Source organism: Ambystoma mexicanum, chromosome 8 (assembly GCF_040938575.1).
Source record: "Ambystoma mexicanum isolate Mex_15411 chromosome 8, UKY_AmexF1_1, whole genome shotgun sequence".
NCBI lineage: Eukaryota > Metazoa > Chordata > Amphibia > Caudata > Ambystomatidae > Ambystoma > Ambystoma mexicanum.
This window is the reverse complement of record NC_090929.1, coordinates 349,663,792-350,662,969: the sequence shown is the minus strand read 5'-3', so window position 1 is coordinate 350,662,969 and position 999,178 is coordinate 349,663,792. Positions and strand designations below refer to the sequence as shown.

General features: G+C 46.5%; 2 protein-coding genes and 3 non-coding genes across 5 annotated transcripts; 4 read left to right on the top strand and 1 right to left on the bottom strand.

The window, feature by feature from the left end:
• The first annotated feature begins 297,907 nt into the window (after positions 1-297,907).
• RPL12 (ribosomal protein L12) lies at positions 297,908-302,341 on the top strand. The gene is made up of 7 exons (XM_069609804.1): positions 297,908-298,066; positions 299,002-299,075; positions 299,514-299,612; positions 299,977-300,058; positions 301,337-301,423; positions 302,077-302,189; positions 302,292-302,341. Exons 1-7 carry the CDS (start codon positions 298,030-298,032, stop codon positions 302,295-302,297), a joined length of 498 nt encoding a protein of 165 aa, XP_069465905.1. The 5' UTR covers positions 297,908-298,029; the 3' UTR covers positions 302,298-302,341.
• LOC138475012 (small nucleolar RNA SNORA65) lies at positions 298,807-298,932 on the top strand. Its single transcript, XR_011269214.1, has one exon. It is a non-coding gene; the product is annotated as a small nucleolar RNA SNORA65 (small nucleolar RNA).
• Positions 299,776-299,901, top strand: LOC138475013 (small nucleolar RNA SNORA65). Its single transcript, XR_011269215.1, has one exon. It is a non-coding gene; the product is annotated as a small nucleolar RNA SNORA65 (small nucleolar RNA).
• On the top strand, positions 300,300-300,425 carry LOC138475011 (small nucleolar RNA SNORA65). Its single transcript, XR_011269213.1, has one exon. It is a non-coding gene; the product is annotated as a small nucleolar RNA SNORA65 (small nucleolar RNA).
• Positions 302,342-350,920: 48,579 nt separating the features above from the next.
• Positions 350,921-845,904, bottom strand: STPG3 (sperm-tail PG-rich repeat containing 3). The gene is made up of 8 exons (XM_069612157.1): positions 845,713-845,904; positions 731,767-731,831; positions 721,495-721,626; positions 694,429-694,511; positions 649,926-650,078; positions 597,230-597,347; positions 575,690-575,803; positions 350,921-351,250 (listed from the first exon to the last, which is right to left on the bottom strand). Exons 1-8 carry the CDS (start codon positions 845,826-845,828, stop codon positions 351,117-351,119), a joined length of 915 nt encoding a protein of 304 aa, XP_069468258.1. The 5' UTR covers positions 845,829-845,904; the 3' UTR covers positions 350,921-351,116.
• Positions 845,905-999,178: the final 153,274 nt, after the last annotated feature.

Below are 999,178 nucleotides of genomic sequence, written 5' to 3'. Positions count from 1 at the left end.
TTTTACTACATGCTTGACCTTGGCCATTCTGGTGTAAGTGCATAATAGGCATTCCATGGGGGACCAGTCGTATCTTGTGATACCTATCCTCTTGCAGGCCGACTCCACCTTAGCCCAGAGACACTGTGCTTTCGTGCATGCCCAAAACATGTGAATCATTCCTGCCTCTTCCACTCTACACCAGGGATAGGTTTAGCGTTGTAATCACAAGCCACACAATGCCATGGGTTAGGCACTTAGGTGCACGTACTAAAGTAGTGCGTTAAGGATGACTATTGCATTAAGCTGAGGAACCGCTAGCCCTGTGGGACATACACTCTATACAGTAAATACATAAAACATCACAAAGAAACTTGTTTTGTGTTGGCAATAAAAAGGCTATGGCTTGGAGACCACCAGGGGGCACAGAAAACATGGCAGCCTAAGCCATCTCTCCCTCACCGAGGCAGCTGTCAATGAAAAGCAGACCGCAGAAATGGCACGCAGAAAATATCCAGCTGTGGAAAAGGAGACTGGACCCCTTGAGCGCGGGTGGGCCAAGTCCCAGAAGTATTGGAGCCCCCCACCGGCCCAAACACAGCCCAGACTGAAAATGCAGGGGCGGGCCGAAGAAAGCAAGGAAATCATGGCAGGCGCAAAGGCGCAGTGATGGGGAGGGAGTATCCTCCCGGCTGGAGACAGGGCCCGGAACACTAGCGGGCAGCAAGAGAGTTCCCCGCCCCACCACAACCAAAGGATATGATATGATATGGCATTTATAACACGCCTATACACGTGTTTCAAGGCGCGACGAGGCAGGGGAGGGGGAACAGAGGGAAGACAGACAACCATCCTACTAGGCCAGGTGTCATTCAGATCGTGCAAGTGCATAGGAAGGGGAAGGAGGAGAGTGCGGGGGGAAGGGAGAGAGGACAGTGCAGTACATGGGATAAGAAAGTAAATAAACAATAAGTAAAAGTATGACAAGCAGGTGGCAAGTGCACGGGTAACTGCATACATCAGGTGTCAAGTGCTGGTAGTGGGACTGTAGGGATACAGAAAACAGTCCCCAAGTGCAGGGGTTGCCAGGAAGGCAGTGCAGGAGTGCGACTGGCAGGGGAGGGGACTGGGCCCGATCAGAGGGTGGCCAGGTAACCAGTGCAGTTTCAGTGTCAGCCAGGAAGTCAGCAGGGGACAGGAGGAGAAAAAGCAGAAGCAAAGAGAAAGGTTTTGAGGTGCTTCCGGAACCGAAGATGATTCTCCTCAAATTTCAGGGAGGCTGTTCCAGAGGGAGGCCCCAGTCGAAGAAAGAAATCAACCACCAACTCGATGCTTGGAGAAGCGACTGACCCTGAGGGAGTTGGAGGCGGATGAGCAAAGAGCTCGAGAAGGAAGGTATTTAGGAAGAGAGAGCTGAAGGTATTCAGGCCCCAGGCCCCATAAGGCCTTGTGGATGATGCAGAGGGTTTTGAACTTAATCCTCGCAGCCACAGGGAGCCAGTGTAGAGATTTCAGTCCTGGAGAGATACGATCCCTGGGCTTGAGGCCAAGGACAAGTCTCGCAGTCCTGTTCTGGATAAGATGCAGAGGGCGGAGAGTAGAAGCAGGCAGATTTAGAAAGAGGCTGTTGCAATAGTCCAGCCTAGAGAGAACCAGAGCTCTGGAGACAGTGAGCTTCTTGGGGAAGGAGAGGAAAGGAAGAATACCTCTGAGGAGGTGCAGCTGGTAGTGTGACTTCTTAGAGACGTCGGAGATGTGAGGAGAGAAGGAGAGTATGGAGTCGAAGATGACCCCGAGGTTTTTAGCCTCACAGGTGGGAGCAGGAAGAGGGCAAAGAGAGGCCGGCCAGAGAGTGACAGGAACGGAGGGAGCGGGTGTGCCGATGAGGAGAATCTCGGTTTTACTGGCATTGAGGCAGAGATCATTGGCGGCACACCACTCCTGGATGGCGGACAGACAGTCAGAGATGAGAGAGGGAGAAGAGATGACTGAGGGTAGCCTGAAAATGAGCTGAGTGTCATCCGCATAGCACTGGAAGTTGGGGCAGAGCGCGGCAATGCAGTGGGCAAGAAGTGCCAGGTATTGGTTGAACGGCCACAGAGAGAGGTTAGACCCCTGGGGAACACCACAGGTAGAGATAGAGCTAGAGGAGAGGAAGGACCCAATTTGAACCTGGGAGGGTCGATCAGAGAGGAAAGAAGTCAGCCACGCCAGGGCCTGACTGGTGATACCCAGGTTATCACAGAGACGGTTGAGAAGGATGGCATGGTTGACCGTGTCAAAGGCAGAAGAAAGATCAAGAAGGATGAGGACACAAGGGATGTTGGAATCAAGGTTGAAGAGCAGATCTTCACGGATGTTCAGGAGAGCAGTTTCCGTGCTTCTGGCAGCTCTGAAGCCAGACTGATGATCATGGAGAGAACCAACCGATTCAGTGTGAAGATTGAGCTGGGAGATGGCCAGCTTTTCCAGGAGTTTGCCCAGGAAAGGAGTGATGGAGATTGGGCGATAGTTGGCCGGGCAGGACGGGTCGGTAGAGGTTTTCTTAAGAAGAGGGTGCACAAGAGAGCGCTTCAGGGGGGAAGGGAAGACTCCAGTGGCGAAGGAGTGGTTGCAGAAGTCAGCCACGGCAGGAGCCAGGGAGTCAATGTGGTCTTTGATGGTTTTGGAGGAACAGGGATGAACCTGTTTTGACAAGACTTTCATAGATCGGACCTGTCTAGAAACCTCATCTGGAGAGAACAGGGGAAAGGCGGAGAAGGAGGCAGGAGAGGTGGCCGAAGAGGGGCCACAGGAAGAGCAGGGAGTAGAGGGAGGAAGGGAAGAGGAGGAGAGAGAGGACAGGATGTCCTGAGTTTTCGAGATGAAATGAGAAGTCAGTGCCGTGCAGAGGGACTGGGAAGGGACAGGAGAGGTAGAAACTGCGGCAGGATTGTCCAGTTCCTTCCAGATTTTGAAGAGTTCAGCTGAGTTGTTAGATGCAGCAGAGACGCAGGCTTCGATGTGCGCTCTCTTCTTGGTGCGGACAGAGATCTGGTATTACCTTTGGAGCAGGCGGTCGGCCAGGAGCAGGTGGTTAGCAGCATTTGCAGCACCCCCCGCTCTAGCCCCCATGCTGGTCCAAGCGACCCTGCAAGCAGGATCTCTATGCTGGTGCGAAGCGCACGCCGGTTCCAAGACACCGCCAAGCAGACTCTTCTCCCTCCTCTGCCTGGTGCGGAGCGGATCGTGAGGGGAAATGCAGCAGCTCGGGGGAGCGGGGGATGAAGTTGGGCACAGTACGGCAGTAGCACTAGCCGGTAGACAATAAGCCTCCCCTCCACCACCCGACAGAGCACATGGGGAGAGGAGAAAGTGCACATTTGACGGCCTGGGGGAGCAGAAACAAGGTGGAATTCACCCAACACAACTGTGGCTCCCAGCTAATGAGCCACGGTCTGAAAACCCCATAGCAGCCCCAGCACCCACAGAAATTTGCATGCAGAGGCGGAGCAGCGCTCCAGGTCCCCAGTAGCAGTGGCACCAACAGGGAAAAGGTGTCAGCAACATAAAGGAGCCTAAGAAGGAGGGCAAATTCAGACCACCAAGCACAGACCGCTCCTGTAAAACACAACGGGGGGGGAGCTCAGGGCACCCACCAATTGAAAGAGGTTGATAAAGGACAGCACAACAGCTGCTGCCAAGTGACATAGTACATCCGGCAAAGCACACCAGCACTACCAGAGGCGCATGCAAACCACCCGTCCCGCCCTGGATCAGTGCACTAAGGCCAGGATCCATAGCTATCGCTATGCCCCGGCGGACGCAGAAGCAAGCATAATGTAAGAGCAGCCAGTCATCCCTGGGTCAGAACACGATAGCTCAACCAAAGCGGACATTCGGCTCCTGTTGGGAGAAATTGGGTCCATCAAGTCCACCCTAACCGAGAAGGTCGCAGACCTACAGTCCAGGATATGGAAAGTCAAAGATCACATAAAGGCTCTTGAAAATAATCAGCTATCCAGCGACCTCACAGGATTCCAGACCTGGAGCAAAGAGAGAGAGAGACCTGACATTGAAGCTCGACGATGTGGAAAACAGGGAAAGGTCTGACGAATATTCGCATCATGGGCCTCCACGAAAAACTGGGCGAGACACCGTCTACCCTTGAAACTCGAGTGAAATCCCTGATATCCTCTCTTTTCGATCCCTCAACAGCCACAGACTTCGAGTTTGATAGGATACACAGAGCTGAAGGCCCGCTAAACGGTCCGAGATCTGTCCTAGCCAAATGTCATCACTATAAACACAAAGTGTACATCTTGCAAAAGGCGAGAGAAAGAGAGCCCATCACGTTCGAAGGATCAACCGTGAGAATTTTCTAAGATCTCTCTGCGCTGATACTCCTCAAAAGGAAGGGATGCTGACCGCTCACGGCCTGGTTAAAGGAACGAGATGTTCGTTACAGATGGGGATTCCCCTTTTCACTTAACTTCGAATGCGGGGGAAGAGGACTACTGTGTCACCTCCGAAGCGAAAGGAGTCCTGGAAGAGTGCGGGCAAATGCGCAAGGGACAAGACGATGCCCCGAAGGTCAGAGGCCCAGTGGACAGACCAACAGCCTCCTCCCCACGTAGAGGATGGGTCCCAGGCATAAGGAAATACAAGCGCTTCAACACCCCATGAAAGCGCGCGCAGCACAGTCCTCACAGAAGAATGAAAGATTTGCCACTCACAACTCTTGGCCACCCAGAAATGGGCGAGCCAAACAATCCACAAGCTGGGGTCACCCAGGGGGAGAAGCAGGGGAGGCGCTGAATTGTACCAAGTTAACTTGAGACCTTATCGCCCTGCAAACCAAGGTCGGAATGTTAAATTGCAGTGACTACGCTGGCTAGTTCCAGATCATGACATGTTTATGGCCGCGGTCTGTTTAAGTCGGCATGAGAATTACTTAAGCAACAGTTATATTGCTTTGGTGAGGGTTCCCTGTAGTGTGGCCCTTATTGTTCTTAGGGTGTCTCCAACCACAAGAGAAGGGCCCATGGAAGCACTCGTCAGGGGAGGGAGCGGGGGTGTACATCAGACAGGGGACAAGAGCTCACTTAATGCAGAAGCACCAGAACTGCACAAGCAGACCATGCATACCTCACATGTAATAAATTGGTCATCCAAGGGTAACAACAATAGGCGGGCAAAACTATGGTTAAAGGTAACAAGACGACATGTGACATGAGGTTATGGCACAAGCTAATGGGATCAGGTTTGGGTCACTCAATGTAAAAGGGTTGAATTCCCCAGAAAAGCGTTCCATGCTGGCGAGAGAATTCAAGATCTCCAAACTGGATGGAATGTATGTAAACTGGATGGAATGTATGTGCAGGAATCCAAGTTCGTGAGGGGGAAGGAGTTTAAGTTTGGGGGAAGGGGAATAGGAGGAGCGCTATCGGCATAGGGAGAATCCAAGAAGGGAGGTATAGATCTTTAGGAACTCATTAAACCTACAGATTACACAGGTCCATAAAGACAAGGAGGGGAGATATATAACGATTAATGGGAAGGTGACGACACGCAGGATTACCCTCTGCGCAGCCTATATACCAATCCAGAAGCAACTGGCCTTCAGTGAAAATCTCTTCACTTTCTTTTTTTTCAATATAACATTTTATTTGCATTTTAACATTACAACGGTACATCAGACATTTCATAAAGTTTTGCTGCAAATCATCACAAATTAAATTCTTAGTTTAGCCAATTGTCCATCTGTGTGGGCAGGCTTTGGGCACTGGGTTCTGCTTCAGTTCGGTCCCTAGTGATATATGGTGGGGAGGGGAAGTTCGATTGCTGTGGCACTTCTTAGTTCTTCTTTAACCTAGCCAGCGGGTAAGGGGAGGTCTACGGGACAGAGTTGGGAATTGTTCTGCGAAGTCCATGAATGGAGCCCAGGTATTCCGAAAGTTGCTCGGGTTCCCTGTGCGTAGGGCCGTGATCTTCTCTGCTACTACTGTGTCCCAACATTTTGCCCACCACAGCGGGATTGATGGGCCTGCGGGGTTCTTCCAAAGGCGGGGTAGCGCAATTTTTGCTGCTGTTAGGAGGTGCGTGCACAGGCGAGCCAGGTGTCTGGTGAGGGGGAGTTCGCCGTCGCCTGTGTCGTCCAACAGTACTATCCCTGGGTCCCAGGGGATAGTAAGGCCTGTGATTGCGTTTATATGACTCAGGATTTCTCTCCAGTAGGCTTCTGCTTGTGGGCATGTCCATAACATGTGGAACAGAGTTCCTTCGGATTTGCATCCCCTCCAACAGCCCGGTGGAATGTTCGGGTCAATTTTGTGCAGTCGGGTGGGCTGATGTAGTATCTGTAGCAGATCTTATAGCTGCATTCTTTGTTGGTGGTGCATTGGGAGCTTTTCTGGTTCCTCGTCCAAATCTTGTTCCACGTGCTCTCGTCCATGGGTCGCCCCAGGTCTCTTTCCCAGTCGGTCATGTACTTTTCTTTGGTTGCGGCATCGTGTTTATCCTGCAGCCGGTATAGCGTGGAGACCTTCCCTTTAGGTGGGGCTGCGTTCTAATGGTGTTAGGTCTCTAGAGCTTTTCTCTTTGATGGTCCTTTGTGATATCCAGTGTCTTATCTGGGTGTATCTGAATCTTTCGGCTTCTGGGACCTTGAATTTGGCTTTGCACTCCTCGAACATCAGCGAGTTACCTCCTACCAGGAAGTCTGATATTGTCCGTAAGCCTCTGGATTTCCATATAGCGAAGGTCAGGGGGTGTAGGCCTGTGGAGAAGTCTGGGTTGCCCCAGATCGGTGATAGTGGGCCTGTGACGCCTGTGGATCCCCATTTGCGCGATGCTGCTTTGTGTGCAGAGGTCGAGCGTTTGTTTGGTTTCTTGGTATCCGTATGTGCGGGAGGTCGTGCAGAGGGACTTTGCACCATGCTTCTTCTATTTGTGTCCAGCATGGGAGGTCAGTGGCTTGTGACCATGCGAATGCTGGGGCTAGTTGAGTGGCTTGTTTGTATCTGGTGACCACTGGGACTCCTAGCCCTCCAATGTTGTAGCCCCTGGTCATTATGCGTCTCGTTATCCGGGCTCTCTCCCCCCCATATGAATTTCAATATCGCTTGCTGTAGTTCTTTGAGCTCTTTCTCTGGGATATGGGTTGGGAGTGCCATGCAGTGATAGATTAGTCATGGGACTAGGTTCATTTTTGTGGCGGCTACTCTCCCCAACCATGATATTTCCTGCTTAGTCCAGTGTGTTGGGTCTTTTTTCAGTTCTTTGAGTAGCTGTGGGAAGTTGCTCTGGTATATCTGGGTGTGGTGTTTGGGGATGCGCACACCTAGGTACTGGATCGGGTCCTCGGCCCATGGGATGGGGAATTTGGGAAAGCGTTCTTCTATTTGGCTCTTTGTGATATTGATTGTTAGTGCGGCTGATTTGTCGTAGTTCACCTTGAATCCTGAGGCCTTGCCAAATGCTTTAATCTCTTCTCGTACAGGGTCGATGGAGGTGGTTGGGCGGGTGATTGTTAGAAGGACATCATTGGCGTATAGTGCCGCCTTGTATTCCCTGCCGCCTACAGTGATGCCATGTATGTTTGGGTTCTGTCTGATTCTTCCGGCGAAGGCCTCCATGGATAGTGCGAAAACCATGGGGGAGAGCGGGCATCCCCGGTTGATATGTATGCTGTCGGACCTGTGGCCATTTATTCTCAGTTGGGTTGTTGGTGATTGGTAATTTGCCATTATCCAGGTTGTGAATTTGGGTCCGAATCGCATGTGCTCGAGGGTGTGCTTAATGTATGTCCATTCCACCAGGTCGAACGCTTTGTGCGCGTCTAGGGATATCACCATTAGTTCTTCTTTCTGCCGATTAGCGCTCTCTATTAGGTCTATTGTTCGTCTGATGTTGTCGAACGTGCTTCTGCCGGGGATGAATCCGGTTTGGTCCCTGTCCATCAAGTCTGGGAGCACGCTTTGCAGTCTGGCAGCTACGACTTTGGAATATATCTTTCCGTCTAGGTTCATGAGAGTTATCGGTCTGTATGCTGTTACTTGCTTTGGGTCTTTCCCCGGCTTGTGGACCAGGATTGTGAGGGATTCTCTCATAGATTTGGTGATGTTCCGTGTGTCTAGGAATGAGTTGAACACTTGGGAGAGTAGTGGTGCGAGGGTGTGTGAGAATGTTTTGTAAAATTTCGCTGTTAGTCCGTTAGGACCGGGGGCAGTGTGCTTCAGGGTTTTAATGGCTTCTCCGACTTCTTCGGATGTTATTGGGTCTTCGAGGACTTCGAGTTGCTCTTTGTTGTGGGTTGTTGTGAATGACTGCAGGTATTGCTTGCTCTGGTGTGGTATTTCGGCGTTGGCTAGTGGGCCCGTCATTTTCGTTTTGTGATGGGCTGTGAGGGCGCTCATTTTACCATGGTCTGAATATTGGATGGAGCCGTCTTCCCCGACAATGCATATTATGTTATTCTTTTTGTGAATCCTCTGCAGTTTGTGCGCCATGATGCGGTTGGGTTTGTTGCTTTTGCTGTAGTAAAACTGTTTGGTATATGCCAGGGCTTTGGCTGATCTGTCTGCCCAATGCATTTCTAATGCGATTCTGGCTTGTTTCGGCTCTCTTTCTAGCTTTCTGGTGTGGCAAATTTTAAGTCGTTTTTCTATCTCCGTTACCTTGGTCTCCAATGTTGCTGCTTGGATCCCCGCGATTCGGGGGATATTCTGTCGTTGCGCTGATTATGGTGCCCCGGATTACTGGCTTCATTGCTTCCCACACAGTGCTGATGGGCATGTCGGGGGTTGCGTTATTCTGGAAGTAGGCTGTGAGTGCTTCTTTAATTTCCGCTTTGATCGCATTGTCCAGGAGGATAGAGTCGTTCAACTTCCAGTATCTTGGTGGTGGGGCTGGGAGTCTGCTTATGGCTAGGTCCGCTCATACTGGTGCGTGGTCAGAGATCATTCTGGTGTGTATTCGTAAGTTTTCCAGGCATGGAAATAATGTCCCTGTTATCAATAATAGGTCGCCATGAGTCTACTGTTTCGGTTTCTCTCATTAGTTTTGCAAGAGCTAGGGCGCGGGAGTAGTCCGCGTTGGATGCTGGGTGGGTTTTGTACATAGCGGGGTCTGGGACCTTGTTGAAATCTCCTCCTATGATTAGGTGCCCCATGGTCAATGCTGCTAGTTTTGGAATTAGGTTCTGCAGGAATTTGGCTTGGTCTGTGTTCGGACAATATATTCCCACTATAGTGATTGCTTGTGCCATTAGGTTTCCCTTCAGCATGAGGAACCTGCCTGCTGTGTCCTTTTTTACTGTAAGGTCTTGAAGCGGGAAGTCTTTGCTTAGCAGTATTGCTACGCCCCGTTTCTTTTCCCCTGAGGTGGCGAAGAAGGCCTGTGTGAATGGGCAAAACCTGAGGTTGTGTTCATCAGTTGCTAATAGGTGGGTTTCTTGCAGAATTACAATATCTCTGTCTAAGTTATTCAGCCTTCCCTCTACTGATTTGTGCTTCCGTGGGGTGTTAAGGCCGCCCACGTTCCAAGTGAGGATGCAGATGTTCATATCCTCCATCTGGGCTGGTGTATTCGCGTTAAATAGTTTTTGCGGGGTTGTTTGTTCTATCCTCGAGGGCCCATGATTGCCCGTCACCTCTTGGCGAATCTATTTGCGATGTTTCTGAGTCTGTCTGATGTATACTGTCTGTTTCTCGTTCCTGGGGCAACGTGCCCCAACATTCCCTCCCCCCTTCCCTCATCCTTCTACCCCTCCCCCCTCCCTCTTTCCTAGTTCCTTGGATCAAGACCAGCCTCATCCAACGGGGATGGCTGTCTGAACCGTAACGTTGGACTCTTTGTGGCCAACTGGGCCTGAGAGCCGCCGATGTAATGTTCAGGGAGCTCGATGACAGTTAAAGCTAGTTCCGGCTCCAGTGCAGTGCGTTGGAGTGAATGGTAATATGGGCCGTATTGTGGTAACGGGACTCTTGGCTATTGGTCCAATTTGGCTTGTTTCCGATTGCCCCCGATACGAGGTCCTCTTTTAGTATTGCGGTGTTGCCTTTTTTGGGCGACGATTTGTAATGCGGGACTACATTTTGGATATATCTCCTTCATGTACCTCAGTCCGGATCCTTAGTCTTCCGCGGGCCTCTGAGCCTGCGCTTTCTGGTGGCTCTGGACCAGGCGCCTTTGCTCAGAGTTTTCCGTTTATCTTGGTTGTGTGCCTCAGATTCTGAGGCTTTGCTTTCCGGGTCTGTCCCCATAAATTTGTCTGCTTCTTTGGGGATGCGGATGTATTTTCTGCTCCCCTCCCGGGTAAAATTCAGAGCTGTTGGGAAGCTCCATCTGTATTGCACCTTGCGCTCGATCAGCCATGTTTTGAGGTTACGGAGTGCTTTCCTCTTCTGTAGGGTCACTGCCGACAGGTCCTGGTATAGTGTGATGTTTGCTCCTCTGAAGAGGATTTGCTTGGTTCCTCTGGCTTCTCTCATGATCTCTTCTTTTACCTTAAAGAAGTGAACGTGTGCTAGGACGTCTGGTGGGAATTGTGATGGTTGCCGTTGATTTGTGCGCTGGACCCGGTTGATCTCCAGGGTGGCGCTGTCTGGAAGGATCAGGATGAATCTGAATAGCTATCTGGTGAAGTCCTCCAGTTCGGCGTCTGCGATCATTATGGGAATTCCTCTGAGAAGGATGTTGTTCCTCCGTGAGTGGTTTTCGGCGTCTTCTTGCTTGATTTCTAGCAGATCGTATTTTGCTTCTAGGGCTACTATTCTGTCTAGGTTCCTTTCCAGGTCGAAGGCGTGGTCGCATATGGTGTTCTCTAGCTCTCCGGTGCGTTGTTCCACCTCCGCTATCCGTTTGTCTAGAGCAGTGATTTTCTTTGTGACCTCTTCAGTTACCTTTCTGAATTACTTTAGTTATTGCTGATAGTAAGTCTTTCAGATCGGACTTTGTTGCTGATTGGGTTGTCTCTGGGCCCGTGGGAGGGTCGGTTAGTTCTGAGGTTGGGTCTAGTGTGTGGTCAGATTTCTTTGGTTTTTCTGTTGCTGCCGCGACCATTAAGGCTGCAATGTCTGTCTGCTTCATTGTTTTGCTGCTTTTTGCCATGGTGGTGCTTGGGGTATGTATGTTCGCTGGAGATGCGTGGTTTCGGCGGTGGCCGACTTGTGCTTTGGGGTCTGCCGGTACTCCTGGGCTAATGTTCGAGTGGTACTTCCTCCCCTGCTGGGTTTTCGCGTCCTGGTAGTCGTATTTGCTGCTTTGTTGTCTTTGTGCGTTGCAGGTTGGGTTGGGTGGTAGGTAGGCAGTTGGACGGGTGATGTGGCGACGGGGCAGGGTGGTTGCGTGTCCTTTGGTGCTGTATAAAGGCAGAGGTTCTGCTTTCTTAATGTGGAGAGTTTGCCTTGCTTTGTGAGTGGGTGATGTGGTCGCTACTTAGGTGGTGCCTTCGTCGTGGGTTTGTTTGGGGAGGTGGAACTGGGGTCAGCTGCTTTTAGGGTCCTTGCAACGGTGGCATGCGCTTTATGCAGCTCCGATTACGAGGGGAGTATGAGGTGTGGGTCCTTCTGGCGGAGATTTGCTTGGGCTTTATGCTGGTGGGGAGTCCTCTGTCCCTGCTTATGGGGTGTTGCTCTGGGTGGCACTGCGAGGGCATCTGGCAGCTTTGCCCCGGTGGTGATGGGTTTGTAAATTACTTAGTTTAGGTGGGGGCCCCTCCCAGTCCAGCGTGATATGGTGGTGTGGGGGCCTTTCTTCCAGGGGTTTTGGAGGAGGGGGGTGGAGACTCAACGCTATCTCATGAGTGGGATCCTCGCCTCTGGGTGCAGGGCCTCCCGACAGGTGTCTGGTGGGTCGGCCGCCGGACTGGTGTTGCGGAGTTGCGGCTGCTTGGGAGGTGCCTTCCGGCCGTGTCCAACAGGGGCGAGGGCCCGCGCTCCTCGCTCCCATATCTGTGCGTGTTGGGCTTGGGGCCCGGATGTGGAGGCTGCGGCCGGCTTGCCCTGAACTCTTCTGGCGCTGCTGAGGCTGATACACAGGGCGTGGAGGTCGGGAGCCCCGCATGCTTGGGCTCTTCCTGGTCCGGGTGTGATTCGGTAGTTTGGCATGGTTGCACACGCCGTCTGTGTCCCAATCTGCTCGCGCTAGCTCCGGGCACTGCTGAAGTTGGTACCCGGGCCTTGGAGGCCGGGTGCTGCGTGTGTCTGGGTTCTTCGTGGTCCAGAGTGGTGTGGTGGCTTGGTGTGCTTGTACACCCTGTCTGCGCCCCAGGCGGCTCGTGTTTGCTTCCGGTGCTGCTGGGGCGGAACAGAGACCCCGGGCAGTGGTCCCGTGGCTGTCGGGTGCTGCGGCTGCCTGGAGGGGTTCCTTCTGGTCTGTGCCCTCTTGATCCGGGGGGGGTTCTCTACCCTGCAGGGACCCCCGGCATGCCGATCCTTATTGTGCAGTCCGGATATATGCCATTCGTGTCGAGCTCCCTTGTGGGATGGTCTCTCAGGCGGGACTCACAGTGGCCATGTTTCTGCTCTGCCTCGGTGCTTGGTCCGTCCTGGGCTCCAGCAGGCTGCGGCCGCAATTTTTATTCCTGCAACTGAGAGTAGGCACTGCCTTAGAGTGGCGATTGCTTGAAGGTGGGGCTCTTTTGCCGCAAACTGTAAGGAGCGCCGTGCTGGGGGTTGCCTTAGGTCTGCATGCTGCGTTTTTGGAACAAAAACGGATGAGGAGACACTGCGAAAATTTGTCCGAATGGTCGGCTCAGTCAGGAGCTCTCAGGGAGCCATGTTGTTCTCGTTGGAGCCAAGCCACGCCCCCCTCTCCACTTTCTTGAACAGCTGGAAGACGGAAACACTGGTATGTGGGGGGGATTTTTACGTAATATCAGACCCTGCAATGGACTGGGACTCCATGAGACAAGGGGCGACTCCCCCCCACTACCCAGCAGATGAACAGTTTCTCGATTTCCTGAAGGCCAATTATCTGGTGGATGGGTGGAGGGAAATGTACCCATAGAAATGTACCCATAGAAAAGAGCATTCAATTACTAATCACCCCCCCGCCTCACGTACACACATATAGATGATATACTCATAGAAGCGGCAAACACATACACAATACAACTAGCCGCCATCGAAACAATAGGATGGTCAGATCACGAAATGTGTTTGTTAGAACTCGATCTGGGACCCCCCCGCAGACAGATCGTAGTTGGATCTGTAACAATATGCTCTATAAAGACCCAATATTCAGGGAAACCCTCATTGAGGAGATAAAGGGCTACTTCTCTAGCAATGACAAAGTAGAGTTAGCACTAAACACTGGATCGGAGGCGGCCAAAGTCACGCTACAGGGCGTCCTGATCTCAGAGGGAGCACACAGAAACAGAACTAGGCTCTTGAGAGAGAACGAAATAAAAAGGGCAATCAGAGAAAAAGAACACACACTTCAGACTCAGGCAAACAGTAGAGAGGGGACCCTAGCAGATCTCGGTACGCCCCGAAAGGAACTGAGCGAAATATGGCACAACAGAGTGCTGTTTCAGCTCAGGTATTTGAAGCAAAGATATTATGAGAAAAGCGACAAGGCCCACACCAGGCTAGCTGTGCGCTTGCGAGCTCAGAGGGCGGATAGGGCCGTCCACAAGCTGAAAGGTGAAAAGGGTAGGGAGTTAGCGGATCCAGGGGAGATAACAAAACGCTTTGCCTGATTTTATGATTCCCTATACACCACAGAAGGAAGAGGTACCGAAGAAGAGATAGCCAAATACCTGAATAACACCCCTTGAGCCCAATTACCAGGTGAGGCCCTAACAGTTCTAAACTTCCCCATAACGGCAGAGGAAATACAGGGCGCCATATCCAACCTTAAAGCTGGCTCCGCACCAGGGCAAGACGGGTTGACCCCAGCATTTTACAACGCCCACAACAGCTCCCTAACCCCATTCTTAGTAAAACTCTTCAACGGGATCCTAGAAACTGAACAGGCGCCAGTCTCATTTACAGAGTCCAGAATCGTAGTCATTCCAAAGCAGGCTAGGGACCGTAGCGACTGCGCATCATACCGTCCGATATCCCTACTAAACGTAAATGCTAAGATCTACGCCAGCGTCCCGGCAGGGCGGCTAGCCCAAATCCTCCCCCAGCTAGTCCATACAGATCAAGTAGGTTACGTGAGAGACAGGCAGGGGGCAGACAATGTACGCACAACCTTAAACCTGATAGCTTCCATAAACGACCAAGACGAATGCCCCATCCTACTGTCAATAGACACAGAGAAGGCATTCGATAGGGTGGAATGGCCCTTTCTCTGGGCGATGATGAGCTGGGCGGGACTGGCACAACAATGGATAAGAGGTGCACAGGCACTATATCTGGAAGCCACGGCCAAGGTGGTAGTAAATGGCATCACCTCAGAACCCTTTGCAGTGACACGCGGCACACGCCACGTCTGCCCTCTGTCTCCCCTCCTGTTCGCCCTAGTCCTGGAGCCCCTTGCACAAATCATTCAAGGGAACTCCCAAATTTGCGGGCAGACTCAATCAGGTCGAGAATATAAACTAGCATTGTTTGCTGACGACATTCTGGTATACCTGACCCACTCAGAGGAGTCGGTTCCTGGCCTCATAGCGGTCCTCATGGAATAAGGGGCGCTATCAGTATACCGCATCAACCTAAATAAGACAGTAGCCCTCCCCCTATAGCAGTCCACCATTCTCCAAAGACACTTCACCATGGAAGTGGGATTCCAGCTGCAAACAGAGAAAATAAAATATTTGGGGATAGAAATCACCAGAGACCCAGCAAACCTGTTTAGTGCAAATTTCACTCCCATTTGGGACGCAATCAAAGCAGACTTGCAGAGGTGGGCCAAAATGACGCTGTCTTGCCCAGCACGCTTTACATCGATTAAGATGAATGTCCTCCCGAGACTCTTGTACCTCTATCAATCGCTCCCGGTAATAATCCTGGAATCGTTCCACACAGAGGTCAAGAGATCCCTGCTCAAATTCCTGTGGGCAGATCAGAAGCCCAGACTTTCGCACTCGACCCTGGTTGACACCCAAGGACAAGGGAGGTATAAACTTCCCAGACTTGTTCGAATACTACAGAGCATCCCAACTGTGGTTGCTGGTGAACCAATGAGGGTAAACGCAGAAAAACAGTGGGTGTGCCTGGAAATGACGTATTCACCCCGGTAACACTCCGTGAATGGCTCTGGGTCCCAGTTGGTTCCATGCCACACAGAATTCGTGAGCATGCGGTGCTCAAGTTGCTGTGGTCTGTTTGGCACCCATCCCAGAAGATGCAAGGCGTAACGACCTGGCCATCCCTGCTAAGCTGTATATGGGCACCCACGATTAGAGACCTGCTAGTAAACCCAAGTAGCTTTCAACCCCAATATGAGGGAGGCTTGGTAAGGGCGGGACAGATGTGGAAGGAGGGCTCCTTCGTAACAAAGCAGGAACTAGAAACAGCCCTACAGGGCACTACCATCTCCCCGCTGTGCTACCTGCAGCTTAGAAGTGTGCTGCAAGACCCACGCTGGGTCGACATCCTAAGTAGACCGCTAACGATGTTTGAGAAAGTCCTCAACGAAAGCCAAACTCCCAAAGGGCTAATCTCATGGGTGTATTCTTCACTCATTAACAGAGGTCACCTCCCTATACCGAGTACACGCAGTAACTGGGACACAGAGCTGGGTCTGCATGGAAACGAGGAAGCCTGGGCGGCAATATATAGAGCGGTCTGGTCTTCCTCCATCTTAATGCAGTATAAAATGTACAACGGGAGGCTATTGTTACGATAGCACCTGACCCCACAAGGACTAGCCAAGATGTACCAAGGGGTTGCTCCGTATGGCTGGAGAGGATTCCCAGAGGTTAGTGACTACTGGCACCAGTGGTGGAGCTGTAGAAGGTCAAAACATACTGGAAAGAAGTCCTAGGGTGGGTGCAGGCCATCAATGGGATACACAGAAATCTGTGCCCACTACTCCTACTGTTCGGGGTGGAAGCAGAAGTGGGAGAGGAATACACAGTGGTGTCACACATGCACAGGAATCTATTCTTAGCAGCAAGAGTCTGCCAGACGATCCGATGGAAACACAGCATGCTACCCTCCAGAAAAGAATGGTTAGCCAAAGCATATGAGATATATCAAATGGAAAGCATCACAGCCGCATTGTTGGAAACACACTCCCATATAGATATAATGGTTGCCCTTCATTGAATATCACGCAGTGCATAGAAACACATGAATACATAAAGCAACATATCTACATTTAGGTGACCCTAAACCCGGCATAGCCCGAAAAACCTTACAGACGTTGGATACTGTTAAGATGGATTTCTCAACTCTGACCTGGTGGGCAGAGGTTCAGGAGGACAGCCTAGTTTCTTGGAACAGGGTAACCTTCTGGACAAGCCAGACTAATCAAGGTAGCATTTGTGGCAGTCAAGACTAGGTCTCAGGAGCAGTGAGGGTGACTGAAAGACCTCAATGAGCACACAGAGTAAAGGACACTTACAAATCACTCTCAGTCAGGTGTATATATATATTAAAAATACAAATACATTTATTCAAGGCCTTTGAGTTTCAACACAATAGTTATTAACAGTAACACTTTTAAACCAACACAATCATACAAAAATACAAATATACAAAACCAAGGGGCCTAAAGGGTTAATACACGAAATGGGTCCACAACCTAGAAAAGGGAAGGAAGCAGGTAGTGAAAAGAGTCTTCAGGCAGTTCTGCAGTAATCACAAGCCTAACTGAAAGGCAGTCTAGTCCCTAAAATGAGAGGAGCCTATTGCTCAAATGTACTTGCAATGCTGGTGCACGCGGTAGTGCAGATGGGCGAATCAGGGTGTTTTGTAGGGTCTGTAGCAGCTCAGGAAGGTGGTGAGGTGATGCAGAATAGGTTCCCACTATTCGTGGAGGGTCTCCCCAAGAGGGCAGAACAGGTTCCAGGAGTTGGGAATAGTTCGATAGCTCAGGCTATCTGTGGAAAGGAGAGGGACCCTCAGGGGCCACTCATGCGTAAAAATGGATGGATGTGCTAGGGGCCACCGGTAAAGGTTGCAATTACTGACCGACCCCTGGCGCACTCCAGACCAAACTTCTGCAGTCAAGTCCAATTCAGTCGCAGGTTCAAATGCAGCACTCTAGTGGCTCTGTGGCTTTCAGTGGCGAAGTTACAGCGTTGATTCCCAAATGGGACAGTGGCAATTTCTCCGCTCCTGGGGGATGGATCGGGCCAGTCTCCCAGTACTGACTGTCTTTAAGGGCATGTCAGTTTCCCCATAATAAAGTGAGCGAAAAGCCCAGGGGAGTGCAGCTGAAGGCTGTGCTCCTCTGGCAAAGTCAGACTTTGGTGTATAACAGCAGCAAAAAGTTGGGGGGTACACAACTGGAGGGAAAATTACACATGAAATGGAAATCTTTCCTAACAGATACCACCGCCAGTTACAACAAAACAGCAGTAGGAACTTTCCCAACACCAAGCGGTATAGCCCGCTCGCAGGTAAAATAGACCAGTAAGTAAAACAGCGCTTGGTCAAGTGCTCAAATTATCCTATAGTGCTCTCCGATGTGTGGGGTAGGAGGCGGGAAGACGGAGAGGAAGAGGGAAGGCAAGGGGTAGGGAATAGTGCTACATAGGCTTCAGTTGCGACGAACAGTACAGACACATGAAGCGCATCTTGTACCAAGTTTTCTTGCCTTCCTCATCGTGCTATTCAAATATTGGTCTTTCACAAGTTTTCTAACAATGTATTGAAACGAGATGTCATATCTGTAACAGTCCTATCAATTCACGTTTCCTTAAGCATTGTTCATGTTGTTTTTCCAAACTATGTTGCAAACCATTTGCACAATAAACACAATCAAATCTGATTTGAAAATAAAAAAGCCTGTGGCTTTTTATTAAATATAATACTAATAAAAACAACACTGAGTATTTATTATGGGTGTTCCCGAACCATACATGCCAACATTCCGACACACCTAGAAAGGAGATTTTGTGTAAACAATCGGGAGACGTTATTTTCTCCATAGGAATACATCAGCGCTGGAATTATTTTAGGTGGGAGAACGTGAAAAATAGCAATATTTTTCACTGAAAAGTCGGAAAGTCTCTCCAACAGGTGTGCAGTGTTTTCTTAGTGTGGTGGCCCCCAGTGAACACAGGACGCTTGGCTGTGGTGGAGGTGTGTGGTGTTGTAAGGTTGGGCCTCAGCGCCAGCTGGGGTCCAGCATGGCTGGCTGGGGGTGCACAAATGACACAGACACTGGTTGCTTTCTCACTCCGGACTGTGCCATTTTTGTGGGCAGTCTAGCCTTTTATTACTTTCCTCTACATACCACACCCCTCCCCAATTTACACGACAAATGAAATTAAAGCAGGTGGCATGAACTATTGTCACAGTCACATCAGGTGGCATTGCCACTCGGGCTTACTGTTCAGTGGTAGACGCCGTGCAGGACGAAACCTCTCAGTCTCGGGGACGCCTGCAGCAGTTCTCTCAGCACATACCTTGATGCCGTGCCCCATGGTCTGTGGGGGCACGGCGTTGCATGCTCTGGTTCAGGGCTGGCCATGCTTGAGGACTCCCTTGCGGGGCTGCCAGTCTCTTCATCCCTTTCCTGGCTGTTAGACTTAAGTGGCGTCATCTGGGGTTCAGACTGGTCTGCGGCTGGAGGCGCTGCTGGAGAGGGACCTTCTTCCCACATGGTGGCCGGCACTCACCGGAAGTGCGACACATTTCTCGTTACTGACTCATGTTCTCGCTGGGCTGTTAACATTCTGTAAAGGAGGAGCCAAGTACCCCCACTCCAACTGCCCCGCCAACATTACCTGAAGAGAATTAACCCAAGTATGTGACGTATACAGAACAGTTAAACCAGCAAAGAGAAGAGTGTGGACTCTGTGCAGTACCTATAAGAATACCTAAACTTAAGAGAATATCGGAGGTAACGTACCCATTGAAGAAACCATACCTACATACAAGACAATATGATGGCCATTTGAATGAGATTCCTGAAGAAGCAGAGAAACTAAATGGCAAGGATGAATGGTGACGTCACACAAAATCTAATTGACACCCATAGAAGAGATATATTGACCAGAGGATGGAGACGATTTATAAACCATCAAGAAGGTACCAAGGATAAGTGACATCTTGGGATCAAGGTGAAGAAACTTATGCCACAGACCCGATGAAGATACTTGGTTAGTTTAAACGTGTACAGATGCAATGAAATGCAAGCAGCAAAGCAATCATGAAGCTAGCCATATGCTTTTGAATAGTTAGACTGCGGCAAGCGCCAACATATACATATATAGATACATATGGACAAGTAAAGGATGGATGTTTCCACTATGCATATAAGCAGTACTGAACAAAGCAAGAATGCCTCCATTTTAAGTGTGTCACAGTTAATAAAGCAATTGAATGCACAACATGAATCTCAGTTAAAGGAGGTAACAGAGCCAAGAGAGCCAAGGTCTCATCAAACTGGAATTGGCTGACATTGGATACAATTAACGTGAAGGAACAGAGGCTCCTGTTCAGAAAGGTCAGCAGAACAAAAGACGTCAGAGGACCATTGGAGAATAAAATCAAATACACGAAAAGGCTCGATTTTATGGTGTCCAGTCACGTGATAGAGGGAAGTTGGACGAGCAAGATGGTCACACCTACGCACAAAGGCTGGCTGTGCCCATACTCCCTAAAAATTCTCAGAACACAGTACAAACTCAAGGCCAACTTCAGAGCACTAATTGACACTGGGCCATTGAAGTGATGATAGATGATATGCTAATTGGTGGGAAGCTGCTGCTAAGACGAGCTCACCCGCACCTGGTTGTTCAGTCTGTATGCTGCTAGACGTAGGTGGAAAAGTACTGACAGGGGTTAGAAGCTAACCAATCATAGGGGACCGCGTAATTAAGGGTCCTATAGTTTGTGTAGCCAATGGGACGTCGTACATTTAGTGACGTTCATAGTGGCCATTTGTGGGGAGGGCTTAGTTGCCCCACCTGATGTTAAGTATCCTATCTCCTTCCTCTACTGCTCTATACAGATATAGAGTCTATACTTAGAAATACACTTAGACCCAATCACACCCTCCGTTAAGTTTTTGTAGTTTGCCACATAGGATGACGTTGGTAATGACGCAGGTCAAAACGTCAATGATGACCAAAATTGGGTATAAGTGCCCAGGTTTTTTATGAAGTAAGTAGAGTCAGAGGATCGAGCGATTGCTTATCTTCGTTTTACTCCCTGTTTTAGATACATGACTTTAAAACAGATGAACTTTGCCAAACTATTTGTGTCGTCTTCATTATTGATGTAACACCCAGCTCATTTGGTAGCAGAGATAGGATGGTTAGCTAAGTTAACGGCCGTCAACATAAGTAACTTTACAATCTCGGCAAAATTGCACGACCTTGCCATTCGGCTGACAGGACGTGAAGCTCCCCGTAGATAGTGGTAGCAGAGATAGGATGGTTAGATAAGTTAACGGCCGTCAGCATAAGTAACTTTACAATCTCGGCAATATTGCACGACCTTGCCATTCGGCTGACAGGACGTGAAGCTCCCCGTAGATAGTGGATAGTATAAATTCCGAAGCCTTGCAAGGACGGTTGATGGGATCCCTAGTTTGAATAGGAACCCCTCCCACATCTATGAGAAGCGGATCGAAAAGCAGCTCGAAGAGGCAGTAATAAAGGAGGTGATCCCGAGGGTCCAAAGAAGAAAAGCATGCAAACAGTGAGTAAATAGACCAAAGAGTGTGGCAAAGGAATACATATATAGTAAATAACGGAGAGTAACGGAGGGAGGTGGGATAAAATATAACGTAAGATTAAGAGTGTAATATATATATATATGGGAAACAAGATATTGGGCCTCATTACAAGTACTCCGGTCCGGAATTAACACTGCCGGTAAAACCATACCGGCACCGTTTCCATGTCCGCGCAATCATGACCCGCGGCCCCGGTAATAGCACCACCCTAAACCGCCACCGCGGAAATAGGGTTCCCCTTAATTCCGCCTGCACGGAAACCCCTCCGTTACCGGCAACACGAAACACCGTGAGCATCACAACTAGCGCGGACACGGAAATACCGGGAAAAAAATGGCGGAAATACCGTGATCACGGTGGCGGAACCGCCGCCACCGCGAACATGGCGTTATACACTGCCTGCTGAACTGAATCAGGGCAAAGGTGCACCAAATCAGCCCAACTGGACCTAGCAGGCCACTGGGAGCCTACAAAAGGGCCACACCCAGCCCAACACAACACAGAACCATGCAGGCAGCAGGGCTAGTAGCACTGGGACTGGGCCTACTCAACCAACAGGCAGTACTGCACATGGTGGCAGTAATGGCGCAGAGGAGGAGGCGTAGGCGGAGGAGGCGCAGGCGGCAACCAGCCAACCCTGCAGCTATGGCAAACCCCATTGCCCAGCCAGCCCGACCCCGCCGCCAGCCACCAATACCACGCATCAGGGCCTCACCCTGGAACCTCACCCCAGGACAGATCCACACCCTATACCGGCTGGACCGTGCAACAATCCTGCACATCACCGCCATGATTGAGGACAACATCAGCAGCCTAATTGACACCCCCACCGCCACCCCCCCCCTCTTGAAGGTTGTCTCAGTTCTGCATTTCCTTGGCACTGGCACCTATCAACACACGGTTGGTGAGCTGCACGGCATATCACAACCGTGTTTCTCAAAAATCCTGGTACAGGTACTGGATGCCCTGTTGCGCCATGTGTCGGAACACATAGCCCTACCCCGCACCCTCCCCGAGGTCATTGCCACCAAGTTGGCCTTCCATGCCATAGCAGGCATGCCAAATTGCATAGGCGCAGTTGACTGCACCCACGTCGAGCTGACAGTACCACATGCAATTGAGGCGGTGTTCCGCAATAGGAAACAGTATCACTCTTTGAATGTCCAGGTGGTTTGTGATGCCATGCAACTGATTACACACTGCTGTGCACGTTTCCCAGGCTCATCACATGACTCAATGGTACTGCGGAATTCCACGTTGCCACGGTACATGGAACGCTATGCCGGACAAAGCACATGGCTATTGGGTGAGTACAGCTGACGATGCTACAACCCTGTCGGAGTGGTGTGTGTGTGTCCAGGCCAATGAGCATTGTGAGTGTGCCGCTGTGACTGCACATGCATCACCCCCCTTCCATCTACCAAATACACAGCGGATGCCAAACATCATGAAGGAAGACATGACAGGGCACCACAATGTGCCCGTGCACACGCTGCCACAGCCAATCCCGTCACTGTCCCATGAACCCTGTGCCACTGCAGACACCCACCCTCAATTGAAACACTGCCCCAAAAAGCACGAGAGGCGTGTAAATGATACGACGTGTATTTACTACTTCCGTACAGTGGAGTCACTCTGCCATGTGTGGACAGCACTGCACCATGACATGCACACAATCAAATGTCACCCGCAGGGCACAGCAAACATGCAAGTTAATGTGTAGGCCCATATGCAGTCAGCGACATTCCTCGTGATGGCCAAAACATACCTCCAGACACTGCATGGTACATATGCATGAATGAATGATGATACAAGAATGCACAGCAGCAGATGAGGACATGATGCCACAAACACTGACATGTTCCCCCATCTACATCCCATGTAGGTGATGCGGGATATGCACTCACGCCATGGATGATGACACCTGTACGGAGACCAAGGAACAGGCATGAAGAGGCATACAATAGGGCACATATCCACACACGTGGAATGATTGAGAGGACATTTGGACTGCTGAAGGCCCGTTTCCGCTGTCTGAGCAGATCTGGCGGATCACTGCTGTACAGCCCAGTGAAGACGGGCAAAATCACGCTGGTATGTGCCATGCTGCACAATATATGCCTGCGCAGGAACATCCCAATGCCACCAGACGCAGATGAGGAAGATGGGGATGGGGATGGGGATGGAGATGGGGATGGGGATGGAGATGGGGATGGGGATGGAGATGGGGATGGGATGGCACCGCCTCCCCCTGGGGGTGCACATGATGGCCAGAGAGCACGGGATGCCCTGATTCGCATTTACTTTTGAGTCACAGCACATTCACAGTAATGCACATACATGGTGACGACAATGAATTAATAGTTGCACTGCAAAATAAATGATCAATGTCCACACATGTATGTCTTGATTTGAAATGGTGATGTATTGATGTAATAACAACAGGGAAGAAGGTGCATTGGTTAGGGAAGCTGTACACCCGGGGCCACCCACCACCCAAACGTGCCCACCCCCACCCAGAGCCCATTGTCCAAACCCCCAAAACTACCTACCCCACCACCCAAACGTGCCCACCCCCACCCAGAGCCCATTGTCCAAACCCCCAAAACTACCTACCCCACCACCCAAACGTGCCCACCCCCACCCAGAGCCCATTGTCCAAACCCCCAAAACTACCTACCCCACCATCCAAACGTGCCCACACCCACCCAGAGCCCATTGTCCAAACCCCCAAAACTACCTACCCCACCACCCAAACGTGCCCACCCCCACCCAGAGCCCATTGTCCAAACCCCCAAAACTACCTACCCCACCACCCAAACGTGCCCACCCCTCTCACACCCTTGTAGTCCACATGTGTCCTGCACTGCCCCACACACATGCCATCACTTCCGTGTGCGCTTCTGTGCAACCTTGCCCAAGGGACCCGTTAGCCTACTCGAGCGCCTCCTCGGACTGGCAGTAGTGGAGCTGGATGGGGTGGTAGTGTTTGATTGGCCAGAATCAGGGATTGAGGGCATCCGTGCCAGATTTGCCTGTTGGCCAACCAACATGGCCTCCACAAGCCTGGAGGTGTGGTCATTGCCCTCCCGCACATGGCGTGCAAGGGTCACTATGGTGCTCGCAAAGCGTCCAATGGACCTCGACAGGCGACGCACTGAGGCGCTGTAGCTCTCCCTCTGCAGCCTGGATTCCTCTAGCTGCCTCTCCACCAGCTGGGTGAGGGTAGCCTGCTGGTCCTCCATCCGCTGCATGCGGGCATTCAGTTCGGCCATGGATGGGGTGGGCGACCTCATGGGACTCCCCAGTGAAGTGGGGCTGAACCCCAGCTCATGGAAGGAGCCCAGGTCTTCCAATGTGGGCATCTCCCCCTGTGGCCCCGTTTCCGAGTGCTCTTGCGGGGCACTGTTATCACTGCAGGCCGCCCCCTCTGCAGTGCTGCTGCCTTCGGTGTTGTGTTGGGTGGCCATGATAGGTTCCCGTGGCACCTGTCTGGACTCAGCCAATGTGGAGACGGTGGGGATGTTGGTGGTGGTGGTGGTGTGCCGCACATCTGTAGTGGCTGGTAATGTGGCCAGAGGTGCAGAACTGCCGGCAGCATCCTCCTGTGTGGTGGCGGTGGCTAGTGTACTTGCCGATGCTGATTGGCTGGCCTGTTGTGCAGTATCACTGTCACTTGAAACGGCTGTGGGGACACAAAGGGCATGCAATTAGTGTTGTTGTGGTGGCAGATGGGTGCATCACATGCGTCATTAAGATTGTACATTGAATAGTGTTAGTCACATGCATCTGATTGCTGGTGTCTGCATTCAGTGATATTGGTTGCCATACGGATCATAATGGGTCCTTTGGCCCACACATGCACTGCCTGGGGGGGGGGTTGTTAATGGGTCCTTTGGCCCACACATGCACTGCCTGGGGGGGGGATTGTTAATGGGTCCTTTGGCCCACACATGCACTGCCTGGGGGGGGGGGGATTGTTAATGGGTCCTTTGGCCCACACATGCACTGGCTGGGGGGGGGGGGATTGTTAATGGGTCCTTTGGCCCACACATGCACTGCCTGGGGGGGGGGTTGTTAATGGGTCCTTTGGCCCAGTACTCACAACTGCATATTTACATGTGGCATTCATGTTTGGGCACTTACCGGCATCTGCAGGTGGGCTCACTCCTGCCTCAGCCTGCCCAATCCCATGGATTCCCTCTAGGTGGAGGACGCTGCTGCAACGCTCCTCCCATGCTTGCAGCCTCAGTGGGGAAGGGGGTCCTCCGCCTGTCCCACTGCTGCGTTGGCGGTGCGTGGAAATGAGGTTGCGTACCCTCAGCCTCAGGTCGTCCTAACGCTTGTGGCAGTCCTTCACGCTCCTCACTGCCACGCCCACGGCGGTGCACTTGCGTGCAGCTTCGGCCCACACCTCCTTCCTCCGCTGCTGTGTGGCACGCCGTTGGTCGGCGCTGAACAGCATCTCAGCATTGTCCACGATGTGCTCCACCAAGACGGTTAGCTCCGCCTCGCTGAAGCGCTGTTTGCGCTGCCTCTGAGCAGGAATCCTGGCAGACATGCTGGTGGTCCCTTTTGGCTTCTCAGAGTCAGGATTGTGCTTGTGCTGGCTCTGGATGGCAATGGATTGTGCTTTTATATGATGGCCGCCTCTCTGTTTCCTGTTTTGGCGATCATGGTATTTCCGGTTCCGTGTCCGTGGCGGCGGAGGCGGAAACGGGTTTTGCGCCACTTGTGGCTTCGTTATTTCCATTTCCGTGGGGTATTCCGTGACGGCGGTAACAACGTTTCCGAGTCCGTGTGGTGCGCGCGACCGACAGCGTGTAATCGGATGGTTTTTCCGCACCCTTGCGGACACGGAAACGTTTTTACCGCCATCACGGATTTTGCACGGTCCCGGACTGGCAGGTTGTAATGAGACCCATTGACTTGAGTGTGGCCGAGCAATATATAAAGAAGAATAATCGTGAGTGAGGCCACGATAAGAGGATACGCCCTGTTCCTAAGCTTTAAAGAGTGTTAGCAGAAACCTTAATTCAGAGCCCCTTAGTGGGACATATAGGAGATGGGAACGATTAAAGACAGTCCTAAAAGAATTGGTTTAGGTTCCAATCGGAGCAGATTTTAGAGCGCAAGACGAGTCTTAAGGAAAAGATTGTGAATAGTATATGTAACTGGTTAAGTTTGTCCGTTTGTTTTATATGAGTGAGAGGTGTGATGACGTCATAGCTGAAAGAATTTTTTTTTGTAATAAAGAAGCGTGAAGTTGAAAACACAGAAATTAATTGTTTTAAAATTGCATTTTGATGGTTGTTTTTTAGCAAGATTAAAGTAAAAATTGTGTTTTGACAGGATTGGAGCTTGTAACGTTTGGTGCTTGCTCATATTATATTTTGATTGAGACATATTTAAAAAACCTGTGATTGAAAATTAAGCGAGTGTTAGCAAAAAGAGAAGTGAAAAGGCTAAGAATGGAAGAGGTTACTCCATCAGTGCATCTTTGCAAACAGCTGCCGAAACACGCGCTTAAGCTTAAACAATACAGTGCAGAATGGATTAAAGGAACCGCAGATAAACGGGCGATTCATGGAATAAATTTGCGCCGAAAAGGGGAGAGCAAGCGTGAAAATCACAGCGCAAGCGTGAAAATCGCAGTGCACGCGTGCCAAAGCCGCACACATCGATTCATGGAATGCACTGCGCGTGTAAATCCAGCCATGTGCGCTAAATTCGTGGGTGGCGCACGCGGGCACCCACGTCACTAAACGGCGTGCGCTATGCACACAGGGAAAGCGCACATAGCACAGCGCACACAAGAAAAGGGGGCGTAACATGGGGCGTAACACGCGGAATGGGGAACAACGTGTGAAAATGTGGGCGTTACGGGGGAAGGACAGGAGGTAAATGCTTGCAACGGCCACACGCGCGCTAACAACACGTATTCATGGAATCGAACAGGGGAAAGGCGTGCGTAAAAAAAGACGCGCTAATCCGGAAACACGTACGCCAGCAGGAAGCAGGCGTAAGCGGCCCTGCGCAGCATAAAAGTGCGCACAAACAACAAACAAGCTCAGACGCTACGATGAATATACCGTTCCTCGCAGCAGTGGTCGTGGGACACTGCAGGAGGAGGAGGATAGCCAGGCCCCACATTTTTTTACCCAGGACCAGCCTTTTTGGGATGCCTGATGACCAGGTGTATGGGAGGTACAGGTTTCCACCACACATAATCCTAGACCTGGTGAGGGAGTGGGAGGATGACCTCACATCACCCACCCTGTGCTCGCAAGCACTGAGCCCCTTGGAAAAGGTGCTCAATGTACTGCACTTCTTGGCTACTGGTTCATTTCAGCGGACAAGTGCCATAGTGGGGGTTGTGTCACAGGCCATGCAGTCACGCTGCCTACACCAGGTGTTGGCCATCATGACTGCACGCCCCTCAGTCCGCAGGCACATGTACATGCCCAGAACACCTGCAGATGACCAGGGATGCCTGATGACCAGGTGTATGGGAGGTACAGGTTTCCACCACACATAATCCTAGACCTGGTGAGGGAGTGGGAGGATGACCTCACATCACCCACCCTGTGCTCGCAAGCACTGAGCCCCTTGGAAAAGGTGCTCAATGTACTGCACTTCTTGGCTACTGGTTCATTTCAGCGGACAAGTGCCATAGTGGGGGTTGTGTCACAGGCCATGCAGTCACGCTGCCTACACCAGGTGTTGGCCATCATGACTGCACGCCCCTCAGTCCGCAGGCACATGTACATGCCCAGAACACCTGCAGAAAGGCAGGCCGTTGTCCAGGACTTTTACGGGGTGGCACACTTCCCCAAAGTGCTAGGTGCCATTGATTGCACCCATGTGGCTCTACGTCCTCCCAGGGCCACTGAGCACATCTATCGAAACCGCAAGCACTGGCATTCAATCAACGTGCAGGTAGTATGTGATGCCAAGGGAATCATCACCTTAGTATATGCCAACTATCCAGGGTCAAGCCATGATAGTTTCATATTCAGAATGTTACCCCTAAACCGGGACCTGGAAGCTGGGCGGCATGGCGACACATGGCTGATTGGTGAGTATAAATGCCTCTGCACATGCATGCATGTCAGACACTGATTAATGTGAAAACCCCACTAATGATAGCCATTATCACCTCCCCAGGGGACAGTGCCTACCCTCTGAGCACCTACATGATGACGCCAATTCGGAACCCCACCACACCACCCGAGGTAAGATACAACACAGCCCATATTGCAACCCGGGGCATAGTGGAGCGCACATTCCGAGTGCTCAAGTCACGCTTTTGCTCCCTTGACCGCTCTGGTGGGCAGCTGCTAAATGCGCCCCCAGTAGTGTGCAGGATCATAGTGGCAGCATGTGTCCTGCACAACGTTGCAACCCGGTGGGGCGTGCCGGTGGACATGGTGGTGCCCCCACATCCCCAACCACATGCACAGCCGCTGCGCATGGGAGGTGAAAGGGCACATGGTGAGGCAGCCCGTACCCAGCTTGTGGCAAAATACCTCACCTAAAATCCCACCCCTACGGAGTGCACACAGCCCTGGCACATACCAGCTGACAATCAATGATGATGACAAAAGGGACAGTCAACTGTCACAACCATACCAGCCTGAGATAGTTCACCTGGAAGTGTTACATTGTGTGCATCCCTAGCTACTTAAAGACACCCAATGCTGTGTCACAAAACAACGCACATTCATGCAGCATGAACGACTACCCCCTTGCAAAATACCACATCAAAATAGTGCCATGTCACCCAACCCCTCCCCATCTCAGCTACCCAAACCACCATGGCATGGCATGCAATGTGAAAGCAACCAAATGAATGCACAACACATGACACAAGTGTCACAAAGTGCACTGTCCCTAATGGAAACAGGCCACAGACAATATGCTCTCAGTAATCAATAAGAAACAGCACACATCAACAAATACTTACCAGCAACACAAAACATCAGTACAGGATGAAACAGTGGCAATATATGACTGTAAAAAATTAAAGTAGTGCAAGTGTCACAACAAGGCAGCACATCGACCCCTTCCAACTGCAGAGTGTTGCTGTCAGGCAAATGTGTCAGTGTACTGCATACAACATGAACTGCATCTGCAAAGCAGATAGGCTTGTTAAGACATGAAGAAGCTACATGTATATAAGGATAAAGACATGGATGCACAAGCAAATATCAATCCACCATGCAGTGGAGAATGGAACAACAATCCCCGCTAGGGATGTACACACAGTTTTGACTACAGACTGCCCACACAACTCATGGGAGCCCAATGTCACTGTGTAAGTTACTGTCACTTGGTCACACCCTTTGCAAGCCCATGGAGCGGTGTGTGTGTCAGGAACCCAAGCATCTAGCCCAAAGACAGGACAAGCCTGCATGTGCCCAGCGGGAATACACAGTGGATGCCTACGGGAGCCACACAAAGCAACACACTGTAAAAAAAATATTAAAAAAAAAAAATGACCATGTGTGGACCGGGGGGGGGGGGGGTGTTCGAGGCCACCCAGGAGTGACGAGGTACAGGGTGCAGCCCAACACCCACATGCGTGGATGTTGAGAGAAAAAAAAAACCTCCATGGGCTCATGGCTGTCAGACTCCGGCTCCACCTCCCCCTTCTCCTCACCTGAATCTTCTGATATTAAGTCCTTTACCGTAGTCCGGATCCGGGGACGTTCCTTCTTCTTGTTAGAGATAAGATCCTTAGGTGATCTAACCTTCTTATCGTGCAAGTAAGGTCTGGCCCCTCCGGAGGCCACCGTGGCAGAAGTGGAAACCTGCCATGGGGGGCTCCCAGTGGGCCAGCCTCGGTGCCCAAGGGAAAAAGCCGGAACGGCAGAAAAAACCCTTGAACAAAGATCTGCAGGTAAGGTGAGGAGTGGTTCCAGGCCAGGTATAAGGCAGGTTCTCCCAGGCTGAGAAGATGAAGGTTCAGTTATGATGTATAGAGAAGCGAGAGCTTTCTCCAAAGTCAGGACACTTCAAAATGCCGGGAGTGTCAAATGCTTCGGACACCGAAGCAGATAGAGGCCACAAGCAGTTTAATGTACAGGAAGGCAGAGCGAAGAACAGAGTGCGGAGGGATAAGCAAGCGGAGACAAAGTAAACAGAAGGTAAGCAAGAAGCGGAACGCGAAAGGGATCGCGAGCGGAGAAAAAGGATTCAGAAAGGCAGAGCGAGGAGCTGAGTGCGAAGGGATTCGCAAGTGGAGAAAAAGTAAACAGAAGGTAAGCAAGAAGCGGAACGCGAAAGGGATCGCGAGCGGAGAAAAAGGATTCAGAAAGGTAGAGCGAGGAGCTGAGTGCGAAGGGATACGCAAGTGGAGAAAAAGTAAACAGAAGGTAAGCAAGAAGCGGAACGCGAAAGGGATCGCGAGCGGAGAAAAATGATTCAGAAAGGTAGAGCGAGCGAGGAGCTGAGTGCGAAGGGATACGCAAGTGGAGAAAAAGTAAACAGAAGGTAAGCAAGAAGCGGAATGCGAAAGGGATCGCGAGCGGAGAAAAAGGATTCAGAAAGGTAGAGCGAGGAGCTGAGTGCGAAGGGATACGCAAGTGGAGAAAAAGTAAACAGAAGGTAAGCAAGAAGCGGAACGCGAAAGGGATCGCGAGCGGAGAAAGGCTGAACACAGATAGTCGGTTACGAAAAACCACATAGAACTAAAACACAGAGCGGACAGAAAGGGGAGAGGGACACAGGAGAAAATAACAAGCTCACGCCGAAAACGAGAGCTAGGAGGAATACTCGGAAAAGAGTTACGAGCTACTCTGAGCGCTGGTAGAAGTGTAAGCAATACACAGATACAACGCGCCGAGCTGGAGGCGGGGCCTAAATTTATAGTGGAGGCAGCCATGTTGGGTGAGGACTAGAGCGTCCATCGATCCCACAGCTTCCACCCTCGATTCCTGACAATGGCCTGCATGGCTACGCTACAGTGGGAGAACTGTCGTCGCTGTCATCACCCTCTGCTGCTACTTCAGAAGGTAGCCGTGATATGGGAGGCAGGCCACGCAAAGCCCTGGTATGGTCCTCCATGGCAGCAAGCATGCAGGTCTGGAAGGTTTGGTTCTGGAGGATAATGGTACGGAGATCCCCATGCAGCACCTCACGGGTAGCACGCATTTCTGCCTGCATGGCCTCACGTGATTCCCGGATCTCCTGATGGGTTGCCTGGAGCTCAGCTGACAGTGTACATGTCACCTGCTCCAGCTGCTGTTCTGCCCTTGTACTCCGGGACACCTCAAGTTCACCCAGAGTATCTCTGAGGGACCTGTGTTCTAACCTGAGGGCTTCCCTGTGGGCCTGTGACTCTACAGATATGGCTGTGCGCAGAGTCTCCAGTCCAGCCCGACGCTCCCTGTCAGAGGCCAACATGTCCTCACTGTGTGAGTGGCAAATGGACTCTGTTGCCTGCTGCTGGAGCTCCATCTGCCTTTCAGGGGGGAGAATGGAAGTGGCCACCCTATCCATTGCCTGAGCCATCATTTCACACTATGCCCCCTGTTGTGCTGCTATAGTTTAGATGGAGTTCTCCCATACAGTATTGCCTGGTGGCGCACGGCCACCGCGTTGGCGGGCACCACACCTGTTTGGGGCAAGGTGATGTGCACCTTGCTGTGCTGGCACTGCCTGAGGCTGCAGGACTGCATTCCTCCTTTGATCTGCTGGCCCAGGAACAGGAGCAAATATTGTGGAGTGTGGCCCTGCATCCGTAACTGCCACAGGCGGACTTTCCAACACTGAAATCCCCATAGAGGGGTCTACCCCCAGTGCAGGTGGGTTTGACAGAACAGCATCCCTGCCAGAAACACTCACCTGCGACGGGACATATGTCTCAATGTCTGATTCAGCACCTGATTCATAGAGGTCTGCGGAGGTGTACCCAGAGACACCCGTGGACAGTATGGTCTGCAGGAGGATTGGGTTTTCACCCACCACCACCCCACGTCCTCCACTGGCTTGTGTCTGTGAGTCCTCCTTACTCTGCGCCATCTCCTCCTCCTCAACAGCATCAAGTGCCTCATCACCTGCAAAAACATAAAAGAAAAGTAATGAAAACAGGCATAAGCAACATCGCCCACACACATAGGCATGACGAGGCAGACATCCAGTACATAAATGACACATGCCACACATGACAATAACTCTGGCATGCATGCACTGTCAATGAGTTGGAAGGGGAGGGAAAAAGCAGACACTGAGGACTCCAAGATGGAAAAGCAACACATGTGCTGCATGCTGGATAGCACTGGCATCACACATTAGTCTGTGAGTGGCATGTCCAATACACATACATGACACATGCCAGCACACAGATGGCACGTAGCATAGCCATGGTACATTTGACAAGTACAGCTAGATGGTAGGAAATAAGTACTGTCACTCATCCATGTGAGATGGACATCATGAGATAAAACATGCAAAATAGTGTGACAAAACACGCATGTGCCACACGCTGCAACAAAGCTATTGTTCACTGATGCAGTGATGGCAGACACATGGCTACATCAATGGTTGGTCACTTCAACATGACAGAAGACAACAGTCATGTTCAACATTCAAACAGGTCCCGAAAATGATTGTGTGCAGGCCATGTGTAGGTGCACATTACTCAAACAGCCTAAATGGTGAAATCATTCCCATAACAAGGTAATAAATGTGGGCCATTGTGGGGTGTAATCTATGACTGAAGTATGTTACATTTGTGGCAGTACGGCAAAAAAATGTGTGGTAAAAATGGCAAGGATTAAATCAATCAGGCTGAATGAACAGGAAAACATTTTGAACAATGTTGTTGCAAGATGACAGTTGAAGGGCAACTGCAGTAATCAGGTGCAAATTGGCAACTGTGGTCAGAAGGGATACTCTCATACCCAAACCCAATGCCGGGGAATGTTTTGGAGGGACCACATGGGTGACCCATATCAGTCATGACTACACAGCCTCACCTGGCTCTCAATCAGAACACATCACCCAAGCAACATACACATGGATTGCACACACATGCATGGGCACTCACCGGACAATGCTTCAAGATCTGGTAGATCTCCCACGCCTCGAATCTGATCCTCTGTGATGAAGGCTCCAGCGACAGACTCATGTTCAGTGAGTTGGTCGTCCTCTGGTGGAGACCCACCGCCAGTCACCAGAGTAGAGGCATGATTGGAAGCCAGCTTGTTCTTTGCTATGCGTTTCAGGTCATTCCACCGCTTAGAGCAATCATCAGCTGTGCGCCTCACAAATCCAAGGGCACTAATGTGGTCCGCGATGGTCTGCCAGTGGGCCCTACGTTGAGCAGGCATAGTCTTGCACCCTGCAGTCACCACCATTTCGCAGCCATGGGCCGACACGTAGCCCACAAGTGCATCTAGTTCTGCATCATTGAAACTAGGCTTCCTTGACGTGCCGGAGTGGATAGCCGTGGCTGGGGTCCCAGCCTGTACCTCAAGAGCACCCTTCTTCTTCTTCTTGAGAGGTGGTGCGGAGCCAGAGTGGCTCACGCCGATCTGGTTGGTAGAGGCAGAAGCGCAGGTGGACTGAGCACTGGAAGCATCCAAAGGCACGTTGACCAAAGGTCTCACTGCAGGCATTGGCTGCAGAGTGATGTTGGCAGGACCAACCTCGGTGTGATGGACTTGGACTGACACTGTCCCGGCTGGGAGACTCGGAGCTGGGGTGGATTGAGCTGCAGCTGCCCCTGCAGCCTCCTCACCCTGGCTACTTGAGGCAGCAGATGACATTGCTGCCCCAGATCCACGTGGTCTGGTGACAGCAACTTTCACTGCCACACGTGGCTTAGACTTGGTGACACGGAAGTCAGCCTGGGAGTCATTCTGTGCCGGTTCTGTTGACAATATGGGCCGGTTTAACAAGGGCTGAGCTGGGATGGTGTCAGCTACATTTCCCCCAACAATTGGGGGGGGGCATAGGTTTCCCTGATTGGTCCTCCACAGACTGGCCTCTTGGGCCACCCTGCACATCCTGGCCACGTCCCCTACCGTGCCCACCTCTTTGAGCTCGGCCACCTTTGCCTCCCTTACTGCTTGGTCGCCTCCCAACCATGGCACTGATGTTGTTGTGCGTATGGGAGTTGCAGTAAACAATTGTCCTGGGCAATTGGGGTGAAAGGGGTAGGGTACTAGATGGAACTCGTACCCTAGTGCTCTAGCAAGGCTGTCTGTGACCTCTGGGGGAAGATGACGGGTCACGCAATGCACAGGCACCCCGAAAACAATATTTAACGTGCACGCAACCCCTGGTAGAGCACGTGCGTGGAAAAATTAACCCGCACTACGCTGTGGCACCCAGAAACACAAAAATAAGCGTACGCGTGGTACACGCAGCCTACAATGACCTCTGAACGGGTACGCGACACACGGGGGCAACTACAGTTGGAAAATACATGCGCGACTCACCGTCTGCCTGGAAAAATAACGTCAAAAAGACATGCGTGTGTCTGTTGGCAACACCCCTGCCAAAAGAAGAATTGAATGGTGACTGAGTAAACAGGGAGTATGAACTGGAACCGTTGTGAAGTTATCGCGTGTGAACTGACAAGAAGTACAAGAATCACCCGCTCGCTCTCCACAAAAAAAACGTACAAGAAAATGGCATCCTACGCGTACCTTTTAAGCCAGCCCACACGTGCAACATCACTTACACGTGTACGCGCTAAGGCCCTTTCCTCCAATTGCACGCAGTCACACCCAGACGTGCAGTTTTTGCACGTGTGCAATCAACATGCACCCGTGTTGAAGGAAACACCCTTGCGCGTCACGTCACAGACGTGCTTACACGCTAAGGGCCTTTCCTTGAATTACACGCTGACGTGCGGTTTTTTCACGTGCCAAATCACTCCGTATCAAGCTGGCCACGCAACAACACATGGAAGAACACGCCCAGAAGGCCATTTTCCTGCCCCCCAGAGCCCTGAGCACGCTCCCACCTGCCATCTGCTGTTGGCTGCCTGCCTGCTGCCCACGTGCCCTGCTATTTGGTGCCTGCACGCCAGCCACCTGCAGGGGTGCAGTTGCTGTGACCACCCCTGCTGGAACTGAAGACTCCCGACTGGGATACCATCGCTCCACAGCCCAGCACCAGGACCCAGTTGCCCACCCACACCTGCCTCTGGGGTTGCCATGTCGGACACAACACTATCTGGCACCACTGGCAACCCCCAGCCAGAGAGGCAGAGGGCTACCAGCTTCAGTGCCAGTGAAGTTGGTATCCTGGTGGAGCAAGTCCTGGGCAGTATGATGCCCTCTTTGGAAGCTTGCGTGCCGACAATGAAGGACGGAAGAGGATCTGGAGGAACATTGTGACTGCCATCAACGAGGAGGGGGTGGCAGTCTGCGACATTCAACATGTCCGGAAGCCCTCGGAGGACTTCAGGTCCAGGACCCTCAATAAGGCCCGGCGCCTCTTGAAGGCAGCGGATGCCAAGGGGTGCCAGATCTGCCTAACCAACAACCAAATGAGGGCGCTGGAACATATACGCCCAGCGCTCCACCTCCAGGTCCTTGAGAGGCAGACCCGTCTGGAGTCGAGCAGTAAGTGTACATGTGTACTGATTGGACGCTGTGCATGTTGAGGTGTGGCAGGAGTGTGCAGGTTGTACATATGTCTGTGTAGGGCCATGTATGCATGTGTATGTACAGGGAAATGAGCCTGCTGCATGTGAGTCCTCTCATGTGTGAGACACATCTATGGTGTATGTCTTGGTAAGCATGCTTGGCAAATGCAGGTGTGGGTGCACACATTCTTTAAATCCTGTGTATATACTGTGGCATGGTTGTGGTGTCACACATGGATGGTGCTTCCACCTGCATGTATCTGCACTATGTACATTTGCATGTGTGTGTATTTGACAAGTGTGCAACTGTGATACACCATGGATGCATGTGACATTGACATGTAGGAGGCTGATTGCCAGATGTGACATGGATGGGGATGTTATCACAGCGACAGGTGGTGGAGATGTACAGATGCATGTATGTCTGGTGGCGTGTGTGCATGTGTTCTGCACTCCCCATGTTGCATGTGATGTCAGGCTCACCTTCAGCAGCTCATGCTGTTGTTTGTGTATGGATGGTGCTGCCTGGTGCAACATTCCTGTTGATGTGCTCATGTGTGTGAGTTGAAATGACATGTGTGTTGGGGAGTGTGATGCCATGTTTGAAGTTTGACACTGCCACTCGTGTACAACTGTAATGTGTGTATCAGACCATTGTACAGTGCCCTGATGCCTGTGTTCTATCTCTCCCTATCTGCAGCGTCAACTGATGAAGAGGGCAGAGACGGTGCTGTGGAGCAAAGCGGCAGGGATCGCACCGCCAGCCAGAGACACAAGGCCCAGCTCCCCTCCCAGGTTGTCATCTCGTCGGGGACTGAGGAGTCTGGTGCCGCGTCCGTGGCCGCAGCTGCCAAGGGTAGGTCCAAGAGGCGGAGGTTGGAGGTGGACTCTTCGGCAGCAGAAGGGGCAGCTGATACCCCACAGGGTCCGATGGAGGAAGATGGCACGGAGTCATCCAGGTTGGTGGGGGGTTTGGTTGAGGAGGAGGCCGTGGAAGGGACACACACGGGGTCTGGAGGGGGGATTCCACTGGTGCTAGTGGTGCAGTCCAGGGGCAGGGACAGGAGGCAGCACAGGCCGCTGTGGAGGTGCCTGTGTGTAATCCTGTCCCCGATCCTGTGACTGCATCATCGCGCACCAGCAGGGATGCCTACGTCCAGACCCGTTTTCAGGGAGGGGATGAGCGCACAACAACTGGCCTTCCTCTCCCTGCGGACGTGGCAATCCGGGACCGGGTTGAGCCTGTCCTGGCTGGGATGGCGTTGCGTCAACGGGGCATGCGAGTTGACCTGCAGTGTTTTCGTGAAGACACTGCATGTCATCTCGGATGCCTCTTTGACCGCGTCGACCTACTGGGACGGGTCACCAGGACTGGATTCCTCCGTCTGCTGGACCTTCTTCCGACCCCCTCCTCACCTGAACCCCCTATGCGCCAGTCATACTCCGTGCCATCTTCTGGCCCATGTATCACCTGGGTAACCTGTGGAGCTGCCTCTGACCCAGCGGCCAGGCTGGTGGAGGACACATCCCTGCCATAGTTGGGAGTCATGAGGTCCAGCAGGGGTGGCCGCATCATCAACTGCAACCCCAGCAGGAGGAGGAAGTGCAGGCGTCAAGAGCCAGGGCACAGGCACAGCAGCAGCAGGCTCAAGGTGGGAGCGATGATGGCTCGGGGGACATCAACATCAGAGGGCAGGCATCGGCCAGAGGGCAGGAGGACCCTGGATTGGGAGTGTCTTCCGTGTGGCAGCGGTTGGGCTAGCACATAGATGCGTAGCGGCGGCGGGCGGAAGAGGCACGGCTCACTATGGTCAGGGCGGAGAACTCCATGCCCAGGGCGCTGAGGCGGGCCCAGTGCCTTGAGGCAATTCGCAGGGAGTTGGACATGGCTTCATCATGCGAAACCTCGGGGCCATGGAACAGGCCTGCCTCCAGGACATAGAACAGGAGTTTAATGATGCCCTGGCCCGGGAAATCGGCAAGTGAGCCGTAGGACTTACCCGCCGCCATCGTATATAGTTAGTTAGTGTTAGGTTTCATTTCTGTTTTTCTTTCTTTTGGGGCGCTTGGACTATGCCCCACCTTTTTGTAGATAGTTCTTCATTAGGTAGTATTTTTTGTAGGTTTCATTTCCATCGTTGGGCTCATGGACCCTGGATTTGTTATTTGTATATAGTTGAACAGTGGATTTATCGTCATTTTTATTTTATTTTTCACCATGGAGCAATGGATTTGACTTATTTCTTTCCCTTTGGATTTGCTTTGTTGGACGGTGACTTTGGACACATTTTCATTTGGATTCATTTGGATTCTGATTTCATATTTTTTTTCATTTTGAACATGCTGCATTTTATTTATTATTTCCATTATTGTGTGATTTCATTTCATTCACTTCATTTTGTGTTGAATACATTTTTTTCCATACTTCAATGTGTAATATTCTCTCATTGGTTTCATGCATGTCACGATGTGGGTTTTCACATTCACTGGCACTCATTGTGTGTGTGACGGACATGTGTTGATGTACATACATGCCATTTGGGTTGTTTCATGTAATGGGCATTTCAATGTGGGGTGGATGTAATACTTGGTTGGTTCTTTGGGCAGGGGTGGCGTGTGTTGGGATTTTGGTGGCCATGAGGGCCATAATTGTGGATCATGATGACGTGTTGGGGGGACATGAGTCGGGGCCTGCTGGCAGGTGCCTGTCACTGCCGGGTGGGTGGGGTGCAGGGGGACATGAGTCGGGGCCTGCTGGCAGGTGCCTGTCACTGCTGGGTGGGTTGGGGTGCAGGGGGACATGAGTCGGGGCCTGCTGGCAGGTGCCCCTCACTGCCAGGTGGGTGGGGGTGCAGGGGGACATGAGTTGGGGCCTGCTGGCAGGTGCCTGTCACTGCCGGGTGGGTGGGGGTGCAGGGGGACATGAGTCGGGGCCTGCTGGCAGGTGCCTGTCACTGCCGGGTGGGTGGGGGTGCAGGGGGACATGAGTCGGGGCCTGCTGGCAGGTGCCTGTCACTGCTGGGCGGGTGGGGGTGCAGAGGGACATGAGTAGGGGCCTGCTGGCAGGTGCCTGTCACTGCCGGGTGGATGGGGGTGCAGGGGGACATGAGTCGGGGCCTGCTGGCAGGTGCCCCTCACTGCCAGGTGGGTGGGGGGGGCAGGGGGACATGAGTCGGGGCCTGCTGGCAGGTGCCTGTCACTGCCGGGTGGGTGGGGGCGCAGGGGGACATGAGTCGGGGCCTGCTGGCAGGTGCCTGTCACTGCCGGGTGGGTGGGGGTGCAGGGGGACATGAGTCGGGCCTGCTGGCAGGTGCCCCTCACTGCCAGGTGGGTGGGGGTGCAGGGGGACATGAGTCGGGGCCTGCTGGCAGGTGCCTGTCACTGCCAGGTGGGTGGGGGTGCACTGGAACATGAGTCGGTGCTCACTGGTGCATGGTCACATGTGGGCTGGCTGGGGGGCATGCCCAGGGTGGATGGGCTACCTGCAGGGCATTCCCAAGGTGGATGGGCTGCCTGCGGGGCATGGCCTGGGGTGCAGGATAGTCCCCTGTGGTGTGGGCTGCCTGCAGAGCCTGGGGAGGGGGAGAGGGCTGTTAGGGAGAATTCTCATTTCATGGCTAATTTCCCTTACCTATAGAGTCCCCCAGCAGCTTTGCTGGATTTGAAGGGTTTGTTTCTTTTTACCTGCTAAGAGTGAGACTCTTTTTCCCACTCTTAGGCATTTTTGATATGTGTGTTCTAGGCTATTTTTTGTGTTTAATGCCTATGGGATTTCTCTCCCCCATAGGAACCATCTTTATTCACTTGTGTTACACAGCACCCTCAGTGCAGTGACACAGGGGTGTTGTAGCAACCCCCAAACATAGACTCCATTCCTGGGACTGACTACTGTCTCCCAGATCATGTAAAGTCCCCATTGACTTTACTAGTCAAATCCTATGAACTAAACTAGTACAACCCATCTTACTATGGAGGTACTGGAAGGGGTTAATAGTTTTTCCCCTATGTTCATTTTCGAGAGGGTACCATACAGTACCTCTCTCAAAGGTTTCTGGCTGGTGGCAGTGGTTACTACCATAAATATTCGACCGCAAATATTTCTCTATGTGATTTTCCCATTGTTCGAGGCTACCACTTTTTCTGACAGCCTCTAACATAACGCCGGTGCATTTTAATATTAACTTTGCTCCGGTGGGTTATTTTTGCCAGAACTTTAATATAACTTCTTTCTCGTGTCTTTCTCTACAATCCTAACCCAGGTCAGGGATCCTTTGTTCGTCCGTTTGGCAGGCTTCTGCCCAATAGCCCTCCTTCCGGCGCCACTGAGTCTGGGGTGGGTCCATTGTGTGGGAGGGGGAGTAGGACCCCTGGACAGGGTTGCCTCCGCAACCCATGTCTCACACAATCCTGATAGGCTGGAGGGTCTCCCGCCAAGATGACCACTCCACTGTGTGAGTGACAGCTAGGCTGTATGAATGGGGCTCTTTTTGCATAAAAGCAGGGTCCTGAGGACTGGAAGAGCAAGACGTCGCCACTGGAACTAAGAAGCCGAAGAGGGGAGAAGCCAAAGACTTCTGCAACGACTGAACCACTTGTGAAGCCCTGCTGCAGCGTCTCACCATTTTTCTCCACACGACGAGAGGAGATCTTCATCTGAAAGAGCCTTCTTCCATTGAGCTGGTGGGGCCAACCAGTTTGCCAATCGCCTTCCCGAACCTGCTGTGGTCGAATCGCCAGTGCCCCGCACTTGGAGACTGGATAGCCAGGCAGCTATTGACCCGGACCGTGATTAAAAGGAGCGTACCTTTTAAACTTCGTTTGGCAGCACCACGGCTGGTTTCATCCCTAGGTAGTGCAGTACCTCGAATCCTCCTCCACGACGAGAGCCTCTCTTCCTCTGCTGGACCCCTCGAACTACAGGAACTACCAGGAACAACCGCCACCGCAGGAGGCACTTCTTCACTTTAAAGGTACATTGTTCCGCCAGGCCGCCTTTTCTTCGCGGTAGCACTAAAGGTGTTTTAAATCCTTTACCTACCTGTTGGGTTGGCCGCCCCCTCTCTTAACGTTGTCTTTTCAAACTTTTGCAACCACGATTTCAAATATCGTTAACAAAAGACTTGACTGCAGCTGCGAGAACATTTTGCTCCTGGGCCCTTGCCCTGTACCACTAACTTTGGCACAGGCCTATTGACTCTGGTCACATTTGTTAGATCTGCCTGCTCGAGATTGATTCTCCATTCAAACTGTGTGGTGCACCCCTTCCTTATAACTACCCTTTATTCCCACTGCTTAACCATTGTGAAGTGCCATTTTGCTCAGTTTTCATTCTAAGTATTGCTTATATGAATGCACTGTCTTGCTGAACTGGTTCACAACTGATGGGAAGTGTTGCTAGGGTATATAAGAACCTATTTCGGAATAACTTGTGTTTTCTCTCCCTTGTGAAGAATTGTTAGAGGATCCCTTGTGTATAGTTTTCACTGTGCCGTTTTGCTCAGTTTTCACTCTGGTTCACTTGGTCTACAATTCTTATAGGGAGTGTGTATATTTTTCCTTGACTTAATTTAACTTGCTTGATACTTGTGATACATGTGTTTGATTAGAAGTGTATAAAATAAATATATATTTACTTTTTAACTACAAAGCTTTGGTCAGTGTTTCCTTGTTCCATAGTCTAGTGTGCCTAATGTGTAAACCCTTAATACTGCTCATCTCCCTTTTGAGATAAGTCTGACTGCTGAGCCACAGCTACCAACTAAATCTTTGTGGTATAGACTGATACCAAAGGGGATTTATTGCTCTCACCTGTAGTCCTAATCTTGTGTAGTGCTCCCTAAGTGAACTGCACAGAATTCTCCCTAACACTGGTGTACAGCGGTGAGGATAAAAGTATTGGATTTACATTTTAGAGTTCTGCTGGTGCTTGGTTCAAATAACCACAAGGCTAATTATCACAACAAGTTTATTTTAAACAAATCATGGAAAGTTACAGCCAGGAGACCCTTCTTACTAATACTGGTGATTATTTGAGGGATCTGTGTAGACAGAAAGGTCTTCCTGTCAAAGGCAAGAAACAAGAAATGATTGATAGACTGTTAGAGAAACAAAGAGTAGATAGTGGTGCTGTAGTGCCCACTACTCCAGCAAATGTAGCAAACAGTAATGAGGATAATATTGAAGATGTTATTGTTGAGACAGATGAGGAAGAGGAGGATAACAATGTCACCCCCTCTGGCCCTCTGCCTGCTCAAAGGCCTCAGCCTGTGGCTACTGGACCCTTACCAGGTCCCACATTAAGTCCTGAATTTATCTCTCTAGAAAAAATTAGACTTGAACTTGAATTCAAAAGAATTAGTGCCCAAACTGAACAGAGACATCAAGTACTAAGGCTCAAAGAATTGGAGCTCAACCATGAGATTGAGATGAAGAAATTGTCTTTGGAAAATGCTTCTCTCCCCGAATCTTCTATATCTTCCAGTCCAAAAAGACCCCGGATGCCTAAAGAGATTGTGGGTATGTATGAACCTAAGTTGGATGTATTAGATTGGCTTGCTATGTTTGAATACAATCATGGTCTCCAGGATGGTTTATAGTGATAATTTCGACAACAAAAATGTCGAAAGTCAAAATTTCGAAAAAAAAATGTCGAAAAAAAAAATGTCGACTTTTTTTTTCAATGCATTTTTTTTTTTAAATGGGGGGGTTCCCCCCGCCAACCTCCCTTTTTTTAATTTTTTTTTTATTTTTCCCTTTTTTTATCTCCCGAACCCCTAAAATAAATATATAATTTAAAAAAACGAAAGTCGACATTTTTTTTTTCGACATTTTTTTGTCGACATTTTTGTCTGTCGACATTTTTTTTCTCGAAATTATGACTGCCCACCCTCCAGGATATTACAGGGAATCAGTTGATCTCTGGTTATTCTCTAGGCTCCCCCCTGTTGCATCTGATGTGGTAATGGAGTTGGGGGAGGTGGATAGGATGGATTATGAATGTGTAAAACTAGCTTTGATAGCTAGATTTGGGAAGGCTCCTTTCCAGTACCTTAAGAGGTTTAGGACCCTCAAAAAGCATCATAGTACCCCTTGGGCTACTTGGGTGAATGAGTGTTTGAAAAACTTAGAGGGATGGATTAAGGGTTATAGAGTTAACACTTATGACGGAATGTGAAATCTTGTCATGATGGAGTCTATTTATGATGCCTGCTCTCCTGAGCTCAGACAGCACTTGGCTGTTTCAAAATAATTAGATTGTAAGAAACTAGCTAAGGCTGCTTACTTGTGGGTTGCCAACAGGGCCACTCACAAAGATTCAGGGGTAACTCAGAAAAAGGATGAGGGAAAGCAGCCAAAGAAAGACATCAAAGAGAATTCAAATAATTCCAATTTCAAAGAGGGCCACAAACAAAATTCTAAGGGTAAACCACAGGGGAAACCAAATCAGGTTAGTGTACCTTCTGGTCGCAGACCAGAAGGGGGTCAGAACAAGCCACCATTCATAAAGACATTTGGAAAATATTATGTTTGTGGCTCTACTGATCATGTGAAAGGGGATCCCAGATGTAAGGGTAAACCTTCAGGGGTCCACACTGTCTCCTTAGCCTTCGCTCCAGAGGAGGAAGTACTTATCGTCAGTGGAAACTTTCAACTACTGGCTGATGATCCCATTGGAGTCTCAGCTAGTGTATCTTTAGTATCTCTAGGGTTGTGGGAACAACATAATTTAGATGTATATAATTGAATCCCTCCTAATACTAAAGAGTATTATAAAGACAGTGTCCTAGTCAATAGTCAGGAAACCCCTGCCATTAGAGACACTGGGGCCAGCATAACTGTGGTGGACGAATCTTTTTTCAAGGTGGAGGATGTTGCTAAGGCACCCAAACGCCTCACCAAGTTAGCTGGAGGGCCTGTGCAGATGCTTCCCCAATTACCAGCTCTCATCCAGTGCAATGAAATGACTGTCAGGATACCTGTGAGTGTACAATCTGAAGTACCAGGAAGGGTGCTGTTGGGCAATTATCTGAAAGATCCTGTGATTCCTCCTCCAGCTGAGAGTGAGGTACAACCCTGTGTGGTTGAACTAGAGCCTGAGGATTCAGATCTAGTAGGAGGCCAGGAACTCATTGGAGATCTTGACCCTTTTGACCATCCTGAGCTGCAGTCTTTACTGGCAGAAGGTGGACCCCAAAGGGCAGACTTCAGTAAGGGACAAAGAGAATGTCCAACTCTGGAAGGTCTTCGCCACCAGGCAGCTTCTCAGCTTGAAGGGCAAGAGCCTGGGAAGTACAGGTTACACTGGGAAGATGGCCTCTTCTATAGAGAACCAACAGAGTCACTCCCTGGGGACTACAAAAGACTTGTAGTACCCCAAGCAAACCGACTCCAATTCTTGCAACTAGCCCATGAGATACCTTTGGCTGGTCACTTGAGCTTCAAGAAGACCAAGGAAAGGCTCTCTCTCTACTTTTATTGGCCTAAAATGGGGGCTGAGGTAGATAAGTATTGCAAGAGTTGCCACACTTGCCAAACCTCTGGTAAAAGTGGCTCCAAGAACGTGGCACCTCTAGTGCCTCTCCCTGTGGTGGGAGTACCATTTGAGAGGGTAGGAATCGACATTGTTGGTCCCCTTGATCCTCCAACTTCTTCAGGCAACAGGTTTATACTTGTTGTAGTAGACCATGCTACTAGGTTCCCTGAAGCAATTCCTATGAGGATTGTTACAGCCCCAGCTGTAGCTAAGGCCCTCCTTGGTATTTTTACCAGGGTTGGGTTTCCTAAGGAGGTAATATCCGATAGGGGGTCAAATTTGATGTCCCACTACATGAAGGCCATGTGGAAAAACTGTGGAGTTACCTACAAGTTCTCAACAGCATACCACCCTCAAACAAATGGATTGGTAGAAAGGTTCAACAGAACCATGAAGAGCATGATAGGAGCTTTGGAAGACCCCCTTAAGAAAAAGTGGGATCTTCTACTGCCATGCCTTCTCTTTGCATATAGAGAAGTCCCTCAGGAGGGAATGGGTTACAGTCCCTTTGAACTTCTCTATGGCCATCCGGTCAGAGGTCCATTGGCCCTGATCAAAGTGGGGTTGGAGAGTGCTCCTACCCCCACGCCAGTGAGAGTCATGTGATAGGACTCCGGAGGAGAATGTCACACATGATGGCTGAGGCAAGTGATAACTTGAAAGCAGGTCAGGCTCTGTCAAACATTGGCATGACCAGAAGGCCAACATGGTTGAGTTCGCTCAAGACCAGCTAGTTATTGTTATGGTCCCAACAAGGCAGAGGGCCTTGCAGGACAAATGGATGGGACCCTTCAAGGTTGTGGGAAAACTTGGAGAGGTGAACTATCTGGTGGATTTAGGCAATCCTAAGGAGGCTCCTAGAGTCTTTCTGTCACGTCCCCGGTCCTGCCCTCCTCCCGTCACTCACCAGGCACCATCCGTTCCCGTTCCCACCACCCACACCAACGGGGAAGACACGGCAGGCGGGATGTCCGAGGGGGCAGAACCACCTCCCTCCGCCCATTTTCGTGCTGGCGCTTGCCATGGCGTCTCATCCATGCCCGACGGCTCCGGCGTCGTCGGCTCCAGCTCCCTCGCACGGGGGAACCTGATCGCGTCTCGCTCAGACGATCACGTGACTGGTCACGGGATCGTCTGTAGCCGACGCTGGCGTCCACATCGGACGAACACCAATCACTGAAGGCGTCCGACCATCACGTGACGCTCCTGTGCGGTCACGTGCCCTGTCACGTGATCTGACTTTCCTTCAAAAAGAGCTGAGAGGAAACACTCAGTGCTTCACAGCTGTTTCCACCAGAGACCTGTTCGGCATTACCCACGTTCTTCTTGAGACACTTTGGAACTCGACCATGGACCGTTACTTGGACTTGTCTTGGATTTCCCTTTTTTGTTTCAACGCCTCTTCTGGACCCTTGGAACTCTTGACCCCCCTTTCTGGCCCTGGAATTGCTCTGGATTACCCTTCTGTTTTGGCGAACTTCTACCCACGCAATTCCTGTCGGTCACGTTTTGTCTCCTGAGTCATTTGGGGTTCACCACCTGGACCTTGGATGGACTTGCTATCTGGTCACGCTCTGGCTACCGGTGTGAGTTGGAGGAAGTGCTGTACATCCCAGCCTGCTGTCGGTCTTCCCTCGTTGTCTATTCAGGTTTACTACCTGTCCTATCATCCCCAGGGTAAGCTTTGTCGTTTTTCCTTGTTGTTTGCACTGCCATTATTGTTCAAAGCATCCCTGATCCTAACCTTTGCCTTACAGCACTCAGGGGTCCTTCCGGTGTTCCTGATATCTGATTGACAACGCCACTCATCACCTGTGGCCTCAAAGATTGCTAGAGCAGTATTCTTTACCTGCTCGAGCGGTACTTGGGGACGGAGGTAGTTTATAGCTGCACGACCATCAAGGCGGATCACCAAGATCACCAAGATCAGAACAGACTGTGAAGCCTACTGGTCGTCCAGCTATGGACACCTCAGCCGGGGACCCCGTGACGGCTTTAATGCAGGCAGTGACAGCACTCAGGGTCGACATGGCAACCGCTACTGCAACCCTACGCGCTGATATGACCGCCGCCACCACCGCATTACACCACCGCCTCGACACGGTACTAAGTGCACGCCATCCCTTACCTGCAGAAGCCGAAATTGATGAAACCATTCCTCCCCAAAACCCTCCTCCTGTCATACCCCCTGTCTTGATATTGGGCAAAATCTTCCTCGGGGCCAGCCCTTTGAGAGCAAAAATACCCAATTCAGCCCAAAATACAGGTTCTATTGTGCTGAGCAGTGATCTCATGCTAGTGACAAATGACACCCTCAAAGCTTTAGCATATTTATTCTAAGCAGTGAATTTCATATACATTTGGGATTCAAGTTAGAGAATATTACAAAGCATAAAACAAAGAGCAATGCAAAATATAGTGAAACATGGAACTTAGATAAACATAGAGAAACATAGAGAAATATAGAGAAACATAGAGAAACACAGTCTTACGTCCCTTTAATCAGCACTGGGGAGACCTTGGGCCCTCATAAGCTAGCTGTAAACAAGCCCCGCTCAGAGGACAATGCTGAAGGACACCGTATGAGCCAATGCCGGGCACCTGTTTCTGCACGAATCAAGTCCACAGGCGATCTCCCCCTGATCCCATGTGTGCATGGATGTTTTATAATCTCTTGCTGTCAGTCACCATGACGCATAGTTCCAGAACTCTCTCTGTGAGGCTGGTTCATGGAAAAAACCCAGCTCTCTCTGAGATGCTCCCTGCTCGCTCCTACCCCCTCCCTTGGTTCCCATCTGCGCTGGCTGAGGAATGTCTTATCAGTACCTTCCCAGAGAAAAGGAAGATTAGCTTGGAGCCAGGCCTACCGTTAGTGAGGCTGAATATTCTAAGGGAAGCAGGGATGTATTAACCCCATCTGCAAGCTCTAAAAGGCATGCACTCATAGCTTAGTGTTTATAGCGCTTAAGACTGGCTATCTAAGCGCTATACAGGTGCCATGATGTTCCAAACACTCCAAAAATACCTATTAGCTACATAGCTAGGGGCCCTCCCTGCCTGTCTATCAACAATGCTTAATTTGACCTATTTCATACTAGGCCTGCATATTCCTTGTAGCTCACTACTGCATAATGAAAGTGCTACAACAGACTACTGTCAGCATTTTTAGCACATACCTTGAATACACTATTGGCTTTCAGCGGCTAATGCTGTCATCTAAAGCCCTGATTGGCAAGGTTGCAATTTCGTGTATCACTACATTCCACCCCTATTCAACGTTTGTGCGACAAATGCTGACTAATACCTATCAATATAGTATTTAGTGCAGTGATAAAGACCTTGGGGCTTTGCAAGAGGTTTAAGCAAACTATCTTATAGCGGTTAGTTAGCGTGGCATGCAAGGTAAAACACTACCTAAACAAAAATGTACACAAAGTGAACAGTGACATATACCCTTGCCAAAACCTGGCCTACACAAAAAATACCTACACCAAGTGAACATGGACATTTACTCTAGCCAAAACCTGGCCTACACAAAAATACCTAAATCAATTTTGTATAACTGATTGTCAGTTAAAAAGCAGCATGCAGTTAAAATGTCAAGGCAATCCAGTGTAGTCTAATCTATAATGCACTATTGCATTTATGTATGGTTACCAATTCTAAAACCTGGCAGCCTTTCACCCTAAGGGCCTACCCTCCCCCTGATCCCAGGGCATTCAAGCGTGACTATGGGCTGTGTGACTAGACACTTCCCCCAGGTAGGTGGAACCCAACCAGAAACCATCTAATTTCGTGAACAAGGTGAACCCATGGGCACCAGGTTGTCTAAATAAAAAACAATTCTACTAATTTACATCAAAGCATGGCATGTGTTATTCATGCAATCAAAAAGCAAGCAATTCAATCCATATGTATGCTGGTAACTGTAGCTCTGCGTGCCAGTGTGTGGAGGATGGTTGCCCCCACCCAGTAAAAAGCCAACACCTGCTGATTTAACAATGTTTGCCATACAATGCATTGTGTGTATTTAGCAGTCTTGTTGACCTGCCCTATGGCAGACAAAAATGTCTTCATGTCTAAAATTCTGTCATCTTCAATTGGCTGTCAATACTTGTAGCAGTGCTGGGCATATCAATGGGCCCCACTAGGCCAGAAGTTCTATAGCAGAGCTGGCATCAGAACCCATAGTGGCTAGCTTATTGTGCACAGTTTCTATGTCACAAGCATATAAAGCTCCTGTTACTCCCCGCTGCTCCTGCAATTAATGAATCTAGCTCCCTAGCTACGCGCACTCTAGTGATGGGCCATAGAAATGGACTCCATTTGTAGCAGCTTGGTAGTACTAAGGAAACATTGCCTCATGATAAATCTATGTCTAAGTGTAGCACTGTAATAATGAAGGTGTGCATTACCAGTCTACCATTTACATGTTGTCTTACTACTGGAAAATCCAACAGGTTCACAGTGTCTACCTTCTGTGACTTGGAGAATACCCTTCTTCAAGTGGGATATCTACCATATACAATATTAACTTTAGCCACAAACACCATACTACTATCCGGCAGTGGCTGTTTCATCACACCATGGAAAAAATTCATTTAGTCAAGTTATAGTTCATAAAATCTTGGCGAGAACACTCGCTGCAGTTCTTGGTCAGAAAAAACATCACATTAGACAAATTAAACAAATGGTATCCATTCAGTGACAAAAGATGCCTGACAATGTGCCAGGCCAGTACACTAGCAATTCCATGTGGATACTCGTTTGTAGCGCTTTTCCAAAGAATTATTCCAAATGTTTACAATCAAAAGGTGACTCTTTGCATTAGTGTGCTGGAGACAGCTGTCCCCACAAAAACATGAAACTGGTTGGTTTAACAAAAACCGTGTCACACTCTGTGTCATAAAATCAAACATCAAGTCAGTCATGGTTTCATTTACCTGCCTTAAGCTGGCTGTAAAAGTATCCAGTGTTTCAAAGATTACCATTTCAAATTATAGCTCATACACTTGGCAGCATTACTTCAATTAAGAATCTTAACCTACGCACAGGTGACTTTGATGTGCGCACTCATCTTATCTCAAAATAAATTACGCTCCTGCTTGCATAATTCTGCTGCCCCAACAGTTCATAAATCATTCTCCTGCCTACGTGCAATGTAGAATATTTTTTTTTTCAAAAAACAAAACATCTCTGGTTAAAGCCATTCAGTTGGAAGAGTAAAACCATTTGGTTTTTTCAGATTCATCTCAACAGTGCATTTAAAAACCATTTTTCAATGTGTTAGCATTCAATTGCTGTGTCACACAGCTGTATGTGGTGCCTGATGTTACAGTCCACAATTCATTGTCCATAGTCCTTTAAACAAGAAAGGGCAAAACATGTCATTTAAATGTGTAGCATCAAATACTTGATAATTAGCCAAGTCTGCATCGTGCCAGTTCAGCAAAAGTTATTACTCTGTTGGACACTATTCGCAGGTTACAGCATTGAGTGCGGTGCAGGGCACGTTAAAGTTGAAATAGCATGTCGCAGTGGCTCGCTTTCTCTGAGAATGCGTCTGACCCTTCTTTGATCAGTGTCACCCACAAACTGCATATTAATTTCTGATATTATGAAATGTCTTGTCGTGCTTTGCCTAGGCAAAATACAAACAGAAATGTTAGGATTTCATCAAAAGTTCAATATCAGCGTTATCCACCCCTTCCCATAATACCACCCCCATCTTCAAAAAGTCTCATCAGGTAACTACACACTTTGTCATTGCTACTGCAATTATTTATCACCTTTCTGCATGTTTCTGGGGGCTTATTTACACTCAACCATACGGGGTGTAACTGCCTAATCACAAACTCATTTGTGCAATGCAATCATAGCTGGTCAATGGTACCTCAGACTGATCTGTGCTTTTACAAAGCCATATAGTAAGTACCCAGGTCGCACAATGCTTTTCTTTTTTCACCAAAGCGATCACAAATGCCAGGCGCCAACTTGCTTCCAGTGTCCCATGATCTTGGTTTAGGTTGCCCTGCTGGCATCACTCCATTTTTCAAAGGTAAAGTCTTTCAGTCCAATACCGCTTACAGTTGTACAAGCAGCTTTGTTTATTTATCTTTCTTTTCTTAGCAGTGTCTTTTCAAGCCTCTGGTTTTTTCACTTGTCATTTTTTCAAAGGGCGTTTGCTGTTTTTGAACCACCCCTTTGAGTGCGATAGTCTAAGCCAGTTTCTTTTGTTGCTTCAACAAATCATTCATTCTTGCACTAAGCCGTGTGGCTTCTGGATCATGGCTAATGTGCAGTGTTCATGTCGTACTTCAAAGCCCCGCTCTGCATGTTGTCTCTTGCAAAACGGCTAAGCACTTTTTGTCAGTTTTGCTTCCATCTGGAAGGCCATAATGTCTTTGTCAGTTACTCCATCCCCGGCAATGTAGCTTGCAGTTTGCCAGATGTGTATTTTCTCTTCTCAAAGCGCCTAGAGGTTTCTTCTCCAGTGCACAACGCTTTACTTCAGTTCACATCACATGGAGCATTGGAATGCAGCTTGCACAGCAATAGCGCTTTACTTCACTTCACATCACATCACATGGGAATGCGGTTTGCACAGTAATGTCTGTTGGAATGGGCAGCTGTCTTTTCTTGGCCCATTCACAGATGCATAGGTAAATGTTCAGATGTGATGTGCCCGTCTGCCATCCTGCATGAAGCCTTTGCTCCGTACCACAGTTTACTGGGCAAATTCTTTACTTTTTGAACAGCTCTCTGTTTTTGCTCCCCCTTCCTCAGGAATGCAGGCATGTTTATCTTTCGTGTGCACCTGGCAGCGCCATTAGCACGCAGCTTATCTCTTTTGCCTATAACTCTTATACTGTGGCGGCTTCACTCGTTTTAGACAGTTCATCCAGATTACCTCTTTCTTGTACTGTTTCTGCTTTTGTTTGCCTTCACGCACCTCGCCCAAGACAGCTTCAAGGCACAAGCTCTGCACACACAGCAAGACTCTTGTTTTTCAAAAGCGGCACTTTTCTTGTCATTTTTCTACTCCATGTAATTTTGCAAAATGTCAAAGCGTCTTTTTTTTCTTGTAATGTGCGATCTTTCAAGAGAACTCACAACCCATTAAATCTTTGTGCTATCTTATCACACACAGATGTTTCATTCTGTTGTACCATTGCCAAACTATAACCACTCAGTTCAGTGCATTTAAAAAATAAAAATGCCATATTTAGTGCAGCTCCCTGCACGTTTTTTTTTCTGCAAGAACAACCCACACTCTATTGCTTGTGGGCTGTTTAATGTGTCAACAACATTTTTCCCCATGTATCACAGTCAACAGGTCACTATTTCCAAAGCATACATCACTTATAAGGCAACAGCACAAATCCATGGCATAGCATGGGGACAGTCAAAAATACTCCAGGGGCAATTTAGAAAAATATAAATTGTTTTTCCCCCCAACCATTGCAAACTGGTTCTGCAATTTCAAATCAGTACACAAAAATCGAAAATCCAAATAACATTCACTCACTTTCCTTTTAAGTGAGTCTCTCACCCAATATAAGCATGGCACAGCCTAAAATGCAATATAACCATTTTAGTGTGTTTCCTTTAAACAGAATTTGCCACCATTAGCACATGGAATTTTACAGTTGCCAAAAGAAAGAAAAAACTCTTTAGGCTCTCAGCACAGATGTTACTCATTCTCCTAAGCATGGCTCATTCCCCTTCCTCATTATTCAGGAATGCCAACACTCAAAAGCATACATCAAAAAAGACGAACCTTCGCCTCCGAACATTACAGCCCCCACTCGCTAGCACACTGGGGCTGAGTCAATGGCTAAATCACTATTCACAATTTGCATGTCAAATCCCTGCAATTATATTTTTTTTTCCTGCCCTCATGACAGAATAGAGATGAGAACTCCGTCTCATTATGCATTCCAAATTACAACTTTAAACTTGGGAAACCACATGATAAAATTCTTTTTCTAATTGAGCATACATCTTTCTTAACCATTCATCGGAGTGCTTTAAACAAAGCCATTTCCCGCTCGTTTATTGCCTTGTACTCCCTGGCACCAATCCCATGCAATAAGTCAGTCACGACTGATTTACTGAAGGGAGTCTTAACCACACAAGCTATCGGCCACGGCAAACCGACACAACATTGCTGCCTTTTGAAGTCTCAGAGCTGCAGTGAGACCATCAAGGAAATGCGACAGCCTGCTCCCCACTCTACACTGTGTTCTCTCACACCATTTGTCATGTCAGCATGGCACTGCTCTTCACAAATCCCACCGCTGCCACCAAATGTCTTGATATTGGGCAAAATCTTCCTCGGGGCCAGCCCTTTGAGAGCAAAAATACCCAATTCAGCCCAAAATACAGGTTCTATTGTGCTGAGCAGTGATCTCATGCTAGTGACAAATGACACCCTCAAAGCTTTAGCATATTTATTCTAAGCAGTGAATTTCATATACATTTGGGATTCAAGTTAGAGAATATTACAAAGCATAAAACAAAGAGCAATGCAAAATATAGTGAAACATGGAACTTAGATAAACATAGAGAAACATAGAGAAATATAGAGAAACATAGAGAAACACAGTCTTACGTCCCTTTAATCAGCACTGGGGAGACCTTGGGCCCTCATAAGCTAGCTGTAAACAAGCCCCGCTCAGAGGACAATGCTGAAGGACACCGTATGAGCCAATGCCGGGCACCTGTTTCTGCACGAATCAAGTCCACAGGCGATCTCCCCCTGATCCCATGTGTGCATGGATGTTTTATAATCTCTTGCTGTCAGTCACCATGACGCATAGTTCCAGAACTCTCTCTGTGAGGCTGGTTCATGGAAAAAACCCAGCTCTCTCTGAGATGCTCCCTGCTCGCTCCTACCCCCTCCCTTGGTTCCCATCTGCGCTGGCTGAGGAATGTCTTATCAGTACCTTCCCAGAGAAAAGGAAGATTAGCTTGGAGCCAGGCCTACCGTTAGTGAGGCTGAATATTCTAAGGGAAGCAGGGATGTATTAACCCCATCTGCAAGCTCTAAAAGGCATGCACTCATAGCTTAGTGTTTATAGCGCTTAAGACTGGCTATCTAAGCGCTATATAGGTGCCATGATGTTCCAAACACTCCAAAAATACCTATTAGCTACATAGCTAGGGGCCCTCCCTGCCTGTCTATCAACAATGCTTAATTTGACCTATTTCATACTAGGCCTGCATATTCCTTGTAGCTCACTACTGCATAATGAAAGTGCTACAACAGACTACTGTCAGCATTTTTAGCACATACCTTGAATACACTATTGGCTTTCAGCGGCTAATGCTGTCATCTAAAGCCCTGATTGGCAAGGTTGCAATTTCGTGTATCACTACACCCCCTTCCTTCCCGGCCGCTCCTGTGGTGATCCAAAGCCCTTTCCCCTTGGCTACTCCCGAAAGATACCAGGGCGACCCAAAGAAATACCGTACTTTCATCAATCACTGTAAACTTCATTTCATGTGTCGCCCTCAGGCTTTCCCCGATTCCGTATCAAAAGCAGCCTTTCTTCTCTCCCATCTATCTGGGGTAGCCGCCACATGGGCCAATCCATTGCTGGAAAACAACCACCCTGCGTTGTACGATTTTGAATTACTGACCCACGAGATGGCAAAAGTATTCGACACCAGGCACAAAGCGCAGTCTAGAGACATGGAATTCTTAGATCTCACGCAGGGTCGTTCAACCCTCATAGAGTACATCACCAGGTTCAATCAGTTGTCTGCTGAGACCTCCTGGCCAGAAAATAAAAAGGCTGTGGTGTATTACCGGGGTTTATCTGGGGCCATGAAAGATGCCTTGTCCGTAGTGCCTATACTTCCCACAGTATATGCTGACTTGGTGGACTTAACATTGCAAGTCGATGCCAGACGATCGGAGCGACGCGGAGAAGGTACATCCTCGTTCCCACTTCCATCCACGGCCGTTGCTACCCCCGAACCCATGCAGATAGGCGGGATCCGCAGCCCTATCTCTCACGTCGAACGAGAGCGCAGGAGAACGGACAATGCCTGTTTTTACTGCGGTCTCAACGGACATTTCATAAAAGAGTGTCCTCGCTGTGCAAAAAACAGAAACCCGGGTTTTCAGAAGGCTCGCCCCTAAGATCAGAGGTGGGAGCGAGTACTATCCGGAATACCTCTGAACCTACCTTTGGTCCTGTGCGACCCGTTATAGTACAGGCCTTTCTGAACCATGCTACTGGTTCTCACGCCGTGTCAATGGTGATAGACTCAGGTGCTACAGGCTGCTTCATCGACATAGCCTTGGCCGGTTCACTGAACCTGCCTTTGGTCACAAAGGAATGTCCCGAACCGGTCCAGGCGGTGGATGGTACATCTCCTGCCTCTGGCCCGATCCGGCAACAGACCGCTCCCTTAGAGCTGGTTGTTCAGGAAAACCACAAAGAGACGATATCATTCGATCTCATTGCTACCCCTCAGTTCGGAGTAATATTAGGCATTCCTTGGTAAGGCTGCACAATCCCCTCATTAACTGGGGGACGGGTCAGGTTTCATTCGAATCCGAAACATGCCAACACTACTGCCTACTGGCAACACCTCAGTTCTCCAGTCCCGCAGGCATCCTGGGAAGCGTCACGTCCATGGCTATAGGGGACAATACAGACCACCATGATACGCACACAGTAGGGGCTGTCACGGGTGGGATACCTGCTGTTTACCACGATTTCCAGGCGGTATTCGACAAAGGTTCGGCAGAAGGCATACCCCCGCATCGACCTTACGTCTGTCCTATCGACCTGATACCTGGCGCATCTATCCCGAAGGGTCGTATCTACTCCCTTACTCAGGTGGAAGAGCGGACCTTGCAGGAGTATGTCCAACAGGCTTTACGGCTAGGACATATTCGTCCATCAACTTCTCCGGCTGCAAGCCCTATATTCTTCGTTCCGAAGAAGGAAGGGGACCTCCGTCCCTGTGTCGATTATAGGCGCTTGAACGCCGTCACAGTGAAGAACCGCTACCCCATACCTCTGATCACTTCCTTGCTGGACAAACTCACCCATGCCACAATATACACCAAACTTGACCTCCGCGGGGCATACAATCTTATTCGCATGCGTGACGGTGATGAATGGAAAACGGCCTTCTGCTCACGACAAGGCCTATTCGAGTACACTGTCATGCCTTTTGGCCTATGTAACGCCCCGGCTACCTTCCAACACTTTATGGACGACGTTTTCAACGACATCTTGAACACTTATGTAATTGTTTATCTAGACGACATTCTGGTGTTCTCCACTTCCCTTGATGAACACATAACACATGTCAGAGAAGTACTGTCGCGACTACAAAGCAACGCCCTTTACGCCAAACCCGAGAAATGTACGTTCCATACCAATCAAATCGAATTCCTGGGGTTCCATATCACGCCCAAGGGGCTCTCTATGAATCGATCCAAGGTACGGGCGATCGACGAATGGCCCACTCCGACCAATCTCAAGCAGCTGCAGTCGTTCCTAGGATTCGCGAACTTCTATCGGAGATTCATAGCAGGGTTTTCTTCGGTTGCGGCTCCACTTACGGCACTCACTAGCCCTTCTGTCCCCTATGTATGGTCCACGGCTCAGCAATCTGCTTTCGATACACTGAAAACCCTGTTCACCACCGCTCCGGTATTACAGCACCCTGATCCCGACCTTCCGTATATTCTGGAAGCAGATGCCTCGTCCTATGCATTAGGTGCGGTGTTATCCCAGACCTGTCCTACCACCAACCGTTTGCATCCGGTAGCATTCCACTTCCGCAAGTTCACGACTACCGAACTACACTACACGGTTACAGAAAAGGAACTACTGGCTATTAAGGATGCACTACAGGTCTGGAGACACCACCTTCTGGGTGCCAAACATCAAACCACGGTGTTCTCCGATCATAAAAACCTCCAGGACCTTGCTTCCTTGAAGTGTACAAACAGTCGCCAGGTTAGGTGGCATCTTTTCTTTGCCGCTTATGATTTCGTGGTCAAACACAGGCCCGGTGTTGGACACGGTAAAGCCGATGCCCTGTCCCGTTCACCTGGGGGGGAGACCCTTCCCCTTTTTCCAGACACCCTGCTGGGAAAGAATCATGTAATCTGTCTATGCACACCAACTCCCTCCTTGTTGTCCACTATCCGCCAATGGGCCTCTCAGTATCCGCAATCACTGGCGGAATGGGACCCAGTCATACAAGATGGGTTGCCTTTCGTTCAGGGGGGTAAACTCCTTCTACCCACAAGTGAAACCCGGAACCAAGCGCTGACCTGGTCCCACGACGCTGCCATCAACGGTCACCCCGGACAGCTTCGCACCTTAGATCTCCTTAAGCGTTGGTGCTGGTGGCCTACGATGAAGCGTGACGTACAGGACTATGTCAATACCTGTGCGGTGTGTGCCCAGAGCAAATCGCGCAGGGGTCGGCCCTTGGGTCTGCTCCTTCCTCTCCCAATCCCTCCACGACCTTGGCATACGATCTCCATGGATTTGGTCACTGATCTCCCCCGCACTCATGGGTTTGACTCTATTTGGGTCATAGTTGACTCATATACCAAGTTTGCACGTTTTATACCCTGCAAGGGAATACCTTCAGCCCCTGTCTTGGCCAAACACTTCTTTAAACATGTATTCTGCCTTTTCGGATTGCCCCATGTGTTGGTCTCTGATCGTGGTTCCCAGTTCACTTCCCGCTTTTGGCGGGCCCTAACCGCTCTGTTGGGCATAGATGCCCGATTTTCCTCTTCGTATCACCCGGAGAGTGACGGTCAGACTGAAAGGGTCAACCAAACGATGGAACAGTATCTACGCTGCCTGACACTACAATACCAGGACACATGGCTCAATCTGCTACAAATTGCGGAGTTTGCCTACAACAATGCTCTGCACTCGGCTACCGGCTACTCACCTTTCTTTTCACTCTACGGTCAGCATCCTCGTGCCCTCCCCATCCCAGACTTTTCCTCTTCCGACACCCCAGCCGCATCGGCTTGTGCCCGGGACATCGTATCTGTACACGCTCAGACCTTGGTCCACTTACGTGAGGCACAGGCTTCTATGAAGGCGGCTGCTGACAAAAAGAGGGCTGTTCCGCCCGTTTACGGGGTGGGGGATAGGGTTTGGCTGTCCACTCGTCATCTACATATCCCTGGCTGCCGCAAGCTGTTGCCTCGTTTTGTGGGTCCTTATAAAGTAGTCAAGGTCCTGAACCCGTGGTGTTGCGTCTGGCGGTTCCCCCCGCCTGGCGGATCCACCCGGTTTTCCACGTCTCTCTCCTTAAGCCTTGCCTTGGCCCTACCCGCTTGGTTTCTCCTCCTGCTCCCGTCTCTGTCTCTTCTCCCGATGTATTTGAGGTCCGGGCTATATTGGGTTCTCGTGTCCATCGGGGTGTCCTGCAGTACTTGGTGGACTGGTTGGGTTATGGCCCGGAGGATCGTTCGTGGGTGGCTTCCCGGGATGTTCATGCCCCCCGTTTGTTGGCCCGTTTTCATCGTGACAATCCTTCAAGCCCACGCGGTCGTGGGCCTTTGGGGGGGGGCTCTGTCACGTCCCCGGTCCTGCCCTCCTCCCGTCACTCACCAGGCACCATCCGTTCCCGTACCCACCACCCACACCAACGGGGAAGACACGGCAGGCGGGATGTCCGAGGGGGCAGAACCACCTCCCTGCGCCCATTTTCGTGCTGGCGCTTGCCATGGCGTCTCATCCATGCCCGACGGCTCCGGCGTCGTCGGCTCCAGCTCCCTCGCACGGGGGAACCTGATCGCGTCTCGCTCAGACGATCACGTGACTGGTCACAGGATCGTCTGTAGCCAACGCTGGCGTCCACATCGGACGAACACCAATCACTGAAGGCGTCCGACCATCACGTGACGCTCCTGTGCGGTCACGTGCCCTGTCACGTGATCTGACTTTCCTTCAAAAAGAGCTGAGAGGAAACACTCAGTGCTTCACAGCTGTTTCCACCAGAGACCTGTTCGGCATTACCCACGTTCTTCTTGAGACACTTTGGAACTCGACCACGGACCGTTACTTGGACTTGTCTTGGATTTCCCTTTTTTGTTTCAACGCCTCTTCTGGACCCTTGGAACTCTTGACCCCCCTTTCTGGCCCTGGAATTGCTCTGGATTACCCTTCTGTTTTGGCAAACTTCTACCCACGCAATTCCTGTCGATCACGTTTTGTCTCCTGAGTCATTTGGGGTTCACCACCTGGACCTTGGATGGACTTGCTATCTGGTCACGCTCTGGCTACCGGTGTGAGTTGGAGGAAGTGCTGTACATCCCAGCCTGCTGTCGGTCTTCCCTCGTTGTCTATTCAGGTTTACTACCTGTCCTATCATCCCCAGGGTAAGCTTTGTCGTTTTTCCTTGTTGTTTGCACTGCCATTATTGTTCAAAGCATCCCTGATCCTAACCTTTGCCTTACAGCACTCAGGGGTCCTTCCGGTGTTCCTGATATCTGATTGACAACGCCACTCATCACCTGTGGCCTCAAAGATTGCTAGAGCAGTATTCTTTACCTGCTCGAGCGGTACTTGGGGACGAAGGTAGTTTATAGCTGCACGACCATCAAGGCGGATCACCAAGATCACCAAGATCAGAACACTTTCTCATCAACCGTCTAAAAGCTTATGTCTCGAGACCAGAACTGGGAGCTAGCTTCAGCTCAAGAGGAGGAGGAGAGTGAACCTCTAACTGACCTCCTCAGAGGCAAACCTTTAGATGAGAAAATAGAAGGAGTTAATCTCTCTTCTAATCTGACACCTGAGCAGCAGGAGGAGTGCAAAGTTTTGTTGAATCAATTTGCCCCCCTGTTTTCTCTAGCACCAGGCTTGACCCCTTGGGGCCAGCATGATATTCAAACTGGTGACTGTTTATCTGTCGAAAGCAGGGGCTACAGGATGTCAGAAAATGTAAGAACCCAAATCAAAGGAGAGGCCAACAAGATGCTTGATCTTGGGGTAATAGAACCCTCTACTAGTCCATGGTCTAGCCCAGTTGTGTTAGTACCAAAGGCAGGATCCAAAGAGTTGAGATTCTGTGTGGACTATAGAGCTCTAAATGCAGTTACCAAGACTGATGCCCATCCTTTGCCAAGGACAGATGAGCTGGTGGATAGACTTGGTTCAGCCAACTTCCTCAGCACATTTGATCTCACGTCAGGCTATTGGCAAATAGCCCTGACTGACCATGCCAAGGAGAAAACTGCATTCTCCACCCCAGTTGGCTTATACCAGTTTAAGGTTATGCCTTTTGGATTAAAGAATGCACCTGCTACATTCCAAAGGATGGTTAATCAGGTTCTGAATGGGATGGAGGACGTCTGCATGGCATACTTGGATGACATTGCAGTGTTCAGCCCTACTTGGAAAGAACATGTTGACCACCTAGGATATGTTTTGCAGGCTCTGGAACAGGCCCATCCGACCATAAAGGCAAGCAAATGTCAAATTGGTCAGAGTAAAGTGGTCTACCTTGGGCATGAGGTAGGAGGTGGTGAAATAAGGCCTTTGCTCAGCAAGATTGAATCTGTGCAAACTTGGACAACCCCCTCTACTCAAACCCAGGTGAGAGCCTTCCTAGGCCTCACTGGGTATTACAGGAATTTCATTGAGAACTATGGGCCCATAGCTTCTCCTCTGAATGTAATCTCTTCTCCAAAGTTCCCTAAAAAGATCAAATGGAATGAGGAGTGCAATCAGGCCTTTAAAAGCCTAAAGAAAGCCCTTTGTCAAGCTCCAGTTCTCAGAGCTCCTGACTACCACCAACCCTTCATTGTACAAACAGTTGCTTCCAATATAGGTATAGGTGCAGTACTCAGTCAACTGGATGAGAAAAGTACGGAGCACCCCATTTGCTTCATCAGTAGGAAACTGAAGGAACCTGAAACAAGGTGGGCAACTATTGAGAGAGAGTGTTTTGCCATTGTGTGGGCGTTAATGAAGTTTAGACCATACTTGTATGGATCTACTTTCATCATTCAAACAGACCACCAACCCTTGAGATGGTTAATGCAAATGAAAGGGGAAAAAAAACTGCTAAAATGGTCAATCTGCCTCCAAGGGTTTGATTTTACCATTGAGCACAGGTCAGGATGTCACCACCAAAATGCTGATGGTCTCTCTAGGATGTTTATAACCGACTAGAGGTCAGAGACTCATCTAGGAGTGGATTAGATCCTCCTGTCCCTTAGTCTGGGGTGGGGGGGGGCAAGTGTTAGGGAGAAGTCTCATTTCATGGCTAATTTCCCTTACCTATAGAGTCCCCCAGCAGCTTTGCTGGATTTGAAGGGTATGTTTCTTTTTACCTGCTAAGAGTGAGACTCTTTTTCCCACTCTTAGGCATTTTTGCTATGTGTGTTCTAGGCTATTTTTTGTGTTTAATGCCTATGGGATTTCTCTCCCCCATAGGAACCACCTTTATTCACTTGTGTTACACAGCACCCTCAGTGCAGTGACACAGGGGTGTCGTAGCGACCCCCAAACATAGACTCCATACCCTGGGACTGACTACTGTCTCCCAGGGCATGCAAAGTCCCCATTGACTTTACTAGTCAAATCCTATGAACTAAACCAGTACAACCCATCTTACTATGGAGGTACTGGAAGGGGTTAATAGTTTTTCCCCTATGTTCATTTTCGAGAGGGTACCATACAGTACCTCTCTCAAAAGTTTCTGGCTGGTGGCAGTGGTTACTACCATAAATATTCAACCGCAAATAGTCTCTATGGGATTTTCCCATTGTTCGAGGCTACCACCTTTTCTGACAGCCTCAAACATACCGCCGGTGTATTTTAATATTAACTTTGCTCTGGTGGGTTATTTTTGCCAGAACTTTAATATAACTTCTTTCTCGTGTCTTTCCCTACAATCCTAACCCAGGTCGGGGATCCTTTGTTCGTCCGTTTGGCGGGTTCTGCCCAGAAGCCCTCCTTCCGGCGCCACTGAGTCTGGGGTGGGTCCATTGTGTGGGAGAGGGAGTAGGACCCCTGGACAGAGTTGCCTCCGCAACCCATGTCGCACTCTATCCTGATAGGCTGGAGGGTCTCCCGCCAAGATGACCACTCCACTGTGTGAGTGACAGCTAGGCTGTATGAATGGGGCTCTTTTTGCATAGAAGCAGGGTCCTGAGCACTGGAAAAGCAAGACGTCGCCACTGAAACTAAGAAGCCGAAGAGGAGAGAAGCCAAAGACATCTGCAATGACTGAACCACCTATGAAGCCCTGCTGCAGCGTCTCACCACTTTTCTCCACACGACGAGAGGAGATCTTCATCTGAAAGAGCCTTCTTCCTTTGAGCTGGTGGGGCCAACCAGTTTGTCAATCGCCTTCCTGAACCTGCTGTGGTCGAATCGCCAGTGCCCCGCACTTGGAGGCAGATAGCCAGGCAGCTATCGACCCGGACCGCGATTAAAAGGAGCGTACCTTTTAAACTTCATTTGGCAGCACCGCGGCTGGTTTCATCCCTGGGTAGTGTTGTACCTCGAATCTTCCTCCACGACAAGAGCCTCTCTTCCTCTGCTGGACTCCTCGAACTGCAGGAACTACCAGGAACAACCGCCACCGCAGGAGCCACTTCTTCACTTTAAAGGTACATTGTTCCGCCCAGACGCCCTTTCTTCGCGGTAGCAATAAAGGTGTTTTAAATCCTTTACCTACCTGTTGGGTTGGCCGCCCCCTCTCTTAACGTTGTCTTTTCAAACTTTTGCACCCACCATTTCAAATATCGTTAACCAAAGACTTGACTGCAGCTACGAGAACATTTTGCTACTGGGCCCTTGCCCTGTTCCACTAACTTTGGCACAGGCCTATTGACTCTGGTCACATTTGTTAGATCTGCCTTCTCGAGATTGATTCTCCATTCGAACTGTGTGGTGCACCCCTTTCTTATAACTACCCTTTCTTCCCACTGCTTAACCATTGTGAAGTGCCATTTTGCTCAGTTTTCATTCTAAGTATTGCTTATATGAATGCACTGTCTTGCTGAACTGGTTCACAACTGATGGGAAGTGTTGCTAGGGTATATAAGAACCTATTTCTGAATAACTTGTGTTTTCTCTCCCTTGTGAGGAATTGTTAGTGGATTCCTTGTGTGTAGTTTTCACTGTGCCGTTTTGCTCAGTTTTTACTCGGGTTCACTTGGTCTACAATTCATACAGGGAGTGTGTATATTTTTCCTTGACGTAATTTAACTTGCTTGATACTTGTGATACATGTCTTTGATTAGAAGTGTATAAAATATATATATATATTTACTTTTTAACTACAAAGCTTTGGTCAGTGTTTCCTTGTTCCATAGTCTAGTGTGCCTAATGTGTAAACCCTGAATACTGCTCATCTCCCTTTTGAGATAAGTCTGACTGCTCAGCCACAGCTACCAACTAAATCTTTGTGGTACAGACTGATACCAAAGGGGATTTATTGCTCTCACCTGTAGTCCTAATCTTGTGTAGTGCTCCCTAAGGGAACTGCACAGGATTCTGGCTAACAAGGGCACACCTGAGAGGTCCCACACTGCCAATTCGCGTGTGATACTTCCTGCGTACCCAAAAGATACACGTACCCTGCTCGCCCAAAGCCTATCGCGTGTGATTCTCCCTGCGCACCTCTCCTAATACACGTGCCCAGCTCGCCCAGCTAAATCGCGTGTGATACTCCCAGCGCACCCCCAAAATACACATACCCCGCTCGCACAAGGCCTATCGCATGTGATACTCCCAGCGCACCCCCAAAATACATGTACCCCGCTCGCCCAGCAAAATCGCGTGTAATACTCCCTGCGCACTCCCAAAATATAGGTACCCCACTCACACAAGCCCTATCGCGTGTGATACTCCCTGCGCATCCCTCAGAATACACCTACCCCGCTCGCACAAGGCCTATCATGTGTGATACTCCCCGCGCACCCCTCAGAATACACGTACCCCGCTCGCACAAGCCCTATCGCGTGTGTTACTCCCCGTGCACCCCTCAGAATACACATACCCCGCTCGCACAAGGCCTATTGTGTGTGATACTCCCCATGCACCCCTCAGAATACACGTACCCCGCTCGCACAAGCCCTATCGCGTGTGATACTCCCTGCGCATCCCTCAGAATACACGTACCCTGCTCGCACAAGGCCTATCATGTGTGATACTCCCCGCTCACCCCTCAGAATACATGTACCCCGCTTGCACAAGCCCTATCGCGTGTGATACTCCCTGCACACCCCTCAGAATACACGTACCCCGCTCGCACAAGCCCTATCGCGTGTGATACTCCCTGTGCACCCCTCAGAATACACATACCCCGCTCGCACAAGGCCTATCGCGTGTGATACTCCCCGTGCACCCCTCAGAATACACGTACCCCGCTCGCACAAGCCCTATCGTGTGTGATACTCCCCGCGCACCCCTCAGAATGCACGTACCCCGCTCGCACAAGGCCTATCGCGTGTGATACTCCCCGCGCACCCCTCAGAATACACGTACCCCGCTCGCACAAGGCCTATCGCGTGTGATACTCCCCGTGCACCCCTCAGAATACACGTACCCCGCTCGCACAAGGCCTATCACGTGTGATACTCCCCGCGCAACCCTCAGAATACATGTACCCCGCTCGCACAAGCCCTATCGCGTGTGATACTCCCCGCGCACCCCTCAGAATACACGTACCCCGCTCGCCCAAGCCCTATCGCGTGTGAAACTTACCGCGCACCCCCCAAATGCAGTGACCCGGCCCTGTGAACTGGTGCAGGGTTAGCGCGGCCCTTTGTGCTGAATTGGGGATTTCAATGCCTTATCCTTGCGCAAGGGGTGTTCTTGGGGGCGTAACTGGTGCTGCGGGATGTTCTCTGCGCCAGCGCTCAAAATGGCTTTGATGTTCCATGAATACGCGGTGCGCCAGAATGCTGTTTAGCGCACACGGCTGGCGCACGCTGGCGCACGCTACCTCTCTGCGCTGGTCGCGTACGCTGCCTCTGCGCTGAAATCTATGAATTACCCTGAATATATTTATGCCATGGCCACAAGGCAGATCATTATCAAGAGCAGTCCTGCAGCACATGACGACATATTTGCATGCAGCGTACACAGAGAAAAAGTTAGAAAAGCGCCTAGCGAGTCTAGAGCTTTGGAAAATGTATCAACAGGAAAAGGTGGAGGAGCCTCCTTTAAATTGGATACTCAATGCATGCAAAGAAGGGAGTAAAGAGCCTTCTGCTCCCCCCGTCCCATTTGAAATAAAAGAGGTAACTAAGAAAGACGATGGGTTATACCCATTAAGGGAACTTAAAGCAGCGATGGGATATAGCAATCCGTCATGTGAGTCACCTACGCAAAGTAGTGACGAGGGCCCAGAGAAAGATACCGAAAAAGATATAACCTCCAAAGTCCCGAGAAACAAGGAGAGATGCGATAAGGAGAGAAGTGCTTGAGCAAGCACATCTCTAGATATAAGGAGAGAAATAAAGAGATGGAAGGGAGACAAGGATAAAACTGATGAGATAGCGCAAACGAATGGATGGCAGGTCAGATTTTACTTAAACTCGATGGTAAAGGCATCGAGGATGTAAGACAAAGGAAAGATCAAAATGAACAAGAAAGAAAAGACAAAGAAAGAGAGGAACGATTGAAAGATGTAGGAGTGAAAAGAAAAGATAGACAAAGACGAGAACAGGTATATCAAGATGAACAAGCAAAAGAACAGGAGAGGGCAGAAGAGCAAAGAAAACATGACAATTGACAAAGAACAGCTGATGAACAGGAAAGGCTATAAAGGAAAAGAATAGAAGTGGAAGAACAAAGGATAAGAGAGAAAAGAATAGAGAGACGAAGGGATGAGGAAATACAAAGGGCATATGAACGAAGGGATATGAAAAAGAAAGAGGAAGACAGAGTGAGAGAGGAAGCGAGGAAACGTCGAGAATTTGATGAGGATATGGAACGTAAAAGAAGACAGAGCACACAATCTCAATTATTTGGAAAGGAAAGTAAGAAATCCCAATCCACAGGTTGCATGGGAAGACATAGAGGATCTTTTTTCTGAATCCGAGTCATTACAAGGCACGTCTAGAGCAAATCTAGACGACAAGTTTGACTTGAGGAGTATTGGGGAAGCGATCGATAAAGTATACCACGAAATGCAAGCGCAGAAAGAATCACAAGGCAAGGGAAAAAAAGATTGTCTTGAGAGTACTCAGTTATATGACACAGAGGAAGCCTCATGTAGTGCGAGACATAAGGAGCTGTCTTTAGACAGACTGACTCTGAATAGAGATGATGAAGAGAGAGGTTGCATGAGTTGGGCACAGGAAATGTCAGACGAAGAAAGGGAAACCTTCCGGGGGGAGAGAGAAGTAAAGTATGTGGTCCAGAGGGATGTTCGCCTATGGATAAGGGAGTAAGATGGTCGGATTTAAAAATACCTGTGTCTAAGACACCAGAGCCACTGACACAGTCAGACCGACATAAGGGGCAACACCACGCTCTGAGGGGGGAGTCTGCGCCTTATATAAGCAGGTTAAGATCATTGCCAGGTAGACGACGATGTGGGAATATTACCCCGGCGATAGATAGACAAATGATGAGAGATGAGAATGAATTTGGGGAGTCACATTTTCCTTTGTCAGAAAAAGGAGGGGCCAGGCCGCATTACATACCACGGCCTCAAATGGACAGAGATAATTTAAGGTGCAAACTCCCGAGTTTAACTTCCGGCGCTGGAAAATGGATACATGAATTAGAAAAAATGACAGGAGGGAATACGTTGGCTATAGGGGATATCAGAGGTCTTCTAATGGCCATACTTGGTGAGAGAGCTGATGATGTATGGACAAGGGCAGGCTACCCTGGTGTGACTACAGTCAACACAGCGCCCGATGGAGCACCATTCAATAATTGCAGAGCAGCAGTTTGGAAAACGCTACGAGTACTATATCCGAACACGTCCGATATGGGAGCTATAATGACAAAAAAGATGAAGGAAGGAGAGGATCCGTTAGTTTACATAAAAAATTTCTAAGACGCCTGTACGCTCGAGACTCGTGAGGCTTGGGGAAAATCTATACCTGTATTCTATCATATATTATGCCAAGGGCTGCCAGAGCAAGTACAGAAGCAGCTCAAGAAATTAGTGGGTATAGAAGCCAAACCGTGGTTGGAAATCCAGTTAACCATTGCACATTACTGCAGACTTCTGCAGGAAAGGAATCGGAAAAAAGCAAAATTGTTACAGAAAAAACTGTCCAAGTACGCCATTGAAGTGGCAATACTAACTAGAGTAGGCGGATCAAATTCACAACAGGCAATGAACATGCCACAGGTGAATAGCCAAAGACAATTTGATCAAACAAATAGTGGATATGCTCCACGAGGAAGGGGATATCGAGGAAGAGGATGGCAAGGTAATCAAGGGAATTGGCAGAATAATCAGGGAGGTTTTCAGAATATGCAAAATGGTAATCAGAATATGCAATATGGGCAGATGGTCAGACCACTGCCTATATGTTGGACATGTGGAATGACAGGGCACTTGGCTTGTATGTGTAGAAGCCAAGGGATGGTGCAGAATAACCAGTTTTTAAGAGGGGGGATGTCAAATACACCTGCATACTCGCAGCAGAGTGGGGATGGAGTTGCGCAAAATCAAACAGTGCAGCAGCAAGCGCTGAGAGTGCAGCAAAGCTTGCAACCACAGCAAATGACAGGTAATCAACCACAAGGACAATCACAGCAATCCCCTATGCAACTTCAGCAGAATACAAACGAACCACCAATGACTTGTAGAATAGGAGGTGTCACTGTTGATGGAGGGAATCCATTCACAAGTGACGGAGTGAGACTGTATCTGCAATAGGACAGCTCACTGGGAGACCTGATGTGTTCACTCCTATCTATAACACTGAATCCTCATGAGGAACTGAGGATAGATGTAAATATAGGCGGCAAAGCTTTTTCATTCTTAGTGGACACGGGTGCAACACGCTCATGTATACGAGAGGGCACATTTTTAATGTCTGGCAATGCAATGAATACTCAGGGCTTTACAGGAGCAACAAGTTGAGTTCCTTTCACTGAAGAATTACCAGTCTCTATAGGAGAATGAAACATGAAGGGGCCATTGCAAACGCCTGTTAATATACTGGGTCGAGATTTAATGACGAAATTGAATAGGACCCTTTTGTTTACTGGCGAAGGCATAGTGTGCTTAACACCGGAAATGCATTATTTAAACATTTTCGAAACGATCATGGCATTCACAGAGCAGACAGCTCCAAGAGCGTTACTGATTGAACCTGAGGTTTTCCACTATGGAATACACATTCTGCTAACCTGGCTACCAGGTTTAGTGGGTAGAACCATGAGGATACCAGGTTAATTTCTATTCAGGCCTTAGATACCATGGATGAATCCGGAAGGGCACATTTTCCCCTTAAACATAGAAGTAGCAATAGTCCGAAGTAATAGGGTGTTACTTGAGATACAAATCATGATATGGGTAGACGATGGAGTACAATAATTGCCATCTCGGAGGGCTGAAGATGGACTTATGTCACTGATGAGGTATTGTTTGGAGATTATTTATCTGATGATTTTGTGGTATTTACGATGAGTATTACTTATTGCGTAAAGGCAATTAAGAGAGAAATTCCACAGAAAATGATGTTAGCACAGAAGCGTCCTGAATATTTTGATGAAGATTTTTTTTTTAAAACAATTTTTATTAATTTTAATCAAACAAAACAACAATACAACCAAACACGCAGTGCATTTTGCAACAAAATAATTATATTAATTCTTTAATCTTGGTCACTGCTTCCCCCCCTCTCACCCCCCTTCATGAGCCTGTCTGTTCATCGTTCTCTGTATCCGCTGCACGCGGCGGGGTCTCGCTTCCTATAGATTCTGTCCAATCTTGTATTGCTCCAAACAATTCCGCTATTAATGATTTCCATGCCATCAGGGTCCCTGTCTCTTCCTCCCCCCCTACAGTGTTGGACTCTTGCCATACCATTGTTTCTGCCTCTGCCCATTTCTGTAACTCCTTCCACCACACCTCCACCCGTGGCCTGTGACAAGTCTTCCATCCCATGGCAATCCTTCGTTTAGCAAGTACATATGCCAGATCTTTCAGTTTACCGACATGCTTAAGTTTTGATGATCTGGGGAACCCTCCCAGCAAGCAGGCCCAAGCTGTATCTATGATTAACGTGACCCCTTTCTCGGCTAGCTTTTGTGCCACTTCTCCCCAGAAACGCTCAATTACTGGGCATGACCAAAACAAATGTGTCATATCAGCTTTCTCCTCGTCACATTTGGGACACACCTGTCGTCCAGCGTTTTCAAACTTGGATATCCTCATAGGCGTCATATATGCTCTGTGCATTATATATAGTTGTATTTGTTTTAGTCTGGCATTCCTTGACACCTTCTTATGGTATCCCAGTGCCCGTTCCCACATCCCATCCTCTATCGGGGTTCCCACTTCCACCTCCCAATCTAGCCTCAATTGCGTCAAGTCATTCCCAACCTTTGACATCACCATCTCATACAGCCTAGAAATCTCATGCCCCCCATCCGATATGTCATATATAGCCTCTATGATGGCATCTGATTCTTCTTATAATACAGTTTCAGGCCACGTTTCCTGAATTCTCTGCACAATTCTGTGGTATGTGATGTACTGGCCCGCATGCAATCCTTTTTCCTCCCCAAGGGCATCAAAGTCCAAAATGGCCCCTACTTGCCAGACGTCTCCTAACGTTACTAGCCCCACCAATTCCCAATGGGTCCTGATTATCGCCCTTAACTGCATATCTTCCCCTGCCAACGCGACTAGCGATACCTGCGGGGAGCATGGAAATGGGTTCTCCATCATCCGGCACGCCCAACGTCACATCTGCCACCCGAGCATCATCATCCTAGGGCGCTCTCTCATTTCGGACTTGGGCAGCCAGATCATCTCTCCTAAGTGAAATGGGGCACAATCATGTCCAAATAACCTAAATTCAGGGGTCGCCTCATCTGAAAGCCACTGAGCCACATATTGCAGCTGACTTGCTACATAATACACCTCAAAATTGGGCAGTTTTATCCCCCCTTTTCCATAAAAGTTCTGCAGCTTCCACAGCGCCACTCTGTTCCGGGTACCATGCCACAAGAAATCCCTACACATACTGTTAAGTTTAGCAAAGAACTTCTTAGGTATCATGTATGGAATATTGCTAAAATAATGCAGAAGCCTAGGCAGGACCACCATTTTTAGCATTGCACCCCGTCCCATCATTGCTAAGGGCAACTTAACCCAAAATTGCATACACTTCTCGATTTTCTTGAGTGCCACCTCGGTGTTATGCTTGTGCTCCTCCTCCACCGTATGGTACACGTCTTCCCAAAATACCGGAAATAACTAACCTCCCATGGTATTTGTAACACCGGTAACCGTCTCTTAGGGGTTCCCTTATAGTCGCCTAGCGGGAACATACTAGATTTTTGGGGATTCACCGCTATCCCAGACAGCCCTGCATACCTCGCCATCACCTCCAGTATGTGCTGGAGATTTTCCTCTGGGTACCTTAAGTATAGCAACAAGTCCTCTGCGTATAAGGAGATCAGATGTCGTTCTCCCCCCTCTTCAATACCTATCGTATCATATTGCTGTCTGAGGTATATTGCTAGGGGCTCCAGGGCTAATATATAGAGCATCGGGGACCACGGGCACCGCTGCCTAGTGCCTCTACTAAATTGCCACCTCTCAGATATTACTGATCCCGTTCTAACTCTGGCCAGTGGCTCACTATATAGCATCTTCACCCACCTCATATAACCGGGCCCCATACCATACTTCTCCAAGGCCGCCAGCAACCACGGCCACTTGACCGAGTCGAAAGCTTTGACCGCATCTAAGGACACGATCGCCATTTTGCCCTCAGCCGTACTACCCCATTCAACAACCCGTCAGAGTCGCCTGTGATTATGAGTTATATTCCTATTCGGGACATAGCCCGTCTGGTCAGGGTGTATTAGCTTGCTAATCACTCTCTGCAATCTGTTTGCCAGGACAGCCGTCAATATCTTGCTGTCCTGGTTCAACATCGAGAGAGGTCTGTAAGAGCCGCAGCTGTGTGCAGGTTTATTAGGCTTGGGAAGCGGTATTATGACCGCCTCTCTAAGTGATTCTGGTAACCGTCCCACCTCAAACGCTTCATTGAGCATTTCTAACATCGGGGGGAGCACCTCCTCCCTGTATGTCTTGTAGAATTCACTCGGGAGCCCATCCGCCCCTGGGGTTTTACAGGTAGGTAACTGCCTCACCACTTCTTCTAACTCCTCCAGGGTGATTGGTGCATCTAGCTCCTCCCTTTCCTCCTCACTTATCATGGGTAGTCCTATATCTTCTAACGTTTCCATTATATCCTCTCGGCTGCCCCCCATCTCGTCTGCATACAGCACTTTATAATATTCTGCAAACTCCTCATTGACACACTCTTGGGTGTCCACTATGCTACCATCTTCCCTCATTATCGTTCTAATCGGGGGTCTGGGAGCCTCGCTCTTGTATAGCCACGCTAACAACCGTCCTGTTTTATCCCCTCCCGCATGCTGTCTCTCAATGTACTTTTTATAGTTAAGGTTGCAGAGCCTCTCCCAGTGTTCTGCACATTTGTGCTACGGCCCAAGTACCCGCTCCATATCTTCGCATCTGCCCTTTAATACTCCCTCCAGTTCCTCTTCCGTCCGTCGTAGGTCAGCTAGAACCCCGCCCTGCAGGCCCTTTGATTTTGCTATGGCAACCCCTCGCATCACTACCTTAAAGGCTTCCCATAATGTACTTGCCGAGTCAACGCTACCTGTATTCTCCTCAAAGTAATTGGCAATCTCCTACCTTATATCTTCTCTAAAGACTGGATCCTTGAGCGCCTCAGCACGAAGGCGCCACGTCGGGATCCGTGCCCTCGGGGGGCGGTACTGCCACCCCAGAACCAATGGCGAGTGATCTGAGAGGACCCTCGCCTTATATTCCACCTGAGTAACCTCTGCTATCACATCTGACGTGGCAAAGACGTAGTACAGCCTCGTATGTAGCTGTTGAGGAGCGGAGTAATGCGAGTATTGCCTTTCTTGGGGGTATCTCGTTCTCCACACATCCGCCAGACGAAAGTCATCTAGCAGTGTCTGTAGTGCTTTCACCGCTGGGGAAGGTCTATCAATCTTGCCATCCGATCTGTCTACGTTGGGGTTCAGTACACAGTTAAAATCACCACCCCAAATCACTGCGCTACCCATACATATGCCGAGGTTGGCACTCAGAGTCCTGAAATATGCTGCTGTATCCCGATTAGGGGCATATGTATTTACAATGCTTATGTCCTTATTCTCCACCAACCCTCTCAGCATGACCATCCTCCCATCCGTCTCCGCCACCTCCTGCAATGGTTGGAACGGAACATGCGGCGCCACCCAGATTAGTACTCCCCTGGCATACGCAGAGGATGTCGAGCCCACCACCACCACCCCTTTCCATTTCTTAACAATCAGCTCCATCTTCTCCCGTGTCAGATGCGTTTCCTGCAACAACGCAATATCTATCCTTTGCCTTCTCAGATATAGGATGACCTTGTTCCTTTTCAAGTAGCTGTTAAGTCCCCTGACATTCCACGTGATTATTTCAAGATCCCCCATAGCTCATTACCGTCCCCCTTATCTACCTCCAGCAGATCCCACCCTCCTGCGCGACACAGATTCAACCATCCAATTCTACTATATAGGCTCATGTTCAAACTAAAACTCCCCATAACTATCAACAATTCCCCCCTCCCTGTTCCCCAACTACACACCACCACCACTGCACACAATCCCTTCCCTCCCCTCTCCCCACCCTACCCCAACAAATGCCCAGCTCCATCCCTGGATCTCAGGCTCCCCCGCGTTTGGGCCTACCCTGGATCCCCAGGCTAAGACCCCAGCAGGGTGTCACCGCACTATCGGCGACCTAACTAAACACTAAATGGGGGTACGAAGATTGGCCCTGCAAGGCTTTCTAACAAAGCAATAATCACAGTGCTCACGGATCATATTTCCCCCTGCCTGGCAATACCAGCCAACGGGCTACTTCAGTTACTACAATCAAATCCCATAGTCTTAAGTCCTGATACCCCCCAGTGTCCCCTCTGCTCGTTACTTATCTTCTTCTCCTCCTTCTCCCTTCTGCGTGTCCGACTCCTCGGGGCAACCCTGCGTGTCAAGCCAGCCCATAGCATCTTCCGGAGTTTCAAAAAAGAAGGTCCTGTTCTTATGAAAGACTTTCAGCTTCGCCGGGTATAACAACATGTACTTGTGGCCCGCCTCTCGTAGTCTCCTCTTGACCGTCTCAAAGTTCATACGACTCCGCTGCACCATCAGGGTATAATCCGGGTATGCAGTTATTTTCGCTGTTCCTCTTTGTATCGTTCCACCCTTACGAAAATGTTCCAGGATTCTTTCCCGATCCCGATAGTTAAGGATCTTAGCAATCACTGGTCTGGGTGGGTTGCCCGGCGGCGGCTTCCTCGTTAACGCCCTATGCGCCCTTTCCACCGAGAACCCCTGGGACAAGGCTCCTCCAGCTATCTCCTGCAGCAGCAGAGATTCGATAAACTCCATGGGGTTGTGACCCTCCGCTCCCTCCGGCAAGCCAACGATGCGGATATTGTTCCTCCGGGCACGTCCTTCCACCTCCTCCGCCCTATTCTCTAGGTTGCCGAAGCACTGCACCAGGGCGTGAAGCTCCGATTTGTGTGCAACACAGTCCGCTGTGTTCGGGCCCACTTCCTTCTCCAGAGACCTAACATCTTGTCGGAGAAGATTCAAGTCCTCTTGCACCGCCCCGACTTGGAGCTCCATCGCCCTCTTAAGTTCTGTCACAGCCAGTTCAAGCTTGGTTTCCCAGGCTATGTTCAGGTCCACGATCGCAGCGAGGACCTCCTGGTTCGTGCTCGTGGCGGCCACGCTCCCATCAGGGGCCCTCTCCTTACTCCTGGCTCCTTCCTGGCCGGGGGGGTGTCCTGGCATACTCATCTAGCGTGGGCTGCTTGCCCTTCAGCCTTGGAGGTTTGTTTGACATGGCGCCGCAACCAGGATTCGTAGGCTGGCCCCAATTCTTGTGGCTTCCGACCCCAACGGGGGCAAGCTTCTGCTATTGCACGGGCCCAGGGGGGCCGCCCAGGAGCACCCCAAAGCTACCCCCTGGGTGCAAGAATGGATTGTGTCCACCCACATAACCACTCGAATCTCTCCTCCACGCTTCCTCACAAGCTGAATGGGCACTTCGCTTATTTGTCAGGCACAGCCGCTTCTTTTGATGCCCAAGCAATGGGGTACTATCTGTTCAGTGTCTGGTCCAATCCCTTCCTTGTACCAACAGAGGCTGTCTGCCGTAGCCTGCCAGTCCGCTTTCTCCCTCCTTCTACTAGGGGCAGTGTTCAGATGCCTGCAATGCCTCAGCACAAGGGTATGTGCTGTTTATTCCATGGGTGATGAGTGGAGGGGGTTGTTACACTGTAATGTTAGTGTTTTATGCATCTGAATCATCCAGCTTCCAATTGCGGGTTGTAGCCCTTTACACCTCGCCTCTGGGCCGCTTTTCACTGCGAGGTCCGCCTCGCTCACCAGCACGGTCAGGCCCTAGTGCCGGCCGCCTACCCTCACGGGCTGTTCTCCCAGCCCGCACAAGACAGCGGAGACTACCGGAGACACAGCATGGGCTGCAATGTATCCCAGTGGTGCGCGGATGCACACACGGCTGTCCGCATCAGTCACAGCTGTGCGACCGTCTTCACCATACAGTGTACCTCCAGCTCATCTGAGCCTGCAGGGGCCCGGAGGGTGATTCCTCTCTTCTCGCGTCCTACAGGCTATGTGTTTGCCCCTTAGCCGTGGCGTGATCCTCCCGTGCCCCTGGCCCCTTCCGTTGTTCCCGATCTCCCAGTCTGTGTGTGTGCGGGCCCAATATTGCCCTAGCTTGCACCGGGGCCACCTTTGTTCGTGTCTTGCCCAATTGTTGTGTGATTACGCTTTGGGGGCTAGCTCCAGCTCCCTGCTGCTCAGCTTACTGCCGTATGCTTCAGGGCTCCCGTGTCATCCGTGGCTTGCGACTTCGTTCTTGCCTGCTGTAACCTCTTGTTTCCGTTGTCGCCGCAGTATTGGTTCCCCTCGAAGCGGTCTCGGTCACCATCCTCCGGTCCGCAGCCTGTTAGCGTGTGCCTCCTTCGCCCCGTCTCTTCCGATTTCACCCTCGGCATGCGCACACCATAGGCTTCGGTTCCCCTGTTAATCCTCACGCCCAAGCCTGCAACAGTGTGTCTTCTATCGGCCAACTCCTTCGGAGGCCGCTACTGTTGCCAGCGGTTCGCTCCTCTGCGGTGTTTGCAGCCAAAGCCACAGTTCGTTCTGTGCCTTGCCGCAGTGGGCTAGCGAGACCCGCATCTCCTCTCTGCGGGCTGGGGGCCGTGCTTCGCTCCTGCGATCCCACGCCAGGCGTCTTCCAGTAGGGAACTGTTCCTCCTCGCCTGGGGGCCTCGCGCCACCAGTTCCTTATCCGAATGTCTCACGCCAGTGTTCCCTTATGCATTTGGCTGGCCTCAGGCGCCCCTGGTTCCTTCCTTTGTTACGGGGCCCGCCGTTTTGGATCCACGCAGCTCCAACTACTTATGACCTCCAATGCTCGCAGTCTGCGTTCCGTAGCGTTGTGCGAGTGCTCAGGCCCTCTTCTTGGTGCTCTGGGGGTTCATGTACCCAATCCTCGTTCCTCAGCTGTGTAGTTCCAGTGTAGATGCACTTTTGTTGCGGATTATTGTCGGATGAACAGGAGCTCCTCCAGGAGCACTTCCTCCTCACATGGCTTCCTAGCCACGCCCCCAATATTTTGATGAAGATATGGCGAAAGTGCCCTTTTCATTATGGACCACTGGCCTCTATGACGTATGCTTACTAAAGGGGGTTGGGGAAGTGAAGATTAAATGAAAACCAGGAGCAATTTTACCTCGAGCACAAAAATATCCCATGTCTCGAGAGGCAGATGAAGGCATTTTTAAGACGATTTCCACCATGATGGATCAAGTGACGTCAGAGTCACCATGTAATACGTCAGTGTACCCCGTGAAAAAAAGGAAGGGGGGGTTGTGGCATTTAATGCATTTAATACAAGATTAAAAACCAATAAACCAAATTGTAGAGACTGAGTTCCCTTTAGTCCCGAACCCGTCTACAATTCTATGTAATATACCTGTTGATGCGCGATATTTCACGGTGATTGACTTGAAAAATGCATTTTTCTCAATCCCATTGCACATCAGCACATGCGCAACCTTCAACTTTCAACTTGCAGTCACTTTCCCTTTAACATCAACCAGACTTTTGTTTCCTTCGATACACCAGCTATATTAATTGTATTTCTTTCATCTCTTTCCTGCAGCACAAGACCATTACCAACGCCTCTTATGCTCCTCCCCAACTCCGCAGTTCACCCGGGAGGGTCGTGGGCTGCTTTCTGGGAACTTGAAGGTTTCTTTCCTCTGCTATTTCGGCTTTGCTTTTAGAACACTCGCGGCTACCTGAAAGCATGCAAATCTTGCCTGGCTTTCTCTTGATCCTCTCAACTTTCGATCAGCCCATAGGCCTTTCACCTTTCACAGCCTGGTTCGCATCAGCCTCAGAAGAGCTGTTCCTTCTCGTACCCAGCCTCGCTCAAAGTGTGCCTCTGCGCGTCACCTTTTATGTTCACAAGCAGTGCTAATAAGTAGCAGATGTACATTATTAGAGTTACGTGCCTGACTCTGCCTGGCCTCTTTATAGGCACAGGGCCAATGCAAGTCAGGGGAGGTAATTCATCTAACCTCATTCCTCATCTTCCTTGGTGCAGTACTTTTGTCAAGGTAAAGTGGGGACGAATTATGGGAGTTGTAGTTTCCCACAAAATAAGCAGAGATGGCGGTTAGATGGGTTGTGGAAAAAGGAGGATACTATGGGCCTCATTACGAGTATGGAGGTAGCCATGGTGCTATTAGGGCCATGGATGCCTCCATACCGGGCTCCAATACCGGGTTCCTGCAATGAGGACTTACCGGGTCATTCTGACATAGGAGGACCCGGTAATTCCTCTTTGCAGGAACCCATCCCCATTCCCATTTGAGCCCCCATAGGGCTCAATGGGAATGGGGAGGGAGGTAATAACGGGTACATTACAAATGGCCCATTATATTAGCTCCCTCTTCCCTTCGCGGGACCTGGAAAGGACGTCTGGTTTTTACCAGACGTCTGTTCCGGGTCCCGCAAAGGGAACCTCGTAATAGGCGCTCCCGTAATGAAGGGTGCCGGTCCCGTAGCGGCACCCTTCATTACGGGAGCGCCACCCTTGTAATGAGGCCCTATGTCTCACCACTGGGTGCTTCTCCCCCACTCCCGAGGACCCCCTATTCAGGGGATCCTGCCTCTCTTGTCCATCCCTAGGGTTGGGATCCAAAAGCAATGGCCTTTCCCTGGCCACCTGAATAGTTACCTAGGGGACTAGGTTGTGAAACACCCTCTAGTTTTTCACAGCTCCCAAACGGGGTGAAAAGCACCGAAATGGGCTGAGCAAGCACTGTGGAACCGCCGCTGAAATGATGGTATTATAATGTGGCGACCTGCTCTCTGTACCGCTCCCGACCCCAAACGGGGTGAAAAGCACATCAGAAGCAAATCATGGAAAAAAACACTTGTGACCCCAACGATCTGCTTTTCAATGAGCTCCCGACCTTGAACGGGGTGAAAAGCACTCTCTCAAAGCAAAATCAAACGGCCAAAAGAAAAGATGGATCTGCGCAGACTCCTGCTGCACTCCGAGCGGCTTCAGCAGCCCTGCCTAGAAAGGGCAAATATATATGGCTACTGTCCACCCAAATGGCTGGCCTGTGCTGACAGCTTCATCACACCTATGTGCGTGGCTTCCTGCCTCTCCCCTCTCCTTTTGTCTGAGTGTTCTCTCCCCCTATGAAGAGAGGGAGAGACACTTGGGGTTTTGGTGGTGGCGCCCGCCGCCCATTAGCACCTTTTGTTGGGTTCTGGGTCCCTTCCCTGTCCTGTGTGAGTCCTGCAGAAGTAGAGGAAAAGAGGGGAAGCGGGGTGGCATTCCTTTTGGTCGCCTTTCTTCCCCCTTTCCTCCTCTGTACCCCGTGGGCACCTCCCCGAGCTTAAGGACTTGTGCCCTTGAGCTTCATGGGGTGTCCCCTCATTCCGCGGAACTGGACATTTTCTCTGAAGACAATCAGAAAGTGTGAAGTGGAGGCTGTAAATGCCATTAGAGTAGATGTTCCAGCCAATCAGGTGGCAAGGAGCATACGCTTTACTTTTTGTTAATGCCACTGTTCCATGCAGGACTCTATAATTTCTTCTGCTGGCCATCATTTTTAGTTTGTGCTATTAGCCGAAACTATTGCATTAGAGTGCAGGGAGGAATGGCATATGAGGAGGCACACATAGCCTGTAGGAGTTGTTTGTTATTTGCCCACCCATTGACTGCCCATGGCCATGCTAATCCCTATGGTCATTCTCACCCAGTTCCTGCCCCTCCTTGCCCAATACACCTCCACATGGGAACTCTTTGAGCTCACTTTCATCAAGCCTTACCATCAAACTTTGCACTCGAAGGGCCTGTCAGTGTTTTTTAAAAACAGTCTTTTGAGAATTAATTAATTCATCAGAGTTGTAAGCCCACTACTGGTGTAATAAAAGTGTCTTAACCAGGTCTGCCTTCAGCCACTCGATTAATAAGCACTCTGCTTGTCCATCACTGAAATCCTGTTAAAAACAAGCATTGGCAAAGCCAACAGTTTTGTCTTGTGTATAAGTATTAGGCATTTTCCAGGCACTGCTACTAGATGCCCAGGTCCTCGCATCATTTTGTACCTGCTACCATCAATGTCCAGTTAATACCACTACAGCTGTGCCTGGCAAGTGCCCTTCCCATGCCTACACAAAAGCCCAAACTGTTGGCATTGCCAGTGCTTGTTTTCTCCTGCTTCAGCCTTGCAGTCCTTCCCACACACAGTGACCCATCGTGGCCCTCCATAGCCCCTACCAACCCACCCCCCCACACACACACACTCACACCGGCCTCACCCCCAAAAACACATCTCCCTACCCCTGGCCTGCCCTTACCGCCTCTTCTTGTCCCTTACAGACTGTCTTTCACTGCTGCAGACACCATGGACATAGAAAAGGGATCGTTTCTATGTCCCTGGTGGCCATCATTGTTTATATTTTTAGTTTGCGCTATTAGATGGTGCCACCTATAAGCTGAAACTATTGCATTGAAGTATAGGTCGCAGACGTCATTTCACCAAAATGCCAGAGGTAGCGGAAGTGACTTCACAATGCCACACCCCAAGAGTGACATCACAGGAAGTGATGTCATTTGACCACACCCCACATGAAATCACAGGAAGTGATGTCATTTGGCCACGCCCCCATGTGACATCACAGGAAGTGGCCTCATAAAGCATTATCCCTCAGTACACTAAGAAAAATATGGTTACTCTATCACTGTATTTCATACAAGAATGGATCATAATATGTAGCAGTGTGTCAAGGTCCATGTTGCCACGGGAAGTGTATGAACCCAAATCCCCTCTTTATGTGGATGCGCCCTATTATTTCAACAGGAATATAGAGCGAAATCACATTCTGAGGGAACAGGGCCAGATAGGCAGGTATGGGGATAGGGGAAAGCCACGATAAAAGGGGAGAGCAAGATTATTTTACCAGAGAACATGTATTCTTCTAGTCGATGGCATCCACAGTCTTTAATGATTTTTGCACTTACCCCATTTTCTTCTGAATCAACAAGTTACCTTCAGTGTTGTGTTGTACTGTTTGACGTTATTTCATGCACTTTATTACTCCTGCACAAAACAGCCAAACGTCTTCGATTTGCATCAGAACCTAGAGCTAAGTTTAAAATGGGTTTGATTAGTTCATTGGCAAATACTGCTACCTGATCATCTTCCTGTATCTCTTTAAAGTGCTTGCATAAGTCAAGAGGAAAAAACATTTCAAGTTCTTCTTTCTATACATTACTACCATAGCCCTTCACTTTCAAAACAAGTATAATTTGTTTGTTTCAGGTACACATCCTACCATACAAGGTCTGCAGATGTTTGGTGTGTTACAAAACCTGATTACCATCATTGAAACCTGTTAGTCCACTTATCCAGTGCCTCTGCATTGCCATTCTAGTGCTGCATCCTTACCCAAAATCTGAAAAGGAGAGTACTTGGAGTACTCTGTGTGCAAACCTGCTGTGTCCATCACACATTTGAAGGATGAGTAGGTATTATACTCACATCCAGAAAACAGAGATCAAGACTCCATCTTCCTCCTTGGACTCTTGTGAGGCTTCTGGTGTAACACTTCTTCTTGTGTTATTTTGGCTGCCAACAGAATAGTTCAAAATGTGTTCAAAGCATACAGTGCATTACTGAGTGATGCCAACTTCAGTACCAAAAGCCTCATAACTCCTGTCCCCATATTTTACTGGGAAAAAAATCATGGCTGCATTTGCATTACTCCCACACTCACCAACACTCTTTATATGCCTGGGTTCCTGTTCCTACATGTTAATTGTCCTCTACACCCTGCACCTCTCCATAATGGTACACATCCCAACAATTAATACTATTGTATAGATTTTGGGATAATGCCCAACAATTGCTCTTCCTTCATTCTGATCATAAGACTCAAAATGTAGTTTCTTACGAGATTAAGCAGAACAATGGCTTGACAGATGTGTTTGTTGCTGCTGTTTCAATGGCAAACGAGTTGGGCTGCGGAACAAATGGTGCATGCCTTTCCTCATGTAAGGCAAAGATTCTGACTGGAAGGCAGGTTGTTGCTTAGGTGACCAGAAACCAGAGAAGAGGACTGTGAGTGTTCAATTGCAACAGATCAAGACACAGAACTCTGGTAGTGGAGCTGCAGGTGTTTGGCAGAGAAGAGGCTGCAAGTATGGCAGGTGCTGTTTTGATGTCACAGAAAACTGGCTGTGATGCGGATGGTGCCTGGCTGGTTTTAACAGAAGCCACTGACTGGGTGTGTCTCATCATTGCTTGGACTACAAATCAAGGATAAGGTGCTGGCATTGTGAAGACAGAACTGTAGCTGTGGGGCAGCTGGTGACTGGCTTAAAAGGGAGATGCTGCTTAGATGGTTCATCATTGCTTAATTGACTGGAAATGAAGAAGAGCTAGGCGGGATAGCACATGTTTTCATGATACAAAACTCCAGCTGTGCTGCAGCTTCTGGCTGACTTGTTAAGAAGATGCTGATGGAGGCTACTCAAATTCTAAGAGACTGGCAGTTGGCAGATGCATGTGGCTGTGCACTAGTAGTGCCTGTCTGGCTTCACAGGAAAATACTGATTGAATGTCTCGCTGTTGCTTAAACTGAAAATCTGTAGGATGCCGGCAGTGTGACAGATGCTGCCATTTTGAGGACACACATGACTGGCTATAAGTGTATGTGGTGCCCTTCTTAATAGGATGTTTTTGATGTAATGGTCCATTTTTGCTTAGCTCACTGGTAAACAATAGGATGCTGACACAACTCAACAGCATACCATGCAGTGTTTTGAAGGTAAGACACAAACTGGTTGTAGTGCATAAGCGATGTATCATGGCTGACTTCATGAGGAGAAGAAGCTGGTAGTGTAGGAGAGTAGCAGATGGTTTTGAAGACTGTATGTGGTGCTGATTAGGTCTCGTGACTTGAAAAGAAGGACCTAACTGGAAAATTGAGCTATAACCTAGCAGTGTCAAGAATATAATGGTTCATCTTTTCAGAGGATACCTCCTGTGCAGCATGTCAGCAAATCGGTCAGTGGCATCACTCAAATTTACCTCGTCAACCTCCATAGGTTCACATGCTCCTTGCATTGTCAAGGCCTGAATGCAATCCAGCATAATTTACTTGGGGCCCTAGGTAGTGCTCAGCAAGAACATCTGCAGATGAGTGTCCAAGAAATGTTTAGCCCTTGGATTGAACATGCCGGCAGCCTTGATAAGCCCCATGTTATTTATAAAATGAGAATCCAACTCTCTTACAAACCTACCCAAAGTGGAGAAAATCACCTCTTGCTTTAACTGTTCAGTCTATGGCATTCTATCCTCATAGTGCTTATAATGTCCAGGCCTCTTCCCTACAGAACCAACTAAGTATTCTGTTAGTTTGCTGCTCAGTTGGTGCTGCCTTAATGGTAAAGCTCTTTGGTCGTGGTCTTCATTTGTTTCAATAGCACATTTTTCTGCCAATTCCATTGCGTCATTGACGATTTGCACCCAATGGCATTCTTTTCGAAGGTTGACGAGGGCAGTTCTTGTCACTTGAATTACTTCACTCGCATTTGGCAAATCAAGATCCTTTCTCAGAAGTTCTTCAGATAACACATTAATCTTTTTCAGAATTGCTGACATACTTAGCAAAGTTAGCAAAAACTCAAAGTAATGCATAATTCGGAGAAGTCCTCTGGCTTCTGAACAAGCCTGCTTGTCACGTTGTTGTGATTCTATTGCATTGAGAACAACTACAATGGTCTCAAATCGAGCCCGTATTTATTTAACACAAGCGTACCAATAAAAGCATCTAGTGCCAGAAAGTCTTTCTAATTCGTATGCTGCCAGACCGCTTTCTTTTTGAGCTTTTACAAAGAGTTTGTGTCGAGGAGAACTTCGGGAAAGGAACACATACACAGCCTGCAAAGTTGAGAAAAATCTTTCACTGTTTGTATGGTAGTGATAGTTTGCACTAACGCAAGGTTGAGACGATGTGCATGACAGTGAATGTAAACTGCCTGTTGGGAAATTTCTTTTAAATTCGCTTGCACTCCATTGAAACAGCCACTCATAACTGATGCTTCATCATAGCATTGTGCCACACAGTTCTTCCAGTCAAGGCCAGCATTGCATACAAATTTGTCAATGGATGCAGCTAAACTGGAGGCATCCAAATTCTCCATGTGGTAACATCCTATGACTTTTTCCTGAATGTTCCCATGTTTATCTACAAACCGGATCACAAAGCTCATCTGTTCTTTATGTGAAATGTCTTTGGTTTCATCAACCAACACTGCAAAGTGCTTTGTCAATTTCCTAACGATTTTGTGACGTACAAGATTTGCCACAACTGAGATCATGTCATTTTGATACTCAGGAGATGTGTAGTGCCCATATCTTCTAGCCATTCTTACTTGCAGAAGTTATTATCAGACAGCAAACGCAATATTTTTATGAAGTTTCCCTTATTGTGGGACTGTTGCGATTCGTCTGTGGCTCGGAAAGCAAGTCCTTGACAACCCAAAAGACATACAACCCTTAGTAACTGCAGCACATGTTGACGATTCTCTTCAATCTCTTGGTCCCCAACCTTTTCTAGCATGGAAACAATTGAGTGTTGAGGGCCTGTAGTCTGTTGTACACGCTTAAATTCTGCCCAAGCTACAACCGAAGATTTATGCTTATCAGAATCTGAGTGCATCTTTAAAGCACGGCCTGTCTTTTCCCATTTAGCGAAGCCAATGCCAACAAATGAAACATTGCCACGTGCATGCCCCTCTCCACCAGAAGTCAAACCAAAATGTCTGCATGCAAAGCAGTATACTTTATCTTTCAGAACTGAATACTCCACCCAAGGATATGTTTTGTAGTAGCCATTAAACTTACGGGAACCAATTACAGGGTATGTAGGAAGCTTTTGCTGTACAGGGTCACTGTATTGATTTGGTGACAGATCAGTCACCACACTGTCATCTAAATTGGGAGCTGCGATCTTCTTGGAATGCCCTGCTCAGCTTGACGCATCCGCATACTGTTATCGCTCTGCATCCATGAGCTACCCGAAGAGTGAAATGTCGGGAGAGCAAGCAACAGTGTGGGGATCATCAAACATGCTAACACGGGAAGAATACTCCTCAATATCAGGATTGAAAGAACATTCAGCGTTATCCAGGAAAGCTGAAGTATTGCTTAGGTCAGCATCACGTGAAACCATCACAGCAATGTCTGCACGTGAACAAGAGCCTTCAGGGGCCACTACAAATGAAGGAGATGCTATGTCAGCCAAGGAAGGAGGAGCTCTAGACAAAGTGTCAGCATGTGAAGATATCGGACCAATGTCAGCCCCTGTAGATGCACTGTCTGCACCTGAAGAAGCAGCTCCGCTGCAAGCAAGAGTTGATATGCTGGCCGATGGTTGGACAACATGTACAGCTGTGCCTGAACTGCCTCTCGAGGTATCATCAGAACTCTTGCGCTTGCTTGAATTAGAGCCTGGAGTAGGCCCAGCTCCTTTTGGTTTTGGAGAAAAAATATCAAGGATTGACCTCTGTTTTGGATCCTTGGATTTTCCTGAAGGTGTAGACATGTTCGTTCTTTTAGTACTGCTAAATCTGAACCTATTATTCAAGCAAATAATGGATTACTGGGTGTCCTCCTGACTTGTTTTGTTCTTCAATCTTCTTTGGGGGACCACTTCTGCTGCATACCAAAGAGGAGACAAATCTGAAATGTATTGCTTTGGCTTAGAACTATATCACTGTACTCCCTGAAAATAAGCTAATATTCCCCAAAAATAAAAATAGAGATTACAAATACTCCCAACAAAAAATAGGAAACAAACACTGTGGACCCTGAGCCCCTGCTTTCACGCACACAGCTCCATGGATGTTTGTAGAGGTAGCGCACGTAGTACCAAAAGAAGAAAGTACTATACTGCCATGGGGTTCCATGTTTACCCCCTAAAAATCATTTTACACCCATGTTTACAAAATAGGTAATACAATAGACCCACTTCTTATCTGGAGCCGTGAGTACATACCTAAGCAGTGATTAATTTTGTGGTATTCTCTGATTCAATGGAAGAGAGACAGCAATCTTTAGTGTTGGAACTACTAGGACAGGGCTGCAATGCATAAATAGAAAGGGACTAACAGATCATATCATCAACATATGCTGTCCATTTTCAATATGTTGCTTCATGTTCATTTACCTCCACCGGCGGTCGCAGATAAGGCTGGATGTCAGTTGCACAATGGTGGTACTGTTTGCTTGCATTGAGAACACAGAAAGGAAGGAACTCCCACACGAAGATGCAGGTCTGAAAATAAAAACAAAATATCAGAATGGAAGAATCATTTGTGCAACACCACACCATATTAACTTTTAATAGAATTTTAGAGTTCTGGGGTGCACGCCTCATGCAAAGACAAACTGGACTACACAGGCTTTGCACATGACAGACCTAGAGACTGACTTCAGGCCCGGCAACGATGCATCATTAACCTTCTGTGACTCTGACGCACGCATGTTATGCAACATTGCCCTAGGATCTCTACGAGCTAACTCTGTAGGCCGTAGCAGGCCCAAGCTGAGTGTGTGGCTCGGGCAAGGAGCAGTTTACATAATGTTCTCGTGTCACAATGTGAAATCCTAGTTAAATGCATTGCAAAATGTATAGGCTGCAGGCCACAATTCACATTTACGGCTGCTGGGGTGGCAAAAATAAATGAGCTACTCACTTCAGCATTACTTGTAGGAAGGATTAGAACCGGGGCGGTGTGTGTTTTAATGGAACGTGTGTGAATGTGAACAGCCGGTATTGCCAAGGTGAAGAAAATTAATGTAATGATATTGATATTGATAGTTTATTTGTATAGCGCCTATACACAATGTGTTTCAAAGCGCTTCAAGGAAGGGAGGGAACATGGGAAAAAATATACAGTGAGCATTCTTACAGTCCTTGATACATTCAGAATGTGCAAAACAAAAATCAACTATCATAATCAGCCTGGCGACATTTCAGATAGTGCAAGTGCTAAGACAATTATGAGGTGGGGAGGGAGGGAGGAGGCGTGAGACAGACAGGCGGCTACATTACTATGCTTGATGGCAATTGAGGTAGTGTCAGAAAAAATAACAAGAGGAGGGGGTTTAGGAGGGGTACGGAGTGAGGGAGAAGGAGAAGAACAGAACAAGTGACTATTTTACTAGATCTGACAACAATTCAGATAGTGCTGGAGGGGGAGGAAAGGGGGTGCAAAGGAGAAAGGGATGGAGACAAACAAGCTGCTATCAGATAGGTCTGGAGGAAATAAATGAAAGAAGTAAGAGCAATATACAATGAAAGGGAGGGAAGGAGGGGTGGGCAAGAGCGTGAGGCAGACAGGTGGCTACATTACTATGCCTGAAGGCAATTGAGGTAGTGCCGGAATATAACAAAAGGAGGGGGTGGAGGAGGGGATTGGAAAGAAGGAGAGGAGATGAACAGAACATGCAACTATTTTACTAGGTCTGACGACAATTCAGATAGTGCTGGAGGGGCAAGGGGAGGGTGGGAACAAATGGTGGGGGGGCAGACAGACATGCGGCTAACAAACAGGTCAGGTAAATTATTTGAAAAACGTAAATGCTAAGGGTGGGGGACACAGAGGAAGGGGCGACAGAGACAGCATCCCGGGGGGCTAAGCAGGAGAGAGACAATGACAATAAGCACTGTATGAATCAGGGCCAACCTGGGCAACAAACCAGGCAGTGCAAGAATGAGGATTGAGAAGGGTGTGACACCAAAAATCAAGTGATTAATGAGACAAAATCCAGGCATCTGCAACAGGTCGGAGATGGTGAGAAGCCTGAGGTGGGTCAGAAACACATGAAATGCTGAAGAGAGAACACGGGGCATCAGAGGGGGTGGGGTGGACATCAAGAAACAGCACGGGGCATAAGAGGGAGTGGGTGGACCTCACAAAACAACACAGGGCATGGACCAGGTAAACAACACAGGGCATCAGAGGGGGTAAGGGACATCAAGAAAAACACGGGGCATCAGAGGGCGTGGTGGGGACCTAACAATGCCACACGGGGCATCAGAGGCGGGGGACATCAAGAAACAGCACGGGGCATCAGAGGGGGTGGGGGGATATTAAGTAAACAACACATGGCATCGGAGGGGGGCATCAAGAAACAACAAGGGGCAACAGTGGGGGTGGAGGGACCTCACAAAACAACACAGGGCATCAGAGGAGGTAGGGGGACCTCATAAAGCAACACGGGGCGTCGGAGGGGGAGGGGGGACTACATAAAGCAGACAAGGCATCGGAGAGGGTTCTCATCTCACGTACCGGCAACCAACAGGAAACAAACAGGGGCTTTAATCTCTGGTGTACAGAGTGTATGAGTGTATGAAATCGGCTCCATGAGTTTGAAAGTGTTACATAGATATGGCAACTTCCCCAATGTCGTTCACTTTTAATCAAGGTCAGACTGGGACTGGGCCATCAAATTGTCTCGAGCACCAATGAAAAAGTGACCCACTTGCAAATGGCAATTTATTCCCTGCGGCCATGGGCCGCCGGCTGACTTGCGTGACTGACTGTATTGGAACGAACTGGCAGCTGCCCGGCCGTGCCGTCTGCCAGTGGCCCAGAGCCTGCGGCAGCACTGCGGCCACCGCAGGCCAATTCCGGACCGTTAGTGTGTCAGGGTGTGAAGGCTGGCGAAGCACACACACCCAACCCACACACCCAACCTCAGCCTGGGCCTGTGGCAGCGCCGCGGCCACCGGTGAAGGCTGGGCACCACCGACCACACACATGCCGCAGCAACCCCCACGCACAGACCCGCCCCCCGACCTCAGCTCAGTCAGACTCACACACAGCCACTGCCACCCCGACCTGAGACTGTCTACTCACTGTGAAGTTGGCCTTGATTGGACATAGGAGGAGCTCAGGAGCGCCGCGCACGTCTTCTTGTAAGAGAAACCACGGGGAAAATGGAGGCCCACCAAGCACACAGCACGGCATGAAGATAGCTGTGGCCGCGCCCCCTCCTCTGATTGGATAATGCCAGAGGTTGCAAGAGATTGACAGAGGTCGCTGGCCAATCGGCAGTGGTCGCTCTTGAGACCTCTGACGACCCCTAAATGACGTCCCTGCTATAGGTAGGAGGGAGCTGGCGTGATGAGGGACACAGCGCTTGTGGGTGTGGTTTGGTTATTTACCCACCCATTGATGGCCCATAGCCATGATAATCCCTATGACCATTCCCATCCAAAATCTGTGCCTCTCCGCCCCAAACACATCCTCCTGGGATCTCTTTGAGCTTGCTCTGTCAATCAGTAATATCAAGCTTCAACCTGCCCATGTTTTTTAAAGCAGTCTGCTGAGACTTAATGGCTTAATTGCAGCTGTAATTGGCTACTGGTGTAATAACAATGTCTTAACGAAGTGTGCCTTCAGCCACTTGATTTATATCTCTTCCATGTACTGAAATCTGCTCAAAACAAGCAAGGACAAAGCCAAAAGTTGTAGCTTGAGGCATTAGATAGGCATTTGGCAGGCAGGGACATCATATTCCTAGGTAACCACTCCCTTTTATAACAATTGCAATCTTATGGCCAGGTTGAACCATTATATCAGTGCCTAGAAAATGCCTACCCAAAAAACCAAAGTGTTGCCTTTGCCAATGCCCGTTTTAAGGGAATTTAGCTTGCATGATTGGAGTGCTAATAACTATGTACACCTCAGAGAGGAGCTTTACCTGCTGTTAACAGCCCATGGCCTGCGTTAGAGCCCTGGCTTCATCAGGCCTCTAACTTTGGCCCGAGGGCCATTACCAGCTGATAAAGCCCCTTTCAAGATTTAAATCACTTAAACATAAGCCTGCATTCCATGCTTCTCCTTTGTTAGTTCTGTTTCCAGTTCTCTAGACAATTAGCAAGATTCAAGAAGCTTGACTGGCCTGTTAAAGGTTGCATTCCAAGCTTCCCTCTGTGATGTATACATACTGGACAATGGGCAAAGGGACATGGACAAGTTCTGTCACAAGAAGCCCCAGATGAAGCTTCCTTTTTTCCCCTGCACAAATTCTAATACGGTTAGGGCCATTACCATTGGACTCTATTGTGTGCTAGGTGGCAATCAACCTCATTATAGGCACCCACCTTCAGCTCAGGACCACTTACCTGGCTAGTGGTCACCAACTACAGGCTTAAATGCTACACTATGAAATCGAGGGTGTGGGCTAACAAGTCACAAAACACTATTTGGGATGAAGTCTAAGAAGTGTCTGGTGGTGCCTAAGAATGTTAAGTGGCTAGGGAATCTTGAAAAGACGTACTCCCTATGTAACTAAAGGAGTGGCCAACAGACACAGACAACTTTTGTACTTAGCATGAAAGGGATTCAAATCTGTTTGGAAAGGTGTATTAAATATGATATAATGAATAAACAGTCACAGCATCGAGTAAAAGACAAATACATTCAAATATAAAAACGAAAGCAAATACAATTAGGTGTATGTAGTGGTTTGCGGTTTTAACTTCTTGGAATAGAGGTGGGGTATCTGGCTGCAAGACAGTGCGTTCGTTGATAGTGTGCATTCCCAATCATACCATTGCTCCCCACAGCCGTTGTTCATTTATAGTGTATTAGGCATGCAAGCAGAATAACTTAAAGGGGTAGGTCGGTCAGAAATTGTATTGGCCCAATCGATCAGGCATGTATTTTAGAGCATACATCAATCGTTCTTAATAAAATGTCCAGTGCAACTTACACAAGTATTTCTCACTTTAACACATGCAAAAACGACAGGTCGGGCACCACCATCTTGTGCTAATCTTATCCATTAAACCATCGCCCTAAATTCAAGTGCCCTTGCGGCAATAATTTAGATCACCCACCCCGCAAGCTGACATCTACAGATGCTCACCATGAGCTCCACCTATTTTAATGATGTTAGTGGGCAGCGTAGCCAAACGTACCCTGTAATTACCAACATCAAAATGTTATCTAATGCAGAACCATGAACATAAACACGCATATCCATAAACAGACGCAAATCTTTTGTTTATTTTCACAAAAATTATAAAAACAGTTTCTTTTGAAGAAAACAGCAATAGTCGGGAGCGTAACAAGTACTTTTAATTTTGACATAACACTGAAAAGAGGTCATTAAGTCCACAAAAACATGGATAACATTTCCCAATAGAGGTTATAGCTAGCGAACATTGCATGGCTCTACGGTGATCTTTGATTGCTGATTCCGTTCACTGATTGATTAATCCCAGTCTTTCCATTCTTCACAGAAAGTTATTATCTTCCATTGCTGATTTCTGATCGACGCACATGGCATTCCATTACTGAGAAGAAATTAGTGGTTTCAATTTCAAATGCAACACTTCCACATCCACATGTTTTCAGAACCTATAGGCTGCCATGTTGCTCCTTATCACTGAAACTGCAAAAGGACAGATTGGTGTCTGGCGATCATGCCATATAATGGTTATCACAAATGCGTTGTTGATTATTGTCCAATTGCGGTTGAAGAAGCTGTCGACCAGTAAACAGTACCCATGACAGGTTCATATCAGTATAATATAACTATGTAAAATCGAGAATGCAAAAATATATTTCAGTACCCAATTTATAATTATATATAGACAGTACATATTTATGTTGACCATCAATTTAAGTTACAATTAACATGTACAATGTCTATTATTTGCATTAGAAATTGCATTCATGCATTGCAGCGTAAATCATGTAGCATACAGCACACTTGCCATCCTCACTTGCATAAATGTTATTTAAAACTTTGATTACATTGTGTCTTGTGTTTCCATTCTTCCTATGTGATGGACCAAACACTGGAAAGACAGATCTCAGTAATAGAAACTTAACATTCCTACGTAAACTTTCAATATAGTGAATCTTATCACTTCTTTGTGGATATTCGACACATTTTGCCCTTTAAATTATTAGTGCAGTGGATTCAAGGACACATGAAAATGCGACCCTTCATCCAGCGTTCGCAGCATGTTGGAGGAAGTTTCGCTTTTGGAGCACATGCCACAAAATTGAATAATATTAATGGCAAGCTGTGCAATGAAAAACAACAAAATATTTCAAGTATGCCACATATGAAAATATTGACTTCCATTGGAATGGTATCAATGCGCCTAGTCAAACAACATTTACGTATTGTTTCAAAGATGACCCTAGACGAGGTGCAGAGAGGCTCAGATTTCCCCATACTTCAATAGGGCAATGCCTGACAAAAAGCGAAATTAATAGTATGGGGCAGTTTTTAGGGCCAAGGTTATTTGTGATAACCATTATATGGTATGATCGCCAGACACCAATCTGTCCTTTTGCAGTTTCAGTGATAAGGAGCAACATGGCAGCCTATAGGTTCTGAAAACATGTGGATGTGGAAGTGTTGCATTTGAAATTGAAACCACTAATTTCTTCTCAGTAATGGAATGCCATGTGCGTCGATCAGAAATCAGCAATGGAAGATAATAACTTTCTGTGAAGAATGGAAAGACTGGGATGAATCAATCAGTGAACGGAATCAGCAATCAAAGATCACCGTAGAGCCATGCAATGTTCGCTAGCTATAACCTCTATTGGGAAATGTTATCCATGTTTTTGTGGACTTAATGACCTCTTTTCAGTGTTATGTCAAAATTAAAAGTACTTGTTACGCTCCCGACTATTGCTGTTTTCTTCAAAAGAAACTGTTTTTATAATTTTTGTGAAAATAAACAAAAGATTTGCGTCTGTTTATGGATATGCGTGTTTATGTTCATGGTTCTGCATTAGATAACATTTTGATGTTGGTAATTACAGGGTACGTTTGGCTACGCTGCCCACTAACATCATTAAAATAGGTGGAGCTCATGGTGAGCATCTGTAGATGTCAGCTTGCGGGGTGGGTGATCTAAATTATTGCCGCAAGGGCACTTGAATTTAGGGCGATGGTTCAATGGATAAGATTAGCACAAGATGGTGGTGCCCGACCTGTCGTTTTTGCATGTGTTAAAGTGAGAAATACTTGTGTAAGTTGCACTGGACATTTTATTAAGAACGATTGATGTATGCTCTAAAATACATGCCTGATCGATTGGGCCAATACAATTTCTGACCGACCTACCCCTTTAAGTTATTCTGCTTGCATGCCTAATACACTATAAATGAACAACGGCTGTGGGGAGCAATGGTATGATTGGGAATGCACACTATCAACGAACGCACTGTCTTGCAGCCAGATACCCCACCTCTATTCCAAGAAGTTAAAATCGGAAACCACTACATACTCACCAGTCTCTTCTACATTTGATTTGATTTGAGTCACATCCTAGAAATAATCAGACTGACATTTATTGTTGTAATATAAATCAATTATATTGATGGTAATAAATACACAAATCAAAGAAAAATTGACATTTTAAGGCCTATCTAGTGACATTACTCCACAAAAAGTGATTAAACATACACTATTTAACAATTACATCTCAAGTGACATACTACTCAATTTATTGTACAATGAAAACAGTTTCAAAACACTGAATAAAAGCATGCTACTGGCTTTGTTAAACATTGTGAAGAGAACCACAGATAATTTGAATCTTGAAGGCAACCTTTCAACAAGTTCAAGTTTGTGAGGGCAAACCACTTTTGAAATGTTTTTTTATTTTTGTCTTATTGTTGTAGTTGAAAAAAAATAAACCTTTCAATTTGTTAATTTTGTTAAAATACAATAGAAAATATTTACATTTAGAAGTAAAAAAGTAATACTTAAACATTACTTTCAGAAATAGTACAAATGACAAAATCTGCAGAGCGACAATGTTTCATGGTTCAATAAGAGGACATCTTTTTCTTGTTAAGGGACTTGATCATTTCATAAAATTCATACAGTTGTTTCAGAGTAGACTTAGAGTGAGGACTATTCCTAATTAAGTTTAGCCAAGTTCCAGCGATGATAGAAATCTTATTGTCACAATTCTAACGTGTGCGTTGTGAATTAAATATTTTGTCCCAGAATGACTCACGGGTAATGGTTAAATAACCCTTGAATAGTGTTTGCAGATAAAACATAGTTTTTTCGGCCAACATGGGGCATAATGCAATGAGATGTTTTAATGGTTGTTGAGTATCTTGAGCATGGTAAAATCTACAAGTACTATGAATTCTTGCAATTGCTTTACGATTGGCTAATACTTTGTTTGTAGGCCACAGATGTAATTGGAATCGTAGAAACAATGATCAATAGAGTGAACTCAGAAATTTCACAAGATAAGATTCCAGCTTTTGAAAACTCTTGGGGTTAAATCGGTTGCGCCTGAAATGTTTGTGGGTCATACATTGTTGTTGAGTATGAATCCAATCATAACACCACTGTTTCTGTTTGGCTCGTGTTGGATTTTCTAACAAGTGTGCTACCGATATATCTGCTGCAATCAAGATCTCATTCAACTTCTGTCTCCAGGTTACCATAAAGCTATCATTAGTAGTGTTCACATAATTGGATAGAGCACACAGTAAAGAGGAATGGTTAGTTGCTAATGAGCACTTTCTATATAGAGTGCAGAGTTTCCAGATGTAAATTACGCTAAGTGAAAGCAAACCTAGTTCTTAGCATACAAGACTCATTTCCAGAACAGTACCTCTAGTCGTAACCAAAACAAGTCAGACTTCCAGGCTCTGGTTTCAGCACCATAGGTCAATATGGGTGTGTCAGGTTGTAGCCTACCCTTCCCAACCTGCTTCTCACCTTGGTCTTGGTCTTTGGAATCACTGTCCTTGGTGTTGGATGACAACTTCTTCCGGGGTCTTTGGGTTTCCTTTAGTTGTTTTTCTTTGGATTTTATGTCGTGCAAATAGGGTCTGGCTCCCTCGGAGGCCACCTTGACAGGGATTGGGACCTGTCTCGGGGACCCCGAGGAGCCAAACCCCAATAACCAGGGAAAAAGCTGACTAGGCACAAAAAACCCTGGTGTTCGATATTTCTGCTGCTGTTAGAGGTCCGTGAAGATATACACCCAAAAGGAGGAATATGCTAGAAGAAGAGTACTGTGTCGGCTGTAGAACCTTGAGGGAATTCAGAAGTAAATTGGTGAAGTATCACGGAGGCGAAAGTCTTGCAAGGTACAAATGAAGATGGATCCGAAGATTGGACGGAGTAGACAACAGCAACTCTGGAATCTGAACTAAAAGGTATTAAGGCCCGGAGGACTGTCAGCCGACAGCTCAGAAATTAGAATTAGGCAATGAAGAAAATGCTAGAAAGCAAGGGAAAGTATAGTTACCCTGACCAAGAAAAGTTGATACCACGAAGAAAACACGGAGGATCACGTGAGACCGTGAAGAGGAGTCGGTCCGGAAGAGCAGAACCAGGAAGCCACAACGGCAGAGGGCGCCGATAGAGTTAAAGCAATAAGATAGAACGAGTAGTGGCGAGCCGCCGAAAGGAGCGAGAGAGTACAGAGACTGAAGGGGAACGGCAGAGTGATGCCGACTGCGAGGGAGAGAGAGTTCACAGAAAGAAGCACAAAGGGTTCGGATAATACACAAGGAGAAAGCTGCTCAGCGAGGTAAGCAACAGAGCGTAAGGTACCAAAAGACAGATACAGCGTGCTGAGCAGTGGGCGGTGCTTGGCTTTAAACACACAGCGGCCATGTTGCATGAGGACTAGACCGTGGCACTGGTTCTTTTGACAGTTGACAGCGCTAATGTTTCCAGTACTGCCATAACTTCCAAGGGTGTGTTCTGACAGGGTGCTACCTTTTCCTAATAACATTTCAGGACCGGTTGTATGGAGAATTTACCATATTTCATGTGGATGATGCGAGCTTGAGCAATTGTTGTCTGGAGTTTTCTTCTTAGCTCCTTACAGTAAGGGAGGTCAGAGGTGTGGTTTTGGTGTCTAAACCCAAACAACGATATTGATTTACCAACTGTATGCGAGTGCCATGTAAGTGCCAAATATACGAACACTGTTTAATTTGGTATTTAGTTGCACAAATTAACATTTTGGTTTTATTCAAATTAATAAGAAGATAGTTCAAGATGGCATATTGTTACAATGCAGTGAGTAGATTTTGCAAGCCCTTTGGGGTTTTAGAAAAAAAGGACTAAATCGTCTGAGTATAGCAACCATGGCACGAGTAGCTGACTGAGCTTTGGAGAATCAGAAATTACTTTGATTAAATAATACTTCATATCTGATGTTAAAAAGTTAAATAAGGCAGAAACCAAAATGAAAATGCAGCCTTGTTTTAAGCCTCTAAATGTTGGAATAGGAGTCGAAAGTGTTCTGTCGAAAGTTAGGGGGATCCGAACCAATGTATCAGAATGCAGTTGGCAAACCAGAGCCTGAACATGGGCAGGACAAGCTGCATCAATTAGTTTGGTTTTAAACAGGTTCCTGGAGACAGAGTCGAAGGCAGTCCTAAAATCGACAAAGGCCATGTAAGCAGGCTGTTTTACTTGACACTAATCCATTTTTATGGCATGAATGGTGAGAAGATTAATTGCCGTCCCCAAGCCTAGAAAAAAACCTATTTGAAAAGAGTCATGTAACGCATGACTAGACATCCATAGATTGAAATCTCTGAGGATTAGTTGAGCGAAAGGTTTACCCGGGGCATCTAATAAATCGATTGTGCGATAATTCTCAGGTTGCTGACGGTCACTTTTGTAAAATATCGAAATGATGATTGATTTCCACCAAGAAGGTGGGATTTTTTATTTTTTTATTGTGTATACAGTTTAAGGGAAACAAAACTTTTACATAAAAGTATCTCTCATAAAAACGATTAAAAAGGAATTTGTCTACATGAATGAAAAGCAAAACTTTTACACAAAAATAACTCATACAGCAAATTAGAACAAAAATGTGTCTACATGAATACACAATTACAGGAGATCTAACATAATTTCTTCACTACGAGAGAGAAGAATAATAAAACAAACACACAAAAACAATCTCAATCGGCTCATAGGATAACAATGAGAGATGCCTTCTAATGTTATTGTGTATAAAGTCATATCAACAGGGCAAACGGGCAACAGAACCAGCATATCATTTGAGCCTACGATTTTATGAAATTCCTCCAGTAATTTAGTATCAACCTCAAACTTTCTCAGTTGACCATCTGCACATTTCCATATCTGTGTTATGGCAATGATTTTTCTACGACTCTGGCCAGCCAGAAGATGGTATTCATTGTTGTTTCACCACAATTGTAAAAACATTAAAGAGGATTATCGCCCAAGCTTCAGGGTGATATTTCAACACAATATTAGAAAAGCCTGTCAGGTCCAGGGGCTCTAGAGGAGCTTAGTTTCGCGATATAATAGATAATATCCTATAGATCAGATTTAATGTTAGTGTCAGTCTTGGAAGTTTGTTCAAATGGGGGTTGATGTTGGGGAATTGAGGCATATAATGTGTGATAGTAACGCACCCAAACTTCCTCTGGTTCTGCATTAATTTGCATGGGCAATTAGGTGATGTGATTCGCCCGACTGAGGAGACTCCAGATTTGGGCAGAATGTATTGATGTTATTGCTTGTAGCACCTGTTCGGCATCTTTTTGCCTGGTCAGAGCTTTATGCACTTTAATCCAATTCTTATATTGTGTCTTCACTTGTTTCAGCATAGGTATTCTTTTCACAAGAAGTAAACTTGAAAAAATTATTTTGCTATGGCGAAACTCGTTTTTTCTTACATGTAGTTCTTGATTATATACATGCTTGTGTTTGTGTATTATTTTGGAGAAAGATGGTGGGTGTGATTCGAAGAGTTGCAAAGCAGCTACATATAGACCAGCTCACTGTATCAGTGCTAGATCTAACTCACCCTGTTGATTTAGTATGAGGGTGTTCAATTGTTTTAATGAGTCTGGTGACCACCTGAATCTGTTTCTACCTCCACACAGTGTTAAAGTTGGAGTGTAGTGTTGCAATTACAGAAGAGGACAGGACCAATTCCAGGTAAATGTTAGAGGTTCGTGATCACTATTCTGTTGTGGCTTAATTTGAAATTGACCAACGATGGCAAACATATCTCTGTCAGTATAAATGTAATCTATAATGGCAGTCTGACGATCCTGTTTCCACATATGCTGAGGGGTAATGTCACCTTGAACTGCTCCATTAAGCATGATTAATTGCCTCTCCTTCATTAGCGAGGTCCAACGCTGTACTAGTATAGTGTCTTGAGGAGTAGATTTTGTTAGACAATGTAAGTTGAGATCTCCTGCTAGAATCAAGTGCTTAACTGAGGAATTGCACGTGATGAGATTTAGTCCGTTCTCCAAATCTTGAAAGAATTTATCTACTTCAATATTGGAGTGATTCCAGTAGATGTTAATGAAGGCGATCGTTTCATTTGGAGTTGTGATTTTAACTAGTTGCGTGAAGATGTTTTGAGACAACCATGGCTCTAACTGGAGACCTGGGGAAGTTTTGACCGCAACTAATCTCACGGATAGTGAGCCTGGTAAGATAATTTTGGTCACACATCAGGCGATTTGGCAGAGGAAACATTCAATAGCAGGTAGCTGCACATAGTCCTTGAATGAAACGCACATGCTTTCCAATAATGCCCGGGCCTTCGACAAGGAGCAGACGCAGACACTTCCGTCAGAAAATATAGTTCCTTGAATAAATAATGTACGTGCTTTCAACAAAGAGCAGATGCTTAGATTTGCTTCTTGGCTTCAGCGAAAGGCGACGATCAGGAAATTGTGTTTTCCTGTTCTAGCAGGGAACCTAAACACAAGTGATAACTGTCTTAAACGGCATGCAGCAGGGGTAAGAGATGCCTTCACACCATTTACATCTGATAAGCAGTCAGAGGACAGGAAACACCAATAGACACAAATAGCACTCGCACAGTTAAGATTGTGTAGAAGCAAGTGACATGCTTTATCCCTTCAATGAAAGAAAGCCCAGTTAATATAATGGACACAGCTATTGAACACAGACAACTCTTGTCCCGTATAGGTTTGCATATACAATATGGTTTGGTCAACAAACAGAGTGACACTGTAAAGCTTAGGCCTTAACCTCCCAAATAGCGGCTAAGATGCACAGTCGAGATCCCTTTTTTTACATACAGGCTGAATTAGGGGGGGAGGTTCGCCCATCAAGCAGCAGACTGACACAAGTCATGGGGGCAGGTCTGCCAAAGATCCCAGAGCAGAGGCGAGAGAGATAAACATGCCCAGCTGAACAGGAAGCTGCGGCACCGTAGAAGGTGTTGGTCCAGGTGAAGCACATTCTGCTCTAACGCGTGAGTTAAATTGGGGGTCTTGCTGTGTGCCTTTTGAGACCAAGGCGTATAGTATCTTACACCATAACATAGCACAACATAGCATGAATCCCAGGTCACTCATGCTGCTGAACTAAAATGATCACTTGTTCTATTCTCTATTAATGTAACCATGCTCTTCGCTCATATAGCAGTTCTTTTCATAGGTGTGGTGATATGTTATTTTATATTCGCTTCAGTTATAGCATGTGCAATACAAATTAGAGCTTGTAGAAGATAGGTGTGATATTAAAAATATATGAACCTACTACTCCCATTGTCAAGTTCATAATTCTAAGTAATGCATTAGAATGTTGTCTCTTTGATTTAAAGAACATCACACATTTCCTGGCTGTATCGGTTCAATTATGCTGATGGGCACAAACACTCAGGCAAAATGTCCCAAAGCGCTATGTCACTGCCTGGGGTGCGTATTAGCATAAACATGACTACTGACTCCGTGTCCACTTTCCACAGCCTCAACTGAGGTGGAGGTAAAGCTCAGGGGTCAAGCTTGACCACAGGCGATCATTGCACTAAAAGGCCAGTCATTGGTCTTCCTCTAGCTGAGCTCTTGGCTGGTAATAAGGAAACACTGTAGTTGTGCCAGACAGGGGGCTCAGTCAGCCATATTTCCTGAAGGGCGACAATGTCAAAGGCCATTAATGGATTAGAGGCTGAGGATCAAAGATGCTGGAAGCCCCTGGTGTTCCAACGAGCAAATTTACAGATGAGTGGCCGACACATCTTGAATTGTTAATTATGAGCCAAAGAACAAGGTTGTGGGAAAGAAGTTGTCTTGGAAGCAGTTTATACCCGTCGAAGAGTCTCAAAGGCTCCTCTGGTACATGTGATCTTCCAAGGCAGGGAAGATTAATCATTATCATCTGTATTCTGATTCACTTTTAGAAATTCAGGTTTTTTTGATTTACTAGGTGATTGATCCTGAATCAAAGTGAAACCTAGTTGATGAAGCTGTGATCCAGCCTGCCATATCGTATTAAGGACTATACCTGATCGAATCCAAAGTCTTGCAATTGACAAGTCGTCGTCATGTAGAAACTCGACTTGCGCAATATCAGAGGAGCAGAGATCCTCTAGGATTTGAATATCGCTAAAGATATTCAGGGTGCTTGTTCTGTTTAGGTCGTAAATGAGAAAAGCATCCCCTCTATATCAGAGGACGAAATGATGATAAAATGAATCGGCATGATGGGTTCCCTTATGTTTATTTGCTGATTCCTGTAAGGAGCACAAATATGGAGTTGCATTAGTGCTAGTCATTGTTGTTTTTTGGGGTCCTGGTGTGATTGCATTTCTTAGCAAAATCCCTCTTGGATTTTCCAATGATTTAGGTTTCTCGGCTAGATTGGATAGACACCAAGGTTCAGAATCAGGCCAAAGTTTAAAGGACGGCTTTTCGTAATTACTCTGCGATTTGGGCAAAGTAACCAATAAGGCAATAGATTTGGCTATTTTCTCACGTCTTTGTTCTAAAGTCATGAAATCATTTTTCTGAGGAAGTAAAGGTTCATGTATTGCGTTTAAGGCTGCTATCAGCGCCACTGAATGAACATTTTGGGTGGATTTTTGATGTTTTTGTTCAAATATTTCTACTTCTTGTAGTAGTAGTAGATCATCTAAAGGCTCATACTGAAGGTTTATGGGAGCTTTTGTGCCAGATGCGCGCTGATTGTATCTGTAGAACGCGTTTGGATTTTGCTATTGAAGCATATTTCTTTGTAATAGCAGTTTTAGCTGCTATAGTTTGTTTACTTGGCAGAGATATAGGGCCTCATTACAACCTGCCAGTCCGGGACCGTGCAAAATCCGTGACGGCGGTAAAAACGTTTCCGTGTCCGCAAGGTTGCGGAAAAACCGTCCGATTACACGCTGTCGGTCGCGCGCACCACACGGACTCGGAAACGTTGTTACCGCCGTCACGGAAAACCCCACGGAAATGGAAATAACGAAGCCACAAGTGGCGCAAAACCCGTTTCCGCCTCCGCCGCCACGGACACGGAACCGGAAATACCATGATCGCCAAAACAGGAAACAGAGAGGCGGCCATCATATAAAAGCACAATCCATTGCCATCCAGAGCCAGCACAAGCACAATCCTAACTCTGAGAAGCCAAAAGGGACCACCAGCATGTCTGCCAGGATTCCTGCTCAGAGGCAGCGCAAACAGAGCTTCAGCGAGGCGGAGCCAACCGTCTTGGTGGAGCACATTGTGGACAATGCTGAGATGCTGTTCAGCGCCGACCAACGGCGTGCCACACAGCAGCGGAGGAAGGAGGTGTGGGCCGAAGCTGCACGCAAGTGCACCGCCGTGGGCGTGGCAGTGAGGAGCGTGAAGGACTGCCACAAGCGTTGGGACGACCTGAGGCTGAGGGTACGCAACCTCATTTCCACGCACTGCCAACGCAGCAGTGGGAGAGGCGGAGGACCCCCTTCACCACTGAGGCTGCAAGCATGGGAGGAGCGTTGCAGCAGCGTCCTCCACCTAGAGGGAATCCATGGGATCGGGCAGGCTGAGGCAGGAGTGAGCCCACCTGCAGATGCCGGTAAGTGCCCAAACATGATTGCCACATGTAAATATGCAGTTGTGAGTACTGGGCCAAAGGACCCATTAACAACCCCCCCCCCCAGGCAGTGCATGTGTGGGCCAAAGGACCCATTAACAACCCCCCCCCCTCAGGCAGTGCATGTGTGGGCCTAAGGACCCATTAACAACCCCCCCCAGGCAGTGCATGTGTGGGCCAAAGGACCCATTAACTACCCCCCCCCAGGCAGTGCATGTGTGGGCCAAATGACCCATTAACAACCCCCCCCCAGGCAGTGCATGTGTGGGCCAAAGGACCCATTAACAACCACCCCCCCCAGGCAGTGCATGTGTGGGCCAAAGGACCCATCAACAACCCCCCCCTCAGGCAGTGCATGTGTGGGCCAAAGGACCCATCATGATCCGTATGGCAACCAATATCACTGAATGCAGACACCAGCAATCAGATGCATGTGACTAACACTATTCAATGTACAATCTTAATGACGCATGTGATGCACCCATCTGCCACCACAACAACACTAATTGCATGCCCTTTGTGTCCCCACAGCCGTTTCAAGTGACAGTGATACTGCACAACAGGCCAGCCAATCTGCATCGGCAAGTACACTAGCCACCGCCACCACACAGGAGGATGCTGCCGGCAGTTCTGCACCTCTGGCCACGTTACCAGCCACTACAGATGTGCGGCACACCACCACCACCGACATCCCCACCGTCTCCACACTGGCTGAGTCTAGACAGGTGCCACGGGAACCTATCATGGCCACCCAACACAACACCGAAGGCAGCAGCACTGCAGAGGGGGCGGCCTGCAGTGATAACAGTGCCCCGCAAGAGCACTCGGAAACGGGGCCACAGGGGGAGATGCCCACATTGGAAGACCTGGGCTCCTTCCATGAGCTGGGGTTCAGCCCCACTTCACTGGGGAGTCCCATGAGGTCGCCCACCCCATCCATGGCCGAACTGAATGCCCGCATGCAGCGGATGGAGGACCAGCAGGCTACCCTCACCCAGCTGGTGGAGAGGCAGCTAGAGGAATCCAGGCTGCAGAGGGAGAGCTACAGCGCCTCAGTGCGTCGCCTGTCGAGGTCCATTGGACGCTTTGCGAGCACCATAGTGACCCTTGCACGCCATGTGCGGGAGGGCAACGACCACACCTCCAGGCTTGTAGAGGCCATGTTGGTTGGCCAACAGGCAAATCTGGCACGGATGCCCTCAATCCCAGATTCTGGCCCATCAAACACTACCACCCCATCCAGCTCCACTACTGCCAGTCCAAGGAGGCGCTCGAGTAGGCTAACGGGTCCTTCGGGCAAGGTTGCACAGGCACAGAAGCGCCCACGGAAGTGATGGCATGTGTGTGGGGCAGTGCAGGACACATGTGGACTACAAGGGTGTGAGAGGGGTGGGCACGTTTGGGTGGTGGGGTAGGTAGTTTTGGGGGTTTGGACAATGGGCTCTGGGTGGGGGTGGGCACGTTTGGGTGGTGGGTGGCCCCGGGTGTACAGCTTCCCTAACCAATGCACCTTCTTCCCTGTTGTTATTACATCAATACATCACCATTTCAAATCAAGACATACATGTGTGGACATTGATCATTTATTTTGCAGTGCAACTATTAATTCATTGTCGTCACCATGTTTGTGCATTTCTGTGAATGTGCTGTGACTCAAAAGTAAATGCGAATCAGGGCATCCCGTGCTCTCTGGCCATCATGTGGACCCCCAGGGGGAGGCGGTGCCATCCCATCCCCATCTCCATCCCCATCCCCATCTCCATCCCCATCCCCATCCCCATCTCCATCCCCATCCCCATCCCCATCTTCCGCATCTGCGTCTGGTGGCATTGGGATGTTCCTGCGCAGGCATATATTGTGCAGCATGGCACATACGAGCGTGATTTTGCCCGTCTTCACTGGGCTGTACAGCAGTGATCCGCCAGATCTGCTCAGACAGCGGAAACGGGCCTTCAGCAGTCCAAATGTCCTCTCAATCATTCCACGTGTGCGGATATGTGCCCAATTGTATGCCTCTTCATGCCTGTTCCTTGGTCTCCGTACAGGTGTCATCATCCATGGCGTGAGTGCATATCCCGCATCACCTACATGGGATGTAGATGGGGGAACATGTCAGTGTTTGTGGCATCATGTCCTCATCTGCTGCTGTGCATTCGTGCATCATCATTCATTCATGCATATGTACCATGCAGTGTATGGAGGTATGTCTTGGGCATCACGAGGTATGTCGCTGACTGCATATGGGCCTACACATTAACTTGCATGTTTACTGTGCCCTGCGGGTGACATTTGATTGTGTGCATGTCATGGTGCAGTGCTGTCCACACATGGCAGAGTGACTCCACTGTACGGAAGTAGTAAATACACGTCGTCTCATTTACACGCCTCTCATGCTTTTTGGGGCAGTGTTTCAATTGAGGGTGGGTGTCTGCAGTGGCACAGGGTTCATGGGACAGTGACTGGATTGGCTGTGGCAGCGTGTGCACGGGCACATTGTGGTGCCCTGTCATGTCTTCCTTCATGATGTTTGGCATCCGCTGTGTATTTGGTAGATGGAAGGGGGGTGATGCATGTGCGGTCACAGCGGCACACTCACAATGCTCATTGGCCTGGACACACACACACCACTGCGACAGGGTTGTTGCATCGTCAGCTGTACTCACCCAATAGCCATGTTCTTTGTCCGGCATAGCGTTCCATGTACCGTGGCAACGTGGAATTCCGCAGTACCATTGAGTCATGTGATGAGCCTGGGAAACGTGCGCAGCAGTGTGTAATCAGTTGCATGGCATCACAAACCATCTGGACATTCAAAGAGTGATACTGTTTCCTATTGCGGAACACCGCCTCAATTGCATGTGGAACTGTCAGCTCGACGTGGGTGCAGTCAACTGCGCCTATGCAATTTGGCATGCCTGCTATGGCATGGAAGGCCAACTTGGTGGCAATGACCTCGGGGAGGGTGCGGGGTAGGGCTATGTGTTCCGACACATGGCGCAACAGGGCATCCAGTACCTGTACCAGGATTTTTGAGAAACACGGTTGTGATATGCCGTGCAGCTCACCAACCGTGTGTTGATAGGTGCCAGTGCCAAGGAAATGCAGAACTGAGACAACCTTCAAGAGGGGGGGGTGGCGGTGGGGGTGTCAATTAGGCTGCTGATGTTGTCCTCAATCATGGTGGTGATGTGCAGGATTGTTGCACGGTCCAGCCGGTATAGGGTGTGGATCTGTCCTGGGGTGAGGTTCCAGGGTGAGGCCCTGATGCGTGGTATTGGTGGCTGGCGGCGGGGTCGGGCTGGCTGGGCAATGGTGTTTGCCATGGCTGCAGGGTTGGCTGGTTGCCGCCTGCGCCTCCTCCGCCTACGCCTCCTCCTCTGCGCCATTACTGCCACCATGTGCAGTGCTGCCTGTTGGTTGAGTAGGCCCAGTCCCAGTGCTACTAGACCTGCTGCCTGCATGGTTCTGTGTTGTGTTGGGCTGGGTGTGGCCCTTTTGTAGGCTCCCAGGGGCCTGCTAGGTCCAGCTGGGCTGATTTGGTGCACCTGTGCCCTGATTCAGTTCAGCAGGCAGTGTATAACGCCATGTTCGCGGTGGCGGCGGTTGCGCCACCGTGATCACGGTATTTCCGCCATTTTTTTGCCGGTATTTCCGTGTCCGCGCTAGTTGTGATGCTCACGGTGTTTCGTGTTGACGGTAACGGAGGGGTTTCCGTGCAGACGGACTTAACGGGAACCCTATTTCCGCGGTGGCGGTTTTGGGTGGTGCTATTACCGGGGCCGCGGGTCATGATTGCGCGGACATGGAAACGGTGCCGGTATGGTTTTACCGGCAGTGTTAATTCCGGGCCGGAGTACTTGTAATGAGGCCCATAGACTGTATACATGGACAAGAACTTGATCGAGATAAGTTTGTTGACGATTTCACGTGCTTTGTTTTTTTTGTCAGTTGACAAAGGTTCTGACAAGGTTCTGGACCTTTCTTGGTTTTGTCAAAAATATCAAAAGGTGGTTTGGTCTGAGGTTGGGTAGCCGATGACTTGTCATGTGGATGAGAGTCAGAAGCCACAATAATCGAGGTGTTCGCTACTGAAGTAGAGAGGGAAGTTTCATGAGGGGGAATGATGTTACTTTCTAGCAATTTTGCCCTGTTAAAGGGTGCAAGTGGTATCCCACCATCCAATGTCCCCCGAAGGGGAGTGAGAAAGGGTGCTTGAGGATCACGCCCTAGAATTTCCATCATTAAAAAAGTCTGAACATTCATTTTAGCATCTAAAGACTCATACAGCTTGGTCAAGGATAGTAACACTGTGTTCATCGCATATAGTGTCAATTCAACAAGAGGTGGAGCAGCAATAAGCAGAGAGTTTGGATAATGTAACAGTGGAAAAGTTGCTCTTTTTGGGATGGGATTAGCAAAGGAAATTGAAAGGATGGATGAATTATGAGTGGAATTAGAGAACATTATGGGAGACTGGGACAGTTTGGTTGGACACACAATAGGCAGAGAAATGCTAGGGGACTGAGGAATGGTACCTGCTCGTAAAGAGTTGGGTGGTGCACAGGCATTTTCAATTAGCTCTACAATAGAGTGACAAGAAGTCGAGATGGAATTGGTGTCGTAATTGATAATTGTGCAGTTGTTGATAGGTTCAATCAATAATTACATACCCAAAATGGTTCCTTCAGTGGAGAGGTATACAGAGGCAGATAGACAAAAGAGAACACAAAGCCATAACTAATCATGAATTGTATGTATAGGTGGATTATTAGCTTCAATATATAAGGTGATCAACAACTGTACATTCGATTTGCATATGCCTTGTTACATTTTTCTTTTTCAACCAAACTTTATTGAACAGCTCAGTTTACATCTACGGGTAACTTACATCTCTTCACACCAGTGTGTTTTACATTCCCTTTAAAATCTTAAACTCCAACTTCACAGGTTATCAGTTTTTCCCACTCTGCGAGATCCCTCGTGGCCCCTTCCATCATTGTGGGTGTCCCTGCCCAGTGCCTCAGTTGCTGATATGCAAACCGGTTCCCCTCCTTCAATCCCATCTCCCTTTTACAATCTGTAAATGTACAGAACCGTGTCCCTTCATATGGTCACTAATCACCCTGACCCCCACTTCTATCCACCTCCTAAATCTACCGTACACTAGCCGGCGGAAAGGCGGGGTTCCCAAATGCAGGCGTCTGCGGGGGCGGCCATGGCGATAGGTTGAGCTTGCTGTTCACCTTTTCCCAGATCCCCATGGTGTTGCTCGTGATTGGATTTCCAAGTAATCCCGTTGGCCTATGCTCCTTCTTCTCTCCACCTTCCACAAGTGCTCACCCGTCACCGATTGTTTCATCCCCACCCAATGCTTCTTGTTTTCTGACCTTCCCCATTCTGCTAGTGCCCTTAGCTGCGCTGCCTGGTAGTATTTCAGAATGGTTGGACAGGCCACTCTCCCCCTGTGACTTGCTCCTGAATAGCGTCTTGCTTCCAATCCTCGGTTTCTTCCCTCCCCATATTAAGCTCATAATGCATTCTTGGATTTCCTTCAGCAGCTTCCCAGGCAGTGCCATTGGGATCGCCTGTAATAAGTGTAATAGCCTGGGAAGTACGTTCATTTTGATCACAGCTATTCTCACAAACCAAGATATATATATTTTCCTCCACCTTGCTAAGTCGGCCTTAAGTTGTTTGAGCAGCGGGTGGTAGTTGACCCCTATTATTCATTTGATGGACGCGGCCAGGTTCCCCCCTAGATATTTAACTGGGCCCGCAGCCCACCTGAAAGGGCTCCCTCTTTCCAACTGGGTCCTTTCCGACTACCCTACAGACAGGTTCCAGATTTCAGACTTTCCGAAGTTGCCCTTAAACCCTGATTCTTCCGAGTATGCTCTCATCTCCCCCAGTATCGCTGGCAGCGACTTCTGCGGCTCAATGATCATTAGGATCACATCGTCTGCAAACAGTCCTATTTTGTGTTGGGTCCCTGCCCAGCTGACCCCTCTAATCTCTTTGTTCCCCCTTATCCGGTGTGCAAAGGGCTCCATCACTAGAGCGAAGAGAAGCGGTGACAGTGAGCACCCTTGTTTTGTCCCCCGTCTTATTGAGAATGGTTCAGTTAGGCTCCCGTTGACTTTCACTTTACCTTTGGGTGCTGGTAGTTCGCCTTTATCATTCCCACAAAGTTCGGTCCCATTCCCACTTTCTGCAATATTTGTTCCATGAAGGCCCAGTTGACCCGATCAAATGCCTTCTCTGCGTCTAACATCATTAGGCATGTAGGAGTGCCCCCCCCCTTCCCTGCTATGTATATCACGTGTAGTACCCTCCTTATGTTATCAAATGTGTTGCGTCCCTGTATAAACCCTGTCTGGTCCTGCATCACCAGGCCTGGTAGTATCCCTTCTAGTCTAGCCGCTAGCACCCTTGTGTACATTTTGGCGTCCACATTGATAAGTACGATGGACGATATGAAGAGCATACATATGGGTTCTTTCCTGCTTTTGGGATCAGGGTGATATGCGTCATGTTCATGGAAGTAGTGACCTCTCTTGTCTCTCGGAAGTGGTTAAATAGCTCTGTGAGAATCCCTGCCAAGGAGTCCCTGAATGTTGTATAAAATATGGCCGCCGTTAGTCCGTCTTCCCCTGGCCTTTTGTTCATCTTTAGTCGGGATATTGCCTTCTGCACCTCCTACACCCCTATAGGCTCTTCCAATTGATTATTCTGTTCAGATGTTAATTTCGACCCTTCTCAACCTTTCAAATATGCCTCTTGCTTCCACCTTTCTACTGGATCCTCCCTGTAAAGATCTGCATAGAAATCCCTTACTATGTTCCTCTTGGCCCCCTCCGCCCCCACCCGCCTTCCAGTCTTGTCCTCCAGCGCATCTATAAATGCCTTTTGTTCTTTAGCTATCAGTTGTCTCGCTAGCACTGTTCCCACTTTGTTGCCCTGCTCATAGAACCTCTGTCTGCTCCTTAATAGGGTGCTCTCCACCGACTTATTTGTTATTTGCCTCAACTGGCCTCTCGCGTTATCTAAGTCCTTAGCCCCCCTGATTGTCCCCTCCAGTACTTTTATCTCTCTCTCCAGCCTTTCCTCCGCCTCCCTTCTCTTCTCCCGCATCCTCTTGGATGCCTCTACGAAGTACCCCTTTATGTGTTGCTTAAACGCATCCCATCTCGCCCCAGGGTTACCCCCTTTTCCCCCTCCCCCCTCAAATTCCCTTATTTTGTTCTCAGTCTGTTACCTCACCACGTGGTCCCTAAGTAGGTATTGCTCTAGTCTCCAGCCCCCGGCTCCTCTCTGGGTGTTGCCACCTTCCCACTCAAGTGTGATCGGCGCATGATCCGAGAGTGCCATATGTCCCATTTGTATGTTACTGGTCGCCTGAACTATCCCTCGCGTTGCCATTACATAATCTATTCTGGAATAGGTCTTGTGAACATGGGAGTAGTAAGAGTAATCTCTTTCCTGAGGGTGCCTCGTCCTCCACACGTCACAGAGCCCTTCTTCCCTAAGCCTGCTCACTAGTTGCCTGAACATCATCCTGGTTGCATGTCCCCTGACTCCCCCCGACCCATCCCACACCGGATTTGCTGCTAAATTAAAATCCCTGGCTATAATCATTTCCCCCTCTCCAAATTTGCAGAGCTCCTCCAGAAATACTCCCAGAAACACTTCTTGTCCCTGATTGGGGGGTGTACACTTATACCGATGTAAACAACTGGCCCCTTACCCTCCCTTTCACCATCACATACCTCCCTTTTCGTCTAACCTTGGGTCCTTCAATTTTCAAGCTTTTGTGGATTAGGATTGCCACCCCTGCGTGCTTGGAGCCTGCCGTTGCACGGTATTGCTGTGCGTAGTTCCTGCTATGTATACGTCCCTCATCACCCCTCATCAGGTACGTCTCCTGTAGGCAGACTGTCTCCGGCCCCTCCTTATCCAATTCTCTCAGGACTGCCACCCTCTTGTTGGGGCTGTTCAGTCCCCTTACATTCCATGTTCTCAATTTATGCATCCTGCTTAATTAAAAACCCTCCTGTGTTATCTAGCACTGTCAGTTCCCTCTGATTTGTTGAGCCATCGCCCCCTCTCCACCTTCCCTCCCGTCGGACTGGTTATGCATACCCCTCCTGTAACTATCCCTGGATCCTCGTCCAGGGTCTCGACGTGGTCCCCCCCTCGGTGAACCGTGCATGGTCTCGCTCCCCCCGCCCGTCTCCCTCCCATTCCTTACCGACCATCAGGCTATATTCTAGTCCCTGTGGCACTCAAACTGTGAGCGTCAGTTCTTTTGTGCTGCTCCTTCTCATGTCTTCCATGCCTTTTTCGTAGTGCAGCCCTGTAGGCCGGATTGTGATGCAGATGTTGTTGCTTCTTGATGGGTTTCGCTGTTATCGCCTCCCGTCTCTTTTGAGCTCATCCCCAGGGCCCTCAGCCCATCCTCCACCTGGGTGACTGTCCTTTCTTCGTTGCCCAATGCGGAACTGGATCCGCGTCGGGTAGAGCCATCGATATCTTAGCCTCCTTTTGTTAGGTTCCTCCGTCAGTGGTTTGACGGCACGTCTCCTTGCCAGCGTGATTTGGGACAAATCTTTGTATATCAGCACTTTGTGCCCTCTCACTCAAATCTTGCCCTTTGTTCTGGCCGCCCCTGTTAACTGTACCTTGTCTTTGTAGATGTTCATCTTAACCAAGATGTCTCAGAGTCTCACCCCTGGGTCCATTCTCCTGTTCCCCACTGTGCGCTCTCTCTATCGCCATATTTCGGGCCGTGTCTTCTTCCACCAGTTCCTTGAATATTTCCCTTATGCAGGCCTCTAGGTCAGAGTACTTCGCTCCTTCCCCCAGGTTTTTGATCCGTATGTTGTCCTGTCTTTACCTGTTTTCCAGGTCTTCACACTTCTCTTCCAGTGCTCTCAGCCTCTCCTCCGTTTCCTTCGCCTGTCGTGTTCATTCAGGTTCTTTTGCATCTAGCTCTGTTAGGAGCTCTTCCATCGACATCACTCTCTCTCCTAATGCGTCAATGTCCCCCCTGTTGATAGTGAATCTTGAGAGAGTTCCTCTCTTATGCTCGCGCCCTCCACTTTAACAGTGTCCGTTAACTCGCCTTTGAATTTGGTAAGCGCTGCGAGCAGATCTTCTTTAGTGAGGGCCATCGCGCCAGCAGGGCTGGACTGGAAACCAAAAGTGGCCCTGGAAATTATTTTCAAATCGGCCCCATATTTCTCCGAAGGAGCGAGCACAGCGCGTGAGCCCAACCCTTCTATGAGGGGATTGCGAGTATCCCCAAGAAGATGTTGAATCAAATCAGTCCAAATTAGTGCATTTAAACCATGTTTTAATCATGTATGGATTATAAAAATTCATTTTTTAAATAAGTTCATGATCTTGCAAAGTATATCTTCAATGATAGATGGACAAACCACGAGTGCAATATCAGTATCAATAAACGTAAGCAACATATCAAATAAAGCATGGATTGTAACAAATGTTTTTAGACGTCTTCACATTTTGTACTATGGCTGTTGCCATGACGTGAGGCTTTGCCAGTCTGCATACGCACACCTCTAGTATGTCTCATATGTGTAGCTGCATGCCTGAATTCGCTCTGTAACACCTATGCGTGCCCTCGCACTTCACTAATGTAATATGCACTTTCTGTAACTAGCGCCTACACGCCTAAGGGTTTGGTGCACTGAAATAAATAAACAGATACAACCATTCCTGAATTCCAAGAAAATTCTGCATTTAAAGAGGACAACTCAGCCCTTTCCCAAAGTCATTGATCCCAGAAGGTAGATCCCAACCGCAGCCAGGATCTTGTTTTTGCGCATTCTTGAGAGTTTTTTCTATCCTATGGAAAATATGGGAAGGAATACAAATGCCTTATAGAGGGGTCCGTCTATGATGTCATCAGATGTGGACCATGTAGACTTTTCCCTCCCCAGATTCATACATCCCTCCTCCTAGCACTTTCCAGCTCTCACAGGAGATGCACATTACAGGAACACCACACATTTTTATCTCGTGAGTCACACTTTGCTACTCACTTGCTAGGAACTAGCATCCCTTCCCCATGGGCCCACTTAGCCTGAGCAAGCACGACATACGGGCAACATTATATCGCAACTCTGAGTTCAATTGCAGACAGGGAGAGTAAAATCCCACTATACAGGATGTCTGGGACACAGGGTGAGGGGTGGCCGCAGGGAGTGGGAAAAGAAAGAAAGAAAGAAAGAAAGAAAGAGAAAGAAAGAAAGAAAGAAAGAAAGAAAGAAAGAAAGAAAGAAAGAAAGAAAGAAAGAAAGAAAGAAAGAAAGAAAGAAAGAAAGAAAGAAAGAAAGAAAGAAAGAAAGAAAGAGAGAGAGAAAGAAAGAAAGAAAGCAAGCAGAGGAAACACATGAAGTATTCAAGGAGGAAGGAAATAACTTGAGAAAGCGAGAAATAGGGAAGAGGGAGGACATTAAGGAAGGGATAGTTATGGGAAGGAAGGAAGGAAGGAAGGAAGGAAGGAAGGAAGGAAGGAAGGAAGGAAGGAAGGAAGGAAGGAAGGAAGGAAGGAAGGAAGGAAGGAAGGAAGGAGGGAAGGAAGGAAGGAGGGAAGGAAGGAAGGAAGGAAGGAAGGAAGGAAGGAAGGAAGGAAGGAAGGAAGGAAGGAAGGAAGGAAGGAAGGAAGGAAGGAAGGGGGAGCAGGGAGCAGGTATGGCTAGGAGCTGCACTTTGTAAAAGCTAACGTCGGGAAATGAAAACAAGATCTATATGCACAGAGGCTCGAGGTGTAGTTGTGCTGGAAGCACGTTCCAATGGTAGAAGCCTTGATGATGATGCTGGGTTCATTGTGACTGATGTAGGTCCAAAAGATCATGGGCAGAGGACCGTTGGATTTGGTCATTTGGCAGACTGTTACATCTTTGAATAAGTAGTGCAGTGCCTTTCCTAATACTTCTTTCTAGGTCAGACACAACAGCTTGAAACAGATGCGTTGTGTGAACGCTAACCAGGGTAGCAGCCTAATATACCTAGTCACGCGATCCGATCGTTTCAAAACAAAGATGAGCGGGGAAAGACTTGCGTTACCTAACAGATAGGCAAGCTGCAGACTCTCCTCTCACCGTGCAGACAGATTCTGGTGGCGAGTGACTGGGAAGCATTACAGGCGACCTCCCAGCGCTCTCGATGGACCTGTTGGAGACCCTGGCATTTATAAAGTGTGTTTGTTGTGGCAGGGAACTCTGCATACATTCCATTTCAGTAAAGTCAGGGCGGGACTACTGCCAGGACCGGGGCCTATTGTTGTGGAATCCATAGGCAAGGGAGGACTCCTCTCACAAGCCTTGGGTTATAGACGGATGATTTTGGGGCGTCTTTTGTTTGTGGTATGAAGGAGAGGTCTTTGTCGAAAATGACCCCCCAGATTAATAACGTGTGCGTAAAGGTTCTCGCAAATTGGAAGGATATGTGAAAGGGAGATGTGTGTGAGTGACAGGTCCCTGTAGAACATTTCCCATTTTCATAGGTGCTTAAGCATAGATGATAGTCGACAAGGGGGCAGCCACCTCTAACAGTTTCTTTCAGCTTCAGATGAAGCTAGGTGACAACTCATCTCAACATGAAAACCAACATCTTAATGTTGAGGGTCCGGGCCAGTAGGGTCATATAAATATCAAAAATTATTATTAACAGAGCTGGACCCTGGGGTAGTCTGCAGTTATTCCTGGCCGGTGAAGAAAGAAAAAGGCCCACTTTAGTTAGAGCGATTGTCGAGAAAACAATGAATCATTTCAGCGATTTCTCTACGACACTGATAGACCAATTCAAACTAACGAGGACGAAGGCATGGTCAACTATGCCAAGAGCCGGAGATAGATCAAGAGGTTTCAGACCACTTAAAAGACCTAGGTCTCCGGTTTGGAGCTGCTGTTCCCTAATGTTCATGAGGGCTGCATCAGTGGTTGGGTGCGGGCAGAAGCTGGATTGATAAATATTAAATAATAGCTTTTTTTTAATTTATTTTTTTATTTGTATTTTAATCTTTAAGATTTTTACAAAACAAAGATCGTGATCTAAACCTAAAAAGTAAAACTATGTTCCAATTAAAATGTTTATTCTCTGTTTATCTTTCTTCTTTTTTTTCATTGTTTTTCCCTGAGTCTCTATGGGAGGTCATGGGGCTGCCGGCGGGGCGATTTGTTGCAGGAATGAAGTTGGTGATGCACAGGTCGCCACCAAGTCTGTTGGGGCCAGGAAGGCTTCTTGTATGCTGCGTTAGATGTTGTAGGATGCCAACAGCCATGAAGTCTTTTCACCCGCCATCAGCCTCGCCCAACAAAGGGCTTCGTCCAGGAACACGAAGTCCGAAAAAATGTGCCTCAGGTACAGTGATCTTAACCTCAAAGTCCCCGGACAAGAAAGCAGCAAGTGGCGGATGGATTCAACTACTTCCGTTAGTCCACAGAATCTACAGCCATTTGATGTCGCGAGCCCCCGTATAGATAGTATCTCATTTGTGTGTCACAAGTTCAATCTTGCTCTCAATAACAGGGACCTTGCTTGCTTGGACGGAAACTGTTTGATGAACGGTTGAAGCTTGTTCAATTTGCTGTGGTTCACAGGCAAATGTCTTGTTAACTTATTAGAGGCAGCTTTCTCATCTGTTTTAATCCAGTCAAGTTCCTTCACTCTGTTCAGTACCTTTACTGGGTTGTTGTTGAGGGTCTCCATGTCAGTTGAGACCTCTTGGAGAATTTCCGTGATCCGATTTGACCAACTGTTTAACATCTGACAGCTTGAATCATTTATTCTTGTAGGATCTGAAGGTTTCTACGCAAGCAGGTTTTTGCGTTAAAGCATAATGGAGTTGCATCTAAATGAGCCCTCAAGGGAAAGTAAGCTAAATTCTTGCCTTATGCAGGCTATTGGGACACATATTGGAAGCCCCAGGATTGCCCGCCAAAAAGTGTCTCCAGGGCTGATGATTATAGCTTTTGTACTTCGAAGTGGGCAGTGGGCAGAGAACTGAGCCTGTATCCATGGTTTCTAGGTCCTTTGACCTACCAGAGGCCAGAGTTAGGTCGGAAATTGGAAAGGACTGCAGGATTAGCCAGGGGCTTTTTGTGTAAGAGATGGTACATGAGGACGGATTCGTAAGATATTTGATGTTCGTAGCTATGATTAAAAACAGAGACCTAGTTTGACCATCTTTGCATCGAAAATCTGAAAACAGTGCTCCAGGGCCGCTTTGTGCATTTTATAAAGTAAAACAAATATATATATATTTGATATCACGCTTAATACAGAAAAGGTTTCTTAGCGCCCACCAGGGATACGAATATGGTTTAATTGCCAATATTGTTTTTGACAACAATTGTGCCTGAGGTAAAGACTGAGAGGGGAGGAAAGGAAAGACTTAGAGGGGAGGAAAGTAAAGACTGAGAGGGGAGGAAAGTAAAGACTGGGAGGGGAGGAAAGTAAAGACTAAGAGGGGAGGAAAGTAAAGACTAAGAGGGGAGGAAAGTAAAGACTAAGAGGGGAGGAAAGGAAAGGAAGGAAGGAAGGAAGGAAGGAAGGAAGGAAGGAAGGAAGGAAGGAAGGAAGGAAGGAAGGAAGGAAGGAAGGAAGGAAGGAAGGAAGGAAGGAAGGAAGGAAGGAAGGAAGGACGGACTCTGGTTCGAAATTTGAAAATAGAGAACAGACATTTAAAGAAAGGAGGGAAGCAGATATATTTGTATAGTCAATAAAACATAAAACGATGACATTTGGGAAAGAAAGAAAGAAAGAAAGAACGAAAGAAAGAAAGAAAGAAAGAAAGAAAGAAAGAAAGAAAGAAAGAAAGAAAGAAAGAAAGAAAGAAAGAAAGAAAGAAAGAAAGAAAGAAAAGCAATGCACACACATTGTTAAATGAAGAAGACATTAAAGAGCGAAGAAGAGAGATACAGCAATCGTGGGGTACTCAGAAGATAATATGTATAAAAACGTTGATGTTTCAGTCTCAATCTTACCCGCTTTTGAAACATACCTTTAAACACATGGCCGTAGCTGTGTGAAGCTACAACATCCCGTCCAATGTGTAAAACCTGAGGCGGTGTTCTGATGTGCAACAAACAGTTCCAGTGTACAACAACTGTGCAAACACTCAGTATGCAGCAGTCAAAGTTGTGCCGAAAGGCTGGTCGGAGTGCGAGCTTCTCTCAGTATGGAGGAACAGGCACTATTTCAGGAGTCCCCTCTCTCCGTCATGACAGGATATATATGAGTGTTGTGACTGTACTGATCACGCGGCCGACCTTGCTGTGCAAACTCTCCCTGGACGGGCGCGAGTCTCTCGCACGTTCTACACACGGGGTCCCCTGCCCCACAAGCGCACAGCCCTCCCTCTCTCGCTCTCTGACAGGAGACGGAGGTCCCCTGGAACAGGCTCTGTTATGAGCTGGGATGCGGCGCTCCGCGCCGCGGCACCGCCTGCGCCACATGCGAGAGGAGGGAAATGATGAAGTGATAGCTGCGGCCCTGGCTCCTTCTCATCAATGCTTACCTCCTGCATCGCCCTGCGCCCCTCGAGCTCCTTCGGCGATACATTATGATGAGCTCTTGCCATCATTTCCTCCTATTTGTAAAAGAGGACAGGCCAGCTGCGACCAAGCACATGTTATGTGCATGTATCCTTCCGCTCGAAAAGAGGCCCTACCGGCCAGAGGCCTACCAGGGGATGTCCCGGTGTCCCGGTGGGGCAGTCCAGCCCTGCGCGCCAGCGTTCTGTTCGGTCAGATTGCCAAAGGGGAGTTTTGACCCTTGCTGCGCCCTTCCAGCTCCTCCTGACCCAGATGGAGATTCTTCTTTTTTGGTCCCATCAGTTTCTCATTGCTTCACTGCCGCCATTTCTCTCGCACGTCTTTTCAAAGCCCCAAATGTCCTGGCTCTTGTTCCTCCGCTGCTTTCCTGTTTGCACTATTGCCCCCCTCCTCTGCCGGCCGCTCTTTAGTGCCCATTACTCCTCTTCTCCCCTCCAAACGAGCCCTTTCTCCGAGTTCTGGTCTCCTAGTCCAAATGCCCTCAGTGCTCTGGGGCCATTTTGCCTTCCTCTGAGCCCGTGGGGTCGCCCCTTTGCTCTTTGTGACGGATCGCGGTCAACCTCTCTGGTTCCTGAGGCCTCTCCTCCTTGGAGGTCTTGTGCACAATTCTGTCGACCCTGGTCTCCTGTTTTCCCCCCTCTTCTCCTCTGAGTGCCTGAGGGGTGCTCTTGGGCCTCCAGTCCGCTTTAAACAGTTCCTGCTGCCTCAGCCTTTGCCCACTACCCCCGCATTATTTATTTATTGGTACCTGGGCTCCTTCCAAGCGTGTTTGCCCTCTGTGGTTGCTGTGTGCTACCAAGATGACCCCAGCCGCTGCTCGCCCGCCTTAACGCCATTTCCTTGAGGCCCCTTCAGCTCCTCCATTAGCCACACTCCTGCTTACATGTCCCTCTTGCTTCCCTTCCCCTTGCCTGCCGCCCTGAGAAGTGCTGCCGCTTTACGGGAACTCTTCCGTTTCCCCTGCTCAATCGGGTGTTCTCTGCACCGGCCGGGGCTCCTCACGCCGCCCCCTCTGGCGGCCGCAGATTCCGGGCTCTCTGAAAGTGCTCCTACCTCCCCTCATCCCTGTGGGGCCTCTCGCAGTCCTGGCTTCTCTGGCGTACCTTCCTGCGCGGGCCTGCACTCCTCCTGGGCTCTGCTATGTGAATCCTTCGCCTCCGCTGCTTATCCTCCCTTTACCAGGTTGACAGCATCCAGTGACTTCCCAGCGGTCTCCGCTCACCTCCCCTCCGCCTCTCTGCACCTTCTTGTCACTCGCCTGTTCTGCTCCTCACTTGTCGGGCTCCTGTCTGGGCGCAGGGGTCTCCTGCTCCCCTCCGCCTCCCGCCTTCCTCGGGCCGGGTACCTCTCAGCTCCCTGCTGTCGTCAAAATGCTTGTCTTCTCCCGAGCGGGCTCGCCCCGTTCTCGCTGCATGGTGTTCCTCACCGTGCGGGCACCTTTCAGATTTCTTCTTCCTCAATGCTCCTGCAGCTACAGACCGGCGGCCGCTGTTGCTCTTCACTCCCGGTCGGGGCAAGATGCCATTTCCTTTTTCGGATCTCCCGCCCTGCCGCAGCTCCGGAGGTGTCTCTCTCCCGCCGCTTGACACAGGTGCTCATCTGGCAGTGTTCTCATGCAAGATGCTTCTTCTTCTTCTTCTTAATTATCGAATGCGTGGGCAGACCCACGCAGGCGCTTCCCCATCCTAAAGGATGATATGCACCTAACCCACCAATCAATACTTAGCTCACATAAACTCACAACTCCTCCCACCGCCGCGTCTGCCTCACAAAATCCAACAGCACACTGCTCCTCCTCCTGCCTCTCACCCCGTCACCTCCCAGTAAAGCCTTCCCACTCAGCTCAGCCACACCCAGCGCAGACAACCGAACCCTCGTCAATTCTCTCTCCTCAACATGTCTCTCACACCTAAGCAGAAAATGTCCCACAGTCTCAGGCACCCCCCACACCGCACAGTCCCTCGACTCACGCTTCCCCACTCAAAACAGACAGTCATTCAGCCCCACATGCCCTATGCGAGATGCTTCCCCTGCGTCTCCGCTGCTCACAGTGTAAATGTTTAGCGTGCCTGATGTCGTAATTGCGATTATCTCATCGGAGCTGTTCCAATGCATGTCGACTCAGCCCGCCATCTTGGCCATGCCCCCGCCTTGTTACATTTTGATTATGATTTATGATGTTTCACCACCTTTTGTATTCATGAATGTATTTACACGTACAACATGTATTTACTTTAATGCACTTTTTGGTGATATGTACGTTCGGTCAACCTTGAGGACAACTCCGGTTGAAACACGTGTCGGCTGAAAGATTGGCGAATTAAACCATTTGTTGATGCAGCTTTGCATTTATTTCTTCTCTTTATTTTTCCATAAGCATAATTAACCAATTTAGTAAACACGCAGTGCGTGATACGCCAATTCTCAAACACACATTATGCACTTTTTCTTTTGGTCTTTATGGGTGGACCTACAATAGAATTGGTGACGCAGCCAGCCACTTCTTAATTTGGTAGTGATTATAGCGCACTCTATAGGGATTGCACACATACCCAAGATCTTGTCATTCATTGACAATTGCCTGTGTGTTTGGATGAGGTTGGGGCTGAACAGGGGGGGAGATGGTGTGGGGCAATTGTGCACCTGAGCTAGTGTTGTAGTTGCGGATATAGCGTAGTTGTTTGTGATGGTATTTGAATTTGTGATTAGTTGTGGCTGGGATTGCACCACAGCTATTTGTTGAGAGGACATGTTAGAGGTCTGCATTTGACCAGTGACTGACAAGGAAAAGCCGGCAGGTACTAATGAATACGGCGGGGTGGATAAGTCACTTAGGGATGAGTCAATGCAGAGGGGCTCAGCAAGGTACTGGGTCACTGTAGCGAGAGGGGAAGTATGGGCAGGCATACTGGTCGAAGAATTCAGTGTAGTTTTGGAGGTACAAAAGCCTTGTACATACACGGTCAAGGACTTAGAGCGGATGCGCCAGGAGGAGCCGCAGATTCGAGGCATTCCCATTTCTTGTGGGAGTGCGTTTCAGCTGAGTGAAAAAGCTTGCTGATCTATTTACCGGTGGGCATAACTGTTTTACGTGAATAAATACCAAACATGCAGGGTTCAAGTAGTAATTTTTTGGACTTGCTCCAGAGGAGTAAAGCAACGTAACTGTGAGATATGCAAAAATGACACAAATGTAATGGCACTAACCAACCACCAGCCAAACAGCGAAACAGCACTCAACACCGCACTCCACAAATGCGCGTGCACAAATGCACGCACCTTTCAGTTTTTATAACAAAGTATAGGAAATGGAGGGGCTGAAACTATTTGAGTTTGCTTGATTGTATCCTTTAGTAAGAAGAAAAGGATCTATAAAGAAAGATAGATAGATGACATTAAATTATGTCCATTATGACAATGAAGTCTGAATTAGGAGTAAAGGTCCAAGCTCAGCATACCATCCAGGAGTCCAAGCCGGGTTCAGCAGATAGTCACAATCAATGTGATCCAGAGGCGAAGCAGCGAGGCAGCGAAACAGCACTCAACACCGCACTTCACAAACGCGCGCCTTTTGCATTGTTCTGTGGCATAGACCGGGCCCGGGAAACAAAATCTCGTGCCATTCCATGTGTTTGCATGGCCAGCACATTCAATGTCAGATATTTCACAAATTCAAAATCCATCTGCTGAAAGATTGGCTTTTTGCCACCCACTGTTTGCTTCTTTTGGTAAACTCCTTGTTGTAACGAGGTGTCCCGAAAAATTCCTGCAGTTTTTGCTTGTTCCCTTCGAATGTTCTTGTTGTGTGCAAGTACAGCCAGTCTTGCTCTGGCCTCCATACCTTCTATGCCAAAATGAAACCTTTTAGGCCTGTACTTTAGGCACATATTATGGAACACATCCAAATCTCCAGTGTGGCAGAACTCAGAGAGTCCCCTCATGTCTCTTGAAAGCGTTTTGTCGTACACAATCTTCTCAGGTGGTGGGTGAGGAGGTGAGCCTGGAACCAACCACCTTTCTTATGCTCCTGCTCCTGCTCCTTGCTCAATGGTTCATGTGCACATTCATGGAAATGCTTGTTTTCTGTACAAGAGTATATGTTAGAACAATGGGGCATCAATGAACGGCATCTTTCAAGCAGAAAATGTACAAATCCATCATAAGTTTTGGAGCTTCACCAAAGATGGTTGCTGATAGACTGTGTCCAATTTAAAATGTTTTCTGAAGCCTTTTTTTCTCTGCTGCTGTAATTGTTTTCAAAATTGATTTTGCGATGTGACATACATCATATTGATGCTTTATGTCTGGGAACTGCTCTCGCATGGCCTTGGCTATTGAAACTTGCTTATCAGGACTATTTGCATTCCTTTGGATTGCAGAAGTTGAATGGATTTAATGAAACCATATTTTTCCTTGGCAGCAGACCATGTGCATTCAGATACTTGCACATCGAATGAACTCCCTATTTATTTGGTTCCCATGTCTTGGAAGTGGTAAGTGCAGTATTTAGCAGAAAAACCTGGACTGTCACAATGTCCATCACCAGCAAGCTAGAGCCTTTTGCCAGCAAGAGCATTGTCCATTGACAACTGTTCGAGTGTCCATGCCTGGTTAAGAGCATTGTCCATTGACAACTGTTCGAGAGTCCATGCCTGGCTAATAGCGGGGAACAAGACACCTTTCTGATATTTGTAGTACTGTGTTTTTGAAAAAGTTATAAAACCATGAAATTGCACTGTACGTTTATCCGCTAAACAACAAAGCAGATAAACAAAGTACATTTACAACAGGCACTTTCCCAAATATAAATTGAGCAAACCATGAAAATTAGTTATGGTGGTGTACGCAGCTACCCTTGATCTTCTGGTTGGTGCCTTTGACTACACAAGTAAACTTCACCAATGGCTACCCAAAAATCCTCCAACGCAATTTATTATCACATTTAATCATTTTCATAATCTCTATCAGGCAGCAGTCGAACACAATGTATTTTGGTTCCGTTAATAGCCAATCGTCCAGATGCACAGTTGTTTGCGATTCCATTGAGGTGCATAAGTCCTCAACACTAGGAAGAGTGGAATTCACATCGCAAGCACAATCGTCAATCAGTAGCGAAGATGCTTCGGTTATTTCTGTGTGTGAGATTCCCAATTTGTCCACATGTATTGGGGAAACAGGTAACATTTTTTGTTTCTTATATAGCATTTATTTAGAGGGCGTGGATTGTGTGAGCGGTTCTGCAAGCAATTCTGAAACATCTTCTGTGTTGTCTATTTCTTCTGGGTGATGTTGTGTGCTGTAACAATGATCCAGGGTTACTTTCAATGGGTCACTTCTGACATTCAATTCAATTTACGGCCACTGGACATCTGCATCACAACACAGAATCTTGCGAGGACCATGCTGAGCCTCAAAATGTAGCTGCTCCAAAGTGACAGCGGTATGGCAAGCAACATCATTAGTTTGTCTAGTTGTCCGAGTCTTTATGCTCCTCCTCTTCCTAGGCCTCTAATCGAAGAGAATAAAAACATGCTTCATTTATAGCACACATACAGAATATATGAATTACAACATGAAAATAAAATATTAATGAAATAACTGATAAATCCCTTATTTTTCTTTAAAGAAATTCTGTTATATACCCTCGTTTTCTAAATGTTCCTTGACACAGTCAAATTGGATTTGTCGACCACTAGACCAAGCTGAAAAACCACATTTTGAAATTGTATAAACGTTGAAATTTGCTCTTCCACTTAAAGGATCATATATACATATAAATATATATATATTACATGGCCCGCGGTAGCCGCCGTGTAGTTATGGTTAAGTTTCTAAACTCATGGGAAGAGCACTTTTTCGGCGGCTTATAACTTCGCTCCCCCTAGAGCAATCCTCACCAAACTTTGCAAAAAAAGTATATGGTCGGCTCTGAATTTTTTCACTGAGTTGCTGTTACGCTCACCTGGTCTCTGCGGAGGCGTTAGGGCACAGTTGCAGCCCTCCCTGAACTTGAATCACCCCCTTCAGGCCTCTCCCTAAGTAGAAAAGCTGTGATCGTTTGTACGTGGTGACACTGCTCCTGCGTGGAGATAAGAGTGTGTGAGTGCGTCAATCTGTGATTGTTGTACCTCTCAAACCCTTCACCCCAAAGTACGGTTTCTGTGAGCATACGCCGGCACATAAAGCTCACCTGTGAATTATGGAAGATAAGCTCTCCGTCCTGCTACTTCTGGCAGGGGCGCGTCGAATGGGATCTTGTTCCTTCACTGATCCCTGATAAGGATTAGTCCAGTCCAGCTGCAACTATGCTTCTCCTTATGATTGGTAAGTATTTCTTGAGCTCTTGTGATGCTGTTCATTCTGTTTAATGTCTTTATATGTTGCTCCTATTTATGCCCGCAATAATGTCTCTCTTCTGTTTTCTTCCCTTAGATGGGAATGCGGCCTTAATGCAGCTGTGAGACGCGAGACGCAGCCGGATGGAAGATGGATGCTACCGCAATGTTCGACAGCAGGTAAGTGAGGGTTTAAGGAAAAACACGAAGTATGGTGAAGCGCAACCTTAAATTGACAGTTTTTTCGATGTCTAACCTTGTCTTCTGTTTTTCCTTGCAGGCGCTGCTGTCGACGATGGAGTGTGTCATGCTGCGGTGCCAAGATGAAGATTTCGGCATTCCGGAAAGATAAAGATGAATACTTGGTTTGCCGAAGAGATGTACAGGTAAGAACAGCTTCCCCAGTTGGTAAGTATGCTGGCAGGAATCAGGATGCCCAGGAAGCAGGATCTTCAAAGGTAAGTCTGACCTCAGGCGACAGTGAGTGTTATGCTGCTTGCAAGTGCAGAATAATGCGAAGCGTCTGTCTTGAGGATCATGGCAGCTTATATAGCTGAGATCGTGGGCACGCCCATTAAGGCCGGCTTACCAGCCACACCCTGCCACTCCTAGAGAGTGAGCACATGCGAAGGCTATCCATTAGCAGCCACACCCAAGAATGCACTTGGGGCTGCTTAATGGTTGGAATGTTTAAGGTTAATGCATCCTGCTTAATAGATGGAATGTTCAAGGTTAATGCATCGGATGTGCTATGTCCATAATAAAAGCTTTTTGGTGTTAAATGGATGTTCTTGATTATTTTTGTTCATGAGCCTGGCTCCAAAGGCGCCAGGACAGTGTCCACCCAGGTCTCCTGTGCATGCGACCCCTGCATGCCTGTGCCCCTGACTTCATGACCATGACAGCACTCCCCCTCAAGGCCCCTCTCAAGGGTGATTCTCCTCCTGGTCCTGGTTTGGTGGGATTATTGCGATGGAACTGTCTGATTAAACACGGAGCATGGACGTGTTCACTGGGTTCCCAAGTTCGGTCTTGAGGTCCGTAACCTTCCCAGTCAATTAGGTAATACAATTTTGATCGAACCACCTTTGAGTCCAGGATGGATTTGACTTCATATTCTGGTTCTCCATCTATTACTTCAGGCTCTGGCAGAGAACTAAGATGTGTATTGGATTTCATTGGTTTGAGGAGAGAGTCATGAAATACGGGGTGAATTTTCATGTGAGATGGTAACTCCAATTTCATGGCGACAGGATTGATTATGGACTTTATAGTATAGGGGCCCAGGTATCTTGGGTGGAAAGCTCTTGGCCCCTGCAGGGGAATATATTTGGATGCTAACCACACCTTTTCTCCAATCTGGTAGGAGGGAGCTTCCTTCCGATGTCGATCAGCAAACAGTTTTTGTCTTTTCTTAGCCTTGGTCAAATGCTCTGTTGCCTCCTTAAGAATCTGACTGATGGGTTTATGCAAGTTTTTTATAGCTGGCATTTCCAGGGTATCAGGTGGATCAAATACTGATGTTCTCGGATGTCTTTCGTGCACAGTGTAGAATGAAGTTTGCGCTGTGCTTGTGTGAACTGAGTTGTTGTATGCATACTCAGCTATCCAGAGTATATTTTTCTAAGAATCCTCGGACTGTTGCAAGATACACCTGAGATATTGCTCTAAAGTTTGGTTGGTTCATTCAGTTTGCCCATCAGTTTGAGGGTGATGGCTTGTGGACAACCGGAGATCGATTTTGGCAATCGTACAACACTTTCTCCAAAAGGCAGAAACAAATTGAGTTCCAAGATCAGATACTAATATTGATGGAAATCCATACAATCGAACATTTTGCTCTAGGAACATAGAATCAAGAGTTGATGCAGTTGGGAGTCCCTTCAGAGGGGTAAATGGGCCATTTTGGAGAGTAAATCCACAATGACTAATATGGTGTTGTATCCATTGCAGGGTGGAAGATCTGTGATGAAGTCCATCGACAGGGTATGCCAAGGTGCTGGCAGTACTGTTAGGGGATGTAGTAAGCCAGCGGGGTTCTGTTTCTGAGACTTGTGTTGTGCACAGACACTGCAGGTTTCAGTGAATTGGGTGATGCCTATTCGCCAGGTTGGCCACCAGAAGTTATGTTTTACATTAGCCTGAGTTTTGGCTATTCCTGGGTGTCCTTCCCCTAATGAATCGTGGTAACTTGTGATGATTTGCTTTTGAAGTTCTTGGTCTTGGACATATAATCGTCCTTGGAAATACGGTAGATTGTCTTCGATGGCGTACTGGTCACCTTTTAACAGCCATTCCTGTTGTGTTCATTGATCCATCGGGGATTGCAAACTGGTTCTTTCGTCATCCACACACGTGGTGGCAGCTATTCTGGTTGAATCCTTTCCTCAGGAATTATGGCCACGGGGTTGGATGCTGTAAAAGCCTCTTTTTCTTCATTCATGCGTGATAGAGTGTCTGCTTTCCCATTGCGTACTCCAGGTCTATAAGTGATAATAAAATCGTATCCTGCAAAAAAGAGAGCCCAACGAAGTTGGGGCGCGGATTGTGCTTTGGCGGTTTTCAAGTATTGCAAATTACGGTGGTCCGTGATGACAGTGACCGTATGTCTCTCCCCAAGAAGGTAATGTCTCCAGGCCTTGAATGCTGCTTTAATCTCCAGTAATTCCTTATCTGTGATTGCGTAGTTCAACTCGGGGGCTGAAAATGTGCAGGACCAGAATGCGACGGGGTGTAGTTGTCCTGTTTCAGGGTCTCGTTGTGACAATACTGCTCCCATGGCTATTTTTGAATCATCTGTCTCAACTATGTAAGGTAGATCTGGTCGTGGGTGTTGAAGGACTGGTGCTGTAGTGAATGCTAGTTTCAACTTCTGGAAGGCTTCCTCAGCTTCTGTCGACCAATGGAACTTTTGATTTTTCTTTAACAAGGAGGTAATTGGATGTACAATTTGTGAAAACCCAGGTATAAACTGACGGTAAAAGTTGGCGAATCCGAGCACGTTTTGCACTCCTTTTGTGGATGTTGGTGAGGGCCATTGGAGGATTGCATCCACCTTTCGTGTATCCATATGTACGCCTTGTGGTGTGAGCATGAAACCGAGAAACTCGACCTCGGTTACATGGAAAAAACATTTTTCCAACTTGGCATACAATTGGTGTTGTCGAAGCTTCTCTAAGGCTGCCCAGACATGGCCTACATGTTCTTCCATGGAATTTGAGTAGATAAGAATGTCATCAATGTAAACAAGAGCGCAAACGTGCAGTAGTTCACGGAGTACATCATTCATAAAGAAATGGAACGCCGCAGGGGCATTACATAGCCCGAAGGGCATGACCTGGTATTCAAAGAGGCCGTACTTCGCGCGGAAGGCCGTTTTCTACTCGTCTCCCTCTTTTACTCTTACAAGATGGTATGCTCCTCCAGTTTTGTGCAGATTTGAGCATGTTTCACTTGGTCCAGGAGCTCTGGTATAAGTGGTAAAGGATATCGATTTTTTACTGTGATCTGATTGATGGCTCTATAGTCGATGCAAGTTCTTAAATCCCCCTCCTTTTTAGGCACAAAGAATAAGGGTGATGTCATATCCCGGGTTCCTAGATGGCGGCGTCTAGGGGTGCCTTGCAACACCTGGAGGCTAAACTGGCGCCTGTCTCAGCGCTATTCGGCACACGGAGTTTGTTAAACTACTTTTCCCATCAACCTCCTTCCCGTAGTCATGTGACATGCACGCAATGCATTTCCGCGTCTTTCCGTGACTTCCGTATTTAATACCTAATGTTTCATACATCGGGTGCTCCTTAACTGTGTCAGTTACGAGCACTTGTATTCTGGTACCTTTAATCTGTTGCTTCGACCCGGTTTATGAATCAGGACCCTGCATTTGCCTTTGTCCTTTTTTTGGTCTCCCGATGCCCGTCTCCCTCTGCTGGCCCCCTTGGATTATCGAACTCGGCTACGTTGCATCGATTCCTTTCCCTGATCCATTTTGTTGTGACGCCTTGGATTCTTGGACCTTGTTATTCGTAGGGACTAGCGTGAGATTAACGCTGTGTTCCCTGGTTCAAGTTTAATGTTTTCTTTCTGCATGCAAACTTTTCCTTAACACCCATTGACTCACCAACCCACTTGAGATTCCTAAACTTACAGGTGGTCTAGTTGGGTGCTTTGCTCACCGGATCACATTGGGTTTTGCTTTTGGGACGCTCTGCTGCTTCCTCATTTGGATTGCTTTGAAAACTTTGGGACGCTCTGCTGCTTCCTCATTTGGATTGCTTTGAACACTTTGGGATGCTCTGCTGCTTCTTCATTTGGATTGCTTTTGAACACTTTGGGACGCTCTGCTGCTTCCTCATTTGGATTGCTTTTGAACACTTTGGGACTCTCACTCTTCATCGAATCCTGTTATCACCTTTTCATTGAATACAAGTAGGTTGCTGGTATTCTTCTTCGCTGAGCAGGTAAGATTGGGTAGTTGTGGGTGGTAATTGCTGTATTCCGGCATTTCTGGCTGCATTTTCTGAACTATTGTATTATTCTTTGTTCCTCTAGCTCTGTTGTTGCTGCTCCTGCCTTTTCACTCAAGACCCCGGCCTGACAGGTGTAATAAGTTTCTGCAGGCTGTGCTCTTGGAGGGAAAGTCTTTAATACATCGCGTTCAAGACTTTTGCAAGAGTGAAGGAACACCCAAAGTGGGAGTTTTATCTGCAGCACCTTAGATTGTGGTATTATCTCAGATTGTGACAGATTAAGGAGCCTGTCGGTAATGGAGTCTGGGGCTGATCCAATGGCTGCACTTATGCAGGCATTTACTGCCTTACGTACCGACATGGCATCTGCCCATGCAACTTTACACCAATGCATGGATGTATTACAGAGTTTTGTGCAGCCATTACCTCACAACGAGGAGTTTGGTGATGCGCTGCTGCCGTAGCACCTCCTCCTGTAAACCCAGTACAACCTCCAGCTCCAGCCCCGGTTGTTCTTCCAGGGCCTTTTCCGTTGGCCCCACCGGAACGCTTTTCGGGTGATCCCAAAGCTTACCAGACTTTTGTAAATCAGTGTCGCCTGCATTTCCTTTGTCGCTCTTTGGCGTTTCCAGGCGCTACCACTAAGGCGGCATTTGTTCTTTCTCACCTTGGTGGCACTGCAGCAGCATGGGCTAACCCATTGCTAGAAGCAAACGACCCAGCTCTGTATGACTTTGATGCCTTAATTCAAGCGATGAACAGTGTTTTCGATATGCGATACAAAGCTCAGACTTCAGATCTAGAGTTCCTGGCTATTAGCCAAGGCAAGGCAGATCTTCTGACTTATCTCGCCTGCTTGAATCAATTAACGGCTGAGAGTACATGGCCAGAACAGAAGAAGGCAGCCGTATTCTACAAAGGACTGTCAGACGACCTGAAAGATGCCCTGTCCGTGGTACCCACCATTCCATCCTGTTTTCCTGAATTATTGGATCTGGTTTTACAGGTCGATGCTCGACTTTGGCAAAGACGTGGTGAACGTCGGTTCCCCGATATTCGTACATCGTCCAGATCGGATGGAGCTACTCCTGCTTTACAAGGAGACGCCAAACCCATGCAAATAGGGGCAACCAGGGGCCCATTAACAAAGGCCGAACGAGAAAGGCATATGGTGAATAACCTATGTTTTTATTGTGGCCAGTCAGGTCATTTCATTCGTGTGTGTCCCAAAAGGCCTGTCAAGCTTGCGGGAAACACCAGGACTCGTCCTTCAACCGGGCCTTTAGGATGAGTCAACGGATCAAGGGCTCGGGTGATTGTTTCCCGTTCTCACACATTTACCTTGCCATGTGCTTCACTGCCCCTGGTATTGAATCCTTTACTAACCCGGTTATGATTGACTCGGGAGCCAGTGGGAATTACATGGATATACAGTTGGCCAAGCAGCATGGGCTATCAGTGTTTCCCAAATCAAGAGCCGAGGAAGTACATGCGGTAGATGGTGCCTGTCTGGTGTCCGGACAGGTAACGGAGCAAACAGGTCCGCTTCAGATGTCCACACTGCAAGGCCACACTGAACAAATTACTTTCGACTTTATTTCCGCCCCCAGTTTGGTATCATTCTTGGTCTATCCTGGCTGCAAACTGTCATTGACTGTATTGAGCAAACAGTGCGGTTTTCTTCCTCTTTTTGCAACCAAAGATGTCTTCAATCCCAGGTTAGGCAGTATTGTCTCCTTGTTTGGCAATGGTGGCCAACATTCCTTCGATCAGTGCCACATCACGTAAACTAGCCCCTAAACTCCCAGTGGAATACCGGGAGTTCTCTGATGTGTTTGACAAGGGACTGTCAGAAAAACTGCCTCTGCACCGGTGTTATGACTGCCCCATTGACTTGTTACCTGGAGCAGTAGTGCCCACGGTCGTGTTTACTCTCTTGCACAGAAAGAAGAAGAACATCTGAGAGACTATGTGGACAATGCCTTGCATTTGAGACACATACGTCCATCTCGCTCACCTGCGGCCTCCCCGATTTCCTTTGTACCGAAGAAAGAAGGGGACCTACGTCCCTGTGTGGATTATCGTGCCTTAAACAAAGTCACGGTTAAAAACCAGTATCCGTTACCACTCATCACAGAACTTCTCGACAAAATGACATCTTCCACCGTCTTCACCAAGTTGGATTTGAGGGGGGCATATCATTTGGTGAGGATGCGTAGTGGGGATGAGTGGAAAACCGCATTCTAGATGAAGTTCGGGCTCTATGAGTATTGTGTAATGCCTTTTGGGCTCTGTAATGCCCCGGCTACTTTTCAGCATTTCGTAAACGACATCTTCAGAGATATGCTGGATTGTTATGTTGCGATTTATCTGGATGATATCTTGATATTTTCAGATTCAATCCCTCAACACATACAACATGTCCGTTCTGTCCTACTTTGTCTACGTGAACATTCTTTATATGCAAAATTAGAGAAATGTGTGTTACATGCGTCATCAGTAGAGTTCCTGTGATTTCAAATATCCAAGAAAGGGGTGCTCATGTGCACTTCCAAGGTCCAGGTAGTATTGGACTGGCCTGTCCCGAATTCGGTAAAAGCCCTTCAGTCCTTCTTGGGCTTTTCGAATTTTCATAGGCGTTTCATCGCCTCCTTTTCTGAAATAGTAGCCCCACTAACTCGCCTTACTAGTCCCAACGTTCCTTTCCTTTGGTATGAAAAAGCACAGTCTGCCTTTCAGGCCTTAAAAGAGGCTTTTACGACTGCCCCTGTTCTACAGCATCCCAACCCTTCTCTTCCCTTTATAGTGGAAGCAGATGCCTCCGCTACTGCGGTGGGGGCCAGCCTTTCACAGATATGCCCCTCTACTCAGCGTCTACACCCAGTGGCTTATCACTCTCGGAAACGGACACCAGCAGAACGCAACTATACAATCATGGAAAGAGAACTCCTGGCGATCAGAGTGGCGTTTAAAGAGTGGAGGCACCATCTCCTAGGCGCAAGACACCCAGTAACTGTGTATACGGACCATCGGAACCGTCAGGCTCTGTCTCATGTGAAATGCACCAACGCAAGGCAAATACGTTGGCATTTGTTTTTTACCATGTTTGATTTCATGGTGACCTATCGCCCCGGTCCTCTACATGGAAAAGTGGATGCCTTATCCCGCATTAGCACTGATATGGACACCAAAAAAACAGTACCACCGATATTACCCTCCGGTGCCGTTGTTTGTGTCTGTTCGGTCTCTCCGTCACTCTTAGATGGACTGAGGCGATGGACCAGGGATCATGTCTCATTCCTTGATGAGTTGGGTGCTGAACTTATCGCTGGCCTTCCCTATGTTCGTGGGCTGTTGTATCTTCCTGACAACCAAACTAGACGGAAGGCATTGGAATGGTCCCACGATCTCCCATTAGCAGCTCATCCTGGTCAAGCTAAAACTTACGATCCACTGCACCAATGGTGCAGGTGGCATGCATGAAAAGGACACTGAACAATATGTCTCTAAATGTGCTATATGTACACAATGTAAGAGACAACCGGGGAAACCCATAGGTCTTTTGATGAGTATGCCTTTACCACCGCATCCTTAGCATACGGTCACCCTTGATTTCGTGGTGGAATTTACCTTGGTTAAAGGCATGTCCACAATCCTTGTGGTGATCGATGTCTTTACAAAAATGGCACGGTTTATACCATGCTCGGGCATGCCTACCGCTCCCTTATTGGCTAACTTGTTTTTTGTGTAAGTGGTGCTTTTCTTTGGACTCCCTATGGTCCTGATCTCCGATCGGGGGTCTCAGTTTACTTCGCGTTTTTGGCGCACCCTCATCTCTTCTTTGGGTATTGACGCACGGTTGTCCTCGGCCTATCATCCTCAAACTGATGGCCAGACTGAACGTACCAATGGCACGATGGAACAATATCTCTGCTGCTTGTGTTTACAACATCAGTCAAACTGTTTGTCGGTACTAGGTATCGCTGAATTCGCCTACAACAACTCCATGCACTCATCAGTCAGTTGTTCTCCATTTTATGCCCTATATGGTTTACATCTGAGAATCCTTCCGCCTGTTCTGCCTTCTTTGAAGCAGATTCCTGCAGCTAAAGCCACGAGAGACTCTCTTCTTGTCATACGTGAATCGGTGGTTACTCATCTGCATGCTGCACAATGTCGAACCAAACTGCCGGCCAACAAGCAGCGTTCACCTGCCCCTTCCTATGCCCACGGTGACCGTGTATGGCTCTCGACTAAACACCTTGCTATTCGGGGTAAACGGAAACTATTGCCCTGTTATGTAGGACCTTACAGGATTCTACATTGTCTTAACCCGTTGCTGTTCGTTTGAACATTCAGCCTTTTTGGCGGGTACACCCTGTGTTTCATGTCTCATTGCTCTGTCCTTTTGTACCTGGTACCAGGCTACCGGTTGCCGCAGCTCCTGTCTCTGTGAGGGGAGAAGATAATTACGAAGTTCGTGCCATCTTGGATACCTGCCTTCGCCGCGGGGTAAGATCCTACCTGATTGATTGGAAGGGGTACGGCCTGGAGGACAGGACTTGGGAACTGGCCTCCAATCTGAATGCTCCGCGACTGTTGCGTGCATTTTGGCTGGAGCGCTTGCGTGTGCGCAGAAGGAGCCACCCTTTGCGGGCGTCTAGGGGTGCCTAGCAACACCTGGAGGCTACCCTGGCATCTGTCTCAGTGCTATTCGGCACACGGAGTTCATTAAACTACATTTCCCATCAACCTCCTTCCCGTAGTCACGTGACTCGCACGCAATGCGTTTCCGCGTCTTTCTGTGACTTCCGTATTAAATACCTAATGTTTCATACATCGGGTGCTCCTTAACTGTGTTAGTTACGAGCACTTGTATTCTGGTACCTTTACTCTGTTGCTTCGACCAGGCTTACGAATCAGGACCCTGCATTTGCCTTTGTCCTTTTTTTGGTCTCCCGACGCCCGTCTCCCTCTGCTGCCCCCCTTGGATTATCGAACTCGGCTACGTTCGATTCCTTTCCCTGATCCATTTTGTTGTGAAGCCTTGGATTCTTGGACCTTGTTATTTGTAGGGACTAGCGTGAGATTAACGCTGTGTTCCCTGGTTCAGGTTTAATGTTTTCTTTCTGCATGCAAACTTTTCCTCAACACCCATTGACTCACCAACCCACTTGAGATTCCTGAACTTACAGGTGGTCTAGTTGAGTGCTTTGCTCGCCGGATCCCATTGGGTTTTGCTTTTGGGACGCTCTGCTGCTTCCTCATTTGGATTGCTTTGAACACTTTGGGCCGCTCTGCTGCTTCCTCATTTGGATTGCTTTGAACACTTTGGGACGCTCTGCTGCTTCCTCATTTGGATTGCTTTTGAACACTTTGGGACGCTCTGATGCTTCCTCATTTGGATTGCTTTTGAACACTTTGGGACTCTCACTCTTCATCGAATCCTGTTATCACCTTTTCATTGAATACAAGTAGGTTGCTGGTATTCTTCTTCGCTGAGCAGGTAAGGGTGGGTAGTCGTGGGTGGTAATTGCTGTATTCCGGCATTTCTGGCTGCATTTTCTGAACTATTGTATTATTCTTTGTTCCTCTGGCTCTGTTGTTGCTGCTCCTGCCTTTTCACTCAAACCCCCGGCCTGACAGGTGTATTAAGTTTCTGCAGGCTGTGCTCTTGGGGGGAAAGTCTTTAATACATCGCGTTCAAGACTTTCGCAAGAGTGAAGGAACACCCAAAGTGGGAGTTTTATCTGCAGCACCTTAGATTGTAGTATTATCTCAGGTTGTGACAGGTGAGGAGGCAGGTGACTTGGACGGGCGAATGAAACCGTTCGCCAGGTACTGATCCAGGTAAGTTCTAAGATGCTGATTTTCCTGTTCTGTCAGAGCGTAAATTCGACTGCAAGGGATCTGGGCTCCGGGTACAAGATCTATTTGACAATCGTAGGGTCTGTGCGGGGGCAGAATGTTGTCTTGCTCTTTTTTGATCCTGGTAATCTTGGTATTCAAGCGGTAAGAAGCTGATGAGGCCCAACACGATTCCTTTCTTTGGTTTCAGATTGGTGTCATCTTTTTTGTAACATGTGTCGGCACAATCATAAGGAAATGTCAGAACTCTTTTTTGCCAGTCGATCCTAGGATTGTGGGTCTCCAGCCAGGGCATTCCCAATATCATCTGGAACTGAGGAGCACCGATGAGATCGAAAGTAATGTCCTCTTGATGCCGTCCTGACACAGAAGCTTGACTTTCTCAGTGTATTGTGTCACCGGGCCGGATGATAGCTGAGAACCATCCACAGCAGTGAAGTTTTCTGATTTCTGCTTCTGTCGGAGAGGAAGGCCTATTTGGAGAGCCAAATCTTGGTCAATGTAGTTACCCACAGCTACACAATCAATATATGCCTCCAAGGCATGTATTTTTGATGGTTGCTTGTGAGTCACCAAAAGCACTGGAAGGACTAGATGTGAGGTCTGTACGGATTCCTTTTTCATGCTCGACAAGCGGACCCCTCCACTTGCCAGGCATTGGCGTTTCACGAGTTCTGTTCTTCTTCTTCATCAGTTTTGTGTGTTGCCCCAACCGTTTTCTTGGTTGGTGTTACCGGGCAGTCACGGAGGAAGTGACCTGCTTGTCCACAATATAAGCAAAGCTGTTGTTTTCATCTTTTTTCCCTTTCTGCTTTGGTAAGGGGACTTCGTAATCCACCAATTTGCATTCGCTCAGACTGTTCATGTGGTTTAGTCTGATTCTCACGAGGTCGTACGTAAACTGACAGTCCCTCTGATCTGGCTTGATCCATTTTCCGATTCTGCAACCTATGATCGAGTTGCACCGTCAGGTATATGTAGTCCGCACATCTCTCAGGGGGATTCACCACTTGCACCAACACATCCTTAAGTTCTCCACGTAACCCTTGGTAAAAGAGTGTAGACCTCTTCTCTTCTGGCCATTTGGTCTGGGCTATGAGACGATTGAAGGTTGCAATATAGGTTAATAGATCTTGACTCCCTTGCCTGAGTGACAACAACTCGTTGTCCAGAGCTTGTCCTTGAGTATGACGGGCAAACAATTTCTCCATCTCATGTTGGAAATTCCCAAAGTTCTGGAGTAAAGGGTCATCTTGATTTACCAAAGGTATAGACCAGTCCACCGCACTACCTCCTAAATGCGAGAGTACAAACGCCACTTTGGCTTGGTCATTAGGAAAGGCTCCTGGTCTGCACAAGAAATGAAGGCGACATTGGTTCATAAATACAGCAAACTTGCTTGGGTCGCCGATGAAGCGTTCGGGAGGGGCTAGAGGCATTGCTCCTGGAAGAACCACCAGAACCAGTGTTGATTGTTGTGGTGTGGAAGAATGAGAAGAATCGGTCACTCCAGGCAGTGGAACCTGTCCTGCTTGTGCTTGTAGCATTTGTTTTGCCAATTCGTCAGTTCTTTCTCGAGTTATAATAAGATCCCTCCATAATGCATTGGTTTCCTGTCTTGAAGCATGTACTTCAGCCCTTAATTCCCCTAGTAAGAGGGCTAACTGATCTGTTTCTGAAGTTTCCATAACACCCAGGCAGAGAGTATTAGAGGCTTCGCGTTCTGTTACGCTCACCTGGTCTCTGCAGAGACGCTGGGGCACGGTTGCAGCCCTCCCTGGACTTGAATCACCCCCTTCAGGCCTCTCCCTCAGTAGAAAAGCTGTGAGCGGTGGTACATGGTGACACTGCTCCTGCATGGAGATAAGAGTGTGTGAGTGCGTCAATCTGTGATTGTTGTACCTCTCGAACCCTTCACCCCAAAGTACGGTTTCTGTGAGCATACGTCGGCCCATAAAGCTCACCTGTGAATTATGGAAGATAAGCTCTCTGTCCTGCTACTTCTGGCAGGGGCACGTCAAATGGGATCTAGTTCCTTCACTGATCCCTGATAAGGATTAGTCCAGTCCAGCTGCGACTATGCTTCTCCTTATGATTGGTAAGTATTTCTTGAGCTCTTGTGATGCTGTTCGTTCTGTTTAATGTGTTTATATGTTGCTCCTATTTATGCCCGCAATAATGTCTCTCTTCTGTTTTCTTCCCTTAGATGGAAATGCGGCCTCAATGCAGCTGTGAGACGCGAGATGCGGCCGGATGAAAGATGGATGCTACCGCAATGTTCGACAGCAGGTAAGTGATGGCTTAAGGAAAAGCGCGAAGTATGGTGAAGCGCAACCTTAAACTGACTGTTTTTTTGATGTTTTTTCGATGTCTAACCTTGCCTTCTGTTTTTCCTTGCAGGCACTGCTGTCGACGATGGAGCGTGTCGTGCTGCGGTGCCAAGATGAAGATTTCGGCATTCCGGAAAATGTAAAGATGAATACTTGGTTCGCCGAAGAGATGTACAGTTAAGAACAGCTTCCCCCAGTTGGTAAGTATGCTGGCAGGAAGCAGGATGTCTAGGAAGCAGGATCTTCAAAGGTAAGTCTGACCTCAGGCGACGGTGAGCGTTACGCTGCTTAATAACTCGAAGCGTCTGTCTTGAGGATCGGGGCAGCTTATATAGCTGAGATCGTGGGCACGCCCATTAGAGTCGGCTTACCCGCCACACCCTGCCACTCCTAGAGAGTGAGCTTGTGCAAAGGCAATCCATTAGCAGCCACACTCAAGAATGCACTTGGGGCTGCTTAATGGATAGAATGTTCAAGGTTAATGCATCTGAAGTGCTATGTCCATAATAAAAGCTTTTTGGTGTTAAATGGATGTTCTTGTTTACTTTTGTTCATGAGCCTGGCGCCACCCAGGTCTCCTGTGCATGCGACCCCTGCATGCCTGTGCCCCTGACTTCATGACCATGACAGTTGGGGGAGGTTTTGTGCGGTGGGGGCAAAGTTATAGGGGGGGTACCACATTTTTTTTCTTCCTTAGATTGAATGCCGAAAAACTTTGCGCATGGCTACAGGCCGAACGGCTGGCTGAATTTTCACCAAATTTGCAGCAGGAGCGGGGGCTTGGGTCAGGAAGCGTGCTTTTGAGTTGTTTGCTGGAAATCCGACTGGTAGTTATCTTGCAAAGAACTGAACTTTACATCCCAAAAAATGTGTGATATCTTGGTCCGCTCTGCGGACCCATTTCCCTGTTCGCTCCGCGGACAGAAGTGTCATTGGCTCGCGGTACGGCGTGCTGTCAGAGAAGTTTGGACGCGGCCGGTTGTTGGCTGGATGGAAGCGTGGTGTACCTCAACATTTTTGGGGAAAGCCGCCATGGTGTATCAGAGGACAGTGCGGCAGCGGGAAGGGTCTGGAAAATGTACCGTATGGAATGCGTTGGCGGGAATAAGGGAGGGAACGGGTGGGGGAGTGAAAAGTGGCTAATGTGACATATGTAGGCAAGTACTGCGTGTGGTGATTGGAGGCAGCTGTCGTAACGTCCCCATAGCTTCTGCCGCAACCTGTTTGCAGCGACCTCTTATCATGGTGAGTGGTGACAAGTGAATTGCAGAAGGGGAGTGATTTGCACATGATATAGGGTGGGTGGGAGTGCGGGTGGCTGTGCGCTGTGGATGGAATGCAGTAGTTGGCAACTTGGTGGCATGCATGGGTGAATGAAGGTGCAGTGGCTCTGTGGAAGGATTAGACTATTGGGTGCATGAGCGAAGGCCGTAGGCCGTAGGGTGTAGGGCATGCACTCCAGAGCATAGGGCTGCAACATACCCACCGCAGGAAGGCATGTTTGACTCTGCATTCGGTACAGGGTGGTGCTTGTATAGTGTGGTATGTGCAGATTGGTTGCAATAGGGCTAGTGTTGCGACCAGAATGTGGGTAGGTTGGCAGTGACACAGTACTTTGTGAATGGAAGTGGGGACGCCCATAGTAAGTGAATGAAAGTGCACAGGGTGCAGGAGAGAGTGTTTTCTTTGCACGTTATGTTCACTGTTGCAATTTGTTGCTGCATAGCTGCATGGCGTGCGCAGGTTGGGCAGGAGTGCTGGTGGCAGTGGTGTGTCTATGGATGGTCATAGTGGGTGACATGGTGACATGCATGGTGGCATTACGTTGCTGTGGGTGTGTTCACGGCCTATGCTGTGTGCAGATTTCTTCAAGTAGGCCCAATGTTGTGAAAATGTTGTGGTTAGTGGCACAATACTTTTTGAATGGCTGTGGGTAGCAGTGGCAGAGACTGTGGTGTGTTTGTGGATTCTGGTAATTGCGACCTGTTTTCATGCATAGATGTTTTGTTTGTGCTTATTGTTAGCTGCCCACATAGGCGTTACGTTAAGTGGTTGTAGAGGAGGTCCCAAAAACAACCTGCACTCCAGTCGCCCATTTTGAAGTACCAGGAGCGTTCACACCGAGATATGTGACGTATGAGGAGCAAATAAACCAGCAGAGAGCCGCATTAGGGCTCTGCCCAGTGCCAATCAGAAGAGCAATACCTATGGAAGTACCAATAACCAGACAACCATGGGCAGTAAGGTATCCATTGAGACAACTTTACCAGCAAATGACAAGAAATGAAGATTGCTTAAACACTGTCCCAGAAGAAACTCAAAAGGCCTTATTTGAAGACAAATGGTGACGACATGAGGGCCCGGACAGACGTACAGATGCACGAACGACAAACAAAAGATGACACACAAAGATGAAATGTTATGAATAAGGATATCGTGAAATTAGAAGGAGAGACGATGTTGAAACATACAGAAAACTTAAACTGCAAAGCAGGAGGAAGATATTCAACCAGCTAACGCCTGTACATATGCTTGTAACGCAAGAAGCTAAGAAAACAGTGCGGCTTGTGATGCTTAGTAGAAGAATAGAGCGGCATGCGCCATTATACATAATCTACCTCAACGGCGCACATTATACAAGTGCGAGTCCACTTTATACAAAAGCTGAACTAACTCAGGTTACTAAGGGTCAAACAGGCCAGGATTCGTGTTCTAGCAAAAGGCAAGAAGAGAGGCCTGAACCGAAACTCAACAAGAAGCAGCTTGTGCCTGGGAAGTCGAGGTCAAACCAAGAAAGGGAGGCAGACAGTAACTTTGGAGAATCGAAACTTAAGAGCAGAGCAGCCTGCCTCGTGAAGGTCGAGATATATGGAGGCCCAGGCAGGTGGCAGGCTGAAATGAGAACTAAATGCATAAATAGAAGGAAAACGAAGCAGATTCACGGTGTACTAACACGTGACCAGCCAAGCGCGAAGAGGTACCAACGTCTGATGTCACCCAAAAGCAGAAGATACCATAACTTTTCCTGACAAGAAGCTACAGTTTCGAGGCCAACCACAGCCAACTAATTGACACATAGCAGTAAAATACTGATTGATGGAAGGAAGACCGGGTGAATTGTGGGGCATCTTGCACCTGGGTGACCATTCTGCAAGCTGCTAATTAAAGTGGAGATTTATGCTTAGGGATGTAGCCAACCCAATCACAATGGACCAAATAATCTAGGGTCCTATAGATAGTAGAACCAATGGGACGTCGTACTTTTAGTGACGTCTTCATGAGTAATGTTAGAGGGAAGGGCATAGACGCCCACCAGATAAGAGTTATCCAATCCTCACACTCCGTTACCATATACAGATATAGAACCTATACTTAAGTTACCTTTTACAACCAATAGAAATGTATGACAAACTTATGAGCGTTACACTGATGACGAATTTTGGGTATAACTGTTACTGTTTGAATGAAGTTCTTGGGAGTTGAAGCGAGACGGGCCATTGCATCATTGTTGATCTCCATGTTTCCCTGTTTTTTGTACTTGTCATTAAACGGACTCCCCTTTGCCAAACCATTCAGTTGTCCTTATTGATTGGTGTTGGAGTAAGAAATCTGCACCCCCATCCACCTCAAGGTGCAGCTATCTCGTCTTAAAGTATTCGAGAGCGAGCTCTGATTCTATGGGCCGGTCAGGGGTCACTCGCACTCGATTACACTTGATAGCAGAGGATGGTTGGAAACCATTGATTATTGATTATTGATTATTGATTAAAATAAGACACCTATTGACCGTTGACACAAAGTAACTCTAGGTCTTCGGCAATGTCACGAGTCCTTCGCCATTCGGCTGAGTAGACTGTGAAGCTTCCTGTGGACAATGGTAGTGTAATTGATCCAAAACTGAAGGAGGCGGTAACGGAGGCGGTGATCCCGAGGGTCCAGAGAGGAACGATGCGAACGTTGAGTGAAATAAAAAATTGAGTGCTTTGGCAAATATTATGGCTTTAGAACAAGTAAAGGAAAAAGGTAACGGAGGGAGGAGGGAAAACAAAATAGTCAGAGTAGAGAAGACTGTATATATATATATATATATATATATATATATATATATATATATATATATATATATATATGGGGATAATGACTCAAGAATAATTGAATAAATAAAGGTTACCAGGGCGGACACCTGAGAAAAGATAGGATACCAGGGCGGACACCTGAGAAGAGAGGATACTAGGGCGGACACCTGAGAAGTGAGAGGATTCGCCTTATTCCTGCACTTTAATATAAGAAACGTGAACCCAGAGTCCCAATGTAGTGATAAAGGAGAACCTGCACCCCCTGGGAACCAGCCCTTAGTGCAAAGTAATCACTCTTAATCACCTTCCCACACAAGTAAGGTTATACGAAGCACGATGAACTCAGTCTGGAAGAAAGCCAATCACACAGAATATATGATGCTTGCATTTATTATCTACAGTGTCTAATGAAAACTAAGCAGCAATTTACAATAATATGGAAATGAAAAGTGCAAGCTGTATAATGCCAATTGTCAATCACGGATGAATATGCAATTATTTTGTCTTACGCTCCTATAAAATGTAGATGAAGGTACGATCAGTTCACACCCGGGACCCTCGCCGCTACAGGTGCCCAGCACTCCTCGAGAGAGGAGGGGAGGACTGGCCAAGCCCCCCACAGTCCTACACCGGAGCGGGGGTGTGATGCTAGGAGTCTCGGTCCAGATAGTGCACAGCTGGTCGTCCAAGCACTGTTCCTCTCAGTACGCGCGTCTCACCAACAGCCCAGGATGAGTCCCTACCTCACTGGTCCAAGTATAGTTCTCTTATTAGGGGCTGCACGTCAATCATCATGATGTATCAGCTCTTCGAGAAGCTTCTAGACTCACCCTTCTGGTGTTTTCGCTTGTAAAGTTACAAGACTGGAAACAGCCAGTCTTGGCTCCCAGGCTTCGTGCACAGTGTTTTGGGAAGATCTGACATTTTTGCCTTATCAGTGCACCTGACTCGCAGAGCGAAGACGAGCAAAGCTGTGCAAAGCTGTGCCTGGCTCCCAAGGGCTGCGTAGAGCCTCTTGCAAATGCTAGATGTTTATGTTTTCAGGAAAGGCCTTCGCAGTTAACCCCTTACAAACATGCAGGCTCACCCAGTTTGAGAGGCCTGGCTGATGTCAGCATTTTCCTCCACGCTTCGAATAAGCTCTAATACACACAAGATAGCTCAGTGGGTTAGTGCAAGTGCAGGTTACTGCAAGCGCCTAGAAGCTTATCACGACATTCCACCCCTTTCGAAGTGAGGCTTGAAAATGCTGACTCAGTTCCACGATTTAGAAGCGTGTACGGTGTGCTGTAGGCCGATTAAGCGTTTCTCTAGCGCAGTCATTCTAGTATAAAGGAAAGACATTTTGCGCAAGAGCCCAATGAAAACGATAAGGATGAATATTAGGGAAATCAGCAGCCACAGCAATGGATGCAGCATTATATTAAGCAGCTTAGTGGAGGAGGGAGACCATCCAGTGAATACATCCCACCAGTGGTGAGTAGTAACTGATTGCAGATGGTCAGCAGTTTTGATTAATTGGTTCTTGTCTATTATCAGCTTGCACTCTGCAGAGATAACTGAGGTAGCTAGCGTCTGAAAATCCTTCCAAGCAGTTTGGGCAAATTGTCTAATAGCTTGAAGCCGGGCAGTAATCAACCCATAGGGTAGAGTCCACTTAAGCAAATGTGTGAGCTCAGCATGTAAAGTAGTGTGAGACCACTGGGTTAATGAATATAAGGTGTGAGTAACAATGTCTAAGATAGTCACAACCTGATCTACGCAAAATACTTGAGGATTCCCTACCAACCTGTAATTGTCAATAAGCAAGGAATGATTAGTAACTACGCAAGCTTTATGCTGATCTATTTGGAAAATGTCAGTCCCATTAATGTGATATTGCATCCAGGATACATGCATGGGTCCGGAACCCTTCCAGTTAGGGGACACACCCACCCCTGATCCCAGGGCATGCAGGTGTGACTGTGGATGGTGTAGTTTTGGCTGTCTAACCATTCCCCTCGTATTTGCAGAACCCACCAGGAACCATTGATTTTCATAGGCAATACTATAAAAGGACACCATATTTCTAAAGCATAAGCGGTTCTACTGACTTGCATTAAAGCATGGCATGTGTTATTCATGCAATCAAAAGCAAGCGGTTTAATCCATGTGTTTGCTGGTAACTGTAGCTCTGTGTGCCAGTGGGTTGAAGATAGTCGCCCCCATTCGGAGCGGAAAGCCAACACCTGCTGATTTAGCAAAGTTTGCCATAAAATGCATCGTGTGTCTTTAGCAGTTTTGTTGACCTGTCCTATGGCAGAGAAAATGTCTTCATAGCTGAAATTCTGCCACCTCCAGTGGTTGCCAATACTTGTAGCGGTGTTGCCCAGGGTAGGACTTATCAATGGGCCCCACTGGGCCAGAAGCTTTATAGCGGCGCTGGCATCAGAACCCATAGTGGCTAACTTATTGTGCACAGTTTCTATGTCAAAAGCATTTAAAGCCCCCGTTCCCACCCCTGCTGCACCCGCAATCAATAAATCTAACCCCCTAGCTACGCGCAGTTTGGCGATGGGCCATAGAAATTGACTCCATTTGTAGCAGCTTGGTAGTACTAAGGAAACATTGCCTCGTGACAAATCTATGTCTAAGTGTACCTCTGTAATGATAGACGCATGCATCACGTGCCTGCAATTTAAATGTTGTCTTACTACTGGAAAATCTAGCATGTTCACAGTTTCTACTTTTTTGTGACTTGAAAAACACCATTCTCCAACCATTTACAATATTGGTTTTTGATACAAACACCATACTACCATCTGGTAGAGGCTGTTTCAAAGTACAATTGTATGAAAGGCATTTGGTCAAGTTATAGTCCAGAAAACATTGGCGAGTATACTCGCTACAGTTCTTGGGGCAGAAGAAACATGAAACATCAAACAAATTATTTGATCCATTCACTGAAACGTTTGGGCCTACGTTTTCATAAGCACCAGTCATATGAGTCATTGACAAAAGATGCCCGACAATGTGCCAAGCTAGAACTCTTTCAGTTCCATGTAGATACTCATTTGTAGCGCTTTTCTCACAGGTTACGGTGCGGTTGTAGTTATCACGCAGGACTGGAGAATCAGGTGTAGTGCATGCGATTCTCAGAGTCCATGTAGCGTCTTGCATCAACCCATTCTTTACAGAGAAAGCGTTGGCTTGGCAGGCCAGGAGCACACACAGCAAGGTAAGTCCCATCCCCTTCATACTGCTCTACGTTCGTGGTGTGAGCCTAGTAGCGGGAATATAAACAGGCACGTCAGAATTATGCAAAAGTACAACATAAGTACTTCCAACACCTTGACTTAACACTTCCCCAGCCTCAGGCTTTTTGTTTGGATGGTGCACCCACACCTTTTTCCCCGTGCTACTGAAGCCTCCTTCCCCCCTCAATGTAGTGTCTGGGGATTGCTTGCTTTCTACCACTAGGGGAACAACTGCTTGCTCACAAATCAATTGTGCAATTCAGTCATATTTGGTTAATGGTACTGCAGATGCACCAGCATTATGTAAAAGTACCAAAACAGTCCCTCTATAATCAGGATCAATCACACCTCCCAATATGTCAATGCCTTTTTTCGCCAGGCTGGATCATGCAGCAATGCGTCCATAAGTGCCAGCCGGCAATTTGATGCCAATACCCAGCGAGATGGATTTGGTTTGCCCTGCTGGTATAACATCATCTTCACAGGTAGATAGATCAAGCCCAATGCTGCCTGCAGTGGGTTGCACAGGCAGCTTTGCTTCTTTATCGGTTTTCCACACAACGAGAGTCTTTGTGGATTCCACTTTCTCACTTGTCAGTCTCACAAAGGGTGTCTGGCGGTTTCCCAACAGACGATTGTTCAGTTCAAACAGCGCTTGTGCCAGGTATTTGGACCACCCCTTGAGAGTGTGAGTCTTAGTCAGCTTCTTTATTTGTTGCTTGAGCAGCCCATTGCTACGTTCCACCAGAGCAGAGGATTCTGGGTACTGGCTGATGTGCAGTGTCCATTTTATGCCTTGCTCTAGTGCCCTGTCCTGCACATTGTGTCCAGCAAAATGGCTGCCTTGGTCTGATTGGATTTCATCCGGGATGCCATAGTGTCTGATGAGGTATTCTATTCCTTGCATGATCTGCATGGGCGACTGGATAAGCTAATAGCAGTCCAAAGTTCCGGTAAAGGGCCAATGTAATCAACTTGCCATACGCTAGCAGCTCTTTCACCTCTTCTCAAAGGGGCTTGAGGCTTCCTCTCCAGAGGCTAGTGCTTCACTTCGCAGCACACGGAACATTGGGAGGCAGCTTGCCTGGCTTGATCCATGGTAATGGGCAATTGTCTCCTTTTTTGCCCATTGATAAGTTCCTGTTTGCCCTAGATGCACTGAGGTTTGGTGTGCCTAGTCCACCATCCCTTGCAATACCTCAGCTTCTTCAGGTGTTGTTACTGGGCGAATCTTTGCCATTTGGTCCACTTCTTTGTTGAACAGGGCAGCCAGTGAGGTGTCAGGGGGCATGTGTGTCCAATGCAGATTTTGCACCTCTCACCTTTGCACCACATCTCTTCCCAGATGTCTGGCCCTCCCCAGATCGGAGTGTTCTTGATCTGCCAGCCGTCTCTTCTCCATGCCGGTGCCCAATGTGTCAGGCCTTGATATGTGGCCCATCTGTCCGTGTTTATGTATGCAGTGTCTGTTTCTTTCACCTGTTCAATCACGGAGGCCACTGCCTGCAGTTCAGCATATTGGCTGGATCCTCCCACACCTTCTCTCATTAGCAGTGTTTCTCAGTGGGGCTGGAATGCAACAGCTTGCCAGTGTCTTTGCCCTTTATCATACTTTGCGGTGCCGTCCGTGAACCAAGCAGACTTTTGTTCTTCCTCTGTCAATATATCATAGGCAGGTGTTTTACTGCCTTTGGAACTTTCGTTTTTTTTAGAAAGAGAACATTTACCTGCCTCTCACAGCACAGCACTGCGAGCAGAGTGTGGCTCTTGCTGTGCTCCTGTTGCTTCCTGGAGGAGGCGGAGCAAAGCGGCGACACGTGACTGATCACGTGACACCACCTGGCCTTATCTTCAGCCGTGAGCCGCCCGAGCGGAGTGTTTTACTGCCTTTGGAACTTTCATTTTTTTTAGAAAGAGAACATTTACCTGCCTCTCACAGCACAGCACTGCGAGCACAGTGTGGCTCTTGCCGTGCTCCTGTTGCTTCCTGGAGGAGGCGGAGCAAAGCGGCGACACGTGACTGATCACGTGACACCACCTGGCCTTATCTTCAGCCGTGAGCCGCCCGAGCGGAGTGTTTTACTGCCTTTGGAACTTTTGTTTTTTTTAGAAAGAGAACATTTACCTGCCTCTCACAGCACAGCACTGCGAGCAGAGTGTGGCTCTTGCTGTGCTCCTGTTGCTTCCTGGAGGAGGCGGAGCAAAGCGGCGACACGTGACTGATCACGTGACACCACCTGGCCTTATCTTCAGCCGTGAGCCACCCTTGCGGCGTTAAGCCCTGGAGGTAGTAAGGGCTGGAGCCGCTGTTTGGCTGTTCGACTGTGAGTAATCTGGTCTACTGCTACTAACTTTTGACCTACGTCCTTCTTAAAGCTTCCAGGGTACGGGGTGGAGAGTCGGACTCTGGCAGCTCCACTAGCCGCCGGGCGTTCCCAACCCTGCAACTGAGTGCTTTTTTTAAACCCATTCTTTAAATGTGGATATTTCCAATAATTATGCTTCTTAGCTGACCCAATTATAATTATATTAGAGGCCGCGAGCTGATCTCCCCTCAGGGTGTTCTTTTTTTTCTAATCTAATATTTTTTAATATATTTCTTTTCTGTTTTTTTTCTTTTTTTATAATATGCCCGCACTTAGAAGCGGGTTTGAAACTGCGGTGTGTCAAGCTACTAAGATAGTAGAGGTCCAATCAGGCTCTCTGACTCATTGTGAGGCACTTATTAGTATTGACCACACTGAAAATATGGCTGCCTCGATTTTATTGGCTGAGAATATTAATGAAAATTCTAATATTAGAGCTGAAGGGAGCCCAAAGGGATATCCCACCATAGATCCTGCAATTTTGAATGTTGTAGCCTCGACTGAGGTAAATGTGGACATACCAGACATAGAGGATACGGGGGCTAATAGGAACATTCCAGACTCCAGACAGGAACTTACAGATGAGGAATGTCTTCAACAAAGTCGAATTGGTACTAAAAGGGTAGTTCGGTATCATGCATCCACTCCTCTTCAGAAGAGGATTATTACTGGAAAATTACAGGCAGGGGATAATCAATGCTTGGATCCCCTGATATGGAAGGGGAAACAACCATGTGGAACTTTGCAATTCACTCACATTTCGCCGGCAACATTTATCTTTGGGAAGGATAATAAGGATAAGGTGCAATGTGCCCTCGATTCCCCTCAGTCGGGGAGCTCTCAGCAGTCTGGTGGGGGGGACCAATTTAAAGAGACCCCCATTCGTTCTAAGTATAATCTTAATCAGCCTATTGGGGAGAGTGATTTGGATGATTCCTTCTTTATTACGGCAGATGCTACAGGTCATTTGCTGAGGGAAATTGTTGATCTAGAGATACCAGTAGGTAGATTTTTGTCCAAAGATAAGGGGGTGAGGAGCTTATCAGAGGGTGCGCCAATTGATACACTCTCACAAAATAGAAACACTCCTATAATGTGGAAACAACAAGAGGGTAGGCACCTATCCCCTATTAGACTGATTATAAAGACATTTATACCACCTATATATAGCAAGACCAGCTATACCCAAACTGATAAGGAAAGGGATTACTTACCCATAACTGTAGATAAAGCTACCGACCCTCAGCGAACCATATTGGAAAGTCGTGGGGTAGACGAAGATAAACAGGAGTCTCCTGGTTTGAGAAGGGAGGAGAGAGGAGATTACCTGATACCACTTCTATCCAATTTACACATTAGTTTGAATTTGGCTTTGAAAACCCTAGGTGAATCCCAAGAGACTATTGGTTGCTCTATGGTAGGGCAACAAGCGGCCTTTAACCAATTAGTGACTCGTCTGGCTTTCTTGGAGGGTATAGTGGAGGCTAAGAACATTAATGAACAGATTACTAAAGAAAAGAGTCTACTTGATAAATACAGAGAGGAACAAGAGACTAGGTTAATGACCATGGATGCTAAGATTACTACTCTGTTGGAAGTTATGCTTACAGGAGATCGCCCCACCTCGTCAAATATAGTGGTAGAGGATTTAGTCTCTCAGGGTAAAGGAGATAATAAAATCAATAATGAAAACTATGGAAAGGATCTGAGCTGTCCAGATAGTCCTTTGGTCCTTCTGGATGCCATAATAATGGCAACAGAAGGGCCTATTCAGGAACAGGACACGGAAAAGTCCAGCGCTCAGATGCAGGTGAGAGAAATTATAAAAGAGGGGGAATGTTTAAACATTAGTAGTGAGGGTTCAATAATCTCCCAACATACTTCCTCTAAAAAAGGGCAAAAATGTAAACAAAAGACAAAATGTAGAGAGGAAAAATTAGCAGTTCAGGTATTAGAAATAGGTTCAAACATGAAAAATGATGTAACAGCTCCAGTAAATAGCTCGGACTACGATATAAATGAGATGCCCCAATCCCCTGTCGGTAGACGAAAAAAGACAAAAAAGCAGGTTAGGATGTCCAAAAAAAGCAAAAACATGCCTAACATAAAAATTAAAGGCAGAAATGCGAATCTCAAGGGAATTAGAAATATCCCGCTTCAGGAAGAGCCAGATGATAGGGGGAGCCATAAGGCATCTAATAAGGAAGAGGGTCAGGTTCGGGGGGAGCCTATTAATAAAGACTCCCAGCCCAGGGGGGAAATTAATACCGACCTAAGTACGGAGGAGAATAATATACTAAAAGTTGGCCTAGAGCGCATACAAACTAAACAAACAAAGATGACAGCTTTTGGCAAAATAATTAGTACTAAACACGCTAGAACATCTGTAGGCACACAACAAATTGGGCACCCTATTATTTCCCAAGAAATTCCAGTAGTAGTATGTCCGAATATCACCGCCTTACAAGGGCTGATGGTGTTACCTGAGAAGGGGATTGATTCCACTAGTAATAATACGGGAGATACCCCCCAAGATATACATCTCTCCAAAACCCAAGATCCTCAAGAAAAGGCTGTGTTCAAATCTAGTGTGGATCACATAAAGAAGCAATCTATTCCGGCCCAGCCCCCTTTAAAGATCTGTACAGGGAAGATACTGGGTTGGATTAATAATAATAAAACAGACTCGCAGGTTTATTTAAATAGAACCTACCTTCTAAGCCTGTTTAAAAAGATTCCCTTATTACGAGCAATTACAACAGATGATATAGATGCCATCTTTTTACCTAACCATAATAACCATCGTATGGTAAGTTGTTTTCATTCAGCGATGGTAGCAGACAGTGGCTATTGATGAAGTGGAAGATACTCTCAATATGATTCTGGGAGGATGGTTCGAGAAAGGGTTTGGTAATCGTATTATCTTGGGAGGGGACTTTAACTCGGCCTGTGCTGAGGGTTCCACATTAAATGAAAAGGGGGTGATTCCTAGATTGCTCCTTCCTCATATCAAAGAGGTATATGGTGGGATAGTTATCTTGATCACTGGGACTTGGGTCTTTTAGATCATGCCCGGGATTGGAACTTACCGAAATTTACTTGGAAAAGAGGAAGTAATAATTCTAGAAACAACTTTTTCTATGTTTCAAATAGCTGGAAGCAAGCCTGTGGAAACTTGATACTTATGGAGGTAGAACTGGGTGATCATATTCCCTTATGTTTTTCTCTTTCCATTCCCAATGTGGGTAATTATATTAATCCCACGCTGTGTGGTCTAAAGGCTGGAAATAATGGGAGAAAGGTTGTATGGAATAAGAAAATAATTACGAAATGTAATAGTCTGGTTTTGGGTAACCTATCCAGAAGGCTGCCTCATATTATTAGAGGTGAAGACATCGAATTGGGGGGATTCTTCTATAATACTATTTTGTCATGTGTTTATAAAATTAGTAGCACCAGTGAGAGGGAGGTCATAAAACCTAGGATGAGGGTGGGCGACTCCAGAATTCAAACCTCCAAGCGTAATAAATACAGTGAAATTAAAGCCTTGAAGAAACTGCCCATTCCCTTTTTTGAATTACAGCTTAGAAAGAAAAAAATTATATTGAAACACAAAAATCTCATCAAATCACTGAGAATGGATCAATATCATGAAGCACATCAATTGATGATGCATAATCTTTGTAAGGGCAGAGATGTTAAATTTTGGGCAACTATTAACTCTATGCTCATGTCTGCAAAAGACAAACTTGACTGCCCGATCCAAGCAGAAGTGTGGAGTGCCTTCTATAAGCAAAAGTTTGCATTACCTGTTTACTTTACAAGGGAACAGGATTTGGATTTAGGTCCCCCCGTGGTGGAAGATTGTGGGTGGGATTTAGAGGATATCAAATGGGCCATTAATAAACTCAAACCTTCTAGAGCACCAGGCCCGGATGGCATTCCCCCCTTCGTCATAAAGACATCCCCTGGAATATGGGCTGATTTGCTCAAACCTATATTTGATGATATTTTTAAATACCATACTATTCCTAAAACTTGGGCCCAGAGTATTATTGTCCCTATATTTAAAAAAGGGGACGTTCTTAACCCTCAGAATTATAGACCTATAGCCCTTTTAGATGCAGCTAGTAAGGTCTTTGGCATTCTACTTTTAAGGGACATCAATAAATTTACTAGAAGGAATGCCTGCTTCAGTAAATTTCAGGTTGGCTTTAGAGAAGGCTTGGGAACAGACTTGAACGGAAATATTTTGGCTCATTTAAGAGATACAGTCCATCAAACTAAAATGGGCGAAGTCTATATGGCATCCTTGGACCTCTCTAACGCTTTTGATGGGGTCATTAGAGATAGACTGTGGACCAAAATGTTAGCAATTAATTTTCCACGTAAGACTGTTCAACTCTTGGCTCTTTTACATAGAAATACCTCTGTCAGGGTGCGCTTATCCTAGGAAGGTTCCCTTTCTGATGCCAAAGAGACTGAGGTGGGGGTTAAGCAGGGCTGCTCACTTGCACCCACGCTCTTCAACCTGTACGTCAGCGATGTGGAGGATATATGGCGGGGTCCTTCCATCGCTCCCGTTAGGATGGGTAGTTTGGTTATTGAGTGGATGGCCTTTGCGGATGATTTCATTCTTTTTGATCGTACCCCACGGGGTCTTCGTAGAAGGATGGATATTTTCTATCAATATGCTATGATGAATAATCTTTCCCCCAATGCATCGAAATCTCGAACGATTGTAATCTCTAAGAAGAGAGTTGTCAAATCTTATGTCTGGAATATGGGGGACAATCTGGTGGAACAGGTGCAGGCCATAACAAACTTAGGCTATAATTTTTCTAACAATTCTAGCCTAAAGAGGTGGAAATTGAGCCTTGCAGAAAAAGCGTCTAAATTAAAGACTCAAATGAAATTTTTGAGGGTTCGAGTATGTAAATTTTCGCTCCTACCCATTAGACGTTTCTACCTTGCTAAATGTGAGCCGGTTCTTTTATATGGTCTGGATATTTGCACCAAGGATATGAGTTCCTATTTAAATGTGGTTCAGGGGAAATTATGGAAGGAAGTAATGGGCCTTTCCATGGCAATCCCCAATGCCATTATCCGGCACGAACTATGTCTAGTCTCACTCAAAGCCAGATATTTGTGGAGACAGCTTTCCTTTTTTAGAAAATGAATGATCCTTGTACAAATACCCTGTATGAGTTGTTGAATAGGGTGATTAAATCTGGGTCAGTCCAATCAATTAAGGGATTCAGCGACAGAATGAATGCTCTGTTATATTTTTTAGGCTCTAGTTTAGACGACTTGGTGCAACGACCCGGCCTAGTTAAGAAACTGTTATTCAAGGCGGATTGGGTGGATACAGTCAATGAAATAGAGTCTTATGCAACCTATAAGGAATATGCTAAATTTGTACATGCAAGGGAATGTATCCCCGTTTATTTACTTCGATTCCCCTGTTATAGGGCGAGAACTACATTTATGCGTTTTAGACTTAACCAGATGTCGACCCTAGAAAGAATTCACTATTGGATACATAAAGAAAAGGTGCTTAATTATATTTTACCTAGCCTTACATGTCGTTTTTGTGGAGAAACTGACATGTTAGAAACTCTCAAGCACCTTGTCTTAACATGTGTCCATTTTGGGTCGAAACGAGCTCTATACCTCACCGATAGATTTGATGAGGATTTAGAAATGTCGAAAAATCTGTTCTGGAGTCGCTGCATGTGGGGTGTTAATATCTCCCTAATTCTCGCTTTGAATTTATTTCTTCAAAATATAACGGAGGAATTGGAAGCCAAAAATAAAGAATTAATTGTGTAGGTACCTATAGGGTAAAAACGGGTAATGATATTAACAAGGCATATAACTTCTATGTAATTTGATTTTAGGGCTGGGAAGGAATCTTTTAAGAATTTTGTAAAATGCTGACGTCTTAGATGTTTTAGATGAAATTTCTTTCTCTGTTTCTTTTTTTTGTATGGTATGATAACTTTGTCTCCATCTTATATATCAGTGCATTCTTATATGCTTATGTATTGGTTGTATGAAAGGTATAAATGTGTTTTTCTTTTGTGCTATATGTTGTATAAGGTTTTATGCAAACTAATAATACAACAATAAAAAAATAAAAAAAATAAAATAAAAATATATCATAGGCAGGTGCGACTTTGAAGGGAGATTCTGGCAGCGTTACAGGGGTGTTAGGTTCAGGCATCGCTTCCAGATCTACTGCCTCCAGCATTTGTTTTTGCAGTCTGGAAACCCCTGTGCGGGCAGCTTTCGCACGTTGCTGTAAATACCATTTCCATTTGACATGAGTGGCGTCTTGTGCTCTGCCACTTTTCCCGCTTGCAGCAGTGTCGCGCACCGAGCCCGTGATCGGAATTTCTGTTCAAATTGTCACTGGTTGCTCGCCTGTGATTCTTTCAGTCTCAACTAGAGCCCAGTACACTGCAGCAACTTGTTTCTCAAACGGAGTGTATTTTGTCATAGGATCTGTGAGCTTTCTTGACCAGAAACCTTGCGGCACTCTTTTCTGTCCTTGCTTTTGCCACAAGCTCCACACAGCCACGTCATTATAGACAAGAATTTCCTGTTCAAAAGGATCCGCTTTTGTCATGGGGCCCAGCGTGATGTAATTCTGCAAAGCGTCCTTAGCCTGCTGGAAGACAGACTGTTGCTCTAGGCCCCATGTACAATCATGTTTCTTTCTGGTGACTTTGTAGATGGGTTTCAGTATCAGGCTTAAATGAGGTATGTGATTTCTCCAAAAACCCATCAACCCGATGAACCTTTGTGCCTCTTTTTTATCTGCTGGTGGAGCCATCTGCTGAACCATGTCAATTACAGGGTCAGGAATTTTCTTAACCGACCCAGACCAGATTACACCTGAAAATGTCACCTCTTGAGCAGGCCCCTGTATCTTTTTGGGATTTATGGCCCACCCCCGGTCTTGCATGTGTGTGATCAACTTTTCAGCAGCTTTTTCTACATGTTCTTTCTCAGCACTGGTCAGCATGATGTCATCAATGTAATGAGCAACATACACATCATCCAACTGCACCATCTTTAAGTCTCTGGCAATCAATCCATGAAACAGAGTGGGACTATGCAAATACCCCTGGGGCAATTTAGTAAAGGTAAATTGTCTGTCTCCCCAAGTGATAGCAAATTGGTCTTGTGATTCAGTGTCAATATCAATGGAGAAAAATGCAATGGCCAGGTCAAGGACCACATGCCATTCACCCACTTCTTTTGTAAGGTTTTCAATCAGAGTAATGATGTCTGGCACCGCCGCAGCTAAGGGCGGCACCTTCTTAATCAAAATACGGTAATCAATTGTCAGACGCCACGCCCCATCTGGGCGGCGAACAGGCCAGATCGGTGAGTTGAATGGACTGACTGCCGGCCTCATTATGCCAGCTTTTACCAATGATTCAATAGTTTCACCCATATCTTTATGTCCCCCTGGCAGCCTGTACTGTTTCACGCACACTGGCTCAGCAGGAGGAGGTAAATGCAAGGGGGACCATTTGGCATGCCCAAACACTACGGGGTTAACAACTCTCACATGGATTTTCCGATAGCCAAAAACAAATTCACCTAAATCTGTAGTCACACTTTTTCCCAACAACACATCCATGCCAAGGATGTACTCCGGTATATCTGCAATCAAGACATTTGCTGTGAAGGGCAATCCCTCGCCAATTGACATTTTTACATTAAAGGCTTTTGCAACAGTTTCTGCTCCCCCATAACCATTGACCAAAACTCTGGGACCAGATAATTTACTGGGATTGCCATTCAAAATGGTTACCTCAGCTCCCGTGTCTAATAGAGCCAAGGCGTGTTTTACTTTCTCATCCAAATACATGTGAGTGGCACAAAAGGGCGTCTGTCTCTGGGACTGGTTCTCTTTATTAACGGTACCTCAAAGACAGAGCCAGCCCTTCAATCAAAAATGGGGTCTGGGACCTCCCACTTGTCCTTTGCCAAATCAGGGTAACCTTTTGCTCGCACTTTGGGCTTAAACACCTCTTCTTCAGAAGGTGTAGAGGGCTTAGTTTTTCCCGATCCCTGTTTTCTCAATTTCTTCCATTTCTCAAGCAGCACAGTTGTGGGTTTACCGTCTATCTCTTACCTTGGAATTCCCGCTTTTAGCAGGTCCACCCACATTTTTTGCGCGTGACCTCAATAGTGTCAGTTTTCTCTTTAGACTCTACATTTTTGCCACGCTTTTTCTCTGAATCATTACTTGCAGCCACTAGGCGCGCTGCCTTGCGCACATCCAGCCCTTCTAATTGTCCTAGCAGAAGTGCCACTTCACCAATGTCTTTGCCTTGCGCTGGACCCAGCAATGAAAGCAATGCGCCCTTCATGTGACTCGGTGCATTCCTTAACAAGCGTGCGCGCATGCCAGCTGTAAACAACTCCATGTCAGGCCCTGCAAAATTTGCACTGTACAGTGCGCACTGTAAACCCATCTCTCTAAGCTGATCTGTCGCTTCTGTTATTGACCCCCAACCGCCCCAATTCTCTTCCATATCCATTGGACTCCCATACAAATTTAATAGGGCAGTCTGAAGGCAATTAAACAAGGAATGATCGCCTTGCTGCCCGAGCGCACCGCGCAATATCTGCCCCAACATTACATTAGTAGTGAGTGAACCCATCTTTAACAGTTCTTCTGGGGTTAAGAAGATGCTATCGGCACCCGTATCCCAGAGGCGTAGGTACCACTTCAGAAGTGCTTCACCTGCCCTCTGTCTAAATAATTTAGCAATCTCTAAAAGCTCTGTCTGTGTATAATCGCGGACAATCCTAGTATTCTTAATGTTTGCACCGCCAGCTTGGCCTTTTGACTTGTTAGTGATTAACGGCCGCGCTGGATAAACACATTTCTTTGGAGCACATTCCAGCTCCTCTTCGTCAGAGCAATCTAACTCTGCAAGCCTGACTTCAACAGATTCATTCCAATCAAATGCTTGCTCAGTTTCGCTGTCACTAACTTCACCCGACCATAAATTTGGGTCCCAGTTATCTTTCCTAATTAGTGCGCGAATCCTTATCTTTGACAGATTGCCCCACCGCTGTCTGCGCTTGTGCATGGCTACACGCACAGCTAAAGAGGCACATCTGTCCTCCATTTGATCAGCCCGCTTAACGGACGATTCAAGGGTCTCTCTCATAATGATTTGTTGCTCCTGGAGCAGGGAAATCTCATCTGTTAATTTGCGAATCTGCGTATCTTTAAACAATTCATTCTCATGCACCTTCCTGAGCGCCTGCAGGAATAACCAGCCTATGTTTCCTGCTGCCTTTAGCTCCCGTCTGCATTTCCCAAGCGGCAAACTCTCCAAGCACTCACTAATTACCGCCGGGGAAACATCATTTTCAAGCATGTGTCCCATGTCTCGGTGCAAAATATCTGACACATCCGACCACGCATTTGATGCCGGCCATCCTGGAATGTAACAGAGTGCACTATCTTCCACATTTCAATCATCTTATGTTTGTTTGTTTTTTCCAGAAAGGCATTGTGCTCGTAAATCCTGCCGACTACGCCACATGTAGTGATAAAGGAGAACCTGCACCCCCTGGGAACCAGCCCTTAGTGCAAAGTAATCACTCTTAATCACCTTGCCACACAAGTAAGGTTATACGAAGCACGATGAACTCAGTCTGGAAGAAAGCCAATCACACAGAATATATGATGCTTGCTTTTATTATCTACAGTGTCTAATGAAAACTAAGCAGCAATTTACAATAACATGGAAATGAAAAGTGCAAGCTGCATAATGGCAATTGTCAATCACGGATGAATATGCAATTATTTTGTCTTACGCTCCTATAAAATGTAGATGAAGGTACGATCAGTTCACACCCGTGACCCTCGCCGCTACAGGTGCCCGGCACTCCTCGAGAGAGGAGGGGAGGACTGGCCAAGCCCCCCACAGTCCTACACCCGAGCGGGGGTGTGATGCTAGGAGTCTCGGCCCAGATAGTGCACAGCTGGTCGTCCAGGCACTGTTCCTCTCAGTACGCGCGTCTCACCAACAGCCCAGGATGAGTCCCTAACTCACTGGTCCAAGTATAGTTCTCTTATTAGGGGCTGCACGTCAATCATCATGACGTATCAGCTCTTCGAGAAGCTTCTAGACTCACCCTTCCGGGCAGTAAACATGTTTTCGTTTGGAAAGTTACAAGACTGGAAACAGCCAGTCTTGGCTCCCAGGCTTCGTGCACAGTGTTTTGGGAAGATCTGACATTTTTGCCTTATCAGTGCACCTGACTCGCAGAGCGAAGACGAGCAAAACTGTGCAAAGCTGTGCCTGGCTCCCAAGGGCTGCGTAGAGCCTCTTGCAAATGCTAGATGTTTATGTCTTCAGGAAAGACCTTTGCAGTTAACCCCTTACAAACATGCAGGCTCACCCAGTTCGAGAGGCCTGGCTCATGTCAGCATTTTCCTCCACGCTTCGAATGAGCTCTAATACACACAAGATAGCTCAGTGGGTTAGTGCAAGTGCAGGTTACTGCAAGCGCCTAGAAGCTTATCACGACACCCACATAATAGGGAACAAATAGGCTACCACCACGTTTAAAGACGTTGTGTAAGGGGTTAGTTTAGACTCCATGTAGGGGTAATGATTAGAGGCAGAGATATTTGTTTCCAGCTGGTGTCTGTCTAGTCTGTTAAGTGTTTGTCCTATATGTTCGGTGTAACGTTACCTGTGAAAGAAATTTTTTGAGAACTGATTAAGAATTTTGCGCGTTTCAATAGTGGAGACAGAATCGCACACGAACTGATGTTTTTTGAGTAAATTGGTGATATAGATGATTTTTGATGGGAAATGTTGGATTGGAGCTTGCGATATTTGGTGCTCGCTCATATTGTTGGAAGTGTTGGAGTTGCATGAAAGCATTGAAAAGTATTGTATAAGAGGAACAGAAACAGATTCAAGCATGGAAGACATTACTCCATTAGCACACATATGCAAACAGCTGCCGAAACACGCACCTAAGCTAAAGAAGTATAGCAGCAAGTGGGTTAAAGGTATTGCCCACAAGATGTTTATGCCATGGCCACAAAATTGGTCTTTTTCTAAAGCCGTCTTACAGCATATGACAACATATTGGCACGCAAAAATTATTCTACAGGGGAAACCCCACACTTTGGTGATATTCCCTCCTACTACGTGAGGATATAAGATATATTTTTCTACAAAAGGAAGGAACAATCAACACATTCCCCTCAGATAGCAATTTCAAGACACAGCCCTTGAACAGATATAGGCTGCATTCTGTGTTTCAAATCATCATCAGAAAACATTTTCTTCACAAAATATCATTTTTAATATATTAATCTCTTGTTAAGCACAAGTAATACAAAAGTTATTTTAAAAAACATATACACATCACATAGTCATATACAAAGTAAAAACACTACCACCTCACAGTATCGCAACTAGTATGCTGAAATATTCAACCAGCATCCCACACTCATGGCAACTCAATAAATCTCATTTTCCATTGTGTGACAAAGCCCGGGCTTTGTCACACAATGGAAAATGAGATTTATTGTGAGATATATGTGATGTGTATATGTTTTTTTAAATAATTTTTGTATTACTTGTGCTTAACAAGAGATTAATATATTAAAAATGATATTTTGTGAAGAAAATGTTTTCTGATGATGATTTGAAACACAGAATGCAGCCTATATCTGTTCAAGGGCTGTGTCTTGAAATTGCTATCTGAGGGGATGTGTTGATTGTTCCTTCCTTTTGTAGAAAAATATAAACATATTGGCACGCCCCATATAAAGGCAAGAAGTTAGAAAAACACCTTGCCATTCTAGAATTGTGGAAGATGTATGAACAAGGAAAGGAGGAAGAGCCTCTGGCAGATTGGATACTAAATATATGCACAGAGGGGGGTGAGACGCCTACCGCGCCACCTGCCCCGCCTGAAACAAAGACCGAAAAAAGTAAGGATGAGGGACTCTACCCATTAAGGGAGCTTAAAGCAGCCACGGGATATAGCAACCCTGCATATGAGTCACCTACATATAGTAGTGACGAAAATCAAGGGAAGGACAAGGACAAGAATTTCACCTGCACAGTCCCAAGGGACAAGGGGAGACGTGATGATGAAAGGAAGGATCAGGTACAGACCAGTGCATCTCTTGTTAAGGAGAGAGAGGGAAAGAAATGGAAAGGAAGCAAAGGCAGAACTGATGAGATAGCATTCGCAAAAAACGAATGGATGGGAGGACACATTTTATTGAAACTCGATGGGAAAGGAAGTGATGACGTGAAACCTAAAGAAAGGTTAGATGAGACACGGAAAAAGGAGAAAGAGAAGGAGTTAAGAGACGAAAGGATAAGAAGGAAAGATAGACTGAGGCGAGAACAGCTATATCGCGAAGAGCAAGAAAAACAGCTTGATCGCAACTCGAGAACAGCCTATGATCAAGATACACAGAAACAGCAAAGGTAAGAAGAAGAGCAAAGATTATGTGAAGAAAGGATAAGGAGACGAAAGGATGAGGAAGTTCGAAGGGCAGATGAACGTAGAAATGAAAAGAGAAGGGAAGAAGATAGAGTCAGAGAAGAGGCGAGGAAGCGCAAAGAATTTGATGATGATATTGAACATAAGCGTAGACAGAGGGCACGCAATCTCGAATATTTGGAGAGGGAAGTTAAAAAACCTGATCCAGTTGTAGACTGGGAAGACATTGAAGAATTCTTTCCTGCGTACGATTCAGTACCAGGCACGTCTAGTGCAAATATTGAAGATGACTTTGACACCAGAAGCATCGGGGAAATGATCGACAAAATATATGATGAAATGGGGATATAACAAACACCCCAAGGAGAGGAGGAGGACGAGCGCTTGGAAAGCACTCAGCTGTGTGACACTGAGGAGCTCACTCGAAGCAGTGGGAATAGAGAGCTATCCCTGGATAGATTAGAAATAAACAGAAACAATGATGACACAAGAAGTTGCGTGAATTGGGAACAAACAATGTCTGACTCCGAAGGAGAGGAACGCGAGGCAAACGATGAAAGGAAAAGGCATGAAAGACGACTCCTAAGGGAAAGAGAGGTACGATGGTCAGACACTAGTGAGTCCGCACTGAGGGCATCAGAGTCAGCCACACAGTCTGACTGACATGAAGGAGTACCCTATGGTCAGAGGGGGGTGTCGTCACCGCCCTATGTAGACAGACTAAGGACATTACCAGGTAGACAGCGATGTGGGAATATTACCCCTGCAATAGACAGGAGAACTATGAGAAAAGAGAAAGAGGGCTGCGCACTTCAATTTCCGCTACTAGAGAAAAGGGGAGCAAGACCATAATATATTCCATGGCCACACATGGATCGAGAAAATCTGAAAAACAAGCTTCCAATGCTGACATCGGGAGCTGGAAAGTGGATACATGAGTTAGAAAAAATGACAGGGGAAAAACGCTAACTATAGGGGACATTAAAGGTCTCCTGATCGCCATACTTGGTTAGAGAGCAGATGATGTGTGGACACGGGCAGGGTACCCTGGTGTAACCACAATTAACACTACGTACGACAGAGCGCCATTTAACAATTGCAGAGCAGCAGTATGGAAAGCGCTACGAGTGCTTTACCCAGACACTTCCGATATGGGAGCTATAGCTCCCATGAGTATAGCTCATGGGAGCTATAATGACTCGAAAAATGAAGGAGTCAGAAGATCCATTAATTTATATCCAGAATTTCCAAGATGCGTGGGTACTCGAAATGCATGAATCTTGGACAAAATCTATACCTGTATTTTATCACATATTGTGCCAAGGGTTACCAGAGCCGGTACAAAAACAGCTTAAGAAATTGGTAGGAGTTGAGGCTAAACCTTGGGCTGAAATACAGTTAACTATTGCACATTACTGTAGATTGTTGCAAGAAAAGAATCGAAAAAAAGGAGGCAACTCGAAAGGGTGAGAAAGCGAAGCTGGTGCAAAAGAAATTATCGAAGTATGCTCTTGAAGGAGCCATGCTAACTAACGCAGCTGAACAAAACATGCAACAGGTGGCTAACCCACAACAGAACAACCAGGATAACGTAGGGTTTTAACCAAGGGAAAGAGGATTTTGAGGAAGGAGATGGCAGAGCAATCAGGGAGGTTTCCAAAGTAATGAAGGAGGCTTTCAAAATGTGCAAAATGGTAATTTGGATATGTCAAATGGACAAATAATCCGACCACCACCAGTATGTTGGCTGTGTGGAATGACAGGGCATTTGGCGCGCACGTGCAGAAGTCAAAGCATGTGGCAGAATAGCCAAGGAATGGGAGCAGGTACAGTGAATCCACCTGCAGTCTCACAACAGGGCATTGCACAGAATCATACGGTGCAGCAGCAAGCGCCAGGAGTGCAGCAAGGTGTGCAACCACAGAACATGGGGAATTTGCTACAAGAGCAATCCCAACAGGCACCACCGCAACCATTACAGGCCATGAACTCCGGAATGGGGAGTAACAATGGGAATGGGTGGAATCCACCGGCACACAATGGGTCGAATTTATATATATGTTAGGACAGCTCACTGGGAACCCTGATGTGTTCTATCATATCGGTGACACCAGACCCTCATTGGGAACCTTGGGTGGATGTCGTTATAGGGGGTAAAGAATATTCCTTCCTAGTTGACACAGGTGGGACACGCTCGTGCATATGTGAAGGTACATTTTCCTTGTCGGCGAGGCCATAGATACTCAGAGTTTTACAGGAACTCACAGTCGAGTTCCCTTTACAGACACACTCCCACTCTCCGTAGGAGGATGCGAAATGAATGTACCCGTATTATATTCACGGCAGACCCCAGTAAGCATTTTGGTTCAAGACCTAATGACAAAGTTGAACATGACGATTTCATTCACGAAAGAAGGCATAGTTTGCTCTACTCCAGGAATGCATTATTCAAACATATGTAAAATGATTAGAGCATACTCAGGACACATAGCCATGAGAGCTATACCGCTGGAGCCAGAAGTTTTCGCATATGGCATGCGTGTACTTATGGCGGGATTGCCAGGCCTTGCAGACAAGGTCATGAGAATCCCCGATGAATTCTTATTCAGACCAAGGATACCTATGCATGAGGAAGAGGGACAAGCATTTCCCTTGATGATACACGCAGCCGCAGTACAAGGGAAAGTAGTATTGGTCGAAGGTTACGATGATGAAGGCAGGCAATGGTGCGTGATTATCGCCTTCGAAGAGGGATATCGAGTGACTGACGTCAGCGATGACGATCTGTTTGGAGACCAAGCAGACGCAGGAGAGACAATGGTGGAAGTGAGTCTCACGTTTTGGGTAAAGATGATCAAAAGAGAAGTGCCCCAGAGGATGATGTTGGCGCTACAACGTCCTGAATATTTTTATGATGATAATGCTAAAGTGCCTCTCCCAGTGTGGACTACAGGACCCTATGACGTAGGCCTCATGAAGGAGGTGGAAGAAGTGAAAATTAAACTGAAACCAGGAGCAATTTTACAGAGAGCCCGACAATATCCCATGTCCAGAGAGGCGGATGAAAGGATTGCGAAGACAATTTCCGCCATGATTGACCAGGGCATCTTAGTGACGTTGGAGTCACCATGTAATACGTCAGTATATCCTGTCAAAAAATCAAAAGGGGGGGTCGTGGTGTTTGATCCAGGATTTATGACCAATAAACGATATTTTTGAGGCCGAGTTCCCTTTAGTCCCTAATCCGGCTACAATCCAATGTAATATGCCCGCTGAGGCAAAATATTTCACGGTGATTGATCTGAAAAATGACTTTTTCTCAATCCTGTTGCATCGCGACTCACAAGATCTGACGTCATTTATGTTCAGACAAATGCGTCTCAAAAGCACGAGGCTACCACAAGGGTACTGTGTGTCCCCATCTATATTTAACAGAATCCTACAGATGGACTTAAGCAATATCGCATTAGAAAGTGTTGTCTTGCAGTATGTAGATGACATCCTTATCTGCAGCATCACAGAGGAGCAATGCAGACATGATTCGGTCCAGCTATTGACTATACTGGCTGAGAAAGGATATAAGGTTGACAAGAAAAAGTTACAATACTGTCAACAGGAAGTGCTATACATAGGCCAACTAATCTCACATGAAGGTAAGAAGGTGACCCCAAAAAGGGCTGAAGCCATCTTGAACACGGCTAAGCCACACACGATAAAGCAAATGCAGAGCTTTCTAGGCCTGTGCAACTATGTTAGGGCATGGGTGTTCGATTACAGCTTGTATACTAAGCCTTTACTTCAGGCCCTAAAGAAGGCCCAAGTGACAAAGGAAAAAATGGAATGGTCTGAGACGATGGAGAAAGGGTTTTCTGAACTCAAGGGAGCGATTTGTACAGCTCAAGTTCTCAGGATTCCTAACTATGCAGAGGAATTTTACCTGTTCTCACACACAGATGGCAGCGTCATGACGGCAGTGCTCGCTCAAATAACTTTGTTGGGGTACAAGCCCCTAGCATATTACAGTGGGAATCTGGACCCAGTAATGAAGGGACACTTCCCACGCGAACAAAGCTTAGCTGCTGCAGCATTCGCCATAGAGAAGGCGACAACCATTGTAATGGGATGCTGCACTATGGACTATGGATTGAAAAGAATGCAAGAAGAGAAGGAGAGAACTGCAAAACCTCCACCTACCCCATTGGTACAGATAAAGAGAGCTGCACTATGGACTCCATGACTTTGTATGTAGAGCACTCATTATTTGCCATTCTAGAGAAACCTGCGGGCACATTAACATCTCAGAGAGCTTCTGCTTCTGAAAATAGTCCGATATAAAATAGTGAACCCAGCTACGTTCATAGCAGAGCCAGTCACTGAGAATCGATCAAGATGACGGACAAAGATACACAGGTGTCGCTGTGATGAAACATATAGCGAATGGAGAATTTCAAGTACTCGTCAGTGCACGAATACCATCTCATTATTCAGCACAGGTTGCAGAATTATTGGCGTTGATACTCGCAATTGAGAATCACGCAGAACAGGAAGTAACGGTGTACAGTGACTCCGCCTATGTGACGTTGACAGTGCACACAGGCTTAGTGCGCTGGAAGAGGAGGGGAAACCTCCAAGCAGACGGTACGTCATTGCAGCACACTGCCTTATTGGACAGGCTGATTAAGGCACTACAGCTCCCAGTGGGCATAGCGGTCGTGAAATGCGCCGCCCACACGAAAGGGACAGATTTTGGGCCTCATTACGACTTTGGCGATAGCCATGCCGCTATTGGTGGCATGGCTGCTGCCAAAATCGGGTCTGGGTTCCCTGAATGGGGAATTACCAGGCCATTCCGAGTTCGGAGGGCCCGGTAATTCCTCCCTCCAGGAACCCGGGCCCAGACCTTCCCCATTCCCATCTGAGCCCCCGTAGGGCTCAATGGGAATGGGGGCCGATTACGAGCGGCCCGTTCTTTGCTCCCTCTTCCCCTCGTGGGACCCGGTAAGGACGCCTGGTTTGACCAGGCGTTACTTACCGGGTCCCGAGAGGGGAGCTTGTAATGAGGCGGAACGGGTTTACAGGGTCTGCCTCCTTTAGCGGAGCCCGTTAACTCCTTCCGCCTCAGTCGTAATGAGGCCCTTTGTCTCACGTGGAAATCATGCAACAGACATGGAAGCCAAGCGCATGGCATCCAAAAGTAAGACAATTATGGACGTGGAAGTGGCGTGCACCCATGAGAGAATGATGGTGGCACGAACCACACCTGAAGCCTATAGCAATCTGGGGCAAACACAACTAATGGAGCTTCAAGGGGAGGCACCACAGGAAGAGAAAAACCTTTGGAAACGTTGAGGGTGTTCTTTAAACCCCTCTGACGGCTTGTGGCGGCAAGACAGCACTGGTAAACCAGTAATGCCTGTAGCCCTACTAGAAATAGCGTTGGAACAGTTACATTACCCATGCATATGACAAAAGAGAATCTAGCAGCAACGCTCACCGAAGACTGGTTCATACCGAATTTAGCTGAGCATGTTGCATCCTTTATAGTGAACTGCATAATCTGCCAGCAATTCACCGCTGGGCACACATTGAAAGTAGTGAGAGGAGTCATCCCCAGGCCAAATGGGCCTTTTCAGCACTTACATGTCGATTATGTCGACATGATTCAAGTGTGTAACGGGTACAGATACTTAATTGTTGTGGTGTGTCCATTCTCTAGATGGATAGAAGCAGGTCCATGTACATACCCAAAGTCTACCTGTGCGGCCAAATTCCTAGTAAGGGAAGTGTTCCCTAGGTGGGGGGTGTGTGAAGTAATGAGATCAGATAATGGGGCTCATTTTGTCAATGCAGTTTTTGAACAGATTAGCTTGCTGCTTGGTATAAAGCCCAGGTTCTCGTCAGTGTATCATCCAGAAGGTAATCCAATCTGTGAGAGGCTCAACGGCTTGTTAAAAGAAAGGATAGCCAAGTTGAAGCTTACTCTAAAGAGGGGATGGTTGCACTGCCTTCCTTTGGCATTGTATGCTCTTCGGAACCAACCAGGCTCCAGCCATCATCTTACGCCACACGAGGAAGAAGAATGAAAACTCCCCAAACCCCTCGAGACAGAGCTAGATGTGATGCCCTGTCAACCCGAGAGGTCCTAGGATCCGAAATGCAAAAGTACCTGAACTGCATGACATCCAGCCTTACTGTAATTTCAGACCAGCTGCAACGACGATGAAAAGGGTGCAGTGCAGCACAAAACACAGAAGGAGACACTGCAACAGACTCAGTTCAAGGTCTACGTGTTCCACTCGTCTTCCCTGGAGATATTGTGTTGGTAAGGAATCACACGAAGAAAAGGTGGAACGAGCCAAGATCCAATGGTCCTTTCATCGTGGAGGACTGGACTCTGTCAGCTGTGAAGCTGCAAGGCAGGAGAGCATGGATTTTTCTCAATGATATTAAGCCCTATATCAGAGAAAGCCCCCTGGCTGCACCCCACCGCAAAGAGACTACAGACAACGGGGAAGAACCACAGCACATGCAGACGAGGTCCATGACGAGGAAGAAGGACGCACGAGCAGCAAAAAAAAGACAAGATTTGCAAGTGTGGCTTGAATTGGACACTTCCTCTGAGCAAAAAGGGGATAAGGACATGAAAAGGACACTCTGTGCATCCTAGTTACAGAGAATTGTGTCACGATGCCTGCCCCCGGAAAGCCAGACCAGGCCCAGCAACCCCGGAAGCAGGCATCATGCCACTTGAAGCATGCCCAAAAACCCCAGTTAGGGGCTATTTGGCTACAGCCCTGGCGCCTATGGCGCCAGGCTCATAAGAATAAAGTCAGTCCTGGCGCCATGGGCGCCAGGCTCATTAGAGAAAACTTCCCTGATGCAGACCATGCTGCATACCTATCTGATGCAGACCATGCTGCACGAAGCCACAAGCCAAATGAGGCTTAGAGGGACTATTTTACCTCAGGGATTCCTTTCCTCTCGGGTGGGGCTGTGGAAGAATACTTACCTGGAACTTCTTCCAAGGCTAGTTAAGCCACACCCGGACAGCCACACGTGCTTCGCGTTATTCTGCGTGCTGCAGCGTAACGCTCACCGTGTCTTCAGCAGCTCCAGTCTTCAGCCACGCCCGCTTCAGCCCTGGAACACCTGGAACAAGAAAAGGAGAAGGAGAAGAGATCGGAACAAAACCCTTACCTGAATCCTTGATCCAGCACATCGTCGATCTGGAAGAGAGAAGCCTTCACAGTGCCTCGCAGCACCGCGCTGAACTCACCATCCTGGCTGCATTCCTTTACTCCATCGCGAACCCAGCATCTCCAGGCCATTCTTCAACACCTGGGGGAGACAAGAACAAATAGGTGACCAAGGTCAATACAAACCACCCCCAAAGACTTACCTGATTACCACAGGGGGGTACTCACCTCATCTCGGGTCGGGGCAGTCAATTCTGCATCACCGCCGCACCCCGGCCCCTAAGGGGAAAACAAGGACAATACAACCTAACCTCAAAGACTTACCTGATTTACCACAGGGGGGTACTCACCTAATTTCGGGTCAGCGCAGTTAATTCTGCATCCTCGCTGTACCCCGGCCCCAAAGGGGAGAACCACAATAGACCTACCAGGATCTTACCAATTGCCACTTGGAACTCTTCTAGTGGTTTAAATCTGCAACCTGCAAGGAATCTGGCAGAGTGAAGATCAGACTTTTGAACTCTTACGAACGATTGGACTTTAGAGTCAATACTAGAACTCGCCAATTCCTCCACGCCAGTGAAGTAACTGGTCGTCTACGCGCCCCTGCGCTCGACGCAGGATGGAGAGCTCATCTTTCCAAATCATCAGGTGAGATTAAGAAGGGACTTCAGGAGTGTTCTGTGGGCAGACAAGGGGAGTGGGAAGGCGGGTTAACGCTCAGATTACGGGAGGTTAATTCCCCTTCTCCATTGCAGAAAGATATTCGTACGAGTCCAACAAATGAAACTAAGTGGGTCTGTCCAGTCTGTCATCTCGGCTCTACGTGTTACTCTGGTGGAAGCAACAGCGGGCCAGTCCAGATCGACGCCCCCGTGGGAATCAGTTGAGCGTAACAGAACGCGAAGCCTACCCACAAATACCCACCTGGGCATCATGGAGACCTCGGAAACTGATCAGTTGGCCCAATTATTAGGGGAACTAAGGGCAGAAGTGCATTCCGCCCGCCAGGAAACCAATGCCCTCAGGAGGGAATTGATAGTATCAAAAGAACGAACAGATGATTTGGCCAGACAGCTATTACAAAGCCAGGCTGGACAAACACCTCTACCTGGACTCGGGGCCAGCCCAGCTCCGGTGCCACCGAGTAACCCGGTGCAGATAAACCTTCCTGGAGCCGTTCCCTTGGCTCCGCCTGAACGCTTTGCCGGAGACCCAAAAAGGTTTGCTATATTCATGAATCAATGTCGCTTACACTTTTTATGTAGACCTGGAGCTTTCCCAAACGATCAAGCCAAGGTAGCTTTTGTACTGTCATATCTCAGCGGCAGTGCAGCGGACTGGTCCATTCTGCTAGTAAATCAGGATGACCCGATTCTTCGAGATTTCCAAGGTTTTCGAACAAGCATGGAAAGACTGTTCGCCCGACATTCCCAAGGACAGGCTTTGGATAACAAACTTTTATCCTTACGGCAAGGTAATCAGGATCTTTTATCTTACATTGCAACTTTCAATAGATTAGTTGTGGAAACCGAATGGCCTGAAGCCAAGCGAATTACATTATTCCATCGAGGGCTTCGGGGAGAACTCAAGGATGTTTTAGCCCAAGTCGTGAACCCGCCTCTAGACTGTGCTGAATATATAGATTTTGTGGTCCAGTTAGATCACAGACTTCAAACCAGAAAGGCTGATCGAACCAAGTTTGAAAACAGGGTCTTGGTTAAAACCTACGTAAGCTCTAAGGGGGTAGATGCCTCAGAACCCATGCAAATCGGGGGGGTTAGAGGACCCTTAACCCAAAAGGAAAGAGAAAGAAGACGGCAACAGCAATTATGTCTATATTGCGGGGCTACTGGTCATTTCCTTCGGAACTGCCCTGTAAAACCACCCAAGAAAACTATAGGAGCAGCAGAAGAAAACCACTTGAAACCTGACTCGGGAAACGACCACGCCCGACAAGCGTAGAGGTCAGCTTGCCGAGCTTAAAGAAGGACACTCTGACCTCGCATTTCACCATACCCATGGTCCTTATAGATCCAGAGCAGCCATCACGCATGCACGCGGTAAAGGCGTACGTAGATAGTGGAGCCATAGGAAACTATTTGGACTGCGGATTGGCTTCCAGAATGAATCTATCTCTCACCCGAAAGACCACTGCCGATGTTGTCACCACTGTTGATGGAACTGAAATTGCCTCTGGGCCCGTAACTCATTCCACTGCAGAGATGACATTGCTGGGTCAGGATGGACACCGAGAGGTTATGGTGTTTGATTTAATCAAGGCTCCACAGTTTCAACTGATACTGGGAATCCCTTGGTTGTATTGATTGGCGAGAGAAGAGACTAACCTTCCCAGAATGTGCTAACACCTGTTACCCAAAGAGAACTTTAAATTCAGTACTGGCCCCAATAATCCTGGCTGCCATACAATTACCTGCTGAATACCAAGACTTTCAGGATGTCTTTCAAAAGGAGCAGGCAAACACCTTACCACCGCACAGATCGTATGATTGTCAAATAGATCTCATACCAGGAGCACAACCACCTTGCAGCAGAATCTATGCCCTCACGGAACCTGAAAATCTCCACTTGCGCCAGTACCTAGACCAGTATCTTGCTAATGGCTTCATCCGCCCGTCCAAGTCCCCTGCATCTTCCGCTTTGTTCTTCATGCCTAAAAAGGAAGGCGACCTTAGAACATGCATTGACTACCGCGGCTGAATCAGATAACTATCAAGAATCGATACCCATTGCCTTTGATCCCTGAACTACTAGACCAGGTAAAGAACGCTTGTATATACACAAAACTAGACCTTCGGGGGGCATATCATCTGGTACGCGTCAAAGAGGGTGACGAATGGAAGACTGCTTTTCGCACCAAGTACGGATTATTTGAGTACCAGTTGATGCCTTTCAGACTGTGTAACGCACAAGCGGCCTTCCAGTTCTTCATGAACGATGTCTTCCGAGAGCTCATCGATGTTTGTGTAGTCGTTTACATCGACGATATCTTAGTATACTCCCTATCAGAATCCAATCATGTAAAGCACGTCCGAGCAGTCCTAGAGAAGTTACGCCAGTATAAGTTATATGCTAAACTGGAAAAGTGTATCTTTCACACTACGGAAGTAGAGTTCCTTGGATTTATTCTGACCCCGAAAGGAATCCGGATGGATACACGTAAGGTGGACGCAATTCTTAATTGGCCTTCGCCAAGCTCAGTCAAAGGAGTTCAAAGCATGCTCGGCTTTGCCAATTTCTACCGCAGGTTCATCCCGGACTTCTCACACATTGTACATCCCATTACAACACTATTGCGAAAGAATAAACGCTTTGCATGGACAGAAGAAGCCGAGAACACCTTCCAAGAGTTAAAAATGAAATTCACGTCCGCTCCTGTATTACGACACCCGCGCCCAGAGCTTCCCTACATAGTGGAAACAGATGCATCCAGTTCAGCTATGGGAGCAGTGCTCTCCCAAAAGGATCCCGAAACTAACCGGCTGCACCCAGTGGCGTTTTGGTCAAGAAAGTTTTCGGCTCCCGAATTAAATTATGCCATAACCGACAAGGAGCTGTTGGCCATCAAGTCCGCCTTCAAGGCTTGGCGGCACTATCTGCTGGGCGCCAGACATACCATTACGGTCATCACTGATCACCGCAACTTACAATACCTAAAGGTAGCCAAGGCCCAATCTTCACGCCAACTCCATTGGGCATTGTTCTTCGCTGAGTTTGATTTTGTAATAACCTATCGACCAGGTTGTAAAAATGGAAAAGCTGACGCCCTGTCCCGAATTGGAATGGGAGAAACAGAAAGAGCTTTAGAACCTGTACCCATAATTCCCGAACAGAGGATCCTTGGTCTGACATCCATACACTCTCTGGAGGACATTCAAGAAAGGGTCCATCAACTCTTTGATTCCGATGCCTTACAGGGCTGGGCAAGGAAAGGTCCAGAGTATTCTGTCACCAACAATCTACCTTATTACCAAGGCCGGCTATTTCTGCCACTAGAGGAACTACAGAAACTTGTCATTTCTCATTACCACGACACCTTGATGGAAGGGCATCCTGGCATTGCAAAAACTGAAGCCAAAATCAAGAAACAGTTTTGGTGGCCCACCTGACGAAAAGATGTCAAGTTGTTTGTCATGTCTTGTGGCATTTGCGCTCAAAATAAAGGGTAAAAGAAAAAACCCGCTGGATTATTACAACCATTAGACATACCTCCTACTCCTTGGCATACCTTGTCATTAGACTTTATCACAGATTTACCCCCGTGCAACGGTTATAACACCATTATAGTTATTGTAGATCTTTTTTCTAAAATGGCCCATTTCATTCCTTTAAAAGGAATACCTTCAGCTTCAATCCTGGCCAAGGAGTTCCTTGAAAATGTTGTCCGCCTACATGGCTTTCCTTCCGTGTTAATTTCGGACCGGGGAAGTCAATTTATTTCACATTTTTGGAGGAAGTGCTGCCAGCTGGCACAAATTGATGTTAGGCTTTCAACCAGCCTCCATCCCCAGACCGACGGTCAAACAGAGAGAACCAACCAGACTCTTGAGCAATACCTACGTTGTATGCTACATCAATCTGAGGGGGATTGGAAAGACATTCTTTGGATCGCCGAGTATGCATACAATAATTCTGTACACTCAGGAACTAAACAAAGCCCTTTTTTTACCATATATGGTCACCATCCTCGAACCTCAGATTTAGATTCTCCCCAGCATTTAGAGATGCCCGCGGTGGACCATCTCCACGCTGTTATCACACAAGCCTTTAAAGAGGTGACTGCACATTTACAAAAGGCTAAGGATAAATACAAGAAGGATGCTGATCAACACAGGAGTGAAGCACCGAAATACCAAGTAGGGGACCAAGTATGGTTAGCCACCAAGTACTTACCACTCAAGGGAACACGGACTTTTAACCCCAGGTATTTGGGACCCTATTCTATTAAGGCTATAATTAACCCAGTGGCCGCCAAGTTGGACCTGCCTGGTCATATGCGTGTTCATCCTGTTTTTCACGTGTCTCTTTTGAAGCCTGTGCAACCAGGAACTAGGCTAACCACCCCACCTGAACCTATCCTCATAGACGGAGAACCCGAATTCGAAGTCAAGAATATCTTGGACTCTAAAAGGGTGAGATCAAAACTCTTCTATCTCATTGATTGGAAAGGTTATGGTCCACAAGAAAGATCTTGGGAGCCTAGTGACCATGTGCATGCACCTCAATTAGTGAAAAGTTTCCACCAAGAATTTCCAGACAAACCTAGGCCGAGAGGGAGAACAGCTTTAGGAGGGGCCTTGAGGGGGAGTGCTGTCACGATGCCTGCCCCCGGAAAGCCAGACCAGGCCCAGCAACCCCAGAAGCAGGCATCATTCCACTTGAAGCATGCCCAAAAACCCCAGTTAGGGCTATTTGGCTACAGTCCTGGCGCCTATGGCGCCAGGCTCATAAGAATAAAGTCAGTCCTAGCGCCATGGGCGCCAGGCTCATTACAGAAAACTTACCTGATGCAGACCATGCAGCATACCTACCTGATGCAGACCATGCTGCACGAAGCCACAAGCCAAATGAGGCTTAGAGGGACTATTTTACCTCAGGGACTCCTTTCCTCTCGGGTGGGGCTGTGGAAGAATACTTACCTGGAACTTCTTCCAAGGCTATTTAAGCCACACCCGGACAGCCACACGTGCTTCGCGTTATTCTGCGTGTTGCAGCGTAACGCTCACCGTGTCTTCAGCAGCTCCAGTCTTCAGCCACGCCCGGTTCAGCCCTGGAACACCTGGAACAAGAAAAGGAGAAGGAGAAGAGATCGGAACAAAACCCTTACCTGAATCCTTGATCCAGCACATCGTCGATCTGGAAGAGAGAAGCCTTCACAGTGCCTCGCAGCGCCGCGCTGAACTCACCATCCGGGCTGCATTCCTTTACTCCATCGCGAACCCAGCATCTCCAGGCCATTCTTCAACACCTGGGGGAGACAAGAACAAATAGGTGAGCAAGGGCAATACAAACCACCCCCAAAGACTTACCTGATTACCACAGGGGGGTACTCACCTCATCTCGGGTCGGCGCAGTCAATTCTGCATCACCGCCGCACCCCGGCCCCTAAGGGGAAAACAAGGACAATACAACCTAACCCCAAAGACTTACCTGATTTACCACAGGGGGGTACTCACCTCATTTCGGGTCGGCGCAGTTAATTCTGCATCATCGCTGTACCCCGGCCCCAAAGGGGAGAACCACAATAGACTTACCAGGATCTTACAAATTGCCACTTGGAACTCTTCTAGTGGTTTAAATCTGCAACCTGCAAGGAATCTGGCAGAGTGAAGATCAGACTTTTGAACTCTTACGAACGATTGGACTTTAGAGTCAATACTGGAACTCGCCAATTCCTCCACGCCAGTGAAGTAACTGGTCGTCTACGCGCCCCTGCGCTCGACGCAGGATGGAGAGCTCATCTTTCCAAATCATCAGGTGAGATTAAGAGGGGACTTCAGGAGTGTTCTGTGGGCAGACAAGGGGAGTGGGAAGGCGGGTTAACGCTCAGATTACGGGAGGTTAATTCCCCTTCTCCATTGCAGAAAGATATTCGTACGAGTCCAACAAACGAAGCTAAGTGGGTCTGTCCAGTCTGTCATCTCGGCTCTACGTGTTACTCTGGTGGAAGCAACAGCGGGCCAGTCCAGATCGACGCCCCCGTGGGAATTAGGTGAGCGTAACAATTGCAAGTATAAGCCACAACACAGTCTGTTGATTTTGAACTCTGAACCAAGGCACACCCAAGCTTTATTGAGAAAAGGACGTTGCCAGATTAGTACCGAGAACTTTTTCACTGAAAGCAAATACGATATCCTGATTCATTCAATATCGAGACTTTATTTGGAGGCACTTATGGTGTCCCACAATAGAGATATCACAAAGGAAGTGGTTACTTACTTCCACTTAGTGTTAGTATCATATCCGTTACTTCCACTTAGTGTTAGTATCATATCCGTCTCTGGTGGGAAGGCTCACCAGTGTCACAGACTTTCTACAAGATCCTGACAACGAGAAAGTAATCAGACACCTGCTTACTCTCATAGCGGAAGCATTTGAGCCAGCTGTTGAACAAAATTAGTTATTTAATCGCACTCCACGCAACCGGACAGTGCAAGCATTGTTCACGTCAAGGGAAGAGCCTATAATCCTGAACAAGCAAGACAGGGCAAATGTCCCTATCGCCAGAAGACAGTAAGTTTGCATACCACGTCTTCTTTCACCTCATTGAGAACTTTCCAGAGCTAGTGGGAAGACCAACCAACGTTGACGTACTTACATTTCTCAGAGATCCAGTAAAGTGTACTCAGCTAAACATGTTCTTGCATGCCATTATAGCCCAAATTAAAAATTCTAATCTCCATCGAATTCTGAGAAGACCCTGAGGAAACTTTCCGAAGAGGGACAGATCGAGGAAACAGAGTCAAGAACCTCACCTTTTATATTTGATTGCCATTTTTCTTACTATTTCATACTGACTACAGTACAGCATGTCCTCCGGACTGAAGCAGATTTGTGGAGTGACTGGGAGGCTCCCATACTTTGGACATGTACAGTAAAAGTGGCTCCCCGAAGTGTTAGTCTAATCTATTTTTTCCATAGTCTAGCAAGGGAACTATATCCTGTATCGAGAGACAATCGTCCCCCGCATGAGGGGGCACACTTGTGAAGCACCAGACACTTTATGACACAAAACTGTTCAAAGAACGATATTGAGTGGGGGAAAACAATAACATTGACATTTGGCGAATGATTGAGATGGGGGCCCAGAACAGTAACCTGGTCCTCCCACAAGCAGAGAGGCACCCTCGCCTCTCCGGAAGAAAATGCTTTTGCCTTACATATCGAACTATAATGTACTTATGTATTATAATTGTCATTATTTTTCTGTCATTTACGATCAGAACTGCATTTTTTATTGGTGCACGAAGCATTCCAATTTCAGTGCACCCACCTGATGATGTACGCATGAAACCCACAAAAGCACCCAGACCTCATATAGTCATTCCAGTCCCTAGAAATTCTGATGGTAAAGTAAATGAACTTGAAATGAACGTGATTAGTAGTGATATACACACATCTATACACACATCTATGGTAACGCATCAACAGGAAAGCCGGAGACAGGGTCGGCACGAAAAGAATAAAGACAAAGCACTGACAACTACACGCACACACACACACTGAATGCACACAAATCAGGCCTAGTATCAATAACCGCAGAACCGCAAACGAAAGCAGCAGAGAAGATGAGACTGCCTACTGAAAAACCAGTCCCAGGAAATAATGAGAAAAACCGAGAAGAATCAAGAGAAAGACTAACAAAAGCAGTCATATCAGAAGCCCTCAAGAAGACACAAGCAGCCTCAGAAAAACTCACTGCAAAGACACAAATGTTAGTAGATCTTCTACTACCGCACATAGCCAGAGTAAGAAAACTACAAGAGGAACTGAAGAACAAACCGACAGAGATTATGGGGATCATTCCGAGATTGGAGGTAGCCATGGCGCTATTTTCACCATTGCTGCCTCCAATGCCGGGTCCAGCACTGGTCTTGTTCAATGGGGACTTACCGGTGCATTCCGACCCTGGAGGGACCGGTACGTCCCCATTGAACAAACCATTCCCCATTCCCATTTGAGCCCCCATAGGGCTCAATGGGAATGGGGAGGGCGCTAATAACGGGCTCGCGACTAGCAAGCCCATTATTAGCGCCCTGGTCCCTTAGCGGGACCCGTAAGGGACATGTGGTCAGACCACACGTTCCTTACGGTTCCTGCTAAGGGACCTCGGAATTGGCCGGTAAGGGATTTCCGGCACCGGTCTCCTTAACGGTGCCCGGTATCCCTTACTGCCCAACTCGGAATGACCCCCAATATCTACAAGCACACATGGTCCAACACAAGGGACAAGCACCAGGTCTACAATACAGCCATATAGCGGACCAGCGTCAGGCTGGTGGTTGGTAAGGGCACTTATAAATAGCAGGAAAAGAATGCAAGAAGAGAAGGAGAGAACTGCAAAGCCTCCACGTACCCAATTGGTACAGATAAAGAGAGCTGCACTATGGACCAGGATACCTGAAAACCCTCCAGCAAGGAAAAGCCATACAGAGGCATTCCGAGATGTAGTTATAGCAAACTACAGGAAAACCTTAAGAATCAAGAGAAGCATGCATGAAGATAATAATTAACTAAACGACTACCTGGATAGCACAGCACATCTGGGAAACAACATTTGGTACCAACACACGAAAGAAGTGGGAAGACAAAAGTCAGAAGGAGAATGCTTCATCTGTGCACTCCTACCGTACAGCATGGGGAAATCCAAGATCTTTGTAGCTGTAGAAATTGATGTCCTGACAGCACACTGTCTCTCACACGTAGCAATGTGCAACGCCAGAGGACAGTTCATGGGAAGTGATGCCTCATTGATATGGGCAACTGAAGCAGCTTATCCCGATGAAGATGATTATGTCCAGGACATCAAGACAAGAAATAGAGCCCACAATAGGAATCACGTGATCAGGTACGAGAAACCTGAAGTTAAAGGAGCAGGAATAAGATGGGAAATAAACCCAAGGCTGGATGTCCAAGGAAAAACTCCAGAAGAGGCTCAGATTTGGAAAAAACAGAGGCCAAATGCAGATTTGGGGAACAGTGCTTTCTCCAAATGGATGGGAAGAAGGAGTAGTGATCTGCCAAGCATGGATGGTCTTTGGAGCCTGCAAGGAAGCAATAGCAAACTCACAGAGGTTGTACAAATCTATATGGCCAAAGCTTACAAAATTACTGACATGGGTTGAAGACAGAGGAAGACCCTTAGAGATAATGCCATTAGAGAGCCCAAAACTGTGTTTCAGGAACAATGGCATGAGGAAGATGGGAGAGAATCAGAACTGCGGACTAATTTTTGAAGCTCCAGGAATGACGCATGGAACTGCAGTAATTATGGATCATTATTGGGCATATGGATCCAAAGCATACGTAAGACTGCCGAAAAACTGGGGAGGCATATGCACAATAGTGAACGTTCACGTTCCAGCACTAGTGATCCCAAAAGGTGACCTGAATATTGACAGTTTCCCAAAAGCAGATGCTCACCTGAGCAAAAGGAGATCTGTGGAGCTGGTATCCCGAATGAAGAGAGAGAATTACTTCTCTGCCAAATCGGAAGAAGCATTTCATGCAATCCCATGTGAACACAGGCTGTTCAGCCTCACCTCATCAGTGTTCACAACAATACTCATGCCAAGATTCCAGGTTGGAGCAAACACTAAATGGTTGCAGATAACCAGATGGGAGTTATTGCAGACCATCAACACGACCATAAAAGGATTCAATGCGATTAAGGAAGAGTTAAGAGAAATTCGACTGATGACTCTCCAGAACAGATATGTCCTTGACATGATCACAGCTATGGATGAAGGAGTTTGTGCAAAAATCTGAGAATCATGTTGCACATTCATACCTTCTCACGACGAAGAAAATGGAATTTTAACAGAAGCCACAGGTATGCTGACAAACCTACAGAACCAGATGATCAATGAAACCGACGAAGTTGACGATGACAGCTGGTTTGGATCACTGTTTTCACGGGTTCCACAATAGATGGCGGATGCATTAAAGTTCCTAGGAGCCCTACTAGTAATGATATTACTAGGATTTTGTGTCATTAAGATAATAATCTCACAATGCCAGAAAACTGCGAAGAAAGCCATAGGGATGAAGATCATGATTGATGTCAAACCAGGATGGAAGCCCAGAGACCTAACTGATGACAAAATAAGAGACTTTGTGAGGGCCAGCGAGTATGAGCCAGAAGGAACAAAGTTTCTGTATCCCAGGAAATGCAGAAATTATGAAGGAAAATTGATCTATTGCAGCCCAAATGGACAATGTCAACTAATGACATGGAATAAAGACGAACGTGTAAAGACAGCAGGAAACCTGAAAGGAGTGATAAAAATATGGACTCCAAAGAGACATTCCTTCAAACCATCATGTACAAACCCAGAAGATGAAGAAGAAAGTGAGATGAATCCCAAGGAGGAAGCGGAAGTGGTCGATAAACCGACCAGAGGGGGGAGTGTAGAGGAGGTCCCAAATACAACCTGCACTCCAGTAGCCCATTTTGAAGTACCAGGAGCGTTCACACCGAGATATGTGACGTATGAGGAGCAAATAAACCAGCAGAGAGCCGCATTAGGGCTCTGCCCAGTGCCAATCATAAGAGCAATACCTATTGAAGTACCAATAACCAACCATGGGCAGTAAGGTATCCATTGAGACAACCTTACCAGCAAATGACAAGAAATGAAGATTGCTTAAACACTGTCCCAGAAAAAACTCAAAAGGCCTTATTTGAAGACGAATGGTGACGACACGAGGGCCCGGACAGATGTACAGATGAACGAACAACAACCAAAAGATGACACACAAAGACTAAATGTTATGAATAAAGATATCATGAAATTAGAAGGAGAGACGATGTTGAAACATACAGAAAACTTAAACTGCGAAGCAGGAGGAAGATATTCAAGCAGCTAACGCCTGTACATATGCTTGTAACGCAAGAAGCTAAGAAAACAGTGCGGCTTGCGATGCTTAGTAGAAGAATAGAGCGGCATGCGCCATTATACATAATCTACCTCAACGGCGCACATTATACAAGTGCGAGTCCACTTTATACAAAAGCAGAACTAACCCAGGTTACTAAGGGTCAAACAGGCCAGGATTCGTGTTCTAGTAAAAGGCAAGAAGAGAGGCTTGAACCGAAACTCAGCAAGAAGCAGCTCGTGCCTGGGAAGTCGAGGTCAAACCAAGAAAGGGAGGCGGACAGTAACTTCGGAGAAACTTAAGAGCAGAGCAGCCTGCCTCGTGAAGGTCGAGATAAGGAGGCCCAGGCAGGTGGCAGGCTGAAATGAGAACTAAATGCATATATAGAAGGAAAACGAAGCAGATTCACGGTGTACTAACACGTGACCAGCCAAGCGCGAAGAGGTACCAATGTCTGGTGTCACCCAAAAGCAGAAGATACCATAACTTTTCCTGACAAGAAGCTACAGTTTCGAGGCCAATCACAGCCAACTAATTGACACATAGCAGTAAAATACTGATTGATGGAAAGAAGACCGGGTGAATCGTGGGGCATCTTGCACCTGGGTGACCATTCTGCAAGCTGCTAATTAAAGTGGAGATTTATGTTTAGGGATGTAGCCAACCCAATCACAATGGACCAAATAGTCTAGGGTCCTATAGATAGTAGAACCAATGGGACGTCGTGCCTTTAGTGACGTCTTCATGAGTAATGTTAGAGGGAAGGGCATAGACGCCCACCAGATAAGGGTTATCCAATCCTCACACTCTGTTACCATATACAGATATAGCACCTATACTTAAATTACCTTTTACAACCAATAGACTTGTATGACAAACTTATGAGCGTTACACGTCAATGATGACGAATTTTGGGTATAACTTACTGTTTCAATTAAGTTCTTGGAAGTTGAAGCGAGACGGGCCATCGCATCATTGTTGATCTCCATGTTTCCCCGTTTTTTGTACTTGTCATTAAACGGACTCCCCTTTGCCAAACCATTGAGTTGTCCTTATTGATTGGTGTTGGAGTAAGAAACCTGCACCTCCATCCACCTCACGGTGCAGCTATCTCGTCTTAAAGTATTCGAGAGCGAGCTCTGATTCCATGAGCCGGTCAGCGGTCTCTCACACTCGATTACGTGGTGCAATTTGGTGTTGCATAGTGCAATGGCACTGTACAGGTTGGGTAGGAGTGCTGGTGGCAGTGGTGTGTATGTGGATTGTCGTACTTGCTGACATGGTGACATGCATGGTGGCATTATGTTGCTGTGGGTGTGTTCAAGGCCTAGACTATTGGGTGCATTGAGGACACCCATGGCAGCAATGCATTTTTGAATGTGCATCACTTAGAGGGTGGTGACATGCAAGGAATGGTTGTGGAGTACATTTCAGCTGTTATAGGCCAGTGTTGCAAACATATTGTGGGTAGGTTGGAAGTGGCACAATACTTTGTGAATGGAAGTGGGTACGCCCATAGTATGTGATTGAAAGTGCACAGGGATGCAGGAGAGATTGTTTTGTTTGTACATTATGGTAACTGTTGCAATTTGTTGCTGCTTACCTTAATGGTGGTGCACTGTGTTTGCAGATGCTGCAGTGAAGTGTCACGCAGTGCAGGCTCTGGGTGCAGTGTTTGCATACTGTCAGTATGGTAGAGCTGTGGGTGTGTTCAAGGCCTAGATTATTGGGTGCATGGCCGAAGGCCGAAGGCCATAGGCCATGCACTCAAGAGCCTAGGCCTTGAGGACACCCATGGCAGTAATGCATTTTTGAATGTGCATCAGTTAGAGGGTGGTGACATGTAAGGAATGGGTGGAGCACATTTCAGCCGTTATAGCCCAGCGTTGCAAACAGATTGTGGGTCGTTTGGAAGTGACACAACACTTTGTGAATGGAAGTGGGTACGCCCATAGTATGTGATTGAAAGTGCACAGGGATACAGGAGAGATTATTTTGTATGTACATTATGGTAACTGTTGCAATTTGTTGCTAAATAGCTCCATGGCGGTGCTTTGTGTTTGGAGATGCTGCAGTGAAAAGTCACGCAGTGTGGGCTCTGGGTGTAGTGTTTGCATACTGTCAGTATGGTAGAGGGTATGGGTGAAGGGCTGCTTGTATGTGCTTGGATAGTGTGTTGTGTGCACAATGACTGCAGTATGGGCAATGTTGTAAACATTTTGCAGTTATGTTGGCAGTGACACAATACCTTCTCAGTGGAATTCGGTAAGACAATATTATGTGAATGAAAGGGCATAGGGGCGCCGGAAACAGTGTAATGTTTATACATTATGGTAACAGTTGCATGTAACGCTGTGCATGTCCATTGCGGTGTGGAGGTTGGTTAGGAGTGCTGGTGCCAGTGGTGCGTATGTGCATAGTGGTAGTTGGTGACATGCTGACATGCAGGATTGCATTACGGTGCAGAGAATGTGTGCAAGGAGCACACCCACTGAAGCAATGCGGCACAGGGTGGTGATCTTTGGAGAATGGGTGTGGAGCACATTGTCGACGTGCTATAGCACTACAAGTGAGTTGCGAAGCATGTATTGTGCATTCCTTGGTTGTGGTGATAGTTGCAACATGCTACAGTATTTGGTGTGCAGCAGGATATGGTGCAGTGAGAAGTTGTGCAGTGTGGCCACAGGGTGCAGTGTGTACGTAATATGAGTATGGAAGTGGGTATGGTTGAAGTGCAGCTTATATGTGGTTGGTTACTGTGCTGTGTGCAGATTTAGTAGTAGGCCCAATATTGTTCAGCTGCTGTTCATAGGTTGCCAGTGACACAATACTTTGTGAATGGCAGTGCGTAGGGGTGATGCAGGCTGTGGTATGTTTGTGGATTCTGCTAAGTGTGAAATGTTTTGGTGAATGGGTGTTTTATGGTGTGGGGGAGTTGGGTGGAAGTGCCGCTATGTATATTATGTTTGTGCATAATGGTAGGTGCCCACATGGTCGCTTGCTTGGATGTATAGTGTTGTGGTGTGTGTGGAAAGGGCTGCAATGTTGTGTGCATGGCCAAAGGTGTGCTGGGTGCGTCTTAGAATCTTTGTGGATGCTGCAATCAAGCATTATTTACCAGAAGTTTCTGGTGGAGAGGGTTTGCAATGAAAACGTGTACTGAGAGTGTGCAACGGTAAATATGGAGTGCTGTATAGAAATGACAGTGTGCAATGCAGAGGTTTTGTATGTAATTGCTCTATGCTTGTTTGAAAATTTGACAGCACCCAATGGAGGAGTGCTGCAAAAAGTGACTGCGCATAGGGAAGAAGTATTGTCTCAGCTTTACTGGGCCGTGGCCCTCACTGTAGATGGGAAAGCACACGTGCACATCCTGCCATTATGAGCAGGGTGAAAAGGGGAATGGAATTGTGGGAAATAGGCAAGTAGGAGTTTAGGGCGTCGTTCACAGGAAGAGGCGGTACCATTTCCTCCCAATACTGTGTCGTGAGGGTAGTTGAGATGGAGAGACGCACAGTGCTCATCGTCGGTGATACCTTTGTGCGCCATCTGCACAGGTGTTGTGTGCAAAGAGGCATTGCTGGTAATTTTGGGTTGGAAGGAGTGGACGCTCTCTGGGCCTGTCAGGGTGACTGCAGTTTTGGCGGGATGGGTCGCCTTTGCAGATATGTGGCATCCGTCATGAACATTGACTTTGTCATGCTGCACTATGGAAGTCTACATTTGGGTTACATGTCGTGTGGACGATTAATCTGTCACCTGAAGAGGTTGCTGACCGCAGTGATGCATATTTTTCCTAATGCGAAGGTCGTTTACTCATGCATAACACCAAGAGGAGTTTGGGTCCATGACAGTGTAATTTGTCCGGAGCCAGAGGTCGGAAGGTGTGCTATAAACAGAGTTAGGCGGGAGTTTATGCAGACTGCTGGCATGTTCTCCACCCACTATGAGATCATGAGGTCGCAAAATATGCAGTGGTTCCGGAAAAATGGCAATATGTGGATGTACACGGATGGAGAAATTGTGCATGCTTTCATTGAACTTTGTAGTGGACGTGCTTTGGAATGGCACAATATTTGTACTGTAAATGGGTAACGGTACATTTCAAGTGTTGAACAAGGGTGACAGTGCTGGATGATAGCGGCTCCGATGCGACTGGAGGACGCATGTGTGCCTATTTACGCGTAACCCAATGAAGTAAAGCTGCAGAGAACATATTGCAATGGGAAGAAGGACTGCTCCAGCTTTACAAGGGTGCAGCCCTCGCGCTACTTTGGGAGGCGCACGTGCCAAAATGTGCCCTTTACACCACCTTGCCCAATTGCCATGGCAGTGTGGGGATAAGCCAATCAGGTAGTGTGGGTGTGGTTAACAGGAAGGGGAGGTGTAACTGTTGTACATTATATTCTGCATACTGAGGGTGGCTGACATGGCGAAACGCATTGTGTTTACTGTAGGTGATCCCTTTGTCATAGATCTGCACAACTATGCCCTGCAAAGACACTTTGACAGCAATTGCCCTTTGGAAGGAGTGGATGCATCATTGAGCGCTGTGTATGAGTGCAATTTCGCCAATATGCATGCACTTTGCGAAGTCCTCGCCACTTTTCCAGCAGTAGATGTCATCGTCATCCAGTACGGCGGCATGCATATGGGTTACCTGCCTTGCTTAGATTTGTTCCGTAGACTGAGGAGATTGCTGAATGTCATGAGGATGCTTTTTCCCACCGCCAAGGTTCTTTTCTCTTCCATAATACCACGAAGAGTATGGCCTACTGCTCATGGTTGTTGTTCCAAGCCAGACGGAGGAAGGTATCTCATCAACAGAAGCATGTATACTTTTTTGTCCACTCGTGGAATGTTCTTCTGCAACAATGACCTCATTAGTTGTGGAAATGTAGAGTGTTTCCAAGAAAATGGCATTTTGTTGTACCCATTGACAATGCAGTTTTGTTTGCTTGTCTACAGGCTGTGGTGAAGAGTTTACTGTACTAATGTGAGCCGAAGAACTCATAAAAGCTAATGAAAACCACAAAAAGGTGTTTCCGTAGAAGCATCTAAACAAAAAAAAAACAACCGGCTCTTTGAAGAGTCGGCCCTTAACATGAACTACCCCTACCCTAATTGCAAGTTATTGCCCATGCCCGCACGCAGCGTAAAAGCTACATCCGGGGATTTTGCGAGTGGCGGCCACGAAAATGGAACTGTGGGGATCGTCCAATCACATGCTTAGGGTGTGCGCCAATAGGAAGAGGGACTCCTGCTTCACTCGGGTCCGTCCCTCGACATACTTGGGGACCCGCACGTGTCACATCCGGCGCTTCTCACCATGCTGGCCTATGGAAATGGGACTGCAGCGATTGTCCTGTCAGTCGGTGCTCTGGGTATGCGTCACAGGAAAGCGCACCAATACGAAGAAGGACTCCTCCTTCTGTACTGGGGAACAGTACTTGGAAAAAGGCAAATGCCACATTCTGCGCTTCTTAGCATGCTGGCCAATGGAAATGGGACTATGGCCTTTGGCCAATCAGGTGCTCAGGGTGTACGTCCAGGAATCGCTCCAATAGGGAGAAGGAATCCTCCTGCCTCACCGGGGCCCGGCCCTCACGCTCATTGCGGAAAGGCACGTGGCACATTTTGAGCTTCTCACCATGGTGGCCAATGGAAATGAGACTATGTATTATGGCCAATCAGGTGCTCTGGGTGTGTGTCACGGGAAAGGGCGGCATTCAATTTCCCCATTACTTTGTGTACTGCGGCTGGCAGACATGGCAAGACGCACAGTTTTTGTCGTGGGTGATGGCTTTGTGGAAGATGTGTGTGTGTATGCCCTCCAAGAAGACTTGTCTGGCAGATTCGGTTTGGAGGGAGTGGACGCTTTGTGGTGTAGTGTTGAATCGTGCTGTTTTGGCAGGCTGCTTCTAGAATGTCGGCGCGTGGTCTCTTCGGCAACTGTACATTTTGTGATTGTGCACTTTGGAGCCTTCTTTTTGGGTTACATGCCTTGTTCCCGTGTGTTTAGTCAACTGAAGATTATGATGAAAGCAGTGCAGCGCATTTTTCCTACAGCCAAAGTGCTTTTCTTATGTATACCCCCGAGAATAGTGTGGAAGTATTCCAAGGATTCCTGTCGCCAGCCAGAGGTCAGAAGGGGTCTCATCAACAGAAGCATGTGTGACTTCTTGAGTGCTGCTGGGATGTTCTCTTGTCAGAATGAGAACATTGGCTCGCGATATATACACCTTTTCAAGGCAAATGGCATGTCTTTGTTGCACAGTGGCAATGAAATGTTGTTTCACAATCTACACACTGCAGTGAAGACCCTATTATAAGAATGTGAGCTGACGTTGAAAACACACATTTATGTATGAAGACTGCAAAAAAAGTGTTTCCACGGAAGCACCTTTACAAAAAAACAACAAAAAACAAAAAAAAAACCCTAAAGGTTCTTTTAAGAGCCACCACAACTAACGACATCCGCTACCCTGGTTAAAAGTTATTCCCACACTCCCGCGCGTGCCCAGCCGAAAAAGTCTGCAATGATCACGATAGTTGTAGGGTGGCACATTTTACATACACCCCTTTTGCAGATGACGGCCATAGAAATGGGCCTGCAGAGGCTACGGATTGGGCAATAAAGTTTGTGGGTGTGGTGTGTACGGACAGACTGTGGTACACAGTGTATTTGTCGACAGAAATGCAGAGGGTGCGGTTATGGCTGTTTGTTTCACAAGGCTCAGCATGCAGGTTTTAGGGGATTCCGACATACATTGAGTGAAAGTGAATGGAAAACACTGTGCATTGGCTACTCATTTTGCAATCTATCATGTGCATGTGTAGTGCTATGGAGTAGCTACAAGGAAGTGCCAGATTTTGGTTTCTCTGTGTGACACTTTGGTGACACACAATCATGGCAATATTATTGCTGTTCATTGTGCAGGGAAAATGGCGCAGCATGTTACACAACCTTAAGTGCCGTTTGCGATGAACGAGGCACTTGCCCAGTTATGCGTTTGTTTCAGATCTCTTGCATACATTTCTATCGCAATATGCAGCCACCGATGTGGCAGCATAATTTTCTATTTGGTCTGTGAATGCAGACAGCGCGGTACATTGCAAAGAAGAGTATTTGTGACTTTGTTCGACATGTGCCAATGGCATCCTTCGCCCATGGGACTATGACGTTTCACAGCACAAATCCTTTCTCCAGCTATAACGTTTTTCTGGTGTCCAGACAACTGGTAGAAAAAAAACTGGTCGACTGCAATTTGGTCGACGCAATTTGGTCGAAAACCAAATGGTCGAATTTTTTTTTTAATTTATATATTTATTTTTCGGGTTTTCGTTTAGTATAAAAAGGGGTTTTTAGAAAAAAAAGGGTTAAAATAAAAAATAACAAATCGACCATTTGGTTTTCGATCAAATTGGTTCGACCATTTGTCTGGTCGACCAATTTTTTTCGACCAAATGTCTGGCAACCCGTTTTTCTTACTATGCCAGCCATCCGGTTTTTTGCACACCCCATCTAAATCGGCTTGGTGCCCTTCTTGAAAGTAGTGACTTTTTTTGTACTTAGTGTTGCGCTGTGGCTCTCTTGAAAATGCTCTGGAACACCTAAAAAAAACCTCTTTGTACTGCGACCCCCTTTGTAACCGATTGCACTACAGTGTTTACCACACTGCCACGCCTCCCGCCCTGCATGCGTGCATTGGCAATTTTGTTGTTGATCTGTGAAAGGTGCTTTCTTTATGACCTTTTTCCCTTTCACAGTTCATTTTCATTTATTATGGTGTTCTCACACACGCCACAGAAGGAACGGCAGGAAAGGTCTGGTACAGAAGGGGCAGCACCTGTCTGGATACTATAGGGGACGTGCTGGGAGACAGAATTATTGGGTGGTCCTCACCTGCATAGGCGGCAGTCATTGTAATGCTCCCGTAAGGACCGTTCACACACACTTCCAAGTACCTTCCCTCTGCACAGAAGCACATTCCAGTATATGCATAAAACAATGCCCTTTGCCGGGTAAGGGTCTGTAGCACAGCATTTGGTTTACAAAGGTTGTTTTACAGCTCTGCTGCCCTGCAGGAGTGCCCCTCTTGTTGCCCCCAGCAGATGTGCAAAATGGTGTACATGAAAGTACCCTACGTAATTGCTGGAAGGGCAGTAGCCTGCCCACTGGTCCCTTGTGCTTTGTTTTCAGTTGTCGTCACATGCAGTAGAAACACTTTATGCTACGCCATTAGTGTTAGGGGTAGCATTCATGGATATACATACATTGTGGAAAACAAGAATGTTTACAAGGACGGGAAACACTGCTTCATTACGTGCAGCAGGAAACCATTTATTCTGTGCGACCCATGCAGCTACATCACTTTGCTAACCGGCACTAAAGTTGTTTGCGCTCTTAATATTTAGCTGTTTTCTTTCTTGCCTTTACATGTACTAGTAAGTGTGTGAGGAAGGTGCAGCAGCTTTGACATTTTGCAGACTAAGTACAAACTATCCCACCTGCAGTTACATGTTTTCTTCAAATGCACGACCGGCAGGCGACCTCTTGATACTTTCCATCACACCGCTGAGTGCAGACGCAATGTATTTGTTTCACAGGTCATGGAAAGGCAAGCAGCAGATAAATGAAAGTAATGCAACATTTAACACGGCCACGTGACAAAGCAGGTTGCTGTTCCTTGTTTAACAGTGGCCGTTATATAGTTAGGAGTACTGTAGCCACACATTGTTAGGTTTGCAGAGCCACCCACAAAGTGGGCAGCAGTACTTTAAATGCGGTAGCCTACTGCATGATTCCGTAGGGCTGGCGACAGGGGCGGTTTTACCAGTATACAGTGGATGACCAATGCATGGTCTAGGTGTAGAATGGAAACACGTGCGCTTCCGAACGTGTTTCAAAATCTGCAAGGAGCTGGCCAACCCTGCTGCAGTCTCCACGCCTCCTCTCTCCTCCCAGGATCTTTGCAATGCCCTTGCCTCTCACTTTAGCTCTAAAACCCAGGACATCCTTTCCACCCTCTCCTCCGCTCCCCCTCCTCCTCCCTCTCCTTCTCAGCCTGCTGACCCTCCTTCATCTACCTCTTATTCCCCTTTCTCCTCCTTTCTTCTTTTCTCCCCTGATCAGATATCTAGACAAGTCCGATCTATGAAAACCTCATCAAAACAGGTCCATCCCTGTTCCTCTAAAACCATTAAGGACCACATTGACACCCTTGTGCCAGCCCTTGCTGATTTCTGCAACCTCTCCTTTGCCTCTGGCTCTTTCCCCACCCCTCTTAAACACTCCCTTGTGCATCCTCTCCTCAAGAAATCCACTGCTGATCCGTCATGTCTGGCAAACAACCGCCCAATTTCCATTACTCCCTGTTTGGGCAAGCTCCTGGAAAAGCTGGCCATCTCTCAGCTTAATCTCCATTCTGACTCTGTTGGCTCCCTCCATGACCACCAATCTGGCTTCAGAGCTGCCAGAAGTATGGAAACTGCTCTGCTGAACATCCGATTCTAACATTCCCTCTGTCCTCATCCTACTTGACCTCTCCTCTGCGTTTGACACGGTCAACCATACCACCCTGCTCAATCGTCTTCGTGACAACCTCGGTATCACTGATCAGGCTCTGGCCTGGCTGACCTCTTTTCTCTCTGATCGACCCTCCCAGGTACAACTTGGGTCCTTCCTATCTTCTATCTCCCTCTCCACATGTGGTGTTCCCCAGGGGTCTATCCTCTCGCCTTGGCTTTTCAACCAATACCTGGCAACTCTTGCTTACTGCATCTCAATGTTCTGCTCAACTTTCCAGTGCTATGCTGACGACACCCAACTCATTTTCAGGCTTCCTTCAGCCTCCTCCTCTCCGTCCCTCATCTCCGATTGTCTAATCGCCATTTAAAATTGGTGTGTCGCCAATGATCTATGTCTAAATGCCAACAAGACTGAGATCCTCCTTATTGGCACACCATCTCCATCCTTTCCTCTCACTCTCTGGCCGGCCTCCATTGGCCCTCCTCCCACCCCCACTTGCGCGGCTAAGAACCTTGGGGTTCTATTTGACTCTACACTTTCCTTCTCCGCACACATCTCTGATGTCTCCAAAAAATCTAACTTTTTACTTCACCTCCTTAGAGGTACTCTACCTTTCCTCTCCTTCCCTCAAAAGCTCACTGTCTCCCAAGCTCTGGTTCTTTCCAAACTGGATTACTGTAACAGCCTCTTCCTAAATCTACCTGCCTCCACTCTCCGCCCTCTATAACTAATCCAGAACAGGACTGCAAGACTTGTCCTTGGCCTCAAGCCCTGGGATCGTATCTCTCCAGCCTTGAAATCCCTTCATTGGCTCCCAGTCGATGCAAGGATTAAATTTAAAACCCTCTGCATTGTCCACAGGGCTTTCTGGGGCCTGGGTCCAATATACCTTCAACTATCCCTCCGTAAATACCTCCCCTCTCGAGCCCTTTGCTCCTCTACTTCTAGTTTTGCAAAAAAACGAGCTGGGGGTAGATCCCTGTCTTCGGCTGGTGCCTCCCTTTGGAACAGCCTCTCGGCCACCTTGAAACTTGAGGCAAAACATCTTCGGTTCTGGAAACTTCTCAAGATCTTCCTCTTTGCCTCTGCCTTTGCCCCCCTTCTCCCCTGTTGATCTGTTTCTTCTCATGGCATTGTGCACCTGGCCAACTTCTGTTCTTTCGGGCCCAGGTATCTGCTCACCCTGCCACCCTCCGGCACTGACTCCAGGCCGCCATCTGCACTAGGGTTCTGTATCTATACCCATACAGTCTCCTTCCCACGTTTCATCTGCACTTATCAGATATACCTTTCTGACTAACTTTCACCTGCCACTTGCTGGCTGCACTACCATGGTTTAAAGCCCTTATTTATTATTTATTCTTTTTAACATTTATTTATGTTTTCTCTCTGCTTTGCACTTTCCACTCCCCCCACCCATCACCTTGCACTTTTCCCCCATTTTCCTTTCCCATGCACTTACGCTTTCTTAAATGTCACTGGGCCTAGTAAGATCACTGTTTTTTTCTGTTTTTTTCTCTCCCTTGTTCTCCTCCCTTTTTGCCTGGTCACGATCTGAAACACTTCTGTACGAGCGCGATATAAATAAAATATCATTTAATTTCATTTTCCACAACTACTTAAAAGTGCATTCGAAGATGCAGTCATGCGGCCACTAATGGAGTCCTATGGATACTTGCAGTGTGATTGCACATACGCCAACCAGGTGCAGTGTCCCTAGGAAACGTCCATATTGCTCATTTGTACTCATCTCGGCCAGTATTGTGCGGCACAGATTTATCATGCCCTGTTAGCACAAAAAGAGAGCCTACTGCCACACTACACAACATTTACTATGTACATCTATAATTGGTACGATACGCCAACACTATTCGGAAAAGTAAGGGGTAGTACAAATGGATACATACACCAGACAATTTGCCCTTGCCACACGTTTATCATGAGGGCAGCCAAGGAATTAGTAACAAACCGTTGTTAACGGGACGTTATGGTTATGTTGCCGTACGAAATACCTATCTTCTTTAAAGAAAACGCTATGCTAAAGCAACGTTCTGCTTACAGTGCCCTACTAAAAACCTATGAAATTCACTAACAAAAAGATTGTTAAAGGGACGTTATGGTTAAGTTGCACTAGCATAAACCTATGAAATTCTATGGAGAAACGTTGTTACAGGGAGATTATGGTTACAGGTAAAACCGAAAAAAACTGAAATTCGACAGTTAGGGTAAGCAAAGCAACCATAACTCGCGCCACCACCGTGCACTGCTAAGACTAACACCCATAACATCAAAGATTACATCACAAATGTCATTGATGACATCAATGATGACATCATATCTGAAATTATTTTTGATGTAAAGTCCCTACAAGGGGTTGTGTTTATAATGTTGGTAACATGATGTCAGGGGGGATTGTATAATGTTAAAGATGTAATAACTAGCTAACAATTCAAGACTTACTACGCACTTGTGCTAGTACAAAGTATACATATGAAGACCCACAATGTATACAAATCAGAGGCACATACAGGGAAACTAAAGTAAGGAAGAAAGAAACAGCATCATTAGAAAACTTTAATAGCATTAAAGTTTATTTTCATGTATACAAATGAATTGTGTGTTTTAGGCTCGCCTATTGCCACATGTATGTGCACCATGAGCTGAGACCAAACCCTAAGGAAAGTACTTTAAGAAGATATGAAAAGGTTAATGTCTAGATATACAGCACCTTTTGAATTTTAATATTCTGACTCGCAGTGACCAAAACAACAGGCCTAGATATTTCAGTGACCAAAAATAAGTGGGCCACATATGTGATGTCATCAGTGATGTCACCAATGACATTTGTGATGTCATCTTTGATGTTATGGGTGTTAGTCTTAGCAGTGCACGGTGGTGGCGCGAGTTATGGTTGCTTAGCTTACCATAACTGTTGAATTTCAGGGCGGTTTTTGGTTTTACCTGTAACCATAACGTCCCTGTAACAACGTTTTTCTATAGAATTTCACAGATTTTTGGTAGTGCAACTTAACCGTAACGTCCCTTTAACAAAATGTAACTATGGAAACCATTAAAACATTTGAAATATTACATCACAGTTAAAATGGATGATAACTGATATTTTAAAATATCTTATATATACCTCTTGTCCGTGTGGCTCTTCAATTTCCACCACTTCAGTAGTACATTCCTTGTACATAACAAATTCAAGAACGTTGATTAAATTGTTAAACAATTTAATGTTAAAATCTTTTATCTCACAAAGTACATCCTGATAAAGTTGATTTAATGATGGTCGACTGTGCAATATCAGTTAAAAAAATATGGTTAATCGTCTGATTAAAATGTTTAAATTAGTATTGACAAAGTCAAACACTGTGCACATGTAACATTTTAAAAAGACATAATTGAAAACTGTACCTGATAACCTTCAGAGATGTCGGAGGGAGTTGGTGAGAGATCATCCTGAAAAACATATTGATTACATTGTGGCCCCTTTAATGCATTGTAATGTTATTTTGTTTCACCTATTCCATTTTTCACTAAGCAGCTAAATGTTTATACACAAAAGCATACACCATTCATATAGTGAAAGGGTCTATGTTATTCAGTGACAAAGCACATTTTTCTGAAGGTTGGCTTTCATTATTGCATGTGTTTTTGCAATAAATACATCAAGGGTGTTGATCTAATGCCTTACATGTAAAAACGATATTGTTAATCAATAACTATTAGTATAAATCAATAAATGATCACTTCTCATACCTCGTCCTCCAGACCGTTTGCAGTAGAAGAATAGTAGAAGAATAGTACGTTGTTAAAGTCCAGGCTTCGCCTATATAACAGTAATTGCAATAATAAAGATGTAACATCAACAAAAAGAAATTACAGGTAAAAGATGGTCGATATTGACAAATAAGCATACAAGCCAGTTTGTATCAAAAGCTAAATATTATACATAACAATAATCAATACGTTTTAAGTTGAACTTGAACAGATACATATTTTGTATAGTTAAATCTGAAGGAATCTTCTAAAAAAATTACTTGAAAGGTGAGTGGAGTTGCTGTTGACTCCGGAATAGTGGTCGATGTAGCATCACGGTCCTTTAATCGATGTATATATTCATACCATTGATCAATAGAAAATGGACACTAGTATTACAATTTAGACCACAACAAAAACAAATTAAAAGTTTGTGTGCTTGGCCTCACCATTAGGATGTTGGACTTGTCTGTATTTTCCTCCATGGTAACGGTATGTAATTCCATCAGTGTGCTCTACGTAAAGACAGACATGGTAATTTAAAATAAATGACCTCTTTTTAAAGGGCGCAATGTGAGTGTGTGTTTGCAAAGGCTCCCATTGCACTGAGCTATTGGAGTATCTCTAAAGTAGGCATACACAAAGTAATCTAAAGTTCAGAATGTACAAACCACAGTACATCGTGTCATGAAGGAAACTTGTGTAATAAAATATCAATGGAAACATTACCTAAAAACTGAAAAACGTTCATTGGCCCTCATTACAAGTCAGGCGGTGGTGCTATTAGCACCATGGTCCATGCCGGATTCCGCCATGGTGGATGGCGGAATTACCGCCCCATTCCAAGGTGAGTGGGGCAGTAATTCCCCATTCACCATTTGCCCTTCCCCATTCCCATTTTTGTCCCATAGGGCATAATGGGGATGGGGAAGGCGCTAATTACGGCACCGTAAATTGCGGTGTCGTAATTAGCACCAAGGTCGCTTAGCGCCTTGGACTTTAATGCCTGCAAAAAGCAGGCGTTAAAGTGTGAATCAGGCGTTAAGGGTTAACGGCGCCCATGGCACCGTTAAACCCTTAATGCCTGACTTGTAATGTGGGCCATTATGTTACCTGTTTGCAGACTATTTCAATATATAGGGCCTCATTACACGGAAGGCGGTATTGATTTAACGTTACCGGTAATGTATTACCGGTAATGTTAAATCCCCATGTGGATCACGACCCGGCACACCGCTATTAGCGGCACCGCTAATTACGGTGCCACTAATAGGGGGCAGGCCGCGTGCGCGCGACCCTCCATTCCGTTAATTACGCCATGCCACTATTAGCACAGCATCACAAGGCCAGTGCACATGCTAATAGCGGCATGGTAAATCCCCCCAAACCCCTTACCGCCATGGTGCAAATACCGGCATCGCGGACCACCCGTTAAAGGAAATGGGCAGTGTCACCACCTGCCACAGGTGGACCAAATCAGCACAGGTGAAGGCAATGGAGACTGTGGCAGCTCAAAAGGAGCACACCACACCCCTTCCCACACCCCTCCCCACACCAAGATGGTTCCGATACTGGCAGCATTACATGGCCTGGAGGACCTCATTGCAGCGCAGCTGCTACAACAACAGGCAGCACAAAGGAGACGCAGGAGGAGGAGGAGGAGGGCAAGACAGGCAGAGCAGGCCCCACAACGGCACCTAATCATACCACAAAGGCACCCACCAGTACCCAGGATCAGAGCCAGTCCATTCAACCTGACCCCTGAGCAGATACACACCCTGTACCGTCTGGACAGGGCTCCCATCACCAGCATCGTGGACATGATCCACAACGACATTGCGAGCCTCATAGACATCAGAACTGCCATACCCCCGCTACTGAAGGTGGTGAGTGTGCTCCACTTCCTGCCCACAGGCACCCATCAGCATACAGTGAGACAGATGCATGGCATCTCACAACCAGTATCCTCACGCACGCTGAACCAGGTACTCGATGCACTCCTGAAGCATGCACCTGAACACATATCCATGCCACAGACTGCCCAGGAGATTGCAAACACAAAAGTTGGCTTCTATTCACTGGCAGGCATTCCAAGTTGCATCGGGGCCATCGACTGTACCCATGCGGAATTGGTAGTCCCACATCACAATGAAGCAGTGTACCGAAACAGGAAGCAATTCCACTCTATCAATGTCCAAATGGTATGTGACGCCAGCAAGATAATCACACATTGCTGTGCCAGATTCCCAGGATCAACACATGATTCCATGGTTCTGCGGGACTCAAGTATGCCACGCTACATGGAGCGACACACCGGACAACGTTCGTGGCTACTTGGTGAGTAGCAGGGCAAGCACATGGCAGCGTGATTTGGGGGGTAAGAGATACATACTCCAACTGGGTGTGAATGGGGGGGGGGAGATACATACTCCAACTAGGTGTGAATGGGGGGGGGGAGATACATACTCCAACTGGGTGTGAATGGGGGGGGAGATACATACTCCAACTGGGTGTGAATGGGGGGGGGGAGAGATACATACTCCAACTGGGTTTGAATGGTGGGGGGAGAGATACATACTCCAACTGGGTGTTGACTGGCGTCCGTAGGGAAAATGGACATACAGATGTACGCCAATGTCCTTCAGGGAAGGCCACGATGTACCTGAGAAGAATCCACATGCAATTTGAAGGTGCACGACTATGAGAACAATGCAGGCTGCAAAATATTACACATCCATCCCCATTGCACATCATGCCACGCCACATATTACACAAATCAGCAACATGGCGTCAAGATGGTAATACAGAATCAGCGCATCACAGCATCAATCCAGCAATGTACCCTTGAATGCATGCAAAGGGAACACCCCTAGACATAGCACTGAACCACACACCTATAGCACCACGGAAGTGATGCTTCACAGCATGGCAACATTGGTGTCAGAATGTCAGTACACAAGCAGTGTGCTACAAAATTTGCCTGGGCCAGGGACACCTAAGACCTGGCCACACCCAGGACATGTGACAATTACTGTTGTAGGCATTATTGTGCCATTTCTACTTGCAGGGTCGGCCACACACTTGCACGTTGCTGTCACACAGACCATCTGCATGTATGCGCTCATTTTAGCACTTGCATCACAATGCTATGTCAATTTGTGTGATGTGAACAGGCCGCCCTTGAGGTGAACAGTAACAGGACCCCATTCATCCCCCCATACAGGTGATGCGGCCTATCCCCTGAAAACCTGGCTCCTCACACCTGTACGGAGACCACAGAACAGGCACGAGGAGGTAATCTATCGTGCACATACCCGTACCCGCATCGTGACTGAGCAGGCCTTTGGACTTTTGAAGTCACGTTGAATGTGCATTACCAGGTCTGGTGCTGCTCTCCTGTATGGACATGAGAAGGTGGCCAAGATCACCATGGCATGTGTCATGCTGCACAATATGTGTGACAGAAGGAATGGCCCACTGCCCCCTGACGTTGGAATAGAAGCACATGATGAGGATGATGATGTTGATGTGGACGGAGGTGAAGGGGATGCAGGTGTTGCAAGAGGGGATGGCCAGGAGGCACGTGCTGTGAGACAGCATCTGATCAGCCAATCAATCTGCGGAACATGTTTTCGTACTGTCACATGGATATGGGGAGGAATGCACTGGTGTATGTCTTAGAGCACGGAATGGACCCTGTCGCCAATGAAGTACACACACACACAATGAAGATGTCCAAGGCTGTGTTTTCATCGGAAACCAGTGTATTGACTAACATAAAGGTGAAGAAGTGCAAGCCCCACAACATCCCACCACCCTTCCCACCCCCCCAACAGACCCATAACACCCTTCCCACCACCCCCCACAACAGACCCATAACACCCTTCCCACCACCCCCCACAACAGACCCATAACACCCTTCCCACCACCCCCCACAACAGACCCATAACACCCTTCCCACCACCCCCCACAACAGACCCATAACACCCTTCCCACCACCCCCCACAACAGTCCCTCATGTCTCTGCCATTTTTGCCATGGCCAATGCACACCGAGGTATCCCCATCAACCCCCTAATTTCAATTGTCCTTGGAAGGATCTTGAGGGTTGCCAGACGTGCGCCTGGTGGTTCGCATCGAGCGCCTGAGGGGGCTTGTTTGTGTCGACCCGGAAGACGAGGATGGGGCAGACTGGCCTTGTTGGTGAAAGTGGCGGTCCATTGTGTCTGCCATGCGGACAAGCACCTCCCTAAGACTTGCAATTTCATTGCATATCCTGTCCGTGTTGGCGTCCATGCGCTCAGTGGAGTGCCTCACCGTCTGGACTATGTTCTCAGTAAGATTGGCAGCCTCAGCGACATGCTGGCCAACCAGCACGGTCAGCTCCTGTTGGCGCTGCAGGATGGCGGAAATTTGGAGGTCAGTGTCGGGTGACCGTGCATTGGATGCCGTGCCCTCAGATGGCTCCAATGGAACAGGTGATGGTAGCATGGGTGACATGATTGCAGGGTTGGTGTCCTCGAAAGTCCCATCAGAACCAGGGGTCTGGGATGCCACTGCCTCTGGGCTTCCTGGGGGGCCTGGGGTGTGCATCTCCATGTGCTGGAGTAGGGTGTCCTCTGGATCGGACAGGGGGCCAGTGGCGGCTGCCTCACCAGCAGAGCTTGCCGCAGCTGATGGTGGGCCCTGGGTGTCTGGCATTGTTGACAGTGGGTTTGCCTCCGGTGGTGGGGCCACAGTTGGTGGTGCAGCTACTGCTGCCCTGGCAGTGGCACTATGACGTAGGCTGCCACTCTTCAGGTGTGGCCTTCCCCCCTTGCCCCTGGATGTTGCAGGGGTATCCTCCGGCTCCTGTGCCCTTGGCCTCTTGGATGTAGATGGTGCCTTTGATGCATCAGCGGCATCCTCCCCATCTGTATGTGAGCCTGTCAGGGACGAGAAGGGGGATGGCATTGGTTGCGTTTCAATATACTCAATGTAAATTACAGGAATGATGCAGTTGTGGCCATTGGGACTTAGCAGTTGTGGATGCAGGTGATGTGCCAGTTCAGTGCCTCATCCATGCATGGTTGAGTTTGGGACTTGTCTCTGGTGGTGTGTGCATGTGTGTGTGTTTGGGTCTGACACTGACATGGTGATGGATGGATGCATGTGTGGATGTGTGTCCATGCATGAGTGGGGTCTGTGCTCACATATGGGGGTGACTGTACATTCACACCGCATCCTGTCATGTGTACACTCACCTGCATCGGAAGTGGTAGCCACGCCGACCTCCATGCTGCCCACTCCCTCGATGCTTTCGGTGGCAATCATGTTGGCGCATGTCTCCTCCCATTCCATCAGGCGTATTGGGGAGCCATCTCCACTGGCACTGGCAATGCGGTGGTTCTCCGCCAGGATGCCCCTCACCCGCAGCCTGAGGTCGTCCCACCTCTTCCTGCATTCGCGCACAGTGCGCGTGCTGCTGCCCATGGCACTGACTTTGACAGCCACCTCCTCCCAGATGGCTTTCTTCTTCAGCAAGGTGGCGCGGCGCATGTCATTGGCAAAGACTACCTCTGCATGCTCTGCAAGGGTCTGTGTCAACATGACCAGTTCCTCGTTAGTATACTTTTCCTTCCGCTGCCTGTCACAGGTTTTCTTCAAGGCCTTGGGCATGATGCAGGTGTCACGGATGATTTCACACAGCTCCCAACTCCAAAATGGTCCACGGGGCAGAGGATGGCAATGGATTGTGTTTTTAAAGATGGCCGCCGTGCTCTTTCCCGTTCCGGTGCGATGACGCTATTTCCGGTTCCGCAATTTAACGGTCGATGCTAATAGCGGTCACCGCTAATAGCGGTGACCGCTAATAGCATGTACAGTGAGGGCGGAGGTGCTATCAGCACTTTGGGCGGCCCCGGTAAGTGTCACGGCTCGCTCTCTTCGCTCCCGTTCTCGCTCCCTTCGTTCCCGTCCCCGCCACTTGGGGGCATGTTCTGGGGTTTAATCCTTACTGGACATTTCCTTCGAACCCTATGCTACAGTGTTCTGATGAATTGGGAGCGTTAAAACCTTATTTTCCCAGTTACTTCCCTTCCGGATCCATTCCTGGTTTTTGGCAGCCAGCATGCTATTTAAATGAAATGACTATGTTTCCCAGAATGCCTTGGCTCACTGCTTCACCTCCTGCTTCCCAGAATGCCTGGCTCACTGCTTCACCTCCTCCCTGGCAGCCAGCATGCTACTCAAATCAAATGACTATGCTTCCCAGAATGCCTTGGCTCACTGCTTCACCTCTTGCTTCCCAGAATGCCTGGCTCACTGCTTCACCTCTTGCTTCCCAGAATGCCTGGCTCACTGCATCATCTCCTCCCTTGCAGCACAAGGCTGGGAGGAGGATAGGCAACACCTGTGGCTGCAGGTGCAGCAGGCAGCACGCCTGGGGGTGTGCTCGTTAAGCAGCTTTAAAAGCCTCAGTTTGCTTCAGTCCGGCGCTGGTCATTGTAGCAGTGTTCCTGTTGTGACTAGTCCCTGTTTCCTGTACTTGTTCTGTGCCTTGTACCTAGTTCCAGTTCCCTGTTCATAGATATTGAGCCAAGTATCTATATCCAGTTCCTTGTTCCTAGTTTCTGTGCTTTGTACCTAGTTCCAGTTCCTTGTTCATAGATATTGTGCCAAGTATCTAGTTCCAGTTCCTTGTTCCTAGTTCCATGCCTTGTACCTAGTTCCTGTTCCTAACTTTGTGCCCAGTTACTAGTTCCTGTGTCCTGTTCCTCTGTCCTGGATTTCGGATTTATGCGCTTATTTGATTTATGCTTTCTGAATTTCCCTTTCTGTCTTCCTCTGTCTGCAGACAGCCTTTCTCTGTACTTTACTATTTGATGCAGCCCAGTTTGCCGGTGTTTTCTGTCCCTTTATGCTGTCCTGGTTACTGAAAAGCATGATGTATTACTATTTACTTTCGTAGAATTAGTTACTGCCTTTTCTCCTTGGATTGGGTGGGAAAGGTTTCCTTTTGTGATATCATTTTCCCTGCTCCTAATCCAACTTTATTGAGATTCCACTCCATGTTTTCCATTGCACTTCTGCATTCATTTTCCATTGATTATTAGGTGTGGGTTTGTTGTTACCAGTTCCAGAGTGTTTCCCATTTAGTTTTCCTCACGATTTATTATTCCACTCCATGTTTTCCATTGCACTTCTGCATTCATTTTTCATTGATTATTAGGTGTGGGTTTGTTGTTACAAGTTCCAGAGTGTTCCCCTTTTAGTTTTCCTCACGATTTATTCTTCCACTCCATGTTTTCCTTTGCACTTCTGCATTCATTTTCCATTGATTATTAGGTGTGGGTTTTGTTGTTACAAGTTCCAGAGTGTTCCCCTTTTAGTTTTCCTCACGATTTATTATCACAATTCAGACTTGCCTTTTACTAGGGTTTATGTATTTTGTTATCTTTAACCCTTTGCTTTTACAGCCTTCTGGGTCCCTGTTTGATCTACAGGGTTCGTGAAATTACTGACATTCAAGTGGTCTTTCCGGTCCTCGTGAGTACTGTTTATAATTGCCTTATTCAGTATTCTACAGATTGTCAGTTCACAGAATCTGTCCTTGCTTGCCCGCTACGTGGGTTTAGCGCTGTCAGTATCTGTAAGAGCATAGTGGGTAAAGAGTTTGCCGACTTTCCTTTCAGTCATAAGGAGGTCCTAAGTGTTTGCCCCACATCCCTTTTCCTATATTGGTAATACTGTTTTATCTTATTGACGTTCCTGGGTTTTACTTATATACACAAGACTTGGGTATTATATACACGTTGTTAGATTCAGAGTTGTTCACAGTGCAACTGTGTGCACTTTCCCTTTTGCCATAGTATGCCTTCTTCCTTTCTTAACAGAATGACCAGCCCTTCTTCCCGTTTGTATACGGCCAGATCAAGAAAGAAGGGTAGCAAGGCTACTAAAAAATGTGTACAGAAAGTTTTGACTACGTTTGCCTGTGATAATCAAAACACTGATCCAGACTTAAATGAACTCCTTGACACGAATGGGTATTTACGTGCAAGATATTTTACCCATCGCCTGGCCCATCATACATTGCCTGATCCTAATTCTGTTTTTAATTTTGATCCAGATATGTCCGCACAAGCCTTAGCAGCGGAAAATAAAACATTGTTAGATTTACTAAATATGAGTACATCTGTTGTTGAACCCCATGATTCCGGTTGTGCTTTACCTCAGATTGAACAGTTTCATGATTCAAACATAAAGAATGAAGGGGTTCATTACATAACTTCTGTTTTCAGCCCTCAGCCAACTGCTTACTCCTCTGCACAAGTACTTACTGTAGTCCCTAATGTCAAGAGGTCTGATGTCAGTAGTTTACTTAAGGGTAACACAGACCAAGTCAGTAAGCGAGAGTATAGATCACAAGACCTGCAAGCAGTAAATAACGATGTACAATCAGTACACGTCCAGATGACTAGGGCAGGTTCCAGCCCCGATGCCACCATGTCTTCCCTTGTGACTACTGATAGGGATGTACAGTTAAGCCTGGGCATGTTAAGAGTTGAATTTGAGGAATTAAGACGAGAATACATCAGTTTATTAGAGGAGAATAAAACTTTACGAATTTTTCTGACTACACCTCAAACTTTATCCGTTGATGAAGTGAATACTGTTCAATCTCTGAGTGAGGAGGTTTTAGTAGGTCATGATACTTGTCAATATGAAAAACCTATTGGGAGTGAAAGTCCTCTTTCTTGCACAGCACTTATTCAGAGCACAGATTCTGACAATTGTTCTACCGTTTGTCAGGAATTGCTGTTAGTAGAAGATTTACAAGTCACTCCTTTGCCTAAGAATTCCTCCGTAGCAGTCAGTCATAATTCAGAGTTTGAACACATACATGCTTCTGTATTTCAAACACAATCCACAATGGTTGCGTACACAGAATCAGTCATTACTGTAGGCTTAGGTTCAGCCCTTGATCCAGCTGCTGAGACTGAAGTAAACATTCAAGCTGATGTGGAAAACGATGCTACCTCTGTGTTCACTCCTCCTTCTGCCAAAGTTTGTCACAATGAACAATCAAAGACAGTACATAATTCTTGTTTTGATGGACTCATTCCACAGTATACTAAAACAAGGACCAGGCAAGCGCTTCCTGAACTGTTGATTGATAATCTGCCACCTTCAGAAGTTAAGACAAAGGAATGGACACTTGACGAAATCCTGATTAACAGAGACTTTGGAAATGACTCTGTGTCATCCACTAAGGAAAGGTGCAGCATGGGTCCAGCTCAGTCTTTGGTTAATGGTGTCATGGAGTCAATCGCCCTAAAGGTGCTTTCCATTCCTGAGCCACAAATATGTCTGTCGACTTCTGGGACTTCAGTCTGTCCTTCTACAACTATTGACTTTTCGACTACCCAGTCCACGGCTCTGCAGTCATCATTGTCAAACGTGTCTTCAATCAATGAACAATTGCTATATCTGCCAGTCACTCAAGAGCCTTCACCATGTACGTGGTCAGAGCCAAAGACCTTGACAAGTTTGTCTTCAGCTAACGAGACGGCTCCAGCTTGCATGCCCTCAGCCTCTGAATTTCCTCTGGCATGCCTGTTTTCAGATACAGTGACTCATCCAGCAGTTTATCCTTCAGCCATGAAGCCTCCGGTAGCACATCCTGAGTGCCTGTCTCCGGTCCCAGAGCCTACTGCTAGTTTGGCTTCAGTTCATGAAAGACCTGTATCCTGCTCAGCCTCGCTGCCAATATCGGAGGTGAACCTGTCTGCTCTGTTTGATCATGTTGCAGATTCTTCTACTTCAGAGCTACCTCCTAAATCCCAGCCATTTATTACGGATGAACATCCAATCTGCCCATCCTATGCTTCAGGAGGATCACCAGAAGGCCTGCCTTTTACACAAGCTAATTCCCCCAACTGCTTGTCTGTAGAATTAGCACCTCCCGCATATGCTACATCTGAGTCTGAGACTTCTGCCAAAAACATCAAGCTGGTTCATGACTTGGGAGAGCCTTACATGCAAGGCCATTGGACTTGCCTAGAGTGTTACAAGAGCGTGACGGATACCATCAGCCATGGCCTATACATCGAACAAGCAGCCAACCAGGATAACGGGCCGGACGGTTCACATTTGGGGGCCGGTTTGGATAAACCGCTTGACAGCCCTTTTGTTGCCGGATCTCACATGAGCCTGAAGGAAGGGACGGGCACGGTTCCCCAACTGCTGCACCATTCGGGTGCTAGTAGCCAAAGGGAGGATATGACTGCTGCAGTTCAAGATGTGTCTGTTATTGCTCCAGCTTCGAGTGTGCCTGATGTACCAAGTACTGCGTCTATCACTCCTATCGGTATGCCAAACGTCCCTGTGGTTGTATCCCACGTGCAACAAGGTCGCCATTTGACTGACATCAGGAATACCAGCCTTGTACAACCCATTGGACTTCCAGGCCCCCAAGGTGTGGAACAAATGCAATCAAACCTTGGTCACCCTCAACCACAGGCCTTGAACCAGTCACCACCTTCTTTGTCTGAACATGAACATTGTCTGAAATCCGCTGTTTTCTCACCTCCTGTGTGTTCGCTCTCAGCAGGGGGGCTACCAGAGTATCTATCATTGTCCAAAGCATGCACCAGCCAGTCTCCCTCCTCAATGATGTATGAGTGTTCGCTCCCAGAGACTGAGCTTCCTGGACTTTCCAACTCTACTTCGGGTCCTGCAAGTCCTTCATGCCTTTCTTCAACCCATGAGTCCTTTCCTCACCGAAAACCTGCCTATGACTATTATAGACTGCAGCCTGATTCTATTCATTCCAGTCCTTCTGCTTCTGCCCGTGGATCATTGTTTTCGTCAGTGCCACCTCCGAAGACAAAGCGCTCCAGTCATGGAAGGAAGATGTTTTGTGCGAGTAACGGCCGCCTGGAGTCGGCCGTGGAAGGGGGTATAGTGTCACGGCTCGCTCTCTTCGCTCCCGTTCTCGCTCCCTTCGTTCCCGTCCCCGCCACTTGGGGGCATGTTCTGGGGTTTAATCCTTACTGGACATTTCCTTCGAACCCTATGCTACAGTGTTCTGATGAATTGGGAGCGTTAAAACCTTATTTTCCCAGTTACTTCCCTTCCGGATCCATTCCTGGTTTTTGGCAGCCAGCATGCTATTTAAATGAAATGACTATGTTTCCCAGAATGCCTTGGCTCACTGCTTCACCTCCTGCTTCCCAGAATGCCTGGCTCACTGCTTCACCTCCTCCCTGGCAGCCAGCATGCTACTCAAATCAAATGACTATGCTTCCCAGAATGCCTTGGCTCACTGCTTCACCTCTTGCTTCCCAGAATGCCTGGCTCACTGCTTCACCTCTTGCTTCCCAGAATGCCTGGCTCACTGCATCATCTCCTCCCTTGCAGCACAAGGCTGGGAGGAGGATAGGCAACACCTGTGGCTGCAGGTGCAGCAGGCAGCACGCCTGGGGGTGTGCTCGTTAAGCAGCTTTAAAAGCCTCAGTTTGCTTCAGTCCGGCGCTGGTCATTGTAGCAGTGTTCCTGTTGTGACTAGTCCCTGTTTCCTGTACTTGTTCTGTGCCTTGTACCTAGTTCCAGTTCCCTGTTCATAGATATTGAGCCAAGTATCTATATCCAGTTCCTTGTTCCTAGTTTCTGTGCTTTGTACCTAGTTCCAGTTCCTTGTTCATAGATATTGTGCCAAGTATCTAGTTCCAGTTCCTTGTTCCTAGTTCCATGCCTTGTACCTAGTTCCTGTTCCTAACTTTGTGCCCAGTTACTAGTTCCTGTGTCCTGTTCCTCTGTCCTGGATTTCGGATTTATGCGCTTATTTGATTTATGCTTTCTGAATTTCCCTTTCTGTCTTCCTCTGTCTGCAGACAGCCTTTCTCTGTACTTTACTATTTGATGCAGCCCAGTTTGCCGGTGTTTTCTGTCCCTTTATGCTGTCCTGGTTACTGAAAAGCATGATGTATTACTATTTACTTTCGTAGAATTAGTTACTGCCTTTTCTCCTTGGATTGGGTGGGAAAGGTTTCCTTTTGTGATATCATTTTCCCTGCTCCTAATCCAACTTTATTGAGATTCCACTCCATGTTTTCCATTGCACTTCTGCATTCATTTTCCATTGATTATTAGGTGTGGGTTTGTTGTTACCAGTTCCAGAGTGTTTCCCATTTAGTTTTCCTCACGATTTATTATTCCACTCCATGTTTTCCATTGCACTTCTGCATTCATTTTTCATTGATTATTAGGTGTGGGTTTGTTGTTACAAGTTCCAGAGTGTTCCCCTTTTAGTTTTCCTCACGATTTATTCTTCCACTCCATGTTTTCCTTTGCACTTCTGCATTCATTTTCCATTGATTATTAGGTGTGGGTTTTGTTGTTACAAGTTCCAGAGTGTTCCCCTTTTAGTTTTCCTCACGATTTATTATCACAATTCAGACTTGCCTTTTACTAGGGTTTATGTATTTTGTTATCTTTAACCCTTTGCTTTTACAGCCTTCTGGGTCCCTGTTTGATCTACAGGGTTCGTGAAATTACTGACATTCAAGTGGTCTTTCCGGTCCTCGTGAGTACTGTTTATAATTGCCTTATTCAGTATTCTACAGATTGTCAGTTCACAGAATCTGTCCTTGCTTGCCCGCTACGTGGGTTTAGCGCTGTCAGTATCTGTAAGAGCATAGTGGGTAAAGAGTTTGCCGACTTTCCTTTCAGTCATAAGGAGGTCCTAAGTGTTTGCCCCACATCCCTTTTCCTATATTGGTAATACTGTTTTATCTTATTGACGTTCCTGGGTTTTACTTATATACACAAGACTTGGGTATTATATACACGTTGTTAGATTCAGAGTTGTTCACAGTGCAACTGTGTGCACTTTCCCTTTTGCCATAGTATGCCTTCTTCCTTTCTTAACAGTAAGGTGCTTTTGCGGCATGGCAGTAGGGTCATTTACCGGCATGGCCCTATGCGCGTGTCCGCTTGCTCGTAATGGTACGCTATTGGCGGTCTCCTGTGAGGGCGGACACGCTAATAGCGCCATGCCGGTAAATCCCGTTTTTTAGCACCTACCGTGTAATGAGGCCCATAGAGTGGTCATTTTGAAAATGGTAAAAATACATTTAAAAATTCACTGTCCACTACTCATCTGGGGCAGCGTGTGCTGAAATTCCGTTGGAACTACATTGGGAAGTCATTTGCGAAGGAATCTGGGGTGACCCTTTTTAGTGTACTGTGATTGTTCGTACATTTCATCTGAGAAGTGCATGCTGCAGACGTGGAATCAATTGCCCCTCACATCATCCAAGACATCCTTGGCTCTGCTTTCAATTTCAGACACTGGAATTCCGCAGCTCAAGAGACATTTCCTTATTAAATTTAAATCCTTTGGCAATATATGCAGGACTGTACTTTGACTTTTAGCATGGCTATTATTAGTGCAACCCAAAACGATACAAGAAGGCATTGTTGTATAGTTCCTGTGCCTCTGTTAAAGAAATATAAATAAATATTACTATTGAAAAAGTATCAGTGAGTAAATCAAACATATATTTCTTTGATAATAAAAAAAGGTGCTTTATAAAAAAATGGCACCTAAAGCAAACATGCATTGAAAACATTCACTACGAAAGATTACATTTGGAAACAATACTCTGTAATGTGTGCTAATTACAGAGATAAACATGCGTAGGACGGTTCATAATGGTGTAGACTTTTTGAATAAAGTAAAATGAGAATAGGGTCTGCATTTAGTATAAAGCAATAGAAAGTGGCCTAGCAGAGAATGTTTACACTACAGAAAACAATAGTAAAAGTTGACTAACCGTTACTTGGAAGAAAAGATGAGCCGACTCAGCAAGCAAGGTAAAAAGAGGAGAGCTGGGGATATCTGTTGTGGATATCACAGATATGTTCTTGTTGTACCCCACATTGTTTATAAAGGATTACAGAAGTGGGTGTGTAGGTGAATGTCTGACGTGTTCGTTCCCAAACACCAAGCCTCTGTGACAATGTTTGACATCCTCAATCCTGCCAGTGCAGCCCCCTTGCAAGCGCACGCCCACAGGTGCGAACCGCCATTGATAGCGGAGGGGTGATGGATGTGGACGAAGCAAACGCAATAGGCCCGGAAGACAGTCAAAGGACGCATACTTATGTTACCAAGTTGTTTTTACAGACACACTGCGCGCACACACAATATAAATTACAGTTGGTGTATGTTTATTTCCCAAGAAGGTAGCCTGACACGTGTTTCAAGCACTTGCTCTTCTACTGAGGCTACAGGTTAATGTACATGCAGAAAAGGCCAGTACATAGAATTACAGAGTAATAAATTATACATGGAAACCACACAAGCAACAAAGCAAAAAGAGAGTGGCAAGTTCACCATACAATTACACATCAGGCATATGCGATCAAAAGCAATCATGTTAAACACAAAGAAATAATCAAGGGCATGAGAAGGTAATTCGATTACCAAATAAAGTAAGCCAGTGCATGTAGGAAAAGAAGAACAACATTTTTTTCAGAAAATGGCAATTAAAATGGCACACAGAAGAAAGAATGAGGAGAAAAAAACAAGAATAACACAAATGTTAGCATGTTTCATCTAAGTTGGCCATCCATTTAGTTGATGTATTTCCAAAAAGTTAAAGTAATTTACCTGAGTAGTGGGAAGTCTTTAATAATATCACTAAAAGACAGGAAAATTGTAGGGGAAGAAATATCGTGTGAAAAATAATGGCTCGGTTGAGGGCATGGTAATTTAAGAAACCAAGAAAATTGAACTTACCAATAAATGTGGTAAGCAACAAAGATTAGAAGAATCGTGGGCTCCACTGTAAAAATAGTCATAACATACACCATGTTAATGGTGAATTAAATAATTACGCAGAGTTAACAAAATTGAAAAGGCACAAGCCTTCATACCTTGATATGCAGTTGCAAGGACAATTGAAAGCGTAATCGCGTGAGACTGAAAATCCGGCAGTGAGTGGAGGTAAACACAGAACAGGGCGCAGACGGGGGGAGAGAGAACAGACAGAACAGCATGGGTTACCAGACATTTGGTAGAAAAAAATTGGTCGACCAGACAAATGGTCGAACCAATTTGGTCGAAAACCAAATGGTCGAATTTTTTATTTTTTTTATTTTCACCCCTTTTTTTTTATTTTTTTGGGGGGGTCCCCCCCAACCCCTTTTTTTCTAAAAACCCCCTTTTTTAAAAAACGAAAACCCGAAAAATAAATATATAAATAAAAAAAAAATTCGACCATTTGGTTTTCGACCAAATTGCGTCGACCAAATGTCATTCGACCAGTTTGTTTTCAGTCGACCAAATGACTGGACACCAACAGCATGATTAGTAATTGAGCGAAGGTGTGCGTCTGGGCACAGAGGGATGTGTGCGAAGCCCCTCCGTCAGGTTAGGGGTCTACGCGAAGTAGCTGGTCTTACCAGCGTCTCGGCTGTAACAGTGAACAAGAGCCAGGCGTTCCCGGCTCCTGCAGAGTAATTAAGCACGTAGTCCGACTGCCGAAAAACGGCGCAGGTGGCGAGACAAGGACGCCATCTTGAGTGAGGACTGATTACTGAGCAGTAAAGCAGTGGCAATACAAGTGTCAGATGCCCAAGTGTAGAAATCAGCTAAATACCACAGAATGTGACAAACTCTAATAGTTCCGTATGCTGAATTAGTAAAGTTACAATTGGTAAGATTGAATTACGAAAAAGGACGGAAATTAAGGGAGAAGAGCAACTAGAAACAGGAGTGAATTGAACAGGTTTCTACACATGATACAGAACCTGAGGGAAATAAGGGATTAGATGATGGTGTGAAGGATAGCCAATATAGAGGATTAGATTCAAAGATCACCTATGGCGGTGGGGGGGGCAAATTATGCCCCATGCGTCTGCCTCTGGGGTTCCCCCCTCGGTTGGGCTAGTGACAGCAATGGATAAGTATATATGGAATAAATACTAAATGGATAGCCACCTTTGAGTAAAGAGTTGTCCGTCTAGCGACAAGGTTACAATGTTACATTGAGAAAACAATTGCTCATAAAAATACAGATAATTCGTGGTCTGTATTGAGACCTTGTGTGACAGTGCGATATTGACAAATAAGGCGAGCCTCTAATTGTCTCAATTTGAGGACAAGATTGCCCCCCCGTTGTGGCAGGGTCACTTTCGCCATCCCAGTAAATTTAATTTGTGCCTTATTGTCCATTTGATGGGCTTGTTGCCAGTGTACCGACAATGGGTACTTTGAGTCAACCTGGGAAATGGATGCGAGATGTTCCCTTATCCTGATTTTTGATGGTCGGATAGTGCTGCCAATATAGCATTGTCCACAAACACAAATAATAAAATATACACAAAATTTAGTGTTACAATTAATGAAAGATTGGATTCTATGAGTTTCCAGTTGGCCAAATTCAAGTGTGCTAGTTTCGTGTGCGTAAGCACACATAGAGCATCCCCCACACTTGCGAAAACCTTTATTAATTGGTTGGTGTAGCCAAGTAGTGGTATGTTGTGGGTTCGACATAAAGGAGGGTGAGAGGATGCCCTTGAGATTAGTGGTCTTAGTGTAGATGAAGTTGGGCGAGTCATCTACCCAGGAGCCAATGTCTATATCAAGCTGAAGAATATGCCAATGTTTATTGACAATTTTGTACAGACTGGAACTATCTGCATTGTATCTTGTAATAAATTTCAGTTTGTTGCTATGCGTACTTTGAGAGCCTACTTTAGGAGTAAGCAAATCCTCTCTCTTCATGGATTTAACCTCACGTTGTGCTTTGTCTAAGAGGCTGCTGCTGTAGCCTCTGGCCAAAAACCAGTTGCAAATTAACGCACATTCCGTGTTAAAATCCTTGTTTAGAGAGCAGTTGCGTCTGGCACGTACGAATTCCCCTTTAGGGATATTTTGTGAAACCGATTTCTTGTGGCAGCTGCTCGCATGTAGTACTTCATTAACTGATGTAGATTTGCGATAGGTCTTGGTAACAAATTTATTGTCAGAGATGCCGATCGAAAGGTCCAAGAAATCAATGTTAGTGAAGCTGGAGGTGTGGGTAAATTTAATACCCCATGTGTTGGAATTTAAATATGACACAAAATCATGGAGAGAATCACAAGAGCCTGTCCAAATCAGAAACACGTCATCAATATATCTCTTCCATGTATGAATATATGGTAAAAACAAAACATTAGTAAAGGCAAACATTTGCTCATAGTGATGCATAAATATGTTTGCGAGTGCTGGGGCATAGCTGGCTCCCATTGCTATGCCTATCAAGTTCAGAAGTCGATAGCGACGTAGACAAACCTGATTCAGCGAGAGGCGAGGGGTAGCCGACACGCGTGGAGGGCTGGCGCGGCACTGGATCACGGCCGCATCAGGGATCGGACCCTGATTCTCAGTGTTTTTTTTCCTGCTGTTGCACCGTGGCACACGGATGCGTGGACCACCAGCCTATCCCACTGGGGCTGAAGCGGGCCCCCATATTGAAGAAGCTGCAGGGCGTTGACTGGGTGGTCCCCCTGCGGGCTGCTCCCCTGCGTTCACCTGCTTTGGGGGGACGCCGGGAGAGGCGGCCGTCCACCATCTTCACATCCGGATAGCGGGGGAGATCTTCAGAGCTCTGCTACATCTCGCCACCATACTGACTGGTCCCTGGGTTGTCGAAACTGCACTTTGAGATGGGCCCATCGTATAACTGGTCCTCTATGGCGCCGGGGGCTGCTGGCTCAGTGCTGATCTGAGTCCCCTTTGGCCTGGAACCCCTCTGGTAATATATAGATCTCCAGACTGGGCCTTTGGTAATACATATGGGGGGTACTGTAGCCTGACTACAAAAAATCAGATAAGGAACAGCGGGATAGCCGGGCCCTGCGAACTGCGAACTGTGAAACATTACGCCTGATGCAGAGCTACTACATTGGGGGTACTATAACGAGGACAGAACGTAGAGCACACCGCTGCCCCTGCAAGTAAGTGTTACCGAAGGTATGACACAGAGGTAAATCTGAATCAGCACTAAGTCACACCACTACATCTAGTGCAGCACGAAGGGCACCTGGCACTTAGCAATACCTCACCACGAGAGCAAGCATATCCCAGTGGTGGCAGAAGCAGCACTCTGAAACAGCCCCTGGGGCCCCGGACCATGGCCGAATACCTGCGGTTGGCTTTCTCAAGCGAGAACCTCACTGGGAACACATAGATCTTCAACTTTATGCCCAGGATAGCGCCTACTGGGGCACTGCGACAGGACTTCAGGAATGGGCAGGGAGCAGAGAAACTCTGGGAAAAACAAATCATGGGGACTCCCCGAATGGTGAGGGCTACTGCTTGGTGGACCCAGTATTATCGGTAGGGCGAACGACATATGGTATCTCCTATAAACAGATGACATGGAGGGTACAGCCCAGTGCTACATCTAGCTTATACTGGCTCGCATTGCAATACCCAAGACGATACTACTGGTAACATTAGCAACACCACCCCAGAGGAGAACACAGCGGATCCACTCCGCGACTCAGACCCAGCACGCCCGTTACACGATAGCAGAGAGAACTGGTACCAGGCCTAGTGCAGTCCCTTGCCCATAGCTGCAGCCCGGACGGACATAGGCTGTCATAACTGGAGTACTTTTTGTGACATGCTCCCATAGCAGCACTAGACATCGCTGATGCCAAAATTGCCCATAAGGGCAACACATCACCTGACCTACACTGCGGTCTGACCCGAAAAGCAAGGGGTGGTGGCGACAAAATAATAGTCAATCCTAGAAAACAAGCACAAATGGACCAATTTGTACGGGCAGACCAACCACAGCCCTCCGCATCTCCGGGGCAGAACTAGCTCTGAAGAGTAGTACCGATAATCTAGGGGCTAAGATTGACATTCTCACATGTAAGGTTGATGTCTCCGCCGTACGAATCGAGAAGTTGTGTGGCCGAATGATGGAGGCAGAACAGAGGATAGGCGAAGGGGAAGATATAGTAGCCGCCCTACTACGAGAAGGGGCTGACCTACAGCAATCTGTCAAGAAAGTGATGGCTAAGAACAAGGACTTGGAGGGACGCTCAAGGCGGAATAACATCCGTATCCTGGGAGTACCACACCGATCGACAACATGTAGACGTTTGTAGAGAAACTATTGGCAGAAATCCTGGAAGACGCCCCCAATCACGACCATGTTTATGGTAGAGCGAGCTCATCGATTACTGGCTGCAAGGCCCCCTCCTGGAGCCCCGGAGGGCCCCATCATTGCAAGAATCGTCAGCTATCGTGACAGGGATATCCTGCTCCGCTCAGCCAGAGACAAAAGGAGCTGTGATGGGGGTCCTACACAATTCAGCTCTTCCTGGGACTTCAGTTCATCGGTACAGGAACAACGCAAGACATTCCAGCCCGTGAAGACTATGTTGCGCAAAAAAGAAGTACCAGTTCTCAATGATGTACCCGGCCAAACTTAGGGTACACCACAATGGTTCAACGACCTTCTTCACATCACCTGAGGCGGCCGAGGGCTTCGCCATGAACCTCCCGTATCCAGGAGATCACTGCGTCACTCACCCTGATGGCGCCTACATATCCTTTCATGCTGGTGAAACATTTCATAGCGACCTCATTGTTGTACATTGAAGGCTCCGGGGCACTGAATAGGGCCGCAGAATGACATACAGCGGCCCTCACCGATAGGAGTGTGCTGGCCACCCTCGGCGCTCCGATATCCACAGATGTTTCTTGTGGGGGGTATTGGGGGAGCTGGTAGGTTACTTTTTCTAGCATGGGTCGGAGTGGGTGGGCACTGGGGTTGGGTATAAGGTAAGTTCACTTATGCCAGTTGGTATAGGTAAAGAAGGGGAAGGCTCAATGGTCAGCACATGGGAGAGAATCCTAACTCACGAAATGAACCATGGTAACACAATGTCTGCGGGCTACTGCACAGGCCAGTTCAGTAGGACCCATTGTGTGAGAAACTCTGTTTTACTGTCTGCTGAATGGGTGCAGCCAAAATAGGGAAGAAACCGGTCAACACACTGTCAATAATGTCATGGAATGTACGAGGGTTTACTAATCTGAAAAAAACAGGTTGATAGCAAATGACTGCAAGAATCATAACATAAACATACTATGCCTACAAGAGACACACTTAGCTCGGGAAGCGACCCTTCCTTGACTAGCGGGCTGGGGAATCCACAGATATTGCTCCTCTTACACCAAGCACTCCAGAGGGGTGGCGGTCTACGTACACGACTCCTTGGAGTTCAGGTTACATGAGCGGGTCGGGGATGAAGAGGGGCGATATATTATATTGGCGGGGGAAATCTCTGTATTAAAACTCCTGCTGATAAACATATATGTACCAAATACTGACTCCCCCGAGTTCTTCCACCAATGTGCCAATATACATTCATGAATTTCCAGGCTACGATATTATCTGGGCGGGTGATTTTAATATGGCCCTCACATTGGAACTGGATAGGTCCGCCATAGCACAACAATCCTTACGACGTGCCACCCAAACGTGGTCCGCTATCGGCAAATACCACAAGCTGCACGATGTGTGTCGAGAAACGTACCCTACAGATAGGGAATACACCTTTTTCTCTGGCTTTCACAGCAGCTCCTCGAGAATTGATTACATCATGACCTTACATCATGACCTGCCCCTCCAGCGTTAGAGGGGTGATGGAGGCTGGAATACTCCCTTGCACCCTCTCGGACCACTCTCCAGCCCTGGCCCGCGTAGCTGGCCCGGCGGGGCCCCTGAGGCAATTACGCTGGTGGTTTAGGGCCGCGGCACTGGAAGACGGGTGATCCGTGAGGAAATTAGCCAAGACATACAGACCTACTTCCAAACTAATGTGGGTTTGGTGCATAACCCGGGGGTGATTTGGGAGACATTTAAAATATATGTAAGGGCATGCCGCATATCCAAAGAAGGGGGGTATTGAACGCCCTACGCAGATCCATGCGGGCACTGGAAGGGACTATAAAGGAATTAGAGAATCTGCAAGGGGTCCAATTTTATAAAGCTTATCTGGACTACCTGCTCCCAAGTCTGCGGGGTATGTATGAAAGCGCATTGTCTACGGGTAGCCTCCTGAACTCTACAAGGACAGCGCTGGTAACAGTACTCTTCAAGCCAGAAAAAGACTCCCATAAATGTTCATCTTACAGACCACTGTCGTTAATTAATATATACAATAAAATACTGGCAAAAATACTAGCAAATCGACTCCTCCCTCATATGCTGGCGCTGGTTCTGCCAGATCAGGCAGGCTTCACACCGGCTGGTCAACCCAGAACATTTTGAGGCGGCTGTTTACACTTATGCACAATGTGGACTCGGAGGTCCCTAACGCTGTTGTAGTGTTAGATGCGGAGTAGGCCTTCGACTCCATCGAGTGGACTTTCCTCTTTGAGGTCCTTCGGCAATCCGGGTTGGGCCTAACATTCATACTCTGTATCCGCATACTGCACACCGCTCCTACACCGCACCTAGGGCAGCAGTATACACAAATGGGATGATGTCAGAAGACGTCTATCCAACACGGGGCACACAACAAGGGTGCGCCCTCTCGCTGGTCCTGTTTGCTCTCGACATGGAGCCACTGGCGTGCCATATTCGAAGAGTTTCACGCACATCGGGGATACAAATTCATTCACATCTTACGATCGTCTCACTATATGCTGACGATATCTTAAACATCCTAGGCTGAACCTCATCCCACTGACACAAGAGATATGTAGAACTCTCGGGGTTAAAAATGAATTGGAATAAATGGGAAGTGCTGCCTCTGACAGCAGGGGTGCAGTGTGGAGATATAAGTGCGGACTTCTGATGGTGTCCCCAGGGCATAAGATACCTGGGTGTCCTGGTGACCACATCGGTGGGGGATCTCTACAGGGAAAACTATGTGAGAACGCTTGAGATACTGGAACACAGAATAGACTCTTGGATCCTCCTGCCCATCTCTCAGGCAGCATGCATCGCGTTAGCTAAAATGGTTATCCTATCCAAATTGCTTTATATTTGTAATAACGTACTCATCTGGCCCCCTGCGCACTTCTGGACTCGAGCTAAAAGCTTAATGATACGGTTAGCCTGGGCAGGTAGACAAGCCAGGATATCCTATGACACTCTCACACTGCCGTGTGAATGGGGCGGGCTGGAATACCCCGATTTGTATCTGTATTTCCTAGCGGCACAGGTCCAATACATGTTTGGCAGCCGGGTAAGGAGCTGAGGTTCAACCTATCGCTGTGACGGTTAAGGCCTGGGAGCAGATCGGCCGGCTGACCGGTGCAGTGGCTTGTTATTCCCCGGACTTCCCAATATACAGAATCCATGGGATCACACTAGCACACGAGAGAACCTTCCAGATTTGTTTCCAGAAACTGGGGGTCCAGGTGATGGGGGAGTTGGTACACGAGGGACAGTTCATAAAATGGGAGTACTTGCGGACCAATGGTGAGTGGACTGCCGTGACCTTACTCTTGTACTTTAGGATCAGGGAAGCACTGCAATCCAAATGGCCTGAGTTTCCCCAACCCCCCAACACCCACCCAATCCTTCAATGTTTGCTCAACCCCATATCTACTAGGAAACTAGTGTCAATCATCTACAAGATACCTAGAGCAGGGAAGGAAGTGAAGGGACAGACATACAGGAACACTTGGGAGTGTGACCGGGGGACAGAAATAAATGAGAGGCCGTGGAAACTCATCTGCATGCAGACACGCAACTTGTCACTACATAGTCGGTTTAGGCTGATACACTACACTACAAATTCCTACATCTAGCCTATTATTCCCCAGCCAGGTTGTGCAGAGTTTTCACTGAGATGTCCTCCTCCTGTAGAAGATGCAAAGAAAACTCAGCTGATTTTTATCATGTAGCCTGGTCATGTTCACACATCAGGCCTTTTTGGGGAAAGATCGAAGAGGCAATGACCGCAATGCTACCGACAACACGGAACTACATACCAGAATTATGGCTCTTGTTTGTTTGTTTGTTTGTTTATTAATTTGTATGGCGCACCAAACCCAAAGGTAACTGGGCGCAACAGAGAACAAAATACATGGATACTTTAAGCTTAGTTACAGAGTTAGGGCAAAATGATACATGAGAAAACATTGCAAATAAGTAATTAAACAAATCTGATGAAGGAATATACATATGCACCAGATGAGAAGGTTGGAGTCAGGACAGATATTCAAAGGCTGGGATAGTTCACAGTTCCTGACGGTGATTAGACTGCAGCCATTTGAGGATATTACGTCTGAAGCTGTAATAGGATTGGTCTATTCTAATGTCAAGTGGAAGAGTGTTCCAGTACTAGGCCGCCTTAACTGGGAAACTACAGCCGCCTGTTTTCTTTAGCCTGAATCTCGGTATCTGCAAGCAATAGGAATTGGCAGCACTGGTAGGGCGGTTTGATGTTCTTTTCACTATTCTCTCTGCAAGGTAGGGGGAGCTGCATTATTGAGGCATTTGTAGGTTAGTGAGGCTGTTTTGAGTGAAATTCTGTCATAGATTTTTAGCCACTGTTGTTCTCTTCTTATGTTATAGATGTGTTCTTTAGTTGGTAAGTTAAGGGCAGTTCTCAGGGCATTATTTTGCAAAATTTGCATTTTGTCAATTATTTATTTGTTGGTTCCCAAATACCAGGCATTGCAGTAGTCAGGTTTGGAGAGTATTAGGGCGTTGGCGTGGATGATACAGCTGGCTTGGGTTAGGAAAGCTTGGCATGCTCTGATGAGCTTGCACGTATAGGAGGTGGAGGATGTTAGGGAGTTTACCTGTTTCTTCAGCGCCAGGGAGGAGTCAAAGTGAAAGCCTAGTGTTTTCACTACTTTGGCTACTGTAATTATGTTGCCATCAATGTGGAATGCGGAGTAGTTGGGGCTGAGTTTCTTTAGGTTGCCAACGGAGCCAAGGAGCAGGATTTCAGTTTTGCCATCATTCAGGCAGAGGCCATGAGTGGCCATCCATGCCTGAATGATGAGGTATATTTCATTTAACAAGGCCGTATCAGCGACAAAGTTGCCCGAAAGGGGAATGAGGATCTGAGTGTCGTCTGCATAATTAGTGTAGTTAACACCCAGTCTGTCCAATTTGTCGAATAGGGGCTTGATAAATATATTATACATAGTCGGCGAGACACAGGAACCTTGGGGTACACCGCAGGTTATTTTGAGGGGGTCAGCTGATGCCGATGTAGAGAAAACTCTCATGGTTCGGTTGTCCAAGAATAATTGGACCCAGGCTATAGCCTCCCTTGAGAAGTGAGCCGCTGATGCCAAATATTCGCACAAAACTGTGTGATCCACCAGGTCAAAGGCCGCCGACAGGTCAAGGAGGAGTAGCATGGCAGTGTTTCCCTTGTCGTTGAGCTCGTCAATTTGGGTTTGAGGTCAATTAAGGCTGTCTCTGTGCCGTGTTGTGGTCTAAACCCAGATTGGCGGACCCCTAGGAGCTTGTTAGATTCAAGATAGCGCTGAATTTGTAAATAAGCTACTCTGTCTATGATCTTAAGAAGGAAGGGTACCTTGGTAATAGACCTGTAGTTGGTGGGGATGGAGGGGTCTAGGGTTTGCTTGTAAGGAGAGGTAGAACCCATGACTCTTTTAAATTACTTGGTATGGTGTTAGTGGAAAAGGAGGCATTAATCAGTTTAGTTATAAAGGGGGCTAGGTCCCTTGCTGCATCCTTAATTATTTGGGCTGGGCAATTGTCGCCCTTGCAATTGGAGGGCTTAAGGGATGCAATACTTTTTTCAGTTTCCTGGATGGAGACTTTGGTAAATTTGAAAGGGGCTAGGCTGGGTGTGTTAGTGGTGGGGCTAGTGAGTGGCGTCTCGTTGGTAGGCAAGGAAGCTTTTTTTTATATTTTAGTTTGAAGTGTTAAAATTGTGTTAACTAGGGCGTGTTGGATGCTAGTGCACCATTGTTTATCTTTAGGTATATTGGCGGTCATTACAACCTTGGTGCTAAGTGCACCAACTTTCTTTTTTTTTTTTATTTATTTGCTTTAGTTGAAACAACAACTTTACAAATATTATTTTTTCTATACAAACAGAAACACAGAATAGTAACATATTAAAAATTAGAGAATAACAATCAATTTTTGGCAATAAATAATTAGTACATCATTAAAAAGAAAGAGGAGAGTAAATACCCAGAATTTGGAATCTCAGAAGAAATACAGAATTGTAAAATGCACATGTATCATAATTATTGTTTATATGTTTTTTTATATGCATGTCTAAGACAATGAAGAAATTTCAAACACAATTTCACAGACGCATTGTGCATTATTGTTGACAAAAGATTATTTCCATTAGTAGCTGATATGACCTTTTTGCTCTTCTGGGAACGCTGCATCTAAAATTGCAATAGTTGTTATTCTCACGGATATCTTTGGAGAGTTAAAGACTGTCGCCCAAGTTTCAACATCTGAGCGAGTATGATAATTCAGATTCACACATTTGGCTAATTTGGCACGATGGAGATCAAAGGCTTTACATTTCATGATTATGTGTTGTGATGTTTCTGTAGTGGTAATGTCATCGCAAAATCGACAATATCCCGATTCTTTTTTAATCATACCTCGTCTTAGTAGTATTTCATTGACCGGCCATAGGTTAAAGCGGAGACTTAAAATTTTTTATCTTAATTGTGGAGATGGACATTTCATCAGATAGTCAGCCATTGGTCGGAAGTGTTTATGACCAAAGAGGAGTCTATCAAAATCTTTAAGTTTAAGGCATTTCTCCTGAGTTGTCACCCAGTCCATTTGAAGAAATTTAATTTTGGCTCGATTTGGATTTGCTACCAAAAGATCAATTGAGATATCTGCTTTAGCTAAGGCATTTATAGTATGATTTCTCCATTGCAGTGGGAAAGTGTGGTCTGAGGATGTTAAATAATCGGCCAGTACTGCGAGGCCATTTCTCATCGATATTCCCATGATACATTTTCTGAACAGACTACACATTTTCCAGGTTATATGGGCTTGGATTGATATAAGTCCCAGTTCAAATCTGAGAAGCATATTAGGTGTACTTTTCGGTAAATTTAAGACTGTTTTCCAGAACTTTGCTTCGATACGATCCCAGAATATAACAGATTTAGGTAAAACAGATTCAAGTCCATATGTAATAACAGGTATGATTTTCTGCTGATAGAATGACATAAGAGGGGCACATGAAAATTTCCCAAATTTCGCATGAACAATTCTTGCTTGCGAGGTAAGCATTAATAATTTAGCTCGCAACGACGATTCAAAGGGATTATCGGATGCTGTGTTGTTGAAGTTCGTCCCCAAGTATTTATACTCCGAGACCACTTCCAGTTTATAGTTAGATATTGTCCAGTGAAATTTGTTATGCAAGGTCGTTTTCAGTTTACCCAAAATGATAACTTGAGTTTTTTTTTGGTTCACAATGAGATTGTTTCGTGAAGCATATTGGTCAAGTACGTCTAACAGAATTTGTAAGCCAGAAGGCGTCTGGGAGATTAGAACTAAGTCATCAGCATAGAGGAGCCATGCTATCACTTGTTTACCTCGTTTAGGTGAGTCTGAATGAACTGAAGCAAGATCGTCAGCTAAATCCAGCAGGAACAAGTTAAATAGAGTGGATGCCAAAATGCACCCTTGCTTTAAGCCTCTTGCTGTCATTATCCATTTGGATAGGGAGCCTTCCAGATTCAGCTTGATCTGTACAGAAGTGTTTGAATGAAGAAGACTCATGATCTTGACTAAGGATTTGGGACAATCATATTTTATCAGTTTTCTGATAAGTAGATTTATGTCTACCGAATGAAAGGCCATGCGAAAATCGATGAAGGCAACATACAGGGGTTGTCTTCGCAGGGCATAAGACATCTTTAATGCGTTCAGGATTGTGAGATTTATTGAGGTTCCTAATCCTGAGACAAACCCAGACTGAAAAGGGTCTCTGCGCTGGGTTGTAAGAGACCAGGCGTTCAAATCACGTAGCACTAATCTGCAAAAGATTTTACCAGAGACGTCCAACAAGGCTATTGGACGATAACTCATCGGATTTTGTCTGTTGCCTTTTTTGAAGATCGGAACAATGATTGACTGGGACCAAGATTTTGGAAGGTTTTGGTGTCGAATGATTAGTCGAAATAGCGTGCAAAGTATGGAGGTCCACACATCCACATTTTCCTTTATTACTGTGTTCGAGAGTCCATCCGGACCTGGGGCACGAGACATGCTGGCACTTTTGATGAGATCTCGAATATCGTCTTCATCAAAATCAAGATTAAAGTTGGAGCAAGGCATATCTAATGCTCCAGACCCGGAAGGAGCTGCATATATCCTTGAGAAATGAGATACCCAGTCATTTTCTAATACCCCATTTACCTGAGAGGCGAGTTGCGGTGCTGACGTGATTGAGTTGATTAATTGCCAGCTTTGTGCTGAGTTCTTTCTCAGCACTTGATTTAGCATTAGTTCGCCATTCTTTTGATAGTTGGTGATCTTATGCTCCCGCATCCAATTTCTGTATGCAGTTTTAATGGTTCTCAGTTTCGAGACTTTGTCTGTTTCTGATAGATGTTGGGTTTGTCTCTTTTGTTTGCGAAACAGTGCTTTCCTTAAGCAAACTGCATTGTCGCACACCTGAGTTGTTTTCCCATGAGACTTGTGGTGCGTTGCATATAGCTGCATTAGCTGAAACGGTTCTAGATCATTTGTGCTATTGTCTTGGGAATTACCATTCTCAAACATTTGTAGATGATCACGATAATATATTAAAGATCGTTCAGTCCATTTCAACCCGTTTAAAGAGTTGTTAATATTAGCTGACCCAATGCAAGTTTGTCTTGGCCCCCTTATATCAAGATTTAACATAAGGTTGCATGTGAGTGGCTGATGGTCACTATACTCTGAAGTTTTAACTGCAAAGTCAGTTATGTGATCAAAGAGACATCTGGAGATAAATATGTAATCAATAATAGCAGTTTGATTTCTACTCTGCCACGTCGCAAGAGGTGGGGAATCAGCCGCACTGGTGCCATTTAGCATAATTAGATTCCATGCTTTCGCAAACTTGATCCATAGATCAGCCCGTTCGATTTTTTTAACAGAGTTCCCTTGCAGTAAGTGTAGATTCAAATCTCCTGCCAAGATGATGTGTGTAATGCCATTGCCCAACATAATATTTTTAAGAACAGATGTAAGATTTTTGAAAAACATGGCAACTGTGATACTCATAGGGTTCCAATACACATTTACACATGCAATCTTGCAAGAGTTAACATCAATGAGAGAACATTGAATGAATGGATTTATCGCAGGTAGTGCAGTAAGGTGTAAATTTGCTCGTGTGTTAATAGCAGTAAGTAATCCAGACATAGGTCTGCCTTTGGCTGCTCGTATAGCCGGCTCCAGAAGCATTTCAAATTTATTCCAGCTTGGAGTAGTAGTGAGCCAGGTTTCCTGTAAAAGGATGATGTCAAAGTCACACAGTATACTCTTGGGGTTATTAATCAAGTGACTGTGGCCTCGGGTGTTCCAGCTGACTATGGATAAACATACTTGCTCCTTGATTGGGTCTAGTTATACTCTTGTGATCTTGGTTTGCTCTTGTGGGTACTCCCTTCGCTCTCCGTTATTATAGATTGAGATGTGATGTTGTGGTTTTTGCAATGTTTTGAGACAAGACTTCAGGGGGTATTTTACATCATCAAATCGAGAAAGCTTAAAGCCCATTTCAAATAAAGCTTCTCGCGCCGCCCATATCACATTATGTACAATCAGAGAGGTCGTCCACACAAGTACCACACCAAGGTCATTTTTATTTTGGAATTCAATTTGGTCAATGTCTTGCGATTGGATGTCTCTGAGTGTTGTTATGTCAGAGAACAAGTTAAGCACGCTCTGGCGATTCAAAATGTATTGATGGGCCTGACGACACGCTAGTTGCAAGGCATGTCTTGTTACAATTTTGCCTTGTGCCTTTTTTGATGTCATATTCGTGTGCTTGTCTAATATGCCGCTAATAGGACCGCGGACTTTGTCTGTATCGGCCTGTGGTGACGCAGTTTTTTTTTTATTATTATCATTTTTTTTTTGTGGCGACATACACTGCGATTTCGAATTTAGCATCCATAGGCGTGCAATGGACTCTTTTATTTCATCAAGATCTTTTTGTCTGTCAATACTGTTATTTACTGAATCTTGTGCCAAGTTATGCTCGCTCGGAAATTCTGAGTCAGCAAAGGATACTCGTTTAAGAGTAGTCTTTTTAGATTCTATACTCTGCGTTTCCGTTGACAATATCATGGTGTTAGCAACGGTGCTTTTCACAGGTCCATTGACTATGATAGGGAACCTAGGAGGTTCAAAACTTCGACTCTCTAAATAACGGTCAATCTCTCGTCTCAAGTTTTGCCTTGATAAATGCGTGTCATCAGGTATTTCGCTCTTGCCATTTACTACTGAATGTGATGGAGTTTGGCTGTCATTTTCACCAGTGACTTGAGGTGTTAAGAGGTGAGGAGAGTGATGACCTTCAGCAAGTTTTATCAGCTCATCAAGAGAAGGGTGATCTATAATTGCTCGAGGCGACTGGCAGGACTCTAGATATTTAGTTTTTCTCAGTTTAGTTAGTGCATCATATTTTTTTGTTATAATCCCTGAGGCCACCTGAGTGCTAGTATTGGCACGTGATAGATTGTTAATAAAATGTTTCGTTGACGACGATACTACCATCTTTGCCATTTTCACATTTTTTGATTTTTTTTTGAGGTGGCAATTTTTTTGATTTAGCATTTATTCCTGCTGTGTTTTTACTGACTCTGACATCAAAGACAGGGTATATAGATTTCTTAGGTGCAGCCACTCTGATTACTTTCTGTGGTGAGGTTGTCAGAGAAGGAGCCTGAACTAGATCATGAGTCTTAACCGGTATAGAGTTATCTGTTATGATACCATCTACAAACGATAGGTGAGCATACGTTTCGGCGGGTGGCATAACCAGTAGATCTTGTTGTATATATCCAGTCTTGGCCTTAGTTTCTACATTCTGATTATTTGTGTCTTTCTTTGTTTGTGTGTACGCATCTATGAGGACTGAGGTTTTGCTTACTTTTTCTGGGTTTTTTTTGTTAAGAAGTATGGTCATTTTTTTTTGGAACTCGAGTTCCTGAGTATATTTTTCAACAGAGTCCTTTCGGAGGCATGACAGTTCAGAACTAAGTTTGAATATTTCAGAGTTAAGCAGATCAAACTTTTCTGTAAGCACTCTAAGTGTGCCATCGGTGGATTCGAAAGCTTGGCAAGGGACATAAGTGCTATATTCATGACCTCCAAGGTTAGATTAGCGGGTTTAGGTATGTCAATCAGGTTAGGAGATGAAGCCTGTTGACCATCCTGAGCCCTGCGAGGAGTTGGAGGGATAAATGAGATGTCAACTGCAGTACTGCCATTGGATCGCTGAAACATGTCAGGGGATTGTGAGAGATGCCTCGGTCCCGCGGAGCCCCGGACGCTGCGGCGAAGCGGCAAAGCGGGACTCCACGGGACTCGCTTGGGTGCGCGCGCGTGGTGCGCGCGACCTCCTCCTTTTATCGGCCCGCCTCCAAAGGGTTACCAGATGGCCTAGACAGATATAAATAAATACAGTGTAAGCTTAGCTATTGAAAGCAAGTCCATTGGCAAGTATGCTTTTTGTGGGTTAAAAGTCACCTGCTGGTAAATGTAGTGCAATAGTCCACAATAGTTCAAGGCTCCAGGAGCAGAGTAACGCGGCAAAGCGGGACTCCACGGGACTCGCTTGGGTGCGCGCGCGCGGTGCGCGCGACCTCCTCCTTTTATCGGCCCGCCTCCAAAGGGTTACCAGATGGCCTGCTGGTAAATGTAGTGCAATAGTCCACAATAGTTCAAGGCTCCAGGAGCAGAGTAACGCGGCAAAGCGGGACTCCACGGGACTCGCTTGGGTGCGCGCACGCGGTGCGCGCGACCTCCTCCTTTTATCGGCCCGCCTCCAAAGGGTTACCAGATGGCCTGCTGGTAAATGTAGTGCAATAGTCCACAATAGTTCAAGGCTCCAGGAGCAGAGTAACGCGGCAAAGCGGGACTCCACGGGACTCGCTTGGGTGCGCGCGCGCGGTGCGCGTGACCTCCTCCTTTTATCGACCCGCCTCCAAAGGGTTACCAGATGGCCTGCTGGTAAATGTAGTGCAATAGTCCACAATAGTTCAAGGCTCCAGGAGCAGAGTAACGCGGCAAAGCGGGACTCCACGGGACTCGCTTGGGTGCGCCAACTTTACCACCATGGTGTAAACTACTTTTACACCATGGTGGATGGCGGATTTACCGCCCCATTCCAAGGTGAGTGGGGCGGTAAATCCCCATTTCCCATTTTCCCTTTCCCATAGGGCATAATGGGAGTGGGGAAGGCGCTAATTACGCCGCCGTAAATTACGGCGGCGTAATTAGCACCATGGCGGGTTAGCGCCATGGACTTTAACGCCTGCCAAAAGCAGGCGTTAAAGTGGGAATCCGGCGTTAAGGGTTAACGCCGTCGTTAACCCTTAACGCCGGGGTTGTAATGACCTCCATTGTCAGGTGGGGGTGCAGGGGAATCCAGTTCCCTTAAGATAGCAAATAGTTCCTTAGTGTTGGAACTAGTGTTAGAGATCCTTTCGTTGAAAAGGTTTTTTGTAAGTAGGAATTCTTTTTTGTAGTTGTTAGCGAATTGTTTGAGTTGCAATTTGTTTTCTTCAGAAGGGGTGTGTCGCCATTCAGCTTCTAATTTCCTTTTTTGCAATCTTAGATCTTTTAGGTGAGGGGTGAACCAGGCATTGAGATGAGCTTGTTGTTTGCTTTTGCGAGACTTCAGGGGTGCAATGGTATCTAGGGCTATGTTCATGGCGTTATTGTAACTCTCCACAAGGAATTCAGGGTCTGAGTTATTAGGGAGTGCGTTGATAGTTGGGAGTAGGAGTGGCAGGAGGTTGTCTGGTGTGATATTTATTTTAGCTCTGCTGGGTAGTGGAGGTGCCATAGCTTTAACTTTGGTGATCTGTTTGTGGTGGTATGGTGGTATGTCCATTGTTGAGGGGTAATTTTATTGATGGAAGTGTCGCAGTTTAAGGTGGCAACCCAGTCTAGGGTCCTTCCTTTGTCATGCGTTGGGGTGAGGACTTTTGGGGTTAGGCCATGTTCAGCTAGCATGGTAGCTACAGATTGGGCTGGTTTGTCATCTGGGTCGTTGAATCCTAAATTGAGATCTCCCAGTAGTAGGAGTTGGGATGAGTCTTAGTGTTATTAGCTATGAGGCTAGATAGGTCCTCCTCGAAGGTACCGATAGGGCCAGGTGGCCTGGATATTAAATAAATGGTTAGGGTGCGACAATTGGAGATGGGCAATTTGGCTATGAGTAACTCGCATGATTTAAGGGGGGGTTGGGCAAGTAGTCTTAGAGCAAGGTTAGTTTTTGCTATAATGGCAAGACTGCCTCCTTTGCTGTTAGATCTATCCATTCTAATTAGTTGGTAGTTTTCTGGGATGGCTAGGGAGAGCGCTGGGCCTGCTGCTTCGTGCAGCCAGGATTCTGTGACTGCCAGAAGGTCAAGGTCATCGGATGATAAGATGTCAGCTATTTCTGTGGCATGCGCCACTAAGGTTCTGGCGTTAATCTTGGCATTGATCACGGAGGGGCCCCGTTCGGAGAAACGGCTGCTGGGGATGGCCACAGTGACAGCTAGATACTTGGTGGCTAGAACATGGGGGAAATGTAATGCACCTTGCTTTATGAGATGGCTGGAGTTTATGAACACATGCAAACAAAAAGAGAAACCCGATATGCAGCAATACTCCCATCCAGTAGCTGACCGATTGATTACTGGCCCCCCTTTCGACAATACTACTCAGATTTGAAACAAAACATGTTGACAGCCGGGGAAACCTTGTAATGAAAGGATCCATTTCAGAATGAGAAAGGTGCGTTGCCGGTAATGCAATGGTTTCAGTCGTCTGGGAAACGCACAGCCGGTCTAAGGGTCCCAATGAACTAATGCACTCCTCAGAGCTGGGTACAGTGAGAACCCGGATAACGATTGAGAGACATTCGTAATAGGTGCTCGAAATTGACAGAAATGGATGAACTAATGTCAATAGTCAAGTATATGTAATACCATGAGTGCGGTACCATGAGTTCATTAGTGGAATGGATACTGTAGTTAATGTTCAATGGTTATGAAAATCCATAAAGAAAGTTTTTTCTTAAAAAGCAAAGAAACAGCCATGTTACAAAAACCCAGTGGACCTCATTACAAGGTTGCCAGTCCGGAAACATCGGTGCCGGTAAGCTTGCCGGCACCGTTGTTTCCGGACTGGCAAACTACGAGTTCTGCGAGCGGGTGCCTTTCCGCCCGCCAGGTCTGACCTGGCGGGCAGAACGGCACCCGCTCGCAGACTTTGACGGATGCACCGGCGCCATTCATGAATGGTGCCAGTGCATCTGTCCTCCCCATTCCCATTGAGTCCAATGGGACTGCAATGGGAATGGGTAGTAATTATTTCCGGCTCCCGGCAATAGGGAATTACTGGGACCGCCAGGGCTGTAATGCCCCGGCACGTCCCCATTGCCAGGCGCTGAAAAAAAAAAGGTTTCCGCGGCAGTCAGTATTTACTGGCACGGCTACCGCCAGACTCATAATGAGGCCCATTGTGAAAAGACAAGATTAATAGTCTCAAACTTTAAAAGTTTGCAAGGACATTTGTCCATAATATAAGAAATGAAAAGCAACTATTAAGTTCATTCATGTTAGGCAGTATAACTATTGGTTCTCAGTGTGTCATACAGAACAGAAACAAGTCAGGGAAGCTCGAAATTAAATGCACTGGGGGTCATTCCGAGTTTGGAGGTAAGTAACAGTCCTTACCGGCATGGAGCAAATACTGTGTCCGTGTTGTGTAGAGCCCGCTAATAGAGGGCTATTACGACTTCGCGGGCACGAGCTTTGCGCCATGCCGGTAAGGGCATCACTGCCATGCCGTAAAAGGCCCGAAAAAGGCCCTTAGCGGCATCATGTAAAGCGCAGATTGCACAACAGGCATGAACCAATGCGGCATTAGCGGCCAGCGCTAATAGTGGTCACCGCTAATAACGGTCACCGTAAATAAGCGGAACTGAAAGTAGCGTCATCGCACAGGAACGGGAAGGAGCACAGCGGCCATCTTTAAAAACACAATCCATTGCCATCCTCAGCAGCCAGGACCTGTATGATACTGCTGTTTGTGAAATCTCATCCTCTAACATACCACAATGCCCAAGGCTGTGAAGAAGGGCACCTCCCGCCAGCGCAAGGAGCGCTTCAATGAAGATGAGCTGACCATGCTGAGACCCTGCAAGAACATGCAGATGTTGTGTTTGCCCAGAGCATGAAGAGGGAGGCCATAAAACGCAAGAAGGAGATCTGGGTACTTTTGGCGCAGAAAGTAAGCGCGGTCGGTAACCCTCCCCCTCCCCCACACTATCAAGGACTGCAGGAAGCGGTGGGACGACTTGCGGCTGCGAGTCCGCAACATACTCTCTGCCAACAGGAGCCAGGCAATTTCAACTGGCGGAGGAGCAAGCTCCCCCATAAAGCTGTCCCGGTGGGAGGACATATGTGCTAGCCTGATTGGCATGGAGTCAATAGAAGGTGTAGGAGACATGGAGTGTTGCGGCACGTCATCGGAGGACGGAAGTGAGTGTCCTAAGAAAGCACTGTAATGCAGAGTCTGATGATAGTCCACCAATATGTCTGTCTAAAGAGGAAAGCCATGGCCCAATACACACACATTCCCAGCATAGTTGTCGTACGCAGCACAGACACATGCAGATGCCTGCAGCAAGGTAATGCCATACTGTACACAAACCACACTAAGATGTCAATGGCATGAGTCACACTGCATGCAGGCCCCAAGAAATATGCATGTCACATACCATACCATACGTCTGCCCCAACATCAGTGACCACTGACGGATGCCTGCATTACCCACCCGTGTAGCAAACAACGTGATCGTCCAAACTGAACTGCCTATTACCCTCTAATGTGTACATGAGCAATTATACAAATGTATGCAGGATGCTTCTCAAACTGTCACTCATGCCGTCCCTCTCTTCGACCCCCACAGGCTCAGACCATGACAGCGAGGCGCGGGACTCACCCCCACAGCCAACCACACCCCGGAAGAGGGCCCGGGATGAGGCCAACAGGCCTTCCACCTCAAAGGGCCAACCCAAGGGCCGCCATGCACCACCAAGGAAACCACCCCCAGAAGCCACGGCACTGGTGCCGCCGAGGACAGTTGAGACGGAAGCCGCAACCCCTGTCCCACTGCCACAGGTCAGCGCTGATGCTCCACAATCAGCAGAGTCCAGCTCAGTCGGGTAGGTGGCCGCCACAGCACCCCTGGCTCAGGAGGAGGCGCAGGAAGAGGTGTGTGTGCCTGTGGAGGACGAATCCTCAGAACAGGCCTGCACACCAAGTCCAACACCACCCCCCCAGATCACATCTTTGGAGTCAGACCACGCCACCACCCCGGAGCAGTCTGGGGGGGTGTTACCAAGGGGCCATGAGTCCCATAGTGGAGCGCATCCAAGTCCAACATGACACCCAAGCACCCTCCACCTCCACAGGTGTACCAGCGGGACCGCAGCGTCATGAGGAGCTGACTGCCCTTGTGCATCAGTTTGTGAATGACAATGCCCAGGCAAGGCAGGAGTGGCGTGAAAACACTGCCTCTCTGGGAAAGATAATTGCTGATAACACTGCCTCCCTGGGCAAAATTATTGCAGACAATACAAGCCGACTGTGTGAGGAGGTCCCCGCCCTGCGGCAGGTCCTCAGCCGCATCGCCGATGCTATGGAGTCAGAACGTCCGGCACCCCAGATGGAGCAGATGGCCACACCATCGTCCTCCAGCTCAACCCAGACCAGCACACTCCGCAGGTCGTCGCGCACCCTGCGCCGGCCGGACATGCCGCCACCAGGTCCAGGGAGTGCCAATAAGTAGACTGGCCAGCCTGATGAAGGCATTAGACACTTGTTGGGACATGTGTGGGGGAGTTGTGGGGTGAGGGGGAGGGGGGTGAGGGTGTGTGAGGGAGTTTTGGGGGAAGGGGGGTGAGGGTGTGTGGGGGAGTTGTGGGGGGAGGGGGGTGAGGGTGTGTGGGGGAGTTGTGGGGGAGCAGGAGGGGGGTGAGGGTGGTGGAGGGTTAGTGCACTTTCGTTTTCATTGTAGATTTCAATACACCCGTTGTGTTAAAAGAAAGACTTGAGTGGACATTCATCATTGCGCATGCGTCATTTATTCATATACAGTGCATAGTGTACATGTACCCCCACACCCAGTGCCCTCTGTCCAACTAGCATGTCACCCTCTGCAGCCATGTGTGTCAGAAATATTGTGCAATCACTGACTGACGCACAGCACGTCCCTCCTGTGCATCGGCACCGCAATGATGTGCAGCCACTTCTTCTTCATCCCATTCATCATCACCAGGTGGTTGCAGTTCAATGTCAGGGGGCAGTGGCACGTTGCGTCGGATACACATGTTGTGCAGCATGACACATGCCATGATGATCTTGGCCACCTTCTCATGCCTGTAGAGGAGTGCCCCACCTGATGGGCTAAGGCAGCAAAACCATGCCTTCAACAGGCCAAAGGTCTGCTCAATGACCACACGGGTACGGGTGTGGGATCGATAGTAGTCCTCCTCGTGCCTGTTCTGTGGGTTATCGGACAGGGGTGAGGAGCCATGGCATCAAGGGATAGCCACTGTCACCTGCATGGAAGGTAAAAAAAGGTATATGTCAGTCGATTGATGATGGACAGCCATACTAGTCACACATGCAGGCAGATTATCGTTGGTCACATGCACATGTCCCTGGTTGTATGCACGCCATTTTTAGGCCCTCAATGTGTCCTGTGCCATGGAATAATGGTGTGGGTTGCATCTTCAAGATGATACACGGTGTGCTCTGCCGTCTTGTAGCTCATGCATTGTGTACGCATACAGCTGTGTCCGTGTCCATTTAGTGATGTGTTGTGTTCTGTAGGATTTTCTGATTGGGAGCATTGGCAGTAGGGTCTGCAATATTAGGCATTCAGTGCTGATTTTTCCCATGGTGACATGCAGTATTTCTGTGGTTGTGGCAGCCCCGTGACAGACAGTGGATTCCCTTGGTGGTTCAGTCCAATGCTCTCCCATGGATGCTTGTCCTGTGTGGTGATTCGTTGGAGACAGCAACATAGTGCATATACACTGCATGTTGCTGGATGGTGTTACGGAGGGTGAGGTCCGCTGATGAGTGGTGCATGTGTTGTGGGATGTGGGGTGGTTTACTGTTAGTCATGTTCTGATAGGTGTAGACCTTACTTCATTCCTATGGGATTTGGGTGTCATGTTCTGTTTGGGATGCTTTGGGGCACAGTGTTTAGCGATGTGCACATCGCGCTGTCACATAAACATTGACACCATGGTGGTGTGTGCATCTCTCCCCCCATTCCACTGCCATGTGCCTGTCACGCAACTTACCAAGCAGCCAGGCACGTCGTACAGCATGTCGCTCCAAGAAGCGTGGTAGCGTGGAGTTCCACAGGACCATTGAGTCATGAGTTGATCCGGGATATCGGGCACAACAATGTGTGATGATCTTGCTGGCGTCACATACCATCTGCACTTTGATGGAGTGGTATTGCTTGCGGTTGCGGTACACCACCTCCATGGCATGCGGGACCACCAACTCCACATGGGTGCAGTCGAGGGCACCTATACAATTTGGCATGCCTGCCAGTGCATGAATGCCAACTTTTGTTTCAAGATTCTCCTGGGGAGTCCGTGGTAGGGATATGTAGTCCCTTGTGTGCTTGAGGAGGGCATCCAGCACTTGCTTCAGAATGCGAGAAAATAGGGGTTGTGATATGCCATGCATGTGCCCCACTGTGTGCTGGTAGGTGCCTGTGGCAAGGAAGTTGAGCACAGACACTACTTTCAGTAGAGGGGGGATGGCGGTGCGTATTTCAATGAGGCTGAGTATGTCGTCGTGTATCATGTCCACGATGGTGGCAATGGTGTCCCGGTCCAGACGGTACAGGATGTGGATCTGCTCAGGGGTTAGGTTGAAAGGACTGGCTCTGATGCGAGGGATTGGGGGCTGCCTGCGTGGTTACGCTGGCTGCACTGGTGAGGCACGCTGGGCCTGTTTCACCCTCCTTCTCCTGCTGCGTCTCCTATGTGGTGCCTGCTGTTGCTGTTGTTGTTGTTGCTGGTGTTGCAATGCAAGCATGTCCTCCAGATCCAGTATTGCTACTACTATTGGGATCATCATGGTGTGGGAAGGGGTGTGGTGTTTGGGTGTGCTCCTTTTGTGCAGGCCCAGACTCCATTGCCTCCACCTGTGCTGATAGTGTGCACCTGTGGCAGTTGGGAACACTGCACATAGCATTTTACGGTTGGTTCTCGATGCCGGTATTTATGGCATGCCGGTATCCACTATTTGCGCCTTCATGATGCCGGTATTTGCTTGTCCGCCTGACTTGTGATTTACTCCGTTTAGCGGCATGCAGCTATTGCCGGTATGATGGGCCGCGTGCCAGCGCCCATGCCGCTATTAGAGGCACCGTTATTTACGGTGCCACTAATAGTGGGTTGGCAGGTCGGAATAGCCTGGAGTGGTAAGCGATGCCGGTAATCCTTTACCGGCATCGTTTTTCCCTTACCTCCAACCTCGGAATGACCCCCACTGACACAAAGGAAAAAGAAACTCCAATGTTTTGTGATCAGGAAGGGTTTGTTTACACTTGTCGAGGTATGATGCGTCTTGCCATTTCCATGGAGACACGTCAATAGATTGCGCACAGAGGACGTTGACATGAGACGTGCTTTGGTGTTGTGAAAAGCGGCGTGAGCGTCTAATGATGTCAGCTTGAGGGGCAGGTGATCTGAATTAGTGCCGTGAGGGCACTTGCACTTAGGGCGATGGATCAACAGATAAGATTAGCACATGATGGCAGTACCCGACCTGTTGTTTTCGCATGTGTTGAAGTGAGAAAATCTCGGGTACGTTGCATCGGAATTTTTTTTAAGAACGATCGATGTATGCTCTAAAATACATGCCCGATCGATTGGGCCAATAACATTTCTGACCGAACTACCCCTTTAAATCTATGGTTTGTAAGAATGTGGTAATGTTGGAGTTTGTTTAGTGGGGTGACATTCCTTGATTTCTCTAATGCCATATCATGCCTTTATGTCTTTCTCATGCAAGTAAAACTGTAAAAGAATACACATGTTACCAATTTCTCTTTTTTTTTAAAGAAATTCATGATTCTTATGTATTAGTTTTATGACAGGGTTCCCTGCTGGTTCTCCCAAAACCAGGAATTACTTCTGGAAAGGATAATCAACCACAATCCCCAAACTGTCCATTTTGATTAGGGTAAAGTCTAGGAAGATAAAAGGACCGTGAAAGCAGGGGGTGCAATAAGAAAACAGGGACACATTGGCTAACATCCCAATGTTCTGTGGTCCTTATATATATCAAACACAAACTTGAGATATGGTTTCTTTAAGGCCCAGTCCACTTTGCAGTGAAAAACAAAATCCAAATCTGAAAGCATTTTGGCTGCCATTATTTTGCAAGTGTTGAGTCATTTAGATCATAGTGGAATCATGACTCACAATTGCCCAAGAGACATCATGCATTTTAATTACCCTGGTGGAGACCATATTATAGACAGGATGTTTGTGAAACGAAATACTGAGAGAATTAATTCTATTCACTAAGAAATGTGTGAAGTGTGATCCTCTGCATTCCCCTGCCTTTCAATCATAGGCAGAGGCAGGTGCAATGTGGGAGAGAAGGAGGTCTTCAAATAATTATCTGTTACTGGAGAACAGTACATCTCCAGTCCAGAAATCTAAAGAGACTGAAAGCATGACATGCATGTATGTAGATTAAAAGGAATACATTCATATTTTGAGAAAGACACACACACAGAGACACACACACACAGACACACACACACAGACAGACACTCACACACACACACACACCGATAAATGAAAAGAAGCAAAGCCAGGTTTAATTAAAGTCACATACACCAACCATAGGGAGCACCCATATATTTGAAGAATGAATTATACATGTGTGTTCAGGACAGAACACCTAGATTCCTGATAACATTACCAGTGAATTCAAACTTACATGTGCCAGAAAACAAATAATCTTCTGCATATACATGGCTTAACTCACAGTGCCATGCTAGCCAGTCATTGCCTATATGTCAAGTGGCCACTACACAGTTAATACATTCACTATTTCACATCAGCATGGGGGGGTTGGTGTAGTATAAAAGTATCTTTATTGTTCTGTTCTCCTTAGCTTTCTCCAGTACCATCATTGTCTTGATGCTGGAGAAATTCAAATGTTTGATCATACCTGCATTATGTGAAATGGTTTTAAGTCTGTGTTATAAAAAAGCCAATGCTAAGCAGAATGTTAGAATGCCTAGAGTCTTTTAGATTATCATAATATTTAGAGGAAGACTTTGTAATTGAAAGTGGATGCCTTTGTGAATGTATAATAGTGATATTTATACAGGTAGGTAACATTTCGTTTTGTATTTGTTTTCGATATATAACATTTTGTAGTGGTCTCGAGGGTAAAGCTGGAGAACCAGTTGTCTGAAACAGAATTCTTCTTTTAAATACATTTAGATTTTTGAATACCTCACTGTCTGTTCTTTGCCCTGAATTGTGGGGTGGGATTATGTACATGGGAGTAATAGGTTGGCATGTCTCGTCTAAGTGAACCACTAGCCAAAATATAAAAATACTCAACAACCTTCACTGACTTTGTATGTCTGGGTTAAAACTAACTTGCATGGGGCTTCCATCCTCTTCTCTGACAGGGAATGTTTTTGGCAACTAGTGTCAAATTAGTATCAAATGCTTCCTTTTAAAGCTGATTGGGCAAGTGACATTGCCTACACATGGCAGGATTTAAATTCAACATGCACAAATTTATTGTTACCTGTCAACACCTTAATGTTGGATAAGGAGGCTATCCATATATGTAACAGCACTGCCTCCTCGGCGACCAACAGTATTAACTGGTATACACAATTAACATCAAAGCTGGTCATTTCAGGTAATAGATATATTTATAGAGAAAGCAAACAGCATAGCGGGATATACGACCCTGAGATAAGTGGGGCCAAGTGCCAGCTAAGGAAGAACCTCAGGAACATCAAGAAACTGGTTCCTGACTTGAATATGCCACAAACACAAATAAAAAGACTGATGTGTAAAAATAATAATTGGGTAAAGGGGTGTAGGTTTTCAATCAAAAATGCCCAGTGGCACTTTATGCCAGGAATACTCCAAAAGGGTGACTCCAAGAGATTGTGGAGGGCCTTTAAGGAAACCAGGCAGCATAAGCCAGAAATAGTCATTAACCTCATCGATGAGGAAAATTAGAGGGACTTTATAAGTAGAACATATGGAGGAAACAGTTGTTGGAATGAAGATAGTGTTGAAATATCACCTACTCCCTTTAAACTTAACTTCGATAAAGTAACAATACAAGCAATCATAAAAAAGCTAAAATGATCAAGAGCACCAGGGCCAGATGGCTTAGTAAATGTGGTTTTGATAAATAACCCTGAGGTGTGGGGTGATGTCCTACTCCGACTATTTGAGATAGTATGTGCGAAAGGCTGCATACCGGACTCGTGGAGACAGGCAATACTGATTCCCATCTATAAAAAAAACCTGCGTTCCAAACCCAGAACTACAGGCTACTATCATGTATCACAGAAAATACCACCATAACAGCCTCTCCATTATGCCTTGACAGATATCACACGGACAGAGAGTTTCCCTCGCCCTAATCCTGAAGAAGGCCACCCCACCAACAAGCTTCAATCAAACGCTATTTTTGGCCGAAACACTACAGTGTCGCTATATGACACAGCGTCTTGTCCCACTATCTTGTCTCACATGTTGTTGTGTGTTATGTTTTTGAGACCCAGGTACCAACATTTGTCCCGGGTGACACCTATTCATCTACTTTTCACTAAAAATGTATGATTTGTAAAGAGATTGTGTATATTTGTGAGGAAATTGCCTCGACACTTGAGAGAGAGGTACTCAGCAGTACCCCCACAGTGTGAAAGCAAAATACTCTCCGTTGCTGTCTTTTGGTTTGTTAAGATGAGAATGTATTCAAATTAAATGTTTTTGAAAAATTAAACACATCTATTAAGAAAACTTGCTGTTCGATCTCACACCCTGATTTTCTGTGATACACAAATAGCTACCCCCTGGGTATATCAGAGTTTAGCCAGGCGCCCTTTATTATGTTTTGAGGTTACTATCATTGCTTGATCTGCCAGGCAAGATTTTCACCACAATTGTATCAAAAGAACTAACCAGATGCGTTGAAGAACGACAGATTTTTGGACCTTTTCAACCCGGCTTTAAAGCTAGCTCCATTATGTCCCATAATATACTACTATGAAATATATGGCTTTCCAGCGTGATGCTCCCCCGCTCTATATGTTGTACACTGATTATGAAGCAGCATTACATAATGTAGATAGATGTTTGTGGGGAAAACTGGAACATTGGGGGAGTTCTGCTAATTTGCTACAAATCCTAAAACAGTTCCATGAAGACACTCGGGTCAAGGTCAGGTTGGACAGCAATGGGGCATGCACAGTTGAAATAACAAAATCCAAAGGACTGAAACAAGGTTGTGCGCTGGCCCCCTTGATAATCAATCTGTACCTGGCTGACCTTGTACAGCAATTTTCTGGAATAAGGAGCTTTCCCCCTCATATAGGACACCAGCATGTGTTCCTGATGGACTACACATTGGTTGGGTGTATAAGAGCTATTAATGAGCTAAATCGATTCTCAAAGGAGAACGGATTGATTATAAACTATGATAAAATCAAGTATATGAGAGTGGAAAAGGGCCAGTTTATAGATCGATATCTGCACATGGAGGAAGGCTGTATAGAACAGGTAGCAGTATACAAATATATGTGCCTGCATGTGAGTAATGATCAAAAACATCTGAATATGAGGTCAACAAAAAAGAATAATACCCTTGCCCTGGCTGCAATGGCAAAACAATGTGCAGCTAGAACTTCTGGTTATAGATTCTGAGGAGTCATGTTAATATATAAACAAACTATTAGACCTGAACTTACTTATTTACTAGAAGGGATGTATATCACTAACATGAAATGGATGAAAAGGATGAAATTAATTGGAGGTAAAATATGGAGGTGGATCTTATGGTTAGCTCAGTGTGTGCCCATGGAGGCTATAAAACTAGAGCTGTGGCTGACTTCTGTAATGGGACATATGTATCTGAGAAGAGGAATCTTATATTTAAAAGTGTTAAAAAATCCCAAGTGCCCTCTGCTCACATTATTAGGAGCAAATATGAAGGCCCAAAATGGCTACGCAGCTAGAGAGTTTGTGACATTGAATACAGATATATTTAAAATGATTGAGTGGAATCCGCATCTAGATACAGATTACCATCAGCTAATCAAAGAATTCCCCAGCAAGCTTAAAAGAATGGGATTGGAGATGCAATCATGAACATCTGAAGAATCTAAAAAATGTACAAATATTATCTGGGATCAAAAATATCTGGAACTCTCTCCTTCTCCTGTGTTAGGCAGGTTTGTTCTCTTGATGCGACTCAATCAGCTACCCACACTTAGGGTATCAGGACCTACAAAGGGGATCCCATATGAGCGGAGGTGGTGTAGTATGTGCAAGGTTAAGCACGTCAATTAATCTCATAGACATGTAATAACGAGGTGTATTACCATGGGTTCAGTTTGCATGTCCTTCTTGGGAGAATTTGTGCATGCCCCAGACACTATTCAGCCTCATTACGAGTTGGCTGGTCTGGAAATAAAGTGCTGGCAACAACGTATACCGGCACCTTTCCAGACCGGCCAACTCTAAGTCTGCCAGCAGGGGCTCTGATCCACCGGCAGGCCTGACTTGTCGGTAGGTAGATCAAGACCTTACTGGCAGATAAATGCCTGAATCACCGGAACTGTTACTAATGGTGCTGGTGATTCGGGCAACCCCATCCCATGGAGTCCTATGGAATGGGGAGTTACCAGCCTCTCTGCCGCCCGTAATATCCCAGTAATTATGGGATATCGGGCGGGGGAGACGGTACGGTAGTTTCCCAGTATCCTGACGGAATTACCTGCAGGATACCGGGAAACTCATAATGTTCTTCAATGTCTTTCTGGAGACGATGCTTAACCATGTTTTACTGCTGATGAATTAGGGTATTAATGGAAAATGATTGCATTGTTTCATTGATTGAAAAGATGTATATTGGTTATGTTTGTTATATTGATGTAAGATGTGAAACGTTATATAACTCAACGTATTAAATAAATACAAAGATAAAAATAAAAAGTTACCTGTCAACAGTGGCAGCTTTAGACTTTTTGCAAAGGATGAGGTAATTATTTCCCAGTATTAAGAGTGAGCGAACAAGCGTAGCAAGGGAGCACAAACTAACCAAGGAGGTTTTGGGAGTAGCCGGTCCTATCATGAACATTTTTAAAACAATTAGGTTTTTACAGTACAACCTTTGTGTGAAAAGGTGGGTAAAAACACATACAATTTACAATTGGTTCTGTAGGGTAACACATGAAAAATCCAATGGATCTGTCACCAATAGTGCACAGAAAATTGTTCCATTGCATTTTTAGGATACATATGCCAACACCCTATGCCAGCATTGCCATTGTAAGAGCGTGCTCATGTTGGCTGTGGCAAATCTATATATATAAAATGCTTAGGCATGTTTCCGTAATCAGCTGATACAATTTCTCAGTGTTAGGTTGCCCTCTGCTGTCCAAATGGTAAAGTGCACCTTTGTGTTTCCTTCCAATTCGACAACAGCTTTCTTTTTAACAACCAGAATGAGTATGATTCTACTTGGTCACCTTCACCTTCCACTATCGCAAACATTCGGAATAATTTCAAATTACTTCTTTCAACCCCCACTTCCCGTCAAACAGGGCATGTTGGCTCCGGTGTCAATGAACAGTTAATTACTGGCTCAACGTTTCAGTCTCTAAAGAGTAAAACGCTGTAGGACGAATGCCTCCTCATGAGCTAAAACTGAAAGTAGGTGCTGTAATTATGCTACTATACAATCTTATGCCATCACAGGGACTCTGCAATGGAACACGGTTGACAATTACGTGTCTACAAAGACACATCATAGAGACCCATGTAATCGATGGAACTTAGATACTACTCTTATACCGCGCATAACCCTCATTCCATCTGATACAAATATGCCTTTCAAATTCAAAAGAAGACAGTTACCTATACTTTTAGCCTTTTCAATGACCATTATTATGTCACAGGGACCTACGCCCCCTTCCTGGAAGAGATCAGTGGTAATTCCGATATTCCCAAAGGGGGACAGAAGTGACCCTATGAATTATCGACTGAAATTGACCTTTAAGATATGCTAGAACAGCATATGTTATGCCGGGAATGGCTAGTATTGAAAGTATTGCTACTGTAGGAAGACCGGTTAATGCTGGCTGTCCCAAAATATGCCATTTGTGCCACTATACGAACACACTCATGTTCACTGTGCCACTCTAAGAACACACCTATGTTGAATTCACGCAACAATGCCAGAACTGTACCTGTAAGAACACGCCTGTGTTATCTTTGCCCAATAATGGCAGTAGTGCCACTGCAAGAATGAACCCATCTTCAACACGTCCTTCGCTCCCATACACTGGCCCCTCCATCGGTACCAGTCACCCCCTTTTCTCAGGGCTGTCACAAGAGGGCAGGCAGTGGAGGGCAGTTTGCCCCAGGCCTCATGGCTCAAGGGTGTCAGAAGAGCCCTTGCACTTAAGGATAAATAAGCATTTTAGGTTTAAAATGAGGGGGCATTTTGACTTAGTCCTTTTGTTTTGGTGTGCCTCCATCATGACAGCCCTGTGGGTCTGAACCGCCATACCCATTCTGACAGTCTTGTCATACAGCAACACATACCTCTTCATGTCCTTGTATGTGCACGCATTACAGGGGACCTCACTGGGACCATCAGGCTGGCGTTCACTCCCTCGAGCCTTGCTTTATCCTGCAGTGCTGGCTGTTGCTATTAGCACTTGGTCCCTTTATATTCTATTGACACAGAGGGGGATTACATTGGGGCCATGGCAGGGTGCTGGCTAGGCTACAAAAGGAGTGTGATTGTAACTCCCATTGTGCTTCGCACTCCAATGAACTCTGTAACCAGAGAGATCACTTCTCTGCTACCTGGCTGGACTCTCTGCCATCTGGAGCACTACTTGCCTGAATGACCCAGTGGCCTGCTTTATGTATGATCAAAACCCTGGCTTCCCCACTTGACACATTGCATGATATCGAGCAAATTCGCCTTTCCTCACTGTGCTTTATGCTCCTGAAATACCATCTGTGAATTTGTGCATTGCACGTGGGATTTACTGAAGGGAGTACTTCATTAGCCAGTACAAGACACCATTGTATGCTCTAAAACTGAAGATGGTGCAGGAGAATATATAGTCTACTCTGCTATTTAAATGGTAAACTATGGAACCAGGACTCAAACCACGGCTTCTCTACATGACATACCACTTGGTACTGTGCATAGAGTGACTAGAGACCATGCAAATGGCAGTGAACGTGATATAAACCCCAGTAACATATGTGAGGGATCAGGAATGAAACTCGGACACAGTGGATTCAGGATTTTGGCCATAGAGTCTCATTAAACAAAAATGGGTTTGGAAAATGTCTCTCTGTCCCCGCTGTAAGAGGTATATTCCCTTTCAAAACAAAACTAACGGGTCGGTACTTTGTCAAAATATCAAAAAAAACAACCAGTCCTGTGTCCAGGGTCGGACTGGGACAAGAAATAGGCCCGGACACCCAAAAAAAAGTGGCCCACCCCTCGCCTCACGACCCTTGACCTCTGATGACATCACCGGAAGTGATGTAATTTCACCCCACCTGAAAGTGACATCCCTGGAAGCGATGAAACACGATCTTTCACCCCTTGACAAAACAGGAAGTGGAAACAAATAGCATTGTTCCTAAGTACACTACGAAAAATATGGTTTTTATTTCAATAATGTAATATACATTTCATACAACAATGGATCACCATATGTATCAATAATATCTGTGTGTAGAGATCCATATTGTCAAATTGCTGTGAATGCAAGCAGAAGTCCAAGGCCAAATGATAATATGTTATTGTATAGCACTTGCGCTTAAGCTCTTTTTTATAGAACAAATATGCATACAATATCACCCAACCTGTGCTGGTATTCATTTATCGACCTCAGAAGGATGAAAGGCTGATATGGCCTTGCTGGGATTCGAACCTGCAACCTGCAGATCATACACACATTGCAGTAGTGAGCACTCAAACCACTGAGCTATCATATCGGCTATAGTAAAATGAGCAACTATTCTGTAGTGTATACCATTAAACTGGTAACTGAGATCTAACAGCAGACTAGTTAAGTTCATCTGCAGGTCTGATGTAAAGTTAGCCGCATGTCAAGACTGCGTGCATCTACTTTCAGGCTTCAGAGGTTGGCAAAATAGGGAAAGCATCGCACTCACAGGACATCCCATACTCTAAGCACTTGTTACCTCATACATGCAAACAAACATCCTGAACAGCATGCCAGGGAGATGGGAAAGATAGACACATTACAAAAAACATTCATTGTGGCACAATGAAGTCAATGGACACTTGATGTGCTATGTTCAAATATTTCTACACTGTACAGAAGTTTTAGGCACAAGGATTTTGTCAAGTTACGGAGGACACCAAGATGGAATGTCTTGTGATGATCGTAACAGAGACAGAAAAAAACATGCTATTAGTGCAACTTGCGAAAAGCAAAATACATAGTCCGAAATGGATGCTTATTCTACTCTAAAATTGGTCGTTTATCACTAATATAAGCACAGCTGGGGGTGGCTGGACAATACGTGTGCTTCCAAAATTTGACAACACACTTCATGCACTCTCACCAGATATTCACACACGTCAGGCGCCACCTCAGTAATGAACACATGCAGACAGTTATGAAATAATGATTGGCGTTTGCGCTCCTTACTCTCCATTTAACTTCCTAATCCTGACGCTGTCGTGTTATGTTAAGGTGGTCCCATATTCCCGCACAGCCGATCTTCTGGGAAAGCAGCAGCTGGCCACAGGAAGTGGAGGCCAAAGCCCAACGGCACGTCTAACATCCAATACCAGTACCATTTGTATTTTGTATCTAATTTACATTTATATAGCGCCTAAAGCCGAAGCACTTTACAACTCCCCTTTTAAATTACCCTCCCCCCCCCCTAAATCAAGCCTGCAGAGCAAGCCTACAGCACCTTCTTCACTGGGACCCTTCAGTGACTTAGGTGCAGGAAACCTTAGTTGTGGAAACCGGTCTCGATTACAAGCTAATTCCACCCTGGGATATGGGGATAATGTGTTCAGTGTGCCCGTCACACTAGGACAGGATTGAAAAAGGGCACAGTACAGAGGATGGAGGTGGGGCCTTTGACTCAGTCTGGGCTATAAACATGGCTGCATCTGTGCCCAGTTTGAGCTCTGCTACCTGCTTGTGCTCTGCAGCCTCCTGACCATGGCAGAGCAAGCAGAAGAGGCAAAGGCAATGGAGGCCGAGAAGCTTATTTTTCGAGGTGAGAGATTTCAAAAGAAAATGAGGATGGTTAGGACTACAAAAGAGACACATCATTTAATAAAAAGTTGCTTAAAAGAGTCTATGACCAGACACACACGCTCAGCTGCCTCACGTGCTCAGGTGTGTGACTCACACACAAACAGGTTTATTTTCCATTTGCAAATGTATGGTATACTTCTCCTGCCAGGTGTGAGAAACCTGAAGGTGTCTCACATGTTAGTCCCTGGGGATCTGTCATCCAGGTGGCCAGGACGCGGCCATCACTATTGGATCCAGTTCCTAGGGGTTGACCAGTGAGGGAGGATCATCTGGATGGGGGGTCCTCGGGGAGTGGGATACCGACGGGCGGGATGCGGTATCCCCTTCCTTTAATACCTTTTCCCCATCCTCTCACGTAGGACATTCCAAACCACTGCCCCCCCCTTTCACAGCGAACACTTTCGTACAACACAACAGACAACGGACTACCACTACAGCCGTTTACCTGACATGTCCCAATACCCGGGTCAAGCAAGATCAGGCAATTGATCACAGAATCACACATACCTGACAGCCCTTCCTGTTCCCCACAGGGATAAAAGGTGGAGCCAGAGAGCACAGTTCGGTGAAGGCGAATCCAGCAGACAGCACGGCGAGGCAGTTACTATGCGGAAGTTCAAAGGGAGAAGGAGGGTGGCGGAAGTCGAGAGAGTGGCACAGAGAAAAGCGACCTTGCGCTTTTCGTCTCAGGCCTGTGAAACCTTCACCAAGGAAAACCCGCGAACAAAAGCCCCCCTGTCAGGGGGGAGCAGGGGCACCCGAGAGGTGGTCCTACTATCACAATAGATCGCAATTTGGGGTTTTCATGGGAAATTAGGTATTGTACTGAATGGCTCTTGGCTCTTGAGCTAAACTTGGGACCTGGTTCTTTACCTATACTGATACTCAACCTCTATTGGAACCCCATTAGAGTTTCATTTGAAACTATAGAAGAGGGACTGTGTAAGATTATGGATGAGTGGATTCAGAAGGGCCATGGTTATCAAGTGATTTTGGGAGGGGACTTCAATTCCTTCTGTGCAGATGGGGCACGGTGGAACTCTATAGGGACTCTTCCGTCCATGCAGCATGTGAATCTTAGACGAGGTATTAGGTGGGATCTCTTACTTAATCAGTGGGACCTGTCTTTGCTGGATCATCTGTCGTCTTCACTTGCCCCTAAACACACCTGGCACAGAGGAGTCTCCACCTCCTGTATTGACTTTTTCTGTTTCCGATGGTATTAGGAAATATTGTAGCCATTTCACCCATCTTGAGTCTGAATTGGGGGATCACCTGCCCCTCTCTTTCCTTCTGACTATCGATATGTCTATCCCCTGTATTAGACCTAATTTGGCGGTCTGGAATCCAACAGCAGGGGAACTAAAGTACTGTGGAACAAGAAAACTGTGTATAAATGTAATCAGCTCTTGCTTCTATCTCTTCAGAGGCCTGCTCCTGTTTTCCTGGGTTGTGAATATGGGGTAGGTGGTGGTCCCCGTATTTACAATATTATTCTTGCCTGTACCCGACAAATTAGAGATCTCTATAGTTCTGCTAATCCTAGTATGAGAGGTGTTGTGAGGGATGGTAGAATTTTATTATCTAAGTCCTGTAAAACAAAGGAACTTGCCGGTCTGAGGAGATCTGGGGTAATGCCTTCTGACTATGTTACGCATAAGCATGCTCTTGTCCTGAGAGATAAGAACTATGTTAAATCTCTGGGGATGGATGCTTACTCTTTGTGTCATCAAAATATGTTTGAGTATTTGTGTAGGGGTGAAGATGGACAACTTTGGTCCTCAGTTAATAGACTCTTGGGGAAAGCCAAGGGGAGCATGGATTGCCCTATAGATTCAGCTACTTGGGTATCTTTTTACAGTAGTAAATATGCTCTACCTGAGGATTTCAGGGCCATTGATGGTTCTGAACTGGGCTCTCCTGTAAAGGGTTCTTGCAATTGAAATAAGGAGGACATACTATGGGCGATCGCTCGACTTAAGCCATCCAGGGCCCCTGGTCCGGATTGCATCCCCCCTTTTGTTCTGAAAGAAGATCCTGGCACTTGGGCCAAGCTTTTAAAAACGATGTTCGAACACATTTTGCAATCTCATATGGTACCTGATTCTTGGGTGAAGTCAATTATTGTACCCATTTACAAAAGGTGGGACAAACTTGATTTGTCTAACTATCGACCCATAGCTTTGACCGATGCGACTAGTAAGGTTTTCTCTATTCTTTTGTTAAGAGATCTCAATAGTGTCTTAAGGGAACTTAACCTCCTGAGTCACTTTCGGTTGGGGTTTCGCGCAGAGTTGGGTACCTCTCTTAATGCTTCCATTCTGTCCCATCTAAGACACTATGTTCATCATTCCCAGGTGGGGGAAGTTTATCTAGCATCGTTAGATATGACAAGTGCTTTTGATGGAGTGATAAGATCTAGGCTGTGGCATAAAATGCTTTCTTTGGGTATTCCTCGCAAGTTTGTTCAGATGATTACTCTTTTGCACACTAAAACCTCTATCTGTGTTCGCCTGTCTGAGGATGGTGTTCTCTTTTCAGAGATACTTACCCTTACAGGTGTGAAACAGGGTTGTACCCTGGCACCTATGCTCTTTAACCTCTATACATGCGACGCTGAGGGACTGTGGCAGGGTCCCTCAGTTGCACCGGCAAGGTTGAGGAGGGTTAGGTTGGAGTGGATGGCCTATGCAGACGATATCATATTGCTCGACAGAACTCTGCACAGTCTTAGAGCTAAAATGCAGATTTTCTTCAACTATGCCCTGGAAAACAATCTGTTGCCTAATGCATCAAAGTCTAAGGTCCTTGTTTTCTCTTGTAAAACAAAGGACATACAATATGCTTGGACTATGGGACCTGACAGTGTGCAGCAGGTCAAGACAGTAATCTATCTGGGATATCATTTGGCTAACAGGGTCAGTATTGAATACTGGAAATCCATCTTGAATGATAAAGCTAGGAAACCTACTGCTCAAATGAAGTTTTTAAAGCAGAGAGTGTGTAGGTTTTCCATGCTTCCCCTGAGGTGTTTCTATTTAGCTAAATTTGAAGAAATCATCCTGTATGGTCTTGACCTCTGCTCCCATAATATGGGGGACTTTTTAAATATTATTCAGGGAAGACTTTGGGAGGGCGTTCTTGGCCTTTCTGTGACTATGCCAAATGCCATTAATAGACACAAGCTGGGTGTTGTGTCATTAAAGGCAAGGTATGTTTGGAGACAGCTCTCCTTTTTCAGAAGAAGAATTACTCCTCCTAATAATTCCCTCTATGAGAGTCTCAAGGCTGCTATGCTTGACGGCTCGGTTCCGTCCTTGAGAGAGTTCAACGTTAGGATGTCCTCTGAGCTGTTGTGCATTGCTGCCTCGGAAGATGATTTGGTTCTAAGACCAGGGAATATTGAAAAGCTTATTTTTAGGCTAGACTGGGCTGAGACAGTGGATGATATCCGCTCGTATACCAGCTTTGTGAAATACTCTGTTTGTTCATGCAAGGTAATGTCTCCCCAGTTATACCTTCAGAAATGTCCATGCCCAATAATACATATGAACTACATGCGTTTCAGGTTTAACCAACTACCTGTTTATGAGAAAATTAGGCATTGGAACAGCATGTACACCTTGGCTGATTTGAGGGTACCAGAGAAGGAATGTAGGTTCTGTGTGTCACTGATTCTGGTGAAACTTTGAAACACTTGGTTGTTGTGTGTAGGTTCTTTGATAAAGAACGAACCAAGTTTTTCAAAGATAATATAATTGGTAACTCTGAGGTGTCCAGCAACCTGTTCTGGTGTTGTTGTATGTGGGCCACTGCAGTTTCTTTGGTTTTAGCTTTGAATCTTTTCCTTATATTTCTTGGTTCTGAATTGGATAAGAAAAACTTAGTACTGAGAACATTTTAAATTTTAAATTGATTATTCTTTTTCCTCTTTCTTTGTATTTTATGAACTTTTTACTTTTATGGAAGTTATGTTTCTTTTTTCTTTTTCTTTTCTAAATTGTTATTATGTTGTACCTTTTTTTCTTGTTCTTTCATTTCTTTTTGTAATTATGTTGTGTAAGGTTTCTTGCAAACTGAAAATGCAACAATAAAAAAATAAAAGAAAAAAGCCCCCTGTTCTGCACCAGATGTCAACGGTATACAGGGGTGGCCTATGCTGATAGGCATGAGCGAGGGAAGCTCCCGCGCCCATGGTATCGGCCTTGACTTCAAGGAAGCCCAAAGACAGCGGTTCATCACAGCCGGTGAGTCGAAGGGGAAACGGATAAGCACCAGGCTGTGTTGAGTGGGAATCGCAAAGTGGCACCATATGAATTAAAGACAAGTGAACCGTGAGGTAAGTGAACTTTGATTGAACTGTTTGAACTGAAAGGGGAAAGCCGGTGACAGAGGGAAAGAAACACCACAAGCGTGTTAACTCGAGAGACTCTGGTTGAGCCCCATATTGAGAAACTACAGTAACCAGAAGGCTGTAGAGAGGGCCTGCCAAAGAGGAAGAAAAGTGGCATACATGAGGGTCGAGCAAAAGCCCTGTACAATGAAAGTCTTTGATCCGCATGTCGGCGAGGGAAGTGAATCCCGCTGGTGAATGAAAGTAAAGCAAGGGATGTGAATTCCGATCCCGTGAGCTAAGTTGTGACAACAACAAAGAAAGGTAAAAGTGTACCATGAGAGGGAAGGTTTACTGAACCGTATTTGAGAAGAAGATATTGTTAAGGGAAAGAAGGGTCACCCAGGAAGAGGGGACCCAAGGGTAAACCCATCACCCAGTGAATATTTGGGAACAAACTTTTGTTTGTTAAAGGTAATTTTTTTTTGGATTGTTTAAACCTAATAGGCCCCGACGGCAAGAGACTTTTTGAGGAAATGAGACTTGGCCATCGACGGTTCTGAGAACTGACATTGAAGCTGTCGTCTCGTGCTGGAATAGCCCGAGATAGAACTGTGCTCCAAGCTCCCATCCAACCCTGTGTTAAAAACGTGGGGAAGGGAGACCCAAGCCACTACATACCGACTTATGATTTGAGAACACTTCTTTCTTTTCTTGAGAACTGCCCTTCACCCCTTTTTTGTAGTAGTTGTGAGGAATTGGAAATAGGTTTATTAGTATAGGCCTTTGACACATCACTAGGACTGCTTTATTTTTCCTATGATGGTCGACATCCGTCCCCATCTTAGATTTAGGTGTAGATTAGGTGTTTTTCCAACCTGCTCATCCTTCTTTTCATTGTTCAATAAACACCCTTGAACTGTGATCACTCATGTCTGTCTTACTTTTGTCACCATGAGTTCCTCACACAGGGCTTTATCTGTATGCAAACCACTTATTCGAATAGGCTTGTTCTCATACACTTGTAACTTGTAATGCTAGTATAACTGCATGCAGGGAAGCCGTCCATCCTGCTCTGGCATTCCTGCTGTTGACCAGACTTTGCAGTCTGCCTCCTTCGGTTCCTCTCATGAGCCGGTTGGCTTCACGGACCTCGCTTGCATCTGGCAGTCTTTTGGTCAGCACCAAGCAGACAGGAATTCTCCAAGCAGGTCTCCCTCACCTGCTGATTTCTTGGTTTAAATGTCCCACCTGCCAAAATGTGCTCAAAACAACTAGAGCGCAGCGTGTGTTCCTGTCGTGATAAGCTGCTAGGCGCTTGCAGTAACCTGCATTTGCACTAACCCACTGAGCTATCTTGTGTGTATTAGAGCCTATTCAAAGCGTGGAGGAAAATGCTGACATCAACCAGGCCTCTCGAACTGGGTGAGCCTGCATGCTTGCAAGGGGTTAATTGCGAAGGCCTTTCCTGAAGACATAAAGCATCTAGCATTTTCAAGAGGCTCTAGGCAGCCCTTGGGAGCCAGGCACAGCTTTGCACAGCTTTGCTCGTCTTCGCTCTGCGAGTCAGGTGCACTGATAAGGCAAGAATGTCAGATCTTCTCAAAACACAGTGCCCGAAGCCTGGGAGCCAAGACTGGCTGTTTCCAGTCTTGTAACTTTCCAAGCGAAAACATGTTTACTGCCTGGACGGGTGAGTCTAGAAGCTTCTCGAAGAGCTGACACGTCATGATGATTGACGTGCAGCCCCTAATAAGAGAACTATACTTGGACCAGGGAAGGGAGGACTCATCCTGGGCTGTTGGGGAAGATGCGCGTACCAAGAGGAACAGTGCCTGGACGACCAGCTGTGCACTATCTGGGCCGAGACTCCTAGCATCACATCCTCGCTCTGGTGTAGGACTGTGGGGGCTTGGCCAGTCCTCCCCTCCTCTCCCGAGGAGTGCCGGGCACCTGTAGCGGCGAGGGTCCCGGATGTGATCTGATCGTACCTTCATTTACATTTTATTAGGAGCGTAAGACCAAATAATTGCATATTCATCTTTGATTGACAATTGGCATTATACAGCTTGCACTTTCTATTTCCACATTATTGTAAATTGCTGCTTAGTTCTCATTAGACACTGTAGATAATAAATGCAAGCATCATATATTCTGTGTGATTGGCTTTTTTCCAGACTGAGTTCATCGTGCGTCTTAAACCTTATTTGTGTGGGAAGGTAATTAGGAGTGATTTACTTTGCACAAAAGGGCTGGATCCCAGGGGGGTGAGGGTACTGTTTATCACTACAGTTCCCGGTCTCCCGTGATCTTCATTACTTGGCTCCTCTTCCTCGTGGCAGTACTTCCAGCATTAAAAAAAGGGAAGTCGGTTTTTAATGATTTACAGATAGAGTCTGAGGACGTGTCTTTAGTAGTTTTAGAGGGTAACGTTGTTGACCTATAGGTAGAGTTGGTAAAAGGATTCTCAGCAGTTCTAAATAACAAGTTGGATTTTAGATAGCACAGTGGAGATGGACATCGAGTTACCTGGGGAGTAATCCTCCCTACTCCCAGCTTCTTCCTCGTCTCGCTGACCTGCATATTCTCCCTAGTGGGAGTTTGGAGATTAGACATACCAACGTTACACTGAGGTGGGGAATGAAGGTAACAACGTGCCATTTAGGAATGGGGAACTGCGGAAGCACCCTTTAAAGAAAAAGGAAGATATATGGTTTCCTCCATTGACGTCATCAGGTCTCCCTGAGAGCTACCTGCCCTCAGGTGGTCGTTCCTCATATAGCCGTTCCTAGGGTCAGGATCAGGTAGCGGCTGCCATCCCCTGGCCAGATAAGCATAACACAGCAAAACATACTGAGTGAAAACTGTAATTTACACAATCACAAATGCTCTCAAACACATCATCACAGTTACATAAACTGAAAACTAAACACATGCACACCACCTTAATTGAAAACACAAATAAATGTAATAGGTTCACATTTATTCCCTCTCACACATCAGATCCCAGGCAGTTCTCGCTGCTTCCATGAATTGAAATAAGTAGCCGACTTTCCAAGAAAGTGCCACTTGGGAGAATAATAAATACCAAGAGCCCTCAGCGTCTTTCTCTCTGCGCTGTCCAAGTGCAGACCCTTAGCTAACATTACCATCAAGACCCCAACCACAGTTTCTTTCAATGTCTGGCAGAAAGGGCATTGGAAGGGGATGAATGATAAGGAATTGATAAATGAGCAATGCGCGTGCATAGTCAGGGGCCGGGATTAAGTTAAAGGATGTGGCAAAAGAGGAACAGAGGTCTGAAGGTTAATTGTAAGGAAGGGGTGAAGCGGCATCAAAGATTTGGTGCATTGAAGGACACTGGAGGATGCTGCTTAAGGAAAATAGTGTAAATGAGATGCAGGTACAAATCTTGAATTGTAGGTCAGCAGATTAATTGACTGTTATTCATCTGTGCCAGACCTGCATAACACTGCACCTGATTGTTGGACTGACTTGACTTCTTTCTTTTTCTGACGAAGTGATGCATACTTGCTTTATGAACATATATTACAATTATGAATTCTCGTATATTTTGTCAGATTGATTTATCATGTGACTTGATGCTTTGAAAGCCATACATATTGAACAGTGTACTAGTGTAGCCCTTGAATAACAACTTTGCTGAAATGGTTTTGTTGGTTCTAATTTCAAAGATAGAATAGGAGAAGATGAATTCTCCCCTATTGTCTAAATTGGAAAGTGTGGAACCATGATTTCCTCCCCACTACTGTGTATCTTGCTGTGTGCGTGTACTTTGAATCTAAGTGCATTTTCTCCCCACTACTGTGTATCATGCCATGTACGTGTACTTTGAATCTAGGTGCATTTCCTCCCCGCTACTGTGTATCTTGGCGTGTACATGTACTTTGAATCTAAGTGCATTTCCTCCCCACTATTGTGCATCTCACTGTGCACATGTACTTTGAATCTATGTGCATTTTCTCAACTGCTCTTTCATTACAGTCTATAAGACCGTCAGTGAGATGTTTTGAGAATTATCTATTGTGAGGGGTCAGAAATGCAAGACGGACACAAAGGTACATTTTTCTCAAAGTTTGCCATTTATTCAAAGTAAAACATGGGTTTTTTGAATGCCTAACTTTTCCTAACCTAATAGAGAGGTCCCTGCCTAGCAAACTAAAGCTAAAGAAAATGTACCTAATGTCCAATACATCTCTTGCCCTCACACTAATACATGCAATAAAATTATACAAGGAAAATATGGCTAAGGTTTAGTTCAACAAAACAGTCTTGTAATTCAAACTCACATGTTCTTGGAAGCACTCCTTGGGACCAGGGTTGTATCCCCTTCCCCTGGATCAATTCAAGAATACTCAGATTATAGTCCTGTTTCAACAAAGTTCTGTTCAACGAAATAGAAAAGTCCTTTTCACCACAGCTGCTTGACAATTCAAACAACATAATGCCATCCACAATATCCCTCTTGCAAGGATGATTGACTTCCTCCCCAAAACACAGGTTCCAAAACCAAATGCAATTGTTCTGTTATCATAGAACACTGTCTTCAAAAGAAACTTCATGTTGGCAAAATACACTCTTTCTCAATACTTCTTAAAATAAAACGTTTTTGTCAAGATAGCAACAACAACTTGCCTCCGTGATGCTAGTGCTTGTCAACAAATAATAAAGAAGAACAGAGAGAGAGTCAACAGCTACCCCTATTTAACCGTGTTGCTACGGTAGGTTTTCAAAAGGCAGAAAGCTAGATTATGGTTGCTAGCTATTAAAGGTAACAAAAAGGAGTGGAATATAGTTACATTTATTCAGACATACATATAGAATTGGTGAGTTCTCAACACAAAAACACAATTTAAAATGAAAGATCACATGCAAGCCTGGTTTGGCTTGTAACAAAGAGCAAGAAAAAATAATAATAGTAATGAGTACAAAACTGTTATTGCATCACAGTTAGGTAGGTGAGGGTTAGTAACATGTTGTTGATTTCAAATACTACAGTCAGACTGGTAGTATGTCATTATGGTTGACAGATTGTTATAGGTGTTTCTGGTTCGGGGTGTATTCAGCCTTCACTGAGTAAATAATGTTCGCAGATGAAGGGTCCGAATTTTCTTCCTCTCATACACTCTCTCTCACCCCAATAGGCGTTCACCAGTCCAAACAACGTCCTGATGAAAGTTCGGACTATTCCAATACAAAAGACTCAACTTTGGTATCTCATCTGCCGCTGAAATATTCCAAGAAGAGATACATAGGGTGATCCGACATGTTCCAAACTGTTTAAACTATTCAGATGATGTGTTGGTATATGGCAAAACTCAAGAAGAACATGACATGGCGCTGCACAGAGTATGCCAAGCCCTAGAGGAAGCAGGACTCACGCTAAGCAAGGCGAAATGTGAATTCTCAAGAGGGTCTCTAAGATTCTTTGGGCACATCTTTTCGGAAAAGGGGATGAGACCAGACCCCGACAAAGTCAAAGCACTCAGCTCGGCCACACCCCCTGAGAACACGACAGACCTGCACTCATTCTTAGGGCTGGCCAGTTACTGCGCGAGATACCTAAAAGACTATGCCACCGTGAGTAACCCCCTTCGCCTGCTCACATGCAAAGACACACCGTTTATTTGTTATGTTATGTTATGTTATGTTATTTTGCATTTATATAGCGCCTTATATACCATTGGTATGGTCTGAAGGCGCTGGTAGGTTGAACGCCCTTGGGAACCGAGGTTCGGGTCAGTAGAGAGAGTAGGCAGAGTCAAAAAAGTGCGTGTGCGCACCAGGTATGTGTGCAGCTGGTGCGGAGTTTGAGTGGTAGCTGCTTCTTAGCGGTAGGTGTGGTGTTTAAGATATCAGGAGTATGTGTTCGCTCTGGCCGGCTTTATCCAGAACGAGTGTGGCTGCGTTAGGCCTGAGGAGAAAGCCTGGCTGGGGGTGTGAAAGCAGCAATGTTTACTTAGAGTGATGTGGAGTGAGCGGGAGATGTAGATATGAGAACAGTTATACCGAATGGTGTCATAGTATCTCTGTGTTCTAGTTGAGTGGTGGTGTAAGGGAGAGAGTAAGCGTGGGGTGTGGTATGATGTATGTTTTTCAAATGTTCCCTTCATTCCAAAGCATAATATCTATGTCACGCAGTTCCCTGCACATACATAATATGTCCGTCCGTTGCACATACTCATCCGTTGCACATATTCGTCCGTTCCACATACTCGTCTGCTCCATATACACTTGTCTGCTCCACACATTCGTTCAGTCAGCACCCTCGTCCAGTTCACGCACTCGTCCAGTCCACGCACTCGTCCAGTCCACGCACTCGTCCAGTCGACACACTCGTCCAGTCGACACACTCGTCCAGTCAGCACACTCGTCCAGTCAGGGGTGTGATGGCAAGGCGGGGGGTGGGTGATTGCAGGGTGTGGTAGTGAGGGGAGCGGGCATGGCAAGTGCTGGTGGGTCGGTGGTGTGGTTCAGGGGACGAGAGGTCTTGGGTTGAGTGGCGGTGTGGTTCAGGGGGTGAGTGGTCATGGGGTGAGTGGAGAAGGTGATGGCAGGGATTGCGGAGGAGGGTGGGTTGTCTCGGGAGGGAGGGGGCGGGAAGGAAGGCAGATCGGAGAGTGGAGGAGGCCAACGGGAGTCGATTCCGACAGGCACTGGTGGAGTTGGCGCGCTCATGATTGGTGTGAGCTTTGGGTTGATTTAGGAGGGTTTTCCGATTGGAGTTCTAGGATCGGTGACTCACGCTTTTAGGCACACTTCCAGGTTCAATTAGTCAAAGACTAATTGGTGCTTCTAAGCAATTGGGTAGACTTCTAACTGCAATTTGGTACGCTTCTTAATGCAATGGGGTACACTTCTAAATGCAATTGGGTATACTTCTGAATTGAACAACTTTCAGAGAGGCTAATGGGCGCAACTTCTAAATGCAATTGGGTACACTTCTAAATGAAATTTTCTCAGGGTGGTTATTGGGCGCAGCTTCGAAATGCAGTTGGGTACACTTCTAAATGCAATTGGGTACACTTCTAAGTGCAGTTGGGACACTTCTAAGTCCAGTTTGGACACTTCTAAGTGCAGTTGGGTACACTTCTAAATTAAACTTTTCAGAGAACTTCTAAGTGCAATTGGATACACTTCTAAATGCAATTGGGTACAGTTCTAAATGTGGTTGGGGACGCTTCTAAATGCAGTTGGGTACACTTCTAAATGCATCTTTCCAGCGAGTCTAATGGGCGCAACTTCTATATGCAATTGGATACACTTCTAAATGCAATTGGGTACACTTCTAAATGTGGTTGGGGACACTTCTATATGCAATTGGGTATACTTCTAGATGTAACTTTCTCAGGGAGGTTATTGGGCGCAACTTCTAAATGCAGTTGGGTGCACTTCTAAATTCAACTATCTTAGAGTGGCTGTTGGGCGGAACTTCTAAATGCAATTGGGTACACTTCTAAATGTGGTTGGGGACACTTCTATACGCAATTGGGTATACTTCTAGATGTAACTTTCTCAGGGAGGTTATTGGGCGCAACTTCTAAATGCAGTTGGGTGCACTTCTAAATTCACTTTCTCAGGGAGGCTATTGGGCGCAACTTCTAAATGCAGTTGGGTACATTTCTAAATTCAACTATCTTAGAGTGGCTGTTGGGCGGAACTTCTAAATGCAATTGGGTACACTTTTAAATGTAATTGGGTACATGTCTAAATGCAGTTGGGTACACTTCCAAATGCAGTTGGGTACACTTCTGAATTCTGCTTTCTCAGAGAGGCTGTTGGGCGCAAATTCTAAATGCAATTGGGTACACTTCTAAGTGCAATTGGATACACTTCTAAATGCAATTGGGTACACTTCTAAATGTGGTTGGGGACCCTTCTATATGCAATTGGGTATACTTCTAGATGTAACTTTCTCAGGGAGGTTATTGGGCGCAACTTCTAAATGCAGTTGGGTGCACTTCTAAATTCACTTTCTCAGGGAGGCTATTGGGCGCAACTTCCAAATGCAATTGGGTACACTTCTAAAATGCCACTGGGTATACTTCTAAATGCAAGTGGGAACCATTCTAAATTCAACTTTCTCAGAGAGGCTATTGGGCGCAACTTCCAAATGCAATTGGGTACACTTTTAAAATGCCACTGGGTACACTTCTAAATGCAGGTGGGAACAATTCTAAATTCAACTTTCTCAGAGAGGCTATTGGGCGCAACTTCTAAATGCAGTCGGGTACACTTCTAAATGCAAGTGGGAACAAATCTAAGTTCAACTTTCTCAGAGAGGCTATTGGGCGCAACATCCAAATGCAATTGGGTACACTTCTAAAATGCTGTTGGGAACACTTCTAAATGCCGGTGGGAACAATTCTAAATTCAACTTTCTCAGAGATGCTATTGGGCGCAACTTCTAAATGCAGTCGGGTACATTTCTAAATGCAAGTGGGAACAAATCTAAATTCAACTTTCTCAGAGAGGCTATTGGGCGCAACTTCCAAATGCAATTGGGTACACTTCTAAAATGCCACTGGGTACACTTCTAAATGCAAGTGGGAACAATTCTAAATTCAACTTTCTCAGAGAGGCTATTGGGCGCAACTTCCAAATGCAATTGGGTACACTTCTTAAAATGCCACTGGGTACACTTCTAAATGCAGGTGGGAACAATTCTAAATTCAACTTTCTCAGAGAGGCTATTGGGCGCAACTTCTAAATTCAGTCGGGTACACTTCTAAATGCAAGTGGGAACAAATCTAAATTCAACTTTCTCAGAGAGGCTATTGGGCGCAACTTCCAAATGCAATTGGGTACACTTCTAAAATGCAGGTGGGAACAATTCTAAATTCAACTTTCACAGAGAGGCTATTGGAGATTCCATCTAAGTGTGGCGTATGCTAACAAACACTGGTTGACATTATACTAAAGGCCATTGAAAGGTAGGTTAGAGTGGCAGGAGCTTTCTGGAGTAGAGTAATTGCTCTACCCCCCACCCAAGCCAACACTTACGGTTTTGTCGGTGTCTGGTGGCTTCCTTGGCTTCCCCTGCGGACACCTGCTGACACTTCCTGGAGCCGCCTCTGTTGGAGCCGCCCTTGGCCTTGGGGCCCTTAGCTGCTGGGGGTTGCCGGGCAGAGGGCTGCCCTGGGAGGATCAGTGATGAAGGGCGGGATGGGCGGGTCGGGGGGCGGGAGCTGGACCAGGGAGGGGGGGTGGGGCGGCCTGGGAGGCGGGCGGGCCACAGGGATACCAGGAAGGGGAGGCTGGGACACACGGGGCAACGCGGGGCTGGGGGGGGCCACAGACAACCAAAATTAAGCAAAAGGGGTCGCGGATGGGGGCACACTCACCTGCTCCTCAGCTGGAAAGAGGAGTGGGTGCGCCGAACGCCTTGCTAGACCCAGGCGACTTCGAACCTCAGCCAATCAGGGGTGGGGGGCGGGCTGGGAGGCGGGCGGGCCACAGGGATACCAGGAAGGGGAGGCTGGGACACACGGGGCAACGCGGGGCTAGGAGGGGGCCACAGACAACCAAAATTAAGCAAAAGGGGTCGCGGATGGGGGCACACTCACCTGCTCCTCAGCTGGAAAGAGGAGTGGGTGCGCCGAACGCCTTGCTAGACCCAGGCGACTTCGAATAGCAGCCAATCAGGGGTGGGGGGCGGGCTGGGAGGCGGGCGGGCCACAGGGATACCAGGAAGGGGAGGCTGGGAAACACAGGGCAACGCGGGGCTGGGGGGGCCACAGACAACCAAAATTAAGCAAAAGGGGTCGCGGATGGGGGCACACTCACCTGCTCCTCAGCTGGAAAGAGGAGTGGGTGCGCTGAACGCCTTGCTAGACCCAGGCGACTTCGAACAGCAGCCAATCGGGTGTCGGGGGCGGGCTGGGAGGCAGGCTGGCCACAGGGTTATCAGGAAAGGGAGGCTGGGACACACGAGGCAACGCGGGGCTGAGGGGGGCCACAGACAACCAAAATTAAGCAAAAGGGGTCGCTGGGGGGGCCACAGACAACCAAAATTAAGCAAAAGGGGTCGGAGATGGGGGCACACTCACCTGCTCCTCAGCTGGAAAGAGGAGTGGGTGCGCCGAACGCCTTGCTAGACCCAGGCGACTTCGAACAGCGGCCAATCAGGGGTGGGGGGCGGGCTGGGAGGCGGGCGGGCCACAGGGATACCAGGAAGGGGAGGCTGGGACACACGGGGCAACGCGGGGCTGGGGGGGCCACAGACAACCAAAATTAAGCAAAAGGGGTCGCGGATGGGGGCACACTCACCTGGTCCTCAGCTGGAAAGAGGAGTAGGTGCGCCGAACACCTTGCTAGACCCAGGCGACTTCGAACAGCAGCCAATCAGGGGTGGGGGGCGGGCTGGGAGGCGGGCGGGCCACAGGGATATCAGGAAGGGGAGGCTGGGACACACGGGGCAACGCAGGGCTGGAGGGGGCCACAGACAACCAAAATTAAGCAAAAGGGGTCGCGGATGGGGGCACACTCACCTGCTCCTCAGCTTTGGTCAACAGAGTGCCAGAAAGCATTTGAAGCGATCAGGAACGCCATTTCGCAAGCCGAAGACATGGCATATTTCGACGCTCGCCGAGACACTGAAATAATCGTTGATGCCAGCCCAGTGGGACTGGGCGCAATACTTACCCAAAAGGACCCGACAGACCCGCACAACATCTACGTAGTGGCATACGCCAGCAGGAGCCTGACTGCCACGGAACGGGCATATTCGCAGGCAGTAAAAGAAAGCCTAGCAGTGGTATGGGCGTGTGAGTACTTTCATCTGTTTCTGTTTGGAAAGGAGTTCACGATAGTCACGGATCACCAGGCACTGCTCACCATCTACGGCGACCCTAAAGCCAGGATGCCACCAAGAATAGCCAGATGGGGTCTGCGCCTACAGGACTACAAATTCACAGTAAAACACTGCCCCGGCAATGATGAGAACCCAGCGAACTACCTGTCCTGTCATCCTACGACATCAACCGAGGCACAACCCTCCATCGCAGACGCATACATAAACTATGTAGTTCACCATCTCCAACCATTGCCAGTAGGATGGGCAGAACTATCCGCCCAATCAGAGCTAGACCCAGCTCTCCGAATCGTGAGACATTGCCTACAGATGAACAAGAAAACACTCATGAGGCAGCAAGCAAGATCGGAGGCGGAAACAACACAGGACGATGTCAAATGGCTCGATCAAGTCTGAGACGAAATAACGGTGGTAGATAACCACGTATTGTTAAAAGGCTGCAAAGTGATCATCCCAAGAACACTTCGGGAAAAGACGGTGCACCTGGCTCATGAAGGACACCGAGGGGTGGTAGCAACGAAACGCCTCCTCAGGCAAAAGGTGTGGTTCCCACAACTTGACAGACTGGTAGAAGACATCGTGGGAGGCTGCCACATCTGTGCACAAGTAGCGCCACCCCCACACCCAAACCCACTGCAGACATCACCATTACCAATACAGGTATGGGAGGAACTCGCAGTAGACCTCTTTGGACTACTAAGCAATGGCACCCATGTAGTAGTACTCATGGATGAACACTCACGATTTCCAGACGCACAGATAATCGAAAGCAGTTCGACATCGAGCGTCATCCCAGCACTTGATCGAATGTTGTCGGCGTACGGTATCCCCAAGATCATAAAGTCGGACAACGGCCCGTCATTTGTAAGCCACGACTTCCAGAAATTTGCAAAGTATATGGGTTTCCAACATCGCAAGATAACCCCTCGTTGGCCACAGGCAAATGGCATGGTCGAAAGGTTCATGGCCAGCATCAAGAGGACTCTCCAAATTGCCCACGTTCAAAACAAGCCTTTCGAACAGGCTCTCAACCAACTACTCAGAGAATACAGACACATACCCCAAAGCACAACAGGGATATGTCCCGCGGACCTAATGTTTCGGAGACCAATCACAACGAGGTTACCTGAAGATCCCGACCACGAGAGCCGACGGCTCTGGAACACGAGGTGAGAGTCAACGATGAAGAGAGGAAAGCAAAAATGAAGGAGGTCACAGATCGGAAGAGATGAGCTTGTGATAACCCCATACAACCTGGGGATGAGGTGTGGTTCCGCCAACCAAAGAGCCGAAAGGAAGAAGCCACCTTTGCATCCACCCCACTCATCGTAATGCACAAGAAAGACACAATAGTCACGGCACAGAGAAGTGACTGCTCGACAGTGACCAGAAACATATCGCACTTCAAGCGTGTGATGTCCAACCAGGGAGACGTCTGGAAAGGAACAGGGGCAGCGAAGAATAAAGAACACGGGATGAACCGTATCAAGGAGATGGAGAAGAGTCTGAAGGTGAGCAGAACACCGCGTTACAGGCCACTGAATGGGCAGCAGGATTGTCTGGAGGTAGATCAGGGTCCAAAGGCAATGCTCTGGGGTGCTGGCCATATAAGGCAAAAAACAGCAAAGCGCCTGTTGAGGAGCGCAAAGAGTTATTATAAGCGAACTCCGCGGACCCCAACATGGACAGCCACGTAACCTGATGTTGAACCAGAAGACAGCGGAGGTATTGCTCTAGCATGTCATTCAGACGCTCAGTCTGACTGTCTGTCCGGGAATGATAGGCACCTGAGTAGCGCTCGTCGATACCAAAGGAGGAGGTAAGGGCCTTCAAAAAATGCGAGGTAAACTGCGAACCTCTATCCGTGACTATGATGGTAGGTCCAAAAAAACATGCCGAAGAAAGAGATTGGCCAGAACAGGGGCAGAGGGGAGGAGGGAGGCTACAGCAAAGGCACAAAGAGCGCCATCTTCGTGAAATAATCCACGATGACCCACATAGTCTCATAGTCCTGTGGTAGTTCTACTATAAAATCCATTGATAACATATGCCATGGATGATCTGGTACTGGAAGGGGTCGCAACAGGCCAATTGGTTTACCCACTTGCATCATGCACATACAGGACAGGTGAAAATATACACCCCTACGTCTTTTTGCATCGTCGGCCACCAGCACCAGCGATGTAACAGGTCTGCTGTCTTTCTCCTACCGGTCTGTGCAACAACGATAGACTCATAGCACCATTGCATGGCTTTTTGCCTGGTACTGGTGTTAGGCAGGTATAGCTTCCGCTGAATGTAGGGCAGAGAGTGAAGGACGTCCATGTTATAATCCGTTATCTCAGGGGTATCAGAGGACACCCATTCACGTAAAGCATCCCTGGGAGAAGGTTGTGGAGTGCATGCACACACTACCTGATTGGGAAGCAGAAGAGAGCACTCCGGACTGGGCACTACCTGAGTGCCGTGCATCCGGGAAAGGGCGTCGGCTTTGGAGTGAAGACGAGTAGGGCGATAAGCGATTGAGAAGTCAAACAAGGAGAAGAACGCGTGCTACCTGGCGTGCCTAGCTGTAGCACACTTAATGGATCTGAGGGCCAATAGATTACGATGATCCGTGAACACTTGGGTTGGTTGGCTAGCACCCATCAGACGATGTCTCCATTCTGTGAATGCACCTTTTATCGCGAGCAGTTCCCTTTCAGTAATGGTGTAGTTCCGCTCACATGGCGTCAACTTCCTAGAGAAATAAGCCACAGGGTGGAGTACCCCGGAGTCCAGGCATTCCTGGGACAGAATGTCCCTGATAGCAACAGCAGATGTGTCGGCTTCCACCAAAAACGGCAAGGAGGGATTGGAGTGTTGTAGCACCGGGGCAGAGGTAAATGCAGTTTTCAAAGCCTCAAATGCAGTTTGAGCTTCTGGATTCCAGATGAACCGGACTTTTGTTACTAATGAGGGCATTTAGCTGAGCCACCATAGAGGAATATGAACGAATGAAACGCCTATAAAAATTGGCAAACCCAATGAATGACTGTAGTTCCTTGAGAGTGGACGGTACAGGCTGTTGTGAGATACAAAGTGCCTATTTGCCTATTAGGGCCTTAGATGGCTGCATTAACAGCTAAAACCAATAGCTTATTCAAAAATGTGCTAAATGCTGACAGTAATGTGTTGATAGCACCCACATTAAGCCTTAGTGAGCTACAAGGAATGTGCAGGCCTAGGAGGGGTGGAAGGTTACATTATGCATTGTGCATAGAAAGGGAGGGCTGAGGCCCCAGTTCGGTAGCTAATAGAGACCTGTATTTGAGTGTTTGGAGCATTATGGCACCTATTTAGTGCTTAGATAGCCAATCTTTAAAGCGCTATAGACACTAAGCTAGCAGAGTGCGGGCCTGGTAAAGCTTGCTCACTAGGGGTTAATTGATTTCAGCTTCTCCTAGAATATTCTGTCTTTGCAACTGTGGCTCTGCATGGCTTTGTAAACAAATCCTATTTCGCATGAGAAGGCCTGGTACTGCTGCATACTCACTGATAACAAACATTCCTGAGCTTTCGCAGATGGGCTCCAAGTAGGGAGGGGCTGAGAAGGGAGCACGTTGGAAATTTACTGAGCTGGGGTTTTTCCATAAGTAAACTTGTTTTTTGCACAACGAAGGTTCTGGATCTGTGCGTCATGCTGATTGACGGCATGAGAGCACAAAAGGTACAAGCACCCAGAACTGAGTGGGAGATTCATCCGCGGACTTGCTTCAACCAAGAGCGAGTGCCCGGAACCTGATGAGGCCTTCTGCGGCACCTTGCAGCGCTGTTATCTGAAGGGGCTGGCAGCAGCTCGCTTGAGACAACCAGGGTCTCCTAGCGCTGAAGACACCATCTAAAGGGGCGTAAGACTGTGTTTCTCTAAGTTTTGTGATTTCTCTAACTATTAGTATTGTTTCCCAAGTTCCATTGCTAAATTTGCTCTTATGTTATATTATGCTATATGTCTAATAAATGCTAAATGTATACTGAAGGTGTCATTTCTCTAGCATGAGTTCATTGCTTGGCATGAGCAAACCTGTAATTGGGTGGAATTGGGTAATTTATGCTAATAAGGGCTGGTCCCTGGGAAGAACTACTCCTTTTCAAGACATTTGGTGGCAGCTTGGGGATCGTGCAGAGCCGTGCCATGCTGGGGAAATGACAATTGTGTGAGAGAACACAGTGCAGATTGAGGGGCAGGCTATCACATTTCCATTGTCGTCTCACTGCAGCTCTGAGTCGACAAAATTACATCATTTGTGTGTCGGTCTGCCGCAACCGATAGCTTGTGTGGTTAAGTAAATCAGTCGTGGCTGATTTATTGCTTGGGAATGAAGCCAGGGAGCAGGAGGCAATGAGCAAAGCGGGAGATGGCTCTGTTCAAAGCGCTCCGAGGAATGGTGAAGAAAGATTTATGGTTAATTAGGAAATAATTTTTCATGCAGTCTCCCTGTTAAAGTTGTATTTTGGATTGCAAAGTGAAACAAAGTTCTCGCTCTATTTTGGCATGAGGGCAGAAAAAGTAGCAAATATTTGACATCCAAATCGTGAATGGTGATTCAAACATTGAAACTCAGCCCCAGTGTGCTAGCGAGTGGGGAGCTAAAATGTAAACTGGCGAAAGTTCGCCTTTTGAAACTGATGCTTTTAAGTGTTGACATTCCTGAATACATCGTGGGAATGAGTCGAGTTTAGGAGAAAGAGTAACAGCTGTGTTGAGAGTTTAAAGAGGTTTGTTTTTTGGCAACTGTAAATTCCATGTGCTGGTGGGGCATTCTGTTTAATGGGACACACTAAATTGGCTTCATTGCATTTAGGTGTTCCGTGCTTACAATGGGTGAGAGACTCACTAAAAAAAGTGAGTGAATGGCATTTGAATTTCGATTTTGTGCATTGATTTGGAATTGCAGAATCAGTTTGCAATGGTTTGGGGGGAAAGACAATTTATATTTTCTAAATTGCCCCAAGAGTATTTGCATGTTCCCCCTCTATGCCATGGATTTTCTGCTAAAGACAAGGAAATGTTGACTGTGATACATGGTGAAAATGGTGTTGACCAATTGAAAGCCCACAAGCAGAACAGATTGTGGGTTATTCATGCAGAATTCGTGCAGGAAGCTGCACTAAAAGTGACATTTTTAAGCACAATTATTTGTTTTGGTGTGGCAATGGTACAACATATTAAAAAATCTGTGCCTGAGAAGGAAGCACAAAGCTTCAGTGGGCTGAGGGTTCTTTTGAAAGATCACACACTGCATTGGAGTGAGCTTGTGAAGCCAAACAACAAGGTTACGAGGAAAAAATATGCTTTTGAATGGGACATTGATCAGCAGCCTGTCTTTATACAGGCTGAAAGACTCTTTGCAGAATTACATTGAGTTGAATCTAATGATAAACAGTGCCTCTTTTGAAAATGAAAGTTTCTGTCGGCAGCTTGTGGCTTGAAGACAAATTGCACAGACATTCCTGTCATGGGCTGGGTGCGTGAAATGACTGTGGGGGGAAGGCAGAAAAGCACAGAATGCTGCTCATTGTCCAGTGAAGTGGTGTTTTCAACAGCGCACAGAGGCTGGCAGTAAGCAGTAAATTTGCATGAATTGTCTGAAACGAGTGCCTGCATTTAAAGTCGCACCAGCTTATGAGTTATGAGCATAAGAGCGAAGAAACAGGCTTGATTTCCGCACAGCACTGCCATGCACAGGAAAGATAAACAATGGCCGGCAGTTGCATTCCATTCCCATCGAGGAAACTCTGTCAGTGAGCAAAGAAGGAGGTGGGGGTGCAAGCCAGAATGCTGAAACTGAAAGCGGTATCTGCCATGAGTGAGAAGATGAAAAAGAGCACCATTTACATGGCGCAGGCCGATGCACGCATGCTTTCTGACATTGGCATGCAACAATGGAGCTGATCAGATGGCAAAGAATTTGCCCAGTGACACTGGAGGAAAAAGACATGCTGCATGCAAATGGCAGGCTGGGCGCATCAAACATCTAAACATTTGGGGAAACTGTGAACCTGTGAATGGGCTAAGAAAAGACAGCTGCCCATTTCAAGAGACATTGCCATGCAAGCTGCATCCCAGTGCCCCATGTGAAGTGAAGTGAAGTAAAGCGCTGTGCACTGGAGAAGAAACCTCTAGGCGCTTTGAGAAGTGAAAAAACACAGCCAGCAAAATGCAAGCTACATTACCAGGGCTGGAGTAACTGATGAGACATTATGGCGTTCCAGATTAAATCAAATCTGACAACGTTAGCCATTTTGCAAGAGACAACATGTAGAACTGGGCTTTGGAATATAACATGAACACTGCACATTAGCCATGATCCAGAAGCCTCAAGGCTTAGTGCAAGAATGAATGATTTGTTGAAGCAAATAAAGAAACGGACTCAGACTATCACTCTCAAGGGGTGGCCCAGGAAATCAGCAGACACCCTTTGGGAACCTGACAAGTGGAAAACCAGAGGCTTTGAAGTCACTGGCTGTATGAAGAACTGGAAAAATAAACGAGGCTGCTTGTGCAAGCAACTGCAGGCAGTATTGGACTGAAATACTTTACCTTTGAAAATGAAGTGATGCCAGCAGGGCAACCTAAATCAAGATCATGAGACACTGGAAGCAAGTTGGCGCTTGGCGCCTGGCATCAGTGAACGCTTTGGTGAAAAAGAAAAACATTAAGCCATTGAGAAGTGTGATCTGGGTACTTATAGTATTGCTTTTGCAAAAATCACAGATCAATTTGAGGTACCATTGACCAACTATAATCGCATTGCACAAATGAGTTTGTGATTAGGCAGTTACACCCCATATGTTTGAAGGCAAATAAGCCCCCAGTAACACGCAGAAGGGTGACAAATAATTGTGGTAGCAATGATAAAGTGTGTAGTTACCTGATGAGACTTCTGAAGGCGGGGGAAGTATTAAGGAAAGGGGTAGATAACACTGATATCGTACTTTTATGAAATCCTAACATTTCTGTTTGTGTTTTGCCTAGGCAAAAAAAAAACAAGAAAGTAGCGTGCCATGATTGGGGTTAGACGTGTGCAATTTTCGGGTGCTTTAGATCAGTCAAGCAGACGCATTCTCAGAGAAAACGGGTCACTGCGGGGTGCCATGTAAACAATGAACACTTCCTGCACCGCACTCAATGCAACTGACGTGTATTCTACAACCTGCGAAAAGTGCCCAACAGATTAATAACTTTTACAGAACTGTCACGGTGAGGACTTGGAATATTGTCAGACACTTGATGCTGCACATTCTCAAATGATTCAGTTGAGGGTTTTAATAACCGGGTTGATATGTTTTGCCTTTCTCGTCTAAAGGACTGTGGAGAAAGCCACCAGAAAGGGTAGTGGACTATACGTCATGTGAGACAAACAGCTGTGTGAAACAGCACTTGAATGCCAAAATGTTGAAAAATGGTTTTTAAATGCATTTTGAGATAAATCTGTGAAAAACAAAATGTTTTGCTCTTCCAACTCAATTGCTTTAACCAGAGTTGTTTTCTTTTTAGAAAATTACTACGTGGCATGTAGCCAGGAGTTTGATTTATGAATTGTCAGGGCAGCAGGGTTGGGGCGATGTAGTGATACACAAAATTACAAATTTGCCAATCAGGGCTTTAGATGACAGCATTAGCCGCTGAAAGCCAATAGTTTATTCAAAGTATGTGCCAAAAATGCTGACAGTAGTCTGTTGTAGCACTTCCATTACGCAGTAGTGAGCTACAAGGAATATGCAGGCCTAGTAGGGGTGGTAGGTCACATTATGCATTGTAGATAGACAGGCAGGGCGAAGGCCCCAGCTCTGTAGCTAATAGACATTATTGGAGTGTTTGGAACATTATGGCACCTATATAGCGCTTAGATAGCCAATCTTAAGCGCTATGAACACTAAGCTATGAGTGCATGCCTTTTAGAGCTTGCTCACATGGGATTAATTCATCTCGGCTTCTCTTAGAATATTCTGCCTTTCTAATGGTAGCCCTGCATGGCTTCGTAAACAAATCCTCTTTCTCTGAGAAGGCACTGATAAGACATTCCTGAGTTTTCGCGCAGATGGGCTCCAAGTAGGGAGGGGCACAGAAAAGGAGCACAGTGGAAATTCACAGAGTTGGGTTTTTCCATGAGCAAGCCTATATTTTGCACAGGGAAAGTTCTGGAACTGTGCGTCATGGACTGACAGCACGAGATTATAAAAATGCATGCCCACATGACTCAGGTGGGAGATCGATCTGTGGACTTGGTTCGAGCAAGATCAAGTGTCCGGAATCTGTGGCTCTGTCGGCACCCTGTAGCGCTGTCCTCTGAGCGGGGCTTGTTACAGCTAGCTTATGAGGGCCAGGGTCTCCCAGTGCTGATTGAAGGGGCGTAAGACTGTGTTTCTCTATGTTTCTCTAAGTTCTATGTTTCTCTATATTTTGTATTTCTCTAAGTTTGTGTTTTGTAATCTTCTCTAACTTGAATCCCAAAATGTTGCTGAAATTCACTGTTTAGAATAAATACTAAAACTTTTTGAAGGTGTCATTTGTCACTAGCATGAGTTCACTGCTCGGCACAATGGAACCTGTATTTTGGGCTGAATTGGGTAATTTTTGCTCCCAAGGGCTGGTCCCGAGGAAGATTTGCCCAATATCAAGACATTTGGTGGCAGCGGTGGGATTTGTGCAGAGCAGTGCCTTGCTGTGAAATGACAAATTGTGTGAGAGAACACAGTGCAGAGTGATGAGCAGGCTGTCGCATTTCCTTGGTGGTCTCACTGCAGCTCTGAGACACAAAAGACAGCAACGTTGTGTCGGCTTGCCTTGGCCGATAGCTTGTGTGGTTAAGACTCCCTTCAGTAAATCAGTCATGGCTGACGTATTGCTTGGGAATGGTGCCAGGGAGCACAAGGCGATAAACAAGCGGGAAATGGCTTTGTTTAAAGCGCTCCGATGAATGGTCAAGAAAGATTTATGTTCAATTAGGAAAGAATTTTATCATGCGGTTTCCCCAGTTTAAAGTTGCAATTTGAAATGCAAAGTGAGACGGAGTTCTCAACTCTATTCTGTCATGAGGGCAGGAAAATAGTTGTGAGGATTTGACATGCAAATTGTGAACAGTAATTCAACCATTGATTCAGCCCCAGTGTGCTAGCGAGTGGGGGGCTGTAATGTAAGGAGGCGAAGGTTCGCTTTTTTAAATGTATGCTTTTGAAGTGTTGACATTCCTGAAGATAACGTGGGAATGAGCCGTGTGTAGGAGAAAGAGTAACATCTGTGTTGAGAGCCTAAAGGATTTGTTTTTCTTTTAGCAACTGTAAATTCCATGTGCTGGTGGTGCATTGTGTTTAAGGAAACACACTAAAATGGCTACATTGCATTTTAGCTGTGCCATGCTTACAATGGGTGAGAGACTCACTTAAAAAAGAAAGTGAGTGAATGGTATTTGGATTTTCGATTTTTGTGTATTGATTTGGAATTGCAGAATCAGTTTGCAATGGTTGGGGGGAAAAAACAATTTAGATTTTTCTAAATTGCCCCTAAATTGCCCCTGGAGTATTTTTGACTGTTCCCACGCTATGCCATGGATTTGTACTGTTGCGTTATAAGTGATGTATGTTTTGGAAATAGTGACCTGTTGACTGTGATACATGGTGAAAAATGTTGTTGACACATTAACAGCCCACAAGCAATATAGAGTGTGGGTTGCTCTTGCAGGAAAAAAAAATGTGCAGGGAGCTGCACTACACATGGCATGTTTTAAATGCACTGAAATAAGTGGTAATATTCTGGCAATGGTACAACAGAATGGAAAATCTGTGTGTGATAAGACAGCACAAAGATTTAGTGGGTTGCGGGTTCTTTTGAAAGATCGCACATTGCATTGGAGTGAGTTTGTGAAGCCAAACTACAAGGTTACGAGGAAAAAGAAAAGAAAAATGTATGCCTTTAAATGGAACATTGATCAGTTTAAAACAGGCTAAAAGACGCTTAGACATTTTGGCAAAATTACATGGAGTAGAATCTGATGACAAGAAAAAGTGCCTCTTTTGAAAATAAGAGTCTTGCTGTGCAGAGCTTGTGCCTTGAAGATAACTTGCACTGTCTTGGGCGAGGTGCGCAAAGAAAAAAAAACTGTTGGAGGAAGGCAGAAAAGCAGAATACTGCGCTCCTGTTCAGTGAAATGGTGTTTACAGAAGCTGGCAGATATGGGAGCTTTTCTGAGTTGCTGAAGCAGTGCAGGAAACAGTTAATCTGGGTGAACTGTCTGAAACGAGTGCCTTCCATTGAAGCCGCCCCAGCTTAAGAGTTATAGGCCTAAGAGCAAAGAGGCAAGCTTGCTGCCAGGAAAGATAAACAATGACATTCCTGCTTTCCATCCCCTGTGAGAGACACCGTCAGTGTGAGCAAAAACTGAGGAGGGGGGTGCAAAGACAGAATGCTGAAACAGAACTGAAGGCAATAATTGCTGTGAGTGAGAAATTGAAAAGAGCGCAATCTACCGTACACATGCTGATGTACGCATGCTGACACTGGCATGCAATAACGGAGCTGATCAGAAGTAAATAATTAGCCCAGTATCAACACTGGAAGGAAAACAAAATAAATTCAGAATGGCAGACGGGCACATCGCATCTGAACATTTGGGGAACCTGTGCATCTGTGAATGGGCTAAGAAAAGACAGCTGCCCATTTCAAGAGACATTGCCGTGCAAGCTGCATCCCCATGCGCCATGTGATGTGATGTGAAGTAAAGAGACATTGCCGTGCAAGCTGCATCCCAGTGCTCCATGTGATGTGAACTGAAGTAAAGCGCTGTGCACTGGAGAAGAAACCTCTAGGCGCTTTGAGAAGTGAAAATACACAGCTGGCAAAAATGCAAGCTACATTGCCAGGGCTGGAGTAACTGACAAAGACATTATGGTGTTCCAGATGGAAGCAAACTGACAAAGGTAGCCGTTTTGCAAGAGACAACATGCAGAGCGGGGTTTTGGAGTATAACATGAACACTGCACATTAGCCATGATCCAGAAGCCTCACGGCTTAGTGCAAGAATGAATGATTTGTTGAAGCAAATAAAAGGAACTGATTCAGACTATCGCGCTCAAAGGGGTGGCCCAAGAAATCAGCAGACACCCTTTGGGAAAATGACAAGTGGAAAACCAGAGGCTTGAAAGACACTAGCTGTATGGAGAAAAATGAACAAAACTGCTTGTGCAACTGCAGGCGGTATTGGACTGAAGGACTTTACCTTTGAAATATGGAGTGATGCCAGCAGGGCAACCTAAATCAAGATCATGAAACACTGGAAGCAAGTTGGCGCCTGGCATTCGTGATCGCTCTGGTGACAAAGAAAAGCATTGCTCCATTGAGAAGTGCGACCTGGGTACTTATTATATGGCTTTTGTAAAATCACAGATCAGTCTGAAGTACCATTGACCAACTATGATCGCATTGCACAAATGAGTTTGTGATTAGGCAATTACACCCCGTATGGTTGAGTGTAAATAAGCCCCCAGAAACATGCAGAAGGGTGACAAATAATTGTGGTAGCAATGATAAAGTGTGTAGTTACCTGATGAGACTTCTGATGGTGGGGGTGGTGTTAAGGGAAGGGGTGGATAACGCTGATATTGAAGTTTTGATGACATCCTAACATGAAGAATAATGACATTGTACTTTTGATGAAATCCTAACATTTCTGTTTGTATTTTGCCTAGGCAAAAAAAACAAGACAGTTGTGTGCCATGATTGGGGTAGATGTGTGCAATTTGCGGGTGACACTGATCAGTCAAGCAGACGCATTCTCAGAGAAAGCGAGTCACTGCGAGATGATATGTGAACTTTGAACCTGTCCTGCACCGCACTCAATGCTGCTAACATGCATGACGTATGAGGACATTTGTTCTGCAACCTGCGAAAGGTGTCCAACAGACTAATAACTTTTGCTGAACTGGCACGGTGCAGACTTGGCTAGTTATCAAACATTTAATGCTGCACATTCAAATGATTCAGTTGCTGGAAATAACCTGGTTGATATGTTTTGCCTTTCTTGTTTAAAGGACTGTGGACAATGGGTTGTGGACTGTAACATCATGCACCACAAACAGCTGTGTGACACAGCACTTAAATGCTAACACATTGAAAAATGGTTTTTAAATGCACTTTTTGAGATGAATCTGAAAAAACGAAATGTTTTGCTCTTCCAACTGAATTGCTTTAACCAGAGATGCTTTGCTTTTTTGAAAGAAAAAAAAAACTTCTACGTTGCACGTAGGCAGGAAAATGATTTATGAATTGTTGGGGCAGCAGGATTATGCAAGCAGGAGCGTAATATATTTTGAGATAAAATGAATGCGCACACCAAAGTCAGCTGTGCGTTGGTTAAGGTTCTTAATTGGAAGTAATGCTGCCAAGTGTGTGAGCTCTAATTTGAGATGGTAACCTTTGAAACACTGGATACTTTTACAGCCAGCCTTAAGGCGGGTATATGAAACCATGACTGACTTGATATTTGATTTTATGACACAGTGTGTGACACGGTTTTTGTTAAACCAACCAGTTTCATGTTTTTGTGGGGACAGCTGTCTCCAGCACACTAATGCAAAGAGTCACCTTTTGATTGTAGACATTTAGTATAATTCCTTGGAAAAGTGCTACAAATGAGTATCCACATGGAATTGCTAGCGTACTGGCCTGGCACATTGTCGGGCATCTTTTGTCACTGACTCATATGACTGGTACCTATGAAATCCTAGACCCAAATGTTTCAGTGAATGGACCCAACGATTTGTTTTTCTGACCAAGAACTGCAGCGAGTGTTCTCGCCAAGATTTTATGGACTATAACTTGACTAAATGCATTTCACACAATGGTGTGATGAAACAGCCACTGCCGGATGGTAGTATAGTGTTTGTAGCTAAAACTAATATTGTATATGGTAGGCATCCCACTTGCAGAAGTGTATTCTCCAAGTCACACAAAGTAGAAACTGTGAACATGTTAGATTTTTCAGTAGTAAGGCAACATTTAAATTGTAGGCTGGTAATGCACACCTCTATTATTACAGTGATACACTTAGACATAGATTTATCACGAGGCAATGTTTCCTTAGTACTACCAAGCTGCTACAAATGGAGTCCATTTCTATGGCCCATCACCAGAGTGCGCGTAGCTAGGAAGCTAGATTCATTAATTGCGGGAGCAGCGGGGAGTAACAGGAGCTTTATATGCTTTTGACATAGAAACTGTGCCCAATAAGCTAGCCACTATGGGTTCTGATGCCAGCTCTGCTATAAAACTTCTGGCCTACTGGGGCCCATTAATACGCCCAACACTGCTACAAGTATTGGCAACCACTGCAGATGGCAAAACTTTAGTTATGAAGACACTTTTTCTGCCATAGGGCAGGTCAACAAGACTGCTAAATACATACGATGCATTTTATGGCAAACATTGTTTAATCAGCAGGTGTTGGCTTTTCACTCTGAGTGGGGGCGACCATCCTCAACACACTGGCACACAGAGCTACAGTTACCAGCAAACATATGGATCAAATCGCTTGCTTTTGATTGCATGAATAACACATGCCATGCTTTAATGCAAATTAGTAGAATTGTTTTTATTTTGATAACCTGGTGCCCATGGGTTCACCTTGCTCATGAAATTAGATGGTTTTTGGTTGGGTTCCACATACATGGGGGAAGTGTCTAATCACACAGCCCATAGTCACGTTTGAATGCCCTGGGATCAGGGGGAGGGTAGGCCCTTAGAGTGAAAGGCTGCCAGGTTTAGAATTGGTAACCATACATAAATGCAATAGTGCATTGTAGATTAGACTACACCGGATTGCCTTGACATTCTAACTGCATGCTGCTTTTTAACTGACAATCAGTTATACAATAATTATGTAGGTATTTTTTGTGTAGGCCAGGTTTTGGCAAGGGTATATGTCACTGTTCACTTTGTGTACATCTTTGTTTAGGTAGTGTTTTTACTAACCTTGCATGCCACGCTGACTAACCGCTAGAAGATAGTTTGCTTAAACCTCTTGCAAAGCCCCAAGGTCTTTATCACTCCACTACATACTATGTTGATGGGTATTAGTCAGCATTGTCGCACACACTTTGAATAGGGGTGGAGTGTAGTGATACACAAAATTGCAAATTTGCCAATCAGGGCTTTAGATGACAGCATTAGCCGCTGAAAGCCAATAGTTTATTCAAAGTATGTGCCAAAAATGCTGACAGTAGTCTGTTGTAGCACTTCCATTACGCAGTAGTGAGCTACAAGGAATATGCAGGCCTAGTAGGGGTGGTAGGTCACATTATGCATTGTAGATAGACAGGCAGGGCGAAGGCCCCAGCTCTGTAGCTAATAGACATTATTGGAGTGTTTGGAACATTATGGCACCTATATAGCGCTTAGATAGCCAATCTTAAGCGCTATGAACACTAAGCTATGAGTGCATGCCTTTTAGAGCTTGCTCACATGGGGTTAATTCATCTCGGCTTCTCTTAGAATATTCTGCCTTTCTAACGGTTGCCCTGCATGGCTTCGTAAACAAATCCTCTTTCTCTGAGAAGGCACTGATAAGACATTCCTGAGTTTTCGCGCAGATGGGCTCCAAGTAGGGAGGGGCACAGAAAAGGAGCACAGTGGAAATTCACAGAGTTGGGTTTTTCCATGAGCAAGCCTATATTTTGCACAGGGAAAGTTCTGGAACTGTGCGTCATGGACTGACAGCACGAGATTATAAAAATGCATGCCCACATGACTCAGGTGGGAAATCGATCTGTGGACTTGGTTCGAGCAAGATCAAGTGTCTGGAATCTGTGGCTCTGTCGGCACCCTGTAGCGCTGTCCTCTGAGCGGGGCTTGTTACAGCTAGCTTATGAGGGCCAGGGTCTCCCAGTGCTGATTGAAGGGGCGTAAGACTGTGTTTCTCTATGTTTCTCTAAGTTCTATGTTTCTCTATATTTTGTATTTCTCTAAGTTTGTGTTTTGTAATCTTCTCTAACTTGAATCCCAAAATGTTGCTGAAATTCACTGTTTAGAATAAATACTAAAACTTTTTGAAGGTGTCATTTGTCACTAGCATGAGTTCACTGCTCGGCACAATAGAACCTGTATTTTGGGCTGAATTGGGTAATTTTTGCTCCCAAGGGCTGGTCCCGAGGAAGATTTGCCCAATATCAAGACAGGCGAGCAGGAGCGTAATATATTGTGAGATGAAATGAGTGCGCACAAAAGTTATCTGTGCGTATGTCAAGGTTTTTGCGTTGAAGAAATGGGGCCAAGGGTATGAGCTCTAATTAGAGATGGTAGCATTTGAAACCCGAAAGTATTTTTACAGCCTTAGGGCGGGTAAATGAAACAATGACTGATTTGATACACATTTTATGACACATTTTATTAAACGGTTTTTGTTAAGCCAACCAGTTTCATATGTTTGTGGGGACGGCTGTCTCCAGCACACTGATGCAAAGAGTTACATTTTATTGTAGACATTTAGAGTAATTCATTTGATTTGTTCTTTTTATTGCTAGTGCAATATTAAGTTTTGATGCAAATTAGTAGCACTGTTTTTTTTGTTTTAGAAACCTGGTGCCCATGTGTTAATCTTGCTCATGAAATTAGATGGTTTTTGGTTGGGTTCCACATACATGGGGGAAGTGTCTAACCACACAGCACATAGTCACGTTTGTATGCCCTGTGATCAGGGGGGTGGGTAGGCCCGTAAAGTGGAAGGATGCCAGGTTTAGAGCTGGTGACCATGCATAAATGCAATAGCGCTTTTTTAGATTATAAAACACCAGATTGCCTTGGTATTTTAAACGCATGTTGCTTGTTGACTAATGGTTATATGATAATTTTTTAGGTATTTTTGTGTAGGCCAGGTTTTGGCTAGGGTAAATGCCACTACTCACATTGTATACATTTTTTTGTTTAGGTAGGTTTGCTATTAACCTTGCATGCCACACTGACTAACAGCTAGAAGATTGTTGGCTTGAACCTCTTGCAAAGCCCCAAGTTTTTTAACTACCTCACTTGTCACTGCACTACATACAAAGGTGATTGATATTATGCCAGCATTGTCGCCCACACTTTGAAAAGGGGTGGAATGTCGTGAGATACAAAGTGCCATATTTGCCTATTAGGGCCTTAGATGGCTGCATTAACAGCTAAAACCAATCGTTTACTCAAAGTATGTGCTAAATGCTGACAGTAATGTGTTGATAGCGCCCACATTAAGCATTAGTGAGCTACAAGGAATGTGCAGGCCTAGGAAGGGTGGAAGGTTACATTATGCATTGTACATAGAAAGGCAGGGCCGAGGCCCCAGTTTGGTAGCTAATAGAGACCTGTATTTGAGTGTTTGGAGCATTATGGCACCTATATAGCGCTTAGATAGCCAATCTTTGAAGCGCTATAGACACTAAGCTAGCAGAGTGCAGGCCTGATAAAGCTTGCTCACTAGGGGTTAATGGATTTCAGCTTCTCCTAGAATATTCTGTCTTTGCAACTGTAGCTCTGCATGGCTTTGTAAACAAATCCTATTTCGCATGAGAAGGCCTGGTACTGCCGCATACTCACTGATAACAAACATTCCTGAGCTTTCGCAGATGGGCTCCAAGTAGGGAGGGGCAGAGAAGGGAGCGCGTTGGAAATTTACTGATCTGGGTCTTTTCCATAAGTAAACTTGTTTTTTGCACAACGAAGGTTCTGGAACTGTGCGTCATGCTGATTGATGGCACGAGAGCACAAAAGGTACAAGCACCCAGAACTGAGTGGGAGATTCCAAGACAACCAAGAGCGAGTGCCCGGAACCTGATGAGGCCTTGTGCAGCACCTTGCAGCGCTGTTATCTGAAGGGGCTGGCAGCAGCTCGCTTGAGACAACCAGGGTCTCCTACCGCTGAAGACACCATCTAAAGGGGCGTAAGACTGTGTTTCTCTAAGTTTTGTGATTTCTCTAACTATTAGTATTGTTTCCCAAGTTCCATTGCTAAATTTACTGTTATGTTATATTATGCTATATGTCTAATAAATGCTAAATTTATACTGAAGGTGTCATTTCTCTAGCATGAGTTCATTGCTTGGCACGAGCGAACCTGCAATTGGGTGGAATTGGGTAATTTATGCTAATAAGGGCTGGTCCCTGGGAAGAACTACCCCTTTTCAAGACACAGGCCATTCGAGCACTGCCTTCACTTTCGAGTTGTTCCTTCGCACCCCATGGCTGGTTAGGTCATACCCCAGGAATTCTACTTCTGTCACATGGAACTTTCACTTTTCTGGTTTGGCAAACAGGCTATTCTCCCTGAGCCAACGTAGAATTGATGAGAGATGATGGACGTGTTGCTCATAAAATGGGGAATATATCAGGATATCATCTAAGTAGATTATGACATATTGATCTAACATATCTCTAAACACGTCATTCATAAACTACTGAAACATAGCTGGTACGTTGCTAAGTCCGAATGGCATGACACAGTATTCATACAGCCCATACTGAGTCTTAAAGGCTGTTTTCCATTCATCTCCTTTGTGTATCCTAACATGGTTGTATGCACCCCTCAGGTCCAATTTCATGAAGATAACGGAGGATCCAAGTTGGTCTAGAAGGACGGATATCAGTGGCAATGGATATTGGTTGTGTATAGTGATTGCGTTGAAGCCTCTATAATTGATACAAAGCCTCAAGTCCCCTTCCTTCTTAGGAACAAAGAACAGCGGGGAGGCAACAGGGGACTTTGATGGATGAATGAAGCCTGTGCCTAGTACATTGTCGATGTATTTTTTGAGAATCCGGTCCTCCTTCTGTGTGAGAGAACAGACCCTACCCGTGGGGAGCTTAGCACCGGAGACCAACTCAATGGGGCAGTTGGATTGCTTATGGGGAGGCAATTGCTCGGCTCTTCCTTTGTCGAAGACGTCATGAAATGCCTCATATTCCTTGGGTATGCCGGGGCAGCCCTTAGAAGTCACTGCCCTGACTACTGAGGCAGTGTCAAAAAGTGAAAAACAGGGACCAGGCGGCATCAAGTTATCTTGGTCGAGGCAATGGGAACCACAATACTCAGAATCGAAATGGACCTCCCAGCTGAGCCAGTCAACCATGGGATTGTGTCTGGTCAACCAAGGAGGTCCGATGATAACTTTAAACTGAGGAGCTGTAATTAGATCAAACAAAATCTCCTCGGAATGACTACACTCCATGGACATTCGTAGGTTTGTTGTCATTTCTGTGACCAGCCCATAGGCGAGTGCTGTGCCTTCTACGGATGTTACAACCTTTGGGTGTTTTTTTTGTGGCTATGGGTATACGCAATTCATGGGCATGCTGATGATCAATGTAATTACTGGTGGCCCCGGAATCAACAACGGCCAATGTTCTCCAGGGTTTACCTGAGGGAAACGAAAACAGAACTGCGACCGTGAAGGGGACCATGGGGCCGCGGTGTGGGGAATCTGGAGGTGGGACACTCTGCAAAGGGACTCCGTCTATTGCCGAGCTTTTGAGTTTCCCGAGCGCCTGGCAGGTTTTTTGGGACATGAACGCAGGAAATGCCCATCTGATCTGCAATACATGCAGAGTTTTTTCTGCAGTTTTCCCTCTCTGCAGGTGTCAATGGACCACGTACGGCACCTATCTGCATCAGTTCACTGTCATATGGAACCAATGTCTCGGAGCATGCAAGGACCAAAGGGACAGGCTTCTTTTCACCTTTCCGCTCTACCTTTCTAGCATCTATTTGGAGCACTAGATCCAGCAGTTCGGGAAAGGTATTAGGAACCACTGGTACAGTGGCTAGAATGTCTTTCAGGGATTCTGTGAGACCCTTATAGAACATGGCTGATCTTTTGTCCTCGGCCACCCAGTTACAGCGACCAACTGTTTGAAAGGTGCTAAGTAGGAGAGTAGGGGCATGTCACCCTGTTGGAGGTTTAACAGCTCTAGGTCTGTAGCTTGCATTTTGTAATGCGTGTCAAAAACATGGCTCATCGACGTGATCAGAGCATCGCAATCGTATAGCATTTAGCTATTGTTTTCCGGAACCGGAACAAAATTCTCTTGCCCCCGAAAATCTGCAATCCAGGGAACAGAGGGTGGGTAGGAAAAATAAAGACAGCAAAAAGGCCCATTTTGTGGAGGAGGTTAGTGTCTTCCAGTTTGAAGGGGAAGAATTGTTAGAGGATTCCGGAAAATAAATCTTCTCCTTCAGGGACAGGGGACCCCCTCCCAAAGAAAAATGGGTCCCAAGATATCTAAGTGAAGACTGGACAGGTGTGGGGACTGATTCAGAATCGCCCATCCTTGGACCCCAGAATGAGCATCCAGAGAATCAAGTATTGAAAGAGGATTCCCAAACTTCCTGAATCATTTCTGATGACAGCCTCCAAAAAGGGGGGCAGCCCAGAATCAGAAAAGAAGGAGCCTGAAACTCCCCAAATATCAGAATGCCAAATTTTGCTTTCAGATTCCCAAACTCCAACACAGAATTATGCCCAAACTACCCCTGTGTCGGAGTCCAAAATAAAGAAATTAACCACCCAACTTGCCCGGAATGGCCATTACCTTTGCCCATTGGAGGAGAAAGAAGGTAGATTTTATGCCCCTGTCCAAGTGCAGGGGCAATGTACATTTTCAGCACTGGTGGACACGGGATCCCAAGCCACTCTTCTGTCAAAAAGGGCCTTTGATCAGCTAAATTCAGGAAGGGGGAGAGATACCAGATCCCTCTCGCCCCTCTTCCTGGACAACTCCAAACCTTCGACGGGAATGAAATTCCTGTCGAGGGGAGAGGGGATTTGGAAATAAAAATTGGGTGACACAAAGTGAAACACCAAGTCATAGTCATGTCTCCAGAGGTCACACCCTGTCTACTAGGGAATGACATCCTGCGCAGGTTGTCCCCCCTAATAGACTGTGTGAACAAGGTCTTCTGGACTCAGACTAAGAGCCCAATAAAATTTAAACAGAGTGTCAACCATGTTAGTTTAAATGGCACATGCCACATGGTTGAACAAAACACTGATCATATTGAGTTTAATTTCCAAAACAATCAAATACCTGGCGTGACAGTAATTGGTGTAGGACAACAAACTGGTGATGGGAACTCCTCTCCATTCCTGAAAATCAACCTTCCTTCCAGTTTCAAGTGGCATTCCACACTGGAAGGAAATAGTTTGAAATTCTATACCAATTCACAATCTGAAAATCCCAATTCTATAGTCAAAAGTGATGAGAAACCAGCTCAAGGTTTAGCTGACATTCAGAAAATTAGAGAACAGTTGTTCATCCCTATTCAGTTAAATGAGGGGAAGCAGGCTGTTCTCGCCTGAGTGTGCTTGAACAACGGTAAGAGCTTCATCAGCAAAGCCATGTTCCGAAAGCTCCCAAAAGATCCAGCCATTCCCACATTTAAATTGATTGATAAGTGGGAAATGGGCCTGGAAACTCCCAACTCCAAACAACTCCTGCCTAGCAGGCGCATGCTCAAAATTGCTATAGGTAACAAAAGCATAGAACATAATTGTTGGGTCGTGCGAGATGTCACTGCTTCATTCTATTTAGGCGGTGACATTCTCAATCGTTTTGCCATTAATTTGGACCTGATAAATTACAAAGCCTGGTCCCGACTAGGGGGAAATGCCATGGACTTTGATGATTCTGAAAAAGCAGTTTGTTAGCCCAATTGCTGCTGTATGCAGTTGAAGTTCAAATTGGAGAGGAGAACACCATCCCAGGATGGACCCGACTATTCCCACTTGAATTAAAAATTAAAAGAGGACAGAAACTGCAGAATCGTGACGCATATGTACACCTCAACGCCCATCTCCAACAGCAGGGGTTGGGGTTAAACCCAACACCATTAGTCAATGTAGAACACAACATCATTCCAATATTGACGGATAACAGCGACCTTAGGAGTATCACTCTGGGCGCAAGCACCATTATTGGAATGGCGGTTGATGACTGACATTTTGCCATGGATCTAGGTAATGAACTGATAGGACCAATCCCCAATGACTGTTTTGACAATGATAGTGACAGTGACCTACCACCAGACAGGATCTTCACCCGGCAAGGGGGAATTTCCTGGTGTACTCTTCCTGCCCTTACGGTGAGGAAGAGGTGACCTGTGACATCAGGCAGGATGAGGTGATCTTCCAGGTCCACATTGACAGCCTCTCCTACCTGAAACCATCTGTCCAGGTGAATACTCTAACCAGGGACCTCTCCACCCAGCTTGAGGAGGCCGCTGAGATAGCAAAACCGGACGTCTTTCCAGGCTTCAGGCAAATGGTTGAAGAGCGAGTCAACCTAGCTGATGCCTGTGAGACTCCGGAGCAAAAGCAAAAGTTAAAACAAGTGTTCTTATATTTTCAAGATCTCTTTGCGGTGGACTCATATGACTGTGGTCGCACCGAAATCCACACTACAACAATTCCCACGGACCCTGGAATGACTCCAGTGTTTGTGAAGCAATACCACTTGCCTCTCGCCTCCATGGAGTCCCTGACGGAAATCATCAAAAACCTTGTGTCCCGTGGGATAATTCGTCCAGTCCACAGCACCTTTAGGTGGTCAGTCATAATATCGAAAGAAAATGTCGAAAGACAATAATTTAGAGAAAAAAAATGTCGAAAAACAAAATCTAATTCTTTCTTTTTTTATTTATATATTTTTTTGGGGGTTTCGCGAGTAAAAAATAAAGAGGTAAAAACAAAACAAAAAAAAAAGGGGGGTTCGGGGGGAACCCCCCCATTTCGAATAAAAAACATAGTGAAAATGAAATTCAAATTTTTTTTTTCGGCATTATTTTTTCAAAAAAATGACTCGACATTTTTGTATTCGATATTATCACTATAAACCGCACCTTTAATAATCCGGTGCTGGGGATTTTAAAACTGAATGGCCAGTGGAGACTCTGTGCTGACCTGAGGGAGCTGAATAAACGGGTCCACATGTGTCACGGCTCGCTCTCTTCGCTCCCGTTCTCGCTCCCTTCGTTCCCGTCCCCGCCACTTGGGGGCATGTTCTGGGGTTTAATCCTTACTGGACATTTCCTTCGAACCCTATGCTACAGTGTTCTGATGAATTGGGAGCGTTAAAACCTTATTTTCCCAGTTACTTCCCTTCCGGATCCATTCCTGGTTTTTGGCAGCCAGCATGCTATTTAAATGAAATGACTATGTTTCCCAGAATGCCTTGGCTCACTGCTTCACCTCCTGCTTCCCAGAATGCCTGGCTCACTGCTTCACCTCCTCCCTGGCAGCCAGCATGCTACTCAAATCAAATGACTATGCTTCCCAGAATGCCTTGGCTCACTGCTTCACCTCTTGCTTCCCAGAATGCCTGGCTCACTGCTTCACCTCTTGCTTCCCAGAATGCCTGGCTCACTGCATCATCTCCTCCCTTGCAGCACAAGGCTGGGAGGAGGATAGGCAACACCTGTGGCTGCAGGTGCAGCAGGCAGCACGCCTGGGGGTGTGCTCGTTAAGCAGCTTTAAAAGCCTCAGTTTGCTTCAGTCCGGCGCTGGTCATTGTAGCAGTGTTCCTGTTGTGACTAGTCCCTGTTTCCTGTACTTGTTCTGTGCCTTGTACCTAGTTCCAGTTCCCTGTTCATAGATATTGAGCCAAGTATCTATATCCAGTTCCTAGTTCCTAGTTTCTGTGCTTTGTACCTAGTTCCAGTTCCTTGTTCATAGATATTGTGCCAAGTATCTAGTTCCAGTTCCTTGTTCCTAGTTCCATGCCTTGTACCTAGTTCCTGTTCCTAACTTTGTGCCCAGTTACTAGTTCCTGTGTCCTGTTCCTCTGTCCTGGATTTCGGATTTATGCGCTTATTTGATTTATGCTTTCTGAATTTCCCTTTCTGTCTTCCTCTGTCTGCAGACAGCCTTTCTCTGTACTTTACTATTTGATGCAGCCCAGTTTGCCGGTGTTTTCTGTCCCTTTATGCTGTCCTGGTTACTGAAAAGCATGATGTATTACTATTTACTTTCGTAGAATTAGTTACTGCCTTTTCTCCTTGGATTGGGTGGGAAAGGTTTCCTTTTGTGATATCATTTTCCCTGCTCCTAATCCAACTTTATTGAGATTCCACTCCATGTTTTCCATTGCACTTCTGCATTCATTTTCCATTGATTATTAGGTGTGGGTTTGTTGTTACCAGTTCCAGAGTGTTTCCCATTTAGTTTTCCTCACGATTTATTATTCCACTCCATGTTTTCCATTGCACTTCTGCATTCATTTTTCATTGATTATTAGGTGTGGGTTTGTTGTTACAAGTTCCAGAGTGTTCCCCTTTTAGTTTTCCTCACGATTTATTCTTCCACTCCATGTTTTCCTTTGCACTTCTGCATTCATTTTCCATTGATTATTAGGTGTGGGTTTTGTTGTTACAAGTTCCAGAGTGTTCCCCTTTTAGTTTTCCTCACGATTTATTATCACAATTCAGACTTGCCTTTTACTAGGGTTTATGTATTTTGTTATCTTTAACCCTTTGCTTTTACAGCCTTCTGGGTCCCTGTTTGATCTACAGGGTTCGTGAAATTACTGACATTCAAGTGGTCTTTCCGGTCCTCGTGAGTACTGTTTATAATTGCCTTATTCAGTATTCTACAGATTGTCAGTTCACAGAATCTGTCCTTGCTTGCCCGCTACGTGGGTTTAGCGCTGTCAGTATCTGTAAGAGCATAGTGGGTAAAGAGTTTGCCGACTTTCCTTTCAGTCATAAGGAGGTCCTAAGTGTTTGCCCCACATCCCTTTTCCTATATTGGTAATACTGTTTTATCTTATTGACGTTCCTGGGTTTTACTTATATACACAAGACTTGGGTATTATATACACGTTGTTAGATTCAGAGTTGTTCACAGTGCAACTGTGTGCACTTTCCCTTTTGCCATAGTATGCCTTCTTCCTTTCTTAACAGAATGACCAGCCCTTCTTCCCGTTTGTATACGGCCAGATCAAGAAAGAAGGGTAGCAAGGCTACTAAAAAATGTGTACAGAAAGTTTTGACTACGTTTGCCTGTGATAATCAAAACACTGATCCAGACTTAAATGAACTCCTTGACACGAATGGGTATTTACGTGCAAGATATTTTACCCATCGCCTGGCCCATCATACATTGCCTGATCCTAATTCTGTTTTTAATTTTGATCCAGATATGTCCGCACAAGCCTTAGCAGCGGAAAATAAAACATTGTTAGATTTACTAAATATGAGTACATCTGTTGTTGAACCCCATGATTCCGGTTGTGCTTTACCTCAGATTGAACAGTTTCATGATTCAAACATAAAGAATGAAGGGGTTCATTACATAACTTCTGTTTTCAGCCCTCAGCCAACTGCTTACTCCTCTGCACAAGTACTTACTGTAGTCCCTAATGTCAAGAGGTCTGATGTCAGTAGTTTACTTAAGGGTAACACAGACCAAGTCAGTAAGCGAGAGTATAGATCACAAGACCTGCAAGCAGTAAATAACGATGTACAATCAGTACACGTCCAGATGACTAGGGCAGGTTCCAGCCCCGATGCCACCATGTCTTCCCTTGTGACTACTGATAGGGATGTACAGTTAAGCCTGGGCATGTTAAGAGTTGAATTTGAGGAATTAAGACGAGAATACATCAGTTTATTAGAGGAGAATAAAACTTTACGAATTTTTCTGACTACACCTCAAACTTTATCCGTTGATGAAGTGAATACTGTTCAATCTCTGAGTGAGGAGGTTTTAGTAGGTCATGATACTTGTCAATATGAAAAACCTATTGGGAGTGAAAGTCCTCTTTCTTGCACAGCACTTATTCAGAGCACAGATTCTGACAATTGTTCTACCGTTTGTCAGGAATTGCTGTTAGTAGAAGATTTACAAGTCACTCCTTTGCCTAAGAATTCCTCCGTAGCAGTCAGTCATAATTCAGAGTTTGAACACATACATGCTTCTGTATTTCAAACACAATCCACAATGGTTGCGTACACAGAATCAGTCATTACTGTAGGCTTAGGTTCAGCCCTTGATCCAGCTGCTGAGACTGAAGTAAACATTCAAGCTGATGTGGAAAACGATGCTACCTCTGTGTTCACTCCTCCTTCTGCCAAAGTTTGTCACAATGAACAATCAAAGACAGTACATAATTCTTGTTTTGATGGACTCATTCCACAGTATACTAAAACAAGGACCAGGCAAGCGCTTCCTGAACTGTTGATTGATAATCTGCCACCTTCAGAAGTTAAGACAAAGGAATGGACACTTGACGAAATCCTGATTAACAGAGACTTTGGAAATGACTCTGTGTCATCCACTAAGGAAAGGTGCAGCATGGGTCCAGCTCAGTCTTTGGTTAATGGTGTCATGGAGTCAATCGCCCTAAAGGTGCTTTCCATTCCTGAGCCACAAATATGTCTGTCGACTTCTGGGACTTCAGTCTGTCCTTCTACAACTATTGACTTTTCGACTACCCAGTCCACGGCTCTGCAGTCATCATTGTCAAACGTGTCTTCAATCAATGAACAATTGCTATATCTGCCAGTCACTCAAGAGCCTTCACCATGTACGTGGTCAGAGCCAAAGACCTTGACAAGTTTGTCTTCAGCTAACGAGACGGCTCCAGCTTGCATGCCCTCAGCCTCTGAATTTCCTCTGGCATGCCTGTTTTCAGATACAGTGACTCATCCAGCAGTTTATCCTTCAGCCATGAAGCCTCCGGTAGCACATCCTGAGTGCCTGTCTCCGGTCCCAGAGCCTACTGCTAGTTTGGCTTCAGTTCATGAAAGACCTGTATCCTGCTCAGCCTCGCTGCCAATATCGGAGGTGAACCTGTCTGCTCTGTTTGATCATGTTGCAGATTCTTCTACTTCAGAGCTACCTCCTAAATCCCAGCCATTTATTACGGATGAACATCCAATCTGCCCATCCTATGCTTCAGGAGGATCACCAGAAGGCCTGCCTTTTACACAAGCTAATTCCCCCAACTGCTTGTCTGTAGAATTAGCACCTCCCGCATATGCTACATCTGAGTCTGAGACTTCTGCCAAAAACATCAAGCTGGTTCATGACTTGGGAGAGCCTTACATGCAAGGCCATTGGACTTGCCTAGAGTGTTACAAGAGCGTGACGGATACCATCAGCCATGGCCTATACATCGAACAAGCAGCCAACCAGGATAACGGGCCGGACGGTTCACATTTGGGGGCCGGTTTGGATAAACCGCTTGACAGCCCTTTTGTTGCCGGATCTCACATGAGCCTGAAGGAAGGGACGGGCACGGTTCCCCAACTGCTGCACCATTCGGGTGCTAGTAGCCAAAGGGAGGATATGACTGCTGCAGTTCAAGATGTGTCTGTTATTGCTCCAGCTTCGAGTGTGCCTGATGTACCAAGTACTGCGTCTATCACTCCTATCGGTATGCCAAACGTCCCTGTGGTTGTATCCCACGTGCAACAAGGTCGCCATTTGACTGACATCAGGAATACCAGCCTTGTACAACCCATTGGACTTCCAGGCCCCCAAGGTGTGGAACAAATGCAATCAAACCTTGGTCACCCTCAACCACAGGCCTTGAACCAGTCACCACCTTCTTTGTCTGAACATGAACATTGTCTGAAATCCGCTGTTTTCTCACCTCCTGTGTGTTCGCTCTCAGCAGGGGGGCTACCAGAGTATCTATCATTGTCCAAAGCATGCACCAGCCAGTCTCCCTCCTCAATGATGTATGAGTGTTCGCTCCCAGAGACTGAGCTTCCTGGACTTTCCAACTCTACTTCGGGTCCTGCAAGTCCTTCATGCCTTTCTTCAACCCATGAGTCCTTTCCTCACCGAAAACCTGCCTATGACTATTATAGACTGCAGCCTGATTCTATTCATTCCAGTCCTTCTGCTTCTGCCCGTGGATCATTGTTTTCGTCAGTGCCACCTCCGAAGACAAAGCGCTCCAGTCATGGAAGGAAGATGTTTTGTGCGAGTAACGGCCGCCTGGAGTCGGCCGTGGAAGGGGGTATAGTGTCACGGCTCGCTCTCTTCGCTCCCGTTCTCGCTCCCTTCGTTCCCGTCCCCGCCACTTGGGGGCATGTTCTGGGGTTTAATCCTTACTGGACATTTCCTTCGAACCCTATGCTACAGTGTTCTGATGAATTGGGAGCGTTAAAACCTTATTTTCCCAGTTACTTCCCTTCCGGATCCATTCCTGGTTTTTGGCAGCCAGCATGCTATTTAAATGAAATGACTATGTTTCCCAGAATGCCTTGGCTCACTGCTTCACCTCCTGCTTCCCAGAATGCCTGGCTCACTGCTTCACCTCCTCCCTGGCAGCCAGCATGCTACTCAAATCAAATGACTATGCTTCCCAGAATGCCTTGGCTCACTGCTTCACCTCTTGCTTCCCAGAATGCCTGGCTCACTGCTTCACCTCTTGCTTCCCAGAATGCCTGGCTCACTGCATCATCTCCTCCCTTGCAGCACAAGGCTGGGAGGAGGATAGGCAACACCTGTGGCTGCAGGTGCAGCAGGCAGCACGCCTGGGGGTGTGCTCGTTAAGCAGCTTTAAAAGCCTCAGTTTGCTTCAGTCCGGCGCTGGTCATTGTAGCAGTGTTCCTGTTGTGACTAGTCCCTGTTTCCTGTACTTGTTCTGTGCCTTGTACCTAGTTCCAGTTCCCTGTTCATAGATATTGAGCCAAGTATCTATATCCAGTTCCTTGTTCCTAGTTTCTGTGCTTTGTACCTAGTTCCAGTTCCTTGTTCATAGATATTGTGCCAAGTATCTAGTTCCAGTTCCTTGTTCCTAGTTCCATGCCTTGTACCTAGTTCCTGTTCCTAACTTTGTGCCCAGTTACTAGTTCCTGTGTCCTGTTCCTCTGTCCTGGATTTCGGATTTATGCGCTTATTTGATTTATGCTTTCTGAATTTCCCTTTCTGTCTTCCTCTGTCTGCAGACAGCCTTTCTCTGTACTTTACTATTTGATGCAGCCCAGTTTGCCGGTGTTTTCTGTCCCTTTATGCTGTCCTGGTTACTGAAAAGCATGATGTATTACTATTTACTTTCGTAGAATTAGTTACTGCCTTTTCTCCTTGGATTGGGTGGGAAAGGTTTCCTTTTGTGATATCATTTTCCCTGCTCCTAATCCAACTTTATTGAGATTCCACTCCATGTTTTCCATTGCACTTCTGCATTCATTTTCCATTGATTATTAGGTGTGGGTTTGTTGTTACCAGTTCCAGAGTGTTTCCCATTTAGTTTTCCTCACGATTTATTATTCCACTCCATGTTTTCCATTGCACTTCTGCATTCATTTTTCATTGATTATTAGGTGTGGGTTTGTTGTTACAAGTTCCAGAGTGTTCCCCTTTTAGTTTTCCTCACGATTTATTCTTCCACTCCATGTTTTCCTTTGCACTTCTGCATTCATTTTCCATTGATTATTAGGTGTGGGTTTTGTTGTTACAAGTTCCAGAGTGTTCCCCTTTTAGTTTTCCTCACGATTTATTATCACAATTCAGACTTGCCTTTTACTAGGGTTTATGTATTTTGTTATCTTTAACCCTTTGCTTTTACAGCCTTCTGGGTCCCTGTTTGATCTACAGGGTTCGTGAAATTACTGACATTCAAGTGGTCTTTCCGGTCCTCGTGAGTACTGTTTATAATTGCCTTATTCAGTATTCTACAGATTGTCAGTTCACAGAATCTGTCCTTGCTTGCCCGCTACGTGGGTTTAGCGCTGTCAGTATCTGTAAGAGCATAGTGGGTAAAGAGTTTGCCGACTTTCCTTTCAGTCATAAGGAGGTCCTAAGTGTTTGCCCCACATCCCTTTTCCTATATTGGTAATACTGTTTTATCTTATTGACGTTCCTGGGTTTTACTTATATACACAAGACTTGGGTATTATATACACGTTGTTAGATTCAGAGTTGTTCACAGTGCAACTGTGTGCACTTTCCCTTTTGCCATAGTATGCCTTCTTCCTTTCTTAACAACATGTCCCGATGGCCTCTTCCCTACATTGACCAGGGGCTGGCCCAGATTCAAGGGTCAAGGGTATACACTGCCATTGACCTGACCAATGGGTAGTGGACCGTGCCTGTCAGTAGGGAGGGCCAATACAAGCTGGCCTTAACTTCGGTGGGCAAATGTACACGTGGACCCAGACTCCCTTCAGGTACATCAACTCCGGCAACAGGTACAACATCTTCCTACATAAGGCCATGCCTGACTTGGGTGAAAGGGGTAACCTGGCCTATGTGGATGATGTTCTGATAAAAAGCTCAACTGTGGAGGAACACATAGCGGAAATCCGTTATGTTCTGACAAAATTTGAGGGTTGTCGGAGCAAAACTATCCTTCCAAAAGGCACAATGGTGCAGGACCCGTGTCAACTTCTTGGTGCAAGAGAGAACTCCTGAGGGTCTCTGTCCCCAAGAAAATAAAGTGGAAACACTCCTAAAACTAAAAGACCCACAACTCTGCGTGAGCTAAGAAGCCTCCTTGGACTGACTAATTATAGTAGGAAGTTCATTGAGGATTACGCAGAGATCACAAGACCCCTGATCCATCTGTTGAAGGGTGGGGTCAAGTGGGAGCAGGGTCCAGAACAAGCCGAGGCAGTAAAGCAACTCAAAAGAAGCCTCTCACAAGCACCTTGTCTAGTTTACCCTGTCAAAAACAAGGAGTTCTTCTTGGCGACAGGGTTTTCAAATACATGCTTGACTGCAGTATTATATCAAAAGCATGACAAGGTCAATAAAGTCATCTCCTATGCAAGCAAGATTTTATCCTCTGTAGAGGAAAAATTCAACGATTGTGAGAAGGCACTCCTGGCAGCGGTGTGGGCATTGAAATATTACCGCCCGTTTATCCAGGGGGAACACATCATAGTGGAGACTCCTCACCAGCCTCTGCAATACCTCCATACCTCCAAAGTGACAGCATCTGGGCCAGAAATGTGAGTAATTCCAGGATTACTTCCTGGATTCTGTCAATGCAAGGCTTTACTGTGGAGGTCAGATATGGCCAAAACAAGAAGAGTCCCCTTGCGCAAAGTCTGGCTGACTTGCATGATTGTGCCAGAGAAAACTGTTTTGAGGATGAAAGTCTTAAAACCCAGGACAACATGGAGGCGTACCTGAATTCCCTGCACAAAGTCTATGAAGAAGACAAGTGCGAGGCAATGCCCACAGTTTATGTGGACGGGTGCTCCTACCATGTTGACAACAAAGGGGAAAAGGAACTGGTGGCCGGCGTTGGGAATGCTTGGGTGAATGAAGCCCCGCAAGTCTGCGCTGGGTACAAAATCGGTCCCTGTAGTAGTCAGGTGGCAGAGTTGATGGCAGTTCACCAGGCCATCCTCACTGCCGTCCAACACCAACTCCACAAACTGGTCATAATCACCGATTCAGATTATGTCCGGAACGGGTTCGTGGAGCAGCTGGTTAATTGGAAAGCCAATTGTGCTAATAATAAGCCGCTGAAACATGGCAAGCTAATCCAAAATATTGATGATCTGATCACCTCTAGTGGGATGACCATATATTGGAAAAAGATTAAGGGTCATTCCAAAATAGAGCGGCCAGACAAAACTGGGAACGACCTAGCTGATCAGTTGGCTAAAACAGGAGCCATCCAGGGGGATCTCCTTGAGATCGAGTCCCTGTTGGGGGAAATCCAAGTCACTGCCACTAGGACCCAGCCAAATGCTCACAATGAACTCTCAACTGCCCAGTGGAGTAAGGAGACCCCAGATGCTGATTTAATCATGGCACAAAAAGGGGATCCCATTATCAGTAAATTTTATCAACACATAGAGGACCCTGAGAACTTTCCCCTGACGGATACCGATTACATTGGTAAAGAGGACCTCAGAGTGTTGATGAAATGTCCAAAAATGTTCCGAATCCAAGACGGTTTGTTGGTAAGGAGAGCCATATCTGGCTGAGACCAGTGGGTGGTCCCTACCTCATTCCGAAGCCTGATGCTAAGTCACGCCCATGATGCGGTCACAGCCGGTCATCAGGGCTTACACACTACTTTAGAAATCTTGCAAGAGGTTGCATACTGGCAACACATGGGGCAGGACCTCGACCAATACTTGAAGGGATGTCTTGTGTGAGCACAATGTCAGCCAACTTCACTCACACACCGAGCTCCCCTCCAGAAGAGGGGGATGACACTGCCTTGGTCAGATTTACAAGTAGATTTCATCGGGCCCGTGATTCGCTCCTCTAGGGGGAACAAGTACATGTTAACCATAGCATGCTTGTTTACCAAATGGGTGGAATGTCTCCCGGCCCCAAATTGCAAGGCAGAAACAGCAGATGCCCTGAGGATCAATCACATCTTCTCACGTGTTGGCCTACCCCAAAGGATTGAGTCAGACCGGGGGAGTCACTTCACCAGCGAAGTGATGGCAAAGATGTGGGAGATACTTGGGGTAAAAAGAGAAACTTCACATTGCATACAGCAGCCCTCTAGTGGTGGAGTTAAGAGGTACAATAAAACCATTGTGAGCATTCTAAAAAGGTTTGTGGCAGACTCTGGGCCAAGTTGGGACATCTGATTACCGCTTGTCCTGATGGCCATCAGATCTATACCTTCTTCTGCAACTAAGATGTCTCCATTTGAGCTGATGACTGGACGAAGGATGGTGCTACCTCAGCATCTGCTCTATAGAACACAAGAGCAGACGCTGATAAACGCCTCCACAACACATGAGTATGTTGGGAATATAAGCAAACACCTGTCAGAAGAAATCCTAGAAGCCTATGGAGACACTGGAAGATGCATAATCCGCGATATACTCAGTGGAATCCAAGATGGCGCCTGCTCGACAATGTTACCACTAACTAGCATTGCAGGTCTAGTCTTCCATTCAATCTGGAGAGCACGCTGTTTACCATTCATTCGTACTTAAGCTCCAAGAACTGACAGGTAACTGCGTTGCTACTCTACTGCTACGTTTAGCATTGCTCCGTTTGCTACTCTCTCTCTCAAACCTTCCCAAGGTTTAATCCTTACTTGTTTGTAGTTTTTCTCTGTCTACCTTTGTACGCTGTGTCTTTTCCTCCGGAGACCTGCCCCTTCTGCTGCCCTCGGCTCCCTTCTACTTTTCGGCTTCGTGCCGCTTGCGCCGCCCTGGGCTCCCTTCTACTTTTCGGCTTTGTGCCGCTTGCGCCGCCCTTGACTTCATTCTGCCTTTCGGCTCTCGGCCGATTGTGCCGCCTTCGGCCTCATTCTAACTTTCGGCTCCCTGCCGCCTTAACCTCACTTGTCTCCATTCTACTTTTCTACTCCTCACATTCTGCGCGGAGTTCGTCTCCTCTTACCTTCCTTCTTTCTGCATTTCTTCGCCTCTCTTGGCTCTCCGTGCAACCTCGCGCCTTGTCTTCCGGTATCTTTTCCACTCTCCTTCCTATCTGGCGTTTGTCAACTTACCTTTTCCGTTTCTTTGCCCATTCCTGTATATTTCCTCTTGCCATTGCACTCCAACTCTACCTGATACTCCTGCTGCTAATCTTCGTTACTCCACGTGGAAGTTTGAAACACCTTTTCCATTGGACTTCCATCTCGCCATCTGATTCTGGGTTTTCTTCCCCACGAGGGTTTCCCAGAGGGTAGCCCCCTGGTCGCACAGAGCACAGTTGTATGGTCTCTGGACTTCCGGGGGGACGCCTCTTACCTCTCCAAGACTACTGCTGAACCCAAAGACCCGTGAGTACCATCATCGGTGAAAGCAAGATTGTGGTGTTCGTAAGAACACCTTCAACATGCTTTTGTGTACGCTCAGCTGAATCTGGAAAGATCTGCCAAGGGTATGAAGACTCAATATGATTTAAAAACAACCAAAAAGGAATACTAAGTAGGAGACAGGGTCTACTTGTACAATTTCCAAAGGAACCAGACCAAAGAGCGTACATTTTTGCCAAGCTGGCGCGGCCCTTTTGAAATTGTAGAAAAAAATGTGCCTGTCGCCTACAGAATCTGCATCCCCAAAGGCGAACTGACAAAAGAGAAATGTGTCCATATTAATCAGTTAAAAAGTTGTCACCCTAGGCAACCTTTGCAGCTTATTGAGGAGCCAAGAGAAAATCAAATATAGGCGACATCTGAAGCATGAGAGTAAGAAAAAGAAGAACCAGAAGGGAACACATATTGGCTCATTACGAGTTTGGAGGCAGCCATGCCCTTACTAAGTGATATCAACCCAAAACTTCCTTCAAAATCTGCCTTTTGCTGATCCATTGCCATGTGTATATTATAATTTAGCCACACATTAATTAATTATTTGTAAAATTCAAGTGTAATTTTAGGCCTTTGCTAAGGGTTTAAATTCTGTTTTTGCCTCTTATTCTGGGAGGGAAGTTCGGGTTTTGATTCTGTTTTCTGTCTCTTATCCCTGACTACATGCTGCTTCTTTCTATCCACTCAGAATTATTGGTGGGTTGAGGGAACATTGCAGGGGGAAACCTTAACTTGGGTACTATCTATCCTCATTCAAAAAGCACTCCTATTCACATGTGCTTTGTATATGTTCTAGGAGAAGGTTAACCAAGTGCATTGCTTCCATTTTCATCGTAAATATCACCCCATTGGTGATTGCTGCCCCATATTAAAAATTGTATGATTTCTTTTGAATTTTAAAAATAAATAAATATTGTATTTTCACCAACCGGCCTGTTTCATGGTCCATTGTGACCCGGGGTATGTGAAAAAGGGGGGTTGTGTACCATCTCAAATTGAATTTGCATAAAATAAAGAGAAAAGCATATCAATTGAGCGCTACATCCTAGGCTGAGACCAAGGTGTGTGTCGCCTGATTGAAATCCTTAACAGTCCTCCAAAAATCCCTGGGGGCCTTGTTGGCACAAGGGCCACAGCAGATAGCTCTGATGGAGGACTCGCTCAAGTTCTCACAGCGCCTGGAGGAGATCAAAGGGCTAATAGCACAGGGGAAAACAGGGGCAGAAAAGCAGCCCGCAGGGCAGAAGAAGCCCACACCCCCGAAAAAGAAGGGTGGTAAGAGAAGAAGAGTAAGAGCAAAGGCGGGGCCTAGCAGGTGGCAGGATAAATCCTCAGACACCTCTGATGAGGAAGAGGAGGACTGGCAGGAGCAATATTCGGAGGAAGAAGAAATATATTCTGTATCTTCCTCAGAAGATGAAGGCCACAAAGCGCCAAAGAAAAAGAGGAAGGAGGAGACAGAGGAGGATGGTGCAGGTGATGATTTTGATCCTGAGGCACTAATCCACCCAAGGTCTTCCGAATGGGAGCCGCCAAAAAAAGTAGCGGCTTACCTAAGAAAGCGCCTGAGGGCACCCTTAGCTAAAGAGGCTAGGAGTAAAATGAGGGCAGAATGCCCTAGACCTCACCTCCCAGAAGGTGCAGCAAATACACCCGAGATCGATGACAAAATGATCATGTTCAGGGGCAAGCACACCAAGGACGTGAGAAAAGTATTAGATAGATCCTGGCGGTCCTGCCAGGACAAAATACTGGACATGACAGGGCCCCTCACTAAGATTCTACAGATTGGTGAAGAGGCCAGAGAAAGGGAGAGCCAGTGGACCCGGCGATCCTAATCGGGTGGGCCCAGAGGGCAATATGTATGTTGGGCAACGCCAACCACGCAATCACCACAGAGAGAAGGAGGTCTCTTCTGGTAAAGATAGACCTGAAGCTAAGTGAACTAGCTTCTTCGGAGTCGGCGTCGATTGCAAAGGGAAAACTCTTCGGAGATTCCTTTATTAAAGAGTTAACTAAGTTTGCTAACTCCTATGCGGCGCTGGACAGGGCGCAGGTCTCACTCAAGAGAGTGTTTGGGAGACAGATTTTTGGAATGGCCAGCAGAGGAAGGGGTTGTTCGGCTGGCCGATTCCACTTTAACAGATCCTAACAGGACAGAACGCAGTGACGAAATCAGGAGGATCAAAGACAGAACTCCTTCTTCCCATCAAGGGGCCGAGGAAGGGGTAGAAGCTGGCGACATGGAGAGCATCAACAAAACAACTCAGGTGAGAGCAAACAGCCCACAATTAATTACCCCAGCAGTAGGCGGAAGAATAGCAGAGTTTACACAACATTGGCACACTATTGTAGTGATACACGAAATTGCAACCTTGCCAATCAGGGCTTTAGATGACAGCATTAGCCGCTGAAAGCCAATAGTGTATTCAAAGTATGTGCTAAAAATGCTGACAGTAGTCTGTTGTAGCACTTCCATTATGCAGTAGTGAGCTACAAGGAATATGCAGGCCTAGTATGAAATAGGTCAAATTAAGCATTGTTGATAGACAGGCAGGGAGGGCCCCTAGCTATGTAGCTAATAGGTATTTTTGGAGTGTTTGGAACATCATGGCACCTATATAGCGCTTAGATAGCCAGTCTTAAGCGCTATAAACACTAAGCTATGAGTGCATGCCTTTTAGAGCTTGCAGATGGGGTTAATACATCCCTGCTTCCCTTAGAATATTCAGCCTCACTAACGGTAGGCCTGGCTCCAAGCTAATCTTCCTTTTCTCTGGGAAGGTACTGATAAGACATTCCTCAGCCAGCGCAGATGGGAACCAAGGGAGGGGGTAGGAGCGAGCAGGGAGCATCTCAGAGAGAGCTGGGTTTTTTCCATGAACCAGCCTCACAGAGAAAGTTCTGGAACTATGCGTCATGGTGACTGACAGCAAGAGATTATAAAACATCCATGCACACATGGGATCAGGGGGAGATCGCCTGTGGACTTGATTCGTGTACAGTCAGGTGCCCGGAATTGGCTCTCACGGTGTCCTCCAGCCTTGTTTTTCTATGAGAAACCCAGGTCTCCCAGGGCTGAGATTAAGGGACGTAAGACTGTGTTTCTCTATGTTTCTCTATATTTCTCTATGTTTCTCTATGTTTATCTAAGTTCCATGTTTCACTATATTTTGCATTGCTCTTTGTTTTATGCTTTGTAATATTCTCTAACTTGAATCCCAAATGTATATGAAATTCACTGCTTAGAATAAATATGCTAAAGCTTTGAGGGTGTCATTTGTCACTAGCATGAGATCACTGCTCAGCACAATAGAACCTGTATTTTGGGCTGAATTGGGTATTTTTGCTCTCAAAGGGCTGGCCCCGAGGAAGATTTTGCCCAATATCAAGACATTTGGTGGCAGCTTTGTGGGATTTGTGAAGAGCAGTGCCATGCTGACATGACAAATGGTGTGAGAGAACACAGTGTAGAGTGGGGAGCAGGCTGTCGCATTTCCTTGATGGTCTCACTGCAGCTCTGAGACTTCAAAAGGCAGCAATGTTGTGTCGGCTTGCCGTGGCCGATAGCTTGTGTGGTTAAGACTCCCTTCAGTAAATCAGTCGTGACTGACTTATTGCATGGGATTGGTGCCAGGGAGTACAAGGCAATAAACGAGCGGGAAATGGCTTTGTTTAAAGCACTCCGATGAATGGTTAAGAAAGATGTATGCTCAATTAGAAAAAGAATTTTATCATGTGGTTTCCCAGTTTAAAGTTGTAATTTGGAATGCATAATGAGACGGAGTTCTCATCTCTATTCTGTCATGAGGGCAGGAAAAAAAATAAATAATTGCAGGGATTTGACATGCAAATTGTGAATAGTGATTTAACCATTGACTCAGCCCCAGTGTGCTAGCGAGTGGGGGCTGTAATGTTCGGAGGCGAAGGTTCGTTTTTTTTGATATATGCTTTTGAAGGGTTGGCATTCCTGAATAATGAGGAAGGGGAATGAGCCATGCTTAGGAGAATGAGTAACATCTGTGCTGAGAGCCTAAAGAGTTTTTTCTTTCTTTTGGCAACTGTAAAATTCCATGTGCTAATGGTGGCAAATTCTGTTTAAAGGAAACACACTAAAATGGTTATATTGCATTTTAGGCTGTGCCATGCTTATATTGGGTGAGAGACTCACTTAAAAGGAAAGTGAGTGAATGTTATTTGGATTTTCGATTTTTGTGTACTGATTTGAAATTGCAGAATCAGTTTGCAATGGTTGGGGGGAAAAACAATTTATATTTTTCTAAATTGCCCCTGGAGTATTTTTGACTGTCCCCATGCTATGCCATGGATTTGTGCTGTTGCCTTATAAGTGATGTATGCTTTGGAAATAGTGACCTGTTGACTGTGATACATGGGGAAAAATGTTGTTGACACATTAAACAGCCCACAAGCAATAGAGTGTGGGTTGTTCTTGCAGAAAAAAAAAACGTGCAGGGAGCTGCACTAAATATGGCATTTTTATTTTTTAAATGCACTGAACTGAGTGGTTATAGTTTGGCAATGGTACAACAGAATGAAACATCTGTGTGTGATAAGATAGCACAAAGATTTAATGGGTTGTGAGTTCTCTTGAAAGATCGCACATTACAAGAAAAAAAAGACGCTTTGACATTTTGCAAAATTACATGGAGTAGAAAAATGACAAGAAAAGTGCCGCTTTTGAAAAACAAGAGTCTTGCTGTGTGTGCAGAGCTTGTGCCTTGAAGCTGTCTTGGGCGAGGTGCGTGAAGGCAAACAAAAGCAGAAACAGTACAAGAAAGAGTTAATTTGGATGAACTGTCTGAAACGAGTGAAGCCGCCACAGTATAAGAGTTATAGGCAAAAGAGATAAGCTGCGTGGCGCTGCCAGGTGCACACGAAAGATAAACATGCCTGCATTCCTGAGGAAGGGGGAGCAAAAACAGAGAGCTGTTCAAAAAGTAAAGAATTTGCCCAGTAAACTGTGGTACGGAGCAAAGGCTTCATGCAGGATGGCAGACGGGCACATCACATCTGAACATTTACCTATGCATCTGTGAATGGGCCAAGAAAAGACAGCTGCCCATTCCAACAGACATTACTGTGCAAACCGCATTCCCATGTGATGTGATGTGAAGTGAAGTGAAACGCTATTGCTGTGCAAGCTGCATTCCAATGCTTGATGTGATGTGAACTGAAGTAAAGCGCTGTGCACTGGAGAAGAAACCTCTAGGCGCTTTGAGAAGAGAAAATACACATCTGGCAAACTGCAAGCTACATTGCCAGGGATGGAGTAACTGACAAAGACATTATGGCATTCCAGATGGTAGCAAAACTGACAAAAGTGCTTAGCCGTTTTGCAAGAGACAACATGCAGAGCGGGGCTTTGAAGTACAACATGAACACTGCACATTAGCCATGATCCAGAAGCCACACGGCTTAGTGCAAGAATGAATGATTTGTTGAAGCAACAAAAGAAACTGGCTTAGACTATCGCACTCAAAGGGGTGGTTCAAAAACAGCAAACGCCCTTTGAAAAAATGACAAGCGAAAAAACCAGAGGCTTGAAAAGACACTGCTAAGAAAAGAAAGATAAATAAACAAAGCTGCTCGTACAACTGCAAGCGGTATTGGACTGAAAGACTTTACCTTTGAAAAATGGAGTGATGCCAGCAGGGCAACCTAAACCAAGATCATGAGACACTGGAAGCAAGTTGGCGCCTGGCATTTGTGATCGCTTTGGTGAAAAAGAAAAGCATTGTGCGACCTGGGTACTTACTATATGGCTTTGTAAAAGCACAGATCAGTCTGAGGTACCATTGACCAGCTATGATTGCATTGCACAAATGAGTTTGTGATTAGGCAGTTACACCCCGTATGGTTGAGTGTAAATAAGCCCCCAGAAACATGCAGAAAGGTGATAAATAATCGCAGTAGCAATGACAAAGTGTGTAGTTACCTGATGAGACTTTTTGAAGATGGGGGTGGTATTATGGGAAGGGGTGGATAACGCTGATATTGAAGTTTTGATGACATCCTAACATTTCTGTTTGTATTTTGCCTAGCCAAAGCACGACAAGACATTTCATAATATCAGAAATTAATATGCAGTTTGTGGGTGACACTGATCAAAGAAGGGTCAGACGCATTCTCAGAGAAAGCGAGCCACTGCGACATGCTATTTCAACTTTAACGTGCCCTGCACCGCACTCAATGCTGTAACCTGCGAATAGTGTCCAACAGAGTAATAACTTTTGCTGAACTGGCACGATGCAGACTTGGCTAATTATCAAGTATTTGATGCTACACATTTAAATGACATGTTTTGCCCTTTCTTGTTTAAAGGACTATGGACAATGAATTGTGGACTGTAACATCAGGCACCACATACAGCTGTGTGACACAGCAATTGAATGCTAACACATTGAAAAATGGTTTTTAAATGCACTGTTGAGATGAATCTGAAAAAACCAAATGGTTTTACTCTTCCAACTGAATGGCTTTAACCAGAGATGTTTTGTTTTTTGAAAAAAAAAATATTCTACATTGCACGTAGGCAGGAGAATGATTTATGAACTGTTGGGGCAGCAGAATTATGCAAGCAGGAGTGTAATTTATTTTGAGATAAGATGAGTGCGCACATCAAAGTCACCTGTGCGTAGGTTAAGATTCTTAATTGAAGTAATGCTGCCAAGTGTATGAGCTATAATTTGAAATGGTAATCTTTGAAACACTGGATACTTTTACAGCCAGCTTAAGGCAGGTAAATGAAACCATGACTGACTTGATGTTTGATTTTATGACACAGAGTGTGACACGGTTTTTTGTTAAACCAACCAGTTTCATGTTTTTGTGGGGACAGCTGTCTCCAGCACACTAATGCAAAGAGTCACCTTTTGATTGTAAACATTTGGAATAATTCTTTGGAAAAGCGCTGCAAATGAGTATCCACATGGAATTGCTAGAGTACTGGCCTGGCACATTGTCAGGCATCTTTTGTCACTGAATGGATACCATTTGTTTAATTTGTCTAATGTGATGTTTTTCTGACCAAGAACTGCAGCGAGTGTTCTCGCCAAGATTTAATGAACTATAACTTGACTAAATGAATTTTTTCCATGGTGTGATGAAACAGCCACTGCCGGATAGTAGTATGGTGTTTGTGGCTAAAGTTATTATTGTATATGGTAGATATCCCACTTGAAGAAGGGTATTCTCCAAGTCACAGAAGGTAGACACTGTGAACCTGTTAGATTTTCCAGTGGTAAGACAACATGTAAATTGTAGACTGGTAATGCACACCTTCATTATTACAGTGCTACACTTAGACATAGATTTATCATGAGGCAATGTTTCCTTAGTACTACCAAGCTGCTACAAATGGAGTCCATTTCTATGGCCCATCACTAGAGTGCGTGTAGCTAGGGAGCTAGATTCATTAATTGCAGGAGCTTTATATGCTTGTGACATAGAAACTGTGCACTATAAGCTAGCCACTATGGGTTCTGATGCCAGCTCTGCTATAGAACTTCTGGCCTAGTGGGGCCCATTGATATGCCCAGCACTGCTACAAGTATTGACAGCCAATTGAAGATGACAGAATTTTAGACATGAAGACATTTTTGTCTGCCATAGGGCAGGTCAACAAGACTGCTAAATACACACAATGCATTGTATGGCAAACATTGTTAAATCAGCAGGTGTTGGCTTTTTACTGGGTGGGGGCAACCATCCTCCACACACTGGCACGCAGAGCTACAGTTACCAGCATACATATGGATTGAATTGCTTGCTTTTTGATTGCATGAATAACACATGCCATGCTTTGATGTAAATTAGTAGAATTGTTTTTATTTAGACAACCTGGTGCCCATGGGTTCACCTTGTTCACGAAATTAGATGGTTTCTGGTTGGGTTCCACCTACCTGGGGGAAGTGTCTAGTCACACAGCCCATAGTCACGCTTGAATGCCCTGGGATCAGGGGGAGGGTAGGCCCTTAGGGTGAAAGGCTGCCAGGTTTTAGAATTGGTAACCATACATAAATGCAATAGTGCATTGTAGATTAGACTACACTGGATTGCCTTGACATTTTAACTGCATGCTGCTTTTTAACTGACAATCAGTTATACAAAATTGATTTAGGTATTTTTGTGTAGGCCAGGTTTTGGCTAGAGTAAATGTCCATGTTCACTTGGTGTAGGTATTTTTTGTGTAGGCCAGGTTTTGGCAAGGGTATATGTCACTGTTCACTTTGTGTACATTTTTGTTTAGGTAGTGTTTTACCTTGCATGCCACGCTAACTAACCGCTATAAGATAGTTTGCTTAGACCTCTTGCAAAGCCCCAAGGTCTTTATCACTGCACTAAATACTATATTGATAGGTATTAGTCAGCATTTGTCGCACAAACGTTGAATAGGGGTGGAATGTAGTGATACACGAAATTGCAACCTTGCCAATCAGGGCTTTAGATGACAGCATTAGCCGCTGAAAGCCAATAGTGTATTCAAAGTATGTGCTAAAAATGCTGACAGTAGTCTGTTGTAGCACTTCCATTATGCAGTAGTGAGCTACAAGGAATATGCAGGCCTAGTATGAAATAGGTCAAATTAAGCATTGTTGATAGACAGGCAGGGAGGGCCCCTAGCTATGTAGCTAATAGGTATTTTTGGAGTGTTTGGAACATCATGGCACCTATATAGCGCTTAGATAGCCAGTCTTAAGCGCTATAAACACTAAGCTATGAGTGCATGCCTTTTAGAGCTTGCAGATGGGGTTAATACATCCCTGCTTCCCTTAGAATATTCAGCCTCACTAACGGTAGGCCTGGCTCCAAGCTAATCTTCCTTTTCTCTGGGAAGGTACTGATAAGACATTCCTCAGCCAGCGCAGATGGGAACCAAGGGAGGGGGTAGGAGCGAGCAGGGAGCATCTCAGAGAGAGCTGGGTTTTTTCCATGAACCAGCCTCACAGAGAAAGTTCTGGAACTATGCGTCATGGTGACTGACAGCAAGAGATTATAAAACATCCATGCACACATGGGATCAGGGGGAGATCGCCTGTGGACTTGATTCGTGTACAGTCAGGTGCCCGGAATTGGCTCTCACGGTGTCCTCCAGCCTTGTTTTTCTATGAGAAACCCAGGTCTCCCAGGGCTGAGATTAAGGGACGTAAGACTGTGTTTCTCTATGTTTCTCTATATTTCTCTATGTTTCTCTATGTTTATCTAAGTTCCATGTTTCACTATATTTTGCATTGCTCTTTGTTTTATGCTTTGTAATATTCTCTAACTTGAATCCCAAATGTATATGAAATTCACTGCTTAGAATAAATATGCTAAAGCTTTGAGGGTGTCATTTGTCACTAGCATGAGATCACTGCTCAGCACAATAGAACCTGTATTTTGGGCTGAATTGGGTATTTTTGCTCTCAAAGGGCTGGCCCCGAGGAAGATTTTGCCCAATATCAAGACAACTATATCTGGGGATACTTGGATAATAGAAACCATACAAGGTTTTCACATAGACTTTCTAGAGAAACCTCATCAGAGGAATCCTCCAAGGAGTTTACAGCTAAACAGAGAAGAAAATTATTGCTAGAAGAAGAGCTGAGAGAGCTAGAAAGCAAAAATGCCATAAGATTAGTAACGGATTCCTCAGGGGGTTAAATAAGCAACATGTTTCTTGTGAAAGGAAAATACAAGGTAAGACCAATTATAAACTTGAAGGCTTTTAACGAAGGGATACACCTGTTAAGAGATACCTTAATTCAAGGGGATTGGCTAGCCAGGTTAGATTTAAAGGATACATATCTAACTATACCCATAGTAGAGGAACATTGCAGATTCCTAAGGTTCATCTGGTGAGAGTCAACATGGGAGTTTCGATGTCTGCCCTTCGGCCTGGCATCCGCACCATGGTGTTTCACCAAGATAATGAAGCCAGTGGTGACGCACCTCAGGAGTCAGGGAATAAGACTCATAATATACCTAGACGATATATGTCTAATATGTCAGGAGAAAGAAACACTACAAGAACAAGTACAGATGACAATAAAATTGTTAGAAGACCTGGGTTTCCTAATAAATTTGTAGAAATCCAAAATAGTACCAGAACAGCCAATGGAATTTCTGGGGTTCATAATGGACTCCATTCAGGGATCTCTCAGCCTACCCATTCCCAAGGTGAACGATATCAAGAAACAGTTAAAACACACCCTAATTAGAGGAGAACTGTCACTGAGGGACATTGCAAGGTTAGTGGGCCGACTAGTGTCATAGATCCAGACAATATTTCCAAGATCACTACATTACAGGGCACTCCAGAGGTTAAAGATCAGACACCTCAGGAGGGGCGCTTCATACAAAACGAATGTTACCATCTTGCAAGAAGTGAGGGAAGAGTTGGAATGGTGGCTGCACCACATGGATGCATGGAACGGGAGGGCCATTTTTGGCTCATCCCTGGACCTGGTCATCGAATCTGATGCCAGCAGATGGGGCTGGGGAGTCCGATGCGGGAACCTGTCAACAGGGGGCAGGTGGTCAGATCAGGAGACGTCTCTCCATATCAACTGTCTGGAGTTACTGGCAGGGTCATGCGCAGTGAAATGCTGGACTCAAGAGAGGGCACAATGTTGTCTCCTGCTAAAGACTGACGATGTCTCTGCAGTTAGGTACATAAACAGACTGGGCGGGACATGATCCAGATTACTGGCAGAATTAGCAAAAGATTTCTGGGAACTCTGTCTTCAGAGGAAAGTGTCAGTGATGGCGGCGTACCTACCGGGACATCAGAACAAGGTGGCCTATTGGAACTCCAGATACCTCATGGATGCCAGCGATTGGAAGCTGGACGAGGAGGTATTTCATAAACTAATGGCTCGATGGGGACCATGCCAGGTCGCCCTATTTGCATCAAGAATGAACAGTTAACCCGGTTCTTCAGCTGAAGACTGGACCCAGAGGCAGAAGCGGCAGACGCCTTCCTGCAAACATGGGGCCAACAGACAAACTATGCGTTTCCTCCTTTCTCCATGATAGCGAGGACGCTAGCCCAAGTAAGACGGCAGAAAGCATCGCTAGTGCTAATCACACCGGATTGGAGGGGCCAGGTGTGGTTCCCCAGTCTACTGCAATTATCACACCACAGCCCAGTGGCACTACCCAGCCACGAATTCATCGTGCGAGACCCCAGGGACCACAGCCATCCACTAGTGAGGTCAGGCAGACTCAACCTAAACGCACGGGCGATTTCAGGAGATCTTGGGTTAGGCCAGGACTATCGAATGAGGCTGAATGCATCATTACCGAATCCTGGGCACCGGGGACACACAGGGCTTATAAATCTGCATGGGCTAGATGGAGTAGCTGGTGTTTAGAGAGGAACATTCATCCCGATGGAACTGATGTAGTACATGCTGCGAATTTCTTAGCACAGTTGGCAGCCCAAGGGAAGGCATAGAGAACAATCAATATGGCCAGGTCATTTATATCGCCAGGTCACCCTAGCATCGAAGGGATAGCGATAGGTGAACATCCCCTGATCTGTAGACTGGTAAGGGGAGTAAAGATGACTAGACCCCCCAGTGAAAAATACACTCAATTGTGGCATGTCAACACAGTTTTGAAATTATTTCTATCATGGCCAGGAGCTATCCATAAAGGCTATTTCGGGCAAGCTAGCCATGTTAATATGCCTATTGGCTTGTAAAAGGTCATCAGCTATCAGAGCACTAGAGATTAACAGGAAGAGTGTGTCACCGAACTGAGTGACTTTCCTCATAATGAGGAGGACTAAGACAGGTTTGAGATCCATATCTTACAAATCTTTTCCGGGACAACCAAAACTATGCCTGGTCAGATGCTTAGCAGCATATGAGGATATGACAAGGGATTCGTTGCACAAAGTCTTCATTCTATTAAAGACACAGAGGCGAAGGATTATCCCACCCTATCAATCGTAATTATTGTAATGAAATGTAAAAAGTACTGGAATGTTTTACACGTTTTTACTGCAATATTTGAAATGGTTTAAGATGAATACATTAAAGTATAACAGATTTGTTAAATGCACAAAGGATAATAATTAGAAATTGAGGTTTATTTTACGATTGTCCCACCTTCTTTCTATTTATAGTCACTGGTTACTTTATGTTTTCATTAGGTACGGTGGCGGACAAAAAACAACCCGGAAATTGAGATTGTATCGGCATGGAATGGACTGCAAAGTTCACTGGACACATTGAATGCAGACATGCCAACCCTCCCGATTTACGGGGGAGACTCCCGATTTTTAAATGAAAAATACTACAAAACATTACACATTTTCACATTCTCTAGTCTAAAATAATTCTATACCCAATGCATTCCTGTTTTTTCAGTGCATAGGACATAACAATTCCAATGGGGAAATTAATTTTCCCGAATTCTCTCTCCAAGGTGCCTCAGACTGTTGGCATGTATGTTGAATGGGCAAAGAAAGAGGAAGTGAAGTTGAGGGACAGTATGGTTTAGGGTTATGGACTATGCTGATTGGATGCTAGTATCATGTGGTCAGTTTGGAGGACCAATAAGAACAGAACTACAAAAAGACTCAAAGCAATGGTTATTGTAGTTTTTATGAGTTTTTGTTTCATGTTTTACTGGTTTGTACATTTGCTGCTGAGTTAGTAAAATGAAAGAAAAGCACAATCCTTCACTTCCATGTCTTTAATAGAATTATGACTTTCTGGAACGATTAGTAGCTAAATTCTCAGCAGCAAAAACAAATAATTTCTTCAAGCACTGCAAACCAACAGTACACATGAAAAGCATCTGGGGTTCTGTAGTTTCTCTCGAAAAGTACTTTGCAAGGCTGCAATTTTGTGAAAGCGTTGTTTTCATTTTCTTGAAGCTATAACACAAGAAAAAAAATGATGGGGCTAATTTTCATCCTAAACTTCAACCGGCTCCACACGAAACCCGAAGCAAGCTTTTTGGACCTCCAGCATGGCGCCCGTCTCTGGCCCATTTTTTGTTAGCTAAATACGGAATTATAATGACGAACTACGCTGTTAATCGTCTCTATGGCTGAAAGAACACATTTTGAGCATTCATGGACGCCATGATGCAGTGACTAGATGGACTGAATTCACCACAGTTGTTAAGGAGCAGTTTTAAGGAACAGAGAAAAACAGGGGGTCTTATAGTTATAAAGAGCTGAAACTATACTACAGATAACCACCACCCATATGTCAAACACCGTACATAGGAAACTAGGTGAAAGAATACGCTTGAACGCAAACTCTGCAGGAGTCTGTTGAACGGCGTAAATATTCTGGTTTCTATTGTCACTGTTCGCAAAGTTGTCAATGAAGTACATTTTGTTTTAAAAAGTAAATGTCTTGCTTTACTACGATAAGTTCCATCGGGATATGGCAGTTTAGTTGAAACAAGATTTAGTAAAGATCAAAGCTCGGCTGTTGAACGTTTGCCAAACACAAGATGGCTTCTTAGCAGTGTCAGTATTGAATTATCGCGAGATTTTTGACTATATTAAGCCTCTACTCATCAATCCCGCCCTCTTTCTCTTACCCTAGCTGGTTGAGGTGCAACTGTACATCGGTCGTCCCGAATCCGGGTTCATCCGACACCACAACCGGAGTCCGTGCCGTGGACATTAGTAGCATCCATACACCATGCCTCCCAAGTTCGACCCCACCGAAATCAAAGTCGGTACGTGAGCAGGAGTCCCGCGGTACAGCGAACGGCTGACCCGGGAATACCCCATGTGTACCAGGGCCTGCGCTCCACGGTATAGTTCACTTTGCATGATTTGTGACGGGATGTTGGGTTAAAGTTGTTTTTTTGGTAAAGACTCTGGGTTCGGAAGGGGTTTATGGTAGCAACATAGTTGCTTGCGGAGCTAGCCTTCATAATATATATATTTTAATCGCCTGGGTGACGGGTCGTTGAATAAAGTGGTACTTTGTCTCTTGTATTTGGGAAGAGGGACGGTGAAGCCTTGAGGGCCTGCGAAACGTTTGGAGAGGTTGAGTAGCTTACAAGGGGTTTCGTCTTGATACCGCCTATGTTGCAACGATACAATCGACATTAGGCCACAATACTCACGCGCATGCCATTAAACTTTCTGCATTGGCCCCCCTTCGACGCCCTAGCAGACTCCGTGTGTAGGGCCAATAGTTTGTAGCTGTTTTTTCGTTTTCACTAAATGTGCAGTCTTGGTTTATTATAGTTCGTACACAAATATTACCCGTTAAAGGTACACCGGGCTCCTTTCTATAGTGGCTATGGGATCTTCACACTATACATTGGGTGGCATCAAGCCGCAACGTGCTCTGATAGGCATACCACGTTCTACTGGTTTTACTTTAGTTCTGTTTTTTTACGTGAATACTTTTTAGCGCGACGTCTCTAAGCGCACGAATGTTTAAATTACATTGTAATAACAGCTACCCGCCACTGTGCCTGTCTGTGAGTGACTGTCATAGTCCAGTGGTGAGCTAATAGCAAATGCCAACTTAGGAAACAGGGTTTTTCTCCACCATGAACCGCCCTGTGCCGTAAGATTGGCAACATGCATAAGGAACTTTGTTACATTGTTTAAAACGCCATTATTCCCTGGTATTAATGTGTTTGTTGCTTTACAGTTTACTTAAGATGTACTGGCGGTGAGGTGGGTGCCACTTCTGCTCTGGCTCCTAAGATCGGCCCCCTGGGTTTGGTGAGTTTTTTTCCCACCCGTTTGGTGGGGGGTGGGCGGTGGCGCAGTGGGATGACATCTGTTTCGAAAGTGCCCGTCGCTGTTGGATCTTGTTTCTTCTACTAGTAACCCAGTGGTCTTCAGAACTTGGGGCTGGCAACCCTAAATGACTCCATAGGACGTCCGTGGGGGGCGGGGAGGGCTGGGAGTGACTACTTAAAATGGATGATGGAGGGAGTGGGGGTGAGGGCGGGACAAATGTCTTAAATTAACGGGGCGGCTCGGCTTAAAGTTTGAACAGCACTTTGGATGGCCACCGATACATTTTGTATGTAGTTTGATTTGATAGCATGCTTATATTGGATAACTGAGTTAGTTTGACATCTGCTTGTGGTAACGAATGTGTTCTGCTGCATGTGTTTTTTTAGGATTGACTAATGCTAAGTTGTCTTATTTTAGTCTCCCAAGAAAGTTGGTGATGACATTGCTAAGGCAACTGGTGACTGGAAGGGTCTCAGGATCACGATCAAGCTCACGATCCAGAATAGGAATGCTCAGGTAAACAATTTGGGGATGTTGTGCTGGATGTGTAATTTATGTATTACCAAGTGTGCACTCTGCAAAGAACTAAAATCCGCACGATTCCCCTCGTTTTGTTTTAAATGGCATTGTTATCCCTTGCCTGAAGTAACTGCAGAGTCAGTACACATAAGTACAGCCACCCGCCACTATGCCAGTCTGCGCGTGGCTGTCATAATCCAGTGGTGAGCTAATAGCAAACCCCATCTTAGGAAACAGGGTTCGTCTATGCCATGAAGAGCTCTGTGCCGTAAGAATGGGAACACGTGCTTTCAAACCTGCTTTTAAACCTTTCTATAGTTAATGTGTCTAGCCATGTATTTAACTTTTGTTCTCGTTTCAGATCGAAGTCGTTCCATCAGCCTCCGCTCTGATCATCAAGGCGCTGAAGGAGCCCCCGCGTGACCGAAAGAAGCAGAAGAACAGTAGGTTTTTTTTAACTACACTAATCCTTAGTGTAATTTTGGCAGTGTTTTCAGGTGTGTCTGGAACTAGGCACTACAGTGACTTGTCAGTGGCCTGCCCTGCAGCATAGATGAGATGGGTTGGTTCCTCCTCGGGATCCGTTAGGAACTACACAATGAGCACATGTATTTTCACGTTCCTTCAGTTTACCTTTCAGTGCTAGGTCAATTGGAAAGGGATAGTGATGTAGTAGTAAAGCCACCCGCCACTATACCAGTCTGAACTGTGACTTGTATAATCCAGTGGTGAGCTAAAATTAAACCCCTGCTTAGGAAACAGGGTTGTTCTACTCATGGATAACTCTGTGCCGAAAGGTTGGGTACAAGTAAATTCGGGTTGTTACTGTCGAGGGGTGTACAGGGCAGGCAACTACCTGCTAGCCTTTATCATAGGCGTGGCGAAGGAAGGTTTCAGGTTCGTTATTTGCCCGCCCCCCGTGGATGTTCTGGGGTGTATTTCCATCGAAATGTGTATTTGAGGGGGTGAGCAAACGGGCAGCTGACGGAATGCATGTAGCTGGGTTCTGGCCATCTGGTTGGCCGGATGGTCTTTACCAGTGTTAATAGCTCAACCCCGACCTTTGCACTTGAATACATATTGACACCCAGTGTAAACTCCCATCTAAGCACATTGTGCTTAAAGTGCATTTTTTGTGTGAACTGTTTATGAATAGTTGCCCTTATGTCATTCAATGAATGACAATGTCCAATCAGTTTTTTGGGGGGCGTACAAAGACTCTTTTTCTGCATCTCTTTTGCCACTGGAACGTCTCTTGTACTCCTTGTTCTACCTTGGTAATCTTTCTCTGCTCCTTTTCCGTGCAGACTGGTGTACGTCAGTCTCACAGGTCCCTGGCACCCTCGGCAGTACAATGACCCATGAGTGGCATCTCTGAGCACTTAACCCAGCTACTGACTGGGTGCACTTGGTCCACACCCTGCAATTGCGGTGCACTTGGTCCACACCCTGCAATTGCCCCCCGCACCTGTACGATCTGAATGCACCATGCCGGTTTTCCCCGTGCCATTTGCTGTTATCTACACCATTAATTGTTCTATGCCCCCCACTCTGCCTGTGGAGACTTGTGTCGTTCGGAAAACCATGGGCTCTTAACGACTGCCCCCCCTTTGAGCACTTTGAAACACTTGCTTTGTGTATAGGCATGCTTTACAAGTAAACAATAACATACCATTTAGCTTTTTGGCGATGTGAATTTAACCTTTCTTTGTTACCTTTAGTCAAACACAGTGGCAGTGTCAGCATGGACGAGATAACCTCCATTGCACGCCAGATGAGGCACCGGTCCCTCGCCAGGGAGCTTTCTGGTAATTTTTTACACGTTCGAAATGTTCAGCTTCTATTCTGCTGAGGGAACTGGCGCAGACATACTAGGAATGGGTCCAATATACCGTAGTATGGTGGTTTTTGGGGGTGAGTGGGTGGTACCCAAGTCTCGAGTCCAGCACTACTTTTTGTTATGCTGAGCCCAAGTATGTTTTCTTGCTCCATTTCATAACTGCTTAGTTAGGTTAGTCCAATCTTCGTTTTGGCCAATATAATCCATGCACTATTTTATTCACTTGGAGTGACTCTTGAGATGTAGCTATTGTTGTACACAAGTCATTGGTTTACCATGCGGGAAAGCTTCGTGCATGTACTGACGAGCATTGGCAGCAGAGCGCCACGGCAACTGATTTCTATTGGCACCCCCTCGTCCTAGAGACTTTACCTAGATACGCTTTTCGATTGAAGGCAGACTTTTGATGTTTTACAAGTCCAAGACCGCTTGGCAGATCGATGAGATTTCTTTAAGTGAATACTTCGCTTTTGTGCCATGGCCATAAACCCAATCACTATTGTGGATGCTAGAGCTATTTCCAGGGGATCCTTCTCAGTAATATGCAAGATGTCAGTGGGAGATGTATTTATTGCTGACTTAAATATCCGTTTTTGTGGTAACATGATATATCTTCTACAGGTACCATCAAAGAAATTCTTGGTACAGCTCAATCAGTTGGCTGCAATGTTGACGGTAGACCACCGCATGACATTATTGACGATATAAATAGTGGTGCAGTCGAATGCCCATCTGTAAGTAACGTAATTGTTAACTAAATTCGTGTATTGAGGCTGATGTGGGCTGTTGGCTAAAAGGTCCTTTTTTTTTTTCTCTCCCCTTTTTCCTTCCTCCAGAGTTGAAGTTGTCACAAGATGCAGCCATGAATAAAGTGAAATTAAGAAGCTTTGCCTTTTGGTTATTTGGATGAAGTTGCTGCTGTGAATTCTTGTATTGACTTAAGTCATTTGGCATGCATGCTGGTGGAATTGATATTCCTAATAAACACTACCTTGTTTCTGGGCGCCCTGCACATCGCCTTAAGGCTGAGAACCATTATGGTGTGACTAGTGCAGTATAGGGGTGTCACGGTATTAGTTTTATGACGGTACGATAACCTTCTTGCCAAATGACGGTATATCGTGGTTATCGCGGTATAGCAGGTGGAGTTAACTAATCTTAAATATTTTCTAAAAGGTCACAAATTGTCAGATTTATCATCGCAAACAACCAGGCACCCAGGGCCAGAATTGGGCTTTTCAACATACTTTCCACTGAAATGCTATCCCTTGCTTCCACCAAACAAAAGTGTGGAGGAAGCCCTGCTGCGACTGGCAAAGCAAACTGAATAGCTTTTCTTAAGTGGTCATTTAGGCTTTTAGCTCCCCCACTGGCTACTCGTGAAGATAAACATGTTGCCATCTCGATAACCTGCATGCCACAGATCAATGGAGGCTGATGGTAGTATACACTTGTGTGCATACACACGCGCACTCTCTTTATGTAACAGCCTTTAGTTTACTTACGGGCCAAAAGGTGTTCAGTAATTACGGACATGTTACCCTTTGGTATGGCAGCAGGGAATACCCACAGATGAGTGAATTTCGTAGTGTGACTTATTGGCTCAGCGAGTAGAGCGCTCGCTTTGACATCTGTGCAGAGCCTGCTAACGCAGGTTCGAATCCCGCCGGGGCCAAACTCAGCCTTTCATCCTTCCGAGGTCGATAAATGAGCACCACACACCGTGGGTAATAAGCAGCGCTCGGATACCTGAGGGTTCGTAGCGCTATATAAATGCCAAATTATTATTATATGTAAATTCAACGATCGAACCAGGGAAATCCTCCATTGTCATACCTTTAGCAAACATCCATTATAAATATATAAACCCCAAAGCCGCCAACCCAAAGTAAACCCTTTTCCATGGCACTTTATGTATTCTTCCTATTGCTAACATATTGATATTGTGTCAGGCACGTGTGGTTTATGGAATGGCATTAAAAACTGCTCCAACAAACTACTTTGCAGACGGCACATCCAACAGTGCAAAGCCTAGACTGCGCAGCACTTGCTTACTGCTTACTGCAGCCTTTCCAAATCAGATTGAAAAGCACACTTGTATACCGGTATAAACAATGTGACGGTTATTGTTCAATTAAGTGGTTCACGGTATCTTTAACGGTATACCGTTACATCCCTAGTGCAGTACGAGGATTCATTTCTTTCTATTCCCATAGTTTCCTTAAGGGCCCGGCGTAACGTTATGTGAGTTCAGCCTGTTACTGTGAATTCCTTAGTCATGTTCACGGTGCAGTGAATATTTTCCTGGTCGCTGCTGCAGTGTTGGTGGCAAATACTGTCTTTCGGTCTTTGGAAAGGGGTGGCCTATTTAAAGCTGCTCCCCATTGCTAAAATGTCATGCAATATTTTGAATGCATGAACTAAATTAATTTGCCTTGATGTTTAGGTGCGAGTTACAACCTAACTGATAACTGCTGTCCACTCCCAGACAGTGCCAATTTACCTTTTCCTAGCTAGAGACCACAGAGCCTGCTTCCTAGTGATTACAGGTCTGAAAGCAAATAGTGTCTCAGCGTGTTGTGTTCCTGATAAAATCTTCATTATGTACTTGGAGACTAGCTTCTCTCTACACTCACCTATTGTACTAGGCAACTGTAGCCTGGGGAAGTTATGCTGAAGAGGATAATTAGATTAGCCCTGAGCTCCGCAGCTGCCTAGGTTTCCAGTCTCCACAAGCCAGGAATTTGCTTTCCAAGCATGGCAAAAAGACTGCTTGGGGAGTGGTCTCGGGCCTTTTTATCCTCAGCAGGGAAACGGACACAAGGTAATGCATCCTAACCTGGAATTGCTCTCTTGGCCACCCACTTACCCCTACTGTAGAACTGGCTGTTGAGGAGCAGAGGACAACCGTCAGTGATCTGTAGGTCCACTGCCATCAAACCATAAAGGCATCAGGAATAAAACTAGTGGTGAGTTAGTGCTGCAGGGCCTAGGGTAAGGATTGAGGTTGGGAGTGTAGAGGGCTTGCATATTGCTTGTTGGGGGTTTGGGGCAGGGCTGCGGCATTCATTCATGCGAGAGTGACGACCAATTGGTTTAGGGTGTTTGTGTCAGTCTGTTTTTGTGAAGTTGGCAAAATTGGTTATGGTAATCCTGCTGACAGCATGGGTTTGAAGAATTTGTAAAGGTATAGCGAGGTTTTCGTGGGCTGGTGATGTTGGTGTAGGATGCAGTTATATACCCAGGCGTTAATTGCTGTTGGGGATTTGGGCAATGGTGATTTAGTGTTCTGTATGGAGTCACATCCAAATAAAATGATTAACAGGCTGAAGAGGTACTGTTGGGGTGGGCGGTTCAATGTAGAACACGGGTTGTGACTTCGGATAATGCATAGGACTGGAGTTTGTATATTTGTGTATTTATATAGCACTCCTGACCCAGGGGCATCCGGGCACATTACTTGGGTAATTACCAGTTGCTGATTGCCGGGGGCTGACTATTGCCTGTTTTACCAAGTAATGGCATTTTGGGTAATATTACTGGGACTGTTTTAGCACTTTGCTTCTGTTGACTACACTAACTGTTCAGGCTTTACTGAACTACATTTTTCACGTAGTCTATTGAAACATTAACAGCCCAGGCTTGTTCCCATCTACCATTTCATTTTAAATTGATAGAAAATGGATATTCTGGCTTCAAATGTTTGACATACCTGGCCACTCACCACTTTCCCATGCAGGGATCTCACCATGCGTTTGCCCATGCACCTTCAATCACATCTCCCCCTTCAAGTGTACTCCCACAAACCAACATTTTACCAAGTATCCTCCATGTTCTTAGTTAATGGGTAAGTCAAAATTCGCCTCTGCCCAAGAGTAGTGCACAAAGCAGTGACAGCACAATAACCGATTTAAGTCCCCTGCTGCCATTTCTGGCATGCAACGTGTGCCCAGCCACCTGACTGACACTCAGCTATGTTCTTCAAACTTTTTGGCCTGGGCCCCCTTAAGCAAAATGTAGGCTGATTTGGGTGCCCAAAGTGGCCAGTAAGTCCAAATGAAATGCATCCTACCCCACCCATTGTCCCCATGCTCACACCATGCCTAGGTCCAGGGCCCCCACCAGCTCCAAAAAAACCAGGCCTCCCCCTTGGACACTAGTTTAATTCCTGCAACTAGCTTCAAACACTCTGAAAGTTCCCTTTCTGGAAAGGGGCAGTGTTCTTCCATGGGTCTGTCTTGGCTTCGTCATACGTTCCTTCCTGCTGTTCTTGAGGATGTTTAACCAGATATCGCTCTATTGTAGTTGAGAATGCTTGCCAAGTACATGTTCAGTCGCCCTCAAACATATGTAAGTAACTTTGGGTCTTGCCCTAAGTTACTAGGGGAATCCAGACGTGGACCCCTTCCTCACTATTCTTGGAGAGGCACAGCTCCTCCCTACTGATGCAGTCCAACCAGACCGAAACACATGTCTGGGGTGCTGTTGGTACTCTCGTTCAGAGAATTGCCTAGCATTTCGGTGCTGGACTGCCCCAGGGCAGGACAAAGACTGATGTTTGGGAGATTTCTTCTGTGAAAGATAGTGAGCTAAAGACTGGGTAAGACTCTCGTAACCAGGACTAATATCTGGCAGAGGGACTTCCAGGACCCCCTTGTTAGTTTGCATTTTTAAGTAACTGGGTCTCACCCTAAGTTACTAGGGGAATCCAGACGTCCCCAGAAACATTCAGCATTCACTTCCTGCCATGTTATCTTAACATTAATGCTGTTCTACCTAACCGCAATATCACTAGTTGCTTTCTGCCTCGTCGAAACTGTCACTCTGATAAATGCCTAAAGTGTAGATGGAAAACTAGCTTGCTTCTTTAGGGTGTAGTGGGAAGAGGAGATTGCCTGGTCAGTTAAGAGAATAGTGTGATCCAACGTTTCTAGGATTTGAGTTTTAAGGGATTTCCCTTTTAGCATAATGTGAAATCCCAATACCTTTCCAAGTTTATCCAGGAATGTGTTATGACCCTGGAAAAGGAGTGTTCTCTAAGGAATAGTAGGATATCTGCGTGTAGTTCTCTTTTGCACCCACTCTGTTGCTGTGGTTACCCCTTGAATCCTTTGGTCTATTCTGAGCGCCTGTGGCAGGGGCTCGATGGCTAATATTGGATAACTGGCACCCCTTACTAGTCCCTTTGTATGTGGACTGTTAAGCTGTCATTAACCCGAAGTCTAGTGGATGATACCAGTTTGCCAAAACCATGCAAGAGAATATTGGCACACCCAAACTTCACCAATGTTAATTGTAAAAAGTTCCAAGCTATCGAAGGCCCTGTAAGAATTCAGTGCCACTACCAACATGTTTTTTGGCCCCATGCTATGACTTCTATAGCCCTGCCAAAGTTTTGATGCCCCAGTACAAAGCAAAGCCTGCCTGATCTAGGTGCACAAGCCCGGAGAGAATTCCTGCCAACCTTTGTGCCAGTATCTTTGTGTGTAAGTTTGCATCGCCATTTAGAAGGGAGATGAGCCTATAGCTCCCACAATCTGAATCCTTCCCCGGTTTCAGCATTAGAATTGTGGTAGAAGGGCCCATATCCTTTGAAACTAATCCTGTGTACTTTGTATGGTTGGAGTTTGGTCAGGGGCCCACCAGTAATGTCCGGAAGGTCTGTGTTGCGTTTCCAAACCCATCTGGGCCCAGGGATTTGTTACTTTATAGCAAGCTTATGCCCGCCCCACATCTGATATTGGGACCTCCAGAATTAGCCTGTCTGCCTCCGATCTGTGGTAGGTCTGCCTATCTCGATTTCCTCAATTCTGATCCTTCTAGGTTTTGCACAAAAAAAGTTGTGGATCTCTGCAATTTTTGCTTCCCCCGCCCACCTCTGGATTTGGCTAGTATAGTTTATGAACTTTTTTGTTTTTCTAGTTTGGCCACTGGGAACTGATTGGCCTTTTCCCTTTTATGTATTGTCTTGCTTTGTAGAATGAGCTGTGCAGATTTGTCTGTTCAGTGTGCTTCCAATTTTGCCCTTGCTGTCATGAGCTCGTGCTAGGCCTTTAATGATCCCTTTGCCTTGTGCCTCAGCATTTCTAACCTCCCCCCAATCTTTGTTGTACGATTCCTTTTACCTCAAGTCTCCCTGCTTTACAGCCTTACTGGCATCCCATATTGTTACTTATCAAGATCTGTGGTTTTCTTTAAAGTAATTCTGCAGGGTAGTTTCCATATGCGTCCTAGGGCCTGGTCCCTCAGTATTGGCTCACTTAGTTGCTATGGTTTCTGGGAATTTGTGACGGTGGCCTTTCGGTTTCACTCTGAGCAGAGTCCGTGCATGGTCTGCGATCAGGATCATATCCGTGAACTTGTTTATGGTTAAGTTTAAGCCTCCTGAATGGAGTATATATGCTTGGTGTAACTGCTGGTAATAATGCTGAAACTAGGTTGAATCAAAGCTTGAGGGAGAGATTCCAGAGTCGTGTTTAGCTGTTGGTGCCCCAGATTTTAAGTTTTGTGCCACTCGCTGTCTTCAGTTAGCCCCTCCTTTATTGCTCCTCTTAGTAAGAAAAATAGTCTTTTTACAGTAGCATTTTTTTGTCCCTTACCTTTTCAGCACTGGCCATATGAATGCTTCACTTGCGTGGTTGAATTCTAGAAAGTGTTCAACCATTGGTGCCACAACAGTTTTGTTTTTATACAGCGTCTATGCTCGATGATTCGTGTTTTACTTTCCTGATTGTTCTTCCTATGTATTTACATTGGCATGGACATGTGATCATAGATTACAAATTCTGAATTACAATTTGAAAACTACTTGTTTCCATTGTGTATCTAGGCCAATATCTATTTCTTTATGCGCACAGAAAACTGGCCACATGCATGATGACCCATGATTGAACTTAGTCCCCTATGATTTAGTCGGGGTTTCTTATTGAGGTTGCTGTTCACTTAGTTTACTTGCGATTCCCAATTGTAGATTTTCTATACACGAATAGTGGGCATGGTAGTTAAGTGCATTTATCAAATCTTCCATTGCTTAGGAACAATGTTTGTAATTGTAAGACTTTGTTAGACGATATTAAAGTGTTAATACATTTACTAAGGGCTTTTTACCTTTTCCTCAGGGATTTGCGGTTATTGATGGAGCTCGTTTTGCAGCTTTGGGATAATCGTTTTTTTTTTTTAGATAAAGCCCTTGCCTCTTCATACGCTTTCTTCTTAGCCATAAGAATTATCCGTATGGTAGATTATCCTTCAGATGTTTCACATGGTCTGTACGTGTTACCGTTTCTTGTTGGGGCATGTTTGTGTAGTGATACAATGTCGAGTTATTAGAAAATGAGCCTCTGACTGCCTTTCTTTTGTCGGCGCAGTGTGTTCTCGTGTCTTGACATTTACTCGTGGAACTGCATCTCTCTACAGTGATTATTTTTGGGGAAAAAGGGACTGGACTTAAAACACATTGCGGAGCTCGTGGTACTCCTGTCAGCTCAGTTCTGTGGGTAACATAATACATTGCACACTGTTTTTAGCCTGTTGCCTACCATTAAACCTGCATGATTAGACAAAACTGCAACTGGATATTTGCCCTCTGACACAACGGTCAGGAGATTCAGCTTAGCTGCTACGCCATTATAACACCTGCATGATACCACACTCCCGGGATCGAGAGACTGACCTGCCCTAGCCCTTCACCTGTTATCTGAGACTTCTTGGCTTGGATCCATCTAGATGTTGGCAGTGCCCTGACCCCTTAATCCAGTGTGCTGGGGAAAGTACATAGTTATAGTAAAGTAGCTTCCTGCATGAAAACCTTATGGGCTTCAGTCAGGAAAACGGGCTACAGCACCTCTGGCTGAGAATGGAAGTGACAAGTGTACCTGTTAAGGGCCTGTGAACTCTTTCCTGCAAAATCTGGGCAGGACGCAGATAACCTGCTAAATCACTATTAGAAGCGGATAAAAGCTACAACCCCTGGATTTGGACGATGACTCCTTATTGTAACTCTGCTGTGCTTTACAGGGTAATTCAACTTGCCCTACAAAGGTGCAAGGGAGAGCAGATTCTGTTCTCATAGCCCCCAGGGGTGAAATAAGGGTGAGACGGGTAACTAACTCTAATCCGTCTCGAACTCAAATTACCAGCCCCTGTGGACCTGATGGTGCCACTGGCAATGCCACGGGACAGCATTGTGAGCCACCCCCACTGGCCCCTTACATCCCCTCTTGGGACTCCTCGTTATCCCCGCCCCGACTGTTACTCGTATGCCATGAGTCGGCGACTGTTTCCTCTTGTTCTACACAGGAGTATTCCGTCCATGACACAAGCTCTGCACAGTGTTGGAGTCCTGAATTTTGCTGTCCAGATTCTTCTGAAGCAGTGCAGGGCGATGCACAAGGATTTAAAATGAAATGAATCTAAATCCAGTGCGCCTCCACCTATAATTGATTTATGTAAAGCTGACCCAAAAATGAATAAAGGCATGGACTCTGTCCCCTCCATGATTGGAGCTAATAGGGGGGACCCCCCCCTGCTACGGCCCATCTATCACAGACTTGCCAAGAGACAGCAAGTAGAGACTGCTCATCAGGCTAATATATTTATTGGAGGATAACCTACCAGCCCCCTTGCAGCCTCTGAATTTCACCCTACGCCCTGATAGTAATTTATCACAGAGGAAGCGAGTGGCTCGCCGTAAAAGAACCATCTGCTCAGATGGTTGGTACATTGACTTGCTGGAGAAGCCCCTCTTGCTAACAAGAATGGGTCCAGGGTAGGGTCACCTGACCTAGCACCAGCGCTGGTACCTCCGAGGGACCAATTGGAAGCTGTTCCATCGTCTCAACATGTTGCCACCTTAAGGCTGGAGCAGATTCCGGCTCTTGGTGTAAAAATGCTCCCCATCCGTCCCTCAGAGGGAAGCACATTAATTCTGCCTTTGAACTGTGCGTCATTGTTTCAGAAGATTCCATCCCTTCGTATCCTGAATTCATCGAACTTTGACTTCATCGAACCATTATGCCCAGTGGGCACTCAACACTTGTGTCCTGCCTGAAACAGCATTTTTAATTCGCCAAAATCGAGCTTCCTTGGCACATCTAGGTTATTCACTAGATGTAACTTTACCTAGTACAGCCCTCCCCGCTGGATTTGCTCTTGCCAGAAGCCTGGGCCTTCAACACGGACGTTGCCATTGCCCAAATTCAGTGATGAAAGATGGGAGTGGTTGAAGCAAATGATCCCCTTGAGACAGGCATCTATATTAAGCTGGAACAATAGGGGATTCAATCACTGGCTTAAGGAGGGGGCTCTCATAAAGTATTAATATCTAATGAAATCTTTGCCCTCCAAGAAACGGACAACTTTTGATATTAAGTTTGATGGCTACACTACATACCAGATGCTGGCAACTAGTGTCCTTTAACCCCAAGTTAATCCATCGGTGTCCCTGGAGCCAAATGTATTGCCATTGAAATATTTCCAGGTGTGGGTTGGTGTGGTTAGGATATGCTTATCAACATTTATGAACACCCCCTGGCGTTGCCCACTGAGACCATAAATGATCAGCTGGCTGTTATCTTGACCTCTCACCATTTGGGACATGGGGGTACTCCTGTAGTGTTTTGTGGAGACTGGAATGCAAAACGTATAGATCAAATCTGATGTGGGGCTCATGCTAATGTTTGATCTCTGCTCTTTTGGTATGGCAAAATCTATCCTCGAGGGGAAAATGTGGTTGGACTACTTGAGGGAATAGAACTTAATTCTGTTAAATGGCCGTTTTAACAGAGACCGACTGGGCAAATTGACCTGGGCCATGGGCATGAAGAATGCTTTACTTGACCATAAAGCTGTCTCCGAACCCTTGTTGAACCAAGCCCAGCACCTATCCATCTCCCTAAACACATATAGTGACATGCCCCTTTAATTTGAACTATGGGACAGTCTGCGTAGAGGTGATACCGAGTCATTCGGGGAACGAGATTTCCTGGACTGAAAAAAATATTGAAAGAAAGACTTTGGGTTGGAAGGTGTGCTCAGGGGAATGAGGCAATTGAGAAATGGATTGCCCATTTAAGAGGGTCTTTAGTGGAAGGTCTTCACCTGGTGGAAAGCGAAGGGTGGGGGCACCTTCTGTATTATCAGGGATCATAAACTGACTGAGACGTGCCATTAGAGCCATGGGCTGGTCGCCACCCATCTCACTAATATAACAAAAATCCTCACAAATTAAATTTGAAAAATCTAGATATTGCTCTTGGCTGTGCAATTATCGACGAGCACAGCAAAGGGCTTCCTAGCAGAAGTTTATAGCGGTGATGTGCACAAAGGATGGCTGTAAAATCTGCAGCTATCTATCCCGGGGGGGCCAGATGATGAGAATTCTCAACTCTATAACTGGGGAACAATGGGTTGAGCAGATCACCTTTAAATTCTACAATGGGGCTCTGGCCCGTCTGACTTATCACGCGCAAGCGCCCTGGCCCCTACAACTGAATCACAATATAGTGAAGCAGCCGATATTGAAGCTTAAGACATCTAGGGCCCCTGGACCCAATGGCCTAGCAAATTCTGTTCTTAAAGATCCTAATAACTGGGCTTGGGTACTATTAACCTAATACTCCCGTGTCTGTAGGTCTTGCTTGATGCCTCTGACATGGCTACAGTCGATACTGATATCCCTCCATAAAAGGGGTGACCGGGCTTATGTAACCAACTATCAACTCTTGTTCACGCTGGATGTCACTGGGAAGATTTTCATGACCCTTGTACTTAGGGAGCTGGAAAAGTGGGCCGTGACCAGTAATGTGCTTGATTATGGCCAAACTGGTTTTAGACCTGGATCTAGTACCACCCACAATCTCGGGGTGCTTGATCGGCTGATACCATTCGCAGCAATAAGGAGGCAGTTATTGTTTTTATTGACTTCCACGGTGCCTTTCACCAGGTAAATGGGGGAAACAACATTGTGGTCTTTAAATAACGAAGGGGAGGTTTCTGAACAGAGGTAAAGCAGGGCTGTGTGCTGGGCCTGATGTTTTATAATATTTACATGTCGGATCTCCCTCGTATGGCCACTAAATTCAGTTGCCCTCCTCCCCCAAACCCCCCTCCCCCCAGATGGGAAAGCATCCTATCGTGGGAATGCTATATGCAGACAACCTGATCTGTTGTACAGGACCATGTCGGGGATAAAAAATTTCTGGATGAGTTGGCCTGCTATGAGTCTCAGCTGGGCATGGCAGTCAATCTGGGGAAAAACCAATATCTTGGTGATTGCGCACAAGACAGGGCGGATGGGAATTGATACTTCCCTGGGTACTATAGCATACACTCAGCTTTACCCCTATCTGAGCCTGGAGTTTGAGGCTTGTGCTAATTATGATTTGATCATAGTAACCAGAAACGGAGCTAAAACCCACGCTCCCAAGTTCGCAAGAGGCACAGCGGGGTATAGTATGGCTGGAATAGTTAAGTTGTACCTTCAATGCTTTGCCCCAGCTATTCTGTATGGCCTGGAAGAGTTAGCCATGCAGGATTTGACATGGCTTAATACATTTGAAGGCCATTACTAGTGTGCAGAAGATTGAATCCGACATGCCCGATGGAATATCTCCGCCTGGAACTAGGCTTAACTTCTCTTCAAGGCATGGCCCTGCGAGCAAGGGGGACTTTCTTTCTTAAATCTTGCTCTGAACCCACCTGTAAATTGTTGGCAATGGTTGGGGATAGCCATGACTCTGAAAAGACCCGACAGGGCTCCAATTTTAAGACATTAAATGAAACCTTATTTACAAAGATTGATTGGCCATTTGTAAAAAAGAGGGAACAATGTTTTGGGCACAAAAAAAATCTTTTGAGCGCAAATTCAACAGGTGGGACTGGTGAGAGAATTACTCGCACCTGGCAAAGCTAAAAGGTTACCAATCGGTAACAAATGTGGTGCACCGGTATCGTAAGATTCAACTGTATTTACAGCTATGCCCAGCTCCTGACATTTTATGCTGAAATTGCGCATAAACCAGCTCCCAGTGAAGGCCGTGCTGGGCCGCCGTTTGAAGGTATCTGAACTTAGGGGCTGTTGCATATGTTCTCAGGTTGAGTCGGCCCGGCATGTTCTAACTCGATGTAAGGAAATGGGTACCATCTGTGTGTGTGTATGCTGGGCAGTTTGGTTCATTCCTACGAGTCAGTCACCTCGGATGCCTTCTGGGACTATTGTTTAAATTCCTCGCAGTTGGCCCTTTTTAGAGTTTGAAGCAAGTGGTGATTCTTTTTGTTTTTAATTTACTTGTATATAATCAAAATACGATTTTTACAAGGTCTCAAGGAAAAGAAAATTCAAAGTAACTAAAGCAGGGAAAACGCAAGCAAATGCAGTCAAACGATGGAAAAGGGGTAACAAGAGGTGACCAAACGCCTATCCAAATAGGACCCGATCTCAACGTTTAAATCCTAAAGAAGGCATTCAAACACCAGCATGTAAATACCACAGCTTATGGAAGTCGTGGGTTCCCAATATTAGACAAATTCGAAATGGGGTTTAATCTTTTTTAGGGCAATTTCTAGCAGCTTTGCTGTGGTGATTGTCCATTTTGTGTTTTCGCCAGCGATAAGATGCTTCCACCATATTTCCTCTTCTGCGATGGCCAGGTCTGCGCATAGCGGAGTCAAATAAGCAGCTTGCGCTAGTCTCATTCCAGGGCACTGCATCAAAAGGTGTCTTATAGTTTGCTTCAGAGCCTCGCATAGTCTGCATTCGTTGATGTTTGTCTGTAGTCTAATGGCTAAGATTTCACGAGTTGGGAGCAGGTTCAAGCGGGCCCTCAAAGGGTTTCATCAGTCGTTTATCGGGGAATTTCATGCAGTACGCCAGATTTTGTATTTGTTGGCAGATGTTTTAAGTTTATTGACTTTTTCAGATGTTGTAATGCAATCACGACATTCCATTTTGAATTTGACTTTGGTTTTGTTTTCAGGTCCTCTTCTGTACAGGCCAGGTCAGTTAATTTGGCATTTTGGTCCTCTATCCATGTGGTGGCTTTCGATCTCTTCAGCGATCACTGTGTATTGGTAGGGTGGTAGGGTATCGGGCAAGAGGGCTTTCCTGTATAATTGCATCATGCTCTGCTCCACTGTCGCAGCAAGGGACAGGAGACCAAGTTTGCGCCTGATTGCTGCTATTGACAGAGTTTGGCAGGCTGAGAACCGATTTCCAGAGGTGGCCTTCTAGTTTGGGCCAAAGTGATGCTGGCATGAGTGGCGTCCATCCCATAGTTTAAGGTCAGTACCACTTTTCCCTTATAGAACTGGATGACGGGGAAGAGAGAATCTACCATATTTCCTATTGATGGCTCTCATTTGGGCAGCTAAGTTCCTCCTTTTTTCCCAAAGAGCGTGTTGCATTTTCTGCTCTTTTGCGGAACCGTCAAACACCCCAAGGTATTTGAAGTGGGACACCACTTCAATTTTCGTACTGTCCAGAAACCAGTTTAGCTTTTTTGTCTTCGACAGGTGTTTTTTCAACATTAGAATCTTTGTCTTGGAACGATTGATTTCCAGATGTTTTGCTTCCATGTATTGTGCCAAGTTGGTTAGTTGTCTTTGAAGACCAATGTGAGTCTGATCTAATAGGATGAGGTCATCAGCGTACAAGATACGTGATACCGGTACTTTGCCTATTTTGGGGGGGGAGGCCCTCGTTGTGGTTTTTGAGTCTTTGTAATCACCCAGAAAGGTGGTGGAAAGGGCAGCCCTGCTTGAACCCACGTTCCACAGGTATTGCGTCTGACAAGCAACCTTGCCGATTCAGACGGATGCGTACATTGGTGGTGAGTATGGAGAGCAATCACCGGATCAAGAATTTCTGATGGACAAATCCACGCTTTCAGTTTGCTCCACAGGATAAGTCTATCCACTTTGTCGAAGGCCTGAGACGAATCCACAAAGGCCAAAAAGACTCTTGGTGCGCCTTGTTTGATTTTATGTTCTGCAATAGGTTGTTTATGGTGGTACTTCTGGTTTTTTGGAACCCCGCTTGGAAGGGATCAAGGCTCAGCGATGTTCTAGCCCAATTTTGAAAATGTTTGAGTAGCAGAGTGGCAAAAATGTTCCCGATATCTAAGAGGGCAATTGGGTGATAATTGGCCGGATCTTCTCTATTGCCCCGCTTGTAAGTTGGAACCACTACTGCTCGTGTCAAGAGCTCAGGATTAGCTTTGTAAAATTTCGGATATGAAGTTGGTCCATTCCTTAGTATGTTTTAAATCTGTGTTCGTAAGGCTGTCGGGGCCCTGTGCTCTTGATGTAAGTTTCACTATTGCTTCTCTTATCATCATTGCATGTTGGGTCAATCCAAGGAGCTTCTATGCCCAGCTTAAGAGGCGTCATTTGGGTTTAGGGGACGGCAAACAGATCTGAGAAGAATTTTACCCATTTGTCTTCTGGGACTGAATTGACAAGTTGATTCTCGATTGAGGAACCATGTTTTTTGATCAGTGACCAAAAATCACGGGATCTCTTGGTGCTCAGTCATAAGCATAGTTTCGGCGTCTTTTTGGTAAAGATTATAACCATGGTTTAACTATGATTTGTAGATCTTTCTCCTGCTGCCAGATGGTCCAAGCCTTGTCTGTATTGTATGTCGTAGCAATTCTTTTCAGTTTCCTTAACACTCTTCTTTTTTCCGCCACACATTTATCATACGCGTGGCTTGTCTTGGGAGAGACTTTTATTCCCCCTTTTGCCGCCACCTTGTATTTCAGCAGAAAAGGCAGGTAATTCGGGTTTCCTGTTTTTGCAGATGGAAGAGTGTTTGGTGGTGCTTTTCTGTATTTTTCAGTAAGATCTTTTACGTTTGAAGCAGTGAGGCGAAGGCTTGTTTGTTGCCTTTTTACTTCCACGTTTGATTTGTACGTTTTGTTCAGTGGACAGGCGGATGACCAAGACATAGTTAATAGATTGTGGTCACTTAGTTTTGTTGTTATAACTTCAAATGAGACTGATGGAGAGCAAACCAGAGGAAATGAAGTAATCAAGAGTGCTTTTGAGTTCCTTTCCCATGTCGGGAGCATTGGCTGCCAAACTTTCAGCCATACAACGTTATGGAAGTTTCGGGAGTCAATTAAATGCATCCAAGACTTTCCTTTCTTCAGTCGAGGAGAACGTTGATTGGCTGTTTGTTGGACCACTATGATGTATACAGTTGGCATTTGTATCTGCATATAATTGTATGCGTAATGTCTTGATCAATGGAGATATTATGGATGACATCTGCTACTGAGTTACAGAAATTAACTGTGGATGTTTTCTGAGGATTCCAATATAGATTGATAATAGCTAGCTGTGTTGTGATCCAGTGTTTGTAGTTGGGGTCTTGATGGCACAATGTTAATAAAGTGAGGATTCCGCAAGATTCTTCCAGCTTTTTGAGGTTCGTAAGATCTGATCCCATACGAACCGCTAGCAATAGGCCTGACGAGGGGTGGCCAAGGAGGCCCTTAGATGCGGGTGATATCTCAACAGCGAAGCCATCTAAGGAGGGCTTCTCCACCAGCCAAGTTTCTTGGAGACACAAGATGTCAAAGGCCCCCAGATCTTGGTTTTCTGGGCCAGTTAAGTGTGTCCTCTGGTGTTCCATGAGCCCATGTTTAAGGTTTTTTTTTGACGATGGCTTCGAGATTGTCCAAAGGTGGCACAGGCAACAGTATCTTTGGATTGTGATTGCTATCTTGCGGAGTGTGGGTTTAGGGCTACTTGTACCCATTTCCATGGGCCCTTTGGAATTCTCTTCTCGCTTCATTCAGGCGATGTGTATCTAGGTGGAGTGCACTTGTTGTCGAAATGCGCAAGACCTTTTGTTGATTCCACGTCATCCCGATGTGGCAACGGTGCTCGGAAACTGGTCAACCTTTTACGTTCTCAGGTTTTGTCACGTGGTTTCTATTTTATTTTCACTCTCGCAAGCAAATCATTGTCCGATTGAGCAGTTGATAATCCAGGCGATGGTGACTGAGACTTCTCTTGCTCTTTATTTGCTTGTTTCTCTGATTCCCTGTTTAGGATATCAAACCATGCAATTAACCATGCATATTTGGCTGCAGAGTTACAAACTTGAAACTTTTAAGTGTTGCTGTTGAACTAAATGCCTTAGGGTTGTGATGGTTGTACTCGAGTATTTTTGTTCTGGTTTTGTATAATTTTCTGTTTTACGTTTGTTTGATTTGGTATATGAACTTAATGTCTGTAAAATCCTAATTTCTGGATTATATCACAATAACATTTTATTATTTGTGCTGTAGAATAGTGTCCCTTCAACCTTTTTAGAAACATTTCCCCAACTCCCGTCCTCCCTTAACAAGTGTGTACTAATATTGACGCCAAAACACACCAGGTCATGATTACCCAGGTAATATATGGACCTATTCCTGCCATGATATGATAGTTTATTTATATAGCGCCTATACACAATGTGTTTCAAAGCGATTCAAGGGAGGGAACAAGGGAAAATACAATGACATTCTTACAGGCCATGAACAGGATGTGAAATTAACTATCGTACTTGGCTTGACGACATTTCAGATAGTACTGGAGGGGGAGGAAAAAACAGTAATGGGAGGGTGGAGGAAACAGACGAGGTTGCTATCATATTGGGTCCAGGGACAATTCTGATAAAAGTAAGTGGATAGAAGAAAGTAAGGAGAGGAGATAGGAAAAGGGAGAAGGGAAAGGAGGAGAGAACAGAGTAAGCAGTCAAAGAGTGGAAAAGCAAGAGTGGAGAGCGAATACAATTGTTGAAGTCAGTAACACACAATGTTGCAGACCAGGATGCAAGATGAGAACAGCATGATTCAGGGCTACCATGAGTACAAGATGCAAAGGAAGTCCAGCATGAGAGTTGAGAGAGTGACGCACCGTGTATCAATGAATGAAGTCCATAAAAGTCAAATCCAGCATTGGCCACAAGACTGTGATGGTGAAACCAGAATGTATCAGGACACTCCTGCAAAAGTAGGCTGGAGGGGGAGCACGGTAGAAGAATCAAGCAAAACGGGCAACACCTGTGTGCGAGAAGGGGGAGGAACAAGGGAACATCACAGGGGGACAAGAGAGGTTGGGTGTGGCCTGTGGGAACAGAGGGGGTAACACGATGGTGCGTGCTTACCTGCTGTCTGAGCAGGGTGTCGGGCCCTGGGTCCTCCTGCTCCGAACAGGAATTGCCCTTTTCTTCTGCTTCTTTGGACGCCTGGGTGAGAGACGCCCTTGATCTAATGGTTAAGAGCAGGAAGGAAGAGGAAGGGCTAAGAAGGTGGGTGGTGCTTAGGCCAGGTGACCTAGATCCACTTGCACCTGCACTGCTCCCCATCTGCAAAGGAAAAGAGGCTGGAGGGATCCTTAAGTAGGAAAAGGAGCGGCACGTGGGAAGGCACCAGGTGGGCGGGGCTTAAGCCAGGTGACCTAGATCCACTAGCACCAGCTCCCCATCTGCGAGTGGTGAAAAGGAGCAGCAAGCAGGAAGGCACCAGGTGGGTGGTGATTGAGGGGTTAAGGGTAAGCTCAGAAAAGAGTGGTAACGTGTGGGAGGTGCTACTTAATGGTTTGGTGCCTTGGGATACACCTATATGAAAACTCCCTTCAGGGGAGTACTAGTCAGGCTTGCATTCAGATCAAGTTTAGTGAATCAAAAGGACATGTATTAGCACAAGAATAATAAACTTGGAAACATGTTAATGCTGGCAGGTTAAAGGAAAATGAGCAGATCCACTGTTGTAACTCTTTCAAAAAACAAAAATCGAAGCAGAGACATGGGCCCATCTTAGTTCAGTGTAGTCTGTATTCAGAGAATCTGAGTGTGAAGGGCAAACTGCTTCGGCCCCTACTCGCCTTCAGTCTGCTCAGGTGGGATCTTAGATTTTAGCTTTCTTGCTTCTTCCCTTTGGGCGAGTATGCCCCAGCCCCCATTTCTCCTTCGCTGTCTTGTGTTGCCAATAGAGGGCCCTCCCCTGGATTCCCCTCTTGGTTGCTGGTTTCTGTAGCCTCACCCTCATCGGCTCCATCTTCTCTTTAGATATTGTGTAGCGTTGACACTTCCATTTGAAGCAGAGGCCACTTGAGAATATCCATTGATATCGCACCTCTTTGGCTCGAAGCCAATCCATGACCACCCTTCAGCGTTTTTTTTTTTTAGCAGGGTTGCTTGCACCAAATCCTGTCAGTGATATCAATGCTGCCTGATGGGCAATCGTTCCTGGCTGCGGAGCTGCCTGCTTAATCTCTTCCTTTAGTTGAAATAGGTGCACCCAACCTAGTCGGCACATCTGGGATTAGGTCTTTGCTAATTTGGTAGTATACTCTTGAGTGCGTTCCAGTACCACTTCCTTGTCCTCCTCCTGACCCAGTATGTGTCAAAACAAGCCCATCACATAGTTGTAGGCCTGTGTTTTATGGATTTGGGGATTCCCCTGATGCATATATTGTTACGCCTCGACCTACGTTCTGCATCTTCCTGTCTATTCTGAACCAGTTCCATCTGTTGCTCCAGCTGCTGTACAGCATACATCATGATGTAGCAAGTACGCAGCGCATGCCCCTGTTCTGCCACTGTTTCCACCTCGTCTGCTCTTTCAATTGTCAGGACATTTATATTGAGCTCAGATTGATTGGGCCAGGTCCGAGGCCCTCCTGTCTTTTTTGAGCTCCATTCGCATTGCTGCCAGGTCTGATCTTAGGATAGTTGAATCCTCTTCCTGGAGGTGCTATTTAGGGGATGAGTGCATCTGTGCTACTGTTTGCTGCTGGCAATGTCTTGGTGTTTCTGACAATTGCATTAGGGCTTTGATGTCCCGCGTGGCTTGCTCTTTATTTTATTGTCTGTCCCCCAGGGTCTCCCGTATCCTAAGTCCACCCTCGAGGGACAATGACCCCATCCCCTCTCTGTCCCCAACATCAGTTCCTGTGGATGGGCTATGATTAGCAAAGCCTCTCTCCCTTTGGCACTGGCAAGTTCACCTGGCTGTCAGCGCCTTGGCCCACCAGGAGCTCACTCCACTGCCTTACTCTCACCCACGCTAGCTTCTATCAGAGCCTCCAGTCTCGCCACTTCCATGTAATCCTCACATCAGCAGCACACCTCATGAGACACCTCAATTCTCTTCCTACCTTCCAGCTCCCATTCCTCTGCAGCACCTCTTGATGCTCTGCTTATGAAAGCCTAGTTCCACCGCTATTCCATGTGGCCAGCTTACTCCTTCCTCCCACTTTGTAGGTGTCGGTGCTGCCATGCTGGGTCTTGCTCCTGTGCAGAGGGAGGACCTCGGGGCTCCATGTTATGGTGTTTACTTGTTTGTTGATTTACACCAGTTTAAACTAGGGTCCTGTGTGTCTTGTTCTCCAGTTAAATGCAGAGTGCACTGCAAATGTTGGTTTTCCTTGTGGGGCTGAATATATTCTCTCCCCTCTGCACCCTGGGAGGAACACTAATGCCACGTCCCCTCTCGCTGATCAAGCGTGCCGCAGCAGGCGGACTGCCACCAGATTTCTTTACCTCCACGTCTATGGAGTGCTTGGTGTGGCTGGCAGCCTGCCCTGCTGGGAGATAGGGGGGGAGGGGGTAGGTCGCCTTTGCTCTGTCAGCTGGGGAACAGCAATTCAGCTGCCTCATGCAGTGCTTGGCTCCTGTGCTCCCGGGGGTCATCACTTCACTGTAGCAGCCTCTTCCTGCTGCCTGCACTTATTTCCTTGGGACCAAGCGCCCCTCTGCTGGAGTATTGGGGTCACGGTCGCTCCACCAGCTGCTGCAGCAGCTCCACCAGCCCTCGCTGGCACCAACTCTGTTGTTCGCTCCACTTCCCTGCTCATGTTGGCCACCATTTTCTGTTCCACGGCCTGCTCACCTTTTTGCTGCCGTGTGTTTGGGAAGAGTCAGCCCTCAAGCCCCACCGACAGTGTCACCTTGCTCACCAAGTATTCTGGGAGGGTCATAAACTCAATTTGCTGACAAAATGGAGGGATTTAATGGGGTGAATGCGTGGGGCAAGGTTCCAGGGGTTATGACTGCAAGACTTGTTTTTTGCCTCAAGCCCAGGGATCGTATCTCTCCAGGACTGAAAACTCTGCACTGGCTCCCAGTGGCTGCAAGGATTAAGTTACAAACCCTCTGGATTGTCCACAAGGCCGCCTGGGGCCCTCAATACCCTCAACTCGCTCGTCCTAAATATCTTCCTTCTCAAGCTTTTCGCGCATCCGCCTCAAACTCCCTCAGGGTCAGTCGCTTCTCCAATCAACGAGTTGGTGCTACATCTTTTTTTTCAGGCTGGGGCCTCCCTCTGGAACAGCCTCACTGAAACTTGAGGCGAACCATCTCTGGTTCCGGAAGCACCTCAAAACAGTCCTCTTTGCTTCTGCTTTCTCCCCTCCTCCCCTTGCTGAATTCGTGGCTGAAACTGGTTACCTGACCACCCTCTGATCTCGGGCCCAGGTCCCCTTCCCCACCAGTTACACACCTGCACTGGCAACCCCCGCACTTGGGGACTGTTTTTCTGTATCCCTACAGTCCCTCCCTCCAGTACTTGACACCTGATGTCTGCACTTGCCACCAGCTGGCTCTCCTTATTATTGGTTTGTTCATTCTATTACTCCAATGTACTGCACCTCCCCCCCCCCCCCCCCCCCCACACTCTGCACTTTTCCTTTTCCCCCTTCCCCTGTACTTGCGTGATCTGAATGACACATGGCCTAGCAGGATCGCTGTCTTCCCTCTGTTCCCTCCTCCTTTGCCACACTGCACCTTGAAACACTTGTGTTTAGGAGCAGTATAAATGCCATATCATATGAGCTCCGCAACTAAGCGGTAATTTTACGGGCTGAAGGCCACGCCCCGCTAATCTTATTTTTAAGATAACGCCAAGGGCAGCACTACTAAGTGTGTGGACTTTGGCAAGGATAGTGTCCTGACCATGCATTGTAGGAAGCCCAAGAAATCTATAGGCAATTTATGACGCTACAGAGCTAGATCAAAAACATGATTGCCACATGGGCATTAGGAACCTGATGGAAGATTTTACTGCCACAATAGACAAATCTCAACTGGCATACGAGAAACGATGCCGTTTCCGGAGCTACATGGCAGATCCTGGTTTGCGGTTTCTGTACAATTATAGTTATAAGTCTATGATGGCCAGGACCAGAATACATAAAACCGTACAGGACCAGGATTTTTTTGAAATCTCATTTGGGCATGTTTGCATATAGGTATCTCGCCACATTGAGGGTTTTTGTATTCACCCATCCCATATAAACAAGTGGCTGGGCTGATGCTGTCAGCTTTTACATCACTTTCAAATTAGCATCTCTGGTCACCACGGTGGAGTGGAGGGGGATGGGGGGAGAACACGTGCAGCACTTGCCCATTCCTCGCTCTGACCTTGAAATTATGACTCCATTGTGACCACCTAAAGAATACCATTGAGTGAATTTTATTTATATTTATATCTCCCCTGAATAATTGTTGACACTTCACCCGAAGCCCATCCATTTGCACCTGTTGGATTGGGATGCACCTGCGGCCCAGGCAGTATTTTGAACGTAGCCCATTTTTTGAAAAACTCAACGTGACTGCACTTTCTGTAGAAGAGCGGGCAAACCCAAAGCACTGATAAATGGGGTAGGCCAGGTCATAAAGCAGATTGAAACATCTATTTTTAGTTAGACAAGATCATGAAGCCATTCAATTGCATATTAGACAAAAGTACATATCAATTGTTACTCGATACAATACAATATAATGAAATGGCCTAAAAGAAACATTCAAAATGTTACCAAGGTTAAACCAGCTGGCTGAGCAGTTACAAAATTAAATCCTGTGCAACAAGTGGCTGATCGAATAAATTAAACCCGTGGCTTGTTAAAATCAAAACGGGTTAAAATAGAATGCCCAAAGTAGGACACAAACGCAGGAGCGCAAGCTTGCAGCCTCCGTTTGTCTGCATCTGATCTTCAAATGATACCCTGTGAAGCAACGCATCTTGAAGATTGTAAGTTGCTGTAGAAACCTGATAAAGTTGTAAATATCGGTTTAGGATCCATAACTAAACTCGATGCATAAGTAATATGAATATGCAACATGTTTCAATGGAAGCAAATTCATGCAGGGTTCATTTGAACAGGGTCTTGGTTCTGACATTTCAAGCCTATAGTAAATATCTGCATGTTTTAAGTACAATGGGAATGTCAGCAGAATTTAAACAAGTTACCAGGGCCTCTGCAACAGTCCTGCACCTACGCAGGCGTGGCTTCTTTCCCAGAGAAAGAAGCCGAGCACAGCATAAAAGGTCCTCATCCGCACTAATGCAGAGGGAGGAGACCTTGCAAGTTACAGAAGCTATTGGCAATGTTCTGAATCAAAACTTTAATCGTTCATACTCATTATTGATAGTTGAGGGGTCCCACCTGTGGTTTAATACGGCACCAAAAGTAGGGAACCAATGGCTTTTACAGCTACATAACGCTGTAATTTTGCAAGGGCAGTTCTTTTTACCTCGGCACTCGATTGTTTGGTGATTGAATGTGGGTTGCTCCGGTAGATCCCAAGGTCGAGTGCTTCAAGGGACAGTTTGCAACGGCCACTTCAAAGAAGACCCCCCCCCCATCCCCTGCCCGCTGCGTGGTAACTTCTATCAAGGCTTCCCTATATTTGGCCAAATTTATGTTGGCCCACAGTCGCACCCAGAATAACTCTGGGTGGAGCCAACAGGCAGACTCCAATCCCCTGCACACCAGTCTGCAGAAGTACTAATGTGTTGGGTGTCCTAGAAGGTAGGCCTAGTATATTGTTTAGTTAACACCAGGTACGAGTATTGAGCTGCCCCCAAAGCTTGGCTTCCTAGATTGCGGCCTGTCTCGCTTGGGCCTTATAGGTTTCCAGAGAGACGCGCACTGCCCCATTGCCATGTACAGCATGAACCTGGCCAAGGTGCCACTATATCTTCCCAGGGTAGCCCTTGCCTTCTCCAGCTGCATGTGGCCATCACCCTAACCCCCAGATGATCCTAAAACGCCACTTGCTCAATCTCACCCTCTTCTGGAGTCAGTTTGAAGCTATGTTTCCCTTTAGTATTGGATTTGAAGACCATCGATTTCCTCATGCAGTGCTTCAATAATTAAGGGTCCCTTAGTCAATCTGCACTCTGTTATACCAGGGTGTGGAAGACTTGATTTGTGGATAACTGCATGGCTTCGATAGCCGAGACTCAACAAGAGCCACTATCTTTTCATGCATGTCTATCAGTGCAGTGGTGTCGTTAGGATCCAACATAACCACCTTTGCCAGAAGGGGATTTATATCCTAGTAGACATCGGGTAAAACATCTTTTCTGGACACAATAGCCAGGGGGTGATGATCACTCTCGCTTCTATTGATGACCTAGAAAACTTTCAGGCTATCCCAGACCTCTACGTTCGAAAGAATATAATCGAATATAATCGATCGTACTCCGAGTATATTTTTAAAAGTAGGTATGGTGGGGGCATTCCCAAGCAAACTGCCATTACAGGCCCTTAGGTTAACAGTCCTAAACAACATGGATACATCTTCAGCGTTCCTATGCTGTCTAAGTGGGTATGCTTTAACAATCGGGGCTGTGCCCCAGTGACTGTTATTGTCCATTATATTGGTCAGGGCAAATAGGGGCTCAACTTGGAGGTTGAGGTCCCCTATGGCCACAATCTTTGGTACACACATAGAAGACAGCATCCAGTCAGATGTGTTCTACCATTTTACTGATCAAAATCGCACCACTTCCTGGAATGATTCTGTTGTAGAAATTACATGGCAGTACAGCGTTGTCCCTCAGGGTAAGCTGTATTTCAAGATCAGGGGAACCCGTCTCCACATCTTGCCTGAACTATAGATTGAAACCTCAACCTAGGTGATCCGCCCCCCACTAGGGCGACCCTGCCCCACTTTGTGTAATGGTATAGCAAAGGTGGCATATCCCTGACTATGTGGGGCTTCAACAGCCCATGACTCCTGCAGGCTAACAACCCCTAACCCAGAACAAATGTAAGCCAATCAACTATATTTCATGACATGACCCGCACCCCTGGTCAGGACTTATGACAGGAGAATGAAACCGCACTGGAAGCAATCATTTGGAAGTGAACTGTCCCCTTCCCAACAAAGTGTATTGCAGATAATTGGCAATATTATTTTAAAATTAACAATGATGAGGATTTTGCTACAGCCTTCAAATGTACCATTCCTCTCCCACACACTGCTGAGCACTCCTGTGGTTGTAAGCACTGCCACAGAAGACTTTGCTGTAAAGAGATAATGGGTTAATGTTCTTCCTCACTTTGCTATGACTGCACAAAGTCAGTCACCCCAGGCCCCGTTTCCCTAAACTAGTACCCAAACACATGGGTGTTGCTAGGTCTGGAAAAGACCTGGGGCTATGCTAATGTCAGGACTGTTGGGACTGGGGGCTAGCTAGCCTTTTGGCTGTAGCTCCTGAGATTCTATCCGGGGCTACAACCAAAAGACCAGGGGCTATAGCCCCCTTAGCCCCCCCCCTAGCAACGCCTCTGCCCAAACACCTTCCATCCCCCTATATATTTTGATCGTGTGTTGGTCTGCTTGGCACAGACAAAAACCTACGTTTTCTGTCCATCTTGCAGGTGGCAGACACCAACTGCTTATTAGAGGCTGTGCATTATCAGCTGTAATGAATACAGAAACTTGTCTGAAATTAATCTGTTCATCTCTGTAAGGAACCCATGTATATGTATAGCACCAATGCAGCCCCTCTGGGTTCTGCTCATTAGTAACCATCCAAGAGCCAACACTGCTGGAAAGATCAATCTTCTGTGGCTTAACTGTGAGCAAGTCATTACGACTCATCTTGCCACTAGATTTTGCTAGTGGGGAGAAATTGCATCTGACCAAGGTTTCTGGTGCAAGTGTCAGAGAGCCAGGGCCTGGCATGAAAAACCATAATAGGTCAAATTTGGAAGTGGCGTGAAGTCTGGAATGCTAAACATGGGCCTGCATGTCCAAACTGCAGCCTCTCAAACACTGCTGCATGTTTGCTTTATATTGCGCTGTCTGTGTAGTGCCAATACTTCGAGTGGTGATTCCTCGTGATGTTGTGGCAATGCTGACAAATACATTTTACTCAAAAGTCTAAGAGGAGCGCAAACTCTTAGCAGTGATTTGTCACACAAATTGCCATCTGTATAGCCAGGGTGTCTTCCATTTGAGGCCAGTAACAATAATTAAAATAACATTAAATACTTATGTACATACCACGCGGTCCAGCTGTCAATCCCTGAAGCGAACAAACTGATATGCGCAATTTTCATTGGGCCCACGGAATCTTGTTAAGTTGCTCGTTTCCCACTTTGCTTCACAAACGGTATATTCCAGCACGAGGTAAATCATCTAAATCAAATTTGGTTATAATCTCCCAAAAATGAGTTCGAAGTTGATAATGCACAAATGTCACTTTTATGCAATCAATCTGCATAGTTTAATTTTTGAAAGTGACCCGCTGCATTCTTAACTTATATTGAAGTACATGTTTGTTTCAGAATGGAAATATTATGGAGTGAAAAATGTACCTTGGTGCATTTTGCATGTCTGCTGATCCCCTAGCAGTGTGAATAGTTACTTTTACTGAAATCAAAAGGGGCAACAGCACAAGAAGCCCTTGTGGATGCCCACCCAAATATTCGGGGCCACTGTGTCCAAATATGGACTAAGGGAAGGAGTAGGCAGGAAAAGGAGAAACGGGAAAGGGCATTTGTGGGAACCAGCCAGGGGCAGGCAGAAGGATAGGAAGGGTTAAAGGAGATGCTCTGTTTAGTACCTGCGATGGCCAATGTTTTGAGTAGGACCTCTGGGGACCATAAACCGGTAGTGACACAGTAGTTTGGGTGTGCCTGCTTCAACCGACCTCCCTGCTGCTCTCCTCATGCAAGGAATGGGCTTAATTAGGTACAGACATGAGGACCGGAATTCCTGGGTTCATCTGCTGTTGCCATTTGGTTGTTTTCCTATGCTCATGGGGAGGAGGCACATGGGCACATTTTTAAAGTGCATGTGGGGTGGGAGGGGTGCATTGCAGATTTCTAGGCTTTTATGCGTCTGTCACGCCAACCCCACCCATCCATAAGAGGGGAAAGCAGAGTTTTTGCCATGCTGTACACCACAATGGCAGGGGTGTCTAAATGAAGTTGAGAAGTGTTGCCTAAGCCTGGCCAATGGCAACGCAGCCAATGAAACATCCGAAAGTGGGCAAATGCACAATCCTATATGAAAAGAGCAGGAGAAGCAAGAGATCTGTCAGGGGGGCAGAGTGCTTGGCAATGCCAAATGGAAAGAAGGCGAGTTAAAGATGTGGCAGTGAGTGCCCAAGTCATCCAAGTAATGTGCAATGCAATGAGGGCCTGATTCTGAGCCCGTGAAATAAGTAGCACTCTGCCCTCAAGGTTCCAGCAGCAGCATGCACCTGTTGGATTGGGATGGCACCTGCGGTCCAGGCATGGGTGGAAGAAGTGGAGGGGTTATGTGCTTTCTAGAAGCAAAAGCTGGTAAAATCTATCCTGTCAAGAGAAACATGTTCACACCCGTGGCACTGTGAATATTTATTTGAAGACTGACCCTTTTCTCACTCGCATCCCCCTCGCATTTGTTCTAGGTAGGGCTGGTGCCACCATCTACTACAGGGGTGAACATGCTCTGTCAGTGTTCCAGGCTTCAATTCCCTCTTTTCATGCATTCCTCTCTGCAGCTCTCTATGCCACACTGCTGTCTCTGCTAGTGACCATCGTCTTAGATCTGCCCACCAAGCATCTAGTCTAGGGCCGTCGGTCGATTTCCACGCCATGGCAATTCAGCATTTCGCTAATGCACATCATTTTTTTAGTAAGGTGAGCAGTCTCCTGTCCCTAGGGAACATTCCCAAAAAACAATACTCTGGGGGGTCACGTCTGCACCTGGGTGCTTCCCTGTGCCATCTCTGCTATTTCCACCCCCAAAATTTCAGAATTACTGGGCACAACCAAAACATGTGCATCAAGTCTGCTCCCTCCTTTGTGCATCTTGGGCAGGCCTGGTCATCATGTCCCGTTATAAGAGACAACCTTTGTGGTGGTCTATATGCTCTGTGAGTAACAAACAATTGAGCGAGTTTAAATCTGGTGTTTGATACTTATTTAGTATATAGTAGTGCCCTTTTCCATTACGCACTTGTAAAAGCTCTCCCTATATCTGCCTCCCACTTAGTGTGCACCTTCAGTTCTATTGCTCCCAAACTGGCCAAGAACAAATCATATAGCCTAGAGACCACGTGTTCCCCTTCTCACACTTCATACATGGTATTCAATTCCTATCACTCAGGCCCAGCCACCTCTTCTCCTGACCGTGCTTAAATATAGCAGGAACTGGCTGGCCCTCATGGATGCTATAGTCGCTGACCAGGGCCTGAAAGGCTATTATTTTAACATTTCTTACTAGGTCTCTGACCGTGGCTACTCCTTTGTCCTCCCAGTGCCTCCTATACTGCCCCATTGCACACCGCTGTTCACTAATAATCCCTGCCAAGGGGACGTGCACAGAGCAGGGCTCTGGGTTGCCTAAAAGCTTCAAAGTTCTGCACCATTTATCTTTGCCCAGCTGCAACAGCTGGGGTGGTCTCTCTAAGATGAGCTCCTTCACCCACAGCACTTCCTTTAAAAAAGATTGCCTCAGCAATGACTGTAGCAATAAAGTGTCCTGTGAAGTTTCATCCCACAGCCAGCGCACCACATGCTGCAACTGCCCTGCCAAATAGCACTCAAAGTGGGACGCTTTCATCCCACCCTCAACATAGTCTCTTGCTCCGGGCGATTGTTTCTTCCTCCCACAAGAATTCTCTAATCAGTGCATTTGGCCTCCAGAAGAAGGGTGCAGGTATGCTGTAAGGCGTGTTGGTGAAGCAGTACAAGAGACGGGGAACGGCGACCCTGAACTATCCTCCAGCGCCTTTTGCACCTCCCATGCTTCAGAGATCTGTCTACCTGTCTTCACTGTGTAGACCAATTAAACCCATTGCAAGAAAACGTTGCCAATTCCAAAGATTGCCAGAGCTGCCAGCATCCAGTCCCAATGAACAGAGTCAAAGTCCTTGACTGTGTCTAACGAGCCCACTGCACTTAATTCTGTCAGTTGATTAGTACAATCTATGATGTGATGTAGCCTCCACAGGTTCCATCTGGTCTTGTACTCTGGGACATACCCAGTTTGGTCTGTGCGCACTAGGTCTTCTATTGCTCCTTAGCCTGTTTGCTAAAACCAGATTTTGCAGTCGCGATTTACCATTGAGAGGGGCCTGTATGATCCGCAACACTGCAGTGATCTACCAGGTTTAAGGATTGGTATGATGGTAGCTTCCCTCAGGCTGTTGGGTAGTACTCCCAGCTCATATTCCTTTGTAAAGACACACTGCAATCTGGGTGCTTGTATTTCCATGTATCTTTTGTAAAGCTCCCCAGGAAGACCATCTGGTCCTGGGGTCTTGGAAGTCGTAGTAAGCTCTTATCAGTTCACTTATTTCCTCTAGCGTCAGTGGTCCTCTCCCAGTCTTGGCAGGTCTATTTGGCCCAATGCTTCTCCTACATCTGTCTCTCTCTCCTGCTTCGTCCGTGTATAGGGTTTTATAGAAGCTAGGAAACGCCTTGTTGCTCCCATCCTGGGTTTTGACAAAATTCTCATGTGCATCCGTAATGGCATTGATCCCATCTCTTGGTTCTTCACGCCTGCATAACCATGCTAGCAATCTCCCAGGTTTGTCCTTCTCGTGACGATTTTGAATATTTTTCGCATAGTCGAGGCGTCCCAACCTTTCCTATGCTTCCCTGCATTTTTGCCTCCGTTCTACCAGCTGCCCCGATTCCAAAAGTGGTCCACCCTTTGCTCTTTCCGCTCTTGCTATCTCAATTTGAATTTGAGTCGCAGGGCCTGCAGTGTTTGTCCTAAGGCCTTCTATTTTCCCTATCGCCTTTCCCTGCATTACCACTTTGAATGCATCCCACAAGGGTTCATCTTTGCTACGCTATCTGTGTTGATGCTAAAGTACTCCTCTATCTGGGCCCTCAAGTAGTCATTGAACAACTCGTCCTGTAAGCCTTCTACCCTCAAGTGCCAGGTGGGTATCCGGGGTCTCTGGGACGTGTTCTGCCATGCTATTAGTGGGCCATGTCTGAGTGTGTTCTGGCCTCATATTCTATGTGCACATGGTCGCTCAATGTTTCTTCCCCTGTGAACATATAATCTATCCACATGTGTACTGAGCAGGGGGGGGGGGACAAGAAGTATTAGTAGCCTCGCTCTTCACTGTGCCCGGCTCTCCATATGTCCACTAATTGTCTTAAGTTTCGCAGCAGACAGATGAGAGTGTTGGCCGGCGGCGTCTGTTTCCTGTATTTAGTGTCTGAGCTGTCTAGTACAGAGGTTAAGGGTACAGTTAAAATCTCTGCCCCATACCCATGTTTCCTCTCTGTACCTAGGCAACCTTGAGTATAACGATCTGAAGAACACCATAGCATCATGGTTTGGAGCATAGGTATTTACAAGACCGATTTCCCTGCTTTCCCACAGTCCATGCACATCAACCATCCTTTTTAAACTTCACAGTTTGAAGGGAGCTGTCGGAGTGATCCAGACGAGGACTCCTTGTATACGCTGAGAAAGGCGAGCCAGCTAGCTTTCCCCTCCACCCCCCCCCCCCCATTTCCATGTCCAATCTGCCTGCGGTCAGGTGTGTTTCCTGTAACATTGCTACTTGGATGCCCTTCCTAGACCGGTAGGCGCGTATTCGCAAGCTCTTAATATAATTATTGAGGTCTCTTACATTCCAGGTGATTTATATTCATGCCCCTAGGTCCTGTTATAGCTATTCACGTTCGGGCCTTTTGATTCCCACCGCCCCATCGATCTGCCCAATGGCTCTCAGTGCATCACCACCTCACCCTGGCAATCCAATTCTGTTACCTCACTGTTGTGCATTTTCCACCTAATAGCCAATATTCATGGTACCACTTGTCTGATAACATCCAAACAACTTGTACACTCACCCCTTTCCCTCCCCAAAAAACCTTGAGAACAACCCAGCCAATTCCCTCAAGTTTACTGTCCACCTGGTCTCCCCCCCCACCCGTCCCAACAAGTTCTAACTTTAATAGTCCCAAAACAGTTCTCAACATTAAACAACTGACAAGCAGGACACAACCCCCTTAGGCGGACAGCTGCTTCTCTCAGACCCTCCTCCTTACCCCAGGGTGCTGTGCAGAAGCTAGATGCTCTACAGCTAGCATCTTCAATCCTAACTGGGGGGTATGGACTGTGCCCACAGCTTCAAGTTTGTGTCACCTGCTCTCGATTTCGGTGTCTCTGGTCCATGTATCCTGCTGTCCACTTACCATCTAAACTGCCCTCCCCTTAAAACTTACAAAAAACCAAACCAGTGGGCTGTGTAATGACTCTTCACAGGAATACCTACTAAGCTGCATTATTTCTGCCTGGGAACTGCGGCAATCCCTGTGCATCCTTTCATGTGTGTGCCTCTGTCATGTTGAAAAAAATATTTGACCTGTTATGCAGTACCTTCAGTTTAGCTGGGTAAATCAACATGTATCGCAGGTTCGCTCTCCTTAATCTTTCCTTTGGCCAAACATTGTTCTATGTCGTTGCACTTAGGCTTTGTAGTTCGGCAGGGGTGGGGGGGGGGTATATTGCCAACCTCGAAGAGCCCCTGGTGATTGTACCTCCCTCTCTCGAGAATGCCACGATCCTCTCCCTGTCTTTATAATTCATCATTTTTGCCATCGCAGGCCTTGGCAGGGCGCCGGATGGAAGTTTTCTTGTTAGGGACGTAAGCTTGGAGAGTGCATGAACATGTGAGGAATGGGAGTCTGAAGAAGGTAGTGGGGAGGATCTACCAAAGAATGGCAAGGGGGAAGAGGCTCAAATGCCGAGAGCAACTTAGTGAAGCAGCCTTCTGCCACATACCTCTTCGAGCAACATGCAGAGATCAATCCGTTTACATACAGATTTCTTTTATTGTTTCAGTTTTACAACTTCACACAAAATACAAATACACAACACAGGAGTAACAAGGTTGCGCATTAAATAGTCATTAAATCAATACAAAGTTTAAAAATATGATTACATCAATATTCCTATTTCATTTAAATTTAAAATATGTTGCCAAAAACCTGCAAAAAATTCTGCATTCCATAAAAATGTATCCACAACTTGATTGTGTAACTCAATTAAAACTGGTCATTCTGTAAAGTGCTAGAGGTTTCAACAGTACCACTTCAATGACGACACACTCTCTCCTCAATTGCGAAATTAACTCTTGCACCCAAAACCTTCTTCACAAAAAAACATCCTTGTGGAAGTACCAAAACCTTACCATATAATTGCAACAGTCACCAATTATAGCAAGCCTGAAGTGAAACAACGTCAAGTTCATGCCTAATTACTGCCATGGTAACACATTGTGGCAAACCCACGACTTAAGGCCTCCGGGATAGACCAATACAAGTTCCACTCTGACAGATCTGACCCATACAATAATATTGGCACCACTTTGTGGTTGTAGAACCGTATAAATCTGCCAAACCTTTTGTCAGTCTGACAAAGCTGAACCGCCATTGCCAAAAATGCAGCTTTTGCAGCACTATTAAGGACATGTTTAACTGTAGTCGATAGAAGGTAGCTCTTCGTATTTAAAATTGTTTACTAACTCGAGTTTGTTAGCGTTCACAAACCAGTTAAATTTCATCCTAACAGTGCTTCTCTTAGAAGGTCTGATAATCATAATCTATGATTAACAGAATCCTCTTTGGGATAATCTTTGGGAACAGAATCCTCTCCAGTGTCCGTCTGGGACGACCTAAAAAGAACAGCCGATGCAGAAGGCTGTGCTGTACTCATCCTACTGGACCTCTGCAGCCTTCGATACCATCGTTCACACTATCCTACTAGACAGGCTACACATACTAGGAATCAGAAACACAGCCCGCTCATGGATCTCCTCTTTCATCTCAAATTGCTCACAAATCATGCAGCTCTACCAGTTCACAGCCACCTCATGACCAGTAAGGAAAGTTGTCCCACAAGGAGCATCCCTATCTCCCCTAATTTTCAACATCTACCTAAAACCCCTGCCCACAATCATCCTTTCTTACAATCTCACTTGCTACAACTATGCAGACAACACCCAGATCATCCTTAAAATCCCCAAATCTCAAGGCTACAGCAATCCGGACCGGTCTTCATGCCTTTCAGATATTGACCACTGGATGATGACCAACCACCTCATCCTCAACCCTGGGAAAACTGAAATCCTAGTCTGCGATAAAACAGCCATTCTCCCCAAACAGATTTGATGGCCTCAATCCTTTGGACAAGCACCGGAAATTTCAAACGTGGTAAAAAACCTTCGATGCATGCTGGAAACAAACTTATCCCTCTCCCAACCCACCACATCTGTATCTAAAACCTGTTTCTTCCATCTACGGATTCTCAGGCATATCTTCCCTTACCTCACCTATGCCACCATTTCTCAGCCATCTACTCCATCATCCTATCCCGCCTTGACTACGCAAACCGCCTCTACCTAGGTGCTCCAGCGTCTCAACTAAGGAAACTCCAAAGAGTCCAAAAGGCAGCAGCATGCCGCCTCCTAACCTACCACCCCAGAGAACACATCCCTACACTAAAAGTTCTCCATTGGCTCCCGATTGGCTGACGCACCAACTTTAAAGCTATGTGCATCACTCACCATGCCATCCACAACACCAGCCCAGAATTGCTTTGAGACGAAATCCGGCCCTCAAGGAATCTCAGATCTCGCATAGCATACCGCCTAGTGGTCCCACCTCCCAACTCCTCCAGACTGGGCGGGTCCTCATTCTCTGTCCAAGCACCAATTATCTGGAACTCACTACCCCTACACACTCGCAACATTGAAAATCACCTGAAATTCAGAAAGGCCCTAAAAACCTGGCTCTTCCCAACTTCATCCTGATCATGTCCCCCTATTTCAAACACATTCCTATACACCAATCACAGCTCTTATCCCGGTAGCGTTTGCCGCGGCTCATCATGACAAACTATCACACCAGGAACAACAACATTCCTACCAGACAAATATACCAGGGAAGCCAGCAGCTTTCGCTGTGGGACACTGCAATAAACTCACTTGCCCTCACCGCTTGGACTCTCGGCCTGAGAGACCTGGTTTTCCGATGACTATGAGCCCATCGCGCACAAGACCCTCTCTCCTGGCTACACCGCTGAGACTCTCCCACCAGAAAGACAACAAATAATGAGACCATGCCATCCGCACTGAACAAAGATCGCTGCAGCCGACCGAAGCCTGTGGTACGTATACCTTACACCACGTCTGTGGACAGAGGCACGGGTGAACATCCATGCACCATAGAATGTAGCTATGGCTATGCTCATCCGATCTAGCAGCGCAAATAGCCGTCCACACTGAAACACCTGATGTACCTCAGCACCTCTGCCACTAGCATACAGCTACTACCAATGAAAAGAAATTCTGTATAGCTGGGCACACATCAACCTTTTTCAACAATGGCACTCTATCGCAAACCAACAACAGCGCTCACCCACGTGCCTGACCTTTTTGGGCTGCTAAATCGAGCCTAGCCAGCCACCTATGTATTCTGTTTGAGGGTTTCTTCTTTTTTGTATATCGACCTCTTATGCCCAGTGCCTCATTCCTCAAATGTGTTTGTATTATGTCTCATACTTTTAAGAGAAATCAGAGGAAAAAACCCCACCTCCGCTAATAGTAAGTTGGTTGTCTCTCAAAATAAACTACACCACATGTAATTAAAAGTTCACTTTCAATCTTTAATTATATGGTTCCACTTATGTGGATAAGCCCTTCTCGATTACATTTGTTTCTGCATCTCTTGCCTTTTTCAAATCTGGGCATTGTTTTTTTTTTTTATTTAAATATGTCTATGTATATTCGGTTCATGACAAAGATGAGGGTGTGGTGAGAGGGAGGAGAATGTGGGTTTAGTACAAAAAAAAAAACCATATGAATTGTGTGTTCATAAATGATAGAACATCATCAGCAGGTTAAAGCCCATACTATGGCCACCCCCTACTTATGCATTTAGACAAAAAAGCTGCAGTTAGGCATCTATTGCTGCTCAGTTCAACCCTTTCACATGTACTAACTGATATATCGTATCATTCGACAATCCCGCTCTGAGAATTTTACAGAAAGAAGGTCATACCGTCTTTAACCTATGGTGCAGATGCCATGCCTAACCTCCCCTCTGAACTATGGCCAAAGTTGGAAGTCAAATTCTGGAGATCGGTGCTAGGCCTTCCTAAGTCAACTCCAGTAGCATCAATCAGACGCAAACTTAGCCTTACATTGCTAAAGACTTCAGTAAACTGCAACAGTTTAATGCTGTATACCAAATGCAGATTAAAAGAGAGCCCATACGTCTACAAGCTGATAAATCAGGAATTGTTGTCCTCCACTTGTGCAATGTTGACTAGACGGAAGTCGGAGAATGTGGCCCTTTTAACCTCTGTAGAGAGCTGCGAAGAGGAACACATAACCCAGTAATAATTCTAAAAAAGATCAGAGAACTTTATTGGATAATGACATTAGAAACTGCCAACAAAAATAAACTAGCACATCTTCCACAGAACTTTAAAAAATTGGAAGTTCTCCAGAATTACATTTCCGAACAGAACGGCGCTTCTTTTTTAATGAGAATTCGCCTGAATCTGTTAGAAACAAAAGAAATATTGGCCATTAGAGGTCTAGAAGCTACAAACACCTGTCGCCTCTCTAATCCTTCCACAGCCAAAGAAACAATTTGCCATCTGCTTTTGGTATGTCCAGCGACACGAGGGATTTGCTTAAAGTACCTGCACAGCACCATATCCAATTTTTCTCTTATGGACAAAGACATTTGCTGGCAAAAATTGATAGGAGGGGACAGAACATCATGGATACTGGCCACGGTAAACATTATGCAATACATTGTAAACAAGTTGTTTCCATCATACCCGTGACGCCGTAGCGCCAAGGACCAGCATTCTTCTTCTTCATTGTATACAGATATAGCCTAAAGAGACAATTTAAGAGATTTTGTAAAAATCTTTTTTTTATTATATACAGATAAAAAAATTAAAACATATATTGTATCATTAACATTTTTGAAAATCATAATCCATTTGTGCAATGTCAAAATATTCCCTACTGTCTTCTTTCCTTTTTAGTACAGTGGAACAACAAAAGAGTAACCTATTTTTTACTTCCTACACAGTGTGTACATTTCCTCTGATCAATTCCCTTTGGTTATAGCTCTAAACATGATACAAACTCCCCTCTACCATCATATTCCATTAGATGCAAGCAAACAAAATGTTGATGTCTTACCATACTACAGATGCTTGCTTGTCCTATTCATTAAGAGCTGCAAATCATCGGGATAATCCCACCTGTAATGTAACAAACTTCCATATTCACTATATAATCACATTTCTATGGTGTGCGTATCTCTCCTTCATTTCACTGATACGCATTCTCCAACGCTTAAAGCTGTTTGTTTTTGAGTAATTTATTCTATCACATCATGCTAATGCAATCCATTCTTGCTTTGTGCTCACTGCATATTTAAAAGAACATTCCTAATTTTAAACCCATTACACAAATCCCATAGATCTAGTCTTTACCCTAGTTATTCTTATAAATGATATTGTATTTCAATATAAATATCTCCTCCGTTATTAATGCACCACTGGAGGGTGGGGTTTGTATTCAAATGGAAACACTTTGCTGCACATTTCTCCCGCGTGGATCACTTAAAAATTGCAAAGTTAATAGCATGTGCAGATTACTTGCATTCAAATCGGCATGGTTTCCCAAATCAAGGGCATGCAATAATATCACCTGCTATTCCAATAGATCCAGTGAGTAACTGTCCGTGCGCGTAGGCTCTCGTGTCAAACTCGGGTCGCCACTCGCACATCCTAATGTGTTCGAAAGTTACCATGGTTACCGTTTATACCCGTCTTCACTTTCCCTTGTGTCGCTACGGCTGCCATATTTTGGGGAAATACACCTCGTCTATACTGTTTGTCCCATTCTCAGGCCCTCTATAGAAATGCGATCACAAGTATGTTATGTGCGAGAAGATACTAACCGTAAGTAGTTTTGCTACTTTAAGCGGATTAATACCCTTTCCCTTTTATTACAAAATACATGGTCATTCCGCAATTATTGTAATAGCAAGCCTTTTACTTTTTAATGACACTCTGATCGATTTCTGTATTTTAATTGGGTTAAACCCAGGCATATTACCTGCCAACGGATAATGGCCTTTACCGCTTTTTCTATTGTAATGACTTCTTACTTTTTACCCATATTACAAAGTACATGGTCCTTACGCAGTTTTTATTTTTTGTATTAACATGTAGCCTTCTCCTTATTCTAAGACTCTAAGTGCCTGATTCACAGATTGTTTTCCTATGGTATTGGGCCATTATAAAATGCTTCTGTGAATCGGGCCCTAATAGTTTTCTACATTGCTTTTGGGTTAGTACATTATTTCATCTTATCCCCTCTATCTGCTATAAAGTAACCCCATCAATGATCGGCTATTGTTGACCCTCTGAATGAATATGATTCCCCCCCCCCGCCACCCAACAAAAAATGGCAAACCGAAACCGTACCGATGGCTAAATCAATTCTTAATTATGATGGTGGTCAAAATCGTATCTGTATATTCAATGAATTGAATATTGGTCCATAAATGTACTATGTGGGTTTGGCCTATATCTGTGACTCAAGGGTATGGGTGCATCCCTGGTGACTTCTACATCCTTCATTATCTATAAGTAAGATGTAATGTTAGTTACATAAATGTTGTTCCAATAATTCCCTCTCCTATTGTTTCTTACTGCTTTCAGTGAGGTTGATGTCTCAACAGCATATCAATGTTCAGAAAGTGGAGATACTATTACTCATAGATTCACAAAAATGAAGCCATCTCATTGTCCCTTATTAAGGCCTTGTTCTAGTGTTTTAAATCTGCAAATTAGTTTTGCCTCTGCCCATCTGAGCGTTAGCTCTCTATTTCCACCCCTCTTACCAAGTGTTACCCTCTGTAGACCAATGAATCTGATATCTCGTTTATTGTCCATTTGATAATTTTGCCTGTGTTGTGATAATGGAAATGTTGGGTCCTGGCTTCCAATGGTTGATAAATGTCTCTTTTTCTCGTTCTCGTCTCCCTATTGGTGCTCCCCATATAGATACATTTGCATACACATATTATACCATACACCACATACTTCGTCCTACAGTTAATGTCCTCCATAATTTTGATTCTGGTTCTGTTCTTGTCCATGAAAGTATTTGTTATGTCATGCGCATACTTTAACATCGTGCAAGTTCCACATTTTCTGAAGCCCTTGTAACGGATTGCAGCCATGTTCTTGCTGGTGTACTCTGCTCGTCCGGTAGTAGCGAGGGACTCGAGCTATCTTTCAAAGTCTTAGCCTTTCTGTAAATAATTCTCAGGTTGTCTTCAACATATTTTGATATGAGGGTCCAATTTCAGTAAGTGCCAGTTCCTGCGTAAAATCTTATGTATCTCATAGTGGTTAGAACAGTATTTTGTCACAAAGTTCACTTTGTCCTGATACTTACTCGCCGTCAGTGTTCACGCGATAGGTGTCTTGCCGTCTCTTGGGCCTTGTTAATGTTCTTAAGTGGATATCCTCTCTGTCGAAATCTTGTAGTTAGCAGTTTGCATTTTGCATCAAATACCCTGACGTCTTGGCAGTTCCGTTGCGCTCTAATAAATTCTCTAGTAGGGATGTTCCTTTTGACTGGCTCGTGGTGACAACTAGTTGCATAGAGCGTAGAGTTTACCTCCGTCTCTTTTCAATATGTATATGTTTCCAGATGATCCCCAACTATGTTAAGTTAGGTCCAGAAAATTGATGTCAGTTTCACTACTCTTTCCTGTAAATTGTATTTCAAAATTATTGTGATTGAGTCGTTCAATAAACTCTGCTAGTTCTCGGGTTGATCCTATCCAGATAACCACATCATCGATAGATCTCGACCATGACAACACTTTCTCAGTGAACATTTCATCTGTATATACAACAGACTCTTCAAACATGCCCATCAATAAGTTTGCTAGCGCTGGTGCGTACTTGGTACCCATCGCTACTCCCTTTGTTTGCTTGTAAAAAGTGTAATTGAATATGAATATATTATGGTCCAAAGTAGTTTTCAACATTTCCTTCAGCATTTCCACTTGGTGATAGTGCGAGACTGATTCATCTTTAAACTCGTATTCAAATGTCTTAATCGCTAAATCGTGCTTAATAGATGTATATAAGGCTCGCACATCAAGGGTAGCCAGTAAGAAACCTGGTTCCCATTTTATTCTTTGTATGATTTTGATTGCATTCGTCTTATCCTTTAGGTAGGCCTCAAGTTTCATCACTCTTGGTCATAGAATGTTGTCCAAGTACTCTGAGATCCTTCCTGTTGCCCAACCAATGGCACTTAGGATGGGCCTTGCTTCTGGCATTTGGTCAAATTGCTTGTGTACTTTGGGGAGGAAATAGATTGTAGCTGTTACTGGGTGTTTGATAAACATATATGCTCTTTCCTCGTTTATCAGGCCAAGTCTAAGCCATACAGTGATCTGTTCCTCCAACTGTTGAATTATCTAATTTTTGGGGTTTGCCTGTAATCTTATATAACATTGTCATGTCTCAAGGTGGTTCATTGCCGTTGTAACGTAATCTTTTCTGTTCATTATTACGATGCTCCCCCTTCTCAGCCTCTTTCACTACAATGGTTTTATCTTTTGTTAAATCTTTGAGTGCTCTATTCTCTTCCGTCAGATTTCCTTTGAATCTTTTATCTTTGTTTTTCCATTGTCTCTCTGCGGTTTCATTAATGTCTCTAATTACCGCTTTGTAAAATGCATCAATCATGTTTTCAGGTGGTAACTGCGGTAAAAATGTCGCTTTTGGTTTTAATTCTTCCTTAGTCAAACTATCCGGTACTACTCGTAGTTCCTGTAGAGTGTTTCTAATTTCAAATGTATTGGGTTCCTCCAGTGATCTCAACAAATGTATGTTTTCAAAATCCTCAATCGATAAAATGCTCCTCTCTGAATTTTTGGTTTATAAGGCCTTGTTATTTGTGTCGCAAAATACTTTAGTTTCAATTTCCGCACAAATTGAATGCCTATCTGGATTTCTGTGTTATCATACCTGGTTGTTGGAGCAAATGATAGTCCCAGTGCAATTTCATCTTTAGTCCGTGTTCTGCTTGATAGATACATCACCAAGTTATTTACTTGTTCCCCTTGGCCACCTCTTTGGCACTTGCCCTTGTCAATCTTCTGAAGTCTTCTAATGCTGTGGGTATTCCTGTATCTTCCTCTCCTCCTGTTATAGTCTGTGCTGTGTCCGAACTGGTGGGTAATTGAAAACAGACTTGCTTGTAGGTCATATTTCTGTTACCCCTCTTATATCTCTGAATCTAGTTCATGAAACCTAGTTTATTTTTGTCCTTGTCTTCCAGTGTCACACTTTCATTCTCTGATTCTACATCTGAGCTCCCTGATGATGTATTGGGGTGGTCCCTCTAGATACTGGTTTTGTGTATTGGTTATATTTGTCCTGAAATGTATATACACGATCTTCATAATCCCTCTCGTCTCTGAAATATTTACGTATTTTCCTAAGTTTAATATCTTTATATCCTTTTAGAATATCATGCATCTTTTGGTAATTCCTTTCCTTCGTGACGTCTGACGACTTAATCTCTGATATCTCCTTCTTCAGGGCTTCAATTTGTTTGGTTGCCCTCTTATGCTGCCTCGTCGCATGTTCCAATAGTAATTCCAACACGTTTTTGAACTTCGCCTGGTGTAGTGATACACGAAATTGCAACCTTGCCAATCAGGGCTTTAGATGACAGCATTAGCCGCTGAAAGCCAATAGTGTATTCAAAGTATGTGCTAAAAATGCTGACAGTAGTCTGTTGTAGCACTTCCATTATGCAGTAGTGAGCCACAAGGAATATGCAGGCCTAGTATGAAATAGGTCACATTATGCATTGTTGATAGACAGGCAGGGAGAGGGCCCCTAGCTCTGTAGCTAATAGGTATTTTTGGAGTGTTTGGAACATCATGGCACCTATATAGCGCTTAGATAGCCAGTCTTAAGCGCTATAAACACTAAGCTATGAGTGCATGCCTTTTAGAGCTTGCAGATGGGGTTAATACATCCCTGCTTCCATCTGAATATTCTGCCTTTCTAACTGTAGCCCTGCATGGCTTTGTAAACAAATCCTGTTCCCCTGAGAAGGCCTGGTACGGCCTTGCCCACACGCTGATAAGGACATTCCAGTGCTTTCGCTGAGAGGGCTCCAAGGGAGGGGTAGGAGCGAGCAGGGAGCATCTCAGAGAGAGTTGGGTTTTTTTCCATGAGCAAGCCCATATTTTGCACAGGGAAAGTTCTGGAACTGTGCGTCATGGTGACTGACAGCACGAGATTATAAAATATCCATGCTCCCATGACTGAGGGGGAGATCGTCCTGTGGACTTGATTCGTGCAGAAACAAGTGCCCGGAATTGGCTCTGACGCCGTCCTGCAGCATTGTTTCTCTGAGCGGGGCTTGTTTAGAGCTAGCTTATGAGAGCCCAGGGTCTCCCAGTGCTGATTAAAGGGACGTAAGACTGTGTTTCTCTATGCTTCTCTATATTTCTCTATGTTTATCTAAGTTCCATGTTTTACTATATTTTGCATTTCTCTAAGTTTTATGCTTTGTAATATTCTCTAACTTGAATCCCAAATGTATATGAAATTCACTGCTTAGAATAAATATGCTAAAACTTAATGAAGGTGTCATTTTGTCACTAGCATGAGATCACTGCTCAGCACAATAGAACCTGTATTTTGGGCTGAATTGGGTATTTTTTGCTCTCAAAGGGCTGGCCCCGAGGAAGATTTTGCCCAGATCACGACACCTGGAAAGTTACAATTAGAAACAGCCAGTCTTGGCTCCCAGGCTCCGTGTACGTTGTTTTGGGAAGGCTTATTACATTCCTGCGTTATCAGTGCACCTGACTTGCAGAGCGAAGAAGAGCCAGGCTGTGACTGGCTCCTAGAAGCTGCGCAGAGCTTCTTGCAAAACTAGATGTTTATGTCTTCAAGAAGGGCCTTCAGTTCGAGAGGCCTGGCTGGTTCAGCATTTTCCTCCACGCTTCGAATAAGCTCTAAATACATGCAAGATAGCTCCGTAGGTTAATACAAGTGCAGGTTACTGCAAGCGCCTAGAGGCTTTTCATGACAACCTTCCATTGTCACAGTGACAACCGAATCTCGAGTTGGCATAAGCTGATTGAGTTCTTCATGGTTGGCATTCTGCCACTGCTTGATGCCTTTCTTACAAATGACTGTGACAGAAGTGTTAAACTCTTAAACGCCACGTTCTACAGAGCAATGGCATGAGTGTTCCTGATTGACAGATCTGCGTAAAAAAAAAATGCATTCCAAAAAGCTTGAGTTTCAAAATTGCAAAACCGACTTGGTCGCATTGCATTTTTAAACTTGAGCTTTTGGGAATCTGGTCATTTGTCCCAGCTTTCCCTTTAATGTATGCAGGGGACATCCCCACAACCCCTGTTCACCTGGTTCGGCATTTTGTGATTTGTAATGTTTAACTATGCCAAATGCGCAGAAAATGTGCATTCAGCATTTCATTTTCGTTCTTCCAGGGCAATACCTGAATGACGACGCTTGCTGTATTTGTATAACAGGTAAGGGGAGCTCATCAACTGTTCAGCCTCCAATTGAGCTTTGTTAGTTTGTTTTGTTTTTGTAATGGTTATTTTACAACCTTTGGTCCTTTACATGTGTGTTTGTGTTAGTTAGCATGTGCTAGTATGAATGGGATGTGGTGATATGAATGTTGGATGGTTGCAATACCTCTCACTACATAAATAATATAGCTTGTGAGGGACGGGGAAGAAAAACTGAAAAAAACAAATTGTTATGCAATGCAATGTCCCCCAACTTTTTGTGTTTGCTATCTATGTGATATTCTGATTTTATAAATAGCTTTTTGATTAAAATTGTGATTAAATCATGCATTATTTGATGTTTTACTGTAATTAAAAATGTATATTTAGCAATTTAACTTTGCAAAATAGTACAGGGGTCTTTCTTGTTGTGGTCTTTTTGAAGTTAAAAACATAGCTCTTCCTTTTACCAACCTGTAGCTGTTATGGATACACTGAAATCTGTTTCACCTAAATTCACAAAGACTGAAGACAACACAGCCTGGCTGATCTCTATCTGGCTTCATCTTAACTATCTGAAGCTTGAGGAGCAACACCCCATCTCTCCATATATTTGGAAAACTTCTCAAGTTATCTCCGGTTAAATGCTTAAATGTTAGTTGAACAAGGTCCAGGCCATTTCCACAGGATTTTATTTTAAGATTAGGTTGCTACATGGGACTTGCCCCTTCATGCCACTGGACAAGTGTGCAGTTATAATATATGCCTTGGTGACTAGTCACTTGGACTACCATTATGCACTCCTGTGAGAGACAGAGAGTAGAGGTGATTGACGTCACAGGGTCATATAGAAATACTCCAAATGACTGACCAACTGAAAGAAATTAATGAAAAGAAATACAGAGGACTGCCTTCTTTTGCCTGTTCCACACACTTGTCTGTCATCCTGACCTGTCAACAACTTCTTGAAACGTGCTCCCTCCCGCTTACTCAGTCTCCTCCCGGAGTCAGTTTGACTGCTTTTCGTGGCACACTTCTACAACTGGGAACATCTCTGTTGCCCTATAGCCCATGCATGTTCATACAGAGCAGGATGTTGGGGAGTTACAATTCTTTATTTGTAAAGAATCTACATTTCGAAGGGATTGTGTCCTCCGACGTATTCCTTATCTTAGATAGAAATCCTTCAGCTTTGCTGGCCTCGGAAAATTTTTTCGCCAGAGGGCGCTGCGCGTCGATGATCGCCGAGTCGATGACCCTCGACGGCCTCCGTGCCGACGTCGACGTCATCCTGCCTATAAAGGCCGCGCGCAGCGTCCGTTGCTCAGTTCCGTTTTTCCGCGCTTCGTTGTGCCTCGGAACACCGTTGCTCAGTTCTCGTCAAGATAACGTATATAATAACTACTATTTACCTCGATATCGATGGCATCCTCCTCCGACCCGACGACCCCTCGGTCCGGTTTCAAAAAGTGCCGAGACTGCGGGAAGAAAATGTCGTTGACGGACCCTCACAGGGTCTGTTTGTGGTGTCTGGGAATCACGCACCAGAGTTCGGAGTGTGAGGAATGCCTTTCCATGACGGCGAAAGCCTTGAAGGAGCGTAGGGGGAAGCTCGAGAGAGGTAGGTCAACTTTAACTTCCTCGAAAGCTTTTTCGGTAGAGTCGAGACGTTCGTCTCCTCACCATAAAAAACACTCTCGATCTAGATCACGAAGTGGCTCCCACCACTCGTCGACATCGAGACACTCGAAGAAGAGACGTAGGAGATCCCCTTCGTCATCTTCGTCGAGTTCTCCTGAGAGAGTTCATTGCCCCACAAAACGCAGCTCGCAAGCTGAGTGGGAGGAATTCAGGAAAAAGATGCTAAGCGTCTTCGAGAAAGCGGCCTCGTCCCCCTCGAAGACAGCTGAGGGTGATACCCCGGGTAAAAAACCCAAAAAATCTAAACGCCGCGAGTCGCAGTACCCGGCGGAAAAGTCAACCCGAAAGCGCCTCGAGCCATCGGGAGATAAAGCATCATCGACGCCATCGTCGAAAACTCCTTCGAAACAGAGGTCGGCGCCATCGACGCCGTTGTCGAAGGATTCATCGGCGCATCAGTCGATCGAGTCGACGCCGACGTCGACGCCGATATCGACGCCGGTGAAGGAAAGAACCACGGCTACTCCACAGCCAACGGTTAGACAAAAGACCTCCGACTCGACGCCGAGAACGTCGACGTCGTTCTCGAGCAAGACTCCGATCCTTTCGAGTTCTTCGAGGCCTAGTACACATTTCTCGACGCTTTTCACGGCGCCTTCGAGTACTTTCACGTCGGTGTCGACGACATCGACGTTTTCAAGGCCTGTGATGATGGCTCCTTCTGCATTGGAAATGGGGTTTATACCATTCCAAAAACCAATGTATCCCCCTTTAACCTCGATTTTTGAGGAAAGGGAGGATTCAGACCAAGATATTGATTTACAGAGGACCACATCACCAGAGCCAGAGACTTTCGCCTCTGAGGAAGGAAGATTAAAAAATCTTCAGGATGCACTTCAGGAAGCTAGTGGCTTGGACACTTCTCCTGAAGCAGAATTTATCAAACCAGACCCAGGAGAACATGCGGAGACTCCATATAGAGCTCTGATGTCTAGAATCATAGAATTTATGGGTTGGTCTGCACCTTCTCCTGCCTTTCAGCAGGATGACCTCACTGACATACTGGACAAGGGCCCACAGGAGGATCCTGTGGTTCCATTTCACTCTGCTCTACAGAGAAGGATTTTGACAAACTGGGAAACGCCAGAAATTATCCCGGCAGTAAATAAAAAACTGTCAACAAAATACAGGGTGGCTAGTTCTGACCCTGAATATTTGTCAAAACACCCTACTCCTGAGAGCTTGGTTGTACAGGCTGCAACCTCATCAGGCAGCACATCTGCATACCCCACTGCTCCGCAGGATAGGGATGACAAAAAGTATGATGCCATGGCTAAGAAGGTTTTTTCTGCCTGTAGCATGGCGTTAAAGTCTATTAACGCGACCTGTACGCTCGCTAGGTTCAGCCACACCCTTTGGGAGTGCGCTTCATCAGCGGCTGACTGCCTCCAAGAAGGAGAGGAAAGGGACGCATTTTTAAACATCATCAGGGATGGTAAAGATGCGATGTGCGAGACCCTACAAACTGGCCTAGATTCTGCTGACAGTATCAGCAGGGCCATGGCGGCAAGTACCACAATCCGCAGGCATGCGTGGTTGAGGAAGTCTGGTTTTGCCTCTGACGTGCAGACCAGGCTTTTGAATATGCCCTTTGACGGTTCTACCCTCTTTGGAAAGAAGGCGGATGACAGTTTGGAGAAACTGCAAACGTCCAAGGCAGCAGCCAAGTCATTGGGAGCTGCTATCCGTCAGAATACCTTTCGTCCTTCGGGATCATCGTGGAGAGGACGGTCCTTTCGTTACTATTCCTCATATGGAAGGGGCAGGGGACGACCGGCTCAAAGAGGCCAAGGAAGATTTACCCGTGGTGGACGGGGTAGGGGAAAGAAAGCCGCACCCGCAGGAGCAGGAGCCACTTTACCTTCGGCAACTGCATCAGCCGCTTCAAAACCACTCTGAGGTCTCCCCTCACAGAACACCAGTAGGGGGCAGGTTAACTCACCATCTGACGGAATGGCAGGCTATTACGTCAGATGCTTGGGCTCTGGAGACAGTGGCCCAAGGTTACTGCCTGCCCTTCCTACATATCCCTCAGAGTCATCCACCGGGGAACAACCCTTTGAAGCTTCCAGATCCGCTCCTCTTGCAGGAGGTTTTAGACCTGCTAGAGAAAGGTGCCATAGAACTGGTACCTGTAGCGGAAAGGAACAAGGGTTGGTACTCCCCCTACTTCATAATACCGAAGAAGGACGGAGGACTGAGACCCATCTTAGACTTACGGGAATTGAACAAATTCCTCCGAAAGGACAAGTTCAAGATGGTGACTCTCTCTCAGATCCTTCAGGCCCTCCAGCTTCAGGACTGGTTGGTATCTCTAGACCTCCAGGACGCTTATTTCCATGTGCCGATCCATCCCAGGCACAGGAGATACCTGAGGTTCGCAATTGGCAGCTCTCATTATCAATTTCGAGTTCTGCCATTTGGGCTAACCTCCGCCCCGAGGGTCTTTACCAAGCTAATGTCGGTTGTGGCTGCAAGTCTAAGGAGGGAAGGGATTCATGTCTACCCTTACCTAGACGATTGGTTGATCAGAGCTGTATCTTCGGAACAGGCTCAGAGACAACTAGATTATGTTTGCCACTTCCTTCACAAGCTGGGCTTCTCCCTCAATTTAAAGAAGTCACAGATGATACCATCACAGAGACTCCAATTCATTGGAGCAGTCCTGGACACTTCCCTGGGAAAAGCCTTGCCACCAGAGGTGAGGGCTCGAGATATTCTGCAGATGGTCATCAGATTTCAGAATGCCCAATATCTCCCAGCCTACGACTTTCTGAGGTTGCTAGGCCTCATGGCATCCTGCATATTCCTCGTGCCGGAGGCTCGCCTGAGAATGAGATCCCTCCAGTGGGCACTGAGAACTCAGTGGTCACAGTTCTCAGGAAGGATGACAGATCTCCTTCGGATCCCGGTCAAAGTAGCCCGAGACCTTCAGTGGTGGGCCTGTCGGGAGAACATCCTGAAAGGAGAAATGTTTTGGCAACCATGGCCGGAGATAACAGTAGTCACGGATGCCTCACTCACGGGGTGGGGAGCTCACGCCAACGACTTGACCATCAGCGGTCGTTGGTCTCCATCGGAGTCCAGACTACATATCAACCTGTTGGAGCTGAGAGCCATCAGACTAGCGCTGAAGGCTTTTCTGCCGTCTGTACGGGGAAGAAACGTCCTAATAATGACGGACAATACAGTGGCCATGCACTACCTCAACAAAAGAGGAGGCGTAGGCTCACTACCACTGTGCAGAGAGGCGATGCAGCTCTGGTTTTGGGCAATTCAGGAAGGAATCTCTCTATCGGCAATTCACCTAGCCGGAGAGAAGAACTTGACAGCGGACGCTCTGAGCAGGCAGAGCACAGTCTCTCACGAGTGGGAGATAGCTCAGGAAGTCCTTCAAGAGATCTTCGCCCTTTGGGGAACCCCTCAAGTGGATCTGTTCGCCACCAGTATCAACAGGAAGTGCGACAGATTTTGCTCAAGGGAATTTCCCCCGAGAGGAGCTCTAGGAGATGCGTTCGTAGTGGACTGGGAGTTCCCACTTCTGTACGCGTTCCCTCCGGTCCCTGTCATTCCTCAAATGATCAGGAGGTTGAGAAGGTTTCGGAAGACCATGATCCTAATTGCCCCGGATTGGGCCAGGAGAACGTGGTACCCGGACCTTCTAGACATGTCCATCTGCCCTCCAATTCGACTGCCATACAGAGAGGATCTTCTCTCGCAGAAGGAAGGTCAGGTTCTCCATCCAGCCATCAAGACCCTCAACCTTCACGCTTGGTGTCTGAAAGGTTGAGGTACAAGGATTGGGACCTTCCGGATGATGTTATGGAGGTGTTGCTTTCGGCCAGAAGGCCGGCAACTAAAACTCTATACCGCTGCCGTTGGAACAAATTTTGCAGCTGGTGCAGAGAAAAGAATATTGAACCCTTTTCTTGTGGTACACCTATGGTGTTGTCATTCTTACTTTACCTGGCTAATTCAGGCCTACAGGTTGGCACAATTAAGGGCTATCTCGCAGCGCTATCAATCTTTAAGCGCACTGCAGAGGAGCCTTCATACTTCAAAATTCCATTGGTAATACAATACCTAAAAGGATTAACTAATGTTTATCCCCCGAAACCTTTTCAAGTTCCCTTATGGGATTTAAACCTAATTTTAAACTTCCTAAAGGGTGCCCCTTTTGAACCACTACACTCTTGTTCATTGAAGCTTCTCACCCTCAAAACTGTTTTGCTAATAGCATTGACATCTGCTAGAAGGGTTAGCGAGTTGCAAGCCTTATCGTGTAAACCTCCACATACAATCTTTTACAAGGACAAAGTTGTTCTTCAGGTGAAGCCTAACTTCCTCCCGAAGGTAGTCTCGGAGTTTCACATCACTCAGAAGATTATATTACCTTCTTTCTACCCTCCTCCTCATCCGGGGAAGGAGGAAGAGAGACTGCACAGGCTGGACCCTAAGCGAGCCTTGAGCTTCTATATCAGCAGATTGGCTAAGATCAGACAAGCAGACCAACTCTTTGTAGGTTATGCAGGACATAAGTTGGGCCTTCCAATAACAAAACAAACCATCTCCAGATGGATTATTTTAGCCATTCTGGAGTGCTACAAATTGGCAGGAAAGGAGCCTCCTCAAAATCTAAGGGCTCATTCTACCAGGGGTATCGCAACATCCTCAGCCCTTCAAAGAGGGGTGCCAATTCGAGATATATGTGCGGCTGCCACATGGTCGTCCGCACATACATTTACCAAATTCTATAGCCTGGATTCCTCCTCTAGTCAAGAAACTAGATTCGGCAAGGCTGTGTTACACTCTGTCCATTCTGGAAGGGTAACATAACTTTTATTACTCCCGCCTCCAGTCACAATACCACTGCTATGGGAGTCTATCTAAGATAAGGAATACGTCGGAGGACACAATCCCTTCGAAGAACTAGTTACTCTTACCTTGTAACGTTCTTTCGATGGGATGTTCCTCCGACGTATTCCTTATCGACCCTCCCATCCATCCCCGCAGTATGACTTCCTGTGGGTTTGCAGCCTATGCTCCTTCAAGGTGATTAGTCTAATCCAAAAAACATTACTGGGGACTACAAAACGGAACTGAGCAACGGACGCTGCGCGCGGCCTTTATAGGCAGGATGACGTCGACGTCGGCACGGAGGCCGTCGAGGGTCATCGACTCGGCGATCATCGACGCGCAGCGCCCTCTGGCGAAAAAATTTTCCGAGGCCAGCAAAGCTGAAGGATTTCTATCTAAGATAAGGAATACGTCGGAGGAACATCCCATCGAAAGAACGTTACAAGGTAAGAGTAACTAGTTCTTATGTGGAATCTTTGCAATTGCAAAGGCAGCACAGTGCAACTCATGTTGCTTTACACATCATGTCAGACATACTCTTGCACTTTAATGCAGTTTGAGTTGCCATGTACTCGGGGATCCAGGACAGTACCGACAATTTAAAAGTGTGTCCCTTCCTCCTCCAATGTGCGGACGGCCGTGCTCCATTATGGTGAAAGTCACTGAAGTGCTACAACATGCCGTGTGTCCTCTTCACAACCGCAGAGTCACTGTACTTGTAATGTTGCTAGGTTTATTGAGGGTAATTGGTTATTACTTTAAAGTCTAGTGTTGTGCTATTGTGGCCTAAACATTGGAGTAGTTGTGAAAGATCAACCTTCCAGACCATGAAGGAGTTGCAAAGGTTTCAGGTTTTCTTATTCTGTAATGATATTGAATGTGATTCCTTAGATTTGCTGATGTTAAATATTTCCCTGTACGTTTCTACTTGCCTTCCATTTTGAAGAGAGAGCCTGTAACCCATATGTAATTCCTGGGAAGATGGAGCATGACGTTGTGTTTCTGCCACTGCACACTAAATCATTTTAAAGTTGACAATTTCTTTATTTGCATGACTTTGCCGTTTGTCATTCTTTAATATTATCTACATGTTATCAGTGTTATTATATATCGATAGCATTCATGATATAACATTATTCAAAAATATGCGGAAACACCATTACATCGAATCCAATTGGAGGAAGAGTGTATGACGTGTACATGGGTGGCTTTTCCACATCTCTTTACAAGCATGCAAATGGTCCAAGATCATGCCTCTTATTTCGCCTCTCTCCATGGATGGAAAAACCACGCGCTCGAGGTTTCACTGCCAAGAACCCCTCTTCCACGTTGTAATACGCTGGTCCTGGAGTTGTTTCTGAAAAAATAAAAGTACATTTGTATTTATTTAGGCCCTACATCAGTGGCGTATCAATACATTTGGGGACCCCTTTGAGCAAAGCTGAGGGACACTCCCACCAACCCACGCAACAAAGCCGGGACCGCCCCACTCACTGGGCTAGCCTCTACCACCACGCATGTGTAATGCGCATGATGATCATGTTGCTGCAAGGCCACGCCACGCACTGCAATAGGCAACATTTATATGCTTTATAAGCAAAGCTTACATTTTTCACCTAGTATAGAAATGAGGGTGTGGTGCCTGTCCCATAGCACCCAAATGTACCCATCACCAGTGGTGGCAGGAACATTTTTTAAATGGAGAGGTGAAAATATTTGTATGCAAGACCAGCCAAGTGTAGCAAAGGAGCCCAAACCAACCAAGTAGGATTCGGGGGGAGGAGGGCGTGGGGAGGTTGAGTAACACAGTGCATTTTACAGAACACTTAAAGTCAACAATTGGGTAAAAATCAGAGAGTTTGCAGTAAGTTTTGGAAGGGCAACACATGAAAAAAATCCAATAGATGCAAGTCACACAGTGCACAGGAGCGTTTCCCAATGCACTTTCATGAAGTCTTTTCACAATATGTCAGTATAAAAATGTTTTTCCACGCTGGCTGCACCAATATATGCCAGTATTCTCATGTTTTTCCACGCTGGCTGCACCACTATATGCCAGTATTCTCATATAAGAACATACTCATGTTTGCTTTGCTCGTAATGCCTGTAATGATAGTACATGTCCAAGCTGGCTCTGCCAATATATGCCAGCACCCCCACATAAGAACATACTCCTGTTGATTTTGCCATCATGCCACCATAAGAAAACATGTCCAAACTGGTTGCACCAATGTAGGGCAGTCTCAACACATAATAACACTTCTCGAGTATGGGGTCTGGCATGGGTTCACATGCTCATGAATATTCCCTGTTGTCAGGGTGGGAATCCTCAGTAAAAAAGAAAGCAGTCTTGCTTTAAAGCTTGAATGTCTCTCATTACCCAACCACTGAAGTCTGAGTCATACTGCACCCATCCACTGACAACAGTTTCCCTAACACCCTCCCCCTGGTGGCCAGCGTCAGATTTATTTTGACTGCATGCTTCAGTGCTGAGTCCTCGAGTTTCTCTTGGAGCTATTTATTCCTGTGTGTATGTTTATTTTACAGATAGTTACATTTTTGTCCAACCCTCTCTCATTCGCTGACCATTGGTCAGTGCCGTTTCTTTCCAGTTCAGAAGGCCTAGTTGAGGCTTACTTCCTGCCTCGCCATGTCGGAAGAAGGCAAGAGGAGTCTGTTCAAGCTCAGCGCCATATGTGGCTTGAGGAACATCTACCTTGAAGAACGGCAGACAAAGTACCTCTATTGGCTGCATCCTGACCACAACGAGGACTGATGCGAGATCTGTCCGTTTTCCCAAGTTGAAGCGGCACCACTGTCGAAGGTTGGTGGCATGGCTGAAGGAAGAAAGGGCTCTGGGTGCGCACAGGCCCCCTCCAGTTCAGGATGACCTTTTGGAGCCTTCTCCCTCAGGGAAGGGGTCGAGATCTGCCGACGGTGCCCTTCAGTGGATACCCATAGAAAGGCTAAGCGCCACGCTGCTGGTCGGACACAGAATGCTGCGGGTCCCAGTTCGGAGCATGCCTGCTCCCTTTTGCCTTCCCTGTCCATGGTAAGCCTTCTGGTGGGTAGTGTCATCGGAGAGACCGACCCTCTCATCCAAGCATGGACCTTCATCGAAGGATAGACCAAGGAAAGACACTTGCAAAAAGGGTGATCCAAGGTCCTCGTCTACGTCCAAGACCTTGCCACCGCCGACGTCATCAGCGCCTCGCAAGCCAAGACCACTGTCTACCACAGCTGCATCCAGGACCTCGTTGACAACTGCCCTGTGGATGACTGTTGCTACAGCTCCGTTGACGGCCACAGCAACATCAATGGTGAAATCTACACAGAGGGTTACCTTGCTTCCCCGTCTGACGACTGCTACTGTTCCGTCCACTACCACCTTGACCATGACTATCCAGTCAGTAAAGGCCCCAGTAATTTCTTCTTTCCTGAAGGAATATAAAGTGTTACAGTGTACTCTAACAATTGCTAATAAATATCATTTCAGTAACACTTGGGTGCAGAGGAGGAATAATTGCCCTGACACAAAGCAGTAGACCTATAAACAAAAAGTAAAGAGCCCAGTCAATGAGCACTCCCGTCCTATGCACACCTTGGGGCCAAAATACTGGCCGAAATATGTACAGAAAAGAACACACGAGTCACTTTCAAATGTCCTATAATCTTTACAATTAGCATTATATAATATAATTCAGTTGATGCTCACCGCGTTTCGGGGATTAAATCCCCTTCTTCAGGAGCTTAATGTGACTAATTGTTTAAATCTCCACCACCACATCTGTCAAAGACAGTCAAACCAACATGCCAAGGGTTTACAGACTAATGTACCACCACCAGGGTTGTTTTCCATGTATACTAGATACTGTTAAGATGAGAATGAAACATGTTCCAATCCATTTAAAAATTGTGGCACAAACCAAGTGCAATCTGTTTGTACTAGTACCTTCTAATGATACATAGTGTGCATGGAGACACCCCGATTTTTAACTTCCATCTGTGCACAAAGTGCTGCCAATTTACCATAAAAGTTTGAAAGTCACGTACTTATTGCCTATGCCTAGACCATGGACATCAATAGGGCAACTGCTACCGTCACTTGGTGATCACTAATGTGACATAATTCAACATCTATTCTCCTGGGTCACTGAAATATAGAGGTGAGTGTGAGCTAGCTCAAATGCATGATCATTGAATGAGTAGGCATGTCTGTGTTCCGACCTCTAAATAATAATAATATACTCTAGATGATAATCTACTCCATATTACAATATCTATTTCGTCTGTACCAAATGAGGGAAAAAGATGCCCCTCATGTCTTAATATATTGATTGATCAAACTGACAAGTGGCCCTTCGATGTCAGAGTGACCAGGGGTGCCGCTCATAAGTCAACCCATGGATGGTTGTAGTGGAACGGAAAGTGCATTTTCACGGGTGCAGTAGCCTGCTGAGATAACCATATCACATATTAGGTCCTTAGAGGGCTGTATTAAACAGCTAAAACTAGCAGCTTATTCAAACTATGTGCTAAATGCTGAAATAGATCTTTGACGAATTAGTAATGTGTTGTGTTAGTAGCGCTTACATTTGTAGCATAAGGAGCTACATTGAATGTGCAGGCCTCAAAGGGGTGGAAGGTTACATTGTGCATAGAAAGGCAGGGCAGGTAAAGCTTGTCCACTAGGGGTTAATGACAATGCATATTATTGCAAGCTTCTCTTGGAATATTCCTTCCTTACAACCGTGGCCCTGCCAGCCTTGGTAAACAAGCCCTCTTTCGCCTGAGAAGGAATGGCACGGCCTTGCACGCACTGATGACAAACATTCCTGAATTGGCAGATGGGCTCCAAGGGGGGGAGGAAGGAGCGTCTTGGAGAGCGAGCAAGTCGGGTTTTTCCATCGGTAACTTGTTTTGCACTGAGCAAGTGCTGGAATAATGCGTCATGTTGACTGACAGCAGGAGAGTACAAATGTACATGCATTCATGACTCGGGGAGATTCATCCGTGGACTGCCATGGAGCAAGTGCCAGGAGCAAGTGCCAGGAGTGTGGTGATGCCCCATGCAGCTCCTTGTGGCGCTGTCATCTATAGAGCTGGCTGAGGAATGACACCTGGTGATGAGCAGCAGTTCGTTTTAAATGACCTGTGTCCCCCAGCGCTAATAATAACATACAAGGAACGTAAGACTGTGTTCTAATGATGTGTGATTTCTCTAAATTGAATTTCATTATTTCCAAATTTGCTGCTACATTTACTGTTCGGTTATATTATGCTTTATGTCTAATAAATGCTACATTTATGCGGAAGGTGTTATATCTCCAGTGGTGAGTTCATGGCTGTCGTGCGGAGAACCTGTATGGGGGTGTGATAGGGTAATTTATTGCAATAAGGGGTGGTCCTGGGGGTGCAAATACCCTTTTCACTACATTTGGCGTAGTCTTATCGGATTGTGCAAAGCCATGCCATGCTGGAGAAATGACAATTGTGTGAGAGAACACAGTGCAGCCTGAGTGAGGGGTAGGCTGTCGCATTTCCATTGTTGCCTCACTGCAGCTCTGAGTCAACAAAATGACAGTACTTGTGTGTCAGTTTACCGGGACTGATAGCTTGTGTAGTTAAGATTTTTCCTTTCAGTAATACATGCTTGACTTACTTACTGCTTGGGAATGAAGCCAGGGGGCAGACAGCTGCATGCAAAGTGGGAGATGGCTATGTGCGTGTGGGCTCCAAGGAATGTGTGAAGAAGGATTTATTGCCTTTATTGCATAGATTAGGAAAACATTGCATGCAGGTTCTCCTTTTAAAAGGTTTATATTTGGATTGCAAAGTGAAACAAAGTTCTCGCCCTATTCATGAATGAGGGGCAGAAAAGTTGCAAAAGTATTTGAAATGTAAATTGTGAATGGTGATTCAAACGCATTATTTTGCCCCAGTGTATTAGTGAATGAGAATCGGGGGCTAAAATGTTGAATGGCGAGGGTTCGCCTTTTGAAACTGATGCTTTCGGTGTTGACATTCCTGCATACAACAGGGGAATGGTCGAGTTGTTAGGAAAATTAGTAACCTCTGTGTTGAGAGGCTTTGTTTTAGCAACTGTAAAATCCATGTGAAGGTGGCGAATTCTGTTTTAATGGGACACACTAAATTGGTTTCATTGCATTTAGCTATGCCAGACATGGCTACAATGGGTGAGAAACTCACTAAAGAAGTAAGTAAATGGTCTATGATTTTCGACTTGTGCATCAATTTGGAATGGCAGAATCAGTTTGCAGTGGTTTGGGGGGACAATTAAATTTACTAAATTGCCCCAAGAGTATTTGAACAGTCCCACTCTATGCCATGGATTGGTTGCTAAAACATGGAAATGTTGCAATTGAGTGATGAATGTTGAAACATTATATTAAGATAATGTTAACTGTGATACATGTTGAAAAAGTTGTTGACAAATTGACAGCCCACAAGCAGAACAGAGTGTGGGCAATTCCGCAGAGAATGTGCAGGGATCTGCACAAAAAGTGAAATGTTTAAGTTCAATGTAGTTTGGCTCAGTACAGAAAATGATTTGTTTTATTGTGGCAATGGTACCACAGATTGAGACGTCTGTGTGTAATAAGGAAATGCAAAGATTCAGTGGGTTGAGGGTTCTTTGGAAAGATCACGCACTGCATTGGAGTCTAATTGTAAGGCCAAACTACAAAGTCACGAGGAAAAAATATGCTTTTTATTGGGACATTGATCAACAGACTGCCTTTCAGCAGGCTAAAAGATGCTTTGCAGAATTATTGTGAGTTGAGTCGGATGACAAAAAGTGCCTCTTTTGAACTGAAAGTTTGTGTCGGCAATGATTCTGCTGTGCAGAGCTTGTGGCTTGAGAAGACAAATTGCACAGAAATTCCTGTCATGGGCTGGGTGTGTGAAACTGGCTGTGGGAGGAAGGTGGAAAGGCGCAAAATTACGCTCATGTCCAGTAGAAGTGGTGGTTACACAGCGCACAAAAGCTGGCAGTACGAGGATTTCTAAGTTGCCAGAGTAAATGCTGAAAGCAGTATATCTAGAGGAAATGTCCGAATCGAGTGCCCCTGTAGCACTGTCTCCCTTTAAAGTCGCACCTGCTTATGATTTATTGACAGAAGAAGCGAAAGAAACAGGCTTGCTTCGCAAACGGCGGTGCCATGCTTGAGAAGGAACAGAGACAGTGGTGAGCAATTGGATTCCATCCCCATCGAGAAACACTTAATGAGAGAAGAAGAGTGGGTGCAAGCCAGTATGCTGAACGGAAAGCGGTAAGGTAATTGCTGTGATTGAGAAGGTGCAAAAGAGCACAATTTACCTTGCGCATGCCGATGCCCGCATGCTTTCTGACACTAACATGCAATGATGGAGCAGATCAGATGGCAAAGAATTCGCCCACTGACAACACTGGAAGAAAAAGAAATGCTGCATGAAATGGCAGACAAGGCGCATCAAACATCTGAACATTTGGGGAAAATGGGAACCTGTGAATGGACTAAGAAAAGACACTTGCCCATTTCAAGAGACATTGCCATGCAAGCTGCACCCCAGTGCCCCATATGAAGTGAAGCGCTATGCACTAGAAAAGAAACCTCAAGGCGCTATGAAGAGAAGTGAAGAAACACAGCCAGCATTAGCAAACTACATTGCAAGGGCTGGAGTAACTGATGAGACATTATGGCGTTCCAGGTGAAATCAAATCTGCCAAAGGTAGCCATTTTGCAAGACACAACATGCAGAACTGGGCTTTGGAGTATAACATGAACACTGCACATTAGCCATGATCCAGAAGCCTTGAGGCTTAGTACAAGAATTTGAATGAATGATTGGTTGAAGCAAATAAAGAAACTGACTTAGACTAACGCTCCCACGGGGTGGCCCAAGAAATCAGCAGACGCCCTTTGGGAAACTGACAAGTGAAAAACAAGAGGCTTTCAAGACACTAGCTGTATGGAAAACTGGGAAAAAGGAAAAACTGCTTGTGCAAGCAACCACAGGTGGTAGTGGACTAAAAGACTTTACCTTTGAAAATGGGGTAATGCCACCAGGGAAAACCAAATCAAGATCATGACACTGGAAGCAAGTTGCTGTTGGTACCTGTGGACGCATTGGTGAAGGACAACAGTGATCTGTTGAGAAGTGTGATCTGGGTACTTTTAGTATTGCTTTTGCAAAAAAAACACAGATCCATCTGAGGTACCATTGACCAAACTATGATCGCATTGGACAAATGAGTTGGGAACAGGCAGTTCCACCCCTAATGTTTGAAAGCAAACAAGCCCCCGATACCACATAGAAGGTGATTGTGGTAGCAATGATAGAAAGTGTGTAGTCACCTGATAAGACTTCTGAAGGCAGGGGAGGTATTAAGCGAAGGGGTGGATGACATTGATATTGTACTTTTGTGAAATTATAACATTCCTGTTTGTTTTTTTCTACTAGGCAAATACCAAGAATGTAGCGTGCCATGATTGGGGTTAGATGCAAGCAATTATCGGGTGCTTCTGATCAGTCAAGCAGACGTATTCTCAGAGAAAGCGAGTCACTGCTGGGTGCCATGTGAACACTGAACATTTCCTGCACCGCACTCAATGCTACTGACGTGTGTATAATTACGATTGTACTACAACCTGCGCAAAGTGCTCAACAGAGTAATAACTTTTACAGAACTGCCACGGTGCTGACTTGGCATATTGTTAGACACTTGATGCTGCACATTGTTCAAATGTTTCAGTGGATGGTTTTAATAACCTGTTTGATATGTTATGCCTTTTTTGTCTAAAGGACTGTGGAGAAAGCAACCGCAAAGGGTTGTGGACTATAACCAAATGGGACACAAACAGCTGTGTGAAACAGCACTTGAATGCCAAAATGCTGCGAAATGGTTTTATTATTGGTGAAAAGCATTTAGAGATGAATCTGTGAAAACGAAATGTTTTGCTCTTCCAACTCAGCTGCTTTACCCAGAGTTGTTTTTTTTAGACAATTACTAAGTTGCACGTAGCCAGGAGAATGATTTATGAATTGTTGAGGCAGCAGGGTTGTGCGAGCAAGAGCGTTAAATGCTTTGAGATAATGTAAGTGTGCACACAAGCTATCTGTGCGTATGCTAAGGTTTTGATTTGAAGAAATGCTGCCAAGAGTATGTGCTCTAATTGGAGATGGTAGAATTTTAGCTACGAGGACATTTTTGCAGCCTTAGGGCGGGTTATTGAAACCATGACACACTCTACATGCATTTTATGACACTATATGTTGAACCAGCAAGTTTCATTTATTTTTCTGGGGACGGCTGTTTCCAGCACACTGATACAAAGAGTTACATTTAATTGTAGACATTTAGAGTAATCCATTTGTTTTTGATTGTTAGAGCAATGATTGAGTTTTAATGCAAATAAGTAGAATTGTTTGTTTTAGAAACCTGGTGCCCATGTGTTAATCTTGCGCATGGAATTAGATCATTTCGGTTGGGTTCCACATACATGGGGGGAGTGTTTACTCACACAGCCCATAGTCACACTTGTAGGCCCTGGGAACAGTGGCGTGGGTAGGTCCTTAAAGTGGAAGGATGCCAGGTTTAGAGCTGGTGACCATACATAAATGCAATAACGCATTATAGATTAACCAACACCAGATTGCCTTGCTATATTAACCACATGCTGCTTATTGACTAATGATTAGTTAAAAGATAATTTGTAGGTATTTTTGTGTAGGCGAGGTTGTGGCTAGGGTATATGTCACTATTCACATTTTATACATTTTTGTTTAGGTAGGGTTTACATTAACCTTGCATGCCGAGCTGACTAACAAGTAGAAGACAGTTTGCTTAACCTCTTGGTAAGCTCCAAGATCTTTAGCTACCTCAGTTATCACTGCACAGTATACAATGTAGATAGATATAAGCCAGCATTGTCGGCCACACTTTGAAAAGGGGTGGATGTAGTGGAACGGAAAGTGCAATATCGCGGGTGCAGTAGCCTGCTGAGCTAACCATATCACATATTAGGTCCTTAGAGGGCTGTATTAACAGCTAAAACTAACAGCTTATTCAAAGTATGTGCTAAATGCTGAAATAGATCTTTATAGGCGAATTAGTAATGTGTTGTGTTAGTAGCGTTTACATTAGTAGCATAAGGAGCTACATTGAATGTGCAGGCCTCAAAGGGGTGGAAGTTTACATTGTGCATAGAAAGGCAGGGCAGAGGCCCAAGTTTAGCAGCTAATAGAGACCTGTATTTGAGTGTTTGAAGCATTATGGAACTTATATAGCACCTGTCTTGTAGCATTATGACACTAGCTAGCAAAGCGCAGGCCCGGTAAAGCTTGCCCACTAGGGGGTTAATGCCAATGCATGTTATTGCAAGTTTCTCTTGGAATATTCTTTCCTTACAACCGTGGCGCAACCAGCCTTGCTAAACAGGCCCTCTTTCGCCTGAGAAGGAATGGCATGGAGTTGCACGCACTGATAACACACATTCCTGAATTGGCAGATTGGCTCCAAGTGGGGGAGGAAGGAGTGTCTTGGAGAGCGAGCAAGTTGGGGTTTTCCATCGGTAAACTTGTTTTGCACTGAGCAACTGCTGGAATAGTGCGTCATGTTGACTGACAGCAGGAGAGTACAAATGCACATGCACTCATGACTCAGAGCGAGATTCATCAATGGACTGCCATGGAGCAAGTGCCTGGAGCATGGTGATGCCCCCTGCGGCTCCATGTGGCGCTGTCATCTATAGAGGTGGCTGAGGAATGACACCTGGTGATGAGCAGCAGTTCGTTTTAGATGACCTGGGTCCCCCAGAGCGAATAATAACATACAAGGAACGTAAAACTGTGTTCCAATGATGCGTGATTTCTCTAACTTGAATTTCATTATTTCCAAATTTTCTGCTACATCTACTGTTCTGTTATATTATGCTTTATGTCTAATAAATGCTAAATTTATGCTGAAAGTGTTATATCTCCAGTGGTGAGTTCATGGCTGTCGTGCGGAGAACCTGTATGGGGGTGTGATAGGGTAATTTATTGCAATAAGGGCTGGTCCCGGGGTTGCAAATAACCTTTCACTACAATGGTCCCAATCGGGGCTAATATGTGTAGAGATAACTGTCTTGAAAAGGGGAAAATCTTCCTCGGGACCAGCCCTTATTAGCATAAATTACCCAATTCAGCCCAAATTACAGGTCCTATCGTGCTGAGCAATGAACTCATGCTAGTGAAAAATGACAACCTTCAGAATAAATGTAGCATTTATTAGACAAAAAGCATAACAGTGAATTTAGCAGCACTTTGGAATTCAAGTTAGAGAAGGTTACAAAGCTAATTAGAGCAATCACAAAACTTAGAGAAACAAAATGTTACATCCCTTAATCAGCACTAGGAGACCCTGGCCCTCATAAGCTAGCTGTTGCCAGCCCCGCTCAGATGACAGCGCTGCCAGGTGCCGCACAGAGCATCTGTTTCTGGACACTCGCTCTTGCTTGAACCAAGTCCATGGATCGATCTCCCACCCAGTTCTGGGTGAGTGCACCTTTTGTGCTCTCGTGCCGTCAATCAACATGACGCACATTGCCAGAACCTTCCCTGTGCAAAATATAGCTTTGCCCAAGGAAAAACCCAGCTCTCTCTGAGATGTTCTCTGCTCCTGCCCCTCCCTACGTGGAGCCCATCTGCGCAAAAGCACTGGAATGTTCTTATCAGCATGTGGGCAAGGCTGTACCAGGCCTTCTCAGGGAAAGAGGATTTGTTTACATAGCCATGCAGAGCTACAGAAAGGCAGAATATTCAAACAGAAGCCGAGATGAATTAACCCCATGTGAGCAAGCTCTACCAGGCCTGCACTCATAGCTTAGTGCCCAAAGCGCTTGAAATATCTAAGCACTATATAGGTGCTATAATGCTCCAAACCCTCCAATAATGTCTCTATTAGCTACAGAACTGGGGCCTCCGCCCTGCCTATGCACAATGCATAATGTGACCTGCCCCCCCTACTAGGCCTGCATATTCCTTGTAGCTCACTAAAGCGTAATGGAGGCGCTACTTTCAGCATTTAGCACATACTTTGAATAAACTATTGGTTTTTCAGCTGCTAATGCAGTCGTCTAAAGCCCTAATTGGCAAATTGGAACTTTGTATATCACGACATTCCACCTCTTTTCAAAGTGTGGGCGACAATGCTGGCTAATATACATCAACTTTGTATGTATTGCAGTGATAAGTGAGGTAGGTAAAGACCTTGGGGCTTTTTAAGAGGTTTAAGCAAATTATCTTCTAGCGGTTAGTCAGCGTGGCATGCAAGGTTAATAAACAAACTACCTAAACAAAATTGTACACAAAGTGAACAGTGACATATACCCTAGCCAAAACCTGGCCTACACAAAAATACCTAAAAAAATTATCATATAACTGTTAGTCAAAAAGCAGCATGCTTTTAAAATATCAAGGCAATCTGGTGTAGTCTATTCTACAATGCACTATTGCATTTATGTATGGTTACCAACTCTAAACCTGGCAGCCTTCCACTCTAAGGGCCTACCCTCCCCCGTGATCCCAGGGCATTCAAACATGACTATGGGCTGTGTGAATAGACACTTCCCCCATGTTAGTAGAACCCAACCAAAAACCATCTAATTTCATGAGCAAGGTGAATTAAAGCATGGCATGTGTTATTCATGCAATCAAAAGCAAGCGGTTTAATCCATATGTTTGCTGGTAAATTTTGCTCTGTGTGCCAGTGGGTTGAGGATAGTCGTCCCCACTCAGAGCGAAAAGCCAACACCTGCTGATTTAACAATGTTTGCCATAAAATGCATTGTGTGTATTTAGCAGTCTTGTTGACCTGCCCTATGGCAGAAAAAATGTCTTCATAGCTAAAATTCTGCCATCTCCAGTGGTGGCCAATACTTGTAGCAGTGTTGCGCAGCGTAGGGCTTATCAATGGGCCCCACTGGGCCAGAAGTTTTATAGCAACGCTGGCATCAGAACCCATAGTGGCTAGCTTTTTGCGCAGTTTCTATGTCAAAAGCGTTTAAAGCTCCTGTTCCCACCCCCGCTGCTCCCGCAATTAATAAATCTAGCCCCCTAGCTACGCGCACTTTGGTGATGGGCCATAGAAATTGACTCCATTTGTAGCAGCTTGGTAGTATTAAGGAAACATTGCCTCATGATAAATCTAAGTATACTTCTGTAATGATATACACATTCATTACGTGTTTGCAATTTAAGTGTTGTCTTACTACTGGAAAATCTAGCATATTTACAGATTCTACCTTATGTGACTTAAAGAACACCACTCTCCAAGGCTAAGCGCCACGCTGCTGGTCGGACACAGAACGCTGCGGGTCCCAGTTCGGAGCATGCCTGCTCCCTTTTGCCTTCCCCATCCATGGTAAGCCTTCTGGTGGGTAGTGTCATCGGAGAGACCGACCCTTCATCCAAGCATGGACCTTCATCGAAGGATAGACCAAGGAAAGACACTTGCAAATATACAATATTAGTTTTAGATACACACACCATACTACCATCCGGCAGTGGCTGTTTCATCGTACAATTGTATGAAATGCATTTAGTCAAGTTATAGTCCATAAAATCTTGGCGAGAATACTCGCTGCAGTTCTTTGGTCAGAAAAAACATGAAACATCAAACAAATTGTTGGATCCATTCACTGAAACATTTGGGCCTAGGATTTCATAAGCACGAGTCATAGACAAAAGATGCCTGACAATGTGCCAGGCCAGTACGTTAGCAGTTCTATGTGGATACTCATTTGTAGCGCTTTTCTAATGAATTACTCTAAATGTCTACAATCAAAAGGTGACTCTTTGCATCAGTGTGCTAGCGATAGCCGTCCCCACAGAAACATGAAACTTGTTGGTTTTAACAAAAACCGTGTTCGCACACTGTGTCATAAAATCAAGTATCAAGTCAGTCATGGTTTTATTTACCCACCTCAAGGCTGGCTGTAAAAGTATCCTTGTGTTTCAAAGGTTACCATCTCAAATTAGAGCTCATATACTCGGCAGCATTTCTTCAAATTAAGAACCTTAACCTACGCACAGCTAACTTTGGTGTGCGCACTCATTTTATCTCAAAATATATTACGCTCCTGCTTGCATAACCCTGCTGCCCCCACAATTCATACATCATACTCCTGGCTACATTCACTGTAGTAATTCTCAACAAAAAAAAACTCTGGTTAAAGCAATTCAGTTGGAAGAGCAAATCGTTTCATTTTTCACAGATTCATCTCAAAATGCATTCAAAAAAACATTTTTCAATGTGTTAGCATTCAAGTGCTGTGTCACACAGCTATTTGTGGTGCATGATGTCAGTCCACAACCCATTACGGTTGCTTTATCCACAGTGCTTTAAACAAAAAAGGCATAACAAATCAAACAGGTTATTTAAAACCATCAACGGAATCATGAGAATGTGCACCATCAAATGCCTGTAAATATGCCAAGTCTGCACCGTGACAGTTCTGGAAAAGTTATTACTTTGTTGGGCACTTCTCGCAGGTTGCAGAACAAATGTCCTCATGTGTCACGCACGTTAGCAGCATTGAGTGCGGTGCAGGACAGGTTCAAAGTTCACATATCACCCCGCAGTGACTCGCTTTCTCTGAGAATGCGTCTGCTTGACTGATCAATGTCACCCGGCAATTGCACACGTCTACCCCAATCATGGCACGCTACTGTCTTGGTTTTTTGCCTAGGCAAAATACAAACAGAAATGTTAGGATTTCATCAAAAGTACAATATCAGTGTTATCCACCCCTTCCCTTAGCACCACCCCCGCCTTCAGAAGTCTCATCAGGTAACTACACACTTTATCATTGCTACCACAATTATTTGTAACCCTTCTGCGTGTTACTGGGGGCTTATTTGCACTCAACCATACGGGTGTAACTGTCTAATCACAAACTCATTTGTGCAATGCGATCATAGTTGGTCAATGGTACTTCAGACTGATCTGTGATTTTACAAAAGCCATATAATAAGTACCCAGATCGCACTTCTCAATGGATCAATGCTTTTCTTTGTCACCAAAGCGATCACGAATGCCAGGCGCCAGGATGCCAACTTGCTTCCAGTGTTTCATGATCTTGATTTAGGTTGCCCTGCTGGCATCACTCCATTTTTCAAAGGTAAAGTCTTTTAGTCCAATACCGCCTGCAGTTGCACAAGCAGCTTCGTTTATTTTTCTCCATACAGCCAGTGTCTTTAAAGCCTCTGGTTTTCCACTTGTCAGTTTCCCAAAGGGTGTATGCTGATTTCTTGGGCCACCCCTTGAGAGCGATAGTCTGAATCAGTTCCTTTTGTTGCTTCAACAAATCATTCATTCTTGCACTAAGCCGTGAGGCTTCTGGATCATGGCTAATGTGCAGTGTTCATGTTATACTCAGTTCTGCATGTTGTCTCTTGCAAAACAGCTACCTTTGTCAGTTTTGCTTCCATCTGGAATGCCATAATGTCTTTGTCAGTTACTCCAGCCCTGGCAATGTAACTTGCATTTTGCTGGCTGTGTATTTTCGCTTCTTAAAGCGCCTAGAGGTTTCTTCTCCAGTGCACAGTGCTTTACTTCACTTCACATCACATGGGGCACTGGGATGCAGCTTGCACGGCAATGTCTCTTGAAATGGGCAGATGTCTTTTCTTAGCCCATTCACAGGTGCACAGTTTCCCCAAATGCGCGATGCGCCAGCCTGCCATTTGCATGCAGCAATTCTTTTTCTTCCAGTGTTGATACTGGCAAATTCCTTGCTTCTGATCAACTCTGTTCTCCAGCATTGGATCTTTCATGGATTCACATGCTTAGAATATTCCCCGTCGTCAGACTGGGAATCCTCGGTAAGTTATATAGACATTTTGCATAGGAAAAATTCGGACACTTTTGTGTCCTATCTATGTCGTTTTGGGCCGCGCATGCCGGCGCCACTAGGACGTAGAGGAATATATAGCCCCGCCCCCGTGGCTCCCTCAGATTTCAACCGTCTTCCAAAGTAGTGGGATTACCTCGTGTATCTGCTATTTGGTTAGGTTGTACTTTCTACTTCTGCGACTGTTTTTTTCTTCTCGAAAACATTTCTGGAAAGGCGTTGTTTTGTCCGTGTGCTACATGCGGTCTTAAGAAGGTGTACGAAGGGGATGGTCATATGGACTGCATTTAATGTCTTCATCCTCACCACACAGCGGACACGTGAAATCTGTCAGGGCTTCTCCCAGAAGACCCTCAAAGACCGAAAAAGACACCTTGTTGATTGGCTCAATGACGGGGTGGGTGCGTACCCGGCATCGGAGGTGGGCTCCACGGCCTCGAGAAGTAAGTCAGAACCCCCGACAAAGAAGGCGCGTTCTGCTGAAAAACGCCCCTCGGAGAAACATTCGGAGAAACAGTCGAAGGCCCCCTCTTCACACAAGGCGTCGTCTTCTTCCTCCTCGTCTAAAAAGGAGAGAAAAGAACCATATAAATCCTCCTCAGGAGACCGTCATAAGTCTACCTTGAGTCGAGAGGCCTCGTCCAGCAAGTCGGCCCCGAAAGCGGCGGGAACACCTCAAGACCCTGCGCCACTTGCTTCGTCGACGGCCCGCTCGTTGACACCTGCGTCATCGGCGGCTCCTCCCACGGTTCAGACTGCGGCTGTAGGAAACATATCGTCGTCGACGGTGGTTCCGTCTATGGGATGGCAACCAGAGGTTTTCGACCCCGTTCCGCCTGAGGCCCTGCTGCAACCAGAGGCGGCTTTTTCCATCTCGTCGGCTGACGAGGAACGTGGCCCGGTTGCGCACCCAACCGATCTGGGGTTGCACCCAAACAGTGTGGTGACGCTCTTGAGTGGGGGTACCATCCCTATGACCTCGTCATTACTGAATCCCCAGGCAGTTCTGTCCTTGGAGGTGCTAAATACGCTACAGAAGCTGTTAGAGCGTTTGGACACACAGATACCTCAGCCCAGTGCCCCGGCACTGCTACAGTCTACGCCACTCGTCGACGAGCCGGGCCTGGCTCCTCGCTCGACGACCAGGATTACGGCCGCTTCCCAAGTTGCAGAAGATTGCCCTCGCCCACAAGAAGAGGGAGAACGACCGGACTCTGATTCAGACCGCGAAGGGTCGGGTTCAGACATCTCACTATCCCCTTCAAGGGACCCAACATGGGACTCTGAAGCGGAAATGGAAGCTCCGAGAAGTCCGGCGCAACCATCACCACCTGACGACGTGGGGGCGTTCCATGCCATGATGAGTAAGGCGTGTGCTGAGCTTGGCCTAGTCCCTGAAGAAGAGAAAAAGGATTGTTTTCTTTTTGATCATATGGGCAAGAGAAGGAAATCCATATTCGCCATCCCTATTTTAGACCATGTCTGGCAAGAGGGCCTGAAGACCATGCGTCATCCTTTCTCGGAACTGGCAGTAAAAGGTCGTTTGGAGAAGAAATTCAAGGATCCGGAATCGACTCCCAAGTGCTTGACGTCTCAACCTTCGCCGGAATCGGTGGTATCTGCGGCGGTGGCTAGAAAGGCCAGGTCTCAACATAAATGCACGACCCTGCCGGACAACGAAGCCAGGAGGCAAGACACTTTTGGCAAGAAGGTGCTGTAGGTCGGCGCGACTACAGTTAAAGCAGCCAACTCCTTGGCAATTATGTCTAGGTATGACAGTGAAATGTGGCACCGGCTGGCTCCTATCTTGGAACATTTGCCCAAAGAACATAGAAAGTCTGCCATGTTGCTAGTACGGGAAGGAGAAGAGGCCTCCAACCATGCTATAAACATTGCTGTCGACCTAGCCGAGTCCGGATTTAAGCAAATCAATAATGGCGTAGTACTACGAAGACAAGCCTGGCTCAAGTGCACTACGTTCAGACCAGAGGTGCAATATAAAGTCTTGGATATGCTGTGTGAAGGGGAACAACTGTTTGGTGAAAAAGTTGATGAGGCCTTGAAGGGGATGAAAGAGGATACTGACACGGCGAGGTCACTCGGAGCCCTCCAGAGTGGTGGGAATTTTCGTTCCTTTCGTCCTTTCAGAGGTAACTCCCGGTTTGGGTCATCTAGAGACCGAGGTTTCAACAGACCCTCCTACTCGTCCCAAGGCTACAGACGTGCAGCCCAGTCTTCTCGTAGAGGCAGAGATTACCAAACCTCCAGACGGCGGGATGCCTACCCTTCGTCGATGAAAGATAAACAAGCCAAGAACCAACAATGACATGTTTCAGGACGTCCTGGGGAGCCGCGTGTCTCGTCACGTCGACGAGTGGGAACGCATAACAACAGACCAATGGGTTTTGGACACGATTCATCTGGACCACTCTCTACAGTTCAAGGACAAGCCACCACACATTCCACCGGTGTTCTCGGCTTAGCCCCACCTTCAAATACTACTGCAGGAGGTGGCGCTTATGCTGCAGAAAGGGGCTATAGAACTGGTCCCGGTGGCAGAAAAAGGACAGGGAGTGTACTCCCGTTACTTTGTCGTCAAGAAACCAAATGGAAAATGGCGTCCCATTCTGGATCTACGAGCACTCAACAAACTGCTCAAGAATTTAAAATTCAAAATGCTTATGCTCCAAGAGGTGATCCGATCGATACAACCCGGAGATTATTTGTCGTCGCTAGACCTTCAGGACGCATACTTCCATATCCTGATGCGTCGACGACACAAAAGACTTCTGCGGTTCGTCGTCGGACGAACTCACTATCAGTTCAAGGTCCTCCCTTTCGGACTAAAATCGTCCCCCAGGACGTTCACCAAATGTCTGGCTCCAATAGCAGCCTGGTTAAGAAAGGAAGGGCACCATGTGTACCCTTATTTGGACGACTGGCTAGTGAGGGGATTGTCTCCAGAAAGGGCACAAGAAAGCCTAGATGCCACCATGTCCCTCCTACAACGTTTGGGCTTCGCAGTGAACTTCGACAAGTCCTCATTAAAGCCATCAAGGACCTTGGTCTTTTTGGGGGCAGAGTTCCACACACAGTCGGGGCTGGTGAGGCCATCCCTCGAAAGGATTCACAAGCTGCAACAAAAGGCATCGGAATGGAAGGTTGACACCAGAGTGCAGTGTGAAGGTACATGTCCCTGCTGGGGACCATGCCGTCCTGCATACCCTTGATCGACAATTGTCGCCTCTTCAGGAATTCTTGGCGGATCGATGGGCACAGAGTCAAGGGCGCTGGTCGGACAAGTTGACCATCAACGGCCAGCTCGTGCAGGCTCTTCAATGGTGGAGAATTTCCATACATCTGACGAAGGGAATGCCCCTGCTGGAACCTGCGTTCCAGAGGACAGTGGTGACGGATGCTTCTCTAACTGGGTGGGGAGCTCATCTGGAGTCCCTACAGGTTCAGGGTCGTTGGTCATCTGAAGAATCCGCCCTTCACATCAATCTGCTAGAGTTGAGGGCGGTGCGTTGGGCCCTGAAATCCTTTCTACCACAGATAAAGGGCTCAGTGGTGAGAATCATGATGGACAACACGACAACAATGTTTTATCTACGAAAGCAGGGAGGAACTAGCTCCAGGATCCTGTCGACGGAAGCCCAGGAGATCTGGCATTGGGCCTTCCAACACGACATACATCTGTTGACGTTCCACTTACCAGGAGTAAAAAATGTGCAAGCAGACGCTCTCAGCAGGGAGATGAATCATCTACACGAATGGGAACTGAACGACCAGCAACTGCACCGTGTCTTCGCGAAATGGGATCATCCGGCCCTCGATCTCTTTGCGACGAGAGACAACAAGAAATGCTCTCAATACGCGAGCAGGTGGCCACAACAAGACTCGCTAGGGGACACGTTCTCCTTCCCGTGGACGGGCAAGTTTCTGTATGCCTTCCCCCCATTTCCTCTCATCCGTCGGACTCTGCAATGGATCCACAGATATCCATGTCGGGTGATCCTGGTGGCCCCGTTTTGGGCCAGACAAGTGTGGTTCTCCGATCTACTTCACCTTTCAGCGGCAGAACCAATGAGGTTCCAGAAGATCCCCAACCTTCTGTCTCAGGAGAAAGGGGTCGTTTGGCATCACAACCCGGACAGCCTCAGTCTGACGGCCTGGCTCCTGATTTCTCCGAGTTTGGCGCGTTAGCGATTCCAGCGGATTGTCGTCACATTTTGCAAGCTGCGAGGGCACCTTCCACGAACGCTTCATATTCATACAAATGGAAAAGGTTCTGCATATGGTGCGCAGGTCAACGAGGTTTGGTCCCGCTGACGATCACACCGGAACAGCTCCTACCATACCTGTTGCTCCTGGCTAAAAACGGTTTGTCTGTTTCATCCATAAAGGTGCATCTGGCTGCCATCTCGAGATTTACTCAGAAGAGACATTCAACTCCATTGTTCAGTGACCGCCTAGTTAAACACTTCCTTAATGGGTTGTTTCAAACCTTTCCTCCCACGAAGAAGTTTCCTCCGATCTGGAGTCTAAACCTGGTTCTGGCAGCCCTGATGAAGCCCCTTTTGAACCAATGTCGTCGACATCATTGAAATTTTTGTCTTGGAAATTGGCTTTCCTGGTGGCCATTAGCTCGACGTCTGTCAGAAATTCAAGCTTTAGTGATCGACCCTCCGTATTTGAGGTTTTTCAGTAATAAAGTTGTGCTGGCCACTAACCCGCATTTCATACCTAAAGTGCCTTCTATTTTCCATAAACACGCTTCTATAGTGTTGCCTAAATTTTTTCCAACACTGTCTTCGGTGGCGGAGAAGACTCTCCATACATTGGACGTGAAAAGAGCTTTAACATTTTATCTCCATCGCACTCAAAGCTTCAGAGACACGAGACAACTTTTCGTAGCTTATGGTCCTGCGGCTAAGGGTAAGGCGATCTCCAAACAAGGACTATCCAGATGGGTGTTTTCGGCCATCTCTTATTGTCATTCCAAGGCCGGAAAACCGTTAGAAAAGCGTCCAAGGGCCCATTCGACGAGATCTACATCGTCGTCGACGGCGTTGTGGTCCGGAATTCCGCTGGGGGATATCTGCCAGGCGGCTTCCTGGTCGGTACCACACACGTTTACCCGGCATTACTGTCTCGCACAGCAACATGCTGAAGATACACAGATGGGGTGTGCAGTACTAGGTCACCTGTTCCAATAAGGTAAGCCCCAAGTAGGGGTTACACCCTTCGGCAACTATGCTTTAAAGTGTCGTGTCTTTCACTGTTAACATACTATAATGTAATGTGTTGCCATGGTAAATATGCATTGTGATTATTGTGATGTTGGTTTGCATACACGCCTCCAATGTTGTGGGATACTGCTATACAATCTATTCTAAGCATGTGAATCCATGAAAGATCCAATGCTGGAGAAGGGAATAGTTTCTTACCTGTAACTCCATTTCTCCAGCATTGGTATCTTTCATGGATTCACATGCGCCCGCCTGCCTCCCCTGAGCATGCAAACCAGAGATCCCCCCATACTACTTTGGGGGCTGAAATCTGAGGGTGCCGCGGGGGCGGGGCTATATATACACCTCTATGTCCTAGTGCCGCCGGCGTGCGCCGCCCAAAACGACGTAGATAGGACACAAAAGTGTCCGAATTTTTCCTATGGAAAATGTCTATATAACTTACCGAGGATTCCCAGCCTGACGACGGGGAATATTCTAAGCATGTGAATCCATGAAAGATACTAATGCTGGAGAAATGGAGTTACAGGTAAGAAACTATTCCCTTATTGCATACCAGTGTCAGAAAGCATGCGTACATCAGCATGTGTAAGGTAGATTGCGCTCTTTTTCATCGTCTCACTCGCAGCAATTATTGCCTTCAGTTCAGTTTCAGCATTCTGGTTTACACCCCCACCTCTTCCTTTGCTCATTAACAGTATCTCTCACAGGGGATGGAATGCGACTGCTTGTCATTGTGTATCTTCGCTGTGCACATGGCAGCGCCATATGCACGCAGCAAGCTTGTAACTCATAAGCTGGGGTGGCTTCAATGGAAGGCACTCGTTTCAGACAGTTCATCCAGATTAACTGTTTTCTGCACTGCTCCAGCAACTCAAAAAAAGCTCCCATATCTGCCAGCTTCTGTAAACACCATTTTACTGAACAAGAGCGCAGCATTCTGCTTTTCTGCCTTCCTCCCACAGCCATTTCAGCCAGCCCATAACAGGAATGTCTGTGCGTTATCTTCAAGCCACAAGCTCTGCACAGCAAGCCGACACAAACTCTCATTTTCAAAAGGGCCACTTTTTTGTCATTAGCTTTTGCCACAAGCTCCACACAGCAACATCATTGTAGACAAGAATTTCCAGTTCAAAAGAATCAATTTTCATCATGGGGCCCAGTGTGATGTAAGTCTGCAAAGCGTCCTTAGCCTGCTGAAAGACAGACTGTTGCTCTAGGTCCCATGTAAAATCATGTTTCCTTCTGGTGACTTTGTAGTTTGGCTTCACAAACTCACTCCAATGCAATGTGTGATCTTTCAAAAGAACCCGCAACCCACTGAATCTTTGGGCTGTCTTATCACACACAGATTTTTCATTCTGTGGTACCATTATACCAAACCAAAACAAATCATTGCGCTTAAAAAATGTCACTTTCAGTGTAGCCCCCTGCACGATTCCTGCATGAAAAACCCACACTCTGTTTTGCTCGTGGGTGTTCAATATATCAACACCTTTTTCACCATATATCACAGTCAATAGGTCACTATAATTTCCAAAACATACATCACTTAATAGCAACATTACTTTGTCTTTAGCAGCAATCCATGGCAAAGCACAACAGAACATTCACATACTCTTGGGGCAATTTAGAAAATATGAATTGTCTTTCCCCCCTAACCATTACAAACTGATTCTGCAATTCCAAATCAATACACGAAAATCCAAATACCCTTCACTCACTTTTTTTTTTTCAAGTGAGTCTCTCACCCATTGTAAACATGGCACAGCAAAAATGCAATGCAGCCATTTTAGTGTGTTCCCTTAAACAGAATGCACCAGCAGCACATGGAATTTACATTTGCCAAAAACCAAACCTCTTCAAATCTTTCAACACAGATGTTACTCTTTCTCCTAAACTCGGCTCATTCCCACGTTATCTTCAGGAATGTCAACACTTCAGAAAGCATACATTTAAAGAAAGGCGAGCTCCTTATATTACAGCCCCCCACTCGCTAGCACACTGGGGCTGAATCTCAATGTTTAAATCACTATTCACAATTTGCATGTCAAATACTTGCAACTTTTTATTTCTGCCCTCATGCCAAAATAGAGCGAGAACTCCGTCTCACTTTGCAATCCAAATTACAACTTTAACTGGGAAAACCGCATGAAAAAATACTTTCCTAATTTAACATACATTTTTCTTCACCATTCATCGGAGCGCTTTGAACATAGCCATTTCCCGCTTGTTCATTGCTTTCTGCTCCTTAGCTTCATTCCCAAGCAGTAAGTCAGCCACAACTGATTTACTTAAGGGGAAAGTCTTAACCGCCGACGCCTAAGTGCTGCCTTTTGGATGTCTCAGAGCTGCAGTGAGACGACCAAGGAAATGCGACAGCCTGCTCATCACTCTGCACTGTGTTCTCTCACACAATTTGTCATTTCACAGCAAGGCACCGCTCTGCACGAATCCCACCAAAGCTTGCCACCAAATGTCTTGAAAAGGGGAAAATCTTCCTCGGGACCAGCCCTTATTAGCATAAATTGCCCAATTCAGCCCAAATTACAGGTCCTATCGTGCTGAGCAATGAACTCATGCTAGTGAAAAATGACAACCTTCAGAATAAATGTAGCATTTATTAGACAAAAAGCATAACAGTGAATTTAGCAGCACTTTGGAATTCAAGTTAGAAAAGGTTACAAAGCTAATTAGAGCAATCACAAAACTTAGAGAAACACAATCCTACGTCCCTTAATCAGCTCTAGGAGACCCTGGCCCTCATAAGCTAGCTGTTGCCAGCCCCGCTCAGATGACAGCGCTGCCAGGTGCCGCACAGAGCATCAGGTTCCGGACACTCGTTCTTGCTTGAACCAAGTCCACGGATCGATCTCCTGCCCAGTTCTGGGTGAGTGCACCTTTTGTGCTCTCGTGCCGTCAATCAACATGACACACATTGCCGGAACCTTCCCTGTGGAAAATATAGCTTTGCCCAAGGAAAAACCCAGCTCTCTCTGAGATGCTCTCTGCTCCTACCCCTCCCTACTTGGAGACAATCTGCGCGAAAGCACTGGAATGTTCTTATCAGCGTGTGGGCAAGGCCATACCAGGCCTTCTCAGGGAAAGAGGATTTGTTTACATAGCCATGCAGAGCTACAGAGAGGCAGAATATTTTAACAGAAGCCAAGATGAATTAACCCCATGTGAGCAAGCTCTACCAGGCCTGCACTCATAGCTTAGTGCCCATAGCGCTTCAAAGATCTAAGCGCTATATAGGTGCTATAGTCCTCCAAACCCTCCAATAATGTGTCTATTAGCTACAGAACTTGGGCCTCCGCCCTGCCTGTCTATGCACAATGCATAATGTGACCTGCCACCCCTACTAGGCCTGCATATTCCTTGTAGCTCACTAAAGCGTAATGGAGGCGCTACTTTCAGCATTTAGCACATACTTTGAATAAACTATTGGTTTTTCAGCTGCTAATGCAGTCGTCTAAAGCCCTAATTGGCACATTTGTATTTCACGGCAATATCTCATTGCACTGTACTGGGGAGACCCCCGGCCGGCCCATAGAGTCAGGGTTTGCACCGCAGAACTTTAAGACGAGATAGCTGCACCTTTGAGATGGATGGGGGTGCAGGTGTATTACTCGAACACCAATCAATAAGGATAATTCATTGGTTTGGCAAAGGGGAGTCAGTTTAATGACAAGTACAAGAAACAGAGAAACATGGAAATCAACAGTGATGCGATAGTCTGTCTCGCTTCAACTCCCGCGAACTTTATACAAACAGTAACATTTATACCCAAAACTCGTCATCATTGACGTGTAACGCTCAAAAGTTAACATGCAATTGTATTGGTTAGGAAAAGGTAACTTTACTATAGGTACTATATCTGTATATGGTAACACAGTGAGAGGATTGGATAAACACTATCAGGTGGGCGTCTAAGCCCTTCCTTCTAACATTACTCTTGTAGACGTCCCATTGGTTCTACTATCTATAGGACCCTAGATTATTTGGTCCATTGTGATTGGATTGGCTTCAACCCCATGCATAAATCTCCACTTTACTTAGCAGCACACAGAATGGTCAGCCAGGTGCAGGGTGCTCCAAGATTCACACGGCCTTCCTTCAATCAATCATTACTTTTGTGGCTATGTGTCAATTAGTTGGCTGTGGTTGGCCTCGAAACTGTTTCTTCTTGTCAGGAAAAGTTATCATATCTCTGTCTAGGCGACTGCCAGTTGTAGGTGTGAAACTGTGCTCCTCGCTCGGATGGTCACGTGCTACTCACACCGTGAATCTGCCTAGTTTCCTTCAATTTGTGCATTTATTCCTATTCGGATTGCCACCTGCCTACGCCTCCTTATCTCGGCCTTCATGAGATAGGCTATTCTGTTCTTAAGTTTCGATTCCGTGAAGCTATTGTTCGCTCCTTCCATTGATCTGAACTTGGCTCTTCCTGGCTCACGTTGCCTCTGCTGAGTTTCGATTCAGCCATCTCTTCTCGTTTTAGCTGGAATACGAATCCTGTCCTGTCTGACCTCTAGTAACCTGAGTTAATTCTGCTTTTGTGTAAAGTGGACTCGCACTTGTATAGTGTGCTTCGTTGAGGTAGATATGTATAGGTGGCGCTTGCCGCGGTCTATCTTCTACTAAGCATAGCAAGCCGCACTGTTTTCTCAGCTTTCTTGCGGTTTCAAGGATATGTACAGGCGTTAGCTGGTTGAATGACTTCATCCTGCTTTATAGCTTAAGTTTCTTTATATTTCAACATTGTCTCTCCTTCTAGTTTCACAATATCCTTATTCATGGCGTTTCATCTGTGTGTCATTTTTTGGTTCTGCATGTTAGTCCGGGCCCTCGTGACGTCACCATTCTTCTTCCATTCAGGCCTTTTGAGTTTCTTCCGGGACAGTTTTTAGGCTATTCTCATTTCGTCTAACTTGCTGGTAGGGATTTCTCAATGGATACCTTACTGTCCATGGTTTTCTAGGTATCGGTACTTCAACAGGTGTTGTTCTCCTGGTAGGCACTGGGCAGAGCCCTGCTGCGGCTCTCTGCTGGTTTATTTGCTCATCATGTGTCCCATATCTCGGTGTGAACGTTCCTGGTACTTCAAAATGGGCGCCTGTAGTGCAGGCTTTATTTGGGACTTCCTCTACAGCACAGTGTGTCACTAGTCCATTGTTTATTTCCACATTATTCTATAGTCAAAGGCTAATCACCCCATTTCAAAGCTAACTTATAAATTCTGAAACGCAACTGTAACGCTCACCTGGTATCCATGGAGACGTCACTCAGCCTGTTCTGACCTCTTACGACCTCAAACCCTTCCCTGGAGTCTACTCGACTGGAGACTGGGCCTGAAACACAGGATTGGTAGAGTTTAACTCCCTATTGTCTCTGTGTGCTTGAACCCCTTCTTCCCCGGGGTCCAACCCTTCCCTTTGATCCACAGCTCACCTTGTTTTCTTGGAAAGTGTGCTCTCCGTCCTGCTTTCAGCGCAGGGGCACGTTGATTGATGCGGGCTCGTTGCTGCCTAGTTACTTCACTGGCAAGAGTCTGACAGGTAAGTATAATGAGTCTTTTGAACAGTTCTCTAACTTCGTTCCTTTCCTTCCTTAGATGATGGGCGGCATCCGGGGATGGCGACGTGCTGCTGAGATGAGTAGCGCTGAAGTTGAGTGAGAGCGCGATGCGACCCTTTCGTCTGTGTCTTTTAGGTGCTGCAACGTTTTCAGCGTGGATGCCCGTTATAAAGAAGAAATGTGGTGAATAAGCGCGGTATGCAGCGCCTCTAGATGTTTCCACGCTAACCGGGAGTGTCTTTTCCCTCTTGCAGATGGATGAGAAGTTCCGGAGACAGAGTTCCCCCAGAGCAGCTGGGAATCCGGTAAGCGTTTGAAGCTCGTACAGTCTTTAAAAATAAGCGAAGATTTGCTGAATGCTTACTAATGCCTTTTTTCTGTTCTTTTCCCTTTTCCTTAGGAAGCGGCGTGGCGGGATGGGAATGACACCGCCGAAGATGCCCGCAGAACAGAAGGAGCGATGAATGATGGGCAGAAGCGCCGCAAGGTAAGGCTGTTCCTAACAGTGTTCTTGTTCTTGCAGGAGCTGAGCGCAGAAGAAAGATGCAGGCCTACTGGAGACCGATCCGAACACGGTGAGTGTCACGCTGCAGGTGCAGAAAACACAAAGCAAGTTTCTCAGCCTGGGCGTGGCTTAAATAGTCTCTGGGTATCCCAGGTGTCTGTGGGCTGAACCACACCCAAAAGACTAGACTGCACATGCAGTTCTGGGAACCGAAATCAATGCAGTACAAGTCCAATCCCCAATGTTATCCTATGGGAGTGAGTGAGTCTGGCGCCACAAGCGCCAAGTCTGACTCCAAGTGGCTCTTTGGAGGGATGGAGAGGCCCTTGAGGGCCATGTAGGTGATCGTGGCCTGGCTCCAGCCTGACATCTTGGAGGGCTGGGGACATGAGGGGCAGGACTCATGACAGCAACTCCATCTCAGATCATAACCTTCCCCTCAAGGCATGTTCTTTGAAAGTCCTACATGATCAAAAGGAAATATCTCATTATGTCATGCCATTACATTTTCTAATAGGTGGTCACAGTGCAAATCCTCACATTGTTCGTTAAACATATTTCCCTAGGATCTTACATAATCGGTGAGAGCATAACATCTGTATATCATAACATGCTCCAAATGGCTACCGGTTCGGCCTGTACATACATGACTCTTAAACAGGTGTCATAACATGTATCCATCAATATTCAAGTCAAATGTATAAAAATCCCCTGGGGCATTTATTCAATAAACCAATGCTGCTTAGACAATTGCATATATATTCATCCGATAAAACAATTCAGGCTGAACTCCTCATTCATCATCCTTGAGGTGAATGGTATCTAGCAAATTAATCCAGAACATCTCCCTTTGGAATAGACAGGCGTTATAGTCGCCCCTTCGAGGAGGGGTTGGACCACTTCTACTATTTTTAACTTCATTTGTGCAATGGCATAGCGCTTTTCAATTAAATGGATTTATGTTCCATCCATCTGCCTGTAGAAACATTTGTATAAAATAGTCAAATTTTTAAATACTGGGCTGGGCCATTGATGTTGTAATATCCATCTATGAAAAAAGCCAACTACACCAATGGGTGAAAGAAAGATAAAACATTTAAGCATTCATTAAGGGCCCAATATCCAATCAACAGTGATGCGATAGTCCGTCTCGCTTCAATTCCCGCGAACTTCATACAAACAGTAACATTTATACACAAAACTCATCATCATTGACGTGTAACGCTAAAAAGTTAACATGCAATTCTATTGGTTAGGAAAAGGTAACTTTACTATAGGTACTATATCTGTATATGGTAACACAGTGAGAGGATTGGATAAACACTATCAGGTCGGCGTCTAAGCCCTTCCTTCTAACATTACTCTTGTAGAAGTCACTAAGAGTACAACGTCCCATTGGTTCTACTATCTATAGGACCCTAGATTATTTGGTCCATTGTGATTGGGTTGGCTTCAACCCCATGCATAAATCTCCACTTTACTTAGCAGCACGTTGAATGGTCAGCCAGTTGCAGGGTGCCCCAAGATTCACCCGGCCTTCCTTCAATCCATCATTACATTAGTGGCTATGTGTCAATTAGTTGGCTGTGGTCGGCCTTAAAACTGTATCTTCTTGTCAGGAAAAGTTATGATATCTCTGTCTGGGCGACTGCCAGGTGTAGGTGTGAACCTGTGCTCCTTCTCACTCAGATGGGCACGTGCTAGTCACACCGTGAATCTGCCTAGTTTCCTTCAATTTGTGCATTTATTCTTATTCGGCTTGCCACCTGCCTATGCCTCCTTATCTCGGCCTTCCTGAGATAGGCTATTCTGTTCTTAAGTTTCGATTCTGCAAAGCTACTGTTCGCTCCTTCCATTGGTCTGACCTTGGCTCTTCCTGGCTCACGTTGCCTCTGCTGAGTTTCGATTTAGCCATCTCTTCTCGTTTTAGCTGGAATACAAATCCTGTCCTGTTTGACCTCTAGTAACCTGAGTTAATTCTGCTTTTGTGTAAAGTGGACTCGCACTTGTATAGTGTGCTTCGTTGAGGTAGATATGTATAGGTGACACTTGCCACGGTCTATCTTCTACTAAGCATAGCAAGCCGCACTATTTTCTCAGCTTTCTTGCGGTTTCAAGCATATGTACAGGCGTTAGCTAGTTGAATGACTTCATCCTGCTTTATAGCTTAAGTTTCTTTATATTTCAACATCGTCTCTACTTCTAGGTTCACGATATCCTTATTCATGGTGTTTCATCTCGGTGTGTCATTTTTTGGTTCTGCACGTTAGTCCAGGCCCTCGTGACATCACCATTCATCTTCCATTCAGGCCTTTTGAGTTTCTTCCGGGACAGTGTTTAGGCTATTCTCATTTTGTCTTACTTGCTGGTAGGGTTTTCTCAATGGATACCTTACTGTCCATGGTTTTCTAGGTATCGGTACTTCAACAGGTGTTGTTCTCCTGGTAGGCACTGGGCAGAGCCCTACTGCGGCTCTCTGCTGGTTTATTTGCTCATCATATGTCACATATCTCGGTGTGAACGTTCCTGGTACTTCAAAATGGGCGACTGTAGTGCAGGCTTTATTTGGGACCTCCTCTACACTTCCCCCTCTGGTCGATTCATCGACCACTTCCGCTTCCTCTTTTGGATTCATCTTACTTGGTTCTTCTATATTCATCTTCATTTCATCTTCTGGGTTCATTCCTTCTTCATCTTCTGCGTTTGTACATGATGGTTTGAAGAAAGTTTCTTTGGAGTCCATATTTTTATCACTCCTTTCAGGCTTCCTGCCGTTTTTACATGTTCGTCTTTATTCCATGTCATTAATTGGCATTGTCCATTTGGGCTGCAGTAAATCCATTTACCTTCATAATTTCTGCGTTTCCTGGGATAAAGAAACTTTGTACCTTCTGGTGCATTCTCGCTGGCCTTCACAAGGTTTCTAATTTCATAATCAGTTTGCTCTCTAGGCCTCCATCCGAGCTTGACATAAGTCATGATTTTCATCCCTATGGCTTTCTTCGCAGTTTTCTGGCATTGCGAGATTATTATCTTGACACAAAATCCTAGTAATATCATCAATAGCAGGACTCCCAGAAACTTGAATATGTCTGCCATCCATTGTGGGACCCACGAGAATAGTGATCCAAACCAGCTGTCATCGTCAACTTCATCAGTTTCGTCGATCATCTGGTTCTGTAGCTTTGTCAGCATACCCATGGCTTCTGTTAAAGTTCTGTTTTCCTCGTGGTGAGAAGGTATAAATGTGTAACATGAGTCTCCAATTTTTGCACAAACTCCTCCATCCATAGCTGTAATCATGTCGAGGACATATCTGTTCTGGAGAGTCTTCAGTCGGATTGCTCTTAACTCCTCCTTAATTGCATTGAATCCTTTTATGGTCGTGTTGATTGTCTGTAGCAATTCCCATCTGGTTATCTGTAACCATTTAGTGTTTACTCCAACTTGGATTCTTGGCATAAAAATTGTTGTGAACACTGATGAGGTGAGGTTGAACAGCCTGTGTTCCTATGGGATTGCATGAAATGCTTCTTCTGATTTGGCGGAAAAGTAATTTTCTCTCCTCATTCGAGTTATCAGTTCCACAGATCTCCTCTTCCTCAGGAGAGCATCTGTGGTCGGGAAACTGTCAATGTTCAGGTAGCTTTTCGGGATTACTAATGCTGGAACGTGGACATTCACTATTTTGCATATGCCTCCCCAGTTTTTGGGCAGTCTGATGTATACTTTGGGTCTGCATGCCCAGTAATGATCCATAATTACTGTGGTTCCGTGATCCATTCCTGGGGTATCAAAAATTCATCCACAGTTCTGATTCTCTCCCATCTTTCTTGTGCCATTGTTCCTGAAGCACAATTTCAAACTTTCTAGTGGCACTATCTGCAAGGGTCCCCCTCTGTCTTCGACCCATGTCAGTAGTTTTCCAAGTTCTGGCCATACCGCCTTGCACAGTCTTTGAGTTTTCGATGGCTTCCTTGCAGTCCCCGATGACCATCCATGCTCGACAGATCACTACTCCTTTTTCCCATCCGTTTGGTGAAAGTACTGTTCCCCAAATCTGCATTTGGCCTCTGTATTTCCAAATTTTAGCCTCTTCTGGAGTTTTCCCTTGGAAGTTCAGTCTCGGGTTTACTTCCCATCTTATTCCTGCTCCTTTAACCTCAGGTTTCTCGTATCTAATCACATGATTCCTAGTGTGAGCTCTGTTTCTTGTTTTAATGTCCTGGACATAATCATCTTCATCGGGATAAGCAGTTTTAGTTGCCCATAACAATGAGGCATCACTTCCCATGAACTGGCCTCTGGTCTTGCACATTGCTATGTGTGAGAGACCGTGTGCTGTCGGGACATTAATTTGTAGAGCTACGAAGATCTTGGATTTCCCCATGCTGTACAGTAGAGGTGCACAAACAAAGCATTCTCCTTCTGAATTTCGTCTTCCATTTTCTTTCATGTGCTGGTATCAAATGTTGTTTCCCAGATGTGCTGTGCTGTCCAGGTAGTCGTTTAGTTCATTGTCATCTTCATGCATGCTTCCCTTGATTCTTAAGGTTTTCCTGTAGTTCGCTATAACTACATCTCTGAATGCCTCTGTATGGCTTTTTCTTGCTGGAGGATCTTCAGGTATCCCAGTCTATGGTGCAGGTCTCCTCATCTGCGCCATTTGAGTGGACACAAGAGTCTGGCAGCTCTTTCCTGCTCCTCATGCATCTTTTCTCTGCTGCGTGCAAACGCCCATGCCAAGCAGCCTGGTATATGGCTGTATTGTTGACCTGGTATTTGTCCCTTGTGTCAGAACATGTGTGCTTGTCAATACAGTCTCTGTTGTTTTGTTCTTCATTTCCTCTTGTAGTTTCCTCGCTCTGGCTATGTATGGGAATAATGATTCTACTATCAGTTGTGTTCTTGCAGAGAGTTTCTCTGAGGCTGCTTCTGTTTTCTTAAGGGTTTCTGATATGACTGCTTTTGTTGGTCCTTCTCTTAATTCTTCTTGTTTTCTCACATTATCTTTTGTGAAGTTTTTTATGGCAGGCAGTCTCATCTTCTCTGCTGTTTTCGTTTGTGCTTCAGCGGTCATTGACACTAGGCCTGTTTCGTGTGCCTTCAGTGTGTGTGCGTGTAGTTGTCAGTGTTTTTTCTTCATTCATTTCATGCCGACCCTGTCTCCGGCTTTCCTGCTCATTCGTTACCATAAGTGTGTGCATATCACTATTAATCATGTTCATGTCAAGTTCATTTACTTTACCATCAGATTTTCTAGGGATTGGAATGACTATATAAGGTCTGGGTGCTTTTGTGGGTTTCATGCGTGTATCATCAGGTGGGTGCACTGAAATTGGAACGCTTCATGCACCAATAAAGAATGCAGTTCTGATTGTTAATGACAGAAAAATGACAAATATGATGCATAAGTACATCATGGTTGTGTGTGTTAGGCAACAGCATTTCCTTCCAGAGAAGCGAGGGCGCCTCTCTTCTTGTGGGTGGACGAGGTTACTGCTCTGGACTCCCATCTTAATCATTTAACAAGATATCACTGTTATTATTCCCCCACCCAATATCGTCTTTCGAGTTCTGTGCCAAAAGTGTCAGGTGCTTCACAGGTGTCCCCCCCTCTTGCGAGTGACAATTGTCTTTGATTTCAGAATACAGTTCCTTCGCTAGACTATATGGGAAGAAAAACCAAATCAAATAATACTTCAGTAAGTCCCTTTACTGTGAATATTCAAAGTAGATAAGCTCCCAGTCCACCCCTCGAATCTTCTTCAGTCCTGAGGACATATTGGACACTGATCAGTATGAAGAAATGGGGAGAAAATAACAAGTATAACAAGTGAAGTTTTTGAATCTGCTCCTTCGATCTGTCCCTCGGCGGAAAGCCTTTTTAAAATCTCCTCAGATAATCTCTCTGATGGTTGGAAAGTTCCACCTGGAGTATGATTCCATGCAGGAGCGTTCCCATCTGTGCGACATTAGCTGTATCTCTGATGAAGGTGAGGACGTCAACCTCGATAGGTCTCCCTACCAGCTCCGGAAAGTCAGTGACTAGGCGAAAAAGGACATTGTGTGCCAATCTGCTGTCTTCTGGTGACAGGGATGTCTGTCCTGTCTTGCTGGGTTCAGGATTATATGTTTTTTCCTTGATGTAAACAATATCTGCATTGTCCAGTTGCTTGGAGTGCGACTAAAATGACAATCTTATTTAAAAGATGGCTTAAATGTTCGGTGTTTGCCGGGTCTCGAAGAAATGTGAGTGTGTCTGTTGTTCTTCCAATAAGAGTTGGACAGTCTTCGATTATGCGAAAGAACAGTGTGTTGACAAGCTCATTTATTTCCGCCTGTGCTGTGAACATTAGATTCTTTCTCACTGTACTCGGGGTGTAGGATGAGTTGTTTGGCAATGACAGTGAGGAGTTGTCTTATTGTCTTTTCGTTATCAGGATCTTGTGAAAAGTCTGACACTGGTGAGCCTTCCTACCAGTGACGGGTGTGACCTCAGTACTATGTCGAAATAGGTGACTAGGTCCTTTGTGATGTCTCTACTGTGGGACACCATAAGTGATTCCAAATAAGGTCTCGGTACTGAATAAATCGGGATACTGTATTTGCTTCCAATGTAAATATCCTAGGTCAAATTTTGGCATAGTCTTTTTCTCATCAAGGCTTAACTGTGCCTAAGTTCAAAGTTCAAATCAACACAATATGTTTTGGTTTATACGCAGTTTCCTTCTTCACCCTGCAACTAGGATGCACAGAGTGTCTGTTTTTATGTCCTTATCCCCCTTTTATGCTTAGAGGAAGTGTCTGAATCAAACCACAACTTTGCAAAAAGTTCTTTGTCTTTACTTTGCTGGTCATGCGTCCTTCTTCCTCGTCTTGGATCTCGTCTGCACGTGCTATGGTTCTTCCCCGTCGCTCGTCACTTCCTCTCATTGGGGTGCAGGCAGGGGGCCTTCTCCGATGTAGGGGTTGATATCGCCAAGAGAAATCCATGCTCTCCTGCCCTGCAACTTCACAGCGGACAGAGTGCTGTCCTCTATGATAAAAGGACGTTGAATCTCAGCTCATCCCACCTCTTCCTTGTATGGTTTTTCACCAAGACGGCGTCTCCAGGGAAGACCAGTGGAACACGTAGACCTTGAACTGAGTTTGATGCAGTGTCTCCTTCTGTGTTTTGTGCTGCGCTGCACCCTTTTCGTCGTCGCTGTGGCTGGTCTGAAATTACAGTAAGGCAAGATGTCATGCAGTTCAGATAGTTTTGCATTTCAGACCCTAAAACCTCTCCTTTTGACTGGACATCACATCTAGCTCTATCGCGTGGTCTTAGGGGAGTTCTCATTCTTCTTCCTGTGGCTATCTCGTGTGATGTAAGATGATGGTCGGAGCCTGGTTGGTTCTGAAGTGCATACAGTGCCAGTGGAAGGCAGTGCAGCCATCCCCTCTTTAGAGTAAGCTTCAACTTGGCTATTCTCTCCTTCAACAAGCCGTTGAGCTTCTCACAGAGCCCATTGCCTTGTGGATAATAAGCCGACGAGAACTTGTGCTTTATACCAAGCAGCAAGCTGATCTGCTCAAATATTGAATTAACAAAGTGAGGGCCATTATCTGATCTCATTACTTTGCATACCCCCCACCTTGGGAACACTTCCCTCACTAAAAATATTGCTGCACATGTAGCGTTTGGGTGTGTACATAGACCTGCCTCTATTCATCTAGAGAATGGACACACCACAACAATTAAGTATCTGTACCTGTTGCATACTTGAATCATGTCGATGTAATCAACGTGCAAGTGCTGAAAATGCCCATTTGGCCTGGGGATGACTCCTCTCATTACCTTTAATGTGTGCCCAGCGGTGAATTGCTGGCAGATCATGCAGTTCACCATAAAAAATGCAACATGCTCTGCTAAATTCAGTATGAACCAGTATTCCGCGAGCGTTGCTGCTAGATTCTCCTTTGTCATATGCGCTGGGTAATGTAAATGCTCCAGTGCTATTTTTAGTAGGGCTACAGGCATTACTGGTTTACCAATGCTGTCTTGTCACCACAAGCTGTCAGAGGGGTTTAAAGAACACCCTTGACGTTTCCAGAGGTTTTTCTCTTCCTGTAGTGCCTCCCCTTGGAGTTCCATTAACTGTGTTTGCCCAAGACTGTTAGAGGCTGCAGGTGTTGTTCGTGCAACCAACATTCTTTCATTGGTACAGGCAACTTCCACTTCCATAACCGTCTCACTTTTGGATGCCATACGCTTGGCTTCTGTGTCTGCTGCTGGGTTTCCACGTGAGACAAAATCCGGAGCTCTAGTGCCTTAATCAGCCTGTCCAATAAGGCTGCGTGCTGTACTGGTGTGCCGTCTGCTCGGAGGTAGCCCCTCCTTTTCCAGCGCGCTAAGCCTGCGTGCACTGTTGACGTCACACAGGCGGAGTCACTGTACACTGCTACTTCCTGGTCTGCGTGATTCTCAATGGTGAGTATCGATGCCAATAATTCTGCAGCCTGTGCTTAATAATGAGATGGTATTCGCGTACTAACAAGTATTCGAAATTCTCCATTTGCTATGTGTTTCACCATAGCAACGCCTGTATATCTTTGTCCATCATTTTGATCGATCCTTGAAGACCTGTCAATAAAGCTGATCTCTCCTCCTGCCAAGGCATTTTCTCTCACCCTGGGGATTTCATCATAGAATTCTTCATAATTTGCACAGTCATGCATGTCACTCCCTCAGTGACTGGCTCTGCTATGAACATGGCTGGGTTCACTATTTTACATCGGACTATTTTTATCGAGGGATTCGATATGATCACTTCATAAGCAGAAGCTCTATGAGCTGTCAATGTGCCTTTTGGTTTCTCTAGAATAGCAAATAATGAGTGCTTGACATACAATGTCATTGAGCATCCCATTACAATGGTTGTCGCCTTCTCTATGGCGAACGCTGCAGCAGCTAAGTTTTGTTCGCATGGGAAGTGACCTCTCATTACTGGGTCCAGATTCCCACTGTAATAAGCAGGGGCTTGTACCCCAACGAGGTTCTTTGAGTGAGCACTGCCATCATGACGCTGCCATTTGTGTGTGAAAACAAGTAAAATTCCTCTGCCTAATTGGGGATCCCTAGAACTGGAGCTGTGCAAACAGCTCTTTTGAGTTCAGCAAACCCTTTCTCCATGGTCTGACCATTCAATCTTTTCTTTCATCACTTGGGCCTTCTATAGGGCCTGATGTAAAGGCTTAGTTTAAGAGCTGTAGTCAAAGACCCATGCCCTGACATAGTTGCATAGGCCTAGAAAGCTCTGCCTCTGCTTTATCGTGTGCAGCTTAGCCATGTTCAGTATGGCTACAGCCCTTTCTGGAGTCACTTTCTTTCCTTCATGTGAGATCAGCTGGCCTATGTACAGCACTTCCTGTTGACAATATTGGAACTTTTCCTTGTCAACCTTATATCCTTTCTCAGCCAGTATAGTCAATAGTTGAATAGAATCGTCCCTGCATTGCTCTTCTGTTGCTGCAGATTAGGATGTCATCCACATAGTGCAAAATGACACTTTTTACTGCAATATTGCTTAAGTCCATCTGCAGGACTCTGTTGAAAATAGAAGGGGACTCACAGTACCCCTGTGGCAGCCTCATGCTTTTCAGACGCATTTTGCATCTTGTGAGTCACGGTGCAACATGATTGAGAAAAATGCATTTTTCAAGTCAATCACTGTGAAATATTTTGCCTCAACAGGTATATTACATAGAATTGTAGCTGGGTTAAGGACTAAAGGGAACTCGGCTCTACGATATCATTTATTGGGCATAAATCCTGGATTAGCCAGCAAGACCCTCCCTTGGATTTTTTGACAGGATACACTGACACTGACTCAGACGTCGCTAAGATGCCCTGGTCCATCATGGCGGAAATTGTCTTAGAAATCCCTTCATCTGCCTCTCTGGACATGGGATATTGTCAGCCTCTTGGTAGAATTGCTCCTGGCTTCAGTTTAATCCTTACTTCTCCAACCCCCCTCAAGAGACCCATGTCACAGGGTCCGGTAGTCCACACTGAGATAGGCCCTTTAGCTATATCGTCATCAAAATATTCAGGACGTTTAGTGCCAACATCATTCTCTGAGGTACTTCTCTTTTAATCATCTTTACCCAAAAGGTGAGACTCACTTCCACCATTATCTCTCCCATTTCTGCTTGTTCTTCAAACAGATCGTCATCGGTGACGTCAGTCACTCGATATCCTCCTTCAATGGCAATTATCGCGCACCATTGTCTGCCTTCATCATCGTAACCGTCAACCAAGACCTCTTTCCCTCATACTGCAGCTGTGTGTATCATCAAGGGAAATACTTGTCCCTTCTCCTCATGCATAGGTATTCTCGGTCTGAATAAAAACTCATCGGGGGTTCTCATGATCCTGTCTGCAAGACCTGGAAATCCTGCCATAAGCACACGCATGCCATATGTGAAGATTTCTGGCTCTAATGGTATGGCCCTCATGGCTATGTGTCCTGAGTATGCTCTAACCATTTCACATACTTTTGAGAAGTGCATTCCTGGAGTGGAGCATACTATGCCCTCCTCCGTGAACGAAATTGTCATGTTCAACTTTGTCATTAAGTCTCGACCCAAAATGTTTACTGGGGTCTGACGTGAATATAATAAAGGTACATTCATTTCGCACTCTCCTATGGAGACTGGGAGTGCGTTTGTAAAGGGAACTCGACTGTGAGCTCCTGTAAAACTCTGAGTATCTATCGTCTCGCCGGACAAGGAAAACTTGCCTTCACATATGCACAAGCGTGTCGCACCCGTGTCAACTAGGAAGCAATATTCTTTACCCTCTATAACGACATCCACCCTAGGTTCCCTAAGAGGGTGTCGTGTCACTGATAGGATAGAACACATCAGGGTTCCAAGTGAGCTGCCCTAACTTATATATAAATTCGGCCCACCGTGTACTGGTGGATTTGCCCCATTCCCATTGTTACCTCCCATTCCAGGGTTCAGGGTCTGTGATGGTTGCAGTGGTGCCTGTTAGGATTGTCCTTGTGGAAAATTCCCCATGCTTTGTGGTTGCACCCCTTGCTGCGCTCCTTGTGCTTGTTGTTGCACCGTGTGACTCTGTGCAACGCCCTGCTGTAAAACTGTAAAACTGCAGGTGGATTTATCATGCCTGCTCCTGTTCCTTGGCCGTTCTGCATCATGTCTTGGCTTCTGCATGTGCGCGCCAAATGACCTGTCAAACTGGCGGTGGTCGGACCATTTGCCCATTTGACATATCTTGGTTACCATTTTGCATATTTTGAAAGCCTCCTTGAGTATTTTGGAAACCGCCCTGATTACTCTGCCATTCTCTTCCCCTAAATCCTCTTCACCTGGGATAGAATCCCGTATTGCCCTGATTATTTTGCTGTGGATTAGCTACCTGCTGCATGCCTGATTCAGCTGTGCTAGTTATCATGGCTCCCTCAAGAGCATACTTTGACAATTTCTTTTGTCCTAACTTCGCTTCCTCACCCTTACGAGTCGCTTCCTTTTTGCGATTCTTTTCTTGCAACAGTGTACGATAATGTGAGATGGTCAACTGTATTTCTGCCCAAGGTTTGGCTTCGATTCCCACCAATTTCTTGAGTTGTTTTTGCACCGGCTCTGGCAACCCTTGACACAATATATGGTAAAACACAGGTATAGATTTTGTCCAAGATTCATGCACTTCGAGCACCCACGCGTCTTGGAAATTCTGTATATAAATCAACGGATCTTCCGACTCCTTCATTTTTCGAGTCATTGTAGCTCCCATATCGGAAGTGTCTGGGTAAAAAGTACTCGTAACGCTTTCCATACTGCGGCTCTACAATTGTTAAATGGAGCTCTGTCATGCAAGGTATTAATTGTGGTTACACCAGGGTAGCCTGCTCGTGCCCACACATCGTCTGCTGTCTCACCAAGTATGGCGATCAGGAGGCCTTTGATGTCCCCTATAGCTAGCATGTTGCCCCCTGTCATTTTTTCTAACTCAAGTATCCATTTTCTGGCTCCCGATGTCAGCATTGGAAGCTTGTTTTTCAAATTTTCTCGATCCATGTGTGGCCATGGAATATATTGTGGTATTACTCCCCCCTTCTCTAGTAGCGTAGTCCTCTTTCTCTTATCTCATTGTTCTTCTGTCTATTGCAGGGGTAATATTCCTGCATCGCTGTCTACCTGGCAATGTCCTTAGTCTATCTACATAAGGTGGCAAAGACACCCCCCTCTGACCGTGAGATGCTTCTTCATATCGGTCAGGCTGCGTGGCGGACTCTGACGCTCTTGGAGCAGACTCACTAGCGTCTGACCATCTTATTTCCTTTTCCCTTAGGAGTCGCCTTTCACTTCGCCTCCCTTCTTTGTTTTCTTCGCGCTCTTCCCTTTCGGAGTCGGACATTGTCTGTCCCCAATTCACGCAACTTCTCGTATCCTCCTTGTTCCTGCTTATTTCTAATCTATCCAGGGATAGCTCTATATTCCGACTACTTCGGGTGACATCCTCAGTGTCGTACAGCTGAGTGCTCTCCAGGTGCTCGTCTTCCCCCTCCCCTTGCGGTGTCTGTTCTAGCCCCATTTCATCGTATATTCTTCGATGTCTTCTCAATCTACTACTGGACTGGGTTTTTTAACCTCTCTCTCCAGATATTCAAGATAGCGTGCTCTCTGTCTTCGCTTACGTTCGATATCGTCATCAAATTCTTTGCGCTTCCTCGCCTCTTCTCTGACCCTATCTTCTTCCTTTCTCTTTTCATTTCTACGTTTATCTGCCCTTCGAATTTCCTCGTCTCTTTGTCTCCTTATTCTTTTTTCACGTATCCTTTGCTCTTCTTCTAACGTTTGCTGTTTCTGTCTGTCTTGATCATAGGCTGCTCTTGGGTTGCGATCGAGCTGTTTTTCTTGCTCTTCACGATATAGCTGTTCTCGCCTTTGTCTGTCTTTCCTTCTTTTCCTTTCATCTCTTAACTCCTTCTCTTTCCCCTCTCTCTGTGTCTCATCTAACCTCTCCTTTTGTCTTGCGTCATCAATGCCTTTCGCATCGAGTTTCAATAAAATGTGTCCTCCCATCCATTCATCCTTTGCGAATGCGATCTCATCAGTTCTGCCTTCGCTTCCCTTCCATCTCTTCCCTTCTCTCTCCTTGTCGAGAGATGCACTTGTATGTGCCTGATCTTTCCTTTCGACATTGCGTCTCCCCTTGTCCCTTGGGACTGCAGAGGTAATATTCTTGTCCTTATCTTTCCCTTGATTCTCGTCATTACTATGTGTAGGTGACTCATATGCGGGGTTGCTGTACCCCGTGGCTGCTTTAAATTCCCTTAACGGGTATAATCCCTCGTCCTTACTTTCTTCAACTCTCGTTTTGGGTGGGGCAGGTGGCGCAGTAGGCGTCTCAGCCCCCTCTGTGCATACATTAAGTATCCAATCTGTTGGCGACTCTTGCTCCTTTACCTGTTCGTACATTTTCCACAACTCGAGAACAGCAAGGCGTTTTTCTAACTTCTTTCCTGTATATGTGGCGTGCAAATATGTTGTCATATGCTGTAAGATGGCTTTGGATAAAGACCCATTTTGTGGCCACGGCATAAACATCTTGTGGGTGGTACCCTTAACCCACTTGGTACTATATTTCTTTAACTTGGGTGCGTGTTTTGGCAATTGCTTGCATAAGTGTGCCAATGGAGTTATGTCTTCCATGCTCAAATCTATTCCCTTTCCTCTTATATAACACTTGTCAATGCTTTTGTGTGGTGTAAACAGTTTCTAACAATATGAGCGGGCACCAAATATCGCAAGCTCCAACCCAAATTTTCCATAAAAATGTTGTACTACCGATTTGTTCAGAAACATCAATTCATGTGCGATTCTGTCTCAACTATCAAATCGCAAAAAAAAATTAAATCCGTTTTCTCAAACAAATTTCAATACTTATATGTGCCATCGCAACAGAGAAACATGTAAGACGGGCACTTTACAGACTAGACGGACACCAGCTGGACACAAATATCTCTGCCTCTAATCATTACCCCTTCATGGAGTGTAAACGTACCCCTTTCACAACGTCTTTAAACGTTGTGGTAGCCTAGTCATTGCCCATTATGTGGGACTCTGGGTACATGTTTCTTCTAGCCGCTATATTAAGCGCAGGAATAAGGTGAATCCTCTCTCTTCTCGGGTGTCTACCCCGGTAACCTCTCTCTTTTGTTACTCTCGAGTCATTATCCCCTTATATATATACAGTCTTCTCTACTTCTAGCTATATTTTGTTTTCCCTCCTCCCTCCGTTACCTTTTCCCTTTACTTGTTCTAAGGCATGCACTATTTACCAAAGCATTCCATTTTTTGCTTCACTCACCGTTCGCATGGTTCGTCTCCAGACCCTCGGGATCACCGCCTTTGGTACGGCCTGCTTCAGCTTTTCGCTCGCTCAGCTGCCCATAGGAAAGGGAAGTGTGGGAAAACTGGTCCCTTCAGGCCCTTTCTGCAGACTCTTGCTCATGCTACCATTATCTACGGGGAGCTTTACGGTCTACTCAGCCGAATGGCAAAGGACTTGCGATATTGCCGAAGACCTAGAGTTACTTTATGTCGACGGACAATAGGTGTCTTACTTTAGTCAAATAATCTATAGTCGATAACCATCAAATTTCTGCTAACAAGTGTACTGGGCAGACCCCCGGCCAGCCCATAGAGTCGGGGTTTGCTCCGCAGTACTTTAAGACGAGATAACTGCACCTTTGATATGGATGGGGGTGCAGGTATATTACTCCAACACCAATCAATAAGGATAACTCAATGGTTTGGCAAAGGGGAGTCCGTTTAATGACAAGTACAAGAAACTGGGAAACATGGAAATCAACAGTGATGCGATAGTCTGTCTCGCTTCAACTCCCGCGAACTTTATACAAACAGTAACATTTATACCCAAAACTCGTCATCATTGACGTGTAACGCTCAAAAGTTAACATGCAATTCTATTGGTTAGGAAAAGGTAACTTTACTATAGGTACTATATCTGTATATGGTAACACAGTGAGAGGATTGGATAAACACTATCAGGTGGGCGTCTAAGCCCTTCCTTCTAACATTACTCTTGTAGACGTCCCATTGGTTCTACTATCTATAGGACCCTAGATTATTTGGTCCATTGTGATTGGATTGGCTTCAACCCCATGCATAAATCTCCACTTTACTTAGCAGCACACAGAATGGTCAGCCAGGTGCAGGGTGCTCCAAGATTCACACGGCCTTCCTTCAATCAATCATTACTTTTGTGGCTATGTGTCAATTAGTTGGCTGTGGTTGGCCTCGAAACTGTTTCTTCTTGTCAGGAAAAGTTATCATATCTCTGTCTAGGCGACTGCCAGTTGTAGGTGTGAAACTGTGCTCCTCGCTCGGATGGTCACGTGCTACTCACACCGTGAATCTGCCTAGTTTCCTTCAATTTGTGCATTTATTCCTATTCGGATTGCCACCTGCCTACGCCTCCTTATCTCGGCCTTCATGAGATAGGCTATTCTGTTCTTAAGTTTCGATTCCGTGAAGCTATTGTTCGCTCCTTCCATTGATCTGAACTTGGCTCTTCCTGGCTCACGTTGCCTCTGCTGAGTTTCGATTCAGCCATCTCTTCTCGTTTTAGCTGGAATACGAATCCTGTCCTGTCTGACCTCTAGTAACCTGAGTTAATTCTGCTTTTGTGTAAAGTGGACTCGCACTTGTATAGTGTGCTTCGTTGAGGTAGATATGTATAGGTGGCGCTTGCCGCGGTCTATCTTCTACTAAGCATAGCAAGCCGCACTGTTTTCTCAGCTTTCTTGCGGTTTCAAGGATATGTACAGGCGTTAGCTGGTTGAATGACTTCATCCTGCTTTATAGCTTAAGTTTCTTTATATTTCAACATTGTCTCTCCTTCTAGTTTCACAATATCCTTATTCATGGCGTTTCATCTGTGTGTCATTTTTTGGTTCTGCATGTTAGTCCGGGCCCTCGTGACGTCACCATTCTTCTTCCATTCAGGCCTTTTGAGTTTCTTCCGGGACAGTTTTTAGGCTATTCTCATTTCGTCTAACTTGCTGGTAGGGATTTCTCAATGGATACCTTACTGTCCATGGTTTTCTAGGTATCGGTACTTCAACAGGTGTTGTTCTCCTGGTAGGCACTGGGCAGAGCCCTGCTGCGGCTCTCTGCTGGTTTATTTGCTCATCATGTGTCCCATATCTCGGTGTGAACGTTCCTGGTACTTCAAAATGGGCGCCTGTAGTGCAGGCTTTATTTGGGACTTCCTCTACAGCACAGTGTGTCACTAGTCCATTGTTTATTTCCACATTATTCTATAGTCAAAGGCTAATCACCCCATTTCAAAGCTAACTTATAAATTCTGAAACGCAACTGTAACGCTCACCTGGTATCCATGGAGACGTCACTCAGCCTGTTCTGACCTCTTACGACCTCAAACCCTTCCCTGGAGTCTACTCGACTGGAGACTGGGCCTGAAACACAGGATTGGTAGAGTTTAACTCCCTATTGTCTCTGTGTGCTTGAACCCCTTCTTCCCCGGGGTCCAACCCTTCCCTTTGATCCACAGCTCACCTTGTTTTCTTGGAAAGTGTGCTCTCCGTCCTGCTTTCAGCGCAGGGGCACGTTGATTGATGCGGGCTCGTTGCTGCCTAGTTACTTCACTGGCAAGAGTCTGACAGGTAAGTATAATGAGTCTTTTGAACAGTTCTCTAACTTCGTTCCTTTCCTTCCTTAGATGATGGGCGGCATCCGGGGATGGCGACGTGCTGCTGAGATGAGTAGCGCTGAAGTTGAGTGAGAGCGCGATGCGACCCTTTCGTCTGTGTCTTTTAGGTGCTGCAACGTTTTCAGCGTGGATGCCCGTTATAAAGAAGAAATGTGGTGAATAAGCGCGGTATGCAGCGCCTCTAGATGTTTCCACGCTAACCGGGAGTGTCTTTTCCCTCTTGCAGATGGATGAGAAGTTCCGGAGACAGAGTTCCCCCAGAGCAGCTGGGAATCCGGTAAGCGTTTGAAGCTCGTACAGTCTTTAAAAATAAGCGAAGATTTGCTGAATGCTTACTAATGCCTTTTTTCTGTTCTTTTCCCTTTTCCTTAGGAAGCGGCGTGGCGGGATGGGAATGACACCGCCGAAGATGCCCGCAGAACAGAAGGAGCGATGAATGATGGGCAGAAGCGCCGCAAGGTAAGGCTGTTCCTAACAGTGTTCTTGTTCTTGCAGGAGCTGAGCGCAGAAGAAAGATGCAGGCCTACTGGAGACCGATCCGAACACGGTGAGTGTCACGCTGCAGGTGCAGAAAACACAAAGCAAGTTTCTCAGCCTGGGCGTGGCTTAAATAGTCTCTGGGTATCCCAGGTGTCTGTGGGCTGAACCACACCCAAAAGACTAGACTGCACATGCAGTTCTGGGAACCGAAATCAATGCAGTACAAGTCCAATCCCCAATGTTATCCTATGGGAGTGAGTGAGTCTGGCGCCACAAGCGCCAAGTCTGACTCCAAGTGGCTCTTTGGAGGGATGGAGAGGCCCTTGAGGGCCATGTAGGTGATCGTGGCCTGGCTCCAGCCTGACATCTTGGAGGGCTGGGGACATGAGGGGCAGGACTCATGACAGCAACTCCATCTCAGATCATAACCTTCCCCTCAAGGCATGTTCTTTGAAAGTCCTACATGATCAAAAGGAAATATCTCATTATGTCATGCCATTACATTTTCTAATAGGTGGTCACAGTGCAAATCCTCACATTGTTCGTTAAACATATTTCCCTAGGATCTTACATAATCGGTGAGAGCATAACATCTGTATATCATAACATGCTCCAAATGGCTACCGGTTCGGCCTGTACATACATGACTCTTAAACAGGTGTCATAACATGTATCCATCAATATTCAAGTCAAATGTATAAAAATCCCCTGGGGCATTTATTCAATAAACCAATGCTGCTTAGACAATTGCATATATATTCATCCGATAAAACAATTCAGGCTGAACTCCTCATTCATCATCCTTGAGGTGAATGGTATCTAGCAAATTAATCCAGAACATCTCCCTTTGGAATAGACAGGCGTTATAGTCGCCCCTTCGAGGAGGGGTTGGACCACTTCTACTATTTTTAACTTCATTTGTGCAATGGCATAGCGCTTTTCAATTAAATGGATTTATGTTCCATCCATCTGCCTGTAGAAACATTTGTATAAAATAGTCAAATTTTTAAATACTGGGCTGGGCCATTGATGTTGTAATATCCATCTATGAAAAAAGCCAACTACACCAATGGGTGAAAGAAAGATAAAACATTTAAGCATTCATTAAGGGCCCAATATCCATTCTTCTTGAAGGTTTAACCCAACTAAAAAAACTCTGTGTTGTAAATCCACAATTGTTCACGAATGGAAAGCCTGTTAGCAGTGGAATACATGTCTACACCTTTGACCAGTTCTAAAACACACCACTTTAATCCATCACAACTGTAGTTATTTTCAAGAAAGTGGGAAACCAGAGGGGATAAGACAAGTTTAGTTCTTATCTTGGACTTAAGTTCGGTAATTCTAAGTTTTACCGTTCTGGATGTTTTGCCTACATATGTCTTATTACAGGGATAAGTTACGGCATATATCACATTCTTAAAATTACAAGTCGTGTGATCTTTAAGGGTCCAGAGCTTGTTGTTAATCATAACCGTGCTGCATGCCGAGGTGGATTCACATTGGCAGCAGTAGCCGCATGGGAAGTGACCACAGATCTTATTCATGCCCCAGAGTTCAGAAATGGTCTTGGGTCTTTCTTTCACTTGATCCCTATCTTCTTTGGATAACCAGTTCTTGAGGTTCTTACCTTTTTTAAAGGCATACATGGGGGGTCCAAATTGGAGTTATTTAACTGTAACAAAGGCCAATGTTTGCTAATAGCCTTTTTGATCGCTGAATAGTGAGTGCTGAAGGTCATGGCACACACTAAGCATGAATTTGCCACACTTTTCCGAGAGTCTTTAGATAACAGAATGTCTCGATGTTGATTATGTGCTCTCTTGCGTGACTGTCTCAGTACATGGGTTTGATAACCCCCAGTCTGCAGTTGATTCTCTATAATATCTGCTTGTGTAGAAATGTCATGTCTATAAGTGCAGTTGCACCTGGCCCTCAAAAACTGGGCCATAAGGAATACTGGTCCGTAATGATTGAGGATGAAAACTATCAAAATGGAGTATAGTGTTCCTATCCGTGGCTTTGCGGTAGAGATCGACAGCGATAAGTCCATCTTTGGCCTTCACTAAGAGATCCAAAAAAGGTATCGACTGGTTATCAAATGATATGGTAAAAGGTAAATGTTCATTTAGAGTATTGATCCATGTCAGGAATTGATCGTGATCACCTTTGGTTTTGTCCCAAATAATGATGATATCGTCTATGTACCTTTTGTAAAACATGATAGACTGATAGAAGGGGTTGGAATCATCCTAAATGGAGGCCTTTTCGAATGCCCACATGAATAAGGTGGCATAATTGTGGGCAAACACTGCACCCATAGCGGTGCCCTTGATTTGCAGAAAAATGACTCTTTGAAGCGAAAATAATTTTTTGTGAAGGCTATTTCAATAAGGAGCTCACTGGGAACCATTTGAGGATCACTTCTGGAGTCCAGAAAGGTCTTCATTATTGGTAAAGACTCCAACTGTGGAATATTAAAATACAGGGACTCGACATCCAATGTGATGAATACGTTTGTGGAGGGATTGAATGGTAGTCCCTCCAAATGTAAGATCGCATCCGTTGTATCGGCAAAATAAGTAGCTCTATCGGCTGCCAATGGTTTGAGGAAAAAATCTAAATACTTCCCCAAAGGTTCCAGTATAGAGCCGCACAAAGAGACAATAGGCCTGCCTGGGGGGTTAAGGCTGTTTTTTTGCACTTTGGGGAGAATGTAAATGAGTGGGGTCCTCGTCCCTTTGATGGTAAGGAACTGGAACTCCTTCTCACTCAATATACCAATGTCGCGTGCCCGGGAAGCGAGAGCTAGAATTTCATTCCTAATGCTATCCGTAAGGTCACCTCCGAGTCTAAGGTAGAAGGAAGAATTGTCTAGCTGTCTCATCACTTCAGTATCGTAATATTCTGTATCGCAAACCACTACGCCTCCACCCTTGTCGGCTTGTTTGATGATTATAGATGTGTCTTCCTTAAGGTTATAGAGACACTTCCATTCTTTCTTAGAGAAGTTGTAGGATCTATAATGCTTAGATTCCACAGAAGAGGAGAAAATGGAATTGAAATCTCATAGGACAGCATGCTCAAATGTAACACTTTCATTAGAAATCATTTGAGCTGTAGGGGTAAATACTGATTTAGGTCTAAAAGGTGTATTGCTGTCATCATTAGAATCCCTAGTCTTAGTCCCAAAGTAATCTCTGAGACGAACCTTCTGAAAAAAAATTTGGAGTTCCATTTTCAAGTCCATTTTACTGGGGTTTTTCATTGGAATGAATGAAAACCCCTTCTCTAAGACGGCTGTTTCTTTTGGAGTTAATGGTTTTTTCAAAATATTGTATACAGCCGATGGAATTTTCATCCCCGGTAGGCTCTCCTCCTGGTCTCAAAGACATTTTCTATTGGAGGGGGCCCTAAATCTGCAGGCGGAAAAGGAAGATTGGGCGGTGGAAAGAACAGATAAGGCCCCTTGGGTGCAAAGATAGGCATTTGGCCATATTGTTGGTAGTGCTAATTTTGGCGTCCTCTCCTTCCTCTGTTTTGGCCTCTGTTCCATTGGCGGCCCCTATGTCCACCAGGATTTTGATTTGGGAAAGATCCATTGCCGTCAGAGGAGCTGTCGGAAAAGGTGTAACCCTTTTCTTATAGCTAGGTTGGCTGTTGTTGCGATAATTGGGATAATTCCAATGGCCCGGGCCAGCATAGTCAGCACTAAGATTTGGATAAGCATTTTGTTTAGTGAAAGTGTAGATGTGTTTTTTTTGTTTTTCCAGCTTTTTGACAGTAGTCAATTTAATGAACTCCTCAGTGTGCTTGTCAATAAGGTCTAATTTTTCTTTTATGTTTAGGATAGTGGTATCATGAGCAAAGGATGCCTCTGCTTCATCTATTTCATTGCATACCAAAATACTTTTCTTGAGCGCAGTGTTGATGGGAAGGACCATCGAGTCGAGGCTACACTTTGTTCGTACCACAGAGAACGCTGTTTTGTATTCCAAGTCGTCTATAAATAGACAAGGAGCATTGCGGACCAGGAGTCCCTGTGGGATTATGTTCTTTTTAAGATATTCCCTAAGTAGATGTCCATGCATCTCTGTCCTAAACTTTTTTTTCGTTAATTTAAGGATGCTTTCACTTGTAATGCCTGTGCTGTTATCCTCGCTGGCCATGTCGTAAGTGAATCAAAGAATTATGGCACTCGAATTGCCTCGGCCAATTGTTCCTCACTGAAAGAGAAAGTATTAATAGCTGCCATAATGGCAGAGAAGAACCTTTTATTTTTATGAAGACAAAAACCCCAGGAGGGACTGGTGCCAAACCAGAGCACAGTAATGAAAAATAACTTCACAATAGTCAACTTGAAGGTCTCATGAATGTAACCCATGCAACCATGAGGTTGCGCTAATACCATACCATAAAGTAGGCCACACAAACATTTAATGGTGTATATAACTCCTGTGGTCATGCATGTGGAGTAATCCCGTAATGTGTTTTCTTTACCTGTATGCGGGTTTCTGATTGTGTGGCCTTTCATTACATTATTACAATTATGACAACCCAGACAAGAGAAAGTGCCCTTCTCCAGCATTGGATCTTTCATAGATTCAGATGCTTGAATATTCCCCGTCGTCAGACTGGGAATCCTCGGTGATAAATTTAATAATAACATTTTTAAAATATACACACACTGCTACCTAGCAGTGCATGTACATAGCCCATTATGGCCTATGAGCCATTTCATTGTGTAGTCTCTCCACCTCACTTTGGTCCTTTATGGCCCCAGCCAATTAGGTGGCAGGGCTTAAGCTCCGCCCCCGGCAGCCATCTTCAGATTTTTCACCGCAGTCTAACAGACACAGGGAATCCTCAAGCTCTCTGAGCTTTTTCAAATTCTTTCTACTTTTGTGTGGAATATATTTGGTAAAATATATTCCATCTTGTTCCCCTTCTTAGGGGCTTTGTTTTCAATTATCCTTGGAGACAAAACTTGTTGTTTTCCTCTCAAAATCATCGACTGAACTTCTCTTCAGAAATGGAGGCACCTCAGGCTGTCAGGAAGCCTTCCCTGTTCAGGGACTGCACGAGGTGTAAGAAGAAATTGGTTTACTACAAAGACCCCCACGAGCATTGCATTTATTGTCTATACCCACATGACATAAAAAAAAGCGAGATTTGTAAAACTTTTTCCACCAAGACCCTTCATGACAGGCATAGAAGACTCCTTTCATACCTGGAATCCAGGGATCAATCTTCGGACGAAGAGTCTGTCAGAACAGCTCCTGTCCAATCCAGCACTCCATCTGAGAGGCAAACTTCAAAGAGAAGGGCCTCTTCAGTGGAAAGGAGTTCCTCTCCCAAGTCCAAAAAGAGGAAGCTGGAATTGATACCCTTTCTGCCTCCAGTTGACTTACCAAGCCAGAAAAAGTCAGCAAAATCTGCCTCCAGAGGTAAGGAGGAGTTTGCAAAAAACGGGGGGGGGGCAGTCATCGGCGGGTAAACCGTCCACGAATGAAGGGAAAGGTAAAGGCCCGTCATCGGCCATACCGTCGACGAAACCATCATCGACGACGATGACGCTTAAGACATCGTCAACAATTAGATCATCGTCATCGGACATGTCGACCACGAAGCAATCGTCGACGAGCAAGAAACACCACTCGTCCACGAAGCATTCATCCATGACGCAGTCGTCCACGGAACATACTCCACATTCGTCAACGAAGCCCTCGTCGACGGGAAAATGTCAGTCGTCGACGAAGCCCTCGTCGACGGGAAAATCTCAGTCGTCGACGGCGAAGCCCGCGTCGACGGGAAAATCTCAGTCGTCGACAGGAAAATCTCAGTCGGCGGCGAAGCCCTCGTCGACGGGAAAATCTCAGTCGTCGACGAAGATAGCATCGTCCATAACACCTTCAGAGGCACCACAAATTTCGACGGAGGAATTACTGCCGTCCACATTTGAAACTCCTGTCATTGAAAGCAATATCATGCAGACTGAACCACTGGCACAGCAATTTTCACCTTTGGGGCACATGGCAGAACTTCCGGATGTAATTCTTCAGGAAGAATTCTCTGATGCGGAAGTGGTGGAAGTGTCCATCGGTCCCTTACCGAAACAATACAGCCCTCCTTAGCACCCGTCCACGGGAGAATCCGAATATCCTCATGACCCGATACTCATGTTATCCGTGCAGAGGATTGTAGAAGAATTTTACAAAAGGCAAAGGGAGAAGCAAATTCCGATTAATCCCTTAGAAGCAGGAATTATTCCTAGAGAGTCATCTCCGATTCCAGGCACATCTGGTTGCTCTCCTCACAGGAGTAGACCGCAAAAACGGATGAGATCACCTGCTCGAAGACCGAGGAGCAGCACCCACAGTGCTTCACCTACAAGAGTCCCGTCACCACAGTCATCGCACAGACCGCGATCTCCGGACGTGGATCCTACGATGGTACCGTCCACCATCTCGGTATCAGACTGGCAGGAGGATCCTTTTGGAGAATTCTCGGAACCAGAAGAAGGAGAAATAACACAGGAGCCAGACGCACCCAGTGAGTGGGATGACTACGTAGTCGAGAAGCCCAGGAGGAGAGACTCGCCGGGCAAGGCCTCACCGCCGGATGATCTCGTCTCTTTCCACACCATTATAGGTAAAGCCGCAGAATTGTTTAAAATTCAGGTGTCTTCGGAGGAAAGGCAATCAGTGCTCTATGAGCACAGGGACAAACGTAGGAGGACAGTGACCACAATTCCTCTCCTCGATACCATCTGGGATTCCGGATCCAAGATCCTATCCACGCCCTTATCGACTCCGGCGTTGGTGTCCAGGCCAGAAAAGAAATATAAAGCTCCGGATTCGGCACCGCTTTGTTTGAGGGGTCATACGAAACCAGACTCGGTTGTTAAAGTGGCGGCCAGAAAGAAACTCGCCAACCCCTCCTCACCGTTGTCGGCACCACCGGATAAGGACGGACGTAAACTGGAAGCCATGGGCAGGAAAGTATCATCTTCTGCATCCCTTACAATCAGAGCGGGCAATGCGCTGGCCATGACCGCAAGGTTCGATCGCGAGCTTTGGCTCCGCATGTCTAACTTGGCAAAGCAATTACCACCGGAGCTCCAGGAGGAAGCGAAATCGATAATCGCGGATGGTGAAGCAACATCGGATCACATGATCGACGCAGCAGTTGATGTGGCCGAATCAGGCTTCAGGCAGATGGCGCACGGCACAGTGCTCAGAAGGCAGGCCTGGATGAAGGCTACTAACTTTAGACCTGAAGTCCAGGCGCAGATATTAGACATGCCGTTTGATGGCCAAGATCTCTTTGGAAAAAAGATAGACGACCATTTGAAGGCAATCAAGACAGACACGGACACAGCCAGAGCCATCAGTTCTTTAAAGGACAAAAGTAAGGACCATCGGTCTTTTCGTCCCTTTAGAGGTTCATCTTCAAAGTTCAGAGGATACGGTCGTCCCTCCTATGGTCAAAAAGCACAAGGCGGCACGTACCAAGACAATAAATATCAGTCATCCAACAGATACGCCCATAGAGGCAGACGTGGCTCCGCCCAAGGGAAGTCACAAGGCAAGCAAAACTGACGACCAATTTTCTTCCCCCCCTTCACCACACCCCGGTGGGGGGAAGGGTGAGCCAGTCATTCCAGCGCTGGCAGTCAATTACATCGGACAGATGGGTGTTACAGGTGATCCGAAAGGGTCACACCTTAGAATTTCTGGACCAACCTCCTTCTCTGCCTCCAACATCTCGCAGGGTGCATATGCTAAGACAGGTCATGTCCGAAGTGCAAAAACTGCTCCAGAAGGCAGCAGTAGAACCAGTACCTTATTCTCAGAGGGGAAAAGGTTTCTACTCCCGATTCTTCCTTGTCAAAAAGAAAAACGGTCAATGGAGACCCATCTTGGACCTGAGGGCACTCAACAAATTCATCAAGCGCATAACATTCAAGATGGTAGCTTTACAAGGGGTGCTACCTTGGTTAAACAAGCTCGACTTCTTGGCCACTTTAGACTTGGAGGACGCATACTTCCATATTCCGATCCATCCAGCGCACAGACAGTTCCTCAGGTTCACAGTGGGAGAGCTCCACTTTCAGTTTCAAGTGCTCCCGTTCGGGCTAAAATAGGTTCCGAGAGTTTTCACAAAATGCTTGGCACCGGTAGCGGCAAGTCTCAGGAGGGCAGGAACGGACGTTTTTCCATACCTGGACGATTGGCTGATAAAGGCAAGTTCCGCTGCAAAGGCTCGCTCGGCAGTGTCGAGGACTGTCAGCCTCCTAAAAGAGTTAGGTTTCTCCATAAACCAGACGAAGTCCTGCCTCGTTCCCAGCAAGGTAGCTCTCTTCCTGGGAGCCGAACTCGACACCAGCATTCCCAGAGTGAGGCCATCCACAGAAAGAATAGCAGCGATTCTACGCTCAACTTCGAACTTCCTACAGAAAGAGACAACATCCGTACGCTCTTACAAATCCCTATTGGGCATGATGTCATCATGCATATTCCTCATACCGAACTGCAGGCTTCGCATGAGACCGGTTCAGGAAGCTCTGGACCACCAATGGAAACAAGCTTTCGGATGCTGGGAAGACATTGTCCAGATTCCATCGACGTTGCACAAGGCCCTTCGATGGTGGAATGTTCCGAGGAATCTTCTGCAGGGAATGCCGTTTCAAGCACTGACATCGACCCTCTTGCTGCGGACGGACGCTTCCTTATCAGGCTGGGGCGCTCATCTGGCGGACCTCCAAACCAAGGTATCTTGGTCGGCACAAGAGTCCCAGCTCCACATCAACGTGTTAGAGCTCAGGGCCGTAAGGTTAGCGCTGAAAGCTTTCCTACCGGTTATAGCTGGTCAAGTTCTTACAGTCCAGACAGACAACACGACCTCCATACACTATACAAACAAGCAAGGAGGCACGAGGTCTCAGATCCTGTCGCAAGAAGCCCAACAGCTATGGGCATGGGCCTTGCGCTACGGGATACAGATCAGGGCAGAGCATCTTCCAGGAGTGGACAATGTCCTAGCGGACAGACTAAGCAGAGAGTACACAGCGTCACACGAGTGGGAGCTGGACGAAAAAGAAACCCAACGGATCTTTGCCTCATGGGGCCATCCGCAGATCGACCTTTTTGCCACCAGGAACAACAAAAAATGCAAGAGATTTGCTTCAAGATACCCGGAGCACCAATCACTGGGAGACGCATTCTCAGTGGATTGGTCGGGGAAGTTCCTCTACGCCTTCCCACCCATTCCCCTCATGTCGAGGGTACTTCGCAGGGTAAAAGAACAGGATTGCTCTTTGATTCTTATTGCACCGGAGTGGGCACGGCAAGTCTGGTACCCGACGCTGAGGCACCTATCCTGCCGACCCCCGATTCGTCTCAAGTCACATCAATATCTACTGACACAACAGAACCGCAAGGTCCTCCACCACGACCCGAGGAGCCTGTCTCTCAAAGCATGGTTCCTGAGCAGCGCAAACTGATGCACCTACAGTTACCATCAGAATGCTGGGATATCATCAGGGCCGCTAGAGCCCCGTCCACACAAGTCACCTACACCAGGAAATGGACCAGGTTTTCCAAATGGTGCGAGACCTCTGCAATCGATCCCCTCACGGCCTCGGTTGATCAGATTCTGCCCTACTTGTTACACCTGGCTAAGTCAGGGCTCTCACTGTCATCTATCAAGGTCCATCTGTCAGCCATTGCGGCTTACACAGTAACCGCGGAGACGCAAACCTTACTTTCCTTACCAGCGGTTAAAATCTTCCTGAAAGGACTGATGCGTACTTATCCGCCTACACCTACACCAGTTCCGGACTGGAGCCTCAACACCGTCTTAACAGCCCTCATGCAACCTCCTTTCGAACCTATACACAGATGCGAAATGAAATTCTTGTCCTGGAAGACATCTTTCTTGATAGCCATCACATCAGCCAGAAGGATCAGTGAGTTACAAGCTTTGTCTTCTGAACCCCCGTTTACTTTGTTCCAGAAGGACCGCGTCATCTTAAGGCCTCACCCGAAGTTCCTCCCCAAGGTACTTTCGGAGATGTCGTTCACTGAGCGCATTGTGTTACCAACCTTCTTCCAGAATCACGCTTCTGAAGCGGAAAGAACTTTACATTCTCTAGATGTTGCTAGAGTGTTGAAGTTTTACTTGCAAAGAACCAAGGAGTTCCGCTCCTCAAACCGGCTATTCATTTCTTTCTCTGGCCGTACCAAGGGTCAGCATATATCTAAACAAAGTCTGGCACGCTGGGTATCGTCCTGCATCACCCACTGCCATCAATTGAAAGGCGACCCTTTAACTAGACCGCCGTCTGCGCACTCCACCAGAGGAAGGGCGGCGTCAACAGCATTCCACGCAGGGGTGGCCTTGAAGGACATATGCAGAGCCGCCACGTGGAGCACTCTGCATACCTTCGCGAAACACTACTGCCTGACTGAAGACACCAACAAAGAAGCTGCAGTTGGTCAGGCAGTGCTCCGCCATCTTTTTGTATAAGGTAGGACCAGCCTCCTTTCCCACCTTTCCCGAAGTAGATAACCGTTGTGTTGCTGCATGGTAAAGGTTTGATCAGAAATATGTTTTTCTGTATTTATGCATATATGTATATAATGGTGGCATGTTTTAACTGCTTGGTATTCTATTCAAGCATCTGAATCTATGAAAGATCCAATGCTGGAGAAGTCTTAGTTACTTACCTGTAACTGTATTTCTCCAGCATTGGTATCTTTCATAGATTCACATGCGCCCGCCCGCCTCCCCTGAGAGGCTGCTCCTATGCTCGGCATCCATCATACTGTAATCTATACGGTTCAAAATCTGAAGATGGCTGCCGGGGGCGGAGCTTAAGCCCTGCCACCTCATTGGCTGGGGCCATAAAGGACCAAAGTGAGGTGGAGAGTCTACACTATGAAATGGCTCTTAGGCCATAATTTGCTATGTACATGCACTGCTAGGTAGCAGTGTGTGTATATTTTAAAAATTTTATTATTAAATTTATCACTGAGGATTCCCAGTCTGACGACGGGGAATATTCAAGCATGTGAATCTATGAAAGATACCAATGCTGGAGAAATACAGTTACAGGTAAGTAACTAAGACTTCTTGCGGGTATTCAGAAATGTTTCTGTCTCTGGGAAGTTTTCCCACATGGACTAATTTGTTCCTGAAGTTGGTACCTCTTTTATAGGCCATCATTGGTGCCTTTGGGAATATTTTGAATAGTTGAGGATCATAGTGAAGAATCTTCCAATTTATTTTCAAAATTCTATCAATTTGAAAACGTTGTCGTCAGTATTTCGAAACTTATAAAAGGAGGCTGTCCACCTCTGTGTTTTGATTCTTAGAGCGACTCTCTTGACGTGTGGTCTGTTCTCAAAACTGCTTCCCTTAACACCTCCTCCGGGTAACCTCTTTTCTTGAACCGTCCTTCAAGTTGGAGCATTCTGTGACAAATGTTACAGGTTCAGTGATAATCCTCTTCAATCTGAGCATTTGGCTGTATTGAAGACTTTTTGTCATTGCTCTGGGATGAAAACTGGCCTACTCAAGTAAGTTATTTACATCTGTAGGTTTATGATATGAAGTTGTGGTTATCTTGTTGCCTGTGATCGTTAACTTAACATCCAAGAAATGTAATGCGAGTTCTCCAATTTCCAAAGTAAATTTAATTTGGGAGTGCACCGAGTTTAAATGATCAAAAAGAATGTTAGGTTTTGTCTGTTCCCCCTTCAAATGCCAAAAATGTCATCTATGTAACTGTCAGAACCCACCCACACTGCCAACTGGTGGATGGGTATCCGGTAACGGGTAGTTGAACTCGTTGTGTAGGAGACAAATTCTTCCTACCAGTGTACCCCTGTGATGTGCTTTAGGAAAGGACCAACAGTTGGAACTATTAATCGGAAGATGTCCGGAGGACGCACGCAGGACACCACCGGCTGCAAGACAAAGGCACAATATCATTGACCAAACTAGCTTAGTGGTAAGCGTAATACAGTGGATATACTGTGAGAGCTGACCTGTGTATGGTTTTGTGAAGGACAACAGCAGGGGTATACTGTGTCAACCCGAATGTGGTGTTCCCCTGTAATAGACAAACCCAGATTAAAGGAGTGATTCTGGGGAACTATAAGGAAGTAATGGAGTAAGTGATGGAGTGGTTCTTACTAATACGTGATGTCTGTTGGTAGACGGGAGGTCCTCTGTGAGTGTCTGTAGATCCAAGGGAATGAAACTAACCCGTCGGTAAGAGGACGCCTAAAGGAACAGTGTCCACAAGAAGGTTGGAATGATCCACCTGTTCCGACGGCACGAGGACGCCTAAGAGGTCTGTCAAGGTGCACAAGGAGGAAGTCTCTAGTCTGTGCACTATCCTTGGCAAGATAGCATAAATCCGAGCAAATAGGCAACTGAAAAAGTGAGCAATCCAAACAGAAGGCGAGGTCGGCAACGAGCGGGCAATAACCAAGAGCAAAAAGGGACACGTGGGCAATCCAGAGGACAGTTCTGAGTCTGCATTATGCAGGCGGCGTGGTACAGGACGTAAAGCAAGTAGTCCAGGAAACAAACCAAGTCAAAAGCTGTGTAATCAAATCAAGACATGGGAGGAGGTAATGCAAAGTCCGGTAAGCAGGCACTAGGTCAGGACACAGGATAAACGTGGACACAAGGCACTAGATTCAGGTTGAGCATCAGGAAAAACCAGAAGCACTGAAGTCTCACTAGGGCAGAGCTTAAGGAGTCACATGATGATGCGGACCACAGCTTCTCCATCGCGGCGTGTGTTGTAGCGTATGCACAGGGTTCCAGCATTTCCATGGTAACCCCCAACACGCACAAAAAGATGTGCTGCGAGCACAGGGCTTAGTGTCTTTGCAGATGCATGCTCACGGGTTACAGGATTTAGGATGATTCTTGCTGGGTTGTCCCGGTTGGCCATGGGGGAACCTAACTGTGGGTAAGGATGGTAACCTGGAGACACGTGTGCGACATGAAGTGGGCGTGGCTATGAGTGGTTTCCTGACAGTAACGCTTCCACATGATAAGTTTGTCCAACAACTGAAGATTATCTAGAATAAACTTCCTTTCAAACCAATACATGAAAATGGTAGCATGTGCTAGGGCCATTGCTGATCCCATAGATGTACCTGATGCCTGGGCAAAAAAGGTTTCTTGATATTGAAAATAATTATTGAACTAAATGATAGTAATAAGTTCAATAATCAATATTCTATTACCTCGAACATTGTCTGAATTTAGGAGCATCTATTCTATAGCTTCAATGCCTTCGTTGTGAGGAATCGATGTATATAGGCTGCTAACATCCAATGAGAATAGGATATAATTCTGATCAAGATTGTCAATGGTATCCATATTCTTGAGAAAGTCTGTTGTGCTCTGTAGATAAGTTGGTATTTTTTGTACTAAAGGTTGTAAGATTCTGTCCACGTAACTTGCCAGTGGGTCAAAGACATTTACGGTGCCTGCCACTATCAGCCTTAAAGGTGGTGCTGTTCTATGTTTGTTTTTTCTCCGAAGGCCATAGAAGACCAGAGTGACCGGAAATCGATTGGTTAGAAATCTTCTTGTCTTTTCGCTGATCCAGTCATTCTCAAAGGCTTTCTCTACAACCGTTTGTATCAATCCCTTGATTTCTAGCATTGTATCATAATCTAGTCTGTATGTTGATTCATCTCTTAACAGTTAGCAGCAGCATTCATGATAGTATGCAGAATCCATTACAACAATGGCTCCCCTGTTATCAGCTGGTTTAATTGTAAATTCTGGTCAGTCTCTCAATCTGTGAATAGTTGGGTGTTTTTGATGTTACAAGGTGTTTTTTTCTGATAGTTCATTTTGTTAAATTCCATCATCCCCTAGCCATTCAACGATCATGAATATGAGCTATCTCACACTCACCTCTATATTTTTTTGTGTGAAACTTTCTTTATTGTTTTAAGACAATAAGCAACTGCATCACAAAACAGTAAGCCCACCCCCCCCGACTCCCAACTTTACCATTCCATTCTGCCCCAACCTGGAAGTACCAACACTCTTCAAAATCGAAAACCAATCTTGTGTCGGGTGACAGATGTTTTGCACCTGTCCATTTATCAGGACTATGGAATACATGTGTCACTTCACATATCAGTCCAAGAGCGATCCAGGGGTCTGTGCAGGCTGCATCCTGTCCCTTTGGTATTGTCTGTAGGGAGACCAATAATCAAACGGACGGCTGGTGCACAGTAGTGTTGAAGCATACATAGCCTCCCGCCGATCACAATTGTCCATACAGCCTAGCCATCTGGCAAAGGTGGGAGGAGCCGCCTTCCCCCATGCCCTTGCCACCAGAAATCTAGCCACAACGGAGGTCATGCCCAACAGCCTCCTTTCAGTACGCGTGCGCCCCTCAATCAGAGCTAAAAGCCAAAGTTCTGGTAGGTAACTTCAGGAAGATGGCAACATCACCAACATGGCATCCTCAATCCTCCCCCAATAGGCCCTAATGTCAGGACAACCCCAACAGACATGAAAAAAATCTGCACGGTCTGCCCCACATCTTTTACACACTGACGCCCGGTCAGGAAAGAATTTACTAAGTGCCAGCAGGGAATAGTATGCTTGGTGAATATACTTATAGTGGATCAGCCTGTATCGCAAATTTAAAGAGATACATCGTGTCTGTAAGCAGATGGATTTCCACTGTTCCCCACTTAGTGTTTTCCCCAATGCAGCCTCCCATACACTCCTACATGCCAGCTCCTGGACCACCCTCTCTTTCCTCACAAACTTATAGATGGTAGACAACATTTTCCCCCCGACATCGGGTGAACTATATAACACAAGGCTGCGAAATGGGCGGGGGCCGAGGAAACTCGGGCCAATTAGCCCTGATGATACTCCTCAGCCTGTAGTAGTGTAATAATGTCACTGCATCCGTGTCACCTCTAGCACTCAGCTCACCCCACTGTATAAAGCACCCTTCCTGAACCAAATGCCCCAAAGTTTGTATCCCCAATCCTTGAAACCGATCTCTAAAGGACCCCTCCTGCGTTAGCGGGATCCCCACCACATTATACATCGGTAACTCAGGGAGGCAGTACGGCGTAGATTGCAATAATTGACACAGTCGTCCCCAGGCCCTGCATGTTATTTCACAGGCTGTACCTCATCCCTCGGAACCCTATCCCTCCCGCCCCAACATTGCATGCAGGGATTCAGATCTGGGAGGGTTCCACCCGGCTATATACTGCACTTGTGCTGCAAGGTAGTATAAATATACATCTGGATATTCCATTCCACCCATCTCATATGGCCGGGCTAGGGTGTCGTAAGCTATCCTAGGCTGCTTACCCGCCCACACCAGTCTAGTGAACATCTTCCTAATGTGAGTCCAATAAGCAGCAGGTAGCCACTACGGAACATTATTATATATATATATATATATATATATGTATATATATATATATATATATATATATATAATATATAAAAGCTTGGGAACCAACACCATCTTCGCCAGCGCCATGCGGGCAGCCTGCAAAATTGGCAGTTGTATCCACCTTCAATTCCAAATTTTCCAAATGCACAACATAATTATCACTGTACAGCCTCTCCCTCTCCATAGACACCATGACCCCCAAATACCGAATGCCTTCCGGTCGCCACTGAAAGTCATCTCCCACATCTGTTCTCTGAACTACCGGAGTCAAAGGGAGAACCTCAGACTTCTCCCAATTGATCCTGAGCCCGGAGAATTCCCCAAACCTGGTCACCTCCCGCATCAGCGGGGGGAGGTTTTGGCATGGGTGCTTGACATACAGAAGGACATCATCAGCATACAATGAGATGATAGAAAGGTGTGAATGTGCGTGAATACCTCGGTGTGCATGCTTCTCACGCACATGACACACCAGGGGTTCCATCACTAAAGCGAACAGAGCTGGTGAGAAGGGACACCCCTGTCTGGTACTGCGCGTGAGGTATATCTGTTCTGAAATAAGCCCATTTGTGTACACTGCAGCTCTCGGGGCCGTATATAACAGTTTGATCCACTTAATATACATCAAACCTAGGCCAGACCAGCGAAGTACCTCAAAAAGGAAAGTCCATTCAACCGAATCAAACGCTTTTTTAGCGTCCAGGGCCACCACAGCCATTGGTATGCTAGGGTTGACATTATGCATAAGAGTAAATAGACAACACAGTTTATTTTGAGTGGAGCGTCCAGGGACAAACCCAGCCTGATCTGGGAGAACCAAGGCCGGGAGGTGCGGGAGGAGCTGATTCACAAGGACCTTAGCTAATATTTTATGATCCGTGTTAATAAGCGAAAGGGGCTGATATGATGAAGGACGGTGGGGATCCTTGCCAGATTTTGGAAGCACAGTTATCAGTGCAGATCTTGTAGATTCTGGGAGGATGCCATTGGCCATGGCACCTTCGAACCTTGCAAGGAGATGGGGAATAACACGGTCCACGTACGACTTATAAAATTCAGCAGTGATACCATCCAACCCGAGTGCCCTACCATTGGGAAGCGATTCTATGGCCGTACGCACCTCATCCTCCGTGATAGGCTCATTAAGGGCAGCACCCTGCTCAGGGTCCAGCCAACCCAGTGCCACCTCATCCAGATAGCGCAGCAGAGCGCTGTGCCCCGGCATAGGCCGGGACGTATATAACTGCTCATAGTAAGTGCGAAATTCTTCATTTATCCCTGCCAGGTCCCGCACCTGGTTCCCATTCCGATCTTTGATTTCCGATATATTGACTGGCGCTCGTTCTCTGTGAATGGCCCAGGCCAGTGTCTTACCCGGCCTATCCCCCTCCCATACCTTGCCGCCTGTATTGGATCTCCCAGATACCTATTTTCATCACATGCTAATTCTCGCAGCCTCTCCCTATTTGCCCTTAAGTCTCTCCGCCAGTCCGAGGTAGGATACTGGCCTCCGCGACTGCTCTAAGAATTGCAGTGGTGCACATGACATAGTCTATTCTAGATTAACTCCCATACACCCCTGAGTAGAACGTGTAGTCCCTAACATCAGGATGCAACGAGCGCCACACATTGTGCAAATCGTGTGTCTGAGCGATACTGCCCCATGCCTTAGCCGTCTGAGAAACGGAAAGCTGGGCCGACGAAGCCATATCCATGGATAGCGTAAGGGCCAGATTGAAATCACCAGCCCAGATTACTTCATATTCAGCGTATTTGTGGAGATGACTGGCACACTTGTAGAAAAACTCCGGCGAGTCTATATTTGGTGCATATATATTTATGATCAACAGCCAATTTCCCAAAACCTCACCCACCAACAGTAGAAACCACCCATCCTCATCCCTCACTTGTTCATGCAGCTTAAATTGCAGCAACCTATGTATATAAGTAGCCACGCCTCTAGAATGCGAAGAGATGGAGGAGCCATACCTATGGGAGCCCCATCCCACAAGGTTAGGAGGAGGCACACCCTTAGCTAGATGAGTTTCTTGTAAACACAATATATTCAACCCATGATTCTTACCGTAATTGCCTATCAACCGCGTCTTTTTATGATTCGTAAACCCCCAAATATTCCAGGACATCAATGATATGACAATTTTGCCGTCATCCCTCCCGGTAGTCTGGGCCATCCCATCCACACACAACTGCCGTATCACGACCCCACCCAGGCAGGGCGCTTCTTATGAATGTTCTTCCCCCTTCAAAAAACACATGCCAAGGATCCACCATACACTTCTAGGATAAAGTTGGAGTCAACCCACCCTGCCCATCCCAACAATGAAACCAAACCGTGAACCCCTTCCCCCCCCGTTCCCACCCATGCCAGAAACATGAACATACCGGCATTCCTTACCCCCCCCCCCCACCAACCCCCAGAGTACGCCGCAGTGTCTACGGCAACCCGGGCCCCGAAGGCAACCCAAGAGCTCCTTGCAGGAAGGACCAGCATGCATCATACCACCCTCCCTCCCCCAGCCCCCACAGAACTCTGTTTGGGCAGCTTTCTTCTGTCACATTTACAGCACCAGCAACTCGGGGTGCCAGGGGGGCAGCTCAGGACGGTTGCCGCGGCGATCTGCCCACCTCCGGCAGGTTCCTAGCAAACTGCTCCGCCACATCCGGCATAGTGAAGAACACTACTGACCCATTATGTTGCACACGAAGCTTGGCCGGGTACATCATGGAGTATTTTGTGACCTTACGCTTCAGGATGTTTTTGGCCGTCTGGAAATTCTTCCTTTGATCCTGGACAGCTGGACTGAAGTCTGGAAACAGCCGTATAGTAGACCCTCCCCATCTCAAGTCCCCTTTTTCTCGAGCTGCTCGCAATATGGCAGAAGATTCTCGCTATGATGGGGCGCACAGGGGCTCCCGGCGGCGGTCTGTTCGCCAATGAGCGATGAGCATGCTCCACCATGTACATGTTGGACAGCGAGGGATTGTCAAGTATCTCCGGCAACAACTGCTCCACAAATTTTTCCATGTTGCTTATATCAGTGGACTCTGGAATTCCAAGAATTCTAATGTTATTTCTCCTTGAGCGCCCCTCCAAATCTTAGTTCTTGGCTGTGATTTTCTTCACCGCCTGCTGCAGACTTGCTACCTCGCGCTGAAGTGTTGCGACCCTGTCTTCCGCAGTCCCAATCCTCTGCTCTGCTTCTTCCATGCGCCCGGAGAGTTTCTCTATCTGCACAGCAGATATGTCCACTTTACAGGTAAGGGCATCAATTTTTACCCCACGCTTATCCTTGCTCCCCTTCAGCGCCAGCAGGGTTTGATTCAGGGGCGCCATATCAACTTGTTCAGGTACCGCTGACTGCAAAATGGCCACAGAGGACTGAGCCTGGTCCGCACAAGCAAACTGATCCATCCTTGCCTTCTTCTGGTTGCCCATACCGCCACCCCTAGGTCAGACCAGACCACCTCCAGGCCTTCCCTGCCTCGTAGTGCAGCCACCAGCACTTGGGGAGCCCCCTCATCAGCACAGTGTTCCAATCCGCTCTACTCTGCGTGGCGCTATTTAGAAGCACTTAAAATCAGCTTTTCCACAGGAGGGCGCATCGCACCACCAGTGCACAAGGTTCAGCCAGCACTGCCCCCCTTTTCCTCCTCAGGCTCACCCAGCCTCGCTCCACCAGCTAAACTGCAATCCAGTCACAATATTTCCAGAGGCGCGTAGCGTACCAGCCCATCCACAGACTGTCCAACAGTATGTATAGTACTCTGCAGTTATCCACTCAACTAAGTATGGTGCTTTGTTTATGGTGGACAGATGTCTGTCTGCGCTATGTTAGGTAGGCGACATTAACCTTGCCACAGATTGTGCCCTACATCAACAGGCCCCCAACTCCCACGATCAACGTCCAGTCCGCTTTGCTGAGCACCCCCGGTTAGGGCCTCATAGCCATCCAGACCCACAGCAAGCACTGAATCCACAAATGTTAGAGGGAGCGAGTCCCAAGTCATGCGCAGCCGTACAAGTTTTTTTTTTTTCAAAACTGATTGCAGTCAGGCATGGTGAGCATCCTCTTTGTGGGCATTATACGGCTGCCTCCCTGCCACCCCGCAACACTGCACCGAGCCGAGTCCTGCAGTGTCACACTGTTCCTCCGGAGCGCGGCCCCCTGCGATGGAGGGAAAGGGGGGGCGGGCAGCACCGGGACGAAGGAGTCCAGTTCGCGGGTGAAGCCAGCTGGCCCAAAAGCAAAGGAGTTCTGGGGGCGGGGGTGTGGGCTAGAGAGTGCAACAGCCAAAGAATGGAGTCAGCTTCAATACGCGCAACGTGCGCAGTGACACACCGTCTCTCCTCACCACCGGACAAGGCCTGCAGCCACCTGGGCGCAGCTCCAACCCCCAGAGTGGGCGGCCCAATCAATCAGCTCTGCCGGAGGCCGCCCGAGCGCAACAGCCGTCTCACAGCTCACCTCACTCCCGCTCCCGGGTCCTCGCACTAACCAACAACTTCCTCACGTTCGATGACGAATACTATCTCCAAACAAGTGGAACGGCGATGGGAGCTGCATTTGCCCCGAGTCTGGCAATAATCTTTATGGCAGAATTTGAGAGGCAACATGTTATAGACATATCCAACCCGTTTCAAAACAAAATCTCTTCATGGTTTAGGTACATTGACGATGTCATCCTTATATGGAACGGAGATGAAAACAGCCTCACCTCATTTTTCGAGTGGATCAATACCCAGACCCAAGAGATAAAATTCACTATGCAAAACAGTAACAGTGCCATTAACTTTTTGGACCTGACCATCTTAGCCAAGAATGGCAAATTACAATGCGACCTCTTCACAAAGGAGACCGAGAGGAACACTCTACTTCATTACAAAAGTCATCACCCAAGGAACCTAAGGGCTAACCTCCCATATGGCCAATTCCCGACGATTAAGGCGTAACTGCACCGAAATGAATACATTTCAAGAACATGCAAAAAAACTCGAAAGCAAACTACGAGAAAGAGGATATCCCAGAAAACTCGTCAGTCGGACTATCAAAAGAGCCAAATACACGCCCAGGGAAAGTCTATTAACACCCAAAATGAAAAATCCGGATCGAGATGAGACCCTTACATTTGTCTCCACGTTTAGCCCTGATACAACCAAACTAAAAAGGATCTTGAAAAAGTTCTGGCCCCTGGTACAATTAAGTTTGCCAGAAGAGAAAACACCAAGAATGGCGCTTAAACGATCCAAGAATCTGAAGGACATGCTATCACATGCAAGACTGGAGAAAAAATCACAAAGATCAATGCTCTGGAATATGCGGTAAATAAAGGGGCATCACCCCTGTGGCACCTGCACAGTATGTCGATTCACTAGGAAAATGTCTTCATTTAGGATTGGCGAAAAAGACTGGGAACTCAGACAGTTCACAAATTGCAAAACAGCTAATGTAATCTACATCATTGAATGTCCTTGTGGTTTGCGCTATGTGGGCCAAACAACTAGGAAAATCCACAAAAGGATAGGAGAGCAGAGAGCATAGATCTCGAATCCGGTGCAAATCTGCCACAACCCCAATGGTACAACATTCCACTGAAAACCACCATGGCGCAGACGATATCCTATGGGTGGATAGCAGATTCAGTATCCAATACGAGCAATGCCACCAACTCACTCAACCACAAAGAAGCATGGTGGATTTTTAAATTGAAAAGTACTACAACTGGGATGAATGAGATAGATCCCACGCGCTTTTGTAGATAATTACACACTTTCACACAAGCGTTAGTCTCCTTAGTCTCCTCTCCCTGTTCCATCTCCATCTCTCATGCCATTTTAAGAGCCCACGGTTAGCTGGTCCTTAACTAGTTCCTCAACCTCCCTTCCGTATCACACTCCATTACTTGAGGTGCGTTCTGCGCAGTCGCCTGGCGGGACCCGCCTTTCCTTATTTAGGACATCCCAACAATAATCCATAACAATTGGGATTCTCCTTAATTTTAAATACATGCCCAAAAATTCCACTTTACACCTTTTTGGTTATATTGGCCCTAGTTGTATTTCACAACCTCTATACAGTTTTTACAGGTTAGCAATATAGGGTGAGCCAACACTGAACACAACTGATCCCGGCTAACTCTTGACGGACTTGCCACTCCGTCTCATAATGGACATGCGCAAGAGACCAGTGTCTCGCATTGACATGCACCCACGGCAACGCTACTCTACAGCGGGCCGGCACATGCGCACTCGCCAGTCATAACAACACTACTCCTGATGCGCATGCGCACTCAGCACAGCCGTGCAGTGCTCGGCTCATTTTAGTTCCCCAGCCTGTACGCAGCGATCCAGTCGCAAAATGCATACGCGGCCCCACACGCCAGCGTGCAGCGAGCCCGGAACCTAAATACCAGGTAAATTCTTTTCCCTACTTGGTCACACAATACAGACCCTTTCCTCACAAATTATCCTAACGGGCGCATACATCTCGTTTCCCTCATAGGACGACTACAGACAATACCAGAAACTATCACCCAGCCACCATTACGTGCTGGTCCACACTTTAATGATCAGTTGCAAAACCAACCGGCACCCTGCGCACTTCCTGAGACTCTTCGCGCAGCTACAACCTAGCTAGGTGAGAACATGCCTTCCAGGTACACTTGGGTAAAAATCTTTCTGTTATTGACCTCCACTAACAGTAATCTTACCCAGAACTACATGTTCTTTGATTTTTGCAGCCATCCACAGCCGGCTGCCAGAAGACTAAACTAATTAGCATCTCTTGCCATTCATGTGCCACAATAACTTCAGATCCTGTCAGATCTGCACCCCCCAAGGTCAGTCCCGTGTCTTCCTTGTCCTTGATTTTAGAGTGGTGTACCACATTCACGGAGAATATTATGTCTTGTCTTTTTTAAACAAAAGTTTTTAACTTTCCACTCAGACACTAATGGAGTCCCCCGTCTCTATTTTTAGGGAGACCTACCCCAGGCCCTAGATGAAGGCTCTAAGCCGAAACGTCTCTTCGACCAGTACCTGCAACAGCCAAAGAATGGAGTCAGCTTCAATACGCGCAACGTGCGCAGTGACACACCGTCTCTCCTCACCACCGGACAAGGCCTGCAGCCACCTGGGCGCAGCTCCAACCCCCAGAGTGGGCGGCCCAAACAATCAGCTCTGCCGGAGGCCGCCCGAGCGCAACAGCTGTCTCACAGCTCACCTCACTCCCGCTCCCGGGTCCTCCATCCGCCGCACGTCAGGGTCCGGCTTCACCACCTCTGGGCACAGCCTGGCAGACCCCGCTACACGCCGATCCAGCCCGGACGGTCCCTGCTCCGGTCTCCACACAACGGCTCCTTAGCTCCACACTTCTTCGCCACAGCTTCCCCGTCAGCAGTTCGCCCCCCATGTTCCGTCCGCTGGTGCCCAGAGACTTCACTGCCATAATCCCGCTATTATTAAGGAGCTGGGGCTGGAGGGATAGGATATTTAAAGCAGGATTCTTGCCGTCGCTGCCCGTTATGACAGGGAGATGTGGTTAAATCTGGGCCCAATCCTGGATTTCTTGCCTGATGACATGAAGAATGAAGCTTTAACCATATTTCAGGAGGGCGAGGTGGCTTCAGACCACATCATCACAGCGGCGTTGGATGTCGCAGACTCAGGTTTTCGCCAAATGGGAAACAGAGTGGTACTCAGACGCCAGGGCTGGCTAAAGGCCACACATTTCAGAGCAAATATCCAGTCCAAGGTGGTGGATATGCCTTTGTATGGGGATAACCTCTTCAGCAAGGTGGTGGACGAAACGCTGCAAGCTATTAAAACGGACACTGAAACAGCTAGATCACTGGGCACCTTGAAGCAGTGACAATCTTCATCTTTTCAATCTTCTAGAGGGAAGTTTGGCAGATCCTCTAAGGGCTACGCAGCCACCTCCTACCGTCAAACCTCCCACTCCTCCTCCCGGGAGACATACAAGGGCCGGTCACAGGTCTTTGGCAGAGGGGCACAACGTCGACATCCGCAAACCAGGATGCAAAACACCCAAGCAAACCTGACCCGGACCCTCACACTTCTGCACTCCAGTGGGGGGCAGTCTGACGCACTTCATCAACGAGTGGAAGAACATCACCATTGACGAGTGGGTGCTGGACATACTACATCAAGGGCACATCCTGGAATTCAAACACAGGGCCCTCGCATTTCCCCTGTGGCAAGGAAGGAACTGCACATGGCCCAACTGCTACAAGAGATGCAGGCCGTGTTAAGAAAAGGGGCAATAGAACCCCTTTTGCTGCATCTCACGGGCTGCGCAGTATACTCCAGATACTTTCTGGTCCAAAAGAAGTCTTGGGGGGGGGGGGGGAGGGGGAAGAGGGTGGCGTCTGATCCTAGACTTGTGACACCTCAACAAGTACCTGAAGTTCCAGAAATTCAGGATGGTCACGTTGCAGCAAGTACTCTGCCAGCTGGAAGAAGGGGATACATCCCCATACATCCAAAGCATCGGACGTTCCTGCACTTAGCAACGTCCCAGAACTACAATCAGTTCAGGGCTCTTCCCTTTTCCCTCAAATAAGCACCATGGTTATTCACAAAGTGCCTAGCTCTGGTGGCAGCGTACCTGGCCTCAAGAGCACACACGTCTTTATCCGTACCTGGATGACTGGCTCATCCGGTCCCCCTCTCGGGGGCCCTGGCAGCGCAACACACCAGGGAGACCATAAGCCTTTTGACAGAGCTTGGATTCTCCATCAACTATCCGAAGTCCTGTGTGGTGCCATCGCAGAACGCTCTGTTTCTGGTTTCCCACCTCAACATAGTGGCATCTCTCACGTTTCCCTCGGAGGAGAGAGTGGCAGCTGTTTTGGGGAAGGTGCATCACCTAGCTACGGCTCAATTCACTGTGGTTTGCCCATCAAGTCACTACTGGTCATGATGTCATCCTGCATTGACATGATCCTGTTTTGCAGGCTACAGATCAGACCTCTGCAGGAGTTTCTGGATGCCAGGTGGCTCCAGATCATGGGCAAGTGGTCATGTAGGAGTGACCGCAACCAAGACTTCAGACAAGCCGTTCAGTGGTGCAGAGTACGCAAGCACCTTATGAAGGGAGCCCCGTTTCAGGTTCCACTGTTCCAGGCTACGTCACCATGGACGCCTCTGGACGAATGGGGGACTCACAATGGACAGTCACACGCCAGAGGCCTCTGGCTTCTGGAGGAGCGTGCTCTGCCCATCAATGTTCTGGAGCTGCAGGAAGTGTTTTGGGTCCTCAAGTCTTTCCTACCTCTTCTGTGGAGGCGGGTGGTGAAGATCTTTACAGACAACACCACCACTATGCTTTACATCCAGAAGCAGGGCGGGACCTGCTCCCCAGCTCTTTCCCTTGAGGCGCAGGCCCTGTGGCACTGGGTCATTTTTCAGGACATATTTCTCATCCCATTTTATCTGGTGGACATCAAGAACACCATTGCGGACTCTCTAGGCAGGGAGCTGGGGTCCTGCCACGAATGGGAGTTACAGCAGTCACAGATATCACGTCACTTCAGCATGTGTGGCTGACCCGGATCGACCTCTTCGCGATGGCAGCAAACTCGAAGTGCCAGGCATTCACTAGCAGGTTTCCCCATCCTGGGAGATGTGTTCTCGTTCATGTGGAAGGGCTTCTTCCTGTATGCCTTCCCTCAAATCCCGTTGTTGCTACGTGTGATCAACACACTCACTGTCGTAGCAAGATGATGCTCATCGCTCTGGTTTGGCCTCGCCAGATGTTGTACCCAGAACTGATCTGCATGGCAGTAGCGCCGGCCATCCAGCTGCTTCCTCTTCCTGGCGACCTATTTAGAGAAGACGGAATGATACTGCACCACGAACCAGCATCACTGAACCTCACGGCTTGGCTCCTGACGTGCTAGAGGTTGGGCATTATGACATTCCTCTAGAATGTGGGAAGGTCCTGTCCAAGGCTAGGGCATCCTTGACGCTATCGTGTTATGGCCACAAATGGAAACGCTTCATTCACTGTGTGGTGCAGAGCTCAAAGGATTACTCCTCTGCGCGTCACAGCCCCACAGCTCCTTCTGTACCTATTGTCTTTAGCCAACGCCAGATTGACCTACGCCTCCATCAAGGTACCCCTGGAAGCCGTTTCCCAGGAAACGCAGTCACCGGTCAGGCCCTCGCTGTGGTTGCAGAGGCTCGTCAAAGAATTTCTGAAAAACCTCTTCAATACATTTCCATTTGTGAAGGCTCCTGCCCCTGCTTGGTAGCTCAATGGCATTCTTACTAAACTCATGGTGCCTCCATTCAAACCATTGCATCAGGCTCCTCTCATGGAAGACTGCTTTCCTAGAGGCCATCACCTTGGCTAGGTGGGACGGGAGATTCAGGCTCTTTCCTGCAAGTGCCCATACTTGTCTTTTCATGTTACGAAGGTGGTGCAACAGACCCACCCCACCTTTATGCCAAAGATTTCTTCTGAATTTCATCTCGACGAACCCTTGCTGCTTCCAGTTTTCTTCCCGAATTTTTATTTGTCCGCTGAAATGTTGTTGGACGTTTCTCATGCCTTGAAGTTCTATTTGGCATGCACAAAGGATTTTCAGAAGACATCTGAACACTTTGTACATTTTGGGTCTGTGAATCACTGGAAGGCCCTGTCGAAGGCTTCCATATCCAGGTGGATCTCTGGCTGCATCATGCACTGTCATCGTCTGGCCAACAGACCTCCTCCAGGCCAGCCGAGAGCCCATTTCACCAGAGCCATCGCAGAAACACTGGACATTTGCAGGGCTGCTACATGGTGGTGTACGCAAACCTTCATGAAATTCTACTGCATTGACAGGGATTCCAGAGACGGCCAGGCGGTGCTACACAACCTGTATGGTTGAGATGAGTCTGTTCCAGGTGTAAGTGGTTGCACTTCTGTTGAGCCTTGCCACCTCCCGTGGTTGTGTTATGCACTGCTGTGTATTCGTATTCATGAGCATTTGAATTCATGCCAGACCACATGCTAGAGAAGGAACAAGTTACTCACCTGTAACTTTTGTTCCCCAGCATGGGTCTGGCATGGATTCACATGCAAACCCTCCCTCCTTCCCCACTGTGGCTCTTGATTCATACTGTGACTTCACATGCTTTCAAATCTGAAGATGGCCACCAGGGGTGGGGCTTAGGGAGACGGTCGTCATTGGATGGGTGCAGTATGACCCAGACTTTGGTTAATGGGAGAAAGGCAGTTTTCAAGCTTTTAAAGCAAGACTGCTGTCTTTTTACTGGGGTTTCCCAGCCTGATGACTGGGAATATTCATGATCATGCAAATCCATTCCAGACCCATGCTGCAGAACAGTTACAGGTAAGTAACTTGTTTCTTATCATGCTTGCTTCATCATAGATGACCTGTAAAAAATGCCCTGCCATAATACAATACTGTAGCCCGGCTGGCTGCTCTAAAATGCCAGTCAAGCAACGTAATACCATTTATCGTGCTTGCGTTATCAAAGATGCACAGTAAAATGTCAGTCTCGCCACCTAATAACACTGTATTGTAAATGCCATTAAAAAAAAAGGCCACACCTGCCCTTTGGGCCCCCAGCGCCTTGCATGAACACATACGTCAGGATGAGTGTTGAGGTCGTGTCCCACTCATAGCGGGGAGGAGGGGGGCGCTATGCCAATGCACTACACCAATAACGCTAAGAGTGACATATCTCATGATCAATTCTTTCCATATGTTTGCTGTTGTTCGAGCATAGGACATATACATTTAAAGAAGTCTGTAACTAGATTACTGTGTTTTTGACAATGTCCTAAGCATTTCCATTACAGACATTAATGTTCCTAACAGCATCACTTGAGTTCTCCTACCCTTCCTATACTGTCTGTTCTATAATATAGCAGCTCATTGATCAGGGGCCCCACTATTTCATAACCATCCCAAGAGGGAAGCGAACTCCACCATTTTGAATGGGTCCACCATCCTGTTGTCAGCAGGCCCACTCCTGTTCTATTTAAGGATTTTTCTGCAGGAGAGCACGTGCGGCAGGTTCAGGCAGTTGCACCTAAATCAGTTCAGGAAACCTTTCAAAGTGCTCTGGTGTTCAGCGAGGGCAGTTATTCTGAATGTTGGTCCAGAGAGAAAGCTATTGTAGTTTAGGAGGGTCATAGTTACTGGACAAGTATGTTGCTCTTTCTGGTGTTGTTCTCCCTGTAATCCATTAAAAATCTGGCATTGTCGTATATTGCATGTTTTCCATATACTTTTTTAGTCTAGGCAAGAAAGCAAAAGCTAAGTTTGAAAAGATTAAAACATTGCTTAGTTGCTTTTGCTACTGTACATTTTACGCTGCAGCAAACTACTGCAATAACACTGATGCAAAGAAATGCATAAGGGCAAACAAACGTGCATGTGTTGTGTGTTAGCAAATTAAGGGAGTAATTCATAGATTCTCGTGCAGAAGTAGTGCACGCTGCTAGCGCAGAGAGGGAGCATGCCCCAGCCACGTGCGCTAAATCCCATTTACGCGCACCACGTATTCATGGATTTCCCATGGAACATACAGGAGCGCCAGTTATGCCCCTAACACCGCCCCGTGCGCCAAAAACAGCTGCACAAATCCACAATATGCCGCAAAGGCCAGTGGACCAGCATGCAGCCCCCCAACAATGAAAGTGTGCTAAAAACGCTTGCGCCAGACAAATCGCATGTAAAACTCCTTGCCGCACCCCTCAGAATACAGGTATGCAAGCAATTTTTACATGCGATTTGGCTGGCGCAAGCGGGGTACGAGTATTCTGACGTAAACACATCCCCTACCTGCGAACAGGCCTGGACAGAGGCATCCCTGCTGGTGCAGGATGATGCAGTCACAGGATCAGGATTACACCCAGGCACCTCCACGGCGACCTGTGCTGCCTCCTGCCCCTGCCCCTGGACTGCACAACTTGCACCAGCAGAACCACCCACTCCAGGACCCATGCGTGGGTCTGATACGGCCTCCTCATTAACCACACCCCCCACCAACCTGGATGACTCTGTGCCGTCTTCCGTAGTATGCCCCTGTGGGGGTTCATCTGCCGAGGAGTCAACATCCAACCTTGGCCTCTTGGACCACCCCTCGGCAGCTGCGGCCATAGACGCGGCACCAGTCCCCTCACTCCTGGAAGATATTATTACCTGGGAGGGGGGCAGGGCCTTGCGTCTCTGGCTGGCGGTGACATCCCTGCCGCTGGGCTCCACAGCGCCGTCTCCGCCCTCTTCATCAGTCGACCCTGCAGACAGGGAGAGACAGAGCACAGGCATCAGGACACCGTCAAATGGCCTGCTAGACACATGACTATAGCACATGAGTGGCAGTGTCAAACATCACAGACGGCATCACACAGGTCAAATGAAGCCACACACATGCACAAACAAGCAGGGAACATGCAACAGGCATCTGCATCCATTCACATGGAACTGCATGAACATCCTAAGGGTGGCATGACGTCACAAGCATCATGGAGCTTGCCATTCACATGCACACACGTGTCGTGAAATACTAAGTGCCAATTTGCTAATTAGGGCTTCAGATGACATCATTAGCCGCTGAAAGCCAATAGTTTATTCGAAGTATGTGCTAAATCCTGACAGTAATGTGTGGTAGCGCCTCCATTACACTTTAGTGAGCTACAAGGAATATGCAGGCCTAGTAGGGGTGGCAGGTCACATTATGCATTGTGCATAGACAGGCAGGGCGGAGGCCCCAGTTCTGTAGCTAATAGAGACATTATTGGAGGGTTTGGAGCATTATAGCACCTATATAGCGCTTAGATCTTGGAAGCGCTATGGGCACTAAGCTATGAGTGCAGGCCTGGTAGAGCTTGCTCACATGGGGTTAATTCATCTCGGCTTCTGTTAGAATATTCTGCCTTTTCTGTAGCTCTGCATGGCTATGTAAACAAATCCTCTTTCCCTGAGAAGGCACTGATAAAACATTCCTGAGCTTTCGTAGATGGGCTCCTAATCGGGAGGGGCAGCGAAGGGAGCACAGTGGAAATTCACTGAGCTGGGTTTTTCCATGGGAAAACCTATATTTTGCACAGGTAAGGTTCTGGCAATGGGCGTCATGTTGATTGACGGCACGAGAGCACAAAAGGTGCACTCACCAAGAACTGGGCGGGAGATTGATCCGTGGCTTGGTTCAAGCAAGAGCGGGTGTCCGGAACCTGATGCTCTGTCGGCACCCTGCAGCGCTGTCATCTGAGCGTGGCTGGCAACAGCTAGTTTGAGGGCCAGGGTCTCCTAGCGCTGATTAAGGGACGTAAGACTGTGTTTCTCTATGTTTCTCTGTATTTTGTGTTTCTCTAAGTTTTGTGATTGCTCTAATGAGCTTTATAATCTTCTTTAACTTGAATTCCAAAGTGCTGCTAAATTTACTGTTTATGCTTTTTATCTAATAAATGCTAAACATTCTGATGGTGTAATTTTTCATTAGCACAAGTTCATTGCTCAGCCCGATAGGACCTGTATTTTGGGCTGAATTGGGTAATTTTTGCTCTCAAGGGCTGGTCCCTGGGAAGATTTTCCCCTTTTCAAGACAACACGGCACCAGACAGACATGCATCTGGCCATCTCTACCTCCTGTCACAGTGAAATCGTCGTCCACTATGTCACATCTGCCAATCGGCTCCCTACATGTCCGTGTCACATGCATCCATGGTGTCTCACAGTCTCACACACACACCAAACAGACACATGCACACCGTGCACGTGCATGAAGGTGGGACGAGCATCCATGTGTCACACCCCAAACATGGATGAGTCCACACACAGACATGCAAACATGTGTGCATCTTCACATGCAGTTGTGCATCGAAACACATACACTATTGATGTGCAGCACACATGAATGGACTCACATGCAGCACGCTCATTTCCCTGCACATACACATCCATACATGGGCCATGTCAGACATTTGTCCAAGCTGCACACTCCTGCCACACCTCAACATGCACTTTGTCGAATGAGAACGCATGGACACTTACTGCTCGACTCCAGATGGGTCTGCCTCTCGAGGGGGGTGAATGCGCTCCAGGACCGTCATCTGGTCGATGGTAAGCAGGACCCGACACCCCACTGCGTCCAAAAGGCGCTGGCCCGTTCTGAGGGTCCTGGACTTGAAATCCTCCCAGCACTTATGGACGTGTTTGAAGTCGCGGGGTGCCACCCCCTCCACGTTGATGGCACCCACTATGTCCAACCAGATCCTCTCCCGTCCATCCTTGTTGGCACGTGCTTGTCTGAAGAGGGCATCCAGGATGCCAACTTCTTTTGCAGTGAAGCTGGCAGCCCTCTGCCTCCCCGCCGGGGGGGTCGCCGCTGGTCCCAGATGGTATTTGGCCCGACATGGCAACCCCCGTGGCATGTGTGGGTGGGCAACTGGGCCCTGGGGCTGGGCCCTGGGGCTGGGCTGTGGAGTGGTGGAACACCAGTCGGGAGTCTTCTGTTCCAGCAGGGGTGGTCACAGCAACTGGACCCCTGGTGATGGCTGATGTGCAGGCACATAATTGCAGGGCTTGTTGGCAGCAGGCAGTCTGGCAGCAGCAGATGGCTCGTAGGAGGCTGCTTTGGGCTTCGGGGGGCAGGTAAATGACCTGTGCAGGAGCGTGGTCTTCCGTGTGTTGTTGCGTAGCCAGCTTGATACAAAGTGACTTGGCACGTGAAAAATCAGCACATGTGCGTGTAATTCGAGGAAAGGCCCTTAGCACGTAAGCGCATAAGTGACGTGGCACGCACAGGCGTTGCTATGCGCACGGGTTAAAGGTCCACGTAGGACGCCATTTTCCTGTACGTGCTTTTTGTGGAGAGCGAGCGTGTGTTTCTTGTACTTCTTGCGGGTTAACACACGATTACTTCACAACGGTTGCAGTGCATACTCCTTGTTTACTGCGGTAGAGCTCACTTCTTGTTTTGGCGGGGGTGTTGCCAACGCTGTGTTTTTCCGTACATTTTCCAGGCAAACGGTCACGCACGTATTTTTCCACTGTGGTTGCCCCCGTGTGTCGCGTACCCATTCAGAGGTCATTGTAGCCTGCGTGTTCCATGCGTACCCATTTTTTGTGTTTCTGGGTGCCACAGCGTACTGCAGGTCCTTCATTCCACGCACGTGGGCTACTGAGGGGTTGCATGCACGTTTGTTTTCATTTTTGGGGTGCCTGAGCGTTGCATGACCTGTCATGTTTCTCCAGGGGTCACAGACAGCCTTGAAGGAGCACAGGGGTACCTATTCCATCTAGTACCCTGCCCCCTTCACCCCAATTGCCCAGGACAATTGTTTTCTGCACCTCCCATTCGCACAAGTACATCAGTGCCATGGTTGGCAGGCGACCAACTGGTAAGGGAGGCAAAGGTGGCCGACCTCCAAGAGGTGTCCGTGGTAGGGGATGTGGCCAGGATGACCAGGGTGGCCAAGGTGGCAGCGGTGGGCAACGTGGGCAGGATGGCCCAAGAGGGCAGTGTGTCCAGGACCATTCAGGGACACCTATGCCCCCCCCCCCCCCCAGTGGGTCAGGCAGATGCAGCTGACACCATCCTGCTAGCCTGGATTGGTCACGGAACAGGCACGTGAAGACTCACAGGCTGACTTCTGTGTCACGTAGTACAAGCCACGTGTGGCGGTGAAAGTTGCTGTCACCAGGCCACCTGGATTTGGGGCAGCAATGTCATCTGCTGCCCGAGCAGCCAGGTTGTGGAAGCTGCAGGGGCAGCTGCAGCTGACACCACCCCGGCTGTGAGTCACCCAGCCGGGACAGTGTTGGTTCCCGCCCCTCACACCAAGGCAGTCGTGCCGCTTGGTCCTGGCAACAGCACTCAGCAGCCAATGCCTGCAGTGAGACCTTTGGTCATCGTGCCATTGCCTGCTTCCAGTGGGTAGTCCACCTGCGCTTCAACCCCCTACAGACTGGAGCAGCGTAAGTCACCCAGGGTCTGCACCACCTCTCTAGAGGAAGAAGCATGCTCTTGCGGAACAGGCTGTGATCCCAGACACGGCTCGCCCCTCCGGCACATCAAGGAAGCAGAGTTTCAATAAGGTGGAACTGGATGCACTTGTGGGCTACGTGTCGGAACATGGCCGCGGCATGCTGGTTTACGGCAGGGTGCAAGACTACGCCTGCTCAGTGTAGGGCCCACTGGCAGTGCATCGTGGACCACATTAGTTCCTTGGGATTTGTGAAGTGCACAGCTGATGATTGCTCAAAGCGTTGGAATGACCTCAAATGCAGAGCAAAAAACAAGATGGCTTCTAATTACACCTCTACTCTGGTGACTGGCAGTGGGTCACCACCAGAGGAGGATGAACTCACAGAACATGAGGTAATCGCCTGAGGGTTCATCGCAGAGGATCAGACCCAAGGCGTGGGCGACCTCCCAGATCTTGAGACAATGTCCGGTGAGCGCCCATGCGTGCGTGTCCAGACCATGTGTATGATGCTTGGGTGAACTGTTGTGATCGAGTGCCAGGTCAGGCTGTGTAGTCATAACTGCCATATGTGACCCATGTAGTGCCTCCAAGCCATCCCTCGCCCTTGGGTTTGGGGTTCACTGTATCCCTACTAACCACTGCAAACACTTTGCACATGATGACTGCACTTGCCCTTAAATTGCCATCATGCCACGACATTGTTATTACGTTTTTTTCTGTTTATTCTGCATGATTCATAGAATTATTTGCATGGAAAACGCAGATTTGCACTCCTTTCTGCCCGAAAATCACCATACTTCAGACAGAGATTTTCGGGCACAAAGGTGCGCAAATCTGCGTTTTTCACACAAATAATTCCATGAATCAGGCTGATTGACTGCTGAACACCTACACATGTACTGCACCAGCTCACTTCTGTGCCCTGTTTCAACCTTCAACATGACAATTGACTTGTGTCATGTCAAAGTGACCTACCATTGATGTATCCATGTGCCTCCCATCACTGTATTTGAACACACTTGCGTTGTTGCAGCATGTGACACGTGTGTTTTGTCCCACTCTTTTGCATGTTCTGTTTGATTTAATGTGTTTTACATGGATGGGGGACAGTAGTGATTAACTCCCATCTGGGTGTCCTTGTCAGTTCTGCAATGGCTATGCTACGTGCCATCTGTGTGCTGGCATGTGTCATGTTTGTGGATGGTCCATGCCACTCACAGGCTTATGTGTGATGCAGGTGCTATGAACCATGCAGCACATGTGTTGCTTTTCCATTTTGGAGTAATCATTGTCTGCTTTCAGGGTCCACTTCCACTTCATTGCCACTGCATGAATGGCTGAGTTTGTGTCATGTGTGACATGTCTGATTAATGTATTGGATGTGAACATTGTGATGCCTATGTGTGTGGCCTATGCTGTTCATGTGTGTCTTCATGACTTCTCTTTTCATTTTGTGCAGGTGATGAGGCACTAGATACGAGGAGGACGACGTGGGGTGGTGCAGCACAAGAATCCATTGCTCCTACAGACCATCCTGTCCACGGGTGTTGATGGGTACACCTCCGAGGATCTCTATGGCTCAGATGCTGAATCAGACATTGACACAAATGTCCCATCGCAGGTGAGTGTTTCTGGCAGGGATGCTGTTCTGTCCAACGCGCCTGCACTGCGGGGTAGACCCCTCAATGGTCCATTCAGAGTTGGAATGTCCGCCTGTGGCGGTTTACGGATGCAGGGTCACACTCCACACTATTTGCTCTTGTTCCTGGGGCAGCAGATCAAAGGAGGAATGCAGTCCTGCAGCCTCAGGCAGCGCCAGCACAGCAAGGAGCACATCACCTTGGGCCCGACAGGTGTCGTGTCCGGCAACGCAGTGGCCATGCGCCACCGGGAAATACTGTATGGGAGATCGTTTTGGTATGTTCAGTGCTGCCCTGGGTGAATTATGGGAGAACTCCATGTGTGCAATTGCACAACAGGGGGCATCATGTGAGATGATGGCTCAGGCCATGGATAGGGTGGCTACTTCCATTTTCCCCCCCGAAAGGCTGGTGGAGCTCCAGCAGCAGGAAATGCGGTCCACGTGTCGCTCACACAGGCAGGACATGTTGGCCGCCAACAGGGACCAACGGGCTGAACTGGGGGCTCTGCGCACAGCCATATCCGCTGAGGCACAGGCCCACAGGGATGCTTTGAGGGAAGATAACAGCTTAACAGCTCCCTCAGAGCTACTCTGGGTGCACTTGAGGTGTCCCGGAGTAGATGGTCAGAACAGCAGCTGGAGCAGCTAACACGCAACATCTCAGCTGAGCTCCTTGTAACCCGTGAGAAGATCTGTGCATCACGTGAGGCCTTGCAAGCAGAACTCCGTGCTACACGTGAGGTGCTGCATGGGGACTTCTGGACCATCATTCTGCAGAACCAAACCTTTCAAACCCGCATGCTTGCTGCCATGGAGGAGCATGCCAAGGCTTTGTGTGGTCTGCCTCCCATACCAAGCACACTGTCTCATGTAGCACCAGAGGGCAACGACAGCGACGCCAGTTCTCCCACTATCGGGTAGCCGTGCAGGCCATGAGCCCATGGAGGGATTTCTTTTTTTTTTCCTCAACATCCACGCATGTGGGTGTTGGGGTGCAACCTGCACCTCCTCCCTCCTGGGTGGTCCCCCCCTTATCCCCCGGTCGCCCATGGCCATTTTTGATTTTTGTTTTTTCTTTTTCCTCTTTGTCTATTGTGCATTCATGTTACAGTGTGTTGCTTTGTGTGGCACCCGTAGGCATCCACTGTGTGTTCCAGCTGGGCCCATACAGGCTTGTCTTGTGTTTGTGTTTGAGGCTTGGGGTCCAGACGCATGCCACTCCTGCTTCCCCTTTCCATGGGCTTGCAAGGGTGGCACTGTGTGACAGTAACTTACACAGAGGTATTGTTCTTCCATCAGTTGTGTGGCCAGTCTGTAGTCCAAACTGTGTATACACCCCTAGTGGGGATTAATGATGGTTTCTCCACTGCATGGTTGATTTGTATATTGTATTCAATATTGCTCATTATGCATATTTACATGTTGCTTCTTCATGTTACCTTGCCTATCTCCATTGCAGATGCAGTTCATGCTGTATGCAGTACCCGGCCACATTTACCTGCCAGCAACACACTGAAGATGGGAGGGGTTGATGAGGTGCCTTAGTCAGATTGTGACACTTGGACTATTGTGATTGGTCACTGTCAGACGTTGCCACTGTTGGGTCTTGTATTCATGATTTGTCATGCAGGTAAGTATATGTTCATGTGTGCAGTTTATTTTTCATATGTGAAAGGGAATTGTCTGTGGCCTGTTTCCATTTGTGACGGGGCACTTTGTGACAGTTGTGACATGTGTCGTGCATTTATTTGGTTGCTTTCACATTGCATGCCATGCCATGGTGTGTCGGGCGGGTGACATGGAGTTTGGGAGTGGTTGGGTGACATACCAGTATTTGGGTGTGCTGTGATCTCGGATCCCGCTCCAGTGTCGGCGAAACTAGCTATCTCCAGGGCAAAAGCTCCCTGCACAAAAACACTGGAAGTTGAATGACGCTTTGCTACTGGATGAATGCATTAGGATGGAAGTGGAGAACACAATAATCGACTACTTCAGAGAAAACACCACGGAGTCCTCTCCCATTAACATCATCTGGGACGCAATGAAGGCAGTCGTCAGGGGCTCTCTAATCAGTGCAGGAGCTGAACAACGAAGGGTCTCCAAGATAGCCGCAGCCAGGCTGGAGGAGAAGGTGAACCATCTGGAGACTGATCTAAAAAGGCGATACTCCAGAAAGGCCAAAACTGCATTAGAAATGCACTGTGCTGACTGCACCGCCAAATCCCTTGCCTTCATAAAACAGTTTTATTACATAAAGGGGAACAAAGCGAACCGAGTACTAGTGCAAAAACTGAAAAAGACTCGAAGCAGAAACAACATCCTTACAATATCTGGAGCAGACGGCAACATCCTCTATACTGACGCGGAGAGTTATCAAGATACCACTCAGAAATCATGAAAGGGTCACCTACAATACTGGAGAACCTCCCAAAGTATTTACAGTCAATCCCCAAGCAGGACACGATCCAGCTGGAGCACCTCGAAATCCCTATTTCAGCGGAAGAATTAATTGATGCCATCAAATCACTGAAATCTACGGCTCCCGGCCCAGATGGCTTATCCGCATCCTTTTACAAGAAATACTCCAGGCTCTTGGTCCCCCATCTGGTGGAATTATTCAACTTGTTCCTAACATCTGGCTCCGTCTCAAGGTCTATGGCGGAATCATTAACAGTCTTGTTACATAAACCCGGGAAGGCTCCCGAACTAGCGGCCTCTTACCGCCCGATCACGCTCATGAACAATGATGGTAAGATTTTTTCTAAAGTGCTGGCCGGCAGGCTGGGGATGGTTCTGCCAGGCCTAATTGACAGTGACCAGACAGGGTTCATACCCAGGAGAGGAACCCATGACAATATCCGAAGAACAATAGACATTATTGAACATGCCCACAGGTCCGGGGACAGTATGGCAGTGATATCATTAGATGCACACAAAGCATTCGACCTGATGGACTGGGGGGTACATGCGGGCTGTCCTGGAACATTTCGGATTCGGCCCGAACTTTACCAAATGGGTTATGGCCAACTACCAAATTCCCTCAACACAATTACGGGTTAATGGCGGGAGATCCGAAACAATACAGATATCTAGGGGCACCAGACAGGGCTGCCCACTATCCGCTTTGATTTTCACTCTATCTATAGAGCCCTTTGCAGCTAAGATCAGGCAGAATACCAGGATAAGGGGGGTCCAAATAGGGGGCCAGGAATACAAAATCGCGCTATATGCGGATGACGTTTTAATAACAGCTTTGAATTTGGTGGCATCCCTCAATTCCCTATGGGGGGAAATTGACGAATTCGGAGCACTATCAGGGTTCAAAATTAACCTAGACAAGTCCTCAGCCCTAGCGATCAATGTCCCTAGCCTGGAAAGGGCAGCCCTTCGCCAGTTAGTGCCTATCCCATGGGGAAAAGATACGATAGATTACCTAGGGGTGAGAATCACTAAGGACCCAGCCCAACTCTATGCTGCAAATTTTCCACAACTTATTACAACCCTTAAGAATGACCTAAAGTCCTGGTCCTCCAGGGAAATCTCATGGTTCGGCCGAATTGCGGCCATAAAAATGAATATTGTCCCCAGGTGGCTATACACCTGCACTGCAATACCGACCCGAATCCCGGCCCCAGTCCTGGTGGACATGCAAAAGAAACTGCAGGGATTTGTCTGGGGAGGGAAAAAGCCGCGCATTGGTAAAAGTATAATGATGCGGGACAAAAACCAGGGTGGGCTGGGGGTCCCAGACATCGCCAGATGCACTCTAGCAGCTCAGCTATCACATGCCTTTTCCTGGGTACGAGAAGAGGATGCCCCAAAATGGAGGCAGATAGAGGAAATCTGGTGCCCAGGCAGCCCGCGGATCTCCCCCACCTCCCAGAAAGGAAATCGCAAGTGAATGCAGGCCCCCTGGCGGCCACACTCACAACAGCCCGATGCTGGAAAGCAGCAGCTTGGAAATGGGGCATCAGGGGCTCCCTGGGCCCCCTATTCCCTGTCTGGAACAACCCAGAGTTTTCACCAGGCTGCAGCCCCAATAGTTTCAAGTCTTGGAGGGAGGGAGGACTGCTTAAAACGGGTGACTTCCTGGAGGAGGGCTCGCCCATTACATTCGAGAGATGCAAAGAGAAGTTTGGGGTGGAGGAGAGAGAAAGATTTCATTATACCCAGTTAAGGCACTGGTTATCTCACAGGGCGGTACGCGAGAAGTGCGCAAGAGAACTAACGGCTCTAGAAAGCACCCTAACAGCCCCAACAAAAAGAAGCAAAATCTCTACACTATATCGTCTCCTAGACAGGATTGACCCCACGAAAAAAGAAAGATACATGATCGAGTGGGAAAGGGACTTGGGCCGGGAAATAGAAGTGGAGGATTGGGCAAAAATATGGGCCAGGCTGCATAAAAGTTCACAATGTATTACTAATAGGGAGGAGGGTTATACATTCTGCTATAGATATTATATGACCCCGGTCCAAATCAACAGAGCTAACCCAACTCTATCTGATCACTGTTAGCGGGGGTGCGCCACCCCCGGTTCTCTATTTCACATGGCATGCACCTGCCCAAAGGCGGAGGCATACTGGAGGGAGGTGATTAAACACATCAAAGACATCACTGGACTCACTATACCTTGGGATCCGGGGATTGTTCTCCTAGGGGAAACGGGGGCGGGGCATTGCCAGTCTCAGGTAACATACCTCGCCTGTGTACGCACTTACTCCTTGCAGTGAAAAATTGCCATGGCCCGCCTGTGGAAACATGAGGAAGGACCCTCAATAGCATTATGGTGGTCCAAATGCTGGGACATTGCAGAGGCGGAAAAGGTGACCGCGATCCGAAACAATTTTCTCACCAAAACCATGAAGATCTGGGATCCTTTCATGGACTTTGCAGCGAGATTTCCGGCTTTGTCCAGAAGGCCACCACTCACCAGATGGCTACAAAGCAGCCCCCTCTACTGACCAACCTATATTCCCCATTGCCACCCCATCTATAGCGGCTGACACATCCACCAAGCTCAAATAACATTTCGAACAATTGAGGTCGTCCTAACGCCAACTAATTCCTTACCCTCCCTAAAAACTTGTGATGCTGAATGTTGCTGATACTGAACACAATGCTGTCGCTGATGTCTTATTGATATGCATATTCTAATAAAATGTGGTTATGAAAAAAAAGAGGGTAGTCCTTTATGCAGCATGAATGTGTGCCTTTTGCTGACATGGCATTGGGTTTCTTTCAGTAGCTAGGAATGCACACAATCTAGCACTTCCAGGGAAACAATCTCAGTATTGTAGGGTTGTGACAGTTGACTGTCACTTTCTCATCATCGATTGTCTCCTGGTATGTGCCAGCCCTGTGTGCACTCCGCAGGGGTGGGATGTTAGGTGAAAAATGTAGCCACAAGCTGGGTACGGGCTGCCTCCCATGTGCCCTTTCCCCTCCCATGCGCAGTGGCCGTGCATGTGGTTGGGGATGTGGGAGAACCACCATGTCCACCGGCACGGCACTCCGGGTTGCAACGTTGTGCAGGACACATCCTGCCACAATGATCCTGCACACTACTGGGGGAGCATATAGCAGCAGGCCACCAGAGTGGTCAAGGGAGCGGAAACGTGACTTGAGCACTCGGAATGTGCGCTCCACTATGCCCCGGGTTGCAGTATGGGCTGTGTTGTATCCCTCTGGAACAGCCTTCCTGCCTCCCTGAAACTTGAGGAGAACCATCTTCGGTTCCGGAAGCACCTCAAAACCTTCCTCTTTGCTTCTGCTTTCTCTCTCCCTCTCCCCTGCTAAATTCTTCACTGAAACTGCACTGAACCTGCACCTGGCCCACTCTCACCGACCTCGGTCCTTGGCCCAGCCACTCTCCACTTGCACTGCCTCCCTGATAACCCCTGCACTGCGGGACTGTCTCTGCATCCCTACAGGCCCCCCCCACCCCCAGCACTTGTCTGCACTTACCTTGCACTTGCCACCAGCTGGCCCTATTTATTTATTTTTTTATTCTACTTACCCTTTTAAGCGCTTCCCCCTCTCCCCTTCCCCTTGCACTTTTACCCTTCCCCCTACCCCTGCGCTTGCGCGATCTGAATGACACCTGGCCTAGTAGGATCGTTGTCTGTCTTCCCCCCTGTTTCCACCCTCCCTGCCTCGTCGCGCCTTGAAACACTTGTGTATAGGCGCGTTACAAATGCCATATCATATATCATATCATACCTCGGGTGGTGTGGTGGGGTTCCGTATTGGCGTCATCATGTAGGTGCTCAGAGGGTAGGCACTGTCCCCTGGGGAGATGATAATGGTTGTGATTAGTTGGGTTTTGCCATTTCTCTGTGTGTGACATGCATGCATGTGCACAGGCATTTGTACTCACCAATGAGCCATGTGTCGCCATGCCTCCCAGCTTCCCGGTTTAGGGGTGACATTCTGAATATGAAACTATCATGGGTGGCCCCTGGATAGGTTGCATAGACAGGGGTGATTATTCCCTTGGCATCGCATACCACCTGTACGTTGATGGAATGCCAGTGCTTGCGGTTGCGATAGATGTGCTCAGTGGCCCTAGGTGGACATAGAGCCACATGGGTGCAATCAATGGCACCAAGCACTTTGGGGAAGTGTGCCACCCCGTAAAGGTCCTGGACCACGGCCTGCCTTTCTGCGGGTGTTCTGGGCATGTATATGTGCCTGCAGACTGAGGGGCGTGCATTCATGATCGCCAACACCTGGTGTAGGCAGCGTGACTGCGTGGGCTTTGAGACACCATCAACTATGGCACTTGTCCGCTGAAATGACCCAGTGGCCAAGAAATGCAGTACATTGAGCACCTTTTCCAAGGGGCTCAGTGCTTGGGAGCACAGGGTGGGTGATGGGAGGTAATCCTCCCACTCAGCGACTAGGTCTAGGATGATATGGGGTGGAAACCTGTACCTGCCATAGACCTTGTGATCAGGCATCCCAAAAAGGCTGGTCCTGGGTAAAGAAATGCGGGGCACGCTATGCTGCTCCTCCTCCTGCGGTGTCCCACGACCACTGCTGCGAGGAACGGGACATTCATCGTAGTGGTATGAGCTTGTTTGTTGTGTGCGCGCACTTTTATGGTGCGCAGGGGCGCTCACGCCAGCTTTCACCTGGCGTACGTGTTTTCGGCTTAGCACGTCTTTTGTGGCGTGCGGTTTTCTCCTGTTCAATTCCATGAATACCTGTTGTTAGCGCACGTGTGGGCGTTACGAGGATTTGACAGCAGTACTTCCCCCGTAACACCCACATTTTCGCGTGTTGTACCCCATTCCGTGTGTTCTGCCCCCTTTTTAGGTGTGTGTGCTGGTTGATGTGCGCCTTCACTGGCCGTCTTGCACACAGCCTTCGGGATGTCGCAATGATGAGTGCGCCACATGCAGATTCGGCGCAGGTCACAGGTAAGCCACATGCAGTGCCTTCCATGAATCACCAAACGGGCACTTGCATGGCTTTCGCATGCGTGCGCTGCAATTTTCACGCTTGCGCCCCTGTTTTCAGCGCACATTAATTCCATGAATTACCCTGTAAGTGGGTTATGGCACAGATGTCTCCATGTAATAGTTGGGATTTCTTGCCAGGGTGGGCCGGCACATTATGTATGCTATATGAGGGTATGTCTGATGTCTGTCATACGTGTGTAAGAGAAGGGCAGAAGGAAATCAAGGGACTAGAGAAGGTCAAAGGTGCTGAAGGTCAGTTCAGAAACTCTGAACTTGGGAGAGAAGTAGAGAAGCTAACGTTTGAGTTGGACAAGCAACTTAGTGATAGGGGTGGATTACGCCCTGTTTGGGCTAAGTCAACTATTTTGAAGAAGAACAGCAGACTTCTGGCGCACATGCTTTGTTGTATGTACAGTGAACAAACGATCGACACTATACGGGATCCCGGTAACCAAAAACGTCTCGAGCATTGGATCTTTCAGAGATTTACATGCTTTGAATAGTTTCTACTACACTGGCTTTGACAATGTGTGCACCGTTATCGTGCTGTCGATGAGTCCTCTGCTGACTATATGTTCTCTGTTGATGGTGGTTTTGTCATTAATGACGTTCTCGGTGAGCGTGCTTTTGCCATTTTCGATGACGAGGATCTCCCAATTGTCATCAGCGTATGTAAAGTCATCTTTGATGATGGAAACTTTCCGTTGTCCGCCTATGTTCTCTTATCGTTATGTTCTGTCTCTGACCTCAAAGCAGACTTTTCTTTTTTATCTCTGTGTGGTCTTTCTTCAGACATATCTTTTCTGACTCCTATGGGCTTTTCTGTAGAGCGGAAGAGCAACACTCCTAGGGGACTCATCTTCTGGAAGGGGGATTCCTTCTTTCAGCCAATAGATCAGGCACCTTTGTCTGTCCCTATGGGTTATTGAGTTGAACCCTTGGTAGTTTTCAAATTTGTCCATGATGCGATGGGTGTGCATGCAGTCGGTGCATTCCTCAAGCCTATCACAAACCCTAAAAGGGGACTTTTTGGATCTCTTCTCTGCTTGGGCCATGGTAAAAGCAGTACAAATCTTTATTATAAGAATGTAGCACTTATCGCTTAAAGTTCATTCCTGAGAAACGTTTTGGAGGAAAGCTTGAGGACTCCTTCCAGCACAACATGCGGTAGAATCTGAACATGGTCTCTATGGGTAGAGCTGAGCACTCAACATTGACTGGGAGCAAAATAACCCAATACAAGGTGGATGGACAGCAAAACACACTTTTTTGCTTTAATATAAAGTAGGAAGTACATAACTGAGGATTCCCAGCCTGACGACGGGGAATAGTCCCAGGATTTGAATACATGAAAGATACCAATGCCGGAGAACTGGAGTTACAGCTAAGCGGCTTTCTCCATCCTGTTGATTGACAAGGAATTTGAAGTGTTCTACTGGGATTTATACAGAACTGAAATAACATTGGTGGCACACTCAATAAATTAATACCTGGAGACGATGGAGTTAATTGAAGGAGCAGAACTTGTTGACGCACCTGTCAGCCGGCAGTCCGTCCAAATAGCTAGCGCAAGACTGAACAGATGGAAGACACCAGGAATGGACTGTTTGTCGGTCGCGGTCTACCACATCCTAAGTGAGAAGTCTATTTATTGACTTGTGGCAGGCCATGCTTATGTAGCGTCCACTTCCTGTCGAGTTCTTCCAAACACAACCATCACACAACCAGAATACTTTTGTTGACCGCTAATCAACTGCCACTGGAATGTGGAAAGGAAAAAGGGTGCTGGGAACATCTGAAAGACATGGAGTGTCCTCCCCTGGGGAGATGGCGATGATGGGGGGTAAGCCTGGGAGAAATACGTTTGAAGTGGGGTGGAATGAGGGACTTTCCTGTTCCCGCTTCCCCCCACCTTCCAAGTGTATTGACAGAATTGAGACTCAGAAAACTCGCTAGGACCCTCTGATGTGCAGTTGATACAGAAGATATATGGAGGCGGTACCCTGGTCAGCACCTAACCACTTGGTGCTCTATGCACCCTTGGGGGAAGGGTTCCCTGGGGGGAAGTGACCAAGAAAAGGACCCATAGGCATACAGACATACACTGCGTGGTCTGGCAGTAGAGGTATATAGGAGGGAAAGGGAGTAGCAGTGCAATATCCCCATCTATCTAACGAATATGGTGGGATGGATGACCAGGTTGTATATTTTGAGTATTCTGCAGGAAATAAATGTGCTGAAAACAAATCCAAAGGCTTCACAGACGGAGCTAAAAGGCAGAGTGAACAAGATTGAAGACTGAATGGAGGCCCTTGATAATCAAATGACAGCAGAGTTGAGCATATCAGCTTGAAGGTAAAGAACATGGAAAAACATTAGTGTTGAAACAACTTGAGTCAGAGGGAATACTGTAAAAGGATTGCGAAACTGTTGGAGAGCTGGAGAAGAAGTGTCCTGAATGTCCTATACGAGGAAGAGATCTGTGTGTAATCCTCTTTGGGCTGAATAAGAACAAAAAAAGAGTCTGAATTTACTTTTATGGGCTACATGGCAGATGGTGCCTTATTAGCAGCCAAAGTGAATTTGTTTAGAACATTGAAAAAAAGGTATGCTTTACATCAAAACAATAGTGGGTGTCCACGACCCAAGACGCTTATAACATGGAAAAATGAATATAAATGATTAATGAACTTGCACGTAATATGAAGGAGTGGTCCCAGTTTATACTGAATTATTTGAATAAAGATTGAAAACTCCAGTGTTTAATGACCCAAGATGTGTAATAATTGTGGGAGCTCATTCCTGGATATTTTGGTTGGTTAATCTATAGAAGTGTATTGCACATAAACATAGAGTGCTGGACAGGTTAGGTCTTGGGAAGGGGGGGGGGGTTGGAAAATGGTAGCTGTTTTAGAAATTATATAATGATCTGTTGATGTAAACCTATGACATGAGAAGGTACCAGATGAAGGTGTCTGTCGCAGTAACCGATCATTATGTACTGTGAAAAATGTATTTTAAAAAAAAGACAACACAGAGGTGGTGAGATAACAGATGGCTCATATGCAATGCTTGGTTTAGGTATTGTGGTACCTGTCTACCACTTAATTTGGGATCTATTTATTGTTTTGTGTGCCTTTGTAATTTTTGAATAACTGATATGACAGGTTATTTTTAACGCGCTTAATACCCAGAGGTTTCTAAGCGCTGAACCGTGGATCGAAGCTGTGTTGCTCCGTGTAGTCTTGCTTCCAAGGTGAGCACGTTGCCCATGAGCTATCTTCCTGAGACTGTCCAGCAATACATTATTCTGAAAAAAAGAAATGTTTTAAATGTGATATTTGTGTTTGGTTTATAAAAAGGGAAAAACCTTTCACAAAAAAGAACCACCACCAAGCACAAAGTATGTGCCTACAAAAACAAAAGAAGATTCTTACATCTGAAAATGCAATTATAAAAACAATAGCAATAAAACAAACCTTAATTTACAGTAGCTTTCCTTTTCTTACGTTGTCCATGAGAATTTACTTCATATAATGTCCAGCCTTTATCACATTAAATTAGTTCATAATTATTACAAGAATTTCATTAATAAATCTGTTTGTCGTTATGGTTAAGGTTGTTAAAGTACCATCGGGGTATCCTATGCAAACATTTCTCACCAAAACTAAAATCACTGTCGTGGACCAATTTTTCTAAATGGTGTAAGCATAACTGAACAGTTCCAGAGCATTCACTGCATGTGAGCTTTCAAGATTTATTAAAAACAAAAACTACAAATGTCTAAATCACTACACACCCCTGCAAAGGTGTCTCGAGATTTCCCCAATCGGAAGGATGTTTAGATGAAATCAGAGAAATCTATCCCTCTTCATCGGACATGGGGAAACGCTTAAGATAGGGTGGAAGAGTTCCCACCTTCCCGATGTTCCACATGGTTTTCTTAACTAATGTGTATCTTGATTGGGAGTCACCTGTATCAATCTGTCAGTCTCCCACAATTTATCTTTGGCAGCGAAGTGATTTTCTTTAAATGCCTTAATAGAAATCCCAATGTCATTAAGGAATTTTGCACATTTGAGAGTGAATTCATTTAAATTGATACTCATTTTAGCAGCGAACCAAAGATTTAGAACTTCGAACATACAACGTGGAGGACAGATTACGATTTTATGATTAAGACAAAGCATATTCCATTTTATCCAGGCCCCCCAAACATGTTAAAGCAAGTTCTGATAAGGGGATTGGGGATACACTTAGGTGCATAGGGATACAGGGCTCCCTCCAACCAGTTCAACATAGCCTAATCATTCAAATGCCAGCATTGCAGCCCATATACTACAGCTGGCACCACTTTTGCTTTGTAAAAGCGCAGTAATGGAATGAGGGAGAAGCAGCATAAATGTATCTTTATTCTTTTTAGCATTGCAGCCTGAGCCAGCATGTTCTCTCTCAATAAATAAGCAAGAATGCTGGGGTTTGTTAAAGATTTGGAATCCCACATAACCCAACAAAAACTTTGTTTAATCTTTGGACCATCGATATTCCAATTAAACCTCTGTATTCTTTTTGTAGTTTTGGAAAAACAAGATTACCTTCTTTTTTTTGGGTTACGTTCTAATTCATCTGTGTTGTGATGGCAGAAAGTGCCCGCAGTTGTCCAATAGGTGTAAGGTAGAACCACAGACTCATCTGAATAGGAAAAATAGTTAATGCCACCCCCTCCCCCATTATGTGGGGGGGGGGGGTTCACATTAAGATCCAGAAATATTGAGTCCCGGTCTAACATGTAGAGGTTGAAGAGATGGGGGGCATATCGGCTCGGATAGTGCACCTTCTTTTGGCAATTTGATTCAAACGTTTTATTTTTGCATTTGTTAAGCGCACTTCGCCCAAAGGCATCAATGTGCTGGTTACAGATAGACGTATCAATGGTAAGGAACAAGACAGACGAGTACATAGTTATAGTTCATAATATTAGCATATTGGCGGAGAAGAGTAGAGTTTTAAGTTGTTTCCTGAATGCCCAATAGGATTGTTCAGATCTCAGGGCCAGGGGTAGGAAGTTCCAATTTATGGCTGCAATGACTGGGAAACTGCTCCCACCCAATCATTTCCTCCTGAATCTCTGGATGGTAAGTTGGTTGGAGTAGGGGGAGCAGGTGGGCCTTGAGGAATGGGCTTTGGGGAATTTTTGCGAGAGGTACCTCAGGGCTGTGTTAACAAGGCATTTGTGCGTGATGGCTAATGTCTTCAATATGATGTGTTCACGAATGTGTAACCAGTGAGCCTTTGTTCTTGCGACTGAAATGTGCTCACGTTTTGGTATGTTCAGTGCTGCCCTGGGTGAATTATTTTGAATGATTTGGAGTTTATTGATGTTGCTCAACGAAGACCCAGCAAAAAGGGCTTACAATAGTCCAGTCTCAAACCAATAAGTGCCGTGGCAATGGTAAGGCAGCTGTCAGTAGATAGAAAGGGTCTGCAGGCGTTCATTAGTTTAGTGGTGGAGGCTGCAGAACATGAGTTTGCATTTCCTGCCTTGATAGGGGCAGGGTGGCGTTTAGGTATACTCCCAAGGTTTTGACATTTCTGGAGACAGGGATGGAAATGCCCTCAATGGTACAAGCTTAGTAGGCGTGGTCCAGTTTGTTAATCGAAGTTTGTGAACCGACTAGGGGAATTTTTGTCTTCTCGTTGTTAAGGCAAAGGAGATGGGATGCCCTGCATTCCTGAATGGAGTGATTGAGTGCAAGTTATCAGAATCCGTAGAGTAGTTTCTAGTGAGAGGGAGAAGGATCTGTGCATCGTCAGTATAGTTAGTGTACCAGATCCCTGGGCATCTAGTATGTCGAAGAGGGGTTACATGTTAGAGGGTGGGTGGGAAAACATGACCCTTGTGGGACGCTGCAGGCAGTGGAGGAGAACACTCATGGATCTGTCTGATAAAAAGGTATTACCCAAATTGTTCGTTTACAATTGTTCGAATGAACAATTGACCGAATTTAAAGGGTCACAATTGACCTTTTCACAATTGACTGCATATATATATATATATATATATATATCGCTTTGGTTATATATATATATATATAGATATATATATATATATATATATATATATATACATACATATATATACATATATATATAAGGGGTTTTGGGCGGGTTTGGGTTGGGTGGAGGGTTGCGGGGGGTTTCCCCCCGCATATATGTTACACTTGACCTTCACAATTCGGTCAATTGTGGAAAGGTCAATTGCCATTCGAACAGTTGTAATACGAACAATTCGTATACAACCGATAAAAAGGAGGAGATCCAGCAGATGGCTTCAGGAGAGAAGTGTGCTGCTGAGGCAAGATGCTGGCACAAAGGGCTTCATTACGACCCAGGCGGTAAGTTACCGCCTGGGTCGTACCCTTACCACCATGGTGTAAACTATGTTTACACCATGGTGGATGGCGGATTTACCGCCCCATTCCAAGGTGAGTGGGGCAGTAAATCCCCATTTCCCATTTTACCCTTCCCCATTCCCATTTTTGCCCCATAGGGCATAATGGGATTGGGGAAGGCGCTAATTACGCCACCGTAAATTACGGTGGCGTAATTAGCACCATGGTCCCTTAGCGCCATGGATTTTAACGCCTGCAAAAACCAGGCGTTAAACTCACCATGGCGCAAAGGGACCTCGGAATCAGGCGTTAAGGGTCGGCGCCGTTTACGGCACCGTTAACCCCTTAACGCCTGATTCGTAATGAGGCCCAAAGTACGGTGATCCACAAGGTCAAATGCTGCCGACAGGTCTAACAAAAGGAGGACAGAGTTACCAGTGTCCTTAATTTTATGGAGTTGGTTTTTTAAATACAACAAAGCTGATTCAGTATCATGGCCTGGTCTGAAGTTGGATTGCCGCAGGCCAATGAGCTTGTAAGATTCCAGATAGTGTTGGATTTGTGTGGATTGTTGGTTGCGTTGTGGATGTGTATTATGTTTAGTAATGTTTATGCCCCATGCTGCCCGTTTTGACCATAATCTGGCTCTAATAACTAGATCAAATGCTGCCGTAAAATCAATACTGGCAGCATACATGTTTGGATGATCCTTTTATCAGGCTTGTTTCTGTAAACATGCTATCAGGTAGGCATTAAGTTGACAGCCTACTTTTTTTCCTAAACTCAGTTTGTTGAGGCACTGATCTACCTGCGGCAACAACTCAAGTATGCAGTTCTTTTAAAATAACATAGGCAAATAGGTTAAGATTTTACTTGAAATCTCAAGCAAGGCAATGGGGTGATAATTTGCTCATTTTAATTGATCGCCCCTCTTAAATAGTGGGACTATTATCCCTTCATGCCAGGACGGGGGAAATGATTGGTTACACAGGATGCGCTTAAATAAATCTGATAGGATTGTTGCCCACAAGACCCGTGCACTCCTCCTAACTATGTTTGAGACTCCATTCAGAGCAGGCACACACACATTTATTCACTTTATGATCACTTTCTTTATTTCTCAATCATTAGATCTTTGAAGGATTCACAAGCTTTGAATATTCCCTGCCAACAGGCTGGGAATCCTGGGTAACATTTTATTATAGCTTATAATGGAGCTTTTAAACTCTTTAGTAGCACATCCATGTCCCTTTGGATGCATTCTGCCTCAGCCGATGGGACGTTGAGTGGCGCGCCCCACCCTGGTTGCCATGTTCAGATCCTAACCGCAAATCGTGCCGAGGAGTCCCCTCGGCTTTCTCTCCTGGAGGAAAAAGACCAGAGAGCAGCATATTTCTTCAAATCTTTATTCATACAGATAAGTGCTTTCTTACTTTCATAATATAGAAGATAAACAAAAAGCCAGTCATGTGGAATAAAGAATGTTTATGAGGGAGACCAGCATTCTGAATGTATATACTGTGTATCCAAATCGCATTCAGGAGGATTGTGAAATGTGTGCCACCTTTGGCACAAAAACCCTGAAGGATAGAAAAAGGAGACTACTAGTTCTTTGGCTGAATGAGGGCAGATACGCCTTCTTCAGAGGCTGAATGCTCTCGAAGTGTGGTGGAGGACAAAACAGACAGGCCAAAAACCCATAAGAGGGCCTTGTCTCAGGAGAGGTTGTCGTCTTCTGCTACCTTTTAAGAGGAAAAAAGAAGGAAAATTTGAAAATAAAGGACTCTACAACTGTAGAACAAAGCCTACTAGCAATAAAACTACCTCTCCAACCCCTGCACTCTTCCTGGCGTCACTGGATCTCAAAGACGCATACTTATACATTCTCATTCGCAAAAGCCACAGAAAATTCCTAAGATTTGTCATGGGAATAAATCGCTATCAAATCAAAATCCTCCTGTTTGGTCTTTGCTCAGCCCCAAGAACATTCACAAAATGCCTAGCCCTGATAGCCGCGTCGTTCAGGAAAAGAGGATACCATGTGTATCCATATCTTGATGATTGGTTAGTACGAGCACCAACACACAGGGTGGTGGAAATGGCAGCTTAGCTGGTGTCCAACACCCTCTTGCACCTCGGCTTCACAAAAACATTCAAGCAAATCCTGCTTCAAAGCCATCGAAAGTGCTAGTGTTCCTAGAGGCACAGTTTAACACTACCGAGGGTTGGGTACATTCCTCGGTAGAGAGGGCAGCATCAATACCCATTCTAATCATGAAACTTCGACCCAGGCGCCAGGATAATAGTCTTAACCTTCATGCAACTACTGGGCACCATGTTGTCCTGCATTCTCCTAATACAACATTGCAGGTTACAAAGGAGGCCGCTACAAGAATTCCTAGCGGATCGATGGTGTGAGCAACCTGAAGGTGTCTCACACGCTAGTCCCCGGAGATCTGTCATCCAGGTGGCCAGGACACGGCCATCGCTATTGTATCCAGTTCCTGGGGTTGGACCAGTGGGGAAGGATCACCTGGATTGGGGGGGAGTCTTCGGTGGTTGAAAGTGGAACACCGAAGGTTGAGACACGGTATCCCCTTCCTTATGAGACCTTTTCCCCATCCTACCCCTATATTTAGAAGCTCTACCCCCCTTTCCAACATGAGCACTTTCTTAGACTGTGAAAGACAACAGACTAACACTAGAGCCGTTTACCTGACATGTCCCAATACAAGGGTCAGTTAGAGTCAGGCAATTGACAACAACTACACACACCTGACGGCCCTTTCCCTTCCCCTTCCCCTTCCCCACAGGGATAAAAGGCAAATGAGAGTACACTACGAGCAAGGCCAAATGCACGAGGAAGCAGCTATTGCGGACCGGCAGTTCAAACAGAGGAGAAAGGGGCAAGATCCGAGAAGACGACGACGAGGGAATTGCTCTTGCCCTTTTCAACTCAACCCTGCGAAACCTCTGAAATAAGAATTCTAAGACTTGGATTTACAGCTGGCATGAAGTGTAACATATGCCAACGGTGCACAGGGGCCTCCCGCATTGGTAACCCAGGTGGGGAGCCACGCTTGCTACTGTGGTACTGTCCCTTGACTGCAGAGGCAAGACAAACCAACGGGTTCAGCACAGCCGATGAGTTGGAGATAGCTGATAGCAAACCGGAGTGTGTTCAGCCCAAGGTTGTGAACGGCAACATTGTATGAACAAAGAACTTGTGTGTTTAAACTGGAAAGAAAGTCCACTGAAGGACCAGCTGCAGAGTGGTCAAGCGCATGCTCATTTGGAGGACTCTGGCTGGTTTCCTTTGTTAAAACTACAAGTACCAGGAGACCCTGGGAGAGGCCGGCATGAGGAGTCATACAAGAGTTGAGTCCCACCCCTTGTACAATCGAAAGTCTCTGACATGTTGATAATAAGGAAAGTAAAGGGAAGTGAATCCTGCATTGTGATAAAGCAAAGTGAACTGTCTATTTGGCAAACGTGAAGCCGGCTGAGGTATGCCTGCGAGTTGGGGTGAAGCATAATACACCCGTGAACATTGTTTCGACAAGAGTGAACCTGATCGAGGGATGTCCACAATGAATGATTGTTTAAAAAGGCATTGAGACTCTTCAATGTTATGTTTTGAATAAAAGGCCATAGTGAACCCGGTGGAGGGAGGCCCAGGTTACACGAAGGATCGGCGCCCGGCAGAGGGGGATCCTAAGGCGAAGTATAATCGCCCCGTGAAGATTTATTGAAGAAACTTTTTTGTTTTTGTTAGTTATGATACATCAGGTCCTCTGAGGCAAGAGACTTTGTGTGAAAGAGACTTGGCCACAGAAGGCCCTGATATTTTGAAAACTGTGAGCTCATGCTGGCAAGGCCCAGGAGTGTGCTGTGCTCAGGAGTCCAACCTTGTCCCATGCTAAAAAAGTGGGGAAGGGAGACCCCAGGCATACCATCCTGGCTTATCATTTTGTGAACACTTCTTTCTTTTCTGGTGAACATTATCCCACACTATTTTGTAACTTCACTGTAAGGACTGGCAATAGTTTTATTTTGGTATAAGCCCTTTTTATTTGACAAGATGCCACTAGGACTGCCTTATTATTATTTGATGGTCGTAGCTTGCTCCCATCTTAGATTTAGGTGTAGATTAGGTGTTTTTCTCACCCATTATACAGTTTAATAAACACCCTTGAACTGTGATCACTTGTGTCTGTCATTTCTGTTACCACCATGAGTTCCTTACAGTGGTCCCTGCTAACAGGATCATGGAATAACAAGTTGACAGTAACAAAGCCACTCACAGACAGCATGCGGTGGTGGCTCATGCCATCTCACATCGCAAAGGGCGTCCCATTCGGGGATCCACCGTTTCAAGAAACCCTGATCATGGATGCCTCACTGACGGGAAACCAGCTATCCGTAAAGGGCCGCTGGTCCCTGGTCGAGACGCAACTTCACATCAACATTCCGGAGCTGAAGGCAGTAGCACATGCCCTTCACTCATTCCAACCAGTGCTCAAGAACAAAGTGGTACGAGTGTCGGCAGACAACACGACCACAATGTATTCTGTGTGAAAAAACAGGGTGGGGGGCACAAGGTCAAGGGTGCTAACCAGAGAAGCTCAATGGCTGTGGCACTGGGCCATCAAAAACAACATGCAACTACAAGCATTGCACCTTTCGGGGAAACTGAATCAACTGAGCTGGGGCAATGACCAGTAACACTAATGGCAACTGGTGAACAGGAGGCTCTGACAGATCTTCAACAAGTGGGGGGGCACTGACCATCAATTTATTTGCCACAAAGTAGAACAAGAAATGCCCTCTCTTAGCAAGCAGATATCCGCACCAGCGATCTCTAGGCCACATGTTTTCAATATCATGGGAAGGATTCTTAGCCTATGCATTTCCCCCCTACACCAGTGAAAGGCAAGGTCCTACACATGATTGCGACATACAGGTGCACTGTCATCCTCGTAGTGCCAAAATGGCTGAGACAACCATGGTTTTCAGAGCTTGTTCACCTATCCCAGGATTGTCCAATCCCTCTGGGTCAGGACCCCGAGCTGCTGTCCATGGGCAACCAGCAGATGCAACATCACAACCCAGGGAGGCTCAACTTAAAGGCCTGGCTCCTGACTTCAACGAATTTGGAAAAGTCTCACTCACGCAGGAATGCAGAAACATCCTAAAGCCCACCAGGGTGGATCCCACTAACAGATCATACATATACAAGTGGTATCGCTTTTACACTTGATATTCTCAACAACAATTGGATCCATTAAGTGTAGAAACTCACCCGATCCTACCATACCTATTAAAATTAACGAAAGATGGTTTGTCACACTCGTCCATCAAAGTGCATTTAGCAGCAATTTCTAGATACACCAGGAAAAAAGGTAAAGCTCCCGTTTTCAGAGCCTGTATCGTAAAACACTTCATGAGAGTCTTTTCCACACCTATCCCCCTCAAAAGAAAGTGGCACCTTAGTGCAGCTTAAACACCATGCTTTCAGCCTATGGCGACTACAGACAAAGTTTGTGTTCTGCAAGACTGCCTTTCTAGTAGCAATCACGCCTTTCAGACAGGTGTCGGAAATACATGCACTATCTGTTAAACCTCCATACCTGCAGTTTGAAAAGAACAAAGTCATTTTAAAAAAGAGTCCTAGGCTTGTTCCCAAAGTGTTGTCCAATTTCCACCTGCAAACCGGAGTAACCCATCCACACCAGCTGAACAATCTGTGCACTCGCTAGACCTTCGACCTTCGAAGAGTCCTGAAGTTCTACATAGACAGAACCAAGAATTCTTGAAAAGCATGTTAACTATTTGTGGCTTTTGGGCCCCCTAACAAAGGTAGACTTATTTTCGAAGCAAGTTATTGCCAGATGGGTTTCCACCGCAATTTTGGTGGCACACACTCAAGCCAATTGTACACTACAAGGACCCGTCCATTCTCATTCCACTAGGGCAGTGGGGTCTTCGGCAGCCCTTTCAGACATATTGTCCTGGGCCATCCCGCTTACCTTCATCAAGCATTACTGCGTGGAGGAACACGGAGAAGCTGAAGCAAGGATTAGAAGAGCAGCCCTGCAGTGCTTGTTTCAATAAGTCTCAGAAACTAGTGACCCATCCCTCTGTCCCTCCTCATCTGGGTCTTCGGATGAGCTTTGTGACACCTCTGTCTTCTTCTTTCTCCTGCTGGTCTTAGGTTTTCTGGTCTTCTTTTCCTTCTTTTCGAAGAGATAAGGGCGAGCTCGCCCGAAGGCCACCTTGTCCAGCAAAGGAGGACTCTGGGGAGCCAACCCCAACCAGGGAAAAAAAGCCTTGCAGCTGAAAAAACCCTGGGCTGTTTTGATGAAGACGAAAGATTCCTGGATTAGAGGCGAGATGGTTAAGTCCAGGGAAATACCAGTGTCCTGGTATCGCTGTAAATCCTGAGTTGAGGTGTCTTAGGTTGCCGTGCAGGATAGGCAGGGGACTACCTGTACTCGTGTAGGAGTACAAGGACTGGCTACTATGATGTACTCCTCACTGAGGAAGGCAGACAAGGAGTTCAAGAGAAGAGAATACAACAGAGTGGGGCAAATGTCTCACAATCCACACAGAAATAAACAGGCACGGTGAGGACCGTGAGAGTACAGCCAAATGCACTGACAGGAGGAAAAACCCAGCCGGAGCCCTGGCGAGAGGGAGAGAACAGCGGGAGAAACCAAAGCTAGTGAGAGCCTCTGGCCGTGAGCGATCGGGAGGGGAGTGCAGCGTAACAGGCGGAGCGCTGAGCGGTAGTGGCAAGGAGCAAAAACACAAGGAAGAAGGCAAGAGAGAACCGAACTATGAGCGTGCTCACCAGTAAGCATTACGGGTTGCAACGCTCCGAGCCAAGTACTGAAAGAAAGTAAATAGTGGCGGTGGCCATCTTGGAAATGAGCTAGACTGTTCATCAGGAAATGTGCCAGACGCTGCGGCACGTTAATGGAGTCACCAGCGTTTCCAGCGCTGCCACGGGTGGAACATGACAGTATAACCCCTCCTCATCGGGGTTCCCCCTGATTTGCCGGGATGTTGTCTGTGAAACCTACGCACCATCTGGGGTGCATGGATGTTCCATACAGGTTCCCAGGTTCTCTCAGCTGCAGAATATCTCTTCCAATGTACAAGCTATTGCAATGTTCCTCTCTTGTACCTGGAATCCACAAGTCTGGAAACTTCGTACTCATCAGGTTCCTTGTCATTTGGAATGGTATGCCCTCTTGATTTTCCGGCATAGGATTCGGGAGATACTCCTTGAGGAGGGAGGTATGGAAGACCGGATGTATACTTCTTAACATTTGAGGCAATAGCAGTCGGAAGGCCACAGGATTTATCTTGGATTCAATAAGCAATGGACCTATGAAGTGAGGAGAAAACTTGCCAGCATGCATCCATCTGGGGAGAAATCTTGTTGACAACCACACCTTGGTGCCTTTTTCCCACTGAGGGTTTTGTCTTATCTGCCCATGCTGTGCAAGTTTCTTTGCTGGTCTTGAGGTTCCTGGATAGCTTCCTTGTGGGTGTTCCTGATGGCCTCTACCAGCTGATCAACCGAGGGTATCTTGGTAGGGACACACCCTATTTCTGGGATATGTCTGGGATCATACCCGTAAGTGCAATAAAAAGGGCTCATTCCAATGGCTGTGTGTTTAGAGTTATTATAGGCTAATTCCGCCAGGGGGAGAAGGTCCGCCCAATCGTCCTGTTCCTGGATACAGAAATACCTCAAGTACTGCTCAAGGGTAGCGTTGAGTCTCTTGGTCTGCCCGTTCCTTTCTGGATGGTACCCTGAGGACAATGCATGGTGAATACCGAGGTGTTTGCAGAGAGTGGACCAGAACACTGGGGTAAACTGCGTGCCTCTATCGGACACGATGGTGAGGGGTACATCATGTAGCCTGAATATGTCCTTCAAGAATGTGGCTGCTGTCTTTGGTGCTGATGGGAGGCCTTTCAGGAGAGAAAAGTGTGCTATATTGCTGAATGAGTCAATGGTGACCATTATCGCGGTGTGGTTCCTGGACGGGGGGCAAATCCACAACAAAGTCCATTGACACATGTTGCCAAGGTCCCATAGGAGTCACATCCTGTTGAAGCAGACCTATCGTTCTGCAGGTACAGTACTCACTACGGGCACAGACTGGGCTGGTGGCTACCTAGGTCTTCACGTTCCTATGATGAGTTGGCCACCAGAAGTTACGTGATACCAGTTCTTGTGTGGCTGCTTGACCCTTGTGCCCAGCGGTGGGAAGGTAATGACACCATGACATGGTTTACGTGTTTAGCTCTCTTGTGGGTAGAAACAGGGCTCCTTTGTGAAAATAAAGACCCTTCCTCGTAACCAAGGGAAGTCCTGGAAGGTGAGGAACCATAGAGGGTACTGAGGTCTGTTTGACCTGTTGCAAGAAAGTATTGACCGCTCCCAGGAATTTATTTCCTGCCCCAGCCAGTATCTTTTCTTGCCTGTAGTACTGTTTGGTAGGTTCCCCTATACTGCGTGACAGGGTATCCGTCAAAGAGTTTTCCTTACCGGGAATTAATGTTATCTCAAAGTCGAACTGGAAGAAAAGGTACGCCCAACGAGCGTGTTGGGAATCCTGGCACTCCATTTGTTTGAGAATCTATAGTTGGTGATGGTCAGTTCGAACGAGAAAAAGGAAAGGTAGCTCCTTGAAGTATATGGCGCCACTCTTCACAGGCCTGTCTGATGGAGAGAAGTTCTTTCTCTATTACTGCATAGTTCTTCTCACTGGGTGTGAGAGTACGGGAGAAGTAAGCACAGGATGTTCCAACCCATCTGCTCCCTCTTGTAAGAGAGCGACTCTGAAGGTGCCTCCTGGAGCATCAGCTTCCAATATATAAGAGAGAGACTGGTCCGGCTGGACAAGGATGGGTGCTGAAACAAACATCTCCTTTATTTTTTGGAAGGCAGAGCGTGCTTCCATGTTCCACTCAAACTTGACTCCCTTCTTGAGTAGAGAGGCGATGGGGAGAACAAGCTCAGAAAACCTGGGAATGAATCTTCTATAGAAGTTTGCGAGGCCTAGAAACCTTTGGATATCCTTGATGTTCCTTGGTTCTGGCCACTGTAAAATGCCCTTGGTCTTCCCAGGATCCATCTGAATTAAGCCCTGGTAGGAGACGACGGAGGAAGCCTCAAACACATTTTTTTTTGGGTTTGGGGAACAGTTGGTAGGCCCTCAGTCGAGACAGAATTTCAACAACATGCTTCCGGTGTTCGGTTAAGTTGGAAGAGAAAACAAGGATGTCATCCAAATACACCACCATGGTAGAAAACAGAAGTTCTGCGGACACCTTGTCCATGAATCTTTGGAACACAGAGGGGGCATTGACCAGGCCGAATGGTGTTACTTGATATTCAAATTGGCTATACGGGGTCCGGAATGCAGTCTTCCACTCATCCCTTGTTCGGATCCTTAGCAGATGGTATGCACCCCTGAGGTCTAACGTGGTAAAGATACTGGCTCCTTGTACCGCTTCTAGCACTTCTTTGATGAGTGGCATGGGATACCTGTCTCGGATGGTCTGGCTGTTTAGTCCACGGTAGTCGATGCAGGCCTGAGTTCACTCATCCCCTTCTTGGGTATAAAGAATAAAGATGCACCCACTGGAGACTCAGACTCCCTTATAAGGTGTTCTGGTGGTTACACTCCAAATATTCCTTCAAAGCCCTTTCGGGTAGAGACAAACAAAACATCTTACCACGGGTATACAGGCCACTGGCTGTAACTCAATGGCACACCCGTTGGAAAGGACCCCGCGCAGGCACTGAGGACAGGGTGGGTGTGCGATGCTGAGTGAATCGTGGTAGCACACACAGGAGCACCGCATCACTGGGCTGCAGCACACTGAATTAATGTTTTAAATGAAATGACCAGGAGAGCCTGTTACCAAACCCTGTGCAAGTGCCGCATGAATAACTTCTTCAATTGACCCCTTGCTAAACAGCCAGTCAAGAATCTTCATTTCGGAACAAATGTTTGCATAAAAGTTCATAGAAACGCACCTAAAAATCATGCAACCAGCTCAAATTTCATTTAATAATGAATGTATAAAACAGAAACCTAAATCAGCAAGATATCTTTTTGGAATTCTGGCCCAGATATGAAATTGATGGGAGTTGAACATAAGAGCCTTGACCAAGAAGTCTAAAGAATACAAGACGACCTAATGGTCATTACATAACAGACTGTTGTGATACCGAAATAAACCCCTGAAGAATTTCCTGGAATTGTGAAAATCTATATAGGAAAGAAACATGTTGGGTAGCGTGGATTGTAGAATGAAAGGATGTATGAATGACATAAGTGTGAATGAATAGAACGCTGCATTGGGGAATTTAGAGTACCCAGTTAGGATAGGTGAGGATATAAAAACAAACTGCAAATTGAAAGCTTGTCCTTTATTGAGGAACTAATTAACAGTGAAGCTAGATATTAGGTAACAGAGTGTTCTGTAGGTTGTTCTGTGGTCAATAGTGCCAAAAGTAGTGATAAATGTGCAATAACTGATCTTAGATATAGGTGCAATATTTTGTATTAGAGATAATTATGAATGTATTGTTATTGATGTTTTTATTGAAAGTAAATAAATTGATATTTTTGATTAAAAAAAACCTGTTGGAAAGAGTATGTTGTAATCTAATGAATTAAACAGCATACATGACTGAGTCAGAATAAGGTACTGGAGAAGCAAGGGACCCTTTAAGTATTAGTGTGGTATGTTTAGTCTCTTGACGTTTTGAGGGTTGTCTTAAAGAGGCCCAGATAAATATTCCCTCTAGTCTCTCAAAGATTTGTATATGTAACTCAATGACACAATCCTCCTTCCGGTGTGGTGGCAAGAGCCTGGGAGTGACTTCTTCAAATATATCCATGTATTCTTGGTATTGTAGGGGTATGGTGTTTATGTCAGGGATTCACTGCTTAGTGCCGCCTTACAGAGTATGGTAGTAGCCGACGAGTTCTTCCTACAAATGTAACCCTCTACTTAGTCACAAGATCAAGCAAAGGGGTCCATTAGTTGGAAGAAGGAACACACACACCCAGGACCACACTGGCTGTGAAAACAAAAAGAATCAATCAATGATACTGTTTGATTATGCCCAATGTATGACCCTAAACCACAGACCGTTAAACATCCACCTCACAACAGATGGAGCAAACCCCAGGAAACAGGTGGTGGTGGTGTGGAACTGGCAGATATGGTATTCCTGGTCTGTCCCTCAGAAGGAGCGTCCCTGTAAATGTAGGGAACACTAAGTATATGCGAGGGAAACGAGGTGTACTGAGCAATCAGAATTTAAGGGCCTTACCAGTAGTGTTCCTCTGGATGGGTGTAAACAGTCTTGAATCCAGAAGCAAAGGTACGGTTCCCCGATGAAACAAAGACGCCTAGATAGTCCGTCGAAGATTGTCCAAGTAATCCAGGTAAAGTACCAAAACCTATACCGACGGCACAATTACGACTACAGCACACAAAAACACCAAGCGTCTCTAGTCCGTGTGCAAGGATTCTGGGACGTCCCAGGTGAGAAGGGTCCCAAGCAGTGAAAAGAGACAGCAGGATATGCAGAGAGTGGAGGGAAGTCTTTGGGAAAACCGGTCCCTCCCAGAACCAAGACAGCGAAGGCTGAACAGAAAATCAAGGAGTCCGTGGAAAAGCAGGTTTGGCAACGGCTGACAGCAAACAGGGCAAAACGTAATCCAAAGAGAGTCCGTGTAGCAGGCAAGGTTTGGCAACAGGTTGGCAGCAAACAAGGCAAAACGTAATCCAAAGAGTCTGTGTAACAGGCGAGGTTCAGCAACAGGCTGGCAAGAACAGGGGCTGAAGGGTCACGAAGTGAGCAAGTTCTGAGGGCAAAGCAGGGGTCTAACAAGTACGTACAGAAACAGGCAGCAAAAGCGAGAACTCTGAATAACTTCAATTAGAAGCGCTGATGCGTTGTCGGAGGCGGTCTTTATTCACCAGGTATCACGTGAGCGGGTTTCAGGCATCGTCTCCTAATGTGATGATGTGACTGGAAAGGCCTCCAGTGTCGCCATGGCAACCGCCAACTGGATAGGAATGGTGAAGTTAGCCTACGCGGAGAAGATGTTGCAGGCTCTAAAGTGGAGTCCCCAACTATTACACAAGTCCGGGGGAACATTGGTGGATACAGAGGAACCATAAACTATTATAAAAGGCTGGGTGCGCCTATTACCACGCAAGTTGCCATGCCGATCCCTGACACTTTACCACTGAGGTGGTCAAGGATATCTTCACCGCTGCCTGGGGGTTTTCCGTCTGTTGTGTGAGACAATGTTGGTGGCAGTAGCTGAACTGAAAACAGATCGTGTTGGAAGTCCAATCGATGTTAGGGTTGTGTTGTCGCAGCCACGAAATTCCCAGAATGACAGGGAAGTGGGCTGTTCGGATTAAGTCAAAGCTCATGCGTTCTTTATGGTGAAACATTGCTAACATGATCGAGCAGGATTCCTGGATGATGGGACCCGAGTTTAAGGGTGAACCATCCACACCTTCGACCGTTATGGGATCTTGCTTCTGATGAAGAGGTATGCCCTTCTCCTTGGGCCAGGTGATGTCCATAAAATTTCCTGCGGCTCCGCAATCTAACATGGCAAGCGCCTCCAGAGGAGGGGAGTTTTCGATGAACAGCTGGACGTTAAATACCATCATTCTGATTGCAGGGACTAATATAATTTCCCCCAACCTTATCCCTGTCTAGGGTCGGGGTTGTTTGTTTCCCTAACGGCGAGGGGGTACTTCTGGGCAATTCCTCAGAAGGTGTCTGGAGGAACCGCAGTACAAACATAACCCAAGTTCCTTCCGCCTCTTCCATTCTGCAGTAGTCAAGGTTCCTCTGGCAGCACCTATCTGCATAGGTTCCTCGCCCGATGTCTTTTCCATAGGTAACGGCAAGTTTGTCATGGGTGGTTGGAAAGGTCTGGTTGTTCTTCTTTCCTGTCTTTGTTCCGACATACGAACTTCTAGTTGGAGGGACAGGCTCACCAACGCTTGGAACGTAGCTGGCCTAGCCACGCTGGTAAACTCGTCTTTAAAGTCTTCATGTAACCCTCTTCGGAACAAGGTCTGTTGGGCAGAATCAGGCCACCCTGCTTCTGTAGTATCGTCAGAAAGACTGATACATAAGACTGTACGTCCTGGCAGCCCTGTCTCAGATCCAGTAAAGCTTCATATGTGGAGTACTGGACCTCTGGACGATCAAATCGGGCCCTAAATCGCTGGTTGAACAAGGTGTAATCGTTCATTGATGGGGGTCTGCCTGGGAGTTCCCCAGGCCAATGCATTTCCTACAAGGTTGGATATGAGAAATCCTACCCTGGCCCTGTCCAGTTTATAAGCTCTGGGGCGAAAGGTGAAATCCAGCCGACAGGCATCGAAGAATTCCTTCAACTGTCTGGGATTGCCGTCGTATTTTCCAAAAGGCAAGGACAAGGGAGGGAGGTCGCCCTGAGGTCTCGTACCGCTATCTGTTGTCTTAGGGCCACATTATCTGCTCTAAGCGATTGAACTTCAGCTGTCAATCCTTGTAGTGCAGCTACCAACTCCTGGTACTGTTCTAGAGATGCCATGGTAGGTTCTGGGAGTTGTGATCTCTCAGGTGTCCTGGTATCTCTGTGAATCCTGAGTTGAGGTGTCTTAGGTTGCCGTGCAGGATAAGCAGGGGACTACCTGTACTCATGTAGGAGTACAAGGACTGGCTACTATGATGTACTCCCCACTAAGGAAGGCAGACAAGGAGTTCAGGACGAGAGAATACCACAGAGTGGGGCAAAGGTCTCACAATCCACACAGAAATACACAGGCACGGTGAGGACTGTAAGCGTACAGCCAAATGCACTGACAGGAGGAAAAACCCAGCCGGAGCCCTGGCGAGAGGGTGAGGACAGTGGGAGAAACCAGAGCCAGTGAGAGCCTCTGATCGGGAGGGGAGCGCAGCGTAACAGGCAGAGCGCTCAGCAGTAGAAGCAAGGAGGGAAAACATAAGGAAGAAGGCAAGAGAGAACCGAACTACGAGCGTGCTCACCAGTGTAAGCAATACGGGTTGCAAGGCTCTGAGCCACGTACTGGAAGCAAGAAAATAATGGCGGTGGCCATCTTGGAAATGAGCTAGACCGCTCATCAGGAAATGTGCCAGACGTTGCGGCACGTTAATGGAGTCACCAGCGTTTCCAACCCTGCCAGGGGCGGAACATGACAATAAGGTATGCCTTCTCCCATTACACTTCCTATTAAATCTTTTTAACTGCTGTAGCATTCTATTCAAAGCATGTTAATCCGTGAAAGAGCCAATGCTGGAGAAGGAGTATGTTGCTTACTATTATTATTATTATTAGTAGACAATATGGACCTTACCAATCGAAGAGGAGATAGGAGAATGTTGTCTACCTGTAGCTCCTGTTCTCCAGCATTGGTATCTTTCATGGATACATATCGCCAACTCATATCTCTCTGCGGTTAGAATCTGAAGATGGCCTCCTGTGTGGGGCCTGTCACTCGACGTCCCATTGGCTGAGGCAGAATGCACCCAAAAGGAAATGGACGGGCTACTAAAGTGAGCTTAAAAGCTCTATTATAAGCTATAATAAAATATTACTGAGGATTCCCAGCCTGTCAGCAGGGAATAGTCAAAGCATGTGAAACCAAGAAAGTCGCCAATACTGGAGAATAGCATTTACAGGTAAGCAACATACTCCTATCTCCTCTTTGATTGGTAAGGTCCATATTGTCTTAACAATACTTTCAGAGAGGGGATACTTAGTCTTAAGTTCACAATACATTCATGAGAAATGAGTCAGTCAGATATTTTCAGCTTTCGGATTACATTGTGTAAACGATTGTCTGTTGGCTACCTTATTTACCAACAAGCAAAATCCGACATTCCCTTTTCAAGATACTTTCAAGCATCTCTTGACTGTCCTTGATAACAGGATGGACTCTATACTATTTCTACCAATTCCTATATCTTTGTTTGATTTTTGAGGCAGTATATCTATCTGTATTCGCTATCATATTTGTTGGTCTTCCCCAACAAGCACATTTTTGATCTCCACTCTTTTTTTTAAGTCCCACTGTATTGTAATTTTTTTTTTGTCTGAGAACTCCCGGGCGTCATTTTTGAATTAGCCATAGCAGAAGACATGCTTCTGATGAAACCATTAAATTAGCTTGGAGTTAGTGGATCCACTAGATCCACTTTTCAGAGTGCATTCAACATCTCATTGAGTTTACATTCAAAATGAATTAATGTTTTTAGGAAGCCATGTAATACGATTGTTAACTTCATTCACAGCTAATTCCTCCAGATAGGGGGCTGTCTCTTTAAACTTGAAATGTATATAAAATTCTGCCTCCAACCAATTATCACTTGACTCTCTGCTAGTAACTTGAAAAGCTTTACAGCACATACACATAGATCAAGATGTGTAAATGCAATATATATGTGAAAAAATGGATCCATTGTGCCAAGTAAAATGAGGCAGCATGTCCCCAGAAAAAGAACAGTTCAGTTTTAAAAGACCCCAAGAATCCAATAAACACATCTCATTTTCTTTTTTTTAGGATACAGTGATAGACACATCGTCATAAGAAGGATCAAGACACAGGCAATTCACGGCAAGTCAGGCATCCCCTGACAGTAAAATATTTTTAGGGAAGGCGTCTTCCCCTACTCATAGGATGTCCAGGGCCTACTTTCTTTTATCTTCTGGCAAGGACTCTAAAGTGGTGCCATCTGGTTCCACATCTCGTGGTCGTATCACAAGATTATTGCCAGCAAATTTGCTGCTTTAACTGTTGTGGCTCCTGTGGCCAGAACTTTCTTGCCAAATGCGCCTTGTTTCCTGCTGTCCTTGTCAGGTGGTACTGCACATTTCTGGCCTTGCACATTTGATTTTCTGCATGTTGCTGTTGATAGCACTGAGTCTGGGTTTGTTGGGACGTAAGGCATTTCAGGGCTACCTCCGGCATCTTACATATTTTCTTTAAGCAGCCTTTTAATGCTGGTTCTCAGAAAGACTTTCTCATGAGTGCCAGCCCTTCTTTTTAAACATGGTCTAGAATGGGAGTTGACATTACTGCCTTTCTGTGCTTGTGCATTATCGAAAAGCAAACTATCCTTTCTCTGCTCAGATGGTATTAGGCCAAATTCTTCACATACCTTTTGGACCATATTGTGAAATGCTGTTATGTCATCAGGTGGAGACTGACGCAACGGTTCTCCAGAGTCTTGGTTTAGACCCAAGTCGTATCGTCCAAGTTATCTGGAGTGGTGATTTTGAGGTAGAGGTGTCTGTGTGCCTGTAACTCCCCCCAAACTCCCTCATCTGTGGTAGAAGATTCAAGTAAATTCTCCCTCTTCCTGACTGTATGGGGAATGTTGTGGCCTTGGGTGAAGCCCCTCATGTTTTAATGGGACTGTTCAGTCATGTGTGCCTCATAGGCTTGATAGGCGGTTCTCTTTGTGACAAGGTTATACACCTGGTGGGTGTATCGTCTCTTGGTTCATCCACCTGGCTCCTTGGAGCTGTTCTGTCAGGCCTGCAGGGTTCCCCAAAAGGGCCTGGTGCCTCATCTGGGGCCAGTGGGTGTGGTTGGTTTACTGGTAGCCTAGTATCCAGTTGTTGAAGTAGAGACTGGAGAGTGGATACGACCTGAAAGACCTTGTTCTGGCCAAAAGGATTTCGGCTAAAGAATTTAAAAACCTATCTAGACAACAGGCAGTCAGATTCCAATATAAATTAATGACTAATAATGTTAGAGAAGGGAATGAATGTAAAATAATTTGACAGCGAACAACCCCGGGTGTGAATCCGACCAGATTTGCACACTAGCAAGCCTTAAGTTATCTACTGCAGTTAAGACTCAAGAGATGGCCTGCCTCTGTTAGAATGTGTTGCTTTTTTCAATAATGAGGTATATCCATAAAGGCTGTTTGAGGAACCAAACGTCTAGAACTATGATAATTCCACAAGAAGAAAAAGCAGGACCCATCATATATGGATGAAATAATGATCTGTGACCCCTTGAATTCCAAGTCATAATTTTTTTTTTTTAATACCACACTTTTATTGAGGTTTACAATATACAACACAACAATCCATGCCAATATCTGGTACAGATCAATCAACATTTTAACCAAAAACAGATCAATTCCCCCCTCCCCGCTCCTTGTTCTCCACCCCGACAAACTGGTCCTCCCCAGGAACTCCCCATCTACCTTCCCTCCATAACCCACAAACCTCTGCAACAACTGCATCAACTGCATTTTCCAGCGCACTTCACAGCACGCTTCATGCAGTACTGCTCATAATGTAGTCTACTCCGTGGCTGCGCCTTCGCTCTGGCATTCTGCTTTCCTCCCAGCGGCTAGTTGCCAAGGTTGCAAGCAACGCACATGAGGCAATGTTAACTCCCGATCAGCTCTGCATTAACTGAACTTTGCCCCATATTGATGTGAGCATGCATACTCTAGAGCACGTTCCTTTACTGTACTGTTGAATATTTTGGGCCAAAGTGGGGGCTTGCTTGGCTTCATGGGCAACGCCTGTCAAGGGAGTACCATTGTTACTTTGTGCTTAATTTTCTGTTCTTTCTCACTGTCATAAGCCAGTTATCCTGCCACTGTGGAATGCTCTTAAGCGCTTTGCGCTGTTCTGGCAGCTTACTATACCGATGAACTGTGCAAATGACTTGGCACTGATCTATCTGCAAGCCTCCAAGAACAATTCTGGGATCTACCGCATACTGTAATCCAACTCTTACAGAGCCAGAAGAGTACATTATGGTCTATATGAGGTTTCTCTTTAAGTTCATTATATATCTGCACTTCTGAGTGTAGTGCATGATTCTGATTTAAGTCCATCATGTTACCCCACTCTGCAAGACTCCTAGTACTTGCCAATGTACCTGAGCGATGAATTGTAGAACCACACTACAAACTATATTCTGTTTCAGGTTTTGCGATCATTGCTTCTATTAAAACATGCACTAGCCATATTTAGATCAACTGTAAGAGCTTTCACCTGTGAGCCTGCTTTAACAAGGCCTCTCTAACTTTGGAGTGGAGCAGTGATTGCTGACATTTTGCCTGTTGGTTTGCTTGTTGGAGTTGTGTTTGACTAAGAGGGGCACTGATTTGTACTTTTGTGTAGCCTGAAGCTTTGCTTGTATGTGCGCCACTTCCAGCCAGAAGCCTGCTGACTGGTCCTCTGTTCTTGGTTGCCTTGCTTGGAGGCTTCCAGCCTGAAGCTTGCCTGCTGGACTACTGTTCTTTCATGCTTTTTGCTAGTCTGAAGCTTTCTTGGAGGAGTTCCCCTCTCTGCTCTTTGTATTTTAATGCCATTTGCTGCAAGCCTTTGCTTGAAGAGTCCTAGTCTGGTGATGATCTAGTCCTAGTCTGTTTCTCTGCCTTCCAACCAGCACCACTTTCATGTGTGCAATTTCTAGTTATTGTGAACAAATTCTGCTTCACTGTGGCAGCTTAAAGTGACAATACGAATCAGTGCAAAGTGCTGTGGATAGGTGTACTGCAGTTGATGCAGTGGTGGCCCCAATTGTTTTTACTGCTTCTATGGCTCTTAGCAGCATGGCGTGACACTGACTGACTCCTAGAGCCTCTACAGAAACATTTTGGCAGTGCTAAGCAGTGTGTGAAGTGTTGTTGCTAATTGTACTGCTGCCTGCGCAGTAGATGGTCACAGAGTTTGTACTACTTCTATGGCTTCTTTGTTGTTGGCAGTATGGTGTGATGCTGATTGACTTTTCCGGCAGCTTCTCCAAATTCTTTGTGAAAGGGCAATGATTTGTGGCTAAGTACATTGCAGTCAATACACCATATGCAGTTTGCATAGCTGCAACACCTAGCGCTGCTACAATGGTTTTGTACTGCAAATTTAGATATTGTCTAAAGCTTTTGCGGTATGAGATTTGTGCAAATGACTTCTTTGTTAATGTATTTTGGAAAGTGTTTTCTTTGCTGATGCGTTTTTTGGGAGAGCTTCTTAAACCATTTGGGATCCATGACGATGCCCTTCACGCGGAGGTATCCAAAGACCGACAGCAAGGACTTGCCCATAGCCTCAGCTAAGGTCTTGTATTCTATAAAGGTACTCTCCCTAAACAACTGAGTGGCTCTCTCAAGTCCCATATCCGACCATCGATGAGTGTTACGAAGCCCTGTGTTACCCAGGTCGAGGTGGACACCCCACAGCAAGCTCAGGGGCGAGGGCCAGGAGGAAAGGAGTGTATTTGCCTTATGTCTCCATAACTCCCAGAGGACCGCCAATGTGTGGTGGGATCTAACATTGTTGGGAGGATTCCCCTGGGAGGCGACCATAAAAGGTCTCTCACTTCTTGGGGTGGGTGTCCTCTATGTATGACCAATAGGTACCCATGTCCTCCCTCAAGTGTTACGTCATTACCCAGAGCTGTGCTGCTTTGTAGTATATTTGGAAGTCTGGACGACCAAAGCCCCCTACAACCCTAGGGAGAGTCGGGGTCGCATATTTAACTCTCTGCCTTTTCCCTTTCCAGATAAAGTGTTGTACTATGCCTTGGAGCATCTCAAAGGAGTCTGGTAGGGACGTGGGGCGGGCCGTGAAAAGGTACAAGAGACAGGGGAGTATATTCATTTTTAGCAATACCATTCGCTCAAACCAGGAGAGGGCAAGGGGGCCCCAGTGTAGTAGATCTGATTTAATTTTCTCAAGGATTGGGGTGTAGTTGAGGACAAACTATGATCCTAAGTCCCTGGGGAGTTGAATTCCCAGGTACGGAGAGGACGTACCCTCAACTCTCATTCCACCTATTAATTTCCTACAAGCAGTACACCGGTCGTCTCTTCCCATAGGCATCACACTTGACTTGGAAAGATTTATTTTCAGGCCCGAGACTCCACCAAATGTTTGTATCTGATCCAGAAGGCACGGGAGAGAATCCGCCAGATTAGGCAGGTAGTACAGGATGTCATCGGTGAACAACGACAGTTTGAAATCCTGTTACCCGCATTGGATTACCGCAATCCCCTGGTCCAACCTAATGGCAATCGCCAAGGGCTCCTTAGCCACTGCATACAAAAGTGGGGAGATGGGACAACCCCTGCCGCATTCCTCTAGTGAGCTGGAGGGGGGAAGAAACAGTGCCATTGACTGCCACTCTCACCGTTGGGCCGTTATATAGAGTTGCAATCCACCCTCTAAATTTTCTCCTAGCCCCATCCTCTGCAGAACTTTACCCACGTACTGCCATTCGACCCGGTCAAATGCCTTTTCCGAGTCTATTGATACAAGGTGAGTTCCTAGGTCTCTGCGTTTGGCCTTGTGCATTAAGTCTATGGTCTTCCTTATATTATCCGCTCCCTGTCTGCCCGGATGAACCCCACCTGATCCCCATGAACCAACAAGGGCAGCTGCTGGGCAGAATTTTCACGTCAGTATTCAGGAGGGAGATGGGTCTGTAGGATGAGCACTGAGCAAGGTCTTTCCCTTCTTTTGGTATAATTACAATTAGGGCTGCTAACATAGACTGGGGAAGGGAGCCTGATTCCAGGGCCGAATTAAATACCTTGGCCATAAACGGTTCCAGGGTGGAGCGGAATGCCTTATAGAATGATACCGTAAAACCATTGTCGCCTGGAGAAGTGCCCCCTTTCATTCCACTAATGGTATCTATTATTTCCTGGGGAGTGATGGGCGCTTCCATGGGATCTGCCTTTCCGGCGGGAGGCGTGGGATTGGGAGGGAGTCAAGAAAACGGTCCGCGTTGGCTCTGTCTCCCTTATATTCTGAGGTGTAGAGGCCCTCCTAGAACAGGCGGAATTCCTCCACTATCTGAGAGTCTTCGAGAAGTCTCGAGCCTTTGGGGGAGCACAGGACTTCTACTCTGTGGCTGTTCCTATGGTCCCTCAACCTCCATGCTAAAATCTTGTCGGCCCTTTCTCCTTTTTCCATGTACTTCTGTTTCCACAAGGCCAGTTTCCGTTCCGTTTGACCGACCAGGAGTGCCTTTAACTTCTCTTTGTGTTGTTGGAGTTCTGCCCACCTGCCCGGGAACATTTAAGTCTACCCCCCGGCTCGATGGCCTCCATTTTCTCCTTGAGGAGCGTCTCCTCGTTCGCCCTCTTCCTTTTTCTCCTTGCTCCCATTCCAATGAGGAACCCCCTTATCGTGGCACTAAAAGCCTCCAAGACCCCCTCCACACCAACTTCCCTATTGTCCTTAATTTTGAAATATTCATTTATCGCGGAGAGGAGCGCCTGGGATAGCACTTTATCCCATAGCAGCAAGACATTGCATGACCACCTTGTTTTGTCTTGGGGTTTTGGGGGGACACCTATTACGACCCTCACTAAGTCGTGGTCCGACCACGGGACAGTTTCTACAGAAAACTAGACTACTCTCTCCAGCATGGAGGCGTCGACCAGAATATAATAGATTCTCGAAAACGTGGAGTGAACTTTGGAAAAGTATGCAAATAAGGTGGCACGCCCGTGCCCTCTCGAGTGCGTGTCCGACAGCCCCAGCTCATCGTTGACCTTCCGGAATCAGGCAGCTACCCTTCGCTGCACCAGAGTATCTGAGTAATGGCCCTTGTTTTTTCTGTCACTCTCAGGCTGCAAAACCATATTAAAATCCCTTCCCACTATCAGGGCACCCTCGGCAAAGGACATTATTTTGGTTCTTACCCCTTCTCAATACTGGTCCTGGGCTTCATTTGGGCAATAGATGGAAATCACTGTGACCATGGCTCCCCTAATCATCCCCTTGACCATCAGACAGCGTCCCTTTCGGTCCTTACGCTGTGACTTCAGTTTAAATTGCACCCCCTTAGATACCACAAGGGCAACTCCCTTTTTTTTGATGGACCCAATGCATGAAACACCTCTTGTATTGATCTGGCTCTCAGGGTCGGCTCCGTTCTCCCTAGTCAGTGGGTCTCCTGCAGGAACATGAAATGCAATTTTAGCTGATTGCATTCCCTCACCACTAGGCATCTTTTATGTGATGTGTTCAAACCCTGTACGTTTAGCGAACCCAATGCCAGTGCTTGCTTAGAGTCATCCATCAGGGGGGGCGCAACAGTCTCATAAGTCCCCTGAGTTAATTGAATGATGTGCTCCCCCTCTAGGGATTGGTACACTCCGACTCAGTGACCACTTGCCTGTCCCCTTGCAGGGTGGAATGGAGCTTGGTAGCTTGTAAGAAATAAGAACTAAAATTAGTAACAACATACCCCCATATCCCCACTCCCCACTCCCGATGTAGGAGTTGCCGCTGGGCCAGGCCACCAGTCCCTACCACCCCCACGCTTAGGCTGAACCCAAATACTGCCATGGGACCAAGTCACAAATCTTCACAGGCCCCAGGAGACCCGCTGCGCACCGGTTCCCCATGTGTTCCTTGAGAAACCTTCTTAACTGTTGGGAACTGTCAGGGATAATGGAGTCAGCTTTCTAAACTTCCTGTAGCCTCAGACGCGGCGTCTCGACAAAGCCATCTGCTTTCTGATTCCGTCAGCTCCCTTCCACGGGGTCCTGAGTTGCCGGTGTCTGGGGCAGATTCTCCCAGCAGCTTGTGTCACATGCTGGATATCATCTTCCGTGACAAGGTTAAACTTGTATCCCTCATATTCAAAGGAGAGTGAGAAGGGAAACCCCCACCTGTAATGGGCCCCTTTCATCTGGAGCCACTTTGTTAGGGAGCTATACATCCTTCTAATCAAGGTGAATGCTGAAAGAGCTTCATAGATAGTTATTCGCGCGTCTTCCCATTCTATCAGGCCCCTCTTTCTCGCCAACTCTAGAATCTTTGATTTCTCTGCAAAGTAATGGAACCTTGCTAGTACTGATCTGGGCCCTCTGGAGCTTGGTCCCGCTCTATGTGCTCTGTCAATCGTTGGCTCACTGGTGTTTCCCTCGTCAAAGAGCTTACTGACCACTGCGTTGATGGCTTTCAAGATGTCCGCTTCGGATCCCAGGAACCTCAGGTTCTTGCAGTGCTCTCGATTTTCCAGATCGTCCACCTTAAGGGTGCACTTTTCTTCACGCCTCTCAGGCTCTGAGAGTCTCATATTGATTTGGGTCTCCAGGAGGTCTACAATGTTTGGTTAGCCTCCAGGCCCTGGATGCGCTCATCCATACTGTCGACTTTTTTGTCCAGGCCTTCACGCATCTTCCCAATGTCCGCTCTGAAGCCCCTCATTTCTTCCAATAGGGCCGCAATGCCCCTGCTCACTGATTTCACCTCGTCTGCATCCGCTGTCGATGAAGTAGACATAGTTGTTTGCAACGCGGGCAGGGTCTGGTCGCACCAAAATTGTTGCAGTGCGTCAGACCAACTCATGGCCAAGCACCACTGGGGGACCCTCACATGGTTTGAGCTGGACTCTGGGCGTGTGGTGAACAGACACCGCTTGCTTCCCGCAGGGGGTGTTCTCCTGGTGTTTTCACAGACAGGGGCTTGGGGGGTGACGGCTGGGTGGCCAGGACTATTGCTTGATTCATGGAGCACCAACAGATGGGGCACCACAGTGGATTAGTAGTGACAGGCAGTTCAGTCCAGTGCAAGGTCAACCTACCACTGGCCACTTGCGTGTAGCTGTGTGTGGGCCCAACCACCCTGCCCAGGCTCTCGTGCTCACGGGGCGCCGCTTCTGGCTTTTACTGACTGCGAGCCCCGGAAGCCTGGTGCCTTGCGCTATGTTAGGGGCCTCGTTCCTAGGGAATAAAAGAATCTCTCTCACCGCGGGAGGGGCTCTGTTCCTGGGCCCCACTCCCCTGTTGTCGGTATCTAGGTCGTTGCTGCACGCCCTCCTGGGCTCACGCACGTCGCTCGGGCTGAGGGGAGGTTACCCCTGGGGGTAGGAGACTCGGGGGGTTGAGGGCGAAATGGGCCCCTCTAACGGGCTCCCTCCGGGCACTTGCCCCCCTCTCTCCCACGCCGTCAGATGAGGCGGACCAGAGGAGGAGCCGCAATCCTTCCCCAACGGCCGTGGCTTCTTCCCGCTGGCCTAATGTTGGGCAACCGCACCTGTCTCCCCCTGGACCTTGGAGGTTGCGGCACCAAGAGCTCTCTGCCCCACACACCCCTCCCCGGTACCTCAGGTGATGGGATGCAGTCCTGCTGCTACTTCGCCCCTCGCAGGCTGCTCCGCCAGGTTCAATGATGCGTCTCTCAGTGGCCGTTGATCAGCTCCCTCTGGGCCAGGTTGTGCATCGCATGGAGCTGCGAGACCACGCACACTTTTTGCCCGGCAGCTGCCTCCGAGCCACTACGTTTTTCCGCCACCACAGGGACTCCGGGCTCCCTTTTACTTCCATAGTGGCCCACAGGAGTACCTTTCAGGTGCAGGAATGAACACTAAATCCACTAGGCCCAGTCTCCGGTCTAACGTTGTGGTCGTATGGAGTTGCCAGACAGAACACTTTTTTCTCTGCATTCCGCTTCCCCTTCACCACAGTGTTACTTCTCTACCACGGGGGCTCCGGTCCCCGTTCTTTCACCCGGGGGGATCAGTAGGGGTTCATCTCGATCTAGGGAAGGTCGGATCTGCTCACTTGGAGCTGCTTGGGGGGGGGGATGGAGGGCTCCAGCCCCTTTTACAGCCTCGACAGTGGGGACCAACGCAAGGGCTTTAGCTCATCTCTGCGCCCCCTAGTGGCTCCCCAATTATGTATTTTAATGAGTTTCAAAACAGCCGACGTGTGTTGCAACCATGGGTCTTCCTCTAGGAGCAACTAATAGTCTCACTTTAGGGTTGCGATAAGCCATTCGCAGGAGCTGAATGGCTATAACCTTTGCATCAAGGTGATGAAGGCTGGAAGGTTTTATGGACCTGCTCATTCATCAGCTGAATGAAATGGTGAAGTTTCAGCAGAGGTAAAAGCATGTTTTCTGGACTTTGGGGCACTCGGTCCTAAGAACAATAAAGATCGGCTGAATATACCTCATCATGCTAATGAGATTCCAGCATATTTCCAGAAGTTGAACGTGCCTTCCGATACAAAGGATTGTTCTAAGCCTGATTTACTGAAAGAGTCATCTTTGAGTTGATGTCATCCAAAGCGGACTCCCGCTTGTCTAGGAACCGTTCTGCTGCTGATGGATTTTTACTACATACATTCCTTATTCAGCAGAGTCACATTTTCTTTTTCGTTTGTATGCGGAGCCCTTTGGGCTTTGCAACAAATGTAGCACAAAACAGTGAGAGGCAGTGGGGTGTCGGTAGCCTGGCCCGTCGCCTCTCATTTTTGCACTAGCAGCATAGATATGCTGACTGGCAAGAGTGGAGTGCCGAAGATGAGGGCCACCTGGTCCTTCATGGTGGCATGGCGCATGTGGAGGGTGCATGCAGGGAGTTTTTTTTAAATGTAATCTGTACATATGTATGTTGATGCAGGGTCGGACGGGGCCATAACACTGTCTCGGGCACCAATGAAAAAGTGGCCCACAGTTGCAAATGGCTATTCATTCCTTTTGTGACAATGTTTGAATAGTACCCAACGGGGAGTTTTGTGATCAAATGTGATGCAAATTGTGCATTTTAAAGAATATTTATTCTGCAACACTGGTCAAAACTACTAGCTGCATAGTGAAGTAACTCATCAAACTGGCCCACATTGGCCAAAAGAAGTGGCCCACTTTGACCAAAGTGGCCCACACCAAGCCTGTGTTGATGTGTTTCTTTTTATGAATGGGTGTAGGCAAGGAGCTGTATGAATCATGTGTGAAAGTGTTTGTGTGCGTCAGCCCCCACCCTTAAATTTAGCAGCCCCGCTCAGTGGGGTCCATACATTTAGGGATGGGGTCTGCTGGGGGCATGGCTTTCCTTTTTGCTTTACCCTTGCTGCACAGTACCGTGGGTCAAAGGTAAAGCAAACATGATAAGTGAAGTGTTATTAGGAAGCTAGACTGACCTACATTGAATGTAGGGAGTCTAGTCACGTAATAACAAGTATGTTTGCTTTACTGTTGATACCCAGTTACTGTGTATTAGGGTAAAACAATCATGATAATTGTTATTACGGGCTAGCTTGGCCTATGGCATCGGTGTCCATTTATTTTCTTACTGTGTTATGGTATTTGTTATTTTTTACTTGGCATCAAGCGTAAATAAAAGCATGATCAGTGTTATGTGGCTGGACTAGCTTATATTGGTGGCTCCAGTCTAGCCCTATATTCTTTGTGTGTCATGGCATTGTTCTACTTTTTAAGGGTGAAAGCAAACATAAGTGTGATTACGTGGTACCTTGGCCTGTCTTGGTAAAGCTAGTCTGGATGAACTTTATTTCTGTGACATGGCATTTTTTCCTGGCTGGGAGTACTTGTATGGTAATACTGGCATATATTGGTGCAGCATGCATGAAGATATATGGGCACAGCCAGCATGAAAATGTTTTATATACCAGCATATGTTGTGGGAAAAGGCATCACGAAAATGCATTTGAAAATGGTCCTGTGTACTGTTGGTGACTTGCATCTATTGTTTTTTTTCCATGTGTTACCATACAAAACTGATTGCAGACTCAGTGGCTTTTTACCCAATTTCTGACAGAAAGTGCTGTAACATGCACCATTTTAGCCGATTATTTAAAAAAATATCTTGGGGAGAGAACCCCCTCTCTTCTAAACCCTGCTTGTTTGGTTTGGGCTCCCGCATATTGGGTTAATACATTATACATTAACACCCCTCCAGGAAAGAAATTCAGCAGCTACCACTGTCGACGTTAAAGAAAAACACGAGTCATTTGGATTACTCTCCATCAAAATGTTTAACTCCATGCCCCATTGCTTGGAGCATTACATATATTGTTTTGAAATTGCTTGTTAAGCGATTCCGTGTTTTTTCAGGGGAAGTTTGTACACATATGGAACTGTTGAAAGATCTCACTATTACTTGATGTAGAATTAAGAAAGTTGTTCCTGGGACTGAACTTATTCCTGTGATAGTTGATGTAATAAGCCATCTATGTAGACTTTAAGTGCAATTGATATTTCAGCTGACCCAGAATATTCTTTAGAGGATACACGTGTAATAGTTTATAGAGCTCATCCGGCTTTGATTAATTTTGTTACATGGCCTAAGGTGTCTTTGTGAGCATTGTGTCTCTGGGAATGTCTCTCCAGATATGAGATTGAATATTTGCAGTAGTCCATATCCATTATTTGATGAGGTGATATCCTTTAAAAATCCAAAAGGGCCCCAATGAACGAAGGCCTGGAAAAAGGCATGTGGAAAGCTGCAAATAAAAGTGTACAATGCAATTAAAAAAGGCTTCTAAAGAAGTAATCATGATGCTCCAAATATCACACTAATTTAGTGACAAAGACCAACCTTTTGATTTACAATTTTGCAGGAAAACAAGTCATCTAAAAAGATACAGTGGAAAGAAAAATATAGGTCCAAATCTAATGACATTAAAGACATGGTGAAACTGGGAAGATGGGATAGTAGTTTTAGTGAATCACTGAAACTACTGAGGAAAAGGTGCAACCCTAAATGAGCTAGAAAGCACATTGCGAATGCTCGTAATATATCCTAGTTGCCATTAATGCAATACATAGTGCACATACCACAGTAGTATTGAAGCCTGTTTTGGAAGATGATATTGACTAGAACAATGATTTACTTTTTTATGAAATCCCATATAATTTGTGTCACCGATCAACATCTATTGTGGCTTAATCTGCCGAGAGATCATAGATGATCATTGTCAAGAACATGACCTTAAGGTGATTAACTGGTTTTACATTTAGAGGCCATTTTTGTGGAGTCAGGTACTTCTTTCCGAATCTGTAATCACATGCTTTAACGTTTCCAGGAGATACCAACTTCAACTTTATTTAGAAACTGGTTGCAACAGATTACATGCATGACTTAAGAGCTTGACAGTATTGTTCACGTTTATTTTGACCCATTATCCTTCCTCCCATTCCCCCTCAAAATTTGGGAATTCCGGCCAGTTCTATCAGACGTTTCTTGCCTCGTGGGGGTCTCAAAGGGTGCCATTAGAGCTGTAGGGTGAGTCTTGTTTGTTGCGGCTGGAAGGTCCGTGCTGGAAAGGCCCTATCGTATTCCCGTACTGGGGACCAGCAATCTGTAAAGTGATGAAGCACTTCTCCTTTGGCCGCTGTGACCTTCTCTGTCACCAAAATGCCCCCGACTTTGATCCACCATAGCGATAGTAGAGGGCCTTCCCGAGTTTTCCGTTTGCAGGCGAGGGAGATCTTTGCCGCTAGTAGGAGTTGGGTGATTAGCTTTGCGGTCGATCCTGACCTCGGGTAGCATTCCAGAAGAGGGGTTCCTAATAGGATTTCCTCCGGAGTCAGAGGGAGTTTGCCGTGGGTAATAGCTTCTATGGTTTGGAGCACCTTTTCCCATAATGCTTGTGCCACCTGGCATTCCCACCACATGTGGAAGTATCTCCCTCGGGCCCCACATTGTGTCCAGCAATTAGGGTCCAGAGAGTTATTGAAGTGATGTAGGCGATCCGGCGGGTAGTACCAGCGGTAAAGCAGTTTGAGTGCACCTTCTTTATTGGTGACACATCTATTAGCTGTGTTGTTTCTGGTCCAGATGTCAAGCCATGTTCTATCGTCTAAGGTGTGTCCTAGTTCTGCTTCCCAACGGGACATATATGAGGGTCTAATGGATAGCATGTTGTCTTGTAGGAGTTTGTATAGTTTTGTGATGTGACCTCTTCGTGGGCCTTCCTGCAGTGTCAGTTCTAGGGGGTAGAGCCCCCTAGTGGCTCCCTGTTTGATCAGTTGTTGGGTGATCCAGTGGCAGATTTGCGCATAGGTGAATCTATCCGTTTCCCCTAGGTTGAAGTGGGTTTTACATTCCACGAAGGTTAGGGGGGATCCGTTCTCAAACAGCTGGGAGAGAGTACGTAGTCCTCATCAGTTTCAATTTTGAAAGTTTGCCATTTGTAGGCCTGGGCCGAAGTCTGAGTTTTGGATAACTAGCGAGAGTGGGCCAAAGCCCTTGGGGATTCTTTTCCTTTGCAATGCGCTGTCCCAAATTCTCAGGGTGGTTCTAGTGGATGAAAGAATTGATGACCAATGTCTGCGTGTTGAGGTGTATAACAGGGTGCTTAGAGGTAAAGGACTCCTGGCTTGTTCGATTGTTCATTTTGGGGGGCATGTGGCTTCAGCCCATGCCATGGCGTTTGTCAGTTGGGCCGCTATGTAGTAGTTGTGAAGGTTAGGTACTCCCATACCGCCCCATTTGGCTACTCCTGTCATTAATTTCTGCAGGATTCGAGCTTTGCCCCCCTTTCCATATGAAGCGGGAGATCTGTTGTTGCAGCTGGAGGAAAGGTTTTAGCAGGATTTCCACTGGAAGGGTTGAGCATAGTTATAGAAATCTTGGTAATAGATTCATTTTGCATGCTGTGACTCTTCCTCAGGAGTGAGATTTCCTGTCCCCTCCATCTTTTAAGGTCAGACTCCATGTCACTGAATAGGTGGTGGAAGTTCGCTGCATACAGGTTTTTGGGGTTTGCTGCAATGTGCACTCCCAGATATTTTGTTGTTGTCGTACTCCATTCCAGTGGGCAGGTAGGACACAGGTAGTCTATTATCTCATTAGACAAGTGTACACCTAGCGCTTCCGATTTACCGTAGTTAATGGCAAAGCCTTCCACTCGTTCAAAAGCGTCAAGTTCTGTTAGGGCAGCCGGCAGCGATGCTTGGCTGTTAGTGAGCAATAGCATCACGTTGTCTGCATATAGGGACACCTTGTATTGTTCCCCTTTTAATTCCACTTCTTCAATGGTTTTGTTGTTGCGGATTCTTTGGGTGAATGGTTCCATGATTAGGGCAAAGATTAGTGGGGAGAGTGGACATCCTTGCTTTGTCCCGCAGGACAGTGGGATGGGGGACGATGATTTCTAGTTTACCCTCAGGGATGTTCTTGAGGCTTTGCAGTTGGCTAGCAGCATTGTGCGAAACATAGGGCCGAATTGAAATGCTTCGAGAATAAAGCGCATGAATGTCCAATCGACCTGATCAAAAGCCTTAGTTGCGTCTAGGATGAGTAGGGCCAGTTCCTGGTGTTCCATTGCTTCCACTTCTATTATGTTTAGGGCCCGACGGATGTTGTCCTCAGTGCTTCTTCCTGCAATTAATCTTGTTTGGTCAGTGTTAATGAGTTCCGGCAATATCCTCGCCAGACTATTTGCCAGCACGTTGGAGTAGATATTCGCGTCTATGTTGAGAAGCGAGATGGGCCTGTATGAGTTCGCAATCCTTCGGGTCTTTTCCAGGCTTTAGCAGCATGATGGTGCTGGAGCTTTGCGTAGAGGGGGTCACTGTGGCTGTTTCTCTGAAGAAATTCAGGAGCTCAGTCAGTGGGCCCATGAGGGAGCTTCTGAAGAGTTTGTAAAATTTTTGTGAAAATCTACCCAGACCTGAGGCTCTAGCTTTCAGGGCTTTTATCACTAGTTCCACTTCCTCATTGGTAATCGGAAGATCCACAGTCTTTCTATCTGTCTCCAATAGATGCGGGAGGGCGGCCTCCGTGATATATTCCTGTAGTTTTGGATGTCGCAGGGTGGCAGTCATGTTGTTGAGGATGTGTGTAGTTGCCAGTTGTAGCTTTGCTTCTTCCGCATATTGGGTAGAGCCCTCCGAGTCTTTTAGGCCTGTAATCTGGTTCTGTCAACGGGCCTTTGCAAGTTTTCTGACTAGGAACTTATTGGCTTTATTTCCATGGGCATAATAACTCTGTTTGGTTTTTCTAAGAGTTTGGGCGGTTTGTTCTGCCTAATGTGCTTCCAGATTGTTGCGGGCGATTCGCTCCCCTCCGATGACCGCCTTCTTCGCATTCCATCTTGTAGCTATTGAGGTGGGGCCGACCGGGTTTTCCTTGAAATAATTGTGGATGGCTTTAGTCAGGGCATCACGGAGTGCCATGTCGTGTAGCATTGGGTCATAGAGGGCCCATTGAGGTCTTGAGGGTGGGTATGGGTTACGGATTTGAGCTGTCAGGAACACTGGGCGTGGTCAGAGAGCACCCGTGTGTCTAGCAGCATCTCGTTGGTGAAGGGGAGGAGTTGGGGGCTGGCAAGCAGCAAGTCAATGCAGGAGGATGGGAGGTGTACATGTGAAAAAAAGTCTTTGGTTGTTGGGTGAAGGACCCTCCATGTGTCCACCCCCTTAGGGATTTAAACAGTCGACACAGACCCAAGACGATTTTAAAGTCTCTTGGTTCCGGGTGGTTCAATTTATCAGTGAGAGGGTCTGGGATGCCGTTAAAGTCTCCTCCTATTACTGTTTGGCCCTCCAGGACGGGGAGCAGCGCGGTTTCTAGTTCAGTAAAGAAAGTTTCTTGATTTTAATTGGGAGCATAGACTGACACTAAGGTGTACAATTGGCCAAACAGTTCACCTTTCACTGCAATATATCGCCCTTCTGAGCCTTGTAGAGTTTCGGGTTCTGTACACGGGATGCCTCTCACTACCAGAATCGCTGAGCCACCTTTCTTGGAGCCACTGGTCGCCAGATATTTTCGTGAAGGTTCTGTGCCGTAGACGTGGGAAGTCTGCCATGGTTAGGTGAGTTTCCTGAAGAAAGACCACTCAGCTGGTCAGATCGTTTAGGCGTTGGAGAGTCGATTTGCGTTTGTTGGGGGAGTTGAGGCCTCCAATGTTTAGGGTCACAAACCAGAGCTTTTGATGTGGTGGAATGTTTTCCTGTAGGTTTGACTCAGCTGTTGAGGGAAGCGGGTTCGGGAGCTGATGGCTTTCACCTGCCATTTAGGGCTCTGATCTTCGACCATTTCCGTTGTGGCCGGGGTTTTAAATTTTGTGAACAGGTGAACTTCACCAAAGAACGGAAAAATTACCTAAAAACCAAGTTCAAACTAGGTCCTTGGGCCGGCGAGTGTATCCCCTGTCTCAGCTGGGTTGTACTGTGGGAATTCCAAGCGCCTGGGTTGCTTTGTTATGAGGAGCTATGGTTAGTTTTTATTGGGATAGTTGGTGGTGGAACATCTGCAGAAGTGTTTAATGGAGCAGCTCATGTTTTCTTCAGGGAGTGTAAGGTTTTTCCTCCCTTTGCCTATCTTGTCCAGCAATTTCTTCTAGGTTTCGGGGCCTCTTCCATACCCCCGGAGGGGGACGGGTGCATGAGATCTTCGTCAGTAGTTGAGTGCTCACCCGCCCCCGTATGCCCACTGCCTCCTCCAATGAGTTGATTGCTTGTGTCTGGCCTTTGAATGTGAATTGGTGGTTTGCCGTGAACAGCCATCGATATTTTATTTTCCTGGCTTGGAGGAAGGCAGAATGTGGCTTGAGGACTGTATCACTGCTAGGTCTTGGTAAACTTGTATCGGAGACCCTTGGAAGGTCAGATCTCCTTGTATCTGACTTACATTCATGATCTCTTGTTTAGTGGAGAAGAAGTGGATCTGGGTTATCACATCTGGTGGGTCCGCCATAGGGGCTCCCCTGCAACTCCGCAGTCTGTGGGTCTGATCAAGAAGCAGCATTATTTTGTCACAGTCTGGAAGGAGGGCTTGAAAGAAGTTGCTCACAAAGGTTTGTAGGGCTTGGTCGGGAATTGTTGCCGGAACCCCTCTAATCCGTATGTTGTTCCTGCTGGCCCTGTTCTCGATGTCCTCTTGTTTATGCAGCATTTTTCATTTTTCCCCTCTAGGACCTTGAATTTTCTTTATAGGTCTGTCAATTGTGCTGCGTTATCTAGGAACTGGTCTCGAATTTTACTGATCCTGTGCTCTAGTTCCCCACATTCGGTTGTCCAAGCCCTCTACTCCGGTAGAGACTTCTGTCATACAGCTTCGGAATTCAAATATTATGTCTGGCAGGGGGGTTTGAATGTCTTCTTTCGTGGCCCATGGAAAATGTGAAAATGCAGTCTTTAAACAACGGATGGCGAGCCCTAATTGAGATTAGGTTAACTGAAATCTAGCTGTCTGCAAATTAGGATATCCTAGTATTGAGACTGCCCAAAACTTGATGAATGAGATTAGTGGAGGGCTGGATACCAATTTGCGCCAACAGAAAGAAATTTGTCAAAATTGTTGTTTTACAGATTTATTTCAAGATGATTCAAATTGCTGTCTGTGTCGTTAATTTTATGAAACTCCTCGACACGTGTTTCTCCACTTAGTATAAAGTGGTTCATCAGGAGGAATGGTAGAGACTTCTGTCATACAGCTTCAGAATTCGGATTTTATGTCCGCCAGGAGGGATTGAATGTCTTCTTTTGTGGCCCATTGACCTGTAGGTCTCTCCGGGGAGTGGGCTAAGGGGCGTCTGGTCTTAGGCTTCTTGCCTTTGTCCTGTGGAAGTAACATGGTGGCAATGTCCCCCGTTGTATGGGGTTTCTGGTGTTTCTACATTTCGGCTGAGTTGACTGGGACAGGTTTGCTGTTTTCATGGGGGGGGTGCTATGTGCTTGTAGTGGGGGCTGGAGAGTCATTTTTCGCCCTGTATCGTTGCTGGTTAAGTCATTGGTTAGGTTGTCGGAGGTGGTGGCTGGTGCCCCTGTGTTTTCAGGCAACCTGGGGGGATAGAGGGATGGAGGAAGGAGGAGGTAGGAGGAGGCTTCTGCTTGCTTAGGGTTGGGGCTCCGCTTCCCCACCTGTGTCGTCGGAGTGCTTTGAGGTGGGACTGTTACTCTCCCTGGCTTCTTTACTTCCACCCCATGAGGTTCGAATCGCTATTGCACTAGTGGATTCTGGCCTGGCAGGGTGGCAGTGATTTTGCCTGCTGTTTTGGGATTAGTAGCAGGCAGTGTGTCTCTTAAGACTCCTGCGGGATTTGCTGGGGTTGGGCGATTTGCTTGAGGGGCCCGGAGTACGTGTGGCCGTCTTCTTTATGCTGCAGTGCCTATTGCTGTGGTGAAGGGATATCGTCTCCAATAGGTTCTCCGCCCCATATACAAGGCTGGGGGTTGGTGCGCCTCGGTTCTGCATTCCCGAAACTGCTTTGCAGGGACTCTGGGGTGGGTGTGTGTGCTTTTTTCGCTGCTGGGGATGAACCTCCAGGCAGCGGGACTTAGCGGTGGTGCATCCTCAGCTGGTGCTAGCTGTCGCTGGGGCGCTCTCTCCGGGGGAGTAACTGTCTTCCTGTTGTTGTAGGCAGGTGGGGAGTAAGAGCTGTGTAGATATTCCCTCTCGGTTTGCCTCGGCGGGCGCCATCTTGAGGGGCCTGGGGATACACACTGTGGGTGTCTGAGGACTTGTCGACTCTGGTTCGCCTCCCCGATTTCACCATATGTTCCCCCGGCCCTCTGCCGCAGGTTCCACCATGTGGGGCCATTAACAGTGCTCCATGTCAGGATTAATTTCAATGGAGACTCCGGTATCCACGGAGGCTCTCAGTGAAGCGACCACATCATCGGCGCTTCAAGCCATGCCCCTCAGGAGATGCCAACTTTAATTATTAACACGCACAACATTGACCTGGTTGAGTTTCTTGTCTGTCATGCTTTGTTTTATACAATAGAACACCAGCAGTCACTAAGTTGATTCTTTCGGAAGAGGATCCATTTATGTTCTTGGGCTATGATTTGTGTTTGTTGAGAAATCATGCTCGAATAACAGTGCTGTTGCAAACATTGCTGAAAGGTGCAGGGATGTTTACACGTTTTACCAACTGACAGTTGACTTGGCCAATGATCTTATTAGTTATAACGAAAGGGAAGTTGGCCAAAGAGTGGTGAAATTCAATAATTCTAGCCGGTTTGTCACCTTGTAATCTGTGCGATAGGGTGTGGTTTCCTATGATCCTTCAGTCGGCACAGAAGCAAAGGGCCAAATAATTGGAATTCAAGGGGCCTCAGCAGATTTTTAGATTATTGAATTTGCACCATATCGTGTTTCTTCAAGTGGTAAGGTTAACAGAAGCATCATATCTCAATGGTTACAATTGTATATGAAACAGAAGCAATTGAAGATGATACTCCCCCGTGGGTGGATTATTAATCGCCATCAACAATTGAAGAGGGCATGCTATGATGTGTTAGCTATTCATATTACGGTTATTAATTAATATTTATAGTCTCCCAGAAAAGGATAGAAGTCAACTGCTTAGGTCATACGTTACAAAAGGTCTGGAATATCGGTTTGAAAACTCATCTTTTTTTTTAAATCAAGTTTATTGTCATTTTTATAATATACAATTTTGCCATTAAACCTCTTATAGTGCTCTTGTCCATTTTTGAATCCCATCCAGATCGTTAAACCAGTGCAGGGAGAGCACCCTCACCATTTATGGTAGTAATCACTGTGTGGGTGTCTACAGCGCCAGCGCCGCAAGTCCGCCCTGGGTACCTTTGGGCCAGCACTGCTGGAGGGCGCCAGCGCTGTATTAGCTTGAACGCCTGCTTTCTATATTGGTGGAACAGTGTTGACATCTTAGTCCACATCTGGTCAGTTATATTCATTGCCAGATCTCTGGCCCACTTCGCCCTTGTCGGCAGGACATCAATAGGATCACTACGTCTCATATAAGTTAGCTACCCGGCCATTCGTATTGGTGCTCTGTAGCAAAATCTTTTCAAAGGAGGTGAGATCTCTGCACAGATTATCCCTCAACCCGGGCTTGTCATTACACCTTGAGCTGTAAGTATCGAAAAATCGGGAGCTTTCCTATATGAAGGCATTCCTCCAGGGGCACAAAACTACCCTACGATGCCTGTGATGCCGCCAATACTCCCACAACTGCCCCGCCCTTGATAGGCCTGCTTCGTACCAGGACAGGAACGGTAGTGAATCATCAATCAAATTATGCCGGGGTGGCGCCAAAATTCAGCTGAGGGGTGAGGGCCACGGTGACAAGCAATGTGTGGTGCTGCTTTCATGACATATCAATCAGAATACTGCTCAAATGGGATGTCTTATCCCCTGCCAGGGGATCTGACTCTGTGGGACCCAGAGCCACACACCCAACGTGACCGGCGCAAGGACCACATTATCCATATGAACCCAATGTTTCCCTGAGCTGGGGTCTAAATGGTCCACCATGAGTCTTAGTTGCGCTGCTTTATAATGTGCTGTTAGGTCATGGGTGTCATTTAGGTGTTGCTAGAGCGTCCCCTAGCTCTTAGCTCGGGGCCCCTGCCCAATTGAATGCGACCCCTGCCCAATACTCGAATCATGGGCCTGCAAGAGGGCATGGTTGATAGGAAACCTGTGGCTACATGGCACGAGCCGCGAGGGGTCCTTCCATTTTGGTTTGTATCAGCTGCAGCACGTGTGTGAGAGCCTGCCTGCGTGGACCTGCAAGCTGCATCATTTCAAACGTTACAGTGAGTGAGTAGGGAGCTGCTGACCAAGCGGGAGGGGAGGCCCTCACCCTCCACTCGTTGTTGGCCCAATCCGGAATCAGTTTAGTGAGTGGTTGGCTGCGACGTCTGGCCTACATGCAGGCTGAGGGAGACACGACCATGATGCAAGGGGGTGCACAGCCGTGCGCTGCTAGAGCAGCCCATTACATAAGCCAAAAACATCTTTGTATATTGGGCCAGATATCTGTAATCACCTATGTGTGCACGTTTATTGCGAATCTGAATATTTTCTGTTGAGAACTTAAAGAAAGTATGATTTCTGATTGATTTGAATGTGCTTAAAACAAAATATTATTCCATGGATGAGAATGTTGGAGCTCTAGGCCTTTCTTTCCCTGCTTGCTATTTTCCCCCTCTCTGATTGCAGCTCTGCTGCCCATCCCTGCACAGATTAAAACACACCAACATGGCGCAGCCGATACACGTCATCTGCATGACAATGTACACTCATTTCATGAACTGCATGTGGTCGTGTGATCCTGTGGAGCTCTTGTATTTCAGCGTGAGCTACCCGAAGTACTTTGGACTAAACTAACTGTAACTTAGAAATAAGAATTACTCCATTTCCCTCCATGGTGTACTTTCTCATTTTATATTTGCAAAGCTAGTACTTGGCAATAATATTTCTTCAGCAGCTAATGAAATGTTTTACCATATTTGGTTTCTCATAACCAACTCGTTAACTTTGGTGCTGTAGGCATTCAATGACGCTGTGTGCGCAGAATCCACTGGCACCAGAAACCTATAAATGCTTCGTCTCAGAACTGTAGCATTTTGGGGGGCCGTGACAAATGAAAGGCAGCGCAATTTGCACGGCAGGCTGGCGGGAGAGAAATGAAATGACTCACAGGAGTCCCTCACAGCAACAATTGGCTAGAATTTTCGCATGATGTCACTCCCAAGAAGTACAAAAACCCGATTACTGCACGCCCATCACTGCCCCATCACTGCGAAGACCCTGTGAAACCAGCCCTACTGTGACAAGAACACACAGACCAAGAAAAATACAAACCCACGACTACACACTCAACCTGAGAAGATGGAGTAATGAGGCTCAAGCCTCGGTATCACCGCTGATGGATAAAAATCTATCAGCAAGAAGAAGAACAAGCGCCCATCACTGCGAAGACCCTGTGAAACCAGCTCTACTGTGACAAGACCACACAGACCAAGAAGAATACAAACCCACGACTATACACTCAACCCGAGAAGATGGAGTAATGAGGCTCACGCCTCGGTATCCAAAATCACCACTGATGGATAAAAGTCTATCAGCAAGAAGAAGAACAAGCGCGAGGCTCTAGTATTTGCCTCTGCACACCTGAATAGTTCCAAACGCAAATCCATCTAAGTTTGAAAAAGGCAAACGTTTTAGAGAAAAAAAAGCTTTGTTAACCGGAACGCTCTATTAAGCCAGTGTAAACCGAAACGCTCCGTTAACCGGCACCCTCGTTGCCCTCTATAGTAATAGTCCTGGTTAACAACATGTCGGTTAAAAAAAAGTTTTGGAGCTGGTTAACCGAGCACACAGACCGGACAACCTGGTTATCCCACCGTTTTGTTTTATCTGGCTCGGACAACCGACATTCGGTTAAAAGTGGCATGAACAGTAGTAGTCTCTTCGCACTACCCCAAAAGGATTTGGGGCACAGAGACATTTGAAAAATGTGCCTTGTTTTGAAGAGCAGAGGAGTGACGCACGATTGTTTTTCACTGTCACACAGATTAAGCTGAACATTTATTTTGTTCATCCGTGGGCCACAGATTACAACTTTTTATTGAGAGGAAGATAGTGAGGGTGGCATGGTGGTCTATACATACTGGAGGCTAAGTCCTATGGCCAGTGTGGTTTTAGTAAATGGACATGTCCATATGCCATGCCCTTTCGGTATGAACCACAGTGTCAAGAAGATGAGTAAACCGCCTCCTCCCATGCATGACTGCAGTCTTTAGGGTTAACGCCTACCAAAGTTATTGCATCAATCCAGACGTCCTCACTGGTGTGATGCTATAAACCATCCTTTGTGGCTGTACCTGGTGGATAGCATTCTCTCTGAGCTCCTGTATATTTTTTTGCAACGTGTTGTATCTGGCCCAATGCATCCTAACGATGCCAAGGGACATCCTTTTTTTTTATTCCAGTCCATCAGCAGCCAAGGAAGGAACATTAAGTGGCCACACAGGATGCAAGTGCTGCCCACGGGTGATTCCACAATGCCGAAGGTACTTCACAACTTGCAGGTATCCACATGCAATATAGAATCCCAATGCACAGCAATGGAAACAAATGTACAGTCCATAAGTGCCAAAATGTACACTAATTAAAATGAGGTTTGGGAGATTGTGAACAGAATTATTTATGTTGGCAGAAGGCTGAAAGATTTGATAAAAGTTCAAATTTCCCATCACAATGTCCAGGAGTGTATTGACTCCACAGTTACGGATCTTCAGGCCAAAGTCAAGTGAGTAGAGAATGTTAGCAGGGCATTTGATTTGGGGATCCTTCCCATGCCGGCTCCAGTTGATTGTGAAAGCCTACTAGATATGTTTCCAGCTCTTTTGCATGCTTAGGCTTTTCTGGAGGTCCCCCCTGGGTGCCTATTATTGTAGACAGTGTGTTTTCCACCCACCAGACATCCTAGGGGCGTTTTTGTGATGTCACTTGCGGTGGGGTTAAATGACATCACTTCCTGTGATGATATCAGCTGATCAAGGGTCGTGTAATGTCACGTCCACTAGAGCTCTCTGAATATTCGTTAGAAAAAGGGTTGGGACCATTGTTGGGAGCATCAGAAACACAAACAGCAGCTTGGGGAGGACACAATGTAAACGTGCCATCCATGAAAGATTGTGCCGTCCCCAGTGCTGCAGGTTACACTGTATCCTGTCACAGAGTGGGAGATCATTTTGATCAAACAAATCCTTGTTATCCCTTGTGATTTCGATCCCCAGGTATTGGAAACGCTTCGGTTGCGCCTTAAATCCCGTACCCCTCACAAAGTCTGTGACAGCGCAGTTCAAATCAATAAATGCATCTGGAGGGCATAGGGAGCGTCATAGGAGCAGAGGCCAGACAGATCCTGGACCCAAAGGGATGGCAGTAAGCAAAACGAGCCACACCAGAATGCCTTGCACCGCACAAAAGCTTCACGCTAATGAAGCCGCCAGAGAAACGTGGACAAGGAAAGGGAAAGTAGCAGTGACATCTAAGTCTAAAGTCCCCATGCACACATAGAAGACAGGGGTCGGGCCCAATCTACGCTTGTAATAACATTGTACACAACAAGCTACTGTGCCCATGTGCACATGTAATGTGCACCGTGGCATGGCTGGACAGTTAGTACTACCCCAATTAACACACAAAAGACAAACCACTGTGCCCTGAGTCTAACCAAAATGGACATACCGCATACATGCATGTTAGCAGAACCGTTTGGGCACTTGACAAAGACACGTTAACTCTTTACATCATTGTTTGCAGTGGGTTTTGTGCCTTTTGTTTGCATGGTTTGGTGGTCAGCCGACACGTGTTTCGACCTCTTGGGTTCTTTATCACTGCTGAATTGAACCATTTAATGTACATTGTGCAACATATTGTGATACATGGTGATATTGATTATTTATATGAATTGTTAGTACAAATTGATTGCATAAAAGAAAAATATTCATTATAAAGTATATATCAACACATCGTTATTACATACATTAGTTGTAGACATTTGGAGGAAGAAGAGGGGAGGAAAGGGGAAAAAAAGCATAATTCGTTAATTGGAGGGCTGTGGCTCCTTAATCATTTTTGGTATTTTAATTTTAAAGCCTTACAGTAGGGCTTATGTATTTCTTTGGCCTGATAAGACAGGCCTTACCTAAGTTGTAGATGTTATCTGCCTGCTGGCAGTACTGTGTTGGGCATCAGTTTCACTGTTGGTTCCCGTGATTGTCACAGGGTTGGGCAATAGTGTGGAAGCACAAGGTGGATGTTACATACTGGGGTTGTAGCGTCTGCCCATGTGAGCATATTGCAAGGTCTGAGCTGTAATCGTCTGTGTTGAGGGCTTGGCCCAATAATGTATTTGCATTGGCTAAGCTTGTGCACGTAATCCATTTTGAGCATGCAATTAATAAGCCCTGGTGTCCAAATATGGTAACCAACCCATGGGTTGTAAGTTCTGTAGTTATGGCTAGCAAAAACTCTGGTGGTCCTTCGGGGTGGAGTATGGTCTCTGTTGTGGGACTGTGGGGAGTGTTTGGTAGTGAAAGCCTAGCTGTGGAATAGGAATTCCAATGGGTGGGCCCAGTGTTTAGTGTTTGGATAGCGGCTGGGCTGGTGATGACTTAAAAGTGTCGGCCGTGTCTGGGGGTGGGTTGGTTTCCTGCTTTCTGTGGGATAACTTATAGTGAACCCCGCTAATATTGTTTAAAAATGTTTTTTTATGTTCAGTATTTTGGCTTAAATAAAGCCTTTCACAAGATATTAAACATCTCATTTATATGCATTTAAAACATCACATATGAACACTTCACTAGGTTTAGATCAATAATAACATGCAACATATGCAATTTCATAAGCAGTTTGACCGATCATCGACAGGATTTACGATTGTAATATCAGTTTGTCTAAGAATCTTATTGTGGTTATGTTTAACGAAATTAGCTCTGCGTTGATTATCATATTCCACATTTGTGATTGATCAAAATTGCTATACTCGTTAAAAAATGTAAAATAGTGCACTTTACGTAGTTCAGACAATCCCTTACACTGAGTCAATAGATGCTCAAGAGTTTCTATGTTCATCTCATCGTCATGCAATCTACAACTTGTAGATAGGTGCAGATTTTGTTGTCGTCGAGTAAGCAATGATTTGGTTAGCCATATGTCAAATCTTGGTCTCATTATTTCGGCACGGTATTGAGGATCCAGAATTTTGTTTAGATATTTTGGAAGTTCACCTCTTTTTTCAAAGGAAAGATGGAGGACTTGCAAATCTTGAAAAACTCTACATTGAGCCAATGTGATGGACCAGTCTAGTCCCATAATTATCTTTTAGCACTCTCAGGGTTCGCTACAAGTACCTTTCCTGATATGTTTGCATTTTCCATCAACATTTCGCAATTCTCTTTCCAGCTTATGTGCTTCCATTTTTCAGTCATTAAGAATTCCGATATGGGAATTAGAGACTTATTATATATATTTGACATTAGGCATTTTCTGAACAAAGAAAGCATATTCCACCAAACTATTCCTTTTAGTGACGTCAATCTAAGTTCATATCTTATGATTCTAATGGGAAAGCTATTTGGTACAGAGAGCAGTGCTTTCCAATATATACCTTGTACATAATCCCCTATTGGCTGGTATTGTGGTAATTTTGATTCAGCTTCATATATTACAGTCGGGATTACTTTTTATTTATACTATATAAGTGATTGGATGATTGAGAATTTTCCATATTTAGCTTGTATCTTTTTGCCTTGTGAGGACATTAATTTCATTTTGGTTTGTATTTCCAATTTGTATGGTATATCACATTTGTTGTTAATGTTGACTCCAAAGTATGTATATTCAGACACAGTAATAAGAGGTACTTTACTTAGAAACCCTGTGAATCCATAATATTTGAAAGATTCTTTTTTACTTTCCATTCGCATTGTTAGTTTTTAAGATGTTTATTTCTAACTTTTTAAGGTAAGCGTAGTTCTATAATATTAGTAGTTGACGCTGTAGACCGATGGGAGTTTGGTTGATGAGTATTAGATCAACAGCGTAAAGAAGGTATGATATATCATATGCTTACTTAGCTTGGGAGGATAGGAGTTACATTTTTTTAGATGCAAGCTTATGTTGCTTATATAGAAATTAAAAAGTGTGGCAGTGAGTATACACCCTTACTTTAGGGCACGTGACGTTGTTATAGGTGGTGACAGGAGGCCTCTCTCATCCAACTTGATTCTGATTGTGGTGTTTGTATAGAATTGTCTTATCATGTTTAGTATTTAGTTGGGGCAAGCTGCATTGCTTAATTTCTCCCATAGTTTTGTTCGAGCTACTGAGTCAAAGGCCTGTTTGAAGTCCACAAATGCACTATATAGAGGGATCTGTAGTCTTCTTGCTTGTTCTTTTAAACCAGAAATAACCATTAGGTTAGCCGCATTTCCTATGCCGGATATAAAACCTGATTGATGGAGATTGGTCAATTTAGCAGTTTTTAGCCATTTTTTCATGTATCTCAAGAGAAATCTAGCGTCAATTTTCCTGGCAGAATCTAAAAGGGCCAATGGTCTGTAATTTGCTGGGTTACTCCTCTCTCCTTTTTTTAAATATGGGAATCAGGATAGATTCCTGCCAAGTTGGTGGTATTATCCCTGTGCAGCTCTCTAATTTAAAGATGTTATACATACGTCAGCCCATTGGTCAGGATACTTTTTATAGTGGCAATAGAAAGCCCGCCAGGGCCTGCTGCTCGAGATGTGCTCAGTTTTTTTAATTTCGAGTAGTATATCTAATCAGTCAATTTTTAATTTTGTAAGTTTGTAAAGTTTGTAGATCTTGTTTCGTTATAGAGTTTCTCATCGGAGTTATGGAATAATTTGCTCTGACTATTTCTTCTCACTTAAACAGTGAGTGATTTCCATTCTTGTTCAAATTGTTCAGTATGTGCCAAATTTGGGTGCTGGATTTTGAGTATGGAGCCTTTAGCATGTTCTCATTGTTTTTTGGTTTCTTTTGAGCTATTTGTTTAACGCGATTTTTATATTTACATTTTATTTTTTCATTTAATTCATTCGTATTTCTTTTGGGTGGTTTAATAGTTTCCTTAATTTGCGTTTCATCTTGGATTTTAGTGATCTGATATTTGAATCGCAAGCTTGTTTATGAATGAATTCAGGTCAATGATTAATTTGAGATTGCTCTTGAAAGAGGGCTAAGAAATGGTTATAAGGCTGGATTTTGGCAGTCTCGTACTAGTTGTATGCATATTTACTTTCATTATCTTTGACAAGAGTAGTTCTATCTTGGCTGGTGTCCATTTGAGCCTATTTCCTTATTTATTTATTTTGCCTTGATATATGGAGTTGACAGGCGCATTGGAAAACTTCCAAGTAATTTGTAGCAGATTGTGGTCGCTAATTGAGGAGTGGATGATTCTGAAGGTATGTACGCCATTCAGATCTTATGATGATATGAACGCATAGTCAATTATAGTTTCTGACTCGTTTCTTTTCCATGTTGGCTTCAGGCTCATGTCCCCGGAGATGAGAACCTTATTTTGTTCGTAAAGTCGTTTTTCTAAATTCGTGTAATTTAAGGGCAGGCAATTTAAAGGCTCCAACTTGGTGCATGATATTTTTGTTATAAGTAGTTCTTGCATTTTCTTGTCCAGATTCTCACACAGTTTGGATAAACTGTATAAGGCAGAGTTCATTGCAGTTAGCGTTGTTTCATAGGATAGGTTTAATGATGGTCTTAACCCAAACAAAGGTGTGGGCGTAGGTTTCGCAAATGTGTATTCAGAATGACATGAGCTGTTGGCAAATGAACCATCTTTGTTATTTCCCACACATTCTTCCTTCTCTCCGGAAGCACAATGTCGCATTCGCCAATGGGATCACAATCGTAGGACCCAATTCATCTTCTGTCCATGTCATATTTAGCCTATGATTTCAAACATCCATCGTTCACTCTCTGTACTTGTACATATTCTGCCATTAGTGAGTGAGCTGTACAGGACATTAGACCCTCTTCCCATCCCTTCTTGGATTTCACTCGACCATAAACTAAAACTTGAGTTTGTTGCCAACATCCAGGGCATCCAGCTACTTCAGTTTTATCTGGGCAGTTCACTCTCTTCATTTCTGCAACAATTATCTCTTCCTTTCCTGTCACCGGATATGTACACATCTTGCTCTTCCATGCAGTTTCCTCTTCCATCTGTGTGGCCTCATGTAATCATCCTGGAATGGAAACAACCATTTGCTCTCCATCGCAGAGTGGACCAATTTCCCTGGAATTGTCCTCTGGCCATGCATGCTGCAAGATGAACAAGGCATTAGGCATCGTGTTCTGGGATTTCTCTTGAAATAAAAGTTTCTGCTGCATCCATGGCATAGGGTATGAGAGCAGATGTAGCAACCCTCGTTAGATGTACTTTCTCCCACCTTTTTCATGTGCTGATACCACATGTTATTACCCAGGTGTGCTGCATTGTGTAGATAAGTATTTATCCCTTCATCATCTTCATATTTCTCTTGTGTCTTACTTCTACAAAGTCAGTACTTGCATAATAATCCTGAAGCCAATCATAAGGAGTCCTCTCTTTGTGTAGAACCATCAGAGCCTCTGACTTAGTGGAAGTGGGCGGATCAAAAGTAATCTCTACAGTAGGGGAAATCATAGTGGGCTCTATCTCAACAGAAGCATCAATATAATAGGGGATGCTACACAGAAGAAACAAAGACACAAAGTATAGTCGCACATACGTATATTACAATCCAGAATATTAGCCCCCACCATTTGTGGCATTCAGGAATTGGTTGGGCTTGTTCATTCCTTAGAATCGTGCTACTTTCAAAATTCCTAATTTCTACTGAGATCATTTAAGGAAAAAGGAAATACTTTTTACTCCTGTAATTGCAATGTCTCCTGGTGTCACAATATATGCTCAATGATTACAATTAACGACCTCCTAATCACTGAGCCATTTTTAGGATCCTGTAAAAAAAAAAGTGTGAACATAAAGGTCTCTTCTGACAAGAGCAGAATAAGCTTCAAGAATTAACACAAAAATAGCAAGCATAAGCTGATGTACATCGCTATCGGTCAACACCATGGAATTCAAATACTTAGAACAAATATGCACAAAGAAATGAAGCTGGATACTGTGTTCTTTTCCAGTTTTTAACGAGAAATTGTCATTTGGACATAACTTTGATACGTCAGCAAATATCCAAAGTTCATTTTTCAAATTCTTGTGACTTCTCTGCAAAGGGTTGCACTCCTGCTATAATATCTATTAAAAGTGTGCATTTGGACTGTGACTAAATTTGACAATCTGCCTTATTCAGCTTGTTGATTTATCGTTCTTCTTCTTTGTCATCGATCGAGTCTGCACACGCTGAGATTCTTCTTCTTGTCTTGCTTCTGGATTGGCAACAGTAGGAGGGAGAGTAGGCGTTTGAGGGGTGGTCTCGCTGGTGCACAATTTTACATCATTTAAATGAAGCCAAGCTCGCCTGCCTTGGACCTTCACTGCTGAGGGGGGTTATATTTTCAATGATGAAGGGGCCATTAAAACGTGGCTCGTGCCACTTTTGGGTGATATTTTTTATTAAGACAATGTCCCCAACAAACAATTTAGGTGCTGATAAAAGTTCAGTTGTTTCCGGTTGCTGGATGGTTTTCATCTGTGTTCTGAGACTGACCCCTCTGGCACTTGAGTTGATTTGCAATGATTGGCTTTTCAACCAATACCTGGCAACTCTCGCCCGCTGTATTGCCATTTTCTACTCAAACTTCCAGTGCTATGTGGATGACACTCAACTCATTTTCAGGCTGCCCTCAGCCACCTCCTCTACCTCTCTCATCTCTGATTACCTAAATGCCATTATAGATTGGTGTGCTGCCAACTCATCGGCACACCATCACCATCCTTTCCCCTCACTCTTTGGCTGGCTTCCCCTCGCCCTCCTCCTATCCCCACCTGTGAGGCCAAGAACCTCAGTGTCACCTTTGATTCCAAACTTGCCTTCTCTGCCCACATCACATTTCCTCTCCTTCCCCCAGAAGCTCACTGTCTCCCAAGCTCTGGTTCTCTCTAGGCTGGACTATTGCAACAGCCTCTTTCTTAATCTACCTGCATCTACTCGCCACCCTTTGCAACTTAGCCAGAACAGGACTGCGAGACTTTGTCATGATCACTGCTTCCAAGGAGTCAAGAACAGCCCAACGTCCTTGGAAGCAGGCCCCTAACCATTATCTTAGGCACCAGCCGGTCCCCACTGGGACCTTTTGGACCTTGTCCTGGCGCCGGTGGCACCAGGCTCATCAAAGCCATCGGTCCCGGCACTGGAAGCGCCGGGCTCATAATATGTATGAAGATGCTTGGGTGGATTTACCTGCAGCAGACCATGCTGCTTACTTACCAGCCACATAGGAATCCTCTGTGAACAGGAACTACTTTCTTACCTGGGTGGGGCAAGCTCCACTCCCTGGATACAACACAGGAACTCTTCTGGAACTGGAACTCTTTTCTTACCTAGGCGGGGCCGTGGAGGAAGACGCCTCATCACTCCAAGGCTATTTAAACCACACCCGATTGAACGAACGTGCTTCGCGTTATTCTGCATCTGCAGCAGAACGCTCACTGAGTCTGTTCCAGCCTTTCTTCCTTCCGATCCTGAACCTGCAAGAACAATACTTACCACTCCTGTATCCAGTATTCAGAAGCACCTGCAAAGACAAGAAACAACAGGTTAGCACGGCAACCTTTACACGCAGCGCTTTCCTCACCTGATCCATCGGCAGCGACCATTTCTTCACGCTGCACCTCCGCCTGTGAAGACAAAAGCATTGTTATTGCTTACCGGCACTCCGCGGATTCCGGATTTCTTCAAGGCTGCAACCCAGCATCTGAAAGACAAACGAAGAGACATTAGACAGGTATTTACTCACGTCCATCGCGCTCGCCACAGTAGAACGCCTGCAAATACTCCGGCGTTTTCCAGCGTCTCTTCAGCACGAACTCACAGCTGCAAGGGAAAAGAGACAGTTAGAGCGCTTGCATTTACTTACGCATTTCCAAGCGCTTCATTCCAAGGCTCTGGCTCCAACTTCGGCTCTCTTCACACCATCTCCTATCTCAAGAGCCCTGCAAGACAAATAGGAAAAAGCATTATACAGAGTCCTGTTCTATATTAACGTGCCCACGCACCTAAAGACTATAAGGACTAAAAAGGTGTCCGGAAAACTCACCGCTCGTGCAGTTAACGACGGTAGCGATCCTCTGATGTCAAGAGGCCTATGTTTCACCAGTGAAGGAACTGGCAACGGCACCCTGCACCAGACACAGATGGAGAGTCCAGCATTCACCTATCTAAGGTGAGCACGTTGACCTGGGGGCTCTACGAAGAAGCTAGGAAGAGAGAGAGAGAGAGGGACATTCAACAACCCAGATCATTAACCCCCATATTCTTTCACCTGCAGAAATCTCACTCTTCGAGTTCGACACACAGTGCGAAGAGGTTCGGCCCCAGAAGCAAATCGAGTCCTGCACATCACTTTTCGGGTCACAGACACCTTCCTGCCAAGACCAGCGCCTCCGTGGGAATCAGGTGAGCGTTAAAGAACGCGAAGCCCACCGCAAAACTCCTACCCAGGCGCAATGGAAACCTCAGACGCTGATCAATTAGCCCAGTTGCTTGGGGAACTAAGAGCAGAAGTACATGCAGCTCGTCAGGAAACAAACTCTCTAAGAAGAGAGCTGATAATTTCCAAGGAGCGAACAGAGGACCTCGCTAGGCAATTGCTACAAACGCAGGCAGGACAGACACCTTTGCCCGCTCCAGGAGGAAGTTATCTTTCTGCATCATCAAATCCAGTGCAAATCAATCTACCTGGCAATGTGCCCTTGGCTCCGCCCGAACGCTTTTCTGGTGACCCAAAGAAATTTGCAGTGTTCATTAACCAGTGCCGCCTACACTTTTTATGTCGACCAGTTGCCTTCCCAACAGATCAGACCAAGGTGGCTTTTGTGCTTTCTTATCTCAGTGGCAGCGCCGCAGATTGGTCGATCCCTTTAGTCACTCAGGATGATCCGGTTCTGCATGATTTCCAGGCCTTCCAGTCCAGCATGGAGAAACTGTTCGCAAGACATGCACAAGGGCAGGCCTTGGACAATGAACTTCTTTCGTTACGACAGGGTAATCAAGACCTCTTGACTTATATAGCATCATTCAACAGACTTATAGTGGAAACTCAATGGCCTGAGGATAAGAGAATAACGCTCTTCTACAGAGGCCTGCGTGGAGAGCTCAAGGATGTGTTAGCTCAAGTTGTGAATCCTCCACAAGAATGCTCAGACTATATTGACTTAGTTGTCCAATTGGACCACAGATTACTGAACAGGAAGGCTGATCGTTCCAAATTTGATACCCGAAGGTTTTCTAAACCACAGACCTCTACTAGGGGAGCTGACACGGTGGAACCTATGCAAATAGGGGGCATGAAAGGACCTTTAACCCAAAAGGAGCGGGAAAGAAGAAGACAGCTGCAATTATGCCTCTATTGCGGAAACTCGGGGCACTTTCTTCGAGACTGTCCAGTGAAACCAGCTAAGAAGGCTGTAGGAGCCGCAGATACCTGTACCACAAATTCTGAGCAGGGAAACGACCTAGCCCGACAAGTGTAGAGGTCCTCTTGCCGAGCGTTAAAATCTGTCCCGTGACCTCGCATTTCGTGGTGCCTATGGTCCTCATTAGTCCTGAACGTCCGGATCGTTTGCATGCAATTGAAGCTTACATCGACAGCGGAGCAATCGGTAATTATGTGGACCGTGAAATGGTATCAAGGATGAATCTACCTCTTGTCCCTAAGGCAGTAAAAGACGTCATTACTACAGTGGATGGCACGGAGATAGCCTCCGGACCAGTAACGCACGCCACCCAAGAAGTGACGTTAGTGAGCCAAGATGGACACCGGGAGAAAATAGTGTTCGATGTGATCAAGGCCCCTCAGTTCCAGATCATTCTGGGAATCCCTTGGTTAGAGAAGCACAATCCTCAGATCGATTGGAGAGCAAAGACGGTTCAGTTTCCAGAATGTTTTACCACTTGTTATCCTCGGCCTGATGTTTCACTGGCGGCAATCTCGTCTGAGGTTCCCAAATTGCCTCCCGAATACCAAGAATTTCAAGACGTCTTTTGGAAGGACCAAGCTAACACCCTGCTGTAACGCTCACCTGGTTCCCACGGAGGCGCGGCGTCGAAGGCGCAGAACTCTGAAGATGGACAGGAAGGGCCCCTCTATTCTGGCTTCCCTGGCTCGTTGGATACCCTCCTGTGCGTGAAAAGGGAGAATTACCAACTGTGGAACAATGCTCAAGCCTCCCACTCCCTTCCAACCCTCCACGATACCTCCTCCACGATTCCCCGTGAAGCCTCAACTTAGGGTTTGGAGGGATGAGCTCTCCATCCTGCTTCTGATGCAGGGGCGCGTTGAAACCCAGTTACTTCACTGGATTGAGGATTGATGGGAGTTCAGGTAAGCTTGACTGTTCAGGTAAGGCGCTGTAAAAGTTCTGTTCAAAAGTTCAAGCTTAATAATAATGTTCGTTGTCTAATTGCAGCAAGCGCTAATGCTTATGTCTTTTTCCCCTTAGGGGCTGGGGTTCGGAGTGCCGGAGATATGGCGCCGACCCGAAGTGAAACAGTTCTGGATGAGCGCTCAGGTAATGTCTTTGCATTCGCTCATTCAATGTCTTTGTCTTTTTTCCCCATAGGGGCCGGGGTCCGGAGATGCCAGGAAGCGGCAGGACCCGAAATGCAGTGGGAATAATCCAACAGGTAAGACTTAAAAGGAAACTGAGCTTTCCTTATTCCTTTTCTCCCTCTCACCTTTGTTCTTGTCTTTTTTCCTCTAGGTGCCGGGGCGTAGCTGAATCCGGAAGATCGCTGCTGAAGATGGAAGCGCCTTGCAAAGGTGAGTAAAATGCAGCGCTGCAGCGATCGAAACAAAATGCCTTTAAAATGATGTCTTCCTTTTCAGGGCCGTTGGAGAAATGACTCCGGGATGCAGATTTAGCAGGTAAGGGCTTTTCTTCTCCTATTCTCTTCCTTTCTCCCCTTGCAGGTGTTCCAGGGTGCTGGCAGGCGTGGCTGAAGTCAGGATGCAGGAGCTGACACGGTGAGCGTCCAGCTGCTAGGTGCAGAACAACGCGAAGCATGTGTGGCTGTTCGGGTGGGGTTTAAATAGCCTTGGAAGAAGTTCCTTGTATCTATCCTTCCACCAATCAGGTATGTATCCTTCCCCGACCACACCCGGGTGGTGAAGTAGTCCTACAGGTAAAGTAGTCCCATTCAGGCCTCAAGAGGGCCTGGATGAAGCAGCAAGGTCTGCATCAGGTAAGTGTGCACCCAAGCACTTAAACACATATCCTCTTCTATGAGCCTGGCGCCTAAGGCGCCAGGACTGCGGTCCTCTATGAGCCTGGCGCCTAAGGCGCCAGGACTGAGTCCAAAGGGCCCCGACTTGGGCCCGCTGAGACTTCCCTGGGGAAAATGATGTCTGCCTCTGGGGTTGCTGGGCCCGGCCTGGCTCCTTGGAGGTAGGCATCATGACAGTATCCCCCCTCATGGCCCCTCCCAAGGTCTTTTCCTCCGGGGGTTTTGGTTTGTGCGGGAATCTTCGATGGAATCGTTGAATTAATCGTGGTGCGTGAACATAGTTACTGGGTTCCCAAGATCTTTCCTGAGGTCCATATCCTTTCCAATCAACAAGATAGAAGAGTTTCGACTTAACTATCTTGGAATCTAAAATGTCTTTCACCTCGAATTCTAATTCTCCAACAATTTGGACAGGGTCTGGGGGCTCAGACAGTCTGGTTCCAGGTTGTACCGGTTTTAGAAGAGATGCGTGAAAAACGGGATGAATCCGCATGTTGGATGGTAAATCGAGTTTAAAGGCCACTGGGTTGATAATAGCTTTGATGGGGGTAAGGCCCAATGAATCTGGGATTAAAAGTTCGCTGACCCTTGAGGGGTAGATGTTTAGTTGCTAGCCATACCTGATCTCCTACTTGGTAAGGAGGAGTTTTACTTCGGTGCAAATCAGTGTTTTCTTTATACTTTTTCTTGGCTTGCTGTAAGTGGGTTGTAGCTTCTTTGAAGGCTTGGGTTATTGTGGAATGTAGGTGATTTACTGCAGGCATCTCCAGGGTCAGAGGTGGATCTAGGTCAGAGGTCTGAGGATGGTGACCATACAGGGTATAAAAAGGAGTCTGTCCGGTTCCAGAATGCACTGAATTGTTGTATGCATATTCTGCAATCCAAAGGATGTCTTTCCAATTTAACTCGGATTGGTGTAACATGCACCGCAGATATTGCTCGAGAGTCTGATTGGTTCTCTCGGTTTGTCCGTCAGTCTGGGGGTGGTGGCTGGTGGATAACCGCACGTCTATTTGTGCTAGTTGGCAACATTTCTTCCAAAAGTGGGAGATAAATTGACTTCCACGGTCTGAGACTAATATGGAAGGGAAACCATGTAAACGCACTATATTTTCCATAAATTCCTTGGCCAAGGTGGAAGCTGACGGCAATCCTTTTAAAGGGATAAAATGGCCATTTTGGAGAATAGATCCACTATTACGAGAATCGTGTTGTAACCACCACAAGGAGGCAGGTCAGTTATAAAGTCCATTGACAGGGTGTGCCAAGGTGCTGGTGGAATGTCCAAAGGTTGAAGTAGGCCGGCTGGCCTTTTCTTTTGACTCTTATTTTGGGCACAGATTCCGCAAGACAACACAAATGACTTTATGTCTTTTCTCCAAGAAGGCCACCAGAAGTGGCGTTTGATCTTTTCTTCTGTTTTCGCGATACCGGGGTGTCCTTCCATTAATGATTCATGATGACAGGTAATGACAAGTTCCTGCAATTCTTTACTTGGCAGAAATAACCGCTCTTGTAAGTAGGGTAAATCATCCTTAACGGTGTAGTGAGGACCCTTTTGACTCCATTCCAGTAAGGCAGAAGAGTCAAAAAGCTGTTTTACTTGAGCTTGGATGTCCTCAATGGTTTGCAATGAAGTCAAGCCCAGAATTCTTTGTTCCTGTATGATTGGCACAGGTTCTGAACTCGAATTGGGTTCTTCCATGCCTATCCGGGATAAGGCATCTGCCTTACCATTCTTGCAGCCAGGGCGATAGGTAATTACAAAATCAAATTCCGCAAAGAATAAAGCCCATCGGAGTTGTCGCGAAGATTGAGCTTTGGCCGTCTTTAAATACTGCAAATTTCTGTGGTCCGTAATTACGGTGATGGTGTGTCTTGCACCGAGAAGATAGTGACGCCAAGCCTTGAAAGCTGATTTAATAGCCAGTAGTTCTTTGTCGGTAATTGCGTAATTGAGTTCAGGTGGAGAGAATTTTCTGGACCAAAAGGCTACAGGGTGTAGTTGGTTAGTTTCTGGGTCTCTTTGCGACAGGACAGCTCCCATGGCCGAACTGGATGCATCGGTTTCCACGATGTAAGGGAGATCTGGGCGCGGGTGCTTCAATACAGGTGCAGAGGTGAATTTGGTTTTCAGGTCCTGAAAGGCTTGTTCAGCCTCAAGAGTCCATTCAAAGCGTTTATTTTTCTTTAGGAGAGCTGTGATGGGTTGAACAGTTCGAGAAAATTCCGGGATGAACCTTCGATAGAAATTGGCAAAGCCAAGCATGCTTTGCACTCCCTTCACAGAGCTAGGAGATGGCCATTTGAGAATGGCGTCCACTTTCCGCGAGTCCATTCGGATTCCTTGAGGTGTCAGGATGAATCCGAGAAACTCCACTTCTGTGGTATGAAAAACGCATTTTTCGAGCTTGGCAAATAATTTGTGCTGGCGCAATTTCTCAAGAACTGCCCTAACATGGTTTCTGTGATCAGATTCTGAGGAGGAATACACCAGGATGTCGTCAATATAAACGATGACACAAACATCGATAAGTTCCCGAAGAACATCATTCATGAAGTACTGAAAGGCGGCAGGTGCGTTGCACAAACCGAAGGGCATTACTTGATATTCGAAGAGCCCAAATTTGGTGCGGAATGCAGTCTTCCACTCGTCGCCCTCTTTTATACGTACCAGGTGGTAAGCTCCTCGGAGATCTAGCTTGGTGTACACACGAGCATCATTTACTTGGTCGATAAGCTCAGGTATCAGGGGCAAAGGGTAACGATTCTTAATCGTTATCTGATTTAGGGCGTGGTAGTCAATACAGGCCCTAAGGTCTCCTTCCTTTTTAGGTACGAAGAACAAAGCGGAAGAGACTGGTGACTTTGATGGGCGAATGAAGCCATTGGCCAGGTATTGATCCAAATACTGGCGCAAATGCAGGTTCTCAGGTTCAGTAAGAGCATAAATCCTACTACAAGGTAGTTGTGCATTGGGTACCAAGTCGATTTGGCAATCGTAAGATCGATGGGGAGGTAAGGTGTTAGCCTGCTCTTTCTGAAAAACGTCTTGGAATTCTTGGTATTCAGATGGTAGCTGTACAAGGGTGGAAGTTACAGAGGCTAGACCCATAGCTGGATTCCTTGGGTAACAGGTTGGTTCACAATCAGGAAAAGTTATCTTCTTTGCTCGCCAGTCTATTCTCGGATTATGTGTTTCTAACCAAGGGATACCAAGAAGTACTTGAAATTGTGGGGCCTTGATCACATCAAACACGATTGCTTCCCGATGTCCGTCCTGACCCACCAGAGTGATTTCAACTGTGGAATGCGTTACAGGCCCTGAGGCTATTTCGGTTCCATCAACTGTAGTAATTACATCTTGGGTTACTTTCGGGCGGAGAGGAAGCTTAATCCTGGAAGCCAATTCACGGTCTATGTAATTTCCAATAGCTCCACTGTCTATGTATGCTTTTATAGCATGCAACTGCTGAGGCTGTTTTGGGTTCACAAGCACCATTGGCATGACAAAATGCGAGGTCAAAGAGTTTGTTTTCAAGCTCGGCAAGCGGACCCCTACGCTTGTCGGGCTAGGTCGTTTCCCGAACCAGGTGTCAATAACTTGTTATCAGTGGCTCCAACCACCTTCTTGGGTGGTTTAACTGGACAACTTTGAAGAAAGTGACCGGAAGTTCCGCAATACAGACAAAGTTGCATTTGTCGCCTTCTCTCTCGTTCCTTCTGCGTTAATGGTCCTTTAACACTGCCAATTTGCATAGGTTCGGAAACGTCAGTACTCTTGGAGTTAACGTGGGTCTTGATAGGTACTCTGGTTTCATACTTGAGCCGATCTGCTTTTCTATTTTGAAGTCTGTGATCAAGTTGAACCACTAAGTCTATGTAGTCTGCGCAGGCCTGGGGTGGATCTACTATCTGAGCTATAACATCTTTAAGCTCTCCGCGCAGGCCTCGATGAAACAATGTGATCATTTTATTTTCAGGCCATCCGGTTTCCACAACTAGTCTATTAAAGGTGGCGATATAGGACAAAAGATCCTGATTACCTTGTCGTAAGGATAGCAGTTCGTTGTCAAGGGCCTGTCCCTGCGAGTGTCGAGCGAACAATCTTTCCATGCTGGCCTGGAAGCCCTGGAAATCCCGGAGAATGGGATCATCCTGATTTACCAATGGAATAGACCAATCGGCAGCACAGCCACTGAGGTAAGATAGTACAAAGGCTACTTTGGTCTGGTCGTTGGGGAAGGCCCCGGGCCTGCATAAAAAGTGTAAACGGCATTGGTTCATAAAAACGGCATATTTCTTGGGATCCCCCGCAAAACGTTCCGGCGGGGCCAAAGGCATGTGTCCAGGTAGATTGATTTGTACTGGGTTATTCGAACCCATTGTTGTAGAAATATCTCCGGAAACAGGTAAAGGAGTGTGCTCTGCCTGGCCCTGCAATAACCTTTTGGCCAGATCATCAGTTCTTTCCTTGGATAGGATTAGTTCCCTTCTGAGAGCATTAGTCTCCTGGCGGGCTGAGTGCACTTCTGCCCGTAATTCCCCTAAAAGATGGGCCAGCTGATCTGTCTCGGAAGTCTCCATAGCGCCCAGGTGGGAAATTGTGGTAAGGCTTCACGTTCTGTAACGCTCACCTGGTTCCCACGGAGGCGCGGCTTCGAAGGCGCAGAACTCTGAAGATGGACAGGAAGGGCCCCTCTATTCTGGCTTCCCTGGCTCGTTGGATACCCTCCTGTGCGTGAAAAGGGAGTATTACCAACTGTGTAACAATGCTCAAGCCTCCCACTCCCTTCCAACCCTCCACGATACCTCCTCCACGATTCCCCGTGAAGCCTCACCTTAGGGTTTGGAAGGATGAGCTCTCCATCCTGCTTCTGATGCAGGGGCGCGTTGAAACCCAGTTACTTCACTGGATTGAGGATTGATGGGAGTTCAGGTAAGCTTGACTGTTCAGGTAAGGCGCTGTAAAAGTTCTGTTCAAAAGTTCAAGCTTAATAATAATGTTCGTTGTCTAATTGCAGCAAGCGCTAATGCTTATGTCTTTTTCCCCTTAGGGGCCGGGGTTCGGAGTGCCGGAGATATGGTGCCGACCCGAAGTGAAACAGTTCTGGATGAGCGCTCAGGTAATGTCTTTGCATTTGCTCATTCAATGTCTTTGTCTTTTTTCCCCATAGGGGCCGGGGTCCGGAGATGCCAGGAAGCGGCAGGACCCGAAATGCAGTGGGAATAATCCAACAGGTAAGACTTAAAAGGAAACTGAGCTTTCCTTATTCCTTTTCTCCCTCTCACCTTTGTTCTTGTCTTTTTTCCTCTAGGTGCCGGGGCGTAGCTGAATCCGGAAGATCGCTGCTGAAGATGGAAGCGCCTTGCAAAGGTGAGTAAAATGCAGCGCTGCAGCGATCGAAACAAAATGCCTTTAAAATGATGTCTTCCTTTTCAGGGCCGTTGGAGAAATGACTCCGGGATGCAGATTTAGCAGGTAAGGGCTTTTCTTCTCCTATTCTCTTCCTTTCTCCCCTTGCAGGTGTTCCAGGGTGCTGGCAGGCGTGGCTGAAGTCAGGATGCAGGAGCTGACACGGTGAGCGTCCAGCTGCTAGGTGCAGAACAACGCGAAGCACGTGTGGCTGTTCGGGTGGAGTTTAAATAGCCTTGGAAGAAGTTCCTGGTATGTATCCTTCCACCAATCAGGTATGTATCCTTCCCCGACCACACCCGGGTGGTGAAGTAGTCCTACAGGTAAAGTAGTCCCATTCAGGCCTCAAGAGGGCCTGGATGAAGCAGCAAGGTCTGCATCAGGTAAGTGTGCACCCAAGCACTTAAACACATATCCTCTTCTATGAGCCTGGCGCCTAAGGCGCCAGGACTGGGGTCCGCTATGAGCCTGGCGCCTAAGGCGCCAGGACTGAGTCCAAAGGGCCCCGACTTGGGCCCGCTGAGACTTCCCTGGGGAAAATGATGTCTGCCTCTGTGGTTGCTGGGCCCGGCCTGACTCCTTGGAGGTAGGCATCATGACACCTGCCTCCTCATAGGTCTTACGACTGTCAAATAGATCTGATACCCGGAACAACACCTCCTTGCAGTAGGATTTATGCCCTCACCGAGGCAGAGAATCTTCACCTCAGACAATATCTGGACCAATACCTAGCTAACGGGTTTATCCGTCCTTCAAAATCTCCAGCTTCCTCGGCTTTGTTCTTCGTTCCGAAAAAGGAAAGAGACCTTAGGACTTGTATAGATTACCGCGCCCTGAATCAAATCACCGTTAAAAACAGATACCCGTTACCTTTGATCCCTGAACTCCTGGACCAAGTCAAAGACGCATGTATATATACAAAGTTGGATCTCAGAGGAGCCTACCATTTGGTACGAATAAAAGAGGGCGATGAATGGAAGATGGCCTTCCGCACCAAGTATGGGCTGTTTGAATATCAAGTTATGCCCTTTGGACTTTGCAACGCTCCTGCCGCCTTCCAGTATTTTATGAATGATGTCCTTAGAGAACTCATTGATGTGTGTGTTGTTGTCTACATTGATGACATCCTCGTCTATTCATCATCTGAAGAAGAACATCGGAAACACGTTAGAGAGGTCCTCGAGAGATTACGTCAACATAACCTTTTTGCTAAACTCGAAAAATGCGTTTTCAACGTAACTGAAGTTGAGTTCCTGGGATTCATATTGTCACCTAACGGAGTCCATATGGATTCAAAGAAGGTCGATGCAATCATCAAGTGGCCTTCACCAACCTCGGTAAAAGGAGTTCAAAGCATGTTAGGCTTCGTTAACTTTTACCGCAGATTCATCCCTGAATTCTCTCGAATAGTCCAGCCCATCACCGCTCTGTTAAAGAAAAACAAACGTTTTGAGTGGTCTACCGAAGCAGAACAAGCTTTTCAGGACTTAAAGACTAAATTCATTTCTGCACCTGTTCTAAAACATCCTCGCCCAGAACTCCCCTACATCGTAGAAACAGATGCTTCTAGTCTTGCTATGAGGGCAGTTTTATCACAAAGGGATCCGGTCACACACCAATTACATCCTGTAGCCTTTTGGTCCCGCAAATTCTCGGCTCCCGAGATCAACTATTCAATTACAGACAAGGAACTTTTAGCTATCAGATCGGCCTTTAAAGCCTGGCAGCATTATCTTTTGGGAGCCAGACACACAGTCACCGTAATGACTGATCACCGCAACTTACAGTATCTGAAGACAGCCAAAGCTCAGTCTTCCAGGCAGCTTCGCTGGGCTCTGTTTTTGGCTGAATTTGACTTTATAATTACTTATCGAACAGGCAGTAAAAATGGAAAAGCAGATGCCCTCTCCCGGATGGGAATAGATGAACATTTGACCAATCCAGAACCAATACCCATAATCCCAGAACAAAGAATTTTGGGCTTGGTCAGCGCTCAATCCTTTGAAGACATTAAGACGACAGTCAAATCACTTTTAACTCCGGCCGACTTACAGGACTGGCAATTAAAGGGAAAAGAATTCTCAGTGGATCGAGACCTACCATATTTCCGAGGACGATTGTACTTGCCCAGTGAGAAAATACAAAAACAGGTAATCTCCTGTTATCACGATTCACTAATGGAGGGCCACCCTGGCATAACCAAAACCATGGAAAAGGTCAAAAGACATTTCTGGTGGCCATCATGGAAGAAGGATATTAGAGACTTTGTAGTCTCCTGCGGTGTGTGTGCCCAGAATAAGAGTCAGAAGGAGAAACCAGCCGGTCTCTTACACCCACTAGACATCCCTCCCTGTCCATGGCATACCCTGTCCATGGAGTTCATCACGGACTTACCTCCATGCTCAGGGTATAATACCATTTTAGTAGTCGTGGATCTATTCTCCAAGATGGCTCACTTCATTCCCCTGAAGGGCCTACCTTCAGCTTCAGTATTGGCCCGAGAAATCGTAGAAAACATCGTTCGGTTACACGGTTTCCCCTCGGTTTTGGTCTCCGATAGGGGGAGTCAATTCATCTCCCACTTTTGGCGAAGTTGCTGTCGTTTAGCCCAAATTGATGTGAGACTTTCTACCAGTCACCATCCCCAAACTGACGGACAAACCGAGAGGACAAATCAAACTCTAGAGCAATATCTACGTTGCATGCTCCAACAAACTGAAAACCCTTGGAAGGACATTCTTTGGATCGCTGAATACGCGTATAACAATTCGACTCATTCTGGAACCGGGAAGACTCCCTTCTTCCTATTATACGGACACCATCCTAGAACCTCTAACCTGGATCCTCCCCAAGAATTCGAAACACCTGCTGTGGATCACTTGCACTCGGAGATCACTCGTGCTTTTAAGGAAGCCACTGCCCATCTGCAAAGAGCTAAGGCTCAAATCAAGAAAGGAGCAGATCAGCACCGTAAAGAGGCCCCTCACTACGCAGTGGGAGATCAGGTCTGGTTATCCACTAAGCACCTACCTCTAAAAGGACCCCGCACTTTCATCCCGAGATACCTTGGACCCTATCTTATCTCTGCCATAATTAATCCGGTGGCTGTTAAATTGGAATTGCCTTCGCATATGAAAATACATCCAGTATTCCATGTCTCCTTACTAAAACCAGTGCAACCAGGAACCCGATTGACCGAACTCCCGGAACCTGTTTTAGTAGATGGAGAACTTGAGTTCGAAGTAAAGAACATCCTAGACTCCAAAATCTCCAAATCTAAATTATATTACCTGGTTGATTGGAAAGGATACGGCCCCCAGGAAAGGTCTTGGGAACCCTCAGAGCATGTCCACGCACCTCGTCTGGTCAAGAAATTCCATTTGAATCACCCCGACAAGCCAAAACCCCCGGAGAAGACACGCTTGGGAGGGGCCTTGAGGGGGGGTGCTGTCATGATCACTGCTTCCAAGGAGTCAAGAACAGCCCAACGTCCTTGGAAGCAGGCCCCTAACCGTTATCTTAGGCACCAGCCGGTCCCCACTGGGACCTTTTGGACCTTGTCCTGGCGCCGGTGGCACCAGGCTCATCAAAGCCATCGGTCCCGGCACTGGAAGCGCCGGGCTCATAATATGTATGCAGATGCTTGGGTGGACTTACCTGCAGCAGACCATGCTGCTTACTTACCAGCCACATAGGAATCCTCTGTGAACAGGAACTACTTTCTTACCTGGGTGGGGCAAGCTCCACTCCCTGGATACAACACGGGAACTCTTCTGGAACTAGAACTCTTTTCTTACCTAGGCGGGGCTGTGGAGGAAGACGCCTCATCACTCCAAGGCTATTTAAACCATACCCGATTGAACGAACGTGCTTCACGTTATTCTGCATCTGCAGCAGAACGCTCACCGAGTCTGTTCCAGCCTTTCTTCCTTCCGATCCTGAACCTGCAAGAACAATACTTACCACTCCTGTAACCAGTATTCAGAAGCACCTGCAAAGACAAGAAACAACAGGTTAGCACGGCAACCTTTACACGCAGCGCTTTCCTCACCTGATCCATCGGCAGCGACCATTTCTTCACGCTGCACCTCCGCCTGTGAAGACAAAAGCATTGTCATTGCTTACCGGCACTCCGCGGATTCCGGATTTCTTCAACGCTGCAACCCAGCATCTGAAAGACAAACGAAGAGACATTAGACAGGTATTTACTCACGTCCATCGCGCTCGCCACAGTAGAACGCCTGCAAATACTCCTGCGTTTTCCAGCGTCTCTTCAGCACGAACTCACAGCTGCAAGGGAAAAGAGACAGTTAGAGCGCTTGCATTTACTTACGCATTTCCAAGCGCTTCATTCCAAGGCTCTGGCTCCAACTTCGGCTCTCTTCACACCATCTCCTATCTCAAGAGCCCTGCAAGACAAATAGGAAAAAGCATTATACAGAGTCCTGTTCTATATTAACGTGCCCACGCACCTAAAGACTATATGGACTAAAAAGGTGTCTGGAAAACTCACCGCTCGTGCAGTTAACGACGGTAGCGATCCTCTGATGTCAAGAGGCCTATGTTTCACCAGTGAAGGAACTGGCAACGGCACCCTGCACCAGACGCAGATGGAGAGTCCAGCATTCACCTATCTAAGGTGAGCACGTTGACCTGGGGGCTCTACGAAGAAGCTATGAAGAGAGAGAGAGAGAGAGAGAGAGAGGGACATTCAACAACCCAGATCATTAACCCCCATATTCTTTCACCTGCAGAAATCTCACTCTTCGAGTTCGACACGCAGTGCGAAGAGGTTCGGCCCCGGAAGCAAATCGAGTCCTGCACATCACTTTTCGGGTCACAAACACCTTCCTGCCAAGACCAGCGCCTCCGTGGGAATCAGGTGAGCGTTACAGACTTGTCCTTGGCCTCAAACCCTGGGATCGTATTTCTCCAGCTCTGAAATCTCTCTATTGGCTCCTAGTGGACGCAATGATTAAATTCATAATCCTGGGGCCTGGGTCCAACATACATTCAGCTATTCCTCCGCAAATACCTCCCATCTCGAGCTCTCCACTCCTCTACCTCTAACTCCCTCAGGGTCAGTCGTTTCGTAACGAAGCGAGCTGGAGGCAGATCTCTGTCTTCGGCTGGGGCCTCCCGCTGGACAGCCTCCCGGCCACTCTAAAACTTGAGGAGAACCATCTCTGGTTCCAGAAGCACCTCAACACCTTCCTCTTGACTTCTGCCTTCGCCCCCCCTCTCCCTGTTGATTTTCTCCCTCGGCACCATGCACCTGGTCACCCTGATCTGTTCTCTCTTGGCCTCCGTGCCCAGGTACCTGCTCACCCTGCCACCCTCATGCACTGCCTCCGGGCCACCCATTGCTCTGGGGTCTGTATCTGTACCCATACAGTCCCCACTTTTTTCTTCCTGCACTTATCAGACCTACCCAGTCTGCTGCCTTAAACCCAGCACTTGCCATTTGCTGGCTGCACTACCACTGTTTGTTGCCTTTATTATCTATAAATGTATTATTATTTATCTGTTTTTCACCTTGCTCTGCACTCTCCTTTTCTCCCCCCTTCCATGCACTTCTCCTTCTCTCCCTCTCCCATGCACTTGCGCATTCTCAATGTCACTGGGCCTAGTAAGATAGTTGTTTTTGTTCTCCCCTGTTCCCCTTCCCTTGCCTTGTCACGCTCTGAAACACTTGTGTATGCGTGAGATAGAAATAAAATATTAAATATCAAAATATCAAAAGAGATGCTAGAGGTCATACATGTCAAATAGTTATGCAACTCATCACCTAACCGTTTCGCTGTACTCTGGGCATCACTTCTACTCCTCGATGGAGGTGTAAGTGGCATTTTCATTCACCTCCCAGTTACTAGTTCGTGGGGGTGAGGTGATGGTCCGAACCAGGCTAATTCGCTAGGGCATATAAAGCGAAGGCCAGGCAATGTAGCCATCCCTTCTTCAAAGTTAACTTGATTTCGGCAATCCTTTCTTTAAGGAGACTGGTGAGTCTCTCACATATTCCGTTTGCTTGCGGGTGATAAGCAGAAGAAAACTTGTGCTTAATACTCAATAATAGTCCTATCTGAACACTTCATTAACAAAATGCGGCCCATTATCAGATCTCAACACTTCACACACACACACTCCATCTTGGAAATACTTCACATACTAAAAACTTTGCTGTGCAAGTGACGTCAGGGTGTGTACACGGACCTGCTTTGATTCACCTGGAGAAGGGACACACCACCACTATCGGATACCTGTATCCATTACACACCTGCAGCATCTCAACATAATCAATATGTAAATGCTGAAAAGGACCATTCTGTCGAGGTATTACTCCTCTAAACATTCTCAGTGTATGCCCAGCGGTAAACTTTTGACATACGATGCAATTCACTACAAAGAATGCAACATGTTCAAACAAATTTGGAACAAACCAGTCTTCCGCAATCATTGCATCAAGGCTTTCCCTAGTTACATGCGCGGGGTAGTGCAGCTGTTCAGGCGCTACCTTTAGCAATGCTACTGGCATCACCGGCTTTCCAGTGCTATCCTGTCACCATAATGCTTCTGTGTGGAATAAAGAACACCCCCTTTGCTTCCATAACTCTTTCTCTTCCTGTGGTGCACTACCTTGGATCTCCATTAATTGAGTTTTCGGCAAATGATGAAACCCTTCTTGTATCACCATAATCGTGACTACTTTCTCTTTGACATTTGGAGTGTCAAAGCTTGAGATATCTGGGGAAAACCACGCAACTCTTTCGGCTTCTGCGTCTGCGGCTTCGTTCCCACAAGAAATAAAATCTGTTTGCTTAGTGTGAGCAGCACATTTAACGACCGCTATGGCTACTGGGAGGTGCAGTGCCTTAAGCCTGTCCAATAAGGATGCGTGCTGCACTGGAGTACCGTCCGCTTGGAGGTAGTCCCTCCTTTTCCAACATGCCAGCCCTGTGTGTATGGTTAACGTCACATAGGCAGAGTCACTGTACATGTCACTTCCTGCCCTTCGTGTTTCTTGAGCGTGACAGTAAGTGCTACAAATTCTGATGCTTGCGCCCAAAAGTGAGACGGTAGTCTAGCACTTAGTACAATTTCAAACTCACCATTTGCTCTGTGCCTCCCTACAGCTGCGCCGGAATGCCTTTCTGCACTAGTCTGATCAATTTTCGAAGAACCATCAATAAAGAGAATTTCCCCTCCTGCCAAAGCATTTTATTTCACGCAAGGTATATCATCATAAAATCCAACATAATTTGCACAGTCATGCACATGATCACTGTCAGCTATTGGCTCAGCTACAAATATGTCAGGATTCACTATTTTACATCTGACAATTTTGATTGTTGGGTTCAAAATCATTACTACATAAACTGAGGCTCTCTGAGATGTCAATGTAGCTTAAGGTTTCTCTAAAATGGTGAACCAAGCATGCTCCATGAAGAGACTCATACAGCAGCCCGTAACAATACTTGTAGACTTCTCATTTGCAAATGCGGCGGCTGGCAATGACTGTTCGCAAGGAAATGTCCTTTCATAACTGGGTCTAAAATCGCACTGTAATACGCTAGAGGCTTGTATCCCAATGTAGTCCTAAGTGTAAGCACTGCTATCATGACTGTCCCATTTGTGTGCGAAAATAGATAGAATCCCTCAGCAGGATTAGGAATTCCTAAAACAGGGGATGTACAAATCGCTTTCTTCAATTCCTCAAATCCTTCCTGCATCGCTGCAGTCCATTCGTTTTAACCTCCTTCACCTGTGCTTTCTTTAAAGCCTGTAAAAGCGGTCTTGTGTAGGAACTGTAGTCAAAAACCCAGGCTCTAACATAATTGCATAGTCCCAAAAATTGTTGCATTTGTTTTACTGTGTGCGGTTTTGCAGTTTTCATAATCGCCTCAGCTCTTTCAGGTGTCACTTTTTTCCCACATGTGAAATCAACTGTCCTATGTATAAAACCTTGGGCCTCATTACGACCCTGGCGCTCGCGGAATGAAGGGGGCTGGTACGGGACCGGCCCCCTTCATTACGTGAGCGCCGATAACGAGGTTCCCTTTGCGGGACCCGGACCAGACGTCTGGTAAAACCAGACGTCTTTTCCGGGTCCCGCAAGGGGAAGAGGGAGGTAGTAACGGGTCACTTGTAATGTGCCCGTTATTACCTCCCTCCCCATTCCCATTGAGCCCTACAGGGGCTCAAATGGGAATGGGGAATGGTTCCTGCAAGGAGGAATTACCGGGTCCTCCTATGTCGGAATGACCCGGTAAGTCCCCATTGCAGGAACCCAGTAATGGAGCCCGGTTTGGAGGCAGCCATGGTGCTAATAGCACCATGGCTGCCTTCAAACTCATAATGAGGCCCTTTGTCTTGACAGTATTTTAGCTTATCCTTGTCTACCTTGTATCCTTACTCTGCGAAGATAGTCATCAGCTGAATCGAGTCCTCCCAGCACTCATCTTCTGTAGTGCTACAAATTAAAATATCTATGTACTGTATCACCGCACTTTTCCAATTGACATTGTCTAGGTCCATCTGGAGGACCCTGTTAAAGATCGATGGAGACTCACAGTAAACCTGGGGCAAATAAGTGTGTTTTGGAAGAGTTTGGTGAAATGTAAATGAAGTCAAGTCTTGTGAGTACTTGTGCAACGGAATTGAGAAAAATGCATTTTTCAAATCGATCACCGTGAAATATCGTGCGTCCACCGGGATACTGCAAAGTATCGTCACCGGGTTAGGAACTAGAGGACACTCTGCTTCTACAATCTGGTTAATCAGTTTCATGTCTTGTATGAATCTCCACGACCCTCTTTGATTTCTTGATAGGAAACACTGCGGTATTGCACAATGATTCTGATGGCACCAGAATACCTTGTTTCATCAGTGCTGAAATAGTCTGAAATATACCCTCATCAGCCTCTCGAGACATGAGGTACAGTCTTGCTCGAGGTAAAATTGCTCCTGGCTTCAACTTTATTTGAACTTCCCTTATTCCCTTTAATAATCCTATTTCATAAGGGCCTGTAGTCCATAGGACGCTGGGCACTTTCTCCAAGTTCTCTTCAGAAAATGCTAGACGCTGCCGCAATGTTGTCATTCGTTGTGGTATTTCCCTTTTCTCTATTCTAATCCAGTATATAATGCTCATAAAGAACACTAGTTCAGTTCGTCTGTTTGGTCTTCTTTAAACAGATCATCATCAGAAATGTCAGTCAACCTGTACCCTTCCTTGAGAGCTATTACTGTTCTCCATGGTCTACCCTCATCCGTTCCTTCAAGCATTGCCATTTCCCTTCGTACTATGGCTGCTTCTAGTTCTAGAGGGATAGTCTGTCCCCCCCTCTTCATCCACAGGTATCTGTGGTCTAAACAAAAATGTGTCGGGTATCTTCGCAGTTTTCCCCACTAACCTTAGCCATGTCAGTAGAATGCTCACTCCATCAAGAAAAACCTCTGGTTCTATTGGAACACCTCGCAGAGCCATTTGCCCTGTGAACGAAAGTATAAATTCACCCATATTTAAGTAGTGTATTCCGGGAGTATAATACAATATTCCTTCATCAGTGAAGGAAATTGTCATATTACGTTTTGTCATTAAGTCTCTTCCCAAAATGATAACTGGTGTCTGTCGTGAATACAACAATGTAACAGACATGTCACATTCTCCTATAGATATAATTCGTCAGTAAAAGGAACTCGACTCATAGCTCCAGAGAACCCTTGATCATTCATGGAAATTCCTGCCATTGGGTATTTTCCCTCTCGTAGACATGAACGAGTAGCCCCAGTGTCTACTAGAAAAGAAAAAGATTTGCCTCCTACAGTCACATTAGCCCTTGGTTCCTCTTGGGGGTGTGTGGTGTCACTGATAGTACTGAACACATCAAGTCACCCTGTGAGCTGTCCTATTGTGGGTACATGCATACCCCCGTATCTGTGAAAGGATTCCCTCATACCACAGTAGAACCTCCTATTCTAGGTGTCAGTAATTGTCCTGTGTTTGCATACTGCTGTGTCTGTTGCATTTGTGGCGCTTGTGTCTGGTACACTGTCTGATCTTGGACAAACCCTTCCCTAGTTTGTGGGCTATATGGAGGAGGATAAACTGCCCCCCTCTTGAAAATTGGCCATTCTGTACATTCCCTTGGCTCCCACATACATGTGCAATGTGTCCTGTCATCCCACAAGTCCAACATACAGGGGGAGGCCACCTATCATACTTTCTTTGCTCCTCTGCCCATTCTTTTTTCTCTCTTGCTCCTCCTGATACATCTGTTCTTGTCTTTCCTTACTCTTTCTTTTGTGCTCATCTTCTTTCAATCTTTGCTCTTGTTCTGGCTTTTCTATCTTGTTCATTCTTATCTTCCCTTTGTCTTACTTCCTTGATGCTTTCCCCATCTAGCTTGAGTAATATCTGTCCTCCCATCCATTTCTTCTGCATGAGCGTCACCTCGTCAGCTTTGTCTTTTTCCCCTTTTCCATCTCTTAATCTCTTTCTATTTCTGTTCATATATTCGACCGTTCACTCTTCTCTTGTTTACCTTGTTTGATCTTAAAGATCTCTTCTTTCCTCTTACTCGCTGCTATAAGCAAGCGGTTCCTATATCGGATTACTATACCCCGTCACTTCTTTCAGTTCCTTTAGAGGATACAACACTACTTCTTCCGAATTAGCGCCTTTCACTTCAGGCAAGACAAGGGGAGCTGAGGGATCAACACCTTCCTCCTTACACTGATTAAGCATCCACTCCTCAGGTGGTGGATCTTCCTTTTCTTCTTGGTAGAGCTTCCAAAATTCTAAAATAGCTAACTGTTTCTCTAATTGTTTTCTCTTTGTACGCAGTGTGCAAGTATGTAGTTATGTGTTGCAATACAGCTTTTGACAATGTTCATGCCTTGTGTCCACGGCATGCACATTTTCTCCAGCATGGGGTCTGGCATGGATTCACATGCTCATGAATATTCCCTGTCGTCAGGCTGGGAATCCTCGGTAAAGAAAAAATCAGTATCGGTTTCGTTTCTGATCTGTCTTTCGTAGTAGTAGCCAATCACTGATCTCTGCGTCATACTGACCACAGCCAATGACTTCCATCTCCCTAAGCCCTGCCTCTGGCAGCCATCTTCAGATTTTTACCGCACGTTCAAGTGTTGGGAGTCCTCGTGCTTAGCTCTCGAGCTTTTACTGCGTGTTTCGCGCTTTTTCAGGTGAATTTTCACATTTTTTCAGTTAATCGAGCCTCAAGCTCCACCGTTTCTACTCCCGTTGCGGGATTTTCCTACGCCCCTCAAGGGTGAAGATTTCGTCGAATCAACCTCTTGGAGGATTCCAGAAGATTCGCGGCCTACTTCGAGATGGCCCAGGACGCGAGTTCGTCACCCGGACCCAAGCTGTTTCGCAGATGCCCTGGATGCGGTCTGCAGAAGGTGTTTAAGGAGGACGAACATTCGCGATGCCTCTACTGTCTTCATGGGGACAAGACTCATGTAGAGAAGGACTGCCAGTTCTGCAAGAACTTGTCGGAGCGGACCATGAGGGACCGTCGATCTCGTCTCGCCAGCTGGTTGGAGAAGGGCTCAACGGGTGAGAAGAAGAAGAAAGGGTCTGAGCGGGCTTCTAAGTCCTGTGCGGGCGCCCCGGCGACAGGGGCCCAACACCAGGCCAAGCGGCGCGAGTCCGCTGGCTCCGGGAGCGCCGAAAGGTCGGGTTCTTCGGTCGCCAGGTAGGGCGCACCTTCCCCGGCACCGTCAACCATGAGCCAGCGCTCATTCCGGGAAGAGGAAGTCCGAGACCCCGGGTAAGCTTCGGGAGAAGCGCCGTCCGATCTCGGGAGAGGGGGAGCGAGGCGTCACCCCTCCCCCTAAGGAGAAGGCCCAGGACGCACCTAAGGTGGTGAAGGCCTCTACCCAGCAGGCAAAGGCCTCTATCGAGGCGATCGCGGCGACTATGGCCAAGCCGGCAGAGACCCCGCCAGCGGAGACTGCCTCCGGGACTAGAGTTTCCCTGCCGCCAAGGAGGGAATCCTCTTTTCAGCCCATTGTCATGGCCACCATGATGGAACAAGGGGGGGGCACGGTAGCCTCCTCGAGCTCGGAGTCCGCCTCGGAGGAGGAACTGACCGAGGTCACGAGGAATCTCGAAGTACAATTCGAGAAGGTTCGGTCCCGCAAGGAAGATCCTCGGGAGATAACCGAGGAAGACAACGATGCCGAGGAAGAGCAGCCTTCCCTTCCGGTGCAGCCAGAACCTAGGCCTCAGGATAGCTCGCCGGCCATTTTGTCTGCGATCCAGTCCTTATGCTCTGAGATAAGGACGAGATTACCACGGCCCAGGCCGGAGGACCCGCAACCTGGTCCGTCGGGAAGTCCTCAGAACAAACGACGGAGGACCCAACCCTCTCCTCCGCTCGCCCCGTAAGGCCTGCAGTTCCCTCATCCTCCCACGAGTTGGGAGATGACGGTGCGGTGGGCTCGACGACAGGTTCTGAGGGCGACGGCGACGATGACGGAACGGGTCTCCCGTCTCCCGTCGCACGGGTATCTCTGCCCGACGAGATTGGCTCTTTCCACGCCATGATCGCCAGGGCGTCCGAATTGTTCCAGCTCTGCCGGAGGAGCAGAAAAAGGAAGGTTTCCTCTATCAGCGCCGGGAGGCCAAGAGGAAGACTGTCATTGCGGTGTCTCTAATCAATGACATCTGGGAGGAGGGCCTGTCGGTACTCAAGAACCCCTCCACGGCACCAACCAAACGGGACCGGTACGAGAAGAAGTACCGGGTCCCCGAGACCGCTCCCCTGTGCCTCAGGTCCCAGCCAACGCCAGACTCGGTCGTCTCGGCGGCGGCGAAGAAGAAAGCGGCGGGGTCAGGAGCCTCAACGTCGAATTCCCCTCCGGACGGCGAGGGAAACAAGTTGGACACCATGGGGCGACGGGTCATTTCGTCGGTGGCGATGACAATCAAAGCGGCCAACGCCCTGGCGATCGTGGCCCGTTACGACAGGGAGCTCTGGTTTAAGCTGGCCCCCATATTGGACATCCTACCGGACGACAAGAGGTCCGAGGCCCTGGAAATACTTCAAGAAGGCGAGGTGGCGTCGGACCACGCCATAACGGTGGCAACCGATATTGCCGATACCGGGTTCCGCCAGCTGGGCAACGGAGTTTGCCTACGACGACGGGGTTGGCTCCGGGCGGCTGACTTCCGTCAGGACGTCCAGACCAGGGTGTTGGACATGCCGTTCGCGGGCAGCAACTTGTTCGGGAAGGCGGTGGACGAATCCCTCCAAGCCATAAAGACGGAGACGGCCCGCGCCCTAGGAGCCCTTCAGCAACGACGGCCCTTTCGGAGCTCCGGAGGCAGATAGGGGGCCTCCAAGGGATCCAGTGGTGGCTCGTCGTCCTACAGCCAGGCGGCACACTCCTCGTCTCAGGAGGCCTACAGGGGTCGCGGCAAGCAGGGAGTGCCTTGCCGCCATCGGCAAGGTGGCCAGGGCGGCAAGGCCACCACCTCCAAGCAGGACTGAACCGGCCGTGGCCTCGGGCCCCCACCGAAGCACCCCAGTGGGAGGCCAGCTGACGAAGTTCGTCGGCGTGTGGAAGTCCATCTCCACCGATCGTTGGGTGCTGGATACCCTGGCAAGAGGACACTCTATCGAATTCCTGAAGAAGTGCCCTCACATTCCACCTGTGGCCAGGAAGGAAAATCACGTCCCGCAACTGCTGTTGGAAGTACGGGCGATGCTCAGGAAAGGTGCCATCAAGCCCATCCCGGAGAGGCTCCGGGGCTCCGGGGTGTACTCAAGGTACTTCCTCGTCAGGAAGAAGACGGGCGGCTGGCGCCCCATCCTGGACCTTCATCGTTTGAACAAATACATCAGGTCACAAAAGTTCAGGATGGTCACCCTCCAGCACGTGCTGGGACAGCTGGAGGAAGGCGACTTCCTATCGTCGCTGGACCTGGAGGATGCATACTTCCACGTTCCCATCCTCAGAAGTCACCGAAAGTTCCTCAGGTTCGTCGTCCAGGGACGCCACTACCAATTCAGAGCACTGCCGTTCGGATTGAAGTCGGCCCCCAGGGTCTTTACCAAGTGCCTGGCACCTGTGGCGGCGCGGCTGCGCCTGCAGGGGATTCACGTCTACCCCTACCTGGACGACTGGCTCATCCACTCAAGGACGAGGGAACTCGCCGTCGAACACACTGCGAGGACCGTCCAGCTACTCACAGACCTGGGATTCGCCATAAATTACCCAAAGTCCCACCTGGTGCCGTTGCAGGTGGCCCTGTTTCTGGGAGCGAAGCTCGATACAGTAAGGCGCCTGGCGGCACCGTCGGAAGAACGGACGAAGACCATTCTGGGCAAAGTGCAGCGCCTGCTAGCCACGGACGTGGCCAGGATGAGGTCCAACAAGTCCCTCCTGGGGATGATGTCCTCTTGCATCTACCTGGTGTGCCTTTGCAGACTACGGATGCGCCCTCTTCAAGAATTTCTCGACGCCCGTTGGATGCAGGCGACGGGCACCTTCGAAGTTGAGGTGTTCCGGCGGGCGATTCAGTAGTGGGGCGTTCGAGCGCACCTCACGGCGGGCAAGGACTTTCAGACGCCGGCGTACCAGGAGATGGTGACGACGGACGCTTCCCTGGAAGGTTGGGGCGCCCACACCGGAGATCTCCACGCAAGAGGCCTCTGGCTCCCGGAGGAGAAGCTCCTGCACATCAAAATCCTGGAACTCCGAGCCGTGTTCTGGGCTCTCAAATCGTTCCTCCCGTCGCTCAAGGGCAAGGTGGTGCGGATCTTCATGGACAACACCACGACAATGTTTTACATACAGAAGCAGGGAGGTACCAGATCCCCAGCTCTATCCAAGGAGGCACAGGATCTGTGGCACTGGGCGGTCGCCCAGGAGATGTTCCTGGTTCCCTTCCACCTGGCAGGAGAAAGAAACACCATCGCCGACTCGCTCAGCAGGGAGCTGCGCGCGTGTCATGAGTGGGAGCTGTGCCAGAATCAGGTGCATCAACTCTTCCGATGATGGGGCAAACCCCAAATCGACCTGTTCGCAACAGCGACGAACTCGAAGTGCCAGAGGTTCGCCAGCAGGTTTCCCCAGCCGAGAAGCATGGGCGATGCGTTCTCGTTCCCCTGGGACGGCCTATACCTGTATGCGTTCCCTCCGACTCATCAACCAGCTCAAGAGGTCCCGGTGCAGGATGATCCTCGTCGCACCGGCGTGGCCAAGGCAGATCTCGTTCCCGGACCTTCTGGACTTGTCAACGTCCCCATCCATCAAGCTGTCGGTGGACGCGGATCTCCTCTCCAGAGAAGGAGGCGCCATCTTCCACCACAACCCGGCGTCGCTGAACCTGCAGGCTTGGCTCCTGCAGCGCTAGAGTTTGGAGGGTACGATATACCGGCCGACTGCAGAGAGGTTCTTGCAAAGGCCAGGGCGTCCTCGACTCTCAAATGCTACGGTCACAAGTGGAAGAGGTTCTCTATCTGGTGGCGAGCACAGATGATCAACCCCCTACGGATTACGGCCCCTCAGGTGCTGCCGTACCTGCTATCGCTGGCAAAGGCTGGGCTAGCCCATGCCTCCATTAAGATTCATCTGGCGGCGATCTCCAGATATACCAGAACCACAGGACGGACGTCCCTGTGGTCCCATCGACTGGTGAAAGAGTTTATGAAAGGACTGTTCCGGTCGTTCCCGCCGGTGAAGGCCCCGGCCCCGGCGTGGGAACTTAACGTGGTGCTGACTAGGCTAATGGGGCCCCCATTTGAGCCAATGCACTCCGCACCGATGAAGTTTGTGTCGTGGAAGACTGCATTCCTGGTGGCCATTACCTCCGCACGACGAGTGGGAGAGATCCAGGCCCTATCCTGCAAAGCACCGTACTTGACTTTCCATGCCTCGAGGGTGGTGCTTAGGACGCACCCCTCCTTTATGCCCAAGGTGCCGTCGGACTTCCATCTTAACAAGCCCCTGGTGTTACCTGTTTTCTTCTCGTCTCCTTCGTCGCCGGCCGAGAGGACTTTGCACTCGCTGGATGTGGCTAGAGCGCTGAAGTTCTACGTGGACCGCACAAAGAGTTTTCGGAGGACATCACAGCTGTTTGTGAACTTTGGACCTGTGAATCAAGGGAAGGCTCTCTCGAAGTCTTCTATTTCCAGATGGCTCTCCGGCTGCATCATGCACTGCCACCGGTTGGCTAACCGACCGCTGCCAGGCCGTCCGAGAGCCCATTCGACCAGAGCGATCGCTGCTACTACGGCGTTCCTATCTGGTGTGCCCCTGCTGGACATCTGCAGGGCTGCTACGTGGAGGTCGACGCACACCTCCACGAGATTCTACTGCGTTGATCGGGATTCAAGGGAGGAGCCAGGGTCGGCCAAGCAGTGCTGCGCAACCTGTTCGCTTAAGGTGAGCCTGGTGAGGAGGTAAGAGACGCTTAATGTTGAGTTGTTGTATTGCTTAATGTTGAGCCTGTTGCCACCTCCCGTGGTTGTGCATGTGTGTACTGCTATGTATTCTTATATTCATGAGCATGTGAATCCATGCCAGACCCCATGCTGGAGAAGGAACAAGTTACTTACCTGTAACTGTTGTTCTCCTGCATGGGTCTGGCATGGATTCACATGCGAACCCTCCCGCCTACCCCTCTGCGGCTCTTCACTTGGTCATAGTGCCACTTCACGTGCTACCAAATCTGAAGATGGCTGCCAGAGGCGGGGCTTAGGGAGATGGCAGTCATTGGCTGTGGTCAGTATGACGCAGAGATCAGTGATCGGCTACTACTACAAAAGACAGATCAGAAACGAAACTGATACTGATTTTTTCTTTACCGAGGATTCCCAGCCTGACGACGGGGAATATTCATGAGCATGTGAATCCATGCCAGACCCATGCTGGAGAACAACAGTTACAGGTAAGTAACTTGTATACTGTTTGAGCTTGAGCATGTGCTGTGCGAATGTTTTACATAAATGCATCAGAGGAGTATCTCCCATTTTGATGAGTCTTAATTGACTGTCAATATTTACCAGGTTTTATAAAATATTCTCACTGCTTTCAATATTCTTAAAGCAACAAATGAGCGTGCTCCAACAATCGCTGCTCAAGCCACTGTCTATCTCTGGATTGGTACCAAACACTTCCCTAGAAAGTCCCTTTAGCTTCTTAACTTTGTTTCAATTCTTTTACAACACATCTCTTTTCGACACCTTAACTCACAAATATAGACGGACAGACTAGTCGACTTTACACATTTACTAAAAAATACTCTGTGATCACCTTTTTTCTTCCTCGCCCCTAATTAATATCCTGTCACAGGATTTAGCTTCTCTCCTTATGTAAACCTGTTTACACGTAGCCTAGGGGCTCCAACTGGAGTGTGAGACGACCTCTTCTAGTCCCCCTTGGGTCAGGTTTCTGGGTGCTCTTTTTTTTAAAATCTCTGCTCAATATTTCGTGTTACTTTTAAATCACCACAATCCGTCCCCTTAATTTGTCATTTCCCTCACCATTCGGTCATTTGACTCGAGGCCCTCGGTATCGTCTCCTCCAACCGACCACTTTCACCTTCCGTCCACAAAGCGCCTGTGGAAACCAGGTAGGGATTTCATCAAAGAGGGACCCTTCCCACCGTCTCGATTTTCTTGCATGTTTTCTATTTAGCTGCTCTCCACAGGAGACCCTGCGATCTTCCGGCTAGATGGCAGAGGATGTCCCATTGTCCGAAAATCTAGAGCTAACAGGACGATGGGTTCGAACCATCCTACCACTGCTACCAAGTGACTATATGGGCCTTAATTTAGGTAGTGTGTCATGCAGGTGGATGGGAACAGAATAACTCTGTATGTCAATAATCAGACTGACTCAGGAAGAGGGCAGTCTTGTGACTGTTTTTAATATCAATTATCTAAAACAGGGAGTTACAACTGACCTCAACAGATGTTTCACAGCATTCTCTCAAAGCATTTCATAAAACATTATACTTTTACAGTAAAAACTCATCATATGTGATGTCATACTACAAGGGATTATGATTGGCTCAAAGGGAACATCCAAGTATACATTCTATAGGGAGTGGGATTGTGATTGGGTCTCTACAGTCAGGTGGACAACTTATGCCCACCTCTAGTGAAAGTCATCTTTATTGGTTATTAGAAACACAGTACTCTATTGGCTCTCAAACTATAAGGCCCTTTGTTATATGGCCCTCTACAATTGGTTAGCATGCTCATGCCCTTCTGATATGATATGGCATTTATAACGCGCCTATACACAAGTGTTTCGAGGCGCAAATGTTCTGGAACATTTGGTTCACTTAGCAGCATGTGAGCTCAGATCCAGGTGCCAGGGGGTAGACTGGACTGAACTGTACCTCCCCACTCAATTAGCCCACCATCTCTCATCACCCATGCCTTCTGCCATGCAGACTGTCTTTGAACTTGGCCTTGCAATGTATTCTTGTCTTTGGGAAAATAAGGGAGTTACGGACACATGCCTATCAAAGTTCCGGACTGCATGCCCAACTTTATTCTCATCCTCAGTTCACGTGTCAGGAGACGACAATTCAGCATATTTGATAGCATTTAATTGTCTTGATTTAATAAACTTGGCACTCATGGTGTTCTTTCCTTGCACCTTAACAAGGGATGATTCAGCTTCTCACGTTACTGTTCCTTGAGAACAGATAAGCAGTTCTTGGCAGCCTTCAGTCTTGACAACAGGCCAGACAGCTGTTTTCCTTCTTCCATGCTCCCAGCTAATTATTTGCTGCAACACAGTTTTCAGCCCTTCTCTTCATGGTCTGAACTTACTAAAATTGTGACACTGATGTCCAGCTTCTATATAATGGCGGTTTCGCCTGCAGTCTATTCACTACGTATAGCCAGCTTCTATGATCACTTAGTCTACTTGTGTTGCTGCATCTGTACATTTATTAAACGGCTTGCATTTTCTTCAGAGCTTCTCACATGTGAAATCTTTGTTTCGCACATGAAAGTTTACTCGATTCTTTACTTCGTCATTAGCTGCTATAAGATCCATACATTGGCCCTCATTACGACCCTGGCGGAAAGGGGAAAACGATGGCGGAAATGCAATACCGCCATCGAATAGCGCTCGGTGCGACTATGACCCGTCACCGCAAAGTACGAAGCCATTAGCGACACCGTAGTGAACGCCAACGCTAACTGCACCAAGCACGCGCGCGCGCGCCATGCCAAACCGCAAACACCACCATGGCGCAAGGGTACGCCAATTCCGACCCTAGCGGACATGTACCTAACGCCATCAGGCATGGCGTAATGTACCATTCCGCCATGGCGAGAAGTACGGCATCGCGAATCAACCGTAAACGGCCCCACTGAGTGCCTGTACACCGCTCCCTGCCCACAAAGTACAACTCCCCGTAGGTGCAATGAAGTCACAATGCAACCAGTGAAATGTACAAGTCACCCATGCATGCCAACGAACAAAAGAAACACAAGAGGGGCCAATGGGAGCTGCAGGGCACAGATGGCAGGAATACAGAAGCCATCCCAATGGACATGACCACAGTCCCCCACCAAGAAACGCACGCAAACACAGGCACCTGTGACCAGCAATATTCCGAAAATCACATCATTCCACCAGTCCACCTGGCTGACCGGCATCTGTTACACAAAACCCAATCCCCCGCCCCTGAGCATGACAACATTCAAACAGTCATATTGGCAGCCCCCATCCCTGACCTCACTGGGCTTCGTAGGCAAACGCGCCCAGCACAGTACCACGCAACTAAACCCCGAAGCTGGAACCCAATGCAGATCTCCTCACAATACATCGCCCCCCAAATAGGCATATGCCACATCACTTGCAAAGAAAAACGCTACACGGGCCAAATCAGAATAGAAATTTTATGCACATCAAAGTCACCAAGCCCATACAGCCATCAGGCCATGAACTCCAAAACACTAATCACCATTGTGGGCAGCATCCGCAAGAAATGACCAGCCACTACCTGTGTGTCGCCCTGTTCCCCCATGGTACACAGAGCCACATTCACGTACGAAAAGGCAACATGGAAGCGCACAGAACCGCAGGGCCGACCCAATGGGGAGGCACTAGTCCAGCTGAAAGGCCGAAATGTTGCTCCGAGCCACCAGTACTGCGTAAGGGCATGTGGGCCATTGGCGATCGTCCCATAAGATCGTAATGCTGCTCCACTGATTAACACGAAGCAGCAGGTGTTGGGAGTAAAATCCATCTGCAGGAGTGGCATACAGATGGCAGTGGCAAAAGGGGAGGAGATACCTGTCAACCAAAAGAAAAGAACAAGAACAGAATGGCCATCAGAACTACATTCGAACAACTCACTTCAATGATCACACGAAATCCACAGCCATATGCATGCTAGCCCACTCAAAAGGATCATCACCACCCCAAAACCACTTGCGACTCATAACCATCTATATCGAGGTGCAAACACCATCACAAACGAGTGTACCTGTGCATGCGTCTGTCAAAACAGAATCCATCAGATGGGAATGTTAACGTGCATGGACACAAGTGTCTGAGGGCGCGTCGAGACAGGGAGGGCTCAACAAGGCCAGATAGACGATGGTCCCACTATGGCAGCCCTGCATCACATAGCGTAGGGGAGGCGGATAGATCCCAAGAAGCCCTGTACATGGCAAACTCTGTATCAAATCACCTGCCCATGCATCCATTCATCATTCCCTCATCCCGGGATCAAAACGCCTGAATAATTACTCACATAACATTAGAAACATCCATTGAGTCTGTGCGTTTTGCAGCCTGCTAAATCCACAGTGCCCCAGCCCGTAATTCCAGTGTTGTGAAGTAACATGTATTTGGGAACGGCCTGCCTCATCGCCCACGTAGCTATTGCGCATCCCAAACTATTCATATCAATCATTGCTCCCTCGCCATGGGCCCTGTCTCAAGGACATTGAACAATGGAACGTTACATTTGCAGTCAGACCTGTGGGCATCTCCTCGCCGCTAGCTGGAAACCGAAAGCGCCGCCCTTCGAATTCCTCATTTGCAACATCACGTCGAAAAGGCATCTGTGGCCGTTTGAAATCACTAATTATTCCATCGAGTGCGGCTGTGTGTGAAAATGGCAACTGCCTTCACCCACAAATGGGACGCCCCGCCCGTCGTTGCAACTCGGTACAGTGATGCATGAGGGCCCACCGTTACTCGAGTACTACGTTCCACTGACCCTTCACAAGTCTGTTCGCGACTGCACAGATAGTATGGGAAACAATGGGACCACAGCAGAATGAACATATCAACCAATCTTACACGGCCATCGGGTACAAATACATGATTTCAATAGCAAGATACCATTCCCCGAATTGCAGCGTTGTGCGCGGGACGTGCTCGGCCAAAGGGGAGAGCAGTTTGCACAGGTGGAATGAATCACCACAGGTGGAGGCCATACAGCCTGGAAACACATAAATTGCACAGCCAGTCTCCTCCCACAACCACACCGAAATGCTACCGGCAGGACTCGCGATGTTGGCCCTGGGGGACCTGATAGCACTGCAAGTGCTCCGACTCCAAGAAGAAGACGAACACCAACTACAACCAGCCGCACGGAGGAGATGCAGGAGGAGGAGGAGGCCAAGGCAGGGCCAGCAAGGCCCACCAGCACAGCCACTACCACCACGCAGGCAGCCCGCAATACCACGCCTCCGAGCACATCCGTTCAACCTCACTGATGAGCAGATCCACACCCTCTACCGTCTGGACCGGGACACCATAGCCGCCATTGTGGACATGACACAGGCTGACCTTGTCAGCATGATAGATAGCCCAACCGCCATCCCACCCCTACTGAAGGTGGTGTCTGTACTACACTTCCTGGCCACAGGCACCTACCAGCACACAGTCGGACAGTTGCATGGCATTTCTCAGCCACTGTTCTCACGGACACTATTGCAAGTGCTCGATGCCCTCCTGCAGCACGCAGACGACTACATCTCTCTACCACGCTCGGAGCAGGAAATTACCAACACAAAAGTGGGATTCCATGCACTTGCCGGCATACCGGGTTGCATTGGTGCCATCGACTGCACCCATGTTGAATTGGTCGTCCCACATGCCATGGAGGCCCAGTACCGCAACCGAAAACAATTTCATTCCCTGAATGTACAAATGGTGTGTGACTCCAACAGGATCATTACACATTGTTGTGCCCGATTCCCTGGATCAACCCATGATTCTATGGTCTTGAGGAACTCTACAATACCACGCTACATGGAGCGACACGCAGGGAACAGATCCTGGCTACTCGGTGAGTCTCATTACATGCATGATGATGTGGGGTATGTGAATTGGCAATGACCTGGCAGGAAGGGGGGGGGGTGTGCGTACGTATCAATGGCATTCCACATCATACGTTTCTCGTCCACATACAGGTGATGCTGGATATCCACTGAAGAGATGGCTCCTCACACCAGTCCGGAACCCACGGGACCAGCATGAGGAGGACTACAACCATGCCCACTCACGTACCCGTGTAGTCATAGAACAGGCATTCGGCCTACTGAAGGGCCGTTTCCGCTGCCTCAGCAGGTCTGGCGGGGCACTCCTGTACCGCCATGAGAAGGTTGCAAAGATGGTCATGGCATGTGTCATGCTCCACAACATGTGCGTACGTAGAAATGTGCCCATGCCCCCTGACGCAGAACTGCAAGCACCTGATGATGGTCATGATGAGGGTGGGGATGTGGCAGCACCTCATGGAGTCTGCGAGGCACCGGAGGCCCGTGACATTCGTCAGCATCTCATTGATGTATGCTTCTAGCACTCACGCCTGGTGGCTGATACATGGACACGGGACTCGTGGCACTGCGTGTGTCTGGGACATGCACAATATGGATTGTACGCCTATGATGGCCTAGTACACAAAGATCAATGTCCACACATCTCATTGGTTTATCGTGCACTTTTTATGGCATATGTGATGTCATGTTGAACACCCTATCGACCCGCCACCCAAGTGAGCCCAACACACCCCCTCCACCCTCCTACCTCCCCCCCGAACACCAGTGTCCAAAGATGCTCATTGTCAGTGGGCTGTCGCTATTGCAAGCCCCCTCTGCGGGTATCAGGGGCACCCCTGCCTGTGGAGCGCAGGTTCCTCCCAGATCTACGTTGGGGGCTGCCCTGGACGGAACTTGCAACGGATGATGTGTCTGCCTGCTCACGTCCATGCATGTCCCTAAGGGTTTGCGAGAGCTCAGTGAGCACACGGCGCACTGCGGCAAGTTCGGCACATACGTCTTTGGACGTCGCATGCAGTTCCCCCCTCAGGCTCTCGGTGCTTCTCTCAATTTGTGCCCTTAGCGTCTCTGTACCTCTCTCCATTTCTGCCCTAAGTGTCTCAGTTGATGTTTCTATGTCTGCCTTAGTGCCCCCACATTCATCGGCATGGTCCTTGAGGAGTGTGGCCAGTTGCTGCTGTTGTTCGATCAACTGGTCGAGGGACTGTTGCCTCTGCTGGGCCATGGCCATTTGCGGGGGTGTCACAGAGGGGCTGTTGTCCTCATGTTGCCTTGCCACAGGGCTTGTGGGGGATGGCCAGTCGTCGTCTTGTGGGTGCCCCTGCGTGGTATCCTCATGTTGTACGGGATGGGACAGACAGGGGGATTGGGACAGGTCATGGATGGATCTGACTTCGGCATCCCCGTTTTCTGTGTCGGAGCATGCTGCCATCAATGGGGTGTCACCTATGGTGCTGCTGCCACCAGAGGCAGTGCCTTCTGTGGTATCCATTGGGGGGACCTGTGGTGGTGGTGTTGTGGGCATGCTGGCTGCTGGGGTGCCTGTTGATGTTCCCTCCTCTGTGCTGCCACCTGATTTGTGCTGCTGCCGTGTCTTGATGCGTGCAGCTGAGGTGGAGGGTCTTTGGCCGTTGGTCTTGGCCCTCTTTGCAGGTGTGCTGGTAGGGGTGTCCTGTAGCTCGTCGTTTGGATCGGACCCTGTGGTGGAGTAAAGGAGGGCGAGGGTTATTGATGGGTCTGTGGGAATTGGAATGGCATTGTATCACATGCATTGGGGTGGTACCTGAGGGTGATTTGGGTCGGGGCCTTGGAGGTGCTTTGATTTGTGTGTGGAGTGAGGGTGCAGTTGTTTGGCAGCCTGCAGTTAGGGTGTGCCTGCTGCACGTGTAGTGCGTGTTTTAGGGGTTTTTAATTATTTATGTATTTATTGTGGGTTTTAACGTGCGCTATCAGGCCGATGTGTGTGGACGTTCTCCTGGACATGTGTTTCTGTTGCACTATGTGGACGCATGGTACTTCACATGGATGGACTGTGTGGATTTGGCATTGTTTTATCTGGCCCACCTACCTGAATCTTCGGATGTCTGCACTCCTTTCTCCATCCCTCCGACTCCCTCTATGCTCTCCATTCCGATGGTGGAGGCACAGATTTCTTCCCAGGGGGTCAACTTGATGGGTGATTCAGGACCTCCCCCGGTGGCTGTGGCAATGTTGTGGTTGGCAGAGAGTATGCTGCGGACGCGTATCCGCAGGTCGTCCCATCGCTTGCGGCATTGCTGTGGGGTGCGGGGTGCGGTCCCCACCGCACTTACCCGCTGTGCCACCAGAGCCCATATGGCCTTCTTGTTTGCAAGTGCCGTCCTGGTCATTTGCGTGCAGAAGACGACGGCAGCATTCTCCTGGAGGGTCTCTGTTAGCACGGTGAGTTCCTCACGGGAGAAGTGGACCTGCCGCTTGCGGTCGCACGCTTTCTTCGCTACTTTTCCCATTTTTCTTGGTTTCGCTAGGGTGGTTGACGGGTTGGGGTGTGTTTCAGGGTAGTGATTTTAGTGGTTGTGTGGTTTTAGTGTTTTTATAGGTGTACGCCGGGATGTTTCCCGTTCCGGGCCCATGTTTTAACTTCCGTTTCCGTATATTTCCGGTCACCGTACTTTCCGGTAGGCGCACACTGCGGTGACCGCTAAGAGGGGTGGCGGTATTGCACCTAGGGCGCAGTACGGCGGCGGTGTGGGCCGTTTTGGGGTAATTTCCGCCATCGCGGACTTTGCACTTCCGCCGTGGCGTGGTGCTCGTGCCCGATGGGTCGGAATGGGCCGCACTTTGCTCCTTCGTGCAATGGCGGAAACGCTATTTACGCTGTGGCGCTCCGGTCAGTCGCTTTCCGCCAGGGTCGTAATGAGGGCCATTGTCTTCATCAGCCGGTCTTCTCAGTGCGCATGCTCGTTTCGTGTGACATCGCCAACTCCTCTTAATATCTTTTTCATATTCCTTCGGGGAACTCCTCCAGGAGATTGTCATCTCTTCTGGAATACACCTGATAGGGTTTTCTTAATCAATACTTTTTCTGGAAGAGGCGACGCAAAATAGTCACAAATGCTGGTGTCAAACATGGCACTATTTCTGGCTTCCAGTATATCGGTGGTAGGGCGTGCGGGACTACCTGCAGAGGCAGTTTGTTGCTTCTCTACACATGTGTCAAGGTTGATCGCAGTTTATTCTACTATACTCTGTTCAACTGTGACTTATGTTTTTTTTAACTGCACAGGTCGATGCATTGTTTGGTAAGTGATTCAACTGTGGCATATTTCTTTTGCAGATTACATTAACTCGTTGTGGTGTGAGGCATTATTAGAAACACCCCAAAACATCAATATGAAAATATGCAACTTTAAATGACATACCTTGCACATGTACAATGACTTAAATAACACACTGAAAGAGTATTTTGATAAGGTACAACTTTAAAGACATACACCACAGTTGTACATCGTATTAAACAATTCACTGAAATAACTTTGCTATATTTTCGTTAAGGTTTCCCATTCAGAAATGCAATATTATTATGTGATTATGTGTTTGGAAAGGGTGTGAATAAGTGAGTACTACTTCTGAGGATTCACTGTCCTGCTGTTATCGATGTTTTGGTGTATTTTTACCTGCAATTGGGAATACATTGTAGTAATGTTTTGTCTGATGCCTGCATGAAGCTGTTGCCGATAGACGTGATGGTTTGCATGCAGGTGTACAATGAACATGTGAAAGTGTACTGAGGCATAGTCATGAGGATTACCTGTCATTGGGTATACATTGTTCGGATATTTTGGGTGGGGTTTATAGTCATTCCTTCGGCAGCCAAAGCATCTAATGCCATACCATCTAAAGAAAAGCATCTACTGCATTTTTAAAAAACATTTTTTTAATGGGGGGTCCCCACTAATCCCTCTTTTTTAACTTTTTAAAGCCCATTTTTATTAAACTAGACCCTTTACCATCTAAAAAAATGCATTAGATGCTTTTTTTAGATGCTTTTTTTTTAGATGTATGGCTGTCGATGCTTTGGTTGTTGATGCAATGACTGGATATACCTTTGGGTGGTGCCCACGTGTTATTGTTGACCTATATAGTGCTGCTGGTGTGCATGCAGGAGTACGATGCATTTTCTTATTCAAGATATGTATATGAGGTTGTGTGAGAATGTTATTTTGTCAATGAGCTTGTACGTCGACGCAAGTGCATTCTTTTGACTTACCAGCTTCAGTGTTACTGTCTGAAAACCTCTATATGGTAGACATCCTGTGAAATAAACAAGGAAATAGCACTTTTTAAAATTTGATTTCTGAAAGTTGCATGTGTGAAGCTTGTGGGGGTATTACTATTCAAGTAGCATGGCTACGCGTGGGAGCATGATTGGTCATTATATTCCTTGCTCAGACGCTGTCATGATTAATGGAATTGGACAGGTGTGTGTGGACTTGTGGTGCTGTATGGAATATAATGTATTCTGTGTCTGTGTGCATTTTGGGTGGTACACACTTTTTTTAGTTTCTCCCTGGCCATTAAGCAGCATGGTTATACATAGGTAGGTTTACAAACGAGCGTGGTGTGCTATTGGTCTTTATATTCCTTGCTCTCACGCTCATTGCATTCCTTGCTCCTATGTTGTCATACGCAAAGGTGGCAGTTCTGGCATCTGGCAAGCATTCATTTGCTTGTGCAAACTGGTTGGGTGTATGTGTGTTGTGTGTAAAGTTGTGCTGTTTTACAGTATCCAGTGTCTTCCATGTTTGTTGGGTGCAGCGGATGATGCTTTGCACAGGTTAACCCTGATTTGCGTGTGTGCATCCCACCTTAATGCACGTGTTTTCCACGTTCAGTGAGTTGATTGTGGATATTTCTGTGTGTGGGCCAGTATAAAGTTACATTTGGTTTTGCCATAAACACCTACTGTGCAAGTCTGGAAATATCCATACTTTGAGTTTGGCTAATGTGATTTTCAAAATGTTTGTAGCGTACACTACTTCAGCGTAAGGCTGAGGTTTGTGGCAAAAACCATGACAATCGAAGAGCACAGTTTTGGCCTATCCTAGGATATATGTTAATGTTAAAGGATATTTGTACTGCACACTATCACCACCTGAGTGGTCCCCTTGCTCTCTATATATGGTGCATTTCTCATTCAGACTGCAGAAAGGTCCATGCAAAAAACTTCAGCAGATATATGTTTGGCCTAAAATATGTAGTGGACGTTCATGGACGGAAACAAAAGCATTTTTGCATTTTCCTGTGCAAAGTGCGATGTCACCTTAACTATGCTGTGACTATTATTGCGTTGTACCCCACCCTCCCTCATGTCCCCCGGGATGTTCCGTTGTGCCCCCCATTCTCGCATACAGGTGTTGCCTGTTTTGCTTGATTCTTCTACCCTGCTTCCCCTCCCTCCAATCCTCTATCCCCCCCACCCCTCTACATCCTACCTCTGCAGGAGTCTATCTTGATACATTCTGGTTTCACCATTAACGCCTTTTGCGAATGCTTGGAGTTGACTTTAATGAACTTCATTGGCTCACTGTGCATCACCCTCTCTCAACTCTCATGCTGGACTTCCCCCTGCATCTTGTACTCATGGTGGCCCTGAATCATGCTGTTCTCATTTTCATATTGAATCCTGGCTTGTATTTGCTGTTCTCTCGCAACATTATGTGTTACTTTTGCCTTCTGCAATTGTATTCGCCCCCCCTCCCTTTTGCTTCTCCACTTTTTCATTGCTCACTCTGTTCTCTCCTCCTCTCCCTTTTCCTATCTCCTACCTTCCTCCCCTTACTATCTTCAATGCACTTACTCTATCAGAATTGTCCTTGACCTAGTATGATAGCAACCTTGTTTGTCTCCTCCCCCTCCCCAACTTGTTCCCCCCCCCTCTAGCACTATCTGAAATGTCATCAGGCCTAGTACAATAGTCGCTTGTTTTGTTTCTCCCCTCCCTTTCTGCACCCCTCTCCCTCACCTTTTGTTAATCTCCGGCTCTACCAGAAATGTGGTTGGGCCTAGTACAGTAGTCGCCTGTCTGTTTCCATTTCCTTCCCACTCTCCCCCTCCCTTCCTTATCTATGTCTTAGCTCTTGCACTATCTGAAATGTCTTCAGGCCGAGTAATATATTTCCCTTGTTCCCTCCCTTACCTTGAAGCGCTTTTAGGAACTATATAAATAAACTATGATTTCATATACAATAGCTCATATTAGAGGGCATTGCAAATTAACACATGCACGTTTTCCTGATATGAACTTTCAGAACAGTAGCAATAAAAGGTAACAATCTGCAGGATGCACAAAATGGCTTTGAACATAGGTACTTGGTGTTCATGAAGCGCTGTCTGGAAAACTGGCGACAGGTGTTAGTGCAAGTCTTTACAGCCGAGGGGTCCCATATCATGATTGGTCAATCGTTCACTGCGTGTTTGGGCTTGCAGATTAGCCTTTTTATTCTGTACGGGGGCATAGGTCCAGCGAGGGCAGCCACTGTAACTCTTAATAGAGAGACTCAGTAGTTCAGCAGGGCTAGTCACCGCGCACGTATTTGCTCTTTCTAGTGTTACCCGTGCATGCTTTCCATTGCAGTGTTTTCTATGAATTGAAAAGCAGGCATTGCAGTGCATTGCGTTGCATGCTCTCCATGCAAACGTTTTTAGACAAGGCAGGCAAGCAAAAGCTAAATTCCAAAAGATGAAGTTCAAAATAAAATGTAGAGGCAATCCCATCCATTAAATAAAAACAAACTACTCAAACTACTGCAACGTGCAAATCAAACACTCAAGGCTATATATATATATATATATGTTAGCAAATCAATTGGGATATGGGACACACTTCCCAGAATTCGAAGCCAGGTCTGGTTGATGGTGGCCGTCAGGAAATGAGCACGTTGCTAGTGATGAGTGTGTCCACTAGATCTGTACACCGCCTGCTCTATCATGACTAAAGTTGACCTTCATGCCCAGCAGAACACGAATATCTCCGCATAATGGACGTGAATTATATCTGGCTGTTATAGAGTAGGAAAGGGAAAAACACACACGGACTCTGATCTTTTTACAAACAATGCCGCTCTCTTCGTGTGCGTTACCCAAACGTGAGATCATCCTTTTCGCTGAAAATGCACAGGAGAGCAAAAGTATTCAGAAAAATACATAAGAGCCAGCACTTTTGTGCGTAGGCTGCATAGACCTGCAGGCTCGTTGGCCGGAATGTACTGCTGGGGTCAGAAGGCCCTGCCCTTTAGCCGCAGAACGGCCAAAGGTGGAATCTGGGAGCAGTGTCAGCACAAGAGGAGGCCCCCATTGTAATCTGAGAAACAGGCAGAAGTTGCCAGGATCGTTTTTGTGCAACTTCCCAGCTGGTTAACCCGAAAGCAGCAGCAGTACCGCAATCCAGATTTAGAGATCTGAAAAGCAAGAACAGTGTCCTATAAATAACCGACTCTCTCCCCTGACGCCCCATATGCAATTGTGCAAAGCAGGGCAGCGGTGTAGGTGTTTCTGAGCATTTCTGTAAATTCACAAATTGGGTGCACTTTGGGGTGCGTGAAAAAAGAAGTCTCCCGCACTGCTTGCACAGGCGCAGGGCAATGCGCACTGCGTGAGAGTTCTCTCTCAAACCATTATGGGTCCGGCCTTGACTGTGGCGAGACTACGTTGCGTACAAACGAAAGGAAGAACTCCTTCAAGCAAGCCGTGAGTTTAACAGGCAGAAGGAACACATGTAAAACCAACTTGGAGCATCTGGTAGAAGAAAAGTACAACAAATCTGCTGAACAGCCCGGTTCATCCGCTTCTCAGAGGTTAAAAACGGGTTCTAGTCACGTATAATCAAAGATAAATTCAACTTGTCATCCCTGCCACAGAACACACATGTAGCCTAGACACAGAGAAACGCTGTCTGTGTGCAAATGGTTATGGTGGAAGACGCTGTTCTAGATTACATGAATGCTTTGCTGCTAACGAGTGCTCCTGTCGCATGTTGGAAGTTGTAGTAACTCTGTTGAATTCATGCATGAACATGCACCAGCACCAACTAGTGTCAACTTGTTGATAAATATAACACTTGTGGCTCTCGGGAAGGCACAGCGGGGCTCAAATTCCTGCCGTACGTTGGAGGAATCGTTGCTTAGTCAACTATTTTCATGGCTGGTTATGGGTCGTTTTGTCACTGCTTTGAGATTTTGAATGACGGAGTTAGTGTGTAATCTGAATGCTCTGTGCGGAAGCTGTAGTCTATATCGTGTGGTAAGGTTGTGTAGCCCTCTTGAATCCTATTCAGAATGTAAAGAGTTATACGCTGGATGGATTGATTAGTGCTATTTATTTTTTCAATATTTGATAAGGCACGTGATAACTTATCATTATGTACACCTCCATAAACATGTTTGCCCAAATAGTATTTTGTGTACTCCTGTACACATCTAAACCAGTGGTGCACAACATGCGGCCCTTCAACACTTTCTTTAGGGCCGCCCAAGATGCATGATTTTATTGATGAAGCGTTGCCTTGCCTAAAGTCAGCCAGTCACTAAGCATATCATGGCAGCTGTTTGAAGCCTCTGCGGTACAGTTTTTGTCTTTAGATCATGATACATGCTGTTTACTTCTATTGAAAAACGTGATTTCTGTCACATAATACAAATAAATCAAAGTAGTAATGCCATAAAAGGCTATGTACCACGTGCTACAGTAAAAAAGTTATACTTAAAAAGTGCTCATTAAAAGGCAGTGATTTGATATTTGGTTATGCTGCATACAGTTGGGCTATTTTTGGGCCTCTTTTGACAGATCTGTTTTTCAGTCTTCCCGATCTGCATCTCTACCCTCACCAAACCACCCCATGCCATGCAACCCCCACTCTCTCTACCCTCACCCACCCCACTCTCTCTACCCCATCCACCCTAAACCCTACCCTCTCTACTCCCACCCACCCTAACACCTACTCTCTCTACCCCACCCTACCCCCTCTCCCTCTGCCATCAACCCCATCACTGTCTATCCTCACCCACCCTACCCCTACTCCAGGGGTGCACAACTGATTTTGACAGAGGGCCGAAAGTACCTTACATGAGGGCTATAGTGGGCCGAAAAGTAAAAGTGGGCGGGGCGGTAGACGGGACATGTCAGGAGGCTTTTTCAACCCCCAATTTGTATTAAACACATGGAAAAAGATATGTTTTTGAGGGGTAACGATTTTTATTGCATTTCAAACTTACATTTTGTACTACACATTTTCCATTGCTATCATTTATTTCGATTTAGTTATTGTATATCGTCTGTTTAATTAAATTATATATATTTTATTGACCCTTGATTGGACATTCCGTTATTTTGGACTGCTATAGTTTGCTGTTTGGGTTACCCAAGAGGAGTATGGCCTTCGTTGAGTCAGGTTTCCTCAAAAAAGCAAAGGATGTACATCTCCTAACTGTGCCTGTTTTAGCTTTATTATTGAGTTCACTCTTGGAATGCAACACTATGCCCCATGGCTCCCATCCCCAACCAAACACTATGCCCCATGGTCCCCTCACCCCCAACCAAACACTATGCCCCATGGCTCCCATCCCCAACCAAACACTATGCCCCATGGCCCCCTCACCCCCAACCAAACACTATGCCCCCTGGCCCCTTCACCCCTAACCAAACACTATGCCCCCTGTCCTTCACCCCCAAGCAAACACTATGCCCCCTGTCCCTCACCCCCAACCAAACACTATGCCCCATGGCTCCCATCCCCAACCAAACACTATGCCCCATGGCCCCCTCACCCCCAACCAAACACTATGCTCCATGGCCCCCTCACCCCAACCAAACACTATGCCTCCTGTCCCTCACCCCCCCAAGCAAACACTATGCCCCCTGTCCCTCACCCCCCAAGCAAACACTATGGCCCATGACCCCCTCACCCCCAACCAAACACTATGCCCCATGGCCCCCTCACCCCCAACCAAACACTATGCCCCATGGCCCCCTCACCCCCAACCAAACACTATGCCCCATGGCCCCCTCACCCCCAACCAAACACTATGCCCCCTGTCCCTCACCCCCCAAGCAAACACTATGCCCCCTGTCCCTCACCCCCCAAGCAAACACTATGGCCCATGACCCCCTCACCCCCAACCAAACACTATGCCCCATGGCCCCCTCACCCCAAACCAAACACTATGCCCCATGGCCCCCTCACCCCCCTAACCCCAACCAAACACTATGCCCCATGGCCCCCTCACCCCCAACCAAACACTATGCCCCAAACACACTCAAGCATGCACCCATACAGACCTGAACCCCCCACCCCCCAAATCAACACACACACAAACATGCACCCATACAGACCCGAACCCCCCACCCCCCAAATCAACACACACACAAACATGCACCCATACAGACCCGAACCCCCCACCCCCAACTCGGCACACACACACACTCAAGCATGCACCCATACAGACCCGAACCCCCCACCCCCCAACTCAGCACACACACAAACATGCACCCATACAGACCCAAACCCCACACCACCCCAAATCAGCTAAATCTCAAACAAGCACCCATACAGACCCGAAACCCCACCCCCCAACTCAGCACACACACAAACATGCACCCATACAGACCCCAACCCCCCACCCCCAACTCAGCACACACACACACTCAAGCATGCACCCATACAAACCCGAACCCCCCACCCCCCCAACTCAGCACACACACAAACATGCACCCATACAGACCCGAACCCCCACCCCCCAACTCAGCACACACACAAACATGCACCCATACAGACCCGAACCCCCCACCCCCCCAACTCAGCACACACACACAAATATGCACCCATACAGACCCGAACCCCCCACCCCCCAAATCAGCAAACTCTCAAACAAGCACCCATACAGACCCGAACCCCCACCCCCCAACTCAGCACACAAAAAACATTCAAATCAAAACATTCATACACATACGACACCCCCCGATCCCCGCATCTCAACATACACACAAAATACATTTAAATACAAACATTCACACCCCCCCACATCTCAACATACACACAAAATACATTCAAATACAAACATTCATACACATCCGACACCCCCCCCACCCCCGCATCTCAACATACACACAAAATACATTCAAACACAAACATTCATACACATCCGACACACCCCCCTACCCCCGCATCTCAACATACACTCAAAATACATTCAAATACAAACATTCATACACATCCGACACACCCCCCCACCCCCGCATCTCAACATACTCAAAATACATTCAAACACAAACATTCATACACACAAACATAAAGCAAAACAAACCCGACACACAAACACAAACAGACCACTTACCGGAGACGTGCTGGAAGGCAGGCAGGCAGGTAAGCTGGAAGTCGCTGGAATCGCACTATGGCTGGCGTGGTCCAAGGCTGAAATGCCTTCCGGCATCAAGCCTTATGGGCCACGCCAGCCGTAGTGCTGGCCCTCCATTGGTGCAGCACACACGCATTACGTGGCTCGTAGGAGCGACGTGATGCGTGTGTGTGCTGAGCCAATGAGGGCCAGTGTTTTCACCGGCCCGGAAGACAACAAAGACTTTCCTAATGGAGGGCGGCCCCGGGCCGCCCTCCATTAGGAAAGTCTTTGTGCCTCGCGGGCCGGTCAAAAGGGCATGGCGGGCCGCAACTGGCCCGCGGGCCGTATGTTGTGCACCCATGCCCTACTCTTTACCCCATCCTACCTGCACTCTCTCTACACCCACCAACCATCTCTTCCCCCACCAACCCACCCTACCCCACACTCTCTAATCTCATTCACCCATCCTGCCCCGCACTCCCTAACCCCACCAACCCAACCTACTCCACTCCCTCTACCTTATCCACCTGACCCCACTCTCCCTACCACACTCCCTCTACCCCCAGCCACCCCACTCTCTCTACCACAAGCCACCCTCCCTATCCCCCCTCTTTTATTCATATTTTTTATTTGTAAGCATTGGTTTATCAGACCTTTTAGCTAATTCAGTACACAAAACAGCAATTTAAAATCAACAATTCAAAAACAATCAAAATTAACACCAATCTTACAATTCATCAATGCAATTACTTCCTCTAAAAGCAGTATGAATAATTACTTTCTCCTAAAATATCGGGGGTCATCATGGCTGCCTCCAAACCCGGGTCCGTTCTGGCTGAATGGGGACTTACCGGGACATTCCGACCTATGCGGACCCCGTAAGTCCCCATTCAGTTAACCAATGGGAATGGGGAAGGCGCTAATAATGGGCCCGCAAATTGCGGGCCCGTTATTAGCTCCAAGGTCCCTTAACGGGACCCGCAGAGAATGGCTGGTCAGACCATTACCGGTGACCGTTAACCCTTACCGCCCAACTCGTAATGACCCCCATCGTGTTGAAAAAATGTATAATAGCGAAAACCATATGTACATTTTCACCACCTATTAAAACCGCCCAACATCCTTCGATTTGATAATGTTCTATTGCACATGAAAAATGTTCCCATATAAACAGTTCTCTGATGGGTTAAACCTCTACAGGACAACAGTAGGTGTTTTAGCGTTTCTCGCTCCTTCTCTCTTTTACAGTATCGGCATTCATTAGCCGGTCCCCTTAGTCCGGAGCAAGATGCAAGTACCTCCCTTGTCAATTATAAGTTCATTCTTACCCTAAGGAATTGATTCCTAAAATAATTGTTAGGGAATTTTAACAAGTACATTGGACCGTTCCTTATGCTCTCATTTCATGTACGCAATGATAAAACAATTTGTATTTCTACCATTCATTCTGTGTACGAATCCAGTCTGATCTCCAGACTTTGACCTTCACTTTGTCCGGGTTGCTCACGAGGTCATCTGTGGTTGCATCTAGCTATGCTAATAGATGTTTACATGCCTTCTCCCACCCTGTCACTATCCCTACTCGCTCTAATCCCATCCACTCTATCTGCACTCTCTCTACCTCCACTCACTTAACCTACCCCACTCTTTCTACCCCACCCGCCCAACCCAACTCTCCCAACCCCCACCATTCCACAATCGCTATGGCCCACCCACCCTACACCACTCTCTCTCGTCCTACTCACTCTACCCCACTCGTTACCCCCATTGACCCTACCTCCACTCTCTCTACACCCAGCCACCCACCATACCCCCACTCCCTCTCTATCACCACCCACCCTAACCCCACTCTTTACCCCCTCCCAGTACCCCCACCCACTCTCTTGCCCCACACACCAACCCATCCCCACTCTCTCTAACCAAACCCACCCTACCCCCACTATCTTGAGTCCCACCCATCCCCACTCTCTCTGGTCTCACCCACTCCCACCCTATCTACACTCTACCCCCACCAACCCACTGTACTCCACTTTCTCTACCCCAACCACTCAACCCTACTCTCTCTACCCAACCCACCCTACCCCACTCTGTACCCCCTCCCACCCCACTCGCTGCACACCCACCTACCCATCCTAACATGTACTCTCTACCCCCACCCACCCTACCCCCACTCTCCCTCTCTCTACCACCACCTTCCCATCATACCCCCTCTCTCTACCACGACCACCCACCTGCTCTACTACCCTCTCTACCCCACTCCTTTCCCCCGCCCACCTTAACCCTACTCTCGCTACACCCACCCACTCACCCAACCCCTACTCTCCCTAGTCCCACATACCAACTCTACCGCCACTCTCTCTACCCCACCCTCTCTACCCCAGCCCCCCACCCCCACTCGCTATACCCTGACCAACCCCGCCCCCTCTATCCCACCCACCTCACCCCACAATCTCTACCTTCACCCACCCCACTCTCTAACCCCACCCACCCATTCCACACCATCTCTCTAACACCACCCACTAACTCCACTGCACTCTCTAATTCCCCCAACCCACGCTCTCTAACCCCCACCCAACCCTTTCAACGCACCACCCACCCCACCCCACCTTCTTTAACCCCATCCACCCATCCCACCCCACACTCTCTAACCCCTCCCACCCATCCCACCCCACTCTCTCTAACCCCAACCAACCAATCCCACCCCACTCTCTCTAACCCCTCTAACCCCACCCACCCCACACTCTCTAACCCCACCCACCAACTCCACTGCACTTTCTAATTCCCCCCAACCCACGCTCTCTAACCGTCACCCACTCAACCCTTTCTAACCCCCACCAACCACATGCCACCCTCTCTAACCCAAGCCCACCCACCCGATACCGCTCTCTAGCACCACCCACCCTAACCCCCACACTACCCACAACCACCCACCCAAAACCCACTCCACTCACCGACCCCATCCCCACTTTCTCTACCTCAGCAACACACACCCCTCTCTACCCCAGCCACCCACCACCCTCTCTTTAAGACCCACTAGCCAAACACATCACCATTTCTCTAACCTCACCCACCCACCTACCCCACCAACCCACCCTACTGCGCTCTCTATACTTCCACCGACCAACCCCACTCCCTCTAACCACTTTAACCCACTCTGTCTACCCCCAGCCAATCTACCACACTCTCCCTACCCCCACCCACCCTACCCCCACTCTCTCTCTCTCTACCACCACCCACCCTCACTCTTTCTACCACCACCTTCCCATCATACCCCTCTCTACCACCACCCACATGCCCTACTCTCACTCTCTACCCACACTCAATTCCCCCTGCCCACCCTACCCCTACTCTCACTACACCCACCCACTCACCCTACCCCTACTCTCTCTAGTCCCACCTACCAACTCCACCGCCACTCTCTCTAGCCCCACCTATCCCCACCCTCTCTGCCCGAGCCACCCACCCTCACTCTCTATACCCCCACCCACCCCACCCTCTCTAACCACTTTAACCCACTCTCTGTACCACCAGCCACCCTACCCCACTCTCCCTACCCCTCTCCCTGTACCCCCACCCTACCACACACACTCTATCCCCACCCACCATAACCCCACTCTCTCTACCCAGTGCCACCCAACCTACCCTAACCCTTTCTACCACCACCTATGCTATCCCCACCCACCCCCACCCAACCAACTTCTCTCTACCACCACCCTCCCATCCTAACCTCACTCTCTCTACCACCATCACCTACCCTAGCCCCACTCTCTCTGGCCTCACCCACTCCCACCCGCTTTACACTCTACCCCCACCAACCCACTGTACTCCACTTTTTCTACCCTTACCCACCTTACTCCTACTCTCTCTCCCCACCTTACCCCACCCTCTCTACCCCACCTACCCATCCTAACACGTACTCCCTACCCCCACCTACCATAACGCCACTCTCTCTACCCATGGCCACCCACCCTACCCCCACTCTCTCTACCACCACCCACTCTACCCTCACTCTCTCTACCACCACCTTCACATTGAACCCCCTCGCTCTACCCCCACTCAGTTTCCCCCACCGTACCCCTACTCTCACTACCCCCTCCCACTCACCCTACTCTCTCTAGTCACACCTACCAACTCCACTGCCACTCTCTCTAGCCCCAACTACCCCACCCTCTCTACCCCAGCCACCCACCCCCACTCTCTATACCCCCAACACCCCACTCTCTCTAACCCCACCCATCCCCTCCCACTCTCTAACCCCACCCATCCCCTCCCACTCTCTAACCCCACCCACCCCACGCTCTCTAATCCACCCACCAACTCCACTGCACTCTCTAATTCCCACCAACCCACCCCAACCCACTCTAACTCCCACCCAGCCAACTCTCTCTAAACCCCACTCACCCCATCCCACTTTCTCTAACCAAAACCCACCCACCCCATACCACTCTCTCCAACACCACTCACCCTACCACCCACCCAAAACCCACTCTCTCGCTCCACTCACCAACCCCATCCCCACTCTCTCTACCTCAGCCACACACATCCACACTCTCTACTGCAGCCACCCACCCACCCCACGCTCTTTAACGCCCACCCATCAAACACATCCCAATCTTTCTAACCCCACACTCTAACCCACCAACTCTCTATACCCCACCAACCCAACCCCACTCTCTCTCCCCACTTTAACACACTCTCACTACACCCGCCACCCTACCCCACTCTCCCCACCCTACCCCTCTCACTGTAACCCCACCCACCCTACCGCTCTCTGTACCCCACCATACCCCACATACTCTAGCCCCACCCACTGTAGCCCCACTCTCTATACCCCCACCCACCCTACTCCACTCTCTATACCCCCACCGACCCAACCCCACTCTCTCTACCCACTTTAACGCACTCTCTCTACCCCCACCACCCTACCCCACTCTCCCCACCCTACCCCACACACTCTATCCCCACCCACTGTAACCCCACTCTCTCTACCTCCTGCCACCCACCCCACCCTAACCCTCTCTATCACTACCTATGCTACCCCCACTCTCTCTACTGCCACCCACCCCACCCCCACTCTCTACCACCACCCTCCCATCCTAACCCCACTCTCCCTACCACCACAACCTCCCCTATCCCTACTCTCTCTACCCCCACCCACTCATCTACTCCCACTGTCTAGTTCAACCTACCCCACTCTCTATAGCCCTAGCCACCCTCACCCTCTCTACCACAGCCACACACCCCCACTCAAACCACCCCACTCTATCTAACCCACACCACTTTCTACCCCATTTTCTCTACTCCATCCACCCTACCCCACTCTCTCTGCTACCACCCACCCACCCCACTCTCTCTACCTCCCACCCACTCACCCTACTCCCACTCTCTCTACCTCCCAGCCACCCACCCTAAACCCACTCTCTCTACTATAACCTAGGTTTAGTAGATGTTTCTTTTATACTGTGACCGCAACGTTAAAGAAAATGCTGTTCTCTTGTGTTATTTTCCAGATGTTCATGATTAATCTTCAAAGAGGCAAATGTTTATTGGGGGTAAGGGGTTGGGAACAACCCTCCCAACCCGCTACCCTCCCCATCACTGGTGGGGTCCCACAGCAAATAATGTCAATTTCCGGCACTGCCTAAACACCCATCACCCAGGATTTACATCATACTTTCCAAACAAGACCCACAATACACCTGATGTATTCTGTTTGCATGCAAACTCTGCTAAATTAATGAAACAGTATGAGGCTATCAATTTAGTACTTATCAGTTTGAATCATTAAAAGTTCTGGCAGTTTAGGATAGGCTTCTACACAGGCAAAGATGCATTCTATTTAGGTAGGAACCCCACTGGCAAGTACTCATGAGAAGAAGTTCTGAAACTGGTCCATACTTGGCATCCTAGCCTTGTCATTTTCAGGTAGGGCCTTGTTAGACCAACTTGGTGGGGTGCAGCTTAAATCCCTATGAATAGCAAACAAAGCACCCACATCTGGGCATATACACTTTCACTTAGGAAGACTAACTGAAACCAACATGCATTGGCAAAGCCAATAGCTTTGGGTTTTGATTAGGCATGGCTAGGCATAAGATAGGAACAACAGAGGAACTGTGTGAGTACCTTGACTTATGATGCCATTGCCTGGCAAATTTCTGTCTACAACCTATACAAAAGCAAAAACTGCTGGCTTTGCAAATGCTTGTTTTAGACAGGACTCCCATGCAAGTAACAGAGGCATTGACACAGATATTGCTTAATAAATCAACTTGCTGAAGGCACACACAAAGATTTTTATCACACCAGGAGCTAATTTACAGAGGCAATTAAGTAATTATACACTCACTCAAAAGAATGCTTAGATATAACACTGCCAGGTTATATACAGTGCAAAGATTGGTGTTACTTTGTGATAGAGCTTGCCCATTGAGTTCCCAAAGGGTACGTTCTGGCGGTGAGGGCTAGGTAGTTGGTAGTAATGCAATAGGCATTCACAGAGCCACGGCTAGTCATTTGGTGGGTAAATGACCAAACATGCCCATAGGATATGTGTTTTTTCTCACATCATGTCTCCATCTTATCTGTGTTCCACTGCAAAAGGTCTGGCTTACACCTAGTAGGCAAAACTAAAAAAGGATGGATGTAAGTCTCAAATCAATCATAACTACTGGCATTGCTCTTGTCAGCCATTCCTTACCACTGTCTGCAACATAAGCCTTGGCCCTGCCACTAATGTGAGCGCCCCTGCCCAAACTGCTAGGCTGCTAGGCCACAAGGCCTAAAAATGCCTTTAGTTGCTTGTGTTCCAGTGCAGCGTGTACATGGCCTAGCAATTGAGACTGAACTGCACCATTTGGTGGCAGAACCAAGAGTCATTTGCTAATGGCTTGTCCCCTTCTGTAATGGCACAGACATACTTAAGAATTATGGCTTGGAATGTTGTGCAGAACAATGATAGTGGTAATGTGTAATTCTAATCCTTGGATCTATCACTTTTTGGTTTTACTACTCTCCTCTCCTGAATTACATTTGTGTTACTACCAACCTTATTTTTTTAACTCATACTTAAGTTGTTAATGCAGCAGAATATATATTTTCAATGTAATTTGAAAGGGCCCTCTGACTTGAATAACGTCAATTCTCCATATGGGGGAGCCCTTCCCTGTAAGGCTAGGGTGGTGCGGTCGCTAACCAATATTACCCCTGGGGGTGGTAACATGAGAGAGGACCTTCCAGGGGAGAACTTCCCTCTTGGGCAAGAGGATGTATTTTCTGGGACACAACCACCTTATTCCCTTGATAGCTCCATCATCCAGCATACCTGTACACCACTAGATATGCCTTACTTTACTCGGATGCTATATTGTAGCTTGTTAAGATCCAGTAGTACTAGTACAAGGAAGCCCCGAGGAGGCATAGAGATCGCATAAGTAAAAAAAACTCTTCTAATTCTCCAAATATGAACATTTCTATAAACATGGAAGAAGGACTTACCTTGTTGTCAAACCCAGCCGGGAGAGGCAACAGGTGCAGAAACCAGCACGAGTTTCGAACGCTGTGGGCAGACCAGAGTCAGAGGAGAGCGGAGGACACCAGTGAAGCATGGAAGTAGTTCTCAATGGGTCCAGCTGGCACATACCCGAATGGGAAGCGGGGGAGAAGAGCCAAACAGCATACAGGAGCGTGGAGCTGCCGCAGTGCTGTGGAAACCGAAGAGAGAAGAACCCCGGTCCCAGGAAGTCCCAGTGGCTTGCCGAAATCCCTCAGAAGGTAACAGGAGATGCAAGAGACCCGTGGTGGAGGAGTCACAGGGTGGAAGATAGACGTGTCGGGCACCGTAAAACTTATATACCCAGCATCCGAGGAAGGTTTCCTCATCGCAGTGATGACAAAAAGCCCACTGACCACAAGAGATGGGTCAAAGACAGCAACCAGTGCAAAACCAAGCATCCGAGCAGAGCTTCCTCATTGCAGTGGCGACAATAAGCCCACTGACCACCTGAAATGGGTCGCAGACCCTATTTGGTACAAACCAAGCATCCAAGGAGAGTTCCCTCATCGTAGTGGCGACAACAAGTCCACTCACCATCGGAGATGTGTAAGACCCCAAAGATTGTAAAATAAGCATCCAAGGATAGCTTCCTCGATGTTAAGGTGACAATAAGCTCACTGACCACCAGAGATGGGTCGGAGACCCCAACTATTGGAGACCAAGCCTCAGCGGATATCTTCCTTGTTGCAGTGTGTTATAAGCCCACTGACCCCCAGAGAAGGGTCTGGCACCCCAACAAAAGGGAACTCAGCAATCAAGGAGAACGTCATCGCAGTGGTGCCACTAAGCCCAGTGATCAACAAAGAAGGATTTGGGACTTTGCTAATACCAAAACAGAGTGGCAAAGTGTTCATCAAGCTGAAGATTGTGAGAAATAAGTTTTTCGACACCAGGAGAAGGGGAGTCATTCCCCTGGGGAAGGGGCTAAAGCTCTTGGGACAAACTCTAAAGATGTCAGTGTAAGGGAGTCATTCCCCCTGACCTTGTTGTGAACTGTGCCAAGAAATACAGGAAAAGGGAGTCATTCCCCTAGATCCAAACTGGGAGTTGTGCTAGAGATGCCAAGGGAAGGGAGTCATTCCCCCTGGCTTTATTGGAAACGGTGTAGATCTATACCAGGAGAAGGAAGCCATTCCCTTGGACGTGGAAATTATATAAAGGCTGTGTGAAGCCCGCAACCCAGAAGAAGGGAGTCCTTCCCCTGGCATTCTTGTTGAAATAGAACATTCTTTTAAAATGCTATCCAAGCATTAGAAGAAGGGAGCCATTTTCCTGGAGAAGGAACTTTCTGTTAGATTATCCATTAGTTGTAGTTGAGGGATAGAAGTAGGTTGTGTCACAGGAGGGTGAAGTTTGATGACAGACATTTTTATGCAGGGAAACCCCTCTTAGATGATAGGGACAGTGAGGGCCTTTTTTAGCACAAATAAAAGTCTATAACCACCACCATGCCAAATTTGTTTCGGCTTCCTTTTTCGACACCTTTACAGACCCCACATCGATTGATGCGCCTTCTGCAGATATCTGTGTGAAAGCAACATCATGTGTCATTTATTGTTTGATATAGTTAAGCATTTTTATTAAGGATGATGTGAAAAACCGCTATATTCCCACAAAAAAAAATCGACATACTTTAAATTACAGAAACCAACATTGTGATTTAAGGTTTGAGAAAATAGTTGTAGGCCTGCATAAGTTAGTGTGCTTGATTAAGTAGTGTGAATGGCCCTTCATCTCCTTGGTCATTTGTGCTTTCATGGCTGTGGGCCATAGATCAATGTCCAGGGCAAGCAAACAAATCCTTGCTGTGCCTACTGCAGTGCAGCTTCTCAGAATTCTAATCTCTCTGAGGTTCCTGCTGCACATTTAGTGCGAAATGACGCCCCACACCACCACCCTTGGGTACCACATTCAAGGCCTCCTTTCTAGGGGGGTCAAGGGATGGTCTTGGGGGGCCTGGCCGCCCTGGGTCTCTTGCTGGAGCCGGGCCTGCTCTCCCTTTGCCTCTTTCTTATTCCCTTTTATCTCGTCCCCTTTCAGATATAGCCATTCTCTCCCACACTCTACCTAGGAGGTATACTTTTTTATTTTCTCTGCCGTTCCATCTCCATACTTTCACTTCTTACTCCTGACTCCTGTTGATTTATTTCTTGCTCCCTGCCTCATCCCAGAATTTGTCGAAAGTTCTTGCCCTGCCCTCAGACCCCCTTCCCTCTCGGACAAGACTGCTCTGTGATTTAATATAGTCTCCACTTCCCCCACACACACCCCTCCAGCTCCAGACCATCAAAGCTCATACACAGCCCTATCACCCGCCCCTATTTCCCAGGTACATAGAACTCCCTCGTGCCTACAGACCCCACCAACTCATTTTGCAGGTTTATTTGTTTGATTTTAAGAAAACGCACATTTAGCAAGGATCATCCTACACATGAACTACAACCACAAAAAAGAAAAACATGAAAATGCTGACATGCCCCCAATCGCATAAAAAATCCAAACAATCTAGGCCTACAGGGTAATGTGGATTTCATCGTTTCCAGGAAGGGGAAGGTTTGAAATGTGTTTGGAATGGACAGAGGCAGAGAGCACACTTGGTTTTACCAAGGACTCTTGAGAGGCGGTAGTCAGTCCACACAGAGCGACTCGCCTGCCTTCACAGAAAAAAAGCATCCAGAAACTGTCTGTCCTCCAGAGGCCCGAAAAACACCAGACCAGGTAAATCGACCCTGAGCAGACATGAAGTCATGAGGGGCCTCTGGCATGGCCCATACTACTGGAGAGAGAGCAGCAGATGGGGGTATGGGAGAGAGAGTGATGTTGCTGCAATACAGTCAAAGAAAACAAGATGGGGCCGAGGCTAGTAATTACTTAATCCTTTAGGTAATATTGGTGGGGTGGGGGAGGGCTCAACTGGCTGCAGTTTCAGAAGTTCTTCGAACATTCTGAAACTGTGCCGGGCACGTGATATCACATGAAATCAAGGTGGCACCGGCAAGCTGTTACATTGTTACAGTCCTGCTGGCGCTGCATGCACACTCTACCCCCATGGCCTGCCCCTCTTCCCCCTCTGCTAGCAATTAACAAGCCGGTAAGCTTCTCTCCACCATCAGGGCCCCATGTTACATGCGTGTGCTCAGAGTGCACTGCATCTTAGCTACTCTGAGCACACAGACACAGCCACGCTACAGCCTGCAAGAAGAGGGGGTCAGCGGCACCCTCTGCACAGGGCCCCATGAGCACCGGTCCAAGTGCAGCTGCACATGCTGCACATGCCCAACACCGGCCTGTCCCTGACTCTGGTGACCGCCAATAGCTTCAATGTGGTGGGTTAGTTGGGAAATGGCCAACTTCTCCAATAGTTTGTCTAGGAAGGGGGTATTGGAATGGGGCGGTAGTTAACCAGGAGGGAAGGGTCAGCAGGCAGCTTTTCTAAGAGGGGGTGCACAAGGGAGTGCTTGAGAGGTTGGGGGAAGCAGCCAGTGGCAAAAGAGTGGTTGCAGAACTCAGCCAAAGAGGGAGCAAGGGCAGCAATACTGTCCTTGACAGTTCTAGAGGAGCAGGGAAGCACCTGTTTGGAGGAGACTCTCATAGAGCAAACAGTCTTGGTGACCTCATCCTGTGCAATGGGTGAGAAGGAGGAGAGTAGGAGGGAGAGAGATAGAGGGGCCATGGGAGGTCTGAGAGCAGGTGGAGGAGGGAGTGAATAGGATAGTGAGGACAGGATGTCCTGAGTTTTTGTAGAGAAGTGGGAGGCCAAAGCTGTGCAGAGAGCTTGGGAAGGGAGAGGAGAAGTAGAGACTGCAGTATAATTGCCAAGTTCCTTACAGATTTTGAAGAGTTCAGTCGTGTTGTTGGTGGCCCCGGAGATGCAGGCTTGGATATGGGCCTGCTTCAGGGACCAGATGAAGTGTCTGTAATGCCTTTGGAGCAGGTGGCAGGTCAGTTTGTGAGAGGATGTGCATGGCAGGGGCGAGATTGTCGAGGGTTTTGGAGATGGAAAGGTGAAGGTTAGCAAGGGGCGAGTCCGAGTCCGAGTGAGAGTCGAGAGCAGCGGTGGAGGGGGGAATAAAGGAGGCGGCAAACGCGGCTATTGACACTTGCTTCATCGGTCGAATGACGGAGAAGGAGGCTGGCAATGCAGGCCGATGCTTAGCCTGGGAGCCTGAAGGCTCAAAAGAATGAGAGGAGAGGAGAGAATGATCAAACCAAGAAAGAGGTGTAGTGGGAGGGTTAGAGAGAGGGAGGTCAGCTGAGATAAGCGCATCCAGAGTGTGCCCGGCTGAGTGAGTCGGACCAGAGGGAATAATGGTCAGGGGGAAAGAGTCACAGAGTTTGTGGAAGGGTAAGGCTGCATCAAGAGAGTCAAGATGATTATTGAAGTCTCTGAGGAGGACAGGCCTAGAGGCAGAAGTCAGGAGAGAAGAGGTGAGGTCCTCCTGCTTCGATAGGAAGTGGGAGACTGGCCTAGGGGTCCTGTAGATAGTAGTGAGAGCGATCGATAGGCTAGGATGAGATGCAAAGCTGGCAGATAAGACATTCGAAGGAGGAGTAGAATTGAATGGGTATGATAGAGGAAGGGATCCATTCAGGGAAGACAAGGTTAGGCCTGGACTTGGAGAGGATCTTGTAGCCCTCAGGAAGAATAGTGTCAAAAGCAGTGACAGAGCTGGCATTGAAACATGTCTCAGTGAGTGCGAGGTTGTCAAGGTCAAAGTCTTCAAGGAGGTGACAAATGTCAGAAGAGTTTTTGACAGCAGAGCGAGAGTTGAGGGTAGCTAAGTGAAACTGGTTGCCACCTTTGAAGGTTTTCCATGGAGGGGTACATGGACGAAGGTACCACTGCCGGAGGGAGGAAGGAGGGTGGAAGGAGGGTGAAAGAAGTGGTGGCAGGAGAAGGGAGGAAGTTAACAAGAGACAGACACCTGTCCAGAAGGAGGAGGTTGGGTTGAGAGCCCTGGGCCATGATAGTGCCATTTAGGTAGACATTGATGATGTGACTGGATGATGGTAAGCATGCCAAGAGCACTTCCCATCTGGTCCCATCATTAATGGGTGAGGAAGAGAAATGGGAAAGGACAGAAACCATATGGAAAGTCCATAGGGCCAGAGATGGAGCGACAAAGAGAATTTCAGTAGTAGTCTGCCCGGAGAGTGCATTGTCATAGGTGTCAGCAATGGGCAGACCTGGGTTTGAGACTTGGAGTTCCTTCTTGAACTTTTTCCTTCCAGGCTTCAAAAGAGAGGGAGGATAGGTAATAGAGTAGCAGTTCGAATAGATAGGGGAGATGGAAAGCACCATAGGGAGGTGGGGGAGGGGCAGAAGGATGTCCAGGGGAGTGAGAGAGACAGAGCTGCACAGTGCACAATCTACTCACCAGGCAGTTTAGCAGCCAAGCAGGCAGATGAAGTAGGGACTTTAAACGATATTCACACAAGGGCCTCAGATTTTGAATGCCCAGATCTGAAGTTTGCATGCATGAGAAAAGTCAGCATTTAAACGGGACAGGTTTTGAGCACATCCAGATTTGACATTCCCAAAAAGGCAGGGAAAATGCAGAAAATCGGCATGAGCAACAGATAATTGAATACGCCCAATTTTAGGAAAACTGTCAAAAAGCATGTTTTAAAAATCAAACCTACATTCAAATTATAGGAATACTATCCAAAAGCAGGATTTCTTCTCTAAAAACAGAAAAGGCAAAAAGGCACACATCAGGTTGGGTAGCAAAGTCAGGGATGCCCAGATTCAAAGTTCCAGCTGTAAAGGCGAAAGGCACACATGTGGGTAGGCAGCGATGCGGAGATGCCCAGATACGAGCGATCAGCAGTAAATGCAAAAGGTAGGCTTGTGGGTAGACAGCAAAAGGCAGAGATTAGCAGATTCGAGTTTCTGATAAAGGCGAAGAGGCCAGGATTAGTAATGCCGCAGGAGAGAGTAAGAACAGGCTGGTCTGTCTAAGCAGCAACAGTGTTGTGCTTCAAGAAGTGTTAGGCAGAATCACATGCAGTACCCTTTGGGAACACTACATGCAATTAAGACTACAAGTGCCAGTACAATTTCACCTTTGGTACAAGCCTGTACTACACAGTAATGTGGTAGCAGTGGCTGAGCAGACCAACAAATACAGTGGTTCAAACAAACACTTACTCAAGGTTTCTTGGTAAAAGAATATACATTTATTTACACAGTCAGTTTGAAAACATTACACTAGCAAGAGCAGCTCAATATCATATACTAATATAATACAAATACACAACTAATAAGTTACTCAACAAATTCAGCTCCCCTGAAGTGGGAGCAAAATGCACTTCAGTTACTTTAAAAAGGGGTAAAAAGACAAGGTTATGAGAATCAATAGCACAAATACTTTCATAGGCAGGGCAAAGGGTTTTAGTTAACTACAACCAGCAATTCAGTTCATAGGCCTGGGCCAAAGTCAATGGTTCAGAGTCTTTGTATAGGATAGCACAGTTCTGGTAGTAAACGGTTAAGTCTTTGCCACGGATCTTAGAAGAATTTGGTCAGGCGAAAAGTTAGACAAATGTTTAGGGAAGGACAAGCCTTCGAAGTTGGGAAAGTTTCAAAAACTTTCACCGTGGCCGAAAAGATTTCTGGACCGTGTTTGCACAGTACCTTTAAAGTGAAGAAGAACTGTAGCCGAGGCAGTTGTTCCTGCCAGTTCGAGCAGATCTCGCTGTTCCTGAGCTTCAGTCATGGGGACAAGAAGGAGGACGTTGGGAGGTTCCTTCACCGCCCAGGGAAGAGGCCACAAGCGTGGCTAAATGTCGGTTTAAGGTGTGAGGGCCTTAAAGTCCATGAGCTGGTTTCCTTCCTTCTGGCTATCCGGTTTTCACTCTGATAAAAATTCGACCAGGATGGGGACGGAGTCCAGGTGGCTTGCGAGTTGGTTATTCCCACCAAACTCAAGGGAAGAAGTTAACCTTGAAGGGCTTCTCTGGCGATGGAGTTTCAGGCAATTCGGGCCTGCAGCAGGGCTTTACTGGTCGTCCAGGAGTTGCAGCAGTCCTCTTCCTTCAGGTCGTCTTCGGTTCTTTCTTTCCAGTTGTCGACTCTGCTTTCCAAGTCCCAGAGACCTGCTTTTAAACAGTTTTCCCCCATTCATTCCAGCCTGGCTGTCACTCACACAGCAGGGTGGCTATCCTTGCCGGACAGCCAGCTGGCCAATCACGCCAGAGTGCATTCAGGTCTCCTAGGACACTAAGCACAGGGAGATTCGGGCACCTTCCTCACATCCTGTCCATCCCAGACACTCAGAAAATCAACACACCTACGTGACGTTACGCAGAACCCGGAAATCAACACACATCATCTCACAACACAGCACGTCACAATTCGGAATATAAAACTATACTTTTAAAGGAAATAGCAAGACTGTACACTTTGTAAAATACTTTTATTTCACAATAAACCATCCGAGAACATCCGGCGATTGCAATATTCAATGAAATGGGTAATTTTTTTCTTCAGTCTCGATCCGCAAATGTTTATCGTGAGTCACGCTGTGTTCCTTTTGGATAAAAGAAGCGCTTTGGAAGCACCGTGAATCGCAAGGCTTGGGCATCAGTTTGGCGCTAGGCCACCGTAAATGATGTTAGGTTGCTCCTAATCACTGGTACCGCGTAAGAGCATATCGGCCCATGGCGATCGTCCCAAAAAAGAGTCATTGATATCCAGCTATTGACGTGTATCTGCAGCTGCAGCTGCCGGTTGAAAAAACTGTCAGTTGGTATCTGGAATCGATGACAATCACAGAAAAGCAGGATGTAGTTGTTTTGAAAACATAACAGAAATGTGTCTCAGTAGCCGATCTTTATTACAATTTATCATTTTACCCATTAATTCTGCCCCATGTTAAAACTAACTATGAACACAGACGTGAAACAATGGGAACATAGAGAAAACAACTGGCAAAGTAGTCTACAAATTGCTTCGGAGGATAGTGCTATGGAGTATGTTCAGCTCGAAATGGGATACGGAAGCTGACGCTACAATTCGAGGAACACATAGACGGCAATTTAATTAAATATTAGCGTTGAACCTGGAGTAACCAAGTGGTGGTCTACATGCATCTCGATGTTGGTATACCCATGTGCCCGGTAGAAAGACCAGTACACACAAAGGTTGTACTTGCGTTTCATTGCAATATGCCACAGAGAACAAACAAATACAATGTAACCCAGCAATAACGGTCGGCTAATGATAAGTTCACTCGTTGGTCTATAAAATCGTCAAAAGTCAAACTTATATTATATTCATTTCATTCTCTTGGCGTAACGCAGACTCCATTCAAATCGACGATTTGTCATAAACTGAAATGACATGTTCCTTTGAACAGTTTTTGAATGGTGAACCTTATTATATCTGACTTTATTACACTCCTCCCTTAATTCAATTCCATTCGGAATGGTCTCTTTCTCTCAAGGTCGAAAAATAATCAAAACTTATACTGTGTGCGATGCGTGGGCTTCCTCAGCTCGCAAGCCAAAATTCAGAGCTGGTGACCTTTACTCGGAATGAAGATACATTCTTAGTTTGCAACATCTTGTCTCGGCGCATCCATGAGAAAGGGACTTGTGAGACACAGGCACAGGAGGAAAAATGTGGGGGTGTCAGTGCTCGCTGTTGGCGGCGCTGCTGATGGTTAGGGGAAACTTTGCAATGACAGAATGCAGCCTAGTCCAAAGTTGGAGTCGAGGGTATACAAAATGGAGTCCAAGTGTGTCTAGCAATAGCCCCACCTCTGCTTATGTCGGGGCCTTCTTCCCCATGGCAACAGAAGGGCAAAAGAGGCGCCCCCCACGAGTGCAAGAGCAGGATGTCACTTTTGCGTATAATGTATGGGGGGCGGAGGCTCAACCGACCCACTCCTTCCTTACATTAGCAACAACCCCCAACACATGCCCCCATAAATATATTGGTCAAGTGCTTCTATTTCTCAACCCACTTTGATGCGCTGTTTTGCTCACAGTCAGTAGTTCTTGCATGCCGAGTATCTTATCTAGCCTAGGTGTCATCCGTTTTGTGGGACGAGTAGTTATTCAGCTATTTGGGCAACTGTTTGGTAAGGCAACTGCAGAACCACAAAGTTGCTTTTGTACTGTTATCCATCTGGCCCTCCCACGATCAGTGAAGGTCCCACAGTAGCTCGACGAAACTGGGAAGTGTGAAAGCACAGCGATACATTGTATGGCATTCGTAAAAATGGTACTTGTTGAAAAAAAATTGACAAAGGATAGATTTCAAAAGACAAATTGGATGCTTTATTTGGACACTTCATAAAAACATTGTTGATCAAAAAAACAGATGGTAATCATTTGTATCAGGAAGTGAACTGTTCCACGAGCTCTGCTTTAGGTGGACAGGGCACATTAACAATGTTTTATGGCAATGTATGTGTCCTTGGAACAAAATCGCACGCGATTCCGTGAGTATGTATCTCCAAGACAGTCATTATAAGATCTTTCACAAAATAGAATTCCTTTTCCTCATATATTGCTTGACCACCCATTTTTTGCTTCTTTTTGTAAAGGCCATTGTGTAGCGAAGCATCCCAAAGTTTCCCGCAGTCCTCGATTGTTCAGGGCATGCATTCTCGTTATGCGCTAATACCGCTAGTAATGTCCTATATGTCATCCTGTCTATGCCGAAATGCAATCTCTTTGGCCTGTAATTTAGGCACATATTATGGAACACTTCCAAATCTCCTGTGTGACAGAATTCTGTGAGTCCCTTCAGATCTCTTGATAGTTTTATCGAACACAATCTTCTCAAGAGCTTTGTGTGGAGGTGAAGATGGAATCAACCACTTTTTCTTTTGTTCCTGCTCCGGCGACAAAGGGCCATGTGCACATTGGTGGAAATGTTGGTTTTCTGTCCAAGAGTGAACGTTAGAACAGTGGTGCATTAGTGACTGCCATTTTTCTAGTAGAATTTCCGCAGATCCATCGCAAGTTTTAGAGCTCCACCAAAGATGGTTGCTGAAAGACTGGGACCACTGTAAAATATTTTCAGAACCTTTTTTTTTCCCCTGCAGCTGAGATTTTTTTATTGATGGATTTGGCAACGTGCCATACATTAAATTAATGGCAAATATTTGGAAACTGCTCTCTCATTGTCTTGGCTATTGAAACGTGTCTGTCCGTGGCTATGAGGTCGATTTGCATTCCCCTCAATTGGAGATCTTCCAGTGATTTTATAAAACCACGTTTCTTCATGGCCACTGAGGATTTACATTTGGACACCTGCACGACCACCGAATTCACAATTTTGTTTGTTTCCATGTCCTGAAAGTGGCATGTGCAGTACTTTGCTGAAAATCCGGGGCTGTCACATTGTCCATCAACAGCTAGCCTGAACTGTTTTTTGGAGAATGTACTTTGAATAGACATTTGTTCAATTTTCCGAGCTTCGCTAATGGCAGGGAATAGATATTGACGTTGATATTTGTAGTACTGTGTTTTAGAAATGAAATGGAGTCCCGCAAATTGACAGAAACTGGACAACTTAATGAAACTAGAGCCACTGAAAAGTAAAGCAGCTGCACAAAGTAGATTCCCAGCTGGCAGTTTCCCCAGCACCGGTTGAACGGACCACGAATGAACATTTTTCATGGAGCATTTCACAGGTGGCATGTATTTTGAGGTTACTGCCTTGTGATACACGAGTCACATTCACCAATGGCTTCCCACATACTTCCCCTCTCACTGAATGCACACATTTCAGCATCATTATAATCTCCATCAAGCTGCTGTCGAATACTATGTATTTGGGCTCCTTTATTAGACTATCATCCTGCATTAATGTTGTTTGTGACTGAACTGTGGTTGACATATCAGCCAAACTGGACATACTGTAGTCGAGATCTTTGTCTAGTTCCTCGGTCAATTGTATTGATCCTTCAGTCTCTGTAATTTCAGTGTCTGTTACTTGAACATGAATCAGAGAAAACATCAATGTCGATTGGTTTTTGGGTGGCCCTTTTTTGGCGGGTGTCGATTGTGTCAAGTGGTCTGCAACTAATTCAAAAGCATCTTCATTAAAATCAGTTTCATCTTCATCTGGTGGAGCAGTCGCATTGTAGCAATGGTCCAACAAGACTGTGCTGGCTTCGCCGGTCACATTAAATTCATTTTCTGGCATTTGGGCAAAAGCATCTCGAGTCTGCTTATTGATTTGAACACGCTGCACCTCAAATAATAGTTGCTCCATGGTGAAATCAGTTTGGCAAGCTGCATCTCTGATTTCTGTAGCTGTGTGTCTGCATAGTTCGTACACCATCGGGCAACTAGAAGACAGGTTGGAAAAAGATGTTCAATGTAAATCCAACATACAGTATTGGACAATTTACATTAAAAAAAAAACATGTTATGAAGGCACAAGCACAAAACACTGTAAACCTGACATTGGGGGTCATTACGAGTTTGGAGGCAGCCATGGTGCTATTAGCACCATGGCTGCCTCCAAACCCATGTCCGGGTCCGGGTAGACAGAATGGGGACTTACCGGGTCATTCCGACCTTGGAGGACCCAGTAGGTCCCCATTCTGAATACCATTCCCCATTCGCATTTGAGCTCCATATGGCTCAATTTGGAATGGAGAAGGGGCTAATAACTGGCCCAGAAATAGCGGGCCCGTTATTAGCTCCATGGTCCCTTAACGGGTCCCGCTAAGGACGGCTGGTCAGATCAGCCGTTCCTGGTAGGACCCGCTAAGGGACCTCGGAATGTGGCGGTAGGGGGTTAACGGCACCGGCATCCTTACCGGTGCTATTAACCCCCTAACGCCATACTCATAATGACCCCCATTGTTTGTAAATTACCTTATCTTTCTGGTTTTTCTGTGAAACCTTCTTCTTTACTGTAACGACAGCACCAGCAGGCTGGTCCACCGACCCGGATCCACGTGCCTCCTCTTCTATATCCCGATCTATTATACATCCCTAGAAAAGAGTATCCATTAAAAATATGTAATTCGTATTAGAAATCAAATTATTCCATCGAACACATGGCTTACACAGATACACTCGTACACCGTGTATGTCATTTAGTCAATTTCGAATTCTACCCGATTGATGGCTAGTTTACTCGATCAAAGATGACTGCGCAAAACACACTGATTGAAATGTTGCACTCAAGCAATTTGCAAAAACTGTTAGTTTATAATAATGTCACTGTCTAATAGTATCAGATCTAGGACCTACTTTCTTTCATTCGAGGGAACTGTCAGTACGCATACCTCTGACTCTGGATCAACTACGAGGGATGATGTAATTGTAGTCGAAGCTCCAGCATCTCCCTGTAACACAGTACTTCTTTTAGTATGGATGAAAAAATTGAAATTGAACACACACAATGTGACGCAGACAATGGTACATATCAATAAAAAACCATGAATGAAACATTGTGTAAACAAACTACATGATACGTATATATGATCATACTATCTCAAATTCCATGCTTAAAACATTTCCGGAACTGAATAGCTAAATAAGACTACCTGATATGTGCTCAAATTTGTTGTTGACTCCAGGCAAGACATGGATGCCGAATCTTGCTCCTTCATATTCATTGCATAGTCATGGAGTTATAAAGGGAAAATGTAATTTGATTTAGAAATACTAATCTTAAAAATTGGCATGTTAAGAGACAAATTACGAAAAGATTATGCTTATTTCAAAGTGCACTATAGCATAGTTATCTGTGCCCATAAATCGTTTTCTATCATGCTCCTAAAACCAAGGACAGATGTTTAGCAAAATGGGGTTTAGTTATAAAGCAATACAATATGGTAAATATGAAAAGTATTATAAGGGACATTTACACCTAAAACACAAATCCGTCTATTTAGTTACCTGTTCACTACCCCAAGGGATACAGCTAAATCAGGAACCGTGACTCACCTGAGGCAGCCTGTGCATGAATAGAGTAGGAATTGCATTTGGAAGCAATTTACGAGACGTTCTGAGTCGATTCTTCTTTGTGTACTTCGATTGCTCGTACATATTTGTGGCAAAGTGTAGGTTGCAGATGCAGAATCGATCACCCCTCGAGTCCCCCAAGACTTCATGGGCTCTACTTTCAAGCTCTTCTGGCACAAATCCACAATATCTGACCCATTTTCTTATTAGATCTATATTCCTCGGGAATACATGCATTATTGTGCCTTTAGATTTGCTATGGGTCTTAAAATGGCAACTTAAAACCATACATGCAGGCATTGTTGAAAATTCTGTAAAATAAAAAAGGTCAACAGTATTTGAAAATTACTTTGCATAAAAGCCTGAGAAGATGGAATTATACCATACATTTTTTCTATGCAAGCTATATTTTGGTCACCGAAGCAAAACCAGTGTAGCGTGGCCGGCTGTATTATAGGATAACTTTCATAAACAATTCATTGATGTGATGAAAATCCTAACATGTTACTCGTCCCTTGAATGTACTATTGTGCATCAAAAGGAAACATGCTTATAGACACGGTCTGTGAAGGATGCAATTCGATCCCAATTGACACTGATGACAATTGAGATATATCAATAACATAACAAATTAAACTCAAGTCAATCGCAATGAGATGAATGAACATAACACTACTGGGTACGTTCGTTCGTTCGAATAGATACAAATTTAGAGATCAAGGAGATATGATTAGGTGACCTGCCCTTACTTTGACCAACAAACAGTTAGATTCAGCAAGCAGCGTAGTTAGTGGCAGGAGAACAGGGAGATGTTCACAGGTAGCATGACGACACGCTGACTCGCAGTGGTCACAGAAGTTCTCAGGTAGCACGTTCACGAGTTGATATGCAGTGCTCAAAGATGTTCTCATGATAAATATCAAGTGGTTTATAAAGAATTAGAAAAGAGGATGTGTATGTGAATGAATGACGTGTATATGGCGTGGTCTTATGTGGATAGCAGGTGCGCGGCCTGATTCAGGGGATCCTGCCTGGAGACACGGGGTCTGAAGAGGGCATGTGAACATTGACCCCTGCACGTAAGATACCTTTGAAGTGTACATGGTGTTTGGTACCTTGGCCGTTCCCACCCCTGCCAGCCCCCTTTGGCAGCGGCACATCGACTGGTGCGAACGGCCTTTGATAATGGAGGGGGGATGGATGGGCATGAGGCGTGCAGACAAGGCCCGGAACACTGCTGATTGGTGACACACTAATGCGGCCTGCTTCAGGGGATCCTGCCTGGAGACACAGGGTCTCAGGAGGGCATGTGAACATTGACCCCTGTGTGGGAGATACCTTTGAAGTGTACATGGTGTTTGGCACCTTGGCCGTTCCCACCCCTGCCAGCCCCCTTTGGCAACGTACATCCATTGGTGCTAACTGCCTTTGACAATGGAGGGGAATGGATGGGCCTGAGGCGCGCAGGAAAGGGCTGGAACACTGCTGAATGGAGACACTTTTGATTCACTGAAAAACTGAAACAACCATTGATAAAAGTTCTGTTGTGTTTTATTTTGTTGCTGATTTTGATGGTACAAATGTACTACACATTAAAAACTTCTGGTTGCAGCACAGTATGGGAAAATCCCCTGTACTGACCGCTGTCACTGGGGAAACTTTCTCTAATGGCACCAACGACACAGGTGGGTATTACTCGTAGAACGCGGTGTCCAAGCTTCCCATGAAGCCACCATGTAAAAGAACGATAGGCCACCAGCATGTACCACCTGTGAAAGAGAAAGATACAAACTGTTTTTAAATGAACAAGATAAGTGTATTAAACCTTAGTTGCCAATGACAAATCGTGTATCCAATGGCATTGTTGCCAGTACAAATGTTACCTAGACACTGTACAGTATTGAACAACTATGCATTCCATTACATTTGGGACACAAAGAAATATTGCTTCATGGCTGTACATGAAATAAACATAAGGAGACCACTATGATTTCCCCAAATTGCGAGTGATGTATAGAATTGCAAGACTACATTCCTTTTGCATTGATAGATCAAAGTCACGACAATATAGGAGACAACCATGAAATGGTAGTGGCCTAAGTGACATCACAACTAGAGTACACTTACTCGTTACTTGGATTGCGAGGGTAAACTGTTGCTCGAAGTTCGTGCATAAGCACCATCATAATCCTCAACACGGTCCATGTGAGGCAGGCTGCCCTGAAGTCTGGCAGCTCGATAATGCATTGCGGCTGTGTCTCGCCTTCCGATATGTAGGACAAGCATCCAGAGTTTTCTCGGCAGCAGCAGTTCTCCTCCTCGGTTGGCATTAGCGTGCACCGATTGCAGGTACACCAGGTGGAAACGCCGTCCATGCGACTAGGCTCAGGCTCTTGATCGGTTTAATCGTCCTCCCAACTGTCGTCCGAAGCCCCATCGTTTGCGCATCTTTCTCTTTTGAGTAATTCCACCTCGGAATACTCCGGTTCGTACTGATAGGGCTGTATTTTTGCCATTATGGGGGAAAAAATGTATTGTAATGGTACTGGTATCTGTTGGCACGGGCTACAAGCAACAAAGGTAGCTGACCAGAGCACAGAATACTCAAAAAAAGACAGTCAAAGGAATGGAAAAGCAAATCTGATGTTGTCTGTTGAGAAGCGGTCTGTTTATACTTATTGAGGAAAGAGGCGTCCTGCCATCTCCTTGGAGACACGTAATTAGCTGAAGCGCAGAGAATGTTGACACGAGATGTGCTTTGGCGTTGCAAAATGGGCGGTACATGTCTAGTGATCTCAGCCTCAGGGGCGGGGGATAAGATTTAGTGCCGTCAGGGCAGTCCACCTTGGGCGATGCGGCAACGGATAAGATTATCACAAGATGGCCGCACCCTGCTGGCAGATTTCGCATGTGTACAAAACAGGAAAACTACGGTAAGGTGCATAGGAAATGTTTGTACGATCGATCAACGTATGCTTAAAAACACATGCCTGAACCCTCGGGACAATAATATTTCTGAGCGCACTGTTCCTTTAAACCTTGGGAAGTCTGAAAGACATCACGGTGTCACTGTACTGAAGGTGCTGTGTGACACACAGAAAAAGATGATGCCTATGGAGTTGTGTTAAAACTCCATAACCAAAGAACACCTAAGTAAAACACACATCAAAATACAGGGAAGAGTGTGAAAAAAAGGCTCATACTCTTCCCCGGTTAAAAAATCTAATCCTAGAAATCCAGCAAAGTTGCTGGGGGTCTCAAAAGGTAAGGGAAATTAGCACATTTTGAGAATTCTCTCTAACAAGGAGGATGAACTGCAGGAGCCGTTTAGAGAAAGCAACCAGGGCTAGATTGACTCCATAACATTGGTGCAGGCATCAGGTCTAAAGCCCAGGGAATGCTGCATATGGCGCAGAGAGAACTGATGCAGGCGGCACTGGCTAGAAGAACGAAAAAAGATAATCGGGCACGGGGCACGGAGGCGGAAGGGGGGAGCTCAAGGAAGGCGTTTACCTTCAAAACATGCAGGCCTTTGTACTCTGGCAGAAACAGCCTGCTGTTGTTTACACAATGATGCAGAGATTCGGGCCAGCAGTCAAGGCCGAACAGGGGGCCGGCTCGCCTGCCAGCTTCCCAATGGCCTTGAAGATGGTGTTTGCGACCAATCAGGGCTGCAGGGAGGCAGGTACTGCCTTACAAGTGCGGCGACGGCAGGAACCCGACAAAGGCGGCAGCCATCTTAGCAACGAATAGAGTTAATATGCAAAGATGGTATGAGCCCAACTGTGCCTACCTTAATCCTCTGTGGGCTCCGATGTACAGGCTCTGGTGCGGGTAAAAAGGAGATGCCCAGTCAGGAGGGTGCTGAAACACTAAATGTCCACTGAAAAGCTATACATCTTTCTTTATCAATTAGTGGCTGATGTGGATGAACCAGTACTAAAAGGCAATGAGGGGATAACACTTTTGTATACTCTGAGGAAAGTGACGGCTGGAATGGCTACAGCAAAAGCAGCTTGTAAGGCGAGTGCTGCAAAGCGCACATTTAGATCCTCAAAACGAAAGTAATATAGAAAGAAACATATTGCTGTGTTATAAGACTGCTGACTGGCATCATCGGGGCAGCTGCTGCCTCACCAGCCGCTCACGATCCATTATAACTAAAAAGGGTGAAAAGACCTGACGTTGTCCCTGATTAGAATAACCACGACTGTCCCTCACCCACTGCAGAAAAACGGAGTGACCTCTCAAAACCTTTAACGGACTTTATAGTTCTTTACTACCGTGCAACCCCATTATTCCTTTTGATTTATTTCTAACATGTTTCAAGCAGAATTAACTGCATTCAAGCGCAGATGTTACTAAATTCGTGTCAACGCCAAACATTTAGTAGTCCTTGCCAGCAGACAGAAGGCCAGGAAGTTAAACAGATGAGTCTTTAGAGCCTTTCGAAATAAGGCAAGGGAGGTGATGCTTCTAATATTAAGTGGCAATAGGTTCCACACTCTGGGCCCATGCGTCGAGCAGCGTTGGTCACCCCTAGAACACATTTAGATGGCGGGATCACTAGTAGGTGCTTATCCAAAGATTGTAGAAGGCACTTGAGCTTATAGAGGACCATCTTGCTGGACAAGTAATCCTGGGATAAATTGTTGAGGCACTTAAAAACCATGCATAGAATTTTAAAATCAATCCTTTGTTTAACTGGAAGCCAGTGTAAAGATCGCCACAGTGGGGGGAAATGGGGTGGGCATAGTTGTGGCGTGGTACTCTGAATATCAAACGAACGGCTGCGTTCAGGGCCCTTTGGAGACGGCTGAAGCAATAGGTGAATACAAATCACTGTCGATCTGAAACCACTGCTGCCATATGTAAGTGGCACAGTCTTTACAGTACCTTTGCGCGTCCTGTGCCAATGCGCATGCAATCTGCCTCTGATCAAGTTTTGGCAAAGACCAGAAAGGACAAACCAAGTACAGCTGCCTGTGTTCATAATAGCTATGAAGTACCACATGAGTCGTTCACAACCAGGGTCGGACTGGGGCATAAAATGGTCTCGGGCAACAATGAAAAAGTGGCCCACAGTTGCAAATGGCTGAATAGAACCCAAGGGAGAGTTTTTTTGATAAAATGGAATGCAAATTGTGCATTTTAAAGAATATTTATTCAGCAATACTGGTCAAAACTACTAGCCGCATAGTCAAGTAACTCATGAAACTGGCCCACATTGACCAAAACATTGCCCCACTTTGACCCAAAAAACGGGCCCAAAACAACATTTTGGGTTATTGGTTCGGGCATTGCTCTGTAGGCCAGTCCGAGTCTGTTCGCAACAAGTTGGAGACACCTACAAATGGAAAAAAGCCACATCTGACCAGACACTCTGGCCTTGGGGAGTTTACTCCCTGCCCCTGCCTTTCAAACTGTTGATAACCTGCAGAATGTCCCTATACTGCAAGTCCCCATTCTGCGAATTGTGTTGCAAAATCAGCATTCCGGGCTTAGTACCCTGTCCCCTTTCCCCTCTTAGCCTCTTTTCCATTGAATTATTTGTGTGACCCATAACTGCCTCTAAGGTCTGAATAACACCCAGTGCCGCCCTTTGCTTCTATTTAGATGCCCATGTTTCCTATCCCAGTTACCGCTGCAGTCTTTTTGCCAAGGACATTTTAGGTATAAGTTGATGTAATGCCATCCATCCCATGTGTACCAACCTTTCCCTTAGTCGCTTTCTCGTCTATGGAGCACAACACTCACTGAAATAGCTGTTTGTAATGCAATAGCCACCTGCGCCTGTTAAATATGCACTGCAGCTCTTCTGAGATGCGCTACTAGCACAGGCAGACATTTTGTAAACACACCTAGTGGTGACTTCATACTGAGCCGCAGAACTTTGAACTGATAGTGATTTGCACCTACCATAAACCTCGAGCATTTCCCACGTTGTGCAATAGCTATCCTCGGGATCATGTGTTAGGAATGAAGTCATCTTCTTACGGTAGTGGATGGGCCTCATCACGAGTTGGGCGGTAACGCCGGCGCTAATAGCGCTGGCGTTATTAGCCCTACTGCCAAACCCACCAGCGCTATTAGCACCGGATCACGGGTTTGGCAGAACGGGAAATCCCCATTCCCCATTGAGCCCATTCGGGAATTCCCCATAAACGCGCCGAAAATCGGCAAAATCTCGGCAGATTTCCCCAGATCAGAGCTGGGGGGAAATCAGCCGTAGCCGTGATTTGGCGGATCCTTAAATCCGGCGGTAACAGTGCTACCGCCGGATTTAAGGGCTACCGCCAAACTCGTGATGAGGCCCTGTCGTTTAAAGGTATCTGCTAATCCCCTACTTCAGAGGTCTGCAAACTGTGGCTCTCTGGATGATTTGGACTATGACGCCCATGGTTCCTCCTGTTAACTCTGCTTGATAGGGCTGATGGGAGTTGTAGTTCAAAACATCTAGAGTGCCAAAGGTTGCAAACCTCTGTCGGCCTACTTAATAGTCATTCAAAGGCGGGTCTAACGTCTACCTTTTCATGGGTATAGCGAAGTAGGTAAAGTATGCATTTGGCGTTCATGCACTTTCCTCGATTGCTCCTTTTTGTAGCAATGTTTGCGCTTCTTTCGAGAGAAGATGTATATGGATTATTTTTCCCTGCCTTATCTTTCGGAGTACAGATAAGGGTGTCTTGATATAATAGATATATTGGGGCTGATTCACAGAGCTGTTTCCAGGTTTAACTTTGATTTATTTTAGTGAGAAAAAAAAATCTGCAACTTAGTTGTTAATTGCTCCAACTCCACAAAAGCACGTATTGGTGATTCACAAAATGTTGTACTACTTTTTTACTAGCATATGTTTTGGAGTAAGTTCCCCGGGACGTATTAGGGATTCTTGGAGTGTCCTGTGGTGTCTGAATGGGCATTTACAAATCTTCAAATGTGTCTTCAAAACCTTTGTGATAACACTTAAAGTTACATCTGCTGTAAGTGCTGTCTTCGTGAGGTGGGAACGTTTAATAACATGTATGTAAAGGTGTGGGGTGTGTAATGAAAGAAGGAGCCTGCGGTGGAAACATATTACAGAGCCAGAGAAAATAAATCATACATACTTTTAGTCATTTCCTTTTTTCGTGTCTAATATGGAGGAAGTTAATGTGGAGCAAGTCACTCCATGTCATATTACAAAATGTTTTCTGTAAGTGTGCCTTTTTGTGTGAATCGGGCATATGTTACACCGGTTCCTTAAAACTTCCTGACATTAGATTACACACGCTTTCTTTGTGAATACCGCTTGTAATGTCACGCCCTTAGGCAGTGGTAGAATTGTACCCACAAAAGTAGTGGAACTGTGACACGGGGGCTCGGGGGGCAACGTGGAACACATTTTTCAAGGGTTGCAGCCATGCTGCTTGACAGCTAATTGAGTTGAAACACATTTCAATTTAGCTGTAACTGCTATTGGGTGATACAGTGGAGAAATGTGCTTAAACTTCACAAATAACAGTTCCTGAATTGTGAAAATGGTTGCAAAAATGTGTGGAACTTTTAACAGTAAACAAAAAGCAGTGGAACTCCGCTCCCAACCGTTCCCACTCACTTCGACCACTACGGGCCTTATGCTGGAGTAACTTGTATATGTAACATATATTTATAGATTCTTTGTAGATATGCCCTTTCGCCCAGTATGACTATCTGATATATATTCTACATTTTCGCTGTTCTAGAATGAACAGTACTCCTCTCCACGAATAGGGTTGGGTGGTCAGACTGGTAGTCCTGTACAACAATTAAAAAAGATGTAGCATCTCTTCCAGTTTCCCCGTCCCCGTCTTCCTCGTCCTTTTTCAAATGCAAGAGCTAGAAGCTAGAACATTTGAAGCTAGAACTCCCTCTCTGTTCTATGCCATTTGTGGTCGTTTTACTGATTACTCAATTAGATTCTGATACTGTTTGTGGGAGCCATTCATGTAGCACAGAATACTATCTTATCAACAGGTGAAAGCAAACGTTAACAGCAGGTTACTCTCTCTGAGCTGTGCTGCGGTGTCCTGGCCTCTCACTGTTCCCTGCCTCGTTGCCCTGGCCTCTCCCCGCCTCTTCTATTTCACATGATCCCATCCGCACATACCTTCATGCTGGTTCCATGTCTCTTCAGCCCACTTCCACTGCCAAGGAAATGGGAAAAGGGATTTCTTTTTTAAACTCCACTTCTAATTGTCATCTTGGATTGGGCGTGATACTTCTTTTACACCATTTAGCTTCCCACTGCTTGCTACAGTTGGTAATGTTCAGATTACTTACCAGTAATCTTCGTTATTACTAGTCTTACTCCAACTCGTCACAGTACTAGACTATGAGGCACCGCCTCTAACACTGGAACTTTTTTTTCTTGGTGATATATACCCCCTACTTACCCATAATCCCCAGTACATTGCAAAGCCAGTCGGATCATGGGACCATCCACACCACGGGAGGGCGCGGAGGGTCGACGGGACTGTGAGTAATAACGATGACCGGTAAATAATCTGAGCATTACCTCCACGTCCCTCTTCCTCGTCCCAGTACTCACCTATGAGGTATACCCCAGCCTACAAGAAATGGATGGGCACAATGAGACCCCCAAACCAAGGGGCCAACGCGGCAACCCCACGGAACGCAGAAAGGAACCAACAAAAAGGCAGAGGAGCACCACTGATGCCCCCGCACCCCACAAAAGCATTCCATCCAGCCCACGGGCCACCATCAAGGCTCCAGGATCTAACGACAAGGCAGCCGGAACCACCAAACGAACCACCCAGCAAACAATGTCCAGAAACCTCCAAGGCCGCCCAGAAGCCAGAAAGAACAGACCCATGGCAAAGCCGTGGACCACAATGGAAGACAAGCAACCAGGAGAGCCCGCAACCAAAAACAACATGGTGAAAAGGAGCAAATGGACCAACAGCAGAAGCACAAACCAATGAGCAGACCCAAGGAGGAAAACCCACCCCGAGGAAGCTGGGAGAAAACCAAACCCCAACGAAATGGGCCATTCCAGGAGAGTGCGAAGGGCCCCCCACAGGGCTGCAGACCGGAGAGGAGGCACCCTGCAGCACCAGAAGGGAACCACCAAGACCAGAACCGGGAACCGAGGCACCAACAGGACAGCAAACCCGCAAACAGGCCATGGCACCACAGGGCGAGCCCATCAACGGCCCCAGAGGAGCAAACCACAGAGACCTTCACCAGGCAGGCCAGAAGTAGAGAGGAGGGGAGGGCACCAGACCCCACCCGCAGCCGAGAACAGGCCGGGAGAGATAAAGACAGTCAAATGAAAGGCCCAACAGAAGCCACACACCCAATAGGTACCCTGCATGACCAAAAACGGCAGGCACCCGTCATCAACCAGCCAGTCAAGAGGCAGACATGCAAGGCCCGACGCCCATAGGATCAGTAGGACAGGGGGACGCCCACAACACCGGGACATAAATGGGCGCATCCCCAACCACCAGCCCAGAACAAGCCCATCCCCTATGCATGGGGTCACCGGGATCAAACCCAAATCCACAGTAATATCACTGGCCGTGAAGAATTCGACCATCCGCACGGTGCGTGTGCGCACACTCGGGCCTTTTCAAAATGATACATGAAAGTCAACGATGGTAAATCAAGCCCCGGAAAATGTGAGAGGCCAATCCGCACACAGTTCCCAACGCTCACCGCACGACACAAACACAGACCCGTGCACATAGGACGGACACATCGCAAAGGCGCAGCTTGCCCAGCCACACACAGTCATAATGCAACACCCAGGAGCACATTCAAGGCATCTCAAAAAGGGGAGGGCAAACCTTCCTCCTGCCATGGCCCGCCTGACGAAACGACAAAGGCTCCACGGATCCGCCCCATCCTGCAGCGGCCCGCTAGTGGTAGCTACGCACACCGAAGAAATTCAAGCAGGCCCACGAGAGGCCCAGCCACAGGGCCAACAAAAGACAGGAACACCCCAACACTTCCTGAAATGCATCTGTGTCAACCCCAAGCCAGCGCCCACAGCTCAGCATCAAGGGCAGTGAAATGTCATGACAGGCACATGCGTCCACAGCCGGCAACCCCCGCAGGGCGACCCGCAATCGGACATGCAACAAACGGATGGGGAAATTATACTAAGAATCTAGGAGAGCCAGCGGAACCAGCCAAATGCCCCGCCCAACCAAGGGAACAAACTCCCACAACTCCTCCAACCGAAACCGGACCAGCCGCACAAAGGCGATGAGTTGTGCCAGAGCCCGAAACAGCCGAAATGTCCCTTCAGTTTCGGGACCAGGAAAACACGAGCATAGAAGCTGAGGCCCGCTCGGTCCACAGGTACTTGGATTATGACCCTCTGGACGGGAAACCCGGAAATGGCCGACCCTATGGCAATACGTCCGACCGGATCCCTGAACAGAGGCAGAATGATCACGGCCTGCTGAAGAGGAGGAGACACGAAGGCCATGTCGCAACCGTCCCGCCCCGACCGGAGGTTCCATGCATCGGAGGACCACCGTACCCCAACTCCACAGTAGCGAAACAACCCAAGTCCACGCCACACTGGACAAAAAAATCCTTTCAGCCCCCATCAGACTCGGACCCCCAGGAGGAACAAACCGAAGAAGGCAAAGCAGAAGAAAGATGAGGAAGAGGAAGGGTGAAGACCACACTTGCGCACGCCCTACATCCGTGCATGCTCAGCCATGAAAATCTAGAAATCCCATTGCGACAGGTAGAATTTCAGCACCACAGGCATCTAAAGTTTATTCCTCGCATAGTGCCGCACAGGGCAAGGAGAAGAAGCCTTGGCTTCACTTCGCAGAGTGAATGCCCAGCGTGACACTATGCACACAATAGTAGGGAAAAAACAGCAAAGCAGTCCCAAACCAGAAGAATTCCCTGCCATAATCGGGGCCCTGCCCTCTCCACGGCACGCCCCCTGCCAAGTCCCAGGAAAAGAGACCCCCGTGTCCCAAGGGCTCGGAGAGCCCAGAAGCCCCGCCCTCACTACCGGAGGCAGAGTACCGCAGACCGATGCGGCGTCATATTCATTTACGCAGCAGAACCAACAGAGCCTGGAGCACACTTAGCCAAGCTCCATAGGCTTCATAAGCCATAGCAGTAACTTTCCCTGCATGACGTCAGCGAGACCAAAAGCTTGCTCACTGGAGAGCATCTCCCCATCTGAACAGTCAGCACAGAACAGGCAAAACATCAGAACACAGTGAAACGGGAGAACCCCCGCCCGGCCAGCCAGGTCACCAAAGAACAGGAGCCCTGCCAAGCTGAGGGGCCCTGAACCTTCAGGGTCCAGCTGCGCCCCCGGTCCATGACTGGGACCAAGCAGCATGAAGCCAACACCAGAACCCCATATCTCGCAGAGGATCCTGGCCCCAGCATGCTCAACCATGCCCCAATCCCCGCAGGAGGCCTGGGAACCTTACCTCATCCGTGACACTGCCCCGCAAGAGTCCACAGCACGGGGGAACCGCAATTGTGGTATCGCCACTCTTTATTTGTTTAGAGGATGAGTCCTCTGTCTGTTGCCATTAATTAGTGGGCTGTGACCCACGGGAGTTAAGGGGCAGGGTTACCGCCAGACAGTTAGTTCGAGATAAGCAGTTGCCCAATAAAGACGTGTTGCACCCCAGCTCTGTGTCGGCTCATCCTTATCGAGGTGTCCTATGAATGACACAACAGCGTGAGGCAGTCCTCGTAGAGGGACACTACATTGGCGACGAGGCGGACACGAAGTCCCACCGTGCCTGCCATCTCGGGCCCACCGCGCTCGTGGCGTGTTTCCTGGCCCCACGGAAGCGCTGGGCCCCATCCTGCTGAGATCATCCGGAGAGGTGGGTTGCAACGTGAAGGCTCCCCACATTCGGAGTGAATCTCCCCCCATATCGGAGCTCCGACGCGCCTATCTCCCGCAGGTGGAGCAGCTGTGAAAGCTCCCCGCGTAGTGGTCCATCCGAGCGGTGGAGAGAGAACGTCTGCCGCCAACGGCAACGAAGCAGAGAGACCCGACCTGCGCACGTTTGCGCACGGCGGAACACCGGCAGGTGGAGCAGTGACTCCCTGCTCACACATTCCGGGCGGTTGAGGAGCACTGGCCTCTCGCCGACGGCAACATCAAGGGAAACGACTTGGAGACGAGCGCTGGAGGCGTGGCCCTCCCGCTCCAACGCGAGCACTCATAAGGGTAGGCACAAGCGCCCCCCTCTGCAAGGCCCAACCTCACAGGACACAAGCGGCTAAGTCCGCATCTCGAGGGACAAAACCCACTGGGCCATCAATACACGGCGCAATACCTCCACGCCACAGGCCGTCTCAGGCCGCATTACCCACAAGGCCTCACAGGCCCGCCAACATGCGGCACAGCACCCCCACCTTTTGGCACGAAAATTTCGCAAAACACCGAGTGGGGAAAAGCTCATGAGCGGCTCGGAAGGAGAGTCACTAACTGTTCCAGTGACTCCAGCCAGACCAGAACACCGGAAAATGACAGACAGCCTTCTAGTTCAACTGTCATCAAATTTCGACCTCACTGACACCGGCACCCTTGGATCAAGATGGAAAAGGTGGTTGAGGGATTTTGAAGTGTGCCTAAAAGCGGCTGGTCCACTAGAAGACGAACAGAAGCTCAACCTCCTAAACCATGCGGTAGGGTCAAACGTGCGAGACATTTTAGAAGAAATACCGGAGAACAACATAGACACATACACCAACTGAAGACAACGCTCACGGAATACTTTACACCCCACACCAACGTGGACTACGAACGACATGTATTCCACACCACAAAACAAAACAAAGGGGAAACCATAGATGCATTTGTCATGAGACTACGATCAAAATTGAAGCACTGTGATTTCAACAATTACTCCAACGACGAGGCCCTCAGGTCACAAATCATAGTGGGCTGCGAAAGCGCTGACTTCCGCAAATGATTACTGCAACAGCCACGCAACCTAGATGAAATTCTACGCTTGGTGCGATCAGATGCTGCTCTCACGGCACAAGTAGAGGGCCTGGACGACATAAAGATCACCCATGGAAAACACGAGAGCCTCAACAGACTAGAAGGGACAGCAAGAAACAACAGTGACCCTTTCTATTACTGGTGTTGACACGAATACCCCTACGGTGGAACATGCCCAGCAATGGGTCAGACCTGCTCCTTCTCCGTGGCGGTGAAAACCACTACAAGGCCGTATGATTAATTTTCCACAGCAAAATGGGAGGGGCAGGAAGAAAGCGCAAACCCACAACAGAACCAGAACAAAACCCGCTGCCACACCACCACCGGGCAGCACACCAGCCCCACGATCAAGGGCGCCACAGACACTACGACGAGCAACTGGAAAGAAGACAAGACAAAAAGGACTGGAGGGAGAGCAAGACCCCGCCTTCCAAGACAAGGAGAAGACCCCAGAGGTATGTACGATGCCTTATTGAGCAGTCACAGTCTGACAGTGTGTCAAGTGCATCATCGGACGAGAGAGCCCGCCAACCAGAAAAACAACAGGAAACACAGCGAAAAAAGGGATATCTATATGCACTCGGAAACAACACGGCAAAAGAACACAGCCCAATACTCAGAATACAGGTCAATCAAACGGCAGCCGAATTTCTAATAGACACGGGGGCAACCGTAAATGTAATCAGCGAGGAAGTCTATGAAAGCATACCAAATGCCCCTCACCTCCAACCAGCACAAGCACTCATCTATCCATACGGCTCAAAGACCCCCCTTGGCAAATTGAAGGACAAACAGATCGAGCTCCACATCGACACCAGCGCCCCACCTATAGCCCAACACTACCAGGGAATCCCCATCAACATTCAAAAGCAAGTTGAAAACAAACTGACCAAACTGTGGGAGGTAGACATCATTGATCCAGCGGAAGGCCCCACCCCATGGGTCTCCCCCATCGTACCCGTGCCAAAAAGAGACTCCTCTGACATTTGAATATGTGTAGACATGAGGAGACCGAATGAGGCAATTCTGAGGGAACATCACCAAGCCCCCCGAATAACAAATATGGTACACCTCGTGAACGGGGCGACCGTGTTCTCCAAACTAGACCTAAACAAAGGTTATCACCAGCTGGAACTCTGCAAGAGCTGCCGCTACATAACAACGTTGGCAACCCACCTAGGGCTTTTCCGATACAAGCGGTTAAGTTTTGGGGTGTCCTGCGCAGCGGAAACGTTTCAAGCAGAAATTCACAACGTCATCAAGCACGTGCCAAATTGCTTGAACTACAGCGACGACATCCTGGTTTTCGGCCAGAATCAAGAACAACACGATGACACGCTAATGAGAGTATGCATGGCCTTAGAAGACGCACGGCTCACACTAAACAAGGAGAAATGTGAGTTCCGCAAGAGAACACTTCACTTCTTTGGACACATATTTTTTGAGAAGGGAATGACACCAGACCCAGAGAAAGTCAGCACGCTCCGAGAAGCTGAGCCACCTGCCACCACCTCAGACCTCAGATCATTCTTAGGACTTGCAAGTTACTGCACAAGATACATACGAGATTTCACCTCCATCAGTGAACTCCTAAGAGCCCTCACCAAGCTCAACACAGAATTCATCTGGTCACCCCAATGCCAAGAGGCATTTCAAATCATCAAGGACCGCATTTCCGATGCCCGAAACATGGCATACTTCGACCCCAAGAAGACCACGTAACTCATCGTTGATGCCAGTCCAGTCGGCCTAGGTGCCATTCTGACACAACTGGCCGACAGAGAGGGAAGTGAAAAACACATAGTATCCTACGCCAGTCGAAGCCTCTCCAAAACTGAGCAAGCCTACTCTCAGGCAGAGAAGGAAGGTTTGGCAGTGGTCTGGGCCTGCGAACACTTTCACTTGTTCCTGTATGGAAAGCCTTTCATAATTGTAACAGACCATCGGGCCCTCACCTTCCTCTATGGCAACCCTCAGGCAAAAATGCCACCCAGGATAGCCCGATGGGCACTTCGACTACAAGACTACCAATTTACCATCACACACAGGCCAGGGAAAGAGCAAAACCCTGCAGATTTCCTCTTGCGGCATCCAAAAGACACATGCGGGCCAGAACCCTCCATAGCTGACTGACCAGTACATAAAATATGTCATGCACAGCAACACACCACAAGGGCTTGACATGGATCAGCTAACTCGGGAATCCAACACCGACCAAGGAATACAAACCATACTGCGATGCCTAGAAACAGGGCCATGGAAACACGCTAAACAGATCCGAGAATCCATGAATGATTCAATGAACGAAACAAGACATCACCTGTTTTCTGTCCGTGAAGGAAGAACTTGCGAAATCATAAGAAGGGCTGCTGTTAAAGGGCACCAAGCTCGTAATTCCGCGAAGCCTGCGACGGAAAGTACTAGAGCTAGCCCATGAAGGACACCGAGGGATAGTATCTACCAAAAGGGTGCTAAAACAGAAACTATGGTTCCCCCAATTAGACACTTCAGTGGAAGAACTACTGCAAGACTGCCCTACGTGTGCACTCGTAAAGCCACACATATCACCTGAACCCTTGAGCATGACTGCAGTGCTAGAAGGAACCTGGGAGGAAATAGCTGTCGACCATTTTGGGCCCATGGAAGAGGGAGAGTACATATTGGTGGCAGTGGACGAATACTCGAGATATCCCGACCTGCAGATAGTCCCGTCCACATCAGCGCATCACACCATCCCAGCCCTAGAACGAATGTTCGCAACCTACGGAGTACCCGAGGTAGTAAAGTTTGACAACGTACCTCCGTTCACTGGACAAGACTTCCAAAGATTTGCGGAATACATGGGTTTTCGCCACAGGAAAGTGACACCCCTGTGGCCACAGGCGAATGGAACAGTCGAAAGGTTCATGAGCAACATTAAACGCACAACCCAGATTGCACGCATCACGGGAGAACCTGTCGAGAAGCTGTTATACCAACTCATGCGAGACTACAGAAACACCCCACATAGCACCACCGGGAAAACACCATCAGAGGTGATGTTTGGGCGAATGATTAGAACAAGATTACCACATATAGCGGTTGATGAAGATCAATATGAAAATGACACTGAAATGAGAAAGAGAGATAAACTCATGAAAGAGAACATGAAGAGGTCTGCTGACGCCACCCGCAGGGCCAAAGAGAATGACCTGACACCTGGAGACCTGGTAGTGGTCCGCCAACCCCAACAGCACAAAAACATGGCCCCATTCAGCAAAGAACCCCTCATCATCGTCAAAAAGAAGGGATCACTCATCACTGCGGAAGGAGACCACAGATCTGTAACACAAAACTCATCTCATTTCAGACGGATGCCCGGAACCCCATCCTCAGGTGACACAAACCTGGATAACACTTTCTCTCAATGGTACGCTCCCTATGAAGGGGACAGAGAAGACTCTGAAGGTGACATGGGATTAGGAACCGGGACCGGTCCACCGGCCAGAGTGGAATGTCGACCCCAGAGAACAAGAAAGAAACCCCATCGCCTCAATGAAGAGATGAACTGAGGGCAGGACTAAATGTTTAGTAACGGGAGGGTGTGGTGTCGCCACTCTTTATTTGTTTAGAGGACGAGTCCTCTGTCTGTTGCCATTAATTAGTGGGCTGTGACCCACGGGAGTTAAGCGGCGGGGTTACCGCCAGACAGTTAGTTCGAGATAAGCAGTTGCCCAATAAAGACGTGTTGCACCCCAGCTCTGTGTCGGCTCATCCTTATCGAGGTGTCCTATGAATGACACAACAGCGTGAGGCGGTCCTCGTAGAGGGACACTACAGCAACATCGTCCTCCAGAGCCCCGCACTGGAAGTCACCAGTCCCTGTCGGAGACAGGAGAAATAAAACTGAGGATTATGGGTAAGGAGGAGACATATATACCTCAAAGAAAAAAAAGGTTCCTGTGTTGGAGGCAGAGCCTCATAGGTGAGTACTGGGACGAGGAAGAGGGACGTGGAGGTAATGGCAATGCTGAATTCTGTGGTCGTGTGTCCCAGGTGGTGACACCCCTTTGCCCTCATAAAAGGCTTGTTTACTCTGGTGTTGGGCTGTTTCTACCTCGGAAGGTATTACTAACTAAATTCAGTTGTTGGGCTTTCAAATTGATAAAAAATATGCAAGTGATCTACAATGAAATTCAGTTCTTCCACTGTTTTCTCATTAATATTTGTCGACAATATGAAAAGCTTGCTTTTTTATTGCTATTGGGTGGATCCTTATGGGTAGTTTGTTGTCATCGACAACCGTATGGTTACTCATAGGCCTGAAAGGACTGCCGATGAATACATGACCCATGCCCTTGCTGTGTTGAAACTGCTTTTTTTGTTTTGACTTATGGAAAAAATATTTTCCAGGTCAGACGTACCCAAGGTATTGCTAATGACATGAGCCGGGAACATTGCCTTTAAAATATGATATCCCTGCAGTTTCCTTTTTTTTTTTAAACATAATGTGAAAGGTGGTTGGATTGTGGGTTCCAGCCTGCCACCTGGGAACAAGCAAAATAGGTGGAAAGAATTGAAAGGAAACCATTAGTTCACAGTTTCTGTGCAGTTCATGGTTTGCACACCACATTGAGAAACACACATTTTCCGGATATTTCACAACTCTGTTTATGTGGGAATCTTAGAAGTAGTGCTTCCAAAAAGATGAAGTGGTTTTTACACGATGCCACAGACTTGGAGGATACGCGCCACTGCCAACTCTGTCCTCTCCCCCAGTTAGCAAGACCTTAGTAAGAAATAATGTACGATGCAAGGAAATGCCTCCATAACCTGCTTATTATTATTATTGTTGTTATTATTGTTATTATTATTATTATTATTATAACAAAACTAGTATAGTGTTGCTTTGATGCTACTTTCAAAGCAGAACAGTGCCAAATAGTCCACAGATTTCAAAGCCATGTCTTATATTGCATGGCAGCTGATATTTACTTGATGCTCCCTCTATTACCCTTATCTCTAATATGTTTATACAAGACTGAGTTCAATCCTGGTACATCGGCTTCCCTTATCTTTTGTTCCCACCTTTACCCCTTTTATCTTTTTAAAAAAATGTCTTGTACATAAGCGACACATAAACATTGGACTTTGTTCTTCGCCTTGGGGCAGTCAACTTCTCTAGAACTTTAAAAGGCACTATTTAACCCAGCGTTGACCTCGCCAATTATGCCTTCACTATACTTATGAAAGCACAAGCAAATCTGGAGCCCCTCATGCATGCAGACTATAAAATTACATTTTCACTATTTTCATCCCTCCACTTTCTTGTTGTTTGTTCAAGCTGCCTTCCACTCTTCCTATCCTCCTTTCTATAACTTGTCAAATCCCTAATCCTCTATTTTCATTTTGCTCCAGCAGACTAAGGTCTGCCCATCCATCGGTGTTGACACAGTACACCCTAAAATTTTGAACAAGAAAAAGCGCTTTGAGGCCACTCCGCTGGTGATTTGGTGCAGTGTAAAAGCTTGGTAATTGATTTTTTATGCAGCACCACCTATAAACTGAAATTATTGCATTCGAGTACAGCTAAGAGAGAGATGGGATATCAGGAGGGACACAAAGCTTTGTAAGACTTGTTTGCTTATTTACCAACCATTGATTACCCATGGCCATGCTAATCCCTGTGGCCATTCCTACCCACTTCCTAACACTTAGTTCACAAAGAGGACAATATATCTTTAGAGAATTGTCACAGGTTATTTTCTACAGATCAAATTCCATTAAACGATTATTCTCTAATTGTCGATCCCTCTATCTATTAATATGTTTTTATGACAACATGTCTTCTGTGATAAATGTTCATGCACCTGCTAAGTGGAAATTAATGAAGTTTCCCCAGAAGAAAGGTAACCCTTGGCATACTGAAACAATTAAAGCAGTCAAACAGATTATCAGATGACTGGAACATCATTGGAGGAAACACAGAGACCCTATTTCCAAACAGTTGTATTTGAGACATTTGCATGCATACAAAGCTCTGATCAAACAAGCTAAAAACCCATTTCTTTCTGAATGGCTATTTAATATCCCAAATACCAGCAAAGAAGTACTTTCAGCGCTCCTCACTTCATTGCCGCTCAACCACTCAGTTACACTTTCTCAGTATTTTTGCAATTAATGAATACCATTTTCTGCAAGGAAAATGGACACCATCAGAACACAGTATATATACTATTCTGGCTGCTAAGAGAATCCTGATTGACTATGTCGCAACTGATGATGGCAGTATTGTCGCCACTCACATTTTTCAATCCTTTGCCCAGATTTCTGAGACGTCAGTATTTACATTTATGGTTGAATATAGTAGACCTACTGGTTATGCTTAAACTCCTTGTCCGGCAAGACTATTCAAGGACTTTCATTCCAGTATTTCAGCTGACCTTAGTAAAATTATCAACTATTCACTTACTACAGGAATTGCACCCGACACGCTAAGACTGGCTGTAATTAATCCACTCATAAAATACCTCTCTTTAGACCTATTAATTCCAGCTAACTATTGTCTTATATCACAACTGCCTTATATAGCAAAACATTTAGTCTGTAGTGACCACTCAGATCCAGCTGTTTTCAGAATCTGTTAGCTGGCTTGAAGATGGGTATGCTGGTTTCGACCAGGCAGAACCTCTGAATCAGTGGTACTTGCAGCCATGGGTGATTCAAAATGTGGATAGACACAGTGGTTACAGGCATCCTCATCTTGTTAAACCTCTCTGCAGCCTTCGATACAGTGAATCATGCCATTCTTCTCGACCACCTTTACAAGCTAGGTCTTAGGAGTAGACCATGGACTAGGTCTAATCATACCTGACCAACCGAGCCCATGCAGTGGCAATAGCCCTATACAAATCTGAAAAGAAAGCAATCACATGCAGAGTACCACAGGGTTTATCCCTCAGCCCACTCCTCTTTAATTTCTACCTGAAACCATAAGGTCTTTTATATACATGCAGATGATCTGATTGACTGACTTTTACAATGTATGGAGCAGGTGAACATTTGGATGAATACAAGTAGGCTGCAATTAAACTCTCAAAAGACGAAAATTCTAATTTGCAAACATTCTTTCTCTTAATTGCCCCACGGGATCCACCTTCTTTCCCAAAGAACAACCTATGGCCTCCATCATGAGGACCTTGTCCTCACCCTTCAAAATTGGTTAATAATTTAGGAGTCTGGTTTGACTCTGCTCTGTCAGTGATCACCCAGATCAATATGCAGTCTAGCAGCTGTTTTTTTCACCTCTGATTAATAATAGATTTCTTGATTATTTTCCTTTTCCAGGCAGGATTCAGCTGCTTAATGCTTTTGTCTCAGGTTTCCTGGATGATTGCAATGTTGTTTACTTGGGGGTCTCAAAGAAGGAGCTAACAAAACCTCAATATATTCAGAATTCTGCTGCTAGGATATTGTTGCATTCAAACCATCAATATCCTATTTCTGACACATTCAAAACCTTAAATTGGCTTCCTGTTGTAGACTAGTTGAGTTCAAGGCACTTTATCTGGCCCATAAAGCCCTTAACAACACAAGTCCCTCTTTCATCCAAAACTTCTCTTTCTATTTATCAGGGAGACATCAAAGATCTGAATCAGTGAAGCTATTAGAGTCGTTCTTTCACAGTTTTGGCTCATAAATTGTTGGAAGCTCTTCCACTACGACTATGCCTAATCGCTGACCACCTAGAATTCAGATGCATACCTGAAGTCTATTTTATTCCCCGTGTGACTTCAATGAAGTGGTTGAGGTGGATATGTGAATGCGGGCTTGGGACCATAAAACCTCTTTGGAGTTGATATTTTGCGCTATATAAATATTCTCCTGCCTACCTACCTATGCTCCCTGCCCAAAACACACCCTCCTTGGATCTCTTTGAACTAGCTCTATAATGAAGTAACATCAAGCATTGTGCTGCGTATAGTGTGCCAGCATTATCTCAAAGCAGTCTTCTGAGAGTTAATGGCTTAATTGAAACTGTAAATGGGCTACTGGTGTCTTAACCAAGTGTGCCTTCAACCACTTGATTTACAGGCAGTATGATATGCATGTCCTTCATGGAAGTACTCTTTAAAACAATCAGCAGCAAAGCCAACTATTATGTGCCCAGATTCTCACACAATTTTGCAGCTGCAATCATTATTGGCCGGTTTGTATCATTATTTTATATATTTTAGGGATATACAATTCAGGATACAAGTTAGTTGGCAGGATAAGCCACAACAGGTATTGTGACAAATCCTTAGATGTCGTCCCTTCTCCCATGGGGGGGGGGCCTTCCCATTGGGCCAGGGCCCTGTAGCCACAGTTCAATAGTCTTCCTGGGGGTGGTACATCACGGGAGGATCACATGGGAAGGGAAACCCGTATAAGACAAGGGACGACCTGTTAGGGAGTTCGCAGCATCCATCCACCCCTTTGGAACCTCCCTCACCCTCTTACCCTACGCAGGGTAACCTAGTCCTACATACCTCCATCTACATATGTAAGGTAGACCCTCATCTCAGTACAAGGCAGTGAGGTGGAATGAAGAATAAGAACTACCCATGTGAATCCTCTAACAAAACTGGGAAGAAGAAAAACACCACTAACCCAGTAGATGACAACAATGCTTTTACTGAGACAAAGAAAAAGCGCAGAGTGTTGAAGAGCACCATGCGGAACCAACAGGAGCGGCCTAGTCAATATCGACAATCCTATGGTATCTGTGGTTTATAAAGGGAAGACGGAAGTATGTGGTCAAGCCCTCCTAGGAGGAACCATGAGATGCCGAGCAAGACGGGAAGAAGAAAAAGCAGACCAGGATGCTGAGCTGGGAGCAGGATGCTCCGAAGGTGATCGAGAGGGGTGAGACAACTTACCAAGCTGGCGGAGTGTAGCTTTAGGGGTCCATCGGGCTTGGGAAAAGCGTGGAATGAGAACTCTATCATCCAGAGCAACGGGGAAGTTGCAGAGCCGTAGCACACAACGAGAACTCCCAGAGAGCTGGAAGAAGCCCCTGCTCAACCGCAGATTCCCAGGAGAGGTCGGAACCCACATGTACCAAGTCAAAAGGTACATGGGTCACCAAATGGGCAAATGGGAGCTAAGAAGAAGGTGGCAAGTAGAAAGGCTTGAGGAAAGCTGAGAAAAGGTGGGTCAGGGACCCGGAAAGCAGTAGAAGCTACAAATCACTGAGTGGAGTGATGGATAGTATCTGGTAGGATAGTGAACCAGGTCTATAATGCGAGAAGCAGGGGAAAATAAGAAACCATACAAATACTTTGCAGTATAGTGAGCCAGGTATTTCAAGTAGCAAGAGAAGCGCCAACCCTCTTTTTTCATCGCAGTACATGGTGAAAGAGAGAATCTGATCTGCCAACCAGGGTCTGGAACTCACGCCAAAGAAAACCTGAGAAGTAAACCGGGGGAAAGGGAGTCATTTCCTCCTGGCATTGAGAAACAAGGGAACCAGTGGAAGGGAGTCATTCCCTCTGGTGTTGTTGGACACTGAAAAGGAATCCAGGGAAAGGCAGTCATTTCTTCCTGGCATTGGGAAGAAAGGAAACCAAGGGAAGGGAGACATTCCCCCTGACATTGGAAACCTTAAGAGAAAGAAGGGGAAGGGAGAAATGCCTGGTGCATTTTCAAGAAACTTAAATCCTGTGTCCAGAAGAAGGAAGCCATTCGCCTGGACCCAACAGAGACTTTATCCTTAGTTATTTATAAGTGCAAGGGAAGGAAATAGGTTTTCACACGAGGGTGGAAATGATTGATACAGTCTGACTATCTCCTTAGTTTATTATTTGAGGTAGGGAAACCCCTCTTAGGAATAGGTAGGTTTTACCCTTTTATTTTGAACCAAATACAAGTTTATATCAACGACTTTGCCACCTTTGTGTCGGTCTCATACCTCTGCACCCTACAGCATAAAGATGCACACTGCAAAATGGGGTTTTCATTCATTTTAAACAATATAACATGTCATACACTCAGTGATGAAAATGGTATGACCCTTCACATTGGGACAGTGTATCGAGAAAAATGTAGCATAGAAAAACATCAGGGTAAGAAGGTAAAGGGCAGAGACCAGGACATATTAGATATGAGCTATTAACAAGCCAAAGAGGATGCCTTGGGCAACTTCCTTGATGGCAAAGGGCAAGCGTTTTCTAAAATTACGTTGGACATTTACCTGGCTTAGGCCACAAGCAGGTGCCATGCACGCGGCCATGGATGGAGAAAGCTGGGGACGCATGCTGCACCTTCTCAAAAGCCACAGCATTCTCGTATTCGTTGGGAGCTGGAACTGTAAAAATAAAGCAAATGGAAGATATGAATCACTAAGAAACCACTTCAGATTTAAAGTACAATAAATGACCTGTGGTTATGATTAATGGAGGGTCGCCCGACAATCTCCACCATCTGCCCTGTGACCTGGTGAGAACCATGTATCACAAAACTACCCTCGAATTACTGTGAAATTCATTTGAACAAAGCACAAGTAGTAACTAGTCCCATGTTTTAAAAAAATGTTTTCTTGAGAAGTCCCTTCAATATCCATGTACGGAGAGGTAATTTATCCGTCCAAAAAGTGGAAGGGTTATCATTGTGTTTTGCTTGCATTTAAACTTTATCCCATGACTTAATAGATGGGTCTCCGAACACACATCTATCACCAAACACACATGCACAATCCCATTCACTCTTCAAATAAACATCACTCACGTCCATTCTTGAAGCACACGGTTGGACTTCACGTGGGATGGAAACCTTTTATAACATAACACAGCAGGCAAGAACATGCACAAAAGGTGCAAATAACAATCACGTGTCCATATAAAAAGAAATGTCAGTTTGACACAGTAACGTGTAGTCAGAGACTTTCGTGAAATGAAAGAGCCTTCTGAATTGGATTTTCTTTCTGTTTAGAATATCTCCTTGTGCCACCGCTGCAGGGAGAGAGGAAGACTGAAGATGTCCGATGGCGAGTATGACTTGCAGAGCTCCTCAAACCAATCTCTAATGCACGCAAGTGCAATGGGCAGAGCATCATTTGCGCTCCAGCAGAGCCCCCTGAAAATGCGCTGCTCTCCTTTGCGACCTCCGCATTCTCCAAAATGGGACCTCTTATTAAAAGTGCCTTGTGTTGCAGTGTTGCAACGGTCGTTTCCTGGCATTGTAATGTGCATCCCATCTTCACACAGACCATGTGGATTATAACGCATGGAAAAAGCAAGTATTCTCCTTCACCTTTTTGGAACAGGTGCAGAGGAAGATGCCATGCCATAATGGCCATTACTTAGCCTTTTGTGCATATCTTTTCAGTGTGCCAGCAACAGTGCGACCAATCCTCTTTTGTCTGTCCCACTTGTCCTTTCATTCATTTCACGTGGAGGGAAATAAATTTTTAAAAAGTGTGTAGACTTGGACATGGGATACAAAGACACACTGCATGTGATACTATTTGCTCTGCACACAGTAAACATAATACATACAGAAATATATCTAGGTACAAATACCTCCATTCACTAATAAGCCCCTTAAGATGTCCTCGGGGTACAGATTCATGGGTCCTGAATGTAAAATGAATGTTAGGGTTGGTGCTTTTGTATTTGACTGACTCCCGGCACCGATGTGAGTGCTGGGGCAACACAACGCCCCACACTGTGAAATGCTCAAAATAGAAAAAGCATTTCTATCCCTGTTATAAGGTTAGAAGTCCAAGTATGACAGCAGCAGTTCATACCTCTTAAAAACAAATGCATGAAAGGGTCATAAATGACCATGTTAAACATTGTACACTCCCCTGTGCCTGTTCCAAACACGTCGTACAGAGCAATGTGTTTGCTATTTGCGAACTCGTGATGAACTTTAAAATGCAAAGCAGCACCCCCTGATTTGTGCAATTGCTCCAATGTGTTGAGAAAGGCCATCTGACATTTGGAAGCACTTTGTGAATTCTGTGCAACGTTTTTGGCACCAGTGAAGTGGATGCTCTTGCGCATCCCCTAACTTCTGCCCCCAAAAGATTTGAGAATCTGGCCAAAGGATATTGTGACTGGGTTGGGGGCCTGGCCCTGCCAGGGGGGCCCTCGACACCTTCCGACCTGGGACAGAGGGGCTACATGGGTGCAAGCCAGAGCCAGTCCTGTCCCAGAGGCAGGGTGACGGAGTGGGGAGGCCCTCAGTCTCTGCTCCCCCCCATGGCCCTTGTAACAGGTGAAAGGCGCTACGCACTCAATCCCCCAGTTAAATCTTCCTTTTTGGCAGTCCACCTGTTGTCCGCACAGGCATTGCATACATGGATGGATGAATAAATGAACGCTGTGTACATATGTCATGCTATACAGGAAGTAAAAGTCTGTAATCGGGGAAGCTATGAGCTGTCTGTGACAAAATCTGGGTGGGTGAATGTGTTCTATGTTCTTTCATCATCAGTAATTATGACGCTTGGCTTTTAAACGTGTACAGAATTACGAAAATGGTCATCACATCTTTTTCTGTTTTGGGGGAGGGGGGTAACACCCCCAAAACCCCCACTCCCCATCTGTTTTTACCTATTCCCTACCCCCTCAACCCTTTATCTGCCCTTTCCCACCCCCTAAAAATTTCGTTTACCATTTTCGTAATTCTGTACACGTTTAAAAGCCAGGCGTTGTAATTGCTTGCGATGAAGGTGAATGATAGTGTTCCATAGAAATATGTCTATAGAATCGTATAACATCCAAGTAAGTATTGGGAAGGCAGGTGCTAAAATGTTGCCTGGTATGGGGGTGATGTGATCGCAGTATGCAGGCGATGCAACACACTCCCACAATGCTCCTGGCAAGCGATATGCCTAACAGGGCTATCCAGTGTCGAAAAGTGCAGTAACACCATAGGGCCTCATTATGCATTGTACGGTGCAGTAAAAATGTGGTGGTAGCGGATTTACCACCATTTGTACCATTGTCCCTAATTCCACATAAAACAATTCCTCCATTGGTAATTCTGCCAGTCGAATCGGTGACAGAGGAATTACCTCCAAGAATAGCATTAGTTTCAGAGGAATTACAGATGGATGAATTACCTCCAAGAATAAACACCTTTATTGGTCAGTGGGACAAGGCTAATTCCACTCAGATAAGGCAGAACATTCTCAGATAAAACAGGTGCATTTACCTCAACCGGACAGATGGAAGTGAATGCATCCAGGTGATGAAAATACACCCATGGATGCGCCCAATAGCTTCCAAAAAGTTGCATAAGAGCCATGCGTTCTTGAAACACACTTCCAAGCACCATGCAGCCCATGGCAGTCGCAAGCCTGGGCATCCAGAATCCCATGCTGTTCATTGACCTGCAAAGCTTGTGCAATGGTAAAGGATCTCGGCAGTGCAAAGGCGTAGCAAAAGTCTGATGAGAGGGCCTTCCGTTCTCTGGTGTCCAGCCATCACCCTGTGCACTCACAGATGGCCAGTTAATTACACGTTGACCAGAACTGGGAGACTGTAGCATACCTCCTCACCCTCATACTGGCAGAGCTCCAGAGTAGAATAAACATGCAACCGACCTTACTACACTGGTCATGCTGATATCTGTTCTGAATTTTTGTGCCACAGCACGATGTCGGCATGCTGCTTAGTTGTCACAGCTGATACACTTCAAAAGCAATGTGAGAGGAGATTGATGCACTTTTGAAACGTGCGCACAATTACATCTCCCTGCCCCATTCTGTAAATAAATCACCCGTGAGAAAGATGATTTACATAAAACCAAAGAGCATTTTGGGAACAAGAATGACCACGGGATTTTATGTTTGAAATATGTCTGTGATCACGATTCAAGCTTGAAACCATTCTGAACATGTAATGCACTCTGCTCATTTTATTTGTCACAATACCAACCCTCACAATAAAATGTCTGCAAAGTGAAAGCCATATACTGATTTGGACAGTGTCAGCTGAGGCATGGCAGGATTGGGCTTTTCTGCTTGAAAGCAGGAGGTGCAGCCCCCCTCCATTACCTTGAGTCTCCTGAAGCGACTTTTGAGACCAAGGATGCGTGCAGAGGAGAAATTGCATGGGTGGCTTAAGTGTGACAGAGGGAGCTTTGGCTCAGGAGCATTTCTCAGGAATTGCCGGAGCTTTGCCCCGGCAGGGGCCCAGTCCACTTAAATCCCTGCTGCTAGAATATACAGACACCCACAGAAAACTGAGTACTCGGATCTTGGGTATGTAGCAAATGAAAGGAGCATGTTAGGGAGAAAAAAGGAAGAGAATGCAGAAATCGGGCAGCAGTGAAATATTCATGCCATGCATGCATGCCCACACCCTGTCCTTTGCTTTGTCCAAATTCCTGAAATGACACCCTGTTTCGTGTCTCACACCTTCACGAGGTAACCCACTGCTACAGTGAATCACACGCCCATTTCCAGAATGTCAATGGAAGGAAGTCTGAAACAGCCCATAGACTGCCATGGCCACGGTATGTGACTAGGAACACCATAGCTGATTACTCTAGAAATCAGAGATTTATTCACCTGATTCCTTGCAGCTCATAAGTTCTGTGGCATTTTTTTTCAACACAGCGTGGTGAACCGAAATATTAGTGGACGCGAGTCCTGTAGATTTGGGGAATGTACTCACCCAGACAGACCAGGATGGGAAAACACACCCCATTGCATTCGCCAGTAGGGCGCTAACGAAGACTGAACAGAACTACGCCCATATTGAGAGAGAAGCTTTGGTGATCCTTTGGGGCTGCAGGCATTTTCAAGTTTATCTCCTAGGGCACCACGCAACAATCTAAACGGTACACAAGCCCGCGTGTGCCCATCTTCAAGGGCTCCACCCAAAACCACCAGCACGGCTAGAGCGCTGGATGCTCCAGCTACAGCCATTTAACATTGAAGTAGCCTACCGGGCAGGGGGGACAATACAGTGGATTATCTGTCACGGCACCCTTGACCAGCGACACAGGCCGAACATGACGACAGATGAGAAACAGACGTACATGTCTGCCAAGCGCATGAAGCTAGAAGAGATCATCAAACAAACGGAACAAGACCCATGCCTACAACGAGTGAAGAAGTCCATCCTGTTGGGAGAGTGGAGAAACCTGTCAGCAGCAGCAACAAACCGCACAGCAGCAGCCCAAGAGATGCTGCAGGACCTTATAGGGGTACGCCACGAGCACTCTGTCTCCCCAGAAGGGATCATGCTCAAAAAAGGCCACTGTATTGTGCTACCCCTGGCTAGGGTCGTCATTTCACCAAAATACCAGGGGTAGCGGAAGTGACATCACATGACCCTTGACCTCTGATGACATCACAGGAAGTGATGCCATTTGACCCCACCCCGAAGTGATATCGCGGCAAGCAATGGAGCACAACCTTTCACCCCTTGACAAAACAGGAAGTGGCAGCACATAGCATTGTTCCTAAGTACACTGCAAAAAATATGCTTACGATATCACTATAATGTGATATACATATATTGATATTGATATTTTATTTCTATCGCGCTCGTACACAAGTGTTTCAGAGCGCGACAAGGCAAGGGAGGGGAACAGGGGAGAACAAAACAACGATCTTACTAGGCCCAGTGACATTGAGAACGCGCAAGTGCATGGGAGAGGGGGAGGGGAAAAGTGCATAGAAGGGGGAGAAGTGGAAAGTGCGAATCAAAGGAGAAACAGATAAATAATAATAAATAAATAATAAAGGCAACAAACAGTGGTAGTGCAGCCAGCAATTTGCAAGTGCTAGGTTTAAGGCAGCATACAGGGTAGGTCTGATAAGTGCAGGAAGAAAAAGGGGGGACTGTATGGGTACAGATGCAGTCCCCAGTGCAAGGGATGGCCCGGAGGCAGTGCGGGAGGGTGGCAGGTTGAGCAGGTACCTGGGCTCAGAGGACAGAGGGTGGCCAGGTGCACGGTGCCAAGAGAGAACAGATCAGCAGTGGAGAGGGGGAGCGAAGGCAGAGGAAAAGAGGAAGGTCTTGAGGTGCTTCCGGATCCAGAGATGGTTCTCCTCAAGTTTTAGAGTGGCAGGGAGGCTGTTCCAGATGGAGGCCCCAGCCGAAGACAGAGATCTACCCCCAGCTCGTTTCTTTGAAAAACGACTAACCCTGAGGAAGTTAGAGGTAGAGGAGCGAATAGCTCGAGAGTGGAGGTATTTGTGGAGGGATAGATGAAGGTATTTTGGACCCAGGCACCAGAAAGCCTTGTGGACAATGCAGAGGGTTTGGAATTTAATCCTTTCATCCACTGGGAGCCAATGGAGAGATTTCAGAGCTGGAGAGATACGATCCCAGGGCTTGTGGCCAAGCACAAGTCTCGCAGTCCTGTTCTGGATTAGTTGCGGAGAGTAGAGGCAGGTAGATTTAGAAAGAGGTTGTTGCAATAGTCCAACCTAGAAAGAACCAGAGCTTGGGAGACCATGAGCCTCTGGGGAAGGAGAGGAAAGTACCTCTGAGGAGGTGTAGTAGGAAGTTTGACTTTTTTAGAGACCTCAGAGATGTGGGCGGAGAAAGGAAGTGTGGAGTCAAAGATGACCCTGAGGTTCTTAGCCTCGTAGGTGGGGGTAGGGGGAGGGCCAAGGGAAGCAGGCCCGAGAGTGAGGGGAAAGGATGGTGAAGGTGTGCCGATGAGGAGGATCTCCGTCTTGCTGGCATTCAGACAAAGATCATTGGCGGCAAACCAATCTTGAATGGCAGTTAGGCAATCAGAGATGAGAGAGGGATAGGAGGTGGCCGAGGGCAGCCTGAAAATGAGTTGAGTGTCGGCAGCGTAGCACTGGAAATTTGAGCAGAAAATGGCAATGCAGTGGGCGAGAGTTGCCAGGTATTGGTTGAAAATCCAGGGTGAGAGGTTAGATCCCTGGGGAACACCACAGATAGAGAGGAAGATAGATGATAGGATGGCCCCAAATTCTTTCATACAAGAATGGATCGCTGTGTGTGTTGTTAAGATCAGTGTGTATAGGCCAGGGGTCGCCAACCTTTTCGTTGGGAAGAGCTACTTGTAGTTAATGGCCAATAGACAGGAGCTACTAGGGTGGTGATATCCATGAGTATGAGAATTTCGACCAAGATGTTTTTGGCCAGTTTATTTGCTCTTCATATAAAAAAGGAATACTGCATGTGTTTACTGTGATATGAATATATCAATAACTAAATTTGTTTGAGCTCTTGTAAAAAGCTTATTTGATTATATACAAGTAATAAAAAAAATATATCAATAACTTCAAAAACATGCTTATTTTATAATTTCTTATTAGATTCTGTTTCCTAAAAATTGTTAAACATATCAGAAGTAGGAATCTAATCGGGACATTCAATGTGAAGGCTTAACCTGCATGCTATCCACCAGTGCTCAGTAATCTGGTGTAACGATTGAAACAGCAACAGCACTCTGATGCTGTCAGATGGGATCAAGGTTTTGATTTAAGGAAGTTCTTCTGAAAAAGGCAGCTTCACAGAGACAAGCAATCACGTTGGCTGATAGAGCAGATACCATTTTAGCGATTACACACCTGACATGGCAGACATACATTCAGGTCAGTTTATAAACTTGCTTACAACAGACTCAGCCATGGGAGTCACTGTGCCCTTCACAATTGCACCATCAGTGAAAGAGCATTTGTTTTTCATCAAATAATTAGTACCTTTTGAAGGATGGCTCAGTAACAGCATTTGGATTACAGCATTTAGTTTACCTACTTTTTACAATCGGAGACAAATTCTTCTTAGAAAATTATTTTCATAATTTGTGTGTATTACTGCAAAATTCCTATCAATGTCACTATTTTATTCCCACTTTAACTTGGGCACCGTAGATTAAAGATGCACATTTTCTTTTTACACTGGAACAAAACAGTTTTATAGTGGTGACTTGTAGTATGCACACATGAGACAGCATACAAGTCTTTAAATTAACATTTTGAGCAAAGGGTATGGTTGTAACGAGGGGTGATTTATTCAGAATGGATGGCGGCATGCCACCCTGCTCCCCTTTATGAAGGAGGCAGTATTAAAGTGAACAGCTCACAGGATCACTGCCTCTCCCTGCAAGAATCCTGTTATTCTGGTGCATGACCAATGGACCATGCTTGGCTTGCATAAGTGTTATTGCGCATGGGGGCAGTACTGTCATGACACTGGGGGTGTGGAGATGTATTTTGCGGGGGCATGGGATGCTCACTCATGTACCTAGGGTCAGGCTGGCTGTCTCGTCTATTCCCCCCCATCAGTAATCCACAGGGGCTCCCTGGGTGGGTGTGTCCGATCTGGTGTTCATTTGGGTATGAGTTATTGGGCCTGCTACAACATTCTCTCATAAAATGTCCCCACCTCCCACAATTCCAACACTGTCCTTGCATTGCTTCTGTGCTTCTTTGAGTGTCTGAAGCAAGGGGCATGTGTATGACGCATAATCTAAAATCCATGCACGGCAATAGTTGCACATCCCTAGGAATTTCTGCATGTCTTTCACTGTTTCTGGTCTTCCTACAGCTGAAATGGCTGCTACTCTGTCTGGAATTTTTCTCTTGCCATCCTTTGAAATCAATTGCCCCAGGTATAGCACTTCACGTTGACAGTATTGCAACTTTTCTATGTCTACCTTGTACCCCTTTTGGGCTAGCAATGTCAAGAGGGCAATGGAGTATTTTCTACATTCGGCTTCGTTTTTACTGCAGATCAGCAGATCATCAACGTATTTAATTATTGTGCTGTCTGCTGTCATGTTTCCAAGGTCTTCATGCAATATTCTGTTGAATATGCTCGGGCTCTCACAATAACCCTGGGGCAATCTGCAGTGTTCGTACCTCCTCCCCCCTAGGGTGAATGCTGTCAGGTATCTACACTCTTCTGCAAGTGGTATTGAAAAGAATGCATTCTTCAAATCCACCACGGTGAAGTGAGATGCATCTTTTGGGATACTGCATAGAATAGATGCAGGATTTGGGACCAAATGCAACTCTTTCTGAGTGACGTCATTGGATCTTGGATCATCCTCCACGCCCCTCCTTTTGCTTTTTTGATGGGCTAGATGCATGTGTTACATGGCGAGTTTGAGGGTACTATTATCCCCTGTGTCAATAGCGCGTTGATTGTTTCCTTTATCCCTTCTTCTGCTTCCTGGGAGAGGGGGTATTGTTTTACTCTAGGCAGTATGGCTCCAGGCTTAAGGTTAATTTTCACTGGAGTGACCCCGTGTAGTAACCCTACGTCATGTGGACCTGCTGTCCACAACTGGCAGGGCACCGATTGCATGTCATCGTTGAAAAACGATGGTGGGGCCCCCACTACCGCCATGAGCTGTACTGGCACCTGTCTTTGCTGTATCATTATTTCACAAGGGATCGCTATCTCCATTGTGATTTCTCCATCACTTTCTGAGTCTGTGAAAAGCTCCTCGTCTGACAAATCTTGAAGTGCAATATCGGCATTTATGCATAACACTGTACGCCTCTCGCACCCGTGTATGTCCATTGCAATTACAGCAATTCTCTTGGCCGAGACTTGTACTGCATGTATGTCCATTGGACGAAAAACAAATTCTGCTGGCACCCTCCACTCCAGCTTTTTTAACTCTGGGACCAGCCGGGCCAATGTTTTTAACCCATGGAGGAACATATCTGGGTCCACCGGTATGCCGCGCACCTCTGGGCATGTTGCTCGTGAATATATCTCTAGCATTACACGCATGGAGCTCATTCCTGGGGTTGAGCAAACAATCCCTCCTCTTTTGGTAAATGAAATAGTCATGTTAAGCTTGCTGAGGAGGTCCCTCCCCAGTAGGTTGACAGGGGATTGCTCATAATACAATAGAGGTGCCCTTACTGTTTTTCCCCCTACTGTTACAGCCAAATCTTCTGTGTAAGGAACTTCTACCACCGCCCCAGAGAACCCCTGCATCTCCAATTCACGATTAGATAGCGGAAACCAGCCTTCACGTATACATGACTTCTCGGGTCCGGAATCCACCATAAAGATGAATTGCTTATTCTCTATCTCTGCCCCTATCAATGGTTCCTCAGTTGCATTGAAGGTTGTCGATAGGATTGGACACACAAGTGCTCCCTGTGGGCTGTCCTATGCTGGGTGTCTTGTTGTTCCCCCTTGACTGAAAACATTACCTGATACTACCGCTACTCCTCCATATGGGCCAGGTGCACCATTCAGTGTCATGGTGAAGGGGTTGTTTTGTGTGTAGGGGAGGTGTTCGCTACTTTGTGGGTGTTGTTGAACATTATGTGGTCGTTCCCTATTTTGCTCTTGCCCTCTGTATTCTTACTGTTCTCTCACCCCGTCCCGGGGCAATCCGTAGGGGCTCCCTGGATGGGGGTGCCCGCAATACTGATCATCTTGGCAGGCTGGGTTCGGTCTGTTTCTACACTCGCGTGAGAAATGTCCCCACCTCCCACAATTCCAACAGTTTCCTTGGTTCCCTCTGGGTCCTGGTCCCCCATTTCTGCCATTACCTCCATATCCCTGTCCACCTCCTCGGCGCCCCCTGTACCCACCTCTCCTGTTGCTAGGGTGCCACACTTGCCACTGCTGCCCTCCGTATTCCTCCTGTCCATTCCACTGTCTTTGCCCGTTGTCTGCCCAATTTGCAGCCATCCTCCCCTGTATCGCAACCAATCCCTCCTCCTCTGCGTCTCTGTCGTGTCGTGGGGGAGTGCTGCTACAGCTGCAGCGACCTTCACTAGTTTTGTTTGTATTAGTTTAGCTTCATCTGCCAGCCTTTTTTGTACCACCTCCTTCTCCCTTTCTTTGATTCTTTTGCAATGGTGAACTATTATGCTCTGTATTTCTGGCCATCCCTTCGCATCGATCCCTGCTATTTTATCAAGCGCTTTTTGGACTTCTTTCGGGAGCCCCCTCTTTATTATGAGGTGAAATAAGGATGTTGATTGGTCATAAGGAGTACCCGTTTCAGCTCTCCACATCTCCTGCACTCTGAAAATGTAATCCATAGCCTCTTCCCCATCATTCATGGTGCATTGCATCACTGACTGTAAATCTGGCGTGTCCGGGAATGTCTCCCTCAACGCCTCCCAAACTCGCGCTCGCACTGTATTGAAAGCAGCGCCATCATGTCTGTCACTGTCCAATGTTATTCCCGGGAAACCTGCTTTTGCCCATACCCGGTCTGATTGGTCACCTACTGCTGACACAAGTAAACTCTTGACATCTCCTATGGCCAGGGGTACTCCCGCGGTTTGCTTCTCGAAGGCATATATCCACTTACTGGCTCCTCCGGATAGTGGGGGCAATGATTCTAGTAAATTAGCCTTATCCATTTGTGCCCAGGGTATGTAATTTGGTCTTCCCGCCCAGATGTATCAGTGGGAGTTGTAGGCGTCCCTTGCTTCCTCTCCCAATACTCACCTTTGACACTTTCTTTCCCACCAGGGCCATCCTTCCCATCCTGTTGCTTAATCTCCCTGTCCATTCTTGTTCCATTGCTCTTCCCAATGGTGTGTCCCCAAACTCCACTAAATAACCCCCTGTGGCCATCCCTAATCTCCCAACTTCTTGCTCGTCCTCTTCTATATCACACCATGGCTCTTCTCTCCCTACGTCCGCCACTTCTTCCCCCTCTGCACTCCCTCCAAGGTTGTGTGTTCCCAGTTCTGCTATCCTTGTGGGCTCCTCCTGTATCCTGAATAGTATCTCTCCCTTTTTCCACCCCATCTCATTTGATTTATCTAGGGTGTGTGATCGGGACAATCGCTCTGATCTTGTCGTGCCTCGCTCATTTTGTTCACATATGCTTTGTATCCTTGATAGCTCTTCTCTAACTATTGAGAGTTGTGTATCTAAGTCTTCTGTTAGTTTACATATGTTCACTGATGGCGTACTCGCCTGCCCACTTGTTTGGGGGCAATCATATTGTGGTGGTGCTGATGGTCGTGTGGTGGGGGAAGGGGTGCTAATGGGCACATATGTGGGGTCACTGTAACCTTCAGCAGGTGCAGGCTTCTTCAAGAGTGGGTACAATCGGGTTACCTCCACCGATCCATCTTTTCCCCCGTCCTCCTTACCACCTTCTGATCTTGCTGATGGGGTGGCAGTGAGGGCAGGTTGATCGAGTGTGGTGTCTATTTTCTTCGATGGGGGTATTTCCTCGAATAATCGCCACAGATTTAGTATTTCTCTCCTGTTATGCAAATGTTTTCCTTTGTATTTTAGGAATATGCAGGTGGCCACCATATCCAGAACGCTTTCCTCAAAGGACCCTCCTTGTGGCTAAACCTGGGGGAGACCCTCCCCCTTCAGCTCGGTGACCCACTGGTCATGGTACTTAGTTATTCTTTCCGCATGTCCCTGTAAACTTTTACAAATGTGTGCTAAGGGTGTCTCTGCCCCCATTTTTACACCTGTGTTACTGTATTGCTCGCCCAGAGTGCAAGGACAGTCATTAATCACCAGCGCAATTGCAGAGCCAATACTTTGAACGCAGGTAGAAGACGCAATGACTTACAACCACACGCACGCTTAGAAAATAATGAGCACTTATACGGCTATTTATTCAAAGCTTGGAAGCAACAAGTGATAACACAGAAATAAATCACAGAAAAGACAATTCAAAAGAAAATACATCACCGTGGGGGTAACTGAATGCCTCATCTCGCCAGAAGCGGCTGGAAGACCCCGGTAACAGCCAGGCCGAGAGCACAACAGCCCACAGGTATGCCGGACAAAGGTGTCCCCCTTCCGACTGAGGTCTTTGTACTTGTCCCCTCTGACCGTTGAGGGGTTCCGCATATATGCACTCCTCAAAAAGGGGTGGTAATTTCTCGAACCTTCTGGCAATGCACTTGCGCATTGATGGGTAACCATTGGTTGCCAGCTAGGTCAACCGACAGTAACCTCAAGGAGCAAAGCGCTTCCCTCTCCTAAGAACAAACACCACGGAAAACAGTCCCATAACTCATAACAAGACATAACAAAACCAGCTTTCCCAGCAGAATGTCCTTGACTGCATACCAGGGTTGGAAAGCATGTTTTCTTCAGCAAAGTAAATTCAGCTCTCAGCAAAGTAAGTACAGCTTTTCACTGAGGCATGGAGTAAATATCCATTATGGCTCTGAGTGCCCCCAGAATACATTGCGCACCAGCGCCATGTTTTAGCTCAAGCATAACAGTTACTCTATTCTCTTGAGTCAATCTCCTCTATCACTATACGTGTGTAGCTGTATATGTGGGGCTCTACTCACTGTCAGTTCCTAACGATCAACTTATACTTTTACTCAAACAAAAACATCTCTTTGTCAAATCTTACCAGGTCACACTTACATTGACCACATCACCTGGGAATCACTTAAATCAGTATTAATATATATATAGAGAGACAATTGATTGCAAAAAAAACCATAAACACATAATGTGCACAACATACGACAGACATTCATCATACTTCAGCATACACGTATAGCATTTACCCTCCCTGCCTGGCCCTTCGCCTTACCCTACGGCGACACCCACTAACCCTCACACAGCTTCTTTTGTTTATATATATATATTTATATATATATATTTTTTTATTCCCCAAATAAGAAGAATAAGAGAAAGAAAGGCTAGTTCTAACGTATTTACCGTGTCTCTTTACTTAGACACCCTCAATCTATTTTTCGATTGTTTTATTTATTCCCAGCACTAGTCGAGATAGCACTATGCGGCGCCGCCTTCTACCCCCTTGCAGGGTTAGGTTCCCGTCCTCTTTTCCCTTTTCACTTTTATATCCTAATGGCCATATGCAAAGAAAGAGAAAGTATTAGGAATCGAAAGTCCCCTCTATGTCCCCAACTTATTTCCCCTTGTCCTCTCGATTTTTTCCCCTTTTAGTATCGCTCTCACTTAATACTCACGTGCCCTTCTTGATCCGAGACTCTCCGGACTTGGTCCGTCCAAGCGGTGCGGCCTCGCACTCAATGGCCCCACCCGGCTCTGGCGAGCGGTACTAAGGGTTTTTTTCAAACGGGACCCGTACCCTCTCGCCCTAACTGCATGCGCACGTCTCTGCGTACCAGATGCCGTAGGTGGGTGGCTCTGTTGAGCGGGCGCGCCGTGCGTCTCCACTGCGACCGGGGCCGTCTCGTGCCAAGGGGACAATTATTAAAATATATCACGTCTATGGGGTCACCACTGAACATAAGCGTCCCCCAAAAACGCACCCCCCTTAGTGAGAGGCAATGACGGACACACCGCAGGAGGGAATGAGACCAAGACCAAGTGCGCGTGAGATCAAAAGGGTTTTTATCTAAACCAATATAGGGAATGCAAAGGACTCTGCAGACTCCGAGAGTGCTCTGTCTGACAATAGCAAAGACAGTCCTACTTATTACAGAACTACGTCATGCATGACACAAGCTATAGGGGGCACATGGTCTTAGGGATTGGGTGGTGATGGCTGGGTGATATACATTGTATACAGTTGCTTCTCCAGGATTGGCGGACGTCCGTGCAGTGCCACACGGGGTGGATGGGTCAGCTGGGCTCATCGGGGTGGAGTGCTGGGCCGTGACATGACTTGTAGTGATGACAAGTGGCGATTCTGCTACTTTGCCCTTATGGCCAAGCATTCACATTCATTCATCATGCTATACAATTTCAGTTGTCTTGTAACTCTTGCAATACATTGATCTCAGATCGAGAATGAGACAGGGACATTGATATATAATAAGAGGTGCCCCAATACATCTGTTGTAAGGACACCTTAGGTTCAACATGTTAATCCCATGAGTCCATGTGTGGGGTCAGGGGCACAGGAGGGGTTACTTGATCGTCCTGTCAGTGAGGGATGGTATTATGATCTGTTGGTACAGGGGTGGGTGCCCCCCTTCGAGGGCCATTAACTTGGGGTGAACGGGGATACCAATGGGCCGTGGGGGGGCATTTTACCGGTGCCCGGGAGATGGTGGGATTTAGGACCAGGTATCTCGTAATTTATAGAGTCAGGCTGTGGCGGCCTCTTGACATGGGGGAGGTAGATGCTTGAAGCGGGTCCAGCAAGGAGGGGAGGCGAGACTGTGCTGTTCGAACACCAGCTATCCCCGGCGAGCCTGGGAGGGAGGAGTGAGGAGGGAGGAGGGAGGAGGGAGGAGGGGGGAGGGGGGAGGGGGGAGACGACCTTGCAGCTCTGAGCCTGTCTCCCTGCACGGGGCAGTGTATCATACCATTGGCAAGGGGCGGGTGGCAACACTTGGGGGCTTTTGGTTTGTGCGCATATACTTACATTAGTGAGAATATAAGCTGGGTGACTTTGTCATTTGGCACAATTTCATAACAGCAGTTGACTTACGAACATGAGGTAGTGTTAGATTGGTTGGTGAGCAAAAGAGGGCAACACATATTATACCATGATACAGTCTGGCTCCAGTCCCTTGGTGGGCCTACATACATTTCAGCGGTTCATTATTACACTATGTACAGGGGCTGTCAAAAAGCTATCACATATCATATGGCCACTCTTTTACACAATAGCAGCAAACATTAGTCAACGCGACAAATATCACAAAAATGGTTACCACACAATACAAGGTGCCGCGGGGGTGAGGGGCGCCACACAGTCCAACTTAGAGGGCTTGGTACAGGGTCAGGGGATGCAGGATCGGGCTGGTTTTGGTTGCTTCCTAATGAGCTTGGTCACGACTGGGACAATGATGTACTGCGGAAGGTCAAATGATACAGTGTTTATTCTGTTTGTTCGTGTCTGACTGCTCGTGAGAACGAGCTTTCAGCGGAACTACCATGAGGTGGAGGCCGGGGGGGTGGGAGTGCAGGCCTCTGTGTACGCGATCAAGCAGGGGTCAGGCTGTAGCTTTCTATGTTTGCAACTTGTTCTGCCTGTGTTAGGTTTTAGCGCCTTTGTCAAAATGGAGTTATCTAGTACAAAATGGTGCCTGTGTTGTGCCATATATGTGGTTGTGCAGCCTCACGTGTCGATCCGTAGCCCCCTCGCCTCCCGAGCCCTGGGGCGCGGGGGCTGCCGATGAGTCTTCACCTGGGTAGGAGATGTAGGCTAGAGGGGGGTCCTATCGACTTGCCCTCCCCTACACGTGATACCACACTCCTCCCCATTTTTATAACTGCAAAACTTTGACTTGCAGAACATGCCATAAACAACAGTAAGGCACATGTTTAAAGAACACATAACAGAAAAATACAACATGTTGAGGAACTCACGGTTACCCCTGGTTGGGGTAATGACTGGGCTTTATGTCTCCTGAGTGTCCACCGCTCAGGTCATAGTCCTTCAGTCGCACCAGGGGCCCTCTCAGTTCCTGGGCGGGGTATCATCTTCCAGCCTCACTGGCTGGGGCCTGTTCTGGGCGATGTCTGTCTCCCTGGGTTGTTCGCTCCATCATTCTTCCTGTATAAGGATATCCTAGGTTGTCGTCTTCCGTGTCACTTACTTCAGAGGGTTGGGAGTTATTGTCCATACCAGTCTGTTTGCAGCCGGCGTGGGCCTGAGAGCCTTTTACAGAAACTGGAGTTCCGTGTCACTAGTCCATGATCATCTGCCATTGTTACTTGTGCTCCTTGCACCCGCACTACTCTTAGAGGTGAGGGCTCATGCAGGAGAGACAATTTTCCTTCTGGGTGGCGAGCTCTCACCAGGACTGTGTCGCCTACCGCTATATCATGTTCTCGCAATCCTCACCTGATGTTCTCCTTTTGGATCGCGACTTCCTTCTGGGCACGCACGTTTTCATTGTCTATTGTTCCTGAGTTCTACCCTCCGGTTTGGGTAGAAATGTGCGAGGGCACCTCTGAAATAAGGCTTCTGCCGGGGCCACTCCTGCAGAGCAGAGTGGGGTGGTTCGATACTCAAGTAAAAATTGAAACAGGGCTCATCTCTAACATGTCCCTTGTCCATGTGCTATGCGAAAGCATTTGTTGAGTGTGTACATGAAGCGCTCTGCCTCAACATTTGCGCGTGGGCATACGGGTGTGATTTTTCGGTGTTCAATTCTTCTCTTTGCTAGGAATTCTTAAAGGCCCGCACTTTGGAATGGGGAGCCGTTATCCAAGCATATTGTTTTGGGGAACCCGTGAAACATTTGCTCCATCACTGGTATTACTTCTTGCAGAGCCAGGGATGGGACAAACTCAACTTTAGGGTACCGGGACCATTGGTCTATCATGACCATGAAATGTGGTTCTCTTTGTGTGGTGCCAAAGTCCATGGGAATGGTTTCCCATGGCTCTTCGCTTCAAGGCGTGTACTGAATGGATGGTTCTCTGTTTTTTGGAGCAGCTGCTTGTCACCACTTGCAGCCATGGATGCATTCCTCTACTTTCGATTCAAGTGCCGGGAACCAGACTTTGAGCCTGAGGCGGCTTTTCGTTTTGGCAGCGCCTTGGTGACCGTGATGGGCAAGGGCAATCACCCTGTCGGTTAGTTCAGTCGGGATGACTATGTCGGCCCTCTGAGGAGGAGGCCATCATCCATAAACGTTAGTTCACTTCGCACTTTCCATAGTTGCTGTAGGGTCTTTTTTGTTTCTTGTGTTCTTGAGCCTAGGTCTTCAAGAGTGCATTTCCACTGCCCTGACTCCATGGCGTCGCGCAGGATTTAGAAACACCCCTCATGCCTCGATGCTGCCTTGAGTTCGGTGACGTCCATCGAGTTGGGGATTGAGCTTTCTATGATGAGCCGTAGGTGCTCTTTGGCTGCAGCGCCCTCCTCAGGGGTGGGGGAGCTGTGTTTGTCGCTTTGCGGTGGCGGGATAGGTAATCGGCAGCATTGTTCTATCCGGGCCTGTATTTGAGCGCGACATTGTACTCTTGGAGTGCGAGCAACCATTTTTCAATACGTGGCAAAGGGGGGGGGCTGGCTGACCCACCCATCATAATGAGTAGAAGGGGTTTGTTATCTGTGACCACTTTCACAGGTTTCTCATAGATATATACATGGAAATGGCGGCATCCCCACAACACGGCCAGAGCTTTGCGCTTAATCTGGGAATACCTGTGCTCAGATGCAGAGAGTGCTCGGCTGGCATATGCCACAGTGCACAGTGAGACATCTCTATTAGTATAGGTGAGGATGGCACCAAGTCCAAAAGGGCTCGCGTCAACAATGATCTCTGTGTCTTTTTTGGGGGTCAAAGAATGCTAGGATGCATTCCTCTGATAGTGCCTTCTTGATGTTCGCGAACAAAGTTTGTTCCAGGGCTGTCCACCTCCATGCTGTGGATTGCTTTGTGAGGTTTTTAGGGGTTCAGACAGGATGGCCAGGTTCTCAATAAAACGGCCACAATAGGTGACCATCCCGAGGAAACTCCTTACCTCTGAGACAGATTCTCAGGGTTTGGCTTCCTGGATGTCCCTGACCTTCGCCGCGTCGGCGGACAGTTCTCCTTCTTGGAAGATGAACCTGAAAAACTCAATTTTGTTCTTGAGAAACTTGCATTTTTCATAATGAAGGGTTTGGCCTAGGGACTGGATATTCAACAGGACATTCTCTAGCCACTCCAGGTGTGCACTTTCTGACTTGGCGTGCACCAGAATGTTGTCGCTCACATTCAAGGTTCCCGACAGCCCCACCAGTGCTCCGCGTATGGCGTTCTGAAACATCTATGCGGCTGATGAGATGCCAAAGTTCTGCTTTTTATACCTGTAAAGGACGACGTGGGTTGTGAAAGTCATGATGTATCGACTGTCCTGGTGGAGAAGCTGGTGGTAACCTGAGCGGAGGTCAAGTTTGAAATAGACCGTTGCGCCTTCTAGTTCTGCGATGATGTCGTCCAGTGTGGGGGTCAAATGTCTTCCTCTTCTAATGGCCTTTCTGGGCAGTCGCATGTCCATGCAAATACAGACTTTGTCCGGTTGTTTAGGTTTGTGGGAAACAACGATTGGGGACACCCAGGGTGAGGGCCCCTCAACTTGCTCGATGATATCAAGTTCCACAAGGTTTTGTATCTCCTTCTCGACTTTATCGCGAAGGTGGAAGGACACTCTTCCTCTTCGGTGTTTCAACGTCACCGGCTGAACTGTGTCGTCAATGTGGAGCTGGATTGGTTTGCATTCCATCTGCTCTATTACTGTGAATATGTTCTGGAATTTCTGTAGCAGCATCAGTATGTTCTGCTGCTGCACAGCCAAATAGTGTTTGGGCTGCTACCTTAGTCACGTAGAATCTGGCTCTTATGGAGACACCATGGTGTTCAACAGCTGCAAAGAAGGCACCTTCTAGTGGTAGAGGGGTCTTACCCCCAAAGGTGAATATGCACACTCTCGTTTCTTGAAGGGATGGAGGCTCAGGTAGCGTCCGGTACTGCTCGTCAGCCATGGTGTTGATCGAGGCACCTGTGTCGAGAAGCACATGGACGGTGGTGTTCAGAATAATCACTGTGCATCGGGGTTGGCGTTTTCAGCGGCTGCCGACTGTTAGTATGGCTGATATGAAGAAAACATCTTCCTCTTCGTCCTCTAGGCCCGCACCTAGAGCGTCCATCTGTGACTCAGTGGATGTAGTGTTGGCGGACGGGGTAATCTTGTCTTGTGGGAATCCTCTGGGGCATTCCTTTCCTCTTGGTACACTGGCAGGGGCTGAGGCTCTGCATACCCTTGCAAAGTGATTTGGAATTCCACACCTTGTGCAGGTGTACCCTTTTGATGGGCAGTCCTTCTCGTGGGGAAGGTCATACCCGCAATGTGGACAGGGAGCTGGGTCTGTGGGGTTTCCGCTGCTTCTTCTGTCACCAGGTGCTCCTTGTTCCTTGGGTTTTTGGGATTTGTCTCCCCACTGAGCACACTTCTGCGAGTTTGACCCACTTCAGGGCTGACTACATCTTGGAGGATCTGACATCCGCCTGCTTGTGGGAGCGTCCCAACTCAAGGATCCTAGGAAGTGTGATTCCTGGTTCACACAAGATTTGCTTTTGTAATTTTATTGAGTGGCAGCCAATAAGGATTTGGAGTCTCGCTTCTTCCTCTTCGTTCTCCCACCCACAGGTTGTAGCTAATTGTCTCAAACGACTGTGGTACTTGTCCAGGTTTTCCTCACTTTGTTGCATGGCGGTGCACATGACAAATATTTTGTAGTCTGTGTACACCATTGTCAGCTCCTTGACAACTGCGTTGTATGAATCATCGTTGGGGCACATGATCTTGAACAGCTTGTGGACCACAAGGCCTGCTTAATAGGTTAGCGTGCATTTTATTGTCATGTCATCTTTCTCCCCCGTGGCATTAAAGTACATATCCAGGCATTCCTGCCATCATTCCCACCATGGGCCTATTGAGGTTGGGGCTCAGTTGATGTCAAACTCGGACAAGGGTGCGAGGGATCCACGTTGTTGGGAGGACCCCCCTTGGTGACGTGGTGCAACAGGTGCGCCAGCATCTACTGCTGACATTTCTCCTTAGGTTTGTGGGTCGACACAGACACTAGTTGGGGGTGTACATGCACTCCGGGAGGAGGCGCTGCCCCTTTCTGGCACTGGACACTCTTTCGGGTGCACAGGCACTGCGGGAGGAGCCGCGGCCCCCTTCGGGCACTGGGATTGCTCACAACAGCCCAGCGGGCGCACAGACACTCCTTGTACGTGGAGTGTGTCGGGTGAGGGGCGGTGTACAAGCACCCCCGGAGAGAGCTGTGCCAACTCCTGGATGTTTGTGACCTTTTCCTTTGGGGTGGATGGCTTGGTGATGCCAGGGGCGTCCAAAAATTCTGGCATCTGCCAGTTATAACTGGAATGAGGTTTGTTATTGCACAGGACTCCTTAGTGGCATGCGCAGAGCACGTGGTAATCCTGTTGCAGACTGAGGGACAGCACGCTATGTGGATCGGTAGTCCAGACACCTCTGATATGCCCGACCTGCAGGTGCGCATCTTGGGCTTCCCTCGTCGCCAATGTTATGAGACCGAGAGCACGGCCTCCGTGGCTCAGCGCCATGCATCTTCACATGCCCTGCCTCGGTCTGCCTGAAAAGGCGTGAAGCCGGCCTCTTTATTTCCTTATCTGCGTGATGATGTCACACGTCATCACGCGGTTCACGTGATAACACAATACCCCCAAGATATATCTTGCCTTCAGCTTCCTCAGGCACCTTGACAATTTTACCGAAATTGCCATAGGGATTAACATCCTCTTAGAAATCTTGAAGCAAGTGAAGAGATTATTCATGTTCCTTCGGCACCTGCGTTATTAGAACATTGCCCCATTTACATTTTGTTCTCTTCACGTTGCTTCAGTCTAAAATGTCCCTTGAAGCTCTTAAAGGTGGCATGAGGTAGAAACTACTAACAATGCCTTGAACAGCCATCAATGTATCACATCTCTACTTCTTTTGTAAGCATTTAGAGAACCTACATGGATTTTTGAGTTGAGGTAGAACCATGGAAGTATGGTGATTATATGAAGATTTTATGAATGATGTGTTAATTTGCACTGAAGTTTTGTACTTAACAAGGGACTATTAAGGATGTATTGGATATGTTACCCTATTATCTTTTAAAATATGTAAATTGTAATCTTTTACCTGCACTGTATTTGGGTCCTGCTTCATTTTAAGTCGAATAACGCAACACACCATTTATGATAGATAGAACAATCCTCCCCTCCCATTTTTAATGTATAAGAATTATCAAGCTTAAAACAACTACTGCCAGACACATTTCTTATGTAGTGTAAAAATGATTGTTGAGTGCCATTTTCGTTGTGCAGGCTTTCATACACGATTACAAGCTATCGATTTAAATCCATTAGCCTGTGCATAGAGCTCACCTTGGTTATCTGGTACTGGGTCCCATGTCCTTCCAAGTGAGAAACACGGATAGCCTCTCAGGCTGGGCTGGTCTGGGCCCAGGGTTGACATCTGTGGGTAGTCAAATGGAGATGGCCACTAGAAAAACAAAACATGAGAGAAAACATATTTCAATATTTCTCCTAAAATTATTAGGAATATCAGTAACGATGTTATAAAGTCATCATGTTTTCCATGCAACAGACAATAGTGTAAGGATGCCACGTCACCCTTCCTATCAGAGATGGCGATATTTTAAGGGAACCAACACTAGCAGGGTAATTCATAGAATTTCGCACAAAAGTGGCGCACGCGGCTGGCGCACAGTGTGCGCGTGCGAATGTCTGCTCCAGCCGTGTGCGCTAAAATCGATATCCGTGCACAGCGTATTCATGGATTTCAGCCACCAAAACCAGCCGTGGCGCAGAGTGGCGCATCAACCCTGCAGCTGCGCCAGTTACGCCCCCAAGAACGCCCTCGCGCAAGGAAAAGCCATCAAAATTCCCAATTCATCGCAAAGGGCTGCGCTAACCCTGGACCAGTATACAGGGCTGCCAAACAGCAAACGGCGAGCGGGGAACGTATATTACTGGGGTGCACGGGAAGTTCCACACGCGATTTCAGCAGGGTACGTGTATTTCTGGGGTGCGGGGAAGTTCAACACGCGATTACAGCAGGGTACGTGTATTACAGGGGTGCGCAGGAAGTTCCACACGCGATTCCAGCGGGGTATGTGTATTTCTGGGGTGCAGGGAAGTTTTACACGCGATTTCAGCAGGGTACGTGTATTTCTGGGGTGCGCAGGAAGTTCCACACGCGATTTCAGCAGGGTACGTGTATTTCTGGGGTGCGGGGAACTTTTACACGCGATTTCAGCAGGGTACCTGTATTACTGGGGTGCGCGGGAAGTTACACACGCGATTTCAGCAGGGTATGTGTATTTCTGGGGTGCGGGGAAGTTCAACACGCGATTACAGCAGGGTACCTGTATTACTGGGGTGCGCGGGAAGTTACACACGCAAATTCAGCAGGGTACGTGTATTTCTGGGGTGCAGGGAAGTTTAACACGCGATTTCAGCAGGGTAGGTTTCTTACTGGTGTGTGCGGGAAGTTACACACGTGATTTCAGCAGGGTACGTGCATTTCTGGGGTGCGGGGAAGTTTGACACGCGATTTCAGCAGGGCACGTGTATTACAGGGGTGCGCGGGAAGTTACACATGCGATTTCAGCAGGGTATGTGTATTTCTGGGGTGCGGGGAAGTTCAACACGCAATTAAAGCAGGATACGTGTATTACAGGGGTGCGCGGGAAGTCCCACACGCGATTCCAGCAGGGTACGTGTATTTCTAGGGTGCGTGGGAAGTTCCACACGCGATTTCAGCAGGGTACGTGTATTTCTGGGGTGCGTGGAAGTGTAACACGCGATCACAGCAGGGTACCTGTATTACTGGGGTGCGCGGGAAGTTCCACATGCGATTTCAGCAGGGTGCGTGTATTACTGGGGTGCGCGGGAAGTTCCACACGCGATTTCAGCAGGGTGCGTGTATTACTGGGGTGCGCGGGAAGTTCCACACGCGATTTCAGCAGGGTATGTGTATTACTGGGGTGCGGGCAAGTTTCACACACGATAGGCCCTGTGCGAGTGGGGTACGTGTATTTCGGGGGTGCAGGGGAGTCCTACACGTGAATTGGCAGTGTGGGTCCTCCCAGGTGTTCCCTCTACACCCTCCACAGCCCCTGCAGGCAGACCACACCACAGGGGACTACCCTGCACCCCTGGTCATGTCCCGCAGGCAGCCCATCCACCATGGGCATGCCCCCCCAGCCAAGCCACATGTCACCTTGCACTAGTGATCACCAACGCATTACCCCCTTGCACCCCCACCCCACAGCAGTGCAGGGCACCTGCCAGCAGGCCCCCCACTCATGTCCCCTTGCAACCCCACCCCCCAGCACTGAGGGTCACCTGCCAGCAGGCCCCCACTCATGTCCCCTTGCACACCCACCCCCCAGCAGTGCGGGGCACCTGCCAGCAGGCCCCCACTCATGTACCACTCATGTCCCCTTGCACCCCCATCCACCAGCAGTCAGGGGCCCCTGGCAGCAGGCCCCACTCATGTCCCCTTGCAGCACCACCCCCCAGCAGTGCAGGGCACCTGCCAGCAGGCCCCCACTCATGTCCCACTCATGTCCCCCTGCACCCCCACTCCCCAGCAGTGCAGGGCACCTGTCAGCAGGCCCCCACTCATGTTCCCTTGCACACCCACCCCCCAGCAGTGTGGGGCACCTGCCAACAGGCCCCCACTCATGTCCCCTTGCACCCCCAGCACTGAGGGGCACCTGCCAGCAGGCCCCCACTCATGTCCCCTTGCACTCCCACCCCCCAGCACTGAGGGGCACCTGCAAGCAGGCCCCCACTCATGTCCCCTTGCACACCCACCCCCCAGCAGTGCGGGGCACCTGCCAGCAGGCCCCCACTCATGTACCACTCATGTCCCCTTGCACCCCCAACACCCAGCAGTGTGGGGCACCTGCCAGCAGGCCCCCACTCATGTCCCACTCATGTCCCCTTGCACCTCCACTTCCCAGCAGTGCAGGGCACCTGCCAGCAGGCCCCCACTCATGTTCCCTTGCACCCCCACCCCCCAGCCTGAGGGGCCACCTGCCAGCAGCCCCCAACTCATGTCCCCTTGCACACCCACCCCCAGCAGTGTGGGGCACCTTCCAGCAGGCCCCGACACATGTCCCCCAGCCAACACGTCATCACAATCTAGATCCCTGGCCCTTATGGCCAGCCTCCACATGCCAAAGACCCACCCAAGTATTGCATCCACCCACATAGAAATGCCAATTTCATGATACAACCCCAATGGCAAGTATGTAAATGAACACATGTCCATCACACACACAATGTGTGCAAGTGAATGTCAAAACCCATATCATGACACGCATGAAACCAATGAGATAATACCACACATCGAAGTATGAAGAAAAAAATGTATTAAAAGCAACATGAATGGAATTAAAAACAAACAAACGACAATGGGAATTAAAAAAGAAAAGCTGCATGTCCGTAAAATAATGAAAAACAACAAATCATAATCCAAAGGAAAGGTGTCCAAAGTCACAGTTCAGAAAATCAAATCCAAGGGAAAAACAAAAGTGAAACCATTGCTCCATGGGTAAATAAAATAATAAAAAAGATGAATCCAATAGTGAACTATATACAGAAGAACAATCCAGGGTCCATGATCCCAACTGAAGAAATGAAACCTATCAAAAATACCACCTAATGAAAAACTATATACAGAAAGGACATTGACATCTGGAACTCCAGGTCCCTGCGAATGGCCTCGAGGCACTCGGCCCGCCTCAGGGCCCTACGCATGGAGTTCTCCGCCCTGACTATTGTGAGCCGTGCCTCTTCCGCCCGCTGCCGCTCCGCATCTATCGCATGGCCCAACCGCTGCCACACGGAAGACACTTCCCCTCCAGGGTCCTCCTGCTCTCCGGCCGATGCCTGCCCCTCCGATGATGAAGGCCCGAGCAATCATGGCTCCCACCTTGTTGCTGCTGCTGCTGTGCCGCTTCCTGTGCCCTGGCTCCTGCTGCCTGAACATCCTCCTCCAGCTGGGGTGCAGTTGTTGAGGTGCCCACACCTGCTGGACGTCCGACTCCTGACTGTGGCAGGGATGTGTCCTCCACCAGCCTGGCCGCAGGGTCAGAGGCAGCTCCACAGGGCACCCAGGTGACACATGGGTGGGAAGATGGCACGGAGGACGACTGGCGCATAGGGGGTTCAGTTGAGGAGGGGGTCGGAACAAGCTCCACAAAACGGAGGAATCCGGCCATGGTGAGCTGTCCCAGTGGGTCAACAGGGTCAACGAGCCATGCGAGAAAACATGCATTCTCCTCATGAAAAGACTGCAGGTCAGCTCGCATGGCACGTTGACGCAACGTCACCCCACCCAGGACAGTCTCAACCCGGTGCCGGATAGCCACATCCGCAGGGAGAGGAAGGCCAGTTGGTGTAAGCCAATCCCCTCCCTGAGAACGGGTCTGGACGTAGGTATCCCTGCTGGTGCAAGATGATGCAGTCACAGGATCGGGGACAGGATTACACACAGGCACCTCTGCGGCGGCCTGTGCTGCCTCCTGTCCCTGCCCCTGCACTGCACCACTAGCACCAGTGGAATCCCCACCTCCAGACCCCGTCTCTGTCCCTTGCACGGCCTCCTCCTCCACCAAACCCCCACCAACCTGGATGACTGCGTGCCATCTTCCTCCGTTGGGCCCTGTGGGGCCCCTTTGGCTGCCGAGGAGTCCAACTCCAACCTCCGCTTCTTGCACCTCCCCTCTGCAGCTATGACCTGGGACGCGGCCCCGGACTCCTCACTCCCCGACGAGATGACAACCTGGGAGGGACGCCGGGCCTTGCGTCTCCGCCTGGCGGTGCGATCCCTGCCGCTGAGCCCCACAGCACCTTCTCCGCCCTCTTCATCAGTTGACGCTGCAGACAGGGAGAGATAGGAGACAGGCATCAGGGCACTGTACAATGGACTCATACACACATGACAGTTGTACATGAGTGGTATTGTCATACTTCAGACATGGCATCACAATCCCCAACACACATGTCATTGCAACTCACACACATGAGCTATTCCACAGCCATATTGCAACAGCCAGCACCATCCATACACATACAAACAGCATGAGCAGCTAAAGGAGAGCCAGACATAACATGAAACACACTAGACATGCACACACGCCACCACAATTACATGCATGTGTACACCTCCGCCAACTGTCGCAGTGATGAGATTGGCATCCATGTCACATCTGGCAATCAGTCTTCTACATATCAGTCTCACATGCATCCATGTTGCATCACTGTTGCACCCATGTCAAATACACACACATGCACATGTACACGGTGCAGATACATGCAGCTGGAACCAACATCCATGTGTGACACCACAACCATGCCAACTTACATACACAGTAATCAAAACATGTGTGCTCACACATCTGCATTTGGCCTGCATGCTTACCCACACATACACCATCCATGTGTCTTACACATGAAAGGACTTGCATGTGTCAGCCTCACAGCCCTGTACATACACATCCATACATGGCCCTACAAAACCACATGTACAACCTGCACACTACTGGCACACCGCCACACGCACAGCTTCCAATCAGTATGCATGTACACTTACCGCTCGACTCCAGACGGGTCTGCCTCTCAAGGACCTGGACGTGGAGCGCTGGGCATTTGCATTCCAGGACCCTCATCTGATGTTCCGACAGATGGCCACGGCGCCCCTTAGCATCCGCTGCCTTCAAGAGGCGCCGGGCCTTGTTGAGGGTCCTGGACCTGAAGTCCTCCCAGCGCTTCTTGACATGTTGGAAGTCGTGGACTGCCACCCCCTCCGCGTTGATGGCAGTCACGATGTCCGTCCAGATCCGAGTCCGTCCTTCCTTGTCGGCGGCTGACCTTCCGAAGAGGGCTTCATACTGCCCCAGGACTTGCTCCACCGGGACACCAACTTCGGTGGCAGTGAAGCTGGTGGCCCTCTGCCTCTCTGGCTGGGGGTTGCCAGTGGTGCCAGATGGTGTAGTGCCCGATATGGCAACCCCAGAGGCAGGTGTGGGTGGGCAACTGGGTCCTGGGGCTGGGCTGTGGAGCGATGGAATAACAGTCGGGAGTCTTCGGTTCCAGCAGGGGTGGTCACAGCAACAGCACCCCGGGCTGACGTGCAGGCAGCAATTGGCAGGCCACGTGGGCAGCAGGCAATCAGGCAGCAGCAGATGGCAGGTGGGAGCGTGCTCGGGGCTCTGGGGGGCAGCATTTCGGCCTTCTGGGCAGGAGCGTGGTCTTCCGTGTGCGAACGCGTGGCCAGCTTGATACGGAGTGATTTGGCACGTGAAAATCTAGCACGTCAGCATGTAATTTGAGGAAAGGCCCTTAGCGCGTCAGCACGTGTACACGATTTCATTGGACGAAAGGCCCTTAGCGCGTAACCCTGAACCCGGGTGCATGTTACATGTCCAAGAACTGCACGTCCGAGTGTCAGCTCGTGTCATTGGAGGATAGGACCTTAGCGCATATACGCGGAAGTGACGTTCGACGTGTGGGCCGGTTCAAAAGGTACGTGTAGGACGTCATTTCCTTGTACGTGCTTTTCGTGGAGAGCGAGTGGGTGAATTCTGTACTTCTTGTTGGTTCACACGCGATTTACTTCACAGCTTTTCTAGTTCGTACTCCCTGTTACCTCTGACATCTTTTTTCTGATTTTCTGTTGGGCCTGTTTCCTCAAACAGCGTTCACTTCTTCTTTTGTCCTGTCGCCTCAGACAGTGTACAATTCTTCTTTTGGCGGGGGTGTTGCCAACGCGCACACGCGCTTATTTTTCACGCTCATTTTCCAGGCAGACGGTGAGTTGCGCACCTATTTACCAACTGTGCTTGCCCCGTGTGTCGCGTACCCCTTCAGAGGTCATTGTAGGCTGCGTGTAACACGCATATGTTCATTTTTGTGTTTCTGGGTGCCACAGCGTAGTGCGGGTTCATTTTTCTATGCACGTGGTCTACGAGGGGTTGTGTGCACGTTATTTTCTGTTTTTGGGGTGCCTGTGCGTTGCGTGACCCGTCATCTTTCCCCAGGGGTCACATACAGCCTTGCTAGAGCACTAGGGTATGAATTCCATCTAGTACCCTACCCCTTTGACACCCAATTGCACAGAACAATAGTTTACTGCAACTCCCATATGCACAACAACATCAGTGCCATGGTTGGGAGGCGACCAAGCGGTAAAGGTGGCAAAGGTGGCCGAGCCTCAAGAGGTGGGCGTGGTGGGCGCGGTAGGGGATGTGGCCGGGATTTGCAGGGTACCCCTAGCCCCCCATGTGTGGAGGACCAGTCAGGGACACCCATGCCCCCCCAATAGTTGAGGGAAACGTGGCTGACACCATCTCTGCTCAGCCCTTGTTGGACCGGCCCATTGTGGCACCTGACCTGGCAGAGGGTGACTCCCAGGCGGACTTCCAGGTCACCAAGTCTAGGCCACGTGTGGCGGTGCAAGTTGGTGTCACCAGGCCACGTGGATCAGGGGCAGCTATGTCATCTGCTGCCTCGAGTAGGCAGGGTGGGGAGGCTGCAGGGGCAGCTGCAGCTCCATCCACCCCAGCTCTGACTCACCCAGCCAGGGCAGTGTTGGTCCCAGTCCATCTTGCTAACGTTCCCCCTGACTACGTAACACTTCAGCCAATGCCTGCACCAAGACCCATGCTCAGTGTGCATTCCCACACTCCAACTACCCAGTCCACCGGTGCTCCTGCCCCTAGTGACCAGAGCGGCGTAGGCCACTCAGTATCCTCACCACCTTCCAAAAAAAAGAGGAAGAGTGCTCGTCCACTACAGGCTGATACCCCAGACACGGCTACGCAGTCCGGCACGCAAGGGAAGCCTAGCTTCAATGATGCCGAACGTGATGCACTTGTGAAGTATGTGTCCGCACATGACAGCGAAATGTTGATCACTTCAGGGTGCAAGACCACACCCGCTCAACGTCAGGCACACAGGCAGACCGTCGCGGACATCATAAGTGCCCTTGGATTAGTGAGGCGCACAGTTGGTGAGTGCTACAAGCGCTGGAATGACCTTAAGCACAGGGCAAAGAAAAAGCTGGCCTCAAGTCATGCCGCTACTCTGGTGACTGGAGGTGGGTCTCCACAAGAGGACATTGAACTCACTGTACATGAGTCTGTTGCTGGGACCTACGTCACAGAGGAACAGATCCAAGGTGTGGGAGAACTGCCAGATTACGAGGCATTGTCCGTTGAGTGCACATGCTTGTGTGTGTGTGATCCGTGTGTATGTTGTGCGTGTGAGGGGTTCTGATTGAGTGCCAGGTGAGGGTGTGTGTGCCTGAGTGGTTTGGGTCACCCATGTGCTTCATCCAAAACATTCTGTGCCCCTGGATTTGGGTATTACAGTATCCCTTCTGCCCACAGTAGACATTTTGTGCAACATCGCGCCAGTAGCCCTTGAAGTGGCATCTTGCAACAACATTGTTCCGTATTTCTCATTGTTCATTCAGGCTGATTGTTTCGATCCCCCCACTTTCACTATGCATTTCTCAGCCCTATTGTCAAACGATATGTGACATGCCTATGGTACATGCCATCTGTGTGATGACATGTGTCATGAGTGTGGATTGGACATGCCACTCACAGGCCAATGTGTGATGGCTCTACTAGCCAGCATGCAGCTAATGTGTTGCTCTTCCACCTTGGTGTCATCAGTGTCTGACATTTTCCTCCCCTTCAAACTCAGTGACAGTGCATGCATGGGAGTGTTATAGTCATGTGGGACATGTGTCAATCAAGTACTGGTTCTGTAGCTTGTGAGGCCTAATTGTGTGCCATGGTGCTAATGCCTGTTTCCATTTTTTGTCTTTCATGTTTTTGCAGGGGATGACGCACTTGATGCTGTTGAGGGTGAGGAGATGGTGCAGACCCAGGAGGGATCTCAGGCACGACCGGGCACCAGTGGGGGACGGGGTGTGGTGGTGGGTGCGAACCCACTCTTGCTGCAGACCGTTCTCTCCAGGGGTGTCTCTGGGTGCACCTCCCCAGACCTCTATTCAGGTGTTGATTTGGATGATGAGACCTATGTGGCTTCGCAGGTAGGTGTTTCTGGAAGGGATTCTGTTCTGTCCGACCCACCTGCACCAGGAGTACAGCCCACTATGGGGATGTCAGTGTTGGTAGGTCCGCCTTTGGTGGTTACGGATGCAGGGCCACACTCCGCAACATCTGATCCTGTTCCTGGGCCAGAAGATCAGAGGGGGAATGCAGTCCTGCAGCCTCAGGCAGTGCCGACACAGCAAGGCACAGTTCGCCTTGCCCCAGACAGGTGTGGTGCCCGCCAACGTGGTGGCCGTACGCCACCAGGCAATACCGTATGGGAGAAATCCATATACGGTATGGCAAACCAACAGGCAGCAGCATCTGAGATGATGGTTCAAGCTATGGAGAGGGCGGCCACTTCCATTGTCCCCCCAGAAAGGCAGATGGAGCAACTGCAGCAGGCAACAGACTCCATTTGCCGATCACTCAGGGAGGACATGTTGGCGTCCAACAGGGACAGACGGGCGGCCCTGGACACTCTGCGGGAAGCCATTTCTTTAGAGTCCCAGGGCCAGAGGGAAGCCCTGAGGGTAGAAGTCCATCACCTCAGGCAGACTCTTGTGGACCTTGAGGCTTCCACTGACACGAGGACAGAACAGCAGCTGGAGCGGGTCACACGTACGCTCTCAGCAGAGATGAAGGCAACTCGGGAGGAGGTCCGGGCATCACGTCAGGTGGTGCATGGGGATCTCTGCACCATATTCCTCCAGAACGAGACCTTCCACACCCGCATGCTTGCTGCCATGGAGGACCAGACTAGGGCTTTGCGTGGGCTGCCTCTCATAGCACCACCACCTCCTGTGGCGGCAGCAGCACAGAGTGATGAGAGCGACCACATCGATTCTGAATCTCTCACGCTAGCGTAGCCGTGCGGGCCATGAGCCCATGGAGGTGTTTTTTTTCGCAACATCCACACAGGTGGCTGTTGGTGTGCACCCTGTCCTCAGACCTCCTGGGTGGCCCCCCCTAGCCCCCACATGGCCATTTTTGATTTTTGGTTTTTGATTTTTGAGTTTTTGTTACAGTGTGTTGCCTTGTGTGACTCCCGTGGGCATCCACTGTATTCCGGCTGGGCACATGCAGGCTTGTCCTGAGTTTGGGTTAGATGCTTGGGTTCGTGAGACACACACCCCTCCTGCTTCCCGTTTCCATGGGCTTGCAAAGGGTGTGCCCAAGTGACAGTGACTTACACAGTGACGTTGGACTCCCATGACATGTGTGGGAAGTCTGTAGTCAATACTGTGTATACATTCCTAGTGCATATTGTTGTAGTATTGTACACTGCATGGTGTATTGATGTGTGCTTGTGCATCCATGTCTCCCTCCTAATTTGCAGGTTCATTCCTCATGTCTTCACAAGGCCGTCTGGAGATAGAGATGGAGTTAATGTTGTAAGCAGTGCACTTCCAGATTTGCGTGGCACCAACACTGTACAGTTGGAAGTGGTCGATTTGCTAGCATCACCAGGTTGTAAGACTATGTATCCTTTAACTTAGTACTGTGATGTGAATGCTATGTTTGGGGTTGGCTAGCTGCATTGTATTGTGGTAAGTCTTTGGTCATGTGTGTTGTCAGTTCTACATTAATGGGAGCATATTGTGTGTGGCCATTTTCCATTCGGGACACTGTACTTTGTGACACTTATGTCATGTTTTGGGGATTCCTTTGTTTGCTCTCACATAGCATGACATGACATGGTGTGTTGGGTGGCGGTGCTGGCGCGGTGTTGGGTGACATGGCACTGTTGCCATGTTGTATCTTGCAAGGGGGTAATGATTTTAGCAGCATAGAAGTGTGTTTTTTGATGACACAGCATTGGTGGTGTTTGTGTAGGTAGGGATGCACACAATGGAACACTTCCAGGTGACCAATCTCAGGCTGGTATGGTTGTGACAGTTGACTGTCACTTGACTCATCATCATTGATAGTCAGCTGGTATGTGCCAGGGCTGTGTGCACTCCACAGGGGTGTGATTTTAGGTGAAGTAATTAGCCACCAGCTGCGTACGGGCTGCCTCACCCTGTGCCCTTTCCCCTCCCATGCGCAGCGGGCGTGCATGTGGGTGGGGATGTGGGGGCACCACCATGTCCACGGGCAGGCCCCGGCGTGTTGCAACGTTGTGCAGGACACATGCTGCCACTATGATCCTGCACACTACTGGGGGAGCGTATAACAGCTGCCCGCCAGAACGGTCAAGGGAGCGAAAGCGTGACTTGAGCACTCCGAATGTGTGCTCCACTTTGCCCCGGGTTGCAATATGGGCTGTGTTGTATCTTACCTCGGGTGGCGTGGTGGGGTTCCGAATTGGCGTCATCATGTGGGTGCTCAGAGGGTAGGCACTGTCCCCTGGGGAGGTGGTGATGGGTATCATTAGTGGGGTTGTGACATTACTCAGTATCTGACATGCATGCATGCGCTGTGGCATTTATACTCACCGATCAGCCATGTATCGCCATGCCGCCCAGTTTCTAGGTCCCGGTTTAGGGTTGACATTCTGTAAATGAAACTGTCATGGGTGGACCCTGGATAGTTGGCATATACTGAGGTGATGATTCCCTTGGCATCACATACTACCTGGACGTTGATGGAATGCCAGTGCTTGCGGTTTCTATAGATGTGCTCAGATGCCCTGGGGGGACGTAGAGCCACATGGGTGCAGTCAATGGCACCTAGCACTTTGGGGAAGTGTGCCACTCCGTAAAAATCCTGGACGACAGCCTGCCTTTCTGCAGGTGTTCTGGGCAGGTATATGTGCCTGCGTACTGATGGGCGTGCAGTCATGATGGCCAAGACCTGGTGTAGGCAGCGTGACTGCGTGGCCTGTGACACCTCCCCCACTATGGCACTTGTTCCCTGAAATGATCCAGTGGCCAAGAAGTGCAGTGCATTAAGGACCTTCTCCAGGGAGCTGAGTGCTTGGGAGCAGAGGGTGGGTGATGTGAGGTCATTCTCCCACTCACTGACCAGGTCGAGTATTATGTGAGGTGGAAACCTGTACCTCCCATACACGTGGTCATCAGGCATCCCAAAAATACTGGTTCTGGGTGTAAAAATTCTGGCCCTGACTATCCTCCTCCTGCGGTATCCCCTGGCCACTGCTGCTAGGAACGGTATATTCATCCTGGCGTCTGAGCTTGTTTGTTGTTTGCGCGCACTTTTATGCTGCACGGGTCGACGTACGCCTGCTTCCTGCTGGCGTACGTGTTTCCGGATTAGCGTGTCTTTTTTGGCGTGTGGGCGTTCTGTGCATTTGCCTCCTGTACCTCCATGCCCACCACAGTAATACACGTACCCCATTCGCCCAGGCACAATCGCGTGTGAAACTTCACGTGAGCCCCTGAAGTACACGTACCCCGCTCGCCCAGGCCCAATCGCGTGTAAAACTTCCTGCGAGCCCCTTAAGTACACGTACCCCGCTCGCTCAGGCACAATCGCGTGTGAAACTTCCCGCGCACCCCCGAAGTACACGCTATTTTTGACACAGCGGGTGTCCGTGTTTGTCGCGTACCCCTTTGCATGTCATTTGTCCTAGAGGGCCACAATATGGGACATTCATCAGAGCTGTATATACGGCTTTTTGTTAGCACACATTTTTTTAACGCGCAGGGACGCTACCGCCTGCCTTCGTGTGGCGGACATGTGTTGATGTACAAAGTTGACTTTTGGTTTGTGTCATGGGATCGCCATTTCACTGCTGGCGGGTGGGGGTGCAAGGGGACATGAGTGGGAGCCTGCTGGCAGGTGCCCTGCACTGCTGGGGGGTGGGGGTGCAAGGGGACATGAGTGGGACATGAGTGGGGGCCTGCTGGCAGGTGCCCCTCAGTGCTGGGGATTGGGTGTGCAAGGGGACATGAGTGGGGGCCTGCTGGCAGGTGCCCTGCACTGCTGGGGGTGGGGGTCCAAGGGGACATGAGTCGGACATGAGTGGGGGCCTGCTGGCAGGTGCCCTGCACTGCTGGGGATGGGTGTGCAAGAGGACAGAGTGGGGGCCTGCTGTCAGGTGCCCTGCACTGCTGGGGGGTGGGGGTGCAAGGGGACATGAGTGGGGGCCTGCTGGCAGGTGCCCTGCACTGCTGGGGGGGTGGGGGTGCAAGGCAAGGGGACATGAGTGGGACATGAGTGGGGGCCTGCTGGCAGGTGCCCTGCACTGCTGGGGGTGGGGGTGCAAGGGGACATGAGTGGGGGCCTGCTGGCAGGTGCCCTGCACTGCTGGGGAGTGGGGGTGCAAGGGGACATGAGTGGGACATGAGTGGGGGCCTGCTGACAGGTGCCCTGCACTGCTGGGGGGGTGGGTGTGCAAGGGGACATGAGTGGGACATGGACATGAGTGGGACATGGACATGAGTGGGGGCCTGCTGGCAGGTGCCCTGCACTGCTGGGGGTGGGGGTGCAAGGGGACATGAGTGGGGGCTTGCTGGCAGGTGCCCTGCACTGCTGGGGGGTGGGGGTGCAAGGGGACATGAGTGGGACATGAGTGGGGGCCTGCTGGCAGGTGCCCTGCACTGCTGAGGGGTGGGGGTGCAAGGGGACATGAGTGGGACATGAGTGGGGGCCTGCTGGCAGGTGCCCTGCACTGCTGGGGGTGGGGGTGCAAGGGGACATGAGTGGGACATGAGTGGGGGCCTGCTGGCAGGTGCCCTGCACTGCTGGGGGTGGGTGTGCAAGAGGACAGAGTGGGGGCCTGCTGTCAGGTACCCTGCACTGCTGGGGGGTGGGAGTGCAAGGAGACATGAGTGGGGGCCTGCTGGCAGGTGCCCTGCACTGCTGGGGGTGGGGGTGCAAGGGGACATGAGTGGGGGCCTGCTGGCAGGTGCCCTGCACTGCTGGGGGGGTGGGGGTGCAAGGCAAGGGGACATGAGTGGGACATGAGTGGGGGCCTGCTGGCAGGTGCCCTGCACTGCTGGGGGGTGGGTGTGCAAGGGGACATGAGTGGGGGCCTGCTGGCAGGTGCCCTGCAATGCTGGGGGTGGGGGTGCAAGGGGACATGAGTGGGGGCCTGCTGGCAGGTGCCCTGCACTGCTGGGGGGTGGGGGTGCAAGGGGACATGAGTGGGGGCCCGCTGGCAGGTGCCCTGCACTGCTGGGGGGTGGGGGTGCAAGGGGACATGAGTGGGGGCTTGCTGGCAGGTGCCCCTCAGTGCTGGGGGGTGGGTGGGCAAGTGGACATGAGTGGGGGCCTTCTGGCAGGTGCCTTGCACTGCTGGGGGGTGGGGGTGCAAGGGGACATGAGTGGGGGCCTGCTGGCAGGTGCCCTGCACTGCTGGGGGTTGGGAGTGCAAGGGGACATGAGTGGGACATGAGTGGGGGCCTGCTGGGGGGTGGGGGTGCGAGGGGACATGAGTGGGGGCCTGCTGGCAGGTGCCCCTCAGTGCTGGGGGGTGGGTGTGCAAGGGAACATGAGTGGGGGCCTGCTGGCAGGTGCCCCTCAGTGCTGGGGGGTGGGTGTGCAAGGGAACACGAGTGGGGGCCTGCTGGCAGGTGCCCTGCACTGCTGGGGATGGGTGTGCAAGGGGACAAGAGTGGGGGCCTGCTGGCAGGTGCCCCTCAGTGCTGGGGGGTGGGTGTGCAAGGGGACATGAGTGGGGGCCTGCTGGCAGGTGCCCTGCACTGCTGGGGGGTGGGGGTGCAAGGGGACATGAGTGGGGGCCTGCTGGCAGGTGCCCTGCACTGCTGGGGGTGCAAGGGGACATGAGTGGGACATGAGTGGGGGCCTGCTGGCAGGTGCCCTGCACTGCTGGGGTGTGGGGGTGCAAGGGGACATGAGTGAGACATGAGTGGGGGCCTGCTGGCAGGTGCCCTGCACTGCTGGGGGGTGGGGTGGAGGGGCTCATGCGTTGGTGATCAGTAGTGCAAGCTGGCATGTGGCTTGCCTGGGGGGCATGCCCATGGTGGATGGGCTGCCTGCGGGACATGACCAGGGGTGCAGGGTAGTCCCCTGTGGTGTGGACTGCCTGCAGGGGCCGTGGAGGGTTTAGAGGGAACACCTGGGAGGACCCACACTGCCAATTCACGTGTAGGACTCCCCTGCACGCCAGATATACACGTACCCCACTCGCACAGGGCCTGTTGCGTGTGAAACTTCCTGCGCACCCCCGAAATACACGTACCCCGCTCGCCCAAGGCCAATCGCGTGTGAAACTTCCAGCGCACCCCAGATTTACACGTATCCAGGCCAATTGCATGTGAAACTTCACCTGAACTCCAGGAATACACGCACCCCACCCGCACAGGGCCTATCGTGTTTGAGACTTCCCGCGAACCCGAGATTTACACGTACCCAGGCCAATTGCGTGTGCAACTTCACGTGAACCCCAGGAATACACGCACCCCACTCGCACAGGGCCTATCGCGTGTGAAACTTACCGCGAACCCCAGATTTACACGCACCCCGCTCGCCCAAGGCCATTCGCGTGTGAAACTTCCTGCGCACCCCTGGAATACAAGTATCCCGCTCCCCCAGGCACGATCGCGTCTAGAACTTCACGCGCACACCCGAAATACACGGACAAGCTAATTTTTCACACAGCGGGTGTCGCTGTTTGTCGCGTACCCCTTTGCACATCATTTGTCCTAAGGGGCCATAGTATGGGACATTAATCAGAGCTGTATATTCATGCTTTTTGTTAGCGCACATTTTGGCGCACATTTTTTTCCAGCGCAGGGACGCTACCGCCTGCCTTCGTGTGGCGGACGGGTTTGGGTCTGTGCGCGTCTTTGCCCGTGCGCTGGTTTGCCCTATTCGATTCCATGAATACGTGTTGTAGGCGAGCGTCTGGGCGTTCCGCGCACTTGCCTCCTGTACTTCCCCCGTGACGCCCACATTTTCACGAGTTGTTCCCCATTCCGAGTGTTACGCCCCATGTTCCGCCTACTTTTGTTATGTGCGCCGCGCTATGTGCGCTTTCGCTGTGGCCTTAGCGCACGCCGTTAGATGACCTGTGCGCCGGCGTGTGCCGCGCACTTTTTCAGTGCACATCCCTGATTTTACTCGCGCACTGACTTCCATGAATAGATGTGCGCTGGTTTCCCTGCGATATTCGCACTTGCACTGCGATTTTCGCTCTTTCACTGCGAATCGCACGTTTTCGCACGCTTGCGCCGACATTTTCGGCGCACATTAATTCCATGAATCGGCCTGTAGAAGTCAGAGGAGAGATATGGCTTAGAAACCAACCTGTGAGGTTTACGTGCTTGTCCTCATGCATTGCTTCCAAAGGAATATTTATGTTCTCATTGGTCACGAAAGATGCACAAGAAAAAGAACGGCATATACCCACACCCATACTCCAAGATACGTTATGGGCTATTTGCTCTATATATTATTAAACTTCATGCCGTCCTCTTTCTATATCACTTCTATATCTGTCATCTGAGCAGAGATCTCCCCCCATCCTCTAGACTTCATACAGGGATGCTTTTTTTCAGCAAACCCAACATTTAGTGTTTAAAGGGGAAAACTGTCTGCATAAACGTTTATTTAAATACGGGGTTCTTTGTATATACAACCAGCCCCCACAGATATTTGATCTACCCCATAAAGTTTTCAGCTGCTGTACTGAGTAATGTGGTGTTTATCAGAACTATGTGTGGAGAACTGGGTCAAATTGCAATTAGGATAGGCAATACCCCACTCTTACTGACCATGCTACATAAGATGTTCCACCCTTCCTCTCACCTCTCAGTTCTATTGGATGCGTGCAGGGTAATGGGTGGGGTTGGTCAAATTTCTCTATCGCCAGTACACCCCAGACTGGTATGCTGACCGTGGGTCAACATTTCAGCCCACCAATATGGGGCTGGAGCCAACCCCGAACATACAAACACACTTTCACAAATATATATATAGATTGTGGGGGGTTCATGCTTGTGTGCATCACAGCAGCCAGAGCTGATCGGGGCCCAGCAAATAAGACACAGTACAGCATGGAGTTCTAACCACTTGCCTCCCACCTCCTCCTATCTTTGCGTTAGTATGCCCACACGCTTATTGTACAACCCACCTTTGCTTCCTTCACATACACACATACTGAACTTGATTGCAGGCGTGGGGTTAGTTTTAATAAGGAAGTGAGCAAAGCCTAAACTGGCTTGGTCCATTTTGTATCCCAGTGGCAATTGGACCAATCCTTGCAATTCATTTGAGGACATCCATCTTGCAGCCCTGCATCGCCTTTTTGGAACTGTTTAGGGGATCAACTAGAGGTTTATGTAAGCCGGGCGGCAACAGCTCCTCAATGAAGCCAAAACCAGGGAAATCTTAATAGGTGCTGGGTGAACAAAAGTGCTAAATGTGTTATTTTCCACTTGGGTTCACCAAGCACCTAGAAAGATATTCTTGGTTGCGGTTTGTTATCGTGTTATCTTCAGTGTGCAAATGGGGACGCCTACAGGGCCTCCACCCTGTACAAAGCACTGCCGCCCTATGCAACATCCTGTAAGATAAACTGAGGCAGCATGACATATAGATGGGGGTGAGCCATTGGAGAATGACTGGAGAGAAGCAGCCACTAGTTCATAACTGCGACTCATTCAATACAAACAGGGTTATTTTATTTAAAACGAGGAGACATGGGGCTGGTCAGACTCCCAGGAGCGCTAGGGAAATAGGGACCTTATTCCAGAAGGTGTGGGTGTGTGAGCGAATTGAGAAGTACTGGGGTAAAGATTTCAGGGACTTCTCGCTAGTAATGGGATGGACAATAGAGGAAAACCGGAAACTTGAACAATTGGGTATATGGGATGACATTCGGCTAATAGATATGTGAACTCTTTGCTGAACACAGCTCTCGGCCTGGCCAAGAGGAGCATCACAGCAAATTGGAATAAGCATGGGCCATGCTGGAAGGAGGGCATGGTTTGGGTAATGACATTGGACAGGCCAATGTACAGAAACAGAGAGCATTGTCACAAAGCAGAGTGAGATCAACATAAGAGCCAGTCAATGTTGCCAAACATCAGTATACTTCATGGGGATGTTTACAAGTGTGGAATGGATGGTTTGCCAATGTAGAGTAAAACAAAGCAAAGCTTTCAGGATGGCTGTCATCGTCCCAACTTCGTACTTGATTCTAACCAGAACCCAACACAACTTCTAACACACTTCCCCTTTACAGGCGTGTGGGGGTTGCCTGGACTCTCTTTTGTCCTGCTTGATTCCCATGCCTCTAGCAGATGCCTCAGAAGGTCCCTCACAATCCTGGGAGTTTAAATGTTCCCACACTTCCTTGTAGGCACTCGAGTTTTGGAACACTGCCCACTTCTTCTCATCCTCGACTTGCTGGACCTTGTCAGGAGCACAACGCAGGATCATCAGTCCTCTCTTTGGTCCTCTCTCAACTCTTGGTGTTTCCGACCACACCGAAGCCTGTGGTGGTAAGGAAAGCTCATGCTAGAACATCATTTTCATAAAGTGAGCATTCGGTGCACCCAGTCCGTGAGTCTGACTCTCGTCTTGAGGCCGGTGGACAAGACGAACTAAAGGTCCTTGGTTTGGTACGGGCGCTGTGGTAAGAAATGTTGTGCCTGCCTGCTGCGCACACAGTTTTGTTTAACCCAGGGCCGTGTGAACAGCGCCGCATGTTCAAACAACAAACATGAGCAAGAAAATCAGGCTTCGTTAAAAAAAGACGGAACGAACGGGTCCGTTCGAACTAAGAACACGATGGATTGCATCATTTTTGTGTGGTGCGCTGAGTTGCTCATGTACAATCGTCCACATAGGCTGCAAGAATGAAGAGTTACACATGTGTGAAGACTATCTATTGTAACTCGGGTACTGTTATGGGCGACACTGATATACATTAATACACGTTTCAATAAACACCATGTGAAACATCCAACACCAAAGCGAGATTGCGAGACTAGATTGAACAATTCCAGTGTTTTCTTGCCACTTTTCAGTCATAAACAGCGACACTGGTGTTGAAAACGCAGATCTGAAGATGAGTGATAGTGGGAGTTTATAGCCCTACAAAGATCAGAATGTCTACTTACATAAGTTTTGGATCGTGCACATTATAAGGTAGCTAAAAAGGTTTGCCACAGAGGGTCGAAACGGCGTAAGCAGGTTGGTAATATCCTAGCACCAACTTTCTCTCTGACTCTTCCATGCACTCCTGATGTACACCTTAGAAGATGGCTGACTCTACTCAAGAAAAAGCACGCGTCAGCTCAAGCAGCTGCGATTTGGGCTTAGAAATCCTATCTCCCCACTCAGTTCAGGTTATTGCAATCTTGTCTGCGCACAGTGTTTTGTATACTCAAAAGAAACCTGCCCGTTACCCATTAGGCCCAATGCAAAATAAATGTTACTAGTAGAGATTGCTGCATTTTTTATGCAGAATAAATGTTATCAACAGCCTTTCTGAATTCATTTTTATCATCTTGCATGCTAGTGCACAATGAATGTTAAACAAGTCTTCCCTGCATTATCTAAATAAAACAAGTCTTTTGCAAATTATTCCTGCATTCAGAGTTCATGTTTTTTTTATATAGGGCCTCGTCATTCTTCTTAGTGCTAAAATAATCCCTGCTATTACTTCATTTAATTGTACACATTCTGTGCAAGTTGGGGGACGAGCCTTTGCTGCTACTCCCGTCTCTGTATCGCAGTACACCCAAGGCCTTCACTTTCAGCTGATAACATTTCAGAACCCCATGCGGGTGCAATGTCTCCATGCCTGGGGACCGAAAAGGGGATTCTTTGATCCCTCCTGCTTCGCTTCTAGTTTATAGACTACTCTCGGATTATAGAGGTGGAGCAGAGGCCTACAGAAAATGGGTTGAGCGAGCAGGTAGGTAAAAATAAAATGATGTGCGTGTGTGTCTGTGTGTGTAAGTTGGAGTTGTCTGCAAGCATGCAAGTGTCTTGGGCAAGGTCGTCATATTGTGGCGCTTTAATTAGTTGCAGTGCTTCAATATACCGCGGGCATTAGCATTGTGAAAGTGTTTTACAGGACCATTGATGACCTATATTGTGGGGAACAACAGCATCATGAAAGAGGTTCTGTGACAATGATGACATCTTGTGTGGGCACAAGCATTCTTAAAACATGTTTTGCAGGACAATGCTGGCTTATGTTGTACAGACAGGCATGAAAGTGGTATAGTGGCAACGATGGCTTGTATATTTTGGGACCATGCATCAGGAATATGTGTTTTAAGGTGGCAGTGCTTGTTGTGGGCACAATGGTTTTGAAAATGTGTTTAACAGGAAAACGCGGAAAAATATCAAAGGCACAGGCATTGTGAACTTGTGTTTTACACTCAGAGTGCTGGCACATATTGTGTGCCGAGGCATAATGAAAATGTGAACCAAAATTCTCTGGTGTACTGTTGGTGACCTGGCATTTATTGGATTTTTCATGGTATCCTACACAGCAGATGATATATTGCATGGCATTTTACCCAATTATTCACAAAAAACGTGCACTAAAAATGAACCATTTCAACCCAGTTCACACACTTCTTTGGTGGGAAAACCTGTGCTCCCCTAAAAAATACTCCTCTAGGTTGGTTTGGGCTCTCTCACTGCGCTCAGTCGCTGTTGGAAATTTGGGTGAAAAATGAACGCCCCTCCAGTTAAAAAAATCACCAGCCGCCACTGCAGATCAGTTTCAATAACACACAACCTCCAACAGCAGCTAGGGGAACATGTTAGTTAGCACCTTTGGTTAAAATTATTTTTCCAGTTCATGATTTTCCATTCTCACAAGTACCCGACCCTTTGAACTCCTCTTTCAATCATGTAATCAGACTGAATTCCTTCCATGAACATGGAACGGTGGAGCTTATATGGAACTGAGCGCCAAAGGCCATTTCAGTAGTAACTGTTCATCTTAACCTCTCGCCCTATTTGACATATAGGCACTCATTACAGATATTGTGCTGACAGTAAAAACAAGTTGCATTAAAATACCTCCATTTTTTTAATACCACCTAATAATATGCAAACAACTCACATTTACCCCATGCAGTATTTTCTATGCACCCCATGCTATAAAAATCTCATGCTCCTCGAACCTGCAATTAAGCAGAATTTAAAATGCTTACGCAATTAAAATACCACTGTTTAAACTGTTACCACCATTTTTTTAATTGGGTCTATAGTGGCTGAAATTGGGTAATTTCAGAGCCTTCTTGGAAGATTGCCTTGATGAATCATTGTAGCCAAAACAGTGTGCTGCCACCTGCCCCTTCCCAGGACGCCACACCTCGCCAGATGCTGGCTGATGCAGAGTGCATTTCTTGCCACCAGCTCCGCCTCCTTGCAGATATTCTGTTGAGATGCTGAAGATAGTGGCTAATCCCACAGAAATGACTCCTTTGCCACTTCCTGTTACCTAAAACCGAAAAACCCTTTTCTCAAAACCTTGTTTTAACATAGCACTTTTGGTGGCCTAGTTTTCCGATTTACATTCTCTGAAACACAAAGAACCCCATTTCCTATGGTCCCCGTTTTTCCACTGCACGTGTACGGCGGCCTTTTTGTCTGTTTTCCGGTATTCAGCAGCTCTGTGCTGTGAAATAGTGCTTCACAACTGGCAATATTGTGTGTGGTGCGATTTCAAAGCTCTTATGCCTGGTTTCCTAGGAACCTGGCATGGCACCCTGTGATCTGGCTTAGATTATTCTTTGGTTTTCGGTATATTTGTATTCCTCTCATCTGTTCCTCTGCCTCTCCTTTTTTTGGGACTTCCTTTTCTGCTATTTTCCCAGCATTATGGCCCTCATTACAAGTTTCCCGGTGTGGGAAAAATGCCAGTAAAAGTGCTGGTAATTCCGGCACCGGCACTTTTACCGCACCAGGAAACTTCAGGTTTGCTGGTGGGGGTTCACTGATATACCTCCAGCAAAGAGTTGGAGGTAAATCGGGCACCACCGGAAAAAAATGCCAGTATTTCCTGCACCAGAATTACTGGTGCAGGAAATACCAGCAATCCCCCCCATGGAATGGGGATTTACTGGTGTTTCCGCCTTTTATGTTTTAATCATTATGCTTCATTATTAAAATTTGATATGCACTTTTTATCCTGATTGGTCCCCCATTTGAATTACTTTGAGTATTTATGTTCTGTATCTCTAGCATCTGCACTATAGCTTTGTCTTCTTATATACTGATTATTATCCTCCCGGATATAGACAGAGGATACACTGCTAACTCCTGTTAGCCAGTAGTATACCGGGTTTCCTCTCCTTATAAGTAGCTTCCTATACTCCACACGCAGCAATTCCTTACATGTAGAACTCCCGACCCGCAGGATGTCACCGTTCACAGATGAACTATGATGTAGATCTAAATAAAAACAAAGTTAATGGACCCAGCGTCAGCGGAGGGAGCACTGCGGCTGCAAGGGTACGACAACTTAACGTATCTGCTCTCTCCTCCAAAGACGGTCACAATCACTCCTCCACAAGATGACTGCACCCAAAAATGCCCTAGTTCTGAGCAAAGCTCAGACTTTTTTTTTTTTTCAATCTTATTAAGTTTTTATAAATACAAGTCACAAGAAAAAGAAAATGCAAGCAAGGAAATACAGGACAGAGTTGGAGACACTTCCGCTTGTCATCTAACCGTGAACCTCTTATGTTCTAACGACTTTGAACTGCGATGCTTCAAAATGACTTTTCCCATCTCCCACCCTCCACTCCCCAGAGTCGAGCAATCCTCATAAGAGACATGTGTGCAGTGCAAGGAAATTCTGTTTAACATTCGCTCATATTCTTTCCAGCTTCAATTTATACATCATTATACAGTATACAGGTTGGCTCAGGTCGGCCCAAAAGGAGGTGTAGTCCCCTGTCAGATCTTCCACCAGTTAATTTAGCACTCATAACATGTATTTGCCCGTGAAATCCATCCATAGTACATCACATTGCGTGGATCTCCAAAGTAGGGACGAAGTAATTTTTTCCATGATGCAAATATTTGAGGCTACGTTGACACATTCACTCATGGTCGGCACCGTTTTGGATTTCCATTTCATTACCAACAGGACACAAGCAGCCAACAATAATTGTGGAACTAGGCCTTTGATCCTTCTCCATTCATCCTCGCATTTCTCAAAACCAAAACAAAATGAGATAAGGGTCTGCATTCCTTTGCACACCGTCAAGGTCTCTGATCCACCCCAGAACCATGTCCCAGTAGACCCTAATCCGGGGTCATCCCCACCACATATGCCAATAATCTGCATTCGCACCATATTCACGCCAGCATCGTGGGCTAGTTGACTGGAACATCTTGGAAAGCCTATGGGGATCATACTGCCATCGATGCAATAATTTGATAGCGTGCAGTTTATATTGACTCAAAATGGATGCTTGTGAGGCTGGTCTGCATATTCTCCTCCACATGCCTGGTTCAATGTGTTCCCCAAGGTCTCTCTCCCATCTACCCCTCAGCAGTTCAGTAGACCCTTTCCCTGCTTCTACCAATTCTTTAAATATGGCGGATATCAGTCCTTTCATCTCTGTTCCAGAGTTTAATAACATTTTGAAGGGGGTAAGGTCTCTCTGCAGCTTATCCTTCCAATCTGCTATCGTCAAAATACCCTTAATCTGCAGGAATTGAAAGATAGATAAAGTGCCTATTCCCAGGGCCTCTGCCAACTCCGGGAGTGTGATGAAGGAATGATTTTTCAATAGTTGGCCCACCCTCTCCAGTCCTGCTTCATACCATGATTGAAATCTCTCTACATTGGGGATATGTTCTCTAATACCCAGGGACCATAGGTGGCTCAGCGGAGACGGCCACATGGAGACTTTCCGCATCCCTGCACCCTCTCTCCAAATCTCCCAGATGGTTCCTAATATCGGATGATTTTTCAGTCTAGTTAGTAGTTTATTCCTTGGGACCCACAACCATTATGAAACCGTCGCCAGGGATAAATAGTGGTTGTCCATGGCAATCCATTGGGCTTCCTTGTGATTACGTAGATGGGGAATTAGAACACGTAGTTGGGCTGCTTCATAGTATTTCTTGAGGTCCGGGAGACCTACCCCTCCCTTCTCCTTAGGTAATGTCAGGATGTCATATGCCAGAGGAATCTGACGATGGCTCTCTTGACTTCATTGAAGAAGCTTCCTGGCATTTTAATAGGGAGCATTTGGAAGGGGTACAGGAACCGGGGTAGGCAAACTATTTTAATTGCATTAAGTCACCCTAACCAGGATATTGTCAATTTATCCCACTTGGTAAGGTCTGCATGAAACCTCTGGAGAAGAGATGGAAAATTGGCTTCATATAGTTCATCTAAGGCCCTTGTGATTAGTATGCCCAAGTGATTAGTATGCCCAAGTATTTCAACTTACAATGTTCAATCGTGAGACCCAGTGGAGAAAATTTAACTTCGTTCATCTGTGCGGTATCTTGCAAAGGAAATAATATAGATTTGGCCTTATTCACCTAAAAGCCATAGAGTTCGCCATAGACCTCAATGAGGTGAAGGGCTCTGGGGATTGATGTTATCGGGTTGGTCACATGAAGAAGTACATCATCAGCGTACAGTGCCATTTTATATTCAACCCCACCTAACCTTAATCCCTCTACCTGCGGGTCATCTCTCACTTTTGGGCCAAGAGTTCTAAAGAAAGAGCAAGCAGAATAGCAGAGAGAGGGCATCCCTGTCTAGTACCTCATGCTAATTCGAACCATCTGGAATATTCACCATTTACAAATATGGAGGCTTTGGGAGATGTATAGACCGCCTGTATTCCCCTTCTAAACTTCGGGCCTATTCCCACCTTTCGTAGAACCGCCATTAAAAAGCTCCACTCAACCCTGTCGAAAGCCTTCTCTGCATCGATTGAAAGCAGGTCAGGGTCGTTGGTCGTGGTCCGGGATGCATTGATAGGGTGTAAGGTCTTTCGCATTGTATCAGCGCCTTGTCTCCCAAGTATAAAGCCCACCAAAGCTCAGAAGTTTTAATCAGAAAGGCAACTAGACTCACATTTGCGACTACTCACGCATGCGTCCACCATTTATGATTTCCTAAGTCACTAGACCTCTAATGCGTGGCAGGGCATGTGTGTCAGCCATCTTGGGCGTATAACATATTTAAAGTCTTTCCCATACCCTATGTATCCAACGCAGCTTCCAGTACACAATCTACACTTAAAAACATGGGCTTAGCTCGCATGACTGTTCGGGGCAGCTACATATCCAGTCCTATAATTAACAAAACACCAATCAAATATAGTGGGCCCGCAATCACCTCGCAACCGGCACAAGCTAAGCTAAGTGAACAAGGTGGACCATTGCAACTCATCATTCAACCCATTTATACGAGCATGCAAACGGTGGACCCAATTTTGTTCTAATTGAAATAGTCTATTAGAACTGGAATAATTAAAATTTGTCTTTGTTCATTTGATCAATAATGGTCCATTTCATATTGTCAGCTGAATGCTCTGCTTGCACATAATGTTGCACAAGTGGTGCTGTCACTGTTTGGGTGCTCGTATAAATGAGCCTATGCTTGCTTATTCTGGTCGCTGCTCTCCTGGTGATCATCCCACTGTATAATAGATTACAAGGGCATGTGATAGCATATATTAAGTTGTTACTCTGGCAGTTGGTAAAACTCTGTAACTGCCATGTGAAGTCGTAATGCCTTTATACTGTCATCAGAAAGGTAAATTGACAGGTGCTGCAATTGCTGCATGGATGGTGTCCTGTTAACGGGGGCCACCTCATGTCCCCAGGCTTGCTGAAGTGTATTTTGTCTAGAGAAGGATGATATAGAGGTAAATCTCGAGTGAACCAACCTATCCGGCAAATTGGACACCCACTTAAGGGCAAACAAAGCGGGGCAATAGTGCAACCAGTGCTCGTAGCCAAGTCCAAGCTTGCACTAGGCCTCCTGTTCTTGACATTATCCTCTGTTTTCATCCCCACTGCTGATATATTGAAAACAGTTATGGAATAAGGGGAGTTGCCTATTTGGTTATGTAGAGACTGATAGAGATCTCTTTTCGAAATCCATAATGATTGTGCTGTTGCCAAAAGGGCATGCAATTAATCAAGATTCCAAAATGAGCTGCTTTGCAGTAGTTTCCAGTGCAAGCCAGCAGGATCACCATGCCCCATGTGTTTCCGTGCTTATAGCCTTCTCGCAGCTATTAAACGCTTCCTATCATTCCATAGTAAATGGCCAATTCTTAATGTAATTTCCTGCAAAATGGGAAGGTTGGACTCTATATGGGTAACATATTAAAGACAAGCAGAAACTTTAGGATACCATTCTATTGATAAATGTAAACTTCCTAAGTAAAATCAATCTATTGTGAATGATTTCTATCTGTCCAATTCATCCTTAATCTAATTTTAAAATCTCCACCTGTAAAGGATATTTAGACAAGCAGATACCCAGATATTTCATTTTGTCAAGGAACACTGAACATGTAAGACAACTCAGTATGCTCTTTATAACCTCTATTACAAATTTCCTTGCCTTGCCCTTGAGTTGTGTGTGGGGGCGATTCAGGGGGATGGGCCCCTGTACCTGCTATGTGATGTAGGACCTGTGGGCTGATCAGGGAGGATCACCTGGTCCAGTCAACAGCAATGGTGGCCTGAGGCATGGGGTCGTCACCGTGAGACTTCTCCTGCTGTTGATCCTTTAAAATGTGCCCCAAGTAGATCATGACAGTTTAAGCAGCTCCTTCCTCTGTGGAGCCACAGACATTAAAGAAGAAGAAAGCAACATTACCAAATACAACACAATGCAGGACCCTGCTTCCACAGTAACATCAGGTTACGGGTTGACCACAGTTGTCAGGAACGGAGAATGGAAGGTTTGGAAGCGCTGGAAGCATTGACTTGCGAGCGCTCTAGTCCTCATCTAAGATGGCGTCCGTACCTGCGCTAGAAGCATTGACTTGCGAGCGCTCTAGTCCTCATTCAATATGGTGTCCGTACCTTTAAATTCTGACTCCTCCCCCAAACCGGTGCGTTGTATCTGTACACTTCGCTCCGGTACGATTGGAACTTCGTTCTTGGATATTCCTCCTTGCCGACCATCCTTGCAGCTACCTTGCCTTCCTAGTGCCTGCCTTCTGTGCCATACTTACTTTCTTCCCTTGGTTACCTGTCTCCTTCAGCTTGCATTTTTGCGAGTGTTTTCCTCTGCCTCTCCTTGTCTGTTCTGCGGCTCCGCCTCGCGTGAGCTTCTGTACTACACCTCTTGGTTTCCGCCGAAGCTTATCCAGTTTAGTTGTTCGGTGTTTTCTGCCTTTTGTCTTCTTTGCACTCTCGGTTCTTGTTTACTGAATTATCGCACTTGGCGGGTATGATTCTACCTTCTGCTTATGGTTACCTATACTTAGCACTGTTATTTACGGACTTTTTCTATCTGTTCTGTCTTCCTTAATGATTTACTTATTGGTTATTTGGGTTCCTGTACCTTTCCTCTGTGTTTCGCCCTAATGTCATCACAGAGCTTAACGGCTCCCTCCACCGGAGTTGTTGGTCAACTTCATTAGCCTTCAACTGCAGCCAGACTTTCTCAACTCCTTATTGGTACCCAACTGGAAACAGGGTTTTTTCTGCCTTCGTGCTTTTTCCCTGATCTAGGTCCGGCCCCCTGGGGGTCCCTGCGGACAGGGTTCTATCTCTGCCACGGTGGCCTCTGGAGGGGCCCGACCCTATTTACACGAAAAGAAAGCCAAGACATCAAAGGACAAGACTCCTGTAAGGAGGAAGGATCGTAAGAAGACGGAGTCGATCCCAAGGGAATCCGCCACTGAAGATCCAGGTGAGGAGGAAGGGGATAAGGCCTCCAATCTTGACAGTATACAACGCCCTAAATCTACCATGGCGTCGCTAGAACAATATCAAGAATTGGTAGCAGCGATGCAGAACCTTACTATGGAGGTCCAGACGTTGAGAACAGAGAACATAGCCCTCCGACAACAGGTTGTGTTACATCGTGATGACAGGGGAGACCTGCCTACAATGCCACTCTCCTTTGGCAAATATGATGGTCACCCGGGAGGGCTGAAGGACTTTCTTGACGCATGTACAGTGTATTTTGCCTTTCGACCCCATGCTTATGAGACTGCTAGAGCTAAGGTCGGATTTATCATTGCAAATCTAATGGGTAACGCACTCTCATGGGCTACACCGTTTGTCACCGGAAACGACCCGATTTTGGGTGACTATGATCGTTTTACGGAGGTCTTTAAAGCACGCTTCGACCGACCAGAAGTCTTCTATTCCTCTCTAGAAGCTATCCTAGATGTCAGCCAGGGAAACACGGACGTACAAACCTATCTGTCTCGTTTTCAGAGGCTGGCCGCCAAGGCAGATTGGCCTGATTCCGCTCAGCAAACCATCTATAGACGTGGCCTTCGTGATGAAATCAAGGATGAGCTGGCCAGAGTGGCGAGACCTGCGTCCTTTCAAGACCTGGTTACTTTATCTCTTCAGATTGAGTTCCGTCTACAAGAGAGACGGTTAGAAAGAAGACGAACCAGAGGCGTTCCACAGCCAACCGGCCTCCCCTCTCCTGTTCCTCCACCCACCAGAGCCACCCATTCGCCTGAAGAACCTATGCAGATAGGGGCAGCCCGAGGACCTCTAACTCAAGAAGAAAAGAGAAGAAGAAGAGAGGCTGGACTGTGTATGTATTGTGGCTCCTCAAAGCACTTTTTGAGAGACTGTCCTCAGGTGCCACCTCGAAGACAGGGAAACTTCAACCCCCGATCTACAGCAAGGGAAGTTTCGGGGGAAGTAACAAGCACCCTTGCAACTACACAAGAGCAGTAACCATTCCCGATGACAACAGTCTAATGGTGTTCCGAGTTGAAATTTGGCTGTCTGATGCAGGTCCCACAGAGGTGCTCGCCATGCTTGACTGTGGAGCAGCAGGGAATTTCATTGACTCCATGTGGGCGGCAGAACATTCTGTTTCCACGATATCTAAGGCCACTCCCATTCCGGTGGAAGGGGTGGACGGAAGACCCTTATCTTCGGGACCTATTACCAAGGAAACCATTCCGTTGAGAATGAGGTTAGGCCATCACGAGGAGTTTCTGGTTTTTGACCAGATCAGAGCAGCTCATTTTCCGTTGGTCATTGGCATTCCTTGGTTGAGGAGGCACAACCCTCAAGTTGATTGGACGGCTAACAAGGTAGTCTTCAATTCTACATTCTGTAAAACACACTGCATGAGCTTGTCCTCAACGTCCAACACTCTAGCAAATGACCGAAACTGTACTCCAGTTCCAATCACAGTGGCATCAGTTCCCATCCATTATCAAGAGTTCTCAGAGGTGTTCCTGGATACTGTTCCCCGTCAACTCCCGCCTCATCGAACAGAAGATTGCGGTATCGACCTGATACCTGAGGCAGTGGTTCCCTTTGGAAGAATGTACCCGTTGTCTCTACCAGAGAGGAAGGCTCTGAGAGAATACCTCGACGCAAATCTTCAAAACGGACTCATCCAGGAGTCCAGATCCTCCTGTGGGGCCTCCTTGTTCTTCATTCCTAAAAAGGACTCCGCAGAGTTACGCCCTTGTATAGACTACAGGGGGCTCAACAAGGTTACGATTAGAGATAGGTATCCTATGCCTTTGATCCGGGACATCTTGGAGGCTGTACATGGAGCGGTGTTCTTTACCAAGCTTGATTTGAGAGGGGCGTACCACCTCTTGAGGATCAAGAAAGGGGACGAGTGGAAGACAGCGTTCCGTACCCCTTTTGGTCTCTTCGAATACCGAGTGATGCCATTTGGTCTTGTGAATGCACCGGCCATTTTCCAAAGGTATATGGACAAGATTTTCACAGATATGCTGTTTGTGTCGGTGGTAGTGTACCTGGATGACATCCTCATTTTTTCCAAAACTCTATCGGAGCACAAGTCACTGGTCAGACTAGTCTTACAGCGTCTGCAATTCCATCAACTACTAGTAAAACCAGAGAAATGCTCATTTGAAGCTACGTCCGTGTCCTATCTAGGATATATCTTATCCAAAGAAGGGATCAAGATGGACCCCAGTAAGGTGAAGGCTATCAGAGAATGGAGAAATCCTGTCAATATTAAAGAACTCCAAAGCTTCCTAGGATTGGCCAATTTCTATCGAAGGTTCATTCCCAACTTCTCTAACAAGGTACTTCCACTGACCTCTCTGTTGAAAAAAGGAGTCAAGTTCGCATTTGATGAAGGGCCCCAAAGAGCCTTCTGTTTTCTAAAAGAATGTTTTTCCACAGCCCCCATTCTGGTCCAACCAGATCAGAATCGACCCTACGTTCTGGAAACAGACGCTTCTACAGGGGCCGTGGGAGCAGTCCTGCTTCAAAGGTCTGATGACGACTATGAACATCCATTAGCGTATTACTCCAAAACACTTACTTGTAGTGAACGCAACTACTCTGTGATAGAAAAGGAGCTATTGGCTATCAAGCTGGCCTGTCAGGAGTGGAGACATCTCTTACAGGGTGCTACTCATCAGTTTACTATTAGAACAGATCATCGTAACCTTCGGGTTTTACAACAGTTGGAATGTTCCAACGCCAGGCATGCCAGATGGGCATATTTTTTTTTACAATATGATTTTTTAATTACATACATACCAGGTACAGAGAACAGGAAGGCTGATGCCTTGTCAAGAAGTCTTGGAGATACCTCTGGCTCCTACATAGGACACGAATTGGTTCTCCCTAATCTCAAAGTATTGGCTTCGACCGTCTCACTTCTTCAAGACCTAATTCCACAGTATCAGATGGGCACTAAGCTTCCGTCAACGGTAATTCAAGATAAGGACGGATTGTATTATCATGAAGGAGCTCTCTATGTTCCTACTAAGAAGCTACAAGATCGGATACTCTCCTGGTGTCATGACACTCCTTTATCTGGACATCCGGGAGTCAGGAAGACATTGGATTTGCTACGGAGGGGCTTTTGGTGGCCAACCTTAAGAAGAGACGTAAGCCAGTACGTTTCCACTTGTTCGGTTTGTGCTTCCAACAAACACCGCACGGGAAGACCTCTGGGGCTACTGCAGCAAGGACCCTTACCGGAATATCCATGGGAACACATCTCTACTGATTTCATTGTAGACCTCCCTCCGTCATATGGCATGACTACTATTATGGTGACAGTTGACTCATTCAGCAAACTTGCGCATTTTTCGGCCTTTAAACAAGTCCCTTCAGCCTCTGAGATGGCCGCAACCTTTCTGCAGGATATAGTCCGTCTACATGGTTTGCCCAGGACCATAGTGTCAGACAGAGGACCTCAATTCACCTCTAAATTCTGGTCTTCTCTCTGCCAGGTTCTAGGGATTCACAAGGCACTTTCTTCTGGATATCACCCACAGAGCAATGGCCAAACTGAAAGATTAAATGCCAGCCTAGAACAGTACCTCAGGTGTTTCTGCAGTCCGCAACAAGAAGAATGGTATCGTTTCCTCCCACAGGCAGAATTCGCCTACAATAACTCTCTCCATACCTCGATCCAGATGAGTCCTTTCTATTGTACCTACGGATATCATCCTCAACATTTACCCTGGCTCAATCCTCCTTCTACCAAAATACCGGTGTTGGATGGGGTCTTACAGGACCTACAGGAGATACACAGACTCGCTAAGGAAGCGCACCAAGCAAGTCAACTTACACACAAGAAATGGGCTGACAAGAGTCGTACTGCCAATCCGAGCTGGAAGATAGGGCAGCTTGTCTGGGTGTCCACCAGATTTCTACCCAGATGGGTTCATAAGGGGAAGTTCTCCTCTCGTTTCCTTGGGCCCTTTCCCATTCTTCAACAGATCAACCCTGTAGCATATAAGATCAAGCTACCAGAATATCTCAGAAGGGTGCATCCTGTATTCCATGTCTCCCTTCTCAAGGAACATAAGGAGGATCCTTTTAAGAGACCTGTGTTCAAGACGCGTGCTCAGGTGAGCCCTCCGCCAGAAGAATATGAGGTGTCTCGTCTGGTCGATTCCAGATACCTCAAGGGAAGGTTGCACTATTTGGTTCATTGGAAGGGTTATCCAGTTGAAGAGAGGACGTGGGAACCTGTGAGCCATATACATGCCAAACGCCTTGTACAGAGGTTCCATCGCCTTCATCCGGGCAAACCAGGGAGTCCCCCGAGAGGACGGGGGTATACTGTCAGGAACGGAGAATGGAAGGTTTGGAAGCGCTGGAAGCATTGACTTGCGAGCGCTCTAGTCCTCATCTAAGATGGCGTCCGTACCTGCGCTAGAAGCATTGACTTGCGAGCGCTCTAGTCCTCATTCAATATGGTGTCCGTACCTTTAAATTCTGACTCCTCCCCCAAACCGGTGCGTTGTATCTGTACACTTCGCTCCGGTACGATTGGAACTTCGTTCTTGGATATTCCTCCTTGCCGACCATCCTTGCAGCTACCTTGCCTTCCTAGTGCCTGCCTTCTGTGCCATACTTACTTTCTTCCCTTGGTTACCTGTCTCCTTCAGCTTGCATTTTTGCGAGTGTTTTCCTCTGCCTCTCCTTGTCTGTTCTGCGGCTCCGCCTCGCGTGAGCTTCTGTACTACACCTCTTGGTTTCCGCCAAAGCTTATCCAGTTTAGTTGTTCGGTGTTTTCTGCCTTTTGTCTTCTTTGCACTCTCGGTTCTTGTTTACTGAATTATCGCACTTGGCGGGTATGATTCTACCTTCTGCTTATGGTTACCTATACTTAGCACTGTTATTTACGGACTTTTTCTATCTGTTCTGTCTTCCTTAATGATTTACTTATTGGTTATTTGGGTTCCTGTACCTTTCCTCTGTGTTTCGCCCTAATGTCATCACAGAGCTTAACGGCTCCCTCCACCGGAGTTGTTGGTCAACTTCATTAGCCTTCAACTGCAGCCAGACTTTCTCAACTCCTTATTGGTACCCAACTGGAAACAGGGTTTTTTCTGCCTTCGTGCTTTTTCCCTGATCTAGGTCCGGCCCCCTGGGGGTCCCTGCGGACAGGGTTCTATCTCTGCCACGGTGGCCTCTGGAGGGGCCCGACCCTATTTACACGAAAAGAAAGCCAAGACATCAAAGGACAAGACTCCTGTAAGGAGGAAGGATCGTAAGAAGACGGAGTCGATCCCAAGGGAATCCGCCACTGAAGATCCAGGTGAGGAGGAAGGGGATAAGGCCTCCAATCTTGACAACAGTGCAAGTGCCGACCTTGCCAATGCACAATGTCAGCTTCTGCAAATGCGCCCCACCACACAAGTGTGGAGCGAAATAACCCTCAATGGTGCTCTGGCCTATTCAAGGCTCAGTCCTTGGGAAAGGGCTAATTGGGATGATCAGAGGGGAAACACCCGAGGTCCCACTGGCCAACCAATTCCAGGACTGCAGTGATCACTGACCACAGCATCAACCCATCGTATAGAGCCCAGGCCCGGAGGAGTATCCGTGACCCTAAATAACAGAAGAGAGGGGGAAAGTAGTGGCGGGTGTTTGGCGTAGCAGCAGGGAAAGGAAGAGAGAGGAGGTGCATGAGGAGGTGGAAATATATGAAGATGGAGGAGGGCAAGTGAGAAGAGAAGGAACATGAGGAGGTGTACAGAGATCTAAAATTGTACGAGGTGAGGAGGGAAGTGAAGGTACGGGAAGTGGTGTGAAGAGAGCAAGCTGCAGAGGGTGGTGGAGGTGCAGGGAAAGCTGAGCGAGCTGGATGAGGTATAGAAGTGGCAAGTGCTGAGGGAACAGTGAAGGCTGAGGCAGCAGAAGGAGAAAGTGAGCACCATTTATAAAGTGGAGGAGATATGGAAAGTGAAGGAAGGAAACATAAAGGACAAGGAGAGAAGTTGGAAGGATGGGAAAGAGTGGAGATTGGAAGGTGGCCAAAGATCTCCTGGAAGTACAGGGTCAGTAAAAGCCAGACAACAAATTGAGACAACATAGGACTACTAGTTGTTCCAGGGGGAGCAGGAGGAGGAATGAGCTTGTGGTTGAATGGAGAGGAGGTTAGACCACAGCCTGCTGGAGGAGCAGTGAGGTAGGTTTGGGGCAACAGATCAGGTCATGGGGACAGGGAAGCATTACAGCGCCCAACCCAGAACCTGGAAAACCCCTTGGCCGATCTCACCTATTGGAGACATTGTGGACCCTCTGGAGACAAAGCTATAAGCTCCAACAAGAATGCAGATTCCACCAACAGAAACAGAAACCCACTGACAGAAGGTTGCTTCAACAACATTCATTCAAAATATACTTTTATTTTTGGTTATAAAAATATACAATTTTCTACTTGCCTCTTTTCTAATACTATGCCTGTACCCATTGTATGCCCTTCTAGAATAGGAATATAAAATGAATCTGCGCCTACGCGTTTAAAAAAATATCTAGACATATCTATAAGTAAGTAGAAATATGTCATTTTGTTTTATTCTCGTTTTGTTTTTGCGATTGCTAGTAAGTCTCATAGTTTTTATTCATTTTACAGAATTGATGCTTCTCTTTTTTCCATTTCCCACTGCTTTCATTTCCAGTGAGCTTAGATGTTATAAAACGCATAACATCTGCGCTCTCTGGAAATGAAAGGAGTGGGAAATGAAAAAAAGAGGAAGATGGACACTGTAAAATTAATAGAAAATATGGATGCATTTACATCTTCTGCAATCACTTCGCCATACATTCACTTTATCAGCTGTGCCTCTTCTTACCTTTACTTCGGTCCTTCAACTCTTCTAATACTCAGTCCATCATTACCAGGGGAGACCCCATGGAGCCCCCCTTCTTCTCTAATCCACTATCTTTCGCCTATTCCACCCTTGACCCTAACCTTACAGCTAACCTTACCCACACCATTGGTAATTTGACAATGCGAAGATGGACATGAATTAAAAGGAAGAAAAAGTAAATGCAAGGAGTACATTTCTGAAGGAGTTAAAGTAGAAGAGGTATAAAAAGTTTTGTGGGTGAAGTAAAGCGAGGTTGGGAAAATATAAATCAATCGCAATTGCCAAATGGAATATTTCTGGTAATTTATCTAATATGGTTACATGTTTTTTCGAAATAAGATTATAGACAGAGGAATCACTGGGTAGTTTCTCCTTAACCAATCATTCAATCATTTATTTTCATACTGATACTTGACAGACACCACAGATCAGTGCGAGAGGACGAGGCAGAGTCCTACAAATAGATTCCTCGTATGTGAGAAAATACCTATACAGGCCACGGGGAACCTCCCTTACCTTGACCCAGACCAAATGCAGCCTCTATCCTTAAAGCATTAAGAGTTGTATCTTGTTATGCTTTCCTACCTGGAGAGACTTACAGGGTTAGATGCAATTCCACTCATCAAAGTCGACGTGGTCAAATGCCTCATCTGCTCCTTATGTCTGAGGAACTGTAATCCACAATGTATCTGCATTTGGCAAACTGATACCTGACAGTCATTGCACTGTCCTGTTTGTAGATAAGGCAGATCCCCAGATCCCGATGTGCTAGTTGAACCACAAAATAATACAATACGGTCAGATTTTGAGGAAATCCACAGTGAGTGTTTATGAGATCATTCTCAAAACCTGACTATGATCTCCTATTTGATTGGTCAATACGCGGAGCCCTACTATGATACGAATATGTTTGTGCCAGACAGGAGCAGCATGTGGAGCCAGCACTTAAGAAGTAGGTAGCTCTTTTCTCACAGTGCATATCAAGAGCGAGTTACTCTTAGTAGAAATTAACAAGGATCACAACCTCTGGACCAACCTTAGGCTTGCCACCTCAAGTACAACTGGCATTCACAGAACCATACAGGTATCACACTCGTCCAACATTCTCTGAGCTGCCATTAACTTCTTTTCACCAACATTCTGCTACAATGCATAGGGCAGCAGAACAAAGGCATATGGCAACTCATCCAGGCAACTCACACAGACACAGTACCCAACATTGATTCAGTTCAGCCCTTTTTAGGTGTGTTTAAGCCTAGAAAAAGTCACAAAAACTCCACAAATAGGATCCAGGAAGCCAAATACTTCTATGCAAAGCAAATTATTCAAAATACTATTTCAGGCAACTCTATTTAAGATGAGTAGCAGCAATATTGCAATTCATAATATTTGCTGTCCTTTCACAATCTCCTAGGTTCCATCCTTAACCCTCCGCCATTCTATGATGTGTCTATGTTGACCAATTCCCATGGGTTTTTGTGGAAATGCCACTGTCTGACTGACAGAAAGAACCTGGTATTTCACCACCACGTGCTGCTCCTGTAATGTGTTTTGCTTGGATATCTTCTTTGCCATTTATTCTCTTCTCCTTCCTGACTGTAATGTGCTGTATGTCCTGAATATGGCTAGGCTGAGCACATTAGGACTCTGGTTGCCATTTCCTGCCTGGTGCTCACTGGGTTTTCTGCCACTTCCTTGCCATGCAGAACCCTGACTCGCAGGAAAAAGCACAGGAACAAGAATAGAGCAAAAACACATAATCTCAATTCAGCTGTAAAGACCAGTTTCCCTCCTAGGCAATACCTTGACACCTCGGCTTCTCGACGAACATGGCGTGGGTAGGATGCATGCGGTCGTTGCAGTAATGGCCAACTATTTCGAGTACCAAAATAACAAGTGTGAAAATGCTGAGTTTTTTTTCTCATCTTTTTTTGCAAATGAATAGGTAAGGAGTGGAGTAAGGGAATAGATTAGGATAGGAGGGATGTTGCAGCGCTGTGGGGGAGTGGTGGGGAGGGGGAGGTCTCCCCTGGATTTAGAAATATAAGAAGTGCAAAAAAGTAAAAATATGAGAATAAAAAAACTCGGCCTTTTCAGCCTCAGTATTTTTTAGTTGAAATGTTCACGTAGATCCGTCATTGCGTCAGGTCAGTCTTGAAAGTGGCGCTTCAGACCCCACTGTCATAGAAAAACCAGGATGATTGGCGAAGTAGGGGCAGGAAGGCAAAAGGTAGAGGGTGGCATAGGGGAAGGGCGACCCTCCTCACTCCCAAGGAGACAGCATTGGTAAAATAAAGTGGGTAGTACAGGAATGGTGGACCCCAGAAGCGAGTGCCATGGGCAGGAGTTGGGGAAAGTGGTGACCAGGTGAGTGCAGGGCCCTTCCCCCTCGGCCACCAGGGTTGGAGACAACAAGAGGAAAACGGCACAGAGAGGGCCGTGCACCATTGAACACAGTCTGCAAAACAAGGCACTGGTGTGGGCCGAGAGCAACGAGGGGAAGGAAACAGATCTGCAAAGCATGACATATGATTAAGAGGCAGAGGAGAGAAACTAGGAAGGTGTAGGAAGCAGGTATGTGAAAAACAAAAGGGACACGATTTTGCCCTGAAAGAAACATACATAGAAATTAGAGGGGTTTGAAAACATAGGATCAGGGATATGCTGAGCCGGACCCCGCACATCAGCAATGTGCTTGTGAGTTAATAGACATTGATCCCTCACCCAGGCAGGGAGCTGGCATGTGTGCCATCTGAGGGGCCCTGGCACTTAAGCTACTCAGAATCATCCAAGACAAAACAAGTTGAGCATACCGTAATCATCACATAATACCCGGGACTTGTCAGCAATGGGGCAAAGATTATGGGGGATGTGGTAGCAGGTGCAGTGATGTTGTAAATGGTGGTGAACGCATTTGGCATAGAGCTGGCTCTGCTGTGAATGTAGCCATATGTACTTGAGAATAGACAAATTCCATCAGCAGTGTGTACAGGTACTTTAGAAACACAATCACTTAATTCCACTTATTTTCAATCTCGGGCGACTCTGTGTAACCGATGGTACTGTGGTTCGAGACACCCATTAGGAACCACGTAACACCACGGGAGGTGGCTTACAATGAGGCACACATGGAAACTAAGGTCTACATTGAACACACATTTGGCCAACTGAATGGAAGTTTTATTTGCCTTCAGCAGACACGGGGTGGCACCCACGTACCTCCCTTAGAAAGTGGTAAAGATAGTGATTATCTTTTTCCCCCCTTGTTTCTTCTTTTCCTTATTGATGTCATATACTCAATCATTATTTAATGTATTATTGAAAATGAAATAAAATATGTTTAAAAAAAAAAAGATAGTGCTTATCTGTGCAGGGCTGCCCAACATGTTACTCTTCCCATGCATTCTAGCAAGGACTTGGCACCCAGGGTCTCCAAGGTCGGTGATGCTGAATCGCGGGATTGCATGCCACCACACAGTGGTCGTGGGGAAGGAAGGGACAGATCACTAAACAGTCACAATCAAATAGAGATTTTTTTCCGAACCAATATATGGACACACTTGACTTTTCTATTACTACTCACCAAAAGCAAATTCCTGACACAGGCAAAGTGACCATTTGGATCCTTTGCCGGGATCCTAAAGGGTCTCTATTAAATGTAACATACACATGCCCGACCACCAACCTCCCGCCCCAACACCCATGCCCTGCCACCACCTTCACACCCGAACACCCATTCCCTCCCACCATCATCACACCCCAACACGCTTGCCCTCCCACCACCCTCCTACACCAATATGCATACCCGCCACTACTCCCATGTCCCAACATACATGCTCTTTTATCACCCTCAAACCCCAACACTCATGCTGTCTGACCAGCCCCATATCCCAATTCAAAGTCAACTAAACGTTAGGCTGTTTCTTGCTGCACTCCCCCTGTCTTTATGGTGACTTTCGAGTATGCATGGCAGTGCGCTGAGACCACCATCAGGAAATACTAGCAAGGGGTGCCTGTGTTGAAGCAGCCAATCTAGAGCTGATGGAATCCGGCCTATGGATATGTCAGTGTCAGTGGAGGCTGCCCTGCATAGGGTTCTGACATGCAGCTGCAGACTCACTTAGCTCTTGCACGTTCTGAACCATCCCACACTTTGAAACTGTTGATTCTGTAAGTTGTCTCCACTGGCGGCCAAGTTCCCTCGCCAGAGAGCGCAATGTCCTTCCACTGCACGTTGGAGTTTTACGGTCTGGTATGTGCTCCATTGTTTCTTAACCCTGTTACACCTGGGTGAGGCTTCCCCAAATGCCTGTCAGGGCGTCGTGTGAATGATCCTCTGATGAGTGGAAAGGAGAAGGTGTGTCACCTAGGAACCTCATCCGTGGGGGTTCCACTGTAGAGCCAGAGTAACAGAGGAAGGGCAAGGAGAGGGTACATGTGGCACATGGCTTGGTGAGGGGGAGGATTCAGGCTGGTTTCTGGTGCAAGCTGGTAGTGGCGGTGGTGGCACTGGCAGGCTCATAGGCAGTTGAGGGTGCAGCCCGACTGATAGTGGTGGTGGCAGGCTCCTCAGAAGGTCAGGGTACAGCCTTACTGGGAATGGTGGTTGGTTCCAGCACACATCTTTGCCAGAGAACGGGTCAGCTACTAGTGTTGGCAGCACTTTTATTGGCCGGTGTATTTAAAAGTGTTCTTGTAACAGTGGCTTGCTGAACAGGGGTGGTTTTCTGATGCTTGTAAGATCTCGCTGCACTGCCTCTGGCAACATCTTCCTGGCTAATGTGGGAGCCGGCTGTGGGAGAAAGGGCTTGTACTCAGTTGTCATGTAAACGTGTATGCGCATTACAATCATGCAATCTGGAGGTCGCTTGGTATGCTTCTGCTTGTATGGGCTGGGCATGGGTCACATATCGGGGACGGATTTGACATATTGGCTTCTATGTGCATTGTGGCAACCACATGTCTTTGTAGGGGTTACAAGGATTTTTGTTGGCAGTGTGTGCTGTCATTGACATTGCTGGAAGACTGCGCTCACTGGATTCAGGATGCACATGCTACCCATCAATGCCTAGGTGGTACAGGGTTAAGCAACAGGAACAATGAGCCCAGCTACAGGAACAATGAGCGCTGGCATGTCAATTAAGTATCACTGACTGACTGCCCAGGATGAACAAAGTCATCATAGATGATGATAGTCGTATCGCCATTTGGACACTGTTACTACAGCGGTCATTAAGTGCCCATGACATTTGCATGGTGTCAGTGTTGGTACATGCTTTTGGGTCATATGCCATGCCTGGGGCTTATTACATGACACTTAGGCAGGAAGGGCATGGCTAAGAGGCGCGCCGGCTTTTGAGTTTGCATTGTGTCACATGTACCTTGTGGTATTGAGACATTGAATTCATTCTCATACCCTGGGAGGAATAAGTCACCAGCATACTATGGGAGCCAACAGCTAAGCTGACCATGGTGAGAACAAATAAGAAGCATGAGTGTTAGGAGTGCCATGCCTTCAGCTGCTGGTCACACAGCAAACAATGTTGGTGGTGGGGTTCATGTGAGTGAAAAACACCATGGGAACAGTACTCAGTGCAGATGGCAAACGTGCCACATCAAGGTGAGCTTGATACATGCATGCATCAAGGTCATCTTGATGTGGCACGTTTGCCATCTGTCCTGAGTATTGTTCCCATGGTACCTTTTGAAAATGTATACTACTCCAAAAGAGACTACAGGAATTTTAACGACCAGAAGGAATAATCCCCCTTGAGAAATGCTCAAACAACTATACAATGTTCCAATGGTCCTGTGTCACTTCTACATGGGTACACCTAACAGCACTCTAATTAGAATACAACAACCCACCCACTAATAGAGACTCGAAGGAATGCCTTTCAAACCAGTGTCATATAATTCACAAAAGTAAGGTAGCTTAACAATTGGAATGCTGCTGTGATTCATATGATACTCAATGAATTGTATAAATAACATATTTTGTGCATTATGACAGACTGGTTTGAAGAGAATTTCTTCGAGCCTCTATTATAGTGTCGGTTGTTGTATTCTAATTAGAATACTGTTGGGTGTATCCACTGTAAAGACTGGAGGTGGGGTCTGTACTTCTGCTCTCTATGTGGTAGAGGAGAGGCACAGCGGACCCCAGCCAAGATTCTCTATTGTTGGTAGCAATTGACGAGCAATCAGGGCCTAGCTTCTCAGGAGGTAATGCAGGCTGGTTCTTAAGTACAGTGTAGTCCCCAAGCCCCCACGAAAAAATGTCCACACACTGTATTAGTTAAAACACAGTCTTTATATAATTAAGTTCAAGGTAATGTACACAATCACAATAACTCACTTTGTGCTCAGTAAATCTACAATGGCAAATATATACAGTTCTAAGTGGTACCACAATTATTATTATATTCCGTTAAGGTGCATCAACTATACTCTGGTTAAATGTCACATGAATCGATTAATAATTGTAACCAGCAGTAGACATAGGAGGAAAACAGTTGGTTAGAACAATTGGCAGAATACTGGAAACGTTACCTGGACACAGTTCTGTGTGGAGATCCCCCCGCCTGGGCAACCTGTAAAGTAAAGTTATATCTCAAGCCCAGTCCATATATTGTTCTAGAAGTCTTATTTCCTTCTAAAATAGTTCTGCAACCCCAATGTACCTGGAATAGGAGAATTCATCGTCGGGTCATCGACGGATCCTTCTTGAGCGGCTCCCTTTAAAGCAGGAGCCATGCATCGTCGAGATCCCACAAGGAAAAGGGTTGAACGACGACGGTGAGGTGGCAGCTTCGTTCCTAGCGGTGCTCGTCGATGACAGAGCGTTGGCGTCCTGCAAGGAAGAGGCGTGTGGGGCACCTCGCTGATGATAGTTCAGGACCGCAAAGAGTTTGAACAACATTGACCCAGCAAGGGCGTCGGGTCGACGGCGACTCTGCGGTCTTCCGGTGGCGGGAAACCCACCGGCGGAAGCTCCTCGGCACGTTGGCATCCTCGACTTTCTCCGGCGGGACAAAGCAGTCGACGGTGCAGGCGAGAGCGTCCTTGGATAAATTGTTACTTAGGCAAAGGGAGCCCGGCGGCTCCGGTCTGCGACAGCGGTCGTCGACAGTGATGGACAACAGTGTCCGGGCGCTTCTCCTTGTGATTCCGCGGCGGTCCCCGTCTCTGGTTGGCAGCCTTTCGTAGGTCTGTCCACCAGGAAGCTCTGGCAAAGATTAGCAGTGCACAATGGTCCCTCGTAGTTGGGAAGAGGGCACCTAACCAGGTGCTCTCTGGGTCAGTCCTTGGAGACACAGCAGCTTGCAGATCTTCCAGCAGGGCTTCAAGGTTAAGCTTCAGTTTCAACTCCAGTTGCTCTTCAGCTTCTGAACATGAATTCTAGCAGTGGGAGGCCCCCAGATATTCTAGTTGATCTCCCATTCATTCTGCTGGGTCACACTCAGGCAACCAATCGGTCAGAAGGGCATTCATGCAGGCAGGTAGCCAATCAGGTGCATAGTGCATTCAAGCCATTCACTTCTCTCCAGACACTCACAACAAGTTATGTGTATTGGGACAAGTACCCAGCCATTCAACACTCCACACTGCATTCATAGCAGTTTCGAGCATGTCACTTATCTCATAACAGGTAACCCTGGCAGCCAGGAAGAACAAGAAGACACCAGCGAATCATGCACCTCTGGGACCACAACAGCAAACCCAAGAGACAACCTTCCGCCACACCTCCAGGAATGCAGTGCAGCGGGAAAAAAAGCAAACATAAGTCTGTATCAGTGGTCAAAGTGAGCGGGCGCAGTTGGGAGCGGTGCTCCTCTACTTTTTTAATTAAGTTTTACTGTTCCTGTACATTTTTTTTTAAAAAAACTTTCCGGAATGGTTTCGTTTTAAAAGTAAAGTGTAGGAAGAAGTTGAAACTTGCACTTTCAGGGCACTACAATGAACGTTCCCAACAGTAGGTGCATATGTTTGGGGGTTTGTATTGTGTGTGGGAGGCGGCGTGGTGGTGGTGGTGGGGTTTGTGGTGAGCGGGTGCAGGCCAACAGGGAACATAGTTCCACTACTTCTTTTTGTACACTTCGACCACTGGTCCATCACGTCATCACCCTTATCCACTGGCCAGGTTCTGCAGTGGCATCATGATCAGGATAGTGATTCCACTCCTGTTGATAACACTGCAGATGGCGGGCCTTGTAAATCTGGGGTGGGGGGAATGCCCCATGACCCACCATCACCAGTTCCCCAAAACACAACTACGTGATCTGGCAGAGTGGATGGAGGCCATGGCACCGGAGCCACTGGCACTCTCATGCCACACTTGATATCATTCGGAGGCATCGAGGAGGATGGCATCTGATGTGGAGAGGCACATTGGGAGAGTAGCACAAGTCACTGTGGCTGCAATAGTAGTGGCCCAAAGGGTGCAGGAGTTGGCAGAGCTAATATCCTCCACAACAAGTCTGTCCTAAGGTCCATCATTCTCACTCTGCAGCATATCTGGGGGGAGCTCAATCTCAGTCACGCCCACACAGCCTCCACCCAGCACCCCATTGAGGTGCTCTTGGCGGAGAGAGTGCGCCCTCACTACCTGCTATGCATGGGCAAGGCAAGACCCAACGGAAGTAAAGACACCATACCACAGACTCTGTTTAGGGGATGTGTGAGGTGGGTAGACATGATTGTTGTGGATGTGGGAGGTGAGTGGGCATGGGTGTGTTTTCTGTTCAACAACTTTTAGTGAAATGATGTTACACTGAAATGTGCATTCATATGTATTAAAAAAAGTTCTGAATTAGCTCATGATGTTTTATGCGTCCTTCCCTTGCATCCTCATATCTGCCTCAAGGTGCCCTCTGATTGTCTACATCACTTGAGTCTGAGTGCCTACTCAGGGTGACCATTGTCATCCTCTGGAGGCATAGGGGTATTCCTCCTAATGCACATGTTCTGCACCATTGCACAGACTATGACCATCTTCCACTCCTTCTCAGGGCCGTACATGAGTGCCCCACCATTGCAGTGGAGGCACCAGAATCTTCCCTTTAGCAGTCCAAATGTGCGTTGTCTGCACACAATGGTTCATGCGTGCACCTCATTGTATGCCATCTCCTGTGGTTTTGCAGGGTTTCTGATGGGTGATGATGGAGTACTGTTAATCCAGCTGCACAGTGAATGCCTTTGCCACTTTCTCATCACCTTATCACACCTTCAAAATCACCCTTACCCAATTCAATATTCCCGGCCTGCTGCTACTTTTGAATGGTACTTCTGCTGGGTATTGTTGGGCGGTCTTGTCATTGCTGTTTCTTAGTGTGACTTAGTTATCATCAGGTTTTGTTTGTTTATTTATTTATTGTGCGCGCTGGACCCTGGGGTAGCAGGGCACATGAGACAAGGAGGTTTACAGCTTAGATACAGAAAGGTTACAGGTTACAGCACATGAAAGAAAACAGGAAATTTGTGGCTCAACAGGGTGAGACATGTGCAAATACAGATGATACGCAGCCAAAGCATTCAATTTATAGCTAGCGTTTACATAGCAGCAGGTCAGTCTATAACAGGTGCAATACATGTAAGTGGGAGAGTGCCAGTTATATAGCATTTTCGGTGAGCCATTTTATAGTGTTTGTTCTGAATTTGTTGAACGTTAGGTCAGATCTAAGTGCCTGAGGTAGGGAGTTCCATAATAGAGCTGCCTTGACAGGGAAGCTGGATCCACCGATTGTGGTTAGTTTAAATCTGGGCACTAAAAGGGAGTTAGGGCTGACTGTTCTTGTGAGTCTAGTAGGGTTTTTTCTAGTAAAACGTTCTATGAGGTAGTGGGGGGCTTTGTTGTTTAAACATTTATGGATGAGGGATGCAGTTTTAAGGTTGATTTATTCTTGGGTGGAGAGCCATTTGTGTTTGCGTCTTGTTTCAGAAATATGTGCTCTTCTAGGGATGCTTAGGGCTGCTCTGAGTGCATTATTTTGGAGCACTTGTATTCTGTTGATTATCTGTTTGGATGTCCCTATAAAGAGGGAGTTGCAATAGTGTCATTTTGATAAGATGAGGGCTCTAACTAGGATAAGACAGCTGTCTTCTGATAAGAATTGTTTCCCGGCTCGTATTGATTTGCATGTATAGGCCGTGGATGAGGCCAGTGAACTCACCTGTTTGGTAAAGGAGAGAGTCGAGTGAAGGTGAAAACCTAGAGTTTTTACTTCTTTAGCGACCTTAATAGTGTTCCCATCGATGATAAATGCAGAATAGTTTTGGTTGAGTTTAGAGATGCGGGCTGCAGTGCCCAGGATGATAAGCTCTGTTTTGTCATCGTTCAAGCAGAGGCCGTGGTTGGCCATCCATGCTTGAACGATGCTGTAGACTCTGTTCACCAAAGCCAGATCTTCACCATAATCCCCAGTAAGTGGTAGAAGAATCTGGGTATCATCCGCATAGTTAGTGTAGGTGATACCCAGATTGTCTAGTTCGTCAAAGAGTGGCTTAGTGAAGATGTTGTAATGTGTTGGCGAGACGCAGGATCCCTGGGGCACGCCGCAGGTGATGGGTATCGGGTCTGCTGCCGCTGAAGGGGAGAACATCCTCATGGTCCTGTCACTGAGGAATGATTGTATCCAGACTATGGCTTCCCCTGAGAAGTGGGCTGCCGAGTCCAGATGATTACATAGGACTGTATGGTCCATCAGGTCGAAGGCGGCTGAGAGGTCTAGTAGGAGGAGGAGAGCTACTTTACCCTCGTCTCTGAGTGAGTCTATTTGGGCCTTCAAATCAATAAGGGCAGTCTCAGTGCCATGTAAGGGTCGGAAGCCGGATTGGCGGACGCCAGGGAGCTGGTTCACCTCAAGGAAATTCTGGATTTGGGTGTAAGCTACCTTGTCTAGTATTTTTAGTAAGAAGGGCACCGTGGTGATGGGCCTGTAGTTTGTGGGAATGTTAGGGTCCAGTGTTTGTTTTTTCAATAGGGGGAGTACGCAGGATTCCTTTAGGTTGCGTGGAATGGTGCCTGTGGTAAAGGAGGCATTGATGAGTTTTGTGATAAAGGGAGCTAGATCTCTAGCAGCGTCCTTAATCAATAGTGGTGGGCATTGGTCACCTTTGCAATTAGATGGTTTAAGAACCAGAATGGTTTTCTCTACTTCAGTTACTGAGACCTTAGAGAAGCTGAATTTGGTGCATTCATTAGGTTTGGGTATAATGATTTTGTCCACAGGAGTTTGGGTTTGGGCTGGTAATGAGGCTTTCTTTAGGGAAATTTTAGTTTGGAGGTTGGACACTTTATTGGTGAGAGCCAGCTGTATGTCTGTGAACCAGGTTTTATCTTTGATAGAGTCATCCTGTACAATGATAGGCGTTTCCAGTTCTTTTAGGATAGAGAAGAGCTCCTTCATACTGGAATTGGCTTGGGTAATCCAGTTGTTATATGTTTCTTGTTTGGCCAAGATGATGTCCTTTTTATATTGCTTTGAGATGTTTATTAGATTGGATTTGTTTTCAGCAGTAGGATGTAAGTTCTATATTGTTTGGCATTTTCTTTTCTGTAGTCTTAGGTTTTTTAGGTGGGGTGTAAACCAAACGTTTAGGTGCTTTTTTGGTTTACTATTCCTGAGTTTAAGCGGAGCAACGCTGTCAAGAGCGATGGTCATGGCATTATTGAATTCCTCCACTAGAAGGTCTGGATCAGTGTATTCTGGTAGAGAGTTAAGTTTAGGTAGGATATGGGGCAAGATATTATCTGCTGTGATATTTTTCTTGTTTCTAGTAAAAGTGGGTACGGCTGGGGGGGTGTTAGAGCTATGGGTCTTTTAGTATTGATAGTGAATGAGATTAGATGATGGTCCGTCCATATTTGGGGGGCAACGGCTATTATGGAGGGGTTACAATTGTGGCTAGCAATCCAGTCGAGAGTTCTCCCTTTGGTATGGGTGGGAGTATTCACCTTCTGCGTGAAACCTAGTTCTGCTAAGGTATTGGCTACGGCAGTGGCCTGGAGATCCTTGATATCATTGTAACCTAGGTTAAAGTCTCCTAGCACTAAAGTTTGTGAGGAGTTTTTTAGCTTCTCAGAGATAGCAGTTGTGATATCTTCGTTGAAGGAGCTAATAGGTCCTGGGGGTCTGTAGAGGAGATGTTTGAGAGTTTGCGGTGGGTAGTTTGATGGAAAGAATCTCACAGGATTTAAGGTTGGGTGTGGAGGTGATTCTCATGGATAGATTAGTTTTGGCGATAATCGCTATTCCTCCACCACGTGCATCTGGTCTGTCAGCTCTGAGGATTGTATAGTTGTCTGGGACTGCTAGTGTAAGGGCAGGACCTGCTGCATCGTGGAGCCACGATTCCGTAATGGCGATGAAGTCAAGGTCATTTTCCCGGATAACGTCTGCTATGTCTGTCGCATGAGCGACTAATGATCTAGCATTAATTAAAGCAGCTTTTAGTTCAGGTTCTGGTGGTACTATAGGAGGCAGGTTGGCAGTAGGCTTATTTCTTTTCGGAAGGGGTTTACGGCTGGGAGGGCCGTAGTTTCTAGAGGTGGAGGTAGTTTCGGACGAAGGTGGTCCAGGTTAATGTTGTATTTATTGATAGGTTTGAATATTTTAGGAAGCCGAGCCCGGAGTCTATGGTTTCTCTGTACTGAATTGCAAGGGGTTGTGGGTATTAATTGTGTGGGGGCTCCTGGGTCCTCGAGAGGCTGGAGGGTTAGCATGGTGATGTAGGCAGTAGTAATGAGTATAACTATCAGATTAGAGAATGATACTCGGCTCGCTAGGTTTGGCATGTAAGAGTACATAGTGTTACTCCTAGTTAAGCTAGGGCCTGTTATTCCCTGCATTGATCGAATATTAGCATAGGAAGGGTAGGCTATGTGTAGGGAAAATGGACAAGATGCAGCAATTAGATACTAGGCAGAGTAGGCTAAGAGCAGCCATCAAATAGTAAGCTCAGATATTAGGCTAAATGCAGCAATCAAATACTGGGCTAATGCAGCAACAGATACTGGGCTAAATGCAGCAGTCAAATACTGGGATAAATGCAGCAACAAATATTAGGCTAAATGCAGCAATCGAATACTGGGCTAATGCAGCGACAAATACTGGGTTAAATGCAGCAATCAAATACTGGGCTAAATGCAGCAATCAAATACTGGGCTAAATGCAGCAACAAATATTAGGCTAAATGCAGCAATCAAATATTGGGCTAATGCAGCGACAAATACTGGGCTAAATGCAGCAATCAAATACTGGGCTAAATGCAGCAACAAATATTAGGCTAAATGCAGCAATCAAATACTGGGCTAATGCAGCGACAAATACTGGGCTAAATGCAGCAATCAAATACTGGGCTAAATGCAGCAATCAAATACTGGGCTAAATGCAGCAATCAAATACTGGGCTAAATGCAGCAACAAATATCAGGCTAAATGCAGCAATCAAATACTGGGCTAAATGCAGCAATCAAATACTGGGCTGAGTGCAGTGATCGGGAATATGGCTGTGTTAGTAGAGTACTACTGGAAAGTGACTAGGCCCCTTCAGTGGGAGAGGAGTATCAGTGTGGGAAGTTGGTAGAAGGTTGTCAGATATACTGGGCTAGCATCCAGTGTAGACTGGGCACATAGGGAGTGGGCGTCCTGAGTAAGGCACAGTACAGAACGTTGGAAGCCACAGGATGCATGTTACATAGCGCGTATGGTCATGCAATTGCTGAGTGACATGCAAACATTAAGCACAATTGTGCATTTAAGGTCAGGCTGTGGTGACGGCAAGGCCGAGAACAAGAACAGGAAGAGGTCAGGCAGAAACTGGACACAGTTGGGGATAAGTTGCAGTGCAGGAGTATCAGGCGCATTAAAATAAATCGAGACAAGGAGAGGCCGTGCAAGGCCAGATTAATACATTTAGTGCAGATGATACAAGTCTGCTTGCGACACGGCATCAGTAGTTAGTGGTATCATGGGCCCTACGTTGCCAATGCAGCGGTAGGGTAATACTTAATTGTTCAATCTAAGTTGCAGAGACTAAGGGGATATCCGAAGCAGTGCTTCCTTATCCAGGAGTGCCTCAAGCCTGTTTGAAAGGCATCGCGTGAGGCGCTCAGTTACCCTAGAGTGGGGAGAGTCGTGGGCAACTATAGTGAGATCGTAAAGGTACGGAATGCTGGCGAGTTACCTTGGTGATGAGACTGTGCTGGGCCAGGGGGACTGGAAGACGGCAGCCTTGGCAGAAACAGGCTGCAAACAGGCGTTGGCCTTATTTAGGCAGGCCTTGATGAGGGCGCGCCGGCTCTCGCCATCCGGCGAAGACAGGTTACGGAAGTAGGCAAGCAGGCCAATCACGGGCCGTACTGGTAGAGGGAAGTTGCTAGGCAACGAAAGCAACAATGCGGGCGGCCATTTCAAATCAGCTGTGGCTGGCTGAGACTTGTGCGTCGTGATGGCGAACATTCACCATCGATGTCAGGGCCTCAGAGAGGATTATGCTTTCTTGTTACAGACGTCTCATTGCTGGGTTGTGGTGCTGCTGGCATCGGTGTGGCAGCAGTGCAAGTGGGATCACACGGCAGATCCGATGTGGGCAGCGGTCGGAGCTATTGGATGGTGGGGGCTCCTGCCCTCCACGCGCAGCGTCGCGAAGAAAAGATTTGTGATACCTCAGTGCATCCTGTGTATGGTACTGCCATGCCATGGCCACTCATGTCACACAGTCCCGGGGGCATGGGGTGATGTTGGTACTGGGCTATTCACTCTGGAGCTAAGAGCGTTGTGGCCCATGTAGGCTTGCATTCTTTCACTCACATGCATCATGTACTGAAAAGTGGTTGGTCATGCATTACATGTGTACGGCAGTGCTTCTGTGGCCCCACCCCCGGATTAACCCCTTCTCATTCTTCGGTCCCCATTTGCATTGCATTCTCAATGTTGCTACTTACCCAATATCCATGTATGATGGTCACTGTGGAAGACCATGTATGCGGGCAGGCTGCTTTTCCTCAGGACCATTGCATCATGGGTGGAGCCCGGGAAACGGGCACAGCAGTGGCTCACTGTCAGATCAGAATTGCATATCATTTGGATATTCATAGAATCGTGCTACTTCCTGTTACCGTAGATTTGCTCCTGTGACTGGGGTGAGACTGAAGCCAAATGCGTACAGTCCAGTGTACATTTAACACTAGGGACGTGGGCTGTTGCATAGAAACGTGCCTGGGTCACATGTACCTGGTTTGGGGTGGTGGGCATTGTGATGTGATTAGGTGCATGTTGCATTAGTGTGTCAAGCACCCGTACCAGCAGTTTCAAAAATGTAGTTTGCGACATGCCATGGAGCATTCCAATGTTGTGCTGAAATGTGCCCTTTGCTAGGAAGTTCAGGACACCCACCAGATTCAGCAGGTTTGGGTTGGCAGTCCTGATGCTGATTCCACTTTGGAGATTTACCCACATGAGGGTGAGCAGCTCGGTTATGGTGTCCCTGTTCCGCCAGTAGAGTGTGGTTATCTGCTCATCTGTCATTGCCCGGGCTGAGGGTTTGATCCAAGGTATGGGTGACCCCCTCTTTGCACGTCTCCTCTGCCTTTGCAGAGCCAGTCTCCTTGGCAGTTGCTGCACTGCAAGTCTCTGCAGCTCAATGTACAATAACAAATTGTGGACCCTATGATGAATGTCCGCAAGGGCTGGATGTTGCTTCAAAGTGGGTTTGGTGAAAGGTGCTGGCCTTAAATACTATGGTGGATGCATCTGTGGCTTATTTTCATCACAAGCGTGCATTTACTGCCACCTCTGAGGTGGAGGTAACTGCACTGCTATTTTGGAGGAATTACCACCTGGTTTTGGTGTTATTTTGGAAGTATTTGACAGTCTTTAACCTTTTAATATGGTGGAATTACCATTACCTTGTTTGAGGGTAATTTCCCCAGTGGAATTAACATGGGTGGAATTACCACTGATTTTGTGGCTCTAATTCCACCAGTGTAATTAGCCCCAGCAGAACTACCTCTGATTTGGTGATCTTGTAATTTCGTGGTGTGGTAAAAGTGGCGGTAACAGAACTACTGCCACTTTTTTACCACACCACCAAACTCAGAATGAGCCCCAACGGCAGTAACAGTAATTCTGTCTCTTTGAAATCCCACCATTTATATCGCCTTACTCGAGGTCTACAAAATGCTCTCCGACTGAGGAGTTAGAAAGAACTTGTAAGTAAGCATGTTTTACTTGATGGGCCTCATTACAAATGTGGCGGTCCGGAAATAAGGGTACCGGTTGCACCGTACAGGCACCCTTTCTGGGTTGCCAGAATACAAGTCTGCCTTCTTGGGCATTGCGCCCGGTAGGCCTGACTTGCCAGGCGCAACGGCCCCGGTAGGCAGAGTTGTGACAGAAGCAATGGCACCGTTTGCAACAGTGCCAGTACTTCTGTGTCCCCATTCCCATGGAGTTTAACTCCATGGGAATGGGGACTTACACTTTCGCCGCCTGATATCCCGGGCCGCCAGGACTTGTAATGCCCCGCTTCCACCGGGATCTCAGGCGGTAGAAACGGTGTTATGAGTCTGGCGGCAACCTGCTGCTAGCACTGGCGGTTTACCGCTGGACTCATAATGAGTCCCATTATCTTAAAAGTGTTTTTTGATGGAGGTGACGATTAGGCAAGTGATTGGGAGCTTTATTGGAATAGTCTGCTACTTGTCTTCCCCAAAAGAATCGTAAGAAGGGTTTCATAAAAACGCACAGAAAACAGGAGAGGCCAACATTTGGTTTTTAAAAATATGGGAGATTAATTTAATTGTATTTTTTAGACAAACATAAATTGCGCGTGTATTTCTCAAGCTACATTTCAAATAAGCATAGGAATCGGTTACTAGTATAGTTCAAATGTGATATATGAAGTTATTTTAATTAGATTGTAATTTTTTTTCTTCCATTTCCTTTCTTTCTATTTTTTCGTGTAGCAACTGCGCTTCTTTGTTCTTGCAATACTGAATTTGCGGAAATTAATTTGATCTTTTGACTTAACTAATGTGCATGATGATACTCCTATGTATTGCAAGCAAGCCCTAGAAGAAGCTCACTAGATTGCACTGAATATCAAGTGTAATCTAAGCGAAAAACGTGTTGGACACAGTGTAAAGCTTGGAATATGTTACATGTGTAAGGAATAGTCTTATATGTGGAAACACTTGGCAGGCATATACATGCCAATGCAATGGTGAAACTCATTGATATTAAGTCTGTAAGGACATAATAAAAAGCTTAGAATGTGTTACATGTGGAAGGCATATTGAGAAGTTTGAACTGTGTTATGTGTGGAAAAATGTGACAGACATATAAAGTAAATAATGATATGTGAATCAGGATGGTCGAAACACACAGGTTATAATAAATGACGTATCTATTCACATTCTGACAGAATTAAATACAATTAACGTAGAAAGTCGTTTTTTGATATGTGACCCACATAACAAAATATTTTAATTTTGACAATATTGTAGAAGGTGAAAAGAAAAGGAACTATATATACTAACATTTATTACACCAAGCATACGATAATAGGCGTTTATGGTTGATGGTGAACTGGTAATTTGTGTTACACATGTGTTTGTTAATGGCACAATGTCCAGAAATACTCGTTTAACAAAGAACCCAGAGTAATCAAATTCATATAATTCTGTTACCCATCGCCGATTTGAAAAGATCAACATTTTCTTCCATAACTAATGTTCCCACTGGCAATAAATATAGTGTTTTTTCCTCTATGGTCCTCAATTTAGGCACCACATTAGAAGAGGTTATTACCAAGCAATTACTCTGGTGCTGTATCCAGTGAATCAGGAAGGCATGCTAAGTGCCTATTTGCTGGACTTCGTTCATTAATATACACCCCACCAGATTTTCTTCCTGATCGCTGCCTCAATGAAAGTTCAGGGGGCTAGAACTGAATTATCTGCTGCAATGGAAGGTATGGATACTCTACTCCTAGCTTCCAGTATTATAGCCTCGAGGGAATATCAGGAAATGTGTGGAATTCTCAAGGGAAAGATGGAGCGGAATAATGCACATATATTGATACACTCAGTTAAGTACCCCAATACTTGCATGCTCAGGTGACCTAGCAATGCTAAATAAACACAACTGCATTGTTTTCTTAATTTGAATACATTGCTTTAGGAGATGGATTCACTTTAAGGTCATACCCATTGTTTTGTGAATCTTCGTAGCAATGCTGAAAAGACTCTGGCAGGTGGTTTAATATTTAATCTTTAATCCAACGAATGAGTAGCCCTCTTCTTGTCCAGTACACGTCTTACCTTGGAAAATATCTTTGTGCCCATCTCCGGACTGACATGGTCTCTTCCTTTCACCAAAACCACCTTGTTGTCTTTCTGCGGATGAGGCAGAGAAGGGCAAGGGATTGCAGGAACAGGTACCGGACTTGAGGACATGCTGAGATTCACCGGCACCTGTAACACAGATTAAAATGTAGAAGAGGTAGTCGCAATTGTGAAGGAGAGATGATATTTTATTAAGGACACAGTGATGCAGTATGATCCTCACTCTATTGTATTGCCACTCACAGCAGCAAAATAACTTCTTGTTGTGTTATGAAACTTTGAGAGAAACAACAAACACCACCAGAACAACCTTTCCCAATACACCCTATCTACCTGTCTATAGTGAATGCATCAATCTATAATCCTTGGCCAATTTGGGTCTTTCTTTTTTCTTTGGTGAACTACAACAGTGAAATCAAAAGAGAGAGCAAAGAGTATCAGGGAATGTCACCACAACCTTAGTCCCAACTCCTCTTTGAAAGACACTAATGAGGGGTTTTAAGACTCTCTCGCATCCCATTTTTGAACTATAGACTCTTCTAACAGAAATTGAAAACACTACATTTTTCGACTTTAACCAAACATTTGTTCCCAATATGAACTGAACTATTATTTCCTTCTATGAACTTTGGCACTTGGAATGAACATTACCGTTCCTGAGGTCTGAAGACCTAGATTTGAGGTTGTTAACGCACCATGTCCGGCTTTGTGACCACTGTTATTATTGTTATTAGTTCATTGGTTTATCTCCAACTCACTGTGATTGCTACTTTCAAAACCACCTACCACGAACAAGATTGTCCCTCAGATCACCTTTGGGTTCACAGTGAGAACACTTATCTACTACTTGCTTGGCAGTTCGCCTGTATTTTTAATGTGTCTGATTGTTGGGTGTGTGTAAATCTCCCACACGATTTGTCTTCAAGTTTCCCCATAGCACCCATTCCATTCAATTGCGGTGATGTCTGCTTGGATCACAAGTAGGTTACACGATCCCAAAGTCCCAGACCCTGCGGTGGTTTTCATTCCGAGTTGGGGTTTATTGGTCCTCCAAAGTTTCCCAACCCAGACCATGTGTCAAGAAAATCATCAGCGACTCACCTTTCCTCTCAGGCTACGGGCCTTATATGCTACACCAATCAGGCAGTACTATTCATGGGAAACAGTAAATGTTGATAGCACCTTCCGACCAATTCCAGTGTAGTCATCAACAATGTCTCCCCAGGTTTCTCTTTCACCCAATCCGAGAATCCCACATATCACAGGATCTATTTCATCCATGGAGACAAGCATATCCTTTTCTATCCATTAACTGGGGAGGAAGTTGTTACATGGGTTATGTTCTGCCTGCTATTTGGCACACCAGCACATTCCCGCCCTACACATGACAAAGGATAAGCTTGGGGTGGGAAGGCTTTGAAACAGAAATGGGTTATCTCATTCGTGTCCTTGTGGTTAAATTGAACCAAGATCGATTGTTCCAATTGTCACGACTAATTGAAGTTATTGTAAATGCCATTGCCACATCCCTGACCCTCCTATCCCGTGAACATGTAGCCACTGCCAGGATCTGAACATTTTCAGGCCTGCAGAAGCTGATTCTGGCCCTGGCCCTTCATAGCCACCAGATTGACCGGAAAGCAGCTATTTGAATTTACAGCTAAGCTGTCTCTTGACACATTGAAGGGAAAGGATATTGGGACAAAATAACAAACTTCATGCACTCTGCTCTCTTGATGGGATCTGCAGAAAATACAGAAGCAGAAGAACAAAGATTCATCCATCTTCCACTTAATGTCACCAGACTATACTCTACTTTTGTTCTTTCGCTTTAATTTCTCACAATACCTGAATTACCGCCACTAAGTGCCTTGAGGCATTTGGAGCCTTTTAATACCACTGTGTAGTTTCTTGAGTGCCTTCTGATGAGAACCTTTTATTAGTTCTTTGGAAGTCTTTCTACTTTCTCAGTGTGCATGTTCCCATATTTCGAAGTCTTTGGATAGAATATTCTTATGTCTTTTCTGTAGTCCTTAGCTCTGGAAGTCTTGTAAACTCTGTAGGCATTTTCTTTCCACTTACATTGAACTTTAACACAGAACACCTTTCGTCTGTGCATGCACAGATCAGCATCACTTGATTTCCTTTCCTGATGCAGAGTTCATCTTCACAGGAGCTTTGTTGCTCTGTTAAAGCACAGTAAGTACTGGGAGCTTCTTATTCATTGTAGCAAGTGGCCTGCATAGACGCTGAATGTCATGTTTGTTTTCTTCCCTTAAGGGAACCCTTCTATGAACAATGCGGCCTGGCGCTGTGTTTGCTAAGGCGTATCTCATTCAACATTTTACTATGCTTGTACCTCCCACTTTGCTATACAGCCTTAGCTTGGTGTCTCTGCTAGAAACCTTAGTCAAAGGTTTTTGGTGCCATCTGCTTGAATTAATATTTACAAGGGCAATTACGCTAAAGAGTTCTGCTTTTCTAAATGTCCTTAACCTTGAAGTGTTTAACTTTTACCCTCCTGCTCCAAAAATAATATCTTAATTGCTGCGCCCCACCAGCATCTACTGGATCATGTCCCATATAGATTTCATGAATATTTTCTGTGGCTGATTCTCTGATCATTCTGATTGGCCTTCTAAATTCAAGAGAAACTTAAAACAGGTCTGCGTTCATGGATGATCAGATGCAAGGCAGTTCAGAACCCTCAGGTGGATTCCCAGCAACTGCCCAGAGCCAATCAAGCATCATTCTCTTCTCAGCCATCCTGGCTTGGGAGGGGCAGAGTCATATGAAAAACCTGATTAAGGCAAATCTTTATACAGAAATGAACTCCCCATTCATACTCCAAACCACACTCTCAAGGTGCTGAATTCTAATCTTAATTCTCCAAACTGCAGAGACCTGACAGTACCTCTTCCTTCAAGGCCTAGTCCCTGGACCTGGCTTCCCAGGATTGGATAAATGAAACCTGACTAATTATGCAGCATGAGCATTCCGTGCGTTCTCCCACGATCTTTCCTCAGGACCATGACCCTTACAATCGATTAGATACTGTAACCGTCCCCTCATGAAGCGGAAGTCTAGAATTACCTGAACCTGTACTCCTCTCTGTCCTCCTCCACCACAATAGGAGGAGGTGCCTTTCCCAGTCTAGTTTCTGGACTGTAATGCTTCAAAAGGCTTACATTAAATACAGGATGTATCATTAACCCTAAAGGTAATCTTAAACATACTTTGATTGGGTTTATCTTCTGGATTATCTGTAAAGGACTAAACCTATTTCTCCCTTGAAGCTTTATGTGTTTAGAAGATGGCCAAACCTCATCTCCCTTCTGATAATTAGGAGCAAATCTACAAGATTTGTCAGCAAAATTCTTGTACCTTTCCTTACTAGCTTGTAATGCTTGCATTGCTCCCTGAAGATTTTTCTTCATCTTCAATCTGGTTTCCACACCGCCTACTTGAGAACCTCAAAAACTATTTCGCTCAAAAAACAAGGATGATATCCCTGTTTTTTTTTTTTAAAAGGAAACTGAGGCAGAGGTGGAATCGTTAACTGAGTTGTTAAAGCAACATTCTGCTAACCAGACCTAATCCACCCAACACTTACCAGACTTAAGATAGCACTGCAAGTACTTTTCCAATTCCTGATTGACTTGCTCAGTATGTCCATTTGTTTGGCGAGGGTAACCTGGAGATAATTTCACCTGAATTCCTAGTTGTTTGTTGAAGGCTTGCCAGAATTTAGATATGAATTGAGGTCCCCGATCTAAAATGTTTTGGGTGGGTTTCCCATGAAGTCTTACCACGCTCTGTAGGAAAATCTGTGCCAACTTGTCTGCCGTCACTGACACTTCCATCAGAACAAAATGTCCTGCCTTAGTTAACAAATCTACTTAGATGGTGGAACATCCTTTATCCAAAGGTAATTCTGTAATAAAGTTCATAGACAGTGTATGCCAAGGCTGAGGTGGAATCTCCAACCAACATAGCACCCCAGGCAGTTTTTGTGTTTAGGATTTTGCACAGCGCAAGGCTTCACAAAATTCAAAGTGCCTTCTCTCATAGTTGGCCACCACACATTTCTCCAACAATTCCAGCATCTTACAAAAATCAGGGTGGCCAACAAGTTTCAATTTCGAGACTATTATCCAAGGCTGCTTGTTGTAACATGATAGTAGGCACATACAGTCTTTCATCTGCAGACAGAAGCCCATCCTTCAGGGTTCCCACAGGATCTTGTGTGGCCCATTCTTGCATCTGTTCCTTCACCATGCTTATTTCTTGAAGTCACCTCTTGGTCTCACTAATTCCTCCTACCAAACTGTTTTCATCAGGGATTAGCAGTTCTATGACCATTATTTCATTCTTCTCACTCCCTGGATAAGGCATCTGCTTTACCATTTAAACATCCTGGTTTACATTTGATGATGAAATCATACTCTGCAAAAAATAAAGACCAACGCAGTTGACGGGAGTAAGAGTCTTTGCATTTCATCAAAAAAGCAGATACTGATGATCTCTTAAGAACAGTCAGTGGATATTTTGCATGAAGCAAATAATGTCTCCATTCTGAAAAGGCTGCTTTTATGGCCAATAACAAACGATCTGAGATGGTGTAGTTAAAAATGTCTGCATCTACAAAGAAGTGCTCTTCAGTGTTTGGATGTAATAAAATTGGTCCAGTACAGAAACACTCCTTCAGTTTTAGAAACGCCTCTTCTGCATCTGACATCCAACAGAAACAGACCCCTTTCTTGAGCAGTTTAGTAATGAGTGTTACTTGACTAGAAATATCTTTTATAAACCGCCAATAACAATTGACAAATCCCACAAAGCTTTGAATATCTTTTACACAATGAGGAGTTGACCATTCCTTAACTGCATGAACCTTGCGATAATCCATTTCCAAACCTCTTGGAGAGATAATAAAACCCAATAACTCTACCACCTCAGTGTGGAACTGTCTCTTTTCCAACTTGCCATACAAATGATTTTCTTTCAACTTCTGCAGCACAAATCATACATGTTCTTGATGTTGTTCTAAATAACTAGAAGCAATTAGGATATCATTGATGTAGGTCACTACAAATATGTCCAGATACTCCTGCAAAACTTTGTTGATAAAGAACAGAAGGACTGCTGGATTGATACACAGTCCAAAAGGCAACACCTGGTACTCAAACAAACCATACACGGTTCTGAATGCAGTCTTCTTCTAATCCCCTTCTCAAACCTGGACTAAATGGTATGCTCGCTGCAGGTCTAACTTGAAGAATATCTTTGCTCCTTTTGTTTGATCCAACATCAAAGAGATTGAAGGGAGCATGTAACAGTTCTTGATGTTAATCTTATTAATAGCTCTGCAATCGATCCATGGTCTCAAGGACTTGTATCTCTTAGGCATCAAAAATAGAGGCGAAGCTGCTGGGGACTTTGCATGCTGAATTAACCTCTTTTGCAAGTTCTCATCCAGGTATTGTTTCAAATATACATTTTCCTTTTAGGAGAGAGTGTACATCCTACTTCTAGTTTTATCTTACAATCATAAGGGCGATGTGGTGGAAGCCCTCCTGTCTCAATCTCATCGAAACACCTTCCAAAAATCATGATAAAATGATGGAAGCTCTCCACGCGCTGCCCCCAATGACATGTGTGTTTTCGGCAACAGCTGCCAGACTGGTCCCTGCATAACACGCTGGTTCTTCCTTGGGTCTTCCTTGAGGACACACTCCACTGGAGAGCAAGGATCTACAATTTTAATCTACTCCTGGGTTGTGGTGAGTCAGCCAGGGAAGACCCATGATCACTTGGAGTTGTGGGGCACCAATCAACTCAATAAGGATTTTGTCCCAATGTCCCCCTTGTATTTACATTCCTAAACTTACAGTTTCATGAGTAATGGGCGCTAAGGATAATTGTGTGCGATCTACGTCTCTCACCTGCTCTCTTCTCTCTTTCTTAACCCAGGGAATACCCACTGATCTCATTAAACTGCAATCCAAAAAGTTACCTGTAGTTCTGATTAAATTCCCTGTTAAACAGAAGGATACATTCAAAGTCAAATATGGTACTGTTGCTTAAATGTTGTGTTGGATACTCGCGAGTTGCTCTGTTCATAGGTGCTGAAATCCTTCTGCGACAACGTGGACAATCATAAACAAAATGTCCTTATTTTCTGCAATATAAACAGAGATCGTTTTTTTGCTGCTTTTCTTTCTCCTCAATGGAGAGAGGAAGATGGCATAAGGAAGTGGGAGCTTTCACTAAACTAACCTGAGGCCTCAAATCCCTAAACTCCATCACATGAGCGCTCCTGCTCAGACCATGGGTTTCCCTCGGAAACCACCCTCCTTCTTTCTGCTCTCCTTTCTGCTAGCCTATAATCTTACTGCAGCACCAGATTGATTAATTCCTCATAAGAAGACGGCCTATCCACCAGCATGGCCAGGGCATTCTTTAGTTCCTCCCTCAACCAATGATAAAAGAGTGACACCCTCTTTTCCCCTCGGCCACCTACTTTCCAACACTAAAGTCTTGAAGTGGTAAATATATCTGATTAAATCTCTACTACCCTGTCTACATTCCAAAAGTACCCCATCTATTGCTTGAGACACTTGACACTGATCAAATGGTTTCTTAGACGCCATCTTGAATAGTACTTTTGTTTACCCGGATATCTTGCACTTTGAAAAGAAAGATTCAAATTCTTTATATCGTGTTTTGGGTGATTTTTTATTTTAGTTTTTTGCTTTTAATTGGGAATTAAGTTGTCAGCCGACATGTGTTTCGACCTCTCAGGGTCTTTATCAAGGCTAAGTTGTTACAAATTGGTTAAGTTGTGCAATGGTTCTTGATATACTGTGACATATTGTGACATATGTTGATGCATTTAGTGATAGGTGTGAGTGGTACATCAAAACATAAGTAAGCAGGTTTCAGGATAGAAAACAATGTTTTGCATATTGTATACAGTGGCATAATGATTTAACATGATATTTTGAGTTTCAGGAAGGGGAAGAAGAGGAAGGGAAAGAGACAACACAGTTAGTTACTTAGCATATAGTTATGTGTTTGCCAGGGTTTACATGTTACTGAATTGTTTCGGCCTGACAAGGTAAGCCTTACCTAATCTATTGTGTTCTCATTGACCGGGTGGTGAAAAGGTGCTGGATAAATGGTTGGAATGGGATCTTCCCACTGTTGGTCCTGTAAGCCTATCGTACCCCACTGGGCATTGTTTCTAGGAAGGAAACAGAGTCACATGTATAGTGAGGGTTGTGGTCATACCCTAAAATATCTATCATATGTACATTTAATGTGTATCCCAGGTGGGGTAAAAAAGTTTGAGGCTGGTTGATTTTCTGTAATGTCTATCTAATGGGTAACCTACTACGGCATAGTTGTTGCTGTGTCTCCTCTCTTATCAGTGAACTATCGGGAGGTCGGTGCATGCAGAGTGAGGATGACTGGGATAGGTGCTTCAATTGATGCATGTTGGTCCTGTAGTCGATTAATTCCGATTGTACTGTGCATAGCTGGATCAGTATTGGTGATGGTGCGAGTGGAGGTGCTCCCATGGAATGAATGATTTGCGTTGGTCCACTCCTGCGGTATTGCCTTGCCAGATATAGTTGGCTAAATAATTTGTCTTCCGTGGGGTTAATTTAACCCTGGTTGCACCGTAAGGTCCGGTGCTGGGAGTAGATCTATTGAGATCCCATTAAGTTAAAAGGTAGTGACTAGCACTGTGTTCAACCGGGGAAGGCAGTGCCTGAGCTCGTAGTTGTGGCTAGGAGCTACTTGAGTCTTAATGCCTAGGGCTATGTTAGCCCTGAATGTCATAACGCGGCCCTGGACACTGTGGAAAAGATGGAGGCTCTCTTAGGCCACTCGTAGGAAGCCTTACCGCTCTAGTTTTTTGTAAGGAGGCCACGGCCACAACGCTCTGCATTGCAACTCGCTTTGTTTGCCTTTCACTTTTACCGCATAGCAGTGCCTCCTCCTCGAGTTTCCTTTGGACCCTTTTCTTGCTACTTTTTGTCCGTTGTTATTTCCTGCTTCCCGGTCCATCGCTCGCCTTTCCGTCTTCCTTTGCTCCTCCTCCGGTTTCTCGTAACCGGCTTCACTTACTTTTTCTTTTCCCCCTTGTGCTTGTTATTCATCTCAGGGTTTGGAAAGTGCTTTCCTATAGCTTTAATAACTATTCCTGTCACAGCGTCTTGTCCGCCGTTCTGTATCCTTTTCCTTTGTTTCTTTACTGTCTCTCTCATCACCCTGTTCATTCTCTTTCTCTCTCTCTCTCTGACTCTCTCCCTCTCTCTGACTCTCTCCCTCTCTCTCTCTCGCTCACCTGTACCTTTCTTCGCTCTCTCTCTCCGCTAGCCCGCGCTGTCCAAGTCTATCTCTTACTCGCATGCTCTCACGCTTTCTCTCTCTTGCTCCCTTATCTTTCTCATTCGTTTTTTCTCTTACTCCTTACTTATCTCCATTTCTTTCCGCTCCTATTCATTCCACCAGTATAACCATTTCTGCACGGTCCTGGTGTGACAGGCCTTTCAACACGTTTCTTATCCTTCTGATCCAAGGATATAATACACCCCGCCATTGACATCTTCCGAGGATTTCTCCACATATATCAGTTCCACATAGTTTATTGGACTTGATTCTTTTGGACTATTGACCTGGCCTCCAGAAACACCTATCAATCAGCCTCCTCCACATCTGGCTAGTTTCAGCCTTGAATCCTACCAGGGTTTTTTTCTGCCTCAATAGGCTTTTTCCCTGTAAAAAGGGACTGGCTCCCCTGGGTTCCCCTGACTGCCTGTTCACACCACATTCAAGGTGGCCTCAAGTGGAGACTGTCCTTATCTCTACGAGCGTAAGAAGAGGAAAAAGGGCTCCAAGACAGATGAAGAATCAGAAGAGACCAAGAAGGACAGAAGGAGAAGACGGAAGACTTCTCTCCAGGAAGATCCTCTAAGGATTCAGGTGAGGAGTCGCAGGGGGTGGTAGTTTCCGATTCTGACACTGAATCACCACTCCGGTGCTGTGGGTGGATCCATTGAGAGCCCATGATATTGGGTGGGTAGTGACTAATCCTGGATTTTGGTGGGAAATCTTGTTTGTAGTGCCTGTGCTGAGCGTGCTCCTGGAATTAGCTCCTGGGGGAACCAGAGAATTTTCTGAGCTCAGTCTGTGCTTGGTTCAGAACTTAACTCGCTGGATGGCCTGATGATCCTCTCCTGGTTCTGTCTGGTTTCACAATGTTTTGGTGGAAGCTAATCCTCATGATTATGTATCTCTGCCTGGGCAAACACTGATATCACGCACATGCGCTCCTAATCCTATGCAAGTCATGGTGTCTCGTATGGTGACACTAATCCCTACGGGGCATGAGCAATGGGTTCTCAGTCTGGGGAGACACTGAGCAGGTGCGCGTGAGAATACGAGAGGATTTGTTGCCCCCTCTATCTGTCACCATGATGGCATCATTAGGCACGTGTGGATTACGTTTAAAGTGCTATTTAATTGCAGAGTGATGGTCAGCTTAGTTGAGTGTTGTTCTTATTCTGCACATGTGCAGTGGATCTGTTTGGTTGTCCATACTCAAGTCGGATGTTTCGATGGTCTGTCCTGTTGTGCCTTGGGACTTGCGGTCTTCTATCATTCAGTTGTACGATGGGCCAACCTTGATTTTTGGTATACCACTCCCTTGAGTATCCTAATTCTGGATGTTCATGCTGCTCACATGGGGTGCATGTTCATGTGAGGTGATATTGCAGGTTGTGTCTGTGCAAGTTAATTGGAGCAATGCTCAGAATGCCTGGGCGATTGTTTGCTGGGACAGTAAATCCAAGTTGCTTGGAGCCAGTTGGTGCGGTGTCAGGTGGTGTTGTCCTGGCTGTCTACTGTGGGCTGATTTGTCACTTCGGTGGGTAGAGGCTGGCGGTTGGTGCCGTTGGAATACTGTTCGGAAGAACAGTGATCGGCCGTGTTTGATCTGACTGGTTGTAATTCTGGGCCACCTGTAGATTAAACACAGCCTGTTCAGGATTGGGTCGGTGCAAGTAGGTGGTTATGATATTAACGCAGTTTAGGCAGTTTGATACTGTATCACAGTTAACCATTCTTTTTATATTTAGCATATTTCAATTTAATTACAAACACTTTGCTGGTTACAAAAAGACATTACATTTCTGATCTGAATTGAGATCATCGGTGACACATCTGAAGGGACAGATTAGTCTTGCTTCTTGCTTGCTCAGTTTGAGTTTGCGGTATCCGCCTCTTGTGCCGCACATCGCTGTTTGTAGTCCTACACATCGTATGTTCTTCTTTTCGCCCATTTAGTGTGTGGTTTGCCAGCAAAGTGCAGGTGGCAGTTTTTGGTCCTGTGATCCGATGGTGTTAAAGTGTTCTCTGATACATATGCAGAGTTCTCTGATCGTGCTACCTATGTAGATTTTCTCACAAATACATATGATAGCTTACATTATTTATTTTGTGCAGCAATTCATGTGTTCCTTTATGGTGAATTCTTGTCAATTTTTAATTGAACCGTTTTTGCCTGCATCGCATATATGCACATAGAGCATGTCGTACATTTTGTGAAGCCTGTAAGTCTTGCTTGTGAAAGCCAATCCTATGGTTGTTGTAGGTTCTTTGGCATGAAGGGCGGCTTAGTATTGTTGCAGTGTTGGTGCTCTACTGTATGATAAGGATGGATAGGTTTCAAGGTTTTTTCTAATGTCTTATGTTGATATCGTCTCGTTTTATTTAGATTTTTTGGTTCCAATAGGGTTTGTCTCACCAAACTGGTTTTTGAGTCTTTGGCTTGTTCTATATTTGTTGCCATGTATCCTCTAGCCTGGAATCTGTGTTTGATTAGCTGGCATCTTTACTGAATTCTTAGTCGTTGCTGCAATTTCTTTTAGCCCTGATGAATTCTACTTTGGGTATGTTCCTAATGACTGATTTCCTGTGGCAGCTGGAAGCGCAAAGGATTGAGTTTGCCTCTGTAGGTTTGCGATAGGTTTCTGTTGTTAGTTAGTGAACTGCTTAAACACTAATATTTTTGGCATTGAACTCACAAGCCATGTAAGTGCAACCAAAATAAAATTCTCGGATCTCACTTTTCAGAACTTGGATGGGAAACTAACAACAGAAACCTATCGCAAACCTACAGAGGTGTACGCAATCCTTCACGCTTCCAGCTCTAGATTCTTATGAATGGGACTTTCAATAGCTACTAACAATAATGACCACGAAGTAGTGTCTCTATTCAAGTGAGATAAAATAAAATCTACCGTCGCTACATGAGAAGAGAAGGCCTCAGAGCGACACAAAAAATGTAACTCACATTTAGTCAAAAACATGTGAAATATTTTTGGATCCCCTCCAAAACATTCTGGGGTTGCTCAGGGATATTGCTGTAACCTAGCCCCACGTTACAAGGTGGGTTATTCACTGTCCTAAAAACGTTCCCCAATTCCTCCCTCCTCTAAGCCATTTCAGGGAACAATTGTGGGGGTTCCAATTGTTGCTCACTTTCTTACAAGGTTGGACATTCTTTAGATTGCATTCCTTGAACACTAATGCTGCGGGTCTCTACCTTTTGACTTTATTCCTGATTCCACAAGGGTGTGGGAGCCCCTCTACTGAGAACGAACAGGGGTTCATTACCATGTTCTATGGAACGTCCCCCACTCAGGAGAGTCTACAATCACATTTTAGCTGTCTGGTCCCACCTAACTTGGTTGTAGACCCTCCAATTTGGAAGAAAGTCCATAGAACAGGTTATTTGAACCATGTTCATCCTCAGTAGAGGGGCTGCCACACTCTTTAATTTGTAAAACTTGAGGTTTCACTTTAAGTCACCAAGGGTAATCCAGATGTGGACCCCTTGTTCACTGTGGCCTAGAGAGGCTCAGCTTCACCTCACTGAGGAGGCCAAACAAGGCCGAAACACATGACTGACGTTGCTGATGGTACTCTAGTTCAGAGGAGAAATGCCTAGCATTTCGGTGCTGGACTGTTCTTGTGGGTGGAACCATACTGATATGCAAATGCATATTTCTCCTCTGTGAAGGGTGCAGAGACCTAACACGTGGTCGTAAACCCTCCTGAGTGGAAGAAATTCCATAGCACTGGTTATTTGAAACATGCTCGTCCTTAGTAGAGGGTCTTGCACACTCGTGTTTAATTCTGATTCTCCTTACGAGTTGCCGCCAACTCTTTCCTAATCTCCCTAAGTAACTCTTTAAGTAGCTCTGGGCTAGGGCTTCAAGATCCATGTCTGCTCAGGCGGAACCTATTTCTTTAACAGCCTTTCATACCATCAGGCTCTGAATCTTTTTGGTTCTGTAGGAACTGGCGCTGGCCCCACAGACCCCCCAACCCTAGAGCGTCCAGAAAGCAGATATTTGAATTTACAGCTAAGCTCTCTCTCGACACACTGAAGGGAAAGGGGATTGGGACAAAATGATAAACTTCAGGCACTCTACTCTCATGAAGAGATCTGCAGAAAACACAGAAGAACAAAAATGCATTAATCTTCCACTCAATGTCATCAGACTATACTTTACGTTTGTCCTTTGCCTTTAGTTTTTGACAATACCTGAGTTGCCCCTATTAAGTGTGTTGGGAAGGGTGTGACCCCGTCCACCCCCCTAAGCGCTTTAGAGTAAGGCAAGCTGCATTCAAAGCACAACGGTGTGCCTGGGGTTAGGGGGGACGGTGGTAGGTCCCCACCCCAATATAATCAACCCATATAATCAACCCACATAGTGTAGTGCAGGGCGCGAGCAAGACTGCCATTTTGTGTAGATGTAAGTAACCATAGTTAGAAGGCAAGGCCTGTGCGGCGAATGCAGCATTTCATGCACTAGGCCCTAACTGTGAGACAAAGGAAAACTCCAGCCATGCCCAAGCTCTCATGAGGACAACCCACACCCCCAATCGCCACAAAGCTCATTCATTGTTCTAACAGTGTTGCAAAGTTGTTTTTTCTAACCGAAAGGAATGTGCCCTACAAGGCCGCGATCATAGACTGGCGCCTGGTGTGCATGTTATCTCACACTGGCCAAAATATGACCCCAGCCATCCCCAGGCGACCACGAGTTATAGCCCACCTATGATATGATATGAAATCATAGATTATTTATAACACGCTTAATACCCAGAGGTTTCTAATCGTGGACCCGGGGATCGAACCTGTGTTGCTCCATGTCGTCTTGCTTCCAAGGCGAGCACATTGCAGCTGAGCTATATACTGATTAAGCACCAAGATCTTTGAATTCCATGGCACCAGATGACCTTCGATCACCAACCCTAAAGTAACACATTTTGTTCAAAGAGAACGGACATTGCACATCTTTGATTTACAATCATATGATTTGTATTGTGAGGTGCTGGGAGGGATAAATGATAGTTCAAAACGAGGATGGAGACCTTGGAGCCAGATGGGGCGAGAGGGAGTGAGTGAAATGTGTGTGAGGAGGTCAGAGCGCCCCAGAACCTCCCTTGTGCCAGTCTTAAAACCTGTCAGGTGCACAGATTAATGGTGAAGTAGCATTGTGTTAGGAGTGTAGTTAATTTGTTCTTTGGCCTTCGTCAGTGAGAAGAAGATGATCGCCACAGCACCCACGTGATGGAAGATGGATGGACTGGGCTGGAACCAATGGCCTGGCATTCCTTATAGGGCAGGGGATCATGTATAGACGCACACCAACCAGCCACACAGGTTTTTACGGTATGGTATTACATCACGATGACAATGTGTCTCTGTCGTGACCCGAGTCGTTTCACCTTCACTCCGCTTTGCTTCTCGGAGGACATGGAGACTGCCGTGGCATCTATCACAACTCCAATGCAAGAAAAACTGCATTGCAGGGCGGTCACGTGACTCGCATGCAACGTTCCCCTCAATTTCCCCGCTGTACGGCTATATGAACCGTAGAGAAACGCTGCCCTAGTGCTCCTTAACCGTTGGAACTTACCTTCGTATTGAGTCGCGCTTCCCGATACTTCTTTAACTCCTGGTTTTCTGATTTCTAGATCGTTCTCTGGCTACGTACTTCTGATTGCCCTGTTACTGTATCCCGATTCCATGGCTCCCCCACCCCCCCGAATCCCCTGCTTCATCTCCTGTTACCGGACTACTGGCTTGCCATCCGATTCGGCTCCTGTTTTGCCCCTCATCGGATACCGGGTTCTCCAGACTCTCTGTCCTGCTTCAAGCCCGACCGCTGCGTGTTGGCACACACGCCTGTGTGTTTTCGTGTGCAACTGCCATGTGCTGAACCGGGCTCTCTTCGCGGAATACAGTGTTGCCATTTCTGCAGATGGGGTACACATGTGCCCCACCAAAGTGCAAGCAGTGTTGGATTGGCCCGTTCCAACTCCGGTAAAAGCCTTGCAATCATTCTTGGGCTTTTCAAATTATTACAGGCGTTTTATTGCCTCCTTTTCTGAGATCGTTGCCCCCCTGACTCGCCTTACGAGTCCCTCTATCCCGTTTCATTGGTATCAGCAAACCCAATCGGCTTGTCAGGCGTTAAAGGAGGCTTTCACTTCTGTTCCTGTTCTGCAACACCCTAACCCTTCCTTTCCATTTATTGTGGAAGCGGACGCCTCTGCTATTGCCGTTGGGGCCATACTCTTTCAAGTATGCCCCGCTACACGACGCCTGCATCCGGTGGCCTATTATTCCCGATCTTTATCACTGGCTGAACAAAATTACACTATCATGGAGAGGGAATTGCTCGCCATCAGAGCAGCGTTCAAAGAATGGAGACACTATCTTCTGGGCGCTCGGAACCCAGTCATTGTCTATACTGACCACCGTAACCTCCAGACACTAGCTCATGCCAAGTGCACCAATGCACGACAAATACGTTGGCATCCGTTTTTCACATTGTTTGATTTCACGGTAACCTATCGATCTGGTCCTTTGCATGGCAAAGCCGATGCTTTATGATGTATTGGCATTGATTTTGACACACCAAAACCTAAACCGTCTATCCTACCATCAGGATCGGTGGTCTGTGTTTGTTCTGTATCCTCACCTCTCTTAGACCGGTTAAAATGATGAACTACAGACCATGCTTCCTCTCTTTATGGCTTAGGTGCCAGACTTGTTTCCGGCCTCCCCTATGTATATGGTCTATTACACCTGCCTGATACCAGTTCCAGGACTATGGCACTGGAATGGTCTCATGATTCATGGCTGGCTGCACACCCGGGTCAAGCTAAGACCTAAGACCTATTACATTGGTGGTGCTGGTGGCCAGGTATGAAAGACGACGTTAACCAATACCTCTCCCGATGTGCCATTTGTGTACAATGTAAGAGGCAGTCCAGTAAACCAATAGGTCTCTTGATGAGAATGCCATTGCCTCCACGTCCATGGCATACGGTCACCCTTGACTTTGTGGTGGAACTACCGATGGTTAAGAACATGTCCGCCATTCTACTAGTGGTGGACGTATTTATGAAAATGGCGCGCTTTATCCCTTGTCCTGGTGTACCCTCGACCACTCAATTAGCGGCACCCTACTTTGATCATGTGGTGCATTTTTTTGGTCTCCCCACAGTGATGATTTCAGACTGTGGCTCGCAGTTTACTTCACGCTGTTAGCGTGCCTTGACCAGCTCTTTGGCTATCGATGCACGCCTTTCGTCGGCATACCATCCCCAAACCGACGGACAAACCGAGCGCACCAACGCCACCATAGAGCAGTTTCTCCGTTGTCTGTGTCTGGAACACCAAACAAACTGGTTATCGCTTCTGGGAGCCGCAGAATTTGCTTACAACAATTCTAGGCATTCTCCTGTGGGTTGTTCCCCATTCTATGCTTTATATGGCCAACATCCCCGGATACTCCCTCCTGTCTTGCCTTCCCTGGAACGGATCCCAGCAGCCAAAACCATACGGGATTCCCTGGTGTCAGCCCGATCGGCGGTTTCTCAGCATCTACACGATGCCCAATCTCGGGCAAAACAGGCGGATAAGCACCGGACTCTGGCCCCCTCTTATCAATGTGGTGGCCGCGTTTGGCTCTCCACCAAACATCTGCACATTCATGGCAAGCGTAAGTTACTGCTGTGTTATGTAGGTCCTTATGAGATTGTCCAATGTCTAAACCCCATTACTGTCCGGTTGGACATTTCAGTCCGTTGGCAGGTTCAACCGGTATTTCATGTCTCCTTGCTTCGCCCATATGTACCCGGTACCCGACCTCCTGCTGCCCCTGCTCCTGTCTCGGTTCATGGCGAGGAGGAGTACGAAGTCAGTGCTATCCTCGATACTCGACTTTGCTGTGGCAGACGATACTATTTGGTAGACTGGAAGGGCTACGGGCCAGAGGAGAGGACCTGGGAACCCGCCTCCAATGTGCATGCTCCCCGCCTTCTACATCTGTTTTGGTTGGAGTGCTTCCATACCCCCCTGGGTGGGCGTCCTTTGCGGAGGGGTACTGTCGTGACCCGAGTCATTTCACCTTCACTCCACTTTGCTTCTCGGAGGACATGGAGACTGCCGTGCCGTCTATCACAACTCCAATGCAAGAAAAACTGCATTTCCCGGCTTCCCCGTGTGCAGGGCGGTCACGTGACTCGCACGCAACGTTCCCCTCGATTTCCCCGCTGTATGGCTATATGAACAGTAGAGAAACGCTGCCCTAGTTCTCCTTAACCGTTGGAACTTACCTTCGTGTTGAGTTGCGCTTCCTGATACTTCTTGAACTCCTGATATTCTGATTTCTGGATCGTTCTCTGGCTACGTACTTCTGATTGCCCTGTTACTGTATCCCGACGCCTGGCTCCTCCCCCCCGCTTCATCTCCTGTTACCAGACTACTGGCTTGCCATCCGATTCTGCTCCTGTTTTGCCCCACGTCGGATACTGCATTCTCCAAACTCTCAGTCCTGCTTCAAGCCTGACCGCTGCGTGTTGGCACACACCCCTGTGTGATTTCGCCTGCAACCGTCGTGTGTTGAACCAGGCTCTCTTCATGGAATACAGTGTTGCTGTACTGGCCGCAGACTGCAAACATGATTCATTTAACTCTGGCTTACACTTGCACGGGACCCCCTACGTCCTAAATGACCCCTGGATGTGTTTTGGGTAATTTTTGGGTCACTGGTGCTTCATTCATTTAGGTGGAATTGCTTTGGGATTATTTGCTGCCTGTTGATATTTACTTTGGAACACTCTGCTGCTTTTGGAGGGATTTACTGTGCATATTCACTTTGGGTGCTTTGCTGATTTGGAAGGGATATTCTTTGGGGCGCTTTGCTGATAAGGAAGGGTTATCATTGGGACACTCTGCTGTTGCATTTTGCATTGTGTTTTCTTGGACATTAGTTGCGCCCTCGTGCCGTTCGGGTTAGTAAAGCTGGACTTCTTTTTTCCTGGAATCAAGCTGAACAGTATCAACTGTTTTCTTCATCACTTCATCACTTCATCACTCAATGTAGGTTCTTTGTTTTCACACGCATCACAGCAGGTAACAGTGGGGTTGCTGAGGGAGGTGCGACAGGGACTTGTTGATAAAACAGACGTTCATTGAAATTGTGATCTGTCTTTTTCCCATAGCTCTGTTGCTGCTCCTGATCTTTCACCCAAGCCCCTGGTCTGTCAGGTATTTTTCTGTACTGCAGACTGCGCTCTTGGGGGGAAGGTTTCCCTAATTACTGTCTACTGTTCAGCGGCTGCGAGTCTGAAAGCGAACAGTATTATCCAAGGGGGTACTTTGGTTGCCTTCAATGGATCACGACAGTCTCTTCTTAAGTCTCTGCTTGTACCCTTTTTCGCCAGAATGTTCATGGCAACAGGGTTCTTTGCTGTTGCTCTCATGTTTGTGTGAGATTAACACGTGTTATCCCTGCAAAATGGGCTTTGGGAATTGTTCCCTATGCGGGTTGTATTTTCTCTGGTGTGAGCGTTCAGGGGCTTGCCTTCAATTGGTGACCCCGACGTGATCCCAGCACTCCCCGTATTTGCCAAGGCTTTCAGGCCGCTTCTCCAGATGGCGCTGTGCCCACCTACCGTGACCAATCCCGAAAAAACAAGTGTTCTGAGAGGTTTAGCAGGAGCCATTTTAAGAGAAGTCCTCTCTGCTCTTTGAAGCATGGCATGGCTCAGAGGAGAGTGCAGGCCGGTGTAGGAACCCTGTGACTGAGGAGTTTTGGGTGAGCATGCACATGTGAGTAGACTCTTGTAAGCGATAACAACTAGGGGACAGATGCATGGGGATGTTTGAGAGGTATGAACAGGTGGCGAGCGAGGTCGTTGATGTGACGTGGGTGTGGTTTGTGTTATTTCGTATTGGTGTTTGCATTGTAGAGATATTATTTTAATAAGGCATTATAAGGTAAGGCACAGGTAAGGCAGGGAGACTCTCCTCAGAAGAGGGAATGTAGTACCACGATAAAATATATTATTTAAAGGAGGACTACAGAAATAAAAGTAATGGTCTTAAATATGTAAACCTGGACTAAGTAGGGGTAAGTCAGGCGCCCGTAATTGTGAATCCCCATTCCCATTTGAGTCCAATAGGACTCAATGGGAATGGGGACCATGGAAGCACCATTAACAACAGTGCCGGTGCTTCTGTGAAAGTCTGCGGCCGGGTACCGTTCTGCCCGCCAGGTCTGCCCTGGCGCGCGGTATGGCACTCGGCCACAGACTCGTAGTTTGCTGGTCCGGAAACAACAGTGCTGGTAAGCTTACCGGCACTATTGTTTCTAGACCAGCAAGCTTGTAATAAGGGCCAGTGTTGGGAAACGAGGAGAGGGAAGACGAAAATGGTACATTTGATCAGGAACAGGGTGAAGAAGAAGACGGATGGGGTAAAGAGGCAGCTGAGAATACCCCCCAAGTAGCAGGCTCGTAGGGGGGAAGGTTGAGGAAAAGGGCCGGCCGGATGGCGTTAGCAAGGAAAAGGGGAATTATGAAGAAGGGTGTGGGAAGTGGGGTGAAGATGCAGATGCCCCTCATAGATAAGGGGGCAGGGAGGGCACAGTACGTGCCATGGCCCCAGATGGATAAAAACAACTTGCTTAAGGCTCTCCCACAGCTCACAGCAGGGGCGAGTAAGTGGATATATGAGTTTGAAAGCATACAGGTGGGCGGGCTTAGGCTAAGCTGTGGTGGCGAGTGCCCATAGATTTAATCTTTCGTCCAGTTGCGTCGCCTGAGGTGGTGACGGGAACAATAATATCGCTGGATTTACAGGGATTGTTGGTCTCTGGCAAAATGGTTGTCATGCTAGGAATAGACAAGGGCGGATGTGAGTGGCGGAAAGTGCTCTACATAGATTCAACAGTACAGTTAAAGAAAGTGATGGATGACAAACTGTTTGAGAACAATGACAAAAATGGGGAGATAATATTAGATATTTGTATCACCTGAGACATAATGGTATAGTACCGAAGGGTGCAGTACCCCCTGATTGCAGTACTAACTCCACCTCTATTTCTTGACGCAGATTTACAACACATGCCTACGCATTTGTGACTATGAATCCACACGATGTGGGACTACTTAAAAGTATAAAACTGAAGCCAGGTGCAGAGCTACCCAGGGTAAAACAATATCCATTATCAAAGAAGGCGGAGGAGGGTATCAGAAATACAAATCAGGCCCTACTGGACCAGGGGATCATTGTGCCATCCACGTCTCTGTGTAACACGGCGATCTACCCTGTCAAAAAATCAACTGGGGGTCAATTGGAGAATGATTCAGGACTTACGGCCCCTCAATGATGTGGTACAGACAGAATTTCTGGTTGTTCCTAACTAATCCTGCGACAATTCTATGCAGTATACCCAAAGAAGCCACATACACTGTAGTGGACTTGAAGAATGCATTCTTCTCGATTCCACTCCATCCTGAGTCAAGGCACCTCACAGCATTTACACAGGGCCAAATGCATTTGGAACACACTAGGTCATTTCAGGGGTGCTCTGAGAGCCCGAGCATCTTTAACAGAATACTGCATGATGATTTATGGAACATTCAGGTACCAAGCACGATTATCCAGTACGTGGGCAATCTGCTAGTGTGTAGTAACAGTGAGTAGCATTGCCGAAGGAATTCCATTATACTCCTACAATTGCCGGGCCATAAGGGGTACAAGGTCGACAAGGCTAAGTTGCAATACTGCCAACAGGAGGTGCTCTATCTCGAGCAGCTCGTATCAGCGAATGGTAAAAGAATTCTACCAGATAGGTCAACATCAGTATGCGCCACCCCCAGACCCATCTCAGTTAAAGAAATGCAGACGTTTTTGGGGCTGTGCAACTACTGTATGGCATGGATCTTAGATTACGTGGCATATACAAGACCACTTCTGCAGGCCCTTAAGGAAGCACAAAAAACAAAGGATCATAAGCTACAGTGGACTACAAATATGATCAAACAGTTTGGGGATCTAAAAAAAGTTATTAGTTCAGCACCCGTACTGGCCACCCCAGATTACACACAGGAATTGTACTTGTTCTCACATTCAGATGGCCAGCTCATGACTGCAGTATTGACACAGAAGAGTACTATCGGCCATAAGCCATTGGCTTATTACAGCGGCACACTAGATTCAGTGATGCAAGGGCAGTTCGTGTGCGAACAAGCATTAGCAGCTGCTGCATTTGCAATAGAAAAAATGTCTACTATTGTAATGGGGTGCTCAGTTACATTGTATGTGGAATACTCTCTATTTGCCATCCTGAAGATGTCAAAATCCACCCTGATGACACAGAGATCTTCTGCATATGAAATTATTATTTCAAAGCCCCACATTCATGTGATTAACTGCAAGACTGTGAATCCTGCCACCTTCCTAACACATATGCCCACTGCCAAAGATATAATGATGCACGACTGTGCCACTTATGAGGGGGAGGAGGATGACATCCCCAAAGCGAAAGATTGCACATTAACTGAGGGTGAGGTCCTGTTTGTTGATGGGCCATCCACAATTGACCAGGAGAGTGGACACAGACATACAGAGGCAGCGGTGGTACGACTTGAAGAAGAGGAGTAACAGAAGGTGGTTATGAAAAGATTGCCTATGCATTATTCTGCACAGACGGCAGAATTTATAGCATACATCGAAGCATTAAGGCCATCCCAAGGGTGACATGCCACAATGTATTCAGATTCAGCGTACGTTACAACAAATGTGCACGCTGGTCTATCACGCTAGAAGAGGAGGGGTTTTCGGAGGGTGGATGGGTCTCCAGTGCAGCATGCGGCACTGCTAGAAACACTGATAGAAGCATTATCCCAGCCATCTGTAGTGGTAGTCATCAAGTGTGCCGCCCACACTAACGGGACAGACAAAATATCTATGTGGAACACAGCCACCGATGCAGCAGCCAAAATGGCGGTGTATCTGCCAAATAAAATGCCTGCCAAGTACATCGTGACCACCCCACCAGCAAGCGAACATCCAGTACCCTACACAGCATTGCCTTTCCCCCAAATATTTACAAGGAAGGGCGCAAAAAAAGGGAGAAGGAATTGTGGCTACGAAGGGGATGCCAGCAATCCCCAACAGATCTATTGTGGAGACAAGTGAGCTCTGGAAAGACAGTAATGCCCCAAGAGCTGCTAGCAGTAGCATTTGAACAGTTACACTACCCATCCCACAGTTCGAAGCAGCACGTCCCAGCAGACATATAGGAGGGCTGGTCCATACCAAACATTCAGGAAAACATCACGGAAATGATCATACATTGCTCCACATGTCAAAGTTTCAGTACAGCGGTGACACTACGGATGCTATGGGGCACATTGCCCCACCCTACTGGGCCGTTCCGTGAATTACACATAGATTATCATTACATGGGTGAGCGTTGCAATGGTTCCAGGTATCTCATAGTAGTGGTTTGCTCTTTCTCAAGGTGGGTAGAAGCAGGGCCTTGCGCACATCCAGATGCCAAATGTGATGCTAGATTCTTGGTAAGCAGGGTTTCCCGCGATGGGGTATGTTCGAGGTTTTAAGGTCAGACAATGGCACACATTTTTTCAATGCACTGTTTCAGCACATCACAGCACTACTTGACATCAGGCAATGGATGTGTTCAATTTACCACCCACAGGCCAACAGCGTTGTGTAGAGTATCAATGGGTTCCTCAAATGCAAATTGTCCAAACTGCGTACCACATTGAACAATAACTGGGTGCACTGCTTGCCCCTGGCCCTCTTAAATCTATGCACACAGTCCAGCAAAGACTACCCTTTGTCACCTCACAAGGTGGTCACGGGTTGGCATATGCACACCCCCATATCTCCTGTAAGAAGAGCTTCAGCCGACCCACAGGGCAGCAGTGGTGTTAGGCGATGAGTTCAAAGATTATTTGACTACAATAACACAAGCAATTAAATGTGTCTCCCAACAGATTGCACCTCCCAGAATTGAGACAGCAGACACACCGGGTGTAGGAACCATGACAGCAACAGATCCTGAGTGCATGACCACACAACCGCTGCTGCCTGGTGACTTTGTGTACATTTGCAATTTCGTGCATAGGTGGAACAACCCTCGGTTCCACGGGCCAAATGAGGTGGTGTTTTGCACTCCCCTCACTGTGAAGGTAAAGGGCTTGCGATATAGGATCCACCTCTCCGACGTCCACAGGGCACCTCCATACAATACGTCGGCAGATCAGCTATCTTAAAATAGTGGCAGTAGTACCTGTGCCCTATCTACCTCACAGGCCTGTGTAGGCACAGTAAGTGTGCAGAGTCACACTCCTCTAACGGGCCAAAGCTCAGCTGCTAGCTCCATATTTTTCTTTTTTCAGGAGCTCCTTCTCTCTTTCATTCTTTCTCTTTCTCTCATTTTGTCCCTTTCTCTCTCTCTCTCTCTCTTTCTCTTTCTCTTTCTCTCTGTGTAAAGGTACGTCTTGTACATCTCTCCTTTTTTTTTGTTCTGTGTGTTCTGCTTCGATTTCAGGAGAGAAGAAAATGAACCACACCAATATAAATAATTGTTCATTAAGTAGGGATCCGAAGTGTAAACAGACAAATGATAATACATGGGCCTATGCCTATTAATGTGACATGACCGTTATTGCAGGTTTATGTATGATATTGATGGTATTAGTGGGGCTTTATTGGGGAGAGCGTGTTATAGGGGGAGGTAATGTAAAGGGGGGATGGGGTATACTTAAACGGGACAGTACATATACATGTTATCAATATTAGTGGATTTGCATATATTAGTAGCAATATGAATTTTAACAATAATAATGGAAAACATATAGGAGTAGCAATAGTGTTGATACAAGTATTGGTGATGATTATAGCAGGAACAACACGACAGCGAGCGTGCATGCACAACTGGAAATGAGGGTAATAGTGAAGAGTTTCTTTCCAGCAATTCGAGAACTGTTTAATAATTCAAAACAATATAATGACATTTTTGATAGCAATGTTAAGGCTGCCACCCCTGCGAGCAGGTATAGAAGAATGAAAAGGGAAGTATGATACATATCAAGGGTTGGGTTTGAATGTAATTGAGGATATACAAAATCCCGGGTTTATCAACAGCTGGTATACTGACATACGTGGAATGGTAAGAAACGCTGTGAATGGAAGCTGTTACGCACTATGCAGAATAAAAGGAAAGTTTCAGGCATACCGTGTGGAACTGCAAATGATGGGTCCAGATCCTGTGAAGTGCAACAATGATCCAAAAAACATCAAGTGTGTGGAGATATCCTATTTGATGGTGAAAGGGTGTAAACATGTCAATAATCAATGGCAGGACATCACACTACCTTGTGTGACAAACCTGAAGGTGTCACACCCGCTAGTCCCTGGGGATCTGTCATCCAGGTGGCCAGGACATGGCCATCGCTATTGGATCCAGATCCTGGGGGTGGACCAGTGAGCGAGGATCACCTGGACGAGGGGTCCTCAGAGAGAGGAAGTGGGACACCCACTTCCCTATAACACCTTTCACCCGTCCTACCCTGTAGGATATTCAGAAGTTCTACCCACTCCACTTTTCCAACACAAACCCTTTCCTTCACCGTGACAGACAACGGACTAACACCCAAACCATTTACCTGACATGTCCCAACACAAGGGTCAGGCAGAGTCAGGCAATTGACAATAACTACGCACACCTGAAAGCTCTTTCCCTTCCCCACAGGGATAAAAGGCAGAGCATGAAAGCACACTTCGAGCAAGGCCGAACGCATGAGGAAGCAGCTATTCCGGACCAACAGTTCAAGCGGAGGAGAAAGGTGGAGAGACCTGGAGGGATGCTGAGGAGTGAATTGCCCTTGCCCGTTTCAACTTAGACCTGCAAACCCTACGAAAGGGAAGTCATAAGACTGGGAAGTCCAGCTGGCGTATGGTGTGACAGGTGTCAACGGGATACAGGGCCCTCCCATGCTGATATCCAAAGCAGAGTGAAGCGCTTGCCACCGTGGTGCCGTCCTTGACTCCCGAGACAAGAAAATCCAACAGTTCAGCACAGCTGGTGAGTCGGAGAAGACAGATAGTAAAACCGAACTCTGCTGGGCCCAAGGTTGCAGGCGGCAACCTTGGGCCCAACAAAGAACTTGTGTAATTGAACTTTAAAGAAACCCTAGCAAAAGGTTCAGAAATAGAGTGGTCAGGCGTCGCGAGGGCGCTCATTCGAGGGACTCTGATTGAAGCCCTTTTGGGTTGTATTGTTTTGTTGAAACTACGAAGCCCAAGACTAGTGTGAAGTGTCAAAGTGGTCCTACAACGGTCGAACAAAACCCCTCATACACTCGAACTCTGACACATTGGAGAAAACTGATTGAACTGTGAAACTGGCAAATGTGAAAAGACTGCCAAAGGAACTTTTGTTTGTTTATTGTTTATGGTACAGCAGGGCTTCTACGGCAAGAGACTTTTGCAGGAAAGAGACTTGGCCCCGGACGTTTCTGGCATCATTGAAAGGAACCGTAACCATGCGCTGGCAAGGCCGAGGAGTGTGCTGTGCTCAAAGGTTCTACCTTGTCCGTTGCTAAAAATGTGGGGAAGGGACACCCAGTCACACCATCCTGACTTATCATTTGGTGTACATTTCTTTCTTTTCTTGAGAACATTATCCCACACTATTTTGTAATTTAGTTGTAAGGATTGGCAATAGGTTTTTTAGTATAAGCCCTTTTTATTTGACAAGACACCACTAGGACTGCTTTATTATTATTTGATGGTTGAAGCTTGCTCCCATCTAAGATTTAGGTTAGATTAGGCATTTTTCTCACACATTATACAGTCTAATAAAAACACTTGAACTGTGATCACTCGTGTCTGTCTTTACTGTTGCCACCATGAGTTCCTTACACTTGCCTGGCAGAAGTACTGGTAACATATAACAAGGAAATGATAGCGCGTGTGGACAATTTCTGTGCACAAATATGGAAAGAACATATCACAAAGCTGACGTGGATTGCAACAATCCAAAAGCCAGTGCGAGTGCACAGGGAAGAATAATATAAACTTTGTTTCCCAGCAAGGTTAGAGTCTTTGTCGGCTCGAACGAACGCTGCAATAAGACTCTCTTGATTCCAGACATGGAGAAGGGAATGGCGACTGGGATGGATTACTACTGGGTCTGTGGCCAACAAGCTTACTTATACCTCCCAACATCATGGAGGAGCTATTGTTCGCTAGCCACGCTGCACTCAGTGAAACTAGTAATCTCAGAAGAACACCTAAAGGGGGAGCTCTGCCTGCCGAGGAGCCAACTAGTCCCCAGGTATCCGGAAAAAGAAGAAAATAACCCGTTGCTCACACAAGAGGTCTGAATCCTGCCAGGGAAAGGACAGTTCCAACAACTAAAGAGAAAGAAATGATCGAATTACATTTCCAAAGATGAATCTGCATTGATTGATGAAATACCAGAGGAGTACCGACTCTTCAGGTCAGCAGAATCCTTTTTCGCACATCTACTGTTGCCGGGAGTGCAGGCCACAGCAAACGCCAAATGGCTGCAAATCGTGCCCTGGGTGCTGGGCCAATTCGCGAATGACACAGAGAACGGGTTCAAATGATCAAGGTTGAGTTGCTTGCATTAAGACGTATGATGATGCAAAACTGCTTCTTTCTGGACATGTTAACAGCAATGGAAGGCAGGTTTTGTAAATAGTTTGGCGATTCCTGCTGCACATTTGTGCCTCCAGAAGATGCAGACAATGCGTTTTTATCCCACATCATTGCAGCCGTCCATGGGATGGGTGTTCACATGAAGAAGGAGGGAGGAGTACAGGAGAGAGACTGGTTCACCCTCGCATTCAACTGTGCCCCATCTTGGCTCAGAGCGATCATGAAGATGTTGTTGTGTTCATCCTAGTTATCTTCTGCACCTGCCAACTGGGCCCCCGATCATGTGCCAATGCGGCACCAAGTAGTGCAAGAATAATGGTATCAATTGGGGTTTCAAAAGCACCTCACAAGACAAAAGTGAAGTTCAGACTGATATCCCACAGAGTGGACCGAAGTATGAAATGCTCCCCATCCTGTATGGGGATGAAGTTGACGGCCATACCACACTATTATTACTCCACTCCCGGATCTAGAGAATTACACAGAGGTTTGAGTGGACCTGGCGGGGGATCGGGGATACATTTATATGACTTGCTCACCTGAGGAATACACGCATAGGTGGGAGAGTTTGCGGTCCGTATGCAGGGATTGGGTGCCAATAAAGAGAACACAGCCATATGTGGAAGCAGAGAGGAGACAGTACGATCACAGGGGCATTAAGGAATGTGTTACTGTGGAAGTAATGAAAGGGGGGAATGTTGGGAAGGGGGTGACCCTGTTCCACCCCCTAAGCACTTTCGAGCAAGGTGAGCTGCATTCGAAGCACTATGATGGGCTGGGGGTGGGGGGTTGACAGTGGTACGTCCCCAACCAATATAATCAACCCATAGAATCAACCCACATAGTGTAGCGCAGGGCGCAAGCAAGACTGCCATTTTGCATAGATGTTAGTAACCATAGTTAGGAGACAAGGCCTGTGCGGCGAATGCAGCATTTCATGCACTGGGCCCTAATTTGTGAGAAGAGGGAAAAATCCAGCCATGCCCAAGCTCCCATGAGGACAACCCACGTCCCCAATCAGCACAAAGCTCATTCATTGTTCTAACAGTGTTGCAAAGATGTTTTTCTACCCGAAAGGAATGTGCCCTACAAGGCCACGATCATAGACCGGCACCTGGTGTGCATGTTATCTCATATTGGCCAAAGTATGACCTGGCCCATCCCCAGGGTTATAGCCTATATAACTGACTAAGACCCAAGTTCTTTGAATTCCATGGCACCAGATGACCTTCGACCACCAACCCTAAAGTAACAAGTCCTGAATGTTCAAAGAGAACAGACATTGCACGTCTTTGAGCTACAATCATATGATTTGTATTGCAAGGTATTGGGAGGGATAAATTATAGTTCAAAACAAGGGTAGAGACCTTGGAGCCGGATGGCGCGAGAGGGAGTGAGGGAAATATTTGTGTGGTGGTCAAAGCGCCCCAGAACCTCCCTTGTGCCAGTCTTAAAACCTGTCAGGTGCACAGGATAATGATGAAGTGGCATTGTTTTAGGAGTGTAGTTAATGTGTTCTTTGACCTTCGTCTGTAAGAAGAAGGTGATCGCTGCAGCACCCATGTGATGGAAGGCGGAGGGACTGGGCTGGAACATATAGCCTGGCATCAGGCAGATCATGTGTAGGCGCACACCAACCAGTCGCGCAGGTTTTTACTGTATGGTGTTAAGTCACAATGACGATGTGTCCCTTCTTAAGTATCTGACTGTACCCTTTTTTGCCATAATGTTCCTGCAGCAGAGATCTTTGCTGTTGCTCTTATCTTTGTGTGAGATTAAAGCTGTTATACTTAAAAGATCGATTTTGGCCCTTCTTCCCTAGGGGGTTTTATTTTCTCTGGTGTGAGCGTTCTGGGGAGTGCCTTCAAGTGTCTGAAGGCGTTTAATACCACTGTGTAGTTTCTTGAGTGCGTTCTGATGAGAACCCTTTGTTACTTCTTTGGAATTCTTCCTTCAAAACAAACCTACTTCTATTCCATATCTAAACAATGGGCCTCATTACAAGTCTGGTGGTAACCGTGCCAGTAAAACCAGCAGGTTGCCGCCGGACTTGCAAATTTTACCGGCGTCTGGCTTGCCGGAAACACCGGGGCATTACAGCTCCGGCGGTCCGGGAAGTCAGGCGCCGGTAAAATGCTACTCCCTTTTCCCATAGATTCCTATAGGACTCTAAGGAAGTGGGGAACACAGAAGCACCAGCACCGTTAATAATGGTGCCGAGTCTTCCGTGTAACTCTGCAGGTGGGTGCCGTTACGCCCGCCAGGTCTGACCCTGGCGGGCAGGACAGCACCTGCCCGCAGAGTTGCACTGTGCCGGTCCGGTAACAGTGGGACCGGTAGGCTTACCAGCACCCTTGTTACCGGACCGACACAGTCGGAATGAGGCCCTATGTCTTCTATATACATTATAAACTTGCAGGCTTCCAATATTTTTAAGTCTTTGTTACAATATTCTTATTTTACTATATTTTCTCTGCAGTCTTTAGCTCTGGGAGTCCTTTAAACTGCAGAGGTTTTCTTTCCACTTACTTTCACTTTAAAACTTTATTTACATATACTGCCCTGAATTTTCACAAAGAGCACTTTCCATCTGCGCATGCGCATATCAGAGCCACTTAGTTTCCTTTCCCGATGCAGATTTCATCTACAGCAGAGCTGTGTTGCTCTTTTAGAGCACAGTAAGTAATGGGAGCTTCTTATTCACTGTAGCGAGCGGCCTGCACATACAACAAATGCCTTGTTCGTTATTTTCCCTGAAGCGACCCCTTTTAAGTGTGATGCAGCCTGGCACTGTGTTTGCTACTGCATACCTCATTCAACGTTCTACTATGCTCGTACCTCTTACTCCGCTATGCAGCCTTAGCTTGGTGTCTCTGCTACAAACCTTAGTCAAAAGTCTTTGGTGCCTTCCCCTTGAATTAATATTTACAATGGCAATTACGCCAAAGGGTTAAACCTTTCAAAATGTCCTGAATCTTGAAGTGTTTAACTTTTACCCTGCTGCTCCAAAAATAATATCTTAATAGCTGCGCCCCACCAGTGTCTACTGGATCATGTCCCACAAAGACTTCTTGAAGATTTTATGTGGCTGATTCTCTGACCTATTGATTGGCCTTCTAAATTCAGGAGACATTTAAAACAAGTCTGCTTTCATGGATGATCAGTTTAGAACCCTCAGGTGGATTCCCAGCAGCTGCCTAGCAACCTAGAGCCAATCAAGCATCATTCCCTTCCCCAACATCTTGGTTTGAGAGAGGCCCAAGCATCTGAGAAACCTGATTAAGGAAAATCAGTATTCAGAAATGAACTCTCCATTCGGACTCCAAACACTATTAAGGCACTCAATTCTACTCTGAATTAAAGTGCAGAGACCTGACAGCTATCCGTGCAATGGTCCCCCAGAACCGTAATGGCGCTAGAACCCTCTTAGCATCCAAAGGGGAATTGTCTGCAATTGTTGTGGATTTTGCATATACAAACACAAATTATGCCTGCAACATTGCTGATATTGTCACCCACATTCCCCACATCGGAAATGCCCTTCATGAAAATCAAGAGTCAGGTTGGGTCAACAGGTCCTGGGTCACAAACATTATGAGATCCCTATTAACCTCCATTGTGCAGATAATTCTTATTGTGATGGTTCTGCTCCTAAATTTACATTGTTTCATGGTAATCGGGAAATGGTTCTACAGATTTATCCATGCTCAGTGTTAGAGGCCTTCTACGACTCAAATAATGTACTTGAATACCACTGCAGAAGTACACTGTCATGATATGCCATACTGACAGTCTGTTCCCCTGAAGGTGTGATTGATTAGACTGGAGTGAAGTTCTCGTAGGAGGGGTTTGTGGTGGCAGGTACATTTTTATTTTTCAAATATTCTATTGGCCTCATTGCAAGGTTGGTAGAGCGGGACAAAAAGTGGCACCAATTGAGTTACCGAAACTATTCCAGCACTGCCAAATTCTAACATTTGGATGATTTGGGACCAGCTTTATTATTGTGTGGTAAATCCAATGATTTCTTGGAGGAAAAGTGGAGGAATCACCTCCAGCTTGTTGCTGGAGGCAAATCCTCCACTTTACCGTGAAACATCGGTGGATTTACCGTGCGATAATTCCACCAGCAGTAAATCTGCCAAAAATCCTCCTGGAGTCCTATGGATTTACAAAATGGGGAATGAGCACCACTTGAAATCCTTTGGCAACTCCACCCCGGACCAAGTGACAGTAACGGTAATTGAGTGTGGTGATCATTCAGATGGTTTCCCACAAATTACCATCAAACTCATAACGAGGCCCAATGTGCCCAGTAATCCATTTGCTGAATAGACATAGCCATTCACAACAGCCATGTTAATAATTGCCATGTTGCCATAATTGCAATGCCCTATGCCACTGTGCATATGTCCTAACTGCAAGATGTTGCCTGCTTCTATAGACCTCGCTTCTGACGTATTTCCTATTTGGCATAGCTAAGCGTGTGTCAGAGTGCCGCCTCACCAGGCGAAGCAGCTGTATCAGGTGGGATTAGTAACAGCAGGTTTAACTCCTCAATTCAAACCTTGTGAGAACCATGGAAGTAGCATGCACTGCAGAATAACTCAAATTTATCATAGAATGTCTTCTGTTCTAAAGTTTGCTCACCAAGGCGTGACAACTCTGTAAATGTATATGGATCATATTCTGAGAACCATTCATATTGTGCTGTAAAAGTGTTTCCTGTTAAGATCATGCAATGTCTGAACCTCCTCTTCCATAGAAGAATGTGTGTGTTTTACTGTATATAAATCCTGGACAGCCAGAAAGGGAGGTTGCTGCGCCGAGTCTCGTAGAGTCGTGGGTTCTCTGCCCTGTCATGTGAAGTGTCAGTATGTTGCCCTGCTGACTGCCATTAAAGATGCTTACCAATCTACATAAAGAATCTGTGGTTGATTGTTCAACAACAGGGACTTGCCCCATAACCAACTCACCTCCACTACCCCACCTCCCTTAGTACACACACACACAAAATGAAAAACAGCCGACATTCAAGAGTCACATTAGAAGGGCACAAACTAACTGTGGTCATTGGAATCACTGCAAATTAAGAATTGCATGCCTGAGTGGCAGAACTGAAGGAAAGAGTTACCAAATCTGAGGATAGGATAGAGGAATTAAGAAGATGTATTCTCTGCCTTCTGGGAATCCCGGACGACGAAGGGGAATCTGGATACAAGATTGAGAAAGTGATGCTGGATATTGTGAACCCTCTGTTTGCTGATGAAGATGGACTGCATTTATTAATAGATAGAGCACTTAGTTGGACCAGAGTTAGGAGTGGCCCAAGAGTTATCATTGCACGCTGCTATTACGATGCAGATAAGCAATGATTTTTGGCAAAATCAAGAGGGATATAAGCAGCATAAGATATGTATCTTTCACGACCTGTTGATCTCGACTTTGAGGAAGCAGCAGGATTGTAGACCACTCATGAAAGGGTTGCGAAGAAGAAGTATCCGATACAGGTGGAGGTATCCCTTCGCTCTGGTTTTTGGAACTAGGAGATGACCATTACTCTCTCTCGGGCTCTGAGGAGATTGAGCAAGTTATAAGGAACTTGGTGGGGGGCGATCTACTGACGCAGAATTACACAGGTGAAAAACAAGTTCAAGCGCCCAAAATAAAGGGGAGACCACCAGAGACCCGAAAGCAGGCCCCAGGTGTTAGGAAATTCAGGAAGCTCACTACACCTCTGAAAACAGGAAGAACAATGAGACTTACTAACTTGTGATTTATGTATGGAGAGTTTACTTGAAGTTATGGGGATGCTATCGCTGTTTGCGCTTTTCTATCTCGGGTACGGAGCATTTGAATTGTTATGGGGAAGGTTTATGAATAGTGGAATAATGTTTAGGTCTCAGTCGAGAAAGTATCAGTCTTTGCTCTAAGCCAAATCAATTCCAGGATCCTTGGGGGTTCAGCTGCCAAGTGGTTCAAAGGAGGAAGGTCTCTTTGTTACGTTAGAGGTGAAGACGTATGTAATAGGGGACATTTTATGTGACTGCAACATAAAGATTGACAGGGAAAATTCTCACGCACACATAACAATCCACATAAAAGAGTTCTTAGGGGAGGCTGACTTTGCATTGCTCGGAGGAAATCTTTTTTTTAAAGAGTGGCAATAGATACAACAACAGTCTTGGAAACAATGGCTATTTTTGCAAGATACAATATAGTTGGATAGGACACCTTTGAAGGACATGCTTATTGGCATTAATAAGGTGGGATGGCGGTTGGTTTCCCTTAATGCAGGGTTCCACAAACTTTTTTAGACAATTAGCAAAATGTGTGTATCTCATGGATTTGTGAGCAACATCCATGCTGTGATGGGACATATCAGCATTCAGTTGGTGGAAAAACGACTGCAACACAAATTATTAATTAAAGACACTCAGTAGTGTCAAGAGGATATGCTAATGTGCAGTTGTTATTAGTAATCTGGACCTAGATTCTAGTGCAGGCTGTTTGCAATGATCTTTAACTTCATGGCAGCACTTATGAAACATTACAGAATGTTCAGAATTCTCCCTTAAGAAGAGTAAAATTGCCCATGTTGGAGCATTGAAAACAAAAATCCCAGGTGGATTTTATGATTCTCCTTGAATGTTTCGATCTATTGTGCCGAATAGTGTATTTGTAAGAAAACAACACCAGAAACACTTGTCAAAATATGTTAGAATTTAAAGATCACTTCACTGTGGTTATGGGGGTCATTCAACCTAGGATTTCTTTCAAGCACACAGGGCCTTCTACAATAGACAAAACATGATTAGTGTGGGATATATTGACCCACTCAACGCATTGTCCCACATCACTGAGCTGCATTTGCGCTAGAAACAGCAACCTGGCTGCGCTGGCTCCTGTGCGCACCAGGACATCAAAACTGCGTTTTGGCAGCAACAGAAAAATGGCATGCCACCCACATTTCAGGCGGGGTGGAACAGGGGACAGACTGCAGGATCATGCCAGTGTGTTCCGAGACATATATATGGAATCAAGTGAACCGGCAGCACTGCATTGCTGCAAAAGCCACAAATTCCCCTTCAGGATGAAACATTTTCACCCTTTCAAAATGCTGCTTTGGTGCCAATTCCACCTGCCATTCTGAAACCAATGTGAGTAAAAAGGCCCAGTTAAACCAACTCTCAGAGAAATCAAAAGCAACTTTATTTTTCCCTCGCACAGGAACACACGTTTATTTCTTGACATAATGTATCCAGGCACAGAAGTTCAAAGAAACTTTTTACTCTTTGAGCCAGGTCAAGGATAAATGTATCTATACTTTAGATAAGAGTCCTGCTGCAAGGACAATGACTACAGCTGCCAAGACAGTGGCAATCTGAGGAGCTGCAAACCGAATTAAAGAAAGGAATGATAGCAGTTTTTGACACATGTGGAAAAATGGGCTGTGAAGAGAAAAAAATTACCTGTTTAAAACTCAATTGTTAATGAAAGCCTGCTTACTTGGCAATGTAAAGGAATTATGTTAGTGGTGACAGTACACACATAGGATATCTTCTGTCATAGGTTTGTTTCATTCAAGACCCAAAGTAAGAAATTAAACAGTTTAAAACACACAGGCTGGAGTTGCAAACTCTCAGGAAAACCTATTATTCTTGTTGCCGGCTCTGAAACTCCTCCAAGGAAGGGAGATACATCCTAAAGCCAGGACACGTAGGTGCGAAGTACAGCTTGAAAAACTTTGAATAGGATAGGACAATGAAAGTTCACATGCTAGTCAGAAATTCGTCTATGCTCCAGGCTGGGACAATAGCAGTCCTGGGACACTCACTTGTCAAGTGTGAAGGGACCATAAAACCTTCCATTAAGACTGGAAACCCCCTTGCCTGGGAGGAAATGACAGCTGCTTGCAGTTGAAGGAAGGGAAAAATACAGGATAAAGTAACAAAGGGACTGACTTTTGGTCCCAGAAACTATGTTATAAAGAAACTTTAAAGACTCTTATTGCAGTAGCAAGAATGAGCAGAAATTTAAAAGTTTGCAGTGTTAAATGTAATTATGTGGGCTATCTGTTAAAACTTGGTAGAACTTATTGCTGCATGGGGAACAGAAGTTATGAAATATGACCAATTCCAAGGAAAGTATTAATGTGGCAAACATAAGATTTTGTACATACATCCCTGGGGACAATTCACATTTGTGTATAAAATTGTGGAATTTTAGGCCAAATCTTGAATGTGTAAAATTACCAAAATATTGTCAGAAAGGCGAAACAAGGTCGCACAGACTGGAGGTTTGGACTAATCTGTGCTGCACATCATATGTGACCTGTGTTTATAATTTGCCAAGAGATTGCAAGTAAAGAAATTTAGGTTTTTGGCAAAATCGGATTTTTAGTAAAGTAAATGTGGGAGTGTTGGAACATTGTAAACTTCACCTCATAAACCTAACATCATCCCCTTAGAAATCCAACCAGCAGAGAGCACGTCGGAGATTACTACCCTTGCCCAATCCTATTGTTAGGGGCGTGTGTAGTAAAGCCTTCCCCTGTCATATATTGTGATGATGTCACCTGGCATTATAAATAAGAGCCCCTGACAACACAGAGGGAGACTGATTCCTGACCGATTCCTGATTTCCTGCACGGCGTTCTGTCTGTTTATGTCTTCATCTTGAATTATCCATCTAAACTCCAGATCCCAACCACAAGGCCAAGCATTGCTGATATGCTTCAGCTAGGCCTCAATTCTAAAATAATCCCAATAACCAAGGGAAACGCTGTGGTGTTTTGGGAAGCCTCCTGAACTAACCTGGCTTGCCACTCACTGCATGCTGCTGCCATCCTGCTCTCCTGATGCCCTATCTTGTCCAGTAAGCAGAAGAACTACCTGGCAACCAGTCCATGCCCAGCTGTTCCATGCCCGCTGATTTTGTCTGGCTGTCCTTTGTTAGACCAGATCCACGTGCCAACCCGAGCGCTGAGACTGTCCAAAATCCAAAAACTAAAAGTGGACTGTGAGTATCAATAGGAACCATAGAAATTCATAGTATACCTTGCCTTGCTTTGTTCCATCTAAAATAATCCCAATAACCAAGGGAAACGCTGTGGTGTTTTGGGAAGCCTCCTGAACTAACCTGGCTTGCCACTCACTGCATGCTGCTGCCATCCTGCTCTCCTGATGCCCTATCTTGTCCAGTAACCAGAAGAACTACCTGGCAACCAGTCCATGCCCAGCTGTTCCATGCCCGCTGATTTTGTCTGGCTTTCCTTTGTTAGACCAGATCCACGTGCCAACCCGAGCGCTGAGACTGTCCAAAATCCAAAAACTAAAAGTGGACTGTGAGTATCAATAGGAACCATAGAAATTCATAGTATACCTTGCCTTGCTTTGTTCCATCCCAATCTCTAAGTCATCCTATACTTATCCTGATAACTTGTAATATTGTCAAAATCATTCTTGCCACCCTGTCTTTGATTCCTTGTGCTAGCACCAACATATTTAATAATTTTGTCTTGTAAAATCCTGAGCTATTAATCCTGTTTGGAGTGATCGGAATGGGTCCACCAGGGCGGGCGCGGAGGTGCTAGGGTTGAACTTGCGAGTCAACCCCGGGGCTTACTGTGTCTCAATCTGGTAGCCTAGCCTGAATGCACTAGTGTAGAGTAAAACTGTCCTTGTCAAAATTGGTTTCTGTTCCTTTTTCGCACCTTCATTTTTTCAAAAATGCACCTCACTAGATCTTGCGTAACTCAGTCAATTTAACAGCTAGAGACCTTATTTCACTTTCATATTGTAAGCATCCTGATTTACAATATTTCACCCATATTTATTAAAAACCATTTTTTGGTAAATTTAGGCAGGATTTGCAAAAGTGTTTTAAATCTTCCATTTAATTGTATGCTTTTGCTCAATCCATTGCTTGTGATTGCTAGTATCTTTCCAGTGTTGCTCCAGTAAAGAATTGTTTTTGTTTCAAGAGTTATACCGATTCATTCATTTATTCATCCATTTCCGAGCGTCATTTTAGCATTAACAGGGTTTAAATCCGTTTTTCTCTCTTGTTTGGGGAGGGAAAGTCGGATTTCTATTCTGTTTCTTATTTGTCATTCCTGATTACCTGCTGATTCTGTTTATCCACTTAAAATGGATTATTTGTGGGTTGAGGGAACCTTGCAGGGGGAAATTCTAACTCAGGTGCTATCTTACCTAAAACAAAAAGTGCTCCTATTCCCTGGTGTTTTGTAGTTGTGTAAACAGAAGGTTAAACTAAGTGCTTTGCTTACATTCCTGTTGTTCTTATCACCCCATTGGTGATTGCTGCGCCATAATAAAAATGGTATGATTTCTTTTGAATTTTAAAATAAATAAATATTATATTTTATCAACCAGCCTGGTTCCTGGTCCATTGTGACCCAGAGTATTTGAAAAGGAGGTGTGATATGAGTGGTGTATCATCTCAATATTGAATCTAATCTAACATAAACATAGCCGGTCAAGTGGCACAGCGTGGGTAATAATAAGCAGCGCTCAGATACCTGAGGGTTCGTAGCGCTATATAAATGCCAAATTATTATTATTATTATTAAATTATTATTATTATTATTATTATTATTATTATTATTATTATTATTATTATTATTATTATTATTATTTCAATCGCACACTGCATACTGGGCCGAGACTAAGGTGTGCGTCGCCTGATTGAAATCCTTAACATTAGGAATACAATATTTTGTACTGAGGGATTTTGTAGCCCCCATTTGCCCATTATGCACTTGCCAGCTGTGCAAAGGTGCAGATGATGGCAATCTTCACCAGGACACAAACATGGGTATTTGGTTCAATTATGTTTCCCATTAGTGTATACTTGTCAACTGGGCATAATTATCAGTAGATTGGAATGTATTCACAAGGACAATACAAGGGGTATCAGACATTTGTAACAAATCATTTGCACACATATTTTGGATGTACAAATAAAACAATTGAAACGTCTTAATCGTAGATAAGTGGGTATCCATGTTAAACATTTTGCCATTATGTACTTGTTAAGGCTCTGCGATTTGCCTTATTTTTACCGACTTGAGTGCAACAGGGGAACACTTGGTTGATTGTAGCAGTTGCTGCACAGATTGCGTACCTATTCCAGCGAGCAGCTCACATCCTATTATGGTATTATGCACCAGTACACTGTTGTTACTTCTGCTTTTGACATCACTAGTGTGATTGTAATTAGACTTGTGCAATCTGCATCTTTAAAAATCATGTCAGCAGCCTCCTCCAGGCTCCGCTGATGCCTTCATAAGTAATAGTAGATCATTCCACTTTTCACAGAGAGGCTATTGGGCACACTTCTAAATTCAACTTCTAAATGCACTTCTAAATTCAACTTTCCACAGAGAGGCTATTAGAGATTCCATCTAAGTGTGGCATATGCTAACAATCACATTTCTGCCTAGATGTGGCGCAGGCTAATCTGTGTGGTTCTCTCGGGCTATGGTGCTGGATAACATTAGACTGCAGGCCATTGAAAGGTAAGTGAGAGTGGCAGGAGCTTTCTGGAGTAGAGTAATTGCTCTACCCCCCACCCAAGCCAGCACTTACAGTTTTGTCGGTGTCTGGTGGCTTCCTTGGCTTCCCCTGCGGACACCTGCTGACACTTCCTGGAGCCGCCCTTGGCCTTGGGGCCCTTAGCCGCTGGGGCTGCCGGGCTGAGGGCTGCCCTGGGAGGACCAGTGATGAAGGGCTCACGGCCCAATCAGAGCGGGGATGGGCTGGTTGGGAGGCGGGAAGGGAGCGGGAATCAGGAAGAGGGTGCGGGGTGGGAGAGGGACGCTCGGAGGGCCTGGGGGCCTAGTTGGCTCCCAAAAAAATATGCGGCGTGCCCGGATGGGCTTCCTCACCTCGCGTCGGCTGCCTGCAGTGAATGCAGGGGCCGGTGCGAGGAGGGTCGCTAGACCCTTTCAACCTGGGCTCACGGCCCAATCAGAGCGGGGATGAGCGGGTTGGGAGGCGGGAGGGGAGCGGGAATCAGGAAGAGGGTGCGGGTTGGGAGAGGGACGCTCGGGGGGCCTGGGGGCCTAGTATATCTAGGTATAGAGCAAGTGAGGAGCCAACTTGACATATCTTGTTAAAGGATCAAAAACATAAAGCTCCTATACTTTATAGGGTTTTAGGCATTCGAGAGAGATTGGACACAAATTATCATACTACAACATAAATCAGTACGATGGTGTTGAGAAGTTCAAGGAGAATACAACCTAACTTCATTGTTAATACTATTAAGAACAATTTTAATATAAAACATATAAATTTAAAAACCATAAGCATTGAATATAGGCAAGGTACAAGGTGACCAATGTTGTGAATAAATTGCTGTGTGCAAATCACCAAAGAGTTAATAAAATAGAAAAATAAAAAAAGCTTGGTCTTACAAGTAAGGACAAGTTCTAGGTTAACAAATGCTTAGTTGCAAATTTAACAATCAAACTTGTAAGAACAGACAACCTTTGACTTGTTCTAGTGAACACAAGGAGGGAGGAGAAACCACACTAAATACAATATACGAGACCTCTCTTTTTCCAATGTCTCAAAAGAGTAAAATAATGAGGTGTTAAGGTTACCAGATACCTAAAAATACACCTTGGTTGGTATTAGATCCTAATTGAGGTACTTGATGTTAGTATCTACATTGACTAGTAGAGCAACACAGGCTTTACTGAATAGGGGAAAGGAGGCAGAAGGTAAAAGAGGAGAGGAGGGGGGCCAGAACACCCACCGCAGGTGGGGGGAGATCCAGGGCAGGCCCGGTAAGGGGAGGGTGAGTCAACCAAGAGGGGCGCACTGTACAACAGCCCAGTCTTCAGGTGGCGAACACACAATGTTAGGGGGCTGAACTCCCCTCTTAAACGAACGAAATTCAAGCAATTCACTAGGTCCCATAAGCCAGATGTCCTGTTGCTGCAAGAGACCCATTTATTGAGGAAGGACCAGAATCGCTTGCGGCTGAAGGGATTCTCTCAGATACTGTTTGCATCGGGCCCCACAAAGAAAGGGGGGGTGGCCCTGGCATTCGGGAGGGGGATAGACTTCAGAGTAAAAGATATACTTGGGGACAAAAATGGGAGGTACATTATGGTAAGGGGAGAGTACATAGGCACGTCTTACACCATAGCCTCAGTGTACGGCCCGAATGCGGGTCAGGATCAGTTCATGCGAGAGACACTGGGTATCCTGCAGGACTTCGCGAGGGGGCACGTAATATTGATGGGGGATCTCAATTTAGCGTCTGACAGGAGGGGGCGACCGAACGCAAGATGAGGGGGTTGGGGGGAGCGGTGGCCTCTCCCCAGCTGAAGGAGCGGTGGGAAGAAGCTGGATTGCGAGATGTATGGAGGACGCTAAGGGGAGGGCAGGAGGGGTTCACGTTTCTCTCTGAGGTCCATAGAACCCAATCAAGAATCGACTACACCTGGGCATCCGCAAGCCTGATCGGGGGGGTGGAATCAGTCGAGGTGGATCCCATGGGGATAGTAGACCACAAGATCGTGCAGATGAAGCTGCAGCTGGGGAGGCGAAGGTCAGGGGTGTGGAGCTGGAAATTCCCAGAGGCACTTCTGAAGGATCAGGTGATGCAGGAGGAGATTGTAAGTAAGATCCGGGACTTCAAGAGGAATAATAGCTCGGACACAAGCCTTGATACTAGGTGGGATGCCTTTAAAGCTACTCTGAGGGGGGGAACTCATCGCTCTAAAGGCGGAGAGAAATAGACTGATGAGAGGGCTGGAAACTCAGTTGGAAAAAGAGGTGGAGGCCACCAGGGTGCGCATGGGGAGACCCCCACCACAAGGAAGGTGTACAGGGAATACAGGTTAGCAGAGGGCCAACTGGGGATCTTAAGGACCAAAAAGGAGGAGAGGAGGCAATGCTGAGGGTTAGGCAAACATTCTACGCGAAGGCTAATAAGGCAGACTCACTTCTGGCTCTCCTTCTGAGGGGAAGCAGGGAACGGAATGTTATAACTGCCGAGAGGGGAGAGAGACTCACTCGGACTGAAGAGATAAAGGAGAGGATGGCGGAATTCTACGAAGCTTTGTACTCTTCACAGAATCCGCTGCCTGGGCCACAGAGGGAATTCTTGGGGGCCCTTCCCCTCCCACGGTTAACTCGGGAAGAGAGGAGGGAGCTAGGACGGGCTATTACGGAGGACGAGGTAAGAGCAACCATAATGGCACTCCCCCGTTGCAAGGCCCCGGGTCCAGACAGCTATCCAGCATCTTTTTATAAAACCTACTCCCATCTGCTGGTTCCGCATTTAACGCAACTATTTAACTCGCTTGGGCCCAGAGGTAGCATTACCCCCCCCTCGATGGAGGAGGCTAAAAGAACACCCATACATAAAGCGGGCAAGGATCCTGAAGACTGCACATCGTACCAACCTAGTGCCCTCAAACACTGAGGCACAAATGTACACTAAAATATTGGCGAAACCAGGATCAAACAGGGTTTGTGATAGGGAGGCAGACTGCTGACAATATCAGGCGGGTGGCCCACATGGTGGAGAAAACATGGAAGACGACCACTCTGGCGATTCTTATAGCGTTAGACGCCGAAAAGGCGTTTGATCGGGCAGAGTGGTCGTTCCTGTTTCAAGTTATGGAAAAGATAGGTCTGTGGTCAGAGTTCATCAACATGGTCGAGGTAAATCATAAGAATCCCATGTCAGGCATCCTGGTAAATGGAGAGATGTCCCATTCTATTATTCTCCGGCAGGGGACGAAACAGGGTTGCCCCCGGTGCCTGCTGCTCTACGCTATATACTTGGAGCCCCTTCTTCTGGCCATAAGAGAGGCAGACAGTATTCCGGGTAAACCATTTGGGGGAATACTAGCATAAAGTGGCGGCATTCGCCGATGATATGTTGCTCACGCTGACGCACACGAAGGAGTCCATCAAGGAGAGCACAGAGTTGCTGACCAAATTCGGGGAGGCATCGGGTTTGCGGGTCAATTGGCAGAAGTCAGAACTGATTAACTTGTCACTAGAAGAGAATGAGGCGAAGGAGCTGAAGGCAATCTCCCCGTTTAGATGGAGCCCGGGTGGGTTACGATACTTAGGGGTTTGGAGAACCCCCTCTATGGCGGGTTGGTATGGAGCAAACTATTCCCTCATGTTAAATGCAATTAAGACCGACCTGAGGAGGTGGAGTGCCCTGAGGATACCCTGGCAAGGGAGGGGGCGGTCCTTAAAATTGTGGTTCCCCGTGTACTTTATTCCAGGCGATTCCACTCTCCGTCCCAGCGAGCTTCTTTAAGGAATTGGACCGGGCGGTCAAAGAATTCATTTGGGAAGGCAAGAGGCCACGCTTGTCCAGGCGACTACTCACTGCGTCCGAAGGGCGGGGAGGCCTGGCTCTTCCAGACTTCAGGCGATAACATGAGGCTGCACAGCTCCGCGTAATTAGGGAATGGTTCGCGGAGGACTACAATAAGCATTGGGTGAAAATGGATAGAGCAGTAGCCAGACATCACCTGGGGGAGGTGTTATGGCTTCCACGAAGGTTGAGACCGCCCCACATCTACCCGAGTGCTATAGCAAAGGGAATGGTGGACACCAGGGACAGTGCAGTGGAGAGGCGGGGGATTACGTCCTTTCCATCCCCGTTTACCCCCCCATCTTCAATAATGGGGACTTTACGCCGGGGTTGGAGAGGGGGGGGGGTGTTCCGAGGGTGGGAAAGGGGGTGGGGGGATGCAGGACGCTGAGGGATAGGTTTCACAACCAAAAGGTGAAAACCTTTCAGGAATGCAAGCAGGAATTCGGGGTGGGTGGGGGAGAAAGGCACAGAGGTCTAATCTCGGACCTATACAGACTCCTAGAGAGCGCGGGCCCGAAGGTTACTTGGGCGTACATGAGGGGATGGGAGCAACAACTGGGGGCTAGAATGGAAAGCGATGCCGGAGAGGTTATGGAAGATGATTCCGAAGGTGGCTAAAGCGGCCCAGCTGCAGGAAGCCTAGTATAAATACATCTACGGCTGGCACTATACCCCGGCCCGCCGGCACGCGATGTACCCGGCAACTTCAGGGGACTGCTGGAGGGGCTGCGGGGGAAGTGGGTACGGCTGCTCACATTTAGTGGGACTGCCCCCTTATTAGGCACATTTGGCGCCCAGTCCCAGGCTTTAGGGGAGGGAGGCAGTCAGGACCCCCGGGAGATCTTGCTGGGGAAGCGGGCATTAGGGGGTGAAAGGGAGAGGAGAGGGAGCACTAAGGCAAAAGTGGCGTTTACCTTGGCAGCAATGGCCCTAATTGCACAGAAATGGAAGAGCCCAATGATACCTACGGAGCAAGACTGGTTAAGGAAAATGTGGGACATTGTTTCGATGGAATAGGCAACGTATGCGGCTAATAAGATGGGGAGCTTCTCAGCTGATTGGGGTGAGACGCTGGATTACTTGAAAGGGGAGTTTAGGGAACAATGGCACCCCCAAAGACTAAAGTTGCTGGACATTCATGGTTAAATGGTTGGAAGGGGGGCTAACAGGAAAGAAGGACCTACTGGCGCTACGGCCGAAGTTGAGGGGGGGGGTGGGGTCTGGTTGATGTATCCATGTTGAAATTAATAAAAAGAAGTTTATAACATTCATACACGTCATGGCTCCTTTTCATATATGTGCATAGCAGAGAGTAGTGGCGGATCGTAACGTATGCTTCTGCTACTCCCTTCCTCTGATCAATACAGATCGTTCAGCATTTTTTGCACCAATATGGATTTTCATGCCGGTGCAAATGCTGTGGGTTCCTATGGAGTCCACTTGCTTTTTTTCAACAGCAAAAAGAAGGTGACTCCGTAGGAATCCATTGTAAACGCCACTTGCCATGTGTACATAGCAAGCAGTGTTTGCTTAATTTGCACGGCAGAGTGCAAAAGGGTGGCATACAAGCATGTATGCCGCCTTTTTACCTCCCCTTTCCACTCTGCTGTGCCAGTGATAAAGATAAGGCAGTGTGGACATGTGTACGTGAAAGTGTAAACGTAACAGGTCCCTGTTGCCTTTTTATGGGGAACTCAAAATCCCCTATGTCTTAAGGGTAGCACCGTACTATAGCACCAACACCCGGACAATCACTTAATCTAGACAATTCAGCCATTTCACTTCAGCTGTCCAGCCCATGTTAAAACCGCCTACTCTTTGCAAGATACGGCCACCAATTGCTAATTCCTCTGTTTCTCTCTAAAAACAGTTGTCTCATCTCTGAACCTACTGTCGCTTTCAGGGTTGCGCCATCAATCTCCAAAGTGCCTGTTTATTCCTGAATATGCTTAGATAGCAATGTCATTGTCTTCTTCTTTCCCAATGTAAGTGCCTGTGCAGGCTTATAATCATTTAGTGCTGGCTTTTCTATTTGCTCTGCAGCTCTGTTGATGTAACTGCACTATAGGAAGATGAATCAATACATTGAATAAAATCCCACAATATCATTGAAGCCTGCACCTTTAACCAGTGACAACCAACCAATTCCCTCCAGAAGCATTGTGTTCTTATTTGCCATGATGGCTAGCAGGAGGGCAATGGGAATAGTCTCTACTTGCATATTCACATTAAGTACCCTCAAGGCTCTGCTTCATGCAGCATTCCGTCGAACTTCTAATTTCTGGGAAGGAACCCTCTAATCCCATTTAATCAGCTAGCTCAAATCTGCACTGATCTGCTGTAGCTAGACATGTTATCTTTAAAGGGGATGGGAGATTATTCTCCACAGCAAAGCAATCCTTCCACACACACGCTCGGACATCTCATGATCTGTTGCTACAATGCCTGACAAACCTTGCTGGAGAAAAATGACTTTACATTTTCTTGATGAACCGTTCGGATATCTTAGTGTGGCCCAAGCATAATTCGAGGGGGTTGTTGTACACCACCTTGTTGGCAATGGGGGAGGCTGAAAGAAGGCATTGGGCAAATATGTTCACCCAGGACTTTGAGCTTTGCAATCCAATGGCCCAGCAAGGTGAGATGGTTGCAGAGGAGATTCTTCTTGTGGGGGATTTGTTCTCCCACGATCTCTTTGATTCTCTTTACTGATGCCTGCAATTTTTCAGCTGAGTAGACTTTCGCACCTTGCTGCCTCAGGAGATCTCGGATGATGTAGTTGCCACCATGTGGAAGTCCCTTAACCTGCGGCAGATCCTCAAATTTAAGCAATAGAATCAATGTTGCCCCCCTGTGCATTTTCTACATGTCCCTCACTCAGTGTCTAGCAGATAACAATTGTGTTTATGAACGGTGGCTCCGCTTTGACATGCTGCTAATTAGCAAGGGTTTTACACAGATAATGTTCTAGATTAAACAAGCTAAACTTACTTGACTCTCGAAGTGTGTCTTCTTGGTGAAAGGGTTACTGCTCTGGAACCAAGTTTTCTGCCAGGATGTTCGGCCTCCTCCCTCTGGAATATGTGAAGTTCAAAACAGCATCTTTTATCAATTTTATTGAAATAAAAGGTTGCTTACATTAGTTCTGTATCTAAGTCTTGTAACATACATATAGATAACACCCATCAGTGCATTGCCAGTGAATAAGGTCGCACTAGATAGTAAATTCCACCTATCACCAAACTCTCAGCATAGCCACTATCACAAATGTAATCCTTTTTGACAGGCAGGTGTTAATGTGGCCTGCATTTACATCCCCAACACTAGCCAGGGTATGGGAAGGGCTATAGTTTGTTGGAAACACAGGTGTAAAAGGCAGTGTGCCTCATCACAAGGCCGGTGGTAACGTTAAAAGCAGCAGTAACGGAATTAGCGCCACCAATACCGCTCCGCCGGATCATGAGCTGGTGCTATTATAGCCGGCCACACGAGGCCCAAACACAGAGGCATCACAAGTCTATGTCCACCGCAATTAGCGCTGAAAACCGGCAATAATACTGCTGAAAACACAGTTACCTTCAGCTTCCAGCTGGAGGAAAATGAACACAGCTGCCTGAAATTAAGCCACTAGTGATCCCAATCCACCCCAGAGGGCTACATAAAGCACACCCCTACCCCAAAACACTGTTTCCAACACCATGTAGCCACGGGAGGATAGCTCAGCAGCAACGTGCTCGCCTTGGAAGCAAGACAACACGGAGCAAAGGGTTTGATCCCCGGGTCCGCGCTTAGAAACCTCTTGGTATTAAGCACGTTATAAATAACCTATCATATATATCATATCACTAGCCACTGTGAGCTGGGACAGGCAGCTGCTCATGCTGCCCCTGCAAGTAGAGAGCACAACCAGGCCAGGGCACAGGGAGCACAGGGGAGGGTGGGGTGGGGAGGAGGTGGAGGTGGAGGAGGAGGAGGAACAGGAGGAGGAGGAGAACTCAAGTAAGGCATCCACCGATCCCTAGGGTTAGGCCTTCACCCTGGACCCTCACTGACAGCCAGTTAGTCACCCTATACCGCCTCAACAGGGAGACCATAACAGAGCTGCTCACCACAATATAGTATGACATAGGGAGCAGGATCAACATCCAGACAGCTGTGCCCCCATTGCTGAAGCTAGTGTCTGTCCTACAATTTCCTGGAACTGGCACCTTTCAGCACTCTGTGGCAATGATGCACGACATGGCACAGCCCACATTCTGCGCAGTGTTGGGCCAGGTGCTTGAAGCACTTCTGCTACAAGTGCAACGCCACATCTCACAGCCTACCATCCCAGCCCAGGTCAATGCCATGAAGGCACAGTTCTATGCCATTGCCAACATATTCCCCCTGGGGGTAAGATCTGTGGGGCCTCTGACTGGATACAGTAGTCCTCTTTATGGCCTACTGACGTAGTTGTAATTAGAACTGGCCTGGGGCCCGACAATGTGTTAAGTTTCGTCCCATCCCATGGGGCCCTTTTCTTCTCCTGCTATTATTTCTGTATTTGAATTGTGTGTGGATACGTTGTATATGTGTGCTTTCATGGCCGAAGGCCGAATAAAGTTAAATGATGATGAGAAAGGTTAGTAGCAAAAAGTGGCAAACAAATCTAGAAGTGACACAAGGACGGAATTGCTTATGTTTGGTCACGGAGGAGGATTGGACAACATTTTATGGGAAACTGTTCAGCCCGGTGGGTGGGTTGTAGCATTTACCTTCTATAAAAACTAGAACAGCATGGGTTTTTCCATTGGATGAGTTAGATCTTGAGCTTTTGATTAAGGATGCAAACCCGCCAAGAGCGCCAGGCCCTGACGGCCTCACTAACAACATGATCAAAGAGGCTCCTGGAGGCTGAATCCCTTTTAATTTTAAGATCTTTACTCAGATGAGGAAGCTAGGTGAGATTCCAGAGACTTGCAGGCGAGCTATAATAGTCCCCATATTCAAGAGGAGCCATAGAGCTGATCCCACCAGTTATCACCCTATTGCCCTCATGGATGTGTTGGGTAACCTATTTGGAGCTTTACTTCTGAGACATCTCCAGAAATGGGTAATCCAAACAAATAGGTGTGACTCCCACCAAACTGGCTTTGAAAAGGGGTGGGGACTGATCTGAACCTGTTTCTTCTGAATTTCCTTAAAAAGTGGAACAAAAATCTATTTGGCCTTTGTTGACATGAAAAAAGCCTTTGATAGTGTCGACAGACAGTTGCTATGTTCTAAGAGGGAGACATGGGATTGTCCTAGTGATTTATTGTTGGCAATCGAGGCTTTGTACACTTCAAAAAAGGTCCATATTAGATTAAACGCTCTGGGCCTGCTGACCAAGGACGTCAGCAGCCACGGAGGGTTGAAACCAGGATGCCCATTGGCTCACACTTTGTTTAATTTATTCTTAACTGATTTTCATGATACTTTGGATCACGTTAGATCCTTTCCCCTCAAGCTTGGCGACCAGAATTGAACATGGATCATGTAGGCAGACGATCTCGTCCTGATTGACCTGACACCTATAGGCCTTCAGCGTAGTTTGGCAGGTCTGCAGGAATATATGGTCCAAAATGGGCTTGAGATAAACACATCTAAAACTAACATCTTGGTCCTACATTCCATGAGGGGTAGGAAGAAATACCCCTTTAAATGGCAACTGGGACATGAAGTCCACACCCAACTTTTACCTTTGACCGATCTGGGTGCGTGTATAAACTCTAGTGTTTGCGATAGTCCCCGTCAACTGGACTTAAAAACGAACATTAAAAGTTTTGATGGCCCAGGGATTAATGGTTCACAAAAAGTATGGTACATTTTAAATTCTTTTTGTGCTGATTTTTTATAAAACAAAAGTGATCTCAACTTTAATCCACGGCAGGGAGGCTTTTTTATTTATTCTCTGGAAAAACTGGGCTTTGCTAGAGGGGACCTTTTGGAGAAGGATAATGCCTACCTCCATTATCAGATATGAATTAGGTTTAACATCTATCTATGCAACAACGGTATGGAAGGTGCTCTCCTTATTCCGAAAGTTCACCATGCTATGCCTGGCCTTCTATACCAAATATTGACCACAGAAATAGTTAAGTGAAATACAGATCTTCTGGGGCAATGTAATGCTTATTCGAAATGCAAGCTAAAACAACCTGGTGTCAGCGCGCAGCCTTCTTGGACACTCATCTCCCATTGCGGTAATAAAGATCCTACATTTTTCTTTCCTTGGGCTCAGCAGAATAAACGTGCATTCCAGTAGCGACGGAAAAGTAAGGTCACATAAATATTGTTGCAGAGTGGATTTACTGTGGAGAATAAGTATTATATTGTCCGCTGAAGGACGAGATTGAGAGGGAGTCGGAGCGCTCTGCAGGTGCAGTGATAAGGGGTTCTGGGAGTAAATGTGAGGAGACGGGAGCTGGGATTTTCTACTTCTAGCTGTTTTTTTTCACCATGTACCCCTTCTCCTTGTGATCTGCTCTTCGGCCGAGGGCAGTCACAATTTAGAAGGGTGGGAATATTGCCCCATAAGAGAAGAGGGTTTTCCTCTGTGGCGAGCAGTTCGAATCTGGACCCCCGGGTGATGCAGTTCCACTGAGAGGGAGGACGCTCCGCTCCAGAACCCGTTAGTGCACGTGATCTCTTTGCCTACCTGCTTTTGGGACTAGGCAGTGTTGTACTGGCCATGATGAAGGTGTTGTCTGCTACATTCCTAACGGTGATTAACCTTTTTTACTATGTTTCTATGTGACTAATCATATGTGTATTTTGTGGTTGCAGATATAAAGAGCCATTTATATGTTTTAGTATAGCTATTGGTCTAAATGTTGTCTTATTTTTGCCTGTCTGAGTCCAATCACTTCTTTGGAAGGGGCCAGGAAGTGGTAAGTCATCCCCACACGGCCGGATAAATGCAAAACAGGCAATGGGTCCCTGGCTGTCGGGCTATTTTAGAACATCTGGGAAATAAACAGGAAACACTCATTAAAAACCCAGAGTAGGTTAAAAGGAAGGTCTGGCAACAGGATTGGATTCCGACGGTTGAGTTTAAAAATAAACATTGCTTGCATGCTAATTTAATCTGAGAAAAGAAAACAAAGCGTACAACTTTCTTCTTTACCCAGATTTCCTAGCCCATGGTTTAGACATCACTTTATGAGATTTTGTCTGAATACATATCCAACAAAACAATTTTTGATGGCATACAAACAGGAGGTTGTTGACCCAAGATGCAGCTTGTGTGCCTTGGAAAGGAAGGTCGAAACTTTAAAACATATTACACTGTTTAGTACTGGTTTGACTGACCTAAGAACCGGACATGTAGGGAAGTTGGTTGAAAGTAGACAATCTTGTGATGCAGAAGAACTGCGTGTTTTATTCCTGCTTGGTGAACACCTCTCGATAATCTTTAGCTGGATAAAGTTTTTTAATGAAGTTTTCGATTGGGAAAACAACTAGAATTGATTGTCTACAGATTAACATACTGGAAGAAACTCAGCGGGTCCTTCTACAAGAACTGCACTTTCTGGTATATTATGGATTTTACTACTTTTGTATGAAGATGAATAAAAAGCCTTTTGCTTTCGTCTTTTTTATGCTGTGAATTGAAAAGTGGAAAATCATATGCTTAGGTGAAATCTTAATGTTTTTTATGGAGGATTTTATGTGACTTTAAAGATAAAGGTTTAAAACCATAAATAAAAAAATATAATAAATAAATACATACAAGCCACGATTTTCTGCAGTTTTATCCTTTTGATTACAGAACTCACACTGTGCACATGGCAAGAGTGTGGCTGATGTGAAAGTAAGTGTTAATAAATATTTACATATTTGAAGGTTTAGTTGAAGTGTTATGTTTGTGTTAATTATATTAATCACTGTTATCAGATGGTGTTAATTGCAATTTTTGTCATCTGCTCTGATACTGTGGCAAGTATTCTTTTAATGTATTGTTTAACTTTCACTAACATGTACCTACACAATTAGATCTGTCAATCAATGGCATTTAATGCAGGCATTTAGTTTTTGTAGTCATGTTAGTGAGGTTGAAGGTTTATTTGATTGTATTTGTTGTAATTTTAATGCACTTTTAGCTATGCAGTACTTTTAGCTGTTTTCAGTTTCCTTTGAGGTAATACAATTGATAGTGTTTTGCAAGTTCATCTTAGTCATTTTTTTATTTCCTTGTGGTTGCTTTTTTTAGTATCTGTTGAAAGAAAGTTGGATTCTTTGCATTTCTTTTTTAATTGGGTCTTTATTGTTTTTATGGTGGGCAGGTGCTGATAGTATTCAGGTATTTGAGGTGCTTTGTGGCTACTAAAGAAGTTGTTCAGTTAACTGAATGGAACGGTCAACCTATATTCAAAATGTAGGAGTGGATGAAGAAAAACTGAAGCAATAACTTGTCAAGGGAAAAGTGGATTAAGTAGAAAGTAGATGTACCTCCAGCCCTCCAGATAAGGTGCATTTGAGGCTTTTTTACGCACAGAAATCTTGTCAATACAGCCCTTTTAATTCTTCCTTGATTACAGCTTACACAGGCTCCTCCATGAATCTTGGAGGTCACTGGAGACAGGCTGGCGAGCAGCAGCTTGTAAACCTACTCTTCACTTTAGCAATTGACACAGTTCCTTGAAAGAAGCAACTAGGATGAGTCCTGGTCTATTTATTTTTAACACTCTCTGTTAATTATTCTACAAGATAATACTTTCTGAGCTATGTAGAAGGGAATTTGTGTTCTGTTTACTTTGTTCAACTGCCTGCATTTTGTAGGTCACAGTGTTATTGAAGCATTTTGAATCATGATCATGCTTTTCACATTGCTTTAGGACTCATGTAGTATTGTGTAAAATGAAAATGGTCTTAAACTAGCACTGCATTTCTGCTTCATTTTCCTCTGTTTTGATCAGCTTTAACAGAGGCAGCACAGTTGCAGCATCATGGGCATTTCATTCTTTGTTTTCTTTTCATCAAAGAAGCACATCAATTTCGTTTGATGTCTCAAAGTTTTAGAAGAGCCTCCCAGCAAGCAGTTGTTTGGCATTTGTGAGAAGGAAAACCTTTTTGAAGATGTGTTTTATTTAGTCTTAAGATTGTATGTGCATGCATGAAAGGGCACTGTACATAGTTTGTTGTTTTGGAGAGCAGGAAATAGCTGGGCATGTAATCTGAACTTTACTTTAACTCCCTTTCTGACCACCCGCCACCTGCAAGCAGGTATAATGGATGCAGGTAGAAACAGTGCTGTAGATATTTTCAGTGGCACAGATTGTACAGGTACCTCTGAACAGGACTGCTATACATTCAGGCAAAGTAGCCTCATTTTTCCACAGAGCTGCTATATGCATGTCATGGCACAGTGGCAATTATTCAAAGCAGGGCTGATTGCATCATGCCCACATTTCTTAGCAGGACTGCTATGTTTTGGGATAGTACCTGAATTTCTCAAAAGAGCTGCTGCAATAACAAAGCACAAACACGTGTTGGCATTTTCTGCAGCAAGCTAAAGTACTGAGCAAGAACAGTGTCTGAGCTCTTCCCACCGGTTTCACTACAAAATTCCATAATCCCATTACTGCGATGTAGAAAAGATTGCATGGAAAACACAAAATTTCCCCCAAACAATAGATGGGGAGAGGCATTAGGTAGGGGTATTTAATAAAGTGGGTGGGTGTGGAGGGGGTGTTCTGTGAGCGGTCTCCCCCTGCTTTAAAAATACAGAAAAGTGTCATTTTACATACAGCATTTTCGACCTTGCAGTACAAAATGTGGTATTTTCACGTAGATCCTGCCCACCACCCTCCTCAGTTGGTGTGATGCACACTGGCGGACAGTGTGAGAAGATGGCAATGCTGTCATATGCTTCCATCCCTCCTACTCGGCCTTGTGCTTTTCAAAACTTCTGCTTCTTCCATGTCACATTACTGAGTCCCATTACCAAAAGTCTGGCATATTTCAAAGCCTCATTATGAATCTACTGACTCATGTAGGATAGCGCCCTAACCCTATGTGCCTTTCCAAGTCAACAGCCTGTTGGGAAAGGTAGATCAGTTGGTCAATAACCCTGCTCCAGAGATCATTGTGTAACCTGTTAGTTCAAATCCTGTTGATAGGTGAGCTAATGAGTCTGCATCAGAGGTATGTGTTTAAGATGCAGGTAACATTCAATTGTAACAGAGCTGACTTAGCTTTTGACTTATCAAAAGGACTACTAAATGTTCAGTGATTCAGAACACACACCTCTCACCAGGATCATACAATTACTGCACCTTTTTTTACGTCGACCACTGAAAATGTTGGCTTTTTTATTTCAATCCCATATATATATGTGGGGGGATGGGTACAGTATATAATGAATGTAAGGGGTAGCAGGGAGCCTCCCCTGCATATACATGGGCTGAAAAGGGTGTCGATTTTTAAAAAAGAGTAAAATCTGCATTTTTGTGGCTGCAGTAAAAACGGCACAGTGATCACATATCCCACCAGGTCTGTTATACCTGTAATGGCTCTGGAACACACACATCTCATCAGGCCTGCTATACTTGTAATGGCTTGGAACACACACATCTCATCAGGCCTGCTATACTTGTAATGGTTCAGAACAGACACATTCAATCAGGGCTGCTAAACTTGTAATGCCTCAAAACACACACACACACAGACACACACACACGCACACCTCCTCCTCCTTCTCCTCCTCATACTTCTCCTCATCCTCCTCCTCCTCCTCCTCCACCAGGGATGCTATACCTGTATTGGCTCAGAACAAGCACAACCCAAGTGGGCTGCTGCACTTGTAATGGGTCAGACCACACATCTCATCTGGGCTCTTGTACCTGTAATGGCATACAGTGCTGGTAAAGCATATGCATTCAAGCAAGTACTGCATCTGGTGAGACAACTAATAACTCCAAATCTATAATTCCCAGCCTAATGGCCAAAAGAAGGTTTGCACACATCTAAAAAGGAGCTCCCAATGGTAAAGTTGCACTGGATTTGTAAATGGAAAAGTCATTTTCAGCTTTTTAAATATTTATTAGTGCTATGTCAAAAGACAAAAAGGAGAGAAAGAGCAACTCTGAACCTAAGCAATACAGTAGAACAAAGTGAGGGGTGGGGGAAAGGCTGCGAGAACAAATATCGTATTAGACAATCCAAAACAGGAATTTGAGCAACAGGATGAGAGAGACCAATGAGCTACATAAGAGAGCAACAAAGAAAGTGAGAAGGTAAACAGAGGTAAATAATATGACACACACACAATAGGAGTAAGGGATATAGCAGAGCAAAAGAGACATATAGAGAGAGTAAAATAAGAAAACACAAATCAACAGCAGAAGGGGAGATATGGAAATTGAAAATCCAGATTAGAGAAAGGCAGGCCAATAACATAAGAGGCAGTGCAAGAAAGATAATCAAAAGGAGTCGCAACCACAACAGAGAAAATGAAAACACAGAGATAGCCAGAGTAATGACATGAGAGAGGAAGAGGAGTTATATCAACCAATGCAGAACAATGTAGGAGGGAAACAGCAATAATACAATGCAGAGATAGGAGAAGAAGAGTGACAGAGAAACAGACCTCAAAACGTGGCACAGCAAGAGTGAGAGGCAGAACAGCAGAAAGTGAGAGACCAGGGAAACAGAGTAGCAAAGGGAAGGCGAGATGGAGCAAAAACATGGAGTGTCTGTCAAGCAGGTATTGCCAGGCAGCAACAATAGGCCCGAGAGGCGGAGAAGTGAGGCTGGTAGAGTGAGGGACTTCATTTATGATGTAACTAGCTGGCATCTGTAGTAGTACTTAACAGAGTTTTGGTGTCCAAGTATAATGAAGAAGAAGCTGAGTAGTACGCACCAACAAGTTATTTGTCACTAATGTTTTGCAAACACAGTTTTAATTTTATGCACAAATTGGATAGTTGTCAGACACTTTTTTACTCTCTTGCGAAGGACGAAGCTCCTTTTTACTCTCTTGAAATTGGATATACTCTTCAATTCTAAAACCTGTGAGTAAAATGCTCTCACGTGAAAATCCTAACTGGAGCACTTACCTCTGTGCCAATATTATGTTGTGGCATCTTTCATGCCAATCAAATGGTGGCTTATAAAACACTTTATTTTCTTAACAGATAAATTGGTTGCCGGTAGTTTAGCAAGAAGTGGAATTGAAGCAGTACCCGCAGAAGTTGAGAGTTGACTATTTGTTGACAGTTCCCCACTGATGGATGGACTTGCTGGATGAGGTGCTGATTGTGATGTAATGCATGAGGCACTTGCATTTTCATTTTGTGGTGCTCGTGCGATTTTCAATATACATCGTTCTCATCATCCCAGTGGACTTGCACCAGATGGTTTGTTAGCACTGATGTTCCTGACCTTTGATGTTTACTTAACCTACCCCATCTTGCCTTGTTTTCCAAGTTCACTTAACCTGCCTTATTCACTCTATTGTAATTCCTTAGCATAATGTCCTTTGTTTGTTCTCATCCAGTTTATATATGTATGTCCATTGATCATATTAACAATTTTTATACTTTTATAGTACCCCTATTATGTTAGTGAATTAGTGATGGCAATGTACATTGTGTCTTATTGGAGACTGTTTTATTAAGGCTAAAGATAAAATAAAGATTTTGGGGGTTACGTTTGACCAATCCCTTTCGATTAAGGCCCAGGTCAGTAGCTTGGTACCATCTGCAGCCCATTATATTAAGATACTGCACCATATTTGCTCATACCTCTCTCAAAAGAGTTGTGAAACAGTGGCACAAGCTATATTGATGCTAAAATCGATTATTGTGGAAGCCTCCTGGTGGGCATCATGGAAGAAAGAACTTTTGGGACTTCAGATGATACAGAATGGTGCAGTCAGGGCCATTCTGGGTCTTAAGAAGTTTGATCATGTCTCTGAGGCGAAGAGAAGTCTTCACTGGCTTCTCATTAAGGAAAGAATTGAATTTCGCCTCCTCTCAATCACATTTAAATGCTTAGCAGGACAATCCCCTTCTTATGTGGCTGATAAGGTGCAGAGGAAAAAAAAATCTCTAGTAACCACAGGGCGAATAACCTCAAGTTATTGGAAATTCCCATCACCAACTCAGTATTTGTCAAGAGCTGTGCATTCTGGGCAGCAGCTCCCGGCAGCTGGAATGCATTGTCCTTGGATCTGAGAAGTTGAGAGTCTCTTGAAATATTCAACAAAAAGCTCAAAACTCACTTATTTGAATAAAAGATTGTGTATCTCGGTATGACAATTTGATGAAAGGAGAGCAGTGTTTGTTTGTTTTACCATCTGTGTTTTGAGACCTTTGGTCTTTGGTCATTCTTGGTGTCCAACCCATCCTTTCCCTGTTTTTGAACTTCTGTATCTTAGTATAGTTTTGAATGCTGCACCCAGCATTGACAATTGTCCTGGTGACCTGAAATAGTCTTTTCCAAACCGTCTAGGGTGGCATCTCTCACCTTGATTCAGCTGTGACAGGTTTTGCACATTACCAAACAATTTGACTGATCGGGTAGAGGTAGGATGGAATGAGGTTGGGTGTTGGTTGGTGGAAAATAAATAGTGATAGTATTTGAACACTGTGGTACAGATGATAAATACTGGTTTGCTGATTTTGTTCCATGGGCTTTGACTATGTTTCATATGAGCCTTTGTATATGATTCTTTCACTTAATTTCAATGTATGCAGACAAGATGTTGAATGAACTTTGAGGTTCAACAATTTTGCGACAGTTTGTTTGAAGGATTCCTCTGTAAAACTTTTCCACAGAATTTGCACATCACTTTCACAATCTCCTTTTTACTGTGTTGGTCCTTCGCCCGGTGATATTGCCAACTGTCAGCAATTGTTTTCTGCGCACATTGCTTTGTTTATGGAGGTAAAGCTGAAACCCCTTACAGCAGCTCAGTCTTATTTCACTTTGATGTATTGTCAACTGTATGTGGTGGTCTTCATTCTGCTTATATTGTCTGACAAGTTTAAATGTCTCATAGAGGAGGAACATATAAAACCACAGAGATGACAAGTTGAAAAAGAGAATGGGCCTCATTACGACCCAGGCGCTAAGTGGTTAACGTCGCCGTAAAAGGTCTGGACCAGCCGTTAAAGTAGAGACCCGTTAAGGGACCTCGCAGGCAATTACTGTACCGCAATTTGCGGCACCGTAATTGCCGCCTTCCCCATTCCCATTGAGCCCTATGGGGCAAAAATGGGAATGAGTAAGGACCATGGTGAAATGGGGAAATACCGCCCCGCCAACCTTGGAATGGGGCGGTATTTCCCCATTTCACCATGGCAGACTCGTTACAACACCGGCACCAATAGCGCCATGGATTAGCGCCGGTGTTGTACTGAGGGCCAATGTTATATAAAATGAAAAAATCATTTTTAAAAAGTACTGGTGTTCCTACCTGTGTTTGTTTTCTATCCCATGTTCTCCAAGTTTACTTATCCCACCCTATATGCTCTTGCTCTCCAAGTTTACTTACTCTACATCATCCGTTCTATTGCAACAACCTAGTATAATCTCCCCTGTTTAGTCTTACTCAGTTTATATATTGGTGTTCATTTATTGTAATGACAGTTTTAATACGTTTTGTATTATTGTATGTGTTTTTAAATCCAAAGGATTTTTTCCCCAGTGACCCAATGATTAGTATGTGCAAAGTGAACAACAGTGTACTGTCACAAATGTTGTATCTTATATTGTGTATATATTGCACTATATATGAGGGTCAAAAAGAATATATTTCATTGTTTTTCATGCAGTGTGTTCTTTAACTAATTGTGTATTTCTTTTTTGCACATAGGAGGATACTAATGTATAAGAACATGTCTGCATGCATCCAAGTTAACCCCATGTTCTGTATCCTAACTATTATTTATACTGTGCTTTCCTGTGCATCATCTACTTTACATAACTTCATGAGCAGTCATATACTGTAGTAACACCTTTTAACTACCATTGCGATCATATGTCAACCTGTTGTTGGTTCCTTGTGAGTGAGATGTAATAAGTGATGAAACAAGGAACTTGTGCTAGTACTTGATTCAAAATTTGTTTTACAACTCGTGATTTTATGTTGTGAATTTATGTTGTTGTTCTAAAATTATGGAATAATGTGACTAGTTCAAATGTAAACTTGTTTTTATCTATTTTGAAATATTATGGAATAATGCGATTAGTTTAAATGTAACTCTGTTCTTCTTTATTTATTTGAAACATATTTTGTAAAGGTGTAAATTAATTTTTGCTACCAAAAACAAATATATAAAAAAAACTACCATTATATCACTACTGACTCTTTTGTCATTCCTACTTCATACGCAGAATTATTATCATTTTTGAAATCTTATAACCGCAGCTATACAAAAAAGGACGCGATTGGTGTATTGAGGATTGCGTCTAGCCACAGCAAAGGCTGGGGTATATACTTTTTTTTTTATTGTATATGGTTTTGAAAAAACCTTTACAAGATTAAAAACAGCATAAAATCGTTATTGACAAACATTTAGAATTCACAACAAAGTAAAAGTCCTCTGTTAACAATCTCTATCTCAATAAACAAGCTATCGCATTTAGGTCGTTACATCTTTTTGATTTTAAAACTTCATTCATTTTCCAATCATTTTTTAGAAGAGGGATCTAGGAAATAGAAAAACAGCCCTAATAAACAACTCCACACTCTCTCAGTAATTGTACTACAGTAAATGTCAGATTGGCTTCATGACCGGATATAATTCTATTCCAAAACAATTCAGAAATTAACCCCTCTTCGTTTCTTACATATTTCCTGAATAGGAGACATCTCTTGCTCCAAGTTCCTTCGCAATCCATTATTAAAGGCCTCAATGTCTGGTTTGGAGGTATTGCGCATATTTTGCACAGTTTGGATGTTTTGACTTCTTGTTTACGCTTTGCTAGAATCTCTCCCGTGGACAACAAATTCAATCTAGTTCTGAGAAAGATGCTTCTGGTCTGCCTATTTGGGAATTTTATTAAATATTTAGAAAGAAAACCCTGTTTTTTATCCACAACTTGGAAGGTATTTGGTAGGTTTGTATTTCTTACTTTTGAGATTGTGAATGGCTGGGGTGTATACTCACCGTTATACAGCACCAACCAGGTGCGCTGCATTGCTACCCGTGGGTAGAAGTGGCACCCTGTGCAACCATGGCTACATACCAGCAAATGGCATGTCGCGTGTTTGTGGACATGTGGTAGCTGCGGCTATTAACAGCCGAACAGTGGAGGTTTTACTCTATAACCGCGGCTATAACAAGCACATGAGTGGGTGTGCAACACCTTTCGCCATTTCATTGGTCATTGTGGTAGGCATGGCTATTATTATAGCCGCATCTATTGGACCATACATTTTCTGTGCAATAATTATATTGTTATGCAGACGATACAGCTCAGCATTTTATCTGTGTTTGTTATTTTATGTGCTTAGGTGTTCCCTTGTAATATTTGAAGTTTTGAAGGTTGACTTAGTATGATTTTAAGTTTGCATAAAATGTACGTGTAGCCACAACTGCAAGCCAAGATTTATAGCTGCATCGAATAGCAGAGGCTACGAGAGATGCTGGGCAGGCATAAACATTTTTGTGACTATAATTGTTTGTTATTGGTTGTTGTTACTGTTCTATTTGTGTAGCTTTCTGTGTTAGGTTGTGGTGAAAATGTGTCGTCAATTTTAGTAGTTTGTTTAATATATAGTTTTCTTGTTGTTTTATTGATTTTGGGTAGTATAGAAGCCACCATTTTGTGTATTATTCTCATTTTGATTGCAGAACTCCCACAGTACAGTATGCTGATTGTGTGGCTGTTGTGGAAGTAAGCACTGGTATAGAATTAAATGTATAAACGTTTGTTTGGGGTGTTTTGTGTCAGATAAATTACCACTACTATCAGATGGTATATATTGGCACTATTTCGGGCCTAGTTAGATTTATTGCCAGTTTATTTTTCATGTAGTCTTTTACCTTTCACTCTAATGTTGCTTAATAAAATGTGTGTCAGTTATATTTATTACTACTGGCAGATCGCATATTTAGGTATTATTTTTCATATACTCACATTTAATTACAGTTAATGCTTGATTGATGTTCTTTTTAAGTTTTAGTAATATGCTGTTTAAATTCAATAGTATTTTTATTTATCTATTTCCATTTTTGTATGCAGGTTTTTGAGGGTAAAGGTTTACTTAATTGTACGGTGATGTGCTGTTTATGGACTATGTGCTGGCACGTTGTGTTGAACAAGAGTCCTCCTATAGGGTTTCTACACATCATACCAATGGACCGGAACATTACTAAACAGTTTTAAAGATCAGGTGCAGACAGGACGGGCTGAGTTTGGGTGTTAGTTGGTGTAAAATAAGTAGTGATCGTATTGGAACACTCTGGCACATATGATAAATACTGGTGTCTGATTTTGCTCTATGCGCTTTTACTTTATGTTTCACATGAACTTTCCTGTACGGTTCATCCACTTCATTCCAATTTACTTGGACAATATGTTGAATCAATGTTAAGGTTCCCAAACTTTGCGGATTGTTTTTTGAGTGCCGGTAAAGCAGAAGACACCCACACCATGTTTTCATGTACTTTTTTTTTTCAATACTCCATGTTTCTTTTTATGTCATGTTTGTTACTGCTTTTAATAAGTGCCTGAAGACTAACAATGAGGTTTACCCACCCAGAGACATAAAGCAGGAAAGAGATGATTGAGAGAGGGGATGAGGTTGGGAGGAGGTAACAGTGATGGCAGACGTGGAAAGTAATGGTGTACTGCCACAATGTTTTTTTTAATCCACCTGGGATTTCTTTTCCCAATGTGTGAAGAGAACAACAGTGTTGTATTCACAAATGTTGTATCTTATATAGTGCATGTCATGCACTGCATATGAGATATGACGGTCATACAAATGTGTGTATTAAATTGTGTTTCTTAAAGTGTGTGTGTTCTCATTTTTTTGTAAACCTAGATGCATAACTGCAGCTACCGTATCGTCCAATGTGGTGTTGAATTTTGGAGGCACGGTTAACCACAGGAATGACTAGGGAGGTTCATAGCATGGGTTCGCTGGGCCATACCTGTGGCTATAGGCCTCAATGTGCAAAAAAGTCTGCTGTTTTTACCGGAAAGAGTGCTTTTTAAGAATGATCTATTACGTAAATATGTGTATGTGTATAAAAACCTTTGTGAATGATTCCCCCATGTATCGTATTGTAACCGCAGCTAGAAAAAAAGTAAATGAACCCTAGCCGAGGCTATGAGTGATGATATATTTTAGAAACTGTTTTGAGATGTGTATTTTTCCCGAACCCTTTGGCGGGGGCATATTTTGCTTTTCTGTAGCGCTGAGTATAGTTGTGTGACTGCATGATTCTCTGACCCAAGCGTGAGAATTGTCTGAAGTACTGGTGTGGTCGGGGGTTCTTCCCGGATAGAGTTCCAGCTCCCAGCCAGGGCCTTAGCATTGAAAAGTTCAGGAACTGTCCTTCTGGTATGTAACATTTTTGTGTCCATGCTGGGAAGGGAACCAGGGTTCCTCCTTCAAACATATCTCCAAATGTATTTAGTCCCGCAGTGACACATCCATGAGGCCCCATGTCTCCTAGGACTCCAGGGACGTCTGTCTGCCCCACCTGCCTGGGGGTCACATTTAGTTGCGTGTTGCAGTTGGGAGGCTAGGTAATGAAGTTCAATGTCTGAGAGAGAAAGTCCCTCCCCCCTGGGTACCTCCTCCGCAATGTGTCAAGAAACAACCTGCATCTGCCCCCCCACATCGCCCATAAAAATCCTGAAAGCAAGCTATCCAACCTCTTGAAGAAGGGAGGTCAGATCAGGAAGAGGACGTTGGCGAAGAAATATCAGAACCGCGGAAGGATTATAATTTTACAGATTGCTATTTTCCCCATGAGTGAAAGAGGTAGTTTGCCCCAAAACTTCATGCTGTCTTCTAGATTGGACATCATCCTTCCCACGTTGTATTGGAATGTATCTGCAGTATTGTGATGTATTTGTATGCCCAAGTACCTGAACGATTATGTCTCCCATTGCACCCCTACTGTTGATAAGCTAGCTCGTTCCTCCCTCCTCAAGAATCCCAGTGGAAATGCCACTGACTTGCCCTTCTTGACAGCAAACCCTGATAACCACCCTATGTTGGCCATGACTTCTAACATGTATGGGATATGCAGCCCAGGATTATGGACATAAAGAAGAACATCATCTACATACAAAGAGATAACATGTGTTTGTCCATCCACCGTGGTACCTGCCTCCCAAAACTGGAACCTGGAAATGCTTGCCTGGGGTTCCAACGAGAACGCAAACCGAAAGGGGGAAAGCAGGCATTGCTGTCATGTGCCCCTGCTCAGCTGCCATCAAGTGGAGATCTCCCTGTCTGTTTTCACCTTTGCCAGGGGGTATTGATACATCAGCCATATCCATCGTAGCATGGTCTGGCCTATCTGCATTCGAGCTAATACTTGAAAGAGCCACTCCCACTCCACCAAATCAAATGCTTTGATTGCATCTATGGCCCCTACTGCAAGATCTGTGTCTGTCTCTCCATGACGTGATGTAAATGCTGCAGATTCATTGTGGTCTTTCTCCCTTCTATAAAGCCACACTGGTCATGGTGGACTAGTCCTGCCACATGACCTGCTAGTCTGTTAGCTAAAACCTTGCCCAGGATCTTACTGTACACATTCAATAAAGAAATAGGGTGGTATGATTCACATCTACACAGATCTTTCCTGAGTTTTATTTGTGTCACTATTCTGGCCTCCTGCATGGACTATGAACATGCCTTTCTGAAAGGCTACTTCATAGAGTAACTTCAGTTTAGGGACTATGAGATCTGCGTATGGTAAGTAAAATTCCGCCAGCAGACCATCCCCTCCAGGAGACTTCCCAGTGCCCAGAGAACTAATAGCCCCTCTTATGTCCCCCTCAGTGGTTGGGCCTTCTAATTACTCTGTGTCCACAGCCGTCAGAGTGGGCAGATGGGCCTGGTCCAGTACCTCCCTCAAATCCTCCATATTTATTGGCCCCTTGCTCTTATATAGTTCATTGTGATAGTCCCGGAAGAGAAGGATCCAATAATGTCCCTCTGTGTTATAGCCCCCTCCCCATGAATCCATTTGATATATTTAGTCTTTCCTGGACTGTAGCACTAGGCTTTTGCTCCCGCAACAGTTCCGCACCACACAGGTAGCTCCTAGCCAGGTTCCCCTCTAACTGTCTTATTTGGGCTTCAGAGTCGCTCAGGCAAGTCAGTAGTTCCGCTCTCAACCCATGAGTAGTGGCGATACATTTCCCCCTGATAGTGGCTTTAGATGCGTCCCACGGGACCACATAGTCTCCAGTTTATCCCTCATTAAAGGTAAAGTAGTCTTTGAACACTTCCGCTCTTAACCTCCATGTGGGTACCACCCTTCTTTTCTTACCCCATGTCTTTTTGGTGCGTAAGGGGGCGTGATCCAACAATGTTTTCACCGGGTAAGTTGCCCACTGTTATTCCAGGAAACAATCCCTACTGACAAACAAGAAAACTATATGCAAATGAGAACCATGGGGGTGGAAATAGAAAGAATAACCCTGTTCCTCCCCCCTCTGCTCGCACCATAGATCAATCAGGTCGAGCTCCAACACTGTCTTCTGTAGAGAGCTCGTTGCTGCCGGTTTGCATACTGTGCCAGGCCCCAACCTATTCAGTTGTCTGTGCATCTGGCAGTTAAAGTATCCTACCCATACTACCTCCCTGTATACCTGATCTCTGTATACCTGATCTCCCAGCAATTGTATCACACCTGGAAAATATGAGTAATTGTCTGCGTTCAGGGCGTATGAGTTAATAATGTAGATCTCCCACCCGTCTAGAATCCCCAGGAGGATCAAGGTTCTGCCTTCCGCATCCCTTATGACTTTGGTGATCCGTAGGGGGGGGTCCCTCTTGCTACCCATATTAAGACCCCTCTTGAGTAAGTGGAATAGTGTGATCCATAAACCTCCCCTCCCCAGCTCATTTTCACCTTCTCAAACCCCGTTTTCGTCAAATGCATTTCCTGTAGCAGTGCCACTTGCACCACCCATCTTTTTAGGGAGTTTAGTATATCTCTTCTTTTCTTAACATGCCCCATCCCTCGCACATTACAGGTCATAACGGTGATTGTGCCCATTTATAGTAAGTTTGCTTGAGTCCTTCACCCCCCCTTCGCCACCCACTTCCCACTGCCTCTGCATTGCCTTTGATATAGGCGAGAATCTGAGTTGGATATCTACCCCTCTCTTCACACCCCACAGCGCCCATTTCCCTCTCTCTCTCTTCCCCTCCATCTTACATAGCTTGAATGATAAGCATGTCTTCCACCCGCCCCAGAGCTTGAGCTCCCCTGTCTCCTGAACATAAGAACTTTCCAACTGTCAACAAACACTGAAACCTTGCCCTCAAAAGGAGGGATTGTGTAATGAATACCTGCACTTTGTGTGCTGGCCGGTAAGTCACTACCCCGATTCACCTGAGGTTGAGCGGGATGAAACAATTAACCTGCACTCTATGTCCCGAAGGAGGAGGGCAGCACAGTGGGGACCGTGGGACTCTTTGGGGCGACTGTAAGTCAGTACTGTTCCTGTCCACTTCCTGCTCTACAATCCGCTGCCGCCCAGGGCTGACCAGTTGTGGTCATGCAGAGATTTCAAACCTCAATCCTTGATAGTTAATTTGTCCATAACCGGGTCGGGGGAATGACCCCCTTGCGCTGAGTAGATGGTGTGGTTTCTAGCTCATCTCCCCATCGCTCGCATCCTCTCTCCGCAGTGTGCTCTCCTCTACCACTGTGATCCTGTTTCCATCTGCATCACCTTGTGTCCGCTCCCACCGATAATGCTGTGGCCTCCCCTAAGGGCGTAGAGGGGCTGAGGATGTCTGGTCATGATGGCGTGTTGGCAGTGCCGTGGTCCAGCTCCCCTCCATCTCCCACTAGTGCCACACCTCCTCTGGGGAGTTGCAGAGCCACTGCTTATTGTCTCTAATTATTTTCAGTCAGGCAGAGTAAAACAACATGTACCGGATTCAATTGTCCTCAGTGTCCGCTTGATTTCTTCAAAATGTAGTAGCTGTCAAGGTACTTGCTTTGTACAGTCTTTGGAAATCAGAACAGAGCTGCTGCCCGTACATATCGAGCGATTAATCAGTTGTCCTCTCTTTATTTTGCAGGTGCGGCAATTCCCCTGAGCAAGATCGTGATGGTGATTAGCAAAACCGCAAGTGAATACTGCTTCAGGTAAGTATCTTGCAGTGCGAGGTCGAATGTCTTTTGCGAGGCACAGCTCACCTGTTGTCCTTTTCTTGTTTTGCAGATGCGGCTACTCCGGGCGGCGATCACGTTAGAGTGTCTCGCTGGATCGCGTGGACCAACGGAGCATCGGTGAGTATCACGTGGCGCTATGCTAATTGTTCTTAAAATGCTTTCTTGTATAGAGCAGGTAACTGGTGTTTCTTTCCCAGCAGGTGCGGAGACTCCCGGATGATTGAGATGGAGAATCTGGTAGGCTCTTGTTCTAATCCGTTCTCTCTTCTTCCTTTGCAGGTTCGGATCGTGTAGAACAGGGCGGGCGTGGCTGAAGACTAGACTGGAGCTGCAGGCACGGTGAGTGTTACGCTGCAGGCGTGCAGAATAACGCGAAGCGTGTTCTGTTCTCCGGGCATGGTTTAAATAGCCTCCCAGAAGTAGTTCCCAGGTAAAGTAGTCCCAGTACCACACCCAATGAAATAGTCCCTTAAATCAAGTAGTTCCTTTAAACAGCCTCAAGGTGGGTTGTACATGGTTTCACCACTTGATAACTTGACTTGCCTGAAAAGGCAATATGAGCCTGGCACCAACGGCGCCAGTACTGAGTCCAGGTAGCCCTTAGGCAACCCCTTGGGACCCCACAAGTCCCCATGGGTGCTAGTACTCTGGGCAGACTGGTCTGTTCCTGATGTCTGGGGGCAGGCATCGTGACAGTCCTAGAGCTCTTCACTGCCTGGAGGTCCACATAAATATTTTCTTCCAGATTTGCTTCTGCTTCCGGGATCTTTGCTTGAGGTGGTTGCAGGCCCATAGGTCTGTGGTTGCTGGACAGCTGCAGTAATGGAGTTCCTTTTTTGTTGGCGGCCCTTACTCTCCATATTGGCTGTAAATGTAGTGCCCGGGATCAGCTGACAGCGGAGTACATTCCAGTCACGTGGCAGCAGTCCCCCTTGCCATCAATAAATGCAGCTGCAGGAGAAGGATTTGCACCCATAGAGTTGGAGCACAGGATTTCCCTGGGAGACCGGGCCTTTTAATATTGCTTATAGTTGAGGTCTTCAGGTGGTGGGTCCAATATGTTCCACTGGTGGGGGGTCGGGAGAGAGGGGGATTCTGGCCCCCAAGCAGCGCTGTCTATGTCCATGGGTCTATTTCTGCCCCCACACCGGGTCTATGAGAGCGCTCTGCTGGACCTTCCTGGAGGTGTGGATGACTTGGCTGGTGGTCTCTCACCTTTACTGTGCTATTGCCCTGTCACAGAAAGAGCTGGGTGTGCTTGGTGGTAGTTGATATGGGGTAAGAGCTCTCTGTTACTGCGTGTCTCCCAGAGGCAGCTGCTGCTGTATCTCTCCCTTGGGACTACTTGTCCTTGCCTGTGTCCTACTTCACTTGACCGTAGTGCAGAGATAGGGGTTTTTTCCAGTATCCCCCTTCGACTGTGTCCGGCAATGTACAAAGGCTGGCTGGCTATCAGTATGTGAGAGAAGGGAGGAAGCAGCAAGCCACCTCTATGGCTGCCAACTCCTGGCAATCAGCAGCAGCTGTGGACCACCAAGGGTCCGAGCACCCCGTTGCAGTTCCACCTCTGTTAGGCTATTCTCTGTGGCAGGGCCACCTAAGTCAGGTCTCTCTGTGCGACTCGCCAGCACTGTCTGTGTCCCTCGCTGGCTGGAGGGAATTTTGCAGCAGTCTCTCTCTGATTGGGTCGAGCCCCCAGCACGTTGGTCTCACAGTTAACATGGTGGAGACAGGCTCAAGTGCGCCTCCTCTGCCACCCCCAACAACCACATTCTTCTGCCTTTTCCAGTCTCCGGAGGAACGGGGGGCCACTTGCTGGTCACCAAAGGAGATCTGCTCATCAATACCAGGTACCCGGTGCCACCAAGTCAAAGCAGTATAACTTGATGGCAGCCGTTAATCAAACAGTGTGGCCGGCGGCCATCTTGCTGCCAGCTGCACATGTTTTCTCAGTGGATCTGCGGAGCGCCAAATGGGGCTTACAGGCTCCTTGTTCCGGGTCAGGACCACGATTATTCAGTTACCCTGATGTTTCAGTACTCCATGGTATTTTTTTTGGTGAGGTTGCATCTCTTTGATCAGGATTAAGCAGGATCAATTAAGGGCGGCAGCGGGAGCTCTGAGGGATTACTGCTTCATTGGTTGCCCACAGGCCACTCCCCCCCAAAAGGTAAGGTATTTTAATGCGAGAACTTGTGTTGATGTGACAACAGGCCTTGTCTCGCCTAAAACTGAAAGGAGAGATTCCATGGTCCACCATTATTGTTGGTTCCAGTCTGAGCACAGTAATTGCCAAGACCCAATCTGTTAACAGCACCAATCTCTGAATGGAGACCAAGAAGTTCTTCACAAGGTGGGCCATGCCTTGCAAACAGATCATATATATTAACATAACAGTGTTGGCATGAGAGGATCCTGATATGAAAAGGAAAGACCTTAGAAGGAGAATTATATCCCATCAAAGGCCAGGAAAATATTCCAGCAGCTCCAAGGAAGGCAAGCAAGTTACTGTTCTGTATGGTGTTTATTTTTCCTGTACAAGTACATTTTCCTTTAGCCTTGTATGAATTTAAAATAGGGGCACAATGCTGTATGTTGTGTAGTGTTCTTGTGTTCTTCCAGTTTGTGAAGGTCCAAGACCTTAACGTGCTGCATCTTTGCTTTCTCTATTGCCAACACCTCAGCATCAAGGACGTTGGGGTGCCTGCAAAAGAGCCCATCATCCCGAGAGATACCCCAACTCCCCACACTCCTGAATGCAGAGGAGCTATGCAACTAGAAGCAGCATTTGTGGGACCTAAGAAACGAATGTATGCCAGTTAACAGAGACTGTAGAAAAAGAGCATAGGTAGCTGGCAGAACAGGTCAAGATGCAGGGAAAAACATTGCTGAACCTCCATCACACCCTTTCCACTTGATAGCATTGCTCATGACGGCTTCTCCGATAGTACCCCTCTACTGTGTGCTGCCTTAGTCAAACCCTTGGTTAATGTGTACTGATGTATTTATAGATTTACATATTGATTTATAACATAATCCATGATGACTCAATATATGTAATTAAAACAAAAAACTTGCCTTTTTAAGGGTGTGTGTATTTTCTATCTTAACTATGCCAGGCATTAGACCTGTGAGAAAACAAAATAGGTCAATACTAAATATTAGGGGTGGGCAACATCCAGCTCCCCATATGTTCAGGCCATCCCCATCACCCAAGTCATTGGTCGACTAAACATTGCATGGCCAAAATCCACAAGCCCCTGCATCATCCTCTGGTCTCTTGGACATTGCAAGGGGAAAGACAAGTGAAGTCATAGTGCCATCCCCTTCTCATGATTTACATCATACCTTGCATGCCAGAGCCTAACCTCCACCCCAAATGTAGTCAAAAGGCCCACCTGGGGGTGTGGCAGAGAATAGTGCTGTACTCAAAGGAAGGCGCAGGAGAAAGTTGGGTCTCTGCGATCTAGTGCAAGAGGAACTACTACCCATCAGCACCTGACAGGCATAATAATGGACAGCAGCATTGTCATGGGTCTTCCTCTATGTATCAATGCTTATTACCCTTGTGTGTATGATAAACATTAGATGCTATTAATATCTTCCTTGCATAGTTTCATTACTAATCCAACAAGTGTTTGCTCTTGCAATATAGTGTTTTGTTTACTCATAAACAGAAACATGTTAATAATGCTCTCACTTGCTTGTTAGCATGTATGTATATTTATAATCTTGTAGAAATAATATATGAGATTTAAAATAGAATAGTCAAACAATATACTGCTCCTAATATTATCAATCAAGCTAAAGGTTAAATACTACTTACAACCAATTAACAATGTGTGGGCAGTGTGGTGGATCAGAAGAAGGAGTTGGACACTGATTCAGGTTTTTTTAATGAAATTATAAGTAGACGGCCTAACTTTTCCTATGTTATGTTATTGTGCTATTGTATAGCGCCTTATATACCATTGGTATGATCTCAACGTGCTGTGGGTTGAACGCCCTCGGGGACCGTAGTCCAGCTCAATGGAGAGAGTAGGGTGGTAAGTAGTGCTTGGGTGCACTCAGTATGTGTGCAGCCAGTGCGGTTTACAAGGTGTGTAGCTGCATTCTAATGCTAGGCATGGTGCAGTGGTTGTGTGAGATCAGCAGAGTGTGTGCAGCAAGGCGGCAGATCAGGAGTCTGCATTACCGTGGTGGTGGAGCTTGTGTATGAGATCATGTGTGCAGCTAGGCCGATTTGTCTGTGTTGTATAGCTGCGGTCTAAAGACTATTGAGGTGTTCCTGGAGGTGTGTAGGTATGTGTGCAGCTAGGCCGAAATTGATCGAGGGTTATAGCTGCATTCAATTGTTTGTTAGTGTAGAGGAGAGAGTGAGCATACGAGTGTTTGTTAATGTCTGTGTGGATTGGCGGGAGAACCCTGTTCCTGATTTCCTTCCAGTGCACGCTGAGCTGACCATGTCTATACTAATGGTTCAGTGCATTTTCTCCGGGAAAATTCTCTGTCTAGTGCAGAGTTTGTTCTGAATTACTAACGGGAAAAACCCTACCTATCTAAAAAAAAGAAAAGATGCTTGTCCATGGTCATAAATTCAAAAGAAAATATGTCTTCCGTCCAAACTAATCTATCTGGCCCTGCCACTAATGTTAACTAACTTAAATAAATCAAGGGAATGATTTGTCTTCGCCTGGTCTCCCCAACAAGGTCATTCAATAGTATTGAATTAGGCCACTTTTCAGTGATCAACTCTTTTCGCTCCTCCAGAGCACTTTACTTTCTCTTGCTTTCTGTGTTCCCCTTTTCCAAATGTCTTTCACAATAACCTTGCTACTGAGATAGTTATTTCCAACTCTTTCCAGAGTTTCCCCTCTGGGTACTTAATAACGGTTTTCTTCTGCCCTTTTCTACGCTTCTATTATAATCTCTTATGCCCTTCTAATGTCACAACCAAAGTGCTTTGCTCCAGTCAAGGATACACGCGGGTGGACGGAGACCACCCACTTTTTTCAGAGGGTGGACTCAGTCTCCCCCCCCAAGCTAAAATAAGAAACACTGAACGCCCTCTTTGAACTTATCAATTATATCCGATCCTGGGGATCAAACTGCAGTTGTCAGGTTTGCAGGCCAGGCACTTGACCACTGCACTATATAACCTGATGAAAAGATGACAAACAGCTAAACGTGAAATGTCCCATTCAGTACTGCAAGTTCCAGGGAAAACATTGTATTGGTTCTTGGAGTTTGAAACATTCACACCTTTTAACGTTTTCAAAAACACTATTAGAAGAAAATATCCTTGTTTGGTTTTGTGTGTGTGTGTGTTGATTTTATGAAAGGCAAATGTCATTCGTTCTGTGCAATATGGGTGGTTATGCAAAGCCAATTTAATGAAATGTACATATTTCACCTTGATATGCTAATTTCTGGCAATGTCACATTCCATTGCACTTGTTGATGAGTCCCCCCACTTTAATTTGTAGGACTCAACCCCTGCTTTGCTCAGAGGAAATGGATGGGACAGGAAAGAGAGTCAAAGTGAAAAAAAATGATGCAAGTCTCCTTCCATTGACCAGAGCATTCTTGCCTATCATAATCCCACCCCCTTCTCTTCACGAAGAACAATGGCCTTTAGAGATGTAGAACCCTGGTGTGAGGCTTCTCTTTTTGACCGGGTGTGCTACTTTGATGCCCAGGCCCAGGACAGCTTGCTGCTGTGCGTCTGTCCCGGTGGAGGGTGTTACCTGCCCTCACAAAGAGATCAAACAGGAGGCCCGGCCCTCCAGGTTCCTGTCCTGCCGTTTGGCAGGCTACACCCGGCTGACCAGAATACACATCACCTTCCACAACAGAGCTGACTCACAGGAGCTGACACATGTGCAACATTAATTGAGGTGGTTATGATCATAAGTAGTCAAAAATCGAAAGTGGAAGTGGCCAACATTCATAAGTTCTTTTAAAAAAGGTAATACTCTCAAAAATGGTTATTTAACATCTCATTCAGTATGTGGTGTCGACCAGAATCAGAGACACTAATCCCGAACGCATGAGCAAAGCAGGAATATGACAGCAACGGCAGCATCGACTCGCTGAGCCCAAGACATCCCGCTATTTGAAGCTCCATCTTCACTAAGGTAATCCCCTTTATATGACAGTGACCTGTGCCCACTTATCCTAACCTCCTTAGCTCTGTATGGAACCTCAAGAACACAGGCTACATTAGGGACACAGCCGATTGCAACATGTTTGCCCTTTTTCCCCCTCTCTTACAGTGGACATATCCTCCATAGGCAAAACACGGAATCAACCAGTTGTTGGCGAGCCCCACATAAGAAGGCCCATTTCTCTATCCACAAAGGTTTCCTGAATCACAGCCTTTACAGACTTGGAAGAATTTCCTTGACCCAGAACTAAAAAGTACAAGGTAACAGTTGACACTTAGTTACTGCTTGGTTTCTCATGCTCATCTAGAATCACAGCTAGCCACACTACACATGACACTTCTCCAGCATTCTCAAATATGCATCTTACAACTTTTTTACAGACCGTTATCTGTCTGACAATATCTTCAGTACTGCGCCCCAGTGTCTCAAGACCAGCAACAACACAACATTGTCACACTCGACGACGCAGACAACGGAAATACGAACTTGACGTTGTGCAAGACTGTTTCCCAATAAGTCCCCTCGATACACACCAGGTCAGTGCTTTTTCTGCCCTTTATGGACAAAATGTTGCATTTTTTATGATGTACCCAAGCTCGCAGAGCCTCTTCGAAAAGACTCTGAGTGGCTCTTTGTAAACCACCTTCTACACAACAAGAGTTTTTAGTCTTCTTCTTTCTTTTCTTTCTCTCCCCTCTAAAAACTATAGAGAGACTATCCCAGAGGTCCGGATGAAGGCTTATCTACGAGGAGCCGAAATGCCAGTGGACCCAGTTACTTTCTATATATGCTATATGCGTGGGGTAGGTGATCTGTTTGGTGAGCTCATATTGGGTGAGTGGAGGGGGATATTCTTTAGTATGGAGTTTGTCTGGATGGGAACTACCTGGGTTCAAATTGCCAATGTAGATGTTGCTGCAGGGGGAGATGTGGTTGTTATTGGTAAAGTCAGACCATTCAGTCTGGAAGTTGAGATTGTGTTTTGGGGGTGGTAAATGAGGTGGAGGAGTGTGGGGTGTAGGTGTGATGCAGGGGAGCAACTGAGAAGGAGGGCCTCAAAGAATGTGTATGGGGTGGGTGACAGTGTGATCATGCCGTAGTTATTAGGTGTGTGATTGGGTTTCAGCCATGCTTATGCAAGAAAGTGCATGTCAGGAGTGTGTGGTGAGGAAGTCAATGATGTTGTGGATGCGTGCAAGTGCATAGACTTTCTTTGAGTTCAGTAATAACCAAAAATGAAAAGAGTTTCCTTTGACCTTATATGGATCAGATAACACAATATGACAGCTCTTTGTGTGACATGTGCTCTTTATACCTCCGATCTGAACAGGCCAACACAGCAGTGTGATCAACATCAAGGGGCAGACAACTGTGTATATGTGACTCTCTGTTTCTTTTTGTTTGTTAGTGTGTACCTAATTTTAGGGAGCACAAACAGGCACGCACAGCACTCACCTGGAGGGTTGATCCTACCTTTCCTCGGGACGAACTACATGACAAGTATAGTACAATGAGCCCAAGCTTTAAATTACCTTTAGGTGGAGACTTCCGGCCGATAGTGAAAGATGTTGCTCCTGTCTTTGTCAGCGGCAGATAGGTATCTGGACCCGGGCCATCCATATCGATCCGAAGTGGTGGACGGCTAGCCATTGCTTCATCCCATGCTAGGAGAAATCAAAAGGTTACTGCAACATATCAACTCACATACATGTTATAAATACAAGTGGAAAGACGTCTACTGTAGATACAACTAAGAAGGAGATACCAAATTATAGTTCTGCCCCTCCATATATCTACACAGCAGCCTGATACTGTATTCAATTGATTAAAAAAACACAATGAAAAATCATATTGCAATAGTCATCTTGTAGCAGGTTTTGATTTCACACACCTCAGCGCACAGAGTCTTAGTTTCAAAAGTTACACCCCCAAAACATGATGTCTTATGTGATCATGAATCCCTGTATTTAAGAGATATAAAATAGTATGAACGTAAAGATGTGCTTAGACACACAATGGGGCCACGTTAACAATATTTTACAAAACCTGGATCCACCTCCACGCTGGGAATTTCATTAGAACCTGGCATCAGTTAAACCTCCCATAATCTACCCCCCAAACCCTTCAGCGAGCCTGCAGCTCCTATGCCCTTTGAACTGTTGGGTTGGATGATGTAACTGCCAGCCACACGGGACTTGCACTGTTTGGTTTTCCTCCCTTGCTTTCATGCATAGCAACACTGAACTTTCTCTCATTTTCCGTTCCTACTCTCCATCATCTGTGTTCAGATGTGCCCAAAACTACAAGCCGATTGTGGGAGATGGGTGCCTGAAGGCTCGGACTGGCCTACAGGGCAATAGGGACATGCCCAAACTCAAAATGCTAGCGTGGGCCAGTTTTTTGGGTCAAAGTGGGACACTTTTTTTGGTACATGTGGGCCCCTTTGATAAGTTACTTCAACATGCGGCTAGTAGTTTTGACCAGTGTTACTGAATTAATATTCTTTAAAATGCACAATTTGCATCACATTTTATCAAAAGCCTCTCCCTTGCGTACTAATCAAACATTTTAACATTTTGTCACAAAAGGAGTGAATTACCATTTACTGTGGGACACTTTTTCATTGGTCCCTGAGACAGTTTTATGGCCCAGTCCGACCCTGGGTGCCTGTGAAAAAGGTGTTTGTATGTGCTACCATTTGCTCCAGGTGCTATGCAGAGGCGTTGCTGGGGGGGGGGGGAGGAGGGGGCTTAAGGGGGCTATAGCCCCTGGTCTTTTGGTTGTAGCCCCGGATAGAATCTCAGGAGCTACAACCAAAAGGCTAGCTAGCCCCAAGCCTCGACAGTTCCGACAGTAGCATAGCCCCGGGTCTTTTCCAGACCTAGCAACACCCCTGGTGCTATGAGAAGTTACATGGAAATTGTTGTAATCTCTATTCAGCCTTCTAGTTTTTTTTGCATTCCCATTTTTCTATGGCTTATGAAGATTGAGGTGCATTATACTTGTGAATGAGAGCACACATTAATTTATGTAAAATGTTTTTCTCAACCTTTCGCCCTAATAATGTTGGGTGGAGGCATGGCATTTAATTTTATTCCAGTTTCCCTGTTCCAAAGCCATCGGTGGTAGTGCCTTTGTGGACACTACAACCCCACTCCTGTTATCATCTGACATATCACCTTATCAGGCTCCTGCTCATATAGGACGCTGGAGGCGTTGAGCAGGGGTGGATGAGTAACAAGGAAGTTGATGGGGGAGGTGGGGGGGCTGAGGGGTGTGGAGCACAAAGTTCATTATTTACTGAGAGGAGCAAAGAAATAGAAGAGGCGTCCCATGAGAAGGCTGGAGTTTATTTCCAGTATTCGACCTAACATGGAAGTGTCTTCAGGGTCACCCACTTATGCCTATTATAGAACTGGCTTTTCATGCCCCTTCGGAGCCGAGGTTCCCCCAGAACAGGCCTTTGGGCGCACCACTGCTTACATAGTTGGCAGGCAGACTCAAATACTCCCTCCTTGCTCCTCACCCTCAATAATGTCACGTGTCCTAACACGTGGCATAAGGAGCTATACATGCAACAAGCATGGTGCATAGTCTTATGTGGTGAGGATCATGTAACATAATCCCCTCTCACAAAATATATTATCTGAATATTTATTCTACTCCACCCGACTGCACCCATCAATCTGGCATTCTGAAGGATAGCCTGCACACCTGCTGTCTCTTTTCCTGTGTGTGCAGCTCATTCGCCTTGAACACAGCCCACCCTCGGCTCTGTCACTTCTGATCATTGGCTGAGCAATTCCAGATTTCACTCTCTGGCGTCTGTCAAGTTAAGGTATCACCCAATGAACAAAGAAGCCATTGCGTTTCAAGGATATGCTGAAGCATATCTCAAGCTTATCATGCAGATACTTAGTGTATCATGTCAATACTTCCTGGTCATTCTTCACGGACTCTATGGGAGTGCAAATTATTACACATTCCACCCTTACCCCAAAATTCCCTTGCTAACAGTGCACAAATCTTTCCTATGTGTCAAACCTCTTCCTCTCTTGGTCCTCTTTCCTCCTCTGCTATACATTTGCTATTGTCTCACAGATCAGGGTCTGGATAACACGGAGAAGACACAATATGCTACTCTCTGCATAAGCCTCAGCACTGTTAGACATCTATGGTCAACGCTCACTCAGTACCGCAAAAACCCTTAATGTGAAATAACATATCTCAAAATACTGATAACATTTTGTGAATGCATTTCAAACTCTGAAATCCTAGCTGGGTTTGTGTCTTCCTCCTCTGAGGCACGTGTGATCCAAAACAAATGGTGGAGGAGATTCTCATGATGGCTCACGTTGCTCTGATTATAGAGTTCAAGGCAACGGTTCTACGTTATTTCGCTGCAGTATTTTTCATCGCAGGTTTTTTCATCGCCGTTTTTTTTTCGAAAAACTCGTTTTTTTTCTCGTTTTTTGGGGGGGGGGTTACCCCCCCCGAAACCCCCTTTTTTATTTTTTTTTATTCCCTTACACCCACAACTATATATTTAATTTTTTAACTCCCCCCAAAAAAAACAAAAAAACAATAAGTTTTTTTCAAAATAAAAACGGCGATGAAAAAAACACACTATGAAAAATACCGCAGTGAAATGCGTGTATACCAAGGCAACATCCAGGCAAGAGGGAAAATCGGACACAAAAAGCAGAGATCGAAATTAAGATTGTATAAGCAGGAGCTAAAAGCGGCTCCTGGGAATTCAGCAGTAACCAGTGACCAGGAGTTACCACTGCAGGACAAGGAGCTAGGGCATAGCGTTCCACAAATCTAACTTCCACGTAAGATGCACAAATATCATTTTGTTCATTATTTGACATGACTCCTTATGCTTTAAATTTTGTTTCGATGTGTCCTAATGTTTATATATTGTCCCAAACACACAAAGTTAAATGCCCATAGGTGTGTTTGTTCTGCTTCAGTTGGCATGGGGAGCCAAATGTAGCTCCTGGTAGCTGTTAATGTCAAAGTAACCAGACTCTTCTGGGCTACAAGCAGGAGCTAAATATCTCCCAGCTCCCCTCAATTTCGAACCCTGGACGGCACATCCACCTTCAAAACACTATTTCTATTTCTCCACCCTGTCAAACCCAAGTCGAATAGACTTAGAATGGTTAAATCACAAACTTCTCTACAAGACCAAGGATACTGGCAAAAGGAATGTGCCTGATAATAGTACTTCACTGCCCTGGATGCAGGAGATGTTCAACTGTACCGGAAGAAATAAATAAAAGGGCGGAAAACTGAATGATTCCACAAGGTCAAAGATGGAAACACATTTTATGAAGTTTGCACCACTGGATAACAAAGCCTCATGGTAACAGTGTACTGTCCAGATACCACCAACGTTGTTCTTGTCCCTCCCATGACTCAAAATGAAAGCTTTGTTTTAATAGGTCTTCACTCACACAAGAGGCACAGACCATATGAAAGGGATGTTCTTGACGTTTGCATTAGATGGGTAGCTGACAAATTAGGATCCAAACCACACTACTTAGAGGTTGCAGGTACATTTAACAAAGTAATCCAGGGCAGCAGGGCTGCAGATGAATAGGGGGTTACCTAGAAATGTTCCAGAGATTGCCCTATTGAAACAGACAGCAGACCATCTGACACACTCAAGCACTGCCATTCTTAGCCAAATCCACTTTCACAGAACAGGAAAGCACAAAATAAGAACAAAGCTCTAAATAGACATGAGGCATGTGCCTTAGGACTGGGGAAATTGCACTGTAAAGACCAGGCGGGGGCCTGGGAGATATAATATAGGCTGTTGCGATTTCAGTGGAGCAGAGGACCTTAAGTCATAGGCAAAAGATGACACCCAGAATCTGGTACACATTTTCGAGATCAAAGTGAGAAGGAAATCTGCCACTACTGACCCTGTTATTTATTTTAGATGTTTTAGAATGTAATTCCTGCTTCAGGAGTTGCTCCACAGTAGACATTGTGGCTTGCTCTCCTGAACTTAACCAGTCTCCAGGCTGGTGTTGGTATTGAATGAATGTTTGTTAGTGGTAAAGGGGATCCAAGCACCCCCACCTCTGTGTTCCATTGATTTTCACTTTCCATTTCTGACTTAATGAAAAATTTGGCAAAGAGCTGTAATATGTAGCCTGTTTCTTTGTTAGCAAACTCTTGGTTATCTACCTTTACAGGTAATTGCATCATGTTAGTGATTAATAGGGAGGGAATATAGCCCAGGTTAAAACTAGGACTCAATCACTCCTTCATGCTATAGGAATTCAACTCATGTAGATAGAGTTCCAATCCCAACAGATTATGCAGCACCGAACGATAAGCAAGAGCCACATTAAGTTCAAGCAAAAATGAGATTGTGGAAGTAGAGAGAGAATGAAGACGTGTACTAAAGGTTAATGGATTGTTGTTCAGAGTTTTTTTTAGCAGCTGATCATTATCTAATATTTGTAATATTCATCTAAGTTTCATCTATTAAACATTGGGCTGGGATTCCAAGATGGCGGCGGTGGAGTGACGGCATTCCTGTTGGCGCCAGGCTCCCCGACGACTGGCATTCCAGAAGAGGGGTGGTAGGGACAGCAGGGATGCCCCGGCCAGGTGCTTAATAACGGAGCCCCCTCTGCCACGGCTTTGAGGCCTCCTGGGCCCACTTTGGTGCCCTGCCCGCCTGGACAGCACAGCTCCTGAAGGGCGGGGTGGGTGCACCGCAGTGGCTCCGACTCCAGGGAACACCTCCTGCCGCCTTAATCAACGTTGTCACAGAGAGGCCTGGGCTGCCAAGCAGATTCGGGGCCAGGACGTCCCATCTCCCGGCGCTGGTGGCAAGGGAGGGGTGGTCTTGCTGACCGGATCACGGGTGAGATTGGAATGCTAGCCCAGGCCATGCGGGTGGCCTCACAGGGCTCCTCGATGGGACCCTCACTTCTTGAGAGTGTACAAGGAGCAGCAACGCGGCAGGCAACCTTTGGAGGAGCAGCCTGGGCTGCCACTTTCGGCCGGGTTGCAGCCCGGTGCCCGCAGACTCACAGTGGCGTGGGAGCATGAAAAGGCACGAAAAAGAGCAGAGACAGTCCCCAGGAGAAAGCAAGCATAAAAGGGACTTGCAGCAAAATGATTACCGCCTCACCGGAGAAGAGGAGGAAGCGCAGAGGCTGTGGACTGGTGGTGTCTAAACAGCAGCAAGTCCCAGCTGAGGGGGCCCCCTGGAGGAGAGGAGGAAGCGCAGAGGAGAGGAGGAAGCACAGAGGCCGTGGAATGGTGACCTCTACACAACAGCAAGTCTCAGGTGAGAGGGCCTCCCACAGAGAATATACTGCCTAGACTGAGGCCTCCACTCTCATCACTGCAGAGGAAAGTGCAGTCCCCTAAGGAGGGGGGCCAGAAGCCTCCAGCCTGCAGAGAGTGTGCGGCGCATTCCAAGTCGGGGAGCTCAGGGGAAGGGAATTCCAGCTGTGTTCTATAAAACATTCCAGCTGGTACTGGCTCCTAAATTGGCCCATTTATACAACAGCAGGAGTGGTTGCATCACTCAGATGATGGAGGAAGCAAAACTGGTCCTCTTTCCCAAACATGCTAAAGACCCAACACAATGCGACTTCTATCGGCCGATAGCCCTTATAAATGTGGATGCTAAAATCTATGCAAAAATGTGGGCTAAGAGCTTGGATACCATCCTACCGAGATTAATTCACCCAGACCAGGCAGGATTCATACAACAAAGGCAGACTCACAATAATATTAGGAAAGCATGACACCTCATAGAAAAAATATTGCTGAAAGAAGATCCGGTTATCATTATCTCATTAGACGCTGATAAAGCCTTCAATAGCGTCAAATGGTCCTTCTTATTTAATATCATGGAAGCAGTGGGATTTGGGTCTGAGTTCATGAATAAAGTTCCGGCAAAGTATTGTAACCCAGTGGTTTGTCTCCTAATAAATGGCAAGATATCACAGATGATCCTGTTATGGAGGGGCACCAAACAGGGATGCACCCTTTCTCCTCTTCTAAACGCTATACATTTCAAACCCTTTCTTGCTAAATTATGTATAGCAGGATCCATTCGGGGCATCCCTTTCAGTGGGGAAGACCATAAGGTAATGGCGTATGCTGATGATGTGCTTCTCACCTTGATAGACCCTGAAACCTCATTGCTGCTAGTTATTAGAGAAATTGAAGCATTTGGAGCTGTAGCTGGCTTAAAAATCAATATAAGCAAATCTGAAATCGTAAACTTATCAGTGGAAGTGGAGGGGTTATGACGGGCTAAAGAGGCCACTCAATTTAGATGGGTAGAGGGGGGCATAAAACATTTGGGGGTTAAAATAACACAGACACTGAATGGGCTTTACATGGCAAACTATCAATCTCTGCTGGCTCAACTTAAACAGTTGTGCAAATGGTGCCTGTTGTCAGCGGAGGATAGCTCAGGGGCAACATGCTCACCTTGGAAGCAAGACAACACAGAGCAACACAGGTTCGATCCCCAGTCCATGCTTAGAAACCTCTGGGTATTAAGCGCATTATAAATAACCTATCATATCATATCGGTCTTGTAGCTAAGGCAGATAAATGTGATCAAGACAGTCATATTGCCCAGAATTCTCTATTATTTCCAGAACCTCCCGATCCCGCCATCATTTTTCCGAGCGTTAAACAACATGATCACCTCTTTTATCTGACACCTACACACAGAGGAGGGCTGGGCATCCCGAATTTCCAAACATATTATTTGGCAACAAAGCTTCGGGTGATTAAGGATTGGTTTGTTGGAAGCTCTGAGAAAAGATGGATACAAATGGATAAGGCAGTGGTAGGGGCTCCACTAGAAGAGATCATCTGGCTACATAGATCAGACCGACCTCTAAATATGTACAAAACCAAAATCACAAAGCTGGTAGAAGAGACGTGGGACAAGGTGGGCACACACCAACATACAACCTCTTTCCCATCTCCCTTTAAACCACTACTTCGTAATCCACAATTTACCACTAGGCTAGAACAGGGATCCTTACCCCACTGGAAATCAGCAGGAGGCACTCAGCAAGGGTGAGAATGATCGGAAGTCCACAATGAGCACACACATCAACGAACCACAAATTACTCTTAGCTGAGTGAGAGCGACAGATTTCAATATTTTTAAATTGCGACACTGGTTGATGCCCCCCCCATCAGAGAAGCAGCCACCAAACCCCTCATGCCATTTGAAATATGTCTTGTCTCAAATCCAGGAGACAAACATCTTAGATCCAGTATATATTTGTTTAAAATGCTAAATGCAAACCCAACCCATTCTTTACAAATGAAACCAAGTGGGAAAACAAACTAGGTGAACCTTTACCAGAGGAAGAATAGGAACAGCTTTGATTAGCCATCCCCAAACTTACACAAGCCATACAAATCAGGGGGTTCTGGTATAAGATAAGTTTACGCTGGTGTGCTTGCACTGGATGAACACCTCAGTGTACCTGAAATGCTCGAGAGACTGTGGAGGATTGGGGGACTTGATGCACATATGGTGGAGCTGTCCCCAACTGGGCGGGGGGGTATTGGAGGGCAGTTAATAACAATATCCGAACAATCTTTGTCACTCAAACTATCAGAGGCCGCAAGGAAAGCCTACTGGGCATTGGAGACTGGAACTGTAGATCATGGCCAAAATATAAACGGAAAGCACACGCCATTTTGAGCCTTTCGGTGCTTCTGTTCATAGCGCAAAAATGGAAAGCCAAAGAGTTCATGTGCAACTGGCCTGAGACCTTTAGCTCAGGCCAGTTGTTAATAGTAATGAATTATGTTTGTATGTGAATGTTTTATTATGTCATGATGTCACGACCTACCCTGGACCAATCCCTAGCATGGGTGTGCTTCGAATATGATCTGAAGGTGGTAGTAAAGATTGTCGATGACCAATGAGAAGGGAATAAATGAAGAAAGGTGGAACCTCTTTGTGTATGTCTGAGGTGTGGCTTGTAATAAAATATCTGGGAGTGTTTTAACTGTTGCAGAAATGTATAAAATGTGTAAACTGATTTGGTTCGTTGAGACTTGCGTTAGTTTGGGTCTACAGCCCCATCTAACTGCTCCCTGGATGATTGTACAATAAACTTGCTTTATGTACAAAACGTGATGGACCCCTTTTATGTTGAGGTAATTAGGGGTCTGCCCCCACAAAGCTCTCTTCAAGGAGTGGGGTTGTCATTTTGCAATGCAAGCTACCAAAGTTTGGAACAAACCTCCAGTTGTCCATCAGTGTTCCTCATCCATTATGTAATTTGGGTTCTCAATAAAGCAAGTTCTGTTTCACTGGGCAGTCAGACCCGGTTCTGAGTACAGGAGCACAATAAAAATATGCAAATCAATCAAATATATTGCTAATGATCAATGTTTGTGCTTTATAAAATTGTTTACATGGGGATATGCAGTTTGCAATATCCATCACACGTTGATAACACTTCCTATATGATTTGTTTTGTTTGGCTACCAATTTTAATAAACCACTATGGAGTCAGAATGGACTCCAATGGGTTTGGAAGATTTACTGCCAGCAGTAATTCTGCTGGTAGTAAATCCACAATTCTACTGGATTAAATACATCTAGCTGGATCTCAGGAAGCAGACTAGAGCTGGGATAATGTTGCAAAAGCGAGTGTGCTGGTCTACTGTGAGGCACAGGGCACTGCCACTTTATGCCTTTAAGGATCATACATCTGCCTTGATCCATTATATGGAGAGATGCACCACAACATATGTATTTCCCAAGGACTGACTCTCTAGTCTGTTTTACCTAAGCAATGGCTAAAAGGAACAATACAACATCTCTCCCTCTATCGTGGATTATAAAATAAGAATAGCCTACATGCACCCCTTTTTGTGCCATGCTTTGGAGGATTGAAACAGGAGATATCTCTTCCAACTCCACTATTTGTAAATTTGAGGTGGCAATGTTGGTTGGTTAATAGAAAGGACATACCCCTTGCTCCAATTAGGATTGGGTAGTGGCAACATGGACGCTCCCTTCTTTTACCATGAATGGATATAGGAAAACACCCCTTTCTGTGCCCAAACATTGATATTAGAAAGCAAGCATTCCAAGCATTCCACTTTCGCCACTTTAAATAATACGCTCAGGCCACACGTCTTCCTGCACTTTATAGTAGGTAAAAGGAACAGGAACGAATGCATAATGGATTTGTTCACAGAAAAAGAAAACAACCTCTTCCTCCACATGGAGTGGTTCTCAAGAACCAGACACCTCCTTCTTCCACAACGGACTGGGCTATAGAAAAAAAAAATGCAACCTCTGCTCCAGCATGCATTGGAAAAAGACCACCTGATAGTAGGGCCTTCCTGACCCTAATGTTCCCCCTGCCCCTTTGGGAATTTGAAAATTGTGGCCATGGCATTTACTACTGCTGGTCCAAGGATTGAACACATTGGACGGGATAACTGACTTACTCCTCTCAAAATGTGACTAATACATATAAAACAAAACCCCTTGTCACTCTGCAAACAGCCCGCTTAATTGCATAATGGGAACATAACACTCTCCATTCCCCGTAATGCTCGATGCGAGATATAACACTGCTTCCTTAACGCATGCCTTCTGGATTGGGTGGCTGAACTGGTCACTTGCTACACCAAGGACTGAATAATAGGGGCATTATACTTCCACCTGAATTTTATATTCACTCAGGTGGTTCTATGTTTCAAGAAAGGACAAAAGTAACATTAAAAAAAACAATATGCAAATAGGATGCATCACTTACTGACTAGCTTCTTGGGAGAGAGTGGTGGGAACAATGGGCGGTTTTTTTCTTTCTCCAGTTGCCCCCTAAAACAATGAGGCACATATTATTCTCCTAATCAGAGTTGCTGCTCTATTTTCTATTTTCTTTGAATTCCATGCAGTTAAAATGGCACATAGCTAGTGTCTCTGTATTAAAGACATACAATTAAAACACAAGAAACTATTTTACAAACAAAAATGAAGCAATTGACATACAGGAAAAACATGATCAAAGGAAATAATGACGAACAGGTTACATACCCCGTTGTCTGTCCAATGTTTAACCTCTTTGCCTTTGCATACATGTGACCTATTCCACATGTGTATCAGGTATTCACAGGAACCACAAACTTGCCTGTCAATCCCCTATCTATTATATACAACATCAGAGTCCTTACCTGTTAGATATTATGCTCCACACATAATAATCAATTCCAGACAGTAGATCTGAACAAATATTTATTACACATTGTATTCAAAATACATAGGTCCTCATTACGACCCAGGCGGTAAGTTACCGCCTGGGCCGTGACTTTACCACCATGGCGTAAACTACGTTTACGCCATGGTGGTTGGCGGACTTACTGCCCCATTCCGACCTTGGCGGGGCGGTAAGTCCCCAATCCCCATTTACCCTTCCCCATTCCCATTTTTGCCCCATAGGGCATAATGGGAGTGGGGAAGGCGTTAATTATGCCACCGTAAATTACGGTGGCGTAATTAACTCCATGGTCCCTTAGCGCCATGGATTTTAACACCTGCTAAAAGCAGGTGTTAAATCCGCCATGGCGCTAAGGGACCTCGTACTCAGGCGGTAAGGGTCGGCGCTGTTTACGCCGTCGTAAAAACCTTACCGCCTGAGTCGTAATGAGGCCCATAATCACACATTATTCCTATCAACAAATATTTTTAAATGCATGACAACACAAACATGTGTATACCATCATAATAAGTTTATTCGGAAACAGATTATCCATAAATCACAAAAAACATAGTAAAAATGCATAACAATACAAAATCCAATTCTACATGTTAAAAAGACCATGATATAAAGTTACAAACATTGTATCTTAAAACAATTTTAAAATGTGCATGTGTGTAAATCAATCAATTAGTATCCACAAGAAACGGTCACACGGTTCAGTAGGTTTTCAATGTTCAATCAAGTTTTGGGCAATAAGTTTAGTTCTCTGATACCAAGCCCTTCTCAAATAGTCCACCGTTCCCCAGGCCACTGCCAGCGTAGCAGCTGAAAGCAGATAACATAAAGCAGGCCTAGCCTGCGACATGCCAGCGGACCGGCGTAGTGGCAAAAGTGTTTTCCATCTTAAATCTGTATAGTGTTGGCAGAACAGCACAAAGTGTAGAAGGTCCTCCACCGGCCACTGACAACAGGGGCAAGCTATGGGTTGCACATTGTGAGTCAAGCTTTTTGTTCGTGCCCCTAACCATAGGCAATCAAACCGGGCACGGGTCAAGGCCCAGCGATCTACAGGATTATCACTGTGGAGCAAGTGCGGCTGAATGGCATCTGCAGTTGTTAACACAATGTGTCTTCTATTTGCAAGAATGCCCAGGGTGGAGGACTGCCTATTTGCCACAAGGATGGATTTAAACATTTGCTTGTATGCCCTTACCGCACACGGAGTCAAAAAGGTTGAAGGGTAAATAAGGTTATCACAGTTCAGCTGTCGAATACATTTCTGAATATATATGAGCCAGGGGATTTTCTTTACAGCTGGACTACTCACCAGGGCTCTTATAATCTTATGCAAAAGGGTTGCTTTCTGGTTTTCCCATAGTGCGAAACTGGGGCCAGTAACCATTCATCAGCAATGTGGGGACATCCCAATTCCAAGTGAGTATCATAGTTTGGGGCAGACTGCGGTAACCCAAGAAGTTTTTTAAGAAAACAATTCTCCACGTTTTTAATTTTTTGGGTCCTTTTCATACCCCACAGTGCTGCCCCATAGTTAGTGGCAGTTTTTGTTTGGGCCCTGTATACTTCAAGAATTTGTTTAATTCGGCGCCCCACACAATTATGTTGAAAGCGGGACAAACCCCGAAGCGCCTGTCTCATCGCTCGCCAATTCTCTGTAAAACAAATTTCCAGGTATTCAAAACTAGTACCCCTAGGGATGGGTTCACCTCCACTCCATATCCTACGCATCTTAAGATGTCTGACGCCCGAGCTCCTACATGCCATGACGGCTGATTTTTTTGAGTTCACAGTCAGCCCATGAGTAGCCATAAATTGAGTGTAAACATCCACCAGGCATTGTAAGGCTCTAGCGTTGCGAGCAATTATAACCATGCCGTCAGCATAGCCTAGTATTGGGAGGGGGACACCACCCACCCTGATAAAGTCAGTGTGGAAATCGACCAATGCCTGCTAAACACCATTTATGTAGAGGGCAAACAATACTGGTGGCACAACACAGCCCTGCCGAACACCCAAAAAGGTCTCAAAAAAGGCTGTGCACTGTCCCTGATCCCCAAATCTGACACAAGCTGAAGTATGTTCATGGATTATCTGGAGGAACTTGACCAGATCCTCCGGGCAGCCCATTGACCTGAGCAGCGTCCAGCGCATAGCCCTGTCTACTTTGTCAAACACGTTGCTCAGGTCCATGAATGCTAGATACAGTGGCTCACCCCTCACATATATAGACGTGGCTCCCACCAAATACAAATTCAGAGCCTGGTCCCTAGTTCCCAGACCCGGACGAAAGCCATATTGAGTCTTTGTGAGAACCCCAGAATCAGAGATCCATTGTTCAAGCCGTCCTAAAACCGCACGGCTGAACATTTTAAAAGAGGTATCTAACAGAGAAATAGGTCTGTAGGAAAGGGGGCTACCAGGATCACCCTTTTTAAAAATAGGGAAGATAATTGCCTGCCTCCATGTTGCCGGGTAGGTATCAAGCCTTTTTTTAATGCAAGCTGGTTATGGAATCCTAAATGGGCCATCACATCCCTCAGGAATGCTCTAATTAGGGATGATTGAATATTAGACCACAGGGCTAGCAATAAGAATGCAGAAGCTATTGAAAATAGATCTTCTAGATATTCCACTCCCAGATCAGAATGTGCTGCATACCCAGGGGACCTCCCTGGTCTTCAGTTCAGTTGTCATACTGTGAGAAACCTGAGGGTATCCTCACTCCTACTCCCCCCTGGATCCTCTTCTCAGGTGGCCAGGGAAAGGCCATCACTTTTGGATACTGACCCTGGGGGTGGAGAAGCGAGGGAGAATCACCTGGTTGGAGGGTCCTTGAGGATTGGGAGCGGGGTGCCCACAGGCGAGACATGGTATCCCCCTTTCACTATGGAAGACCATCCTAACTCTCCCTCAGCCTTTATGGGCTATTGTAGAACCTCTCCCCTCATTTACCCTAATTCAACCTTTGATAGTAATGGGACGAGGAAGAGGCGACTAAGAGTAACGAACACTAAACCTTACTTTCACCACATTAGTACTGGGACAAAGAAGTACTTGCAAGGTCAGGCATGTCCCTTTAATCATAGTCAGGCAGACCCAATGGGAAACCACACTTGTTAAGTGGTTGCAGGGTTATAAAGGGAGACCAGTGCTACAAGCAAAAAGAGCAACAGGGAGACTATCAGGAGACCCGTGTTGTGAGGCGGCAGCCATGGTGGGACTTGAGAAGGATCCAGAACACTCACCGACATCCCAGAGAGCCTTTGGAACCCAAGGCAAGTGGGCTGTGCAGCTGCCACAGGCATGGAAGAGGTGGAGAGTGAGCAGCCGGAGCTGCGAGCAAGCAGGAAGAGAGAGCTGCCATCTCCGTACACGTCCGTGCAGAAGCACTGGAATTGCCGGCGTGCAGAAGACAACACCCGGCATGCGTGCGGGGCTCGCAAAGGCTAGCCTGCTGGTCTGAGAAGCAGGAAAGAAGCAGTCTCATGAGTCACCAGTAAGGAACGCTGAGGACGCCAGTGTTGGGGGAATGTACTCACAAGCCGGGGCACTCCTAGTGGACCGCATATAGGTAAAGTTATACCAAACTGCACATACACTTGAAATTAAGCTGAACAATTCATATTGACTACCAAACCGTAGTCATACTTGACGTTAAGCTGAACTATGCATATTGAATACCGAACCAAATACAAACTTGACATTAAGCTGCACTATGCATATTGAATACCGACCCAAATACAAATTTGAAACTAAGTTGAGTTATACATATTGAGTACCAAACTGAATGAAAATTAGCAACTAAGCTGAAATACACATATTGAATATTGAATGGAACGAAACCTTGAAATTAAGCATTCTGAACACTAAATAGGAATAAAACTTTATGGGCAAAGCAAGTAATTGATAAAAGTCAAAACAGGAAAATGCCCAAGTGAAAGCAGCCTACGAAAAAGAGTGCAAGTGTGAAAGAGTGTAACAGAAAAGTGGGGCATGAACCAGACCACCATAAAGTGAACTTTATGAATGGAAACAGTGCAGCAAGGCCAAAGTCTGGCAAGAGGTGCGTGACACAATATGGCAAGTCCAGGAGGTGAACCAGGAGAAACCAGGAGAGTGTAAAACTGCCAATAAAGCCAAGAGGCTGACAAAGAGAAACGAAGTGAATATAAATGTGTGCACGGGACAGGTACAGAAGAACCTGTTTGGGCTGATGAGTCCAGGCATCCTGGTTGTGCGACCTGTGATGGGTGGAATGCAACCAAGGAGAAGCACTGTAAGTCAACTGGTAATGCCATTCAGAAGGAGGTTGACCAAGAGTTGTGTTGAAATTTGAAAGACTGAAACAAATACGAGTTGTTACATTACAATCTTGGTGAAGGGAACCCTGAGTCTTGAGGAGCTATAAGTGCTGACTTGAGGACAGAGCCTCAAGACCTGTTTCTATTGAACCGTGTTGCTTGGAACTTTGGGAAGGGAACCCCGAGGATTGTGTGGAACTGTATTGCCTTGGACTGGAGAATGCTAATCTTGAGACGTTTGTGCAACTGTTTTGAGCTTGGGAAAGGGGAGCTAAACAAAAAGCTAAGAGTTGAAAAGGGGCACAAAACTTTGTGTTGATCACTATTTCTTTGATTATTGCCATCCTACACATTATTTAGCTTTAGCTGTGAGGTCAAGGATAGGTTTTGGACACAGACAGACCTTTAAATTGAACTCTTTGACTCAGATTTTCCTTAGTTTTGTTCAGGCTGGGAAATCCTACCTTGCCATAGGGCAAGTTAGGCCTTCTACCATCCTGACATTTGATTTAATAAACCAGTTTACTTTGAACCTTGAATCTGTTGTTTGTGTCTTGCTTCTTGATACCTTCACAATACATGGTCATCCCTGTTCAGACTCTGAGTTGTGTCTATGGTAGTTCTGTCTATTGTCTATCCAAGAATCACAGTCATTGCATCCATAGTCTCTGTCTCTGTCCATGTAAGAGGGGTATACAAGGACAGAGTATACAAGGACAGGGTATACAAGGACAGGCAGCCACAGTTGTTAGTTACTGTACGCGGTCAGCCTTGTTTATATTCAATGTAGTTTGAACCAGGTTTGTCTATGATCCATAAAAATGCAACTTTTATATTACTCTTCTCTTTATTTAGTGGATAATTATTAAATTAAGGGGTATTAATGTTTGGAAGCAAAATTTGTATTTTTGTGTACAATAAAATAGCAGATACTGTTTTTCAACAACCCTTCAAAGGAACCCAAGCCTGAAACCTCACCCTTCTATAATTCACATGTATTCCATCCAACCCAAATGATTCCCCTTTCCTTCCATCTCCTAAAAGTTTATATAATGTTAATAAATGTATCAGCACAATCAGTGTGAAACGTAATCAGATGCATACATCATACACAATACAGGGTGTCTAGGGAACTCTACTACCAGAAACAGAGAACTGCATGTTCTGTTCCCAGGTCTTAGCCCAGGGTTGCCCAACCCCAGGCCTGGATGGCAGGAATCCTGGCAGGTTTTCAGGATATCCCTCATTAATATTCATGAGAAAAAATGCCCATACATTTAGAATCATTTTATGCAAATGTATCTCAGGAATATTAATGAGGGATGTCCTAAACTCTGACATGTGTCTGGCCTTGAGGTCTGGAGTTGGACCTCAGCCTATTTGCATATCCACAATCCATTGCAAAGTTACAGCGGGATTAAATACAGTTCTAAAATAGTTCACAGGGCATATGTAAATTTTTATTTCTGCATAACACTGTTAAGATATTTTCACTATATAGAAAATTCAAGTCATCTTGATATTGTTAGAGCCCTTTGAAGGTGTGGACCTTCACTAAGCAGGCGCTCATCATTCAACAGGAAAACCTGATATGTTATAAAAGGTGTGTTTTCCATGTTTTGCATAGTGTCTACTTTCCCAGTGCTAGTTTGCCTCAATGGAATACTCTGGCATAGCTGACAGAAATGTTTGAATGGGGATGGTTGTTTGTGCCACACAATAGTTCCTGCTCTGTTGGCATGATTATTAGTAACCATGGCCATCAGTGGTAAAATGTGGTTTTACTTCTAAATATGTTGACAGGTAAAATTAACAAGGTATAAACAAACAGGCTCATCTCTATCCATGATTATTCAAGGCTATCCAAACTCTTCAGGATTAGGGACAAACATATTTGTCCATGAAACCTGATGATTATTGTGTGTGGACTAATAACAAGAGTGGCTATATTGTCCATATTAAAGAATTTGTAAGTTAGGAAATTCGAAATTCTTTTTTAAACTGGTTTATATAGACCTCCACTTGTAGAAATATGGTCCTTATTGACTCATGCTTTGAAATGTATTATGTGTGAATGAAATTATATAACATTGTATTTTATGGAACATTTTTCTAAAAAGTTTTTATGTAACAAATAATACAATTGAATAATGATTTATTGAAGATGCAGTTCTAGTCTCTCCTCCATACCTCATTCTTTTGTAAGAAACACAAGACTAAGGTTGTTTCGGTTTCTCAGGACATCACACTTGTTTAATATATAACAATATTGACCCCAGATGTCCTTGAAGTAGGGGTTTCCCACCTTTTGTGTTTTTGCATGAAACCTGGACACCATTAGACCATTGTTATCCATGTAATGTCCTTGAGCCATTGATAGAAGGCTAAGCCATTAACGAAAAAAGTTACTCTGATTTATCTGGAGTTGGCTAGACGACTTATAACCCCATACATCAGTGCCCTAAAGAGCAACTGATTTAAGTTTGGGTTTTTAACGTCTCAATAGGTTAACAGGCTTTGTCTTCAGGTGGTTGGATAGCCTTAGTAAGCCCCCAGCGACTGTGTCACAGGTGTTGCCTGCTTTTAGCTGTGGGTGATAACGTGAACTGCCTGATTAAAACGTATACCTAAATAATCAACGGCCAATGCTTTCTCCAGATGATTACCTTCTACCAGGACATTTCTAAAAATGTTTATTGCCTTTCAGTCATAAATAAAATAGCTGATTTGAGAGCCTTAATTTTCGATTTTCTATCATTCCTAAAAATACCAAACTTATCTAAAAACTTGTAATGATCTGGGAGTCATAGCTAATAGGACAACATCATCCATATAAGATAAAAGTGGAAGTTTACGGTTTCCTAAATGGGGGACTTCTGCAATGGATTCCTCCAAAAAATGATTAAGACTATTAGTGTATAGATATATGTATATATATTCACTAACAAACAACATTGTTAAAGGGACATTATGGTTCAGTTGCACTACTGCAAACATGACATCCTTTAGCATAGTTTTTTCAGTAAAGGGGATAGGTTTGTAGTAGTGCAATTTAACCATAACGTCCCTTTAACAATGTTTTTTGTTAGTGAATTTCATAGGTTTTTAGTAGGGCACTGTAACCGAAACGTTGCTTTAGCATAATGTTTTCTGTAAAGATGATAGGTTTTTGGTACTGCAACTGAACCATAATGTCCCGTTAACAACGGTGTGTCACTGATTCCTTGGCTGCCCTCATGATGAACTTGTGGAAAGGCCAAATTCTCCGGTGTATGTATCCATTTGTGCTACACCTTGCTTTTCCTAATAGTGTTGGTGTATCTTAGCAATTACAGATGTACATGGTAAGTGTTGCTGATTGTTTGAGTGGTTTCTCTTTTTGTGTTAACATTGCATGGTGAATCTGTGTTACACAGTACTGCATGAGATGACTGCAGGTGAGCAATATGGACGTTTCCTAGGGAGACTGCACTTGGCTGGCGTATGTGCAATCACACTGCAGGTATCCATAGGTCTCCATTAGTGGCTGCGTGGCCGCATCTTCTAATGCACTTTTAATTAGTTGTGGGAGCGCACGTGTATCCGTTGTACAGCTATACCCATGCATAGGGCATCCTCTGTGTGCTGGTAACACTGCCCCTGTCACCAGCCCTATGGATTCATACGGTAGGCCACCGCATTTCAGGTACTCCTGCTGACTATGTGGGTGGCTGTGCAAACCTACCAATGTATGGCTGCAGCACGCCGGGCTGTATGAGGCCCACTGGTAAACAAGGAACAGCAACCTCCATTGTAACGTGGGCGTGTTAAATGTTGCATTAATTTGATTGATGTGCTGCTTGCCTTTCCATGACCCTTGAAACAGACACGCCATCTCTGCACTGAGCACTGTGGCAGAAAGCGTCAAGGGGTCGCATGCGGGTCGTACAGTTGAAGAAAACATGTAACTGCAGGTGTGACAGTTGGTAGGGAGTGTCCAAAATGGCAAAGCTGGTGCGGCTTGGTCAAGCACATACTAGTGCATGTAAAGGCAAGTAAGCAAAGAGCAGAATCTTCAGAGCGCAAACAATGTCAGTGGTGGTTAGAAAAATACTGTAGCCGTCACTGTTCCCTCTAAGCTGTGCGCATGGGCGCTTGGCCAGCTTCCTTCTGGGTGCTGCTCAGAACATTTTTTGCAGCGCACACAGACAATTCTCACCTATTCACAAAGATTTAATAAGGCACAAGCCACAGCAATTACTTTAAATGTTCTTTCTCTTAAAATAAGAAACTACTCTTGATATTCTGCTCATTTGCATTACATTACTATGCAAGGGTGACCGTAAACACCTAAAATAACTAACAGCAAAATACACACACAAGAGGTTAAAAACCAATATGAATAACTGGCTCCATGAACAGATGCATCTAACCAAGATATGCCTGTACACATTAACCAAATAATGTTCCCTCGCCACCCATGACTCCTAAGCTTGATTCCCCCACACTTTTACCTTATGACTCTAACTTGTACCCCAGAGCACATTAAGATAGTACCGGACAACCTTGACTCTTCCTCTCTTGGCTGTGCGAAAGGTTAGCAGATGTGTACCTACATCCACTCGTTTTATGTTTGTTGTAATACGAATAATATGAATAACGTTCATGTGCCACAATTTCTGTTACTCATTGTGCCTTACCAAAAGCGTCACCCACAGAATACACTCAAACTACGAGCTCAAAAATTGGATACTGACTGTAAATAAGCAGGCTACCTGGATGCGTAACCTTATCCCATACATCCGCTTCTTTGTACATATGTCACGCAAGTGCTTTGAAGCGGACCCCTTGCAAGTTCACACATTATAAAACTCAAATACTAATTAACCCTGTACGGATTTTGAGACGACAAATGTGATGCTCCGTGTCTCCTACTGTTGCATTACTAACATTACCCTATAAGTGGAGAGCAACATTGCAATATCATTTACTTGGCATACAAGGGATAATGGGTATAGACTAGGCATGGGATTACTCGTCCATTGTATCAGGGCACCGGACATTCAGACAGGAGAATGCTTTTAACAAAATCTGCCTCGTTTCCAAGTGTTCCTTTGGGCATAGACCTTCACACATTATATGGTAACTCGCTGCTATACAAAAACAATCTTGAATGCACTGCAAAAGAATTGCATACATGCAGAGTCATGCCATTCTTAAAATGCACATAATATGTTGAGGCTACAATTCCTCACTTTTTACAGTGCTCTATAAACTCGTATTGGGGTCAAGGGTATGGGTGCAAGGGCACAGGTCATCACTCCTTGCGGGTGATGAACAAAGCAGCACATTTCAAAAACCAAGTCAGATGTTTTGGCAGTACTCTGAAGGAAATGTGTTGCTTGTTAGCTAAAGGATAGGAAATCCTAGTACCCGTCTAGACAACAGCACCTTCTTTTTCTTTCTATGCTCAGCTGCTGAGGGCTTTTCAATATAATCATGTTCTCAGTGTGCATCGTCTCTAGAAGCTCCCTGCATCTTATTTAACTGATAACAAAGAATTACAGAGTAGGGATCAATAGTGCAGAAGAAGGCACTCAATCAGTTGTATCTCTGATAAACTGATGCTATTAACCTAAAAGGCATATATATGTGAATTTCTTCAGCAGAGCTCCATAATAAACCCCAATAAGGCACTTATTTAATTTTATCTAGGCTGTGGTGCGGAAGGGTTGGCAAAACTATAGTCTTTATTATGTGCCCTGTCATTTAACTTCCTATGTCAGGGGTATAAGCAGGGATCTAATAAGATTTTGCTCCCTACTTAGAATCAAATGATTTTTCAGGGAGTAAAAAAGTAATTAGCTCTGCCAATAGGGATACTTTCTGCTTATTAAAAGATGTTCTTCCCCTTAAAATTCTGGTTGAGATCAGGCATTCATTTTATTAGAGTTCCTTCCTATGCCACTGCTCTACTGCTCACATATTCGAAAACATATCAGTGGAGCTTTGAGGGTTGAAGCAACAACATTTTCATTGTTTCTTGTTTTTGTTGGGCACATTTTCTTTTTTTTTAGGGGGTAAAAATGGATGGTGTATATGTCTCTTAGCTGCCAGGCTGGCTTTACCACTACCCACAGGACAACGTAATGTGGATAGTAAGCAGAGGCACAGGAATTTTTGATCATCATATTCTGAGGTGCAGTTATTCTGACACAATTATCATCCTTACACAAATTATTATAGTGGCACTTGATCTCCTTCAGCATGTTTTTTGACACATTGCTTTTAATTGCCATTAATCCATTGGCAAATGTTGTATTCTTTCTGAATTTCGTGACAGCCACATCAGTATATGACAAGAGATATTTGCGTTTTGTAGTACATATTAGTGATTTTCCAGTGGCATAAATCTTTTGCCAGGTACTGTGGCAGATGTTAACGTCTTGGACTGGTTGATGAGTTTTCTGTTTAATCACATATGACATATTTTATTTTAGACTATGGGCCTCATTATGGCCCTGGTGCTGACGGAATGAAGGGGGCCGGTCCGGGACCGGCCCCCTTCATTCCGTCAGAGCTGATTACGAGGGTCCCTTTGCGGGACCCGGATCAGACATCTGGTAAAACCAGATGTCTTTTCCGGGTCCCGCGAGGGGAAGAGGGAGGTAACAACAGGACACTTGTAATGTGCCTGTTGTTACCTCCCTCCCTATTCCCATTGAGCCCTATGGGGGCTCAAATGGGAATGGGGAATGGTTCGTGCAAGGAGGATTTACCGGGTCCTCCTATGTCGGAATGACCCAGTAAGACGCCATTGCAGGAACCCGGTAATGGAGCCCGGTTTGGAGGCAGCCATTGTGCTAACAGCATCATGGCTACCTCCAAACTCATAATGAGGCCCTATGTGTTTGGAAAAAGTGTTGTAAGATTTGTCAGGAATTGCAGTGGCTGGCAAGAGGAAATTCCTTTCCAAACTCTCTTCTGCGACAGTAGTTCACTAAATACGCATGCTCACAAAGTGCCTTACCTCATTAGTCAGTTGCGCACATGGAAGATAATGTGCGCACAACAGCAAACCAGTTCCGCACATCGAGAAATATATTTAGAGGGAACATTGCCTCCTACTATCCATGAACCATTGAAACATTTGTAAAAAAGACACCATTGAATGCTAAGGTGTAGCGCACATGAGATACAACACCCCCCCACCTTTCTTCCATTTTACAGGTCACACCCACCCTTACTTTTCCTACCAACATGCCGCCCTTTCTCCCCTCTTTCTTCCTTCCTAATCTGCCGCTTCCCCAACTGTGCCCCCACTATTTCTCCTCTTTTATGATTTCAAAGTTTTAATTTCCATTAATTTTTTTCATAAATTAATTTTTGTAAAACTTGTTTTATTATTGTCTGTTATTTATTATTGTCTGTTTTGGTATGTCCCTAGAGTGCACTGTTTTGATATTCATGTTTGATGCCATACAAGAGTCTACCACTGCAGGGACGCTGGGGCAGAGTCATACCATGCCTCCCCCTGATAGATATTGGATGGGTTGTCAGTAGCTGAAACAGAGGAAGGCTCTTTTTCATTTGAATCATTAGGGTTCTGCATGAGTACATGCCACAGATGCTCAAGGACGGCTCTCTCTAAGGGTCTTTGAAAAAAGAAGAGGCCCTGAGTCAAACAAACAATTTGGATGAAGACACCTATAAGCAAAGGAAAACACTTTATCATAGCCATCCTTAAAGTTACCATTGATTTGTAGGAACTGCAAGGAAACATGTAGGACCAATAAAAAATGGGTACCCGCCCATCTTGTATGTCAAAAGTTAGGCACCATGTTAAAGAGATCTAGAGCAACATTTAGGAAAAAAATCTAAAAAGACTGTTGCGCTTACTAACAGTTTTAGCCCATCTCTACCCCACAGTGCACCGGTAGCATCAACGAAGTACAGAAGGAAATAGGCTACCCCACACTTAATCACGTTGCTTCGTGGACCAGCGCTATGGAAAACACCAAAGTATATCAATTCTCAGTCCTCAAGTCAGAGAGATTTAAGAAAAAAATGTTTAATATGTTATATTCCAAAACAAAAATGATGTTGTTACACAAATCATGATTCACAGTACATCAACATACATTTAGGACATTATACACTTGTAAAGTATGACCTAGTGATTACACACTACTGGGTCGGTGAAAATCTCTGTCATATTTGCCACAATAAGAGCACAGCACTATATGTACACTTGTAAAGTATGACCTAAAAACATTCAATTAAGAACCAACCTGACAAATACGTCAAAAATGTGGGGGTTAGCAAATGTGACAGAGATTCCACAAAGAGTAATAATTCACCGTCTATGGTTCATTCGATCCAATGGATAAAGGAAAGCTAATATAATGATAATAATTGGCTGGGGGCACTGTTCCCTCTAAGCTGTGCGCATGGGCGCTTGCCCAGCTTCCTTCTGGGTGACGCTCAGAACATTTTTTGCAACACACACAGACAATTCTCACCTATTCACAAAGATTTAATAAGGCACAAGCCACAGCAATTACTTTAAATGTTCTTTCTCTTAAAATAAGAAACTGATATTCTGCTCATTTGCATTACATTACTATGCAAGGGTGACCGTAAACACCTATAATAACTAACAGCAAAATACACACACGAGGTTAAAAACCAATATGAATAACTGGCTCCATTAACAGATGAATCTAACCAAGATATGCCTGCAAACATTAACCAAATAATGTTCCCTCGCCACCCATGACTCCTAAGCTTGATTCCCCCACACTTTTACCTTATGAATCTAACTTGTACCCCAGAGCACATTAAGATAGTACCGGACAACCTTGACTATTCCTCTCTTGGCTGTGCGAAAGGTTAGCAGACGTGTACCTACATCCACTCGTTTTATGTTTGTTGTAATACGAATAATATGAATAACGTTAATGTGCCACAATTTCTGTTACTCATTGTGCCTTACCAAAAGCGTCACCCACAGAATACACTCAAACTACGAGCTCAAAAATTGGATACTGACTGTAAATAAGCAGGCTACCTGGATGTGTAACCTTATCCCATACATCCGCTTCATTGTACATATGTCACGCAAGTGCTTTGAAGCGGCCCCCTTGCAAGTTCACACATTATAAAACTCAAATACTAATTATACAAAATACTGTACGGATTTTGAGACGACAAATGTGATGCTCCGTGTCTCCTACTGTTGCATTACTAACATTACCCTATAAGTGGAGAGCAACATTGCAATATCATTTACTTTGCATACAAGGGATAATGGGTATAGACTAGGCATGGGATTACTCGTCCATAGTATCAGGGCACCGGATATTCAGACAGGAGAATGCTTTTAACAAAATCTGCCTCGTTTCCAAGTGTTCCTTTGGGCATAGACCTTCACACATTATATGGTAACTCGCTGCTATACAAAAACGGTTGCACTAAGCACTGTGTAATCCTACACAAGGATATATGGGTGGGGTATGTTGCAAACAATCTTGAATGCACTGCAAAAGAATTGCATACATGCAGAGTCATGCCATTCTTAAAATGCACATAATATGTTGAGGCTACAATTCCTCACTTTTTACAGTGCTCTATCAACTTGTATTTGGGTCAAGGGTATGGGTGCAAGGGCACAGGTCATCACTCTTTGCGGGTGATGAACAAAGCAGCACATTTCAAAAACCAAGTCAGATGTTTTGGCAGTACTCAGAAGGAAATGTGTTGCTTGTTAGCTAAAGGATAGGAAATCCTAGTACCCGTCTAGACAACAGCACCTTCTTTTTCTTTCTATGCTCAGCTGCTGAGGGCTTTTCAATATAACCATGTTCTCAGTGTGCATCGTCTCCAGAAGCTCCCTGCATCTTATTTAACTGATAACAAAGAATTACAGAGTAGGGATCAATAGTTACAGAAGAAGGCACTCAATCACTTGTATCTCTAATGAATTGATGCTATTAACCTAAAAGGCATATATATGTGAATTTCTTCAGCAGAGCTCCATAATAAACCCCAATAAGGCACTTATTTAATTTTATCTAGGCTGTGGTGCAGAAGGGTTGGCAAAACTATAGTCTTTATTATGTGCCCTGTCATTTAACTTCCTATGTCAGGGGTATAAGCAGGGCTCTAATAAGATTTTGCTCCCTACTTAGAATCAAATGATTTTTCAGGGAGTAAAAAAGTAATTAGCTCTGCCAATAGGGATACTTTCTGCTTATTAAAAGATGTTCTTCCCCTTAAAATTCTGGTTGAGATCAGGCATTCATTTTATTAGAGTTCCTTCCTATGCCACTGCTCTACTGCTCACATATTCGAAAACATATCAGTGGAGCTTTGAGGGTTGAAGCAACAACATTTTCATTGTTTTTCGTTTTTGTTGGGCACATTTTCTTTTTTTTAGGGAGTAAAAATGGATGGTGTATATGTCTCTTAGCTGCCAGGCTGGCTTTATCACTACCCACAGGACAACGTAATGTGGATAGTAAGCAGAGGCACAGGAATTTTTGATCATCATATTCTGAGGTGCAGTTATTCTGACACAATTATCATCCTTACACAAATTATTATAGTGGCACTTGATCTCCTTCAGCATGTTTTTTGACACATTGCTTTTAATTGCCATTAATCAATTGGCAAATGTTGTATTCTTTCTGAATTACTTGACAGCCACATCAGTATATGACAAGAGATATTTGTGTTTTGTAGTACGCATTAGTGATTTTCCAGTGGCATAAATCTTTTGCCAGGTACTGTGGCAGATGTTAACGTCTTGGACTGGTTGATGAGTTTTCTGTTTAATCACATATGACATATTTTATTTTAGACTATGGGCCGCATTATGACCCTGGTGCTGACGGAATGAAGGGGGCCGGTACGGGACCGGCCCCCTTCATTCCGTCTGAGTTGATTACGAGGTTCCCTTTGCGGGACCCGGATCAGACGTCTGGTAAAAGACCCTATGGGGGCTCAAATGGGAATGGGGAATGGTTCGTGCAAGGAGGATTTACCGGGTCCTCCTATGTCGGAATGACCCGGTAAGTCGCCATTGCAGGAACCCGGTAATGGAGCCCGGTTTGGAGGCAGCCATTGTGCTAACAGCATCATGGCTACCTCTAAACTCATAATGAGGCCCTATGTGTTTGGAAAAAGTGTTCTAAGATTTGTCAGGAATTGCAGTGGCTGGCAAGAGGAAATTCCTTTCCAAACTCTCTTCTGCGACAGTAGTTCACTAAATACGGCACGTTGCGTTTCTAGCTCCTTGGGTAAGCTGTGCCTAACATCATCACCCACGTTCATTCACCCCAAGAAACCTTCATCAGGACAATAAGTTTGAGCACTATGTATGTGTAATTCCCCGTTCCTAAGAATCTTCGTTCAATGTGTGCACTATAACCAAAAAACAGACTCTGTTAAAACATTCTAACTTACTTGCACAAAATTGATACATGTGAAACATGTATTTCCACAGCTTGCCACTAACCTCCTATTTCTTCAGCGTGTATGCTTCTTTTCACCGACCCAGTAGTGTGTAATCACTAAACTCCCAAAGACAATAAGAGCACAGCACTATATGTAACATCTTCTTAAGTTAAATGTCTTGTTATTAAGCATCCAAACTGCTTCAGGGCATATATATTACCTTGTTGTTGACATTATCGCACGGAAAGGTCTCTGTTTTTCCTTATTTCTCAAAAGCTTTTTAGCGTTATCGGACTGAGAGTGTGCACTTTAGTCACTACAGTAGATGAAAAACGTCTTGTTGCAAAAAAGTGTGCAGACATCCTAACTCAGTGATTCATTTATCGGGTCCTATATTGACACCTTACTAGCCCAGATCGATAGGGCATATAAACGCCTTGGTGTTGTACCTCTAAACTAAGAGGCTATATACCATGTAGACATTCCTTCAATCATTCACTATATCACGTGTCGCAAAACCAGTAAACGCACAGGAATTGTGCAACTTGCAACCTAGTTACATGCTAACGCTGCCCAAGCTGGCACCACATTCGGGAAGTAGACAGAAGCCCCATCGTCACTTGCTGTTGGAGTGTTTAAACAGAGTGCGTTTTTGGGTTATTGAGCACACATTGTCTGAAGATTCTTAGAAACGGGAAATCATACTTACTCAAGCTTATTGTCTTGATGAAGATTTCTTGGGGTGAATGAACGTGGCTGCTGAGGTTAGGCACAGCTTACCCAAGGAGCTAGAAACACAATGGGCCTCATTACAACCCAGGCGGTAGGAGGATTAAAGGCTCCGGTAGAGCTGCTGGTGCCGTTAACCCCCTACCGCCTCATTACGAGGTCTGCTCGCAGGTCCCGCTAAGGACGTCTGGTAAAACCAGGCATCTTTAGCGGGACCCGCTAGCAGACCAGGATATGCTAACAACGGGCCCGTCATTAATGGGCCTGTTGTTAGCATTTTACCCATTCCCATTGAGCCCTATGGGGCTCAATGGGAATGGGGATGTACCAGGTCCGGGTTCCAGGAAAGGGAATTGCTGGGCCCTCCAAGGTCAGAATGGCCCGGTAATTCCCAATTGCTGGAACCCGGACCCGGTACCCGGTATGGGGGTAGCCATGCCGCTAAAAGTGGCATGGTTACCTCCATACTCGTAATGAAGCCCAATGTGTCGAACCAATGGGTTGACAAATTTAGTGACAAGTCACCCCCCACATTATTATCATTATGTTATCTTTCTTTTATCCATTGAAGCGACTGAACATAGAGGATGAGTAATTACTCTTTATGGAATCGCTGTCACATTTACTAACCCCACATTTTAGACGTAGTTGTCTGGTTGGTTCTTAATTGAGTATTTTTAGGTCATACTTTAGTAGAGTATAATGTCCTAAATGTATGTTGATGTACTGTGTATCATGGTTTGTGTAACAACGTAATTTGGTTTTGGACTATAACATATTAAACTGTTTTTCTTAAATCTCTCTGACTTGAGGACTGATAATTGATACACTTCAGTATTTTCCATAGCGCAAGTCCACATACCTACGTGATTAAGGGTGGTGTGACCTGTTTCCTTGTGTTCTTGTTTCTAAGATGTTTTCTTCCCTTTTGAAACCGCCCCCCATCCATGAATAAAAAATTGGGAAGCACCTAGAGAATACTGCAAGCATCAACAAAGAGACAGTAGTCTAGAGGTGGGTGAAGAAAAGGGTGACAAGTCTGTATTTGTGGACAGCGTCAACAGTTTCCAATGTGTTAATAAGAGGAAGATGACCAATGAATAATTTGATGAGTACTATTTTGTTAATTTAAACAGGATAACATAATTTTCCAGCACCATATCAGCCATTAATGCAGCGTCCCTTAAACAAATGTGTACTGGGCATTTGTCCCACTGATTTTGCACAGTTAGGCTTGAGTTGGGGGGAATCTAAACAACCCTCTTTTCACCAAGCATCTTTCTAAAATGCGTTTAGGCGCTAAGAGCTTTTTCAACCAAATTCAGGACATGTTACAGAGTAACATTGAGATCCTCATTTAGGACACTTTACGACTCACAGTCCTGATTGTGAAAGAGGGGGCATTTACAAACACCTAAGCACTCTGATATTAGCAAAATCATTGGAAATAAACGAACATTGCTGCTCTATTTCTCCCAAGCGCTGAGTAATTTATGTCTGGCGACTAGTGTAGCGGGCCTTATGGAATCCCTGAGACTCTCAAAGGCTCTTTTACTAGCCTTTGCTTGCACAGCACATGCTGCGCTAAACTACGACGTTACCGTCACTGAAATTGTACCTTTTGAAACCTACTTTGGTGCCACTATTAAGATACAGTATTTCGATCACAAGTGGAGAACATTTCAAAGTAAGAGCCCTCAGAGGGCTAAAACGATGCACGTGTTATATCACAAGAAACATTTCTACGGCATACTCAATTTAAAAGGTTTTCTAGGATCTAAATACGTCTGTGGCTTCTGTAATGAAGTTTTTAATACTGTAGCACTTGCTGCCAATCGAACAGTTGCAGGGAAAATCCTGCAGAAAGAATTAAGTATATGTGTTGTGTATTTTGTGAAGATCCACAGCGTGCTTAGAAAGACACATTCGGAAGGCAGCTGTCAGGGAGGTTAATTGTGAGCCCTGCATAGACTGTGCTGTATGTGGACACTTTGTTGTGTCTGGACATGATTGTAAAGACGTGCATATGAATCATTTGTAGTGTAGCAGTGATTGATGTAGCAACGCACAAGTGTTATATGACCCACATAAAACGTCCTCCCAAAACTGAATCATGCATCGTCTTTGGCACTGAATGCTGTCAAGAAATTGGTGTACATGTGTCAAACTACATTTTTGCCCAACATTGGTCAAACAAGTCTGCTTGTGAGTTTAAGGGTGAAAGTAATATAAACAATTTAACCAGCACTTTCATAGACACCCCTTTTTCGGGTTACTCTTTGATAGCACCCAATTCCAAAGGCTATGATGGGTACTTTGTCATGAACCAGTTGATTAAGGAAAACATTGAGATATCTCCATTAACGCAGGGCTGTCAGATCATGATGTTGACAATGGTCCTTTTAAAAATCAGGCGTATTGATTTATTTTTGTGTAAATTCGATTTTATTAATTTTGAAAGCAACAAAACATTCAATGGCACAATCCAACTTGAGGGACAAGCCCTCTGCAAGTAATTCCGGTGTTAAAACCTTCCCCTTTAACTATCCCCCTAACCCATCCCCCGATCCCTGAATTAACCCCTCCCCTTACATCCGGATTTTTAAACTGCAAGCAAACAAATCAATGTCTGAGTGGTCTCAAAAGCTCAGTCCAAACATAATGTGCTTCCTATAATGACTCTGGTATCTACCCGGGCCTGGTCTTACCATATGTCCCATCTGCCCCGTATCCCCTCACCCAAAGGTATTACAAAATTGTTGCCATTCCATCTCTATGGATGCACTCCCTCCATGGATTGCTGCGGTAATCCTTTCCATCAAATATATATCCTTTGCTGTGTTGGACCACTCTTTTAGAGTTGGAAGTGTCATCCTCTTCCATTACCTGGCAAAGCATGCCCGGGCCACCAAAATGAGAAAGTGCGCCAAGGGGAGAAGGGACGTGCTACTGGTCCTCACGCTTCTCCAGACTAAATAGTACCAACATTAGGTCAAGCCTGCACCCCCCAGCATTCCTGATCCATCCCAAGACCTCTGCCCAATATACCTGAACCCTTAGGCAGCCCCACCAGATGTGCCAATAATCTGCTCCATGACCCCAGCCGTGCCAGCACTGAGGGTTCACCGTAGGGAACATTTTAGAAAGGCGTATCGGGTTGTATTGCCAACGGTACAGTAGTTTCAGGCCATGGAGCTTATACTGGCATGATATTGATGTCTTAAAGGCTCTTCATAACATTTGTTGTCAGAGGTTTTCATTCAACTCTATACCTAGGTCCCTTTCCCACCTCTGGCGAAGTCCCTGCACTGCCCTTCCCTTTGATTCTAGCAAGGCCCGGTACAGGTGCGAAATAAGACCCTTAATTTCTGTGTACCCATCAAGGACCCTTTCCACTGGGGTGAGGTCCCTCTTCATTCGTTCCTTCCACTTCTCTGCTGTGAAAATTACCTTCAATCTAAGATACAGGAGCACAGATAATTTACCTTTGCCTAGGCCATCCTCTAACTCCTGTATCCCTATGAATCCCCCTCCATTCCACAATTGACCCAGCCTAGCAAGCCCTCCCTCAAACCACTCCTGATATCTCGCCACTTCGGGTATGATGTCTCACACAGGGGGAGCCCAGATATGACTCATCAGGGAAGACCATGTGGTGACCCCACTCACCTTCCATCCCATGATCAGCACCTCCCAGTGGACCATGAGTAACGGGTGTTCCTGGATTCTCTTTGGGGAGCCTCTCCCTCGGAACCCAGAGCCATTCCCCCACTGTTGGCGGAAGCATATGTTGAATCTCTAGGTATACCCACTGCCCCTCGGGGTCCTCCTTCAGGTGTGGGACCATTGCCCTAAACTGTGCCCCCATGTAATACAACATCAGGCCTGGGAGCCCCACGCCTCCTCGATCCTTTGGCAGTATTAACGTTTTGTATCCCACCCTGGGTTTCTGATTCTGCCACAAGAACCTCAAAATCCATAATTTAGCCTCTTTCAGAAGTGTCTCCGGGGCACTGACTGGCAGCATTTGGAAAACATACAGTACTTTGGGAGGAGGTTCATCTTTATTGCATTAAGCCGCCCCACCCACGACAGTTGTCGCCTGCCCCAGGCTGTCATTTCACTAAATAACTTGTCAAAGAGGGGTGGATAGTTTGCTTGACCCAAATCCTCCCACGGTCTGACAATGGTGACGCCCAAGTATCTGATACTGTTGAATTGCATTTCCAACCCCAGGGGCCTAAGTGCCTCAACATCCCTAAAGCCATCTGCAGCGAAGGAGGAAAAGTACAGATTTTCCTTTATTTATCCTGAAGCCGGAGAACCGTCCGTACTCCTCAATTGTCGCTAGGGCCGTGGGAGTGGAGCTGGTAGGGTTGACTAAATGTAGCAGCACATCATCTGCATAAAGCTCCAGTTTAAATTCCCTCCCACCCACACTAATGCCCTCCACCTATGCGGCCCTCCTTAGCTGCTCAGCCAGCACCTCCATCGTCAGCGCGAATAAGAGAGACGAGAGGGGGCAGCCATGCCTCATACATCTCTTCAGTTCAAAGACTTGACAGCCACCCTTTGACAGTCACCTGGGCCACTGGGACTGCCTAGAGTACCTGTATCCCTCTTAAAATCCACTTGCCAAACCCATATTTCAGTAGTATCTGTGTGGAGGTGAGGGGCCAGTAGGCCCCCGCCCCTCCTCTCCTTAGTACAAACTTGGACCATGTGCCACCAATGGTGGCGGGTGCCCCCGTCGCCCTTATGCAATGTCAGCATTGGCTGGAATCTGTGTAGATGGGATTATCGCGCAGGACACAAGGCATCCATCTTTATGCCTCCTTGACGCCATCTTGGTAACTAGGCCTCACTGCGATAATACGAAAAGGCTTCTCTCCCCTCTGCAGCACCGCGCACACAGAACACATGGCCCCTGCCTTTTCTCTCACGGTGTCTGGAAAACTCTACGGCTCCATTCTCACACTGAAGCCGGAGGTAAATTCCAACAAAGAATTAATGTAACAACTCACTCTTCCTCTGAGATCACTGCCCTGTGTGTGAACCAGCTTGAACCAAGCATCAATCTCCACAAATCTGTCCATGCCCCTCACCCTCGCCATTGGAAAATTACTGCTAGTGTAACCCCGTGTCCCTGCAAGGTATTCACTTGATGTACCAAATATGTGACCCCACCATGAGACCCGCCGAGTAGACCCCTGACTAACATTAGGTCCCTGTCACAGTATATCGCCTCCTAATACTAACAACTGCCAATGTGCCTTCGAGTCTTTACGAGTTCAGAACCAAGCTTCAATCACTGTTATCAAGATGGACAACATAGCCCTTTAACCTGATGTTCAATATAAAACTCTGTTATTAACGATGTAAACACATATACGACATTTATAGGTTTATAGTGATTTGTTCAAACGAATAGCAAAGTAATTATTTAGTGTGTGCTTCATAGAAATGTATCATGTTAGCTTAGTTAGTGATCACCTCCGCCTCACAGCAACCTGACCTTCACCCCTCCTGCACACTGGCAACGAGTCACGTGAAGTCCATCCTCCCAACGAAGGAGCAACCAATCCAGTTGGAACTGTAACGTCATCGCCATATGTACCTATACTGACTGTCCAATCATATACCCCTTCAACACCCTACACTAATTGCGTCATGTATGATGAAATTTACCTTTATATTACGATGTAACTGTGATTTGTGTTAGAGCGCTCTCAGGCAACAGAGTTCTTTGGATGCCAAATATATAAACTATTTTTGAACTCACGCAACCTGTCCTCTTAGCCTTATTGCCATTCCGGGGAGTGTCTCATTTATTCTTTTGCACGTCTAAAGACGGGGAGGGCACCTACATTTTCGGTGACCCCCGCGACGTGATTTGGGACAGGTGCCTCAAGGCCTGTGCAATGCTGCGAGATCCGGGACGCCCCCCAGCAAAACCGCGGCCAACTAGCCTGTGCGCACAACAAGAAGGGATCAAGGGTTCCCGGTTAACGAATACCCAACTGTAAAAGCTGCTCGCCGAGGCGGGCCATGGCTTGGTTGGGGTGCGGACCAGATTGTGGATGAACTGTGAACGGTGACTCTCAGACGACCCGACTGAACACGTGAGTACCGGTTGCGAAAGTTCCCAAGAGGTAAGGGAAGGGTTAATGACAAAGGGGAGCAGGTAACAATAGACTAAAAGAAAGTTAGGGTCTGTGTGAATGATACTGAGGCTTTCCTGATCTATCCTTTATATGGCCATTAGGTTTTGTGGAGATAAAGAAGTAAGAGAAGAGTGAGGAAACCAATCCCGAATGGGGTAGAAGGCAGCGCCGTGTAGCATTGTCTCATCCAGTGCAGTTAAATAAATGAAGATAAAGAGTAGGGGTCTCATATATGTAGTACACTCAGAGTAGTAATTTAGAATATTCTTTTTCTGTGTGACCAGAATTCTTGGTGAGGTAGTAAGAGGGAGTAAGAGGTGGGGAGTGCGTGAGAAACAGAGCGGTAACAAACTGAAATAATAAAAAGGGGACGTAAAAGCGCGCAGGTAGTACATGTTATGTGTGGCTTGTCTTCATGTTGTATGTTCTTACATACGTCAAGGTATTACATGTTGATCTGTCAGTAACTGTTTACGTTCCAATAAGGGAAGAACAAATTAAGGTTGATTAAGAAAATTGAAAATGCAATGTGTATGAAAATGTTTTGAATAATAGTGAATGACGGATGTTCATAGTTGAAATAATTCATGGTCTCGGTAAGTGGTGAAAGAGGAAAAATTGTTGAGAAATACTGGTGCCAAGGGGAAGGAAAAAGGTTACATACAACATTGAACAGAAGAGAAAGTAAACAAAGTGTTTGTGCATTCATATGTAGGTAATTGTGTCATGATGGCGGGAGTGACACCCTTAGCGCACATTTGTCAACATCTCCCGTTGTATAGTGAAAAGATACAGAAATACCACAATCAGTGGGTGACAGAAATAAAAGGAGATAGCGTAACCCCCATGTGGCCAGAGGGAGGATCCTTTGATAAGAGAGTATTGGACCTAGTGTCGACACACTTGCTGGCCAGATACAAAGGAAAACAGTTACAGAACAGAAGAGAAGCGTTAGATTTGTGGCGGATGTTTGAAGAAATGACGCCTGTAAGTGAGGTAAGTACAAACAAAGAAGCCGAGAAGGACAAAGCGCCAGAAGAGGTAGGTGGGTCAGCGAGAGGAGATTGTACGACCATCACAACCGAGAGTGATACCACTAAAATATACCCGTTGTTAATACAACCTGCAGTAGGTTATAGCGAGCCTCGATACGTGCCAGTGGGCCCTGCCCTGACCGCCTCAGCGGAAATAACAGCCACTGCACCACCTCCATATGACAAAGGGGGGCTGTATGGCCCAACTATTGCCTCACCTGGAAATTAGCACAGCTAACTGGGAATTTAGATAGACAGCTCGCACACGCAAAGATGGAAATAACACGATTAAGAGCGTTGTGTGATAGAGGCCAGATGTTGCCTGGGGAAGGGGAAGTGCCACCATTAGCAGCAGCGAATCTAACGCCCCCACCAAGTGTAGCAGGAGAGTCAGGGCCAGCAACGCCAGTACCATCACAATCAGCACCATCACAGTCAACCCCCATACCAAGAGGGCAAGAACAAGAATGGCAATCAGGAAAGTTCCTGTTCCATTTTAATGGCAAGCCAGTAAGAATGATATGCCCCACAACCCCAGATAGTCAGCGTGGAGAAAGACAAGAAGAAGAGAGGGAGCAAGAAGAAGTATGGAGCGATCTCGATGAATATGAAGAAGGGGTAGCGGCTGCTGGATCCCCACTGCCATTCCATTTTGATGATTTAGATGAAAAATCACCGCCAAGATGGCAGGGACGGTTAAGACAACGGGTTGGGAATATGCTGGTGAGCAAGACAAAGTAGGGGACGGCAAGTAAGACAGGGAGAAAGCACAAACTACAGATGCCACTGATACACAAAGGGGCAGGAAGGCTGCACTACATTCCATGGGCCCAAATGGACAAAAACAACTGCTGAAGCTCCTCCCTCCACTTTCAGGCGGGGTGAGTAAATGGATACACGCATTCAAAAAGAACACGGCAGGAGTGCCATTAGCAATAGGGGACGTGAAAAGTTTGTTGGTGTCTGCTGCAAGAAGCAAGAAGAAGTATGGAGCGATCTCGATGAATATGAAGAAGGGGTAGCGGTTGCTGGATCCCCACTGCCATTCCATTTTGATGATTTAGATGAAAAATCACCGCCAAGATGGCAGGGACGGTTAAGACAACGGGTTGGGAATATGCTGGTGAGCAAGACAAAGTAGGGGACGGCAAGTAAGACAGGGAGAAAGCACAAACTACAGATGCCACTGATACACAAAGGGGCAGGAAGGCTGCACTACATTCCATGGGCCCAAATGGACAAAAACAACTGCTGAAGCTCCTCCCTCCACTTTCAGGCGGGGTGAGTAAATGGATACACGCATTCAAAAAGAACACGGCAGGAGTGCCATTAGCAATAGGGGACGTGAAAAGTTTGTTGGTGTCTGCTGTCGGAGATCAAGCAGATGCAGTGTGGGTGAAGGCGGGGTTCCTGGGAGTAACAATAAGTTGTGACCGCCATGATGGATCACCGTTTAACGTCAGAGCACAAGTTTGGAATGCATTGTGGCGAAGATTTCCAGACATTCCAGATTTACACTTAGTGATGCAGTGCACAATGGGATAGGAGGAGGATCCTACGCTATTGATCCTCCGGGTGCAAGACCTGTGGAAAAGTGAAACGGGTACGGTGTGGAATCAGTCCAGCGCCCTGTTCTAATTCATAATTAAAAAGGGGCTTCCGAAGGAGGTACAGAAGACTTTGGATAAAATAGCTGGGATAGAAGCCAAGGGCTGGCCAGAGATTCAAAGCATAATTGTACACCACTGCAGGAGGATCAAAGAAAGGGAAAAGGTTGGCAGACGAAGCAAAATTAATACAGAACAAGCTAGTGAAGGTCGCAGCGTTGAACGCAACCACATCAACTGATAGGAGTAGTGAAGGAGATGACGGAGCAGGAAATGTACCAGTTAGGATGGCTGCAGCGTGGACTACAGGAGGGCAAGAACTGTGGGACGGAGAAGAACAGTATGGAGGACCCCAGTTGCAAGGAAGACCAGCAGAGGATGAGGTGGATACAGAGGGCCAAGAGGGTGATTTGGGGGAATGGGGACCAGAGGGTTCGGAGGGCCTGTGATGAGAGGGGAACCACAAGGATCGTGCTGGAATTGTGGTAGATGGGGGCACTATTCCCGAGATTGTAGAATGCGACCTATGGGGTATTATCAAGGGCAGCCCCCAGTGGGAACTGAACAACAATACGGACATCCACATCCAGGCAGCCCCTAAGGGCTACCTATGGGAGGGGGCGGACAAGGTGATCAATACTATAGTGAGCCCCAGATGCATCAGATGCCGCAGCCTCAACAACAACACCCACAGCAGAGGGGCACCACAGCCCATGGCCAGACAGAATACAGTAGGTAATGCAAATAACAATATTTTTGCAACGTCGGCCAATGGAGCACCCGCACCTTTTTGCGGCACAGCAGTGGTAGGAAATAATGTTTTTTCGGTGCCAGGAACTGAAACATATGCAGACTAAGACAGCCCACAGAGAGAACTTGTGTGTCCAGTCCTATCCACTACCCTACGTGCAGAAGACGAACCACAAGTGGGAGCTGAGATAGGAAACAAGAAGTTTATCTTTATGGTAGACTCAGGAGCAGACAAATCGTGTCTCATTGAAGGGCGGTTTCCGCTCTCGGGAAAACATTTGGAAACACAGGAGTTCTCTGGGGCTATTTTAAAAGTTCCTTACACAAAAGATTGTGACATAACGGTAGGGGGGAAGACAGTGCGCGCACCCTTACTGTATCATGAAGACGCGCCAATCAATTTACTGGGAAGAGATTTGTAGAGTAAATTAAACATGACCATTTCCTTTACGGAGCGGGGGATAGTGTGTTCAACTCCAGGGGTGTGCCCTGTACGAGCAATGTTAATGATCAGCACAATGACAAATGAAGTTGTAGTGAGAATGGTGCCCATCGACATGGACATGTTCATTTACGGCATCATGGTGTTGGCCCGGGTAGTGCCAGAAATAACAAGAAAGGAATGGAGGGTGCCCACAGATTTCATTTTCTGCCCAATTGTGAACACAGATGTTGTACCAAGAACCATCCTGTCCATTCACCTAGAGGGGGTTCAGGGTTCAAGCAAACGTATCGCGGTGATAGGACTGAACACGTATGGCTGCGAATGGGGAACAGTACTCTGCATAAATCCAAACATAATGTTGCGTGATTTAACTGATGAAGAACTGTTTACTGACAATGAGAGTGATGGAGAAATAATAATGGAAATAAGTATACCATGTGACATTATGATTCAATACAGGGAGATACACAACCCACTTGTAACAGCGTTAACATCCCTACAATTTTTGACGAAGATATGAACAAGGTACTGCCAAAGGTCTGGACCACAGGCCCCCATGATGTAGGGTTATTGCATGATGTAACACCCATTAAGATAAAATTGAAGCCAGGTGCTATACCCCCAAGAGTTAAACAGTACCCACTATCAAAAGAAGCAGAGGAGGGAATAAAAGAAACAATAAGTGCCCTGTTGAAACAAGGGATAATTGTACCATCCAACTCCCCATGTAATACAGCGATTTTTACGATCAAAAAAACAAAAGGAGGGGCATGGAGAATGATCCAAGATCTCTGCCCACTCAATGACGTCATTCAGAAAGAATTCCCACTGGTTTCTAATCCGGCATCAATCTTCGGCAGCATCCCCAAGGAAGCCACATGTTTCACTGTGGTGGATTTGAAAAATGCTTCCTTTTCCATCCCACTCGACCCAAGCTCCCGTTACCTCACAGCGTTCACGCTAGGAGGGAACAGGTACGAACACTGCAGACTACCGCAGGAATATTGTGAGAGCCCAAGCATTTTCAATAGGACCTTATGAAGATCCCGGAAATATTGATGTAGAAAGTGTGATAATACAATACGTGGATGACTTGCACGTCTGCAGTACAACTGAAGAGAAGTGCAGAGAAGACTCTATAGTGCTGCTGAACCTACTAGCCACAAAAGGATATAAGGTAGACAAAGGACAGTTGCAATAATGCCTAGCTGAGGTCCTAACCTTAGGACAGCTTATATCCAAAGACGACAAACAAATACTACCTGTCAGGGCAGCGGCCATACGTCACATGATAATACCGAAAACTGTAAAAGATGTGCAGAAATTTCTCTGCATTTGCAATAACTGCCGAGCATGGATACTCGATTATGCAGCTTATACCCGCCCACTGCTCCAGGCATTGAAAAAATCCCAAAGGAATAATGTCCCAATAAAATGGACCAACGAAATGATGATGCAATACTTCAAGCTACAAGACATGATTGCACATGCCCCAGTTCCCGCGAACCAAGATTATGGAAGGGAATTTTACCTATTCTCACACTGCAATGGCACACTGATGACTGCAGTATTGACACAGAAAACGTTCCTAGGCCACAAGCCATTGGCCTACTACAGCGGAATGCTGGATGCTTTAATGCAAGGTCACTTTGCGTGTGAACAAGTCCCGCAGCAGCGGCCTTCGCGATTGAAAAGAGCGCCACAATTGTAATGGGCTGTTCGCTAGCACTGTACGCAGAGCATTCACTCTTCGCAATCCTAGAGCGATCCAAATCAACACTGACAACACAGTCCATCTTTATGCCTCCTTGACGCCATCTTGGTAACTAGGCCTCACTGCGATAATACGAAAAGGCTTCTCTCCCCTCTGCAGCACCGCGCACACAGAACACATGGCCCCTGCCTTTTCTCTCACGGTGTCTGGAAAACTCTACGGCTCCATTCTCACACTGAAGCCGGAGGTAAATTCCAACAAAGAATTAATGTAACAACTCACTCTTCCTCTGAGATCACTGCCCTGTGTGTGAACCAGCTTGAACCAAGCATCAATCTCCACAAATCTGTCCATGCCCCTCACCCTCGCCATTGGAAAATTACTGCTAGTGTAACCCCGTGTCCCTGCAAGGTATTCACTTGATGTACCAAATATGTGACCCCACCATGAGACCCGCCGAGTAGACCCCTGACTAACATTAGGTCCCTGTCACAGTATATCGCCTCCTAATACTAACAACTGCCAATGTGCCTTCGAGTCTTTACGAGTTCAGAACCAAGCTTCAATCACTGTTATGAAGATGGACAACATAGCCCTTTAACCTGATGTTCAATATAAACCTCTGTTATTAACGATGTAAACACATATACGACATTTATAGGTTTATAGTGATTTGTTCAAACGAATAGCAAAGTAATTATTTAGTGTGTGCTTCATAGAAATGTATCATGTTAGCTTAGTTAGTGATCACCTCCGCCTCACAGCAACCTGACCTTCACCCCTCCTGCACACTGGCAACGAGTCACGTGAAGTCCATCCTCCCAACGAAGGAGCAACCAATCCAGTTGGAACTGTAACGTCATCGCCATATGTACCTATACTGACTGTCCAATCATGTACCCCTTCAACACCCTACACTAATTGCGTCATGTATGATGAAATTTACCTTTATATTACGATGTAACTGTGATTTGTGTTAGAGCGCTCTCAGGCAACAGAGTTCTTTGGATGCCAAATATATAAACTATTTTTGAACTCACGCAACCTGTCCTCTTAGCCTTATTGCCATTCCGGGGAGTGTCTCATTTATTCTTTTGCACGTCTAAAGACGGGGAGGGCACCTACATTTTCGGTGACCCCCGCAACGTGATTTGGGACAGGTGCCTCAAGGCCTGTGCAATGCTGCGAGATCCGGGACGCCCCCCAGCAAAACCGCGGCCAACTAGCCTGTGCGCACAACAAGAAGGGATCAAGGGTTCCCGGTTAACGAATACCCAACTGTAAAAGCTGCTCGCCGAGGCGGGCCATGGCTTGGTTGGGGTGCGGACCAGATTGTGGATGAACTGTGAACGGTGACTCTCAGACGACCCGACTGAACACGTGAGTACCGGTTGCGAAAGTTCCCAAGAGGTAAGGGAAGGGTTAATGACAAAGGGGAGCAGGTAACAATAGACTAAAAGAAAGTTAGGGTCTGTGTGAATGATACTGAGGCTTTCCTGATCTATCCTTTATATGGCCATTAGGTTTTGTGGAGATAAAGAAGTAAGAGAAGAGTGAGGAAACCAATCCCGAATGGGGTAGAAGGCAGCGCCGTGTAGCATTGTCTCATCCAGTGCAGTTAAATAAATGAAGATAAAGAGTAGGGGTCTCATATATGTAGTACACTCAGAGTAGTAATTTAGAATATTCTTTTTCTGTGTGACCAGAATTCTTGGTGAGGTAGTAAGAGGGAGTAAGAGGTGGGGAGTGCGTGAGAAACAGAGCGGTAACAAACTGAAATAATAAAAAGGGGACGTAAAAGCGCGCAGGTAGTACATGTTATGTGTGGCTTGTCTTCATGTTGTATGTTCTTACATACGTCAAGGTATTACATGTTGATCTGTCAGTAACTGTTTACGTTCCAATAAGGGAAGAACAAATTAAGGTTGATTAAGAAAATTGAAAATGCAATGTGTATGAAAATGTTTTGAATAATAGTGAATGACGGATGTTCATAGTTGAAATAATTCATGGTCTCGGTAAGTGGTGAAAGAGGAAAAATTGTTGAGAAATACTGGTGCCAAGGGGAAGGAAAAAGGTTACATACAACATTGAACAGAAGAGAAAGTAAACAAAGTGTTTGTGCATTCATATGTAGGTAATTGTGTCATGATGGCGGGAGTGACACCCTTAGCGCACATTTGTCAACATCTCCCGTTGTATAGTGAAAAGATACAGAAATACCACAATCAGTGGGTGACAGAAATAAAAGGAGATAGCGTAACCCCCATGTGGCCAGAGGGAGGATCCTTTGATAAGAGAGTATTGGACCTAGTGTCGACACACTTGCTGGCCAGATACAAAGGAAAACAGTTACAGAACAGAAGAGAAGCGTTAGATTTGTGGCGGATGTTTGAAGAAATGACGCCTGTAAGTGAGGTAAGTACAAACAAAGAAGCCGAGAAGGACAAAGCGCCAGAAGAGGTAGGTGGGTCAGCGAGAGGAGATTGTACGACCATCACAACCGAGAGTGATACCACTAAAATATACCCGTTGTTAATACAACCTGCAGTAGGTTATAGCGAGCCTCGATACGTGCCAGTGGGCCCTGCCCTGACCGCCTCAGCGGAAATAACAGCCACTGCACCACCTCCATATGACAAAGGGGGGCTGTATGGCCCAACTATTGCCTCACCTGGAAATTAGCACAGCTAACTGGGAATTTAGATAGACAGCTCGCACACGCAAAGATGGAAATAACACGATTAAGAGCGTTGTGTGATAGAGGCCAGATGTTGCCTGGGGAAGGGGAAGTGCCACCATTAGCAGCAGCGAATCTAACGCCCCCACCAAGTGTAGCAGGAGAGTCAGGGCCAGCAACGCCAGTACCATCACAATCAGCACCATCACAGTCAACCCCCATACCAAGAGGGCAAGAACAAGAATGGCAATCAGGAAAGTTCCTGTTCCATTTTAATGGCAAGCCAGTAAGAATGATATGCCCCACAACCCCAGATAGTCAGCGTGGAGAAAGACAAGAAGAAGAGAGGGAGCAAGAAGAAGTATGGAGCGATCTCGATGAATATGAAGAAGGGGTAGCGGCTGCTGGATCCCCACTGCCATTCCATTTTGATGATTTAGATGAAAAATCACCGCCAAGATGGCAGGGACGGTTAAGACAACGGGTTGGGAATATGCTGGTGAGCAAGACAAAGTAGGGGACGGCAAGTAAGACAGGGAGAAAGCACAAACTACAGATGCCACTGATACACAAAGGGGCAGGAAGGCTGCACTACATTCCATGGGCCCAAATGGACAAAAACAACTGCTGAAGCTCCTCCCTCCACTTTCAGGCGGGGTGAGTAAATGGATACACGCATTCAAAAAGAACACGGCAGGAGTGCCATTAGCAATAGGGGACGTGAAAAGTTTGTTGGTGTCTGCTGCAAGAAGCAAGAAGAAGTATGGAGCGATCTCGATGAATATGAAGAAGGGGTAGCGGTTGCTGGATCCCCACTGCCATTCCATTTTGATGATTTAGATGAAAAATCACCGCCAAGATGGCAGGGATGGTTAAGACAACGGGTTGGGAATATGCTGGTGAGCAAGACAAAGTAGGGGACGGCAAGTAAGACAGGGAGAAAGCACAAACTACAGATGCCACTGATACACAAAGGGGCAGGAAGGCTGCACTACATTCCATGGGCCCAAATGGACAAAAACAACTGCTGAAGCTCCTCCCTCCACTTTCAGGCGGGGTGAGTAAATGGATACACGCATTCAAAAAGAACACGGCAGGAGTGCCATTAGCAATAGGGGACGTGAAAAGTTTGTTGGTGTCTGCTGTCGGAGATCAAGCAGATGCAGTGTGGGTGAAGGCGGGGTTCCTGGGAGTAACAATAAGTTGTGACCGCCATGATGGATCACCGTTTAACGTCAGAGCACAAGTTTGGAATGCATTGTGGCGAAGATTTCCAGACATTCCAGATTTACACTTAGTGATGCAGTGCACAATGGGATAGGAGGAGGATCCTACGCTATTGATCCTCCGGGTGCAAGACCTGTGGAAAAGTGAAACGGGTACGGTGTGGAATCAGTCCAGCGCCCTGTTCTAATTCATAATTAAAAAGGGGCTTCCGAAGGAGGTACAGAAGACTTTGGATAAAATAGCTGGGATAGAAGCCAAGGGCTGGCCAGAGATTCAAAGCATAATTGTACACCACTGCAGGAGGATCAAAGAAAGGGAAAAGGTTGGCAGACGAAGCAAAATTAATACAGAACAAGCTAGTGAAGGTCGCAGCGTTGAACGCAACCACATCAACTGATAGGAGTAGTGAAGGAGATGACGGAGCAGGAAATGTACCAGTTAGGATGGCTGCAGCGTGGACTACAGGAGGGCAAGAACTGTGGGACGGAGAAGAACAGTATGGAGGACCCCAGTTGCAAGGAAGACCAGCAGAGGATGAGGTGGATACAGAGGGCCAAGAGGGTGATTTGGGGGAATGGGGACCAGAGGGTTCGGAGGGCCTGTGATGAGAGGGGAACCACAAGGATCGTGCTGGAATTGTGGTAGATGGGGGCACTATTCCCGAGATTGTAGAATGCGACCTATGGGGTATTATCAAGGGCAGCCCCCAGTGGGAACTGAACAACAATACGGACATCCACATCCAGGCAGCCCCTAAGGGCTACCTATGGGAGGGGGCGGACAAGGTGATCAATACTATAGTGAGCCCCAGATGCATCAGATGCCGCAGCCTCAACAACAACACCCACAGCAGAGGGGCACCACAGCCCATGGCCAGACAGAATACAGTAGGTAATGCAAATAACAATATTTTTGCAACGTCGGCCAATGGAGCACCCGCACCTTTTTGCGGCACAGCAGTGGTAGGAAATAATGTTTTTTCGGTGCCAGGAACTGAAACATATGCAGACTAAGACAGCCCACAGAGAGAACTTGTGTGTCCAGTCCTATCCACTACCCTACGTGCAGAAGACGAACCACAAGTGGGAGCTGAGATAGGAAACAAGAAGTTTATCTTTATGGTAGACTCAGGAGCAGACAAATCGTGTCTCATTGAAGGGCGGTTTCCGCTCTCGGGAAAACATTTGGAAACACAGGAGTTCTCTGGGGCTATTTTAAAAGTTCCTTACACAAAAGATTGTGACATAACGGTAGGGGGGAAGACAGTGCGCGCACCCTTACTGTATCATGAAGACGCGCCAATCAATTTACTGGGAAGAGATTTGTAGAGTAAATTAAACATGACCATTTCCTTTACGGAGCGGGGGATAGTGTGTTCAACTCCAGGGGTGTGCCCTGTACGAGCAATGTTAATGATCAGCACAATGACAAATGAAGTTGTAGTGAGAATGGTGCCCATCGACATGGACATGTTCATTTACGGCATCATGGTGTTGGCCCGGGTAGTGCCAGAAATAACAAGAAAGGAATGGAGGGTGCCCACAGATTTCATTTTCTGCCCAATTGTGAACACAGATGTTGTACCAAGAACCATCCTGTCCATTCACCTAGAGGGGGTTCAGGGTTCAAGCAAACGTATCGCGGTGATAGGACTGAACACGTATGGCTGCGAATGGGGAACAGTACTCTGCATAAATCCAAACATAATGTTGCGTGATTTAACTGATGAAGAACTGTTTACTGACAATGAGAGTGATGGAGAAATAATAATGGAAATAAGTATACCATGTGACATTATGATTCAATACAGGGAGATACACAACCCACTTGTAACAGCGTTAACATCCCTACAATTTTTGACGAAGATATGAACAAGGTACTGCCAAAGGTCTGGACCACAGGCCCCCATGATGTAGGGTTATTGCATGATGTAACACCCATTAAGATAAAATTGAAGCCAGGTGCTATACCCCCAAGAGTTAAACAGTACCCACTATCAAAAGAAGCAGAGGAGGGAATAAAAGAAACAATAAGTGCCCTGTTGAAACAAGGGATAATTGTACCATCCAACTCCCCATGTAATACAGCGATTTTTACGATCAAAAAAACAAAAGGAGGGGCATGGAGAATGATCCAAGATCTCTGCCCACTCAATGACGTCATTCAGAAAGAATTCCCACTGGTTTCTAATCCGGCATCAATCTTCGGCAGCATCCCCAAGGAAGCCACATGTTTCACTGTGGTGGATTTGAAAAATGCTTCCTTTTCCATCCCACTCGACCCAAGCTCCCGTTACCTCACAGCGTTCACGCTAGGAGGGAACAGGTACGAACACTGCAGACTACCGCAGGAATATTGTGAGAGCCCAAGCATTTTCAATAGGACCTTATGAAGATCCCGGAAATATTGATGTAGAAAGTGTGATAATACAATACGTGGATGACTTGCACGTCTGCAGTACAACTGAAGAGAAGTGCAGAGAAGACTCTATAGTGCTGCTGAACCTACTAGCCACAAAAGGATATAAGGTAGACAAAGGACAGTTGCAATAATGCCTAGCTGAGGTCCTAACCTTAGGACAGCTTATATCCAAAGACGACAAACAAATACTACCTGTCAGGGCAGCGGCCATACGTCACATGATAATACCGAAAACTGTAAAAGATGTGCAGAAATTTCTCTGCATTTGCAATAACTGCCGAGCATGGATACTCGATTATGCAGCTTATACCCGCCCACTGCTCCAGGCATTGAAAAAATCCCAAAGGAATAATGTCCCAATAAAATGGACCAACGAAATGATGATGCAATACTTCAAGCTACAAGACATGATTGCACATGCCCCAGTTCCCGCGAACCAAGATTATGGAAGGGAATTTTACCTATTCTCACACTGCAATGGCACACTGATGACTGCAGTATTGACACAGAAAACGTTCCTAGGCCACAAGCCATTGGCCTACTACAGCGGAATGCTGGATGCTTTAATGCAAGGTCACTTTGCGTGTGAACAAGTCCCGCAGCAGCGGCCTTCGCGATTGAAAAGAGCGCCACAATTGTAATGGGCTGTTCGCTAACACTGTACGCAGAGCATTCACTCTTCGCAATCCTAGAGCGATCCAAATCAACACTGACAACACAGAGAGCAACAGCTTATGAAATAATAATTTCCAGTGCAAATGTGCATGTAGTGAGATGTAAGACAGTGAATCCCGCCACATTCATTACAGAGCCATGTACTTTAGAAAACATGCAGGAGCAGGACTGTGCCACATACGAGGGAGAGGAAGATGATATCCCCAAAGCAAGTAAGAATGCATTACAGGAAGGTGAAATCTGTTTCATAGATGGGTCGGCATCCATAGACACTGAAACGGGGGGAAAACACGTAGGGATGGCCGTGGTAAGAATGGAAGAAGACAACTATGAAACAATTGTCCAAAAGCGACTCCCATCTCATTTTTCTGCACAAGCAGCTGGATTGGTAGCATTAATTGAAGCACTACATGCAGCGAAAGGATGTTCAGTAACAATATATTCAGACTCAGCCTATGTTACCACAACAGTACATTCAGGATTATCATGGTGGCGACGGAGAGGGTTCCGTCGAGCAGATGGGTCGCCAGTCCAACATGGTACATTATTAAATGAACTAATAGAAGCACTAGCAGAACCATCAGTAGTGGCAGTGGTGAAATGCCAGGTCCATACAAACAATACAGATGCAATCTCGTTGGGAAACGCAGCGGCAGACGCAGCAGCGAAAGACGCCTCGTATTTCAATGTACCCCCAACAGTTGAATGCATTGTTAAAACACCCATTACACAACCAGTAGAAGAAGGGTATAGCAACACACCAGTAACACAGATAATAGAACTACAGAGAAGAGCACCAGTAGAAGAGCAAGAATTATGGACTAAACAAGGATGTAAGCAATCCCGTACAGACCTGATTTGAAGACAGGAGGTGACTGGAAAGGTAGTAATGCCAGTGGAATTATTAGAAGTAGCGTTGCAACAGTTACATTTCCCAGCCCATATGACAAAACAATACATTGCAGCAGACATACAAGAGCACTAGTTTATCCCCAACTTGCAGGAACACCTATCAAAGTTCATCATCGAATGAACCACATGTCAAACATACAGTTCAGGGATGACACTAAGAACACTGCAAGGGACATTACCACGTCCTGTGGGGCCCTTCAGAGAGCTCCACATAGACTATGTGGACATGGGAGAATGGTGTAATGGAGCAAGATATTTGATAGTGGTGGTATGCCCCTTTTCGAGGTGGGTGGAGGCAGGACCATGCCCCCAACCAGACGAGAAGTATGCGGCTAAGTTCTTGGTGCAGGAAGTGTTCTCCAGGTGGGGGATTTGTGATCTTATCAGATCAGATAATGGCACACATTTTGTGAATGACTTCTTCAAGGAAGAGACATCACTTCTAGGAGTTAAGCACAAACTGTTTTCTATTTATCATCTCATGGCTAATGGGGTGGTGGAAAGGATCAACGGCCTGCTCAAAAGTAAATTGTCAAAATTGTGCAACACGCTCAAGGAAAACTGGGTGTATTGCCTACCCCTAGCACTGTTCCAGCTCAGAACGCAACCAAGCAAAGACCACCACTTAAGCCCCCATGACATTGTAACTGGCAGGCGTCTCACTATGCGAGAGAGGGTATGCCCAGACGTGGGTCCCTTGCTCGCTGCGCCATAGGGAACCAAGCTGCACCTCACTGAGGAGGCCCAACAAGGCTGAAACATGTCTGGGGTTGCTTGTGTTTCCGTGCAGAGGGGACCTGGCCTAGCAGTTCGGGCTGGGCTGCTACCATTGGTGGCAGTACCTGACTGATTTGCATATGGCTGGACCCCTTTTGCAATGGCGCAGACGGGCTAAAAAACGGTGGTGTGGTAGGTTGCCCAGAGCATTGCCAGTGGTACAGATTTGTTCAAAACCTTCCACCCATCACTTTTGTGGTCACAGTTTGTCTCACTATGTGAGAGAGGGTATGCCCAGACGTGTGTCCCTTTGCTCGCTGTGCCATAGGGAACCAAGCTGCACCTCACTGAGGAGGCCCAACAAGGCCAAAACATGTCTGGGTTGCTTGTGTTTCCGTGCAAAGGGGACCTGGCCCAGCAGTTTGGGCTGGGCTGCTACCATTGGTGGCAGTACCTGACTGATTTGCATATGGCTGGACCCCTTTTGCAATGGCGCAGACGGGCTAAGAAACGGTGGTGTGGAAGGTTGCCCAGAGCATTGCCAGTGGTACAGATTCGTTCAAAACCTTCCGCCCATCACTTTTGTGGTCACAGGCGTATACACACGCCACTCTCCCCGATAAGAAAAGCATTGGATGCACAACAGGCTGCTACAGTGTTGGGGGAAGAATTTAAAGAATACCTTACTCAGTTGACGCGAGCAGTGCATAGTATAGCGCGACAAATTGCACCACCTTTTACTGAAAATGCTGCAACAGACACTGTAACTCCAGCCCCAGACAGCCCAAATGGTCCATTAATGCCAGGAAATACTATCTACGTGAGGAGTTTCGTTCGGCGATGGAACTCGCCACGGTTCCATGGACCGTATGAGGTGGTCTACTGCACACCCACTGCCGTCAAAGTGAAGGGACTGAAGTATTGAGTGCACCTCTCAGATGTAAGAAGGGCACGCGATACAGCTCTCCCTTAGTGTGAACAAGTGAGCAACACTGAAATGTTGAATGCAGATGGAACATAGGTATAAAGGTTATAGTAGAAACAAAGTACAATGTGCGTGCATGAATGTCTCTCTCTCTCCCTTTGTCACTCTCACTCCATCTTTTGTGTCCTTCCTTCTGTACCTTCTCTCTATATCTTGCTTACGCACCTTCAACAGTGCCTCAATACAAGAAAAGTGCACCATAAAAAAAAGGGGGGGGTAAGAACGTGTAGCATTACGTGAATAAGATAAAGCAGAATGTTACAAAAGTAGTAAAATTATGCAATGTGAAAAATGAATATATGCTTGCCATTATATCGCCCCTCCAGGTGACACAATGGCCGAAAGGAGTGGACTCCCATAAAATGGCTTACTGTTAGTTAGCGATAGGATTGTTAATAGAGCTAACAAATATAACACTGTTGAATGCACGTCGAAGTACTCTGCAGTTTTGCTATCTGTAATGCTGTTCTCTATGGCGTGCTATTACACACTCCTTTGCCTTGTCCATGACATGAACAGAGGAGGGAGTGGGGCACAGCTGATACGGGAAGGGTCAACGTTAATTTGGAAGGGTGTACAAACAATGTGGAAAGAAAACTATTCAGCTGATGACAATGAAGGCAATGTAACCCGCATTACGATGCAATTTAATGATACAACACTTGTCCCCCTCTCCCCAGTTGCCGTAATAAGGTGGCATGATAAGAATGAAACAAACGATTATGATGGTGATTATTTCTGGCCGAATGAATTAACTGAACAGAACATTAACGCACAAACAACCAATGACCCTAGCACCTCAATCAAATGCCCAGTAAATAACATTACTGACACAGCGTGGTCTGGGGTGTTCCCAATACATTATCGAAAGGTCAGAAGTTATAAGGGAAGGGAAAACAGGGGGCGGATAGGAAGAGGTACGATATCTACCATGGCTTGGGATTAGATGAAATAGAAGATCCTTGCCATCCTGATCAGTCAAATAAATGGTATTCAGCACAACAGCAAAACAAGCCACAAATGAGAGCTGTTACGTTTGCTCTCTTATTCCGCATGCATCAGGAACGCCTAAAATACTTGTGCCACAAGAGGTACCCTTGCCGGACGCCCAATGTTGAATTCATCTTGTATTGTGTAGGATTCGGAGCACCTTCCAGGCACGCACAGTTACAATGAGATGCTGCATAACGGGAGGACATGCACAAGCAGACGCCAAGGAGTGATTTGCATCAAAGAACCATTCTTCATCATAAAAGGAACGAGATTTGCAGAGAACAAATGGCATGACGAAACGATCGAGTGCAAAGCTGAGGCACTTAGAGGACTAACTGAGGAGAACTTTCAATGGGTAAAAGAAACATGCACCCCCTTATGGTCTCAGCATATTGCCAAACTGACATGGGTCACAGCACTAGAAAAACCAATGAAAACACAGAAAGAAATACCACATGAACGGTGCTTCCATGGAGAAGGGAAATTGCCCATGGGCGCCAACAAACAATGCGATAAGACAAATCATAATTCCAGACATGAAGAAAGGAACGGCAGCCCTCATGGACATGCATTGGATCTGCGGCAAACAAGCATACCTGCATCTCCCGGCGTCATGGAAGGGCACTTGCCCCCTAGCAACCTTGCAACTTCTGATGGTAATTCCAGAAAGTCACGTCCAAGGTGGAAAAGGAACATCGGCTGGCATATCAGCAGCAGGACAATCAGCTGGCATATCGCCAGCGCCCCGACCAGAAGTAGCAGAGCCTCCAACATATGAACTGTTGTCAGAAAAAGACTTAAAAGAAACTTTTCTCGCAAAAGGAGATCATCCAACTACATATCCTCTGAATCGTCTTCACTTCTTGCCGCAATCCCACCAAAATACAAGCTCTTCAACTCCGCAGAGACATTCTTTGCTTCGCTCCTAACGCCAGGTCTCCAGGCTCAAACCAATGCCAAGTGGTTACAAATAGTGCGCTGGGAGCTGATCTAACTGGCTAACGATACTGAAGAGGGGTTTAACGTAATAAAGGTGGAGCTCTGTGCCTTTCGCCTAATGACAATGCAGAACCGGTATGTCCTAGACCTCCTCACAGCGATGGATGGCGGTGTTTGCTGAAAAATCGGGAGCGCATGTTGCACATTTGTGCCATCTGAAGATGCAGATAATGGAACACTTTCCCATGTCATATCAGCAGTACACAGCCTGGGAGAAAGAATGTCGAAAGAAGGGGGAGTAGAACCAACTAGCTGGTTTGACAACATGTTCAGCTGGATACCGTCCTGGTTCAATACAGTGATGAACATTTTCGTTCCCATCATCGTCTTCATAATACTATTTTTATGTGTATGCCAATTAGGTATCCGATGTTGTGCAAAATCTATGCCCTTACTCAACTATGATGATGGTAACGATGGGCCGACAGACAACGGTAACAACTATGATAGATGCCCAAATGCAAAGTGGGGAACTTAATCCACCTAAATATTGCATGACAGCAGTATACCACCAGAATGGGGACAGGGTTGACAATTTATATCATACCACCATAAAAGAGCCCAGAGAGCTGCAATGGTACAATAAAGTATGGGTGGACCTGGATGGAGACGGAGGGGTTTATATGACATGCACCCCCGACGAATATGTAAGAAAAGGGCACAGTCTGAAAAGCGTATGTAGAGCATGGATGCCCATACTGGAACACCCACATGGGATGAAGCTGTAGCCGAAGCTGAGTATTACCAAAGGGAGAATAAAAAGAACTAATCGTTTTTTTTTTATTAAGAATTTTTATTATTTTTTCAATACAACCAACAATACAAACCAAACACGCAGTGCAATCCACAATCATTACATTAACATCAATAGTCTTTGTTCACTGCCCCCCTGTTCCCACCCCCCTTCACGAGCCTGTTTATCCTTCACACTCAGTATCTGTTATACACGGTAGGGCGTCATTTTCATCAGATTCCTCTGGATCTAGCATTGTTCCAAATAGTCCAGATATCAATGCTTTCCATGCCATCAGGGTACCCACTTCTTCCTCCCAAGACATGCTACTTGCCTCCTGCCATACCACCGTTTCAGCCTCCGACCATTTCTGTAATTCTTTCCACCACACCTCCACCCGTGGCTTATGACACTTTTTCCAACCCATAGCTATCCTTCGCTTTGCAAGCACGTACGCCAAGTCTTTCAGTTTCCCAACATGCTTCAGTTTTCGTGGCCTAGGAAACCCTCCCAACAGGCAGGCCCAGGCCGTGTCTACAGCAAGCGTGACCCCTTTCTCTGCCAGCTTTTGTGCGACTTGTCTCCAGAAACACTCGATCACTGGGCATGACCAAAACATGTGTGTCATGTCAGCATTCTCTTCATCGCACTTAGGGCACGCCTGTCTCCCAGCATTCCTGAATTTAGATATCCTCAGCGGGGTCATATACGCTCTATGCGTTACGTACCGCTGTATTTGCTGCAATATGGCATTCCTAGATACTTTATTATGGTATCCCAGTGCCCGCTCCCACATCCCATCCTCCATTTGGGCTCCCACCTCTGTTTCCCAATCCAATCTCAAATGCGTCAATTCCTTTCCAACTTTAGCCATTACCATCTCATACAATCTAGAAATCTCATGCCCCCCTTCAGCTGTGTCATATATCACCCCCATAATGGCGTCCGGTTCCTCCGCCAGCACTGTCTCAGGCCACGTTATCCAAATCTTCCGCACCAACCTGTGATACGTAACATACTGACCCCCATGTAGTCCTGCCTCCTCTCCAAGTCCCTCAAACTCTTTGATGGTCCCCTCCTGCCATATGTCTCCCAACGTTACTAGCCCAACCGACTCCCAATAGGTTCTGATAATCACCCTCAGTTGCTCATCTCCTCCCGCCAAAGCAACCAGAGGTACCTGTGGGGAACACGGGAGCGGGTCCCCCATCATTATACATGCTCGTCGCCACATTTTCCACCCAAGCACTCCTTTATTTCTGATTCAGGCAACCAGATAATTTCTTTCAGGTAAAACGGGGCACAGTCCTGCCCAAACAATCTAAATTCAGGGGTCGCTTCATCGGAAAGCCATTTGGCCACAAACTGTAATTGACTCGCTATATAATAGGCCTCAAAATTAGGTAGCTTGACACCCCCTTTTTCGTGAAAGTTCTGCAACTTCCAGAGCGCCACTCTATTCCGGGTACCATGCCACAGAAAGTCTCTACACATACCATTTAGTTGAACAAAAAACCTCTTGGGGATCATATGCGGGATATTGCTAAAATAATGTAGGAGCCTGGGTAGAACCACCATCTTAAGCATCGCTCCCAGCCCCATCATTGCTAAGGGCAATTTCTCCGAAAACCTCATACATTCGCGGATTTTCCCAATGGCCATCTCGGTATTACACCTGTGTTCCTCCTCTGCCGTATGGCACACATCTATTCCAAGGTAGCGGAAGGAGCTCACAGTACACGGCACCTGCAACACCGGCAACCTTTCTACAGGGTTCCCCTTGTAACTGCCCAGCGGGAAAATGCTAGATTTTTGGGGACAACCTCGCATACCTTTCCATCACCTCCAGAATATACTGAAGATTTTCTTCCGGGTATCTCAAGTATAACAACAAATCATCCGCATGTAGGGATATCAGGTGCCGTTCCCCCCCAACCTCAATACCTATCTCATCGTATTGTTGCCTCAAGTATAGTGCCAGGGGCTCCAGAGCCAGGATGTACAACATCGGGGACCAGGGGGACCCCTGTCTAGTGCCTCTGCTAAGTTGCCATCTCTCGGATATCACTGTTCCTGTTCGCACCCTGGCTAGTGGCGCACTATAGAGCATCTCCGCCCACCTAATGTACCCTGGCCCCATTCCATACTCTCCCAAGGCTGCCAGCAGCCACGACCATCTGACCGAGTCGAAAGCTTTTACCGCGTCCAAAGACACGATTGCCATCTCTCCTTCATTGTCACAGCCCCATTCGATCACCCGATGGAGTCGCCTGTGGTTGTGAGTAATATTCCTGTCCGGGACATAGCCCGTTTGGTCCGGGTGTATTAACTTGCTAATTACTCTCTGCAGTCTATTCGCCAGGACAGCCGTTAATATCTTGCTGTCCTGGTTCAGCATCGACAACGGCCTGTACGATCCGTAGCTATGCCCAGGTTTATTAGGTATAGGGAGCAGTATTATGATCGCATCTCTGAGCGACTCCGGCAACCGTCCCACTTCAAATGCCTCATTGAGCATTTCCAACATTGGGGGGAGCACTTCCGCCCCATATGCTTTATAAAATTTCCTAGGTAATCCATCCGCTCCCGGGTCTTACTAGTAGGTAGCTGTCTAACAACCTCCTCCAACTCCTCCAAAGTTATTGGTGCATCTAGTTCTTCTCTTTCTTCTGCGCTTATCTTGGGCAATCCCATGTCTTGCAGAGTTTCTAGCATCTCATCCCGGCTGCCTCCTCCTCTATCCTCATATAGTTCTCTATAATAATCCTTAAATTCCCTGTTGACTCCCTCTTGGGTGTCTGCCACCTCCCCATCTTCTCTGGTTATTGTCCTAATCGGGGGCCTAGGGGTTTCACTCTTAAATAGCCACGCCAAGAGACGGCCCGTTTTATCTCCACCCGCATATTGTCTCTCCACGTACTTTTTGTAATTAAGGTTACAGAGCCTTTCCCAGTATTCCGTGCACTGTTGCTGTAGTTTATGCACCAGCTCGATGTCTATGCTTTCACTTTTTAGTTCTCTTTCTAATTCCCCTTCCACCCTTTGTAAATCAGCCAGGACCCCATCCTGCAGGCCTTTCGATTTAGCGATGGCCACACCCCGCATCACTACCTTGAAGGCCTCCCATAGTGTCCCCGCCGAGTCAACGCTGCCTGTGTTCACCTCAAAATAGCTAATGATCTCATCTCTTATATCCTCCCGAAAAAACAGATCTTTAAGCGCCTCCGCACGGAGGCACCACGTCAGAATCTGTGCCCTAGGGCGGCAGTATTCCCACCCCAGAACCAGGGGCGAGTGATCCGACAGGACCCTCGCTTTATATTCTATGTGAACGATCTCTATCATTACATCTGATGTGGCAAAGACATAATCAAGTCTAGTGTGCAGCTGTTGTGGGGCCGAGTAATGTGAATATTGCCTCTCATTAGGATGCTTCGTTCTCCACACATCTACCAATCCAAAGTCGTCTAGCAACAACTGCAATGCCCTAGCTGCTGGGGCCGGCCTGACCATCTTGTCATCCGACCTGTCTACTTCGGGGTTTAACACACAATTCAAATCCCCTTCCCAGATCACTGCGCTCCCCACGCACAAGCTCAGGTTGGTGCACATAGTCCGGAAGTATTCCGCCGTGTTTTGATTAGGGGCGTACGTGTTTACAATGCACACCTCTTTATTCTCTACCAACCCTCTCACTATGACCAAACGCCCCTCAGTTTCCACCATTTCCTGTATCAGTTGGAACAGGACGTGCGGCGCCACCCAGACCAGCACACCCCTAGCATAGGCCGAATACGAAGACCCTACTACAGTACCTTTCCACTTTCTCCCTACCAGCTCCAGTTTTTCCCGTGTCAAATGCGTCTCTTGTAACAATGCAATATCTATCTTTTGTCTTTTCAAATAGAGCATGACCTTATTTCTTTTTAGATAACTATTGAGTCCCCTGACATTCCACATCACTATTCTAAGATCCCCCATGGCTCGTCAGTACCCATCTCTCTCCCTCTCGGCCAACCCCATTCGCCTGCGCAATACAGATACAATTCTAGGGCTGATCCCTGTAGGCTCGTGTTTAAACTCAAACTCCCCAAAACTATATACACATCGAACACCCCACCTCCCTCCCCTCCCCCCGCCCATCCCTTCCCCAACAACTCCCTCCCCAACTGTTGCCCAGCTCCATCCCTGGATCTCAGGCACCCCCACATCTAGCTCTGTCTGGTACGCTCAGAGCTCAGTAGGGTGAAGTCGCCCTAATGGCCACTTAACTATTAATACTAAATGGGGGTGTGAGGACTAGCCCTGCAAGGCTCCCTATTAAAGCAACAGTCACAGTGCACACAATACATTATCTATTCTACTCTGGTCCCGTCTACGAACAGGCCACATCAATGACTATAATCAAGTCCCATAGTCTGAAGCCGCACCATCTCTCTGTGCTCCCATTACACTTTACTTATCTCGTCCGCCTCCTTCTTCCGTCTGGATGTCAGGCTCCTGGGGGCAACCCTGCGTATCAAGCCATCCCATGGCATCCTCCGGAGTGTCAAAAATTAAAGTTTTGTTTTTATGAAAAACCTTCAATTTCGCCGGGTAAAGTAGCATGAATTTATGGCCCGCCTCCCTCAGTCTCCTCTTAACAGCCCTGAAGTTCATTCGGCTCCGCTGCACCGTTCAGGGTATAGTCCGGGTAGGCTGTTATGTGTGCCTCCCCTCGCTTGATTGTTCCACCTTTGCGAAAGTGTTCCAGAATCCTTTCCCGGTCCCGTTAGTTAAGGATCTTTGCGATAACTGGCCTAGGCGGATTGCCAGGCGGCGGCCTCCTCGTCAGGGCCCTGTGCGCTCGTTCCACAGCAAATCCTTGAGACAGAACTCCTCCGGTTATCTCTTGTAGCAACATGTTTTCGACAAACTCTGTGGGGTTGTGGCCCTCTGTTCCCTCTGGTATACCCACAATGCGGATGTTGTTCCTTCGGGCGCGTCCTTTCGCTTCCTCCACTATACTCTCCAGGTTGCCCACTCTTTGCACCAGGGCATGCAGTTCCGACTTGTGTGAAGCGCAGTCCGCTGGTTCGAACTCCCTTCTTTCTCCAGGCTCTCTGTGCGTTCCGACAGGGACGTTACATCCTGTCGGAGTAGATTCACCTCCTCCTGCACTTCACCGACCTTAAGGTCCAACACTGTTTTCAATTCAGCCACAACTATTTTGAGCTTGGCCTCCCAGGCCGCTTTCAAGTCTGCTTTCAAGTCCGCAATTGCAGCCAGAACCTCTTGATTTGTACCCACGGTGGCCATGCCACCTGCGGGGGGCTTGTCTTTGCTCCTAGCACTTTCCGGGCCCGGCGGTGTTCTGGCAAATTCGTCCAGCGTAGGTTGCTTCACTTTTTGTCTTAGAGGCTTATTAGACATGACGCAGCAGCCATATGTTGTGGGTCCGCCCACCTCTTATGCTCCACAAATAGGGGGAGGAGGGTGCACACTCCGTTCCAATGTCCAAGGCCTTACCCAAGTATGGGGGCCTCAACACCTCAAAAGGTCTGTCAGCTTTCTCCGTGGCATGCCCCAGAAAATCAACAGCGATCAACAAGTCCATTCACCCCCTCCTGCCCTGTTGTCTGGGCAGTACGGGACACATGTGCTGGGCAGCACCTCTGTATTATTTACTGCACACGTGATTGCGCTCGGAGGTACTCCGCTGCTGCGCAGAATGTCATCAGGGTTCTGTGTAGAGCGTCCAGGTCACCATCATTCAGTGCGTACAGCTATGCACACCCAGGAGGTTATCCTCAGGCTATTGCAGGCTGGCCCTTATTATCCCTTCTCTGCTGTTGGGGCAACACCGGAACACTCGCAATGGCCAACACAGTCGTATCAGTGGGCGCACTTATGACTCCGCCCGAAGGTACCACGCTACAATGATTGTCTCCTCCTGCTTTCGACTTGAGGATCAGAGCCCCCGAGTTGCTTCCTATTGTATGTTCACACGGGGGTACCGGCGTCTGTCATGTATCTGCCCGTTCCTCTCATGTGTGTGCCACCAAGGTGCTCATCCACGTGTGTACCCAACTTCGTGTTACGGTCATCAACCTTCTCAACTGAACAGCTGGCCAGTTGTATGTTCCGGCACTATTGATGGGGATCACCATCCATTTTGACACATCCCCCACCCCTTTTCGTTGTGAGTGTCATCCGTCTAGCGTTGCATGCCCTGCTCCGCTCTGTCAGGGCGTACTGTGGGGCCCAGCTTGTTCGTTCCTGGTGGTTCCTTCTTCCAGAGCTCTGTTCTGAGCTCGGGAGCCACGTTTCCAATTCCCGTGCGTTGTCCTCGCCTTGTCCCCGCCAGGTAAGGGAGTGCTTGAGTCCAGCCCAAAAAGTTGGCTTGGGAGGGGAGGGCAATGTGATGGACCGGCTCCGGGTTCTCCCCCTGCCCTCTAGGTGCCTGATCCGCCTCCTCTAGCGCGCCCCGCAGGGGACCAGTCTGCCAGTATTTAGTTTTGTCCGCTGGGCACTTCCCAGCTGACTGCAGCCGTCGCAGCCCTCAGCGATCATCTATTGGTGTGGTCGTGGCACCGTCTTCCGCAGATGCAGGATGCTGTAGATGGGACCATCACGTGCGAGCCGTGTTTGTCCGCCGTCTATGCCCACTTTCCTGCCTGGACTCGGAGTAGTGTGCACACATGCATGGCGCCTCCCGGGTGACGCATGCGCAACCGCCGGTCGGCACCACTGTTGCCGGCTCCCCAGGCCAGTCACTGTCGGGCTGGGATGATCTTCCAGCCCTAAAATGGCCGGGCACTGCCACCACTCAGCTGAAGAGATTCAGCTGCTCCTGCCTCGCCACATGCGCGGTCCTAGCGCCGGCTGCCTATCCGTCTGTTTGTTTCGTCTGCGAAGTGGCTATTGGGGGCACAATCCTCTCGTCCATGTCACTCCATCGGATCCGTCTCTCCGCACACGGCCCGCTCCGCGCTGGCTCATGCCCTGGGTACAGTCGCAGGTCCGCACACGGATTCCTTTGTCTCCCAGCCGCCCGGGGCCTCCACCATCTTTCCTTTGCGGGGCTCCATTCTCGGGAACTTCACTCCCTCTTATCTGTCGACTCCTCGCAGCATGAGTGCTCCAGTCCGTCTGCTTCAGTGCCCTGTGTTTTCATACACCTGTGCCTGCTTTAATATTCTTTGAAGGGCTCGTGCATCTGCACTTTTTTCACAGGATTAATGCCGGATCATCGGGAGCTTCACCACAAGCACGTCTGCTCACATGGCCACCAGGCCACGCCCCCGAACTAATAGTTTGTTACTTTAGATGTAACAAAAGGGGGGAATGTGTGGAGGTGAGGGGCCAGTAGGCCCCCGCCCCTCCTCTCCTTAGTACAAACTTGGACCATGTGCCTCCAATGGTGGCGAGTGCCCCCGTCGCCCTTATGCAATGTCAGCATTGGCTGGCATCTGTGTAGATGGGACCATCACGCAGGACACAAGGCATCCATCTTTGTGCCCCCTTGACGCCATCTTGGTAACTAGGCCTCAATGCGATAATACGAAAAGGCTTCTCTCCCCTCTGCAGTCTGTGCACGCAGAACCCATGGCCAACACCTTTTCTCTTACTGTGTCTGGAAAACTCTGTTGCAATTTACCTCCAGCTTCAACTCACTCTCCCTCTGAGATCACTGCCCTGTGTGTGAACCAGCTTGAACCAAGCATCAATCTCCACAAATCTGTCCATGCCCCCTCACCCTTGCCATTGGAAAATGACTGCTACTGTAACCCCGTGTCCCTGCAAGGTATTCACTTGATGTACCAAATATGTGACCCCACCATGAGACCCGCCGAGTAGACCCCCTACTAACATTAGGTCCCTGTCACAGTATATCACCTCCTATTACTAACAACTGCCAACATGCCTTTGCATCTTTACGAGACCAGACCCAAGCTTCAATCACTGTTATGAAGATGGACAACATAGCCCTTTAACCTGATGTTCAATATAAACCTCTGTTATTAACGATGTAAACACATATAAGACATTTATAGGTTTATAGTGATTTGTTCAAACGATAGCAAAGTAATTATTTAGTGTGTGCTTCATAGAAATGTATTATGTTAGCTTAGTTAGTGATCACCTCTGCCTCACAGCAACCTGACCTTCACCCCTCCTGGACACTGGCAACGAGTCACGTGAAGTCCATCTTCCCAGCGAAGGAGCAACCAATCCAGATGGAACCGTAACGTCATTGGCATATGTACCTATACTGACAGTCCAATCATGTACTGTTTCAACACCCTACACTAATTGCGTCATGTATGATGAAAATTACCTTTATAATATGATGTAACTGTGATTTGTGTTAGAGCGCTCTTTGGATGCCAAATATATAAACTATTTTTGAACTCACGCAACCTGTCCTCTTAGCCTTATTCCCTGTCCGGGCAGTGTATCATTGATTCTTTTGCACATCTAAAGACGGGGAAGGCGCCTACATACCTCATATAGAAAACTCCAATCCACCCGATCAAAATCCTTCTTGGCATTTTGGACAACCAGCACCAGGTTCCCTTCCTTCTTCACTGCTGCCTCCATCAGGTGCAGTGTTTTGCGCACAGTGTCGGCACCCTGTCTGCCCCGAATAAACCCCACCTGGTCCGAGTGGAATAACTTCGGCATGTGGCCCTCCGCATGGCCAAAACCCTAGTAAAGATTTTGGCAACGACATTTAAAAGAGATATGGGACGATATGACTTGCAACTTTCACAGTCCCTACCTGCATTAGGTATAACCATTATTAGTACTCTCCCAAAGGAAGGAGGAGCCATCCCCGTGATCACAATATTATTGAATAGTTTCACCAGATGTTGGGCGAGAGATCCTACGAAAGACTTATAAAACCCCACTGTGTACCCGTCGTCCCCAGGTGCCTTCCCCATTTTCAGCCCACTAATAGCCATTAGCACTTCCTCCTGAGTGATTGGCCTTTCCAATTCAACAATCTCACTACTTTGGAGGTTCGGCAAGGGCCTCCAGGTATCTGCACAGCTCTTCCTCCTCTGTCCCCCCACTCCCCTTTATCCCATAGAGGTGTTCATAAAACATGGTGAATTCCTGCACCCGTCTCCCGCCGGGGAGTGCAATTGCCCTCCTGGATCCCTAACCCCTGATACCCACCTCTCAGCCCACTGACCCTGAAGCCTGGTTGCCAACAAGGCATCGGCCCTGTCCCCCTTCTCATAAAATCTTTGTTTCAAAAACTGCAGGCTGGAAATCCCATTCTCCACATCCAGTTCCCTCAATTCCTGACGTTTCTCCTTTGCTAGCCTCAAATCCTCCTCCTCCTTCCTCCCTTCCCCTTTGTCTTCCATTGTCACTAACTTGCGGATCTCCCCCCCTCAGTTTCTCAGCTAGTTGGGTCCTAGCTCTCTTCTTGATGGCGCCTTCTCAAATAAGGAGACCCCTCCAGGTCACTTTGGCCACATCCCATGTCATACCTGGTTCCACCTCCCCAGTGTCGTTAAAGCATTAAAGCGAAAGTACTCTTCAATTACCTCCTTCATTTCCCCCGAAATGACAACGTCCTTCAGCAGGGTATTGTTGCACTGCCACAATGATTCCTGAGGTCGCAATCCTGTCAGCACTAAATCCATACCTACCATGTCGGGGTCTGACCAACTGATAGGGATGAGGTCACTAGTAGTGACCCTACAGACATGCTGCTGATGCATGAACCAATAATCAATCCTTGTTTGGGATCCATAAAATGGGGAGAAAAAGGTGAAGCCGCTTTCTGCAGGGTGCATTCCCTCAACACGTATATCAGCCCCTGATCCGACATGTAAGCCATGAAACCTCCTTCCACTTGCACTACCCTCCTCTCGTAGGGTGCTGCCCGCCACTGTGGTCCATGGTTCTATCTGCCCACATATTTAAGCCCCCCCCCCCCAGTAATGGTAAGCCCACCGTGCGACTAAGTATTTCCCCCTTAGCTACCCGTAAGAATTGTAGTTGTCCCGTTTTTGGGCGATATATACCGAGGCAATGGTCAACTGCATCTCCCTCAAGGGTCCTGGAAATCACCAGTGCCCCTCCATCAGCCCTCCTCCATACCAGTGGATCAACTATCCGAATTCTCTGGTTCAAGATAATGCCCAATCCCAACCTCTTGGAGAGCCCATAAGTCCAAAAGTCCTGTGTAACATGGGGCCCTGGGATACGCCTTTCCTCACCCTAAATTAACCTTGTCACTTGCACGACCAATACATCGAGATCTCTATTGCGTATTTCCCCTCCCAACAGCGAGTGTGTAACGCTCACCTGATTCCCGCAGAGGCGCCGGTCTTGACTGGGTGAATGCCGTATCTTCAAAGGTGATGTGTAACACACGGTTGGCTCTTTGGGCTGGACCTCTGTGCACTCTATGTCTGACTCGAAGAGTAAGATGTCTGCAGATAGAAAATATGGGATTAATGAACTGGGGTTATTGGGTGCCTCTCTCCTCTTCCCTTTCTCTTCTCCTGTAGAACCCCAAAGGTTAACACCCTCACCTTAGGTAAGTGAACACCGAGCTCTCCATCTGCCTCGGGGCAGGGTGCCGTAACCAGTTTCTTCACTGGATAAGGGTGCAGGCCTCTTGACCTCAGAGGACTGCTGTCCGTCGTTAACTGCACGAACGGTAAGTTCTGGGCACTTCAAATGTCTTAAAAGTCTTTTGTAATGATATCTCTTGTTTTGCAGGGTTCCGGCATTGGCGGATGGCAGGCTGATGAGAGTTGAGGATCAAACCCGCGTGAGGAATAGAAGCGCCTGGAAGCACGTAAGTAAGCGCATGTAGCCTGCTTCACGATGCGCACTAACTGTCTCTTTTATCTTGCAGGTACAAGTCCGGAGCTTTAGAGAAGCTGAAGGGTGCTGGAATACCCACTGGATTCGGCGTGGGAAGGAGTAATGGCACGTGAGTAATAAAGTTGCCCAATGTCTTTAAACGCACCTTCTTTTGTCTTTCAGATGCGGGATGCAGCGCCGAAGGCCTCCGGAGCGTGCAAAGAGCTGGTAAGCTTTTGTCTTTCAGATGCCGGCATGCAGTGCGAAGACCTCCGGAGCATGCGAAGAGTAGGTAAGCCTTTGTCTTTCAGATGCCGGAATGCAGCGCGAGGCGTTAGTGACAGCCGATGGACCAGGTAAGAGATGCGCTGCCACTGAAGACCGTAGTGCTAACCTGTTCTTTCTTTGTCTTTACAGGTGCTGCTGAAGACTGGATTCCAGGATGGTAAGCCTTTGTTCCCTTAGGCCCAGGATCAGAAGCAGAAGACACGATGAGCGTTCTGCTGCAGAGAATGCAGAATAACGCAAAGCAAGATTCATCCATCGGGTGTGGTTTAAATAGCCTCCTGTAGTGCTTAGGTGTCTCCTTCCACAGCCACGCCTAGGTAAGAAAAGAGTTCCTGCTTTCCAGAAGAGTTCCAGTGTTCTGAACCTAGGGAGTGGCTCCTGCCCCACCCAACAGGAAAAGTAGTCCCAAACAGAAGAGGATCAGGGGTTCAACTGGCAGGTAAGTAAGCAGCATGGTCTGCTGCAGGTAAGTCCACCCAAGCATTATGAGCCCGGTGCTTCCAGCGCTGGGACTGGGCATCTTTATGAGCCTGGTGCCACTGGCGCCAGGACAGGGTCCAAAAGGTCCCAATTGGGACTGGCTGGCACTCAGAACCGGGGTTATGGGTCTGCTTCCAAGGGAGTCGGGCAAGTCCTGATCTTTTGGAAGCAGAGATCATGACAGCACCCCCCCTCAAGGCCCCTCCCAAACGGGGCTTCTCCGGGGGTTTGGGCTTGTTAGGAAATGTTCGATGAAATCTTTTGATTAGACGAGGCACGTGGACATATTCTGCAGGTTCCCAGGATCTTTCTTGGGGACTGTAGCCTTTCCAGTCAATCAGGTAAAATAGTTTAGATTTGGAGATCTTGGAATCCAGGATGCTTTTGACTTCAAACTCGAGTTCTCCATCAACTAGAATAGGTTTTGGACATGTAGTTAGTCGGGTTTGAGGTTGCACGGGTTTTAATAGAGAGACGTGGAAGACCGGATGTATCTTCATGTCAGGGGGCAAGTCCAACTTGACCGCTACTGGATTTACTATGGTAGTGATGGAATAAGGACCAAGGTATCTTGGGTTGAATGTGCGTGGTCCTTTTAGAGGTAGATATTTGGTGGATAACCAGACTTGATCTCCTACTTGATATTGGGGGGCTTCCTTCCGATGTTGGTTGCTCCTTTCTTGTATTGTTCTTTAGCCCTTTGAAGGTGAGAAACGGCTTCCTTAAAGGCTTGGGTGATTGTAGAATGCAAGTGGTCTACTGCTGGTGTTCCAAGATCTTGGAGTGGATCCAACTCCGAGGTTCGAGGGTGACTACCGTATAAAAGAAAAAACGGAGTCTTCCCAGTTCCCGAGTGGACAGAGTTATTGTGGGCATATTCGGCTATCCAAAGGATATCTTTCCAAGTTTTTTCAGTTTGTTGTAGCATGCAGCGCAAATACTGTTCCAGAGTTTGATTGGTCCTCTCGGTTTGTCCGTCGGTTTGAGGGTGGTGGCTGGTCGAAAGTCTCACATCAATTTGAGCCGACCGACAGCAACTTCGCCAAAAATGAGAAATAAATTGACTACCTCGATCCGAAATTAGAACTGAAGGAAAACCGTGCAGTCGGACGATGTTTTCGAGAAATTCTCGGGCCAGAGTTGCTGCTGTTGGTAAGCCTTTGAGTGGAATGAAATGCGCCATCTTGGAGAATAGGTCCACGATTACTAGGATCGTATTGTATCCGGAGCATGGAGGTAGATCGGTGATGAAGTCCATAGAAAGCGTATGCCAAGGGCGAGGCGGGATGTCAATAGGGCGTAAGAGGCCAGCTGGTTTTTCCTTTTGACTCTTGTTTTGGGCGCATACTCCACAGGACATTATAAAGTCTCTGATATCTTTTTTCCAAGACGGCCACCAGAAGTAGCGCTTGATCTTTTCCGAGGTCTTGGTCATACCGGGATGTCCTTCCATTAAAGAATCGTAATAACAAGAGATTACCTTTTTCTGTAAATCTGTGCTGGGCAGGTATAACCGTTCTTGGAAATATAATAGGTTGTCCTTCACTGTAAAGTCCTTTCCCTGCAAATGCCAATTCTGTATGTCTGCTGGAGTTACCAGTAGCCTGGCTTTATCCTTAACTTCCTCTATGGATTGTGTGGCGATTACACCTAGAATTCTTTGTTCGGGAATGATAGGTACAGGTTTAGGATTGATCAAATGTTCTTCCACTCCCATCCGAGAAAGGGCATCAGCTTTACCGTTTTTTGTACCAGGTCGATAGGTAATTATGAAGTCAAACTCGGCAAAGAATAGTGCCCAACCGAGTTGCCTAGAGGATTGAGCTTTTGCGGTTTTCAAATATTGCAGGTTTCGGTGATCTGTAATCACAGTAACGGTGTGTCGGGCCCCCAGAAGATAATGCCGCCAAGCCTTAAAGGCGAGCTTGATAGCTAGAAGTTCCTTATCAGTAATAGTGTAATTGATTTCAGGAGGCGAGAATTTGCGGGACCAAAATGCCACGGGATGCAACTGATTGGTTACTGGGTCCTTTTGTGATAGAACTGCCCCCATGGCAAGGCTCGAAGCATCAGTTTCAACGATGTAGGGGAGTTCTGGGCGAGGATGTTTTAAGATCGGTGCAAAGATAAATCTAGTCTTCAAATTCTGGAAAGCTTGTTCCGCCTCGGTAGACCATTCAAAACGTTTGTTTTTCTTTAACAAGACGGTGATGGGCTGGACTATTCGAGAGAATTCGGGGATAAACCTGCGGTAAAAGTTAGCGAAGCCTAACATGCTTTGAACACCTTTTACGGAGGATGGCGATGGCCATTTGAGAATTGCATCGACCTTCTTTGAATCCATATGCACTCCGCTAGGTGATAATATGAATCCCAAGAATTCAACTTCAGTCACGTTGAAAACACATTTTTCCAACTTAGCGAAAAGTTTGTGTTGACGCAATCTCTCGAGGACCATTTTCACGTGTTTCCGATGTTCAGTTTCCGATGAAGAATAAACGAGGATGTCGTCAATGTAAACAACAACACACACATCTATGAGCTCTCTGAGGACATCGTTCATAAAATATTGAAAGGCGGCCGGGGCATTGCAAAGTCCGAAGGGCATGACCTGATATTCAAATAGCCCATACTTGGTGCGGAAGGCCGTCTTCCATTCATCGCCCTCTTTTACTCGTACCAAGTGGTAGGCTCCTCTAAGATCCAGCTTTGTATATATGCATGCTTTTCTGACTTGGTCCAGGAGTTCAGGGATCAAAGGTAACGGATATCTATTCTTAACGGTGATCTGGTTCAGGGCGCGATAATCTATACAAGTTCTAAGGTCCCCTTCTTTTTTTGGAACGAAGAACAAAGCTGAGGAAGCAGGGGACTTGGAAGGACGAATAAACCCATTCGCTAGGTATTGATCCAGGTATTGTCGGAGGTGAAGATTCTCAGGCTCGGTGAGGGCATAAATTCTACTACAAGGAGGAGTAGATCCAGGTATCAGGTCTATCTGGCAGTCATAAGACCTATGAAGAGGTAGAGAGTTAGCCTGATCCTTCCGGAAAACATCTTGGAATTCTAGGTATTCAGGAGGTAACTGGGGAGCCTCCGAGGAAATTGCTGCCAGTGCAACACCAGGTCGAGGGTGACAAGTAGAGACACGTTCTGGAAACTGAACCGTTCTGGCTCGCCAATCGATCTGAGGATTGTGCTTCTCTAACCAAGGAATTCCTAGAATAATCTGGAACTGAGGGGCCTTGATCACATCGAACACGATCTTCTCATGGTGTCCATCTTGACTTACTAGCGTCACTTCTTGGGTGGTATGCGTTACTGGTCCGGAGGCTATCTCCGTACCATCCACCGTAGTAATGACGTCCTTTACAGCCTTTGGACAAAGAGTCAGATTCATCCTCAAAACCATTTCATGATCCACATAATTGCCGATGGCCCCGCTGTCGACGTAAGCTTCAATCGCATGTAATCGATCCGGATGTTCAGGGCTAATGAGGACCATAGGTATCACGAAATGCGAGGTCACGGAACTGGTTTTAAAGCTCGGCAAGAGGACCTCTATTCTTGTCGGGCGAGGTTGTTTCCCTGCTCAGAGTTTGTGACCCTGGTAACTGCAGCTCCTACTGCCTTCTTGGCTGGTTTCACCGGACAGTCTCGAAGAAAGTGCCCCGAGTTTCCGCAATAGAGGCATAATTGCAGCTGTTTTCTCCTTTCCCGCTCCTTTTGTGTTAGTGGTCCTTTCAGGCCCCCTATTTGCATGGGTTCCCCAGAGTCTACTCCTTTGGTAGGAGTTGGTGGTTTGGAAAATACTCGAGCATCAAACTTGGAACGATCGGCCTTCCTGTTCTGCAGTCTGTGGTCAATTTGAACGACTAAGTCAATATAGTCCGAACAGTCTTGCGGGGGATTCACTACTTGGGCTAACACATCTTTGAGCTCTCCACGTAGACCTCTATAAAACAGCGTAATCCTTTTGTCCTCAGGCCATCGAGTTTCCACTATCAGTCTGTTGAAAGACACAATATAAGCCAAAAGGTCTTGATTACCCTGTCGCAATGAAAGGAGCTCATTGTCCAAGGCCTGCCCCTGTGAATGTCTTGCAAACAGTTTTTCCATACTGAGCTGAAAAGCTTGAAAATCATGGAGAACCGGATCATCTTGATTAACTAGAGAGATCGACCAGTCTGCCGCATTGCCACTAAGGTACGAAAGCACGAAAGCTACCTTAGCTTGATCAGTTGGAAAGGCTGCTGGCCGGCATAAGAAGTGCAACCGGCACTGATTAATAAATACTGCAAACCTCTTTGGGTCACCAGAAAATCGTTCGGGCGGAGCCAGAGGTACATTCCCAGGTAGGTTGATCTGCACTGGGTTCGTAGAGGATGTTGAAGGAAGATTTGCTCTGATGCGGGTAACGGAGTTTGTCCGGCTTGTGACTGTAGCAATTGTCTAGCGAGATCGTCTGTTCGCTCCTTGGAAATAATCAGTTCCCTTCTTAGAGCATTCGTTTCCTGACGGGCTGCATGCACTTCTGCTCTTAGTTCCCCAAGTAACTGGGCTAGCTGGTCGGTATCCGAGGTTTCCATAGCGCCTGGGTGGGAGTTTTGCGATAGGCTTTGCGTTCTGTAACGCTCACCTGATTCCCGCAGAGGCGCCGGTCTTGACTGGGTGAATGCCGTATCTTCAAAGGTGATGTGTAACACACGGTTGGCTCTTTGGGCTGGACCTCTGTGCACTGTATGTCTGACTCGAAGAGTAAGATGTCTGCAGATAGAAAATATGGGATTAATGAACTGGGGTTATTGGGTGCCTCTCTCCTCTTCCCTTTCTCTTCTCCTGTAGAACCCCAAAGGTTAACACCCTCACCTTAGGTAAGTGAACGCCGGGCTCTCCATCTGCCTCGGGGCAGGGTGCCGTAACCAGTTTCTTCACTGGATAAGGGTGCAGGCCTCTTGACCTCAGAGGACTGCTGTCCGTCGTTAACTGCACGAACGGTAAGTTCTGGGCACTTCAAATGTCTTAAAAGTCTTTTGTAATGATATCTCTTGTTTTGCAGGGTTCCGGCGATGGCGGATGGCGGGCTGATGAGAGTTGAGGATCGAACCTGCGTGAGGAATAGAAGCGCCTGGAAGCACGTAAGTAAGCGCTTGTAGCCTGCTTCACGATGCGCACTAACTGTCCCTTTTATCTTGCAGGTACAAGTTCGGAGCTTTAGAGAAGCTGAAGGGTGCTGGAATACCCACTGGATTCGGCGTGGGAAGGAGTAATGGCACGTGAGTAATAAAGTTGCCCAATGTCTTTAAACGCACCTTCTTTTGTCTTTCAGATGCGGGATGCAGCGCCGAAGGCCTCCGGAGCGTGCGAAGAGCTGGTAAGCTTTTGTCTTTCAGATGCCGGAATGCAGTGCGAAGACCTCCGGAGCATGCAAAGAGTAGGTAAGCCTTTGTCTTTCAGATGCCGGAATGCAGCGCGAGGCGTTGGTGACAGCCGATGGACCAGGTAAGAGATGCGCTGCCACTGAAGACCGTAGTGCTAACCTGTTCTTTCTTTGTCTTTGCAGGTGCTGCTGAAGACTGGATTCCAGGATGGTGAGCCTTTGTTCCCTTAGGCCCAGGATCAGAAGCAGAAGACACGATGAGCGTTCTGCTGCAGGGAATGCAGAATAACGCAAAGCAAGATTCATCCATCGGGTGTGGTTTAAATAGCCTCCTGTAGTGCTTAGGTGTCTCCTTCCACAGCCACGCCTAGGTAAGAAAAGAGTTCCTGCTTTCCAGAAGAGTTCCAGTGTTCTGAACCTAGGGAGTGGCTCCTGCCCCACCCAACAGGAAAAGTAGTCCCAAACAGAAGAGGATCAGGGGTTCAACTGGCAGGTAAGTAAGCAGCATGGTCTGCTGCAGGTAAGTCCACCCAAGCATTATGAGCCCGGCGCTTCCAGCGCTGGGACTGGGCATCTTTATGAGCCTGGTGCCACTGGCGCCAGGACAGGGTCCAAAAGGTCCCAATTGGGACTGGCTGGCACTCGGAACCGGGGTTATGGGTCTGCTTCCAAGGGAGTCGGGCAAGTCCTGATCTTTTGGAAGCAGAGATCATGACAGAGTGCTTGCTGGGTGAGTTCAGGCCCTTAACATTCAGAGTCCCCATCTTGAGAACCTCTGCCCTGCCCCCATTCTCAATGCGTGCCATCGGGAAGCTTGAACTCGTGCCTCGACCACTCTACCCCTTGTAATGCAGTGACCTCCATCTTTGCCTCCAGGATAAAAAGGACCCAGCAGCCAAATCCTTTGACTTAGCCCTAACAACACTAGGCTATAAGAACACCATCTTTAGCCCAACGCACACTCAGGGCAGAACACTCGACTGGATTGCTCAGCACAACTGCCCACTCATCATCACTGGAAACACTCCCACACCATGGTCTGACCACCATATCATCACATTTAGCATCCTCACCACCAGCTCCTCTACCCTGCCACCCCAACCCCTACCACCTTGCCTCACAAGAAGCTCCCGCCAGCTCACTAAGGAAAGACTACTGCCCTTCCTACAAGGCCCAGCTTTCAGACCACCTTTCTCCGCAGACCCAGAAACTCTTGCATCAACCTACGATGCTGCCATTAAAGCAGCTATCAACTCCATTGCCCCACTAAAACCCCGTAAATACAAACCCACCACCCACTCTAACTCCTGGTTCACCCCAGACCTGCTCGCACTCCGAAACAAGAAAAAGGCAGCACTTACTCAGTGGCATACATCCCACACTGACAAAGACAAGCTGATCTTTAAAGCCTGCTCCACGGAGTACAAAAAAGCTATCACCCGGGCAAAATCCAAATCCTTTGAATCCAGAATTTCGGAAGCCCAATCCAGCACAAAAGAAATCTTTGCAATTTTTAGGGAGCTAGAGACTCCTACTCCCACCCCCCAGAACTTCACCAAAGACAAAGCCTGGTGCGACGAAATTCAAACGGCAATGCTAACAAAACTGAGCCGCCTCCAAAGCAAAATACTAGCTACCAAACAAGCCCTGCCCAATACTTATATCCCTTTCCCACCACCAGCCCAAGACCCTCCCCAACCCTTCTCCTTCAAATCCATACAGGAAAAGGACATCATTAACATAATGAAGAACATCAAAGCATCCAACTGTAAAGGTGATGCCTTCCCAGCCACTCTCATCAAGGACTGCACTGAAGCACTTGCTCCCTTCCTGACAGCATTTGTTAATGCCTCCTTCGCAACAGGGAAAGTCCCCACCTCCCTCAAGGAAGCATGGGTCCGCCCCCTCCTAAAAAAACCTACTCTCGATCCCACCTCCCCCAACAATTATAGACCCATCACCACTGTCCCTTTCCTCCTCAAAATACTCGACAAAGCAGCCTATCTGCAGGTTCAGCACTACATCGAAGAAAACAAACTCCTGGGACTCCGCCAATCTGGCTTCCGCCCTAGACATGGGACTGAAACCGCCCTACTTGACCTGAAAAACCAAATGGACGATGCCAGAGACATGGGCAAATCAGCTCTTCTCCTACTCCTTGACTTATCTGCAGCGTTCGATCTCGTAGATCATGACGTCCTTTGCCATCATCTCTCCTTCACCGCCAAGTTCTCCCCTGACGCCACAGCATGGATCAAATCCTTCCATGCAAGTATTTTCCGACCTAGCCTCTGCCTCACCCACTACCATACTCTTTGGCGTGCCCCAAGGCTCATGCCTCTCCCCCACACTCTACAACATCTTCACACGACCCCTCTTCCTCATCCTCGACGCTATGGGTATATCCTACACTAACTACGCGGACGGTACCCAGATCCTCCTTACCCTCACAGGCAACTATGACACCGACTCCATGACCCTTAACAACCTCTACAACACCATCCAAGCCTGGATGGCAGACAATGGACTATGCCTCAACTCTGACAAGACAGAACTCCTACTGGTAGGTTCCCCCGAAACGCTAAAAAAACTTGACTCCCAATTCAGTCACTTCACCATCGACACCATCAAAATACCTGTTTCAGACTCAGTCAAAACTCTTGGAGTCTATCTAGACTCTAACCTCTCCATGGACAGACAAGTCAAAGCCATTGCCTCCTCAGCCGCATATCATGCTAAACTGATCAACGCAGTCAGGCCTTTCCTCTCCAAAGAGAACTACACAAACATAGCCAGAGCCATCACCGGCTCCAGGCTAGACTACTGCAACATACTCTTCCTAGGAACCTCAAAAAAAAACTTGGAGAGGCTACAAGTCATCCAGAATAGTGCTCTCCGAGCAGCCCAAGGTATTGCCAAAAGGGACCACATCTCGGAAGCCAGAAAACTAGCCCACTGGCTCCCAATAAAGGAAAGAATAACTTTCAAAGCGCTCACATTGACACACAAATGCATCCATCTCACTGCCCCCGATTACCTCTCACAAAGAATCCACTCCGTCGCCTCTACAAGACCAACAAGATCACCCTACACCAACATGCTCTCTGTGCCATTAGTAAAAAGATCCAGAGCAGGTGGATCCAGCTTCCCCTATCTCGCACCCACTCTCTGGAATGCCCTAGCTCCCACCATCCGTGGTGAGCCATCCCTCCTAGCCTTCCGCAAAGCACTGAAAACCACCCTCTTCTCATAAGGTCCCTCGCAGCTGCATAATACCAACCATATGACCCACTGCCTAAATTGTATTGACCAACCGCATAAGCTGTAATGATAACCTTGCTTGTTCCTATCTGTATTATGCCTCTTACTTATACCATGTCTGTAACTAAGCTCATGCAAGTAACAGCGCCTCAATGCCCCTGGGCTGCTTGCGCGCTATACAAATTTAAACAAATAAATAAATTTGCGATCACTATGGCACCCCCCACCAACCCAGGTCCCCTCCCATGCACCCTTGCTCCCCCAAAACAGAGAGCAATCTCCCTATCAAGACGCCCACTTTGGGATGGGCCACCAGGGGCAATTACTTGCCTCACCCACCGTCTCAGTTACCCCCTCACCTCCCCTGCAGTCTCTTCACTCTTGCGTGACAGTGTATTCTACCCTTCTGTAAATTCACTTGCACCTTCCCCTTCTCAAGAATCTCTGAGCTTACTCTGTGGAGGGTTGTTGAGCTTCATGAACTTCCGGCCACCCGGCATCTTCTTCTTTACACTCTGCACACCCTCCAGTCCATGCTGTTCCACCACTCTGTTCCCCGCCCCTTCCGGGCCTTCGCTCAAGTCTTCACCCTTGAGGACCTGGAGGACCTGTTGTGCCTCTTGGCCACTGGTCACCCGATAATCCACCTCACCTCTTTTGAATGACAGGTTGAATGGGAAGGACTAGCGGTACCTAATGCCCTTTTCTATCAGCCACTGCGTAAGGGGGCGACAATCTCTTTGGTGGGACAGGGTGAGTCCCAAGAGATCCTGGAACACCCTGACTGTGTCCCCCTCATATTGGAAGCTCCCCAGACACTTTGCCTTCTCCAAGACCTCAATTTTTCTCTATAACTTACGAAGCAAGCTACTATCGACCTTGACCCCTTTCCTCCTCCACCTCCTCCTCTGTGAGCCCTTTCCAGTTGCACACCCTTTTGGCCTCCCCAGGCAAAGAACTGGTTGATCAGTCCTTGCACCTTCCTACCCACCTCCATCGCCGATTCTCCCATCTGCTCTATGACTCCCAGGAGGCGCAAGTTAATTTGGTGCTCCCTGTTTTCCAAATCGTCCTGTTGCAGAAGGGTTTCGTCTTCCCTTACCTCCAGGTCCGTCAGCCTGCCTCATATTTTATGTCCAGGAGGTCCATCTGTAAGTAATTGTTCTTTCACCATCCCCTCCATTTTATCTTCCAGCTTATCTACCCGACACAGATGATGTCTGGATGTCTGTCCGGATCACCTTGATTTCCTGGAATATATCCTTTAGGTCATCCCTGGTCAGGGCCTGAGCCGGCGTACTTCCTCCTGCAGCCATCCTATTTTGGTCAGGGGGGGTTACTTTCTGGCCACTGCCTGAGCTTCTCAGGAAACGCTGAAGAGACACAATCCCCGTCAGAGTGCTACCTCTATATCCGGGTCGACCCCTGGGGCTTCTCCAGCGTGGTTGTGGGGGAGTGTCCACATGACACGGCACCCCCAAGACCCTTACAGGGAACCAGGAAGTCACACCTTAGGCCCTATGCAGCACATGTCCTGTTGTGTTGTTTTGCCTCCTTCCCTGCACCAGTTCCACTGTTCACCCTTCCACTCCCTGTGGTCTGCTGTGTCCCCATACCTCCCTGATGGCCAAAACTTCAGGCTCCTCTGAATAAAGTCTCCCAGTCTTCCATACGTCTCCTTTGCCCCCTGGCTCTGTCCCCCTTCTGCTCCACCAGTCCGTCCCTCAGGGCCCGTGTCCTCCGTACTCTATCCCCACAGGTTCTGCGTCATCCGTTCCAGGCCTAACCCCAATGGCACAGGGGATCTCCTGTGTGGTGTGGGTTGGCCCTTTGCCTGCTATTCCCAGTTTGCACAGGCTCAAAGCGAACCTCAGGCCTCCCAGGTGCTACTCCGGATCTCAGTCTCCTGGAATATATCCTTTAGGTCATCACTGGTCAGGGCCTGAGCCGGCGTACTTCCTCCTGCAGCCATCCTACTTTGGTCAGGGGGGGTTACTTTCTGGCCACTGCCTGAGCTTCTCAGGAAACGCTGAAGAGACACAATCCCCGTCAGAGTGCTACCTCTATATCCGGGGGACCCCTGGGGCTTCTCCAGCGTGGTTGTGGGGGAGTGTCCACATGACACGGCACCCCCAAGACCCTTAAAGGGAACCAGGAAGTCACACCTTAGGCCCTATGCAGCACATGTCCTGTTGTGTTGTTTTGCCTCCTTCCCTGCACCAGTTCCACTGTTCACCCTTGCACTCCCTGTGGTCTGCTGTGTCCCCATCACACCTCACCATAGCACTCTGACCCGCCTCGCCGTGGTCCGGAGCCGTTCAGGTGGGGGCATGGCCCTTTCTCCATCTCTACTGTGCCTCTATCCCCCGATCCACTCCTTGATCCAGGGGCCAGCCATCACACACCTCGCGGCCTGAACCCCTTGTTCATGTTCTCTCACTACCTTCTGCGGCCTTGCTTGGGGTGCATGGCCTCCTTTCCCTCCTGTGTGTGCCTCGGGCCACCAGTCAAACTGCACCATTCCTCCAGGCCTCTGGGGTCCAGCGCTCCTTTCTCTTTTCTGACACCGCTTGGGCAGCTGTTGGTCTATGAGCGGCCTCCGCTCCCTCTCTGGTCCGGCTCGCCCCTGCACGCCCCACTGGGCCTCTCCAGACCAAGATATTCCCTTCAAAACCAGCCTCGTCTGGGCCGCCGTTCCGCACCTCACAGCCGCTGCTCCCTCTCTGGTCCAGCGTCACCTGCCTGTAACGCTCACCTGGCTCCCACAGAGGCGCGGGCGTGGCTGCGACTGCTGTGACCTCTTCTGCAGAGATGCGTAAGACCCGGAAGATGGACTGGACTGGATTCCCCAACCTGGCTTTTCTGGCTCGGAGGAATATCCCACTGTGTGTGAAAAGGAATGGTTAATAGTCTGCGGGTGATGTTCCGACCTCCCACTTCCCTTCTCTCCCTCCGTGAAACCCTTTTGGGATTCCCTGCGAAGACTCACCTTAGGGACCAAAATTACGAGCTCTCCATCCTGCTTCTGACGCAGGGGCGCGTTGTGATTCCAGTTACTTCACTGGATCGATGAGTTTAAACTAGTTTGTGCATTCCCATCGTACTGTAAATGTTTATGGCAAGTTTGGGTTTATATTCACTCATCTGGTCTTTTCTTTCGCAGGTGCTGGAGAAGATTCCGGGCTGCAGGCGATTTGGATGAAGCCAGATTCTGGTAAGAATTCCGATGAGAGATTCCTTTGCAGTTTTAAGTATCTCCTTTAATGTCCAATGTCTTTTTCCCCATAGGGGCCGCGTTACGGCAATGCCGGAGGTAAGGCGCTGACCCGAAAAGAGCTGCTATGTCTCTCTTGCAAATGGGTAAGTCTTGAGTGAGCGTATTTCTAATGTTCTCACATGCTCTCAATAATACAATGTCTGTTTCTTTTCCCCTTAGGGGCCGGGGTGCTGAGATGCCGAAGGTATGGCACAAACCCGATGGCGCCAGGACTGATGTCCCCTATGAGCCTGACGCCAACAGCGCCAGGACTGAGTCCAAAGGGCCCCCATCTGGGGCTGCTGGGACTTCCCTTGAATGCATGGTGTCTGTCTCTGAGGGTGCCGGGCCTGGTTTGGCTCCTTGGAGGCAGGCATCATGACACTGCCACTGGGCTGCTGCTCCCTCAAAGCTGCGTCATTCCACAGTAAGGGAACGCTATTCCGTGCCTGGTCCAGCGGGCCCCACACCGCACTGCAGGGCTCAAACTGACGGCTGCACTCCTCTGGATTCACACCTCACTGGAGACAGGTCTTCAATTGTCTCCTCCACGAACGCTGCCAGAAGCCTCAGGTCCTTCACAGACTGTGCCACAACCTAAAACACCACTGGACACCTCTGGGTATCCCTGCAGCGACAGGGGGAACAAAATACAGCTCCCTTTTGACGGTCTGTGGCGGAGCTCTGGTACTATGTGGCCATTTTGGTCCACACCCCCTGGTGGTCTCCCTTATTGATTTCTTAAGCATTCTTCCTATGAATTTGAGCAAATCACCGGCTCTAGGTTTTGAAGGAGCCGCTTCTTTAACTATGTGCAGAAACAGGACTACATTTTTATGGCATAGATGTGATGATGCACTTGTAAAATCAGATTTCCTCAACTGGCACAAATCCAACAACAGTAATATTTTTCACTTTTTTAAGGAGCTAAGTCCCTACTGTCAACAGGAAATTAACATTCTAAGGCAGGCATGTATCCTCTTTAGGAACGGTATCAAAGAGATTACTTTACATACAGGTTTTGTAACAAACCCTGATACCCTATGCTGTAAATGACCGAGCACCCACTGCCTTTGAGTTCAATAACTGCATTTATCATGGCTCCCCCCAGTGATATCCTGAAAATGATTTAACCCTATAATAAAAACAATTCAGGGACAGCTGTACCCTAGAAATAAGATAGAATGTATTTATCTGGAGAGAGGGTCCCTGGAATGCCCCCGGTGACCCCTATACGCATGACAGCCCGAAAACTAAGAAACGAGAGATGCCAATCACTGTTTGACCAGCCCCCAGGAGGGCCAGTAACTTCCACATACATGAGCAGATATTCTCTTAGACAACTGTTCAAACCTTATCCAGCTGACGTCTTCGCAGATACAGGTGCCTCAACACTGGACCTGATTGACTCATGACAAATATCCAGCTGTGCTGACGTCATTAGAGACACCACAACATAGTAAGGTTAGCCACAAAGCAAACTAGCATCCTTGCACGAAGTAATACGGACACACAGGTGCACACATGAAGAACATGGTTACACAGGACAGACACATATTCATAATGTCAGAAGTCTTTCTTATTTTCTTTCATTAGCAAAAACACAGAAACGCAAGAAAGCAAGAGATGCAGAGTAAGCTTGCAGCCGCTTATTGCAACTAACTATATGGCTACAGGATCGTATAAGGAGCCTGGAAGAGCCAAGTACCACTAACCCATAAGGAAAATAGTACAACATAGACATATAGAAATCATAGCATAACTATAATAGAGTTACATGAAGCCACAGGCCTCATAATAAGGGACAAAGGAAAACAGAGTTTACAGTATGCTGCGCAGAACTGGTGCTCACAGCGAAGGTCAGAGGCAAGGAGAAAATTCCTGCAAAATAACAGAATAAATCCTCACTAATTGCAGACCAAAAGGCTCAGTTTTGCGGTCCTCACCCGCATTGTGCGGCTGAGCCAAACAATAGCCATATACTTGCGGTGGGAAGAGGAGCAGTTCCTAGCAAAGAAGACAAGAACTGATACATGTGTTGTCTAACAATGTTGCAACTTGCAGGCACTCTCTCAGGCTAGGGGGATATACCAGTGGCAACAATGGGGACACATAGGGCCTCATTACGAGGCTGGCGTGTCATGAAAAGTATCTAGGCACTTGCATTAGCCTGCACTTGCGTTGACCTATTGAGCTATCTTGCGTGTATTTAGAGCTTATTCGAAGCGTGGAGGAAAATGCTGAACCAGCCAGGCATCTAAGACTGAGTGAGCCAGCATGCTTGCAAGGGGTTAACTGCGAAGGCCCTTCTGGAGACATAAATATCTAGTTTTGCAAGAAGCCCTGCGCAGCGTTTAGGAGCCAGGCACTGCCATTCTCTTCTTCGCTCTGAGAGTCAGGTGCACTGATAACACAGGAATGTAGAAGGCCTTCCCAAAACAACATATACGGAGCCTGGGAGCCAAGACTGGCCGTTTCTAGTTGTAACTTTCCAGGCGAAAACATGTTTTGCCGCATAAAAGGTTGGGCCCAGAAGATTCTCGAAGAACTAGTACGTCATAGTGATTGACATGCAGCCCCTAATAAGAGAACTTTACCTGGGCCAGTTAGGGGAGGACTCTTCCTGGGCTGTTCGTGAGACGCTTGCATGGAGAGAGACAGCGCCTGGATAACCAGCCAGCACTCGAGCGCAGAGGCTCCTGGCATCACATCCCCGCTTTGGTGCAGGCTTTCGGGGGGACTAGGCCAGTCCCTGAACGGTGCCGGGCACACTGAGTGGCGTGGGTCCTGGGTGTGGTTCTCTCGTATCGCCATCAACGATTCCTAGGAGCGTAAGATTCATTGCATATTCATCTGTAACTGATAATTTGTATTATTCAGCTTGCACTTTCATTCCCATATTATTGAAAACTGCTGCTTAATTCTGATTAGTCACTGTAGTAATAAATGCAAGCATCAAATCTTCTGTGTGATCGGCTTTCTTCCAGACTGAGTTCATTGTGCCTCGCATAGATTCATACTTGTGCGGGAGAGTGATTAGGAGTGATTATTGCACTAAGGGTTGGCCCCAGGAGGGTGCGGGTTCCCCTTTTCACTACAGGCTGTAAGGGATTAACAGAGCCGGTAAGGATGCCGGTTCCGTTAACCCCTTACCGCCGCATTCCGAGGTCCCTTAGCGGGTCCCACTAAGGCCGGCTGGTAAAACCAGCCGTCGGATAATGGACCAGGGAGCTGAGTTATTAGCTCCCTCCCCATTCCCATTGATCCCTATGGGGGCTCGAATGGGAATGCGGAAGGGTTTTTTGAATGGGGATTTACCGGGTCCTCCAAGGTTGGAATGACCCGGTAAGTCCCCATTCCAAGAACCCGTACCCGGACACGACTTTGGAGGCAGCCATGGTGCTAACGGCACCATGGCTGCCTCCAAACTCGTAATGACCCCCATAGTTTTTCTCATCACCTTGAGAAGGTACATGGAGTGCTGAGAACGGAGCGGGGTCCCAGGCCTGAGGAGACCCGCTTCAGCCAATTAGGGAACAAAAATCCAGGAGTGGATGGCAAAGGGCAAGGGCTAATGGTAGTCCTGTGACCATGCAACAATGTAATAGATTGTTTTGGGGGAAGTGTCAGGTGAGACCACCTGACATGCAAGGACCAGTCAACCAACCTCTATAGGTACTGTCTATAGGCACTACCACCCCAGTCACCCAATAGTATAGGCTCGTAGGTTTTTGGGGAATGGTTCTACATTGTGACGATATTTGCTAACAAAAACACCTGACACAGGCTCAGGAGCTGTGATTGCTGGATAATTATTTTCCTGTATGATCCCTGTCTGTTATGAGAAATAAAGGACAGTTCTAACTTGCCCTGGGCTGAGTCCTCTGTAATTTACCCGGGGAGGGTTTGTTGGGCCCTGGGTACTCTGACAGTGATTGTGTAGCACGAACCTCAGTCCTCTGGTATACCATAGTCTAGAAATTGGTAGCATAGGATGGTTCACTACGCCCATTCGGCATAGAGGCGCCTCTTTCATGCAGAGGTTGTCAGGAGCCCGTGAGGAACCCAGCAGACCAGAAGGGCGGTGTGGCAGTTTTGGGGAGAGCAGGTGGCCGAGCAGCGTCAGTGGATCACAGAGTTTAAGTATTGACTCAGCACATGGCAACTGAGGGGGGAGGTAAAAGGATGTTGGGTGTGGGGGGGTGATGAGCATTGTCTGGTATTGTTGAAGTATTGTTGAATATTGTGAAGTATTCTTGAGAAAGGAGCAGAGGTAAATGTATTTTTTTCGTGGTTATCCGAACATTCGATCTTTAGGTAAAAGGTTCCGGCGGTTACCCTAAACTATTGATTTAAGTATACGGATGTCAGAAGTTCTGTAAGTATTGGATTACCTGTGGATTGGGCGTTTTAGCTCGGGTCATGGATGATGATATCCCTGTGTTTAGGGCTAGCTTGAACAGCAGAAGGTGTTCTTCTGGTTAAGTCTTGCAGAGGAATTGTATCCACAAGGCAATGCTGTAGGTACAGATTGAGCACGTGAAATATTGGTATCCCCTGTCAGGAGGCAGGATGACGGTACTGGGGTGTATTTTTAAAAATGTCAGTACAATAGGACAATGTTGTAGTGAGCTCTGTTAGTGGTTTGTGTCATTCACTTACTGATTGTAGAGGTGACATCACCAGTAAGACCTGTGTATAGGACTAGGAGGGCACGAGGAGGTGCAGAATTCGCTTTCGACAATCAAGGATTGACGAAGTAGGTTGGTCTAGGGCGGTGCGCGGAAGGCACATATGCGAGATGGGTAGGTGTGCCTAAAGCAAGCAGAGAATTGCAGAAGGGGAGTGCCTGGAGCACGCCTAAGAAGTCAGTTGGGGGCCAGAGAGGTTTGTGATGTTGTGAAAAGAATTAGTATCTTTAAAATTGAAGAACAATAAGATAAAATGTATTCATGGGTGTGAATAACAGCGGAAGTGTTGAAAACCTCACATTGAGGTCAAGTAAGTACTAAAAGGAATGTATTGCGGAGAAGGCGCAGGGGGCATGCATAAGGACACGATCTGTAAATATAGTGAAGAATGGACATAGAGCACAGAAGGTAAATTGTCTAAGCCATGGCAAAAGGTGTAGGGAGCTTCTCCAAATATGTGCAGCAACTGTTACACACACACATACAAGAGGTTTACACGGGGAAAAAGTTGAGCAAAGTTGAGCAACCATATGGCAATATTCAAGCTCTGGAAGATGTTCCAGGACGACGGAGGGGATGTGGTGTGACATCAATGGATGCTAAGCCAACAGGAGACCCCAGGTAAAAAGCCCTCGCCCCCCACTTCTCCTCCTCCTCCTTCTCCTGAACATGCAAATGAAGGGGCAGCACCCGGGGCACAGGGAGTATACCCACGAGAATTGAGAGCAGCTGTGGGGTATACAAATCCAATATTCGCACCAGCAGGAGGGGGAACAATAAGTGCCAAAGGCGGAAAAGAGGGACGCAGCGAGACACAGATAAGAGTCAAAGACAGCGACCAGGGAGCAGAGGGAAGTAGAGGGGCATTGGAAAATATAATATCGAACAAGTGGTTGGGAGGACAAATATTATTGAAATTAGACAGGAAGACAGTGGGAGAAACGGGATGGACGAGTAAGGAAGCAACAGGGTGTAAGGAGAGTAGTGAAGCACGAGAATGGGCAGAGATAATGGAAGTGGAAAGGCAAGAAAAACAGGAAAGGGAAGAACTTGAGAGAGTGTGAAGAGGAAATCAAAAGGCAGAAGAGAGAGACCGAGAGCAACGGGAAATAAGGAGAAAGAGGGAGCTTGTGGAGATCGAGAGAAGAGGGCAGAAGAAGAGAAGGAAAATCAGTTTTTGATAAAGAGTGAGAGAAGGAAATCAGAAATAGAATGGCTCATAAGAGAGCGCAAACGCAAGGACGAGGAGGAGCACACAGTGAGGGACATAAGACTGAGATTGGGACTAGCAGATTTTATTGGCAACGAAGGAAGAGATTAGCAAGTATGGCGAGATCACAGTAAAGTGATAGGGCAGCTAAGCTGCCAGATAACTCCAATACTGAGTTCTCCATGCGGGGGGATGGCGAGACCTACTTGATTGACAAGAAGGAGAACCACAGGGGGGCATTGTACTGAGGATATTAAGCTTCCAGGACAATATCAACAGTGACTTGAGAGACACAGAGTCAGATAATGACTTGGTAGGGAGTGAGGACCAGAGAGGAGGGTGACCTGTTCGTCGGTCGACAGGGAAGTGCATCGATCAAAGCTCGACATGGGGAGCAGACAGAGACACAGGGGGACTGCGGGGTGACAAGCATGAAAGACCACGTCAGTCGAGGGCTACATTGCACAATATGCATAACGTGACTCTGTATACATTGAGTTAGAGATCTCCCAGCACATAGGAGGTGAAAATTAGCAAGGGGGTTCACTGCCACCAAAGACACCGGGAGATTGGACAGGAAGGTTGGGTTGACATGGCTCCCCTTATTGGAAAAGGAAGGGGGGGCGACATCAATACATACCATGGCAACATATCGCCAATGAAAACTTGAGGTGTAAGCTACCATCATTGACTGCGGGTGCAGGGAAATGGATATATGAGATGGAAAGGATAACAGCGGGACAGACATTAGCGGTGGGGGGCATTAAAGGTTTATTAGTAGCGACCCTCGGAGAGGCTGCTGATAATGTATGGAAAAGGGCTGGATACCCACGAGTAGCCACCCAGAATACGGTGCACAATGCTTCGCAGTTTGACTGCTGACCGGCTATATGGCAAGCTCTACGGGTGCAGTACCCAGACACGTCAGACATTAGCGCGATCAAGGCATGCAAAATGGGGGAAGACGAAGACCTCCTGCAATATATTCAGGTTATTCAAGAGTTATGAAGACTTGAAACGTGAGAACTGTGGGACAAAACAGTGGCAATATTTTATCATATACTATGTCAAGGGTTACCAGAGCAAGTGCAAAAGCAACTGAAGAAGTTGGTGGGGATGGAGGCAAAACCATAGTCAGAAATTCAGCTTACACTATTATATTATTACAGGTTAATGGAAGAAAGTGCAAGGAAAAAGTGTGAAGAAAGAAAGCAGGAGGAGGCGAAGTTAGTGCAGAAGAAATTGTCTAAGAACGCTAGGGAAGGGGCAGTCTTAACAAGTACATTAGGACAAGGCTCATCACAAACACAGTACACACCGCCGCCCGGGAGGGTGCATGGGGTTGAGGGATGCACAGCATGAGTTCCAAGGAAGAGGGGGGCACCAAGGGGACGTGGGTATGGGCATCAAATGCAACAGAGCCAAGAGGGGTTTTCAGGAGGGTATTGCGGATATTGGCAACCAGTACAGCAAAGCCAAGAAGGGTTCCCTGGGGCGTATCAGTGGCAAACAAGGGAACCACCCCAGTGCTGCGTGTGTGGGCAGGTAGGGCACATCTCCAGAGTATGGAGGAGCACAGGGGGGGATGCAGCTGATTGGGGGAATGCAATATCAGCCAACATATCAGGGGGAGCAGATGACACAGGATGGGCATGGAGGTCAGTGATCGCAGTAGCAGAAGGCTATAGGCTAACTACCGTGACAGACGAAGAACTGTTCAAAGACTACCGCTCAGATCACAAGGTAGTGTTTGACATAAGCATTACATACTGGATAAAGATACACTACAGGGAGGTACCACAGAGAATGGTGATGATGCTACACGCACCGCAGATATTTCACGAGGAAGACTCAGCAAAGGTCCCCAGCATCTTATGGACCACGAGTCCCTATGAGGTGGGGCTTCTGAAAGGAATAGGAGCAGTGAAAATAAAACTGAAGCCAGGAGCAATTTTACCATGAGTTAGGCAATACCCCCTGTTGAGGGAGGCAGACAAAGGTATTTATGCGACAATAGCAGCACTGGTAAAGCAGGTATCTTGATACCTTCAGAGTCACAGGGCAACACAGCAGTGTATCTGGTCAAACAGGCAACAAGGGGGTCATGGCGTTTTATACAGGACCTGCGCCCTCTGAACCATATTGTTGTAGCAGAATTTCCTTTAGTTCCAAATCCAGCGACAATTCTATGTAGCATTCCTACGGAAGCTATCCACTTCACAGTTATAGATTTGAAGAATGTTTTCTTCTCTATGCCACTACACCCAGATTCACAAGACTTAACTTCGTTTCTATATAGAAATAAAAAGTGGAAACACACCAGACTTCTTCAAGGGTACTGTGAATTACCTTCACTATTCAACAGGGTTCTTCAAATGGATTTAGGAAATGTACAGCTGAAGAGCGTCATTATACAGTATGTAGATGACATATTGATTTGCAGCAAGACAGAGACACAGGGCCTCATTAGGAGTATGGAGGTAGCCATGCCCTTGATAAGGGCATGGCTGTCTCCATACCGTGTTCTAGCTCCGGGTTCTGTGAATGAGGAATTATCAGGTCATTCCAACCTTGGAGAACCTGGTAATTCCTCATTCACAAAACCAATCCCCATTCCCATTTGAGCCCCCATAGGGCCCGTTAATAACGGCCCCGTTATTAGCTCCTTAGTCCCCTTGCGGGACCTGCTAAGGACGTCTGGTCTGACCAGACGTTCTGTGTGGGTCCCGCAAGGGAACCTCATAATAGGGCGGAATGGGTTTACCTGCACCAGCACATTTACCGGTGCTGGTAAACCCATTCCGCCAACCTCATAATGAGGCCCACAATGTAGAGATGACTCTGTGCACTTGTTGCCTGTGCTAGCAGAAAAATATAGGTAGACAAGGCCAAATTACAATATTGCCAGAAACTGATATCACAAGATGGGCAAAACGTGAAGCCAGAAAGCACAGAGGCGATGCTGTCAAGTTTAAGGGGTTTGTCATTGACATCAGACAAAACATCTTCTTTCTCACCTTTGTCACTGGAACTGGTCTGAAACTCCTTTCTTCTTCCTCTCCTTCGGGAGTTCTTTTTATTATGGTAGAGGTATGGTCTCCCTCAGAGGGAAACCACTATGCCTGCCTAATGGAATTGGCAGGCTAGTGGCCCTGTCCCCGAAGAAGCCACGAAGGAGACAAAGCCTCTTAAGGCAGAAAAAACCCCTGTTTGTTGGTGTGGATTGACGTAGACTTGCGGGTTGCTTGCTTGCTCAATGAGGTCAGTTTGACCAGTAACAACAAACTGGTGTAGGAGAGACAAGTCTGTGTCATAGGCAGGAGCAGAATCTTATGCTTAGTTCAACAGTGAGTCCTTCAAGGAAGAGAAAGAGAATAAAGGAGCCCTAGAGAAGAGAGGGAGACAAGACTGCGGAGTGCTGCAGAAAACCCGAGGCAGAGTTGAAGGCAGGGAACAGGAGGCAGCGCTGCCGCGCACTCAAGGGGAGAGCCCGGCAAGAAAACAGAAACAGAAAAGCAGAAGTGACCACAACCGCAGCAATTGGAGAAGCCAGAGGGAGAAAGGAGAGAGGGAGAGGAAAGGATTGCGTCCGAGACCGCAGAAAGCCAGAAGAGTCTGAGCAGCACTGTGCGTGGTTGGCAGGGTGAAGGAAAGCAAGAGAGACAGAAATAGGGAAAAGCAGCTTGAGTGTCGAGCAAAACAACAAGAAAACTAGCATCTTACCCAAAGAAGAGGTAGCAATGGGGTTCCAACGCGCTGGGTGGGAAAAGACTAAATGCAACCCGGCGGCCATGTTGGAATAAACTAGACCGGCAAGCGCACTGGAAGCAATGCGTAATGTGTTGTTTCAATGGAGGCACATCCTCGACCTATTCTACAAGCACCACCGGAGGGGACGCGTGACAGATACGCTAGACTGCAAAGCCCACAACCACAAGACAAATGCAGCAGTTCCTAGGATTATGCAATTACTGCAGAGCATGGGTGTTCGGTTACAGCATGTACACTAGACCCTTGTTAAGTGCACCGAAAGAAGAACAATTAGGGGAGGGGACTTTACTTGAACAAAATAAATGACTGAGGCATTTGAGGAACTGAAGGAAGCAATAGGCTCAGCTCCAATGGTAAGGGATCCGAGACTATCAAAACAAATACTTCTTATTCTTGCACTCCAATGGAGTGATTATGAATGCGTTACTGACACAAAAGAGAAGCATGGGGCACAAACCTCTAGCATATTACAGTGGGAAGCTAGATCCAGTGATGAGAGGCCACTATGCATGCAAACAGGCACTGGCTGCTGCCGCATTCGTGGCAGACAAGTCAGCAAGTATTACCATGGGATACAGCACCACTCTTTATGTGGCGCATGCACTCTTCATAATAATGGAAAGACCCAAAAGTACATTAAAAACACAGAGAGCCTCTGGGTATGAGATGTTGCTATCAAACCCAGCCCTTAAGATAGTGAGGTGCTGACTTGTGAACCCGGCGACTTTTATCGCCAAGCCCACAGAGGATGAAGATTATGAGCATGACTGCACCACCAACATAGAAAACCACAGCGACATCCCGAAATACAGGAGAATGCACTTGAGGGGGGAGACGTACTTTATGTTGACAGATCGGCAACAATTGACCAGAAGACAGTGGAAAGACATACTGGAACAGCAGTAGTGAGATTAAAAGAGGATGGGTTGAGCGAGGTGGTGACAAGCGCACATTTACCATCACATTTTCCAGCACAGGCTGCGGAGCTAGTAGCTTCAATATTAGCACTGGAAAACAGCAGAAACAAGGAAGTGACAGTGTATTCAGATTCAGCCTACGTGACATCCACAGTGCATTCTGGGCTGTCACGTCGGCTGTGGAGGGGCTGCACACGTGCTGATGGGTCACCTGTACAGCACGCACTCCTATTGGGCAGACTGACAGAGGCAGTTCAAATCCCGCAGTGCATGGCAGTGGTAAAGTGCCAGGCCCACACGAGGGGGATGGCCCATCTCTAGGGGCAACAAGGCAGCGAATGCGGAAGCAAAACCTGCCGCTTATTTTGGGGACATTTTAGAAATGGATGCTCCATCCCCAGTGCGCAACCATGTACGAACAATGATATTAAAAGAAGGATATAACACATTACCAGTAACACAGATTATGCCATTCTCATTATTGTACACTGCACTGACAGTTACACCACCCTACCCACATGGGGAAGGAGGTGCTTGCTGCTCATATTGGAGAAGATTGGCTCTGTCCTAATTTGGAGGAACACGTGGAAGAATTCACGACTAATTGTCTAGTTTGTAAACAATTTACAGCAGGTCGTACACTAAGGGTAGTGAGAGGAGCCGTCCCTCGCCCAATGGGTCATTCGAACACCTTCATGTTGACTATGTTGACATGCTCCAAGTATGCCAGGGTTACCGCTACATGATAGTGGTCGTATGCCCATTTTCCTGATGGATCGAAGGTGGTCCCTGTTCCCATCCTGGTGCCCTTACAGCGGCGAAATTCCTGGTTCGTGTGTGAGGTCCTGCAGTCTGACAATGGTCCTCACTTCGCCAATGAGATGTTTCACCACATCACAACCTTGTTGGGAATGGAATACAACAAAAATTGTCCTGTGCCTATTACCGACAGGCAAACAGGATGTGCGAGCACCTCAACACGTTGCTCAAAGAAGGCATTGCCAAAATTGAAAAGACCTTTAACAAGAGATGGCTGCACTGTCTTCCATTAGCACTAGTTGCACTAGGCAACAAACCAGGGTCTACCATTTAACTCCACATGAGGTGGTGACAGGATGGCACATGAGACTTCCTCTGGCTCCTCCCACTAAGGCTTTGATGGATACAGAAAACATTTCTGATCTATTGGGTCAAGAAATGTACGAATACACCGCTTATTTGATGGCTAGTGCCTCTTTTATTTCTCGCCAACTGCAGGGACAACGGGCATTCCTGAAGCAAGAGAAGAAAACAACAACCCAGAAGCAAACAGAGAACTTCTGAAACCTCCACTGTTGTATCGCGGTGATGAAGTGCTTTTGAGGGATTTTACATGTCATTGGTACAAGCTTTGGTTTACATGACCATACACAGTGGAGCAGGTCACACACCGTGCAGTGAAATTGCGAGAGAAGAAGGCTTGGAATTACCTGAGGGACATCAAGCCCTGCCAAGCGGCGGTTTCTCCTAGCACCAACACCGAAAGGGCCAACTATCCACAAACAGAAGAGCAAAACGATCACCTTGGAACATCTCAGGCCAGCAGGGGCCAACCTATGATTACTCTCCCCAGAGCAAAAGAGATAGGGGAAGGACTTCCTACACATCCAGAGTGAGGGCACACTGTTAATAATTTTTCTTTTTGCACAATGACAGCATTCATTGTGAAAGTTGTGACTGATATTATTGCATTGTTGGATGCTTCCCCTTGATTCACATCCAGAGACATTCAAATGACAATTCGTCCAATTTGTTAGCAGATCCAACAGCAATAGAAGACGCCATCCTAAAGTGTTGTTCCATGTTTGCCTGGCATATTTAGCCCAACCCTACGGACACTTGAATATAGGAAACCCATCTGAGCTTGCAGTACTTTGTGATCCTAGAACAGGCACAGTTTGGGAACAATAATTTTACCTTGCAATGACCCAACATCAAGTTTGCGGGCTTGAATTAATAAAATACTAAAATAATAATGCCTTTTTTAGCGCAGCACATTGCAGGTGGTCAGTTTACATCTTCAGGACTACACAAGATTCAAAAGAAGAGTAAGTGATGGGTGATATTATTCAAAAAATGCTTATTGTGTCCTGTGTATTATTTCTGTATGGTATTTTTGCCCTCGTCTTGTGACGAATATCGTATGTTACAAGTACTATGGCTGTAACCCCTACTAACACAACCCCAATGTTGGCAGTTGGAACAGCCATGTCAGGTGGAGAGGTAAGCACTGTAAGTACAGCAATGAAAGGTAGATGCAGTGCTGATGTAGACATGGGAGGGGTGGATCTCAATCTCACTGATACTGCTTGAGTATCCAATAACATGTGGTACAAGCACATTACTAAAGTAGGCAAAGAAACCACAGGTGAGAGCTTCTATATCTGCCCTCTTATCCCCTATGCCATGAATGCCTCCAGAACAGTTTAAAAAAAAATGTTTTATTGATTTTTTTTTAAAAATATTTTTATTGCCATTTCTTTAAACATAACACTTTGGGACTCAACATGGCCCCTTCCCCTCCCCCTTCCCTCCCTCCTCCCTCCCCACCGGTGCTGTCCTTGCTGTTCTTCTGTGTTCCGTAGATGGATGGTTCTTAGCCTGTGAACATGTCCAGTATTCGAATGTTGTGGGGCACCATTGTTGCATGTAGTCGCTTTGCAGATATTCTATGACGTCCCCCCAGTCCGTTGCAAAACGTTGTTTGTCCCCTTGGAGGTTATACGTGATTCTCTCCATTGCTACATAGGTCCAGATCCTGTGGAGCCATTCTTGTGTGGATGGAGGTGTCTTTTGCTTCCATTTCTGCGCGATTGCTAGCCACGCTGCTATTAGTAGGCCCATAAAGTTCCGTTTTTGCATTTTAGTGAGGGATTTATCTCGGGGGGCCACATGCCACACATCCATATTTCTTCTCCTAGACTATCTGCGCTTTTAAACAGTGCTTGCATTTGTTTCCTCACTTCCGTCCAGAATTGTTGTAGTTCTTTACAATCCACCAAATGTGACTCCATGTTCCCGTTGTGTCACATCCCCTCCAGCATTTCCCTTGTACTGTCGGGAACATTTTATGCATTCTCTCCGGGTGTAATGCCATTGGATCATTACTTTGGTCCATGCTTCTCTCGTTTGCATCGCTCTTGTCCATTTTGGGATTATATGCCAGAGGTAAGTCCATTGTTCGCTCTCGATTTGTTTTCCTAGCGTGGTTTCCCATTTTTTCATGTAGTGCCAAGTTATGTTTTCTTCCTGGACGTTTATAAATTTGTATAAGGTTGATACGAATTTCCTTTCCCCCGTCTGGGTCAAGATGAATGACTCAAACTGGGTGAGCTCCCTTGTCATTGCCTTAGAGATTCTTGGGGTCGTGAGCCAGTGGAGTATTTGTTCATATTGGAATCTATTCTTATCCTGACATTCTGGGAGTGTTCTGACCTGATGTCCCTCGAACATATCTCCCACTTTTGTACAGCCCGCTTCTCGCCATTTCTGGAACGTTCCTTTTTCCACGCCTGGGGGAAAGTCTGGGTTATCAAACATTGGTATGAATGGGGCCGGGTCAATTGAGAGCGTTTCTTTTTTGGTTGCTTCGTCCCATATTTCCATGGTGGTACTCATGACTTCGCTTATTTTGATGTTTTGGTGTCTGTGCTCGGGTTTTCTCCATAGGAGGTGTCTCAAATTTGACCGCGCTACTGCCCTATCCTGCGCTTCCCACCATTTGTCTGAGGAGTCTGTGATCCATTCCTGTAGGACCCATAGTTGTGCCGCCTCGTAATATTTCCTAAAGTGGGGGGAGCGCCATCCCTCCATTCGCGTTATGCGCCGTGAGAGCCCGCTGTGACAATCTCGAAGCTTTGCCCTGCCAGATGTATTTGGTTATTAATTTGGTGAGGGTCTTGAAGAAGGTCTTCGGTATACAAATGGGAAGGGCTGGAAATAATACAACAGTCTGGGAAGGATCGTCATTTTAATGACCGTTATTCTGCCCCACCAGGAGATTGACAGCGGGTTCCATCTGTCCAGATCTCTTTTGACGTCGTCTAGTAGTTTCGTATAGTTTCCCTTGAAGAGATTTTTCATGGTTGGAGTCAACGTCACTCCCAGATATCTCACGCCTTCTTCTGCTGTTTGCAATCGTAGGTCTTTTGTGGTCTCGTATATCTTGGCCTTGTCTCCCGCCAAGGCCATCACCGACGATTTTTGTTTGTTTATTTGTAGCCCTGCGATTGTTCCATATTCTTCTATTTGTTGTATAAGTAGGGGCAGGGTCTTGGTTGGTTGTGTAATGGTCATCATCATGTCATCTGCGTAGGCTGCTGTTTTATGCATATGACCGCCCATTTCTATGCCCCTTATGTCCGTGGCCGCTCTGATCTTTGCCAGAAATGGTTCGAGGAAAATTGCATAGAGCAGGGGTGACAGGGGGCACCCCTGTTTCCTGCCCCTTCCTATTTTGATGGGGTTCGATAATTCCCCGTTGACTGCGATCCTGGCCGTTGGCGAGATGTAATTGTCCCTGATAATTTTTATGAACTCCTTGCCTATTCCCATTTTGCGCAGAATGGCAAACAACATGGACCATTCAACCCGATCAAATGCTTTTTCCGCGTCTATCGCGATGATTGCTGAGGGAATTTCCATGATTTCTGCTTTCTCTATGAGATGCACAATACGCCTGATGTTGTCGTGAGTTTTTCTGTTGGGGATAAACCCTGATTGTTCCTGGTGGATCAGTTTGGGAAGCAGGGGGGCTATCCTGTTGGCTATTACTTTAGTGTAGATTTTTGCGTCCACATTGATTAAGGCTATTGGGCGGTATGAGCTCGGGTTTTCCGGATCTTTTCCTTTTTTGTGGAAGACGAGAATTTTAGCTTCATTCATGGATGGTGCGATGTTATTCGCGTTCTTGAAAGTGTTGAGTAGGTTTGTAAAATAGGGCGTTAGTATGTCCGCATATGTTTTGTAGAACGCCGCCGTAAAGCCGTCCGGTCCGGGAGTTTTATTTTTGGGAAGGTCCCTTATAGCTTTTGTGACCTCTTCTGTTGTTATCGGTTGGTCTAGGGCCTCTTTTTCAGCTGGCGTTACTGTTGGAAGTGATATATCTTTTAAGTAGGCCTCCTGTTCCTTTTCCTGTGGGCGCTGTGAGGTATACAGGTCCTGGTAATAGTCCCGGAATATTTCATTTATGTCTTCCGATTGTGTTTTGTATTCACCGTGTCTGTTTTTTAGGGAGTGGACCATTTGTTCCTGTCTTTTCCCTTCTAGTTGTCTTGCCAGTAATTTGTCCGCTTTGTTTGATTTCATTGCGTACCAGTGTTTTGTGTGGAGTAGTTGGTTTTCTGCTCTTTTCGTCCTGATTAGGTCAAGCTGGCTCTGGATGTGGCGGCATGCCCTCTTTATTTTCCTGGAGGTATTCTTTGTCATTTCTTCTCTTATATCTTCTAATTTTTTTTCCAGTTCGTTTTCCCATTTGTACGATATCTTGTCTTTTTGCGCTTTCAGCGCAATTATCTGTCCCCTGATCACTGCTTTGAAGGCGTCCCACATACAGCTCTGGGAGACATCCGTGGTATCGTTTTGCTCGAAATATTCCTCTATCTTCCCTCTAATTGTTTCTTTAGAGACTGGGTCTTGTATGATGTCTCTGGGGAGGGTCCATCTCCATAGGCCTGATCGCTTCCTGAGTTTGGGGAGTGTAATCCAGAGCGGGGCATGGTCTGAGAGTGATATCAGACCTTTTTCAATGTCTTGTATTTCCCCCAGTAGGGGTCCGGTGGCCCATATGTAGTCTATTCTGGAGCTTGAGTCATGTACTTGTGAGTGATACGTGTATCCTTTTGCGGTGCCTCTGAGTCTCCGCCAGACATCTTCGAGTGCCATGTTCTGCATTGTTTGTTTAAGCGCTGGTGAGGGTATTCCTTGTTGGGTGGTTCTGGGGTTCGAGCGGTCTTCTGGTTGGTTCCATGCTATGTTGAAGTCCCCTGTTAGGATCACTTCGCCTTCCGCGAAGAGTTCCAGTTTGTTGATCGTATCGTTTATAAAGCCCTCCTGGCCCGTGTTTGGCGCGTAAAGGGTCGCTAGAGTTAGGTGGCGATTGTCTATCTGCACCTTCGCAAAGATGTATCGGCCATTTTTGTCTGCCATAATCGCTTTAATTTGCACTTTCAAATAGTTTGCGAATGCGATGAGTACTCCTTTCTTTTTCTCTTCATCATTGGATTGAATGATTTGATTGTATCCCCTTATCCGAGTGAGGCCTTTCCTTTTTCTCTGTATATGTGTTTCTTGGAGGGTTATTATGTCGAACTTCTCTCTGTGTAGGAAGTGTTCCGTCTTTTTCCTTTTCACTGGCCTGTTCAGGCCTCTAATATTGAGTGTTAGAATTTTCAGCCCCATTCTTTGGTGTGTGGCTTGTGTTTCCTCCTGTAATCATCCTGTGGATCGCCCTTGTATGCGTATGTTCCGGTGGGTAACTCAATCGCCCTCCCTCCCTTTTTCCCAACTCCCCTTCCTCCCCTCTCCCCCCTATCTGCCCCAACTTTGGACCTGAGGAGGGCCCTGGGCCCTATGGTTGCTCCAGCGTTGTGCCTTTGCTCCATGCCCTCTAACGTCTCAGGTATGGAAGTTTGCAGGGGTTCCTAAACCCTGCCTGTTGTGCCGCTTCCTGGGTCATCCCCGGCTCAGCCGCACTTTCCTGTGAACACCTGCCCTGTCTGTGGCTTCATAATGTTCGTCACCTCACCCTCCATCTGTTCTTGCGTGGAGGTTCCGATTCAAGTTCTATTCGTTTCCCACTGTTTTCCGGGATTGGAGTCTCGTTCTTCGCTTTTCTGTTTGCCACCCCCTCGGTGCTCTCTTTTGTCTCGGGAGCTCGCTTTTGTTTGGGGGCTCTGTCTCTTGTTCCTGTGCTCCCAGTATTTTGAGGCCTTCCTCGCACGTGGCAATTCGGTATTGTCTTTCCTCCCAATTGAAGAGGAGTCCAAAGGGGAATGTCCATTTATATCGAATTTGTTTTTCTGTTAGGAGTTTCGTAACCTGGCCCATCTCTCTTCTCGTTCTGAGCGTTGATTGCGCAAGGTCTTGGAACAGGAGAATTTCTTTTCCGTTCATTCTTATTTGATCTAGAGACCTGGCCTTCCTTAAGATTTGTTTGTTTCTGTGAGTATTGAGTCATTGCCACTAGGACGTCTCTTGGGCGGGCTCCGGGTTCCCCTGCTCTTCGGGGGCCTACTCTGTGTATCCTGTCAATAGGGATTTCTTTTCCGGAGCCATCCTTTAGTATGTCCTGGAAAACCTGTTGTTACAGAGGTCTCTATCCTCCACTGTTTCCGGCATATTTTTAATTCTTATGTTCGACCTTCTAGATCTGTTTTCTAGGTCTTCACATTGTGATTCAAGCTCGATTGCTACTCTGGCTAGGCGGTCTTGTGCTTCTGCGTATTGAAGAACCTCCTCATCTAAATTCTGGATAGTCCTTTCCAGATTGTCTGTCCTTTCCTCGAGATTTTCCATGTCCTTCTTCAGGTCCTGGACCGCTTGTTTCAGCTCCCCCTTCATGTTCTCTAATTGTGTCTGGGTAGAGGAAATGAATTGGTCCTGGAATTCCTTGAACCAGGTTTTCATGTCGTCCTTCGTGGCCATTTCTGCCTGTATTTCCTGTGTTGTGGGCGCTTCCCCCTTGGTTTCCTGGGTGTTTTGCTGCTTATTGTCTATGTTTCCAAGTCTCCAGATTTGTGTTAGATCCCGGGCCTGTTTGGGACCGCCTTTGTGTATTGCTGCTGCCTGTATTCGTGGTCTAGCCCTGGGTTTTGACATGTGTGTGCGTCTCTTTCTTGACCGGGCCTGTGTTATTGTTAATTCACCGCCGGTCTTAGGTTTTCCTCGGGTGTTCCTGGTGGCCCGGATGTCTTGTGCGTGTAGTGGAGTCTTTCCGGTTGCGCCGTGGTCGGTTTGTCGTGGTCTCCCTCCCTAACTTCGCACGATGGGAGTTGGGAGTTCCCCTTTTCTTTTTGCCTCTCTCTTTCCCCGGGGGGCGCCGGCTCCTCCGGGCCCTTGTTTCGTATGTGGGCATTTTCGTTTCCCCTCGTGGGGTCCTCCTTGCTGGGGGGGGAGCAGGTCCGGCTTCTTGTCTTGTCCCCGTTGCCTTTCTGTTTTTCCCTGGGGGCGGATGCGCGGTCCCTGTATGGGCTTTCCCTGTGCTTGCGGGACGCTATTCTCTTCTCCCCCTTTTTTTTTTTTTTAATTTTCTTTTTTTTTTTTGTTTTTTGTTTTTTCCCCCCTATGTTGTGGCCTGGGGTCCGTGATGCTTCTCGTGAGGGGCAGTGGGGGCTCCTCCCGCCGCTTCTGATAGTTTTCCCCAAGCTCGTACCTGAGTTCTGTGGTCCCCGTTGCGACTTTCCTTGTATTCCTTTCGCTCTCCGACCGGGGGTTTGTTGGGGCGCTTCTGCCTCTGCCTGGGCTGATGCCTCTCTCTCGTCTCCGGGCCTCCGCTCTGCTGGTCCCTCTCCGCGGGCTCAGCTCTCGTTCCAGGGACGACCTTCAGGACTTCCGCTCGATCCGAGTGGATGGCGCTGGCCCACTGCATCTGTTCGCCTTCTTCTCCCGGGAGGAGGATTCTTGGTGTTGGGGAGCGAGGCCGCCGTTCTCTCGGCTCCGATCCTTTCTCTCTGCCTTACTCGGCCCGGCCGGCGTTTCGGGATGTAGGGTGGGTCTGCGACGTCCTCCGCAGATCCGCGCGGCTGCGGGTAGCCTTGCTGACGAGCGGGCTGCTCTCAGGTGGATCGGCAGGGCCGGACCTTCACCTCTTCTTCCTTTCTTCACCTCGTCGAGTGAGGAGGGTGAGTGCGCTCTGCTGGGCTCGGTGTTCGCATTATTTGTATGCTTCTTTTAGTGCGGCCCGAGCTGGGGGACGGAGCTCCGCTCACGCACATCTACCCGGCTTGGCCGCCATCTTGGATCTCGTTTTATTGATTTTTAACAAACAAAACATAACCATCACACCCGACATGTTCGATTTCAAGCTTCTTCAGTCTACATTTGCATGTAATTATTACTGTCTTCCCCCCTCCCCTCCATTCCAACTTTGAGCCTCCACCTCTGTTCATCAGCTTGCCCTCCTTCTGAGGCTAATCCCCTTCATCATTCTCGGACATATCATGTTCACTAGAATTGGCATGGGAGGATCTCGACAATGTGGCTGCCAGCTTTCTCCATGCTATCAGAGGTCCCACTTCGCCATCCTCCCCTCTGCTGGCTGTTCCGTACCATACTACTGTCTCGGCTTCTGCCCATTTCAGGAGGTCGTTCCACCAAACTTCTAATCTGGGTCTGTGGGCTGCTTTCCAGCTCATGGCTATTCTCCTTTTTGCCAGGAAATAGGCCAGGTCCTTGAGTTTTGATAGATTTTTTAAGTTGTGTGGTCTGGTAAAACCCCCTATCATGCATTCCCATATAGAATCCACATCTAGCTTGATCCCCTTTTCTAATAGTCGAAGCTTAACTTCCTCCCAGAATTTTCCCACCTCCAGGCACGCCCAGAACATATGGATCATCCTGGCATCCACCTCCCCGCACTTGGGACATTATTGTTCTTCTTTATTTCCAAATCTGGCAACCTTTTTGGGGGTCATGTATGCCCTATGAGTGACGTACAACTGTATCTGCTGCAGCCTAGCATTCCTAGACACCTTTTTGTAGTTTCTCTGAGCTCTTTCCCACTGGACGTCTTGCATAGGTTCACCCTCCTCCTCCTCCCAATCACATCTCAGTTGGAGCAGCTCCTTACCCGCTCTCGACATAACCAGTTCATAAATCCGGATATTTCATGCCCTCCCTCTGAGATGTCATACATTGTTTCTATGGCAGTATCAGGTTGTTTTGCTAACGATATTTTGGACCATGTTTCTTTCACCCATCTGATTATTCTAGTATATGTGATATATTGCCCCACATGTACCCCTGTCTCATCCACTATTGTTTGGAAGTCAATGCCTTCCCTTCTTGCCATATATCTCCCAGGGTCGCTAGGCCTACCTGCTCCCAGTGTTTGCGGATCCCTTTTTGCAGTTGCTCATCCACCCCGCGTAGCATCAGGAGTGGCGCCTGCGGGGAGCTTGGGGTTGGATTTCCCATGACGCGGCATGTCTTGTGCCATGTCTTCCACCCCAGTTCCAGCAGTCTCGATCGCCCTTGCATCTCTGGTTTGGGTAGCCATATCATTTCTTTTAGGAAATAGGGGTCACATTCACCCTTCAGCAGTCTAGATTCTGCTGTCTCATCTTCCAACAGCCACCTGGCGACATATTGTAGCTGCCCTGCCAGGTGGTATATCTCAAAGTTGGGCAGGTTTATGCCCCCTCTGTCATATGTGTTCTGTAACTTCCATAGGGCCACTCTGTTTCTAGAATTGTGCCACAAAAAACCTCTGCATAAACTCTCAAGCTTGCTAAAAAAAACATATGGGCAGCATGTGTGGAATGTTTACGAAGAAGGGTAGTAGCCTGGGTAGGACCACCATCTTCAGCAAAGCCGCCCTCCCCACCATGGCCACGGGGAGCCCCATGCTGTTTTTGATTCCCTCCACTGCTCTCCCCGTATTATATTTATGCTCATCTTCAATCGTGTGGTATATGTTTATCCCCAGGTATATGAATGTCGTGGTCTCCCAGGTTATCTGCAAAATAGGCCAGTTCTCCCTTGGGACTCCCCTGTACCTCCCCAAGGGTAATATGCACAATTTTTGGGGGTTCACCGTTGTGCTCGACAGGGTCGTGTAGCGCTCCATCACCTCCAGGATGTATTGTAAGTTTTCCTCTGGGTAACGCAGGTACAGTAGCATGTCGTCCGCATACAATGATATCAAGTGTGGTCCCCCTTTAGTGTGGACCCCTATTTCTTCATACCATAGACTGATCGCTATTGGTTCTAAAGCAAGATTGGTTCTAAATCAACATCGGAGACCATGGGCATCCCTGTCTCGTGCCTCTGCTCAGTTGCCATTTCTCTGAAATGATCGCTCCCGTTTTTACTCTAGCTGTCGGGGAGCTGTACACCATTTTCACCCACCGCAGGTACCCTGGACCCATCCCGTATTCTTTCATGACGGCCATCAGCCATGGCCACATTACAGAGTCAAAGGCCTTTACCGCACCCAGCAAGACTATTGCTATTTCGCCTGGGTTGCCCGTCGCCTGTTCTATAATGTGGTGGAGCCTCCTGTGATTATCGGATATGCTTCTGCCTGAGACATATCCGGTTTGGTCGGGGTGTATAAGTTTGCGCGTTACCCTATTCAGTCTATTCGCCAGTACAGCAGTAAGAATTTTACTATCCTGGTTTAGCATGGATAAGGGTCCGTACGACCCACAGTCTGTGCTTGGCTTGTCGGGTTTGAGAAGCGGTATTATCATCGCCTCCTTCAGAGATTCAGACAGTCTCCCTTTCACGAAGGCCTCATTTAGCATTGCCAGCAATGGGGGGAGCACTTCTTGTCTATACGTTTTATAGAATTCACTGGGGAGGCTGTCTGTCCCAGGGGCTTTGCTCGTGGGCAGGTGTATTACCACTGTCTCTAGCTCCTCTAATGTAATCGGAGCATCCAGGTTTTCTCTGTCTTCCTCATTCAATTTAGGTAATCCTATGTCTTCTAGCGTCTCCTGAGTTTTCTGCTCTGCAGACTCCCCTCCATCTTCATAGAGGTGCTTATAGAATCTAAGGAATCCCTTGTTCACACTCTCCTGGGTGTTCAAGACTTGGCCCGCTTCTTCCATTATCTCCCTAATTGCTGGCCTTGCCATCTCTTTCTTGTATAGCCATGCTAGCAGCCTCCACAGTTTGTCTCCCCCTGCATGTTGTCTTTCAATGTATTTTTTATAATTCAGCTTGCATAGCCTCTCCCAGAGCCCACTACAAGTCTGTTGTAATTGGCTCACCTGTTTGGCATCTGCCATTGACGTGCCCCCTCTTTTCATAATAGCTTCTAGTTTCTTTTCTGTCTCCTGTAGCTCACGCTCTATTCCCCCTTGGTGCCCTCTAGATTTAGATATGGCCGCCCCTCTCACCACCACTTTGAAGGCATCCCACAGGGTTCCCTCTGACTCCACACTTCCTGTGTTATTCTCAAAGTACCCGATTATCTCCTCCCTTAAATCCTCTCGGAATACGGTATCCTTCAATGCCTCCACTCTAAGCTTCCATGTGGGGATTCTGGCTCTAGGGGGCTGATGTCGCCACACCAGGACCAGAGGGGAGTGATCTGATAGTATTCTCGCCTTATATTCTGAGCTCATAATTTCCCCAGTGGCGAACATATAATCCAGTCTCGTGTACAGGCTGTACAGGCTGTGTGGGGCGGCATAATGCGAGCAATGCCGATCATTCGGGTGTTGCTGCCTCCATATATCTTCCAGCCCAAAGTCTCTCAGCAGAGCCTGTAGCCTTTTTGCTTCGGGGGTGGACTTGTCCAGTTTGGTATCTGACCTGTCCATTTTGGGGTTCAGCGTGCAATTAAAGTCCCCACCCCATAGAACCGCACTTCCCATGTGGGGACCGATTTTGCAATGGAGTGTCTTAAAGTAGGCCGCTGTGTCTTGGTTAGGGGCATAGGTGTTTATAATACATAGCTCTCTGTTCTCTAACAGCCCTCGGATCACTATCATCCTCCCGTCAAGTTCATCCATGGCCTGTAGTAACTGAAAGGGCACGTGTGGCGCCACCCAAATCATCACCCCTCTAGCGTATGCCGAGTAAGTTGCTCCTATGGTTGTCCCTCTCCACATTTTCTTTACCACCTCTTGTTTCTCTTTGGTGAGTTGGGTTTCTTGCAATAGAGCTATGTCCACTTTTTGCCTTCTAAGGTACATCATCACCTCGTTTCTTTTCAGGTAGCTGTTGAGGCCTCTGACATTCCAGGTTACTATTCTAAGGTCTCCCATTGTCATCCGTATCCTGTCCCTTCTCTCTCCCTCCTTGTCCTTCCCTCCCCAGTTTGGTGTGGTTGTGTGCTCGCTCCCTATCTAATTCCAACATAAAAACCCAACTGCCCCCCACCCTCCAGTCTTCCCAACTAAATACACTGCACACCTCCCAACTTCGCCACCTCCTCCCACCCTTCCCGCTCCCAACTGTTGCCCAGCTCCATCCCTGGATCTCAGGCTATCCCGCATTTTGTCCTTTCTCGGTGTTGCCGATTTTAGGAACCCAGCAGGAAGCTGCCAATCTATTGGCAGCCTAACTAATCTATCTGTGGGGGTGTAAGAGTGAGTCTATCAAGGTTCCTGCAATTTTGCACTTTGCGCCGTGCTCGGTCACATCCTTTTATTTAACCCACCCTTAGTCTATCCCAGCTGGCCTCTCCCTAGCGTATATTCAAGTCCCAATGTTTTATTTTACAGCACCTTGGTTTCTGCAGTCGCCGTCTTACTTATTTGGTCCATCTTCTTTCTGGTTGTTTCTGACAGGCAGTTTGGGGCGCCCAGCCACTCCATTACGTCCTCCGGGGTATCAAAGAACAGAGCTCTGCTCCTGTGATACACCTTCAATTTTGACGGATACATGAACATATATTTGTATCCCGCCTCTCGTAATCTTTTCTTCACTGACCCATAGTTCATTTGTCGTCCCTGCACCACGAGTGTGTAGTCTGGGTACGCTGTAATATTCGCAGAAGCCCTCTGTATCGTACCACCTTTCCGGAAGTGTTCCAGGATCTTCTCCCTCGATAATTCAGGATTTCAGCTTTTATTGGTGTTGGCGGGGCGGTGCTCCTGGCGGTGGCTTCGTTGTTAAAGCTCTGTGTGCTATTTCCACCGCAAATCCTTGGGTGAGCGCCCCTCCCCCTATTTCTTGCAGCAGCATTGTCTCAACATAGTCCGTTGGATTTGACCCCTCTGCGCCTTTTGGTAGTCCCACAATGCGTATGTTATTTCTCCGAACGCGTCCTTCTGCTTCCTCTGCTCTATTTTCCAGGTTGCTCACTTGTTGTTTCAGGATATGGATCTCTGATGTATGGGACGCACATGTGGCAGTGTTTGGGGTCACTTCTTTTTCCAGTTAGCCTGTGCGTTCTGCTAGCGCTCTAACATCTTGTCTGAGTAGGTTGACTTCCTCCTGGACTGCGCCGACTCGGAGTTCCAGTGCTGCCTTAAGTTGAAACATGGCTGTCTCCAGTTTAGTTTCCCACATTAGTTTCAGGTCCGCAATCTCTTCCAGGATCTGCTGGTCCTTACGCTCCGGGGTGGCGTCCATGGGGGGGGTCTCTCCTTGCTCCTTGCCCCTTTTGTTGGCTGCAGTGTTCTTGTGTATTCCTGCATCGTGGGTTGTTTCCCTTTTGTCTTCGTCTGTTTGCTCGCCATCTCTGAATTGTTATGTGCCTCAATCCGGGTTGTCGGAAGTGTGGTCTCTGGCTCTTCAGGTTTGTTGTGTGGTTAGCTGTGGTTCGTGGGGGGGACTTGATCAGGTCCACTTGTGCTGTTTGTGTTCTCCTACAAATCGGTTGTGCTCTCCCACGTCTCCCAACTGCTGGCGCTGCTGATGCCCTTGTAGACCAGCCCTCTTTGGGCCTTGTCACTGCTTCCACTCTTTGCGAATCCTGAGCCTATGCCAGCCCTGTGTCTGTCCCGTCGGTTCTTCGGATGCCAATGGGCCTCTTTACTGCGCTCCCTGTTGGGGCTGTGATGTGCCTGCACGTGCCTGGCATTCACACCCATATGTATGTGCTCATGATTTCGCCTCCAGCCTCGGCACCTTGTATTCTATAGATGTTGTTCCTTCCACTATATGCGCATTCGCTGTCTGTTCTCTCTCGGCTAACCAAGTTGCATGTGTGGGGTGCCCCAACTACACCTTATCTGGTGTTTATAGTGGGTCTCCTGGCAGCGGGCGCTTTGGCTGTGTCCAATTCTTGTTCAGGCAGCGCGGTCTTCCAGGGATTATTATACTTTCTTTGCGCACCTGGGTTGTGCGCTCTGCTTCCCCTTCTGCCTTTCGGTCAGGCTGCAGTTTTAGGGCACAGCCTTATGCAAAGTTTCTCCCTTTTGCAAGATGTTGCTATGTGCCCCTCATTAGTGTGGCCTGCGGGCTTGCGTGTTGAGCTTTTTATTATTTCTTACCTCCCAGTGTTTATGTGTCTTCCTTGCCCATTGAGAAGAGATCTTGGGGAGTTTGTATGTGGTATCTCTCACGTTGGGGTTGCGCCCAAATCAGCCCGTCCGGAAGAGCAGGGGTTCCCTCAGATTGTTTACTTGATGTGGCCAGGTGCGCTCATGAGTTGGTGGGCCGCTTTTTTTTTTTTGTCTTTGGTTTATTAAAATAAAAACCTTTACAAATATTTTTCATTCAAAATGCAAAAATACATTAATAAATTTGATTAAAAAAGAAAACAGTGCAACATTTACATTCATATATAGACATTGCACAACGTGAAAACTTAATAATTAATAAAGCGTCCTTGGAGACGTGCCAAACAAATACTAGGCTATGACATAGAAGAAGACTCATGATTACAATAACAAAGGGTATTGCAAAAATAAGTGTTGTAGTATCGAGTTAATAAAGTCGAACTTCCGCTACATAGAATTTACAGAACATTAGCAGATTACACTGGTCACACTTATAAATGATTTTGTGGGAACTAAGAAAAGCAGAGGAGGTATATAATGTCTTTCACATCACCGTGATAATAAAAGGGATACTTTTAGTTTGGTTACTTTCAGCTTGTCCCTTATTTTTCACACTACTTCAAAATTACACAATTAGAAAGTTAACGGTACTTCCGCCAATTTGGTCTCTATAATTACAAGCAGATTTATTAAATTGAAAATGAGTTTTTGGCTGTACCCTTCCATACAACGTTTCCACAGGGATTCCCTCACAATGTCTGAGTTTGAAAAGTAGTGCTCGAATATTTCGATGCGCAATTCCTCAAAAGATGGACAAAAAAAATCACAAGGTGTTTCAGCGTTTCAGGTACTTCAATATTCTCACAGAAGCGACACATTACTGATCCTGTACTTTTTGAACTAACAGCCCAGTTTTTGGTCCGATAACGCATTAAGAATTGATTGAGTCTGAATCGCATGTAAGTTTTCCTCGCCTTTGCCGAGGGAAACTGAATCAGATATTTTTGTCTGCATTCCCATTTGCCCTGAACACGATTGTATTCCTCATAAGATGGGTAAGTACCCATTGCGTCCAGCATGCTGCACCAATAAAATCTTTGGTATTTTTTTTTTGACTCGGCAGCCACATACTCATAGATGCCAGAGATTTGTTGATAAAAGATAGGATTTTAGTAATTTTTTAAGTTAAAATGTGTAGCGATCTGATGTGCGAGTCGTCCAGAATTTTATTCAATTCTGTGTAAAGCGTATTTTTGGGCGGATTCAGCATTTTGAGATAGTTTGTGATACCTCTCCAATTGTGTTTTACCGACAGATGTAGCAAATTTAACTTGTGACATATCATTACATTTGGAATAGAGAGTGCCATGCCCAATGCGGTTTTCCAAAGTTTTTCCTGAAGTATGTTTAGAAAGTCATCGAGTTTATAGCAGCAGATGTCTAGACAGTAGAGAATGATAGGTTCTACTTTTTGAAGATAAAATTGAATTAAGGGCAGGAGGGAGAACATGCAGTATTTGTGAAATATAATTTTCATTTGTGAAGATAGAATTTTTGCTTTTTGGTTTAGTAAATTTTTCCACATTTTTAGCGAATATAAATCGGTGAGTGGATAACCTAAATAGCGAATCGTAGCAGCATATTCTAGTTTAATACCATTTAGAGTCCAACTAAAACGATAAGGCTTGAGTTTCCCATCAGAGAAAATCGATAGTTTTGGCAGGGTTAGAAGAGAGGTTGTGACTGGAAGCAAAGTCCGTGAATAAATCTAATTTTCTTTGTAGACTGAAGGGGGTTCTATCAAAGAAAAGCAGATCATCCGCAAATCCCATCCAATCTAGCTTAAGAGAACCAAGCTTAGCTGGGAAACACTCTCCAATCTGCGAATGACCATCCAATCCCAAGGGGTATAGATTAAACAGCACCGCTGCCATATTACAACCCTGTTTTACACCCATTTCAGTGGGTATGGGGTCAGTAAGCACGCCTTCCTTGTTTAGGCGAATACGGTAGTTGGTATTTTTATGCATCAGTGCGATCAATGCAACCAGTTTAGGGGGAATCCCCATGATTAACATTTTATTGCACAAAATCTCGCGTATAGCGCGGTCAAAAGCTGCGGTCAGATCCAAGCTAGCCATGTATACCGAGCCATTTTTGGAGGAGGACGTATGGGCCTGAAGGTGACTTAAAATTGTGGCGTTTAGTGGGCAGCCAATGTGTTTTCTGAAGCCTACTTGATAAAGTGACAGTAGATTATGGTCATTAATGTACGTTTGTAGTTGCTGTAGCAGAAGAAGGGAGAAGATTTTCGAGGAAGCGTCAGTAAGCGCTACCGGACGATAGTTTGAGGGAGAGTCCGGAGGACCCTTTTTATAGATGGGTATGACAAGAGCTGATGACCAGGAGGGGGGAATTATACCAGTGAGCAAAATGGAGTCAAATTTGATTTAAAGAATGTGAGCCCAAAATAAAGGGTTTGACTTATATACACGTGGAGGTAAACCATCAGGACCCGGAGCCTTAGAGTGTTTGAGGTTCCCTATGGCCTCAACAATGTCCCTAATCGACCACATGGCTTGTGTGTCTAGGAGCAACTGGGGCTCTCCCCCTTTTAACATACAAAAGCACTTGGGCATATGATTTTTTGGCCTTAAAGTAAGAAACCCAACTTTCTGCTGTAATCACTGATTCAATTGCATTGGCAGGATCTGAAGTTATAGTTCGCAAAGTACTCCAAATTGCCTTGAGTCATGTTTTAGCAAATGGTAGATAACTTTTTGGTTATCTTCGTAGTGCAGTTTGCCCTTCAACCAAGCTTGTTTCTATAGCTTTGTCTAATTGTTTTTATTTGTTCTTTACGGGTTTCAGAAGGTATGCTTGCTTTGATGAGACTTCTAAGAGTTTTTTTGCGCTTTCAGACATGCTACTTGGAGATTGAATTTGTGAGCATGATTAGATGAAACTTGGTCATTCTTTTTGTGTTCGTCATTTAGTTTTAGCAAGTGAAACTTTATTCTAATGGAGTTCTTATTTTCTGTTTGTAGTGGGGAAGTACCTCCTAAGACAATGTGGGAGGTGATATCAGGGTCCCATTCGAGGTGGTGTATAATGGTGGTGCAAACTCTGGGATTCCATCTCACTGATAGAAAGTGACGATCAGGTTCTACCAGAGAAAGAAATAACTCATCAGCAAAACGAGCAATAGGAATATTAGGGGTCAGTGAAACTATCATGTGATCTCCTAAAGTCGGATCAATTATCGTCAGAGAGTCAACATTCAAATATAGCCTCGACAAAACAAAAAAGTAATCGATTAGGGATTTGCAATCTGCTCTCGCGCAAGTATAGTTATATCGGTCCAGTTGGTAGAGAGGTGTCTGCATATCCCAATCGAGAAAAAATGTGTTCCACATTTGCCCATGTTTCTTGGAGGATGTCGAGTGATTGTTCCATATAGCACTTGAATGAGAGATTTTTTCAAAACAATGACAATTCAAGTCACCTCCAGCAATTATTCTAGCTGATGGATGTGAGATCAAACCCTTTTCTATCACATCATTCAATTCGTCTAAAATGGCCTCGATTGGAGTAATTAGTTTATTCCAATAAATACAAATCAGTAGGAGAATAATGTAAGGATCCTCATCATCTTTTAATACAATAGCTAATATAGATTCGGAACTGCTGATCATTTCTGTGGAACACTTATATGCAGTATTAATTAAGATCGCAAGGCCACCCGACGGTCTTCCCCAAGGTCCCCGACTTGCTACCTGGATGTATGCAAAGTAGCCCTCTATGGTAAAATTGGTTTGATTCATAGATTCTTGCATAAGGATGATGTTGGGTCTTTGGTGATAATTTAGGCTATACCATTTTTTAAAGTTATTTAAGCCGCACTGATTCCATGAGATGATATGAAATTTGGCCAAGCTAAGAATCTCTCATCCCATTTGATTGGTTTGGTGATTGATTGATTTTAGGATCCTTCCATGACATCTCCTTTAACGCTGACACAAAGGCCATAAATTGTTTCATGGTGTTAGCATCAAAGTTAGTTGGATCGCCTTGTGTAGAACTGGAAGGCGTGCTTTCAACAGAGGGAGGCATAGTTTCCAAGAAGCTTGTTGCTTCATCGAGCGAGGGAAATGTGCTGGTTAATAAGCCAATGGATGCTAAATCTTTAATATGTTCCCATAACTGCTTCAAGATAAATGGAGACATACATTTACATATCATTCTATTATTGTTCACAGATGCCAATTTCACCCATTCAATATAATTTGAGCGTATAATACGAAGAGCGGGAATATCCTGGATGGCAGTCATCATGAAGGTGCGATTCAGACGGGCCTTTCCATAACGCTCAGGCTTGCTTTCCCACCCCATTACTGAGGCGGATTTTATGTCAATTGATTTAACATTTGCTAAAGTGCTTTGTGGCACCGAGTTCGAAGCATTTGATGTTGGTATCATCTGCTCCGAGTCTTGTGCCCCTTCGTGAGCGGTCATGTCCTCCACTTCAGCATGTGTTGATGATGCTTTTGGATCGGCAATGTGTGAACTGTGACCATTAGAGGTGGTCATTTGAACATTTCCTTTCTTCTTTGCACAGTTGACTTTTTTGATAGCCCGTTATCTATACCAATAATCACTTTTTCTGTCTTTTTTATATCCAGCATAGGATAAAGGTTGGAGAGTACAGATTGTTTTTGGTTTGAAGAATAGTTTTGAGGATGTGATTCCAAGTTTGCGTTTACAGTTCCTTCATCCAAACAGACTGCCCCTTTCTTAACTTTCGTATGAGGCTTCTTTGTGTCCTTATACATTGGACCTGCTTTGGATTCACCCATCACTTTGGTTTCCAAAGCTTTTTTCTTTTCATGTACATTTTTTTTGATTGTTTGGACCATCTGATTGGATTCCGGAAGATTCAGCATCGCTTTGGATTCTTCATTCAATTGATTTAGGTCAATGATGATGTCAACCCCAGATAGATTGCAAATGTCTCTCATGTGTGTATTGTGCTTGTCTATCTTATCACATGCTTGATTTTTTAGTTTCTTTCTGCTTTTCCTTTCATTCTTTTATTGAAGATGTTCCGCTTTTCTGCACGAGCCAAGGCTCTTCTTTGTTTTTTAGTTTGGGGAATTATAGGAGGCACATCGTCATGTTGGTCGACTGTTGTCTTTTCTCCTATATCCTTCGATTCCAATCCCTCTCCGCTTAGATCAATAAGGTCAGTAAGCGCAGAGGGACTATCCGGACGGACATAATCTTTTCCATTCAAGGGCATGTTGCCCTCAATGACAGCTGGGCTAGTTAGGGTACCAAGAGTAGTTGCCATCTCTGTTACTAGGACGGTCAATGCTGCTATATTTGAGACATTTACGTCCTCTAATTTTACTGCAGGTGGAATAGTGTCCTTGGGTTTGGGTGAAAGGCCCTCAGTCACTGCCTCAGCGAAAGACTTGGTTTGTGTGGCAATGTGATGAGTGTTAGGCGTCTCGTCTTTCTTGTGGATCATGGCCGAAAACATATTACATAAAAACAGCATGCCCTCCATTTTGCTTAGCTTACTTATAATTTCAGAGATTTGAATCTGTAGGGTTTTTATTTCTTCGTGTGTTTGCTCGTGACCCTTGTCTAATAGATTTAGAATCCGAGTCAGAACAGGGAAGGTTTCAAGGCATTGTTGTTGTTCATCTACACATTTTTTGTTGGTCTTCAGGGCCATGATTCGGCAGTGGCACATTTCCATGGTTCGGGGACTCATTGAAATCGAAATGTGAGACACCAAAACATTCAGGACTATGTGAGGGTTGGGTACCTTGGGTCAGTGATTTTTCTGAGATTGGAGAGCTGTTGGTCTGAGCGTTAGGACCACCCGCACTAGACATTCTGGGAGGAAAAATGCCCCCTAACATTCGTGCCTCTTTTTGAGCGCTGAAGTGAGGAGGCACAGAATATGAATAAATTGGGGGATTGTTAAATAGAAAAACATTTTCGATCCCATATTTGCTTTTGTTTACTGGAGTGGAGGGTCGTGTGATAGTCTAATACGCTTTTCCAATTCCAACTCTATAGCAGGTGCTAGCATAGAGAAGTCAGCAGTGTTGCTACCAAACTTCTCTATCCCCATTTTTTTCCTGATCGCATCTCTATCTAGACTGATATCTAGGTTTGAGTCCTCGTTACCCCATCCTCTCGGGGAGATTTTATTGGCTTCTTTAATAGAAAGAGACTCCAACACTTTTTTAAAGTCTGTAGTTTTTTTGTCCAGGTTGGGGGTATTGCACTCCCAAGATCTACTCAGAATCAATTTCTTCTGTGAAGAATTATCCTTAAAAGGCTTGATTTCTATTTCTGCTTGTACCTCTAATTTAGGGGCAATGAAATCACGTTTTTCACTTGCGGCAGCCAAGTTAGGGGGCATTAAGGAAGGCATTTCTTTGGGTAAGTGAGGGGTGTGTGTGTGCTTATGATTATGATTATGTGTTTCCAACCAAGGTATCCCCAGTATTATTTGGAACTGTGGGGCTTTCATTAGGTCAAACACAATAGTCTCTCGATGCCCATCCTGACCCAATAGTGTCATCTCTGCGGTGGAATGAGTTACAGGCCCAGAGGCAATTTCAGTTCCATCGACTGTGGTGATGACATCTGAGGTGGTTTTTCGGCAGAGAGGTAGATTCATCCTGGCAGCCAATTCATAGTCCACATAGTTTCCTATGGCCCCGCTATCAATGTATGCCCTTACTGCGTGCATACGGGATGGCTGCCCTGGATCTACGAGGACCATTGGTATGATGAAATGCGAGGTCTGAATATCCTTCTTCAAGCTCGGCAAGCGGACCTCTACGCTTGTCGGGCGTGGTCGTTTCCCGAGTCTGACTCCATATGGCTTTTATCAGCAGCTCCTACCACCTTCTTGGGTGGTTTTACAGGGCAATGCCGTAGAAAATGCCCAGAGGTTCCACAATATAGACACAATTGCATTTGCTGTCTCCTTTCTCTTTCCTTCTGGGTTAAGGGTCCTTTAACCCCTCCGATTTGCATGGGTTCTGAAGCATCTGCTCCTTTGGGGTTAGCGTGGGTTTTGACCAACACCCGATTCTCAAACTTGGCTCGATCAGCCTTTCTGTTCTGAAGTCTGTGATCTAACTGGACCACTAAGTCTATATATTCAGCGCAGTCTTGAGGTGGGTTCACGACTTGAGCCAAGACATCCTTGAGTTCTCCTCGAAGCCCTCGATGAAATAACGTGATTCGTTTTACCTCAGGTCATCCAGTTTCCACTATCAACCTATTAAAGGTCGCAATGTAGGATAGAAGGTCCTGGTTACCCTGTCGGAGGGACAAAAGTTTGTTATCCAGGGCCTGTCCTTGGGAGTGCCGGGCAAATAGTCTTTCCATGCTTGTTTGAAAGCCCTGAAAATCCTGAAGAATTGGGTCATCCTGAGTAACTAGTGGAATTGACCAATCAGCTGCACTGCCGCTGAGATATGACAATACAAAGGCTACCTTGGCTTGATCGTTTGGGAAGGCTCCAGGTCTGCATAAAAAGTGCAAGCGGCATTGGTTCATAAACACGGCGAACCTTTTGGGATCTCCGGCAAAGCATTCGGGTGGAACTAATGGAATATTTCCTGGTAGGTTTATTTGCACAGGGTTACTCGATAACACAGGAGCTGGATTTCCCCCGGAACCGGGTAGAGGTGCTTGTCCAGCCTGGCTCTGCAATAGTTGCCTAGCCAGGTCATCAGTTTGCTCCTTTGACAAAATCAGTTCTCTCCTAATAGCATTGGTTTCTTGACGGGCGGAATGCACTTCAGCCCTCAGTTCCCCTAGTAATTGGGCCAATTGGTCAGTCTCTGAGGTATCCATAACGCCTGGATGGGAATTTGTGGGTAGGCTTCGCGTTCTGTTACGCTGCCTGGCTCCCACAGAGGCGTCGATCTGAACTGGACAGCTGCGGTCTCCACCAATGTGACGCGTAGGGCCGAGATGATGGACTGGACTGGCCCACCTAGCTTTGTTTGCTTGGCCCGTAGGAATATTCTTCTGCAAATGGAAAAGGGAATTAACCACCCATGGAGTTGGGCGTAAATCCCCCACCCCCGCTGTTCTCCCCACAGATCACCTTTGATGTCCCCTCTTATAGTCTCACCTGATGGTTTGAACAGATGAGCTCTCCATCCTGCATTGAGCGCAGGGGCGCGTTGATAACCAGTTGCTTCACTGGCTCGAAGGAATTGGTGAGTTCCAGAACAATATTGACTCTGAAAAGTATGTAGTTCGTAAGAGTTCACTTGTTTGACTTTCACTCGTGTCCGATTCCTTGCTGTTTGCAGCTTGACCCCAGCGAAGAGTTCCTTGTGGTAGCTGACGAAGTTCAGGTAAGGATTTGGCTTTTCCTACACAGTTCAATAAAATAAGGCCAGAATGTAACCTGTTGCTTGCTCCCTTATTCAGGTGTGGAGAGAAAATATGAAGTTCGGGGGATAATGCCTCCGGTGGTAAAATTAGGTAAGTCTATTGTGGTGAGAAGAGTTCCCCTTGTTTGTCCCTTTGTCTCACCTTGTTGTCCTTTTGTTTTCCCCTTAGGGACCGGGGTACGACGAGGATGCAATGGAGACTGCGCCGACCCGTGAAGAGGAATAGTACCCCCGGCGGTAAGCTGGTAAGTCTATGGGGGTAGTTACTATTGCCTCTGTTTATTCCCTTGGCTAACCTTTGCTGTTCTTGTGTTCCCCTTAGGTGCCGGAGTGCAGCGGGAACGTGCTGAAGGATGCGGTGGATCGTGGGGATGCTGTGAAGGCCAGTGAGTTCAGCGCGGCGCTGCAGCAGGCGAGGCGGCGCGCGTAAAATACTTCTTTCTTCCAGCTCGAAGGCGCGGTGGATCCGGAATTCAGGTAAGGATCGAAGGTTTTGCTCTTATTCTAACCTTTTCTCCTTCTGTTCCTCCCTTTTTCTAGGAGCTGCAGACTCGAGGCGGGCGTGACAGAAGACTGGATGCAGGCTTGCAGACACGGTGAGCGTTACGCTGCTGGATGCAGAATAACGGGAAGCGTGTGGTGCTCTTCGGGCGTGGTTTAAATAGCCTCCAAAATAGTCCCTTCCAAGCCTCATTTGGCTTGGAGTTCTGCAGCATGGTCTGCATCAGGTAAGCTTGCAGAATGGTCTGCATCAGCTAAGTTCTACTCTATGAGGACTGACTCTCCATATGAGCCTGGCGCCTAGCAGGGGCTTTTGGGCTTGCTCAAAATAACTTGATGCCTGCTTCCAGGGTTGCTGGATCTGGTCTGGTTCCCCGGGGGTAGGCATCATGACAGTGGCCGGTACATTTATGCCTTTATTTGCTAAATCTTTTTCTGCCATCAAAGCCCCCTCGTTTCCTATCACGAGCGGACCATTCACATTTCCTAGAGAAACAAAATTTATGGGAGGATGGTCAGTGATAGCGTTTCCTTCAGTTTCCTCTTCAAGAATGGGAGGGATAGAAGGTATATCTAAAAGTGAATTAGCCTCGACTTGTTCCGCCTCAGCTTTTTTAATATTATGCATGTTTGATTTTTTTCCACTGCGCAGACCTTCTGCCATTATTAGTGGGATTGTCTATGCACTCGGAGTACACACCCTTCAACAGTGGGGATGCAGTCAACCTAGGACCAGCAATCCGTGTTCGCATATAAAGTAAGCCAAATTAGTGAAAACAGTATCAAACAACACCAAATTACCAGCGCCCCAGCCGCCTCACCGCCTAACAGCCCAACAGTCCACTTTGGAATGCACTTCGGATGCGCGCGTGCGATGCGTGCGCACCAGTGCAAATATAGGAAGTGGAAAAAGGTAGGCGGGAGCAAAGGAGGCGGGCTCAGAGGCGGGCAGAGGGTGGTAGCAGGAAGAATTGGCAGGTTAGAGTCCAATAACAGATGATTCAACGTGTTGCGGTGGGAGGACAGACTTCCTCTTGCCGACTACGGTCGCAGATGCAGGAAGAATGCAGCAAGCAATTCCTTCAGCCTCTCCAGCCCAACAGTCCACTGTGGAATGCACTTCGGATGCGCTGCTTTAGTGAGCAGCTGCACCGTATGTTCTTAATCAGTGTCTCGCTGGGCTTCCTCAATGGTGTTGGCTGCTGCAGTGTTCGTACGCTCTGCGCAGCACGCGGTGTATGCGCACACCGCATCGGGCTCTGTGCGGACCCTGCCGCTTGATATCGCGTCTGCCCTCCGCTCCGGACCTCCTGCGGGGGCGTTTGTAGACGCTCCCCCTGGCCCGCCAGGGTCACTGAGGCCGGTTGGTGTTCCGGTGCTCCACTCCTCTAACTTCGGAGTGGCACGCGCCGCAATCCCCGGTGTCCTCCTCTGCTGGGGCCAGCAATTTGTGCTCCTCATGAACAGATGTTCTCTTTCGGGTTGCTTCTTCAGCTGTCATTGAAGCACCTTTTCCCATTAATGCATCCGCCTCTGTGGCAGGCGGACAGAGGCAGCCGTTAGTGCCTCCAAATGAGCTGGTCCCTCTTTGTTCCTCGGCCAGGGTCCGCCTTCGTTTGGGCTACAGTGTGGTGTTTTCATTTGTTTCTCCCTCAGCATCCAGCCGTCTCACTGTGCGATCCTTTGTTCCCCGGCAGCCGCCATTTTATTTTTCTCCCTCATCTGGTGTTCAGATCTTCTTTGGCCCATAGTTCACTGCCCGTGCCCCGATCTTCCGCAGAACATCGACCGCTGTGTGCCCGGCACCTTTATGTTTCTGTGGGTATCAGTTTTCTTGTCTCAACTGTCTCCAGGCATGTGTATATTCACAGATCAGGAACAGATCAGCAGGAGCTCCTCGGGACCACGTCTTGCTACGTGGCCAAGCAGCCACACCCCCTCCCCCCCTGCCTCCAGAACAGTTGTGGCAACTGAAATACCAGCAGCAAGAGCACAATGCCTTATGTACCTGTCCATGTCTACTACCCAAGGAAGATTCCAAGGGAGGAAAGCAACATTGAGATAGATTTCCAAGACAGCATTCCCATATGGGATAGGTACATCAAAACACTTGACATGATAGACAATTATTGCAAAAAAAACAGGCTATACAATACATAAGTGACGGCTCACAAAAAGGAGAGACAAAAACAGTACCACTGAAGGAACTGCTGTGTCCTAAGAAGGGACTCAAGGAGATAGGAGAACCAGGATGTTGAGAAAGACCACAGATGCTCGTTTACAGCCAGGTATACACAGCTGAAGGATGGAAAGAAGGTGTAGTAGAGAGTAAGGTGCACACGCTCCTGACAGTTCCAGTAGACACAGTACAGGCAGAGAATGACAAATGCCTAAAGGAATGGAATGCAAGTGCAAAGTTACTGACCTGGGTGGAAACTTAAGATGGACCAATGCCCATAATACCACTGAAGAAAGCAGCATTATGTTTCCAGAATGATGGAGTAAAAAAGGTTGGAGAAAACAAAGACTGCAAGCAGACAGTGAAACGTCCTGGCATGAAGGTTGGGACAGCAGTATTAATGGATCATTATTGGGTGTGCAGATCTAAGGTATATGAAAAACTGCAACCCAACTGGGGAGGTGTATGCTCACTAGTGCACATCAATATGCCGGCACTAGTGCTCCCACAAAAAGACATCAAAACAGAAGACTTCCCTAAGATGGCAATACCAGAAGAAAGAAGAGATCAGTAGAAGTGAGTAGGGTAAAGAGAGAGAACTACATGTCACCAGCATTGGAAGCATCTCTGGATGACATACCACCTGAACTCTGATTGTTGAGTAGGAAAGAGATGTTCTTTGCGTCAGTAGTTCCAGCTGTACAGACATACACAAACACAAAATGGATCCAGATTATGAGATGCAAGCTGATGCAGACTATAAACTCAACTGTCAATGGCTTCAACACGATAAAAGAAGAACTCAGAGCATTAAGGTTGATGACCTTTCGGAACAGATATGTTCTAGACCTTCTCACAGCAATGGAAGGAGGAGTTTACACCAAGATCGGGTCTTCTTGATGTACATTCATGCCAGCAAACGATGAAGCAAATGGTACACTAACAGAAGCAGTTACCAGATTGCTGGAAATGCATGCCAAGGTGGAGGAGCAAGCAAAAGGTACAGGAAAAGATCAAAGCTGGCTGTCGTATATATTTTCATGGATGCCAACATGAATGGAAGACGGACTAAAGGTATAACTAAAAGCACTAATATTGGTACTAGTAGCACTATGTGTGATTAAGGTATGCATCACGCAATGCTGCAAAACAACAGAAAAGACCATAGGGATGAAAGCGTTAGTAGATACAAATGGTGGGGAAGACAAGATAATGGAAGAAATAAATAGAATAAGGACACAGATAAATTAGTGCCCATTGTTCCCGACCGAGATGATAATATTCGATGACTACAAGAAATACTGGACGAGATGGGTGTGGTGCAACCCGGAAGGAGACTGCTGTTACATGACATGGAGTTTGGATGGCCATGCAAATTTCTATGGACATATTGGAGGAGTAACGAAGATATGGCTGCCGAGAGCTACAGTGAATAGGTTTGGAGATGTGGTTGACAGCTCGACCAGAGGGGGGACTGAAAAGAGGGTCCCTGGAATGCCCCTCGTGACCTCTATATGCATGACAGCCTGAAGACTAAGAAACGAGAGATAGCAGCCACTGTTTGGTCAACCCCCAGGAGGGCTAGTAACTTACACATATGTTAGCAGATATTCTCTTAGACAACCATTCAAACCTTATCCAGCTGACGTCTTCGCGGATACAGGTGCCTCAACACTGGACCTGGTTGACTAATGACAAATATCCATCTGTGCTGACGTCATTAGAGACACCACGACATAGTAACAAAGCAAACTTGTATCCTTGCACACATTTACATGGACACACACGTGCACATAAGAAGAACATGCTTACACAGTTTTATAGTTGGAGAACAGATAAATATACACACTATCAGAAGACTTTCTTAGTTTCTTTCATTAGCAAAAACGCAGAAAAGCAAGAAAGCAATAGATACAGAGCAAGCTTGCAGCTGCTTATTGCAATTATTAATATGGAACCACAGGATCGTATAAGGAGCCTGGAAGAGCCGAGTACCACTAACCCATAAGGACAATAGGACAATATTATAATATAGACATATAGAAATCATAGCATAACTATAGTAGAGGTACAGGAAGCCACAGGCCTCATAATAAGGGACGAAGGAAAACAGTTTACAGCATGCTGCTCAGAACCAGTGCTCACAGCCAAGGTCAGAGGCGAGCAGAACATTCCTGGCTCCAGGGACAAGGAGCCACCTGCAAAATAACAGAATAAATCCTCATTCATTTCTGATCAAAAAGCTCAGTTTTGCGGTCCTCACCTACGTGGTGCGGCCGAGCTGAACAATAGCCATTTACCCGCGGCGGTGGGAAGAGGAGCAGTTCCCAGCGAAGAAGGCAAGAACTGATACATGTGTTGTCTAACAATGTTGCAACCTGCAGGAGCTCTCTCGGGCTAGGGGGAAAACAGTGGCAACAAAGGAGACACAGTATTTCTCATCACCTTGTGAAGGTACACAAAGCGTTGAGAACAGAGCGGGGTCCGAGGCCTGAGGAGTCCCGCTCCAGTCAATCAGGGGACACAAATCCAGGGGGGATGGCAAAGGACAAAGGCCAATGGTAGTCATGCAACCCTGCAACAATGTAATAGATCGTTTTTGAGGAAATCTCAGGTGAGACCACTTGACATGCAAGGACCAGTCAGCTAACATCTATAGGTGCCGTCTATAGGCACTACCACCCCAGCCACCCAATAGTATGGGCTCATATGTTTTTCGGGAATAGTTCTACGTTGTGATGATGTTTGCTAACAAAAACTCTTGACACGATTATTTTCCTGTATGATCCCTGTCTGTTATGGGAAATAAAGGACAGTTCTAACTTGGCCATGGCTGAGTCCTCTGTCATTTACAGGGGAGGGTTTGTTGGCCCTGGGAACTCTGAACGGTGATTGTGTAGCATGAACCTCGGTCCTCTGGTATACCATAGTTTACATAAGTATGACAGTACGCATATTGTGGGAACATTAGTGGATATCCATGCAAAAATCTGACACCATATTGTGTGAGTACATAGAACATCCTTTTCTGCCCCTTCTAGACCCACGAGATTCCTTGTATTGTGGGTGCAACAACACTATTAAACTGTCCCATCAAGCTGCTGGTGATTAGACAATACATTACAATGACTTCACAAGCATACAAGACTGTATCATATTGTGAACGAAACACAGAGGTATCCCATAGACCACCCTCAAATCATCTACAAAGATTTTAAAGACATTGATCAGTACTTTGGTCCAGTGAAATGCTGAGTGTTTCCAACGAGACAGCTCTACTACCCGGTTATACTGGTGCAAAGAGATGGAAAATTACTTTCCCCAATGTGTCGTACCTGTAAGTAAAGTGAGGAAACAGGTTGTTGTAGCAATACAGCTGACGAGAGGGCTCTCAGTGGTACATGGTGTACATTCAAGTTGCAGGTAAGCCTGAAAAAAGGGTACACCGTAGATAAGATGGATGAAATCTGGCATTTTGCAGAAATCTTTTTTTAACTCTTTTGCCAGGACATCAAACTTCCCCATCGTAATAAACAATGGAACTCAGGTACACTCTTTGGTATTTTGACAAAGGCTCTGTACTTTGAAAGATACTACGAAAAAGGGGGTGTATGTTTAAGACCCGAAAAAATAGCATGGACGCATCCTCGCTAAACTATGTCTTAATTATCAATGGGGAAAGTACACTTAAAAAACCCAGCAATTATTACCAATCCCGATTTGTTGTAAAAATACCAACTGGTATGATATGGCCTTTGTGCAGTTGCGATATCATGGACAATGAGACCATGTGCATGTAATAGAAATATATTCATTGCATCCTTCATAAATGCCTGGAGCTGTACAATGTTATGGATCAGCTGCAGGACAGGAGCCTATATCACAATACAGACTCTGTGTTTTTGTGATGGCCATGGGTGAGCCGATTCCCCCTTCGGAGACTATCTTGGTGATTATATGAGGGAGCTGTCCCTCAGTGAGCATTTAGTTGATTTTGTCTCGGTGGGCCCAAAGACCTATCCCAATCATTCTTCTATGGGGAAGACGTGCATGAAGGTTAAAGGGGTCACTTTAAAAGTGTGTAACAGCATTAAGTTAAACTTTCAAAGCTTAAAACAGATGATTGATGAATACCCGGAAGCCGCGGTCCCCAGACTGGCAAATGCCATAAGTATTGAACATTCTAATATCTAGTTAAGAAATAGTGGCAGATAATAACACAACTCTTCCACAAGAATCTACTTGCTCTAAAAGAGTTTTCATACCCAGTTATAAAAAGCTCCTTTAAGGGTATTGACAGTGTCAGTATCAGACCGTCCTTCACCCTCTTAACACAGACTGTTGTTTCTCATGCATCCTGGTAGGACCGTCTAACTGCGGGAAAAGATATTTTATCAAAACCATTTTATAAATTTCGGCCAGCATGCTGTCACACCAGCCGACTAAATTGTTTGGATATACTCGTGTTGGCAATAAATGTATAGGGAGCCATCGAGGAATACACATCTTATAAAATGTGTGGAGAGGATGCTCGCCACTTTTAATGACAACACTTTTTTCCCTGCTCATCTTGTGAACCTAATGATAGTGTATGGCCTGATGGGTGATTGCTTTGATAGCCCATGGGATTGAAAATATGTTCACACAATAAGTACACTATCGAAGCATGCCCATGTTCTATGTGTCACAAAACTTATCTCAGAAGGGGCATTGCTCTAGAGCTATGTACCTTAAAGCCTCCTACATCGTATTTTTTAAAAATCCCTGTGATAAATTACAGATTATTTCATTAGGTAGGAGGATGTACCCCTCTATACTCCAATTCTTTTTAGGATACTTTTCAAGGTGCCACCATAAAGCCCTATGCTTATCTTTTAGTTGATTTGATTATAGGCTGATTATGGGCCTTACCCTCCAGAAATCCCTACAATCAACATCTTTGAGAAGCCGAGGGTTGGTAATAAAAACCAATGCATCCGCACACCAGCCCTTTATTCCAGAGTGACGCTTGCCCTTTCCTAGCATGTCAATACGTCTAGGGAGAATCCTTTGTGTTTTACGCCTTCTAGCCACTGCTTCTCCACAGCAGAGAAAAGCTCTCCTCTGCTCATCCTCCAATTCATTGGTTAATGTAATTACAGAAATCTCCCCAAATGTTTTTAAAGGCAATGGGCAGAGTGTAGTAATCTGCTGGCCAGAATATAGGAGTCCTGCATGGAATGTCATGATGCAAGGAACATGGAATGTAGGTGTATTCTATCTTCATATTCTTGGAGACATTTCCAGCACAGTGTTTTTGTTAGACAGTGTGTTTTTGAAACCATGCATATTGATCTCCATTTCGAACAACATGGTGATTTCCCTTGTTAAGATGGCCGCCAGACACAGAGCGACCTCTCCTTCCACCCAACATTGAGTAACTTTACATCCCCCTCCCGGATTGCCTGGTCATTTCTTACTTGACCAATCAGCTTACGCCGGCATGCGAGCGCTGGCCCGACCACAAGGCACAGCTGACTGTGCTGACCATGTGACTCCGGCGAAGAGGCGAGGACACGCTGGCCAGTATCTACCTGCTCTCTGCCTGGCCGCACATAGCCACACCTGAGCTGCACACCTACGTTTACCCGTTCACCCGTAGTAAGTACTCTGAATTCGTAAGCGTACCCCTCAGACTGAAACCAGCTTACACCTGCGCTGTGCACGTGTACCTGTTCATTGTTGACATTCTTTTTCACGTACCCATTGCATGGGTAAAACACTTGAACCCTGTGCCGTTGTGAAATATTACATACACCCACCCTAAGCCCCTGTGCACTGGGGGCAAATTACCAGTTGCCACCCACCACGCTAATGCCATCATAGACTATCTGCTGCATACCTCTGCTTTACGACCACTACGGTCTGATCCCATTGGCATTAAGTAACTTGCTACTGCCATACTGTAGTTCACCTATCACCGTTCTGTACCTAGCAATTGTAATTTTTCCGTGCAGCTCTCTGTATCCATACTGCTTCTCAGCTACTGCACAACTGCTTCTTAAGTTAAACCATATATATACTAGCCTAATACCTGTATTAGCGTGAATGGTGAACCACGAGCTACAACTTCACCCAACTTAAATGGTACACTGTATTAGCCCAAGGACTAGCCTAACAACCACAAACCGACTGCTTTGTCATGCTTGTCCAATTGAGTATTGCATTTCCCTAGAGGACTAGCCTAACTGTGAACTGACTGTTTTGTTATGCCTATCCAATTGAGTATTGCATTTCCCTAGAGGACTAGCCTAACTGTGAACTGACTGCTTTGTTATGCCTGTCTAATTGAGTATTGCATTTCCCTAGAGGACTAGCGTAACTGTGAACTGACTGCTTTGTTATGCCCTGCCCAATTATGCATTGCATTTGCATTACCTAACAAATGTATCCGATTTGTGAACTACCTATTTAGAACTGGCCAGTTTTTCTGTGCACTGCATTATTAGCCACTCTCTGTAAGCGGCCTACATATAACCATGATTAGAAACAAGATCCAGTTAAACCTGCCACTCCTATTCATCCTCTGCCTCTACACTATCATGGCCGTTGTTAAGTTTGCACACTGCTCAACTCAGTTGAGAAACAATAGACTCAGATCAAGACTTTCCCATCTATATGAGCCTAAATCTAGTAGTAGTTCCATACAAAAAAACTACCCTAAACTCAATGCCATCCCCTAGTGCAGGACCTTACGTCCAGAGCTGAGCAGGTAAACAGACATAGAATACCCAACCTTACCTATGGACTACCTTCCCATACGCACAATAGAACTAATCACCCTAAAAATAAGCACTCTCCCCTAATTAAACTGAGTATCGCACCTACCCTATCAGGAGCTCTCATTAACGCCAGATCCCTTGTGGCACATGCCACTGAAATTGCAGATGCCATTACTAATGAGAATCTTGACTTCTTGGCAATAACCGAATCCTGGCTCCATGATGCGGTGCAGCCCCGCCCTTATACTAGCTATCCCCGATAGCTACCAGATACTTAGAATGGACAGACTGAACGCCAGAGGAGGCGGTCTAGCTATCATCTCCAAAATTAGCCTGGCCATGAGACTTGCCATTCATATGAGGTGCTCACAGCCAAACTACCCATATATAGTAACCAAACCATAACCATACATTTGGTATACAGACCCCCAGGACCGCTGGGAACCTTCAAGGAGGACTTATCTAGCCTTCTAAACACCAACCTGAAAGACTCCTCACAGATTTTATTGATGGGTGATTTCAATTTGGGTTTCAATGACCCTGAAAACAAACACGCCCAAACAATCCCAGCCACACTAGTGGACAATGGCCTCACTCAAAAAGTTTTTACCCCGACCCATAACAAAGGAAGAATCCTTGACTGGGTGGCCGAATTAAATTGTAACATTTCCATTACCAATATCACCCCACAGTCCTGGACTGACCACCATCTCATCAGCTTCTCATTCTCTGTTGAACCTCACAGTTCTAAAGCTACTGCCCTGGCACCTCCACTCCAAACTAGAAGCAAGAAGGACATTACGGTAGAATAACTTCTACCTCACCTCCTCCCATCCATCAATGCCCTCACCAGCAAAGCCGACCCCCAACTTCCTAGTGGAGAGCTTCAACAACGCGATGACAAAATCCCTAGATGCTATTGCACCCATTAAATTACGCAAAATTAGGCAACAAGCACACCTGAATACCTGGTTTAACCCCCACCTCAAAGAACTTCAAAAACGAAAACTCCAAGCCAACTGGTGCCACTCGCCTACGGATGAGAATTAAGTCAAATTAACCAATTTTAATGACATAATCTCAAAGGCTAACCCTAACACTAATGAATTATTCACCATTCTAGGTGAAAGGGAATCCCCTAGCTCCCCTACAGATGATGTCCCTAAAGACAAGCAATGGTGCACCGACATCCAAAATGCCTTGTCAAATAGAATCGCATCCCTCCAAATTAAAATGGCAAACAAAACATTGTTGTTGAACCAGACTGCCTTGCAGCCTCCCTCCACAGCTACTGCAGATAGTTCCCTCACGCCATTCAGCTTCACTGAATTTTCTGTCCCAGACACTGAAAAAATAATAGTCTCTTTGAAGCCTTCAAACTGTCATGGTGAAAATTGGCCAGCACAAATCATAAAGGATGCTGCTAGAGATCTAGCCCCTTTTATTACCAAGCTTATTAACTCCTCATTCAGGACCAACACAGTGCCCGTTAACCTTAAAGAATCATGGGTTCTCCCACTTCTGAAAAAACAAACTCTAGACCCTGCCATCCCGACCAATTACAGACCCATTACTACTGTCCCTTTCCTCCTCAAAATAATTGATCGAGTAGCCTACCTTCAAATCCAGGATTACCTAGAGGTTAATCACCTATTAGGATCACACCAGTCTGGCTTTCGTCCACAACATGGTACAGAAACGGAACCAATAGACCTCAAGACACAAATCGATGAGCTAAAGGATAACGGGAAAGCAGCAATGCTACTCCTACTTGATCTATCGGCGGCTTTCGACTTGGTGGACCTTGCAGTCTTATGCAAACACCTTGAGTCAGCGGGCCATTTGTCAAGCCATGCTATAGCATGGGTTCAGCCCTTATTCGCGAACCGCACAATGAGAGTCTTCTCTCCATCAGCGTCTGCAGACCCTATCCAAATTGCCTGCGTTTCACCCACCATGTATAACATCTTTACTAAGCTCCTCTTTGACAAACTGGACAGACTGGGTATCACCTATACTAATTATGCAGATGACACCGAGATCCGTATTCCCCTTTCGGCAATTTTGTCGAGGACACGGCCTTGGTAAACAAGATATACCTCCTCATTCAGGCATGGATGGCATCTCACGGCCTCTGCCGGAATGACGATAAAACTGAGATCATGATCCTGGGCTCAGAATCTAAGCTAAAAAAGCTTAGTTCCAGTTACACGTCCTTCAATATTGATGGTAATACAATTAAGGTGATGCCGTAGTAAAAATTCTAGGTTTCTACCTGGATTCCACCTTAACACTGAAAAAACAGGTCAACTCCCAAGAATCCTCGACGGCTTACACCTGTAAACTTATTAGAGCCTGTCGACCCTTCCTCTCTGAAATTAGCTGCATCACACTTGCCGATGCACTAATCATGTCCAAACTGGACTATTGCAATGCCCTATACTTAGGCGCTAGCAAATATATTGTAGACAAAATTCAACGACTTCATAATAATGCCCTAAGAGCAGCCTTAAACATCCCTAACAGAGAACACATCTCTAACTTCAGACGAGATGCCCGCTGGCTAAAAATAAATGACAGGATCCTCCTCTAAACAGTATCGCTCACCTCCAAGTGCCTGAACAACATAACACCCCCATACCTCATTGAAAAGATAAAAAGAAGAATTGCTACACAACCTACCAGATCAGCCAATGCCCACCTCCTTGAAATTCCGAGATTTAAACGAACAAAAGCAGGTGGATCTAGCTTCCCGCTCAAAGCGGCTATAACCTAGAATGCACTTCCCCTAGACCTAAGATCAGAACTACCCTACCTCAAATTTAGACGTAATATGCTAAATTGGCTTCGCACTAATGACCCCTAACACTAGGTCACTCTAGATTGACCTCAGGCTCTCGGCAAACTATGTTCCTCAACTCTATTATCCTCGTCTTACTGCGGCACTATTGTACCTATTGTATATTCTGCATATTATAAATATTGTAACCTAGCCACTATTTTATCTCTACTATGTATCCACAACTCACAACCTACTGCTCCCCGCGCACCTTTGTAACCCGCATGCAGTGACCAAGGTCTTGTTTATATTGTATTGCTTGTACCTGATGTAACTAAGCTTAAAGTATTCTTATTTCTGTTGTGCCCAGCTACACATGGGTTTGGAGCGCATTATCAAATAAATAAACAAACAAATAAACAAACTAATATGTCAATATTGTCTCCTGTATCTTGAAGGATTGGAGACTTGTTACCAGCAAGCTTTTCAGAAGTTTGGTCGAAGTTTACAGTTACCACTCCGGCCATGTTAGCTTTATTAGTCTGTGTTTTTTGTATTTGAAAGGAGGTCACATGCTTTACTCAGACGGGAGCAAGCCTGAGTCCTTATTTTGCGAAAGGCAGGGATCTTAGCTCAGAGTCAGATTTTGCTTTCTGAATCGCTTTTGCTTATCATGCTACTTTCCTTATGTACACAACACGCTATCGCCAAGTGACTCAATGATTGAAGATTTGTCATACTGTTTATGGATAGAATAAATTCTAGCTTTCTTGCTTTCTTTTTCAACTCTTGCATAGTCAACCCCCTTACCCCCCAATTGCTCAAAATCAATATACCACTTACTACATAACAAACAGCTTTTCTTGTATCCTCACTACAAGCAGAATGCAGATCAGCTGATGTCCCACTTGGGAGGTGCTAAAGATGGGCTTTCATGGTCAGATAAAGGGGAGCTTGTATACCGAGGACAGACTGTACACAGCTCCAATCTGATTGATTTAGGACATTGTATGACACAGAAGCATGGCTTTCCAAAGCAAAAGACACAAGGTTGGAATTTGTTCATGAAAGCAGCTGCAGAACTGAATGTAACTTCCACAGTGGTGGGTATACTACCAACAGTGTTAGCACATCATACTGTTACCAAGATCATAAATACCCTATTTCTTCAGTGCACAATGGGAATAAGGAATTAAGGTTTTTGATAATAGCAAAGTTGGAACAGAAGCGGGCGAGCCTCACTTTAGCTCTCAATGTTTGTAACAAACACAACTCTTTCACTTGTGGCTCTTTATGCTGCAAACCAACCTTGAGTAGCCTGTGCTCCTTTTTTGCTGCCTGGCAATCTGAAGGTCTTGCTGTCTCCGTTAAGCTCATGACAAAGCAGACAATCATTAGGCCTAAACCAAGAAAATCTGATTAAACCCATTTTTATGTTTGCATCCAGTTTCTTGCATATTACTCAAGTAACAGGTTCTGAAGAAAAGGCCCTGGGGACAGTTGAGGATAATATATGTAAGTCCTTTAGAGCAAACATTTCAGTGGACATATAGAAGTCAGAAAAAGACAGATCTCCAGGACATGAGAGTGATGAATTAGGTTAGGATTTGAGAGAGGAGAATTTCCCTATGATACTAATACAGAGAAATAAATGGTATTGACTATTCCTGTTGTGTTGTAAGGAAATGGAAAGCAAAAAGAAAAACTGAGCATGTACAGAGAAATACTGAAAGTAATTTATATGTGTTGACATGGACAAGTTGACACTTATTTAAAAAGTTTACAGCAATGCATTCTCAACTATGGTAACCACCTGAGAAAAATGCACTTGGTCTCCAAAAGAAGATTGCACGCAGAGTATTAAGACGTATAGGGTTTTGCTGTAATACTCCTCTTCATCATAGATAAAGCTTGAATATGCTGGAGAAGATAACGATGAAGGATGAAAAATCTAGCAGGTTTGTTGATAGAAATATTGATAAAAAGCATTCTTGCATCGAAGGGGGAACCTTATCTTAATTCAATGAAATACATTCGCCACATTCTTTTGATTTGGAGCCATGGCCTCATGTAGGCTGTAACTCTGTTTTGGCATTTGCTATGCAAGCTTCAGGTAAGAGTACAATATGGTTGTAGGGTCCCACTGCACTTTGAAAGGGGAAATGTGTTAGGCAATAGGAATGGAACACATATCTGTGACTTATTTTGTCAAAATGGACCCTTAAAAGGTATTTTTCAAGCCATTGATTAAGATCTTTGATTTTATTAAATGTATTCAATAATGCATACACTTAACAGATTTCACATTTAGTAATGGATACACTGAGAGCTTCCACTGTGTGAATGCATGTTTCTTTCATTGAACAAAAAGTCCATCATTTGAAAAAATCTGAATTTAAACTACTGTAATCTGCCATTTACTTCCTACTGACTGAGTACCACTTCTTAAAGTCTCTTTGGTCTTTGGATATGGTGTGCAAACACTAGCAACTCAGGGTGAGTTGTAACTCCAAACTAGGGTCAGTCTTGCTTCTACCTCAAACTATTTGCAGATGTGTTGCCCGACAGTGAATGTGAACCTTTTTACTGCCTTATTAAGGGATGTGCTTACTCCACAGCACTAGAATTGGTTGATTCCTGATAATGATAAAGGGTTGTGAAATGAAAATCACACACAAACCATAGGTATTCCTGACCAGAAAGGCCAGTCCATACATTTGAAGGCCACTTTGAGTCTTTTTAGGACCTGCATGAGCAAGGCAGGAAAGGCATAAAGAAACTCAAAATCAGTTTGGAACATCATTTTTTTTAACAGCCTTGCTCAAAAATCTCTACACACGCCTTTTTGTGATTACTAGGAAAATGTGTGAGGCAGTGTGAGGCAGGAGCACATAGATTTTCCACAACTCATCTTTACTAACCACAGATTTCTAATTTTGGTAACTGAAAGGTTATGTGACAGCTCATCACACAGCTCATCACACAGAATTGTATTTTATCAAATGGATCAGATAGTTATGAATGCACACATATCTCAACTCTCTAACTACAAAAGATTTGTTGAAACAAATTACCAGAGAAAATGCAGGCATGGATCATAACAGCCTTTCCTAACATCAGGCACAGGGCACGGATTCCTCTCCAAATAGCGCTTTGCCAGAAACTTGGTCATTTTCTGCTGGTGCTCCATTCTGGCCCAGCTTGTCAGTTAGGAAGGAGGAAAGGACTAATCTTTTTCATTTGAGCATTAACAAACCGATCGCTTTGTGACATGCCAGTCATCCGGGTTCCAGTTCCATTCAGAAGGCAGAATCTACCAAGACAGCTTCAGTTCTATGGAATACATACAATAAAACAAATAACACCACTAATAATTTGGGTTTGCATGCATCATAACATAACTTTCATATACATGTCCTCTACATATCGTCGATCTATACGCTTACCCATTCAATTAGCATTTACAGATCTTGAGGGAGACACCAGAGAAAAACACAGAATAGGGAGATACTCTAGTCATAGCCCCAGGCACACAGAAGGGGGCATTTATAATACAATATATCATGAACACACTGAGTGCCATAATCGCTGGAATTGGACCGAATACCTTAAAATACATGTAAAGGATTTTGCCTTGAGAATGTAGCACCTGTTTTCCGACCCTGACCCATACCAGGGATCACTCATTCCTTGCCTAGGTCAGGGACAGTCCCCATTGGAACCGCCCTCCAACCCCCAGATCCGCTGGATAGGGAGGGGTGCTGCACCTGTCAAATAAAATTGTTGTTGACAGGAGATGGGCTGCACCCTTAATACTTACCTTACTTTTAAGAACGGACACCAAGGTGGATTTTATAGGGATCCTAACAGGGACCTCTCTTTATTTATACCAACACGTATTCTCTTTTTTTAAACTAAATCCCTCATTTCCTTCCTAATGTTCTTCTTACATAAATTGCCTTTAACCACACATCTGCTACCCACCCTTCCTTGGAGGGGGTCTCTGGGACTCCCTAGGGTGAGTCTGACACAACAGACCCCTTCCCTAACTGCAGGTACCACCGACAGGGAGTGTGAGGCCAGAGTATGGCCTCTGTGGGTGGTTCCATCTACCTAGCTGACCACAGGCAGACTGCATCCCGCTACCTCATGCCAGGGTACCTCCCCTCTAGTCCCCAATGCATACTTAATATCCTACACCTATTTAACCGTCCTACTTCCCGCTAAACAATCTCCCAACCTACTTTTCCCCTGCTTACCTTTTACCCTACATAATGTGTATTGAAGATACATACATGTATATACTGACATACCACATATAAAACAAATAATACATTATGGCTCAATTGGCTGACTGCTGCAGTCAGTCACTCCCTTCACAGTACCCTTCGTGCTGCCCTTGGTAGTCAGATACATGAGGGCCTGTCCCCTGATGATATGAGTCCTAGACCCACTTCTTCTCTTTCTTCTGGGTGACCCTGTCCACCACATGCAGACACCTGTCTCACCACGTGGGTTTTGTGCCATCCATGTCCTTCGGTGGCCCCACCCCGCCCGAGTGGGGGCTCACCCAATTCACTGCCATGGCTCACGCCCTTTGTTGATCTTCAGGGTGGACTCCATAAACTGGGCACTCACCCGCTCTCATCAGTGTACCCGCGGCCACATTTAGAATGCCCTTTCTGGGCAGTCCTGTTGGCTTTGGGGCGGCCTACGTCACCACTGCGGAAGCCTATTGACACCATGCAGCGTTCCGTTAGTGTATTAATGTACATTGTATAAAAACCAAACAAATAAAGAAAACACAATTACATGCAACATAAATATATTTAAATATATTAATACAAGCAGAAAATCTAACAAATACAATAGTACTTTGAATCATTTAAAAAACAATGAGGTAAACGTAAACATGAAATTGAAATTATTTGGAAAATATCTTTACAAAACAGTTAAGGTTAAACCAACAATAACGTAAAGTCTACAAACACTAGAAATAATAATGTTAAGGTAGCATGATGCATGATAACATGTATCAATAAATAAAAAAATAAATATTATATTAAAATGAAATATCACAGTAACTTTAGCTCACCCACAATTTAACTGCATTAGTTGTTATCATAAATCAATTGTACCAATTGCAACCATACAAACAAGTAATTATATAAAAGGTAAAAACTCTGAAAAAGTCAATTAAATGTACACCATGAATAATACAAAATTACTTTATAATTAAAAAAATGTAAATAATATACAGAGGAATACTTCCTCAAAAAAACTGCAATTAGAATAAAATAATAATGAAAGTAATTTGAGCTTAAATTAACAACATAATATACATAAACATTTAAATATCGTAATTTAAATAGAAAATAAAACAAATTAGCAAAGTACATTTGATATCTGTAAATATATAATTTAGTAAATAATAAACATAACTTAAAAATAAAACATACACTAAAGAACCACAAACTACTTAAAATAGCCCAAACAGGAAAACATACTAACATTTACTTAAACAATTCAAATAAATATATGCACAACATTTACAATGCACAAATTCAGTGACATTTGAATTACAGTACACTTATACTTTACATGAAAACAAATGCAAGAATGTAATTTATGCTAAATAGAATTTAGTAAATAAGGCAAAATGTAAATATTATGAAAAGCAGCACACATGTAATACATATTAAAAACATAAATGGATAAAAAAGTTCAACATTTTTATTAAACACAAACAAATATTCAAACAACACAAAACACCATAGCCAAGGCTAACAATGAAAGCAGATACCTGTTTAAAGCCATCAAGCACTATGCCAACCATCTGCCAAACCCACCTGTACTACACTCCATCAAAACATCCACAGCCATCAATTCTTTCTTCGTCAACAAGTTCAGCATGATCTACCAACACATAAACACCAATGCCATAACTGGCAGCACACCCCACATCCCATCTTGCAAAACCACAACTACATCGACAACTTTGAAGACACTAACTATAGAAGACCTCACTGCCACTCTAGCATCGCCAAGGCTACATCGTATATGGGTGACATCCTCCCGGCCTCCGTTAGTTAATTATTTATGATGCGCTCCATAGAACCCGGAGGCTTAAGGGCACAACAAACACAACAATTCACAACAACCGACATATCAAGCAAGAATTCTACATGGGAGAAAAAAGAAAAAAGGAAGGCAAATCTTCTTATTTAAATAACAATATCTTAATCTTCTTCCTGAAGATTGCCATAGAATTAATATCTCTGAGGTTCAAGGGGATGGTATTCCATGCCTGAGGTGCCGCCATAAAGAAGACACTTTTCATAACCTAAGTGAGATTGCACATTGAACTTTTTAGCTGGTTGGTGTTATTAGATATCAATGCCTTAACAGTAGATTTAGGAGTCACAGCCTCTACTAGATATGAAGGGCCAGTGCCCTTGACACATCTGTATGTTATAACAAGCAGCCTAAACTGAATCCTTGCTTCAGTCAGTAACCGGTGCAGGTTACGTCTGGCCTCAGATATATGAATTCTCTTCTTAAGACCAACAATTATCCTAACCATACTGTTCTGCAAGGTTTAGAGCCGCACATTATCAGCCTTAGCAATTCCTACCAAAGGCTACTACAGTAGTCAATTTTCAAACCTACCAATGCTCTATTCACCGTTTCCCAATGAACATGCGAAATATAAGGATAGTTTAATGTAAAGGCTGTTGAGGAAACTAGGCTATTTACTTGAGCCCCCACTACCAGATTTTGATCTAGAACAATGACCAAGGTCTTCACCTTCTTCTTGGTTGTAATATTACAGCCAGCCACTCTGAACTGACTATACTCTCAGTCCAGCTTCTTGATAAGTTGTACTGGTACCTATAACCATCAACTCAGTCTTTTCTTTATTGAGCGACAAGCCGTTTTTCTGGCACTGTGCAGTGCAGGTGAGGAAGCGTGGCAAGTAACCCTCCTGGGCCCTATTTTGTAAATTGGTGGCTGTATTCTTAGCATTTTTTAGTGCTGCTGGTTTCTCCCTTCCAACCCTCCCGTGCTCCCATTTCCGTGTTTCGCTATCCCTCCCGCATCCCAGCCTGCCCCCATCCCTGATTGGTGTGTGATCAACGTGCTGAGGCCTACTGGCCTGCCGAGTGCCCCCTCCCCATTTCTGGCACTCTGCAGTGCAGGTGAGGAAGCATGGAAAGTGACCCTCCTGGACCCTTTTTTGTAAATTGGTGACTGTATTCTTGGTGCTTTCAGCGCTGCCGTTGTTTCGCCCTCCCATCCCTCCCCTGCACCCATTTCCCTATTTCCCTATCCCTCCCCGCCCGCCTTCCCTGAATGGTCAGACCGCTTGTCATAACTGCCCTCCCAGGGCAGCCCTCTGCCCGGCAGCCCATGCGGCTAAGTGCCCCAAGGTAAAGGGCGTCTCCAACAGAGGCGGCTCCAGCTAGTGTCTGCAGGGGAGGCCAGCGGCCAGCTGTCAACCAGCAGCAACTAAGGATGGTAGGAGTGGCCCGGGTTAGGGGGTTAGATACAGAACCTCACTCTACCCTGAAAACCTGTTCACATAGCTTACTCACAAACTTAGGTGTGTTTTCTTTTGTTTTTAAACTTGCATTGTGAAAGTATTTAAAATTGCATTGTGAAACCTAGGCCTTTTCCGCACTTTTCAGGACTCTCAAACTTAGGTGTGTTTTCTCCTGTTTTTAAACTTGCAGTGTGAAAGTATTTAAAATTGCATTGTGAAACCTAGGCCTTTTCCCCACTATTCAGGACTCTCAAACTAAGGTGTGTTTTTTTTCTCTCCTGTTTATAACATTAGACTTTGAAAGTAGTGCCGGTCTGTGGTTTTGCCTCCTAGAGAAGCACTCATCTAGCGAACCTTTCTACCACTATCTAAGCGCCTGACGTCTTGTCCAACTGTCAACTTGTCTCGTCTCTGTCCCGTCTGCTTGCACCCTGCCCTGTGTCCTTCCCTAGAGTTCTCCCCCACCCTTCCCCTTCTCTCCTCTCCCTACCTAGTCTATGGTGCTCTCCATCTCTCCTATATTTTCTAAGTGCTTCCCTATCGACTATCCTGCTCTCCTGACTAAATCTGGTAGGAAGAAGTTTAAAAAGGATATCTTTGTCTCCAAACCAGGCTCTCTATCGCTGACACCTATACCAGTGCCTCCTCCACGCAAACTTTCACAGACATCCTCTTTGTCATTCCTTCGTCAGAACTATGGACTCTACATATAGTCTCTGCGCTCTCTCCCTTCTCTTCCTCTCCCATTAAAGGTGGCACCCGATGGGAGGCCCTCCTGGCCTCCTGCCACTCCTCTAAGGTCTTCATTAATGTTTACTTGAATGGTACCATCCTTGTCCAAGGCCCTCAAGCCAACCTTCTCCTCTATGATAGAGACTTCCCGCGCCTCATCAATTTCCTTTCTTATCCTGCTGTCCCCTCCTTGGCTGCCTTGCCCTCTCCTCCTTCCTCTGCTGCCCCCCCCTCGCCCTCGGGCTGATTCTACACCTCTGCAGGGCGTACCTCAGATTTGTAGCCTTCCCCGGAACTCTTTCAAGGACGGCAACCTTCTCCATATTGCTACTCTCAACTCTTGCTCAGCTGTCAAACACTCCTCTGACATCTGCCGTCTCCTGGAGGAACTTGACCTCGATGTCCTCGGTCTCACAGAGACATGGTTCACGGCCAGCTCTGTCACAAGCTTTGACACTCTCCTCCCTGATGGCTACAAGATCCTCTGCAGGCCCAGATCCAACCGTTCAGGAGGGGGTCTAGCCCTGATCTTCCCTGAGTGGATTCCTGCCTCTGTCATTCCTACAGCCTACTCCTCTTTCGAATGCCTCGTCTGCAGGCTCTCTCTCTCTCTCCTGGCCATTCTCTTACTGTGGCTAACATCCATCGGCCACCTTGTCGGATCTCCTCCTTCCTCTCTGAGTGGGCAGACCTCTCCTCTTCCCTCCTGGTCTCAACCACTCAACTCCTCCTTCTTGGAGACTTTAACATCCACCTGGATACTTCCTGCCCTTCCACTGGACTCTTTTGTGACCTCAGCGACTTTCTTGCACTCTCTATTCTCCACTCTGGCCTGACTCACTCTGCAGGGCACACTCTGAATGTTCTGATCTCTTCAGACCTTCCCCTTTTGATCCCTCTCACCCCTCCTCTCTCCTGGAGTGATCACTCTCTCCTTTCCTCCCATCTCACCCTCTCTACCCCTCAGGCCAAGCCAACTCCAACACTGTCACCTACTTCCTCGGTTATCCGACCCATGAAGCGTGTGTCCGTTGAGGCTTTCGCCACCACTTGCTCATTCATTCCCCCCTTGGCTGACTCACACCCTGACAGAGCCCTTTCCATGCTCCACTCTGCGATATCTGATACTCTCGATGTTCTTGCCTCTGTCATGAGGATCCGCTTGAAGCTCAAAGCCAAGTACAACTCTTGGTACGGCTCAGAACTCGTCACCCTTAAACGCAAGTGCAGGGTGGCTGAAAGGAAATGGCGTGCTTCTGGTACATCCTCTGACAAACTGGCCTGCTGCCTGCTCCAAAGGCAATACAGGCTCTCTGTACACACCAAGAAGAGAACGCACATCCAATCCTGCATCTTTGCGGCACCTAACAACTCAGCCAAACTCTTTAAAATCTGCAAGGAGCTGGCCAATCCTGCTGCAGTCTCTACCCCTCCTGTCCCCTCCCAGGCCCTTTGCACGGCCCTGGCTTCCCATTTAATTTCTAAAACCTAGGGCATCCAGTCCTCTCTCTCTTTCTCTCCCCCTCCTCCCTCTACTCCATGCTTTTCCTCTGGCCCTTATTTGGCCACCTCTCCTCCCTCCTTCTCTGCCTTTCCCCTGTTCTCCTCAGACGAGGTTTCTAGACAAGTCTGATCTATGAAAATCTCGTCTAAACAGGTTCACCCCTGCTCCTCCAAAACCATGAAGGACCACATTGAAACCCTGGCTCCTGCTCTGGCTGACTTCTGCAACCACTCCTTCGCCATTGGAGTCTTCCCCCCCCCTCCGAAGCACTCCCTTGTGCACCCTCTTCTTAAGAAACCCTCTGCCGACCCATCCTGCCCGGCTATCACCCAATCTCCATCACTCCTTTCCTGGGCAAACTCTTGCAAAAGCTGGCCATCTCCCAGCTTAATCTTCACACTGAATCGGTTGGTTGTCTCCATGGCCATCAGTGTGGCTTCAGAGTTGCCAGAAGCATGGAAAATACTTTCCTGAACATCCGTGAAGACCTGCTCTCCAACCTCGATTCCAAGATCCTCTGTGTCCTCATCTTACTTGATCTCTCTTCTGCCTTTGACACAGTCAACCATGCCATCCTGCTCAACCGTCTCCGTGATAACCTGGTTTTCACTGATCAGGGCCTGGCTTGGCTGACCTCTTTCCTCTCCGATCGACCCTCCCAGGTCCAACTTGGGTCCTTCCTCTCCTCTATCTCTATCTCTACCTGTGGTATTCCCCAGGGGTCTAACCTCTCTGCCTGGCTGTTCAACCAATACCTAGCACGTCTTGCCCACTGCAATGCCGCTCTCTGCCCTAACTTTTAGAGCTATGCGGATGACACTCAACTCGTCTTCGACTCCACACTTTCCTTCTCTCCTCACATCTCCGACGTCTCTAAGAAGTCTCACTACCAGCTGCACCTCCTCAGAGGTATTCTACCTTTCCTCTCCTTCCCTCAGAAGCTCACTGTCTCCAGAGTTCTTTTTCTCTCTAGGCTGGACTACTATAACAACCTCTTTCTAAATCTGCCTGCCTCTACTCTCCGCCCTCTGCAACTCATCCAAAACAGGACTGCAAGACTTGTCCTTGGCCTCAAGCCCAGGGATCGTATCTCTCCAGGACTGAAATCTTTGACCTGGCTCCCAGTGGCTGCTAGGATTAAGTTTAAAATCCTCTGCATTGTCCGCAATGCCTTCTGGGGCCTGGGACCTCAATACCTTCAACTCTCTCTTCCCAAATATCTTCCTTCTCGAGCTCTTCGCTCATCCGCCTTCAACTCCCTCATGGTCAGTCGCTTCTCCAAGCAGCGAGTTGGTGGTAGATCTCTTTCTTCTGCTGGGACCTGCCTCTGGAACAGCCTCCCTGCATCTCTGAAACTTGAGGAGAATCATCTCCGGTTCCGGAAGCACCTCGAAACCTTCCTCTTTGCTTCTGCTTTCTCTCCTCCTCTCCCCTGCCAATCTCCCGGCTGAATCTGAAACTGCACTGGTTACACAGCTACCCTGTGATCTTGGGGCCAGGTCCGCTCCCTGCCAGTTGCACACCTGCACTGCCCCCCCAGGCAACCCTTGCACTCGGGGACTGTTTTCTGTATCCCTACAGCCCCTATTAGCACTTGACACCTGTTGTCTGCACACCCCTTGCACTTGCCACCAGCTAGCCGCACTTTTATTTATTGGCTTTATTTACTTTACTGTTATCATATGTACTGCACTGCCCCCTCGCCTTTCCCCTGCACTTTTCCACTTCCCATCTCCCCTGCACTTGCGCAATCTCAATGTCACCTGGCCTAGTAGGATCGTTGTCTCTGTCTTCCCTCTGTTTCTTCTCCCTTGCCTCGTCGCACCTTGAAACACTTTTGTATAGGCGCGTTATAAATGCCATATCATATCCAATTTTGGATGATCTCATATACCATGGTGATGTTTTTTTCATCCACCTCATGCAGTTCTGACAGAGGGACGACACAGTGAGTGTCATCTGCATAGTTCGTAAAACCTATTTTATTTTCCTCCAGTAGATGAAAAAACAGAACTGTAAAAATATTGTATAGCGAGGGAGATAGGCAGGCTCCTTGAGGCACGCCATAATTCAAGCGGGCTGGTGGGGCTACAGCCAGTTCACTCCAGACTCTACATGCATTATCGATTGCTCAAGAAAAATGCAATCCAAAGGGATGCTTTATTAGAAAAGAGGGCTACCTCCTTTGGCTTTGTGACCCATTTTCCATGGTCCACCAAGCAAAAGCGGCAGACAGATCAAGTAACACCAGCATCACAGTCTGCCCTTCATCCATATAATGTAGTAAAGTATATAGAGGTTGGTGGATTCGACATTTTGGACCTGTGCACTCGTGACCACTCTAAAATTGGATAATGCAAAAGGATGTTACAGTGAACCGGCAGCAATCACTCTTTTCCCTCCAAAACATCCACCAGGGTTGGAAAATTGGAAAACAAAAAGATTATGAGTAGGGGAAGGTGATTCGCACTCAAGTTAGATTAGGTAAAGATTATTGAACAGTGTTATAACAGATGAATATCAATAATCATCAAAACCAAACATACCACAGTGCGGGTTGAAGGTGGAGAAATCAATACGTTTGAACAAAAAATTAACAGAAAAAACATTAGAAAAAAGATAATGAAGACAAAAGAAAATAAAAGACATATGAGGTCCTGTAACCATCCATAACACATTATGTTATATATTCTGTGTTACATTTGTAAAGTTAAAGGACTATTATATCCTAATATGTGAAGTTAAAAGAGTACTGTACCCTGATATGTGGCATCAGGCCAGACTTGACTTGCCACCAAAGCCACCAAAAACAAAGCAGTGATAAACTTATTCATTAACCAATCTAAATGATTGGAGTGTTATAGATTCACAGTCTCACCCATGTGATTAAGATTTAATTCAATATACTATTAGGGTGGTGCAGTCCTGAAAATAGACCCTGAAAGAGACGTAGAGACGCTCTTAGCCTAACTCTCAGTTCAACGAGAAGATTTCTGAAAAATCATATATGAAAACAGTCTTATCAGCAAGTAGTCAGGGTCATACAGTAGATTACTGCCTAAATATAAAAGGAGCATCAAAGTGTATGGGGTATGGAGTACATACCTGTGAGGACACACTTGTCCTATAATGGTGAAATCTTCATACTAATAAACTGGTAAAATCCAGGAAATGCAGAATTGAGGATTGATAATATGACTCTATGATAAACTCCAGTGAATCCAATAAGTGATTTGAATTTGGTTGAGCGAGAATAATGTTGGTCAATAGTATAAGAAATCTAAAAAATCATACCTGAGACCTGCGGTGGAGTTACGCCTGGTCCCAGTGAATCAACCAGTAGTTGAGCACAATCATAGCCCTTTAGGATGGGAGCTGACTTGGATAATTCACAGTTACAATTATAAACCTAAAGCCAAAATGTAGGATGTACGCATTAGAACTGTAATTGCATAATCAAAGCATACTCAATGTATCAGGGGCTCTTAATCTAATGGAATAAAGGATCCTTACCCGTATTCGGTACATAGAACAATTAAGGAGCTCAATCCCTGCGATGCATCAGTGGTATTCAATCTTCAATGGCAGATAGCCGTCATTATTCAGTAAGATGAATGTTCAGATACGTCACGGAAGTGAGGTATTAGCATGCTGACGTCACACGTACTAGCATGTGACATCAGAGGTAAACAAAGGGGCAGGATCTCGCATAGCTATGCCGCAATCCTGCAAATCATAAAAAGCGTTTGGCATTAGTATAAGAGGCAGTACTAGCACTGTCCTATTGCATGCAAAACAAGAAAATACATTCGGGAGCCTTTATATTCTTGATAAGAGAAAGCAAGTAAAGTAGCCTGAAGTAAATTTGAAAAATAAATAAAATCACGGTGTACCTCGCCGATGAGAGTGAATATTAATCATGATACAAAGATCAATTTTATATGATTTAGCAGATGCAATTTAGACATAAACATAATGAGTACTGACAGGACAATAGGACATAGGCCTCTGTATTAATGATGAAAAGAACACGTTAACATAGCCCTAATGTATTCCGATGTCAGGTGAATCGAAATCTAGCATATAGTTAAGAGACAGGCTGCATTAATGAATAGTGGGGACACAGTTAATGAATGGAATTCTCAAACACCTAATAAGAAGTATGTTAACTGGGTGATACTGTCAAACAATTAAGCCTGGTAAGAGGAGCCCCAAGACCAAATTAATAATGGGTTGGTAACAGTAGCAGACAAGTCAGCCTTATGCCTAACGTCACAGATCAAGAATTACAAGAACACATTCCTTTCATGATCAGTGTTTAAGCCCCTCTTGGTACATCTTAAAAAACAGATTAGTTTAGATTCCATCTGTCTTAACTTAAGTTGAATGTTTCCACCTCTTTTCCCCCTTTTAGCTTTCATAAGTCCAATGAATCTAAGATCAGCTTTGTTATTTAGCTGATGTTCAAGTTGCCAGTGAGGGCCAAAGGTGATTTGGGTTCAGTCATCCTCAGATTTGCTAAATGTTCTCTGATCCTTACTCTCAATTGCCGAATGGTGCTTCCAATATATAATTTTCCACAGACACATATTATGGCATATACAACAGAACATGACTTGCAATTGATAAAATCTTTGATTTTGATCACTGTACCAAAATTATCAGTGAAAGATTGACAATTTTCATAAGCATATTTGCACTTATTGCAATTACCACATTTGAAAAAACCATTGGATGTCTTGAGCCAATTTCAGTTGAAGCTTAAATCATTAATCTCAAGATATGATGAACTTACCTTGTGTTTAATTGTGAATGCCTTGGTGAAAGTGAATTTGGGCTTCTCAGACAAAAAGGGTAAAAGATCGTTGTCCAGTCTGAGGATGTGCCAGTGTTTCTGAACTAATTTGTATAAGATTGAAGAATCCTTGGAAAAACGCGTGATTATAGAGATCTGTTGGGGTGGATCCCTCGACTTGCACTTATCCAAGAAGAGATCAGATTTTTTTTCTCCAGCAAATTTGGCACACGCTTTATTGATGATGTCAAATTGATAACCTCTATTCAAAAAGCGATGGGTGAGAATATCATATTCCTTGTCATAATCAGTGGTGCAGCTGCAATTCCTTTTGGCTCTATGAAATTCCCCAGTTGGTGTGTTATTAATAATAGCTTGTTGGTGGCTAACCCAAGCAGAAAGTACAGAATTGACCTCTGTAGGTTTGCGATATGTTCAGGTTTGAATAAAACCTTCTACAATGCCAAACGCTTTTTATGATTTGCAGGATCGCGGCACAGCTATGCACAATCCCGCCCCCTTTTTTTTTTGTCTGATGTCAGACGCTAATACGTGTGAAGTCAGCACGCTAATACGTTACTTCTGTGACGTATCTGAATGTTCATCTTACTGAATAATGACGGCTATCCGCCACTGAAGATTGAACGCCACTGATGCATCGCAGGGATTGGGCCCCTTAATTGTTCTATTTACTGAATGCGGGTAAGAATCCTTCCTTGATTCCACTAGATTAGGAGCCTTTGATACATTGAGTATGTGTTGATTACGCAATTACAGTTCTAATGCGTACATCCTACATTTTGGCTTTAGGTTTATGATTGTAACTGTGAATTAGCCAAGTCAGCTCCCATCCTAAAGGGCTATGATTGTGCTCAACTACTGGTTGATTCACTGGGACCAGGCATAATTCTACTTCAGGTCTCAGGTATGATTTTTTAGATTTCTTATACTATTGACCAACATTATTCTTGCTCAACCAAATTCAAATCACTTATTGGATTCACTGGACTTTATTATAGAGTCATCGTATCAATCCTCAATTCTGCATTTCCTGGATTTTACCAGTTTATTAGTATGAACATTTCACCATTATTGGACAAGTGTGTCCTCACAGGTATGTACTCCATACCCCATACACTTTGATGCTCCTTTTATATTTAGGCAGTAATCTACTGTATGACCCTGACTACTTGCTGATAAGGCTGTTTTCATATAAGATTTTTCAGAAATCTTCTCTTTGAACTGAGAGTTAGGCTAAGAGCGGTTCGACGTCTCTTACAGGGTCTATTTTGAAGACGCCACCACCCTAAAAGTATAGTGAATTACATCTTGAGACTGTGATTCTATAAAACTCCAATCATTTAGATTGGTTAATGAATACGTTTATCACTGCTAGGTTTTTGGTGGCTTTGGTGGCAAGTCAAGTCTGGCCTGATGCCACATATCAGGGTACAGTACTCTTTTAACTTCACATATTAGGGTATAATACTCCTTTAACTTTACAAATGTACCACAAAATATATAACATAATGTGTTATGGATGTTTACAGGACCACATGTGTCTTTTATTTTCTTTTGTCTTCCTTTTCTTTTTTTATTATGTTTTTTCTGTTCATTTTCTTTTCAAACTTATTGATTTCTCCACCTTCAACCTGAAATGTGGTATGTTTGGTTTTGATGATTATTGATATTCGTCTGTTATAACAATGTTCAATAATTGTTGGTTTATCATCTCAATGTTTTATGTTATATATTTTTTTACTTGATGACTCTGTTTTGGATATGATGGAGCAATTGGATGGTCTATTTGTGTTTCTTTATCATGTAGCACTATGATTATTAATGTTGAAAATTACAGCCTTGAAAACGACCCGTGTGTCGAAACACGTGTCGGCTGTTAACGATTTGGAATAAACCATATCATCTTCTAAATTAATGCATTCTAATAACATTGTTATTCACAGTTGTACATCTTTACCTAATCTAACTTGAGCGTGAATCATCTTCCCATACGCATAATTTTTTCATATATTGCAGTAGTCTGGACTTCAGATCAAGCAGGGCCGTTTCCGTACCAAGACCTTGCCTGAACCCAGACTGCCATTTATTTAGGATGCCAGATTCATTCACGAAATCTGAAATGTGCAAATACGCCACTCCATACAAAATCTTCAAAAGGAACGGGGTGTTAGTGATCAGTCAGTAATTCGCCTGAGTTAACAGGCACAGAGCCAGCTTTTTAAGCAAGGGTGTGATCCATGCCTTCTTAAGTTCACTCTGAACATGATTCTCCGCGAATGAGGCGTTCACAGATTTACAGAGAGTGCCTATTAATACAGCAGAGCATTCCTTAATTATCAGAGAGGGGCAAGGATCTCCTTTACAACTAGTAGATTTTAGATTTGCAATGATCAGGGATAGTTCCTTTTTGTGATGTATCTAAACTTAAATTGGTCTAAACCCTTGGGCGGCTAATTACAATTCTCCACAGAGCTAGCACATGATAATTCATTGTTCTCTATACTTTTTTAAATCTTATCCAATTTCTCCAACATGGCTTCCTGGATCATGGTGCAACAAGCCACATCCTTTACAGTGGTATCTGATTAGTCTTACAGGGGTCCTCAAGTACTTTTAACATATTAAAAGTTCCTTAGAGTTAGATTGCACATTCCTGACCTTATTTTCATACAAGTCTTTCTTGGCTGCTATGGCTGCCAATTTAAAATCATTCACTGCCAACTTATACACCTCTTTATCCTGAGCACATTGTGAGGATTTCCATGCATAAAAATATTTATTCTTGGTGGATTTCAACTTTTGAAGGTTTGAAGAAAACCATAAGTAATTTCTTCTTTCTATGACCACCGTTGTTCTCAGAGGGCCCAGACACTAACAGCTTCCTGCAATGACTGCTTATATGCCGCAGCATTATTGTCCACTGTTACTAATTCCGTCACTTTCTGTGACAGGGGTGTTAACCAAGGAGCCAGAGATAATGGCGTGAATTTTTTAAATGTCCTAACCATAAGGCTTTTTTTCCACAACCGTGGGCAAAAAAAAAGGTTTTTCTAACACCACCCTACACAGTACAAAGAAATGATCAGACGATGGACGTGGAGAGGACCTATAAGTCATCTACTTTAATGTTATATGTGATTACCAGTCTAATGTGTTCCCCTAATCATGTGTAGGGGGGAGCACATATTGCTTAAAACCTAGATCATCCAATGAATCTTCCAACATTTTGGCCGTAATGTCATCACTATTGGCCAACCAAAAATGTAAATCCCCATGAACCATTGCCCTGGTGTTAGGTTTCAAGATAGGTAGCAATATATTACTCAATTGGCTTGAGAATTCAGGCATGGGGTTGGAGGTCTATATACCAATATCATATTGATTGTAGTTTCAGCATTAATCCGAATCTTAATATGTAAAATGTAATTCCCCTCAATGGGTGATATATCAGCATCCCAAACATCTAGGTTAGATTTAAAAATAAATGCCAACCCTCCTCCTCTTCCTATGCTTCTGTCCCAATGTAATATTCTTTGCCCTTCCGGAATAGCAAAAGCTAAAGACGGGCCAGCTGCATCAAAGGACCAATTCTCTCTAACGCCACAGATATCTGCATCCTCATTCTCAATATAAGAGGCAACCTCCAAAGCGTGCTTCAACAAGGATCTGTTATTGACTGACAACAGTTTAAGACAATCCACATGTGATCTTACCCCCGCCATATTCAATTCAATTTGTTCTGGATCCTCTTGGATACAAATCAAGGTATCTAGCTCCCCCTGAACAGACTTAGTACACTGCAGGGCATGTTCACTTGGAACCAACTTTTCATTCCATATACTCGAGCGCCCAACTATATTCATAGGGAATAACCTACTTCGGTAGTGGGCTTCCTGCGCCCAAGTACAGTCCTCTGGGGGGGAGAATGAGGTCATCCCAGGAGTCCACAACACTACCGCAATAGTATGAGGCACCAATACCACACGCCACCGACCGGCGCAGACTTGCTTGTTGCTCATGCGCCTGAAATGCAAAGAAATCGCCTCAAGGACTACAGAGCCACAGGGAACTGTAGTACACAAACCAGCGGAAACAGTTATACGTTTTCTAAGATAGCTAATCTATCTGCAAGAGAAGATCAATTTCAGCAGCAAATACAATAAAGGTTAACAGAATAACGTTTTCCTGCTATCACACAATTAACAGTTTAAATGCTAAAAATGCTAAAAACAATTTCTATAATTTCAAAGTGTGCAAATGAGCAGTTTAAGCAGCAGCAATGAGGATGGGCAGCTTGAGCATCTCCTTAGGTACCAGAACAAACCGGAAATGCAAAGAAATCGTCTGAAGGACTACAAAGCCACAGGGAACTGTAGTCCACAAATGGGAGCACACAGTTATATGTTTTATAAGATAGCTAATCTATCTGTAAGGGAAGCTTCAATTTCAGAGGCAAATACAATACAGGTAAACAGAATAACGTTTTCCTGCTATCACACAATGAAGGGTTTAAATGCTAAAAACGCTAAAAACTATTTCTAAATAATTTCAAAATGTGCAAATGAGCAGTTTAAGTTGCAGCAACTCAAGAACCTTCTCAAGAACCTTACAACAGAAGCACTCCTCCTTTACCTGACAATCATCAACAGCTCCCTAACTCAAGGCACCTCCCCCTTGACCCTCAAGACTGGACAAATCCTCCTGCTTATAAAGAGAGCAACACTGGACCCTTACGACCTGAGCAACTATCGCCCGTCTCCCATCTTCCCTTCCCAGGTAAGATATTTGAGAAAGCAGTATCAACACAACTCTTCCAACACATCCAAGCCAATAACATTCTTCCGTCTTACCAATCTTGCTTCATATACAGATGCAGCACACAAACAGATACCATCAAGGTGACGATGTTGCCCTTAACATCCTTGATGATGGTCATCCTTGCCCCCTTGCTCTCCATGACCTCTCAGCAGCATCTGACACAGTAGACCACCATACACTCACAGACAATCAACATCGTCGTATGGAGATCAGCGAGATCGTCCTCAGCTTGTTCATATCCTGTCTTGCTAATCGTCAACAGTTCAAACAAATGGATTCCTCCAGATCACCAATGCTACCAATAACCGTGGAGTATTGCAAGCATCCATACTGTACCCAGTGATCTTCAGTCTTTGCATGGCTCACTCTGACCTCTCTTCGCACCACACTGCATCCACATCCACCAGTACTCAGATGACATGCAGGATACCTCAAGGTATTGTAAGGAAGGCATGGTATCAAACAGTAAGACAGACACAAGTGATCACAGTTCAATTGGGTTTGAAAAATGCCTATCTAATCCTAAATCTAAAGATAGGAGCAAGCAAGGACCATCAAATAATAATAACGCAGTCCTAGTTGAGTCAAAATAAAAAGGCCTATACTAATAAACATATTGCCAATCCTTACTTCTAAATACAAATTTTGTGGGAAACAATGCTATGCAAAAGAAAAGTGTTCAAGAAATTATATGTCATGATATTCAAGCCGTTGGCTTCCCTTCACCATGTTTTCAGCACGGGACAAGGCGGCACACTCTCTGGCTTCTCTAGCATGAGATTGCAGTTCAAAACTTCAATATCAGGGCCTTCTGTGCCAAAGTCTCTTTGCCATTCAAAGTCTCTTATTTCAGAGGGCCAGATGCAACACAACAAAACATTGAAGTACCTTTCTTCTCAGGGTTTTCACTTGTATATGATATGATATGGCATTTATAGCGCGCCTATGCACAAGTCTGTAAAGGCGTGACAAAACAAGGAGGGGGCACAAGGGGAGGACAAAGCAACGATCTTACTAGGCCTTTTGTCATTCAGATCGTGCAAGTGCAGGCAAGAGGGAGGGGAGAAGTTCCAAGGGGGGATGGGAGAAGCACAGGTACATAATAAGTATTTCTAATAAGCTTTATTCGTAATCTGAAGTTGAAACAAGCTGATTGGGTAGTCAAAGAGAAGAAAAAGTAAAGAATTACAGTTGTGGTGAATGAGGCATGTATGGGGGGAGTGCCTCAGGTCTCTCCCCCTTTGAAATGGTCTGATAAGAAAAGCGAAGCAAGAATGTTAATGGTGGGGATACAAACTGATTCAATCAAGCCCCCTCTAAGATTGCTCCAATTTTCTTACCAAAATCAAAGCCATTCCAAAGACTTGCACCTATATTTTTAAAAAGTAAGAAGGCGAGTAAGAAAATCGTGTCATCGGTAGAAATGGGAGGGCAGGTTGATCCGCTCAATGAGGCACTGTGGCAAAAAACAAAAAGATAAAGTGAAGTCTCTATCGACCTCTAATCCCTGAATAGAGAAATCTCACCTGTTGGCTAGTGAATTGAGAGAAAAGGAATATCAAGAGAAACTCCAACGAGGATATCGTCCCTTGTAATGTTCAGTGGCTTTGAGTGTAAATCAGAAGGAAAACCAGAGGGATAACTCTGGGCAAGTACTGTCCCTATTCCTGTCCCATTCTAATTTTACATCGAAAGGAAAGGTTCCTCTGAATCGTTCAGCTATTTTTTTACGGAAATAAGGGAAATCCCTAGTCTAACATTTTTCACATCAGCAGATATTGAGGTTGTTGGTTTTCCTTGTCTTCCCAATATGAACATTGCTAAGCTTACGCTTAAATCTAAGCTGGGGTGGTCGTCTCTTTTGAGAGTCAGGGCCGACTTGTCTCGCAGGGGTCTCAGTGTCTCAGAAACTCAGCCAAATGAGCCTGATGGAAATAACTTCTCTGATCGTAATGTGGCTCAGAATGTATTGCATAGCAGATAAATGAAAGAAACCAATTAATCAGTAACAGTGTTGGAAATGGTGCCAGAGATTATTTCACAGATCCTCAACAAATTGGGCTCTAACTCATTCTGTAATGATGTAATGAAACAATACATATTCAGCTCTTATGATCTGATTTGTCTTCAAGAAACTTGGCTGTCCAAGCCTTTCAACATAGGTGGAGTCTCTTCTTATCAGCAACTATATACGAGGGGAAGGCTGGGCGCCCAAAGGTAGGTCTAACCATATCTTGTAGAAATTAGATTTTTGAAAGCTCAAGTGTCCTGGTTAATGAAATCTCGGGGATCATCATCACTAGAGCGTTGTTAAGATATAAAAGGGAACAGGGGGTTGTTGATGGTAAATGTTTACTGAAACCCAACCCGGTTCCCCATTATTACCTTTGTGCAGAAACTGTGGGACTATTTGACTGCATTTACGTCGCAATATCCAACAGATGACATATTAATTATGGGAGATTTTAATTCATACTGTTTGGTGGACAGTATGTTGCAATTGCCTCAGTGAAAGCAAAATATGTCAGATGGTAGAGTGTGGCTTGACTTCATGAAAGAATGGGAATTGGTGGATTTTAATGGTAATCTGGAAAATGATACCGGGGCCGCCTCTACTTGGAGAAGGGGCCTATTACACTCTACCATTGACTACATCTTTGCCACTCAGGGGCTGTTTGAGAGGTGTAGCCACTTCAAGATTGTGGAATAAAATTTGAGTGATCATGCCACGTTGAATGCTGTTTTCGACCTTCCTTTAAATCAGCAAACTACTTACATGAAACAGACACTGCAATCTAATGTAGCTGGTAATAGGCTGGTTAGATTTGACAGTGGGGGTCAAAACCTTAATACTATGCTGGAGAAAATCCCCTCTGATTGGAATGATCAGGAGTTATTATCTCAGCTTGAACCGAATAACTTTGTAGAATTGTCACGGAACTTAGACCGACCAGAATTCTGGTCTTCCAAAAAGAAAATAACTCACACCCGTTGCTTTGATATTAAAACTTTTGAAAGAAAGAGAGAATGAAGAAGGGAGCTCTATGTCTTAAAAAAATCAAATAAGACTAAAGCTCAGTACTCTCTAGAGGCCAGGCAAATAAACAATACATTTAGGAACTGGATGAGATCCCAGCATTCGGTAAAACTACAGAGAGACAGTGAGAATATGTTAATAACTATCAGTCTCAAAAATTCCCGTAATTTCTGGTCACTGATCAATAAAAACGGTATTCAAGGACAAGAAACTATTATACAGGAGCATTCCTGGGTGGAGCATTTTACCAATATCTATGGCTCATTAGAGACCATCGCCCCAATTAATAAAACTCTCTGGGAATTGGGTTTTGTCTTATTCGTTGGAAGAGATCAGACTACTTATTATCAAATCACCACAGGGCCAAACAGACTCTACAACGCAATTTTAAAGTCGAACCCTGAACTTTGGTCCAGGGTGTTAAAGGCTTTATTCGATAATATTATTAGAACAACTATTATCCCTAACTCCTGGAGAAGTTCTCTGATCATCCCGATCTTTAAGCATGGGGACCGCCTAGCGGCAGCCAACTATCGGCCGATATCTCTATTGGACACAGATAGCAAGATATTTGCTGGTCTGGTCCTTAGAGATCTTGAAGTTTGGGATACAGCTAAGGGAATCCTCTCTAAATTTCAGATGGGTTTCCTCAGAAGATTATCTACCACACTTAATAACCTTGTTCTCACTTGGCTGAGCTCTGGAAGTGTACCTAAGGGGGGGAGACCTCTCTTTGGGCACTGGGTGGACTTATCCCAGGCCTTTAATACAGTAAATAGTTACAGTAAGCCATTAAAAACTGGATGTCTTCTCGCTTTCTTTCCCTCAACATTGATAAAACTGAAGTAGTTTTCTTCCCCTCCAACTCCCTTCCCCCTCTTTCTCCTCCTCCTTTCATTCATTTTCCTCCTTCTAATCTTCCTATCTCTGCCCAAGCTCGCAACTTAGGCATTCATTTTGACTCCTCTCTCACTTTTTCCCATCATTTCTCTCTCTCCTCTCGTGCCTGTTGCTACCACCTCTTTAATATTCACAAAGTCTGCCCCTCTCTTACTTTCCATGCTACTAAACTTTTAATCTCCTCCCTTATCTTCTCTCGCCTATTCTACTGCTCCTCCTTACTCTTTGGTCTACCTACTTCTCATCTTCCCCCCCTCAAATCTATCTACTGTTCTGCCATCCATACCCTCTGTCTCCTCTCCTCCCGTGACTCCATCTCTGCTTCCCTTTCCTCACTTGGCTGGCTTCCCTTTCACTCCCAAGTTAAATTTCATTTTCTCTGCCTAGTCTTCAAATCTCTCTTCTCTTCTCTCTTTCTACACTCCCTTCGCTCAGCTGACCACTTCCTTCTCACTGTTGTGACTTGTGCCTCCTCCTATTTCCGCTCCTTCCAGCTCCTAGCCCCCCTGCACTGGAACTCCTTACCTCTCTCAATCCGCTCTATTCCTACCTTTTCCTCATTCCGCACATCCCTTAAATCTCTCCTTCTCCATTCCCCGCCATGAATCCCCTCCCCCTCTCACTCCACCTCCCCCACCCTTGCCCTCTTTCACCATGATCATCTCCCTCCACTCCCCCCTCCACTCCATTCTCACCCGTTTAACCCTTCCCTTTGCCTCCTCCTCCTCCTACCTATCCCTCCCTCTTCCTCCCAGTTCTACTTCACTACTCTCCCTCTTCCCTTCTGTCTAATTGCTCTACTTACTGTTTTGCTGGTCTGATTCATAATTGTAAATTGCTTCTACTGTTACTGTTATTATGTTAATTGTTATATGTATCCTGTTGTTAAAATGTGCAGCGTTTTGGAGTAAAGCGCTATATAAACTTAATAAATACAAATACAAATAAATAGAGAGCGTTTGTGGGGGAAGCTGAAGAGCTGGGGGATCCCAGAGTCCCTCTTGGCTATTCTTATAGGACTTCACCACAACTCCACCATACGTGTAAGGTTATCGAGCTTGGGTGATCTATCGCAGGTGATCCGTATCAAGAGAGGGGTTCGCCAGGGTTGCCTGTTGGCTCCCTTCCTTTTCAATCTTTCTCTTTCTGATCTGTTTCATTGCTTTCTGTCTCTTTTGTTGGCTTGTCCTATGATCGGAGCACCAGGGTATCATGGTTAGCCTATGCAGACGATATCATCATTCTGGTTTATTTGCAAATGGGCCTTCAAACTGATGGTCAGCCCTGGAAGAGTATGCAAAAACAAATGGTTTGAAAATTAACCCAGAAAAATCCAGAGTCTTGATTTTGAAGCGTCCATTAACAAATACAGAGTCAATTTCATGGAAAATTGATGGTTGCTCTGTTCCACTGGTTGGGAAACTCATGTATCTTGGCTCCAAGATCACTCCATGCCCAACTAAATTGGACTTGAATAATATTTTAGAGCTGGAAGCAATAAAGTTAGGATCTCATATGAACAGGATCCATTTGAAATACTGTAAATCCTCTCTTATCCCGCTGATAAAATACTATGTGGGAAAGGTGATACCAACTATCTTGTTTGGACTGGAGTGCAACATCCAAAGCTTTGAAATAAACTGGGAACGCATTGAAGCATGGATATGGAAAAAAGTATTGAATCTTCCCAAATCAGTTCCTATGGCCTTTATTTGTTATGAGCTGGGCCTGACCTCCCTTCTATCATGGATGGAACTGAAATGGATTTCTTTATATAGACTGATTAATGTCCCTCAACTTGACTCTTTGTATGAGGATGTTCGAATCCAAATGCTTAAGGGGGACAATACTTTTTTGAAAATACTTATATCTAAATGCTTGGATATACTTGCCTCAGCAGACTTAGGGGTCATTACAAGGTTGGAGGTAGCCTTGCCGGTAAAGGCTACCTTCATGCCGGCAATAGAATCCGGCACCCGTGAATGGGCAATTACTGGGGTATTCCGGCCCAGCCGGACCCAAGTAATTGCCCTTTCGTGGGTCCCGGAGCTGGTATATCCCCATTCCCAGTTGAGCCCCATAGGGCTCAATGGGTATGGGGATGCCTGTAGCACCGGCACCGTTCATAACGGTGCCGGTGCTAAAGGCATGCTGTGCTCACGGGTGCCTTTCATTCTGCCAGGTCAGGGCTGGCGGAATGAAAGGTGCCCGTGGCACAACTCGGAGTTTGCCGGTCCGGAAACAACGGTACCGGTATTCATACCGGTACCGTTGTATCCGGACCGGCAACCTTGTAATGTGGCCCATAGACACCTTGAGTTCCAATCCTTTAAAATCTAAGGAAACTATTAAGAGGAGAGATTGGATTGGGACGATTGATAGGTTGCGTAAAGCAACGCTATCCATGAATTTCTCAGCATGTGATAAACCTAGAGCTGTTCTACCCACCTATCTTCAAAAATGTCCAGATCCCAAGGCCAGGAGGAATTTCCTTCGATTTTAATTAAATATCTTGCCTACCCTTGAAATCTTACACATTCAGCATAAGATATATGTCAGTATTGTGAGATGAATGTGAAACATACAGTAAAACATCTCCTATTAAAATGTCCTGGGATAAGGAATTTCAGATGGGGGAAATTGCAGAGGTTCTTTGGTAGGCTGAATGGTTGGACTCTGACGATATGTGGGAGGGAATTATGTCAGGCAATGAAGATTTTTTTGACAATGGAAGTGGTTAAAATGCTCAATGACCTAAAATTGGTTGATCACGTTTAAACGGTGATGTAAGTGAACGTTAGGTTTGCTTTTTTTTTATTCCTCTGGATATATAGGGTCTGCTTATGGAGACATTGATAATTTTATTTTTTTCTATCAAAATTGCTTCTGGTTTTTTCCTTCTCTTTTTTTCATGTAGTTGAGTAATTTTATGTAGTTGATTTTTTTCTTTTCATTTTTTCCTCCTTTTCTTTCTTTTTTTCTCTCTTTTTTTGTCTTCTTTTAAATGACTGAGTTTAACGTTATATCTCATTTTCTCTATACTGTGTAAAAAGTCGAAATTGTTGTTGGCTAAATGCACAAGAAAAAAAAGTGAGGCCAGAAGGTGTCTCATAAGCGCAGGTAACTAATAAGTGCCGCCAGCAGGTGGCTCATAAGTGCAGAGAAAGGGACTGCAGGGTGACAGGTAAAGACCCTAAGCGCTGGGGGAGCCTGGAGGCAGTGCAGGGCAACTGGACAAGCAGGAGCCTGCGCTAGAGTTCAGAGGGTAGCCGGGTGACCAGTGTGCAGAGCAGTCAGGGACATCAGCAGGGGAGAGGAAGAGAGGAAGCTGAAGCGAACAGGAAGGTCTTGAGTTGCTTCCAGAACCAAAGTGATTCTGCTCAAGTTTGAGAGTGGCAGGGTGGCTGTTCCAGAGGGAGGCCCCATCCGAGGAGAGAGATCTGCCCCCACTCTCTGCTCGGAGATGCGTCTGACCCTCAGAGAGTTGGAGGTTGATGAGCGCAGAGCTCGAGAAGGAAGATGTTTAGGAAGAACAAGTTGGAGGTAGAGAGGTCCCAGGCCCCAGAAAGCCTTGTGGATGATGCAAAGGGTCTTAAACTTGACCCTTGCAACCACAGGGAGCCAGTGGAGCGATTCCAGAGCTGGAGAGATATGATCCCTGTGCTTGTGGCCAAGGACAAGTCTCGCAGTCCTGTTCTGGATACGTTGTAGAAGTCGAAGAGTAGAGGCAGGCAGATTGAGAAAGAGGCTGTTGCAGTAGTCCATCCTAGAGTGGACCAGTGCTCTGGAGACAGTGAGCTTCTGGGGGAAAGTGAGAAAAGGAAGAATACCTCTGAGAAGGTGCAGCTGATAGTTTGACTTCTTAAAGACGTCAGAGATGTGAGGAAAGAAGGAGAAGACAGAGTCGAAGATGACACCAATGTTCTTAGCCTCACGGGAAGGAGAAGGATGAGAGCCCAGGAGATAGATGGGCGGCCAGTGAGATAGAAGAAAGGGGGTAGCAGGTGTCCGAATGAGGAGGATCTCAGTCTTACTGGCATTAAGGCAGAGATCACTTGGTGGCACACCACTCCTGAATTGCGGCCAGACAGTCTGGTATGAGAGAAGGAGAAGAGGTGGCTGAGGGGAGCCTGAAAATGAGCTTGGTGTCATCCACATAACACTGAAAAATGGAGCAGAAAGCGATGAGCAAGAGGTGCCAGAAAGAGGGTGAAGAGCCACGGATAAAGGTAGATAGACCCCTGGGGAACACCACAAGTAGAGAGAGAGATGGAAGAGAGAAAGGACCCCAGTTGGCCCAAGGAGGGTTGTCGGTGAGAAAGGATGTCAACCAGGCCAGTTCCTGATCAGTGATATACAGGTTGTCTCAGAGACAGTTGAGCATGATGGTATGGTTGACCTTATCAAAAGCAGAGGTTAGATCAAGGAGAAGGAGGACAGAAGGGAGATTAGAGTCAGGGTTGGAGAGCAGGAAAGAAGTGATGGAGATCGGGCAATGGTTAGATGCAGAGGAAGGATTGGTAGAGGGCGTTATTTAGCAGGGGGTGCACAAGGGAGTGCTTAAGGGGGAGGGGAAGGTTCCAGTGGCAAAGGAGTGATTGAAGAAATCAGCCAAGGCTGGAGTAAGGGTGTCAATGTGGTCCTTAATGGTTCTGGATGAGCAGGGGAGGACCTGCTTTGACGTGACTTTCATAGATTGGACATCATTGGGGGTGAACAAAGGAAAGGAGGAGAAAGGAGAAAGGAGGAGGAGAAATAGTCACAGGCGGGCCAGGAGTGGCAGAGGAGGTGGAGGAGGAAGAGAGGGTGGAGGAGGAAGAGAGGGTGGACAGGCTGTCCTGAGTTTTAGTGGAGGAATGAGAAGCCAGGGCCGTACAGAGGGGTTGGGAGGGAATAGGAGAGGTGGAGACTGCAGCAGGATTGGCCAGCTCCTTGCAGATTTTGAAACATTTGGCCAAGTTGTTAGATGCCGCAGAGACGTGGGCTTGGATGTATGCTCTCTTCTTAGAGAGGACAGAGAGTCTGTACTGCATTTGGAGCAGCCGGCAGGCCAGTTTGTCAGGGCGGGCGCCTGAAGCCCTCCATTTCCTCTCAGCCACTCTACAGTTACATTTAAGGGTAGCGAGGACAGAAACATATCAAGAGTTGCACTTGGGCTTCAAGCGGACCCTCATTACCGGGGCAAGGACATCCAGAGTGTTGGAGATAGAAAGGTGAAGGTTAGAAAGGGTTGTATCAGGGTGTTAGTCAGCCAATGGTGCATTAAGAGGAGAGAAAGTAGCAGTGAAAGCCTCAACTGACACACTCTTCATGGGACGGGTGACCGAGAAGGTAGGTACCAGTGCTGGAGTCGGCTTGGCCTCAGGAGTGAAGAGGGAGAGGTGGGAGGAAAGGAGAAAGTGGTCACTCCAGGAGAGAGGAGTGGTGAGAGGGTTAGAGAAGGGGAGTTCTGAGGAGATCAGAACATCCAAGGGGCGCCCTGCAGAGTGAGCCGGGCCAGAGGGAAAAATAGAGAGAGTGGGCCTCATTACGACCCAGGCGGTAAGGGGTTTACGGCAGCGTTAACAGCGCCGACCCTTACCGCCTGATTACGAGGTCCCCTAGCGCCATGGTGCTTTTAACACCTGCTTTTAGCAGGTGTTAAAATCCATGGCGCTAAGGGACCATGGAGTTAATTACGCCACCGTAATTTACGGTGGCGTAATTAACGCCTTCCCCACTCCCATTATGCCCTATGGGGCAAAAATGGGAATGGGGAAGGGTAAATGGGGATTGGGGACTTACCGCCCCGCCAAGGTCGGAATGGGGCGGTAAGTCCGCCAACCACCATGGCGTAAACGTAGTTTACGCCATGGTGGTAAAGTCACAGCCCAGGCGGTAACTTACCGCCTGGGTCGTAATGAGGCCCAGAGAGTGAGTCGTAGAGGTTGCGAAAGAGTCCAGTGGAAGGGCTAGTAGCATCCAGGTGGATATTCAGATCTCTAAGGAGGAGGAGAGATCAGCCCACTCAGAGAGAAGAGGATGACCTGGCCAGGCTACCTCTAGATAGTAGCCACATTGAGAGAGAGGCCAGGAGAGATAGAGAACCTGACAACCAGGCATTCAAAGGAGGAGTAGTCCTGCATAGGAATGACATTAGCAGGGATCCACTCGGGGAAAATCAAGTCTACACCCCCACCGGGGCAGTTGGTTCTGTGTTCAGAGAGGATCTTGTAGCCATCAGGAAGGAGAGTGTCAAAAATCGTGACAGAACTAGACGTGAACCACATTTCGGTGAGACTGAGTACATCCTAATCAAGCCCTTCCAGGAGATGACAGATGTCAGAGGAGTGTTTGAAAGCTGAGCGAGAGTTGAGCGTAGCAATGTGGAGCAGGTTACCACATTTGAAGGACGTCCGTGTCATGATGCGTACTTCAAAACCCCTGGAACTGATGGCCCACCCCAGTCACTGGCACCTATAAGGGCTTATCAAGCCCCAAAGGAGTGGCCTAGAACCTCCTGGACTCAGTCGGCGCCAGGCTCATAATATGTGTTGAACTGCTTGGGACTACTTACTCAGCCTAGTGAGGCTGAGCCTTTCTGCATACCCAGGGTGTGGCTGAGGGACTACTTTACCTAAAAGGCAGGGTGTGGTAAAGGGACTACTTTACCTGGAACTACTTGCAAGGCTATTTAAGCCACACCCTGCAGGCAGAACACACTTCGTGTTATTCTGCACTCCTGCAGCGTAACGCTCACTGTGTCTGCTCAGTCCTCGTACTTTTACAGCCACGCCTGTTCTGAGATTCCAATTCATCGGTACCTGAGAGAAGAAAGAGAAGAGAATAGAAGTTAGAACAGCAATTAAGGCCTGACCTGCAGTACTTCATCCAATCCTTCGCACCTTCAGCTGATCTCCGACCGCCGTCCTTGCAGAAATTAAGGTATCCGCAAAAGCATCCAATACTCACCCGGGATTAGCATTCTTCCAAAATACGTCAGAGCGGTTCTTCCCATCGCCGTCCTGGAGCTGCGCCGCGCCAGCAAAGAAGGAAAGAAGCAGCAGGTTGGTCGCGCACGAAAAGGAATAGTTATTCAGACATTCAGTGCCACTCACTCGTGCTAGTACTCACCTGAAGGAAATCTGCTCAGCATTTTAGGAAGAGTCAGTTCTTCTTTCGAAAACCGCACGAGACCGCACCTGAAAGAAAAGACAAAACACGTTTAAAACTTGGGCAATAAGGACTTTATGCACCTATACCAAGCATCCATTGGCATAGAGACTTACCTGCTTAATCCAGCTATTCCAGATTCAGCAACAGCCGCACTGGATCAGTGAGGTAACTAGGTCCGGGGAAAGACTGTGCTTACTGCGCCGCTGCTAGAGATTGCAGGACGGACAGCCTACCTCACCAAACTCCAAGGGGAGACAGAAGAGGAAAAGGGCATCAGGAGGTGCCAGGAGGTGGGACGAATCCAGCCCCACTCAGTAGCTAATATCTTGTTTTGACCTTGCAGACAAAAGCCTCCTGGGGTGATAACAAGGGAGAAGATGCAAGCAAGCATCATCATTCAAGCAGTGCCACGCCAGTGCAGGCATCATTCATGCAGCAACCTGCTACACCCCCGTGGAGACCAGGTGAGCGTGACAGAACGCGAAGCCTTCTACAAATTCTCTACCTGGGCGTCATGGAAACCTCTGAGACAGACCAGCTAGCCCAGCTTTTGGGGGAACTCAGGGCCAAGGTACATTCAGCTTGGCAGGAAACCAATGCCTTGAGGAGAGAAATGATCGTGGCCAAGGATTGAACCGATGAGCTCGCTAGACAACTGCTTCAATCACAGGCAGGGCAAACATGTTACCAGGATTGGGGTCAACGGTTCTGACTACACCAAGTAATCTGGTTCAGGTCGTCCTTCCAGGAGCCGTATCTTTGGCACCCGCAGAAAGCTTTGCAGGGGACCCAAAAAGGTATGCGGTTTTTATAAATCAGTGCCGACTACATTTCCTATGTAGACCAGGAGCTTTTCCAAATGATCAGTCTAAGGTGGCCTTTGTGCTTATTTATCTCAGTGGCAGTGCTGCAGACTGGTCGGTACCACTAGTCAATCGGGACGATCCCATCTTGCAAGACTTCCAGAGGTTCCAATTGGACATGGAGAAGTTGTTTGCCCGTCACTGTCAGGGTCAGGCATTGGATAATGAACTCTTGTCTCTGCGTCAAGGCAACCAAGATCTGTTAACTTACATCGCAACCTTTAATAGACTGGTAGTGGAAACCGATTGGCCGAACGACAAAAGAACAACCCTGTTTTACCGTGGTTTGAGAGGGGAGTTAAAGGATGTTTTAGCTAAAATGGTTAACCCTCCCAGAGATTGTGCTGAATACATAGACTTGGTGCTTCAGCTTCATCATAGACTGTAGAGCCGTAAGGCAGATTGAGCTAGAATGGACACTCGGGTATTTGTGAGCTCAAAGGAAAATGCATCCAAGACCACCGACTTGGCCGAGCCCATGCAGATTGGAGGAGTGTGAGGTCCGTTATCCAAGGCTGAAAGAGATAGGAGAAGACAACAACAGTTGTGCTTGTATTGCGGGTCAACTGGCCATTTTCTCCAAGAGTGCCCAGTAAAACCACCCAAGAAAGCAGTTGGGGTTGCCAGCAAAGTTGAAGCAGAGCCCGAGGCGGAAACCTTCCCTACCCGACAAGCGTAGAGGTCCGCTTGTCGAGCGAAAAGAAGGACTCCCAGACCTCGCACCTAGCCTTGCCAATGATCCTCATAAATCACTAACAACCGTCTCAAATGCATGCAGTCAGAGCATATATTGATAGCGGAGCCATTGGAAATTATATGGATCAAGAATTGGCTACAAGGATGAATCTTCCTCTTTGCGAAAAGGCAACAACAGATTTATTTACCACTGTCGACGGAACTGAGATCGCTTCGGGTCCGGTAACGCACTCAACAACAGAGATGACACTTTTGTGCCAAGACGGATATCGGGAAGCCATTGTGTTCGAAATAATCAAGGCTCCACAATTTCAAATAATTCTGGGAATGCCATGGCTAGAATCACACAATCTTTGCATCGACTGGCGTGCTAAGAGGCTGACCTTCTCAGTGAAATGTGCTCGTGCTTGTTATCAAACTAAAGAACCTTTGGTCAAGGAACTAACTCGCTACCTCCGGTATATCAAGACTATCAAGATGTCTTCCAGAAGGATCAAGCTAACACTCTTCCTCCCCATAGATCGTACGACTGTCAGATCAACCTCATACCTGGCACACAAATTCCATTCGGTCGAATCTACGCACTCACCGGACCTGAAAATGTGCATTTAAAAAAGTACCTAGACCAGTACCTGGCTAATGGTTTTCTCCACCCGTCCAAGTCCCCGGCAGCCTCAACCTTATTCTTCGTGCCTAAGAAGGAAGGAGACCTTAGGACTTGCATCGATTACCGCGCATTCAACCAAGTCACTTTTAAAAACCGTTACCCCTTACCGCTAATTCCTGAACTATTGGATCAAGTTAAAGATGCCCGAATTTATACCACGTTAGACCTCCGAGGAGCATACTACCTGGTACGAATTGAGAAAGGGGACGAATGGAAGACCACCTTCCGCACCAAATACGGGCTATTTGAATATCAAGTGATGCCCTTTGGCCTTTGTAATGCCCCAGCGCCGTTCCAGTATTTCATGAATGACGTTCTGCGAGAATTGATTGATGTGTGTGTCGTAGTATACATTGATGACATTCTGGTATATTCCCCAACTGAACAAGAACATGTGAAACATGTCCATGCTGTTCTGGACAAACTTTGCCAACACAGACTATTTGCAAAACTGAAAAAATGCTTCTTCCATGTTACTGAGGTCGAGTTCCTTGGATTTGTCCTAACCCCTCATGGTGTACGCATGGATTCGCGGAAAGTTGATGCGATCCTCAACTGGCCTTCTCCAACCTCAATTAAAGGAGTCCAAAGTATGCTCGGATTCGCAAACTTCTATTGTCGCTTCATTCCAGGCTTTTTGCAGCTAGTACATCCCATTACCTCCCTACTGCGAAAGAACAACGTTTTCAATGGTCAGAGGAGGCAGAGAAAGCCTTCCAGGACTTAAAACAAAAATTAATCTCAGCTCCAATCCTGAAACACCCTCGTCCTGATCTACCGTATGTGGTAGAGAACGACGCTTCCACTTTGGCAATGGGAACGGTCCTCTCGCAAAAGGATCCTGAAACAGGTCAACTTCATCCGGTGGCCTTTTGGTCACGGAAATTCACGGCACCGCAGCTGAATTATGCCATTAAGGACAAGGAACTTTTGGCCATCAAGGCGGCCTTCAAGGCTTGGCGGCATTATCTTTTAGGAGCAAGGCATACGATCACAGTAATCACTGATCACCGCAATCTACAGTACCTGAAGGTGGCCAAGGCTCAATCATCCCGCCAACTCCAATGGGCATTATTTTTTGCTGAATTCGACTTTGTAATTACTTACCGACCTGGTTGTCGAAATGGCAAGGCAGATGCCCTATCTCGTATAGGGGTAGACAAGGAATCCACCAACCGCAACCCAGTGCCCATCATCCCCAGATAAAAAATCTTAGGAATTACATTTCTAACCTTAGATAACATCCAAGAGGAAATCACACATCTCATGTATATCAACGCTCTGAGGGATTGGCCAACCCAAAGTGTGCACCACTCAGTCTCAAACCAATTACCATATTTTCAGGGATGTCTCTATCTGCCCAGCAAAGAGCTTCAGGAAAGGGTCATTTCAAAATACCACGAATCACTGATAGACGGTGATCCTGGCATCGCTAAGACCAAAGCCAAGATCAAGCGACACTTTTGGTGGCCAACATGGCGTAAGGTCATCAAACAGTTTGTGCTATCTTGTGGAGTTTGTGCACAAAACAAGGCCCAAAAGAAGAGATCACCAGGTCAACTGCAACCACTGGATATTCCGTCTACACCTTGGCATACATTGTCCCTTGATTTTATAACTGACCTTCCTCCTTGCAATGGGTTCAACACAATTTTGGTGGTGGTGGACTTGTTTTCCAAGATGGCCCATTTTATCCCACTGAAGGGCTTACCCTCAGCTTCAATCCTGGCTAAAGAATTCTTAGAACAGGTAGTCCGAATACACGGATTTCCTTCCATCTTGATTTCAGATTGTGGCAGCCAATTTATCTCACGATTTTGGAAAAAGTGTTGCGAGTTAGCTCAAATCGATGTAAGACTTTCCACCAGCCACCATCCCCAAACTGATGGTCAGACTGAGAGGACCAACCAGACTTTGGAGCAATATCTCAGATGTATGTTACATCAAACAGAAAGCTGTTGGAAGGATATTTTATGCATAACCGAATACGCCTATAACAATTCCCTACACTCCAGCATTGGACAGAGCCCTTTCTACACCATCTCCGGAATGCATCCACGAACCTCAAATCTTGACCCGCCTCAACATCTGGAAATGCCAGCAGTAAGAAGTTTGCACACTACTATTACTCAAGCCTTTAAACAAGCAATAGACCATCTGAGGAATGCTAAAGAAAGATACATGAAATCGGCAGACATTCATAGAAGTGAAGCTCCAAGGTATCAAATTCGAGATGAAGTCTGGTTGTCGTCGAAGCAAATACCAATTAAAGGAACCCGCACCTTCAATCCCAGATGTATAGGTCCATACACCATTAAGGCATCATCAACCCGGTAGCTGTGAAACTGGACTTACCTCCACACATGCACATGAGGATTCATCCTGTGTTTCATGTCTCACTTTTGAAACCAGTGCAATCTGGGACCCAAGTACAGAAACCACTGAGACCGATCAGAGTCGCCGGGGAACCTGAATTTGAAGTTAAGGATATCCTGGACTCAAAAACATCAAATCAAAACTATTTTATCTAATAGACTGGAAAGGATATGGACGAAATGAAAGATTGTGGGAATATACTGAACACATTCATGCTCCACGGTTGTTGAAAAGGTTTAATCATAATCACCCGAACAAACCGGGGCCAATGGGAGAACCCACCATTAGGTGGGCTTTGGGGGGAGTAATGTCATGGTGCGTACTTCAAAACCCCTGGAACTGATGGGCCCACCCCTGTCACTGGCACCTATAAGGGCTTATTAAGCCCCAAATGAGTGTCCTAGAACCTCCTGGACTCAGTCCTGGTGCCGTTGGCGCCGGGCTCATAATATGTGTTGACCTGCTTGGGACTACTTGCTCAGCCTAGTGAGGCTGAGCCTTTCTGCATACCCAGGGTGTGGCTGAGGGACTACTTTACCTAAAAGGCAGGGTGTGGTAAAGGGACTACTTTGCCTGGAACTACTTGCAAGGCTATTTAAGCCACACCCTGCAGGCAGAACACGCTTCGTGTTATTCTGCACGCCTGCAGCGTAACGCTCACCGTGTCTGCTCAGTCCTCGAACATTTGCAGCCACGCATGTTCTGAGATTCCAATCCATCGTTACCTGAGAGAAGAAAGAGAAGAGAATAGAAGTTAGAACAGCAACGAAGGCCTTACCTACAGTGCTTCATCAAATCAGTTCCGCCTTCAGCTGATCTCCGACCGCCGCCCGTGCAGAAAAGAAGCTATCTGCACAAGCATCCAATACACAGCATTCTTCCGGAATACGTCGGTGCGGTTCTTGCCATCGCCGTCCTGGAGCTGCGCCACGCCTGCAAAGAAGGAAAGAAACAGCAGGTTAGTCGCGCATGAAAAGGAACAGTTATTCAGACATTCAGCGCCACTCACTCGTGCTAATACGCACCTGAAAGAAATCTGCCCAACATCTTAGGAAGAGTCAATTCTTCATCCGAAAACCGCACGAGACCGCGCCTAAAAGAAAAGACAAAACACGTTTAAAACTTGGGCAATAAGGACTTTAAGCACCTATACCAAGCATCCATTGGCACAGAAACTTACCTCCTTAATCCAGCTATTCCAGTCTCAGCAACAGCCGCACTGGATCAGTGAAGTAACTAGGTCCGGGGGAAAGACTGTGCTTGCCCTGCCCCTGCTAGAGATTGCAGGACGTAGAGCCTACCTCACAAAACACCAAGGTGAGACAGAAGAGGAGCAGGGCATCAGGAGGTGGGACCAATCCAGCCCCACTCAGTAGCTAATATCTTGTTTCGACCTTGCAGACAAAAGCCTCCTGGGGTGATAACAAGGGAGAAGACGCGAGCAAGCATCATCATTCAAGCAGAGCCACGCCAGTGCAGGCATCATTCGTGCAGCGACGTGCTACGCCCCCGTGGAGACCAGGTGAGCGTGACAGTCCGTGGAGAGGTACAGGCCAGAGGTACGCCCTCCAAAAGTGTTGGAGGTGCCTGGGGATGGGCAGAGGCGGAAGGAAGAGAAGGCAGCGTAGTCAGAGAGGAAGAAGAGGATGCCAGAGCGGTGGCAGAGGAAGTATGCACCAGGATGGCCAGAAAGGTAGCAAGGGGTGCCTGACAGGTGGCAGAGGAAGGAGGCGGCAGAGGAGCCAAAGAGGGGTAAGTAAGGATAGCAGGAGAGGAAAGGAAGTTGATAAGGCACAGGAAGCATCTATAAAAAAAGGAGGAGATTGGACCAAGACAGTGCCATTTAAATAGACATTAATGATGATCTTAGAGGAGTGGAAGGGAGCCAAGAGGGCCTCCCACCGGGTGCCCCCATTAATGGGAGAGGAGGAGAAAGGAGAGAGAACAGAGACGATATGGAGGGTCCATAGGCTTGAGAGGGAACGACAAAGGGGATGTTGGTAAGGGCCTGTCTGGAAGAAGCACTGGTGTAGGTATCAGCGATAGGGAGGCCCAGGCTGGAGACCAGGATGTCCCTTTTGAGCTTCTTCCTGCCAGACCTAGTGAGAGGGATAGACTAGTCGATAGAAAAGCAGTTTGAGAAGATAGGTGAGACAGAGAGCACCATTGAGGGTGTGGGAAGGAAGAGGGAGTAGGGAGAGGGGAGGGGAAGCCCAGAAAGGGGGGGCCACAAGAGGCAGACAGGAAGGGAGACAAAGTGGGGAGATGAAAAGGTGGAGGGCACAGCAGGACAAGAGCAATGGACTTGAGAATCAAATGTAAACAAAGCACAATGCAGAACAAAAGACACAGAAGGGAATCTAGAAGGAAGGAATGCAGGCAATGCAAATAAAGCCAGAAACCGTAGAGCAAAAAACAATAACCAAACCGAAGAGAAACAACAAAAGGAGCGCACACTCGACAGGGCACAAAAGACAACAAGGAACCTAAAAGGGAAGAATGCAGACAATGCAAGTGATGCCAAATAACCTTAGAGCACAACACAGTACCAAAACCGTAGAGAACACAACAGGTCAGTACAATCCGCAAGGCACAAGAAGCAACACAGAACCTAGAAGGGAAGGATTCAGGCAAGGCAATCGAATGCCAAAAACCATAGAGCACAAAACAGTGTCAAACAGTAAACAATAGGTCAAAAGAGGGGAAGATGCTAAGATGCGGGGGGAATGAAGGGAAATACATGGGGGAGAACAGTACAGGATGCAGGGAACAACGATGAAAGGGAGCACAAGCAGCAAGAAACAACACGGGGGTGCATGCAGCCTAAGATGCGATTGAGCCCACGCAGCCTAAGATGCGATTGAGCCCACACAGCCTAAATTGCGATGGAGCACACGTGGCCTAAAATGCGATGAGGAACACACAGCCTATTATGCGATTGTATGTAACAGAAGGGACTGCTCAATAGGTGTGGAAGGACTTCAGAGCTGCAAATTATAGAAATATAGGGGTAGCGTCCTGCCACAAAAATTCTAATCAAATTACCTCTGCATTTACATTTGCTGCAAAGGTTATATCATTTAACATGCTAGGTATCAAAGAACCTGTATACTCATGTTTAACAAAGATATGAATAAGAAAAAATATCAGTAATGGCTGTGAGCTTATTTATTTAGTTGATGTCGGAAAGACATGGGTTCAATTCCCCATAGTATTTAATAGTTTTTTTGAACAACACCTGCCTGGTGATTGGCAATCATACAGCAGTGCAAAACAGAAAGCAACAGAAGACTCAATTCAAATTATTCACACATGGTCATAGGTTTGCTAATACATGTACATAAAAGTAGGACAGTTCTCCAGAAATTATGATCACATAACACATAAAACGTGAAACTAGAAATAGTGAACCAGGGCTAGTCTTCACAAATACATCCTAATAGTTGTTTCTAAGGTGTGCTGGATTTTTGGGAGGTGACCAAGTACGTCTAGATATTGATCAGATGGTGTATAGGGACGGGCATGGCTAGCCCCGGTGGTGTAGTGTCCCGTGATGTTTCGGCATGGAAAAGCCTTCTTCAAGGATCTTGACCCGGTCTCCCTGGACAAAAGAAGTAGTTGGTGGAGATCGTCTTCCAATAACGTTGAGGTAAAGGAATCTGGCGGCAAATGTCTGGAAGATCTGGAAGATAGAGTTGTGTTCAGAACATTTGGCTGATCTTCTAGATTGGTGCAGATCAGCAAAGGGTGGGCTTGCGGAAACACTTGGGATCGGCAGTAGGGAGCTTGAAGCGATGAGGAGCTCTGTTTTTATGATTTACACCTGCAGCGTTACAGGTTGCGCACACACAATGGTGTGGAAGCGCGGCGTCCAGCTGTGTGAGTGGAAGCCCGGAAGCGGTTTAGTCAGCTCTGCGGAGGCGATTCAAATCAGCAGCTATTATGCGATGGAGCACATACAGCCAAGATGCAATTGGGCACACGAGGCCTAAAATGCAATGGAACAGCCCCACCTAACATGTGATGGAGCGCACGCTTCTCAGGTAATTTATTGTTCACCAGAGGTCCCCTTCTGCTGGGCTCAGACCAAATTCATGTACTTTTCCAAACGTTCTCTACTTCATCAAAATCGAAGACTTTCGCATGTGCGTAGGATTTTGTTTGACCCGTCGCAGGACCACTTCAATTCACATTTATTTGTTCTCTTTCAATCGGTCTCCCTCCGTCAGGCTCCGACAAATGTATCTACTTTTGTCACTTCTCAGCTGGACCACTCTGTCAAAGGTTCAATCACTCATCAGCAGCTAGCTTCACTTGTGTCTCTTATAACACGCGTTTTTAACAATGTTCATTCCAGCACCTCGCCATACAATGTTGCTGCTTGCAACCTTGGCATCACCAGAGACCGATCTTGTATAGGTCTCCCCAACTCACCGGCTGTGTTGACTCACTCAAGGAGGGTACCATGGTTTATAGTGAAAAGAATGAGAAAAAAAAATATCGAAAAAAAAGGTCGAACCAAAAAATCTCGAAAAAAACAATATCAAATTTTTTTTCAATACTTTTTTTTCGAAATGGGGGGGTTTCCCCCCTAATCCCCTTTTTTCCATTTTCTTTTCATTTTATCCCCTTTTTTTTACTTACCTGACCCCAAAAATACATATAAATAAATAAATAAAAAATTCTTTTTTTTTCGAGATTTCTTTTCGAGATTTTTGTAATTCAATATTTTTTTTCGGCCTTTTGACTGACCACCGGGTACCACAGTAGCTGGTGATTTTCTCTGCCTTGATTATTGATGCGGGAGGGCCCCGGGTATCTCTGACACACAATGCAGGATTCTTCAGCCTGGTTTCCTGGTCTTACACTTTCTATTCTCGAGGTCCCTGGAAAGTAATGGTTCTATGTCATAAAGGTCAGGGGAATTTCCTGCTTGTGATTCCCTTTGGTTTTGCCGTCTTTCCTCCCTTGCTCAGCTGCCATCTCAAAACTACTGTTTCCTTGTGTGCTTTGCCCTGATCAGAGTGTGCTCTCGTGCTCTGCCTTTTATCTGTGTGGGGAAGTGTAATGGCAGTCAGGTGTGTGTGATGGTCAGCAATTGTCTGACCTTGCATGACCATTATATTGGGACACGTCAGGTATACTGCTCGGGTGTTAATCTGTTTTCTCTCATAGCGGACTGTACATGAGAAAGTGTTTGTGTTGTATAAAGGGCGGTGGGGGGGTAGAGTTCCTAAATATCCTAATTGGTAGGATGGGGTAAAGGTGTTACAAGGAAAGGGCTACTGTGTCTCACCATCCGGTGTCCCACTCCCACTCCCCGAAGATCACTCACACAAGTGATCCTCCCGCACAGATCCACCCCCAGGAACTGGATCTGAAAGCAATGTCCGTGTCCTGGCCACCTGGTTGCCAGATCCCTGGGGACTAGTGGGTGAGAAACCTTCTAGTTTCTCACAGTATCTTCCAACAAAGACATCACTGACTCAAGGCTTGCCTCACATTGATGCGGTTGTGGATGACTATGCTTACCTGAAGCTCAACCCCTCCTAGACTGAATTCCTCTGGTGAACAACAACACGGAACACCCTGACATGCAGACCTGACTGTCTCTGCTATGAACCTCGAAGGTTTCAAACCCCAGTTTAGGATTGACATCAACAGACACCTCACCTTCAAACAGCACATAGCATTGAAGACATAAACAGCTTGGTACCTACTGTCTGTTTTGTGGAAAATCAAGCCCTTCATCCAAGAAAACAACTTCAGATCCACTGTCCAAGCCTTGGCCCTCTCCCTCCTGGATGGTGGTAATGTTCTTTTGAAAGGCCGTCCGGCGACAACCATGGCACCCCGAGATGTGTCCTGTATGCAGCAGCACAACACATCAAATCACTCTGCAAATAAAACCACATCACCTCGACCTTCCTCGTACTGCAGAGGCTCATGCTGCAAGCATGTATCATCTTCATATCCTGCCACATCATCTGTAAGGCTGTCACCCTGGAATCCCTAAGCTACCTCACTGAGAAACTAAGCAACTACGGAGGCCTGCAATCCACCAAAAGTAAGGACATGTGCATACTTGAACTCTGTCGGTGCAGGAAGGAAAGAACCAGAAGGCAGGCCTTCTCTGTCTACACCTCACGACTCTGGAACCTCCTCCCTGTCAACATCAGACTCCCCCCCCCCATTGCTTCAAAAGTTCAGGAAAGAGCTCAACACCTTCCTCTTCAAGGAAGGGCTCCTTCCTAAAACCTAGGCCCACGCACCCTCCACTCCCCACCATACCTGAGACTCAGTGATCTGATCCTCACTGTTTCCTCCCCTGGTTGCTTGTAGATCCCTTGTTGCCAATTGTCCTCCCTCCCTGTTGTGAGCTCCTCGCTCCCTTTCTCTCTGCTTCCCTCACTGTGTTCTTTCCACTATGGTTGCAATGTGCTCTGTTGCATCCCAAAGCCAAGTCTACTCTCAATAAATACCTTAATAATAATAACACATTACAACGCTTTCACTGTAAAACATTTTGTGATAAAAATAAAATATTGCAATTGCAAAACAAAAACAGGTTGAGTTAAGGTTACCTTGATATTTGATTGTAATATATTTGTGTGTTTTTGAATACATTTTGTTATATTGTTACATTAACATAATTTATTTCTAATGTTTGTAGACCTTACTTTTTTGTTGATTTTAACTTAACTGTTTTGTACAAGAAAAATCTAATAATGTATATAACATCACATTAGAAAATACTGTGTTATTGGCGATCAACGGCAAGGTTCTGTTTAAAACCAACAAACTTGTTTAGATAAAAGCCATAGGTAGTAATGATTTTAGGTTTGCAACATCTGTAAGGGAAATTATCAAATTAACAACAAATTGTGAATTAAGATGTTTAATTATATATGACATTATTAATATGATGAATTGTAAAGGTTTTTCAATAAAAATAAAATAAATGTAAAACAAAATGTTTTTGAACGTTGTTTATTGGGATGCAAATCATAATTGGAAAAAAATGCAACCAAAACAACATACTATTGCATGCATAATTGTAAAGAGATATGTTAATTTTAGGTATTTCAGACCATGAATATTACAAGGATTTTAATTGTCCTGAATAGCGTACAATAAATTGAAATAGGATACAATAAATGCATGTGTCATGTGATCCATGAAACAAGTAACAAATGCATTCTTGGACCACAGAGTAAACTAATAGGGGTGAATGTATCCTAATTCCCCTGGACCTCCATTGGTATCTCAACTTATGCGTGAGTATAGGGGATACACATTTACAAACTGACTCAGTTCTGTCAAAATATTTTCGGTCTAGATGGATGGCAATAATTCCCCAAAATTCATCTCATGTGCAGTACTAACTCTTTCAACCAGGCATCATGTGTCAGGAGTGTGCCTTTATACCAGAACCTGAGCACTCTACTCCTTGCTATGACTCAGGCTATGCTCAGGATTCTACATCTGACCACATTTGTTTGTTTAAACAGACTGTGCAGTCATACCTGAGGGGCATGTGGAATTGGCTCTTGGATGATGGCTTTCATTATGACAATTAGCCGTTTCCAAAATGTATTCATGGCCAGACAACTCCAGACTTGGTGCAGAAATTCTGCCAGTGGGAGTTGTGATGAATCCTACGGAGTCCTCAAAAATACCCTACCTAGAGTCTCCTCCCAGGTGGCCAGGGAAAGGCACAAGCTTCCTGATCCTGGGTGTGGTACTAGCTGGGAGGATCGCCTGGGAGGAAAAGGGCCCCAGAGAAACAGAAGGACATCATGGGATGAGACAGAGTATTTGTCTTCCTCAAGGAAAGAAACATCATTGATACCGGAATTTGTAATGGCTTGCTGTCAGAGGGAGCTTTTATTTTCCCAAGCTAACTATCTGAATATGGTTAAAAAGCATCATAACCAAATATGTATTGAACGTAAGAAAACCCCTTTTCAAGTCATTGACCTTCATGGAGATGAAAGCGCTAATAAAACCCAGGGATATTTTACAGGTGAGTCTTTGGATATTATGAATTTGGATTCTGAAAATCCACATTTTTCTGTAAAACTCAATTTGTGATTGAATCCTTATAATACTTCTTTAGGGAATGTAAATAAGGAAAGAAAAGAAATTGTTGTTGATGTTTCCATGAAACAATCTGATTTGTAAATTGTGGACTCCAAGTCCCACAATTCCCAAAGTTCTGGGACGAGGAAGTGGGCTGCAGAGGCACGTGACTGCAAGCTGCAGCATATTAGTGGTAGTGACCCACACCTGAGGTAGACTGGTAGGGATAAAAGACACCCTCAGCTGCAAGCCATAGGAAGGAGCAGTAGTAGAATGTGGAGTTGTTATGACACCTCCAAGTGGTAGCAGAAGCTGAAGTTAGAGGAGAGCAGAGACGCCAGGACCACCATTGTGTTGCGTACGGATGCCGTACTGAGAGGGCCTCTTCTATTTGAGACCTTGATTGCAGAGGTTGCACAGCAGGAAGCAATGGAATTGACGGCTTTCCCCCTGAGGATTGCAGCTTCAGAGGGCACGCAACAGGAAGCACGCAATTTGAAAGGTTTCCCCAATTTCAGTAGGGCTCCGGTGGCAGGTTAGCACTGGAGAGCCGTAGGAGCAAGGAGAGCTCCTTTATCGACTGGCACGGGATGCCGAGAATGAGAGGCTGCCAGACCGCACAGGCAAGAAGAGGCAGAGGACCTGGAGACAGCAAGGTGGACGGACGCGCACACCAAAACCGGTGAGTTCACTGCTACATTGTGACACTGGAGTGCTCTGTAACCACCCGTTGGCCAAGTCCGGGTGCCTTAAGCACAGAAAAGATATAATCACAGTAAAATGGAGAAATAATGCTTTTTTGGAATACCGAACCGATATGAAGCAGACTAACTGTTATATTGAAAACCAAACTGATTTACAAAGGAGCAGGTGGTGGGATAAGAACTTCATTGTCAAACCAGAGGGGTATGATTACAACTGTGTGGGTCAGATTAAAAGCCATGAGCAAGAGAGGGAAATACACCAAAAACACAATGGAAACAAGTGTTGTCAAAGCCAAAAGAGACTTATATCAAGGCAAGTCATAAAGAACAAAGGTTGCCAAGGCCATGAGAGGGCAACTAAGAATCCAACTGTTTGTGAAGCATATGGCCCTTATGTGAAGGAGATTATAAAAGAGAATGGCTTAAACTCACATTGCGAAAACCAACGAAGTGTGAGAGTGAGAAAGAACCATTGTGAGTATTTGGTTAATGCAGAAGTGGGGAAACAAATGTGACAGCAGGGCCGACTTTCTGGCAGGTGTTCAGAAGGAGTGGAGTATAACCTGCATTGTGTTTGGCAATTACAAGTGTCAAACAGACAGCATCAATATGTTTCTTGTTTCCCCAGAAGAGGTATGTAAACTTGAAGCTGTGAAGCAAAAGATATTGTTCATTTGTTGGAGATAACCTTTACCACAGAAGTACTTATAGTTAGTAGCTTATTCTGCCCTGGCAGGAGAATACACCAGGGCAGATAACTTTGTAGTAGTAGGCCTGGCAGGGGAGTGGACCAGGTGGAAGCTGTTGTACTGTGGTGTGGTTAAATATCTTGAAACAGAAGTGACAGAACCACTAACATGTTTTTGTGAAGTGCTACAGACTCATCCTGACAATTTAATTTCACTGAAGCAAGTGTTGAATGAACGTCTGCAGAATTATCTGATTTTGTTAAACCAAGTGTTTCAGAATCATCCGGACAACTTAATATCAATGAAGCAAGTGTTGTATGAACTGCTGGAGAATGATCTGCTATTGTTAAAGCAAGTATTTCAATATTACCTTGGCCAAGACTTTTTTGTTGATCCTAATGAACTATTGATGTATTCTTGGTTTGTGAGAAGAAGTTGTTATGCGCTCTTTTTGTCACAATTGGAAAGAGGAAAACTTGTTGATGAGAAGAAGTTGTTATGAGCTCTTTGTGACACAAATGGAAAGAGAAGAACCTTGTGGATGAGAAGAAGTTGTTATGAGCTCTTTGGTCACAAGCGGGAAGAGGAGAAAGCTTTGTGAATTCAAGTTGAAACTTTTTGTTATCAAGTTGGAACCAAAAGAACTGAAGTTGAACTTTGTTACAAGACAGGATTTCCTTATCTTATTGGAACTGTTAAATAGAATCCTGCTGAAATCTGGGGAAGGGGAATTCAGCTATATAATAATGATAGACTGTTATCAAGTTGTGAACCTAACTGATATATATAGATTTTTTTGCCATATTTTACCTTGTTGTGTTATTGTTTGTAGAAGTGTGAGGGACAGAATACTTTTTTTAGAGAGTTTCCTAAGTTTATTTTAGGCAGGAAAACCTCCTCAGGGGAGGGATAGTGAGGCTTTTATGCAGAATTTTGAGTCAATTAAAGGGCATATTTTGAAAATTCTTCACAAAGTTGTCCGCCTCACATTTCTGATCCCTTGCAGAGTACACATGTGGGGCAAGCATCACTGATCGAGGGTATTGTGATATATATTTAGGACAATATAGGACACACTGGTCTAATAACTCCCCACCCCATCGCACACACACACGTATACAGTCCCACCCCACCAATCTGAGCAAGAAACAGGCATTTTTCTCAAAATCCAAAGGTGAAATCATGGCAAAGATACATGCATGGGAAGTCACCACAATGTTACACAATCACTTCTAGGTCTACAAAAACTAACTTGACCTCCATGCATTATTCTCACTAATTTTCACACCCATGCTCATTTCCACAATCAATTCTTTATGTATGTGTGTATCTCATGTTCTGAATAACACTAAGGATTCTAATTACACTTCTGGATGCATTGCTAGCGCCGTTTAAAAGAATTAATTGCCATATTTTGCCATGTACATAACAAGCTATATGCAACGCAGAGTACATCCACTTATCAAAAGGGTTTGTTCCATTTAAAAACAAAGGTAATCAAATGTATATTTTATTTCTTTGTCTGGCACCTAAAATATAGCAACCTCCTATTAAATAACACTTTTTTGCCTTCAGTTTGCTTAAGGGAAACAGTCTTGTGGTCCATTTACTACCATGGCATGTACACATGCAGCTTCTTAAGTGTATTGCAGTAAGTATACAAAGTAGATATGATTATGCTTGTAACTCAGGGAAATTGTTTTTGGCTGTCTGCATGCAACCACCCAGTCCTCATAAGATAATGGGAATCCTAAGGTAAAAGATAAATCGGTCTCACTCCCTGTTGTGAATTACTTTCTTGAAGATATAGAGACCAATCTAACAGACCGGTTACCCGAATGCACTCCTAAGGGATAAAATATCCCATTGTGTTAAATAATGTTTAAACACTTTTAAGAATGTGAAAACGATTATATGAACATCATTCAATATAGTTCATCTTTGTTACATCATCCATTTTTAATTTAAACTCAAAATAATACTTCTAAGGCCCACTAGAAGAGGTAATATCCTATTCCATGAATACAATCACTTCTCAAATTCTAGACCATCTCTACCATGAGGAGATGTAGTAGCAATAGGCACCACTAATTGACAGACACATAGGTCTTCTTATGTCCCAATGCATTTCGGATTGACATCCAATCCTTCTTCAGAGGCTAATGTTCTGCTTTCCCAAAGATATCAAATAATACCAGCGTGTTTTTAAGTACCTCATTTTAAATAATATTATAAACTTTAAAGTCATAACCAAATCGTACTGTACAGTACTAACCTTCATTTGTCTCACATATTCAATTTAGACTGTAAAATAAATACATCTGTCTTATTCATGATCTATAGTACAATGCAATTCAAGCTTCAAACAAATGAAAAGAGGGAAAAGACACCGGTTCCATGCTTCCTGTAAGAGCCATATCCCAATGTGATCTGCGTAGATCAGATATCCTTCGCAGCTGCTGTATGGGAAGTCTGTATGGAGGCAAAACCCGTTTGAGCCTCCAATCACCATTCAAAAAATATTCAACTACTGTGATGGTTTCTAATGTGCATTTCGCTTTCCGACCTATTTCCAACATGGCCGCCACTTCTGCACTAGGAAATCGTCTACTCCACAGTCTAGTTGAGACTGATTCCAAGATGGCCGCCACAGCGTTTACCATCGCTAGCGTACAATGCAGGCTAGTTGTTAATTCCCAGGAAGCCTTGCAACCTTCCACCATCACTTCCTGTTCACTCCCTTATAATCCAGCAACAACAGAAGGAAGATGCGTTGCTACTCTCTCAGGAGCCGGCACACGCTTCGTAAGTTCGCCTCACTAGGATTACGAAGACATTTCCTCTCAACCATTTTTTGTCTACTTTACTCACCTTCTTGTTCTCCAATCCTCCCTTTTATTTCAGAAGGCTTTACGGAACCTTTCATTTTCATTTCCGGCATTTCCGGGATCGATTCTACTTCTAAGCACGCTTAGACCCGGAATCTCCTCCATACCTCCCTCCAGGGAGTCTCTAGGTACTAATCTACTTTTCATCTTACTTCTTCAATCACTCCCGGCTATCGGACTTCTGTTTCTAACTCCTCACCCTTCATTTATAGCAATACCTTGTTGGGAACCTCCAGATTTTCCTCATCCACTCAGGCTGGCTCAAAAGGACTTGGAAGTACAAGGGTAGGCTTTCTCCTAGTTCATCCTACTCTTATAGAACTAGATACATCCACCCTAAATCTTACGGGTCTTTTCTTTCCCTCATCATAGTGCCCTCTTACTTTTGCAACACAACAGAGATTCCTTACCTCTCCGCTCTCTTCATGTTTAGCACATGGTAAGCTCTCAGGACCCTCTATAGGAACTTCTCCTTTCCTTACTTTCAGGAATAACTGTGTTCATTTTTACCCACTATATTTAGCTCAGTTTCAAAGGCCTCTCATCTAAAACAGCCAGAAAGAATACCCAGACCAGCTCTCACCGGGTCTCCACAGGAAGACAACGCCCACCAGCAGCTCTTCCAGGGTTTTATCCCCCACGGGGGTTTCACGAAGGACAAGCTTTTGCAGGTCCTTTGAGGTGTTCTCAGGGGGATTTCTCCTATTCTTCGAAGATCCACCAGGGTTTCTTCAGACATCTGTTCACCATATAAATCCCCAGGTAGGTGTTTTTTTGTTTCTTCCCAGTGTATTTCGGAACAATTTTGTTGTCTTTACAAAACAGTTAACAACTACACACGAGTACCCGAGCACTCTCCTTACCGTGTCAACACTTGTTCACAACAAGCCTTACATCTGATCAAATACAGAAGATACTTGACGACACTAATTTGAAACTTGATAGTTATAAGAAAGAACTTGAAAATAAGAAAGTTAGAAAGTTCTCAAGGGGCACTTTGGATTACAAATTATGTGTACAACTGGCAGGTGTATTATATATATCAACCCTCGTCAGCCAGGAAACAGACACCCAGACAGGTTAGGGGATTGGATAATCTGGACTATATAAAATGCACAGTCAATAGGGTTATTTAGCACATGCAATTTCTATATTCCAGATTCTCTCATTTTCTTTATTTCTAGAAGGAAGGGCGAGGTGGGAAAAGAAGAAAGGGAGGGAGGGAAGAAAGAAAGAAAGAAAGAAAGAAAGAAAGAAAGAAAGAAAGAAAGAAAGAAAGAAAGAAAGAAAGAAAGAAAGAAAGGAAGAAAGAAAGAAAGAAAGAAAGAAAGGAAGGAAGGAAGGAAGGAAGGAAGGAAGGAAGGAAGAAAGAAAGAAAGAAAGAAAGAAAGAAAGAAAGAAAGAAAGAAAGAAAGAAAGAAAGAAAGAAAGAAAGAAAGAAAGAAAGAAAGAAAGAAAGAAAGAAAGAAAGAAAGAAAGAAAGAAAGGAAGGAAGGAAGGTCAGGGCTAGGTCTGCAGTGAGGGCTCAGAAGCTTCTTAGTCACCTGCGAGCAAGTAGTGTGGTAATTGAAGGCTTATGTCAGCCTAAAGCGAACAAACGTATTCAAAAGTAATCCTGTGTAAAATAAGAGCACTTAAGCCTAAGGATTATGAAATATGGTGCAAAGTGTACATAAACCTCAATTTAAAACAAGCAAAGCAAAATAACACAGCTCAAAATAGTTTGTGAACGAAGTCCACATGAGTAGAGAATTTTAGGTTGCTCATATAAATTGCCAGTACTTCCTATCACGCTTCCTCATCACAGTCCTTAATATGTGAAGACAATCCGCCTTCCATTAGAGACCTGCCATTAAAATGATGTTCATTTTAATCTGATACCTAACAGGGATATAAGTCTGCTTTTTTCTCCTTTCCTGTGTTTTCTGTCTCTTGATGGAGACAACCATGAAATAATGGCTGATGTGTGGATGTTGCCAGAATCAGCACAAACACTGAGCTTAAGTATCTAAAACCAGGTTGTGCTCAGAGGGTCATCTTCAACTCCACACTCTCCTTCTCTCTTCACATCTCTGACTCTCTAAGAAGTCACACTACCAGCTGCACCTCCTCAGAGGTATTCTTCCTTTCCTCTCCTTCGCCCATAAGCTCACTGTCTCCAGAGCTCTGGTACTCTCTAGGCTGGACTATTGCAACAGCCTCTTTCTAAATCTGCCTGCCTCTACTCCCCGCCCTCTGCAACTTACCCAGAACAGGACTGCGAGACTTGCACTTGACCTCAAGCCAGGACTGAAATCTCTGCACTGGTTCCCAGTGGCTGCGAGGATTAAGTTCAAAACCCTCTGCATTGTCCACAAGGCCTTCTGGGGCCTGGGGCCTCAATACCTTCAACTCTCTCTTCCTGAATATCTTCCTTCTCGAGCTCTTTGCTCATCCGCCCCCAACTACCTCAGGGTCAGTCGCTTCTCCAAGCAACGAGTTGGTGGTAGAACTCTCGCTTCGACTGGGGACTCCCTCTGGAACAGCCTCCCTGCCTAACTGAAACTTGAGGAGAATTCTCCAGTTCCGGAAGCACCTAAAAACCTTTCTCTTTGCTTCTGCTTTTTCTCCTCCTCTCCCTTGCTGAATCCCTGGCTAAACCTGCATTGGTTGCCTGGCCACCCTCAGTCCTCGGGCCCAGGTCCCCTCCACCGCCAGTCTGACACCTGCACTGCCTTCCTGGCAACCCCCCGCACTCGTGATTGTCCCTGTATCCCTACAGTCCCACTACCAGCACTTGTCACCATATGTCTGCACTTACCCTTGCATTTGCCACCAGCTGGCCGTACTTTACTTATTGTTATTATTCTTTATCCCTTGTACTGCACTCCCTCTCCCCCTCCCTCGCACTTTCTCTCTTCCCACTTCCCATGCACTTGCGTGATCCGACTAGCCTAGTAGGATCGCTGTCTGACTTCCCTCTGTTCCCCCTCCCTTGCCTCGTCGCACCTTGAAACACTTGTGTATAGGTGCGTTATAAATGCCATATCATATCATATTATGTCATAACATAAAAAAACAATGCCATGTTTTTATTTTACTCTATGTACAACTGGGAGTTAATGGGCCACCTTGTTAGGAGGTTTGCATGAGCGCTTAGAATGCTGAAGACGTAGTGGCTTGTCTTACGCTGCATCCCACTGGACTGCTCTTTTGTGTGCTTGATGCCAGTCAAGGCCTGAGTCGCCTGTTGTGACCATGATAAAGTATGATGCTGAATATCTTCCCACCCCGCTGTGCTGTGTCAGGTGTGAATGGTGTGGGTGAGGTTGCACGGTGAGAAGTTGGCGGCCCAAGGAACACGCAAGGAAATCCTGGATAACAGTAAAGGATTTAACAGCCTTCAAACAATAACAACACTGATTTGCTGCTTGTGCACTTTTAGAGGCTCAAGCGTTGGAGAAGTTCTTTCCCAGTTAGTGGCAAGAGCATTTATACTGCTGATTCAAACATACATTTAAATGTGGAAAGATACCCACACATAATAGATAATGGTTTCTGCATTTTCAGTCAGCCTGAGTAATCCACCTTAAAGGCCAATTGAAATGGACGGCAGGTGTACCTCTTTGATTGGGGGCCCTATTGCATTTAAGGATCTATGATGGAGACCCAACCCCAATTTTTCTGACCTGCATTTTACAGATTGCAGGTTCCCGATTATTTTCTCCCTTTCTGACCTTCCCTCCACTGTTTTTATTCGCCTATGCCTCCTGCCCAGTATCCTCTGACACCCTTTTCCGACAAGCCCGCTACATTTTCTTTTAAATTACTTAATATTAAAGAATTGCATTTTTGGGAGCATGTGAACCTCAAACTATTAATTAGCTAGCACCTATGCCCTCCTTCTACTTCTTCATTCTTGCTGTATGCGACGAAACATTCACTGTCATCCCCATAATTAAGAAACCCATAGTCGACCCTAACAGTTCATCTTTGTATAGGCCTGTGTCTTTTCTACCCCACCATTACATGCCCTCGATGATATTATCTTATCCATATAGTCAAGTATCTCACAGTTCACTCACTCTGCAGTTCCATTCAATCAGGATTCCAGAGCAAACATTCCACTGAAGCTGCTCTCATCCACATATCCAGCACTCTAACCATTGCTCGCCAGTATCAGTTCTCCACCATCTTCCTACTACTTGAACTCTTTACAGCCTTTGAAAATGGGGGCCTGTCCCTCCTTCCTTAACTACAAGGATACCTCACTTGAATTAATTGGTGGACGGTTATCTCTACAGCCACTTGTTCTCCATCTCCATGAACTCAAACACCACATCACCCATACCCATTGCTATAGGAGTCCCACAAAGATTAGTCCTCGGCCCACTCCTCTTTACTCGCTACACATTGTCACTAGGCAAACTCATCTCATCCTTAGAGTTTCTCTACCACCTCACTATTGCCCCTGAGATCTTGTTCTCCTTTCCCTTTATCTCTGAAAGCATTACTAGCTGCCTTTCAGCCATCTGTCACTGGCTCGGTCTACGCTGCCTTATGCTTAACTCTCAAAACTAGAAGTAATCGTTCTACCTGTCTTCAATGCTAACTCCATGCTCCCATCGTCTTCCCCCCTCCCCTCCTTACTCCATCCCCCCAATCCCCCAATGTGCGCTTACTACCTTGGGGTATTCATTACAGAGGCCTACTAATGCCGCAAATCAGCCACTTCTGCCAGAATTAACCTTCTCAACATAAAGAAAATCTGCACCATCTCATGCACCATGTTCCCAACATTTTAATCTTTACCGTTGTGCTCAGCAAACTAGCAAACTGAAGTACTGTACTCCTTGGTCTCCCACTCTACAACTTCTTTCTCATAAATAAAGTCGCCAATTTTGCCAGACACTGCACCCCCTACAACCTACCTGAATCACCCCCATTTCTATACACTAGAACCAAGCTGGATGGCTCTCCATTCAAAATTACTCTGTAAGGTCTGTTGTGAACTGTCAGAACTCCTCGTTCTTTTATGTGGGGAGAGTGATCCACTAGGGACCGGGTTTGTCTGGCCACTGACAGATGTACCTCAAAGAGGGTGGATGTGGAGGGATCATTCTAGTTCCACTTTACCATGAGACATGGTAGACTATCCCCAAGAAACCCCTCAGGCGGAAGAATGCCCAAGATCAAGTCTTCCTGTTATAGGACAAGGTGTTTGCCAAACGCCTGAAGCTGTGGTCCAAATCCAAGAAAAGGACCTTGAAGGAAATATCATGGATGTTGTTACGCCCGCAAGTTGTAACAAGAACACAAAGTACCAGAATTCTGAGACCAACTACAACCAGCTCCAGGAGAAAGACGTGACAAATAATGGAGCGGTGCAGACCTCTCTAAATTACACTGCAGAATGGCTATTTCAGCGAAGGAAGCTAATCACGCTTACTGGTGGAAGGAAAAGTCCAGAGAAATATGGATTACTGTGCACATTTGCACAACACTTCGGCAGCCAAGTCATGGCTCAGAAATCAGATGACAGACAGCAAACCTGTCCCACATGAAATGATTAAATCCAAGATGCTGCTGAATGGTGTCAATGCCTTTATAGTATCATTGCCCCAATTAACAAGACTACTAGTCCATCAAATGAATAGCCAATACAAAACCTGGCCTGATCAAAAGACACTTAAGAATTTGAACAAAACAAACTAATCCAGAGAAGCGATTTATAAAGGAAAGGAGTCTGACCAATCAGCAAGTGTCTGGAAAGAACATCCCCCATCCCCAAGTGTATAGAGCGAGTGGGAAAATGTCACTATGCGGGTGAATTCAAGTGCAGGCAGACACACCACACATTCATCCTTTGACACAAAGGAAACTGATGAGGTGACACCTGCCTGGGAAAGACAGAATGCATGAAGAAGGTGAAGGACCCCACTGCCTGGAATAGGGTGGTAAAGAGCATTACAACTTGCAGAAGCTCTATAGGAGTAATTGCTACCTGAAGACTCAGAGGATGAGGTTGTGCCTATAAGTACTTCGGAGCAACTCTTGGGACTAGGGAAATTACCACTGGTGACCCCTGGGTGACAAAGTTAACCCTTCACCCATGGCAGGAGGCTGGCCAAAGAAGAATGCTATACATTTACCATGAATGAGTGGGGAGAAATACCCATTAAAGCATTGTGAAGGCTGAGAAAGCCACTTTCCAGGAGGGACCTGTCCTAAACTTTAACCAACATGAAAAAAAGAAAGGGTTCCCAATATTGGGATCTCCCGTCCCCTGCACAATATCTGTGGCCTAAGAAGCCAAATGGTACTGAAGAAATTTCAATAGTGGTAAATAACGATAGTAACTGATAAACGGTCATCCAATAGATATAACAAGAAACTCATTTACACTTTCAATTCAATGTCATGCAACTTGTGTTTTAATTTTCAAACAATAAACAGCTGAACCCAACGTGTTTCGACAAACAATTCTCTTCTTCAGGGGTGAGAAATATTTACAGATTCTGAAAATAATCATAAAGAAACCATTATTGACAATGGCCCTCATTACAAGTCAGGCGTTAAGGGTTTAACGGCGCCGTCGGCGCCGTTAACCCCTAACGCCTGATTCACACTTTAACGCCTGCTTTTTGCAGGCGTTAAAGTCCAAGGCGCTAAGCGACCTTGTTGCTAATTACAGCACCATAATTTACTGTGCCGTAATTAGCGCCTTCCCCATCCCCATTATGCCCTATGGGGCAAAAATGGGAATGGGGAAGGGCAAATGGTGAATGGAGAATTACCGCCCCACTCACCTTGGAATGGGGCGGTAATTCCGCCATCCACCATGGCGGAATCCGGCATGGACCATGGTGCTAGTAGCACCATGGTCCACCGCCTGACTTGTAATGAGGGCCAATGTATCTTTAAAATGGTTCTGTTCAAAAAACACTTTCAAAACCTTCCATGCAATGCGTTCTTGAAGGCGGAAAAAAATGTAGGCTTTCTCCCACGCTACTTAGAAAAATACCCGGATACAAGAGTAAGGTCCAACTTTTTGCGGGCAAGACTGAATCTTCTCCCTACTGGAGAAATCCTGACCATACGAAGATAGGAGGAGAGTGCAGTCAAACTATGTTAAGTCTGTGCCAACCCAAGATTACAATCGCTCCACCATATCTTGATGGAGTGTGAAGGGACTTGGACCTTGAGGCTGGCCAAGCTAAGAAGGTTTACGGACAGGGAGGAGGGAATCCTATCAGAACACTTCTGGGAGAGAATGATCTCAGGGAAAGAAATACAATTGACCGCAATGGTGGTGGAAATACTGAAGAATCTGAATCTGCTCAATTAGGGTGAAAGGGAAGTAGTCACCGGCGGGTAAGCCCATGTAGAGAACAAGAAGTTAAACCACCCCCTCTGGAAATCTGCAAAGAAACAAGAACCCAGATGGGTGGAATGATGGAGCCCTCCTCACAGTGATATTAGGAAACAGTGACATTATTTTATGGAAGATTTTAGGGGGAATGACACTACCAAATGAAGTTTATTTTCTCCTTGGTGTCTCCTTTTTATGTAAGTATTGTTTTGTAAGAGTAAGAATTGTAAAGGTTCTATCGATGTGTGCTTTGTACCATATACAATAAAAAATAAATAAAAAAACCTTCCAAATAATAAGGTAAGCTTGTTCAATCACCTCTTATCTTGATTATTTAATTCAAATATCGGAGGTAGTACAGTCTTCCCTGTAACAATAATATGCCACTTGATTATAGTTGAAGGAAAAGAGAGGGGGTTATCTGTAGTTAAGTGAGAGAATGGTGTAAGTATATATCCTACTAATCAAGGTAATGTATCATACAAGTTGAAAAAATCTTACCAAAGACCATTTCAGTTTGGCTCATTCCTTCAAGTCACCCTAGTGGGTAAATGTTCATCCACCCAATAGTTTTCCAGTATTTGATCAATTGACGCGATTGACGTGATGATGTCATTGCGTCACGTTACGCATTTATATATTACAGTCGCCATTTTGCTGCAATTTTTTGCCGCGAGATGTCCAGTATTCATTCACGCTCAGCTTTGGAGGTAAGGATACCGCCTAGCAGCTATACCTCTTGCTAAGTGTTGGTTACATTTGGACTAATAGAGCATTTATTTTTATGTAAGTGCCCACCACTTTCTTTTGGTGTCTACACCATGAGGCATACTATAACTGTTTGGGGATAATTACTCCCACAATGTAAGATGTGTTTGTAACCTCTAGCGTTATTCTTTTTCTTTTTTTCCTATGAGACCGGCTGGCTCCCTCTTTTACTATGCTGAGTGAAAAACATTACCTTAAAGTGTTCAACAGTACCTTATTTTAGTGCTGCATAACTCACAGGGCGATTTGGGGTAACACCATGTGTTAGGCAGAATCACATGCAATACCCTTTGGGAACACTACATGCAATTAAGACTGCAAGTGTAAGCACAATTTCACCTTTAGTACAAGCCTGTACTACACAGTAAAGTGGTAGCGATGGCTGAGCAGCCAGACTTATCTCAAGAGTTTAAGTGAGCAGTAGAACAAGTTACACAAAGGGCCAACTAATACAGTGATTCAAACGCACACTTACTCAAGGTTTCTTGGTAAAAGAATATACATTTATTTACTCAACTAGTTTGAAAACATTACACTAGTAAGAGCAGCTCAATATCACACACTAACAAACCACCAATACACAACCGATAAGTAAATGAACAAGTTTAGCTCTCCTGAAGTGGGAGCAAAATGGCACTTCATATACTTTTAAAAGGGGTCAAAAGACAAGGTTATAAGAATCAACAGCACAAATTCATTCATAGACAGGGCAAAGGGTTTCAGTAACTATAACCAGTAATTCATCTCATAGGACTGGGCCAAAGTCAATGGTTCAGAGTCTTTGTATTAGATAGCACAGTTCTGGTAGTAACGGTAAAGTCTTTGCCACAGAGTTTAGAAGAATTTGGCTAGGTGAAAAGTTTGACGAATGTTTAGGGTAGGACAAGTCTTTGAAGTTGAGGAAAGTTTCACGCACTTTCTCGATGGCTGAAAAGATTTCCGGACCGCGTTTGCACAGTAGCTTGTTAGTGAAGCAGAGCTGTAGTTAGTTGTTCCTGGCAGTTCGAGCAGATCTCGCTGTTCCTCAGCTTCAGTCATGGGGACAAGAAGGAGGACGTCGGGAGGTTCCTGCACTGCCCAGGGATGACGCCAAAAGCTTAGCAAGACGTCGAAGGTGTGAGTGCCTTAAAGTCCATGAGCTGGTTTCCTTCCCTCTGGCTATCCAGGTTTCAACAGCACTCTGATGAAAATTCGACCAGATGGGGACGATGTCCAGGTGGCTTATGAGTTGGTTGTTCCTACCAAACTCAAGGGAAGAAGTTAAGCTTGACGGGCTTCTCTGTCGATGGAGTTTCAGGCAATTCGGACCTGCAGCAGGGCTTCATCAGTCTTCCAGGAGTTGCAGCAGTCCTCTTCCTTCAGCTCTTCTTCTGTTCTTTCGTTCCAGTGGTCGACTCTGCTTTCCAAGTCCCAGAGACCTGCTTTTAAACAGTTATACCCCATTCATTCCAGCCTGGCTGTCACTCACGCAGCAAGGTGGCTGTGCTTGCTGGACAGTTAGCTGGCCAATCACGCCAGAGTGCATTCAGGCCTCCTAGGAGACTAAGTTTCGGGCACCTCCCTCACATCCTGTCCACCCCAGACACTCAGGTGCCAGAGGAGGGCTTCAGCACTGAAGCCCACCAAAGGCCAACGAATAAAGGGACCAAACCTCGTTTGGCGCACAGAGACAAACACAAGAAGGACTTTTCCTAAAAGAACTGGAGAAAAAAGATGACTGGAGTCTGTTTTTACAGATAGGTCTGGGGCGCCATATTGAAAAACATGGCTGGCCCGATTTTTAGCTACAGTTGTTAGCGGTCAGGAAATATCACGGTAGTTGATTTAAACCACTGCCACCAGCCATTTAAAGTAGGAAAAGGTAACATTTGAATGTTACATGAGTGTTTTGACTCAGGGGCAGCTAGGCAACCCCTCCAGCACTCTATAGGAAGATAGTGTGTGCTGGGTCAGTAAATTTAAAGTGACTAGTAAAGCCAATTTAAATTTACATGCTCTGGGAGACGGTAATCAGTCCCAGAGAAGGTATTTAAAACTTGGGGAGTCTGAAAGACACCCCTATGCCACTGCACTGAAGGTGCTGTGTGACACACAGAAAAAGATGATGCCTATAGAGTTGTTTTAAAACTCCATAACCAAAGAACACAAAAGTAAAACGCACACAAAATACATGGAAGAGTGGGAAAAAAAGGCTCTCATTCTTCCCAGGTGAAAAAAATCAAATCCTAGAAATCCAGCAAAGTTGCTGGGGTTCTCAAAAGGTAAGGGAAATTAGCACATTTTGAGAATTCTTCCAAACACCATGTCAGACTATTAATGAGAAATAGTCACTTCACTATCTATTGAAGCTTGGCCATTTTTACATTTTAGGGATTCTTGATCAAATACTGGAAAACTATTGGGTGGGTGAACATATACCCACTAGGGTGACTATGAGAAATGGCCTAGAGGAATGGTCTTTGGTAAGATTTGTTCAACTCGTTGTATGATACATTATCTTGATTAGTAGGATGAAATGCATTACTCACCGTAATAGCATTTCTGATGATTGTATATGCTTAGATTCACATGCTGTGCATATGGTCCAACATCCAATGGTAACCAATGGTAAGGCACAGCTTCACCTCACTGATGAGGCCCAACAAGGCTGAAACACATGTATGGGGTTGCTGGTGGTACTCTTGTTCAGAGAGGAATTGCCATAGCATTTAGGTGCTGGACTGCCCATGTGGGCGGGACAAAGACTGATATGCAAATGGATATTTCCCATCTGTGAAAGGTACAGCGAGCAAAAAGCATGTGCTGCAAACTCTCATCTCAGAACAGGTTATCATGCTATGTTCTTTCTGGAGAGGAGCGCCTGCTACCTTTTTAAAAATAACCGTATTTGCATCTTGCCTTTCGAGGACCAAAAGGGGACGTCGGCATAGGCGTGTCTGTAACACCATCCCTATCATGAAGTGTAGTGTACCCAAAATCCCTCACGCACTGAGGTCCCTCTGATTGTATTTTTTCTGCCATGATGGAGCCCAAGGCTATTGTGAGTGATTACATAAAGAGAGAAAGTAGTAAGACGTCTATGTTCCTTCCATCCGAGCGGGAGGAAGGGTGAGTGCATGTGAATCTAAACAGATACAATCATCAGAAATGCTATTACGTGAGTAATGCACGTCTTCTGATGCTTGTTAATCTGCTTAGAATCACATGCTGTGCATAGACTAGCGAGCAGTACCCGAGTTGGAGGTGGGTTGTGAGAAGGAACAGTAGTGAAAAGATGTCTTAATACTGCTTGTCCCACCTGAGAATCAGATCTAGTATGAGTATCTAGGCAATAGTGTTTTGTAAAGGTGTGTAAAGAACTCCAGGTTGCCGCTTTGCAAATGGACTCAAAGGGAACATTTGAAATGAATGCTGTGGAAGCCCCAGGGCCCCGAGTAAAGTGTGGTTTTTGACAATCTAACTAGAGATAGCTAATTTAGAGACAGGATCCCCTTCTCTACCAACTGCCACTGAAACAAAAAACTGGTTAGTCTTTCTCAGTGGTTTTGTTCTTTCCAGGTAAAACATGACTGCCTTGCGCAAATCTAGTGTGTTTAGGCTTCTTTCAGCCATGCTAGTGGGATTTTGAAGGGAAGTGGGTAGTTCGATTGATTTATTCACATGGAACTTCGAGATGAATTTAGGCAGAAATCTGGGATGAGTGCGCAGAACCACCTGTGGACTTTAACAAAAGGGTCTAGAACTGAAAGGGCCTGTAGTTCGCCAACCCTTCTAATAGAAGTGATAGCCACTAGGAAGGCCGTCTTATAAGTAAGGTCTTTTAGACTTGCTTTATGCATTGGTTCAAAGGGAGACCCCATGAGTCTGGTCAAAACCACATTTAGATCCCATCCGGGATCTGGGTCAGAAATTGGGAGGTTGGGGGGGTGAGTTCTCTTAACCCCTTCCATGAAAGCCTTAATAACAGGTATTTTCCACCACAGCACTTTCTGTTGTGACGTAGCGTAGGCTGATAGAGCAGCTAGATGAACCTTTAGGGAATTAAAAACCAAACCTGAGTCTAACAAATGAGTTAGGTACAATACAGTGTGTGTAGGCGAGCAGTCAATGGGATTGACGCCCTTGGTTTTACACCAGATGACAAAGCGTTTCCACTGACTGCAATAGCAATAACGCATGTTAGGTTTTCTAGCCTCCCTGAGTATGTCCATGCATCTCTGAGGGAGTTGAAGGTGGCCAAACTCTATGACCTCAGGAGCCAGGCTGCTAAGTTCAGAGTTTGCGGGCATGGGTGTAGTGTCGCCCCTCCGTCCTGAGACATGTTGTTTGGGCAGGGTAGTCTCACAGGGGAGGAGAGGGACATTTCCATTAGATGAGCGAACCAGGATTGGCGGACCCACATGGGGGTCACCAGCCTCCTGGTAACTGGTTCCTGGTGCATCTTGTGTACTATCTTGTTGAGTAGGGGAGTCGGGTGAAAAGCATAGACAAATTGGAGCGGTTCCGGGGGTACCTGGAGGCATAGTCTTGTCATTGGGCGTTCTCCTGAGTTGCGAACAGGTCGATCTCTGGGAAGCCCCATTCTGCAAACACGTTGGAGACAATGTCTTCGTGTAGACGCCATTCATATTCTACGAGCAGTGGGAAATCTCTGCTGAGCACATCCGCTAGAAGATTGAGTTATCATGGAACGTGTTGGACAGTAGGAACATCTTGTGTTTGAGAGCCCACATCCAAATGGTCTGGAAAAACCTGGATAGCCCTGGAGAGTGTGTGCCCCCCTGTTTGTTTTGGTGATACATCGCTGTGGTACTGTCTGTCAGGACCAGCACTGTCTTCCCCTGTAGCTGTGTTTGAAATGCTTTAAGTGCTTTGAACACCACTAGCAGCTCTAACAGATTTATATGGTTGGATGCTACTTGTGGGGACCACACTCCATGCGCTGTCTGCTGAAGCAGGTGAGCCCCCACCCCGTGAGAGCTGCGTCTGTCGTGAGAGTGGCTTCTTCTGTGGGCTGGCAAAGGTTTTCCCCTTCAAGAGGTTTTCCCTCAACCCCACTGCAGAGGCAGAACGAGGGCTGGCCAGACAACTACCAGATCTTCCCATTGTCCGCTGGCCTGGCACCACTGGCTGTTGAGCCACTCTTGCACATGACGCATGCGCCGCCGTGCGTGGGGGACTAAGCAAATGAAAGCCATCATACTTAGCAAGCGCATGGCCTTGCGTACCGTCACTTCCCGACTAGCTACATATTGAGGGATCTGAGAAAGCATGTTCTGAACCCTCTCATTGGAGGGGAAGACGAGGCAGTCTTTTGTCCGGATTAAAGCCCCTAGAAATTGCTTGACTTGACTGGGGTCTAAGATGGATTTCTTCTCGTTGATGGAGAATCCCTGATTGAACAGGAGGTCTATTGTCTTTTGAGTATTCAATAGGCATATTTCGAGCCAGTCGTCGAGGTAAGGGTAAACCTGGACGGACAGTCTGCGCAGGTGTACTACGGCTACTGCCAGTACCTTTGTAAACACCGGCACCGAAGCAATGCCGAAGGGGATAACTTTGAATTGATAGTGCTTATCCTCTATCACAAACCTTAGATATTTTCTGTGCACTGGCAACATTGAAATATGAATGTATGCACCTTTCATGTCCAGTGTTACCATGTAATCCCCCTGCTTCAACAGTGGGATTACTTCCTGCAGAGTTACCATACGAAACTTTTGAGGTTTGACAAATTTGTCCGCTGGGTGCAAGCCTAGTACAGGGCGCATGGTGAGGTTCTTTTTGGGTACAAGGAAGTACACTAAATAAATACCCTTGTTTACCTGAAGAATAGGGACGCCTTCTATGGCGTCCTTTTCCAGCAGTGCTTCCACCTCTTGTTTCAGGATTCGCAGATGGTCTGGCGTCAGGCGCCTTGTCTTGGGCGGTCTAAATTGTGGGGATTGGGCGAATTCCACACAGTACCCGTGGGCGACCGTCTTTAAAACCCACTGGTCTGATGTAACTCCCTCCCATGCCGAAAAGAAAGATGTTAAGCGCCCCCCGACAGGGGTGACATGGGAGGGGATCTGAATCTGTAGGTCATTTCTGACCAGAGGCTGTGGCTCCCCTGGAGTTGGGGCCACTGCCTCTACCCTTACAGAACCACTGACCCCTAGGTGGATTGTTGGTGGGGGTGCTGGATGCCTGCCCTGAGTTCCAGTTTTTTCCCGTATTGTACATGTTCTGTGAGGAACGGGATTGGCCTTGAAAGGACTGACTGGAACCGCTTCCCCTCTGGGGGGAGGGCTTCTGAGTGATTTGTTGAAGAGACTTAAGAGTCTCATGCTCTTTTTTTGGCAGTCTCTAGAGCCTCGTCGACTGCTTTACCAAAGTGGTTTATTTATTTTATTTATTTCCATTTATAAAGCACACAAACTGCCCTCGGGCATCGAGGCGCTGTTACAGCATTTTCACTTGGCAGCAAGTTAAAACATAGTTACAATACTTAGGTACAGGTTCAGTGGTTAGGTACATACGCTGCTCATGTTCCAAGGTTATAGGTGAGACAGCAGAGGAGGTGTGGTTTACTTGAATAGTTTGGTTTTCAGTGCTTTTCTGAAAGCCATGAGGGAAGTTTCTGTTCTGAGTTCAAGTGGAAGTGAGTTCCAGGATTTTGGTGCTAGTACCTCGAAACTGGACCCACAGGCTTTGGTTCTATTAAAGGTAGGAATTGTGAGGAATTGTGAGTTGGTGTGAGTATATGTCACGTTTAGGTCTGAGTGTTTGAACTTGGTATATTCGTTCAACTAGATAGGTGGGTGCTGATTGGGATAGGCATCTGTGGGTTATTGTGAGTGTCTTGAACAGTAAAACCAGTAGGATTTCAGTTTTGTCTCCATTGAGACAAAGGCCATTTGCTGCCATCCAGGCCTGGATGATGGCATATGTGTTTTGTAGGGTTGTGAGGTCATGTACGTAGTCACCAGTAAGTGGGAGAAGAATTTGTGTATCATCGGCATAATTGGTGAACGTTATGCCGAAATCTTCTAGGTCATTGAATAGTTGTAGGGTGAAAAGGTTGTAGAGTGTGGGGGAGATGCATGAGCCTTGTGGAACACCACACCCAATAGGGGAAGGTGCGGCTGATGCCTGGTCTGAGAAGACCTTCATGGCTCGGCCCTCGAGGAAGGATGTTATCCAGGTGGTTGGCTCATGGGAGAAGTGTGCAGAGTGTGTGAGGTGTTTACCTAGGATCTTGTGGTCAACCAGGTTGAACGCTGCAGATAGGTCTAGGAGCCGGAGGAGCACTGATTTGCCCTTGTCCATGTTTCCTAGTAGTTGATTTTTTAAGTCAAGCAGGGCTGACTCAGTGCCATGCCGGGGGTGAAAACCAGATTACCTCTTTCCCAGTATGTTGTGCAACTCGAGGTAGGATTGGATCTGCAGATATGCAGCTTTGTTGAGGATTTTCAGCAGGAATGGCACCGTGGTGATGGGCCTGTAATTGTTTGGGGAGTCAGGGTCCAATGTGGGCTTTTTTAGCAGTGGCCGGACCCAAGCTTCTTTAAGGAAGGATGGAAGAGTGCCAGATGCGAACAAAGCATTAATGAAGGCTGTGATGAAGGGGGCTAGTGCTGCAGCACAGGCTTTGATTATGCTTGCTGGGCAGATGTCCCCTTTGCATAGTGATGGTTTTATATGCATCATGATTGATGTGACTTCAGGAATGGTTACATTTCTGAAGGTAAAAAGCGGCGTGGGCTTGGGGTCTACAAGGTTAGGAGAATTCGGTCCAGAAGTGGTAGGTATAGGTGGTGTGGTTTTGGGTAGGTTGTTGAAGTTGGTTTTGATCTTTTCTTGGAGTAAATTGATTTTTCCCAACATAGCATGTGGATGTCCTTACACCATTTCTCGTCTTTACTGTTTGATGTGTGGAAGAAGGGGGGACAACCAACTAATTGAAGATGGCAAACAGTTCCTTGGATTGGGATTTAGCTTTGTCAATTCTGATGTTGTATGCAGCGGCTTTTGCTGAGGCGATGGAGATTTCGTATTGCTTGGCAATGGAGAAGTAGGAGTCATGAGTGGAGTCAGATGGGCAGGATTGCCATTTGTTTAGGGCTTGCCGTTTGAGTACTTTTAGGTCGAGGAGGTCTTGATTGTACCAGGAGTTGGTGTGTTTGATGTTTTTTTGCTCTTTTTTTCTCTAAAGAGCAATCATGTCAACTGCTTCTTTGAGAATGACGTTGTAGAAATTGACCAGTCCTTTTGGGTTGTTTGAGAGGGGTTGTGGTAGAGCTGATGCTTCCAAGAGGGGGAGAATTCTGTCTTTGGTAAGCAATTTTTTGACCTGGCCGTGGAGGCTGGCATAGGAGGGTTCCATTGGGTTGCGACCTTTGAGGGAATGTGGAAGTGGATTAGATGGTGGTCTGTCCATGGGCGTGGGGTGTTTGAGCTGATATCAACACCACAGTTATGGTCAGCTAGCCAATCCAGTATGCATCCTTTGACGTGGGTGGGGGAGTCAACCTTATGGATGAATTCTAGTTCAAGGAGAGATTTTGCAAAAGCTTTACTTTGTTTGCCTTTTATGTCCTTGAATCCAAGGTTGAAATCTCGTAGGAGGATGGCTCTGTTGTTGGATTTGAGGTTATTGCCTATGAGGTGTAGGAGATTGGCTTTGAAGTCCAGCAAGGGGCCTGGAGGACAGTATACTAGGTGCATTCTAATGTTATCTTTGGGCGAGAATTTTTTATAGAGAGGGCGTCAAAATTGTCCGATGTGGCAGACTTGATTTGTGTGGCCTTGAGGGTTTCTTTGACAATGAGGGCGACTCCACCACCTTTGTGTTTGGGTCTGTCCTGGTGGAGGATTCCTTAGCCAGGGGATAGCGATTGGCATATGGCTGGACCTGAGGCTTTGTGTAGCCAGGTTTCAGTAATGGCTAATACGTCAAGCTACAGGTCAGTGATCAGGTCATGGATTTTTGTAGCGTGGACTTGCATTAACCTTGCATTTATGAGTGCAAGTTGAATTTGGGTATTGGCATTATTACTGGGTTCAGGTATGACAGTGGTCACAGGATGTGAAGTGCTGAGTTCCTGAGAGCTTATCGATGTGTTATTTGTGGGGGGGAGTGCGTGGGGGTTTAGTTACGCATTTGGGTGTGATAGTGGTTGCTCTGGGGGAGCGGGATCCTAGTCTTTGGCTTCTGAGATGTAAAGGTGGCGGGAGCGAGTGGTTCTGCTCTTCTTGAGGTGGCTATGATATGGTATTGGTTGAATGCTAAATTACTGACATCTTGGAGGAGGCAAGGTGGGGCTCATCTATAATGAGAGCGGGGAGGAATGGTGTAGGGGGAATGGTTTAAAAGTGGAGTGGTATGTTGGGCTGGTGTGTGGTCATGTTGGTGGATGGTAGTATAGTCTGGGTTGGAATGGAGGGTAGATGTACACAGCAAATGGTGGCACAGTTAATGGGCTCCTGTGTGCAGGCAAAACAAGATGGTGACACGGTTAATGGGCTCCTGTGAGCAGGTAAAAAAAGATGGTGGCGAAGTTAATGGGCTCCTGTGAGCAGGCAAAACAAAATGGTGGCACAGTTAATGGGCTCCTGTGAGACGGAAAAACAAGATGGTGGCACAGTTAATGGGCTCCTGTGAGCAGGTAAAAAAAGATGGTGGCGCAGTTAATGGGCTCCTGTGAGCAGGCAAAACAAGATGGTGGCACAGTTAATGGGATCCTGTGAGCAAGCAAAAGAAAATGGTAACATAAGGGGCTCAGAGGGGCCGTTCACAGCAGTAATAGTGAATGAAATATTGAGGGCAGTAATGTGCATTAATTGAGTTCATGGTAGTGCGGTGCAGTAGGAGATGTGCACAATTATAGGGTTAGTTTGTGTAAAACACAATGAATGGGCAGACACGTGTCATGCGGCGGTACATATAATAGATCGATCTGTGACCTACTCACTATAGCGTTGCTGCGTGGGAGTCCGGGCTTCCTTTTAGGTATATGGGACGGTAGTGAGATGATTCAGTGTCCATTTTTATTGTTATACATGGATTCTCTCTGGGTTGGTGCCCGTTGTTGCGCCATGTGGCGAACAGGGGGCACACAGGGACCTTGGTCTGGCCTTTGCTGGGCCGGCTCCTTCCGCCTGCCGGCGGATGCTTCGCTAAAATATTCAGCCGTGTTGCATGGCAACCAAGAGAAGCTGAGCCTCGCTTAGGTGTTGCGATGTGCCCGGAATTTTGTTTTTGGAAAAAAAGCTGAGATGCCGCGCTAATGAGCGTGTGGTCAGGTAGGGCATGCAGATGAGGTGGGCAGCCTCAGGAATGTGCTCCAAATGCACCAGTAGGCCAGTGGGGCTGATGATCTAGGCTTTGGAGAGCTCGCTGAATACGGAGCGTAGCAGGCAAAGGGAGGGCATCGGTCATCGGTTGCTGGAGGTGCTGTACGGTGAGGGGTGCAAGGGGCTCCTGCCCTCTCAACCTAGAGAGGCAACTGATCCAGGGGACAAACAGGGGCCTTGTTCTGGCCTTTATCGGGCCCTCTCCTTCCGCCTGTGGGCGGATGCTTCGCTGAAATATTCAGCTGCGTTGCATGGCAACCAAGAGAAGCTGAGCCTCACTTTGGTGCCGCGATGCGCCCCGGCATTTTGTTTTTTGAAAAACAGCTGAGATGCTGCACTAACGAGCGCGTGGTCAGGTAGTGCATGCAGATGAGGCAGGCAGCCTCAGGAAAGTGCTCCAAATGCACCAGTAGGCCAGTGGGGCTGATGATCTAGGCTTTGGAGAGCTCGCCAAATACGGAGCATATCAGTCAAAGGGAGGGCATCGGTCATCGGTTGCTGGAGGTGCAGTGCAGTGAGGGGTACGAGGGGCTCCTGCCCTCTCGACATAAAGGGGCAACTGATCCAGGTTTGATTCCTCAATAGGTTTATTTATAAGGGCTGCTTGGGTCTCCGGCTTGAAGCCTGAGTTTTGGAGCCAAGCCTGCCGTTTGAGCAGGGTGCCCTGAACTAGGGACCTTCCTGCCGTCTCTGCAGTATCCAGGGTGTTTTTTATCACATTTGTGTTGACCTGCCTGCCCTTGGCCACGATAGCGAGTTATTTAGTTCTTGCGGGTTCAGGCACTTCCTGGAGACTTTCTTGTATAAGGTTCCATTGCGCATCGGCATAACTGGCAAGCAACGTGGTGGTGTTTGCTACGCGCATGGTAAAAGCAGCTGCCGTGATAATTCGCTTACCCAAGGCACACAATCTTATTAACTCCTAATTGGAAGGTGCCTTTCTCGTAGCAAGGGGTACTCCTGCCCGTTTCCTGATGGTGGTAACCACTAGCTAATCGGGGGTGGTGTAGTTTTTAATATATTGAGGGTCAATAGCCGATGACCGAAAACATTTCTCCACCCTTGGATTTACTGCCCTGTCTGGGCTGGTGTGACAAGAGAAGGAGCCAATCTCCTTTTAATGGAGTTTAGGAGAGGAATTGCTTGACTGGAGGGGGGGTTTTCTTTAAGAATGTCCACCACGAAATCTTGTTCAGGCATGGCTTCTTGGGTGGTGATCTGAAAGTAATCGGCTGCCTTCCTTAAGATGGCATTAAAGGCCATCTGATTGTCTACTGGTGAAGCCTGGCGGGTCGGGGTGGAAGGAGAAGAGCCCAAACACAGGACCTCTGTGTCCTGATTGTGAGTAGAGAGTGCCCATGGCTCCGTCTCAACTTGATGAGTGTCCTCCCAGTTGTCTGTGGCATCTGCCTGGTCATCTGCAGTGTAGTCCTGTAGGAAGGTAGTATCTTCTTCCCCATCATAAATGTCTTGATATGTGTCCATTCGAATTTCATCTTCAGGGTGGATAAAAGTGAAATGGTCCTGAGAAGATTCTACATCTCCAGGAAACCTTAAGGTTGACACAGAAAGAGGATCCTCCCGAGGTCTCTTGGGTGTAAGGTGCTCTGAAAGCGACACAATCTTTTCTAAGTGGTCCATGCACCCTTCAAATTTTTCCTGGTCTATTAAGACGCACCAGAAGGTGCAAAAGGTGGAAAATCTTCATTTTCTTGCCTTTGGTGCAGAAATGTATTACTAATAGTGCTAGATAAAGGCTCCTGTCTGTCTTCATAGTGGTTGCGAGCATCGGGGTGCTGTGGCGCGTCCTTAGATGTGTCCGCGGCATGCTCCTTGAGTTTCGTCGACTCCTTAGGCATCAGCACCACTGCCGAAGTAATCCTTGCGATGCTTTCGGCGATGTGCTGTGCGGTGAGAGGTACGAAACTGGGGAAGGGGTTGTGTGTTTAGTGTGTGTCTTTTGTATGCCCCTGTCGTCGGGTGTTGTCCCCGTAGCGTGACTTGTGTCAGGCCTGGAGGGGTCGGGGATGGGCGTGGCAGACCTAGAAGTGTCCGTCGTAAGGTCGATGACATCCAATACCGATGCTTGGTCATCAGTAGTGCCCCCGTCACTTTCGGCGGGTGCGGCGGTGGGGGAATAAGATCCAGCCCGCTACATGCCTTAGACAGCCCACCGCTTAACGCAGGGCTCCTTAAGTGTTTTAGGTCAAAGGAGTCTACAAGCCGTTCACCGCGCTTCGTCGTGGTCAAGGGGCAGAAATTATTGCACTTATCGTGCTCGTCCTTCCACGGGTATCTGACCCTGCAAGAGGGGCAAAACCTAAATGGTGTCCTTTCCATAGCGAAAGGTAATGAAAATGATGACCAGACCTAGAGGGTAAAGAGGGGGAAAGAGGAGAGATATAGCGAAAGATATGACCACCCTGACCCCACTCTCCCTACTGTGTAGGCCGGCTAGAGGGCCCAGCCACGTGAATGACTCTGCTTCCGGATCATAGGCATCGAGGTCCACCACTGTTGAAAGTTCCCGCAGTCTTCATCGTAGTATTTGAAGCACCGTCGAAGTGACTTTAGGGGAAATAATCGACAAAGTCGGTAAACAAGGATAAACAATATCTCTTATGAAGAGCTCTGCAATGGGGCGACCAGTTATCTGGTTGGAAAAAAACAATCTGAGGGACCTCGGCACATGAGGAATTTTGGGTACACTACACATCATGATAGGGATAGTGTTACAGACAAGCCTATGCCGACGTCCCCTTTCGGTCCCTGATAGACAAGATGCAATACTCTGCGGTTACGACTGGATGTCGGACCATATGCACAGCAGATTAACAAGCATCAGAAATATACTTAAACCATTCTCCCACTTATTGTTACGGGGAAGACTATACTACCTCTGACATTTGAATTAAATAATCAAGATAAGAGGTGATTGAACAAGCTTACCTGATTATTTGGAAGTGATTTTTTAAATTCTCTTAATTAGTTTTACAACATGTTAAACTCAATAACTCAAAAACTTCCCACCATCCACCTACCCTTGTCCCCTTGGAAGGATCTTCTTTCTCATCCTTCAGATTGGTATTCTCCAACAAAGTTCCCTTAGTTTAAGTCCAGGCATTTTAGCCGTTGGGGGCACCATTGAGCCGTAAAGTCATCTTTCAGGAAGGTCATGGTCTCGCCCCAGCGAATTTGTGCAGAGTATTGTTCATCGCCTAAGTGGCACATTCTAATGCCACCCACTCCCTAATTTTGCGTATCCACTCCTCTATCGTTGGGAAGGTGAACCCCTTCCATTTTTGGGCAATAAGAGTCATTGCTGCCAGTGTCATAACTACCCTTGCCTTCTCCCTGCCCCTGGTTTCCACCGTTGCCCCATCTTCTTTCAAACCCATCAGGACCCATTGTGGGCTCCTATCTGTCTTTTCCCCGAATGCCTTTGCTTGTAGCACCTGCTTCCAGAAAGGCTTTATCTCAGGGAATTCCCACCATATTTGAGCCGCTGCACCTTCTGCTTCGCACCCCTTTCAGCACTCCCCTGATACCTCAGGGTATATCTTATGCAGGCGGCAGGGCTTATAGTCCCACCCATACAAGATCTTGTACCATGCCTCCTGAAGTTGCGAGGCCCTTGCTATCTTGGGGATTTGTCTCTAGAGCTTTTCCCACTCCTCCTTTTCAATTTCCTGACTCAGAATCTGCTCTCACCGTTTCATATATGGCCACTTTTCTCAGGGAGAGACGTCCTTCAATATTCTATGCAGATTCGAGATAGGCGCTTGGACCCGTCTTGGGTCAGTAAGAATCTTTCGAATGGGGTTGTTTACCTTGTTGCTGCTCTTGTAATGTCCTCGTTCATGTCAATGTTGTATTTGGAAATACCTGTGCCTTTCCCCTTCCCCTAACCCAAATGCCAGTTTGCATTCCAAAAACATGCAAACTCTCTGTTCCTGGAACATATCGTTAATATGCCTACACCCCCTCTCCTTCCATTTCCTAAATACCCCCGGCTCCAAACCCGGTGTGAAGTCCCTATTGCCAAAGATCAGTATAAATGGTGACAGAAAGGTTGTGATTCGCTGTGTCTTCACCACTTTGTCCCAGGTATTGGCCAGGACCTTGGTTATAGCGCTCCTGTAAATGTGTGGCGGCCTTAGGCGCTTTGGTAACCACACAACCTCCCTCAGGTCGTGTTGGGCTACGGCCCTGTCCATCTTAGTCGATTGTTTCTCCTCATCCCCCAAGAACCACTCTCTTATCACCTGTAGTTTAGCTGCCTCATAATAGAGTTGGAAATTGGGGAGTGCCAGGCCCCCTTCCCTTCTTGGGGCCCTCAGCAGTTGACAGCTGAACCTTGGACTCTTGCCCTCCCACACAAATTCCCTAGTTATTTTTCCTAGCTCTTTAAAGAAGGCTAACGGAATGGACAGCAAGATCGCCTGGAAGAGATACAGCAGCCGGGGCAACGTGACCATTTTCACTGCTGCCATCCTTCCCAGCAATGAGACCCTTAGGTTCCTCCATTTTTGAAAATCCTACTTTATTGCCAGTAGTGTAGGTGGATAGTTTACCTCACACCATCTCCCTAGTGTTGGGGTGAGTTTAACTCCCAAGAATGTATTACCCCCTGGGCTCCATAGATAAGGTGAGGCTGCTCTAAGCTCCTCCCTGTACAGTGTCAGGTTTAACAGTTCCGACTTCCCAGAGTTGATATTTAGCCCTGAGACTACCCCAAATCTACCCAGCTGGTCCCCGCAGGATGCCAGTGATTCTCTGGGTCTAGTAAGAGTCAGGAGCATGTTGTCAGCAAAGGGTGCTACTTTATGTTGCCTGTCCCCAAATATGATACCTTTAATTGTCTCTGCTTCCCGCAATGATTGCAACAGCGTTTCTAAGTAGATTGCGTATAGCAATGGTGAAAGCGGCATCCCTGCTTCGTTCCCCTACACAGGGGGATTGACCGTGACATGGAGCCATTGACCGACAGCCTGAATTTTCGGGGTTCTGTAATTGGCCTGGACCATCCTTACAAAGTCCCCACCTAATCCCATCTTTTCCATTACCCTCAATAAGAATGTCCACTCAACCCGGTTGAATGCCTTCTCTGCATCCAATGACAGCAATACCGCTGGTGTGGTTGGTTTATGTACCTTCTCTACCAGGTGGGCCAGCCTTCTGATATTGTCTGCCGTCTGTCTACCCAGGACAAAGCCTGCTTGGTCTGGGTGGATCAGTGTCGGATGAAAGGCCTCTAGACTTTTCGCCAATATTTTGGTATATATTTTCACATCTTTGTTGATGAGGGCTATGGGCCTGTAGGATGAACATTCCATGAGGCCCTTTTGGGCTTAAGGATGAGGACAATTTTAGCCTCCTCCACAGACGGGGCGATGCTGCCCTCACTCCTGAAGGTGTTATATAAAGGCATCAATTGGGGAACCAGCAGTGGTGCGTATGTTTTGTAGAAAGCTACTGTATAGCCATCCGGCCCCAGAGCCTTATTTAATGGTAGTTTTGCTATTGTTTGGATAACCTTCTCCTCTGGTATCTCCCTCCCCAGGGTCTCCCGTGTTGGTAGGTCTAATTTGGGGAGTTTGAATTTTCTCATGTACTCTGCTTGCAAATGAGGTGGTGGGTTTTGGAAGGCGTAGAGGTATTCATAATACCTGACCAAGCATTCTTGTATTTCTTCTGCATGTATATGGCGATCTCCCTGTTCGTCCTTTATCGCGATGACAGCATTCTGGGCCCGCACCTCTTAATAATCGCACTAGTAACGCGTCCGCCTTATTGGCTTTGGCGTAATATTTCTGTCTGATAAATAGAAAAGCTGCCTTCGCCTTCTTATTTCTGAGGACGTTCAGCTGCCCCACGGCCCGCCTGTATGCTTTATGTATAGCCCTTGTGGGGGTAGTGCCTGCCTGGATTCTTGCCTCTTCCACTTCCCTTTCCACTTGTGTCTCTAGTATCCTCATCTGTTTCTCCCTGTAAGCCTTTGCTGCTATCACCTCTCCCCTTATAGATGCTTTAAAAGCATCCCAACACGTGCTATCGCTTGTGTACGATCTCCTCTTTATTTCAGAGTATGACTTGATCTTGTCCCCCAGTGCTTCCTGTATTGTCACCTCTCTAAGCAGGTCCCCCGGGAACTTCCATTTGCATTACCCCGCTGTTTGCCCCTGGGGGTTCATGCTCATTGTCACGATTTTATTGTCCGCTATCTCCAGAGGTTCTACCTCTACTTCCTCCACTCTCCCGACCAAACTTGCTGATACCCATATGTAGTCTATTCTTGTCTGCGTCCCGTGGACTACCGAAAGGAATGTGTAACTTTCCTCTACACCCTTCAGGGCCACCACACATGCAATAACCCCACTGTCTCAAACCTATCCCGTAGGCAGGCCAATACCATTGCTCCTCCCCCTTGTAAAGATCTGTCTCGTCCCCTCTGCCAGGCTAGGTTGAGGTCTCCCATCAGAATAATATGGCCCCTTGCAAAGCCCTGAAGAGTCTTTAACAATTCTTGCAGGAAGTGCTCTTGTCCCGCATTTGGTGCATATACCGACGCTAGGGTGTAGTCCCTCCCTTTACATTCCCCTTTGACTAGCATGTAGCTTTCTGCCTTGTCCGCAAGCGTCCCTGAGACTCTGAAATTCAGGTTGGCTTTGCTTGCTAATGTCATGCCTGCTGTTTTAGTTGGACCTGACGCATGAAATATGTGGGGGAAACCTCTAAGTTTAAGTCACCCATGATCCTTTCTCAGAAGATATGTTTCCTGTAAGGCTAGAACATCTGGTCCCTTTGCCCTCATGATTCTCTCTAGCTTTTTCTTTTACAGTGGGGTGTTCAACCCCCTCACATTATGGGTCGCCCACTTGAATGTATTGCGCTACTATGCTTATTCTTCATTCCCTCCCTTGGCCCCCTTGGAGTTTGCCCTGTTCTGTCTCATAGCCCTACCCTGGCAAGCCTCCCATCCTGGGTCCTATGACCTACTTCCCTTGTGACTGCATCTCTTGTTTGATCTTCCCTCTGGCTAAAGGTACCCCCGTAGTTTGTTTACCTTTTCCTTCCACCCTTCATCCATCCACTGTCCCAGACCCCAACTTTGGGATGTTTCCCTTCCCTGCTCCCATCCCTGTCTCCCCCTCGCCCCTGCAAGCTCTGCCACTCTTTTTGGTTCCATTATGTTCTGCTCGTCATTCCCCTGCCCCCTTAGACTCTGTATCTTTCTGTGTGTCCACCACCCCCATCACGACTTTTGTTTGTACTGTGCCTTCCCCCCCAACTATTCCACTGCAGGCCCGGATCCTAGTTCCTCCACTCTTCCCTTTGGGGTTGGACCTCTCAGCGTTGCTCTCCATCTCCGTCTTTCCCCCGATATCGACCACTCCCATGGTCTAGGCCACATTTTGTCCTCCTGCTGTGAGGGAGCCTCCCCCAGTTGATCACATTGAATGTCCAGGCAGAGCATATCAGCAGCTTCCTGCGGGGTGGTCACCCTCTTTTGGACTCCCTCCCACTCAAATGGAATGTCCATTTGGATTGTATGCTTCTTTTGGCCAGTTATTTGACAATTGGGATCATGAGGCATCGCTTGACCAGGGTGCTATTTGCCAGGTCCTGATACAGCTCAATCTTTGTGCTCATACACTGCACCGCTTCCTGGGCCCTTGCTGCTCTTAGGACTGCCTCTTTTTGCCGTATCTGGCAAGGCCACCGGGACGTCCCGGGGTCTCATGTTTGGGCTTTTGTTTTGGCGGCCTGGTCTATGGACGCGGTCCAACTCAATGGAACCCGGATCTGGATCCCCAATCAGGGCTGCAAAAATCCCTTGTGTCACCTCCTTCCAGTTCTTATCCTGGACCAATTCTGGAAGGAGCTTGACTCTAATATTGATCCGTTGAGACCTATTCTCCATATCCTCGAGCTGCAATTCCATATTTTGTGTTGCTACATTTAGGCATTTGATAGCCTCACTGTTCGCTGTGTTCTCATTGTCTACCTCCTGCAGGCCCCTCTCGAGTATGTCTGCTCCCCGAGTTGCCCTATCTCCTGTTTCATTTCTCCCAGGGCCAGGTTTAGGTCTGAGCGCATTTGCTGAAATTGGTCCTGAAATGTCTTTTCCAGTGACGTATGGACTTCTCCCCGGAAGTCCTGTCTTGCCATCGGTGCCGAGGTCTCCTCTTCCTCCTGCTCCCTTCTCTCTTCTGCTTGGTCCGGATTGCCCTTCCCCATCTCTCTTGATGCTTTCAGTGTGGGCCACAGTGTGGAGCCCTGTGCTTCCCCTAGTGGCGGGACCACCTTTGGTGGTCTGCCCTTTGCGTTGGATGACATCAAGGGCTCTTCTGATCCGAACTTGCCCTCCTTCGTTGCTCCCTACTGATTCCCGAATCGTCCGCCCAGGTTTTAGGCCCTCTGTTGCCCAGATCAGTTCTTCTGCACCCATCCTACCATTTTCCCCGGTGACTTCTCTGCTCATGGGGGCTCCCCTAAAGGGGGGTCCGCTTGACCAATTACCAGCCCCGTGCCCCATCTTGCTTATGCCTGGGGGTCTTGTTTCCCACCTATCTTCCTGGGGGTTACCTCCAACTGGATCAGGACCTCGGTCAGATGGTAGAGTATATATAGTTCTCTCGGGGGTGATCTTGTTATGTTGGACTTCCCCTGGTCTTAGCGCTCCTGTTTGCTCATGTGGGGGCTGTATCTTGGGCCACACTCCGAGTCTCTGATAGGGGGGCCCTTGCTGGGGTCTGGGCCCAGTCCCGCCACCAAGCCCAAGCTGCCCCGCCCGTCTCCTCTCCTGAGTCCTGGGCAGTTGGGGATGCTGTTGCCCAGATGCTGGCCTTTGGGAGTGGACTCTACTACGAGCCCCCTTTTTACAGTCCACAGGGTCTTATTTGTGGGCCCTCTCTGTGCTCCCATTGGCAGGGTGTGCCACTGTAGTGCTGCTGTGTAGTCCTATTGTGCCCAATTTAGGGTCTGTCTAATCTGAGTTGCACTGGGGTCTGGGCTCCTTCCCTTCCGGCCCAGTCCCCTCTGCCGGGCCTTGGTCTCTTGGTTGGTCCTGCCTTCTTCTTGTATGCGCTGCTCACCATCTTTTCTCCCTTCTACTGGGTCCTTGGCCTCTTAGGCGGTCCTGTGTGGACCGCCGCCTTTCCAACCCAGTGTCTGGGGATTCCCTTGTCCCGTTCGGGAATTTATCTGGTCTTGTGGGGGAGGGGCGGGACGGGGCCCACCTCTGCTTCTGAGCAGCCCAATGCGGGCTGCCCGCTCCTCTGTATGCGCCTGGCTGCTCCCTTAATCTCTGTTCTCGCTAGAGAGGCGCCCAACCCGGGGGCCGAACTTCGGATCCCCTTTGCAGCGGGCCTCTCCCTGTTCCAGGATCTTCCCACACCGTATTGCTCCCCTCTTCTTTCCGGGTACCGGGCTCACCTTGTCCTGTGCCTGATCTGCTCCGGTCCACGTGGGTTGCCGCCTCTTCTCTCACGGCAGGTCCGGGTCCCCGCTGCCCTAAATTCTCCATCTGCTCCTGGACTTTCCACCTTCCTGGCACCAGCACACCTTCCTCTGCACTCTGACAATGCCTCCATCTTGTCACCTGCGATGTGCCGCCTCGTCAGGGCCTCTCCTTCCCTGTGGTGCGCACCGGCTTGAGTCCTCCCTCATGGGCGCTCAGCTCACACTGGGCTCCCGCAGTTCCTCTTCTTTTATGACTTTTGCTCCGGGTCCCTCCCTCACTTCGGAGCGCAGTCCGGTCTGGAGTCATGTCGGGGGAGGACCCCCGGGCCCTGGTTCCCTTCCCTGCCGCCTACTTTCCGCACTCCGAGCCGCATATTCCCTCCTTGACTACGCGCCACCGCTGCTTGACTGCTCTTGCTCTTTAGCAGTGTATATTCCGCCTTATTTCCACCTTTCCCGGGGGAGACAGTCCACTCCGGGGGGTATACGCCGCTCCAACTCCACTTCTGCTATCTCTGGGGGTAGTGGAAACGCCAAATACAGCTTGCAGGCTAGGCAGCAGCCGTCAACACAGTCAACTTGTGTCGGCGGCCATATTGGAATCCGAAAGTGTTTTTTTTCAACATTAGAACCATTTTAAAGATACATTGTCAATAATGGTTTCTTTATGATTATTTTCAGAATCTGTAAATATTTGACATCCCTGAAGAAGAGAATTGTTTCTCCAAAAGAGTTGGGCTCAGCTGTTTTTTGTTTGAAAATTAAAACACAAGTTGTGTGACATTGAATTGAAAGTCTAAATTAGTTTCTTACTATATCTATTGGATGACCATTTATCAGTTATTATTGTTATTTATGTACTAACATTTACCACTATTGAAATGTCTTCAGTACCATTTGGATTCTTAGGCCACAACTAGTGTGCAGGGTACGGGAGTTCCCAATGTTGGGAACCTTTTGTGTTTTTCATGTTGTTATAGGGCCATGTGCCAGGACCTTGCTTTCTCCTCTGCACCTTGACTGAGTTTCTTTACTTCTATACTTGATTTCAGATATAATGGACTATTGATTACCCCACAAGTCTAATTATATGTATTCCAAAAGGAAAGGTGTGCTCTTTGTCTAGACTTTTTCTAAGCTCTAACCAAACCAAAGCCTAGAAGGGACCTGTTGAGACCCTAATCAAGCCCAAGTTCCAGGAAGCGCCTGCTGTGAATCCGAACAAATGATGAGGTCCAGGAGGGACCTGTTGAGAATCCTGACAAGGCTTAGAGGACCTATTGTGACTCCAAGAGAGACCTATTGTGACTCCTGATAAAAAAAAAAAACAATATCCACGTGGAACCTTTTGTGAATCCTGACAAGTCTAAGGTTCAAGAGGGATCTATTGTGACTCCTAAAAAAGCTATGATCCCCCATTTTGAATCCCAGTAAAGGCTGAGTTCCAGGAGGGCCATATTGAGAATCCTGATAAAGCAAATGTTCAGGAGGGCCTTGTTGTGAATCCTGATACCTCTGAAAACCATGGGGGACCTGTTGTAAATCCTGACAGAAACTAACTAACACGGATGAACACACTTGCACACCAAAGTGAACCCAATTTAGTTGAAAATAGGTAAGCAGTTAGGAATGATATCGAAATTTAAGGTGCCGGGGAGAAAAACACAGCCTTGGTATCTAGGCTGGATATATACAAAGGACAAAAGAGATCCAAATAATGGAAAACTGTGTCCCCTGCACACTTTCTAGAAGGCTATAAAAGCCTAATGGATGTAGAAACAATTTTACAAAAGTTAATTCTGCTTCACAAAACAAATGTTTATAATGAAAGATTCAAAATACCCAAGAATAGGCAATTTCAATGATTAACATAAATAAATTCAATAACTCTTTTGTGTTAAAAGAAACTATTTTTTCTTTTTATTTGTTTCTGGTTGGCCCAACGCGTTTCGAGTTAGATACACTCTTCATCAGGGGCAGCATATTCAACAAATTTAATCTACATAAAAAAGAAAATTTGGTTCAACATTTAGATTTACATTTATGTAACAATCAAAAAGTACTTGAATAACAAAAACTTTATCATTAGAAAAAAATTCTTCATAAAGTCTTAATGACATCCTGTCGCAAATATAAATTAGACCATAATTTCACCTAATCACAGGTGTTAATTAGGAACACAAGGAAGTAGAGGCTGCCTACTACTCTATTTACACAGCATATGATCCATTTATTGCTACTTCATCATGTTTAACAATGACCTCTTGCCAGAACACCTCCTAATATTCGACCATTTGGACGGGTCTTTAAAGTGAGAACTAGGTAGTGTACTCTAATCTTGGATGTAAAGAGATGGGTTTGTGCATGCTAATCACTAAAACTGTATCAGAATCTTACCTAAAAAATAGATGAGGTAGATAAAGGTATTAATCGGATTGGTTGTCTAGTCGTGAATGTCAATAGATGGAAGCTAATTCCATAGCCGAGTATATCTTAAATTAAACAAAAAAAAAATCAAGAAATGTACTTAGATGAAGAGACTATGGCGTATCAATAGTCTAATAAAAATATGTCTGCCAAAAGTACTTTTGTTATTCAAGTACTTTTTGATCGTTACATAAATGTAAATCTAAATGTTGAACCAAATTTTCGTTTTTTGTAGATTAAATTTGTTGACTATGCTGCCCCTGATGAAGAGTGTATCTAACTCGAAACGCGTTGTCAAACCAGAAACAAATAAAAAGAAAAAATTGTTTCTTTTAACACAAAAGAGTTATTGAATTCATTTATGTTAATCATTGTTATTGCCTATTCTTGGGTATTTTGAATCTTTCATTATAAAAATTTGTTTTGTGAAGCAGAATTAACTTTTGTAAAATTGTTTCTACATCCATTAGGCTCTTATAGCCTTCTAGAAAATGTGCAGGGGATGCAGTTTTCCATCATTTGGATCTCTTTTGTTCTTTGTAAATCCTGACAGAGCCACGGTCCTTTAGGGCCCTGTTGTGAACCTTGATTAATTCAAGCACCAAGAGGGACTTTTTTAAATCCCGAAAAAGCTAAGCTCTAGGAGGGGCCTATTGAGAGCCCACGATGTGAAGTTTGAAGAAATGAATGTTCCTATGGTGGCCTGTTGGGTAGGCTGAGATGCAGGACTGGAGGCAGTACCCGTAGGATCCTATAAGCTCCCCAGTCCATCAGCAGATTTATGTTAGTAGTCCCTCCTGGAACCTTGACAACCCATGGCCATTTGGGTCTGGCTGGTCTAAGAAGGTGATAAACCAGTTTAAAGGTTCCAGAGAAACTACTTGGCAATGGGTCATGACAGGGGACATGCTACTGGGAAGAGAAAATGCCACATGCCAGAGTCAACGGACCATATGCTGACTCCCTCCAATACCCTAAATGATGAGAGTAAATCACAGGCACCTATCCAGGAGGCAGATTCCCTGACCCATGTAACTCCCTCAGCCGCCAAGGATAACCCTTGCAAATCTGTAGGGCTGATCTTTATGAATGTCATTGAATGTTCCTTTGCTCGTCTTCACAGAGAAGTCCCAAAACCTGAGCTTTAGAGATCACAGCAAGAAATACATCAGATTCAATTCTGAAAGAAATATTGGGAGGATAGACAAGGGGCAAAGTGCTTGCCTTGGAAGCAAGATGACACAGAGCAACACTGGTTCAATCCCCAGGTCCACGCTTAGAAACATCTGGGTATTAAGCGCATTCAAAATATCATATCATATTAACACTACTGAGAACAATACATGGAACAAATAGTAGAGATTTGGTACCTTGACCACTTCTGGTTGTGGACCTGCTCTCAAGGCGTGGTTATGGAGGATTGGTTAGAAAGAACACATTTAGTATTGCAAGATGGCCACCCAGCGCAGAGGACACAGCAATTACAGCTCCGTGGCCCACGGCAAGCCCGGAGATGTTGAGAAAAACGTTTAAAACATATTAATGATCAGAAATCTGCTCCAGGCAAACGAGGCGACGCTGGTGGTGGTCTACCCCCTTGAGAAAGTCGGGGAGATGCAGCGCTGAAGCGGGACATGCGCTGCATGCAAGTCCTCCCACGGTGGATCGGGAAGCTGTAGTCTCCACCCTATCACTGAGCTAGGATGGAGAGGCCCTGACATTTTTGGAGAAAGCTCAGGAGTTTACTACGCAGCAGGGGAAAAATAAAACTGTGCATAAGACACCACTCGAAACTCCGCAGCACCCCTGATGGGACTCGTTGAATATAACGGCAGCGCGCGTGATCCTGCCATATGTACTGGGCGAGCAACCTTCACTCAGCACAATCGGCCCCTGCATTGGTACGAAACATCATATGGGAGCGGTAAGCTACATTTAGAAGGGGAGTAGTTTTTGCTAAACGTCTGGCCAGTAAATGTGCCTTTCACCTTTGCAGGACTTACCCATGTTAGGCATCGTGAGAACTGAGGGAGGCAGACACTTGGGAGACAGATGATATGTAAAGCCCCTATGCTCTATTAACTTCTATTAACGGTGCAAAGGCAACAGGAACTGACACACTGCAGCACCCAGATACAGCTGGCATATCCTGTAGGTAAGGTTTGCATCCACATTCAGATCACCAGTGGGCCTGACAGGAGGGCTAAGGGCTGACATGGGTAGCTTGTGATAGAGTGGGAACCTACGCAAAGTACTATCACGCATTAGCTACGTGACACTCAGAGGGAAATATCTTTGGTAAAGGTTCCTTTAAACCACATCGTGACTGGCATTGCCCATAAAGAGCTATGAGAGCTATAATAATCCGCACAGGGTATTGGTGCAAATTTTGCTAGGGTAAAGAGATAATTTTGCTGATACTGCCAATGCAAGGCTGGAAGAAGAAGCATTCCACGAACAGATACGGTGTGACATTTTGAGACAATAGGGGAAACCTCTCTCCTGCAATGGCTGTGTGGGACAATCTCAGGAAGGCTTGGCTCTACAGTGCAGGCGAGAGTAACAAAAGCACCTATCATAACCATCAAGCAATAATAACCACCCACCCCCAAAGAGAATCCGATCAGGACCTGTTGGCTCAGGTTGGCAGACCCCCAGAAACAATCAGAACACTCAAGTGAATCGTCAGAGGAACCGAGGGACAGTAAGGAGACCAACATGGCGGCCTCAAAAGAAAACGTACAACGGAGCTTTCAAGTATTTCAAGACAAACTTTCTTCCTCTCTACAACAGCAATTTGATAATTTTACAACATAATTTAAATCTGCCTTAGTTGACATACGAAAGGCCATTGCCTCTCTTGAAGAGAGAACTGATATTAATGAGAAAACACTGCAAGATTTGGCCCAGGAATCCACACAGTCAGAAGAGCTCCTTGAGCAGTTGGCAAGGGCAACACACAATATGGAGCTGCAATGTGAAGATATGGAAAACAGATCGACAAGTTCCAACATTCGCACACAAAATATTCCAGAGTCGCGAATGGCTCGGCCCTGAAGGAGGAACTTACAGGAGTCTTCAAAGATCTATTGAACACGGAAGCGGGTTGACTATTCCCATAGACAGAATCCACAGGGTAGGTCCGAAGCGTCAAGATCCCGCTGCTCGACCCAGGGATACCTTGGTGGCGTGTTATCCCCAAAAGGAACAAATCTTATAGGAAGCCAGAAAGTTGACACAGATCACACTCAATGGGAACAATATTCAGTTATATCATGATCTCTCTCCTCTTACACTGCAAAAAGGAAGAACTGTATGAGAAATTCTGCAATATCTGCAAACACAGAAATTGCTGAATAGATCGACATTCGCATTTGGTCTTTTATTTACTTGGGAGGGCAAAAAGTACTGCATCAGAACCAAGGAGGAGGGGGCTCATATTTTAGGTCTCAACCAGGAAGAACAGGCAGATCAAAGCACTGCGACTTGGGCACATGTCCCTCGAGGCCCGAGACACTGGGAGTGGACAACTGTTAGACGCCCGCGATCTAAAGCCCAAAAGTGTCCCTCTTCGGCAGAGAAACAACCCATGGCACGCTGACAGATTAAGAAGGTGGTAACACATGTGGATGGAAAGACGAGGTAATATAAGGTAAATTATCTCAGAATAGGAAAGAAATATGTATTGCCGGGGCACAGTGGAAGCTCATCTTGGAATTTATAAAACACTTATACAGTGGGTTTTAGGATACCCTGCACTTATCCCTGGTTTAGGTGGTGGGACATCTCTGAGAACAGAGTCCAAGGAGAGAGTAGCAAGGATGGCCTACACCAGGGAGAGGGGATTGTTGTTGGCGTTGCGTTGGGTGGGGAGGGAACATGTTGGGGCTTGGGGGCAATGTTTGTGGGGTGGAACTATACATGGGATGGAAATCTGAGACCTATAATGTTTGGCTATATAAAGTATCCCCTGTGCAGCGTACTAGTAAAATACTGCCGTTTGTAGATGTTTAACACTTGTTATTAGCAGGCTTAATTTCCCTGTTAAGAGAAGGAAACTGGAACGGGTATTATGCACATATCAACCTGATCTCATTGCCCTACAGGAAACGCATATTAAGTATCAAGACCAATATAAGTTGAAACTAAAACAATGTTCAATGCTTAGGCAGGCCAAAACTAAGGGCAAATCAGCTGGGGTATTAATAGCTTTTAGGGCAGGCACGCAGATCTCTATTTTGAAAACACAAGCTGACAAAGAGGGACGGTCACTCTTCCTTTTGGTACAGATGGGATCCTTAACTTTAACATTAGCTTCTATCTATGCACCAAATACTGGCCAAGAGGCCGTTTTGAAGACAGTACAAGCCAATTTGGAACAAGTTGCTCAGGGTGAGGTGATACTGATGGGGGATTTCAACATTGAATGGGACCTGGTACGAGATCAAAGCTCTATCATCAAACAGCTAACCCGCCACCTTCTTTTACGCCCAGACAGATATTTGACCAGTTTATGCTTAAAGATATTTGGCCTACCTTCAAAGGGGAGGAAAGGGCATATACTTACTATTCTCACGTCCACAAATCCTTTGAGGATTGATTATTTCTGGGCGTCAGTTAGACTGATAGGTAGGGTGATGCAGATTGATACCCACCCTTTTACCATTTCAGATCATGCCCCTCTGACGATTGACCTTGACCTCCATAAAGTTATCCCCACACTTTGGAGCTGGAGATTCCCGAAAGAGATACTGTCAGACCGGTTCCTATGCGCTGAAATAGACGGCAAGATAACTGATTACTTTAGATGCAATCTTGGAGGGGACGCAAGTTTAGATATGGTTTGAGATGCATTCAAAGCGACGCTAAGGGGGGAACTTATTGCTATGCAAGCGCATAGGGAGAAGCTAAGGCTTAAATTTGAAACTGATTTGGAGGTGGAGGTAAAGGATATTTTAAAACAAATGGAGGTAGACACATCATTAAAACTCCAAAGACAATACCGGAGCGCACAATTAAAACAGAAAATAGCAGCCCAAACAATACAGGGGGTGGAAGACACACTAGGTAAAACAGTAACAACAACGGAAGCAATCATAGCTCAGTTCTAAGCATTCTACACGCCCCTATATAAATCAGATTCTCCAGACCAGTCACTACAAAAGAATTACTTGCTATCAACTTAGATACAGAAAAATGTGTACGCAGGTAGGGTAACCTTAGATAATGATATTACCCGGGAGGAAGTGTTGCATGTAATAGCTAATCTTCCTATAAATAAATCACCAGGGCCGGGCGGGTATGTGGCCTCCTTTTACAAACAGTTTCAATCAACCCTCGCCCCGAAACTAACTGACCTTCACAATTTCTTCAGCAAGACTGACAAAACCATGGAAACATCCAGTAAAATGTGGGTCATACTGCCAGATTGCTCTTATAAATATTGATGCAAAAATATATACCGAAATTCTCACTAACTGATTACAAGCCATTATGCTCAACCTCATCCACCTCGATCAGACCGGATCTATAAAGTGGCTGTGTGGGACACTCTCAGGAGACAAATCCATGATAATATTCAGCGAATTTGTCACCTTATATAAAAGGTGGCTAAAAGGGTGGATAAGGCCATATTTGTGTCATTAGATGCTGAGAAGGCATGTGACTGAGTGGAATGGTCCTTTCTGTTTAACAATCTAACTGCCATGGGTTTTGGTCCCAAGTATGTAGCAGATTATGTGAATCATTCAGCCAGACTGCTTAGAAATGGCCAGCTATCTTCGCAGGTTTCTCTCCACAGAGGGACTAATCAGGGGTGCCTCCTTTCACCTCTTCTTTACGCAATTCGCTTAGAACCTCTATTATCGCGGCTTCGCCACTTGGATACTATACAAGGCATATCTTTTGGGGGGAGACTCATAAATTAATGGCATAGGTAGATGATATGCTTCTTGCGATTACTAACCCGGGAGACTTGTTACCTGCAGCACTCACCCAATTGGAAAGGTTTGGCAAAATAGCTGGTTTAGAAATTAATATTACAAAGTCTGAAATTTTAAACCTCGGGCTTACACAAAATGAATTACCCAAAGCAATAGAAGCGTCACAGCCTTGTTGGATGCCGGAAGGCATTCAGGTTTTGGGAGTTATTATAACACACTCAGTTGGGGAATTGTATTCCGCTAACTTCTACCCATTGTTGTGGAGATTCAGAAGCTTCCTCAATCTTGGTCCCTGCTCCTGGTCTCATGGCTCGGTCGGATCAATTCAATTAAGATGGTAATTCTACCTAAAGTATTAGATCTATTTCAGGCCAATCTGATTAGGGTTCCAGCCACTTTCTTTCGTACATTACATAAAACATTATAGATTTTCATATGGAACCACATACCTACGCGGGTTGCATTGAAAACGTTAATGCTCCATCAAAACAGGGGAGGCATAGGACTCCCTAACTTTAAAGAATACTGTTGAGCTGCACAGTTCCAAATGATAAAGGAATGGTTTGGGGAGGCTTCCAGAGAAACTGTGGCTGCCTAGGATGGATAGATCTCCCAACATACACCAAAGCCAGATCACCAGGCTAGTGGAGGAAAATTGGGACCAGGCGATTAAGCAACATCATATCACCTTGTTTCCCTCCCCCTTCACTCTTCTATTCGCAAACCCGCAATTTACTCCAGTACTGCCTGCTAACTCTTTCTTTGAATGGAAAACAGCTGGCTGTACTAAGTTCCGAGACATGTTTTTGGGACAGGACATCAAGTCCTTTGCCCTGTGCAGGGAGGAACTCGCCTTCCAGGAGATGCAGCGGTTCAAATACTTTCACGTTCGTCGGTGGTTGATGGTTCCATCTAATAAGTTAGCGGCCATAAGATCACTCACTCTATTTGAGCAGTTTCTGATTTCAAATACGGGAGATAAACCCTTGATTTCTAAACTTTACACGTTTTTAATAGACGAACCACTGTCAAGTCCATCTACTTATCAACAGGCTTGGGTAGTATGGTCCCAACTATGGTCAGATATCCCAAAAATGACTAGGTCTATACAGATCAGGGAATTCTGGTTTAAATTAATGTTCCAATGGCACTACACCCCGGTACATATACATAAGATGGCACCATCAGTCTCAGCTTCTTGCTGGCAGGGTTCTGGGGGAAAGGGGCTTGGTTGCATGTTTGGTGATCATGTCCTAAACTGTCTCAATTTTGGAGGGAGGTGCAGAGAAATATGACGGAAATGTTTGCTTTTGAGACGGAGAGAGGCCTAGGGGAAACCCTGTTAGGTATGGCACAACAGGACAATCTACTATGCCAAAGTGCAAGAGAAAAGCATTTTTTATACTTCAGCTGGCGACGCTCTTGGTTATGGCTCAGAACTGGAAATCTGCAGAGCCTCCACACATCAAAAACTGGTAGCAGAAACTATAGAATTTTGTAGCTTTGGAATGGGTCACCTATTCCATTCAAGGGGAACAAACCAAGTTTCCCTGGGAGTGGGCCTCGATTTTGAATTTTCTGCATGGGGACTGCAGAATCTAAGAATATTGGATATTCTGTGAACTTAATAGAAGATTTGTCATCCTGTGTACGAGGGGGAATATGGGGAAAGGGAAAGGGAATGGGAGGGATGTTTTACAGGGGGAAAAGTTTATTTTATTTTGTTTCTGTTTCATAAATTTGAAAACCCAATAAAAAAAGAAAAAAAGAAAAAAAACATTTAGCCACTTCGAATAATTGTGCAACACGCTCGAATCTCGACTGCCGATATTCATGGGAGCCCACAAGATCAAGGATATCCATTGGATACCAATGATTAAATATGAGGAACCTCCTGCAAAGTGACATTGACCGTTTCTCCAAGAAATGTGAACCCAAAATGTAGGTCCACACAGAAATAAACACTTTGAGTGGCCATCGTCCCTTCCTCTACTGTTTGCTTTTCTTCCCCAATCTCCTTGTCCACCTCGGTTATCTCATCTTTCTCTCTGATCTCTAATTCTGAGACTTCTTCTTTACTTGCTCGAGCACCCCCTATTGCTTCTCCTTCTGATCCGATTCCTTCATTACTTATTCCTAGGGCCTTCTCACTTGCGGGTTTCCTATTTTACTGCTCTCTTTAATATTTCTCTTCTTACTTCGACCTTCCCTTCTTCATTTAAACACACTTCTATTCTTCCCATTCTAAAGAAATCTTCCCATAACCCCTCTGTTCCTGCACATTTTTGACCCATTTCTCTTCTTCCCTATATCTCTAAGCTTCTCGAGTGTATTGTCTAATCACAGGTTTCTACTTTTGTCACTGAAAACTCTTTTCTTCGTTGTTCTGAGTCTGGCTTTCATCCTTTCCACTCCATTGACATTGCTCTCCTTTCTGCTTGTGATTCCCTGCTTTCTGCTTGTTACTCTAAACACTCTTCTCTTTTGATTCTATTGGATTTATCAGCGGCCTTTGACACTGTGGATCATACTCTTCTCCTATCTTCTTTTTCTTCTTTTGGCTTCTCTGGCTCAGTTTTACTTTAGTTTCATTCATATTTATCTAACCGAATGTATTTGGTACCTCTTCTGACACACTACCTCTTCTTCATGGCGTTCCTCAGGTTCTGTTCTAGGACCTTTTCTTTTTTCTCTCTACACCTCTTCTCTTGCTGCTATCATCTCGTCTTGTGGAATATCCCATAATTTCTATGTGGATGATACCCAGGATTCTCTGTCCTTTTCTTCTTTTTCATCTTCTATTCATAACAATCTTACCTCTTGTCTTCTAGCTATTAAATCCTGGATGTAGGATAATTTTCTCATCTTACATGCTACAAAAAATGAAGTTATCTTTTTTCCAGCTAATACTAATCCTTCTCCTCCCTCTTTTGACTCATTTCCTCCTTCGCAACTACCTATCTCATCTTCTGTTCGTAATCTTGGCCTATAGCTTGATACTGATTTATCCTTTTCCCATCACATCTCTATTACTTCACGTGCTTGTCGCTATGATCTGTTTAACATTTGCAAATCTCAACTGTCAATGCATCCCCCTGCCGAGGAAAGTGTTAGGAGCAGAATAACTCCTTCTTTCTTATTCACTTTGGAAGTGTAGAGGTCCATGTGAGAAGTCCCCTAAAAAGATGAAAATCTCCTTCAGAATTTCCTAGCAGACCTACCACTCATGGGAGGCTAAAGTTTGTCTGTTCAATGCATCCACTATCACGCTCTCCATCCCAGTGAGATGGGCAGCCATCAGAGACATGCAATTCTCCAGAGCCCAGAATCAGAGGCAATGAGATTCATTGTGTTCCTGTATAGAGGCAATGACCCCCCACCATCACATCCCCAGTTTGTTGAGGTAGTGCATGGTTACTCTATTGTCCATTCAGACCAATCCAGTTTTGCCTCTCACAGAGGGGAGGAAGGCAGCCAGGATCAGCCTGATTGGCAACAGCTCCAGCAAGTTAACGGTTTTCCGGCTTCTGTCAGAGACCAGAGTCTGCTCACCATAAGCTCTAAGTGGTGAATGCCAAAGCCCTTCAGGAAAGTGTCAGTGACCATGTAATTTGGGGTCAGGTTTGCTGAAGCAACGCCCCTGTCAATCGATTGTCTCCCAGGGAGCACATTACAAGGTCTCGAGAAGCATTGTGTGAGACCCACAAAAGTTCTGAATTTTGCTCTTGAACGGAGACCACTGAAACCAAAGTAGCCACTGAGTGAACTCATGCGTAACCAGGCTTCCGGCACCACAAGAATTGAGGAGGCCATGAGACCCAGTAGGCGCAGGAAGGCAGAGTCTGGGACCAGCTTCTGGGATTGAAAGACAGGTACCATTAGGAAGATTTGTGCCACTTGATCCTCGGGAGGGAAGGCCCTGTTCAGGACTGCATCGATACATTGGATGGATAGACAGTAAAACATTGGGCTTCCTGAAGTTCAGGGAGAAGCCCTAACTATACAACAGGCAGCATGTGCAGTACAGATTTGCTGAAGCCGGGTCTGGAGAGCGAACTTGGATGAGCCAATCATCCAGACAGGACAAGACATATAAGCTTGCCCTTTTCAGTCAAGCCGCAACCACTGCTAGCAGTTTGGTGAATTTCAGGTACTTCTTGTGCTTGCGATGTATCGGCACATAGAAGTAGGCACCCTGAAGATCCAGGAACACCTACCAGTCCAGTAGTTTGAGGGTCTGGGCCTGGTTGACCATCTTGAACATGTCCTTGTACAGGTACAGATTTCAGATCCTCCAATACAGGATGAGACATAGGCCCCACCCTTCTTTGGAACCAGAAATTAAAGGGAATACCAGCCCATGTCTTGTTCTGAGCAGGGTACTAATTCTATGGCACCCTTCACCAGAAGCTGACAAACATCCTTGAGTAGAAGAGGGTTTGGAGGCAAAGAAGAGCTGGTAGGAGGATGGTCTGAAGGGCATGAATAAAAGGGAGACAATAAACCTGGTTCAAGACCTGCAAGGCCCACGCGTTGTATGTGGTATGATGCCACTCCTCGCTGAAGAGGGAAATCCCCCTCCAACCTGAGGGGTGCTTGAAGTCCCCTTCAGAAAGGCTTTGCACCTACAGCTGAAGTGGGCATGCCAGAGGTGGTGATGCCACCTCCTTGTGCTCTGCAGCCTGTGCCTTGGCAGGGTTGTGGGGGGATGGCACAGCTTTTGCTTGCCCGAGGGCACATGTCCCCTGCCACGGTGGGCATAGGAGGTAAAGGGTTAAAAATTCCTGCCGCTTTTGGAAAGAGAGGAAGGTTGTGCAACAGCAAAGCCCACAGATTCTTCTGTGGCCTCAGACATCTAGAATCTTTGAAGAAACTCTTCAGCCTTAGCCCCAAAAAAGTTATGTCTACCAAAGGACATCGCCAGGAGTTTTGCCTGGACATCTGGAGTGAACCCTGAGGTTCTCATCCAATAATGCCGTCTGAGAACTGTCCAAGTGGCCAAGGTATGAGCCACACAATCTGCTGTGTCAAGGCCCGACTGTAAGATGGGGCGCGTAGTCTCCCTGTCATCCTTACTAGAGTCTGGAAGCCCTCCTTCCTTTCTCCAACTATGTGGCTCTCTGCTGGTTCAGAGACCACAATCCAGAGCAGAGGCCAAATGAAAATGTGGCCCAAGTGTCAAGCTACTTTTACTGCCCTCCGTGCAAGGCTAACTGAAGCAGACACCTTGCGCCCAAAGCAGTCAGTCACTTACTCTCAGTGTCAGGTGGCATAGAAGTGTTTTGAGATTAGCCATTGCGGCCTGTACCACCAAACTTTCTGGGGAAGCATGGGTGGAGAGGAAAGCCAGATCTGAGGGTGCCGGGTGATCTCTTTGTCCAGGTATCAGTCCACCACAGGACTGCAAGATTGTGATGAGTCAGTAAGAGTAAGAATAATGGGCTTCATTATTACTGTTTCTGGTACTTGGCAATGCCGCCGGAGTGATGGTGTTAATCCCCATTCATGGAGTCCAATAGAACTGCATGAGGGGATTTACTGTCATTACCGGCACCGGCAATACCGGTGCCTGTAAAGACAGCTTTTTTTGCTGGTGGGGTCCCTGCCTTACCACCAGCTTTTAGCTGGAGGTAACTCAGGCGTCCCACCGACAAACCCGTAGTCGGCCGGTCCGGCAAAATGGCCGTATACATCAATACCAGACCGGCCGACCTGGAATTAGGCCCAATGTCTTTTTTATTATATGACATGTCTAAATTAAATAAAAAAGAACATTTATTTTCTTTCAGCTGAGAAAATGAATTAGATTTAACAATATCAGAAGCCTCCGAAAGCACATTCACCATCTTTCAAAAAGTAACTAGGAGCGATTGCCTATAAAAAAAATCAAATGACTCCAACTTACATGGAAGGGAGTAAACTGTGAGCAGTCAAGTTTTACTTGGCAGTGCATACAGAGCCGGTGCACCCGATGGAAATGCTTAAATCATTAAAAGCGGTATGCCTGCACTTTCTAGAGGGACACGTCAGGGCAGAAAGAGAAGGGATAATGATGAGCTACATCTTCTAAAGTGTTTAAATGTGTAAACAGGTGGAATTACCTCAAAGAAAACTGAGATTTCACAACAGGCCAGTGCCTCTGAAAGTCTGAAGTCTGAAATGCACGGCGTGACATGGTGTGGCTGACTGCTACAGCCCCGGCGGGCTTTTGAAGTTAATGGTCTATGGTGCAATCTCTTCTGACATGCGACACTGTCTGCCCTGCCCTACCAGAATATCAGAGTCAACGCCTGTCATGAAAGCAGACATGTGGAGGTCTGGGAAAGATACAAAAAGCAGCCCTGGAAATCGTTTTACTGCCAACTCCACGTTGCACCAGGCAAGTCAGCAGAAGGAGAAACGACAAATATCGAAGGCGTGTGGAGGAAGTTTGAAAAACGAGGCTAGAAAGTGAATTGTACAGCACTTCTTTTCTCGTACAGTGGCAGCTTTTAGAAGCCGTTTTGAAGTAAAGCCGAGTATTGCACCAACCTTTCTGGTCACAGTTATTATTCAATTTTAGCCTTGCCGTGCATTTAATGCCCCGTCTTTTCGCATGCCTCCTAATTTTAGCCTTGCCGTGCATTTAATATAGCTCTCTGTAGAGATATCGCGAGAGCCTCGCTCTCGCGAGATCTCGCCGCGAACGATAGCTCCGCCCCCGCGCGCTCCGCGCGCATTTACGGGAAGAGCCAAGGACGCGATAAGGTGCGTCCTGCCGGCTCCTCCGAGAACGGGGCCCGCGGCCCACACTCATTGGACACGGACAGTAAGGCAGCATCTTAAAGCCACGTTAGGCCCGTTGGCTTTTGTTATTGAGGCACGCACTGGGCGTGCACTGTGCATGAAACCTGTAAGAGAATAAACACAGCGTGACAAGCCCCGCGACTCCTGTCTTCATTACAAGCAAGTTACAACGACGAGGATCACCACTAGAACTCACGGAGGATCATGCAAGGGGCAACGCCACCGCCACCCTTTCTACAAACTCCAGGTAGGCCTGTCATCCCATGGCCACAATGGCAATCCCTATTCACAACATATGTGGAGGCTCTAGGAGGAGCAGGGTTCTCAGCGGCAAGGCGCAGGGCCATGCTACTCAATGCCTTGGGAGTGGAAGGACAAAGAATATTCGAGAGTCTCACCCCGATACCGGTGGCTGGCGACAATGACGATGTTTTCAAGGAGGCGGTCAGGAGAATCATAAAAAGATTTGCCAGTAAAGAGAACACAGTGCTCCACAGGATACGGTTTTACACTCGAAGGCAAGAAATGTCTGAACCAGTTGACGATTACGTCACCAAACTGAGGGAACTAGCGGCGCTGTGTAGTTTTGGCAACAATGCAGAGAGCCTCATTTGTGATATGTTGGTCGTTCACACTAACAGTCGAAAAGTCCAAGATAAGTTCATTGTTGAAAAGGAACTGTAGTTGGAGAAAGCAATTGAGATCGCCAGAGCAGTCGAAGAAACGGCGGGAAGACGAAAGGAGCTTACAGGGGCCCAGAGTTCCGCTGAAATACAAACAGTGGGCTTCCATGCAAAAAAAGAAAGGCCGGCAACCGACACGAGAGAAGGGAGAGGGAGCAGGAAAGAACCCCTCAAGTGTCACAGTTGCACTAGCACGAAACACCTAGCGTTCGACAGGGAGTGCCCAGCCAGAGACAAGGAGTGCTCCATATGTAAACGTATTGGCCATTTCTCAATCGTGTGTCGGTGGAGAAACAAGAAAGTCTCCAGTCTCAATACAGATCGCAATACGGAGAAAGAATCTTCCTCAGAAGATGAAGGAAGACCCACAGTCATTATGGTGAACAGCACAAGAGCAAGGAGGGAGAAGCCTCACTGCACGATCAAAATTGACGGCATGGAAACAAGGGTCATGGCAGACTCTGGTTCGGATCTAACGATCATTCCCCTTAGGACGTATAAAGACATGGTGGGAAAAGAAAAGGTGCAAGTGTTAATGACGAGACATAAACCCACGGTGTGTGGAGGGGCGTCAGTCGAACTGTTAGGATACATCAAGGGCAAAGTGGAATTCAAAGGAAGGGAAACCACAACCAGCGTCTACTTCAGTCACGAAGGTCCAGAAGTGGTAGGTTGGGATGACCAAGACAAGCTGAAAATCAGACTGGATCCCAGCACCGAAGATCAGGTCCTGTCGGTTAGGGTGACGAGCGGACCCGTCGTTAAAAGCGACTACCCAACACTTTTCTCGGAGGAGCCGGGGCACATTAAGGGCTTTCTGCACAAAATAGTGCTCAAAAGAAATGCAGTCCCCGTAAAGCACCGCGTGAGGCCAGTACCAGCCACGGCAAGGGACATCCTTAGATGTCAGTTAGAAAAGATGAAAACGGAGGGGGTCATCGAAGAAATCGAAGCATCCGAATGGCTGAGCCCCGTCGTGCTTATAAAGAAACCCCAATCACAGGAACTCAGAGTGTGCATAGACCTGCGCAGTTTAAACTTGGAAGTCATCACAGATAATTACCCCCTTCCAAGCATAAACAACTCATTCTGTTAATGAAAGAAGCCAAAATATTTTCGAAACTGGACATGAGGAATGCATACCACCAAATACAGCTACATGAAGAGTCGAAACCCCTCACGGCATTCATCACTCCGTTTGGCACATACCAATTCACCAAAATGCCATTCGGGTTGTCATCAGCAGCATCGGCCTTCCAACGCATGATGGATGTCTTGCTACGGAAAGTTAAAAATGTGGTGTACTTCCAGGATGACATCCTCGTGTATGCGGAGGATGAGCAAACGCACAATGCCACGTTGAGAATTGTCCTAAACAAGCTACAAGAAGCAGGTGTGCGATTACGTCATGAAAAATGTTTGTTCAGGGTGAGAGAAGTTGAATACTTAGGGTATAAGATTTCAGAAAAAGGAATCAGTCCCAAACAGAACCTCATGCAAGCAATCATTAAAGCACCGGAACCCACCAGCAAAGAGGAAGTGAGGTCATTTCTGGGACTGGCTGAGTACTATGCAAAGTTCATACCGAAGTTTTCCGAGACCACGGCACCCCTCCGCGACGTACTCAAAAAGGGCTCGGAATTTATATGGCAAGAACGCCAAAAGACGGCGATGGAGAATATAAAGCAACATATAGATGCACCATGCCGTCAGCCATTTAATCCGGTGTGGGAAACAGTCGTCACTACAGACGCCAGTGCATATGGACTAGGAGCAGTGCTAACACAAAAGAAAGGTGACACGGAACATGTTGTGGCCTTTGCTTCGAAGGCATTATCGGAGGCGGAACAGAACTATTCCACCATAGAAAAAGAAATGTTGGCCTGCGCATGGGCAGTGGAACATTTCAGGACATACGTATGGGGCACAAAATTCAAACTAGTGACTGATCATAAGCCCCTCATCCATATGCTCAGCCCGGGAGGCACTAAAGTATCCACACCCAGATTAGCACGCATTGCAGCCAAACTGCAAGAGTACACGTTTGAGGTCCAGCACATCTCAGGCTGGAAAAATTTGCAAGCTGACTGCATGTCGAGACTGCCGGAGGGTAAGGATAAAGCCACCACGTTCCTTCATGGAGAATGCATAGTTGCATCCGTCACGGACTTGAGAGCACCAGATTACCTAGAACTCAGTGAGAAACACTGGGAAGAGGAAGACGGGAAAGACCCCACCATGGCCATGATTCGCAAATGGATCAAGGAAGGGTGGCCAAGTGAAAAGACGCTGCCCGAGGGCATGAGACCCTATTGGAAGGTGTCAGACGAGCTATCTGAAACGGAAGGGATAATAATGAAAACCGATCAGATTATTCCCCCAACAGGAATGAGAACTACCATTCTATATAGAGCCCACGCGGGCCACTTGGGAAACACGATGACCCGTCGCAGAGTGAGAGAGGCCTACTGGTGGCCATCCATGGACCAAGAAATCCGATCCATGATAGAGCGTTGCCATGCATGCCTCAATAGCGACAAGAGACTTAAGGTCCGCCAGGCACCCCTAATACCCACGGAAATACCAGAAGCCGTGTGGTCAAAGATCGGCATCGACTTCATAGGGCCTTTGGAGGCAATGGCACCTGAACATCGGTACGGCATAGTACTGGTTGACTACCTATCAAAATGGGTGGAGGCGGAGTTTGTCCCAAACATAACTACAGCAACAGTTATAGAAGTACTTACAGAAATTTTTCAGAGGGAAGGCCTCCCCAAGGAAGTGGTTACAGACAACGGGGTGCAACTGATCTCTAAGGACATGGAAGAATTCTTAAAAAGAAATCACATTAAACAAAAGAAAGCGGCCCTATATCACCCCCAGGCCAACGGGCTTGTAGAGAGGGCCAACAGGTTCATAAAGGGCGCCATCCAATTGGCAACGGCTTCGGGTATGGACCCGCTCAAAACCACCAAGGAGGCCATAGCAGCCCACAGACTCACTCCAAATGGGATCACGCAAATATCCCCGTTCAAAATGTTGAGAGGGAGGAGTGCGGCATCCACGCTGATTCCACCATGGTTGTCGAAAATACGAGAAGACGAAGCGGTGGACATGGCAGAAGTAGTCTGGAGAATCGAAAGCAGCAAGACACGCATGAAATCATGGAGTGATCGGAGAAGAAGAACCAAGCAAGTGTCCGACATAGGAAAAGGAGACTTGGTCAAGATCAGACTACCGAAGAAAGATCAGGTCACGGGGTCTAGGTTTAGCCGACCCATCAAAGTGATTCACAAAGGAGCAAATCATGTTCACACGGAAGACGGGCGAGCGTGGAACCTCGAAAGAGTGGCACTATACCAGAAGACTCGAGGAAGAGCGAGGACTCCGGAGAGATCACGAACGGAAACCGAAAGAGACTACGGAACAGGTGTAGAACGAGAACCAGAAGGAGACGACAGAGAGAGGGTGGAAACCGAGGTCGAACCGGAAGCAATGAGCGCAGATCCCGAACCGGAGCAACAGGAAGTTCGCGCCGGAACTGAAGATCGGCCCAGAAGAGAACACAGAAGACCGGTGAGATACAATGACTATGTTTTACAGTGATGTTGCTGTGCATTGAAAAAGGGAGATGTGTAGAGATATCGCGAGAGCCTCGCTCTCGCGAGATCTCGCCGCGAACGATAGCTCCGCCCCCGCGCACATTTAGGGGAAGAGCCAAGGACGCGGTAAGGTGCGTCCTGCCGGCTCCTCCGAGAACGGGGCCCGCGGCCCACACTCATTGGACACGGACAGTAAGGCAGCATCTTAAAGCCACGTTAGGCCCGTTGGCTTTTGTTATTGAGGCACGCACTGGGCGTGCACTGTGCATGAAACCTGTAAGAGAATAAACACAGCGTGACAAGCCCCGCGACTCCGGTCTTCATTACAAGCAAGTTACAACACTCCCTCTCATTGGTGCATGTCTCTTACCCTCCATCATTTCGCTGCTATCAAAGGGCTGCTTGCACCCGCATCTAGAGAGCAGGGGTGCATGCAATCGGGGGTACAAGTCCTGTAGATGAGGTTTAAACCTGGAATGCTGAGATCAGATTCCAACAGGGCTAATGGGGCTGATTGAGGTGGAAAGGCAGCAAACAAGTAAATCCATTCTGCGCTACCGTTGCCCCCTATCCTTCACCCACTGAGCAGTGGCGAAACACCATTGAGCAGATCGAGCTCTAGCTCACCCCCGCCCCGCCCCCTCCGTCCCTCCGAAAGGTTGGGCTATGTTGATTCGACCTGGCTGATGGGCTCATTACGAGCTTGCCGGTATTCCAGAGGTAAATTCACTGGAATACTGGTAAACGGAATTACCAATACTGCCACTTGGTCAGGTGGTATTACCACTGGAGGTACTACTGCCAGCCGTAATACCACCTGATTAGTGGTTTGCCAGTGTAAATCCCTATTTTAAGGAGTCCATAGGACTCCAAAGGGGATTTTTGCTGGTATTATCGAATGATTGTACCAGCTGCGGTAATACCGGCAAACTTGTAGTTTGGTGTTGCCGTAAATATGGAGGTAAACAGTATTACCTTCACTTTTTCCCTGCACTGCCAAACTCGTAGGCGCCTAATTTTCTATGTTAACAAAGGGCCTGCGATTACTAATGTGAAGCATTTAATTGTTCGCACCCTCATTCATATGCATACATTTTTGGGCAATGAAGATTGGCCAGGCTTACAGCGCCGGGTAGTCTTGATTCTATTAAAGACACAGAGCCAAGCATTATGATTAACTCTCTTTATTACTGCCACTCACAGCACTTGAAAACTTTAACTCTGTTTATGCAAAACATATTTTTTTACAGAAATAAATGAAAAAAGTTCCAGGGACTACCAAGCCCCACAAGTCTCTTATCTCCAGTAGTCCTGAGGCACTGCACCGCCACCTATCAGCAGTTAGACTCCCTTCAACACCTCACATCCTGCCAGGGTCCCTTTCCTCTTTCTTTGGCAGCGAACATCCGCCTGAACACAACCTGTTAATCCAAATTCAGAACTATGGAAAAGAAGTCAAGAACGGTCCCAACAATGAGGACTACGGCCCTGAAGACCAACTCTGCTGTGGATGTAGCTGAGCCGAGACCCGGTGCTATGATCTCACTTCTTGTGTCCACAGACCTCGTCATGCTGCTTTCTGATCATCTCCTAGAAACCAGAACAAAACATTATCGTAAGGGTGGGAATACACTCCCCTAATAAGAAGAAGAACATGTTAGTGCAGCAAACTTAACTCCCTCCTGTGTATTCTGGGCGGGAATAATGCTCGACCTCTGTGTCTTTAATAGAATCAAGACTAACCGGCACTGTAAGCCAGTGCAATCTTCATTCTATGTCAAGACCGGAGACAAGCATTATGCTTGTTCAAAGTTATGTACTACAGTCGCAGCGATTTGTGATACTGGTTTAAAGTAAAATGTCTTAAAGGTGGACTCTTAGGACCAGTCTGCTGATCTCATAATGTCCTGTAACGACACTCCTGCTGTGAATGCCCTGGAAGCCATTGCACCCCCAGCTGAATGTGCCACAAATTTGGATAAATCCATGCCGGCCCACTGCATTACTTCCCTGACCCATCTGGCTATTGTGGCCGTAGCTATGGCATGAAAGGATTTATGAGCAGTTAGGATATTCCGAGCGACTTAATGTCTGCTGTAGCTAGCTCGTAATTCTTGATACACTGTGCTACGCATAGCCTATGGTTCTCAGGAAAATACGGGTACGAAATAACTCTTGAATCACTTTTTGTTCGCTTTGCGATAGAATAAGCTACTCCCTCAGGGTAAAAAATCTTTCCATCAATCTCTAACGCCTTAACATCGGACACACTCCTACATGCCACTAGGCATAGTAACATTGTCAGCTTCCCGGATAAGCAAGCCAAAATGAGCTGGCTATTGTCTGGCTAGCTAGAAAACAGATCAAACATTTATTTTATGTCCCATAGATCTGCATATTTAGGGGCAGGAAGCCTGTACAACCTAGACTCTTTGAACAGCCTAATTACAGCGGGCGTTCTCTGATTTTCCGTCCACTTTGTCGTGTCTGGCAGATATTGCAGATCTTTAAACTCAGAGAGTTCTAAAGCGTATACGTCTCGTGAGCGATTGACCAGGAAGTTCAGGACTTGAACTACAGCTGCTGAAATGGGATGAACACTTTGTTCAATACACCAGCCTTCCCACCTGTTCCATGCAGCGCCATAGGTCCGAAGTGTGGATGGTGCCCATCAGCCCTACAGAGAAGGTGCATATCTTGTCTTTATATGCATGTAATTAAAGCCATTACGGAGCATTTAATGTTCTTCTGCGTACCGTTTACGCTGTATTTATTTTCATTAAAATGCATACTTTCCTCCACTAGATGGCAGTAGAGGGCAATAATCTCCATGTGGAAAGGGCGGGGCCAGAAGCAATTACTTCACGCCATACTACCCCACCACTCATCTAACAAAGCATCACCACTGTAAATTCGTTATATCTGTAATATATTTGGAAACTCTGTCCCATGCATGTGAAAAGTTGAATCTAGAAGTGTGCCCAATAGCCGCTCATTGAAAGTTGAATTTAGAAGTGTGCCCAGTAGCCCCTCTGTGAATTTAGAAGTGTCCCCAACAGCCCCTCTATGAAAAGTTGAATTTAGAAGTGTGCCCAATAGCCACTCATGGAAAGTTGTATTTAGAAGTGTGCCCAATAGCCCCTCTGTGAATTTAGAAGTGTCCCCAAGAGCCCCTCATTGATAGTTCAATTTAGAAGTGTGCCCAATAGCCGCTAATTGAAAGTTGAATTTAGAAGTGTTCCCAGTAGCCCCTCTGTGAATTTAGAAGTGTCCCCAACAGCCCCACTGTGAAAAGTTGAATTTAGAAGTGTGCCCAATAGCCCCTCTGTGAATTTAGAAGTGTCCCCAACAGCCCTCATTGAAAGTTGAATTTAGAAGTGTGCCCAATAGCCGCTCATTGAAAGTTGAATTTAGAAGTGTGCCCAGTAGCCCCTCTGTCAATTTAGAAGTGTCCCCAACAGACCCACTGTGAAAGGTTGAATTTAGAAGTGTGCCCAATAGCCGCTCATGGAAAGTTGTATTTAGAAGTGTGCCCAATAGCCCCTCTGTGAATTTAGAAGTGTCCCCAAGAGCCCCTCATTGATAGTTCAATTTAGAAGTGTGCCCAATAGCCGCTAATTGAAAGTTGAATTTAGAAGTGTTCCCAGTAGCCCCTCTGTGAATTTAGAAGTGTCCCCAACAGCCCCACTGTGAAAAGTTGAATTTAGAAGTGTGCCCAATAGCCCCTCTGTGAATTTAGAAGTGTCCCCAACAGCCCCTCATTGAAAGTTGAATTTAGAAGTGTGCCCAATAGCCGCTCATTGAAAGTTGAATTTAGAAGTGTGCCCAGTAGCCCCTCTGTCAATTTAGAAGTGTCCCCAACAGACCCACTGTGAAAGGTTGAATTTAGAAGTGTGCCCAATAGCCGCTCATGGAAAGTTGTATTTAGAAGTGTGCCCAATAGCCCCTCTGTGAATTTAGAAGTGTCCCCAAGAGCCCCTCATTGATAGTTCAATTTAGAAGTGTGCCCAATAGCCGCTAATTGAAAGTTGAATTTAGAAGTGTTCCCAGTAGCCCCTCTGTGAATTTAGAAGTGTCCACAACAGCCCCACTGTGAAAAGTTGAATTTAGAAGTGTGCCCAATAGCCCCTCTGTGAATTTAGAAGTGTCCCCAACAGCCCCTCATTGAAAGTTGAATTTAGAAGTGTGCCCAATAGCCGCTAATTGAAAGTTGAATTTAGAAGTGTTCCCAGTAGCCCCTCTGTGAATTTAGAAGTGTCCCCAACAGCCCCACTGTGAAAAGTTGAATTTAGAAGTGTGCCCAATAGCCCCTCTGTGAATTTAGAAGTGTCCCCAACAGCCCCTCATTGAAAGTTGAATTTAGAAGTGTGCCCAATAGCCGCTCATTGAAAGTTGAATTTAGAGGTGTGCCCAGTAGCCCCTCTGTCAATTTAGAAGTGTCCCCAACAGACCCACTGTGAAAGGTTGAATTTAGAAGTGTGCCCAATAGCCGCTCATGGAAAGTTGTATTTAGAAGTGTGCCCAATAGCCCCTCTGTGAATTTAGAAGTGTCCCCAAGAGCCCCTCATTGATAGTTCAATTTAGAAGTGTGCCCAATAGCCGCTAATTGAAAGTTGAATTTAGAAGTGTTCCCAGTAGCCCCTCTGTGAATTTAGAAGTGTCCCCAACAGCCCCACTGTGAAAAGTTGAATTTAGAAGTGTGCCCAATAGCCCCTCTGTGAATTTAGAAGTGTCCCCAACAGCCCCTCATTGAAAGTTGAATTTAGAAGTGTGCCCAATAGCCGCTCATTGAAAGTTGAATTTAGAAGTGTGCCCAGTAGCCCCTCTGTCAATTTAGAAGTGTCCCCAACAGACCCACTGTGAAAGGTTGAATTTAGAACTGTGCCCAATAGCCGCTCATGGAAAGTTGTATTTAGAAGTGTGCCCAATAGCCCCTTTGTGAATTTAGGAGTGTCCCCAATAGCCCCTCATTGAAAGTTGAATTTAGAAGTGTGCCCAATAGCAGCTCATTGAAAGTTGAATTTAGAAGTGTGCCCAATAGCCCCTCTGTGAAAAGTTGAATTTAGAAGTGTGCCCATTAGCCCCTTTGTGAATTTAGAAGTGTCCCCAAAAGCCCCTCTGTGAAAAGTTGTATTTAGAAGTGTGCCCAATAGCCCCTCTGTGAATTTAGAAGTGTGCCCAACAGCCCCTCTGTGAAAAGTTGAATTTAGAAGTGTGCCCAATAGCCACTCTGTGGATTTAGAAGTGTCCCCAACAGACCCTGATTGAAAGTTGAATTTAGAAGTGTGCCCAATAGCCGCTCATTGAAAGTTGAATTTAGAAGTGTGCCCAGTAGCCCCTCTGTGAATTTAGAAGTGTCCCCAACAGCCCCACTGTGAAAAGTTGAATTTAGAAGTGTGCCCAATAGCCCCTCTGTGAATTTAGGAGTGTCCCCAACAGCCCCTCATTGAAAGTTGAATTTAGAAGTGTGCCCAATAGCAGCTCATTGAAAGTTGAATTTAGAAGTGTGCCCAACAGCCCCTCTGTGAAAAGTTGAATTTAGAAGTGTGCCCAATAGCTGCTCATTGAAAGTTGAATTTAGAAGTGTGCCCAACAGCCCCTCTGTGAAAGTTGAACTTAGAAGTGTGCCCAATAGCCCCTCTGTGAAAGTTGTATTTAGAAGTGTGCCCAATAGCCGCTCATGGAAAGTTGAATTTGAAGTGTGCACAATAGCCGCTCATTGAAAGCTGAATCCAGAAGTGTGCCCAATATCCCCTCTGTGAAAAGTTGAATCCAGAAGTGCATTTAGAAGTGTGCCCAATAGCTTCTAGGTGAAAGTTGGATTTAGAAGTGCATTAAGAAGTTGAATTTAGAAGTGTGCCAACTTTCCCATAAAAGCAAAAGCTTTTATGGGAAAGTTGAATTTAGAAGTGTGCCAATAGACTCTCTGTGAAAGTTGAATTTAGAAGTGTGCCCAATAGTTTCTGAGGGAAAGTTAAATGTAGAAGGGCGCCCAATAGCCTCTCTGCGGAAGGTGAATTTAGAAATGTGCCCAATATCCCAATAGTCTAATACCATGCCTGATCGAACCGACTAATCTCCCTAATAACCTCTCTGTGCAAAGTTGATTTTAGATTCATGCCTAATACCCTCCCTGTATAAAGTCAAATTGAGAGAAGTGTGCCTATTAGCATGCCCTAATTGAACTGACTAGTGTCCAGAATAGTCTCTCTGAACTTAGTTCAATTTAGAAGTGTACACGACAGCATTGAGGTTAGAAGCGTGCCTAAATATCCCTTCTGCGCAAAGTCTAAGTTAGAAGTATACCTAATAGTATATCTGTGTAATGTAGAATCTAGAACTGTGCCTAATAGTCTAATATCCCCTCTATACAAAATTGAATCTAGAGATAGACCTAATATCATCTCTGTGTACAGTTGAATCTAGAAGTGCACCTAATAGTCTAATATCATCTGTGTAATGTAGAATTTAGAACTGTGCCTAATAGTCTAATATCCCCTCTATACAAAATTGAATCTAGAGATAGACCTAATATCATCTCATCATCTCTGTGTACAGTTGAATCTAGAAGTGCACCTAATAGTATAATATTATCTGTGTAATGTAGAATTTAGAACTGTGCCTAATAGTCTAATATCCCCTCTATACAAAATTGAATCTTGAGGTAGACCTAACACCATCTCTGTGTGCAGTTGAATTTAGAAGTGGACCTAATAGTACCTAATAGCCGAATATCACCTCAGTGTACAGTTGAATCTAGAAGTGTACTTAATAGTACCTAATAGCCTAATATCATCTCTGTGTACAGTCGAATCTAGAAGTGCACCTAATAGTCTAATATCATCTCTCTGCAAATTGAACTTGGAAGTATGCCTAAAAGCGTGCCCCCACTGAATTTAGAACTAAAATTAGAAAGCCCTCCTAAATTCCACCTAAAAGCTCGTACCAAGCACCGGAAACGACCACCGTGGACCGCCCCCACTCCCAGATCCGCCTTCCCTCCCGTCACCCCTTCCCAAATCATCCCACCCTCCTTCGCATTCCCTACCATTCCCCTCTCCAAACCACATCTCCCTAGCCCTTAAGATGCTGCACTGGCTTCCAGTAGCCCGAAGTGTGACTTTCAAAACCGTATGCATCTCCCATCGAGCACTGCATAAAACCAGACCTCAATATCTTCAAGACAATCTAAAACCCTATCACCCCCCACGCACCCTAAGATCAAGCTCAGCCGGCCTCCTAGTCATACTGAAGACAAACTCAGTCAGGTTAGGCGGATCATCATTCTCAGCCTTGGCCCCCACGCTATGGAACACACTCCCACCCCACATCCGCCTAACTGAGGATTTAACGTCTTTCCGCAAACTGCTGAAAACCTGGCTCTTCCCCTAAAACCAACCCGTACCAAACTAACACAAACAGACTAACAGCATCTCAATTACACCAATCCAACAAACTACCTGATGCAAAAAACTGACAGCTAATAACCCCTAATATAAACTAGAAGGACAAACAGAATTAAAAGAGTAAAGAAGATCAAAGCAGTGAAGTGGTTAATAAGAGTAAATCATACGGAAACAGTAAAGAGATTTAAACTCCTGAAATGGACATAATACATGAGGAGTGAACAAAGTGAATGGCGTGGATGAAAAAGTTAGAATGGATGAAGCGTGTGGAACAGATGAATGCGCTGAGTGGAAGAAGGCATGAGTGGAAGAACAGATGACTATATAGTTCGAATGATTGTGTAAATCGAATGAGTATGTAGATTGGATGAGTGTATAGAATGGATGAACATGTTGACCGGATGAGTGTGTAGAGCGGCTGGGTGTGTAGAGCGGACGAGCGTGTAGAGCGGATGAGTGTGTAAATACAGAGAAGCGAGTAGAATGCAGGAGTGCGTAGAACAGATGAATGTGCAGAATGGATGAGCGTAAACCGGATGAGTGTGTAGAACAGATGAGTATGTAGAGCGGATGAGTATGTGGAGCGCATGAGTGTGGATAACAGTACGGAAGTGCGGTGAGTGTGTAGATCGCTGGAGCAGATGAATGTGCAGACCTGGCGAATGTATAGAGCGGATGAGTGGATAGAGCAGATGAGCGGATGTGTGTATAGAGCGGATGTATGTACAGAGCAGATAAAGGTAGAGAGCAGATGAATATATAGAACAGGATTACTGTGTATTAGCAAATTACTTTATAAGGCTGATGGGTGCATATTGCTGTTGAATACGTGGAAAGCACAAGTGCATAAAGCGGATGAGTGTCTAGAGCGGATGCGTGTATAGAGCGGATGAGTGTACAGAGAGGATGTGTGTACAGAGGGGATGTGTGTACAGAGTGGATGAGTGTACAGAGCGGATGAAAGTATAGAGCAGATGAGTGTAGAGAGCAGATGAATATATAAAACAGGATTACTGCATATTAGCGAATGGCTTTATCAGGCTGATGGGTGCATATTGCTGTTGAATGCGTGGAAAGCACGAGTGCATAGAGCGGATGAGTGCGGGGAGCGGATGAGTGCGGGCAGCGGATGAGTGCGGGCAGCGGATGAGTGCGGGCAGCGGATGAGTGCGGAGAGCGGATGAGTGTGGAGAGCGGATGAGTGTGGAGAGCCTATGAGTGCGTAAATACAGAGAAGTGAGTAGAACGCAGGAGTGCGTAGAACAGATGAATGTGCAGAACGGATGAGCGTAAACCGGATGAGTGTGTAGAACAGATGAGTATGTAGAGCGGATGAGTATGTGGAGCGCATGAGTGTGGATAGCAGATGAGTACGGAAGTGCGGGGAGTATGTAGATCGCTGGAGCAGATGAATGTGCAGACCTGGCGAATGTATAGAACGGATGAGTGGATAGAGCGGATGAGTGTGGAGAGCGGATGAGTGTGGAGAGCGGATGAGCGTGGAGAGCGGATTCGCACGGAGAGCGGATGTGCGCAGGGAGCGGGTGAGTGCGAGGAGCGGGCGAGTGCGGGGAGCAGCTGATCACGTAGGGTGGGTGAATGCGTAGAGCAGATGAAGGTGTAGTGCATTCGAGAGGATAAAGCGGACAAACGCCTAGAGCGGATGAGTTACACAGACTGGGTGAGTGCGTAGAACGGATAAGCATGTAGAACGGATGAGTGCGGAATGCATGCAGAGTGCGGGGAACGGATGGATGAGCGGAGCGGGATGGATGACCTGAGCGGAAGAATGTGTAGAGTGGAGGACTGCATAGAACAGACTAGTGGGTAGGGCCGGCAAATGTATAGAACAGACGAGTGCATATGAGCGAATGAGTGCATATGAAAAAAGGGGTACGTAGAGGGGATGAGTGCGTAGAGGGGATGAGTGCATAGAGGGGATGAGTGTGTAGAGGGGATGAGTGCGTAAAGCGAATGAGTGCCTGGAGCGAACGAGTGCCTGGAGCGAACGAGTGCCTGGAGCGAACGAGTGCCTGGAGCAAACGAGTGCCTGGAGCGAACGAGTGCATAAAGCGAACGAGTGCATAAAGCGAACAAGTGCATAAAGCGAATGAGTGCCTGGAGCGAACGAGTGCCTGGAGTGAACTGACATGTTGCGTAGAGCGGATGAGTATGTAGAACGAATGAGCGCAGATTGCATCCAGTACTGATGACTGCGTAGAATGGATGAGTACGTAGAGCTGCTGAATGCGTAGAGCGTGGGGCAGACAAGAGCGCATGCGTGGGGCAGACAAGAGCGCATGCGTGAGGCAGACAAGAGTGCATGCATGGGGCAGACAAGAGTGCGTACGCGGGGGCAGTCTGGAGCATGCGGGCGGACTGCATGAGTGCGTCGAGTGGACCGGAGTGTGTGGAGCAGACTGGGGTGCATGGAGTGGATAGGAGTGCATGGAACGGACTGGAGCGCATAGAATTGCGGATGTATATAGTATGGTTTGGAATGCAGAGAACGCTTGAAAGAGCATATAACCCATCATATCACACCACCACGCTTACTCTCTCCTTTGCACCACCACTCAACTAGAACACAGAGATACTATGACACCATTCGGTATAACTGTTCTCATACCAACATCCGCCGCACACTCCACATCATTCTAAGTAAACACTGCTGGTTACACACCCCCCAGCCAGGCGTTCTCCTCAGGCCTAACGCAGCCACATTCGGTCTGGATAAATCCTGCCAGAACAAACACATACTCCTGATCTCTCAACCACCACACCTACCACTAAGAAGCAACTATTACACGAATACCGCACCAGCTGCACACATAACCGGTGCCCACACGCACTTTTGACTCTCTCTAATCTCTCTACTGATCTGAACTTCGGTTCCCAAGGGCGTTCAACCTACCAGCGCCTTCAGACCATACCAATGGTATATAAGGCGCTATATAAATGCAAAATAACATAACATAACATATCTGAGTGTATTAGACAACTTCTTTTATTAAATCACTGAAAGTACAGTGGTACAGTGGGGTTAACTAGATTTTTTGGGACTTCTAGTTTACCATTCAGGCTTAACATGCTGATACAAGGATTTACATGTTGCCATGTGGTGTGATTATGCAATTTGTATTTTTGGAAGTAAACTCTTTAAGACATCATTACTGTAGGCCTTGAAATCCAAACTATGTGTACTGAGTAACGCTTGGAAGGTATGTGGTCAAATTTGCAGAGTGGATTAAAATCCCTGCTTCACTGTTCAGCCAAGGTTTGTGATCCTGGTCCCCTGTCCCCATACTCCACCCTGCCTCCCACCCCATCTGTCCGGCCATCCTACTCCCTCCTCTTTGGATGCAACCAGAGGACCACTAGTTCCTTTTTTCCACTTCCACCACTGATGTGATTAGCGGTCATGGGCTGAATTTGCTGTGATGCGTGTTATGTCTGAGATGCAGATTCTTGGCAGACAAGTCTTTAATACTCTAGGAGTTCATGTGAAGCTATATTAAACAAGCAGCAAGAATTAAGCCAAGAGACAACCTTTGTCATGTGCATTATATAAATGGTCACTACTATTAATGCTACAGGTCGAACAGTGGAACAGAGGCCAGTCAGGCTTTTTTAGTAGTAACTAGTTGGAAATAAATCACTTGTAGTAGCAATTTCTATTTTTGCTAAAAAGGCACAGTGGCAAAAGTATTTGTCCAGGATCACACACTTTAGTTTTGAAGTAGGGCTTTTCGGACCAGTCTTCAACTTATGCACTTGCCTGCATTTCTTACTAATTGTAATTGCCAGAATTATGGTTTTTGGCTTTGTACACAAACAACAAACCACTAAAACTATAAATATGCCTACTATAATGCAATTCAGCTTGCATGCACTTTTTGGTTATTTGAAGTGATATTGCTAACTAGTGTCTGGCGATCCACATTAATTTCCTGCAGCAGTCAGCGGGAAAGGTAGATAAGCAGTTTGTGACTTTTGCTAAAATTATTGGGCTGATTCGTGGATTATTTGCGCCAAAAAAATAGGATTTGTGCGCCATTCTGCCCGCAAATCCCTGTTTAACAAACAGGGATTTGCAGGCAGAATGGCGCACAAATCCATTTTTTTCGGCACAAATAATCCATGTATCAGGGCCCATGTGTGCAAGTTCCTGTAAGTAAATCATATGCCAACAATTGCTTACTCACACTCCCTCTGCAGGCAATACATCAGTCTCAATCTATAGTAGTTGTTACCAGTTATAGAGTTTCTAGGCTCTAGAATTTTGAAAATGAAGCTGTGTAAGTACCAGGTACTTGTAAGTTATTTTATGGCAGAATATTTTCCACAAGTGTAATAAAATGCTTAAAGCCAAGCCAGACAACTTTGATCTACAACCCTTTTGGGCTACGGGTTTGATTTTACGTATGCATTGGGTGTATGTTGGATACGTTTTACTCTCCTGCAGAGGAGAAAACTCATTTTTACTCTCTTGAAATTGCATTTACGCTCTAATTTGAAAAATCATGCGTAAAATACTCCCACCTTAAAATCTTATCTGGAGCACTGGCTCTCATCTTTTCCTGAAATTCTGTAAGCCATCAGCTGCAGGCTCTCCTCACTGACGAGCGGGTGGGTCTTCCTTGTTGGACTGAGCAGCATGTCCTGCCTGTATGGAATCATCCTAAGAAAATCTGTAGAAAGTTCCATCGCTACTGGAAACCAGACCTGGGACTTCCACAGCGGTGCTACCAGCACTATCTCTGTCTGCTCTTTTTCCCCCCTTTTTGCTAGTACTCTTGTTAGCGTGAGGAACGGGGGAAAGGCGAAGTGGACTGCTCTGGTCCAGCTGTGAAGAAAGACATCCGTTCCTATTGCTCCTGGATCTCTAATCCAACGGAAGTACTTGGGCGTCTGCGCATTCAACCTGGATGTAAACAGATCGGTGTCGAAAGGACCCCAAATTTCTTTCAGTCGTGCAAATATTGTTGGATGCAACCTCCAGTCCAGTTGGATGCAGAGGTAGCACAAGTTCCAATCGCCCACTATGTTCTGTTCCCCTGGAATGCATTCTGCGGTTACTACTATACTATGCTGCAGGCATAGGTGCCTGAAGTCTTTCGCCAACTCTGCTAGCATCTTGGACTTTGTACCTCCCATCTTGTTTATGTATCAGACGGCCAATATGTTGTCCATCTTTAGCAGGATGCAACAATTGGCTTTGTCTCTGGTAAAAGTCTGAACAGCAAAAGAACCTGCTAGCAGCTCCAAACAATTTATGTGCAGCTGTAATTCTTCTGCGGACCACTTGCCGCCTGTCTCTAGGTTCCCGCATCTTGCTCCCTAGCCTGCTCTGCTGATGTCCGACTCTATAACCAGCTCCGGACCGTCGCCAAAGATTGCTCGACCATTCCATGCTTCCATATTCTGTAGCCACCACTCTAGCTCAGTCAGCTATTTAAGGTCACTATCTGGTGATATCCTACTCCTCCCTGAAGGTGTCTGTTCTTGAGCCTCTGTAGGGCCCTGTAATGCAATGGCCCAGGAAGTATTGCTTGTATCAATTCCGCTAGAAGCCCTACTATTCTGGCTAGACTGCAAAGCGAAAAACTAACTCCTTCTTTATGTCTTTGAGCGTGTGCAAGGGCAGCTCGACAGTGGCCTTCTTGGTGTCTATTATAAACCCCAAGAACTCCTTCCCCTGCATGGGATACGGCTCTGATTTCTTGATGTTTATCAGGCACCCGAGTGATGTAATTAAGGCACAGACCCAACTGACTTGCTCCTGGAGCATCAGGCTTCCAGGGCTAGTATGAGGATATCGTCTAGGTAGACAATGATCCTGATTCCTCACTCTCTGATGGCCGCAGCTACTGGCCTCATAATCTTGGTGAAGGCCCAGGGTGCTGATGCTAAGGCGAATAGGAGGAACCTGATTTTCCATATCTCCGAGTTCCATCAGGAGCGGAAACATCTCTGGTGATCCGGTGCTACGGTGATGGTGAGTTAGGCGTCTTTGAGATCTAGTCTTGCTAGCCAGTCACCTGTCCTGAGAAGATTTCAGAAGAGGTGAATCCCCTCAATCTTGAAATGTCTGTATACTAAGCATTTGTTCAATCTCTTCAGATTGATCACTGGTCTCACCTTCGCTTTCCTCTGAACTAGGAACATATTGCTGAAGAAGCTTGCATCTGTGTGCTTGCTGTGCTCTATTGCTCTTATGTGTGCTAGGCTGCGCAATTCTGCCTGTAATAGGTCAAACTTGTCCTTTACCATAAATACTGACTGGGGTTCCAATCACTGAACTGGCATGCCTGTAAACCCAGGCATCGCTTGATAGCGCTTGCCATTTGCTCAAGAAAGCTAGCGTCCTCCCTCCTACCATCGGGATATCTACGCTGATCACACTTAACAATCGTCGCACTCTACTGCCTCTAGGTACCTCTTCCTCTACGTCCTCTGGGGTACCTGGTCCTTGTAGGGAAGTAAGCGTCCTGCTGTCTACGTTCCCAGTATTGGGCTCGCAGTCCTTAAGATCTTCTCTTCATATTGAAGCGACCGGATGATCGACCTCGATGTCGACCGGTCCCTGCAAAAACTTGCCCCGGAAATATATTCCTGGTGGTGCTCTGTGCTTTCTCGAGTGCGGAATAGGTTTGAAAAACTGCGACATCTCTTTTGCGAAAGCTTCCCCGAAAAGCAAGCCGTTTGCACCTTCTCCGGCTTTGTATGAGGCCAGGTCGCTGAGTTTATTATCTATTTTCAGCAAGAGGCTTCTCCTTCTCCCTGACGAAAGTGCACAGTTGGTGTTGCCTAGTAGGCAGACCGTGCTTTGAGCCCAGCTTTCTAGAGCTTGCACGTCCATGGCTTCCCCCATATCTTTAGCTCTCTCAGCTAGGTTCATCATTTTCGCGATGGGTCCAGCAATATCCAACACTTTGTCTTGGAAACCCTTCCAAGCTCGGTGTAGTCTCTAGCGAACATCTCTGGATGTTTTTGTGATGAAGGTCACCATTTCAGAGTCTAAATCAGGCGTGTCTGTGACTTTGCGGGGTAGCACCGGTCTGGGGCACTCTGCTCTTATACGGAAGCACACTTCTCTGTCTAGGGGTTTCCTGATATGCTGAGCCATGTATAGCGCTACTCTGGGGGATGGCACCCTTTCTGTTGGCTTGGGGTGCCTGATAGCATCAAGGTCGAACATGTCACCCGTATTGTCATCCTCTGGGGGTGTGACGCCTTTCTCTGGCACCTGCTCAGGGTTCTGAAAGGGTATCCCTTCTTCCTCACATTCTTCCTCCTCCTCAGGCGATTACTGAAAGGGTTGGTCACCTCATGGGGCACAATGTTATCTCCTTCTATTTGGCTTGTGGGGGCAGAAGAGGAAGACCTCTTCCGAGCCTTCTTACTCCCCATCCGTTCAACCCCGGTGTAGGGATGTCTGGCTGATATACCTTCTCCTGGGCTGTTTGCCATTCTACTCCTGTGCTGTTTCCGCCTTCTCTGCTAGCATTGCCTCTAGCACCTATGAGCGCTGAGTAAGGGGCTGTACTCCCTGAGATACAGCTAACGTGAGGGAGGCCCCTAAAACCTTTTTGAAGCTAAGGCTATGGTCCTTATCGTCCATTGGCATGTCTTCTGCCCATTCCTCTTTGCTCCATTCGGGAGAAGTACTGTTAGATTACATGAGGGCTAAGGTGCTAGCGTGGGGGGTCAGTGTGCAGTGCCTCTCTTAGTGCTTGAACTGTGCAAGCTGCTCTGTGGTTATCAGCGTCACTTTTTTTATTTTTTGGTTCATGATTCCCACTGTATCCGTGACAATGGGCGTCCGCTCTGTCAATCTGCTTTAAATAAGCATGGGTGTTGAATCCTTAGTTATTCTATGAGGGAGGCAGTGCTGCAATGCACTTATTTCCCTGCTGCAAAGAGAAGTGAAAATGACGTGACGCATGTCGCTCTCTCCTTAAGAGGCGATCTCAGTGCCTTCAGGGTGCTAGCACCCACTGGACTATCGAGCGTGTGACATTGCATTCAACAGCGGGTCCGGCTGCCAAGCATGTGAGTGTTCGCCTACGGCTTCAGTCCCGACTCCGCCTCAAATCACTGTCCTTTGAAAGGAAAACAAAACTTTCCTGCATAAGACGCGGTATGCTGCGCGGGGGGAATTACTGTTCTTTGAACGGGAAACTAAACCTTTCTGTATGATACGCGCTACACAGCGAGAGGAACAACAGTATACACATCAACTCCCACACGTTATGAGGATACTTATAAAGGTAAATGACAATGATCATCAATAGTACATGAAAAAGGGTATTAGCCAATGAGATAACACACAGAGGTATCTATCCTTTGAGAGCAGCAAAAAGAAAGAGGAAGGGACCCTAACAGGAGGTGAGGTGTTGAAGGGGGTCTAACTGCTGATAGGTGGAGGTGCAGAGCCTCAGGACTACAGGAGATAAGAGACCTGTGGGGCTTGTTAGTCCCTGCAACTTTTGTCATTTTTTTCTGTTAAAGAAAAAAAGTTTTTAATATACAGAGTTAAAGTTTTGAAGTGCTGTGAGTTGCAGTAATAAAGAGAGTTAAGCATAATGCTGGCCTCTGGTCTTGACATATAATTGTGATGGGGGGTTATTACTTGCATGTCAGGGGAGTGATTGGAATGGTGGGGAGGGACAGGAGACAGCTCATTCTCACAGCAGTTTGGCCTCATTACGAGCTTGGCCAAAATACTCAATTACCGTTACCGCTTCTTTAGTCCTGCTCACACAACCTACATTCTGTAAGGATTTGGTTTGGGGAATACCAGACACCAACTGTTAGTGCCAGGACTGTGGTTTGTCTACTACAAAGCACGTCAACAGCAAGCTAACAACATACAAGCCCCAGTGTTGGGGCTTTCATTCCTTTTAACTGAAATGCGCCTCATAACATGAAAGGGCCGCAGTGAATTTGACCCCAAAATAAATGTCTTTTGTTATCCTATTGGTCATTTACAGTTTCAGCTCTCCCACTGGATGCCTTTCTTTTCCCTGCTGTGTAGAGACCAATAACCTTGCTGCTTGTTAATCCACAGCAATCACACCCTTTCCCCCCATTGCTTTCTTTAGGATTTTACCACAGAATGAAGCCATAGGGTGGGCTGATTGTGCACTATGGGGTATTTTGATATTATTTAATTTGTATACGGTGTGTAAGGAACTCAGTGGCCACAGTAAAGGCAGACACAAGTGATCACAGTTCAAGAGTGTTTATTGAACTTTATACTGGGTGAGATAAATGCCTAATCTAAACCTAAATCTAAGATGGAAGCAAGCTACAACCATCAAATAATAAGGCAGTCCTAGTGGAGTCTGGTCAAATAAAAAGGGCCTATACTAAAACAAACTATTGCCAATCCTTACCACTAAGTTACAAAAGAGTATGGGATAATGTTCACCAGAAAAGAAAGATGTGTTCTCAAAATGATAAGTCAGGATATTATGGCTGGGTTCTCCCTTCCCCACATTTTTAGCATGGGACAAGCCGGGACTTCTGAGCACAGCACACCCCTGGGCCTCGCCAGCATGAGGTTAACTATTCCATTCAACAATATCAGGCTCTTCAAAGGCCAGGTTTCTTTTCTACAAAGTCTCTTGCCTTAGAAGGCCTGCTGGACCAAAACAACAAACAAACAAAAGTTCCTTCAGTGATCTTGCACCTTGGGTGATTACTCTTAGCCCCTTGGATCTCCCTCCGCCGCAATCGGATCCTTCTTGCCACTATGGTGTTTCACTCTTGATATCAACACAATGTTCTCGGTGCATCATGCTTCACCCCGATTTGAAGGCATCCCTAAAACCGGGTTCATGTTTGCCAAATACACAGTTCACTTTGCTTTATCACAATGCGGGATTCACTCTCATTAGCTTACCCTTTGCATCCCTCTGTCGGGTTCACATAGCCATCGTTAACACAGTTCATGAGTTTCTAATACAGTTCATGATTTGCTTCATCTCATCAGAAAGCGTGGGTTCCCGTCTCCTAGCTTTCTTTTGGCATCCCTCTGTCGGGTTCACACTTACCTTATTCCACAATATTCACAATCTTATCAGAAATCGGGGTTCCCTTCCCCTAGCTTTCTCTTGGCAATGGGTCAGAGACTTTCAATTGTACAAGGGATTTGACAGAACCCTTTTAGGACCACTCTGACGTCTCACGCTGCCCTCTGCTAGGGCCTTCTGGTACTTGTGGTTTCAATACCAAACAAAAGGGGCCAGCCAGAGTCCTTCGAATGAGTACTCCTGCGGCGCCTGACGACTCTGCAGCTGGACCTTGTCTGGGCTATCAAGAAGTTCAAACACACACAAGTTCTTTGTTCACATGTTCCTTGCGTTCACATAATGTTGTTAATTGCAACCTTGGGCTCAACACAGTTTGATTTGCTATCAGCTTTCTCCGACTCACAGGCTGTGCTGAACCCGTTGGCTTGTCTTGCTTCTGGAGTCAACGACAGTACCACAGTAGCCAGCGTGCCTCCCCTCCTTGATTATCAACGCGGGAGGCCCCTGTGTACCATTGGCACCTGTCACACCACACGTCAGCTGTACTCTCCAGTCGTGTAAATCCCTTTTCAGAGGTTTTGCAGGTCTGAGTTGAAAAGGGCAAGGGCAATTCCCTCCTCGTCGTCCTTTCAGGTCTCGCCGCCCTTCTCCTCCGCTTGAACTGTCAGTCCGGAATAGCTGCTTCCTCGTGTTTTTGGCCTTGCTCGTAGTGTGTTCTTGCGCTCCGCCTTTTCTCCTTGTGGGGAAGGTAAAGGGGCGTCAGGTGTGCGTGGTTACTGTTAATTGCCTGACTCTGCCTGACCCTTGTATTGGGACATGTCAGGTAAACGGCTCTGGTGTTAGTCTATTGTCTTTCTCTATGTAAGAAAGTGTTTGTATCGGAAAAGGGGCGGGAGCTTCTAAATATCCTACAGGGTAGGATGGCGAAAAGGTGTTACGGGGAACCGTGTCTCGCCCATCGGTGTCCCATCTCCACTCCCTGAAGACCCCCCATCCAGTTGATCCTCCCCCACTGGTCCACCCCCAGGTACTGGATCCAATACCAATGGCTGTGTCCTGGCCACCTGGATGACAGATCTCTGGGGACTAGCGGGTGAGACACCTTCAGGTTTCTCACAAGTGCCACATGCCCATGGGCCTCAGGGCGCACAAAAAACATAAAGACATACAAAACAGATAAGGGGTCAGTGCAGAGAGAGGAAAACTCTGACGAAAATGGCTCTTCAGCCTGGTTTGCGATTGAACAAGTGGTGCTGAACAAGTTTTTTAAAGAGAATGATTGTGCCTACTGATCTTATAGACACTGGGAGATCATTCCAAGCTAGAGGAGCCTGGACATCAAAGATTGTACTGCTGAACCTGAGGAGCTTGTACCTTGGTTTAGAGGTGGGCGAGCCTGGCGAGGCCCGATCTGCCCCAGGCTCCAACAGGGGCTGAAGCCTGACCGTAGTTTCAGGCCGGTACCCCCAGATTCAACGGGCCACATAATGGCTGCCCAGTGCACAGGACACAATCACGACGAGAAGAGAAGAAAAATATTATACTAAGCTGCTAGCGAACACTGCAACACTGCATGCAGGCCCACCCACACACCAGTCTCTGAGCCATGACTTCCTGCCCCGGCCACAGCCAATTGGCTGGGGGCAGAACAGGGAGTCACCGGAGCAGACTCAAAGAGCGGTATTTGCCCCTTTATCCTATCAGCTCTGTTTCCGGAATCATGACAAGGCTCAGACTGGGCACTGCAGGAGTCTGGCGTGCAGCAGCTAGGAGGACCTACAATGACAGACTAAGGTATGACTATGCCCAAATCCGATCCCCCACTCCCTGTCCTAGCTTTCTATTTTGGGGAATTTCTTTCCAATTTACCGGCACCGCGCAGGCAAAATGGAAAGAAATTCCCAAATAAGAAAAAAAAAACTGTCTCTGATGGCAGCTCAGGTGCTGATCCACCATCAGTTCCAGATGTATTTATTTTCAGATACTGCCATTTCTTTCCATTTTGCCTGTAATGTGCAGGCAAAATAGAAAGAAATGGCCATATATGAAAATAAATACATCTCGCCCTGATGGTGACTCGGGTACAGGGAGGGCACTAGGGCCGTGATTATTTGTTTTCCCTTTACTGCATTTCTTTCCATTTTGTCCGGGAAAAAATCAATGTGGCCTGGTGGTGGCTCGCCATGGACGTGTTTATTTTTTTTAAAATTTTCTGGGAGAGGCAGGGATTTCATGGGCTCGGCCCATGGTGGGCTCTGAGAGCAAGGCCTGACCCCCAGGCTCGACCTTGGCGCAGCCCTACCCATGAAATCCCAGGCTCCCCCAGCTCTAACTTGGTTGGCCCAGTTTAGGATTGCCCTGAGAATGCAATAGGAGTCCTGGTTGGTGCACCTTTGTGCGATCCTTCAGATATTTTGGGGCAGTATCTGCCCAACATTTTTAAGACCGTGGCCCTCATTCCGAGTTTGGAGGCAAGTAACCGTCCTTACCGGCATGGAGCAAATACTGTGTCAGTGTAGTCAAGAGCCCGCTAATAGAGGGCTATTACGAGTATGCGTGCACAAGCTTTGCGCCATGCCGGTAATGACAGTACCGACATGCCCAAAAGTCCCAAAAATGGCCCTTAGCGGCATCATGCAAAGCGCAGACAGCACTACCGGCATGATTCAAGTCGGCATTAGCGGACACCACTATTAGCGATGACCGCTAATAACGGTCACTGTAAATAAGCAGAGCCGGAAGTAGCGTCATCGTACAGGAACTGGAAAGAGCACGGCGGCCATCTTCAAAAATACAATCCATTGCCATCCTCAGCAGCCAGGACCAGGAGTAAATTGCTGTGTGCCAAAATCAACCCATAACAACTATACAATGCCCAAGGCAGTGAAAAAAGGCGCCTCCTGCCAGCGCAAGGAGCGCTTTAATGAAGACGAGCTCACCATGCTGGCAGAGGCCCTGGCTGAGAATGCCGATGTAGTGTTTGCCCAGAGCCTCAAGAGGGAGGCTGTCATCAGAAAGAAGGAGATCTGGGCACAAGTGACACAAAAAGTCAGCGCGGTTGGCAACACCCCCAGCACAACTATGGATTGCAGGAAGAGGTGGGATGACCTGCGCCTGCAAGTCCACAACATCCTCTTGGCAAACACGAGCCAGGACATGGCAACCGGCAGAGGAGCAAGCTCCCCGATAAAGCTGTCCCAGTGGGAGGACATATGTGCCAGCCTGATCAGCATAGAGGCCATTGAAGGCGTGGGTGACATGGAGTGTGGCGCCACCTCATCGGCAGAAGGAGGTGAGTGTCCTAAGAAAACACTGTTATTCAGAGTCTGATGATAGTCCACCAATATGTCTGTCTAAATAGGCAAGACATGCCCCAATACACACACATCCCAGCCTAGTTGTCGTACGCAGCACAGACACATGCAGATGCCTGCATCAAGGCAATGCCATACCTTACCCAAACCACACTAAGATGTTAATGGCTTAAGTCACACTGGACGCAGGCCACAACAAATATGCATGTCACATAGCATACGTCCGCCCCAACATGAGTGACCCCGACGGATACCTGCATTACCCACCCATATAGCAAGCAACGTGATCATCCAAACTACACTGCCTATTACCCTCTTTATTGCCTTAATGCCAGTAAAACTGAGATTCTACTCATCGTCACACCCACTCCCTCCTTCCCTGCAGCTCTCTGGCCGGCCTCTCTTGGCCCTCTTCCTGCTCCTACCTGCAAGGCAAAAAACCTTGGGGTCATCTTCGACTCCACACTCTCCTTCTCTACTCACATATCCGACGTCTCTAAGAAGTCACACTACCAGCTACACCTCCTCAGAGGTATCCTTCCTTTCCTCTCCTTCCCCCAGAAGCTCACTGTCTCTAGAGCCCTGGTTCTCTCGAAGCTGGACTACTGTAACAGCCTCTATCTAAATCTGCCTGCCTCTACTCTCCGCCCTTTGCAACTCATCCAGAACAGGACTGCAAGACTTGTCCTTGGCCTCAAGCCCAGGGACCGTATCTCTCCAGGACTGAAATCACTGCACTGGCTCCCAGTGACTGCGAGGATCAAGTTCAAAACCCTCTGCATTGTCCACAAGGCCGTCTGGGGCCTTGGACCAAAATACCTTCAACTCTCTCTTCCTAAATATCTTCCTTCTCGAGCTCTTCGCTCATCCGCCTCCAACTCCCTCAGGGTCAGCCGCTTCTCCAAACAACGAGTTGGGGGCAGATCTCTCTCCGCTGCAGGGGCCTCCCTCTGGAACAGCCTTCCTGCCTCACTGAAACTTGAGGAGAACCATCTCCTGTTCCGGAAGCACCTCAAAACCTTCCTCTTTGCCTCCGCTTTCTCTCCCCCTCTACCCTGCTAATACTACTGAAACTGCACTGAATCTGCAACTGGGCCACTCACCGTTCTCGGCCCTTGGCCCAGCCACTCTCCCCTGCACTGCCTCCATGGCAACCCCTGCACTACGGGACTGTGTCTGTATCCCTACAGCCCCCCTTTCTCAGCACTTGTCTGCACTTACTTCGCACTTGCCACCAGCTGGCCCTTGTTATTTATCCTGTTTGCTGTATGCTATTAACCCTGTACTGCACTTTCCCCTCTCCCTTACCCACTTGCACCTTTCCCTTTCCCTTTCCCTCTACCCTTTGCACTTGCGTGATCTGAATGACACCTGGCCTAGTAGGATCGTTGTCTGTCTCCCCTTGTTCCCCCCCTGCCTCGTCACGCCTTGAAACACTTGTGTATAGGCGCGTTATAAAAGCCATATCATATCATATCATATTGGACATTTCAATACACCCGTTGTGTGAAAAAAATATCTTGAGTGGACATTCTCCATTGCGCGTGTGTCATTTATACATATACAGTGCATAGTGTACATGTACTCCCACACCCAGTGCCCTCTGTCCAACTATCATGTCACCCTCTGCAGCCATGTGTGTCAGAAATATTGTGCAATCACTGACTGACGCACAGCACGTGCCTCCTGTGCATCGGCAACGCGATGATGTGCAACCACATCTTCTTCATCCCCTTCATCATCACCAGGTGGTAGCAGTTCAATGTCGGGGGCAGGGGCATGTTCCGTTGGATGCACATGTTGTGCAGCATGACACATGCCATGATGATCTTTGCCACCTTCTCATGCCTGTAGAGGAGTGCCCCATCCGACCGGCTAAGGCAGCGAAACCGTGACTTCAACAGTCCAAAGGTCTGCTCAATGACCACACGGGTACGGGTGTGGGAATGATTGTAGTCCTCCTCTTGCCTGTTCTGTGGGTTTCGGACAGGGGTGAGGAGCCACGGCTTCAAGGGATAGCCACTGTCACCTGCATGGGAGGTAAAAAAAGGTATATGTCAGTTGATTCATAATGGACAGCTGTACTAGTCACACATGCCTGCAGATTATCGTTGGTCACATGCACATATCCCTGGTTGTATGCACGCCATTTTTATGCCCTCAATGTGTCCTGTGCCATGGACTAATGGTGTGGGTTGCATCTTCAAGATGATACACGGTGTGCACTGCCTTCTTGTTGCTCATGCATTGTGTATGAATACAGCTGTGTTTGTGTCTAATTTGTGATGTGTTGTGTTCTGTAGGATTTTCTGACTGGGAGTGTTGGCAGTAGGCACTGCAATGTTAGGCATTCAGCACAGATTTTTCCCATGGTTGTGGCAGCCCTGTGACAGACAGTGGATTCCCTTGGTGGTTTTGTTCAATGCACTCCCATGGAGGCTTGTCCTGTGTAGTGATTTGCTGGAGACAGCAACATAGTGCATATTCACTACATGTTGCTGGATGGTGTTACGGAGGGTGAGGTCCGCTGATGAGTGGTGCACGTGTTGTGGGATGTGGGGTGGTTTACTGTTTATCATGTGATAGGTGTCGACCTTACTTCATTCCTATGGGATTTGGTTGTCATGTTCTGTTTGGGATGCTTTGGGGCAAGGTGTTTGGTGATGTGTGCATCGTGCTGTTACATCAACATTGACACCATGGTGGTGTGTGCATCTCTCTCCCCATTTCAGTGCCTGTCATGCAACTAACCAATCAGCCAGGCACGTCATCCAGCATGTCGCTCTATGTAGCGTGGTAGCGTGGAGTTCTGCAGGACCATAGAGTCATGAGTTGATCAGGGATATCGGGCACAACAATGTGTGATGATCTTGCTGGCGTCACATACCATCTGCACATTGATGGAGTGGTATTGCTTGCAGTTGCGGTACACCACCTCCATGGTATGCGGGACCACCAACTTCACGTGGGTGCAGTCGAGGGCACCTATACAATTTGGCATGCCTGCCAGTGCATGGAAGCCAACTTTTGTATCAGAGATCTCCTGAGGAGTCTGTGGTAGGGATATGTAGTCTCTTGTGTGCTTGAGGAGGGCATCCAGCACTTGGTTCAGAATGCGAGAAAAAAAGGGTTGTGATATGCCATGCATGTGCCCCACTGTGTACTGGTAGGTGCCTGTGGCAAGGAAGTGGAGCATCAACACTACCTTCAGTAGAGGGAGGATGGCGGTGCGGATTTCAATGAGGCTGACAATGTTGTCGTGTATCATGTCCACGATTGGTGGTGATGGTGTCCCGGTCCAGACGGTACAGGGTGTGGATCTGCTCAGGGGTTAGGTTGAATGGACTGGCTTTGATGCGAGGGATTGGGGGCTGCCTGCGTGGTACCGCTGGCTGCACTGGTGGGGCATGCTGGGCCTGTCTCACCCTCCTTCTCCTCCTGCATCTCTTCTGTGGTGCCTGCTGTTGCTGTTGCTGTTGTTGCTGGTGTAGCAATGCAAGCATGTCCGCCATCCCCAGTACTGCTACTACTATTGGAATCATCTTGGTGTGGGAAGGGGTGTGGTGTGTGGGTGAGCTCCTTTTGTGTTGCCCAGACTCCATTGCCTCCACCTGTGCTGATTGTGTGCACCTGTGCCAGTCGGGAACACTGCACATAGCATTTTACGGTTGGTTCACGATGGTTCACGATGCCGCTATTGCCGGCATGCTGGTATCCCATATTAGAGCCTTCGTGATGGGGAATTTGCGCCTGACTTGTGATGTCCTCCCATTAATGGCATGCCGGTATTGCCAGCCTCAAGGGCCACGTGCCCGCACCTTTGCCGCTATTAGAGGCACCGTTATTAGCGGTGCCTCTAATAGTGGGGTCTTAGGTCGGAATAGCCCGGAGCGGTATGCGATGCCGGTAATCCTTTACTGGCATTGTTTTTCCATTACCTCCAACCTCATAATGACCCCCAGTGTGAGGATCCTATGGGTGATCCTAAATTTTATTGGAAGCCAGTGCAGATCCCATCATGATAGGCCATGAATGGCGCAAACTGCGTTATTTTGGGAGACCTGAATAGAGTGCAAATCGACTTGTGAGGTTCCTGCCAACAAACTATTGCAATAGTCGGGCCTCGAGTTTACTAAGGCAGTGGCTAATGGAAGAGCAGTTGCTGGCTGAGATGAAGGGCTGTATGTAGTTGAGAAGCTTTGTTTTGTTGTGTAGCCACAACAGGATTGGTTGTGAGAGAAATGGGATTAAATAGTGAGTGTCTTCCCACTCTTGGCTACACTGATAGAGCTGCCAGCGATGCTGAAGCGGCCATATGCTGGATTAAGTTTCTTCAGCCGTGGACTTGCAGTCTTTATTGAGAGCCATCAAAAAAGACAAAAAGAGCTTGTGATTGTAGTGAAGTATGCAACCCACATCCTACTACTCGACAAGCATCGATCCATCAAATCGCACTATGTCACTCTGAGACTCAGTGCGACATGCAGGTCGGTAGTGAAAAATGTTAGTTGCATAACTTAGCAGGAACACATATACCATTGTCTGTACTTAAATCTAATGAATCAGAAGTGAAATCTCCAGGAGGACAAGGGAAACTGAATACGTCAACATTTTGACGCCATCTGAAACATTTACTGATGAGATGGCAGGGGAAAATAACTTAGCCTCCAGACCCCCCACTTTAGCAAGGGAAATTGAACACTTAGATGGAATTGTGAATGTCAGCATGTGCCACACTTAGATGTAATCGTGAAAATTAGCCTGCGTCGCATCTAGATAGGATCATGAATGTCAGCAGGTGCCTCACTTCGATAGAATTGTGAATGTTAGCATGTGCCACACTTAGATGTAATCCTGAACATTAGCCTGCATAGCATCTGGATAGGATCGTGGATGTCAGCAGGTGCCACACTTAGATAGAACTGTGAATGTTAGCATGTGCCTCACTTCGATAGAATTGTGAATGTTAGCATGTGCCACACTTAGATGTAATCCTGAACATTAGCCTGCGTAGCATCTGGATAGGATCGAGGATGTCACCAGGTGCCACACTTAGATAGAATTGTGAATGTTAGCATGTGCCTCACTTAGATAGAATTGTGAATGTTAGTATGTGCCTCACTTAGATGGAATCATGAACATTAGCCTGGGTCACATCCATATAGAAATGGGAAGGTTAGCATGCCCACACTTAGATGGAATCGTGAACATTGGCCTGAGTCGCATCTAGATAGGACTAACAAGGTTAGCAAGTGCCACCAGGGAGGTCATTTGGGGGTCACCAGAGGTCGCAACAGCAACCTCTAGTGATTCCCTTTCAACCTCTGTAAGCATTTTGCGAACCTCTGGGTTGAAAACTGGTTGAAAAAGATATTTAAATGCAGCAAGCTAGGCAGGCAGCCTGCCTGCCTTGCTGCATTTAAAATATAGTTTTCAACCAGTCAGTGCTGCTTCGCATAGCAAGGAAAGCTCCATGATGCCTGCCTGGGGGGCAGGCCTGGCTCCACTAGGTCTGGAGTCTGGCTGGAGCAGTTGAGACGTGAGTTCATGGTTGCCTGAGTTCATGAAACGCGAGTTTCATGGCTGACCTCGCCTCGCCTCTGCCATGTTGCATGGGCTGGAGAAGCACCTCAGGAGGTGGGAGGAGCGCAGGATGCAGCCGAGGAGAGCCGCGCAGGCGGAAAGGGGCTTGGCCGCATGCAGCCTCCTCCACCGCCAGAGGAGGCTGTTCCCAGGCACCGCTTGGTGGCCAATCCACCTTAGGACCTGATGCATCACCCGTTAGTGGCAGGGGCGGCTCGCTGACCCGGGACTGCTCACCATCGCCACCTGGCAATAACGGCATTCGGCAATGAAGGCACCCAAAGCAGCGTGAGTACCAGCAGCTTTGGGACACCCGTGTGCGAGGAGATAAACAATACCACTTTCGTCTGCACCACCTCCCCGATCTAGCTTTGGGCCTGACAGGCCATAGGCTCCGCATCTGCAGCACCATCTTTATTCGGTAAGCAAGTTTGGGGCTGAATCACAAGGGTGAATACTCATTTGTATATGGTTGGTTTATTTGAGTGTGCAGATGAGTTGCACAATAATGGAATGCCACACTAATTCAAAGTTGTTTTGAAATATTGGCTCAAGTGTTTTATCCATGATGTTTTGGTTTCCCCTTTTCTGTACCTTCCTGTCCGTCTAGGGGGAAATTATATTTCCTGACAGGTCTGTGCCACAAATGGCATTAATACTTGTAAACCAATGCCCCAGCCATGAGTGAATATTCACTATAGGTTGTACCACAGCCACATGCGTTGGACCCTGAGGAACAGACCATCACCTAGAGCATGGTAGAGGAGCACAATTGAGGAGTGCAATCTATATATTATAGGGATGTGAAGACAGTGAATGTAAGGGAGAATTCTCATTTATGGCTAATTTCCCTCACCTAGTGAGTCCCCCAGCAACTTTTCTGGACTTCTGGAGTTTATTTTTTCACTTGGTAAGAGTGTGAGCGTTTCCCCCACTCTTACTTGTGTTTTGCTATGTGTTTCTACCCGTTTCTTTGTGATTGTGGGCTCTGGAGTACACCACTTCAGTAGCCCCCTTCTTTGTGTGTGTCACCCAGCACCTTCTGTGCAGTGGCACAGGGTTGTCATTCAGACTCCCCCCGACTCCATTTCTGAGGCGACTACTGTCCCCCAGAAAAGGGTAAAGTTACCATTAACTTTACTTAGTCAATCAACCACAGATCCAGTATACTCCATCTTCCATGGAGTACTGGAAAGGGTTAATTCGTATCCCTTGTTATCTGTACCTCCTAGAGCATTGTTTTGCTCTTTTAACATTTAGACTTGGCTGGTGGCAGTGGTATCAACCCTAACTTTTCTACCGCGATTATATTAGATAAACGTGGTACTGTTCTTTGCTATTATATTAGCCTCGAACATAAACCCGCTTGACCAAGTTGTCTTTCTTTTGGCTCCGGTTGGGTTTATTCGCCATTTCTTTTTGGTAAAGTCCTTCTTGTGTTTTACTTTGCGCGGCAAACTAGGTTTGCCTTCTTTGTTCACCGTCTTTTGGCGGGCTTCTGCTCAGAAGCCTTCCACCAGGCTCCTGGGTTTCTAGGTGGGCTGAATGTGAGGGAAGGGTGTAGTCACCCCCTGCACAGGGTATCCTAGGAAACCCAAATCACACTTTGCCCTGATTGGTTGAGGTGGTTGTCCAGGCTGGACAACCCCCCTGCTGCGTGATTGACAGCCAGGCTGTGTGAATGGGGGTTTTGCGCATAAAAGACAGGTTTTATTCCTCGTCACTGCTGCCGGCCTCATCCCTGTGTGGTGCAGACCCCCTTCAGACGTCCTCCTTCACAACGAAGCTCCAGGAACCGTGGGTCTGTGGGAAACCAACAGGAACAACTGCCAGGGCACCAGCTGCATCATTCGAATAAGGTACTGTGTTCTGCTTGAGGAAACTCGGTGAACTCCTTTTCTTCATCTCCAATGCTTGCCCTTGTCTTCCATCCTTCTTATAACTTTTGCTTCCGAACATTGACAATATCGAAGTACTTTTGGCTACGTTGAATCCTGAACTGTCTAACTGTGTGATGTTTGGCAACAGGCCCCCGTTGTCACTTGACCCTGGCTCCGGCCCTTTGACTTTTGAACTCCTGTCTCTGAGTATTTCTCGATTCTGTCTGCCTAACCAAAATATTGCCTGTCATTTTTGCCTCCAACTCCCACTGGGTATTTCAGGTGCTAAGTGTGTTTTTGCCCCGGTAGCATTTCATGTCACGGATACGCGTTTATTTAGTAAACCGAACTGTCAAAAAGTGATCGCAATCGTATTCACGGTAACGTGTTTTGTTCGTAACACCGGTTCATTCAAACACAGGGTACTTACCATGAGACTTACTGTAAAAAGTGAATTGGTTAGTTGTAGCATATTTAACGTGTGGTTTTTGTTTAAGTTTAATAGAAGTGTTGTGTTTATAATGAATGGTTTAAAAATAAATGTACTTATATTTTTCTACCTGAAACCTTGAGTCAGTGTTTGCTTGAGTCACAGTAATTGTGGTCCCTTTGTGTAATCTCTGCTACTGCTCATATACTCTTGAGATAAGCCTGGCTGCTCTGCCACTGCTACCACTCTGACATAGCGGTACGGGCTTGTACCAAAGGTAAAACTTGCATTGCCACCTGTTGTCTTAATTGTGTGTAGTGGTCCCTAAGGGCACTGCACAGGATTCTGCCTAACACTGGTGTACAGCGGTGAGGATTTGGAAGTAGAGTGATTACACTTAGAGTGATGCTATTGCTTGGGTTCAACTAATCACAAGGCTAACACCACTAATTCTATTTAACTAAGAAATCATGTCAAATATGGAAAGCTACACTGAAGAGAGCCTTTTACTCTATACTGCTGAGGTTCTGAGAACCATGTGTAGGCATAAGAATCTCTCTGGTAAAGGAAAGAAATCTGAACTGGTTGCAAAGTTAATGGGAAAAAGTCTGGAGAGTGGGTCAGAAGGACCTACCACTCCAGCAAATGTGGATTTTGATGTTTCTGATTCTGAGAGTGTTAATTGTGAAGAAGTAGATGAGTCCTTGTTAGGAAACCCTACAACTCCTTTGCCTGCTCAGAATGCACATCCTCTGTCCACAGGGACCCCCACAGGTCCTACACTTACTCCTGAGTTTATTGCACTTGAGAAAATGAGACTTGAATTGGAAGTGAAACGTATTGATGCACAAACCGCCATGAAACATCAAGAGTTAAGGCTCAGAGAAATGGAGCTGAACCATGAACTACAAATGAAGAAGCTGTTTCTAGAAAATGTTTCTCTCCCAGAGTCTTCTAGATCTTCCAGCCCTAAGATACCCTGTATGCCAAAGGAAATGATTGGTATGTATGAGACTAAACTTGATATTTTGGATTGGTTAGCAATGTTTGAGTACAATCATGGGATTCAAGGTATCTCAGGGAATCTGCTGATTCCTTGGCTTTTCTCTAGGCTCCCCCCTGTTGCAAGTGATGCTGTAATGGAGTTGGGGGAGGAGGATAAACAGGATTATGAGTGTGTGAAACTAGCATTAATAGCTAGGTTTGGGAAGACACCTTCCCAGTATCTTAAGAGGTTTAGAACCCTCAAAAAGCATGATGGTACCCCTTGGTCTACCTGGGTGTGTGAATGTTTGAAAAACTTAGATGATTGGGTTAAGGGTTACAAAGTGAACACTTATGAAGGTTTGAGGAATCTTGTAATGTTGGAGTCTATTTTTGATGTCTGCTCTCCCGAGCTTAGACAGCACTTGGCTGATTCAAAGGAGATAGATCCTAAGAAGCTAGCTAAGGCTGCTGACTTGTGGGTTGCCAACAGGGCTACTCACAAGGATTCTGGGGCTACTCAGAAGAAGGATGAGGGGAAGCAGCCAAAGAAAGACAACAAAGAGAATTCCAATAATTCCAATCCAAAAGAGGGCCCCAAACATAACCAGGATAAACCACAAGGTAAACCGAATCAGGCTAGTGTACCACCTGGTTCCACACCAGATGGAGGTCAGAGCAAACCCCCATTCCAGAGAGCATTTGGGAAATGCTTTGTTTGTGGGTTACCTGGCCATGTGAAAGGAGATCCCAAGTGTAAAGGTAAACCTTCAGGGATCAACACTGTCTCTTTAGCCTTCTCCCAGGTGGATGAAGTACCTATGACCAGTGGAAACTTTCAGCTACTAGCTGATGAGCCCATGAGAGTCTCAGCTAGTGTTTCTTCAGTGTCCTTGTGTCTTTGGGAACAACAGAACTTAGATGTCTATAACTCAATCCCAGATAATACTAAAGAGTATTACAAAGATAGTGTTCTTGTGAATGGTCAGGAAACCCCTGCCATCCGAGACACTGGAGCCAGCATAACTGTGGTTGATGAATGTTTTTTCAAGGTAGAGGATGTTGCTAGGGCACCCAAACACCTAACAAGTTAGCTGGAGGCCCTGTGAAAATGGTTCCCCAGTTACCAGATCTCATCCAGTGTAATGACATGACTGTCAGGATACCTGTAAGTGTGCAAGATAACGTACCTGGGAGGGTCCTGCTGGGTAATGACCTTAAAACTCTTGGAGTTCTGTCTAGTACCCCCAGGACCCCCAGCAGAAGGAAGCAGGAGCTCACAAGGTCTGCAAGGGAGAGAACCTTAAGAGGCTTTCCTGGGGACATGATAGAGGAAACTATCACCCCAAGTCCACAGGACTTACTTACTGTCATTGCAGGACAAGAAAAGACAAAGGGGAAACCTAAGTCTGCCAGCAAGAAACCAGCAAGCACTCCTGTGCCCAGAAGGACATCTCCTAGACTGTCCAAAGTCACACCTGTGACTCCCACACCAGCTGAGGCTGAGTGTGAGGTTCAACCCTGTATGGTCAAACTAGATACTGAGGAATCAGATCTAGAAGAGCATCTTACCTTGGTAGGAGATCTTGACCCTGTTGACCATCCTGAGCTGCAGTCTTTACTGGCAGAAGGTGGACCCAACAGGGAAGATTTCAGTAAGGGACAAAGAGAATGTCCTAACTTGGAAGGTCTTCGCCAACAGGCAGCTTCTCAGCTCAATGGGACTGAGCCTGGGAAGTATAGGTTGCACTGGGAGGATGGCCTCTTCTACAGTGAACCAACTGAGTCAACCCCTGGAGACTACAAATGACTTGTAGTACCTCTAGTGAACCGACTCCAGGTTCTGCAGTTAGCCCATGAGGTACCTTTGGCTGGTCACTTAAGTTTTAAGAAAACCAAAGAAAGGCTATCTCTTCACTTCTACTGGCCTAAGATGGGTACAGAAGTAGACACAGTCTGCAGATGTTGCCACACTTGCCAAACCTCTGGCAAGAGTGGATCCAAGAATGTGGTGCCCTTAGTGCCTCTCCCAGTGGTGGGAATTCCTTTTGAGAGGGTTGGGATTGACATTGTTGGTCCTCTTGACCCTTCCACATCTTCAGGCAACAGGTTCATCCTGGTTGTAGTGGGCCATGCCACTAGATTTCCTGAAGCCATACCTATGAGGACTGTTACGACTCCGGCTGTGGCTAAGGCCCCACTTGGTATTTTTACCAGGGTAAGTTTTCCTAAAGAGGTGATATCTGACAGGGGATCAAATTTTATGTCCCACTACATGCAAACCATGTGGAAAACCTGTGGAGTCACCTACAAGTTCTCAACTGCCTACCACCCTCAAACCAATGGGCTAGTAGAGAGGTTTAATAGAACTATGAAGAGCATGATAGGTGCTTTAGAAGAACCCCTTAGAGGAAAGTGGGACCTTCTACTGCCATGCCTTCTCTTTGCAAATAGAGATGTCCCTCAGGAGGGAGTAGGATTCATTTCCTTCGAACTTCTATATGGCCATCCAGTCAGAGGTCCATTGGCCCTGATTAAGGAGGGGTTGGAGAGTGCTCCTTCGCCCAAGCCAGTCAGAGTGACTGACTATGTGATAGGTCTCCGGAGGAGAATGTCACACATGATGGCAGAGGCAAGTGATAACTTGAGGGCTGGTCAAGCTCTGGTCAAACATTGGCATGACAACACCAGCTTGTTCTTGTTATGGTTGCAACAAAGCAGAGGGCCTTGCAGGACAAATGGATGGGACCCTTCAAGGTTGTGGGTAAACCTGGAGAGCTGAACTATCTGGTGGACTTAGGCAATCCTAAGGAGGCCCCAGAGTCTTTCACACCAACTGTTTAAAGGCGTATGTCTCTCGACCTGACATATGACCTCTGCTTCTAGCTTCAGCTCAGGAGGAGGAGGAGGAGAGTGAACCTCTGCCTAATCTCCTCAGAGCCTTACCTTTAGATGAGCAAGTGGAAGGAGTTAATCTCTCTTCCAGTCGCACATCTGACCAGCAGGATCAGTGCAAGTTACTTTTAAATCAGTTTGCCTCCCTGTTCTCACTTTCACCAGGCTTGCCCCCTTGGGGCCAGCATGACATACACACTGGTGACTGTTTGCCTGTCAAAAGCAGGGGGTACAGAATGTCAGACAATATCAGATCCCACATAAGGAATGAGGTCAACAAGATGCTTAAACTCGGGGTTATAGAGCCCTCTACTAGCCATGGTCTAGCCCAGTTGTGCTTGTACCAAAGGCAGGATCCAAAGAGTTGAGATTCTGCATGGACTATAGAGCTCTAAATGCAGTCACCACGACTGATGCCCATCCTTTGCCTAGGACAGATGAGCTGGTGGACAAACTTGGTGCAGCCAAGTACCTCCGCACATTTGACCTAACGTCAGGCTATTGGCAAATAGCCCTGACAGACCATGCCAAGGAGAAAACTGCATTCTCCACCCCAGCTGGCCTCTACCAATTCAAGGTAATGCCTTTTGGATTAAAGAATGCACCTGCTACATTTCAGAGGAAGGTCAATCAAGTTCTGAATGGGATGGAGGACTTCTGTATGGAAGACTTGGATGACATTGCAGGGTTCAGCCCTACATGGAAAGAACATGTTGAACACCTAGGTTATGTATTGCAGGCTCTTGAACCGGCCCATATGACCATAAAGGCAAGCAAATGTCAAATTGGTCAGAGTTCAGTGGTCTACCTTGGGCATGAGGTAGGAGGAGGTGAAATAAGGCCATTGCCTAGCAAAGTACAAGCTGTACAAAACTGGGCCACCTCCACTACTCAAACCCAAGTGAGAGCCTTCCTAGGTCTCACTGGGTATTATAGGAACTTCATAGAGAACTATGGGACCATAGCTTCTCCCTTGAATGTGATCTCCTCTCCCAAATTTCCTAAAAAGGTCAGGTCGAATGAGGAGTGCAATCAAGCCTTTGAAGGTCTAAAGAAAGCCCTTTGTCAAGCTCCAGTCCTAAGAGCTCCTGACTATCACCAACCCTTCATTGTACAAACTGATGCTTCTAATGTAGGTATAGGTGCAGTCCTTAGTCAACTGGATGAGAAAGGTAGGGAACACCCCATTTGTTTCATCAGCAGGAAGTTAAAGGATCCTGAGCTGAGACAAGGTGGGCAACAATAGAAAGAGAATGCTTTGCTATTGTGTGGGCACTGAAGAGGTTTAGACTATACTTGTATGGATCTACGTTCACTATATAGACTGACCACCAACCCTTGAGATGGCTGATGCAAATGAAAGGGGAAAACCCAAAGTTACTCAGATGGTCAATCTGTCTGCAAGGATTTGATTTTTCCATTGAGCACAGAGCAGGAAGTCACCACCAAATGCTGATGGTCTCTCTAGGATGTTTGTAACCAACTAGAGGTATGAGGTCCATCCAGGAGTGGATTAAATCCTCCTGTCTCTTAGTCTGGGGGGGGGGGAGTGTTAGGGAGAATTCTCATTTATGGCTAATTTCCCTCACCTAGTGAGTCCCCCAGGAACTTTGCTGGACTTCTGGAGTTTATTTCTTTCACTTGGTAAGAGTGTGAGCTTTTCCCCCACTCTTACCTGTGTTTTGCTATGTGTTTCTACCTGTTTCTTTGTGATTGTGGACTTTGGAGTACACCACTTCAGTAGCGCCCTTCTTTGTGTGTGTCACCAAGCACCTTCTGTGCAGTGGCACAGGGTTGTCGTTCAGACTCCCCCGACTCCATTTCTGAGGCGACTACCGCCCTCCAGAAAAGGGTAAAGTTACCATTAACTTTACTTAGTCAATCTACCACAGATCCAGTACACCCTTACACCCCATCTTCCATGGAGTACTGGAAAGGGTTAATTTGTATCCCTTGTTATCTGTACCTCCTAGAGCATTGTTTCGCTCTTTTAACATTTAGACTTGGCTGGTGGCAGTGGTATCTACCCTAACTTTTCTACCGCGATTATATTAGATAAACGTGGTACTGTTCTTGGCTATAATATTAGCCTCAAACATAAACCCGCTTGACCAAATTGTCTTTCTTATGGCTCTGGTTGGGTTTATTCACCATTTCTTTTTGTTAAAGTCCTTCTTGTGTTTTACTTTGCGCAGCAAACTAGATTCGCCTTCTTTGTTCACCATCTTTTGGCGGGCTTCTGCTCAGAAGCCCTCCACCAGGTGCCTGGGTGTCTAGGTGGGCTGAATGTGAGGGAGGGGTGTAGTCACCCCCTGCACAGGGTATCCTAGGAAACCCAAGTCGCACTTTGCCCTGATTGGCTGAGGTGAATGTCCAGGCTGGACAACCCCCCTGCTGGGTGATTGACAGCCAGGCTGTGTGAATGGGGGTTTTGCGCATAAAATGCAGGTCTCTTGGGCTAGAAGTCAGTGAGTCGCCACTGGAACTACAAGGAACCGAAGAGAAGCGGAGAGAACGACAGCTGCTGCAACTACCCCGTCCCGGCGAAGCCCTGCTGCAGTCCTGAGCTATCTTCCCTCCAACGACTAAGGGAAGATCCAGTCCGGAGTCTTCTTCCCTTGACCTTGGTGCGGATAACCAGCTCATCTTCCACAGCCAGAGGATCCTCTTCCTTGGTCGAAATCGCTGCACGCTGCTGTAGTGGTCCGGATAGCCATCTGAAGAGCCTCTCCTGTTTTTAAGGAGCACACCTTTTATTCCTCGTCACTGCTGCCGGCCTCCTCCCTGTGTGGTGCAAGCTCTAGAAACCGTGGGTCTGCGGGAAACAAACAGGAACAACTGCCAGGGCACCAGCTGCACCATTGGAATAAGGTACTGTGTTCTGCTTGAGGAAACTGGGTGAACCCCTTTTCTTCATCTCCAAGGCTTGCCCTTGTCTTCCCTCCTTCTTATAACTTTTGCTTCCGAACATTGATAATATCAAATATAATATCAAATTCCTTAGGAACATCAAGTCCCTGAATGTCACATTTGGACCAGCCAATAAATTAAAAACATCTGAGAAATCTACAAAAGCGCAAGCTCCAATAAAAGCTACACAGATGAACGTAGCCAATGACTTGCAAGGTAACAAACAGGAAGATATGTCTGAGCTCTTAAATCTATCAACATATGACACGGAAAACGAAGTTGATACATATGATCAGAGTGTCGAAGCGAGAAAAGCGATCTATATCGATTCTGATGAAGAAGTAGAGAATTCAAGGGACGAAGTATTGATTGAGCCTAATGGACCTAATACACTGAGAGTATGTAGACTTATTTCCAGACCTGAAAGTAGACTGGGACCCGAAAGTGATGTGAGAAGCTGAAACGCAGACTTCCCTAAATTTTGCACCATTGAAGACAAGAGGGCAAAAACAGAAGCTCAAAACCTCCTAAAGGATCTTTTACCAGAACACAATTGCCCATTTCGAAGCAGAAGAGATGTACATGAAGTAAACATAAAGCCACAAAACCTGGCAGTTTGTGTTAAGAATCGTCAGGAAAGTAGTGATAGGTTACAGGAAGCCACATTCAATCAAAAAGAGATACAGAGTGATGACAAACAAAAATCACAAAACCATTCACTACCTTACAAGAGAGGACAATTAAAAAATTGTGCTAATTATAGTTTACTTCTATAACACATTCTTCCAGCTAAAGATGGCCTCATTTTGAATAGAAAAAATGTCCTCCGGCTGCTACACCATGTCCCAGTATTAGGAACAATCGTATCGGATGACATTACAACTGTAGAATTTTTGGAAGAAGCTAAGTTTGATCGTGTAATTCTACGCATTCAGTCAAGATCGATTCGTAATATGTTCATGGATGCAGTGCCTAACCTCAACCCACTAGGATTCGATATTCCAGAAATCAACGTAAATGGAGGAATGTATGAAAATCATGAGAGTCCTAAATCTAATGATGACTGCACTCGAGCAAATACAGAAAAGGTGACATTGATACTAAATGACTGCTCCTTCAAACTTAGATCAGGAACAGTCAGTCCTTCCAAGGCTAAAAAAAGCTGCAAAAAAAGTCCTGAGGAATGCCCTAAAAAAGTGGCTTTTGGAGACCAAATAAGCATAACAATCAAATCCAGTGACAAAGTTGGTGAAACTAAAAACATCAGAAAAGATCACGTTCACGTAGACAACCAAACGGACGATTGGAGCTGGATTTCTGGTGCCTTAGGTGGCTGTAACTACAGTAAATGCTGACAGAAACCAAAAAGAAAAAACTTATCAGTTTGGCACATGGAACACGAGAGGCTTTGCGTATAACTAAGAATCTCATCAATTGAAATCATTGGACATATTGTGCCTGCAAGACAAGAAATCTGGCTCACTGAGGCCCCCATAGTAGATGGCTCTGAGATGACTCTAAACCCTGCCATAAAAGGGAAAAAAGGACGACCTATGGCTGGCCTCATGACACTAATAAAGATAGGAAGTGGCAGACGAGTTATCAGCACAAAGAATGTGTCCCCGTACATAGAAGTGACCTTAATTGAACCACTGCATCAGCTAAAAGACATTGGATCCAAAATATGCATCTGAATGTATATTGTCAACAGAAAGCAGTAGTTCATTGACCAGATGTCTGAAATTATAGACAATATCAAAACTACGGACCTCTGCTCAAGTATCATTTTATGTGGTGACCTTAATATCGATTGCGGACTGTTGACGCAACATGGTGAATCTAAAAGAAAAATGGTAAATGGTCGTGCACAAGTAGCCACGCAATGTATGGAGAAAATGGAGGCCAGGGACATGTCCCTGTTAAATGGAAATATCACTGGCGACATCCCAGCACGTCCAACTTGGAAGAGAAATCAACAAGAATCTATTCTTGATTACTTTTTTGTATCAGAGCAAATTGCTAAGCGAATAGCGACCCTGAATGTAATCCCTATGGAGCAAAGTGATCATAACCTTGTTATAATCACAACTAACGAACACAACAACAGCTGCCCTGCCGCTTAGAAATTAGACATTGGTGTAGAACCAGGCAGAAATAGATTGCGGTTGAACCCCAACAAGGTGTGCAGCCTCATAAATGCACTACGGAAAAATACAAGTAAGGATAATCGGGACAAAATCGAGTATTGTGCATTGGTAGAACAGTACATGGAAATCACTTGAGGATCAGGTAAGCAGTCATTCAAGAAACAACATGTTTATGACATTGAAATCTCCATGAAGAAACGAGAGCTTCGGAAACAAATTAGATCAATTACGAATGCTGGTGATGAGAATCAACAAGAAGTGAAAAGAAAAGCCAAACAAAAGTATAAAAATTGGGTAATATCACTCAGATCCATAGTGGAACAGCGCAACGCTGAGGCCATGATGAACACCCTGACCTATAAAAACTCAAGGGACTTCTGGAAGCTCCTTAACGATCTAAATGCTCCACAACAAGCCATAGTGAGCAACATGGTTTCAGAACAACAATGGATAAATCACTTCAATGAGCTGTTTGAAAAAAAATAGCTTCACAGAAGATCTTGCTCTACCAAGCCAGAATTGATGGAACATTCAAATGGAGAGACGAGATTATGAAAAACATCATTAAAATCCGCTCCTCTGGAGCCCCAGGGCCCGATGGCCTCACAAACCAAATGTTAAAACAACATCCCGAGGAGTTGGCCACTTTCTGCATGTTATTGTTTTCAGTGATAAGAAACGAGTGCTCAATTCCGAACTCATGGAAGCATGAAATCGTGGTGCCTATTTTCAAAAAAGGTTTAAGATCAGAGCCTAAATATTACCACCCGATTGCGTTCCTCGATGTCATAGGAAAGATCTTTGCCACTCAAATCCAATATCAATTAAGAACATGGATTAAAACCTTGCACACATACGACCTGAGGCAAACAGGGTTTGTAAAAGGCGTGGGTTGTGGCCTGAACCTATTATTGATCAATCTGCTAAAAATGGAGGCAATTCGGCACAGAAGGAAAAACATATCTCGCATTTGTCGACCTGGCCGACGCTTTCGATAGTGTAGACAGGGAACTTCTGTGGAGAAAACTGGAACAATGGAAATGTCCTCCAAGCTTGATTACAGGGATAAAATAATTACATTCCGGAAACAGAAATAAGAATTTGCCTTGTTCATGCTGGATCTCTATCTGCACTGATTAAGACTTACAGAGGGGTTAAAAAGGGCTGTCCGTTAGCCTCTATTTTGTTTAATCTATTTACATCAGACATTGGTATAACCTTGGGAGGTGCATCTGCGTTTCCACCAAAAATTAATGGGAACCATCTTGGTTGGATGTCATACGCAGACGATCTGATTCTTCTAGATGTCACCACAATTGGACTTCAACTGAAGCTTTGCGCGCTAGAAAAGTATGTTGCCACAAATGGACTCATGATCAACCCAGAGAAATCCGAAATTTTAATCCTCCAAGATCTCAGAGGAAAAAAATGAGTGCCTAAAAGGAAATTTCAGTGGCATCTGGGGAATGAAGTCCTAAAATGTGTGAGTCAAACTCATTATCTTGGTATGTGCATTAATAGTAACATTAATGATGCTCCATGGGTAGCAAAAGCAAATGCAAAATGTAAACAATTATATGCTCAAGGAATGATAATAAACAAGAAATGTGTCAAGTTCTCTCTAAAGCCAACAGTTGAATTTTACAGACAAAAGGTCTTACCTGCTTTAATCCATGGAGCTGAATTTGCACTGGGCTGCCTGCATACACTGTGGATGTCTCTTGAAAACATCTTCTGGAGAAGAGTGTTGGCACTCCCAAAGGGGGTACGAAATGCGTGCATCAGATATGAGTTGGGTCTGACTTCCATAAATGTGAGAGTGACTTGGAACATGCTGTCACTGTACAGAAAAACGATAGCAGCAGATCGTCCACCACAAATTAACATAATACATAATTCAAAAGGCAGTCAGAAAGAAACATTCTTGTGCCAGTGGGCTCAGAGATGTGAAAACATATTACATGAGCTTAACACTAATGACAAGATCCTGCAAAACAATTTGAATTGTGTCAAAAAGAATTGTGGAATCAAGATTGGATAAACACTGTTGAACAGAGGGCAAAACACAAGATCATGCCAAATGCTGCTATAGAGTCTAAAGCCTTGAATAAACTAGTGACATATTTTGAAAAATTTCCAAACAAGTATCTGAGAATTATATTTAAGAAATTCCGTTTGAACTTACTTGACACCAAAGAATCGAAACGTTTCAGAAATAACAACGCGATACCAAATCCCAAGTGCAGGCTGTTCTCCAGTACCAATGAATCATTGAAATATATAACATTGTTTTGTCCGGCACTTAGAGCGTTGAGAACAAAGCAGTTGGGAACCTATATTCTAGAAAGAGCATCTAAATGTGGTGAAGTATGGTGGTCTTTTTTATCGGACAGCACAAACAAAAATTACTTATGCGTTGACTATCTATTTGGATCTTGCATTCAAGCTGTTGATAGAGAATGATATGGAGACACACACTGTAACAGACCACAACGCATTAAAGGAAACAAATACAACAATGTTTCACAATAAAACCAGAACTTCAAGCTAAAACGGCTCGGAGAACTTGACTATTAATTGAAACCAGTCTAATCTGCTGCTGAAAGGAAAAAGCAATGGAGAGAAACTGTAATTGTCTTTCTTTTTTAAAGGTTTGTAATAAACTAATAAAAAAAATAAAAAATAAAAAATAAAAAAAAAGCGGCCTGATGTATATGTTGAACAGCATTGGAGCAATGCACAAGCAATGTGGAACACCGCAAATCTAGGCAGTAGGTGTGGAGTTTGCATCGCCGACAGCCACTCTATCAGTGTGTAGCCAAGAAAAGATGTAATTCGTTGAGCCGCCAGGTCCGAGCTGTGTGTCTTAGACTGGTCACCAAGAGAGAGTGGTCAACCAGATCATATGCTGCAGAGAGATCTAACAGCATCTGCAGGGCAGGATGTCCCCTGTCACTATGCTAGCCACGGTGGATTTAAGATCCAGCATAGCGGTTTCTATCCCATGCTTGGCTCTGAAACCTGACTGGTGTGCTCCCAGAATGCCATGTTCTTCAATAAAGCCCTGAAACTGTAGATAGGCTAACCTATCCATAATTATGAGGAGAAAGGGCACGTTTGTGATAGGTCGGTAATTTTTAGCTACTGCTGGGTCCAGGTTACTTTTCTTGAGCAGTGGCGTAATAGGCATGTCTTTAAAAAGGCAGTGAGTGAGGTCTTACGAATGGCTAGGGCCCTTGAAGCTGGGCCAGGTGGATCAAACTACTTCAGTTATATTGTAATGCTTGCCTTTGGGGCTTAACAGCATAGAGCCAGGCTTCTGGGCACTTTGCTACAGAGGAGCCAGTGTCAAAAAAGTTCAGTCGTGCCTCAAAATAGTGAATCACCATCGAGACAATTCGAGGCAACAGCTCCCAGTGGATCGAGTTGATAGCTCCCAGTGGGTCGAGTCGGCGGTGGAGTCGGGGTAAGAAGATTCTTCTCCTGGGATGAGTTGGCATTCGAGACAGGTCAAAATCGATGGCTTCCAGCATGGCAAATGGGGATCAAGACGTGCCAAGTCTTCCATAGTGCTGAACTGGCAGTCGAGTCAAGTCTGGATGCTCAGCTTAAATGGGTCTAGTCAGCATTGAGACAGCTTGAAAAGAGACAGCCGATCAAAGCACTTAAACGGCCAAAGTCAGCACTGCAGTTCCTTTGGTGACTCTAGGGAGTTAAGCATAGTTGAGCTATCTTGAAAAGCATATTGAGGCAGGAGATAGGGTTTGGGCTGCTCCTGGGGTTCTCAGATGTTAGGTGACCCAATCCAGAATCTCTAGGTAAAGGTTGTTCCTTTCTTCTACCTTTCAGAACTAGGAAGGCTTGGGGAAAACATTTGTAGAGTTCTTTGACCTATAGGTAGCAGGGTCCTGGGTAGCAGTGTTTTCAGCTGGAGTAGGTCTTGGCCAGCCAGCAGTCACCCAAATTATTCCATTGGGATGGTTAGTGAGAAGAGCTTGCCTCTTTCTTGGAGCTCCTTGTCTTCACCTCTATGGCAAGGAACTTTGGAGCAGACTGTACTAACAACAGATTCAGGTGAATTCTTCTTCTTTTAGGGTTCAAAGATGAGTCCCTTGAGGGGAGGAGCTCCCCCCATTATATAGGCAAAAGGCCTCAGTGGATTGGTTCCCTTCAAGCCTGCTTTAAGGGGTCCAATCTTTACTGGTGAAATAAGAGTCCTTTGTTTGCAGGAAATGGAGAAGGAGGTAGGACCTTTGGGGTAGCTGAAAAATCCAAGATGGTGGGACCTCCTCTGTGGACTGAAGCGCTCTCCTGGGCTACTCTCATTCTGCCCTTCTTTCTCTGTCTGCCTACATCATAATTACTCCAAAAATCAGCAGGATGGTGAGAGGTGGTCATTGTAATGACAGGACTTTCCTTGAAGCACCAGTTCCCAGCTGAATACCCAGGTAGAATTTCTAGTCCCTGGAAAATATGACAAGTCTTCTCAGGGATATCAAAGAGACCGTTTCCTTGGTGGGACCCACGTGGTTGTTGTAAGTACAGCCACCCCAGATAGCTGAATACACACTAGTTCCTGTCATGTATGGGTCACTGTCGACCAAGCTGACAATACAATTACATCAAATGATTGTGGCTGTATAATTGTGTAATCCCAGTAACCACCATGTCAGAACTAGATGTGGCTTATATTTATTTATTATAGACCTCAACCAGACGTCTCTGGGCACTCAGTTATGATATTTACAGTTAGTAACTCAGTCAGTGCTCTCCTGGTTAAAAGTCTGTTGAAATCTAGCAGCTGTGTTCAGGAATGTACATGTGACCTTTGAACTTCTGAAGTTTCCACTACAAAAGCAGCATGTGTGCACTATACCGGCCTGGAGCATTATGAGAAAGAGCTTGATTAGCAGAGCTCACTTTCAAAGGCAGAATTACCTGCACCATTGAAAAACTTAAAATCTGAATATCTCACACTACTTCGCCTTAGTATATGGCATTCCGTCACACTTAAAAAGTGTATTTACCAGCCAAAGATAGACCATACCACCCAGCATTTAGCCCCAGTGGGACTGGATCCTCTGTATATGTAGCAATTAACACCATTTCACATTATATTTTGTGAAGCATTTCTGTTGATGGTGGATATATAAATTCAAATTAGTCACCTCATACCAAGGTTGTGACAGCCTGCACATTAACTGGTGTGTCCCCTGCTCTCAGATCCCCAGCATCATACCATCACTAGGATGCAAGAGGGCAGATGGGTCATAAAAGAAAAACAAATATGACTTCGACATTAACTATACTCATCAATATACAACATTGACAAAACACCAAAATAAAATACAACACGAGTTTGTAGGTAATGGTTAAACTTGGGGTATTTGCCAGTTGTACCACCCTCACCATTATTGGTTATATGGCATTACCCTCCACCAGCCTCCCCCCTCTAATGGTCTTTCAAAAGAAAACTGCCGGCAGCAAACACCAACCTATGGATCTTCACCATGAAAATCTGTGAATCTGTTACTCCACCCCAGTTAGAGGTAAAAATATAAACTCATTTTTTAAAAATGTTTTCCTGTAGAGAAGGGAAGAGCATGTATGTTACTTCAATACACTGAAAAGCTTTTTTGGTTTAGGGTCTATGGGGCTCATCAGGAGTCAGGCGGGATCTGGGCGGTAATACGGCTGGGATAACGCCAGTGCAAATAGCGTTACTGCTCACCGGTCCGGCGCTATTAGCGCCGGATCACATGTAGCAGTACAGTGGTAAGTTCCTGTTGGACCCAATAGGGTGGGGGGGGTGCTATTACCACCGGCCGTAATTGCGCCGGCGGTAACAGTGGTGAAAACTGGCAGTAAGGGGACATTTTTACCTCAAGCAAAAATCTGGAGGTAAAACTCCAACTTACCACCCGACTCATGAATGTGCCAACCCTTAAATGCAGCAATAATAGCGTTATGGCTGCATTTAAGGGCTAAGTTCCAACTCACGATGAGGCCCTATGACAAGTCGATAGAATGCCTGCCTGTCACAACATTCCCAGAACTCAGACCAGACACCAAAATATAGTTCAGGGGTGTTTATTAAACAAATATTTCAAAGGTATGTGCCGGGATGGTGGCCATGCTAAACAAATAAAGTGTCAGGCTGGTAGTTTCAAGTGCCAGGTTAAAACGTGAGGGACTGGGGCAGTAGGGTTCTCAAACAAAGGTTCAAAGGAAAAGGGACTCCCCCTTGCTCCAGAGGGGTAAGCCAGCTAGGTGCTCAATATTCCAAAGTTCTACAAATACAACAGTCAGGTGGCAGGCAAATAAAAGGTTCATAGTTCTTCCTGGGTCCCAAAACAACTACAGTGTCCACAAAGAACTCCCTCCTCAAAGAGAGCATCTCCCTTGCTCCCCAGGACGTCTGGGAAAAGGATGGTTTCGACCTCTGACTCTCCCCTTGAACTGCAGGGTTTCTCCTATCTTGGATCCATGGTTCGCATATGGAAAGGCGTTTGTGGGGTCCTTCCAAGCACTGCCTCTTATATCTTCTCCTTGGGGGCCCTCCTGGTAGAGAGGACAAAGCTTGCCACCATGCTGGGCACAGGATTGGCACTTGTGTGATGATTTGGTGTACCCTGTTAGGTGGCCCTACCCTAAAAGTACACACCATTTGTCTCCTGATGTTCTTTCTTAGGCCCTTCTCTGCCCTGTCTATCCCTAGGCTGTCCTCCCTACTGCCAAGCATAGTAATGTTGTCTCATGCCAGCACCGGCCTATGACATCTCTCCTGAACCAACCTGGTCCTTCAGAACCACCCAATCCTTACTAGCTCCAAACGTGGTCTCTCCTTTTCTCCCTTGCCTACAATGCTTCATTTCATTTCTATCCCTCTTTCTATTGGTAATATTCATTAATCCTCGCCCTACTGTTCCCTGTTCCAGTACTTGTGTGTGAGCCAGTTTGCCTCATACACAAGTACTGCCCAGATTGTGGTGCAACCTGTGATTTGTTGCCCAGCGGGTGGAGTGCCCTCAGCATGGCTTCTGGGGTGGGTCCAGGGGGGCAAATTCTGTGCTATGCCACTATCTGGATTGTTTGGCTGAGCCGCATACCAATTAATTAACGGGCTTGGCGTCATATGGGCTGAAAGAGGGTAAACTAAGGATTATATTAAGCTGTGCAACCATTTTGGTTTAACAGAAATGACCTGGCCTACTATGAAGTCGCCTTTCCTTCCCCTGGATGCTCACCGTCTTTTCCTGCTTCACTCTGGATGTTCCTGCTTTGGTAGCATGCAATTCCAAAGCCAGGAAGCCTGCTGTAAGATTTGCAATTTTGTATCTTCTGCAATGTTTCCAGGAGCGGCAGAATGGGATTTTGTAATGTTCTCCAGCATTGGATCTTTCGTGGATTCACTTGCTCTTTGAATATTTTCCATCGACAGCCTGGGGATTCTCAGTAACATTGAAGCAGTTTACCTTTAAACTTTAAAATTACTTGTCACTTTAGTGCTCTATTAGAATAATTTGTGTCATACTGCCCAAAGCTAATTAGACCGGTCCCCTTAGCTCTGCCTCTCGTGGCCATCTTCAGATTTTATACTGCACGTTAAGTGTTGGGGGTCTAGAAGGTAGACAACTGGAAAGGGGTGAACCAGATATCGGGAAGCAGTTTAGGGACGCAAGGAAAGTATTTGCTGATGTTTCGGATAGGGGGGCTGACTACTTAGCAAGACCTGCAGTGGCAGCAACCTATGGGGAAGGAGATCGGCCGAGTAAGACGCTAGCGTTGGCCATCCGCAAGGAGAGGGAACCGGTGAACATAGTGGAGGTGGCTAATACAGCTAGCCTAATTGTCAGAGACAACCGCACCATCAATGAGGTTTTCCGGGACTATTATGAATCTCTGTATACGTCCCAGATGGAGGGAGGCATATCTGAGCTTTGTGCATTCCTGTACCAGGTTACCCTAGGGTGGCTGGATCGAGACCAAGCCATGCTCTTGAACTCCAACAGAGGCTGAAGAGATCCAGAACGTGATTAAGTCACTACCGAATTTTAAGGCCCCTGGGACAGATGGCCCCACGGTGAAGATTTATAAGGAGTTTGCAGACAAACTCATTCCGCACCTGATGCGGATGTACAAGTCCACACTTGATAGTGGTATATAACTGGAATCCACAAGCTCAGCTTTAGCAACGGTGCTTCTCAAGCCAAGTAAAGACCCGGCAAAGTGTGCCTCATATAGGCCAATGTCTCTGGTGAACACGGACAACAAAATCTTGGCACGTTTGCTGGCTGACCATCTACAGCTGTACATGCAGGCTCTGGTTCTTCCAGATCAAGCAGGGTTTATCCCAGGTAGATCAACTCAGAATAACTTAAGACAACTCATCACCCTTCTGGATATTATTAAGATGGACATTCCTGCAGTGGTGGCCTCTCTCGACGTGGAGAAGGCCTTCGGTTTAGTCGAGTGGCCGTTCCTATTTGTGGTCCTTCGGCGGTCAGGGTTGAGCAATCTTTATGTGCAATGGATAAGGCTATTATATTCAGTCCCGAGGGCCATGGTGTTAACAAACCAAACTCTTTCCAAACCGATAAACCCTACTCATGGAACTAGACCTGGGTGTCCCATTTTGCAACATCTCTTCGCTTTAGCAATACAGCCGTTGGCATGCTATGTCCTCAAGCATCAGCCACACAGGGGCATTAACATCTACTCTCAGCTGAGTGTAGTCTCGCTTTATGCAGACGATATGCTGCAGTACGTTAAAGAGGCCAAGAGTAATCTCCCGTCTGTGGTGCAAGATGTTCAACAATTCAGACGACTATCTAGGTTGCAAGTTAACTAAGTCCAAGATACTGCCATTACAACTGAAGTGAAACAGCAGAACATTATGACAGACTTTAAATGGTCCCCACAGGGACTGAGATACCTAGGAGTAGTAGTTGCCACCAACATCTCTACTCGGTTTGCATTGGCCAATATGGCTCTAGTGCCATAATTATTGTATATTTTTAATAATGTGCCGATGGTTCCTCCTAAGAAAGTTGTGGGTACGAGTCAAAAGCATGATGATCGGATTAGCATGTGCAGGCAAGCAACCCAGAATAGCATATGACATACTCACTAAACCTTATGAGAGTGGGAGGATGAACTTCCGAGATATGTTTCTTTATTATATAGTGGCCCAGGAACAATTTTGGTCTGGTGGTGGGAACTACCACATGTGGGAATAGAGAGAGCTACGACACACCCTGATGACCTACGGGCGGTCTTGGGAGGCAAACATCATAGCCCCTGTAAAGAAGTACAACCAGTGGACACCACATGTTGGGCGTGGGACAAGGTGGCGGAGGTCCTAGGGGAGGAACGCCTTTATATACCAGACTTCTCCATATATGATATGATATGTCATTTATAATGCGCCTGAACACAAGTGTTTCTAGGTGCGACAAGACAAGGAAGGGAAGACAGAAGGAGGACAAAACAACGATCTTATTAGGCCTTGTGTCAGTCAGATCGCACAAGTGCGGGGGAGTGGGGAGAAGTGCCGGGTGGAGTGTAAAGGAACTCTTTAGTGCTTCCAGGGAGGTAGCTCATAGGTGCAGAGAGTCAGTGGACTGTAGGGTTGCAGATACAGTCCCTAAGTGTTTGGAAGGCCCAGAGGCAGTGCAAGGACAACTGGTCATGCAGGAGCCTGGTCCGCAGGTATGCAGACCAGGGTTACGTGGGATCAAGGTGACTAAAGAAAAATATTTCCGAATGCACTTTGAGGGTTTAGGTATTTGCATGGTGCAGGATCTGTTTTCTGAGGGCAGGTTTCTTACCCTGGAGCAATTAGAACCATAGAGGTACGTGTGATGTGGTCACTGTGCTCCTGTACTATAGGTTTAAACACGAGATACAGGCATTCTGCCAATGCCTACCAGGGGAACCGATACCTACGCAAATAGCACAATACGTGACAGCACCCCAAAGGTACACCAAGCTGAATTCCTCCTTGTATACAATGATTCAAATGTAGAGGGTTGACTTGGATGACAGGGCTAAAGAGAACAGAGTGTCCGTGGAAAGCAATATGCATGCAGACAAGAAAGATCTCTATGAACAGCAGATACAGACTGACCCAGTTTAAATATTTGCACCAAATCTACTATACACCCACTGAGCTACATAATGTGGGAGAAGTCATCACCCCAACTCTGACTTCCTACAACTGTTGTGGCAGTGCAGGCAGGTTAATGAGCTATGGCAGCGAATCACAGAGGCAAAGGGGGAGATTCTAGGGAAAGCTGTGAAAGACTACCAACTGTCCTGGCTTCTGGCGATATTTGCAGGAGAAGGTTTGCTAACAAACCGACTGCTGAGTCTGGCATCTGTAGTGGCTCGCTCCTTAATAGCAAAAACTTGGTTTAAGGGATCGACGCCCACATTTGAACACTGGTTGAGCTGCATGACAAGCTTTGAAGCGATGGAGACCAGTTACGCTGCCTCGCTCCCTAAGGGAGCAGGCCCCTGATGTACGGGCCCCACTGAGGACCTACGTGGTGAATCATGACAATGCAGAGATAACACAGGTAAAGCTCAAGGCGGGGGTAGGGCTAGGCACTATTAACCATGAGGTGGTATATACCAGAAAGGATGGAGGAACAAAGGCACACTCTAATGGGCGATGGGAACGGATGGTGTGATTTGGATGTTTAGAAGGCCAGTACACATGAACCTCTCACCTGGAGGATATGGAGGTAGAGTGGGGAAAGGGATGGGAGAGAGGGATGCTCTGTTAAGATGTTATTACTGTGTGTATCACTGCTGTTGGAATAGAAGGTTTTACTGTGAAGTTTAAACGTTTATTGTCTTTTGTATGGTTATATAATGTCGATGTGAAACATGACTAAGAAAATACAACAAAGAAAGTGTTGGGGTTCCTTCAGAATTCTATTACAAATCTTCTTGTTTTGGTGCTACATCGCTTCTCACCTACGGCAGTGAAGTCTTAGCCCATTCCATTGCTTCCAGAGTGCAAATCTTCCGTCTGAGGCATTCAAGAGACTGTTGAGATGGAGGTAAGTCAGGAACCTTACTGGCAAAAATCGCCGGTACAACCAACACCGGAAAATCTCCCCATGCAGTCCAATGGGAATTTCATGGAATGGGGATTTACAACCATTGCTGGCACTCATAATCTACAAGTAATACTGCCGGAACGAGTGATGGTAACAGTAATACAGTTTGCCAGCATTCTGTTTGATTTACCGCCAGTATACCAGCAAACCTGTAATGAGTCCCATGGTGCAAGAATTGCAGTTTAATGCCCTTCAATATGAAAGGTTTGCATCTAGTTGGGGGGCCCACAGATACTGGCTGCATTTGCCTCCAACTCAAGAGGAACTATAACACTCATTAATAAATAGGAAAAACAAAAGCAGATGCAGATGGGTGTTAGCGAGTAGTATACTGGAAGGGTGCACAACTGCTCTCTTAACATATGTAGAAGTGTGTCTTCTTTAATAAATAAAATGAATAAATAAACTAAATAATGTATGAGGGAAACAATGATGGGGGTTCCTTTGAAGGAGGGACTGCAACAACACAACTGCCCTCCTCCAATGATATCATACCCCCTAAAGCTCCTAGCTTTCTTTTTCTATCAGTCATGGGGAAAGATCCATCTAAGCCGGTGGAAGCACCACTAATTGCATGGCTTCCCATGTCATGTATGCCAATTATAATAGTGCCACGTGCACATTTTGCCAATGTCTGGGACCTGTTAACACAAAATAATAGGCATACTCAGTTTGTGGTAGAAGGTACTTTTATGTTAATCTGAAGAAGTTGGTAGCTTTGAAATGTGCATGAGATGTGCAGAAGAGAAAGGTAAGCCCTAGACATTGGGTGGTGTATGTTACATGGCTAGAAGTGGCGACAAGACTAAACGCATTGCAGATAAGAGGGCTGAAAGACTCTAATGATATGATATGATATGGCATTTATAACGCTCCTATACACAAGTGTTTTATGGCGCGACGAGGCAAGGGAGGGGGAAACAGGGGAACACAGACAACGATCCTACTAGGCCAGGTGTCATTCAGATCACGCAAGTGCAAGGGAGGGGGAGGAGGGGAAGTGCGGGGGGAAGTGGAAGAGGAAAGTGCAGTACGTGGGGTAAGAACACTAAATAAATAACAATAAAAAAAGTGTGGCCAGCAGGTGGCAGGTGAAAGGGTAAGTGCAGATGTCCGGTGTCAAGTGCAGGAAGTGGGACCGTAGGGATACAGAAAATCAGTCACCAAGTGCAGAGGTTAATCAGGACCCGACTGGCAGGGGAGTGGATCTGGGCCCGAGATCGGAGGGTGGCCAGGTAACCAGTGCAGTTTCTGTGTCAGCCAGGAATCAGCAAGGGGAAAAGAGGAGAAAAAGCGGACGAGAAAAGAAACGTTTTGAGGTGCTTACGGAACTGAAGATGATTCTCCTCAAGTTTCAGGGAGGCAGGGAGGCTGTTCCATAGGGAGGCCCCAGCTGAAGCGAGAGATCTACCACCAGCTCGTTGCTTGGAGAAGTGACTGACCCTGAGGGAATTGGAGGCAGATGAGCGAAGAGCTCCAGAAGGAAGGTATTTAGGAAGAGAGAGTTGAAGGTATTGAGGCCCCAGGCCACAGAAGGCCCTGTGGACGATGCAGAGGGTTTTGAACTGAATCCTCGCAGCCACTGGGAGCCAGTGCAGAGATTTCAGTCTTGGAGAGATACGATCCCTGGGATTGAGGCCAAGGACAAGTCTCGCAGTTCTGTTCTGGATAAGTTGCAATGGGCGGAGAGTAGAAGACGGTAGATTTAGAAAGAGGCTGTTACAATAGTCAAGCATGGAGAGAACCAGAGCTCTGGAGACAGTGAGCTTCTGGGGGAAGGAGAGGAAAGGAAGAATACCTCAGAGGAGGTGTAGCTTGTATTGTGACTTCTTAGAGACGTCAGAGATGTGAGAAGAGAAGGAGAGTGTAGAGTCGAAGACGACCCCGAGATTTTTAGCCTTGCAGGTGGGAGCAGGAAGGGGGCCAAGAGAGGCCGACCAGAGAGATGCAGGAAAGGAGGGAGTGGGTGTGCCGATGAGGAGAATCTCAGTCTTACTGGCATTAAGGCATAGGTCATTGGCGGCGCACCACTCTTGGATAGCAAGCAGACAGTCGGAGATGAGGGAAGTAGAGGAGGAGGCCGAGGGTAGCCTGAAGTTGAGCTGAGTGTCATCCGCGTAGCACTGAAAGTTGGAGCAGAGAGCAGCTATGTGGTGGGCCAAGAGTGCCAGGTATTGGTTGAAAAGCCAGGGAGAGAGGTTAGACCCCTGGGGGATACCACAAGTAGAGAAGAAGATAGCAGAGAGTAAGGACCCAAGTTGAACATGGGAGGGTCGGTCTGAGAGGAAAGAAGTCAGCCAGGCCAGAGCCTGTCCAGTGATACCCAGGTTAACACGGAGACAATTGAGCAGGATGGCATGGCTGACAGTGTCAAAGGCAGAAGAGAGATCAAGCAAGATGAGAACAGAGGGGGTGTCGGAGTCCAGATTGGAGAGCAGGTCTTCACGGATGTTCAGGAGAACAGTTTCCGTGCTTCTGGCAGCTCTGAAGCCAGACTGATGGTCATGAAGACAGCCAACAGATTCAGTGTGGAGATGAGAGGTGGTGTGGAAAAGGAGCTGGTGGATTGTACACTTTACTGTGCCCGCAGATAATAGATGAGAAAGCAGATGAGAAGCAAGATGAGGACATTATTGACTTCTACACTAGGGTCTGTACCACAACACCACAGGGGCAGGTGGCAGGTCCAAATGCCCCACATCCAGGTGTCTCAGAGGCCCATGTTAAAGAGCCCCAAAAAGTGCTGCCATCTGTTGCACAACTGCAGTCAGGACATGGAACCCCACCTGTGTCTTGACTTCCGTTCATGTCAAGTGTGCCTTCCTCCGGTTACCAGTCATTTGGTCGAAAACCAAATGGTCGAATGACCATTTGATCGAAGTAAAATGGTCAAAAAAAAAAGGTCGAATTTTTTATTTTTTTTATTTCTTTATTAAAAATATGTTTTAAGCAACCAACTTAAAAAATATATATAAATAAATAAATAAAAAAATTCGACCTTTTTTTCGACCATTTGACCGGACACCCCTTCCTCCTACACCCCTTTGCTGATGAGGATTGGCACTTCATATGGGATGTATTCTTCCCTCCTACAAGTGCTGCTATGGCAGATGCTGGTAGGTCTGGTGGCAGATGGGGAGACTCCCCCTTTAGTTACTGTTGATGGTCCCTGGATTCTTGGGATTTGCGTAACCTAGCTAAAGAATTTCATAATATTAGGGAAGAGCCTGAATGTTTAATTGAGGAGATACTCACCGTTATGCAGTATTATAGCCCTGCCTTGGCTGATATAAATCAGCTCATCAGGATAATAATGCCGCCGGAGGTTAGACAGAGATTAACCCAACATGCTAGTTGGCCAGCGGTCGATCCTGGCATGAGGGATGCCCTCAAATAAACCAGAACATATTAATCACAGCTATCCCTCGGATCTGCCCCATAAAAAATGTTTTGGGAAAAATATGGAACTGTAAACAAACAAACAAATGTAGATCAAATAAATATAGTGTTTACATAGCATTTGGGTATTACCAAGCATGATGAGATAGCTCAGAAATGGATAGCTCATTGTTTTGTTTCTGGCTTTCTACTGAAGATACAAGCCCAATTGAAGACCATATTATTAGATGGCAAAAATAAACCATTGCTTAAACTGGTTTCAGTTGCAAATCACTGCGTGGCATGTCAGGAACAAGAATATTGAGAACAAACAAATGACTTTGCAATTGCAGGGACAGGGACAGGTGCAGGCAACTCCTGCAGCAAGGGGTAGATTTTGAGGACGATTTTAGGGCAAGGGTAGGTGCATTGACAGAGGAGCCCCACATCCAATACATCAGGGACAACACAGATACTAAGGACCTCAGGGGTATCAGGGTCAGCAAGGACACCATGTTGATCCATCAGTGTGCAATTACTGTGAACAGCCTGGTCACGGGAACAATTAATCTATATATATATATAAAAGTCGTGTTTGTTTGTGGTTTTGTATATGGTGTTGATTTTGGGGACGTAACTCCTCATGAACAGTGAGGTCTGGCGTCATGAATGTTGCATGGAATATTCTTTATTTCATTGCCCAATGAATGCAACTATTTCTAGCTCGCTAGGTCATCCCGTTTCTGAGATAATTAATTTTGGTGGTTTTCGCCATTACGTTTTGTGGTGTTCTGCGCAGCATCTACAGGTCATTTGTAGAAAGTGCTCATCATCGTGCTGTCTATGCTAAACTGGTGCTGCATTTTTTTTTTCTAATTTCTTTCGAAGAGAGTTAGTGTGTCTTTCTTTTCAATATTTGTTTTGAAATAAACTTGATACATGTTAATGTCAGTAATTAATTGAACACCACATTTTTATTTACCTCCGATTTAAATTCTCACATGAATATTATATTTGTATGCTTACTCTGATTATTTGCAGTGTGTGTATAGCAGCGAAAATGGCGACCACTGCTAACAACACTGCAAATTATCAGAGTAAGCATACAAATATGATATTCATGTGAGAATTCAAATCGTAGATAAATGAACATTTGGTGTTCAATTAAATAGTCAAATTAACATGTATCACATTTTTCCTTTGTGGCAAACAACAATATTTGTTCATCTTTTTCGGCGGAATAAGAAAAGAAATCTGAGAATGGACATCCCGGGCGAAGCCTGGTACTTAAGCGAGTTGTTCTCCAGTTCACAGGAGCTCATGACGTTACCCCTCGACAGCCTTTATTACTGTCAGCAGTTCTGGACCCATTCTGACACAGAAGAGGGTCTCGCTGTTAGCCCTTCTATACCTGTAGATCAAGAAAGGTCATATGGGTAATGTGAGGTAGAAGGAAAATCTATTCCCTGTTTTGCTGATACCAGGGCTAGTTAATCACCACATGTTCTGAATATTTTTATGACTGTGAACAGATACGGTGAGGGCAGTAAGAATCTCTGATGTTCCTGTAGTACACTAGGTTATAGAATCCCTCAGTCACACTTAGTCTTACAATTGATACACATGCTTTCCTTCTCAGTCCGTCTGCTCCCTTAAATCGATTAGGAAGGAAGCTGTTTAAGCTAAGGTGCATTCTCTATTGTACCCCAGAAAGGGTGTTTCTTACTGCCCACAGTGAGAATACTGAAGCAATTTTAGCAGCTATGCAAGTTCCAATAGATATGACTGAGCTGCCAGAGCAGGAAAATGGTGTGCTAATTTGCAAGATCTAAATGATTCTATACCCCAGTCCCTGTGGTCAGTCCACAATAATGAGGTGGGTTAAAATCATAATGCTGACTTAGAATGATCTGTTAGAATGATCTTTGTAACAGATCAGCCAGCATTCCCCAGTAACCCTTGAAACCAGAGTAAAAGAAGGTATCCCTCCAGTCATTGCATCACTTCTGAGACAAGGCATTATCATTCTGACCACTAGTCCATGCAACACTCTGATATTTCCGGTCAAGAAGTTGGTAGAAATAGCTGCAGATTTGTGCAGGAACTGAGGGCAGTGAGTTCAGTGATTATTCCATACTTTCCAGGTGTCCCCAACCCAGCAGCCATCATAGCATTTATATCTCCAACTACAACACATTGTACAGTAGTGAATTTGTGTTCTGCTTTCTTCTCTGTTCCCATATATTAAGACAGTCAATATCGATTTGCTTTTTCTTATAGAGGAATCCAGTACACCTGGTCTTGGCTCTCCCTGATACACTGAATCCCCTTGTTAGGCAGAATTATATGCAGTACCCTTTGGGAACACTACACATAATTAAGACTACAAGTGACAGTTCACTTTCACCTTTGGTACAAGCCTGTACAAGTGACAGTTCACTTTCACCTTTGGTACAAGCCTGTACTACACAGTTAAAGTGGTAGTAGTAGCGGAGCAGCCAGACTTATCACAAGAGTAAGTGAGCAGTACACATAGTTACACAAAGGATAGCAATTACTATGATTCAGGCAAACACTGACTCAAGGTTTCTAAGTAAAAGAATATATATTTATTTACTCAACAGTTGTATAACATTTCACTATTCTAATCAAGTCAAAAATCACAATCACAAATACACCACACCACTTCCTTAAATTCCAGACAAGTTAAGCTCACAAAATGAAGTGGGAGCAAAATGGCACACCAGCAATTTAAAAGGGAGGGAAAGACAAAGTTATTAGAAATGAGGCAGCACCAACAGCTAAGTACTCTGAGCAATTTGAACAAGAGAGACTACAGTGAGGAGATCAGCTAGAAAAGGCTTAGGGCCAAAGTCAATAGGTCAAAAGTCTTTTGCTCAAGATCACACAGTTCAGGGTAGTTTGCGGTAAAGTTTGTGGCACAGATTCCAGACGAGGTTGGTTGGTAGAAAAGATAGTTCAAAGAGAAGAAAAGGACAAGCCCTCAGATTGGAGAAAGATTTCAAACACTTTCCCCGCGGTTGAACGAAATGGACAACCGGATTTGCACTGTACCTTAAAATGGAGAGGGAGCTGTAGCTGAGGCGGATGTTCCTGGTGGTTCCTGCCAGCTCACGGTTCCTGAAGTGACTATCTAACTGATCAGAAGTAGGAAGACTGGAGCGTCCTTCGTCACCCATGGAAGAAGCCAGCAGCAGAGAAAAACAACTAATAAAAGGTGCGCTCCTTAAAACCCAAGCAGGGTCCGACCTTCCTTGCTATCCGACCCACTGTAGCTCTGTACAGGGAATTTGACCAGAGTAGGGGTCCTGGCTTGTAGTTTGGGCAAACTGGTTGGTCCCACTAGCTCAAGGGAAGAAGTTTCCAGGAGGATCTCCTCTGTCGTCGGATTTGGAGATTCGGACCTGCAGCAGGGCTTCACCGGGCAGTTCAGTCGTTGCAGGGGGTCCTCTTCTTCCAGTTCCTCATTGGTTCTTTCATTCCAGTGGCGACTCTGCTCTTCCAGTCTCAGAGACCTGCTTTTTATGCAGTTTTCCCCCATTCATACAGCCTGGCTGTCAATCACACAGCAGGGTGGCTGGCCTGGTAAGGCCAGTCCCCTTAGCCAATCAGACAAGAGTGCAACTTGGGTTACTGTGCAGAAGCCCGCGAAAAGACAGCGAACAAAGGAATCATCCCGGTTTGGCGTACAGAGAAAAACACAAGAAAGACTTTAACAAAAAGAAATGGCGAATAAACCCAGCCGGAACCAAAATAAAATGTATTTCATCAAGCTGGTTTATGTTTGAGGCTAATATAATAGCCTGGAACAATACGACGTTAATATAATATAATAGCGGTAGGAAAGTTAGGGCAGATACCACTGCCACCAGCCAAGTCTTAAAGTTAAGGGAGCGAAACAAGGCTCCAAGAGGCACAGACAAAAAGGGACAAGAATTAACCGTTTCCAGTACTCCATGTAAGACGGGGTGTACTGGGTCTGCAGTTTAAAGTGACTATATAAAGTTAATGGCAACTTTACCTGTTTCTGGGGGACAGTAGTCAGCCCCAGAAAAATTGAGTCAGTGGAAGTCTCAAAGACAACCCTGTGTCACTGCACTGAAGGTGCTGTGTAACACACGAAAAGTGGTGCGCATGGAGTAGGTAAGGCTCCAGTGCCCAAGATCACACACACAGTGAAAATACACATAGGACTCCATGGGTATTTCAGCCGATTTTGCCCATTTTCAGTGGTACAGTGGCAGATTTACCTCCAACTTTTTGCTGGAGGTGAATCCTGCCCTTCACCACCAATATTTTAGTAAAGTGGTGCGGTAATGCAGCGGTAATGGATTTACTGCTCCGTTACTGGCATTTTTTACCACCCTGCCGTACCTGTAATGTGGATGATAGCCTCCTCCAGAAAAGAGGCTGTACACAATAATTCAAAGCTACAAACGATGACACAGATGAGGACCTTTATTGGTGTGGTCGGCCACTGTAGGCAATCGATTCTGGTTTATGCAGTGAAGGTAAAGCCCTTACATTACTATACAAGAGTTAACACTTTAGAACCTTTGCAATGGTCACCAGAAGCCTAAGAGGTATTCACTAATATAAAAAAGGAAATTATTTGAGGCACCTGCTGTTTGTCCACCTGACTAGAAGAAGAAGTTTATTTTGTATTGTCATGAGCAGAATGGGTTTGCCTTTGCTGTGCTAATACAGAAACATGGGTTTACTTAAAGGCCTATCACATATTAAAGTAAGTAACTTGATCAGTGGTGGCCAGCATGATGCCTTGCTTGTGGTCAGTAGCTGTAGCAGCAATGGCAGTTTACTAGTGAGAGAGCTCCCTTGGAAGTAGCTGTTCCTCACTCCGTGGTGTCATTATTGAAAACAAAAACACAACACATGTCTGTGTTCTGGGATAATAAGTATGAGGTCCTGTTGTCGAACTCTTCCAATATTACCCTGGCCCGATACAGTGTATGTGTTCCCGACTACTCAGGATGGTGAACCACACAAAATAAAACCCCATGACTGTGCTGCTATTACCTACTCTTTTAATTCCCCAAGGTGATTTAGCAGACACTGCCTTACACAATGCAGACTTAATATTCTTTGTGGATGGTTCTTGTAATCAAGACCAAAATGATAAATTGTTGGTGTGGTATGCCATGGATGTGTCCCAGGGGAAGTTGTGTAACATAGAAAATTACCCCATGTTACTTCAGCACAAGTAGCAGAGCTTCAAGAACTCATTAGAGCATTCAAACTGGCAGAACAGCAAACCGTGAATATATACATAGATTCAAGGTATGCCTCTGGAGTATCCCATGGTTTTGGGCAGTTGTGGAAGCACCAAGGGTTTCTAACCACCTCAGGTTCACAATCAAAAATCATTAAGTAAAGGATTTTTGGGTGCTGTTATGCTCCCTAAAAATATATCCATAATAAAATATGCAGTTCACCAACCTTTGTTAAATGAGATGAGTATGGGAATTACTTTGCCGATACCACTGCCACGTTAACAGCAGTAACTGACTCATAGAATAAATATATACTTCCCATGAGGAAAGTTGCTGAATCACCTGCCTTTAAGACCCTTGCATAATTGCCACAGATACAGGATCATGGTCCCAGAGGAGCAAAGGGTGTAAACTTCACAACTGCCCCCTGTGGAGAGATGAACAAGGTTGATTAGTATCCCCAAAAATATTTTCAACACATTTAGTCAGGTTATACCACAGCCAAGCACATGTGGGAAACAGTGGGATGATTTCCACCATAGGAAAACACTAGTTTTCCCCCAGGTTTACTGCCATGGCTCAAGGCTTTTGTAGAATGTGTGTTATATGGCTTCAGAACTATATAGCAAAACGGTCACAGCCATGCCAGGAGGACATCCTCCACACTATGTCATATTTGTCAGTCTACAAGTGGATTTCCTTCAAATACCCTGCCGCAATAACTTTCATTAGCACACTGGGTGGGGAGCCAGTCAATCAGGTGGCTAGGAACGCAGGTTGACACTACCATTGAAAGCCTGCGTTCTATGCCGCCTGATGGCCAGCTCCCCTGCCCGCCTTCTTCCCCCCACCAACCGCTTTTTTTAATCCCATCCCTCTGATGTCACTTACATGTTAGCTGCAGCGACGGGTCCCGCCGCCGCAGCTTCTACTGCTCCCTTCCTCGCTCTGGCCACCATGGAAATGGCAGAGGGGCTCCATACAGAGCCCTGCCTTCCTATTCCATGAAGGCCATGTTGGTAGAGTATTTTCTCTCCGTGAATGGGACGCAACTAGACATGGAAAGAAAATACTTTCAATTAAATAAAAACCTGCATAGCATGCTATACGAGTGCTAATGGAAATATGCCCCTTGGTGGCTGGGCTAACCCTGTGGGTAATGGCCCGCCACCCTCCCAAAGGGACCCTCGCTGCACTCAGGCCCTTAACCTGGGAGGTCGGCCATTACCCACAGGTGGTGCCCGCCACCTCGGGGCATATCGCCTCAATATGCCCTAATCATATTAGATCTCTTCCCAGGATGGGTAGAGGCATACCTGTGCAGACAAGCCAATGACTTTACAGTTGGAAAAATTCTTACTAAGGATTTTATGCCAATATTTGGAGTACCTATCAAAATAAACAGTGATCAAGGGAATCATAATAAAAAAAACTCCTTACTGCCTTCAATGTACAGCATAGTCGCCTCTGTACACACCATCAAGAGTCAGCAGGAGCAGTAAAGCGCCAGAACGGGGTGATCAAGAATAGGTTATCTAAGCTTCGTCAAGAGACTGGATTCAAGTGACCCAATGCCCTCCTGTTTGTTTTGCTAAGTAGATGCAGCTCCCCAAATCAAAGGACAGGGCTGAGCCCCCATGAGGTACTGCATGGAAGAGCAATAACACTGCCCTCGTCTACCTCTTTTGAACCTGCCTATGTGAATATCCATCTGTCAGATGATAATTTGCGCGATTAAGTAAAGACTCTTATCTACTCCATAAACTCTGTCTACAGACAAGTGATGCAGTCCCTTCCGAAGATGCCAACGGATGGCTGCCATTCTATGGAGCCTGGAGATTATGTGAGGATGAAGACTTACCAACTGAAATCAGCATTCCCACTGTAATAGCATGGACCATTTCAGGTACTGTTGAGTACACATTCTGCCGTACATGCAATACAGCGCAAGCACACTCTAGCACCAGTTCAATTAGTGGGAAAAATCTATGTTGCCCAACAACTGTGATCTTCACTGATTGTTTGCTATCTCAAGCTGTCCACTTTCCTTAAGCAAATTGCAGCCTATTCCAACACAGCTTGCGCATGGATGAAAATACGACTTATCTTGTGTGGTAACTACTGCAGATGTTGAATCATGGCCCTGGTCTCCTAGGAGGTACATAGTATCCTGGCAGGGGGCGTGGCCAGCGCGCATGGAGTGAGGACGTGTTCTCCTTGCGCTCCTGCCCGAGATCCTACAACGGACCGAATTGTTCGGCCTGCTTAAGCTAAACAAGCACGCCTGAAGTAGCTACGGGAAGAAGAACCGTTTCCCTACCCTCGACGAAGTTTTCGCAAAAAAATCAGACCGAGATAATGGTTATCCGAAGCGAAGAGAGAGGAGGCCCCGGCCCAACAAAATGGCGGCGCCCGCCGGCCCCATCTGAGACGCACCGCTGGAGGGCGGATAGCCTCCGGAGACGAGAGTGAAGGGCCCACAGCGTCCAACCCAGTGATCCGGCGACACCCCGGGGGGCAGACCCCCGCGACCGGCTGCAACCCGGGTCTCTATCTCCGAGACCGAGTGCCGGGAGGAAGAGACAAAGGGGGGGGGGCCCTCAGCTGGCAGGAGGCCGCGTGAGACACGGAGAGACACGAAGAAGAGAGAAGGCGACGGGCGGTTCCCTCCAGAACATCTGCCGGCTGATGACTCCCCATCCGCATCGACCGCCCTCGCAATCGATCCTACACACACGTTCCCGCTGAACGGGAAAAGGCCGCAGAGCACACCCAAAGACAGGCCATGTCGCCCCCCAAAAGCAAATTGAAAACCGCGACCATGGACTCCTTCACCATGGTCAGGGCGAAACAACAACCGGGGACAGAGGCAGCAGTCGACCCGACGGCTAAGGAGGGCGATCCGACAAATACGCAAGTGCTACAAGCCATAGCGGCGCTACGAACATCCATCTAAACTAGGATCAATGAAATCAAGTCGGACATGCAACTGATGAGACAGGACGCCCGTAACCTGACAAAAAGGGTGACCACAACGGAGGCAACACTCCAAGGCAATGTTAACGACACTGCAGAACATAATTTCTAAGGTCCAAGACCTTGAGTTGCAAGTAGCGCGGCTAGAGGCGCGATCAGAGGACGCTGAAGGACGGGCCCGCCGCGGCGACATCCGAATCCTGGGGGTACCGGAAGACACGGAGGGCCCAGACCCGACCAAATTTGTAGAAACGATGCTATTGCAAGAAATCGGGCCCGGCAAACTGACCCAGGGCTTCTCAATAGAATGGGCCCACAGATCACTTCAGAAGTGGCCCCCTCCGGGCTCCCGACCACGCCCTATTATTGCAAAAGTCTTGAACTTTCGCGACAGAGAGACTATACCGAGATTCTCAAGAGAAGGAGGGGAGATCGAGAAACATGGTGCCAAAATAGTCATTTACCCAGACTATACCCCCACGGTGCAGCGAGCATGGGACTCATTTGTACCGGTGAAAGCTAGGTTGCGCAAGCTAAACCTCAAGTACATGCTACTGTACCCGTCCTGCCTTAAGGTACTACACAAGGGGAAAGCTATCTTTCTTGAGACTCTGGCAGCGGCAAATATGTGGCTTGAGGACAACAACCTTGCTGATGATAAGGAAAGCACTGCGCATGAAGTCACAGGCCATTCAAAGCACCAAACGACAGGAAAATGAAGGTTCGCATAACTGCCGAATGAATACCAGACCGCTTGAGATCTACAACCCTACGTACGCCATGTCGGGCAGGAGCGCACCGACCCATGCGAATAACAACGAAGCCGACGCACCCCCCTGCAACACGTGGAGGCCGACTGCCGACACACCACCCGCACCGGGAGGCCCGGAAAGGCCTGGAAGGATCGGGTGCCCCCGAGCGCTGCAAGTTTGAGGCAACTGCTGGGGGCAGTTTTGAGTTGAAAGGTTTGTTGCCCTTATGCACTAGAATGAGGATTGGTAATGTTAATAAGTCTCCAATTGACACTGAGAGGGAGGGGGGAAGGGAGGGAGGAAACAATGAGGCTCGCGCCCCAACCCCAACACAGACCACCGACCCCTGGTTAACAGGTCCAGGCCCGGGGGCGGCAGAGACGGGGAAAGGGGGAACAACAGATCTGTTACTAAACCCCTATGGCTGCGACCACCATAAAAATAATTACATGGAATGTAAGGAGCCTAAGGACTTATCTCCGAAGAAATAGGATTAAAACCTACCTGCACAGAAAAGGGGTAATGATAGCATTACTACAGGAGACCCACTGCACAGCAGACTCAGTGGCCAAGCTACAAACACATTGGGGTGGACAGGGGTTTGGTACCACTTATTCTAAATACGCAAGAGG

Bases quoted from the DNA above. Each gene is read 5' to 3' on its own strand.
- STPG3 (XM_069612157.1), bottom strand. From the start codon at position 845,828: ATGGAGCACCAGCAGAAAATGACCAAGTTTCTGGCAAAGCGCTATTTG. The intron at 694,512-721,494 runs GTAATTTAAAGC...CACATATTCCAG, and splicing joins CCGGAAGTCTCCACCTAAAG to AGGGAGGAGGCCGAACATCC. The intron at 351,251-575,689 runs GTAAATGTCCAA...TTATTTTTTCAG, and splicing joins CTGCTTGTGGCCTAAGCCAG to AAACAACTCCAGGACCAGCG.
- RPL12 (XM_069609804.1), top strand. From the start codon at position 298,030: ATGCCTCCCAAGTTCGACCCCACCGAAATCAAAGTCG. The intron at 299,613-299,976 runs GTAAACAATTTG...TTCTCGTTTCAG, and splicing joins TCCAGAATAGGAATGCTCAG to ATCGAAGTCGTTCCATCAGC. The intron at 300,059-301,336 runs GTAGGTTTTTTT...TGTTACCTTTAG, and splicing joins CCGAAAGAAGCAGAAGAACA to TCAAACACAGTGGCAGTGTC.